The 973,302-nt window shown below is 45.2% G+C and overlaps 1 protein-coding gene and 1 long non-coding RNA gene across 7 annotated transcripts; one reads left to right on the forward strand and one right to left on the reverse strand.

The window, feature by feature from the left end:
• The first annotated feature begins 192,654 nt into the window (after positions 1-192,654).
• Positions 192,655-812,996, forward strand: BAHD1 (bromo adjacent homology domain containing 1). Of its 6 annotated transcripts, none has more exons than XM_086937403.1 (7): positions 192,655-193,132; positions 532,700-534,377; positions 676,042-676,415; positions 762,127-762,286; positions 782,508-782,584; positions 784,041-784,132; positions 812,590-812,996. In XM_086937403.1, exons 2-7 carry the CDS (start codon positions 532,739-532,741, stop codon positions 812,777-812,779), a joined length of 2,532 nt encoding a protein of 843 aa, XP_086793529.1. In that variant the 5' UTR covers positions 192,655-193,132; positions 532,700-532,738; the 3' UTR covers positions 812,780-812,996. The 6 variants fall into 6 exon arrangements, with proteins under 6 accessions (XP_086793529.1, XP_086793534.1, XP_086793528.1 ...); XM_086937408.1 differs by lacking the exon at positions 192,655-193,132 and adding an exon at positions 288,373-289,148; XM_086937402.1 differs by lacking the exon at positions 192,655-193,132 and adding an exon at positions 382,727-383,124.
• A 118,694-nt stretch (positions 812,997-931,690) lies between these two features.
• On the reverse strand, positions 931,691-932,839 carry LOC147689908 (uncharacterized). The gene is made up of 3 exons (XR_015299766.1): positions 932,650-932,839; positions 932,500-932,567; positions 931,691-932,158 (listed from the first exon to the last, which is right to left on the reverse strand). It is a non-coding gene; the product is annotated as an uncharacterized LOC147689908 (long non-coding RNA).
• Positions 932,840-973,302: the final 40,463 nt, after the last annotated feature.

The following is a 973,302-nucleotide window of genomic DNA, read 5'->3' on the forward strand; positions in this document are numbered from 1 at the left end:
GTGGAGTTTGAACGTAGGATTAAGACACCCGTCTACCCGGTAAGAATGCTTGCACGTCCCCCGGAATTTAGGATCCGTTTTAGAGAAATACGGCCACTGATTTGTTCTTTTGTCCAACAGCAATTGAAACCACCCGCAGCGGCCGCCATCGGCAAAGAGGTCAGCCGAACAGCTTACGGTAAGCCTCAGTCCAAAAAATGCCTTTTTGAAGTGGCGTACTAAGCAAACCATTTAATAATGCTTTTGTTTTTACAGGAGATGAAGCTGTCTAATTAGCTAGGACCCTCGCAATAAAAGCGGGTAAGTGGTACCATTTATGCTCCCAAGACAGCAATGACGAAGGCTTGAGTGTTGTCTTTAAACATGTTGTCTAAAAGGGGTTCATGTCTCTTTCCAGCTCCTTCTTGGTACGCATCTGGGAATGAAACTTTTTTGACACACAGATGTTGACCTAAAAATTAAAGGTAGGACAGAGGGGAGAAGGGTGCTTCACAGGTAGCTGGCCACAGTCTCTTAGACCAGAGTAAACTTAAAGCTTCTCTGTTTTTGTTTTTTGTAGAAATTATTGCTCCTGAGGAGAACCCTTTACTCATTTGGGTGCGAAACGCGTCGACCGATCCGGTCCCGGGTCTCATAAAATATAGGATTGTAAATAGGATTGTAAATAGCAAGAATTTTTCCTAATCAGAGCATACGGAAAAAAACTGAATTTGTACAAAAACGTTTGCTTTAATTGTATTCCTACGTTATTGTTGATACCGTGACCTTTGTTTGTTTGTTAGATAAGGTTGGATAGTGTGAGTGGGGATTGAATGGTTGGCCAAGAGTGTGTTTAAACTGATGGTGTGTCAGTCTTAATTTTGGTTCTAAGTGTATTGTATATAATTGTATATAGTCTTCATGTTTCATTTGTATTCTCATGCACAAGTAATCATGTGAAAAATTTAATGATGTCTAAAAAGGAGTAATAAAAGTGTATTTTTGCAATTCAAAAAGCAGGTTATTATGTTATGTTCATAAAAACCACCCCTTTCCAAAAAATAGGTAGGATTTAGAGTCTCAGCACTGGCAGTTGTGTTGTTCTATAAGATTCTCAGAATCTGGCCCTTTGCGAGCCGATTTCAGCTTGATGAATCTTACTGTTGATGTTTTGTGAGCTGCTTGGCCCAAAGCAACTTATCGTCAAACTGTATTCCTAAGTAGTCGTAGTAATTGACCTTACATAGAGGTTTGTCATTTATCTTAAAAGTGCTCTTTAGACTACTCTTGCTGTTTAGCACCATAAAATTAGTCTTTTGTGTATTGATCACAAGGTTTTTCGTGGGACAGTAACTTTCAAACCCATTCAGCAGCTTGTGCATGGATAACTCGGTACATGAGAGTAAAACAGCATCGTAATCTACTCGACCTAACTGTAATGTACTTTTACTCAAATTGTGTAATCCAAGGATAATATTTTATTTCACAGGCCCCTTTTTACTTCATTATCACATTTGTGCGCACCTTCAAATATGTGAGTACAGCATTTCTGCTGTACAAATAACTCTTGTTTGATTTAATATACCAAACATTTGCTCCATGTATAATAAAAATCTAGCCCATATGTAGGGTCCCCATGACCCCTGACTTGCCTATTAGTTCACTAATAGCATTGCCATCAGGGCAGGAGGAGGAATTTTGTCAGTTCATGTTTAAAACCTACTTTTCAATCAATCAGGGAGATTATAAGTGCGCTACTCATCCGTGGGGGTCTCAAGGAACTGAAAGGGCGCGGGGGGGGGGAGCAGCAGATCTGCTTAACCGTAAAAACAGGTCTTCCTGAAAGTGTTCAGGGTAGGGGCGCGTCTGATGTCTGCCGGTATCTCGTTCCGGGTCTTGGCTGCGAAGTGGGGGAAGGATCTTCCGCCTGCTCTGGCTCTATGGATGCGCTGGGTTTCAGCCAGCGCGAGGTTGGTAGATCGGAGGTTACTCTTGGGTACGTGGAAGTTGATTCTGTCGTTGAGGTATTTAGGCCCTTTGTTGTGTAGGCATTTGTAGGCGTGGGTGAGGATGTTGAAAGTGACTCTTTTCTCCACGGGGAGCCAGTGGAGCCTTTGTAGGTGCTGGCTGATGTGATCATGCTTGGGGATGTCTAGGAGGAGTCTGTCGGCGGCGTTCTGTATTGTCTGGAGTCTGCGGAGTAGGGACTTGATGATGCCGGCATAGAGTGCGTTTCCATAGTCCAGTCTGCTGGTGATGAGTGCGTGGGGATTGTCTTTCTTGACTCATGGGGGATCCATTTGAAGGTCTTGTGGAGGATTCAGAGTGTGTTGAAGCAGCTGGAGGTTACAGCGTTGACCTGTCGGTTCATGGTGAGTGATACGTCGAGTACAATGCCGAGGTTCTTGGCGTGGTCTCTCGCTAAAGGTGGGCTTCCGAGGGCGGTCAGCCACCAGGTATGGTCCCATGCAGAGGTGTTGGTTCCAAGGAGGAGGAATTCTGTCTTCTCGGCTTTGAGTTTCAGGCAGCTGTTGGTCATCCAGACTGCGATGTCTTGCATACCTTTCTGGAAGTTGAGTTTGGCGGTGGTGGGGTCTTTGGTGAGGGAGACTATGAGCTGGGTATCATCGGCGTAGGATACGATGTTGAGGCCGTGTTGTTGGACGATGGCAGCAAGGGGGCCATATGGATGTTGAAGAGGGTCAGGCTCAGAGACGACCCTTGTGGGACTCTGCAGGTGATTTTCGTGGGATCGGAGAGGAAGGGTGGCAGTCTGATCCTTTGGCTTCTTCCAGTGAGGAATGATGGGATCCATTCCAGGGCTGTTCCCTGTATGCCGGCGTTGTGTAGTCTGGAGACTAGTGTGCGGTGTGAGATGGTGTCAAAGGCCGCTGATAGGTCGAGTAGGATGAGTGCTGCGGAGTGGCCGTGGTCCAGGAGGGTGCGGATGTTATTTGTGGCGGCGAGTAGGGCGGTCTCTGTGCTGTGGTTGCTTCGGAATCCGAATTGGGAAGTGTCGAGGATGGCGTTCTATTCGAAGAATTCTGTCAGTTCCCTGTTGAATGTCTTCTCTGCAACTTTGACTGCGAAGGGGAGGAGCAAGATGGGTCGGTAGTTCTTTAGGTCGTTGGGGTCAGCCGTGGGCTTCTTGACCAGGGGCCTGACTTCTGCACGTTTCTAATTGTCTGGGAAGGTGCCTGCTGTGAAGGTGGCGTTGCTGGTGCGTTGTAGTTCGGGTGTGATGGTGTAGATTATTATATTACTAAAGCATGATGTGGTAGTGCACTGTCATTTACAAATAGCATGTTTTCCATTGAAATGGCCAAAAACCTTCCCACTAACATAGTTTTACTGATAAAAGTATATAACATATAAACAATCATGGAAATTGGGTTTCATCTAAAATATTTGTCCCCAAATACAATGTCCTGATTTGTATTTAGCCTATTAAAATCTTTTTTCCATGACAAAGATTACTAAAAATGTGCTTTCATAACTACTGAAATAAATTTAGAAATATCTGTACAGTTCATTTACAAGCTATTTATATGTTAGAAAACAAGCTGGCATTCTACAGCCTTTCGTTGCACACTCTTTGTACAGCACAATTGTCGGGCAGTTCACTTTATAGAATCTTCTAAGGGTGCAGTCAGAGAAAGAAAAGTAATTGTAAGGAGACATAAACTGACTTTGGACCTCTCTCCAAATGCAGAGCAAATGTGACTAGATTAAAACAAGATTTAAAGGCTTCTTTCCTGCTCATTCACTGACTGAGCGAACAGAACACCTGTTTCTCGTCAGCTGCGAGAACAGACCAGTAGGCCCTGAAAAGAGCTCTCCCATATAAAATATGACTCGTCATAGGGAGTGGGCGAGTAGATTTCTCGAGGCCTGTAGGTCCAGCTGATGGGATGGTTGTTGATTACTGAGATGATACTATGAGGAGTCAATATTGCTTCAAGTGTATTCCCAGCTGTGTGAGTAAGACCGGAAATCAATTGATGAAAGATAATCAATTCCAGTGAGAGAGGAGTTGTTAGGTTGAGTACGGTTTGAGGTTGACAACAGATATTTAATTCTCTCAGTAGGCAGCTATTGATATGCTTTAAGATGACCTCTGAGGCAAAGTCCGGGAATGGCTCAGAAATGAAACTCTGCTTATGGTTTCTTGTAGAATAGGTGCGCATAATCACTTATCCGGGTTCCTGTAATGAACTGCAGGTCAGGGTTATATTCTGATATCTGATTGTAGATGCCTCCCCCCCCCCCATTCTTATTTATTGAACTTGTCTTTAGTAATATGCTAGAGAGATGTGAAAACTGAAGAGGAAGATAGCAATCTATGGTGTAAGGTGGGACGCTTAAGAAAAGGAGAGAAGAGGCAGGTTGGGTCACTGTTTGACTCAAGTATGATCAACTGAGATTGTGTGTGGTTTAGGAAAGGTTAACGCAACAGTAGAGTTGGAAATCAGAGAAGGAGGTTTAGTTTTGGATAATTGAGAGAAGGTACATACAAGACATTGGGTTTAGAGTACAAAATAGCAGAGTAAAAGGGAGCAGATGGAGTAGGTGGGAAACATGGAATCAGAGGGGAAGTTAAGTAGAAGAAAGAGGGTGTTTCATGGTTAATCCCAGGGTAAAAATGTAGGCATATGGCTGAGAGGCGGAGGCATGTTCATATTAGAAGATGGAAAGAAAATGTACATAGAATTGAGACAATGCTTCAGATGCATGTAGGGTGTGATTACAGGGCTTAATTTGTGCAAAGTAAGTGAAGGGGCCTAACGTTTTTTTAAGCGTCGCTGCCAAATAGCAGGGCTTCCTAGTCTTCCTTCCATCTCATCCCTCATTCTTCCACCACCATACCATTCCTGTCCATTTATGTGAAAAAAGTGGATTTCGTTAAATCCTTGCTTTCTCCCTTTGTTACAGTTTTCCTCTCTTTCTCTTCTTTTCTCCATTTTATGTCTTTCGTTTGCTCTCATCAGAGATCTGGATCATAAAAATTGGTTCTGGCGCCTTTTGCTCTCCATCAGTGCAGTATAGCACCCCCAAATGCATTGGCAAACCAATAGGCTCCAAAGGCAAGAACATTTGGCTTTGCCAATGATTGTTCCCGAAGTTGCCTGGCACCATATTACCTAGTAGTGAAGGGGATTGTACCTGCTTGGTGTTGACCGGTATTTGTAATAGGAGTGAGCTAATGTCTGATTTTGGGTTGAAATCTGTGTGTGTGTTCAGACATGTATCTATGTGCACAGGATCCTCAAGCTTGCTTGACCATTCGTTTATACCTCTGTCTGGCTCCCCCAAACCCCAGCTAGACTTTCACACAGATGGCTGAGTGCCAAGGTTGTGGATTATTTACAACAAATAGCTTTAGTAGGAGGGGGCCCAAACAGCCTTTCTTAAGGGATCATCGGGCACATGCATCATTGTCAATTGCATTTGCAAATGGTGCGAATCGCAATTTTCGGCCGTTTGCAAATGCAATTAACAAAATTGGGAGGCATCATGTTTTTCGCAATTTTAGAAATCGCAATCACCTTGCGATTTCTAAAATTGCGATTGCATTTAAGAAATCGCAATTTGAAATTTCATAAATGCAATGCATGAACATTTTAAATTTGCGAATTCGCAAATAGGGAGAGGTAAATTACCATGAAGTTGAGCTTCATGGTAATTTGCGAAAACTTTCAATTTTTGAAAGTTTCATTTTACACACACACATGCCTTTGGGGCATGTGTATGTGAAAAATGTACTTAAAGTTATATTTCAGGGGTGCAGGGGGGGGTCCTTTGGACCCCCCCCCCTGCACCCTTGAAATTGCATTTTCAGTTTGCGATTCGCAAATTGCTAATCACAAATTAAAAATGACTTCCCATTCATTCCTATGGGCCTCTAGGCCCATAGGAATCAATGGGAAGGGATTCCTTAATTGCGATTCGCAAATTGTGAATCGCAATTAAGGAAATTTAACAAACCACAAAAAAAATTGCGATTTCTTGGTGCATAGCCGTTTGCGATTTCTTAATTGCGATTCCTTAATTTTCGCAATTAAGAAATCGCAAAGGGCAACAATGATGCATGTGGCCGATAGAAAATTATATTTACATGAAATCTACCACAGTCAATTGAATAGCTGTTTTTCATAAACATATCTTTAGTGCAAACGTCAAACATGCAATAGTCAACTCAGTCTGCTCCTAATGGCATTCAAACTGTTGTGGAATGAGGTTCTTGATAGTATCTAGCCCTCCCTCTTTTCCATCCTCCTTTGGGCATATGGAGTTCCCTTGTCTTTCCTATTATAACATTGGAGTTCTTGCCCCTTAATAGTGTATCATGCAAAGAAGTAGCATTGCATAGGTGTGTGATGCATTGATGTGAGACATGTAACTTTCCTGAACATCTAACGGACCTCTATAGCTTGCTAGCCTATAGTCATTGTCCGTGACTCTAAAGCTGAATCTGGTTGAGTGGTATGTTTTTGGCAGTTCCAAACCCCGGATTACATGCCCTGTCTCTTACATCCACTCTGCCACAGTGGAACCCCCCCCCCTCTTGTAGAAACCCAACAACCCAAGCATATAAAAATGTGGCCAATTTGTACACAGAGGAACTGCTATCAGCCAAAGAATACTGCGAACAGCTGGAAAGAAGATGGAGAACTAATCACAGACAAACTGACAAGGAAACCTTCAAAGCAGCACTAAGGGCCAGATTTAGATCTTGGTGGATTGGTTACTACGTCAAAATGGTGACAGATATCCTGTCCTCCTAAATATAAATCACATCGGCCAAGATCTAAATCAGGCCCTAAGACACTACCACCATAAGATCAGAGAAGGCCCTAGCTGAATGCATAGAAAGCAGCTCTAATAGCTGTAAAGAAATCTTTGCGGTCGTCAAAGATTTCATCTCACCAACTTCCACCACCAACAACATCATCCCCTCCCAAGACTTATGTGACAACCTATCCGTATTCGTCAACAACAAAATCGAAACTATAACAATTTTGGCCCTCAACCGAACCTCAGCAGCCTCACCTCCAGCCTTCCAATAAAAAACCTTGGAAGCACTCTGACTACAAGGAAAACAGTCCACATGGAAGAAACAGAGCACATCATACTAATCATCCACTCCTGGGCTCCAAATGACCCATGCTCCCACAACATTGACAACATGGGCACCACCCCCATCAGTGAAGCACTCACCCACATCCTGATCAGCTCCATCACCACCCCACATTCCTGGAGGCCTGGAAACACACAACAGTCAGTGCACTACTAAAGAAACCTTTGGCAGACCCCACCCAGCTAGCAAAGTACCTCCTGATCTCCCTATTACATTACCCAGCCAAGGTCATGGAGAAAGCAATCAATAAGCGACTCACTGAACACCTGGACCTACACCAGCTCATGGAGACCACTCAATCGGACTTCAGACCCAATCACGGCACTAAGATCACCCTCATCGCAGCAACCAACATCAAAATGATCCTCAACCGAGAAGAAACAGCAGGCCTCAACCTGCTTCTCTACTCATCAGCCTTTGTCTCCCACTCCACAGAGATCAGAAGAATTCATGAGATAAGCATCCAAGGGCCCACTCCCAACTGGATCTGCTCCTTCTTCACTGGAAAACTACATAAAGCAAGCAGGCCACCTTACCCGTTGGAAGCCAGGAACCTCATTTGTGGAGTCTCCCAAGGATCACCTCTCAGCCTGACCTTGTGCAACATCTACATGGTCCCACTGGCCGACAACCACACTGCATCAACATTCTCTCCTACACAGACGGCACATAAATGATACTCTCCCTTACGGACAAGACTCTTGTGACAAAAACCAACTCGCTGCCAGCATGTCCACCGTAGCCACGTGGATGAGATTCAACTGTCTCAAGTTCGACTCAGACAAGACGGAAGTTGTGATTTTTTTTAAAAAGACCTCTCTGTGGGACTCACCTGGAGGCCGGTAGATGGCAGGCCTATACCAACTCCTACAGCCCATGCCAAAAACTTAGGAATCATCCTTGACAACAAGCTCAACATGACAGCCCAGGTCAACGCAGTTACCTCCACCTTCTTCGACATCCTGTGGATGTTGCGTAAAAGTGGCTACCAGAGAACACCAGGAAAACGGGCACACAGGCCCTCCTAAGCAGCCGACTTGACTACAGAAAAACACTCCTCATTGGAATCACTAAACCGCTCCTAAACAGACTCCAACCCATCCAAATGCTGCAGCAAGATTCATCCTCAACCTACCATGCCGCACCCACATCAGTCCACACCTCAAGGAACTTTACTAGCTCCCATACTCAAGTGCACTCATTTCAAACTCTTCACATACACATGCAAAGCACTACACAATATAGGACCTCATATTTCAATTGCCACATACATTTCTACCAACTCTTCAGACACCTCTGCTCAGTCGGACTCTCACTAGCACATGTACTGTGCATACAAAAAAACAGAGCAGTAGGTTGCGCCTTCTCATACATCTCTACCAAAGTATGTAACGACCTACTATAGCACATCAGAATCTTCACATCACTTCTTGAGTTCTGCAAGAGGCTTAAGATCTGGCTTTCAAAAAAATCTCCTGGGAGACTGCCACCTAACTGCCTGTGAAGTACCTAGATACTGTCACGGGTGATTAGCGCACTATACAAATATGCCTAAAATAACATACAATTTTATAGATTAGCCTTTACTATCAGCAACTTCAAGTCCAAAACTCATATTCAAACTTCAGCCCTAGTCTTCAAGTAACTTTCTGCAGCAACCTCTTCAGAAGTGAACACAAGCCTTTGGAGAAAAACAGTGATACTAAGGGCCTCATTAGGATAGCAGGCAGAAAATCACCCCGACCGCCATGGAGGCGGAAAACAACTGCCCGCCAGGACCGCGGATAAACCGGCCACCACATTAGGATCAACCACCACAAAAGACCGACCGCGGCGGTAGCGGCCCTACCAAAATCGCCCGATGCGGGCGGTGAGGTCAAAAATACAGACCGCGGCGGTCGGAAAAGCAACGGAAAAGCAACAACCCGCCGCAAGGAAAGCGGAGACACCGCACAGGAAATTAGGAATTCCCCGAGGGTCCCGCGGTCAGAACCGCTGTTCCCGACTGCCGCGGTCGCACACAGGAGTGAATTGGAGAGATAGCGGAAGAGCGGCAGCCTAGCAACCGCAGCGGACTGAACATGAAAAACATGTCGGACGGTTCCTAAACACCGCAGTGATGCCAAACATTGCACAAATCAAAGTAGCCATACCCTCCAAAATAATAAAACACATACAAATAAACATAAATAATGCCAATAAAATATTAAAGCACAGGACAACTCCCACACACACCTGACAGTCAAATTCCACTTAGACACACCCACACAGCTGAGTATAAAACCACCACCTTCACTGACCACAATCCTTTGCAACACTCCAGAAGAGAAGGCCATACACCACATCTGACAGGAGAGGCAAAAGAGCACAGCACACACACACATCCACCACCACCATCACTACCACCATCACACCAGCACCAACAATCCCCCAGCACACAACACACCTCACACACCAACACCACAACCGCCACCCACACACCTGCACCCACAAACACTTCAACCACCACACACCATGACATCACAGAAAATGCCCAAATTCACAGAGAGTGAGTTGACAGTCATGGTCAATGAGATAGTGAGAGTAGAGCCACAACTTTTTGGTAGCCTGGTCCAACAGACACCATTAGCCACGAGGACACAAATGTGGGAAAGGATAGTCCAAAGGGTCAATGCTGTAGGGACCACCCCAAGATCCAAGAAGGAGATCATGAAGCGGTGGCATGATCTCAAGAGGTTGGTCAAAGAGAAGAGAAGCAAGAACTGGCATCTAGCGAACGTGACTGGCAGTGGCCCTCCCATCCCACCGAAAACATTCACGCCATGGGAGGAGAAGGTGCTTGCCATACTGCATGCATCCTGAGAGTCTCACAGGAGTAGCCGGGGGAACAGAGGCTGGTAAGTACAAACAAATGGCAACCAACACACTGAGAAGTACTTCCTTGAACAACCCAAATCCCATTACACTGTCCACCCTCACCCAACAGACAGCTAGCCATCTTGCATAGGAGGCCTGTATGGGGAAGGGAGTTCTGTACAACAACTCACACCATACCCACTCTACCACAGCCTACCAAGATGTATACCCCCCAACACCACCCAGAAGCATGTGTCAGCCATTGCACTGTTCAAAAACAGACTTACGGGTAGGTAGCCATCTTGTATTGGAGGACTGTGTGGGGGTGGGAGGCCTGTATCACTACTCCCAGCATGCCCCCTGTCCCACACTCCAGCAGCATGGAGGCCTTCCCCACCCAGGAGCATGTGTCAGCCATCGCACTGTTCAACAAACAGACTTACAGGTAGGTAGCCATCTTGTATTGGAGGACTGTTTGGGGGTGGGAGTCCTGTATCACTACTCCCAGCATGCCCCCTGTCCCACACTCCAGCAGCATGGAGGCCTCTCCCACCCAGGAGCATGTGTCAGCCATCGCACTGTTCAACAAACAGACTTACAGGTAGGTAGCCATCTTGTATTGGAGGACTGTTTGGGGGTGGGAGTCCTGTATCACTATTCCCAGCATGCCCCCTGCCCCACACTCCAGTAGCATAGAGGCCTCCCCCACCAAGGAGCATGTGTCAGCCATCGCACTGTTTAACAAACAGACTTACAAGTAGGTAGCCATCTTGTATTGGAGGACTGTTTGGGGTGGGAGGCCTGTATCACTACTCCCAGCATGACCCCTGTCCCACACTCCAGCAGCATGCGGGGGTGAACAAATAGAGGCCAGCCTACGTCCCCATATGGAACATCGATGTCACATTAACCACACACAGGTGACTGTACTTCTGCCTGTCTGTTACATCTGCGCATATCCATTCACAACAACAGCAACCACACCAGACAATGTACACGTCGTACGTCGTCACCCACCTTCAAGTGAAGTAGCGGTCGATGAGCTGTTGGCGCAGGTCAACTTCTTCCTCCTCACCACTGTCCTCATCACTGGACTCAGGTCCTTGAGCATGTGGTGGCCTTGGTTCCTCACCATCGTCCAGGAGCAGGGGGATCCCCTTGTGGATGGCCAGGTTGTGCAGCATACAGCATGCCACAACGATCTTGCATACCTTCCCAGGCGAGTATGCCAGTGCACCTCCTGTCCTGTCAAGGAAGCGGAATCTTGACTTCAGCACGCCAGAAGTCCACTCAATTACACGTCGGGTCCTGCCATGGGCCTCATTGTTCCGGATGTCAGCCAGGGTCCTGGGATTCCTTAGCGAGCTCAACAGCCATGGCCTACTGGGATATGCTGAGTCACCTGTGAATGACAAACACCCATTGCAATGTTGCACAGCCAGAGTGCAGCAGGTAACACAGAGCACACAATATCAGTAGTCATACTCATCCACAATCCAAGCACGCTCGGGATGCAGATTTTCCATCATCCGGGGCACCATGCTGTTCCTCATGACATACAGATCATGTGCAGAGCCAGGAAATCTTGCACACACACAGGAAATGGTCATGTCCGCAAGGCACACCACCTGCACATTGATAGAATGATAATGTTTACGGTTTCTATAAATGTGCTCTGTTACCTGTGGTGGCACCAGACCTACATGGGTGCAATTGATGGCACCAGCAACATGTGGGATGCGCCCAAGGGGATAGAAGTCACCCTTCACACCGGCCAATTCGCTCCCCTAGGAAAATGAATGTAGCGATTCCTATAGAGCATCATTGCTGCAAGAACATCCCTCAGCACCTGGCTGAACATGGGCTGCAACATCCTTCCAGCGCTAGCCACGGTCTCCTGGAAGGAACCAGTTGCAAAAAAGTGGAGGGCTGCCATCACCTTGTATGTGGGTGGGAATGCAGTTGGATAGTGACGGCGAGGCTGCAGGTGGGGCTCCAAAAGATCACACAGGATCTTCAGTGTTGGTCTGTCCAGTCGGAATTTCCGAATTATTGCAACATCCTCCATGTCCTCCAGCACTGTCAGGTGACGTAGGAGATTTGGCCTCCTCCTAGTTAAGATGTAAATTAGAAAATGTCAGTGACAACCATCATGAGATGGCCACAGCACATACCATCAACAATGTCATGGAAATACAAAGACTGCCTGAGAGATGCATAGCACACCAGGTTACATGGGTGGCCTTTTGATACACACAGAGGGCACACCTCTCCACTAACAATACACGAGTGCCACAAACACATTGGTGAATGTGAATTCACACATACTGAACCACACATGTAACATGTGCATACCAGGTGCTGTGACATCCGCTAATGTGTCTGAAACTACCATGACTGTATCAAACCCATCTGCTGTACCTGTCACACCTCAATGCATCATGTAAAGTCTGCACACATCCATCCACACATTCATAACAGCAGCAGGAAAACTTTCAGTTGTGTGCATGAGCAGATGTGAAAGCACCAGTCTGGTACGAAACCATACAGTGACACAAGCCTTGTCAAGGTCAGCACTGACCCACAACACATTGATTTCTTCAACATCATTGACACCAGCTCCAGAGTGTCAAGCATCATCAACCATCAAATGCATAACTAACATGGCAGGGACCACAGACCAAAGTGTGTCACACAGAACGTGCGTCCACCTGTGGATGACATGGAAGAATGGCATTGTGTGTACAAGGATGTGCCCTTCACCATGTTGCTGCTGGGTACTGATACAGTCTTCACGATGGACAAAGCCATTTAATGTTACGAAAATGGCTGTAGTTACCGCCTGGCCCCGGCGGTGTGACACCAGCACCACCCCTTTCACAAGTGCGTTAGCAATTGGCATGGAGACGTGTAGATGGCGGTGGGCATGCTCCGCCGCATGAATCGCAGTAGCTACCGCCTGGCCCCGGCAGTGTGACACCAGCACCACCCCCTTCACAAGTGCGGTAGCCATTGGCATGGAGACATGTGTAGATGGCGGTGGGCATGCTCTGCCACCGCGGAGGCGGTCATTGGATACTTTTGAATGATGCACCATCGCGGTAGCGCACCCCGGGCACCCGCGGTGCGTCACCGCCATGGAGCATTGCCTACAGCCAATGGCAGCGTTGATCGGGGTGGCAGGATGCAGATTTGAAAATCGCGGAAGGTGTGCACCGCCACCGTGGAGGCGGTCATTGGATACTTTTGAATGAAGTACCATCGTGGTAGCGCACCCCGGGCACCCGCTGTGCGTCACTGCCATTGAGCATTGCCTACAGCCAATGCCAGCGATGATCGCGGTGGCATGATGCAGATTTGAAAATCGTGCAAGGTGTGCACCGCCACGGCGGAGGTGGTCATCGGATGCTTTTGAAAGAGGCAGACCTGAACAACCAATTGTAGCAGCTTTTCAGCTTCCAAAATGACCCCAGGGGGCTAAAAATCTGTGGGAGTGAGCCTCACATTTCCACTGCTCACAGAGCCTGTTGCCTGGGACCTCTCCTGGTGCTGCCTGAAGAGCCTGCTGCCTGGGACCCTCCCCTGCTGCTGCCTGAAGAGCCTGCTGCCTGGGACCCTCTCCTGCTGCTGCCTGAAGAGCCTGCTGCCTGGGACCCCTCACCACTCACTTCCACCACAGGTGTTTCATGTCCACAGGGATCAAAGGACAGAGAAGATCCGTGCCAGTCCATTCACAAGTGAGGAGCTGGAGGTCCTTGTGGACGAGGTGCTGGCACAGTACCCAAGGCTGTTTGGTGGTCCCAATGTAGTGGTAAGTCTCCATGAAGGTAGCTGTAGGGCAGGGGGTGTCAGACATGTAGTTGTGCAGCTGCAGTATATGCCTGAGGGTGTGGGGTTGTGTACGACACCGACAGACAAGCTGTCTCCAGGGCGAGGGAGTGTGTGTGTGTCCCAATGTCACTCTATTCTATGCCTGTACTTGTATGTGTGAGTGGGGTGTGTTACATTGTCAGCCATTCAGAGCCAACGGCTGTTAGCCATGTAGGTGCCAGGACAGTAATTGCATGTGTGAATGTTTCAGTGTGCCCCTGTAGTCTGAGTCAGTGTGACCCGCAGAGTTGGTTCAGTGGCTTCCCACCCAAACGATAAAACATCATCAGACTCACATGCTCCTGTTCCTTCACACTGAATAGTGGATATGCCCCATCTGTGCCCTGTATAATTTCAGACTTAAACACTTCTGTCAATGCATATAGTGTTGTGGCATCCTGCATTCGTGACATTATCATGGAGCCTGTACGCCCCAATGTGTGCCTGCAATCACAAATGTTTGGGCCATGCAGAGTGCTCTTGTGAGGGGTCACCCAGTTTTGGAGGGAGGGAGGTTACAATGAGTCCTGAGTCTGTGTCTTGCCACTGTACTGATAGATGTTGTAATCTGACATTGTGTAACTGTTCGTTTACCCTTCTTTTCTCTCATACCTGCAGCTCAAAGTACACCAGTGTAATGCCCTGTGGAGGGCCATTGCAGTAAAGGTGCGAGCCCTGCGGGTTTCCAACATACAACGCACCCACTGTCACAAGAGGTGGGACGACATCAGCCGGCTGGCAAAGCAAGTGCAGAGATGACGTTGGGGATGCTACCACGCACAGGGCGATTGGCACGGCGCAGCATGACTCCACTGATGGGCCGCATACTGGCAGTGACTCATCCAGACCTGGATGCACGTCTGAAGGAGCATCGGCAGCAAGGCATGGGTGGTGAGTATCTGGGGAGGGTGACTTTAGCTAGGAGTGGATGCATGTGTACAGGGCCTGTGGCAGCGGTGACCCATGGGATGTGCGTGTGTTGCTATGCTGTGCTGTGTGATCTGAGTGGCTACTGTGATGTGTGCTTGTATGAGGCATTGGCCCACCCTGGCCTTACTGAGCTGATCCTCCCTGCTGTTCTTTCGCATTGCCAGATGTGTTAGGCTCCACATGGTCATTCATCATTGGGATAGTGTGGGAAATCTATATTGTGGTGAACTGCAGTGTCAACTTTATGAGTGTGACTTCATGTATGCCTCCTTTGCATGCACCATGATGGTTGAGGCCCACACATCTGACAACAATGTGACCGAGATTACCACATGGTGCTTGCTATGGCCTACTTGGCATTGAGGCATGTAATGTCATAATAGGTGTGTGTGTTGTCCCCTCCTGTACCCTGAAGGTCTGTCAGTGGTAATAAGTGTTGTACCCACATCATGTCCCTAGGGCAGGTCAAGTTGGGGGAGCACTCCATCTACGGGCAGGGTGTAGTGCTGTGTGGCATCAACATGCCTCACTCCTGGCAGTTATTCTGCGTTACAGGCACTGTTGTGGTCTATGTAGTGTGTTGCTGCACAGTGATTGCAGGGTGTGGTGGTTACCATGTAGATTTGTGCCTCTCCTGTACTGCATTGATGTGTATTCGTATGACCAGTTGATGACACTTACACAACCCTGCATCTCTCTCTAATGCAGATTCGCAAGAGACCACGGAGGAACATGAGTCAGAAACCAGTGGTGGCGAGAGTAGCACTACAGCTGCAGCGGAGGCAAGTGACACTGAGCCCACCAGCGCATCAGAGGGGGACAGAAGTATGCAGGAGGAATCCGTGGCTGAGACACAGAGTACCACATCATCTGATGGCAGCGGGAATGCATCCATGTTGGCAGGCACAGGGGATGGGGAGTCTGCATCATCATCTACCACCCAGCGGCCAGTGCCCAGCCTCCCATCCACTTCCTCGGGGGCTGCCCGTATCCGTGTCACTAAGAGGGGACGAGCCACATTCACACCTGGCACCGCTGCCCCTGTCCCCCCTGCTGCACTCAGTGCAGAGTGTGTTGAGCTCTGCGCCAGCTTTGTGTGGGCCAGACTGCCCAGCTTAATGCCTTCAGTGACCATAACACCTAACAAAAGGTTCAGGTGAAGAAGTCAGATAAAAAAATAAAACTTCAAATGTACAGTCAAAACTAGAAAGCAAGAGGGGAAAGAAGAAGCCTATATATACATGAACAAATTTCAAAAACAATTATAATTTATTATATATATTTTTTAAAAGTTCAAGGAAGAACAATTGCGCTCAAGAAAAAGTGTAACAATTCACATGCCGAACATGTGGCTAACAAACAAACATTACATGTGCAAAAGAACAACAAAAACAAAGTAATGTGTCCACAGATTATGGCCACAGAAAAGCGTCAACGGCGTTTCAACCGCTGGGTCATATCAAATGAGAATGCTATTTGTGATTTTCCATAGAATGTTTAAAAATGTTGATGGCCTGGTATTGTGATTGAGATATGGTTCTCAAAAATAATTGCTGTATAACAATCCCACTAATACCCCACCTCCTAAAACAATAATAGATTCTTTTGACTCTAGGTGAGGGTATTAACCCTTCTTTTCTTTTTCTTTTTCTTTGTCCAATCCCACCAATCTGTATGTCTAACCTAGTGCGAAAGAAGTCTTGTGTATGATTGCTTCACACAATGTATGTTGGACGATAAAAGAGCCCGTTTGATTGAGCACCTTTACTTATTGGTTTAAACCCCCCCAAAAAAACCACTCACCTGTTTCTTCCTTACATCACTCTTCCAGAGAATAGATTTTATTACTTGTCTCCCTCCCTTTGCTCCGATGAAAATTGACAATTTTGTCTAAAAATAAAAACTGTTTATGAAATATCAAAATTAAAAAAGATTAAAACTGACATATGTTTGTCCTTTGTATGCGGCAATAGTTTGAAGTCGTTGCGCATCTGAAATAGGTTGATTCATTTAGCAGTACTGGCACTTTGCTTTGTTTATACTGATATCCGCGCGGCCTTAGTGCGCTTTAGCCAAACCCTTTTGTTGTTTCTTAGTTGTGTTAGTGGGCGCTTGCTAGCGAGGTCTATTGTTGGACACTCGAAGAAAGTCCAGTAAATAGGTGGACCTTCTTTTAGGTCAGTTATCCTTATCTGGTTGATTACGCAATATTTTTCAAGATTACGCATTGGACATGCTTGAAATTAAGGATTGATATATAAAAGTAAAACATTGGAGGGAATTCAACACATCAACTTCAACATATTCTGGAATTCTATAAAACTATGTCGGAAAATGACACTTTTGCATATTCAGAAGAACATATTAACCCTCCTTCATTTGGATCGGCATCACTGAGTAATTCAGCTAAAGTCAACAACGAATCAGAGAAACTCATGCGACTCAAAAAGAAACAAATACGCACTGACTTCCATGGTCACTTTCTTGTACAACATCTGCGAGTGGGCACCATCCCCGGAGGACTTATCATTAGTAACATCCCAGTGGTGTTCACTGAGGACCCTATCTACAAAAAAGGATACAGCCTGATAGAGACTAAGTGTAGCCGAGACTTGATGGTACTAACTGTGGAAACAGCACAACACCTATCGAAAGTACAACTGGAAGAGATAGCGGCTTTGGAAACAGAGATAACAAATAACCCACTAATAACTGATTCAAAATCGCTGTTAGACAAGGTAGAAAAAGATATTACCGAGTTCGAAGACTAAACAATCACTCAGAAAGAAAGCAATTTTGAAAGAGACAAAAAGAACTTTTCTTTAGAGAAAGCATATCCATATCTACAGCAAGATTTTTATACTAGACCAGAATTGAGACGGTTTCTCTCTGATAATCAAGGGAGATCCCGGAATAACTTTGTAACTTTCTCTGATACATCCTCATCGGGCAGCAGTGAGGGGGATAATTCAAATTATAGATCTGGTTACACGAGGAGAGATCATTCCAACCGAACTTCCAACAACAAAATTGCCAGCAAGGGGGACAACAACAACAACCTTTTTTAGAACGCAGCCAACAAAAACCACGCGCGAAAACCAGATTTGTCCAGCCTTGGGAAATGTCTACAAGAAGGCAGAATTACAGCAACTACAAGAACTGAAATCTCCGATTTATAATCTTTCTAATGAAACTTTGACAGGAGTCGAGATAAGCCTCTTAGAAAAAAGATTATCATTTGTACCCATCAGAAGTACGGATTTCATCAGACTCAAATCGGAATTTATTGAATTCTGCAGAAAAATAAGATTGACGAAATTTTTCACAGACCAAATGCAACCATTCAACTCTGAAACCACAAATCTCAGGAAAAAAAATTTGTCCTCCAACCAGCAAGATACCAAAGAGGTTCTAACTTTTGAGAAAACGATGCTGTCCGCTATCTCAACTGAAGAAAAGAAAAAATCTTGTTTTATAAAACAAAATCTCTGAAAGGGACAAAAATATGCTCTTCAATCGCTTTCTAACAACAAAAATATAATAATTAAACAAGCAGATAAGGGCGGCTCCATTGTCATCTGGGGAGTCGATGCCTATATAACTGAGATAAATAAGCAACTATCTGATAACGGCTGTTACAGAAAAATAGATAAGGACCCTAACCAGGAATTACAAAGAGAACTATTCACGATTGTGGATCAAGCGTCTGAACAAGGATTTTTAGGTAAAAAAGAAACAGAGTATCTTAAAAATAAACATCCGCGCGTACCTCTTTTTTACGCGTTACCGAAGGTACATAAAGATGAGAAGCAACCACCGGGGAGACCTATTGTCTCTGGATGCGATTCACTCTTAGAGCCTGTTTCCAAATTTATTGATTTTTTCCTGAAGCCTTTATTACAGAAGTAAAATCTTTCCTACAGGACACCACCGACTTCATCAACAAGTTGTGTGATTTACCCTTTGAAGAAAATAAGGACTACCTAGTGAGCATGGATATTACATCTCTATACACCCAGATCCCCCAGGAGGAAGGACTGGAAGTACTTAGGTTTTTCCTAAACAAGAGAGAAAGACCAATGAAGCTGCCAACAGAATTTATCCTTGATTTGGCCAAACTTGGCCTCAAAAAGAATTTCTTTAAATTCCAGGAAGACTTCTATTTCCAGACTCGCGGAGTGGCGATGGGCTGTCCCTTCGCCCCTGAACTGGCAGTTCTGTTTATGAGTAAATTTGAGGACCAATTCATCTATGAAAACAATCCTTTTGCCCAATGGATCGGAGGATGGCTCCGATACATAGATGACGTCTTCTTTACTTGGTCAGGAACGGAGGAACAACTTTTGGCGTTTCACCAATGGCTTAATAATAGGACGGAAAACATAAAATTCAGTGTACAACACTCAAAATACCGATTGCCTTTCTTGGATGTGAAAATATATTGCACAGATGGAGTTCTGGTCACAACTCTATATAAAAAAGAAACGGACCACAATAAAGCTTTACACTTCTAAAGCTACCACCCGAGAAGCCTTCAAGAAAACCTTTCATTGGTCAATTTCTGCGTATACGCAGAAACTGCACGTTTAAAGATGAATATATGTTTCACGCTAATGCTTTGAGAGAAAGGCTATTATCAAGAGGATATCCAGCCAAATTATTGAAACGCGCTTTAAAAAGAGCGTGGTGGACACCCAGAGAGACCCTTTTGACAAAAAAAACCAAAAATGACCAAAATAGAATAGTGTGTGTATCTACATTTTGTCCAACATCTAACTGGTTAAAAAGAGAAATTTGTTAAAACTAGCACTTAGTCAAGGACTTGGATGGACGTCTGGCAGAAACTCCGCTTTTTGCCTTTAAAAAGGACAAATGTGTGGCAAATCACATAGTCAGAGCTGCAATGCCGAAAAACAAGCCCCAATCTCTTAGAGAATACATGAATCGTCCACCTATTACAGGACACCCTCAATGCGGGACATGTTTATCTTGTTCTTTGACAATTGAAGGAGATCTGTCCCAACATAATGGCATTAGTTGGAGACACTCCAGATTCACGAATTGTAAAACCAAGTGTGTGAGTTATGGAATCCTTTGCCCATGCAATACGCTCTATATAGGAAAAACGAGTCAAGAAGTCAGACAGCGAATAAACCAACACAGATCGCGAATTAAAAAACCATCCTCACTGCACCTTTGGTGCAACATTGGATTGACCATTCACATACAGAAAATGATCTGAAAGGGACAGTCATTTCCAAGGTGGAACCCGACCCACAAGGAGGTGACCTGGAGGCAAAATTATCTTCTCGAGAAGCGACCCTGATTTTAAAATATAACTCAGCAGTCACAGGACTGAACGAGATGTCGGAATTATATCATCTGTAAAACCCATTACCTTATCCCACTTTTATACACTACTTCCGACTGTTTCTGAAATCACTACACTCCACCTGTTTTGCACCATTCAAAGATCAAGAAAAGCAATGATTTATTAACATATCCTGCTTTTCTGCATATGGAAACATGGTTGAATGTAAACACGAGTGCGGCGTGTACGTATGGATCATTCAAGTATGCAAATCCTTAAGGAGCTACATTTCCCAACAGTCCGCAGGCAAAAAAATATGTAATCTATCAAATGCTGACGTTGATGACATCGACGTTGCGTGTGTCCATCTTACTATTCGAGCACGATAACCCTCTAGGAACTACATTTCCCGACACCCTGCAGGCAACAAACACGTCATATAATAATGGCCGACACTGACGAACTTCGAAAAGCGACGTCGATTGGAAGATGCCGCACTATGGAGAGGAGACCCGCGTCTGACTAAGGTATGTCTGAATCCATGCAGAAACCGGTACAGGACTTATGTGACTCGACAAATGGGATGACCCGTCGCGCTTGATATTACGAACTGTTGGTATTAGGAACTCTTAGAACATGTAAGAACTGAACTTAAACTGCATGTGTTTTTTGATGATGGGTAATGACCGGCCTTCCTTTTCCACCACACAGGAACCGGGTGTGAACTAACAACCAGCAAGTCAAGATTGACAACACTAAAAAGAACTCTTACTTAAGGTAAATGCTCGAATGTGGAGTTAGATCTCATTTTCGCTAAAAGACAACCTCGCACTATTGAACATAAAACTACAACCTAGTTCCTTTTTCTGTAACAGCACACGACTGGTGCAATAGTATTCAGAATATCGCCATTCTTAATTGATGGGACGTTGGAATTAGAGTTTGCTTCTCTTTCTCAAAAAACTGAACAAGATAAGGTAATCAGTCTAGCTAGTGCTTGTCCGTTTGAAGTTGAAGGTTTACCCCAGGAGTTTGGTTAGTAAGGACTGTTGCTTTTTATGTTTTCGCAGGAGTGAATCCCCCAAGGTCCTGAGGAGAATCCCCGCCACTAAGGGGCTTCGAAACGCGTCGACCCTTTCTTGTTGTTCAGGCCAATCCAATGAGAATGCTATTTGTGATTTTCCATAGAATGTTTAAAAATGTTGATGGCCTGGTATTGTGATTGAGATATGTTTCTCAAAAATAATTGCTGTATAACAATCCCATTAATACCCCACCTCCTAAAACAATAATAGATTCTTTTGACTCTAGGTGAGGGTATTAACCCTTCTTTTCATTTTCTTTTTCCAATCCCACCAATCTGTATGTCTGACCTAGTGCGAAAGAAGTCTTGTGTATGATTGCTTCACAGAATGTATGTTGGACGATAAAAGAGCCCGTTTGATTGAGCACCTTTGCTTATTGGTTTAAACCCCCCCAAAAAAACCACTCACCTGTTTCTTCCTTACATCACTCTTCCAGAGAATAGAATTTATTACTTGTCTCCCTCCCTTTGCTCCGATGAAAATTGACAACTTTGTCTAAAAATAAAAACTATTTATGAAATATCAAAATTAAAAAAGATTAAAACTGACATACGTGTGTCCTTTGTATGCGGAAATAGTTTGAAGTCGTTGCGCATCTGAAATAGGTTGATTCATTTAGCAGTACTGGCACTTTGTTTTGTTTACACTAGGGTTACTAAGCGGTCATCATCAGGACAGAAGATTACTTGAGCGTTGCATTACTTTATGCAAGACTGGCCAATCGTAAATTGGATGGCTGTTGCAAAAATTCGAACTTCAAGAAGGCCAATTATTCAAAAACCCCAAGGAACGTCCAAACTGAGTACATTCAGTAATTGGCGTGTAAATTGCGCCCACTGGTATGCCCAATCAATCAGCAAAATCCAGTCTCAGCGGTCAGCTACAAAACGGAGGTTGCCTCAACGAGGTTCATGCCAAGAAATTAGGCCAGGTGATTGCATACATGGAGCGCATACACTCTGACGTGGGTGGGCTACACCGTACAGTCCAGGCGTTGTCATCCACAGTGACGTCTGCCCTTCAACAGGCACCTGCTCCCATTCCAGCTCAGGTGCCTTTGTCCACCCCCCAGTCAGTGGCCACATCAGATGACAGTGACCACGGTTCGCCTGCGTCAACAAAACGATACAGCACAAGGAGCACACACCAGACACAAGCCAAACATTCCCGCCCACAGACACCATCCCCACTGAAGAGCATGTCCACCCCAGAATGCACAGACAAGAGCCAGTCACGGAAGAGCAAGGCCAGAAGAGCAATCAGGCAGACATCAGGCTCACATGCCGCAGAGCCATCACCAGCAATAGACTCTCATGTCACTAAAACATCACACAAACCTACCCATGCAGTGTCTGTGCCCACTGAGGCGGTGTTGCATATCAGGGGTACACCTAGGAAGAGCACAGGGACACATCCCCCCACCATATCTATCCCAATTCCACGACCATTGCTGCAGGTGGAGGAGGACACTGTGGAGACCACCCCTGGCAAGAAATCAAAGGAGGGCACAGTAGTGACCAGCCCTGGCAAGAAGGCAAAGGAGGGTACCGTAGGGGCGACACCTTGCAAGAAGGCAAAGGAGGGCACTGTAGGGGATACACCTAGCAAGAAGGCAAAGGATGGCACTGTAGGGGATACACCTAGCAAGAAGGCAAAGGAGGGACTGTAGGGGATACACCTAGCAAGAAGGCAAAGGAGGGCACTGTAGTGACCAGCCCTGGCAAGAAGTCAAAGGAGGGCACTGTAGGGGGTACACCTGGCAAAAAGGTGAAGGTGGTCCAGAGGCGTAGCCAGACCAAGCGTTCTGCGGAAATCCAGCACATCTCCAGAGGTGGTGCCAGTATCTGCACCTGATGTGGGACAGTTAGTGTGTGTGCCAGTTGTGTCATCACCACTTCCCATCAACCCCAAGATAGGGAAGCCATTTCATATTCCCAAAAAGTTGAAGGGCACCCCTCCAACCTCTCCCACCCATACTGTGTCAGAGGTCTGCATGACTCCACCTCCACGTGCCACTATGCCACCTGGTCCACACAGCCCTCCAGCTTGCAAAGACACTACTAGCACCACATCACCTGGGACTCTGTCAACACAGTCAGGTGGGCCTGCTGCCCCCAACACACAGCCAGGTACAAGTCTGTATGACAGCCAGGAGTGAGTATACATCCCCCTCATACGCCTGTTCCTCATACAGGTGTGCTATTCCTGAACATTGTTTTGTATATGGGTGTATTGCTGGCCCTGTTGCTCTGCTGTGTTGGCCTCTCACCTGCCATGGACACTGGCCCTGTTGCTCTGCTGTGCTGTGCTGTGCTGTGCTGTGCTCTCCCTTGTGCAGCCTCTCATGTACTTGCTGGCTCACCTGCCATGGACACTGGCCCTGTTGCTCTGCTGTGCTGTATTCTCCCTTCTGCAGCCTCTCATGTACTAGCTGGCTCACCTGCCATGGACACTGGCCCTGTTGCTCTGCTGTGCTGTACTCTCCCTTGTGCAGCCTCTCATGTACTTGCTGGCTCACCTGCCATGGACACTGGCCCTGTTGCTCTGCCGTGCTGTACTCTCCCCTGTGCTATGGACACTGGCCTTCCTGTTTGTGTTTCACCTGTACATGGTATCTTGACTGTGTACATCATTTTGTGCCTTGGTGTTGTCTACTATTGTTCTACTGCTACATCTGTGCTATATGTTAATAAATACAGTAACTTCTGTTGTGTGTTTTGTCAGTGTCCTTGCTGATTAAAGTTATTTTTGTGTTTGCATTTGATTGGCTGTGCCCCATGCGCTATGTATCACTGCAACATTGCAAGGCTCTTTGCAGGCATCAGATTTTTATACAGGGGTGACAGGGTCTTCAGTCCATTCTGTCCCTGATAATGGTGTAATCGGTGATGGCTATTTTACCTGCCATGCAGTTATCTTCCTAGTGATTTGCTATTGTTAGATACACTGTTCACATGTCAGTTTGTGGGACACTGCCAGCACAGGGTGTGATGCTGTGCTAAGGTTTTGGAGCAGGTTGGGATATGTCATGATGTATGTGTGTGGATTCCTTTATGTGTGCCCAGCCGTGTATGTGTATGGTCATCTTGTGTTGGCCCTTAGTCCTGGTACCATGGCCTACATGTGATGCGTGGTCTTGGGTGTAGCAGAGGTGTGCAATGTAAAAAGTTGTAAGTTTGTAGTGGATGTATGTGTGCCCCTGTATTGTGAGAGACACACATGTGTCACCCAGAAGTTGTATGCCTGTTGTTTGCTTTGTCTTGCCCTGTGTAGAAGATTGTATGCACTTGTGTGAGCTGTTTGTAGTGCACTGTGCTGTGTGTTGGTGTGTCCATGCAGTTGTGTGTGGTGACTCCTAGTTGTTTTTGTAAGTTTGAAGTGTGCAAAGTGTGTGAGTTGCACATCAGTGTTGTGTTTGATTGATCCTCAATGTGTCTTGGGTGCGTTTGTGTAGACTGTGTGGCCCTGCTGCTCCACACTGGCATTGTGTTTGTGTTGGTGATGCATTGCAGGCACATGGTGGTTTTTCTCCTCCTGTATGGCATGGTGTGTGTGGTGTTATGCCATCCTCTATGTGTGCCACTTGTGCATTGCCATTCTGTGTCTTCCCTCCCTCTATTTGTGTGTGGGACACCCACTACATGTCTGCTACTGACATGCAGGGTATTTCACTTTGATGTCAGCTGTCCTCTTGGTTTCCATCTGTGTGTGCCTCCCCATTCCTTCATTTGTGAGCTTTTGCTTTGTGGTGCAGTTCTTGGCCATAAGTGTTGTTCCACTCTGGACATTGCCACAATGGTGTATGTGTGCTGTCCTTGTGCTATTAGTCATTCTGTGGTGGTCATGTGCACTTCAGCTGTGGGTGCTGCCCAGTGCTCTGGTGGAGATAGATTGGCTCTTGTGTCACAGAGTGGTGCATGTGTAGTTGTTGTGTTGGATGTGTTGGTGTTGGATGTGGTATTGGTTCCGTTCCTGGGTGTACTGTAGTATTTGTGCAATGCTGAATTGTGGTGTGTGTGATGTAGTTGTGTTGATCATGTGTGTGTGTGGCTGTTGTGCTTGTTATGCACACACTGCTTGTATGTGGCCTGGGCATTGCCTAATGTGCATCCACTGATGCCTTGTGGTGTTTGTTGGTTGGTGTTTGATGTGCATCTGAGGTAGGTTTGATGTGGCAGTGTGTGTTTGTCCAGATGCACTTCTTGTGTGATTTGTGTTATGGTGTGTGTGTTTTGTTCCTGAGTGATGATGTTGTATACTCCTGTTGTGTCTGTGCTCCCATTGCTTTTCCCAGTTGGGAGTACAGGGTATGTCTGTTTCTGTTGGAGTTTGGTATGTGTTCCTGTATTGTTTGTGTGTTGTTCTTATGCAGGCATTTGTTGAGGCATCCCTGTGTGTGTGTTGTGTTTGTGGCTACACCCAGGGTGTGTGTTTGTTTGTGTGTGTATGTGCTGGCAAGGATTGTGAGCCTTCAGTGTGTGTGGCACTGGTGTTGTGTGTTCTTTGTCAGCCACTGCTGCAGTGGCTGTCTCCCTGGTTGTGTGATGTGTGGTGCAGGGTGTGTATTGTGCTTGCTTGTTGCAGTTATTGTTGGTGTGCATGGGAGTGCACGGGATGGGCACCTGGCCTGTGACTTGATGGAGTGTGTTGCAGTGTGGTTTGTGGTGGTGTGGCCCTGTGGTGTTTGTGCCCTGCCCATGCCTTGGAGTGGCCCTGCCTTCTGCATAGTGCGCATGTGTTGACCGCGGCGGTGACGTGACCGGGAGCGGGACGTTGATGCTGGTTGGCGGACGATGTGTGTCCCGGATGCTGAGTGGTGCCATGTTGTCAGGTGGGTGATGTGTGGGTGCCCTTGTGGATGTGTTGTGACCCCCAGCAGGGTGTCTGTGTGGTGATTGGACCCTGTGTCGGCCTGTGTGTTGTGTGTTGCATTTGTGTAGTTGCCTACCTGCGGCGGCCTCCGCGGCGGCCCATCTGATGATAGTGTTGTTGGAGGAACATCACCGGGTGCATATGGAGGGCTGGGTTCATGGCGTTCAGGTCCGGGTCTCGGCTATCTCACTCCGCTGTCGAGTTTCCGCCTGCTTACACTGGACGGTGTCTCCACTGCGGTGCCTCGACTTGTTTGGGCCATCCTAATTTGTTGAGCGGGCGGACGTCATTCCGCATGGCGGAGAGTCTCGATTGGCTCACACCGCCGCGGTGGCGGGCGCACATTGATGGCGGGCGCACATTGATGGCGGTGCGCGGCGCTCCGCAGCGGACGAGAAATTACCTATGTTTTGCTATCCTAATGTTGCGGACGTGAGTTCCGCTGCTCGCAGGCGGAAAAAGGTGTTTTTCCTCCCCGCCACCACCGCGGTGGTGCCACCGCCCGACATCCTAATGGGCCCCCTAGTCTCCCCCTTGCACATAAATCTTCCTTTTTTCACCTTCACCAAATCACCCACTTCAAGGTTAACCTCCTTAGCCCCATGAAGGTTGTCATATCTTTGCTTGTATTTTTTCTGTCCTGATTCTATGCGTGCCCTAACTCTATTAGCAGACCATCTGACTCTCCTGGTGTTTCCTAACCACACCATGTTGTCCTTAGTACATGGAAACCTTCCCCTCTTCAACTCAAAAGAGCTGTTATCAGTAACTTTACAACAAATTACTCTATCAGCACTCATGGTTTTCCTTCATTCAGCCTTCCAATCCAAACCAATGCTGCTGACCAGTTCATGTATGCCCTTTATCACCCTGTTGAAGCGCTCAACGTTTCCATTTCCTTCAGAATGATAAAGGGACTTAGGTTTATGCGTAAATCCTGTTTTCTTCTTAAAGGACTTGAACACCACCGAAATAAACTGCCCCCCATTGTCACTAACAACGACCTTGGGTAAGCCCTTGTGTCCAAATACTTCCTCTATGAAATTCACCACCTCCCAGGAATCCATTTAATTCACTACCCTGAACTCCGGTCACATGGAAAAATGATCAGCAATTACCAAAATGCGTTTTGGCAACTCGTTAACATCCCGTACAGGACCGAAGAAAACATCAACTCCGATCCTTACCCCCGGCATGTGTGACACCTCCAAAGGTTGTGAAGGTAGTGTAAAGGTCACCATCGCCTTGTCTGAATATGTACATTTAACTCAATCCCTCACCAATTTCTTAATTTCCTTATCAACGCTGGGCTACCATTAGGATTGCTTGACCCTGCTCTTAGTCTTTACAATGCCAAGGTGACCCACGTGGCATAAATTAATAACTCTCAAACAACTAGGAGGAACGTTCTGAGGCTTTTTATCTACGATTCTGGGGTCAAAGGAGGGCCCAAACTGCTTGAACAACCCAGTGACATCGAAGACATAGGGTTGTTACTCAGAAACATAAGGTCGATTTTGTCTCTGTTCAATTTGAGGCACGACCTCTTCAACTAGCCAGCAACACTTTCTAGACAGGGGCCTAATGATGATCAGACTGGACCATAGCTCTGCGTCAGGGAATAGATCAATTGCTTATCGTCCGCATATGATTTTAAGGGGCTCCTGAAAAGGAGGACGATACTGGTCAAGGTTTTTTATGTAAACATTAAAAAGAGTTGGGCTCAATGAAAGCTCCACATTCAAGCTGTAGGCTATCAGAGGTGAAATTCCCCAGAAAAATCTGGAAAGTTCTGTTCTTCAAAAATGACTTAAACTAGGTCAGGGCAGGTCTAGCAATTCCTGCGTTTTGCATTCTCTTCGCTAGTATGTGATGGTATATGGTATTGAATACTGCGCTGAGGTCTAGAAGGATGGTCACTGCTGAACTTCCCTGATCAAGAAGTCCTTTCGCTTGTCCCACCACTGCCAGAAGGGCCGTGTTGGTGCCATGATGTGGCCGGAAGCCAGTCTGAGTGGCATGTAGAATGTCATTCTTTACTAAGAATTCTGTATGGACTGAATTCATGTGTGTCTCAAGCATTTCACTGAAACCCGGTACAGGGATATTGGTCGATAGTTAGCTAAGACACTTGGGTCAAGATTGGGCTTTTTCAAAAGTGCTTTGGCCATCGCATGTTTCCATGCCATTGGTACAATGCCCACGGTCAAAGAGAGAGTGAACATTTCGAGCACAGTGGGACTAATTACCTCATCCCCATGTCTAGAATACGTGGGAGATAGAATCCATAGGAAAGTCTGAATTAATTCTACTCAGTGTGTCAGAAAGTTTATCTAGTGTCAAAGGAGGGAAAGCAGACCGTTTTATAGGATTACTAGGGGAAACAGATTCAAAAAGCTTGGGCCTTTTTGATTGCTGTCTGGTACACTCAAATTGTAGTTCTCAGATTACAATGGGTCTTTTTCTTCTTTATGGATCACTTCAATGGTAGCTTCGGAAACTGCCCCTCCAATCCCTCTCGTGTTCCAAAGGGGACAAACAATTCCCCATTTGTTCTAATAAGCTACTTTGGCATTTTTTAAAGAAGCTTGTGAGGAACCCGTCCAAGCCTGGCGTTTTGCCTCATTTTAGTGTTTGGTTTGATGTTATTAATTCTGAATTTTCAAATGTACTATTTAGTCTAGATTTTTTTCCATTTAGCAATGGAAACTGCAAGTTGTTGCAATATTTCTGACCGTCTTCTATCCCATGTGACATAATATGGTTATAAAGATTCAAGTAGAATGTGTGATGGTAATCCAGGATGTTTTTAGTATCTGTTTGGATGTTTCTGGACTTTTGCTTGATTGTGGTAATATAAGATTTAAAAAAAAACGTTATTTTAATGATCAGAATGATAGAAATTTATTGATGATAGTGATACATTTGTACACGTAAGACTGGTTCATCGATTCAAGCACATGACGGATCAAAAATAACCTAAAATCTTTTTGCTACCACTAGCTTATTTGTTGACACCCTTGGATCCGAGCCCCCCTAAAATGGAACCCAAATTCCTACCGCTTTATTGGTGCGCCAACACTTTGAGCATAAAGTTTCTCATGTTTCTTAACATATTTCATTTTATCCACCCTGAGCTCAAACCATGGTACATGCACTGATTTCCATCTCTGCAAGATCAACGATTTGGCAATTAGTAATCCTATATAAAAAAGTTGTTGTTGGCATAGTGTAGCGAGCACTCAATAGGCGGGATTCCAAATAGTGCCCCTTGTAGATGGGGTTTGACTAGTATTTGTAGTTTAGCACTTAACCCCTCCATAACCTTGCTCCAAAACGTAAATAATTATGGGCAGCGAAATATTGTATGGGCCCAATCCCTACAGACGTGCCCGCATCTAACGCTGTAAACCGACGAAGATGAGTAAATTAAACTGATGCGATGCAGGGAATAATACAAGGCCCATTTCGAAAAGAAAGCCATACATTTAAAGTTTGCTCCATGCATGGCTTTATAAGGCATGAGATTCTACCCGTGTCAGCTTAGGTAAACCATCCTTCCTTCAAGAAGTGAGGACAATGAGGAAAAGGCTAACGCAGCCGAAGACTCATGAACGTATGAATATAGCAGTTGATACCGGATTGGTGTCAGTACAACGCGGTTTTTTACAACGCATTCCGTTACATCGGAATTTTTACAAAGCAGGATCCATTACATCGGATGCCATTACAACGCATGGCATTACATAGCAGATGCTATTACAACGCATGGCATTACATCGTAAGTATAGGTAAGTATACCTTTTTAAAAAAAATGTAATTAAGTTAATTTTATTAATTTAATTTAATTTAATTAAAATACATTTTAAAATAGTAATTAATTTAATTTAATAAAATAAAATCTATTTATTTAATTTAATTTTAATAAAAATTGTAATTAATTTTATTAAATTAATATAATGAAATTAATTTAATTTAAATATTTTTTTAAATGTAATTTAATTAAAATAAATAAAATAATTTATTTAATTTAATTAATTTAATTAAGAAATGTAATTAATGTAATATAATTAATTTAATTTAATAAATACATTTTAATTAATTTAAAAATGGTAAATATAATTCAATTAGCCCTAAACACAAACCTACCCCTACCCCTGAACCCTAAAATACCCCTGTACCCCAAAACCCAAACCCTGCCCTAAAACCTAAAAACACCCCTGTACCCCAAAACCCAAACCCTGCCCTAAAACCTAAAAACACCCCTGTACCCCAAAACCCAAACCCTGCCCTAAAACCTAAAAACACCCCTGTACCCCAAAACCCAAACTCAGCCCTAAAACCTAAAAACACCCCTGTACCCCAAACCCTGCCCTAAAACCTAAAAACACCCCTGTACCCCAAAACCCAAACCCTGCCCTAAAACCTAAAAACACCCCTGTACCCCAAAACCCAAACCCTGCCCTAAAACCTAAAAACACCCCTGTACCCCAAAACCCAAACCCAGCCCTAAAACCTAAAAACACCCCTGTACCCCAAAACCCAAACCCTGCCCTAAAACCTAAAAACACCCCTGTACCCCAAAACCCAAACCCAGCCCTAAAACCTAAAAACACCCCTGTACCCCAAAACCCAAACCCTGCCCTAAAACCTAAAAACACCCCTGTACCCCAAAACCCAAACCCTGCCCTAAAACCTAAAAACACCCCTGTACCCCAAAACCCAACCCCTGCCCTAAAACTTAAAAACACCCCTGTACCCCAAAACCCAAACCCTGCCCTAAAACCTAAAAACACCCCTGTACCCCAAAACCCAAACCCAGCCCTAAAACCTAAAAACACCCCTGTACCCCAAAACCCAAACCCTGCCCTAAAACCTAAAAATACCCAAACACCCCAAAACATATACCTCAGTACCCCAAAACATATACTCCTATACTCATACTTATTTAAAATATTACTTAAATAAATATATTTAATTTATAATATTAAAAAACATAAATTAATTTATTTAAAATTAATAATGATTAAATTAATTATATAATATAAAAAAAAATGATATACTTACCAATACTTACGATGTAATGGTATGTTTTGTAATAGCATCTGCTATGTAATATCCTGCGTTGTAATAGCATCCGATGTAATGGAACCAGCGTTGTAAAAGCTGCGTTGTAACAGCATTACGACGTAAAAGTTGCGTTGTAACAGTGACATACCGTTGATACCAATTGCCAACGCCTACAAGCTTCATTCAGAAATCTGCTCTGCTAATATAATCTTTGGTGGTGTCGGATACCTGGACATACGTCTGTAGATGTTCATGAATTTGAAGGAAGGAGAATGACAACTCCGGTGTAACATTTTCTCTGTCTTCAAATATCTGTGCTCATGTTTTAATTTGCCATCACAAATGAAAATGACCTAAACTCAGTACCCTGCCATTTCCCGATAATTGATTTTGGAAGGGAGGGACCTAAAAGTCTAATTGCTGATAAAGGTACAGATGGATGGATGGGTCAACGGAAAACAGTATTCGATCTGTAAATAATGAAATCTCCTTACTTCCATATGTAGGGTTTTGTACAGTGAGCTTTTGAGTAGTTTAGGAATTTTCAAAATGAATGGTACAAGTCTGCTCTGTTCATTCAACATATGCTGGAGGTAAAAACAACTCATCAGGGGACCTCCATCACACGATTCAGCCAGTCAAAAAAAGCTGATTTTTAATAATTTCGAATACAGAGGAGTGCTAACCATCCCTCGGCAACTGACATCTGTACTGTCTGTAACTTTGTCCGGTGTTTTTTCCCCTGCCATAAAAACCTGCGAAGTAGTTGATCTATTTCAAGAAAGAATGCTGCTTAACCAAAACAATAACATTTGAGAGAAGAAAATATATAAGGGAGAATTGAAGTAATTATCCACTCATCCTTTAGTTTAAATCAATGTTTTTTTATTAATTTATTTTCATGATTAGAATTGATATTCACTCCGGTTTCAAGTTGTTTCATTATCCAAATACATGCTATTACTTAGTCCAATGCATTTTGGCTATTTCAAACCTTCATCAGGGAACATGTGTATAAAAGTAAATATGTGGTTTTAATACATGAGGATACATAAATATTTTTGCTAGCACTGTAATTTTCTGGTATGTAATGTGACCCCTTTTGTTTGGTCAAATGATCAGTTCGGTGCGTGAATCTCTTACAAAACGATTAAAGTAAAGGTTAGTGTGTATTAAAACCACATAGACAAGACAAAGAAGAATTAAACCAAAACAGTTTGGTGATCAATATTTCAGATGAACTATTGCAACCCATGGAACTAAAAATGTTACAAAAAGGAACGACCTATGTACCGACTACTAATACAACCAAACTAGAACTAGAAATAAGTTTATTCAAACTTATGAGGAAATTGTGTCTCATGCATTTTTTTGACAATGTCCTACCCGAACAAAAACCTATCCAAGAGGACCAGCTACGAGGCCTAGCACCCCACAGCACGTATATGGCACCCATTAGCCATAAGACGTTTGACACCTTTGAGAATCTTATTAAAATAGAATTATTTACATTGAATTACACAAAGAAAACCAGATGGAACAACCTCACTCAGAAAGAAATAGATATTTTACAACGAATTGCCAATAACCCGAGAATCACATGCCAAAAGGCAGACAAAGGGGGAGCAATTGTGATTCCCAACACCACGCATTATGAACAAGAGGTGGTAACACACTTATCAGATGGAACACTATACCAAAAATTAGACACAAATCCCACTGAACAGTTTGCAAACCAACTACGGATGATTGTTAACAATGCATATGACAAGGGAATCATCAATGAAAGAACAAAAAAATTCTTAACACCGGCCCACCCTAGAAGTCCGACCATTTACATGGTCCTGAAAATACACAAGGACTTACAAAAACCACTGTTCCGTCCAATAGTGTCCACGAGAGGCAGTATCCATTAACCAATCAGACAACTATTAGACAAATACCTGCAACCTAGTGGCCCATTAGGATTTCGGGCAGATTGCCCCCGCCAGGCTGGCGGTAGCCACCGCCGGCCTGGCAGGGGCAATCCGCCCGACATCCTGTCCTGAATTCCCCCCGCCATATTAGTATGGCGGGGGGGACCACGGCGGACGGAAAGACCGTCCACCGCTTTTCCACCCCGGTCGCCTTGCGGCCGGGGCGGAAAAGGATTAATATGGTGGCGGTGTCTAATAGACACCGCCAGCCATATTACAATGGGCCAAAAGAGATGCCTTTCCGTGGCGGGGATGCTGCCACGGATAGGTATGCAGTCTTCACTCTGGGGGCCCCTTGTGGGCCCCCAGAGTGAAGGAGGGGTGGGGGGTGCACACGGGGGTACCTGTGGTACTCCCCAGCATTTGCATACACGAAGCAGCAGGCACCGTGCGGTGCCTGCCACTTCGTGTATGCAAATGCATGCATACATTTTTAAGTGAGCACCGCCTGCCACAATGATAAAAATGAGGGATTCACCCGCCACTGTGGTGGGCGCATCCTAATGCATACATCGGGAACCCCGCCCTTAAGGCAGGCGGTCCCTTTTACCGATGGGTCACCCGCCATCCTAATGGGGGCCCTAGTGTTACTAAAATGAGAACATAGGTTAAGGACACTACCGACTTCTTCGACAATTTACGAACCATTGCAATCACATCTGAAGAATCCATCTTACTCTGCACTATGGACGTCAAAGCACTATACACTTTCATACCCCATAAAGAAGGAATTAAATCAATTGAATACGCACTATTGCACACTGATTTAGACATGGAAATGAAAGTGTTTTTGATGGAACTACTATGTTTCATTCTATTCCATAGTTATTTTAAATGGAAGGAGCAATACTTTTTGCAACAATCGGGAACTTCCATGGGAAATTCGGCAACCCCAGCCTATGCTAATATCTTTATGGAAAGATATGAAGAAGAACACATCCTCTCACAGCAACCATGGAAAACCCACACAAAACTCATTTTGAGATATATTGATGATGTGTTCCTACTATGGAGTGGATCAAAAACTACCTTAACAGAAGCAATCGCTAATCTAACAGATTAGATGACCGGATCCAATTTACATCAGAAATACAAGCATCAAAAATCACCGTTCTGGATGTGGAGATTACGAGAACTAATACAGGTTTTAATACCGACATTTACCTTAAACCTACGGATCGCAATAACCTCTTACACTATCACAGCTTCCATCGGGATAGCCTAAAACAACATCTTCCGTTCACACAAATGCTTCGGGTTAAAAGAATAGTATCATCACCAGAAATAGCAAACAAGCGAATTGAAGAAATGTAAACAAGATTTCAACAAAGAGGGTACCCTCAGGAGGTATTAAAGCAAGCAAAAATGTGGTGTGCACAAAAAACCAGACAGGAACTTTTGCAAAAAACTCCCAGAAAAGAAAATATCAGGGTAGTAATTGTCTCAAAATATTCCACCAAAAGTAAAGCATACAAGAACATCATTAAACGACACTGGTCTATATTGGCACAAGAACATGAATGTAATCATATTTTTAAGGAAGAACCAATGTTTGCATACCAAAGAGCAAGCAACTTGGGAGAAATACTAAAGTTCAAAACTCAAAAAATAGATGATACATACCAAGGAACAATGCCTTGCTATAACTGCAGCAATTGCAATAACGTCATAAGGGGAGCGGTCATTACCCATCCAAGGAAAGGGCCACCATTAAATTTAAAGTATCAGCAACATACAACACTATGAATGTTCTGTATCTTCTGAAATGCCTGCGGGCAAGGCTACGTCGGTAAAACAGAAAGCAAAGTTAAGACCAAAATCAATGAACACAAATCAAACATACACAACAGAATCACTAAATCCACAGTAGCAAGCCATTTCATGGAAGCATCACACAACATAAATCAACTCAGATTCACTGTACTGGAGATAGTACCGAAGACGGAAGGCAAAGACAACAACAAATTATTGTTGCAAAGAGAGAATTATACGATTTATAAACTAGAAACCCTCAAACCGTTGGGGATAAACTATAGAGTGGAATTTAGTTGTTACCTATAACCACACACTCATTTACATTTTGGAACTATTTTTCTTACATGCCGCTGTGATATCTCCCCCATCAACATGAAACATACAATGTATAGTTCTCTGAACAGCTTAAACTGTGAGTTTATTTATCATGGAATTAATTTATTTTATATCATTTTATGATTTATTTTGCATCACAAGAATGATTTATGTATTGCACACCTAGATACCTAAATAGAGGGGTCACAAGGTCTACCACGGATACTTCAATATGGCACCCGAAGCGTGGTTGATATCCAGTCCTTTCATCATTTTCATTACTCTCCATGAAACAGATCCAATACGGATCCTGCCATCAGGCGCCGAAATCTAGTCCGTTTAATATCTTTGTCTTACTCTCCATGAAACCGCATTTAATCACTGCATGGGACACTTGTAAGTCGTTATTCTCCTTCACGCACATAGCGAATGGCACAGAAAACATTTCCAAGTAAGTTAAGCGTATTCGATTGAGTTATCTTAAGGCTAAGCGGCGTTCACTGCGTTTAAACAACGAGCATGCATAACTTTGACACACAGCATTCGGCACAAACCCGAATCACAGTGAGTTCACTGCGCTGATATGTCTGAGTATACACACCGCAGAACTATTTCTGATACCCGTGTAGTTCAACACGTTGGTAAGACCTTCACAAGTTGGTAATACAACGGAGCACCATTACAGATACCCGTTCTGTTTTAACCCACTTCGCCACTATTTTCGTTCATTCTTGTTTTTAGCCACAAACGTAATCACCCACTAACCTTTACTTTAATCGTTTTGTAATAGATTCATGCACCGAACGGATCATTTGACCAAACAAAAGAGGTCACATTACATACCAGAAAACTACAGTTCTAGCAATAATATTTATGTATCTTTGTGTATTAAAACCACATATTTACTTTTAGACGCATGTTCCCTGATGAAGGCTTGAAATAGCCGAAATGCATTGGACCAAGTATTAGCATGTATTTGGATAATGAAACAACTTGAAACAGTGAATATCAACTCTAATCACGAAAATAAATGAATAAAAAAACACTGATTTAAACTAAAGGATGAGTGGATGATTACTTCACTTCCTCCAGTAAAAACCAAGGATTGAACCCCAACCGGGGACATAGCAGTGACCAGGGAACGTCCCCCAATTCAAGGGCATGCTTTCGATATTATTTTAATAATAGACATGTGTCCAATAATGGATATTGGTAAGTTTTTCCACTTATTTACAAGAACTCAAACTTTACTAGAAGTGATAGAGTAGTTCAATTTGAACAGATCGGCAATGGGGTTAGATATATAGATACCTAGATATATTACGGGGCAATATGCTGAGAAGTTGTGCTGCACTTCCATAGGAAGAATTGTGAGGGCAATGAAGAGAAGCACCTCCGACTTGGCCTGATTAATCTTAAAGCCTCCAATTTCTGAGAAGAGTTCAATTCTACAAAAGGCGTTGTCGATATTACAGCTATTTCCACACAAGTATAAAATTATATAATTGGCAAACAACTGCAGCTTGGGAGCGTCGGGCAATGGTGCCCAAATCTTAGGATCTTGCCTAAGGGCGGCCGCTAAAGGTGTAACAAAAAGAGAGAATAGTATGGGTGACATTTGACACCCTGGCCTCGTGCCCCGAGAGATGGAAATAACTCTAGCATACTGTGAATTCACCATTATCGTAGCCTTGGCCATTGAGTAGATATTTCACACTAGCTTGACCACCTTGGGGGGTGATAACAAACCTCTGAAGGATCATAAAAGGGTTGTCCAACTGCACACATTTGAATGCCTTTTCGACGTTTAACATAATGATGGCTACTGAAACATTGTTGTTAGAATAATACTCTATTGCCTGTATTAAGAAGTTGGTGTTGGTCTTGATGTACTAGTGACAGAGCAGCGGGACTAGTCTTAGCATGATTATCTTTGTGAATAGTTTATCGTCGGAATTCAAATGGCTTATCGGGCTGTAAGATGCAGGTTGTTCGGACAGCTTATCTTTCTTTAGAAAATTAACAACCACCGCCTCTGTAAATTCCGCAGGAATCTAGCCCCCATTTAAAAAGCCATTGAACAATATTACCAAAAGATTGACTATCTGCTGGGCAGTATTTTTATAAAACTCGGATAGTATACCATCGTTGCCACAAGCTTTTGCATTCGGGAGCAGCTTTATAGCTTCTAAAATGTCCCTTGTAATGGGAGCTTCAATCGGTATCCGGATAGAATTTTCCAGAGAAGGAAGTACAATTGATTGGAGAAAGGTCTTGATTACATGAGACAAAGGATTGCAGTCCGAGGTATAGAGCTGATCATGTCACATGGCCCATGGGGACATTGTCGTTTTCTCTAATTTAGCATGAGCACGCTGTAGATTGTCTGCTGCTTTGCACACATTACTATAAGACTTTATTTTTTGCAACTGTCTCTAATGCTGTTTTCACATGAGAACCCATTGTTGTGTTGACTCTCTGCAGGTTCCTGGAATTTTGTTTGAACATTGTGAGCAAGGGCGAACAACAATGCCCCTTGTTAATTTGTTCTGGCCAGGCCAAAGCACCTAGACGAAACATACCAATGCAGCTGTTGTTTGGGACAACATACTTTAATCTTATTGGAATACATGAATAGGTAGCACACACTTAGGGGCCCATTATGATGTCGGGTGGATTGCCCCCGCCAGGCTGGCGGTAGCCACCGCCAGCCTGGCGGGGGCAATCCACCCGACATCCACGCTCGTTTTCCCCCCCGCCATATTAGTATGGCGGGGAGGACCTCGGCGGACGGCAAGACCGCCCGCCGCTTTTCCGCCCCTGTCGCCATGCGGCCGGGGCGGAAAAGGAATAATATGGTGGCAGTGTCTATTAGACACCGCCAGCCATATTACGATGGGCCTGGGCAGGTGCCTTTCCGTGGCGGCATCGCCGCCACGGAAAAGCATGCGGTCTTCACTTGGGGGGCCCCCTGTGGGCCCCCAAATTGAAGGAGGGGTGAGGGGTGCACAGGGGGGGGTACCTGTGGTACCCCCCTGCATTTGCATATACAATGCGGTAGGCACCGCGTGGTGCCTGCCGCATTGTGTATGCAAATGCATACATGCATTTATGGCATTGTGGCGGAGAGCAACGCCCGCCACAATGTTATAAATTCAGGATGCGGCCGCCACTGTGGCGTCCGCATCCCAATTCCACCCACGGGACCCCCGCCCTTATGGCGGGCGGTCCCTAGTCCCGTTAGGATGGCGGGCGGACTAAGTCCGCCCGTCATCCTAATGACCCCCTTAGAGAAGGACCTTTCCCGGGAGAAGAGCGAGACAATAGCTATGATGTAGATCTACCATTTATAGGCTAAGGTATGGGGTCTGCAGACAAAGCCCAGAGATCTTCTTATGTATAATAATACGGCTTCTATGCAAGGGGAGGGAGGTTAGGCTATATTGCCTTTTCATAATGACTTTGCCTTTCATGATATATGGACTAACTGCTATGCTGACCGTATTTATATTATGCATTTTTCTGATGGCTGTGGCACGTATACTGCATATTAGAGCACGTTAGTTAAAATAAATATTTTAAATTTGTTTGTGTCTCTGTCAGATCTTATTGTGGACAAGTATAGGGGTGCAAGCAAGAGGGTGCGTCTTGCAACCGCGATTCCTGAGAGATTCCGGAGTGTTGTGTTCTGGAGTGTCTAATCATTTGTTTCTCTGTGAGTGAGGGGTAAGAGCAAGTGAGACACTATAGCTAGTCGGTCCTGGGCTCATGGGTACTAAGGTGGTAGGATGACTCAGTCCCTATGCACTAAAGTCCCATAATCCTATGCATAGTTCAGTTTTTGGGCAGAATCCCTGCAACAATCATAATGCTCCAGAAAGTCCTTTCCTACCTGGTCGAAATCATAAACTATAGATTTAGAGGTCTCGTCCCAGATCTCTTTAATAGTTTGCGAATTCCGATTCCTCTTTATTGACCATGCCAGGAGGTGGTCAGTATGCTCATTCTCTTCATACTGTTTCTGAAAACAAGTGAACTGGTTCATTATATACTGAGAAAAAAAATATCCCCGTAGCCTTTGGCTAGCCTTGGACAATCTATCCCTGGATGCTTTCGAATGGACCCTAGTATCGAACCGCCTAGATTGCTCGAGCTCAGATTGAAGAGCCAGAATTTCATCTTGCCTTGCACTATTACGCTGAGCAGTATAAGATATGATTCCATTCCACCAGGCGAGTGTGCATGGCTGCAATCCAACCTTCTTGTGTCAGTAAGGATTTATCGAAGGACCAGGGTGGTCTTGCCATTCGAGAATCGCATAATTTGAGATCTACGAATGGGGACAGAATGCTCTGAAAAGGAATTTGACATATTACCAGTCCATACCTTGTGCCAATTATATGATATTAAAAATAAAACGATATGTGATGCAGAGTTAAAATGTTTGGAGAAGCAGGTATATTTCTGTCTGGTGGGGTAATCTGCTCACCATGGAGCCACAGTGCGAAAACTCTTAAAGCACTAGTCAAAACCCGAGCTGATTTTGGTTTATTCTGATGTTTGTTTAAACTAGAGCAGTTCCAACCCACTCGAATGAGATTGAAATCTCCTCAATTGAGAATCCGTCCCGTGAGTAGTACCAAAATGTAAATTTTGTCTAATGATGTTACGTCATCTTCAATTGGCCCATAAAAACTGATCAAGTGAATAACCTGACCATAAAGTTTCAAGCTGACCCTTAATCCATCTAGTTTTGGGATATCGCTTAACCTGTATAAATTCCCCCACAAATATATTAGAAAAAAGAATCGCAACCCCCCGAAGTGCGTCGCTAGCTGACGCAAAATATGCCTGAGATATACATCATGGCATCCGTGGAACTTTGGCTGAAGCTTTCAGATGGGTCTCCTGAAGTAGGATCACCTGCACCTTTGATTCTTTCAGCCATGCTATAATAAATCTAAATGTATTCTGATTATTGAAGCCATTAGTGTTGCATGAAACTATTCTGATCTTATTCATTACAAAATATTAAAATGGACGCCCTGATCACCATATTGCACCATTATGTAAACTAAAATAAAAGATACCATTAATTCCCAAGATTTTCATCATTCTTCTTGAGTTGAGCAATGCATGCGCATGGTCGTCAGACGTACAACTTAGTTTTTTTCTATTATTGAAGATGCGAGGAGCACGACGGGGAACTAGAAAGCAGGTGAGGTGGCAAACAGGTAACTGCCTTTTTAAATCAATTTTAAAGGACTTGAGCAGGGGGAGGGAACGGCTAACTCCGCTCTGCCAGAGAGGCGTAGTTTCTGCCTACTCCGCGTTCACCACAGAGCTCAGAGTAGGCAAATCTCCGCAAACTCCATTGGCAGAGCGGAGTTACCCGCCCAAGGTTAGTTTTAATTTTGTATAAAATCCTTACATCTTGAATGCGAGTTAAGTCATATTTTTTTATTTTTTTTTCTAACTAAAGGGTTTTGAGTTTTAAAAGTATGTTCGGTAAGTGGACATAATATTGAATGCAAAATATCGAATGTATGTAATATCGAAGTAAAAATATCGAGATTACAGTAATATTGAATGTTAGAATATCGAAGTTAGAAATATTGTTTTGTATTTTAAATAATAAACATCGTTGTTAAAAATATCGAGTTAATATCGTTTTACTTTAATATCGTTTTGTTAGTGGTGTGTTAAATATCGATATTTAATATATAGAATGTACAAAATATTGACAAAAAAATATAGAAAGTGTAAAATATCGAAAATAAATATATATAATGTTTATAATACTAATTTATTAAAAAATGTGTCATTATTTTGGTTAATTTCTTTAATTTGTAATTATTTTAACTGTATTTAATAATTTTATTATTTGTGTATTTTAAGATTTTGTTTTAGGAACGGGATGTTGGGTTAATAGGGGATAAGGGTGGGGAGTGTTTTAAAATATTAGTAATATTTTATAAAAAATTATTATTTTTTTAAATCGAAATTATATTTTTAGAAAAAAAATAAAAAAATGTAATTTATATAAATCCTTTTAGGAACGGGATGTTGGGTTAATAGGGGATAAGGATGGGGAGTGTTTTAAAATAATTAGTAATATTTTATAAAGTTAGAATTATTTAAAAAAAAATAGAAATTATATATTTAGAAATTAAATTAAACATTTCGAATTTATATAAATGTCTTAGGAACGGGATGTTGGGTTAATAGGGGATAAGGGTGGGGAGTGTTTTAAAATAATTAGTAATATTTTATAAAAAAAGATTTTATTTTTAAAATATCCAAATTATAATTTTGGAAATTAAATTAAAAATTTCGAATTTATATAAATGTTTTAGGAACGGGATGTTGGGTTAATAGGGGATAAGGGTGGAGAGTGTTTTAAAATAATTAGTAATGTGTTATAAAAATAAAATCTATTTAGAAAAAAATCAAAAAGTATATTTTTAGAAATTAAATTAAAATTTTCAAATTTATATAACATTTTTAGGAATGGGATGGTGGGTTCATAGGGGATAATGGTGGGGAGTGTTTTAAAATAATCAGTAATATTTTATAAAAATAGATTTTTTTTTAAAAATCGAAATTATATTTTTAGAAATTAAATTTAAAATGTTGACATTTTATGTTTAGAAATTAAAATACACATTACGAAATTAAAATTATTATTTTATGAATGGGATGTTGAATAAGAGTGTGGTGTTATTTATACATTTTAATTTAAAAATTTTATATAATTATTAATGTAAACATTTAAATAATAGTAATTCCCAAAATTAATTTTAATGAGAAAAAAATATTATTACACTTTAAATTGATATTGGTAATAATTATAGTTAAAATTAATTTTGAAATATTTACTTTTAATTTTTAGTGAATTTGATAAAATATAAAATATTTTAATATTTTACATTTTTTAAACTTAGGGCCTCATTAGGATGGCGGACGGACCTGCGTCTGTCCGCCACCCCGAGGTGGAGGGACCGTCCGCAGGGGCAGCGGCGGTCCCTCTGGTGCAATTAGGATGTGACCGCCACCCTGGCGGTCACACCCTGGATCTTTAACCTTTAACTGGATCTTTAACCTCTTTAACCTTGCGGCGGGTGCTGTTTGAAGCAGCACCCGCCGCAAGGTTAAAAAAGCATGTTTTACATTTACATGCACAAAGCGGCAGCCACCGCGCGGTGCCTGCCGCTTTGTGCATGTAAATGCAGGGGGGTACCATACGTACCCCCCATGTGCACCACCCACCCCCCTTCACCCTGGGGGCCCGCAATGGGCCCCCAAAGTGAAGACCGTATGCCTTTTCGTGGCGGCATTGCCGCAGAGGTAAGGCATGTCCCAATGCAAATCCTAATATGGCTGGCGATGTCTGATAGACACCGCCACCATATTAGAGCTTTTCCGCCGCGGTCGAAAGGCGACTGCGGTGGAAAAGCTGCAGACGGTCTTCCCGTCCGTCGATGACCCCCCAGCCATCCTAATCCGCCGGCCCGGAGGATGCGGATTCACCGCAATCCTAATGACCCCCTATATTTTATAGTTTGGATTCTTGTTTATTAGTTGGTCAGTGTCCAGCTTCTTCCCTGACTTTCACTTGACTGGAGTGGGAATAGTGATTTATATTGGTTTATTGTCCAGCACCTTCCCTGACATTAACCTGACTGGAGTTGGAATAGTAAATTATATTGGGTCAGTGTCCAGCACCTTCCCTGACTTTCACCTGTGTGGAGTAGGAATAGTAAATTATATTGGGTCAGTGTCCAGCACCTTCCCTGACTTTCAACTGTCTGGAGTGGGAATAGTAAATTATTTTGGGTTAGTGTCCAGCACCTTCCCTGACTTTCACCTCATTGGAGTGGGAATAGTAAGTTATATTGGCTCAGTGTCCAGCACCTTCCCTGACTTTCACATGACTGGTGTGCTAATAGTAAATTATATTGGGTCAGTGTCCAGCACCTTCCCTGACTTTCACCTAACTGGTGTGGGAATAGTAAATTATATTGGGTCAGTGTCCAGCACCTTCCCTGACTTTCACCTCATTGGAGTGGGAATAGTAAATTATTTTGGGTCAGTGTCCAGCACCTTCCCTGACTTTCACTTGACTGGAGTGGGAATAGTAATTTATATTGGGTCAGTGTCAAGCACCTTCCCTGACTTTCACCTGACTGGAGTGGGAATAGTAAATTATATTGGGTCAGTGTCCAGCACCTTCCCTGACTTTCCCCTCATTGGAGTGGGAATAGTAAATTATATTGGGTCAGTGTCCAGCACCTTCCCTGACTTTCACTTGACTGGAGTGGGAATAGTAAATTATATTGGGTCAGTGTCCAGCACCTTCCCTGAATTTCACCTGACTGGAGTGGGCATTGGAAGTTATATATTTTGTATATTTTAGTGAGAAAAGTAATGTAAAAAAATGTATGTTGTAAAATTATAAATGCTGATTAAATATATGTAAGTAACATTTTATATATCAATATATAACTATGATGATAATCACATTTCTTTTTTATTTATTGTTTGAGAAATAAGTACAGATGAATTGTTTGAACATTTTTATTTACAGGATTTATTTTTATTAGTCAAAGTACAGAAAAAATTTGTTTGTTTATATTAAACTTTTAGGTAAACCACATTTATTACATAACATTTATTTATATTGATAAATGTTTCTGAATTTATTAACAATCATTAACACTCTTAGAAATAGTTTGCATTTTTTTGATTAAATATTTAATTAATAATATTAATATACGATATACATAAATTTTATTAAATATATATTTTTGGTTTTGTATTAACAGAAAGTAGAAAACAGGTAAGTATATTTTTACTATTTTTACATGCTTGATATATATTTTATAAACATTTATATACATAAAACAGATTGTTAATAATAATAATTAGTTTTGTTATTAATTTTTATTATACAATTTACTAAGGTTATTTAATTATAAAGTAATTTTTACAGAAACTGAAAAAACAAAATCATACATACAGTCAGGTATAATGCTTGATATGTATTCTTAAACATTTACATACATAAAAAAGATTATTAATATTAATAATTAATATTTGTTATTAATTAATATTATTAATTTACCAAGGTTAATTAATTATGGAGTAATTTTTAGAGAAACATTTCTAGCATATTTACACAAGTATAATTCTTTATGTATTTTTTAACAATTTATATAATAAAACTGATGAATAATAATTATTAATATTTGTTATTAATTATTATTAATTTACAAATGATAAATAATTATATAGTAATTTTTAAAGTAACACAAAAATGTAAATTATATATACACAGAAGTATAATTTTTTTATATGTATTTGTTAGGCATTTTTATACATTAAATAAAGTATTAATAATAATTAATATTATGTTGTTATTAAATATTATTAATTTACAAAGGGTAATTCATTATATAGTAATTTTTAAAGTGACAGAAAATAATTTATAATATTTAGGGCCTCATTAGGATGGCGGGAGGGCTTTGCCCGCCCGCCACCCTAGCAGTAAACGGGACCGTCCGCCTTAAGGGCGGGGGTCCCGGGGATGGCATTAGGATGTGCCCGCCACAGTGGCGGGCACATTCTGTACTTTTAGCATTGTGGCGGGCGGTGCTCTCTGCACCGCCCACCACAATGCTAAAAATTAATTGCAGCATTTGCATAATAAAAGCAGTAGGCACCGCACGGTGCCTGCCGCTTTCATTATGCAAATGCAGGGGGGTATCATAGGTACCCCCCCGTGTGCACCCCCCTACTGTGCTTCACTCTGGGGGCCTGCAGGGGGCCCCAGAGTGAAGTCCGCCTGCCTTTCCGTGGCGGCATTGCCGCCACGGAAAGGCATTGTAAAGACACCGCCACAAGACTATCAAGACTGATAGACACCGCCACCATATTATTCCTTTTCCGCCCCGGCCGCAAGGCAACCGGGGCGGAAAATCGGCAGACGGTCTTTCCGTCCGCCGAGGTCCCCCCTGCCATACTAATATGGCGGGGGGAAACGAGGGATGATGGCGGGCGTATTTCCCCCGCCAGGCTGGCGGTGGCCACCGCCAGCCTGGCGGGGGCAATCCGCCCGCCATCATAATGGACCCCTTAGAGTCCAGTAGCATGTTTTATTTGTATTTATAACTATGTATTTAATATGTTTAAGTTACTATTTTGGTTTCAATGGGATTATTTTCGAACCGCGTAATGTTATTTTGCTTCATTCAGGATTGGAGAAGCTTGCGGTTGGATGCTGCGTAGCGTTGGGAAAGGTAAGGTAAATTTTAAGTATTATATGTTAGAGAGTACTAATGTTTGAGTGTAGTTGGAAGGTGTGTAGTATTACTTTAGTTTTTTGGTCGTCCTTTTTGTATGTTATAGGTGTTCGTTGTTTTTTACGAAGGTGTCGTGATTGAGTTCTTTAGGCCTAGTGTATTTGGTTTCGTTTTATTAATGATATGTTTTTTTTATGTTGTACATTAATGTTAATATATTTTTTAAATGTTTTGGGGGTTTTGTGTGGGTGGGTTTGTTTTCGATATTTTTTACAGGTTCCTGTTTTTCGCAGTTTCGTTCCGGAGAAGGATGCTTTTTTTTTTTTTAGAGAGAAGAGTGTAGTAGTTTATGAAACTACTCTTTTTACACTATTTTTCCTTTTTTCGTGGTTTCATGAAGAGGTTCTTAACTTTTTTAACTATTTTTCGGGTTTTTAAGGGTTTCGAATTAATGTTGGAGAAGAACATGCATTTTTTTTAAACTAAGGGGCCTATTAGGATGACGGGCGGACTTTGTCCGCCCGTTATCCTAGCCGGGAATGGGACCGCCCGCCATAAGGGCGGGGGTCCCGGGGGTGGCATTAGGATGTGCCCGCCACTGTGGCGGGCACATCCTGCATTTCTAGCATTGTGGCGGGCGGAGCGCTCAGCACCGCCCACCACAATGCTAGAAATGCTTGTCAGCATTTGCATATACAAAGCGGCAGGCATCGCGCGGTGCCTGCCGCTTTGTATATGCAAATGAAGGGGGGTACCATAGGTACCCCCCCATGTGCACCCCCCACCTGTACTTCACTCTGGGGGGAACGCCGCATGCCTTTCCGTGGCGGCATTGCCACAACGGTAAGGCATTGAGACCAAACCATTGTAATATGGTGGGCGGTGTCTAACAGACACCGCCACCATGTTACTGGTTTTCCGCCCCGACCGCAAGGCGACCGGGGCGGAAAACATGCGGGTGGTGTTTCTCACCGCTGCGGTCCCCTCCGCCATCGTAATATGGCGGGGGGGAATGCAGGGAAGGATGGCGGGCGGATTGCCTCCGCCAGGGTGGCGGTGGCCACCGCTACCCTGGCGGAGGCAATCCGCCCGCCATCCTAATGGGCCCCTAAAATTGTGTGTATGTTACTTTAATTAATAAAGTTACCACACTTTGGGGGTCATTAGGATGGCGGCCGGACTTAGCCCGCCCGCCATCCTATCTGTGACCTATCTAAGTCTTATCTGTGTTTGGGACCGCCCGCCATAAGGGCGGGGGACCCCATGGGGGAGTTAGGATGCGCCCGCCACTGTGGCGGGCGCATACTGCATACTGCATTTTTAGCATTTTTAGCATTGTGGCGGGCGGTGCATTCAGCACCGCCCGCCACAATGCTAAAAATGCATATATGCATTTGCATTAACAAAGCAGCAGGCACCGCGCTGTGCCTGCCGCTTTGCTAATGCAAATGCAGGGGGGTACCACAGGTATCCCCCCACTGTCCTTCACTCCGGGGGCCCGCAGGGGGCCCCAAAGTGAATACTGCATGTCTTTCCATGGAAAGGCATCTGTTTTGGGCCCTGCTATTATGGCTGGCGGTGTCTAATAGACACCAGCACCATATTAAACCTTTTCGGCCCGGCCGCAAGGCGACCGGGGCGGAAAAGCGGCGGACGATCTTTCCTAATATGGCGGAGGAATTAGGTGCGGATGGCGGGCGGATAGTCCCCGCCAGATTGGCGGGGCAATCTGCCCGCCATCCTAATGGGCCCCTTTGTTTTCTCGGAGTTTCCTGGAGCGATTCTTAACTTTTAAAACTATTTTTCTGGTTTTTAAAGGTTTTGAATTTATGCTGGAGAAGAAAATGTGTTTTTTTTAAAATTAAAAGTGTGTGTATGTTATTTTTTTTTTTCACAACAATTTTATTGAGTGAATCAGGCAATGAAATCGTGGCACCCCACAATTCGGAGATCACCACCAACAGTTAGGACACAGCGTGTTACATATGCATTAATGTTCAATCAGGAAAAGAAAGAAGGCTCAAGAAAGAACAGTCCCACAACCCACCCCATCCCATCAACTCCCAGAACCCCTTACCCCTAGAACCACTCCCCCCTTCCCCCCCTCCCAGCGCACGTGTGCAATTAGTAGAAAGTAGAGTTTAGGTGTAGCGTGGCAGGCATGCCACAGAACCGGGCCAGCAACTTTAGCACGTTCATATGTCCTCTTCTCGATCCACTGGGGGATCCAACGACAGTCCTCTGTAATCGGCCCACCGCTTCCAGATTTTAAAGTGCTTGCGGGGGCAGCCCCTTGCTTCAAATACCGGTTTCTCGAGTCCCATGTAGTAGTCCAACCCCGCCTTCCACGCAGACAGAGGCCAGGTACCTCTTGTGTGTATGTTATTTTAATGAATAAAGTTACCACACTTTTTTTTCTCTGAAGCGTTTTTTACTGTTTTGACATTTTTTCGGGTTTTTGAGGGTTTTGACAAATTGGATTTATCTTGGATTACCACGTGGAGTATATGGATTACAAGTTGTTGGATTACATATTCGACTGCTACATGAATTGTAAGTTCATTTATTTTATATTATTTGGGTAGAAAATGTTATTTTAATTGTGTTTGATATTGTATATAATATAAGAAATATTATTTCATTGTCTATATATATTTACTTATTGGAAATAAATATGTATAACAATTATATATAATTTCTGAAAATATATTTATTTATGTTGGTTAACTGATTATTTTGAATATTATTGAGTATTTTTATATGGGGATAGGTAAGTTACAGGAGGCTTTTGGCTATTAGAGATAGATAGTCTAGGCCTCGTGTAGAAGGATATAGGGTAACCTGACTTTGAAGTAGTTTAAACATTTGTTTAGGTTGTTTGGTTAGTTTAGGTCCTATTTGAGTTACTGATTGTTGTATGCGCAGCTCTTAGTAACTCTGTTCTTTTAGTAAAGCTTGTAGTAGTTTTTGTACAGTAGGTTTTCCTCTGCTAGTGGTTGCTTGGAAGGCATTGTGCCATCCTTCTACACTGTTAGTTTTTGCTTCTTGATTTAGTACGCTTAAGTACACATTCCACCAAGCAATGTGAAAATTTGGTTGGGGTCTATGTCCAGATCTGTGTTACCTTCCCACCCATGTATCCTCGAAGTAGTCGAGGAGTGGTGTTAGTTTCTCTTCATTTTTTGGTAATATGGGCTATCTATTAGTGTGTTATAATGTTCTGCTACGTCGGTTACAGGGACACATGCTAAGGCAATACATTTTTTGACTTGGTAGGCAAAAGTGCTATCTGTTGCATATTTTATGCTTTGGGGCCCATTACAATGTCGGTCGGATTGCCTCCGCCAGGCTGGCGGTAGCCACCACCGGCCTGGGGGAGGCAATCCGCCCGACATCCATTCCCGAATTCCCCCCACCATATTAGTATGGCCGGGGGACTGCGGCGGACGGAAAGACCAATGGCAATGCCGCCACGGAAAGGCATGCGGAGAATCTCTGCGGGGGCCTGTTGCGGTCCCCAGGGACTCCGGGGGGGGGTGGGGGGTGCACATGGGGGGTACCTATGGTACCCCCGCATTTCAAAGTGCAACATGGCAGGCACTGCTCGGTGCCTGTCATGTTGTGCTTTGAAATGCACAACGTGCATTTTTACCATTGCGGCGGGTGGCGCTTACAGGACCGCCCGCCACAATGGTAAAAATACAGGATGCGCCCGCCAGTGTGGCGGGCGCATCCTAATTACCAAGGCGGGAACGCCGCTCCTATGGCGGGCGGCCCTGTTTTGCACGGGGATGGCGGGCGGGCAAAGTGCGCCCGCCATACTTATGGGGGCCTTTGAGTCCTGTCTGTTTTTCTTGAGTATACACACACCCCATATAACATAGTAATAGCTTATTTTTCTGAGACATAATAAACTCTGCTCCTTCAGTCATGTTTGTATTTGTTGGGCTAGGAAAGATTGGAAAGAAACACATTTTAAGTCTAAATACTGCTATACATGTTTTAAATGCATTCATGTTTCAATTATTATAATTACAGTGATTCTTTGGTGCTATTTGAAATGTTCAGTATATTTTTTCAAGCTTTTACTTGTATATGATGATGTTTTTTTTCTGTTGGTGGGAGAAAAAAATATTTAGGGGGTCATTAGGATGGCGGGCGGACTTTGCCCGCCCGACATCCTCGTGGTAATCGGGACCGCCCGCCATAAGAGCGGGGGTCCCGTGGGGAGTATTAGGATGTGCCCGCCACAGTGGCGGGCACATCCTGTATTTTTAGCATTGTGGCGGGCGGTGCTCTCTGCACCGCCCGCCACAATGCTAAAAAAGCATTTCAGCATTTGCATAATCAAAGCAGTAGGCACTGCGCGGTGCCTGCTGCTTTGATTATGCTAATGCAGGGGGGTACCCCCAGAGGTAATTCCCCCTGCCTTTCCGTGGCGGCATTACCGCCACGGAAAAGCAACTGCAGACGCCCATCCAAATATGGCTGGTGGTGTCTGATAGACACCGCCACCATATGAACCCGTTTCCGCCCCGGCCGCAAGGCGACAGGGGCGAAAAAGTGGCAGGCGGTGTTTGCCTCCGCTGCGGTCCCCCCGCCATTGTAATGTGGCGGGGGGAAAAAGGGTGGCGGGCGGGTATTTATGTCGGGTGGATCGCCACCGCCACCATGGCGGTGGCGATCCGCCCGACATCGTATTGGACCCCTTAGTTATTGTATTCTTTTATTGAATTTTGAGAGGTTTTTAGAGGGGAAGCTGTTTTGGAGTTAGCATTTTAGGCTTGTTAAATAATTGAAAATATATGCTTGCTTTGGAATTTTGTGGTTTTTTTACTTTGAAGGAGTAAGTTTTGAATGTGTATAAATTTCTGTTGAGAAGATAGAACACACATAAAATGTACATTAGAACTTTGCGTTTAAAAAATGCAGTTGGTGTGTTTGACAATTTTTAAATATACTTACAATTATAATTTTTCTGTAAATAATCTGTCAAAGGTTTACTGCTGTGTTTTGGAGGTGTCTGTAGAGGAGATATAAATGGTATAAAACAAATGTTACTTAAAGTGTTTTAAAAAAATAGTTTGACTTTTAGGCTACTACTTTTGTTTTAATTTAAAATTAGTTTAACTTACTTTGGGTATCTATATAAGATTCTTGTCTGGAAGAGTAGTTATTTCAGGAAACAGTTGGGCAGAGTGTCACCTTCCTCTTTCTTTAGAGTTAGAAGTAGGAAATAACTGTTGAAAATGTTTCCTTCTTATACTGTGTACGTGATTAGTTGTTTTATTTGATTTGTTTATTCAAGAGTGGGAGCATTTCATTGGTTGGTTTGAATTTTTTTCTTTAATTGTTTTTTTTGTGTAGTGAAAATGCTAGTTACGTAATAATTATGGTGAAAACATGGTTTGTTCGTTTTTCTATTTTAATTATGTCATATTGTTTCCAAAACTATATTGTAAAAGTATTACATTTATTATTAAATTAATTGAAATATTTGTATGATATTTTGTGTACCCGTTTAATTTTTTTTGTATGTGTATTATAAAATGTATATGTTATATATTTCTTGTGGAGTATATTTTATTATAAATGCATATTGTTTTGTTGTAGTTATATTCTTTTAGGCCTTTTTTACATAGTTGACGTTTTTTAATATTCGATGTTGGTGTTATCTATATTTTTGTTTTCGATATTTTGTTGTGTACTGTTTATTTTAGTAGCAGAAAATATATTTTTTTTCTATATTTTATCTTTCGATATTGTGTCTTTCGATATTTGTTGATTACGATATTATGTAGTCGATATATTTGTAGTTTCTTAAATATGTATTAGGATTCGATATTATGGTAGTCGATATTTTATCGCTGATATTTTTGGTAGTCTATATTGTGGTCGTCGATATTATGTCAGTGATCCGTATGTTCTTGTGTTTGTATAATATTGTTGCATTTTAGATGTGAGTAAAGTCATGTTTTAATTTCTAACTCAAGGTTGTTTTGCTTTAAATTTGTTTTCTTGTTTTTGGTGGACAAGATGCTGATCATAACTCCTCTTATGGTCAACTTCATTGAGTCCCACAGATGTTCTGGAGAAAGGTCCGTTGTTGTATTCTTTTCATAGAAATTGATGGTGGTTGACATAATTTGATCTTTCACCTCTGGATTGTTTATCACCTCCTCTGTTACTCTCCAGGTCCTGTCTCTTAACTGGGATATAATAATGCCTAATTCAAGAGATTTTCAAGCGTGGTCAGAGATCAGAATAGGTTTGATTTTAGAGTTAGATACTTTTGGAGTTAACCTGTAACGAAGTACAAGTAGTCTATACTTGTTAGTGGGGATGGGAGTAAAGGGTAAATGCACTCCTAGTCACGTTATATAGGCGCCAGATGTCATTAAGGTTGTTTGATTTATGAAGTTGTCTCATTTATGTATGGGGCTAGGGTAGGGTAGATCGAAATCATCTCCTACTACTCTGCTAGCATCCTTAGGTAGTTCAGAGATTTTCTTCTTCAAGTCGAGCCAGAATCTGGAGCTATCGCCGGTAGAGCATAAATGTTAACTGTGTAAACATCTAGACTGTATTTAGTTAGTTTAGCAATAAGCCATCCTCTTTTACTGTTGTGAAAGGAGTCAGCAACCAAAACATCTGCTTTCTTTTATAAAAGTGTGAGCACCCCTATTTTTCTACTTGTTCACTGGGGATCAAGTGATCTCTTGCATCCACTAATTCTACGTAATCTGGGCCTCTGTGTACCCAGTCCTAGTTTTCTGCATGTTGATAATGTCTCCTCTCAGGTTGTGGTAGTAATCAGAGATGAACTTTCTTTTGACTGGGTGGTTGGGGCCCTTTCTGTTCAGAATCTTAAGTGGTCATTAGAGGGAATAATATTGGTAAGAGGAATCTCTTGTTTACTTGGAAGGGGGTTTAATTATAGCTATTTCTGTGAGGCATACTAATTTCATGTTGTATGTGTTATAGAAGCACCTTCTTAGTTTCAAAGTAAGTGATTCTCCATTTCCAGTTATATCTAGGCTCCTTGTGATAACAGGCAGGAGTAAAGGATAGTAAAAGTAGAGAGTAAAGAGATAAAAAAGAAAAAAACAAGTTGTAAGACCCAAGCACACTTAGCCTATGCCCACTGTCCACTCCATTGGGAGTAAAGAATAAAAGTGGATGTCGTGAGTGGCCATAGTCAGGATATGCAATCATGTTAATAGAACTTGTAACGAAAAACAAAAACACAATCAAGCATTTTAACAAGTTGCATCAAGCATGTCTTATAGCATTATAATATTGTTATAACTTTGTGGGGAGCAATAAGGGTAACCACATACTAATAGTGCATTAACTCCTGAAGAAGTGTGGGAAAGCTTCAATCCCTGAACAGGCATGACTTCCTGACCGCCAAGCATTCAGAGGGAGGGTGATCAGGCAAGCTTCTGGCGTGGAGGATTTGACCAGAACCCTATTACACAAATAGCTGGACCGGTCCGACAGGGGAGATGATCCTATCATGGGAGATTCTGGAGGACTTTTTAAACAGGGTGCCTTTGCCGTAATTATCTGTGAAGGACCGAGAGGTGTTTGCGCTTCTATTTCAGAGCCTGGAATTAGAGAAGCTGAAGGTGTGGCTTGAAGTAAAATGCCCGATTTATGACTGGGACGTTCCTAGGTGAGGAATTAAATAAATGTGTTGCACTGCTGTATTCAAATGTGCGGGCATGGATGAACTGTCAGATGTATCTCTCCCCCTTCAGGGTCGGCAGGGTGCTCTCTCTCATGCTGTTCACATTGGCGATTGAACCGTTTGTCTGTATGTTACCTCTGGAGTGTCAAGGTAGGGGATTCCTCTGCGTGACAAGGAACACGTGGTCTCGGTATATGCGGACAACATGCTTGTCTTCCTGAGGGTACGCCAGTACTGAGTGTTCCCTTGCTGAACAATTTCCAGGGGGTCTCTGGCCTCTGTGCGAACAGGTGGAAATCCTGTGCTTTTCTGGTGTCAGTCGACCTGGCCAGTGGGTCCATTGGGAACCCAGAGTCCTCGTGTATTTGGGGGTAAAGGTATACCACGCTGACACCAACATTAGATAAAACAATCTCAGAAGCGTTTTTAGTCCTAAAAGCACTGGCCAAAATGGTGATATTGGCCATAGTTTGTTACTATTTTTGAACCTGGATACAGAGAACATGGTTTAGATCCCTCAAAGTCTTGTTTGGTCACACCTCAGAGACCAAGGGAGGCCTTGGCATCCCTGTCTATGAAATATATTGTCTTGTCGCACAGCTATAGTGGATCGCCCGCTGACTGGTGGGTACCATCTTGGAAGAATTGGGGGAGTTTGAGGCCTTACTCAGAGAGGGAGCATTGCTGGCCATAATGCTAGGGATCAAGCTTAAGCCATTCTACAAGCCAAGGCTTCTCCGCATTACCCTCTTGTCCTGGTGAGGGCTTGATGTGGGGTAAGCCCTTCTCTATTCACCCACAATACTGTTGGTGTGTTTACTAACTGCAAGAGGAGGTTATTTCACTGCCTGACGACTGATATCTTGGACAGAGGCAAGCGTGGAGATACTTGGGGACTGGGGTTCTGAGGGCTCTTTCCGAACACTGGAGGAGTTGACGGCCTAAGACAATTTACCTGGTCCTAACCTACAGGCATTGACCCTGGCAATATGACATTTCCTTGGTACTCTGTAACCGGATTCCCATGTCCATAATATTTTACAGACCCTACTGACTTTTGGTGGGGGTAGCCACCTGGTCTCCTGGCTATTTAAAACCGTGCTGTTCATGATGGTGGATGACCTACTGGATTTAAAGGCCTAGTGGGGGCTGTTACTGCCAGGTCTTTTGCTAGGAAGGAATGGGACCAGACCCCAGAGTGCTTGTACACTTTCACTTGCAACAAAAGGTTTAAGTGTAGCAATGTAATTACCTAGACTAGCTTAAACCTCATAGATTGAAAGTCATGTTGCTAACCACTGACTTGGGCTGCCCCAGATGCACCCTGACTGACGTGGACTTCCTCTATGTGGTGTGGAGCTGCCCGATCATAGTCTTTCAATTAGCGGGTCACAGTAGATTGAAACGCACACAGTAGGTTGCTGCCTATTAGACACAGTAGCGATATGTCTCCTTGGGCTATATAACAGGCAATCCAAGAGAAAAGCTGGTAATAGATTAATGAGCCTGGTCTCGGGGTTAGTTAGCCCATAGAGATATCACAAGTCCCAGCATGTCCCCCCTCATAGTAGATGGCGAGCAGAGGTGAAGAACTGGCATGGCTGAGGGTGTAGCTCTGAGTGCTGAAGAATATAGAGGGCTACATTGATAACCCCTTGCTGATTTGTGGATGGAGATGGTCTCTAGCTTCATGGAGTCCTAAACAATGACCACATGGAGTGGTGGTCCCCTATACCACCTAAACTGAGAGACTTGACACCTATGGGCCTGGAGCTGATTGGGCAACATATGGGGGTGACATGGACGCTTCTCCTGCATAGCCAAGACCCCCATTGGGGTCCTTCCTTCCCTCCCACCTTACTCCTCTTCCCCCTTTCCTTGCCGCCTAGAGGAGCCGCCTCACTGAGGTTACAGGTGGACTTACCAACTGCATTAGCAACTGACACTGGGCAGTTGTATAATCATAGTTATGCTGTTCTTATGTTATTCTTTGTATGGAATGGAAGTGACTGGGTCTGCACCTCTGATTATTGTTCAGTATGATAACAGCTTACGATGTTGATGATCTGGCACAGGCGCCACGTAATGGAACTGAAGGTACACACTAGTACAGAAGTATAACAGGACATGTTGTGAAACATGTACAATATAATCAAACTCAACTATAGTTTGTACACATCATACAATTTACTGTATGTGATTGAATGTATCATTTCCTCTTTAAAAATCAATAAAGAAAGTTCTGGAGGAAAAAACTCCTGGCTACATCAGCTGTTACATGTATAATCTACTACATGTAACAGCTGATGTAGCCAATTAGAGCATTCTTGGTCAACAATATTAAAGAGCAAGAGCGGCTGATGTAATTTGGGACTGTATAAGGCATCAGGCATAAGATAGAGACAAAAACATTGGCTCATAATATCAGTAGATGTTCTGATTAATGTAGAAATACCATAGAGATTGATGTCTGCAGACAATACGATAATCGTATCAAGAATATTGATGTCCATGCAAACTAATGTGCAGCTGGTTTTAATGCATAATTCGAATTCGAGAGGCATGACAAATTAGGCTTTAGGTTGTGTTAGTGATCTTTGGTATAAAATAGATCACCTGGAGCTAAAGGGCTTTGAGAAGTGGTATTGAAAAGTATATTAAGACAAATATTGAAGAATGATAGCATTGAGAGTATTAAGAGTATGTTCAAGGTATATAAGAGTATATTGTGAAGTTATAGCATTGGTAATGGTAGAACTTAGTAGCCAAAATGTATTGTTTATCAGCAGATCAAACTTCTGCATGTACAGACGTTTCAGAAATATATCTATAAGCCAAACAGCAGGTTTTGAAAGATAAAAAATTAGCTTAGTGGGCTTATCAGAATTGTTTAGTCCCTTGTTCAGATTTTCATGGGTCTTGAGAACACATCAGATGGAAGAACTATGAGATAAGCTGCACATTCGTTGAGTACGACCATGAGTCTGGTCCGTTTCTGAGTGCGACATAAAGGTCTCCAGATCAGCTGGTTTGTTGAAGATCAATGTTTTCCCTTCATGCATAATTTTCATGTTGTATAGAACAGTATATTGGGGCTATTGAGAGTATGTTGAGGGCATATAAGAGTATATTTTAAAGTTATAGAACTAGTTATGGTAGCTATTAGTCTCCAAAGGATATTGCTAATCAGCTGGGCAAGCTTCTGGAGATGATTTTGAGAAGCTATAAAGGTTTAGACATCTTGGAAATGAATCTAGAAGCAAAATAGCAGGTTTGGAAACAAAGGCAAAAATGGGCTTTGTGGGCTTATTAGCATTGTTGATACCCTTTTTCAGGTTTTCAAGGTTCTTGAAGATGTATGATATGGAAGAAATAGGAGTTTCACATTTATCGAGGAGTAGAAAGAGCATGAGTCAGGTCCATTTGTGAGTGTGACAGGTTGTTGATGGTTTCCACATCTGTTGATGTGTTGAAGATCAAGGTTTTCCCTTTATGAATTATTTACATCTTGGGTGGACCAGCAAAGGAAAGGAGATTTTAAGTCATCTCAAGTTTCCTCTTAATGCCAGGAATTTTGTGCATAGTATTGGGAGATACACATTTTGGTTTCGTTTCAGTCTGTTGGTTTAATTTTCCACATGTTGTCTAAGATGGTTTCTGAAAGCTGTTAGCAAAGTGGCCTAAATATCATGGGGATAGAGTTTTTTTTCATAAGCCATGAATCTAGTGGAAATTCTGTGGGTTCTTTCAATCTCAAAATTGTTTGTTATCAAAAGAGAATTCTCCAACAGGCCAAGAGTTCCTAAATTTCCCCTTCTATTCCTGTTTTACATGACTGCATTCTCTATTTGCAGAAGCTCAACCTTCTTAGATATATCATGTAATTTCTCTTTGATTATCTTCTTTTCTACCTATTCTTGACTTTGCAACTTCTGTTCTATTTGAGAGAGCTTAAACATCACTTCTTAGACCTACCATCTCAGATTGCAGTTAATCTGTGTTGGTTTTAGTGCTGTGGATGAGGCCTTGTAGTAATTGCAGGCATTGCATGACGGATCTAGATCAAGACCTAGGGTAGTTTTACAGTCTCCCTTCCCTTTATAGGGGGAGCCTGATGTCAGAGATTTTGATTAGTTATCTTCTGCCCCACCTTTTACTCTTTAATGTCTTTTGGCTCCTTAAATTCTTTCTCCTTTATCCCAGCCATGTTAGCATAGCTGTACAGTACTTTTTGGATGTGGACTGGTATCCATGGCCCACTCACAAGTCTCTTTCAGAAAGCATTAAGATCAAAAGTGGAGACAGTCTATATTTAAAATGAATATTTATATGCATTCAGGTAATTAAAGAGGTATTTCGTTTCCAAGATGTTGTAGGCTAATTTATAGTTGACTTTAGAGGAACTGTTGACCTTATGCGCCTCATGTTAAAATTAAGCGGGCATATTCCATGTAGTGTTATTTAAGAGCTGGTCCATGAAGTTATATCTACAACTCAAATGGATAGTGGGTATTCAAATGGATTGATTCAGTATGGAGACTTACTTGTCATGTAAGCCGCATTGTCTTAGAATTGTTTAGCATATTTAGGTGATAGAAGAAGTCTGATTCACAGTACAGGACACAACTGGAGAGTGATGGAGTGTAAAGATGTTTTCAGACAGCAGTCAGCAAAGTGAATAACGTGTACGCTGTGGAGGGCGGTAGAGTTTTAAAAGTGTTGGAGTCTGACCTCACAATATGTAAACCACATTAAACAGCTTGCGGCCCCATATTGCTGTGTGTCATTTGCTTTTCCCACTTTCAGTTGTTCATTTCAGGAAATAAAATGTGTTTACCTTCGTAGAGCGATGGGATGTGCCCAGAGTGAGACTCCTTGAATTCGAGTTGTAAATGAACTCAAAGGGGTCGATTCCGATTCGGGAAAAACCGCTCCGAGTAGCCGTTCGGAGGGTTTTTCCCGTACGAATCGTACCCTTCAACGTCCCCCGTACGTACAACGAAGTACGATTCGTACCAGGAGCGGTACTCCGTACGAGTCGTACAAGACACCGTACGACTCTAATCTCCGTACGATTCTCCCTCGGAACCTGCTGTATGCGACATCTGTACGGTTTGCGGCTGGTTTTTACCACCCAGCAAGTACGATACGTGTTGGGTACGCACCGTACGACCCTATTTCTACGGGAGCTGAAAACAGCCGTAAAAGCAGGGGTACGGTACGGTGCGTACCCCTGCGATCATGGGGTGTACGAGCCATACCCCCATTGTACGATCGGTGTACGAGCCGTACCCCAGTACGATCGGTGTACGAGCCGTGCCCCCATTGAACGATCAGTGTACGGCTCGTACACCGATCGTACATGGGGTACGGCTCATACACCGATCGTACAATGGGGTACGGCTCTTACACCGATCGTACAATGGGGGTATGGCTCGTACACCGATCGTACAATGGGGGTACGGCTCGTACACCGATCGTACAATGGGGGTACGGCTCGTACACCCCATGTTCGCAGGGGTACGGTGCATACCCCTGCGATCATGGGGTGTACGGACCGTACGGTGTGTATGTGCTTGTGTGCTTTTCCGTACGAGTCGCCTTTACCTGACATGGACCGTACGAATCGCGTCCTCATACCCCGGTCCGGATCGTACTCGTCGGGTCATACGGCATGTGTACGAGTCGTAAGGCATGTGTACGAGTCGTACGGTTCACTGTTTCAGCCTTGCAATACGTACGGATCGCGACGATTCGGACGGATTCACGGAATACGGATCGTACTACGCGATTCGGACGGACAGGTACGATTCGTACGGAGAGGGCTCCGGATACAAATCGTACGGACGTTTTTTTCCCCGAATCGGAATCGACCCCTACGTTGGCTCCAATGATGTGCTGCTGTATCATACAGTGATCTGTGCCACCAGCCTGCACACGGCAATATTCTGTGGCATCAGAGGCGGCATGGGTGTAATTGGAGCAGTTGTTTCACAGATAAACGGGCATTGAGAGACAGTATTGCCAGTGACCTGGTTGCATATTTCTTTACCTCTGCTGATGTGTTTATACATATGGATGCAGACCGAAGTTCTCCTCTTGTGGCTGCGCGCTGAGCTTAGGCAGCCATTTTCTATTTTACCTTCTGCTGAAAAATTGCATATTCATTTTTAATTGTTAGTCATGTTAAACCTATGTTAAACTTGGAATCATTTTAAACTCGGAATCAATTTTTAACACTCTATAACTCTATAATTATACAACTTTGAAAAATGTTTTTCTATTTACAAACTATATTCCAAATGTAAAAATTAGGACTAAATCATTTAACTGCTGAAAATGTTTTATTATGTATTTTACTGTATTACATTGTTCAAAAGTATTAAAAAACTGTACAAAGTGTTACTTTTTGGTGAAATAATATACAGTATCTTTATTTTATTTATTAAATTGTTATTAAAATTAAACAACATATTTGTTATTTCATTTTATTAAAATTAACCATATGTTTTCCAAATGTTTAGTATGTGTCTGATTGTTAATAAAGATATAAAAGTATAACATGACTGGGCCCTATTCACAAAGCTTGCATATTTAGCTCTCCTCATGTAGTTCTCTACACCTGCTAGGGGTAGATTTTATTCATTGCTGCAATTCACCTTTTCCATGTGTAGATGTAAGTCCAGGTGTAGACATGTGAGTCTCCATCGCCTTCAATAAGGGGCTGCAGATTCCTACCACTGAATATATGGTTAAAAAGTTACTGTTAGTAACTTTCTGCCTCTTTGTGGGGATCTTTGCCAGCCAGGTGGGGATCTTTGCTACCAAGGTGGAGATCTCAGGTAGAAAGTGATAGGGAATTTTTAAATAAATGTATTTTTCAATTAAAAATAATTTAAACAATTTTCTTAATTTTCGTCTACACACTGGCTCTAAAACTTAGATCAATGTACTGTTTAAATTTGTATTAAAATATCTTTCTTTAGTGTAAATAAAATTATTAAAGTGTTAATTTACCCTCCTACCAATATATACAGTATAATTTTTGTTGAACATCACAATCTTGGATGCAAGTTCTTTATTTTATGTGTGATTTACATGTTTATTTTTAAAATAAATTATAATTGACTATGTAGGGGCCAATTCCGATCCTGTTAAAAAAACGTCCGTACGATTTTCATCCGGAGCCATCGCCGTACGATTCGTACCCGTCCATCCGAGTCGCGTAGTACGATCCGTATTCCGTCAATCCGTCCGAATCGTCGCGATCCGTACGTATTGCAAGGCTGAAACAGTGAACCGTACGACTCGTACACATACCGTACGACCTGACGAGTACGATCCGGACTGGGGTATGAGGACTCGATTCGTACGGTCCACGTCAGGTAAGGGCGATTCGTACGGAAAAGCACACAATCATTTACACACCGTACGGTGCGTACACCGGGTGAACGCAGGGATACGCACCGTACCCCTGCGATCTTGGGGTGTACGCACCGTACCCCCGATCGCAGGGTGTACGCACCGTACACCCAGCAAGCATGGGGTACGGTGCATACACCCCAAGATCACGGGGTACGATGCGTACACCCCGTGATCGCAGGGGTACGCACGTACCGTACCCGGGGGGGCCATTCCGTACCTGTTTCGGGGCGAACTCTGCTTTTAAGGCTGTTTTCAGATCCCGTAGAAAAAGGGTTGTACGGTGCGTACCCAACACGAATCGTACTTGCCGGGTCGGAAAAAGCTGCCGCGAACCGTACAGATGTCGCGTACAGCAGGTTCCGAGGGAGATTCGTACGTGGATTTGATTTGTACGATTTGTACTGAGTCCAGCTCCTGGTACGAATCGTACTTCGTCGTACGTACGGGGGATGTTGCAGGGTACGATTCGTACGGGAAAAACACTCTGAACAGCTATTCGGAGCAGTTTTTCCCGAATCGGAATCAACCCCATAGTGTATTAAATTGTTATGTATATTAAAAATGATAATTTTAAATGTTTTAGTTTAAAACAATATTTAATGATTCACATAAAAGTAGTTCAAATAAAGTTTTATTTAAAATGTTATTTTTTTTATTTTATGCTTTCCTGTGTGTTGGTGTTATTCCCTACCACCATGGCTTTGTTGGTGTTGCAGTAACAATGTTTGGCAATGAGTGGTTCTTAACTTACTCCAAGACTTGTCTGGAGTACCTTGGGGCCTGTTTATTCAGTAGTACTATTGTAGTTCATTTAAATGTGTATTTTTCAAATTGCAATTGCTTTTCTTTTATGTGGGTGAGTTTTTATTAACATATCCCGCCGTAAACAACTCCTTCAATTTCCCTTGGTCAAATGCATTTTGTACTAATATTTCGCCATTTTCCCACTACAGCTGTTTTTCCCTCCCACATTTACTACTAAAACATATACTTTTGCTGAGATCTCTAGGGCATAAAAGATAGAGGGGTGGAGATTTCCTACTAGAATGTGTGACTTATATTATTTTGTACAAAAAGTAGTGCTACTATACATACTCTAAGATACCTTTTTTAACAGGCTTCTTAGGCTATTGTTTTAAAGAAATAAAATGATGTAAACTATATAAACCTTCTACACTGTATATACAAATATTTTGTGGTTGTGTTACTTTTACTAAAGGAGTGCCACAATTATTAGTCTAATGTGTCATCCTTTGCAGAGTGCTGAGTTACTGTTCAAACTGAAAGGCCAGCAAAACCTGAGTTAACGTTTGTTTTGGAAGATTGCTGATTTACTATTCTAACTTCATAGCTAACAAACCTTGGACCGACTGCATATATTTGGGGGAGTGCAAATATATTATTCTAACTACAAGACTAGCATTGGTTTAAATGCGTATATTTGGGGGAGTGGAATTTTACTATTTTAACTGTGAGACCTAAAATTAAGGATTAACTGCAAATATATGAAGTAATTCTAAGATATTATACTAACTCCTTTATCTACACCCATTGGGGTAGGTACATTTATGGGCAAATATTGTATTTAAACTAAAAAATAAACATACATTGGGGTAAGTGCTTATATTTGGAGGATTAGACGTTTACTGTTCTGCCTCCATGGCCTACACACATTATGGTAAGAGCACACACTTTTGGAACAGCAAATATATTAATCTAGCTCCAATACCTAAATTGATTGTGGCTCATGCATATATTTGTAGGAGTGGAGATTTACTATTTTAGCTCTGAGACCCATTGATATAAGTGCAGTTGAACAGTTTTGGTTGGATGAGTGCAGATATTTTATTCTAACTCCAGTACCTACAAGGATATGTTTGGGGGAGTGAAGATTTACTATTCTAACTCAAAGGCTTACAAGTATTGAGATAGCAATTTATTGGGGGAATCCATATTGCCTATTCTATCTTCACAACTGCAAACATTGATATAAATTCATGTATTTATTGATAAACAGATTTACTAATGTAAGTCCTATGAACATTGGGGGTAACAAAATATACTTGGAACAGTGCATATTTTCAATTCTAATTCCAACGCTTATAAGCATTGTGGTAACTGCATATATTTGGGGGAGTTAGTTTAGACTATTATAAATCCAAAACATACAAATATTAAGACAAAATATTTTTATATCTGCACATTTTGCAATTTAACATAATATGCTAAAATGTAAGGTATAGTCTAATATAATCTAATTTAAATTGTGTAGGGCCAATTAGCAATATAGACTTACTAGTCTCGTAAGTGTGAAATGCATGTTTTTACTTTTCACAATTTTTAAAGTTAAGTTACAACGTCTCAAAAAATCTTACAAAAATTAACGTCTTAAGCAGTTGTGCAATATCCTATGCAATTCTAAATCCATACAACAACAAAAGAATTATAAAATACCCATGACAAATCAACAAAAATATACATTTCACCCATTACGTGAGCTGCGCATCTAGCATTTTGCAGTGAGTGCCACATCTAAGATCACACTCAAGCACAATACACATGCCACAGCAACTTTCCAAGAATGCATGATGATCAAATCCAAGTATATTTATATGCACCAATATACAGAATAGCATTTATGTATGGCCATCTGTCCCAAAAACAACTAAATCATGCATATGCAGGCTCAGAAAACATAAAAAATGTATTTCATCCTTATGCAATGCACACATGTATATCTCACACCAAGAAATATCTGACACTGATGCCAACAACGCAGCCGTGTGTAAAATACATATGAGTCTGCAGAATATGCATTTAATATCTGTATATTCTATGCAGGGAGCTCATAATTTGTAATGTCACATTTTTAGGGAATGTCCCTACTCTCTTGAACCTTACAAAATACATAAAGGTTTTTTAATTAATTTCTCATTGGTTGTGCCCTAAACTAAGGGGGTCATTAGGATGGTGGGCGGACTTTTAAGGGCGGGGGTCCCGTGGGGAGTATTAGGATGTGCCCGCCACAGTGGCAGGCACATCCTGTATTTTTAGCATTGTGGCGGGCGGTGCCCTCTGCACCGCCCGCCACAATGCTAAAAATGCATTTCAGCATTTTCATTTACAAAGCGGCAGGCACCGTGTGGTGCCTACCGCTTTGTAAACGCAAATGAAGGGGGTTACCACAGGTACCCCCGTGTGCACCCGCCACCTCTCCTTCACTCTGGGGGATCGTAGGGGGGTCCCAGAGTGAAGACGGCATGCCTTTCCGTGGCGGCATCGCCACCACGGAAAAGCACCTAAAGACAAACATCATAATATGGCTGGCGGTGTCTGATACACACCGCCACCATATTATTCCTTTTCCGCCCCGCCCGCAAGGCTAACGGGGCCGAAAAGCAGCGGACGGTCTCTCCGTCCACCGAGGTCCCCCCCACCATACTAATATGGCGGGGGAAAAAGTAGTGTGGATGTCGGGCGGATTGCCTCCGCCAGGCCGGCGGTGGCTACCGCCAGCCTGGCGGAGGCAATCTACCCGACATCGCAATGACCCCCTAAGTGAGGAAATTGATAAATTAACTCTGGGTGACGATGTGTGGAGGAATTCCAACTGCCCCAATTTTCACACAGTGGATGGAGGAATAGAAAGTTGCTATGGAAAAATATTTTTGCTATAGAAGTTTTTCTTTTTTTTAATCAAATTTTGCTAATAAGAAATTATGCAACTTGTGTCAACTATGCCACTTTCCATGCACTTTCACTGACGTGAGTGGATCTTATTTGTTAATAGCATTTATAGATAAATCTGAAGACATTTTAAACATGCGTCTTATTGCCTGCACTGGTTTCGTTAATTGCAATAGGAGGCTAACTTAAGGATGCTTAGACTCCTCCCAGCATGCATTCAGGAAAGAATTTAGTACTGAGTCAGCCCTCACCATCGTACTTGACAAGATCCGTACATCAGTAGATGAGGGCCAGACATCTCTCCTGGTCCTGCTAGATCTAACGGCGGCTTTTGACACCCTCTCCCCCTCGGTACTTACATCACGGCTGAGGGAGGTGGGGGTGAAGAACGCAGCCCTTGATCTCCTGACCTCCTTCCTTACGGGGAGGGAACAAAGAGTCAAGCTTGGGGAGTTTCTATCTCCATCCCGTCCTGTGCTATGTGGGGTTCCTCAAGGGTCAGCCCTCAGCCCGACCCTCTTTAATATCTATGTTACCCCACTGGCCAAATTGATAAGATCTTTCGGGATGGGGGTAGTCTCGTACGCAGACGACACTCAAATCCTCGTCTCTCTTCCCCATTCAGATGAACTAATCGCCTCCAAATTCAGATCTTGCATGGAGGCGGTCGGTAAGTGGATGGTTCAGAATTCTCTGAAACTGAATGGGGAGAAAACGGAGGTGATGGTGTTTGGGGGAAAAGAAAACATCTGGTCAGCCAACTGGTGGCCTGACTCCCTTGGTACTTGCCCTTCCCCCACATCCTCTGCTAAAAATCTCGGGGTGATAATAGATCCTGCCCTTGACCTAGGCAGCCAGGTGAGCAGAACTGTTTCCACCTGTTGGGGCCTGATTCATACTCTCCGTAGGGTCAGGAAATTTCTTTCTTTCCAGGCAAGAAAACAAATAGCTGTTGCTCTCATCGGCTCGCGTTTGGACTATTGCAATGCGCTGTATGCTGGACTTAATAAAGGACAGCTGCAGCGCCTGCAGGTAGTCCAAAACGCCATAGCCAGATTTGTCCTGGACATCCCCAGACACTCTTCAGCCACTGCAGCCAGGAAAACACTGCACTGGCTACCGGTAGAACAGCGTATCCGGTTCAAGGTCCTGTGTATGACCTACAGAGCCATCGCTAAAAAGAGCGACACTGGAATTGGATCCATTATCTCCCACTATGTCCCCCGAAGAAACCTGCGTTCCTCTGGGAAACTGCTTCTAGCAGCCCCCCGTGTACGAAAAGCCAGGTGGGGCGGCAGAGCCTTTTCCACCCTTGCTCCTAAGTGGTGGAATGAACTTCCTTTGGATCTGAGATCCCTCCCGTCCCTACAGAATTTTCGCACTGCCTTAAAAACCCTTCTCTTTAAGCAAGCATATGTCTAAGGTCTTAATGTCTCCTTTTCTGGTCCTTCCTGACCTTTTGCTAGGCGCCTTGATACCTTCGGGTTATTGTCCTGCGCATTACAAATTATTTTTCAATTCAATTCAATTCACGTAATTGTAACTAAGAATTAGTGTAAGTTACCCCAATTCTGTGTATTGGCTCCTATAATTTGTTACTTTTTTATATGGATTAATAGTCATATTTATTTACCTTACTAAGAGTCTGATTATGACTTTGGTGGTGTGGGAGCGGCTGCCACCCGGCTCCCACTCGAACAAAGTCCACCGTCGGCTCCCTGCCACATTATGAGTTTTCTTTTTGTCTGGCGGGTGGTCCTTTGGCAGTGCCTTTGAAAAAGGCACCACAATGGGAGCGCCAAAGGCTATTCCTGCACTACATGGACTTTATAGTCAATGCTGTGCAGAAACGGGGGTGCATGCCCACAGGGGAGGCAAAACATGTGTCCCCCCACATGGGTCCTCACCACCAGCCTTTTCATGGTGGGCTCACCGCCATGAAAAGACTGGCAGTGAGGAAACTTGTAATATACTTGGTGGTGCGGCAACAACACCACCAGCATATTACTGATTCACACCGCTTCTACACTGCTGGGGAATGGCAGTACCTTTGGTAGTTGAAGGGGGCCTGCGGTGGTCCAACCGCCATTCTCAAAATAGGAGGGTTGGACCGCCGGTGTGGCGGTAGCCACCGTGCCACTGCAGGTTTGGCAGTCCTATGGACCGGCAAACTCATAATCACCCCCTAAATCTGTATTAATAATGAAGTTCAAATGTAATTATTCATTATTGATTTTTTTAAATTATTTTAAATATTGTGAGTAGAGTATGCTCCCCGGACCAGGCAGGCAGCTCCGCCTAGTAGCCAGTCCTCCAGAGCCCGTCTTCAGCAGGGCTCGAGCCGGCAGCCCGCCCCAGCGCATCAAGTTCTCCTTGCCTGCAGTTTCCGTTCCAAGCGTAATATTTCTCCTTGTGCCTTCCGTCTTATTTGCCTAATTCTTGCCTATTGTGTTTATTTTTACTTCTCTGTACTCTGTCTGTTTTTCACCCGCTGTTCCTGCCGCTGCTGCCCCTGCAGCCCTGACCACCGACTCAGCCCACACCCGCCTCCCTTCCTCTGCTCCCGCCCCAACCCCTACTAAATGGCAACAGCTGCGGGGGAGCGCGTGTGCAGCCTTGACCCCGGTCCAGGCCAGCACTCTCCCCAGCAGCTCCGTCTAGCAGCCGATCCTCCAGGGCCCGTCTTCAGCAGGGTTCGAGTCAGCCGCCCGCTCCTGCGCATCAAGTTCTCCTTGCCTGCTGTTTCCGTTCCAACAGTAATTTTTCTCCTTCCATCTTATTTGCTAATTTTTGCCCATTCTTGCCTATTGTGTTTATTTTTACTTCTCTGTAATCTGTCTGTTTTTCTCCCACTGTTCCCGCCGCTGCGGCCCCGCCCACTGACTCAGCCCAGGCCCGCCTCCCTTCCTCTGCTCCCGCCCCCTCCCCTACTAAATGGTGACTGCTGTGCGATATGCCTATGCTTGTTTTATTTCTTTTGTTTTTTTAAATATTTCTGTTGTTGTTAATATTTTGTTTGTTTTTAATTTTGAACTGACTGGAGTGGGAATAGTACATTTTACCCCTTTGCTATCCAATTCTTTCCCTACTGTTGCACTCACTGAATGGAAAAAAGTAATTTTTACCCCTCCGCTATCCAACACTTTCCCTGCTGTTGCACTCACTGGAGTGGGAATAGTAATTGTTATCCCTCCACTATCCAACACTTTCCCTACTGTTACACTCCCTGAAGTGGAAATAGTAATTTTTACCCCTCCGCTATCCAACACTTTCCCTACTGTTGCACTCACTGAAGAGGGAATAGAAATGTTTACCCCTCCGCCATCCAACTCTTTCCTTACTGTTACACTCACAGGAGTGGGAATAGTAATTGTTACTCCTCCGCTATCCAACAATTTCCATACTGTTGCACTGACTGGAGTGCGAATAGTAATTTTTACCCCTCCGCTATCCAACACTTTTCCTACTGTTGCACTGATTGGAGTGGGAATAGTAAATTTTATCCTGCCACTATCCAACACTTTCCCTACTGTTACACTCACTGGAGTGGGAATAGTCATTTTTACCCCTCTGCTATCCAACACTTTGCTAACTGTTGCACTCACTGTAGTGGGAGTAGTAATTAATACCCCTCCGCTATCCAACACTTTCCCTACTGTTGCACTCACTGAAGTTGGAATAGCAATTTTTACCCCTCCACTATCCATCACATTCCATACTGTTGCACTGACTGGAGTGGGAAATTTAAGTTTGAAGATTTTTAAATAGTTCAATGTTTTAATTTATAATAGAATGTTTTTTTAAATTACATTTTATGTTATTGTACATATATATATATATATTTGTAAATTGTTATATAATTTTAGAAATATAAAATACATTAAAATTAATTATTTATTAATTGCTTTAAATGTTAATTATTATGTATGTTTTAATCTACTTTATTGAACATATTTAATTTTTATTATTTTATTATGTATCTATAAAAATTTATATTTTGTACAACTATATTTTTTACATCGATATTTTTTTTCTCAATACTTTTGTACTTACCTGTTTAAGTATAAGGAGTCGTTATTTTTGCATTCTATATTTTTTCATCTATATTTTTTACTCCTGTATTTCTTACATTGATATTCTGTCAGTGAACCGCTTTAACCATTTCATATGGCTAGATGAAGAGGACAGTTTACCTACAGAGGTGAAAATCAATGTTATAGGTGCCACCCATATCAACAAACCCAGCAGGTCTATGGTAAAAAATATCCCCAGCACCAACATAGAGCCCCACTATCAAATATCCTAAGATTCTACACCACGTCTGTCACGTATATCAGGCACTGATAACTAATGTTTCCCCACATTTATGGCTCGATTAGGATTGCGGTGATTCCATATCCTCCAGGCCGGCGGAAGCCACCGCCGGCCCCGAGGATGCGGAATCACCGCTGCTGTGAATGGAAAGACCCCCCCGCCACATTAGGATGGCTGGGGGGTCATCGGCGGACGGGAAGACCGTCCACCGCTTTTCCGCCGCGGTCGCCTTCCGGCCGTGGCGGAAAAGCTCTAATATGCTGCAGGACATGCCTTTCCGTGGCGGCAATGCCGCCGCGGAAAGGCATACGGTGTTTTCTTTGGGGGCCCGTTGCGGGCCCCCAGGGTGATGGGGGGTGGGGGGTGCACTTTGTGCATGTAAATGCTAAGCATTCATTTTTAACCTTGCGGCGGGTGCTGCTTCAAGCAGCACCCACTGCAGTGACCGCCAGGGTGGCGGTCACATCCTAATTGGCATTGTCCCTGCGGACGGTCCCTCTACCTCGGGGGTGGCGGACGGACGCAGGTCCGTCCGCCATCCTAATGACCCCCTAGGTCGGCTGACGAATCTCTGTTTATTACAGACACGGGCAATTTGTCACCACAGATTGATAGGTTCTAGATTTTCTGTGGGACGGACAAACCATAGAGTTCATCCAGAGACCTTCTCCACCTCAAAGAAGGTCTCCTGCACATTGTAGATCCTTTTGCTACTATGGAAAGGAGCAATAGAACAAGTACCCTACACCCAACGAAATACAAGTTTGTTTTCCTATTTTTTTTTTCATCAATAAGAAATCAGGCAATTGGAGACCGATCCTTCATCTATGGAAGCTAAACAAGTTTTTGAAGAAAGAATTATTTTGCATGGTAACGCTGCAAGAAATTTTTCAACTTCTGAATTGAAGAGATTAAAGGACATCATTAGATTTCCAAGATGCATACTTTAACATTTCTATGCATTCCAGACACCAGAGATATTTAAGATTCAAAGAGGCTGGCCGCTGTTACCAGTTCAAAGCCCTTGTGTTTGGTATCAAATCCGCTCCCTGAATTTTTTACCAAATGTATGACCCCGGTGGTGGTATATCTGGGACGAATAAACCATCACATTTTTCCTTATCTCGACAATTGGCTTGTGAAGGGTCCTTCTTCTCAAGCCACCGGTCTACAAAAGCTAGTGTACAACTCTTCAGCGATCTAGGTATGATGCTCAACAGGTGCAAGTCTTCTCTACAACCACCCAAAAAGATTACATTTCTAGTAGCTGTGCTAGAAACGGACCAAAGCAAGGCTTTCCCTATCAAAGAGAGGTAATAAAGATGCTCAATCGATCCAAAAAACGTTTAAAATGTGTATGTTTCAGTACACTTCTTTAATTCATTGTTAGAGGTGATATCATCTTACATTCCCGTGATGCCACTTTCTCGTCTTGAAGTGAAACCATTTCAGGAGGTACTGTACAGTCAGTGGCCACAAAATCAACGCTCAATCAACAACACAATCTAGATCACACACAGAATGAAAGATGCTTTACAATAATTGACTGAACAAAATAATGTATCTGTGCCTAAGCAGAGGTGGCCTAGTTGCTAGAGCTGCCAACTTTGAAACCTGGGGACTCAGGTTTGAATCCTGGCTTTGGCGCTTGACTCAATGTCAAGTGATTCTGATCAAATCACTTACTCTCCCTGTGCCTAACAAATGTGAAATGCAATGTATAAATTGTAATCCCCACTTAATGTACACAATCTTGTAGATTGTCTCCTTTTGCCACAAGTAATGTACAGCGCTCCGTTGCTTCCTAGCTAGGTTTGCTCTATTTCCGTAGGCTTGACATTTTGACATGTCTAAACTTAGCACCGCAGTCGGTAGTGACCACTGATGCATCCCAGGAAGGCTGGGGAGTGCCTCTCCAGGTCTTGGAAGTCAAAGAGAAATGGTCACCACAAGAGACTCAACTGCATAGCAATCTCTTGGAATTAAGAGTGGTGACCTTCAATCTTTCCTCCCAAGGATCACAAGTTCCTCAGTGTTGGTATGCACAGACAACACAACGAAACATGCATGGGGGAAGAAAATCACGTCCACTCTTGATAAGAACACAAACCATTTGGAAATGTTTGGTTTGTCACCATATTATGTTAGCAGTGGAGCATGTATCCAGCAACAAAGGTCAATGGGCAGACACTCTCAGGAGAATATCAAAAAAGTGTCATCAATGGGGATGAAATCAACAACGGTTAAGCCCCATCTTTTCCGGATGGAGCAAGACAAACCTGATCTGTTTGCAACTAGCCAGAACCGCAAAAGCCACTTGTAGTGTGAATGCTTTTCTGACAGCATGGTCAGGAATCTTTGCTAACACTTTTCTTCCCCTGCCTGTGATACTGAATGTTAAACAAGATGAAATGAGAACCTTATCATCTCGTACTAATAGCCTCATCCTGGCCAAGACACTACTGGACACAGAGCTACTTTTCCTCTCAGAACAGAATCACATACCACTCGGACACGTGGCCAATATATTGACTATGCACAAAAGCCAGATTCTTCACTCCAACCCGAAGTTGCACTATTGATCCGCTTGGCTCCTGAATACAATGAGCACCATCTCCTAAATATTCTGGAAGATTGCAGAGCAATAATTTCAAAAGCCGCAGCTGACACAAAAAATGAATCATACAAAGCCAAATGGAATTAGCAGGTGTAGGTCTCCCTCATGCTTCAGTCAAAGTCCATTTCGTGGTCGCACCACGCTTCACAAGATCATCTAGCCAATTATCACTGTGGTCAAACAGAATTATTAAGGAATACCTTAAATGTCTCTTCAAGTTTATCTTCAGATAAAGCATCCACCAAATCCTTGGCAGCTGGACCCAGTCCTTTCTCAGTTAATTAAATACTACTTTGAACTCATACACAAGGGAGATTTAAAATGCCTATCCTTGAAGATGGCTTTATTTTTAGTTTTAACATATGCAAGAAAAGTGAGCCACATTCAAACTTTTACCATCAAAGAGCCGTAAATGCAATTTTGTTATAACAGAGTCCTACTAGGACCAACCCATTGTTTAATCCAAAAGTACCATCAGACTTTCATGTAAATTAACCGGTAGTCTTGAAGACCTTTTTTCAAAGCCCTAATGATGGAGTGGGGTGAGCAAGTCATATTCTTGACGTTAGATGATGCCTTAGGTTTTACACTGAGAACAAAATAAATCAGAAAGTCTTATCAGCTTTTGGTAAAATGATCCTCCTCCGAAAAGACATGCTCTGTCGAAGCAGAATGCTTGCTCGGTGTCTGCAGCCATAGTCTTCTGCCACCAAAAAGCAGGGCGTCCTTTAGATGGAAATGTTAAAACATATTGCACAAGAAATGTGCCCACATCCACTGCCTTATTTCCTGATATGCCAAGTCAGCCATCAACATGGCAGCGCATGGAAGGACAGAAAACACATTTCCTAGACATTACTGACTTGCTCTACGGTATGAAACAATGCATGAAATGGAGAGCCAGTTCTTTATCATGTTTTCGATTATTAAGGTGAGTGTATTCTTTCGTTTTATTTTTCTGTTTCCCACCATCCACTAAATGTATTTTTATATGACACAATTAGTACAGCTTCCTATTCTGATTCAAGCATATGGATCTATAGAAGATCCGATACTGGAGAAATAAATAAGCAACTTACCTACTTCACTTGCGACCCACCCTCCTTCCTGGTTGAGGCTCAGCTATAAAACACCTTACTTTTTCACTTGTGTTAAGAAATGTAAGGAAGTGGTGTTTGCTGAGCTGTTTCCTGATTGGCTGAGATTTCATTCTTTACAAATGATGTAAATAGGCTAACAATGTGGTGATAGAAGCTTTCCAAAGCTAGGTTTTGCATTATACTGCTTACTACGATTACAGTGAGACTCCCAGGCTACAAGCATGTGAATCTATGAAAGATCTTAGTACCGGGGAAGTACAGTTACAGGTAAGTAATCTATTATTTCCTCCCATCTCAGAAGACATGCCATTAGAGGGTTGACTGTAAAGAGAGCAACAACAATGTTACAGAGTGATGACTACAGAGAGAGCGACAACCATGCCCAGATACACAGAGGGATTGTGTTAACTTCAAGCTGTTGCAACCCCATTCTTTAGGGGGGCACATCTGGGTAGATCTCCTAAGCTCCAAGAGGAATTATATGTAGAGTACCAACTTTGGAGAAAAAGAGAATGGGCTGTTACTCACAACAAGTTATGCTTGTATAATTAGGTGTGTTAAGAGACCCTCACTGGTGAGTAACTGCACTTTACAAACCCTTGACTGATTTATTGATTGACGAGTCAGACAACCTTTTCAGAGTAATTTTTGTCTGCAGTGGAAGTATTGTATATAGATATGGATCCTTACTCTGGCCCCTAGAAACAGTGGTGTTCACATTGGTTCGTAAAATGTTATTTAGTATGCACTGAGTACACAATTTATCATGTATCAGAAATGTTTTATTTATTATTATAATCTCAGCAGTCAAAATATAGAACAAGGTGAGTATTAGAAATACCTCGAACAATTTACATTGCACATTCCTACTCTCCTGATTAGATTAGTCTGGTCTCTACCAAATATCTACATGCGTTATCAGATGCTTGGTTATTGTATTAGCTAGATTGGGAATTAGAATTCTCTAGTTATTTATATGCCATGTCTGGTCTACATTTCGATATCGGTATTTCAACATGTCCCTCTAACAATCAGTGTTTGTGTCTGGGATAGCCAAATCCTCTATACTCTTCAGACTTTCTTGTCCAATGATTTTTTAAAGGTTGCCGTTTTTTTTCTTCCAGGCCTGCTTTGTGTACGGCTGGAGGGCCTTGCAGCTCTAATCACTGGATGTAACTCTAAAGCTTTACAGAGAACAGCTCTCTGTTTTGTTAGCACTACTAATGTCAATTTACAACTTCTGAAAATGAGGTCTCAAAGTAGGTGATCTGGCACAAACTCCAAGCATTACTCTTCACAGTATTCGTTTTCTAGGCCCTACGCCTTACATATACCAACTGTAAAGAGTTAATACTCTCATGTTGGCATTCAATCAGGCCTGGTTTGCAGGCAACGTGTATTTTGAGGACAGCTTTGCCACGCAAGGAAGAGGCGTGGCGCCGCGACCAGGGCGACAGACGCTGGAATCTTGGGGATCACGGTTCGATCCCCGGCTCTGGTGGCAGGTTAGCCCAGCACCATGTGACTCTGGGCAATAGCTTGCTTAATTTTCCCGACGGCCCCCAGCGCCCAGAGACTGTTCGCGCTTTACAAAGGTGGATTATTATTCAAGTTGACAGCAGGGCCTCCACTGCATTGCTTGAGACAGCAGTAAAACAAGGAAGGCTGCCTAAGATTGTGCTGGAGTAGGAATGTATTCCTATATTCTGTATGACTTTAAGGAGCAGCCATGAATGTCTGCCAACTTCTTTCGTTCGCTGACCTGAAATTCGCCAAGAAGGCATAAAGCTGATGAAGGTGCCATCCCTCATCCCTGAAATGGCCCCAAGGCTGGAGAAGAAACATTGAGCCCCAGATTAGGCTACAACCTGGGTCACAGCCCATCTAAACCCGGATTCCATTGCTGCCTCAACCATTCAGCTTATCACACCTACCTCTTTGACCCAGGCTGGGCAGCTCCGTGGCTGCAAAATCTTTTAAGATGGCGAATACTGTGTCAATACTAGGATTTTAAAACCAGCAAATAATGTAGTCAAAGTACCCTGCTCTTATAATTCATTCCGGTGGTTAAAGGAGAGGCAGCAAAGGCAATGAGAAGAGGGGTCAGTGCTTCAGCTACTGTCATTGACACAGAAGCAGGAGTGCTCAGACGGCAAATCAGCCTGAATAGTATGCCTTTTTGTCCACAAATGTAAGGTAAGGTCTTTGGCATGTCACCAACACAGCATGCTCACGAAGGCTGTCACACTTTTGCAGGATTTTTGTGCTTAAGGATATCCCAATCCTACAGGAGATGGTCTTCACAGTATGGATTACATAGCTGGCAATATGGTGAATTTCATCAAACCTTTCATGAGCAATGATACTCTAGAGGCCAGCAACAGTCCTACAACAAAGCTCTGCAGAATCGATGCAGGACACCTCATACCCAAAAGCCAAGATATAATCAACCAAGCTGACTAATATATTGTGCGGACCACCCTCATCTTCCAGCCTGAATGGGGGTAGAAATTCATATTTTACCTCAGAGTGAGAAGCTTTCAAAACAGCCACTTGGATACTCCCAATTGTTTGCTGAAGTCACACCCTTAGTTCCTCCAGAGAACTCCCCACCATCCTTCAGCAATGGAGCACCATCAATATTTGAAACAGCTACGACGGGAAATACTCAAGACACTTCTCAAAGTTGCAATCCAACAAGTGAGATTCTTGCAATCATGGCTTCTGTTGCAGGTTCGGTTTAATCAAGAAAAATGCAGGCAGCTGGAGACCACTCTAAGACCTTCAGCATATGATCATCTTCATGTAGACTCAGTCCTTCAGAATGGTTACTGCAGGAGGTACTCTCTTTGCTTCAGAAAGGGAAACTGTTTACATACCTAGACCATCAGGATGGTTACTACCACATCCCACTTCATCCGAACCACATGCAATGTCCGAGATTCTATGTGGCTGGGCAGCGCTACCATTTCAAATTCATCCCTTTCGAGCTCAAATCAGTCCAGAAGGTCTTCATCAAGTGGCTAGCATTGGTCCAGCACACCCACGGAAAGCGGTTGCCAATTATTTCTTACTTTTAAAAAACTGACTCATATCACTCAACACTGGGGCAGAGATGGAAAATCAGCCTAGAGTCTGTACACCTAGGCAAAACCTCTGTGATTTCTCACTGTGGGCGGGGGGGCAATAGTCCCAGGTACCTTTGTATCCTTTTTCCACTCCACCTTCCACCAGTTCATGGTAGTACCCTGAAACTGTACACTTAGACTGAACAGGAGTAGAGGTGAGTCCTTCCTCCACTTGCCCCTCCATCTGGGCTTCTGAGCCCTCAGTTTCGAAGTAACACCCCCAGAAAACGAAGTCAGGGCCTGTTGTGGCCCCTTCTCCCAGTTCCCCTGACCCAGGGTCAACTCATTCCCCCAGAATACAGTGAATGGGCTTCTAGTGACTAACTTTGACCCTCTTCTGGGTCACCTCTCCACCATACTCTAGGTACACTTGGCCAATAGGACAAATAAAGTCCCGCCTCTGGGCCTGAGTCACCCCTACACACCTGGCCGGAGTACTGCTCTAGGGAAACTAGCCTTTCCACAACCATGGTCTAGCTAGCCCCGGTATCCCTCAGAGCAGTTACTAGAACCCCATTCACTTTCACCTGGTGGAAGTGACGACTCCCACCCTAAGAGATCACCAGTTCACCCTCTAAGTCTATCTCCCAGCTGAGGGAGATAATGGTATGGTCTATGACCTGCCTCTGAGTACTACTTTCCCTTGAGACCATATTAGCTACTCCTGTAGAGTTCCTACCAGTGGATGGTTTCTTTGGACAGACAGAGGCCCTCTTCTTGTGTGCTAGTTGAGAACAATCAAAGCAGCCGGGTCGGAAATGAGGCGCCTTGGGACACCGTCCACCACAACCTCCCGCTTAATTCTCAGAAGGGACATAGGAACCCTTTTCTTCTTCCTTAACCTGAGACCTCTCTGGGTCTCACTTCACCTCCCCATCACTCTGTTGGGGGGAATCTCAACCACCCTTCTCAGGGTCATTCCTAGATACCTTTTTGGACAGTCTGGTGCTGACCCAGATGTCCACCTCAGTTAGCTTGCTATCAACCAGATTGTGGCACAGCTCTGGAAAGCAGTTATCAGCGAATAACACTCATATTCTTCTTCAAAATTAAGTTGTACAGCCCTGAATAATCAACAACCTTGATTGCCCCTCACCCAGCCCTTAAGTGCCTTACTGGCATAACAAAGAAAATCCACCCAGTTTGTGATGAGATTTTGTGCCTGCCCCTAAATCTCAGCCTATACCTCTCAGGGGCTAGCCTAAGTTTGCTCACAAGAATGACCTTCATTGCAGTATAGTGTGTCTGTTCCTCTACCTCCAGTGTTAAGAGCGTGTCCCTCCCCATTTTTGGCATGTACCTCCACATGCTACCCCCTCGGGACTCCTCAGCAACCATATGCACCCTTAAAGCCACTTCATAGGCTGCAAGCCATTTGTCTATGTCATACCCCACCACATAACAGGGTACCACGCCTTTTGATGTACAGACCCTTACTTCACCAGTGAACACTGTAGGTATGCTTCCACAATTACCGCTGGAGTCCACCTGTAATGCTCCTATGTCCAGTTCTCTGAGGTTTAGCTCATGGGCGATCTTCCTTTCCTCTAGAGCTAGCCTCTTCTCAGCTAGAGCCTGCTCCTTTGCCAATTTAGCAAGTTCCAGCTTCAGTTTTCTTTACTCCCTCCTGTCCTTCAGCTGCTCTGGGGACAGGTTCCTGGATGAGAGGCTACTCGCTGCCCTGGGGGGAACCATTGCTCCTGAGTGTATGCTGACTTCCTTCTCCACAGTAAGTCACAGGTTCTCCAGTAAATCCTGGTCCAGTTCTTCATTATCCTCAATCTCCAAATCATTCTCTTCTGGGGTAACAGGCCCGACATTCCAAGCTCCCACTCAAGCTCTCAGTGCCTTTTGCAGCCCCACCTTCCTGTTGAAGTCTTTAGTAGACAGCTCAACCCCCTTACAAAATTTCTTAAGCTCGACCACAGTAGGTCTCCAGTTTGGCCTGCAAAAAATCCATGTTTGAAAGTACAGATGCTTCTTCACCAAACAGAGACATGATTTTTGCAAAACACAAAAAATACAAATTAGGGAGAATTGAAAAGGGGTCGAAATGGTGTAGATATGGGGCCACATATACAAAAGGTTTTAGTGGTCGCAAATGAAAAATTGGGCCGTTTGTGACAGCTAAATAGCCTTTTGATATGCAGTAACCTTATTTTGCGAGTTATTAACCTAGTACCGAATTGCAAAATAGGGGTTTCAAGACAGAATTAGGAAGGGGCGTGTTAAGGGTGTCCCTTCCCAATAGCGATTTGCCGGGGATTGTATGAATGTTTTGTGACCAGAATGCTTTCGCAAAACATTTGCAGTTTACCACCAACTTTAAGTTGGAGGTAACCCATTCGCAAATGGAAAGTTCCCCTTTGTAAATGTGGACGCAAATTTATTTTAATAGCAGGCAGTGGTCCCAGGGACTACTGCATGCTCTTAAAAAATAAAAATAAATCTTTTCATTTTTGTTTTTGAAATACATCCCATTTTCCTTTAAGGAAGACGGGATGCATTTCCCAAAAAATATTGCTTTATTGAAAAAGCAGTCACAGACCTGGTGGTCTGGTGACCCCAGAAGGCCACCATCCCTGTAAATTTGGCCATTCCCAATGGGTCGCAAATTGCGACATGAATATTGATGAGGCAGGTCCATTTGAGACCCACTGGGATTTGGCGAGTTAGTAACCTATTACTGAATCGCAAAATAGGGTTTTCGAGTTGGTATTAGGAAGTGGCTTGTTAAGGGAGTCCCTTCCTAATAGCGATTCGCAGGGGAATATATGAATGTTTTGAGACCAGAATGCGTTCGCAAAACATTTTCAGTTTACCACCAACTTCAGGTTGGTGGTAACCCATTCGCAAGTAACCCATTCGCAAATGGAAAGTTCCTCTTTGTGAATGTGGATGCAAACAGGGATCACTGCCTGCTCTTAAAAAATGAAAATAGATCTTTTTATTTTTGTTTTTGAAATGCATCCCATTTTCCTTTAAGGAAAACGGGATGCATTTCCCAAAAAATATTGCTTTATTGAGAAAGCAATCACAGACATAGTGGTCTGGTGACCCCAGCAGGCCACCATCCCTGTGATTTTGGCCATTCCTAATGGGTCACAAATTGCGACATGCCTCATGAATATTGATGAGGCAGGCCCATTTGAGACCCCCTTGGAATTGCAAACTGTATCAAACACACAATTGTACATTGCATTTTGCAACTTCCTAATTGTAAGTCACAAAAAAGTTCAAATTAGGACCTCACAAAATGTAGCAATCGCACATGTGGCCCATGGAGTAGTAGTGTACACTAAGTAACCTGTATGGCACTGCACAAACACAAGTCCTATCCTCACCACTGATCACCAGTGTTAGAAATTAGGGTCTGGTTGGCAGGGGTCTGCACCCTGTCCAAGCAGGAACCACAATCCTACTCAGGGTAGGTCAGATAAGCACCATAAATTAGCCTGTGCTCACTTACAGGTAGCATGGCACAAAACAGACAAGCTTAACTTAGGAGGCAATTTGTAAAGTATTTGTGTAACACAGCACACTGTAACACAATGAAAACACCATAAAAAGACTCCACACCAGGTTAGACAAATAGATCTGATTTTTATAAATAAAACTAGAACAAAACGACAATAATCCAACGAGTAGAAGTCGAGATATGAATTTTCAAAAAATAAAATTGTCAATAGTGCTTAGCAGCAATAAGTGCCTATGGCGGTTATCTGGTTGCGCTGGAATGGGGGATCAAGCGTTCAGGCCGACTGTGAAGGAGTGCGTGCAGGATACAGAAACCACGCAGGCAGTTGAACAAAATACCTTGATCCTGTTCACATCAATGAGATGTGTGGTGCAACTGAGTGATGCATCGGTGTCAATCCCAAAGTGGAGGTGATGTGTCGATTTTCTTAACGCAGTGGTGGCTATGCATCGGTTCTGAAGAGGATGCAGCGAGCAGAGAGTCCCATTGACGATGGTCCGGGTTTCTCCACGTAGTCAAGGAGATGCGTCTATCTTCCCACACTGTAACAGTGGTGATGCATTGGTTCCAATTCTGCTCTGGCAACGGTGAGAATGCATCGGTACTGGTACATGCAGATAGTAGATGCATTGGTTCGACTTGAGCAAGCACCTGGATCAACTTCCAATGGACCAAGCACAAAAGCACGAGATGAGACTTTGATATCTCTGAGTCTCAGAAACAGGAGGGAAGCAAACAACCCCTTGGAAATCACTCTGGGTTCAAGCAGAGTCCAGTTCTTCCTCAGCAGAGTCAGAGGACAGCAGGCAGAAGGGCAGCTAAGTTATGTTCATCGACTGTCTTTCCAAATATCAATATATTGTTTTGGAAATAAACAATTATGGAAGTGCAATTTCTTCTCCACTCACATACAAGAAGACCAGCAGCCGGAGGTAACTGAAAATGTGTCAATATTTATTATCACTCGAGCCGGTACACAAAGCACAGTGCTAAAATGGCTGAGATGAGCGACGACCAGAAGTCTCACAAGCTTTTTATCCATTTCCTACACAATAGGTGTATGTGGCAGTTTTCAAAAAGCATTAATCTTGGCATCTGTGGTTACAAGGTAGGCGCTCAGGAAACATATAATTCATCACAGATAGGAACAGCTGTCACCGCAGAGTTCTCAAGCGTTAATCTAGGCCAGGTTGAGAGTACAAAAATTACAGGTACTGCTCAGAACTGCATGCCTAACATACAAAGCTCAGAACATTCTGTGGTTATGACTCCCAGTTCTTGTAATATTTTCATCAAGCAAGAAGGGCAGGTAACAGACACTGATTACTGATAAGTCTAAGGCAAACAGAAAACAGAGGCGGGATATGGGACAATACCAGGTGGCCGAAGACGCGCACAAACAAACCTTGTTAGCACAGGCATGGAGGATTACAAAAAGCATCAGAGCTCATGGAACAAAATGGAAGAACTGATGTTCTTTTTTTTTTTAGATGAAGTTTTTCAAGATGTCGTAGACCCGGACTTAGAAATAGTGGAGGATAACATCCCTAACCCTGTGCCTGTCCCTGCGCCTAGGGTGACCAAAGGGCCCACAAAGGGTCAACCTATGCGTGGTGGCCTACGCTCTGGCAAGAACAGACCTGCAACTCCACCTCGGAAAAATAGTACAGAGGATACAGGGGTAGAGGAAGAAGGCAATATGTTATGGGATGTGACCAATATTAAGAAACTAATGGGAATGTTTGATCAAAAAATTAGGGGAATAATCAAGCCATTGTTATCCAAGATTGATCATCTTACTGATAAGGTTAACAAGCTTGAGGGCCTCTTGTTGAATACAAATGAAAGCATGGGGGATTTGCCAAACAAGGTAGTGGATAAAATTGAGCAAACAAATTGTAGTGAAGAAGGAACTGGAGGAAATAGGGATACTTTGGTCCTGACTCACCCACTCATCCCTACCCCATGCCTAGCAGCAAACATCAACCACCCTGTAGATCCATTGATAAGTACCGGGGCCAGTGAAGATCCTTTTTTGGAACCAGGACCAATGGAACTAGTTGTTGAAGCATCCCCACTGATCCTGGTCCTAGCTAATGTACCAATCTTGAAGCACGATCAGATAGAGTCTCCCCAATCACTCTTAAGCAAAGCTCTACATTGGCTGTCTAATAATATGTATATTTCCCACTGGGGCAAACAAAAACTCTCAGAGGAATTATTAACTGCCAGAAGGGTGAAATGGATAGGCAGTAGCCCAAAGAGATTTGAAGGCGACTGTGTTGTACTTAACTTCAAAGGACCAGAAGTGCTGCCTGAAATCTTGCCCAACCTTCTGCCCCCACAACGCAGAACAGCGGAAATTATCCCCCTCACACTTGACTTCTTCTATAGTAGGAGAGGTTTCATTGCTAAACTCAGTGTCCTGAGGACTAAATGGACGACAGTGGCAAATAGAAGGGGTGGGGGTAGGGTTGGGGGTGGGGTTGGGGGTGCCCAAAGTTGTGACTGGGGTATAAACCTAGAAAACAGATTCACTGCTTTATCAAACTTAAATGAGTGCGATTGTCTCACATATCATCATAATATTATAGGACACTCCAATCCTGCGAAAATAGATAATGGTAGCATTAATAAGGAGGGTCCAGTAGCCCTGACCCAGGCAGATAATCGAAAGCTAATTCCCAATAGTAGTAAAAGTGTGGGGAGATTAGTCAACCAGGTAGAGCTTAGTAATTTAGTCCGGTGTAACGACAGTGGCCCAATATTTGAAACCTATCTAGATGATGCCCTTGTTATCCCCCCAAAATCTTCAACCACAGAAACCACACAGCAGAATACTAACGTAAGCATTCCCCTAAGACCTGGCCAATCAGGGCCCATTGTAGATAATTCATCGCTGTCCTTTATTTCCTGGAATCTTGCGGGGTTAGTGAGTAAAGTAACATCTCCTGAATGGTGTGCTTTCATTGACCTGCACGATATTATATTATTCCAGGAAACATGGTCACCAAGCCCTGTGCATCGGGTGGGGTACCTTAATTTCTTTACCCCTGCAGTGGTAAATGGTAAAGGTCGGCCTTCAGGAGGCTTGCTGATTTGGATTCGCCAATCATTAAACTGCACGATCAAGCAAAAATGCCTTCCCACCGGGGATATATTATCAGTCAATATTAGATGGAACAATGGCGAAGATTTAGCCCTCTTTAACATATATGCTAGGGGGTTACAGGGGGAAAGTCCTCAGATGTAATAACGGTCCTCGAACAGGAGCTAGAATCTCTGCCCTTAGAACAGTTTATTATTATTGGGGGGGGACTTAAATACTACTTTTGAACCCCTGGGTCAAGAGGATAAATTCTTAGCGGAGGAAGAGGATAGCAAATGGGGAATCCCTCCGCTTGAGACTGTTGCAGTTAAAAGATGGAGTACGGTGGCTATTCAAGTGAAGAGTCTCTGTTTGGCTAGAGGGCTTAGAGCCGCAAATGGTCGCACAACTTCTGACCGTGTTGGAAACAACACGTTTGACAATGGGCGGGCATCCAGTAGAATTGATTATTTCCTGATCGATATCAGGGTTTGGAGTAAACTGGTAGACATGTCCGTAGTAAAAACAATGGAAAGCGACTATAACCCGCTGTGCATGGATTTTAAGCCTTATTTAGAGGAAAGGGGGGGTAGCCCAGAGGAGGAGAGGGTGACCCTGGACCTAGTATGTTCAAACAACCAGCGCCATTTAAAATGGGGGAAGCTAGTAGAGGATGAGGGGAAGCTAGATGAACTCAAGAGAGTAGTCTATGATGAAGTAAACCGTATAAAATCACTCACACACAATACTAACTTTCGAGATATTGTGATGGAGGCCCATATTAAACTCTTTTGTAGACTACAAACATTCTTTATAAAACCAGTGGGTAGCAACAAGGGTAAAAAAACATCAAAGTACCCAGGGGTGGTATGACAAAAATTGTAGACAGGCACGTCATAATCTTAGTTGTGCGCTCCAACTGGGGAATGCTGCTGCAGTCAGAGAAGCTAGGGACATTTATAGATGTACACAAAAGCAGGCAAAGAAGCTGTGGGATGAGGAATTATGGTGCGAGCTTAAAACTGTATGTGCGGCCAAAGATTCAAAGTTATTTTGGTCCAAGGTAAAGTGGGACAGGGGAGGGATGGCTGCACCTCCTCAAAACCATGTTGCCGTTAATGATTGGATAGAATTTTTCAAACCGCAATATGCTCGTAATCAGTCGCTAGCTTGTGTTGCCCTGCCATCAACTGTTTATTATAAGCACAATGTATTTAATGAAGATGATGTAAGTCTTGCCCTTAACTGTGTATCGGGGGGAAGAGCGCCAGGTATGGACGGTATACCGGCAGATGTTTATTTAAGCGATAGGAATGTATGGTGTACATATTTTTCTTGGCTTGCCAATGCACTGGCAATGGGTGGTGAAATTCCCCTGTCCTGGAAAGGGGCGGAAATTATCCCTGTGTTTAAAAAAGGGGACAAATCCCTTCCCTGTAACTATAGACCCATCAGTCTTATAGATTCAGCCCAGAAACTGATGGGCCGTATGGTTCAGAATAAGCTCCAAGCATGGATTGAGGAAAACAATATCCTGTCTCCATATCAAGCAGGGTTCCGTCCCTTGACAAGCTCTATTGACCAGGTTTTTTACTTTATTGCCTTGTACTGGAGGAATGTCACCTTAAAAAATGGCCCTCTATATGCTGTCTTTGTGGACCTAAAGTCAGCCTTTGACTTGGTCCCCAGGGACAAGCTTTGGAAAGTCCTAGTTGATGCAGGGATAAGCCAAGAACTTCTCACCCTCATTGTACGATTGCATGAAAACAACTATGCCAAAATTAGATGGGGGTCACAGGGAGAAGTAACTGAGTCTTTCCCGGTAGAGCGCGGGGTGAGGCAAGGTTGCGTTCTAGCGCCAACATTGTTCTCGATATACATAAATGGCATAGTAGACTTTCTGAATATGTCCCCCTCTGATGCCCCAAAAATAGCTGGTTCGCGTGTTCCCGTCCTCATGTTTGCGGACGACACGCTTATATTATCACGCACACCAAGCGGTCTCCAAACGGCGGTAAACGCATTTGGGGAGTTCTGTGACTTGCGAGGTCTAGAATTAAATACCAGCAAGACAAAGTTTATGTGCATGAACTGCCGGTCACTGTTTAAAGGGGCAATCACTTATAAAGGCACTCCCCTTGAGCGGGTAGATGCTTTTACCTACCTAGGAATAACACTTCAGGGGAACTTGAAATGGAACACACACATAGACACTGCAGTACTAAAGTTTAGTCAAATAGCAGAAGCATTACTATCAAAACACAGAGCTTCTCTAACTAAACCGGTAAATTGTGTGCTTGAGATCTACCAAATGAAAGTTATTAGTGCCAGTTTATACGGTTCTGAACTATGGGGATTTAGTAACCTAGCAAATCTGTCCACAGCGGAAAATAAGTTCCTTAGGGGACTGGTAGGGGTGCCGCAAAGTATGCCGACCGTTCCTTTAAAATTAGACCTTGGTAGGAAAAATATTGCGGACCTAGCAAGGTTGCGCCCATTGTTATATTGGAGACGGCTAATGGTGACCCCGGAGTTAGCTCATTATGCCTCAGCATTGGCAGATGTTGATTTGTTTGATCATTTTCATAAAATTGCCTGGTTGAAAGAACTACGAGGGGTATTGTCACAGCTAAAACTAGACCACCTATGGGGTAATCCTGATGTGTCTTGTTTCCCCTCAAAGACCAAGCTAAAACAGATGTATTGGGAGATGGTGAATCTTAGAACTTTTGCCAACGGAACTAACTGTTCGCTGTCGAGACGCTTCCTGGACTTAAAAATGTCTCCTTTGTGTGAAGCATATTGGGACCTGATTGAGAAACCCCACGACAGGAAACTGTATTTTCAATTTAGAGTTGGATCTCTCCCAGTAAATGTGTTTAAAAAGAAATGGTCTATATCCTGGGATGAGCATTGTTACCATTGTAAAGACAAAGTTGAGCATGTCTCCCATATATTGTTTTGTTGCCCTTTATATGCAAAGCCATGGCATAAAAGGATAAGACCTGTCTGCCTCAATATGGGGACGCGTAACCATGCAGCAGCACTTAGAATCCTGGAGACTGATTGTTCTCCATTATTTGCAATTGCTGTTGCAAAGTTCTTGTCCTGGGCATGGGCGATTCAAACACGCATTTTATTAGGAAAAATGCCGTGATGCATTGATGAACATATTTTATTTTTTTAAAAGTTTTTATTTGTAAGTAAAGGTCAAAGTTGGTCTTAATAATGTTTAATAGCTTACCATATTCGACATGTAATTGTTTAATTCTTGTCTTAAATCTTGTGTATGTAGATTAGTATTTATTGTATAGTGTTAGGGTGGAAATGCTTTTATGACTGATGTTGAATAAAGCTTTGAAAGAAAAAAAAATAGATCTGATTTTTATAAATAAAACTAGAACAAAACGACAATAATCCAACGAGTAGAAGTCGAGATATGAATTTTCAAAAAATAAAATTGTCAATAGTGCTTAGCAGCAATAAGTGCCTATGGTGGTTATCTGGTTGCGCTGGAATGGGGGATCAAGCGTTCAGGCCGACTGTGAAGGAGTGCGTGCAGGATACAGAAACCACGCAGGCAGTTGAACAAAATACCTTGATCCTGTTCACATCAATGAGATGTGTGGTGCAACTGAGTGATGCATCGGTGTCAATCCCAAAGTGGAGGTGATGTGTCGATTTTCTTAACGCAGTGGTGGCTATGCATCGGTTCTGAAGAGAATGCAGCGAGCAGAGAGTCCCATTGACGATGGGCCGGGTTTCTCCACGTAGTCAAGGAGATGCGTCTATCTTCCCACACTGTAACAGTGGTGATGCATTGGTTCCAATTCTGCTCTGGCAACGGTGAGAATGCATCGGTACTGGTACATGCAGATAGTAGATGCGTTGGTTCGACTTGAGCAAGCACCTGGATCAACTTCCAATGGACCAAGCACAAAAGCACGAGATGAGACTTTGAAATCTCTGAGTCTCAGAAACAGGAGGGAAGCAAACAACCCCTTGGAGATCACTCTGGGTTCAAGCAGAGTCCAGTTCTTCCTCAGCAGAGTCAGAGGACAGCAGGCAGAAGGGCAGCTAAGTTATGTTCATCGACTGTCTTTCCAAATATCAATATATTGTTTTGGAAATAAACAATTATGGAAGTGCAATTTCTTCTCCAATCACATACAAGAAGACCAGCAGCCGGAGGTAACTGAAAATGTGTCAATATTTATTATCACTCGAGCCGGTACACAAAGCACAGTGCTAAAATGGCTGAGATGAATACGACCAGAAGTCTCACAAGCTTTGTATCCATTTCTTACACAATAGGTGTATGTGGCAGTTTTCAAAAAGCATTAATCTTGGCATCTGTGGGGGGAGGAGCTACGCCGTGAACCAAGATGGTCGCATAGGCTCCCGGCTCCGCCGACCTCCGCCGGAGGCCCGTCTATCCTGTTGTTTATCCTCTACCCACGCCCTGTGCCTGGATGTATGAAGGTTGCCTGATGCCAACGGTGCTTTCCGGGATTTCCTACCTTATTCAGCGACGAAGTTATGTCGTGTCCCATTTTTGGCCTACTCCCGGGCTGCCGCCGGGACCTCGATTTTTGAAACACCCGAGAGGGACCTGATCAACATCGGCTGTGGGACCGCGATTGTGGCCTGTCTTCCAGGTTTGAATAATTCTTTCCGCTTTTGACTCCTGTCCTCGTTGATGGATGGTGCCGGAGAAGAGACACTGTGACGTGCTGCGATCCTCCTGCACCGTGGCTGTGGGTTGTGTGCCTGACCCTCGTTTCCCGGTCCGGGGGCTGACGGGCTGCACCCACGGCCGGTGTCTGTGCTGAGTGTGCCAGTTCGGGGCGCCCTTGTTGTTGTGATCGCCAAATGTGTGCCCGGAGCCCGGCGATGTGGGCTGGAGATTGTGTCTCCCTCCGTCCTCTGGACCCCGGGATGGAGGGGATGGATGGCGCACATTCATTGAGATCCGTAATGGCGGCGATTGGGGCGCTCCGCTCGCAATTCACCGGCGCATGTGTCTCCCTGGTGGCGAAACTGGATGATGTCTGCTCGCGACCGGCCACGGACGCTGCAGCACCTGCACAGAAGTCTGCGGTCCAGTCGAGCGATTTGACCCGCCATCTTAAGGGGCCCGAGCGGCTGCCCGACTTTGCTCCTATGAGAGTCGGCCTCACTTCTCCTTCATCTGCTACAGTACATGGTTTCCCTCTACGTCTCCTATCCGATGGTGTATCGTCACTGGATGTCCTGTTCTTCATTGCCGAGTCTCAGGGTCCCGTCGAAGGGGATCGCCATTTTCCTTTGTTCCGGCCCGTCTGTATAACGGATGCCGCCATTTTGTGACCGGATTTTGCTTCACCTTCAATGCCTTGGTCTGCCATGGACGCTTTGACTGCCTCTGGGCAGATGTGGCTTGGTCGGGATGTGCTCCGGAACGGATTCGCACTGGTCAGGGCTGACTTTGACTTTGAGGTTTTCTTGCTCCTCGCCACTGCTTCGGACCATCTGCGACGCTCCCTTTGTTTGCAACTGTTATGACTTTGGCGATAGATCTCCTCGTGAGGCTTGCAGGGTTGACTTCTATTTCCCTGGGGATGCTCCGTTTACTTTTGCCGGGACTGCACCGAATACCCCACCGGGCCGGGGGTAGGATGGGGGGGGGGGGGTTCCTGGTGACTGTCCTCCCCGTGATAATGCTGACCGTTTTGCTTGGCTTGATGATGACTGTGCTATGGGGGGTCACCGCCGGCGGGGGGTACCGGGTGTCCGGGGGCTTGTTTGTTTTTCTCCTCCTCCACTTCTTCTTATATTTTCCCTTCTGTGAGGCAGTTCCGGGGCGACAGGCACGCTGTTAGTGGGTTAGGCCATAGCCATTACAGGGGTGCAGGGTGGCGGGTGCGGGGGGGGTTTGTTATTTTAGTTTGTTTTGTTCTATGGTCCCTATCGCTCTTTTCCGGATTTGGGAGGGTTCTTTCCTCTTTAGTAGGGTTGCTGTCTCTTGGTCTTGCACCTTTCTTTCTTTTTCCGGCTTTTCGACAAGCCTCTGTTTTTCTGTTCTTGGGGGGTAGGCTCTCTGGGGTGATTTTTAGAAATGTGGATTACTGTAATGTGGTTTATTGTCCAGTATTATGGCCGTGGCTGCCCAGATTGCATAGTTGCTTTAGTCATTGCCTATCTCCGACTGTAATTGGGGTAAGTCCCAATCGTCTCCTTTGTGTTTCTATCCTGTAAGGTGTGATGTCCTTGTTGTTGCAGCCCCTACTCTTTCTCTAGAATTTAAAAATGAAAACCTCTTATCCTGTTTGCGAGTCCCACAACCACATCTGGTGTACTTTGATATATCCTGCTTACTGATTGGCTCCAGTTTCTCCTGTTTTCATTGACTGTCTTTGCGGCCGGCCATGATGGTTGTGGGCCTGCGCATGTATCTCCTTCTTTTTTGAATAAAGGTTTTCGAAAAAAAAAAAAAAAAAATCTTGGCATCTGTGGTTACAAGGTAGGCGCTCAGGAAACATATAATTCATCACAGATAGGAACAGCTGTCACCGCAGAGTTCTCAAGCGTTAATCTAGGCCAGGTTGAGAGTACAAAAATGACAGGTACTGCTCAGAACTGCATGCCTAACATACAAAGCTCAGAACATTCTGTGGTTATGACTCCCAGTTCTTGTAATATTTTCATCAAGCAAGAAGGGCAGGTAACAGACACCGATTACTGATAAGTCTAAGGCAAACAGAAAACGGAGGCGAGATATGGGACAATACCAGGTGGCCGAAGACGCGCACAAACAAACCTTGTTAGCACAGGCATGGAGGATTACAAAAAGCATCAGAGCTCATGGAACAAAATGGAAGAACTGATGTTCTTTTTTTTTAAAAATGTTTTTATTCAGTTCTTGACAATCCATTCATAACATACATTACAGAAGATCCATAAAACAGAATGATAAGCTGAAGAACAAATAATATAATATTACATCATCTCGAGAAAGAATAAAGCCTGAAGGGGGAAATTTCACATCGAAAACATACATAGAAATTTAATCAAAATACGACCCCCATATTTTTTCAAATTTGCGCAGTCCCCCAATCCTTTGTGCATAAATAAATTCAATTTTCCTTACTCTCTTCATTTTCTCATACCATTCATCTATAGATGGAACTACATCTGACTTCCAATACTTAAGAATCAGAGATCTAGCCACCGCAACTATAATATACACCAGTTTTGCCAGTGACTCGGCCAGATTAAGGTCTAGATCAACACCAAATATAATCAGTCTTTCATAGTTAATAATCGTACAATGCAAATGAAGTGTAAGCAAAGAAAAAATGCCCCTTTAAAAGGCCCCTATTCGGGGGCAGTAGGCTACTATGTGGGACCAATTAGCCTGATCTGGTCGAGAGCATCTAAAACAGGTGGACGACGTATTACTGAACAGTCTAGAAATGACTGCAGGTGTATAATATAGCAGCCATTTACTAAAAAACAGCAACAGCATTCGCCTCCAGTTAGCGCCTCTCAATACCGAAAAATTAAACTTATTTAATGTTTTCCACATATTGACTGTGAGGTTAAGACTTTCATGTTTCTGCCATTTTTTTGTTGCTTTAGTACTCAAGTCCTGCTTTCTACTCTGCGCTAAACTTCTTCTCCATTTTCCTGGTTTTATAAATAGTGAAGACCAAAATAGATCGTTGGATAGATCTGAGGCATGGCTAATCTGTGTTATGTCAGTTTGAGCAAAAACTTTATATAGTAAAGTATATGAACCCATAAGAAGAAAATTTCCCCCAGTTAGAGAAAGCATCTCGTTAGGAGTTAACCAAGCTTCATTATCTACAAAATTCACTAGTAAAGTAAACCCCGATCTGACCCAATTTTGTATAATTTCTGGCCCCATTTTTATACCAAGGCCTAAAATCACTAAATGGAGTTTTTAAACTAATGAGAGAAAGTGATTATCTCTTCAGCATGGCGTCTCGTTTTTTAAAAAAACAGTTCAAAACCTTATATCTGACTAGTTTAGGAGATTTGGGTATGGACAATGGAGAAGAGATTTTGGATTCTTTACATATTATTTCAAAGAAAAAGTTTAAAAATAATACCTTACTCGACATTAGATGTTTAAATCTCGAGAGATACTGTGCAAAATAAGCAAAATAGTAATCTCAAAGGTTTGGGAGACCGAGACCTCCTTGTTCTTTTTCTTCATATAGAGTATTAATGGCGATTCAAGGTGTCTTTTTAGCCCAGACAAAGGCTGAGAACATAGATTACATTTTGGAAAAGAAAGAGCCCGGTAATGAACATGGAATAGTGGAAAACAGAAAATTGAATAGGGGAAGTACCGACATTTTAATTAATGCCACACGGCCAAGAATGGACAAGGGTAGGGTATTCCATCGTAAAAACATATCGCAAACTTTTTTTATTAAGGGTTCGAAATTCAAAAAATACAATTCGCTTACAGACGTAAAGTAGACGCCCAGATATCTTTTGGGTCTATTATTAATACAGTTTTGAAAATCCGGGTGTAGTTCGGGAGTTTTACTGCCACAAATTAAAATCTCGGTTTTCCTCTTATTAATTCGATACCCTCCAAGTGCTTCAAATTCTGGAAAAACAGAGAGAGCCCGTACTTGCGAATGCATCTCAGGTTTAAGGAGAAGCATTATATCATCTGCATATAATTTGATTTTATCCATAGAGGCCATAGGTGGTAAACTATCTATGGAATTCCTGATTGCCACCGCCAGAGGCTCTATGAAGAAGGCAAAAAGAACAGGGGACAAAGGACATCCCTGCCTTGTCCCTCTTTGGACTGAAATTGAGCCCACCATAGATTTGTTAATAAGCACATGGGCTTTTGCTCCTTGATACAGATTTTTAACTAAAGTTATAATTTTTAAGGGGATTCCAAAAAATTGTAAAATAAAGAAAAGTGTATCCCAGACCACCAAATCAAAAGCCTTTTCTGCATCTAAAAGAAAAACTAAAGCTGGCACCTTACATGTTTCAAAATAATCTAAGGCCTCTACCAAATAGTGAGTGTTAGTAATGAGTTGCCTACCTGCAATAAAGCCATTTTGATCTGAATGGATCAGTTGCGGAGAAATATAATTAAAAAGTAATGAGAATAATTTAGTGATGATTTTATAGTCCGCATTTAACAGAGTAATGGGTCTATAAGAATTAGGGTCATTTGCTTCCTTCCCTTTTTTCAGGAAACTAACCACAGTCCCATCATAGAATGATGATGGAATTGGGCCACCTTCCAACACAGAATTGGATAATAAAAGTAATAGTTTAGAAAGGGATGTGAGGAATATGACAAAAAATTCTGCAGGAAAGCCGTCTGGTCCACATGCCTTGCCATGTGGCAGACTTTTAACTACAGCTTTTAGTTCATCTGCCGATAACGAAGATGCCATTGCCACTTGATCCAAATGAGAAAGAGTGGGTAAATTATGCTTGTCTAAAAAATTGTTTAATCTATTTTGATCCGTAATATGGTATGAGTATAGATTTTCTCGTAATGAGACAACATAATCTGTCCTATCTCTGTTGCATCTGAGGTATCAATATCATTAATTGGAGATTTAAGAGATCAAATTAAATTAGCTGCCGCTTGTTCTTGGACCTGCCATGCCAGAAATTTCCCCGTAAAATTGCTGTGTTCGTATGTTTTTTGGGCTTGTCTGCAGAAGATTTCTTCACTTTTCTCAAAATAGTGTAAACTCAGCTCGCGTATTGCAGCATTTAATTGATTATGTAGCGTGACAGATGGATTGTGGTACATTTGCTCTACCAAATCCTGGATATTCTGCTGTAATAAATTATTTTTATCCCTAAAAGCAACTGACTCCCGCACATCCCTTCCGATAACGATCCCCCGAAAGAACGCCTTAAGTGAATCCCATACCACAAGAATAGTGGTGGTCCCCAAATTTCGCTCAATAAAGTCATTTATTTCATTTTTCAAAAGGGTCACCCAAGTTGCATCCGTCAGGTATGATTTATTAAACACCCAACGCTTTACAATGTTAATACTCTCCTCGAACATTAATTCAAGTATTAACATTGCATGGTCTGAGAAGCCGTTATCTAGAATTCTTTGATGGCTATTCTTGAATTTTGAGGAAATCAGCAAAAAATCGATGCGAGAAAATGACCTATGTCTTCCCGACCAGCAAGAATACTCTCTTTTATGGGGATTTATAGATCGCCACGGATCAACAAGATCTAAAGTCCTTACGTTATTCGAGATTGTCTTAAATGCTTTAGGTTTTGATTGTTTTTACCACCCGTACTAGAGTCTAGATTGAGGTCCATTAGTATATTAAAATCCCCCCCAATCACAATATCTCCTCCAACCATCAAAAGAGACTGAAACATTTCCTCATAAATTTCCGAATTATCATTAACTGGAGCATAAAAGCTTGCAAATGTGATGGGGGAAGGCCTGTTCTTGAATTTACATGTTGCGCAACACCATCGACCCCGGCTCCCGTCCTTTGATTGCAAGATCTCTATCTCCATATTCTTATTAATAAAAAGTGCAACTCCCCTCTGTGACTCTGAAAAGAATGAGAACCCCCGATACGAGGCCCACCCTTTGAACATAGAAGAGTTGTCCGCTTTCGAGAGAGGGATGTGTGTCTCTTGAAGAAGAATGACTGCAGGATTTTCAGTCAAGACCCATTTCTCTATTGCCCGCATTTTATTTTTATTATTTAGACCGTTCACATTAAAAGAAACGATTTTTATACCATTTTTAACCATTTATACAATTTTTAACCATTCTAATAGTGTTTACTTAAATTGATAATATGATTACTCCCTCTTTGCATATCATACTCCTTTTTTTTTTAACCCAGCAGACTACACTTTGTTCTAAATACATCACAATATCAACTTTTATCTTCAGCAAACATACCCAAAAAATAAAAAAGAAACAGAATTTTGCCAAGAACTGCATTTTTTCTATTCCCCTCCCACCCCTCCCCCTCCCCCTTCTTCCACCTGTGGCACCCTCCTCGCTCTACCTCCCCCCTCCCACGCCCACCACAGGAACCTCTCCCTTCCATTGGAGGTGTTGTGTTGATACACCCCTTCAGCCTTCCTGCCCTAGCCCTACCCCCACCCCACCATAGTGTATAAAATAAATCATCAGGTGGAAAGAATAAATGGTTGAAACGAAAATCCGATTATCACATGCAAATAGTCTGTCTTATGTCCGAACTTAGCCATTTTGAATCCTGTGTAATAACTCCTGTGCTGCCTCAACGTCCGATAGCATATAGAATTTGCCTTTGAAGAGCACTCTAAGTTTTGATTGCTGAGCAATCATTGCTTGTGCCCCATGGGCTTTAAAGAGATGAAGAATTTTAACAAATTCTTTCCTACGTCTTGCTGCCACTGCAGACATATCGGAGAAAATCCGGCATTTCACTGTGGCATTCACCGGAAACTGTCTCTGACGAATTGCTCTGGAAAGGATTTGCTCCTTAACTCTAACATCTGCAAAGTTAATGAGGATAGTCCAAGTTAGCGTGGAGTTTGAGGGGAGATGTGCAGGAACTCGATGAGCTCTGGTAATAGTTAAATCCCCTTTGTGCTCCGGTATCAACCCCTGTTGGAGAAATGATGAAACCCATTGAAGCATATCTGACCCCTCAATTCCTTCGGAGACCCCCACAATGCGTAGGTTGGATCTTCTGTTGTAGTTCTCCAAATCATCCAGCTTATTCTCAAGGACCCTAGATGTTTTGGATGCATCTCCAGATTCTTTCTTAACTGCCACAATTTGATCCTCAAGAGAGGAAATCCTTTCCTCTGCCTCAGTTAGACGAGCAGGAAATGTAGACACTAGCTCTTCGATTTTGTCCATTTTGTCTAATCTCTGATGGATTGCTGACAGCTCCACATTTTGTGATCTCTTTATCTCTCTTAGTTCATCTAATATTAAGTTAAGCATGTCTTTTACGGACATCTTCATTTCTCCTTCTGTTTCCGTATCCATCTCTAATAGAGGGGCTGTAGAACCTGCTGCCTCCGCAGCCAGATTTTTATCAGATATAGATTGAAATTGGGATACTGTACTCATTAAATTCTCTTTTCCTAGAGCAACAGAATCCAGTGAATCAACTGTTATTTGCTTTAGATCAGAAGAAAGTGCAGATGCAGAAGCAGGAGAGAGTACTGCTGAATCAAGTTGTACAGGTGGAGCTGAATTTGTAGAGGTGCTAACAGCTAAACTAGAATCCTTTGTAGACACCGAATAATTCGGGGTTAGTGCCACATTAGTAAAGGTTTCCGAGGTCACATTGGTATGCATGAGAGGAAGAGTTTTTTTACAAACAGAGGAAATTGTTTGGAAGGAGGGGGTGGTTGTAGTTGTGGGGGCTGAGGAGAGGCAAGAGTATCGGACTTATCTCCATTGTGAAGCCCGACAGCTTTGTCCCCCATACTCAAATGAACTAGATCTTCTGTTAATTGATCCTCCGTCTCTGAGCAGTCGGATGAATGCGCTGAATCCACCTCCTTTATATTGCCTCCATCTGTTAACTTAGCCATAGCCTCAGCCTCTTTTGCCTGCTGTCGGCGTTGCTTAGCTTTGCGCGCATTTAGTATTTTACCCATACCAACAGTGACTCAGTCTTTCTTGGGTTAAAGTTATTACAAGATATTGCAGAGTCTTGCAGAGTTTTTTTTTTTAGATAGTGTTTTATAAAGTACAGACAGACTGACCCTTATCACTCAGCAGAAAAAACCTTTAACCACTGTATTCTTTGAGAACAAAAATATGTTTTTACACACCTTTATCTACCCGGATGATATTACTCCACTACTCCTCTGCTCCTTCTTTTTTTAAGAAATTTCGATAACGAAAACTTATTTTCCGAAACGATTATTCCCCTTTAAAGTATTTGAAGAAGCCCAGCCACTGCTGACTGCTAACACAAGCACAGCGTGTTCTCTCTGCTCCTTTTGTATTCCACAGGATTTACCAGTCTTTAACAGTCTTTAACAGTCTTTCGTGTTTTTAAATGCTATCTGCCCTCAGAATGTTGAATGAGAGCCGTCGTACTTTTCCTCAAGAAAGTGGCGTGGTGTTATCAGCCTTGTTGAGCCTTACTCCGCTATTCGAGTCAGGCCGTTTAACAAATAAGAAAGCCACCGGGTGATTACTATCTGCTATCACACCACTGTTACTTTCCCCAGACGATAGCTCCCCTTAAAGTGCCCGAAGGAGGATTGCCAGCTGCTAGCCGCTAATACAATACACAACGTGTCTCCTCTGCTCCTTCCACGCTTTCCACCGATGCAGGCTCACCTCAGAATGCCTGGGGGCAATTTTTGACAAATAGAGAAATGTTCAGTTCAAAGCCGCCATTCTCCACTTCACTTCGAAGAAAAAAAAACGGCGTGGTCCTCTCAGCGTTGCACCGCTATTCCGTCAGACCATTAATCAGTCAAATCCTTGAATCGAGAGGCTGCCATCAGTTATTTCTTCACGTCGATACCAAAATTAGCCCGGGCATCAAGAGAAAAAGCATTGAAGACACCGCTTTCTCTCCTCTCTCCGCTCTCCGCTACGGAACACAAATGCCTTCCACCATCGCGGACCTTGTGTGGGGGAGGGGCAGCAGCACGGCACTCAGGTGCAACGTGGAGGTGTGGGACTCCACCGTAGCCTGTCCCAGAAGGATGTTCTTAATATTAAAAAAAAAATCACAATCGACCCTTTGAACGGCAATACAGAATTATTTTTCAATGTTTCCGACTTAACACTTCTGCCCTTCCATTCAAAGGTCTGTCTGGGTAGCTACTTATTAATACACAGTTGGCAGTGTTACTAGGCATTGGACGGTATCATCATTATCCCTGAACACATTTTTATCAACGTTCATTAATTTTATAGTCTCCTCTCTTTCTAACATGAATGCATTAGCTTGGTAAATGGAGGTGGGAGTAGGGTGACAGCTTGTTGTAATTGCAGGACAACAGGTAGGTAAACAACAATTGTCTTTCCTTATTGTCCTAATAGAAGTCTCCGTTCGGCCAACCTCCTTTTTGCGTCAGTCCCAAAAATCAAAAATGTGAGAAGTGGTGGGCGCTCATTTTCTTACACTGCCGCCAAGCTTTGTAACACCCTCCCTCTCCATTTACATCAGGAGTCCAATCTTCTGTCCTTCCCGAAACTCCTCAAAACTTGGCTGTTCCAAAATCCTGCCTAATTTAGCCGTCTTCTCTGTCCGCTGCTGTTTTTAGCGCTGGGATGCCTCAGGGTAGCTAAGTGCTTTTTCATTCATTCATTCATTCAATTTTGCACAGGCAACATCCAAATATTGCTCCACCTATTATCGCAGCTATCATTAACAATTTCCCACCCTATGTAGTCAATATTCCTGACAGCCAACCTACCCAAGTCCAATCCCCATTCTCCTGGTGTATTTCTGCTGCTATTTGGTGCAACTTTTGTATGGCTGCATTAACGTTAAGAGCATGGTCCAGAATGTATACACAGCAGGATGAGACTATGAGGTGACATACTCCTCCCTTCTCAGCTAATATTATGTCTAAAACCATGCAGTTTTCTAAAGTTATTAATCTGTTGACTTGCATTTCTACAGTTATATTAGCTAGTGTGCCTGCAGTCTCATTTATCGCCACCTCAACTACCCTTGTTAGTCTCCTTATTTGTACACTGTTATCCATAGGGCCCCGAAATGGTATCAGACCCTTCATGCCATCTGTGAATTGTTGCAATGTTGTATCTACTTGGTCTACTTGAATCTCTCTTTTACTGAGGCTATGCGTTTTATGATAATGGGCAGGGGCTAGGTACATGAGTGGTAGGAGGAAACCAATGTAGCACACCCCAGACCGTCCTTGGCGTAACCAAACATAGGCTGAGTTGACACATATAAAATAGGTATTTGGAGTGGCAGCAAAAGATGGGCTAGTAGAGATATTTAGCGTTACTACCGTGCTGCATGAACTACGTCTTACTTTTATTCTACCCACTCCCTGAACGCAAAATGATGCAGGTATAGGAAGAACTTTAATAGGTACTAAATTGTCTCTTGTTACATTTCTTTTTCTAAATACTTTTATCCTAGGCATTATTTAAATCTTCTAAATTCTTGATTTTCTTCATCGGTGCCTTTGAACCATAACTTTTCTTGATATATCGCAAGCACAAAGGAAACATCCATTTTGTACATTAATTGATATCCATCATTTTCATTGTCAATAATCTGTCTCCATCTACTTTCCTGCAAAATTTCATACCATGCATTACCTGAACCATTAAGCAAAAATGCCAGTGGTATGAATAGCTCTCCTTCACTCACTGTAGTTGTTAGCAGCCCACATGTCCAGCAATTCGTAACATTGGTGCCCAAATAAGTATTGTGTAAAGTCTGAACAAAGGTATTATCAACATACTGGTGATGATGTGCGGCTTTATGCAGTGGCAATGACACATGAATGTGCTTGGGAGGTGCAGTAGTAGCTGGTAGCATTAAATGTATAGGTAATATTGTTCTAAGACCCACGCTAAACCAACTATTCCAGCAACAGTCAGAATTAGCCCTAATATAACTGCTACTTTCAATTTCTTCTGCTTTCGTGCATTATTTATGGGCAATAAAGCATTTACTTCAGGAGCAACCTGCCTACCAAAGGGATGCATCTCCATTGCTATTGTTCAGTTTGCAGTGTCCTTATTTTACTAACCTCACTGCACAAGTTTGACCGTTAAGGTTGGCAGTTGGTGCATGTTCAGTCCTAAGCACTTTCCTATCTAATCCTTCAATCTCTGGGGGCGTAAGTTGTAGGGTGCCTTAGTGAGTGGGGGTGTCAATGGAACAGAAGGCATGTTACAGCTCAAGTCCAAAACACTTCCTTCCGGAGGCTGCTCTGGCCAAAAAGTTTGTATTCTTTTCACATTTGACAAATGTATCCAGTTCTTGTGGCCTTCACACTGCACTGCTGTCTGTGTCACCAATAGTATGTGCGCCTTTTCTTTCCAGGGAGGCTGCAAACTGTTCTTTCTCACAAAATGTTTTGTCAGCACCCATTCTCCCACCTTGATCCTGTGTGTTTTCTCCTTCCATAGGATGGGACCAAGTATTTCTGACCTGTTGATGAATAGCAGACAACCTTTTAGTCAGTTCCTTGCAGTATTCTAACAATGTTTCAATTTATAATACGTTAATCTGGAATTGGTCAAATGTTGCATTTTTGTTTTATCTTCTAGGATGTCTACAGAATGGAATACATAAACAGTAACCTCATAACCAAGGATAATTGAATCTGGCTGTTTTAGCACCACAGCCACTATGTCTTTAAGGCAGTTTGATAGGCCTCTCACTACCAGGTCCAATGGTGTGGAAAAATAGGCACATGATCAATTCTTCTCTCTATTTTTTTTGTGTTAATACAGCCAAAGCAGTACTGTCTTTTTCATGCACGAATAAAGCAAATCTTTTAGTATAATCTGGCATGTTCAAAGCAGGCACATTGCATAAAGTGTCCTTTAACATTGCAAAGCTTTCTTGGTGTTCAGGATACCAGAGCACTGGATCACTGATATTCTTATGCGTTAAAGACGACAAAGGTTATGCTATCAGGGAAAATGTCTGCAAAAGGAAACCATGCCTTGTTAATTTGATAACCTCCTCCCATCTTTTGACAGGAGGTGACCTAAGTAGTTAGCCTCATTTTGACCATAAGTTAGCATCAATATTTAACAATTCTGGTGGCATATCTTGTCTTTTTAACCATAAAACTTTCTGCATGTTAAATAAACACCATCCGGATTACAGTATATAGTTGCATGCATCATTTTAATGTTTTCAATCCCAGCAAATTAAGGGGGCATTCATCAGTTATCACAGAGGCCATCTGTCCTGTGATCTGTCTAATAGTGAAATAGCTCTTCGGGTTTCCCACCTCTCCCGCCAGTGTTGGATCCACCTGCACCACCTTCAGCGTTGATGGCGCTGATCGCCCCTACTTTGTCTCCCCTCCCAAAAGCCGAGGTGTCGCCTCTTCAATGTAGGGAATGGCGTCCGTGGAACAGTTCTTTTTGGGATTTCTTCCTCCACTTTCAGAGGAGCCCCCTGCTATTTTCCCCTAAGAACATGGTATTTTGGTGATGAGGGTGATAACATAACTTACATTTCTCAGTCTCCTTCGAAATTTCATTAGGTGTCCGACCTTGGTGACCCTAGTGGCCTTGATTTTTTCCCATGCTCTTGTTTGCTTTCTCCTTCTAGCCCCGCTTCAGAGAGTTGCTGTGTTCCTGGGTCTGTAGATTCCTTCTGTGGAGGTGGCCATTGATACCGTACTTGGGGTGCTTCATCAGGGCCAGATGAGACTGAACCTGTGCTCCCCTTCAGCGAAACCATCTTTGATATTCTGTTGGACACTTGGGCTAAACCCATTTCAAGGACCTCTGTGGACGGGTCTATAGCTCCTAGGCATCATCCTGCCCCTGGAGACCGCTCTGCGTTTTCCGTGCCTGACGTCCTTCCGGACAGGGAGTCTAAAAGTTTTGATGCTCTTGGGCGATATCTCTTTTCTGCCACCAGCTCCGCTTTGAGGTCCCTTAATACAGCTTGTGTTTTGTGCCATTTTTCTCATTTGTTGTGGGATTTGGTCTCGCGCCTTCACCCCCTCCGTCCCTAATGACTCTCAGGACACTCTCATTCAGCTGGTCCATGATGGCCGTCAGGTGGCTTAATTGCTGATTCGTTGTGGTATGGATACCACAGAATCTGTTGGACGAGCCATGGCCCTTTTCGTAGCCCTTCGCCAGCGTTCCTGGCTACGTACCTCTGGCTTCTCTGAGGCTGTTCAGTCCACCCTGGTGGATATGCCATTCAATGGTCAATATCTGTTTGGCTCTCAAACTGAATCTGCTTTATGCTGTTTTCGGGACAGTTGAAGTGGAGTGAAATCCTAATCCCTGATTGCTATACTGTCCACTTCTTTCCCCCGTACTCAGTCTGGCTGAGGATGGTCTGTTTCATTTCTTTTCTCTGTGAGCCGGTATAGGGCGGTGCCAGTGGCTTCTTCTTTTCACTCTGAGTGGCATCTGGTGTGGTGCTCCTGCCCCAGCAGGTTTTATTTCATGTATTCTTTCTCTGTCAATGACAGGTTATGGTCCCTGGTTGTTTTCAAGGCGCGTCTTATTTTGTAGCCCTGTTTGGTTATGCCGGTGGCTGCACTGTGTTCTTTTGCTTTCTACCCAAATTCTGATTAGGGTATATTCATGGTATTGTGCCGCTGCACTCTTGCCTTGCATCCTGCCTTCAGGGTACTTCATCTGTATGCCTTACAGGTATTCCTCAATATGTTTCTGACACCATAGTACCACTTATAGGGGACTCCACATGCCCTGCTTTGGTGCACAGGTGCAAATTGGAAGATGATGCTCAGGGGTTCTTCTTGCACCCCCCCCCCCGTTAAGTGTTTCTCCACACTAGCTAGGGGTTCTTTCCTTCCACTGTATCTGGTGCCCTTCTTTCCTAGCAGACACAAGGGAAGGGGCATGGTTCTTGGCCTAGGGTGCATTGTCTGGTCCTGACCTAGGCGGTGTTTTTTCTTTCTCTCTTCAGGTGTTAGCACTTCTTGTGCTACTTCTCGCTATACATAGATAAGACGGGCTCCTGCCCTCTCTCTTCTATCTCCTAGGTTCCTTGTGGACATACCTTGTACGTGGCCTACTCGGGCAACCCTTTCTCTTCTATGCCTCTGCATGGCCTGTTTTAATCTGCTTCTACCTTGCGCAAAGCTGTGGTTGCTTTCACTTTTGGTTTGTAGACATTTCCATGACACCTCTAATACCAACCCCAACATTTCTTTACTGGACTGGTTGTTCTTTGGATGTGCCTTCTACCCCTTTTGGGGGTTTATGACCATTTTTTAACATCTGTTTCTTCTGGGACATGGGTTCCTTGACCATCCACTCTGGGTTGGTTCGTAAGGAGGTTGGTGATCCCTTGGGATTCTGTTAAAACTTAGGCCGCAGCATCAACATTATCGGCGCCATCTTGCCCCTTTTCTAGCCCATTCGTGCGCGTAAGCGGCAGCCATTTTGAGTACCATGGCCTCTCTGCCCATCGTTGATAGCCAGCGCGTCTCTCTCTCTCTCTCCTGACCTCGCAAAGCATCCCCCCGCACGCTGAAAGCCCCCGCTCTCACATGCCTTTGGTCATAAACCCCTCTTCATCGCGGCTCTGCCTCGGAACCCCATCCTGTTCCCAGCGCGACACCTCCCTCCATTCCTTTCATGGTCCCGGATCCTTTGATAAAACCCCCTTTCCTTTGTGCCCGTTTGTCTTACATGTTCCCAGGCCGCCACCTGGCCCTGCGGATACTGTTTATTGCCCCCCCCCCCTGTACAGTAGGAAGCTTCCCCCATCAAAGGATCCATGAGTTGATCAAAGCCCCCACCCCATGAGATCCGATCAACCACATACATTCCGTGAATCGGCGGAATGTCCAGCTGCGTGATAATCATCACCTGTTGTGACCGGGATGGGGACTTCAACTGTAAATGTGTGTGGGAACGGGCCTGAAGCGGGGATTCCGAGGATGTCTTTCCGTACATCAAAGTAGTGACAGAGATGTGTTTAACGTAATAAAACAATAAACTTGTGTATAAGAGGCCAGGCCTCAGGGATGCGGTTAGAGCACCTCGAGAAGATACCCTGTTGTCTGATTTGACGTGTTCTGCTCCGTCTGAATAAAACTTCTGTTTCCTGCCTTCCAGTCTCCAGCGCCTGCCTCTTTGTTTGGTAACTTGAGTGGGTATAGAGGCGGTTAACGCCGGGCAACTCTGAAAAAGGTCATCAGCCCTACCTTTTTCCACAATTGGCGTCCCAAACGTGGGGCCCATCAGCGACTCCTGGATCCAGTGGGAGAGGTCCCGACGACAGAGTGAACGACTACAACGATCGGGAGAGCTCCTGTCCGATAGACCCTCGTCTGACAGCCGATCATCCGAACTTCACTGGTTCCGAACAGACCTCTCTCGAGTGATCTACGGTCCTGACTGGGAACCATCAGGAGTGCCGCGAGGATCACGAAGAATAGAGGACGATCGGGCGCTGGATTCGGAAGACAAGAAACTGTCCATGCGGTCCGGGTAAGGTCGTGTAAACACGACGAATTGCGAAGTGATTGTTTTGATTGTTTGGAAAATACTAGTATTACTCTTTTGTTGATTTGTTTGGAGATTCACTGTCTGCAAACGGAGAAACAACAGGCTCTCTCTTTGCAAGCAGTGAAGGATAGGTAATGCAGACTTTTGTCCCCATTGTAATCCGTCGTGCCGATCTTTTCTTCCCCACTGATTGATTGTTTGACCCGAACTGTTGTTCGCGGATTGTTTTCTGGAGATTCTCTGTCTGCAAACAGGAAAGAACAGGTTCTCTCTTTGCAGGTAGTGAAAGGGTAGGTAACGCAGACTTTTGTCCCCGTTGTAACCCGTCGTGCCTACTTATTCTCCCCATTGATTGTTTGATTGACCGAACATTGACTGTTCGATATTGGTTCTTTTGAGGTATTCACCGCTGCAAACAACGAAGAATAGAAATATTCTGTCTAGTCTTTGCACGCAGTGATAAGATAGGTAGTGCAGACTTTTGTCCCTATTGTAATCCGTCATGCCTGTCTTCTCCCCACTGATTGGTAGCCTGTTTAGCCCGGACCGCTTATTAGAGATGAACCATCCGGCTCCACTGGAAGGCACCCCTAATAAGGACATGTTCATGAAGCATGGTTTGACCGCTATAGCGTATAGCAAGCTGTGGCATAAATATACGAAAAAGGATCGAGAAAGTCAGTGGCCACTGATAGGGTCCTTTGATGAGGATAAAATAAGCGCGCTAGAAACAGCCCTTGGGAAACACAAGACAACGCCCACTATGCTTGATAGTCTTGGCATGTGGCGCAAAGAAACCGAACAGCGTAAAAAAAAAAAAAAGAGAGTAGGTTGGGAAAAGAGCTGCGAAAGGCAGCCCACCTAGCTGCTAAGAAACTAGAAGAAGAGATTAAGGAAAGAGAGGAAGCCAAACAGAAACAAGAGGTAGAAACATCAAACCAGTGTCCGGTTAGAACGCCCTCTACGCTCTATCCTGAATTACCCTTGAAACAACGGGCCAACGATGATCTTTTGTTAGGTCCTCCGATCATCTACATGCCCCCTCCATACGCCCCTTCCCAACCCTTAGCACAGCACCCGCTACCCCCAAGCACAACCGAGAGTAGCGCCACAGCTTCGGCCCCCATGGCCTCTGTGCCGGCCGAACTCCTTGTATTAGATACTACACAAGCGACAACGTTAGGCGACCCTGAGACCCGAAAGGCTGGTTCCGCAAGAACAAACAGATTAAGCAAGGATGAGCGAGCAGGGATTGACAAGATAGCGAGGACATTGGTAGAAAGAAAGGAAGGTGAAGAGTACATCACAGATATGTTCAACTCGTATGCAGGGAGTCACAGACGACATTTTACCGCACGACTGTGTTATCATGTCTTGAACGCATACGAGGACCGATATCGAGACAAAGGTCCCGAGAGCCTAACGACTCTGTACAGGAAGGTCGATTTTGGGGATGAGGGCGAGTGTGATGTGACGGACTTCCTTACGCGTAAGCTTGAGGTTTTCCGCAACCTCACTGAACAAGAATCGGAAGCTAAACCCACGACATCCGTAGCAACCGAACCACAAACTGAGCGATCTAACGCCATGATGCCAATACGAGAGGCTGCCCCTTACTGGGTTCCTCCACGAGGTGAAGGAACTAACGATGATGTCAACCACAAAGATGCAAGAGGGAGGGTAGTGTACAACTGGGTCTACCAGCCATGGGATCGGCAAGATATTCTGACGTTCCGGAAATCTCTGCCTGATCTATGTAAAAACCCCACTGCCTTCTATACTGAATTAGGTACAGCCCTAGGTTCAACCATTAGGACCCTGGCTGACATCGACTTGTTTTTCGGGTTATGTCTACCAGCTGATGTGTGGAACCAAATCCGGAAAGTCGACCACCTTGAGCTGTTTGGACATACCTGGTCACAACTCGATGGCATAGATAGGCAACGAGAACCTGGACAGAAGCCTTTGAAATCCATTTTAGACCTCCCAGATAAAATCGTACAGAAATTGAAAACCCTGATTCCAGAAAAGAAAGTGGACTGGTCGATAGTAACGGCCTGTCGTCAGAAACTCCAGGAGGATGTATCGGACTACTTCTCCCGGTTTGAAACGGTGTTCTCCGATTACAGCGGCCAGGACATGACCACTGCAACCGGACACCATCTGTTTGTCCAGAATTATGTTAAGGGTTTGTCACCAGAGGTCTCCCAGAAACTGCAGGCCAGCGAGAGTAGTTGGGCAGCCTCCAAACCTGCGGCTATCCTTCAGATGGCCCAATATTACGAACACCAGAAAAATGAAAACGATAGAGCAACAGAGAAAAAGAAGAAAGACTTGAAAGAGAGTGTGATGATTGCACAACTGCAAGGGGTGACTATAGGACGAGACCAATACAAAGGAAACTATCAGACGAATGTCCCTAAGACCGCACCTCCCAAAGACCGCACTTCGACTCCCCACATTGGACGCACAGACATTAGAGAGGACCAGTGTGCTTTCTGTAAAGGATCCGGCCATCGGAAATCCCAGTGCCCGGTTCTTTTGGAAATAATCAGAAATAGGGACCCCAAGGACGTAGCAAGCGGACCGAAAAATAGGGGACAGCAACGAGGGCCCGCAAATGACACGACTAACGATAGATTAAGCAGACCAAATACATTTGATCGACCCAGACAGAACCAGTGCCAGCAATCTGACTACGATGACGCCCACGACTTTGCATAGGACTGCCAAGGGCAAGGGAATGATCCAGTCGAGCTCTATGTTGACCAGCAAGGCCCTTACGTCACTGCTAAGGTCCTGGGTACAAACTCTCCATTTCTGGTAGACACTGGCGCAACACGTAGTGCGTTATCTAAACGACTGATTCCTAGGGCACCCTTGTCTGGCTCACTTATAACATCGACAGGTTTCGATGGAACGCCCTCCACTAACCCTTTGTCCGCTCCGATCCTCTTCGACTTAGAAAACAACACCACGACACCACGTTTTTGCTTTCCTCCAATAGCCCTGACGCCATTATGGGTCTTGACTTACTGAAACACTTCCGAGCGACCATTAGATGTTCCCAAGACGGAGTTCGAGTTTTCCTATACGACAACCCCGTTCTGCTTAGACATTGCCCTTCCCGACGCATGTTTTCTATCACTGACGCTGACACATCCCTGCTTGACACTCTGCCTCCGTATCTGTGGGCCAAGACAGATTTGGACGTAGGGCGCATGATGATTGACCCAGTGCACATTACTGTCCGACCGGACGCGATACTCCCAAAACTTCCACAATATCGGATATCGCCCGAGGGCTAGAAGGCATTGGTAAAGATTATTCAGTCACTGATAGACGCAGGAGTGGTAGAGGAAGTGGTTAGCAACGTTTGCAACAGCCCTATCTTGCCCATCATCAAGAAACAAGGAGAGGGAGATGAGAAAGCATACCGCTTTATCATTGACCTGCGAGAGATCAACAAAGTGGTTGTACCCCAGTACCCCGTGGTCTCAGACATCACCACCATCCTGACTTTGATCCCTTCTACTGCCACCACCTTTACTGTCATTGACCTCAAAAATGCATTTTTCTCTATCCCCATCCACCCAGACAGCCGATATCTCTTCGGCTTCACCCTAAAAGCCCGCTCATATAGGTTCTGCCGAGCACCCCAAGGCTACACGGTAAGCCCCAGCATCTACAGCCAGGCCCTCAAGAGACAGCTGGATCAAGTCCAGTTACCCGATGGAGTGGTGTTAGTGCAATACGTCGTTGACATCCTTTTGGCAGCTGACACCACTCCACTAGCAGTCACAGCCACCATTCAACTCCTGCACTTCCTTGCGGAAAATGGCCACAAGGTTTCCAAAAAGAAGTTGCAATTCTGCCAACCCCAGGTCACTTACTTAGGCCACCTCCTGTCCAAAGACGGAAGGAAACTCACTCCCGACCGGATCCAAACCATTCTTGACACCCCTGTCCCTAAGACTCAGAAACAGGTTCGCTCCCTACTAGGCCTCACCTCCTTCTGTCGACAGTGGTTACCAAACTTCAGTCTCATTGTAAAACCGTTGCTTTCTCTGCTAGCCAAAGATGTCCCTTCCCCCCTCCCTTGGACCACTGAATGCCAATCCTCCTTCACGGAATTACGAGATGCCCTTTGTTCGGCCCCTGTCACTAAGCCCTTCTCCCTTTACACTCACGAAAGGGAGGGGTGCGCTTTATCTGTCCTGACCCAGTCCATTGGCCCAAAGCAACAACCGTGCGCTTACTTCTCTGCCACTCTTGACCCTGTAGCCAGAGCCTTACCTGCCTGCCTTCGAGCTGTAGCTGCCGCTGCTATCTCTATCCGACAGAGTGAGGGGATTGTACTCTCGAATTCCCTCACGGTACTAGTACCCCATGCAGTTGATACCCTCCTGAACTAGACCAAGACACAACACCTGACGCGTGCACGACTGACTGGATACAAACTGACTCTGCTTGCACCCCATATCACCCTAAAAAGATGCACCACCCTGAACCCAGCAACTCTGTTACCCCTACCAGAGAATGATCCCGATGCGCCCCCTGTACATGACTGTGTGACCCTCACGGACGAACAGACTAGAAGTAGAATTGACCTCAGAGACACGGCTTTTCCCGACCCCGACGGAGAGCTGTGGGTGGACGGCTCTTGCATCAAACTCCCCGATGGCACCACTTCAGCTGCCTATGCAGTCACCACGGCTCGAACTGTAGTCGAGACAGCCCGCATCATGCAACGATGTGCTCAGGCAGCGGAACTGATTGCCCTGACACAAGCCTGTATCCTAGCAGCAGGAACGACAGCGAACATTTACACCGACAGCCAGTACGCCTTCGGGGTGGTTCACCATTTTGGGCTCCTTTGGAAGGAAAGGGGATTCTTGACCTCACACGGCACTCCCATCTTACATGGAGATCTAGTCTCCGCCTTGATCGAAGCTGTCCTTCTCCCCAAAAGATTTGCGGTCATCAAATGCCAGGCACACAAGAAAGTGACAGACATTATTGGACAGGGAAATGCACTAGCCGACATCACTGCCCGAACGACAGCTGAAAATAGGACGACAACACGTATGTACGTGACCAAGTCACAAGCAGAAAAATGGACCGACGCTAGGGACACTATTAGAGACATTCAAATGGCTAGCACACAACACGAATTGACTGAATGGGCACGGGTGGGATTAAAAGACGACAAAGGCTGCTGGCGGACAAAAGACACAAACAAATGGTTGCTACCTGACTCATACCTGATTCCCATACTGACTATGGCACACTCCCCTGCTCACATAGGATCAGCCCCCATGATTGAACTTGTCTCCAGAGTTTGGCACAATGATAAAATCACAGACTCCGCCAAACGTCTGGTCCAACAATGCTTGATATGCCTGCAACACAACCCCGGGAAAGGAACTGTGGTACCCCGGGGAGGGTTTGGGGTCCCAAATCACCCGTTTGAAGTCCTGCAGATGGACTACATCCAGCTAGTCAGATGCCAAGGCCTGAAATACGTACTTGTTGTGGTGTGTGCATTTAGCAAGTGGGTGGAGGCATACCCAACCCGTGACAACACTGCTATGGCCACTGCAAAAGTACTGTTAAAGGAATTCTTCCCTCGCTACGGCCTTTGTCGAATTTTATGGAGCGACAATGGCCCCCACTTCATAGCCAAAGTCATCCAGCTCATCTTAAAGGGGCTGGGTATCAAGCAGAAGTTCCACGCAGTCTTCCACCCCAGTCTGCTGGACTTGTCGAACGACACAATGCCACATTAAAACTAAAATTGGCCAAAATAGTGGCTACCACAGGACTGAAATGGCCAGACGCTCTTCCCCTGGCATTGCTATCGATGCGTTCCACCCCCACCAAACACCACTTGACACCTTACGAGGTCGTTTTCGGCCGACCCATGAGCGTCTGGTCTGCACCAAAACCGACTTCCATTCATGACGTCCCGGACGTCCTAATGTCTGATTATTTGTATAAGTTGACTGAAACTCTGCCTGCAGACCTTCAACGACTCTATCCACATGGACATCCCTGCTAAAGAACGAATTGAAATGCAGGTGTTCAACAATCCAACCAGACCCACCTTCTCCTACCTACGGAAACGAACGGCCGCCACCCTGACTGTGGCTCTATCTGTCATCAACGTCACAGGCCACATGTGCATAGAAGGGCTTGGGACACAGCTGGTAGGCCGCAGTGCTTGCCGTTTTACCAAAACTTTGGACTCCACCGATCCACCTTCCTTTGTATCGTCTCCAAACATGTACTTCGTCTGCGGCACAAAGGCTTACACCTGGCTCCCCAAAGGCTGGGGGGGCACTTGTTTCATCTCCTTCATCCTTCCTCCGACTTATGTGGCTCCAGCGAATCACCATAGACAAAAACGAGCCAAGGATATTGAACAAGCCGACTCAACAGGAGCACAGTTCCTCGATGCTATGAAGGGACTTGTTCCGCTCTGGGGCCCGATGGCAAACAGCCGTGCCATCCGACATCTGACTCAGGCAGTTGAGACAACAATGAACATCACAGCTGGTATCCTTGCTAACAACACCGCCGAGCTTCAAGCAGTCCGCTTGGTGGCTCTCCAGAACCGCCTTGTTCTAGATGTGGTTCTTGCGGACCGTGGTGGAGCATGCCGCATTATTGGGTCCAGCTGCTGTACATATATATAAATTAATATTTTAATTGCAGGTTTATATAGCGCTAGGATCGACTCCCGGAGGAGTATCTCCGCGCTCCGCGCTCCGCGGACAATTCACCCTCAGTGTACAAAGCCATCGAACATCTCCACAGACTCTCTTCAGAAGTCCACCAGGAGCAGGAAGAATGGTCACTTGGTGGATGGTTCTGGAGTACTGTTAAGAACTGGGGCTGGAGACTGTTTACCATTATCCTGATTCCTGTAGTTGTAATATGTGGTCTATGCTTAGGAATTCAATGCCTGCCACCTCTGTGTTCATTATGTACAAATTGTATTTGCCCTAAGACTGTGGACTTTGGAAATGTACGCATGGGAGCATTGTATGATGCCGAGGTTAGGAATTTAATGAAGATCGATATCGAGTAGGCAAGCTGGCTAGATATGTTGAAAAGGGAGGACTGTTAAAACTTAGGCCGCAGCATCAACATTATCGGCGCCATCTTGCCCCTTTTCGAGCCCATTCGTGCGCGTAAGCGGCAGCCATTTTGAGTACCATGGCCTCTCTGCCCATCGTTGATAGCCAGCGCGTCTCCCTCTCTCTCTCCTGACCTCGCAAAGCATCCCCACGCACGCTGACAGCCCCCGCTCTCACATGCCTTGGGTCATAAACCCCTCTTCAGCGCAGCTCTGCCTCGGAACCCCATCCTGTTCCCAGCGCGACACCTCCCTCCATTCCTTTCATGGTCCCGGATCCTTTGATAAAACCCCCTTTCCTTTGTGCCCGTTTGTCTTACTCGTTCCCAGGCCGCCACCTGGCCCTGCGGATACTGTTTATTGCCCCCCCCTGTACAGTAGGAAGCTTCCCCCATCAAAGGATCCATGAGTTGATCAAAGCCCCCACCCCATGAGATCCGATCAACCACATACATTCCGTGAATCGGCGGAATGTCCAGCTGCGTGATAATCATCACCTGTTGTGACCGGGGTGGGGACTTCAACTGTAAATGTGTGTGGGAACGGGCCTGAAGCGGGGATTCCGAGGATGTCTTTCCGTACATCAAAGTAGTGACAGAGATGTGTTTAACGTAATAAAACAATAAACTTGTGTATAAGAGGCCAGGCCTCAGGGATGCGGTTAGAGCACCTCAAGAAGATACCCTGTTGTCTGATTTGACGTGTTCTGCTCCGTCGGAATAAAACTTCTGTTTCCTGCCTTCCAGTCTCCAGCGCCTGCCTCTTTGTTTGGTAACTTGAGTGGGTATAGAGGCGGTTAACGCCGGGCAACTCTGAAAAAGGTCATCAGCCCTACCTTTTTCCACAATTCTTTTCCTTCACTTCTTACAAATGTGGATACAGTTCCAACCCCTTGGGGGGGCTGGGGGTTGTTTTCTTTGTACTAATGAGCATACCAAATACAATCTTGGGGAACGTTAGGATACTCACTCACTGGCACAGGTTGTCCTGTGCAAACGAGAACTTTTGCTTCTGGCCTGCCTGCTTGTTAAGCTATGGGCACTGCCTCTCCTTCTGTTTCTTCAGTTCTGTACACTGGTTCTTTGGTTGGACCTTCACTTGTGACGCTGGTCTTCCCATGCTATTTTCTCAATTTCTAGGCCGCTGCTTCAGCCAGTACCTTCTCCATCAGCTATTCTCTCTTTTTAGATGTGGACTATTTATCTGAATAATCCTCCCATGTGTTAGCCTTGTTCAACTCGACCCTTTTTACAGTCCTCAATAGTAATCTTTATTTCTTTATTCTAGCGGGGTTGTTTCGCTACTGCTGTTTTCTTTTTCAGTTGTCTCTTGACTGCCTGATTGTAACCATTCAGCCGGTAGTGTTGTTTTCTCTCGGCTCACTTTTTCTGGGGTATGTGATTTCCATCCCCCTATCTCTTTTATAAGGGGCCATGTGGCTGTTTGCCAGCTCACAGTTGTCTCATCTTTGGCCCATGACAGGTGTCGTGGCCGTTTATACGTATATGTATATATATATATATATATATATATATATATATATATATATATATATATATATATAAATTCATACTTCTCTATTTTGATGCCTTCTTTTATTAGGTAGTGCTATAGTAAGTCATGTTCTCCTACTCTCTTAGGGCCAGATCTATCAAGATAGTTATTTGCGAATCCCTAATTGCGAATCACAAGGATTCCCAATTAGGAAATCGCAAAATGTCATGTATGAAGGTGTATAGTACACCTTTTGCGATTCCTAGGGGGTCACAAATGACCTACCTCATGAATATTAATGAGGTAGGTCGTAATTTGCGACCCCCTAGGAATCTCAAAAATCACGGGGTTGGTGACCTGCTGAGATCAGCAGACCACCATGTCCATGATTGCTTTTAAATAAAGCAATCTTTTTGTTTGTAAAGCAGCCCGTTTTCCTTATAGGAAAAAGAGATGCTTTACAAAACAAAAAATTAAAAGTTTTCTTTGTATTTTTCAAGAGCAGGCAGTGGTCCGTGGGACCACTGCCTGCTCTTACAAATAGTTTTACAAACATTCACAAAGGGGAAGGCGTCCCTTGGGGACCCCTTCCCATTTGCAATGGGTTACCACCTTCTTGAAGTAGGTGGTAAGATGCGAATGTTTAGCGACCGTAAACGCGGTCACAAAACATTCATACATACCGATGCGATTCGGTATTAGGAAGGGACGCCCTAAACACGCCCATTCCTAATACCGAATCGCAAATCCATTTTGCGATTCGGTAACAGGTTATGGAATCGCAAAATTAGGGTTGCTGCATCGGAAAAGCAATTTTTGCATTTGCAAACAAGCCGTTTGCGAGTGCAGAGTTTGTTTTTGGTTGCTGGTGTTCTTGTGCTTTTCCTTGTGTCCTCCGCATGTTCGTTGCTTTGCACTCGCTGTGTCCCCCCATTGAGGATTCTGCGTTGCATAGTCCTAAAGAGCGTCCTTTTCCCTCGAAGTGTTTCCTCTGACCTCGCGTGGTCTATGGTTTCCATTGTTGATATTGCTCAAAATGCTTTTCTTAAACTATTGGTTGGTGCTCTCTGCATTGCTTACTTCTATGGCTAGGAGCTTTGGCTCAGGAGTTTTAGCTATTTTCCTTGGCCTTACGCCCCAATCTCTTAACCCGGTTGACATTAAGGGGGCGTTGTAGTATTTATTTATTTATTTAGAAGTTTATAGATCACACTGTGACCCCAAATGGGGGTGACCCGGCGCTATGCCAGATGGCAGATGGGGGGTACCAGAAGGGTTCTAGGAGCTGTAAAATAGCCAGGTCTTTAGGGTACATCGGAAAATGGCTTCATACTCAGCAGTACGAAGAGAGAGTGGCCTGCCGTTCCAAACTTTGGCAGTGATCACTGCAAAGGCTCTGCCACCCATTCTAGACCGACGAAAGCGGGGGGGGGGGGTCACCAGGAGGCGAAGGTGGTTAGATCTGAGGGTACGACTGTGTTGAGAGTGCTTGAGTCGAGCTCTAAGGTCGGCAGGTCCACGTCCTTGGAAAGCCTTACAAGCCAGAATGAGAGTCTCAAATTAAATACGTTTGTTCACAGGAAGCCAAATGGGGGGTGATCGGATGGTGAGATGGAATTTTACATATCAGTCTGACCGCCGCATTCTGAATGATCTGTAGGCATCTGATCAGATAGGCTTGTGCCCCAAGATAAAGACTATTTGCATAGTCGAGATGTGAGGTAATCCAGGCATGAATTATGTTCGACAGGACTCCAGGGGGAGGAAGTGGAGGATTTTACGGAGCATGTGAAGTTTGCCAAAGCAGAAAGAGGATACCTGACTAATTTGGGATTTTCAGGACAGCTCATTGTCAAACCGGAACCCAAGGTTCCTAGCCGAGTCCACAGGCTTGGGAGGTGGATTCAGATCTGATGGCCACCAAAGCGACGGGGATGGGGGCTTTCTTGGTTAAAGAAAAGAACCTTGGTTTTGTCTGAGTTGAGCTTGAGAGTATTCAATGACATCCATGAAGAGATGTTGCACAGGCAGTGTCTGAAATTTGTGAATCCCACCTAGGAGTGATCATCAAAGGAAAACACCAGTTGGGTGCAGTCAGCGTATGAGATCACTCTCACTCCACAGGATTCTACCAGTGCTGCAAGGGGGGAAAGGTAGATGTTAAAGAAGAGAGGGCTCAGAGCAGAGCCCTGGGGGACCCCACAACTCAAGGGTTTCTCCTCTGAGCAAAAGGATGGAGAGAGACTTGTTGAGTCCGACAGCTAAGGTAGGACCGAATCCAAGACAGAGGAGTGCCTTGGATCCCTACATTGTAAAGTCTCTCTAGAAGGATGGAATGAGAGACCTTGTTGTATGCTGCGGACAAGTCAAGAAGCACTAGCATGGCCGCTTTGCCTGAATCCACGCATTCCCGGATGGACTCAGAAACTTCTAGGAGGGTGGTCTCAGTACTATAGCCGGATCTAAACCCGGACTGAGAGTCATGAAAAAGATGTCGAGATTCCAGATAGCTAGAATATTGTTCCTGAACTTGTTTTTCTGGCACTGGTAAAAGGGAAATAGGTCGATAGTTTTTATAGGCTGCAGGGTCTGCATCACATTTTTTTAGAATAGGCACTAGAAGGGCCTGTTTCCAGGCTGTGGGCAAGGTACCAATGCAAAGAGAGGAGTTCCAGATCTGGTTCAGTGGAGAGATGATGAGAGGGGCTAGAATACTGAAGAACTGAGCAAGGATCCTTAGGTGAGCCGGATTTGTATGCTAGGAGTTTCTGAAGTGAGGTATTGATAGAGATGGGGTGGAAAGTGGTCAGTGCATCACTGTTAACCGCCCCAGTGTCAGGGATAGGGGAGTGAGGTGACGGGGCAAACGTGTACATATCCAGAATTTTATCATGGAAGAAATCAGATAGCCCATTACAGAGATCTTCGGTAGGAGGGACTACACTCGAGATGGCGTACGGCTTAGTGAAGTCTTTAACAATTTTTAAAAGAGTTTTTGTTGAATTGCCGGCGATGTAAATGTTATTGATAAAGTACTCTCTCGTCGTAGAAGTATCATGTTTATATGGAGTGTTCTTTCCAACTCGTCTTATTTTTCTGCCAGGTGTTTTTTCCCATTTTTATGCAGAGTTGCAGATTCCGTTCTGTACAGGGTTCTCCACAATGTTTCTGGTAGCATGTCGTCTTCCTCACTTCCCTTCCTGGCTGCCTGTCTCTCTCTTTTACTTACACAGACCGGATAGCCTAGTTGGGGATCTTTATCGGGATCAGTGCGCTGACCCTCCTCCAGGATGGTATTGCTTTGGTATCTCATTCAACAGTAAGGAATCTGCGGCTAGCCGTCTCTATCAGATTAATAAGTTACTTACCTCTGGTAACGCCTTATCTATTAGAGACAAGATCTAGCCACAGATTCCTTACCGACCGACCCATCCTCCCAGCTCTGCGAACTGATTCTCTTTTTCTTCCATATCCCTTCTATGTACCCTCATGCCTTTCACTGAAAAATAAAAATGATAACATAATGTAAACGTTTTTCAAAAAGAAGATTCTTTTTGGGCACACTGCTTCCATAGCAGTTTCTATACATGGCTCTGCGTTTTAGCATTGAAATCAGTTGCAGAAGAAAGTGACATCAGCGTGTAAGGCGAGGGTTATATGGACTCTGTCAACGTAACATCCAGTGGATGATGTTACAGTGCCGCTCACCGCTGTCTACTGACGTGCAGAGGTACTGCTGTTGAAAAATTTCCAGATCCAGTCTGGAGCCTTGGAACAATTCATAGGTAAGGAATCTGCAGCTCCATCTTGTCTCTACTAGAAAAGGCGTTAAAGGCAAGTAACTTATTCGTCGACTGCATCACCGTTGGGAACCACAGTCAATAAAAAACATGGGAGAAAATGTCTTTTCAACTTTAAGGGTAACAGATGTACCACCAGTACAATTATTGAAGTCAGATCAAGAAGAAGAGGCTAGTGATTATGCCTCACTGACAGCTTAAAGCACAACACAGTTGGATGAGAGATATATCCCATATTTTGAAGTAGACGCAATCAACGATGTGCGTCAGCAGGAGTACAAGTCTGGAAGTACTCAAATGGATTTAAAGCAGAAACCACCCAGATATTGCAGAGAGCCAGATGTGGCCCAAGTGCCAATGGCCTTCTTATCAATGTTGCAACAAATTATGGATAATTATACTAAATTATTGCTGCAGCAACTATCTAATAATTCTGACATGGGGTTACCTTCTTCTCCTATTCTACCACCTCCTCAGCCTGCTTCTTTACCAGTTTCACCTCCTAGGCAGGCATCACCTCTACCTCCTCCAATGCCAAGGGGATCAGTCCATGGCAAAGACATAGATGATGTTCACTCTAATGATTGTACCTATTCTAATGTAGAAGGAAAGAAAGGTGAGCTACCACCAGACAATGATGGAAGGGATGATGAAGACTGAGATGCTTCCCAAATGGAAATGATGGGCCATTCCAAAAGGTGTTACAGATGATATCTCTAAATGTCCTTTGTTGATTGAAAGAGCTGCCAAGAAATTCAACCTATCAATGATCTCTTGCAGATCAACCATATTTTGTATATGACTTTAAAGAACAACCTCAGTAATACGTTAAAACTATACCTACTTTTGATTATGACTAGTCAGAAGGTCTGAAATTAATGAGGACACCTGCTACCGTTCCAGCTGTGATACCTCGCCTGGAAAAGAAATACAGAGCCTTGAATGCAGCTCTGGCTTGCCTCGCTGGTCATACTAGACTGAATTCAGTAATTGCTTCAGTGGCTCAGAGAAGAACCAAGACTCCATAACACCATCATCTATTTCGCCAGAGAAGGATTGCAAACGTATTGACTATCTGGGTCGGAGAATTTATTGTATGGCAGTAACCTCAATTAAGACAGCCAATGCCTTGGTGATTCTAGGTTGTTACGATTGCCAGATGTGGCATGACATAGCTCCATTACTGGATCTTATCCCTGAGGATAAGATGGAGCTGATGAGAGCTATCCTAAAGAAAGGAGAACTAGCATCTTCTTTCAGTATTGACGTGGCAATAGGTGCTTCAAATACAGTTTTTCACCTGTTGGCAGGTGGGACTGTACTAAGGAGGCATGGTTTATTAAAATCCACAGCCTTTCGTACTGATGTCCAATCTAATATCTTATACATGCCTTTTGATGGGCTAACTCTTTTTTGGTAAACATGTAATGCAGCTCTTCAACACCTTAAAACCAACACTGATATAGCAAGGGTGATAGGACTGTTGCAGTGTCACAGATTTGGAACATCTACTTTTCATGGCTCACAGAGATCACAAAATTTTCAGAGCAGGATTCAACCAGTATGGAGGTCAAGGACGCCATTATTATCTTCAAAGACAGTCTGGTTACGATCAAGAATACTCCTTTAATCAAAACCAAAGGCAAGCTTACGGTAAGTTTGCAGAAAGGAAAAGAGGTTCCTCACAAGTATGAGCCAATGATAATCAGAAAAGATGCACTCCCTTTTCCCTCTGGTTCATAGAAGCTGGGGGTGGAATTCCCCTTTTTACTCCTGCATGGAAGAATATAACATCAGACAAATGGGTTTTACAATTGACCAGTCAGGCCGTATGTTGGAGTTCATTTAGAGACCCCCACCTTGTCCAAGAAAGGATCATCATCTTCATTTGAAGGACCTGCAAATGGACATTCTTATGCTTTTTTTCCAAAGGAGTCATAGAAGCTGCCCCAAGTTACAAAGGAATCAAGGTTTTTATTCCTATTTATTCCAAATAAAAAGAAAACAGGTCAATGGAGGCAGATACTGGACCTCAGAGAGCTGACCAGGTTTCTAAAGAAATAGTCATTTTGGAGGCTTACTCTGCAAGAAGTCCTCCTGATGATGCAGGGAGGGGATTGTTGGCCTCCCCATGGCCTTCAGGATGCTTACTTCAACATACCCATTCACTGTAAACACAGGAAGTACCTTTGGTTCCCAGTAGATTGTCAGCACTACCAGTTCAAGGTGCTCCCTTTTGGGTTCAAATAGTCGCTGAGAATATTCACCAAATTTCTTGCTCCGATTGTCGCTTTTTTTCAGGAGGGAAGGTCATCAGGTGTTCCGATACCTGGATGGCTGGCTAGTCAAAGCGCCATCCACAGAAAAAAGAAAAAGCTTTTATGAAGGCTTGCATCAATCTTTTCTGAAGACTAGGCCTCACTTTGAACAAGGAGAAATCTTTGTTGGTGCCCCAAACAAAGATCCAATTTCTGGGCGCAATACTCAACGCTCAGTTGGAGAATCCTTTCTATCGGCAGAAAGAATAAGAAAGTTTCAATGTCAAAGACTATTGTTGGAAAGCAATCAATCAAAGTGAGGCAATACAAGTCCCTTATTGGTATAATGGCATCATGTATCAGTCTCATTCCGTTTTGCAGGCTTCGTATGAGACCTGTTCAGCAGGAGTTGTATTTGCAGTGGAAACAGGTGGAAGGCTCATCTGAAGATATGGTCTGCATTACAAGGCGCTGGAAACAAGCTCTGGTCTGATAGAGAATTCCAGAAAACGTAACTACAGGTCTCTCTTTACAAGAGGTCAGATGCAGAGAAGAATCTCAACAGCAGTGTGTTGGAACTCCATGCCATAAGACTGGGTTTACAAGTCTTCCTTACCAGATTGGCAAGTCGCCAGTCTTAGTTAGAAGAGAAAACACAAAATCCATGTTCTACATAGCCAAGCAAGGAGGAACGCGGTCTAGGATCCTTTCAGAAGAAGCTCAGCTGCTAAGGACTTGGGACATTTCTCACAAGACTACATTTTTAATCAGTGGGGTCACCCCACAATCGATCTCTTTTCCACTCCAAGGTACAGGAAATGCTTGTGCTTCGCACGCAGGTTCTGGCATCCAAGGACAATGGGCAATGCGCTTTCGTTCAGTTGGTTCAAGATATTTCCCAATGCCTTTCCTTCTTTTCCCCTGATCCACAGGGTGTTGAAAAAGACGAAGGTAGAACATTGCACTCTGATCCTTATCGCTCCGGCATGTCCTCACCAGTACTGGTAGGGCAAGCTGCTGCAGTTGGCAGTACGTTCAGACATTCCTTTGAAGGTGCATCCAGCATGTTGTCCAGACACCATTGAGATATTCTCCACCATGATCCCGAGTCGCTGAACTTGACAGAATGGTACTTGACCAACTAGAATTTGGCCTTTTCGATCTGTCACAAGAGTGTAAACAGATTCTAGTGCAGGCTCGTGCTCCCACGTCCAATAAGACTTACAACGCTAAATGAAAAAGTTTCTGTCTGGTGCAGGAATAATGGTCATTAGCCACTTCAAATAAAGCATTTTTAATATCCTGTCATGTTTCTTAAGCTTGACAAGTGAAAAGTAGGTTCACTTTTCACTTGTCAAGAGTACCCATTCTCTTTGGTGAGACTTAGTGGTCCCTCTCTTTTATCTGCATATGTGTTAAGCTTGGGCAATGGTGGTCTCAAATATGCTTCAGTAAGGTTCCATCTTGCTGCAATGTGGTGATTCAGAAGGACTGACAGTTTGGCAACTACTTTGTTTTTCCAAAGGATCATTAACCAGTTCATGCAAAAAGCTTTTTAAAGCATTTCTAAATCTTCGACATCCTCTGGTTCCATGGGCTCTTAATACAGTCCTCAGTCCGCAGATGTTAGCTCCTTTTGAGCCTATACATAGAACGGATTTAAAATTTGTTTTATGGTAGCCAGCACTACTCCTGACTCTGAAATCCGCCAGGAGAGTGTCACCTGGCATGAAAGGATACACTAATCTTAATGTAGTTGGTAACGATTATAGGTTTGTTTTATTTGATTCACCATGGGCTGTAGAGATAAGAGGTTTGTTGAATATGGTACAGTAGGATGACTTGGTCTTCTTTTCCTGTCCTCTAGATTGGTACTGAGGCCCTCCTGCCAGTGCTCTGGCTGTGCCACGCTATCCCTGGAGCTTTGCAAGGCAGGGAGTGTAGTCCGCGGGGTCCTCAGCTCTCCTGCTCTCTCTCAATGTCAGGCTTTGGTCCTCAATGCCAGGAACTCTTGTCAGCTCCTTGTGGATTGTTGGCGTAGCGGCGAGGGTCCTCGCCCTGCTGGCTTCCCTTCTCTGTGGTCTCCATGTCCTTGCCATGCTGGCTTCCCGTCTCTGAGATCTCAACATCCTCCCAATAGTGCGCACCAGGCAGCTTTTTCCCCACACCCGTCTTCTCCAAGGACCTAAGTCCATTCTCCCTTTCCGTTACCATTATATTAATTTCTGCGTCTTGTCCTTATTTTGTTTTTAATGGAACTTCCTGAAAACAAAATCCTTCTTTGGTTTCTATTTCAGGTAAACCTTGGATTAAGCTCACCTGTGGACTCCTGGTAAGTCCTCCCCTGATTTGGGTGGCTCCCTTCAACCTGACAGAGAGATTTAGGCATTCACTATCCGAGAACCTTTTCTTTGGTTCACTACGGACAAAGTGATACCTGCCTGCCTTCAGAGACTCCACTGCTTTTACACCGGGTGCTCCCTTGCTGATTTGTGACCCCGCGCCTCGCGGCCCCCGCTGCGCGGGAGCCGCTCGAGGCTCTCACCGCCTTGGCTGTTGACCGGCTGCATCGTCGAGGGAATCTACCACCACCAGGGACTGCGAGGACCAGCGGGCGCTGCGTTCTAAACTCGCCACAGCTGGTCCTCTTCCCGCCCCTCCCGCTGGACTTCAAGTAAGGAGGCGAGAACTCACTCCGTGTGCCTGCCTTCAGAGACTCCACTGCTTTTACACCGGGTGCTCCCTTGCTGATTTGTGACCCCGCGCCTCGCGGCCCCCGCTGCGCGGGAGCCGCTCGAGGCTCTCACCGCCTTGGCTGTTGACCGGCTGCATCGTCGAGGGAATCTACCACCACCAGGGACTGCGAGGACCAGCGGGCGCTGCGTTCTAAACTCGCCACAGCTGGTCCTCTTCCCGCCCCTCCCGCTGGACTTCAAGTAAGGAGGCGAGAACTCACTCCGTGTGCCTGCCTTCAGAGACTCCACTGCTTTTACACCGGGTGCTCCCTTGCTGATTTGTGACCCCGCGCCTCGCGGCCCCCGCTGCGCGGGAGCCGCTCGAGGCTCTCACCGCCTTGGCTGTTGACCGGCTGCATCGTCGAGGGAATCTACCACCACCAGGGACTGCGAGGACCAGCGGGCGCTGCGTTCTAAACTCGCCACAGCTGGTCCTCTTCCCGCCCCTCCCGCTGGACTTCAAGTAAGGAGGCGAGAACTCACTCCGTGTGCCTGCCTTCAGAGACTCCACTGCTTTTACACCGGGTGCTCCCTTGCTGATTTGTGACCCCGCGCCTCGCGGCCCCCGCTGCGCGGGAGCCGCTCGAGGCTCTCACCGCCTTGGCTGTTGACCGGCTGCATCGTCGAGGGAATCTACCACCACCAGGGACTGCGAGGACCAGCGGGCGCTGCGTTCTAAACTCGCCACAGCTGGTCCTCTTCCCGCCTCCTCCCTCTACATAACTTCAACCAACGACGCGCTAGCGGGACGCGCGCGGGGCAAAGCGCGGAGCTAAGCCCGGGACAAGGGCGGGACCGTCCTAGGCCGTCAGAGGCCGGAGGAGGCTGGGCTGGGCCCCCCCTCTTGATCTTTTTCCCGCACCTGAAATCAGGATATGCATACGCCCCCCCCACGGGAAACTCCCGCCAGGGAGGGAGCCTCCTGCGCCAGGACACTGGACAATTATTTTAAAGCCAACAAAGGTGACACTGACTCGGAAGGTTCACTCGAGCAACGTAGGGCGGAGCGTAGGCGCTCCATTGAATCTATGAAAAACAGGCCATTGTCAGATATCACCCCCCACCCCACTACCCAGGAAGTAGATGCGCTATCCTTTAGCTTAGATATATCTACAATGGAGGACTTCCCTGTTTTATTAAGGGAAGATGCTACGACCCAGGGGTTATCATCTGAAAAAATCATAGAGTCAGTTTCCCTAGAGATCTCCCACACTCCCGTGGATCTGACAACCCAAATCCAACCAGCACTAATGGCCAATAAAAATAAGCCCAAATTAAAAGTTATGGCTGAGATACATAGGCCCCCACCCAGTAAACGGGCACGGAAATCAGCGGGGGGACGGGGGAAATCGAAAACATCACATCTGGACTTTGGCAAGAGCAAGACTAACTCTATTACATTGACCAAGAACACGGAGTTAGCCCCACCACCCAAGCTCTTAAAGCCCAGCACAATCCCCCTCTCCAAAGAGTCAGAGGCCAATACACCGAATACTAACCACCCTCTCTTTGCAAAGGGGAGTATCGAATTTTTACTCCGTTCCCTCCTGCAGCCTATCACTGATAGTCTCAAAAAAATTGAGATCAGGCTTACCTTACTAGAGTCTTCTCTTACCACTCTTAACTCTCTAGTAAGTAAACAGACAAAACCAGCGGGAACCCAGTCCCTGGGCGGGGGATCCACTTCAACAGAAACTGCAGCTAATGCTAGCAAAGCCCCACTTAAAAGTAAATCACCATCAGCCCCCCTGCAACCCCTTATGTCTGTGCAACTCCAAGTACAGCATAATAATCCAGGCAACAGACCTATTCATCCAGCGGTTTTAGCTCCGCATAGCTCACAAACGGAGCCCACTGGAACAAACCAAGACCAGGTCATTGACCTTCCACCAACACCAGGCTGCCCAACTCCCAGACCACGGAGGCCAGATCTCCCACCCGAGGCCAATAGATTAGTGGTGGTCTTAGCAGGTGCCCCCCATCTAAGATTAGGAGAACATGAGGACTATCAATCCCTCAAGAAGAAGGTAATTAAATGGTTAAACTGGAACCGACCCCTGCCTTCTCACTTTAACAATGAAATCATTATGGTGAGGAGGGTGCCATGGCTGGGGAAGACCAGGAAAACCATAGTGGGGGATTGTATCATGGTAACCTTTAAAGACCCAGGCACGGTTCGACACATCTGTGAAGGAATGAACCGATCCCTTGATTCCACGATACAAACCCTCCCAGTATCCTTTTTCTTCCCTCCTATCCCTAGGCACCAGGCTCAAACCTATGACAATTGGACAAGGGTGGACTATAGACGCAACCATAAAGGCTCAATCCATCGCCCATACCACCAACCACCGGATACACCCTTCTGCGACTTCAATCGCTTTAACTGTCTCAATGGGCTAGATGGGGTCGACTGACTGACCACCAATAATTCCACACCAGGGGAACCTGACTTCCGTGGCCCTTCGGACCCCCAGATGAGGACCCCCGTTGTAACCCCTGGCCTACTAAATGACTCACTCACCCTAGAACATGGCCAAATTGAGCTATTTAACTCTGCCACTGATGGAGAAGCTACTGAAGAGCGAATAGCTGTAGTTCCCCCCCCCAATGAAATGGGGGAGCCTGGATCCCTGGACTCACATCTTCCCCTTGCCGTAACACCCCCAACCACAGAACATTTGAGGATAATTTCCTGGAACATCGCGGGACTAACCAACAAGCTGGAAGACCCCACATGGGGAAACTACATAGAAACTGGCGACGTATGTATGTTCCAGGAAACCTGGGCCAGAGAGGACTGTGAGTATCCAGGGTATGCATCCTTTTATATCCCAGCCAGGTGGGAAGGCAAAGGCCGACCCTCAGGGGGTCTTACGACATGGGTAGCTGCACATTTGGGTTGTGTGGCTACAAGGCTCCCATGCGGCTCCGATGATATCCTCGCGGTCACACTGACATGGCCAAACAAAGTCACCCTCCTTCTGGTCAATATCTATTCCAGGCCCATGGGAAAGGCAAAAGAATCACCGGCTTTTAATGAACTGTCAAACTTTTTATCTGAACTGCCAATTGATTCCTTCTACGTGGTGGGTGGAGATTTTAACTCCCACTTTGAGCCACTTCCCGGGCTCCAGGAAGGTTTTTTATCAGAAGAAGAGGAGAGGTGGGCTGTACCAGGGGCTGATGTGACACCACCAAAAGCTTGGACCCCGTTAGCATTACAAATTATGGCTCTCACGCTAAGGTATGGTCTTAGAGCTTGCAATGGGCGAACTACTTCGGACACACCAGGCAAAACCACCTATAATCGTCTAGGAAGGGAGTCACACCTAGACTATATTTTGATCCAACTGTCGAGGTGGCCACTAATACAGGATTTCAGGGTTACCGCCAGGGGGGATAGTGACCACAACGCACTTGAGTTAGACCTCGCCCACCCAGCACCGCAAGGTCTAGCGACCCAAGAGGTAGGGAATCATCTCTCTCTCCTTATAGATAACACCAGGAGAAGAATTAAGTGGGAGCAGATGGTCACAAACAAGGATAAAATCCCTCAGCTTTATAAAGAGATCACCCCAATCCTAGAAATTGTTGGGGCCCTCGATAGTGTGGCTAACCAAACGGACATAAGGTGTAAATTGTCTGACGTCCACAAAACACTCATAAAAGCGGTGGTACCCCATCTGACGTGTAAAACACAAAAGTTAAAAGCGAGGCCCATAGGCAAAACACAATGGTACAACAAAGCCTGCAGACGAGCTAAATCAGAACTGCTTGGAGTTATTAAGGAGGGCATGGGAGGGGACCACCTCAAGCAGTGTAGACAAGCTTATAAGAAGCTTCTCATACAAGCTAGGATAGAATGGGAGGAAAGTCAGTGGGAAGTGCTCACAAAGGCCCTAGCAGTTCAAGACCAACGACTGTTCTGGAGAATAGTGAATGGGGGATCGGGGAGTCTTCGTTCGGCAGTGGAGCCTAACATAGCGCCGGGAGTGTGGCAGGCCCACTTCGAGTCGCTATATAGTGCCGAACCTGGAGAAATTCCTGCGAGAATTGAAACAGTGACCCAGGGCTTGCAGGCGGACCAAATAACACTGAGTGAGGTAACAGCTGCAATCTCAGGCTTGGCTGCGGGGAAGGCGCCGGGGCTGGACGGCCTGCCGGGAGACCTGTACAAGCAGGAGCCCACCGTCTGGGCGCCTTACCTCGTAACCCTTTTTAATGGTGTCCTTAGTGGGATGGAAATCCCTAGTACTTGGCTGGGGGCTGAGGTGGTCCCGATTTTTAAAAAGGGATCTCCCCTGCTCCCAGCCAACTACAGACCAATTAGCCTGATAGATGTAGCACAGAAGCTGTTTGGAAGGGTCCTCCTGAACAGGCTACAGGAATGGATCGAGGAGGTGGGCGCCCTCAGCCCATACCAAGCAGGCTTCAGGAAGGGGATATCAACTGTGGACCAAGTTTTCAGATTAAATCTGATTTACTGGAGGACAGCCAGGTTTGAAGGCGGTAGTTTGTACACGATTTTCGTGGACTTAAAAGCCGCCTTCGACCTTGTGCCGAGGGGCAAACTTTGGGCCATTTTAGCAGAGATGGGTGTTCCACCAGATATCCTACTGACTCTGCAGAGGCTGCATCACAATAATTACGCCCAGGTGAGATGTGGGAGGTCGGGAGAGCTAACAGACAGATTCCCCGTGGGCAGAGGGGTGAGACAGGGATGTGTGCTGGCGCCGACCCTGTTTTGCCTCTTCGTCAACGGGGTAATCGCCCATCTAAATGCCACCGACCACACAGATGCCCCCAAACTGAATGGCAATAGTGTACCCGCAATAATGTTTGCGGACGATACACTATTGGTATCCAAAACACCCATGGGCATTCAAAAGATACTGGACGCATTTGTGACCTTCTGCCAGGATAGAGGGTTGGAAATCAATGCCTCAAAAACGAAATACATGGTATTGAACCCAAAAACCAAGCAGCGCCCAAACCCCCTACTAGGTCAAGCTAGACTGGAACGAGTTGACACGTTCGAATACCTCGGGGTGACACTATCTGAAAACATGACCTGGGAGAGCCATCAAATCAGGGCAAACCTTAAGCTAGTTCAAACTACTGGGGGAATCTCCCGAATGATGACTGGTGCAACCTACCGCCCTCTGGGGGCCCTAATCCAGATATATAAAGCACAGGCTAGGGGAGCTATTTTATACGGGGCTGAATTGTGGGGGCACATCCAATGCCGGAATTTGTCACATACAGAAAATAGGTTTTTAAGGCAAATTACCGCACTTCCTCCCAGTACACCCCTTCTCCCCCTGAGGCTTGACTTAGGGATACGACCCCTTGCCGACGAGATAAGCTTAAGACCCATTGCCTTCTGGCGCAGGCTATGGAGCAGCGATAATCTCGCCGACTACAGGGCGGAACTAGTCGAACTATTGAAACATCCAAAGGTGCTCAGTATCCCCTGGGTCCAAAACATTCAGTCAGTTTGCATTGATATGGGGCTCCCCGAACTGTGGACTGAACCAGCACATACAGCACCAAGAATTTCCAAGACACAATTGGCGAAGCTGTACCACGAGCATAAAAGGGTAAGGATTATAGCTACCCAGACGGAGGGGTCCCTATCCTCTACATTCTTGCAAACCAAGGATCTGTATGCATTCGAGAAAACTTTGGACCCTGTTTTCCCCATATTCTCCAGGAAGCTATTCCTCCAGTGGAGATACAGCACACTCCCACTACGGTCCTTTTGCAGCACATGGTCTAAAACCCCGTCCACCAAATTCTGTCCTGTTTGTGCCGACAAAGAGGAGAACGACTTGCACGTGATCTTCTTTTGCCCAGCATACAGGGCAGCAAGAAGATACTGGCTACTGCCTTTGATTAAAAATCTGGGTGGAAGAGAATATGGACCAATGTATAGGATCTTGAAAAGTGATGCCTCCGGCCCTATTGTATTTGCACTCTCCAAATTTTTTATGAATGTGTGGCACACGCGTAGTCGTCTTTTAAAATCTGTTGGGTAAGAGTGCAGAATTGCTACATCCTTTTTTTTTTTTTTTTTTTTTAAACAATCACCTGTATTGTCTGGCTTTGATTTTAAAATTACGCTTTGATGGTTTATGATTGTGTCACAATTTATGCGAATGTATTGTACATGTTTCTTTTATGACCGCATGGTCGAAATAAAGATTTGAAATGAAAATGATACTCAGAACCAATCCTACATTCATTCCTAAGGTGCCTAATGACTTTCATTTTAATGAGCCTTCAATTGGAATCTTTCTTTCCTTATCCATATTCACCAGCAGAAAGATCATTACAATCTCAGAACTTGCCTAGATGTCTCAGATTCTATATAGACAAAACAGAAGACATATTCACATCAGACCAGCTATTTGGATCATTTGCACAACTACGAAAAGGCCAAGCCATGTCCAAATGGAATAGCATGTTGGCTCTTCACATATATTGCTTTCTGTCATGCAAAGCTTATCATGCTCACCAGGAAGAGTGAGGGTGCATTCCACCATGGGCATGGCTCCAACTGCAGCACACTGCCATGCAGCCACCTGGAGAAGCAGGCATGCATTTACGACGCATTACTGCCTAGATTTTGATGCAGAAGCTGATGCAGCAGTGGGACAGGCAGTCCTGAGAAACCTCTTTCACTAAAGCTGAGCCTGCTTCCCATTTTCTTGTATTTCATAATGTGTACTACTTGCTATTCTGATTCAAGCATATGAATATATAAAAGATCCTGTGTTAGAGAAGAAATTAGTTATTTACCTGCAACTCCAGTTTTACAACATTGGATCTTTTGCATATTCACATGTGACCCTCCCTCCTCCCCAGTAAGACACTCATTGTATTTTATTCTTACACTTGTGCTTTGATATCTGAACTGTGATGGCCTCTAGAGAGAGTAGGAGTGCTTAGGCTGAAGTTTGGGTTCTTTCAAATGAGGTGGATGTGTTACTAAACATGCTATGTTGTTGAATACCTATGTCCATTTTATATCCATACTAATATAATAAAGAGAGAGCCCAAACCTTTGAGGCGGGTAATCTCAGGAACCACAGCACCAATCACAACACCCAATACAGCGTTGGAAAGGGCAGTTGCAGCAGAAGGACATAGGCTGTGCAGACGCCCACCATATACATTTAAAAGGTAAAAGAACCGTGTCAGCAAAGTAGTCCCTTGTGGGCGTGTCTGCGTTGTGCTGTGGGAGTGTGCTGGGGGCGTGACAAACGCTGGGGGCGTGTGGTACGTTCCGCACTTCATGCCATGTCTCATATTGTGTGCTAATCCCACCCTGCTCCCTTTAAATACCCCTGCACCCGGTAATCATAACCCACCCTTACTCCTTAAAATACCCCAACACCCTTAAACACTAACCCATCTTAACCCTATAAATATACCCTGTACCCCAAAACACAAACCTATCCCTAAACCCTAAAAATACCCCTGTACCCCAAAACCTAAATACCCCAAACCCCAAACCTAGCCCTGAACCCTATAAATACCCCTGTACCTCAAAACCCAAACCTACCCCTGAACCCTAAAAATACCCCTGTACCCCAAAACCCAAACCTAGCCCTGAACCCTAAAAATACCACTTTACCCCAAAACCCAAACCTACCCCTGAACCCTAAAATACCCCTGTACCCCAAAACCCAAACCTAGCCCTGACCCCTTAAAATACCCCTGTACCCCAAAACCCAAACCTACCCCTGAACCCTAAAAATACCCCTGTACCCCAAAACCCAAAACCCAAACCTAGCCCTGAACCCTAAAAATAACCCTGTACCCCAAAACCCAAACCTACCCCTGAACCCTAAAATAACCCTGTACCCCAAAACGCAAACCTAGCCCTGAACCCTAAAAATACCCCTGTACCCCCAAACCTAGCCCTGCACCCTTAAAATAACCCTGTACCCCAAAACCCAAACCTACCCCTGAACCCTAAAAATACCCCTGTACCCCTAAACCCATACCTATCCCGAAACCCTAAAACTACCCCTGTACCCCATAACCCAACACTATATCTGAACCCTTAAAATACCAAAACACCCCAAAACATATACCTCAGTACCCTAAAACATTAACTCCTATACCCATACTTACATTATCCAAACATTAAAAAAAACATGCTTTTACCATTCATGCATTTACAACGAATTTCATACATGTATGCGTGGTAAAAGCATATAAAATGTAATGCCATGCGTTATAATGGCATTGCGGAGTCATGGTACTTTCGTAATGAAAGTATGCGGAGTGATGGTATGCGGAAAGAAAGTTGCGGAATAATGGGTGTTTACCCTCCCCCGGTAAGTACATTGGTGGCACGGCGGCCCACATCTCCAGCAAAATACTCATATTTTTTCACTACCCATTTGAAAAATGCACAGGTCTCTCTCATTGATGGCCATCAGCGACATACACTTTTAGACACACCTCTCGCCACAAGTTCTAGAATTGCGAACTTTAGAGCTGGGGAGCTACGTTCGAATCTCAGCATCAGCTCAACATCCTGTGATTCCGGGCAAATTGCTTTGTCTCCCCGTGCCTACCACAAATGAATGTGTTCTTCTGTAATGTAAATTGTGCTCATGCCATGTTGTCGAGTTTGTGCTATATAATATTGCAAGGAAAAATAAAGTAGGGAAACTCGAGTTCACACACTACTGAACGCGCACTCTTAAGTGCATCAGCAGTGCACTGTTAATCGGAGCGTTTCGCAGGACTGTCACAGATAGGAAATGCTATCAAAACGAAATCCTACTAAACAATATACTACTGGCCGGCAGCAATTCATACCCGGACAACGTCGGGACGGGCTGCTAGTTATATACTATTTGTTATATATTTTATACTGTATACTGCTATTTTGATGTACCATGATTCCCAGCCAGCGAAGAATGATTCAAGCATGTGACTATATAAAAGATACCAATGTTGGAGAACTGGAGTTACAGGTAGGTAACTAATTTCTTCCCTTCCCCTCATGTACTTTGAACATCTGAGTTATAGTGTCTTACAGGACCGTGAGAGTGCTCAGCACATTCACCTGCTTCTCTGGAGTTTGTCTGTTTTTCCAACACTGTTGTTTAGGCCTGTGGCCATTGTAACAATTCCTAAATGAGCCATCCAGTGTAGGAAACAATGTAGTAGTCTTTAGCTAAGTCCTGCATTTCTAATATTTACCAGCTGCACTCATTGCAAAATGTTTCTTTGTTTGATAATGTCTGCTCAGATTTTGACTACTGTTGTGAACTCATTCTCCAGATTGCCCATTTAAAGCCAGCTGTTTTAAAATACTGGGGATTCCCACTTTGATGATGGGCAATAATTAAAGCATCTAAGTTTATGACAAATATCAATGCTGAAGAACTTTGAGGTAAATAACTTGTTTGCCATTATGCACTGGAAGGCGATATGGGACGAGGAGGCGAAGTTGGATGATGCCGAAAATAAAAAGTTGCGACCATTGTTGGTCAACCACATGCTCAAAGTCCTCCAGTACGTCAAATTGAAGTCCAAGCACAATCATAACAAGCATTTGCAATGCAATAGGTCTCGCATTAATGATAGTTTGAGGTACTGGCGTTGTAAATAATAATGCAACGCCAATAACTCTTACTTTCAATAATGCAAGACCTAACGCATTGCAAATGCTTGCGCAGTGAGCAAGAAACCAGCATTGTATGCCTCAGTGCAGTACCAGAAGCTGCTTCAAGAGGTCCCTAGTGAGCAAGGCACCAGCACTGCATGTCTAGGTACAGTACCGCAAGCTGCTCCTAGAGGTCCCTAGTGAGCAAGGCATCAGCACTGCATCTCTTGGTGCAGTACTGCAAGCTGCTCCTAGGGGTCCCTAGTTAGCAAAACACCAGCACTGCATGTCTAGGTACAGTACCGCAAGTTGCTCCTAGAGATCACTAGTGAGCAAGGCACCAGCACTGCATGTCTAGGTGCAGTACTTCAAGCTGCTCCTAGAGGTCCCTAGTGAGCTAGACACCAGCACTGCATGTCTAGGCGCATTCCCGCAAACTGCTCCTAAAGGTCCCTCCTGAGCAAGGCACCAGCACTGCATGTCTACAAAGTTGGAGTTATTGGCATTATAAATGCCAATGTTTTTTACCTAGCCATGCTGCCAAATGGGGACCTCTTTTGGTCACATATGGTACTGCACCCTGCAGAAGATATGGTAAATCTACCCTACCCATAATGCATTGCAAGCAAGACAGTGCTATGAGTACATTCAAATAGCTATGTCTAATATATACAATTAGTAGCTTTGAAATGTGATAAAAGAATTATTACATTAATTTCGGATTAGGCTGTATTCTGTGTGGAGCTGATGAAGGGAAATTTATAGATGGACTCATATAAATGTGAGATGTTCTAGTGAGTGAGGTAACCACAGCCAACCTGGCTTAGGACCAAGTGTGTCCTGCCTGAAACCTTTAAAGAAAATAGTACCTTGAGGTTGTAACTAAAACCCAGGGAATAACAACACACGTAACAGGCGGTGTCCTCATGGGGGGCTACAAGAAGAGACAAGACGGTATAAGGAGGGACTACTAAGCCTATTGACCAATGTAAAGCCACCATTTACAAAGGACAGGGACAGGAGCCAATTAAAAAGATGGGTGGAAAGTGGGCAGAGCTTTATGCCCATATCCTGAATACTTTAAAAAAAATTATAACAAGGTGGTCCCTGTGGGGGAAGTGTAGCCCTTGACTTACACGGCAAAGTGTCAAGAAGGGGATACAAACACCTCTAACACAAATAACTTAGCATTACATATTTATCTTTTTATTTTATTTTTGCAACTTTTTCTTTGGTCCAGTGATGTACACACGATTTCACAGTGCCTATATACCTTCTATCCAAAATAGCATGTATGAATACCTATTTTGAAAACTGTTTGAGATTGACGTTAAAGATTCTCATGATTGGCGGACTAATTGCCCCAATCAGTTGGTGTCTCCTATATATTTCTGCGTCTTGATGATGACCCCGTTTTAAACAATCTAAGTCCAGGGGTCGAAATATCCACAAAAACATTATATGTGGACTGTTTTTCAAGAAACTGGTGGTGGCTATCAACACTCGCTTAGCTGGGGTTGACCTCTGACACTCTATAATCGCTATCAGCCACAAGTATATATTTCTGTACATAGTACGTATACACTTATAGTCACTTTCACTGCGCCGTCAACCTCCTTTTTTTGGATCACCTTTAGTTTGATAGAGCAAATATAGGTTTTACTTCTCACTGTCAATAATCAAAGAAAAAGTTGCAAAAATAAAATAAAAAGATAAATATGTAATGCTAAGTTATTTGTGTTAGAGGTGTTTGTATCCCCTTCTTGACACTTTGTCGTGGAAGTCAAGAGCTGCACTTCCCCCATAGGGACCACCTTTTTATAAAAAAAAATCCAACCCAGGTTTCTGGGTTACTGAGTTGCCTCTTTTGTTTCAGAGGCATATCCTGAATACAGCATGCCTCAAAGAGGCAGTGCAAGCGCTGCCTAGGCGAGACCTAAAAAAGCAAAGTGGGACTCAACCCCAGCTCACCACTCTGTATCTAAAGAGAAGATGCAAGGGCATTACAATGTCCGTTGTACATCTTTGAGGTTTCTGGTAGTGGAGATGATTCCTCAGCTGATCCCAGTACGTCCTGAGCTCCCTGGATCATTGGCAACATCATAGCAGACTGACGCCAGCAGTGAGGCCAACCTGCAATGTTTGTGTGTTTTAGTGGCTTTCCAGCTTCCTCTGGTGTCAAACCATCATGCCCAACAGATGGGTCTTAAAAATCGTTCAGCATGTCTGTGCCCTGCCGTTTGTTTTGCCCAGCCAAATATTCCCCAAATTGGAACACATTTCAAAGGAGCACCTGTCCATTCTACTGCAAGGGGTCCAAGTGTTGCTCTCCAAGGGCGCTGTTGAGCGGCTACTGGACTTTGAATGAGGAGAAAGTTGTGTCTTTTGCTATTTCCATGTCCCAAAGTAGGACCAGGGTCTTGGGTCGATTTTGGACTCTGAATGACTGACGGACAAATTCTGAATGTTCACGCTGGCCCAGATTCGGTCTGCCCTGGACCGTGTCAACTGTATTGTGCCCTTGGACCATGCAGGACATGTTTTTGATATACCTGACCTGCAGTCTCACAGTCGTTAGATGCGTTTCACAATAGGTGTGAAGTATTTTCAGTTTGCTGTGCTCCCCTTTGGCCTCACCAGCACTGCTTGGGTGTTCATGAACGTGATGGTGGCAATCGCTGCCCACATTTTGAGGTTGGGATGACAGTCATCCTCTACCTCTATGACTGACTGTTGAAGATGGACTTGTAACAGTCAGTTATACCACCTCCCGATGGCTGCAAACGTCCTGATAGCATTGGGGTACACTATCAATGAGTCAAAGTTGCTCCTGACTGCTTTGCAGAGGCGTTCATTTATTGGACCTATCTCGGAGAAGGTGGGGTTCAGGACCTTCCCGCTGCTGCACTGAGTTGAGGACATTTGGGCTATGATTGGGATTTATCAGCCTCAGTCTTTGATCACTGTGAGGGAAACTCTAAGGCTTCTTAACCTCTGAGCCTCCAACATCCCCTTGTCAGTTATGCCACATAGCAAATGCAGATTCTGCAGTAGAATATGAAGTTCCAATGGGCCCATCATCAAGGAAACCTGAGAGACGTCATCCAGATCTCATCGTAGGCGGCTCACGATCGCTGTGGTGACTGCTTGAATGCAGCTGGTCCAGCGGCAGGCCGTTCTCGCTACTCCACCCAGAGCTGACTATGTTTCTTCCGGGATGGGAGGTCATCTAGGGGAAGTGGAGATCCTGGGATTCTGGTCTCTGACATAATTCCAGCTCCACATCAATTGCTTGGAGCTGCAGGCCATCTTTTTGGCTCTGAAGACCTTCCTGCTATCCATCAAAGGGAGGCTGGTGCAGGTTCTCACTGAAAACACCACCACCATGTGTTATTGCAACAAGCAGGACAGAGTGGGGTCCTGTGCCAAGAGGCGCTGCACCTCTGAGGTCAATTGAAGCGCCAGGGCATTCCATGATCATGAACCACCTGGCAGGGTCACTGAATTCCAGAGCAGATGACCTGAGCTGGTGGCAAAGTTGTTGGAGGTCCTTTTGTTTATCTTTGGCACAGCAAGGCCTTGCAATGGTTACAATTAAAGGTTATTTGTCAACCCTTTTAGCATTTCTATGTTTACCTGACCAGCGTCCTTGTTTAAGTCACCTGATGTGATGATTTATTAAACGTTTGACACATATGTTCCCTCCCCAAGCTGTTTGTGATGCCACAGTAAGACCTTAACTTGGTCTTGATGTTTCTCAAGTGTACAGGAAACAAAACATTAAGGGAGGTCTCAGGGAAATTTTAAAGACCTGCAAGGTGTGTTTCCCCTATATAACATACAAATACCACACAACACCTCGGGTCTAGACAAGAAGGTGAAAAATGAACCAGATAGGGACAAGCACAGAAGAAAATATGTTGACAGGTTAAGACACCAACCATCTCAGTTAGGGAGGAGAAACTTAATTGCCAAAACCCATCATTCACAGATTGTGAGGTATCATCATTTGGGTCTGGCCTCCTCTCGCTAGGGAACTCAGTCTTGGGAATTGACTGGGGTACCCTTAGCTGTATGAAGGACTAGAGGATGGTTGATGACTCCACAGAGTACAGCATGGAACCCATAGGCATATATTCATGCTAAGGGAAGAGGGTTTCTACAAGAAAAAGAAGAATAGTGCAGCGCCAAATGATACGAAAAAGTCATGGTTAAAAAGCAGTGTGTTAACATTTGAAAAAGTCAAATGTTAAGCGGTGGATTAGGTCGACATGTTTCTGCCCCCACGAGGATCTAACAGTATCAGGGCATTCCTCAGGACCAAATAAGCAAGTAATATATAAGCTGCTGCTGAATATCACACAGTGAAAAACAAAAACAAAACAGTGATGAATGTCAAATGAAACATTTCATATACTCCACCGATAATCTCCAACTAGGCTGTAGTGGAACAGATTACCGGTTACCCATATCAGTTGGGTGTCACCCTCACCTCTACCTGGTAACTACTCAGGGAAGGGGGCCCCGCTCTCTCTGTCGGTACCCCAGGATAGTCTTTTTTTCTCAAGTGTACACCCTTTGGGTCGATGCATAGTTGCTGGCAGAGTCTCCTGACTTTTAAAACGTTCTTCTTCCTCACGATCATGTCTGTGCATCACATGAGTGAACGGTAGGCCTTCACAGTGCAATCACCATGCACCACCTTTTTCCTGTAGAAGTTGGTTCTCTGAGGCAGCATTCTTGCCAAACGTTATGAATCCTTTTCACATTGAGGAATCAATTCCTCTGCCAGTGTTCTTTGTGCACAATGTCCAATGAAACCCTAAAGGTAGGCATAGGTAGGTGGTAGTGCGGGCTAGCAATAAGGCTTCATCAGAGGGTAGTGTTAAGCATTTGTTGTACACACTCAGGCAGCAAGTGATGTCACTCACTCAAAGACTGAACTCAGACCAATTTGTTTGTATGAGAATATTATTTAGTTATATTTATTTTCTAGAACCAAGCAAGCCTGGTACAGGTAAGTATAAATTATGCTTTTCAAGGCAGGTTGAACAATACAAGCAAGCTGAATGAAAATGACTTTGTTACAGGTTTGACAATGGATTCAGTACAGTGGAGATTACTGTACGATTACTTGTCCCATTACTTTATAGAATACTTTTTATACTCAGTGCGATATGCCTAGATATCACACTGGGACATTTCCTAGAGTAAAGGTAAGTAAAGCAGTTTTTGGTTATTTGCAGTTGTTCAAGTTTGCATACAAAATCAACTCCACACAACAATTGTCAAGAAAAACAGCCAATGCAAACCTATGGAAGTAAATTGAGTTATCAGTTTACAGGTATTCTGCGGTTAGAACCAGGGTTCCCCCAGGGTCGAAGATGCACTCTTGAAACACCCTCAGCTGCACTAGGGTGGCCGGGTGCATAGTTTTGAGACTCAATTTTATCCAATTCGGTATAGGAGGGCTCCGGTTGGTGCCTGCTCATGAGCAAGCCACGGGGTTGTGGGAGCAAAGCTCCTGGTGTTAGGCTCAGGGCAATCCGAGGGGGATCCGAGTTAGCACCTAAAGTACACCCGCAGCGGCGCAGGGCAGAGTGGGTGCAGAGTGCTGTTTTGGCATTGGGTGTCCTGTAGTTTTCAATGGGGAATCTTTGGTTGCAACAAAGACTGCAGGCTCGGGGATGAAGATCTTCTGGAGGTGACCCTTGGTTGGAGAGGTAAGTTGGGATGCCTGGTGATGCTGGAACACCGTCGTTTGGGCCACCCAAGGCCGTTGGACGTTGGGTAAAGGGGTGTGTTTAGGTGTCAGGTTTTCTCTTACTAGCTCGGTCGTGGGGGATCCTCCAGAAAGAGACTGAAGTCGTTGGGAGAGTAGAGGCAGGTCACAGATCACCAGATTTCAGGTCAGGATCACTGGGGAGACCACCTTGTGGTGTTGGGCCACTCAAATTCAGGCTGTGGGCTTCGGGTGCAGACTCGCAGATTCGGCCTGAGCAAGAGTATGTGGGTGAACAAATCCGGTGATCACTGGAGACAAAGTCTTTCTTTTGGAAGGCAGGGCAGGTCTTCTGGGTTCTTGAGGTTGCCGGCTGCAGGACACACCAGGATTTTTCTGGAGCAGGTTCGAGGTGTGAACAGGCCGGTAGGGCTGGGGCCAAGTCAGTGGGTGTCCTCCTCCTCCTCCTCTAATTTCAGCAAAGCTTCTTCAGTCTTTCTTCTTCCCATTTCTTGTCTGAGGAGGCAAGGTTCAGGGTTGCCCCTAAATACTAGATATAGGGGTGTTACAGGTAGGTAAAGGTTGGGACAAATGGGTCCCTTCCTTGGGGTGGGTACACCCCCTATTATGCCACCCTCCAGTGGAAGGGGGGGCATATGCCTCACTCTGGCTGGGTCCCCCATCTGCAAGATGGCGGGGACTGAGAGTTCTGCTTCACCTTGCCTCCCCCACCTGAGGGGTGTGGTTGGCAAAGGTGGGCACACCTCCTTTCCTCACTTGGTTTTCCCACTGATTCTCCCGCCCAAAGTGGGGGTCTGAACTGGTGGGGGCCAGTTGCTGGAAGCAGCAATGACCTGGGGTATATTACATAGGCGGCAAGCCTTTGAAGCTTTGCCTTCATGGAGCCTACCCATCCTGGGGAGGAGGCATGGCACATCATCCCAGAATGTGCATTGTTTCAGATCCCCAAGAGCAGCAGGATCTCGGCCCAGGGATCCAGAAACATGTCTGTTGGTGGCAGCTGGCGAGCAGCCACTCAGCCTGGACGGTAGTGTTAGATCGTTTTTCAGGGGGCATCTCTAAGATGCCCTCTGAGTGCAAGTTTCATTAAATCCCACACTGGCATCAGTGTGGGTTTAATGTGATGAAAAGTTTGATACCAAACTTCCCACTTTTCAGTAAAGCCATCTTGATGCTGTGGAGTTCGTAATGACAAACTCCCAACACCATATACTCTTAATGGCAGGACTGCACTTACAATGTCTGAGAATTGGCTTACACTGTAGGGGTACAGGACTCATGCACCTGTACCCTCACCACTGGTGTCATACACCCAGCAAGAGGGGTGGCTGACGTATGCCAGGGAAGTGGGCTGTGGGCATGGCACATAGGGATGTATGCCATGTCGACTCTTCACTTTGTTCTGCACCAAAATACGCAGCCTGTAAAGACGCTGTGTGTGTGTTATGGTACAGGGCCTCTAAGGGTTTCCCAATAAGTGCTGCAGCCCTTAGAGACCTTCCCTGGCCACAGTGATTCTTGGTACCTGTGTTACCATTCACAAGGGACTGACCTGTGGCCAAAGAGTGCCAGTTGGGTCGTGTCTCAATGCCATTTTAGGGAAATAACATAGGTGCTGGGTACCTTTTTGGGAGGAACCCAGAGCACACTCAGTCAAAGTACATTAGCAGTTTGGCAAAACGTGTGGGGTAGCTATGCAAAACAGGGCACTTTCTCACCCCCCCCCCCTCCAGGACCCCCCCCAACGAAAGAGGATGAGACTAACCTTTCCCTAGAGAGTCTTTATTGTCTAAGTGGAAGAACCTGGAAAGTCCATCTGCATTGGCATGGGCAGTCCCAGGTCTGTGTTCCACTATAAAGTCAATTTCCTGTAGGGAGATGGACCACCTCAAAAGTTTAGGATTTTCACCTTTCATTTGCATTAGCCATTTGAGAGTTCTGTGGTCAGTTTGAACTAGGCAGTGAGTGCCAAACAAGTATGGTCTCAGCTTCTTCAGGAACCAAACCACAGCAAAGTCCTCCCTCTCAATGGCACTCCAACGCTGCTCCCTGGGGAGGCGCCTCCTACTTATAAAAGCAACAGGTTGGTCTTGGCCTTCATCATTTGTCTGAGATAGGACCGCTCCTATCCCTTGCTCAGAGGCATCATTCTGCACAATTAACCGCTTGGTATAGTAGGGAACCTTGAGAATTGGTGCTTTCAGGGTGGCAACATCCTTTTGACAGCTAACTGACCAATCTACCTTTTTGGGAATCTTCTTGGAGGTGAGTTCTGTGAGGAGATTCACAATGGACCCATATCCCTTCACAAACCTCCTGCAGTACCCTTTCAAGCCAAGGTATGCCTTGACTTGTTTCTGGGTTGTTAGAGCTACCCAGTCCTGGATTGTCTGATATTTGGCTGCAAGGGTTGCACTTGGCCTCCACCAACAAGCTAGCCCAAGTATACCACTGGTCCCTGCCCTATCTGGCATTTGAATGCCTTGATAGTAAGGCCTGAAGTTTGCAGGGCTTTTACAACCTTCCCCAGCTGGATCAGGTGATCCTGCCGGGTGGAGCTAAAGCCAGCAATATCATCTAGAAATGCTGCACTAAAGGACTCCATTCCAGCAAAGGCTTGATTCACCAACCTTTGGAAGGTGACAGGGGCGTTCTTTAAACCAAAGGGCATAACAGTAAACTGATAATGCCCATCAGGTGTGGAGAATGCTGTCTCTTCTTTTTCTCCCGGTGCCATGCCAATCTGCCAGTACCCTGCAGTTAAATCAAAGTTAAGTTATAGGTACTTACAAATATGGTTGCTATGTGGGGTCCCCCAAGGGTCGGCTCTCAGTCCGACCCTATTTAACATCTACGTGACCCCACTGGCCAGACTAGTAAGAACTTTCGGGATGGAGGTAGTTTCCTATGCTGATGACACCCAAATACTCGTCTCTCTCTCCCATTCAGATGTGCAGACCGCCTCCAAGTTTAGATCTTGCATGGAGGCGGTTGGTCACTGGATGATTCAGAACTCTCTTAAACTGAATGGGGAGAAGACTGAGGTGATGGTGTTTGGAGGGACCGAAAACATCTGGTCAGCCAGCTGGTGGCCTGATTCGCTTGGAGTGTGCCCTTCCCCCACAACATCTGCTAAAAATCTTGGGGTGATGATAGACCCTGCCCTGGATATGGGCAAACAGGTGAGTAGAACCATCTCCACCTGTTGGGGCTTAATCCATACCCTGCGAAGGATCAGAAAGTACCTTTCGCTACAGTCCAGAAAACAGATAGCTGTTGCACTCATTGGCTCACGCCTAGACTACTGTAATGCGCTGTACGCGGGGCTAAATAGGAGCCTCCTGCAGCGCTTACAGGTGGTTCAGAATGCCACAGCAAGATTTGTTCTGGATATTCCCAGACGTACCTCTGCCACATTGGCCCAGAAAACATTGCATTGGCTTCCGGTAGAATACCGAGTAAGGTTCAAGGTCCTGTGCATGACATACAGAGCCATTACAAAAAACAGTGACTCGGGAGTGGGCTCCATCATCTCCCACTACACTCCTGGAAGCAACTTGCGTTCCTCCGGGAAATTGCTTTTATCAGCTCCTCGCATACGAAGAGCTAAATGGGGTGGCAGGGCCTTCTCCACCCTAGCTCCCAAATGGTGGAATGATCTCCCTCTGGATCTCAGGTCCTTACCCTTGCTACAGACATTTCGTAGTGCCCTTAAAACCTGCCTCTTCCGGCAAGCCTATGTGTAATGGATGAATGGTTCTACTTTCTGATTTTATTGTTAGGCGCCTTGATACCTGCGGGTTATTGTTCTGCGTGTTATAAATTTTTATCAATCAATCAATCAATCAACCAATTTATCTATCAATTCATAAGCTCTTGGGATAGAGTGAGCATCTGTCTTGGTGACAGAGTTGGGCCCTCTATAGCCCACACAGAACCTAATTTTTCTCTTTCTACCCTGTGGATGAGGTTTGGGGACTAGAACCACTGGGAAGGCCCAGGGGCTTTCAGAGGTTTCAATAACCACTAGCTCCAGATTCTTGCTGACTCCAGCTCTGATGCTCTCCTTGGCTTGATCAGACTGACAATAGATTTTATATTTGACAGGGACAATCTCCCCAGTGTCCGCATCATGGGTACACCAGTTTGTGTGATCAGGGGTTAAGGAAAAGTGCTTAGCATAGTGCTGCAAGACTTGCTTGCAGTCAGTCTGCTGTCGGGCAGGATGTCTGGGTAGACAGCTCCATCCACTGACCCATCTGTGTGGCTTTATGAGAGGAGGTCAGGGAGAGGTTCACTCTCTGTATCCTGATCCTCATCAGTCACCATCAGCATGGTGATGTCAGCCCTGTCATGGAAAAGCTTTAGGCGGTTCCCATGGATCACCCTTTTGGGGGTCCTGCTTGTGCCCAGATCAACCAAGTAGGTGACCTCACTTTCCTTTTCTAAGATGGGGTATGGGCCTCTCCATTTGTCCTTTAGAGCCCTTGGTGCCACAGACTCCAAAACCCACACCTTTTTATCTGGTTGGAACTCCACCAGTGCAGCTTTTGGTCATACCTATGCTTCTAGAGCTCCGGCTGGCCTCGATTTTTGGAAGCTTTTTCCATGTACTCTGCCATTCTGGACCTTAGGCCTGGTACATAGTACACAATGTCTTGTTTGGGTTCTTGGAGAGGCTTCTCCCAACCCTCTTTTACAAGACAGAGTGGTCCCCTAACAGTATGGCCAAACAGATGTTCAAAGGAGGAAATCCCTATTACCTTCTGAGGCACCTCTCTGTGGGCGAAAAGCAAGCATGGTAAGAGGACATCCCTTCTCCTTTTGAGCTTTTCAGGAAGCCCCATAATCATGCCTTTCAATGTCTTGTTAAACCTCTCAACAAGACCATTGGTTTGTGGGTGATAGGGTGTAGTAAATGTGTATTGCACTCCACACTCTTTCCACATGAAGTTTGACCCTATGTCTGAAACCACCTCCTTAGGAAACCCTAACCCGGTGAAAGGCCTTGGCTACTGCAGGAGCTGTAGTAGTCCAAAGGGGAATTGCCTCAGGAATTGGTAGTGGGATTAAAGGGACCTTTGAGTGTCCACCTGTTTTACCACTGGCTTGTCAGGTGACACAGGAGCTGACAAACTCCTTTACCTTCTGAGACATCTGGAGCCAGTAAAGGTGGCTAACTAACCTTTCCCAGGTTTTGGTTCGGCCCAGATGTCCAGCTAGGGGGATGTCATGAGCTAAAGTGAGTAAGAACTCCCAGTACTTCTGAGGCACTCCCACTCTCCTAGTGGCTCCAGGGTTGGGGTTTCTGGCCTCAACGTACACTAGCCCCTCCTTCCAATAGACTCTTTTCCTATACAGTAGATTGCTGCCTCAGGCTTTCAAAGGTTGGACAGGTCTGCTGTTCAAGGCATAGATCTTCCTTAGTGGGTCCCCCTAGGTCTAAGAGCTCAACCTGGTAAGGGTCAAGTTCCATAGGCTCAGTTGCCTCCGGGGCTTTCAAGTTCTCTCCCTGAGGAGAGGGTTCCTGATTCTTTTGCTGTTCAGAAGCTTTTTCCCAGTCTTCTTACCTTTCCTCTTAGAAGGTTGGGCCATTCTTCCAAGCTCCAACACTTCTTTTTCACCCTTTCTCTTGCTCTGTGCTCTAGTCGTGACACACACAATCTAAGTGATGTCCAGTATTGCTACATGGATTTTCAATTCTAATTCTACCTCAGCCCGTGCTGAGGTTTTCAGGTCATTACCAAGTAGACACGCAGTTGGGAGCTTTGAAGAGACCACTACCTGTTTCAGGCCAGTAAACCACCCCCTCCCCCCCGTGTAAAGTCACCTTAGCCATGGCATGATTAGTAGTAACACTGTCAGCGTTGGTGACTGGGTATGTTTTCCCAATTGGGTATTGCTCTGGGGAAACCAGTGTATCTCTCACTATAGTGACACTGGCACCTGTATCCCTCAGGGCCTCTATTCCAAACCCATTGATCCAGGGGTATTGCAAATACTTCTAAGTTGGGAGGCCACATAGCTAAAGGGGCAAACTCAACTTCACCCTCAGTGAGTAGAACTGCTTCAGTGTTAACCCTTCTTTGCTCTGGCACACTGTTGATCCCATCTGGAGATTGACTACACCAACAGCAGCTGTAGGAGGACTAGGGGCTTCTTCTTAGGACAAGTAGCATCCACAGTTAAGTATCCCAACTTCTTACAGTTGAAGCACCAGGCCTTTATGGGATCAAAGTTCTACCCATTGTATCTATTACTGGACTAGGAAGAGTTTTGAGACCCCCGTGCAGGTTTTTGGGGCCCTTTTGAAGACACAGGCTTTTTATCTTTGGGGTTCTCACCCCCTTTCCCCTGAGGAGGGTTTGTAACCCCTTTTTTTTGGTCATGCCCAGTGGCTGTTTTTGTAACCCATGTCTTGGCCCAGAGTTCTCCCTTCTTTCCCAATTATTTGGGAGTAATTAGGCCTAGGTCTAACAAATGCTGATTTAACTTTTCATTAGTGCAATTACTCAAAGTGTGTTCCTTCATAAAGAAATTGTAAAGTCCTTGAAATCATGCACATTATTTCCAGTCAACCAACCATCTAGTGCTGTGTTTCCCAAACTGGGGTCCGTGGACCCCCAGGGGTCCGTGACATATTCCCAGGGGGTCCGCAGGCAGCAATATTAAAAGCACTGCAAAGTTCCTTGTAAAAGTTGCAGTTTTCGAGCAACAATAAAACTGTCCAGATAACACCAGTTATTAATGTACCTGCTGGAGAGAGATACGTTTTGTCCAGTGGCAGCTTTGACTTATCTAATGTAGCACAGAGGGTTAATATGCCTGCTGCAAAGAACGCGTGCCATCCATTAAAAAAAACATTGTTTTATGTGCATAGGTCAGTGGGTTACTGCTTTTGTCACAGAGATTGTTTTGTTACTCTGTACAAGAGACAACCATAATCTAGCAGAGTGACCTATAAACTGTCATCAAGGAGCATGGTACAAGTTAATAACTTATGTTTTTCCCAGTCTTTCATTATCCTGATGCTGCTAAAAGGGGTTTATTTGGGTGGAAATACATTTTTATTGTTAGTCAATGCTAACCACTGAGTTATGTTCTGAATCCTGAGTCTGTGCTTTTCCGGACCAAGCACTCTTTAAAAATGCCTACCAGTATGAAAGACATGTTAATCCTACACCTTGTAGCCCCCTTTGCCTTATGTAACATTTTCTCTACACTGATTTATGATTCGTTGTCTCTATATGTGTGTGATGTAAAGTGCTGTGACATCCTACAATGGTATGAGAGATGTTATAAAACAAATGAAATACATGTGGCAGATGTGCTATGTTATGTTATGTTATGTTATGTTATTTATTCTTTTGTATAGCGCGCGGCTACTCAAAAAGAGTGTCCCGGCGCTTTATGGAGAAGGAGGGCTGCAAGATGATAACATAACACCATTAAAAAGAAAAGAACAAAAGGCCAAAACAAATACATACAGGAATAAAACAGGCTACTGGGTAAACAGCCAGGTTTTAAGGCCTTTTCTGAAAGCGAGTAGGCTGGTAGCTCCTCGCAGAGTGAGCGGCAGAGAGTTCCACAACTGTGGCGCCAGTAGTCCAAAAGAGCGGCCTCCCAGGCGAGCTCTCTTCACACGCGGAACAACCGCCAAAAACAGGGATTCCGACCTCAGAGACCAGGTCGGTTGGTAGAAGACCAGTCTCTTTTGAAGATACTTTGCTCCCACCGCGTGGAGAGCTTTATAGGCCAGGGTCAAAGCCTTAAAGGCGATCCGTTTCCGGATAGGAAGCCAATGCAAGGTTTTCAACAGGCCAGATGCACTGGCCCGTCTATTTAATCCAAAGATTGCTCTCGCGGCAGCGTTCTGCACCACTTGGAGCCGCTGCAGCAAATACTCTGGCAGGCCCAGGTAAAGAATGTTAGAATAATCCAACCTGGACCCGATCAGAGCCTGCACTGTCAGTTTCCTATGCTCCTCAGACAGCAGGGGGAGGAACCTCCGCAACATCCTAAGGATGCCGAAGCAAGTGCCCGACACCCCGAGGATCTGGGATTTCAGTGTTAGCCCCGTATCCATCTTGACCCCCAAATTCTTGGCGACTTGGGAAGAACAGGACGGAGGAAACATATTAATCGGCCACCAGGCCTGCCAGTCTGGCTCTGTGCCGCACCCAAAGAAGAGTACCTCGGACTTATCGGAATTGCACTTGAGGCTGTTCAGTTGGAACCATTGGAAAACAGCCCCAAGGCAATCCCGGATACTCTCCCCGTCAAAGTCTCCTCCTCTCTTACACGAGAAGAGGAGCTGGGTGTCGTCGGCGTAGGATACGATCTGGGCCCCATACGACTCCGCTAACGCCGCCAACGGGGTCATGAAGATGTTGAATAGGGTCGGGCTCAAAATAGAGCCCTGTGGGACCCCGACTCCCAGAGGCGGCATCACAGCGGAGTCTGGCGAGGCCCAGACCGTTTGCCGGCGGCCGGCTAGAAAGGAGGAAAACCAGCCGAGCACCGTCCCCCGCAGACCTATCTCATAGAGTCTTGCGAGAAGGCCGTCATGAGGGACGGTGTCGAACGCCGCCGACAAGTCCAACATCACCAGCATGGCTTTGCCCCCAGAGTCCAGAACCCCTTTGATGGTTTCTGAGACCTCAAGGAGCGCAGTCTCTGTGCTGAGATGGGGACGAAAACCCGACTGGGTGGCGTGCAGGAGCTCGTTGGTCTCAAGAAAATTGGAGAGCACCACCTGAACGTGCTTTTCCACAATCTTCATGAGAGCCGGCAGCAGAGAGATAGGCCTATAGTTGACCGGGGCCTTCGGATCTAGGCCTGGCTTCTTGAGCAGTGGAATCACCATCGCCTGCTTCCAGGCGTGCGGGACCACTCCCTGACTCAACGAGAGATTCAGCAGCGGGTTTGCCAGCGGATTGATCACCTCCGCAACTTTCGCCAAAAATTTAGCAGGGCATGGGTCGAGGGGCGACCCCGATTTGAGATTACCCATTAGCGCTAAAGAGTCAGGGGCAGAGATCGAAGGAAACACACTCAGCGTCACACCTGGCCAAGCCCGTGGGGATAAAAAGGCCTCTGTTGAAGGGTGGTAATAAGGGAATCATTGAAGAACCCCAACAAAGTTTGTTGTATCCTGGTGCATATTAAGGTCATCATTTACTATTCTTTATAAGCTAATGCAATTCAATATATAATGATAAATGTGTTGTAGAATGCACCATTGTATCCTAAATGTTCTTGGGGGAGAACCTCCCAAAGCCCCCTTTTTAGTGGTCAGGCTCACTCACTGCACTTGATGTGCACTGTATGGGGACTGGTCTGAAAACATTTGCCAGGGCTGCTTTGGCTTCCCTGGCAGGAGCAGGTGCCTTGTACTGCGAAATAAAGCTAACCTTTTAAAAGTTAATCACGGACATGCAGCACCAACCTTCCAATTAAAATGTTCTGTTTTTTGCAAACTCTTTCAATATAAAATACTAAAATCCTTAGTAATTTGAGTATTTCTTTTGTGTGCACGTGTGTTTATTTTTTGTAATTACTCTTTGAGTGTTTGAAATTTAAATCATACAAATTGTTGGGGGTCCCCGGCTTCCAGTGGTGAGTCAATAGGGGTCCTCTGGAGTCAAATGTTTGGGAACCACTGATCTAGTGTCTTAACTGAGTAGGTAACGAAGTCAATCCAGGACTGATTTTGGGTTTTGTGAGCCCCCCTGAATCTAATTCTGTATTCCTCAGTTATGTGGCCTCAATCAGAATATTCTTCATGAGGTCATAAGACCCAGTATCTGCCTCTGTAAGGGTCTGGGGTCTGTCCCTGCTGTTACCAGTGAACAGTTGCCAAAGGAGTGCCCCCCAGTGTGACTTCTTCACCTTTCTCATTTCACAGGCCCTCTCGAAGGCCGTCTCCAAGGCTGTGAATCATTTTTTGATATCATCACCCTCTTCATATTTATGGACAATCCCTTTGGGGATTTTTGGATTATAAAATTGCTCTCTATCCTTGTTTAGTAAATTGTTGCCACCATTGATGGGTGCTAAGCCTATCTCTGCTCTCTTTTTCCAGAGCCAAGAGTCTGGTCTCTAGATCTAATAGTTTTGTCAACCTTACTAAAAGGTTGGTCTCCTCATTGAGGCTGTCCTCAGAAGCACCTGACCCACCTGTGTGGGATCTAGGTACTGTGAGTGGTATTCTTGAATTGAGGGGCACTGGAGCACTTCTTTCCCTATGAAGCTGGGGAGGCGGGGTTGGAAGTTTTTTTTTTAACAAACTTTATTCATCGTCTCATGTTACAATACAGGTAGTAAAGACATAAAAGTGTTATTTTCCTCATAACAGACCCATACTCATATGCAGTATGATAACAACACACAAGAAAAAACATACCAGTGCGCATTCATGTAATACAAACATGGTCTCACCTATACGGACAATCAGTGGAGCAGCTGTCGTTTTAATGGATCATTTCTTCATGTCGTGTTGTGTAACAATTAGCTTAGTACCTGTGTAAATAAATTGACAGTAACATACTTTTGATTAACTCCCCTACCCCCACCTGTGCTGACGAGTCACACCTCCCCATATCGTTTCCAGTTTAGTTGACAGTTGCCTAGTTTCAGAATGTGTACACTTATCAGGTGCAAGTCAAGACTAAATAACGGAAGTTCACTTATACATATGTTAATCTGCAACAATGGAGTCCCTGGGTTTAACGTCTACAACGTCAGAATGTCGAATGCTTTAAAAGATTCCAACAGTTGGTCCCAACTAATAGCGATCCGTTCCTTCCATAGGCCTCTTTTCTCTTTCCTACGGATCGCCACACTCTTTGCTAGACCCCACCTCTCTACTTCATCTTTCCAACTAAGTATTTTAGGGGACCTGGGGATTTCCACCTCTTAGTGATACCATGTTTAGCAAGGAGTAAAGCTAAGTCCTCAAACCCGGTTTGTACTTTAAGTTCCTTATGTCTTTTGTATAGACCTAGTATACTTGTTTCTACTTTATGCCATCCCATGTTCCCTACTACCTCCTGTAGGATAGTGATTATACCCTCCCAATATGTCCTCAAGGTAGGACAGTCCCATAGCATATGTAACAGATTTGCGTCTTGCTCAGGGTATCTAGGACAGTGTGGCAGGAGAGCAAGGAAAATGGCATGCAGGTGATGGGGGTCAAGTACGCTCTTTGTGTGATCATATATTGAATTACCTTAAAACTGGAGTTCCGGGAGCCCCGATTTGGGTATTCTAATACTGTTGTCCACTCCTTGTCAGACAATGGCCTATCAATAACTAGTTCCCATTTGGAATGTGTTGCTGTGAAGGGGGTAGGACGGTGAGCACGTGTGCCCCGGTAGAACCATCTGGTTAAGTGGCTGGGGGTTGGAAGTTAACCTCATCCCCTCCTTCTTCTTCTTCATCTGAGAGGTCACTCACCATTCTCAGAAGGATGGTCATTAGCATACCCTGCCAACAGCTCCTGGAGCTTTTGTTTGGAGGGATGGGACCCCATGGTAATATTTTTAAGTTTGCCTAGAGACCGTAACTCCTTAAATTCTATGTAGAGACAAAGGGTGAGGTCGAGCTCCTCAATGTGGTTCTTCATGGCATTGTTGTTATCTTCACCAACAGCTGGGTTCTTGTTAAGAGAAATTGTAAAAAAAAACTTCTAACCACTCTTACCCCTAACTAAAATGAGCTTTTATTTTACTCAAATTCTAAAGTGACTTAACCTAGGCCCTAACAAGAATTTTAGTAATTTGGAAAAGTATGTCAATTCAAAAATTCGGAATTTCTAAAGACAATTTGGGAGTTTTGTTGTGTGATCAGGTGTTGACCAATTCTGTCCAACAAATGCAAAGTTGTATATCCCACCACTGCTCCACCAATGTAGGAAGCTGGCTCTGTATATACTATACCAAAATGAGGTATAGTTTGCACAGAGTCCAGTGGAACCCCAAATGTAGGCAGAGGTAAAAGTAAATAGCACCTTACTCTCTATTTGTGGTAGTGCGGGCGAACAGTAAGGCTTTATCAGAGGGTAGTGTTAAGCATTTGTTGTACACACTCAGGCAGCAAATGATGTCACACACTCAAAGACTGAACTCAGACCAATTTGTTTGTATAAAAATATTATTTAGTTATATTTATTTTCTATAACCAAGCAAGCCTGGTACAGGTAAGTGTAAATTGTACTTTTCAAGGCAGGTTGAACTATACAAGCAAACTGAATGAAGATGGCTTTGTTACAGGTTTGTAAATGCTTTCAATACAGTGGAAATTACTGTTAGATCACTTTTGATTACTTTTCAGATTACTTTATAGATTACTTTTTCTACTCAGTGTGATATGCCTAGATATCACACCTGGGACATTTCCTAGAGAAAAGGGAAGTAAAGCAGTTTTTAGTTATTTGTAGTTTTTCAAGTTCTCTTACAAAACCAACTCCACACAAAACAATTTTCAAGAAAAACAATCAATGCAATCCTATGGGAGGAGAGTTATCGGTTTACAGGTAAGTCGTTTTTGTGTTAGAACCAGGGTTCCCCCAGGGTTAAGGATGCACTCTTGTAACACCCTCAGCTGCACTAGGGCGGCCGGGTGCAGAGTGCTGAGGCCCAATGTTATCCAAGGGGGGATAGGAGGCCTTCGGTTGATGGCTGCTCACGAGCAAGCCACAGGGTTGTGGGAGCAAAGCTCCTGGTGTTAGGCTCAGGGCCAAGGGGGATCTGAGTTAGCACTCAAAGTACACCGGCTCAGGGGCGGCTGGGTGCAGGGTGCTGTTTTGTCGTTAGGTGCCCTGTTGTTTTCAATGGGGATTCTCCCGTTGTGAACAAAGACTGCAGGCTTGGGGACGAAGATCTTCTGGAGGTGACCACTGGTTGGAGAGGTAAATTGGGATGCCTGAGGATGCTGGGACACCGTCGGTTGGGCCACCTAAGGCCGTGGGACGTTGGGTGCAGGGTTGTCTTTAGGCGTTGGGTTTTCTTACCAGCTCCGGACGTGGTGGATCCTCCAGAAAGAGACTGCATGATCTCATGTCAGGATAAGCCAGGGAGAACTGCTCGTGGTGTTGGGCCACTCGAACTCAGGTCATAGGCTTCGGGTGCAGAGTGGGGCAGACTTGTGAATTTGACCGGAGCCAGACTCTGTGGGTGAGCAAATCCGGTGCTCACCCACAGTACTGCACTTACAATGTCTAAGAATTGGCTTAGACACTGTAGGAGTACAGGGCTCATGCACCTATACCCTCACCACTGGTATACTGCACCAGGCTAGAGGGGTGGCTGACCTATGCCAGTACAGTGGGATGTAGGCATGACACAGGGATGTGTGCCATGTTGACTCTCCACTTTGTTCTGCACCAAAACACGCAGCCTGCAAAGGCAGTGTGTGTGTGTGTGTGTGTGTAAAGGTACAGGACCTCTAAGGGTGGCACAATAAGTGCTGCAGCCCCAGGAGGCCTTCCCTGGCCACAGTGCCCTTGGTACCTGTGGAACCATTTACAAGGGACTTACCTGCAGCCAAAGACTGACAATTGGGTTTTGTCTCAATGCAGTTTTAGGGAAAGAACATAGGCCCTGGGTACCTGTTTGGCAGGAACCCAGGGCACACTCAGTCAAAGTACATCAGCAGTTTGGCAAAAAGTGGGGGTGACCATGCAAAAAGAGGGCACTTTCTCACAGTATACCTCTACATTAAGATCTACTATGCACTGACCAAGAAGCAACCAAGAGTATTTCTGAGATTCCATTTCACCAGGGATAATGCTACTACCCCTACATTGGTTCATGGAGTGCCTGTCTTTGACATCTACCAGGCTGCAACATGGGTGTCAGTGTATACCTTCATTAACCACTACAGCCTTGACAGCCAAGTCTGACAAGAAGGGCATTTTTTCTGCTTTGTCCTGCACGACATTTTGGTCGATGTCAACTCTACAGACTCTCCACCTGGAGAAGTGCTGATTTTGTATCTGTTTGAAGGTGAGAAGTCTGCAGTTAGAAGTATCCTTCAGAAGAACAGGTTGCCTACTTTCCGTGACACTCTTTCTGGTTGATACTTTCTGGTATTTTTTATTTATTTGTAAAGTTATATATAGCGAGAACATGACCCTTTCAGGTATCAGAGCTCTGTACATCAGGAAGCCACTCTCAGTTTTGCTACCCCACACCCTCCCCGTCTGTGTTCATTCTGCTGCCTTCTTTTTGCAACCACCTTACACACACAGACACACACTTTTAACAAAGCATTTGGAATGCAGTAGGTCTCGCATTTTTGACAGTTTAAGCTTTTGGCATTGTAAATGACAATGCATTTTATTTATATTTTAAAAACCAAAACATAAATAAAAGGGATTGTCATTTACAAGGCCAATAGCTCAAACTTGCGTAAATGCGCGACCTATTGCATTGCAGATGCTTGTTCTGGTTGAAATCTGTTCTGTCCTTCAAGTATTCTTGTGTCACTTTTTGCGACAAATGCTAGGTCTCTGACTCAGTATCATAGAATGGTAAAAATAAACCCTGATGATGCACTCCAAGTAGAGATTCGCTCACAGGGTCCGACTAGAAACCAAAGTCAGCCCTGGGAAAAATGTTCAACTCACACCCACACTACAGGAGGCTGTAAGTCGAATGACGCCTTGTGGGAAGGTTTAGTCATGGTAGTCCACGCTGTTTTAAAGCAGCCCCCAAGTGTCCACCATATAGGGGAGATGCGAGGCTGTCAGACAGGACAGTCCAGCCTTAATTTTTTAACAAATCTGAAGCTTAGAGTGCAGGTATATTTGCACTTTTGCAGCAGACTTGGACTTGCCTTTCTGGCAATAGAACAGTACCAGAAGTAATGACCACAATCTCCATATATGTAGTTTTTGTGCAAATTTGGTCTGTGGTCATGGAAAACCTATCTTCTTAATGGGTAGAGCATTTACTACAGAAACATGTGAAGCAGAAGAGAGAAGATGAGGTGCAGGTGCACCCCTATGGAGGCTTGCATGCAGGCAAGGTAGAGGGAAATGACACACACAAACACATTGTAATGGTAACTTGTAAAGCGCATGTATCACCCCGCCATGGGGTATCTCAGCACTGTAGACCGCTGGGGAACCCGTCCTGGCTTTCCCTGTGAGATGGTCCCTGCTGGGTATCTCCAAGGTGAAGTTATGAGTAGGGAGCTACCCTTTCTGTCAGGAAAAGGACTGGGTCAACAATTATGAGAAAAACAGGGTGCCTTTTCCTGATTGTTATACCTTATTCGGTGTGCCTCTCCCCCTGGGGGTGGCCACCTCTGTGTGTACAAGAATTGTGCAGTCTTATTTAGGTTACCAAATTTACAACATGAACTAACAACCCTTCAGTGTCATAGGGGACCATATATGAAGCAAAGACTTGTTTAAAAATTGTCATACATTTATTCAAGAAATTTTTGTTTAAAAAGTCATAGTACTACAAAACTGTTGCATTAAAAACCGTTACACGATATATGTTCAATTTATACAAACAATATTAATAACACATTTCTTAAAACAATTTTAGTTTTTAAAAATTTTTTTGCTTATGCAGCATTATTTTCCAAAAAACATATTTGTTTTTCTCATATCTCCAAGGTGAAACCAGGCATCCCCGGCGTATGTGGGGGGCCGTTGTGGAGATAAGGCAAGCTAATGCCCAGAGTTGCTGAGTGTGATCCCTGGTTAGAGTAGGCACCGAGGCGAGAATTATCGAGTCCGCTGACCCTGGTCCACGACCCTGTTGCGTCGGGAATTGAACCCTGGTCCCGGGCCATCCCCTGCTTCCGGGTCTGCCACCTCTAACCAGTGAGCCACACCACTCCACTCCCTCTCATTCTTTATTTCTTCCCACCCCCCACTCGGGCTAGATGAGCTTCTTGGTGTGCCTTAAAATGTATCCCTTGTCACTAATTTACTCCAAAATGCCTTTAGTGGATAATCCCTGTAATGATAACTTAGAATCACATCCAGTCTTGTTCAATGTTACTAACACATTTTACTCACTAGAGTATACAAATGTGGAGGAACAAAAAGAAACTAAAATCATATTCAGAGTCCGGATTCGGAATGTTCATCTAAATAATATATAAAGTGGTGCCATAGAAAAAGATAAAAAGAAATAATAATGAGTGTGTGGTAGGACCGCATAATCTTGTGGAAGGGCAAGCCACGGAAGTTAGACTCTGGGAAAGCTGCATCTTTTTTGTGGGAGGAATCTATTCATTAGTAGAGACTTTGCTTCACGTTTGAATAGGGCAGTTGAAGGGTTGGATCTGTTCTCAGGAGGAAGTGAATTCTAAATTTGTGGGGCAATTTCAGAGAATGAACGTTTGTGGGTTTTCTTTTCTTTTAATTTGCAGGACCTGGGTAGAAAGGAGCCTGTCAAAATCTATTCTCTCGGGGCAAGATGGCGGCCGCAACTGTGGCCGAGTGAGGTGCTATTCTGGTGCTCCGTACAGCCTTCCTACCTGAGGTGCTCACACGCTGACACGCTGACACGCTGGTTTCTTCTTTGACTGTCGGATTCCGCGCTCCATGGTTTGGCGGTTGTTTGAAGTCCGTAGGCACTGCTTTGCCCGAAACCCCGGAGGTGAAGGTGAAGTGAGCCGGTCGCGGCTCCTGTGCTGACCTGGAGTGCTGACCCGGAGTGCATTACTGCAGCTGCAGCTGTCGATACAAACGCCATAGACGCTACACAGCTACACAGTGGAGCATCCAACGGCATCTTTCTGTGAGTGTTGCAAGCGCTATCAAACGGTTCGAAAGGAATTATAAGAGCCTTATTTCCTTACAATACTTTACTGTCTCTCTAACCTGCCGGCGTTGAAGCTCTATGTTTTCGACCTTGAGTTTAAACGTACTTTACTGCTTGCCCTCTCAGAATTCCGCAGACTTCCCTAAGGGATACAATACAGCTCTACAACATCTCTACAACAGGCAAAGCTGAAAGTCAGCGAAAATAGCGAAAACAAACAAGCTAGTCTGGTGCATTCTGGGACCAGTAGTTTTTTCATTTAAAGAGTTTCATTTCTGTCAATAGATGTTGCATAAGGAAGTGGCATATTATAGACTTGGCAACGAGCTTTAAGGAAGGAACACTCAGCTTTCATTTAACGCTTAGCCTATAAGATGGCGCCAAAGGGCAGGGGTTCTGCCAGGAACAAGGGAGTGGTAGCAGTTGAATTGCCAGTTGGGGCATTAGCGTCTGGAGAACTAAATTTGGCGTCTACAAGCTCCAAAAGTGTTACAAGTGCTACTAGCACTGATCCTAAGGCTAAGGGGAGTGCTATAAAGTCTAAGGCTGGAGGGGCTACCAGTAAGCAAGTGGAGAGTACAGTGCCTGAAGATACGGTTCTAGCCTCAAGTAACCAACCATTGGCGGCGCAAGGTGCCCTAGGAGATATCCAAAGTCAATATCGCGATTCAGCAGCACACCAGCCTCTGGCTCAAGAGATACCTGTTAAGCAGAAGACTGTTGCAGCTATATTTGATAAAAGGCGAGCGGTGAAGACCAAAGAGACCACAGTGGCTGCAGCAACGCCGCCAAACAAAACAAAGGATCCTCCTCAGAAGGAAACAGGAACGATGCTAGATTCAGCTTGCAAAATTGTCGAACTTGAATCTGATGGAAAATTCTATTCTATGTCAGATTTAACGAACTTGTCAGATAAGGAGCATGAGTTAGATAGCTCCAGTAATCTGGGGGATTGGGGGGATTTACCAGATGACTTTGAAGGAGAAGAGCTTGACCAACTTGACCGGTCTGCCTTACCGACTACAGTGAAGAAAATAACTGATTTTATGGAGGGAGTACAGCAGGATCAAATACAGCAGGTTCCGCAGTTGAACCTGGAGGAGGAATTGGAAGAGGAATTGGAAGAGGAGCTGGAAGAGGGCCCAATCACCCTCGGCTTTATCTATAAGACTATCATGGCTCATCGAACCGAGACAAAAGCGGATGGCTTACGCACTCAAGGAGCAGTAAGGAAATTACAGAACACCGTGAGACGGTTGGTCAAAACTTGCGCTGAAGTAACCACGAGGGTGGTTGAAGTTGAGGAGAGCGTCTCATCCGTCGAAGATACACTAGTGAAGCAACAGAGGGTCGTGGAGTCTCTACAAAGATCTGAGTCCGACGTCGAATGGAAGCTTACAGACCTCGAGAATCGGGCACGCCGTAATAACCTGCGGGTGCTAGGAATTGAAGAATCGAAGGAGGGAGCAGACCCACGCAAATTTGTTGTACAGCTATTCAAGCAAGCTTTCCCCGAATTAACCGCCTGGAACTGGGATGTTGAAATAATCCGTGCTCATAGATTCGCTTTTGTGTTGAGAAATCGGGGCAAGGAAGATCAAAGTAATCAGAATCTCTACCCAAGGGCTATTCTAATTTGCCTGAATAATTACTTGCTACGTGAGGCCATATATGATTTAGCAAGGCCGGAGAAGAAAAGAGCCGCTATGGGTTGTGAGTTTTTCGTTCGCCCAGACTTTTGCCCAATGACTGTCAAAGAACGCTGGCAAATGCGAAAATTAATTGCTCCGTTTCAAGAAGCAGGAGCGCAGGTTTTCCTGCTCAATCCTTCTAAGCTTAAAGTTATTGTAAAAGGGAAAGCGAGGTTCTTTACTTCATGCAACTCAGCACGGGATTACTTAAAGGAGATGGCTGAGCATACTAAAAGATAGATATTCATTTATACAGTGATCACCTTGCCCAGGGGGAATCTTCTCTGTTGAGTGGGCCTGATTTGCCAGCTGAGTAGCTCACCGTTTTTTTTTTTCCTTTAGCATATGTTTATAAGTGCCTATCTTTTTTTTTCAGCAAACTCTGCTTCTAAATTTTGCTATTCAAATGCTTAGCTTTGATGTAATGGGGTACCTCGGAACTTTCATCTCTACGACTAAGATACTAGGTTGGACATAGAGGTTGGACATAGAGGTTGATTGCAATGATCAGGCTATGCAGGCTATGAAGGTTAATAGCCTATAACTGTGTGGTGGGTTTTCTCTTGTTCCTGATTCTGGAAAACCCATTTTCTTTTTTTTTTTTGTGTGGTACCTATATTCATTTGTGAATTGTTAGAGAAGGAAATATGTAAGGAGTAGAGGGGTAAAAGGAATGGCACAGGTGTTGGTAGGGAGGCTGACGGGGGGGGCACGGTCATAGCATCTCAACATCACTGAGGACTTGGTCCTTAAGCCTCACTTTGGGTGGTGGGGGTGTGGGGGGGGGGAAGAAATGAGGGTGGGGGGGAAGGAGGGTTCCAGGGTGGGAGGGGACTGGGGGGAAAAAACAAAAAAGTGTTTGTTTGCATTGCAGAAATGGTATTACAGTTTGAGTATAAGCACATTGTGTTTTGGCTTCTAATTCTTTTTTATTCTGATGGGGCAGGATAAATTGGTAGTTTGTACATGGAATGTATGTGGCCTCAATGATAGGAAAAAGCGAGCTCTCTTTGCTAAAATTGTTCAGTTGATGCGGACAGATATTCTGTGTATACAGGAAACGCATGTACCGTGGGGGAAGCGGGATCTTCTCAGATTGGCTGGCTACGAGCTCCTTATTTGCTCCAAACAGACTTCTATGATTAGAGGGGTCGCTATATTTATGAAACGGGGATTAGGTTCCTGTAAAAGAACATTGGGGGACAGAATGGGTAGGTGGACGATAGCTGAAGTCTGTATATCTGGTAAACTATTAACGATTTGCAATGTATGTGGGTCGAATTTAGACGATCCGGAGGTGGTGCAACTGCTAGATGTGGAATTGGCAGCTTGGCCTACTCCACTCTTAGTATGTGGGGATATGAACATTAATGCTCCAAGTGACTTCGATTTAGCTACAGATTCAAATTATGTGGGTAGAAAGCCAAAAGTGTTCAAAGCGCTTCAGTCCTTCCTCCAGGAGCATGGTTTGGTGGACCTATGGTACTTGCATAATAGAGCGCAAGATGGGTTCACATATCATTCCATTCCCCATAACAAAAATGTTAGGTTAGACTATGTTTTTCTTTCAGAGCAGATGGCAATTGCTTCTAATATTTCCTGCTTCCCACGACTCATATCTGACCATAACCCTTTAATAGCAGAGTGAGGATGGCCTCGAACTAGGAAACCCCCTAGGGAGTGGACATTCGAAAGAAAGTTGTTTTATGATGATGAATATCGGGGCCATATTAAAAAGTGGATAGCACAGTTTCTAGAGATAAATATTGGGTCGGCATCTGACCAAATAGTATGGGACACATTGAAGGCTGGATTACGGGGGAAGACTAAAAGTTTCACCTCATATAGATGGAAGTCTGAGCAAGAGCAGATGCGTAGGCATGTCGAGGAGTTAAGAGAGGCAGTGATTCAACTAACTCTGAATATTAAGAATGGTTATGAAACCCAGTTGAGTCAACAAAAAGTAGCAATTTTGAAAGCCCAAGTATTAGAGTCATTTGGAAAAGATCTAGCTTTGAAGTACTTACAATATCGTACAGAGATGTTTGAGTTTGGGGAGAATTCTGGTAAGGTCTTAGCCAAGAGACTCCGCCAGCGTACTATACAGAGTCAGGTAGTAAAAATCCAGGATCAACATGGAATAATATATGATACCCAAGAGGAAGTTAATAGAGTTTTCCTGGATTTTTACTCCTCCCTGTATACGGAAGATGGGGAGGATATCCCTGGGTTGGATGCTGAGAGGGCTATGGAGGAGTTCTTCAAAGGTGTTGAGACAGTTAAAATTTCTCAAGAACAGGCGCAAGTTTTGGGTTCTCCTATCCAAATGGAAGAATTGGAGTTAGCAGTTAAATCTTTAGCTAATGGTAAGGCCTTTGGCCCATATGCTGTCCCATTGGAATTTTACAAAATTTATTTTGATGATATTAAATTGTTTTTTCTTGAGGTCCTTAGAGCAGCGCAGAAGGGCATAGTGCCAGAATCATGGCAAAATACAACTATAGTTCTGTTCAAGAAAAAAGGGAAATCAGAGCTGCTCCCGGCATCATTTAGGCCGATATCATTAATCAATGGAGATTCGAAAGTCTATTCTAAAATCATGGCTCGTCGACTAGCACAAGTGATCACTCCATTGGTCTCCATATATCAGCATGGATTTATTCCAGGCAGAGACACAGCGGACCATCTTAGGCGTTCTATTGCATTGTTAGATTGGGCTCATGTTACAAAATCGCCCCTCGGATTGATCCTGTTGGACGCCGAGAAGGCGTTCGACAGGGTCTCCTGGAGGTTTTTATGGGCAGTACTTAGATGGAAGGGGTTTCCAGATGGATTTATACATGCAGTTTCTGCTATGTATCTTTCCCCAAGGGTCCAACTTTGTATCTCAGGGCAACAGACTAGCTTTTTTTCTATCACTAGGGGCACACGGCAGGGGTGTCCTTGTTCACCCCTGTTGTTCGCCCTATATATAGATCTGTTTCTCTCTAAGATCCTGGCTAATCAGGCTATAGTCCCAATTAGGGCTGGTGACACCTCTTACAACCTGTTAGCTTATGCAGACGACATAGTCGTGATAACATCTGATGTCCAATCTGCATTTCTGGCATTGAAGGAATTAGCCAATCAGTTTGGAGCAGTGTCGGGCTATAAGCTCAATGTTTCAAAAACGCAGGTGGTTCAGACTCCCGATATGCCTATATCCGATGCCCCAGTGGTTTCTGAAGCTGTGTACTTGGGGGTGCAGATAAGCTCTATAGTTGATAGGATTCCGGAATTAAATATCCTCCCAATGATAGAAGCAGTTAACACCAAACTGGAGAGACTTGACAACCTACATTTATCCTTATATGGCCGCTGTAGTGTCCTGAAAATGATAGTCTTCCCGAAATTTTTATATTTGTTTAGAACCGTTCCCTTGTTATTTTCTCAAAACAGTTTGGTTAAGGCAGAGAGGGTTTGTAGTAGGTTTTTGTGGGGATATAGACGGCCACGACGAGCAGCATAGGGGCACTTTATCAATATATAGTGTCAACTTTTCCGGACGACTTATTAGTACAAAGTGCCAAGTGGGAAGCTAAATTAGGTCTGACAGGTATTGACTTAGCCCTGGTATTGGAACTTGCTAGTAAGGTCTTGCATCAGGTTCATTAAAGACACAAAATTATATGGCCATGTTAGACCTGTACTATACACCAATGAAGATCGCAAAATGGGGTGCTAGTAAGGGCATCACTTGTGCTCGCTGCCATTCGTCGACCGCAGACATAATACATATGTTCTATGCCTGCCCAGTACTTGTAGGGTTTTTTGATGATATTGAGCATTTTATCAATTCCATACTTAAGATAAACTGCTCAGTGACTCCTGCATTAGTAATATTCGGGGTTGATGTGGGCAATAGCTTAGCTGGTACACAGTCATTCTATAAATTAGCTCTGCTATTCATTGCTATGTCCCAGGCACGTTTATGTATCACCTCTCAGTGGTTATCTGCTGAAGCCCCGACGTTTGCACAATGGCGAGCAAGACTGTTAGCCCTCCATCGGCTAGAATTTTCTGTGTTTTCGGGCAAAGGGGGGAGGAGCCGGATATTGGCAACCAGTATCTGGGCACCGGTGGCTGAATGGGTTGGCTAAATATCTATTGAGTTACTGGGTATCGATTGTTGTGTATCTTCCTCCTTTAGGAATATTGTTTATTATTCCCTTGTCGATATCGATTTTGTATGTTTTAAAATCGCCACTTTAGTACTTATCATCTGATCATTTATATGGATGTGCAAAGTTAATTTTTTATTTATTTATTTATTTTTCTTTTTTTCTCTTTTTTTGTTTAAACCCTTTTCTGCAATGTGTATTGTAATATGTTTCTTTTTTTTGTCTAATAAAAAAAATAAAAAATAAAAAAAATAAATCTATTCTCTCTTGATAGGGCCAGTTTGTTGGCCAGGTAGGCTGGAGTGTTGTGGGGAAGAGCTTTGCGAGTTATGCAGATGATTTTAGGTGGATCTTTGCCTCAGAGCATAGCCAGTTCAGTGCTTTTGAGGTTTGGGGTAATGTGATCGCTTTTTTTAGACTGTGATAAGTCACTGCATTGAAGGTTGCCTTCAGAGGTGCCAGTTTTACTTCATATAGACACACGAGCTAGCACTGCCATAACATAGTTAGGCAATAACCAGTGCTTGAGTGGCTTTCTTGAGATTTGCAGTCAGCAGAAAAGGTTTTAATTTCCTTAGTGCGTGCAGTTGTTGCCACTGGTGGCAGCACTGATGTGATCATGCATAGAGAGATGATTGTTCAAGGTTATTCCTACCTGGGCTTCCCCTTCTGTGGAGTGGCCTATTTTTTATATCTAAAAAAGGTCCTAAGTTACTATTCAGCACACTGGTACCAACATTTGTTAACACTCCGCATATAAGGGTGTAAAGAGGAAAAAATAAGAAACTGACATAAGTGTGGAGGGGTGGCGCTTCAATGGCCCGCTCTGCCTCCTTTGGGTGTGTACTGAGCTAATGCAAAGGTGCATGGTGCCATCAGGCTGTGCACTGCTGAATAAAAGTTTCTGGATCCAGTTTGGCACCTGGAGAGTATTCTAAGGTGAGGAATTTGCAATTATATAACGTTACTGACGGTAAGTCATTTATTCTTCAGAGGTGACTGAGTCACCACCATCAAACCCTATAAACATGTGAACTACAACTCCATTTCACTGCGCCACATACTGCTGCCTATCATACCCAGCACCATGACAACCATGCTGTTACTGGCTTCCCTGCATTATCTGAGCATCATCAACCATAGCCACCTCCCCATTATGGTCCTTTTTTCTCAACTGGAAAGTTCCGGTTTTACATGCCCTTGAACAGTGTTCTTCCGCACTCTGCACTCCTTGTTTGTAGCTGGACATCCTGTATGACAAGAGCAGTGACACAGTCTAATCTGTGGCATTTAATTGTGGGCTCATGCTCAGCTCTTCTTGTTTTTTCCCAACTTTGTCAGCAGCACATTTAACTGTCTCTTCAAAATGTGTCTTAGAAATGGGAAAATTATTCATCCAGTTTTCCCCAAACACTTCTGTGACTACTAAATACGTTTAGCAATTGTTACTACCTACTCAGAGTGGGATTAATACAAAACAAGCATTTACAATGCAATGGTTTCGCCTTTGGAAAAGTTAGAGCTATTGGCATTGTAAATGACAAAATTTTTATTTATGTGTTGGTTTTGAAAACAGATAAATAAATGGCATTGTCATTTACAATGTCAATAGCTTAATCTCTCGCAAATGCCACACACACACACACCCACACAGAGCCCCCCACACACACACCCACACAGAGTGGGTAATGTCCGCGCTATATAAAAATGCACTAAATAAAAAAACTCTGTGCTTAGTTTCTTCCACAGTATTGAGTTTTAACGGGGTGGGCCCTGAAAACTCGTGGACCCTTGCTTCCGTCTCTGCCTGTGTCTTTTGTCAGCCGAACAACTCACAAAGCCCGTCGTCTACAATTACTTTTGGGATAGAGTTTCTATATTGAGGCCCACAATGCCTCGCTCTGGACTTGCAAATGCCCTTGCATAGTTAAATGACAAAAAGCTGCCTGTTGCTATGGCGCTGGCCAATCAGCAGGAGGCGCCAGATCAAAGGGTGAAATCCAAGCCGCAGCTTCCAGGGGGAGGTCAGACCTCTGGTTACGTGAGTTAGGGCTGGTGATAACTCAAGCAGACTTATTCGTGAGACACGGGCAGGTGCGCGTGATAAACACCCGCATCACGCGGAGTCTCGCGAAATGATAGCATTGCATCACTACGGTCATTTATAAGGAGCGCCCTCGCGAATAATGCCCGTTTGACCAATTAGTTGCGTTGCTGCTTCGTGGCACACGGAGGACGCACATTATTGTTGTCTTGCCAACATGTGACAACTCTAATCAGGAAAATGTCTAGGACAGCGGACACCAGAAGAGGATTGGACGCGCTGACTGAAACCGCTCATTCTCCTAAAAAATATTGAGGGCATTAGACGATGAAAAACAGGCACATTCGTGATTTCCGCTTAAAAATATGTTATTGTTTTGGATATTGACCAGCCTGGTGTGGTGTGCCAAAGTCTAATTTAGCAATGACATATTTAAACAGTAGAGGCGTGGTCAGCGATTAAAGTTTCTATCAAACTTTGAGCATGCAAACAATTGTGCGTGTTCAAGGAGCGAGCGAGGACCAGGTTTAATGCTGAAAGACCCGGACAGGATTCCAGGACTGGAGCAGGTGTCCTATTGTTTAAGTGGCAGCCGCCTGGGGTCGGACAGATCAGGTGTCTGTCTGTCTCTACGCTTTCGTGTCAATGCACCATATTCTGTAGGAGTGATTCGTGATAGACGCATTCTAGGAGTATATATATACTTTTTTTACAGTACCGTTTGTGGTATATGTTTTTCTGATATCTAGCCGGGGCATTGATATTATGTGGATTTGCCGCATAAATCCAGTCGCCATTGTTGCAAGAAAAGGCACATTATATGGCATAAGGCGGCACATTGTGTCACTATAATCTTGCGTTGCTGTCTTTGTAACAACCAGTAGTATTGTCTGGGCAGAAGTTTCAGCTCATTGCTATACATTCGGTTCATAATTTTGCCAATCTGCTACTAAAAGGTGACCAGTTAACCTTTGAAGTGTCATCTCGAGTTTCAGTAACTTTTGAATCGATTGAGCTAGAATCTATGCTTGTCGAAAATGATAATTGTACAGCAGAATGTGGCAAATCCATAATTATGCAGAAAACGCCGTATTTTCATTACCGCATAATTACTACAACCCTGATAATTGCTGCTAGTAGCAAATGGGGTCGGTTACGCTATGCAGCAAAGTTGTGCCTGTTTTTCTAAACGGTTAAATGCCCCCCCCCCCCCTTCTCCTTTTAGTAAATGTGCAATTGATGTGTAGCGCCCAATGTCGGAATTTTGCAATATATAAGCGCTAACAGATTGGCCAGATAAAGGAACTAGGTGCAGAAAATAAAGTGATTTGTCCAGGATCATATAATATATTCTGTGTGTCGGGGTTATGACGGTGCTCTTTCAGTTCCATCTAATATGTTAATATTATTTGTATTTATAATTTTTTATGTGCGACTTTACCTGTCCGGGTTTCGGGATGCCGATTCTGTGTAGCGCTCAATTGCTGCACCACTTCTAAGCACTGTGGTTAACAGGTGTTATTTCTACCCAGCAGTGTCTTAGTACTCCGCATGTCGACCTTTGAAGGCTGAAAGTGTTAGTTGGCCCTTTCAGGGTTTGACCCCGTGCGCTGCAACACCAGCTGTCACCAGTGAACCCTTAAGGGGTGGTAACAGATGGGAAGCTACAGCGCAAAGGGCATCCGCTTTTAAGTAATTTAGCCGTCAGAGCACACGCCTAGGGAACTAGCAGACAATTGGGGGTCGGCACTTGTACTTTCTGCTGGTCTCCTGGGGCGCAGCGCGTCAATCTAATGTGAACCCACCACGACAGGCTGAAAAATACGACCTGAAACGATGACGCACTGTATTTGAGCACGCCTTTTTTTGTTGCACTTCACAGCGGCAGGGGCTTGTGAATGGCCAAATGGCAGATGTATGAGGAGAGGGGGGGGAGGGAGGGAGCAGCGGGGATCGAGGGCAGATTAACGCCGCATTTTCATTACCGCATAATTACTACAACCCTGATAATTGCTGCTAGTAGCAAATGGGGTCGGTTTCGCTATGCAGCAAAGTTGTGCCTGTTTTTCTAAACGGTTAAATGCCCCCCCCCCTTCTCCTTTTAGTAAATGTGCAATTGATGTGTAGCGCCCAATGTCAGAATTTTGCAATATATAAGCGCTAACAGGTTGGCCAGATAAAGGAACTAGGTGCAGAAAATAAAGTGATTTGTCCAGGATCATATAATATATTCTGTGTGTCGGGGTTATGACGGTGCTCTTTCAGTTCCATCTAATATGTTAATATTATTTGTATTTATAATTTTTTATGTGCGACTTTACCTGTCCGGGTTTCGGGATGCCGATTCTGTGTAGCACTCAACTGCTGCGCCACTTCTAAGCACTGTGGTTAACAGGTGTTATTTCTACCCAGCAGTGTCTTAGTACTCAGCATGCCGACCTTTGAAGGCTGAAAGTGTTAGTTGGCCCTTTCAGGGTTTGACCCCGTGCGCTGCAACACCAGCTGTCACCAGTGAACCCTTAAGGGGTGGTAACAGATGGGAAGCTACAGCGCAAAGGGCATCCCCTTTTAAGTAATTTAGCCGTCAGAGCACACGCCTAGGGAACTAGCAGACAATTGGGAGTCGGCACTTGTACTTTCTGCTGGTCTCCTGGGGCGCAGCGCGTCAATCTAATGTGAACCCACCACGACAGGCTGAAAAATACGACCTGAAACGATGACGCACTGTATTTGAGCACGCCTTTTTTTTGTTGCACTTCACAGAGGCAGGGGCTTGTGAACGGGCAAATGGCAGATGTATGAGGAGAGGGGGGGAGGGAGGGAGCAGCGGGGATCGAGGGCAGATTGGTAGACCCAGAGAAAGAACAAGGAGAGCAGCAAACGAGATGGTGAGGGCATGGCCCCAACGAAGCTCTGAAGTAGATGATACATATTTAATTTAAGTGACAGAGGAGGCACATTTTTCGTGTTCAACAAAATCAACGATTCTGCAGGCCACACATGCCATTCAGCATCTCGCCGCCTCCCCCCCCAAAATATATATATCCTCCCATACAGTGCTAATGAAAGAAATTTAATAATTAAACAGAATCCAAAGGGAGATAAAATCTCGCTGTACATGCTTTCCCTTAAAATAACCCCGTCTGTTTCACGTGTAACGGGAAGGGGGGGGGGTCGGGCAGACACACGGACAGGGGGGGGTCGGGCAGACACACGGACAGGGGGGTCGGGCAGACACACGGACAGGGGGGGGTCGGGCAGGCACACGGACAGCGGGAGGGGGAGGCGGGCAGGCAACATAAGACGGGAAACATAGAAAGTGAAAACACATTTATAAACAAAATGCTCCTTACCTGATCGCCTCGTGGGAACTCGAATCTTGCAGCCAACTCCAACAACAAACACTTGTAAAAAGACGAAAACAGGACTAAAAAAAAAATAACACACACCCACCACCGTGATGACGAACAGAAGTGGGTGGAGAGGGAAAAAATCGCGGGAACGCCCCCGAATCTGGTCCGGCCTTGACGGACAGATCCAGCTCCCAATGGCTAGCCTCCATTTATGGAGCTAGCCAATGGGAGCCGGGGGACGTTCCCGAAGTCCTTATTGTAAGCAATGGATTTCGCCTGCGCCGAAAAGCTGCGCAGAGCGCAGCCTTCGGCAGGCGAAACCCAAAAAGGGCTCCTAAATGTCTTTATTATAATTAACCAAATGTTAGTTATGCAGGACTTTTATTTAAAGAGAATAAACCTAGTGTAAAATATGTAACTTCGTTTGCCGTTAAAGTAGAAAAACGGCTTTAATCTGATTGAAACGTCCCCAGACATATTTAGTGCCTCCCATTCATTTTCATTCTGCACAGAAGATAAGTGTTGAAATGCCCTTTGCCCTTCAAATGCTATACGATGCAGTAAACATGTTTTGTTTTACGTCAGGCCGTGCCTGCCTACGGTCGCCTGTTCCTCATTCCTGTGATTCCAGTAAACGAGAGACCTTCACGAACCAAAGGAATTTCCGAGGTTTTTTTTTTTACTTCCTTTATGGACACTCCATTCTATGTTGTTGAGTATCGGGGTGGAGTGGGAGGCCGCGTATCATGCATGAAGCGCTTTGCTGATGCCGGTCGAGCAGAGCACCTGTTAGATGTGCCTGCAGAATGTAAAGTGGATTCCTATAACCCGATATTTCTCAGTGTTTTATTTGCAGACAGCATAGCTCAGAAACCGAAGGAGGCAAACCTTGCTCTCTTTTTCTAAGTTCTGAACATTAAGCACTACCTTTGGGTAATATTGGGTTAAATTAACTCACTTTACAGACTGCAGGCGCGTAAAACGGGATGCTCGTCTCTGCGCCAGCAAAGCCCTTCATGATATGGCCACACATGTTACCACACAATACAGAAATAACTCAGACTGACACTGTCTGTGGAACAGGGCAGTAGAACAAAGAACATACATATTTCTTCCTTGCCTGGTCAGGGGTAGTAAGCGCGATATAAATGCAATTATAATACATTTGTTAAACTTCAGACCTAATCTTTACCTTTTATGCCGTTCAATTACATATTTCCTTTTTCTGGATCGAATCTGTTCTGTCCTTCAAGTATTTTTGTGTCACTTTTTTGCGACGAATGCTAGGACTCTGACTAAGTAGCACAGAATGGTAAAAATAAACCCTAATGATGCACTCCAAGTAGAGAACCGCTCACAGGGTCCGACTAGAAACCAAAGTCAGCCCTGGGAAAAATGTTCAACTCACACCCACACTACAGGAGTCTGTAAGTCGAATGACGCCTTGTGGGAAGGTTTGGTCATGGTAGTCCACGCTGTTCAAATGCAGCCCCCAAGTCTCCACCTCCATATAGGGAGATGCGAGGGTGCCAGACAGGGCAGCCAAGGCCTGATGTCTCAACAAATCTGAAGCTAGAGCGCAGGTATATTTGCTCTTTAGCTACAGACTTGGACTGGCCTTTCTGGCAATAGAACATTACCAGAAGTACTGACCGAAAGGTCCGTATGTGCAGTTTTTGTGCAAATGTGGTCTGTGGTCATGGAAAACTTTGGGGCATATTATCAAGGGATTTATCTCCGCTTTTTTGGCTTTAAAAGCCAAGAAAGCAGAGATAAAATGATCTCCCTATCAGCAACAGGGTGCTAACACGCAAATTCGCATGTTAGCACCGTTTTTCTCTACGCTTCCCCTTGCATCTCTAATGAGATGCAAAGGGGGCGTTCCAGAGAAAAATAATAGGAGAAATGTTGTTAAGCAACATTTCTCCTATTATCAAGGATTTCGCTAACCCTGTTAGTGATAAAAAAAAGCAGCGCTAACCGCGGTTAGCACTGCTTTTTTTACACCTGGTATTTTCCTCACTTAGCCATGATATCCTATGGAAGGTGGATATTATGGCTAAGTTTGTGAGCCCCTATCAGCAAGCTAAAGCCAAACTTTGAGAGATTATCGTTGGTTTCCCAGCGATAATCTCTCAATTGGCAGTTAGCGTGAGGATTTTTATCACTTCTGAGATAAACCTTGCTAATAGCAAGTTATCTCTGCGATAATTTCCGGCGATGCTTAGCGTTAAAAAATTCGTTGCTAGGCATCGTTAGTGATAAATATCGCTTAACATTGGTAATATGCCCCCTAATTTCTTAATCGGTGGAGCATTTACTACAGAAACATGTAAAGCAGAAGATAAAAGATGAGGTGCAGGCGCACCGCCATGGAGGCCTGCATGTAGGCAAGCAGGGTAGAGGGAAATGACACACACAAACAGATTCCCTCTCATTCTCTTTTTCTTCCCTCCCCCATTCGGGCTGGATGCGCTCCTTGCTGTGCCTTAAAATGTACCCCTTGTCACTAATTTACTCCAAAATGCCTTTAGTGGATAACTCTGATAACTTAGAATCACATCCAGTTCTTTTCAATGTTACTAACACATTTTACTTATAAATGTGCCATATGCCACAAATGTTTCTGAAGATGCACCATACAGTTTCTACTAAAATAAGTCTTGTAATGGCATCTGTGAGTGTCACTTTGGTGCCAAGGCTATATTGTGCCAGTCCGACCTTTGCTGGCACTGCACATGATCTCAAAGCTACCCCAATGCGCACTGGTACTGATCAGTTCTACAAACATGCTAACTATACGATATATATATATATATATGTGTGTGTGTGTGTGTATATATATATATATATTGTTATCAAGAGTACACTGTAGTGCCCCGTACATGCAAAGAGATATGTGAAGAGACACGCAGCAGCTAACTTGTTGAGCACAGAACACTCAGACTTAAGTAATACAAGGCAAAAGCACAATTACTCACCTATACCCTGGTGACGGTTCCTCCTCTGTGCAAATACAAGCTTCCAAAAGGATGTAATTACTAGGTCATAACAAGACAAATGCGTGAAAACATTGTTGAGCTCAACTCAGGTATGTATTTTTTAAATGTAGGAAGAGTCTGCATTGTTCAACGGTAATGTAAACAGCCATAAGCTGAATCAACTAGTCTAGCTTTTTGTGACATCCTGGCTTTGCCAATGCTTTTGGTGCTATACGGTATCTGCAAAAACAAAAAAAAACGGAAATGGTGGCATGACACAGCTTTCATACAGTGTGTACGCGTCATGACATTACTTGACTCTATGTCATTCAGTAGGTACATGCAGGTGTGATGACGTGCCTGTATGTGTCACTACGCACGTGCGTTCCTACAGAATGACCCAGGCACAACTGCATTTTTTTCAGTTACTAATCCAAGGGACATAAGGAGAAATCAATGACCCAGAGATCAAACGTTCTCTGCCTCGGATTACTCTATGGTCAATGCAGAGGGAATTACGTTTATCCTTTCGGAGACCGGTAATCAATGCAAGGTCTTTGTATATCTTTCACGTGCCATGACTTTATTCTCAATGATTGTTGTAGGGCAGTGGAATCACAAGTGATAGTGATTCAGGTAACACTTTCCGCACTTTGCAGGGGGCATGCTCTTCTTTTGTTTAACTGAAGATCCGGGGTGCTTAGATGTTACTAATGTAAAATGTTTGCTAACTCTTCTGTTTGTTGGTCAAAATCAAACTTTTTTGAGGTGACACATTAATGGGGGACTTTGTTGGCTAGAAGTGATTTTGAACAGACTCCTCGCCACCAAAAGAGGCCACTAAAGTTCTCAAAGAAATGGGTACACAGTGACAGGATCAATCAATCAGATGCCTTGCAGCAGCATGAACTATTGCCTTGCCGGGGCTAAGGAAACGTAGTGTACACACGCTAAGAGTGAGTTCTACTGCCCTACAACTGACTAAAAGTCAGCACCTGGAGTGTAATGTTTTAATCAGCTGGAACTCAACGGATTGACAACAAGGCTTGAGATGAGATTGCATGTTCAGTCTCAAGACAAAAACAAAGACTAACAGTATGGCTCATGGCGAAGCCATGGGAAATATGCTATCATTGTTAAGGTCTGGGGCAAACTCTGGACTGATAAGTCTTAAACGGATACAACAGGATTCAGCCATCTAATCCCAAATAACATGGAAAAGCAACAATGTGGGAGGAGACCTTTAACATATGGACGTTAAATAATTTTTTCCCCATGGCCATTGATAAACAACCCATAACCTATTAAAGAGAAGCCTAACTATGGTCTGTCCCACCTCCTGCAGCTGATGTTTCACTAGACTGCAGAGTTATTTTACCGAATCTGCTCAGCCCACATGCTGGGATTGTGTAGGGGATTGTGATTGGGGGTGCACAGTGCCTTGTGGGATGGATGCAGCTGAACCCAGTTTTTGATCCCACCATGGTCTGGCTTTTGGGGAACCTTACCTCTCCTCTTCCTCTCTTGTTACCAGGCAGTTGCTGGTGTCACAAACCTGTGATGCACCTTACCAGGAGGCATCAGTGGTTAAAGCAAAACCATAAACAATCGCTGTCACCCTCATGACAGGAATACCAGTAGTGGGAGTCTAGAGGACTAGATGCTTTTGGCTGTGCTAGTGTCATCAGTTCATTTGTGCAGTATGAAGGAATATCAAAAAGTGGTAATGGATAGAAAAAACAAATCCTTTATCTCTTCTTTGCATAACCAAACCCATCCCTCCTCCTGTAAATACTGTTTATCAAAACCCATCTCCTGACTCGTGGAGTGCCTTGCTCAATAAAAATTTCCAGAGCAAGAACTGCATGGTCCGAAAAAGCATTGGGGAGTGTCCATTGGCCCTTAAAAATCAGAACTTTAGATATTTAAAAAAATGAGATCCGTGAACCGTGAAGAGCTTTGGAATTTTCCTGATTGATATGCATATTCTATTTTTATTGGGAAGGCCTCCCTCCAGGGATCGAAAAGTGCAAGGGTTTTTTGATAGTTCTGCAAAACACTTTAGGCTTTAACTGTTATTTGAATTTTACTGAGGAATTTATTGTCTGGTACTGTAAAAAGGTAAAATCCTCACCCATAATAATCTTCCCTGGGACTTGCAATAATGACTGTAACTGTTCCTCATAAGTCCCAGCATTATTCTCCAATGAGGAATACAAGCTCACAAAAGTGGGCCGTCTAGAAAACACCTACCAATTAACCCAACACCAACTACCATATTTATCACTGGCGTAATTAAGCACGTCAGCACCCAATCTCTTGGCCAAAAAAACAACAATGTCGTAGTGTGCAGCCTGGGCGGACGAGAAACCTCTATAGCCGGACCAGCCTTTAAACATGGAAAACTCTAAAAGCTTTCCAGTCTGGATATGTGTTTCCTGCAACAAAACCACAGAAGGGTTTTCTGCTATAACCCAGGCTTCTATAGCACATAATCTTTCTTATTGTTGAGCCCATTAACATTAAAAGAAACCACCTTCAAAGTGCTCCACAACGCCCGTCTTCTATACCTAGGCAATAAACATACATGATACATCAAAAACTGGTTAAAGTGTCAACGTTTTTTGATTAGGAATCATGGGTCCACCCCACCAAGTGCAGTGCGGGATGCATTAAAAGCGTATGTAAGGCGGCTTGTGATAGCGAAGGATGCGGCAAATACTAGAAGTGCTAGAGAACAAAAGCAAACTTTAGAAAATACTGTTCAGGAGATGCAAGATACATTTTTAAGGCACCTGTCCGTGTTAAATAGAAAGAGCTGTAAACGGCTATACAGACATTAATTGATTTGTATTATACTAAATACCCTGCATCTAATTGGGTAGAAGGTCTAATTTCACAGCAAGATCTCTATCCTGGCAGGGACGAGAACAGGGCGCGAATAATATGATCCATGCTTTGTAGTGCCAATTCTCTGGGGTCAGGTGTAAGGAGCAGGAGAAATTGGGCGAAATGTTGCTTGAACACTGTAGGCAGATTTATAGTCAGAACCAAGTGATCGATAAATACTCTCTTGGTATTTTTTGGGCGGGATCAATATTTCTGCTCTCTTGCAGTAAGATGTGGAAAATATAGGCTGCCCCTTTTCCAAAGAAGGTTTGGTTGAGGTGGTCAAATGCCTCCCAAACTGCAAGATATATGGTCCTGATAGCTTATTGGGCAAATTTTAGAAAGTGTTTCCGGAAGTATTAGAAGATTATCTTAAATTGGTTGCTAATACATTGCTGGAGGGTGGCCCCATATCAGCCTTATTTAGTAGGAGGAATGTGGTTCGTTTTTTAAAAAAAGGAAAGGATGGTGAAGTCCCGAAATCTTATCATCCAATCACATTGTTAAATTCAGACTATAAGATCATTATGAAATTATTAGCTAATAGATTACATTTTATAGTGGCAAAATCGATTCATCAGGATCAAAATGTTTTTATAGCTGGCAAACAGCTAGGTACAAATATGCATTATTTAGCTGAGGTGTTGGATTATTTTTCAGTTAATAACACTCCTGCCATAGTTCTCCTATTGGACGCAGAGAAGGCATTCAACCTCTGGTCTGGGAATTTATCCAAGTTTGGGTATCTTTTCAAATCATGAGGTTGGTAGATAATGTATGAGAATGCTGAAACCAGGATCATAGTTAATGCCACAGAGGTTGGCAGACTGCAAGTTTGCTGTGGCACCCAGTAGGGATGTCCTCTATTGCCGGTTTTATTTGCCTATTGCCTGTTTTATCAAGCCACTGGCACTTGCGACAATGGAGAACAGAGATATTCAACCTCATATTGCACAGATGTGGAAGTTGAAATTATATGCAGACAAGATAATTTTGTTTCTGGGCACTAATAGGTGCTCGCAGGAGAAAGCCTTTGAGATTTATTCGCTATATAAGGAATTTTGGGCTTATAAAATTAACAGAAGGAAAATGTAAGTTATTTTTTGCAGCGGAAAATCAGATAGATCACTTCCAGATATAGCCGAAGAAAATACTTGGGCATTAGACGTTGTTCAAAGATTAGTGACTTAAATGATCTTAATTTTTCCCCTCTACTTTTAAAAGCATAAACTAGTTTAAACGGTGGAATTAGCTTATTTTAACTGTTCTAGGGAGGGTTTCCCTGATCAAAATGTTGGTTCTCCTGTTGTTAAATATTTTTTCTGCCATTCCATGTGTTTTAACAAAAGCATTTATTTTTTTTAAATAAGGTGGTCTATGTTTACATCATTTATCGGATGTATGACGTTACAACGCGAAATATTACAACGCACACCGTTACAACGCATTTTTTACAACGCAGGATCCATTACATCGCATGGCTTTACAACGCATGACATTACATAGCAGATGCTATTACAACGCATGCCATTACAACGTAAGTATAGGTAAGTATATTATTTTTTTTTTAATTAATTAATTTAAATTTAATTAATTAAATAAATTAAATTATTTTAAATAATTATTTTGTACATATATGACTTTAAGTTTATTTTTAAAAGAACTATTATTAATAAAGAAGTATTATTAATAAATAATAAAATTATAAAAATTAATTTTAAAAATTAAATTAAAAGATTTATTTTAAAACTAAACCCTAAAAATACCCCTGTACCCCAAACCCCAAACCCAGCCCTGATACCTAAAAATACCCCTGTACCCCAAAACCCAAACCCAGCCCTAAAACCTAAAAATACCCCTGTACCCCAAAACCCAAACCCAGCCCTGATACCTAAAATACCCCTGTACCCCAAAACCCAAACCCAGCCCTGAAACCTAAAAATACCCCTGTACCCCAAAACCCAAACCCAGCCCTGAAACCTAAAAATACCCCTGTAACCCAAAACCCAAACCCAGCCCTGAACCCTAAAAATACCCCTGTACCCCAAAACCCAAACACAGCCCTGAACCCTAAAAATACCCCTGTACCCCAAAACCCAAACCCAGCCCTGAAACCTAAAAATACCCCTGTACCCCAAAACCCAAACTCAGCCCTGATACCTAAAAATACCCCTGTACCCCAAAACCCAAACCCAGCCCTGAAACCTAAAAATACCCCTGTACCCCAAACCCCAAACCCAGCCCTGAAACCTAAAAATACCCCTGTACCCCAAAACCCAAACCCAGCCCTAAAACCTAAAAATACCCCTGTACCCCAACCCCCAAACCCAGCCCTAAACCCTAAAAATACCCCTGTACCCCAAAACCCAAACCCAGCCCTGAAACCTAAAAATACCCCTGTACCCCAAAACCCAAAACCAGTCCTGAACCCTAAAAATACCCCTGTACCCCATAACCCAAACCTAGCCCTGAACCCTAAACATACCCCTGTACCCCAAAACCCAAACCCCGCCCTGAAACCTAAAAATACCCCTGTACCCCAAAACCCAAACCCAGCCCTGAACCCTAAAAATACCCCTGTACCCCATAACACAAACCTAGCCCTGAACCCTAAAAATACCCCTGTACCCCATAACACAAACCTAGCCCTGAACCCTAAAAATACCCCTGTACCCCATAACCCAAACCTAGCCCTGAACCCTAAAAATACCCAAACAACCCAAAACATATACCTCAGTACCCCAAAACATATACTCCTATACTCATACTTATTTTAAAAAATTACTTAAATTAATATATTTAATTTATTATATTAAAATACATAACTTAATATATATATTTTTTTAATATTAATTAAATTAAATAAATAATGTTAAATAAAAAATAAAAAAAATTAAATACTTACCTATACTTACGTTGTAATGGAATGTGTTGTAGTAGCATCTGCTATGTAATGTCATGCGTTGTAAAGGCATGCGATGTAATGGATCCTGCGTTGTAAAAGTAGCGTTGTAATGGTAGTGCGTTGTAAAAGTCGCGTTGTAACGGTTGTTTCCCCATTTATCTGGAAAAATAAAGCTTCTAGATTGGCACTGGACACTTTATATGAAGGACTAGAGCAAGGTGGTTTGGAAGTCCCTAACTTGAGGTATTACTGGACACTATATATGAAGGATTAGAGCAAGGTGGTTTGGTACTCCCGAATCTGAGTGATTATTAATTGGGCATATTTTGCATAGTACATGTCCTGATTTAATGTGAAACTTAGAGGAGGAGAAATGTGTAAGAACAATTTTATTCAGCTGATTCTTTGTTAATTTGATATTGTAATTGTAATTGTAATTGTAATGGGATTTCTAGAGCGCATGGCTGCCCGTGAGCGTCCCAGCGCTAAAAGATGCACCAGAGAGATCAGCCGGCTGCGGAGCAGATGGTTATGGGAACAGCCATGTCTTTAGTAGATTACGGAAAGGCATCAGATTGTGTTGGGCCCGGAGGCCAAGCGGGAAGGTGTTCCACATCTTGGATGCGTGATAGAAAAGCGCCGGCCTCCGGAGCGAGCTTTCTTTATCCTGGGAATTAGGGTTAGATGGGTGTTCCGCCCTACTCCTTGTCGGATTCTGTTCCGACTGATTCGCGATCAGCAGTTCCGCACGACCGATTACGATGCTTCCGAACACCGTTCAGAAGGAATCCCATCGACTTCAGTAGGAGCCTGTGTTCCGACCGATAACACAGGCCCCTATGGGGAAAATGTGTGTCTGAGGAAAAACGTGCACCCTGTCGCAGGCACCCCATACTGCCTGCCACACAGTGCATGGTCTTTCAGGGGGTTCCATGGTTCCCCCCACAGCCCCCAACAGGAGGCCTCAGGATGAAGGTGGGCCCGCTAGGGGCCCCCAAAGTCAGTTTCCAACAGCCTTTTCATGTTGGACAGACCGAGTCAGAAAGGCTGTCAGAATCCGACATCGTAATCGGTCGGCCGGAAACGCTGTCCATCGAGTTGTACAAATTGGCTCCAACCGACTCTGATTGTCCGAGTGCCGGTCGGAACCGATTCGAAATGACCGAACGGTTTTCCTTCCGACCACAAACATCATAATCGCTTGGTCGGAATTGTTTTCTACCGAGTTGAGCAGATAGGTTCCAACACGGTCTAGGGGAATCCGACTGTTGGTCAGAGGCTTTCTGCACGACATCATCATCGGCCTCATAGTACGAAATTAGGAGAGAGCAGGGTTCAGTACGGTAGCACATTTTGAGATCAAAGAAAGATTAAAGAGCCTGCTGAAATTCGAGACTCTGTTCAAGGTAATGTTTTTCTCCTTTGCTCCTATAGACTTTTGGCCAGTATATTCAGCAACCTAGAGATTGGGCAGCTTTTTTAGCAGTCAAAAAATTGTAATGGGGTTAGTAGGAGCTCCTGGCTTTAAGCGGCCTGGAGAATGCAAAAGATTTCTAGCTTCCACAAAGAGTCCTGATGGCTGTCAAAAGGCAATTAATAAATCGGAGAAATATGAAGGGCTGTTCACCATCGCTGCTGATGGTATCCTTCTCCTGTGCTGGGCCCTAATGTAAATGGGTGTGGTCATGACGAACTCAGCTCGTCATGAGCACACGAGAGGTATACCTCATGACGAGCTGAGCTCGTCATGAGCATCGAAGGGGTTAACTAGAAAGAGGAGGGCTGAAATTAATGTATTTCATTTTAAAGTCCTAAAAGGAGCCAATTGGCTGAAAATGCTATTATACATGAAGTGGATACTTTATAGCACCCCAACATTTTTTGCCCATGTTAACCCTATGTCGCCAGGCCGATGTATTTTGGGAGCTGTCGCAAATTGGTTTCATGTAATTGGGCAGTGTGTTGCCATTCAAGAATTTTGGAAAGAGATTCTGATTTTTTTGGGAAGGGCGTGGCAGATAAATTTAGCTACTAGTACATGGGGTGTGCTTTTAGGTTATGATCCTACCACTCAGCTAGCTCCCAGATTAAAAGAAATGTTGCATGCAACAACAGCAGTTCCTTATTGCTTCAAATTTAGCAAATACAGTTGATCCTCACAATAGGGGAGTAGGTAGCGAAAATGAAGCTATAAAGAAATACAGAGTGGTTGTATGCTCTTTGCTGCGGGGGGACTAGAAAATTTGATAAATTGTGGGGGCAGTTTATTGCCGAAACCTCTGGGTAGGACAAAGAGATTGATAGTTTTATGTGGTATCTATTTGTGATAGTTCGTTCTTTGTATTAATGAAATGTGTTGTCTCCAGGTTGACCTCTCGATGGATTATGAAATGTGACCTATACATGTATTTAAGGGCTAGTGTTTGAGTATGATGATTTAATGCGTTGAGGCTTTTGTCGCTGTGATAATCTCTAATGAAAATATATATAAAAAATTAAAAAAGGTTGTGATGATGTGTCTCAAATCTTATCTAGTGCGTAGGAGCAATGAGGAAACCAGTGTGAAAGGCGTCCCTAATATTAGCCGAATCGAAAGTAGCTCTCTGACGAACCCTCAACATGGCAATACAATGACAAAGAACTGTTTAAAAGGAGAAATGAAGCACATTGGATCATGCCTGAAAACAATAATCCCAGAAACTAAAAGTGTGGGCTGATCCACTGAAGTTGAGAAAGAGTCATGTTACCTGCTTTGCAGGCTTTTATAATAAGGCCTTTCTAAAATGACATCCCTGCATGTGACGCTGGGCCTGGGAAAGTGACAGTCAAATGGGGTTTCGGTTACACTGCTACCCTCTGAGCCCTTATCAGTGCTGCTGTGAGCCGCCTCTGAGGCACCAGCGCAGAATAAGCTGTGTCAGTTGGCAGTGTTGGCTCTGGCTTCTCATCCCAACCTGATACTTGGAGGTTCGCTGTTCTTCTATCCTGTGTGGCATCGGGTGCTCTGGGGGTGGTGCCCTCGCCTCTAAACCTGTGTTTTAGGCTAGATACGTTGCCCTACCATTCCTGTTTTTTCTGGGAATATGAGAAAATGCAGTGCAAGTCTGTCCCCATATTTAAGGCCTCATTTCTTTGGACAATAGAGAGTAAGTAGGAGTCACCTTTCTTGAGGTACCTGGGGTCAGAGAGCAGTGTAAAATATTTTGTAATATAAATAGAAACCACACAATATTCCAATTGCTCCTAACAACCTAAGATGCCTAAGGGGTATTTCCAAGTCATGTGAGATAGTAACAATAGTGGAGACTAACTAAGAGCTTTTAATTCATTCTTCATTGCATTGTAATTTTCGAGGTTAGGGCTTTGTCATGTTCTTTGCCCTCTTGAACCCCAGCCCCATGTTTCTCTCCTTCAAGTTGTGATTCTTGTGTTTCGCTTGCTTTTGTATTTATGTGTGCATTTTGTTCCTGGTTAGTTTGTAGCTTAACTGTTCGCTCTATTGCTTAGAATATTTATTGTTTTGTTGAGAGGGTTGTATTCCTTTTTGTTTTTTTACCCTTATTAGGGTACCTGTGGGCTTTGCTACAATTTTCCATCAACGTGCATTATTTCAGTTCTCTTTTGGTACCTTATCCAATGTTAACCTATTGTCTCCCAATTATTTGTCCAGGTGTTCTGGAAGACTGTATTTGGCATCTGGGAAAGGTTAGACCTATTTTCAAAAGAAGAAACGTCGATAAGGGAAGACGATCTACAAACAACAGTTTCATAAATGTGACATATCGCCTGCATCCTTTGCCCAGAACATGGCTGATGCCTTTTCCCTGGTGTCTCCTCCAGTTTGAAAAGTAGTTGGATGGAAGGTTCAGGATTCTGGGGAGGGCTCACCTGGAAAGGATCTGGTGCTGCACCTGGCTTCTTAAGCAGGTCTATATCTGAAGCGAGTAAAATCCATTGCCTCTACAGCATTTCCCCTTCTGTGATCGCTACGATGGATTCATTTATTTGTATGCAGCTTTGTATAGCAAGAACAACCCAATGGATAGCAGAGCATTTTACCCGAGAACAGTTTAGGACGTCATGCAAGCAATTTACATGAGTATAGATTCACGGGTTACTGGGAAGAATGTATCCCATTATATGAGATCATTCACTAGGTTATGTTTTGTAACAATAAGTGTCAGAAAGACTTTGGAGGAGAAACGTTTATTCTAATTCATTTCAGGATGCCTCCCAGTCAGCTCTATTCATTTTCATAGATGTAATAAGCATGCTAGCAGACACCTGCCAGCAGGCACCTACCGTTGCTCCAGGGTCTTGCTATGATGCGAGTGAAATCATATTGCTGAGTCGTGAATGGAGAGAGTGTCTACTCTTTTCAGTTAGTCTTACGAAAACGACGGCCGTGTTTATTGGGACATGCGATTTATTTTTTTTCCCCCCCAAAATATAATCTTCCATTTCTCAATGACGAGTTGTTTTACCGGGACGAGGATGGTCCAGGGGGATCCAGCTATATTGTCTCTCCATGTTCTCCACGCCTCTAAGTCACATGCTAGAAGAAGAAGAATGGGCCTGCGGACAAAGCCTGTCTCCCTGGTCAATTTGCAGTGTTCGTCTTACCATTTTGCTCCCTTTGCTCCTCCTACCACTCTTGTTCTACCAGTCCCTCCTAGATGTTATTGGCTCTTCTGGGCCCTGGCTTGCAACCTCCAGTTTCGCTTTCCAGTTATCTTGTATCTATGTTAGTGGTTTGGGGCCATGTGATCTCCAGATACGGATAGGAGATACACCTATTGAAAAGCTAGAATGCCCTGTTGCTCTGTGACTATTATCTCAAGACACCTCTGAATTCTTTGCTATGGTGGACTTCGATCATTTGTGGGAGTGGGCCGGCACAGAGCTGCAGTAGACCTGGTGGGGATACTGTGGTCTTTGGCACAGTATTGAATGTTATGCTACCATGTTGGGAGTGTGGTTTAGGGGCTGAAGAGCCTTGCTGTCGACAAAGAGGGTTGCCGAAACGCGTCTGTGCGCCCCGATTTCCTGTAAATAAAATTTGGAACTCTAGCCCGTGAGTGCTGTCTTCTGTAGAAAGGTACGATTACCTAGTGGCAGTGTGAGCTGTATAAATATATATATATGCCACAGTGCCATTTATTACCTAATAGACATCTATCTTTAGAGCGTTATAAAGGAATGTGGTAAATCCCTCGTAAACCTGGCAGATGGGTCTGATAGATCAGGGACTAGCCCCAAAGAGCAAAAGGATTAGCTCCCCAACATGCTCTGCAGCCTGTTCCTCTTCCTCTTTCTTCGCTGCTCAGCAGCAAGTTAAGTGTTTTTTTTCTTACTCTCTCCTCAGTTTGGGGCTGGTGGGGCAGTGTTGGTATATTTGCTGTAGCGCTGCCTTGTGTTTCCTTTCAGAGCCCTTTTTATAATCGCGCGGCGCATTTACGCGATTCTCACTCGATTTTTGCCCGTTTTAGGTGCGGTGGCGTCCTTTCACCGCTAGGGGGCGCGCTCTGTGATTCTGCGCTAGCGTGAGTGGGGAGCGCTTTTGAAGGCGTTTTAGCACCTTTTGGGAGCGTTTTTTGCGCGCGTTGGCGCCGTCTGGCCGTGGGGTTCCCCTACCACCTGGCTTACACTCTGCGGGGTCGCAAACCTCCCTGTTGACTGTTTTGGGGGTCTGTATTTCATCTTTGTTACACCCTGCGGGGTCGCAAGTGGCACCGGTGAGGTGCTTTGTGCGCTTATTGTCGGGTGGTGCCCAGTGATTAAGTGGGCTGCAGCGTCCCTGGGCTTGGCCCTTAAATTGTGCGCCTGGCGCCGCCGTATCTGTCTGGGCTACTTCCCAGCACCAAATGTGTACCCGGGAGGGTCCAGTTGTGCTGGTGCTGTCGCGTTTAGTCTGCGGAGCCTAATTTACCTCACTATGCAGGGCGGGCAGGACCAGTACGCAGAGGAGGATCCTCTGAGTTACGCCACCTCGGATGAGGACTTCTACCAAGCGGTTGATGACTCTATTTATAGGGCTGTGGACCAGGCTATGGTCCCTTTGGAACAACGTCTTACGGCCAGGCTGGACGAGGCGTACACCAAGTTGGCGTCCCTTATCCCCGCGCCGGCCCCGGTCCCAGGGTCTGCGCCTTCCCCTTCCCCCCCTCCACCAAAGAAGCCTTGTTCTGACGGGGTTGATCCTGAGGCTTTTGCGAGGATTAAGAGTGCCTTTATGGAGCACAAGGGTTCCCTTCCGGCCCCTGTGGTCCCGGCGGATGTCCCCCTGCCGACTCCTAGAACGGTGTCCCCGGACCCGCAGGATGATGAGGATTCACCGGACACGGACGAGGAGGCTTGCTCTTCCCGTTCGTGGCTTCCATCCCAGGCCTCCTCTTCGGCAGATCCTTTGGATATGCTGGACCCGGACGATATTATCCATCCCCGGTCCTCAGAGTGGGTGCCTGGAGACAAGGTGGCCCAGTACGTGGCAAACCTCCTGCGCAAGCCAGTGGACAAAGACGCCCGTTGCCGGCTTCGTGCGGAGTGCCCCCGGCCTTCCTTGGAGGGCAAGGTGGCCATGACCCCCGATATTAACCCCAAGATGGCCACGTTTCTGGCTAACTTTGTGAGGGACCCTCGGAAGGGTATTGATAGGTCCTGGCGTACGTGTCAGGACAAGCTTTTGGATGCTGTGGGGCCCATTACCAAGATCCTGGATATGGCCGAGGAGGCCAAGGCTTCAGGGGCCCTTATTTCTCCAGAGGTCCTATCCAATTGGGCTGAGCGGGCCATTGTGTTTCTCGGGAATGCTAACTGTGCCCTCTCAACTGAGAGGAGGAGGTCTTTGCTCATAAGATCGACCCGAAGCTGGGTGGCCTTGCTTCTTCTGAAGCTGGTGCGGTGGCGCAGGGTGGTCTATTTGGTGACCCGTTCATAAAAGAATTAGGGAAGTTCGTGGCCACCTTCACTTCCTTAGATAGAGCACAATTGAACATTAAAAAGGTCTTTGCCCCACAGGTTTTTGACAAGACCGGACTTGGCAGGGGGCGCTGGTTCGGTCGAGGCGGTAGCTCCAACAGGGGGCAAGGCTCCGGCCGCGGTCAGCTGGAGGACAATGGCCGCTCCAACAACTTCTATCCCACAAGAGGACAACACTTCAGTGGCCGTGGAGGTCAGAGAGGCCAGCAACCAGGTGCTGGACGAGGTGAGTGTGCTGCCATCAGCGAGTTTGAGGGTAGGGGAGCGTTTGGCGCTGTTTCATCAGGCATGGGCTTCCCTCACGAGCGCCGCTTGGGTGCTGCAGACGGTCCAGAGCTTCCAGCTGGAGTTCCTTTTATTTATTTTTTTTATTTATTTTTATTAAAGTTTTTCACCCTTTTACCATGTTTTCCAATACATATTACAGCACAAAAAGTTCAAAGGAAGAGTCATACAAACACAAATATTTTTCAAACAATGACAACATATTTCGATGTAAAGCATATAGTTTTATAATCTCTTTGTACACATTACTTCTCCCACCCCGTCAGTGGAGATCCCTCCACTATTCTGGCCTATTTTTCCACTGGTCTTCTGGTTGCCAGATTCTTCCTCCCAATACTCTCGCCCTTCTGCCCTTCCTTTCGTATATAGCTTTCTCCAAGTTATACGTGGAAAGCAGCCTTGCTATCCAAGTTTGAAATGTCAGGGGCACCCTGTCAAGCCACGCCTTGCAATTCCAATTCGATACACCGCCGCTACCATAAACAAGAATTCTATCTGGAGGCCCACTGTCCCTGCCGACACCTCTAAGATTAATAGTTCATCTGTAAATTTAATCTTAATTCCCAGTGAGTTCTCCAAAAAATCCTTGATTGCCCCTTTTAGTGTATGCAGTTGTGGACATTGCGCGAACATATAGGCAATGTCCGCACCTCTTGCATCACACCTTGGGAAGGTAATTCCTGTGTACCCCCCCCCCCCCCCCCCACTGTGCAATTCTGGCCGGAGTATGATAAAGAGAGTACAATGTCTTGTAATGCTGTCGCAGAACATAAGACTGTTCGCCCTAAATCTAAAGATGTCTGTACTCCCTCCAAGGACGATCCCACCTTCTCCACCCATTTGGTAGCGTATTTTTCCCTGTCATCGTTTTTTAACACATACAGTTCTGCGTACAACTAGCGGATTGTACAGTGGTTACTCCTTTCAAAATAATCCATTATTCTACAGCGATTAAACCCTATCAGTCCACCTCTTTTCTTTGCAAGAAAACTTCTTATCTGCAGATCCTTAAAGAAGCTGTTACCCGTTATCCCATGTTTCCTTTGTAATTCCTGAAATTGCAGAACCACCCCCTCCGTATCCAGTAAATCCCCTATCTTCTTAATCCCCTTATTGTCCCAATCCTTCATAATTGCGTCCCTAAATATATCCCCTGGAAGTGAATGATTTGTGTACAAACGGGTATAGTAGTTGTATCTGCCTATTCCAAGCTTTTTAGCCACCACCTTCCAAACATTATATGCCGCTCGTAGAGTCTTGAACCTAGTATGTTTAAAATAGCTATAATCAACCGTATTCAACAGGCCATTCTCGGCCTCCCCCCCACCAGTGCGCTATATACATTCGTAAAACCTGAACTGCCAGCTTGTTGCTCAGTTCCCCCTTCACCCAGTAGCCCCTGTGAATACTGCAAGGCTGCTGCCCAGTAATAAAGTCTGAAATCCGGGCCCCCCCCCCCCAGCCCCCCTTCTCCCTAGGAAGTACCATGTATCGATACGCTCTTCTAGTCTTCCCCTGAGCCCATATCAGTCTATTAAGTATTACTTCCAGTTTTCTGAACCAAGTTGGTCGAAAAAGAGTGGTATCGCTCTAAAAATATACAAAAATTTCAGAAACGTGATCATTTTAATCACGTTTATCCTACCCATTAGTGTCAGATGTAGGTTGTGAATCCTTTCTGTATTTCTTTTTACTTTATCTAATAGCGGTTCCATATTATGCCCTACAAGCTGGAGTTCCATGGTCGTTCCCGTCAGCTCCAGCGTCCTCAGCCTATTGTGTTCTCGCAGCGCGATGCAGAGTTGGTGCGCGAATAGGTTTCCGCCCTCCTATCAAAAGGGGCGATTTGTTGCGCTGGCGAGCACCCCGACGGTTTCCTCAGCAACCTCTTTTTGGTCGACAAGGTCGACGGGGGACGTCGGCCGGTCATCAATTTGAAGGAGTTCAACGAGTGGCTGGTGTACCGACATTTCAAGATGGAGGGGATCCACCTCCTGAGTGACGTCTTGCGGCCATCCGATTGGATGGTCAGGCTAGATTTAAAAGACGCTTATCTCACAGTACCGGTTTTTCCTCCTCACCGTCGCTTCCTCTAGTTCAGGTGGGACTTGTAGGAGAGTAGGGTCTGCAATCCTATGATCACCCAGATTTTTTGCTTTTGTTTCACTGGTTTACGACTTTCTCGGGCTGTGGGCCTGCCAATCAGACCCACAGCCTAGCTGTTCTCTCGCTAAATTGATGTGTGTACCTTAGGTGCATTACCCAACTGGAACTGGGCCACCTTATCAGACCCTGTAACTCAGGGCATAGGTGTACCCAGGGCCTACCAGGGGCTGAAGCATGTATTATGCCACCCCTGGATGGCCATCTAAATCTGACACAACTGGCTGCGCGACAGCTGGGGCAACGTGGCGTACTCGCCTGTTGCTGTAGGTATAGTATCCCTATATCTAACCCTAAAATGGACACCCGAGTTCCTATCAGTCACTCCTACGGCAGGCCTTAACAAGCCTGAAGGCAGAGAGCATGGAATCGTGTGAATTGGGCTCAGGCACGAGCAGAGCCCGGTTGCAGCTTGCGGAACCAAGACCCAATGGCTGTTCCATGATAACGCATACCATATCGCTAACTTCAGTATCGCGTTATCAAGACATGTCGAGTAAGGTGTCATACGAATCGGGATGCTGACCCCTCACCGATGCCGGCGACGAGGTTAGCATTCCGCCCTTCTAGAGGGACACGACATGTACGTAACTGTGAACCCCGGTTAAAGTTAACTGAAGCCTCAGCTCCACAAAATGGATGCTGCCACCACAGACACGAGTCTGACCTCCTGCTGCTGGGAGTCCTTCCAGCGAGGAGAGCTTGGACAAAGGGTTTCCTGTCCGGGGCGGTGTTCGCACCATCCCAGACAGGGTTTTGTGTATCCTGGGTAGGCAGGGCTTTACAAGAAGGTGACTGAGGAGTGGCACCCCGGTGCTCACTACGCATCTGCCGGCTAGAACCAGTTCCAGGGGCGCGCAGCCTCTGACCTGGGGAAAATCCAGCAGGGGAGAGGGGTGTAACTACCCCCCTTCCTGGTCCCACCCCTAGGGCAGGACCTAGTCATGTGCCCACCCCTTTCTTTAGAATAAAGGCAGGAGCGGGGACCCTTCCAAATTAGATCATCTTTGAATCAAGAACTACTTTCTACGAAAGGACATTCAAGACTCTTCTCAAGATTCTCCCTTGTGGCTATGGAGTAGTCACCCTGCATCCGCAGGCACCAACTAAGAACTCTGCGGTTTGCTGCAAGTCATTCCTCAGGAATCCGACGGACCAGCTCGACGAGAACCGGCTTCCCTGGCACCTCTGACCTCTACCCACATCGTCAGCTCAGCTGAGATCTGTGGGTGCGACGAGACCTCGAGGGACCGGCCATCATCAAAACCTGCACGCTTTCTTAAAACAGCATCACCGCCGAGGGATCCTCTGGTGAGTGCTCTGGGGTCCGAGAAGCCCCGACCCTGAGCAGCTCCAGCACCGAAGCTCAGCCTCCCTGCATCTCACGATCTGCGTGGGGCCCTTCTGCTTTCCGCTGCTCAGCACGTCTGGTCACTAGCCGCTGGCTTGTGACCTTCTTGACGACACCCGACAACCAACGCTGCTGGTCTGGTTGCTCCAGACTGGCCTTTGCTCCCTTCTGCGAGAGGAGCACCCTGGACCCTCCTGGTCCACTCAAGACGCCATTTTAGGCCCACCACGTGGCCCTGAAATTTGCCAAGGCTTGTTGCCCCAATCCTGGGCCCAGCGACGCCGACAGCATCAACCTTCGTGGGACAGCTCGCACCTCCATCCTGGTCGCCGACAACGCCTCCGGGTCCGTGAGACTGCAGAGCCTAGCGTCGCCCACTCACCTAGTCGAGGTGACGATCATCCGGTGCCCTCCTGGTACCCTCTGACTACTGGCTAGTAGTACGAACTTGGTCCCCTCTGCTTTCAGGTGTCATCCATCTCTGATCCAGGCTTGGATCTCTACGAACTATTTCCACTGGTCGCCGGCCAGCAACTCCTTCCTTCCGGCTCCTGGCTCGTCAGCGAAGACTCTCGACGTCTGCAAAGACTTGTGCAGCCGCAGCCCTTGGGGCTAGGTAACTTCGGCATTTCGGTGCCCGCATAGCCTCCTTAGTTAAGGGTCCCTCGCTTCCGACTTGCCTTATCGGGTCCGCCCGAGACCACTAAACTTTCCGTGCCCTCGGGCACTTGTATTGATTGTGCACTTGAAGTATTTTCTTAAGAGTTTCGTTGTGTGCTTAGTACCCTGTCCTCATAAAGAGTACAGGGCTGTTGTGATTCTAATAAATACACTGTTTATTTTCATAACACTTGTGTGGTGTCCTTTCACTTGGTGTTCAAGGGGTATGTGATGGTATAACAGCTGGCTTAACACGCCCTCTAGAGTTTAGCCCGAAGACTGCTCGTATCCACGCTACTAGGATAGCTGGTCTAAGGTTGACTTACAACCAATCACCATAAGGGTCGTTTGGACCGATGCAGAGTGGTCACTAGAATAGTGAACACTGCATATCGGGCCAACTTCTCACAGGACTGTCAGGTGTACAAATTCACCACGCTTCCTTTCGGGCTCTCCTCGGCTCCGTGGTGTTTCACAAAGGTGCTTCGCCCAGCGGTGGAGGCGTTGCGAGCCCAGGGCATGCGTATGATTGTCTACCTAGACGATATGCTGTTCATGGACCAGTGTCCGAGGCGTCTTTCCTCCCAGCTTCAGGTGGCGGTAGACCTCCTTAAAGGGCTGGGATTTGTTATCAACGAGAAAAAATCTCTTTTGGTTCCCGTTCAGACGGCAATCTTTTTGGGGTTCACCATAAACTCTGTGGCTTCGACCCTCAGCCTTCCGGCCAGGAAGATGGCGAAGATTCGCCATCCCTACGTCAATTGGCCAGGCTGGTGGGTCTTCTGTCCTCGTCCATCCAGGCCATTTTTCCGGGGCCTTTACATTATCAGGCCATGCAACGGCTGAAGGCCTCCCACCTCAGGAAGGGCTTGACTTACTCTCAGCTGATTCCATTGTCGGAGGAGGTGAGGGGCGAAATGCAGTGGTGGCTGACGCACATGGAGGTTTGGAATGGCCGTGCGATTTTCGGCTCAGCTCCAGACATTGTCATAGAGTCGGACGCCAGTCGGGCCGGCTGGGGGGCCAGGTGCTAAGAGTTCTCCACGGGTGGAGCCTGGTCCACCCTAGAACAGTCGTTTCACATCAACTGTTTGGAGTTACTGGCGGGATCCTTTGCGGTCCAGTGCTGGACGAAGGACAGTGTGCAGTCCTGTGTCCTCCTGCGGATGGACAATGTGTCAGCGGTCAGGTACATAAATCATCTGGGAGGCCCCAGATCCAAGATGCTGGCGGATCTCGCTCAAGACTTCTGGCACTTTTGCCTGGATCATCAGGTATCGGTTACGGCGGAGTATCTGCCGGGTCAGCAGAACGAGGTGGCCGATTGGCACTCCCGTCATCTCCTGGACGCCAGTGTGTGGAAGCTGGACCCTCAGGTGTTCTCCTTGTTGTCGGAGACGTGGGGTCCCTTCACAATAGATCTGTTCGCGTCCCGCCTGGACCACCAGCTTCCAAGGTTTTTCAGCTGGCGTCCGGATCCGCTGGCGGAAGCGATGGATGCGTTCCTGCAGGATTGGTCGGGCGAGCAGGGTTACGCGTTTCCTCCATTCTCGATGATCACGCGGGTGTCAGCTCTGCTGCGCCACCAGTTGACGGAGGTGGTGATGGTCGCGCCGTGGTGGAGGTCGCAAGTTTGGTTTCCAGTTCTTCTGGAACTTTCCTGGGATTCTCCAATCCTACTCCCCCATCACCCGCAAATTCTGCTCAATCCGGACGGGGTTCCCCACCGGTTAGTACAAGAAGGGTCTCTCCGCTTGATAGCATGGAGGATCTCCGGCGTCACTGGGCGCTCCCGGGCCTTTCGGGAAAGGCTGAGGACTTGCTCGACAGAGCGTGGGCCTCTAGCACGACCAAGAGATATTGTCGGCCTGGCAGCGATGGCGCCGTTGGTGTGTGCGACGGGGTGTGGATCCCGTGGGGCAGATGTAGTCCATGTCCTTAATTTTCTGGCAGGCCTGGCAGAGGATAGCCTGGCTTATCGGTCTGTTAATGCCTTTCGGTCTGCGATCTCTGCGGGTCATGCACCTTTGCAAGGTACATCGGTGAGAGGACATCCCCTGGTGTGTAGGCTCCTGCGGGGGATTCGGCTCTCGCTACCCCCGGAGCCTCGTTACTCTGACCTTTGGGATGTGGACAGGGTTCTGAATTTGTTTCTGTCATGGCAACCAAATAGGTTTTCGTCTAGGAAGGAGCTAACGGCTAAATTGGCCATGTTGTTATGCCTGGTTTCCTGGCGGCGAGTCTCGGATGTACAAGCATTGGATATCACGGCCAGAGTCTTTTCTCCTGATGGAGTGTGTTTCACGCTCAATAGGCGGACTAAATCCAATACGAGAGTTATCTCGTATCTGGCCTTCCCGGACTCCCCTAAGCTGTGCGTTGTACAGTGCCTCCGTGCTTATTAGGATGCCACCGAAGATACCCGCCCTCCGGGCGAAAGACAACTTCTCATTGCTCTACGTAACCCATATAAGGCTGTTTCTTCCCCGACTATCGCCCGATGGGTGCGTTGGGTAATGCAGGAGGCGGGGATTGACACTAAGCAGTTTGGTGCTCATTCAGCGAGAGGTGCTATGGCCTCTAAGGCATTCGCCCTTGGGGCACGATTGGAGGATCTGATGCGAGCGGCCGATTGGTCGTCAGATTCCACAATTAAACGGTTTTATTTCAAACCAGTGCTGGAGGTGGCTAGTTTGGTTGTCGACAAGCTTTGAACCGACATAATCCGAAGCCTCCGATCCTGCCATAGAATGAAAATTTTCCTAGCCGTAGGTGCTAGTAAGTTTCAATTCTATTAAGGACTCGGAGGCGAGGATTATCCCTCCCAATGACTTCCAAGAAGTGGACCCTTCCCGTACTGGCTGTAAGTAAAACCTTTTCATGCATTGGCTTATGCTTGCGTTGAGCTGTGGTTGCTTTGCACTGTTGCCTATTTGCTTTGTCTAGTGCTGACTGAGGTTCAGTTCTGACATTGCGGTTTTTTGCAGGAAATGTTGCTGGCAAGGCGGATGCTTAATGGTGCTTAACTGGATGCTTCGCGCGAAAGAAGAGGAACAGGCTGCAGAGCATGATGGGAGCTATCAGGAGTGCAGAGACTGACAAAGGACTTGCTCGTTTTTGTTGTTCTTTCCCTAATGTTCATGGGAAATGTAGTTTATATTGTCTTTCTTGCTGCTGTGAAAAGAATAAAGAGCGAAGGAAGAAGGCATAATCCTCGCCTCCGTGTCCTTAATAGAATTGAAACTTACTAGCATCTATGGCTAGGAAAATTTTCATTCAGTCACATTACACCTATGCGGGGGTCAAACCATTGCCCAGTACTTAAAAAACATTTTCAAAATGTTATCATTAACACGAAATGTTCTGCTTCAATTTGCTCCCAAGTATCAACACGTTATTTTCATATGACCAAGCCAAAAAAATAGGTCAGCGAACAAACACCTGCTGTGGCTGCCCAAGATCAAACAACTCGGGTACAGTTGGAGGTCGCACTTTTCCCTACATAGTTGCTGTGCTGTTAAGCTTCCTTCTAAACATATCAGAAAGATAGAGAACCATGTGCCCTTTAAAGAGCCTCTGAAGACTTGCTTCTTCTGTCTTCCGGTTTGAGATCCTTGCTTTAGCAGATAGGGAACATAACGCCTACACATTTTGGTGATGATGATGATTTATATTTGTATATATTAGAAAAAAAATGGAAAGTGATGGAATGCTTGATTAATCTCGGGCATTGTTGATCGCTTAGGGGACACATTCACATCCCCAGGATTTTAATTGAGCTAATTAGCTTAGGTGCCTGGTTCTGTGACCTATGTAGGGCCTACAGCTTGTTTGGTGGCGTGACTGGCTTAGTCTTTTATCCTCCAAGGATGATTACCTGATAACTAGGTTAGCGGATTATTTTTTGCCTACAAATATGCTTCTTTAATAGCTATGTGGAGGCAATGTGTAAGGAGCAGACATAATTCTTAACATAGGGGTCTACCCTTTCCTCTTCTGTCTTATGCCCTTTCAGTTTAGGGGGCTTACCACTCCTGATGGTGCTTTGTCTATTATAGGCCCATGTGAAGTGCCCTGCGTTTCCTCTGTGGCTTCTTCCATTCCTTTTTGTCACTCATTTGGGCAGTCCATAAGGCCTTCCTTAGGCTCGTCCTTATGCCCATTGTAAATCGTCCCAGTGCTGTTGTTGTACTGTTCTCACTAATCCTCTTGTGCTTTTCTTCATTCTTTCTTGTCAGAGCTGTAGTCCATTTGGTTGGCTGAAGATCAATGCAAACTCTTCTCGCTGCATAGCAGGGCTAATCAGTGTGTCGGCTCCTGGCATCCTCATCTAGTATGCTACCAAAGGCCTTGCAGGGAGTCTCCATGTTTTGGAGAAGCATCTCATTTCTCCAACTGTGGCCATCTACCCCATCTCCTTTCCTCTAAGAGCTGGAAGATTTATAGCTGTCAGCTGGCTGGGGAACAGGAGAGCTGGATTCGGGAAGTCACTAAATGGACACTGGTGAAAGAGATAAAAATGATACTGATTAGAACAGATGAAAATCTGCATGAGGACTTAGACATTTGGAAAATATTAGTGCCCAGTCTGATTTACTCCCTGGACAATAGACCCCCACGAAGAAGATAAGGTTTTGTGTCAATTCTTTAAGGAGTAAATGAGATATATCAAATAATGTGGGCAATACACTATTTGTATTGAGATACTAACCATTACAAATACTTATGCTGTTGAAATGTATGTGATGCTGCGGAGACGCTTTATGTGATACATTTGTAATTGTTAAAATATATAACAATATGTTTTTTTAAAAATCTGAGCTGGCCACCATTGTGCCATTCCCCAGTAGGCTTGCATTGCCATAATTTAAATTTCAATACCTTAAATGATCAAAAAAAGATTACATTTTAAATTTGCCCAAGAGATGGGGGACTTGCAAGCTGCTCTCGTACCTATCCTTCTTCATGGCATACTTGATGCAACACCGGTTCTGCCAATTTTCCAGATGGTCTCCGATTTCCCATCAACAGCTATGTTTCAGCTACTAGTTCCCTCCATAAGACACAGTGCCCGACCTCCTAGGCACCATCATTTGACACAGTTGTTGGCACAAATCATAAACTCTCGTTAGGATAAACCAACTAGAAAGAAATTATGAGCTTTAACCGGACCTATGCATCTAAGAAACCTTTTCTCTAGAAGGATTGTGTGCCCTTCTTTCATGGAATTGGTAAATGTCCCTGAGGTCAGAAAAAAATAATTTGTTGGGTCAAGTAAGGTATCAAGGCTTAAAAATTGGACTTTACTTCTGGGATACCAAAGGGCCTGTCTCAATAAGATCTGTCGTTTCACAAAGGATACCAGTTAGGCAATTTCTTATGAGGCGAGCCTCTACAATGAGCTCCAGGCCTTAATTATAGATAGAGCAGGTGTCAATTTCAGTCTGGATTTTCTAGGTCTTGCCGTTTCAGTTTCAAAGTCTTCATATTTTTTTTAGCTAAGTAGGAAAGTACGGAAAGATGAAAGGAATTTGATGTTATTCCAATTACATCAGAAAGATTCTGGGACCAGTTGGACAGAAGGGTTTAGATGAATGTGGACTTGGGTGCCTAAACAATATTTAAAGCAGTCCACTGGGATATGGATGTGAGAGGTAAAGATAGACAGCTGGTGAAGATAAGGTGAATGATCCATACATTTTGGTGAAAGAGACCGGTACAGATTGGAGAGTTGGTGGAGGCCAAAAATATATTTAAAAGGAACCAGGGAAGCATTATATCATCTCAACAGTCTATGTTGAAATATCCTAGACAGGTGGAAAGAAACTGCTAAGGGGCGTTGATAACTCACCAGGTCAATAAGATGTCCAAAGAAAAGTGGGGTTTTGGCACGGAAAGGCGCTATTTATATTTCATATGTTTACAACACTTGACTGCAAAAGATAACACTAAAGATTTAGAAGAGAAAAGAATCATAGAAAAGTCACAAAGTAATATTCAGGGACTAAGAAGCATTCTCTAGCCTCTTCCATGTGCAAAACAGACGGGAGGAGATGGATGCCCTAGGGCATAGCTATCACTAGTGTAGCAGGTGCAGCGGTACTGGGACCCAGATGTGTGAGCGTGCACCATAAAAATGCTATTTACTACACACTCTTGAGTCAGGGGGCATACATAATATTTGATTGCATTGTGGCACCTTTGTAGGCCACTGGTGATTCCATTAACTTAACCTCATTTCACCGCTCTTTTTCAAGGGTCAGCGCTTTATTGTGTACCGGTAGTTGCAGGTGGGGCCCAATGGCACTCATTTATAAGGGCAGCAAGTATTTTACCTCATCAGACTTTGACCCAAAGCAAGAGAGGGAAAACCACACAAAGGGGGAAAAGAGGGGAGAAAAAGACAAAAAACTGTAACAGCGAAAGCAGTATTCTGCAAAAGTGAGCTAACTGGGCAGGGAGTTTCTTGTTGAGGAGGCATGGGTTGAAATCAAGACTACCTCAGCCTTGGTATTCAGAGGGCATTGCCAGCAGCTCCTTCAGAGCAAACGTGTGGCCCTAGCACGTATTCTTTTACAAATTAAGCACTGTCAAGGCCTTGCCCTGTGAGGGAAGGCCCAGATAAAAATGGTCTACGCGGCATATAGCCTATGACAGTCAGCCTCTGAATCCATGGGATCTGTATGGGGTTCGTCCCACCGCTGTCTCGAGTCCTGACAGAGCTGGGGAGGCCCCACTCATACAGAGCACAGCAAGCCCACCCAGCCCCTTGTGCTCCTGCGCAGACAGTGAGCAGTGCTGGAATGTGCGACAGCTGAGTGGCGAGAATCTGGTAGTTCAACGGGGTTCAACCAACCAGTGGCCGTTCGCCTCTGGGTCCCTCGGCTGTAAGTGGAATGGGAGATTCCAAATCTTTGCATGCCCTTATTTTGCCGTCTAGAGCAATCGCTGTGGCTACTTCAATCGACGCAATGGTCCCGGGTTCGAGCCACGAACAGTTCATGACATACCAGCATGCCCCGTTGTAGTCAGGGTCTAGCTACCGCTGATTCATGGGGAGATGGGAGGCCGCGGCTGTCACCAGCACAGAAACAACGCGCTGGGCATTACTGAGAAGGCGCGGCGCTACTCCACGAGACTGCCCTGCAAAGAGAAGGCGCATCCAAAGCCACGCGCACAGAGAGGACAGAACTCGATGTGGTGTCACTGTCGCCGACTCCCTTCTGACCTAGGATAAATGTCACTCAGCAATGCCGCCCGCGCAAAGGCACGGAGGAGCCGGCGCTGCTGTCTGGGAAACGCGGGCTCCTTGATTTTGGACCCTGTTTGTTCAGTTGAACAAGCATTTTTTCACCTCCTACCCTCGTGTCTTTGAATGTCTTGCTTCCGGCCGACCTGTGTGCACATCCCGTGGTATAGCGTCCATTTTAAGCACGGCGACGTTATCTGTTACCTTTCAGAGCACCGTGTGACTTGCGCTGCTTGTTGGCTTGAACCAGACGATTCCAGTGTAACAGGCTTGCACACTCACCAGTGAAATCACTGGCACTGCCAGCTGCGTGCTACGCCACGGGGCTCTTGGGCACCAGGAAGTCGAGAAGGCTGACAGTCTGTCATTTTTTCCTGACGTTCCGTCGGAAATACGCAGTCCAGCTGCGTGATGATTACAGAAAAACAAAAAATTAAAATCTAACAAACCAAGCGTATGCTATAGCATGGTGTAGTCACTGTAGTGGTTTGCCTTGTGCGTGTTGCACATGCGTGATGCAAAGCATAGCACTGTTTGCAAGAGATACACAAACGTGTGCGTAGGATGTACTGCTTGTTCCGCGAAATTTTGAGCAAAGTAAGGAATAGTCCAGTGTCGGAGAAATGGTATGTGCGTGTGTGTGCCTGAGAACTAGATGGTTACATGACCTAGCGTGTAAGATCCTAAGCACAATACAGTTACACAACATAAGGTGTAGCAGGTGCATAGCACTAAGGGCGCGAGGTGCTACGTGGAAGGTATATGGGCGGTTGTGCACAAATGGCGGAGATGCAAGGTGTTTCTGTTCACATCATGACTGGTGTGGGACGTAATTTTACTCTGAGACACTGAAATATAGCAGGGAGGCGTGTATAATGTGTGACTATGACTAATACACAGCCGAGCGTGTGAGAAACAGGGTGCCCAGGATGTATACAGTGTGTACTATGAGAGCTAAGCAGTCCGCTGTGTGACAGGTACACAGCGCAGTTTCGTGATGAATTAACAAGTGCGTGTGCGACCGGTGTATGTGTGTGCACGGTCTCCATGTGACAAATGTTCCGCTCGCTGAAAAGCGGTCTATAGTGTCGGTGCGTTTGACTCTTCACTGCCTGTGTGACTGATATCATGCCTAAGTTTGTGACATGCTCAGCCCAGTGTAACAGATATTTGGCCCACTGTTTACTGGAGAGCAGTGCTTAATGTGAGCCGGTGCTTGCCGGTGGGGGTCCACCGGCATTCATTTTTAGACTCCCGGGACTTATTTTTTTATCATCAATCATTGACCCACGTCAAGAGAAAGAAAGGCAGGAAAGGGGGAGGGGCGTGACACCAGGGGAAGAAAGGAGGGGTGAAAAAGAACCTGCAGGGGTGAGATAAAGGGGAAAGTGTGTATGGCGGGGGACGAACTCGGCAACAGATGGAATTGAGTTGAGCCGCCCTTGGTCTTGGGGAACCCCAACATCCAACCGTGTTGATGGCATGCTTCCTTGGGCACAGACGCAAATTCTTTGCACAAATTAAGCAGCGCTATGGATTCATGTGTGAGATAAACGGGTGTGGGATAGATGAAGCTAAGTGTGAGAGTCAGCGCCCTCTTATCAAATTGACAGCCACGTTTTATGACAGATTCGCAATCCACTATGTCAGGTTCACACCCGTGTAAGTGTGTGTGTGAGTTTTTCCTGCAGGTTTACTTAGCGCGAACTCGACCCGCAACCATTGCAGCGCTTGTCATGAGCACCAGTTACATTACGCAAGAACACATTCAATTTGGTAGGCACGCGGATATTGGTTCTGTCGGGTGTGGCGATGTGCACGGATAAGGGCGTAAAATACGCAGCAGTCTTGTTGATAGAGATTAACTGCTGTGTTTGACTGAGTTGTACCTCCAAGTTGATGTGTGTGTGTGGCGTTAGCGCGAGAAGAACGATCTCCATGTGACAATTTTGAAACTGGATGTGTGTGATAGATGTGCAGTTGTGTGTGCGAGGTACACAGCCCTGTGTGGTAGATACACATACCGCGCTTGTGACACATGAACTGATGTGTGTGTGAGCTTCGCAGCCTGGTGTGTGTGACATGCGCAACTGTGCACGATACGCAACCTCCGCGTGACAAACTGTTGGCCATGAGAGAGAGACAGATACGCAGCTCGCCGTGTGTGTGACGGACTCCGAGCCCGGTGCGCGCAGAAGTGTGTGGCGAGGAGCCCCTGGCCGCCGTGTGCGAGCACCGCAGCAGTAGCCAGCCGGCCCCGCCCCACCGGGTGGGTGTCCCCCCGGGTCCCCGCCCCGGGCAGGGTGTGCTCTCGGACTCGAAGGAGCCCCGGCGGCCGGCGTGCTGCGGCCCCTGAGTCAGCGCCGGAGCCTCCGCTGGGGACACTGCAGCAGCAGCAGCAGCAGCAGCAGCCGCCGCGCTGCCTCGAAGCCTGCCTCCGCCCCCTGGTTGTGCGAGCCTGCTCCTCACCACTCCTCCTCCTCCCTCCAGATGGCAGCTGCTCGCAGCTCGTTTCCCTCCTCTGTTTTTAATGCAAATTGACTTTGAGAGCTGAAAAAAAACACCCGGAAAGATGGCGCCTGCGGGACACCTGGAATCGGCGCCGTGCCCGAGCTGAGGGACCCCGTGCGCCCGGATCTGCGGCCCAAGGTAGGAGAGGCTCCCTCTGCGCAGCGCGGCTGCGAGGCTCGGCCCCTCCCGGGCTCTCCCTGCACCGGGCGCGGGGGCGCGGGCTCAGCGCTGCCGCCTGTGCCTGGGACATCCGCCGGGGTGAGGATGGCACCGAGTGCTCGGAGGAGGCAGTGCCCGCCGCCTCAGCCCGCGCAGTGGCAGGGGAGAGGCGCCTGCAGGATGGGGGCGGCTGCTGGAGCACGAGCTGTGCTGGCCGCGGGCTCCGGGGTGCTGTCCCTGGGGCGGGTGCTGCCCCTCCGGTCCGGCAGGGTCTCCGCTGGGGCCTGGGGGAGCGCAGAGCACTGCTCCCGGGAGGATGCCCGCTGCCCTCCCCTGGGGGCGGCAGGTTGACGCCCCCATCCCTGGGCTGAGGTTGCCCCAGGTTCCAGCACAAGTTTGCCTCCCCCTCGTGCCAGGGCCGGCTGCCCACGCCCCCGGGATGGACATGTTTGGCGGGTCCTCGCCCTGAGCATTTGTCACTGCGTAGTTGATAAGTTGCTGCGCTGGCTGTCCTCGTGCCCCGAGCACCGCGGGCGGCGGCGGGGCACGGAGCCGTGCAGGCGCGAGGGCTGAGTGTGAGGGGCAGAAGCAGGGCCCCGGAGGTAGTGGGGGGTGGGGGCCGCGGCCCCGGGAGCTCTACGGTCCTTGAGCCCGGGACCGTTGACAGCAGCACGGTAGCAGTGTGCGGAGCTCCCCCGTCCGCTGCTGGGGCCCCCCTGACCAGCGCCCTACCCGGGGCGACTGCCAATAACTACACACACGCCTTACCACCACATACACCTGTGCCATCACCTGACATCCAGTCTGTCATCACGTCATGCTCTTCTGTGCCATCTCCAACGACATAGCTCCACAAGCACCACCTGACACCTTCTTTAGTGTGCCATCACCTCTCCAAAGCCATCATCTTGAACCTACCTGCCCCCGCCAATGTGCCATCGTCTGCCTTTGCCAACAACCCCAGAGCCGCCACCTTCTTTAGTGTGCCATCACTTATTGTGACATCACCCTTCCAAAGCATCATCTTGTACCCATCCACCATCGCCCACCAATGTGCCAGCGACTGCATTTACAAACCATTCCAGCGCAGCCAGCTGCCGGCTGGCATCAGTCTTCCTTTTTTGTCACATCACGTCTCCAAAGCCATCAACTTGTACTTGTCTACCCCTGACCAATGTGCCATCGCCTGCTTCTGCCAACCTCCTGCACTACTTCTCCCATAGCTCATGGTATCACCCCTCCTACTCTGCCACCAGACCGGCTCCGTTTCTGTGTTGACACCGCTTGGCACCATCTCTTACTAAGTGCAAACGGTCTGCGTGCCAACATCTCACCATCCTCTCTTCCTGCTCCGTCATCGTTTCGTGTGCCCTCTGCCCCCCCCCCCCCAACTTGCATGCTGTTCTCTGCCATCCACGTGCATATGTAGTATTAAGTAATGCGGTCTTTGCTTGTGTGAATGTGTTTTTTTATTGCACCCCCAACCCTCGGGGCCAGCAGTGCAGTAACTTACTGCTGCCCTTGCTCAGAAAAGGGAAGGTTTGCCGGGTGGTGGGGTGGAAGGAGGAATCTTCGTCCAGGCTCCTGGTCTTCCGCATGCCACCATCCTCCCCTGGCATGCTGCTAGCCGCCTGGCTCTGCGCGCCTTCCGCGGAAGCCACCCCCTCCGGTGGCTGTGTACAGCGCCATCCACCTGTCACAATACATCACAGGGCGCTTCTCTGAGTCATGTTCTTTCGTGAACACTGTGATGAAAGCCAATGTATGTGATCGCGATCCCTTCTCTCCCTGTGCCATTCCAGCATACGCCGTAGAGTCCCCTGTACCTATGGTTTCTGTACATTTCTGTACGTGATCCCCATGCCCTGTCTGCATGCACTTGAGTGCACTGCTGTACCTTACCCTTCACTGCAACTCCACCCTTACATAGTAGATCTGTGCACTTGAGTGCACTGCTGTATTCCACCCATAAGTGATCTTGACTCCTTGTACACCTGCTGCGTGCACTTGAGTGCATTGCTGTGCCTCACCCTTCAATGAACCTCTCGCCTTGTATAGAGAAGCGCTGTGCCCTTGGGTGCATTTGTACCGTGCCCTTTACTGACCACCGCTCCTTGCATACCGGCTGCACGCACTTGAGTACATTGCTGTGCCTCTCTTTTTTTTCGTGAGCCTTACTCCTTGTTCATCAGCTCGCCCACTTGCGTGTATCGCTGTACCGCGTCATGTAACTATCTCCGTTCTCCTTCGCTGCATGCACTTCACTGCATTGACCTTTCTCACCCCATCATGACCCTTACTGCATTTTAACTGGCTGCGGGCGCCTGGGTGCGTGGCTGTCACACCTTGAGAGCCCCACTACACTGCCTGCCACCATGCCACGTGCACTTTGGGTTCGTTTCTCCTGACCTGTGCAGGTGCTGCATGTTTTCCGTCCCTCGCGTGCTGTGTACCCGATGCACTTCAGTGCGAGCCTGTACCTCGCCTCCCAGGCTCCCAGTGCACCTCGGTGTTCCCGCGCACCCAGGCTGCTCTCTGCTTCGCCCGCACGGCTCTTGCTGATGAACTGTTCTCCTGGCTATGGGTTGCATTGCTTCGCTTACGTCTGCGTGGTCGCCGTTTGCTTTACTCCGGCCGAGTGCTGGCGGGTGGGCTTCGCCCACGTGTCTTCGGCAGTTTTGGGGCGCATGGTTTTGCTGTTTCATGTGATGCGCAGTTGTTTATCTCGACATCTGCACAGAGTAAGCATGCTAGCCCCTTTCAGTAGATTTCAAACATGGTGAACAACTCTTTACCATCCACGCCAACTGTTGAAGGCGTTGCGTTCCGCAGGCTTGTTTTGTTCTTTTATTCTGTGGGGATGGGTCTGCGTGGTGTTTGGGCGGGGGCGGCAGCCACCACGGTCCGGCTCATTGTAGTGGCGTGATGGGGCTGCTGCCCGCGCGCTCTGGTTTCGGCTGGACGTCGTGTCGCGCCCCTCTCTCGGGGCCACTGGCACGTTCTGGGCTGTGCTTGTCAGTTTCACGCCTGCAGTGTTTATTGTTGTTAAACGCGGGGCTCTCGCTGGGCGCTCTTCAGAACGGACTGAATAGCGGCGTGCAACCTCAAACACCACCGGGGTTTACTGGAGGTCAAATACGTCTTAAAATAAAGATGGCATGGCCTTCCCCGGGGCTCGCACTCCCCGCCAAATCAGATCGTAGGTCTGGTTAGACTAGAGAACTCTAAGATTTGGGAATAGACTCATCTCTAAAACATTGCTGGTTTTTGGATTAAAATTCATACCTTATGTTCCTCTTGTGCAATACCGCAGAGATGAAAAACAATGTTGTGCTTGAAGCGAAGTACGCTCTACCACAGTGAACTGTGCATGAATGTCGGTCGGCGAGAGCTAAAATAGATTGTTTCTGACTTTAGTGTGAACTGCGGTAGACTGCGCCTGTATCCCGTGGGGATGACTGTTATGAATCGTGCCATTTTGCATAATGGAGAGAATTTGCAATAGAATGCGCCTACCTGCCTTACGGAGTGAAGCTGCGCAGACTGCGCCTGCATTGCACGGGGTGGGGGTACCACAGATTGAGCCGAGTGTATGTCAGAGAGACAATTATCTGCAGTTCAGGCAGGTAATGCCGCCGATTATCTGAGCGCCAGAGACGGGGCTGCCACAGGTTGTACCTGCATGCCATACAGAAGCATTCATGAAATTGGGCCTTTAGTTAAAAAAGAACTGATATAAATATACCGTATGAACATCCCATTGGGTTAACTGTGATATGTCATGCACCTGCATTTCCGAAACAGCTGTCATGTACTGTACCTGCTCTGTGTTTAGTGGCTGTATATGATGCATTCATTTCAGCAGGGGAACTGCTGTAGATTGGACGTGTTTCGGAGAGAAGCTTGCAGTACTGTGCACGCATGGCTGAGGAGCCTGCAATATTTTGTGTTTGAATTTTAGTAAATCTGTAATAGAATGTTCATGTAGTTCATTTAAAAAATGCTTTGCTGGTGTCTGCATTTCTGAGAGGACGGCCGTGTAGAGACTGCTTGCCATTGTAAGAGAACATGGGTAGATTGTTCTAGCGTTTTAAAGAGAATCACAGAACCGCACTAGTGTATGCTTGTATTTCAGACAAATCACTGTAATGATCTGCGATTTCACTTCAGAGAGAGAACTCTAATAGATTGCGCCTGCATTTTTGAGACGTGCAATAATAAACTATGCTTGCATTTATGCATACTGTATACTTCACAGAAGGCACTGTCAAAGCTACTGCCTGCATATTAAAGGGTGCGTTGCTTGATAGTGACTTTCAGTATTGGAGAGGAAACCGCAAGAGTGTGCCTGCATTCCAGAAAGAGGACTGTAATAGATGGTGCATGGTGTTGGCTAAGGAGGGTGTTGTAGGCGATGCCAGCATGTCCTAAGCAGGGACGGCCAGATAGCGCGCATTTGAAAGATGCCCTCGTTGGAATTGCGCATGCATTTCAAGAGTGCCTAACAACTGCGCCATTCTTTTGCCTGCGATTCAAAGAACACCGCAGTTAAAGAAATCCCGGCACAGTATCCCTTAAGAGCCGCAGGTGCAGAATGGAAAGTTAAGCCGTTTGTTTCCCTGTTTCAAAGCGGCGCGTGCCCTGTTAATGGCATGGAGGCAGCGCGCGCAGGAGGTGCTGAGACCCCCGTCACGAGAGCGCTCTTCAGATGGCAGCCCGGCGCCTCCAGACAGCCCGGCCTTTAATTGGTTGCAGTTGTGCTCACCTGTCACAGCTGGAGTGTTTACACTAGCTCTAACAGACTCGCCGGCGACGTGCGCCGGATATCACTCACTGCGTCACGGGTGACACTCGCACGTGCGCTGGGAGCGAGGGCTCCTCCGGCCCTGAGTACACCGGGACACTGGGGCATGCATGACAACAGACCCGACGCATGCAGCAAACGCCTGATTAGGAACCACAAAATGGCCTTATTCTGGCTGTCTCCCCTTGAAATTCTATCTCCTTCAATAGAAGTAAATGTGGGAAATACATTTTCTCGATTATTGGATTTTTTTAAAAATCTCCCACTTTCCTCCTCCAAAATGTTGGCACGCATGCTGTGGTAGTACTCGCTGAGCCGTTGCCCTCCACCCCGAGCCGTGCATATGAGCTCAATAGCCGGACACTCCTCGAGCGTGCAGCATGAACACAGCGTGGGTGGGCGGGCTCAAGATGGCGGACACCGGGGTTTGGTCCACAGGCAGTACTTTCACTTCACGAGGGGTGAATCTAGTTCAGAGCTCCCTGTTCCAAAGCCTTCCTATGCTGCTTCGCCTTTACCATCGGCGGTATCCCTAAGCGACACACTTATAATTGCTATTCGTTTAGCGGACAGTTTTGCCAATGCTTAGTGTAGTAGCTTCTTTTACTTAGCATACATAAGAGTTACAATACGGGCAATTTAGGTTGCCACTATTGTGTGTCTGATACGTTGTCGTGCATTAGTACCTGGAGGAGTGAAACTACAAAGACCATAGTACAAAACCAACCCGGGCTAAAGTTTCCTCGGGGAAATTCCAGTTGACTGGTTAAAAATGGTTTCTACTGAATCCAGCTCTCTATGAAAGAGAAAAACGACAAATGACAGAATGCAAGGCTAGATAAGTTCCCCCTCTCTCTCTGGTGGAAATTCCAACTGACAGTTACATAAGATGTCTGTTTATCCAGTTGCTTGAATGTAGGGTTTTTTAATGTTAGATTCCAATCGCGCCTCAGTACACCTCCATGGAAGGTTACGAGTGACGCGAGGTACCAATACCCTGCTTTTCCCAGGGTAACAGTTCCCTTTCGGTGTAACGGCTAGGGCGCTCGACCTCGGACCTGGGCATCTGAGTTCGAGTCTCGATAACGACGCCAAACATCCTGTGATTCTGGGTAAATCGCTTAATCTCCCCGTGCCTAACACAATGAATGTGTATCCCCTTGTAACGTAACGTAACAGGTGCTGGTGCTATGTAAAGCGCTCTGATATCCGATTCTGTTCAAGTCAAGTTCGCGCTCTCTAAAACTCAGCAAAAAAAAAGGTGCAGGTATAGATAGACGCTGGAAGACACAGCTTATCTTTTTAATGTTCATAATATACTCTTAAATTAATCGGAATGTCATCGAACCCTTAGGTTTAGTCTTTGCGCATACAAAAGCTGATTATAAGAAATATAAGAAAGTCTTGATGTATATATGATCTGATATGAAAGTCCTAATGTTTACGTGATCAAAACCCCTCGATAACAAGCCCACGCGCCCGGCTCAGAATACAACCAATCTTTCTAGAAAGTAGAGCCCTCTTTACAGTTGGGGCTGGTAATCTTTAAATGAGCATTAAATTAAACCAGCCTTCTTTAGAGTGAATGAAGCCCCAGGCTGAGACGTGGTTGGGGTCAATGGAGAGTCTAGGCGCTACATGGGGAGATCGTAGGACGGTCGGGTTCCAACTGGGGCTAAAGTTCGCTGCAGCAATTAGATACAGGCTCGGGAAAAGCGAGCTGCCATGAATGGAAAGAGGCCCCCTCAGAGCAAAGATGGAAAGAGTCCCCTCAAAGCAAAGATGGAAAGAGTCCCCTCAAAGCAAAGATGGAAAGAGGCCCCTCAAAGCAAAGATGGACAGAGGCCCCTCAAAGCAAAGATGGAAGGAGGCCCATCAAAGCAAAGATGGAAAGAGGCCCATGGAAAGAGGCCCCTCAAAGCAAAGATGGAAAGAGGCCCCTCAAAGCAAAGATGGAAAGAGTCCCCTCAAAGCAAAGATGGAAAGAGGCCCCCTCAAAGCATAGATGGAAAGAGGCCCCTTAGAGCAAAGATGGAAAGAGGCCCCTCAAAGCAGAGATGGAAAGAGGCCCCTCAAAGCAAAGATGGAAAGAGGCCCCTCAAAGCAAAGATGGAAAGAGGCCCCTCAAAGCAGAGATGGAAAGAGGCCCCTCAAAGCAAAGATGGAAAGAGGCCCCTCAGAGCAAAGATGGAAAGAGGCCCCTCAGAGCAAAGATGGAAAGAGGCCCCTCAAAGCAAAGATGGACAGAGGCCCCTCAAAGCAAAGATGGACAGAGGCCCCTCAAAGCAAAGATGGACAGAGGCCCCTCAAAGCAAAGATGGAAAGAGCTCCCTCAAAGCAAAGATGGACAGAGGCCCCTCAAAGCAAAGATGGACAGAGGCCCCTCAAAGCAAAGATGGAAAGAGGCCCCTCAAAGCAGAGATGGAAAGAGGCCCCTCAAAGCAGCCCTGGCTGGAAAGAGGCCCCTCAAAGCAGCCCTGGCCGTCAAGATGGAAAGAGGCCCCTCAAAGCAGCCCTGGCCGTCAAGATGGAAAGAGGCCCCTCAAAGCAGCCCTGGCCGTCAAGATGGAAAGAGGCCCCTCAAAGCAGCCCTGGCTGGAAAGAGGCCCCTCAAAGCAGCCCTGGTCCTCAAGATGGAAAGAGGCCCCTCAAAGCAGCCCTGGCCGCCAAGATGGAAAGAAGCCCCTCGAAGCAGTCCAGGCCGTCAAGATAGAAAGAAGCCCCTCAAAGCAGCCCTTGCCGTCAAGATGGAAAGAGGCCCCTCAAAGCAGCCCTGGTCCTCAAGATCGAAAGAGGCCCCTCAAAGCAGCCCTGGTCCTCAAGATGGAAAGAGGCCCTCAAAGGAAAGAAGCCCCTCAAAGCAGCCCTTACCTTCAAGATGGAAAGAGGCCCCTCAAAGCATCCCTGGTCCTCAAGATGGAAAGAGGCCCCTCAAAGCAGCCCTGGCCGACAAGATGGAGAGAAGCCTTTCAAAGCAGCCCTGGCTGGAAAGAATCCCCTCAAAGCAGCCCTGGTCCTCAAGATGGAAAGAGGCCCCTCAAAGCAGCCCTGGCTGGAAAGAAGCCCCTCAAAGCAGCCCTGGCTGGAAAGAAGCCCCTCAAAGCAGCCCTGGTCCTCAAGATGGAAAGAAGCCTCTCAAAGCAGCCCTGGCCGCCAAGATGGAAAGAAGCCCCTCAAAGCAGCCCTTGCCGTCAAGATGGAAAGAGGCCCCTCGAAGCAGTCCAGGCCGACAAGATAGAAAGAAGCCCCTCAAAGCAGCCCTGGCTGGAAAGAGGCCCCTCAAAGCAGCCCTGGTCCTCAAGATGGAAAGAGGCCCCTCAAAGCAGCCCTGGCCGCCAAGATGGAAAGAAGCCCCTCAAAGCAGCCCTTACCTTCAAGATGGAAAGAGGCCCCTCAAAGCATCCCTGGTCCTCAAGATGGAAAGAGGCCCCTCAAAGCAGCCCTGGCCGACAAGATGGAGAGAAGCCTTTCAAAGCAGCCCTGGCTGGAAAGAATCCCCTCAAAGCAGCCCTGGTCCTCAAGATGGAAAGAGGCCCCTCAAAGCAGCCCTGGCTGGAAAGAAGCCCCTCAAAGCAGCCCTGGCTGGAAAGAAGCCCCTCAAAGCAGCCCTGGTCCTCAAGATGGAAAGAAGCCTCTCAAAGCAGCCCTGGCCGCCAAGATGGAAAGAAGCCCCTCAAAGCAGCCCTTGCCGTCAAGATGGAAAGAGGCCCCTCGAAGCAGTCCAGGCCGACAAGATAGAAAGAAGCCCCTCAAAGCAGCCCTGGCTGGAAAGAGGCCCCTCAAAGCAGCCCTGGTCCTCAAGATGGAAAGAGGCCCCTCAAAGCAGCCCTGGCCGCCAAGATGGAAAGAAGCCCCTCAAAGCAGCCCTTGCCGTCAAGATGGAAAGAGGCCCCTCAAAGCAGCCCTTGCCGTCAAGATGGAAAGAGGCCCCTCAAAGCAGCCCTGGTCCTCAAGATCGAAAGAGGCCCCTCAAAGCAGCCCTGGTCCTCAAGATGGAAAGAGGCCCTCAAAGGAAAGAAGCCCCTCAAAGCAGCCCTTGCCGTCAAGATGGAAAGAGGCCCCTCAAAGCATCCCTGGTCCTCAAGATGGAAAGAGGCCCCTCAAAGCAGCCCGGCCGACAAGATGGAGAGAAGCCTTTCAAAGCAGCCCTGGCTGGAAAGAATCCCCTCAAAGCAGCCCTGGTCCTCAAGATGGAAAGAGGCCCCTCAAAGCAGCCCTGGCTGGAAAGAAGCCCCTCAAAGCAGCCCTGGCTGGAAAGAAGCCCATCAAAGCAGCCCTGGTCCTCAAGATAGAAAGAGGCCCCTCAAAGCAGCCCTGGCTGAAAAGAAGCCCCTCAAAGCAGCCCTGGCTGTCAAGATGAAAAGAGGCCCCTCAAAGCAGCCCTGGTCCTCAAGATGGAAAGAGGCCCCTCAAAGCAGCCCTGGCCGCCAAGATGGAAAGAGGCCCCTCAAAGCAGCCCTGGCCGTCAAGATGGAAAGAAGCTCATGAAAGCAACCCTGGCTGGAAAGAGGCCCCTCAAAGCAGCCCTGGCTGGAAAGAGGCCCCTCAAAGCAGCCCTGGCCGCCAAGATGGAAAGAAGCCCCTCGAAGCAGTCCAGGCCGTCAAGATAGAAAGAAGCCCCTCAAAGCAGCCCTGGCTGGAAAGAGGCCCCTCAAAGCAGCCCTGGTCCTCAAGATGGAAAGAGGCCCCTCAAAGCAGCCTGGCCGCCAAGATGGAAAGAAGCCCCTCCAAGCAGCCCTTGCCGTCAAGATGGAAAGAGGCCCCTCAAAGCAGCCCATGTCCTCAAGATCGAAAGAGGCCCCTCAAAGAAGCCCTGGTCCTCAAGATGGAAAGAGGCCCCTCAAAGCAGCCCTTGCCGTCAAGATGGAAAGAGGCCCCTCAAAGCAGCCCTGGTCCTCAAGATGGAAAGAGGCCCCTCAAAGCAGCCCTGGCCGACAAGATGGAGAGAAGCCTTTCAAAGCAGCCCTGGCTGGAAAGAATCCCCTCAAAGCAGCCCCGGTCCTCAAGATGGAAAGAGGCCCATCAAGATGGAAAGAGGCCCCTCAAAGCAGCCCTGGCTGAAAAGAAGCCCCTCAAAGCAGCCCTGGCTGTCAAGATGGAAAGAGGCCCCTCAAAGCAGCCCTGGTCCTCAAGATGGAAAGAGGCCCCTCAAAGCAGCCCTGGCCGCCAAGATGGAAAGAGGCCCCTCAAAGCAGCCCTGGCCGTCAAGGTGGAAAGAAGCTCATGAAAGCAACCCTGGCTGGAAAGAGGCCCCTCAAAGCAGCCCTGGCTGGAAAGAGGCCCCTCAAAGCAGCCCTGGCTGGAAAGAAGGGGGGCAATGGGGTTAGGCTACGTAAAGCTGTGGGTATCACTAGCGTCAGGGGAGGTTCAATGCGTTTGAGTTTCATGGTTGCAGCACTGTGCAGGTAGCGACCCCAGTAATGCTGCCTCCACGGTCAACTGAGGGAACATTTCACTAAGTGAGATGGAAGGTGCGCGGATGGGCGTGGCTGCCCGGAGCCTGCGTATTCCAGGAGCTGCTCGAGCATATTAATCAAATACAAGGTGGAGGCCGCGCATCGCGACTGTTTTTGTTCCTGTATTCACAGTCTGTCGCCCATCCAGGGCTGTGCACGTCCCGCTGACAGGAAGTAGGAGCTCGAGGTTTCAAAGCCGGCGTTTGTGACTGAAGGAGAATACATCGATTGGGAGTGTTACAATAAATATCATATCGGAGTATCCTACAGTTGAATATTTCTTGCCGGATGGTTTCTTTGATCTATTTGTATTGGTGTCCGACCACGTACACTGCGCCCTCTGAGGCTTTCCTTTTGTTTCCCGCGCTCTTTCGATCCGGGGGCCGTTCTTCCGGTGCTCGAGCTCTTCCTGCTGGTTCAGTGTGCGGACAGCGCCTTTCCCCTTCCCTGCAGCCTGTACAGAGAGCACGTGCGCCGACCGTTAGCACGCGTGGCCGCCGTGCACCGAGTCCTCGGGCTGCCACAGTTATGACCTTCGCACCGTGTGATCTCAGACCCCGAGAGTTGCTTGAGGTGAAGTATTCCGGGATTATGAATTGCAGCCATAAACGTTTCCAAAACTAAAAGTGGCAGGCGGCAAATAAACGCAGGGTGTCGCTTTGGGACAGTGTTTTCATCCGTTGCTCCTTTGCGTCTGACTGTTCTTTGCAATCCCGGGACCCTGCACGCACTGTGGAAACAGCGCCCTGCTTCTCATCGCTCAAACGCTGCTCCTAGCCAGGCTAGGCAAGCTGGCTGACCTGCAAACAAAGTGCCAGAGGGGTGCTTGTGCGATATTCACCCGCTGACCTTACATAAGGCGAGGCCCGCCAGACAATGCACAGAACAAAATGTGTGAATGAATGCACGCTCCATAAAACCCAGCGATGGAAGAGAGGTAGAAAGGCCGCACCCACCTCGCCTCTCTGCTGCACCCGGGACAAAAACACATCACCCAGGGCACTGAGACAGGGTGATCATAAGAGGTCTGCAACCGGAGAATGTCGTAGAGTGCACCTTGCACGTGATGACATCATCGTAGGCTCTGTGAGGCCAGTGTGCAATGGTTGAAGTGATGCTAGGAATCCTGTAAACCTTTGTTGTATCTATAGACGGTATATTTCATAGCAGATCACACTGTGCTTGTGAGGACCGTGTGATCATAGATAGCCAGCCCATCATCTAATTAAACTTTAAAAGGACATCTAGTAACATCATTTTAGGCTCTGCGAGGCCAGTGTACAAAGGTTGGGGTGATGCTAGGAGTCCTGTAAACATTTATTGTATCTGCAGACGGGATAAGTAATAACAGATCACCCTGTGCTTGTGAGGACAGTGTGATCATAGATGGCCTATCATCTAATTTAACTTTAAAAAGGATATATACTATCATCATCGTAGGCTCTGTGAGGTCATTGTACAATGGTTGGGGTGATGCTAGGAGCCCTGTAAACTTTTCATGGTATCTGCGGAAGGGATATGTTATAACACACCACAATGAGCTTCTGAGGACAGTGTAATCATAAGTGGCCTTTTACCTGATTAAACTTTAAAATGGACATCTAATAGCATCATTTTAGGCTCTGCGAGGCCAGTTTACAATGTTTGGAGTGATTTTAGGAATCCTGTAACCATTTATTGTAACTGCAGACGGGACAAGTTATAACACCTCACACTGTGCTGGTGGGGACAGTGTGATAATAGGTGGCCTGTCACCTGATAAAACTTCAAAAAGGACATCTAATAACATAATTTTTGGCTCTGTGAGGCCAGTGTACAATTGTCGGGTTGTGCTAGGAGTCTTGTAAACTTTTCATTGTATCTGCGGAAGAGATGTGTTATAAGTTATAACACACCACCCTGTGCATGTGAGGACAGTGGTGGCCTGTCACCTGAATAAACTTTAAAAAGGACATCTAATAGCATCATTTTAGGCTCTGTGTGGCCAGTGTACAATTGTTGGCGTTGTGCTAGGAATCTTGTAAACATTGTATCGGCGGATGAGATAAGTAATAACACATCACTGCTTATGAGGACAGTGCAATCGTAGATGGCCTACCTTCTGATTAAGCTTTAAAAAGGACACCCAAAAGCATCACCGTAGGCTCTGTGATGCCAGTGTACAATGGTTGGGGTGATGCTAGGAGCCCTGAAAACTTTTCATTGTATCTGCAGAAGAGATATGTTATAACACACCACGCTGTGCTTGTGAGGACAGTGTGATAATAGATTCAACTTTAAAAATATGCCAACTGTCCTGTAAACGTTTCATTATGTCTGTAGAAGGAATTATAAATAACACCTTGGCTGCTAGGGGGTTTTCCCCCTCTGTGCTGCAGATACTCATTTCCCATTGTTCATGACAAGGTCAGCTCGTCATAAGCACAGCGCAGGTAACACCCATGACGAGCTGACCATGTCATTAGCATGGAAGGGGTTAAACATAACCTTGTGCTTGAGAGGAGAGTGTGATCAGGTCTTCCGATTAAACTGTAAAGAGCACATGTAAAATCACCCCCTTGGGCACGTGAGGCCTGCGTACAATGTCTGGGGTGAGATGAGTGGTTCTGTAAACTTTTCATTGCATCTCTAGAAGAGCCATGTAATAACATATGACTTTAGACTTGAGAGGAGAGTGTGATTTCAGTATAGTCTGTATCCTTCTGATTAAACTGACTGGCATCACCGTGGGATGTGCATTCACCTTGGGCTCTATGAGACCAGTGTCCATTGGCTGCAGTGATATTAGAAGCTGTGTAAACCTTCCATTATATCTGTAGAAGAGACATGTTAAACACATCACCTTGTGCTTATCAGGACAGCGTGAGCATACACAGTCTGTACCCAGATTAAACTTTAAGGAGAACACGTAATAACATAATCTTGTGCCCTGTGAGGCCATTGCATATTGAGTGATTATAGCCGGCTTGTAACCTTCTGTAACTATCGAGGGGACATGTTCTGTATCATACTATTGGATAAGTGAAGCACGCCTTTTATATTACAATTTTTTGAAAAACTAAAGTAGTAATAAGTGTTCATTGAGAGTCTAAGATATCAATTGAAGCCCCCGAAGAAGGGCAAACAGCCCGAAATGCATTGGGCAAGATTCAAACCATTAGAATACATTGAATAGTAATATGTTGTTGGTTCAGTATGAATATGTGAATATTTGAACATTAAATGAATCATGATTGTAAAATTAATTGGTGAATGAGTTTTGTTCAAATGTAGTGAAAATATTGGTTTATATTATTGATGAATATTGTGTATTGTACAAAGGTAACATTGCATTAGCATTTGCTAAAGTGCACGGTGGTCAGGTCGAATAGACTTGAAGTAGCATGTTCTGTATCACCCAGGGCCTGAAAACACCAGCCTGCCAGGATGGAAGTGATCTTTGATGGCCTCTATTCTTCTGATTGTACCATAAAGGGGACATATTCTACTTCCCTGTTTTCGATATGAGACCAGAGTGACAGGCACTAGCCTGTAACGTTCTGATCGTAACCATAGAGAGTGCATGTAATAAACCACACTGTGAGGCTCTTACGCAAGGATGGGAGGGTACTGTATGATAGCTTATTGCTTTCTAGCAATAACTGTGTAGAGTCCATGTAATATCATGAGTTCCTGTGAGACCAGTGTGCACTCACCAGGGTGACCCTAAGTAGCTTCTACCTTTCTGTCTGTAACAAAAGAGGGTATATGTTTGTGACTTACTTGATTGTTTTATGATATCACTTCAATGTACGGTTAACATGTTTGATGTATCTGCGTATACATGATCCCCTCCTCTGTAAAGCGCTCTGATATCTGCGAAGATCTTGTTCGCGCTATATAAAACCTTCAAAATGAAAAATGAAAAGTGTAAATCTGTGCTCGGTGAGGTTATTGTACAACAGGAGTGGTGTTTGGAGATCGCTCACTTTTGATAGTATCTGTAGAACAAACATGTAATAACACGCCATCTTGTGTTCTGAGAGATATGTGTGATCACAGATGATCTATACCCTTGTAATTGAACTATAAAGAGAATAGCGAATAAAACCTACTCGTGTGAGGCCAGAGTACAACTACAGAGGACCCGGGGTGATATTAGGAGACCTATAAACATTTTATTATACGTGGCGATGGGCGTGTAATAACACACTAATAATAATAATAATAATAAAACCATTTGTAGAGCGCATGGTTACACTATAACAGTGTGTCCCCGCGCTATGGAAGCAAACCATCTCGCGAGCAAGACCTACTGTACCTAGTACCACAAGGGGAGAAGAGGCTTAATGCGGGACTTAAGTTTGAGGGAATAGGTAAGTTTTCAGTTTAAGTCGGAATCTCGCTTCCGACGGTTCCATACGGAGTTCGACGGGGAGCTCATTCCATCTCTTATAGGCTGGGTATCTGAACAAGCGACCTCCCATTCGTGATTTGAAAATGCGGGGAACCTGAAACCGCATGCTCCCTAATGATCTCAAATTGCGCCTAGGGCAATGGATCGTTAGAAGCTTTTGAAGATATATTAAATACACTATCAAAAGATATCAAGAAGTATGTTAATGTAAACAAAGAATAAAACCAAAATTAGATGTTTGCTATGATTATTTTCTTTGTACACAATGTCCATAAATTTCACAATCTTACATTATGCACATCGCAATTCACTCTAAAATTGAAAGCGTCTTTAAAGGCTGTAATATCATATGTTACAAATGTAGTCCATAACCAGTACGTTTGCTTGCAACTTAAATGTAGGTAATGTCGGAGCAGACGTTGTATTGACACAGGTCTATATTGGCACAGCCTTCAAACTTCAGTCCTCTCCCCAAATGAGGGTAACACGAGTCTAAACTCCCCAATAGGATCAACAAGAATCATAGCCTGGTTATTTTATGCAATACCCTTTTGGTGAGAACAAAATATAAATGCTTTTGTCCTGGGGAATTCAGATAAGCATCAATTCAGTCCATATTCAAGGTGACTCTTCCACTCAATGTCAAGGCAGTTTGGAGATTTGATAAAACTTGAATTTGCTTGAACCTGCATTCTTAAATACAGGGTTTGATTTCCCTGAATCCAAGCGAATGATCCTCAGAGAATCAACTGCATTTAATCGGAATTTAGCCCAGTCATTCTGCTGCAACAGGGGACTGGTGTGATGGCCATAGGTAATCACATCCCAAGTCGTGTTTCAGTGTCCCGTCCAGAGGATTTTCTGAGACGATGACACAGTTTCAGATTGGCAGCTTTTTCAACCAAAGTTTGCTTACTTAGATTAAACTCCAAGTTCACCTTGTAGTTCTTTAGGTGGATGGGTGTAAATCAAAAAACTTTTATATGTCTTTCACTGCAACAAGTCCAAGCAGGTATCAATCCATTATAGGCGAGCTGCCTATTAGCCAAGGGAGGAATCAGATTTGTTAGTATTACTTTGAGAATAGGACCAGCGGAAAGACTGTGCAATTTGCTATATACTGGACAGAAGGCAAAAGATCATGAGGCACAGTTCTTCTTAACCAAAGCTAAGTAAATTCTGGGAGAGCCATTATCGCTGAGCCAGATGCCCAGATCAAGGTATTTGGATATGTTTAGGTTTGTTTGTGTTCTTAAGGACCATGTCTAACCAGGCTTCTGACATTTCCAGAAGATCTTAATCTTTATCTCACTGGCAGTACCATGCAAACAAGTTCCATCATTAAATGAATTTAGCTGCTTCAAAAATCTTACTAAACTGGTAGGGTTCTGGCCGAATATAACCGATCAGAGCCGTATTGCCCAATATGACTTTATACCTAACCATCCCCAATTTTGGTGAAAAAGATTCCGCCTTCTGTGGATCTTAGCCCAGGTCAACCACGGGGCAAACACACCCCCCTGCATTTGCACTTATCGCACACACTTTGTGTCACGTGAGGCCAGTGAGATCATAGGTGGTCTGTTACCTTCTTATCAAGCTATGGAGAGGACACAAAATAGTACATTGCCCATGTGGGTGATCTTAGGAAACCTGTAACCTTTTGATTACATCTGTATAAGTCCAGCCAGGAACTCGAATACAGCCGACTGACCCGGCCCCTCCTGGCTCCATGACTCCAGCGCGACTCGGCGCTCACCGGCATTATCCGGAGTGCGGTATCAATTGGAACTGAAGCACTACGCTTACTCCCGCCCTATGGTCCCGAGGCCATAAGAAAATTATTTTCTCAATCGGCAAAAGAGGCTTATATTGAAAGGCAATGATTGTTTTGTCCTGATGATGGTCCCCGTTATTTAGTAGTGGGTCCGAAACGCCGTCGACCTAAGTACCATATACTTGTGTAATGAATTTCTATGCAATGCTATGTAATGGTACCTACTGAATTTTTCTGTATGATTGAATTTCTACAGAAACTGCTGCTCTTGCCTTGTAAGCCTTGTCCTGTTGTGTCTGTGTCTATGTATTGTTGTGGTTGGGTACAGGCTTGTGCCCCACACCAGTGAAATGTTGAAAGTTATTACGTTGTCCTAAAACTCCTAATTAAGTATAAACTTTGAAGACCTCTGTTCGGCTGGACATGTCATCACCAATATAGAACTGACTGGGTCTATATTTATTTCCTACTATTTTTTGTCTCCTTGCTTGGGACCGTTGTTGTCTCTGTATATATATACATCTGTATAAGGGCATGTAATATCGCATCATCTTGTGGCCTGTGATTGATCATACATTGTCTGTACAAGTGCTGTAACCTCTTGATAAAAATGTAAGAAAAACATGTAATAAGACATCACCCTGGGCCCTGTGAGGCCTGTGTGACCATAGACTGCCTGTAACATTCTGAGCATCTCTGAAGAGGACATGTAATAGTAGCGGAGGAGCGATCTTAGGAAACCTGTAATATTTTGATTACAGCTGTACAGTAACGTAATGATATATCACCTTGTGTCCTGTGATCGTACTCGGTCTGACACCTTTTGATTAAACTATGAGAAGGACATGTACTAACACATCACCTTGTGCTTGCGAGGACAGCGCGATCATAGCTGGACTGTAAACTTCTTAGTAGGCTTTAAAGAGGACATGTAATAGCCATCATCACACAGGCTGGGGTGATGTCACGAAATCTGTAGCTTTTTAATTATATCAAAGGACATGCTATAGTGTGGCTGTCGGCGGCCTGTAATCAAGAGGAACTGATGCATCTAAAAAACACCTGCAGCCTTTTCTTCATATCTGAAGAAATGGTGCTAAATAACACATTACTCTCTGCCTCCTGAGGTCCTTATGATCTTAGCAGACTTGTAATTTTCTGAATGTATCTTAAGTGGGGACCTGCTGCACATTATTATACTTGAGGGCAGTGTGCAGCACGATCAGTGATCCGAGCAGGGTTGTATCCTGGTTGTGGCTATGCAGGGGCGCCCTCCGCATAACCTTGACCCTGTGTTACTCCTTCACTACTGCAGACAAGGCCTACACACGAAGGTCATGGCAGGAGATGGACTGACTAAATAATAGAAGTCCTGGAGCTAAAATGTAGGCACCTTCGGGTGAGAGTCTGGACTCCCTTGGCCCCTGCCTTTTCCGGATTCGGGGGCGCAGAAGCCATCTCAACCCCAAATAAAGTGATGGGAAATGGGTGAGATGTCTTTTCCTCCTTGTGGTGCCATATCTTTAAGACTATATAAGTACTATAAATAAGTAAATAAATATGACGCTGAGCAGATTAATAGCAAACCTTTCCCCAGTGATGTGGGTGTGAAGCTGGAAGCTTGCTGAGTGTGGGTGCCCCTGCCTACCTTTTTCAGAAGTGCCTAGAAAGGGGGTGGTGACATTCCGCCCTTCATTGGGTACCTCGATGGCTCCAAGAGAGGAGACACGCTTGTAAGCCCAGGCGTGCGGTGTGTTCTCTTCGACAGACGCACGTGTCATTCCATTATCTTACGGCTGGCTTGTTGTATAGGCCTGCCTATGGTGCCACAGGTATGAACCTTGCCACCTGGAGACTCTGGTGCTGCACATGGGGACTCAAAAATCACCAGTAAACGCATACATTAAGCGGAGCCTTCCCAGCCAGTTGTGCACCGCTTTGAAGAGCATGGAAGTGTGTGTCACTCCTGAAGGTCATGCCAGCATCTGCAATGTACACAAATCCATATTGTGTGATCCTCGGCAGATGATGCCACCTACATGCGCTCCCTTTCGTTGCGTTATCGCTCTGTGCTTTTGTGCCAGTGCTGAGTGAGCTTGGAACAAGCATTGGCAAAGCCAATAGGTTTCGCCTATGTAAGATCTATTGGCTTTGTCAATGTTTTTTTCGGGCAGGCTGCTGTGCAACAAGGCTTAAAGTACGGAAAAAAGGTGCTTTGACATGGCCAGTGCTTCTTTTTTTAACTTTAAGCCATGTTGCACAGCACCACTGCTCTAAGCACTCTGTAACAGTGTTCAGGTTTCGTGTTGCAATACAAACCTCTTTTCTTTCACCAGTGACACCACCACTAACAGTGCCGTAACCATAACGTTGACATAAACATGTTTCTTACCTACTTTGTTACATCTGTCAATAAATAAGCATGTGCAAGAAATCTGCATTGATCTCATTGGAAGTATATTTTCGTTTTATAAAAATTAAGTAAAAACCTTTGAACAAAAAAAATGTCAAAGTAATTACTCCATTTCTATCAAACTGCAATTCAAGCGAGTCCCCCATCCGATTAAACCCGCTGCCTACTTGCAAGTTACATCTTCAAAACAACGTGAACGCTGTAGACTCGAGGATACAGAAGCAAAGGAAGGACTTTTTTTGCAGATCAACCCCCTCGAGCGACTGCTGCTTTGTACTGAGTCTCCCCTTTCCCGTAAGTTTATGCTAGCTGTACCCTTCCAACACCCAAATGAAAACAGGTGTCCTCCAGGCCCGGAACCGCCTTATCGCACTAAACTTAGCACGTACTATTTACCCACACTTGCCAAAGCAGATGCCACTGTCGTTGCTGTGCACGCATCAGTTGTGAAGCACCGCAAATGCAGAAAAGCGGATATTTACTAATGGAATGCCAGCATTTGTCAGAACTCAGTCAGTCAATCAGTCTGAATTTATAGAGCCCGTGGCTACCTCAACAGAGGAGTTCCGGCTCTAAGTTGCAGATTCGTGGTGGGGGGAATAAGAGGGTCGAACTAAGGCAAGCTGAAAAGCCAGGATTTTAAGGCCCTCCTAAAGGCCTGTTTTGACCCCATCAATAAGCCGAACTCTCGTTGGGGGAGAGGCTGTGGCTTTACCGGCCAGAGCTGCTGACTTTGTAGCTGGAGAACCAGGTACGAACCTCGGAGTCGGCTCAGCTTCGGCGCAAATCACTTACTGTCTCCCTGCCTACCAAAAAATGGATGTGTCCTTGTGTAACGTGACTGGTGCTCATGTAAAGAGCTCCAATACCTTCTTGGTTCAAGTTCGCGCTATATAAATCTGCACAAAAAAAAAACTCTTTCCTGGGGAGCATGTAGCAGCAGACTGAGGTATGAAAGCCCCAATGCACCATCTGCTCAGCCTGGCTTGAACAGATGCAGGAGGCGGAGCACATGTCTGACACAAGAGTACAATTATGGTGGCTTCCGCAGGGCTTTAAGTGGGATGAAATAACTGGGTGCGTGGCCTAAATGATGGCTATCAATTCATTTTGCGTAGATTTAAAAACTGCATGAAGTTCTAAAATGTGCTTGTCCACTTAAGAACTCCCCTGCTGTACACCACGAGTAGATAACAAACTTAGCGCGTCCTCTCTGGATGCTCCTGGTGGCTCAGGGAGAAGGGGCAGTGGTCGATCTAACTGTGCATTGAATGCCTACAGGGGAGTATAATCCGAATTGGCACCAGCAGCTCTCACGTGGTGTTACTAGCACCTTTCAAAAGTAGGCCCGAGTATTTTGAGTTTTCACTGTATAGGCCGTGTATATTCCAGCGCCCTAGCCATTGAGGTAACTACAGGGGGATTTTGTTTAAAGTTTTAATTCAGTATCATGTCCGGACCTTTGCAGCGACTTAAAATGTTAACTGGTATTTGTCTCTTCAAAAGATGAGATACTTTTGGGATGATAGGCTTGTTGCAGTGTGTGTTAAGCGCTTTAAGACTAAGGAGAGAATATTTTGTGTCCGGTCACTGCAGCGACAGACGCAAAGGACGATTAGATTTTATCCAAAAGATAATTCCCAAATGTACTGACATTACATGAGTTACAAATCATTTCTTGAGGAGGTGTGTTACCACTTCATACCAGGCCACTAATCCCAGACTCCTGTCCCACCAACAGCTGTGAAGTGTGAAGGAAGCAGAACAAACAGATCAGGAGTTTTACAAACCGGACACCGGAATGTAATACAGTGGCTGTTGTTGTAGGGTTGTGGCTGTGGAACTCTCTGGGTTGACCACACCTCAGCCTTTCATCCTTCTAAGTCTGATGAAGGAAGACAGTTCATATGGGCAAGGGCAGAAGTTGTGTAAGTACCCAGTGGCAGGTCAAAGGTGCTATGGGTCCTTGTGCAAGTGTGGGAATGGAAGAGCGAGTGTGCCTAGAGTACGGTGGAGTGACACCTCGTGACATGAGCTTGTATGTTCCACTCCCAGGCCGGAGCTGCCCACTCCTGTGCCCCCATAGAGGCGGCGGACAGACACCACCTTCATCCCTTCCTTCTGAGCCGAGTTGCTTCATGCGATGGTCCTTGTTGAATCAGAGACGTTTTAAGGCATGAGCAAAGTGGGCTATGGCCCAGGGCCCCAGCCTTTCAGGGGCCCCCCCTGATAGAGCCAGCTAATTTCTACAGAGATTCTTGCTCTGATGACCTTGAATAATTTTAAACAGATGATTTTAAATACCGTTTTCTTTAAATGTGTTTTTAATGTGTGTGATTTGTGAGAATACATCACTCACATTTTGTAGTAAAATGTGTTTGTTTCATATGCACCACCCATCAAAAATGTTTCTTTTAGATCAAAACAGGACCTTATGTAGGACAAAAATTGGAGGGGGGGTCACAGTGTTTCTTTGCAGTAATATTAGTGAGCTGCTGCTGTGTTACAATATTGTGACTATTATTTAATATTACAGGTAAACAATGTGCACCAAAGGCCCTGAAATGGATGAAATTGGATTATCATTTCAAAGCTGTTCTGAACCGGGCCCCCCAAAATCCTTAAGCTGTCCCTGTGTTGAATGTCTTTAACGAATCACAGCGCTGCAAAGGCTCTGACACAGTGACGTAGCCAGTGTGTCGTAGTCCTACAAATAGAGCCAATTGGAACCCATGTCCATACCCCTTCTAATAATACCTGTCCGTGCTGAGCAGCAGCAGGGCCCGGTCCGCTCAAAGCCCGGGGCTTCTCCCTCAGTGAGGGGGGTTTGCAGCAGCGTAAGAGGCACAGCATGTCCCTATTAAAGGACGTTCAAAGTCCCGCGCCTCACAGCTGTAAGAGGCTGAGCGGGGCCAGCAAACACTCCGCGCGCAGGCAGTGTTTACTGCAGCGCTCAGGCAGAGGCCTTCAAAGTGCGGGGCGCGCCACTGCTTGGCCAGACACACGCGAGCATCACGGCACTAATGAGAGGGGGAAGGGCTTAGAGCGCGAACTTCGTTTGCACATTTCAAAGACACCGGAGAGGATTACGGGTCTGGGGGAGAGCCTCCAATCAGAGGGGTAATGGAGCTCGGGTACAGAGCCAGCCAGCGCTGGAGTCCAGGTGGGCCTCTGAGCAGGGTGTGGCATGACCGCCAGAGCTGCCGACTACTGGGGAACCAGAGGCGTCGGCTCTACATCTTGGGATTTTGGGCACATGATTTGATATCCCCGTGCCTGCAAAATTATCGAGAGATCTTGTGTGATGTAACTGATGCTCATGGAAAGCGCTTCAGTGCCTTCGGGTCCAGTTCATGCTGTATAAAACTGCAAAAAACGAGAGGTGCAGAGCCGATTACCTGCACCGATTACTTTACTTAAAGACTCACAGGAGACAGATAGCTGGCTGGAAGCCTTTCTGCTAGCGGCCATTAGAGGGAGGTGAGATTCAGGCCCATTTCTCACTGACAGCTCAGAGGATGCGGACAGCTGGAGCAGCACTCATATTTTCCAGGTCCACGCGCGAGTAACTCATCCAGTCCATGTTTTTTTTCTTCTCTGCATTCATACATGTGTTGCTTACTAAGTCAGGGTTACGTTTAGTCCTGTTTTCTACTACATCAATAAGGCAGTCCCAGAATGCAATGAAAAAAAATACCTGTACTGGATGAGCTGCTGGGTGTGTCCCCGGGACACCAGAGACCTGTCTGCGGGGCTCAGAGCGACAGTCCAGGGGAGGAATGCAGGATTTTCATTCACTTAAATGTCCCTGAGGGGGCAGACTTTTGGGGGCTGCTGCGCTATGGCCACATCAGGTGAAGTGCATGGCTATGTTTTTTCTACTTAAAGCCCTGGAAGGATAATATTGCTGGAGTAGAACCCTCATGTATCCAAGGCGCATGCATTCGCTGCTTAGCCAGTCCAGATGTTTTCCTTTGCATTCTGGGACTTGAAGTCCTGTTTACTATATTATTAACTACAAAATCAAGGGGGGGGGGGGGGCTAGAAGAAGCTATGATCCATTCAGCTTTCTTTAAGTCATTCAAAATCATTGAGAATGGATGCCTTGTACCTGCTACCAGGGTTCTGGGTGTTCTATCAAACCCTCATTCACGGAGGCAGAACGAGTGGCGGTATATCTTGATTCTCCGCCTTTGTTATTTACGTGACAGCATCATCATCGGGTTTCTTTCTGTATGCTTCCTCCACCTGGAGGGAACCACTGGTTTATACAGTAGTGATCAGAAATCGGTGATCTGTGAAAAGTGCTCAAGTTAGGTGAAATGTTAAAAAATCCTTCCACATACTGCCATAAATGATTTATTCTGTCTGGTGTATGGGAAGAAGAGTCAAGATAAAAACGGGGGTGTGGTTTGTGCAGTAGTGGATAGGTTATGGATCCACCGCACTATTTTGCTGTGTCCAAAAGGTGGTCGACATGTTTCAGCCCTTGTAAGTGCCCCGAGGTGGGGTCTGTGGGCTTTCTTCAGGACCTAGAAAGTGAGAGAAGGATGTTGTCCAATTCTGTTTACTCATACAGAGTTAATACTCCATATATAAGGTCAATAGTACCTTGCAAAGTCCCTAGTTTGGGCTTCTGTAGGACTCCCGGCAGCTTTGTCCCTCATGTGTAGGGTGCACGACTTGTGCTGACGCTGCTCTTAGGTCTCCCTGAATCAAGATATACCGCCACTCGTTCTGCCTACGTGAATGAGGGTTTTTTAAGTACTCTGTAGAATACTGACGGATAGAAAACCCAGAACCCTGGTAGCAGGTGCAAGTGACCCATTCTCATTGATTTTGAATGTACTATATTATTAATTCGGGACTACAAGTTCCAGAGTACAAACAAACGAAAAAACTGGACTTAGATGTATGTGCCTCAGAAACTGGATGCATGTCCCTAAGAAAGTTAAGAGCTTTGTAAGTGGCCCAGGAACTGTCCTAAACCAGAGGAGGAAATCAAGATGCAAACTGTGGAACAGCACTTTCAGTTTCCCTATGTCCTCGTGCAAGTCCAGTTTCGTTCTTTGAATTCAGGAATTTGTAGTTCTGTTTATTTCATTAATAAATCAGGACCACAAGTCCTAGAATGCAAAGACAAAAAGCAAGGAGAATATGAACTGCTTATGCATGTACCTGGAAAACTTGAGAGCTCTAAGCCATAGCCCAGGGGACTATTTTACTAAACAAAACCTGCTGCTGTAATACATCCTGCCCACACCTGCCTTCACGCACTCCCTCTTTTGGACCCTAAACGTTTGGAGGGGACTCAAATTGAAATCATTTTGCCCAGGGGGCTCGGCACAAAAAGTTTAAAGACCTCTGTCTTAGAGGGCGAGATCCAGCCTTCAGGGGCCGACCACGCTCACATCTCCTCCAGCCGGCTGGCCAGCAGTAAAACAAGATTTTGATAACCGTGTTAAAAAGGTGCCTATCCTTTCTGCTGACATTTAGAAACAAAAGAAGTGAGTGCCTCTAAAGAGAAATCATGCAATTTCCTTAAATAAATACACAAATAAAATCTTGCGCACAATCACAAAGAAATTCTGCAGACACAGAAAATGCCTTATCTACTGCGGTAAAATGCAAGTCCATCCATTTTTAGGTCTCGCCTGAGCCAGCGCGCATGCGCCGCTCTGCGAAGGTTTTGTAAGGGCTTCCAAAAGGACTTCCGAATCCCCCAGCTTTGCTCGTGTTTTCTTTTTAAGTGCCACACGTTTGATTGGCCATTTGCGTAAGGCTTCCACAAAAGAAAGCACGCAAATGGCCAAAGGCTCTTGTATGTCCCGCCTTATCTTTAAATGACCCTCCCATGGCCTAGGGGTCTTGTGAGCGCGCAGGGTGCCATCTGTTCTGGTAGCTGCATTCCTTACAGCACGCAGTCCCGGGCTCGTTTAATGAGCTTTCACTTGTTTAGCCTCATGCGTGCTAGCGGAATTCCGCTCCTGCGCTGAGATTTTTTAAAACGCATGTTATGTGATGAGCTGGGCTCGTCATCAGCGTGCGAGGAGGCTACGCCATGACGAGCCCAGCTCGTCATCAGCGTGGAAGGGGTTAGGCAAGGTGTGATTTCAGTGCAAGAAGCAATTCAGCAACGGTAAACGAGGGATGAGCAGTCCTTTCACGTATGCCTCATCTGTGGGAATCAATGGCCTGCAGGAGAGCCTGTCTCCCCAAACCCAAAGTCAGTAAAAAACACGGCTGTAAAAGATAAATTTCGTGAAACTAACTAGTTGAAACTTGAAAAAGACCCGAAGCCCACAGTCCTGCTTTGAAATGAAACCCAGCAATAGGACTAAAAAAGAAAGAGTAAACAGACCAGGTCCTTCTCTTCTCGGGACCCGGCAGCGGAGAGCTCTTCAGCCAGGACAGCACGCGCCTCAGAAAGAGAGGAGGGCACGAGGATAAACATGTCCGGCTGCGCACGGCGTTCTTCTCTCCAAGCGCACGGGGCCGGTTCTCGCGGTGGTGCCTCGGCTACTTCCTCCACAGGCTGGGGCTGGGGCTGCTGCTGCTCCTGCGAAACGAGTTCTGGCGGCCGGTAAACGGAGGGCTGAATAAACAGGAAGTGCTGTGGTGCACACTGGAGAGAAAGCACACTGGAACGCTGCCTTTTGTCGGCAACAAGAGGAGAGCTGTAGCACAGTCTGCTTCACGGAACGACAAAGAGACCACAAGAATTCCCCCAGTCGCGATCCATTCACACAGAAGCCCAGAGATCATTCCGAACCAATTTGAAATGTGTACCGCACTAAATTCTCCACCACGCACACAACTGCCTGCCATGTGCTCAAACCCCGCCAAACTTACTGCGTCTGACAGTTTCAATAAGCGCAACTGTACGTCTAGCACTAGTAAAAATTGATCTTTTTTGTTTCTTAAGCCTATTAATGTCAAATATATTGTATCACAACGTAAAAAGACGTTTAGATTGACAGCACCATCCTTTTTTTAAAAAACTTTGTGGAAATTCCAGTTAACCAGTTACAAATGGTCTTTCATGCATCTAGTTTGACAATATATAGGTGCTCAATCACTAGCAAACTGCAAAAGCGAAAAGTCTTGCCATTAGAGAATACAGTATACTTTTATTTAACAAACATAATATTTCTTATTTTATTTTTTTTTATTTCCAAAAACATGCTCCAGCAGGGTAAACCATTTGCTACTGGACCACCGCAATGCCACGCTGTGGTGATTTATTAAACTAATTCATAACACTGTCTCCTCTACCCCTGTCTTTTTTTCATACAGAAAAACACAATTTTTTTGCTTTTCTTCGTGGAAATAATATAGTTTTGTTTTGTATACGCAAAACTACATGCTTAACTTGAGATGACTAGCTGCTTGGCACTGCTAATCTATAATGGCTGTCTTGTGTCTACGTGGGTGACATGACACAGATACTGCAAAGAAAAGCAAACGAGGTGGCGCAGCAAGACGGCTTGTGCAAAGATGAACCGTCAAACAAGCATTGGCATAGCCAATAGGTCTTGCCTTTGGAACCTTATAAGTATTTAGTTATGCAGTACAATATCCTTTGTGCAACAACATCATCTGTTGCATGGCTAAACACTTATAAGGTCCCAAAGGCGAGACCTATTGGCTATGCCAATGCTTGTTATTTTTGGGGACATTCTGCGCACTCTTCACCGAAACCTATTGACTGGTTCTAAGAGTGCCCTAAGAACCCGAGGGCACATGCACCGGGCACAGCACAGAACTATAAATATGTCATTGTACAGTGTTTCCCCTGCACACAGGCAGGCTCAGGGCGATTAACAGAAGTAAACAAAGAGTGAGCAAACAATCCGGAGATAGTGGAGCTGGGGGTACACCAGGAAACACGACCAGTGAGAACACCACTTCTGAACAACACAAACAGTAGAAACGTGGGCGAGTCAAAAGGTAACACGCATTTGGGATTATGCATACTGATAAAGATCGGACAGTGGAGGTTAAGGACAGGTACTGCAGTGGCACATGGCCTGGCATCACCGATGCCCTTCAGCTCCCAACCACAACCAGCCACGCCCACTTGTCCCAACCACCCCCAAAACACAAACTCTAAACAATTATTTGGATTAGGGGTCGTAAACGCCGGCCTTATTTTATTACAAACATTATTGAAAACAAAACACTGCATTTCCAAGTGTGCATATGCAGTAACCTTTCATATTTACATCATTATTTACACCAGGTGATGCATACCTAACTGTAACAGAGATGCTAGACATCATCTTCCTACCACTGTCTAGACATGCTCCTGAGTATCCCAGTTTATGCCTCGAGTGAGATCATGATTGGCCCTATGATACCTCTGAGGTCCAGGCCCAGCCTTTGCCCAATGGCATGTGGTGGTCCCTCCATAGAGGAGGACCCCACACCCCCCCATCACAACCACCTTTAGGGTTGTGCCTGTGCAAGAAGCCAGTCTGCCTGCTAGGATACCTACCTCAGGTACCCCTTACACCTGTCACTTTTGTCCCCAAGGGCCAGTGGTAGGCGTGTCCATTGTGCATGCGCGGATATTTGGCCATAAAGGCCAGATGCCAGCGATCGCTCCCAACCCTTGTGCCCCTGGATCCTTTTATCGACCTCCTGCCAGCACCCCTTAGGTGGGCCTGTAAGGAAAGGTAGTGCCTAATTGACTCCCTCATTCATAACATCACCAGCAAGGCCCAAAACAAAATACGACAATAGCACTTGACCTGAAAAAGAAAACAGATTAATTACCAAATCAAACAAGCAAGCCCAATATCCCACATGTGAAAACCGTAAGCCCATTTGTTCCGGAGATGGCGGGTGGGACATAAAAGAAATGCAGCTGGCCAGAATGCGGCGGGAGCAAAGAAGGCAGCGACCTTGCGAGGTGGCGATCGGGCACGAAAAGACCCAACCCTTGCTTCGCGCCCCCTTTTATGGGCAGGGCTTTGCGATCCAATTTGACGCCAGTCTCGGAAGCCGAAACCCAAGACTTCCATGGTCCCAGCCCGCCTGCAGGCAATTGCTTCCCTAGATGCTGCAGGGCAGCAGTGCACAACTCTGCCACCCCCCCTTCCTCCTAGTGTCTCAATCCGGCGTGGCCACCACCAGTGCAGCTCCCCCGAAATGTGGGAGCCTTGGCCATGCACTCTGTAAGAGTGCAGGCCGAAAAGTGTCAAAAAAGTACCTGCAGGATCCTATGGCCAGTGTTAGAACCTGGCCACTGGAAGCAGTACTTGGTCTAGGCTCCACAGGCAGGACAAAGATTCGAAGTCCAGGAGGAATCCTAGGCGAGGAGGCCCCACTGACTAATAGGAAGCAGGGCAAGGCAAGTGACGTAGGAGCCACGTGGAAGCCAGTCAATGGTAACCAAAGGGATGTGGGAGCCACCTGGGAGCTAATCAATGTTAAGTGAATGTGTCCTTCTGTAACGAAACTGATGCTATGTAAAGCGCTCTGATACCCGTTGTCTCGGGTCTAGTTCGCGCTATATAAAACTCTTACAACAAAAAAAGTGAAGGTAAGTAATGGGCGGGCTCTAGGCCCCTTTTAAGATTTTCTTTTTCAAAATAAGAGATTTTTGCAAGCACAGAGCAAGTGCTGGGCAGGGGAAACCTAAAAAGCCAGGCTCAGGGCAAGCACTTCATGAACGGCACTTCATCTACACCGACCGTGGAATAATAGCAGTGTGATTTAGATTGCTCTCTTTTTGCTGTGTGGGCTGTTTTTAATGTATGTCTTTGGGTAAGAAAACTACGTGTCAGATTTTGCAGTAGTTATTTAAAGGGATTAGGTAAAACACGGCCGTATAATCGGAGCCGCAGCGCGCTCGCTGGCGCGTTAAAGCTGCAGTGGCTGAAGGCAGTCGGGGTGTGTGCTCTTTCATCTCGGGGGGTTTCTCCGCCATGGTTTATGGAGGGCTTTAGTCTGGAGTGAGTGCTCGAAGCAGCCGAGTGCGGGCACCATTCCTCTGTTTTGGCACTTTGTACAGTGGTGAAACCGGGCCACAAACTCTGTGCTGACGTGTGAATGCGTCGGCACGAGGCCCGGCTTCCCAGCACATATCACGTTACACCGAGGCGTTTTAAGACATGGGCAATTGCCCCAGGCCCCCACCTTTTTCTTTTCTGTATTTTTTTTTTTATTATACTTCTTTTATGGATTTAAAAAACAATAGCTTCATTTACAGCTTCACGTAAGCTCTCAATCCCCTCCCAACCCTCAACAAGTAGCATGTCATAGCGGTTACATCCGTTATGATTCGTATTGTTTTTTAAATGGCTACCGGACAATATGAGCATCTCACATATACTCATTGTTTAGGGGTCCTTGGAAAAGTCAACTTTCTCTCCAGCTCACTTCTGTGTATTTCTGTATCTCAACCTATGACTAAAGTAATATATTGCCTGGCATCACAGAACTTGAATTAGCTAAAAATGGATAATAAAATTGAAGTTGTTCCCAACATGGACCCCACAAATATTTTCTGTCTGTGGCACACACAATCCCCAAGAGGACACTATCACGTTGATATCACTCGCTCGGCTGGAAGGCCAATTTTTTTGCCATCTGAGAGGAGTTAGGCTATGCCACTCACGTAACCCGGTACCATAAGGGCAGGGGCCTTAGAGAGTGGCCATCACTGCAATTTCATGTTTCCTTTTGCTCTGTATTACCCCTGTTATCCTGATCACCCCGGCTCATGTCACCATGCCCCCTTGTTTATCCTGACCACCCCGGCTCATGTCACCATGCCCCCTTTGTTTATCCTGACCACCCAGGCTCATGTCACCATGCCCCCTTTCTTTATCCTGACCACCCAGGCTCATGTCACCATGCCCCCTTTGTTTATCCTGACCACCCCGGCTCATGACACCATGACCCCTTTGTTTATCCTGACCACCCGGCTCATGTCGCCATGCCCCCTTTCTTTATCCTGACCACCCCGGCTCATGTCACCATGCCCCTTTGTTTATTCTGACCACCCCGGCTCAAGTCACCATGCCCCCTTGTTTATCCTGACCACCCCGGCTCATGTCACCATGCCCCCTTTGTTTATCCTGACCACCCCGGCTCATGTCACCATGCCCCCTTTGTTTATCCTGACCACCCAGGCTCATGTCACCATGCCCCCTTTGTTTATCCTGACCACCACTGGCTCATGTCACCATGCCCCCTTTGTTTATCCTGACCACCCCGGCTCATGTCACCATGCCCCCTTTGTTTATCCTGACCACCCCGGCTCATGTCACCATGCCCCCTTTGTTTATCCTGACCACCCAGGCTCATGTCACCATGCCCCCTTTGTTTATCCTGACCACCACTGGCTCATGTCACCATGCCCCCTTTGTTTATCCTGACCACCACTGGCTCATGTCACCATGCCCCCTTTGTTTATCCTGATCACCCCGGCTCATGTCACCATGCCCCCTTTGTTTATCCTGACCACCACTGGCTCATGTCACCATGCCCCCTTTGTTTATCCTGACCACCACTGGCTCATGTCACAATTCCCCCTTTGTTTATCCTGATCACCACTGGCTCATGTCACCATGCCCCCTTTGTTTACCCTGACCACCCAAGCTCATGTCACCATGCCCCCTTTGTTTATCCTGACCACCCCGGCTCATGTCACCATGCCCTCTTTGTTTATCCTGACCACCCCGGCTCATGTCACCATGCCCCTTTGTTTATCCTGACCACCCCGGCTCAAGTCACCATGCCCCCTTGTTTATCCTGACCACCCAGGCTCATGTCACCATGCCCCCTTTCTTTATCCTGACCACCCAGGCTCATGTCACCATGCCCCCTTTGTTTATCCTGACCACCCCGGCTCATGACACCATGACCCCTTTGTTTATCCTGACCACCCGGCTCATGTCACCATGCCCCCTTTGTTTATCCTGACCACCACTGGTCATGTCACCATGCCCCCTTTGTTTATCCTGATCACCACTGGCTCATGTCACCATGCCCCCTTTGTTTATCCTGACCACCCCGGCTCATGTCACCATGCCCTCTTTGTTTATCCTGACCACCACTGGCTCATGTCACCATGCCCTCTTTGTTTATCCTGACCACCACTGGCTCATGTCACCATGCCCCTTATGTTTATCCTGACCACCCCAGCTCATGTCACCATGCCCCCGTTGTTTATCCTGACGACCACTGGCTCATGTCACCATGCCCTCTTTGTTTATCCTGACCACCACTGGCTCATGTCACCATGCCCCCTATGTTTATCCTGGCCACCCCGGCTCATGTCACCATGCCCCCTTTGTTTATTCTGACCACCCGGCTCATGTCACCATGCCCCCTTTGTTTATCCTGACCACCCCGGCTCATGTCACCATGCCCCCTTTGTTTATCCTGACCACCCAGGCTCATGTCACCATGCCCCCTTTGTTTATCCTGACCACCCAGGCTCATGTCACCATGCCCCCTTTGTTTATCCTGACCACCCCGGCTCATGTCACCATGCCCCCTTTGTTTATCCTGACCGCCACTGGCTCATGTCACCATGCCCCCTTTGTTTATCCTGACCGCCACTGGCTCAGGGCATGATGCCCCCTTTATCTGGACAACCGCTGACCAGGGCACCTCACCCTCGTATTTTTCCTGAACATTGCCTGCTCATGTCACTGTGCCCTCTTTTTCCTCTTATTTTTTCTGAACACAGCCTATTCGCGTCACCATGTCCCCCCTTTTATCCTTAACACTACCTGCTCATATCACAATGCCCTTCTTAACCTAATATTTAACCTGACCACCGCTGGCTCAGTTCATCATACCACCTTTAGTTATCGTGACCACTGCTTGCTCATGCCACCATGCTCCCTTTATTTATCATGACCTCTGGTGGCTCAGGTTATCATGTCCCCTTTATGTTGACTAATGTACTACATGCTTTTGTTGCTGTTCCCATTTGTATGTCCTGCCTTCTGCTGGCTCATGTTGCCATGTCATCCTGTTTCACAAAAAGCGTTGCCTTATGCCACTGACTACTGCTGATTGATGTCAACATGACCCTGTCTCTCCTCCCCACTGCTGACTCATGTAGGCATGCCGCCATCTCTCATGAACTTTATCCTAGCCACTGCTGGCACAGGTCACCACTGGCCCGGCTTTAGCGCTGGTGGCGCCCGGTGCGACAATGTTAGTCGGCGCCCACCCAATGACCACATCCACCGCAGATTCTCTCACTAGCACCCTTTAACAGTGACCAAGTCTCCATAACCACTCTCTCTCAGATGCATTGAATTAGTTATATAGCGCCGTTCATACCAGTAAAGGATATCAGAGTGCTTTGCATCACACACACATTACATAGAGACAATCTATGCCCGAACGTATACTGTGCAGTGTGTATGCAGCTCTATGATTAAAGTTAATATCTCACTGTTCTATATTATAACTTTCAGTTATGAATTGCAAGTAACAAAAGGATGTCTCTTTTAAAAGTATTAACCTGCTGATCTATTTACATTATATGCACTCTGCAATCTACTTGGTACAAGTTCTTTGCAGCAGGCATGTTAACCCTCTGCACTACCTTCACATAAGTCAAAACATCAACTATACAAAACTCCAATCCCTCTCCAGGAAGAACGTTCATTACAGGAGTTAACTCGACCTTTTTGTGAGGCCTGGTAATTGCCAGAGGAAAGGAACGCGGCAGCAGGTGCTTTAAAAACATAATAAACTTGCAAACACGTCGCCCCCAGGAAGTCAGCACCGGTGCGGACGCACCGGTCGCACTGCCCTAGAGTCATCCCTGGGTCACCATGCCTCCTACCGCTGCTGGCGCTTGTCGACAGGCATGATATGTCCTGACAACTGTTGACACATGTGGACATGGCACACTTAAACTTGCCCACTCGTGGCCTATGTCTCCAAGTCACTTTACCCTATCTTCCATCTTTAGGTCCAACGAAAAATTGTCTAAAACCTATTTTGAAGAATTATAGTGCAGGATCTTATATCAGCGTGGTTCGCCCTGTGGTATATGTTGGTACAAACAATGTTGGGAACATGTGGCACTGGATCCAAAACAATGTGTCATTTGTTTGGATATTGATTTTAAATATTTTTATATAAACAAAGACTACCTCTTTTAATATCTTGATTGAAAAAGCGCATTTTCTTTTTTCGAGTTTTAATATTTATAAATTATTATTTTGTCACTATACCACTCTATGGAATTTTAGTATCTGCGTTGTTATGATATATTTAATATAACAATGTTTTATGTATTGTTTCAATATTTGTTTTATACTTTGTTTTCGGATTCTGTAAGTTTTTATCGATCATTGTTTCCAAAAATAGACTTGTTGAATGATTGATTCCTTTTTTGACACCAGTAAAAAACCAGTAATTAAGGCAGGAGTGGGAGACTTGCTTGAGTTTGATGAACAAACTTTAGTTGAGGCTCCACAATACAAAAACCTGTGCAGGGGGAAGACCGAAGGTTTCTGTGCCAATGCTTGGGCTTACCGGTAGTTCTGATGCCCACATTTAAAAGGTTAGCTCTGTTAAAGGTGCATGGACACGGGAATTATCAAGCACAATCAATGTCAAGCCAAAGGATAAAGCACATAAAATCTCAGATTATAGGGTGTGACATGGAAAATGTGATTGTGTTTTACTGGGAAACAAAGGGACTGGCTTTGTAACAGTAAATCCCACGCTGCAGTATTGATCATTTAAGAAAGACTCTGACCCCAAGTTAGGCTGAGTGCAAGTGGATCTGGGAGGCAGGACACAGGAAGTTGGGCCCAGTTGGAAACGGTATCTTGGAATTCAAGTTTTTTCTCTGGTGCTCATTGTCTTTCCAGAAGGGTTGATCTCAGTGTGTCAAAGAGCACGGTTGAAGGCCATATGCATTGTGTAGGAACTCAGTTAGAATGCTATGAAAACCTACAAAAGCTCAGAGCGAGGGATGCTGGAATTGAGGCAGGGGTATTCACTTCTTAAAGAGATAAACAGTATAAAATTACTTGGACCCTTCGTAAGAAAACTAGAAAACTTTCAAGCTTTTAATTGGTTGATGTTGGTTCACCAAATATGTCTCTTTTGTGGTATTTTAGCTCATCGCTTTGTATCTGATCCCCTGCACTGGACTTTTGTAGCATAACCAGTAGAGCACTTCTTAGCTACTCCTTTACGCAACAGACGCAGTGCTTTGAAAGACATTTCTTGATTTTTTTGTTTGATCTGTTAATTACGTTTTGTACATTGGAAAGACAAAGCAAAAAGGAAAACAAGCAGATGACAATCTTACATGTTACCATATGGGTCTGATAAACAATTAACCAGACAGGTTATGCTAATCAATATCGCAATCACCTGAAAGCGTCACTGCCGTCAGTCCAACCGGTTAACAACAAATATCATCTCTCCTCTTTCAAAAATCCCTCAAATTTACCTTCAGTTGGACTGTCCATCCCTGTTGAAACAATGGTATATTTTGCATAAATATATAAATTGCAAATGTACAATGCGGATGGCTTCACTCCGCCATATCACATCAATCTGCGTAGTCATTCAAACATTCTCTTATAGATAACATCAATGCAGTAATTCAACCACGAAGGGGGTAGGGGAAGGGAATTAGGAGCCCAATAGAGGAAGAAAAATACCTGGGCCTTAAGCAATACCTGGAAGTACTACTTCTACCGCCGTGTATTGATGTATGTAGACCTCGTGGAGGGCACAAATGTCGAGTCAGGGTATGTAGGACATAGAGTACTGTACAGCTCGGAGCTTGGGCCATAGTATGACACATAAATTGCACAATACTAATTAGTGCTAGGAATATCCGGGGGGTCGTCCGGTGTAAGCATCCTCTGAAGCCTGCACAACATTACATTTCATTCAGTAGCAATAGGAAATTTGCAAAGGCCTAGTGTGTCTTCCCGTACCAGGGATACCGCCTCTGCCGTCACCCAGTTTAACATTGAATGAACCCATGCTTTCATCGGTGGGGGTTCTGCTGCCTTCCAACGGCGTGTAATAAGCCATTTGGCCACCATCAGGCCAAGTCTAAAAACCTGGAGGACGCTTTGTATTTTTATCGCCTCGGGAACACTCCAGTAATACATGCCTCCCATGCCCTTGGAATCTCTCTATCAGTACTAGTGGCTAACGCACTGATCACCCCATCCCAGTATGAGCGTAGGTCAGGACAGGACCAGAGCATATGCAACAGACCCGTGTCCAACAAGTTACAACGAGGACAACCTGCATCTGACCTATGAAAGTACTTATTTCTTATTTGGGAGAGGTATGCCCTGTGGACAATATAAAACTGGTCAATCTAAAACACGCATTTCTGGGGATCTGTCTGGCGCTCTCAATGACTATGGCCACTCCTTCTCCGAGTATGGGCTCTCCCTATCAGCCTCCCGTTTAGCCCGTAATGGTGTTAAATCCGCCAAGGTATGCTCTCAGATCGACTCTGCCCACCACTTCACTAGGTGGCGCCCTGTATCCATCGCATGGATATATTGCATAGGGAGATGTGTTGGAGGTTCCTACATTGTCACCCCACCAGTGCCACATTGTGGCTGTCCAAGAGGCATAATTCGAGAATTGACCCGGGGGGACCTGATCCTCTTCCGATATAGTGAGGAACGGCCGCAGTGTGCCTTCCCCATACAAGTCCCCATGTGTGGTTAAACTATCCTTCTCCTTAACTGTGAGATCCGAATTCTGAATTGAAAGAGTTTTTTTTTTTGTTTAAATTATTTTTATTTGCATTTTAGAACCATATAAACATATCAAGCATGTCACATAAGATCGTCCACCGTCCCCTGCACCACCCCCGCCAACCGCCGACCTTCCCCAGAGTTTCACAGAACATAACACTTCTTGTGGAGACAGTGATGTACCTCCCAACGGTGTGTCACTCATCATCCTCCATATCCCCCCCCACATGTGTCGAGACAGCAAGGAGGCCATTCCCCACCTTATCAGAGCCCCCCATCTGGACCGTAGTATCATCTCCATTTCCCCCACACTCTACTGAACTTCTTGGGGCAACCTCTAGCTTTATATGTGACCCTCTCCGCTGCCATGTAGATGTCCATACCCCTCCTCCACTCATCTAGGCTCCGGGGGGTAGGAGCAACCCAGGCCCGGGCCATGTCCCTCTTGGCTACCACTAACGCCAACATTAGGAAAATCACCTGTGTGGGTGAGCCAAATCTACCTAATTTGTTATGCCCAGTAGAACCAGTTTACGCTCTACCGGGAGGACCGTTTCCAGTATGTAACTGAGCTCCCTCAATATCTCGGCCCAGTATCCCTGTGTAACCCGGCATTCCCAGAATGTATGCTAAAAGTTTCCCTCCACACAGCCACAGCGCAGACAATTAGGGCCGCTGACTCGCCCCATCTGGTGCAAGCGATATCTGTCATAATAGACCCTATGGAGAATTTTATATTGTATGAGTCGAAGTCGGGACTTTATCGCAACATCCCTAGGGTGCATCAGGGCCGTCTCCCAGTCCAGTGTGTCCATCTCTCCCAGGTTTGATTCCCACGTGTCTTTCAGTTTCACCAGCCCGTCCAGCATGTTATTAATCTGAGTTTTATATGGCATATGAAACTATTTTAGTAGGGACTTGCTCCTGCAACAAACGCCCCTCCAGCGGTGCGTACCCCGGCAAAGGCCCTGGGAGTGTCGCCTCCGCCCTCCAGGCATGACGCACCTGCACATATTTTAGGTACTGCGTACGATGTAACCCATACTCCACTCTCAGCGCCTGAAAGGACTTCAAAGCTCTCTGTCTCGTCAAGTCACCCAAGACTGAAATACCAATGGCATCCCACCTTTGAAACCCTTTCAATTTATGTAGCTCCTTCAGCCATGCACAATGCCATAGCTGGGTTTGTCTCGACGGTTTGTGTGCCCAGCCAATCCGTTTCGTCGCCCTTGCTCACATCTCCACCGTCACACACGTCGCAGAAAGGAGTCTTTCTTTCCCCCTACCACCATATACGTAGTGCAAACACGTCCGATGCACCATTGTCGCCCTCTCCAGTCTGTACGTGGGATGGTCCGCTGGGGCATGAAGCCAGTCGTTTATTGGCTCTAAATGTTCCGCCCAATAATATGCTTCAACGTTAGGTAAGGAGATCCCCCAATTGTATTGGTTTCTCTGCAGTGTCTCTAGTGCTATCTTGGGTTGTTTCCCCAGCCAAAGCAGCGCCCGTAGCCCCTCGTTTATCTCTTTAAAAACCTGACAGGGGAAGGGGAAATACTCATTCTGCAACGCGTATAAAAACCGCTGCAGTGTTATCATCTTATACATTGCCGCGCGACCTAAGATCGTGAGGGGGAGGGTCTTCCATCCGGTCGCGTCGTCAGCGAAGTTTGCAAGGACCCGCTGGATATTTCTCTGATACGAAGTTAAGCGGTCCTTTGTCATGTAGATCCCCAAGTATATAAACCCCTCAGCCATTACCCGAAGCGCGGCAGGCAAGGCAGGTCCTCCGCCCTCCCCCTTGGGGCTGTAAAGTACTGACTTATGCCAATTAACTATGTAGCCTGATCGAGAGCCGTAGCGGCCCAACAAGGTGAAAAGACGCGGGACCGAAACCTCCGGCTGGGTGACGTATAGGAGGATGTCATCCGCATATAGCGAGATCTTTTTGAAAGAGGTTTCTTGATACTGGGCAGTGGTCTCCTGGCATGATGTAGGTTCAGAGAGCCGGCAGCTGAATTCCCAAATAGCTGTGGGAGATACTGATTATGTTTCACAATTTTGGTCGACAGTTTTCAGGAGCAGAAACCACAGAGGTCCAATTTGTTAGTTTTGAGTGTCACTGTCATGGCACTATATTGTTTTTTCGGGTATGTGACTGGAGGGGATTTTAGGCTCTTACAAGATGGACCTTTGGTTTTAGTATGTCAACTACCTTTTACTACAGTGTGAGATTACCCAAAACTCAAGAGCTAGACGAATGCACGGGAAATCTCATGAGTGATTAGCAAGATAGTTTCTGTGATCTGCTCTGAGGATTTGATTTTGCTCAGCTTGTGGTTACCTGTCATGGTTGCATGGGGCCTTCTTTTAAGGAGAATTACGCTGTACAATATGGTGCCAGCACTTATTGATAATGCGAGTCAAGCAGTCGGTCCCTTTTTCATAGATTTCCTTTGTTTATATAGCCTACCATTTCTCCACACCCAAGAGGGAAGTGCTCTCTAGTAAAGAAAGGCCAATTGGAAGTTGGATACCTTTGAGGCTGTATCTGGAGGGTGTTCTACCAGAATATTAGGATTTAAATATTGTCCTGTGTCCGAGCCAGAAGATTTCCTGTAACAATCCTGTGGAGGTAAACGTCAATATAGCATATAGATGACAAGTTAAAAAATACATCTGTACTTGCCTATATATGCTCACCTTCATAACCTTGTGGTAGGTGGTATTCTGGCTACTATATTTTTGCAGGATATGCTTGTGCTGGACATTCTGATGTTCATTCAGCACTCCTTAAATTGACAGCAGTCCTTGGTGGTCGTTTTTATAATCCAGACAACATCATACATACATGGTGCTGGGTAAAATTATACTGAATGACAAACAGTGCTATCAACTGGACTTTTCGACTAGGATCACCTTCCCACAACGTATAGATAATTGGGGATTAGACTAGTGTGGGTCTGTTATCGTTTGATTTTGTTGTAAATATTTAGACGCATGAAGTTTGCATTCTAAATGTCTATTGTGTTATCCATGTTGGGATAACTATATAACTGTTACAGCATTAAAGTGTGAAATAAGGTGATAGCCGCGAATCGTTCCGCGCCTGAAAAAATACATTTGCTATTGAAAGAATTTCAGGTTCAGTGAAATGCAATTTTCCTTTACAAGGAACAATTGCCAAAGTGGTTGTTTAGCGTAGCGATTATTAAATTAATTTAAGAGAAAAATAAAATCGACCTTGTGCCACCTTTGGCTCAACAATTACCAGGTCTGCAGTCAGACATACTAGTATCTAATAGGTGTACTGCAGTTCCAGCATTTTGTGCCCACAGTGATAAATGACTAGTGGGGGTAGGCACTCAGAAAAGAAAAAAGTATTTATTTTTGTTATTTATTTTATATTTTTTTCAAACCAAAATGATGTCACTGTGCTTTCATAAACAGGGCGGAGCTAAGCTCCCTCTTACATCCAATCACGTTACCATAGGATGTGGAAGCATTAAGCGATGTTTCTTAATAATTCAATCAATTCACTTTGCACACATATTCCAGGTAGTTATCAAACTGTCAGTTGTGAAAAAACAGATAAAATTCATTATCCATCTTCCAGAGGAACTGGGGGGATACATGGCAGAGTTAAGGGGTGAAGAGGACAAAAAGCTTCATCACAAACGAAATACTGTAAAGAGAGTCCTAGTCAAGACTCGTAAGGGTCAACAAGGTATGAAACCTTTACAGTCAGACCACCCATAACATCACAGTCTGGTTTGCCAAATTTTTCAGCCTCAAACCAATCTTTTGCGACAGGCAGGCACCGACAATCCGAGGGAGTGAGCACAATTGATGGATGCACCAACATAACACTATTAAGAATGGGCAGCCTTATGTGGTTTTCTTTTCATGTTCATCATAGCAGAGGCATAGGAAAAAAGCAATGACTTCAGGAGGGAACTCCCATGGTATAGGGGCCATTAGATTTTTATTTTTCAAATACAAACTCCTGCTTTAGGATTATTCTTTTTGAAAAATAAAAAATGTAGGAAAAGTTTGACATCTGGCAATCATTTATGATGGTGCCATCCGTCAAACTTATTCAGCACCTACCCTGGGACTGCGTTCCTGCCAATATAGAGAGATGTCCTTTGAGCTGGTGTACATCTCTCAATTTGGCAGGTGGGGTAAAGACATGGTGGTGCCTTTACTGTATCCGCAAAACCCAAAATCCGGCCCATAGTCATAATAAAATGTTTAAAAAACATTTGATTTATCAAAGATAGTATGTCATCGTGCAATACGGGACAAATAAAAGACAGACGCATGAGATCCTGTAAAAGGTACCGCACATTAAGAAATTGCTTGTTTCAGCCTGCGTTTTAAGAAGGAGCGGTGTTTCATAGCACATATGTAAATGTACATGTATTTATATAGCGCAAATCACCGACCAGGTATCTAAGCGCTTGCTTAGGGAACACGTCCTGGTATTCCCCTATGAGATAACCCTGGCAGGGTATCTGCAAGGTGAAAGCCAGGCATCCCGCCGCGAGGGGCCGTTGTGGAGATTAAGCAAGCTATTGCCCAGAGTCGCAGAGTGTGAACCCATGAATCGAGTGGGCACCAGAGCGAGAATTGTCAAGTCCGTGGACATTTTAGGACTCAAGACTCCGCCGAGCCGGGAATTGAACCCTGGTCCCGGGCTGACCTCTGCTTCCAGGTCTGCCTCCTCTAACCAGTGAGCCACACTTCTCCACACTTCTCCACACATATCTCAGAGCTACTCTAGAAAGGGGCATTTTCACCATTCAATCAAAAAGGATCTACCATACCTGAGGACAGTTCTTGCAGAGAATATGTTTCATGAGTTTCATGAGCCCAGAGGGGTTTCCTTATGGGTATAGGAGGAGTGTATAATTTGAGCATTGGCCCTAAATTCCAGGCGAAACATTCTAAGACACTTAAGATCTCATTGTATCTCCTCAATTCAGATACCTTTGCCAACAGACCAAAATAATTTCTAGAGTTTATCCTCTTGTTTGACGGTCTTAACAAAGTTGCTGTATTTAAGCTTTCAGTAGCATACAAAATATATGCAAGCGTCACACCCAAGAATTGGCATTTTTTCACATTTTCCATTTTGATTTTGTTTATTCACAGTGCCTTTAGGGCATCTCTACCATAAGTTTTAATCTTTTTAAGGTTAATCACCAAACCATTCTCATTGGTCATAACCGAGATAGTTGCTTTTGAAAACCTGTATGCATTAAGTTAAGAGGGACTACATCATCAGCATACATAAAGAAAGAGACCAGTGATTCGCTATTCCTCTCACATTAGTTGGAGAGACGTGGAGGTGTGAAACGTAAAGGAAAAATAATGGGGACTCATACACCCCACATCTTAGGCCATTTGAGACTTTAATCTTTTTTGTGAATTCATTGTTGAAACCAATCAATACTTTTAGACAGTTATTTGAATACAGGGGTTTTCTATTATGCACTAAATCAGGTAGTATTCCCCTATTACTCAGTTTTGACTAAAGTATAGATTGATCAACATGGTGAAGCGTGCTGGAAAAATAAACCAGTGGTGTAACCTTCTGCCTTTTCAACTACTAATACTTCACTTTAATAACATATAATAACAAAACATTATTGGTTGTACTGCATGTGAGGTAAAACCACTTTGAAACAGAGGATTAAAATCTGCCATTTTTGTCCAATCTTCTAAGTTCTTTAATATAAAGTGACCCAAAGGTTGGCTTGAAGGATCTTGAAGCGCAATATGACGGTAGTTCACTGGTTCTCATCCGGAGCCTTTGTTGTAAATGGGGAGTATGAGTCTCCTGTGTCCAGTTGCTGCCAGTTCTGTGTATTTAAGGAATGTTGAAAATAAAAGAAATATTCTAGGCCATAGACTGTTGAACCTTCTTGTGTATGGTGTAGGAACAGTCCGAGCCTTGCGCATTTAACACTTTGAAAACAGCTTATTACATTTTCTATTTGCACTAAGTAGGTTAACTGAATATTCATATATTGTTTAATCAATTTGGGGCATTGCGGGAACCAAATATTGTATAGTGTTCATATGCACCATGTAAATATATTACTCAATCCATTACAGAAAAGGGCATTTGTGAGTTCCTTACCACGCAGACAGTCAACATTGCCCTAGGACTTTCTCAGGTGCTGTTTCTTAATGGATTCCTCAATCACGTACCAAGATTTGGATACATTATTTTTCCTTAAAAGCTTCCTGTCAGCACCTCCAACTTGAGAGTGAGCTAGCATAGACTTTGTTATACTTTCCGCAGGTTTTTTGGCCTAGTTTATTGATCTAGCAACATAACATTTAAGGAATTGTACCCACAAATAATACTAATAGTAATGGATGACCATTCATTGCACGCAGCCGACAGCCATTCAGCTAAATTTGCAGCAACTACTCAATCACATTTTATTGCAATTTGTTTAAAGCACATGCATCGGAAATCATTGATGCAAAATTGCCCTTGCTTGCTAAATAGCTAGCAAAAGAGGGTTAGAAATATTTGTATCAAAACGTAATACTCTAAGCAAATTTCACAGCCGAGACCTAAATACGAATAGTGGAACTAATCCCTCTCTTTGGCTATACAGATTTACTGGACACATCCCCTGTAATCTGACCATTTAAATAAGCAATATTTAATTTCATAGCCCATATTTATAATCCATGTTCCCTCTGATCAAATGAGCTCTCAGTCCCACACAGGCCAATATAAGGGAAGATAAGACCTAGTAGTAATCTATGCATAGAGATCTCCTGCAGTAAACATAGTACCAGATGAACATTGCTTTAGAAAAATAATAAATTGAAAGGAAGATTCCTCCTGTAATTTATTTCGATAAGTTAGGAGAACACCCTGGTCAGACTAATTAGGATCCGCTTCGAAGTCTAAAGTGTCAGTGGGAACACGCTCATGTGTATTAGGATATTCTTATGAATGATGTGGTGAATTTATATTAATGTCCTAACCCACTTTCCAATATATTCATTCCTTTCTGATGTTCAGGTTCAATAGGGTCACTAATGGGGACCTTTGTCAGGAAGCGGTAAAACCGCACTTAAAATAGTAGGAAGATGATCCTGTGCTTTGAATTGTAGCACTATAAACTTCACCAACGAATCCAAAGTATTAGGTATCAATGACATTGTTACAAAAATAAGAGGATCGGAAATGTTCAGTTAACCAATTTTGCAAGGATGAACGACTCCCTGATTAGGTAAAGGCACTAACAGTTATTCAGTGAGTGGACGTGGAGACTGAGAAGCCGATAACCATTTATGTGGTACCTCAACAGCATTCGGAGATGTGGTTCCTCCAGGCAGCCTTCACGACCAGGTGTATTTTGACCGTCAAGTGGTATAGAGGTAATACAGGGAAAATAGTCACTAATCGTCCACTTTTTACTGAGATCCAACAAGCTGTTCTCCTTTGTGTGTTGCCAGTGCCATTAATGTTGTGCTCTTTGCATATTATGAAAACACTCTATAGGCCTGTGCCGAAAAACACATTTATGTTTCATGGGATAAAACAACTAAGGATATTTTAGATACCCAACCTTATCTTACCAAAAACATCTATCAAAAGAATTGGCTAGAATTCTGGCCCCTTTTCTGCCATCCTGTTGGCAATGTGCTTTGCATGCTCATGCGTTACTGATGCTCTGGATGACAGGAGGTCGGCGGTGGCATCAATGTCGGTGTTAGCCACTGGGAGGAACCTGGCAACTGATGCCGCCCAGATCAAGGGTTTCCACTCATGTAAATGTATTGGCATTTATATAGCGCACTATAGCGTAGGGTCCCAAGGCGCTTCGACCGCTGCGAAACCCTTCCTGGCTTCCCTGAGAGATGGTCCCTTAATGGGTATCTCCAGGGTGAGACCAGGCATCCCCGGCGGTCTGGTGGGGCCGTTAGTGAAGATGAGGCAAGCTAATGCCCAGAGTTGCCGAGTGTGATCGCTGATCAGAGTGGGCACCGAGGCGAGAGAATTATCGAGTCCGCTGACCCTGGTCCAGAAACCTGCCGCGCTGGGAATCGAACCCTGGTCCCGGGCCGTCCTCTGCTCTCGGGTCTGCCGCCTCTAACCAGTGAGCCACACTACTTCACTCTGTAATTTTCATGTCTGTAATCCAGATACCGCAGGGTCAATCAATGCCCTTTGTAGAAGCAGAGGCACTCCAAATCAGGTACGGTGCATGCAGTACAGTGTAAACCAGTAGTAGTGTGAAGATGTAAAACCAAACTTAGGCAGGGACCGAAGTTGTAGAGATTTTTCTGCCTCGCCTTCAATTTAATTCTCAAGGGTACTGCTCTTAACTTTTCACAAAAAATTTAACATTTTTGCATTCCTTAAGACATGAAAAAAGGAGCAGCAAATTGTATCCAGTTGTGAGGAAAGAGGTTTTAATGTTAACACACAAAAACAGCACACCCATTTTGAGGTCTAGCTAGCATTCACATGGGAAATATACAGTTTACAGGAAAACCTGCATCAGGCCTAGATAGAGGAAAAGTTGGAAATAATTGGGACACCCCGATTGTGTATTAAAACAATGCATGCTGATAACAGTGAGGAGAGGACGTGCAGCAATGGTGGGGTCGAGGGAGGAGAAGGCATGATATCAAACATTTTAGCCAGAGTAGCTTCCCTCCTCCGCCAAGTGGAGCGTTTCGCTGCGTGATTTTTGCAGTAAGGGTCCTAGCGTGCCTTCAGATGTGTTGAAACTCAACATTATATATTGTGCGTGAGTTAGCATTTTGTTTGTGCGTTTTATGCTCCACCCTGCTTGTACTCACAAGGTTTTCCTTTCACTTCCCTAAGCCATTCATCGTCTGTACCTTAATTTCTGCCTTTCTTTTCTCTGGACGTTTTTTGCAGCTGCCCTTTCATGCCTTTCATGCCTTTACTCTCACGTCTTCATCGAGTACCTTCATTAGGAGCATTTTCAGGGAGGCCAATGGTAGGGTAATAAGAAAGCAACTTCAGAAAAGGCACTTTGTTTTCTGATTTGAATTCCTGAAAGGCGTAATTCCAGGTATCAGGGCGCCCTCGGACTTAGCACTACTTCTTGGTTAACTGTGTTAGTCTGGCGATAAAAGGCATGCGATAAAAGTAGTGCAACATTTACAGTCTACGTATTGTATTGCAATAAACCCATTCCACAGATAGAACAGTGCTAAATCTCTCTGACTGCACTAAAGGCACAATATAACTAGAAAGGCGTTTACGGTGTGTGTATATATGAGCATGCGATACAATTAATAGAGTGTTACAATGTAATGGTTCTTATTGCACTAAAAGTGTGATACAAATAGAACTGTGTTTACAGGCTGCCTGTTTACTGTACTAAGCATATGATACAAGTAATACAGTCTTACAATTTGATGAGCCTTACTGGATTAAAGGCGTAATACAAATAGGACTGTTTACATGCTTCCTGTTTATTACTGTACTAAGCATATGATACAACTAATAGCGTACATTGTTATGGACCTTATTACGCTAAAAGTGTGATACAAATATAACTGTGTTTACAGACTGCCTGTTTACTGTACTAAGCATATGATACAAGTAATACAGTCTTACCATTTGAGCCTTACTGTATTAAAGGTGTAATACAAATAGGACTGTTTACATGCTTCCTATTTGTTACAGTACTAAGCATATTATACAAATAATACAGTCTTATAAATGTATGGACCTTACTACGCTAAACTCTTCATAAAAGTAGAACCGCCTTTACGGGCTGTTTGTTTACTGTACCAAGTATATGATACAAACAATTTGGCATTCAAATGCTCTTTGTCTAACTATACTAAGCATGGTGTCTGTGCTTATGTACTAAGAACCTGATACAAAAATATATAGCAAAAATTCTGTGTGAATGGAATAAACACACAATGCATACAAATAGAGCAGTTTTAACACACATTTTTAGTGCTAAGCACGTGATATAAATAATATAGTGTTAACAGTCTGTATTTCTGTCCACACCAAGCACATAACATAAACAGCATAGTGCTTAATGGCTGTTTAATTGACCGCCTTCGCACATAACACAAATAGTACAGTGTTTACATCCTTTCATCGTTAATGTAGACTTATGTACATTGTACAGACAAACACACAGAAACGTATGTATCATGTGGTTAGCTATGTGGACGCACACACTGCAGACGCTGCCCTGTTTCACACAAAGCACAAGATACAAAGGGGGCAGCATTTGCTCTCTGTTCACATGAAGCACGTGACACAAACCATGCACTGTAAACACAGCCTGGCAGGTAAGACCTGCTGATTGGACAAATGGTCCATGTGACAGCAGACCAGTGCTAGAATGAAAAGGAGCTATAGGACCATCTAGTTTATCACTGGCCAACTGGCCAGGGATTATTCTCACTCTGTTTAGATCAACAATTTTTAGACTGACTTTAGTAAGATGACTGGCAAATAATTTTGTTTATACCGTAAAAGTATAGCACAGTGTTCAGTCTGTTGGTTACTGCTGATACTCCATCTTTTTCTGGCTAGGATAGAAAGATGATCATATGGTGAATAAGGGACCCTCCGCTCAGTTTCACATTGAGATAGCATCAAATAGGGTGAGCAATTTAGGTTTGGGGATATCTGCAATTTTTTAAACATAGGAAACTGCAAACCTATGTGGGACTGCGACTTTTTCAAGTCTCTCTAAGGCGAGACCTATTGCATTTTCAATGCTTGTTTCTTTTTGCAAGTGCCTGGTATCTGCACTCTGCTGCCAGAAGCTCACCTATCTCCATTTGCATGGTATCCTACCGACCATCTTACGACGGCCAATTAAGAACTATATAAAAAAATCCAAGCTGGCTGTCATGAAAGCATACACGTGCACAGCAGTTATCTTGGAATAATTTGTCTTTGCTTTCGAAAAAAAATATTCAAAGATGTCCACCACGGATGAGTGCATTTGCACAGTGGACATTTTGGATTATTTTCCTTAAAGCATAAAAAACATTTCATGATGTCCACCACCCATGTGTTCACTTGCAAAGCAATCATCTTGGAACAACTCTTCTTTTGCTTTAAGAAAATGATTCCATTGGAAAAAAAGCAGGTGGTAAAGATGAGACTTCTTGGAATTGCCAATGCTTGGTTCTTAGAGTATGCACTTAGCCATTTTACCGTTACCTTAAATACCGCAATCTAGTCACCTTTTCCATTTAGCAAGTGCTCTAATAATACATTAGTATGGTACCTTTTATGTCTGGCTGGAATGAGATTTAATCATATGAGGGAGATAAGCAATTCATATATATCTTATGACAAATAGACAAAATACAACAAAAATGTTTAATATAATCTCTTTCTCATAGTCAACATTACGGTCTGATTCAAGGTTTGGGAGCAATTGAAAATCGTCAGATTTCTTGAGGTAGTACAAAATCAGAGGAGAATCCATCTCTTCCACAGTATCACTAGGGTAAAGGAAATTCTTGCAGGAAATCTTTCAGATCGGAAGATTTCCTGGTACCCCCAAATCTAAATCAGATCCTTAGTCTCAAGCTACCCTCTTACAAAATGGCAGAGAGGGCAAGGGTAAGCAAGAGCGATGGCAAGTAATCACCAACATATATCCTAGATACCCTGGTGCTGTAGTCTCCAACTTTTAGCTATTTGACTGTGCACCCAATGCAAACTATTTGGAACAACATCAAGACAACATATGTCTCTGGACTGGAGGGAGCTCCAGAGCGCCTATCCTGAACACAGAGTTTTGTACTGCAAGTTCCTTAGCTTGTATGGTGCAGTTAAAGTTCCCAGCCACGCTTCTGTGGTGGTCATATTCTTCTCAAAGATATCTGATTGCACATTGCTTTCAAGTGCTTTATAATTCACTCCAAAGGTGAAAGCCCTTGAGAGACAAGGCAACCACGTCCAATACACTAGTGGGATCCATCCTGGGGACAGGGATCCGTGGCATGAAAACCCTGATCTCTTCACTTATATGGCCCGCCCTATCTGATCTTCACATATTTAGGGTTTTAGGCTAAGCTTGAATTCCTCTTCTGTGCATCTGGGCATCCCTTAGCCATCCTCACAATTGGGTTTCCGACTAAGCTCAGGCACAGTGGGAGTAACCCCGAAGAGGTGCCCCAATGCCGCTCACCACCTACAGGATTAGCGTCATATGACAATTCGTACCATTCCACTGCAGGAAAGTTGCCATCACCAGCACATGAAGCAGGTCCTGAACAATGAAAGCACATGCTGAACTTCGCTTTTGTCATTCCCACCAGTCCCGGTGCCAATATACCGTCGGGTAACAGTGATCTCTTATGGTATCTTCTTGATGCTTAGGGCCTCCCCTCTTTTCTCCAGTGTGAATGTGCAGAGTGTCATGGCACCACTTCCCCAAGACTTTGGACTTTGAGCCCCAGCCCTGGCTGGCAGTGGTCACTTAGGCCCTGACTTCGCTCCTGTCTGTCGGGCGTGAGAGTTGTGAAGGTGCTCCAGTGCTTTCAGCAGTGAAGCTGTTTTCTGAGAGGTTCTATACTGTGCATGAGCCAGCGGTCAGACATACTCCATTGAGTGCCAATGTCACACGGCACCTGGACAGCAGTAGAGGCCCCAGTACAGATTCTGTGCCGCCACCTTCAGCCAGTCGAAGCACAGCTCTTCAGAAGTGGGCTTGCAGGAAGAGACCAGCGAGGAAACATGTTGCTAGCATGAAGCATTTGGATATATTATGTGTGATAACATGTGCACATGCACACAGCGCAGCCGTTACAACCTGTGTGTGAGCCTGGATGCAGTAAGAACAAGATAAGAGTGCTGAGTCTACAGCCTGTGTGGTGGGCTGCTTTCAGAAGAAGGTACACTTCATGCTCATACAGAAGACTAAGACATAAGTAAACATAGCTTAGTCCGTTTTTTTTTTACATGTGCGCACAAACACGTGACTGCACTTCTGTCTGTCTGACATCTCCCCATGGTCTGTTTTGCTTGGCACTAATAGACCAGGACACCAATACCCTTGCCTTCCATTTATGTTTTCTTTAGTATTTCCATCACAGAGATGGCTTCGATGGAGTTCTCTTCTTATTCTAGAAACCTGGTCATGGTTTCTGTCTTGAATCATGCTCTTCAGCTATCCAGTTTCTCTATGTTGATTGTCCTCCTGCCTTGCAGATTCTTCTTGGTCTGTCTTTCCTAAAGACATTCCTGTCACTGTGCCCTCTTTAATGCTTCCCAGGAAGCTCCTGGAACCAGTGAATTTGCCATTGTTGTTTGTGCATCCTGTTGGGTGGCTGTCCATCAACTGAAGGCGTGACCTGTCGACTCCAGAAGGCTCTCTAATATGCAGAACAAACCTAAAGACGGAAAACAAGGAACTAGGAAGGTGGAAGCAGAGGCATCCTGTGCATTGGAAACGAGATTCATAGTCCCAGTTCAACCTGGGAAGCTGCTACTTGTTCTCTTTTGCTAATCGCATGCTGCAAGGTTTCACACAGCAGCCTTTGAACGCTTTGCAATCTGATCCTCACGATGAGACATGACTACATTCAGATGTGAGGCTTTTACCTTCAGTTGATGGTGTTCATCGCTGTTTTCTATATCCTGTGGCAATGTTGTTACAAACTCAGCTTAGTAAGTCATAAAGTTCTCTTCTTAATTTTTAGGGATTCTGTATTCGCTGACCAGATGCAGTGATTGCGCTATGATTTTCTTTTAAAATCTGTTGGTTCTTTTTCTTTGTGTATTTGGGGCTGAATCTTCGTCTTTACCTCTCTGGAGTGCTACAGGATGGATTCTGGTTGGTTTCAATTTAAAGTTTCGGGGTTCCGGAGATACATTTCATTGAGTGTGACTGCTAGCTTCCATTCATTCTGGCAGCCGCAGTCCCTTTCATGTGGCTTGTTGGGAGAAAGAAAGGTGGTCAGCTGTGAGGCTGCACTCTGGATAGCTGAGACATTGATGCTGGTCTGGGAGGGCTCCTGGAGTTCATGTACATATTGTCTCCATTCTGCAGTCCACATTTCAATTAATAATCAATGGACAGCTTCACATTTGGCAAATCAGCCTTTTCAGTATAGGTAAATCAAATTAAAACTATTGCACATATACCTTAAAACGATACCTGCTTTAAAAGTGAAATACAAAAAAGTCCTGTCATGCCCAAGTTGCAGTTACTGACACATCAGGCTTGTTCCCGCCGAAACTCGTAGCTACGCTTATTTTTGCCAGTATCTTTAACCCTGTAGTGCCCGTTTTTTTATCTTTATTTTGCTTTGGCAAGGGGTGCCACACCATACCTCAGCTGTGAGTGGCTCCCTTGGCGCAGTGGACTCTCTCAGCGGGTTGGCTGAGACTCCAGAGTATAAATATTGGATCTTTCCCCAACAAGGGGAGAAGGAGTGCTTAGTCAAAGGGCACAAAGGAAATGGGGCTAGGCATAGTAGCAGGCAAGGGGAGAGATTCAGGGAAGAGGGGATTGGAGCTAGGGAAGTAGACAAAGAGAGAAAGAGTACTGAATGGGAACATATTTAATTAATGAGTTATTATATAGCGCTGGCTAGACCCAAAGGAATTAGAGTGCTTTACATGAGGAACAAATCTTTATTTTGCATTTCAGTTTTCAAATGAGGCCTCGGTTCACATTCAGTCAGAGATGCGATTCTTCACGGATAGGAAAGAAGGCCTGCGCTAGCAATCCGCTAAAAGCTACAATTAATAGAAGCGCCCTTCATAAGAAGTGCCATTAGTTCTTATTTCCAGGGCATGGGGCTCACTGCTAACACAACAGATGAGCGGACTCGAGGAGCCTTTCAGCCGAGTGCCACTCGTTGACGAGCACTTGGGGATGCTGCTTATTGGATCGTCCTTTTCTCGAGGTGTTTCAGTACAGTTATCTGCTGCTGACAGACCAAGCAAACCAGTCTTTAATGGCTACTCAGATAACAGCCATTTAAGACCACAGCTCTCTCGGTCTTTCTGGGACAATATGCCTCTTCTTGGCCAATGTTTGCCATATTCAGCAGAACCGTCGGTGGGCAGCATTTGATGTCATTGTCACATCTTTCTTCTCTCAAAAGCTAAAATCGTTGGCCTAAATGACAGTGCGATTAAATGGATCGAATAATTCCTGACCCATCATCATCATCAAACAATTCTATTCCACTCCATCTGGTCTTTAGTAAGTTTAGTGAGCTGGGGAGTTCCACGAGGCCTTACTACCGCCCATGTTTCTTGCTGGCTGTTGCTGCTTTCCTTAACTCCTTGATTAGGGTTCCTTCTAATGGATTACTAGGGTGTCACATTTCCTCAATGGCTTAATAAGTACAGTCCCACAAAATGCATATTTTATCACTACATGGAATTTGTATCGTGGATTTAATTTGAACATTTGTATTCTTGCCAGTTCCATTTATTCACTTTGAATACCATGTTGCTCAGGTCTGTTACCTCTAAATTGTTGAGTTGCAGGCTCCATCTGTGTGACCGGCTTATATCACTTTTCTTCCGGATAAGGTTGTATTTAGAGTTCCACTGTACTTTTAGCAGGCATCATTTCACCACCTACTTCTATTGAAGGGGTGATCGTTTCCATAGGCTTGACCTTATGGAGGAAAGGGTTACAGATGAAATGACCTGCGATGTGTCTCTTTCTGTAGAGCAAAGGGAGGTAAAGCAGTCCTGAAGTGGGCAATGTCTTGATGGGCGAGGTTCAGGATTGAGGTCTGTCGCAAGCTGGCTCACTGGGATAGGGCTCACTTCACAAGACATGGGGCAGCTACATCTGTTAGACATCTGTGCGGCAGAGGCTGGAGGTTTCTGGCGCACTTTCACAAAGCATTGACGCTTAAACCCGGGGGTGAATGATCAGGCTGTTATGCAGCAATTCTTGGTCTAAATGATGCACTCGTGTCCTGTCCATCCGCCCTTCCTCTTGTCCTGGCATGGCTGTAGCAGTTCTTTGCAGATGGCAAAACTGTAGTAGTTACCTTCGCTAAAATCTGTTGATGTTTATTCTTACCTTGCCGTGGATTCCCCATCGCCAGACCATCTCCTTTTTCCCCGAGGAAAGGATTATTTCTTTGGTGACGTTTTTTAGCGTATTGTTATGTATGTCTTTGTTTCTAACCTGTGTTATTATAGTGAACGAAAAGCATAGGTGACTCTATTATCATTAGTGAGCTAGAGGCATAGATGGCTTTATTATTGTTAGTGAGTCAAAAGCACAGGTGGCTCGATTATTATAGTGAGTTAAAAGCATAGGTGGCTCGATGATTACTGTGAGTAAAAAGCACAGGTATCTGTATTATAGTGAGTTAAAAGCAGAGGTGGCTCGATTATTATAGTGAGCTAAAAGCACGGGTGGCTCGATTTATTACAGTGAGTAAAAAGCACAGGTGTCTAATATAGTGAGTTAAAAGCACAGGTGGCTCGATTATTATAGTGAGTTAAAAGCACAGGTGGCTCGATTATTACTGTGAGTAAAAAGCACAGGTATCTGTATTATAGTGAGTTAAAAGCAGAGGTGGCTCGATTATTATAGTGAGCGAAAAGCACAGGTGGCTCGATTTATTACAGTGAGTAAAAAGCACAGGTGTCTAATATAGTGAGTTAAAAGCACAGGTGGCTCGATTATTATAGTGAGCTAAAAGCACAGGTGGCTCGATTATTATAGTGAGCTAAAAGCACAGGTGTCTCGATTATTATAGTAAGTAAAAAGCACATGTTTCTGTATTATAGTGAGTTAAAACCACCGGTGGCTCGATTATTATAGTAAGTAAAAAGCACATGTTTCTGTATTATAGTGAGTTAAAAGCATAGGTGGCTCGATTATTATAGTGAGTTAAAAGCACAGGCTTCTATTATAGTGAGCTAGAAGCACTGGATGGCTCGATTATTATAGTGAGCTAAAAGCACAGGTGGCTCGATTATTATAGTGAGCTAAAAGCACAGGTGGCTCGATTATTATAGTGAGCTAAAAGCATAGGTGGCTCGATTTTTGTGAGTTAAAAGCACAGGTGGCTCAATTATTACAGTGAGTAAAAAGCACAGATGGCTCGATTATTACAGTGAGTAAAAAGCACAGATGCCTTTAATATAGTGAGTTAAAAGCACAGGCGGCTCGATTTATTATAGTGAGTTAAAAGCACAGGTGGCTCGATTTAATATAGTGAGCTAAAAGCACAGGTGGCTCGATTATTACAGTGAGTAAAAAGCACAGGTTTCTGTATTATAGTGCGTTAAAACAAAAGGTGGCTCGATTATTATAGTGAGTTAAAAGCATAGGTGGGTCGATTTTATTATAGTGAGTCAAAAGCACAGGTGTCTGTATTATAGTGAGCTGAAAGCACAGGTGGCTCGATTATTATAGTGAGTTAAAAGCATAGGTGGCTCTATTATTATAGTGAGCTAAAAGCACAGGTGGTTCGATTTTAGTGAGTCAAAAGCACAGGTGGCTCGATTTATTATAGTGAGTTAAAAGCACAGGTGGCTCGATTATTACAGTGACTAAAAAGCACCAGTGTCTGTATTATAGAAAGTTAAAACCACAGGTGGCTCGATTATTACAGTGAGTAAAAAGCACAGGTGTCTGTATTATAGTGATTTAAAAGCACAGGTGGCTCGATAATTATAATGAGCTAAAAGCACAGGTGGCTCGAGTATTACTGTGAGTAAAAAGCACAGGTGTCTGTATTATAGTGAGTTAAAAGTACAGGTGGCTCGATTATTATAGTGAGTTAAACGCACAGGTGTTTGTATTATAGTGAGCTAAAAGCACAGGTGGCTCAATTATTATAGTGAGCTAAAAGCACAGGTGGCTCGGTTATTATAGTGAGCTAAAAGCACAGGTGGCTCGATTTTAGTGAGTCAAAAGCACAGGTGGCTCAATTATTATAGTGAGTAAAAAGCACAAGTGTTTGTATTATAGTGAGATAAAAGCACAGGTGGCTCAATTATTATTGTGAGCTAAAAGCACAGGTGGCTCAATTATTACAGTGAGTAAAAAGCACAGGTGGCTCGATTATTACAGTGAGCTAGAAGCACTGGTGTCTCTAATATAGTGAGTGAAAAGCACAGGTGGCTCGATTTATTATAGTGAGTTAAAAGTACAGGTGGCTCGATTTAATATAGTGAGTTCAAAGCACAGGTGGCTCGATTATTATAGTGAGTTAAAAGCACAGGTGGCTTGATTAATATAGTGAGTTAAAAGCATAGGTGGCTCGATTATTATAGTGAGCTAGAAGCACTGGTGGCTCGATTATTATAGTGAGCTAAAAGCACAGGTGGCTTGATTATTATAGTGAGCTAAAAGCACAGGTGGCTCGATTTTAGTGAGTCAAAAGCACAGGTGGCTCAATTATTAAAGTGAGTTAAAAGCACAGGTGGCTCGATTATTATAGTGAGCGAAAAGCTAAGGTGGCTTGATTATTATAGTGTGTAAAAAGCACAGGGGTCTGTATTATAGTGAGCTAAAGCACAGGTGGCTCGATTATTATAGTGAGCTAAAAGCACAGGTGGCTCTAATATTATAGTGAGTTAAAAGCACAGGTGGCTTGATTATTATAGTGAGCTAAAAGCACAGGTGGCTCGATTTTAGTGAGTCAAAAGCACAGGTGGCTCGATTATTATAGTGAGTAAAAAGCACAGGTGTTCGTATTATAGTGAGATAAACGCACAGGTGGCTCGATTATTATTGTGAGCTAAAAGCACAGGTGGCTCAATTATTACAGTGAGTAAAAAGCACAGGTGGCTCGATTATTACAGTGAGTAAAAAGCACAGGTGTCTGTAATATAGTAGTTAAAAGCACAGGTGGCTCGATTTATTATAGTGAGTTAAAAGCACAGGTGGCTCGATTAATATAGTAGGCTAAAAGCACAGGTGGCTCGATTATTACAGTGAGAAAAAGCACAGTTTTCTGTATTATAGTGAGTTAAAACCACATGTGGCTCGATTATTACAGTGACTTAAAAGCATAGGTGGGTCGATTATTAAAGTGAGTTAAAAGCACAGGTGGCTCCATTATTATAGTGAGCTAAAAGCAAAGGTGGCTTGATTATTACAGTGTGTAAAAAGAACAGGGGTCTGTATTCTAGTGAGTTAAAGCACAGGTGGCTCGATTATTATAGTGAGCTAAAAGCACAGGTGGCTCTATTATTATAGTGAGTTAAAAGCACAGGTGGCTTGATTAATATAGTGAGTTAAAAGCAGAGGTGGCTCGATTATTATAGTGGGTCAAAAGCACAGGTGTCTGTATTATAGTAAGTTAAAAGCACAGGTGGGTCGATTATTATAGTGAGCTAAAAGCACAGGTGGCTCGATTATTATAGTGAGCTAAAAGCACAGGTGGCTCGATTTTAGTGAGTCAAAAGCACAGGTGGCTTGATTATTATAGTGAGTCAAAAGCACAGGTGGTTCGATTATTACAGTGAGTAAAAAGCACAGGTGTCTGTATTATAGTAAGTTAAATTCACAGGTGGCTCGATTATTATAGTGAGCTAAAAGCACAGGTGGCTCGATTTTAGTGTGTCAAATGCACAGGTGGCTTGATTATTATAGTGAGTCAAAAGCAGAGGTGGCTCGATTATTATAGTGAGTCAAAAGCACAGGTGGCTCGATTATTATAGTGAGTCAAAAGCACAGGTGGCTCGATTATTATAGTGAGTTAAAAGCACAGCTGGCTTGATTATTATAGTGAGTTAAAAGCACAGGTGGGTCGATTATTACAGTGAGTAAAAAGCACAGGTGTCTGTATTATAGTAGGTTAAAATCACAGGTGGCTCGATTATTATAGTGAGCTAAAAGCACAGGTGGCTCGATTTTAGTGAGTCAAAAGCACAGGTGTCTTGATTATTATAGTGAGTCAAACGCGGAGGTGGCTCGATTATTATAGTGAGTCAAAAGCACAGGTGTCTATTATAGTGAGTTAAAACCACAGGTGGCTCGATTATTATAGTGAGTTAAAAAAACAGGTGGCTCGATTTATTATAATGAGTCAAAAGCACAGGTGGCTCGATTATTATAGTGAGTTAAACGCACAGGTGGCTCGATTTTAGTGAGTCACAAGCACAGGTGGCTCGATTTATTATAGTGAGCTAAAAGCACAAGTGGCTCTATTATAGTGAGCTAAAAGCACAGGTGGCTCGATTTTAGTGAGTCAAAAGCACAGGTGGCTTGGTTATTATTTATGAGTCACAACCACAGGTGGCTCGATTATTATAGTGAGCTAAAAGCACAGGTGGCTCGATTATTATAGTGAGCTAAAAGCACAGGTGGCTCTATTATTGTGAGCTAAAAGCATAGGTGGCTCGATTTTAGTGAGTCAAAAGCACAGGTGGCTTGGTTATTATTTATGAGTCACAACCACAGGTGGCTCGATTATTATAGTGAGCTAAAAGCACAGGTGGCTCGATTATTATAGTGAGCTAAAAGCACAGGTGGCTCTATTATTGTGAGCTAAAAGCATAGGTGGCTCGATTATTACAGTGAGTAAAAAGCACAGTTGTCTGTATTATAGTGAGCTAAAAGCACAGGTGTTTCGATTTTAGTGAGTCAAAAGCACAGGTGGCTTGATTATTATAGTGAGTCAAAAGCACAGGTGGCTCGATTATTATAGTGAGTCAAAAGCACATGTGGCTCGATTTTAGTGAGTCAAAAGCACGGGTGGCTTGATTATTATAGTGAGTCAAAAGCACAGCACAGGTGACTCGATTATTATAGTGAGTTAAAAGCACAGGTGGCTCGACTATTATAGTGACCTAAAAGCACAGGTGGCTCGATTTTAGTGAGTTAAAAGCACAGGTGGCTCGGTTATTATAGTGAGTCAAAAGCACATGTGACTCGATTAGTATATTGGGCATAACCACGTGATGGAGATACTGCAGAGCAATGCCCTAATACTATTGCCTCTCATCGCAGGACTACCAAAACAACTCCACCTCCTGGAGAGTGGGGCCGGAGAAGAGGTGGTCAATGTTAGGTGTGGAAAAACATGAATGGTGACAGTCATTATTCATAGACTAGGAATACACACAAGGGGGATAATGGCCCTGCCAGATCTAGCATGGTTTCTGAAAAGCACAGAATTGCTGGGTTGACTTCGAGATCTGGGTCAGTGGCTCCTCCTGCATTTGCACTTTCGGTTTCGTTTGCTGTTGCGGCACCCGAGGCAGTGGGTTCATGGGACTTGTTTGTCACAGGTGAAGAGCCTTTGCGCTTGGCAAGCCAGAGCGGCCAGTGATATAAAACACCCGGATCATACAGTGTCACGGGTAACTCACATTATAGAGCGCGGCGCCTCAAAAACACCAGCTACGAGGGAAGAGGGAATAAAGAAAAGCAAGCACTTTGAACCTAGTGTGCACAAATATCCCCGTCGTCAGTATTACCATCCCTGGTCTATAGGATGAAATAGTCCTGGCTAAATTGAAACTTTTTGTTATCACAGAGATAAGATGGTGCTCGAAGCAAGAGTGGAAAATAGTAGTAAAAAGAGCTACTTTATTTAGCATATACAGTGTAAAGTGCTCTAGGCAGAGTGAGTCTGTATGTGATACAGCCGATGAAATCAGCATAAAGACAGGGTAGATGTACACCAAGGCACTTCGCTTCAATCTGGTGGGACGTCTATTGATTTTTTTTTCATATCTTTATTAGAGTTTTTGACATTAGCAACACAGGATGCAGGCCAGCACAGGCTAGCTAGCCGAGTAAACGTACCGATGCAAGCAGGAATTCCAGCGCAGTCCCTGTGCTCGTGTTATGCCTTTCCGAGCCAGTCAGGAGCCACAGGTTCCTCAAGTCAACAAACAAAAAAGAGCTCAAACAATAAGCCAACTGAGAAGAAGTTGTACCTAGAACAGCTTGAGGTGGTGGAACAGAACTTCCAATCTCTCAGCTCAACCGTTGAGACGTCTATAGATCAATCAATCAAGGGTACTTGTAAAGCGCGACTACTCGCCCGCGAGGGTCTTAAGGCGCTGGGGGCGGGAAGGCTGGTTGACGTACTCGGTGGAGGATCATTCAAAGAGCCAGGTCTTAAGGTCCTTCCTGAATCGGGTCATCGACTGGGATTGCCTGAGATGGAGGGGTAGGGTGTTCCAAGTCTCGGTGGTGGGGTAAGAGAACGAGCTTCCTCTGGTTCTGGTCTTTTGGATCCCGGGGATGGAGGCGAGGGCGAGTTGGGTGGATCTGAGTTATCTGTTGGGTACGTGGACCGTGAGGCGGTGGTTCAGGTACGCTGGTCCTTCATCGTGTAGGGCCTTGTAGACATGGATGAGGAACTGGAAGGAGACTCTCTCATTGACTCGGGGGAGCCAGTGGAGTTTTCGGAGGTGGTGCATGATGTGGCTGCAGAGGGGGGTGTCGAGGATCAGTCTGGCAGTGGCATTTTGTATATTCTGATAGCAATATAACACAACTTCCATAGGTGCCAAACTGCATCATGGGCTTGGTTCAGTCTTTATTAGGAAAAGGAAGTCCCCTGATTTCTAGAGGAATTGTTTAGTATGAGTACAATTGATTGGCTGCATTTTTGCCACACTGCTATCCCTATTTTTGAGAAAATTCCTCTAGTTGATTCACCTTCAGATTTAGTACTTCCACCAGAAGTTGGTGGAAATTCCATCACCACCTAACCCTAAAATCAGGCCCAAAGATTCGACTGAATTATTTTAGAAAGTAGAAGGCACAGGTGAGCTACTTCTCTTCAGTCGAATCTGCCTGCTGTTTGCTAGAGCAGAATGTAGACTTTACAACAGCCTCAAATAGAGATTCTAGGCTCAGGCTTTAGAATGTGAGAGTCCGCAGGTGACGGAGTGATATAAGATGTAGCATGGTGATACAGCAACATAGCATGCCATCGGCCTCATGAGTGCCACAATAACTTTTAAATAGGGCAGAAATGGTATTCATGCCCAATTTCAAATCATAGGTTACTTGAAAGTTGTGCGTGGATCTAGGCTTTTTACCCTTGCAATTACATCCTTGTAACACCGGAGGAATTTGTGTGCCCAAAACACTGCAGAGTGTGCAGTAAAACAGTTTGCAAAGACTGCTAAAGCACATTATTTCTTAGTGAAGAGGGGAAAACTCAGACTAATGTGCAAAAACCGCAATATTTCCCCTGGGGGGGTTCTTCAACCAGTTTCTCCCTGTGATTTGAAATGACACAGCATGTGCGAAGACACCCGGCATTTAATGATTACCCTTCACTGTGCTGTGGTATAATCCTCAAACGGTGACTCAGATCTGGGTTTGTACAAAAGCGCTGGCCTTAAGCAGAACACCGAGTATACCTGTGCTGAGCAGTCCAAACAGGGGCACAGTGAGAACTATTATTGACACCGTGAACCTCCTTCAGAGGAAATCAAAGTACAAAAGACATTGTGGTACTCAGAAGAAGCAGCGGATGCCCTAAGAGCCACACGTCTGAGTTTTAGTCAGCACAATACATCACAAGTACAGGAGGACAGGGAAGTGTCTTACAAAAGCAAATGGATATAGAGAAGGTGGCGGTGAGAAGCATCGAAATCCTGCTTAGTCAGGCAAGGCAATGCGCCTTTTCAGGGGAAAGACAAACCATAGATACATCATTTTGTGAAATATTCCTAGTGGAAACGTTGGTCGATGTCTAATATTACATGCCAGAAGTGACTGGAGAATGAGTTGGTGTCTATTTATAGAGGAAGGACTCGGCCTGTCAATTACAAAAGATGGGGAAGGCCCTAGAATGCTGAGTCAGATGACTTTATTTATTTACTCACTGGAGAGTAGTGAAGTGGGGAGGAACGCAGTCTCAATTTGGAGACTTGTTGCAGGTAGATAGAATGCTGACGAGACCACAGCTGACCAGATTATTATTTTATTTTTATTTGCAAAGTGCACTAACACCCGTAGATATGCTGGTGCTAAACACAGCAATGTAAACAAGAAAATATACATGCAAGGGGCATTGCAGAAAAATACGTGTTTTCAGGGTTTGTTTGAAGGTAAAGTGGCTTTTTAGTGCTCTGAGGTTGAGGGAGATACATTCCAGACCTTTGGTGTAATTAGTTACATAAAAAGCAAGGGTTGAGGCAAAAAGAATGAAATTGTTCTTGGATTTTTCCTGTGTTGAAACACTACAATAAAGAACTTAAATAGGAAAATCTTGCAAGAATCCGGAATTTTTTTTACAAGATCGTGCACTTTCAGATGTATTGTGGACATTTGAAACTACAAAGAAAATACCTTTTGGATGGGTGCTGATTTCTTATCATTCATTTCAACCTTTGGTGTAATATTTCTGCATATCACACCCCCGTCAAGGCAGACTGAGCTCCCATCAATTTGACTTTTATGAACACAGGGGACTTTGAGCAGTAACTGACCAGTGGATCATAGGATGATCTTCGGCTTGTAAGAGCGGAATAATTTCTCTAAATCAGATTGTATGTGACCGTAAAATATTCTAGTTTCAAAATATAGGGCCTTAAAATGCATTTGTTGCTCTATTGGCTGCCAGTGTAAAGAGCATTGGCCACTGGAAACCTGATCAAATTTGTGCAACCTGGATCATGAAAGTTTGAGTAAACCAGCGTTTGTTCAATTTAGAAGCTTTAGCGTGCCACATAAACATTGTTGCAGTAATCTAATCAAAATTAGGGTGGATACCACCATCAGTTGTTTTACTTGGGTATGAAAAGCAGATTCTTTCTGAGCATATATACAGTCAAAAAAGAGGTAGAGACGACTGACTGAACGGGATGAAAAAGAGGAGTCTTGACATGTGATGAAAGAGAGGAGTCCACATCAGTGGTACCCCCAGTACTTTTGCTTTGGGTAGGGCAGATGGAGAGGATCCTTATTCTTTGGGATCGGCATAGTATTCCAGCAACTGTGATTCTTTCCCACAAGCTGAAGCTTGGCTTTGACTGCATTAAGTTTAGCAGGTTGGATTTCATCCATTCCTGTATAGTGATAGGCCATATTTTATTCTGATTGCCAAGTTTGGGGTAGTCTGGTCTAATCGAATAAAAATTGAGGTATCGTTAGCATATGATCAAGCTCTTATTCCAAAGACTCTGATCAAACTTGAAAAAGAGAAGACATTGGTGTTGCAAATAATTCGAGACCATGATGATCCTTGTTGTACTCAACAGCGAATGGAGCCTTCTCGGAGACAAAGGGTGCAGGAGATAGTACCTGAGCATGGTTAGACAAACATTGAAACCAAGTTATAACTGTACCCGGCAGCCCATTCTCTCTTAAGAGGTTGATGAAGATGGTGTGGTTGACTCAGTCAAAAGTGGGCGAAAGGTCTAGAATTATAAGAATTGCAGCGTCATCCTCGTCTTGGATCTGACAACTTTCCTATAGAGGGTGGAGAAGGAACAGTTCTGTGCCTCTTCCCAGTCTAAACTCTAGCTGCCATTTGTTTAAAACAGCAGTTCCTCAAGGAATTTGGACAACTGGAATTCTACAACCTTCTCCAATATTTGAATTTAAGGGCAGGTAGGTTAGTAATGGGATGATAACTAAGTGGGTCTTCAGGGTCAAGTTTAACTTTCTTCAAATGAAGAGATGGAATTCCCACTTTCCATTTATCAGGAAGAATTCCTGATGAGAAAGCTGAATTATACAGTTTGGCCACAGGGTTACACGGGCCAGAGGTACGTTTTCTAATGATGTCCACTTGACAGGGTTTCCAGAGATGGCCCAGATTGGCTTTAGTTAAAATCTGCTGACTTCATAAACCCAAATTCAGCCAAGACAGAGTCATCATATTCAATTGTCTGATCTGAACTGTTGGCAAAATTAGACGGAGATAAATGTGCTGTAATGTTATCATATATGGATACGTTAGTGTTTAAGATGGAGACCAGTGTATTACAGAATTTCTGAGATCTGGGAATTGTGTTATTAAGAAAGTAAGATTTAGTAAATTCTTCAATAACTTTTAAGGTTTGTCTTAATGAAGTAGGTGTGTTTAACAGCCATGCCCATGGAGGGAAGATCACTTGAGGTGTAGGTTCATAAATTTGAAGTCGCCGATGAATGAAAGCAGATTAGGCCGAAAGAAGATGCAGATGGAAACTAATCCCACCCACATGAGTGATGGCCCAGTTCAGTTAAAACTACCTTGATGAGACAAAGAACGACAGCAGAGTACAATATGTTGATACGCAAGAGTGATTAGTGAATAGCAGTGTGTCTTTATGACAGGCTACATATTCAGCCAGTAAACACTTGGTAAACAAAAAAGCCTAAAAACAACAGCAATTAAAATGTTACTGTGTCAACAAAGTAAATACATGAAATAGTGCACACTGGCCCTAGTCTGTCAAAAGGACTACTTGAGCTCTAGCACCAAACTCCAAATAGGTACACAAATGGGACAATGTAGTCATCCACAAAATGCCATAACTGATAGACGTTCCACCGTGAAAAACGCACGAAATCCAATGACTGATTGGGACTGACCCAAAGCCCACGTTCTCTATGTAGTTATTATTGTACCTTTTCCAAGAACTGTTGACATGAGGTCTTCCAGACATCTAAAGCTGACTGTGGCTTGGCCTAAAAATTAACAAGAATTTAACCTTCGTCTATTAAGCAATCAATGTCTACGTATTTTCATCCTAATGACCTGTTGTCCTTCGGCCTTTGTGACTGCAAAGCCAGAGTTTGAGGGTGTTTTGAAGGAGCGCATCATAATAGAGTTCACGGTACATCTCTCTCATGAGAACAGGGAACAGCTAGGAAGTGAAAAGTGGGGTGTGGTGATGACAAGTAGGTTGTTTAGGGTGTCAGCTGTTTAAGGTCAATTAGAGATAGATGTGGCTTAGTAAAACACAATGGTATTTAATTAGGATTTTTTTAAGTCACTTGCCCGGTAAAAAGTTAGTAATACAAAAAAATTACTAAACTGGTTTGCATTGCCTTCTTTTGATGGCTATGTTCCGTCCCTGTTTGATGGTGACCTCTGCCCTCCATTTCCCGTCTTTAGAACCCTACTGTGCCCAATAAGGCTTGGATCTAGAAACTCTGCAACTAGTTTTCTAAGCGAGTGTTACAATGGGGGCAACTGAGTTAACTACAACTCCCAGAATGCGTTTGGTTGGTAAAAGGAAATCCATAAGGGGGTGCCGGCATTTTTAGGATGACATGGAGTGATCTGGTAACCTTAGTGCAATTTTTGGCCACCACATAAAGGGAGTCTTTACACTCGCAACATAACTTATGAACAGCTTCCTGGCAGATGTTCATAAGTTATGTTGCCAGTGCTTGATTTGAATTCCTGTCTGAATGTTTGCCGAATTAGTCTAACCGTTGCTGGCCGTTTTATCACACAAAAGGAGCATAGATTAGGATGTTTGTGCGCCTTACTTGAGCGTGTCTGCATTGCCAGCAGGACGCACCCTTCCTTTGGCATGGTTTGTTGTCTGATGCTAGCTCCCTTCAGCAATGGTCAGTGGGTGGCAGGTTGACTGACAGGCCAGACCTGTGCACGGCGAGGGCTGAGCCCGGGGATGCTTTTCTTTATCGAGGCTGCAACCTTAAACTCTTTATAATTAAGCATTGAGTAAAACGCTCTTAAAACATGAATTGAACTGTAAACCCGCGTGCAAGGGGCGGGGGCCTGCTGATGCGGTCTTCTCAATAGTACGCGGAATGCTCCTCCGTGTGCTGCTGTAATTAATTTATGGAGAGACACAAAGATATAAATAGGTTTCCACCGCAATTAAGCCTTGGGTTGTAACAATAAAACGTACATGTTTACATTGCAATCATCGCGGTCTGACTGAGGTCAGAGGGCTCCCGGAAATGGAAGGCGGCTGACGCAGACAGGCGCGAGGACGGGGCATGGAATGCTGTGTCAGTGACTGCGCGAGCACCAGCTACATGTAAATAACGCGTTCGTGCACGGCTGCTGTGCCGCGAGGAAGGCGCCGATGAGCTCTGGGAGGTGGGAGTGGCGCGTGTGCATTGAAGACCTCACTGCCATAGAGGAGAAACCACATGTGGGCGCGTGCTGATGTGTCGCCCCAGTCAGGTATCATGCTTTGCTCTCAGTTCCAGGTCAGTAACATCAGCAAAGTAACAACGCGGTGTCTTCTGGAGAATTTAATATCTATTTCGTGAGGAACAGTGCTGCCTGGATACCGTGGTCTAGGCTCTTGCCTTATATTGAGTGGACTAAGGGGTGTAGCTACCATTGGTGCAGCAGGTGCAGTGGCACCGCGACTCATCCTACCCTGATAATTCTATATTTTACTTCCCCAGTAGCAGTCATAGGGGCCATTGTGTGGGGCCATTGTTTCTTGCTTGCACCTGGGCCTATAGCATCCTTGCTACCTACTGTGTGGACTCCAAAACGAGTGCTTCAGTGGGTCTTCCTAACTTTTGTTTTTGGGTAGGAGCTCCTTCCACTCTGGTAGTCACTCGGGAAAATGGCCATCATATTCTCTAAACTTGCATTGGTTGACTGTGGAGGTTTAGGACGACTTCATAGTTATATGATTTGCCTTCAAGACTATTGACTCGGAGAACCACACTTGTAAGTACTTGCGGATCCGTGCGATATTGCTACAAGACCCAGTCACATGAAGAACCATGCACATACATAGAAGACTATTCACTAGGAGATTTGCACCTATGCCTATGAATGCAGTCACTTGGAAAACCACGCACATGCACACAAGGCTATTCACTAGGAGAATTGCGCATATGCCTAAGAAACTAGTCACTTGGAGGACCTTACCCATGCACACAAGACTGTTCACTAGGAGAATTGCGCATATGCTTATGAAACTAGTCACTTGGAGGACCTTACCCATGCACACAAGACTGTTCACTAGGAGAATTGCACATATGCCTATGAAACTAGTCACTTGGAGGACCTCAGACATGCACACAAGACTTCACTAGGAGAATCGCACATATGCCTGTGAAGCTAGTCACTTGGAGAACGACGCACATGCATATGAAACTATTCACTTGGAGGACCTTACCCATGCACATAAGACTGTTCATTAGGAGAATTGCACATATGCCTATGAAACTAGTCACTTGGAGGACCTTACCCATGCACATAAGACTGTTCACTAGGAGAATTGCACATATGCCTATGAAACTAGTCACTTGGAGGACCTCAGACATGCACACAAGACTTCACTAGGAGAATCGCACATATGCCTGTGAAGCTAGTCACTTGGAGAACGACGCACATGCATATGAAACTATTCACTTGGAGGACCTTACCCATGCACATAAGACTGTTCATTAGGAGAATTGCACATATGCTTATGAAACTAGTCACTTGGAGGACCTTACCCATGCACACAAGACTGTTCACTAGGAGAATTGCACATATGTCTATGAAACTAGTCACTTGGAGGACCTTACCCATGCACACAAGACTGTTCACTAGGAGAATTGCACATATGTCTATGAAACTAGTCACTTGGAGGACCTTACCCATGCACACAAGACTGTTCACTAGGAGAATTGCACATATGTCTATGAAACTAGTCACTTGGAGGACCTTACCCATGCACACAAGACTGTTCACTAGGAGAATTGCACATATGTCTATGAAACTAGTCACTTGGAGGAACTTACCCATGCACACAAGACTGTTCACTAGGAGAATTGCACATATGCTTATGAAACTAGTCACTTGGAGGACCTTACCTATGCACACAAGACTGTTCACTAGGAGAATTGCACATATGTCTATGAAACTAGTCACTTGGAGGACCTTACCCATGGACACAAGACTGTTCATTAGGAGAATTGCACATATGCCTAGTCACTTGGAGAACCACAAACATGCTCACAACACTGTTCACAAGGAGAATCGCTCATATGCCTATGAAACTAGTGAATCGGAGAACTTTGCACATGCTCACAAGCCTATTAACTAGGAGAATCGCACATATGCCTATTAAACTAGTTAATTGGAGAACTTTGCACATGCTCACAAGACTATTCACAGGAAGAATCGCACATATGCCTTTGAATCTAGTGACTTGGAGAACCTCAGACATTCACACAAGACTTCACTAGGAGAATCGCACATATGCCTGTGAAGCTAGTCACTTGGAGAACGACTCACATGCATACGAAACTATTCACTTGGAGTACCACGTACATGCATATGACTAGTCACTTGAGAAACACATAAATACATATAAAACTATTCACTTGGAAAACCACAGATATACACACGAGAATTCACTAGCAGAACTACACATATGCCTACATGATTTGTTTACTTGCAGTACCACGTACGTGCAAATAAGACCTATTCACATGGTGAACAAGACACACTCCTATAGGGCTATTCATTGAGAATCGTGCACTTGAATAGAAGACTACTGACTTGAGAATTACACACATGCATATAAAACTATTCACTTAGAGAACCACATGCTCCCCTACAAGACTAGTCACTTGGAGAACCATGCACATCCCTACAAGACTGGTCACTTACGGAACCACACATATGCATATAATATTGTACGCTTGGATTAACACGCACTTGCACGTAAGACTACTCACTTGGAACACCACACTCATGCATATAGTACTATTTCCTTGCAGAACCACACATATGTACATAAACTGTTCACCTGTAGATACTGACACATCTGATAGAAAAAGGTGTGATTTGTCAGCATGCACATTTTCTGGTACTACGTCTGTTCGACATTTGCATCTTCAAGGTTTCCTTAATCAAAAACCTTGATACACCTTTTCAATGGTGCCTTACTGCTGTGCTTAAAGCTCTGCCAGTTCTGCTATGTGTTCAGTCATCATTAATACATTCTAGAAAAAAACTGAAAACTATATCTTTTTAATACATTCAGGAAAACCTGTTTTATGTTCTCCCACATGTTGGCTGATTTCTGTATCTGTTTTTTATTTTTGCAAAGTACTCCAAAGTTTATTTTCCCACTGTTTATATTTGTAAATAAATTGAAGTAAGGTATAGAAAAGAATGATGACCATAAAGTCAGACACTGCATAAGCTGCTTCAGAGAAGTGTGACATCTCGCGCTGCGTGGATATGCACACTCAAAATCATAGCAGTGTGCTCCACGTGCTTCATGTAGAAGCAACTCCTATGTAGCCCCTGATACTGTCCGCTTTTCCACTGAATTGTCTGTCAAGGCTCCCGTCCACCCGGGAGTGGACATATGGGCTCATCTATGCTCAACTCCCTTCACACTGGATCCTGCAAGATAATGAGGGAGGCTTTCTGTGCCACTGTGGAGAAGTGTGGCTCACCGGTTAGAGGAGGCAGACCCGGACACAGAGGTCAGACCCGGGACCAGGGTTCAATCCCCGACGGGCAGGGTCTTGAGCTCAAAATGTCCACAGACTCGATAATTCTTGCCTCTGTGCCTACTGGAATCATGGGTTCACACTCTGCAACTCTGGGCAATAGCTTGCTTAATCTCCACTAAGGCCCCACCACGATGGGATGCCTGGCTTTCACCCTGGAGATGCCCAGTAGGGGTTATCTCGCAGGGAAAAGCCAGGACGGGTTCCCAAAGCAAGCGCCTTGAGACCTTACAGTGAAAGGCACTATATAAGAACGTATGATTTACGATTTACTGTAACTGATGGCATGGCTGCCAATGATGTTGTTTCATCGCTGATCCTGTTGGTACCACCGTGGCATATTGAGCAGTGCATGCATTACTGGCAGAACACTGGAAAATGTGAGTGGCCCGCAAATAGTGAGTCTGATACTCAGTTGCTTTTGATGCAACGATTCTGAGAGACTATGATTGGTCCAGGACTGGCGAGCACATTATATGACACAGTCAGTCATTTCCACCGTCTAAATGTTTCTGCAACCTATTGTCTTGATTGGGGCACCTTTTAACAAGAAGGCCCAATTTTCACAGTGCAACCTAACTTTTTTGTTTGTGTATCCAGTTTTCTACAAGACACTCATTTTTGACAAGTTCGTCTTTAAGTTGCTGCAGAAGTGTAGTGCTTCTGTGTATTGTGGCATAATTTTAGTTTTTTTTAATTTTTTTTTTAAAATTTTTGTAAACCTTTATTGTGCAATAGTAAAAGAACAAATACGGGCCCACAACCATCCGGCCGGCCACGATTACTGTTAAAGCACTAGTGCATGCAATACGGTGACACAGTAACACATTTTCACAAATAGCAAGCATTTGAAATTTACACTGGAAATCGTTGTGATACCATGTCTCAGGAGCAATAAAGGTTAATTTAAAAAAATTTTGTTGCAGCTATTAAAGTTGTCATTTTTTATAAACAATAGATTAAGGAAGCAGAGTCCGTGCAGGCACATCACGACATTAATGACAAATTTATCACGTAAACCAACAATCACGGAGGTCAAGTCCATCCAGGCGGCATGGTGGCTCAAAAGTTTGTACAACAGGAGTGTCAAGCCTAACGCCCTACCCAGTGTCCGCCGCCACCCACCCCCTATCAATCCCATTCACGGACCCAAGATAGAAGAAAGAAGAAGAGAGCGAGAACAAAAGAAAAAACAAGGCCCATAGAAACTGAAACTAGAAACTATAACCCAACCCCCACCCTCCCCACCCTACACGCATGCAGAGGCTACGGCCTACCCCCCCCCCCCCCCCCCCAGCAGTGTGTCTGTCGCCCGATAAACCCGAAATATAGAGCAAGAAAAGAAGGAAAGAAAAGGAAAAAGGAATTATTGTTATATCGGAGGAGGGCCCTCTTAAAAGTCTCCCAGGCTACCCAGCCATAAGTGCGCATATCACCCCACTTATCAACAAAAACAATGAGCAGGAGCACATAATAAAATGGGGAGAGTCACCGCATCTCGCAGCAATACAAGTTTAAGGATGTGACGCAGTCCGAGTCCCCACCGGCCAATCCAGCTCCAGTTGTAGGAAAAGTTCCATTAGCCCTGGCCAGTCCGCACCCGTCCCCCCGGGCATGGCTCCCGCAGGGCGATCACCACAGATGAAACAAAGGAGCAAGATGGCCGCTCTCGACAGGGAGGAGGTGCCACAAGACAAAATGGACATCCGCAGCCTCGAACAAGTCCGTAAGCACAAAGCAGTAGTATCGCCAGGTGTGCCCGATGTTTCAAACCAGCCTGAAATGGTAGCGGAGCACGTTGAGCTGAAACAGCCAGGTTGACCAGACATTGCGCCGAAAGATCAATTTCCAGCAGGGAGGGCAACAATGAAGCATCAGGGAGGCAGGCAGATAACGATTCAACCACACCAACACTGCCAGACAAGAAATGCTCCGAGAGTTCGCACGGCAACACTGTATCCCCCTCCGGATTAGGGAGAGTCCATTCGGTGCGCTGAGATAAACAAGCCGGCGAGGTACACTCCATCTGAAGTGCGGCAGCATCAAGCTTACATCCCAGCATTCTAGCGCCCTCACACAGTTCGGCTCTCAAGTCGGCTAGGGCAGCGAGAACAGAGCCACAGGTTAAGGCGGTTGGGAAGTCCACCATCGCTGCCCCAGGAGGCACGGCGCCAGGACCATCACACTGCCCACGGTCACATAGCGCGGTCCAGCCCTTATGCAAGGCATCGTCCGCCATCTCCCCCACTGAGCCAGCCACCATCGCCGTCTCGCTGGGAAAGACACAGGGGTATACGGGTACAGTCCACGTAAAACAGCAGGGACCCAAGCCACTGGCGCAGCCCAGAGCGACAAAGAACGGGCGATGCACAGAAAAGTTCCACGCCGGCCGATTCAGAGCAGGGGCAAGCTGAGGGTGAAGCAGTGGATGCACACCAACATGGAGGGCACAGCACGTCTCATCAACAAAGTTGCACAACTGAGACAACGGAGGGAACTCCCAGGCGGCCGATCCGTAAGAGCCGATGGAAGGGCTGATGATATTCCCAGCAGCGAGTAACGTGGAGTATAGCGACAGGACCGCCGCAACGGATTCACTCCTCGTAGCCGAGGCTGCCGCCGTCTATACGCCGCTGCATGGGTCCCGGTACCTGGGCGAGGAAGAGCCGTCCGAACGGCTCAACAGGATCTCCGGCTGGCAGGCAGGCAGGGACACCGGAGAAACGTCGTTCGATGCAGCGCTCTTTCACCGTCCTCCCACTGAAGCGCGGTGACAGGATGGAGAGCAGGATATCATTGCGGGAGACAAAGGCTCGCGGAGCCGGGAGACTACCCGTCCGTCTTCGTCGCCATCTTGGCTCCTCCCCCATAATTTTAGTTTTGAATCATTTTAAAAGCTTTCCTTCTTAACTGCTTACAAAGCCTGTGCTCGTATTACTCAATATATTCAGAAATGTTGCTCAACAATCCCAGTTTTTCCCAATAGCCTCAAAACGTCTTTGTCTAAGAGCACCCCCAACCCTCTAAGAAAGGGGGAGCTCGTTCGCAAGACTCGGGTCGTTGATGCCACCAACTCTACAGCATCTGTGTCACTGAGCTCAGTCCTGCCCCCTGACACTGTGCTGGGTATAGGGTCTCTACGAAAGGAATTTAGCTCTGAATCACTTCGAGTCCAAGCAAAAACATCTTAAATCTCGAGGGTCCTCCGTCAGGGGCTGCTCTAGGCTCATGATGGCCCTGGGCAGGGAGCGTAGGTAGGGGGCCCCGGAAGAGGGGGTCCGGGCGGGGCGGAGCGCAGAGGCCAGAGTAGTGGGGGGGGGATCCAGGGTGTTTGGAAGTGGAACCGAGCCGGAGGCCGCCAAATCCCTGCCAGGGGCCTACACGCAAATATGTATCAAATTACTTTCATATTTCACTATACTAATTCACCACTGATCCTTTATGGGTTCCGTAGTAGCATATATATATATATATATATATATATATATATTCCAGGGAAATCCAATGTAGACGCTGCAGAGAAGTCAAACAGCAAACACGGACCCAAAAGTAAGTGCAAGGATATTTTATTCCACGGTGTTCAAAGTCATCATGACGCGTTTCACGCTTCCACGAGCGCTTGATCACATGACACAGCTCTAACAGGGCATTGGTTTAAATACTTTAAATCTAAGAGTCACATGTATACGCTTTCAATGGAAACAGAAGAGTTTTTGTAGATTTAAAGGAAATAAATAAACGCTACAAATACATTATCTAGACGTTTCCAAAATACATAATAGACATATTGTATTAATTGCATAGCTAAAAACATGTGCAAAATAGTAGTTCTAATAAATGTTAATAAAAACCAAGTCCTGATAAAAAACGGTGAATAGTGCAAACAGTTTGTAAACATATACCAAATAAAGTGCATAATTTATAAATATAGCAGCGCTACAGCTTTTACTGTTGTGGGCAGTACATACCCCTTTCTTACTTTAGGCAATGGAGCCCCATTGCTCTAAAGAATTTTTTTGTAAATAACAGTTTAAGTACAGGGGTGTTTGATGTTCTTAGAGCCTATGTGCAAAGACCAAGCAACTTAAGATGGAAATAGTTGCAGCAAAATCGAAATAGCGGTATAAATACCAGAAAGTGGCCCACTCTGTTTTCAGAATCTCCCCTTTTCCCCCTAATAGTGGGAGTATGTGTTTGAAAGTCACGGTATGAATACCAAACACAGAGGGACGTAGATAAGGGCAAGAGTAGCTCACCCATGATACACTGTTGTAACACTTTTTTTCAAAGGTGAATATATACAACAGTCCATATTAGGGTTTTGACTATTGTATTCTTACATCAACACAGTACAATCTAAAAATAGTGCATATCAGGATAAAATTGAGCCAACAGGACCTCATAGAATCGCCAATTAATAAGAACCTTTAAAATTGGTTATATAAAGGCTAAAATGATGAAATCCATTGTTGAAATAAATATGCATAGTATAAATAGAAAATTTAAATAAATATACATCAAATGTTAGTTAATAAATATTTATCTAAAATGTACCACTAAAAAAAGTATTAAATTCAAAGTGTTTTTCCCTGTTGGTATTGTTGTTATAACCATTTTCCCATTTTGTAGTCCATTACAGTCCAATGTACTTTTGAGGGAGGAGACCCATTATAAGCATGTGTATAAATCCTCCATTATATTTAATCCAGAGGGGTGCTTAGTGTTAAGATCAAGTATATAACGGGTCTCTAGGCGACGCAATTTTTCCTTCCTATTTCCCCCACGTCGACTTGCCGGGACATAGTCTATCACAAAATATTTTAGCTCTTGACTCTTGGAGTTGTTTCGTCTTGAAATGTCTTGCCACAAGTTAGGTATTGTCTTGATTACAAATTGCTCGCAGATGTTGGAGAATCCTTTTGTGTACGGGGAGTTTTGTACTTACCACGTAGAGCAAATTGCAGGGACAAGACAAGACGTATATGGCAAACTCCGTTTTGCACGTGAGTACTTTGTCTATTTTGTGTTCCTTTAGGTCGAATGGTGAGGTGTAACTGGTCTTATTCATTGCTTGCTGGCAGGCCTTACATACTTTGCAATTAAAGAAGCCAACATGGGTCTGGAACCAGTTAGTAGATTCTAGGACTTCAGGACTGGTTTTGACCAATTCATCCTTCATAGATTGCCCTCTACAGAATGTAAATGAAGGCCTTTTGGGAAGACTTTTCCGTATTACAGGGTCACTTAAAACTAGAGGCCAGTTTTTGTTGATAATTGACTCTATCTTTTTATGCTGGGTGTTGTACTGCATAATGATTCTGAATTCTGTTTTAGCTTCTGGGCTGTTACCTGTGGGTGTTATTGCATCTGACGGCCCATTCAAAAGAGCCATTCTGTCTTTCTGCCCCGATTTGTCTATAGCTGCATTGACCACATTCTCTGAGTAGCCTCTCTCCATAAATCTCATTTTGCTTTCTTGTTGGGCCTGCCTCAGGTCCTCCTCCCTACTGTGTATGCGCTTGAGTCTTAACATCTCCCCATAAGGGATACTATTAAGGAGATGTTTCACATGTGCACTACTAGCATGTAGGGTGGAGTTACCCGCAGTTGACTTGCGGTGGAGCTTAGTTTCTATTCTGTCGCGGTCAATGAAGACTTCTGTGTCCAGAAAGGTAATAGAGGTTTTACTGATAGTGTCTGTAAATTGTAAATTTAAATTGTTAGTATTTATTGCTGCCACAAACTCCTCAGCTGAATCTTGACTCCCCTTCCAGATCACAAACAAATCATCTATGTATCGTAACCAAGTTACCACATGTGTTTCCATAGCTTCTGCGTGTTCAACCCTGAGGACCAGTTCCTCCCACCAGCCCATGTGAAGACATGCATAGCTGGGGGAGAAACTGGCCCCCATGGCAACACCTTGCAACTGTCTGTACATTAGATTGTTAAATATAAAGACATTGTTATTAAGACAGAAGTCAACCATATTAACCAACATACATCTGTGTTTGGTCATATTGGACAGAGATTTCTGAAGATAAAAATCAAGGGCTCTTAGACCGTCTGCGTGTACAATACTCGTATAAAGTGAGCAGACATCCAGTGCTATTAACAGAAAATCTTCTTGCCATACAGTGTCTTTTATCTTATACAGAAAATCACTAGTGTCACTTACGTAGGAAGGTAGTTCTTTTACTAATCCTTGAAGGAAAAAGTCCACGTATTGTGACATATGTTCCAAACAGCCATTCCTGGCTGAAATTATTGGACGTCCAGGGGGATTTTCTCTGTCTTTATGCAGTTTTGGCAAAAAAATAGATGGTTGGCACCACAGGATAATCGTTTTTCAAAAACTTATATTCCTCTTTGGAGATTAGACCGTCTGATTTCCATTTCAAGAGTTTTCTTTCACAGGTGGCATACATTAGTTTCAATTCAGTTCCAGTGAACTTAGTATAGCATTGTTTGTCATTCAGTTGTGCAAAGGCTTCCTTTAAGTGCATATCCCTGTTGATTAGAACAAGGTTGCCTCCTTTGTCTGAGGCCCGGATAATTATTTTTTTGTTCTTTTGTAGTTTTATCATCAGGGCTCTATAGTCAGCCGACTCTTTGTTGTACTTTCTTTTGCCCCTATGCACCTTGATATTGAGATCTTTCAGTTGACATGTTACCTGATCATGGAATAAATCAATGGCATCTTTAAGCATAACTGGATTGAATTTCGATTTTTCATGGAATGGAGTAAGATATGCTTTAGTTTGGAAGGTTTGTGCCAGATTTTTAGATTGATTGGATGTCAATGCAGCAAAATTGTCAGTAATTATGTCCTCATTTGTAGAGTCTGTTGCCCAAAGCTCATTTATTATTGTAATTTTATTTCCGGATGGTGGCAATAAAACTTTCCTGGAGAGGTCTCAACGCATGTCGGACCCGTTCTTTGAGGAAGAGGCGGGATTGGTGGTGGATATATATATATATATATATAAATATATATATATATATACACATACACACCTCTGTCCCAGAGTAGCGTGCTACTTGCCGAAAAAGCCGTTCAACACCCCATCAGGGGTATCAAGATATCTATATATATCTATCTATATATATATATTTAACCTCTTCGCCGCTAATGACAAGGGTAACTCGTCATGGACTTTCCATTGATTTCAATGGAAATTACATTGAAGTTCCAGAAGTAGCATAGCATCCAAGTAGATATATATATATCGTCTCAATCCAAATAACTGACTAACATATCCACCACTCAAATTACTTTCATAGTTCACAATAGTAATTAATCCTTTAATGGGTTCCGGAGTACCGTGCTACTCGCCAAAAAATTGCTTCAACACCCCATCAGGGGTAACAAGGGTTATATAAATGCAAAACTTTTTCCCTTGTCTATCCCTCCGCTATTCTTCTCAATCCAAATAACTGATTAATATCCACCACTCAAATTACCTTCATATTTCACCATACTAATTCACCAGTAATCCTTATGGGTTCCGGAGTAGCGTGGTACTCGCCAAGAAAATGCTTCAACACCCCATTAGGGGTAACGAGCGCTATGTAAATGCAAACCTTTTTTTCCCTCTTCTATCCTTCCGCTATCCTTCTCAATTCAAATAACTGACTAATATCCACCACTCAAATTACTTTCATATTTCACTATACTAATTCACCCCTAATCCTTTACGGGTTCCGGAGTAGGGTGCTACTTGCCTAAAAAAGTGGTTTAACACCCCATTGTAGGTATCAAGCGCTATATAAATGGGATCACTGACAAAATATTGATTACACTAATACAGAATTACAAAAATATCGAGGATAAAATATCGACTACAAAAATATCGAATTCCCATCTACAAACAGGCAAGTACAAAAATATCGAATCAAAAATATTGTTCATAAAATATGTAGTAAGTCAAAATATCGATTTTTTTTTTTAAAAAAATGTCTTAAAATAATTTTAAATTAATGAAATATTAAAAATAATTAACTAAAATATACTTAAATAACCTTAAAATTATTAAATAATTAATTTAAGTTGTAAAAAAGCATAACATTTTATTTTTTAAAACATATATATTAACATAATATTAATAAAAAATGTACAATATTCTAACCGTAGGATAGCGGGAGGGTAACATTTACTATTACCACTCCAGTGAGTGCAACAGTAGGGAAAGCATTGGATAGTGTAGGGGTAAAAATTACTATTCCCACTCCAGTGAGTCAACAGTAGGGAAAACGTCGGGTAGCGTAGGGGTAAAAATTAGTATTCCCACTCCAGAGAGTGCAACAGTAGGGAAAGCGTTGGATAGCATAGGGGTATAAATTAATATTCCCACTCCAATGAGTTCAACAGTAGGGAAAGCGTTGGATAGCGTAGGGGTAAAAATTACTATTGCCACTCCAGTGAGTGCAACAGTAGGGAAAGCGTTGGATAGTGTAGGGGTAAAAATTAGTATTCCCACTCCAGAGAGTGCAACAGTAGGGAAAGCATTGGATAGCGCAGGGGTAAAAATTACTATTACCACTCCAGTGAGTGCAACAGTAGGAAAAGCGTTGGATAGCATAGGGGTAAAAATTACTATTCCCACTCCAGTGAGGGCAACAGTAGGGAAAGTGTTGGATAGCGTACAGGTAAAAATTACTATTCCCACTCCAGTGAGTGCAACAGTCGGGAAAGCATTAGATAGCGTAGGGGTAAAAATTACTATTCCCACTCCAGTGTGTGCAAAGTAGGGAAAGCATTGGATAGCGTAGGGGTATAAATTACTATTCCCACTCCAGAAAGTGCAACAGTAGGGAAAACATTGGATAGCGTAGGGGAAAAAATTACTAGTCCCACTCCTGAGAGTGCAACAGTAGGCAAAGCGTTGGATAGCATGGGGGTTAAAATTACTATTCCCACTCCAGAGAGTGCAACAGTAGAGAAAGTAAATATTTAATATATTAATAAAAAGAAATTAAATATCAATACCAATAAAAAAATAATTAAAAGTAATTACCAATTTAATATAATATAATAATGTATCAATTAAAAATACAAATAAATATTAATTATTACAATTCATTACCTATTAATACAAATTAATTACCAATTAATTAATTAGCAATACAAAAGATATTAATTCAAAATAAATACCAATAAATTAATTAAAACATTTAATTAATTACAATTAAATTAATTCCCACCCTATTCCCCTATAAGATCACAACCCGCTACGGAAAATAAATTAATAAAAGTAACAATGATCAATTAATCAATTAATAAAATTAATTACCAATTAAAAATTAATTAACAATTAATTCAAAATAAATGCCAATAAATAAAATTTAATAAAAAACAATTAAATTACTTCCCACCCTATTCCCCTATAAACCCACAACCCGCTACAGAAAATAAATGATTAAAAATAACATAATTATCAATTCATCAAATAATAAAAATAAATTACCAATTAAAAATGTATTAATTACCAATTAAAAATTAATTAATTCAAAATAAATACCAAAAAACAAATTAAACTATTTAATTAATTACAATTAAATTACTCCCCACCCTATTCCCTATAAACCCACAATCCGTTAAAGAATTAAATTACGCAAAAATTAAATAACATAAAATTCATTACTTAAAATAAATTATAATAAAAATATACACTTTTCACACATATACTAAGATGGAAATTCGATATAATTAAAAATTCGATATATTTTAATACCTATATTACCTACTTAGATATTTTGACTTTCTATATTTATAAAAATTTGTATTAAATTACTTACCTTAAATTCGATATTTTTGTTGACTATATTCTGTCCATTTGATATTCTATCCATTCTATATTTTTACTTCGATATTAATGTAATTCGATGTTTTGAAATCGATATTTTCTGTAGTTACTATATAAATGCAATCTTTTTCCATCTTCGATCCCTCCGCTACCCTTCTCTTCCAAATACCTGAAAAACATATCCATCTCTCAAATTACTTTCATATTTCACCATACTAATTCAACACTAATCCTTCTTGGGTTCCGGAGTAGCGTGCTACTCGCCGCAAAAGCACTTCAACACCTCGTCAGGGGTAGTAAGCGCTATATAAATGCAAATACAATACAATACAGTACTGTGGGGCACACAGTAATGCTCAATAGGTGGTGCATGATGATATGGAGTAGGGGAACACAGGGTGAAGTTAGAAAGATTTAAAGTTGGCCCATATCCGATTTTCACTGCTCACCTAGGTTTCTTTTTGGGTCTGGGGGTAGGCAACACATTTTGATTTTACTTAAATGATATACAGAATTATAGGGGCTTTCAGTCAATCCTCTTCATCCATTAGTCTGTTATTGCGTCATTCATATTTTTCTTCTGCACACTACTGCATACACCATGGGGCAGAAAGTTAGACCCCCTTTGGCTACTGGCAAACCTCACCATGAGTGGCGGCAGTCTGCCCTATCACAAGGAGCATTTCTATACACAAAGGAGTTTCCTTAAGTGCCAGGCACTACAATGGCAATGTGTGCTTTTTAAGACCAAAACATATTTTTGCTTTTAGCCATTTTGTTTTTTAGATAGATGGGGTTTATTGGCTTTGGCAGTGCTTGTGTGCTTGTTTTCTACGTGTTCTTGGACATACAGTATTTTTCAACCAGAGAGGCATAACTACAAGTATCATAAAAACAAAGAAAAATATTGAGTCTGGAAAAGCTAGTCATTTTGGAAGCAAAGAACAGCATTTTCAGTATTTCTTTGTAATGCCTTTTGAGCAAGTTGTTTAGGGACATATAGATGTTTTAGCATTTGTTCCCCATTTGTAGTGGTATGTTTTGTGCAGACATCCATTTATACAGATAACATACACGACACACGTACAGACTGCACAACTCCGATAGAGGCACCAATCACCCCCTGCATAGTTGCAAGTTTAGTTGCCCATGTCATGTGAGACATTTTAAACGGGTGCTGGGTTTTTGGTCTATTCTGTGAATGAAAAAAGCAAAAATAGAAGCCCAAGAATGCAACGTTTTGTTGTTTAAAAAGCCAGAACTGTTTGAAGGTGTCACACATTATATAGTCATTTGACAGCTGTCCACTTGTATAGATGTATGGAAATCAAAACAAGCACTGGCGAAGCCAGTAGGTCTAGCGTTGCCTGTGCCTGTTTTCTTTTGTCAGTTTAAAAAAAAGTAATTGGTGAGCTGCCAGGCCATCACCACTATTTAAAAAAAATGGATAAAAACAAAAGCATTTGTTTTGCTCTAAAAAAACAGTGCACATTGCCATAGTAGTTCCAAGCACTTGAAGGGAACTAAGGGGCCTATTAGGATGACGGGCGGACATTGTCCGCCTGTCATCCTGTCGTGTCTAGGGACTGCCCGCCATAAGGGCGGGGGTCCCGTTGGGGGCATTAGGATGCACCCGCCACAGTGGCGGGCGCATCCTGTATCTTCAGCATTGCGGCGGTCGGTGCTGAATGCACCGCCTGCCGCAATGCTGAAGATACATTCAATGCATTACAAAGCACAACGTGACAGTCACCGCGCGGTGCCTGCCACGTTGTACTTTGTAATGCTACCCCCCATGTGCACCCCCACCCCCCACGGAGTCTCTGGGGGCCTGCAACGGACCCCCGCATGGTGTCTCTGCATGCCTTTCCGTGGCGGCAGGCATCTAACTAAGCCCATGCTAATCTGACTGGCGGTGTCTCATAGACACCGCCACCATATCAAACATTTTCCGCCCTGGCCGCTAGGCGACGGGGGTGGAAAAGCGGCGGACGGTTTTTCCATCCGCCGCGGTCCCCCCCGCCATCCTAATATGGCAGGGGGGAATTTAGGTGCGGATGGCGGGCGGATTGCCCCCGCCAGGCTGGCGGGGGCTACCGCCAGCCTGGCGGGGGCAATCCGCCCGCCATCCTAATGGGCCCCTTAGTGTTTGATTTATTTCTTGGCACAAAGCATACTCCATCGTAAAGGCGACAGAGTATGCTTTCCGCCAATATAATGGCCCACCCACCCAATGTAGATGTGGGCAAATCCTAGGTTTGGATATGCACTAACTACTCTGTCACCGCCACAGCAAAAACTCTGTGATGGCTGAATGGTGTAAGGGCCGTCGGAGAAATGGCTATATGTCCACCCTCTTCCCCCCCCAATTCAAATGGGTGGCCATATAGCCATTTTATTTTTGCTGTCCATCACCATCAGGCAAACCTGGCAGTAAGAAACAGTAAAAAAAAAAGGAATAATCCCCCACCCCCTCGCCGTGGGATAGGACTCGCATTGGGGGGCGGGGTGGGTCATATGTTTTTTTATTTTCAAAAATAAAATCCAGTTTCTGGATATTCTTTTTGAAAATAATAAAAGAAAGCTGTGTGGTGTAATGCGCTGTCATGTAGCTGGAACCCTGCACCAAACAGCAAGAAGTGAAACACTGCCTGACGTGGATGATTACTTTGAAAACTGTATTTCTTTCTAGACTGCATCAATGAAAATATCATATGAAGTGATTAGCATGTCAAAACTCTCTTCCTGAAGCATTCCACTCGCATATATACCTCTCTTGCTCATTCACAAAGCCAGCAATCCCACTGAATGTTATATCTCCGAAAGGCAGGAATCCTTTCCTAAAAGAAGGCAGGTTGACCTATCTTTGAGACCTGATCAGCGGATACATGTCAGGTCGTTCCCAAGGTGCTCCTCCATATAGAATGAATTATCTTGTATTTCACATTGTTAATTAGTTTTCAAAGGCGCATTTAATAACTGGACGATTATATGTGGAATTGTGAAGGTTTTTCCCACACCGGCATATTGTGAAAATTTACCAAATGATTTCCAGTATATGAATTGCTGAGCTTTACATTATTACAAAGGAAGTGTGCCAGCTTTAATGTTTAAAGAGGGATGTACTGAAACACATGGATATGTTTTGACTGCAGTTATCCCTTTCATGGGGAGTGGCAGAAAGATCAGAGTAGACCCATTAAAAGTGTTCAGTAGAACTCATCATGATAATCCCGTGCAGGCCCTCTGTGGGTAACCCACTAGCAGTTCTGGTTTTCATTTCTAGATAAAAATAAAAGACTGATATTTTCTTGATGTAGGCCTGGGCACAGAAGGGCTGCTGGGCAGAATGTGTTCTGGTGGCTCAGTGGACTAATGCATCCACTGCAGGGCCTGTGTTCAACCTCATGGTCACAGGTTCAAATCCTATTGGGATTTGAACCTTTCATCGAGCTGAGGTCGATAAAATGAGTACCATTGAGTTGGGTAACAATAAACATCTGTTATTCAGCCCCAAGAGACCTATGGGTGAACGTGTGCTTCACCAATACACATGTTGTGTTATGTTCACAGGATGTACCGGGGGAAGCCAGGACATGCTAGGGAGGCAGGGAACCCAGGCACTTATCATGGGGACGAATGCTTACATTGTTAACATCTCCAGGAGGAAGAAGTGCGGTTCAGCAGGTCATTTCTTTAGCTAGATATGGGCCCCTGATTCAGGGGCGCAGTGCTGTGTGGGACATGGACTGCCACGTTACCGCTGCACATGCTCCAACACTTCTTACATGAAAGCCCTGCTCAGTACCCCGGGGCTGGGTTACATGCTTCGTGCAAAGATTTGAACACTGCATGTAATGGGTCAATACCATTAAATCTGATCATGTGTTATGTGTCATTCATTTACATATTTTAAGTTTCCCAGGGAGAGCTATGAATGTCCTTTTAGTTACTTCAGAGTGCTAATGTGGCTTCCCTATGACCAGCCTGCATAGCAAGGGCGGCCGACAGGCATTTGTAGTTGGAGGTCAAGGTCTTAATTGCATATAGTTGTGATCCTTTGTTCAAAACGACTTGCGAGGCTCAAAGACTGTTGTCTGAAGGGAACAGTACATCTGTGTCATGAGTGGTATCACTGGCCATGTCACGAGTGATGTAATATGTGAGGTCATAAGCAGTGGATTGCAGGGATGTGAGTTATAGTTAGCTCAGTTGACTATAACTGCTGAATTTCACTGGTTTTGTATGAGTGGAACCTGAGCCTAACTTTAACATCCCTGAACCTTTGTTAATTTTAGTACATTTCTAAGGTTTCTTAAATGCTAATTCCTAACTACAACTTACATGCAACCTTTGGATTTTTCAATGAATTTCTATGGTTTTATAAGTAGTAGTTGTGTTTGCAGAGTGGTGGAGAAGGGGGGCGGAGCCTCAGATGAGCTTTTAGGAATCCTGCTGTGTAGAACGGTAAACATCGTTTACCGTGAAGTTTTTACAACGTGGTACCTTTACCACGCGGCCGTTACAACGCAAGTCGTTACCACGACTTGCGCTGGAGGGCGCTAAAGGATTAAAAATAGTAAATTTACTATCCCAACACCTTCCCAAGGGTCCACGGGGACTGGTGTTAGAATAGTAAATTATACTATTCGAAATCCGCGCCCCCAATGCAAGTCGTGGTAACGACTTGCGTTGTAACGGCAGCGTGGTTAAGGTATGCGTTGTGACGGTACGCGTTGTACCGTCATACATCCGTGTAGAACTTACTGGAGGTACCAGGAGGGCTTCTTGGTCCCCCAACCGGTAGTTTGCCACGAGGGTCATTTGCAAAGTGGTGGAGTAAAAGGGGCGTGGCTACCGGCAACCTCTTAGCAATCCCGCTGTGTGGGACTTGCTGGAGGTAACAGGAGGAGCAGTTGACCCCCAAGGATCCTCAGCATGCAAGGGGTGGAGTAAAAGGGGCGTGGCTACCGGCAACCTCTCAGCAATCCCGCTGTGTGGGACTTGCTGGAGGTAACAGGAGGAGTAGTTGACCCCCAAGGACCCTCAGCATGCAAGGGGACTTCATCACCCAAGCAGTAGTGCACCAGAAAGCACTTTTACAGAGAGGTGCAGTGATGGAACGGGGCCATAAGCGATTTGCCAGTTTTTTTTTAATTTTGTTTTGTTAGGGAATGGGGGCAGCGTGGCCCCCCTTCCTGTGTCTGTTTTGGCCTTGGGAACCCATCCACTGGGGCCTGGCCTATTTCTAATAGGAGAGGGGGGCCACAGGGACCCCACCCCTCGGGCCCAGACTTTTATTTATATATTTTAAAAAAGGGAGGAGGCGCACGGCCCCTCTTCTCAGGTCGCTTTTGGCCCTGAGGACTCCAACCCCCGGTGCCGGGTTTCTCCGCTGGGGACCACGGGGGGAGTCTCAAAGACCCGTGGTCCCTGCTGGCTTTCCGCCTTCTGCGGGAGCCGCATTGCTTTGAGACCCAGGGAGCTGCTAAACATGCAGCTCCCTGGTTCTCAAAGAAATGTGTCTGTTTCCCTACTTGCTTGATAGCGGGCAGGGAAACAGACACATGCTCTGTTTTCAACAAGCAAGAGCATTTGTAAGCTCTTGCTTGCTGAAAGCGAAGCATGTGCTATGGCTTGGTGGGAGCAAGCCAGAGCAAACTGCTATGTCCCAGAGGTGGGCATCCCGGGATATTACAAGAGCCCTCGGGGATGGGGGTCCCTATGGCCATGGATGGGTCTGGGAGAGGGGCCACGCGGCACACCTCTAATGTTTTCTTTAGCCCCGGGGTGGTGGTGGTCCCCAGGCCAGGGGACCACGACAGATCCCCTTCATTCTTTTGTTATATTTGTCCCGGGAAAGTGACAGTCCCTGGGGCTGTGAGGAGGCCCCGTGCCCACCCCACTCTGTATTAAATTAAATCCCCGTCGAGGTGGCGGTCCACTGGGAATGCGGGGGGGGTCCACACATGCCTCCCCCCACTGTATTAAATTAAAGCCCCAGAAAGGTGGCTGTCCACAAGGCTGCAAGTGGGGATCCACGTTGCCCCCTGCACTGCACCCCCCTACTATTGCAGTCCTCAGTGCCCCCAGGACCTGGCCCACCTGGGGCCAAATAAAGTCAAATCACGGGAGAACGCGTTTATTTAAATCTTGGAAAAAGCTGCGGGTCTGGCCGTGGATTTTTCAGAGATTTTTTTTTGTTAATGCTTTTTAGCCGTGGCGGGGTCCCTGCACCATGGCCAAGGGTTCAGGATGTCCCTACCCCTGCCTCTTTTCTTCTCTTGAATTTTTTTTGTGGGACTTGGCTTCAAGCCAAGTCCCAACATGCTTGCCAACAATTCCTGGTTGAAGTTTTGGCAGTCAATCAGATATCTATATATATAAATATACACAAACACGTGTATGTGTGTGTTTATCCTCTGAAAAAACTGAGCTGTGTTTCTGGCTCAAAAGCGTAAAACACTTGGAATTCGCCAGCTAGCGCACAAAACATAGCCTTTGTTATGAGTTACTCTGCCTTGTTTTACTGGGTTAGAAAGCCGTTTTCCTGTCCCAATTACAAATGGATGTACTGAGCATTGCAGGCGGCGCAAGTTATGGTGTGTTCCATAGCGTATGTGGCAAAATTCAGTGTTTTTACAGATTTGTATTCGCTGAACCATAACTAACATTTAGTTATGGTATTTTCATTTAATTTAACCGTTTATTTAATGCCACGCTTTGTTTATGGGTTATAAATCCCTTCAACATCAGCAGGCGCAGTAGGGGTTGGCCACAGGCCCTGTTCTACTGACCAGTCCCTGTGTTCAACCCACAGCAGACCGACTGTTCCTGCAGCACATGGCCTTACGCTGTGCCTAGCAGGGACAGGCCACATGGCTGTGACTTGTGCCCACATATGTGAGTACTCTTGTAAGACCTATGTCATTTTACTAGTGGCCTGCAAAGGGCTCAACAATAGGGCAATTCCACATTGATCAGTCATTCCGTACAAAAGATAATACATTTTATTGGTATTTTTTTCTGTTTAGTGCATATTCATAATTTTTTATTTTTTTAAGAATTTTTCTTTGTAAAGTCTTAATTTGTAAAAATATTGACATTCCTAGTTAAAGATCTTAATGTGCAAAAATACAAACAAATGAATAGTAAACATTTCATTTTTAACATGTGCAAGTTGTATTATTTACAAATAAAATACATGGAAAGACGTGTACATTCTGTTGATTCGTACCTGTACCCCAATCGAAACAAATGCAACCTCAAATCATCCAATCTCACCAAACAAACCACATTTTCACAAACAAAACAATCACACACATAAGAAATAAGTGGGAAAGAGAGACTCTGTTTATTTGTATGATATACACCGATGTCGATTAAGCGGACTGAATGAATCACAGTGTATTCCAACTTGGTGTTATCTTTGAGGGGCTTCCCATAATCTGGTCATGTGGCTTGTGCCCATCCTAGAGCGGAGGCAGACCAGACTCTGCAGCCAGCCCACATGGGTAGCAACGCTGGGCCTAATAGTTAGTAAAGACTGTTGGGATATTTCTAGGTGCTTGTGGTGTTTTTTGTGTTTCTTTTGTTGTTTTGTTACGGTTTTAACATGCTGTTGTGGCTAACTGACACTTTTGCCCTTTTTAAATTTTAATTAATGGAACCAGCAGCAATATTCCTCCTTCCTTTCCTCTCCAGTCAACTAGTTCTGCTCGCCGCTCTATATGTGCACCTTGCACTCCATACATTAGAATGCAGACAACCCTTGAAGCGGATTGGTCTCCTTCTGCTCTTTCTGCACCCTGCCTTCTTCAGGAATATTTAGCTAAATTGCGTTCTCCTATGCCTGCGCACATGCCCTCCTCCTCTACCACCAATAACACTCCTTCTCATGTTTAGACTTTAAATGTCTCTGCATGGTGCATGTGCCAAAAGAGTATTGGCCTCTTGCCCACTGGCCTATGTTCTTCTTGCATAGTTTTTATGTAAACTGATGTGCATTCATGTTCTTCTCTACTTCCCAATGGGTGAAACATTCCACATGTCAGATTGCTTTTCTTTGCCTCCAGCATCTATCTTCCTGTGCATTGTCCTCTATGGATTGTGCCATGGTTGGACCAAACGGAACAGTGAGTGTCAGTACCATCTTGTCAGGTTTCCCGCGTTGTATAGAAGAATAGTGGATGTGCCTCTTGTTTCTAAGGAAATTGCACTTTTTCTTGTGGTGCAAAGGTACCTGAACTGTCAGCCACTTAGAAACTCATGGTGCGCTTTAAAATTGAAATAGCAAGCAAACGTCCGCTGATGGTGCAAAGAAGTACAACCCTGGTTGCTATGTGCCATCGGTTTATTAAAGATGCAGTGGAATTGGTGCTCTAAAAAAGGTTGAGCTCAGACACAATGAACGCCCTTAAGAATTAAATGTGGTGCCAGTGCACACCCCTGGGGTCATTTTATGTGGGGAAATTGGCTTTTTTTAAGTTGTAAGTGCCCCCTCATGTTGTAGTAGTCCCCAATCTAATTTTCAAGGCTATGGACATCACACCCAAAATAGTGCCGACAGTCCATGACCTTGACAACCACACTGTGGGTGTGATATTAAGTCTGCCGAATCCGCTGTCTAGTATTCAAGGCAATGAACTATGGACGCCATTTTATTGTGGCTGCTTTGCAAATTCACAAATTAGTCTGCGGACCACAATACAAGGACACATTTTATTGAAGTTTTTTTGATCATATTGGAGTGGCTCTTTGAGAGTCCCCCACTACAGCACAGTAGCCAGGTTGTGCTCATCCTACCCCTTTATATGGATTTTTGAAAAGTCTTTGGAACGTGGGACACAGTCCCTGTGTCCTCAAATGGTGATTGTAAGAAAACATTTTCTCAGTTCCAGTGAGAGCCTTTGGGTTTGCTTTCTCCACTTCAAGTTTGTGGATTTGAAATGAACAGCGAGAGCAAAAGGCGTCCTTGTCCAGTGGGAGGCCTTTATGTGTTTTTTAATTTTGGTTTGCAGACTAAAAGGTCCAAGATATACAAAAGTGCCTGCTCTTTAAAGTCCACCGAGCACCTTTTTAAAATGCTAATGCTTTAATGAGAAAACACATCTTTTTTGAACTTGCATGGTACTACTTGATATTTGGCACACCAGATCTTACCTGAATACATTAAGCAAGTTCCAGATTTGGAGCAGCTCTCTCCACAGGAACCTGAGTTGTAGTTAAAATAACTTTTTTTCCCTTGCACAGAACTGACCATTAATTCCAATGCTGGACCTTTTCTAACTATGCTGGGAGGGTATCAAATTTTGTGGCGCTCCGTCCACGGGAGCCAAAGCTATGGACAAAGAAAAAAAAGGCAGTGCGGCTTAATCGTAACTAGTGCTCCCAGTTTTATTGTGTTTATTTTTTTTTACATTTCCGTCTGTATTTATCAATATTATTTTTATTTTGTCATTTTATTTGTTTAGCTATATTCATATATTCACCAAAGTAAGTAAACACAATTCATTAGTGAGCTGCTGCTGCTGCTACAATATTGAAAACACTATGTCACTAGCCATGATTATTAGATGTAAACACATTTAGACTTTAGGTGAGTGCACCTGTGCACTGTCAGTGACCTAGCTAAAGAGGGCATGAAAGAGCTGACAGCTTTAATGATAACTTAGATATATTGGGTGCCTCATTGCCCTAATTGCCAGTTCCATGCTCCTCTCTGCAGCATGCTCTGTGGTGCACATTGCTGTCCACACCTCTGAGTCAGTGATCTCTTATTGCCAAAACCATTGTCCCATCTCCGCCTTTTGCCACGATCTCCCATGTGGATAGGGCAACCTTGAGAATAAATCAGCAGGCCATGCATTAGTACTACCGGGCTCTATTTCCCTCACACTTCTGAAGCCTGAAATAATGAACACCCACATGAGCTACGCTAATGCAAACTACATTTTCCAGTAGGGAGACACAGTCCCTGCATTAAAGACACTGGGTTTTAGATATTTGCTTTATTTTACTTTCTACTGCCCCAGTAGCATTGAACCTTTTACTGAATTTAGATGACAATGTTCTGTTTGTGGAAGACCTTTTCTGATCATTAGTGCGTAATACCGCACAGTTTAACTGCGGCCATGGTGGAAAAAACCCAATTTAACTTTGAAAAGAGTTTCCAGATATGCCCTGACTGTCTCTAGCAAGATGCACCTCTCAGGAATGTTTACTTTCTTCTATTGTTGTGTTGCTGTGTTTCTTCATGCCATTCAAAGTCAGAATGGAAAGTTTAGTGTCGTGGCCTGCAAGCAGGGCTTTAAGTGGGAGAAAAAAACTGGGGGTGCTCTAAAAGGGGTGTGGCAAATTTCTTAAAGGGGTGTAGCCTATCCGAGTAGGGGCGTGGTCTAAATCAAGATAACTAGCATTGTGTGCTTAAGAAAATCAATAAGTCGTATCCAGTCACAGAATCACCCAAAGTAGCATTTTCCCATATATCACAACTGTAAAACACCTTCCTATTACACTACAATGGATTAGTTGGGGCAACTAATGTGTAACTAGAGATGGGGTCAGCAGAACGTACTTAGGTCTCATCAGAGAGGTATAGCTTGGTTCCTATGACAATTGAGCGTGGTACCCACAACTGGGCGTAGCCGCTGCATTTACAGAGTCAGCCGCAACAACAACAAGGTGATGGGAATAATTCTAACTTGAATTGCTGTCAGGTTTCGGACTCATGAATCCACTGAAAGCCCGTGTCGTCCCTCAATCTCTGCACTAATGCACAGGATGGAAAGTGCCAACAGGCCCGGAAATCAAGTGAGAAAGAGAATCCCTCTGTCTTTAGAGAACCAGGGAATGGGAGCAGAAGAGCAATGGCGAATTGGAGCCCACCTCCTTTGCACAGCTCTGTTTCAAGAGACCCCATCCCCTGTCTTGGCGTTACAAGGGGAGGAAAGCTGACTGGCTGTAGGACTGAGGGCATGTGCTGTACAGATAATACTGGGCATATAACAAGGAATAGATTCCTTCTGAAACAAGCCGTACTGGTTTCAGCAGTGAGTGGTACAACAGTGACCCGGGGGCGTGCCAGGAATCTGACTGAAGTACCTGGCGCACTGCTGCAAACACACTTGTAAGACCCACCAAATAAAGTAGGGAAGAAGCAGCACTACAAAGGGGCATGGCAGGAGAGGTGCTAACGGTGACCCAAGAAATAGAGAGGGCGACAATGAGCAACTGCGAGGGCTACCAACCAGATGTGAACTGAATTATAAACTGGAAAGTGAAGGCAGCTATTGTGCTAAAGTCCAGAAGTCTTGAATATGAATCTCCCCTCAGTGATGCGGGGCTCCCCAAGCTCCTGTGTGGTCAGAGGGGGCCCCCTCCTAGTACTTTGCAGGGAGGCCCCCTCAAGTTTCGTTACACCACTGACACGTAAGTAGCAACAGGGCGACCAGTAAAGAGAAGGCAGGCCCGCTGGTAGCGTGTGTGATCATAATCGCCCCCCCCTGTGCAAACTCTGGTTATCGGTTACCTTAGGATGTGAAGGGGGCTCTGCGGCCCGCGCTGATCTCTGGTGAAGCCAGTTTTGCCGATTAGGACGCGCCTCGGCCTCAGGTTCAGGCAGCTCCTTTCCTCGATGATGAGCGAGAGGGAACCCCGGTTGCTAGGGGATGCCTCGCGCCTCTCCAGACGCAACGTAATTCCGCCTGATGAACCTCTGCGTTGCTGGGGGAAATCCTCATTGCTGTGACCAATCCGAGCGTGGCTTGGAAATGACCACCAGTGGTGGTGAATACTGGCAGGGTGTTTTCGAGGCCCCTTCTCAGAGCGGCGACCCCGGCCTCGCGCACACAACCCAGCTCGAGGGGCGACGGTGGAGTCAATGCGCACACAGCGCTCCGGGGCAAAGCAGGCGCTACAAAGTTCCTCAGCGGTGCGTTAATCCGCACACACAGAGCGCGAGGGACTCGATCCTGGGGCAGATCACGTTTGAGGCAGAGCAGGCCTCATGACCTTACGCCCCAGCTGTGTGCCGATGAGCACACCGAGACAGATTTCACAGGGGGGCAGCTTCACAAAGGCACAGCGCAGAGACCCACACAGCAGCTGGAAGGGTGGGTGCTGGAGAACTTTTGTATCCCTGACTTCCCAGCTCTTCTTAGGCCCTTGGAGACAGGCAGGCTTCAGAGGGGCAAAGCACACAGCACAGCTCCTCTTCAAGTTAAGGGGACACAGCACACAGCAGACAGTCGCTTCCTCAGCAATTGCAGCAACTGTAGGTAAACATGTCACACACCATTCCCCATGTTATCCTATGGGCAAAATAGCCTTTCAATAGTGAAAAACGAAATTGGCAGTAATTCACTAGCCAGACATATTACCCACACTAGTAACACCAAACCAAAACTGGGACGTCTGCTCACCCTACCTTTGACCTTTGAGGCCCGAAAATAGAGCCCCCTTTCAAGGCCCCTCAAAAAAAAACTGGGGGGGCTCAGCCCCCTACAGCCCCCCACCCCCACTTAAAGCCCTGCCTGCAAGGATCCGATTGTTAATCCGACCTAATTTCCCTACTGTTTTTATGCTGCCGGTCTTTCAGCCCTTTTTGGGTCACATTCAAAAGAATTGGGTTTTTTTGGTTTCACAAATGACTCAGTGGCCATCCAGTTAATTACTCATTATTGCCACACGCTTTGAATAAGCAGTTAAAAAAAAAAGAAAATAACTGGAGCCACAGGTAAGAGAAAGGGTTGACCGAGTTTTTGAATGCTTTGTCACCTTGCTGATCCTCACAATCTATCCGCAATGAACTCATTTCTACCGGTCTGTCATTAGCTACTTACAGCGTCCCCACCTCCTTAAAGAGCAAACAGTGGAACAACAGGGCTATGGAGTGCAGGTCAGAGCTCAATACAAGACCATCATAGGAAGGTATTTCCCGGGCCAATCAAAATATTAATGGCCCTGCAGGTGTTAATGTGGGCAGGCACACACCGAAATCAGGAAAAGGGGCCTGGCGAGGTAACCACTTGGCTGGAGCATGGATGCCCAAAAATTCTCTGATTCCAATTTAGTCGTATTTTTCCATTTCTATTCATAAATCCAGACGGAAGAAAAATATCTTTCTGTCTGTATTTGTGTGTAAAAATCAATTTAAACAGAAAACCGGGAGCCTTAATCATAACTACACATTTATAAAACATATACATGGGTGAGGGGCTAGGACTGTCGAAAAGGCGAGCCAGAAATTGGTCCTTTGCTAGTGGTAATATTTCTTATTACACTCAGTGGATCTGCATATATGGTTTATGCCTTGTGTGTTTTTCATGTGCAGTAGTTAGAAACAAAGGTTTATAAGCATATCCAGAACTAAAGGTACACTTTTTTCTTCTCTTTAATTTCACTGCAAGGATAACATCGAAATGGAGAAACCTCTTCCTGTACCCCCTTCCAAGTATGGAAGTCATCCATTCCCCTTCCCACTCTTGAGGGGGAGTTATTCAAGCCTTTTGCTGGAGTAAAAAAAGTATGACTATGAAAAGACTTTTCTTCAAGCAGTTTTCTAGTGAAGAAGAAACACAAGTAGTCCAAGTATGACTTGGCCCCTTTCGCCCCACTCCTGATCTCCAGAGAAGGCAAGAGGGCATTACCCTTCCTCCAGGTCACTCTCCCGTTCCACTGAGGAGCCGATTCTATTTCCTGTCCCATTGCAGCCCAAGTTCCCGTGTCCATTGGCAATGTCACAGCAAGTAGAGGCCTTTTGTAAGGCATGCTGCAGAACTCTGGCTTCCATATGGCTTCCTCTGGTCCATCTTTGGGCCCCAAGGATCCACAGGGAATCCCAGTTATGTTTCCACTGGTAGGCTGACTCTTAGCAAAGCCTGGGCCCCTTGAACCTGTTTCAGGTTCTGTGCTGGGACCAGCTCTGAAATCTATGCTGAATCCTCGAGCTGATGCAGGCACCAGGGCACAGGCACCAGAAGACGAACTGCTGTCTATTATGGTGTCCAACTTGAGCCGGCATGGTCTTCACCTTGACCCGACAATATCTTGATGTGATATAACCTCTGCTTAACTCATCTGACTCCAATACAATTCCCATGCTATGCAGTAATGCACAAGCATTGCACTAGCTTTTTGGCTCATACTCTGACCAGAGCCAGCCTAATGGAGACAATAGTGGTGGAAATGAAGAAGGATTGGTCCCATCCTATGATGATGATGATGAGTAATGAGGAGGGCTGCTGAGGTCCTTGCCCATCACCTCTCCACTGTCGAAGTAAGAACTAACACATGGACAGAGATCCTACAGCCTGGCACTGACTAAAACATTGTTGCCGGTCAATGAAGCCCTCACTGACAAGTCGCTGTGCACTCTGGCAAAACCATGCTCTGGCCCCACAAAAAAACCATGCCATACCAAGATTTCCTCCCGTAGCACCAAACACCTGAAAGTCTGTTGTTCCAGGCATCCACCAGTAAAGTCAACCCTAATGCCTTTCTTACCATGCCCCTTGACGGAGTCAGAACGAGTAGACAACTTCAGAAAACATATGTTCTCCTTAGTCAGCCTCGCCTTGAGGTCTGTCAACATGAGCTGTTTATTAGGCCACTACACCCACACACTGTGGATCATGATGGGTGATGGCATCATGCCTGCAGTCCCTGAAGACTTGTAGGCCTCTCTAGCCCAAACTATTCAGGATGCAGCCAAATTTGTCATCCACTTGGGTCTGGACACCATACAATGTCTAGGTAGGGCTATGGGAATCAGTATGGTGCATCAACCAAACGATATATGGAATACGATCCATTTTCCCCAAGATAGAGCGTTTTTTTGACCGCTCTTGATAACCCCTGATTCCTTTACACAGATGTTCAATTATACTGTTAATATGGGAACTGTTTAAAATAAGTCCATCAGCAACGATTTTATTTTTAGGTAGCATAACACGTTCATTGCAGTGTAATTAAGAGGCAATAATATTGTCGACTCATTGTCAGTCAATCTCAGGAGGAATGAAAGGTGCCTAAGGAATTGATCTTGCGATTTGCCTGTCTCACTCTTCAACATTAGGCGCGTTGGCTTACTGAGCCTCATATTTTTAGACCTGTAAGTGTGCAACCTCAAACAAGTATATGTTGCAACGTCCCAAGGGACAGACTGAAAATGTACCTTGAGTCAAAAATGAGTCAGGAATGTCTTTATTGACTTGAAAATATAAATATCCTGTGATCCTATTGTCCTAAAAAAATAGCAAAATTGGTTGTTGCATTGAAAAAAAAATGTTTTAACTAGTTCTAATGTGCTTTGTACTAAAATCTGTAGAAGCTATCGACACACTCAATTCCCTTTTGAGAGATCACTGCCAGTAGCCTAATAGGCAGTGTCAAATTCAAATAACAAGTGTCTCTTCCCAAGGACCAAGGCAAATACAGTCAGATCCAGATTCATAGACTTGGAACTGAGGAAGGTGGACTATCCTCAGGCTTGGGAACTGATGTTGCAGGAGTGCCCATCTATGGGCAGCGAAGAGTTAGTTCTGCTTTCTGTTGATGAAGATAATTCTGGGTAGTAATGAATAAGTAATGTATGAGACAAGCACTGGTTTAGTAATTGAACTGGAATAGGCTCCTACAAAAGCAAAAGTAGCAGGGTTGCCGGATGCATTACCCCACCAAAAATGCACTCACCATTCGGTAATATTATAGTATTTTTAGTGCTGTTCTTTATCTCCAGTGGTTTTATTTTTTATAAATCAGTTATTCCATATGCAAGCAGGTTCACTTAGTGTCATATGCTATTTATTTAAAGTATTGATGGAGGGGAATAGTATCATGCCCTACTTGAGGCTTCGCCTCTCACGAGTCATGGCACTCACCACACTCACCAATGGTAATAAATAGCATATTACACTATTTGCATCTGCATATATACGTTCTTAGGCCATACACTGACCCCCAGGAACTTATACATTTATAACATTATTTGTTGTTGCATTTTTATACGCAAAAACCTGAGTCAGTCGGTTGTTGTTGTTGCGAAAGGGGGCTGTTTTTCAACAGCCCGGGCCCAGGGGTTTAGTGGCACCACATCTTCCCTTTGCACTGTTCAACTGACAGGAGCAAGTGGTTGCGCTGTGTGTTGTTTTGTCTGTACTTCCTGTGACATAGTGTGAATAGGGCTCCAGAAATTATTACAATCCATCTCTAGAACTGCATGCTAGGGCTTTAAATGGAACGGCACTTCTTATTTTTTTGTCAGTCTGAGTACCGGCACTTCTGTACTGCCGAAGAGAGTACCGGTACTCGTGGAACCTGTCTCTGACAGCCAAGGCGCTTCTATAGCCCTGAGCTGAATTCAGCGTGAGCTCATTTGCATAATGTGCTGTGTTCACCAGCAAACTGTGTTTGACAGAGCAGGGGCCATCCAAGCCTTGTGCTGTCAATAACACTCACACTATCCTGTGCATTTGTGCAAACACGGAATCGAGGCAGCCCGCTCACAGCGGCAGTTAAGAAAGCCCTGGGAGGTAAAGAGTTTAAAATGGCTTTAATCCTAGCCGCGTCTTTGTGTGAGTGTCTGATTAGGTCAGTGTTTTTGCCTGCTGTTTTTGTGGGAGAGAAAAGCGAGAGAAAGAAGGGCATCAGGACACTCAGGAAATGTGTGGAATGATTTTTGTCTGCATGTCTGGTTGTGTTTTTTATGTGTGTACACGCTGGATAATAAGTATCATCAGGCCTTTAAGTGGGATAAAAAAACTGGGGGAGTCACTCAATGGGACGTGGTCGATGTAATTAAGGGGGTGGCTGAAAAACACCCGAGCTAAAAATCTGTGCTTTGCATAGTTTGCCGCTGGACTGGTATTTTGCTGTTCCTATCATTGCATCCAGATATATGCTATTCAACAATTTAACATTACACATACAGCAAGCCAGGACTATTAGCTTTGCCAATGGTTGTTAGTTTAATAAGATACATTAGCAACAACTATGGCTTCGTTGTATATAGTATTGAAAATATTTTATTTTCCCCATCCTGGCGAGGAAATTGTTTGTTCAATGGAGGCTTGGCACACTCCCTACTAACTCATTCACCTGCAATTGGACCAATGGGGGTGATAAAATATGTCCCTGCTGTAACATCCATGTGGAAGATGACCTCCACATCTTGTTTGTGTGCCCTGCATATCAAAGGCCCAGAAAATATTGGATAGCGCCGCTATGTAAGAACCTAGGGTTCAGAGAGTATGCACAGGCATACAGGATCTTGAAAACCAGCACCTTGGGCCACATTGTGTTCGCTGTATCCAAATTTCTTATGGCTATATGGCTGATTATAAAGAAAAAGTCCTCTGAAGCCCCCTGAACTTTTTTAATGTTATTATAATTCCTTCCTCACTGGTGATAGAGTATTTTATTCAATGTATCGTAAAATGTATTTTAATGTATGTAATGTCTTGTACTGCATCTTTTATGGTCTATATGGCCGAAATAAAGAATTTTTGGATTGGATTGGATTGGAAAATATTTCGGTTCTGAAACGATGAGCCTGTGAAAGAACTAAAAACGAGTCTCCTTGAAGTTACTTTAAAGACTTTGAGCAGCACTACTGCTGCACAGTTGACACTATTTTTCGAGAGCCCGATAGGGACCCGTCTCCGCATCTGCTTTATAGAATAGCCGGAGCTGAACACCGGCAGAACCCGGTTCACTTAAAGCCCTGAGCATCGTCATGTCTTGCCCTTAGTAACACCTCTACCTATGAGTGCTTGCACTTATTTTTTCCATTTGGTTTATGTTTTCCATTTGGCTTGGGAAACTAGGCAGCTATGTAAACCCTGCACCATCTATAACCTTACTACCTCCGAGTCCGAGAAAACCTGTCAGGGAAACCGGAGCCCCTTTTCACTGCTCGGGTGACGGCATGGCAGGAGACACCCTCCGCCCTCCCTCCTTGCTCTGTTACACAACTTTCGCTTTCAGGGGTCTGTTTAGACTCCCTCGGCATACCTGAAAACGAGCCTGTGCTTTCCACCGCACAGGTCAGCCATTCGGCGCACACAATTTTTTCAATTTTTTTTTGGAATGCATTTTTATAAAGCGCGGCTTTACCCGAAGGTGTCAGAGCACTGTACAATAGAACCAGTTACGTTACAAATAAAGGCGTAAAAGGCGCGTCAGGTTTGAGCTTCGCTTCCGAACAGTGGCGTAATATCACCCCCTCGGTAAAAGGGGGGGGGGGTGCGAACTCCAGGGGGGGCCCCCTCAGCAATAGTGCCAGGTGGTGAGCCAGGGAGGGGGGCTCCGCGGGGGTCATGTTTCTTTACGTCACTGCTTCCGAAAGATCAGCGCTGCGAGGCATACAAGATGCGTCAGATCCAATTACACAGACCCCGCCCACTCTCATAGGGACTCACACAGATCATGCCACCGCCCAGCACGCAGCTGTTGGTGCGTACGTGTGCGAGCATCCGGTGAGTACAACTGCAGGTCTCGGGTGTCTGTCAGCGCAGACCGGGCAGCCCCCAGAGGTGTGCCCTGCGGGCGCCCGCACCAGCTCCGACCACGAGCCGCGCAGACGGAAGTGGTGGTGGTTCGTCCCCTCCCCGCGCTTATCTTTCGTGTGGCATCAGGGTGGTGCTATCGGCGACTGTGAAAGTTAGGCCTGCATTCGCAGCTACAATTTTCCACTCTTGTAAGCAGGATTCGTAGGCAACATGCCTGCCACAGACCAGGAGCCCAGCTGGCTGCTTTCATCACGGACATCTGAACCCCTCAGGCTTTCGTTTTACTCACTACCCCGCAGAGTATTTCCCTGCCTTGTTGTTGTAAAAGGCAGGACTGAGACCTTGCACTTGAGCGCCTCCGCGTTTGTGTTCACTGCAGGAGTATAAGGTGCAAGACAGGGAAAAGGTGTCAGGAAGCGCTGCTGCTGAACTTATTGCTGATGCAGCCAGACGCGGCCGTGAAATGGAAAATGTAAGAAGACGCGCATTTAGAGAACTTGTGTGAGCACGTGTGTCCAACACGAACACATCCTCAACCACAATAGATCTCTGCGTGAGTTTTCTGTAGTGCTCTGTTAAATATCCGTTAACCTCCGGCACATTTTATATCTGAAATGGTGGACCACTGTAGAAGGGATGAAAAACGCAGAGGCTGACTTACACATGCCTGCAGGCATGAGCAGTACAATAGATAATGCCTTAGGCCGGGGGATGATGTTAATAAAAAGGTAAGATGCTGAGATTCGGACTCACACGGTTGTGAAGTTAGTGTGAGAGACAACGTTGTACCGAAATGCGATACAGTCAATAACTGCGGACAGACTGGAAGGTGACATTTGAACAGGATGGGGATTCTATGCAAATTATGTCCTGGCTTGCTTCTTTTTTTGCATACTGTCCTCTGACACTGTGACGGGATTATTTATGTTTTTTTTGGGGTCAAATGTTACGAATGCTGAAAAATAACGTTATAGAATAACACGTGCATTTCCCTTCAAAGTTGGAGCTCTGGGTTCCAACGCTAGCTTTAGAACTGGTACCAAAATCATGTGATTCTAGGGGAAAGAAGTTAGCTTCCTTTGCCTCAAACTGTAAGTACGTGTTCTGTAGATATAGAAAAAAAACTACAGTACTCTACTGCCTAGTAGTGTGCTGTCGGTGTCCCCAACTCCCTCCACAGACCAGACACAAAATTCTGGGTCTTCTTGATGCCCATCACGACCTTTAAATGTATCCTTTTAATCATCCTGTGCACAGGCTTTGAACTCTGAAAAGCATTCCTGTTCAACATGCTCATCATGACTGATTCGATAAACCATGTAGCCAACATCTCTCTCCCTTTCTTGCATATAAATATGCTGACAGTTCAGCGTCCCCACCGCCTCTTGGAGCCGTCTGATGCAATTTTTGTTATAAGAGAAATGTAAAAAATAAGACTATCTGGAAAGAGTAAAGGCATGCCAAAAAGGCCCCCAAGGCCTACAATGGTGGCAAGTCACACAACCTTGGTGCCAAAAGAAGGTTTTGTTGTAAACTGAGATCCAGAGATTATCAACAAGCTTGGCTCAAGGACTGAAAAGGATGAGGGGTTTCTGCATTCAAATAACCAGAAACCAACCCATGGAGGGTCTTCTGGAACACCCATTAAATATTGAAGGTGGCCATTGCCCAAACCAGCAGCCAATGAATGACTCTATGGGTGTTGATGATTGATAATTTTCTAGTCAATCGAAGAACCAGTTAATTTGCACTCTTTCGAGTCATGAATATTGTTTGAAGGAATTAGCCCTGTTTAATTGGAACTGTGCTAGAGAACCCAACCACTGTGGCCTGATTTTCCTTTGGCATGGGAGTAGAGAAATTTAAATTAGTTACAAATAAGATGGCAACTTGTGCATTCACGCTAAGGACATCGACTCAAAAATCACCAAGATGTTTTGGATAATGTGCAACCAAAGAAAAAGAAAAGATACACCGAATGGGTCGTTTGCAATAAGAGTTTTTAGACGCATGACCAGAATTTTGGTGCTGTTGTAAATCAACTAAAAGTAATTGTTACTCATCCAGTACTACTATAAGGGAAACTTCATTGATGATGTGACAGATTGATCACGATGAGCAAAGAAATGGAGCCAAACGTTTGTGCCATCCTCCTTTCATTGAAATCACAAGCGGTGATCTCTTAACAGGTCCTTCGAAATTCATCTCCATGCATCTTAAAGTGTAAGGACCTAATGCAAGTCCTAAGGTTTCTTTCATGAGATGCACACCTACGGAGCTAAAACTGGGAGTAAAATTTATTTTCTCTCTGTTTAGGATTGAGGCCAATTTAAGCTATTCAGGACATGTCACAACAACAAAGTCTCAAGACACTGAAGCAAGATAAAGTGTACTGCTATCATTCGGATTAGCATGCCTTTCAAAATCCTCATCAGTGCCTACCTCAGATCTTAACTCCATCAGATCACACCACCCACCTGGAGGGTTTTAAGAAATGAAAGACTTCGCCCATATGTATCTTTTTAGGAAACAGTGTTGCCTGTTTTTAGTAACTTGGATCTTTGAGTTGCTTTAGACTATATTCTAGGTATGATTTCAGCCAGGTCTTGTGGAGTGTTGCACATCTGATGCACAACATAGATTATGGTGATGTTGTGCAGTTTATTGTTCGCTTATTGGTTGCACTGTTCCAGGAGACTGGGGTTTTCAATTTTTAGCATGCCGGGAAATAACATGATGGGAATTGGCTCAGTGTATTACTGTTTATTTAAAATGCAGTCCTTTTCATAAAAAAAGTAAAGATGCTGATAGCAATTACCATATTTTGAGGATATTTCCCTTTGGGGTGGACCAAAGACACAGTATTGATTCAGATCTGTGGACAGTGGTTCAAACCAGCTACTTCAAAGCTTTCTTTTTTTCTCTGATAAATCATTTGAGTTGATCACAGGCAGTTCAGTCAAGGAGTATGCATTGTTACCAGTTGTAAGATTCCTCAACCTGTGTGGATGACTTTGGGAACACTTATGCTCTTCATATAGTTCAAGAAACAAACTTTAAAAGAGTAAAGTCTCAAGAAAACAATGCACAACGGTTTTGAATTGGTGATTACAATTTCCGGGGCATGAATGGTAATGCAAAATGGTAAACTTTAGGAAGGTTTATGTGCAGCAATTAGTTGTATGTGCCATGTGTGTATCTCAAGTACCAAACACTCTTGTAAAGATATGTAGTTGTATGTTGTACTCTTTCTCTTTTTTTTCATGATCTTGACAGAGCATAAATTAACCTGTAATAAAATCGCCTGAGTATTTGTTGACCGCTTGGAGATCGTTAGCATAGTAAGGCTGATAAAACTACGCACAGTAGCAGCAATGGGGTTTATACAAAGTGTACTAATCCAGAATAAAATAAATACATTGCTTGTTTTTGTGCATGTCCCAGGTTATTTTGATGAGTTTCTGGATGTTTATGTACAAATTGGAGAACTGTTTGGAAACTAAATTATATCTGAAAGTAGACTCTACTATGAGCAAGGCTAGTTTGATTGTGTATGGCAGTACGTGAAAAACACATTTTCAAATTTCCAGAAGGCAGGATCGTATTGCCATCGAGTGAAGGAGCTTCGGGCAACATATACAACTTTATTCCCAATCAGGAAGGGATTTCAAGGAAAAATATTCTCAGATACAAACATTGGCAATGTGAAATTGTTTTGCAAAATTGTATTTGGTATATCTGCTATTAAAAGATTGGTGCCCTATGTACTAATATTGCCTAGTGCGTCAAAAAATATACACACAAACTCTATAATGAAAGAGGTGCTAATGAGTACTAATGTATTTGTCTTTCAATAATTCATGTTGGTTTTGATTCCAACGATTTTGAGACTGTATTGGTAAACTCTAAACTCATGAATTTACAGGGTTGAATAATCTCCAATTAGGGATTTTTAAATGTAATGTGTCAAAGTAAAGTGCATTACTGTCAATGGTGTTTACGGTTCGGCTGACGAAATTCAAAGTTTTATTATAATCTATTATTTGTATAGCACTTAATACACCTATGTGGGGCGCTGATGCCCTTGTATACCAGATAGCACGCTACATTGTGTGGTTGGAAGAGTGTTGTGTTTGAGCTTGTGTGGGAAGTATGTCCATCCATGTTGTGCATGATATCCACCGTAGTGCAGTGTTCATGTCACAAGAAGCAACACTTAGCAGTATGATGAATGAGGAAGTGTGAGAGATAGTAGCATATTTTTTAAATGCGTGTTATGCTGGTGGCTCTAGTTAGCTCTGTAGGTCATTTTAATTATAATAGAAGGGCCTTAACTAAGAATGCAAACCAGCCCAGCCCCATCGTTATTTATTGTGTTGGTAGTTTATCTTGTATGTTCTCTATCCAATTTATTATGCTGCCTGTAGGAGGTCACTCACAATGTGATACGGAAGAGATATCAAGCACCAATAAAGATTGAGAGAGATCCGACATCTGCCGGGTAAACTTGCATTACAATCTTTCTCTTCATTTTTATCATTATGAGATGTCAATTGAAGAGATTTGCTAAAATGGACTGCATTATTTGCAACCCTTTTGTTATTAAAGCTCATCACTTCTCAGAGTAGATGGACAATGTTGGAGTCCCCCATTGACCAGCAATTTTTGGCAGAGCTATTTGATCTTGACAGGGCTGCCTGGTTCATGTTGAGTGGTTACTTAAGCTTGATGTTACAGCCTGGATCTGTGTCAGTCATTTGCCAACAAAGTTCAACAGATCCTTTCATACATAGTGTGCCTGTACCATTGATGATGAGGGATCGAGTACTACATTGATATATGATATGGTATCAAGGTTTTTATCAATTTGATACTGTGTGGATGTCATAAAGGCTAGATTAACTCTATTCCCTCTGGTTGTTAGAGGTGAAAGGTAGGGTAGACAGTTTTTTGTATGGTTGGGAGTTATATTGTCAGAGTCCCATCTGTCATTCGGAACGTAATGGGTCTTTAGGTGTAGAGCAGCAGTGGGTACTTATACTGTTGATCAGAGAGGCGTAGTTATTATAGTCCATCCATATTTCATGGCAATTGTGAGGTTGTGTTGGCTGGAGCACTCCAAATTGGACAGAATGTCGTCTTCCTGGTACGATGTGCTGCTTCGTGCTGTTCCGTAGCTCCTTACTGTGCTTATATTAGTAGAAAGATTATCATTCTGGGTTCTATCCTAGGGTCAGCTGTTGATGTGATTATCTCGAGAACACCATGTTTTAACCTCTCTCCTGGACCTTAGCTGCTCCAGGTTGCTTCATCTTGGCAGGCAATGCAATGCAGAGCTTGGAAGTTCTTACAGTGAATGTGGAGCCTCTTATGGGTTACTTATGGTAAAAGGGGTATGTTAATTTGTGGTGCTAGTCTGAAGCACTGTTATATTTAGTTTTGTAATGCTTACATTTAATTTGTAGGTACAGTCATCCATTTTATTGGGATGCTATGTGGACGATTAAAAGTGCTTTGAACATCGTTCTACAGATAGCCAGTGAAGTGTTTGTAGGGCGAGCGGTGGCTAGGGCTTAGACAGCAGAGAAGACTTGCTGCATTGTTTTATATTTAGTTGATTTTTGAATATTGAGAAGTAGGGGGCGCAATGTTATAGGCTATTGGCATAATGAAGTTTGGAGATCGCTAGAGTGAGGCTAGCCTGCAGTTTCTTGCTTTTTGGTGGCAATGTATGTTCATTTCTTTGGGGCTCAAAGTATGAAATGCACTCAGCCCTAGTAGGTTAATGTCCTTCTTCAGTACCAGAAGTGTTTACCTGGTTTATTTCAAACAGATTAGAAGAGGGGCACCATCTGTTGAATCAGTTTCCCACTGTCGGTGCATGTTTTAGACAGATAGTTTCATTGGGATTTTATTTTGAAAACATTTGGTTAAAGAAGGCAGTGTAAGAGGCAGCACTTCATGTGATTACTTTGTAGAATTAAACAAACATGTCCACTGTTCAACTTTGGAGTATGAACATACTAACCTCACTGTCTAGGTACAATTGTGGAGATATGAGCCTGCATATCAAAGACCATTGCCAGTTAGGATATAGTTAGATGATATGCTTTCTGTATCTTCCAGAACAGGGCCCGGGAGTATGTTTTCTAGATTCACTGACACTAAGGGCGTTGCAAGTGTTCCAACATGAAACAGAAATTCAGTTGGACTGCAACCACTCCGTAACCCACTGAGCGGGTCTTGAGTGACATGTGTTTAAGGTAATTATCAATTCTGTAAAATGTCACAGGGATATTTAATGGAATCTAAACCCTCTTTCATAATAGATGGGTACACTCAAGAAGTCTTAAGAAACTAATGATCTATTATAAAAATGTATTTTAAATCAAAATCCTACCATATTGTCCTAGTGCACACAATATGTATAGTAACTAAAATAAAAACAACCAGAATCTGCAATGTTTACAAGAAGTGTGAACATCAGGAAATATTGCAACATTTTGGCTGTCTAACTTTATATCAATCTCGCGCTCTTATCTGTGGTTTACTAAGCTAAACACAGTACCACATGAAAAGGCTAATTCAAGTCTTAAAGAAGGTTTACACCCGCATATCTGCTCTGAACAGTGATGCTTTTGTTCAGTATAATAGCATTGTCAGCTGTTCTTGTATGCATTGGCTGATAAGCTCAGCAAGCTAATGCTAAATGCACCTTCCATTCAGCCTTAAGCAAAAGTAGGTGAAATGATTCTGCATGGCCTGTCTCGGTCTTCTGCCAAGAAGTTCTTTTGCTCCTCACCTCTGTTCTTAACTTGTATAACATCATCAGGTTATTGTTGAATCTTTCTGAATAAATTAGCAGAAAACGCCCCTGATCCACTTTTCATTCTGTGCCTTTGCATAATAATATGAAACAAAAAAAATGAATTATCAGCATCCATGAAATCTTGTTCAAAACTCATAAACAGTTATTTAGAACAGAGTATTAAAATCAGATTAAATACTGTGATTATATCCAAGCAGACCTGATTATCATTTTGCAGAGAACAATGACATCAATAAATGTGCATTCTATATTTGTCACATTCCTCAATAACCAAGATAAGCAACTTAAGAAGGGGGATACCAAGAAGGGAAAAAACAAAATAATTAAAACAGAATGGCCTTAACTAAGGCTGCATACCAGCTCCAAAGTTATTTAGGTATAATTGTGGACTTTACACAAATAAAGGGGACGTGGGGCATCCTAACATTGGATTGAGGCGCATTAGCCAAATGCCAAAAATAATGGCATTTGGAAAAGCAAACAGGAAGTGACATTGAAGAACAAATCCTTTTATTCTTAAAAAGAAATTTCATGTAAACATCTTAGGTTTTACTTTTCACCAAAAATAGTTTGGTTAGTTGAAAGTGTGCATTGCGGAGTATACTTAATATTAAACTTATTCAGGAGTATGGCGAGCAAAATGTACTTCTCTTGCTGAAGACCTATTCTTCGACGGTGGTTCGTCTACTTTTGTAGGTTAGAAAAATTTGGAAGCCCAAAAATCACATGTAGTTTAGCGGTATGTTTTGGCTTTCTCTATGTCTGTGTTTGGTCTCTGTAATGATTTTGGCCTATTGTCCCTGGCCTTCTCAACTGTGAAGAAATTCATGTCTTCTTTTCAATCTGTATGTGAGGGAAGGCTAGCATGAATTCACCAAGCCAAGCTTTTTGAGAAGAGGATACTTTGATTCTGCACTTCAGCTAACTTGTTTCACTAAGTATAGTAATATTCAATATTCTCAGATTAAAAAAAAAAGAATAATTGCTAGCTTGGAAAAATGCATGGAAATTTGAAACTGAATGAAAGAGAGGCTTTGCATCAAATATATTGTAACCATTATACCAGGCGTATCAGACAGAATTTCAGTGTTATCCTGCTCATTTGCCGCCTTCAGTGTGGAGGAGAGGCATTTTGAAAACCCATCTAGCTTTGGTCATCTGTCTAACAGAACTGTATAACCGAGTCCTAAGCAGAGTAAGATTTTACTAGTGCACGAGAGGACTGTAAAAGGGATTTTCCTCATATTTTACTTGTGTATCAGTTAAGTGAACATTTTTTAAATTTATTCTCTTGTAGGATTCCCGAATTTCCTCGTGTTCAATTAAATAGTTTAATATTTTGCCTTGTTATCATTTACGTTCTGTTTACTTTACACATATTTATCTGGTAGTTACGTTGTAATTGGTTAGGGAGTTGGGAATGTATTTTGTCACTCTGAGTAGCTGTTTAAGGATTTGAAAACACAATGTGTGGTGCTTTTATTCATTAATGTTCCAATTGGTATAGAATTTACTTTCGATAGTTGACTATTTTGTAGGTTCTGTCAACTCAAATTGCCACGGATGCAGCTCATATTCATTTTATTTGATATTTGCAAGCTAAAATTTGAGACTATCAAATCCGGTACAGTATATATCTTTTATTTGTTAAGCATTAGATGCATCCTAATTAAGTAAATTGCTATCTTGGAGATCAGACAAAATGTGCTATTTTTTTTATTTTTTTATTAACAAGATATTTTGTAGTTTGGCAAAAAAATCGCCACATGAGTCAGACTAACAATCTTGAACTTGGCTCAGAACACTGCGGACAACCAGTATAGTGACCTAGAGAAGGAAGAAAGAGTGTCTCGTACAAGCACAGCTGATTGGTTTAGCAGCAGCACCAGAGAGCCCTGCATCAAATAGGAGACCAAACTTTAGAGATTACCTTGTCACCATTTGTTTGTGTGTAGGATTAAGAGGAAAGGTACGACCAAAACAGTGCACAGAGCAGAGGCACCCAGGACAACCAATCACCAAGTAAATCTGTTGCATTCAGATTAACTACAAGTAGTCATATTTTATGGGGCTCTCTTGAAAGTCTGTCAATGGTTCTGGCCGTTCTTGACCTACACTGGACACCCCTGGTAAAGAAGATTGCATTATTTATGTTAAGTTTTTCGTATTTACACCAACTAAAAACCTATGGCAAAGATATTTTGTGGGATAACCACCCATAGTTAAAATCCCTCATTTTTACTAGTTTTTGATACCCTGTTCTACAAGGCAAAGAGAGCATTTTCTGTTTGGGTGTCTGTAAGAGGTGGTCATGGTTAATGATGCCCAACTGGAGGTCAAAGAAACCAAAACAGGTATTGACATACCACCACAGGTCATCCGAAACGCTGCAGCCAGACTCATTCTTAATATATCAATGCCTCCTCATATTACAGATCATCAGAGAGAACTTAAGTGGCTCCCTGTCCCAAAAAGAATCAGATTCAAAGCTGGGATGATTACATTCACAACTCTTGCCTTTTATAGGACTTGCCTACATTCAACATGTGTTCCACAGCTACACGACTGTAAGGTCTCTCAGGTCTTCAGACGCCAACTTCTTGGCAATCACTGGAATTCAGGGCTCTGGATTGGGTGGATGCTTTTCTGACCCTAGGTGCAAAACACTGGCACTCACTCCTTAGCAACTTACGCCTCCCATCCGCAAAATACTGGACCTCACTCCTAAGTGACTAATACCTCACTACTCATGAATCTTTATTTTGCAGTTAACTAAAAACTTGCATTCAGTTCGGGCTCCAGCCAGCAGTACTAGCTTCTCCACACCAGGATGCCTTAACCAAGGCAGCTGTTCAAACTTTATTAAAAAAAAAAGTAATTAAGTAATTGATTCATACTTTCACTTTGGCATGCTTACACTTCATGTACAGATATTGTAGAGTTCCGTGATTATTCTCGTATACCTCTTCCGTTTTTCATTTGTGAATGGTAGTATCTTTAGTTGGCTATTTGCACTCTCTTTGAAAATCACTCTCGCTCGGAGGTATTAAAACTCTGTGTAAAAGCGCTTGGAATGTTGCTTTTTCACACCTGCAAGGGGAAAGAGGGCGCACTGGAGTCATATGGGCGATAAAAGAAAAATGCACTATTCACAGCAGTTTCCATTGTGCAACAAAGAGCCTTATATCCCTAAATCCAGGTCAGACGTGAGAGACATTCTCAGCCTGAGAAGTCATTGCTTTTGGCAACGTTAAGACATTAAATTACAGGTTCCGTCTAACCGAAGGAAAGCATTTCGCTGAATGCATTTTTAGAATACCTAACGCGAAAGGGCTTTAAAAAATGCACACGTCTAGATCGCAAACACAGAGCCTGCCCTCCTGAGGATGGAGCGTTCCTCACGCTGACGTAAATAGGTGGCGGCAAAATCAAAACCGCTTCTTGGCTCTCGACATTCATTAGGGAGTAGAAGTGATTTAAAGAATCTTGAACTCTCTGCCTCCGCCGAACCACCTGGCTAGTCATGAAGGACTCGAGCGCCTCCTGTTTGACAGACACATCGGTTAATTACCCTCAACCATACTTAAGTACTCTCTCCACCAGGATCTGAACTACCTCATTATGTGACCTCCCCATCTCAATCGATGCTTTAACTGTGTACCTTTGACCAAATCTCTTGTAATTGTCTCATGGGGTAACTCCTGCGCGCGTCTACCGATGAAAACGCCCGAGTTTAATTACTGTAACTGGAACCCGCTGTGACCCATGTATCCTGCTACTGTTGTACAGCGCTGTGAGGCCTTCGGGACATGTCCACGCTATTTAAAATTGCAAAAACAACAGACATCTGACCTACAGTAGAACTACACCACACACTAATGAAGATGCCAACTTCATCATATACACACAAGGAAGCCTTGTCCATTTGAATAGCATCCTGACCTGGAAACCACCACTGGTGACGTGGTTCTGTCTTGAAGCTCGTTTGTGAAGGGTCAGTTGTTGCACAGCTACCAGAGTAATACCAACAGCAGCAAAATGTTGCAGAACAGTAGGCTCCCGGCGCTGTAGAGGAATGGCAGTTATGTACAAATAAGTCTTTTTTGGGGCCCCTTAATTATGGCCCATTCATATGAAGATATCAAAGTATGAGTTATCAAATTGTTTCTCACTCCTCATTCGTGTCCTTTTTTGTAAAGAAACCTTCTTTGTCATTAGATAGACTGGTCTTCGTTTTATGTGCATGTATAACCAAATACAAAGTTCAATTCAGATGCCACAAAAACAGCTGACGTGTTTGGCAGCATGAACTTGCATTGTCAGGGCAGTGTGTTACGAGTCAGTTTAGGTTCAGTGGTACAACAGCCGATCACATCAGAGACTTTGATACAAGTCTTCTCTGAACTCTTGATGGAGTGGTGTATTGTGTTTGTATTGTTTGGAAGTGTCTTATCCCGGTGTCCTTCAGACGCGGGAATGTCATACTACTAACACAGCCTTATCATGGGTGAGACCCGAGGCATAGCTAGAGCTTGTGCCGCCGGGGGCTAACCCTTTGATTGCCGCCCCTCGGGAGAGGTTGGGGCGCGGAAAAAGGACGGCGAGCACTTGAAAGAGGTGCGAGAGAAGCGTAGTATCGCCGCTAATAGTTACCTCGATCATGCAAGTTACATGCACATACATGACGCGGCCAGTACAAGAGAGAAGACACAGACTGCATGATCTATCTGGGGACTCAGAAAAACCGCATGTGACATCTATCAGAAAGCTGTGTGAACAATTACCGGGTAATCCCTTCAGCACAATGCAAACATGCACATACATGACACTGTTCAGGGATCTATCATCTATAACTGACATTAAATGACCACACATCATGGTCCCCCCCCCATTAAAGCAGTGGGGACCTGCACAAACGTGATGTGCTCTGGGGATCCAAAACCAACGTAACAGTGTCGAAGCTTGTGATTCTTTACCTTTCAAAAACAGCAAATTAATTATTCACAGGGAATGACTCCCTGTGGGCCCTTAGAACTAAACACAGCACAAGGAGGTCAGTCAGCTCCACCTTGCCGAAACAGACCATATCCAAAGCCCACTCTGGTGGCCCAAAGGCATCAACCAGGGGATGTGCCCTGTCATTACTTTTAAGCAGCGGCAACCAACTCCCAGGGAATGAAAAGAAGTGTGCTCCTGGCACCCAAAACCAGCTTGTAATAGTGCATCTCTCCTTCATAGCAGCCTCAGCACACACGTATCAGAAGGTGACCAGTCAAATTTAGGAAAGAACCTTCCACTCAGCGCCACCACATGTCAATGCAATTTTCTAACTTTTGAACCAAGAGGTGGCATGTGATGAATGAAGGTGGTCTGACCAGGAAGATAGATGTCTCGTGGAATCATGGTGGAGTTATAAATAGAATTGCGGCACTCTGAGCCAACTCCCTCGGTGCTGCATCCTCTGTATACTTAGGCATGTGCCCTTCACTGTTCTGTGCCAGGCTTTCTCTTGGTAGGAGAGGCTTACAGCCTTAATGCTGGCCCCATGTCTCTTTCTCACATATAAGAGTTACCATTGCCTTGACCCTCCTGGGCCTCCTTACTTTTGAAGAGTCCTGCTCTCTCTGGGCTCCTGTGACAGGCCTCTTGTCTGTGGAAAGAGACTGCAGTCTTGCTCCATCCTGGCTCTATCCAGGTTCTTCCTGCATGTCGAAAAGGCCTTGTGTCTGTGGAGAGGTACTGAAGTATTGTGTCCTCCGGATTATATGCCAATGTGATGGCCGCTGCCCTCGCTGGTAGATTCCAGTCCGGTCTCGAATGGAACATACATGTCCCTTTATTTGTAGAAACGTCCTCCACGCGACCATTATCACCTTTGTCTGCAGCTCTGAAACTCAGGGGTGCTTTGGTTGACAGAATCTACTCCAACCAGGGGCTGCAGCTGAAGCCCTCCTGAGGTGCAGCTAATTTTCCGAAAGCATTTGACATCTTTTTCAGGGATTACTTTGTAACTATATATAAGTGAATTTAGTTCAGAAAACTGACAGAATCTACTCCAACCAGGGGCTGCAGCTGAAGCCCTCCTGAGGTGCAGCTAATTTTCCGAAAGCATTTGACATCTTTTTCAGGGATTACTTTGTAACTTTATATAAGTGAATATAGTTCAGAAAACTATCAATCTAAAAACCAAAGTAGCTGTAAACTCGAAGAATCAACAAACCCCGGCCCTTAAAAAGTGTCTTACCAAAGATCATTGTGCCTTGGATGTCAATTCATCTTTCAAGTGTTTGTTGTTCCACAAGACCACATCTGCAGACCCAGTGCACTCTACCTGCATGGTACAACCCCCACACCCCCCAGCTGAAGTGAAGCCTGCCAAATGGCTGAGGAAATGTTCGAAAAAATACTTGGTGTGTCATTAAAGCTACACATTACAATATATTTCATGAGGTGGCGCTAAATGGCTCCATGCCCAACCTGTGTATGCCAGTGGAATTATGCATATCTGCGGTAGCTCCTTTTTTTCTCGCATAAATTATGGATTTGATGCATTGTCCATCACCTGCTGCATAATGTGCAGATATTAAGAAAAATTAAAGTTTGTAGCTCAAACGGATCAAAAGTTACTAAAAACGTAGCAATATGGTTGCATACAGTGGAAGCACCTTTTCAAAGGTTAAATGATCATCTTTCAATCGCTTCGTTTTGTGTTTGCCAAATTGATACTATAGAGGTGAAATCTTTGCCCAGACAGTATTACCATGTACCAAGCATTGGCATAGCCAATAGGTCTCGCCTTTGGGACCTTATAAGTGTTTAGCCATGCAACAGTTGATGTTGTTGCACCAAGGATATTGTGCTGCATAAATAAATACTTATAAGGTCCCACAAGCGAGACCTATTGGCTATGACAATGCTTGTTATGTACCGTCAATAGACCAATTCATATGGTGAAATATGTAGAGTGAAAAATGGATATCAAGGAATCGTATGTATTTCTGAAATGGGCACAATATATGGAGTGAAGGATCAGTGGTTATTTCTGCATCTCTGAATTTGTGGGTACATGTACTAGCATATGATTTAGAGGATATTTTTCAAAATGTCTTCTTTCTTACCCTCTGGCTTACATTTAGAACTCACAAATGCATCAAAATCCCCACCCTGAGTTCTCACGTCACCCGATAAGAACAGTACCCCACTTGTTTGGGTGGGCCAAGAGACCAAACACTATAGACCCTAAAGCACTAAATTGATGGATAAGCAGTTGGGATAGCTGCGGTATTTGGGGTCATGATGTGCCGCTACCTATGCAAACCTTAGATCCACAGACCTTTTTGAAAAATAGACAACCAGGGAATTCCAGGGTGTTGTGCCCTGCGTGGTTCCCATGAGGTTTTCTTACCCACAATGCTTTATATACTCTAAACTTGGCCTGAAATCATGGCCCAAGGGGGCAGCAAGACTGAGGACCCATTTGAATGTGTGGGAGGGGGGGGGGCACCAGGAAAGGATAAAAAAAATATTGGGGTGGGCAGATCCCACCCCTATATTAAAACAAAAACAAATCCTGTTCCCGGTGACTTTTTGCTCCCCTGCCCTGGGATTGGGGGGGGGGGGGGGGCAGATCGGGGTAAGTACCTCATCTGTGGCTAAAACTCTGATATAAAAATGCTGGGGGGGCACAAGCCCTTGCCTACATGGCCTTTTCCACCATCCCTAGTTCCTGGTTAGTAGATCCCTGCTTGGGGATTGCTTTCCTATGGCCAATGGGGAGATTTCCCCCTTTCCAGCAGTACTTCTCCCAACCCAATCAGTGTACGGTGGGGTGAAGATGTGCCCCCGGAGCACTGATGCAGCAAAACTAAAATGAGTGTTTCGGCTCCTTTTACAGTCTCTTTACTGTAATGCAGTCAGTGCGCTTTGCGCGATGATCATCATTACAGTAATGGAAAAGAAAGAGACAGACTGCTAGGAAAGCTTTTCCCCAGCAGCCCGAGCTCAACATGAAATAAAGGAATACCTCTGGTTCAGAGCACCTGGGGGTCCTTTATTTACCTCCCTAGTGTCAGCCAATGGCCGACACACACCAGACCCAAGGGGTTAATTCACCACTGAACAAATTCTGTGTTTCCAAACAGATGCAGGAGCTTCAAATAGCAAATCTAGTGTGTAAAAGATTATTCCTTTTACATGCAAGAGCAAGAGGTCATCTAGCACATGTTGTATTGAAAATGGATACTTCCAATTTAAGAGATCCCAGAAGCACTTTTTCACTCTGGCCCTCAGCATAAAATTGTTGACTCGGGAGTAGCTTTTCACAGCTGTAGCTGAGTCCTACTGATTGGACACTTAAAATCAGTGCGACCTTTACAACAGGGTCTGGACTTCTGCATGCCGAAGGCTTTGTTTGACATTTGTATGAACTCTTTAATGGGTTCACAACACATCTTGCTAGATGGCTTGGGTGAGGCTCATTTCTATGCATGGCTTCTATTGTAAACTCATTTGCGCCCATATGAGAGCTCATAGGTTACTAATGTTGGTGGTTAGTGGTGCTTAAAGTAAACCCTAAAATAAATAAGAAACGCTAAACCAGCATCATGCAGGTTACACAGAAACCTTTGTTTTCATGGACATTTTAGCAGTTCAAAGTGGCCAATCAAGTACGTCAGGGCCACAAATATTGCAGCCACTATTTACATCTATAGAGTATGCCCGATGTCAGTTCAGGCAGGGTGAGCACGGTTTTAATATCTCACTTTCACCATTCACAAACTTCGTTTGTGTGTTAGTATCTTTAACCTCAAATAGCTTTAATAGATCAAGACAACAGTCCCTACATTATATCAGTCCCCCATTATCACTGCACTGCACACTTTGAGAGCCCGCCATTCCTCTTGGCTCCATCAATTCACTGTACAAGACTGCGGCTCACTGTCCTGAACCATACCCATGGTCTCTGTATGGTAACTAAAGGTGGGAAAGCCTGGAAATTGATAGAGAGAGATAAGCTAGAGCCAGTCCAGGGGTCTGACTTGGCTGTAAGAGCCAAAATACGAGCCGAGCCATGAAAAGCTTCACCATAGGAATAATACAGTGAAGGTCTCGTAAAAATATCATTAACACTCGTTCTGATTAAAAATAGGTTATTAGACTAAAGCGGATAAAAAGTATTGGAGTGGGCAAGATTACCCTGGCGGCTGCGTGGAAGAGGAGAGAGGCACCGCCCATCTCCATTTGGCACTCCCGTTTATGGAAACTGTTGAGTCTGGAGTGCATGTCTGATATCTTTAGGGATGATTTTAAGAACTTTGAGTTTCGGTGGGGACCCCTGGTTTCCTTCCTTTCATGGGGCCTCATGTCAGCAGTTTGCCCTTCCAGCGTTAGGGCCCTTCATCTTTTTCAGCTCTGAGGCCACATGGTTGTAAGAGGTTGTTCTCAATGCCTGCACATTGCCACCACCACGGGGGGCGGGGTTGGGGAGGGGTTCTTTTTCCTTTTTTTTGACAATTCCTGCAGGTTGCACTTAGTAGGGGAGCTCTTTGCTTTGCACCTAAGATCGCGGCGGATGTCGCCTTCTGACTGGGAGGCGCAGAATATTACATCTGACGACAAGAGACTGGATGACAGGCGGTACTATTGCTTGCCTTCCTTATGGGAAGGACTGCATTGCAAGCCCCGTTAGTGTTAGAAGCTGTAACCTTTAGTAAGCTGCTCTGAATGCTGGGAGTCATTATTCAGCTAGGTCTCTTCATATGTCACGGTCTATGTTGCTATAGCTCTGCCACGGAATGTTCTACCCTGCGTGGGAAGATGTCCGGGACTGTCGCATTTCACTTGTTAAAATTAATAAACATATCTTTGAAGAAAAAAAAAATAGGTTATTACCTAAATACTTGTGTTTTTCCTTTAGTACAATAATTTAAATCACTCCATTGGTTAAAGTAATAAGGCTCGATACACAGCTAAGGGCCTCATTATGATGTCGGTCGGAAAGGCTCTGAATGGCATTTGGATTTCCCTAATCATGTTTCCGACCGATTTTGCGGATAGTCGAGAGACGCTCAGACGTTCTTTATTCAGCCACGATACCAGAAAGCTGTCCCACCACCGAGGACAATGTCTACCTGCGGGTGGCACGTGAGCTGTGGGCCCGCTAAACCCGTTAGACCCAGGATTCTTGAGAGAGCCTGTTGTGGGCTATCCGGTTCCCTACTCCCAGTCGACCTCCCTAGTACTGAGAACCCTCGCACTACTGTTACACTAATAAACGGACTAATAAACTAATAAACGGACGTTTGACAAATGTGTGCCCGAGAATTCGCTGATTTAATGACGATTTTTGCACCAAAGTTATCTACCATTAGGACTCGGACTTTGTACTCTGCATGTTGAACCAGCATCATCAAATATTCAACCCCTGAAAGTGTAGTCCTGATGATATCAAGTATTAAAAATATCCAAGTCATTCTGATTTGTGGAGAATTTTACTATAAATTGTGACTCTCCTTGCGCCCTGACAAAGGAACTTTTGGATCTATTGTCCCTTTCCGAAACGCGCGTCTGCGCTTTTTTGTTGTTTGTTTGTATTGTTTGTTTTAGGCCCTTCTGGTTTTGTGATTATGTTACTGCACTTTTGCTTTGTAGTATATTTTGTGGTGATTGGTTGAGAGGATGTTTTAATGTGTGAGTCTGAGTGGGAGTTACATGTTATGTTTATTTGACTAACTGTATTGTATATAATTATATATATGTTTTTTATGGATTTGTGTTTTTCGATGGAACTGAAAAAATGAGAAAAAAATAAATGTTTTGCTTATATATTGGTTCTGTTTGGGACAATGATGTTTTATAAATATTGATGGATATGCTACCTAATGTTATATAAGTTTCTAGGAGAGGTTCTTTACATGTTCCTTGGTCCGACAGACTTGGAAACATTTCTGACCAACCAATTATGATAGAATTTAACTGTTCGGTCTTTCTGACTCGGTTCCAATGGGCTTTCTGAGACCTCAAATCGGTCGGAGCAGAATCGTACAGCTCTACGGACAGCGTTTCTTCCTGACGTATTACGATGTTGGATTTGGACAGCCTTTCCGAATCAGTCTGTCCGACATGGAACAGCTGTCAGAAACTGATTTGGGGGGCCTGTAACTGGTCCCTCTTCACCCTGAGGCCTCCAGGTGGGACCTATGGGGGTACCTAAGGGACCCCCCTTTAAAACCATGCACAGTGCGGCAGGCCTCAAGGGGTGCCTGTGACAGGGTGCAAGGTTTTCCGCAACCACCCCTTTTTTTCAATGGGAACCAGTGTTGTCAATCAGAACACAGGCTCCCATTGAAGTCAATGGGAGACTTTCCAAACTGTGTTCTTAACCATCGTAATCGGTCGGTCAGACTCAGTTGGAACCGATTCCGACAAGGAGTCGGGACATCGTAATGAGGCCCTAAATTGTGTAGTACTAGTACTACTTACAAAAGAAAAGTGTAAATCTCAACCTTCACTTCTATTTTTTAGGTCTCGCCTGTCAATGCGCTTGCGCATTGAGCTTGCGAGAATATATTGGCTTATCCAGAGGTTAACCAAACTGGCGATTTCATGCAGTGCCCGTGAAAAGCAAGCTCAATGCGCAAGCGCATTGACATAAAACGCGCGTGCACATCAAATGCAAGCCATCTATTCCCCAGATTGGTGCCTCCAGCAGCTATTCAAAGGTATCGGCTCCGCCCCTTGCTGCATCAAAGGCTTTCATTTCGTGGTCGCGTTTTTAAAAATGTTACTTTGATTTCGCGGCCGCGTTTTTTTTTTCTGCCCCTGTTGTGCTGCCCGACTTGTTCCAACTGTCTCACTCGTGTACTTCTTTTCCGAGGTGCTCCGTGTTAACTCTGTCATTATGTGCTTTTCCCCTCCCTCTCGATGTAGCATTTGTCCTTTTGTACTCTCGGATGCGTTTTTGTGCCGCCCGACTTGTTCCAACTGTCTCCCTCGCGTACTTCTTTTCTGAGGTGCTCCGTGTTAACTCTGTCATTATGTGCTATTCCCTCCCTCTCGATGTAGCATTTGTCCTTTTGTACTTTCGGCCGCGTTTTTATGCCGTCCCACTTGTTCCAACTGTCTCCCTCGTGTACTTCTTTTCCGATGTGCTCCGTGTCATTATGTGCTTTTCCCCTCCCTCTCGATGTAGCATTTGTCTTTTGTACTTCCCACCCATGCGTTCACACCTGCGCACTTCTCCCTGCCCGCTTGAGGTAAATTTTTCACACATTTCTCCTCCTCACCCGCATTCAATATCACCTTGGCCGAATGTTGCCTCTGTTTTATGCAAACTGCTATCTGGAGGCAATTATCTACAAAAAACAATTTTTTGGGGGCAAAAGCCTAATTACGTAAAGGGTATTTAGACATTGCACACCGCACAACCTAAGGCTCTAATTATTGCATTTCTATGTGATGATCTTGTTTCTGTATGTGCCCTTTCACATACTTTTTATCTATATTTTTTAATTACCACTCCAAGCGCATACACCATCTTGGTAACCATTCACACCTATAGGTCACCATGCTGGGACCACCATAGTAAGTGAGCTGACTGCCCGCTCACTCCGGTGCAATTCACTGCACCACGGAACAGCACTCTCCAGTTCCACCCATGCTCGGACCCAAGTTGTAATTTTGGGCTAGTCCCGCCTTGCCTGTACACACCCCCCTCACCCCCCTCCCGTCCCTTTCCCCTGCATTCCTCCACCCCTCCCTTTTCGCCTCCTCCCAAGCCATGCGACCCCCCACCTCCCTCACCCATCCAAACTGCGAGCCCAACTCCGCCCCACTGAAACCTCAGGCCCTTTCCCCACTCTCTCCAATTAGCCCCACACAATGCCGAAAGCTTGTTTTTAGTGGGTGGCAAAAATGCAGCTCGTCCCCTGCTGCTTTGACTGTTGTCACACAGCTCTTCTCTCTTAGCATGGCGGCTCCTTAACTCAGTTCCTTGGCTGCTCCATCTTTACAGACACCCACCCTGCCTGCCATTGTACCTCTCGGCAAATGACGAGCGCTGTCAAAGGCAGTAGGGTCTGGATTGTATGTATCGTTGATATTACAAATACTATAGGTGTCACATTTGAAAAAGTATAAAGTATTGCCATTGTAAATGACAAACCTATTACTTTTGCAAGTTTCAAGACCCACACATTAAAAGAAATTTGTCAATTACAAAACCAATAGCTCCAACTTTTGTATTGCGAGACCTATTGCATTTCCAATGCTTGTTCTATGAGGAGATCTTCACACATGTAAATTTACTACTTAGCGGCCGATTCCGATCCGGGTCGGAAAGCTCTCAAACCGAGCTGGATCCAGAGTGTTTTCCAACCGAGGCGGAGTCCTGCAGTACGACCGAACGAATATGATGCAGCCGTTACTGCCGTACTCAGTTCGGTTGGACTCCCATAGGAGTCAATGGGAGCCGGTCGTACAACACCTACATGGGCTCCCATTGACTGAATGGGTACGTCTCGCACAAGGGCCCCCCCTACAGTGGGTACGCGTGGATGCCATCCGCACCGTACATGCCTGTGTTAGGGAGACCCTTGGGTCTCCCCTGTGTCTGAGTCGTAGGGCTGCGGGTGACAGGGGGTCCGACGCAGACCCCCAAAGGCAACTTCCCGGACCTTTTGCGAGCCGGGCACTCCGGCTGTCCGACGCGTGCATCGTACTGGCTCGGTCGTAAATCGCATCCATTGCACGCCACGGTTAGCTTACGGACGAGACGTATGGAGCGGTTCGGACCCGGAAACGACTCGGTCGGTGAATTTCACGTAGCTCGCAATGTACTTGCTCGCTCGTACAGCTGTACGAGTCGGGCGGAAAACACGTGTACGGCTCGTAGTTTTTCTGGCCGGATCGCGTTCGGTGCCCTTCCGACCCGGATCGGAATCTGCCCCTTAGTAGTACATCACAGAGGGACCTTGGGTGTGGCTAAAGAAGATAATACTTTCAACAAAATGGGAGGGAGTTGGGGAAGCCTAGGGATAACTAAAGAAGGGTTATAGAGAGGGACAGACACCTACCCACAAAGAGTGAGGCAAATTTACAAACTGCACGTAAAGTTGCTACGACTAAAAAGGATTCAAAACAGTAGTTAACGTATTCTAGCTCAGACCTGGAGAAGTCCAGCACTACACATGGCCATCCTCTGGTACTGCAACTCTCTTTCGTAAGAAAATAATGGAGGGATGGATTTAATATAGAACTTAATAGGAAATAAGGTTAAAATAAATTAATTAATCGTGACTTTGTAAAAAAATATATGAATTTTATTTAATGTAAAAAATGTGTGTATGTGTGAAGTGCTGTAGTTTTTTTTTCATTTTGTTCTGCATTTAGAATAAATATATAAAATTAATTACATTACTATTTAAAAATACTTAGACTATTTTTTTTAAAGTTTAAGCAATTTCACTCCTTTTGCCAATATTTTACCATACCAAGTTATCCAGCTCAGTGGTGGAAAACTCTGTCTATATGTTAAAAGTTAATAGTAGTTACTTTAAATTATGAGCTTTTTTAAACTAAATAATTTAAACTAATCTAAATTTTGCTACACCCCCATCTCGGGGTGGAGACATGTAAGCCTACATTTAAAGTAATATTACATTTGTAAAAGGTTAAAATCCAAAAGTAGAGACTCAGAAGTGTAAGAGTAAACTTGCACATGTTGATTTACTCGTGTTAGTTTACCTTGGTGAATAGGCCCCATAGTTTGTAAATGTGAACTTTTCCTCATCACCGGTGCTGTGAATGAAACCAATATCTTTTTATCTTGCCCACTGTATATATGACTAATATTTTATGTGGCACAACATTGTCTATTAAACCATATAAAGTGTTTTTTTGTAATGCATACATATCCTGAACAGAATTCCTTCATGGTCGCCTTAGATAAGATGCCCAATCAAAATGAGGTAAAGTGAAGTAAAATGATTTGCGTAGGGTCACACATTTTGGTCAAGTGAGGAGGCCTGAATTTGAAGCCAAGTTTCCTGTTTAAACATTGCGCATTTGGTGCACTAAAGGAATATCTCCTTCTCCGTCTGTTTTAGAATCTTAAGACAGTGCTTTATGTTCAGTGAACAGGTGACCTAAATTAGTCGACTACAGACATGGTTTAGAGTCTGGCAACAGGTGCCACAGATTAGACAGATCTCCTCTCTGCCTTATTGAAAGTGCTATAGTATATGATGCAGTTGTAATATGGTGAATGGGATATCTGTCACATTCATTGCTTAATTTGTAAAAGAGTAAGTATTGGGCCCAAAGTTTGCTCAGAAGTCTGCAGCCAATGCTATCTAATGTCTGGGGTGCTGAATACCAAGGTTGCATAGTCTTGATTCCACCTCATACCTCTTTCATCCACTACCAACACTCTCTGTACCTTCATCTCAATCTCTACGGTTCTTTTTCAATCCTGCTTTCCGCTTTCTTATTTTTTCACAGTTTTTCTGTCTTTCTTTTCCTACTTCTTGCCCCCTTTCTTGTTTTTTAGGTCGAGCAGACGTACTCTCAATGCGTGAGCATTGAGAGTGTCTGCTACAGACCTAATGTTGTCCGTATTCAGGAGAGTGGACACGACTCAGACGCGCGCTTTTGCAGTCTCAGTTTTGACCGCGGGAGCGCGCGTCTGAGCCGTGCTTGCGCAGATCAACTCACAGCCCCTGCTCGCACACAGCCAGCCCCCACCCCTCTGCATGCACGCACACACACAGGCGCGCGTGCGCGCACACACACACACACGCACACGCTGCCCCCCTTCCCTCCCCCCTGCATACACACAGACATGCAAGCACGGAGCACCACTCACCCGGACTTCTACTCGTCCCGCTCCGGGGCTGCTCACTCCGACGTAATACGGGCACAGGGACACCGGCACTCCGCTCCTTGGCTTCCCGGGCGGACGCCGGCTGCACGCAGGGCTCTCCTCTCTGCACCGGAGCCATGCGCCAGCCACTGCAGCCTGCCTCCTGGGAAGCTCCGGTCGCGTGTCCGGCCCCGCCCCCGTCCCAACAAAGGTTGCCTGGCTTCCTGTTGAAGCCGGGCTGCGGCGGTGAGTTTGCTTGTTTGCTTTCTCCCAGAGACTGCAAGTAGGTAAAAAACGCAAAAACAGGTTCATTTACGTGTTTTCAATACACTTAGACCGCTGCGTTGACTTGAGCACATAATTCCGCAATTCTGACATAATTTGATCGAGTTCTCTGATGCGGTGTGCAAATACTGAACAATAAACTTCACGTCAGAAAAGTGTTTATTAAATGCTATTGCGCTAACTCCCGAAGCGGTCTTAAATCCTTTGTTGCACTCCCTATAGTACACATTCTATTGTTGGCATGGAGAATGGCAGACTGAATAATGTCATGGTTAGAAACGCCCTTATTAGTGTTTAATTTGTGAACAAATTAAGTGCAGTGAATCATGCTTTTCTGGTTTCGGTGTGAAAGTGCTATTTCGGTTTCATTTCTGTTCTCCTAATGAATGCGGTGTTAACATCTAGAACATATAACTTTATGTGAGAAAAACGCTACCCCATCCCCCGATGAGGTCTGAAAATGCTTTGTTGCACTTCGTAAGTACAGTAAACATGCTCCTAGTGCACTGGGTAAGTACAGTAAACATGCTCCTTCCTATTGGTCTTAAGAATTCGGTTTTGAACTTTCCATTTTGGGTGCTTGCTTATTTTATATGCTAAATGCTTCAGTGCTAACCCTCGTGAATGCTTTTTCCAAACTTCACGTGTGAAAAGCGATTACCCCCGATGCAGTCTGAAAATGGGAGCTTGCTTTTTTTTCAAATGCTTCTGCGTTAATTCTAGATCCCTGGCCTTAATGCGTAGTGAAAATGCTTTTTTCTAAAAAAAAACAAACAATTAGATTTGGTTCCAGTGCTCCCGATGCAGTGTGCAAATACTGCACAATAAACTTCACCTCAGAAAAGCGGTTTGTAAATGCTACTGCGCTAACTCCCTATGCGGTCTTAAAATCCTTTGTTGCACTGCCTAACTATAGTAAACATTCTACTATTGGCATGGAGAAGGGCAAACTGAATAATGTCATGGTTAGAAACGCCCTATTAGTGTTTAATTTGTAAACAAATTAAATGCAGCAAATCATATTATTTTGCAGTTTTAAGGTGCAATTTTATTTCCATCTTCTAACAAACAGCATGAAATCTGTGTAAACAAGAAGCGGGTGTGGCTTTGAAAAGAAAATGCTAACATCCTATCTTGGAACCCACATTGCTGTGTCTTATTTTGCTTATATTTCCCCATCTACATTTGTACGTGCGCACAAAGCACACTTAATCACCAATTGCAGTTTTTAAACATTTTGGCACGTTTTTATTTTAAAATTACAAACGGGACCCCAGCTCTCCCCTCCCCTCTTCCCTCTCTCCTTACTCTCCCCTCACTATCCCCTCCCCCTCTGTCTTCACTCCCCCTCTCCCCTCCTCTCTCCACTCCCTCTATACTCACTCTCCCCTCTCTCCTCGCTCTTCCCTCCATCTCTCCCTCCTCCATCTCCCCTCTTTTCACTCTCCCCTCCCCTCTCTCCAATCCCTCTCTCCACTCCCTCTCTTTCACCTCTCTCTTCACTCTCCTCTCTACCCTCCATCTCCCCTCTCCTCACTCTACCCTCTCCTCACTCTACCCTCTCCTCACTCTCCCCTCTCCTCACTCAACCCTCTCCTCACTCTCCCCTCTACTCACTCTCCTCTCTCTCTCCCTTATTCTCTCACCTCTCTTCTCCTACCTCTAACCTCTTACCTCTCTCCTCTCGTCCCTCTCCCCTCTCTCTCCTCACCCTCCCCTCTCACCACTCTCCCCTCTCACCACTCTCCTCTCACCACTATCACCACTCACCCCTCTCTCCTCCTCTCTCCCCTCTCTCCTCCTCTCTCCTCCTCTCTCCCCTCTCACCACTCTCCGCTCTGTCCCCTCCCCCTCCCACCACTCTCCCCTCTCACCACTCTCCTCTCACCACTATCCTCTCGCCTCCTCTCTCCCCTCCCTCTCCCCTCTCTTCTCCTCTCTACCTCTCCTCAATATCCCCTCTCCTCACTATCCCCCTCTCCTCACTATCCTCACTCGCCCCACTCTCTCCTCTCTCACCACTCTCTCCTCTCTCACCACTCTCTCCTCTCTCACCACTCCCCCCTCTCACCACTCTACCCTATCCTCACTCTCCCCTCTCCTCACTCTACCCTCTCCTCACTCTTCCCACTCTCTCTCTCCCCTGTCCCCTCTCTCCTCTCTCCCCTCTTATCTCTCCCCCTCTCCTCACTCTTCCCACTCTCCCCTCTCCCATCTCTCACCACTCTCCCTCCCTCTCTCACCTCCCTCTAATCTCAATTTCCCCTCTCCTCACTATCCTCACTCTCCCCACTTTCTCTTCTCACACCACTCTCTCCTCTCTCACCACTCTCCACTCCCTCTCTCACCACTCTCTCCTCACTCTCCCCTCTCACCACTCTCCCCTCCCTCCACTCTCCCCTCCCTCCACTCTCCCCTCCCTCTCACCTCCCTCTCTCCCTTCTCCCTCTCATCTCCCTCTCTCCCCTCTCCTCACTCTCCTCTCCTCACTCTCCTTTCCTCACTCTCCTCTCTCCTCCCTTTCCCCTCTCTTCTCTACCTCTCCCCTCTCATCACTATCCTCACTCCCCCACTCTCTCCTCTCTCAACACTCTATCCTCTCTCATCACTCTCCCCGTCACCAATATCCCCTTTCACCACTCTTCTCTCTCTCCTCACTCTTCTCCTCTCTACCTCCCCCCTCTCTCCTCACTCTCCCCTCTCCTCTCACCTCTCTCCTCTCTCTCCTCTACCCTCCCTATCTCCCCTCTCCCGCTCTCCCCTCCCCTCTCTCCTTACTCTCCCCTCTCTCCTCACTCTCCTCTCCCCCTCTCTCCTCACTCTCCTCTCCCCCTCTCTCCTCACTCACCCTCTCTCCACTCCCTCTCTCCTCACTCTTCCCTTTTCACTCTCCCCTCTCCTCACTCTCCCCTCTCCTCACTCTCCAAACCCTCTCACCCCTCCCTCTCTTCCCCCCTCTCTCCTCCATCTTCCCTCTCCCCACTCTATCTATCGCCCTCACTTGATCTATCTATCTATCTTTCTATCGCCCTCACTCTATCTATCTATCGCCCTCACTCTATCTATCTACCGCCCTCACTCTATCTATCTACCGCCCTCACTCTATCTATCTACCGCCCTCACTCTATCTATCTACCGCCCTCTATCTATCTACCGCCCTCACTCTATCTATGGCCCACACTCTATCGCCCTCAATCTATCTATTGCATCACCACAGTATCACTCAGCACCACCACAGCATCACTCAGGGGCACCACAGCAACACTTGTCGCCACCACAACATCACTCAGCATCATCACAGCATCAATCTGTGCAACCATTCAACAACAACTGGTTCAAATATGTTCTCTCAATGTTTCAAGCTTTATTACAAATGTCACAAAAAGATGTTAATATTTCACTTCTGTTCTTGGATTTTCGTCACAATAAAATACACTGAACATAATCTTCATAAGTTATTTACAAAAGTTTAAGCTATTGCCATTATAAATTACAATAACTTTTATTTAAGTATTAATTAATAAAAAAATTAAAAGCCATTGTTATTTGTAATATCAATACATATAAGTCACGTAAATACAACACATATTGCATTACAAATGCTATAGGTGTCACATTTGCAAAAATTATAACTATTGGCATTGTAAATGACAAAGCTATTAATTTCGCTACTTTTAAAACCAACACATGAATAAAACATGTGCCATTTTCAATACCAATAGCTCAAACTTTCCTAATGCGAGACCTATTGCATTGCAAATGCTTGTCTCTCTCTTGCTGTCGGTCAAAGTCTGAAGAAATGATTGATGAATGGCCCCACCTTCAACATCCTGCTTAAATTAAGCACTGTTCATATGTGTTACTGAGTACTTATCCGCCAAACTCTAAACCAAGCCCTGTGTTTAGTACACACAAGTTTTACATGTTAATTCATCTATACTACTATTATGAAGAGAGAAGTGTACTTTGAGCCAGGTAAACTCGAAAACTACACCACCAATACAAACACCCAATACATCTTTGAAAACGTCAGGGCAAGCAGATGGACATAGGCTATATTAAAAAAGCAAATATACGTTATTTAAAATAAAAAAAGTAGTCCCTTGGAAGAAGCGCCAGCTGCGACGTACGTGCTGACATTAGGAGCGCAGGGAGGAGCGGCATACAGGAGCAAGAGGAAGAGCGGGGGACGTGAGCGCGGGGAGGAGCGGTGGACAGGCGGGGAGGAGCGGTGAGGAGTGGCGGACAAGCGGGGAGGAGCGGTGACGACCGGCGAGGAGCAGAAGAGCGGTGAACTCAGGAGCAGGTAAGAAAGACTCCCACTGCTCATGCCTCTTTGCTGGTACCGCAGCAGTGAAAGTCTTGCATGCTATGTTGGGTACATCCGGCTACCGAGTGATGCAATTCAGTGGCCTGACTTCCACCCACATCCTGAGGATACGCTACACTTTCTGTTGCCAAAGCAGCTCAGGAGCCATGTCAAAACTGCCGACAGAGCGCCAGGAGGGAGCGAGCACCCGCGGGTGCGCAACGGGAGACACAATAACAACGTCGGGCGGGCAGGGGTCCTGAAGCACCCTTAACGTCGGGGCGGGCTGGTCAGGGCGGGCAGGGGGCCTGAAGCAGCCTTAACGTCGGGGCGGGCGGAGGCACTGAAGCAGCCTTAACATCAGGGCGGGTGGGGGCCCAGAAGCAGCCTTTTGCTCCCAGACAACGTCGGGACGGGCTGCTAGTGCATGTATAAAATGTCAAAATGTTTTTCTTGACAAAAGTACACATTTACGTGCAAGAGAAGACAGGAAACTAGGTCACTGTCCCTATCTCTCTTGACTCAAGATACAGTAAAAGGGGGGAAGTCAGTACCTTAATGAGGGTAATTATATTGATTAACAACACAAAGAGGACTCTCACTTACCACAAGCCTTCAGGGAGGCACCTGCTAATTGCAGCTTGGCTTGGCTGCAGGCACACAATGCAGAGCAGTTCCTTTTTAGATGTTGTGCACTCAGTTGTTTTATGTGTCTAATGTTTTTGTCTTCTAAAATGCAATATGAATGGTAAAAAGTACTGCCTGGGATATTCAGCTCGGCTGTTTTTGCTTACTTTTCCCCATAGGACAAAAGATGAGCCTAGCCAGACATTCAGCCTGAGCCAGGTTCGGAACTTGCTTGGCTTCCCTAAACCTAATGGTCAGCCACCCCTGTGTGTTTATTGACTTAATCTTCACTTTAAACGGATAATTATAATCAGATTTATTTACTAACATTGGTAAAAATTGTCTCTGTAGGGTGGAGAGGGCCATATTTCCCTGTCCTAGAGGACACACACATTAGAAACGCTAATTCCACTGTTGCCTGTCTACACATATTGATGTAAGTAGATAGTGAATGATGCAGGAGCCTCCTCACGGTAAGTAGTAGGTTTATTGGCAGAGCATGGGTTAAGCGTACACCTCACCAGTTGACCAGACCACCAAATGACAAGTCTGGAATCCAGCTTAGCTAAGTTAAATGCACAAAGAACATCACAGGTATTCAGGAAAGATGGGGAGGAAAGGACACAAAGGAAGGGCTATTAATAGGGAACCATATTGAGACAGATACACATTTACAACACATCTTCTCCCTTTGGAATGGAAACAAACACAAAAATGAATAAACTAATGTGAAGCATTAACAGAAATATTCATTCAAATAAACAAAAGGTCTGCAAAGCCTTGAACTTCTGGCTTCCATGGATACTGAGCCATCTTGAGAAGCATTACCATGAGCAGACAAATCATTACTGTGAGCAGACTGAACCTGAACACCCGTGAGATCTAAAGCATCACCACCACCTTCACCCCTGCGAGAAACTAAAGCTGAAGATGGAGTGATTTTTACCAAGGTAGATAACATGTACCCACTGTTGGATAGGGAACTTTGATCAACCTGAGGTGTGGCACTGGAGGATACAGAATTCTGATACAATGCCACTCTGCGAAGGTTCCACTTCTCACCGTTATCCAGGACCACATAATGAGGAAAGACTTGTTCAACCTTCTAGGGACCCCTGAATTTGGAAAGTCCCTTTGTCACTCTCCCCGGTTTAACTTTAACAAGATCACAAAGGAAGTCGCTTAAGAGGTGGAAGCACGATTGACCTGGGAAAAAGACCCTGGATTAGTACCCTAGACAACACTGTTTTTGATCCAAGACGGTGCAAGCTTAGTGCCAGGACGTGTGCCCCGCATGAGCTCAAACGGAGACTTACCATCTTGTTTGTCAGCAGTGCCCACAACATCTCCTGGACCACCTCATTGGCAAAGCCACCAGATGCACACGCCATTTGTATTATCCCTTTGACAACTCTGTTTGCTCTCTTACACACACGCCAACATAGTTGTTAAGAGACCAGGAAATGTTATCTAGGTCTTCTCTTTGTCTGTCCCAGTATTCTACATTGTTGGCTAATTTTATCTAAGGAACAAATTGCAACATACATCCATCTCTTCTTCCCATATGGTTGGCTGCCATCAATGTGAGGCCACGCTGTAGTGGTATAGCAGTTGGGCTTTAGAAAATAAATATATATATATCCAGCACAGGCACCGTAATATGCCTGCCACTAACCCCCAACAGAACACGTTATACAGAACCTCCAAACAACACAGCTCAGATTTGTTAGATAATTTGCTATCATGAAACCCTAATATCCCTCAGCACCAAGTAACTCCTAACTCACACCTCTAGCCCTAGGTAAACGGCTTGTCTGCTGATCCAGAAGTTCATTAAGCAATTATCAAAGCCCTCTGAACCAAACTCTAAATCACCAGATCCTATGAGTGCCGCTATGTGAAGAAAATCTAATTAAAAGTATTTGGCCTGCGAGTCCACAAGGCTTTATGTGTGACAACATATGTGTTGTAGGGATGTCAATAACATAATAACATTTACCTTCATCAAGACTGAGATATGAAATGTAATGGATCCAGTTGGATTTCTCTCACTGAGTTTGGTAATTATTGCATTGTGTCTTGGATTCCTTTTTCGTCTTAAAGCAAAATATAGGTAGGTCACTCAGAAATACTCTGAAGAGTGTATTTGTGAAAGGCAAAGCTTATTGCTGGGAACGTTTCCTTCCATTGAATTAAAAGTTGGATACATGATGTGTTTCCGCCCTTTACAACACGTCTGGGCCATGGCTAATGTAAAAGAGTGAGTTGGAAATGCTCACATGTATAACACAATGGAGCATAAAGGAAACACGCAGCACTTGTTGCAGAAACTCATATGGCTTGAGACAACAAAAATGTTGATAGGCAAAAAAATGGCACCAAGTCTTGCTGTACCTCAAGGATCTGGATTGTCCTCTCCTCCCACTCCTGGGTTGTTTGCTCACTCCTGCACTTCATGAAGGAACTATAGACCCTCCTCTTTTAACACCATCTCATCCACATGTAACCCTTTGGATGATTGACCTCAGGTGACAATCTCCATGTTCTATGTGGATCCCCACCCTCAGCCCCTGTGTTTATGCTTCTCCAAATTAATCCCACCTTTGTACATTACTCCTTTGCATTGTAGATTAGTTTGCATGACAAAATCCCCACAGCTACAAAAGCATTCAACATCCCTTGTTTCACACATGCAAAGGGCCCCTTCCTTTTCCTTCTGACATCCCTACTGCTGTGGGTTCTAATGCTAGTCCTCTGTGGTCTCTGCCTCTGTATTGTTTCAGTATCCAATGGTGGCAATAGTTCTAGTTGACTGTTTACCCTTTCCTTCGGCTTTTTTTGCTTCTGTGGATTATAAAGCTATTCTTTTGTGGCCTCTGCCTCTATATTGTTTTAACTGCCAGTGATGCAAGTTGTCTGTTTGACGGAGTAGAGACCTTTTGTTAACTGACAGCCTACTTATCCACAGACCTACTATATACAGTGTTCTAGAAAGCAATTAAGTATTTGATGTGATTACATGTTCAGCGGCTCATTCTACCTTGCAGTTTGGAATTCCATCATTGGGTCACATTAAGATTAATTCTCTCCTTGTGATAGAAATTGTATCAACAAGGTATATCTTCTTAAGGTTATTAAATCGAAATATCTTGATGCAGTGGATGCAGAGCGCTAACCCCTTATTCACAGATCTTTTCTTTTGAAGGGAAGTAAAAGACATTATCTTCCACACACCGAAAAAAACATACTCCAGCTTTTGGATTGCGTTCAATTAATGGTCCCAAGAATGCATTGGTAAAATGTTTCATATTTTTAAGAGCCAAAACATTTGTGTTTTTATATTTAATGGCTATATATTAATTGAATATAGAGTGGCAATTGGGTTTCAGCGCCTCGTGGCACTATTATTTTCTGCTTGGAAATGGGTCTTCCTAACACACTAAGAATTGAGGAAATCTCAGACTCACTAGAAAACAAACTTTGGTGAATGCATATGCAAATTGATGTGAGATTTTCATATGTAAATTGACATAGTAACAATATAATATTTGGACGACCAGATTACAAATATATTAGGGACAATTGATTTTGGATGAGCCTCTACCCTGGTCTTTTAACAAAACACCTTAAAATTGTAATCTTTAGCTAGGTTTACCTATTTAATAAAATGCTGAACTTTTCCCACATGTTATTTTTAGCTATTTAATTTAAAATTCCTAGTTTGACATACAGTAGCAATGTTATGTATGCTTAAAACCTTGAGTTAGACCTCAACATTAGGTATATACTGTACCATTATACATCATTTAGTCTAATCCTTAAATATCAATATTCGTGTTTTTGAGTACTCTCTAAATAGATCCGTTTCATACTGCCTACGATTTACAGACTAGCTTTTTTCTGAGCAAGTGTAACAATTGCGTGCAATCAGCGAGCTTTCGAATGTGTTAGGGCATTGATACAAACATTACATGTACACAACTCCACTGTTCAAACTGTATATAAAGTGTTCCTCGGTTGGACAATTTCTAAACCACTTATGCCACCCAAGCCCCCATGAAAGAAATATTGTTATCAACTCTTAATAGCAACTTAACTTTTGGATACATGAAAACTGGCTGAATTTTAGAACGTTGCCCAATTACCAATATATTGCTTAATGTGCTTCTGAAATATGTGTTATTGTGTTTATTAGCCGCACTATAACAGAACCTAGTGGCTGGAATATTGTGAGGCTTAGTGTTGCCCACCATCAGGTAAAACATAAGTGTGGTACTATAGAGATCTGTTATGAAAGCATGCCAATGTCTTAACCACAATGTCCACATCAAATTGAGTATTTTGTTTTAGTCTAACGACCCTTCTCGTAAAGTATTCATAGCTGTGATCTGTATCTGGACTAAGCTGTAGGTTCCACATTTTGTTTGAGAATAAATTCACAGGACTGCTCCAATTTCTTGTTCTGCAGTACACTTTGTTTATCATGGGCAGGGTTAAGCATTTCTAAATGGTAAATGTATCTAAACAATAGCTCGAAGGCAGAAAAGTCTGAAATGATAAACAGATCAAAGAGTTGCAATGAAATTGGTTAATGTAGGCTCTTCAGTTTCCTCCTAAGTTTGGGTGTAGATTTGCACATTTTCTGGAATTCTCAAATGTTTCTAGAAATACTACTGCAAACATGTTACAATCAATGTTTCTGAGGCAGTACTCTGGGAATCCTTTTGTGAATTCCATTTTTGCTTGAGAAAATACACATTTGCATATTTGCTCAAGCAAAAAATTCTAGAACAAGTGCATGTGCACTTGCTAACTTTTTTTTCCTTCACAAGGGAATACTGGTATTCTCTTTCAAGAAACACTCAGCTAACTCCGTTGCTAGATTTAGGGGAGGCCTGAAGGACATCTCCAGCTGGATGAACAACAATAAATTAAAGCTTAACGCAGAAAAAACTGAGGTTCTGTTTTTTGGCAAGGCACCCCACCTGTTAGCCGACCTGTGGTGGCTGTTGGAAATGGCCCTGCCCACCCCCCACTCCCCCCCGCCCCTCAACCTCGGCAAAATACCTGGGAGTAAAATGGGAATCTGACCTGACGTTCCCAACACAAATACATCACATGGCAGCTTCTTGCTTCGGTATATTGAGGAGCATGAGAACATTTCTACACCTGTTGCCGATGAGCTGCCGCAGATCCGTTGTTCATGCATTAGTGACATCGAGGCTGGACTATGCAAATAGTCTTTACCTGGGACTGCCTGCACATCTGATCAAGAGATTGCAGATGGTGCAAAACGCGGCTGCGAGATTGATCAGAAGAGTGCCTTTTAGACATCATATCTCTCCTCACATTAAACAGCTCACTGGCTACCTGTAGCCAAACAAATCAAAATCAAATCGCTGACGGTAGCTTTCAGGGCTCTGAGAGGCAACTTTCCCAGCTACATTAGGAAACGTATCTGTCGCTATTTTCAAAATCGCTCGCTAAGATCGAACTACCAGAAGTTGCTCTACGTACCACAATACGTGAAGGCATGCATTGGGGGTAAATCCTTCTCGGTGGTTATGTGTAGACTATGGATTTCTCTTCAAGTTAAGCTTCGTCTAATTCAATCGGAATCCGAGTTCAGGAAAGTGCTGAAAACTTGGCTATTTGACCTGAGCTGGACTCTCGAGTTTTATTCCTTCCTGCTTGTCTGCGATAGCGCCCGGACACCTCTGTTAGAGGTAGCTGTTGTGCGTTATACATGTACTTTATTATTATTATTATTATAAAATGGAGAAACCATTTTCCCCACACTATCACCAATTTTTGGCTAATTTGAAGTTCTGGTGGTTAATGGTTATAATCCACCTCTGTTTAGGAATGGGAATTCTTTGTAGTGTGCCCCAGTATTTTCTTAGGCTGCTCTGTAATACAGTTTTGTAAAAGCCACATTTCCTTCTGTGAAAAATAATCATTGTTCCCTGATTGTTTTAATGGCCAACAAAGCTAGACACTGTCAGAAAATTTTTGGCCTTCGTAATGTATATTTCTAGGACAGAAATTGTACAGTACTGTTAAAAATGTGTCTGAGCTGGGTGACATTCGTTACATATTATTGAATTCATTTTATAAATGGAATCGTCGAGGCCAATCAGTGCGAGTGTCTTCTTACAAAATTAATGTGATTTGCAGTATCATAATGTAAATCACATGCTATTTTCTAAAATATAAATTTTTCTAATGGACATTAAATACTGTGTGTTATTTGCTTTCAGGCAGTTTAAAAAATCAGATGTTATGTTCTTCGTTGGACAAATCCTCAACTTGCTAAAACGATATAACTATTCTAGATATTTTATGGTGATACTTTGGAGAGGTTTAATTTACAAAATAGGCCTCAGTAAATCCTTTTAAACTAGTTAGGCAAACTAGGAGCCTTTCGTGGTTAGTTGGAGGAGGCCTGGCATTTTGACTTCACACTCAAAATGGGAACCATTATATCTGCTCTGGTTCACCACACCATGCTTCACCATGGGGTATTTTTATTAAAGTACTGGGAACATTGGAAAATTGAGACAGGGGAACTATTGCGTAACATGTGAGCTCTGCTCCATCTTCAAATTACAGGAAAACACTTGCAACATTTCAATACGTTTGTGGCAAGTGCCACTATCTTTTGTTAACTTTACAGTAAATGTTGACGTACCAGACCAGCCAACTCACAAGGTGCACAGTAAGGGGATTCTTCACTCAGGCCCCAGGAAATTTAATGTGAATTGAAGCCCCATATACTGAGTAGGTTTGGTTTCCAGCTCAGGTGTGGGCGCTCTGCATGGCTGTAATCCTTTGAGGGTTTTGCAAGTTCTCCAGAACATGGAAGGCAGCCCCAGATTATTGTTTGCGCTGAATGGGAGGGTAGGTGTGTCTTTTCAGCTGCTTCAGCAGAGTCAGCCTCAAAAGCCCCACCTTCACCAAGGCTCCACCATTTCCAAGGCTCCTTCTACTCCAGCATAGGGCCACATAGCGGAAATAATATCCAGATTGGCAAGTCTCAGGTACCTTCATTTATGGACAGCATATCATCGGGGCCTTTAGGCTTAGAAAATGTGCCAATTCAAGATCACTGGGCCCTGCTGAATTCTTGCTTGAATAACTACATTTGTAAATACTTTCTCATCCTCTTTAATCCAATGCTCTCACTTCCACACATGGGTTGGTTACAGTTTCTGCCCCTTTTCTTTGAAACATAAAAAGTGGAAAGTGGTAAAGTACACCATGGCCATTTTATGCCCTCTTTTCCCTACTGCATAAATAGATATTGCTTGACCATATTAAATGCATTGAAGATGAGAGAATAAAAAGTAGTTCATGAAATATTTGTGCTGCAGCATGAAAGTAGTACTTTTTGACTACTTATAATGTTTTGCTACCTTAGCCGTTTTATATTGAAATTGTGTTTGCAGAATGCACTCTCTGTCTCTTGAAACTGAGATGGGGTGCGAAGATGGGGGTAAAGAAAGTGGAACAAAATCCCTTGGGTTATTCATGCATTTCTCCTTCACTATTTTCTTGTATTGGACTTAAACGTTCATCTGACTTCCCACAGTTGTACAGAATGAGTTTGGGAGAAGGGGAGCATTTAGAGTTTGCGGAACAGGAATATTGCTGTAAATCAGTGCTTCATCCATCATGCCAAAATGAGGATTCCCTCACCTCATTTAGAAGTTGCAGAACCATTTGTTCAACCCTCGGAAATTTTTACTCCGCAGCCCATCTGCTACAGAACTACCAGGATCTTGGCATCAGAAGGCCTTATTAAGGAAAGGCCATCTAATGCATGTTTTCCTGTCCGGGACTGCCATGCATTGCTTGGCGGTCCCAAGAAATCTTGAATGAAGATTAGGGGTCCCCCTGGGGCCCACATTTCTGGGCCTCCACTGATCCCACCAATATCAAAACCAGATTATGAGAAAATGTAGACATAAACAACATTTTTCTTATAATTTAAAGCAATTACAAAGACCGTATCATAATAACAATAAATAGAAGGTACAACAAATACAATTATTCTAATTATGTTCTATCAAATATGTCTTCAAATCATTTAATTGTGATATTTTGTATTTTTTAAGAAAAAGTTCACGGGTAACAGCCAACACGTGTTTTGCCCCGTTTTATTCCCAGGCCAGGGGCTTCCACAGGGCTTAAAGATCAATGGGGAGTATTTGTTGTTTAGGTCAAATAGGATAGAGAATGAGTCGGTGTGTAATTTCGGTCTCATGAAATTACATGGCTGTAAATTCAATTAGGAAAAGGACAGGTGGGTGTACTTTTAGAGCAAGGGATTTGACTAATTACAATCCTGGTCAAAAGGGTATAAGTGCAGAGGATATGATTCTTGGTAAGGTAGCATGAGATGTTGTAGAATATACCACAAGATTATATGAAGATGTGGGTAGCCGGGTGAGGTGGTTGACTATTTTGGACGACCAGCCAGTCCCTAGACTTTTCAGACAGCAGTGAGTTGTTCTACTGTCTGACCGTCCAACCTGGTGGAGTTGGAGATTTACATTCATAGGTTTGTAAAAAGCATTTTGAAGTACTTTAGTAGTACTGTGATAGTAGTACTAAACGTACTACAAAATGCAGTTTATAAATGGGCTTCTATTTGTTTAACACGAACTATTCTATTTTGAGAATTAGAAATGACGGTATTGAAAACTAGTGCTATGCTGCTTTTGTGCAAGATAAAAATCATTTGTTGGTGAATAGCGTTTTGAAATGGCCCTGGTGAAAATGTATGGTTTTGTTTTTAAAGAAAAGTTTGTATTCTCTATAGTATTTGTAGCTTTGTAGTAACAATGAGTGTTACAGTGTTGAAATAGTCGAATAATAATGCGACAGAATGTACTGCAAATTTCCCTATGATTTGAATTTCTTCATATATAGTCAACCCTGCCACGTTATTCGGTCCTCCTGTATGCATAATTCCAGGTGGCTCTAACGCTGAATAAATGAGCAACAATGAACTAAGTTTATTTATCTACAGAGGCTGTGTCCTTTGGTTTAAAGCGCTTTATGGCTTGTTACTATTCTACGCGCAGGTCTTTAGTCCCAAAACCATGTAATAAATAAATATAATCATAAATATACGCATGTAGACTTGTGTGTACAAATGTTTATGAATCAGGGCCCATAGTGGTGCAGGGTCTCAGTTCCACCGCAAGGCCTTGTAAGATACCGGCTCACCGTTCCTATCACTTCAAACTAGAGTACCAAGTTAAGCTCCACTTAGCAACACACTATCTATACCTTTTTAAAACGGTAACTTTTTAACTAAACTTTTCAATCAAAAAGTCAGGATTTGTAGAGTGCTGCTGCATCACCTGTGAGGGTTTGAGGCGCTGGGAGAACATACTGCCTGCTCTTCTATTGGTTGAACATCCATGTCTTGAGGTCCTTCCTGAACTGCTGGAGCGACGGTGAGGCTCTGAGGTGCAGGGAGAGCTACTTCCAGATCTTAGCCGCCAGGTGCGAGAAGGAGCTACCTCCACTGTTTGTCCGGTGGATGCATCACGTGGCTGGTAGGGAGAAGGATTCAGAGTTGAGTTTCCTCGTATGTTGCTGGAAATTATTTTGATGGCTGTGGTACGCCAGTCTTTCGTTGTGTAGTGTCTTGTCATCGTGGGTGAGCACTTGAACAGGTAGCCAGGTAGACAGGTAGCCAGTGGAGTTTCCTGAGATGAGGGGGTGATGTGAGTCCATCTGGGGAGCTCAAGGATGAGTCTGGCTGCTGTGTACTGGATAGTTTGGAGTTTCTTCATGAGTTGGGTGGTCATTCTCATGTAGAAGGAGTTGCCGTAGTCTAGTCTGCTGGTGACTAGAGCTTTGGTGACTGTTCACCTAGTGTTGGGTAGGAGCCATCTGAAGGCCTCCCTGAGCATTCGGAGGGGGAGCAAGCAAGCGGAGGAAACCGCACTGACCTGCTTCTTCGCGTATAGCTGGTTGTCTAGGACATTGCCGAGGTTACGGACTTGTTTTGTGGGTTTGGGGGTTGGGCTCAGCTCAGGTGGCCACTATTCGTTGTTCCAAAGGGTATCCTTGCCTCTGCTGAAGATGAGTACTTCTGTCTTGTCGGTGTCGAGTTTGAGACGGTTGTTGTTCATCTAGGCAGCCACATCTTTCATGCATCTTTGGAACTTGTCCTTGGTGGTCGTTAGTCAAGGAGAGCTTGAGTTGGATGTCAGCGGCGTAGGAGATGATGTTGAGTCTGCGGCTCTTGATGGCCAGGGGTTTCATTTATACGTTGACGAGAGTTGGGATAAGCCTTGAGATACACCGCAGGTGATGTTCTTAGGGATCAAGGAGCAGCGAAGGAGGATGATCTGCTGCGTTCTTCCTGTGCGGTAGAATGCGATCCACTTGAGGGCTGCTCTGTGGATTCCGATCTGGTGGAGTCTGTTTATCAGTGTGTTGTGTGATACGGTGTCTAGGGTGTTGAGAAGAGGATGAGAGTTGCTGTTTCCCTGTGGTCTATCAGTACTCTGATGTCATCCATGGCTGCGACTAGGGCTGCCTCTGTGCTGTCGTCAGCTCTGAAGCTGGATTGGGAGGGGTACAGAAGGTTGTGGTTCTCCATATGTTTAGTGAGCTTTTCACCACCTTTTTATGGATCCTTACCCAGTGGATGCATTCAAATGGCAGTTTTCAACATCAAGAGTGTCCTGATAATCAGTTTCCCCCTCAACATTTCAGTTTTAATACTTTTGTTAAGTACTAGCCTTAATTGAAGTTTGTGAGTTTGTATGTGTGGGCTTTCTGTGGGAGATAAGTTTGCAGAGGATGCATCGCTTTTTACAAAACAAATAACGTATGGAAAGTATTGAAACCGATGAAGTAGAGATGTTTTTCTAAAAGAAAATTACTTTAAAGCAATATGCAAGGAGGTTAGCTCAAGGTGAGTAATCACCAGAGAATAAATACCAAACACAATTACGCAATGCATTGTTCAGGGGAGTCAAGATGTTTGTGTAATGCCATGTGTAACTTTTATTGAAAAGCCCCCTACCCCTTACTTATGAGACAGTCTTTTCACAGTGTGTCGTCTCTACTCATTATAACATTAATGACAATTGAAATTTTTTTTTTTACCAATGATTAAAACCCGTCAATGGCAGTCACTAAGTAGAGTTATGTCACGCCCAGTACAGTACGCATTTGTTCAGTTAGAATTCTTTCTACTTTAGTTTAGAGGTGCATATAAGTGCTTTTAGTAATTTTCATTTGTAACGTACATATTTGTCTGTAAATGAAGAGATACCCCTTTTTGGTACGTTCAGTTCCTACATTTACCTAGATTTGTTCGTTTTAATTGTTGCCGAGGAAGTTGTTGGAGTATATGTAATTTAATCGGAAAATATGTCCTTTTTTTCCTGAGTATTAATTTGGCAGCGTGCATGTACATTCATTTGGGACCAACCCCTTCTTTTCCAGATATTATCTGAAATAAGTTTAGTAGCAGCTTGTAAACGTATTATGCATGGTGCTATGTTCACACGGTATAAAAATGTGCAGCACTGCCCACGTTTTATTTTCTGAATACTACATATACATGAATTAAATCGTTCTGTGCATGCAAGAACTGTAGATAAATCCAGTCCTCCTTGAAAAGAACTGCTTCATTTTGTCTGTTGTTTTAATGGACTATGGCCCACGTGGGATGTAGTAAATGCCGAAATTGGTGAATTTTGATGCAAAACATGGTAGCGATTTCACTACAGCGTATTCCAGTGAGGAACTTAGGTTAAAGGTTCTTTACATGAACTGATGACATGCTTTATGCTATAAAACCCTTGAATAATGTCACAACACTTCGTCTATGGAAGTGTATGTAATTTCTAAGAGGAAATACAATATTTGGTGGACTATAAACAAATTCCACAAAAGTTGGAGTCAAAACAAGATTTTTCAGTTTTACATGGAAAGTGTGTGATTACCTTAGCTGTAATTCTCTAATTGCACAACTTCAGGCAGCTAACAAATTAAATAATTACTAAACCAAAGAGAATCACTGAAAAACCAAGCATGAGGACATTATTGTTCTCTTCTAAGATTGCATACTATCCTTTATTACACGAACAATGTACAATTTACCTGGAAAAACTTCAGTTGATATGTAGTCCTGTTTATAGCCCAAAACTTTAAAACCACTGTAATTCTCCACTCATGATTATATACACGACATAATTCCCCTTCAACATTCAATGTCATGCTTGTAACTTAATCCTTAAGACACCTTGAATAATAAGCAACACTGCAAAGTAGAACAGCCTCTTCACGATCCAAGGTGAATTAAGGCTTTTGTTTAGTACTAGATTCACATAATCTGATATGTTTTGAACGTTTGTGACTTTACCTTTTAGTGTAATGTGTAACCCTAATTACTACTGAAAACGTCATTCATCCATACATGCCTGTTCATATTGCAGTACTGTATAAAGTAAAGTTGTTTTATACAATACATGTCTGTTCATTTGGGTATTTTCTCTTTATCAAGCTTGTTCTACTTTGCAGGAACACCTTTATTGTTTGCACCTACATATATATGCACGTTGTTAACTTGCTTAATTCGAGCTGGACTGTTATGTAGTCTCCTTGCACTTTTCTCCTGAAAACGTGCATACATTTAGTTATCATTTTTTATTTTTTATATTTATGTTGCATATTATATTATTTATATCTATTTTGTAAAGTGTCACTGAAGTAGATGCTCTGTTAGCGGCAACTATCATGTATTGGCTATTGTTACGTCCACCATATTAGTTGAGCCCACTTTCTTTTTTTAAACATACATGCAAAGTGGGTGGTCAGCATAGGAAGATCAGATTAATTTATCTCTGAAACCATCAACTCACCCTGCCCAACCTTTATCTTGGCAAACAACACAAAAAAAGAGACCCTGCTTTTACCACCAAATACTTCTTCATGATGCAGGCAACAATACAGCGGAGACTGTGCGCTCTCCTGGGTTGTTGAAGAACGCTGGAAAAACCATCAAGCATAAAACCCCTGTCGCAAATCCTGGGTCAGTCTTAGTTGACGAGTATCATAGCATTCGATGCGGCTAAAAATTGACATATGAAACGATATATCAAAGCTGACCTCTTCTGTACTTGTGACCCACAAACCTGGACAGATACTTTTTGCGATTTTTTTTTTTTTTTTTTACTGTGAAAAAAAACGATAGGATTCCTTTCAGACAGAAATGTTACAACTAAGGGTATTGGTGACCAAGCTTGTGGCCTTCATATCAGCCTTTTTAAAAGTGGTAAGTGTAGGCTGCAGTCCACAGATATAAATCCTCACATTTTCAATGTCATCTTCCACCAACTAAAATACCTTCAATCTAGTGCCACCAACTCCTTTATCGACCCTCCTTTTATACTCTCCCCTTCTTTCAACATGACAACCAATCAGTGAACAACGAACAGATAACTAGTAAGTGTTCAATGTAAACTATGATGTTAATTATCTTCAGGCCTGTACCTCTACAGGTGATAAAACAACTGAATCGGCCTCCATCACTCACATATACACCCCAAAATTATCATTCACCTACTTTCATTCCTCTAAGCCTCTTGGCACTCATATAACTGCTCCAGCAAGACCCCAAATTGACCTTGTTGATGAACTAACCATCTCCTTTCTACACCACTTACTAATGCCCCCTCACTCCTTCACTTCACCAGCATTGCCAAGGTTTTTCCTACCTTTCCACACCTGCAGATACTTGAAAACATTAGCTTGATGTGCCGCACCAAAACCCCAATGAAATCTATAAAACTATATAGTTAATTTGAAGAACACCGTTTTTGGCATGAAGAACATATATCGCCATGCCCCAATTGTATACAATAATACTGGACACCTTCTACTCTCAACTAGGGGTACCTCGTCTTATAATGAGCTTCCCCTAGAAAATACTGTTATTACAACAAATACCACAGATTACACTTACAAATTAGTCATGCTGGTCTTCCAATTTTATCACCTGCTTGCATCGCTCATTACCTCAAAATACATACCCATGGCTGTCCCGATTGTAAATTCTCACACTAGAAACTTTAGCACCAAAGTTCTCTCCATTCCCCATCACCAGAACTAGTATTCGAATCACAGATCAATATGCACAAATAACTTTATAAGCATTCACTTCCCGATCTATATCTATACTAATATAATAAAGAGAGAGCCCAAACCTTTGAGGCGGGTAATCTCAGGAACTACAGCACCAATCACAACACCCAATACAGCATTGGAAAGGACAGTTGCAGCAGATGGACATAGGCTATACAGCTGCCCACCATATACATTAGAAACGTAAAAGAACCTTACCGGCAAAGTAGTCCCTTGTGGGCGTGGGCGTGGGCGGGGCGCTGCATGACGGCAAAAAAAAAGTGTTCCTTAAACGTGTGCGTTGTGCTGGGGGCGTGTGCTGGGGGCGTGAACAAGGCCAATGGGCGCTGCACCAAGGGGTGTGGCCAATGGGCGCGACAAACTGCAACAATCGCGCGGCTCATCCCAAAAACAAAAACCGTGCCTTGAGGGCGTGTGGAAAACAAACGTGTGCGTTGGGACGGGGGCGTGGCCAAGGCCAATGGGTGCGGCAATTGCGCTGGAGCAAGGGGTGTGGCCAATGGGCTCAGCAATAGCCGGGGCTTAGGCGGGGGCAGACGCGACTGATCGTGCCTGCGGGGACAATAACTGCACAGTATCCTGCGCGCTGTCAGCCAGTCAACTCTCTGCATAAAGGACCGTGTCTGCAGGGACACTAACTGCAGCGTCTCCTGCGGGCTATCACACACTCAACCCTCTGCATAAACTAATTGACACCAGGCGCACAACATCAACCAGGGCTGGAGCAGGGCTCAGGCGGCGGATGACGCGACTAAGCGCGCCTGCTGGGACACTAACCTTTGAACGGACTGCACTTTCCCACACGCGCAGCGTCTTCAGCGCACACTGTCACCCACTAAACTCTCTGCATCAACGACTTTACACCACCAGCACAACATCAAACAAAACTGGAGCCGGGCCTCAAGCGGGGGATGACGCAATTCAACGTGCCTGCAGGGACATGAAATTCACAACTTAATGCACTTTCACACACGCTTTCCTACGGAAGTGGAGTACATACACACTAGAGACATCTGCTAATACTTCTAACACATGCCTAACTATTGTGACACTTCATGCTAAAAATGTTGTCTACCGCGATATTTTAAAATAAATTTCCCTTGCCTATTACACACAATGCACACATTCTATTTCATACCCGGACAACGTCTGGACGGGCTGCTAGTATCTAATAAGACACATGACACACTTCCTATCAGAGGTGTCAACACAAAACTGAAAGTCTGCAATACCCAACTTGGCCGCCATCTCCCCCTTGATTTTGGACAACATCTTCAACCTGCTTCCACTCACTGAAACATGTTCCACACACTCATCCACATCTCTCCTTGACTCCCTTCCAGCTACTAGAAAATCCACCTAGACAATTAAACTGATAAAACAGGTGGTGAGGTAGCCATTCTTTATAAAGAATCATCTACTGCACACTAATAGATACCTTCTCAACTAAGACCTTCAAGTGTCTTATATCAATTCGACTGTATGGTCAGCTCTCTCCCAATGGTTCCCTCCAACTTTTCACCCCCAACTAATTAAATACAATGTGAAAAAGTCCACAGTATTAACAATATTTCATTAGCCAAAAGTAAGTACAAATAATAACAAAAGCAGCTCACTGATTCATCAATGAGATTAACAGTCAGAGAAATGTTCTAAATACTCTGGAGTGGGGATAGAGAAGAACCTCTCTACCTCCAAACTCACACCTCCATGTTAGAAAATAAAAATTGTACAACAGCTCCTTTTCAATCATTTTTCAACCTCAAACCTCAAGATGCTAAAAATCATTCCAGAGAGTATTCCACAATAATACATGAACATGAAGCCGTGACTCCCCCCCCCCCCCCCCCCCCCCCCCCCCCCCCCCCCCCCCCCCCCCCCCACTAAAAGTTCCTAATTGCAATGATCTGGCCAAATAAATTCAGAAGATCAAAAAAATCATTGACTGCCTCACACTCCAGTCAAAGCTTGAACAATCCCTTCCCCAGAAAAACACCAGCAGTAGCATGGTCATCTTTTACTCCCTGCATTTGACTTACATAAAAGCAAATGGAAGCACTAAGCCTTTGCCCAACTCCTTAACCCACTGCTACATAACCTAGCAGAAAATAAATGCTGCTGCCCTCCTACCTCTATGGATAGGAATCATAAATACATACTTGCACAAGGCACTTCTCCAGATGTTCTAAAAGTGGGAGTGTCTGCGCTCTATTAAAAACTAATGCTAAACCGGATAAACTTGAAAACAGACCCATTACTGGGCTAGTCTTCATGTGTGGGCACTCAATTGGAAACATTTATTTGGAAACCCAGGTACTAGGCTGATATAATTCTGCTCATTGCTCACAAACATTCATGATTAAGATGGCAGTGACTTGTTACGAATCTTTGATAAAGGCAAACACTGCATATACTCCCTGGCCGGTCATCAGTTTCTGATACTATCATCTACATTTTCCTACACACTTTATGCTGTAGGGTCGGCATTCAAGGCACAGACATGCTTGTCTAACAGAACACACTGTATTAAAACAGGTGATTCGCTTATCACTCTCTGAACCATTCCATTTGTAATACCACCACAGGGATCTATCTTTGCCCCCTATTCTTAAACTTGTATGTGGAAACTCTCCGTAAATTATTCTCCAATGGATGTGATGACTAGAGGTGGGTGAGCCACTGAATGCTTGAGCTAAGCTTAAGTCTGAAGCCTGGATCCAGGTCCTGTTGAAACCTCGATCCCATAACAATTCGAGCCTGTTAGAGGCTTCTGCCTGCACCTACACTCTTCAACAAAGAGGTAGATACAAAGCATTAACATTTGTGGTAAAAAGGATAGACAAATACATGCACATTTAGTGGCTGATTTGTACAACGTGAAACCTGAAAATGTGCATTAATTGTGGCTTCTCTGTTTAACCAAAAATGTGATGTTAGGCAAATATTTTATTTTATCAGTCCTTCATTTTCTTCACTATATCATATGATAGCACCTTTAAATATTTGATTTCTGAATAACAAATGTGCAAAAACATATTGAGTTTGATTTAATAGTCTTTTATCTATAAGAATCGGGGCTACATACAGGGTTCAGATAACTGTCTTGCTTCTTAGTTCACTAGTGGCGCTGTTGCTAAAGTGGAGGGTAGGAATGGCTCCGAGTTCATGTTTAAAAACTATCAATGTCACAGGCTACATGTGTTAAAGAAATGCATTTTTTTAATTTTGAAGAAACTTTATTAATGATGTTTGCAGTATAATTTAGATAGCAAACATTTTCTGGGCTCGGCTCGTGCACGATTTCTAAGAGCCAAGCCAGCCCCATGGCTCATCTCTGGCTCAGCTTGCCTCGTTAATTTGTTGGCATTCCCACCTCAAGTGTTGACTGCCCTAGATGTGTGGATGATATACTGCGGTACCTCAAGACTGAAAGCACAGATTACATTGACACTCTAGCTTTTTGTCTGGCTGACCAACTCATGGTTGTCCCTGATGAAACTTACACTTAGCCTTCAAAATGCACTTGAAATAAGGCAGACAAGATATCTGTCATGTTTGTGACATAGTAGCTATCTGCCAAACTCTAAACCAGCCCCCGGAATGTCTCCTCTTATCATCTAATAGTTTAAGGTCCTTCCTTCTGACTGGATCGCTAAATTACAGGTCCAAGACATCTTCCCTAAGATTGTGAAATATTTTAAATACCTAGATGTCACCATGGATATCTCCCTCAATCTTGACTTCCAAATCAAGGAAATCCCAGCAGACTGTCCATTCTGCAGACAGGCTGATCATCCCTACGAGAAAATTGCTCCCTGAAATGGTTAACACTTGAATCTTGCACCGCCCGTAAAAGAGCACGTATCACGTACAAAACTATACATCTAAATTCTTCATTCGAGCAGCTGATGGTTATTACAAATGTACATATTGCACGTCGCTTGCAATTGTACTGCTGCTCTCGAAGTATGTTCTGTCTCTTCTGACTACATATTTATGTATTTTTTTTTAATTTCCTGGGGTTATACTGATGCAAGCCACAAAGGTGCATAGGTCTCATTTTCCTCACTATTGTAAATATTGTCATTTCTCATCCCCCTTCCGATAATGCGCAAGGTTATGTCCTATCACCCTTTGTAGTAAAACACTCTATCAGTCTGGAGTCTGGCAGTTTACAAATAAAAGGCGCAGATGTGTAAATGTGCAGATGTTTGCTCTATGGTGTCTATTGCCATTGATGGCTGAGGAGGGGCATGACTCGAGAGAAGCCCCTCTTCACACTCTATGATGGTAATAAACACAATATTACACTGCATATTTGAAAATATACTCCCTGTATGAGTCTCGTATCTGCTCAGAAAATGAGCATGTGTTTTACAGAAAAATCTCATTAACTGTCACTTCCACCATGCCCTCCCTCCCTGCCCGCGTTTGCTCCTGTGCTACCCGTGCTGAATTCATCTGATATTCAGCTTAACCTCCGTTTATCCGCTTCACACAGAATGAGTGTTTCCCAGATCCCAGTGGGGCAGCCCCCTGCCCTCTGCGCTGCGGGGAGGAGCCCGCGTCTAAGGCCTCGGTGCATGTTGTGGTAGCCTGCTTGACCCCCAGCTTCCTTGGATGACCTGTCTGTCACTCACTCTCTGGCACAATGCGGTCTGATCCGGCGCGCGAAGGCAACAGGAGGGCTGGCCTGGGAACAGCCGCCCCTGCACTGCGCGTGCGGTGGAACTTGCGCCGCGAGCCCTGCGGTGAGCTGGAAGTCACGTGCTGGACTCGCGGCAAGGGAGCCCCCTCACTCACTCTCCAGGCCAGCGAGTTGAGTACCATTGGATGAAGTACCCCTTACAATGCACGTGTTATTAAAACCGCTTGGGTGGCAGAAGAGGCTTATAAAAATAAAATAGTTATTTTTAGTGCAGCTGGGCTGTAGATTTGAATAAAGTATATATTCCCATCTGAAAAGGGGATGGCGTTACGACCATAGCTGCAGACTTTGGAACTGGCCGGGGAACCAGGTTCGAGTCTCGGCCTTAGCTCAACATCCTGTGCAAACCACTCAGTCCCCCGTGACTAAAAAATGAAGATGCCCATATATAATGTAACGTGCGCTCTTGTAAAATGCGCCTATATCTTCTGTTATAGGTGCATCCGTCCTTTGCGAGGCAGGGCCGGGCAGTAATCCGCTTGATTTCCAGTACACCCTCCCGCCGACCCTGACAGAAAAGCATTCCTATTTCGGACATGAAGCACCACAACTGCAACTGTTTGCAGCCCAGTGACTGGCATTGTTGGCGTTCGAGGTCAGTCTCTATCTAGTAACCAGCGTCTGTCAGGGACTTCTTTCATCTCTGTTCACTTCAGCTGGAAAGGGGACGTCGGGAAGACCCGCTTGTGAAATGTTAGTTTTGCTGTGTAGACGAGAAACGCCCCTTCCTTGAGCAGGCCTGAACCCCCGCTTTACCAGGCGCTGATGGCAGCAGGAAAACTCCTTAGATGTCTGTAAATGCTGTTTCGACAAATCAATATGCAGAGCATTTTTCAGCGCAGTCCCCGCTCCTTCTGAAGCTGCAGTATTTACAGCGGTAGGCGCTTTGTGGAAAAAGCTTTTGTAGGTAAATGTTGGAGTTATGCTGCCCCTTTGAAAGACAAATGGAAATGTATTAAAATACTGCGAAGGTAAAACTGCTGCTATTGCAGACACACACAAACATCACTAACACACTGTTACTGCCTCTCGAAAATTGCTGTTACTAGTGTTCCATTTACACGCATTTGGAGGTAGCAGCAGGGCTCGAGTCAGGGTACCACGCGGGTGGACGGCGTCCCCCCACTTATTTTACCGGGAGCTCGATAACTGCAGCAAATAGAGCCACACATTCACTCTTTGGCCTCTCTGGGGTGAGATCGGAGCCCATTCAGAACGCTGCTCACGAGCTGACTTCTCTGATGCAATTGCATCTAAGGGGTGAGTGAGGAGAGGCAATTAGTATGATGGTGCAAGCCACCTTTCGTGACGTCACTTCCTGTCGTGAAGTCAGCGTCCCCCCACTTATTTTTTTAGGACTTGTGCCCTGGGTAGCAGCAATCGCCAACAAATAGGTTGCTGCTTGCAGCCAGTTTGGCTTCACCTTGGTATTAACCTTTCGGATTGATGATCAAAGTTCCCAAGCAGCAATCACTACAGTAAAACACACTAAAAAGCCCTGGTCTGATTCTGCACCCCTCCCTTGCCTAATTTCCATCATAAAGGAATGTGCACAAGTACTCTGGAAACTTTGTCAATGCTTTCCTGCCATTTGGGCTAGGGAAGGGGGCAATCCACAACCCTGTACCAGGTTCTCATACCAGCCCCCACCCCTCCACCCCACCCACAGACACACTGAATGGAGAGAGAGAGAGCGAAGTGAAGAGCTACACCCTCATCAATGCATGGCAAGTTCGAGATGTTAGTCACTCAATTGTATAAATTGGGGAAACCTGATGCATTTAGCAACATATTACTCCTCACTTACTACCATTTTTGCATCTCTTTTCTCTCTCAATACTTCTTTCTTCGGCCTGCTCGTTCCTTCTCTTGATCCCTACCGTCCTATTCTCTAACTACATCTCAATGATTACCCTCTGGTCCCTCCTTTCTTATCCCCCCATCTAGTTATTTTTGTTGTCCTTCCACCATTCTTATTATTTCAATCTTCCTTCTCTCCTTTTCTCTTTGCCAGACACCTTTTCATTGCTCGTCTCCATGTCATTCCTTATTTCCTGAGTAATCCTGTCTCTGCCTTTGCTTTCTTCATCTTTGCTCCTCCTCCTTTCTTTCTTGCCCGTTTTTAGGTCGAGTCTAAGCTGCACATGTGCTGCTCTGCGAGGCATGATGTATTGAGGTACGGACTTGAAGCTCCGCCGATATTTTTCATTGGCTTGTGTTATTGTCCACTGTAAACTGTGGCTGTTCATTGGTCAAAAGGCTTAGTAGTCCCTCCTTAGTACTGCCTGGTTTCATTGTGTGACCTCCCATGGTGACACCCCCGGTTATATGTGTTGTTGCTTAGTAGGCTTTAATTACAGCCTCCGAGCACTATTTTCTCAACTAGTGTTGTCCTACCTGCTGTTGCAGGCAGGATACGCTCTCTCCTAACACTTTTAAAAAATATTATCGTTCACATTTGCAATGCAATAGGTCTCGCATATGCAAGAGTTTAAGCCAATAGCTTTGTAAATGACACTGCCTTTTATTCATCTGTTTTAAAAGCAAAACATAAATAAAAGGCCTTGTAATTTACAATGCCAATAGCTCAAACTCTCTTAAATGCGAGACCTATTGCATTGCAAATGCTTACTCTTCCTACCTTCCCTCTCTACTTTATCCCTTCTGCTCTACCTTATACCCCCTTTCTCACTCTACCTCCTCTCTTTCTCCCTTCAACCCGTTTCCGTTCTCTCCTCTGTTGTCCCCCTCCTTTACTCAGCACACAGGTGACTGGTAATGATTTGGGTGTGAGAGGAGTGGCTAGGCAACGGTGTGTCATCACTTGACTTTTATGACAGTGTATAGAAGTTGGGGACTAATGAACACACATTGATACAGAGTTCATTTAAATTCATTCTTTGCTAATTTAGAGAGCAGAGTTCTCATGCACAATGCAGTCAACACAGGACTTCATGTTTACATGGTACTTTGTTTTAATGAAAAATTATGAAGGGCAATATCTTTACGTGCACGCCCCCCCCCCCTTTTTCCCTTACTCTTCTTTTTTGGCTTATTGCATTTCATGCTCAACATTTCATCATTTACGCATGTAAGCTCTATTCTTTTTGTATTGTACTTGTTTATTTCTTTTGTCTACAAAATACTTCAATAAAATCATTTTGAACTAAAAAAAAACTGTGATGCTGGCACTGCCTTGCTTTATTAGCACCCAAGGACTGAAAAAAACTGAAGCTAGGCTGCAGTGCCATACACCAAGTCTCGCCCTCATTGGTTCTCAATTACTGGGCACTGTGCTGATTGGCTGCCAGGCCAGTCCCGTACAGTCTGTCTCAGGTAGCTCCGTTCGGCTGCATTGAGGCTTGCATTTTCCCTGAACTAGCTGCTGGAATAATAAACTCAATTCAAGGCATTTGGTAAGAGTGACCCCGGCAGGTTAAAATCACCCTCCTGGGTTGCTTCCCACTGGGAAAACGCCCGATGCCCTGTCCGAACAGGCTGGCCATGCCCTGTGCTCTTGGCCAAAATATGCCCCATGTACTTGCAGACTATGATGCCAAGCTGCAAGGGCTAGTGCATGAAATATGTAGTTGCCCCTTACCCACCCCCAAACTAGCATACAGGCCCCCAACCCAGGTTTAAGGAACATGAAGTCATCCGTTTTTAGTTCATTTCCAATGCTGATGAGTCCATTAAATTATGTTAACGATCAAACCTGGAGAGCCAAAAAGCAAGATTTGGGTTAGAAAGATAACAGAACATGGGTGAGTCTCCCTCTCAACAATTTAAGTGCACAAGCAATCTGCAGGAGGAAATTCTTCCTCCCAGCTCTCACTTTTTAGGTCGAACCCACTCTACACGACTGCGATCCTCCGACCAAGCCCTTGCCAGTGTACCTCCCTTCAACAAAACCACCATGGGATGTAGATCCTTCTCCTACCTAGCAGCTAAAACTTGGAACTCACTTCCCACTCACCTTCGCCTTACTCAGAACCACTTAGTATTCAGAAAGCAACTTAAAACTTGGATATTCGACAGGTAATTCCCCACCCTTCCTTAAGCGCCTTGAGACCCTATGGGTATGTAGCGCGCTATATAAATCTCTTGACTTGACTTGACTTGACTCTGTTCCTCAGCATCTGGGTGTGGTCATCAGTGTAAAAGTACAATGGTTCTTAAGGATAATTTCAAGTAAGAGCATTGCATGTTTGTGGAGAGAAAAATACATGTTCTCCCATTACTGTTTTCTGTAGACAGACATAAGGGTCCAAGATTCAAATGAAATAGGCAAATGTATCACGATTAGCTGTGATATCAATGATATACAAACATATCACATACAAAACACATAACAAGAGGTGCTCTCTGGTAACAGTGAGATGTGGCGGCGCAGTGCTCGTTAGTTGTCAACGAATTTGATAGAAGTGATCAAAACAACTCAAGTGTAATCAAAATATTAATGTCCCAAACTATGTTGGAATTTATTTGGGAGTGTCCAATGCCTTATTCCACCAAGTGGACCATAAATCCGTGGAATGGTAGTCCAGAAGATAGAATCTGTCGATCTTTCCACTCCATGTGCTTAATTTGATTGGGTTTTTATCAGGACATTGTCAAAAATATACTTCCATCTAAAATTAGGCAGCGAAAAGTGAATGGTTCAAACGTTTTGCCAAAAGAGCAAAAACGAAATATGGAGCAAAGCCAAGGACTCTTGCTTACAGACTTGAAAATTATAAGAAGTCAAACTGTGATCTAGAAAAATAAGACCAAAAGGAACAGATCCTGAATAAAGCCAACAAACAACGCTGGGGCCAAGTACCTCTAAGAAAAGCAATCAAACAAATTCATTGCATTTCTATAGCGCTTACCCCGATGAATGGGTTGAAGCGCTTCACACAATGCAGTTTTTTGCTGCTTTTCCAAAACTGATGTCATTTTACTGACTTGATTAGTTTTTGGTAAGTTGCAAGCATGTCACAAAACGCTTCCTTGCTTCTTCTGACACTGTTTCTTCCCATCCCTTGCTTTATTGTGCAAACATTAGTACAGTCCTTGGCGCCTCTCAATGTTGCTCGTGAATCCACTCTATTAACATGTTTACCTGTTAGCTGGGCTGCCAGCTGTGCAACTGCGGAAACTGCCCAGCATTCACAATGCTACACTTTTTTACTAATAAAAACTAGTATTCATATTATCAACTTATGGCAAGAATTACAGTAGCATTTACTACAAAAAGGGGTGTAAATAGTATCTTAACCTTGCTGAAAGCAAATTTAAAAAAAAGCAAAGAAAACTAAAGGCGAAATTAAAAAGAAATGGTCAAGCTACAGTTTGTTCACTCATAATTTTCTAGCTTCAAAGGCCCCATGCCTTCGACTTTAAAGATGTGTAACCTGACTGAGTGTGTACCGTATACAGGTGTCTCTTTATGTCCTATGTCTTCATGTGTTCCTGTCTATGTGTGCGTGTGCCCTCACGCGTGTCTGTATTTATAGGTTCATCTGTGTAACTGGCTCGGTTTATACAGGTGTATGCACGACAGCTAGTAGGGTTACAGTTACTGTGCTAATGCATGAAAACAGAGGAATGCACAACTGCTGCTTCCTTCCGTTACCACATTAAAACCAGATCTCGTGGCTTTGCGTGTGCTTGTTTTTTTTATGTCCGTTGCTACAAGGCAGCAGCAAAAAGCATTGGCCAAGCCAGTAGGTCACAAAGGCAAGACCTATTAGCTTTGCCAATGCTTTTTAACTTACTCATCACCGGTAACAAGTGTGACAAATCCTCTGGTGGAGTGGAATCTTGAGGGCTGTGGAAGACTGCCCCCATTAATGCAGGTCCTGTTCCCCAAAGATTCCAACGGTGTGCCCTACAGTTCCACGCATCGTTCCAACCTCACACGCAACCTGCTGCCCTTTCTTAATCTGGATGGCCCCGGATTAGCACCACTGCTGCATCAGTCGCTTGCAAAAAGCAGTATGGACTGTAGGGTTCTACGGAATTTGCACGGCCTCGAAGGGATCATACAACAAAGCATATTATGCTACCCTTAATCTCAATTTCCACTCCTTTTCCCATCTTGAAAAACTGAAATGCAAGTGATCCCAAGGACTCCTAGTAGCTAAAAGCAGGCTATTAGGACTAAGCTTTGTCTCTTAGTTCTCTATGGAAAAGGTCAATTGAATGTAAGTAAATGAGTTGTGAGACTATTCTGATCTCAGCCGTGCTTGCTGCAGTGGTCTCGCTGAAACGGAAACAGTTCCCTCTGCTCGATTCCACCATTTTCCTTGGTTGCTTCCAGACTTAAAATGGGCAATTCCAATTGAGCCCCTAAAAGCTGGGTAACTACCTAATGCTGATCACGGCAAATGGCAGCTGTTTACCAATTTACAGTTCGATGGCTGACGGTAGGGACATTTCACAGTAGAAGAATAACACCTTTTATGAGGATAATCATCAACTTTACAATCTCTTAACACACCTGCGGTTCAAAAGAGACATGCAGCCCAAATCTATGCACCCAATAATTTTATCAATTGTATTGTGCAGAAGTGCCCCTTTAAGTGTTTGAGCAACTCCCCCGGGGCCAAACAGGACCTAGCAATCTGGCCCAGACTCTCTCTTTTTGTTCCTGTGGCTGCTGGGCCATTGCATGCACTCGTGGTAGAATGATAACCAAGACCTCTCTACAACAACACTGGATCCCGCAACTAAGGGAGAAATTCAGTGACTCTACAATCTGTTCAAGTCTCACTTACTTTGCGATCTACAGTCCAACAAACAGAATTCTAAAGTACATTCATGGTACTATAACAAGGCGAACTATCGCCACCAGACTGCAGAAACGTGTCCAGGAGCCAACAACTACGGGTAATTCTCCAATTTGTTGACTACGCTGGACTCGATGCACCTTTCGATGTACTACGCAGGAGACTGGGCCATTTTTACCCATGTAAAATCCTTTGGTAAACAGGCATACAAAACAAACTGACCTTTACATATTCATAACTGAGCCTTTCCAACGTTGGTTCCTTATCTTGGGAGAAATTCCTGCCGCCCAAAGTTTATAAAACGTAGTGGACATTCATTAAAACTTTCAGCAGTGTAAGTCGCTGCTATACTGGGTAAAATAAACGACACACCTGTCTAGGACCCTCTCAACCAACATTAACAAGTAAAGATTAATATCATGGCATCAGCCTCAGAAAGGGTGTCTATCTCTATTTAAATTGCCGGAGTATATCCACAAATTAGGTGTTGTCTGCGTGTTTATCTGTGTTGGTTCTTGGGTTGTCCAGTTGACACTAGATCGTAGAAATGAGATTGTGATGGAGAAAAGGCTTGTAGAAATGTAACTAGGATACGACTAGACAACATCCTGTACATTTGGTATTTACATTCCACAAGAAGTTCATGCATAGGTGAAATTTCAAAAACCTCCCAAGTTCTGGCCAAAGACAAAGCTTGTACTAGAACTCAAGGCTTGAGGGCAACAGCTTTGCCACTAGGTCCCAACTCATTTATTTATTTACATCATTTTATATAGTGCAGCTTCCCCAAATGGTGTTAGAGCACTTTACAAGGAGCTATATAGACAAGATGTGTTTACAAAAGAGCACAATCAAGAAGTCAGTCTTGAAAGAGGGCAGGAAAAGGAATGGGATGGAGAGAGAGTGTAGGGGGGGCTTAGGAGAAGAGGGTCTATAAAGGGTTTAGGTATAGAACATTTTATTTATGGAAAGAATGCCTGGGAATAAATCACCTGATGAGTAGTGCTGAATAATGAATGAGTGTGTACATTTAGTGGTATTGTCCTCAGGCGAGGGATAGATGAATCCAGGTGTCTTTCACTTAAATATCTCAGAAATACGTAGGTCTTCAGCATTTTTCGGAAGGACAGGATGTCTGGGGCATTCTTAATTGGGTCAGGAGGGTCTGACACAGATCCAGAACCTACTTTGGGTTGAAAGATTAGATTCCTATTTCTCATCCCTGTTGCCGTAAATCATTTTCCAGCCACTAATACAGGTATGAAGGCAGTGCCAGACAGCCTCCAGATACTATCCCATGACACCCAAATTCACTTTCAACTGGAGAATGGCCTTGGAATCGAGCGCCCAGCCAGACATGGCGGAACCTCATGCGTTTGGAAGGCACCTAGCTAGGCAAGGCTCAGTATCATGATTCTTCAATGCTTCACCACAGTCTCCCAACTTGTGGTAAAACCCTATCCTTTTAAAGACTCCTGCTCATCCCTCTGTGTCCAAATTAAGCATCTCCTCTCTCGCAGGGCAGACCTTTGTTCTTTCACATATTGACATACAATTTTCTACTACATGTTACGCTATGTTCGCTTTTATAAAGCGAGGCGTACTCTCACATGGAGCCTATTGTAGCTGACATGAGTGGACACCTACTAGAAGTAAGACAGAAATGTGACAGTAGACCAATTACAGGTCGATGGAGGAAAGCTATTCTTGCAGTATTTTTTTCTTAAGCTGGGAATAGAATATTCCTGGCGGGTTTTAAACCGGATTCTTTTTTATAGCTCTGCCACCTGTATCCAAAAAGCTCTTCTTCAGCTTTTTAAATCTGAGTTTTTTAGGATGGAAAAAAAGGCCCGCAGTTAGAGATTTGAGGTTGGCTTTGGAATGCATTTTGTATTTCATTTCCAGGTAGAAAAGACTAGTATTGTAGAAAATCTTATAAGACATCACAGGCGGCCTAAAGCATGATGTGTTCATGTACTATGGGCCAGTGAAATGGTTACAAAAAGGTACCAATACCATTAAACCTCCTGCGGAAAATTATATGCGCCTTGTAGTGGCATTTTAGATGGACTGCAGTTTAAGGATGCTTTTCCGTGCTAATGCGAAAATAGATCGAGATACAGAAGTCGATTCGGGGCTGAAAGAATGCCTTGGCTACAGTGATTCTCAGAGAAATGGTTACATTTCAACCCGTTTGCCGCGGCCGAGATTTCGCGGCAGTGCGGCGCTTCCGCAAAACGGGCGGGGCCGCGTCGGATGTGCAGGATTAAAAAATAATTTCGGATTATTGAGGCGATGTATGCATTAAAATTGAAGTTTGCATCAAAGAGGACCCCAACGTTCCCAACTGGATGCACTGGGGTAGGAGGCTTTTCCATTGTATTAGACCAGAGTCTTGTACCCTGTAAGCGCACTCCGGTTGGAGCTACCAGGATCTCTGATTTCGAGGGATTAATTTTCTAGAACCAGGATTTCACCACCTCTAGCGCACCTCAAAGCCCCATGTTGGCATCAGGTTGATTTTCTCTGAAGTTCATCACAATGTACTTACCATCTCCATACATATATGTGGTTACTTGGAAATCACTCCTTATCGTGGCTACTAGCCTAACATATAGATTAAAATAAATGGGGGGATAGAAAGGACCCCTAAGCGACCCTCCCCCCAACCTAACATTGTTTGATCAGAGCTAGTAATTCCTAGTTGGGCAAATGGACTCAGTTAGTAATTCAGAACACTAGCCAAAATAATGCCTGTCTGATTATGACAGTTGTGAATACTCTGCTGGTCAGGACTGCATGGCCTGAGGTACTGAAACCAGTGGACTACTCTATCGATACCATGCGCCAGCATCACCTTTATCAATTGTTATTCTTAACTCACCAGATACAGAGGTTAAGTCATTATGTACAGAGCTGACAACATATTCCAGACTAAGGGCCTCATCCCGATGTTTGGCGGACTGCCACTGACAGCAATCCGCCCGACTTCTAGGGTGTCAATCAGATTGCCGAATTGCAATTCTGGCGGTCTGAGCGATTTGGGCAGGGGGGAATACCCGCTGCCGACCGGCTAAAGGAGCCCATTGGGACAGAATTCGGTGCCTGATCTCTAAAATGGGGACAGTGCCAGTGGAGGTACTGCCGTAGGGATCAGGATGTCCTTTTCCCTCAGCCTTTACATGGCGGTCCCACTGCCATGTAAAGGCAGACAGGAAGGGACTTTGGGGACCCCCAAACGGGTCCTCCATGAGCCACTGGTATGTGGCCTGGGGGGCTCATGTGGTGCCCCCCCCCCCAAACATCTATGTGCCAGGCACCACATGGTGCCTAGCACACGGTGCATGGATGTTTGAGAACTAGCCTTTTCCACTGCGGCTTTTGCGGTGGCCCTTTTCTAGGGCTGCAGCACAAGCCTCAATGGAAAGGAGCAGTTTTAGACCGCCTGTACGATGGTCTCATTGTAATCGGGCAGGTGGGACCACCACATGTAGTCAGTCGGACGCTCGACCGACTGCCATCGTAATGAGGGCCTGCCCCAAGTCTGAAATGTGCACTGAATGCAGCAACTCATCTGAACTTACTGTGAGGCAACTGCAGTGACTCCTCTCCCACATCCACTTTAACATTTGCTATGTGATCTACAAAGCGTTCCACAGGAGTATGCCAGCCTATTTGGTTAATAAGATCAAAATCTGGTGGCACCTGCATAAACCCTCTGTTTCATCGTGGCTACAAAAAATGTACAATAGAACAAGCCTTCTTCTCCAGAGCCCTCAGGACCCTGGAATGTCCTTGACGATATCCAAGACTTCCCACTTCCATAAAGAGATTCAGAACGTATATATCAGAATTTACCTAATCTCCATCTACCTACCACCCAATGACGAATCCCTTCTCACTCTCTTTTCGTACTCCATCTCTCGCTGACATACTTTATTTTAACATGGGCACCTCTGTTGCTAAATTTTCCTTTCATACTCTCTAATTTTCGGTGCGGGTGACATATCTCTTCCTACTTACTGCACTGAGCTTCCCCTTGGAGACAGGTTGTGCTTTATAAATCCCTCTCAAACAACACCCATAAACCATCTGTCCGACCACCCTGGTTGTTACCTGTGGTACCCATTGATGAACTGATCTTCAGTAATGGCAGCATAATCTCTTCATCACAGAGAGCCCGCTCACTGTCACGTCATCTCTATACTTGATGATCGCATTGCTGATATGACTGACAGCCAACCACTGACCAACCATATATAAACAAAACTGGGGTGACTGCATCATCACCCACTGTGTTGTCATCTAGATCAGGATTTGATCTTCATCTTCCACTTTTGAACACCTTAATGATAAACTGATCCTTACAGCCACCTTCGCCACCACATTTCCATCTAATGTTTTGCCCACCCTGATACAATGAGCACCTGAAAGTCCAGATATTTGAAGCACACAATAAAAAAATTAAAAAAACATCTCCATGTTCAATTTGCTGAAGAAGAAAACATTAGGTATGCTGGATCTAGTTAATTATCACAAATTAATCCTCTTTCATGCCCTGGGTAAAAAATTGTGTTCGACAGCTATCTGCGTTTTTAGAAGAACACACATTTTTGAATGATCTGCAGCCTAATTTTCACCCTAGACGGGCATGCTACTAGCTTCAGGAGAAACTAGAAACACTGTCCATGACGGCATCTGTAGGACTGGTCCTCCCGCTGTTTTTGAATTGGTGAACCATAGCATACTAGCCAGGCTTCTGAAGGAAGTAGAAATAGCATTCTATTTCAGTGGCTCCTCTCTATTATGGAGGTACGCGTGCAGCCTTTCAAGTTTGCCCACTTCGTCAGCCAACACAGCCTTGTCACTGAGAGTTCCCAGGGTTCATCATGCTCTCCAGCTGTCTTTTTCTATGTCTACCTTCAATCCAGGCTCATTCAGTCTTTTGGCTGCACTGCTGTCACATGCTGATGCCAGAGTTTACCTAGGTCTACCGGCCCCAGTGCCCGTGTCACATTTTCATAGCTGCCAGAAGGCAGTCCAATGATGGATGGCTTATAATTTCCAACCAATGGGAGGACTCGCTTTGGTCAGATAATCTAGGATCGGTTCTCACTGCTGTAACCAAGGCGAAATCTTTGGGCGTTCATCTGGAGCACAGACTCGTGTACACCTAACCAAGTACAGTAAGCACCCAAATAGGCACCTTATGCAGTTCCAGCTTCCATGGTCTATTGTTTTTAAAACATGCTCTTCTTTTTATTCTCCAGAGGTGCTTTCAAAAATCGATAATTGCAACAGTTTATATCTAGGCCTACCTACATGAGGTGTGCAGAAACCTGATAGCTTCAGAACTCAGCGCCGCGGTGCATCTCATTCATCATTTAACCGCATGCGCGCTAGCGGGTTTTCCCGCTGCGCGCTGAAAATTAAAAAAACCCGCGTTACGTGACAAAGCCAGCTCGTCATGTGCGCAGCGCAGGTAACTCCCATGACGAGCTGGCTTTGTCACCAGCATCGAAGGAGTTAAACCAGTTTGTCCATGTCTCTGAGGCATGTAGAAAGTTGCACTGGCTGGTGGTTGAGCAGAAAGTTCAGGTTGTGTCTCTTCCTGCTACATATAGTTTACCATCACCCTGAGCAGTCCTGCTTATCTCATCTTTTATGTCTTTATGCTCCTTCTTAATTTATCTTCTCAGAAGCTCGGTTACAACTTTGTTCTCTTATTAAAGCAGGCCCAATAGGGAGATTGATCATTTAATTGTATCTGTGCAAAATGTTTCGATCTGCTACTGTCTCAGCTGTAATAGATCAGAGTGCCATCTTCAGAAAAGCCCTTAAGTACTCTTAATTTTGCTTATCGATTCTCTGCTTATCACTTTTCTGTCGCTTTTGTCTGTTTTCAGTGGATAGAAGCCATTCCGTGTATGTTTCTCTTCAGGAGAAATAAAATCAAAAATCAAATTAACACAATCAGAGCCACTATATTCTAACCACATCCAGCCTCCTCCTTCCTCCAGTGATTCATAATTCTGCAAAGAAATTGACATTTATAAATATTTTATTAAAAACATCAGTTGACAAAATCCGTCTTGTCAGTGTCAACATCACGATGCATATTGGAAACCCCTCACATACTCTCCTGATACACCCTGCACCGCACTCTGCAAATGTTGGTTCCCACTCTACACTGTTTAAAAACAACCTCCTATGATAATGAACTATTTAGATAATCTGTCATTAAAACCCTGCTACCTGTGAATCCTATAGTATCTTGGACATCCTCCACCCTTCTCTTCTTACTGTTATCTTATCCCTAATCCTTGAAAACTGGTCAAAGTCACTCTCTTCTCCCCTAAAATCCAAACCTCGACACAGAAGAGCTCTCCAGTACCACCAGATTACAGTTTATCTTCATAAGGTAAATTCTTGCAGCTAAGCAGCTTCAAGAGTGCTTTAATGTGCCCACTCTCCAGGTAGTTAACAATCTGTAATTATTGTTAATGGTATACCATATCTGTTGGTGCAGCTCTAGTAATACATGTTTTTAGAAAAACAGTATCTTCAGGACATTCTGGTGGACAATAGGTGTATGTGAGAGTTCCTTCAGTAGCTAATAAGGTAGTAAGAGGGAGTTAGGAGTGGCCCTCTTCCTTAGGTGTCACATTCAAGATAGGACGTTGAAGGCAGGAGTTTTAAGGTGTGAGATGGGAGCAGGAAGAGTCGTTACCCTCATGCTGGAAATTGTATTCTGCATACTAAGTATGGCACGCTACATTTAGCTGAACACGTGATGCAGGAGTCATACCTGCCTCTGTATGTGAACAGGGTGCATGTGTAGGAGTTGAGTGGTTGAGTAAAGGCGTGATGGTTGAAGGAGCATTGTGCGACGAAGATTTGGTGTGATTAGCTCTTTAACAGGATCAGTAGAGGGTGTAGAGTAGATCTGATGATCTCAATATTGGGGACTTGGACGAAGAGCAGGGTAAGTATGAAGGATTTCAGCATCATTTTCATCTGTGGCATACATTTTGTGGAGACATTTATTGCTCAAGGTGATCAACATCTACGTAGAGATTATTCACAGTGGTAAGATTCATTTGTAGTGTTTATGCTGGTGTCGGGGATTCTGGAAATGGAGAGTGAGCAGATAGAAGGGGCAGGTATATGAGTTTCAGGTGGCTTTCGTAAGGGCTCTTAAGTTGATTAAAATGGGGATGAAAATGTAGAGTGGTGTAATGTGAAGGTCACAGGCTTGCTTTCCAAAAGCATCTGAAATGTTTTTGAGCTGTTAATTACAGTTACTAAATGAATAAGGCACGTTTTTATTGATCCTCGTTTTAGACAAATCTTGAGCTCTTCCGATGGTCATTCCCTGGCCGCCATCCATTGGGAGAAGCCTTCCTTCCTGGGTGGGCTTCCATCGCAGCCGCACTTCATCTCTCCTTTCCACCTGGCTGCATAGCGCCATCATGTGGCTGCTCCTGGCCTGCACCATCTGCTGCTACTAATGGGGGGAGGCTCTTTCCCCTGGACTGTCTCATCTCGCCCAGTTTCTCTTCTCTAGCAGACCCTCTGTTCCCAACCGCACTCCATCTCTTTTTAGTTTCGTTTTTAGAGAAATGAAACTAAGAGGAGAACCTTGCAGAACACCGGACCCGTCATATCTGCCTCCCGGGCACGTGACTTCGGGACCAACTCCGGTCTGTTATCTGGTGCAGGCAGAGATATGGTCCACCTCGGTGTCAAAGGACGTGTAGAGGAGCGTAACATTAAGACACGTCCCCCCTCCCGATTACAGGTGTTTAGATGTGATAATGAGTTTTTGTTTTCGATTTCGTTCTAAACAACGTTGCAAAACACGCACATGCCCGCCCAGTGTTCATTTGTTCTAGCCACTCGACACACTGTACCCTTCGCCGAGCCTGTAGCGCGTGCGCTGCTTTTGCTGTGATCAGGCCGCACGCAGAGAAGCTACGCTCAGGTCATTTACGGCCTGGAAGGCTTGTTGAGACTTCCAGGTCTCCAGCTCGGACCTTGCTGTGAACAGCAGTAACCCAGCTTCATTTAGTATGCAGGGGGGGCTGGGGGGGGGGCTGGGGGATTGGGGTAGTGTTGGGCTGAGGGCATGGAAGGGAGACTGGACTCCGAACAGACCTCAAAGCCGCGCGCGCACTCCTCGTGGAATCCCTCTTTTAATACGCACGGGGTGTTTAAACCCTGCTTCATGGAGGTAAATGTCGAGTTAATTTGTGCTCCAACAGAGAGACTGTTAGAAACAGCACTTTCTTGCAATCAACAGCCCTCTTCGTTTACTCGAGTTTAGTTGATCCGCTGCCGCTACTCAGAGGGCGGGAGAAGGCTCTCCATGCGGAGTCCTGGAGGGGTGAGGTGGGGGGCGAAGCTCTTTTCATTTGGCAACGTCTCTTCACCTTCTGGCTTTGCCGGTGCTCATTTTAGTGGATTCCCACCTGACAGACTCTGATTGGCTGCCGAGAGTTTGCTGTCTATATTTCTCTTTATCAGCAGCTATGAACTTTCTCTTTTGCCCTTAGATTGATTATGCAAGCCTGTTTTTTTTTTTTTGCTCGTACATTAATCAGTTTTGACCACTTACTGCGAAGACACTAACATGTGCCTTTGATGATGTCTGGTTGGGGTTAACACGCATTATGACGTCATTCAACTTAGGACACCTTTACCATATAATGTCAAAAACATATAATAGTAAACCCAGTAGCAATAAAACAACACACCTCTCGACAGTCCTTCTAAATGAAGGAAGTCGTGTCTATAGACGTCTTTCTTCTCTGGCCCTTGTTGCACGTGTTCTGCTCAGTCTACCCCAACAGGGACCCAAAATCACTTCCTCATGTTGTATGTCAGAGTTTGGATTACCAGAGCATCGTACTGCAGAATATCAAATATCACGCAATCGTCAAGGTAGTATATATCAGCTTATAGGTAAATGTCGATTTGCTTTCCTTCACTCCATATATACTTAGCTTGCTGATACATGAATCATCAAGGTAAGCAGATGTGAATCCAAGAATCGTTAACCTGCACTTACCTGCATATACGTACCTTGATGATATAGTGATATTCAGTATCCTGCAGTCAAAATCCCTGCAAGGTGATATGAAAACCTTGATATTCTGGTAAAATACCACACCATGACCATGTAAGCAAGCAGAACAGCACAGACTCCAATTCATAATAAAGAATCTGGTGGCGAGCTAGTCAGTAAACCCTCTCGAAGGCTGTATAGCATACCAACTTATACTACCCACCCATGAACAACAACTATTGCATGGATTAGTGCTTTATGAGATTCAGAAGCAAAATGGAGGGGAGGGTGGTGGAACATTCATTTGGAGTCTCCAAGTGATAAGTGGTGGACATTATGTTCAATCCGTTCCACATTTGTTGCTGTCCTCATGGGGCAACTAAAAGAGTTTTGAAAAGGGGATTAATATGCTTACTCCTTGCACTACTTTTTAATGGGCTTGTGAGTGGTAGCGCACCACCTACTTGCCTATGTACCTCCTCTGCATTAGCATTAGCAGATGTTCGAGGGAGGGTATGGGGAAGACTTTAATTTATATGCAGACCAATGGACTTTTACACCCTTACTTCCATATACTCACAACCATTAATTGTTAGGAGTAGGAACAGCTGTTCCAGGCATTTGTGTAACACCGTAGTGACGTTTTATGCAAGACTGATTCTGACGTGCTGGTAAGCCAAGCATGACCTTATAAAAAGATCTATCATACCATTAGTATGTGATCCTAATCCAATCCCCAAAAGTTCCCTGTCCATGCACTCCCCTTTCCTATACTATAGTTCCTGTTCTTGAGCACTGCTTGGTGACACCACAAAATCCTTGTCAAGCCTCATGCAGTCCCTCCTCTCCCCCATCGGGGTTTGGTCACAAATGGTAAAGTAGCCTTTACCACTAAAATGAGTGCTACCCTGTTACGACAAAGCTCTACCATTTGAGCAGAGCATATGTGATCCATTCAAAACAGATTTAAAGAAAAATGGGGAAACGCTATGCAGACAGAAAACGCTAAATCGAGGTCGTTCACTTGAATAATTTTTGCTTTCCTAATGGTATCTTGCACAGCACAGAAGAAAAACCAACGCGCTACTCCATAATAATTTTTGGATTACATCTCTCAAGTGTTTTCGTTAGCATGTGTTTTCATTTCCCAACAGAGGCATTCAATAAAGTGTTGTTATTAGAGGTGAGAAAGTCGTCCAGAATGTCTTAACCTATTTCAGTCAAGCAATGCAGAGGTATAAACACAGCATAGTAATGTACATTTCTGGCTCTAAATGTTTCTGTGAAGACAAGATGTAATTGGCATTTCATGTTATATAATAAATCAAGTGCAGAACTTCATATTGGCTTTCTTACAATATCGACGGCCTGCTTTATAATGCTGATTAATCAGATGCGATGCAGATCAGAACCCATATTCAGCTGTAGGTTACTCATGAAATAACCCCTTTCTCAGTGCTTCAGCCTTCGTTTTCCATCCTGCACTGAAGTCTTTGTTGAACTCCTATGTTATGAAACTTATGAGGGGTCTGCTACTCTCATATTACCCGGCTTGCATTTATACAATGGTCTGTACCTTTAAACCAATCCTCCAATCATTGTGGCCCCCACAGCCGTGCCATGGCTCTACACGCTACTATCAACCCCAACACGAGCAGTGAGTAACTATCTTGAAAGGCGTATTTATCCAAACATCCCTGGCAGATCTAACGGCTTCTGTTGGCAACCAAGAGTCAGGTCCTCTTTTGTTTGGTTTATCGGGGTGTACCAGTGTTTGGCCCTCTCTGTTCCATCATCCGCTTTGCCGGCAGTGGAGAAAATAATGGGACTTACCACTCCTTGCGTTCCCGACATTCCCTATGCAATGCATGACTGACTTGTTAGTAGTAGGAATGCTTGTTCCAGTTCCATTCTTATTCGGACTAGTTATTCAGACAATAATTTTTGCAATTTTTAAATACCCATAAGGTGAGATCCCATTTTGCAGAGCCTTCCAGTTTAGCAACCTCCCAAGGCGTCTTTTCCAGCCATATTGGCATTTCCTTAATCACCTTGCCTCTCCATCCGAACAGTTTTGCCACTCCCTTCTCCCCGTTCAGCTTCTGACTCGCCTGCCTCTATAACCTGTCCCTATTCTGTCTCCCATATGCCAGCCACTACCTGCCTTCCAAGATGCCTTAGTCAAAAGCAGGGCTGCCGTTGCGCTTGTAATGGAAACCTCCTCCCACCTAGCCGTTCCGCCTCCTGATCATGGTACTGACCTGGGCTGCTGTTCCTGGAGGCAGCTTACCACTGTTGTGAGTGCACCCCCTTATCCGCCACCTCAAGATCAACTCCCTGTTCGCCGTTTTCCTGTGTCAATTTTCTAGTTCTCCCTTAAGGTATGTATTTTCCAAGCTCCTTTGGGTTCTTCCGAAGCATCTTTTGTTTTCTCTACCTGTGCAGCAATAGGGGTGAATTCGTAGGGGGTGGCTGATTTTGTTTCTTACTGATCTCTGGATTTCGGGGAAATCCATCCCGGACCGTCTTAGTTCTGCCCCTTAAACTTCTATCCATTGGTCGCTGAAAATAATCCCAATGAGGACTCATCTAATTTATGCACACCAGGACCAAAAGGGTAACGGTCAGTATCTAGTGCAAGTTGTTTACTAAAGCACGGAGCCCTGCACTGTGATGTAAGCAGGGCTCGAGTCGGGGTACCACACGGGTGGACGGCGTCCCCCCACTTATTTCACCAGGAGCTCGATAACTGGAGCAAATGGAGCCACACATTCACTCTTTGGCCTCTCTGGGGCGAGATCGGAGCTCATTACGAACGCTGTTCACGCACTGGCTTCCCTGATGCAATCGCATCTAATGGGTGAGCGAGGGGAGGCAATGAGTCTGATGGTGCAAGCCACCTTTCGTGACGTCACTTCCTGTCATGACGTCAGCATCCCCCCACTTCTTTTTTTAGGACTTGTGTCCTGGATGTAAGTGTACCTTGGAATTCTATGGAGAAGCAGCATCCTTGAAGAAATGCACGCAAACTAGAAATTAGTTTTTGTTTAAACTGAGATTTGTCATATTGTTATTTCCATACTTCTTTTTGGCAGAGACAGAATAGGATAGGTCCATCAGTTTTACTTATTATACCACTCTGGTATTGCAAGTAAAACCATTTAAAAACTCCATTAGGTCTCTTCATAACCCAAGCTCCCTGCAGTGCTGGATTGGAAAATGAAAGCAACCTTATGCAAGAAGCGTTGCCAAAGCGAATAGGTCGTGTCTTGGGGAACTATTGACTTGGTCAGTGGTTTTTAACTATGCTGTACAGCATGGATAAATTGAGGAAAAAAGCTTATTGTGTCATTTTATAGGTGCATGCACCAGGCATGTGTATTTTTAGATAAAAAGACGCAGCCACTTTTTTGTAATTATTTCTTGATCCAACTAGGATTGGCAAATAAAAAGATTTTTTAGGAGGCAGGGAAAGCGATTAGGATGGCATGAAAACAACACAGGCTTACGGAAGGCAAGGGTGAGGCGAAGCAGCACACAAGGTGCAGTGGGGATGCAAACTTTTGAGCTGGGAGGGGTAGAAGCACACATCCAAGAAAACAAAATGGGCAGAGGAGCACAAGAGGGCAAGCACATCAGAAGGGGTTGAGGGGATGGCGAGTAGCACACAGGCATGAGGTAGCAGCACCGGAGGGGATGAGAAGTACACTTGGGAGACAGCTGGAAAACACATGCACCTATGCTCCAGGGGAGGGACAACGCAAGAAGAGGAAGGAAAGCCCACACGCTAACAAATAGGAAGCAAGCAAATGAAATTGATAAGGAAATCAACCAATGGTTAGGCTTTAAGCCTACTGTAAGCTAACAAATCATCTCACAGCAGACATGTGTTTTCTAGTAGGCAATACCTAAAAATTGTCAACTCTGCTAGATCTGCTTTTTGTTTATTTGCACAGTCCAGTCTTATTGGCTTTGCCAATGCTCTTTTGACAGCACCACCTATGAAAACACCAGTTGCTGCATTAGTATGGTGCAACAAGTAAATTGTACACATCATGCTGATCACTTGTATGCCTGTCACTACTACAGTTGCACGTAACACACAGGAGTATCTTGAGCTTTTTTCTCGAAAATATGTGGCACAAATAAAATCTGCATGCATTGAGCTACATCTAAATATGACATTCTAAATTTGTGTTAAAATGCTACTGGTAAGCAGTACGGATAGAGAGTGGAAACAATCAGTACGTTAGATACATGATTTATTATCTCTGACCTAGCCACATGGGCAAAAAGAGCAGGTCATGAAACAAGAAATGCATTGAACAATAGTCCAGTATCAGACACAGTAACATCAAAAGCCGTAGGTAGAGTCACAGGGCGGTGAAGGTGGTGCACAGAGGGGCTGATTTAGTGCCCGACCTCGGGGAAACCTTGCCCTTCTGCAGAGCCGGGAGTCAGAAATCGTTTTCCTTTTTGTGCATGCTTAAAACTTTGGAAAAGTTTTCAATCAAGCGTCTGTTAAAGTCCAGCAGGGCTAAGTAGGTGTGGTCGCATGTCAGCCCACCAGCCTCACCTGCTTTTCAGAGCGGATGGCCTGTCGAAAAGTACCCGTTCCACAGATAGGTCACTTCCGCCTTTGACAACTATTCTCTCTGATCAGTCAAGCCCCTCTAATGCAAAACGCCACGTTGGATTTATGCTGACTTTTCCAGGTATTGAACTCAAAAGCCGAAAATCTGACATGACAGGGGCACTCAACGCGCTTTTGAGAGCACGCTATTTGTTGTCGTGTAACCCAATCTGTCATGGCGCCCGGAAGGAAAGTGTAGGAAGGCTTGCGCCCGGGCCTTAAATCAGTAGCTGCAATGCAGTACCCACGGATGACTCTCCTCATGAGGGAAAAGATGTTATGCTCTCTCCGCCCACAGACGCGGCATCAGCCGCGAAGAGGAGTAGGGTTTATTTACGTACAGCCCGCCGGGCTCAGAGCCAAACAAACCAGGGTGAAGAGTAAGCATGAAACCTGTACTCTTTCTAGAGAAATCCAGTCGAGCTAAACTTTCTGCTTTCCTATACAAATCAGAATATTGCAGCACACTGTCTTAGTTTCTTCTGCTGTTCTCCTGTAAGAGGTGCCGAGAAGAAAGAGTTGGATTTCTTAAATAGAAAATGAGGTAGTTTAATGCCCCACAACTTTCATTGTATAGCAGGGGGCGTGTTTGATACATATAATAGCAGGCCTGCAGAGTTTGGAATCAGTGGTCAGATCAGATCAACTTGCTCTTGTGAGGCAGTTTTGCATTGACTAACTGGGGTGTAAATTGTGTTTTTCAGTTGTAGGTCGCTCCCTGCAAATATCATTGAAATAATCGGATCCTATAAAGTATTGTGGCTTCCCCGCTAACCCAAAACATGTGCTCTTTGGAAAATCACTTATTAGTTTTGCATTATTTGCCTGGGTAGCAATGTTAGGAAACACCTATTAGCATTTCAGTCTGCAGCGGGTGCTAGACAATTGAACAATATCTGCCAAGTGGGTTAATGTCGTGCGTGACAACACCTGTTTGTGTGTAAATTTTAGGAGCTATACTCCTAATGGCATAGGCGAAACTACAAGTTCCAGACTGCTAAACCCTGCTGGCCATCAGTTCTAGATCGCCTGAAGTTGTCACAAAGGACATGGGCCACATAACAACACTGATAAGGCAAGAGACAAGGGTAAACACACCATAGTGGCTTTTAGCAACTGTACCTGTTTACTCCTCACCAGAGCACATCCAAACCACAGCTACATTCTTACATTCTTCTTGGAAACTGCGAAACATATTGAGAGGGCAGACATACGTACGTATGTGGATTTATAAAGTGCTAACCTGGCTTCAAAGCAAAAGCTATCTAAATTGAAGTTAGAAGGGAGGAATATATATGGATGGGGATGCATGCAGAACAAAGTGGACAACGAAATGGGGTCCATCACCCAAGGGTTACAAGATGGTCTTCAGTTCTTCCAGAGGGCACAACTTGCTGTATCTGTGTAGGGATGAGGCTTCAGATTCCGGGAGCAGGTGGAGGTTTGGCATCTTGACCCTTACTTCCTGTATTTTGTGGGCACAACTCTACTGAGGTTGCTGCTGCAAGTGTAATGTAATCCATTGGACACCACGACCTTGCTTGTTTGCCATTTACAGCACAGTTTCTGAGCTTACCGCTTTGTAAGTATTTCCCAGATGTTAAACCAGCTTGAGTTGGAAGGCTAAAAGTGCTCGTTTAAATGTGGTCCCTGACTATGCATTAACTTTGATGGCTGTTTATAATTTTTTGCATTCACATAGTAGCAACAATTTACAACGTGATTTTATCAATATTTATTGCACGTTTTTATGGACTGTTCTCTTTCCCCGTTATAGCTGCACATTCTAATAAATGTATGAAAGCCTGCACAATCCAAATGTTTTATTGCAAAAGTTTATTAATCATGCAAAATACACACACACACACACTCTTTATAGGTGATGCATCAAAATTTAAAGGTGATGTGAGCTCTTAGGTGTGATCAGTGGAGTGTAACACAAGAGTATTCCAAGGTCTACCCAGGGTGAAAGGCCGGCAATTTGTGGAGCATGATCAGCTGGCGAGAGATTATTTGAATATGTATGTCTTGAAGCAGAGGGCGGAAACCCTCAAAGTTTGTTGCTGAGGGCCAATCAGGAGCGCAATTCTGATGGTTGTAGCTGATGGATAACAAACGCTTTTGTGCTCACTGTGTTTCTCTTAAAGCCCAACTTCAAAATTCAGCTCTGGAGGATGGTGAGGAAATCTTTGAAGCAAGTGGTGTCATTTATGGAGAAAATGTTCAGGTAGAGTTTGGAGTCATCCACTTATTGATAGAGTTTGACCTTTTTGTCTGTTATAAGGACTCTCAGGGGTTCCGTGTTGAGATTAAGGGATATTGGTGAAAGGTCTCAGCATGAGTTTCTCATACGGACGAGCTGAGATATGCTCAGGTGTGATGGGAGTGTATAGAAGACTGCTGAGAGATCCAGCAGGATGAGGAGAAATGGGTTTCCATTGTCCTAGAATAATTATATGGTGCCTGCCTCAATGCCATAAAGCATTCTGAAGCCAGATTAGAAGTCCTGCTCAAGACTGTTCATGATCTTTGCATGGAGATAGGTGGCCTTTTCGATGATCTAATCCAAGTGTTTGAGTGGTTGGTAGTTGGAGAGGTTTTTGGGATCCATGTTTGTTTTCTTCATAAGGAGCACGATTTGTCTGGTCTTGGAGCATTAGAAAGAATCCTATGGGCGAGGGATGCATGGCCAGTGTTATGGAGTGATATGAGGGTGTCCGAGAACAATTTTACAATTGAGGCTAATTAATGTTACTTTCATATGATGAGTTACATTGAGTTGTGTTCCTCAAGGCGAGTAAAAACGGATCCACCTTGGTGTGCCTTGAGGGTGTCCTATTAGAAAGATGACCTGTGATGTGCTGTATAATTTTATTAATCTTCTCTTGAAAGAAGTTGTTGATGACATTACATTTTTCTTTCCAAGGTTTGATGGGTGGTATTCATGCAGAGGTTGACTGCTTTGAAGAGTTCTCTGATGTTGTTGGATGCTTCTGTGAGACGTATGTTGTACAGCAATTGTCATTACTGCTTTTCCTTCCTTCTGACTTAGTTCTCCAAGTCATTGTTTCCCAAGTGGGTCACGAGCCGATGTTTGGTGCGTCACAAAAAGTCCAAGCAATAAATGGAGATGACTTGAATTCTATATTTATCTTGTCACTTTTGCTGCACTTCAAAGACAGAGGTCAAATGTCAGGCTGTCTTCTGACAAATTGCTGCTTATTTTTTAACTCGAGGGTTGGTGTTTATAAACTCCTTACTTTGCAGTCCGAGAAAGTAAGGTGAATTTTGTAACAATCTTGCTGGGGTACAGGAATTGCAAAAGTTAAGGCTGTAGAATTGCAACAGGTTATGGCAAAAGTACGAGGTGACTAGGGTGAGAAGCGAAATTGTGAAAGTGATCTGAGAGGTTATTGGCAGGTCAGGGAAGAGTTAGTAGTCATTGCTGGTCTTCTGATGCGGGGTAGCAAGTTGGTCTCCCCTGATAGTTTGAGAAACAAATTGGTGAATAATGCTCATGCTAGTCAAATGGGTATTGCAAAAACGAAAGAAAAAGGCAGAGAAGCCTTTTGGTGGCTTGCCATGGATATGCATATTGAGGGGGCGGTTTGTGATTTTACACAATGTCTGTGTAGCGATAAGATTTTGAAGTGCACGACCAAACCTATGGTAATCAGAGAGCAAGCTAGTGGTCCGTGGTCAGACACTGTAGATGATATTTTAGGTCCAGTCAGATTAAAATCTCAGGACTTGTATGAGTTAGTTTGCCTTGATATGTTTTCTAGATGGCCTGAGATCAAGGCGGTTAATTCAGTTGAATCCAGGGTAGTGATTGGCTTTTTCGAGGAACTTTTTGAACATGAGGGTTTTCCGGTGTCCATTTTGATAGGCAGTGGAGTTCAGTTCAGTTCTCGGGTGGTGGAGAAGTTTCTGAGTGAGAGAGATCAAGCATAAGAAGATGGCGTTGTACCACCCAGAGAGTAATGGCATCGTAGGAAGATTTGTAAAGATACTTAAAGAAACTTTGCAACCAGCTGTTGTGTCCGAGTGATTGGGAAGCTGCCATGAGGAAAAAGGTGTAAGAATAAAGATGTACGATGCACTCTTCTACTGGGGTGGCTCCCTTTCGTTGCCGATACGGAAGTGATTCCCTTGTGGGTCACTGCGAAAAGAAGGGTAGTGGATGATCGTGTGGGAAGCACAGATGGATGGAGAGAAAAAGAGAAGATGAAGATGGAAAAGAGGAAGGCGAGAAAGACAGTGAAAAGGACCACAGTGAGTTTGGGCGATTAGGTCAGAACCAAGTCACCAAGGAAAGATGGGAGTAAGTCCAAATTCAGTCAACCAGTGAAGATTATTAAAATATTTAATAATGCAGTTAAAACTAATGATCATAAAATACAGAATCTTAGTAGAATTGCTAAATTTCAATCTATTGGAGTTTGTGGTGCAAATATACCTGTTGCCGCGAGGGGATAGGCCCTCTTCGTGTAAGGATTCCACTTTGTTTGCAAGACTGAGGCTGCTAAGATGTTTTCAGCATTCTGTTTTTTGTTTGGTCATGTTTTTTCAGGGTTTTGCTTTTATTTCTTTTGTTGTATCAATAAAGGAGGGGATGATGCGGTGTTCTGTATTTATCCTTGGTGGGGTTTTATGGGTTGCTATGTGATGATGTAAGCAGAATGTGGGTGGTTGCCAGGATGGAATGTAGATTGCTGTGAGAGCGGTAGTTGAAGCTTGCTACTTGGTGGATGAGGTCTTTACAATTGATTCTAAAATAAATCTGCGATAATCACCAATATTGAGTGATCCATTTCATTGAAGGAGTATTACCACTGCTGGTTGCTGTTAATTTTGTGCTACACACTGCAGTGGTCTCAAGAGACTCAGTTCCTTTATATGGTAAAGGAACTCTGAGGTGATTTAGAGTATCTGGGGTTACATTATTCAACATTGTTACACCATACCCCATCCCACAAACCTTGATGTGATGTTGTTTAATATGAAACAGATACAATGTTTGTAAACATGAAGAATAACATATATGACCTATTTTAAAAATGCTGTAGCTCAGAATGTGTAGAAGCATACAGATTCCATCTTTTCTTTAATTACCTAAAGAGTGAGGGAAAACACATTTTGCCATATATATCTCCTTTCTGCTCATCACGCTTTCATGGGGCAGCGTGTCCTTGAGGGAGTCTTCGATTTGGAGAGAGGCGAGTGGATGGCCTCAGGAAGCCAACCCTGAGTAAGGGCCTACCTCATATATTAATGGCAACTCTTGGCCCCTCAGTTCCCATTGGCTTATTACCCTGATATTCAAACAATCCGCGGCGGTTAGGCATTCAGAGATATTTACTGCTTCTAAATATTGAGACTCCACGCACACAAAGTGGGTATCATCATAACGACCTGTATTTCTACAAAGTGGTAACTGCTTCACCCTGGCCAAGCACTGTATAACTAACTATAATAAACTGGAAAAACATAGGTGCCCTTCAGCACACCTATCCATACATAAAACTCAAAGATCTATCAAGATCGAACACAGTTTAGTTTCAGACTAATCTATACAAATCACTAATAAATTAAACATGCTCGTATCTCACAATAAAATACCAGACACAAATTGAGTGTTTTCCCATTCTGCAATAAAGAGGGCAACTAATTAGAGAATGCATTACGATGCCATGAAAATGGTGGTTGGTGCTACAAACATGTGAACAACTACCTCAAATATCAAATGTAAGTAACTTTCAATCAATAGGTTGCTTCTTGCTTAGCATTTCACTCTTGGTGATTCCAGTTTCTATGCAGTGTTGGTAGTCCCAGAGTATGCAAGTTTGAGTATTTAAATTGTAAGCAAATGCAAAGGGTGCCACAAAGTTCAGAGTAGTTTCTGCCACTATGTCTTAAGTTTCAGAGATAGTCTCTTGTAAATAAAACGTCTTAAGACAGGAAAAACATCACAGTTAAAGGCAGTGGGGGTAACTACCACCCCATTGGTAAATGTCTTGTCTTTTGTGGTACTGTGCAGTAGGCACCATTAACATTTTTACCTTCAGACTTGTCTGCAACTGCTTAGGAAGTTTATACTGGTCAGTCCTACACCCCTAGCTCCAGTAGGCAGTTTTCTCAGACCCCGGGTCTCTCTCAAGCCAGGTCTCCTACAGGGGCTAATCCAATTTACTCAGCCGAGCCCTGCTGGATTCATGAGTCATTCTTTTTTGTGTCCCTGACACATGTAAACCATGGGCCATATGTATGAACACATTTTCCCATAGACACAGAATGGGTAAAACCCTTTGATACATCTGGCCGCAGAATCCAAGATCTTGACCCTGAAAAGCAGTTCCAGACCCTGGATACCAGCAAGATTCAGGGGTCAGTGTGTCAGTCCTCCTTCCAGCAGGAGCCTGGATTCTTCCTTCAGCAGGTCCTTCTTCTTCAAATAAAATGTGCTCAGGAATGTTCTGAGGCGGTGGTGGGGGATACGTCAGATTTATCATACTCACTAGCCAGTGAATCGGGGAATTTTACAACCCATCCCAACAATTTTCTTGCAGAATCCCCTCCTTTTGCAGCACATCCTCTTTACCTTACTGTAAAATAAGAGCCTTCATTTTAAGTTGGGGCGTGCACGCTGTCACCAGACAGGCCTGTCTCCAGCTTCTTGCCTACTCCCCTACCTGTCGGAGCAAAAACTGGTTTCCTTTCCTACTGTGGCCAGAGCTTAATTGTCTAGGAAAGTCCTGGGTATGACTAGAGGAATCCCACCTTTGTATCACCAAGCCAAAAGAAGGTAGTGGTCAGCAGTACAAACCCATTACCCTTTCCTTGGCACAGAGGCAAACAATTGTCCCGTGACCCAGAATTATTACTTCTCGCAGCCAAAAATCTGTTTTCCAGATCTGGACTTGCGATAGGTGGCAGAATCAGTTTTCCCTCCTATCGTCACGGAGGACAAGCTGTCTAGGAGGGTCCAGGAAATTAATAGAAGCCCTGCATGGCATCTCTAAGTCAAAAGAGGTAGAGTTAAAGGTGCCATTTTCTCTGCCAACTGTTCCCTCACACCTAGCTAATCCCTGCTACTTGGTTAGCAGCCTTTGGCCCTTTTTGGGACCAGAGACAAGCCACTGTCCTTTGAGCCATGGTCATTAATTCCCCCAACCAAGGATGTATATTCAAGCTCTGGTAGTATGGTGATTGGCAGAACTAGTTTTAAGTTGGTTCTTGGTCAGACTGCCTTGGTAAGGCAGCCTAAAGTAGATTACAAAGTTACTTTTGGAAAATAAAGATTTTAATCCCAACTAGACATACACAGAGAAATAGCTTTGTGGTTTCATTTCTCCGGAAGGGCACATTAACTCAATATGATACACACACAATAAAATAACGGTAGGTTTCAGGAATAAAGCCAGGCACTTTACTCTCAGTACCCTGGTACACCACAAGTGTTGATAAGTACAATACAGAAAAAAATATTATTGAGAAGAAATAACAGTGTCTGACAGATAGGTTTCGCATGACGGCTTCTTTTAGTCATATATGAAATGGATTCTCAAACAGCCAACACATGGATAATCCTACTACTCCTGCGGGCGGGACCCTCAAGATGGCCCCATACCAGCCAGTGATGAGAACAAAGGTGACGGCCCAGAACAAAAATAACATGTGACTGTGTCAGGTTAGGAAACGTCAGCCAAGAAAGGAGGAGGCGCAAAATCCGGAGAAAAGGACATAAAGGAAGGTGTTGAGGAAAAGACGGGATTTCCGTAATGCAGGGAAGAAGACGGTCGGACGTGCACGGAGAGGAGCGACGTCAACCCTTTAGAGCTATGGAAGAGAAGCAGAGAAAGACCACACAGCCTGAAGCCGCCACAGTGAAGGAACTGCCTAGAGGCAACACTTGCTGGTCATGCTGTCCCCGAAGGGAAGATGGCAGTGAGACTCCCTTTGCCACTACCTGGGAGGGTCACGGCCCCAGGCAAGTGCCTCCCCATAAAATTCCTCACCTTTCAGAGGTGGCGGGCTATGCACAAATGACAACGTAACCCACTCCCTTTCCTTACAATATAAGGGCACCAACACAGACAGCCTGGGTGACGGCTTGGTTAAGGACCTATTTTAAGAGAGTTAACAGTTTATCTATTAGTTTTTGTTTCGAGGAACACCACCCCTCCTCCCCCTCACCTGACTGGACCTGGACAGAAGGACTACGCATCAGAAGGAAAGGGAACATCCAGGATGCATAGTGAAGGAACTGGCGGTGCTTGGATTATCGGTCCTCCTTTTCTGTTACACTCCAAAGTGTCAAAGTAGTTTGTGTGGGTCATGGAAAGTTTGGTGGTGATCCGTGCAGTGGGGGAAACATCCTTTACCACGCAACCGTTACAACGCGGTATGTAACAACGTGGTTTTAACAACGCAAGTCATTATGTCGACTTGCACTGGAGGGCGCTCTAGACTAAGGAATAGTGTGAATTACTATTCCAACACCTTCCCTACTGTACGTAGGCTGGAGTTGGAATAGTAATTTGCACTATTCCTAAATCCAGCACCCTCCAGTGCAAGTCGACATAATGACTTGCGTTGTTAAAACCACGTTGTAACATACCGCGTTGTAACGGTATGCGTGGTATCGACATACATCCGTGCAGTGGGGACCGAGAAATAAGGGGGCGAAAACAGGGTGCATTTGTAAAGTTAATTCCCTAAAGAAAGCATCGTCGAACCTACAGCCCGAACCGCTGGATGAAATTACACTAGATCTGGCAGAAAGGTAGATGTTACGCATATTGTGCTTTTTGTTATTTTGTGCAAATCCATCCAGTCATTTTTCAGAAAAGCTCTCTGGCCGTGGATATTTTGCAGTGGTTGTGTGATTAAATCATGAATGTACGCACCAACAGGAATGCTCGGATTGGCTGGGCGTAACCTGAACAGAAAGTTGCGGCTGCCATTTTATCATCTGGGAACGGTTCCCGGGGCTGAAAATGTGTGAAAGTTAACATAAGGGGTAGGGTACAGATACTCTGACCCCATGTTTGAGAAATGTGTGTGTTAGTGACATAAGTTGTTCAATTTCTTTTTCCATGCATGATATTTGCGCCGACGCTACCAGCGCAGCCCTGATGTACCATTCCGGGGACATCCAAATATTGTGACGTTATCGCGAATATTGGTAAAAATATATATATTTGATCACACTCACCGGTTTCGGTCACACAATCATGTACGCACTCTCAAACTCATACAACCACTCCAACTTCCACAATAACATTCTCAGAACCACTTACACACCCATTCTCTGATTCATTGGTCTACACACACATCCACTCAGTTAGCCATTCATACATCAACTCACTCCCTAAAACAGCCACTGATATATCCATCTATACAACCACTCATATATCCATCTATACAACCACTCACACCTTCACTCAGAGCTACTCACCCACCTATAGAGGAGTCAATCACACAGCCATTTACTCACCAATAGTTATACAAACACCCACTGACTCATTCCCTACACATACTAACACACACTCGCTCACCTATTCAGTGACTCACACAAGCACACACTTACTCATACAGCCATTACCACAATCCCTCACTCACACAGTCACTCATATACTCCAACACTCAGAAACCTCACTGAATAGAGATATAATAAAGGACTGTTTGGCATCAGATGGAGCTGGCTACATCAAATCGTTTAGCTATGTTAACCTCATGTGCGCGGGCCGTTTTCCCGCTGTGCGCTGAGTTTTTTAAAAACCTGCGTTACATGACGAGCTCAGCTCGTCATGAGCGTACGACAGGCGTAACTCATGACGAGCTCAGCTCGTCATGAGCGTCGAAGGGGTTAAGGACCTACTGAAAGAAATTGGGCATCCTGAATACTTTTCCAATCCAGATAGTATGGTGAGCGTGTCTAGAACTGCTCTTAAAAAACTTCTCTCACAACATCTTGAGAGCAAAAGATGGCGGGTAGAAAAACATAAGAAGACGGTCATGGATCACCATCTGATTACGGTTAGTGAGGGGGCTCAGCTGTATCTTTTGATCAAACAACCCCCTTTTAACCGTATATTCCTGACTCGTTTTAGTTTACATACCTTTTATAGAATAATAACCTTACCAAAGTGCAATGACTGGTCAAAAGAAAAAATAACCTGTCCCTGCGACGATGTTTCTTACCAGTCTAACATTCATTGTATTCTTTTTTGCACTTTTTATAGCCATCCAAGGAAAAAATTGTTGAAACCCCTACTTGTATCATGGGGTCTGCATACCTGAAGAGGGGCTTATGACAAATTAAAGTCTTTAGAAAATGAACGCACCATTGGAATTGTATCTTCTTACTTGAAGGCAATTGTGAGGTACAGAAACACAATGTAAACCTAATATGTATTTGAATATGCCTAACTCGCGGAACGTGTAAAAACTCAAATGAATTTTCTTCATAAGTCCCGGGATTATACCATGAAATTGTTCCGATTTTAACAAGTTTTGTACTCTTTTTTAACAATGTATTGTAAATGTAGTTACTTAACATGTATTAGAATCTATACTTTAAAATTTTCATTCTTATTTGTACGCTTTTAGGAACTTGTTTTTACAATTCAAATAAAGCATATTGATTGATTACTCCAACACTCACCTATACTGCCTTTCACATATTCAGTTACTCACCCATATACCACTGACACATCCAATCACTTCACATACACACACTCAGTCACCTATACAGCCCCTCACTAACCCATACAGCCGTTGACTCGCCCACTCACTCATCCATGCTGGCAGTCACACACCCTCTCACCCACACAGACACATATACCCATACAGGTACTGAGACAACCGGTCAATCACCCATACAGCCACTTAGTCACCATTTGACAGACTGATACAGACATTCTGACAACCTAGTCAGTCACCATACATACGCTGAGACACCTAATCACTTACTTATACAGTCAGTCACACACCCACTGAATCACCCATACAGGCACTTAAACATCTGGTTTTGTAGGAGTGAAATGTCAGCCTAACTCTTACTTCCCTTTAACCTTTGTTTTTTCAGTGATATATGAATATATAACAATAGGCTTTTCCAACATAGGAAAGGCATTTCTCGCTACAAGCGTCACTGCAGTGCTTTCAAACTGCAGCCAAACCACATTGTTGCTCATGGCAGAAACATATTTTGCCATTCATGTGGATGATGTAAATCCCTCACTGCAGCCCGTATATGACATTTAACTTTCCATGCAATAGATGAACTTACAATACATTTATAGGGAAGTTAAAGAGTCCAAATAGGGAACTCTAATATACAGCAAGATTTAGAGAGGCAGCACTTTGTGCATTTTACCACTGCTACACAGCGGTAAAGGTCCAGAAAAGGGCAAAAACAATCTAGGGTGACCATGCAGAAAAGGCAAAGTTTCTACAGTTGTAATGTCTTAAATACTTTAAAGAACCTGATTGTCCCTATAGCATAATAATAATCAAAGGTTCCTGAGAGCAATATACATCAGTGGCCCCAGGCAATGTCTGCAGGAAGTAATGAGCCGAAATGTGCATTAATGTTTTCAGACTGTACCAAAACTCAATTGCAGAAGGCAGTAATGATTAACAATGTGATCACCCTTTGAGGTGCAATCATTGATACACAGCAGTAATGAAAACCAGTGTTTTCAAGAAGCAATAAACCTAATTGAACTTGGCCAGTAACAAGTGTCAGTGGTCCCAACCACTAATAAGCATCAATGACCCCATGCATTAATGAACATCAGTGGCAACACGCAGTAACAAGAGTCAAAGGAGGCAGCATTATTGAGCTTTGGTTGCCTCCAGCAATAAGATAAGCAGCCTTAATGGTCACAAGTTGGCAACTGTAAACAAGGCACCAGGGTTGCTTCTCTATTTATTTATTTTTTCCATTTATTTGTTAGGAGTTAATGGGTGATGGGAGAAAAAATATGAATGAATAAAACCAGGACAATAATACCACTAGTCTAGTGTGACTTCTGGGAATTCTCCACCATCAGGTCTGAGGAAGAACGGAGCGTGCCTCTACCACACGGCCCCAACCACAAATGCATCTTAACCATGCATTTGTTTACCATGCATGCCTTTACAACGATATTCATTGTAAAGGCCTGCTTGCTAAATGAATATGTGTGGTAAAATGAAAACTAGAGGTTCCCTTCAACTCGCCCATCCAAGCAGACCCTTTCGGAACCAACTGGAACACCCTCTAGTTGCCCCCCCCCCCCCCCCCCCAAAAAAATAATGCAAAAACGCTCCTTTCCACAATCCCAGTGCAGGTGATTTCCCATTTAAAAACTAGGCCCAAACCACCCTTTCCGTGGATCGGTTTCCTCCTCAAAAAATCAAAGGCGTAGTAGACACCCCTAACCATTGGCGACAGAAGCCGTTTTCACCTGGAACCCCCCCCCCCAAGAAGCATTTCTGGACAACCCTCAAAATGGGCCCATTGAATAACCATGCAAACTAGATCATCAAAAACAATTGTGTTTCAAACCCTTCCACTGCACCAATCCTCTTGAAACTTGAAGGGACACTAGTCCCACTTATTCACAAGTACCTTCACTAGCCGCATCCCGATTGAAACACGGGAAGTGGTAGGACTTTTGACTCTAAAGACCCCCACACCCCTGCTCATTGAAAAACAGTCCAAACCAAGACAAAAACACACCAAATCCTAGCCAAATCTTGGCAACTCCAATATGCACGAAAATAAAACGGGCCCTAGACTCCAGGAACCCTAGCCCACACCAACCCTAAGTCCTGAAAACGACCACGACCTCTGCCCTGAGCCCTAAAACCTACCCCCCCCCCACAAAAAAAAGGCCCCATCCCCTCTTACCTGTGTGCGGCGAGCCTTCTGTCCCAATGCTTCCCGTTCCTCTCCTGCCCATCCGTGCATCTAGACTGCGCGTTGCCTTATCCAGGCATATGCGTGGTTTTGCTTGTGCTTTTGGGACATACGTAGCTCTGCCTGCGTTATTAAGACTTTTTCAGATTGCCAGGCGCCCTGCTCATAACTGCAAATCAGACATTGGGGCAACACTCCGTTGCCCCAGTTCTTTTTCTCTTGCAAAATGCAATGGGACAAGTAAGACTGGCACCTTTCCTGGTGAATAACTTACAACTGTGAATGTGTCACTGTTGCCTGCGGTCCCAGGCCTCCTTCATCGGCAGTTCATAGCAGGTCACAACTGCCCAGATCCCTGTTGGCAACTGCAAACAGCCACGTTCACGAATTACTAATGTAAGGTAGCGCTCCCAGCCTTGCATGGATGTTTGACTTCCTCCTAGACTTCTTTCCCTGTGCCTTGTTTAAGGGGGGTGGAGAGAGACTATGTGCCTTCGGTTTATTAAGAAAAAAAAACTGCTCGTTATTGTAAACAAGATTTTGGGTTACTGTGCCCTGTCTCGGGGGTACCTTTCTCCTTAATTTTGGAGGATCAGTTTATCCGTCAGTCCTCCACAGCCCGCAGCATTTTGCTGGGCCTTCTGTGAGATACTGCGGTCCCTTTTTCTTCACGACTGAAATCCCCCCCACCTCACCACTTGAGTTAGGCAAAGGAGCACTGAATGCTCCCTGGCCTATTCTTGGGCATGGAAGGTGGCACAAGGAAGCTTAAGGGCCCTTAAAAACAGTCAGAAGGATCCCATAACTTTGGCGAAGCTGCTCCGGTAAACACATTCCCACTTGGCAAGGCGGGGAGAAGGGTGCACACAGAACTCCTCTAACTCTCAGGCAAGTTTAATGCACATCACAGCAAAATATGATTCTTATTGGTTATAGGAAAAGGTACCATTTGCTTTGAATTACTGTAACCTAAGACAGCTCAAACCCAACTAAAAAAATAAAGAAAATGATAATGAATGACTCCACAAGTGCTGAGAAAGGAGGTTCATCAGCCACTGTTTGTTCATGAAGAGGAAAGGGTCACAGGCACCCACTTCGGAGGAAATCATCAAAGGTCTGCTGCTTCCTTCATGCCCCACTTTCTTGGACACGCGCTTTTCACATACTCACTGTTCTAAAACTAGTTTTAAATCCACACCCTCCAACTGATTCTTCGCTGCAGCTGAGTCACGACGTAAGTGACAGCCACACTCCAGTTCTCTTAGCCACTACTGCTGGGCCCTCAGAGTGTGTGACTAGAGGTAGGCGGAACTCACAGAATTTCACTTTGCTTGAGTTACATAAAAACTATGCAAGATTCCGCAAGTTCTGCCAGTGGGTGGAAAAATGCACGGCACGCTACTATTAGCGCTGGTAGCATGTTCAGCATGAATGGCAACACGCGGTGCCCAAAAACACGACCATTCAAGTTGGTTTTGCTGCCCCTAGAGTAGAAAACCTACTCAAGAAACAGCTCTCCAACTACGACCGTTCGAGTTAGAAAAATCATACTGAAAGGCTTCCTTGCGACCAGAATTCACGCTAGGGGATGGCAATCCTCACTCACTTACTGGAGCCTTGCATTGTTTCTGTTGTCATTCCGTTGCTCAATTGGGGAAAAAAGTCCGCCACGCTGTGGAATTTGGCCAGAAATCCTTGTTAAAAGAGTAATATTGAGTTGCCAAATTCCTCCAGTTGTGCAAGCAGAATTAAAATTCCACCCGGATCTCACAGTGACATGCCGGACTGGCACCCGCACGTACCCGAATACCATCAAATTGCACCTCCTTCTACTCTGTAGGTTGGGAGCTGCAGCACGAACCAATTGTACTCTATCAGCTCCATACAATATTCCTGATAATGACAACATTGTGATCACGGTACCCCCTGGCACCCAGAGGCATCTGTCCATAGTGGACAACACCAACATTAACCAGACTGTCTGAGCAGCTAATAGGTTTCTGGGCCACAGACCTAATAATGACTCAAAAAAACTAACAATACCTCTGTTCCGGACACTATTGCCACGGAGGTGCAATTTCTCTTCAATGCCCATGTTTGGCTAGACACTTCCTTCGTTCTGTTAAAACACATAATACTGCTTAGCCAGAGGTCAAAGTGGGCTAAGTCTGTTGGCGACAGCGTGCCCAAACCTTTTTCAGTTTGTAAAAACTGCTGCTGTACTTTTTATTAAAAAATAAAATTAAAAAACAGCACTTCCAGAATTGCTACTCTGCTTTGGGGGGCAGAGGGCAAAGTGTCCTCAGGGATTTTGAACTAAGATTATCATTTGACAGCCAGAAATAAAAAAAGAACTAGGAATCCCATTAATCTCCTGCTCCACCTACTCGCCATGGTGTCTGCATTATAAATAAGCATTGGCAAAGCCAACGGGTCTGGCGTCAACCACCAGCCTTTTGGGAATTCTTGTTTTGTAAAAGTTTGGGAAGCTAGATGGCATTTGATACATGCTTGAGTGGGTTAGAGAAAATGTGAATGACACACCAACAGACAAATGGATAAAGTGTGGCTGAAAATCCCTATAAGTAATTATGTCATACACACAATTTTCGTACAATCAAAAGGTCTTGGTTTACACAGGCCTTAAAAAGACAACTGGCTGCTAGTCTCTTACCTTCGTAGGTAGAAGGAAGGGAGAAAGGAAACAACGAAGGCAGAAAAGAAGAAAGGCAAGAAAGAAGGAATACAAAAGACAAAGCAAGAAAGGAGAGAAAGAAGTGAAGAAAGCAAGACAGAAGGAGAAAAAAGAAGGAAGGAATGTAAGGAGAAAGAAGAATATAGAAGAAGAAAGCAAGACAGAATGAAAGCAAAAAAGAAGACAAGAGGAAAGGATGGGAAGAAGGAATGAAAGCAAGAAATTAGTGATAGCAAGCAAGTAGGCATTTAGGCAAAAAAGGTAATAAGTAATGAAAGCAAAAAAGAAAAATTAAGAATAAAGGAATCGAAGAAAAAAGAAAGGAAATAAGGAAAATAATGAAAGAAAAGGAAAGACTGAATGAGAAAATGGGCAAGCAAGAAAGGAGGAATGAAAGAAAGAAGGAATAAAAATAGGAATGCTAAAAAGAAAGAAATTAAAGAAAAGGAATGCAAGAAAGGAGGAATTAAAAATAATGCAAGACGGTAAGATGGAACAAAAGAAAAAAAGGAATGCTAGAAAGAAAAAGTATGAAAAGAAAGATATGAAAGAAACAGTAAGAAGTAAAGAAAGAAGGAATAAAAAAAGAAGTGCTGCAAACTAAACACAAGGGGTATCTTTCTGGGCAAAATGTAAGGAAGAAAGATTTGTGAAATTGGAGTAGAGCAGTTTTAAACAAAGGCGATCGATTATACTGTAAAAATCCTTTTAAAGTGTCCTTTGTTTATCTGAGAAAATCAGATAAACAAAAGGACTTTCCCAAAAGGAATTCACAACCACATTGGCAGGAGACAAGAACTGATAAAGCATGGAAATAGCCTGTGCTCCCAACTGGTATAAAGCGTCCTGCTATCACATCAGACTCTAAACACAAAAACATTGGCCCATAAGGAAACTAGCTAGTATGCAGATGTGCTCCTTGTGAAAGAGCAACATTAAGTCACTCAAAGTAAATGTATTCGGTGGCTGATATGGCGAACCACCCTGCCCCATGCTGTAGTGGACGGAACCAAAATGTGAATTAGACACCAGCAGACCAATGGATAGAGAGAGCTGGTTAAGCCCTTTTTTAATAAGTATATTGTACATATCGTTTTTTAAAAATCAAAAGGTCTTGGCTAACACCATTCATAAAATGTGAATGTGAATGTGAGAATGTGTTAATTAGGGAAATTAAAAAAGATCCAAATGAGCTTCTACGTGCTAAATGAAGACTGCTACTCTTCTTTTGTTGGATTTTTCATAAGTGTTTTTTCCCGGTTTATTTAAACTGAATATGCAGTTTGATGGTGGCTTCGGAGCACTGGTTGTGGTAGTGATTTAGCAGTGTCTGTGGCGAAAGGTCAGATCTGTGTTAGTCCTGTGAATACTCTGCTGCTCCCCCATAGTCCAGCACCTGAATGGATAATCATAATTGCATTGAGTTCTGGGGAATCATATTACATTAACTTTTTCTAAAGGAAACTCTGGGTCTTAGCCCTCCTTAATTTTGGCAGATAAGGCAACTGAGGCACCTGGGGTTCCAATACAGCGCTTTCCCACGATCAGGAATTTAAGTGGAAAAGAAAATGTACTATTAGAAACCAGAATTGCCAGTTTTCTTGTATGATATTTGCCACAAGATAACATCTCACTAAATAAAATAAAATACCCAAACCACATAAAAGAACAATAAATAAACATAACCAAAAGCACTGAAGATGAAAATAAAGCAAAAGACACAAGGAGATAAATATGCAAAACATGTTTTTATTATATGTGCACATTGCTTTGGTTCTTAAGACATTTTAATTATTGTATCAGAGGACAGGAAATAAAAATTGGTATTAATATTACACAGCTCAGTATAGGCATTTCATAGGCCTCAGAAGGGTGAACATTTTAGCCAACTTCCTAGGGTATATTAAACCTGTGGGCTGTAGGTTGGAGACAGCTCTATTCATTTTGAAATGGCTGTGTAATTTTAGTCACCATTTGTATCCAGTGAGCAATACATAGCCCCCCGAATGAGGCAGAGTCAGTACGGCTGTTTTACGCATCATACAGGCAATAGAATGGATTGAGAAGGTAAGGTTAGAGCAAGAAGCAGGCATACTAGAGTGTGGACACATGGTTTGAGAGCCTTTCACTGGCTAATTTTCTGTTGCATCCTGACTTTCTTAAAGAAAGACTGGGCTGTATCATAATGATAAGTATGAGGGTTTGAGAGGTCACTACAGTTAACCAATGCATTCACAAAAGCCTCATTACCTCCTCATAGGTCTTCCTCTCACAGTCGTCGCGTCTGAGTTCACCCCATTCCTGCAGAACCTAACCACCAAACTGGACTTCCCTTCCCATTCCAAAATGGCCCCTGTACTCCCAGAGTACAAGTAGCTCACTTCCTGGAAAGGACTTCCTGATTTCTTTATTTTGCAGCCAGTTGCCATCTTGGTTTCAGGTGTTTGGCAGTGACTTGGAGGATATGATTAAAAAAAAAGTCTGCAGAGAATCAGAAGCCTGTTACTCCCGTTTGCCCAGCTTCCAGAGGCAGAGGTTTTGATTTCCGGAGGGCATTTCCTGCTGGGGGTAAGACCACGCAACACCAGCCCTTTCGAGTTAGGGGTTGTGGCTGGGGCATCCCTCATGCTGACAAATCCTGATATCCTGATACTCTGCTGCGGCCTCCTCTCACACCCCTCCCAATACATGCCAGTTCCAGGTTCCGTCCATTGGGACTGCGGCAGAGGGGTTGGGGGGGGGGGGGGGGGGGGGGGGGTAGAGAATCTTCAGTTCTTTCAGGACGTTTGGATTTGTTCCATTTTCGATGCCTGGGCAGTCAGTCATCTCCAAAACTTACAGAATAAATTTCAGCGAGGCTCCTCCTCCACATTTTTTCAAGACTCCTGTTACTCGTTCCCTAGTGAGCTTGTCTGCTCTCCTCCAGGGGATTCAGTTGCTACTTCAGAAGGAGGACATTATTACTGTTCCGCCTGGGGAGCTGTTCCAGGGGTATTATTCCGCCTAGGGAGCTGTTCCAGGGGTATTATTCCCAGATTTTCCTTGTCCAGAAGACTTCCGGGGAGTGAATCCCTACATTCCCCATGTTTCTTTCAAAATGGTGTCCCTGCAGCAGATTCTGCCCCTCTTGAGAAAGGGCGACTTCCTGACTTCCATCGATCTTCTAGATGCGTACCTACATGTCCCGGTGCAACCCTCCCAACAGCGGTATATCCAGTTTGCAGTCCAGGGCAACTAGTTCTGGGCCCTGCTGTTCGAGCTGGCCTCTGCTCAGACGGTGTTCACCAAGCTCCTTTGGTGGATATTTTACCTTCTGAGGGTATCCAGCTGTTTCCCAGTTTGGATGACTGGACAATTGCCTTGTGTTCTTTTTCCAAGGTCCAGTCAGCGGGTCGCAGGGTGACAACACTGCTGCAGGACTTCAGCTTCTTGATGACCTGGAAAAAGTCCCAGGTCGAGCCTTCCCAGGATCTCCTTTTCATGGGAACACGCTTCCGGATGTACCTGGGGGAAGGTTGTGGTGTCCAAGGAACGTTGGGTTTGTCTCTGCTCCTACCCGTCATATCTTCTCCTTAGTTTCTTAGCCTGGACTTGGCTTTGCAGTTAGGGTAGATGTCCTCTACTTTGGCTCCGGTTCCTTGCGGGAGGTTGCGCCTATATCGCCTGGTTTACCATATCCTGGGCCATTGTGATCCGCTGTCCCAGCTGTACGAGGCTTTGATTCCTGAGACACCTCATATCCACCAGGATCTCCAATGGTGGCTGGACCCCACCATCTGGGCAGGGGTTTCTCTTAGATTCCTCTGCCCGCCCTGGTTCTCACAACCAATGCCAGTGGGAAGGGTTGGGGTGCCACTCTGGGGGATGCCTCAGTTCAGGGGCTATAGGATCCGCTGGAGGCATGTCAGTCTTCCAATTGGAAGGAGTTGGCCTGTCCTGAAAAACGTTTTTGTTTTTTCATCCCCTGCTGGGGTGTGCCTCACTGGGTCTGTAGACAGACAACCAGGTCGTCCTCTCTTATCTGAGCCACCAGGAGGGCATGTGTGCTTCTCTTTCTCCTTGCTCAGAAGATTTCCCTTTGGGCCGAGTCTCATCTCCTGGGTCTATCCTCAGTATCTTCCGGGGAGGGAGAATAGGACTGCCGATGCTCAGAGTGAGAGGGTTTCTTACTTTGTGAAGATGGGTCTGGGGATCTCTTGCTCCATCGAGTGCTGGTTCGGTCACCCTTGGCTGGATCTGTTCGCCACAGAGGGGAATGCTCTTCTTCCCTACTTTTGTTGTCTGGATCCATCCTCGGGGGCATTGGCAGTGGATGCCTTAGTGGTTCCCTGGCCTACTTTATTGTTTTCCGCCCATCCCGCTTCTCCCCAGGGTAGTTCGGAAGGTGGTCCAGGACCTGGCGGAGGTTCTTCTGGTTGCCCTGGCTTGGTCACGGCATTCTTTGTTATCTTGTCTTCTCCACCCATCTCTTCCTATTGGGTGTTATCCCCCTGCGTCTGCCTTTTTTCCTCTGAACTATTTGCAGATTGAAGCTGCCCATTTGGCACTTGAAACCTCTTAGAACAGGGTTGTACAGTGGATGTGGCGGAGCTCATCCAGCAGTCTTAGTGACGGTCTACCCTCAAGGCTTATGATTGCCACTGCTGGAATATTTCTGTCTGTTGTCAGGATCGGGGTCTCTTCTTCCTGCGGGTCTCCTGCGATTTTAGAGTTCCTTCTGAGCGGTTTCCAGCTGGGTCTGGCTGTTTCTACCCTCTGTAGTCAGTGGATGGCTGTCCAGGCAGAGTCTGTATAGTCTGTGGCTCCTTAGGCAGCTCATCTACTATGGAGTTGTTCTCTTTGACAGCCGTTGGTACATTCCCCACTTCTACTGTGGGACTTCCCTCTGGTTTTGCAGGGTGCTCCCTGAGAGCCATTGGAATCCATGGGTTTCTGATTTCTCTCTGCTAAAGTGGTTTTCTTGGTGCCCATCTCCTCGTGGAGGAAAGTCGGGGGAACTAGAGCCCTTGCTGTCCCCCTCTCCTTTCCTCAGTTTTTTTCCAGACAAGGTGGTGCTTAGGCCTAATCCCATGGTGGCGTCTTCTTTTTTGGGGATTTGGATATTGTTTTTGCCCACCTTTTGTCCCGCCCCGGTTTCTGCTGAAGAGTTGCATTTGCATTCACTGTATCTCCATCGGGCTCTTACGGCTTATTTTCATCACACTGCAGAGTTTTGCAAGTCAGATGCCTAGTCTCCCATGGTTTGGCCCCAAGGGGTTGAAAGCCCTCCCTTTCAGCCTCGTCCCGTTGGATTAAGTTGGCAATTTCCCATTCCTATTCTTCGGGCTAGCCTGTTCCCGAGTCTTTCCCGGGAAGGTCTACTGGGGGTGTTTCTGCCTCCCGGGCATCCTTCAAGGGGGCTTCCATTAGGGACATTTGTTTTGCTGCCACTTGGGCTCAGCCCTACACTTTCACGACCCACTACTGTTTGCACATGGGTGGGGATGTCTCTCCCACTCTTGGTACCGCTTTTTTGAGGTCTGCTGTTTCTCCTGCGATATGACTCTGTATGCTTGTGGCATTACACTTCCTCTGTTGGCACTTTTTAACTGTGTGGTTTTTCCTGCAATCAGTGGTGGGCTTTCGTACATATTCCGACATGGGGACTATGAGAGGAAGGCAGACAAGGAGGTAACGCCTGTTTACCTCCCAGTAATCATTACTCTGACTCTTCTTACTCATCACAGTCTTGAGTTCCTGCCCGCCTCTCCCTGGACTACTGATTTCATCTTGCTTGGTTATTTCAAGTGGGGTACTTGTACTCAGGGAGTATGGGGGCCAGCCTGTCTTGGGATGGGAAATCAAATTTGGTGGTTAGGTTTTGCTGGAATGGAGTAAACTCGGATGACATGAGGACTGTGCCGAGGAAAATGGACTGAGAAATTAATATTATCAGTAAATAACCGGGTAGCGACACTTCAGGATTACAGTTATGGTCTCTGGCATTAAGTGATTGTGCAGCATTTTTATGGATTTGCCACACTGTCTTTCATCTGCTTTATAATTTACATATTTTACCAGCGAAAAATTGTATTCTAGTTTACACAGATCAAAAATACAAAAAAGTGGTTTGGCACAATAGCAGATCCTTTGTAGAAGTTAAAGAATGACCCTTCTCTAACTTATTGCTATATTTACGTCCTAAACAGGTACCAATAAGGTGCAACTCTGCCCAGACATTATTAATAGGTGCTGACATGTTAAAATATTGTCAAATATTGTGTCGTCTTATACTGCACAAATTTGCCTTTTCCTGATGTAGAACTTGGTCATCCCTGCTGTATAATTTGGCTCTTAGTTCCAGTGACCTTACGTAAAGGCAACCTTTTGAGCAACAACAGCAAGGAAGCACTAAACTGAGCATTCAGTCTGTACTGCCTCCATATCCTGTGATGGTGCGACAGACATAGGGCATGAATTAGCCTGTCCCTATAGTGATGAACTGAGGCACATCTATGTATTGTGAATGAATCTTGCACTGTTACTGCTTGCACTAATATTGTGAGGGAAGCTTACACCTTTGCTGCTTTTACTGTCCATTTTTAGTGAGTGAAGTAAACGTGTGATATTGTTTTCCAAACTTCATTAATTGTGCGCAAAGGAAATGAAAGGGAAACAAAAGAAGGTTGCAGAGCAATACACATATACAGTATGTTCGTATCTGTGTAATGATGAGGCAAAATGCTGCAATCCTTGTGAAATAATTTAAGCAGGTAATCGACAAACTGCTGAGACCTGTGTGTCAACTGCAGGTCACAGATTATAATCATAGAACACTCAGTGGACAAACACTCTTCTGAATTCTCCTGGCTTCTTGGCGTCCACAGATTATTATCCCAGTGAGAAAGCTTGTTGGATTAATTCCTCTAGTGCAGACAGTCACATGCTCCAAATAATTACATATATTCGTGAGTGCATGAGCCAACTGCAGAAGTGTATAATTCTTCGCTAGGTCACAATGTCCAATAGTAGTAAGATACTGCCCTTATCTGCAGAACATTCTTTTTCTTTGTTAGGTTCAAAACGTTTGTTAAAAAAAATCAAATACATGTGTTTATCAGATAAAGGTGTAATTATGCCAAATACTGTATATGTATAGGTAAGAGACTGACTAAACGTTACAGGATATTTTGTTCTTTCTAGACATCCTGTGATCGTGCGACCCCTACAAACACTGAACCATACCCTTTGATTCACCCACACCCTCCTATATACACTTCTACCACTGTGCTGTGCGGTTGTGTTTCATGCTGTTCTATTTCATGCTCAAAGGCTGGCATTCACAGATCCACCTACTGCCGGCAGACTTCCTGCTGTATTACACAATGCCATCTAACAGACGGGCCCAATTTAAAATTGATTGCATTACCCACAGAGATCTGCACTTCTTCTTACCCTCCCATCTAAACAAGAAACTGAAAATCTTCGGAGCAGATAGGGGCATCAGAAATGCCCAATCCCTGCTACTGGAACCCCCCACCTTCAGTCAAGAACGGTACAAGAACCAGTCTTTCTCTGGAAGTGCCACCAGGATTAGAACCAACGCTAGGCATGGGCAGTGCGGGCAGCTGCCCAGGGTCCCGCATCAGTTTAACACCCCACTAACCCTCTTATACTCCTGACGATTCAATTGAAAGAAAGTAGTCTCTTTGCAGTTGGGCCCATGAGAGGGAGGGAGCCCTCACTGGGCCTCATAAGTATGGTGTCCCAGTTGCAATGAGACTTATTTTGCAGGTTGTCTTGCAATTAAACCTCCTGCCTGGCTTCCCATTCAGAAACACTGCAGGACGCCCTTTGTCCAGCACTTTACCGCCCCCAAAGTTTTACCTCTCAGCCCCAAGCAATTCTCACACTTTTAGCCCAAAATGGGCTGTGAAAGAGGTGCCTGTAGGTGGCTGAGAGGAGGAGCTGCAACCCATTAGAAGTCTTAACAAAGCAGCTTCCGGAGCCCTGAAGGTGTCACTTATGTAAGTTAGAGGGACCGCGCAGCTTCCCTTTCAGCCCAGGGCCCCAAAAGTTCTAGAACCGGAACCTGACCTGAATCAGGAACTCTCGGTATCTATCTGTCTAACCGCCTGCCTAGTAATCTTCAAGAGATATCAAGATCCTTTTTGACAGCCATCTTGGTTCATTCACCCTCAATCGGACTTATATACCCACCCCACAGCCCCAGCCTTACTGAGGTTCTTGGAGAAACAATGGAGACAATCTCCATCCACCCCTAATCTATTTAAGCTACCTATGTTCAGCAAGATAAAACTACTATAAACACATCTTCTGTGAAAAATCATCGCACTTCAGAACCCTCCTCGCCGCAGTCAAAGAACTAGTTGATCACATCAAAAACTTAAACATCTCTCCCTCAACCATCAAGTTTTACGATCCTCCAAAAAAAGCAGCAGAATTCGCTATATTATTTGATGAAAAAGTGAAATTGCTGGTGGAGCAGATCATTCACCTGATCACCCCTAGAGGCGCGCAAATTCTAAGTCATTTGGCAGAACTTTGATGTCATCACTGAAGATGCCCTCCTTAAAAGCATTCTTGAAATAAAACCCTTTAACTATTCTTTCGACCCAATCCCTAGTGACATCGCGCGGACTTCTACACCCACACTCTTTCCTATTGGACCAGTCTGGTCAACCTCTATCTCAGCCAAGGCTCCCTTCCTGTTGCCCTTAAAACAGGACAAGCTACCCCAGTTCTTAAAAAACCCTCCACTGATGCGAATGACGTCAACAACTTCCACCCTATCACCAACTTCCCTTTTCTTGCAAAAATCACAGAAAGATGTGTAGCGAAACAACTTTCCCTTCATATCAAGGATAACAATCTTCTCGACGAATTCCAATCTTGCTTCATGCAATACTGCAGCACAGAAACAGCTCTGCTGCAAATGATTGACGATGCCCTGCGTGTACTTGACTCAGGGGAGTATTGTCTCTTGATTCTTTTGGACCTTTCTGCAGCCTTTGACACTGTTAATCACAACACTCTTCCGAACACTTTAAAACAAAGAATGGGCTTGGAAGGCACAGCGCTCAAATGGTTTGCTTCATTCCTCTTGGGTAGATCTCAATTGATCAAAATAGCTAATAGCCTTTCAACTTCAATGGCAGTAGTTCAAGGCGTCCCTCAAGGATCTATCCTCACTCCCACTTTGTTCAATCTTTACTTGGAACCATTGGGAAATCTCCTAAGTAAATCTGGTATCCTTTACCGCCTCTATGCTGATGACACCCACATTTACCTTAAGGTGTCTCCCGCACACGACATCTCAATCCTCAACACCACTTTCAAATCTATCCAAAATTGGAGGTCAGCTCATCAACTCATTCTGAATCCTTCCAAAACTGAATTCCTCCTCTCTACCTCTTTCTCTCCTCCTCAGTCTTGGATGGATAAGCTGAATTTACTGAACAACCCTATAGTTGTCGACAGTGCTAAATCCCTTGGCGTCATACTAGACAAAAGGCACTTCCACATCAATTCCATTGCCAAGAATGCACGTTACCAGATGTGCCTTCTCTGGGGGATTCAGCATTTCTTTCCGGAGCAAGACCTAAAACCCTTGGTCTAATCTCTGGTTCTCTCTAGACTGGACTATTACAGTTCTCTCCTTGCTGGCCTCCCCAAATCCCCTTTCCCCCATTAAATCCAAACTCCATTCAGTGGCTCGTTTTGTTTATGGAGCCAAAAGAAAAGATCACATTGCACCCATGCTGTTTTCTCTTTGATGGCTTCCCATTGAAGGAAGGCTGATCTACAAGACTGTCTGTATCGGCCACAAAGCCTTGCACACTTCTTCTCCTCGATACTGGTGAATAAACTTAAAATCTCAGACGGCTCTAGACCTTCACGCAATGCTGAAAACTTACTGCTGGAGCCCCCTACTTTCAGAAAGGAAAGATCTATGGCTCAATCCTTCTGATGCATGCGGTTAGAATCTGGAAGTCGCTTCCTCTATTACTCCGAAACACCACCTCTCCCCGGACTTTCAAAACAGACCTCAAATCTCTTCTCTTCCAAAAATACTTCCAGAATTGATACATACCTTTTCATGTCCATCAAGGCCACTTGGCATTCACCTGAGCCCAACGTTGTGAATATGTATTCTGTACCTGAACTCACCTAATTTATTTTGTGTTTGCCACCTCTAATTTTATTTTACTTTATTAACTATCCCAATTGTGTGTGTAACTTAGTATATAAATCTTATGTAACGTATTCGGTTCTAGTAAAAAAAAAGCGCTGACACCTTTGGGTAAGGTCCGCGCTATATGAAAATAAATAAAATAAAATAAAATCTGGCCTGCTTTTACCATGTATCACCTAGCCTAGCTCATTTGCTATAACTATTTCTTCTGATAACTCCTGCACACACCTAACGTTGTCAACCTACGAGTTTAATTACTAGTCTTGTTACACGATCTAACACTTGTATCCTGCTTGTTGTAAAGCACGCCGATGCCATCGTGCCATGTTTGCGGTATATTAAATGGTTGTATGTTCTTACAACTATCTCCGTTGTAACGCATGTCTTTACCACGCATGCGTTACTACGGAATGCATTTTTTACGATTATCCTTCTCCACGTATTTTACCGTGGTGACGTCATACGTAGGAATAAAGAAACGGCCGTTTCCTTTCTCTCCGACTCCGATTGCCTGCTCATCTCGTCTTAAGGTTAGTGTTTTTTTGGGGGGGGGGGAAGCCCCCCCAGCCCCCCTTTTTTATTTGTACCCTTTACCACACATGCCTTTACTACGTACCTCATAGTAAACGTATGCGTGGTAAAGGCTGTCGTTGTAACCACGCATGCGTTGTAATGCATGCGTGGTTAAGGTTTTCGTTGAAAAGGCCTCGTTGTAGTGGCCGTTTCCCATATTAAATTGCAAATAAATAAAATGTGTTCTCGACACCGTCAGTCACTATTAGATGGTGCAGAGGCTGAACTATGGCCCTTACCACACCAACTGTGCCCCTTCCTCACCAGCTGCTATAGCAAAGCTGCTGTAAGCCCCATCCCCTTTACTAAACAGCTCAGACGCCCCCGGACATTGACACTACGCTGCATCCTCACGGGTCAGGTGGAGCTCCGTTTATCGAGGGTCAGCGTCCGCAGTCCCAGGGCAGGGTTTTCTCCCAGTGCTACCTTCCACATCTCAGTGCGACGACTTTGGTCCACTCGCGGCTGGGTGAACACTTCCGGAGAGGCGGAGCGAGGCTCTTCCGGGGTATCAGTAAAGACAGTTCACTCCGGACGCGTGGGCCGTCTTCGCCAGAGCGGGCCATTTTTTAACCAATCAGTGGATACGATGGGCGGGGTTCCCAGCACGCCCCTCCCAGTACCGCCCAATAACATGTCAGTGACTGTGGACTGGCTTTCCTATTGCCGCTTCCTGCCCTCACTTACTGGAGTCGGTTAGTTTCCTTCGTCTACTGAAGTCGGATAGAGTCGAAACCGAAGCCGAGGGGATCGCTTTGACAGATCTGCTGTCGAGAGACGCGAGGTAAGGCCCTCCCTCGGGAATCTCCTTCCTGACTCGCGAGTGTTGGCACGTATGGGGTGTCTTGTCAATAAGGAAGGGGCTTGTTTGCCTGTCACTTGCCACGAGCGATCCCGCTGATGGAGATGTCAGATCCTGCTAGTTGGCAGAGGTCCGCTATTCGAGATACCACGGCTCTTCTTGCAAATAAAGGAATCCACTTGTCTCTGCAGAGGACGGAGCCACCTTCTGATTGAAATGATGGATCCTTCACAAAAAAAGGTATCCGATTCTCTAGTAAGTAGAGATTAAATTCCCTTATTTTGGATAAGACTCGTTTGTAACTGGTTGTAACGTGCAGTTTATGAGGCGAGGTGAACCAGGTATAATTGGGGTTGATGTACATTTCAACATGAACGGATCTAATTGCTACTCAGGACGAGGTTAAGTTAAATACGATACCATTCACTTGGAATCGGTGATGTCGTCCAGTTCACGAAGAAGTGATCCACTTGCTAGTATGAGGACAATTTAATGGAAATGGGATCTACTTGCAGCAGGAAAGGAACTCAAGTTCACGGGGAAAGGATCCACGTGAGCTGGGCATAAGGTCAAGTCCGTGGTGAAGGGGTCCTCGAGTGGGAATGAGGTACAGTTCAAAAGCAAAGACCCACTTGTTATTCAGATGACGTCCAGTTAGTGGGAATTAGTTCCTATTCACGGAGAAGGGATCTACTTAGAACCCTGGAGGGGAACCTTGTCAATTAATTTAGGATTTGCCTTCGCTTTGGGGGATCTTTTTGGATACAGAGGGATCTGTCTGTAGTTGGAGGTGTAAGTAAGAGTTCTGCCTCCTTTCACTGGGGTGTAGAATTCTCCTGATTGTACAGTGATCATTTCACTATAAAATTAGCATGACCCACCTGACTGCACAGTGTGATTTGATGATAGACTTACCTGCTGCCCCCGTAAGTGGTAATCGTTTTAGTGAGATATGCAGCAAAGCACCCGATAGCAGAGGTAAAGGAGTGGTATACTGTCCTGGTGGAACATGTACGATGGAAGAAGCTTTCTTTTGTTTCTGCGGTACAGGCATGGTGTTATTTGTTTTGGTTTCACATTTCAGTGGGCTTTTAGAAGGACATTATAGGTGCGTGTTGTACCTGTATGCCTCTTTTGATGGAACATGCTGTTTAATGGCAGAGATATGCCCGTTGTAGTACAACAGTTTAAGGACCAAGACACATTTTGTCTTGCGACTTTCATCTGTGCATGACGTGTAGCAAATTGGGCCTCATCTCATTAGATTTTGGACAACATGCCCGTAATTAATTTCTGGTGTCTGCCTGCCATCTTTCAAAGGGTGTTCTGCAGGGTCACTAAAAGACCTTTCAGAAACGCAAGAGTGGATGGTCATCCTTTAGCCAGCCTGGTGACTTTATTCCAGACTGCTGCATCTAGTCAGCAGGATAGACCCAACATATAAATGCAATCATATGTTGGTACTTATAAAGCATTAGTTCACTGAAGTTTCTTCACGCCGAATTCATAACTAACAACACAGTACTACATTTACCCACATTTAATAAGAATGGTTAAAAGCAAGAGTCTTTATGGATTTGCAAAAACTCAGGAGCAAGGAGATAGAACGTTAATAGACTGGACCTTTCTTCTATGCCCAATGTGAACTGGTCATGAGGGCATAGGGAATGATTAGAAAGATGAAAATATGCTTAATGCAAGCACAAAAAATATACAGGTTAAAAAGATTCACTCGTGAAAATGTATATAAAAAGGTGTCCACTTCTGCAATTGACACCCCTCCTCCCCAACACATTTACAATCTGAGTAAATATCTTGCTCCTCAGAAAAAGTCTTCCCTCGTGTTTTATTTCTTCATCTAACTCCCTGCCCTCCCTGCTGTCACTGTTCCTTTCTTTTGCTAGTACTGTATGTTCTCCTTTGTAGCTAGTTGTATGTGCACCCCTCTCTGACCTTCCTTCTTTCAACCATTACTGTGTTTTGACTCTTGTCGCCCCTTGTACATTTAATTCTCTTTCCCTGATCTCTCTTCTCTCACCACCACTCTCTCTCTTTGTTCTCTCTCTGTCTCTTCCGCCTCCCCCTTCAGTATGTGGACGACTGTCTCTTAGTAATACCTCGGCCCTTCGGGGACTGGATCTGTCCTCCTAAAATTGAAGAAAACAGTAGTGACTATCTTATTACTAGCTATATAACAAAAAACACAGCACTTATTACCTTTTAATATTTGCAATACATATATACATACCTGCATATCTATGCATCCATTTTAAAATCTAAATTTACACATGCATGAATCATTCTAACCTTTATATAATTTGTGCTTGTTGTGAGTATATTTTCATCTTTCTAATTGCTCCCTACACTCTTATGACCAGTTCACACTGGGCATTGACAAACTTCTAGTCTATCTCTGTTTCATTCCCTCCCTACATAGTTTTTGCACATCTTTAAAGACTCTTTCCTTTAACCATGCTCATTAAATGTGTGTACATTAAATATTGTGTTGTTAGTTATGTACTCATTGTCAAGAAACTTCAGTGAACTAGCGCTTTATAAATATCAAAATAACATATGATCGAATTTATATTTCATGTCTATCCTGGTGACTAGATACAGAAATCTGTTTTTTGATGATCTTCGCTTATTTATATATATGCATACATGCATGATTATTATCAGGAGTTGGTGTAATCTTCTTTTAGACTTCCGTTTTGAACTAATATTGATTTAAGAGTTTAGATACAATTCAGTTATTTCTGCATACTGTATAAATGCTCAATATAAAATTTAGGAATCTGAAAAACGGGTTTCCAGTCATACCCATTTAATGTAACTGGATTTGCACTCTTGGATAAGTAACTACCCATAGCCACAGGTATCTGATTATTGTACTTTATCTCTTTTTTGAAGCATGTGTCTCTATAAATCTCGCTCATGAGAACAGCACCCTAGTAGGAAGGTTTATTTTTCTACAAAAGCCTGTGCCCTATTCTACATATGTTTGCTCAGCTAGGGCCAGACTGCTATTGGTGCTTTGTGCGCCTAAACTAACCTGTCTATTTATATTGCTTTCTTTGCACCAGAAAATTGTTGGGGGTTTAAATCGGTAAGGTAAAAGGGTTATAACAACAATCTTTTGAAGGATGATGATCTAAGCTGATACTGTTTTGAATAGTTTATTTCGAATTGCTTCTTTCTCGAGCAGTATTTCTAAACATACAAAATTTGAAACATTCAAATTCATTATTTTTGATTTTGCCTCAGTTTATTTAATATCTCAGCTGTGCACATTGCTGGGCATGTGGAATTCCACCATGTTAAGTCATTCCAATGTGGCAATGGAAAACCATGCTTATCAAGCTTCTGTGTTTTATTTTTTACACATAACAGACATCGTCATTAGCTTTTTTAACAAATTGCAAAACCAATATTGCCAGCAAGAAAATTATACATTTTCAGCGAAATCATCACTTTTCGCATAAGAGGGAGGTACGCTTTTGGGTTTCTATTTTCCATTGTCTTTCTTGCCACAGAACTTGTTCCATTTGAGATTTCACTTCTGTTTGTGTTTACTCGTTTCCATCACCAGTGTATGGACAGGTGCCTTATATCTCATGACAGTCTTACGCTGCGTATCTTTTGGGTAACTTTCTGAACTGTAATGAGTGATGTGTCCACATCCAGGTTGGTGTTTCCCCTCTAACTTTCCTTTCCATAGAGTAATGTCCTGGGTTTCTAAAATATGATATAGAAGTTGGATTACTTAGTTGAATTGACTGGTGATATTCTCATACTGTGGAAGGCATCATCTCTGCCACAGAATGTTTCCTGCTCAACCCCCCACAATGGTTGTGTGTGTTGTCTGTTAATGTAGTGCCCAAGCGAGTTTGTGCAATTTAGCTGAACCTAAAAATGTTACTGTTTGTGTGAATTCTTAGTTGCAAAGTGAGACCACCTGTTTCAGCTCTGTAACCCTCGTTTATAAAGCTTATGTGCACACATAGCATATCATTGCAAACATTGCTGAAAAGTTTCTGTGGGTATTTTTCACAATCTTCATAGTTTGGGCCAACCAGATAGTCTATTTCCACTGATATAGCCGAATTGTCAGAGTTATCTTTCCAAATAGTTTTTGAAATGGTTCAGTTTGTTTCTCATGATGTTTACCATGTTTTAGATTGTAGTAGTCATTTAATTTGCATATCCACCGTGCGCTTAAAGTTAAGCAGAGGTATTCATTGTTGATAGTGGCAATGGTTCTTGTCATTAGAGTAGCGCCTTTGCCTACGCTTTTCTTACCTTTAAAATGCGCCACTAATTCAACTCCTGTTTACAGAAACAACCGTATTTTACCCCATCCCGTGAATGTGCTGAACTGTCTTTGATTATAAGTTTGTTCCACTTTTCTTAACATCAGGTTATGAAGCATACGCTTCCAATTTGGCTAAGTCGTGCTGTACAGATTTCTAAACAAATGAAATAAATTGGGCAAAATGTGAATGGACTGGATTGATGGATCTATAGTTTCCGTACTTGCTTTTGTGTCAAGAACCACCTAAGGTCCATGCCCTCCAGGATGAGTAGAGCAAGAATGACATGGGTGGAAGTTGTGTTGGCTGGTCTGTTGCTGCAATGGACCCATTGAGGCATACATCGGTGGAGAGTGGTTGCTGGCTGCTGCTATGTGGAGGCTTGTGCGTGTGCACTGCTCTGCTCAGGAGCAGATAGAGTGAACATAAAAAAAGACGAGATTGGGGTGGATTGGATTGGAGTGGGGTGAATTGTGGTGTATTGGAGTGGGGTGAATTGGAATGGAGTGGGTGGATTTGGGTGAAGTGAATTGAATTGGCGTGGAGCGAATTTGGAATGGAACAGATTGGATTGGAGTGGGGTGGATTGGAGTAGGCAGTATGTTTTGGATTGGAGTGGGGCAGATTGTTTTGGATTGGTGAGGGGCAGATTGTTTTGGATTGGAGCAGGGGCAGGTTGTTTTGGAATGGTGAGGGGCAGATTAGAGCTGGGCAGACTGTTTCGGATTGAAGTGGGGCATTTTGTTTTGTATCGATGAGGGGCATATTGGAGTATGGCAGAATGTTTTGGGTTGGAGTGGGGCAGATTGGAGTGGACAGATTGTTTTAGAATGGAGTAGGGCAGATTGTATTAGATTTGAATAGGGCAGATTGTTTTAGATTTGAGTGGGGCAGATTGTTTTGGATTGGTGTGGGGCACATTGTTTTAGATTGGTGTGGGGCACATTGTTTTAGATTGGAGTGGGGCACATTGTTTTAGATTGGAGTGGGGCACATTGTTTTGGTATTTGAGTGGGGCACATTGTTTTGGTATTTGAGTGGGGCACATTGTTTTGGTATTTGAGTGGGGCACATTGTTTTGGTTTTTGAGTGGGGCACATTGTTTTAGATTGGAGTGGGGCACATTGTTTTAGATTGGAGTGGGGCACATTGTTTTGGTATTTGAGTGGGGCACGTTGTTTTGGTATTTGAGTGGGGCAGATTGTTTTGGTATTTGAGTGGGGCAGATTGTTTTGGTATTTGAGTGGGGCAGATTGTTTTGGATTGGAGCGGGCAGATTGTTTTTGTATTTGAGTGGGGCAGATTGTGTTGGATTGAGGTGGGGCTGATTGGAGTTGGGCAAATTGTTTTGTATTGGAGTGGGTTAGGAGGGTAGATTAGAGTGGATTGAATTGGGGCAATGGTTTGGATTGGAGTGGAGCTGATTGGGTGGGGTGAGGTGGGGTGGATTGTTGTGGGGGAGGATAGGAGTGGGTGAATTGGGGTGTACTGCACGTGTTATGTGTTAAAGCCTCACTTCAGAAATTACATTTAAGAAATAAACAGTGCTGCTTTGTAATAAGATAATCCTCCTCTTTTGAGAACAGTGCCCGCAAGCAACAAAAAAAAGCAAACATGAGTGCAAAGTGAGAAAAAAAGACTTGGTAAAATATAAGAAAGTTAACTATAGAATATAAATCTTTGCAATTTTAATTGTCCTGCTTGGGACATTTTTGCCAGATACACGCCTTCTGTGTCCAGGGCACTAAAAGTTAAAAAGAACAAAATAGGATCTCAATCACGTCGGGCGCAGCGGATAGGCACTCATTTAATTATATCAAATCAGTGCTTGGTCCCTGCTCCACAGAGAGGAACAGAAATTATGCAAGACCTGCCTTGACGAATTACGAGGCTATAAAGACGAGTACCATGCATGTCAACAAATGGTAAGCAATGGACGATCTCTAAGCCTTTTTCTGTATACAAGAGTGTTTCGCAAGCGAGAAGCATTCACTAGCACATGCTCTTGCAGGGTCAACCCTTAAAAGGATACAAGATAGTTCTCGTCCTTTTGATGGGACTTTTGATACCTAGTGGTAATTGGCCCTTCTCAAAGAATACAGTGTAGCTTGGTTAAGTCTTGCACATCGATTGCTTCATTTATATTTTTGCTAAACTTCCCTCAAGTTAGCGTTTAAATCAGAATAAAGTGCAGTTAATATTTGCACTAAGGAGGTTCCTCTTGTAGCTGTTCCTCTAAGTCGCAATGAAAGGGCAGATAGCACCTTATGCAATGGTCGAGATACAGATAGGTAAAATGCAGTTACAAAATACTCCTTCACCACCTTGAAGCTGTTTTTCAGCCTGAAAAACACTTCTAGGTTGAAGAACCCGCACAAAGCTTGCCTTGCAGTTTAGCTACCATCCACCCATTTTATGACCTCGGGGACTGCCGTAATGTCAGACTTCAATGCAGTCTGTTATTTACATTTAAAGGTTGGAGGGGTACTCTTTCTCCAACTTGCATCAGAAATCGGGAGTAGATTGTAAGTCATAGTAACAAAGTTATTTTCAGCTGTGAACACGAGGTTATGGCCAAAAATACCTTATTTATGCCTGCTAGAAATTCACAAAGGTTTTCCTGGGGGGCCATAGATGCATTTACTATTGTGGATTGTTATGCCACTTGTGCGTAGAAAACGTTACCTTTCAAGGTGCGGTATGCCTTTGAAGTTTGTTTGCCCACAAACATGTATGATTTGACTCTTCTCCAACCTGGAAATGTTTGAATGTGGAATAACTCTTTTTCTAGATAAGAGCGAATCACTTCCTGATTTGGCGGCGTTGTAGGGTAATAGGGAAAAAACCTAATGTATACTGAGGCGGAGATCTAAACCTCTGCCTATACTTTTTGTTTTAGTTTTGTTTTGGTACTAGGGTGCTCGCTATACATTATTTCCATCCAGGCATTACTTATGTTGAAAGGTACTCAGAAAACCGTGCTTCTGTTATGTATTTTTTTTAAACTTCAGATTGAAGTCCCTAGGCGTCTCCAATCTATATGGCTGAAAAAAGGTTACATAATGTGTAGCTAGGTGTCCTTTTAGGGAAAAGAGATGCTTGATGCCCCTCACTGGTACACACAGATCCTGGAAGGAACACATATCTCTCACTGCCGAGATGTTAATCTGCAGCTCCGAAGTTTCAATTTTAGCTGATTTAGTACTTTATCCACCTGAGGAAGATAAACGGAGTGCCCTGAATTGCGTGCTAGACCTCTTATCATCATCTGTGGTGCAAGACAGCAGATCTGTAGTTGCAAGCTTTATCTGCAATAGTCTGCTCAAATGATGGCGTTGACAGCGCTGTTTCATAAGATGGGCCTTGCTGCTGCTGGGTCTGAATACTGCCTTAACAGGTGAAATCCTACTTTATGGTTACGTGCCTTTGTTAATTGCAAAAGAGGAGTTATTTAAAGTAAAATAATATTCATATTTTAAAATTATCAGTATATTTACTAAAATGCATTACATTCTTGCAACTAAGAGCAGTACAAATGTTGATCTCACTTTAGCAAATTCCGAGCATTGGACGCTAATCTTCGGTCTCATTTGCTGTTGCTGCGCTTACTGCGACAGGCACCCGCTGTTTATGAGCCCAAAAACACTCATTGGGCACAATTCTAAAACAAAATCAATAAATCTACAACCAGAGGTTTACAACATTGTATGGGCAAGCTGTGACACTCGCAGGGTTGCAGCCATACGCTTGGCAAGCTTTTGTGAATTGACAATTGCGACTGCGCAGAAGCATTTCTGCATGGATAGTGGTACGAAGTGCGCAGTTGCGCATGGGAAAATGCCATTCCTATTATTATTTTGTTTTTTTGCACGAGGAAGATATATTTTTCTTGTGTAGAACCCTGTTCCCCTACACCCCCGCCAAGTGTATGCTTTTAAAAAAGGTTATTTGCGCGTCTAGTTTACATTTACACGTGCTTGGTGAATCAAACTCGTTGTGCCACCATCAGATCACCAGCATTGTATAACGCACAGCTTTGGAAGGTGAGCCCCAAATCTCGTCCATCTGTGGGAAGCAGACCCTTCCAAGTGTCAGTCACTCTACGGGCCCCTTGTGCACTCTGTTTTTGCTTCCTCGAATACGTACTTTCGGAAACGCTTAGCAGGATCTGTGCTCCACTTGTGGTAAACGTCACAAGGAAAGAGACTGTAGAACCCAGTCCGAGATGGCGCAGCGCGCACACTGTCACCGGAAGCAGCAGCACTTCGTAGAATCCAGACAGGAGTTTAAGCAGAAACTAACGGTGCTTGAGCCGGGAGTGAGTCATTCCAAGAGCAGTATTTCGGGGGCCTTGCAAGGGGGGCCCTCACGCGTGCCGCGCCCGCCACGTCAGAGCTGCCGCAGACCCTAACAAAAAAGGCCGTTGTGCATTCAGTCATGACAGCACGCCGAATTGCAGATACCGGAGAAATACGTCAAAGGAGATATTCAAACGTAAACACTGCGGGAACCCAGTGTTCCGTGCTTCCCAGCCCAGGTCCTGGATACTGGGCAGCAGGGGTGGGAATAGTCACACAGGCAGTGTGGCGTAGCAAGAGTGCCAAGGACGCTAATGCAAGCAAAACAAGTATTGGCAAAGCCAAGGAGTCTGGGCTTGGCAAGCTTGCAATTGTTTTTTTTTTTTGCAAACCTGCAATGTGGCAAACAGAAAATATATCTAAAAGTTAAGGAGTGGCTGAGCATCCCAAATATTCCAGCCCAGGCACTGAAGTACACACTTTTTTAAGGCAGCTGTGTACAAATGGTCAAGCAAATGCTCACAGTCACTCGTCAAGATACCTAACGATGAAGTGGGCTTCTGGTTCCTCTGTTTGGCGGAAGCAAAGTATCAATGGCACTTGAAAAGCCCAATGGATGAATACGCTGCCTGGAAGCACCTTTATGAATCTATGTTTGTGTTTTTATTATTAGTTTTATGGGAAACATGAATCTGACGAGAACTATAAAATGACAACCATATTAGAATGCAGTGGGCTCCTCAGACTCTTGGGCCACCGTAGTGTCTGCTGCACCTGTTGCACTATTATTTTTCTTTGAATTCTTCCTGATCCAGGTTTCTGGACCAGGGTCAGCGGACTCGATAATTCTCTCGCCTCGGTGCCCACTCTGATCAGCGATCACACTCGGCAACTCTGGGCACTAGCTTGCCTCATCTTCACTAATGGCCCCACCAGACCGCCGGGGATGCCTGGTCTCACCCTGGAGATACCCACTAAGGGACCATCTCTCAGGGAAGCCAGGAAGGGTTTCGCAGCGGTCGAAGCGCGGAGATACTCCTCCGGGAGTCGATCCTAGCGCTATATAAACCTGCAATTAATTAATTAAAAATGGGAGCATACGACGTGAGCTAGTGAAGTGAGTTGTTTTGTAGGGGGCAGATCCTCTTACAACTGTAGAGATCATGAGTCCTGTGGGCTTTCTATCTGTGACCAGACTCCAGCATACTAAAAACCGCAGGGAGAGGTTGTGCCTGCGAACCCTCTCAATCTTGCATGTTCCTAGTCAGTACAATTGAGACCTTCTACTTTCTCTTCCTTGTCTTCTCTTGGAAAGTACCCAGACGGTTGTACCACCTTCATTAGTAAACCATACCTTTCCTTGACCCGACCACCGGGCGGACGATTGATTAATTGGGTCGGTCGGTCATGTTTTGGTTTTTATGAGGAGCTGTGTTATGGCATGATGTGCTGACCTGGAGGGAAGGTGTAATATGATCAGCTATGATGCTGATATGGAGTAGTAGAGGTGATTATCTTAGTTATGCCAGTGATGATTATTTGAGATCGGGTGGTTGTAGCTCCCTGCTGATCTGTGTATGGTGGTGTGAGGTTTTGAGCTGTGGGAGAGAGAAACAAGTGATGATAATTAGGGGTTGGTTAGTATGATGCACTATGGATGCTGTATTTTGGTGTGATGTAAGGGTGGAATATGTGAGAGTGGGTGGTGTGATATGAAAACATTGTTGTTTGATGTAATGAGTGTATTGATGGTGTTGCCGGTTGTGGGGTGCGATGCTTGGGGTGGTGTGATGTCGTGGATTGGGGTTTGTGTGATTAGTGCTGCCAGTGTCGTGCCTTGGACTGGGGCAGGTATGTTGAACTGCAGTTGAAGATTCTTTCACTGTTAAGCAGTGAGTTAAGCCTTTCTGTGTTTTCTAGGTTACTCATTTGATCGATTCTACATTCTAGACAAGAAGCATGTTTTTGAGCAGACTTTTGAAGATGTGAGCCAGTGACTTGTATTTTTAGATTTGACACACTTTTAATTTTCCATCCGTGATATCCTTTTTCTTATGTTTTTTCGTGCAGCAGTGTAGGATTTGAAATGTTTTCACTTAAGTACATAAAATGATACCATGACTATATATGCACTAAATAATAATATTTCACTACTTTGGATAAATCTTAATCCCTTCCCGGATTAATCCTGACCTAAGCGGCATGCCTCGCCTCCACACTCTCACAAATCTCCTTCCATATATCCTGTAAGGCAGTCATTTGGCATAGATTTGGCTCACGACATTATTTACCAGCATGGCACACCACACAGTAGGCAAGAGAATGGAACAGAATAGTCAGCACACATCCAATATAGCTCAGATTTGCTATGTGGTTCGAATGTTGGGGTAAACAATGTGGTTTGACTATTGGGCAAACCAACATCGATCGCCAGCTCTACTCTTCATTGCTCGCTATGCAGCACCTTACGGATCACACTTAGAATTTACCTCTCTTAAGCCAAATATTCCGACCAGACCCCTAATGACAAGGCACTGATGTGATATAGATGCTGCCAGCTCAACACCAGTCCTCCGTAGTACACCATTATAGACGTTCGATCCACCAGGATAATGTTAGAGTAAATGTATCACACCCTCGTGCTCTCAGCATCGCACAATAATTAACTGTGTGGATTGTGATGCAGATAGATAGCACAGTACTGTGACCATACAATGGAGAACCAACAACCGCATCCAGGGAGAAAGCAAAAGTAATTCAGCATGTGCACCCCGTACACATTAGTCTCTGTAAAGACCTCCAAAGATCAAATAGACCTTATTGTCACACTGATCTACACAAACAAGTTCTAAACCAAATACTGACTAAAAATCTCCACTAATACCTTACACATCCAAACACCACCAAACGAGCTACACAGCAGATTGTAAGTCTTCTCGGCACCAAGGTAGAGAATGAGCTACAGTGCCATAACAATGGCAGGTGCTGCTATACAAATGCGAAGGACATAACAGAACACTGTAGTTCAGCAGAATCCAGTGTTGTATAGTAAATGCAGTTTCACCCAACTACCTACGGGAACTCACTCCCCGGAGCTAAATAACTTCCTAAGCAATCTATGGTTAGTGTTGGATTGTTGGGTCTTGCGTGTTTTGTAATAGGGAATTAGCTGAAGTTCTGCACAACTCTGTTGGTGTAATAGACCTCTCTGTAATGATTGTCCTGTTTTTTCCGATGCTCCTGCCTAGTGTGCAGTGATTCTTGAATGTTCATGTTTTAGGTGACAAGAAGAAAATTGAGAGCAAGAGATCCCAAAGAGTCTTTGGCAGCTGCTTTCTTTGAGGATAAAAGGTGCCAATAAAGAGATCCCGACCACTACTGTTGCGGTTTAAACATACTGTGACCACACAACTTGTCCAAGTACATGGCTTCACTCGCATGCACACATTCCCTTGACACTCTGTTGTGTAAGCTACGAGGCCCTCGCCCAAGAGGAGCTTGTTATCGGAGCCCAAAACTCTCCATCTCTGAGAATGATTCCTTTTCAACCGCTCTTTCATCAACCGATTTTCCCTTAAGTATTACCTCTCATTCCACCCATTAAGGCGATCTAAATGTACAAGTAACATGCTCTAAAGACAGATGCACTTTGCTTTAACGCTCTCTTTGCAGTAGTAATTCATATCAATATTCAATCAGTTTCATTTTTGTCTTCAACTCCTACTGTGTACGACTTTGCCACCCTTACAGATAGGTATGGGCTGTATAAATGTCCTTAGTAAAAAACGAAGATATGTAAGGCAAGACCACCGATGTGTGTGCTATTATAATGAAAAGCCCTAATTTCAGCATGTGTGTGGGACACTCCCTTTACACTAGTAAATGCCAGCTTCTTCAGGTGGCCAGTGGCAACCTAATTTGTCCTTCTGACTTGAAAGTTGCCTTTTTAGTGGTCAGATAGTTAGATTTGCATGCGCAGATGACTGTGAATCAAACCCCCTTCACATTCCCCTCCTGTAGTCTCGCTCTAATATTATGCACCTTATTAACCTAAGGAAAGCCATTGTAATTTTGTTAGGAATTTAAAATCTCTGATACCCTTAAACAGGCGAACATCTTCCACCGAAAGCCATTGAACCTGCAGTTGGTCCCCAAAAATACGGCAAGCCATTGAACCCGCAGCTGGTCCCCCAAAATATGACTCGGTCTTACTTGGGAGAAAATGTATGGTGCAAAAATGCCTACCGTGGCATTGAACGGTATTTATGTGCAGTATTCCATTTTGTGCATTGTTTTTGCTGTGTCGATTTCGCCAGGACATTCCTGAGGAATTTGTGCAGGTAAAACTCTCAAGTCGAAGAACAGTTGGTGCTCTTCTTGGCATTTGAAATGTGACTCGGACACCTTTTGTGGCCAATTTCCTCGTTAGCATGGCACTCAGAACGAGGCTAAAAATGGAGCTTCCAGCCCATAGGTATTACTGCACCCTTCACCCCCCTTGGTCATATTCACATTCTCTCAATAGTTGTTAATCTTTTCTCAGAGATCTGTCCTTTGGGTTAAGTTTTAGATCACTTTAAGTGCTTACGGTACTGGAAATGGCAGTACTCACATAATGAAAGGAGTGTACTAATTTCCTTATCAAAACAAGGGACGCTGCCAGTTATTTTATAAAGTGGGATCAGCCAGAGCACAGAGCCATTATCCCATGTGCTGGTTCATTTCATTTTCAGGTCTGGCTTGAAAGGGCAGTTTTTCTACTCTTATTCTTAATAGATTTTTTAAAATATACATAGAGTAGACTTTGACTCCACCCAGAGGAATATTGGTCCCTCACCTCATGCTGTAGGCAGCATAGTAACGTATTTCCCCTTCTACGAGGCGGTTCTGTTGCACTGCATGAGGGACTATTTTTCACTTGAAAAGTACACTCTTTCATCACACTGTTCACATTATATTCATTATTTCCTGTAAGCATTCTATACAGGAAGCAATACCGTTTGCTGCTTTTTTTTTCTAGGATTGGCAAAGCCAACGGGCCCGGTTCTAAAGGGATAGCTTAGATAACAAGCCCCTCACCCAATTGTCGAGTCTTCCCTCCTAAGCACCCTGACTGACAGAAGCCAACTGAATATGCCCAAGGAATCGCTGAAGTCGAGTCCACTTGCTGGGAACAGCGCACTTGGTCTTGTGCCCAGTAGAACAGTGGCCAGGAGAAGAGTGGCCATTCTCACTCAGAGGTGTTTGTCTGTGTTTATGCAATAAATACTTGCCTTTTCAGGACATGAGAAAGCCAGTGAATTTGCAGCCAGTTGTCTCGCAGTCTTTTTTTAATACCGTGCCGCACCCTCTTCGGTAGTGGGGTGTTTTAACAAAATGCTTTGAATCAGGAATACAAGATAGAGCTCATCTTCAGTAGTGTTAGCAGTCACAGTTGAAGGAGACCTGCAAGTAGTTGTTGAGACTCTGAATTACAGCTGCATGCTGGCAGTGTCCTCCTCTTGGACAGGACAAGATTAAAACTATGCCTCCTGCCTAGCTACTACCTGCCGCCTGTTGCCTAATGTGCTGCCAGAGAAGAAAACCCAACCAGCCTAAGGAGATCAGTGGATCAATCCATAGTGCACCGAAGCCCTGCAAAGATGCTTCACCAGAATCAGCAGAGAATTAAAGCTACAACAAAAAGTGTGGGGGACCTCGTTGTGCCATTGTTCACCGAGTGGCCCTTTTGTATTGTTGGGTCCCCAGGTCAAGTCATCACTCTACTCTAGACTGACCAGCATAAAGGGAGTATGGCCTCCAACAGTGTTTCTCAGCTACACTAACCTCTGTGACCTGCTAATCTGTACAGATGTCCAGTATTCAAGCATTGCCAATACCAAAGATCCAGAGCGTTTGTGTAGCCAGACTGTGAGGTTTGTTTTGTGAATTTTTGACTCATCCAGACTCATATTGTAAATTGTCTGTTTGTGGTTGTGCAGATTCTTTTGTCATCCATCACCGAGAGGTACTCACTGCTCATTCAGAGACTATTCACCTAATGCAGCTAGCACCTTTGAGTCCTCAGTTACATATTGCCTAAGTCCACAAGCTTACCAGAAGAGGTGCTATCAGGTCTTCCTGCTGCACAATACCTTTGACATGTTGTGACCCTGACCAGCTGGTCCAGAAATGCAGCATTTTTAAGTTCTCTGATTGTCTGTCCATAGCGGGATGCTAGTGTCATTAATAACAAAGATATTAGTCGCTGTAGCCACCGGTGAATCCCTAAACCCAGCTGTGAGGTACAAGAAAGTACTTAAAGGGTGGTATCATAGCATCTTTGATGTGTTCAACAAGAACACGAAGAACATGTCCTTTGTCCGACTTTGGTTTTGATTTGCATTGTTCTGTTTGGATAGATCAAGTAGTTTTATGTTCCTGAGATAACGGTTCACTTTTAGTCCTCCATATGCTATCCAGGGTGCCGCCACAGCTCTTACGTAGGCTTCTTTGTTAAAAACCTTCTGCTTGCTGGACAGCTCCTGACCTATCCGTGGTCCTGAATTCTCAAATGATGACCCTTTTAAAGGTCTTTAGCTGAGCTGGACCATAGTAAAACAATCTGACCCTGTCTGCAAACTTTAGAATAGCCCCCAACCTTAACATTAAGTCCACGATATCTTCGACAGTAATCCTTAAGACTTTACACCTTCTTCAAGCTTAAGAAATTAATAAGTGTGATTCAGGATTAGGGTCTGTATGGCAGAATTCTGTTCTCCAGCCCTACTGGCCACTTCCTTCCTAAGGGGAATATGTATCTGACAGATTTACGGATGGGATCCTATACTATTGCTCCTTAAGGTGCCAATGATAATGTACTGCACAAGTATGAAGGGATCTGAAGAGAAAATTGATACAGGCTGGGCACCCGGAGAGGGGCTGAAAGGTGCAGCATTTGTAAAGCGACGCTAACACAGTTTTGGGGAAAAGGGTGTTGGCACAATTTGACTGAGTGGTGTACCGTCTCTAATGTACTGGGTCTCACTCCTTTCCAATGGAGTAGGAATTTCTGCTCGAAAGGTTTGGAAAACATCTTCTCTAAAAAAATTGTTTCTTTAAAGCCTTTGCAAAGGGACCTGGTGTGAGCATACCCTTTTTGGGTACTGGCTTACCGCTGCCCCTGCATCACCAATGGTCCTAGCCCAGTAACTTGAAAGTGATCTATATAACCCAAATCAAGCGAAAAAAGATTTGGCTCCAGGAAAGACTCCTGCATGGCCCTCATTACAAGTTTTCCGAACATCTCAAATCACCAATAAACTGAAGTTTGACACAAAATCAGGATTGGGAGTTTTTTCCTAGAAGAGCCCTACCTTTTGGTTTTAATTCGAGCACATTTCACCAGTGAAAAGCAAGTGACGTATGTACAGGGGAAGACCTCTGAGTGAGTGAAAAAATTGGGAAATTGGCTTGCAGACGCTGATTCCCATTGTTATTACTCATTTGAGGCACACAACGTGCGATGGTGCGATAAGACCGCGTCCTGTAATTACTCTGCTCCCCGGTATTGGTATTTTTGAGTATGATATTACTTACTGCACCGTTTAATGGGCACAACTGAATAAGGCTCGAATTGTTATTAGAGCGAATTGAATAATGTTTGTCACTGGTATTTTCAACCTGGGCCTAAGCCTTTACAGGCTGCTTCTTACTTTTCAGCTGTTGCTGCCTATATTCGAGGGCCTGAAGAAATTTTCTTCTAAAAAATGGGGCTTTTCAGTCTTATGCAGCTACATCCTCAACTCAGAGATCCAGCTCACCAGTAGACCTTAACTTGATCCTTGCATGTTTTATGCATAAACCATTTAAGCCAACTACACCTTGTGACATTGACCTTTGAGGTGGAGTCTGGCTTTTTAGTGTGGCAGGAATGTTTATGGAGTTTTAGGCTCTTTCCCCGAAGGATGCATATTTCGTGTTCCATATAGACAAAGGAATGGTAAAACATATTATTCACAAGGTTTGTTCTCTCTCTCTAAACCCCTGTGTTTTCTTACTGGGATTGAATCCTGCAGTCTACTGTTACACACATTCATAAACTCGCTCTAAAATCTTTGCTGCTTAGAGCTAGCTTAGCTTTATTGGAAATAGTGACCATCAGGTTACACATATATTTCAGCAGTAGGTGCATTAATTCACCACATTATCTCATTGTAGTTAGAAACGCCAAATAACAGGTTGGAAACAGATTTGTCCAGAAGGTGCTAAAACTCCTGATGTGCCTTCTTGGAATGGAATTTATTTCTGCAACACCGGAGCTAGATTACCACATTATTTAGAGCTCAACACAGAAGCTTCCTCGCTCCCATAGGGCTGAAAGTCTTTTAGGCAAATTTTATACAATGGTTTATTATAAGAGCTTGGGGTACACATGTAAAATAAGAAATATGAATATCATGCATACACTGAATTACCTTGAGTGGGTAATAGCAAGTGCCATTGTTACTCACCTCCAAGGTATTTGTGGATTATTCAAACCTGTGATCTTGTAGATGGCATACACCTCTGCCGCCAAAGTGGCGACCTTCATAGCCACCTCACCAGAAGATTGCACTTGCTTCATCACCAAGGTGACATGCATTGAGCCAAATACTTTTCGACGAGTGGTACAGCACTGAGATACCGCGTCGCAGTATAAGCCAGACCCATGTGCTTTGTGAGAGCTCAGGGGAAGAACTGGATCAAATGTTCCACTGCATACTGGAAAACAGAACAGAAATACGAGGTTGTGGGTGTCTCCGTAATTGACCAGCGGCCTATGGTGCCGGGTACTGTAGTGGTGCATTGTCTGATCTGTGTGAATACCTCAATACGGAAATGACACCTCAATAATTGGGATGAAGACACAGTGAGAGCTGTATCAGTAAATATTGGGATATAAATGCATACTGCTAGTCAGGAAAGAGGTGCTTTGTATCAGCTCTCTGGGTATGTCATTATTGGAAAACCAGTGCACTGCTGCAAACCAGGATAAAGGCACATTGATGACACTCTGATTTCTCAGTACTGTTATAATGATGCACATTGGGATCAGAATAATGGTGCATCATGAGTGCTCTGTGAATGTTTCAGTGCTGGGATAGTTGCCTGGGGAAGGTCAAATAAGTGGGTGCGCTGTCAGAGCTCCTAGGATGTGTCAATATTTGGATACTTGCGTTTAGTGCACAGCAAGAAGCGTCCGGTCATTGACATCACTGCATAGTGCCACACTGCAGATATCCATTGGTTCGATTTTCCATGCACCAGATGAACATGCTGCCATTCCCGTCTAGAAGTGCATTTTTGTGATCACTTCTATTTCAAAGGGCAGCTAATATCCTGCAAATGTACTGTGTTACTAAGTTATGTTATGTTGACTTAGAGTGCACAAATAACCTGGTGGGTATCTTGGCTCTTTAGAGAAGGGGGGTTTTGCCCCTGGATGGGGCCTATTGGACTAGCACATTTTCAGTTACTTTCGGAATTCAGGGAGTTCAGGGAGTAACCTGGTAGTTAAAGGGGTAGTTTGCTGTTCGTCCCACTCTGGTTGAGCGGGACGAAGGCGATCAGACAGCTAGCAGATCGGAGGTGTCTGCTAGGGGTGTGAAAGCTGATGTGATTTTTGAGGTTGGTGGGACCTACGTTGTGCAGTATGTTGTATCTGTGAGTGAGTAGTTTTAACTGGGCGTGCTTGTGGATGGGGAGCCAGTGGAGGTCCCTAGGTGAGTGGATATTGGGGTGCGAAGTGGGAGGTTGAGTGTGAGTTTTGCTGCTGTTTTCTGAATGATCATGAGCGCCCAAGTGAGTTGGGCAGAGATTCCGATGTAGAATGCATGTCCACAGTCTAACGTCCTGCTGATAATGGCGTGAGTGATAATTCAAGTGTTGAGAGGAAGCCATCTGAAGATCTTGCTGAGGATTTTGATGGTGTAGAAGGATGTGATTGTTTTGACCTGAATCAACATAGACATTTGGTTGTCGGGTACTGGTCCTAGTTTCAATGGCCACTAGACTGAGGACAAAAGTGTAGTGTGCCTTCAGAAGAGTAGCACTTTAGTGTTGTTCGAGCTGAGCTTCAGGCAGTTTTAATTTCATCTAGAGGGCAACTTCTGACATAAAGATGTTGACTTGGTCCATGATGCGTTGAATGTCGTCTGTGGTGGTGACCAAGGCAGTCTTGGTGCTGTGGTTAGGTCTAAATCCTAATTCGGACCAGTACAAGAGGTGATTATCGTTTAGGTTTTTTGTTAGTTTCTTGTTGAGTTTCTTTAAGACTTGCTGGATAGGGTAGCATGAAGATGGCTCAGTAGTTTGCTGTTGAAGTTGGATCTGCTGCAGCTGTTTTCAGTAGCAGCAGGATGGTGATGTTTTTCCAGGTGTCCCGAAAGGTAGCGGTGGTGAGCTAGTCATTTTGGATCGGGGTGAGGGTGGTGCAGATGGGTTTGAGACTTCTGGAGAAGGCAAAGTGCAGGCAAGGGTCTGAGGGAGTTCTTGAGTGGATGGAGTGCATTGTGGCAGCAGTTTCTTTGGAGGTGATGGTGGGCCAGCAGGTCAGGGCTGCTTCTGGTGTGTTGTCATCATAATGGAGGGCTACCAGAGCGGAGAAGTCTACTTTGGGTGCAGGTTTGTCATAGATTGTGCTTATCTTGTTTTAGATGAAAAGATCAAGCTGAGAGCTGAGCTCCAAAGAGACTGTGATGGTTGTTGAGTTTGCTGCTAAAGATGTGAATTCCTTTACTAGGGAGGAGATTTTCATAGAGTTATCAGTTCTGTTGTTGATCTACTCTATCAGAGCTGAGCATTTGGTCATTTGGAATTGCTGATGGTAGACTGGGAGGGCTGATTTTTAAGTCAGTTTTACTGTCCTTGTTGGTGAGTCACGAGCTGTTTTCATCGATTTTTGGTGGTGAGCCATAGGTCACTGGTGCAATCATTTTCTTGAGATCTGGTCCTCACAGTGGTCATAATTTTGAGTGGAGCCAGGACATTAATACTGAAGGTGATCCAGTAGTTGATGAATCTGGTTAGGTCTTTTTGGTGCATTGGGCAGTGGTTTAGAAGTTCTGTAGTCCAGATTTCCTTTGAGATTGCATTCCATTTGTGGCAGATGGTTTAGGTTGAAGCAGGTTTTTGCTGGTAATTAAAGTGTATGTGAAAATGGAAGAGGGGAGGTTGATCCAGTTCAAAAGGTTGTGCTTGTCCACTGTGATGTCGGTGATAGGGGTGGGGGAATCATATCGCCTGAACCATGTTGATGTTTATGATGGGCAAGAAGATTTAATGTCTAGTTTGTCCGACGGACAAGTAGACATTAAATTGTGTAAATAAGAAATATCGGAGCTGTGGGCACTCTGGGGCGCGCAGCCAATCCGAAATCAACACAGAAACTCAGAGAACCTTTCGCGGCCTTTGATCGTCATGAGCATCGGGTCGCGCTCCCCTCCCCTGCTTGGCAATCATGTTACCAGGCACAGGAACAATCAGTGCCCCTGCCTCTTTTAAACATAAATTGAGGGCTGTCAGCAACTCAGAATTTTAGCACGCGAGTTAACTCCAGAGGGGCCAGAGGTACCAGCTGCTGCAATGGGGTGTCTTCCCGCCGTCACTTCTAATAATCTGTGCTTTGACGGGAGCACCAAGAGGCAGCCGTGCAAGAGACTTGACAGTGAGTATCAGATACCGGGGGAGGCCCGGGATTGTAACAATGTTAATTGTGAGGCTGCATGGTCCCGAGGCAGGTGGGTATCTGCGGTCAGCCTTCATGAGTGCGTTACATCGTTCTGTTCTGCCAGAAGTGTATGCGCGCCACCTGACAGTGTGGGAGACTGTGTCCCCTCTTTGTTTGTGAACTGGGACTCATTTGTCTTGTTTTTCGATGGTTTTCAGGAAACACCGGCAGGTCAACTGAGAGGTAAACTCGTTTCATCAGGATCACAAATTGCCTGAATAGAAATTCAGGATTAGACGGTTATTTTTCGAACGCAGTTAACAATTTTGACACTGCACTACATACTTTGCCAGTGAAACTCGAGTCTGTATTAAAAGGATGTTTTTTGTGGTCTTTATGGTTGTGTGGGCGACTTTGCGTGTATTTTGGGATAGTTTAAGATGAGTGGGTCTGTGTATGAGGAATTGGGGATGTCTAGAGTGTATTTTTATTATTAGATGGGGTGCAGGGTGATATTGAACTAAGACTATTGGTTATCTAAGGCTGGGGGTGGGATTAGAGGCACTCGGCAGAAGAACAAATATAATGTCTGTGCATTTCCGAAGGTCATGAAACACAGGGCATCTCAATGCCTCAGAAAAGCTGCACATGAAGGAGCAGGAAATCATTGCTTCAATGCAACGCACTTTCAGCATTCACCAGTAAGAGACTTGGGAGGGGTTTTCATTCTTGTCATTTCGCCCTCTGCAATTTGCTGTCCTCATTCTAGGAATCGTATATAGTAGGCTCTTGTATCTTTTTGTCTTCTCGTTCCCTTAACTCTGTGTGGCCCTGTGCTCCGAGATCTGGCCCCCTGCGCACGCTCTACATTGCTGAAAGGGTGTAAAGGATATATGCCAAGCTCCATGTTGTGCTCAAACACGAAAGTCCGTTTTCACGGGGCCTACACTTCCCAGCCGTCAATCTGACACGATCTCTAAAGCAGCCAGGGCATGCATTGCGGTTTCACTTAAACTGCCTGTCCCTGATATCCTTGTGCATCAGACACTGGCGGTAACTGAAATGCAAGTGCAGATGCATGGCCACTCTATCTATCTGGGGCTGCAGTCGAGTACTGGCTCGTCAACCCCATTGCTTCTGCACAAATTAAAATAAATATGCAGTTGATGCGCACATGTGCAAGGATTGGTCGGCCAGGCCCTGACTTTGTCTTCCTCTCAACTGAAAAGAAACTCTGTGCTCTGAACCTGGGCCCTTTTGACTTTAGAATGTAGTAGCTGAGTAAGAGCTGGGCTAGTGGTGGGATGATAAGAACCAGTCTATGAAGTGTGCGAGAAGAACACACACCAGTAAGATCGCACAGCCTAGGAGTGCACCTACTGCATAACTCTTGTGTTATGCACTCTGAAGTGCACCTCGAAGAACCTGTACACCCCATCACTGATCCTTCACAATGCAGAACAGAGCACCTGCAGGAATGGGAATACAGGGTGCAAGAGCAAGAAAAATAGCTCAGTGAGTTCACACACCTGCTGCCACCATAAGTGTAATTACTTAATTCACCCGCACTCTAGCATGGTGCTCCAACATTCATAATGGTTTTTTTTTATCTGCCTTTGTCCGGAAATATGGGATGTGATCTGGTTGCAGTAGCACTCCAGCTAAAGGCCCCCTCCCAAAGTGTGTTTGTCATTTAATAAGACCTAACTGGTTCCTAGATTACTACAGATCTATATTTTAGCAATCTGCCCCCAAGCCGTTTCTGGCTAAAGATGTACCCTGTGTGAAAAAAAACAGTAGCACATTTGTGTGTTATTGTGTTTACGTATTATCTGTAATGAATGGTGGGGCAATTACTATAGGGTCTTTTGCCAGCAACCATCAGCAGTAGGTGCTGTATACATTGCTTTATGTTGGAGTTAATAATTAGGTGTGTTAACTGTATTTGCTGTCAGTGCAAGGTGTGTGTTTCCATTTTGTCTGAAGTGGTGGGTAGGTTCAGGTTGAGAGGGTTGTAGATTTTCCTTAATTGCTAAAGAATCCAATGCACTATACATTATGGACTGTGTGTATTTGAAGTCCTTTACACCTCTTATGGCTAGGGCTAGGAAACAGGGAGAGATTGGCTTTGACATGTTGGCATTTGTGCAGTGCGTTGGTCCGTGCCCTAAGTATGGATTTGGTGTACCCCCTGCTCCCTTCCTCCTACGACCTTTTTTGGTCATTCAGAGAAATACTAGATGCGAGTCAGTCTGCAGAAGAGGTTAGAAGATGGTCAGAGACCACAATAACAGAGAGAAAATAAAAAGGAGTAGTGGCACTGTTGGATGTTTGTTCAGCGGAACCATTAATATTGGATTTAGACATCCTGGTAGCTGAAGCATAAATAAACTTAATATGTCAAATTTGCCTTGACTATCCATCAAGCCAGGAAAATGTTTCCAACTCTACTGTGATAGAGCCCAGGTGTCCTTGCTAGCTGTGATATGGAATGCTGAGTCTTTGCAGTGACTCACTGCCCCTCCATCACATTGATCCTTACCCCCCTTCTAGATTGACTGTTTATTTAACTTAGCTGTCCTTCCCTTTGCTGTGAGAAGGGAATGAAGTTTTATTTTCTGCTATGTAAGTGTGTGTGTGCCATATGTTCTACATAACTTTTGTTCTGAGTTAGACAAACTTGCCCATCCACTGATGAGTTGCCCCTCCATATCAGTGAAGCCTCCGCTGATGCTTCTGCCATTACTACACCGATACTGTGCAAAAGAACCTTGCACTGATACTGCCAGTTTTGTATATGATACTTATGTGGGAAAAGAATGTGCAGATATTGCCTTGCATACACCATAATATAATCACCGTACACCTACCCAGTAATGTAAAAGGAGAAATAGATTTAACTTCCCCATTAAAGGTATAGAAACTTTGACGAGAATCGTGGATACAGTCTGAATGAACCACAGTACCTCTGCTACATGATTTTGCTGCTCCATGAAGAGTTGATAAGCTTGGCCAAGAAGTGCAGTTATTCCCATCCACACATGTTTATCAGAACATCTCTTGTGTATTTTTGAAGCAGGAGAGCTATGAGTTGGCCATACGAAGGAGAAACCCCTTCTGTCCTACAGGTTCATATTCCGACACAGTCGTCCCCAAACACAGCAAGAAATGTTGTCAATTACCAGTATGATCTCTGTATTTAGATGTAATTTCTTTACATATGAAAGTCTGTCACAGACAAACCTGCTGATACGTGAGTGCAGTGCACAATGACATCTTCACATATGATGTACAACTAGCCAGTTCAACATCTGCATATAAGTGTGCATCACCATTCACTGCATAATTGAACTGGCATTTGAAATATGTATTGCTCATATGTCGCACTGATTGCAGTGCAGGCTCTCTCTGTGCAGACCTAGCTTAGTGATTTATACAGTAGGTAGGGCAAGCAGATATTTACAGAGGGCAAGTAGATTTCTGTAACATTTTGTCCCTTGGCCAAGTAGTTTTTTTTAAAAATTTCCACACCCCTGCGGTGACATAAGTGACTATGTGAAAATAACATCTAGAAGGTGGCCAGTACTGTGTGTGTGTGTGTGTGGGGGGGGGGGGGGGGGGGGGATCCTTCACTTGTTTGATTTCAAGTGTGTTCATATTTTCTAGGAAGTTGGTGGAGTTCGGGTTAGCCAGGTCCACCAGGTGGAAGTTGAGGTAGCTGTGGAGAATGAAAGAGCAAGCTTTGAGCATCAGGGAGGCGAAAGTGTCCATGATGGCGTTCCAAAGTTGACTAGGGCCAGGTGGCCCATAAAGCAGGGTTTCTCCCAGGGTGGTGGTGTTGAAGATGCTCTGTTGGAACGCTAGGTGTTCTATTAAATAGCAGGAGTTCCCCGAGGTGAGGGAGCATCAGCTGTTTTCTTTATAGATTATTGTGATTACTCCTCCAGGTTTGCAGTTTCTGTTGAGCCTTGTAACTTTGTATCCTGGGATGATGGTTCTTGCGATGTCCGGGGCTTAGGTGGGTTTTAGCCAGGTCTCACTGAGGAAGAGTAGCTCCGGGGGAGTTTGTGTAGGTGGTCCCAGATTTCAGAGGTATTTCTGGTGAAAAAGCAAGTGTCCAGGAGGACGCAGGCAGGTGTGCAGTGGGTATCTATGTCACAAGGTGCTGGTATACGAGTGTGGTGGGAAGAAGGGATGGGAATTTGATGAGAGGGCGCAGGAGAAGTGGTAGGCGGTGCAGGGAATAACCTTGGGAGAAGCATTCAGGGTTCAGGGCATAGAGGGCTGTGGCGAGATAGCATCTCGGGTTATGCTGGGATGGTGGACGAACAGGGGTCTTGGCCCTGGACTTGGGTGGACACAGATGGGCTTGCCTTTGGCGCACCAGTAATGTGTGTCCGCTGTGCGTCTGTGCTGCCACACCAGGTCTGGGGTGGTGGAGGAGATCCTGATGGCGGTGGGCAGGAGCGGAGCGTGTGGAGAGAGGCAGCTGTGGGAAGGAGCAGATGAGAGCATGTTGGCACCAAGGTTGGTTAAAGGCTTTGGAGGCGATAAAGAGCGTAAAGGAGCAAGAGAGAAAAAACTGAAAAAGGGAAAGAGTGAGGACGTGAAAACAAGCAGAAGGTGAGAAGAGAGCCAAAATTGGCAAAAAGAAAGGGAAATAACACAGCGAGTGGAGCGAGTGAGAAATGAGGAGCAAAAGGGAGCTGAAAAGTAGCAGCAAAAAGAGGTTAAAGTGAGATCTAGTGAGAGCAAAGAGAGTCAGAAAAAGCAAAGAGATAAGAGCAAAGGAACAGAAAAAGTGGCAACAAAATGAGAACAAGAGAGAGAGGGATCGAGTGAAGAGCAGAGAGAGTGTGAAGAAGAGCAAAGTGGCAAGCGCTGAAAGGCAAAAGATGGAGAGAGGGAAAAAGGCAGCGCAGAAAAGGAGGCAGCAGAAGCAGACAGGAGGCTGGGGGGGGGGGGGGGGGGGGGAGGGAGCCTCTGGCCAAAGCAGCAGAATGATGAGGGGTCCCAATCGAGCTGTGCCAAGGGTGCCAAGTCATTCAGGTAAGGTGGCCATGCAGGGCCAGGCAATACTTTCGAATACTTTGTGCTGTGTTGTTTTTAGGTGGCAGCCTACCAGACTACAAAGCTGTCTGGTTTGTTAAATACATCTTGAGGACTTTTAGAAAGTTGACCTAGGTATGATTCCGCCTGTTGATTACCATTTGCTTTGTGGTTCGTAACTCACATGTTCTGACTTTCTATTTGCTGGCTTTATTTGCTTTAGCCTCTCCAGGTTCAGTTCGTCCCTCCTGTTGCCTAAATTATGTTTAGTTTATTCCTCCACAAATTCCCTTTCTGTAAACAGGCCTTTAAATATTGTTTTTAGGGGGCGTGGCCAAGATGGCGGCGTGAGCGGACGTGCAGTTCCACCGCTCCCGCCGATGGCCAGATTACAGTACCGGTTTCGACCGTCTACGGGTCCGCTTACCCCAGCACGAGAGCAGTACTGGCTCAGGGACTGGACTGTCCGGTCCAAGCGGGCAGGTAGCGGTTCCGGCGAGCGGGGGTGCAGGTGAGGGGGAACAAGTGGCTGGGAGTGCGCCCATCCCCCGGACTCGGGCGAGGAAGCCTGGTGTTCCCGGTCGGGGCAAAGGTCCTGCTGAGCGGCAAACTGACGGCCCTGAGAAGGAGCCCGGGGTAGCAAGGATCACCGGAGATCCGGCGGCGCTCCAGCAGGGATTGCGGTCGACTGCAACCAGGAGCTGAGCAAGCGGGGATCTGGAGGCCGTGATAGAGGAAGGCCGACCTGCCATTTTGAGGGGCTCTGACGCAGCCCACAGCGCCACGCGTACGGTCGAGGGATCGGTAGTGGTGGCTCGGCCCTCCCGTGTCAGCGCTGTAGGAGAGCTGAAGCAAGTTCAACGAGCCCCGTCTACAGGGGGTGGTGGCGACCCCTGAGCCCCACAGCGGAGGAGGGAGTCTGATCGGGGCCTGCTGTGTCTGTGAAGCCGAGAAGTCACCCGCCGATGCTGGCAGCGGCCCGCCAGTGGTGAGTACTGCCACAGCCAGGGGGTCGGCCAAGGAAACCAGAGGCAGATCGCAAGCAGTGGGCATTGCCTCGAGCCTGGAGGAGCACCGAGGAGGCCTATGGAATACCCAGGGATATGGGGCAGAGTGGCTGGCAATTAGAGGAGGAGCTCTGAGGCCCGGCACTACACCGGCCGGAATCGGAGTCTTGGACCGAGGAGGGGCCTGAGGGAGCCTTGGACTCTGGGTGAAGGTCCGCAGTGAGCAACACGCTCTGCAGAACGTGGAGGCTCCTAGGGAGCCCCCAGGTGCTGGACAGGGCCTGTGCCCATCTTCGGGTTCTTTCCGCCTGCAATCTGTTCCAGGGAGGTCGGCAGAAGCAGAGGGGTGGACAACTCCGGTGGCTGGTCAGCCCGCATGGGTCTCGGACTGGACCCGGGCAGGAGGTGATTCGCTGGACCGGCTGAGGCCATTGAGGGTGTCAGAGACCGCTGGTGAGCCTGCAGTGGAGGGCAGTTTGCCTAGCGGACGGACTGGGTCACAGGTGGGTGCAGATCGGCTGAAGGTCCAGTACGCTGGGGCCGCGAGCTGCCCTTGCATAGCCCGCCCTGCGGTACACAGCAGGGCCACACTCTGCGGTAGAACGCTTTTGAGAAAGTGGAGCGCCCTACTAGGCCATCTGAACTTGGCGAGTGGAACTGGTGTAGGGGGTCTGACGAGTGACTCCTGGAGTACGTGGTGCGAGCTATGCCCACCACAAGAGTCCGCAAAGATAAAACGGTGGAGGACTTGTTTGCGAAGGCCCAGGTGAGTCAATCACTCAAGGACATGGCCACGAGCGCTGTTCGCCCCGCTGCGGATCAGGCGGAGGGCTCTGAGCCCTTCACCAAGGCCTTCCTATAATCAGTGTTTACCACGCTGCGGGATGATATCCACACTCTTAAAAAGGAATTCACGGAGGAGATCAAAGAGGTCCGCAGAGATGTGAGCGTGTGGCGGAGCTGGAAACCAAGGAGGATGGGAGAGATACCGAGATTGAGGCGCTACAGCAGGAGATTTTGCGGATCAATGACCAACAAGTGGACCTACAAACCCACCTAGAAGACTTGGAGAATCAATCTCGTCGGCATAATGTACGGATCCGGGGAGTGACGCTGACCGATGACACGAAAGATCTGTTCGGATTCACTTTTCAATCACATTTTGAGGCGCCCTTTGGAGACCGAACTCCGCCTGGACAGAGTACATAGAGTGGGCCCTCTGCGCCCCGCGTCGACTCCTCCACCGGACATCCTGGCTTGTGTGCAGGACTATCGCACAAAGGAAGACATCCTCCAGAAAGCTCGGTAGCTACACCCTCTGTCCTTCAGAAACCAATCTCCAGTGTTATTCCAGGACTTATCAGCCCTTACCTTGCAGAAGCGCAGGACCTTCAAACCCGTCACGGCATACCTTCAATAGTGCAACATCTCCTACAGTTGGGGTCACCCATTCCGTCTGGTAGTCAAGCTGGACAACAAGCTCTATCAGTTCCGGTCTTTGGCGAAAGCGTGCCGCCTGCTGGGTATCGACCCACCGGCGAAAGGAGAATGAGTCAGTGGGCCACGCCATGGAAACGGATGACGCAAAGCCACGGTGGCGCCAGCAAGGTCGAAGGAGCCGTTTAAGGAAGCCCCCTGCAGCTGAGATTAAGGACAGACAACGCGCTGCAGTAGAAGCAGTCTCGGCTGAGCTGACCTCGCCCCACCCCAGCTGACTTTTATGTTAACCTTTCACTTGGCCGTTTGCTCGCTTATTTTTCTGGTCGGGTCGTCGGCGGGAGGTTGGGGCCGTTGCGAATTGAGCGAGTTACTCCACTGTAGTACATTCCCAATCAACTACGGATGATGGACAATGGATTCTTGAACATTGGATTTCTTGTTGGGGGGGGGGGGGGGAGTGTTTCTTTTCAGGAGGGGGGGGGAGTAGGGAGGGTTTGGTGTTCCTTGTCCACAGTGTGTTTGGGGTTGAGATAAAGGTGGCAATTGTGGTCCTTTTGGGGAATCTGATACCCTTGCCTTTTAGGTTTTGCAGCATTAGGGAGGTTCTTGCTTTTGTCCACCTGGGTGACTAGATGGTGACCACGGACCTTAAGATACTCACTTTAAATGTAAGGGGATTGAACAATCCTGTGAAGCGCTAGGCGGTCCTTTTTTGTTAAGAGCACTCACAGGCAGACATTTGTCTCCTGCAGGAGACGCACCTTTTACAGAAGGATTGCCACCGCCTTTGGTCCCGAAAGTTCCCACATCAGTTTTACTCCTCAGGGCCTACTAAAACGGTTGGAGTAGCTATTCTGGTGGCCCAGGGGTTTAAGGGAAAGATTATACAGAAGGAGGCTGAGATAAAGGGCAGATTGCTGACTTACAGGTTTACGCTGGGAGACCACACATTTACTCTTGGCTCAATCCATGCTCTTAACGAAGGCCAGGAGAGGTTCTTTCACTCTGCCCTCACGGATGCTACCATCACCCTAGAAAACCACATACTGTTAAGAGGTGACCTACATTTGGTTTTTGACAATATTCTAGATAGATCCTGTTAGCGCTCCTCGCAAACTAGCGCTCTCTCTGCGGAGGGACTAGCCTGTCTTCATGACCTGGGTCTTACTGATTTATGGCACAGCTTCCACCCCCAGGGGCTTGTATACTCCTATTACTCTAATTCCCACAAAACATACGCACGCCTGGACTACCTGCTGGCTTCGACTTCCCTGCAAGCGCTAACAACTGAAGTGGAGATTGGGGTGGCTTCCCTCTCTGATCACACACCGGTGACAGTAGTGCTTGCCTTCCCACCAACTCAGCGCGCACAGCGAACATGGTGAGTTAGAGAGACCTTATTACACCGCAAGGAGGTAGTCATGAGAGTGCAGCACGTCATTGCAGATTACCTCTCCCACAACAGCAATGCAGACACCACACTCGCTACACATTCGGCAGCACTGAAAGCCGTCCTCCGGGGGGAATTTATTGCAATCTCTGCTGCAGATAACGTCGAACACAGTCGCAAACGGGAAGAACTTATCCAACGCACGAAGGAGTTGGAGCAAATGCACCAACGTACGGGGGCTCCACGTATCTGGAGGCAACTTAAAGCGGTGAGACAGCAACTGGTGGCTATTGATCCGGATAGGGCGGAATTTGCGGTGTTGAGACTCCACCACGCCTATTATACGGGAGGGGATAGGTGTGGACGACTGTTAGCCCATAAGTTGCGTGAAGCACGCCAACAGCAATCGGTTCGGGGAATTCTACGGCCGGACGGCAGATGCGTCCAGGACAACCCTGGTATTGCGACAGCCTTTAGTGACTTTTACACTGATCTCTACACCAGTGCCCCCTTGCGGGATTCGGATGCGGAGGCTTTCTTTGCCGCGGTGCCGTTACCCGCCCCTACGAAGGAGCAGGTGGAGCATCTGGAATGCAACATACGGTTGGAAGAGGTTATCTCTGCCATCTCGCCCCTTAAGGTGGCCTAGTCTTGCCTGGCCTGGACGGTTTTCCGGCGTTTTTTTTATAAGACCTTTTGCACGCAGGTTGCCCCCCTCATTACGCACCTTTTTAATACCTTCTCTGAGCCGTGGGCCATACCAGGAGATCTCCTAAAGGCCTCTATAGCCGTTATCCCTAAGCCGGGGAAAGATAAATCGCAATGTAGTGCGTACCGCCCCATCTCGCTCCTTAATGTGGATCTGAAGTTGTACACAGGGATCCTGGCGGCCTGGCTCGCGCCCCATATGGGTGGCCTAGTCGACCCGGATCAAGCCTGGTTTATCCCAGAACGGCAAACCTCTGACAATACGAAGCGGGCTCTACACCTTATCGAGAAAGCGACCTGAACGAGCTGAGAATTTTTAATGGTGGCTATTGACGCTGAAAAAGCGTTTGATAGGGTGCATTGGCCCTACCTAGAGAAAGTCTTGGAGAAGGTGGGATTTGGCGTCAAGTTCCGCAAATATGTGCTGAATTGTTATAGGTTTCCGACGGCGACAGTGCGAGTTAATGGATAAACGTCCCCACGGTTCCCCATCGAGAGATGCACTAGGCAGGGATGCCCTCTGTCACCCCTCCTTTTTGCCCTCTACATGGAGCCCTTAGCGCAGATGCTGAGATTTAACCCACAGGTAGTGGGGATCAAATTTGGGGGTTATGTCCATACAATCAGCCTCTACGCTGATGATGTTCTGATTTCGCTGTCTAACCTGCGAGATTCGCTGCCTGCCTGCTTAGCGGAGTTGGAACTCTTTGAACAATGTTCTGGCTTCAAAGTTAACACAGGCAAGTCTGAGGCCCTCGATCTGTCTCTGGAGAAGCCTACCCGAGAGCACTTGCAAAGCACGCTCCCCATACAATGGGCAACTGGGGCTATCCCGTATCTAGGGATTCAACTGGCTCCCTCGCTCGGCGACACGGTTACTCTCAACTATACCCTGCTGCAGCAGAAGATTAGGAGGGAACTGAGGCGGTGGAAACACTACCCGCTGTCGTGCTTGGGCAGGATAGCATAGCCTCAGTCAAAATGACTGTTCTTCCCCAGATTTTATACATGTTCCGCACTATCCCGCTCGGTCCACCGACGGGGTGGATACACCAAACTCAATCGGAACTGGCCCAGTTCATCTAGAATGGGCGAAAGCCGCGGCTCAAACTGCGTCTGGCGATGCTCCCACCGAAAGAGGGAGGGCTTGGGATACCGGACCTCCTACTTTACTTCCAGGCAGCGCAATTGCGTCTCCTGGTGGAATTGGAGTAGATGGGAGTCCGAGAAACACTGGCTCTTCCAGGACCAAGCAGTGGCCGGTCGACCCCTGCATGAAATTCCATTTCTCCAAAAGCAATATCGGCCCCCTAATCTTTATGCGCCTCATATCACATGGGTTCTGATGGAGGTTTGGTACCAAACCAAAGCCAAACACGAACTGACTACTTTCCCGTCACCACTCACCCCCTTGATGGAGAACCCCGATTTTACGCCAGGTATCAACTTGGTAGACTATGCGAGGTGGCGACCGGCTGGTTGCAGATATCTTTTCCACATGTATTCGGATGAAGGGGTGATGCCTTTCACTCAGTTCCGGCAAACGTACGAGATGCCGGAGACGGAGAGGCTACGCTACCTCCAAGTGTGACATTGTGCACTCAGTGAGCAGGTGCGCCCTATGGTCGATAGACACCTTCTGCCATATGAACATTGGCTGATAACTCGTACAACGGATAAGAAATGAATCTCGGATTTATATAAAATGCTGTTGGCTAAACACACGCATACCTATAGCTCTGGCAAGGCGCGCTGGGAGAAGGAGTTGGGTAGGACACTTAGCCATGAAGAGTGGGAGGGAGTATTTTATCGAGCGAGGCATTCAGTGTATCACATGGGGCTCACTGACACTCTTACTAAAATCGCAACATATTGGTATTACACCCCTGCACGCTTACACACGATGGATCACAACAGGGAGGCTACATGCTGGCGGGGTTGCGGGCAGGTGGGTACATTGGTCCACTTACTATGGGATTGTGTTCATCTTCAGGCCTCCTGAAAGCAAATACTGGACAAGATAGATACGCATTTTGAGACAGAGATTTCGCGCCTCCCCTCATATGTCCTCTTGGGACTCCCGAATCCTTTGACATACCCCTTACGCTCCCGCAGAGGTCGCTTGATGGCCATTGCGTTGGACTTTGCAATGCAGAACATACTTGCATTCTGGCGAACCGCACACATTCCTACATTCACTGGTTGGCTTCACCGCCTATGGCATGTGCTCGGGATGGAGAAGATTTCATTGACCTTAGCGGGAGAGGGGTCCCGGTATGTAGAGCTATGGCAACCCTTTTTGTCCCTATTGGCCTCGGAGTTCCATGAGGTTACATGTCCCCAATACCTCCAGCTGCTGCGCCTCGCTAATCTGGAACAACCGGAGGGGAACTGAGGGTGGCATTGGTATGAATGGGATTAATGGTGGACTTGGAACACGGGTGGGGGGTGGGGAGGGGTAAGGCATGGAAGGTTTCTGTTGATCCATATATTTTTATTTTCTACAGTTAAAAGTTTTGAAGTTAGCACAGATTCTCTTGATGCAGCGCACCTACAACTGGCATGGTTGATTTAAACAACTCATTTCTCCCCCTTCTGTCGCTGATTTACAGAAACGAAGTGATGATTGCAATTGATGATATTGCTTTGTATGGGCTGCAAAAAAGATTTAATACTAAATATTGCTTTTATCTTGTCACATTTGCTGTGCATTCAAAAACCGAGGTCAAATGTCAGGTGCTGTCTTCCGAGGGCGCTTGTGCACTTTTCTTTCTCTGACTTTAAAGATAGAGGATTGCAACATTTAAATCGCTGGTGTAAGTGTTTCGGAATATATCAGAATTAGGAATACAAATGAAGCACATTTTTGTTATTTCTGAAGTGTGTTGGAAATAAATTATTTAATATGATCAAAAAAGCATTACACTAGGTGATGCAATGTCCTCATATTTTTGCTTGTGCACTGTGTAATTTTATTAGGAAAACTGTACGTCTGTGCAAAGGTAATGGTCATTTCAATTGAAATTGTGTTGTCTGTCTGTAATGGCAGTACTCTACCAAACCATGCATACTCTGCTCTATGCCACTCCAATCCACGCCACTCTGCACCACTCCATTCTACACCAGTGCACTCAATTCTACTTCACGCTACGCCTCTACTCTACCCTGTCCCACTCTATTTTATGCCAATGCAGTCTTCGCCATTCTACTCTACACCACTCCAGTCTAGGCCACAGCAATCTACTCTGCACAACTCCACTGTACGCCACTCTTTAACAATGCATTTCTATGCCACTGAACTCTAGGCCAATACACTTCTATGCCACTGAACTCTACACCATTGTACTCTTACCCACGTCACTCTACGCTAATGCACTCCACACAGCTGCACTCTGTCACTGCACTCTATGCCACTGCACTCTACTGTGCATTACTGTACTCTACTCCACTCTATTCCCCTGCACTCTGACACTCTAGTGTGCAACACTGCGCTCTCCAACACTGAACTATATGCCACAGAACTTTGCACTACTCCACTCCATGCCTCTGCACTCTATGGCACTATACTCTACTCTGCACCACTCTATGCCACTCAACTGTATGCCACTGCTCTCTGCTTCACTCCACTCTACGCCACTGCACTCAGTTACACTACTCTGCTCAGAGCCACTCCTCTCTACTGTGCACCACTCTAATCTAAGCCACTGCATTTTACGACACTGCAGTGTATGCCACTGAATTCAGGGCCTCTGCACTCAATGCCTCTGCACTCTATGACAGTATACTGTGTAACACTCTACGCCAGAGCACTCTACACCAGTCCACTCTACTCTATGCCATTCCAGTATACGCCACTCTATGCAACTCCGCACTGTGCTACCCCAATGAATGACACTCTCTACCTCTCCACTCTATAACACTCTTTGCCATTGCACTATACAACACTCCATGCAACCCTCCTCTATACCACTATCTTTTAGCCATGCTGAACAGCAGCAGTCAGGCTGGTGTACAACATGGCTAAAGCTCAGCAGCACAACTAAAAGCTCTTGCAAAGGCAAGACCTATTGGCTCTGTCAGTGCTTGTTGAACTCTAGTAAACTTTACATACGAGGGCCATATATACCGCCTCCTCCCCCCATAATCACATCATAACCTATGGTAGCTCCCCTGTGAGAAGCCAGTAACTATAAATGTTTGATGCTGTTTTCAATAGGACCTAAAACTAAGAATTCAATCACTCCCAAACTGTTCCATTTTTAGGTCGCGCCTAGCGTTGCAGCGCAAGCGCTGATCGCTCTGCAAGACATGCTGTAGTAGGGTATGTTTTAGAAGTGGTGTGGAAGCCCCGCTCATATTTTTCATTGGCTGGTGTCATTGTCCATGGTAAACGCTGGCTTCCGATTAATAATGAGGCTTCCTAGTCCCTCCTTGTTAGTGCCCTGTCTCCTTTTGTGACCGCCCATCAGGACTGGATCTTTTACTTGCGGTGTTGCACTGTCTCCTTCATTAGTCGGTAGGCACTTTATTTTTTTAATTCAGCTTTGCTAATGGCGACAGTTAGTTCTTCCCTGCTCCTACGACCCCCTGATCGCCAATCGCGATACAAAGATTCGAACGAACAGTAATATATTTACAAGCGTCTTCCTTCTTTGCGTTAGAAAATTAAAAAGCGAAATTAGGAAAGACGGCTCAACAGAAAGAAATATTTGTGGTTGCGCCAGCACAGCGGGTTAATATGGCTGTAAAACAAACCTGTGTCTAATGTGAAGGGGACGAGGGCAGAAATGCAAGGAGGGCGGCTCCCCTTTTCATCTTTTTGTGGTTGATGAAAAGAGCTCTGTGGTGGCCAGCGTTGTGTAAAATAAGGCACCTGTTATTCGGAGCCTGTGTCTTGAACCCCTGGGGCCGACCCCGGAGCCCTGGGCCGTCCGAACCCTGGGTGTCGTTGGTGGATTGTGAGACTGCCCGAGTTGCTGTCCCATCCTCGGCGTCCAATGCACTGAAATACATCCATTTATTTCCCTGTCGGCATTTCATCATCCTAGTATGGACTTACATACACATCGAAGGGTATATGGCCTTTTGTTTTTATAGAGAACCATTTTGCAGTTAAGGTCTCCATGTTATGAATCCAGCCCCCGGGGATAGACGTCTACTTTTTATATAGCACGTCATTATAGCATATTATAACCGTTCAGTTCATAAAGAAACAAGCATTTACAATGCAATTGGTCTTTCAACTGCGAATTTTGGAGCTATTGGCATTGTAAATGGAAATACCTGTTAAAAAATTAAAAGGTATTGTTATTTGCAACATCTATTGCATTGCATAGCGCCGTGTCCGTGAAGACGGCGCTGGGCTCATTAAAGTAAAAAAAAAAAGAACGAAAAAAAAGAGTGAGGGGTGTAAACAAAACACTCACTCCACACACACACACTGAATGTTAACACTACATTCTGGGCATATACATAATAGCAGAATAAATTGGCGTTTATTCGAGTAGTTATGGGGTGCAAACCTCGTATAGCACCAAAGCAAATGGAACTAAACACGTATGCATGGCACGGAGTTGGTGGCACTCACTCGAGGCCCATAATCATTCATGTAGGAGCCGCAGGCAGGCTCAGCTCGTTATGGGAGCGAGGTTCTGAAGGACCGGGTTTTAGAACCCAGCGGCGTCAGGGAAAAACGCCCGATGCCTTCGAGTTCCCCTGCCTTGGCAAACAGAGACACAGGATACTTCTCGATGACGTCAAAGACCAAAGTTTATTGGCTGCAACCAGGAACAGAGGTCTACGAAGCACAACACGGGTGGTTCGCTAGAGACTGCACAAATTCAATGAGCGGAGCATGGTCTTTTATGCCAAAAATCAAGCCTCAGGCAACATTTCAAATTAGCATTGGGTTCATACAAACTGACCAATAGAAACATGACATTTTAAAAGTAGCGTATGACGACAATCCCACTTTCCGTTGTCCAGCCCACCAGAAATGACCAAGCACATTCCAATATTCCTGTTCGATCAGGCCGGACAAACCCATCATAAAACCCTCAACCCAAATCAGTGATTATGTGGTAAAGGAAGGAGCAGAAACAGATTGGAAACAAGATAGAAAGGTGGGTGCAGTGTACTGTAAACTCTGGCATGTCCTGCTCTTTGATCTTTATCTGACCAGCTGCCTAACAAGGAACTGGCTCAGCGAGGTCAGCCTCGGGCAAGCAGTCAGTTTGGCCAGGTCATTCAGAAGTCAGCTAAGGTGTACGTGTCTCAAGGACCCGTTCGGCCGCAGTCATCGGCCTATGTGAGGGCAACCACACAAAATGACTGCCGCACACAAAAATGGAACCCGAAGGTTCAAACGAAATCCCTGAATACGTAGTGTTCTCATTGACCGATTAATGCGAAAACACTCGTACACACTACACTCGTGATTTGCGGTCTGCTGACACCAAAATAGTCTAATTCCGACGACCTTTATTTAACGGGTTCGGACCACCGAACCTCACCCACAAACTACGGAACTACAGTTATAACAGGGCTTCGAGCTGAACCAGAGCCAGGCCTCATGAAATCATGCAACAGTCACCAGTGCATAGCAGCTTTAAATTTCCTTTGGATATACAGTTATGTTATGTTAAAAGATTTTTCTATAGCGCAAATCACCACTGGTCTCTAAGCGCTTACACAGAAAAGGTACATAACCTGCTGCCTCCTGAATCACTCTGCCCCAAGCCCAGATTAGGGCGTAGATGTTAACTTTTTAAACAGATAGGTCTTCAAGTTCTTCCTAAAGGACAGTAATTGCGAGTCCTCCTTCAGACTGGCTGGTAACTCGTTCCAGATCTGCGGGAGAAGTACGGACAGAGCTCTGCCCTCTTTGGTTTTTAACTTAAATCTGGGTTGGAACAAGTTGGAGGCTTTACTTGAGCGCAGGGCTCTGCCTGGAATGTGCTTCCTCAAACGCTGTTTGATATATTCCGGGGCATTACCAAAAATGACTTTATGGGCCACGCAAAGACATTTGAACTGCACTTTGAGTTTAACGGGCAGCCAGAGCAACTTCCAGAGCAAGGGGGTTGCATGCGAATTCCTGGGTAGTGAATAGATCAATCTGGCTGCGTTGTTCTGAACAACCTGTAGTTTCCTCAAAAGCTTCTGAGGAAGGCCTAGGTACAGGGCATTCCCATAGTCCAGCCGCGAGATGACTGTGGCTGACACTATGGATTGTAATGTGGGGGCCGATAGAATGGGTACAAGCTTCCGGAGTTGCCTGAGTACCCCAGTGCAAGACCCAACCACTGCCGAGACTTGGGGAGCCATGGAAAGGTCTGCATCAATCTTCAACCCCAGGCTTTTGACCACCTTTCCAGGAATAGGTGTGGTACCTAATTCTGGGGGCCAAAACAAATCGCACCAGGGGTTTACTTGATTGGTCAGGACCAGTACCTCCGTTTTTTCGGCGTTCACTTTCAGGAGGTTGTTGGTCATCCAATTTACAGTGAATCTAAGCAGATTCCTTACCGATTCCTGATCTTCCCTTGAGTCCTTCAGCTGAACCAGTAGCTGGGTATCGTCAGCATAGTTGAAGATTTGGCAGTTCCTATGCATTAGCTCCTCCACAAGCGGTTGAAGGTAGATGTTGAACAGCAGGGGAGATACAGCCATATTCATGAACATGAATTGCGCTTGCAAATGGCCAGATTCTGAGAATCTGGCCGTTTGTGAGTGCGATTTTTGCCTTTGGGATTCATCATCCCAAATGCAAAAATCGCTATTACCGAAATCGCATATTTGCGAGGAATTGGATTTAAGGAATCTCTAATAGAGATTCCTTAAATCCAATTCATCACCCATTTTGAAATTGCGAATTCGCAATATTTGGTCGCAATTTACCACGAAATCTGACTTCGTGGTAAATTGCGAAAAAAGAGTAAAAAGCACTTTAGTGCATTTTTTTCTTTTGCATGTTACACACACACATGTCCTCTGGACATGTGTGTGCGCAACACCTGTTCAAATGTGCATTTGAGGGGTGCTACAGGGTGTCCTTTGGACACCTCTGGCACCCTTCAAATCGCAATCTTATTTGCGATTAGCAAATTGCTAATCGCAAATAAGGAATACTCCCCATTCATTCCTATGGGCCTTTTGGCCCATAGGAATGAATGGGGAGTTTTTCCCTATTTGCGATTAGCAATTTGCTAATCGCAAATAAGGAATCAGTAGGAATCCCAATAATTTTTGCTAATCCTACATGAATCCCGTTTTGCGAGTCCTTAATAGCGAATCGCTATAATTCGCTATTAGGGCCTCGCAAAACGGGAGATTGATGAATATGGCTGATTGTGCGGACCCCTGGGGTACACCCCAGGCCACAGCATCTGCCTCCGAAAGCTGATCTCCCAACTGCACTCTCTGGGTCCGACCCGTAAGGAAAGATTCAAGCCATGTGAACGCTTGCCCTGTTAATCCCAGCTTCCTGATACGGTCCAGCAAGATGGTGTGGCTGACCGTATCAAACGCCGCAGACAAGTTCAATAGAATCAGGGCACAAGGCTGCTTATTGTCTGCCCGGACTCTCAGCTCATCAGCAACTGTGGCCATTACCAATTCAGTGCTGTGTTGAGACCGAAAGCCCGCCTGCCTTGAGTGGAGTAGACCATGTTCTTCCAAGTAACCAGCCAGCGTGTTCAGGACATGCTTTTCCAGGATCTTACCCAGAAATGGCAGTTGAGAGATGGGCCTGTAGTTCTTTAAGATCTTGGTATCCGCTCCTGCTTTTTTCAGGAGTGGAGTGACCCTAGCTTCTTTCAAATTTGACGGGAGATAGCCTGCTTCTAATTACTCATTTAATAGGCTCAGCAGCTGACTTTGAATGCCGGGCAAGGCCATTTGAAAAATTCTCGGAGGGCATGGATCCGTACTAGATCCTGATTTTATTTGGCGTGCAATGACCACCAGGCTCTCTTCATCTAAACCTGGGATACTATTCAGCATCCCTGCCGGCTCCTGGCAAGCAGGGCAAGGTGGCATAAGAGGATCCGCTGGGGTCTCCCTGATATCCCTGATGATATCTGCACTTTCTGGAGAAAGAACTTCTGAAAGGTTTCGCAGTCCGGTTGGTCGGTAGCAGAAATGTTCCCCTCCAGCTGCGTTAGCTCCCTGAGGATTGCAAATGTCTCCCTTTGTTTTTTCATGGCCCCTTTAATTCTGTCCTCATAAAAGGTTGCCTTCCTCGCCAGGATGTCCGCCTTGTATTTAGACAGAAGTATTTTATAGGCTTCCGACTCAGCTGGACCATAGCTGAGTCACCACCTTCTCTCCGCCTTGCGAAGAACTTGTTTCTTTCCCCTAAGCAAGGTGTCATACCACGGTGCACCCTTTCCTTTGGCTCTGGTCTTCTCCAACCGCTCAGGAGCTAACATATCCAGAGCAGCGCGGATCCAGACCATGAGGGCTGTGGTGTCAGAGTCTAAGCTTCTCCCGCTCCTCTCGGCGGCGAGATGGAAAGAAGCGTAGAGATTAAAGAGGCTGCCTCCACCTTCTACCATGGTCGGACCTTTCTCCGCAACGGATTCAACTTTACTGGTGAGAGGTCCCCTGGGACCCAGCACTTGATCAAAGAATGGTCTGACCATATACAAGGACTAGCCTCTGTTATTTCTGTCTGAGCTATGGAGGACCAGATTAAGTCCAGCGTGTGGCCACGTGCGTGGGTCCCACTACTAGTTGCCGTAGGTTGAGCGAGGAGAGGTTACTGTCAAATTCCACCTCTATAGGGTCTCTGAGTAGCTTATCCCAGTGATAGTTAATGTCCCCTACCACCATGAGGGATTTATATCTGGAGCCCAGATCCGTCAATAACTCCAAGAAGGCTTCATTAAAGTCTGGAGAGCTCTGTGGTGGTCGGTACACTACCACCAACATGATGCAAGAGGATTTTAATGAGATTTTTAAGTGTGCAGTTTTGGAATGTGCATGCTTTGCCTGTCAATGACCAAAGCAAATATATGCACAAGCCTTTCTTTCTCGCTGCGCGGCGGACACCGGCACTAAATGCCATGTTACGCACTCTTCGCTGCAGCCTGGGTAAGAAGCTGCAGCCGATGGCATTTCAATTGAGATTCCTCTACAATTCTAGCCGTGCTTCGTGGCCTAAAACTGTCCCAGACTTGCACCGCATCCCTGCAATTTAGGACGAACTCTGCGCCACTGAGAGCACAACATGCTGGTCGCCCCCTGCCTCCTCCCAGGCAAACTGAAAAGAAAACGGCCACTACTGCTGGGGTCGCAGCCACAAACAAGGCCCCAGGCTAAAATGCAAGCCCCTTTAATAGGCCCTGCAGGGGACGCTGTCCCCCTGCAAGGTGGGGAGGGCAGCCGGTGCAATTTCCTGCGTAAAAAGGCACCAAAACCTGCCGTGTGCAGCTTGAAAAACCCATGCCAGGTTCACTCACAAGCACACAAAGCAGTCAGTCAATGGGGGGCGGGTGGGAATCTTGGACGAAAAGCCCTAATCCTAAAACGCAGCATTCCCGGACTAAGGATTTGAGGTGGCGAGGGTGGTAGCTCCAGTATTCCTGGGACCTGGCATGCTTCCTCTGGAACGCACCGAAGCACAGGAGGGAAGGGGTGGGGCCTGTTCCAGCAACCCAGATAGCGGGAGACATCTGATGTTAATGATTTGCTCAGCGAGGGCTGGGGGAGCGCCACTGTCAGGCAGAAACAAAGAGGCCTTCGTGCCAACGGGCCACCAGCAATCAAGGTAAAGGGCCCCCTAGAAAGGTGCGAGGGGCTTCGTGGTGGAGGCTGGGAGCAGCCATTTCTGAAGGTGAGGGGCGACTTTGTTGATGGCCGTGCAGCTCCGTGATCAGGCGGTGCAGCTACTCATTTCGCAGCTTCGGCTACAGATGTGGGCATCAGATCTGCCAGGGGAAGGCATATGCCACCAGTCTCGAGATGTACCCAGCCATAAACACACAGTAAACAGTGCTAGGACACAACCTTGATCAGTGTGATGGATCCGTGAAAAGGAGGGGACACGTCTCAAGAAGCAATAGGGCCGTCATTTAAGCCCGATTAATGAAAAGGTGCCTGCTATTAGCGAATTACTGGCATGGGCTGTTCTCGAAGAACAGGGTACCCCTCTTGCAAGGAATACGGAGGCTGTTGCCCTGGAATTTGGGGTCCGCCTATGAGGAAACGAGAAGGTACACGTCAGGGTAATAAGATGGCACACGTCACTGGGTAAAAGAGGCTACCTACATCTCACACAAAAACTCATCCCTCTGAAAATAAGGGAAGGAATAAACTTCCTAGGAACTAAGGAGGCCCGAATCTCGAAAGAAATGTGAAGGCGAATAAACCAGGCCCTGCAGGAGAAGGGGCCTGTGTCCCCCTTCTTGGGGGGACACAGGGAGATCTCATGGAACGGGAGGGATGCATCTGTCAGGAACTAGGAGTTGAGGGGCGCATCAGTCAGGGTGCCAGAAGGGGTTGCACTTTACGGACCAGGAGGGAACCATGGAACAAAAGAGGGGCATGGGTGCATCCCTGAGAAGCCGGGAGGCACTGTTCTCTGAAAATGGTCATGTGTCAAACACTAGACTGGTACTTACATCTGAGGGTAAACGAGAAACAAATCTCAAGGTGCAAGGGAGAGGTTGTGTGGGGGGTCCCATCTTTGCACTGGAGACCTCAAATATCGGAAAATCGGGCAGTCAAATCTTAGGAAAAAGTAAGGGTATACATCCCTTGGATGAATGTGTAATGTATTTCAGGGATAAGTTAACACAAATGGACGAACATTGTTCGTCACAAGGCGATCCGGACCTGCGACTGACACCGGGGGATCGCAAGCTGAAGCCAGTTCCCCAAGCCATCACTGCCAGCAGCACTAATTTACGACCATGCTATACACATGCTGACAACAGAACATAGCCTAGGGAGTCAGGACCCATCTGAGGAAATAAGGTACCTATGACAGGGAAAGGTGGACACACCAAAAATCATTTGGGAATAAGGGTGCAAATCACAGCAAGCAAATCTCAGGGAATTAGGGGGGGATTTCATAAAGATTAGAAACACATATCTCAAGTAAAAGGAGCTACAGGTCTCACAGGATAAAGGGACACTATCTCGCAAGACAGCGCAATCTCCGAACATAACGGGATACTTAGAGGAATAAATGCGCACATCTCAGTGAACGTCTCCCAGGCCTGAAGGTGGGATCTTTCAGGGAGCAGTGGTATTTCAAGAAATATGGGGCAACTCTCAAGGAACAGAGACGCACTCGATCTTAAGGGGCCACATTTACCAATCAGGCACGGGTGCAAAAGACTGGCAGTCCGGGAAGAGGGCGCACTGTGGTGGGAATGAATATTCAGCTGGCAGTGATTTAAAACAAGCGCTCGCCTTTGCGGGAAGACAGCTGCTTGTTTATATTTGCATCGCGCTTTCACTTTAAGTGAAAGTTCAATGTAAAAATAACACGCAGCAGATGTTGAGATAAGAAATTGCTTTACGACAGCCGTGAAGCATTGCTTTACGACAGCCGTGAAGCAGACAAGCCAGTCCGGATGGGCCGGACAAAAGGGAGAAAGGGCAGTGACCAAAAAGCATCATTTTCAATGGGAAGCCAGCGTTTAGCATAAGCGTTGACGCGACCCAATGAAAATGATGGGTGGGGCTTCAAGTCCCCTTCTGAAATCTCTTTAATAACAAGAGAACTTGCAGCACGTTGCGCTGCAACGCTAAGCGAGACCTAAAATCGACACAGACTAGAAAGGGATCTCCCTGGGAACACACAACGTGTTCGTGCGGAGCAGGAGTGACTCAACTTTGCTGACAACAGGCACCAGCACTATCGGTGATCTACTTGCGAGTTCCGCCCAAAATGTGCACCAGCGATGGAAAAATCCCCCCCACTAGGTTTTCTTTATATGGAAAACATCATCAACCAGCGAAAAGCACAAGGCGAAAATAATAAAATCAGGAGCACTGGCACGACGGATGCAAACATCATGACACAATTGATCAAATCCGGAGGCGCGCGCCTGAGCGGGGGCAGACTGTGCCCCCACTTCCCCCTCCTTCACGTGGCAGTAGGGGCACACTGTGTACATTGGGATGGTAACGCCTGTCTGCGGGGCTGCAGGTTGCAAGAGCGTCAAACAAAGCAAATGTTTTGGAGATGCTGCAGCTATTTAGCGCTATGCACCCGTCTACAATAAAGCAATATGTAATGCAGGTTTGATTGGGGTATGGCGTATGAGGAGACTGAATGGCCAGTACACAGCAGAGGACACGTAAAGAGCGAGTTCAAACAATGACAGACCATGTTATACAGCTGGATTCCGGGAAAGCTGGACCGTTCAGTAACTTACATCATATGTCCATGCCTAAATGTGCTCTTTATATCTAAAATAGAAGTGCCTGTTTCAGGGGAGTTTCTGGTGATGGTAACAACTGGAGCTAGATTTGGAAAGACGCTGTTCAATTGTATCGATTTATACATCGACCTATGCTTGGCTGTCTTAGATAACAGTCAGAATGGGACTGCTCCACCTTTCAGTGGCAGTCAAGAAAATAAAGAGATTTTTTATCCAAAGTGGCCACAATTTTTTATTGTCAATTGAATCTCGCACACGTGAGTGTCCAGAAAATGACGTAATGCAATGTGCCAATTTCAACTTGATCTGTCCAATAGTCCTAAATTACCATATTACAGTAGCCTCGCTGACAAGAAATTGATATGTACAAGTTGCTAACTTTTCAGTGGCATTCTAAATAGAGAAATTAGCATTTCCTTTTGTATTGGAGGGAGGGGCGGGTGAGGCAACTGAGAGAATAAGGTATGAGAGAGTGGCAAACTCATGCCACATCTGTGTATTATCCACTTGGCTTGTCTAACATGCATCTTCCGCCAGATTTGATTTTTTTTCACAGAGTCGGTTACATTATGAGATGTTAAGTCAGTTTCTTGAAATTACATGACCAAAAAGGCTAATTTCTAATATTTATCTAATGATATGAGCATAGGTCCTTTGGTTTCTGGCAATGAAATATATGAGGAACTGAAATGTCACACTTGAGTACACCAAAAACATAGAAATGTCACACATATTTAAATTCAAAACTTGGCAGCTAGGAGGATAAAGTCAGTGTAGAGAAAACATTTTGGCAACGGGGGACAGATTTCAAGAACAGTGACCCTACCAAAGTCCACGGGAGGCATTAAACATACCGAAGGATGGAAATTATTCCAATATGAGAGAGGGCGAGCTGAAGGGCATACAGCTGACAAGATACCCAATACATCCTGCAGCCCACCGAAAACACAAGTGTCACTGCAAGTGTCGCGCCTTTGGCCATTGAATGCCACTTATAAGGTCACTGAAACCAAGGAACTGTCACACATAAGCATTCTGAAACCTTAGCAGCTATGGGTTAGAGTCCTGGAGAATGAGGCTACAACACACGCCGGAGGAAGATACCTTAGACAATGTCTTTTATGTTTTGAAAACCTGCAAGCAGTACATAAACACACACTTTGTACTTATAGTCATTAATTACCGGAAGCAAGGCTGGCAGTAACTTCCCCTCTTTTACTGCCAACCTTGATTCTGGGAAGCAAGGACTGCAAGTACAAATTGCGTGTTTACGCACTGCTTGCCGGTTTTCAAAACACATAAATAAAAGGCATTGTCATTTACAATTGCAAAAACAACAGGTGATGGACAGAATGCAGAACAATGTCATATATTCACCCCAGTACAGAGATCTGGGCCTAAATCTATAGTTTTTTTGCTCACCATGCTATTTCAGTTTGAACCCAGCCATTTGCAAATCAGTCTTGACCCTGTGCCCCATGGGAACAGTCCAGCCTAAACTGCCAAGCCAGGTCCTCCCTGGACTGGAAACAAGCATCCTAGGACCAGTTTCGAGCTTTCAGCCCTCATCAGCCAGGATAGCTTGATTCCAGTGGCATGGAGAGCAAGGGACTCACGTCTGAGCATACTCGTCCCAGTCGTGGTGACAAATGCAAAAACAACAGTTGATGGACAGAATGCAAAACAATGTCATACATTCACCCCAGTACAGAGATCTGGGCCTAAATCCATCGTTTTTTTGCTCACCGTGCCATTCCAGTTTGAACCCAACCATATGTTTACAATGCCAATAGCTCAAACTCTTGCAAATGCAAGGCCTATTGCATTGCAAATTCTTGTTTAACACTGACAAAAGATTTTAAGATTTCCAAAAACTATTTGCCAGCAATAAATTCGATGCATGACGAAGACCATTAATTCTCGTTGAAGAATAGTATGTTTTCTTGTCATTTGGCATATTAATAATTCCAGCATATCTGTATGTGGCCTGGATTTGTATAGTTAAAGCATCATTATAGCCTATTAAATCAAACACAATAGGTTTTTGTACAGCTGGTATTCTAGACTCACGTATTTAAAGGTACTAAAGTATAGATATTACAGAAAATGGAGGATCAATAAAAATAAATATTTGTCCAAGATTAAAAAAATAAATAAATAAATAAATAAAAGAATTCCAGCATATCAAAGTATTATTGAGTAAACCAGTCAGGAAGAGGTGATGCGCTCCTCTTGACTTTCAGATTTATTGGGTACCAGTGTTAAAATATTCTTCTGTTACAGTGCCTCTCGACAAATGTTACAGTCAGTAATTCATGTATCAAGCCGATGCTTGGTATTTGTATAAATGCAGAAGCTACGTTTTATTTCAAGACATTTGGATAAAGCCTATTTTTTAAATCTGCCCCAGGAAGGTTTGTGAAATAGAATATAAACTGTTGTGGGGTGAAAGTGGGCCTGAGTTATTTGCTATAGCAAAGCGTCAAAGATGTTTGAATATATATATATATATGTATGTGTTGCCTGCTACAGGTGCTGGCTTAGTGACACGCCCTCTCGTTCTGGAGCTACGCGGATTACCTGTGCCTTGGAGTCCACATGAAAATGTTACGCGTCGCCCCCCAGGCGCTGCAGTCCTATGAGGAATACATCGCCAATATGGGGAGAGAGGAGGCAAAACTTTGCCTGATAAAGGGGACCCAGGACAGCTTTACCACCAGCAAGGCTGCGGTGGCGTGGAGACCCGGCCCGACATCGTCTGGAGCATCACTTGATGTGTTAAGAGGCCCCATCACTGAATGGGCACTTGCGAAGGACTTCACTAACCATAATGCAGCAGTGCAAGTGAGGAGCGCCTAGTGTCTTGCACCTGTGAGGCAAGGGTGGGACTTGATCATGTGACTGGGAGTGGTCACGATCATAACAACTACAAGAAAGGAACCCCCGGAAGAGCAACAAGCAATCTGGATGGGCACTGATGAAGCCATTGAGGCGGAAATGCGTCTGCCCTGCGTTTCCAGAGACTCTCTAATGCCAGCGCTGCTTTTAAAATAAAGCTGTTCTTGTTTCACCCCCGGAGCAGTGTCGCACTCTTTTCGTAGGAGAGGAGAGAGTCTGGTTGGTATATATATATATATATATATATATATATATATATATATATATATATATATATATATATATATATATATATATAATATTTCCGTCACTGTTGTGACTGAGTAACACGTCTGCCAAGATCTAAATCAGTCAGGCTCCGAGTTCTTTAATCAAAGTGGTCTCATATATAACATTATAGCAATTGTTTTTTAGCTGCTGAACAGCTGCTATTTTTATTTCACTGCTTGTTTGAATTATTTTTAAAAAACTGTGCATGATGTTTAATCAAGTAATTATGTAGAAGATAACAAAATAAGTGTTAATAAATAGAATTGTATCTCAGATTTGTATCTAACTTTAATGGGCTTGAACAAACTAGATTAGTCTAGAAGATTTAAATAGGAGAAGGAATTAATGGTGGCGATTCGGAAATCTACCCCACACCCCAAACAATAGTATTATACCTTAGAGTGATCCCTATTACAAAATGTAGACTAACCTATTTTAGCAATTTTCAATGTCTTTGAAATATTCTGCGGTGCTGTTATAAGTCAGGAATCACGTATGGACTGTGTACGTTACTTTTGTGCTTGACAGTGTTTAGGGAATTGTGTATTTTTTTTGCTTGTCAGTTTGGTTTTTGCTCAACAATGTTTGGAGACTTGTGTATTGTTTTGTTCTCAACAGTGGAGAATTTTGTCTTGTTTTGTACCTGCCAGTGTTTGGAGACTTGTGTATCCTTTTGTGCTTCATTGCTTCGGAAATATGTGAAATTTTTTTGTGCTTCACCACGTTTTGATACATCTTTTGTGCTTGACTGAAGAATTTTGTACTACTATCCCTTGAAAAACCTTTAACACGTTAACTATCGTATTATAGAATTGTCATTAAGTATCACGAAGCTTGTATTTGCGTTGCTTAACAGCAGCACAAAGATAATTGGGGGCAAAGGCAGTGGTGACAGGGATTTGGTGATAGAATAAATGAATTAATAGCTCGAGAAGCTCTCGTTTAATCGAAGCTTTTGCACCAGTACCTGAATGCTTTTGCGGCATTCCAGGAACCTCAAATGTATCAATGGACAAAAAACAATCAACACTCTCTGATCGCAGAGACATGCTCATAAGCTTGCTGACTTATATAATGATAATCTTATTCGTAAACCCACTCTAAAGACTAATGACTGCTGTTCAGTGCTTGGGGCAAAGATCAATATTTGGGTTTTTAGCAGACTTGGAATATCTGGAAAAGGAAACAATCGAAGATGGCAATACTCGAAGTCTTAGAACAAGAAATACTGAGCGCCTAAAGTAATTCCTTTCATTATCTCCAAGAACCCCTTGTTCATTCTGTGGGGATTTTGACAGTTCCTGTAAAGTCACATGGTCAGAGGGACATGCCTTGAATCATTTGGCAAGAAACTGCTAGTACAGCTCTCTAACTTTCACTAAGGCAGCCAAACCCGAACACGGTGAACTACGTTTTTAGTTGTGATACCACCGCTCTTCTCGCATGTTGTGTTCAGAGGGAGTATAGGCTTATGTTCCACCTAGACAAAGGCGCAATGCACAAAGGCCTTCCATGCTCTGGCGCACATGGTTGAAGTCTTTGCTAGAGGTCCAGGAGAAAGTAATTGGCCTACCATTCGAATGAAAAAAAGAATTTATCCCTCCTCTCATTGTGTCTTTCTTTTCTACAAAATAGACAAAGTCTAATTGCTGTGGATAATAAGTACTACCTGCTAAACCCCAGTCATCTTGCCAACTGGTAAAGGCTTATAAATCCTTCAAGGCCGGGACCTCCTGCCTTAAGTCTCTGTTATTCACCACCTTTTCCTCTGGCTTGCCCTTCCAGTCCATGAGGAAACACGAGAGTCAGGCCTAAAAAAAAAGCTTAAAGGCTCCGCTGTCTATGTCCGCTTCACCTCCAGAGGTTTACTCCACACCAGGGGCAAGCTTTGTCTCCACTTTCATCACTAAACCCAAATCAGCACTGATGCGTGGTCCAAGTTGATTGTGTGGGTCGATTGTTCTGTAGATTTTCCGCTATGTCAAAAAAGAATTCCCCCCATAGCGTCAATTGGTGTCCTGTCCCTTTGGATAGAAGGACCACTCTCTATTTTTCTGGAGAGTCTGTAGATTTTCCACCACCTTTATCCATCTTTTCTCCATTATGATTTCCAGGATCTTGTGCAGAAAGTCAGGAGACTCCTGATTTTAGAAGCCATAGACCTAGTCTGGCCCTCAGAAAGTGAACATATGTATAACTCCAACAACTATCTGGTCTCTACTAGTGCTGTGGCAGAACCAGAAGCTTTTGCCAGGCATGTGGTGGTCAGATGTATAGTTCATTCATGTGAAGGACCCACACGTTTTGTAGGCATTACCCCCTTGTGACTTCATTGCAAAGTGATGCAGTGTATACAGAAGTTTCTGATGGACATATATGCTTAGAAATGCACTTGCCAATCCTGTATTTTGCTTTACTGTTGTCGTTTACGTGGATTAACTCCACAGGCTAAGGTTAGGAGTCAGGAAAGAGAACTTTGTAGCTCCTAATAAAGACACGCTCCATCATCCTTGTTCCAAATATTGAACGTCTCCTTTTCACCATAAGGAACTGGTGAGGATGCACATGCATCTGCATAGGGCACAGGATCTTAACTGCAGATGATGCACCCCACATGTTTGTTACCTGTTATGAAATGCTCAGAGTATAAATAGTTTCTGTCCCTTCACTGAGTTTTGGAGCACACGTTGACAATGCTAGTGACCCTACAGGCTAGGCATAATGAAGAAGTCATTTTAAGGGTAGATATAGCCTTTTAACTTTTGAGGTTCATGGATACCGCTGTAATAACTGATGGGTCTGTTTAGCAGCAACATGTCAAATATTTTCACGTGATTGGGGTTGTTTGTTGGGCATTTATTCTCTGGGTAAAACATAATCAAAGGTTCCAAAGCTTCCTTGTAAGGTAGGTAGAAACATATCCACATTGACAGGCATGGTGATAACAGTGCCTCAAGTTACACGATTTCCAGTACTCCATGTTGCCTTTGATCAGCCTGTCTGTTCCCCTTTGCTAGCTTGCCTCTTGTTCCATTTAGCTACTCTGCCCTAGTGTCCTGTGGCTATCTTGACACGTTGCCCCCTTAGGAATTCTGCCCTTTTTCCACCTATCCGAAATTGTCTCTCTGCCCCATGTTTCCCTTGAAGTCAGCGTCCTATGTGCCACATGGCCACACAGCTCTTTATGCCCCTGTTCAACCAGTCCCTCTGATCACCAAGCACCGAATACACATTGGGTGACCTGATATGTAACCGTTTTTGCCCTCATTGCCCTAAATGCAGGTTGACTACGCTGCCCACTTGTGCAGTTTGGGCATCCTTTTTCGTGTCCTTTTCGGCCGTCCTGCCCCATGTACTGGTTTGCCTAGCTACGGAGGCCTCCCCTAGGGTACCCTTGTTATCCACCCACTCCCTTTGCACAAGTACCCCTCGTAGAGTTGTTGTTATGCTGGTCACAAAAAACATTGTATCTCGCTCTTCAATAATTAGTATGGATGATAAATGGATTTATACCTTGCTACATAAGCAAGCCAGGAAGAAACTTTATCGGCAATAATGGCTCGTTTCTTCGCTTTTGCAGATCTGACGTACATCATCTTTATGGAGATTGTCATTTTGGAATACGAAATATGTAAATACTTGAGAAAAGATTCCTAGTGTGTTTTTAGAACACTTCCGCTGCTCACTCGCCGAGCAAGAATTGGTGCCATCTTGTGCTTTTTTCATGATTCATAGCACCGGATTGCTATCATTTTCTTTTCTAGATGCACACTGATGAATCGTGATAGGTGGTGGTCAGACAATCAACATGCCTAAACATGTAGCACAGTGCCGAGAACATCAACAAGAATATCTTACATGTATGTAGCAGGACTTTGTGTGTACATTCATGAATCGCGGCAAGGTTGTAGTTTGCTTTGTGGGTGTACAACTTGTAGTGGGTTGTAATCATAACGAACACTAGTATTTTTTAGGCAGGCGACCGACGTCTTTGAAGTAACGAGAACCTTTTTTTGGTGGGTTGCGTGTATTTAAGCATAGATACTGAGGGGTCTTAGATTAGATGAAGTGCTCACATACTACACCATAACAGGAAGTTTAGTAGTTGTCTCCTTCCTGCACTTTAAGTTGACAAGATGACGCATTGCTTTCTAGCAAAAAATCCGAAGTTTGCCCGTGGACAAATCCGAAGTTTGCCCGTGGACCTGCGAGGCGCACAGTGACAGCTTGGGGCGGCTTTATTTTGTGACGTTACCAACTCTGGGCGGGCGGGCGGCCTCACCACGATTCACCACAGGGATGCCTGGCCCGCACTCCCCAGCACTGGCGGCTTGAATGCGTGCCTCAGACGACCGCGTTGTGTTTTTTTGTGTAAACAACTCGCCCTCATGTAGGGAGCGTGGAGCCCCATCCCCGGGAGGAGTGCTGACCGCGCGGCTCGCGCAGCTCCTCGCCCCCTCCTCCCCCCGTCGGGGGCTTCGGTCGGGGATCGTGCGGAGCAGCACTTGGTGGGTGGTGTTGTGACGTAGTTGTTGAAATGACGGCACGGGAACCGGCGCAGACCCGTCCGCGGCCGGTCCTGCCCCCCCGAGGAGTCCCCGCCAGCGATGCCATCGGAGTTCCGGCCGCGCCACCCTCGCTGCTGGCGGTGACGGCGCTCCTGTCACCCGGGCTCATGCCGCTCGCTTCCCACCCTGCGTCAGGTAAGTGGAGCAAGCCTGCATCCCTGCGCGGCGGCGGCGGGCGGGCGGGCGGCTGGACTGTGCAGCTGCTGGATGATACATGCACCGTGCCCCTACACCATTCCCACAGCGAGGGGCGCAGCGAGCGGACTGCCCCAGCGAGCCCAACTACCCAGAACATTCTTCAACCGGAAATCAAGCTGCCCCTGCACCGCTCGGGCTGCGTGTACTGTGCACCCCAATCAACCTGCTTCCGCGAGCTCGCTTCGCTGCGATCTCGAGCCCTGTCATGGCGCAATAAAACGCGGGCAGCGCGTCCTTGTTTGCACAGTGTTTTTTTTAACAGAACTGTAAGCACGTTTCTGCAACTTATTTGGTACTTATGTCACGGCCTTGGCTTTGAATTTATAGCTCATAGGTTGGTGCTGAATCTGGTCAAGGCAAAAAGGGCTACTATTACCCGACAGATGTTTAATTGACGTGTTTTGTTTTGCTGGAATGTTTCATTGAGGCTGGAAATGAAAGTTAAAACAGGATAAGAAAGCTCAGATACAGTTGCCTGGTGATCAATAGGCGATGGGTGTTACAATGTTAAGGCGGGCAGCACTGGTGACCTCGGAGTCATTCATCCCACACTCTTTTGGTAAGTTAAACTTCTGAGAGGGGTGATGGGTACAGTTTTTCGAAAATTTCTTTTGTTTGTTACTCATTATTCTGTTAACCGGATTTTTAACTATGGCTATTTTGTGACCCGCTGGAATTAACAAGAATTAATATGTCCAGTAGCGCAATTAGCTGAAAAGATCAGCCAAAACCTATTAGAACCGTTGACAACGGTATGGTAATCGTACGTAAGAAAACAAATCACTTTCGAACTTGCACAGTGAGGGAGCAGCCTTCTGAGTTCAATAGGCTCCTGCAGAGTAGGAATTCCCTGCACCTTCAGAGTAGGTTTCCTTGAACCTGACTGGGATTCCACACACTGCTGTGGGATTCCCTGTGACTGGCTGCGGTTCCCAGCAAAGAGTTAAGGTTCTCTACAGGTTTAAAATATATTTGCAGTGAAAACTACCATTTTTTTGCGTTGCCAACATTCACATGAAAATCTGGACTATTGCGACAGTTGATGTTGCGCATATCACTAACATGAATGGTTCTGCAAAGGTGTACTTTGTAGACAATCGGTTCTGATTCACAAAGAAAAGAAGAAGACTGCCCTCACTTTAGAACTCCTACAAACAGGTATACATTTACTACTTTGGGGAATTCACATGCATTCCCCGTAGTATGCCTGGAAAGATGACCCAAGTGGAGACTGGTAGGCATACTAGTGGAAATGCCAAGTGACATAGCGTGCAATTTCCACATGGGGAAAATGCGGCCCAAATTTCAAATGCACATTTTTTCTTTTCTATTTTAATCTGCAATGTGGAAAAGAAATTCTCAGTGGGGGAATCACTTCCTCTTTCGATCCACCAAGTTTGGAGGTAATCCATATCCCTTCCAACACCGGAAAGGAAGTTACTCCAGGCCTTTGCAGGGGTAAAACTCTGACAATTTCAGTGGCGGCAAAGGGTCAGATTGAAATTTGTGGATGCCACCTTACTTGTAAGATTGTAGTCACCCTCAAACTTCAAATTCAACTCATACCTTGATCAGCATGCCTCTCCCATGCTTGGGGTTTACTGCAGTAAAATGCTACACACTTGTGTAGGAGAAATTAGTCAGCAATATTAAAATCATATACGTGTCAGGAATTTTGAGAATTCTTCATATGTGTAATTTGTGATTTTTGGTTGTAAACATATGCTTACAGTCGGTGTTTAATTTGTAAAACAATAATGCCCTCATTTTGATGTCGGGCGGACCGCCACCGACAGGCCATAGATGGCAGTCCGCACAACATCCATTGCATCGGTCTGACAGCTGGATTACAATACCAACAGTCTGAGCGATTATGTTGGGGTGGAAGACCGCTGCCATCTACAGGCTGAAGAAGCACGTCGGGACGGCGGTCAGACACTTATACCTACAATGGAGTCAAGGCCTGCACTGGCAATGCGGCCGGGATTACGATGTCCCTTTCTGCCTTTTTCTACTGCGGGCTGTGCTGCGCCCCTTTTCCAGACCAGGCATTTTACGACCTCCTGCACAGCATTGTATCGTAATAGGGCAGGTGGGACTGCCAACTAATTTGTTGGACAGTCCCCTGCCTGCTGCAATGGCGGTAGGATGCTTGTTGACCGCCACCATAATGAGGCCCTAAGTTTCCAAGTCCAAAGTTTTGACAAGATGCCTGCATCCTGTAGTACAAATATCAGGTGCCGAATACCAAGGCTTTGTAGCTTTGATTCCACCTCATGCGTTTTTCATCCACCAGCAGCCACTCCTGTCTCTTTATCTCATTTTTGTAGGTTACTTTTCTACCCTACTTTTCTTCCCTGTTTCTTCCCTTTGTTGCTGTTTTTCCATCTTTTTATTCCTCTTTCTTTCTCCGTTTTGTGTTTTTCTCTGTCTTGGTCTCGAGAGACAGTCTGATGGGAAAAAAGAAGTGTTGGTCATTAAATTGAGGGCCGATGGGCTCCACCAGCAACCTCCCAAATTAAGTACTGTTGACAGCCAAAAATAGAGTTGTGAATTGGATTCAAAGTATTTTTCTTCCGCAAAATATAATTGTGCATAGAAAAGTTGTGCAAAAAAGTTAATTTGCAGAGAAGAACTCGGCATGCATATGCCTTAATGAGCTGAATTCCGCTATAAAGTGGTCACTTGCAGAGAAAAGGTCTGCAAGCTGTTTTCCAGCTTAGCTGTGTTTAAATAAAATGAAAACGATTGCTCTGTGTAGTGAAAATTATCTGCATCATCCAAATATTGCATAAGTTAAGGTAAACTTGGAAACTTTGTGAATGATAAAATCTGTGAACTTCGCAAATCATTCATGTAGAAAAAGGTGTTGAACCTTCCCTTCTGTAGAATGAGGCTCATTAGTTGAACAATACCATTTAGTGCTCTTCAGATGTACGTGTGCTGTGGCCTAAGTGCAAATCTCAGTGATTTTGTAATCCCTTTACTGTTTAACCCATTATCACTAGTGCATTAAGTCTCAGTTTACCGGTTAATCAATAAAAGCCAAATTTCCAAAAAGCTTTATGCAGAATTAATGTACCATAGAATTTACAATTAGTTGTATTGTTATTTTTTTCTCTAAAGCCCGACTGTTCCTTCAGCTCATTAAGACCATGTCTCCCCAGCAGCTGCTTTAATATGGTCATATAATTGCTAAGTGGTTATTTTGTCATTTCTGCTTTTAAGCACAACTCTCCTTTCTTGAATTTCGAGACATTTCACGAGGCTACAGTTATTGTCTTCTTTTAATTCAAGGGGTCTCACCACAGGGGTTGGATGGGTTTCGTTTAATCTCTGGTTTCTTATCTGTATTGCCAGCTTCTTTAATGCCGCGTTGGTCAGATACAAAGTAACAGGAAGCTGATAGTCTGCAGCACATCAGCCCTCTTGTTGACTTACTGTGGTTCTCTTGAAAAGTCCATTCCTCGCATGAACCTCCGCTAAAGTCACAGGTTCCACAAGGAGGCTGGCATTACCTGCTCTTTCAAAACAGAGAGAAACATGATATATATGGAACACACAGGTATAATTGAATTTACCATATTGCAAACAGTCGACCACAATTTCTTTTTGATTTTAATAGGTTGTATTGAAAGTTTTGTAGAACATATCAAAAGTAAAGGAACAAATTGCATAAGTAAAATAATTCACATAGAAAAAATATTACTATGCTCATCCTAGTTGGATTTACAAACTGGCAACAATTAAAACACAATTTGCGAATAAAAAAAGATTGGTCGATCTTATGAGCAAGAGGTAACCATATTATTGTAATATGGTGTAATTATTGATGTGTACTTGTGATGAAACTCTATAAGTGTGAATATTATTTTTAATATTGGAAAAATAGTTCTGAAATAGATAGCAGAAGGCTGTGGGGTAAAATAACACATTCTTCTTACATACTTATGAAAGTGAGAACTTGTGTCAGACCAGCAGCACAAGTTTATCGCAGGAAGAGACACTGCAGATCTTGTCAATACAGCCAGAGTAGTTTTTGATGTAGCACCAATGTAGCAAAAAAGCTAGGGTTAGAAATGGGGATGGTGCTGCTGGATGGAGAGAAGGCGTTTGATTGAGTTGCCTAGAACTGCCTTTGGGCTACATTGGTGGGTTGAGTGGTCGGTATTGCACATGGATACATGATCTGTATAAAAAAAAATAAAGGCAAAACTGATCTATGCACAATTACAGTCCAGCTCTTTTTGGATATACCGAGAACCCGTCCGGGATGCCCCCTTTCTCTATTACTTTTTGCGTTATATATAGAACCATTCATACAATCATTATTTTTGAATACACATATACTTCCGGTGCAATCGGTTCTCTGCGAGTTAAAGGTGCGTATGCTGACGACATAGCAGTTTTCTCTGCTGACCCGACAACTGCAATAGATATTATTAAATCTGAGGCTAATAAGTTTGGTGCCCTCTCAGGCTACAAGCTCAACATAAGTAAGACATAAATCCTTCTCAGCGGTCAACTTAACTCGGCAATCCCGGGATCCTGTTGGTGCTACCTTTTTGGGGGTTCGGATTTCCCCAAAGGTGGAAGAAGTACTAGGATTAAATTACAAGCCTTTGCTGCAGACTGTAATTACAAGTTTCAAGAATATCTGTTAGTATTATAGGGAGATTCAACATTATTAAAATGAATGTACTACCTAAATTTCTATACTTGTTTCGTGCAATACCCTTACAGGTTCCAAATAATTTGGTTTAAAATACTAGAAAGGGCAATCAGCCGCTTCATCTGGGAGTACAGACCACCAGGCCGAGTAATAAGATGTCTTAAATTTCCCTATAAATCAGGGGGACTCCAGCTTCCAGACTTCCAGCTGTGCTATTGGGCCTCTTTTGTGGGACGTCTACGTACTTTGTTGCTCATAGGCAGCCAAGACCACTGCCACTATTTTGCGTTAGGACCCGACAGCAGAATGTTTTTGTGTAGAATTGAACAACCCCAACTATTTTAAAAGAGTGCCCTTCAAGACAGTCTGGGAAATTGTTTATATTTGGCAAGAGTTGTCATCTAAGTGCTCTCTTTCTCAAGTCCACATTAGCCTCCCCCTCTGGGGAAACCCGTCACTCCTGTAAAATTTTTAATGACAGCGGTGGTACGATACTGGCAAACAGAGGGTTGGATCAGCTAGGGCATCTGTATGATGTTAGTGGATTCCGAACATTCAAAGACCTGCAAACTTCTTTTGGCCTTCTGCAGTGGCTGTTCTTTAAATACCTGCAGGTCAGAGATTTTTTTTCTCAAGGGAGGCAGGGTATAAAGGTACTTGAAAGCTCTGACTTTATGTCATGTCTGCATTCGGTCTCCCCGAAGCCATCAATTATCGGTATTTACCAGATACTGTGCCAATATCGAGCCTATGATATTTAAAATCTAGCATCTAAATGGAGCAACCTCCTGTCAAGGGACATTACTTCCTCGGATATTAACAATGCATTAAGAAATCTGGATAAACCTGTACATTATATTAGTCTAAAACTGCAGCAATTTCGAACCATATGTATGTTATATCACACTTCTGATTGAATAGCTGACCGGGCTAGGAGCAAGAGCAGGGATGTAAGGGATAAGGGCAAATGCCCTAAATGTGGTCTGGTTGCTGCAGATATCTTGCATATGTTCGCAATCTGCCCAAGAATTAATCTGTTTTGGAAGTGTTGGACAGGCCACATGACGGGCCGCTCTCCCCCGGCTCGACCAGGCCCGAGCCCAGTCATACAAGCACCACACACCACCATTGTACGTCCTACGTCCCCTCAGGGACACCTGCCCTCGAACATGATCACCTCATGGGCCCGATCCACTGCCGACCCATGCGCTCAGCCTGGGCCGCCATCTTGGACACTTCATCACGAGGCCGCCTGGCCCCCGATCGACCTCAACCCTGGGCCTAGCCCGGCCTCAGACATTCCGGCACCACCCTCCACCCAGGAGGTGAGCGAGCTACTTGGCAGGTCAATGGGAGAAAGAGGTGTCGATGGCTCTCCCCCGGCCAGTGCCGCTCGCCCATCGCCTCCCCGGGCGCTGGCTCCACCCCCCCGCTGGGTGTCTGGACTCCCTCATCCCGGACCTCCCGACCTCCAAGTGCGAGGGTCCGGACATCAAAGCCCGCCAGCCCTATAACTGGGGCAGCTCCAGAGCAGGAAGGCAGTTGTATCTTGGAGTCGAGAGACGTAAAGAGGAACTCACCCTGGACGGACTACTGGCGCTGCCGTAGCTCTGTCCTGTGCACCATCGTCCTGCCTGTTGGCGCTGCCACAGCCGTCGTAACCTTCATCCTTCATCATCGTCCGGATCTGCTGGCGAGGCCGCGGACCGTTGTAACCGTCATCTGCATCGGGACCTGCTTGGCTTCTCCACGGCCCGTCGACCATCCGTCATCCATCCCGGGACCTGCTTGGCTTCTCCACGGCCCGTCGATCATCCTTCGTCCATCTCGGGACCGGCTTGGCTCCTCCACGGCCCGATCAGCAAACACACCGAGCTCGAGGATTGAGAGCTATTTAACTCATTGGCAACTAAGACTGTCCCGCTACCCCTTTTTCCTCAACCAGAGATCAGAACCGAGGGGACCCCTGAGTCCAGACCTCCTTGTATCATATCAACGTAACCTAAGAATTGCCTATAAAGTCTCGTTAACCTTCAATCTTGTGTGGTGTCCGTCTGTGGGGGGGGAAGTTACTTATCTGTACAGTCGTTGGAGACGGCTCTCCCTGGAGACCTCTCCCCGTAATCTCGGCCGACCCTCCCGGTCCGTCTAACATTGGTGGCAGCGGCGGGATCCGAATCACCGCATAACGTACAGAGAGTAGCTCACCCCACAACGAACAACAATGTCAACTAAAGAGAGCGGATCAACTGAGAAGTTCCAAATGGAAAAACTCGAGGAATACAGCCATCGTGAACTAAAGCAGTTCTGCATCGAACTAGGTATCGCTACCACCGGACTAAGTACCAAGGACGATTTCAAGCATGCCCTAGAATCTTGGGCAGAGACCGGGGATGTCGAAGCCCCTGAGCAAAGCACCGCGAAAAATACCAGCACGGGCCCTGAGGGGCAAAGAACCAGTCTCTCGCAAGACGAGATCCAAGAAAGAGAAAAAGCCCGACTACACGAACTCGAAATGGCCCGACTCAAGATGGACATAGAACTCAAATTGGCCGAGCAAAAAATAAACTTAGAGCACCTTCGCCTCCGAGAAGAAAGAGAGGAGAAACAGAGGCAAAGGGAGCTCGAGGAAAAAAGACTAACGTACGAGCACGAGCGGAACCTAGCCGAGATCAACCTGCGCAAACAGAATAAAGAGTTAGGGGTGCCTGACCGACCGTCCACCCCAGGGACCACGGAGAAAAAAGTGCACATCCCCAAGGATGTGGTCCGAGAATATTTTCGAGAAGACGACATCCAGCAATGGTTTAAGGCCTATGAAATCGCGATGACTGCGCACCGGATCGATAGAGCCGACTGGGGAGCCGGCCTATGGGGCAAATTCCTTAATGAGGGCCGCGATACTCTGTTACAGCTCCCAGACCACCAGATGACCTCCTACGACCATATGAAAGCGGCCCTCCTCACCCGCTATGGCCTCACGCCCGAGATGTACCGTCAGCGGTTCCGAGACTGCACACGCATTCCAGGTACAACTTGGGTGGACTATGTAACGTACTTTAGCAGAGCCTTCGAAGGCTGGATCAGAGGGAACAACGTCACGACCTACGAGCAGCTGTTCAATCTGATGGTATGGGAGCATCTGTCCAACAATTGCTTCATTGAACTACGCCAACACCTCCTCGACAGCAAGTTAACCGATCCCCGGCAGCTCGCAGCCGAAGCTGACCGGTGGGAGATCACCAGAGTGGGCCGGAATGGGTCCTACGAGCAGAACAGGAACAACAATGGTCACCCCCGACCCAGAGGAGGAGGAGGGGGCCAAGGACGAGGAAGAGACAACACTCCGGCCGCCCCCACTACCAGCACCACCCCCCCGGCCAACCGGGGCAGCACCCCGGCGCGACCGGGATACAGAGCCAATGTTACATGTCACCGATGCCAACGAGTCGGCCACTATGCAAACGACCCAAGCTGCCCGCAGTATCAGAGTCCAAGACCCCGCCAGGTGGCCGCCGCGGCACTAGGGGAAGAACAGATCTCCGAGGAACAAGAAACAGACGAGCAAGAGTATCAAGAGTGGGAGCCAGCAGCCATGACTCTCGCGTGCTTAGGGGGAAGAGACATGGTCCCGCGGGTCCCCCTACCCGCTAACACCCAGAAGTACAGCCAATGGGTGAGCATCAATGGACAACGGGCCGAAGCCCTTCGAGACACCGGGGCCAGTGTGACAGCCGTCCGCTGTCATCTGGTGACCCCAGAACAATATCTACCGAACATTCTCTGCCCTGTACGATCCGCCGACAACTCAGAGAGTCTGTGTCGGATGGCCTGCGTCCCCTTTGAGTGGGGAGGGGTCTCCGGCATGCTGAAGGTAACGGTCCGAGACAACGCCCCCGTGGACTGCCTCCTCGGAAATGACCTGGAAAGCTCCCCGTGGGCAGCCGTGGAGCGAAAAGAACACTTGGGGATGTTGGGCGTCCCAGACTGGGCGTGCGTCACCACCCGGTCCATGGCCGCCCGTGCCAACCCTCACCCCGAAGAACCAGAATGTCCGGCGCCACCGCCCCCGGTCGCCCCCGCCGAGACCCCCGACCATGGTATCCCCCTCGAACTTGCCCAACCTTCCGACCTTGCTAATCTTGACCAGTGGGCTCAAGAAGGGGGACCCACACAAGAACAATTTCGTCAGGAGCAGGAGACTTGTCCCTCCCTTGAGGGACTCCGACAACAAGCGCTCGCCCAAAGCGCAGGGGATACCTCCGGAACTCATTGGGTCTACTGGGACAATGACCTATTGTACAGCGAGCAACGAATCGCCGAGCTAGGGGCCAACCGAGTACTAGTGGTGCCCCTCCGCTTTAGAGACTTCCTGCTAAATCTGGCCCACGATGTCCCCCTGGCAGGGCACCTGGGACAAGATAAAACCTACAGCCGCCTAGTGACCCACTTCTTCTGGCCAAAAATGAGAAACGATGTGCACCAGCATTGCCGATCTTGCCCCACGTGCCAAGCCAGTGGGAAGAGCGGCCGCAAATTAAAGGCCCCCCTGCAACCCTTTCCAGTAGTCACGACCCCATTTGAGAGGGTCGGAATAGACATTGTGGGACCCCTAGACCCGCGTACAAGACAAGGCCATCGCTTCATCCTGGTACTAGTGGACCACGCCACCCGCTACCCTGAGGCTATTCCTCTCCGGACCGTGACAGCCCCAGTGGTCGGCCGGGCCCTGATGGGGATCTTCTCCCGTGTGGGGTTCCCCCGAGAAGTCGTCAGTGACAGAGGCACAAACTTTATTTCCAAATATATGAAGTCCCTCTGGCAACAGTGTGGGGTCACCTACCGCTTCACGACCCCCTATCACCCCCAAGGAAACGGACTTGTTGAGCGGTTCAATCGCACGCTAAAAGGGATGATCGGGGGATTGGAAGAGCCCCTCCGTCGCCAGTGGGATGTGCTGCTGCCGTGCCTCCTCTTCGCCTACCGGGAGGTCCCACAGAAGTCCCTAGGCTTCAGCCCATTCGAGCTGCTCTATGGGCACCCAGTACGGGGGCCACTCAGCCTGATCAAAGAAGGCTGGGAGATGCCTCCGGCCAAGAGTCCGCCCGATGTCTTCCGGTACCTCCTCACCCTCCGCAACCAGTCCCGAAGGTTCAGAGACCTAGCAAAAGCCAACCTAGAGACAAGTCAAGAGGACATGAAGAAATGGTATGACCAGAACGCCTCATCTATTGAATTCGAGCCGGGGCAACAGGTCTGGGTAATGTCCCCCACAGAACCGTGCGCTCTCCAAGACAAATGGACGGGACCCTTCAAGGTAATCGAGCGCAAGGGTCCTGCCACCTATCTGATCGATATGGAGTCCGCCCGGAATCCGCTCCGAGTCCTCCACACCAACAGACTGAAACCCCACTTTGCGCGAACAGAACTCAGTCTCTTGATGGCCACAGACAATGGGGTTGAAGACGACTCCGAACCTCTCCCTGACCTCTTGCGGACCCAGGAGCAAGACGGCTCCGTGGATGGGGTCCGACTCTCGGAGTCCCTCACCAGAGAACAACGCCACGAGTGCCAAGCCCTCCTATCACGATTTGCCAGTCTGTTCTCCCTCACCCCAGGTGTCACTTCCTGGTGTGTGCACGATGTGGACACCGGAGACAACCCTCCTATCCGCCACCGGGCCTACCGCGTACCTGATCGGGTACGGGCCTGCATCCAGGCGGAAGTAGCTAAGATGCTCACGCTCGGGGTCATCGAGCCCTCAGACAGTCCATGGGCCAGCCCGGTCGTACTGGTCCCCAAAGCGGCCGCCCCCGGAACCACACCAGAACTCCGGTTCTGTGTCGACTACCGGGGCCTGGATGACGTCACCAGAACGGACGCACACCCCATCCCCCGGGCAGATGAACTGGTCGACCGAATGGGCGCTGCCCGCTACCTCAGCATCTTCGACCTGACGGCAGGTTATTGGCAGATCGGCCTCACATCCCGAGCACAAGAACGTTCTGCCTTCTCCACCCCCGATGGCCACTATCATTTTAAGGTCATGCCCTTCGGCATGAAAAATGCCCCAGCGATTTTCCAACGGCTCGTCAACCAGGTCCTGGCGGGGCTCGAAGAGTTCAGCGCCGCCTACCTGGACGACATCGCTGTGTACAGCCACCATTGGACCGAGCACCTCCACCACCTCCAAGCAGTACTACAAGCCCTTCAGCGAGCTGGCCTCACGATCAAGGCCAGCAAATGTCAAATTGGACAAGGGTCGGTGACCTACCTCGGACACCAGGTGGGAAGCGGCCTAGTGGCCCCTCTACAGCTGAAGATTGCCGCCATCCAGAACTGGCAACCCCCTATCACTCAAACTGAGGTGCGAGCCTTCCTGGGCCTCACGGGCTACTACCGAAGGTTCGTGAAAGACTATGGTACCATCGTGGGGCCTCTCACCGAACTCACATCAAAAAATCAGCCCAAGAAAGTGAATTGGACCCCAGAGTGTCAAGCGGCATTCGAACAGTTAAAGGCCGCCATGTGTTCCGCTCCTGTGCTCCAGGCCCCAGACTACAGCCGGGAGTTCATCGTCCAGACGGACGCCTCCGACCAGGGCATTGGGGCAGTCCTGTCCCAAGTGAACACCGAAGGCCTTGATCAACCGGTGGCCTTCATCAGCCGGAGACTCCTACCCCGGGAACAACGCTGGAGCACCATAGAAAGGGAAGCCTTCGCTGTGGTATGGGCCCTCAAGAAGCTCCGGCCCTACCTTTTTGGCACCCACTTCCGGGTACAGACTGACCACCGACCCCTGCAGTGGTTGATGCATATGCGGGGGGAAAACCCAAAACTGCTACGCTGGTCCATCTCCTTGCAAGGTATGGACTTCACGGTTGAACACCGGCCTGGGTCCGACCACGCCAACGCGGATGGCCTGTCCCGGTTTTTCCGCCTCGACGAAGAGAGTCCCCAAGAGGATGGGTAACTCTCCCCGCCTTCAGCTGGGGGGGACGCATGTTGGACAGGCCACATGACGGGCCGCTCTCCCCCGGCTCGACCAGGCCCGAGCCCAGTCATACAAGCACCACACACCACCATTGTACGTCCTACGTCCCCTCAGGGACACCTGCCCTCGAACATGATCACCTCATGGGCCCGATCCACTGCCGACCCATGCGCTCAGCCTGGGCCGCCATCTTGGACACTTCATCACGAGGCCGCCTGGCCCCCGATCGACCTCAACCCTGGGCCTAGCCCGGCCTCAGACATTCCGGCACCACCCTCCACCCAGGAGGTGAGCGAGCTACTTGGCAGGTCAATGGGAGAAAGAGGTGTCGATGGCTCTCCCCCGGCCAGTGCCGCTCGCCCATCGCCTCCCCGGGCGCTGGCTCCACCCCCCCGCTGGGTGTCTGGACTCCCTCATCCCGGACCTCCCGACCTCCAAGTGCGAGGGTCCGGACATCAAAGCCCGCCAGCCCTATAACTGGGGCAGCTCCAGAGCAGGAAGGCAGTTGTATCTTGGAGTCGAGAGACGTAAAGAGGAACTCACCCTGGACGGACTACTGGCGCTGCCGTAGCTCTGTCCTGTGCACCATCGTCCTGCCTGTTGGCGCTGCCACAGCCGTCGTAACCTTCATCCTTCATCATCGTCCGGATCTGCTGGCGAGGCCGCGGACCGTTGTAACCGTCATCTGCATCGGGACCTGCTTGGCTTCTCCACGGCCCGTCGACCATCCGTCATCCATCCCGGGACCTGCTTGGCTTCTCCACGGCCCGTCGATCATCCTTCGTCCATCTCGGGACCGGCTTGGCTCCTCCACGGCCCGATCAGCAAACACACCGAGCTCGAGGATTGAGAGCTATTTAACTCATTGGCAACTAAGACTGTCCCGCTACCCCTTTTTCCTCAACCAGAGATCAGAACCGAGGGGACCCCTGAGTCCAGACCTCCTTGTATCATATCAACGTAACCTAAGAATTGCCTATAAAGTCTCGTTAACCTTCAATCTTGTGTGGTGTCCGTCTGTGGGGGGGGAAGTTACTTATCTGTACAGTCGTTGGAGACGGCTCTCCCTGGAGACCTCTCCCCGTAATCTCGGCCGACCCTCCCGGTCCGTCTAACAGGAAGGAGGTAGGTCAGATCGTGAATCGTGAAGACTCGACTCAGTTTAGATCTCCAATTAACGGAATGATTGGCTATAAGTCGGAGCCAGATCTGGATTTAAGATCTCTTTTTTCCATAATCATAGTCGCCGCTCAATTGTGCATTGCCCGGGCATGGATATCTCCAACTCCTCCAAGGGCAAAAGAATGGTGGGCAGCTATAAGAGAAATATATGAAGGAGAGATGGCCCTGGCCAAGACCAGAGGGATTCGTTCTATGAGAAAATTCAAACGTACATGATGGGGGTAATGGAAAATGGTTTATAATAAGAACTAATTAGGGCCTTTTGCTTTTTAGTTCCTCCATTTGCTGTGTACCTACGGGGCTGTTCGTCAGAATAATTTGAACTTTCGTAGTAACTTCAGCGTTGCAACTCCCTACATTTACATGTTTTTTTTTTCTTTCTCGATCTCTTCTTTTTCTTGTTCGACAGGAAAATATCTGCAAACATGCTTTTATTTTTCTTAGTACTGTCAAAGAAGTTATAGTTTACACTTATATTTTGTACTTGATGTTTATTCCCTTTGACTCCAATCAACAAAAAAACATACCTAGGAAAATGTAACTAAGTTAATGTTCTTTGATAGAGACTGGAATACTGTTAGTGCATTGAGGTTGTTTTCTTAAAAGAAGGATATAGTTACTGTAGGGATTTGTAGTATGTATTTCAAAGGAGCAGATTACACCCAGCAGGAGATAGCAGATGCAGTCACAGTGGCTTGTCAACTTCCTTTCTTCGGATGCATGATTTAGCTTAACTCTAGCTCTCTGAGGATGTTCTGCTGTGAAAGAGGCGGGTGGGACCATGTGTGGCAAGTGCAGTTTACACCCACATCTGTAGCAGCAGAGCTCTATATGACTCAAGGCATTCCAACACTCTTCATGACTTGAGGGTACAATATCCTTCCATTTAGTTGTTGCCTGTTTTCTTTGAAATATGTGAAGTTTTTCTGTCTCTACTTTTGTTGTCTACAAGTAAGCCCAGCATTTTGTGTACTTAGTTTAGCTAATGATGCCCCAGCTGTGGGGCTATAAGCAGAACCAGACCAAAAAATGGTCACTGTGTATGTAGCACACACTGAAAGATTATTACACGAAGCATGACATTCGTAGTACATCTTAACTAAATTCCAATTAAAGAGACACTTAGTCATTATGTGGTACTGTACAAGACATTATTTTTCTCCTCGTCATTTCCTTTTAATGAGCCAAACTCCCTAACAAAAGTGGACAATCTGTTAGTGCGTTCGGGACTATTAACTAAGTTCGCCCGCTGAGGTTCCTAAGTAGATTTGACACAATTTTAATTTGTAGTTGGCCTAATCTTTTTTTCTCAATGCATGATTTCTATCACATTCAGGGTTTTTTCTCTTACATAGCTTTTAGTAATACATCAAACCTTCTTTTGTGACGTTGCTATTCAATTTCTTTGGATTCTCAAATATTGCTCATGAGGAACATTGTTCTTTAAGGACAATTGGTGATGTGTACTTAAATAATTTGTCTCTATCTACTCGGGTTTTGGTGAATGCTGTGTCCTCATCGTTCATACCACCTCTCTTCTGAACATCCATTGATGGTGCTTTAATTATTTTGTGTTTTCAAAAAATGTAATTTTTAAATCGCAGCCAGTCAGTACATTGAAACCAAATTGTTCACATTGACGGTTTGATGTCCGACATTATTGAAAAGGCATGACACTTGATGTGGTAAAGAGAGCACCTCATTTATGCATTTTCTGCAATAAATATTTTCACTTAACTGAGAGGTATTATGATAAGGATGAACTTACTCCACAACCAGTTGTATGCCTAGACAGCAGTGAGCTTTACTTGCAAGGCCATAAGTTGAATGAAAAAAAAATATATATATATACACACAATCACATACATACACACACACACACACACACACACACAAACACACACACACACTCTTTCTCTCTTTTTCTCTTTCACACCCCCTCCCCCCACCCACCATTGTCCATTGAAAACGCATTTTTTGATTTGTTTGTAACTTTGATCCTCATGGATGGATCTGCACCAAATTTGACATTCACCTGTTATATGCAACTCAAGTCTACATGTCACTTTTCATGTAGTATTGTGCAGAGTAAAAGTAAAGGAGGTTAAGAGAGTGGGAAGAAAAAGTGATGATTTTACTTTTTAGCTCCCATAGGAAATTTTGCTTGCAGCTACAGCAAAAACCACTGAACGGATTTATTCTGCACTTGGCGAGAAAGTAGAACTTTACTCCGAAAACGTGCCTTGCATTATTTGGTGTAAATCCATATAGTTGTTCTTTAGATATGAGTGTTTCAAAAGGTACCTGGCTTGAAAGGGTAACACTTTTCTTTTTTTTTTACAGTTGAAAATGCATTTATTGATTTGCTTATAACTTTAGCACCCTTTGAAGATGATACATGAACATTTGTTTACAGGCTCAGTGTGCTCCTGGTATTTTCAAATTTGAGAAGACCGACCGAGGGCGGAGAGTTCAAAAAGGGGGGGAAACAGTTGTTAATTTGCTAATAACTTGGGCACAATGTGACACATCTGTGCAAAATTTAGTAGATATTTACAAGGGTTCGTTTACTACTGAAAAGTTAAGTTTAGCGCCAGTTCTTCCAGGAGGGGCAACGTTGTAGGGGACAATGGCATTTTAATTTGCTACTAACATTGGTGCTGTTTGATGAATTTACATGAAATGTGGCAGCCAGTTAGCTAGTTCTACCATGTGCAGCTGCAGGTTTTTCAGCTTTTGTGCAAATCCAAATGAGGTTGAGGTCACCATAGTTAAAGAGGGTGGGAAGAATATTTTTGTTTTGCTTACAACCTTGGTACCATGTGAAGAACGTGCATAAAATTTGACATGCACTTATAATGTTGAGTTTACTGTTAGTATTTTCAAGTTTATGCTGATCCATCAAGACGGTCTAGTTGAGAGTTGGAGGGGGGGGATAAGTACAAGTGTTCATTGCTAATAACTTTTGCACCGTTTGACAGATATGCACAGACATGGACAGAAAGTTGACGCGGATGCATTTTTTGTTCATATGTTAATTTTATTTCAATCCCATGGATGTGTATAGTTAAAGGTAGCGGCAATATTTATTAAAATACAACGTAGAAACTAATATATGAATCGGAATGAAATGCAAAACCAGTCAGAAAGTTACAACCAGTGCAGGTGTGTCCGGTATTGTGCAGATCCAGAATTGTGCTGCAAAGTTAAATGGGTAGGGAGGTAAAGCATTCAAATACAACTTGACGAGACTTTGCATCTTTAGCTCACCGTTGGTATTCTCAATTTCATGCAGACTAGGTGGATAATGCAGTGCATCAGACAAGAAACTTTAAAAAGGCACTGAAAGCACACAGTTAATGGTTAGCTGTGGTTCAGTGTACACAAACTAGAAAACGATGTGAATTTCGCCAGTTAAGGTATGCGTGTTACAAACATAAATGGTGAGTTTCCGTCAGAATCATAACCCCGTTTTTAATTGGGTATTTTTGTGGCTGCTTGCAACCAACAATATAGTTGGTTGCTTCACATTTGTACCTGTTCCGGTTTGAAAAAATCCCTTTAAAGCCAACTGCCCCAAAATATACTTGTCATATAAAATGTATTTAATGGATAACTTGTAATATGGTTTTGTATTTCCTTATAATAAGCTGTTCATTTTAACAAGCCACTTAACTTTCAGCCTCATTGTTTATGATGTCAGCAGAACCCCTCGATGGCAATATTGAGCCAAGTTACACAATTATGCCCTTCACTACTGTCTCCTTCATTCATTCATTCATTTTTATTGAAGAAATCGGTTTCGACTTTATTGAAAGGGAGAAATTACTCTGTTTAAATCACTAAATCTACATAGAGGTTCTATCGTTCTAGAACAAGATGATATTTATCACTGAATTGTTGGGTAATTTTTAAGTAGCATTTCTGTATGGCTTGCTGGAAGAGGAAACGACTAAAAGTCGGATTATAGGCGCACATACTAAACATAAGATGTTCATCACGTGTAAATAATGTGATATGGGATGCTGACGCTGTGATGTTCATCACTTGTTGGATTTTCTGGAATTAGCCCTGCAGGATATCAACTTGCAGAACCGTCACTGAGTTTTTCTTAGCCTTCCAGATGACTCCAAACCAGCGCTATCTGTAGTGGCTTGCTTCTCTTTGCAAATTAGAACTCAAAGCCCAGTTAAATAGAAGATCTTAGCAAGTTTGTCTCCAAAAGACACTTTTTTTACATTGCAGCCCACCTGGACCCAACAATAATCACAGTGCATATAAAATACAGGATGATGCAAAATGGTCACAAGATGCAAACACCGTTGACGAGGAACTTCCGAACGAGCTGTGGCTAAACTCAACTATTTTGCAAAGATGAGGACCTTACTCACGGTCTGTGATCGGCAGCTTAAGATACTTAACTTGTTAGATGTGACGCAAAGGTCCTTTCTTACCTATACAGTGGACGTTTACTGTTAGGACAATAAAAGTGAAGAGAGACCTTGCATCCGGTAAGTCAAGGGCCCCGTCATAATAGGTTGATGATATAGATACTTAGACATTGATAACAGAACCAGACCTTAGAGTTTGTTCAGACCGCTCATTCCCTATCTATTAAAAACTTAGATCACACTTTTTCTCTGACATTGCCGTAACAAGCCTCTAAGTCTGTAATCCTTTTGTGAAATATAGTATTAAGGAAACAATGCTTCCTTTCAGTCGTATGTTATTCAGACATAAGCGGTAGCTTTAGGGTAGTTACAACACTGTATTGGTGATTAATACTAATTAAATAAGCATACTGAAAGGTAGAATAAGCAGGAGCAGATGAACAAGTTAATGAGCCATACAGTTTTTGTGATAAGACATAATGTGGCTACAAGTGTGGAATGCACAGTGTTCAGTGAATAAATCTGTAGCACGCTACCATGATAAGTGAAACTAGATGTAATAAGCATTGTCAAAGCCAGAAATCTCCCCTTTGTGGCTTGTTGTCTTTCCCAGTGGTATTTAGACTTGCTACTCAGCATCCCTGACCTCAGAGAAGTACAGGAAGGAGACAAGCTGGGAAAAACATGCACTCTCATGGAGTACTTAACCAAAAAGAAAAAAGCAACGCTTAAAAAGCAAGCAGTGGAGTTATAGCAGGCAGCCAATCAAAAGTGATTGTAAAGAGGCGATACTCCTTGGGAGGGACAAAACACAAGATTAAAAAGCCAGAGTATGAATAATAATCAGGGAAATGAGAGTGACAGTACAGCCTAACAATGGTAAGCATTGACCAGGCTCCAAGTCCCTGTATGTTCTTGGTAAGCCCACAATATGCCCCACTAAGGCAGAGCATGTGATTTCTACTAGGCGAGACCTCAAAATCTACAGTCAGCCCTGCTGCTAACAACAAATGTTGGTGAGATATTTTGTAGGGGATTTGGTCCAACTCAGTCTTGTCCTGACTTGAATATATCTAAGTGTAGATCCTATATGTCTTGTTTGTTCTGATCTTGAGAAGTACTTTTTTCAACCTGCTCGAGTCCCTCCCTTGGTCGGTCTGTTTTCAATTAGAAATGCATCTGTAATGAATGCTGCAAGTGAAAAAAGGACCCAAACAGATTTGTATGTACTGAACAATATTTTTATCAGGGTGTTTTCAGAGTATAACATAAAACCCAAACAAAAAACGCCACTCCTTATTTTTATGACCTAGGAATGTATTTGTGCGCAATATGAGGGATAGTGCACTGATCTCATAAAGCATACCACCATGCGTGGGTAACACCAGCAGTGTAATGCCTAGTAGGTTTGAAAGCTCAGAAATTAGGGTCAACAGCTAAAATAATGTTTTAAATCACAGAAATGCAACTTAGCCAATAATATGTGACTTAAGTAAAAGGAGAGAAAACTTAAAGTCTACTACAAAGAAATTACAAATGTAAATATTTAAGTAATCGAATTTAGGAAGTATTGCTTAGGAGGGTTTGTGGCACATTTCAAACATTTAGTAATCTAATGCTATTAGGGGGTTGCCTATCTATTTAGACCCTGGTTGTTGTCCTAATTTCTCCCATTTGTCAAACTATGCAATTCTTGTGCTCTATATACATCTCTTGCACAAGCAATCAGATATATGTTAACTCACAGAACTACATAAAAATACTTTTATGTTTGATGGGACTTTGCTATTGGTAACGAAAATCTTCAGAACAATGTGTGTAATTCTGTAGAAATGTTTCCCGATTTCCAGGGAAGAATTAAGGCCATATCTGTTGGAATAACTGTTGAAAAAATTGTGAAAATGTGCCTTAATATTCATTTAACGCTAGTAGTAAACAACTAATCTACATTTATTAGTATATTTAATTTACTACATTCCTTAATGTTTAAAAAATAAGCCATTTGAAATAAGTAGGTTATTTTTCCTCCTCACGCGCACATATCTCATTATCCCGCGTGTGAGTCCTATTCAGTCTCAGTCCCTTAAGCATATATTTCTTTCTGCTCCCTCTGTACTGTTTCAAGGTGTTGGTCTATTGCCTCGCACATCTCACCATTGCCTCTATCATGCCTGTTTCCCCCTAAGATCACACATGTTCTTGCCAGATTCAGTCATAGTGAATAGAAGTAAACCTCTACAGGGTGATCGAGTTACTTGGCCTGCAAAGACTCACTTTTTTAGGCCACCCCTGGGCCCAGCCTGGTTTCAGTCGAGTTTAGGTTACACTAAATTATTACTAGTGACTGTGAACCAGTCGGCATGCCCTCTTCCTTGATCCCAGTCATTCCATCTTCCTTTTATATGTTTCTGTGCCTACTCTTCAAGGGGTCCAGGCAGTGGAGAAGATCTAGTAGTGCGTTCTGAAATGTCTATAGCTGTGTATTAAGACTGTGAGTTTTCGGAGCTATTTCCTCCATGCTTTGAGACAGAGCTTGAAAATGAAGGGTGTATTAGTGCAGTGGCGGCTGGGCGGGAGAGGGGCAGGGTGGCGGGTTAGTAAACTCGGATATACGACGGAACGGAGGAAAGTAATAATTACTTTCCTCCGTTCCGTCGTACGTCCAAGTTTACTACCCCCCACCCTGCCCCTCCCCCACCCGCTCACCGACCCGCAGCACGCCCTATGTGTGCCGCCACTGTATTAGTGTGCCTTCAGTTACCACCTTTGACCATAGACATGCATTTCATGTTGTGGTTAATACAGTGTCTGTGGTCATAGAATTAAAAAAAGTTGAGGCGAGGCAACTGAAATAAAGAACCATGAGTTTTATTCATTGAAAGTAGACTAACCAGATTTAACCTAAGAATGTTGTTTGGAAAATACAATTTTGTAAGTGTATGATTACTGTAGTGTCTGTATATGTTGTTAAAATCATACAAGTTGTCTGAATAAAAACTCTTGATTCCTAAATACCTGAACAAAGAACGCCTAAGGCTGAAAACAGTGGCTCCAGAGCGGGCCATCCACGTTTAGAAGGTCCATGTTTTAATTGGCGAGCTTAAGTGATGTTATGGAAAGATGGAAATAATATAGCATATTTTTACAACATTTTCATGATAAGCCATGAATAAATGTAAACACTGCAACTGTGATCTTAACCTGGATCCTAGCCTTCATAGTACGTATGAAGAGTTGTTGTTATGACTGCTGACTTGAATAGTCAAGTTCTGCCATAAAGATCTGGACCGTCTGCAATGTGTTTTGTGATTTAGATGTAATACCAAATTCGAGCCCAAACGGTTGCAGTGCCCAGCTAAATGCTAATGCGGATTCACTGTGGATTACCATAGCAGAACAGGCGTTGGAACTCTGACAAAAGAATTAAAATGTAATTTCTTAGACTTCTGTCTTGTAACTTTCCAGTTCTTTTGCCTTTGTTGTGTACATGCAGTCGCATACTGTCAAAAAAGAGAGAGCACACAGTAGGTCAGTGTAGTTGCGAATCACAGTTAGTGCCCTAATAGTGTATTATTAGCATTCAGTCACAGACTGAAAGTTAATTCATCTTCTTAATCGTATTGATATAATAAAATTACTGTGTTTTGTTTTTGGGGTAAACGCTCATTTTTTATGTCCTCTATTTTTTACGTCAAGCAAAAGGTAGCGTATCTTAATCACCATCATAGATGGCAATACAGCAAGCACTTCCCCATGGACACATCCGTCTTCATTCCCGTCTATACAAACTCTACTAAATATTGTAAAATTAAATATCTTTATAACTTTTGCTCCTCATATCTCTTTTGTACACCCTGGATTAGTTGTCACATTGGGGCAGAGGAGGGGAAAATAAAAACGACATAGATGTGTGAGGGAGGATGCTTCTGGAAAGAAAGTCTCGTCCACCAGAGGTCCCTGCAAAATCCATATTTTACATTACCCATTAACATGACCCTTCCCCAGCAAATAGCATCCAGTCCTCGGAGAGACTGATTTAGATTTGTTTTAATAAGTCCCGCGTCCTTATTTATGTGATCCTTTCTTTCTCCCAGCAAACTTTGTTTTCTGCTATTCTCATAAGCTTTTTCATACTTTATAACTCACCAGACCAATCCTACTATATGCAAAGGGTCCCTCTGAACTACCAAAACCTCTGCAGATCTCATTTCGGTCTGGTATATCATCTGTCCAGTCAATAGACAGCACTTCCTCATTGCAAACTTCTTCTTGTGAAAAGAATTGTGTCCGGAGGTTCTGTGACTCAACCATCTGATTCTCGGTCTTAAACCCTTTTCCTATGGAATGATTCCCAAGTTGTGGTGCAACTGGGTGTGCCTCTCCTCTGAAGAAGAATGCTTGGGGCTACCATGAGTTGGATGCCTGGGGCTACGATATGGCCTCCTCCTCATTGTAGTTTTTTTGACTTATTAGTGTAAGCATTGCGACAGTCACTTTTTTTTGTCCTCTGCAGAGTAGCTGCTCCCACTGAGTAACTGCACTCCAGGTCCTTGACCACTGTCACAAACTGTCACGGTGGAGTTCTTAAGCACCCCAGCCAGTGTTGGGGTTACTGTCTAAGATTTAGCAAATCTTGAATTCTGTCCCGAAGCCATCCTCGCCATGTTTTTTGTTTGTTAGATTTCCATACTTCCATGGTAATGTTCTCGTGACTGCCCCGGATGATGGGCATGTGAGATGTGGTTGGGTTGAACCGACTCCCAGACTGGCGCTGCTGCATTTCTTCGAGCCGGGGAAGCAGAATCTAGCTACCAGTGTGTGTCTTGCAATGCTCGCAGATTATCAGTGGCTCCTCTCCACAGGTCATCATGATTGGTTTGTTCATACCTACAAGCTTACCGTCTGAAAATGCTCAGTCAGATGTCTGCATAGAAACTCCACGGCAGTGCAGTACTGCATGCATCAACTGTTCTAGACTTGCTGAATCCGAAGTAATCCACGGTGTTGCCTGCCTGCCTGCTTGTCTTATTTGACTCTCCCCAAGCAGTTGCAGCCTGCTGGCAATAGTGCGAATGTATAGCTTTGAATTGTGGTAGCGCTGCGTGCTCTGGAGGTATATAAAAAGCCATGGTATATGTTGCTCTTGAACTAGTTTTAGTCCCCGTCTCCATGGTTACTGCTCCATGTGGGAAAGGGCAGTGTTACAGCGCGCGCACTCAGCAGCCGGCATCATTGCTGCGCGTCTCGTGACATGATCAGCGCCGTTTGTTCTGCAGCGTGAAAGCATCGCTTGAACCATTGTTGTGCTGCAATTCAAGGGTGTTTACAGTGTGTGCTACATCTGTCCTTTTGTGGTCCTGCCTCGTGGTGGCATCACAGAAGCCCTCATTTGCAATCCGTTTGCCGTTTCGCTTTCCCTTCCTTTTCCAGTTACCTCACCGTAAATTGGTGCACATAAATGTTGCGAGTTCGAAGCTTGTGTGGCCTAATGCAAGCGATACAAGCTTCTCCTCACGGTCTGCTTTACAAGTCAGAGTTGTGTGAATAAACCTTATTCATTATTAATTTCTATTCATACAGTCCACCAGGCTTGTTTATTGGCTGTAGTCTTACTGCACAATCCGAGGTCCATACCTCGGAAAGTGGGACTGCTCAGTAATTACTGTAATACTTGGAATCTCGAGTCCTGTTTGCATTACATCGGGAATCCTCCTGGATTCCTAGTTAGGGCTTAAGTGGCACGTGTAAGAATGACAGCACAGGCTCGTGAGCCTGAAATACTTTTGTGAACAGCGTAGTAAATACTGGGCCTGATTTAGAGTTGGGTAACGATGAAAAGCATCTGATTTGTGGAGGAAGTGTTGAATCCTCCTTTGCGGACTTCTCCAGGGGAAGGGGCTCGGTCGTCTCTTGGCACTGAACTTTGTATCGGGCCCTTCAAGAGAGTGCTTCTCTTCGGCATAACATCCTCAAATGCCTCCCTTAGAGCTGTGGTGAATAGTCACTCTGCATAGGAGGCTTTAGACCGAGACTAAACTAATACCACCCCTGGGCCTCTCCTAAAACTGCCCACATCTATATGTTATTTGAGATTCCAATTGAATGTCTGATTGTGTATTTGATGTGCCTTCTTCCACATAAGTATATCGTATAAAAACACTAAAATCCCTCACCTCCCTTTACCACTACCTGCCCCATAACTCTTAACCTCCCTTAGCTTACGTTAACTCGGTCCCCCCTACCCACCCTGAACCCCTACTTATTCCTTAACTATCAAATCTCCCCTTTTTTAAATGACAATTCATTATGACATTTCAGAAATATATATACCTACCTACAGTAAGTGGGGTAAAGTACCAACCAAAACGGGGCCCTTTGTGGTACTTACCTGCGCGGTAATGTCCTGCTGGGTAAAGGCGGCAGGTTGGTAGACTGTATACCAAAAAGAGCCTTAGTCTCAGTTTTTATCCTTAGTGTCAGACACCTCCTAATGTCCTTTGTGAATGTTATTCCCGTTTCTGTTGCATTTCTTTGCTGCCCCCTTAAATAGGTTGCATTTTTAACCGGTTCCTTGTCAGAATTCCATTTGAAAGCTGGGTTATTTCCAGTGAGTACTTCTCACACGTCCCAAACACTCCCAGGCTTGGACAAGCTGCTTGAGTCTGTTCTACTCTAACTCTGCTCTCGAAATAGTATGATGCCCAACTTCATGATTGTGAGCTTGGGGCAATAGCAGGGGACATAGACTGACCATAGAGTATGGTGCAGTAGGACTTGTTAGACTGTGGAACAATGACTGTTAAACAGCAGATTAGAAACATAACATATGGCCTGAGGTAGCAAGGCATTCTGTGGCTGCAGACCCAGTGATTCACCAAATCACAGTGTTGCAACAACAAAATACTAAATCACAATTAGGAAGTTTACCCCAGTGGCGTAGCAATAGCCCCTGCAGGCCTGAAGTGCGAGGGGTGCCCTCGAGCTCTATGGGCCCCCCTCCAGCACGGAGCACGGGAGGGGTGACCACAAGCCTTAAAGCTCCTGACTGGGTCGGCAGCGTGGGTGGCCCCCTCTATAAACCTTGTAGCCCCCCCCCTCAAGTTCGTTACCCCACTGATTTACCTTCCTACTTACAATTCGATATGGTAAGTAGTAACTGTTTGCAAATGTAATTGCACTTCCAAACCATTAAATAGTTACTGACTCGATAAAATAAAGGATACCTGATTATCAGAAGTAAGGCTGTCCCTGCTCAACAGCATCACAACGTCATCTTGGGGAATCCTGTTGGGTCACCTCGGGGTGGAGCAGAGCAGAGTGGACCACTGTCTGCTCCCCCTATGTCTTCTCAAGCTGTGTTTTTTTTAAGCTGGCCTGGTTCCTTAAACAAGCACGGGCATTTAAAAACATGATTCCTTTAACAAGCCTGGGCACCTTTAACCTTTAACTGCTGAGGCCTTTTCACTGCAGTGCTGAGCCCCTTTTTGGCTATTTGAGGTACTTCGCACTCGGGGCTCCATAACCTTTTTCCACAAAAGTTATCTACTCCAAATGTATGTCTTTTTGTCCAGCATCCTGGGGATTCTACGGGAATCCAGCATTTGAGGGGAGGGTTGGGGGGCAATACAAATTGCCATAATATAGCCACATTTTAATTTTTGGGAAAAAATAGGAAACAAGGGCTCTGCAAAAAAGGGACTGTTTTTCCCCGAAAAATGGGATCAGCAAAAGGTTTGCTGTGCTAAAGTCACCATCTTCCCAGCTTTAAGGTACATGCAGACCTTAATTTAAAAAAACAATGTTTTTACCATAACTTTGACATTTTTTAAAAAGGCTGCTATTCTTTTTGTGCCGTCAGTCTACTTTCAGTTTGTGATGGAAACCAGTATGAAACCCATGGGTTATCCCAGAAATCTATAACGCAGTATACAAAAGTCTGAATTCAGCATGGGGCCAATTGTGTACATTCCTCAGTGTATTCCCCCCCCCACCCCCCAACCCGCCAAAAACAAACTAACTTTTCTCTCACGGTGGTCGATTTACAAAAGCAGTATACCATTACGTCCGTTAGACCCTTCTGGTTGCAGGGATAAATGGAGTTTGTAGGTTATCCATGAACCCGAGGTACCCCGAGCCAACAACTGAGCAGAACCTTACAATCTTTTTTCATTCTGTACCGAGTATAGATCAAGGATACCTATGTTTTTTAAAACGGGCACCATATATGAATGTTAGGACCTGTGGTTATTTTTTCATCACTTAATTTGTCATTCCCCATGCTAATGTATGACTCTTAAAGCATTTTTCAAAACTTCTCCTTTCTTACACACTGACTTACGTTTCAAAGGTACAAATGCAGAGAAATCCAATTCGTAATAGGAATTTCTAGTATTCCGTGTTCCCACATGTCTCCTGATAAAAATGGGCACTCCCTTCTGTGGGAGGGCCTAGTGCCTGTGACAGGACTGGGCCTATCAAACCTACATATTTTTTATAAAGTAGACACCTAGGGGGCGTAGGGTGGGGAGACTTGCATAGCCCTCACCAGGTTTTCTTTTCCAGAAGCCTTCGCAATCCTCAAACGTTGACTAAAAGCACACATTTTCCTCACATTTATGTGAGGAAAACATGTGTAATATGGGAAGACCCACACATTTCCTATCACCCAGAATTTCCTTAAGACTCCATTGATAAAAATGGCACCTCACTTGTGTGGGTAGGCCTAGGGCCCCAAATGCAACATTGACACATCACATATTTCTAGTGAAATCTAACCAATGTTTTGCAATGGGGGTAGCTATGGAGTTTGGAAACCTCACAAACCTGCATATTTTTTAAAACTAGACACCTAGTGGAATCCACTGTGGAGTGACTTGCTTGGCTCTCACCCGGCGTTCTTACCCAGAAGCCTTTTTAATCCTCAAACTTTGACTAAAAACACACATTTACCTCGCATTTCTGTGACCGAACATTCTGGAATCTGTGGGAAGCCACAAATGTCCTACTAACCTGGGTTTCCACACTTCTCCTGATAAGAACAGTACCCCAGCACTTGGGTGGGCCAAGAGACCAGGAAATAAAAAGGCCATAAAGGCTATTTGGAGTAATCAGCGGTAGGGGTAGGTAGAGTATTTGGGGACATGCTTGGTCGCCACCTTGGAAATCTTCCAACCACAGATATTTTTGAAAAGTGCACGTTCAGGTAATTCCAGGGCGGGCTGCCTTCTGTGGATCCCACAAGGTTTTCTTACACCTAATGCCCTGCAAACCTAAAGTTTTGCCTAAAACCACACATTTTCTTTACACGTCTGTGATGGAAACCATGGGTGGTAGGACTTTTATGGATCCATGCTGATTCTGGAAGTTTTCATCACAGAAATGCATTGAAAATTTGTGATTTTAGGCAAAGTTAGAGGTTTTCACTCAATACTTTCATGCGGCCGCATTTAAGGACCCATCACATTCATACACCACAGGACGGAATCCCCAACCAAACCACCTCTCAGAGTCATCAACAATTTCCATACAAACGCACCACAAGCAAACCTCTATAAACACACATGGCCAGACATGTTGATAGTTTGTGTCCCAACAACCTTCACAAGCGAAACAAAACATTTTGTTCAGTTTGTGATTAGATTTAATCTTTATTTAAAGAAATATAGGTCTTAGGGAGCTGTTTTTGTTTCAACATGGCAAGCTGGACACATATATAACCTGTACGTGTAGCGTTGAGTGGAGAGTTCTCTATAATGTGATCTGCATTTGGAAAGTGCACTTTCACCCAGTAGGGTATTCTGCCGCTGACAAAGGAGCAGTTAGGACTGATCCGTGGACTGACCTAGTTGAAGAACCATGTCTTCAGCTTATTTCGGAAAGCAACCGTTTTAGAGATGGCACAGACATGTAGAGGCAGGTTACTCCAGCCTTTCAAAGCAAGGTAGGAGAAGTTACTAATTAGTGTAATGAGGGAGTGATTGAGTATCGGGGTGGGTGCGGTGCAAATGGGGTTGAGTCCCTTGGTTAAGATAAAGTGATGAGATGTGTAGCTCTCCTACCTTGACCATCTGCCTTCTATCTATGCAATATCCCTGTAAAAGCACACTTAGCCTACCGTTTTCCTACCTGTTCATGTCTTTGTCGCCTCCAAAGTCTTAACGAATCCCGTATACTTGCCAAGTGAACCTATACTAATGCCTTCCGTTGCTAGTTGCGAAGAGACATCAAGACTGCCATGACCATGTTCTTCAGAATCGCTTAAAAGGCAAGTCATTGGATGGAACCCCACTAACTGAAAAATAATTTCTATATTCTGTCCTTTCCTCTGGAACCCTCCACCAAGCAGGACCACAACTCCCAGCAGCCTCTGCTACTGGGAGTAGGATTACTGATGTTTTCCTGCCGCTGCCAGCCCTCATTCAGGGCACCTCCTCCCGCATCACAGGACTCCTCTGGAACCCGTCACCCCGCAGGACCCCAACTCCCAGCAGCCTCTGCTACTGGGAGTAGGATTACTGACATTTTCTAGCCACCAGCCCTCATTACAGTACGTCCCCTCCCGCATGCAGGACTCCTCTAGTACCCGCCACCCCGCAGGACCCCAACTCCCAGAAGCCTTTGCTACCAGGAGTACGATTACTGACGTTTTCCCGCAAGCCCTCATTACAGGGCGCTTCCTCTTGCATCTCAGGACTCCTATGGAACCCTTCAGGACACACAGAACTCCTTGGGAACCCTTTGTCTGCAAGATTACGACTCCCAGCAGCCTCTGCTACTTGGAGTAGGATTACTGGCGTTATCAACCCGCTGCCAGTCCTCACTGCAGGGCTCCTCTTCCCGAATTGCGGGACTCCTCTGGAACCTTCCACCCCTCAGGACCACAACTCCCAGCAGCCTCAGCTACTGGGAGTAGGATTACAGACCTTTTCCCACCTTCAGCCTTCATTACAGGGAGCCTCCTCTCGCTTTGTGGATTGAGCACAGGCAAAGCCAGGGCCAAGGGTATGCCCCTCCGTGCTTGTCAAAGACCGGAAAAGGCTGGGCCTCCCCTCTTTCACCTGACCCCTTCTTCAGGTAGGGTGCCTGCCCAATCCCTGCCCTTGCACTGCCTGCCGTCCCTGCGCTGCCTGCTGTCCCCATCTCTCTACTGCCTGCTGTCCCTGCGCTGCCTGCTGCTCCTGCACTGCCTGCTGTCCCTGCACTGCCTGCTGTCCCTGCGCTGCCTGCTGTCCCTGCGCTGCCTGCTGTCCCTGTGCTGCCTGCTGTCCCGTCCCCTGCCCTGCCTGCTGTCCCAGCCCCTGCGCTGCCTGATGTCCCTATCCCTGCCTGCTGTCTCTGCGCTGTCTGCTGGCCCTGTCCCTGCGCTGCCTGCTGGCTCTGTCCCTGCGCTGCCTGCTGGCTCTGTCCCTGCGCTGCCTGATGGCCGTGTCCCTGCCTGATGGCCCAGCCCATGCGTTGCCTGCTTTTCCGGACCCAGCGCTGCCTGCTGCCCCTGTGCTGCCTGCTGCCCCTGTGCTGCCTGCTGCCCCTGTGCTGCCTACTGCCCATGCTCTGCCTGCTGTCCCTGTGCTGCCTGCTGTCCCTGCCCCTGTGCTGCCTGCTGTCTCTGAGCTGCCTGCTGTCCCTGCCCCTGAGCTGCCTGCTGTTCCTGCCCCTGATCTGCCTGCTGTCCCTGCCTCGCTGCTGCCTGCTGTCCCTGCCTCGCTGCTGCCTGCTGTCCCTGCCTCGCTGCTGCCTGCTGTCCCTGCCTCGCTGCTGCCTGCTGTCCCTGCCTCAGTGCTGCCTGCTATCCCTGCGCTGCCTACCGTCCCTATCCTTGTACTGCCTCCAGATCCTTCCTCAGCACCCTGGTCCACTAGGACCACAAATGGAGGTCTCCGCGCGGCCACGCAGCAGGTGCACTGCCAACGCACCACCGGTTGGACAACACCCAGTGCCATGACCACCAGCCCTCACGCCACTCGATGGTACACCGTCCGTAAACTCCTGGACCCCGGAAGAACAGTTGCGTCTCCTCTCTACGATTCACCAAAGTATCATTCCCCTGCTGACACTGCCATTTCTCCTGCGCCAAAACCTACGAAAGATCCTGCACCACTCCTGCCACAAGACCAAGAACACCCCAAAACCTCTCTAGTGTATCCTGCTCAACATCCGCTCACTCTGAAAATATGTCACAGAATTGTGGGACACCATCACTACCCTCTCCACGGACGTCGCCTTCATCACCAAAACGTGGCTCAACCCCGCCTTGAACTCCGACATCACCATCACGACTCCAGAAGGCTACAAGATGATACAGCGCCAACAAACAAGGCGGAGGATTCGCTATCCTCTTCAAGGAAATCATCAGATGCACTATCACCAATGATGACCCCACACCGCTCATGGAACACCTCAACTTCCTACTGCAAAGTCGACCATAATAGGCACCCTCGCCTACAGACCCCAGGGACCTTGAGCAACATTCTACAACATCATCCCCAACCTCATCTCCCCGTAGCAATCGACTCTCACCACTACGTCCTACTCAGCGACCTCAACTTCCACATCGACTTCGCCAACTCCATCGCCCTTCTGGAGAATCTGAAAAACATCAGCCTTACACAACCCACGTACAAAGCTGCACACACCTTTGACCCTAGAGTGACAGAACCAATTTCAGCCACACCACATAACTCACCTGGACTGACCACACCATCATACAATTCACCCTCACCGACGCCCCGCACACCATCAGCAGGGGTCATATCTCCTCCCAATGACACTGTAGCAAGGTCACCGAAATTCAGTGGTCTCAGGCCCTCACCACCTCTCACCCAAATGTCTCAACAGACCTCGACTAGACCGTCCAGAACTTCGTCTTCTGGTTCACCGACAGTGCCAACTGAATCGCCCCACTGAAACCGACAAAACCCAACTAGACATCTCAACATGCCAGCTGGTACACCCCAGTACTCCGGGTCACCAAGCGCAACTGCCACCAACTGGAAAAACAATGGCTCTCTTTCAAGAACCCTTCTGACAGAGCAGCCCACAAAACAGCCCTCAGCAACTATCACCGGCACATCCAAGAAGCCAAGAAAGCAGCCATCACCATCCGCATCGACTCAGCGGCCAACCACACAAAGAATCTTCAATAGTCAAAAGATTCTCTACCTGACAGCTGTAGAGAAAGAACACTATTAACCACTCTCAAGAACTCTGCAACACCCTCTCAGACTAATACCACAGCAAGATCACCAACATCTACAATTTCAACTTCCAACCCGCCGACCTCAACCAGCCAGCGAACATCAGCCAAACCATTACCACCTGGTCTCCACTCACCGCTCTGACCACCTCAACCATCATGTCTTCCATCCACTCCGGGAGACTCACTGACCCTGCCCCCATCACCTCTATAGCCTCGCAACAAACACAATTCGCACTCCACTCACCAACATCCTCAACACCTCCATCTCCACAGCAACCTTCCTGGCCAGATGGAAACACGCAGATGTCAGACCCCACCTAAAGAAAGCCTACGTCGACCCCAGCGATCTAAAATATTATCGTCCTATCTCTCTGCTCTCCTACCCAGCCAAAGTACTTGAAAAAGCCATCAACCAGCAGCTTGCCAAATTCCTGGAACAAAATCACCTACTGGGCACCTCACAATCCGGATTATGGACTGCGCTGTTCACGGCCACAGGCGACATCTGAACACTCTTCGACTGTGGAGAAACCATGGCCCTGATCCTCTTTTCTACCTATCCGCGGCGTTTGACACTCTCTCTCAAAACACCCTTATCAGCAGACTCTACTACATAGGCATAAAGCCAGATGCCCTCGGGTGGATCACCTCCTTCCTTACAGGACGCTCTCATAGCATCCATCTGCTTCCCTTCACTTCCACACCCAAAGCCATCATATGCGGCATACCACAAGGATCATCCCTCAGCCCCACATCTACAGGACCCCCCTCGCAGAGATCTTTAGATCCCAATGACTCAACTTACCTGCTACACAGATGACACTCAACTGATCCTCTCGCTCACATAGGACTCCTCCAGCACCAAAATTAACTTCTGCTACGCCATGACCAATGTATCCAAATGGATGACAGACATCTGTCTCCAACTCGACTCCGACAAAACTGAAGTACTGATCTCTGGAAAGAACACTTTGCATGAGACCACAGTCGGTAGTCTGCAGAACTCAGACCTACACCTACACCGACTGACCATGCACGCAACCTCTGCATCATACTCAACAGCCAACTGACCATGAAATGAAAAGTTAACACAGTCGCCTCTTTCTGCTTCCACACACTTTGTATGCTCCACAGCATCTACAGATGGATCCCACCTAACACCCAAAAGACCGTCACTCTGGCCTTCATCACCAGCCGCCTCGACTACGGCAAAGCTCTCTATATGGCATCTCCACCCAGCTCCTCAAAAGACTCCAGACCATACAGAACATTGCAGACAGACTCACCCTGAACCTCCCCAAATGATCCCACATCACCCCCATCATAGAGACCTCCACTGGCTCCCCATCCAGAAGGGATGCCAGTTCAAGATCCTCACGCACGCCATCAAAGCCCTCCACGACCTAGGACTTGCCTACATCAACCCAACTTTTGACAACCCTCTAGACACCTGCCCTCCTTTTTGCTCGCCCTTGTACACATCTGCCGCAGCAGTGTCCGCTCCTTTTCCTACTTCGCTGCCAAGACCTGGAACAACCTTCCCCTCCAGCTCTGCACAGCCCCCGCGCTGGCAGACTTCAGAAGAAGATTCAGGGCCTGGCTCTTCGACAGAGACACAGCGCCCAGCGCCCAGATACCCCTAGGGGCGACAGTGTTGTGCTTTACAAATGGTGTTTAATAGAATGTCCTATTTTCCTCTTCCTCAGAGGCTGTCTCAGTGTCTGATCCTGCCTCAGAGCTGTCCTTCATTACTCGAGTTAGGACTGGGCAGCAGTGAGATGCTATTCCTGATGACTGTCTAAAATCTTTCATCAAAAGTCTAAACTGACGGGTGGGTATGTGCGTCTGTGAGATGTGTGCAACTAATTGTAAAAGCCAAAACACCACTTAGCATTTTGATGGTGCTGCAGCTTGGCCAAGAGTTTAAAGAATAAAGACCCGGTCACTGTTTCGTTCTGCCGCTTTTTTATTTTGAGCAGAATCTCACCCTAAGGTAATTAATCCTTGGGTGCTATGTACACTTTTTTTGAGTAATACAAGTTTCAACACTTTTTTTTGAAATTTTTGAGAATAGTCTGAGGTTTGTTCGTTGCCGTACAAAAGACATATATTTACATTTACTGTGAACACTTTTTACAATACAAAAACATTAAATTACATTTATCTATTAAACAAAACATTTACCAAACAACATCTTTACCAAGCTTTACGGTTGTACCCTACCACCTAGTTCTACCAGGCCTACGTGTTAAAATGTTCATCTAACTTAAACCTGGTTTTGCAAAGGCATCAAGCTTAGTGTACATTTTTTATTCCATTGCATTCATGGGAAGATTCTAAGGCCTTTTGCGGGGAATACATTCGTATTTACGACGAATGTGCCAAAGCCGACGCGTTTCCAAGGCTGTGTCTCATTTTTCGGGCTTTTCTTCAGGGCTTACAGTTGGCTACCTGTATGAAGATAAGGGGGGGGGGACATACTTTAATGTGGGACCTTCACATATAATGTCACTGGAAGGAGGTTGTTAACGCTTATTTTTTTACCTTCCTGCGTTGTGTGTACAAGTCTGTTCTGGTTAATTCAGACTCTTGACTGGCGTTTTTGCTTTATTCTGTAAAGTAGAACATAACAATTGTATCTTTTCTCTTTGGGGACATTGTGTCACAAGATGTTTTGTAAAAAAAAATTGCCCACAATGTAACTTACATTTTTTATGGTTTCATTTGTCGGTACATGTCATCTGATCTACGATTATTGCAGCTTTATGCAGGGGAGCTCACCGGGTTCTGTAACGTTAAAACAGAACGGTTTCAATTGGAGGATCTATTTATTTATTCCTATCTGCAAAGGGTTTTAGTGATTGACCTTTACTTACTTGGAGTTTTCAGTGTAATGGCGAGACGCCGAACTGTCGTTTAAAGGAGGGCGCCGCCTTTTCTCTTAGTATCTAGTTTGCCGCATGCACTGTGAAATAAAAAAAGATCGAATTAAGGGACTTGTTTGCCACGCGCGGCAGTCGGTTTTTTCTATCTATACTCTGGGTGAGTCATTACCTGCAATATTCGTATGTAGTCGCTTTCATCTGCCAGGTTCTTACTCGAATGAGTGTTTGTTGGGGTCACGTGACTGATTTAAACTAGGACATGTGATCAGCCGATTGTGGGACATGTAGTCCAGAGATTCAATAGGTGTTTGCGGGTGTGCTACTCTTTACAGTCTGAGTGGTTTTGGGGCATTTTTAATCAGTGGTCGTATTACATATGACCCGTTTATCCATTTTAACATTCTCCATATTCGTTCAGGCCTGCACTCACGCAGTCCTATTTCATAATCAGACTAGCAGCCCGTCCCGACCTTGTCCCGGAGCAATCAGGCTTCCCGGACCCCCGCCCGCCCCGACATTGTGCAGCAGCTGCCCGGCCCCCCGCCCGCCCTGACATTGTCAAGCAGCCCGGGCCACCGCCCGCCCCGTCCCCCACCCGCCCCTTCCCCCGCCTGCCCCGACATTGTCAAGCAGCCTGGGCCCCCGCCCGCCCTGTCCCGTCTCCCGCCTGCCCCCCGCCTGCCCCGACCCCCGCCTGCCCCGTCCCCCGCCTGTCCGGAGCCTTACCTCAGCAGCCGCTCCTCCCCCGCACTCCTCATTTCACCGCTCTGCCGCTCCTCGCCACTTACCGCTCCTCCCGCCTGTCCGCCGGTCCTCACCGCCATTCCGCCGTTCGTCACCGCTCCTCCCCCGCGCCATGTCCACCGCTCCTCCTCACCTTCCTGGACGCCGCTCCTCCCCGCGCTCCCGACGTCAGCACGCAGGTCGCGGACGGCGCTACTTTGAAAGGACTACTTTTTTTTATTGTTAATTTTTTAAATAAGAGCTAGCAGCAGAGTACAAAGTTCCCCAGAGATGGTGTGAATGCGTGGAGATAAGGGTAGGTATAGTTAATACCGTGACTGGAAGGGTTCCCTAGTCGGAACTTGGAGAGCCTCATACACCCAGAGTATTAGGTGTGGAACACACCCTTACTGGAGGGTATCCAGTGTCATCATCGACTCACTGCCCCTCGACAGACCGGCGCTGCAATGTCTGCCGGAGTAACCACAGGTACTCTTTTAGCGGGGTTCTTTAGTTCTTTGCCAATGGTGGGTGTGAGTGAGGAAATAGAGGAGTGTAGTCAGTGAAAACGTGAGTGAAAGTAAAAAGGGTAAAACAGTCCACACTGAATTTTATTAACGTGGCTGGTTCCCTGGTTAAAAAGGGTGAGAGGGGAACTAGAGACCGTAAAAGTGTACAGAACTCTAACTCAACCCCCCTGGTGTGGTCAACATGTTTCTCGCCAAACGGCGATTCGTCAGGACCTAAGTAAAGTACTACACAGAAAAACACATATGAACTAAATGCTCATTCATTATGTAGAAGGTAAATACAACCTCTCTCAGTCGGAGAAAAAGAGGGCCACGGGGTCCTGCTCTATTTAGGCGACCCTAGGGGAATTGGATAAGGCCTCGCAGCGTACTCCCGTGAGGCCAGCGCTATTAGGTTACTGGAACCTTAAGGCGCTGGAACGGCGGGACACCTACCCCTCACGCTCGTGGCACCCTGACAATTACAATGATGTATCGGGTGTGTGGATTGGCACTGTGGTTCCCGAGTTTACCCGCCTCAAAGGTGCAAAGCTCTTCCTTTATAATAGTAGTATAGATAAGCTTCTCTTTTTAACAGTAGTGTTTCCACATTACCTCCACGTGGGGGAGCCTTTATTCCTGACAATACGGACCATCTTAGGTCTCTTTCTGTGTGACCAAGATCAATAAAGTGCTGAACCATTGGTGCGTTCAGCACTTTTTGTTTAATTCTGGAACGGTGTTGGGCCAATCTTTGTGTGATTTGTTGATTTGTTTTCCCAATGTAAAGTTTGTCACACGGACAAACTATTACATAAACAATGTTTTTACTTTTACAATTTGTAAATACGCTGTGGGTCCATTTAATGGTATTATGTTCAAACGTTGTGCCTTCAAAGGTACTGGCACACGATATACAGGTACCACACTTATGGTGGCCCTTCACCGGATTTAATTTCCATAAGGTGCGTAGGTCGCTTTTGACTTTGGAGGTGCCCAAGTCTGCCCTAATTATTTGTTGCCCGATGTTCGCGCTTAAAAAAAACAAGAACATAGGTTTGGCAAATGGAATTTCAAGGTTGGACAACAAGTGCCAATTTTTTAGGACAACAGATTTGAATTTGTTGGTGAGTGGGCCATAAGTTGAAACACACACCAATTGTTCAAGTGTTTTTTTGTCTTTTTTTGGTAGTAAAACCTCTCTGGGTGTAAACCACGTGCGCTTGGTTGCAAGTTTTAACATTTTTTTGGGGTACCCTCTTTTTCTTAACTGTTCACACAGCGTCTCTGCGTGTATCAGGTAATCCTCTTTTCTGGAGCAATTGCGTCTAATCCGCAACAGCTGACTGTATGGTAGATTTTCTTTTAGGCTCTGTGGGTTGAAGCTCCGGCAGTGGAGGATGGTATTTTTATCTGTCTTGCGATGTAAAGTGGTTGCCAACTCATTGTTCTGGGGAAAGACCTCCTCATAAAGAAATGTTAGACGTGAGTTACTGTGGGTCATGCTGAATTTTATGTCTGAATGCCTGTTATTCAACCCGTCGTGGAATTGAGTCAATTGTGCTTCCGTACCTCTCCACTGGCACCAGACGTCATCAATATAGCCAAGGACACCAAAAAGAAAAAAATATTACTTCAACGGGCCACATACACAATACTGTAAAATGCTTCATGGGACAAATGGTGCAACTAAGCGAGCAAAGTTGCTGCACTGCATCATCTGGGGGAGCAGAACTGCACCACATCTTTAAAGGCATGTCTCGGTTCATGTGTCTCCATGCGCTGGCCCACTGTGGACTGCGTGCACCACCCCAGGTACCCTTGCAGCGTGTGCAAATCTTTGCGTTATGGTCAGGATAGTTTTTGTGCAGGAAATGGCCATTTCCTGCATAAAAACGACCCTTTGAGGATTTCTCCTCAAAGAAAAAGCTCTATATTCTTGTTATCCTAGCCTCAGACAGGTGCCGTATTTTGCTGCTAGTCAATGTTTACAAGTCTTTACAGATATGATATATCTAGGGTATATATGATTAGGCCACGGGGCAAGCGTAGGCGCACTGATTATACCAACGCCCACACCTGGGTACTCCAGGACCCAGGATGCCTCATAGGGTGGTAAGGGGGGGGGGGGTGGGGGGGGGGGGGGCAAGCAGGTGGAAGGGAGGGAAGGGATGGGATGGGGGGAAGACCAAGGGAAGACAATCAGTGAAGAGATTACCTTTAGTACTTTAAAAGAAGCAAATTTGCCAGTAGGATTTAAAGAACTGATCAAGGCCCAGGGAGGACGAGTATGGTGGTTAAAAATAATTATTATTGCTTTTACTCGACGAAAGATTCATAAGATAGATGGCTAGATTACAAATTGTATCCTTAAATATTTGCGGCCTCAACGACCTAAAAAAGAGGCAAAATGTAGCAGAAGGTCTCCATGCCATGGAGGCCAATATAGTTTGTTTACAAGAGACCCATATAGAGAGAGGCCAACAACATCTGCTAAAATCCCTGGGGTTCCAACTTATAGCTACATCCACTCAGAGAACTCGTACTAAGGGAGTGGCCATCCTTGCTAAAGGAGGGGGCTTACAATTCAGTTGATCACTTGCAGACAAGTTTGGGGGATGGGCCATTACAGAGTGCCGATACAATAGTGGGCAGAACACGGTGACCTTATGTACAGCTTATGGGAATTTGGGGGATGACCCTGATACCCTACTAAGCATTTCTAATGAATTAGTACATTGGCCCTTACCTCTTATTGTGTGTGGTGACCTAAACCTTCACCTACCAGGAGATTGGACTGCGGGCCCCGCATTTAACTATCAAGGGAGAAAACCTAAAGTCTTTAGAGCGTTTAAAGATTTGTGTGAACGGCATGGCCTATTGCATGGGTACTCACAAACTTTCTCTCGGGGGCCAAATTTACAGTGTGGTTTGTGTCTGAGGGCCGCACCAGTAGGGGCGGGGCCAGTGGGGGAGGAGGCGGGGCTAGACCAACCAAAAAAAGCTGACTATGAGGTTGATCACTGGTCCCTGCAGCGGACACCTTCGTCCACTGAGCCGCCAGACCCGGCATACCCACCTCTCTCTCTAGCTCTTTTTCTCTCTCTCCCTCCCTCCCTCTCCCTCCCTCTCTCACTCTCCCTTACTCTGTCCCCCTCCCTCTGTCTCCCTTCCTCTGTCTCCCTTACCCTCTCTCACTCCCTCACTCTGTCTCCCTTTCCCTCCCTCACTCCCTCACTCTGTCTCCCTTTCCCTCTCTCACTCTGTCACTACCTTTCCCTCCCTCCCTTTCCCTCTCTCACTCCCTCACTCTGTCTCCCTTTCCCTCTCTCACTCTGTCACTACCTTTCCCTCCCTCCCTTTCCCTCTCTCACTCCCTCACTCTGTCTCCCTTTCCCTCTCTCAATCCCTCACTCTGTCTCCCTTTCCCTCTCTCACTTCCTCACTCTGTCACTCCCTTTCGCTCCCTCTCCCTCTCTCACTCCCTCACTCTGTCTCCCTTTCCCTCTCTCACTCCCTCACTCTGTCTCCCTTTCCCTCTTTCACTCCCCACCCCCTTTCCCTCCCTCCCTTTCCCTCTCTCACTCCCTCACTCTGTCTCCCTTTCCCTCTCTCACTCCCTCACTCTGTCACTCCCTTTCCTTCCCTCCCTCACTCCCTCACTGTCACTCTCTTTCCCTCCCTCACCCTCCCTTTCCCTTCCTCCCTTTCCCTTTCCCTCCTTCCCTCTCACTCCCTCACCCAGTCTCCCTTTCCCTCCCTCACTTTGTCTCAACTTCAGGGATTCCGCACTCCTTGATTTGTTCCATAATTTGCCTGCAGTAAGAAGAATTCACATTTATTACCAGTGTATTAGTATTAGGCAGAAACTATTCTTGAATCAGAGCTAATAGGGTCTTGAATGCAGTAGACTCAAGTGCAAGGGACTCTGCAGTAAAGCACATGGCACCCTCCTAAACTTCACATGGTTAAATATGAGTAAAGATAAGCATTTTAAAATTCGTAATGCTCCATGATAACTTTATCCGCCTACTCGAACAGGGGCCACCCACATTTAACCAACAACCCAGTTTCTCATAATCCATCATTCCATCTTTAGCCATTCCATTCCTTCATCCACTCTGCCACTAATCCATCTACCTACTCATCCATCCTTCTGTCTGTCCATCTATCCATCCATCCACTCTGCCATCCATCTTTCATTCATTCATCTATCCACTCTTCCATCCACTCATCCATCCATCTACTTTTCTATCCACCCATCCCTCCACTCTGCCATCTAGTCACTCATCCTTTCACCAACTCATCCACCACCTTGCTATGCCATCCCATCTCATGTCCATCCACATATTAATCCCTTCATTCTCTCATCTTTCACCTGTCCATCCATCTATTCATCCACCCCTTTACTCTGCCATCCTTCCACCTGTTCATTCACTTATCCATTAACTCACCTATACATTCACCCATCCAACCCTTTACTCTCACCTCCTTTCACCTATCCGTCCACCTATCCATTTACCTATCTAGTCACTCATTCATCCATCCATCTGCCATTCTTTCACATATCCATCCACCTATCAATTCACTCAACCTTTCACCCATACATCAACCCAGTCATTCATCCATTTATTCATCCACCTTTCAATATTCCTTCCTTCTTGCATTTACTCATCTTTCTTGTTTCCTTACTCATGCTTGCGTTATTTATGAGCATTTGTCTGCTGAGTTTCAGGCAGAAGAAACCCCCCAGAAATCCCACTCCCAGTGTAACTGCAAAAGCGGGGGTTCACAACGCTCCTGCAGGTGATATGTTTAAATGTTTGTCGGGCGCACGGTAGCATTAGATGTCTTGGGGCAATCTATACAACTGATGATTAATATCATTAAGAGATCTCCTGCTCATTAATGGCAAACAAAGGTAGGACGCAGGGGCAGTAGCACACATAATATTCAGTCAACATTTGAAGGAAGTATAAGGCAGTGCGACATGGTGTGAATTTATGTTTCTCCATAAGCGGGAGGATGTACTTTTTGTGATACACTGTATAAGATTTGCAAAAAAAGATGAGGTGAAGTTCCATCGCCCGGGTGGAGACAGCTTCGGAGCACACACACACAGCCGCACCGAGCGCATTAACAGGTCTTTAAAAGACCATTAATATGTTAATGAGGCTGTGTTGTTCACCTCTTAGGCCCCTGCAGTTCCACTCTAAGTATGACAGGAATCGCCCGGCCAGCCCCCACAGAGCAGCAGTCTCCAAGTCGCGCTGCTGCAACTTGTGTTGGCAGACACTCTTTAAAAAAAAAAAAAATTAAAACACCGGTACGATATGTGCAAGGGTCCGCGGGCCGCCAGGGAAGGCTTGCCGGGCCGCTGTTGGCCCGCGGGCCGTACTATGAGTACCCGTGGCCTATTGGATGGATGGCAATTAGGTCATCCCGGGGACCCAGGATATACTTTCTTTTCCCATCCCCATTTTCGTCATACCCGTCTAGACTATATTCTTCTATCGCATTCAGTTAGGGATAGCTGCACTATAAGGAAGCTTCCAAGGGTATTATCCGACCACAACCCTTTAGAACTGAATATTGCATGTAGTAGTACTATCCGTACTAGAAACCTTTGGACTTTTGAAAGGGCCTTCTTAAGAAATGAGGAGTACCGTATTCTTATGAGAGAGAGGCTACCATCTTTCTAAGAAATAAATATGGTTAGTGCTCCTGTCAAAGTAGTTTGGGATGCAATGAAGGCTGGCATCAGAGGGGAGACACTGCAATTCTCAGTACGCACTAATAGAAAAGGTAAACAACAACTAGCCTCTTTACATCAGTATCTGAATAAAGCTGAAGCAGAGCTGATTGTAGCTGTACAAACAGGTCAGGGTACCGAGGGATTAGCGCAAGTTGCAATCGCGCGAGAAATAAGATATTTGAGATCTTTACGGAAAAAGCGATCACTAAAGCTATGACCTACAAAGAAAAAACTTATGAACTTTGCGAGCAAGTAGGGCACCAGCTGGCTGTTCGCACAAGGGAGGAGATGACGGGAAATATGATAAAAGCTATAAATGATATTAATGGCGAATTGAGACTAGAAGAACTCGAGATTAGAACTGCTTTTCAAATGTTTTATCTAGAACTGTACGAGGAACCATTAGGAGGGCAAGAGGATGCTAGAGATTATCTGGATGAAGAGCTAGGGGAGCCTCTGGGACAAGAAGATAAGGACTCATTGGATTCTCCAATTAGATGGGAGGAAATACTATTGTCCATGAAATCCCTGACCACTGGTAAAGCAGCAGGTGTAGATGGGATCCCTACTGAGTTTTTTCTTGAGTTTGCAGAACAAATGAAAACTATCATGTTACAACTTTTTAAGTCCATACTTCAGGGAGGAAACCCACCACCGTCTTGGTCACTAGCAAAGATTATGATCTTCCTGAAGAAAAAGAAAAATCCCTTGGAAATGGACTCGTATCGCCCGATAACTTTGATTAATGGAGACTCAAAGATTTACTCCAAACTCCTTGCAGGGCGATTGGCACCTATAATTCATAAAATAGTATCAGTCCGACAACACGGATTTATCCCCGGCAGATCAACAAGTGACCATATACAGAGAGTTATCTCTTTATTTGACTCTTCAGAAACTACAGGAGACCCTATGGCCCTTATTCTTCTGGATGCAGAAAAGGCATTTGATAGGGTCTCCTGGAAGTTTTTGTGGGCTGCAATGTCAGATCGGGGAATAACGAGGGGATTTATTAAAGCTATCCAAGGACTCTATGTCAATCCAAGTGCCAGCGTGGTGATTAACGGGAGTATGTCCGAGAGTTTCATGATCACGAGGGGAACTAGGCAGGGGTGTCCCTGCTCGCCTCTCTTATTCGCGATATACATCGATCAATTTATACGCAAACTTGATAGCCATCCTTGCGTGCCATCTATTTTGATCAATAATTATGAAACTAAAAGTCCTAGCTTAAGCGGACGATATAGCTTTAGTTACTACCAACCCCAAGGAGTCTATCAAGATTGTTGAGGAGGAAGCAACAAAATTCGGCAAAACTTCCGGTTACAAACTGAATACGGGGAAAACTCAAATAGTTATAAATGACAAAGTGGAGACGGAGGACGTTAGAGTTGTGGAACACGCTACTTATCTAGGTGTGAATATAAGCGCCAAGGTAGACAAAATTGTACAGATAAACCTCGATCCATTAATAGGGCGCACCAGAAAAGATCTAATTTGATTGGATAATCTACACTTGACTATTGGTGGCAGGTGCAATTTGATTAAAATGTTCATCCTACCTAAATTTCTATACTTCTTTAGAACAATTTGTCTTGAGTTTTCCCCGTACTACTTTAAAAACATTGAATCTCTGTTTTCTAGATTTATTTGGGGATTTAAGAAACCACGAAGAGCACTAAAATGGATTATGCTACCAAAAGAAAGAGGTGGGTTAGTGATGCCTAACTTTAGGATCTATTATTGGGCAACATTGGCCAAATAATGTACAAATCTGATAGTTATCGACTTTAGTAATCATGCGATCACGACCCCTCAGGAAATGGTTCTAGGAGATAGAAGCAAAGGGTGTTTATGGCGACATATTAATGACAACTTTTTCAAGAAAACTAAACTCAAGAACATTTTGGGAATTTGGAAAGTTTGGAGCAATATCCGTAAACTGCTAGGGCTGGGACGCTCCTCATACTATACTCCAATTAGTGGCAACTCCGATCTCCCAGAGATTTTTCATGATGGCTGTATGTCTAGGTGGGCTAGGGCAGGGATTACCCAACTAGGTTGCTTCTATATTGAAAATAGACTGAAAAGTTTCTCTGAGCACGTAATGACTATAATGTTAGCAATAGGGATTTTATTAAGTACTTACAGGTTAGAGATTTCTTGTCAAAGAAAATGGGGGGGCGCTGTAATTTTCAAAATATCGTAGCAATAGATAAATTATGTTTGGAAAATACCCCTAGAATCGGGGAAATTCATAAGGAGCTTATTAGTACTCTCCCGGATGATCTAGACAAACATCTTGCTAGGTGGCAGGCCAACCTATCCGTACAGCAAGCAACACCAGATCGTGCGCTAGAGCTTGCACAAACATCGTTAATGTCAATAAAGTTGCAAGCACAATTTTACAAAACATTTTGCCCTTTACTACACACCGTATAAAATAGGCAAATGGGCCAGCGGCTCGGGAACTGCTTGTCCACTCTGTTCGTTGGCGGCAGCTAATGATATTCACATGTTCGCCACGTGCTCAGCACTTACCAACCTTAGGATAGAAGTATCCAATTTCATTTCGGATATATTTCAGGTAGAAATTACTATCTCCACTGAAGAATTGATTTTAGGAGTGGCAGCAACTGAGCGCCCAATATACCAACAGGGGCTGATTTTTGTAGTTATGGCGGCTCTCAGATTGTGTATAGCCACCGCATGGCTCGACCCTCAACCGCCATCTTTCACACAATGGAGGGCTAGATTACTTGCCATATGTAGCGTGGAGATGGCCATATATAAAACAAGGGATCAAAAAAAAAAAAAAGAGGGATGATGATTTGGGAACCATTGATACTCTGGATAGAGGTCCACAGTTAAGGGAAATATATTCAAGGAAATATCCCTAAGGAGAAAGCGGATGTGTGAATCTCTTTCTTCATTCTTTTCTTTTCCTTTTGTATTTCTTGGTTATCAAATCTTGCGAGCTGTGAGTTTACTTCTTCAACTTATATACTTAAGGTGGTTCAACCGAATTTGTTTCTTGTCCCTGGTCTGCTAGGGGGGGGGGGGGGTTAAAAAAAAAAAGAAAAAAGTAAAAAAAAAAAAACACAGATATAATTTTATATAAACGTTGGCTACTACAGGAAGGGGAGGGCGGCCCGGCAAAGGTCGTTTGGCTGGGACCCTATGCGCCCTTTTAAGCGTGAAGAAGGAGGACAACCCTCCGGGGCAACGTGAGTCTTGAACCAGTTCTCCAGATAAGCAATCATGTCCGTTCCCTCTGTTTTTTCGGGCAGGCCTACCACCCGCACGTTGTTACGTCGATTACGACTTTCAGAATCTTCGGCCTTTTTCTCCAGTGTCTCCAAGCGCCTCAACGCATCTTCTAGTTTGCGTTCCGCCGTTACCACCGCTGGTTTTAGGTCTTGAATGACCGATTCAGTCTCTTTGACCCTGTCAGCCAACTTTGAGTTGGAGAGGAGTCCCAATCCCATCGCGACTTGTGTTATGTCCTGATGAAGAGAGTCCTTAATCGCCGCTATAGCTTCCAGGATTTGATCCAGGCGTTTATTCAGCCTACGCTCCGATAGCGTGCCCTCAGTGTCATCACCCTCCTCACGGGCGCCTTCGTGCTCCCCAGCTTCACCGTTCTTACTGTTGGGTTTCATTGTAAGTGATCACGGTGCCCACTTCCCAGTAGACCGACCTCGTTCTGCGCAAGAACCCCTCCACCAACGTCCGCGTGGGTTAACGATAGGGTCGTGCGCAATCAACTGGGACCTCCAAGTACACGGTTTATCACACTATATGTCCTCAACACTGCATAGGTCGGTCGCACAGTAGAGACCCCCGTCTATCTCCTCGCCTCGGGTTTCAATCACTGGCAGGGTATCTCCAGGCACTCTGGCATATCATCGCTCCCTGTGGCGAGTTCGTAGGCCCCAGCACTCCACCCTTAAGCCCGCCCTTCACCAGCCGCTGTTCCTCTCCTTTGACAATTCTTCCAATAAATCCTCTAAGGTATCCAACCCACCGCACAGGCACTCAGTGACCCCCACATGTCTAGGCTCTCATCGCTGCCCTCAAGACAATTACAGGGTATGGCCCGACTGGCCCTTGCTTGCTCCCCGCAGTTCCTCCACTCCAGCTATCAGGGCTCAATGGGGTGGGCCTCGCAGACCACAGCGTCCCACTGCCAGGCGGTATCCCGGGCACTCTCACCCCTCAGCTCCACCAGTCGAGCAATCACGACACCCGGCTGCGCGGCGCCACGGACCTGCCCCCGCCCCCACCTCCACAGCGTCGGGACCAGGCCCGCACCACCCCACTCACCGAAGGTACCAGGAAAGGTTCGCCATCCGCCACACGACCCGGCGGGCTCCGCAGCGCTCGTCCCGCTGCGCAACACCCACTCGGCCACAGAGTCTCCCAGCCGGCTCCTCAGCTGGTGCACGTCGTCCGTTTCAGCCCCCTCTGTGTCTCAGCGCCACCGCACCATAGGATCCATCATTAGTTCTTCTGTGAGCAAAGGGCACCGTAACTTGCGTGGACAGCGCCTCACCTCCAGCCCTCTGTGGGCGCTGCCACAAACGACACTGCAGACGCCGTGCAACGGAGGCAGCCTTTAGTCTGGGCGCCATTTTAGGAGCTCCGAGCATCCATCGTCGGCCCATCGTCTTTCCCGGGCTTCTTGCCGCCTCAGCCAGCAAAAGCGTCAATCAGGTATGCGGAACCTCAGGTTACACACTGCGCCACCCCAGCACTCCTGCTTCAGGCGCAAGCATCACCACAGCGCGAGTAGGCCGTCACTTCCCAGTTCCCCCAGTCGAGGGCTGCCGCCATTTTGCTACTCCGTCGCCAGCACCTCCGGGAACAAACTGCAAATCAGGGGCACCCCGGAGCCACCTGAGATCACACCAGTGAGCTGGAAGGCTCCCGCAGTCGTTCCGACACTTGCTCATTTAACCATAGCCGTAGCCCAGGCAGTTTTCAGGATTATTGGCGGGATCGGGCTCTGAGCTAGCTGCTCACGCCGCCTCCGCCATCGACGCCCAAACCACGCCCCCACGGAAGACTCTCCTCTTTCCAGCAGTACATCCCTCAGAACTGGGGAGGCGGCCTATGGCCAAAACCTCCCGGGATGAGGAGAACACTCTCTCCTGGATCGCCCCACTGAAAATGAGTGACGCCAGTGCGCTGCGCAGCGCAGTGACGTCACTGTTGGGGGGAGGGGTGGCATGGGGGCGGGACTGAAGCGGAAGTGATTCACCCTTTGTTAAAAAAGGAATCCTTTTAATACCTTCTAAGTGTTGACTAATGGCCAACACATTAATTGGGGAGGTAGTACAGGCATGGTCATTGGCCGACACCTGCGGTTATTAGGTTAAAATAATCCTGTTTCAGAATGTAAATGCAGAGATGGTGGTCTACTCTCCCTTGCAGGCCACCACTACTGTGTTTGCAGCATATCACATGGTGTTGCAAACAGCAACTTGCCAAATTAATATTCAGTAGGCAGGTCATTCTGCAAGCCCCTGCAACAGGAGATTTTGAGATGTGACCTAATAGTACAAAGTCACATCTCAAAATTGAAGACTAGTCACCAAAAGTCAGTGTGCAATGAGTGACCACTTTTTGCTATCAGTCTTTTAGTGCACCAGGCCCACTGTCTTCTGCAACAAACAAGAAATGGCTTTTCTTACAGGCAACCTAGTCACTGCTTAAATCTTCAAATGTTGATTAGGATAAAAATGCCAGAAAATGTTTACAGAATACCCAGGTGTACTCAAAAGACCATGGGGGATGAGCATCTTTAAACATGACCCATTATTTTTAGGTCTCGCCTGTCGATGCGCATGCGCATCGAGCAAGGCGAGAGTATTGGGACTTATCCACTCTTTATCCACACTGCAAGGAATCGTGGCGATTCCTTGCAGTGCCCGTGACTTTTAAGCTCAATGCGCATGCGCATTGAGCTTAAAAGCGCGTGCACGTCCGTCTTTGTTTACCCGCTCCGCCCCCTCCCCTTCCCGCCGTGTCGCATTTCTCCTCCCCCCTCCCCTCTCTTCCCTCCGGCTTGTTTGTTTATTTGACCCGCTCCGCCCCCTCCCCTTCCCGCCGTGTCGCATCTCTCCTCCCCCCTCACCTCTCTTCCCTCCGTCTTGTTAATTTTAGGATCAAGACAGCACTTCCACTGTCCTGCTACAGGCACAATGTTTTGTGAGTAAAGGTTTTCTGCGCAACTCGTGTTTCTGTGCGCTTTGTGCAGCACCCAGCCCAGCCGGGGCCAGAGGTCGTTAGTGCGTGGCACGCCTTTGATTATTGACCGTGGCGATTCAAGATGCTGTGAACAGTTTACCGCCTTCAGCCCTGAAGATTTGTAGGCGTGCGCACCTCTCAACGTGTAGCCTGTATTAAGTCAAGCCTCAATTGCTTGTGCACAGCTTCATTAACGTGAAGCGAAGGAGGATCTAAGCTGCGCGCGCAGGGCTCGAACAGCTGAACCACGCGCGTGTATAAACAACTGGCGCACAGCTCCTTCAGGCCTTCCCGATCAGCGACTGCTCATCCACGGCCTCGAGTTTCACTGCATCCCTCGAACACGCAGTCACGGGCTATGTGTAGCGCAGCGTTAATTACTGTAATTCCAGTTCTCATTTCAGCCTCTTCAGGTCAGTTTCAAGGATCGACAAACACTGAACATTCACTTCCCTTTTCATACTGGCGCCCTGGAGGTGCAGTTCCTGACAGCTTTTCACGACGTCTCTGTAGGGAAAAACACAGAGAAATGATTACACCAAATGTCTTAAAAGAGCAGAGTAGGAGCGTGCACATGGTCTCCGTGGGAATAAACACAGGGAAAGGACCACATCAATTCAAACTATTTTATAGAGAAGACTAGTAGTTTTTGAGCAAGTCATTTGCAGCGATTTGTATGCGTTGTTTTAAGAGAATGTCAGTAGTATATTTATCCATTCATAGCACAAGGTTAGTGGCAATGGTGCAACGTATTTTCAGCGATTTGCTCGCTTTCTGTTCATTATACCTTCCCCATTATGCATATTTTGAGGATTTTGCATGCTTTTAAACATTTGGCTCTTTTCTACTCGGCACCAGTTTGATATTCATGTACAGTCAATTCCACATTTGGCATATCTGCAGAATATCTTCACAACGATCTGCATGGTTTTGAAGATTATGGTGTATCTGTTCTATTTCTTTAATGTGCAAAATGTGACTCCACCAGCTCCATTCCTTCAACAACCAGAAGAACCATAACTTGAATGGTAGTTATGGTTAAGATCCTACAAATGGCATTTACACACTATTGATGCTCCAAGGTTTAGGCCAGAAAGAAAACCAAGTCTAATGTACTATTATTTAGGAGTAGAAGGGCAGAATATATTTGATCACTTACAACTGTAGAATTGCAGTTCAGACACATGTGTTAGGAGGGTCATCAACAGATTTTTGGGAGGTCGTCTTACATAATATTTTAAACGCCGGCCAGCGTCCTATTTTGCAAATAATTGTTTTCACGGGTTTTGTCCAATTGGCTCATTGAAATAAATGGCTAATTCCCACAAAGTTTTAGCATACTTGCTAAGACAGTAACAACAACACCCCTCACACACCCCCTCACTCACGCTCTCACACACCACCTCACACACCCCCTCACTCACCCTCTCACACACACCCTCACTGACCCTCTCACACCCGCTCAGCCTCACCCTCACTCTCCCTTACACTCCCTCACCCCCTCACCCTCCCTCACCCTCCCTCCCCTCCCCTCACCCCCCTCACCCTTAACTCCCTCATACTAACCCCCCTCACCCTCACCCTCCCCCCTCACCCTCACACCCCTCACCCTCACACCCCTCACCCTCACTCTCACTCACCCTCAACCCCTCACCCTCACTCACCCTCACTCACCCTCAACCCCTCACCCTCACCCACCCTCAACCCCTCACCCTAACTCACACTCACCCTCACTCACCCTCACCCTCACTCACCCTCACCCTCACTCACCCTCACTCACCCTCACTCTCACTCACCCTCACTCTCACTCACCCTCACTCTCACTCACCCTCACTCACCCTCACTCTCCCTCAACCCCTCACTCACCCTCACTCACTCACCCTCACTCACCCTCACTCACTCACCCTCACTCACCCTCACCCACCCTCACTCTCACTCACCCTCACTCTCACTCACCCTCACTCACCCTCACTCACCCTCACTCACCCTCACTCACTCTCACTCACCCTCACTCTCACTCACCCTCACTCTCACTCACCCTCACTCACCCTCACTCTCCCTCAACCCCTCACTCACCCTCACTCACTCACCCTCACTCACTCACCCTCACTCACCCTCACTCACTCACCCTCACTCACCCTCACCCACCCTCACACTCACTCACCCTCACTCTCACTCACCCTCACTCACCCTCACCCTCACTCACCCTCAACCCCTCACCCTCACACAGTGCAATAGGTCTCGGAGCATTTGAGTTAGAGCTTTTAGATTTGTTTATGGCTTTTTTTATTTGTAATTCTTTAGCATTGGCTACAGGAAACAAAAATGCTAAAGATTTACAAAAAAAACCCATAAACAATTCTAAAAGCACTAACTCTAATGCTGCGAGACCTATTGCATTTCCAATGCTTGTTGTTTGTTTAAATTGGTTGGCAAAAAAGTCTTTATTTTACATGGCGGTCTGCTTGTGTAGTCACAGTGAGACACCTTCTGATGTCCCAGTGTGGCATAGCTCATACAGTAGAGCACTATGTTTAGTTCACATCAAGATGATGTCTTTTGGTTCTAGTCAAGTTTGAAAATCCTCAATATCTAAAAGTCATATTTTAGGGTAACAGTTGTGCCGTAGCAGTCTTCTGGGTGCCTCTGCTGTCTCTCGAACTCCGTCCAGCAAGGACTTGGTACCTGCTCCTACACCACTGATAAGTTGCATTGGAATTTGATTCATAATGTTTGTTAGAGGCAAGTGCACTTTTTGTAGTCCACTTGAATTTTGTAAAGTCTCATGTAAATGCACTGTTGTAGGCCACATGAATGATGTTGACCAATTCATTTTATTTTTAGGTAATTAATTTGTTCTTGCTGTTTGTAGCATATCATAAAATTTGACACAGTTGGCACGTCTTTTACACATCTCATGCATCAACATTTGTGCAGAATTCGTTATAATTTTCCAATAAACACTATTAATAACAAGGGTTTTTGATTTTAATAATAAACAGAGCTCCACATACTACTTATTATAATCCTTAATCTTCACTAACAAAGCAATGGCCCAAACGCTAGCCATTATGTTAAGGAAGGTTTCCTGTGAAGGAAATACATATTATCTAATTAAATACTTTATTCAGTTCCTATTGTTAGTGAGGTTAAAAGATTTGTACATAGAGCAATTAGTAGGTAAGAAATGTATATTTCCACATGCTCTCAAATGTATTTTATATTTGTTCGAGTACAGTTTCAACCATAGTGCATTCTAGTTCTGTTACAACAGTAGGGTAACGTTGCCACAAACCACCGTTACCCTATCTGCAAACAGTTATTTCCATAGGTAAAAGCCATCTTTTGAGTGAGATGCCAAGCAAACAATGCAAATACTATTACATGGTCCTTTAACATAATGGGTGAAAGACAGTGGTAAGTATGGTAACCTTGCACTTCTCAATTTTTCCTCTTATGTTACCAACCCTTATTACATTGATACAGTCAATCAATATTATGAATCAGATAGATCAATATAGTGAGATCAGTATCTACTAAAAGGAGGACAAAGTCTACATGTTTTGGACAGATGTCGTAAAATACCTTTACCCGGATGTAAACTGACATAGGTACATGAAGAGAAATTAATTGGCGAGGAATGCAGCTTTGAAAGTCATACACTGACCAGTTTCAAATTTGGTCAGTCATTGACAAGACATAGGGCTGTTGCAGTAAATACCTAAGGGAATTCAGGTGAAAGATACACAGTTAGAAAAGCTCTGGATGCAGCTTGTATAGCTGACTGCAGAACCTATATGGTCTGATGTTCATCCTAAATGCTGCCATTGATTGGCTGAAATTCTGGTTAGTCGAGCGTAGCTCCTCAGGAGATAACTTCCTTATAGATTTATTCTTTTTCGCTCAATAGGATCCACTTGCGTCCTGATGAATGTATAGGCTGTATCCTTCTCTTGGACAACTGTATACTGTTAATTGTTTCATACTGTGCATGACACATCCTGCATGAAATGTCATTTCTTTAAGGAAATTATTTTTAATACCATCCAAGTGGCCACACACACGGAGCCATTCAGGACGCGGATAGGCACACTTGTAACTTGTTCGAAACGGGCCATACAAAGTCCCACTCTTTGCCTAAACAAGGAGATGTTTTTGACAGTCTCTGCATATTGACAGATTTTGCACTTTGCAATTTGATATCTATCCCATTACCTTCTGGCCGGGATGGAAGTATTACCGGCACAGAGATTCAAAGTGGTTTATTACAGCAAGACTGGCCTGAGGAAGTCGTGGGTTAATTCCCTAGTTGACTAAACATGTGTTGGCTGGACTTCTAAAGAAGATAATAAAAGACCAAAAACTACTCCACTGTTATTGCATTGATGACTTGTATCGAAATTGATGATATAATCCAATAATGTGTGCTCGGGCAGTGAGTTGTTTCTAAGATTGATCCCGAGCGGTCACATTTAGGGGTTAGGGTGGTTCCCCCTCCCTTGAGCACCATAGTGTTAGAATCAAAACACATACCTGTCAAGGGTGAGCGCCATTTCCACACTGTGCCTCATCACCTGTGATGTAGATAAATAATTGAATCATTTAATTGAATAACTTGTGTACCAGCATGGAATTCTAAAATAGTTAAAACTGTATTCCTGAATAGTATAGATATATACTGGTTATTTTTAATGTGTGGACATACACTATAACCTCAACAACAAACTTAGTTGAATCATTTAATTGAATAATTTGTTTAGAAAAAGTATTTCAATAGGAAGTAGAGTTCCAAAGGAGTTCCCTTAATGGAGCTCATTTTGTTATTGTGGATCAACTCTTGCTCTGCAGAATGTACTGGGCTCCCTCTGTTTTGTACCAGCCAACCCTAGTCCTAGCACAAAAGCCTCTACTTTCTGACTATTCTTTTAAGACCAAGGGTTTTTACTATGCTTTTGTAACTGATGTAACTTTTAACGCAACGATCCTAAATGTAAAGCGCTCTGATACCCTCTTGGGTCAAGTTCGCGCTATATAAAACTTTATAAAATAAAAAACAAATATGTTACCTTGAGCTTTTCGAAACGTATGCATATTTGCTGGGCAAGAAACATATTAGGAAATAACTAAAAAGAGAATTTATGAACTAAGAAAAGTCAGGCATAGACTTTTTTTGTGTGCAAAGGCCCTCTTGCAAATTTGTTTGCTTAGAAAGTGTTTGGGTAATAAAGGATTGAGGAAGGAGTGTGATAAGAACGGAGAAAACGTCCTGGTTAATTTTCACGATGGCATGCTGGCTATCAGCGCTTGGATGTCCAGACATTGCCTCAAACTGAATTCTTCCAAGACTGAAGTTATTGTCTTTGGAAATCTGGGGAGACACGAAGATAAACAAAGAAATAAACAACACTAACCGAAAACACTTTGGAACTTTTTGATTATTGGAATTGACCTGTGAGATTGAAAGCCCAATCTCACGCCTCAAGAAAAGAGAGACACTTGCCGGATACTTGTTTGTGGTACATAGAGAGACTGTTTGAGTGTGCTCAGAGGTTATTGTACATATTGTCGCTCCTGCATGGGAGTTGGTGATGTAGGATACGCATCATTTCTCTAGAAGCACCACTGCAATATAATTTTGGGGATACTGGACCCTGATACTAGGGTTGTGCGCCCGTTCTTTTGTTGGTATCCAAACGTTTGAATAGTTATGGAACTCTCTTCCTCCTCAAATTAGAGCCCTTCCTACCTATTGGTGTTCAGGAAACAATTAAAAACCAGGCTTTTTAATAAGTAGGCTTTTTTAACAAGTAGGCTTTTGTTTCGTCCCAGGAGCAGTCAGCGCAGACACCAGTTGGTATTTGTGCGATTTATAAGTTGTTATAACATTACATAAGAATGGACCATTCATGAGAAGAAAGTTAAAATTCCAGCTTCTATTATCTCACTTAACCTAATGTTCGTATGTAGCTAGAGCCAAGTGTGACTTGTTGAGTGCTAGGCGGTTGGGTGCTTAGTCAGGGGTGCAAAATGCGAGGGGAATAAAAGAAGAGCAAATGTATGTAAGATATGCATGTTCTTGTGGCAAAATTCTCAGCTTAGTCTGATAACATTTTCATCTTCTAGGCAACTAGTTTTGTTTGGCTGTGTATAAAATATACTGATGCTACACTGGATCCGTTAAAGTATTATGATTTAGGTCGGCTGGAATCTGATTCCTAAAACTCTCTCATGGAAGGCCTTTTTACCAGATAGAGTGACTATCTGGGTAATTTATCTGAAGACTGTTCATTTAGTAGATAGACAATTAGATAGATCATTTATAGGGTTTCCTGGTCTGGGTGATTTTCGTGAATCTCCTTTTTCTGATGTTTTTCTAAAAACCGGGAGCAAAAGAAAAAAATATGTTAGATTTTCAGGTACTTTTTTTTCATGTCCATCGGGACGTCTCATTTTTTAATGGCTATAGGCCAAGTTGGTCTGCTCCAGCCAAGGCAAATATTCCCATATTCTCAGAGCTTCTCGTACTCATCAGGTGGACTGTGTGAAAGCTTGGATCTCAAAATTCCCCATCCACTGGATTCATTTTACGTATATGTACTGTTCCCATACTTGCATTACCAATGTCTCTTGAGTTTGTTCGGAGTTCACTTTGTGAGATAGCTACTTACAAGGTATCGGACTTTGGTGGTAGGTTCTGCTTCTTTTATGATACTTTTGTAAGGGAGTTGTGGGATTAATTGTGCATTCGGACCAGCATTTATCAATACAGTGGGCTCAGATGGTGTAGATTAATTTAAAAAAGTATTTCATGTCCTTTTGGATTCCCACAGAGGAATAGAAACTGTCATGTTTGAAAACTGCTGATGGTGTCTTCTCATTCTAGAAGGTACTTTGTCAAAATTTCCTTTGGACTACACGTCCTTGCTGAATTACATGCAGGGTTGGCCATAATTAGACTCCATTTTTAATTGAGTCTACTTTGACTAGATGTTTCAGGTCAGTTACCCAAAATGTCTGTTTCAAAATGACAAGCTAATCTAACAATGTATTTTTACACCAACATCAGCCTTTTCTGCTGCACAGTCCAGGCTGGGCAGGGCGTTCATGATTTGCAGGAGGAGAACGTGATTGATTTCTTAATATGTGAAATGTTTTACTTTTTCAAAAAGATTACCCTCCAGAATAAAGTTCAGTTTTTGGATTTTAGTATTTGAGACCCCTTGCTAAGTCTTTTTACCTGTCATGGTTTATTTTGATGTTATAGTTCCAGTACTTTTCTGTACGTGGGCGGTTTGTTGCAGAGTATGTGGATGTGTAAAGGAGTTCAGAATCCGCAATGTATACGTAATTTGGTAACATGATGTCTTGGATTTATTGGTATTCGTTGCTGCCGCTAGAAGTTTTTCCTGAAGGTCATTGATATAGATTTTAAAAAGAAATTGAGCCCTATGGCACCTCTGCTTCACTCAAGCCCGTGCCAGGAAGTTTAGTGTAAGTGTCCCTCTCGCCCCAACTCAAGGGTGTTTATACCTGCTACTGGATTAGATGTTCTTAATATTTTTTTCAGAGTTGTCCTTTTCCAATGAAGGCAAAGACAGCCATGAACACATAATTTCATAAGATGTCAGAGAGTGTTTTTTGCTTCTTTGTGGTGTATTTGAGATTTGAATGTTGATGAATGAAAGCCCGATCAGTGCTTAAGAGACCTGGTCTAAAACCCTGAAGAAACCTCGTCAAAATTTGCTCATCACTGATCAATGACACCTCAGATAAACCGGTATATATGGATTATCTATTTTACTGTTATTATAGATAAATACTTTTTAGCCTCTAGTCTGAGAACGTACAAACAACGTAACAGAGGAGAAGGAAGCTCTTCAGTATGTTTTGCCACCAGCCTGAGACAGCTTTACAAGTCTTGTGCGATAGGAGGTTCTGCATCGGTAGCTACACTTTTCAGTGGCATTGACCGCTAGTTCAACCTGGCTATTCTTTCTTGTATTGTTTACCTTCCCTAGGTCTTGTGACTTTTATCATGTATAACATTATTTGCCGTTTGAAATCATTGGAATACTGGGCTAGCTCTACATATTTTCCTCATATTTCCTATTTGACATTTTGTTGTGCCTTTTTTTCTTGTTTGTAAACATAAGAATTGATTTTATATATAAAATGTAAGTGTTGGTGTAACGTTCTCTGCTGACCAGCACGGTTTGATGTAGAGAAACATAGCGTACTTGCTAAGAACATTGTGAGTGTGCCTTAATTTCCAAGTTTCCTCATGGTTTTGGGTAGAAGCTGATTTCTCCTTTGGCCCATTAAAAATGTTCAGCTCTTGTGTCTTTAATAAGAATTGCATTAATGTTTGAAGACATGTATACTTTCCTTATGACCAGGACTTTTATAGCTGTACAGATTTGAGTTTCAAAAGGTTTCCCACAGCGTCCTTCGCGGGGGAAAGTAGGCAGGTTTTGGATGGAAGCACTCCAGCTGTACTCTGAGTATATCTCCAGTTTCATGCCTCCTCCCCTTGGGAAGCAGTGCCTCCATTGCTGCATTTTTTTCTAACCATTCTGTCCTGTTTGCTCCCAGCTTGCTAATTTAATAGAAGATACACATGCCCAATGCAGAACCTGAAACTATTTCACTTGAAGGCTGGAGATAAACCATAGAAAGTTTATTGGTAAGTCACCTGCATACAAATTGTGCCCTTAACCTACTGTGCATTCTTTCAGAAAATGGATGCATTGAAGCAATCTAGGTTTAACCTACATCACAAATAGATAATCCATATTATGTAGGTTGTTAGTGCCCACTCTCGTGTAGATGGCAGGAACAATGTTTATTGTACCCCAGTAGCAGGGTGGCTGGAGTAGCCTACAAAATGTTTTCACCTGCAACAGCTCATATTTATTGATCGAGTAGACTGCTATTACATGTCGGAATGATCAGGAGACACAGCAGGGATGCGTGCTTTAAGGATCTGCCATAGATGTTATGTCTGGTGTGTACTCATACCTTCTTAGGATTCTTTGATTAGCATAAAGGAGATAATGGATGGTAACATAATACTAAAGCAGTGTTTCCCAAACGGTGGGCCACGAGCCCATGTTTGGTGAGTTGCAAAAGCCCAAGCAATAAATAAACATGGCTTTAAATTCTGTTTTTTATCTTTTCACAATTGCTGTGTTTCAAAGATAGAGGTCAGATGTCAAGCTATGTATTCTGCTGTCTGTATTTTTAGGTCTCGTCTGGCGTTAGCAGCACGCATGCGCTGCGCTCGCCATGAAAGGGCTTCTTGGAATTAATACAGTTCCAGAAGTCGTGTCTCTGCTTCGACTGCAATTTTCATTTGTGCGCGTCGTTTAGCATCATGGATTATGCAAAACACTAAGTAATGACTACCGGAAGCATTTAAATCCCACCTGGTTGCCACCCTGTCCTCTTTTGGCCCCGCCCACCGGGATTGGATCTTATACTTGCAGCTCGAGACCATGTCTCTTAACCGGTTCGATGCTGATGACGGAACCGCTCCGTCATCAGCTGCGGGTGCGCTGTGCTGATGACGGAGCGGTTCCGTCATGGCTCGCTTGGAACGCCTGCACGGCGCGAATTCCGCGCCTGCGCTGGACGTTCCATTGAGCGGGGCGGGCCATGACGGATCCGCTCCGTCATGAACACAGCTCAACTGAGGCTGGTGACGGAGCGGTTCTGTCACCAGCATGCGGCCGTCACGCGGCCGCCCCGCCCCCTTAGCACTGCGGCGGAATAGCTGCCGCAGTGAAGGGGTTAATTAGCCGCTAAGCACTTTTTTCTGCTATTATCGCGTTTATCTTTAACAATGGCTGATGCGCCTTTCATTTCTCTGGCTCGGCTTGTTTTTCTTTGGCATTCAGCTCCAAGCGGAAGCGAAATGCTTTCACTTTCGCGCTTACTGAAGCTTCCCCACCCGTCCACTGGTGAAATACTCCTCCGGACACTATGCTTCATCTTTTTTCACGGCTCATGTGCGCATCCGTTCCAGCGTCCTTTCATACAATCCGTGCACCAGGACGATGCTGAGGTATCTGTTGGGTAACTCTCTCAGACCTCCTGCAGCATTTCCATAACCCAGCTGCCTTATGCAGCCGCCGGTCTGTGCATCAGATCCCTTTCCAACTTCCTGTCATACCACCCATGCACAAGGGCGATGCTGAGGGTCTGTTGAACACTCTCTCCTGCAGCTCTTCCATAACCTAGATTCCTTATGCAGCTGACAGTCTCTGCATCCTATATTCTTTGAGTGATGCTGTTCATGCCTGCGTGACGTCGAGCTGTTGCTCCATGCACATGTTCAGACTTCTCATTAATAGTGTTGTAACCCAACCTTCTTATGCAGCTGCCGGTCTGTGCATCTAAGCATCTCCCTGTCAGGCCATGCACGCAGAACGGCGATGTCGAGCTGGCAGTCTGTGCCTGATCTTTGACTTTGTGCAGTGAAGATCTGACTCCATTGCCTTATGCAGGTGCTGGTCAGTGAACCTTCCAGCTTCCTGTGACACCTTCTCCAGAGCCACCCCGTTACTTCCGAAGCTTCACAGTGCACGGCAAACGTGGTCCCCTGGATGTCCAGCGCTCTTGGTTCTTATAAGAAATGTAATTGGCTCACTTAGCAGCGGTCTATGCGGGGAGAGACCTCAGTGCAGATAATCATTCAGTGCTCAATGACTGAACATCAAGGTTGCCGGTGGCCTCGACCCTCTGGGGCTTCTACTAAAACGTCATGAGATTCTTTTTCATGTTTGTACAATCAGATATACATTTGAAGTGGGGTTGTCTGTAAGTCTGTCTGTCCCTGTGTCCCCGGGATGTCCTCCACTCAATGCTGCGAATTGGCCTTAAATCAGTAGGATTCACCCTGGACCGACTGCCCTTGATGTAAGACTACTTCCTCTGAGGCAAACTGATCCTTATCGGGGAATTGTACCAGTCCTGTGGGAAGGAAGAGGCAGACAGGCGCCTTCCAGAAAGTCAAGGAAAACAGGCAGTAGCCGGGACCTCTGCCTCTTGGAGGCAGACATTGGAAGGAACTTCTGCAAGACCAACACATGCATTGAAAATGCAATAAGTCCCACCTTGGATTAAGTTGAAGCCATTTGCTTTGCTAATGGTATTGTATAGCAAAGCAAATGGCTTTAACTTAATGAAAGGCAAGACCTATTGCATCTTTAATGCTAGTTTAACACAATGACTGATGTTTACAAACTCCTCAAGCTTTGCAGACAGAAAGAAAATTAAAGTGAATTATGTGACAATCTTCCTGGGGTCCAAGTATTGTGAAAGGAAAGGCTGGAGGATGTTGTTTTTCATAAGACACAACAAAATGTAAATACCTGTAAATGACATGTACACATTCAGCAATTAGGAAAGCAAAAATGAAGCACATTTTTTGTAATTCTGAAGTGTGATGCAATTAAAGAGTTTAATAGGATCAGAATAAATCAGGATACTTTACCTGGTGAGGCATAATTATTAAATATTCATTGAAACCCGATTTCCACCCATTATCATTTGTGTGCAATATAGTTTTATCAGTAAAACTGTATAGTTGTGCAAATTCAGTGGCCATTTTAATCGAAAATGTGCTGTCTGTAAATGACAATGCGCTACTACATAATGCTTTAGTTGCATTAAAAAAATGCCCGCCTCGTGTCCATTAAAGCTAAGTAGGTTGCAAAAGTTGTTTTTTTTAAAAAGTGGGTCATTGTTCTAAAAAGTTTGCGAAACACTGCTCTACAGGATTAATTTTAGTATTATCATTCTTAACCAACCTTTTACACACATCCTTCAGGTGCGTGTCTTCAGTGCTGTCTCAATGTCTTTTGAAATGCTCGTTCATGGTTCACTGATTAATATCCTTTCAGCCTACCAGCAGTGTTGAGGGTTTACACCCTAGAATGCCTGGGTGGTCATACCTATTTTTTAGGTCTCGCTTGCTCTGTCTCTTTGCGACATGCAGTATTTTGATATGGACTTGAAGCTCCACCCATTTTCCGCCCATCTTTTTAATTGTCTTCTCTTATTGCACTTTTTAAATGCTGGCTTTTGATTCGTGAATAGGCTAAGTAGTCCCACCCTTAGTACCACCTTTTCACCATTTGTACACTCCCATGAGGACTGCCCCTGTTACATGTGTTGTTACCCAGTATGTTTCATTTACAGTCTGTTAGCATTATATCATTCATGACCTCCTAGCTGCTGTTGCAGGAGGCACAATATGCTCTCCTGTATTGGCTTACACCTTGCACATGGCAGCAAGGCGCCCCTTTCTTTTTTTGGGCACGGCTCCCCAAACTTTATTTTTATGCTTTTAGTAAGCAGCGCAGCACAGGCGGTGTGCTGCGCTGCTTACAAAAAGCTTACAATATTGAAAAAATAGACTTTGGCGAACTGCGCCTTTCTTTTCATTTGCGCAGCTTGCCAAACTCCATGCAATAGGTCTCGCATTTGCTGGAGTTTGAGTTATTGGCATTATAAATGCCAATGCTTTTTACCTAGCCATGTTTTCCATGGGACCTCTGTTGGCTATGTATGGTACTGCACCCTGCAACATGGCTAGGTACTGAAACATTGGCAATTATAATTACAATACCTCCAACAATTGCAAGAGCAATGCTCTGTTGTGTAGTTCCTACTAATCCATAGGATCTGTACATTGTTTGGACAACATAAACTAGGGGCTTGGTGCCAAGACTGATCCGGACACCCCCGCAGGAATGGTTTTTGGCAACCACTGAACATGACAACCCTGACCCCTCGGGGATCGTGGAAACAGCACAGAACCTTTTTATCAGTCATGCAAGCTCACTTATCCTCAGAGGACTATAAAGAGAATACACATTGGGATGTTTTCAATATATTTATTGAACCAATGTTATTCTTGTATAGAATACATGTGCTGCAGATAAAAGTGATTAGAAAGCACCAAAAGTGTGAGTAGATATAGATCTTACATGGTGCTATAACAATGTATATATGCAGAAATATAAAACAAGGCCGTAATCGAAAGCACTCCTACTATGCGAACCCTGCTTTAAGTGTACCTAGAGTGTGTGTAGGTGTGGAGCCAGGAATCCCCCAAGATACGATCCAACCCCACTACCTGGTGGGAGAGAATGAAGGACTCCATCTTGGTCGTGAACTGAACTCCCCTCACAAGATGTCAGACTGCTGCGTGCTCTGGTATCGGCTGGAGTGCCTCTTCTGCTAATCTATTGGGAATGTCATCTTTTATAATAGAAAGCAGCCTTGCAGCGAGCGTATAGATTAGTGATGTTATGGATTTGTAGGTAGCCCTGTCGCCCCGTGGATAAAGATAGAGATGACCTTTGTATATAGTGCAAAAAAGAGACCTTGTACATGATGTTAAGGGCATTTTGATAATGTTGTGCGAAGCTAGATGTGTAAATAAGTTTAGTTTCAGGGAAACTGATCCAACATTGTCACTCATACAGGGATGTGCATCCCACCCTCCCCCAAACTCTTTTTATTAGTTTTAGAACATGGTTAAATTTCACATTTATCAAGCAAATTGTGGCTCTCCCAAACACCCCCTCCCCCTGCACCACCTACCCCAGCAGAGGTACGCATACAGCAGATGACAGTCTCTAGATTGTCACGTATCAAAGGTTTGTGGAATAGGATAATCATGCACCCCAAACCTTGCTGTGTTTCTGAAGGCAGCCTCTCTTTTTCTGTTCTTGGTAGCACCTCAATCCATTTGCTTTTTTTTGTTGTTTTTTTAACTCTATGTTGGATCATTATCTTACTTTCAAATATCAAGTCTGTGCAATGTTCAAATCTTCTTTCTCTTAACTTTTGAAGAAAAGTCTGTTATACTTTATTCGGACTTCTGGTCTTGTCAGAACCACATTTTTTTCTAGGACATTAGACATGCCATTCTGATTTGCTTTCAGGCGCCTTGTATAGCACCTCTTGAATGTGTATTCCATTCTGCACCTGGAAAACTTACCGACAGACGTTTTGCCATTACACTTTCCAATTTTATAGATGATTGGATGCTTTACCTTCAAGTTTGGCTCTGTCACCTAGGAGGTAAAGATGTGCTCTTCTTACTTCTAAAGACTCCAAATTGTTTGCAAAAGCCTTTTCAGCAGCAGTGCAGAGTCTGGATTGCGCTGCATTTTCATTCCAGCCTCTGCTCAACTTTTGAGTTTTTGTATAGGACTACTAAAACTCATCTTTATACCTTTCCTTTGAAGTAACTGATTCTTGAATTTTACTTCTATGCAGATTATTGAATTTAATGTCATAGGTTTTTATCATTTATTGCTTTAACCCCTTCGGTGCGCATGACGGCCCCCGGCCGTCATGCGTCACGGTGTGCGCGTGCGGAGGACAGGTTTTTATCATTTATTGCTTTAACCCCTTCGGTGCGCATGACGGCCCCCGGCCGTCATGCGTCACGGTGTGCGCGTGCGGAGGACAGCCGAGGGCTGTCCGAATCCCACCCACTATTTAAATTGCCCGCACAGGGCGAAAATATGCTCAGCGCCGAAGTGGTTAAATGTATTTTTGGGGTTTTTAACACTTGTGTTTGTACTGTACCCCAGTAAACCTCCAGCCTACTGTTTTGCTACATTTTTACAATTAATATTTTACAGCAATTCAGTTTTCAGAGCTGCATTTAGATTCTCAATACTTATGCCACGATGTATGTATGATGTGCTCTCTGTTGTTCTGATATCTTAACCTTTCCTGACACTGATATAACCAAAGCATGCAAACACACCTCTGTGACCCATGAGCAGAAGACATTACCCCATACCCTTGAAGAGAAGTGAACTTCGAAGCACATGAACCACCAAAAATAGTCACCTGGTAGTAATCACAAAGCTTTGAGGCACATATACATTTAGGCCGGATTGCTGAACTGGAGCAGACAAACGTAGTGCCTTACAAATATGTCAACCATTATTCCTTCCATGGATTAAAACCTACTCTGTTAATTTGTAATGACTCACATTGGCAGTCCTTGAAAAATGTAAAGTATACTTTTAAGAATATTGTACACCGGTTCAGAGGTTCTTGCGATATGGATTTGTTTTACAAATTCAGATTTTTACAATTAGAGGAAGACTAGCATGATAAATGTCAGCTGTTCCAGGTAAAGAGATCAAGCTGCGAAATCAGGACATTGTCACCTGGTCTTTTCATATGAACTGCTGCGGGTTATCATACTGGTCTCCAACTAAAATAGAACTCCCTATTAAGGCTATTGTAATCTCAAAGTTGCAATTCACGTGTTGGCGTCAGTTTAATCATTAAAATACAACATTTTAAACAATTGCTGCAGTATCTTATTATATCAATGATTTTCTTGTTAAAAAACAAGAAAAGTCAAACTTCAGAGTGAAGTTCTGTTTTTAAAAGCAGTTTGGGATGCCTTTGCTTCTCTTCATTATAATTTTCTTAAGAGGATACTACAGCTCTCCAGGCAGTGCTAACGGGTCCCTTTCTTGCCACTCCTTTATTTTGCAGTGTGCTGCATCTCTCTTCCTCTAAACCAGGAGACCATTATGGAATGCTGTTGTTGATAGTGTCTCTTTGTTTAACCATTGCAGGATGGCCAACACATTGGTTCTAACTTTGGCAGCTATGCTGGAACTTTAAAACAATGATAGATCATGTTCAATACAACTGCAATTATCTTGCACATTTTGTTGTTTGTGTGTTTGATTGCAGTTATGTCAGATGGTGAATGCAGAAATAAGTCATTAGATGGATGAAAGGATGCGGGAGCACAAAGATGAGTGGCAAAGTGCATGTGTAACCACTTATTGTGTACCTGATCCCACCAGTTACACAAAAGGCAATTTCATTCATAAGCCCGCCCTATTGGCATTGCTAATGCTTGTTCTTCTTAGAATACCCAGAAATCGCTGTTTCGTATGTAGTTACACCTCTAGTCTGGGTCTCCAATAAAAAATTCCCTAGACAGATTTTACAAGGTCATCTCAGATGACACTATCAGTTAACAGTATTGGTACCCATATACAGATCTGCTGAATCAATGCATCTCAGATGTGATCTGCAGCAGTCCCTTGTGTTGGTACTGAGATGCACATTTGTTAATGAATATTAGATCTGACGTGCTGGGAGCCCTTGCTCTTCATTTACAGAGGCCTTCCCTGCGCAGAGCATGAAAGGGGGCAGTGAGAAAGACCAGTCTGTAGGTAGTCAGGACGAAATCTTTCTCCTTTTCTCTGTCACTTTCTCGCTTTGCCCCTCTCTTGCCCTCTGCTTCTCCTCATCCTCTGCCTCTCCATCTGTTCCTCTTCCAGCCCTCATGGACACCTCTCACACCCTGCCTTCTCTCTTTCATCCCCTATCTTGTTCTCATCTAGTGTTATCGTATAGACTTTCACTCTCATTCACTGGAACACACACGTTTCAGGAATGTCGGTCTTATGTCTTTATGCTGCCCATCACTAGGTCAAGTGTTAAATGCTAGTTAAGGCTCCAGGTTGTCCTTTTTGTTATTGATTTGTAAAGGTAAATACAGACCAAAAGCAATCTATTTTCTTGTCTGTGTTTATTTTCAAATGTGGAAAAATACAGAAAACAGATTTTCTTCTGGAAGATTCCCACTTCACTGGTTGCCAATTAAACAGCGTATTAGGTTCAATGAACTCTCTTTGTCCTATTCAACATTGCAGGGCCTAGGCCCATCTCGGTTTAAGGATTAGCTTAGATGTTACATCCCAGGGAGGACCTTACGGTCAGGGTCAGCTAAGAACCTTGCAATCCCTTCCTAGAAGAACAGCCTGGGGTGGGAAAGATTTTTTTGGACTACCCCCGGCACTCAAAACTGCTCCTTCGCTATCAATTTTCAGAAAGTCTTTGAAAACCTGGCTTTTAGTTCTATAGTAGGAGCTGTATTTCTCCCTTGAAGTATCTAGGATCTTCACAAGGACACCAGAACCTGTAGCCTTATCAGTCTATTTAGCGCCAAGACGCTCCTGGGCAGCAGTTTGCGCTTTATACATTTCTCATTAATTCATTCACTGACTATCACGTGTGCTAGGTCGCTAGCTGTGCAGACTGACAGGTAGGGGAGTAAAACAAAATTCTAGTGTAGCTTAAATAACTGCAGCAGTACATCTGGGTAAGCTGTTTTACATTGCAAATGATTTCAGGTGACTGTAATGTACTGTAAATGGCTAAAACACATTGGATCTTCAAACATGATTAAACATTTGTTGCTTAAATAAACATGGAACTATACCCATTGCAGCCTTGTTTCTAAACGAAGCCCACAATAAATATGGATAAATACAGATAAAAGTAGCAAAAAATAAATATGGGGCAATACAGACTAAAATGTCAAAATAAAACCATAAGACTGTGAGTCCTAATACTAATTTTACAAACGTGCACTGATGAAATCAAATATTTGTTCCACAATTAGGTAATACCTACTCAGCTACTATACTGATAATGTCAGTGGAGAACATCTTGTACACAACTCTAGACTTAAATCAATAAAGTGAAGATTTTGAAAGGAAACGTTGCGAAATAACGTAGAAACTGCAAGACTTTTTGTGGATTATTTATTTTTCCATGTAATGTATGAGTTTACTTTTATAGTTGTAACCTTTTGTGTCATTGTTACTTGGAGTGAGCCAGCCACCTCCTAAGTAACTACCCAAAGGGAGACATACGCTTGCCCTCTTTGTAGAGCTGCAACGTGCATACATTCAATTTGGTGAGACACCAGTGAGGATGTAGTCTCTTGCTTGAAGAAAATTATCTAGTTGTCACCGGAGATGGCCCAGAAAGCAGGGAAGGGAAAAATAGCCCATTTCTTTTAAGTAGAAGGTTTTGATGGACGGTGACATCACTTCCTGTTACAAATGCAAAAAGAAGAGTTGATGGACAGAATGCAGAACAACGTCATACATTCACCCCACTACAGAGATCTGGGCCTCAATCCATCGTTTTTTGATGGATTTCCTTCCATTAATTGTTCCTTTTGCATCACTTCCGGTTATATCACATCCTATTTATTTTATTTATTTATTTATAAAGTTTTATATAGCGCGAACTTAATCCCGAAGGATATCAGAGCGCTTACACTTGAGGGAGTGAGGTAACAACAGTACAAGAGTCAAATTGGGAATATAAAAAAGCAATACAATGTTAATCGATTTGAAGCCGTTGTAACTGCTCATGCTATTTAGTCCCCTCCCTTTTTAGGACGGATAGTTTGATATAGGTATCTGTCACTCGACTTGTGTGCTATTTTCCTTCTTATGTATTTGTAAATCACATAGCACGTATTTGCTTTTTTAGTTTGATAATTTCACTTTTTCTGGTGTTTTAGATCATGCAGCTGTACTTGTCAATACCTAGTTATAGCGCATTTTGGGGCAGTTTTGATTGCTCTATGGCAGTGTTTGCCTGCATAGGCGAATTTAATTATACAAATGTGATGGTGAATGCGGCACTTGGTTGTCTGTAGGTTTTAGCGAAGATAGTGTAATCTGCAGCTCAGGCCAAAAAGTCCGAAGTAAAACAGTGGGAGGGCAAATTCTCATATATAATTCCCAAATGGTGGCATGGCTAAAACACATTGGAACTTCAAACATGATTAAACATTTGTTGCTTCAATAAACATGGAACTATACCCATTGCAGTCTTGTTTCTTACACAAAGCACACAATAAATATGGATAAATACAGATAAAAGTAGCAAAAAATAAATATGGGGCAATACAGACTAAAATGTCAAAATAAAACCATAAAACTGTGAGTCCTAATACTAATTTTACAAACGTGCACTGATGAAAACAAATATTTGTTCCACAATTAGGTAATACCTACTCAGCTACTATACTGATAATGTCAGTGGAGAAAATCTTGTACACAACTCTAGACTTAAATCAATAAAGTGAAGATTTTGAAAGGAAACATTGCGAAATAACGTAGAAACTGCAAGACTTTTTGTGGATTATTTACTTTTCCATGTAATTTATGAGTTTACTTTTATAGTTGTAACCGTTTGTGTCATTGTTACTTGGAGTGAGCCAGCCACCTCCTAAGTAACTACCCAAAGGGAGACCTACGCTTGCCCTCTTTGTAGAGCTGCAACGTGCATACATTCAATTTGGTGAGACACCAGTGAGGATGTAGTCTCTTGCTTGAAGAAAATTATCTAGTTGTCACCGGAGATGGCCCAGAAAGCAGGGAAGGGAAAAATAGCCCATTTCATTTAATTAGAAGGTTTTGATGGACTGTGACATCATTTCCTGTTACAAATGCAAAAAGAATAGTTGATGGACAGAATGCAGAACAACGTCATACATTCACCCCACTACAGAGATCTGGGCCTCAATCCATCGTTTTTTGATGGATTTCCTTGCATTAATTGTTCCTTTTGCATCACTTCCGGTTATATCACATCCTATTTATTTTATTTATTTATTTATAAAGTTTTATATAGCGCGAACTTAATCCCGAAGGATATCAGAGCGCTTACACTTGAGGGAGTGAGGTAACAACAGTACAAGAGTCAAATTGGGAATATAAAAAAGCAATACAATGTTAATCGATTTGAAGCCGTTGTAACTGCTCATGCTATTTAGGACTGATAGTTGGATATATGTATCTGTCACACGACTTGTGTGCTATTTTCCTTCTTATGTATTTGTAAATCACATAGCACGTTTGCTTTTTTAGTTTGATAATTTCACTTTTTCTGGTGTTTTAGATCATGCAGCTGTACTTGTCAATACCTAGTTCTAGCGCATTTTGGGGCAGTTTTGATTGTTCGATGGCAGTGTTTGCCTGCGTAGGCGAATTTAATTATACAAATGTGATGGTGAATGCGGCACTTGGTTGTCTGTAGGTTTTAGCGAAGATAGTGTAATATGCAGCTCAGGTCAAAACGTCCGAAATAAAACAGTGGGAGGGCAAATTCTCATATATAATTCACAAATGGTGACACTTGAAGTGTGGTCACTAGTAGTGATTTCATGTCTCTATAATAAATCTTACTTAAAAGGTCACTGACCTCGTTTACAGAAACAGCAAATTAATATAATCACAAAGAAATAGGAACTTTCGTATTTTTCCACATACGGTCTAACAGCTTGAAAATAACAGGAACTGACAATATGATTTAAAGACATGTGGAGATTGTAAATTACATTTTCAAACAAAATGTGAAATGTGTATTTTTTAAAACACGAAACTTACTGTTATGGCACATTTGTTTCCTGGTGGTTTTCTTTATCCACCTTCAAAGCTGAAAGTGCTTCGCATTTGTAGTTCGCTAAACAATACAAGTGTCAAGTTGTCTGTTCCTCTGCAAAGACATTAACACGTAACACCTACTGCACCATTCCCACAAAGAAAAGGGAAGCTGCAAGTGGGGTGGAGGTCTACAAACATCCCTATGTCAGATTACACGCTCAAAGTGTTTACAAATGAAAGCAGCTGCAGTGCCGGGGCACAAGGTCACCTCTCAGGTTCGAGCTAAGGGGAAGGAGTCCTCTTTCTAAAAATAGTGACGGTACTCCTGAAACCCACGCCTATGCCCTGATGCAGCTCCTGCGCTGCACGCTCATTAGTTTATTCAACTCTTTTGGGCATTTTGTGGCAATTAATTTTTTAAGTGTTGCATACCTGTCAAATTTAGCCAACACGAGCAATGATCGGAAAAACTATCTTTTTTGTTTTTTCTCCAGCAGGAAACTCCTTTTATGGGACATAACCTCAAATTGACAAAAAGACCATAGGAAAGTAGCACATTTTTCCATCAAAGAAATGTGAGGCGGTTGTTTTGTTGCGCTGCTCGCAGGTGTAAAGGCATTAGAGTTACTTTCGTTAGGTATGTGTATTTAAACGCCTGCCCAGGCATGCTGTTTTGGAAAAGCGCATGTTTTCACAACCGAGCTAGGTCACTAGTGTCCCAAGTCTCTCGGACGATCTTCGACTGTGCTTTTATTCGTCAACCTTGTTGTTAAGACTCTCGTTTGCTGACAATATCGACAGTCCCGTTAAACACAGCAAGGCCGTGAACCCTCAAAGGACCAGATTAACAACAATGGGGTGCCAACACTGCTTCAGAAAATCATTCTTGAAGAGACAAAGCGCCTCTAACGCTCCACTCGCACCGCGTATCTCGGCGCGAGCCAAGTGTGTTCAATATTGCGAAAGCAATGCCACAATCTGTTCCACGAGGGCGCTCGGCGATATTTAACGGCCGTCAGTGACTCCACCGAGCCCCGCCATTTCCAGGTCGTTGCACACATCAGATCTGTAAGGAGCTCTAGAAAGGCCTATAAAAGCCCAAGTCTCCTGTCAGCACTCCGACCGCAGTTAAGACATGCTTTAAAGGGAAACACGCAGGCAAGGTCAGAGGTGGCCCACCGAGTCAAAATGTGGAAGGGGCTTCTTTTGTGGCGAGTGCATCAAACACCCACTAAACAGAGCAACGGCCAAGATCTGCCGCCGCATTTATTTCTTTTATTGCACCAAGACGCTTGTATTTGCTGACAGGCAGTGCATTTAATTTGCGGGTTTTACAGTGACCACAAGAGACGTGCCGACAGTCTTTTGACCTGGTGTGCTTCTAGAGCTTTTATTTTCACTTTATGAAGACAGGTCGGCTATTATTAAATGGGTCTCCGTCCACCACCCATGTGTGAGAAGTTAGCCTGGCATATGATGTCCACTAGTTCTGGTGGGCACCTTGCACCAGTCTAATCAACCCTTATTGATGGTGGTTGTAAAGTCAACCTGGACCTGCAGTCAATAGGCAAAGACTTCAGAGAGCATGTGAAGCCAGCTGTTTTACCGATTATAATCCCTTGAATACCAAATGAAAGGACACCACACAAGGTAATTATCAAATATTTATGTATTTATTCTAAACGCAACCCCTCTGCACTCTTTATGAGGTCAGAGGTAAAAGTACATCACAAGTTACTCAATTAGCATACGATAAGTTGCACAATATACAGTAATGCCCTAGGGGCCTCACAAACCATATACTAAGAAAGTGGTACAAGAACCCCATCTGAAATAGAGAATAGGCCTAGGAATCACTGGGGCTACACTAAACAACCAAAGGTTAGGAAGTAGGAGGCCCACGGGAGACTCGTGCAGTGCCTAAACACAGTCTCTAATTACCATTGACTTGTAATGGGAAACAAAGAAGTTACAAAGTTACTGTTTAAGGACACTTCCGGATGGACTAGGATGGAACCCTTTTAAACTAGGACACTTCGAGAGTCAAGACCCATGGGAGTACGGGAGTACTCGTGTTACCTCACCCAGGGAAGCCGGGTGCATAGGTGTCTTTTCGTGTCTGGTTTCGTTGTCGTTTTCTATGGAGATCTGCAAAGAAGTGCTGCAGGCGACCAGAGGAAAAGTGTCCGGGTGGATCCAAGGGTGGATCTGGGATGTGAACAACCTGAAAGCAGAGGGGACAGAGTCTGGGTCACTAGCCAGTGACCAGGAAGGACCCAGGAAGGAACCAGGCGATGTTGCGTGCTTGAAGGTGAAGGTGAGTTTGTCTCTTCAGCCTCGAGGTCCAGGAGGCATCGACGATGACCAGGCGCTGGATTCGAGCTGTCCCACGATGGATCTAGATGACTGCGGTGTCGGTATCTGGATTGGACCCAACAAGCCTTGGCAAACTCAACCCACGCAGGATGTCGAGATTGGCTTTGTTGCAGACCAGCAAGGTCTGTGGCGCTTCTCATTTTTAGGGAAGCTGGAGTAAGCCTGGAGCAACCAGGAAAGCAAAGCAAATTTAAGATGGCGTCTTCAGGGGGCTCACTAGCCAACAGGCAAGGAACCGGGAAGACGCGTCGAGCTCAAATGCAAAGGCGGGGCCCACAGGACACTCGCAGAGTGTGGGGGCCTGGGCTTCAGTGCAAATGGTGCTCGGGGCTGGGGCTTCTCGTACCCCAATGCGCAACTTACTGACGCTTCAGGAAAGGAGTGCAGGTAGCAAAAGGCAGCATGTCCGGTCCCATGTCTCTCGTGTCCGCCAAGGGTCTCAGCTTTGCTGTGGATGTGGACCGGGGTCAGAGAAGTCTGAAAGTCCAGTTCTTGAGTCGCAGAGTCTTCGGGTTCTGACGGGAGCCTTGAAACAGCAGCCCGGCGAAGTTGCCTGTTTGCACAGGGTGGTCACTCCTTGACCACAAGGGAGATGTCTTCCGTCATCCAGTCAGAATGGTATGTCGAAGGTCCAAGATAGGTCTTTATATTCAAAGATTCGTCCAGGATAATCTAAAGTCCTAGGGACACAGCACCTATACTTATACTAAGGTTAGGGGCTGGACTACCTGGCTAGGTCCCTCCCATGGGTGGACCTGAGAAGGGGGTGGTTTCACCCCTTTCCCTTTGTCCAGTTTCGCGCCAGAGCGGGGCTGAAGTGCCCCAGCAACTAGTTTGAACCGGGAAATGCATGGAGCACCTTGTGTGCCCCAGGCAGTGTCTAGATGCATTCACTGAATTCAGCCCTCCCTGCCCCAATGCACAAAACCCCTGTCTGGGGAGGTGGTGGCACCTCCCTGGACAGGAAATCTATTGTCCAGGCAGCCCTTGCTGGAGTTTCCCCCAGCAACAGGAGGTCAGACTCGTGTCTTTGGCAGCAGCATCCATTTTGTGATGCTGAGGCTCTGTTTAACCGGGTAAAGACATCAAAATGTCTTCTCCCTCTATAACGGTGGAATGCTACCCCCGCCGCCAGGACTGGCGGGGGGAGTAGGATTCCAAAGTGTTTGACACCTTACACGACATGTTTTGTTTCCCCCCCCCTCGCACAAGACCTCCCACCCACGAGTCATGCTGGCCGCGACTGGATTTTACATGCAAATTAGAGGGGGCTCACATCTTCCCTTTCGCCCAGGGCTCCAAAAGTTTTAGGACCGGCCCCGTTTGGAGGGCTGCCCGTTTGTTAGCTAACCAACCATGTTACCATTGCTGGGGACCGTAACCCTTCTGGTTGTCTGCGCATGCCAGCCGGCCAGCTGTGTGCGCACGCTATGAGCTGGCGCGGGTGTCTGACATAACCACAATTCTGGCCAAATGATGTGTTACCAGTCTCCTCCGTGCTTCAGGCCTCCACGTTTTAAGGGAGAGCATCGCTGTGAGTTTTTTAATGTGGAGTCCTTTTGACATTTTAACTGTTTCGGATTATAGATTCTTCCTTTAAGTATTCTGTATTTTCAAAAACAAGGATAGACAGCAGGCTGGCGGAGGAATCGCACACACAATTTTTACGTTCTATCCTCTGTCCTCTGGTTTCTTTGGTATTTGTGCTATTATTTCTTCATCTACCGCCTTTGTGGGTCTGGCATTAGCCGTAACCTTTTGTTTTTAATAAAAATATATACACTATACAGGCTCCCGTTCTTTCTGCCAGTAGCACCAAGCACGGTTCTAATACTTTCTCTTTTCCTTTATTAAGTAAACTATTTCATGAAGTGTGCAGAAGTGTGGTCCTGCGCACTTTAGCACACCCCCAGGTAGAGCAGTAAAAATGGATTTAGAGGTAGAAAAACCTCGCAAGCTGACTTTTGTTGTCTTTTAACACACTTAACAAACATCCTTAGTTTTTCCCCGCTAATTCTGCTGGGAAAAACCATAACATTTGTATTTGAGGAAGAATGTAGACACAAAAAAGTTTTTGGGGTGGAGAATTTCACGTGAGGCATAATTGAGCAAAAAAAACAAAACATTGCAGATTCATATGATAAAAATTGATGAATGTCGCCCAATTGTACAAAAAGAATTTAAATTTCAAATACGCAGTTGATTAATATTTATTTTCTGTATGGCGCCCATAGTGTCACTTGAAATTGGGGAAAGGGTCCTTTCCACTTGAATTTAGTTTGCCCAAGATTTATATTTAAGAATGTCAGAGGTGCATATCCATCTGTGAAAAACAGAACTATGAGAACTTTTACATCAAGTTAACATGGTGCCTCGTTAAGTCTGGTTGGTAGCGCAGTTGTCTGTTAACTATTGTTACAAGTTCTTTAAAACATAATTAGAGTGGGCTTAATTTCCACCCAGTGGAGTATTTCTGTCTGACGTCAGGCTGTTGGCTGTTATGAGCATCATTCGACCTTCTAAGATGTGCTAGCATTCGAATGCATGAGGGACTATTTTTGATCTGAAAAGTATACTTAATCATTGCATTGTTTCTCACATTCAGTTCTTTGTTGCCTGTCTGCATTCTATAATAAAAGTGAGTCTGTATATGCCTAGTTGTAAATATTCTAAATAGCATTTGTGCAGGTAATGCATGCAGAATCCATTTGTGCATGCTCGTGTTAAAATATGTTAGCTCATTGAATCCATACTTTTTCGCCAATTCATGTCTTAAATTTTTTTTTTTACTTCAACCCCTCGATTTAGCAGGGGAATGCAGAGCTTCTAATCTAAATGGAACACAATGTTCATTCACACTTTGCACTTGAAAAAAAACAATGGTCTGCAGAATACATAGATTCAGGCTTTTGTGTTTTACATATTTTTCAAACCGTTAAACATATTGCCAAATAAATAGACTCACTGTAATAGAACAAACGTGGTGATTTATATGTTGGCGGTATGTATACTCCGTCGCAACTGCTACAGAGTACATATACCGCCAACATGAAAGCCCACCCGATTTAAGGCCACGGTGGAGACTACTCTGTCTCCGCTGTGGCCAAACTTCTATGATGGCTCGGGGAGTAAGGGCTGTTGGTGAAATGGCTACATGTCGTGAGGTATAGTCATTTGTTACTGTTTCCTACTGCCAGGTTAAAAAATACTGGTGGTAAGGAACAGTGACATTTTTTTTTTTAAGTTTGAAGTTTATTGAAATATAAAGAAACAAAGACAGAAAATGAAGAAACAATCAAAGGTTATGAGAAAATGAGAGTAATCCTACATATGAACGCAGTACATTTTGGAAACTGAAGCATAAAATATGAATAAATAAGCAATGAGAATGAGGAACATAGGAGGGTGAGGAGACATCTTTAAAAATATGAAAATAGATTAAAAATATGATAAAACATTTGCTGTAAATAACAATATGATAATCGAATAAATTAAGGTAATGCATTTATGGAGGTTTACAAACTTCAACCGTACGTATTGGAAGTGGAGGAGGAGGTTTAGCAACTGAGGATAGATAGTCAGTGAGGGGAAGCCATAAGAGATCACGTTTGATTGCTAAGGAGATAGGAGAGACAAAATTAGTGTCAAGTCGGTGATTAAAGCACACTGCATTCCACCATGCAGTAAAAGAAACATCCCTAGCTTGTTTCCAATGCGATGTGATATGGTGGAAAGCAATGGCTATGCATAAGTCAAGTAATTTGTGGTTGGAGTTGGACTCAACAAAGGTGGGAGATAGGGAACCTAAGAAAATGTGTGAAATGGAGAATGAAACCGTAAATTTAAAAATTTTTTGTAGCTGGGACCAAACTAAGTGCCAGAAACGTAATATAGGGGGACATTCAAATAGCATGTGTTTCAAATCAGCTGAAATGGACGTGCAGGACCAACAAGTAGATGGAGTGTCTGGGGAAAAGGAAGACAGGAGCAACGGGGTGAATAATAAACGATTATAAATAAAGAATAAGGTTTGTGTGGTATTTGCAGCCCTGGATGTACTGTGAATCTTGGACCAAATTTTGTCCCATAAAATGGTGGACCACGTGTGAGAGAAATCTTCTTCCCAAGCCAACTCAACCTTAGATTTTGAACGATCAACAGAGGATTGTAGAGATTTATAAATAAATGATGCAGAAAGAGATTGATCAATAGCATTAGAAATCGATAGATAAGTGGTAGGGATAGAGTTAGAGGTTGGGAGAGAAGAAAGATATTGAGTAAGGGATGGGAGTATCGATAAATATTGTTTACGGGATGAGGCAGGTAACGAGAATTGAGTTTGAAGATCTTGGAAAGAAAGAGGCTGATTATCTGAGAGAAGTTGTGAGATCCATTTTAGACCAAGGGAATGCCAGGATTTCCAATATAAGGAACGGTTGCGAATTTTGAGGAATTTATTATGCCAGATAGGTTGAGCGTGGGTGGAGGAGGCAGATGGGTAGGTGGATACTAAGTATGGACGAAGAAGAGAGCAAGAGTGAGAAATGATGGGGGAACATAAGGATGACACCTTAGAGGTAAAGGATAGGACTTCTCGAAAATCGTAAGGATGCAGAAGAGAAGATTCTAATGTGAGCCAAAGGGGAGGAATGCGAGGAAGATCTGAAGAGAGCCATCTCATAGATTGTTTTAATGAAAATGCGTTATGATATGACTGAAAGTGGGGGAACTTGACACCACCAAGGGATTTGTCTTTTTTCAGGGAAGAGAGTGCAATCCGAGATTTTTTGCCTTTCCATAAAAATTTTAATAGAAGGGAGTCTATCGATTTGAAGTAATGATCTGGAATACGGATGGGAATCATGGAAACAGAATAGAGGACTAGGGGTGCTAACATCATTTTGATGGAATCTAGCCGGCCCCACCAAGAAAGGAACAGAGGATTCCAACGTGTTATTGATGTATTGATTTTGTGAGAAAGAGATTCGAAATTAAATTTAATAGTGTCTGGAATACGGGGGGCAAACCAGATACCCAAGTATTTAATCTTTGTGGGTTGCCATGAAAAACCAGAAGAATCAAAGAGATGTTTTTGGCAAAGGGGGTTTAAAGGCAAAATTTCACATTTATCAATGTTAAGACGATATCCTGATACTGTAGAAAAAGAAGAAACTTGGCCAAGGAAGGAAGGTAGAGTTGTTTGAGGATTTGAGCAGTAAAATAAAATGTCGTCAGCGTATACAGACAGTTTAGCTTGTTGTTGAGTACCATATTGGAAACCAGTAATCGTGTCATCAAGTCTAATCTTAGTTAGAAAGGGTTCTAGGGCTATAATAAATAATAAAGGAGACAGTGGACATCCTTGACGAACCCCTCTTTGGAGAGGAAAGTAATCGGAAATCATACCATTTGCGAAGATTGAAGCATGGGGGCTGGAGTATAGTAGAGAAATTAGAGAAATAAATTTAGGGGGGAAGCCAAACCAATGGAGAGCTTGGAACATAAAGTCCCATCCAATTCTATCGAATGCTTTTTCAGCGTCAAGGGAGATAGCCGCAAGGGGGGAGGAAAGGGATGGAGCTTTACTCAGGATATTAAAAAAGACACGAGAATTATCTGATGATAGGCGACCCTTGACGAAGCCGGATTGTTCAGGACCTATAAGATCAGGTAATAAGGGGTCAAGTCGGAGAGCCATAATTTTGGCGAAAATTTTATAATCAGTGTTTACTAGTGATATGGGGCGGTAATTCTTACAAAGGGTATGATCTTTATCTGGTTTAGGTATTAAACAAATCAATGCTTCTTGGAAAGTTCCTTGAGAGGATCCGGAGGCCGCAAAGGATTGGAATAGGGAATGCAATTTTGGGAGAAGAAGAGAGGAGAAATGGTTATAAAATTCAATGGTAAAACCATCGGGCCCTGGGGCTTTACCTCGACGGAGAATAGAAATTGCATGAGAAATTTCCGATTTGGTGATGTCCAGGTCCAATGAGTGAAAGTCAAGATGGGAAGATTCTGGAGGAGGGATGTTTTGAAAATACGAAGTAAGATCTTGAGGGTCAGGAATAGATTCTGGGGTATATAGATTCTGGTAAAAGGAAACAAATTGAGCAAGTATGTCTTTATCTTTGAAGAAAGATACTCCATTTGGGTTTTGCAAGGATTCAATTTTTGTACGTTCTTTACGTATTTTAAGGTAGTTAGCTAGAAGTTTGCCCATCTTGTTTTGTCCGCCGTAGTAGCGGGAATTGCATTTTAGAAGAGAGTTAGAGGCGGCGTTGGTGGTGAATTTATTGAATTCAAATTTGGCTGCGATTAATTCACGTAAAGAAGCTTCAGAGTTTGAGTTATAGTATGCATATTCCAATTTCTTAATTTTATCCAAGAGTTGAGTTGACTTAGAGATTGATTGTTTTTTCTTTTGGGAAACGAAATTAATAATAAAGCCTCGTGCAGCTGCTTTGTACGAGTCCCAAATCATGACAAAGGGGGAATCAGGAAGATGGTTATGTGTAAAAAATTCAGTGGAAAATTGTTTAAATTGGGTGCAAAACTTAGAATCAAGAAGTAGGGAATTATTAAATCTCCAACGGCCTGAATGAGGGGAGTAGGGAAGAAGATCAATGTCTACAAAAACGGGGGCATGGTCGGAAATTAGGATGGAGCCTATATCTGAATGAAGGGCGAGTTGGGCCAGTGGTTTGCTAAGAAAAAGATAATCAATACGCGATTGGGAGTGATGTGTGGGGGAATAAAAAGAATATTCTCTGAGGTCGGGGTTACAAAGCCTCCAAATGTCAACTAATGCATTATTCTGTATAGATGAGATAAACTGGGTGTGCATCTTGGAAGGAACAAATTTAACTTTTGAATTTCTATCAATAAAGGGGTCAAAAACTTGGTTACAGTCACCACCAAGAATAACGTATTGGTCATTGAGGGTAACAAGTTTGTCCGAAATAGCAGGCCAGAACATTTTATCAACACCAGTTGGGGCATAAACATTGAAAATAACTAGAGGTATTTTATCTATAAGAAGATTAACAATTACCCAACGACCATCATCGTCACACTCTTGAGATACAATTGAAACATTTAACTGTTTGTGACAGAGTATAACAGTACCATTTTTCTTACCTACAGCAGGTGAATAGAGAACATGACCCACCCAACATCTTTTAAGTTTAGTAGCCTCTGAATCTGTGAGGTGGGACTCTTGAAGAAGGGCTACATCTGTTTTAAGTCTGGTTAAATGCGTTAAAACTCGTTGACGTTTAATGGGGTTATTTAACCCCTTAACATTCCAGGTGACTACGCGGAATGTAGATTAGCATGAGAATGATATAAAGGAAAAGATAAGGTAGGATAAAAAGGTAGATGAGAAGTGTTGAGGAAAATAGTAAGATTACAAGAACAGATGTACGAGAGAGATAGAGAGAAAAGGTGAGAGTAAGAAAAATATGAGAGATAGAAAAGAGTATAAAAGAAGAGAAGAGAGCAAGGCAAGAGAAGAGACATTACAACAAATACAAATGAGAACTGGGGTGTGACGACGCCAGAAGAGGACGACATCAACAACAGAAACTCACGTCATCGAACACCGGAGGAACCAGCTTAGGATCAATTGAAGGAAGCAGAAAACTACACCGGGATGGGGAACAAAAGGAGAAAATCTGTGATGAGACAAAAAATGGAGGAGAGACGTTAGGATACATAAGCACGCTAACTGTAGGGACTACGCAACATTATAACATAATAAACAAGGAAAATATGTGAACAATAGGATATGGGAAGTCGATACTAGGCACAGTAGGGAAACAAAAGGATAAATACTCAATCAATCAAGAAGACTCATGAATTATTAAACTGGTCTGGCAGTGTCCATGTTGATGGTTTCATGATGACGAAGGAATTCTTCAAGGACTTGTGGATCTTCAAAAGTCGTCGTCTTTTCTTTATACGTAACCTTGAAGAGGCAAGGATGTAGGAGACCGAATCTGGCACCAAGGTCGCGCAGTCGTGGTCGCAGATCAAGAAATTGTTTCCTTCGGTCAGCTGTCACTTTGGAACAGTGACATTTTAATAATTCTTTCTCTGCTATAGGAGAAAAAAACTCTCAGGGTGAGGGGAGGATTATGTTCTTTCTTTACAAAAACAAATATATCCTGACAAAGGGGCTAGCATTGTACAAATGGCCTCCCCAGTTTCAAAGGAATTTAGAATTATTCGTATACTGCAGGAGAAAAAGCCAAAGCCAGCACTGTACCTATGATCACTGACGGCCCCACAGCAGGGTTTGCAAAAGCTACAGGTGTCTCCAATGCATAATCCAACACCAGTACAAGCAAAGATTTTGATATTCCAGGTGTTTAGTAGTCTGTTCTACTAGCGTTCCTCAGCATATATCTCCCAAATTCAGATAAACTGTTGTCTAACTTCATACCAGGAGACTTATTTGAATGGTAAACACCTACTTTCTCTCATCCTTACACTTTGCAAAAGGAAAGCTACCCTGCGGATATTTGCATCATACCAATTTCACGACATCTATTCCTTCTCAGCAGAACAGCAAACCAGTTCATTGCACTATATTATATTCAGTGAAGGTCTGCATTCACACCCTGGTCGCTATCAGTCAGTCAGTCAGTCAAAAGTTCTTTATTTCGATTAATTAAAATCATAAAAGACAGTACAAGAAAAATGATCCTCCACACATTTAAAAGTATGTAAAAAGAGATAAAATAATCATTCAGTTATTGCAATTCATGTATACACTGTCTGAAATACATTAAATACGTCATCAACGGTATAAAAAAGGCCCTTACCCGACGGCAATTGAATCCAGTATAAAGTGCATCATTAGGTGTTTCAATTCAAAACTATAAGCCCCTATTGACCCCGCTAGATAATTACATTTGAAGGAGTCTTCTTTTGTTTACCCGGGCCGCGGCCACCAAAAAGCTGGCTACGCTGTAGATGACCTGGACACAACTAAGCATTTGTAAGTGTATGAGGGCAGGTCTCACTTGTACAAATCTAGCTTGACGCAAGATAGGATTAAAAAATTTTTTTACGCGCATCTGAATAATGCTCACAGAACATTATCAAGTGGAGTGTGTCCTGTGTGGAAAAACTATCACAAGAACATGGTGCTGCGTCTTCTGGTTTCCCCCATTTAGGAAATAAACCCAATGTAAGATGAATAAAATTGAACCGAAATCTGACCAACAAAAAACGGTGGAAGGACACACTTCAGATACGGTTCAATAAATGGGGAAATTAATAAACCATAAATGCTTCTCACCACTGGTTTTCTAAGCTCCTGCTCCTCCCTTTCCTCCTCCAACTGATTACGAAAATTGTGTTTAATCCACCCTATATCCTCCTTCTTAATGGCCTGTGGCGATGAATACAATTCTGGTCGGCCCAGCCTGGCGCATGCCGCTCTAACATACGTCAGCCATGGGACCCTGTTCGCCTTCTCAAGGGCTACACAATCCTTCAAGATCAGGTGATTAAGAGTGATCTCCTCGTTCAGCCTGGTCGCTATCAATAATGTACATGACTGTCAAGTCACTCTGTATTAATTTCAAAACAGTTGACTGCCTAGTGCTCACATGTACCAGGTGGCAGGTTCAGGGTTTCAGGATAATATTGTAATTGCATTTATATAGTGCTTACTACCCTTGACGAAGTGTCAACCTGCTTATTCGGTGAGTAGCACGCTTCCGGAACCCAAAAATGATTAGCGTTGAATTAGTATAGTGAAATGTGAAATTAATTTGAGTGGTGGACATGTTAGTCTGTTATTTGGATTGAAAAGGATAGCAGAGGGATAGAAAAGGGGTTTGCAATTATATAGTGCTTGCTCCCCCTGATGAGGTGATGAAGGGCTTTTCGGCGAATAGCACGCTACTCTGGCACCCAAAAAGTATTAGTGGTGAATTAATATAGGGACATATGAAATGAATTTAAGAGGTGAACATGTTAGTCTGTTATTTGGATTGAAAAGAGATAGTTGATGGATAGAAGAGGGAAGGGTTTGCATTTATATAGTGCTTGCTACCTCTGATGAGGTGTTGAAGCGCTTTTAGGCAGGTAGCACACTACTCCGGAACCAAAACAGGGTTAGTGGGGAATTAGTATGGGGAAATATGAAATTAATTTTAGCGGTGGAAATGTTAGTCTGTTATTTGGATTGAAAAAGAATAGTGGAGGGATAAAAGATGTAAGGCGGAAAAGTTGTTTTTTTTTGGGTGGGGGGACTTTAAGGCAGTAGGAGGAGGTTTGGGATGAGTAAAAGGGAGGAGGAAGAGCCACAAGGAAGGATTTAGAAAGGCTTGTTTGGGAGATTTGAATATTAAAAGAGGTATGCGATGATGCAAGGAGGGGTAGAGGAGGGAAGAGTATAGAAAGGGTTATTTTGGGGATCATAGTAGTGGAATGGGGTTTGGGATGAGTGAAAGAGTGGAGGTAGAGGATATATTGCGAGAGGTATAGGGAGAGAAATAGGGTAGTGCATTGGAGAGATTAGTAGAATGAGGTTTGAGATGAGTCAGAGTGGAGGTAGAGGATATATTGCAAAATATGTGTAAGGTGAGATATAGGTTAGTGCTTTGGAGATGCTGAATTAGAAGCAAAGTAATAAATATAAAGAGACAAAAGTACATAGAAGGTATATTTGTTTATGGAAGGTAAATATATGTAGATTTAAGTTGTATTTAATAAATTCAGACTTTCAAGTGCTGCTGTAATGTAAGTTTTTTTGTAGTCCCATAGTGAAGCAATTGTAAATAAATCGTTATGATAAACGATTTTATCTATTTATTTTGATATATTTATTTACTTATATATGTAAATTTGTTAAGCAAAACTAACAAATATCTATATATTTAAAAACATAAATACTAAGCACGTTTATACAAAGCAATACACATATGTAGGTACATATCTCTAGTCCAAATAAATGCTTGTATACAGAGGGATAAGCTGTATATTTATGTTTGTGTATGTTAGTTATGTGGGGAAGAGCCAACTCTTGAGTAGTTTCATAAGAGAAGGTAGTTATCTGTGGATCTTATGTTTCGCAGTTAAGAGTTCCATAGTTTGACTGCTTGAACAGAGAAGGATGTGCCACCTATGGTTATTTTCTTGCATGGTGGGATTTTGAAGTGGCGTGCCAATCTACAGTGTAGGTTCCTTTGTCAATTTTATTTGGTGATTTTATTCCTGATAAATAGTGGTCCTGTTCCATGTATTGCTTTGCTGGTGATACAAAGTAGCTTGAATGTGGATATTCTGGCAACCAGTAACCAATGTAGGGCTTTCAAGGCTTAGAACAAATCCAAATCTGCCTTTGAAAAGCAGGCAGAGATATTTAAACAAAATCCTGGCTTCCACCTGCTCTTGCCGACATCTGATGTGTTGTGTGTGTGTGCGCTGCAGGGAATCTGTACACGTGCCCACCCGGCTGTGAAACCCGCTGTTCCAGATTGAGTTGTTTGGTTGGAGTGTGGCAGCAACAGCCCAAGTCTGGATATCGCAGTCTGCCCTGACAGCAGTTCCGGGTGACAAAAACGGAAACTGGCTGTTACCGGCCTCCGTACCTGAAGGAAGCAATTTGTTGTGTGCGGTGATACTGCAGGACCCCAAATCTACACACTCCCTATGTGCCATGCCCATGCGCACTGCATATACTATATGTAAGTCACCTTACAACAGGCCTGTGATGACATATCTGCATGAGCAGATATGCCCCTGTGATGTCTGGTTCCATTGCCACAACATTGCAAGTGTTCAGGAAGCTATCTTAAACATATATACTGGGCACTGGTGATTATGAGTTACTCAGTGTAAGAAATGGGGGTTACCCAAATCTCCAAGGGGGTAGCATGGCATCAAGCGGGCAGGCCAAACTTCGAGGACATGTGAAGCATTCACGCAGTACCCACAGACGACACACCAATCATACCACAAAAGAGTCACAACACCACCTTTGGTTGGAAAAAGATTAAGTTTAGTTATGTCTCCAACCTGCAAGGTAAAAAGGAATAGAATAGTGGTAGTCACAACAAGGCGCCAACTGGCACCAGAGCCAAGTACTTCAGAGGGGGATTATTTACATGGGACAAAAAGGAGTTGAGTCCAAAGTCCATGCTGAAAGGAAAAAGGTTGATTAAATGAACATTAGACCTGGGGCCAACCTGGCGGGGCCAACTCAGGCTCTCATCCTCGGGGGAAGGCTGTAATTGCAAACTCCAACATTATGCATAAACACACTTCCTGCGTTATAACGCCAAACCCCACCCCTGTAAGGGAAAAACAGAGCATCACAGCACATTTAATATTAGACAGGAGCACCTATCATGAATCAACCTGGCTGGCTCATTAACCAGGGGCATGAACAGGGGCCTGGAATAACTCGTCAGGCCAGCTTAGGGGCACCCCTGCAGTAGAAGGGAACACCCAGATTTACTCCACCCACGGGTATAAAACAACAGGTAGGAAGGCACCTGGCATTCAATAATATCTGAGGTATACACCCTAGGCATCAAAGGTAACCTGGGAACATGGCTTTTCAGCCCCCAACCAGCAACATAAACTTTAGGCAGTGCGTTGGCAACAACTCTTCCTGGGTCACCTTAGAGGAGGCAATATTCCCTGGGGCATAGAACCATAGGCCTACAAACCTCAACGTAGGGTAAACCCTCCTCGGGGCATAAACATATAGATTGAATGTTAAGCCTATCCTCTAGGGGCCGGAGCATCTGTACATGAGCTTCACGACCTGACTGGGACCCTATGCACCACAGATAACAGGCAACCATTAGGCATCTCTGTCAGTTCACTCTTCAGGTGACTGTCCACTCCAGGGTCCACCTATATAGCCTGAACTGAAAGCACCTACAACCTTGTGCCCTATCACGAGGTGTCTTAAGTGTACAAGTCATGGGTGGGGGCGAGCACCGACCCTGTGCCCCGCTGCCCTCTCCACCCTCTTCATATGCCCCACTCACCGGCTGCTCCCGGGGATGTCCTTTGGGCTGTGGGCTCTCCTCCCGCTGCTGGCCCCTTTCTCAAGGAGGCCGGTCAGGCAAGGTGAGGGGAGGGGCAGGCACCGTCTCGTACCTCGACGCCCCCTCCCACTCGCTCTGATATGGGTGGGCACAGCGGGGCTTCCCTCTTCCTCGTGGGATCCCCGCTAATAGCTTATCTCGTCACCCGGGATCTCCCAGAAGGGCTGCAAGGCTCACACCTTACTGGGACATCAAGCCGCTCAGGTCGGGAGGCGGGACTGGCACCGACAGTGTGCCCCGGTCCCGCCTACCTCACCGGCCCCTCGCGTGGTCACAGACCGGCGGGGTGAGCTCTCGCTCCGGTCGCTTCTTCTTTGGCGGCGGGGCTTGCACCGACAGTGTGCCCTGGCCCCGCCTCTTTAACCGGCCCTCACTGTCTCTGGGTCACAGACCGGCGGGGTGGACTCCCGCTCCGGTCGCTTAATCTTCAGGGCTCCCCCTTCGTCCACGGGGGCCCCTCGCCAGCGCTTCACCCGGGTCCCCCTCCTACCTCACGGGGACCCGGGGCTTGGATTCAGCTTCTCCGGCCTTCCCGGCCGACAGCCAATCCCTGCGCGGCCTTCAAAGGTCACGGCCGCGCAGGCCAATCCGTGCGCGGCGGGGGCGGGCCGATGACGCGGCCTGGCCCCCCGTCACGTGATGCGGGAGTCGGCGGCCTCAGGGCCGAGCGCGGCCCTTCCTTCATTTCGGCGGCCCTCTCCTGGTACTGGGGGCCGCCGCAACGATCACCACAGCAGTGGGAGGAATCCCCACGACAGCGCCGGGCTGCGGCGGTGATTTCCGGTGGCAATAAGGGGTAGGCTCCCTTTTAATTAATTCTCCACATCGGCAAAAGCGCGCTTCCTCCAACGGCTCTAGTCACAAGCTGCCTCAGTCTCCACAGGGAAAACAGTGAAAATGGCGCTATTTACAAGCTGCCACAGTCTCTTTATAGAACAGCGCTTTTCATAGCGCACGGCGCCTCCCTCTGCCCACAACTTCAGCTCCTTCCTCAGACCACGCCAAGGGGGCTGGAATTTAGCGCTTCACCACACAGCGCTGGACAAGCGGGCTTTTCAACACTAGGGGGCCACAACAGTCCCAGGGGCCCAGCGCTTCCACGGGGCCTCACACCACCTCAGCCCGCAGCAGTTCCTATGGGGGCACAATCTTCCCCAAGGGGGCTTCAGAGGGGCAGACAGTCCCACAGCAGTTCCTCAGGGGCACACTCCTCACCTCCTGGGCGCTTCTTCACACAGCGCTGGCGTGGTACCCGGTCAAATAGCGTCAGTGACCTGGATAGGGGCCCTCCCTTGTCAGGGGCCCATGGGGACAGTAGAGGGGGGTTTATAGGGGTGCAGGGCCCAGCTCACAGGCCCATGTGGCGGTAGCACCTCACAGCAGGTCCCCTCTCTTCCTTGTCCCAGCGCTGACTGACTCTCTGGTGACACTTCTCCCTATTTATACCCTCCTCCCAGGCAGTGCCAGGAGCTTCTAGAATGTTGGCACATCTAGCCTAAACTGGTTCTAGGGGAGGGGGTGAGCACCCTGGGTGCCAGGCTTTGCCTCCAAAAGCTAGGGGTAGCTGGGTAATATTATCTAGACCGCTGACCCATGGCAGTCCAGTGGCAAAACCCAGGGCCATGGCATCCATTTTAAGAACACAGTACATTTTAGTCAGGTACATTTTTAAAATGGGGATTGTTTTCTGCACACCATTTCATAACATTTAATCTCACAACAGGGCAACTCTTACCACACATGGTCCATACATATTTAATACCATGGGGGAGTCATTCAAATTAGGGGGGCAAAAAGCGAAAAAAATTTGGGGAAAAAGGCCAAGTCCAACACAACTCCCCCCCAGCCAAAAGCCAGGGTAGACTGATCAATGCCTTGATGGGCTTCCCTGCTTGGGGCGGAAAAAGGTGGACGCAGGCCTGCAACTACAGGAGCACCTGCAGTTTCTCCTCCACTCTGGAACCCAATGGTTCTCTCTCGCAACCCTCCCTTCACTAACAAAACCACCCCACTGGTGTTCCCTAGTGGGATGTTTCTCCTTCCTAGAGTGGGAGGCTCTAGCCTCAGGCTTGTAATTCTCTTGAACCACTCTCCTCTCTCCAAATTGCCACTGGTCCACCCATCTGGGGTCTACACCCTCAGGCTGACCAGCCCTTAGGGGCAAGGCTCTCCTCCCCCTACTTCTCCTCCTAGGGTTCCTCCATCTCCTACGCCTGGGGACACCCTCACACAACTCTCTCCCCAACCTGGAGTCGAAACCCACAGGCTGAACCGGTGACAGGGGTGAGTCCTCCCTCTCCCTGCACCCCCTCCCAGAGTTCCGCACCCTCCTACCCGGAGAAGTACCTCTGGGAGTCACTTCCGGGGGGACTCTGGTTTCAGATGTCCCTCCCACCAGGGCAGGCAACTCCTCTCCTTGGCCACCCAACCCGGGATCTGTGCCCTGTGGCTGAGCTGGTGACAGAGAAGAGACCCTCCTCCCTCTGCACCCCCTCCCAGAGTTCCGCACCCTCCTAACTGGAGTGGTACCCCTGGGAGTCCATTTGGTAGGGACCTGCATTACAGGAACCCCACCCTCCAGGCCAGGCAACTCCTGAACCTGAACCCCCAGTCCAGGATCTAAACCCTGTGACTGGTCAGACCCCCGAACCACTAGAGCTCTGATTATTGATGCTCCGGGTTCTCCTGACATAAGGGGATCCCTCCCTCTGGATGACACCTCGGGACAGCCTAGCCTCCCAACCTGGGGTTCTCTTAAAAAACACTCCAGGCCCGGTGACCACAGCTGAGGCACCTCGGGACACCTCCCCGTCTCACACCCTTCAGGATCACTCCCCTCAGCCTTCCCAGACGCTCTGGCACTTACCCAGAGGTCTGCCTCCCGTGCAAGTTCCCTGGGGTCTGAGAACCCGCACTGCAACAGATGGTGACGCAGTCTTGGGAACCAACTCCTCAGCATTTGCTCCCGGATAACGGCATGGCACAGCCCATCCCAATCCTCCACTGCTCTCCTCACCACCCAATCCTCCAGTACAGTCCAACACTCCTCCTCAAACTCTCCCCAGGACTGATGGGACAGCTTTCCCCTGCCCCTGAGCACTAACCCGTCCTCCTCTTCCGGGGAATCAGGCGCGGTCTCCTGAGTTTCGGGAGTGGGACTCCTTGCACTGGACCTACACTCGCTGCCACCACTGGATCCCACCCTCCTCGGCGAATCCAGACTCCTAAAACCACTCTCAGGGGACAACCTACCCACCTGAGCTGATCTCTCTCTGGCGAAGGCCCTCTCCGCCTCCGCCATCCTCTCCTGGGCTAGGACTTTTTCAGTCTTTAGTCGCTGCTCTTCTACCCTCAGCTGCGCTAAGCCCTCGGCATGCCTGAGCTTTGCCAGCGCCAGCTGATACTCCCTCTCTTCCCTCCTATCTACCCACTCTTCTGGGGACAGGGAAAGGGATTGGGCAGTGGCCCTGGGGCTGGACCCAGTGCTGGACTCCCTATCTACAGTGTCCTCATCAGCTCCTGGCATCTCCGCCCTCACAAATTCTTCCTCCTCCTCATTGGAGTAATTACCTCCCAGGGTTCTGGATGGGGAGCCCTCTCTCTGGTCTCTAACCCACTGACCCTTCAAAACCTCGGGAGGGTAGTCCGATAAGTCCCCACCAATCTCCAAGGGCTCTACCCTCTTGAGGGCCTCATAGAGAAACAAATTCCTCCTAATGTTCCCCACTGGGGGTATCCCTCTCTCCAGGAGGAAGTCCATCACCTCCTGTTCGGTGTACTCCATCAGTTCCACTTCCTGGTAAATCAACCCCATCGTGGCGAGGTACACCCGGGACACACCCTCCCAGTGGAACAAGGGGACAGTTCGGAACACTCTTCAGGAGGAAGCAATTTAGCAAACAATCTTCCAAACAATAATCCCCACCACAAGGCTCTACTTGGGGTGTAACCTGTGGCCGCTGTGGTACTGCGCAAACACAAGTCCTATCCCACCGCTTGCCACCAATGTAAGAAATGGGGGTTACCCAAATCTCCAAGGGGGTAGCATGGCATCAAGCGGGCAGGCCAAACTTCGAGGACATGTGAAGCATTCACGCAGTACCCACAGACGACACACCAATCACACCACAAAAGAGTCACAACACCACCTTTGGTTGGAAAAAGATTAAGTTTAGTTATGTCTCCAACCTGCAAGGTAAAAAGGAGTAGAATAGTGGTAGTCACAACAAGGCGCCAAGTACTTCAGAGGGGGATTATTTACATGGGGCAAAAAGGGGTTGAGTTCAAAGTCCATGCTGAAAGGAAAAAGGTTGATTAAATGAACATTAGACCTGGGGCCAACCTGGCGGGGCCAACTCAGGCTCTCATCCTCGGGGGAAGGCTGTAATTGCAAACTCCAACATTATGCATAAACACACTTCCTGCGTTATAACGCCAAACCCCACCCCTGTAAGGGAAAAACAGAGCATCACAGCACATTTAATATTAGACAGGAGCACCTATCATGAATCAACCTGGCTGGCTCATTAACCAGGGGCATGAACAGGGGCCTGGAATAACTCGTCAGGCCAGCTTAGGGGCACCCCTGCAGTAGAAGGGAACACCCAGATTTACTCCACCCTCCACCTACGGGTATAAAACAACAGGTAGGAAGGCACCTGGCATTCAATAATATCTGAGGTATACACCCTAGGCATCAAAGGTAACCTGGGAACATGGCTTTTCAGCCCCCAACCAGCAACATAAACTTTAGGCAGTGCGTTGGCAACAACTCTTCCTGGGTCACCTTAGAGGAGGCAATATTCCCTGGGGCATAGAACCATAGGCCTACAAACCTCAACGTAGGGTACACCCTCCTCGGGGCATAAACATATAGATTGAATGTTAAGCCTATCCTCTAGGGGCCGGAGCATCTGTACATGAGCTTCACGACCTGACTGGGACCCTATGCACCACAGATAACAGGCAACCATTAGGCATCTCTGTCAGTTCACTCTTCAGGTGACTGTCCACTCCAGGGTCCACCTATATAGCCTGAACTGAAAGCACCTACAACCTTGTGCCCTATCACGAGGTGTCTTAAGTGTACAAGTCATGGGTGGGGGCGAGCACCGACCCTGTGCCCCGCTGCCCTCTCCACCCTCTTCATATGCCCCACTCACCGGCTGCTCCCGGGGATGTCCTTTGGGCTGTGGGCTCTCCTCCCGCTGCTGGCCCCTTTCTCAAGGAGGCCGGTCAGGCAAGGTGAGGGGAGGGGCAGGCACCGTCTCGTACCTCGACGCCCCCTCCCACTCGCTCTGATATGGGTGGGCACAGCGGGGCTTCCCTCTTCCTCGTGGGATCCCCGCTAATAGCTTATCTCGACACCCGGGATCTCCCAGAAGGGCTGCAAGGCTCACACCTTACTGGGACATCAAGCCGCTCAGGTCGGGAGGCGGGACTGGCACCGACAGTGTGCCCCGGTCCCGCCTACCTCACCGGCCCCTCGCGTGGGCACAGACCGGCGGGGTGAGCTCTCGCTCCGGTCGCTTCTTCTTTGGCGGCGGGGCTTGCACCGACAGTGTGCCCTGGCCCCGCCTCTTTAACCGGCCCTCACTCTCTCTGGGTCACAGACCGGCGGGGTGGACTCCCGCTCCGGTCGCTTAATCTTCGGGGCTCCCCCTTCGTCCACGGGGGCCCCTCACCAGCGCTTCACCCGGGTCCCCCTCCTACCTCACGGGGACCCGGGGCTTGGATTCAGCTTCTCCGGCCTTCCCGGCCGACAGCCAATCCCTGCGCGGCCTTCAAAGGTCACGGCCGCGCAGGCCAATCCGTGCGCGGCGGGGGCGGGCCGATGACGGGGCCTGGCCCCCCGTCACGTGATGCGGGAGTCGGCGGCCTCCGGGCCGAGCGCGGCCCTTCCTTCATTTCTCAAGTATTTTTTGAAAAAACTTTTTGTATTATTGCATGGGAAACATGGCATCAAATAGACACTTCATCACGACAGTCAGTGCAAAAACGTGAAGAAATATATACAAATATTTACAAAAGTATATCACAGTGAAGGCAACATACACTTACAAACATGGTAAGACAACATATAATCAAATTCATATGGTGACACCAACTATTGTCTGTGACATAGATTCAAAAGCACATAGTTGCAAATTGAACACTTTTTTACAAATTGTTAACGAAAATAGAGCCAGTCCTATGATAACAAAAACCTGTGAACAGGGCGGAACTTAAGATGGAATAGCCTGCCTGTCACGCAACACCTGTGAATAATAAGTTATAAGAAGTTGCAAGAAGGGTCCACAATAGTGGTATGAGTTTGTCCCTGTCTGCACCCCTAGTTCTTGACACAGGCTGGGGGTCAACGCGTTTCGAACCTTGTTTATTCTAGGTTCTCCTCAGGACGAGGACTGGATGACGATGTACCTTCTCAGCCAGAATATTAACTGCATGGAGAGAAGGGTGAAGAGCCACTGGAATTGGTCTGCAAATGGTGTCAAAGATGCCGGATCAAGTGGCGCCCAGGGCGAGTCGTATTAGTCAAGGACTCACATTCTCTTAATTTTAGTGTTTATAACGTAGAAGGCGGCTGCACGCGATGAACGCTGTGCGAAGGAGACACGTCTGCTACAAAGTGTCTGGGCGGGAATCAATCTCTCGCTGTCAGTCAGAGCCTTCTACAGTCAGAGTCTGTAGTCGTCCGTGATCTGCCGGTCCGGTCAGATTAGTGAGTGGGCGCACACAGGGCGGCGCCCACTCACTAATCTGACCGGACCGGCAGATCACGGACGACTACAGACTCTGACTGTAGAAGGCTCTGACTGACAGCGAGAGATTGATTCCCGCCCAGACACTTTGTAGCAGACGTGTCTCCTTCGCACAGCGTTCATCGCGTGCAGCCGCCTTCTACGTTATAAACACTAAAATTAAGAGAATGTGAGTCCTTGACTAATACGACTCGCCCTGGGCGCCACTTGATCCGGCATCTTTGACACCATTTGCAGACCAATTCCAGTGGCTCTTCACCCTTCTCTCCATGCAGTTAATATTCTGGCTGAGAAGGTACATCGTCATCCAGTCCTCGTCCTGAGGAGAACCTAGAATAAACAAGGTTCGAAACGCGTTGACCCCCAGCCTGTGTCAAGAACTAGGGGTGCAGACAGGGACAAACTCATACCACTATTGTGGACCCTTCTTGCAACTTCTTATAACTTATTATTCACAGGTGTTGCGTGACAGGCAGGCTATTCCATCTTAAGTTCCGCCCTGTTCACAGGTTTTTGTTATCATAGGACTGGCTCTATTTTCGTTAACAATTTGTAAAAAAGTGTTCAATTTGCAACTATGTGCTTTTGAATCTATGTCACAGACAATAGTTGGTGTCACCATATGAATTTGATTATATGTTGTCTTACCATGTTTGTAAGTGTATGTTGCCTTCACTGTGATATACTTTTGTAAATATTTGTATATATTTCTTCACGTTTTTGCACTGACTGTCGTGATGAAGTGTCTATTTGATGCCATGTTTCCCATGCAATAATACAAAAAGTTTTTTCAAAAAATACTTGAGTTGTTGGGTAATATTCTAATCCCTGGCTGCACCTTACTGATTGGCTGTGCAGCTTCTTACTCTGTTTCTAACTTTCCTGATCAGCCACTTAGCTCTGTTTCTCAATTATTGAGGTCCAGGTTGGTCAGTAGCAGGACCCCACACCTTCATTGGTGCACCCTTCCTTCATTTCGGCAGCCCTCTCCTGGTACCGGGGGCCGCCGCAACGATCACCACAGCAGTGGGAGGAATCCCCACGACAGCGCCGGGCCGCGGCGGTGATTTCCGGTGGCAATAAGGGGTAGGCTCCCTTTTAATTAATTCTCCACATCGGCAAAAGCGCGCTTCCTCCAACGGCGCTAGTCACAAGCTGCCTCAGTCTCCACAGGGAAAACAGCGAAAATGGCGCTATTTACAAGCTGCCACAGTCTCTATATAGAACAGCGCTTTTCATAGCGCACGGCGCCTCCCTCTGCCCACAACTTCAGCTCCTTCCTCAGACCACGCCAAGGGGGCTGGAATTTAGCGCTTCACCACACAGCGCTGGACAAGCGGGCTTTTCAACACTAGGGGGCCACAACAGTCCCAGGGGCCCAGCGCTTCCACGGGGCCTCACACCACCTTAGCCCGCAGCAGTTCCTATGGGGGCACAATCTTACCCAGGGGGCTTCAGAGGGGCAGACAGTCCCACAGCAGTTCCTCAGGGGCACACTCCTCACCTCCTGGGCGCTTCTTCACACAGCGCTGGCGTGGTACCCGGTCAAATAGCGTCAGTGACCTGGATAGGGGCCCTCCCTTGTCAGGGGCCCATGGGGACAGTAGAGGGGGGTTTATAGGGGTGCAGGGCCCAGCTCACAGGCCCATGTGGCGGTAGCACCTGACAGCAGGTCCCCTCTCTTCCTTGTCCCAGCGCTGACTGACTCTCTGGTGACACTTCTCCCTATTTATACCCTCCTCCCAGGCAGTGCCAGGACCTTCTAGAATGTTGGCACATCTAGCCTAAACTGGTTCTAGGGGAGGGGGTGAGCACCCTGGGTGCCAGGCTTTCCCTCCAAAAGCTAGGGGTAGCTGGGTAATATTATCTAGACCGCTGACCGATGGCAGTCCAGTGGCAAAACCCAGGGCCATGGCATCCATTTTAAGAACACAGTACATTTTAGTCAGGTACATTTTTAAAATGGGGATTGTTTTCTGCACACCATTTCATAACATTTAATCTCACAACAGGGCAACTCTTACCACACATGGTCCATACATATTTAATACCATGGGGGAGTCATTCAAATTAGGGGGACAAAAAGCGAAAAATTTTGGGGGAAAAAGGCCAAGTCCAACACTCAGCTATATATTGGCTTCACTTAAAATAATGGTGTTTTGTATCGTACACCCTGTCTTAATAAATCTGTAATGTTGCCAGCACCAGATTTATTGCAACATGAACCCAAAGGCCACCTTAGAGGTGCCCCTTGAAAACCTACTAGTCCTTCGTGTGCTGGCTGACTGGTGTCACCCATCCAATCACCACAGACGAGTTTCTGACCACTGTAGGAGAGAGCCCGCATGCGCAGAGTTCAGGAACAATGCCTAAGGTGATCACACCTCTTTCAGCAGGATAACTGGTGATCTAGCATATCAAAGCCAGAAGATTTAAAGTCTCTATCACCTTTAAAATACGACCTCGGCTTCCCACAGACCTAAGTGATGCCACCCCCTGCCTTGAGACTCATTTGGCACCAGGACAGGCGGTACGATTAGCTAGTCAGAAGGCGTGTTCAATATCGAGCTAGTCACATCCCTAAGGTGGGCCACCTGAAGTGGACAACGAAAGAAGGGTACCACAATATTGTTTTAAGTGGAACTAGGAACTCTGGGTCAGGTTTCTGCCCACTCTCCACATGAAGTGGTCATATAGGGTGTGTAGGCACCCCAGGAGTAGGCATCCCATTGGCTACTACCTTACATTCCCCTTAACACCCATAAATTCAGTATTGAGGTGGACCCTGACACCATAAACTCAGATTCGACTACTCAGAACTGAGGAAAGATAAAGAAAGACCAACAGCGAGAACAGAGGAGCTGTACCAAAGATTGCCACCAATCCCTGCCAGGCTACTTGCCCCACGACAATTGCAGAGATTGACTTGTCCAAAAGCTGCATTTCCTCCCCAAGCCCTTAAAGGACTATCCAGCATCTCAGCAACCAACAAGGTTTAGGCAATACTGTCATCTTTGGAGGCATTGCTGTGATCACTTCCTTCATAAGCAAACAGATATCTCAGTAAAGAATCCAGAAATAAAGTATAAAACCATCAGATCAAGCAGGAGCAATTGTAATCATGACCATAGAAAACTATGAATATGAGGTTGTAAAGCAATTACAAAAGGAGGAACACAATAGAGCTATAAATAAAGATGCTTCAGTGCCTGTCCTTAAAGAAATAAAACAACTGGTTGAGTTGCGACCCATGGAAGGAAGGCTATCCAAAACTGAAGCTAAATTCCTAATCAACAAAAATGCCCCATCTTTAGTGATGTCATTTTACCTCAAATCCACAAAAATCGGGTACATCCTCCAGGAAGACCTATTATTCAGGTGTTAACTCAATTGTAGAACCATCAGCAAAATATGTGGATGTATTCCTAAAATCTCTTAAAGCACAAATCCTGAGTAATATTATATCAATGATTCCATGGACACAGTGATACCATGGACATTATAAACACACTTGACAATGAAGAATTTGATGACGAAAAAGAGATCCTAGTAATGTTGGATTTGTCAGCCGGTATACTAACATTCCAAGAGATCCTTAGCTAGAAGCCTTGGCATTTTTGGGGAATCTAAACCAAGACTACATCAAGGTCCCATTAATTTAATTAGGGAGTAGGTATAGATCTATTTAAGAAATATTTTTTTCTATTTCAATAAAAAATACTACATGTAGATTAAAGGGACTGCAATGGAGTGTCCATTCGCTTCAAAAATGGCCATTGTGTGCATGGACAAGTATGAGGAAAGATATGTTGTTCAAACCTCATGTACATAAGTGCAAGAGATATTTTGAGGACATCATCATGGTTTGGGAAGGAAATGAGGAGAAGTTGAACAAGTTCTTTGAATAGCTGAACATTAGAAGCCCACGTGGTTCATCGTGCAATACCGAGCAGAGAATGCATTAAGTGCTGTCCCATGCTATAGCCCCTGGCAGAGCTGTTTCGGACGGAGGGCAGTGATGGGGGTATCATAATAGATGGCCTCAAACATATATTATCTCTCTATGCGGACGAGCTCCTATTGTATCTAAAGGCCTGGCCTGATGGAATGGGGGGTGCAGTCATGCTTTTAAAAGAATTTGGGTGCTGTCAGGGTAAGGGTTAATAGAGCTAAAACGTGCATATTCCCCTATGTGAGGGAGACCCCCTGCCATTAGACTTCTCCCCGGATTCTCTGTGAGCTGCCACGATTTTTAAGTATTTGGAGATGAGTGTACCATGACCTAGACGACCTACGAGATGGGAACTTAGGGAACGCCCTCCGGTCCCTTCGGCCCAGTGTAGCCTTTTGGAGATCTTTGCGCCTTTCTCTCATGGCTCCAATGTTGAGCGCCAAGATGGTAACACTCCCACAATTATTGTATTTTTTTTACAAACCTGTAGATTACAATACACACCTCTTGGTTCAAACAATTAGATAGATTCCTCCGTGAACTGATGTGGGATGGTGGCCACTATAGAGACTCTCTGGAGATCCTGAGATTCCCACCAGGGGTTGGGGGACTGGGAGCGCCAGACTTTGAACTGTCTTACCTAGCAGCACAACTGCAGTGGGTAGCTAAATGGCTAGATGAATTTCACACACACGACCTTAGGGCTACACCTAGTCGGGGGCAACTGCTGACACGCCTCTTATGCCCTGCAATAATCATCCAACGACCCAGTGTATTGCTGCAAATGGCATTGCAATGTTGGCGCCGTTGTGTTGTACGAGGCCAGAGAGCTCCTTTATATGCACCTGCTTTGCCACTTGTGGGCCACCCTCTTGGAGACCCCATTACTTGTTTTACTTCTGCCCAACTGTCACAGTGAACAGAGAAGCAGGGCTCGAGACAGTGGGAGGTTGTTTCTTGCAAGGAACCCTCATCCTACTAGAGGACTTGTCCACTACCTACACATTATCCAGAGGCCAGTTCCTGGTGTATGAAGTATTATTATGAACATTCATGGAATATATATATATATATATATATATATATATATATATATGCCACGGGTAGGGATGAACCCCCACTCCACTACCTACACATTATCCAGAGGCCAGTTCCTGGTGTATGAAGCATTATTACGGGTAGGGAGGAACCCCCACGTCACACGGTTCTCCAGCTGTTTCTCTCTATGGGCGCCGCTCGGCACCTGGTGAACTGGTTTTACTGAGCGCTGAATGAGATGGGGAGGTGACCACTAGAGAACCTGAGGGTGCAATGGCAATGGGTGGAGAGGTTGGGACATGATATCACCGACAAGGAGTGGGGGAGAAAACTAGCTTATCCCCAAAAAATCCTACGAAATACCTGACTGAAATATACACAGTTAATTATCTACATCTGACGTACCTCACCCCACATAGACTACAACTAATATATGGGGGGGCCCTCGGGTTGTCCCCACTGATGGGTACTAGATGCAGACTTCTGCCACGTCTTGGGGTTGCCACATTTTGTAGACCTTTTAACAGAGGCTCCAGGCTGCACTTGGGAACGCTTTAACAATGCAGATCTGTCTCTTGGGGGACTTTCCCAGACCCAAACCACGCAAAATGGATACTAGATTTACAGACTTGACCCTGGCCTGATGCAGAATCGCGAATTGCTAGGCTTGGAACTCAGACAAGGGGCTGAGATTCGAAATATGGGAGAGGGCCCTTGCGCTTTGGGCAGTGGCGGAGGGACAAGCCCTTAGAAGGGTGGACACGCAGGGAATACGCAGACATCCGGTAGCGGACCTATGGCAGGTAATTTTGACAGCCTGGGAACAGCTCAGAACCAGGGAATCACGAGGACGGAGTGGGGAGTTCAGATGAATCTGATGAGGGAGAGGGGGAACAGGGAGGAAACTGAAAGATCTGAAATCATGATGCACAAAACCCTGCAACATAAACCCAACGACTTACCTACTTGCCGCACACATGGCTACACTAGGGATAACTCCTCAGACCCCACTGCTAGCTAAGTGAATCTAAATTAATGCAAAACAGCAGTGTTTACATAACTGCATGCCGAGTCTGAGAATGCATGCATGTGGGAACGGGTAACATATGCTTGAGAATTATAACATAAGGATACTAGATATTATATATATACACGCATGTATTTTTGATGGTCATACGAGGTATATATGCTCCTATGAGACAGAAATGGACTGATATTGAATATGCTGGTTAATAGAATGCAAACAATTATCGGGATGTACAAATTAACATTCAAATGACAATCAAAAGATTTTTTTAAAAAGCTTTGTACCGTTCTAAATATTTCAAACCCATAGAAAATTTTAGACGCTGGAACACTAACCTTTTTCACAATTCTCTCTCGGGACTGTATGGACTGATTACAAAATGCGAGTTTTTTTGGAAGACAAATAATAAAATGGATATTAAGAGTTTTGTTGTGCACTTCTTGTGATAGTTGTGTTGGACAGATATAATTGTTGTATTATAGTATTACTATGTTCTTGAGTTGTTTGATGACTTAAATTTGTGTAACAACATGTTGGTCTTTTAGTTAGGAGAGTATGACTCAGGGATGTGGAATTCTTATAGCCCGACGCCCAGGACATACTGTTTGGAGTCAAAGGCAACACGTTTTCTTGTGTATCTTGTCCTTGGGACAAGTAGGCCCAACCTCCTACAGCACTAACACTTTGCCTGCCAGTTTACAGTACCATAATATAGATCAGGGAAGAAGGGCATTGTCTGTAGTTAAGGTAATATTTCTGTCCATGTGGTAATGCTTTTCAAACTTGTATGTATGGTTCATTAATGCAAAGCCTTTATTATTAGGGTGAACGCTCTAAGTAAATGTTGTAAGCTCAGACTGCACTACTGACAGTGGTTCCAGTACAAAAATGTGTACACACGTTTTCAAAGTTTAGCAATATGAGGCTATGTACAATGATCCCAGAATGCTCTCTGATTAGATGCAACTATTTGCAGAGCTTGAAAGCAAGATTGATGATTCTTTGCTTTAAAAAAAAATGTTCACAAAAAAATGCAAGTAGGCAGGAAAACATGTCGCTAAACCACTGTAAAGTTTTATGTACCATTTCTTTGCAGCATCATTTAGTAACATGTATTGATGTATGCTAGTATTTCTCAGAAATATTCATAGTAGAAAATCAGTGTAACCAGTTTCAATAAGATTATGGGAAATAAAAAGAAACAAGCATTGGCCAAGCCAGCAGGTCTGAATTTGTGGTCAGCCTTTTGATTTAGTCAATGTGGGACTAGTTTTAGCACAGCTTTTTAAACAATTTTTTTGGTGTGGGAGCTGCCTGGCCCTCACCATTATAACAAACATTGGCAAAAGAAAAAAAAGTTGTACTCAAAAAGCACACATTGCCACCGTAGTTCCTGGCACTGAACACAACTTCTTTGTGTGCTGATATGCTGTTTGTGAAAGAGCAGAACACTGTCACTCACAGTGAAGCAAGCCGGTAGACAGTGACTGAAATGTAATCAACATAAAAGGCCATGGTTATTGCCAGACCTAATTAGGATGTCCAATTTTTAAAGAAAGTCTCAAAAGTGAACCCATGGTGTATGGCCTTCCATTAAGTGTGTATGTGTGTATATATGTGTGTGTGTGTGTGTATGTATGTATGTATGTATATATATGTATATATATGTATACACATACACACACACATATATAATATGGAATTTAACAGATTTTGTGAATTCACAAGCATTAACAGAAGTAGGCCAAGAAATAGTACTCCTAGAAAATATTTATGAACTGCATTTTAGCTTGAGCAAATTTGCATGTGTAGATGTGCTCATGCGAAAACCTGAGTGTTTACAAGTTCACTTTCCTTCCAACCACTTTTTTTCCCAACCTTGAAAGAAGTTTTATGTCTGCCATTATCAGGTGTAAATTTCAAACTATTCTCAGTTTGGGAAAAGATTAGGGAAGAGTCGGTGAATACCCTTAAAAACATGCTAGTCAATAGATTTGCACTCACTCAAAAGGACATTCCAACCACCTTGAGCTCCAGTATGTGGATCTGCGGAAACGTGACAACATAAGGGGATTGCTGTTATTTAAACCCCACTACAGTATGAGCCCTGGCATAATCGAAGGGGCTATATCCGAGCTCTTACATAATGAGATTGCTGCCTAATTTGTCACTGCATTACATGGCACAAAATGAACAAGTGGGTTTTGTTGCTGGACAAGTAGATTTATGAAGATTTTTGAAGCAACATGCCCCATGGACAAGTAGATATCCACACCCTTGATTTAACGTCCTTTTTAGATGCTCGTGCTGAGGATGAAACTGTTCATGAATAAGATTTGTTAAATGTGTATATGCTTACACATTGATTGCAAGCTGTGTGTATATATTTTAGTAATGAATTGCATTGATGGCCAGTGGTGGTCCCCCGCCTTTATATGTTGATAATGATCCCTCTCTTATGGGCCTTAACCCCAGTGTGATAAAACAACTTGTACCTGGTGGGATGTGTACTCATCCTGACCTCTTTGAAGGTAATATGGCTTATGCAATGCTGTAACTTTTGGATGAATTGCTGGGATCCCTTCCTTCATTAGTTCACAGAAAACTCAGTGAAGGGCCCAACCTAAAACAGTAGTTTGAAGTACGCTGTTTCTTACTCAGAATAGTGTATTTTGTTTGTGTATAGTTGTTTATGCTTAGAACAATTTAGATAAATCAATCATATTTCATCATTCATGCCTTAGGGTAAGGGTTTTAGGGGATATACATTGTGCTCGTGTAATTGATTTACTCTGAAAGATCCTGTAGCACGTCACTGGGCAGTTCTTTTATTCTGATCAGATAGGTTGAATGAACTCCAGTAAGATACTTCCCCAGAAAGGGAAGTCTGGATGAACCATCACTATCTGATCAAAGGGTAACCGAACCTAGCTGAAAGCTGGGAATAAAGGGGCTGTTTCCAGACATGACCATAAAGTATCTTCTGACTATGCTATGGAAAAAAGTATCCGGCAGGTTGATTAGGAATTTATCAAATATATTCCAGAGTTTTGCTGCTTCCTTGCAAATGTGCGAGTTAAAAGTCTCTCCTCTGGTTGATTTTTCAGTAGTCCCCCTCTATGTTTACTTACTTTAGCATTCTTGATGTACAGACATTAGTGCACAACCCAGCCACGCTTATTAGCTTTTCTTGTTCAAGAGGCAAAATCGTTTGCGAAAGTTGAAGAGCATAGTGTTTAACATCATGATGTGTCTAAAAGCGACTTAGTTGCATGCAACAAGTATTATGACTCAATTTATCTGGTGTTTGGAAAACAATGTTTATTCCTTTGTCTTTAATAATACAAAACATGTTTACAAATGTTATTTTTGAAGGTTTTTTTATTGTTTAATCTGTTTGTGTAGCTTTGTATAATAGTTAAAACATTTTAATGCTTATATATGAAGCGTTGCCTTTGAAAAATAAATTCTTGTAAATGTTATTAATGTATTAGTTTTGCTACGTGTCTGTGAATACTTCTGTTGACCAGAAATAACTGTGTTTTCTATTGGTTTCCAGAACTTTGCTTCAATTAGATGACAGCTACACTCCTATCCTATGACCCATGCCTGGACAAAACATCTTTTCCTGCTTAAGGATCCAATTGGTTCCGCTGACCTCATTGTGATGTGGACAGAAGCAGAAAGGATGGATATCATGGAAGCAGAATGCAGCGTGGAAGGGGCCATCAAAGGACAAACCTGCAGTCGAATGTTTTCCGGTGTGGGCAAAGGCACAAAATGTCAGAAAGTGCAAAAGTCCTACCCCTTGCGGAAGCGCTTGCACCCACTTAGTGAAAAAACGTGCAAAGTACTCCTTACCAGGCTGGAAGATGTGACTGGATCAGTGACAAAAGATAGCCAAAGTGGTACTAAACAGGGCCTTTCATGTTGGATAAGTGATGTTATACCTGGTTGTTTCCCGGAAACCCTCCAGAATGAGAGTAGTCCTGTGGAAATGAATGTGACTCACACAACGGGGCAAAGGTGCAAAACTAGTTGTTCATTAAGGGAACCAGACCCTGATCCACCAGAGCCTCGGAAACGGCGGCTAGCCTCACTCAACGCTGAAGCAGTGAATAACCTGTTGTTTCAAAGAGACGATCCTAGGACTTCCTCCAGGCGTATTCGGAGAGACTCCACCAAAGTCAGTTCAGAATGTATTTCCAAGAGCCTCGCTCACATAACTGACAAGAAGTGGTCTTCGTTGCAAAAATCCACACAGAACATGTGTGGAAGAAGGAACAAAAATGATTTGCGCGCAAAATGTCACATTTCTAACGAGTCACTGGATACTGTTTTTGAAGAGGGTAATAAAAGTGGCGACAGTGCAGTCATTCACCTTCCTGCTCCAAAGAGACTTGCCAGTCTGAACGCAGTGGCATTCTTGAGACTAACCAATGAAAAAGACCATCCCTTGAGACAGAGGAATAAATTGGGTCCTGACGCCAAGTCTGAGAACCACTGCACCAAACCAAAAGTTAAGTGGGCCAAATCTACCAAGAAGAACTGTGTCAAGTCCAAAAAGGAAATGTTACATGGACATCTAGAGGACCAGAACGGACGGCAAAAAGGCGTAAATGGTGACTTACAGAAAACAGAACTTCAGGAGACCTCAAAACTTGCTGCTAAAATGGACAGCATACAGAACGAACCTTCGTCAAAATACCATGATAGCACAGAGGCTCTATATCACAGACTGCCTTTGCTAATGGGAGGCCAAGCTGCAATGAAGCCTGAATTTGGACGACCTGGGGAGAAGTCACCAACTCCCAAACAGGAGTTTCAACAGCCATCATTCCCATTGCATCAGCTCCACACCTTGCCTATCCCAGGCATTCCTACTGATTGTACCTGTCTATTTGAAACTTCAGATATAACCCCACTGGATGGGTTTTATGTTTCCTATGGCCAAAGTGGAATGCATTACAGTGACTTTTCACACTGCTCCGTGTATCCTAAAGCTGAGGAGTTTTCACAGGCAGTTTCTTGTCAGGGTCTCCTGGTTTCACAGAGTACTCTCCCATCTAGTACCCCTTTTCAGCATCTCCGCAGTTGCAACTCCCGATATTGCTTTGGGGAGGACTCTGAGTTGGACAGTTACAGCCTCTGTGGAGTTATGCACCTGCCAGTTGCCAGGATTAGCAATGGACACACAGGGCACATCAATTATCCTTACAAAATGCCTTTTACAGCAGGTAAGACCATAATCTGTCAATATGATAAAATATTATAAACTCTCTTGCTTTATTGATGAACGTTGTTGGGTTTGGTGTGAATTAAATAAGATTACTTCATCTAATTGTGGAACTTATGACTGATTTATTTTGTTTTCAAATTAGCCATAGTGACTTTTGAGAATCGTGGCTTGAATTCCTTTAAGGAGATTGTGCCTAGATGAGCATATGAATTGGCTCTGATGTGTCTGTCTGGTCCTTTTTCTGCTAACCAAGTTTCTTGTATCTAAATGTGAAGCTCAAATGGTGCCTAGATAATGTGTGTCCGTCCACTCAAATGCAGCAATCATAGCGTTATAGAAATCGAAATGTTGGTATAAACATTACTATGATTACACAGTGTCTTTAAGAAGCATTGCAATGTATGTACTGGTCCGGCCTGTTTTTGAGGTTGTCTAAAGTTTGGTATATCGACTTTGAGAATGTTTCTAGTTGGTGAGTAATAGTATGACCGCGAAATACTGACATGATATGAGAATTATTGTGTGAGCAGTATGAGCGTCAAGGCATTGAAACATGTATGAAATTAAATTCATAGAAAGACACTTTTTAAAAATGTTTCCTGAAATGTGAAATTGTTAGTGATGTTTTCTTTATTTAGGATGTACTAAAATCCCTTTTCAGCGCTTCCTATATGTTAAATTTGGACAAAGTATAACAACTACTGTGTCTCTCTTTCTCTTCAGTCCTACCATTTAATTCTTTCTATGACATGGGGTGATACAAAGAGAAGTATACATTTTTATTTTAATTAGTACAAACCATAACAAATACGTAATAAAAGTGCAGCGTGCTCAAAAAAAGTGACTAGATTTGGCAACACAGCTAAAATTACTTGCTTTGTACATGATTTTATTTTATATCAACAAACGTGCAAAAAGCAAGTTGTTACAACTGATAAAAGACAGTAAAACATTTGACATAATCTTTAACCACAGGTAGAATAAAACTCATCCTAAATAGTCAAGATGAAGGGGGAAGGATAGCACGAAGTTCGTATACCATTCTGGCAAATGCCAAGACATAAGCTTTCTATAAGAATGTCAGTCTTATATTGCTAGCAGCCTAACCCTAAATCCCCAAAAACATTCATTTTGCATTAGATGAATGCTTCCTCTATTAAACACATATTCCTCATTACGGCTCTTTTACTGTTAACCCTTTCGATGCTGATGACGAGCTCAGCTCGTCATCACCCACGGGTGTCGTGTGCTGATGACGAGCTGAGCTCGTCATGGTGCCACTAAAATGGCATTTTCCAGCACAGGGGGGGGGGAAACGCCCAGCAGCCATGTGGTTAATAAATTGTGTACTCTTTTCACAAATGTTATGAATCGTACATTCACCACTGCAAAGTCTCCCACATACAGAAAATTGTGCTTGCCAACACATCCTGAAACCAAATTGGTTAAAAAAGTATGGAGCCAATATCTATGTTCATTCAGCAGGAAGGTACACGTGCATAATAAGTGAGTTAGCGATTCTTGATGTAGACACAGTCTGCATACTGCTGAATCAGATTTATCTGTCCCTTTTGGCAATAGATATTTAGAGTAAAATTGACCTAACTGTAACAGGTTTATTTTAAGCTGACCCGTAAACGCTTCTGAAAAATAATCTTTGGTTGAAGGCGTTTATAGGTATTGATTGTAAGCCAAGTTTGGCTTCTTTTGCTGAAAATTTGCTTATGTTTAATAGAAGAAGCCTATTTGTTGAACATTTGTTTGTAAGCAGTCTACGTAAAGATTTGTACCCACAGATATTTATCCTCCAAGACTTGAAATCGCCTGGTAATGTTTGCCCCCAAGCATTTGTTTTATCCCCAAATTATATTTCCTACCAGATCAGGGCATTTTAGCATTGACCCTTCTGCCTGCCTCAATAAAAATGTGCATTTGAGAAGGCCTGCTTTCTGACGCAATTGTTGGTCTATTATACCAAATTCTACCCTTATTTCTGCTTGCAAGGGTTTCTGAGGGAGATGCAATAGTAGACGACATGCCTTACAATGTGAGATATTAGGAAGCAGTCCAAATTTGAATTGAAAGGCTTCCGTGTAAAGAGTTGAAGCCGGAATAAGATTTTCTTTCATAACTCTTAATAGAGGAATCAAAGCTGAACTGGAACACTCTTGAAATAGTTTCTGGAAAGCGAAAAAGAATGATGCATGCTTGGGCTTTCATGCATGAAGCTGCAGATGGCATCAGCCTCCGCCATGCAGCCAAACTCCTAGATATTTGTGTTTGTTGGTTATCATCACTAGTCTACTCTCCAAGTGCCTGTGACCTTTCCTTTTCAACTTATTTCTGAAAATCACAATATTTGTTTTTCTGAATTTCAATGACAATTAGTTATCTTTACAGTATTTGGTCAAAAAAGATTTTGAAGGTTTATTAATTTTTTATTAAGTAGCTCCAGTTTGTGTAAGGAGCAATGCTTGAGAGATGTGAATCTGTTTGATCCAGGTGTGTGTTCAAGTGTGTAATGAACAAGTTAGAAAGTGTTGGTGCGAGCACACACCCTTGCTTTAAGACCTCTCCGCTTAGGTACTTTAGGCTAATGCATCTGATTTTCGCCCAGTTTTATTTGGACCCATGTATTAGTGTACAAAAGTTGGAGATCGGGAAGCAAATTTGTCGAAATATTCTAAGAGGTCAGTTTCTACCATAACAAGTTCCTGTTGACATAATAATATGCCTTAGTGAAATCGATGTAGCAAACATATAGCAGTTGGTTTCTGTTAAATGACTTCTCAACTATCATCGATAATGCTACCAAATTGTCAGTTGTTCTTGATTCATATTTAAACCTTGTTTGTCTAAATGGAGTTAGTCTTTCTTTGGTAGCCCACTCCTCCAGATATGTCAATAGTAGCCTTAGGGTCATAAGGAACAGGTGGTCAAATGTATCCAAGTTACTGTATTTGTGCTCCTGAATTGTAATTCCTCACCTGGAATCAGTTCCATTTTAAGAGCTATCTTACCTGAGATGGTTGACTAGATTATATAAAGACTGCTATCATTATCCAAGGGACGTTGCCCTATTTGAGAGCCAGCTCAGCCATGTTTTGTTCCACTGTATTGATGAGATCCTTCTTAATGCTGTGTTTTGGATTAACATATATATATTTATCACCTCTGTAGGTCCAATGTTAGTACCAAAATTCGAGTTTTCTATCTTTATTCCAAGCATGTTTGAGGTGCTTCGTTCTAGCTTTGTTGTTAAAAAGCCGGATTTGGATATTGAAAGACCTCCCTTTGAGTGGACTTTTCTTTTTGCTTTTTCAGCAGGTAGTGAAAAATTCAACAAAGCCTCTTATTGTAAGTTCTTCCTCCCTGAAAGCTTAGGAGATCATGAGAAGTTAGATAGTTTTCTAATTCCAGGTCCGTATGAAGTTTCTTTAACCCTGCAAAATTCGAATAGATGAAGAAGATGCCTTTCAGAGCTTTTGTGACCGGGGATTTACGGACTCCATTCTTAGTGCTCAGTCAAGTGATTTGAATCACATTCAAAGCCACCAAAATCCAAACATAGTCAGCTAACTGTGAATTGGTTGAGTGAGCCAGTGTACAATGTCGTCCATGTAATTTGTTATTGGTTCCGTAGGAAATCCCTTGGGGTCCAGATCTGATCCCTGTGCAAATTTGAGCATTGACACTATACCAGTGGCTAATTGTGTCTGATACTCCACCCTATTGGCTTGTGATTCTTCAAGGAGTAAAACTGATGAATATCTTTCCTCAGGCATATTAGAGTCAGTGATTCCCGAATTAGCACAGATATGGTGTTTTAATAGTATAAAATTGGCTATTACCTCCGAATCGCAGGTAACAATAGTAGCTTCGTTCTGTCTTCCATTTGAGGGTGATCGAAATTCAGTGGCTTCAATAGTGCTTGAGGTTCGGTATTATAGGTCATTTTATGCCGCCAAAAGTCTCAAAATAATTCCCCAACTCAAAATATTCTTATAACTTCTTTATTAATATTCCAGAAATAAAGGTCATAATTATAATTGAAGTACTGCAAAACTTTCTATTGGAATTAATTGAATTTAATAAAATCAAAGTGTTTTGATGCTCTTTGGCCTGCTGCATATCATCATTCATCTTTTTACCTCCTTGTGTTAGTGTAGAGAGCGCTTTTCCTGGTTTCAGACTCTTCCGATTGCAGAGGCAATAATCCCAAACAGGACCTACTCTCTGTCACTCTCATTGAACTAATGCTTTGAGTGAGTTGGCTTGCTGGTGAATTATCTTCTAGACCTGATCTGACTAGAGAATGGCCTTTGGTCAATACAGTCCCAGTTGGTTTCTTAGTGGCCTTAACGGAGCTAGTTGGCATAGATGGCCTCTTTCTATCGTCTGATGTGGAATCTGGCTAATTGACTTATTGTCGGCATTGATCCATCTGTCCAAAGGATCATTAGCGGAATGCTAGCTTTTGGAGTTAAGTGGCCCTGGAGGGAGTTTAACATTTGGAAAGAATTTTACAGTGTCTCTTTTGCTTGCTGGTCTTTTACTTCTTTTTCTCTCTTTTTGTTTTTTTGCTTTTGCCTCTTGGTATTATCTTTGTAAATGATGGCGAGCTCTTAACTGCTATTGGTAGCTCTTCTGAGACAGGAGAGTTTGAGGCACATTGACTTGAGTCTAGAGACCAAAGCTTCATTTTGTCCTTATGTCTGAGGCTTGGTTGGGCATGGATCATACCTATATTACTAGGGCCATATTCTTCTGGAAGGATTTCTGACGTAGTTTCTCCTGCTGTCTTCAGTCCTGGGATAGAGTACATTTTGACGCTTTTAACTTCCTCAGTGCGTGAGGATAGTATTGCTGGAAGCGGTAATAATTTATTCACAAAAGGTCCACAAGGGCATTCTTGTTTGAGAAGCAGAAGTTCCTTATTAGCACCTGCCAGCAATTCTGTGACAGTTATATACAGGTGCTCAAAACTAGAGACAATAGATACTGTTCAGGTTCTCCAACAGTGGTATTTGAATGTCAAATTTACTAGATTGGATTTGTAACACCCCTGATGTTGCTTTCAGAGTTTGGAATAGGCGCCTTCAAACATCCTGCTCCAGAGCCTCCTTATTGTTGATCCGTTCTGTTGAGTGTTATAAGCTGATGCCTGCATTGTTTCACTATCATTCTCCACCATTATAGGCAAACATGTTTCAAAAAATTGTTCACTGACACGAATGCCTAGGCTTTGGAGTGCTGTGTTCTAAGGTTCTAATGTAGGACAGAGAGTTCTGCAGGTCCACGTTCTGTCTAGGGTAAATTCCAACTGGCGCTTGACTTATGGTGTCTATAAAGAAATGGGGGCATGTTGTTGCTTCCCAAAGGTGTTTGGTTGTCCACGTCCTTGTATAGATTGTGGTACTTGGTTGCCTTAATTTGTGTTTTATTTGTCCTTTCTGGCTCACCTTGTACTGCGCAGTACTCGTGCTGTAGATGGGCTTTTACTATTTAACCTGCTAGGAAATCAGTGGGTGAGAGCCGCAAGTCTGATAAGTATTAGTGTTTGCTGGCAATCTCTCAAGAGACTTGTACATTCTCCCTAACTTGCTCAATGTTCAGCATTCACTTTGATTCCAAGCGACACCCCTCGCCACAAGCTGCACTGAGGCCACCAACTGACTAGGCCCAGCCCACCCAGAGCCTTCCTTCTCTATAGCGCCACAACTCTGAGCCCTCTCACCGACTCTAGTGGGATCAGGAGCTCCGTACAAAGGGAAGATAGTGTGATAGACTGAGTCTTAAAGTCCCTAAAAGGGGAACTTCTTTCAGATCTGTCTCTGTCTTCATCTGTACTCTTGTCTTAACTTTTTTCTTTTTTTTTTTAATTTTTGAAAACCTTTATTAGTGTAGATGGTTGCATACAAATACGGGCCTACAACCCAGAGGCCGGCCACAGAACAAATTGGAAAGCACCAATATCAATAAAGAGTACGGAGTGATTACACAATACTACACAATGCTGCGAGTCCATAATGCAAACTGAGTGTAACCCCCCGGCACAGGATCACAGAAGGTTAATTTTATGTTAAATAATAAAGGATCGGTTGTATAATAAGCGTCCTGACGGACATGGCGGGAGTCCAAAGCGTTAAAACCGTAGATGCCGTTGCAATTCTTCTTCCCCCCGCGGGAATCGCGCACAGTCATGGAGACCCAAGAAAAGGACACAAAGAGCTATAGAAACAAGTAACTATCTAATAGACCCCAAACCTCCCTCCCCACCCTGCACCCCTGCAGAAGGCTATGGCCTACCCCTCCCAGCAGCATGCCTGTCGCCCTAAACATGAACCCGAAATATAGAATGAGATAATATAGGGAAAAGGAAAGAAAACAGATAAAAAGGGAAAAAGAAAAGCCAGGGGGGAGGATACCATGTAACAAGGCGCACGGCCCCCTCCCCCCGCCCATACAAACAATTAGTGCAGCACAAAACAAAGCTGGCATGTTTTCAGGTAGCCATACATGTAAAAAATTCGACAAAGTATCTCAAGTTGGGGCAGTCCATAACTCCGTGCACCAATCAGCAGTCCTCCGGATTAAGGACCGGGCTCACCCCAGTCCTTTCTTAGTTATCGCCACGATGTATATCGAAGTAGCGTAAACAAAATAGGGTGGGGAAGGGGCCTACAGGGAATTTAAAGACCTAGCGATGACATGTTCCCTAATAGACTCAAAATACAAATAATGTCACCGGGTCTAAAGAAAGAATGTGGTACTATCGTCGATGTATTAGAGAAATTACATCTATGTGTTAGGTGGGCACCTTGTGATCTATAACAGGGTTCCCATCAGTCACCACTCGGAACCGCCCTTCATCATTTGGGATTCCTGTATAGCCATTCGCCAGGAGCCGGCATAGTGGAGGAGATATTAAACCTCTGTTGTTACCGATGCCGTCCTTGATGGACTGAGTCTCACAGGCTATTTTGAAGCTGGAAACAAAGATGAGAGTGACTGATTGTGCAGTGCATATGGTGAAAGTAAAAGTGAAGAGTGAAACTAAAATTGGGTGAGGGGGCAAACAAATTACTTTATTCCGTGTTTTGCCTACTCCACCAATGTTAAAAAGCAGTGGGGTAAATTAAACAAATATTCACCCAGAAATATTGGTCAACATGTTTCTGCAATTAGAGGACCACAGAGTCCATTGCATTCATCAGGACCTATCTTAACTTAAGCTACTGCAATAGTGAGGGATAGTAAAAAGTGACTACAAAAATAATAAATCTGCGACCTTAATGGAGATCACCTGGATCCTTTAGGTGTCATCTGATTCCGCAGTTTGTTGTATGTCACTACTGGAAAGACAAACATAACAGACAATAGTGACCACATAAGTTTACATGCAGTTAAAATGAGTACACATATAACTACATAGCCTAATCCTTTTTCAAGGGAATATGATTAGGTTTTACAGTTTATCTGACACATAAAGACTTCTGATGATCTTTTATGGCAGGTTACTTTATCTTACCATTATAGACAAAGTAGAAGGCTGCGCCTCGCCTGGCAACGGCTCAGGACTCGAGGGAAGCACCGCTCTGAAGGGGGAAAGGAAGCAAAGAACAGGAGATGTCACTGCTCCTTTAAATAGTCCAATACTAGTGTAAAGGCAACTACAAGGCTTTGTCAAGTATTTGCAGAGAAAAGCGGCCGACCGTTATATCCATCAGCCATGTGCAATACTATCCAGTTGGTTCTGTTGGTTATTTACTGAGTGCTGTGAATAAAACACATAGCGTGTCTTTGCATCTCGCGCTGCTAGTTTACTGTAGGCGAGACAACTCACGAAATGAGAGTCGCTCGGTAAAGCATAGTGACAGCGCCAAGACCCGAAAAAAACTACGCGGATTAAGCACCCAAAAAATAAATAATAAAATATCCTTGGGCATGTGTAGCGCTCACCTGTCCGTCGGTACCTCGCCGCCTTCCTCTGAGCCGATGGGGAGGTGGCGAGGTACCGCGGGCGCATTGGTTAAGAGCGCCTCAGTGATTGGACATGCGGCGGTCACATGGTGTTTATAGACCAATCGGCGTACATCTATTCTTTCAGTGTCAGATAGGAAGCTATCTGTACCGCGATTCGCTGGCGCCCGGTCACGTGGTCCGGCCCTAGAGCGAGTGTTTCAATTGGCTAGAACCCTCGCTTCTATGGGAACGGGGGGTAAACATAAACATGAAGTGTTTTCAATCGGTTGTCAGGACGAAAAAGATTTTACTATGGCCAATAGTCACTGTTAAAAGTGTAATAGGACCAAGGAGACAGAGGGGCAATTACCTTAGTATGGTTTAATTCATATTTTGATGTTCCTGTGGACAATTAATATCGGATCTTGCCCTATGATAGTACTGGATGGAGTCACTTTTCTGTGGTTGGTGTCTCAGTGGTGACCTTCCATATGGGGTGTACACTATCGAGATTTGCATGAAAAACCTGGCTTGACCATTCGTTCAGGTGGATTAATAATAGTATGTGTTTTCTCTTGATGAGTCTCTTGCCAATGTGTGGATGCAGAGATTATATGCACCAATGGTCCTATTAATTAGAGAGAGGACCAAGGGATCTCATCGTTGAGACCACTTCTATTCGTGCCCAGCCTAAACACCCATTTTTGTTCTCTCCGTATGAGAAAAGTGGTGCGATCTGTTACATGCGGTGGTATGTATGGCTGTTCAAGAACGGTCCACACGAATGCAGTGGGATCATGATTTCTCTCTAGAAAGTGATTGGTCAGTTTGGTAGCTTGCCTTTTCCGTCGGATAGTGCTTTTATGTTCGGAGATTCGAATTTTCACTTTTCGGGTGGTCATTCCGACATATTTTAGCCCGCATGGGCATGTGATCAGATAAATTAAATTGTCACTGTTGCAATTTGTGAATTTTTCTTGTCTCCAAGGTTTATTGGTGCCAATGTCTACCTCCGTTGATTTTGTCGTTTGGGGACAGGCTTGGCATGTGCCACACGGATGGTGGCCTCTTACTGGTGGCAAATTCCAGATCGTTCCTAGAGCCCTAGGTGTATTGCCCCGTGGTCTAGTATGGACAATACGATCTTTTAAATTCGGACCTCTCTTGAAGGAGAATAGCGGTTTCTCAATGAGGTCCCTCCCAGAATTGAGAATAGACCAGTGATTCCGGATTATTTTCTGGAGGTCATTTGAGAGGGTCCCAAACGTGGTGACACACGTGAGTCTGTTCAGTGTGGTCTTCTCTGCAGGTGGCTCTAGCAGGGCCAATCTGTTGTTGTTACTAGCACGCTTCATGGACTTTTTGACCAATTTAGGAGGGTATTTGCGGTGTATTAGTTGTTGTTGTAAGGCTTTGGCATGTGTTGTGTAGCCTTCTTTGGTAGAACAGTTCCTTTGAACTCTTAAAAATTGGCCATATGGCAGATTCTCTTTAAGTGATTTAGGATGGTGACTGTCAAAACAGAGTAAAGAGTTTTTGGCCATTGGTTTTTTGTAGAGCTCAGACTGCAAGCCTGCCGGGGTGGAGAGAATTTTTAGGTCTAAAAATGCGATGGCTGTCTTGCTTGTTTCTACTGTGAAGCTTAGAAAGTTGTTTCTGCTATTGAGCCAATGGTAAAAGGGCATAAGATCCTCTAGTGTCCCTCTCCAGATCACCAGTATGTCATCAATATACCGCTTCAATATAATTATGGAAGCGATATACGGATTGGTGTCTTTTAGGATGAACTCCTGTTCAAAATGATGAACATAAAGGTTTGCCAGGCTGGGGGCGAAAACGCTCCCCATGCTGGTACCAGACGTTTGGAGATACACTGTTTCTTCGAATCTAAAGAAATTTCTCTTCATGGCTATGGTAGCACAGTCCATCGCATTTTTAGACCTAAAAATTCTCTCCACCCCGGCAGGCTTACAGTCTGAGCTCTACAAAAAACCAATGGCCAAAAACTCTTTACTCTGTTTTGACAGTCACCATCCTAAATCACTTAAAGAGAATCTGCCATATGGCCAATTTTTAAGAGTTCAAAGGAACTGTTCTACCAAAGAAGGCTACACAACACATGCCAAAGCCTTACAACAACAACTAATAAACCGCAAATACCCTCCTAAATTGGTCAAAAAGTCCATGAAGCGTGCTAGTAACAACAACAGATTGGCCCTGCTAGAGCCACCTGCAGAGAAGACCACACTGAACAGACTCACGTATGTCACCACGTTTGGGACCCTCTCAAATGACCTCCAGAAAATAATCCGGAATCACTGGTCTATTCTCAATTCTGGGAGGGACCTCATTGAGAAACCGCTATTCTCCTTCAAGAGAGGTCCGAATTTAAAAGATCGTATTGTCCATACTAGACCACGGGGCAATACACCTAGGGCTCTAGGAACGATCTGGAATTTGCCACCAGTAAGAGGCCACCATCCGTGTGGCACATGCCAAGCCTGTCCCCAAACGACAAAATCAACGGAGGTAGACATTGGCACCAATAAACCTTGGAGACAAGACAAATTCACAAATTGCAACAGTGACAATTTAATTTATCTGATCACATGCCCATGCGGGCTAAAATATGTCGGAATGACCACCCGAAAAGTGAAAATTCGAATCTCCGAACATAAAAGCACTATCCGACGGAAAAGGCAAGCTACCAAACTGACCAATCACTTTCTAGAGAGAAATCATGATCCCACTGCATTCGTGTGGACCGTTCTTGAACAGCCATACATACCACCGCATGTAACAGATCGCACCACTTTTCTCATACGGAGAGAACAAAAATGGGTGTTTAGGCTGGGCACGAATAGAAGTGGTCTCAACGATGAGATCCCTTGGTCCTCTCTCTAATTAATAGGACCATTGGTGCATATAATCTCTGCATCCACACATTGGCAAGAGACTCATCAAGAGAAAACACATACTATTATTAATCCACCTGAACGAATGGTCAAGCCAGGTTTTTCATGCAAATCTCGATAGTGTACACCCCATATGGAAGGTCACCACTGAGACACCAACCACAGAAAAGTGACTCCATCCAGTACTATCATAGGGCAAGATCCGATATTAATTGTCCACAGGAACATCAAAATATGAATTAAACCATACTAAGGTAATTGCCCCTCTGTCTCCTTGGTCCTATTACACTTTTAACAGTGACTATTGGCCATAGTAAAATCTTTTTCGTCCTGACAACCGATTGAAAACACTTCATGTTTATGTTTACCCCCCGTTCCCATAGAAGCGAGGGTTCTAGCCAATTGAAACACTCGCTCTAGGGCCGGACCACGTGACCGGGCGCCAGCGAATCGCGGTACAGATAGCTTCCTATCTGACACTGAAAGAATAGCTGTACGCCGATTGGTCTATAAACACCATGTGACCGCCGCATGTCCAATCACTGAGGCGCTCTTAACCAATGCGCCCGCGGTACCTCGCCACCTCCCCATCGGCTCAGAGGAAGGCGGCGAGGTACCGACGGACAGGTGAGCGCTACACATGCCCAAGGATATTTTATTATTTATTTTTTGGGTGCTTAATCCGCGTAGTTTTTTTCGGGTCTTGGCGCTGTCACTATGCTTTACCGAGCGACTCATTTCGTGAGTTGTCTCGCCTACAGTAAACTAGCAGCGCGAGATGCAAAGACACGCTATGTGTTTTATTCACAGCACTCAGTAAATAACCAACAGAACCAACTGGATAGTATTGCACATGGCTGATGGATATAACGGTCGGCCGCTTTTCTCTGCAAATACTTGACAAAGCCTTGTAGTTGCCTTTACACTAGTATTGGACTATTTAAAGGAGCAGTGACATCTCCTGTTCTTTGCTTCCTTTCCCCCTTCAGAGCGGTGCTTCCCTCGAGTCCTGAGCCGTTGCCAGGCGAGGCGCAGCCTTCTACTTTGTCTATAATGGTAAGATAAAGTAACCTGCCATAAAAGATCATCAGAAGTCTTTATGTGTCAGATAAACTGTAAAACCTAATCATATTCCCTTGAAAAAGGATTAGGCTATGTAGTTATATGTGTACTCATTTTAACTGCATGTAAACTTATGTGGACACTATTGTCGGTTATGTTTGTCTTTCCAGTAGTGACATACAACAAACTGCGGAATCAGATGACACCTAAAGGATCCAGGTGATCTCCATTAAGGTCGCAGATTTATTATTTTTGTAGTCACTTTTTACTATCCCTCACTATTGCAGTAGCTTAAGTTAAGATAGGTCCTGATGAATGCAATGGACTCTGTGGTCCTCTAATTGCAGAAACATGTTGACCAATATTTCTGGGTGAATATTTGTTTAATTTACCCCACTGCTTTTTAACATTGGTGGAGTAGGCAAAACACGGAATAAAGTAATTTGTTTGCCCCCTCACCCAATTTTAGTTTCACTCTTCACTTTTACTCTCACCATATGCACTGCACAATCAGTCACTCTCATCTTTGTTTCCAGCTTCAAAATAGCCTGTGAGACTCAGTCCATCAAGGACGGCATCGGTAACAACAGAGGTTTAATATCTCCTCCACTATGCCGGCTCCTGGCGAATGGCTATACAGGAATCCCAAATGATGAAGGGCGGTTCCGAGTGGTGACTGATGGGAACCCTGTTATAGATCACAAGGTGCCCACCTAACACATAGATGTAATTTCTCTAATACATCGACGATAGTACCACATTCTTTCTTTAGACCCGGTGACATTATTTGTATTTTGTATCGAAGTAGCGGCCATAAAACAAGGCGGAGAGAAAAGGCCGTGGAGCAGCCGCTGAACGGCCAGTGGAAGCAATCCATGGGACCTCCTTCGCCGACGGTAATGCAAAAGCTGTGTACGGCAGTCATGTGCATCAGTGTCAAGGATCACCAGCGAGTCTTTCCGCATGCGAACCAAGACATCGCTACCCCCACCAAAATGCGGGAAACAAACAGCAACCACCTCGGGCCCGTCCGCATCTCTGAGGGACGGCCCGGGAGCAATGGCAGTCACCACATTGTCTTGCACACAAGAATCCCGGTTCAAGGTCACTTGCCAAATCTTCAGCACTCGTAGGACGTCGCCAATCGTAGGTTCACGCTCCCCCGTGCAGGCCCCATCACAGTACGGAGGCACAGCCTCGACATCCCGGGGCGTTCCACAGCATACGGCATCAGCCGCCATTTTGCGATTTCAGCGCCGTCTTTTTCGGAACCAACTCCTGGGGGCGGGCTCACAATCGGGCCCCCGCGGGATCCCCCTCAAGCATCCAAACAGCAAGCTCGGTGCAGAAATGAGTCACCAAAAGAGGGGGACCCGCCGGCGCCACCTCACCGCTGGAGCCACTCTCCGCCACCGAGCGATGAAGTTCGAAATGGCCGGGCAAGGCAGCAAGGGGGGAGCCACCAACACGGCGTCCCCCACACAGAACTTGCCGCACTTCACCCCTGGACCACCGGACGGTAGTCCCAGGCGCGTTCAGTTGCCTCCGGCTTTTTCGCACAACGGTCTCTTCCGGCCGACCTCCCTCCTCCACCCGAGGCCGCCACCGACACCGTCTCGCCGGCCACTCGCTGAAGGCAAGGCCCCGGTCTCCACCCTCCGGAGGCCGCACTTTCTGGGAGGACGCCACTGCGGACCCACTGAACGCCGGAGCCACCAGGACGGGTGGTAAGTATCAGCAGACCTTCATTTATAAAATGTTATCGTTTTTGGGCAGGATGGGCGGCAGGATAGATGAGTTTGGGCAGGGAGGCCGGCGGAGCCGAGCTACCGTGCGGCTATCACGATGTCGAGCTTGGCTCCTCCTTAACTTTTTTCAAGGAATTAGAAACCCTTTCACTGACCAAGAAATTTATTTTTTAGATGGGAGAAAAACAAAATTCGATGTACTTTCAATTAGTATCAGGATGAGCTCACATGCTCCCGGATGGTTAGGAAGGAGGGGCACTGGAAAGGTACTAATATTTTTCAACGTCCTGTGTGTTTTTTTTATGTGTGATTCACACAGAATGTCAACTCACCTATATCGAACAGGATGAAATTAGTTTTCCTAGACCATCCTGCCTAATTTTTCTAACCTCAGCCTCGTGGCAGGTTGGTAGGAGGAGGAATGCTGAGCAGCTCATCACATACTCCCTACAGTTCCCTCCAACACAAAGCTGAGGATTGGGAGGAGGGAGTGGCAAGTAGTAGGGGTCAGAAGAGTAAAAATGTTTCCAAGCCCAACCCTTCAAACCTTCACCTACTGTTCTTCAACTTGAGGGGAATAGGAACAGGAATTATGAACAGCCGCCAAGCTATCCTGATCCTCCCTGCCTATTACATCACAAGTGGAAAAGATCAGTGTGTCTAGGAGAAATGTAAGCATAGAACTAGGGGCCCAGATGTAGGTAATCCCAATTTACCTATTCTTAAATACAGAATTTTACCGAATCGGTAAAATGGGGGAATCATTCAAGGGTGCCAGGGTGTCACTTTGACACCCTGTTGCACCCCTGACTCGTGCTTCTGTGCAGATGTGACATGTATGTCTGCCACATGGCACAGTTGAAAATGCACAGATGTGCATTTTCAAAGGTATTCCTTATTTACCACCAACTTATAGTTGGTGGTAAATAATGAATCCTAAAATGGGAAAAGCACTCATTTGAGTGCTCCCTACATTGCAAATTCGGTAATTTACAGATTCGGTATTTCAAGGAATCAGTAATTTACCGATTCCTTAAAATACTGAATCGGTAAATTACCGAATTTGCAATTTAGGCCACCTACATCCCAAATGCCAATACCGGTCCATAACGGCCGAAATTCGGTAATTTCGGCCGCTACCGACCGGTATTGGGCCACCTACATCTGGCCCTAGGTCTCACACTTGCCCTTAGTTACTCAAGATTTGAGAAAGTAATTGGAGAGACCTGAATATCTGAGTGAAGGACAGGGAACACAGATTTGAGAGAGTCTGACCTTAGAGACGCACTACTCTGAGATTTGGAACCTCAAAGATGTTAGTCTGATTGATGGAGGAACCACTGAAGCAGTGAGATCGAGGGGAGGCGTAAAGGAGTGGGGCAATGAAACTGACATGAGAGATGGAAAGAGATCCTAGACACAGAGATATAAAAGACATACACATTTTTTTAGAGATACCGGCATCTGGAGGAGAATAGTCTTATGAAAAACAAAGAGTCCAGTCAGAATTTACAAAATAAAGTGCTAACCTTCTTAAAAGTGACTAAACCCAAGTGAACCGTTTGGTTACTAGCATGAGAAAGCAATAAAGTTTTTTTTTAAATAACCCTCACCCATCAAAAGGTCCCTTAATGGCATGCTACATCATTGGGTTCTTCCCGCTCTGCTGCGGGGCGGGGGGCATGATACGACCGACGAATACGTGGGATCACTTTAGAGTGAAGTAAGCTATGTGTATTGGTGTGAGAGTGGAAGGGTCAGGAATGAGTGAGTTTAAAAAATACTTGGTTTTAGGGAAAAACTAAACTTTAATACTCCCTATAGCTGGTATTGATAAAACAAAGGGGAAAAAGGAGGGATAAAATCTTTAATGAGCAGCTCCCTCGCTGTTCGACATGTTTCGAAGCCTACCCCTAAGCTTCTTCTTCAGGACCAAATACAATGATCCCTGTTACCACTCTGAATAATGCCTAGTGCTGTTAGCCTATCAGGTGTTTCGGGTTAATATACTTCTGTGCAAGACATTCGTTCGATTCCTACTTGGTAATATTCTTTAATATAATGAATATCCAATTTCTTTTTTTTTTTTTTTAACCTTTATTGGTCGCACATGTAGTTACAGGTATGGGCCTACAACCCAATTTCTTAATTTTGACAATATTATAGGTTTCCTAATTGGACCCCATGAACATCAACACGGGAGGGGAGGAGCACTTGTAGTCAAACATTCGTCAAAGCATCTCTCTCACCCATAGAACAATGCCTGCCCGTGGCTCGGAGTTTATCTGGCACATCGTAGTGGCTGAGTAATTTTCATAGGGTCTCTCTGTCCATGCTGTTGAATGCCTTCTCATAGTCGATGAAGTTGAAATAGAGGGAGAAGTTCCATTCCATCGACTGCTCAATGATGGTGCGCAGTGTTGCAATCTGGTCTGTGCAGGAGCTAACTTTACAAAAGCCAGCTTGCTGGTCTCTCAACTGGGTGTCGACTTGTTCCTTCATTCTATTCAGGATCATTCTGTTGAACACTTTTCATTTGGCTGTTAGAAGAGTTATTCCTCTGTAGTTTACGCTGTTACTCAGGTTATCTTTCCTTGGGATCTTGATTAGATATCCCTCTTTTAAGTTTGATGGTATCTTTCTTCTACCCAGATCCTCCCAAACATGGGGTATAGCATGTATACTAATGTTTCAGTGTCCGCCTTCAGTGACTGTGCAGGAATCTTGTCAGGTCCTGCTGCCTTCCCATTTCTCTGATGTTTGATAGCTTGCTGTATTTCCTGCATGGTTGGCCTGCTGCAGTCGAATGACCAGTCCAGCTGTGTGTCTGGTGGAGACTGCGGTATGGGCTGCTTTAGCTCCACCCATCTTTGTTGGCCTTCATTACCCTTGATTGGCTTCCTGGCTTTGTATTTCACAGGTCTTTCTGGCTTGCTGTATCTGCCAGAATTTCCTTGTTATGTGTTAGAGTTTTTTCAGGTTTCCATGGCCTGCTGCTTCCTGGGCTTCTGTGGCAAGACCATTGAGGAATCTACGATTGTCTGCTATTAAGCTTCTTTTTTTTTGGTTTTTGTGTATTCGCCTTGACCTTTCACTTTTTCTGGTCTTGTTCGGCTGGTGTTGACTGCAAATTTCTTTTTTTTCTTTCTTGGATTTTGCAGAGAGTCTTGGGGGAGATCTATTGTTTATACTGGTGTTTCTTGTAACCCAGTACTCTTTGGCAGGTTGATTCCACTGTTTCTATGAACTTCTTCCACTGGCTTTCTATTGGGTCTGTGTCATCCTCTAGTTCTTGCAGGACTTGAAACTTGTTACTGAGTGTGACTGAGTATTCACTCCGTTTCTGTGCATCTTTGAGGAGGGCTGTGTTATATCCCTGGCGTTGGATTGTTGGTTCCACCCATGCTTTCATCAGCTTTAGCTTTAGCCTGGCAATGACACTGTGATGGTCTGACACCACATCCGCTCTTCTCAGCGCGATCACATCCTGCAGGCACCTCTGGAACTGCTTGGCAATGCAGGCATGGTAAATCTGATTCTCTGTCGAATGGTCTGGTGACACCCTCATTGCCTTGTGTTTTCTTTTGTGTGGTAATGCACAACCGCCTATCACCAAACTGTTCAGGGCACAGAGATATGTGTGCCTTTCACTATTCTTGTTCATGTCTCGAAGGACATGGTTGCCCATAACTTCTTCGTACCCAGTGTTGTTGCTTTCAATGTTGGCACTGAGGTCCCCCCATCAGTATGGTGATGTCTCGCTCAAGGTATTTCTCCAGGATGGACTGTAGTCTGTTGTGAAACTTTTATTTTTTGCTTCACTTTCCTGTCCTTTGTCGGTGCATAGCACTGGATATCATTCATGTTGATCTCTTTTTTCTGCGCAAGGTCGCTGTGATGGTTCTGGGGCCATGGACTTACCATTCCATCAGACCTCTGTTGGCTGCTGGCATTTGCATCAGTGCTACTCCCTTAGTATGTGGGACGTTCTCTACTTCGTGTCCAGTATGCAGCAGCATTCGTCCAGGAGCCAGTCATTTCTGTCTGGACTATCTAGTCTCCCTGATGTCAACCAGGGCAAGGTTGTATTTTTTCATCTCTGCTGCCACTTGGGCTGTCTTGCCTGTTCTCATACAAGGTCCTTATGTTCCATGTCCTGATGGTGATGGTCTTGGTCAAAAGCTGGTGGATCAGCTTTGTGGCTTCCAGGGATCTGTAGCTTTCACCACAATGTGTCATATCTCTCCGTGAAGGAGATTCTTCTCTCCACAAGGCTGGGGTGCCTTTTGGTTGACATTTCCATAACTGGGATGTTTTTTTACATGGTGGTGTAGCTAGCCCCACGCATAACCCTCCTCTTTTTGTAGCTGGGCGTGGGACTGGCTGAGTTGAGTAATTAGCATGTGAATGGATATGTTTTTGCGTGAAAACAAACAACTGAAGAATAATATTGGTTTAGGTTAATAGGTCAGGTGACGGTTGCACTGTCAATCCAGATCTAAAAATCGATGTAGGTTAATGACTACCCTCCCCCATCTGTGCTGCTACCAGAGAAAACTGCTAAAGAAACAATTGATGGACGGAATGCTGGACAATGCAAACATTCACCCCCAGTCACAAGGATCTGGGTGTAATCCATCATTCTTTTGCTCGCCACCCCCCCCCCCCTCCCAATTTGGACCCAGCCATATGCAAATCAGTCTTGATCCTGTTCCTTGTGGCAACAGTCCAGCACGAACTGCCAAGCCAGGTGCTCCCTGGACCGGAAACCAGCAGTACCCAGTCCTCTTGAGTGTGGAAGGGATGTATTCTATTAACATCCTGGAACCAAACTTATATTCTTTGCGTTCTGAGCATTTTTCATATCAGTGCAGAACAGTAGTTTTATATATTTTATTTACCATTTGTAAAGCGCCTGGTTACACCCAACTGTGTGTCCCCGCTGTAGTATTCTAACCCCCTAAGAAGAAGAAAAGAGAAGGGGAGAAGAAGAGCTATGTCTAAGCTAGGAAGAGCAGAAACACTAAAGGAAGACAGCTATATTCCCTATTTTAAGGGCGCAACAGCCAAGATTTTAGCCACTTGAGGAGACTCCTTTCCGTAGGTTCAGATCTCAAATTCAGTGGCAAAGTGTTTCACCTTTTGGCTGCAAGATAACTGAAGGACCAGGCTCCCATCCTGGCCCTTTGCACTCTTGGCACCTTGACCAAGTGAGCCTCATCAGTTCTTAGATTCCGTGCAGTTATCTATGATGTTATCATAGATCGCAGATAGCTCAGGCCTTTCTTCCACAAAATTCTGTGGCAGTATCACATGGCCTAGTAGGTATTCCTCTTCTCCAATGGCAACCAGTTAAGAGCATACAGTGCTTTAGAGGTGGGGACCCTTCTTAAGATAGTAAGAAGTAAGTTATGCAGTACAGTGTCAAAAACTGTGCTTAGTTCAAGCAACACCAAAGTAGCTGTTTGTCCTTCATCCGCACACCTTCACAAGGTTTCAGTTGCAAGAAGTAGGGCTGACTCTGTACAGTAAGAGGCTCTAAACTCCGATTGCGTGGGCTGGAAGAGATCATTTGAGTTGATTTGATTTATAAGTTGGTCATTCACAACTTTCTCCGCAATTTTGGCGAAGAATGGTAACAGTGAGACAGGCCATAAGTTTTCTGGTAGCATAGGTTCAGCAGAAGGTTTTTTCTGCAAAGGAAGTAGTATCGCTTGCTTCCATTTCCAGTTCTGGTCTACAAAGACGGCACCACTGACCCCCAATGAATGGGGAGTATTCATTCCATTCAGTTTTTAATACCTTCCATGTAGCTGCCCCAAATCGATAATTGATCCTCAACTGCTGGGCCTTGTCCCCTCTCCAAGGAAATGTGACACCAAACGTGTTTCAGTTTTGTTGTGCATTCAGACTGAATTGTATTTTTTGAGCAGGTCCTAAATTAATTTTCTTATTACTGGTTCTTGTTTATAGTCACATTGAGCATAAAAATGAATGATGCACAGCAACGTAGCACAGCGTAATTACTAGGGGCTCAGTTGAATTTAAGCTTTCCACTAATGTCCACATATGTCCACAACACTTCTTTTATTTTTATTTTTTTCCCCATCAGCTCCTCTCTCACGGCTAACTGTGAGACACCTATAAGGTCTGTCAGGAACCATTCAACCAAGCTGTTCTCTTCTAGCTGACAGAGGTAAATCGGTTTGTACTTATTGCTACGCTCTCTCAGAAATCTTCAGTCTTTCCCTTCCAACAGAGTTTGAATGCTGTCATGGTTGTCACTGAGTCAATCACTGTTACCTCTGACGCTTACTATTTTAGTCAATCAACACCCCCACAAACTTTGGCGCACTACCTAAAACACAAAGAAAGTCTATAATGTTATCTGTCAACTTAACTGAGGCAGGGTTCGCAAATGTGGATAAGTTCCAAAGATGGATGCAACACCCTTTGATATTAGTCACTCTTCTTATACATGTTGTAAATTCCTCAGCAGTCTCTCTCAATTTGACAGTTAGTCTACGGTCACCAAAGACAGTTGCAGACTCATGTTATAGTAAACCTATTTTATCAAGCACAATATAGATTACATCTATTTTGAAAACCATGTAGTCGATTCAGGACCCATACATCACAGAAATGATGTGATACTTTTGATTTTGTTTGCTAAACTTTGTGCAAAAGACTTTTAAATCTAGATTCCATTCAGTTGAGACCCTGAAAAATGAGACCTTCATTGTTCCCTTTTCCGCCAATTTGTCTTTGCACCGCAGCATGAAATTACCTGCGAGTAATGAAAACATTCCCTCTGTTTAATTAGAAGTATACCAGTAAAATGAAAACGGAACCTGTGCCCTGACTATTTCAAGCAAGCAAATGTCAATTGTTAGCTATTCCTTGGAAAATGCAGCTGCAAAACCCATCAATCCTTTTTGAAGATCAATGTGCGATTAACAAGGGGAATCCTTTTCACTAAATCGTCGCCTGCTTACCAGCATACATTAAAATAGTGTTTCTGCTCATTGTAGTACAGACAGCCAACTGGTATATTGCATTATTGAGCGTACTGCTCTCAATAACATGTTCCTGTTTGTGTAATCTGGCCCAATAAAAACATTTGAGGCCTTTGGCAACATTTACAAAACACTCTGCTGGTTGCCTTCATTATCCTCCTTGGTATATCAAAGAAATCAAAATGTGAAAGCTGAGTCAAAATGGAAGACTTAGTAGAGCATATGGACTTGTAGTAGGTAGGTGAGATGGCATATTATCTGGTTGGGGTTGTTTTTAAATTCCATGACTGTCTAGCCAGCTGCGAATACATATAAAATCATAATGACCGTGAAAAGGCGAATAATGCATCTGTGACATAAAAGGATGACAGTCTTTCATTTAAAAAGGGAATATGCATTAATAAAGCTCTCTTCGCTGATGAAGCAGAATTGCTTTCACATTTTAAAAACATCTAGATTAATGGGACCCAAGTAACAATATATTCTAAACCGAACACACTGCACAAAGGTCTAGTGGAAGGGACCGCACTAAACAGCATCATGCTAGAACCTCACCTGCACTTTCGGTCACCCACCATTTTTACAACATGGTAAATTGGGCACAAAATACATTCCTCCTTTAATCACCTTGACAATTATCGTTGTGAATTTTGGCATGTAGAAAGCATGGAACATTACTAGAGGTAACCAAACCATCCTTTCATTGTTGGCTTAATTATTGCTTCAAAAGTGAAAGATTGCGTTTTATAGCACACGGGTACCCCTACTTTGTGCACTTTAAAAACTATAAAGATTCTTGAATACCAATAGGAAACTTGAAGCGAAATAGGCACTAGGAATTAAGCCAACAAGTCTGGCCTTAGCAAACTTGTGCATTGGTTATTTTTTATATACCATAAAAATAAAGAAAACATAGTTCTTCTTAAATGTGGCAATACAAATGTTACATTTTAAAATTAATTAACCATCACATATAACTTTAATAGAATAGTATAGGTTTTGTCTAGCAAAATGTATACTTATATTATGTATAGAAACCCTTTTTAGTTTTAATCCATATCAAGGGAAAATATGATTCTTATTGGTGCAAGGAAAAGGCACTATTGTGCTTTAATTAGTTAGCCCTCAAGATACAGGTCTGCATTCAGAATTTTGTGGGTTGTCGGCCATCCACCTGGGGGATGGAGGTAATAACCTCCCTGTTTTGGAAGACTATCACTAGTTATATTTAGAGATCTTCACCTGCCTGCCCGACATCTCTATGACTTCATAGGAGCTACCTCCACAGCACCCCTGGAGGTAATGAAAATTTGCACAGAGGCCATCATGTGTCATACACCTATTCAAGAAACGTTTTTAAACGTTTGAGAAAAAAAAACTCCCAAACTTGTATAATCCAAAAAACATAATACAATCATCTACCAGTGTGTGGGGTCCGTTTTTTTACTCGAGTCTTATTTCTATTCAGAACAGAATAAAAAAATACACAGATATCTCGGCATGTCCGCACTCAATACAATGGAGGGACTGAGATATTGTATTGTAATTGCAGTAATATAGAGCTTACTATCCCTGACAAGGCGTCAAAGCGTATAGTGACATAAGAAAGTAATTTGAGTGGTGGATAGGTTAGTCAGTTATTTGGATTCAGAAGGATAGCGGAAGGATAGAGGGGAAAAAAGGGTATAATATAGCGCTTGTTACCCCAATGGGTTGTTAAAGCGCTTTTACGGCGAGTAGCACGCTACTCCAGAAACCCATTTAGGATTAGTGGTGAATTAGTTTAGTGAAATATGAAAGTAATTTGAGTGGTAGATATTAGTCAGTTATTGGAGTGAGAAGGATAGCGGAGAGATAGAAGAGGGGAAAAAGTTTGCGTTCATATAGCGCTTGTTACCCCTGATGGGGTGTTACACTGACAGCCATAAGTCCATTCACCTATTGATGTAAAGCTTCCACCTGCAGAGTCTGTGGAGACACTGCCGGTAGAAATATGAAGGTACGCCGATTTCAAAATAGGAGTGGGCCTTAAGTTTGGCGGACCGGGTACGGTACCAGGTTTGTCGCAGAGTACTCCTGTGTGACATACTCTAAATGAGGGCTACTTATTAAATACATATGAATGCCTAAAAAATTGAAACAAAAAAGGAAAAAGGGTAAAGAAGAGCATTGGCCATGTGACATATTAGCCAACTGCCCTAGCACTTAAATTAACCTCATTTTAGGCATATGTGCACATATGATCAGGAAAAATACTATCACTCACAGCCCAATGGCTGAAGTGGGATAATCCACTGCTTCATACTGTTTGTTCTGATGGGAGGAATCAAAGTATACATGACCGTTGAACAGACCAGTGGCTGAAGAGGGCTGACCAAAGTCTCCTCTATGTATTATATAATGGTGGTGATACACGTTGTCTCTGCTCCTGACTGGAAAATGACTGTAAATCATCATGAACTAGTATCTACCTTTACAGTCCTAAACATATAGAGCTGTTACTGCCACATTTGTACTGTCGCTGACACAATTTGCAAACAAAGAAGCGAGCTCTAAAAGAAATACAGTCAGGTTTGATCGCTTGCTTCTGACAAGTGAAAGATGTGTGAAACAAATTGCCATTTATCTGTATGAGTTCACTAAAGCAACAGTTCTTAACCTGTGGTCCCGGGACCCGAGTTGCCATCTCAGGCAGTCCTCGACTGCAGTGAAAATTAAATATTATTAATAATGTGTATATAAAAAAAGAAGCAAAATGTAAAATTGAAATTTTTTAAATGTTCTGTAAAGTGAAGGTACTAGAAGTTGGAGGCTAAAAATGTAGTTGGTATCCTCAGATTGATTTGTAGGACAGTGCAAGTGCAACATACAAAATATAGTAGGGATGATGGGTTACCTTAATTGAATTTAGAAAAGCTCCGACCTTCCCATTAAAATTGTGAGTTAGTTTTATATTTGTAAAGTGTATAAAATATTTCATAATGTGTGTATTGTTTTGTGGTTCAAATCATCAAAGTTGCTTAGGCTGTGGTCCCAGGCTTCCGGTAATGACTCAATAGGAGTCCTTGGATGGCAGTAATTGGTCCTCAGATTCCAGTAATGATTAAAGTCACTAAGGCACTGGTGTATAAAATGAATTAAAGAGACACAGACAACGTTCAGACATCTTTAATGATTTTTATACATATCAAAGTGGCTATGAGGTTATAAAATAAAGGAGGCTACACAGAGTTGCAACAATACAAACACCTTGAGTAATAGTGCCAGAATAAAGGTACATGTTATTATCTATAACAAAAATTGCATAAAATCTAGTATATTCTTCGGCCTTTTTGTTCTCTCTTTAAGAGGTATTTTACTTAGTCCGTTTGAGATTGTTGACGTCCTTGATTTATTATGGCGTCTGAAGTGAATTAGTAAGGTTTTTTATTAGAGGAATATTCTCAGTTTCAAAATGATTATGCTCAAGAATTGAATTAATATTTTGTCTAGGTTATTGGGTTCTGCCCTAAAGGTTCGTAATCCTAGTTGATGAAGTATGGGATATTTGTGGTTGAACAATATTTATGGCTATTAGCATAAGTAATTGATTTCACTTCTTTTGCTAATGTATTTAACATCCTTGGTTTATATTTCCAGATTATTTACAATGGTGCAGAAATTGCAGGTTATTGGTAGTGTTTCTGTCTCTGTTTTTGCCCAGTGAATCCAGGTATTTAAGCGTTCAAATTCTTCTGTCTATCCCTGCTATGCATGTTGCCGTTGTAAGAATAGGCATATTTATAAGTAGACTGATTTAACAGTTGCAGCAGGAGGCTTAAAAACTGATGGCCATACAAAAGGTGCAGTGTAGTTATCAAAAAAAAATCTATAGAATTAGAAATATTAGCTTTAGCGGGTGAGGACGTGATTAGAGCCATAATTGGCTGATTATGAGTTGGAGATACATGTGTTTGCAGAGATAGGTGATATTCTACTGCCAATAAGAATGATGCAGCAGTTTTTTCTGCAATTTGAACCTGGTTATTATTGATTTGATCTTTAATAGTGAATCAAGGGCCATTTAGGAACTGATATAAAAAAAATATTGAACCTGCGTCTCACCCTCCTGGGTAGACTTGGTATATTGGCCTGAGGAGCCATGGTCTGAAGTACTTCAGTTATTCTTAATTTGTTTAAGCTGATTTAATATTGCTTTGTTTAATAACTGGGTTATCTCAGGTTGGGAAGGGTAGGAGTTTGCATAGATATTTATAGAGGGCAGCAGATGTCTGGGATGTCTTTGTGTGCATGACACCTTTTCTTTGATATGATTCGAGAGGCCCCAGATGTTTTTCCTTTAATCGTCTTGTCCTCTTATATTTCGCCTGAGTGGCTAATGATTTGTGAATATGCCCAGATCTCATAATTCTCACTGAAGATGTCGTTATATAGGAAAACCGACTGATTACTTTAGGAATTCCTTTTCTGGGATGATTAGACTTGGGTGTATTGACCCCATTTGATGCACCACTACCTCTCTTATTTTTTATTATTTTTGACATTTTAAAAGCGCGCTGTTACCCGAAGGTGTCCTGGCGCTGACTGATCGCTAGTGAGCCTGAGCAGGGGAGTTAACGTGTAAAGAGCCATGTCTTGAGGGCTTTCCTGAATGAGAGCAAATCGGGAATCTGTCTGAAGCTCAAAGGCAGCGCATTCCATGCCTTGGTCGCTCCCAGGGATAGACTTCTACCTCCCCAGCGGATTTTCCTTACCCTAGGGACTATAGCCAGCCCCTGCTCAGCTGACCTTAGAGATCGCACTGGCTTTTACTACTGGAAGAGAGAGGGGTCATGCATTGGGGGCCCAGGCCGTGCAACGCCTTGAAAATCACGCAGAGTGACTTAAAAACAATTCTTTTACGAACTGGTAGCCAGTGTAATTTTACAAGGTCCTGAGCTACTGAGGCAAACTTGGGGGTGCCCGTAATCAGACGTGCTGCTGCATTCTGCAGGATTTGAAGTTTATCTAAAAGCCCCTGTTGGGCATTCAGCAGCAAACCATTGCAGTAATCTAGCCGAGACATCACCAGTCCTGTCACTACTGTCTTCTTGTGTTCCACCGGAAGAAATGGCAGGACTTTCCGGATAGTTTTAAGCACATAATGGGTAGCTGAGGACAGTGCGTTGATTTGTGGCCTGAAGGACAGAGAGTCATCCATCAGTACTCCCAGGTTTTTTACCTTTGAAACCGGAGAGGGGGAAGACCCCATTTCCTCTGGCCACCAGCGAGGGGACCAGAAGTTATCTCTTGACCCAAACAGCAACACTTCTTTTTTTGCAGAATTGAGCTTAAGGCAGTTACCTGCCATCCAGTTGCTCACCTCCCGTATGCAGCATCTAAACCTATCTGCTGTGCTGTCCAATTCTCCCAGGCGCAGCGACACCACAATCTGAGTGTCGTCGGCGTAGGATGTAAGATTGAATCAGAAGGATCTAATCACTGGGGCCAGGGTAGAGACATACACATTAAAAAGAGTCGGGCTCAAGGACGATCCCTGTGGAACTCCGCAGGGGAGCACAAATGGCTCTGATTCGAAGTCGCCCAAGGCCACCGACTGAGTCCTGCTGGATAGGAAGGCTTGCAAGATTTCGAGTGCCTTTCCTTGAATCCCACTGGCCCTCAAACGGTCCACCAATAATTTGTGATGGACCGTGTCGAAGGCAGCGAATAGGTCCAGCAGGATCAGGGCTGCTCTACCCCCTGCATCCATCACCCTTCTTATGTCTTCGGCTGATTTAAACAGTGCCGATTCCGTGCTATGTCCCGCCCTAAATCCATGTTGAGAAGGATCCAGCCTCTCTCCTGTCCCCAGGAAGGTGCTGAGCTGTTTGTTTAGTATGCCCTCCATGATTTTGGCTGGGAGGGGTAACCTGGCAATGGGACGGAAGTTGTTCAAGTCGGTTAAGTCTAGGTTGTTTTTTTTTTTTAGAAGGGGCAGGATGGACGCTTGTTTCCAGCGTAGGGGAAATTCCCCCTTGTCCAGCATGACATTGAACAGGGGGTGAGTCCCGAGGCGATGATGGAGGGAGCTAATTTGGCAATCGTGGCTGGGCAGGGGTCATGAGGGGAGCCTGACTTTATCCTCATTAGCCGATTCGATACCTCCTCCTCACTGATGGGGGTGAAGTTCTCTAGTATATCAAATTTCCTGTTGGTCTCAGGATGTGTTTCTGGGGTAGATGTATCTGAGGCGTTGGTCATGATTTGGTTGTCCAGGGAGTAGAAGATCTTCTCAACCTTACCCAGAAAGAATTTGGCTAAGTCTTCGCATAGTTGGTGGCTAGGTGGTATATCTACTGGTTTGGGGGCTGCCAAGGAGGACATTGTGCAAAATAATTCCTTTGGGGAGTTGCTAGCTTCCTTAATACGTTTAGTGAAGAACTCACATTTAGCCTGGCGGATCATCTCCTTGTAAACTCTCAGCTCTGCATTGAGTAGTTTTGCAGAGCAGGTATGCAAGAAGGACTTTATTGCTATTCATTGGCAAACTAATAGCAATCTGAAAATGTATTGAGACTTTGGTTTTTGTCAGTGGTTTTTAATATAAATTCAACAAATGTTTCAATAGGTGGGTTACCCTGGTATGTTTCTCCTTGTGATTATCCTGCATGCTTGGATCTTACAAGCCTATACGCCTTTGTTGTTGTAGATCAGGGTTTCTTTCACCCTCCCTGAAAGCCCTAGTTGTGCAGCAAATTGATGGTGGACAGGCCTTAGCGAGGCTTGGAGCCTCCACTACTCACCAAGAGCCTCATGGGCTTAGGACTCTCTAGGGGCTCTTTGACCCCAGGGTTCTATCAAAAGGCGTGCATTGCCCCAAGCCGCACTAGGAACTATACGGCTGTCCAGGGCAGTTTTTCATAAAAATTGTAAGAAATTATTTGATGTTTGATGTTTCTATAATAGGGCCCACTTGTACTTTTTGGAGAAGTGGGTTGTTGATTCCTGATGACTGGCAGTCGTTTGGGCTACATACAGTAAACGTGTAAAGGATTTCATGCTACGTATAATTATGTATATTGGAGTTTGCTCTACTGCAAACTGCAGGGTGTAAAGTGCTGTTTCCCCCCCTTTCGTCTTTTATCTTTTTACAGCTACTATTACACGGTCCCAGGCCCTGCCCCTGCTCTGGATGCTCATTTTAGTCATGTATATAGATTGGCCCATCCTGTGTAGCGTGAGGATGCTTGTGTACATTGTTTAGGAGCCCCTCTATCTTGCCGAAAGCTGGACAGAGGCCACCAGCTACCCTCGGTATACCTCCCCTGTTTCCCATCTTTTTCTAATCTGCTGTCTCACGGTACTCCGACATACTGCACCAATCCCTGGGACTCCCAGTAATCTTTACCGCTATCCGGGGCCCATGGGACCGAGGGCAGTCCTTGGGTGGAGCAGTAGGTCAGGGGAAGGTGTCTGCCAGAATTACGGCTTCCAGAGCTCAGCACAAGCCCTCCAGATCCTTCTGCAACCTTGACTCAGCTAAGCAGGCGATTTTCGCCAACCGACTCAGCTCAGGTGTGATGTCCCTTGACTGATGTCATACACTAGTCTGACCTGTCGAAATGTTGTTTTAAATTTGCAATATGGAAAGGGACTTTGGCAAGTAGATTTGAAAATGGAAGTTATGACAGTGTTTCTTTGGAAAAAATTATTCGCCCAGTTTGTTTTGCGCTTTCATCTGTTATGGTGAAAGTACAATCAACACATTGTAAAACTGATTTTTTTTTTTAACAAATCTGGTTTGCGGAAGAAGAATATTTCCCGATATTCACTGTTGTAATCTTACCTAAATGTCAAGGACTGAATGCTCAATTATTAGGTTTTTTTGGTGTTGACTGCTATACTTGCATCATTCAAAAGGCTAATGGCGATCTTCAGTTGAGAAGCTTTAAATCAATTTGCATGCATCAAAGCCAAGGCTCAATGTGGATTTATCAGTATAATGAAGAGTTTTTTCCAGTTTTAGGAGCCACATATGCCAACGACCTTTTATATATTAAATCCTATTATAATTGGAATTTTAATATTTAGTGGATGAAAAACATACACTTTTTCGATGTGCAAGATAATGGAATAATGAGTGATTTGCTGAAGTTTCCTCATCATTATTCTAAATGGTGAAGTTGGCTAATGATAATAATGCTCATTAATTAAAGACACAGGGCTCCATTATGCGTCCTTCTAAAATACTAAATTGATGCTTCTGCTCCTGAAATTAATGCACTCCACTGTGGTGTTCTCAACTCCCATAATTCTAAACACCTCAGAATTAAATGTTTGATCCTGTGGGCCCACTGATAAATTGAGAATTGCAGCAGGAATTGCAAGTCTTGCACTACATTACCACAGCTAGTCGCCATTTTGGACCCATCCAACCTAGTCATTAGTCCCAAAGGTTTTTTTTTTTAAAGTTCGTCCTTCTCAGCTCCTTCCTGGAAAGTTTCAGTGTGATTCATCAAGTGGTCCCTGTGTATTCATAGTTAGATACGAAGAGCGTTTTTTGTTTTGCTAATACCGTTGGTACCTTTTGGTGAATCTTCATTATACTTCACAAAAAAAAGTTAATCTACCTCTGCTCCGTCCTGGAAAGTTTTGATCTTATCTGTCAAGCTGGGGCCAAGAAAAAGGTGAATTTGCATAACTTTGTTTTCCCAAATTAATTGACATACGAAATGTTATGAAGTGAAACTGAAAAAACGGCTGACCAGAATTACACTAAATTTGGCAGAAAATTAAAGCTTCACTCTGAAAGCGTGCTTTTTGTTATTTAGTGTAAATCAGTTCAGCCCTTTTCGAGAAATTTGCATTTAAATTATAATAACATCTGGACCATTGGTCCGAGAGTCCCACGTTATCAGAATTTTACAAAATACATCGATCTGATTAGCTCGGAGTGTTTTTTTATTGCCCATTTCGATCCCATGAGATAGACCTGTCTGATTGGCTAGCCGCAACCTGAAGTAAAATGTTGCACCACGATTACAGGACTCTGGGATAAGTACCTGCTTCCTGAACTTAGTAAAAAGTAGAAAAGAAAAAAATGATATAATCGGGCAGGGTAAGGAGACCCTGACCCCCTGGCAGTTCTGATGAATGAGATAGAAATGGAGGTTGAAAAAGTTTGTTTACATTGAACCTGCTATATGTAATTATGACTGTTCTTCTTTGACTAATATATTTGAATTATGTTTTTAATGATAAACCATTTTTTTATTGATATACCCATGAGGAAATAAGATATGATATGGCTTTTATCACTTACATTTAGTTCAGTTCTCTGATATGGAAAAGTGTGTAATAAGGTATCAATATTAGAAAGGGATTGTTTTTAGTATGCTGCAATTATTTTTTTAAATATTGAATTGAATTTTAAGGTATTTAATTTGATGAAATCTTAGGTGGCTTATGAGGGATCAATATATTGAGATATTTTAAAATTACATGATTATAATAAGGGCTAGTTGTTTTGCATAAATAGGTTCTATTGCATGAGTGGATGGGTAATGAATGTTGAGTAAATGAGTTCCGTGGAATAAGAGTTGATGCATGTGAGATTATAGACAAGATACACAAGATGGACCTATTATTGTTAAATAAAATTGAGCAGGAACACTGGCCTAAGGTTATCATAAAAGAGGCGTTTACCTGATGTCCGGTAACCTTTAAAATGCAGGTATACTTTTTTCTATTGCACTTCACACTTATTACCACCAGCAGAGAGGGCGACTTGAGACCTGATGAATTCCACCAACACCTGTTTATGGGGTTGGTACCTTCACATGCGACCTTACGACGTGGGTAGAATTATTCCCCACTAATTTTAGTCTGCCTACTAGGAGACCCATTAAAATGACGTTTTGGAACCTAGGAGGTAGTTTTATTCATGTTTTCCTCTGCACACCCTTAGCATATACTAACCCCCTAAACATCCCTATATTTTTTAGGGAAGTAGCTTACATCTACTCCATAGGAGAGATGCCAGGAGGGGCCCAATGATGAAGCATGCCACCCATTGGGTGGGTGATGGCTTTCATCCTTAACCATGAAGGGTTTCCTACTAAAACATAGTAGGATCGGGGTCTAGTTCGTTGGTGTGGGAAATATGTTCTTTCTGTTCATGTAGAGCCCCACATATGTTCAAAATCGCTTTCCCTCATCTACTAATTTGTAAAGTGTAAGCCTAAATCCATCACACCCAGCAAACCAAAGCCTTAGGTGCTCTGTTGACATTCCTCTACCTCCAGCCCCCGTGGCTGATGGGCAGATAAACACCATCTCAACTCTGCATACATAAAATCCCAACCAATCATTATTTCATCCTGATCACATATCGTTGGTCATTTTACTACATTTTTATCTCCTGCACTCCACTCGATAAATGCTACTCAATCCGTTATAGTAGAAAAGTGGACCGTGATACTTAACACTTGATGCTATTTACTCTGTTCAATCATCATTCTCATAATAAAATGCTATATTCAAATAGGGCAAAATTACATTTCAGGTCTTTTGCCAGTTGCCATCAGCAGAATGTCATTCAGCACCTATATTATTCACGATTGACAGTACTTGCAGCAGCAACACCAATTAGCACACAACGGTAAGCCATGATATATCATAGCTCACACATCTTACCAACCACATGGTACCAAGTATTTTTTTTAAATTTAATTTAATTTTCAAAAATAACAACAGTTTTCAAAAAAATATAGCACTTGTAACAATTATTTACTGACAGGGAATACCTGCGCCTTTGGTGTGCACATAGACTGCAGTAAGCAAAATAAAATCTATGAAAGCAGGAAAAAGACACATGCTCAGAAGAGGCAATATATAGTACAGACCAGAGTCCAGAGAACAAAGACATATGGAATACAGAGGAGCATTGGATACAGTCAGTTAATGCAACAATGCTTTGGCATGTCCTCTCTTCCGTCACCGACCCTCCCTGCGTATCATGTTTTCTGCCTCAAACATGCCGGCGGGTAGGGAGCAGTTATGCATCATATGATCAAATCTATTTTGGATAGGTGCAACTGCAAAGGAGCCCAGAAGTTTTTGGGTCTCTGAGAATGTGGAATCGTAAAAAGGATAGGTCTCTAGTTATTCATTACAATACACCATATCATACAACAATGTTTTTACAGTGGGGGAACAATGTATTCCCCTTACATATGCCACTCTCAGCTTTCTCAATAGCAAAGTAATCGAGAGAAATCTTCAAGGTATGTTGATTGTGTAGTCTCGCAGCGTTAGCTTGGATGGCATCGCAGTATCGATCTCGGTCATAGTAGAAATGCGATCAAACACCTCACTGCAGTATTGCTTGAACTGTGAACAATTCCAAGCGAGATGAAGGGAAGTTGACCTCGGGCCCTACTTCTCACACATCAAGAGTTTCCCCACAGTTTGTAATTTAAGGAATGAACTGGGGTAATGTTTATCTGGCTGTGCAAGCATTTAAAGTGTAGTTGATTTAATCTGCCATTTGGAGCAAGAACCCTTTATAGCTTCAACAGTACAACCAGTCTTTGCCTGAAATAGAGCATTCGAGATCTGCCTTTGTATTTTAGCCTTGAGTAGAGCAACTAGCGCTTCGGTTTGCCTAGCAGCATACGTCCTAGTGACCAAACATTTGTTAGTTAAGAGAGGAAGGATCAATGATGGGGCTTTACAGGCTTTTGGTGCCTGTGGAAAGATTGGGTAATTTGTCCTGCACAATACTCAGTTGAAAGTATGTGAAGGTGTATATTATGGAGTTTTCATTTCTATCTGTTACCAGACTCTCAACTCATCACCAGACCTGCTCAACCTACTAATTCCATGTAATATGACGTGTCACACTTTTTGTCATCTACAAAATTATCAATCCTCATCTAACTTTCTATTGTAAAATAATAAAATACTGGCTTAAGGATCTAAACTCAAACATAAACATTATGTTAAAATGTTGAAAAGATTTTCCGATCCACGTTTACACAAAAAATTGTTACCCTGATTGCTAATAAAGATACATACCGATTCATTTCACTTATTGGATACCGCCGCTCCTCCCAGAGAAATATAAAGTCAGCCTTGTGGATATGGCTACAGCTGACATTGCCAATCACCCAAAGGGCACTTGATGCAAAGGATGTTTGGGTGTACTAAGATTTAGGCTTTCTGAAAAGAGGTCAAAAAGCAATTCAAAAATCTTTTAAATCAGAAAATCGCAGCACTTTCGTTCAGCCGTGCCTGGGAATATACCCTAGTGAACCTACCATGACATCCATCAATGAAACAGCCTGCTTCTGTTTGACCTCCTAATAACCCTTCCGTTCGAAATCATAATCTGCAACTGGAAAAACACTCGTCACACTATTCTTAGTGGTCATGGCTTTACTTGCAAGAGTTGAAACCCCCATGAACCAGTACCCATCCGAGGAGTCCTGAAGCCATGCACCTACACCCTTCTTGTTGAAGCTTCTCATTCAGGTACTGATCTGGTGAACTGCATGCTAACTTACAAGGTACTGCTCTACTTGTGACTAGCATAATATATCTGTTTTTTTGTTCTTCTTTTTTCCGTATTAAATTCTATAAACAGTTTTTGAAACTAAGGTAATGAAAAGGGAAGCATGTCATTGGTCATTTGATGTAATGGTATATACTTTTAAAGGCTAAAAATAGTGAATGAGAAAATTTCCCATCTCCGTTCAAAATCTCCTTTCCTGCTCCATTTTTCAAACTCACCATCCTCTTCACAGTTTTTTATTGCTAGATTTATAAAACCGAAAACCGATCTATTTATAAAGAAAGTGAAGGGCTTTTTCAGTCTCCCTCTTTCATGCAAGGGAACTTGTGTGTTAGGGGCATGCAGCTATGTGGAAACAGAGCCCACATTCTTAAGTAACGGGTTTGTGTCAGCGTCTGATATGGTACCTACTAGAGATGGGTTTTTGAGATTTAGGGTCAGAATTCAGAGTTTAGCCAATGGGTTATTCTGTCACTAACAGGATGGATACCCCGTCCACCTAATTACAAGTCCTTTATATCCTATGGCACTTGTAATGAGGTTGATGGTACCAGACGCAAGTTCTAAATCGGACAATGTATCCTCTTTTTTGCAACTCCATTTTTCTGAGTCAGATCTTTTCTTTTACACTCATGGGCATGGCTGTGCACTGCTGACTTCTAAGTTTACTGTAGTTGAAAATGCAGTCAGTATATGCCCAGCTTTTCATTGACCCCAAGACACTGCTCCACTTTTGTCCACTCTGATCACCTGTCCCTGGATCTTTCCACCCACCCTTTTATGTCAATATATGTTTGTTTACAGATCTTGACTTTTGGTCTGTTATTTTGGTGGCTACTAAAATATTCTCCATTTCAGGAATGCTCCTACTTTTACTTTTCAGTTCTTCACTTGAATTATGTGAACCGTCCGCATCAAATGCTTGCAATACAAATAATACATGTATCCATATGGTACTTGATGGCATAAGCCTTGAAGCTATTTTAACAGACGTTTTATAATTATGGGTGCCAACCTCAGGAAGTATGAAAAGCAAAGTGAAACTTGGAAAATGCTCTCTGTTCTCTACAGCCTGCGGCTTAACCCCCTAAGCTCGACAGTGAACAATAAATAAGGGCATCCACCGCCAAGAGCTGGACTAATTGCAACCTCCTGTATTTTAATCCATTGACCTTAACGGTATAAAAGGCAACCTTTTTAGGTTTCGAACCTGGCGAGGGGCACAGCCCCTCCCAGTTTGAAAACTTTTGTTTTCAGTAGGGACGTCGGCCCCGCCTCTGCCTCTCATTGGCTAGCTCCATAAATGGAGACTAGCCATTGGGAGACCGAGGCTGTCAATCGCGCTTTCCCTCGAAAACGCGATTCGGGGGCGTTTCTGGTGCTTTTTTTAAGCCCCGCCCCTTTGTCCCGGGCCGCGCTGCGATTGGCTGCCGGCCCGGGACACCCCCGTGACGTCAGCCAATCACAGCGCGGCCCGGGACCTGACTTGTTTATGTTTAGAGCCACTTTAAAATAGTTTGACTGATTAAAAACGCCTTATCAGTTTATGCCATGTATTGACTGATTAAAAAGACACGTATAAAAAAAGTTTGTTTATCAGACATTTAATCAACATTTTCACATTCCCGTTTTTAATTGCGAAAAGAATTGTTTTGAGGTAAACACCCTTCTCATTGTTTTTTGCTTAGATGTAAAACTCCATGTAAAACACAAACTAAGCGAGTAATTAAATGTGGACGAAGGATTAGCCTTAGTGTGGAAAATATGTCTGCCATCTTTGAAATATCACACTTCCAGTGGATGACAGATCATATTACTTCAAATCCACAGAAGTCTACGTTGTCGACTGAAAATAAACGAGTGTTTTAAAAACAGATTGCGAATTATACTTTGTCACGATGAAAACACAATGTTAAAAGACTAAACTAGCTACAATTAAGATACATTTCAAAATAATATAAAACGGGGACACACAAAAAAACTTTAAACTACTAGTAGTATGTTTCCTAATTACCGAGTGCCCTTATTCAATTACCATTTAATTTATTGTTCTGTCGATGATTCTGTTGCAACGTAAAAAGGGTGTCACATTTGCTTTGCAAGTTGCAGTGTTCCTCCCGCACAGCTGACTATTGTAAGCTTAACATTGGCTATGTCTTCTTGCTGTTTTACCTCTTCCTCCTCCTCTTACCTCATTCTCCCTGTGGCTCCCAAGAGTCGCTCGCGTTGCATGGTGGGTAAGGAATCCCCAGGGCTGCCCCTTTTTGCTCGGTAGACAGTACGCATGCGCAAGAGGAAACTCCATGATTTTGTGGGCTGTGGATCCCAGGAAAAGGGAAAAAAAGAAAACAGCAGCCGGGGGTATAGTGATGATCTGCATTCTTCCTGGGATTCGTGCTGGACTCGTGTATCTCCTACAGAGGAATCAATCCCCCGCCTCCCTCCCCAGGGGCAGAAGCAGCCCTGGGACAGCCTTTACTGCCCTTTGTTTTTAAAGGCCAGAAGAGGAGGGGGGAGGAGAAGGAAGAAGAAGACCCCTGCAAGGCCCTTAACATCTCTCCCAGGGCGGCAGAGGTGAGTGCAAGTGTGCCACAAGCAGCCACTAACAGAGTTGTAAGGGATGCCACAAGTACGGGCAGCCATGGGGTACTGAGATCTAGGGTCCTGTAGCTCACCGTTCTTCACCATGTTTATGTCAACACCCATGCATTTGATTGACTGCACCACATGTATATATACTTGTCTTCACTTTCGACTAAGTGCGTGGATTTGGATGTTTCAGTTTGTGCATCCGATGTGTTTGTAATATAGCATCTGCAATTTGTGTGTCCCTGTCTCCATCCTGTACGTGCAACCTGCCTGTCTTTGTATTGGACTCCCATGTATATGTACCCTGGGTGTTACTGTCTTACATTGAATGTGTTAGTGGTCATCCTCCGTTTATATGATGTGAACACAGTGCACTCAGTATATGTGCCACGTGCGTGTGTCACTGACAGCGCCTTGCGTGTGTCATTATAACGGCTATGTGTACCACCAGTTCGCCAGTCACGGATTTTCCTTTAGACAGTAATTTTTTTCAGGTATGTTACCTTAGTTGGTTTATTGGAGTCAAACCAGTCATCTAGCCACAATGCACCAATCTGTTTAAATCGTCGTACTGAAAAACCGTTGCCAGGTGACATTGAGTCAGTCCTCTGTTCACCCAAATCTTGATACTTTGGTAGTATGTGCATGCAAACTGTGGCTCTCTGCACATATTGTTTATCCATGTATGTGTAATTGCTGTGCAGACTACGGATTTGCTATTCTCCAACTTGTGAGATTTGTTTTGTATTTCATTGTGTACACCCTGTATGTTACTGGTTAAACATGTTGTTTTAGTGTATGCTCCCTTGTGTGTCATTGTCTTTATTCTCTGTGTGTTAATATTTGTACCCCGTGTATGTCACAATCACCACTCGACGTGTCACTGTCTGTTCCTTTTAAGTTTCTCTGGTCCCAGTCTGAACTGAGCGTGTGCATCTTTTGTGTTCTTGGTGTGTGTCAATCTTTGCATCCTTTGCGTGTCATTGTGTGCAGTCTGAGTGTTGTCCCTGTCTGCTTTCTGTTTCAGTATCTTCTTAATGAGTGCTTTTTTCAGTATTTTCTTCTTGTGTTTTTTTTTGGTGCGTTTTCTGTTTGTTCCTGTCTGTGTTATGTTGTACTTTCTATGTGTCTGCTGTACTCTCTGGGTTCCTATCTCTTTAAACAGTCAACGTGTCAATTTGTTCATGCTCTGTATTTCTGCTGTGCACCTTGAGTGTTTTTGTCTATTTGTAGTATATGTTTTTATTAATTTATTAATGAAGAACCTCTACTGGAAACACTGTGCTCCTTAACACGATGGTACATTAGATATCTATCACCTGAAATTGTTGGTAAATAGGCGGCGAAAGTGATAATACATTGAAAATACAGTACGTTTAATAGTACTCTGCACTCATTTCATTTATTAATTTTGCAGTGTTACTCTCAGTTTCACTGTCTGGACATTGTGTACGTAAGAATACACACACTCTTTGGGTGTAATTCGTCTGTGGACACTGTCTCCTTCTGTCTGTGTAATAACAGTTGTTATGTTGCTTGTATTCTTATAGCGTGTGTGCTGCCATTGGTATGGCCTCACAGCTCTAACAGCCTGCTTCTTTACAAACCTGGTTTTGAGGGTTTCGTTACAGATCAAAGTCTAATTTGGTTTATGAGGTGTCATATAGCATATTTGTAGTTTTGTTATTGTTTACATTTGGGGCGTGCTGCTCATTGCTAATTAGAAGATTTGATGGATGTGGACAGAGTGCTTTCCAAAAAGCTTGGTGGTACCTAAATATTAGCTTGCATACTGTACGGCATGGTGTTATGCGAGTGTGCGCTAACTGGAGTCAGCAGGTCACAAGCAGTGATATCCATTACCTACCCTGACTGTGTACAGTGCATGATTGTTTTTCTGTTTAACATACTCTTTAGTTGGTTGGTGTTTCTTGTATTGGTGTGGTTGCATGATTTTGTGAGCCTGAAAATAACTAACAATATTTCATATTTATGCTGTGCTGGATGTGTGTGTTTTGTCTAATAATGAGTTGCATTGGATGGTTATTCTTATTCTTTTCCAAAGGCGAAACCGTTGCATTGTAAATGCTTGTTTGAGATTATTGCTCAAATCAGGAATATCTGAGAAAGATACTTCATAATGTGATGTTTTAGAAATGGTAAAGGATGTCTTGCGTGCTTCTCACAATCAGTCAGTCACACAGCTTTATTCGATCTTTTATAAACAGACCATAGAAGCACATAAGTACATATAACATTTCTGTTAGACCTGGCACCTTGGCGTGAGTCTCCCTTCCACTTTTTGCTGATATGCCTCCGATGTTTTGCTGGTTTTCCGATACTCAGGGCACTGCGCCACGGCTGTCCCGTGCCGCAGTGCAAGTGCTCCTTACTGTAAATTGTACATGCGATTGGTATCCATGATTGGTTCATTGGATTTACTGTTAGTCCCCAGTAAAGTGCACTAGGAGTGCCGGGGCTTGTAGATGCCAATACTGCTGGTGAGCCTGCAGCGCTGGTTGCGCCACCCACCGAAGCAGCCGTAAAGATGTGTCTGGGAACTGCAACCGCAGAACCCGCGTGCGGTCTCGTACTGTCACGCTAGCTGGGCAAGTGCACCCACTTGCCAGCCCCCGAACCTTCCCTTGACTACATATTAGCCACCCCTATGGTAGGCCTGCGGGCAGGGTGCGTTGTAGGTGTAAGGTAGGACAAGCCCTGATGTGTGTGGCCGTCCTAGTAGTGACTTACAACCAAAACCGTATTTCACTATTGAAGGCTACCTGCTCCATTAGGCCAGACTGAGCTGCTGGAATTATTACACCCTATAATCCCAGCAGGCTCAAGGAGCATGGTAGCACGTCGTGTTTAGTATGCCTGAACTCAGGATGATAAAATATTTCTTTTAGTAAAGTTTATTTTAGTATCCTGGGTTTGCAAATGCTACTTTTAGAAAGTTAGCATTTGCTTGCCTAACCATTTCAGCCCGCCTCTGCTGGTATGTGTATCTGACTGTCTGGGACGTGTGAGTGACAGGGCTGGGAGGATGACAGGTGGTGAATGCGCAGATTACACCTTAGTGGGAGGTAGGAGTGGCTCTTGACTCTGGATCTTGCTGTGCTCTGCCACCACAATGCTGGCTCCACCCTCCTGGAGAGCGTCGGATGATTCAGCCGACACCTGGCCCAGGAAGGGCGAAGCCCCATCAACAAGGTACTCTGGCTGCCCCTGTCCGCACAATGCTGGCTCCACCTCCTGTGGGGCGTCTGATGCGCCTGCCCCTCACACTGAAAGCAGAAGCCGGAGTACACCCACCGGGGTACTCAAGGACTGAGAGTGGCTATGCAAAGGCCCCCCTGGCCTGCGAGAACAAAGGAAATGCCATATAAAAGAAGGAGCCCTGCTCCTTGAAAATTAGATCCTGTTTGGGCTACAGAAGGAACTCTGCCCGACGAGAAGGACCGGGAAGGACAAGGAAGAGTGCTGTCTCTTGCCTGTGTCTGGTGCCTTGCTGCCGAAGGAGAGGAAAAAGGAAAGACTACGAGAAGACTTTTGCTTTACAAGACTTTGTGCCAAACTCTGCTAAAAGATCTCCAAGGGCTTGCAACTGAACTTGCCCCCTGACCAGCGCCCCAGGACCAGTGGGCGCTACACCCTGAAGAAAGCGACTGCGTGTGTTGCTTATCGCTGCAGTACCAACGGAGGAATCTCCTCCAAGGCAACGACATCCACCTGACCACCGTGACCGGGGCCCAAAGCAACAGCGAAAGCAAAGTGAGGACCAGCCGCCGCTGGCCCGAACACCGTGACCGCAACTGCACCGGGAGCCCGAGAGCAAAGCGAAGGAGGACCCGTCCGGTCCGAGCTCTCGAGTTGACTGCGCCACGAGCAGCCAATCCACTTGCAAAGACGGACAGTTGCCCTGTGAGAGTCCCCTAGGTCGGTACCTTGCCCGACAGCTCAGCTGTGAGCGCACAGCTGCACCGGCACTTGGCTGGGTACGTCCTGCACTTGAGGACCGTACTGCCACTTGCCGCCACCACGCAGCCGCCGCCTCCAGGGTCGGAGCGGACGACGAGGAAAGGACCCTGCCGCCACAGAACACCGCTGCCCCGGATGACCCGTGAGCTGCTCGGCTGAGAGCCGCAACGAACAGCGACCCCGGTAAGGCAACGCGACGTGGGACAGATCCCCTGGGAGCCGCCTGCTCCACAAGAACTTTGTTGAACTGGGCAGAAAGGCCCTAAAGAACTCTTATTGCCAGAAAGAACTGTGGCAACTTGAACTAAGTAACTTGGAACCGCTATTTGAAGGTCTGATAACTGTATTCATAAGCCTGCTTAAAGTCTATATAAAGATATATATTTTTACAGAATACAGTCTGGTCTCATTGTGTGGTGGGTTGGTTGTGACGGTGTAATATTGCAAGTGTTTAACCCTATGTGCCCCAAAGATTAGCCTACGACTGCTTCAGCCACACTACCTAGAGGGTAAGCAGAGGTTGTCTGGAAGGTAACCCTCAGCCCTGACGAGGAAGAGAGAGTCCCTGCTTGTCGCCAGTGTTGCACTGCGCCAACTAGAGCCTCCCCCTTCCTACATTGGACGCAGCGGTGAGGATTTTCGAATTTACACTTGCGGTATCTATACCTTAACTTCTGACCATTGCACAGTGATTTCAGTCCAGTTACTTAGCCACAGACTTTGCTTTTTGCCGAAAGAAGATTCCGAGTGTGAGAACCATGCCGGGCACGAAGAGCCTGGATGGAGCGGAGTCCACGACCTCTGAGGTGTTGGAGGTGGAGTGGGACGCCGCAAAGCTGGATAAATACACCAGAGCTGAACTGAAGTTTTTTTGCAAGAAACTCAAGGTTCCGCACGTTGGTTGCAAGAACAAGCCGGAGCTCTACAAGGCCCTGAAAGCCTGGATAGAGTCCAGAAAGGCCCCGGAGGATCAAGACGCCCTCGCAGAACAAGATGCAACGGAGGAGCAGAATGCACTTGGGGATCTGGTGGATCTCGAAAGGCAAGACAGCGTGCACAGCTTTGGTAAAGGCCTGTCGCCAGAGGAGCTGGCAGACAGGAAAGAAACAAGGAATCACGAAAGAAAGCTGGCAGAATTGAAAATCCAACTGGAGCTTGAAACCAAAAGAATGGCGCTGGAAGAGCGAAAGCACCAAATGGATTATGAAGTGAAAATGAGGGAGATAAGTCTCAAGGAGAGAGACTTGGATCGTCCTCCCTCTGGTGGCACCACATCGCCAGTGCAGGTAGAGTCAAGAGTGCACATCCCGAAGGACGTAGTTAAGGAGTTCTTTAAGGGGGATGAAATAGGACAGTGGTTTAGGGCATACGAGGTAGCCATGTCCTCCCACCGGGTCCCTGACAAGGATTGGGGAGCGGGGTTGTGGGGAAGGTTCCTTAGTGAAGGGCGAGATACCTTGCTAGATTTGCCCGTTGAGAAACAGAGATCCTATTCCCACATGAAAGAAGCTTTAATGAGCAGGTACGGGCTTACCCCTGAAATGTATAGACAGAAGTTTAGGGGATGTACTAAGCGGCCTGGGAATACGTATGTGGAGTATGTGACTTATTTTTGCAGAGCACTGGATGGTTGGGTGAAGGGTAGCAAAGTGAATGATTTTCAAGGTCTCTTTGATTTAATTGCATGGGAGCACTTGTCTGATCACTGTTTTCCTGAGTTACGCCAACACCTGATCGATAGCAAGCTGTCCAACCCGAGGAAGCTTGCTGAGGAGGCGGACCGCTGGCTCAGCACCAGGGTCCACAGGGGTCCAGTGGGAGACTCCGCCAAGAGTGGGCAGGGTCCCCAGCAGAAGAGTGGGGGGGACAAGGGGGGAAAACAGAAAGGGTTCCAAAAAGGCCCCCAAAGTAGTTCCCAGGGGAACCAGCAGCAAGGTTCTCAGCCTCCCCCACCCCCAAAGCAGAATGGGGCCCGACAGGTAAACCTGTTCCAAAGGGGCCCTTCAATTGTTACAAATGTGGCGAGCCTGGGCACATATCCAGTGACCCCAAGTGTCGCCTGTTTGCAAAACCCGCACCCACTGGTGCTCCGCCCCGTCAAGTGACTAATGTTCACTTAGGAGAAGAAGTGATGGTCCCGGGGGGTGGAGATCCCGTTCAGATGACCCTAGTCTCGCTAGGAGACAGTGAGATGATCCCTACGAACTACCTGCCCTCTAACACTAAGAAATATGGGCAGGTGGTGATCATCAATGGCAAGGAAGCTGAGGCTCTTCGAGACACAGGAGCCAGTGTGACTGCAGTGAGGCAGCACCTGGTGTCTCAAGAGCAGGTTGTACCCCATGCCTACTGTAGGGTTATCAACGCTGATAATTCTGAGAGTCAGTGTCCGATGGCTCAAGTTCCCTTCGAGTGGGGGGGGGGTCTCTGGTACTCTGCAGTTCTGTGTAAGAAAAACCATGCCTGTTGACTGTTTGCTAGGGAATGACTTGGAGCACTCCCCTTGGGAAAAGGTGGAGAAAACGACTCACCTGCGGATGGTGGGTCTGCCTGACTGGGCGTGCGTGACCACCCGGTCAATGGCAGCCAGTAGGGGTGATCAAGAGGTCCTGGGGCCTGAAGGAGAGGCCCAGGAACCGGCCTTAGGGAGAAGGCGCAGGGGGCGCGGGAAACCCGCCCCTGAGGTTCCCACGGTCCAGGAGGAAGCAGACCTTGAGGGGGATGCCCTGGAGCCTACAGGGGAACAGATTGCCGAACTGGGGGACCTGCCTGAGCTGACCCATTGGCAGCAAGAAGGAGGACCCTCCAGGGAGGAATTCTGCAAGGAGCAGAAAGAATGCCCTTCTCTCATGGGTATGCGGCAGCAGGCTGCAGACCAGGCCAATGGTGTTCAGGCCAAAACACATTACGTGTACTGGGAGAACGACCTCCTGTATTCAGAGCCTAAGGCTGCTGAACCTGGGTCAGCCCGTGTGCTGGTGGTACCCCAGAAGTTCAGAGCCTTCCTACTGGGTCTGGCTCATGATGTGCCTTTAGCAGGACATTTGGGGATGGACAAGACCTATGACAGGCTTGTCACCCACTTTTACTGGCCCCAAATGCACAAGAGCTCAGACGCTCATTGTAGAACTTGTCCGACTTGCCAGGCAAGTGGGAAGACCGGAGGGAAGAACAAGGCTCCCCTCCAACCCTTCCCTGTGGTCGGTACGCCATTCCAGCGAGTGGGTATTGACATCGTTGGGCCTCTGGACCCCAAGACAGCCATGGGCAACAGGTTCATCCTGGTCTTGGTGGATCATGCCACCCGGTACCCTGAAGCCATCCCTCTGAGGACAGTGACGGCCCCGTGGTGGGACATGCACTGATGGGAATTTTCTCACGAGTAGGATTCCCTCTAGAGGTGGTGAGCGACAGGGGACCAACTTCATATCCAAGTATATGAAGTCCCTTTGGCAAGAGTGTGGCGTAACGTATAAGTTCACCATGCCTTACCATCCCCAAGGTAACGGGTTGGTTGAAAGATTCAACCGAACCCTGAAGGGCATGATCATGGGCCTAGAAGGTCCGATGAGGCGTAAGTGGGACGTCCTCTTACCATGCCTACTCTTTGCATATCGCGAGGTACCACAGAAGTCCCTAGGGTTCAGCCCCTTTGAGCTACTGTACGGTCACCCCGTGAGAGGACCACTGAGTTTGGTAAAGGAAGGCTGGGAGCAATCTCCCAGGAAACCTCCCCAGAATGTATATAGCTACATGCTGGCCTTCAGAAACCAGACCAGACGCTTCAGACAACTTGCTGAGGCAAATCTGGAAGCGAGCCAGGAGGAGATGAAGCAGTGGTACGACCAGAATGCCACTCTGGTCGAGCTTCAGCCTGGACAAGAGGTGTATGTCCTGGCCCCAGTGGAGCCCTGTGCCCTTCAAGATAAGTGGACAGGCCCATTCGAGGTTGTGGAGCGCAAGAGCCCCGTGACATACTTGGTGGACATGAAGACGCCCAGGAACCCTTTGCGGGTCCTACATGTCAACCGCCTCAAGCCCCACTTACGAAGGTCCGAAGTGGGCATGTTGTTGGCAACTGATGACGGAATGGAGGAGGAGTCGGAGCCTCTCCCGGACCTCTTAGTGGCCTGTGAGAAAGACGGGTCAGTGGATGGAGTTAACCTCTCACCCACCCTGACCCCCGAACAACAGGAAGACTGCCGCCAGTTGCTGGGGCAGTTTCCAGATCTGTTCTCCCTGGTTCCGAGTGTCACAGATTGGTGCGTCCACGACGTGGACACCGGAGACAGCTTACCTGTGAAGCATAAGGCTTACAGAGTGACTGACAGGGTCCGGGCCTGCATCAAGGACGAGGTCTCCAAGATGCTTGCCCTGGGGGTGGTTGAGTCTTCCAGCAGTCCTTGGTCCAGCCCCGTGGTCTTGGTTCCGAAGGCTGCTGCGCCGGGAGCCACACCCGAACTCCGGTTCTGTGTGGACTACAGAGGACTCAATTCAGTCACGAAGACTGACGCGCACCCCATCCCCAGAGCTGACGAGCTCATTGATCGGCTAGGGGCTGCTCGGTTCCTCAGTACGTTTGATTTGACGTCTGGGTACTGGCAGATCGCCTTGACCGATGGGGCAAAGGAGAGGTCGGCATTCTCGACCCCAGATGGGCATTTCCAGTTCCGGGTTATGCCATTTGGGATGAAGAATGCCCCTGCCACCTTTCAGAGATTGGTCAACCAGGTGTTGGCTGGGCTGGACGAGTTCAGTGCCGCCTACCTGGATGACATCGCGGTGTTCAGTGGCACCTGGCCAGAACACCTGCGACACCTTTGGGAAGTGTTGATGGCCCTGCGCAGAGCAGGCCTCACAATCAAGGCAAGCAAGTGCCAGATTGGGCAGGGTTCAGTGGTGTACTTGGGACACCAAGTTGGGAGTGGCAAGGTAGCACCCTTGCAACCCAAAATTGAGACCATCCTGGCTTGGGAACCCCCCAAGACCCAGACTGCAGTGAGAGCCTTCCTGGGGCTCACTGGGTATTACAGGAGGTTTGTCAAGGGCTATGGCACGATCGTGACCCCCTTGACAGAGCTGACTTCGAAGAAGCAGCCCAGGAATGTGATTTGGACTGACACCTGTCAGAAGGCTTTTGACACCCTGAAGACTGCCATGTGCACGGCGCCCGTGCTCCTGGCTCCTGATTTCTCCAAGGAATTCATAGTGCAAACAGACGCTTCAGAGCATGGTGTAGGGGCCGTTCTTTCACAGATGACTGAGGAGGGCTTTGACCAACCCGTAGCCTTCATAAGTAGGAGGTTACTTCCACGGGAAAGTAGGTGGAGTGCAATAGAGCGTGAAGCATTTGCTGTGGTCTGGGCGCTGAAGAAGCTAAGACCCTACCTGTTTGGGTCTCACTTCCGAGTTCAGACGGACCACAGGCCCCTCAGATGGTTGATGCAGATGAGGGGTGAGAACCCGAAACTGTTGAGGTGGTCCATTTCTCTACAGAGTATGGACTTTACGGTGGAACACCGCCCTGGCACCGATCACGCCAACGCTGACGGTCTGTCCAGATTTTTCCGCCTTAGTGATGTGGAACTCCCTGGGGAAGGGTAGTTCCCCCCACATTTCAGCTGGAGGGGACACATGTTAGACCTGGCACCTTGGCGTGAGTCTCCCTTCCACTTTTTGCTGATATGCCTCCAATGTTTTGCTGGTTTTCCGATACTCAGGGCACTGCGCCACGGCTGTCCCGTGCCGCAGTGCAAGTGCTCCCTACTGTAAATTGTACATGCGATTGGTATCCATGATTGGTTCATTGGATTTACTGTTAGTCCCCAGTAAAGTGCACTAGGAGTGCCGGGGCTTGTAGATGCCAATACTGCTGGTGAGCCTGCAGCGCTAGTTGCGCCACCCACCGAAGCAGCCGTAAAGATGTGTCTGGGAACTGCGACCGCAGAACCCGCGTGCGGTCTCGTACTGTCACGCTAGCTGGGCAAGTGCACCCACTTGCCAGCCCCCGAACCTTCCCTTGACTACATATTAGCCACCTCTATGGTAGGCCTGCGGGCAGGGTGCGTTGTAGGTGTAAGGTAGGACAAGCCCTGATGTGTGTGGCCGTCCTAGTAGTGACTTACAACCAAAACCGTGTTTCACTATTGAAGGCTACCTGCTCCATTAGGCCAGACTGAGCTGCTGGAATTATTACACCCTATAATCCCAGCAGGCTCAAGGAGCATGGTAGCGCGTCGTGTTTAGTATACCTGAACTCAGGATGATAAAATATTTCTTTTAGTAAAGTTTATTTTAGTATCCTGGGTTTGCAAATGCTACTTTTAGAAAGTTAGCATTTGCTTGCCTAACCATTTCAGCCCGCCTCTGCTGGTATGTGTATCTGACTGTCTGGGACGTGTGAGTGACAGGGCTGGGAGGATGACAGGTGGTGAATGCGCAGATTACACCTTAGTGGGAGGTAGGAGTGGCTCTTGACTCTGGATCTTGCTGTGCTCTGCCACCACAATGCTGGCTCCACCCTCCTGGGGAGCGTCGGATGATTCAGCCGACACCTGGCCCAGGAAGGGCGAAGCCCCATCAACAAGGTACTCTGGCTGCCCCTGTCCGCACAATGCTGGCTCCACCTCCTGTGGGGCGTCTGATGCGCCTGCCCCTCACACTGAAAGCAGAAGCCGGAGTACACCCACCGGGGTACTCAAGGACTGAGAGTGGCTATGCAAAGGCCCCCCTGGCCTGCGAGAACAAAAGAAATGCCATATAAAAGAAGGAGCCCTGCTCCTTGAAAATTAGATCCTGTTTGGGCTACAGAAGGAACTCTGCCCGACGAGAAGGACCGGGAAGGACAAGGAAGAGTGCTGTCTCTTGCCTGTGTCTGGTGCCTTGCTGCCGAAGGAGAGGAAAAAGGAAAGACTATGAGAAGACTTTTGCTTTACAAGACTTTGTGCCAAACTCTGCTAAAAGATCTCCAAGGGCTTGCAACTGAACTTGCCCCCTGACCAGCGCCCCAGGACCAGTGGGTGCTACGCCCTGAAGAAAGCGACTGCGTGTGTTGCTTATCGCTGCAGTACCGACGGAGGAATCTCCTCCAAGGCAACGACATCCACCTGACCACCGTGACCGGGGCCCAAAGCAACAGCGAAAGCAAAGTGAGGACGAGCCGCCGCTGGCCCGAACACCGTGACCGCAACTGCACCGGGAGCCCGAGAGCAAAGCGAAGGAGGACCCGTCCGGTCCGAGCTCTCGAGTTGACTGCGCCACGAGCAGCCAATCCACTTGCAAAGACGGACAGTTGCCCTGTAAGAGTCCCCTAGGTCGGTACCTTGCCCGACAGCTCAGCTGTGAGCGCACAGCTGCACCGGCACTTGGCTGGGTACGTCCTGCACTTGAGGACCGTACTGCCACTTGCCGCCACCACGCAGCCGCCGCCTCCAGGATCGGAGCGGACGACGAGGAAAGGACCCTGCCGCCACAGAACACCGCTGCCCCGGATGACCCGTGAGCTGCTCGGCTGAGAGCCGCAACGAACAGCGACCCCGGGAAGGCAACGCGACGTGGGACAGATCCCCTGGGAGCCGCCTGCTCCACAAGAACTTTGTTGAACTGGGCAGAAAGGCCCTAAAGAACTCTTATTGCTAGAAAGAACTGTGGCAACTTGAACTAAGTAACTTGGAACCGCTATTTGAAGGTCTGATAACTGTATTCATAAGCCTGCTTAAAGTCTATATAAAGATATATATTTTTACAGAATACAGTCTGGTCTCATTGTGTGGTGGGTTGGTTGTGACGGTGTAATATTGCAAGTGTTTAACCCTATGTGCCCCAAAGATTAGCCTACGACTGCTTCAGCCACACTACCTAGAGGGTAAGCAGAGGTTGTCTGGAAGGTAACCCTCAGCCCTGACGAGGAAGAGAGAGTCCCTGCTTGTCGCTAGTGTTGCACTGCGCCAACTAGAGCCTCCCCCTTCCTACATTTTCCTTCTCACAATCATGAATTTGCTCCGCTGTCTTTGGAAGTACCATTAAAAAAATAAAGGGTGAACAGTATGAAAGCAAAACACTTATGGTAGACTTAAACAGTTGTGTAGCCTCACTGTCATATTACAAGATAGCATGCCGAATATCCATTAAATTGTGAATTTAACCTTTTTATACATTGACTTCCTGCACATTCAAAGTAAAGGAAACTAGCGATATTAATAGCTTTGTCATTTACAATGCCAATAGTTTTAACTTTCGCAAACGTGACAACTATAGCATTTGTAATGCAATATGTGTTGTATTTACATGACTTAGATGTATTAATATTACAAATAGTAATGGCTTTTATTTTTTTAAATAATTAATACTTAAATAAAAGTTATTGTAATTTATAATGGCAATAGCTTAAACTTTGGTAAATAACTTTTGGGAAGATTATGTGAAATATTAACATCTTTTTGTGACATTTGTAATAAAGCTTGAAACATTGAGAGAACATATTAGAACCAGTTATTTTTGAATGGTTGCACAGAGTGTTGCTGTGGCGTTCAGTGGTGCTGAGTGTTGCTGTGGCGTTCAGTGGTGCTGAGTGATGCTGTGGCCTTCAGCGGTGCTGAGTGATGCTGTGGCCTTCAGCGGTGCTGAGTGATGCTGTGGCCTTCAGCGGTGCTGAGTGATGCTGTGGCCTTCAGCGGTGCTGAGTGATGCTGTGGCCTTCAGCGGTGCTGAGTGATGCTGTGGCCTTCAGCGGTGCTGAGTGATGCTGTGGCCTTCAGCGGTGCTGAGTGATGCTGTGGCCTTCAGCGGTGCTGAGTGATGCTGTGGCCTTCAGCGGTGCTGAGTGATGCTGTGGCCTTCAGCGGTGCTGAGTGATGCTGTGGCCTTCAGCGGTGCTGAGTGATGCTGTGGCCTTCAGCGTTGCTGAGTGATGCTGTGGTCCTCGGTGGTGCTGAGTGATGCTGTGGCCTTCAGTGGTGCTGAGTGATGCTGTGCGCTGAGTGATGCTGTGCGCTGAGTTGTGCTGCGGCGTTGAATGTTGCTGTGGCGTTGAATGTTGCTGTGGCGTTGAGTGGTGCTGTGGCGTTGAGTGGTGCTGTGGCGTTGAGTGGTGCTGTGGCGTTGAGTGGTGCTGTGGCGTTAAGTGGTGCTGTGGCGTTAAGTGGTGCTGTGGTGTTAAGTGGTGCTGTGGTGTTAAGTGGTGCTGTGGTGTTAAGTGGTGCTGTGGTGTTAAGTGGTGCTGTGGTGTTAAGTGGTGCTGTGGTGTTAAGTGGTGCTGTGGCGTTGAGTGGTGCTGTGGCGTTGAGTGGTGCTGTGGCGTTGAGTGGTGCTGAGTGATGTTGTGGCATTAAGTGATGCTGTGGCATTAAGTGATGCTGTGTCATTGAGTGATGCTGTGGCGTTGAGTGATGCTGTGGAGTTGAGTGATGCTGTGGTGTTGAGTGATGCTGGGTGTCGAGGGATGCTGTGGTGTCGAGGGATGCTGTGGTGTCGAGGGATGCTGTGGTGTCGAGGGAGGCTGTGGTATCGAGGGATGCTGTGGTATCGAGGGATGCTGTGCGCTGAGTGGTGCTGTGGCATAGAGTGGTGCTGTGGCATAGAGTGGTGCTGTGGCATAGAGTGGTGCTGTGGCATAGAGTGGTGCTGTGGCATAGAGTGGTGCTGTGGCATAGAGTGGTGCTGTGGCATAGAGTGGTGCTGTGGCATAGAGTGGTGCTGTGGCATAGAGTGGTGCTGTGGCATAGAGTGGTGCTTTGGCATAGAGTGGTGCTGTGGTTTTGAGTGGTGCTGTGGTGTTGTGGCGTTGTGGCGTTGAGTGGTGCTGTGGCGTTGAGTGGTGCTGTAGCGTTGAGTGGTGCTGTGGCATTGAGTGGTTCTGTGGCGTTGAGTGGTGCTGTGGCGTTGAGTGGTGCTGAGTGATGCTGTGCGTTGAGTGATGCTGACGCCAATAGAATGTGTGGAAGTTGAAAAACCACATGGACAAGTTTTGAGAAATTCTGGAGTCATTCCAAGAGGCCTCCCCATAGAGTAGCGCATGCGCTCGGCTCGACCTAAAAACGGATGTGATGGGTGCGTGCAGCCTGGTTTAATCAGATAGACGGTTCTGTGTGAAAGCAGACAGCCGCTTGAGTAGATGGGGCTGCATATGAGTCGGTCGGTCCCATCTACTTTTATCCAAGGTGGCATTTGATGAATTGGTCTACTTTTACTCCTTTGCTCTGTATCTTTTATTAATTTTGTGTTCGAAAAACCAATAAAGTAATTAAAATCGAAAAAGGATGTGACACTGCACCAACAAGACCAACAGGAAAAAACCGAAGTGAAACATGGTTTCTTTTTACATGTCAATAAGAAGCTTTTCTTCATGTCCCACAAATAATACTAATCGTTTCTCTGCCTCAGTAAATGTTAAATTAGACAACAACCTTTCAGAAATGCTGCAAATAAGTCGACCTGAGCCATATCCTCCTTCAATAATATTTACTTCAGAAGTTTTGACTGCAACACAGCAGAAAAGGAGTGCATCGCAACAAAGGCAGCTGAATTTGTGACCTCAAAGTTCCTATTTCCATCCTTGGTTACATTCACTCTGGGCCTGTTCCATGGATTCAGTCAGCCCTCCTGTTGAGAAAATAACACCCATTTAAAAGAACATGGCCTTAATGTATCCTGTGCTACTAGCAGGACCCTTGATAAATTGCAATGCCCAGTTAGAACGGGTTTCTGTAAAATCCAGTTACGGTGTGGGTCGTTTCGCGCTGGCCTACATGCAGTCAAAAACTATGCATTTATAATGGTCAAGTAAAACCAAAACCAAATGAAACCATTACAAACAGTTAGGCAGCTCAAAGATGCAACATGAAAGCAAGACTACAAATTATAGTATCCAAAGTGCTATGGGTATAATGATAACCCTGTTGAATGTAACATTATGTTTTGTGGCTCGGGCCATGTTATAATTTTTTACGGAAATTAAAAGTTCTAACTGGAATTTCCAAAGAAAAATCAAATCGTTGCCCTAAAAAACAAGAGCATCCTGCAAGAACCTCGATTTACATCTGAGCGCAAGGCACATCACCTAGGAAGAGCAGCAGGCATGGCAGGGATAATATAACCAAAACAAAAGCATGCCAATTGATAAGAGCTCCCTTTACATTTCCCCGGTGTCGAGTGACCTTTACATCGTGGTCGCAGCAATCACGCGTTTGGCGCATAGGTCTGTCTTACTAAGAAGTGAAGTCGGGGCGAGCTCAGTATCGTTGACTTAAGAACACAGCAGAACGACAAAAAATATTAAAAGACACAGGTTGTGTCACTTCCTCCAGAAGACTAATGGATAGTTATTGGAATCAAATTGTTAATAAAAAAAAAAACTAAATGACGTCATGTTCCGTTCATGCCAGACGATAGTTTGCCTGCTCTGCGACTTCAATATGAAATAGCCAGAATATCGCTGAAAGCATGCACTCCCCATAAGCCCTCCCCTTTCAACTACATAACGGTATCGAGAAAACAAACAGACCCATGCCTGAACTGGCACAGTTCGATCAAATGTCAGATTATCGCCTGCCAAAGGGCAATGAATCGGTCAGTATTCTCAAAACAAGAAGTACACGATACCCTATATATGGTGCGCCTAACATGCATGTATCGCAAAGAGGGCACGGCTCTAGTTAAACTGAGATAACCCCAACTTTCATAAGTTGCAGTCTGAGTGAGACAAGCATCCTTTTCTTAGATGCAGACATAATAACCAGCTGAAGCAGTGCACGTCGTGCTTGCACAAAGAAAAAACAATTAAAGAAAAGAGTGCTCACAAACTTAAAAACACGTTCCCTATAATAACTGAAGTAAGGGGGCCAGTCGCAATGGGAAGTTACAATTGAAGACAAGGCAGCACGCAGCAAACGCATTGTCACCCCTCGGAGCCAGACTTAAAACAACCATGCCGCAGCCACTGCCTGCACTGAAGTTACCGAATAGGAACTAAAAGCACTATACAAACAAAAAAAAATACATTACAAAGTTGTCTTGTTCAAAATTCGGGCACTCTGTATGAATAATCCAAGCAAGTCGTTGTTTTGCTTCCGCTTTGGTTCCTGGCGACGTAGAATGAGAAGCATAGTTCGATGACATCAGTGCGAGTGCTGCGCGCTGCTGATTGGCTGCAGTGTTGATTTGAACAGCAAACAAACGGGCCGGGAGCCGTATGTACTACGAGGACGTTGCGGTCTGTCTCTGAAGCGAAGCAGGTGAGAAGGCACTAAGGGCGAAGGTCATCAATAGGAAATTATTAGGGCAGGGTCACATCTGCAGAAGTGGGCAATAATCTTCTAACAATAACCAGTGGTCAGCAAAGAACGAGTGCAAGAAGAGCTAGTAAATATGGGAATGTGGTGGCAGATGACCAAGAGGCACTGGTGATAAAAGTAGCGCGTGAATGGGAAGAGCGGCCGTGGGAGGTGGGAGGGAAGTAGGAGAGTGGTGGGGAGTGTGGAGCGGCAAACCTTGAAGTGTGATTGGGGACAGACAAATGGTGGTGTGACGTGGCTGGTTCATTGAAGTCTGGTTCGAGGCTGATGGGTTTGACGTGCACGCGCGTCTCAGACGACTGCACCACATGAACTGGACGTAATCCTCCCTTGTTCAAGAGTTTGTTTCCTCTACTATATGTTCGAGCTATTAATCCCTGCGGGATATAATAGCTCGACCTAAAAAAAAACCTTTGAAAAATAAGTGGTGGTGCCTATTGACATTTTTGCAATGAAAGCCTCTGAAAAGCTAAATTATTAATAGTTTAACTGTAAATCACCACTTAAGGACAGCAACTTCCAACTAATTAGAGGACAGCCTTGAAAAGGGGAGCCCCAGCACAGACAATTAGTTATATATATTTTTTTTTTTCCAAAACCTTTATTGCTCCTTTTAGTCTTACACAGCCTCTGGCCTACAACCCAACGGGCCGGCCGCTACATCATTGCTGAATTATCCTCATTATTGTAAAAGTCTGTACATCTGTGCTGTTTTCGTGGTCTGGTTACTTCGCACTTTAGTAAGGGAGCATCATTCACAAGTAATGTTCTAATTTGAATAGGCTTGTTTTTTTGTTTTTTTCAACAATAAACAACGTACAAAATCAACAAAGAAATCACAGGTAGGTCGTCATGCGCTGAAGTGAGTCCGCATACACTGCCAAGCTTCTGACAGATTAATCTACATTTAGGTCTGCAAGGTCACACATATTAATTATTGCTAATGATAGTTGAACGTGGAAATTCCTACGGGGTGCTTGCCCTGTTTGCCCCTCCGTTTCGTCCCTCCCGACTCCCACGGTCTCCCCCATTCCTTATTCCTACCCCCACTCAACCTCTTCTTACGAACGCTAATCATCCTCCCCTTCCTCATCCGATGATATTGGTTCGTCCTCTGGTAGGGGTTCGCAAATGTCACCCCGGTATGTGTTCCACGGGGTCCAGATCTTATTCCATTTTCTCGGGCAGGCCCTGCTAGCATACACCTCCCTTTCCGTGACCATTACCCTGTCCATATTCTCACACCATTGTGTTCTCGTCGGCACCTCCATCGCCCCCCATTTCTGTGCTATGTCCCTTTTAGCTATGACCATGCCCAAGGTGACCCATTGTAGTCCATGCCTGGACAAATCATTGGGTTCCCACACATTAAGCAAGCATTTCCGTGGTTCAGGGATCAGGGAGGTCCCCACAGTCTGTGATATAGTGCGTAGTATACGCCTCCAGTATTCTTGAATGCGTGGGCAGTCCCATATTGTGTGGAAGAATGTCCCTTCCTCCCCACACCCTCGGAGACAGAATGGGTGTTGTGCGCGGTGTATGAGGTGTAGTGTCGTCCTTGTATAATACACTCTATGTAGTATTTTGAGCTGTATGAGCCGGAATTTAGCTGAGATACCTACTTCTTTGGGTGAAGCCACTGCCTCATTCCACTTGGTTTCGTCCATAGCTGCCACGTCTCCCTCCCACTTTTCCTTGAGTTTGATCATGGGATCCGGCAAGTTGTTACTTAACTTACGGTATGTGAGCGAGGTTGCTCGCTCTGGCATATAGTCCGTAAGGAGACGGTCTTCAAGTGGGGAGGCCTCTGGCACTTCCGTCTCTGGGGGGATGGCTGTAAGCAGCGCATGCCGAATCTGAGCATATCGGAATTCTTCTCGTGGCCCTAGCTCATATTGTTCTCTCAGTCGTGCAAATGGAATCACCGTGCCCTGTTCCCACAAATCTCCCACCGTGGACAGGCCTATCACATCCCAATGGGAGAAGCCCTTGCTGTTACACAAGTTCCCCAGCTCTCGGGAGTCCCACAGTGAAGTAAGTTTAGTTATTCTCCCTTTCCATCTTAGTGTCGCCTGCGCCCTGTGCCATATCGCCGCTGTGAGTCTTGTGGGTCCCTTCAGTTTGCGTACTACTCGTTGGTCGTACAGGGGGGCCAGTATGGTACTTGCTCCCAACTGTATCCTGTCTGCTCTGAATGCTGGGTCATTTTGGGGGGCGTGGATCCACTGATTTATAATTTTCAGCTGCGCTGCCCAATAATACAATTTCAGGTCTGGCAGTGCAATCCCTCCGTCGTACCACCCTTTGTGCAGTTTGGCCTGCGCGATGCGGGCCGGGCGGTTACTCCACAGGAGACTAGCCACCAGCGCTGACACTTTCCTAAAGTAACCTGGTTCCACCGGGTACGGCGTATTCTCCAGGATGTATAAGAAACGGGGCAGTGACATCATTTTGTACAATGCTGCCTTACCCAGCATCGAGAGGGGTAGTCCGGCCCAGAACCCAACGTCCTGTTTAAGCCGTTCTATAGGTGGCCTCAGGTTTTTCTGTGCAAATTCTACCGGGTCCTTGGTGACATGTATGCCCAGGTACTTAAAGGATGAACCGGCTTCGGTCAAGGGGCAATGATCACTCAGTGTCGGGCCCGGTCCCTTCAGAACATATAGTTCCGACTTATTCCAGTTCAGCGTATATCCCGAGACTTTTCCGTGTTCATCACACAGAGTCAGAAGCGCTGGAATGCTATGTTCCGGGTCAGTGAGGTAAACTAGCATGTCGTCTGCGTATAGGGAGACGCGGTCTTCCTCTCCCCCAGCCCAGGAAATCCCCTTAATCAGTGGGGTAGATCGTATCAGGTGTGCTAATGGTTCTAGGGCGATCGCGAAAAGTAGTGGTGACAGGGGGCAACCCTGTCGAGTGCCTCTCCCCAATGGAATTGTGCGCGAGATGTGGCCGTTCGCTACCACCTGTGCCACCGGTCTCGCATACAACAATCTGACCCACGCTATGAATTTGGGTCCAAACCCTAAGTGCGCCAGGACCTCGAACAGGTAGTTCCATTCGACCAGATCGAATGCCATTTTCGCATCGAGGGCCAATATAACAGCTGGTTCGAGAATCGAGTCCGCTCTTGCCAACACTCCGTCCACTCTTCGCAGATTCAGTGCCGTGTTTCTGTGCGGCATGAACCCGGACTGATCGGGATGTATGAGGTCTGGTAGGTGTGCAATAGTCGTGTAGCCAGGAGTTTGGCTAGTATTTTAACTTGTGCATTGAGCAGGGATATGGGGCGATAGGAATCGCAATCTTCCGGTGGTTTCCCTGGTTTAGGTATCGCGATGATGGTCGCTACTCTTTGGTCAGGTGGGAGCTCGCCTTTTGCAAGGCAATCCGTATACATGGCCAGTAGGTGTTTACTGAGCCTTTCCGACGTGGCCTGGTACCACTCTATCGGGATGCCATTAGGGCCGATCGCCTTACCGGGTTTTATCGCACGTATCGCTATGTGGATTTCGTCCATGGTTAGATCTGCCTCTAGTTCCGCTGATGCCTCCGACTGCAGCCTCGGTGTGTGGATAGATTCTAGTGCTGCCCTGGCCATTTCTACTGTCACCTCCCTGTCAGACGTGTAAACTCCCTCAAAGTGGTCAGCAAGTATTTCTACGATTCGCTCCGGGCTCGTGTGCAGTGTACCTCTCCTGTCTTTCACTTGTTGGATACCCTTAGAGCTCCCTCCCTTCTTGTCTAACCAGGCCAACATCCTGACCGCTTTATCTCCTATCTCATAAATTCTGTTCTTTGTTTCCGTTATCTGCCCTCTGACTTGGTGCCGCAAATATTCCGTATACGAGTGTTGTTGGAGGTGCAGTGTGTGGGCCGTGTCCGGCGTGGGGTGTGTTTCGTGTCTTATTGTCGCTTCTCGCAGTGTCAGTTCTATATCGGCCAATTCGAGCGCTTTTTCCCGTCTATAGCCTGTAAGTGTGGTTATTGCTTGCCCCCTTAACACTGTCTTATATGCTTCCCATAGGGTCGCTGCCCAGCGCACTGACTCTAGATTCTCTTCGAAGTATTGCTTTGTCGCCGTCTTGAGTGCTTTCCTGACTTTGGGCGCCTTGAGGTATGCTGCCTGTATGGGGTAAAGTCGTTTGCGCGTTTTCTCCTGGGTGGCGAGTGTTAAGAGAATCGGAGAGTGGTCTGATATGCCTCTGGGTTGAATGTCTATGGTGTCTACGTGTTGTATGCGTTCTCCCAGTGCCAAGAAGTAATCTATCCTCGAAAGACTGTTGTGGACAGCAGAGTGGAAAGTATATTGATTCATGTTAGGGTGTGCATGCCGCCATATATCCACTAGACCCATTGCGGTCAAGAAACGTTGGAAGCGTGAGGGACCCCCGGTTAAGCCTGTGGCCGGGAACCTGTCAAGTGTATCATCTACAGTGGCATTGAAATCCCCTCCAAGTATGATGTCTCCCTCTGGAAGGGCCAGTAGGAACTCACCCAGCGCTTGAAGCATGACCGAGTGAAGCGCCGGTGGGATGTATACCGAGACCACATTAATAAGCCTTCCTTCCCACTGTCCCTGTAGAGCCGCAAAGCAACCCTGCCCATCAATCTTCGTACTCAGTGGTATGAAATGTGAGGATTTCTTAAGTAATATCCCAGTCCCTCGGGATCCTGATGTGAACTCTGAATGTGCAATCATTTTATAGCCTCTTCTATCAAGCGCCTTGGCGGTCCCACCCTGTAAATGTGTTTCTTGAAGGAGTGCTAGAGCCGGCCCCTGTCTTTTCAGTGCAGTGAGTACCAGCCCACGTTTGACCTTGTCTCCCAGGCCCCGTACGTTCCATGTTAGTATGCGTAGGGGTGCTCCCCGGGATCTAGGTGCACCCTCTTCCCGCCTACGTCGTGGGTAACCTGCCATGGTCCTTCGTGTAGATGATCATGCGTCCAGTGTGTCCTGCGGTCCCAACGTCCCACCCCTCCCTACCAAGGAAGCAGCGCGGGTACCAGCCAGCGCAGCCCGACCATTCCTGTAGAACTCTGAAAAACTCAACTAACTTCTCTTCTCCCTTCCCAAACTGAACCTGGAAAAATGCGTAGCCTGTCACAGTTTGCGGTTTGCAGTGTACAGCTAAACCACCCCCCCACTCCTCCCCCCTCCCTGCCTCCCTGCCAGACGGGCTTAGAACTGCCCGCCACCCCAACTCAGCAGAGTGCTTTGCCCAACCCATGAAACAGTACTTGCTTGCTGGGGTGAAGTGTCCTCCGGAGTGAACAGGACCCCTGCCCTCTCCGGTTTCCCCCGGGACAGTGTCCAAGCCGGGTCTCCCCCATGAAGCCATGTCAGTGTTCATTCCGTTTGGCGCCGGGCGACTATTCCTCCACGTCTTCCAGTGCGTTTGTGTTGTCCTGCGCCTGGGAGTTTGTCGATTCAACACCCCCTGATGCTTGAGATCTCGGTTGGCTGTCACCGCGTTGGCTCTGGTGTGTTCTATGCGAGCGGCGGGGTAGGCCTACTTGTCGCCAGCTATCCAACCATTCGCGCGCCGACTCTGGCGTGTCGAAAAACCAAACCTTACTGTCCGCGACCACTCGCAGCCGGGCCGGGAACAGCATAGAGTACGGCAGTTCCTTAGCTCTCAGTTCCCTCTTGACATCAAGGAAGGTCCTCCTCCGGCACGCCACTTCCGCAGTATAGTCCGGGAAAAAGGCTACTGTAGAGTTTTGAACCTGCAGCGGCGCGGCCCTCCTCGCAGCCTGCAGGATCGCATCCCGGTCCCGAAAGTTAAAGAGTCTCGCTATTATGGGTCTAGGGGGGGCTCCAGGCTTGAGTTGTCCCCCTGGAACTCTGTGCGCCCTTTCAACGGAGAAAAATTGCGATAAACCCTTGGGTTTGAGCTGAGTCTTGATCAGGTCTTCCACATACAGGTCCATGGCTCTAGTTCCTTCCGATTCCGGGACCCCAAGAATTCGTACGTTGTTGCGCCTGGAGCGCCCCTCCTGGTCGTCCAACTTCTCTTTCAGTGTCTTATTCTCTGCCGCCACTCGTTCCATTGCCAATTGTAGGTCTGAAACGTCTTCAATCAGAGATTTAGTGACCACCTCGACCTGTTTAACTCTTTCTCCCATTTTTTGGAAGTCCGCCCTAAGGAGTGAGACCTCGGTGGCCGTGGACCCCACTGTTGCCTGCACTTGTGCCAGCGCCTTCATCACGTCATCAAGTGTTGCTTTTTTTGTCCCATCGGTCTCTGGCGTCCTCCCCGTTGATGTGCGCGGTTCAGCCTGGGAGTGCGCCTGTCTGTCGTATGCAAATATCTCCAGTTTAGACTGCGATGAGGCGTTTTTCGGGCCCTTGCCAGCCATGTTTCTTCTCGGTACCCTTGTTGTCTACCTTTTCCGTGGCAAGTGATCCCAGGGGGGGGGGTGTCTGTGTCTAACAGGATAAAGGTGGGCTTCAGTGGCGTTGCTCACCCGCTTCCACTGCGTGTTGAATGTCCGGCAGACCCAATTCAGTCCCAATGCATCGTGTAGCCTGCCTGCCACGCTTTGTTCCACCTTGCCCTCGGTCTCTGCCTACCGCTGCGATCGTGTTGTCTGGTGATGCTATGCCAGACCACACCTCCAGTGCCTGCTGTGTCTGAGTGGTGTGGGATCAGCGTCTCTCCCTGGCCACTGGCAGTTTATGGGTCTTTATGTCGTTTTTCTGCTCCCCTGCGCCTCCGTTGTTCTCCGGCCCTCACGCCCCCCTCTGCCTCACCCCAGCTCTTCTCTCTTCCCCAAGCCGCGTGTGGGGGCGAAGTCTGCGCTTCCACCTTGGCTCAACAGTTCTGTATGGAGCGAGTTGCGCGTTTGCAGTCTTTTGTATTCCGGGGGGGGGGGGGACAGGGGGGGACAGACTGCTAGCCGTCTCGTAGGGCCCTTGCCGAACGGGCGCTCCGCCCACCCCTCACCGATGTTATCGTTTACTGCAGGGGGACTTAGTGTGCCAATGCGGAGTCCTCGTCGCTGCCCTTCGCCGTCCCTTCTCTCTTGCGGGCGATTTGGATCACAGTCACTCGGGGGGTGTCAGGGGATCGCTCCGGCCAAAGGTTTCGGATTGTCACTGTGGGGGGAGCGCCGGGTAGCGCGCCCTTCCGGTCGCCCTCTGCCAAGTCACACTTACTTCCGCCCGGTCACTGGTCCTGCCGGAGTCCGGTGTTGCAGGGTCGCTGCAGGCCCCCTTGCGGCGGATGTCATAGGTCCGCTTCCCGGCATCCGATTTCGGCCGTTTCGCCTCCGGGTGAGTCCCGCTCAGTCCTGGAGCCGGGTTCCTCCGATCAGAGGTTGATTATGTTCGGATTAGTGGTCGGATTGTAGTGGGGTCGCTGTCTCACTCACGGAGCCCTACAGCTATGCGACCACCATGTTCAGCCGCTAAGCCACGCCCCCTATAATTAGTTATTTTAAAAGCAAACCACCAGCATGCAGGCAAAATGGAAAAGCGATAATGACTGGAAGATGGTTAAGGCACAAGAGCATAATTGGAAATACCAAGCATTGCCAAAGACAAAAGATTTTGCTTACACAAGAGCTGTTTTCTATGCCAATATCATTTAGCCATGTTGTACAGCAGTGTGGAATAGAGTGGCATGGTGTACAGTGGAGTGGCGTGGGGTAGCGTACAGTGGCATAGAGTGGTGTACAGTGGAGTGGTGTACAGTGGAGTGGTGTACAGTGGAGTGTTGTACAGTGAAGTGGCGTAGAGTGGAGTACATTAGCATAGATTAGAGATGCATAGAGTTGAATAGTGTAGAGTGCTTTGGCATGGAGTGGAGTCCCATAGAGTAGAGTTGATTAGAGTGGTATAGAGTAGTTTCCTGTAGGTTAGAGTTGTTTGGAGTAGAGTGGAATGGCATGGTGTAGAGTAGATTAAAGTGATGTAGAGTGGAGTAAAGTGGCATGGAGTGGCATTGAGTAATCCTGTAGAGTGAAGCGGGATGGAGTAAAGTGACATAGAGTAGAGTGGCATTGTGTAAAGTGGGGCGGTGCAGAGTGGCCTAAAGTGACACTGAGTGGAGTGGTGTGGCATACAGTGACGTACAGTGAAGTGGAGTGGCATTGAGTGGAGTGGCGTACAGTGGAGTGAAGTACAGTGGAGTGAAGTGGACTAAGGTAGATTGCAGTGGCGTGCAGTGGTGCAGAGTAGAGTGGCGTAAAGTACAGAGGCTTGGAATGGTACAGAGTAGAGTGGCATATAGTACACTGGTGTAGAGTGAAGTAGCCTAGAGTACAGTGGTGTAGAGTGCGGTGGCATAGAGATGAGTGGTGCAGAGTAGAGTAGTGTACAGTAATACAAAGTAGAGTGCCATAGAATTCAGTAGAGTAGAGTAGTAAAGAGTAGAGCACAGTGGTACAGAGTACAGTAGAGTAGAGTGGTGCTAAGTAGAGTTCTGTGCCTTAGAGTGCAGTGGTGTAGAGTAGAGTGGTGCAAAGTAGTGTGCAATAGCATAGAGTGGTTCCTAGTAGAGTGTTGTGGTTTAGAGGGGTGACAAGTAGAGTGGTGCAGAGTAGACTGCAGTGGCATAATGTGCATTAGAGTAGAGGAGTGAACAGTAGAGTGCAGTGCAGTTGTATAGAGTAGAGGGTAGGGGGTGGTAGAGAAAAGAAGCAGCTTGGAAACTGGGAGGTAATAGAAGCTACATGGACAGGGATATGGGAGACAAACTGAAAACACAAGCACTTATGGAGTGCTTAAACTCAAAAAAGAAAGTTGCTCCTGAAACGGGAGCAGTGGAGGGATACAAGTCTTGGTCAATTCGCCAGGGGAGGGCCAAACACAAGAAGAGATGACACCTGCATGCCGTGACAAACAGGAGCAAAGCAAATGAAAGTGACTCTGAAGCTAACAAGTGGTAAGCTTTGGGTGGTCTGTAAGCCCACTGTTTGTAAACAAAAGTCTCACAAAGACATCACATGGACTCTCTAGGTGAAACCTAAAAACGCACCTTGGAGGAGAAATTGGAACCGTTTTACCACCATTAACTTGGTCAGTTTACTGAAAGGAATATACTTCAATGATTATCCCTCGCCCATCAATCATAATAAATAGCGTGGTAATTAGTAGCATACTCCACCCTGCTCAACTGTACGTACGGTTTATAGCATGGCATTTGTTTTCATATGTATTTGTTTTTTATTTAAAAAAAGATATTCAACTGAAACATGATTGAAAGTGGTTAAATGTGTGCAGTAAATTAAAGTCATGTTGAAGAGGCCTTGTGACTATTAGGAGACTATTGGGCTACCATGTGTGAAGTTATTGTAGTCCGCAATCTGTGAGGCATGGAGATGTGACCTTATGACCAGAACTGCCAACTTTTAAACTGGGGAACCAGGTTGAAATTAACCCTGGGTGTAGTTTGCGAAGTAGCGCTACACGTACCTACTCGAAGTGCACTTCGCACTACGCGAACTTCGTAGTGCACTGTGCAACATGCTGTTTGCACTGAATGCACAGTGTCGGATGCTTGTCCGCACTGTGAAATCAGTGCAAACCACATCTTGCACAGTGCAAGCAATCGTTTTCTGCCGCTCGAGTAGATTTCTACTCGAGCGGCTGCTTTCTCAACGCGGACTGGTAGTTTCTCATCGTGAGCGGTCGCAAGCATACGCGACCACTCGCAATGAGAAACCTGACCTCCCCGCATTGAGAATCTCGCCGGGACGTTTATTTTCCACGTTCGCAATCGGCAACTTAATGTTGCTGTTCGCGAACGAGGAAAATGTCTTGCCGGGATGTCCTTTTGCTTGCTCGCAGTCACCAACTTGACGTTGAGGACCGCGAGCAAGCAAAAAATGACCGCTAAGCATGTGTGCACTGTGCTCCATGCAATTCGCATAGTGCGAAGTAGCGCAAACTACGCGAGCGTAGCGTAGTACTTCGCCCAGGGTTAGTTGAAATCTCACGTTGGTTCTAAATCTTGTGGTTCTGGGGCAATAACTTATTCTCCTCGTGTCTAAAACAAATAGAAATCTGACCTTGTCTAACCTAATCTGGTGCTTATGTAAAGCGTCCAGTGCCCTCGGGCAGAAAATACGCTATATCAAATACAAAAAAAGTAAACAGTGTTTTTCTCGTGGCAGTTGGTTCTACTGTGTGTAATAAACAGAAATGCAACCTTTAACTAAAAAATATGTCAGTGTGCGTATATTAGTTATTGGGCCAGCTTTATTTACACTACCATACATGTATATATGTATGTGTTTGTGTGTGTGTATATGTATATTTACAAATGTACACAAACACACACATACATAAGTGTACATTCATATGAACGTAGCGGTGATCCACACGCCAGCTGATGCGTTTTATTTATGTCTATACACACTTATATATTTGGCCATGTTGTGCACATTTTGCATGTTATAACAATTAAATTAATTAATTTGCATTGAAATATATATATGAGATCTATACACACACACAAAGTGTAATAGTTCATGTATTATCATTGAGTAATAACATATTACTTTTTTGATGTATACTTCCAACTTCTTCACCTTTACAATCCCCCCCCCAAGCGCCAGACTTAATCTAGAAACCGATGCAATAGCTTTGCATGCAAACATGAGGCTCTGTCAAACTGTTTGTCGACTCCACACCACCTCTGGATGAGGTAACAGGAAACCTCATATAAGCATCAACCATGCAAGCTGACATTGTTTCGTCGTTTTAGGTGGAGCCTAGCATTGCAGCACGCATGCGCTGCTCGCTCCGCGAGTCATGCAGCAGTATAGTATGGTATCTTCTCTCCGCCCATATTTTTTATTGGCTGGTGTCATTTTCAATGGTAAATGCTGGCTTCCGATTGATAATGAGGCTTGTTAGTCCCTCCTTGTTACCGTCCTGTTGCCATTTGGTTCATTCATGAGGACTGGATCTTTTACTTGTGGCGTTACACAGTCTCCTTGATTAGTCGGTAAGCACTATTCTTTTCAGTCTGTATTGGCAATAGTGGCCGCGTTTTTATTTTTGAATCACACTTTCACTTTAACAGTAGCTACCGGTCAACCCAGCGAGTGCTGTGTGGGGCGGCAGCTATTGTTCAAGTGAAAGCGCGATGTAAATATAAACAAGCGGCTTCCTTTGCGCAATGGCGACAGCTTGTTCTTACTGCAGGCACAACGTGCTTAGGTGCTTTCTGAACGTGGTAATCACAGACGTAAGGCGCCTGCTTTGCCTAAACCTATAAATGTGCTCCCATAGATTGGACGCTTTTTTCCAGACAGACGCTTTTATCGCGGATCCCTCTAAATACCACATGGCGCTTCACGATCCTTGCCTGACAAACACAATCATGTCCCGTTCCGCCTCCTGGCAGTGCTCGGCTCAAAGATGACTCAAACAATACCACATCTCATTCAGAGCCCTTCGCAACAAAATGTAAAGGGAGAAACACTCTCACCTACCGCTTTTTTTCCTAGCGGGCAGAATACAAAAAAGAATTGTACTTTACGTCTAAAGAAACAGAGTTGTGCCAAGAAAATGCCAACCCTCACCCTCCCTTACTCCGTCCCCCACCTCTGTCGCACATACAGCGCTGCCTGTCCTGGCAGCTGCCCAAGACCCGCCTTTGCCATTTTCACCTAGCAGCCCGGCCATGGACAAGGGAAGGATCAGTTTATTTTCATTGCAGTTTGTTGTAGATAACCTGTTGTACTGTGTATTCAATTGGAAGTTCATGGCCTACTTTTGAAAGGTTGGTAATTTGTGGTTGGATTCATTTTGCTTTTTGAAATTTCTCGGTGGCATAAAGTTTTTTTTGTGTGTTTACATCTTGCTGGTTCATAATGTTTTAAATAGCATGGGTTATAAGGGGAAAGGTGGGGAAGCATTTTCGCATCCTGGAAAGAGTGCCATTTGTGTGTTATAAATTGAAATATTATTTTGCAACCATGCTAATCAGTCTTGTGTTGGGGCTGACAACAGACATGCTTATTAGGATAGTGGTTTTCAGTGGTGTGCTCATCTGGGATTTGGAATGTGAAGAGTACGAATTCTTAATTGTGTCTATTACTTGCAAGTGACTGGCCATTGCTCCCACACTGTCTACTGGTGTTTGATGGTTGCCTCAAATCGCTGCTGGGGAACTTGCTTTGCTCTTCTGACGCTGATAAATGAGGTAGAGTCATGCAGTTGAAAACCCATTCCATGACTAGCCGTGAGAGTGGTTATTAAGTGGAAGACAATCTGCAACAATCGCTGGCGTTCCTATGTGTCGTTCAATTCCCAGACCACTGAAATAGTTATTAAGGCTGCACCGTTAACCGCATAGTTATGAATTTACTCGCCATATGATTCACCATCGAATGCATAGCTTGCAGACCTCTACGGCATAGTTTCTAGCTGAAACATATACAATTTTGCTTTAAAAAAACGTGCTACCACACAGTGGCAGGTCCTTATGAAAGCATATGCCTAGGTTGGACTGGTACTGATGAGGTGAACATGTTCAAACTGTATTAGTGTGTTAAAATGTCAATGGCTAAATAATACTCTTATGGAACGTGCTCGCCCACTCGGCCCATATTTGTCATTTGCTTGTCATTGTCCTTCGAAAATGCTGTCTTCTGATTCCTTAATAGGCTTGTTAGTCGTTCTTTATTATCCCCTTGTCTTCATTTGTAACCTCCCATGAGGACTGGCCCTTTTACTTCAGTTGTTACATGGTATGCCTTATTTAGTCTGAAGCACTATTTTGTTTAATGAGTTTCTTCTAATGCAGGCACCACATCCTTTCCTGCAACATTCAGTGTGCCATGCACACTTTCACTGGGCGCTTTTAGAAAAAAAGCATTTTTTGTTTGTCAACCTGACAAACAAATGCATTTTGTGGTAAGGGCACCTAATACCACGCTTTCACTTTGATAGTGGTCGCAGACTTTTCTTTAGACACAGCTCATCTAAAGAGAGCGCTGTGGCCTCTATTACCGTGAAAGAGCAAAATGGTGCGCTTGAAACAGCACGCATTTGCATTGCAATAGGTCTCGCATTTTAGAAACCTTGACCTATTGGTATTGTAAATAACCATGCCTTTTATTATTGCAGGTTTTTTTTAACACATAAATAAAATGCATTATCATTTACAATGTCAATAGCTCAAAACTCGCAATTCCGAGACCTATTGCATTGTAAATGGTTTTTTTTTGTTTTTTGTTAGCACGCTTATATCCAGATTTAGGGCTTAATTCCCAGTTTCGCCTCTTGCACTTTTTCAACAGTGTGCGAGGCCTATCTGCATTATAAATGACAGGCTTTATACTTCGCTGTGACTGCCATAAGCAGATGTTGGTCACGGATCCACACAACGTTTGCCTTTTATTGTCTTGGCTTCAATCAAAACTCCAAATCCTGAAAAACATGCCCCTTGCTGCACCTAAAAAGAGAGCGTGAAATCAAACTCTATGTGGCCAAGCCGAAGAAGAGGGCTTTATTCTGCACATAATCCTGTGTTTGCTTGTGACTCTGGCCTCAGTCTCATTTGGGGACATCTGATAAGTCGAAAGTGAGGTCAAAGACCAAGTTGAGGCATAAGTACAAGAAATCCAAGTTATGGACGACCAATCCTCCTCTCTACCCTGCTAACAGAAAGTCAGCAGTCACTACTGCAGGGTGATTCTGGCAGCCTTCCTTGACTCTGGAGATATCCATGCTGCAGTTATTAATCATAAGTTGTGAAGCCTAATAATACATTTTTATGTTAGGTAAAGCGATCCCCCCCGTCATACCAGCTCCTATATAGTTTGCGCATCGCTATACGTGCTGGTTTCCCATCCCACAGAAAAGTAGTGACTTCCGCATCAATCGCTTTGAAATACGCGGGTGAACCAGGAATGGAGTGTTTTGTAGGGCATACAGGAACCTAAGTAACGCCATAATTGTAAAGAGTATTTACAACAAGGGGTGGTGAGGGACAGAGTCTCTGAATTAAACAGAATACTCTCACCCAGTCAAGAGATCAGGGCTAGATCCAACACCGTTTTTTAGCTCACTGCACCATCCCAGTTTCAGAACCTGGCTGTATGCAAATTAGTCTGTTCCTGTCCCAGTGCATGATGGGAACAGGGCAAACCAAACTACAAAAGCCAATTCTTACACTGGGAAGGAAACAAGCTACCGGGGACCGGTTTCTGGCATTTCAGCCTCTTCGGCCCGGCTTGCTTGAATCCTGATGGTGCAATGAGCAAGGGACTCACATCTGAGCATACCCTTCCACGCTTAGGGTGGACAAAAATATTTACAACAAGGGGTGGTGAGGGACAGAGTCTCTGAATTAAACAGAATACTCTCACCCAGTCAAGAGATCAGGGCTAGATCCAACACCGTTTTTTAGCTCACTGCACCATCCCAGTTTCAGAACCTGGCTGTATGCAAATTAGTCTGTTCCTGTCCCATGATTTTGGCCACTATAGGTGTGGCAGGGTATACTCAGACATGAGTCCCTTTCTCACTGCTCCATCAGGATTCAAGCAAGCCGGGCCGAAGAGGCTGAAATGCCAGAAACCGGTCCCCGGTAGCTTGTCTCCTTTCTGGTAAAGAATTGGCTTGGTAGTTTAGTCTGCCCTGTTCCCCTGATGCACTGGGCCAGGGACAGACTGATTTGCATATAGCCAGGTTCTGAGCTGGGATGGGGCAGTGAGATAAATAACGGTGATGGATCAAGCCCTGATCTTTGGACTGGGTAAGAGTGGTCTGCTCAATTCAGACACTCTGTTCATCACCACCCCCTTTTGTAAATCGATTTTGGCCACTATAGGTGTGGCAGGGTATACTCAGACATGAGTCCCTTTCTCACTGCTCCATCAGGATTCAAGCAAGCCGGGCCGAAGAGGCTGAAATGCCAGAAACCGGTCCCCGGTAGCTTGTCTCCTTTCTGGTAAAGAATTGGCTTGGTAGTTTAGTCTGCCCTGTTCCCATGATGCACTGGGCCAGGGACAGACTGATTTGCATATAGCCAGGTTCTGAGCTGGGATGGGGCAGTGAGATAAATAACGGTGATGGATCAAGCCCTGATCTTTGGACTGGGTAAGAGTGGTCTGCTCAATTCAGACACTCTGTTCATCACCACCCCCTTTTGTAAATCGATTTTGGCCACTATAGGTGTGGCAGGGTATACTCAGACATGAGTCCCTTTCTCACTGCTCCATCAGGATTCAAGCAAGCCGGGCCGAAGAGGCTGAAATGCCAGAAACCGGTCCCCGGTAGCTTGTCTCCTTTCTGGTAAAGAATTGGCTTGGTAGTTTAGTCTGCCCTGTTCCCATGATGCACTGGGCCAGGGACAGACTGATTTGCATATAGCCAGGTTCTGAGCTGGGATGGGGCAGTGAGATAAATAACGGTGATGGATCAAGCCCTGATCTTTGGACTGGGTAAGAGTGGTCTGCTCAATTCAGACACTCTGTTCATCACCACCCCCTTTTGTAAATCGATTTTGGCCACTATAGGTGTGGCAGGGTATACTCAGACATGAGTCCCTTTCTCACTGCTCCATCAGGATTCAAGCAAGCCGGGCCGAAGAGGCTGAAATGCCAGAAACCGGTCCCCGGTAGCTTGTCTCCTTTCTGGTAAAGAATTGGCTTGGTAGTTTAGTCTGCCCTGTTCCCATGATGCACTGGGCCAGGGACAGACTGATTTGCATATAGCCAGGTTCTGAGCTGGGATGGGGCAGTGAGATAAATAACGGTGATGGATCAAGCCCTGATCTTTGGACTGGGTAAGAGTGGTCTGCTCAATTCAGACACTCTGTTCATCACCACCCCCTTTTGTAAATCGATTTTGGACACTATAGGTGTGGCAGGGTATACTCAGACATGAGTCCCTTTCTCACTGCTCCATCAGGATTCAAGCAAGCCGGGCCGAAGAGGCTGAAATGCCAGAAACCGGTCCCCGGTAGCTTGTCTCCTTTCTGGTAAAGAATTGGCTTGGTAGTTTAGTCTGCCCTGTTCCCATGATGCACTGGGCCAGGGACAGACTGATTTGCATATAGCCAGGTTCTGAGCTGGGATGGGGCAGTGAGATAAATAACGGTGATGGATCAAGCCCTGATCTTTGGACTGGGTAAGAGTGGTCTGCTCAATTCAGACACTCTGTTCATCACCACCCCCTTTTGTAAATCGATTATGGCCACTATAGGTGTGGCAGGGTATACTCAGACATGAGTCCCTTTCTCACTGCTCCATCAGGATTCAAGCAAGCCGGGCCGAAGAGGCTGAAATGCCAGAAACCGGTCCCCGGTAGCTTGTCTCCTTTCTGGTAAAGAATTGGCTTGGTAGTTTAGTCTGCCCTGTTCCCATGATGCACTGGGCCAGGGACAGACTGATTTGCATAGAGCCAGGTTCTGAGCTGGGATGGGGCAGTGAGATAAATAACGGTGATGGATCAAGCCCTGATCTTTGGACTGGGTAAGAGTGGTCTGCTCAATTCAGACACTCTGTTCATCACCACCCCCTTTTGTAAATCGATTTTGGCCACTATAGGTGTGGCAGGGTATACTCAGACATGAGTCCCTTTCTCACTGCTCCATCAGGATTCAAGCAAGCCGGGCCGAAGAGGCTGAAATGCCAGAAACCGGTCCCCGGTAGCTTGTCTCCTTTCTGGTAAAGAATTGGCTTGGTAGTTTAGTCTGCCCTGTTCCCATGATGCACTGGGCCAGGGACAGACTGATTTGCATATAGCCAGGTTCTGAGCTGGGATGGGGCAGTGAGATAAATAACGGTGATGGATCAAGCCCTGATCTTTGGACTGGGTAAGAGTGGTCTGCTCAATTCAGACACTCTGTTCATCACCACCCCCTTTTGTAAATCGATTTTGGACACTATAGGTGTGGCAGGGTATACTCAGACATGAGTCCCTTTCTCACTGCTCCATCAGGATTCAAGCAAGCCGGGCCGAAGAGGCTGAAATGCCAGAAACCGGTCCCCGGTAGCTTGTCTCCTTTCTGGTAAAGAATTGGCTTGGTAGTTTAGTCTGCCCTGTTCCCATGATGCACTGGGCCAGGGACAGACTGATTTGCATATAGCCAGGTTCTGAGCTGGGATGGGGCAGTGAGATAAATAACGGTGATGGATCAAGCCCTGATCTTTGGACTGGGTAAGAGTGGTCTGCTCAATTCAGACACTCTGTTCATCACCACCCCCTTTTGTAAATCGATTATGGCCACTATAGGTGTGGCAGGGTATACTCAGACATGAGTCCCTTTCTCACTGCTCCATCAGGATTCAAGCAAGCCGGGCCGAAGAGGCTGAAATGCCAGAAACCGGTCCCCGGTAGCTTGTCTCCTTTCTGGTAAAGAATTGGCTTGGTAGTTTAGTCTGCCCTGTTCCCATGATGCACTGGGCCAGGGACAGACTGATTTGCATAGAGCCAGGTTCTGAGCTGGGATGGGGCAGTGAGATAAATAACGGTGATGGATCAAGCCCTGATCTTTGGACTGGGTAAGAGTGGTCTGCTCAATTCAGACACTCTGTTCATCACCACCCCCTTTTGTAAATCGATTTTGGCCACTATAGGTGTGGCAGGGTATACTCAGACATGAGTCCCTTTCTCACTGCTCCATCAGGATTCAAGCAAGCCGGGCCGAAGAGGCTGAAATGCCAGAAACCGGTCCCCGGTAGCTTGTCTCCTTTCTGGTAAAGAATTGGCTTGGTAGTTTAGTCTGCCCTGTTCCCATGATGCACTGGGCCAGGGACAGACTGATTTGCATATAGCCAGGTTCTGAGCTGGGATGGGGCAGTGAGATAAATAACGGTGATGGATCAAGCCCTGATCTTTGGACTGGGTAAGAGTGGTCTGCTCAATTCAGACACTCTGTTCATCACCACCCCCTTTTGTAAATCGATTTTGGACACTATAGGTGTGGCAGGGTATACTCAGACATGAGTCCCTTTCTCACTGCTCCATCAGGATTCAAGCAAGCCGGGCCGAAGAGGCTGAAATGCCAGAAACCGGTCCCCGGTAGCTTGTCTCCTTTCTGGTAAAGAATTGGCTTGGTAGTTTAGTCTGCCCTGTTCCCATGATGCACTGGGCCAGGGACAGACTGATTTGCATATAGCCAGGTTCTGAGCTGGGATGGGGCAGTGAGATAAATAACGGTGATGGATCAAGCCCTGATCTTTGGACTGGGTAAGAGTGGTCTGCTCAATTCAGACACTCTGTTCATCACCACCCCCTTTTGTAAATCGATTATGGCCACTATAGGTGTGGCAGGGTATACTCAGACATGAGTCCCTTTCTCACTGCTCCATCAGGATTCAAGCAAGCCGGGCCGAAGAGGCTGAAATGCCAGAAACCGGTCCCCGGTAGCTTGTCTCCTTTCTGGTAAAGAATTGGCTTGGTAGTTTAGTCTGCCCTGTTCCCATGATGCACTGGGCCAGGGACAGACTGATTTGCATAGAGCCAGGTTCTGAGCTGGGATGGGGCAGTGAGATAAATAACGGTGATGGATCAAGCCCTGATCTTTGGACTGGGTAAGAGTGGTCTGCTCAATTCAGACACTCTGTTCATCACCACCCCCTTTTGTAAATCGATTTTGGCCACTATAGGTGTGGCAGGGTATACTCAGACATGAGTCCCTTTCTCACTGCTCCATCAGGATTCAAGCAAGCCGGGCCGAAGAGGCTGAAATGCCAGAAACCGGTCCCCGGTAGCTTGTCTCCTTTCTGGTAAAGAATTGGCTTGGTAGTTTAGTCTGCCCTGTTCCCATGATGCACTGGGCCAGGGACAGACTGATTTGCATATAGCCAGGTTCTGAGCTGGGATGGGGCAGTGAGATAAATAACGGTGATGGATCAAGCCCTGATCTTTGGACTGGGTAAGAGTGGTCTGCTCAATTCAGACACTCTGTTCATCACCACCCCCTTTTGTAAATCGATTTTGGCCACTATAGGTGTGGCAGGGTATACTCAGACATGAGTCCCTTTCTCACTGCTCCATCAGGATTCAAGCAAGCCGGGCCGAAGAGGCTGAAATGCCAGAAACCGGTCCCCGGTAGCTTGTCTCCTTTCTGGTAAAGAATTGGCTTGGTAGTTTAGTCTGCCCTGTTCCCATGATGCACTGGGCCAGGGACAGACTGATTTGCATATAGCCAGGTTCTGAGCTGGGATGGGGCAGTGAGATAAATAACGGTGATGGATCAAGCCCTGATCTTTGGACTGGGTAAGAGTGGTCTGCTCAATTCAGACACTCTGTTCATCACCACCCCCTTTTGTAAATCGATTTTGGCCACTATAGGTGTGGCAGGGTATACTCAGACATGAGTCCCTTTCTCACTGCTCCATCAGGATTCAAGCAAGCCGGGCCGAAGAGGCTGAAATGCCAGAAACCGGTCCCCGGTAGCTTGTCTCCTTTCTGGTAAAGAATTGGCTTGGTAGTTTAGTCTGCCCTGTTCCCATGATGCACTGGGCCAGGGACAGACTGATTTGCATATAGCCAGGTTCTGAGCTGGGATGGGGCAGTGAGATAAATAACGGTGATGGATCAAGCCCTGATCTTTGGACTGGGTAAGAGTGGTCTGCTCAATTCAGACACTCTGTTCATCACCACCCCCTTTTGTAAATCGATTTTGGCCACTATAGGTGTGGCAGGGTATACTCAGACATGAGTCCCTTTCTCACTGCTCCATCAGGATTCAAGCAAGCCGGGCCGAAGAGGCTGAAATGCCAGAAACCGGTCCCCGGTAGCTTGTCTCCTTTCTGGTAAAGAATTGGCTTGGTAGTTTAGTCTGCCCTGTTCCCATGATGCACTGGGCCAGGGACAGACTGATTTGCATATAGCCAGGTTCTGAGCTGGGATGGGGCAGTGAGATAAATAACGGTGATGGATCAAGCCCTGATCTTTGGACTGGGTAAGAGTGGTCTGCTCAATTCAGACACTCTGTTCATCACCACCCCCTTTTGTAAATCGATTTTGGCCACTATAGGTGTGGCAGGGTATACTCAGACATGAGTCCCTTTCTCACTGCTCCATCAGGATTCAAGCAAGCCGGGCCGAAGAGGCTGAAATGCCAGAAACCGGTCCCCGGTAGCTTGTCTCCTTTCTGGTAAAGAATTGGCTTGGTAGTTTAGTCTGCCCTGTTCCCATGATGCACTGGGCCAGGGACAGACTGATTTGCATATAGCCAGGTTCTGAGCTGGGATGGGGCAGTGAGATAAATAACGGTGATGGATCAAGCCCTGATCTTTGGACTGGGTAAGAGTGGTCTGCTCAATTCAGACACTCTGTTCATCACCACCCCCTTTTGTAAATCGATTTTGGCCACTATAGGTGTGGCAGGGTATACTCAGACATGAGTCCCTTTCTCACTGCTCCATCAGGATTCAAGCAAGCCGGGCCGAAGAGGCTGAAATGCCAGAAACCGGTCCCCGGTAGCTTGTCTCCTTTCTGGTAAAGAATTGGCTTGGTAGTTTAGTCTGCCCTGTTCCCATGATGCACTGGGCCAGGGACAGACTGATTTGCATATAGCCAGGCTCTGAGCTGGGATGGGGCAGTGAGATAAATAACGGTGATGGATCAAGCCCTGATCTTTGGACTGGGTAAGAGTGGTCTGCTCAATTCAGACACTCTGTTCATCACCACCCCCTTTTGTAAATCGATTTTGGCCACTATAGGTGTGGCAGGGTATACTCAGACATGAGTCCCTTTCTCACTGCTCCATCAGGATTCAAGCAAGCCGGGCCGAAGAGGCTGAAATGCCAGAAACCGGTCCCCGGTAGCTTGTCTCCTTTCTGGTAAAGAATTGGCTTGGTAGTTTAGTCTGCCCTGTTCCCATGATGCACTGGGCCAGGGACAGACTGATTTGCATATAGCCAGGTTCTGAGCTGGGATGGGGCAGTGAGATAAATAACGGTGATGGATCAAGCCCTGATCTTTGGACTGGGTAAGAGTGGTCTGCTCAATTCAGACACTCTGTTCATCACCACCCCCTTTTGTAAATCGATTTTGGCCACTATAGGTGTGGCAGGGTATACTCAGACATGAGTCCCTTTCTCACTGCTCCATCAGGATTCAAGCAAGCCGGGCCGAAGAGGCTGAAATGCCAGAAACCGGTCCCCGGTAGCTTGTCTCCTTTCTGGTAAAGAATTGGCTTGGTAGTTTAGTCTGCCCTGTTCCCATGATGCACTGGGCCAGGGACAGACTGATTTGCATATAGCCAGGTTCTGAGCTGGGATGGGGCAGTGAGATAAATAACGGTGATGGATCAAGCCCTGATCTTTGGACTGGGTAAGAGTGGTCTGCTCAATTCAGACACTCTGTTCATCACCACCCCCTTTTGTAAATCGATAATTGTAAAGAGGGTGGCTCTACCCAGCAACGTCCGTGGTAAGGACCTCCAGTGTTTCATGCCGCAGCAGAACTTTGTTTGTGGTTTCATGAGGTTTTCGTCAATGAAATGAGTTAGTTGGGGCGTGATGTATATCCCTAGATATTTGAATCCCCTGGTCGCAACTTGCAGCTTACAGCCCGGCGGTAACCTTGGAGTGGGGCCGTATAAAACATTTATTAATGACTTCGCCTAATTTATAGTGTACCCGGAAACCTTCCTGTATGCAATATAGATGTCCAGTAGGCTAACAATTGAGCGTACAGGGGACGTCGTGTATAGCAGTACATCAGCATAGAGCGGGATACGGTCTTCCCATCCCATTTCCCACCATGCTGCAGTCGTTAACTGTTTGGTACCCCACTGTCTAGACTTTGTGCCCCACAGATTTGTTGGGGGTTCTACTTTGAGTGGGCACTTCGCTCACAAACCCGCCAGTAGTTCTTCCCAGGTACCATCTGACCTGGCGCATTGAACTTCACTCTGGCCTGTCCAAAGCGTGCCTCAGCAACAGGCCCACTAATTGCCCCCTGTTCAGGTGGAATCTGTTTTGCCTGCCTGGTTGATTTCCGATGACTTTGGACTGGTAGGTCCTTTGGCTTGTTCAAGTAGGTTACACCATCCCTTTTGTGTCTGCTCCTCCCCATGAACCTCCATTTATTACTCAGATGGCAGCAACACATTCCACCATCCTGTTCAAGAAAGTTCAGTCTCTACTTCCCAAGGATGTGATTGAGGTGGTACCTTCAGCACAGGATGTTACTCCTCAAACTTCCTAGTTCTGAAGGACCTGGTGGGATCTTAGATCAAAGACTTCTCAATTTCTGAAGAAGGAAAAATTCAAGATTCTTTCGCTGGCACAGGTTCTATCAGCCTTGGATCCAGGAGACTCGATTGAGATCTTGGGCATCCAGGATACATACTTTCATGTGTTTACTCCTGCAGTCCCACAGGCGTTGGCTCTGGTTCGTGGGTGGCTTGAAGCATTCTCAATTTACTGTACTACCGTTGGCCTTACTTCAGGTCCTACACCCCCAGATGTTCACAGAGGCGATATTGGTGTTCAACGCAGGTTGGAGATACATATATTCCTGTACTTCATCTCACCAAGTCTCAGCCAATCTTCAGGCGATGGTTTTGTTGCTCTCCACACTGAGATTCTCTACCAGCAAACTAAAATGCAAACTTTCGCTCCATGCAGCAGATTCCCTTCATTGCAGTCTTCCTGCACATGGTGACTTTGAAGGGCTTGCCGCCTTCTCATCAAGTCCGATACCGATATGATCCGGATGTTTCTGGCTCATACCTTTGATCTGACAAGGGTGGTTCTGAAGCTTCTTGGTATCCTGGCCTCATGCATCCTGCTAGTACTTTATGCCTGTTTGCACATTCAGGCTATGCAGTGTAACCTGCAGCTTGAGTGTGTTTTGGACTAAGTGGCCTGGATCTTCAGGGGCAGATAACTTATGCTAATCTGACATATGGCATATATTTTTCTTTGCTCCTCCATGAGCTCATTTGTGTGATGGATGCATCACAGGGGTTTCACCTGGATGATAAGGAGATCAGATGGCTTTGGTTTCCAATGGAGCAATGTCATCATATCAGTCTTGTGGAGCTCCGTGCCATCTGCCTGGCCTTCAGGGACTTTCTGCCTTCCATCATGGGCAGGTCTTTCCTGGTTCTGATGAATAACTTGACCACCACATGGTTCCTCAACACGCAAGATAGTGTGGAGCCTCATTCTTTTTTCCTGAAAGTCTTGCGACTGTATTTTGTTTTCCACAAAGGATTTCTATTGACAGTCAGTCATCTCACCAGGTCTTTCAACACTAAGGACCAGATGTACAAAGAATCTATGAGGTTGCAAATGTTCAGATTTGCAGAATCGGGCAGTTTGCGACTGCATAAATGCTTTTTGAAAAGGGCAAAAACCAAACTGTGATTATATAGAATTGCAGTTTGAGTTTACAAATCGGTTTTTGGAAGGGGAGTGTTTAGGGCATCTGTTCGAATAACTGTTTGCTGTAGTATGAACCAATGAATTACGGTTGCAACACATTCATATTTTACTGACTACCAAAATGTAGTGATAACCCTTTGCAAATGGGACGGGGTAGTCATGGGACCCCCTTCCTTTATGAGAATATTGAAAACTATTTTTTTTTCAGAGCGGGCAGTGGCCCAACGGATCACTGGCCCAATCTTAGAAAAACGTAACTTAAATATTCATTTTTTCTTTTGAAATGCATCCCGTTTTTCTTTAAGGAAAATGGACTGCGTTTCAAAGAAAAAAAGATTGCTTTATTTAAAAGCCATCATGGACATGGTGGTCCGTAGACCCCAACAGACCACCACCCCTGTGATGGCTAGCATTCTTAATGGGTCACAACCTGCGACTTACCTCATTCATATTCATGTGATCATGCGACCAACTAGGAATCACTATTTCAAAAATAAAAGATTCATTCATTAGGAATTTGGATTTGCAGAAAATCTCAATTGGGAAAATACTACTCCTAATGTTAGTACATCTGGCCCTAGGTCTGACGGGTGTCCTCTTGCTGACCACAAGTGCCTTCTGCATCCAGAGATGGCACAGGGCATTTTTAGACAATGGGGTGTGAGTGTGGTTGATCTGTTTTCTTCCTCCAAGAACGATCAATGTCTGACTTTTTGCACCTTGGCGTTTGCTATTCAAGGTTCTCCAGGAGGTGTGTTCTGCCTTCAGTGGGGCTCAAACCTCCTTTCTGCTTCCGCTTATCCCTCTCCTTCTGAAGAAGGTGAAAAGGTCCAAGTGCAACTCTTCACAGATTGGGTCCAGAGAGTATAGTACTCCTACCTGCTTAATCTGCACATATACCTTCCACTTTGGCTCCCTCTTCAGAGGACATACTGTTTTTTTTAGTTTTTTTTTAGAGTTTTATATAGCGCGAACTAGACCCGAGACATCGGGTATCTGAGCGATTTACATGAGCACCATTTTCTTTACAGATGAACACATTTAATTTTTATTAGGCACAGGGAGATTAAGTGATTTGCCAAGAATCAAACACAGGATGTTGAGCTTCGTTGCCCAGACTTGAACCCGGTTCCCCATGTCCAAGGTCGACCGCTCTAGCCGTAAGGCTACATCCTCCAATCTTAGAAGACGCCAAAGGGATAAATCAGGGGCCTATAACGACTGGACCTTTGACTTCTTGAGGTATGCCTGCCAGCAATATCTCACAGTTTGCAGAGTTATGGAGTTATTCCCAAAGTTGACCTCCTCCAAAAAAGTCTCCTCAATTGTTAAACCCTTCATGACCAGATTATTGTCCTTCCCGACCATGTCTGGGCTTTGCCATACCCACTGCATCAGCCAGGTCATTTGAGCCATCACATAATAATTTTAAAGGTTTGATGCACTTAGGCTACGCCTGTCAAGCAGGCACATACATTTGATGGACAGTCAATGTCTTACTCCACATCCGGTCAGCTAAAATTGTGTTTAGGTCCTTAAAGAACTGTCTTCTAATGATTAAAGGCAATCTCATGAAATAGCATAAAAAACCTATGAAAAAAAAGTAAGTAAGCATTAAACATGGGTGATGGGAGGTGTGCTTTGTGAATGATAACTGGTGAATTGCACTAGTTTTGTGCATTTGAGGCACAACCTTAACAAGTTTTTAACTGTGTTTTTCAATATATATGTGTCATTGTCATGCATTTGCCTATCGCTCGGTGGAGGTAGAGATTTCTAAAGGGGTGCCACAGGGCTCTTGTCTGAGCCCAACCCTCTTTAACATCTATGTGGCACCCCTGGCTGGAATTATGCAAGCATATGGTTTCATCCCTGTGTCTTACGCGGATGACACACAGCTCCTTTTTCCCTTTAAATCTCTCACCACCGAGGTTAAGAACTCCTTTTCTCAGGGCATGAGAGCTGTGGCTCAATGGATGTCATCAAACTGTCTGCTGTGCAATGTAAGCAAGACCGAAGTTATGTTGTTCGGGGAGGCAAAGACCCTCTGGACCCCAGATTGGTGGCCACATGATCTGGGACCAGTCCCCGAACCCAAACAGATCGTAAAGAACTTAGGAGTCCGCCTAGATCAGGAGCTTTCACTGAAACAACATAGCAATTATATTGTGGGCTCGTGCTTTCACGTAATAAGCCTGTTACGCAAAATCTTCCCTATACTCCCAGACTCCATCAGGAAAACATTGGTACAGGCCCTGGTCCTTAGCCGTATTGATTATTGTAACGGCTTGCTACTATCTGTAAACAAGGGAGTATTAGCCAAACTCCAAGTGATCCAGAACGCTGCGGCCCGCCTGGTCTTAAACGCGCCCCCCTACACTGGCTATCAGTCCGACTGAGGACGAAGTTTAAGACATGTTGTCTAATCCACAGAAGCTTAAACGGACTAGGTCCTGCATACCTGAAAAATAAATTTATACCCTGCACGTTCCCTTAGGTCAAGCAATCAATTCCTATTATGTGTGCCCCGCGCAAAGAAGGCCAGGCACGGAGGCAGAGCTCTTTCTGTGGTTGGTCCATCACTATGGAACAAGCTCCCTATAGCTCTCAGACAGTGCTCAGAACATCTGCTGTTCAGAAAGCAACTCAAAACCTTTCTGTTTCAAAACTAATCTATTTTTCGGCTGGTTTCCCCTCTGACTGTGCTTTGCTGTGTTTCCTAGGGCGCAGAGATACTCCTCCGGGAGTCGATTCAAGCGCGATACAAACCCGCAAATAAATTTGCTTATGTTCTCACATATGATACCCATGTTAAGTGGCATCATAGATGACGTCACTAATGAAATGTCATATTACATTATTTGTGACATTCAGGATGACAACATCCAGCAGTACTGCCCTTTACATTTGTTTAGATTTTTCTAATGATGTGAATGATGTTTATATATGTGCATTGTATGAGTAAAATCTTTTTTCCATTATGAGCGAATAAGAATAGATGTTTATTGGTTATGTATTTTATTTTGCAACACAATTGTGAAGTTGAATGTTTGTATATTGGTTACATGGGTATATGTTGCTCTATGTATGATTGCATACTGAGGTGGGGCTGTGGGCTCGAGACTCTACTTTTGTTACATGATGATAGGGTATATAATTGTATACTTGTTCATGCTTGTTCTAGTCAGACTGATTGTTCATTCTTTGTCATGTGTGTATTTATCAGTGGATATGTGGTTGTATGATACTGGTGAAATATTTATATTGTATGGGATTGTTTCAAAATCATGCAACGTGGTTGTTTAATACTCGGATGTTGGGTCTTTTATAGTGGTTTATTTAATCTGCAGTGTGTCACTATATTTCTGAATGTTTTATTGTGGATTCATGTTTGCAAGAGTTATGTTTCTGTAAGATTCTACATATATTTATAGGCAAATTACATAAATTCGCAGATTAGCATAATTAGATATAACTTAGTAAATATTAACCTACTCAACCCCTTCATTTCCTGGGGGGATTTGGGGTAGTGATCACCCTTATCCATCCCCTGGGGGCAGAATGACCATCTGCTTTGTTAGGGTGGGGCCACAGCCATGCCCATGGTGGGCAGTTCCGACCCCTGTATTTTTTTTAAATGCTCCTGGTGTCTAGTGGGATATATATTGTCCCCCCACCCCCGGGTGGCATATTGCATATTGGGGGTAATAACCCCGGATCCGCTTCTGGGGGGGGGGGGGGGAGGAGGGGGGAGAGAAGGCTCGCAAACTCTGTCTGCATATTTTGTTTAGGTATGGGCAGCTCCAACCCCTAGAATTTTTTTATATAATACCCGGTATCTAGTGGGCTTTCTACTGCACAATGGGTAGATTGGAGGTAATCACCCCATGCAACCGCTGACTTGTTGTTGGGGTGAGTGCATGGCTATTCTCATAGTGGGCAGCCCCCCTCTTCTTGGTGTCTAGTGGCAGTAAGCCTGTCAGCATATTTTTGGGAAGGTGGGGGCTGCCCGCTGCCGGCATAGCCATGCCCCCACCCTCCCAAAAATATGCTGATAGCCTTCCCCGCTTCGACTGCTTCAAGATTAAGTCAATTGGCTGTTGTATTTTCTTCTCTCTTGTCGTGTAGTTTCTATGCACCTATAGAGAATCTGTGCATTTAGACAACATAGACTGTGGGATTGGTGTCCAGACTGATTCCAGACACCCCCACTGGGTATGTTTGTCTGTATACCACCTAGCTCACAGTGCCACTAAAAACCCCTCTTTCCAAGGACAGAATAGTTCTTGGCCACTATCGAATATGACAACTCTGTCCCATCAGGGATCATGGAAACAGTGCAATACTTTTCGCTCAGTCACTCATGCTCACTTTGTCTCCGAGAGATACACAGAATAAACGGTGGGGACTTTTTCAATAATCATTTATTGAACCAGCGTCATTCTAGTGTAAAATAGGTGTGCTGAAACAACCATTATACAGAAACAGATATAAATGATTATAAAGCATCAACAGAGTAAAAGGATGGTAGATTTCTACCATGGTGCTAAAATAATGAATAGAAGCAGGTATAAAAATACATGACAGTAAAATCTGTACGCCTACGATGCGACCCTAACTAGATGTATCTAAGTGTACCTAGCATGTATGTAGGTTTGGCGACAAGAATCCCTCTAGGATAAAGGCAACCCCATTACCTGAAGTGAGAGACTCTGGGAACCCCGTCTTGGTCTCGAAATGGACACCCCGCAAGGGATGTCAGACTACTGCGTGCTGGAGTGTCTGCATACAGTAACATCAGCGTCTTGCGTCAGTTTGTCAGCATGGAAGTCCTTTTTCTCCTCTCTACCTCGGCAAAGTTATGGTGTGTGTGTACATATATATTTCAATGGCCCAAAAGCAGCCCCGCCGTGAGAAGCTGCATCATCTCTACTACCAGGAACGAGAGGCTGCGAGTTGGAACAGTGCCTTAACTCATGTACAGCACTTCAAAAGAGGGTAATATGGACATGCTCAGCACAATGGCCCACCGGAGGGTAACAATATTTTGAAATAATATGCACGAAGCAGAACCCACTGTAAGGTAAAAATATATACTCTGATCATGACTACAAGTTCCAGCCTGCATAGCAAGACTCACGCAACCAATGAGGCCCACTGGGGGTATTCAAATGAGGCAGTCTGTCAGAGCCATCTGCGTAGTGCATGCAAACATTTCCATGATTAAGAGGAGTGATCCTCGAAACGCGTCGGAAAAGAACTCTACATGATTGCTGCTGCTTGTTTTCCCAGTGAAATAAACCGTCAGGTTTCTTTTGAAGGCAAGCGTGTTTCTAATGCTTTGGGCATCTTTGGAGGAATATATATATATATATATATATATATATATATATATATATATATATATATATATATATATATATATATAATCCATACCCTAAGTGGTACCCTCAGGGGTTCTATCTTGCTGTGTCATTTCGGACTTAGGATGACAGAAGAAATGACCCTTATACATAGCTATTATGCAGGAGATGAATCCATACCCAGAGTGGTACCCTCAGGGGTTCTATCTTGCTGTGTCATTTCGGACTTGGGATGACAGAAGGAATGACCCTTTACATAGCTATTATGCAGGAGATGGTAGTCCTGCTGAGTTTCCAAGAATCCTCATGCATAATGGATGAGGATAGTTTTCAGGGAAAACCCCACGTCCTGTACAGCAGTACTATGACTAGGTAAAAGGTCAGTCCTAAGAACATTTATGTAGTGTAATGGTAGGGGAGAATATAGGTGAAAGGTTAGGTTGCTACCTGAGCCTATAGTGGGGTACCTATATGAAACAGAACACTCTCTCTGGGTAAAATATTTAGGGTGTAATTAATATACAGATGTGTGAGTGTGCACACCTAGCCTCATTGATAGCTATAAAACTGCAAAGTTCCCCAATTGGTTATCAGGCATGAAACCTTTTGATCAGTAAAGTCTAATGCAAGAACGTACTTCTTGCTTTAACAGTATCCAGTTTCCAATTATTAAAACGCATTCCAATGCCTCCAGTATATATAAACAAAAATAGAGGTAATCTCGCAAGTCATTGCATTCTAGACATAGTTCCCAACAGCCAAGTGCCACCCATGGGTTTTTGAAAATTATTTAAATAGACCAATACATTCAAAGCTCAATTAAATATGATAAAAAGAAAACAATCGAGCAGCTCTGGTGACAGATATAGCGTCATGCAGTGTGACATACCTGTATGCCATACCTGTGCCTGAATTCAACAATGGTGCTTGAATTTCTTCTGTAAATCACTAACTGTCCTTTATGGGTTGCAAACAAGCCTTCCTTGATAACAAGCCACCTCTTGCACATTGAATGCATATTTATGTGCTGCATGTGACTCAATTTCTTTAATTTCTTATCCTAGCTACTGAGTTGGCCAAGTGCTTGCCACTTCAGTGTCACACACTTATCAAGTTATACTCTTACTTCGCACTACACTAACAGAACACATTAGACACAGCCCTTGACTCAATTGTTCACACAACATGACTGCAAACTATATGATTTGCTAAACGTTGCCACTTCTGTGTGAAATCCAGGTAAAGTTGTACCCCTACTTCATACTACACCACGAGGCTCAATGCCTGACATACACTCGCATCATCCAGCTCCAGGTCATATAGTTGGCTAAACGTTTGCCATCTCAACAACAAAATCTGTATCCTCTGAACAATCTAACTATCCTTATCTGGAAGATGTTATCTTCAATTCATCACTGAATGATATTCTAGCCTATTCTGATCTCACCTGCTACTGTCCAACATGATTCATCACCAGACAGTATGGATCTCAACCTAATGCTATCTTAACAGCCCACTTTGACTCTTGTCACCAAGTACCATTGGGGACGCCCAGATCCAGAGAGCACTGAGAACTATGCAAATAGTAGTAAAATACTATACAAATGCAAAAGAATAACATCATACTAAACCTACTTGATAAATTAATTATCAATAGCTTGGTTATGTCTGAAATATGTTTATATTCCAGATTAAAATCTTAATGTACCAACCACATTCTCTTCCATTTTTCAAGTACTCACATTCAGTATTTGCAAACCTTTTGAAGTAGTTGCACTCTGAAGAATATTATCCTAGCTATTGAACAATGAATGGTTATGTGGCGATGAAGTTTAACCGGTAACCTATTTAAACATGGACATCCTTTTTCCTTGGCTCAATGTATTTCAGTTCTGTGAGAGTTGTTTAGTGTAGTTTTTTGCTTCCATTCACTGTTTGCCTGTGATGTCGGTCTGTAAAAATTGGGCCCACTTGCCCTTACATCTTCGCATGGTTTTGCTAACTGTTCTTGTGAGCAGTGTACAAACCTGCTACAGCCCTGCGCCCTGCAGTGTAGTACTATGTTCAGGCGTGGCTCCACCTGGCCCCAAGTGGTGGCCAGTGCATGACCCAGTCTGTATCTCGGATGGCTTGCTAGTTAAGAACCATTCCACTACTCTGCCATGCCTGATCATTCGTTCGAGTGTGAGACTTTCTGGATTGGCAAGAGTGCAGAGCCAGCACAGCGGCCACTGCCACTCCGTCGCAGCGTAGTATCATTCATAATCGGAACTGTTACAATGTATAATTAGTGCCCCCAACCCTCCCACCATAAGTGGGAGTTGGCTCTTGTAGAGTGCCACTCTTTTTCGTTTGCCTCCCAGATCAGGCCCGACAGCCTCACATGCAATACTGTAAAGAAAAAAACGTGGCAGATGTGTTGGAATCGCAGAGAACTTCTACAGTAAGAGTGAGAAAGAAAGCATTTTATCGATGGCTCTACAGCCTGCTGAGGAAAGGAAAGTGTGCACCAAAATGATAAGTATTGTCTTGAGGTCATCAAAAGACTACCTAGGTTGAACTTCACCAGGTCATTGGTATTGTGGTACACCTGTACCTCGTATTTAAAGGTATATCAGGCGCCCTCATCAGCCTAGTGTCGTGATTCATGGCCTTGTCGTGCGATATCTCCTTTCTAGGACGAAAAAATAGGACTTGGCCCAGTTCACCAGGAGTCCTGATTGTTTCCCAAAGTCATCTAGGGTTGCCATGAGTGCAGGTAAGGAGTCCCTAAGTTTACAACAAAAACACCAGAGAGCGTTCTCCTGAGATAATGACACCATAGTGCGTCATCCTCATATAAGGACACCAGATGATAGTTGCCGCCTTGGGGAATTCCGCATTTCGGTGCTCTTTGCCAGAACTTGTAGGCCAGTGCCTCCATTGCCAGGGCAAATAGGATTGGAAACAAGGGACATCCTGTCGAGAGGGTCCTGCATCATAGCAAATATTTTCTATATGGTGTGTCCCACACGCACTCTGGCCAGGGATCTTGTAGATAACAGTCTCACCCTGCCTGGGAACACAGGGCTGATGCCCATGCGCTCTAGAACCAGTTCCGACTGGGCCAACTGAGGGTGTTGAAGGCTTTCCTGACCTCTAAGAACACCGCAATTTTGCTCCCACCCACCGGCCCTACCACGTCCATTACTGCGAATGATCTGCGCACATTTAGAACATGGTACATGCCCACATGAGGTGTGGAGGAGCACCGTTAGCAGGGGCAGCAGCCGGTTAGCTAGAACGCAGCTCAATATTTTCTAATCCTGGTTGAGGAGAGACAAGGGGTGGTAGAAATGGGCATGTAGCGAATAGCTCCTCTTATTTGGAAGTACTACTATCAGTGCTTCTCTCATAAGGCCAGGGTATGCTTCATTCAGAGGTTTTCATTTAGCTTTCTTCTGAATCCGCAGCCTAAGTCCTGATGTTCTTCTCTTCACTTGGAATTCCTCTCTCATAGTAAGTTTTTTGTGCAAGTAAGCTGGTTTTCACCGAGTTCTGGGTTTGCATGTGATGCATACATACATAAGACGAAAGCAGAGCTTAATTTGTCTGAAATCATTTGGATCACCAAGCGGAAAAACAATCTCACTCATTGACAGTTCTGTACATTTAATGTAATATATAGGTCCCATGCATGGCGTTTATCAAAACACACACTATTCTTTTTTTGTTAAAGATACAACACATAGTGTCATCGTTATAATTTAAGTATTTCTCTTTGTTTATGTGGCTGTGTCAGTTTGTTGAAAGCTTCGGGAGACCTCCTTTGTATTGCATAATATTGTAATCTAACACTTGTATAGCGCTTTCCTACCCCTCAATATGCCCCAGTGCACTTCCAGGTGGCCACGTAAGGTGTTAATCCATTTACTCAATTTGGTGTAAATGGCTGGAATGTTGTTATTGTCTAAGTGAGAAGTATTTCGGTGTCATGCTTAAGGCTCTGAAGTGTGCTTCAGTCATTTTATGGCAAACGTGTAGCAGTGCTTAATCATGGTGTAATGTACAGAGATGTTGGAGGAATAGTCTGGTTTGCATGTACATATTATAATCACCGTCCCAAATGTACCATGTACTGGTGATTTCATAAGCGAACAGGACTAAGGGCCATTTAGTATCCATGATGGTGTGACCTGGGAAATCCACAGACGCCACGGTAATAAGTCTGTGGAGTCCACTCAGTAGAAGTGAGGTGCAACTCAATAAAATCCACAGACACCATGGTCATAACTCTGTGTAGTCCACTCCGTAGAAGTGAGGTGCAACTCAAGGAAATCCAGAGACACCACAGTAATACGTCTGTGGAGTCCACTCAGTAGAAGTGAGGTGCAACTCAATGAAATCCACAGACACCACGGTCATAACTCTGTGTAGTCCACTCCGTAGAAGTGAGGTGCAACTCAAGGAAATCCAGAGACGCCACAATAATACGTCTGTGGAGTCCACTCAGTAGAAGTGAGGTGCGACTCAAGGAAATCCACAGACGCCACGGTAATAAGTCTGTGGAGTCCACTCCGTAGAAGTGAGGTGCAACTCAATGAAATCCACAGACACCACGGTCATAACTCTGTGTAGTCCACTCCGTAGAAGTGAGGTGTAACTCAAGGAAATCCACAGATGCCACGGTAATAAGTCTGTGGAGTCCACTCCGTAGAAGTGAGGTGCAACTCAATGAAATCCACAGACACCACGGTAATAAGTCTGTGGAGTCCACTCAGTAGAAGTGAGGTGCAACTCAAGGAAATCCACAGACACCACGGTAATAAGTCTGTGGAGTCCACTCAGTAGAAGTGAGGTGTAAATCAAGGAAATCCAGAGACGCCACGGTAATAAGTCTGTGGAGTCCACTAAGTAGAAGTTAGGCAACTCAAAGAAATCCACAGACGCCATGGTCATAAGTCTTTGGAGTCCACTCCGTAGAAGTGAGGTGCAACTCAAGGAAATCCAGAGACACCACAGTAATACGTCTGTGGAGTCCACTCAGTAGAAGTGAGGTGCAACTCAATGAAATCCACAGACACCACGGTCATAACTCTGTGTAGTCCACTAAGTAGAAGTTAGGCAACTCAAAGAAATCCACAGACGCCATGGTCATAAGTCTTTGGAGTCCACTCCGTAGAAGTGAGGTGCAACTCAAGGAAATCCAGAGACGCCACAGTAAGAAGTCTGTGGAGTCCACTAAGTAGAAGTTAGGCAACTCAAAGAAATCCACAGACGCCACGGTAGTAAGTCTGTGGACTCCACTCAGTAGAAGCGAGGTGCAACTCAAGGAAATCCACAGACACCACGGTAATAAGTCTGTGGAGTCCACTCAGTAGAAGTGAGGTGCAACTCAAGGAAATCCAGAGACGCCACGGTAATAAGTCTGTGGAGTCCACTAAGTAGAAGTTAGGCAACTCAAAGAAATCCACAGACGCCATGGTCATAAGTCTTTGGAGTCCACTCCGTAGAAGTGAGGTGCAACTCAAGGAAATCCAGAGACACCACAGTAATACGTCTGTGGAGTCCACTCAGTAGAAGTGAGGTGCAAATCAATGAAATCCACAGACACCACGGTCATAACTCTGTGTAGTCCACTCCGTAGAAGTGAGGTGCAACTCAAGGAAATCCAGAGACGCCACAATAATACGTCTGTGGAGTCCACTCAGTAGAAGTGAGGTGCGACTCAAGGAAATCCGCAGACGCCACGGTAATAAGTCTGTGGAGTCCACTCCGTAGAAGTGAGGTGCAACTCAATGAAATCCACAGACACCACGGTCATAACTCTGTGTAGTCCACTCCGTAGAAGTGAGGTGTAACTCAAGGAAATCCACAGACGCCACGGTAATAAGTCTGTGGAGTCCACTCCGTAGAAGTGAGGTGCAACTCAATGAAATCCACAGACGCCACGGTAATAAGTCTGTGGAGTCCGTTCAGTAGAAGTGAGGTGTAAATCAAGGAAATCCAGAGACGCCACAGTAAGAAGTCTGTGGAGTCCACTAAGTAGAAGTTAGGCAACTCCAAGAAATCCACAGACGCCACGGTAATAAGTCTGTGGACTCCACTCAGTAGAAGCGAGGTGCAACTCGAGGAAATCCACAGACACCACGGTAATAAGTCTGTGGAGTCCACTCAGTAGAAGTGAGGTGCAACTCGAGGAAATCCAGAGACACCACGGTAATAAGTCTGTGGAGTCCACTAAGTAGAAGTTAGGCAACTCAAAGAAATCCACAGACGCCATGGTCATAAGTCTTTGGAGTCCACTCCGTAGAAGTGAGGTGCAACTCAAGGAAATCCAGAGACACCACAGTAATACGTCTGTGGAGTCCACTCAGTAGAAGTGAGGTGCAACTCAATGAAATCCACAGACACCACGGTCATAACTCTGTGTAGTCCACTCCGTAGAAGTGAGGTGCAACTCAAGGAAATCCAGAGACGCCACAATAATACGTCTGTGGAGTCCACTCAGTAGAAGTGAGGTGCGACTCAAGGAAATCCGCAGACGCCACGGTAATAAGTCTGTGGAGTCCACTCCGTAGAAGTGAGGTGCAACTCAATGAAATCCACAGACACCACGGTCATAACTCTGTGTAGTCCACTCCGTAGAAGTGAGGTGTCACTCAAGGAAATCCACAGACGCCACGGTAATAAGTCTGTGGAGTCCACTCCGTAGAAGTGAGGTGCAACTCAATGAAATCCACAGACGCCACGGTAATAAGTCTGTGGAGTCCGTTCAGTAGAAGTGAGGTGTAAATCAAGGAAATCCAGAGACGCCACAGTAAGAAGTCTGTGGAGTCCACTAAGTAGAAGTTAGGCAACTCCAAGAAATCCACAGACGCCACGGTAATAAGTCTGTGGACTCCACTCAGTAGAAGCGAGGTGCAACTCGAGGAAATCCACAGACACCACGGTAATAAGTCTGTGGAGTCCACTCAGTAGAAGTGAGGTGCAACTCGAGGAAATCCAGAGACACCACGGTAATAAGTCTGTGGAGTCCACTAAGTAGAAGTTAGGCAACTCAAAGAAATCCACAGACGCCACGGTAATAAGTCTGTGGACTCCACTCAGTAGAAGCGAGGTGCAACTCAAGGAAATCCACAGACACCACAGTAATAAGTCTGTGGAGTCCACTCAGTTGAAGTGAGGTGCAACTCAAGGAAATCCAGAGACGCCATGGTAATAAGTCTGTGAAGTCCACTCAGTACAAGTGAGGTGCAACTCAAGGAAATCCAAACACCACAACAGATTAGTTTTGTTCGATGCTTCTTCTTTAGAACTGTTGTAACGCAACAGGGCTAAAATATCTAGGGGGGGGGGGGGTTTAAATGCTGCTGTGTGAACAGAAATATGAGTGACTAGACTTGTCAGTTCGTTTCTGACACGGCCACTTACTGGACCCATGCAAACCCATTCATTTCATGTCTATAAGTTGAAATGAAGAGAGAGACAGAGTTCCCCTTCACCGTAGCCTTGTAATGATTCGATGCCGACGTCCTATATATGAAAGTAAGCCAAATGACCTTTGGCATCCCTCGGATGATTTGCTGCACTCTTGCAGTCCGGTAACTCTGTCTCTTGACATGGGACACTAGTTAGCACTTCTCGACCAGCTTGTACTGAATGTATCCTGACAAGTCCCAAAGCGAACGTGTTACCACACCGTGGGGCACACGCGGCGCTGAAAACGCTTTACTAAACTGGCAGTTGCTACTGTGCAGACAATTTATTTTCAATGTGTTTCTCATTTTCGCACAGAGGACCGAGCTGCGATTAAAAAAAATATCCTGTAAATTTAGAAAAGTGATCACAGATGTCCTGTCAGTGCAGGGGTGCCAGACCCGTACTTTGCCAACACAGCCCAGTGCGACAAAATACAGCTTACTGACACAACTCGTACGCTCACAGTTCTTGTAAACGCTTTTCGAATTCATAGGTGTTATAACAGTTTTAGACGGGAAATTTCCGTCTGATGTTGTCACGAGCTGACGGTCATTTTGCTGTCTTCATTTCTGGTGGTTGAGAAATGAAAAAAGTTCCTGACAATTGAGAAGGTAAATTCAGATTCCATTAAGGACACAGGCGCGAGGACTGTGCTTTTCTTATTTCAGCTTTATTGCTCAGCTGCGACAAGGTTCAGATATTCACAATAAACTAGTTTCCCACACTCCCATTGGAAAAGATGTATCAGACTCGTATGATGTCATCATAGTCCATGTACGTTGGGAAATCCTCTAGGGCCATCCATAGTTTCCTCTTCACTTGCAGTGAAAACCAATACTATATGTCCCTAATATTAAAGCTAATTCCATACACTTGTTCCTATCTGATCCTGCAATAGAATAAATTCACTTACATCATTCAAATTTACCCTGCACTTATTTTACCTTTGATCGAGGCACCTCAGAACATTGTTGTCAACATTAAGTAGCATAATACACAATTCAGCATTGCCGGCTTTAAATGGAACTTTTCAAAGATGGGTTTCGTGAACCAGTCTGCTTTGGCTGCCCCAGCCTACCACCACCTATATAAGCCGTGGATGTCATTGCCCCTTACATAGGATGCCATCGCCCCTTTCATAGGATGCCTGTCAAATCTGGCCATGTCAATACCTGCCGGATCTTAGCCACTGGTAAGATCTACATTCCAATCTGTTGTGTTTTTTGCCCATTATGCCACCTGATACAGGAGACCGCGATATACAAATCAGCACTGGTCCAGCTCCATTAGCGGTAGTCGAGATTTAATCTAAAATCTGACCATGTCAATACCTGCCGGATCTTAGCCACTGGTAAGATCTGCATTCCATTACGTTGTTTTTTGCCCGCTATGCCACTTTATACAAGAGACAGCAACATGCAAATCAGCACTGGTCCATCTCCTCTAGCGCCAGTCGAAAATTGATCTCAGCTTCTAACGTGGCTTAGATTAAATCACTCATTCTGCTCATCATTTTTTCTTTTCCTTAGTGTGACCCTTGGTGCAACAGTATGCCCAGATGTGTGTCCTGTGCTCTCGGTGCCGTAGGACTCAAGCTGTACCCTACAGCTTCCTTAGAAATTAGCAGATTTAAGCTGTACCCAACGGCTTCTTTACAAATTTAAATACTAGTAACAGATTATTAAAATGTATGTAAATAAAGAAGAAAAGTCTAAAACTGAAAACTTTCAAACGTTCTGTAAATGTGAAGGGCTTTGAAGTTGGAATCTAAATGTTAAGTTAAGTTAGTATCCTCAGATTAATTTGTCCCCAGATTCCAATAATGATTAATTGGGCTCCCCGAATTCCAGTAATGATTAGATGGGGGTCTACAGAAGTAAGAAAGGGTAAGAACTCCTGTCCTAGAGTATAGTTATCAACTAGCATTATACTGCATTTTATTTTTAAGGCCTGAATTGACAAAGCATCTGTCAGCATGACTAATTGTTACAAATGATTTAAAATGTAAAAAAAGTACTTTGTTTCCTCTCACAGGAGTATTTGCCTTTGCAATGCAGGAAGGACTATTTTACCTTTCTGAAGTACCCTGAAACATCACCCATAAGTCATAATTACCTTGTAAACTGAAAGTATTGTTTTTTTTATTGTTTCTTTAACTGCAGCAGTCTTTTTTTCCACATATTTTAATTAGAAGTCAACTTCAAGCCAGCCCTTTTGGCATTGCCATTGCTTGCTGTATGTGTGTTCTACAGTAGGTTTGTGCCTTTGTTTGGTAGCAGGTTATGGTAGGGTGAGTCCACACTTCTCTTGTTTTTAAGGGGTGTGTCTATCCCTGCCACTTCTCTAGTTTTCAACTCAACAGAAATAAAGGTGTGAAAACCTTCTGGAACCTACAGACATGTAGAAACTGTGGAATATATATATATATATATATTTATATATATATATATCTCCATACTAATATAATAAATAGAGAGCCCAAACCTTTGAGGCGGGTAATCTCAAGAACCACAGCACCAATCACAACACCCAACACAGCGTTGGAAATAGCAGTTGCAGCAGAAGGACATAGGCTATGCAGATGCCCACCATATACATTTAAAAGGTAAAAGAACCGTGCCAGCAGTGTGCTGGGGGCGTGACTAATGCGGGGGGCATGTGGTACGTTCCGCCCTTCATGCCATGTCTCATATCGTGTGCTAATCCCACCCTGCTCCCTTTAAATACCCCTGCACCCCATAATCATAACCCACCCTTACTCCATAAAGCGCTCCACTACAACACACCCAGATACCTAGCAGGGAAAATTGAGCTATCAGGGGGAAAGAGACCAGCCAGGAGTGCCAAGGAGCTGCTGTTGCAACCAGCCTTTTTCCGGAAGAAAAAAACCTACGATCAAGCATTCTCGGGAGCAGCCCCCAGAATCTGGAACTCACTACCTCCTAACTTTAGGAAGATTCAGAATACAGGAACATTTAAGAGGGAAGTGAAAAGCATTTTGATGAGTAAATACCTTACATAGTGAAGACTGATAATAACTGACTGGAACTATTGTCCTAATTCACAGCATCAACGTAACTAAAAGGGAAAGATGCTGACCTGATCAAAGATAATGCGGAACACTGATTCGGGTCAGGAGTCTCTCCTGAGACCTAGTTGTATCCTTATTACCTCTTGCTAATACTTATACGCATATTTTGTATCCTTCCTATTACATCTTGTTAATATGTATACGCATATTTACCTAATCTACCTCCAGAATGCCTTATAACTACCTACCTCACAGTTATTCTACGAGTGAACCATATGACATATATCCTAACCTCTAATCTAACTCTTAATGTAAACGCTCATGCTATGTAAATTTATATATACTCCCAACCCTAATGGCATATAGGATCTACCTCAGTATTTCACACAAGTATCTACCTCATAGTCTGATTGACGTTAAAAGTGTTACTACATATGTGAATTATAACCGTCCTCATACTGTCAAGCGCTCTGATACCCACGGGTCTTGTTCGCGCTATACAAAACTTTATAATAAATAAATAAATAAATAAGCCCTATAAATATACCCTGTACCCCAAAACCCAAACCTACCCCTAAACCCTAAAAATACCCCTGTACCCCAAAAGCCAAACCTAGCCCTGAACCCTATAAAATACCCCTGTACCTCAAAACCCAAACCTAACCCTGAACCCTAAAAATACCCCTGTACCTCAAAACCCAAACCTAGCCCTGAACCCTAAAAATACCACTGTACCCCAAAACCCAAACCTACCCCTGAACCCTAAAATACCCCTGTACCCAAAACCCAAACCTAGCCCTGAACCCTTAAAATGCCCCTGTACCCCAAAACCCAAACCTACCCCTGAACCCTAAAAATACCCCTGTACCCCAAAACCCAGACCTAGCCCTGAATCCTAAAAATAACCCTGTACCCCAAAACCCAAACCTACCCCTGAACCCTAAAATACCCCTGTACCCCAAAACCTAGCCCTGAACCCTAAAAACACCCCTGTACTCCAAAACCCAAACCTAGCCCTGAACCCTTAAAATACCCCTGTACCCCAAAACCCAAACCTACCTCTGAACCCTAAAAATACCCCTATATCCCAAAACCCAAACCTAGCCTTGAACCCTAAAAATACCCCTGTACCCCAAAACCCATACCTATCCCTAAACCCTAAAACTACCCCTGTACCCCATAACCCAAAACTATATCTGAACCATTAAAATACCCAAACACCCCAAAACATATACCCCTATACCCATACTTACCTTATCCAACGTAAAAATAAACATTCTTTTACCATTCATGCATTTGCAACGAATTTCGTTGTAAATGTATACGTGGTAAAAGCATATAAAATGTAATGCCATGCGTTATAATGGCGTTGCAGAGTCATGGTACTTTCGTAATGAAAGTATGCGGAGTGATGGTATGCGGAAAGAAAGTTGCAGAATAATGGGTGTTTACCCTCCCCCGGTAAGTACATTGGTGGCACAGCGGCCCACATCTCCAGCAACATACTCATATTTTTTCACCACCCATTTGAAAAATGCACAGGTCTCTCTCATTGATGGCCAGCACCGACATACACTTTTAGACACACCTCCCGCGACAAGTTCTAGAATTGCGAACTTTAGAGCTGGGGAGCTACGTTCGAATCTCGGCATCAGCTCAACATCCTGTGATTCCAGGCAAATCTCTTTGTCTCCCCGTGCCTACCACAAGTGAATGTGTTCTTCTGTAATGTAAATTGTGCTCATGCCATGTTGTCGAGTTCGCGCTATATAATATTGCAAGGAAAAATAAAGTAGGGAAACTATAGTTCACACACTACTGAACGCCTACTCTTAAGTGCATCAGCAGTGCACTGTGAATCAGAGCGTTTCACAGGCCTGTCACAGGGGCTGCTAGTATCTATATATATATATATATATATATATATATAGATAGATAGATAGATAGATAGAGGGAGAGACTGACTCTGTTGGATCTGTATTGTACACTGACTGTAGAGAGATTTGTGGTGTGCTCACTGCTGCTTTCATGCACATTCTCCTTCAGTCTGCTCTCTTGTCTCTAAGGATGGTGTCCTAGCAATTTGAATTGTTCTACTTTAGCCTCCACTCAGTTTCAGGGTGTTCACACTGATGTTCCTAGGAGTTCTTTATCACCTCAGTTGGCAGGTTATTCTGAGGACAGGCATCTGACTCACAAACGTGCCTCTCTCACTCTCAATGTCACATGGTGAAGGGGCTGCAGATTAGCTACAGTTTGTTTAATTCCATATGCAGCTCCGTGAACCCTAATTAAGCTGGAAAACCTGAAAGTGGGCTCTACACATCATCGAGATGAAAACTGGAAAACAGTAGGTCAGAGCAGCAACAGTTATCTGAAGAAGTAAATGCTAATGAGATCTTTTCGCACTGTTAATAGCCACGTTTACCTTACAAAAATTGTTTGCAGAGGTTTTCAAAGTTTGAAAATGGATATCCTAACCAACATAAAACATAAGGAGGGCTGTGGATTCAAAGCACCTGGAGCAAATATATGGTCTTTTTTGCAAGATGCTTATGAATTATACCATCATGCTTGTCTCTTCATTTCAGACTTGAGAGAATAATAAATGATGGAATTGTGGAAGAGCAATGGGTTCCCCGAGAAGGGTATTGTTAAACTGATATTTCTTAACCTGAAGCTTTTGGTTGGATGTGGTGATTTTGCAGAAACCCGCTTTAAGTCCATATGATATAGCCATAGGAGTGATGATGTCACTTTTAGAAACCTGCGGTTAAGAAACTTTTGTTTTTAAAACATATATTGATTGTACACAATTTAATATTGAGGAACTGGAAAGCTTGCCGAAGCTGACCATGAGTCTATGGATGGAGAACATGAGCCAGAAGACTGTTTTTGAGAAAACTACTTACAAGATGAGATATTTGCTAAACCAGTTTAAAAAATGGTATTATATTGTTAATGTCTTTATGACTTACTTTATGTTAACTAATGAATTGTAAATACGTTGCATTGTTGTTTAGTTCTCCATTCTCTTTGTAGTATTTGTGGTTTATATGTGATTTGTATTGTGAAGTTCTATTGTAAAAACGTAATTTGTGATTGTGTTAACTACTAATATTGTTACTTGCTGTACTATTTTGTCCAAATAAATATAGTAAAAGCAATTGCAGTCGTTTATCATGTTATTGGCTCACGTTTGACAAAATCACCATTGGTGCCTATTGCATAGGAGGAGACAGTTATGGCATGCATCATGGTTGATTGCAGTGAGGTTGTTGGCTATTTCCTCAGTAGCCTGTAATTTTTGAGGGAGGTAAATCTAAACACTGTGGTGGGATTTTAAGGTGAGAGGAGTGCTTTGTTCCAGCTATTAGCTTTAGCAGTGTTTTGATGAGGCTAGCATGCTCGAATCATCAAGGGGAAACTTTTACAAAAGAGCGTTTGGGAGTACAGAACTAGTGGCCAGGAATGATGGTGAAGAAAAGTAGTGGACATTAAAAGTTTCAGGTGTAGAGTGAGAAATTGTTGAAAACTAGCTGCTGTCATTGATTGTGTCAATTACCTCATAGTTTGGAGGGGGAGGGCAGAGCTCGGGCTTTATTTGACCAGCGTTTGAGTGGCCAGATGGCTAGAGGTTTAGATTAGTAAACTGCCTTTCACCGACAGTTTCATAGATGGGAAGGCGATGATGCAGTGGGTGCTGCTCTGGGTGACAGCAGATGCTGTTAGACACGTTCATAATGTGAATATGTTGTAGCTGAATGCTTTGCAAGAAGAGTTCTAATGAATTTAGTAGAAATGTTACTGAAATGTTTACAGAATTCCTTGTCCTGTATTTGTTAAAGCAGGTGCAAAGTTATTCTTTGTCTTTAGAATTTGCTTAGATCAGATTGTAAAAAGATTGTTTTCCTGGTTACCTGAGGTACTATCTTTTATTTTTTTATTGTTCAGTTCATAGCATAAATATCAAAAAGGTAAAACATACAAAAATCAATATACAATAATCAATACTGAACACACAACAAATATCACAAGTAGATACGATCAGGAATCACTCAAAACAGAAAAAGAAAAAAAAAGAAATCAAGCAAGGAGCTCTCCATATAATGTAACATGAGCTGCCATACCTTTGTCCCGAATTGTTTTTTTCTCAGTGATTTGATTCGATATAGATTATATTCCAGATGAAACACACTATAAAATTTTAGATGCCACATTTCATACGATGGTACCTCCGGTTGCAGCCACATAGACGAAATATATAGCCGAGCAACTGCCATGGCCATAAAGAGAAAACAACTATATCGATAGTAAAGTTGAGAAGAATCAGAGTCATTATTGTTGCACATCCCAAATAATATCATCTCTCTGGATAACTTAACATCAACACTCGTTATTTGAGACAAAAAGTGTTCAACAGATACAAAAAATGGTCCCAACACCGTGCAATCAGCAAAAATATGTACAATATCTGCTGCCTCAGCTTGACATCGAAAACATTTCGCATCATGAGAGTCTCCCCAACGCATCATTTTAAGCGGTGTGTAATACAAATTAAACAACGTTTTATAATGTTGGGCACGTAAATTAGTTGTCAAAATAACTTTACTAGCCATATCGATTGATTCTTGAACAGACAATCTGGGTTTACCTAGTCTAGTAGACCTTTTCATGTCTTGGACCACAATATCATCATGCTGTTTTGCCAATAAGCTGTCATACAAAGTCCCAATCCTGGCCCTTTTAGTCAAAGCTTCGATAAATTCATTAGGAACCCTAGATAGGGCACTACATTGCTTGAAAATAAAGTCTCGTACTTGTAGGTATTTAAAGAAATCGTTCCTGGAAATTCCATGCATTTCAGTGAGCTCTACAAATGATACCATAACCCCGGCATTGTAGAGGTCTCCCAAACAACCAATCCCTTTATAGCGCCATGTCCGCATGTTTACATCCCAGAATTTTGAATGGAGTACTTCTGTAGAGTCAAGAGGAGTGTAATAACTAATACGACCAAGAGATATAATTTTGCATATCCATTTTCAACCTTTAAATGCTGCCAAAACAGTTTTAAATCTTGTTCTTTTAAAATAGCTTGGTTCGAAAAATTTAAGCAGAGCTTGACATGAAGGTGCACGTAGTAGCATCCGATAAATATTTGGAGCTTCAAACAACGGTGTTTCTCCACCGATAACCAACATTTTCATATTTTGAAGAAGACAGGCTAGGTAATAAAAAGGGGAAATAGGGCACACCCCACCCACCTCTTGCCAATGGTAACACCATAAATGTGGAGGCCCGCAGGTACTATCCCTTAAAATCTGATATGTAGCCATAATATTGGCTCCATTTAACAGTGATCATACAAAGCCTTGTTATATGGAAATGTAGGCCGTTATGTAGTGTTGCTCAAATATGAAATTACCTTGAAAACACAAAAGACAATATGTGTTTGGCTAAACAGGAACAGTAGTTTTAATTAAAAGGTGTGGCTGGAAGTACAGCTACAAAGCTGGTCTGAGGACTGACTCGAAGTACAATCAATCTGACAAGGTTTTATACATTTCTTTGGGTATACTAAACTGTTTACGCTGATCCTTTTTTGATAAAGAGTGCTGGGCTTGTCTTTGGAGTCATAAATAAGGGCCCTGATAACAAATATAGGTGGGCCTTTATCATGCGTGGATACAATGAGGGCCATTTGGTAATGGGTCCAGATGTCGGCTTGAGGGGCGCGTGATCGCTGCATATACTGTGCGTGTTGTGTTCTGATTGATTTTCGGCTTCACCCCAGTGTCGTATGCCGACGACACCCAACTCCTTTTTCCCTTCAAAAACCTTACACCTGCAATAAAAAGATCTTTTGCAGATGGCATGAGAGCCATTGCAGAGTGGATGTCATCTAACTGTCTGCAGTGTAATGTAGGGAAGACGGAGGTCATGTGTTTTGGGCAAGCGGCGACACACTGGGCATCTGACTGGTGGCCCTTAGAGCTGGGCCCTGTCCCCATTCCCAAGAGTACAGTCAGGAACTTGGGAGTGCTTTTTGATCAGCAACTTACTTTTAAAGGCCATGTTAATCAAGTTGCTGGAAACTGCTTTCGGGCTATTGGTATGCTAAGACGTGTCTTCCCCTACATACCGGACCATCACAGAAACACGCTTGTACAGGCTCTTGTCATCAGCAGGGTTGATTACTGCAACGGTTTGCTCCTTGGAGCCAACGAGGAGCAACTCAGTAAACTGCAGGTAATCCAAAATACAGCTGCAAGGATTATCCTGAATGCCCCTCCAAGGACACCCTCTTGTCCCCTGCTGATGAGACTCCACTGGCTCCCAGTGAGGAAACTAGTCCAGTTTAAAACGCTATGTACTATCCATAAGAGTATGATAGGGGAGGGCCCAAAATACATGACCAAAATCTTCCAGCCCTACATTCCAGGGCGCCTTTTGCGCTCTAGTCATCAGCAGTTACTGCAAGTACCCAGAGTAAAAAAGACCAGACAAGGCGGCCGGGCACTAGCCCATGCCGGGCCAATACTCTGGAATTCTTTGCCCCCGGAATTAAGATCTCTCTCTAGTCACCTGACTTTTCGAAAAATTTTAAAAACCTATCTGTTCCCTAGCAAATAACGCCCTGTAGCCTTCCACCTTAGTTTGGACATACAATTTAATCAGAACTCTCTTTGTTGCAGCAATAGCGCAGAGATACCCCTTCGGGGGTCTAGTCTGGCGCTTTATAAGAATATAAAATAAATAAATAAATTGGCTGTCTGTTTCTAACTTCGTGTGGCATTTGACTTTATGATGTTTTGGGGAAGGCTTTATTGGGGCCAAGCTCCCTGGACTATTGTGGTGCGGCTGCACTTATCTGTGGGAGTGATCTGAGATTCCTGTTTGCGCATTTGTCTGTTGGCTATGCGTCACCCTACTTGTGACCTATCAGTAACCTCAGGCCTATGTCTCAGAGCTGGCCGGACCATGTATTTCTGAGTCGGGTTGATGGAGAGTTCATAATGGGCGAATTCGATAATAATACAGTCTCGTTCTTATACATACATGTATCATTGTGCGCAACAACCTCAAATTTTCAATATTAAGAGTAGAACTCCATTTCTAAAATATTTTCCAGGTCTCATACATTTCTCATGAGCAAGCATTGCCCATTATCAAACACAACAAGATGATAGACGGAGTGCTGAAACTTTTCAGTCACTCAGCCCCAATCACACATCTAGGTTTAATCCATTGTTTGTTTGCTCACTATGCCACCCCAGTTTGGGCCCTGCCATATACAAATCAGTCTTGACCCTGTTCCTCATGGGAACAGTCCAGCCTGAACTGCCAGGCCAGGTCCTCCCTGGACCGGAAACAAACATCCTGGTAACGGTTTTGGGGTTTCCCCCTCATCAGCCAGGCTAGCTTGAATCCAATGGCACAGCAAGCAAGGGACCCATGTCTGGGCATACCCTTGGTCACTTAGGGCGCACATAGCAAACACAACTAGATGATGGAAACCCCAAGACCAGTCCTAGGATGCTTGCTTCCGGTCCAGGGAGGACCTGGCCTGACAGTTCGAGCTGGACAGTTCCTATGAGGAACAGGGTCAAGAATGATTTGCATTTGGCTAGGTCCACACTGGGGTGGCATATTGCGCAAAAGAGCGATGGATTAAACCCAGATCTGTGACTGGGGCTGTGTGGTTGAAAAGTTTCGGTCCTCCGTCCATCATCTTGTTGTGTTTGCCAAGCATTGCCCAATGTCAGGGTTAATGAAAACCAAGGCTGTGTTGTCTTTATTCCACCCCATGCCTCTTTTATCCACAACCAGACACTCCATGCCCCTCTATCTCACTCATGCAGTTCAGCCCGGCTACCTCCAGGAAGCCCGCAATATATGTCTTACCAGGGTTTGCATCTTAATTTGCTCTATCAGGTTAAACAGTGGAACCACTTCCATTGCTAGATCTGGTCGCACCGACACCTAAATCCTGCAGTGTGCAGCATGAGACAAGAAAGATTTTTAAACTTTTGGCAGGTGCACACACTGTTGGTAAGGTGTGTTCTGTCATTTCACCCATCATAATTGTTTACAGAATGATGTCCGCAGACTTCATCGCAATTTGTCTAGGCCTTTTCTGTGATCTCTACCACCCTTGTCAATAAATGCAATTCTTTTTGGAACCAAATCAGGTGTTTGAGTGACTTTATTGGGCAGCAATGGTCTAGGACATTCAGATCTGAGGAGTAGCCTCACTTCCTTTGGTATTTGTTATCTTAACCAGAACTGCATATAGTCCGCTACATGCGCAGCTGGTGACCATTCGGGGGATAAGGGGTGTTTCAATAGAGAGGAGTCAAACATAAGCACCCGAAGGGATCTGTTAGTTCTCCAAAATCCTCATCCTCCAAAACAACCTTATTGCTGTCCTTTGGTGGTAGTATCTCCGATCCCTCTGAGTCGAAGTCAGAGGAACAACTCAGTTCAACCTCAGCGCTCCCTGAGGAGTCATCACAATGCACAAACTTGTTAGTTGTTTTTCTGCTTCATTAGATGGACCCTTTCCACAGTCCTCTTGTGTGTCCTCAACACCACAATCTTCATGTGAACAGATATTTTCTTTGAATCAGAAAATGTACCCCTTTTGTAACTTGGACCGGCTGGTTGTACATTTTTTTGCTTCCTATTAGCCTTACCTCCTATCTTAGTCAGGGGTCTTCATTGTCTGACAAATCTCTCCTCATCAGAAGCTCTATTTCTATCTATTAACATTTTCTAGCTTCTTATCCATTCTCTTCTCTAGGTCTTTGGAAATATTTTCCAGCATGTCTTTTAATTTGTCCTTTAAGGACTCTTGTGAAGAGCTTGATTTAACATATCTTGTTGTTCCTTGGCAAAGAATAAATTAAAATGCCAAATGGAAGGCTAAAGCAGTTCAATTAATGCCATATGGAAGGCTAAAGCAGTTCAATTAATTCCAAAAGGAAGGCTAAAGCAGTTCAATTAAAAGGGCAGGGCAGGAGAAAAGATATATACCAACAGCGTAGTCTGAGGTCAACTGACAAACAGCTGTAGTTTGGCAGGAATAACTGTCAAAGTTTTAAATGCTGAAATGACATGGAAAGCTTTATATTTAATGAAAGCAATCCCAAAGCATTGAAATGGCTGCCGAGACTACGTACTGACGTAGTCTTGGTGTCTGAGATAGTCCTTTTATTGTTTCAGAAATGATATTAGCTTCCGTGTCTTTAATAAAATCCAGATTTTCTGACCTTCAAGGTTGGGGAAAATCTACATTCTCCAACATTATGTAGTACCACAAAATGATGAACATAACTGTGAAGAGAGTGAACATTTGCAAATCTTTTGCTATTTTCTTCAGACTGTGCAAACACATTTTTTTTTTAAGTGAGAGCAAAAATACTAAGCAAAATGTGGAAAAGTACAAATTGGCCTTCATGTGCTCGTGAAATTGGAGATTCTGTTGCAGGCTAGCCTCTGATAACCTTTAAAACGGTCATCAATCTGCGCAATTTACAGGATTTAAATAAAAACTGGATTGTGTGGGGGTTTTATGGAAAGCATTGATGCTGGAACATTGTTCTGACTGGCAGTTCCGGCCAGGGGACATCAGCTCACTGAAATTCTGAATAAAAAACCCTTTGCTTACTGAACAAGCGCATTCAGCAAATGAAAATAACATTTTAATTGGAGAGCTTGTATTTGTGGGAGAAGAATGAGGAATAGATGGTATTTCGATCAATATTTTGTGAAAATGTGGTTCAGTGGTCCATTATGATGCAATATTCTAAAATATAAGAACATAAGAACATATTGTTTCAGTCTGCTCAAAAAGGGAGTTGTTAGGGAGAGCTCATTGATCAATCAGAGGGGTTTTTGTAATATGTGCACACATGGGTAATAATAATGTTTGTTTTGTGACCAAAATCTTGAGTCCTACCACCCACCACAGTTCAAAGGCCTAAAAGAAGCTTCATTTTTAAATAGGTGCCAACTTTTAAAAGGAGTTTATTTTTACATTGGTGCATTGCATGTGCATCATTCTTTCATCCTCCAAAAGAACTGAACACGAATGACAAAAGTCTGTTAGCAAGTGCCATCTCTTTGAAGCCTCGTAACGTAGACCTAGCATCATGACAAACAAATGTGCAGTTTTATGTTAACATTTGTTCTCGTGTCTCCTTTATAACCATTGACAATTCACAGCATTTGAACAAACATCTAATGATGCATGAAAAGAACACTGATTGAAAGGCTTCATTTTTTCCCATTATCTTTCTGATCTTCCTCTAGGTCTGCCGGTGTTGCAGCCCCTACCGCACTCCTAGATCCCATGACTCTGTTGGAAACATTTATGCAGAATCGTCAAACAATGCCATAGTCCTTAACAAAACAAAGTTCGCTTTTCCTACAGTTTGACCGATCTAGAAAGTACCAAAGTGCTATTCCCTAGTTGTGGTTAATGTAAATAATATAGAGAAAAAGCACCCTTTCCATTAATAATCATTTTGAACTTGTAATAAATATAAATTAACCTTCCCAAAGAATGTGCTTATCCACCTCAAATTGATCCTTTAAATTTAATGCATAACGTTCAAGGGTGCAAAACATTTTTCCAAGAAATTTGCAAAAGTTCTTTTATAGTTCAACAAATGTTGTTAAGATTTTAATGTGTTCGATACATAATAAACTGAAAACCACAACAATACAATACTGTGGCAATTCAAATATGAGGATAGAATAAAGAAAAGCAGAAGCTTACTCAGTGTTCTCATAGCAATAGTAGTTATCTATAGGCAATGATTATCAATCAATCAGACATTTGTAGAGCGCGCTACTCACCCGTCAGGCTCTCAAGGCTCTAAGTGGGGGTGGGGGAAAGCAGCTACTGGTCGAACAGCCCGGTCTTGAGAAGTCTCCTGAAGGTCAGCAGGTCCTGGGTCTGGCGCAGGTGGGCTGGGAGGGTGTTCCATGTCTTGGCGGCGAGGTGGGAAAATGATCTGCCGCTAGTGGTCGTTCGGCGGATGCGTGGGACGGTGGCGAGGGCAGGGTCGGCTGAGCGAAGCTGACGGTTCGGGGTGAAGGACAGTCGTTCGTTGAGGTATGTTGGTCCGGCGAGGTGGAGTGCTTTGTGAGCGTGGGTGAGGAGCTTGAAGGTGAATCTCTTGTTGACATGGAGCCAATGCAGGTCTCTCAGGTGGGTGGTGATGTGGCTGTGGCGAGGGAGTCTGAGGATGAGGCGTGCAGAGGCGTTTTGTATGCGTTGGAGTCTCTTCTGGAGTGTGGCCGTGGTTCCTGCGTAGAGGGTGTTGCCGTAGCCAAGTCTGCTGCTGAGTGCTTGGGTGACCGTCCTTGTGGTTTCAGTGGAGATCCATCTGTAGATCTTGCAAAGCATGCGGAGGGGGTTAAAGCAGGAGGAGGACACAGCATTAACTTGCTGGGTCATAGAGAGCGTTGAGTCCAGAATGAACCCCAGGTTGCGTGCATGGTTGGTGGGTGTCTGGGCAGCTCTGAGCTTGGTCGGCCACCAGGAGTCGTCCCATGCGGAGGGGGTGGATCCGAGGATGAGGACCTCAGTTTTGTCCGAGTTCAGTTTCAGCCAGCTAGTTTTCATCCATTCTGCGACGGCCTTCATTCCCTCCTGGAGGTTGGATTTGGCAGTGGCCGGGTCCTTGGTGAAGGAGAGGATCAGCTGGGTGTCGTCGGTCAAACGAGATGATGTTCAGGTGGTGTGCTCGGACGATGTTGGCGAGCGTTACCATATAAATGTTAAAACGGGTCGGGCTGAGGAATGATCCTTTGGGTACGCCGCAGGTGATCATGGTGGCTTCGGATTGGAACGGGGGGAGGTGGACTAAGAGAAAGCAAGAATTAATAAGAAAACAGCAGCAACCCAGTTTAAGAAAAATGGGAAAAAATCATGTATATGCTAGATAAAAGCACAGACCTGATCTGTTCAATATGATAGTAAGACTCAGGAATAATAGGCATTTATTTGTTAGATTTAGGGTGGTTTTGATTTCTCAAGACATAGGTCAGATTTTCCTCGTATGAGACGTTGAGACGATACCCTCGGGAATTACTGTGAGGCAATATTACCAGCATGTCAGGTGGCCCAGGATCCTCTGTAACAGTGCCCTCCAGAGGCCCATCTTTTAGCAGCTCAGGCTCTGAATAAAATACACCAGAGGAACAGAGTGGCCAAACGAGGGAAAAGGATTATAGGGTATGTACGCCATCGAGAGAGATCTGTGGAAGGAAATGGCAATAATAAAATAATCACATCACAATGTGCAAAGAAAGTTCAGACATTCGCACGCTATGTGTCTTCTCCAATCCAGGAAGTGGTAATTGTATCACCTCCTGAGAAGCAAAAGCTTAATCAACAACAAAACGTACCCTGGTCATAACGCCAATCTAACACAATAAGGTTCTCAACCTTTGTATTCACCACTCATTCAAAACTCATGCTCTGGTAATTCTTCACTGTGGATTGACCCCATTAACTCATGGGCCCGAAACAGCCGCACAAAACCTTTTACATAAGACATAAACACACCACCAAACACTTGTGATGGTGATTATTTCCTGAAATGAAATGGCCAACATAAAAGGAACATCAATATGGATTAACTTGCAAATACCCTGCCACAGGTGGATGACTGAAAGTAATGGTTCAAGAAACAAGTTAAAGTCTGAACACGGTGCAAAGAGTATGGCAGTTCAGAAGCACTGCATAGACAGAAACAAACTTCTTCCACTATAACTCTGCTGGGCAATTTGTTAGGAGGTCCAAGCAGCGGCCAATGTCAGTCCCCCAGCCACCCCGCGCTGGTCTAAAGTAAAGGTGCCAGTCCAAACGGGAGCGGGCGCACTCGCAAGCCATCACATTCTCTGACCTCTGATAGCAAATGCCGGAATTAACAATGCTCCCCTTATCTCCTGCCACCAGAGTCGAACCACCACAAGACCAGTAATGCCAAACCACTCAGGAAACAACACTGCAGAGCTGTCACCAAAGTATAAATCCGGAATAACAGACGTTTGACCCGCATTCCCACGTTGTTTTAATACCAGATCTATTACTGCATTGTCCCACATGCATGCGTTTCCTAGGTTTAGCAACAGTAGCTGCCATCTTGGACAGGGTCTAATTTTACGATACCTCCATGGTCTTCCTTGTTGAATGTGCCACTTCCCACACAACCGTGTTGTCCAGTTACCTGTTCTGTGTGCAGAATGCGCATAAGTGCTGCCAATTCTGATACAGCACTTATATACGTCAGCCATTCCAACCAGCAATGCATTGGTGTCTTTCCAGTTGCAAAGGATTGTTTAGGTGCTAGTGTAATAATAAATCCGATCAGTAGTCTGTTAGCCTCTGGTAAGAATTTTAATTCTGGGTTGGTGAGTATACCCATGATTGAAAAGATTAAATTCTTCCTAGACTGTAATTCAGATATAGCTTTAATATGATTATACATGTTGCCCCTAAAGGATTTTTAGTTTGTGCAGGAGTAAAACGTGTGTTCCATATCATCATTGTTGTCCCCACGGTTCCAACAAGTGTCATCATTTCTGACTCCTAGTTTGAAAGTCTAGCTGGTGTCCAGAAGATACGGTGGAGTAACAAGGGTAGAGCCCAGATTTTAGACCAAGAGACGATACAGTTTGTTTCAGGGGCCTATTTTGTCCACCCTTGTTTCCATTTGTTTTGTAGTTTAAAAAGTATTCTGCTTTTAAAAGGGCATAGTTCCTTTTAGGCTTTAGAAATGGTGTGGTCCTTTTTCAAAAGCCGATGAATCACAGATGGGAAAAAAAAGGGTCTGAATCGCATGAGGGTAATTTGGATACACTAATTTTGTGTGTTAAAAACACATATTAATCCATATTCTTCAGTGGGAATGGTCACTGCAACATAGCAAATGAGGAGGAGTTTTTTTGCTAACAAGTTGTTTAATTCAAAATTCTCCCCTTTCAATTTTGATTGCTAGATTTGAACATGCAGATATCATTTTGGAGTTTTTCATTTTGATCCGTAGCTTATTATCTAATGACAGGTGGTGTTTCTTTGTTTATTCTACTAGATTAGCAAATAGATGGAGATGGGTGTCTGAGGTCAGGAACAAAATAGGTGTAAGTTTGCCCACAATTGTTCTTGAAATCTTTAGCCAAGGTGGGTATCTATAATGGACCCTGCAGTAAACCAGTGGGCACCTTTTCTTGGGAAGAATAGCATCTGGTATTTTTTAATCAGCTGGCTCCCCCTTTGCTATTTGTTAGTTTTAGTTTTTAAGGGAGATCTTAGGGTTTATGTTGTCTAGCTCTAGCAAGTCAGCAATTTTATTAACGTCATTTTTTCTGATAGTTTCTGCTAGGTGAACACTAAATTCAAAGCCTAGATATTTTATATGCCCTGCTTGTCAGGAGACAATAGAGTCTCAGTTTAAAAGTCTGATTTTGGATTAAGTGTGTAGCCAGACGCTGCTGAGCATAGCTCGGATGTGTATAATGGGGCAGTGATCTCTGCAACCCCTTGTTTGGAGACAATCAATACTTCATCAGCATATTCAGCTGCTTTCTCTGTTATGTTCTCAAAAGGGATATTGTAAATCGAATGGTTCTTTTTCATAGAGATTAAAAAAGTTTTAATGACAAGAAGAAAAAGGGCAATTATAGAGGGCCACTTTGTCTGGTAGCTTGTTTTCAGTGGAATTATTCAGTGCTTCAGTTGTGGAGATATTCATTACACCCAAGGTCCAATAGTGAAGATAGAAATTCACTAAAGGGAACTTTAATTTTTTCAAGAACATAGTGTAGAATTTGTAGGTGTATATATCCAGTCTGGAAGTCCATACTAATTTTAGTCTGGAAATCATTTGTATATTTCCTGCATGGTTATTTCTGAGTGTAGGGAAGAGTTTTGATCTGCAAACAAAGAGGGTTGAGTTTAAGTTCTAGACATACTCAACACACAATCCTTGCAGCTGGCTTTGCAGTTTTCGGCATACAGGTCTGTGTAGGTTTAGTATAGATTTTCCTGTAGTTTTAAATGGAAGTTATCAAATATTTCAACTTGTAAAATTTTCAAAAGGTGGCTATTACTCTGCCTGCCGGTTTTATATTTTATAGTTTTATGGACTACCGTGTGTTAATCCATATATCTACCGTATTACTTACATTTTTAATACACTCATATTTTTGGGGGGTTAAAACATCTATGGTATCTTTGGATATTGACAATCTTTGTTTTAGTTCAAATTCTTTTGATATTTTCTTTTTAGGTTATTTAGTTTATCTGTTGCAGTCTCATTTATGTGTGATTTATTATTAATTAATCCAAATCTACCTGTGAATTTAAAGGCATTCCAGATTATTTGCGGGTGTACATTTTGGTTATTGTTTAATTAAAGATGTTTGTGATGGCATCTTATATATTAAGAATGCTCTCAATGTCTTTGATTAATTCTTCACTAACTAGACATTCCAGTTACTGAGGAATGTGAATGCCAGTTGATAGAGTGGTTGTTGTATGATGGGACATTATAATTTCTTCTATTTGCAAGGCTTCTATTTTACTGACAGAGTGCAATAATAAGAGGTAATCTATTCTCGAGTAGGATTGATGTGGTAGCGGTAAAAAAGGCATGTTGAAGTCACCTCCACATATGATTAGGGTGTAAGTAGATATGTGCTTTAGTTTTTCTTTGACATTGGACCAGAATGGTGTACTGTCAGAGTTTGGGGCACAGATATTTACCATGAATAATTCTGTATAATTTTTCAGGGATTTTGCAATGAGTCGGCGTCCTCCTCCCCCCCTGAATAATTCTGTATGATCTTTCACACACTTTTCGAATGAACCAGTATCCGTCCTCCCACTTTTCGCATACAGAAGTGATATATTCAAATGTTGTGCTTTCATAATAAAAGCCTCCCCTTTTTTTTATTTCATTGGTAACAATATGCACTCATTTATCAGTCCTTAATTCCCTTTTCTCTATGCTATTACTTCAAATATTACTTTATGGGAAAAGAAGCTTATGTAACTCTGGGCTTATTTTTCATAGGTGGTATATTGGTGAAGCATAGTGGAATTGATAAGTACCATAAATCACTGCTGCGTAGGTATGGGTATGTAGATAGAGAGGATAAGCAGAACGAATCAATTAAAAAACATGACAACAATACAAAGTAAGAGAGGAATTACCCCAGAAACTACTAATTATCTTATCCCATCTAACCACTGATGTCTGTAGTACCCCATTTGCACCAGGACAGAAACAAGCATATCTCCATAGGTAAGAAATAAATACATTGAGTTAAGCAGAAACGTTTATAACAAGATAAATATAACCTGAGTTTAAGCAGAAGAGTGTATAACAGGAATCAACACTTTTCATTAACTTGAGTCTGGTAACCTAAACATCTTACTAGGAATAAATACGTATTCGTTTTAGCACAGGCAATCTATAAAGTGATTAGTGACTGCTGATTGAGTCTTGACAATTAACAGTTAGCCAGGTATATAGAAATGTGTCATGAGGATCATTGTAAGGAGCCAATCAGTGGACCTGTGTGTGGATTTTAATCTGGAATGATGCAAGCAAAAGAGTGTACTAATGCACATTGAAGGGAATACGTCTAAAACTATAGTGAACAATTGATACACTATGTTTATGTCCTTGGGACCAGATTGTTATACTACACAGAGAGACCATGGGGATTCTGACCCACAACGAATTTTTACCTGGATGAAATATTTGTGTGAAATAAGTACGTTCTCAAGCTCCTCACCCACGCACACAAAGCACTCCACAACGCCGGACCAGCCTATCTGAACAGCAGACTCAGCTTCTACACCTCCGCTCTGCCAGCCTCGCCCTCGCCGCTGTCCCCCGCATCCAACGAACGACCTCTGGCGCAAAGACCTGGAACACCCTCCCTACCCACCTAAGGCAGACCCAAGACCTACTAGCCTTCACAAGACTCCTCCAGACCTGGCTCTTCAAGCAGTAGTGGCACCCCCCTCCCCTCAGCGCCTTGAGACCCTCACGGGTAAGTAGCACGCTTTACAAGTACACTGATTGATTGATTGTTTGGCATGTGCTTGACCAGATTAAACCCATTTAAGAGTTAAGACTGTCAGACAGCTGTGCTTCGAGGAGTACACTTGAAGGTACTATCATTCTAGTGGATATACCAAGTTACCTCCTAAATAGGAGAAGAAAAACTTGTTTGTGATACAGCTGATTAGATTTTGTTAAACTAGAACTTTACATTGCAAAAACAGACCTGTTGCTTTGCTTAGGATAGGCACGTCTGCCGTAAGCATGGTTGAAAAATCTAGGTTGACTTAGTTGCATTGGTCTCCATTTCTGTTTCTTTCAGGCCTTCCAGAAAGGCTGAGAAATCATTGAGGTCTTGGTAGATTTGTATTTTTCCCTTGTAGCTGATTTTTAAATCTGGCAGGGCCTGCAATAGAGAATGAAATGTAAAGATTTCACAGACTATGCAGTAGCCCCAGGAAGCCATTCCTAGCACCGACTGTTTCTTTATAATAGTCCAGGGCCAATTATATTATCATTCCTCCTTAGTTGATAAATGTGTTCTCCAGTATTAGGGGTGTCTTTCATAGATTCACATGCTTGAATATTCCCCGGCGTCGAAATGGGAGTCCCACGGTACATAAATAGCAGTAATATATATGCATGTATACATGAGAAATATCATAAATAAAATATACATACATATAATGCAATAGAAATGTAAACTTGAAAAAAGTACCATAGAACAGAATAGGCCCATTGAAAAGCCCAAGGGAGAATTCACTTTAGTAACATATTAGAGTCATTATGTGTTGGACCACATTCCAGCCAATCAGGCTGTAGCCTCTTCTAAAACCTTCTCCTCAGAAGCCCAAGTCCTCAGATTTTCTACCGCACGTCGTGTGAAGGGAGTCTCCCTGAGCTCTGCTCAGTTTTTTCCAGTTTCTAACTGTTTTTCTTCAGAAATGTCTTCTACTAAGAAAACTTTGTTCAAGGCTTGTCCATCCTGTGGTAAATTGCGCCTTTTTCATGAGGACCCTCACAGTAAGTGTATTTACTGTCTTTACCCGGACCATATTGCCTCTACCTGCAAGTTCTGTTGCACATTTCCCCCTAAAACATTGAGGGATAGAGAGGCCCGTCTCCTTCTGTGGCTACAGAAGTTGAAAATATCTGAGAATGTGGTTTCTGATGCTGAGAGTATGTCATCTGGATTTTCAAAATCCTCTCAGAAGCGTGGGTCTGAGACTGAAGTTCCCTCTCCTTTTCTTAAAAAGAGTAAAATGTTGGGTTCTTTCAAGGATGTCTCCCCACAAGACTTGCTTCAGGGCGTGCCTACGGGACCTGGCTCTCTGGTGTCTAGACCCAAGACTATGCCCTCCTCTTCAAAAACGGGCACTGGCTCGTCGACGGGCTCGTCTTCAGCGACTACAAAGTCAGTTTTGGCAGTTTCAACGTCGACGACCACTTCTTCCCTGTCAACCAGCTCTGCAACGACGACGACCATCTCGTCGACGAGCAGCCAAGAGGTGAGACCCATCTCGTCTATTATTAAGATCTCGTCGCCGATCAAACCGTCAACGAAGAAATCATCGTTGACGCGCCTTCCGTCGACGGTTCCTCCGTCGACGAAGAACAAGCCATCGTCGTCGACGCCTGCTCCGACGACCGTATCTTCCTCGTCGACGACTGCCTCGTCGACGATAACATCTTCGTCGACGGTGACCACCCCGTCGACGACTGGTCCGTCGACGGCTACTTTCTCATCGTCTCAAACTTTTTCGTCGACGGCGAAGAATGCAACCTCGTCGACGACCAAAAAATCTTCGTCGACCAAGAGTAAGCTGCTAGTTCATACGCCGGTTTCTGCGGCGACGGCGCAAGAACAACCGGGTGGTGCTAAGACTTTGGAAATCTCGTCGACGGGCTCGTTGACGACGCACCAACCCCTACAGACTACTACCACCTTCAAAGTGGTTACTGCCTCGTCTCTCAAGACTGTACCACTCATTCAGTTAAGTCCAGTAAGGAGTGGATCTCAGCCTCCGGAAAAATTGTTTCAGTCTGGAGAAGAGGAATCCGGAAATTATTCTGAAATGGATCAAACTTATGAACCAGCATCCAGTCCTTCTGAATTACACATTAAGTGTCAAGAGTACAGTGACGAGGATGAGGATGAGGATGTGGATAATAACGTCGAAGATGGGAATGTACTTTTTCCAATCGATAGGGCACAACCAACTACTTGCGAACAGGTTACGCAAATTCCTCGGTCATTGGTGCAAAACCTGCAACATATGCTGGTCGACTACAATCGTAGTTTTCCACCGTCGTTGCCTCCTTCTCCGGCACCTCAAGTGCACCGGTCTCAGTCTCCAGCTCCTCGACCTCAGTCTCCACCACCTCGGCCTCAAGCTCCAGCGCCTGTCGCGCCTACGTCTCCTTCGGGTGCTTGCCCTGATACTGATAATGAGAATCAAACTCCTCATAACACTGGGGATAACGACATTGATGATGACATGCAGGATTGGGACAATTATAGGGCACAGACACCCTCTACTCCACCGGCATCACCAAGAGCTTCGCCGCCAGTGGATATCACGAGTTTCCATAACCTTATGGTTCGTGCTGCGAAAAGGTTCTACTTAACAATCGAGGCGCAACAAACTGAATGCTTTTTGTATGATTTTAAGGACTTACCTCAATGGCAAACGCATACCATTCCTATCATAGACCACATATGGGAAGAAGGTCTAAAGTTGATGGAACGTCCTAATTCCATACCAGCCGTTCTGCCCAGATTGGACAAAAAATATAAAGCGCCACCTACTTCTCCGGCCTGTTGGTTTCACAACCTAAGGCAGATTCTGTTATCACTCAGGCGGCACAAAAAAGATCTCGAAATCCGGCCATACCTCTGACATCTCCGCCTGATCAAGATGGCCGTAAATTAGACTCAATTGGCAAAAAATTTACCACTATGAGAGCATCCAACGCCTTAGCCATTCTAGGTCGCTACGACCATCAAATGTGGTCTGAGATCGCTGGTCTGATCACTCAAATGCCCGACTCCATCCGGGATGAAGCGCAGGCCATCATTCTCGAAGGAGAAAAGATTTCAGCAGAAATCATCGACTGTGCCGTCGATATATCCTCCACTGGTTTCCGGCAACTAGCGGGTGCTGCAGTCTTGCGCCGTCAAGGCTGGCTAAAATCAACCACCTTCCGTCCAGAGGTCCAGTCCAGAGTTTTAGATTTACCTTACGACGGTGAATCTTTATTCGTTAAGCATGTTGATGATGCTTTGGAACTTATAAAGAAGGACACAGATACAGCAAAGTCCTTGACAACTCTACAATATCGGAAAAGGCCATTTCGTGGGGCACGCGGTAGAGGAGGAGGAACCTCTACTTTTCGTGGAACAGGCCAATATCGAGCATACAATTACAATGATAACAGACAAAGGGACTCCTATCAGTTCCAAGGTCGTTCATCCACCTCCAGACCTTACCAGCGTAAGTCCAATTACAGAGGTGGTGCGAACACCAACAAAAAACAGTGAGACGACTGTGCATCTTGGAGGTCGAATCTCGAAGTTCTTCTGCAATTGGTCGCACATTACCAACGACCAATGGGTCTTGGACGTTGTTTTAAAAGGACATACCCTGGAATTCACGAAATTCCCCCCCACTCGTCCACCTTCGGGTCCACCTTCTCCCCATTTCAAGGAACTGTTGGCCCAGGTGCAGCTTATGATCAGGAAAGGAGCCATAGAATTGGTACCGCAAGGTCAACGTGGCAGGGGGTTTTACTCCCGTTTCTTTCTAGTAAGGAAAAAATCAGGAGAGTGGCGCCCCATCTTAGATTTGAGAGCTCTAAACAAGTTCATCGCATCAAAGACTTTTCAGATGCTAACCCTACTTCAAATCTTGAATTTCCAAATTCCAGGAGAGTACTTTTCAACGATAGACCTTCAAGATGCATATTTCCATGTACCTATTCATCCCAGGCACAGGAAATATCTCCGTTTTACAGTCGGCCAATTTCATTATCAATTCAAAGTCCTGCCATTCGGCCTTCGATCAGCACCGAGGGTATTTACCAAGATTCTAGCCCCGGTGGCTGCCTACCTGCGTTTACAGGGCATCCAGTTCTATCCGTATCTGGACGACTGCCTGATAAAGGCCAGGACTTTTCAATTAACGGAACAGCACACTCAAGTCTGCATATCCCTGTTCGAAACGTTGGGTTTCTCCATCAATTGCCTAAAGTCACACTTTCAACCATCTCAACAGTGAGATTTTCTAGGCGCCTCGCTCGATTCTCAGCTGGGACAAGTGTTCGTTTCACAGGAGAGACAAGACCGAATGATACAGAAAGTACAGTTCCTGCAGTCAAGACAGTACGTTTCTGTTCGGATGTACAAATCATTCCTCGGCATGGCTTCTTCGTGCATTCAGCTAATTCCCAACTGCAGATTGCACATGAGAGTCCTACAAGAGGAACTAGACAAGCAGTGGCAGCAGGTATCGGAGTCGTTCGAAGACAAGATCCATCTAACCCCCCGCATTCAAAAAGCTTTGGAGTGGTGGGCTCATCCTCCAAACATAGCGACAGGTCGTTCATTCAAAGACGAACCACCAACACTTACACTGACAACAGACGCTTCCCTGGAAGGTTGGGGGGCACATCTCGACGGGATGTCCGTGAAGGGAAAATGGACGGCGTCTCAGCGCACTTGGCACATAAATCGCTTAGAACTACTGGCGATTTTCTTGGCCTTGAAGTCCTTTCAGACAGTAGTGCAGGGACAAACATTGCTGGTGAGGACGGACAACACCACCAGCATGCACTACATCAACAAACAGGGCGGCACAAGGTCTCTCGTGCTGTCACAACTGGCACAGGAAATATGGGATTGGGCTATCCAACAGCAAATAAATCTCACAGCTGTCCGTGTGCCAGGGGTGGCCAATGTTCTGGCGGACTCGCTCAGCAGAGCCCTCTCGGACAACCACGAATGGGAAATCAACCAACCAACGTTGGATTTCGTCTTCCGACAGTGGGGCCGACCACAGTTGGATCTCTTTGCAACTGCTCTCAACAAGAAGTGTCAACGGTTTGCGAGCCGGCATCCACACAGGGAGTCGAGCGGGAATGCTTTTTCAATAGACTGGTCGAACGACTTCATCTATGCATTCCCTCCACTGCCGCTCATTCCTCGTCTGTTGCACAGAATGAGGTTCCAACCGTTTCGGATAATCCTGATCGCACCCAAATGGCTGAGACGTCCTTGGTTTTCAGATCTTCTTCTGTTCTCTCTGACAAATCCGATACAATTGCATCCTCTGCCACATCTTCTCACGATGCAGCAAGGTCAAATATGCCATCCGGACCCAGCATATCTCCAATTTCATGCTTGGAACCTGAGTACAATGAATTTGCACACATGAATATCGACAAGGATTATAGGACGGTGCTAGCAAGTGCTCGCGCCCCATCTACCATCAAAACTTACCAGTTGAAGTGGAAGCGTTTCTGTGCTTGGTGTTCCACTAAAACCCTGGATCCCATGTGTGCTCAGCCTGAGCAAATCTTGCCATTCTTTTTGTCACTAGCAAGATCAGGACTATCACACTCCACTCTAAAGGTTTTTCTAGCTGCAATTTCTCGTTTTCGCCATGATGGTGTAACATCTTTGTACTCCTCCAGAATAATCAGACAATTCTTCAAGGGCCTTTTTCGGATGTTCCCACCAATCCGTCGGCCCCCACCTTCTTGGCGACTGAACTTAGTTTTATCTCAACTACTTTTGCCTCCATTCGAGCCCATCCATTCTTCCAGTCTAAAATACCTCACTTGGAAAGTGGCTCTTTTGCTTGCTCTGACCTCATCCAGGCGCGTCAGCGACATCCAAGCCTTTACTATACAGCCACCGTTTCTACAGTTCTCCAACGAGGCTGTTACTTTGAGAACAAATCCCAGTGTTATTCCTAAGGTTCCCAGTGACTTCCATCTCAATGAACCAATTGTCCTTAAGACTTTCTTCCCTGCACCTCAATCTGCAGCGGAACGCTCTTTGCACACTCTGGATGTGAAGCGCTGCCTCAAATTTTACATTCAACGCACAGCTACATTTAGAAAGACTGATCAATTATTTGTAGCATATGGCCCAGGGTGCAAAGGACAATCTGTAACCAAACAGACTATCACCAGATGGATATTGTCTGCCATATCCTACTGTCATCAACGGGCTGGCAAGCCCCTTCCTGCTCCGGCTCGAGCTCATTCCACGAGAGCTGTGTCGACTTCTGCTGCCCTCTTTGCGGGGGTACCTCTGAGACACATCTGCAGAGCTGCTACTTGGTCTAGCAGCCATACTTTTACGAAGTATTACTGCCTGCAATCAACAGATGCCGCGGATGCGGCAGTAGGTCAAGCGGTGCTGCGGAATCTTTTCCGATAAAGGTGAGCCTCTTTTGCTACCCGCCTCCAGTCATAAAGGTTTTGTCATGATTTTGGTATTTATTGCTTATTAAGTGATATGTTTTGCCAAGACTTAATTTGTATACTCCTTTATGACTAATGTATGATTTACTGCTTTCTATTCTTATTCAAGCATGTGAATCTATGAAAGACACCCCTAATACTGGAGAAGAACAAAAGTTACTTACCTGTAAACTGTGGTTCTCCAGTATTGGTGTCTTTCATAGATTCACATGCGACCCTCCCATCCTCCCCTCAGAGGCTCTCTTCTCCTCAAGCATTTATACTTACTTGTGCTACGAAAATCTGAGGACTTGGGCTTCTGAGGAGAAGGTTCTAGAGGAGGCTACAGCCTGATTGGCTGGAATGTGGACCAACACATAATGACTCTAATATGTTACTAAAGTGAATTCTCACTTGGGCTTTTCAATGGGCCTATTCTGTTCTATGGTACTTTTTTCAAGTTTACATTTCTATTGCATTATATGTATGTATATTTTATTTATGATATTTCTCATGTATACATCCATATATATTACTGCTATTTATGTACCGTGGGACTCCCACTTCGACGACGGGGAATATTCAAGCATGTGAATCTATGAAAGACACCAATACTGGAGAACCACAGTTTACAGGTAAGTAACTTTTGTTCTTACTTTTGACATAAGCTATTATGTCTTTCACATGCTGATATCTCAGGGGCTTTCATGCTTTTGAATTCAGACATTTGGAATTAATTAATTGTGGAATTAATGTGTCTTTCCTTGTGGGATCTTTGTGAGCCCTTTCCAATTCAGAGCCTATCTTGACGTTTTTTCCAGTGGCTTTAGGATTCCAGGATTCGACGAAGGATAAGCATGAACTTGATTCATCGTCCAAGTCCGATACCTCTCTCCTTAATGATGCATTTTTAGATTTATTGACGAGTAAGTCTATTTTCAGCTGATTTCCAAAGACTTCTAAGTTGAGCATGAGGGCCTCTACTTCTATTATACTGCCAGTTATGACTTTTATGTCAGTTCTAATTCCTGAAATATCTTATTGCATAAGGTTGCTTCTTTTTAGTGCTTTGGGCTAGAGCATGTACCTCAGGAGATTTTATGAAGATTGTGTTGAATTGTGGAATTAATGTATCTTTTGTTTCTAACCATCTGAGAATCAGGATTGGTATAGGGGTTACGTTTTAGTCTTTTTTAAATTGACCTTTTAATCCTTTTCCGTTATGTTGGCTAAAATGTGTTGTTCATGTTAAGTGTTAAAAAGGTATTGAAATTTCAGGTCTGTTCTTTGCTCAGTGATACCTGTGCTGGCAATATAGTAGTGCATATAATATTGCTTAGAATTTTGCTGGCAGAGAGGAACGCTACGTTGGTGTCGTAGAGTGGGTCATTCTGTTGGAAAGCCATAGTGCTGTGTGCTCGTGTTAGCGCGTAACAGGTTGGGTGTTGATTACACTAAAAGAGGCAGTTGAAATACCTATAAAGGTGACCCATTGCTAACAGTTAAAAGCTCATAAATACACTAGAGCACAGAGTGTGGTGCCATGGCTGGCAAGTATTGTTTAGGGTGAGGTAGTCCTATTTGTCATTCTGCACCTGAGCCACATCGCTGATGAGTCCGATCTGGGACTTCACCAGGCCGAGAATGAACTTGATTTCAAGTTGAGTGCCATAGGAGTGGTTATCTTGTCGAGGCCCAGTGGGCTAACTGACGGTGCAATTACAAGTCCTCACACAGTGGGAACCCTTCAGCACCAGTGACAAAATTAGAGCACAGCATGGATGGGTAGTGAGCGAGTGTGTGAGCCAGGCTATCCTGTCCTAGGGTGTTTGTTATAGGCCTGGCTGGTCGCTCTGATATTAAAGAAGAAAGTATATAACTCACAATTGCTTATCTGGAGGAGATTCGGCTGTAACCCAGTCTCCAGGTTAGACAGAAGGCATTATAGTGTATTTCTGAGATATTTAGGCATTCTGTTAATCTGTTAAACCCAGCACATGTCGGCAGCAGCTATTTGGAATCGTATTTTGCTGACATATACTCCCAGAATCGGGATGTGTGTAAATGCTCAAATGCACACTTCGGATTGTAGTGTTTCTTCAGCAACAGTATTTTGTCAGCCTGGCATACTGCAGGTTGGCAGGACCTCTTGGATTTCCTTGGATCTTCTCTTCAGAACAAGAGCTCTCTGACTTTGCAAAAGATCTATTTGTCATTGCCATAGTGGCAGTATATTGCCCCACTCACAGAACATAATATTTAGGTATTTGAATGCCTTCACAGATGCTCTGCCAACCAGAAGCGTCCTCATCATTCATAACAAAAAAGCTAATTACTGCATTCAACAAGCTTCATACAGACCATTTTTATTCCAGACCCACTCTGTCCCACTAATACAATAGAAAATCCCCTAGAACTAATCCAGCTAGTTGTTTATCCCACTCACCCCTCTCTATTGATCCATCATCACCCTCTGTTAATCCCTTGCAATATACAGCAGTTTCTACTACATTAAGACTATTTCCATCACTTGCAGGAAATTTTATTTGGCACTGTATGCACATCATTTAACTTCCCACTACCTTTCTCACTCCTTTATGCTTGCACTGTGGTTCCCAGCTAATGATTACTTCCTTTCCAACAATACTTTCACATTCTCGTGGAGCTCATTTACATCTTCGCAAACTCAGCTACTTCTGGGAGTTCTTCAAGTCTCCGTATCAGTCCTTTCCTACTCTTGAGCTACACTACGCTATTATCCTTTTCTTGCTTTTGCCTTTCTTCTCTACAGTGAGGAGACTCAGGTATTCTCATTCTCCTTTATCCTTTATCCTTTTTCTTACCTCTCCTTCAGTTGTAGATCCCTGAATAGCTCAATCAATCAATATGGGGTTTATAAAGCACGCTACTCACCTGTAGGGTCTCAAGGCACTGGGGGGGGGGTGGTGGTGGGGGGGTGGGGGGGACAGCTTCGGATCACTCAAAGAGCCAGGTCTTAAGGCTCTTCCTGAAGGTGTGCAGAGTTGGGGAGCGTCTGATGTTGACTGGGAGCTCGTACCAGGACTTAGCTGGGACGTAGGAGAAGGCTCTTCCATCTGCTCTGGTTCTGCAGATGCATGGGGTCTCTGCTATAGTGAGGACGGCGAAGCGGAGGTTCCTTTTGGGTATGTGGAAGGCAACTTTTTTGTTGAGGTATTTGGGTCCGATGATGTGGAGGGATTTATAGGTATGAGTGAGTAGCTTGAAGGTTACTCTCTTCTCAAAGAGGAGCCAGTGGAGGTCTCGTAGGTGCTTGGTCATGTGTTCGTGTTGTGGGGTTCCGATGATGAGTCTGACTGTGGTGTTCTGGATGGTTTGAAGCTTGTGTAGCAGGGTCTTGTTTATTCTGGCATAGAGGGCGTTACATAGTCCAGTCTGCTGGTTATGAGTGCGAGGGTGACTGTCTTTCTGCATTTGGGGGATCCACTTGAAGATCTTGCGGCGGGTGTTGAATCAGGTGGAGGCGACAGCGTTGTTCTGGCGGGTCAGGGTGAGGGAGGAGTCTAGAATGATGCCAAGGTTTCGGACGTGGGCCGTGTCGGTGGATGGGTTTCCGAGGGCAGGGGCCACCAGGAGCTGTCCCATGCAGTGGGGGAGGGTCCAAGAACGAGGACCTCTGTCTTCTCCGAGTTCAGCTTTAGACAGCTGTCGCTCATCCAGGCTGCGACGTCATTCATTCCTTCTTGGAAGCTGAGTCTGGTGTCTTCGGGGTTTTTCGTGAGAGAGAGGATGAGCTGGGTGTCGTCGGCGTAAGATACTATGCTGAGCCCATGCTGTCTGACGATGGCAGCGAGGAGGTCCATGTAGATGTTGAAGAGCCTGGGACTGAGCGAGGAGCCTTGGGGGACTTCACAGTTGATCTCTGTAGGTTCGGAATGGAAGGGAGGGATCTAGTGAAGGTTGTGTTTGTGATGACCCAAGTGTTATATGTTGTGTGAGAGACTTAAGGTTTGAGTTCCAGACTGAGATTTTGGATGTACATTGAGTCATAATTGCTTTTATTGGCGTTATCCTTAATCTTTTTCACCAAAAACAAGAGAACCTGAAATAAATAACTTTTCCACAGAAGTTGCCTGTCTCCAGTCTTTAGCACCAGTTTACTATCTCTATTTGCTATAAAGGTAACAAGGTAAAGCCAACTTATACTGTGATAAAGCAGCACTTGCATATTTCGAGAAATTTAGTCAAATGAAAATACAATGAAATAGTAAAAAGAAAAACGATGAGAATGTAAACCGCTTTCATCTTTCATTTCCTCTATGTTTTGCAGTGCAGTAGACTTATTGTAGATCAAAAACTAATTCATATAATTCCCGCCCACCAAACTCGTGGTTTCCCTACTGTTTAGAGTTCCGGGAAGTGCCAGATTTACATGGGCTCGACCAGAATAAACGTTTGAACTGGAAGCCTGTCTGCCAAAGAGCCACCAGCTCCCAGCATCGGTCGCCCCACCCTGTGAGGTGTCCACCAGACAAAGTATGGCAGGGCAGGGATAATGTGCCATGCTGGTTTACTCTGATTAGTTCTTTATTTCCCCCTTTGGCTATGATTGGTTGATTACTCTATCTTTAATATTCCTGAACTGCCGGTCATCATAGAGGGGAGGGAGGTCTCTGTAACCTTTGTGTTAATCTGCTTCGTTTCTTATTACTCTGCAGTGTTATACAAGAGAACTTCTAATTAAATGACTTTGAACCGAGTATTTCAAGGTAGAAACATGGAAAAACACAAGGGAAGTCCCTGGTTTATGTACTGACTTTGGAACCTAAGTGTAGTTCATATGTACCAAAAAACTATATCCCAGTACTAAAGTATAAATTCATAATGACACTGTAGTACACCAAATTTATGTAAATTTTAAAACAGAATTGAGAAAATAAGAAATTAAGAACCTTAGAGTTTGTTGTTTTATCAAATAAATGTACAGTTTATTACAATGTTCACAAGGTTAAAAACAATCATATGCACAAATAAAAAATAATAAAATATCACAATGAGTTAAAAACAATGGGTTTCAGAAGTCACAGTTTGTTTTCGTTGTCGACGCTGCGTTTCGGTGAGTCTGTGATACCACCTTCATCAGGACAAACAAATTTCTATAAAAAGACATTACAATTAGAGGACATCCTTTTTTTTGTGCAAATAGAGCGTCTAGAGCTCTCCTTTTTTTTAACAAGCATTAATTAGACATATTAAACCTTCTATCTTCCATTAACAACAAACTAAACATCGAGCTAAAAATCATGATACTTGATGGGAATATCAATTGCATACTAAGGTTCTAAAGGGTGTATGGGTGGGAGCAATTTTGGTACAAAGGACTATCACTATGGTCTCCATAGTACTGTTGGCTAGGCAACACGTGTGTCAGGCTGCTTCTGAATGGGAATAAGTCTGAAGCGTACCTGTGTGTGAATTCTTCACAAGTCCTCTTCCGTTCAAGTGCGAGGAACTTCTCATGTATCAATTTCACGAAAATGGCTTCCTGTTTCTTAATTTACAGGGTGCTATTTCTATAACAGAATGTAATGAAAGTCAGTACTTCATTTTTTGTCCATTACATTATGTTTTTTTCCCCCAAAGAATGCTCTATATAAGCGGGAATTTAACAGTTACTCTGGTTACCTGTTTTGAGTACAATGCTCTGGATTGTAGAGGTTACCGGAGGGGTGCCACCGATTGTGAATTAGGGGACTGTTAGGAGTTAAAAGACAGGAAAAAAGGGGCCTCAGTATTCATATTTGGACCAGTGAATCTGTCCTGTCTATACTGAAGGGGTTAATTGCCTAGATTTGAAAACTCACCAAACATAAGGATTATGAATGATCCTTCTTTCCTGAGTTCAACCGCGCTACTGGATGCCTTCAATCATATCCAAAGCGTTGGGTAAAGAACACTTGTGGTTGGTTTAGCATTCAACCTATTGGGAACATGTAATATATATCATGATAAGTACTCCCTGGGGTTATAATAAAAAAACCTTGAAAAAAGTTTTTAGTTATCACTGGTTTTAATTCTATCTTCTCCGTTAAGGAGCAATTGACGCGGGAGACAAGGTGCCCGAAGTAAGTATCGTTCCGCATATTATTGAGCTAAAGGCGCCTCGAGTTAGAGAAATGCCGCAGGTCGACTTGCAGTTGTCGGCATTACGAGGATAAAAATGGCCAGACTCGCGCTCACCTTCTGGCTTTGTGTCGGCCTCCTTGCTCCCCTCACGGTCCTTCCTGCATCTGTCAAAAACGCTCGATCTGTCAAAGATAAACAGGGTCTTCCGACTCCTGTTTAAAAAGAGTTCAGTTTCTGTTGGTTAGCAGTAACTAGGTTACTGCTAACCAACAGAAACTAGGTACGGCAACCAATGAACTGTCTGCCACATGTCTACGGACGAGTGAAACTACAATTGTAGTTTCGTTCGTTAGACCGTTCCGATTGGCTAACCACCCGGGACGTCACTAATTGGACGTTTTTCCCGGGAAACTGAACTCTTTTTAAACAGGAGTCGGAAGACCCTGTTTATCTTTGACAGATCGAGCATTTTTGACAGATGCAGGAAGGACCGTGAGGGGAGCAAGGAGGCCGACACAAAGCCAGAAGGTGAGCGCGAGTCTGGCCATTTTTATCCTCGTAATGCCGACAACTGCAAGTCGACCTGCGGCATTTCTCTAACTCGAGGCGCCTTTAGCTCAATAATATGCGGAACGATACTTACTTCGGGCACCTTGTCTCCCGCGTCAATTGCTCCTTAACGGAGAAGATAGAATTAAAACCAGTGATAACTAAAAACTTTTTTCAAGGTTTTTTTATTATAACCCCAGGGAGTACTTATCATGATATATATTACATGTTCCCAATAGGTTGAATGCTAAACCAACCACAAGTGTTCTTTACCCAACGCTTTGGATATGATTGAAGGCATCCAGTAGCGCGGTTGAACTCAGGAAAGAAGGATCATTCATAATCCTTATGTTTGGTGAGTTTTCAAATCTAGGCAATTAACCCCTTCAGTATAGACAGGACAGATTCACTGGTCCAAATATGAATACTGAGGCCCCTTTTTTCCTGTCTTTTAACTCCTAACAGTCCCCTAATTCACAATCGGTGGCACCCCTCCGGTAACCTCTACAATCCAGAGCATTGTACTCAAAACAGGTAACCAGAGTAACTGTTAAATTCCCGCTTATATAGAGCATTCTTTGGGGGAAAAAAACATAATGTAATGGACAAAAAATGAAGTACTGACTTTCATTACATTCTGTTATAGAAATAGCACCCTGTAAATTAAGAAACAGGAAGCCATTTTCGTGAAATTGATACATGAGAAGTTCCTCGCACTTGAACGGAAGAGGACTTGTGAAGAATTCACACACAGGTACGCTTCAGACTTATTCCCATTCAGAAGCAGCCTGACACACGTGTTGCCTAGCCAACAGTACTATGGAGACCATAGTGATAGTCCTTTGTACCAAAATTGCTCCCACCCATACACCCTTTAGAACCTTAGTATGCAATTGATATTCCCATCAAGTATCATGATTTTTAGCTCGATGTTTAGTTTGTTGTTAATGGAAGATAGAAGGTTTAATATGTCTAATTAATGCTTGTTAAAAAAAAGGAGAGCTCTAGACGCTCTATTTGCACAAAAAAAGGATGTCCTCTAATTGTAATGTCTTTTTATAGAAATTTGTTTGTCCTGATGAAGGTGGTATCACAGACTCACCGAAACGCAGCGTCGACAACGAAAACAAACTGTGACTTCTGAAACCCATTGTTTTTAACTCATTGTGATATTTTATTATTTTTTATTTGTGCATATGATTGTTTTTAACCTTGTGAACATTGTAATAAACTGTACATTTATTTGATAAAACAACAAACTCTAAGGTTCTTAATTTCTTATTTTCTCAATTCTGTTTTAAAATTTACATAAATTTGGTGTACTACAGTGTCATTATGAATTTATACTTTAGTACTGGGATATAGTTTTTTGGTACATATGAACTACACTTAGGTTCCAAAGTCAGTACATAAACCAGGGACTTCCCTTGTGTTTTTCCTACTTAGTCCTCCTTGTCCCTTATACCCATATTAAGGAGGCCTCCCTTCTCTTTTTTACAAGGTAGAAACATGGCCATACTTCTTTTAGTGGAATTACACAATTCTGCTGATGCCCCAAATGTTGAAATAATTACGTAATTGCTTCAGTTACTGAGTTTATTTCGGCAAAAACACACTGTGCCCCAGTCACAAAGAATTTGTACAGCTTTTCCCCACAGAATTAGCCTTGTGTCTGTGTATTTTCATGACTTGGTGGGAATCACAAAACGTATGCATTCCTGCAAATTAGAAGTGGGGGGCGAGCCACTGAAAGCTTGGCGAGGCGCGAGCCAGAGGTCTGCCTCAGCTCGAAGTCCTCTTGGTTTCTCGAGTCCAAAACGAGCCAGGATTTCACAGAGGCGGTGTGTGCTAGGTGTCATCAGGGAACTGTTTGAATCCAGTCCTCGGGTCAGCATCCAGTGATCCAAACAAATCTTTCCTGTGGCTGAAATAGCTCGTTTGTTGTAAGCCCTCTTATGCCCTTGGGCAAGATTTACACTGGTAAAACTGTCCAAAAGAAAATGTGGATTCTGCCTCTCACCCTCTAAGAACTGAGGACAAAGCATTATACTTTTAAGTCCGAAGAAATACCCATACAGTGACTGAATTGTAAAGACACTACAGATGGATAACGTACATTTAGCAATGTAGCAGTTGATGATGCTGCGGTATAGATGTAAAAGCTTGTATCCTTCTTTCAGCGCTACTGACAATTCGTTCCCTCTAAAAAAATTAACAGAAGGCTTTAAACATTTGCTCTTCCTCTGACGCGTTGTGTTTCCCAGGCATGCTCTCTCACACACATACACACACTTTCTCCCTTTGTCTCACACACTCTCTCTTTCCTTCTCTCTATTAGGTGTACCGGAGCGCAGTAGCCTGCCCTCCACTTACTCACAGAACTGAGGCACCATCACGTAACTTTTTAAAATGTATTTAACATAAATATATCTTTAAAATTTGACGAGGATATAAAACATACCACAAGGTGGAAACATCCCATTGCGCATCTTGCTACATTGGGGAGTAGCCAGGGGGCCCTGGTTCACAAGGTTGTTAATGCCTGGGGCTGGAATCAGAGGATCCAGTTATTTATTATAAATCTGAAGGCACTGCTGTTGGACTGCAGGCCCACTTTTGAAATGTGCTCCATTTGTTCTAATTTTAGATTGTCGTTATTTCAAGATGCAAGTCTCGGCCGCCATCCTGCGCTCGCGCTACCACTCTGTTGCCACACTGGCCGCGTGCTCTCTCCACTTGGGCCCCCTCTCACAGTCTGGCCTCTTTTCTTGCCCTCGTTCTTCCCTGTCGCCGCTCGCCCACTGGTCACATCTCTTCGCTCTTCAGAAACGTAGCGCCTCGGATAGCATGGCTCCCTTCAAGTGCAGAGCAGTAGAGTCTTCTCGGTCCGTGACATCACGCACCTCCTGCCTAAACGGGACGCACGGCGGGCGCTCGTGGAAGATTTTTTTAGGTCTCGCCTGTCGATGCGCATGCGCATCGAGCAAGCGAGACTATGGGGGCTTATCCACTCTTTGTCCAACTTGCAAGGATTCGTGGCGATTCCTTGCAGTGCCCGTGACTTTTAAGCTCAATGCGCATGCGCATTGAGCTTAAAAGCGTGTGCACATGCCCCCAGCCGCCTGCCTTGCCTACTCTCCCGCCCCCTCACTTCTTGATTGCACGGCCGCCATGCCGTGCCTCCCCTACTCTCCTCCTCCTACTCTCCTCCCCTCGCCGTCTGTTCCCGCACTCCTCCCACACCCCCGCTCCGCCCCCTCCCCTGCCTGCCATGTCGCGTTGCATTTCTCCTCCACCCTCCCCCAGCACGCGACGCCTTCCTCTTCTCCGCGGTGATTGCACAGCCCCTTGTTTTAAAAGCAGCCATAGTACTATCCATAGGCAACTCCAGCCTGAGCAGTGCGGTGTGTGTGCAGCGGGGGAGCTGCAAGGAGCTCGGATGGGGGAAGGCTCAGGATCCTCAAGTGAAACGTTAGTAACAGACGCAGCACTCACTGCCCAGGCTCCGCATCATCTGCATCACGGAATCCCTGCAGCTAGTTAGAACGAGCATTTCTCGTAAGTGTTTGAGTTTTATCGTTGTGTCAGTGACACGTTGCACTCGTTTGGCTTCTTCCTTATTCTCTGTCGCCCTCAAAAAAGTCATGCCAGAGGAAGACCTCCCCCCTCCACCCCCCTCGATCCAGAAGCAGCGTGACCACCCTCCCATCTCCCCACCCGCTCGTCATGCCAGCCGCGACTAGTGTGCCACATTGAGGCTGTCACTCAACCTTCACCTTTGGCCCCTGCTTGTCCTTTCCTCACCCTGATGTCCCCGTGCACACACAGTTGCAGTAGGCCTTGAGCACTAAACTCTTATGTATCGCACATAGGTCAGGATCCCGCACCCTCGGTAGCTATACAATTACTATCAGCGTGACAGCTCGAGTGTGCTGTTAGTGACCCTGCCTCACTGTTCATGTGCCAGGCTGCGCGTTTTGACACAACAACACAGCAGGTAATGCCGGAGCCCACGCAAGTCGAGAGTTATACAGACGCCAAAGTGCAACACCCTCACATTTCATAAAGCAGGATTACAGCCCGTCTCCTATTGCCCTGAGTGTCAATCAAAGGAAGAGTCAGGATCACCACATGCACAGCCCATGGCTACTGGCTTTGCTGAATGAATGTCCCTTCACTAGAAGTTCCGTATGCAGCGCACCTAAAGTTTCTCAAGTATCCAGCCACACACCTGCTCCACCCGCCGCAGCCCCGAGTTCCCAAACATGTCCACAGAGTCGCTGTGTAAGTGCAAGAGTGTGTAAGGAAATGTGCGATAGCAACATCCTACCGGTCACAGTGCAATCCAGCTTTTCCGAGTTGTTTCCACCTCCTTACCCTTTTGCACTTTTGAAACGCCCACCCCAGTGCCTTCAAGGCTGTGTGTGCTGTGCAGGTCTCTCTCCGCAGTTCCTCCAGGGTTTGTGTGCAGGCCTTTTCCCTATCACTTCAACCTCGCCATGAAGTGTATCCTCGGGCGTGTCCTGGGCTTCCAACTGGCCCTCTGCGTGTGCCTGGCTCACGTGAGTTTATCAGCTGTGTGCTCTCACTCAGGGGGTACTCATTCAGTGGCACACCTAGAGTGCCAGGGGCCCTAAAGTAAGTAAGGGAATAGGGTCCCATCCTCTGGTTTAGTAGTTAAAAACACACTTTAATGGGGATAAATTGGAGTCGTCACACCCATGGTCCTCTGAGTCACTGCACCTGCTGCTCCCGACTCTGGCCCTGGTGTCACTGCACCGTCTGCACCATCAATATATATGCCTATATCTATTCAGCCCCCGGGGCTGTCGGTCCTTGGCTCAGTCACTGTAGGGGCGCGCTGCTTTCATTAGAGTTTGAAGACTAGGGCTCTAGGGCCTATTGGCTTAGCCTGTGGCCAATGTTAAGCTCCAAACTCCTACGAAAGGTGATGTCACCCATCAAATACAGGTAGCCCCGCCCACACTCCACAAACACCCTCTGCCTAACAGCTGAACAAAGCCACACTTGCGTCGAAGTGGAAAGTCCCCGACGATCTCTGTTCGATCTTTAGTCTGCTTTGCTTTCACTTTCTTTTAAGACAGTAAAGTTAGCATTTCCAGGAAAGGAAGGACACCCACGCGCAGTACATGTGAATGCCCTCACCCTCACTCACCCTCAACCCCTCACCCTCACTCACCCTCAACCCCTCACCCTCAAACCCTCACTCACCCTCACCCTCACTCACCCTCACTCACCCTCACCCTCACTCACCCTCACCCTCACTCACCCTCACTCACCCTCACCCTCACTCACCCTCAACCCCTCACCCTCACTCACCCTCAACCCCTCACCCTCACTCACCCTCAACCCCTCACCCTCAACCCCTCACTCTCACTCATCCTCACTCACCCTCAACCCCTCACCCTCACCCTCACTCACCCTCACCCACCCTCAACCCCTCACCCTCACCCTCACTCACCCTCAACCCCTCACCCTCACTCACCCTCACCCTCACTCACCCTCAACCCCTCACCCTCAATCACCCTCAACCCCTCACCCTCACTCACACTCACCCTCACTCACCCTCACCCTCACTCACCCTCACCCACCCTCAACACCTCATCCTCACTCACCCTCACCCTCACTCACCCTCAACCCCTCACTCACCCTCACCCTCACTCACCCTCACCCTCACTCACCCTCACTCACCCTCACTCACCCTCACCCTCACTCACCCTCACCCTCACTCACCCTCAACCCCTCACCCTCAATCCCTCACCCTCACTCACCCTCAACCCCTCACCCTCACTCACCCTCAACCCCTCACCCTCACCCACCCTCACCCACCCTCACCCTCACCCTCACTCACCCCCTCACCCTCACTCACCCTCACTCACCCTCACTCACCCTCACTCACCCTTACTCACCCTCAACCCCTCACCCACCCTCACTCACCCTCAACCCCTCACCCTCACTCACCCTCAACCCCTCACTCACCCTCACTCACCCTCACTCAGCGCAACCACAGCATCTTCACTAAATATATTTAATAAACTTTAAGCTATTGGCAATATAAAATAAAATCCATTTTATTTACGTACTAATTATTAATTGTTTTTAAAGCCATTGAGTTTTTTAATATCAATACATATAAGTCCCGTTAATACAAAACATGTTGCTTTACAAATGCTAGAGGTGTCACATTTACAAAAATTATAACTATTGGCTTTGTAAAGAAGAAAGCTATTAATTTAGCCATTTAGAAAAAACAACACATAAATAAAAAACAAAAAAATAAATAACACCTATAGCTCAAACTTTACTACTGCGAGACCTATTGCATTTCCAATGCTTGTTTTTAATTGGCTTTATTAAGCACATTCAACAAAGCAACGTATATATTTAGAACAGTACACACATTGGAAGATGTCGGCCAATAAAAGTCTGAATTTCGTGGCTTCCGTTATTTTTCAGTTACTTCTTATCTGTCCCTTCCAAACCTTTAATATCCTGCCTCATTGGGTTAATGATACTTTTATTTAAGTAGTATGCATTATTGCAGTCTCGTCTGTTTGCGTTGTAAGGTTTTTTTTTACCTCCTGCATCGGATTTGAAACATCTGCAGTAGTGCTGACTGCTGTCATTGCATTTGGTCTCTTTCATGCCGCTCACTGAACGCCTGCCGCGCCCCTTTTAGAAGACCGCCATGTTGTATGTATGCCTGACTTCTAGAAGGCATACTACATGCCTGTATTCTGTAGTCCTATGTTATTGTATGCCCTGGATGCAGACTCCCTGCAGCATCCAATCCAATGATAAAATAAATTGTGACTTTAATAAGTAAAGCTGGATGCTACTAGAAAAATAATATGTAAACTGTTCTAACCAGCATTTGAAAACGAATCTATAGCCTTTCAGTTAAGTTCCATGGAGGTTGAGAGGATGTCCGTCTTTGGAGTAAAATATTTTATTGACATTTTCAGCAAAGTTTCAGTGTTTAAAAGATGATACAGAATTTGGTTTGATTGGAATCTTCTGTTACACCAGCTTAATTCACGCAGATTCGTGCTATGCTACTAACGCAAAATGGTGGAAATTATGTCCACGCAAAATTTAGCACACTTTATTGCTTCAGGAGACAAGTTCGAACGGAAAGTGCGTTGCAAGAGACATTTATTTGCTGACAGGATAGTTAGAGCGATTTAGGAATGTGAGGTATGCAGTTACGCAGTTAAGTTTAACTTTTCACTCGAGATAGCTACCGACAGAGGCATTTTGAGCAGTTTGGTTGTAATTTCACGTAATTTTTCTGACGTTTTGCATAGTTTCGGGAAGAAAAAAAATAAGAGACCTTACAAATAATCAACTTGAAGAAATTCTAAACGTAATACAAATAAGTATGTATGCCCAGGTGAACCCTCAGGGAATTGTACCTCTGTTGTATACATTTTAAAATCATGTGTTTGTTAAACGTTTCATTTCCGCGGTGGAACCAATTGCAGCCCCTGTGATTGAACTTCCTTTTTGTTTGGTTTGTGTGTGTCTGCGTGTATGTTTGTTGTCTGACCGGTCTGGTTGTTAAGACTCAGTGATGACTGCCCTGAAATCTGTGACCCTTTTTATTGTGATCCACACAAGAAGGTCCAACAAGGAGTACAGAAACATTGGAAGCCTGTTGAAATCTGCTTTGTCATTCATTTGAAATGGGACAGTGTTCAATTTACTGTAGAAGCCATCAGGGACAGAGTCATGTGTAGAGTTTCCTGTACGTGGGTTAAGTGCGCACCATTCATCTTTTAGGCCTATTTCCTGCAAACAAAAAAACGCCACCACTTCTTTCACCATGGCAGAGTACACCTTTATGTGGTTACCGGGTTGTGTACTAGGAATGGGCTTCTTTCTGAAAGCAGTCTAACAGTATTATTCATGCCAGACCAAAAGGCCTTTAACACAAATATCAGTGCAGTCCGTCCACACAGTCATAAAAAGCTATAAAAACGGTCAGCTTAAAAGCATTGGAAAATGATGATTGACAACGCTTGTGATGTTTTCAATGTTTTACACCTACCAAACATCCGGAAAAGCGTCCTGCGCTTAGGAAAGTACGAATGGTACAAAATGCAAAACAGCCGAGGGAAATATGGATTTTACATAGCTAGCCATCAATAAAATCAACTATAAACTAACCCATTGGCTTCTCAGTCTTTTAAGATTCAGTTTATGGACAATAAATCTGTTTACGAAGAATTTGTTAGTGTAAAATGTATCAATTCCTAATGATCAGGAAAAAGAAAACATTTCAGAGGTATACATTAAGAATAAAGAACACTGTATTTTAATAGTGAGCTAGCTAAGAGAAAGTATTGACAGCCTTTTCTGTAGAAAGCCCACTCTTAAAGTTCCACTCTAGTATTCTTTCCCTAATTTCTCTTTGTCAAGGATATTATAACAACTAATATGATCACTACATTTTTGTTTGTTTTTTCTTAGTGAAATTCAGGAACAGTTTGAACTATTCTATATTTTTTTCTTTTAATTCTATATTTCTTTCTTTTAGTTTCTTTGCTTAGCACCTTGAAGTTTGATCATTCCATTGAACTCTAGGAAGAGTAGGCCATCTGATTGCAATTTGGGAATTATGACACTCACTTATTTCCTACCCACAAGACTGGCTGCTGAGTATTTACTTGTTTGTATATCATTAAGAAAGTGTGTGGTAATAGCTCTTGAAAGGCCTGATTTGTTTCTCGAGTCCATGTTTATAAGATGTACTTGCTGTAATCCCCCCTTTCTTCCAGCATACAGAAGAAGTTATTCCTTCTCATCTTATTCACGGCTATCTATCTTTCATTTTGTCTGCTTTTCATATCGCCCTGATATTTTAATTTCTTGAGTAAGCTGTTTCTATTCAAGTAAAGCTTGAAAATGTTGTCCCTTCTTTTTGACTGACCAAAGAGACTTTGTTTTCTCAGGGAACACCCTCTTACCCCTACTTACCATTATCAATGCCTCCCTCACTCAGGGCATCTTCCCAGAAGCTCTCAAGACCGACCAGATTGTCCCACTCCCATAGAAAACTACAGCCAACCCTGATGACCTCGCCAACTACCAGCCCATCACTCGCTTACCATTTATCAGCACGAAAATTGAAATAACAGTCTATTTTCAACTCTAAGATCACATCAGTGCTAACTATCTCCTACATAACTAGTAGTCTGGCTTCAGATCATGCTGCTGCATAGAGACTGCTACAGTACTCATCATAGATGATGCTCTCCTGACCACAGATAAAGATGACCCCAGCCTCTGGATATTTCTGGAACTCTCAACTGCTTTCAACATAGTTGACTAGCCGGCCCTCATAAACTCCTTGGCGTCTCGAATGGGATTCACCCGTAATGTCCTTCACTGGTTCTCCTCCTACCTTTACAGCCTCCAGGTCACAAAAGATCCAACATCCAGATCACAATACAGTCTCTTGTCATCTTCAGCCTTTACATGGGGCCGCTTGGTGCTTTATTAACAGAAAACAGCATCAAGATTCACCAGTATGAGGCTGATGCACGACTCTACTTGAAAGTCTCCTCTGCTTCAGACATCCAACACCTCTAACACAGCACGCACATCCTCCAGACTTGGATGTCCAGTGCCTGTCTAAAGTGCAACCCAACTAAGACAAACTTACTGTTATTTGCCAAGACCAACAAACAAGACACAGTACAATACAAAACTATCTCAATTACACACCTTGATGGATTTGAATCCCAACATTAGCTGGATGCCAAGACACTTGTGTTTAACCTGTACACCAACCTCACCCTCAAGGAGCACATTGCCAGAAAACCTCAAAGATGACCTGGTATCAATTCTGTGTTCTAAAGAAAGTTAAACCGTTTCTTCCGGAAATCTTCTTCAGAACTACTGTTCAATCACTTATACTCTCTCTTCTGGATAGTGGTAATGCCTACTAAATGACCTTGGCCTCCCAGACTCCACACTGGCACCCCTTAAGAGCATCTTACACACCGCAACACATCTCAATCAGGACCTTAAAAATATGAACACATCACCCCCATACTCATGGAACTCATTGGATCCCTTTGCTGGCTCGCACTATTTAAAAAAACAGCGGCATAATTTAAAGCAAGCAAATCCGCACCCCGCTTATCTTGCAGATCAGCTCAGTGTCTCTGGTGGGTCTACGCCACTCTGTCAGACTGTAATCTAAGTGTAAAAAAGAACAACATCACATCAGCCTTTTATATGTATGCACCCAGAACCTGAAACAACATTCCTATCCATTGGAGCCTCCCCAACATTGCTCCAGTTTAGGAAAGAGCGGAAGAGTCATCTTTTAAAGAACACTACATCACAACGCGTTAACCATTCACACCCCAGCTTACCCTCCTATTACTTGTTGACTTTATGCTTGTCTTTGACCATGTACAGAGCTTCGCTGCCTTTTAGCTAGGTTCACACTATAGAAATAGCATAAACATGCATACATACGTACCACAGTTCACATAATTACAACTGCTTTGAGATTTCTGCAGTCCATAAAGTTGTGTGCTGGGATACTGCTCAATTGCTCAGTGTTTTGCAATCCATAGTTCAAAAGTTCTAAGGCAGCCCTGCTCCACAAGTTTGCTTTGTTTCTGACTCCTTGTTGCTGCTTTTGTTGTTTACAAAGTAATTGTTTCTCTGACTTCGCTGGCAAATAGATATTGCAAACACCGACTTGGCTCTTGTTCACATTTCTTGTTTTCATCGCAAAAACTCATTTTCACCCTCCCAATCACCAAAAACTTATTTTTCTTACTGTGTTTTTCACAAGCATATTTCTTCCTCAGTTCAGAGTGGGGGACAGGTTTTACCGGTGAGACTTCTTCAGTCTGTACTTGTTCAATACTTTGTGGCAACAAGAGACCTGTTTATAGGCTATCATCCCTTCTGACGTAGGACTTGATCCATGACATGGCTAGCTAGCTAAAATAGTGTTATCGCCAAAGAAGACCAAGACTTGTTTCTGCCCTTACCCTCATTCCTTTCATGCAACTGCTAAGCTCTCAAACCTGTTGTATCCCAAAATTGGCTCCTCTTTCTCCTTTTAGTGGGTGGCCGCGCCTGGCATGTGGAATCTCATTCATGCCTCTCAGCGTGGCCCACTGCACAAACCAATGGGCGAGAGTCTCACCTGTCATTGCATGACTAGGTCTGTATAAAAAATCTTCTGTTGAACTCCTGGTGTCACTGCTGGTCCCCATTCTTTAGAGTTTAATGATCTCTTTCAGAAGTGAACTTTCTTTAGGAGGTTGAAATCAAGGCCGGACTGGGAACCAAAACCGGCCCTGGCAAAGTACTCGGCCGGCCCCCCCTCCCCACTCGGGGGGGTTGGAGGTGCCGCAGAGCGCTTTGCTAGGGCCGATTTTGCAGCTATGCTGCAGAAACTGCCCTGTAACAAAACCAGCCCCCAGGAGCTCAAAACCGGCCCCCACCCTTGCGGCGCACCGCGTGATTGCCCAGTGCCCGCTATGGCCAGTCCGGGCCTGGTTGAAATGTATTGCATGGTAAAGGCTAAAATGTATTGCATTGTAAAGGCATGGTTAGGGCAAATTGGCATGGCTGTGCTGTGTGAAGAGTCTTCATTTGATACCCATATCAATTCCTGCAAGCCTTTAGTAAACTATCATCCCATTAGTCACAGGATACAGCTTGTCTCCTCTCAGAACAGCGCCCCTTCACAGGCACCATCTGCCACATTGGCAGTGCTTGTATGGAATGTCCCTATTTGGGAAGTGTTTCAGAAGACAAGGTGGGGCACTTCACTTTCAGTCTCAAGGAGTAAAGTGTGCATGAGAATCGAAGGAAAAATTATGTGGCCAAACACAACTGATTACACATTAGCACCTGACTTGGAATCCTGTTTTGGTCACAAACACCTATTTGAACCCGAAATCATATTTGAGACCTACCAGGTCTGAGGATCTGAATCTGTGTCTGCTAATCGAGCATGTTATGTCGACATGTATATATAGTTAGAGTCTGTAAGGCTCCACCCTCTGGATAAAACTGGTGGATTTGAAAACTTGTAAGACTATGAAGGGTATCCCAGAGAGATTACATGTCCGTTCAATTGGCTGCCAGTGCACAGGAGCTCACAGCTACCTTGTTTCTCCTAGACCACTGTCCTTGCTCCAGTGATTCCACATGATGTGAATCACCTCTTAAAACTGATGCTCTACTGCCCAACAAGCTGTCCAATATTTATTCGGACTCATGCTAGAGATTACCTTGTGACAATGGAAGAAAGCCCCCCAGAACCAAAGTATATTGCACACACTAAGCTTCTGCCCAGAAAGCTGCTGCTCCTGTATTGGAAGAGCCGTTAGTCTTGTGGTAGTGAATCGTTCACTGACAAACTATCTCTTGTCAACTTGTATGTCATTAAGGTTACAGCCTTGACCCACCTGTTAACGTAGCCCTTGATCTTATCCGGCCCTCCTTAGCCAGACAAACACAGCAATTCTGGCAATATTAGATGCCAGGTACTTTCCCGCAAGTTTCCCACTGCTATTCTAGGTATGGGTAACTTTGTGAAGACTGGATTTCTCCAGAGAGGTTGGATCCAGGGAAAAAAGAGGGTATTGCAGTATGGTTCCATATTGGAAAGAGAGGCTGTCTCTGGTACAAAATTTGAACCATACTTAAGGATCAAACTGGAAATAATCTTAGATAGGCCCTGGTTAGGCGGAACCACAACTCCCCATGTTGTCTACTTATAGTAATAGCTACTAGAATATTACCTTCATTGACAGGAGCTTTAACAAGAGTTCCGTGAGACATTCAAACAGCATTACCTGTAAAGTAGTTCAGTTCAAATAACTTCAAATAACTGTAAAGTAGATACAATTGGAGTAAAGGTTATACGCTAGAATGGATGTCAACCTACCAGTTGGGACAAAGAAAAGCCTTTAAGGATGTATACCCACCAGATCACCCAAAAGCTCAATAAACGTCCTAATGTCTGGCCATTTCATCATTGAATTCTAAGAAAGGAAGATGTGAGCCTACATAATACTGCCTCTGAAGAGACTACATTTCAAGCTGTAGACCACAGTCACTAGGTTGAGTATTTTTGTACCCCATGCCAAGACCGGAATGATGAAACTTTGAGCTTACATCAACATCCAGAAGTCTTCAAGACAACTATTAAAAAACTGGGCAGATCCCGATCTTGTGCCACAATTTTCCAGTTTCCAAGTTGACAGATTTAACAATCTGCAAGAACGTGTTTGAAAAACTTTGAACCTCATAAGACAAGGCAAAACTGGCAACGCTCCTGCCTAGTCTAATACTAGTTGTGTCTGTAGAAGAAACTTTCTCATTCATCTCTAGAAAAGCATTCACTTGATCCTTCTCCCTCTTGATCCTTGCCAGCGCATTGACAATCAGACAAAGGAAAATAGCAGGGAAAAAAGGAAAGTACCTTCATTCAGTAATTAGTGTGTGAAATGGCAAAAGTAAATATGTTTCCCTTTCCAACATAAATGCACACTAAGGGTGGTTTAAGTTGACAAATGTTGTTTGGCCGAGCCATAATCAATCCAGAAATAAGGGGAAGATTCTGCTCAGGATATCTGCCAAAAAATTTACATGTTACCTGAAGAAGAAAATTTAAACTGAAGGTTCAGCTTTGTCAATGAGCAGATTACATTACTTATTCTAAAAGGGCTGTGATCTGCGTTCCTCCCTGACTTTTTGTATGTGATCTTGACAAATAAATCTAAACTGGTTGCAGACTGGCGAGCCACCAACAATCAGAAAGAAGTCCTTTCCAAAAGGCAAACTTGGCAACGTCTGCATTCGTTTTGTAAGAGCTAGAAAAATGGATCCATTCCCTATTTCCCTTTGAGTGTTCATCCTGCTGAATAGATTCTCAGGGTGATTAGATCAATTGCATTATGAGGAATAGTATTCCATTAGTGCTAAGGAGGACTATGTCTTGACCATCGAGGAGAGATTTTCCTTTGCTACGTTTCCTGGATGTAATTCCTGTGTTTTTTGAGGGCTCATTGCATCAGGTTGTGTGCTTTGGGCTTGAACAGTTGATTTCCCAGAAAATAAATCTTCACAATAATCGACTTCTGAACTTCCTTTACCATCCAATCTCTTGCCTATACTTGGCATTTCTGACTACTGACTCAGATGCGTCTTTGACTACCCTTAGCCTGCCAAATGAAAAAACACAATAATGGTGCTAGGACTTCCAACTTGCTGATGAGTTCTGCTAATGTTTATTTTCCTTAAGAGCTGAAGATAGTTTTTGGAAGTTTTTAACAATAGAATGCAAGGCATATATGGTATTGGTAACTGCCCTCGGAGCACAATTCAAGGTAGTGTATTATCTGCTTAGAGCTGGGATCCATTTTTTGCTCACTGGAGGAACTGAACCAACATCCTAATCAGCAATGGTCGAATGGCCACCTAGGTTAAACTGCAAAGGGTCAAAAGTCTGACTCCTCCGCTTCCTATGGTTAGAGCCTGCACATAAACATATGAACTGCTGTTTTGTTTTAAATTCCTTCCAGATGAATGGATAGGTTAGACAGGAAAGGATGGCTAAACTGTCTCAGTGGGCGTTAGCAGATCCCAATTCTTCATCAGATAGGTCAGGATTACTGGCTTACGTTCCTTTCTTATACACACTCTCTTAGGATTGGTTTCCAATTTCTCTTTCTCTTTGACCTTATTACACTCTAGAGACTGCCAAGAAGCAAATAAAAGGTACAAACATGGGTATGTTTCTTCTCCTTGTCCCTTTTGCCTTGTACCTTGTTGTCCTTTAAGAGCCTCTCAAGGGATTCCTCATTTAAGTTTTTTTATAACTCAACCAGTACAAAAACGTAGAGGATTGACTGCTGTGATCGCTGCAATCCAACCTCTTTCTCTGTGGAAGGATACTGTTTCCATTTTCTTTTTTAGGTCTCCGCCTGCGAAAGACTGCGCACATGCGCAGTCTCGCTGGCGAGACTTAATGGGGTAGAGAGAACATCACTAGCGAGGTTAACCCCCGCCCCTCGTTTCCATTGGCTGGCCTCCTAAACGGTGGCCAGCCATTGGAGAAGAGGTCCTAGTGACGTTCTTCTTTCAAATTCTTTCTATCTAAGCCCTGTCCTTTTCAGATTGGGGGGTGTGTTTTTGACTTTCTTTCTAACATCCTTTACAAACAACAGTCAAAAACACGCCCCCCAGTCTGAAAAAGACGGGGCTTGCTGCCTCTCGAGGACATGAAATTTGCGTTGACAAAAGGCACCAGGTACAGCGCCCGCCCCCAGGCCTCGCCTGAAGCCGCTTCAATTCACAACCTGCAGCCCTCGCATTGCCTTTTAAAGCGCTCATTAAGTCATGGCTGTTCACTTCATAATGCACTCTTTAAAACCCGGCCCGCGAGTGGGTCTAACTGCCTCTAAGGACAAGCCCCCACTGCAGCAGAGACGTCCCGCCTGTCTAACCGGCGGTCTGCTAGAAGCTTCCTTTTCCTTTCACTGAGGGCTGCTGGCTGGAGAAGGGGGCGCCCAGTATCTGCATCCATCCGCCGCACGCACAGCTGCCAGGACCATGCCCGAATACGCCACCCCACGGGTGCTGACCGCCGGGACCGGCGCCAGGGATCAAGGGCGCTTACCAGGACTGAGACAAGCTGGCGCAGATCCGATTCAGCAACATCTCAGCCGGGAAAGGTATGAACATTGGCGCACAGTGACAGGGCCTGTAGTGTTATCTGCCAGGATATTTCCGTGCTGTTGGCGACCAGACAGTAGATGCTAGGAGCTCACTCACTTTGTGTGTGATTCATCTGTGCGAGGCGTCATTCTCCAGCCGTTGTTCAGGCGTGGTTTTGTCCGCGTGACCAGCAAATCACCTGCCCATAACTACTGGGGTGGAGTGTTGTCATAACAGACTTTGATGTCCCAATAGAATTGTGCTTGCAGTTCGTTCTGTTTAGCTAATAGCATTTTGGATTCTGGGACTTGAAGTTTCACTTTCTCCTTTATGATGATAGTCGTACTAATCCTAGCAGGCAAAGTTGTTACTCAAACCAACATGGACAATAGGAAGAGGTCTAGCTGTAGTTTGTGCAGTCGTGACAGAGCCCTAAATCAAAGAAGGGCTAAACAAGTATGTTTATTCCCCTGAGTGAATCTGCAAGATGCAAGTCGGCTTTTGGGAAAAACTATAAAACTCGAAGGCTAACATTCCAAAACATATCACAAAGTAAAATGTATGTAGAATTCAGTAAACGAAGTGGCGTGCACAGCACGTTCAACTTATGTTAATCCCTGTAACAAAATTAATGACCACTAGTATATGTAGTAGATCTTTGTACTTACTACCATTCCTATGTGATTTTAGAATGTATCTGTTTGTATCTCTTCCTTAAGTGACTTTACAACTTGTACATTTACAATTTTTCCCTCCTTTCACTCCACTTGTATATAATACTCTAACCACTAGTATATGTAGTAGACCTTTGTACTTACTACCATTCCTATGTGATTTTAAAGTTTATCTGTTTGTATCTCCTCCTTGAGTGACTCTACAACATGTACATTTGCAATTTTTCCCTCCTTTTGCTCCACTTGTACATTTGCAATTTTTTTCCTGTTTATATCTTTTATGTAACTCATGTAATCCAAAGTCCTTTTCTAACGCAACTGGTTCTTTTGTAAAGCGCTCTGACACCTTCGGGTAATGTTTGCGCTATATAAAATCGCATTAAATAAAAAAATAATACCTTCCGAGGATGAGAAAAACAATATGAAGATATATACAACACCGCCCGGGATTCACAACGCGGTTAATTGCAGCTATAGTTAGCCATAGGTGGGACTGTTTATGCCCTACTCATAAAACTGAGAGCACGTCGCACAAATGCAGAAATGCAGAAAAGTGTCTAAATATGACTTAAAAAGACCCTGAAATGTCTTCGACAGGGAAAGCGTACGATGCGGTGCAGTCTCAAACAGTTTTTCTCTCTCAATTGTTTATTTAAAAATAAGGAGGGAGTGAGCGGTGAGGCCGGGGCGAGCCTCATTTGCAGTAGCGAGATGCTAGGGGTTTACAGAACTTGAGAAGGTGAGTAATGGGATTGTTTTGGAGGCGGGGGACGGAGGGGGGTGTTGCTCCCTGTACCCGTTGTGTGTTTTGTGTCATCGTGTGTTTTCAGTTGTTGCCTCCTCGCTGCGCGCCCTTCTGCGTTGCACCCTTTGTGTAAATCTGGACGTGGACGGGGGCGCTGCCTGTTTCCTCTGCTGAGGGGCTGAGATTAAAATACAAGGTTGTGTTTCACTGTCGGCTTCTGCATAGAGCCATGTCTGAACTGGGGTGGCAGAGTGGGCTAAAGAACGGTGATGGATTAAACCCAGATCTTTTGACTGGGTGTGAGTGTTTGATTGATTCATATGCTCCGTCCATCACCACCCCCTTTTGTACCGCTTTTGGCCGCCATAAGTGTGGCAGGGTATGCTCAGACGTGAGTCCCTTGCTCACTTTGCCACTGGATTCAAGCAAGCCGAGCTGAAGACGGCTGGAATGCCAGAAACCGGTCCGCGGAAGCTTGTTTCCGGTCCAGGGAAGACATGGCTTGGCAGTTCGGGCTGGACTGTTCCCATGAGGCACAGGGTCAGACTGATTTGCATACAGCCATGTCTGAACTGGGGTGGCAGAGTGGGCTAAAGAACGGTGATGGATTAAACCCAGATCTTTTGACTGGGTGTGAGTGTTTGATTGATTCAGATGCTCCGTCCATCACCACCCCCTTTTGTACCACTGTCTGCTTCTGCTGCCATACACCAAGGAGGGAGTGATCGGCGAGGCCGGGGCGAGCCTCATTTGCAGTCGCAAGATGCTAGGGGGTAGTGTTTCCAAGGAGGCCGATCAGTGGGTCAACGTGCCTGTTGCAGACATCCCTCCCCCGGTTCACAGACTGTACGGGGAGGGGAGGGGTGGAGCACTGGTTTGCCAGATGAGTGTGTGACCAAGAGTCACAGGTTCAAGTCTCAGCAAGAAAGCTTGGCAGGTTAATGTCCCTGCTGCAGACAGCTAGCTGTGCCCAGCAGATCTCGGGTGCCAGTATGTGAAGTGGTGAGTTAATGTCCCTGCTTTCGATGTTTGTTTGCTGCAGGCCACGTGCTCCGATCTAATATAGCTCGTTGGCGAATGCCCCTGTGTTTTCTGTACGCACACTGATCAAAAGGTTGGAATTTTACGAAAGCTGCGAGGTTTAATGCACTTTCTGCAGGTGTGCGTGTCACCGCGCCACAGGCCATTTAGCCTTTTCTGTTGATTGCTTACCGCTATAGTGCCCCTGGCGCATACCTGTCTGTGTGTACAAGATTCAGGGCACCGGTTAAAATCCAATCCCATTAAACACCTCTGTGGGTTGTGCCCCAGTTGCAGAAATGTTTGTGTATGGTACACGCTATTGGTTTCATCACAGTTAGACACCATGTTGTCTAGACCCATCTATTGCTGAAATTTAAGAAGAGAAGAGATGTGTACAGCCTCATGTCAAGGGTAAATGTGCAAGAACTAGATTTATGTTTGACCCGTGCACCACTAGGACCTGTAAAGGTTGGCTCATTAAACATTGGCTCGAGCTGTGTGTGGTTTTTATTATGTTTGAGTTTGCAAACTTCTCTGTGGTGCTTCCTCCTTTTACAGGGTTTGAAGAAAGGGTTCTGAGACAAGGTAGCTATCTGGATTAAGAGACGTGCTACAGAGCTCTTTCTGTAGCCTCAAAGCCCAGCAGGGCCAACTTAGCCTTTCATCCTTAGGTCTGTCTTTAATCCTTGAGATGTTGATATGGCAAAATACAAGAGCACCATTTATGGACCCTTCTCCTGCAGAGCATCTGACATTAAGGGGTCGGGAAAGGTGTAATGAGGGGTGCAGTTCTGAGATGGCATGGCTTGAATCTTTTCGGTGGACTTACTTATAGGTCAGTAGAAACCTTACTTGACGGGCTGGTGGTGTGTGGGTGTGTGACTCTGTGTGTGTGTGTGTGTGTGTGTGTGTGTGTGTGTGTGTGTGTGTGTGTGTGTGTGTGTGTGTGTGTGGCTCTGTGTGTGTGGCTGTGTGTGTGTGTCTGTGGCTCTGTGTGTGTGTGGCTCTGTGTGTGTAGCTCTGTGTGGCTGTGTGGCTCTGTGTGTGGGGGTGCAAATGCAATAGGTCTCGCATTTACAAGAGATTAAGCTATCGGCATTGTAAATGACAATGCCATTTATTTATCTGTTTTCAAAACCAACACATAAATAAAAAATCATGTCATTTACAATGCCAATAGCTCTAACTTTTGCAAAGGTGAGACCGTTGCATTGTAAATGCTTGTTTCCTCTTTACGACCAAGAAGCAGGCAGTGAAGAAAAAGAAAATACTAGGCACCAGCTATTTCTAATGTAATGTGTATTAGGGCAACTCTGTATACACTGCTGTTAAACGCCATGAGAACAATTGTTTTCAGGCGAAGCAGACCATTACAGTGTAGGGGTGTATAAATATTGCCGTGATCAGGTTTAGGTTTCTTCATTAACTGCGCTGGAGTTAACCAGAAAGGCATTCCACTTCGATTTTGATTCACATTTCACTCAGTGCCTGAGTTAAGGTCATTCTTCCTAAGTGTCTCAAATACCTATTCATTCAGAAAACATGGGGTTGGAAGAGGGAAGCAGTCATTTATGGCATATTCGTAAGAGAGGAGCAAGACGAGACACTAGCTGGAGGACAGAAACCGGAGAGGGAAATTTAATTAGTTAGGCAGCACTATGTCTCGTGAGGTGGCCAAGTCAGACGTTTAAAGACTGCAGGAGGAAGACGACTAGTAGATAATTGCTTATGATATATTTTTGCTGTGTTGGATACAATTTATTGGATTAGGAACTGCTAGAAAATGGGTGGAATGATAGAGACAGTGAATACTATCGTTCCAGTGTCAACTAATGTTCGGATAAGATTCAGGTTTTGATACCTTGATAGTAAAATTAGGCTCCTATACCCTTAATGTCAAAGTAAAGATACATTCTTCTTAGTTTCCATGGTTTGCCTGCGTTTGTATTATTTTTATACCATTTTCTCTTCTTTCTTTTCCAGAAAGCTGCAAATCCCTGGACCAGCTTGGCTTACCAATTCCCGCAGCAGGGAATCCCATGTCTCCTGCTCACCCACTCTCAGGATGTCCTGTTCCCAGTGTCCCTCCTGCTGCAGAGCCTGTTCCCTACCTACAGACGCCCAACTCCGAACCTCAGATAATGACAACTTTAAAGATGGCACGCGAGTGCCCACAGAGCTCTAAACCCCCTAGCGGCTCCAAATCTGGTTTTCGTAATACTAGCTGCGTTCATTCTGCTGACAGTAAGACATCTAGAAGTCATGCACACCCAAAACAGCAACGGATCAGCAGGAGAAGAGCAACAAATGGATGGATACCTGTGGGGCCATCATGTGAGAAAGCTGTTTATGTGGTGGTAAGTGCAAGTGAATATATTTTATTACAGTAAATGATATCTAGTTAATCAACCGATTAATAATTTGTTTCCCCTCAAGTTAGGAAACCAGACTAAAGAACGCCAATTTGTTTTTCAAAACTATACAATTGAATACTTCCTAACATGAGGACAGTGGGGGGAGGGTGAACGTGAACATATTAACTCATGATAATTCATGGTTTATTTGATTAGAAAGGTAGATCCAGATATGTCCATTCAATTGTGTGAATGTAAAAATAAGCACGTGTACTATCTCCCAAAAGGTTGTTAATAGCTTAAAAACCCAAACTGTAAGACGGCTTTCTAATGTAAAAACATTGGCTCAAACGTGAACTTAAGTGTACACCTCCATGTGATGCATTACTGTAATACCCACTTGATCAAATGTTAATAAATAATCGAATAAACCTTATATTAGTGAAGGGGTAAGAGAACAATAATAAGGAGTAGTGAGTTTTACAGAACTGTCCTCTGTTTACGAACTGTCTCTATATACTCTCTCTCTTCTCTCTCTCTCTCTTTCTCTCTCTCTCGTGTCTGCCTATGGAGTGCATTAAACCACTTAATGGTAAAGTTATGCTGGATGTGCTTCTTGCATGGGATAGGAAATTAAACGTTCTTCTTGGCAACTGAGCAGCATCATGCTGGAGTTTATGGATTGGTTCAGTGGTAAAAGTTTAAAAGCTGCTTCTGTAATCCAGACATGTCAGTCGAAGGAATAGAGATCAGTGATCTCAGAATTAGAGCTTAACAAGTAACCTAAAGTGATTGTAACAATCCACCTTGAACAAAGCAGTGATCTAAGATAACTTTTTAAGCCTGCAGTCAAGTGAAAGGCAAACGTGCAGACCTTTTAATATAGAGTAATTGAATGTCACTAATTCAGCATATAATGTTCCATCCGACAATCCTTGCCAGTTTGACTGATGGAAGATCAGTCTGTGGAGCTATGAACTCTTGTACATGGTCTCTCTGCTACCTGATCTGTGGTGGGAAAAGTACCATAGAAAGAGAGAATGTATCATGTTTTACCCAAGAAGAAAAAACTTTAAAAGAATAACACTCAAGCTGTCCGTTTTGAAAAGGAAGGGATTATGGCCTACCCATGAATAGACATCCAATGAAAGAAAGCACTTTTGTCTGCCTAAAGCACCTTTCTTTTACATTGAGCAACTCCTTCAACTTCTAATCTGTTAACTGCTGCTAATGACCTCGTATGAAAGTACATTAGATTGTTGTACTTCTCTTTACATCATTTACGCAAGGGTTTATTTTGAAGGGTCGATTTTCCTCCCTCCTCCATGAATGTCAGCCATTGCCGAAGAACCAACATTGACAGTGAATGTTCTATAAGGCATTTTATGCATTTTTTTAAATATCTTTATTTGATTTTATTACAAAAAAGACAAGACAATACAACACATAATAAAACACCCTCCCCTCCCCCTTCGGTCGAGCAGGTCATACAAGAAAAAAATAAGCAAAAAAGCATATATGATAATAAAGAAAAAAGGAAAAAAAAAATCCGAAAGTAAACTAATGAATTAACAGATAATCGTTCAAAGACAGATTAACATAAATTTACAGAGATACGGGTGACAGTTAAATCATTACAACCAAATCACTGAGATTGAGACCATTTTATTAAGGGTGACCAGATTTTTAGTCCTTTTAGCCAACGCTTCCTGCCTTTAGTTTTATATATCGCCATTTCTAAATTAAAGATTGCTAACAGTCTTGAAAACCACTGTTGATATGATGGGGCCATGGGATCTAGCCAGGCTGAGGCTACACAAATTCTTATTACGGCCATTGAAATAAAAATCAATTCATGACCGATATTCAGGTTGGTAAGATTTGTTACACCCAAGACAACTGTTTCATCAGGTAGGGTAACCACTATTTTTAGAATCAGTGAGAGGAAGTGTTCAATTCTTGATTTAAGAGGAGTTAAACAGGGACAAGAAGAAAAAATGTGTACACAGTCCGCATTTTGTAGATTACATCGAAAGCAGCATGTACCTCTCCCACTACCCCATTTGGAGATTCTGTCCGGAGTGTAATACATAAAAAAGCATATTTTATAAAATTGGGTTTGTAGTTTGGTTGACATAAGGACCGTTTGCGATAGCCCATATGCATATTCAAATTCTTCTGTGGAAATTGTGATTTTACTTTGCCATTTCTGAGTGATTTTCTGTATATCGTCCGTAAAATACATCAATAATAAAGGATATAACCCCCCTATCCTGAACTTTTCCCGAGAGTGGCTTAGAATGTCAGCTATGGCATTTTTATTCAAAGTGCCCTCTCCCCTTGTATGTCGTAACAGAACATCTCTAATTTGGAGATACTTGACAAAGTCTCTCCATTCCAAATGATACTTATCTTTCAAGGATTCAAAAGAATATAGCCCCTCTGAGGAGAAAAAAGATCCTATAGGAAGGATTCGGCTGTATTCCACCTATTGATGCAGGTATCTTTAAATATTTCTGGTAGGGAGGGATTATTTTGAATAGGTGTGTAAAAAGATAAGCGTCCCAGACCTACCATTTTCCTCACAGATTTCCAAACCTTGAATGCTCCTATGAGTGTTTTTAATCCCACTTTTTTGTGGTAGCTATCGAAGAGATATCTCCAGATAGCCATTGCTTTTATCGCCCAGTATAATTTGGTGGATTAAAGGAGCATCATTATCCACCGCTGTCCCAGTCCCGTCTATATGAAAGAGCTCATGATTATGTAGCAAAACTGTTGCCCAATAATATGCCTTAAGATTTAGAAGGGCTAATCCCCCTCTTTCTTTGGGGAGCGTCAGAAGTTTGTAGGCGCGGCGGGGCTGTGTGTATGACCAGATAAAGTTTGTGAAGATACGCCCCATTGTTTTAAACCACTGGTCTGAAATTTCCAGATTAATGGCTCTAAATATGTACAGGGGGGTTTTGGAAAATAGACCATTTTTAAAGCGTTCACCCGTCCGATCAGAGAGAGATGTAAATTATTCATACGGCGTAGATCTTTTTGCATTTTATTTAGTGAGGGTTTCAAATTCAGGTCGACTAGCTTTCCTAAATCAGATGTAATAGTGACCCCTAAATAAGTAGCGGATTCTGTTATACATGGATCTGCCATATCACATTTGTTATTGATAATTATTTGTGTTTTCCCTTGGTTCAGGGCATACCCTGCAACTTTTCCAAATATTTCAGCCTCTAACTCGATGATAGGCATAGCCAAGTTTGGATTAGAAGTGACAATGGCGATATCGTCGGCATATGCAAGGGTCTTTGTTAAATATCCATGTGTCAATATAGGGGTTATGTTCCTATTACATTCCAATCTCCGAATAAACTGATCGATGTAGATAGCGAACAGCAGCGGGGAACACGGACATCCCTGCCTAGTTCCTCTCGAGATTATTAGTTATTTAGAGAGGCAGCCATTAACTATCACCATAGCCCGAGGATTGATATAGAGTTTCTGAATTGCCTGTATAAAAACCTGCTTGGATCCCACCGGGACATAGCCTGCCAGATGAATGACCAGGAGACCCTGTCGAAGGCTTTCTCGGCGTCGAGTAATATTAACGCCATTGGGTCTCCTGTCACATGGGTACTGTCGAATAAGCTGATTACCCTCCGTGTGTGATTGGTAGTTTCTCTCCCGGGGATAAAGCCATGTTGAAATTTAGATATAACTTTATGAATAATTGATGAGATACGATTAGCCAGCAGTTTAGAGTATATTTTGGAATCTACGTTTATTAAAGTAATGGGGCGATAAGAGCCCATCCTGTCCCGGGGTTTATTTTTCTTGGGGAATTTGCCAATTTTTGCCCTGGACCAAGAGTTGGGGGGTTGCCCTCCTCTGAATAAATGTAAGCATAGGTTTATCAATATTTCTTGAAGCTGGTCCAGGAATACTGTATAAAATTCTATCGGAATAGTATCTAGTCCAGTTGCCTTCCCACGGGAAAGATCCTTCACTGTTTTTACTATTTCCTCTATGTCGGGGGCCTCCTCCAAGCTTTCCTGATCTTCTGTGTTAAGTTTATTACAAGTATCCGTTTCTAAATATTCGATAATCTTCTCTTGATCTATTTCTCCCTCTTCTGTATATAGAGTACTATAAAAGCGCCAGAATGCTTCTCTAATCTTCCCTGAGTCGGATACCCTGCCTTCTATAGGGTCCTGGATTTCTTGTATAATATTCTGTGAGGTCTGCTGTCTCATCCGGATGGCTAGCTGCTGACCAACTGATTCACTAACCGCATATATTTTTTCGCGGTGGGCATTAGCTTTTTTAACTGCTTTGATGGTATATACATTTGTAATTGCTGCTTTTGCTATTGCAACCTGAAGTTGAGCATTAGTTATCTCTTCTGTGGTAAAAGACCCTCTTGTTACCCTTATAAGTTCTTCCTCCACCCCCTTTAATGTTTCTTGTAATAATCTTAATGATTCTCTTGCAAGTTTGTTAGTCCTAAGTGAATATTGTATAGTTTCTCCCCTAATTCCTGCTTTTAGGGCGTCCCAGACGAAATCTACCATTGTGCTCGCGGTATTAACCGCTAAGAAATTAGAGATCCAGCTTCTCATGTGGTTGCAATACTCGTTCTCAAAGAGCAGAGATCTCTCAAATGTCCAGACTTGTTGTGTCTGGGTCAATGATGTTGTCTCGACTGTAAATAACAAAGGATTATGATCCGACATGACACGGGGTAGCTTTTCTAATTTGGACAAGGATTTCACAGAATTAGAAATTAAGAAGTAATCCAGCCTGGCATGTGTATGATGCAGATTTGTATAAAATGTGTAGCCTGGATCATTGGGGTTACTATTCGAGGTCTGCCACCCATCCACTAACCCGTGAGTGATACATAGTTGCTTAATATCCCTAAAGACCTTGGTTTTTCGGCCGCGATATTGCCAGTCGTCTTTCATTGACCAGTCCTGAGTAAATTTATATTGAAGTCTCCACAGATTATTACAGGTAGCGGCCAATTAGTGAGTTCATTAGAGATATGATTGATTGGGGTCATCGCTATTATTCCCATAAATTGAGCAGATGGTCATTGGTGAAGATTGCCCTGTCTGAACTTCTGTAATCACCCACCTACCTAGTTTATCCGATTTTGTCTGATAAAATGATTCCCTACACCTTTGGCTAGCAGTGCTACCCCTCTAGCCCGAATACCCTGTGTTGTTGCGCTGATCACATTGTACCCTAGTGATTTTAACATATGTAATTGTGACCCTTCAATGTGGGTTTCCTGCAGGCATACAATGTTGGCACCAATGGTCTGTAAGCCCACTGCCACCATTTGTCTCTTCTTGATATCATTTAAACCACAAATGTTTAATGACAATATTTTTAGCATCCCCATCCATCTATCCTTTTTTGTGTCGATAAAGTGAAGTTTTCCTTTCCATTCCCTAAAGAGTTTACCAGACATCTGCCAGACCTGCCCTATCCCCCCCCCTCTTTCCCTCCCCCCACCCGCCACCACCTTTGAAGGTTACCTGGCCCTGTCGGGACCGGGGGTGTGACATCCGTGTAAGCGGGCCCTGCAGGCTGGGCTAGTTTATTAATGTGTATTATATACTTATCTAATCCCAATTGAGCCTAAACCCAGATAATATGATAGCATTTCATACTTAATTTTATTAACTAAATTTGTTTTACAGCCTGCTCATCCATTCTATTAGTTATCAACGCTTCCACAGAATATGGTTCCTGATTATTACAAATTGGAATAGCTAATTCAGCTTATCTATTCCTTCTACAAGTCCTTTTATGTGGTTTACATTATTTCCCTGAGTTTCGTGACCCAGTCCCTGAGATTTCTCGTAAATAGTCCTCCGCCTGCACTTCGCTATTAAAGCTTCTTGTTGAGCCTTTGAAAATGATTTTCAGGCGTGCCGGATTTTGCAAAAATACTTTTGCTCCAATTTTTTCGAAGGGTCCAAATAGTTGGCACATTTTCCATCTTCGCTCCACAGTAGAGAGAGCGAAATCCGGTCTTGCAAATAATTTGAATCCCTTATATTCTCTTTGAGTGGTAGGTCTTGCAAGGTCATCGATTGCTTCACGGAGAAGGAAATTGCCAAGGTAGACTAGCATTGCCCTGGGATATTGATGTTGCTTGTTAGAATGTTTTGATGGCATCAGGGGAAAGCGATGGGCCCGCTGTATCTCCGTTTCCATATCCCAGGCTTCCAACTCCGGAAATTATGTTTTAAGAATGTTAATCATTGCCCCTCTAGCGTCATCTCCCTCAAAGTTTTCTGGAATTCCAAGAAACCTTAAGTTGTTCCTTCTAGATCTGTTTTCATGAACTTCCACTTTGGCCATGAGATCCTTTATTATTCCATCTTGTTCTTTTTCGTTTTTTTGGAGCTTCACGATATCAGTTTCGAGATTCTCGGTGCGAGTTTCCACCATGACCATTCTCTCAGACATCTCTGAGCAAATACTGCCCACTTTTTTCACTGCGCCTTGTAGTTTTTCAATGGCCATGCGATTCCTTTGGCTATCTTTCTTCACATCCTCGTGGAAATTCTTTATTGAACTGAGCACCTCACTCAATGAGGGTTCAGTTGTTTTTTGACGTGATGATTCTCCCGGTGATTTAATCATTGGGCTTTTTCGGGTAGAATTAGTTCTACTTTTGGCATAGTCCGTGTTGTTACCGGGGTCTGTGGTCTCTTCGTTCATCAAATTGTTTTCTCTTTTGTGTTTCATCCTTTTTTTCCCCCGCTCCTTTTTTTCCTGACGTTGGTTTCGCTAGGTAATCTTGAGTCATTGGAGCCAGAGATCTCCAGAGGTATAGAGCCCATTTGCGCACCGGGACTTGATTTGCTTGAGTCGCTTAGTTCGCTTGAGTCACTTGAGATAGACCTCCCTGTTTCATATAGTTCAGATTCGGAGTCTTCGTCGGAGAGTGAGTGATTAGCTGATTGCGATTCTATCCCAGCTGGGAGCGTTTCCGTGTTGAAAGAAGGGTGTAGATGCTCAGTTTTCTGATTCATCTTCTTTTGATCAGATTGCTCTCTATGATTAGATATCATTGCGTCCATTTCTATGGATGCCCTTGTCTCTTTGCTCCTCAAATTTGGGTCAACACTCCGAGTTCCTTCGCCTGAACCTATAGTAGGATTCCCCTCAGGGTTGGTTTGATTTGGTAGCGTACTTTGAATATCCTTGCAGCTTCCACTCAACTCTCTAGAGTTCTTGCTTTACAGTTGGCCCTGTACTTTTTCATATGTTGATGCGTCACTCGGGCAATCCTTGGGCCGTGGGCTGAATATATTAGATATTCTTGGCTGGGATGTTGCCGGTAGACCAGTATTCTTTGCAGTGGCTTTTAAGTTTTTTATAGTCTGTAACCTCTGTGCTTTTTTGGCCATTAACTCCAGTTTGGCGTTTTCCTCTGTTTCTCCCCCTGTCTCCTTCTTGTAGCCAACCTCTTTCTCCTTTTCTTTCACTTTCTCTCTCTCCTTACGTTTTGCCTTTTCCCTTTCCTTTTCCAGCTTTTTTTCCGCATTTTTGTCTTTAGCTTTTCCTTTCTCTTGGCATTCATTTCTTGCGATGTCTTTTTCCTTTGCTCTGGTTCCTCTAGTTTCAGGGCCTTTATGTCTGTTAGTTATGTGCGGAGCAGGTGTCTCTTCATTTTCAGCGTTTTCGAGGCTTTGGCAACTTCCTGGATTTAACGGGCCCTTTGAATATGCCGGATCTTCTAGGATCAATGTCTCTCCTTGTAAGAGTACGCCTTCTTCATCCCCCTTTTCTTTGTTATGAGTCGTATTCTTTAGTGATGCTGTTTGTATTTTCTGGTCTTTTTGGTCCTTTTGTACGGTGAGTCCCTCCACTCCGTCCTCTCTGTCCTCTCCAGCGTTCTTCTCCATATCTGTAGCCTGAGATGGCGTTGCAATCCCAATCTTATTGTTTTCTGGTGTCTGCAACCCCGCTGAGTACGGAGTTGCCCCCCTTGGGCTTGGGCTTTTCTCTTGCACCAGTAGGAATGTTTTCTCAGACAATTTCAGTGCTGCTCCTCTGACCTCTCTTGGCATTAATTTTCTTCAGTCAAATATTTAGCACACTCTGTGAGAAATCAATAACGGAGTAACAAAGCTTAGATACTTGAAGTTTTGTTGCTGTCCCATATATCGATGGAAGGAACGTGATATTGATCACTGTATCAAATAAAGCACACGAAGTGGCCACGGTTCCAGTCCCAGAGCGATCTTCAAGACTGCACCTCCTTTTCTCTAAATTTGATCTGCCTCTGAGCAGCATTCGTTTTCCCAGCTCCTTCCCTCTCTCTCCCTCTTCCTTCTTACAGCAGGCGCCTCCTGCGTCACCCTAGCAATGGGAAACGCAGGACACGCAGCGCGCGTGAGATTTGAGGCCCCTGCTCTTGTGTTAGCAGATGACGCCTTGAAGCCAAGGGGAGAAGACTGGGGAGAGATTTCGGCGCCTCGAGGGGGAGAGAGCGGCAATCGACTGAGGCGCTGCCAGGATACTCGCAAGACACTGATGGCATGGTGAGTCAGAGTCAGAGTTGGAGGAGATAGTGTGTGGGAGATGACCAATCTTCAAAGATCCAACGCCTTGCAATCAGGGAAACTTGGGAAAGGCAAAAGGAGACAGGGATCCTTAACGAGTTGCAGCCATGGATACACACATACCACAGAGCCAAGTAACAAGGCGATGAGCAGCAAGAGCGGATATAGCCAGTAACAGACAGTCAATATCAGTAATCAGTTCGCAATCGGGATGTAGCCTTCATCCTTACCCGGTGCTGCAGTGCTGTGATATAACGATGCGGCGTCTCTCAGCGTCTCTCAGCTTGGCATTCTTTACTTGGGGGCTCTTAGCATCACGGGGCTCTTAGCATCACGGTATTGCGGTATCACAGTAGGTTGATGTAGGTTGATGAAGTCCATTTCAGAGTGGCTCTAGAAGGTGCGGGGAATCGTGATAATCGGCTGACGTGCAGAAGTGAAGAAAAGTATTTTTCTTGATGTGAACTGCCCAGTGCCACAGAGCACTGCCACCGCGACCACTCACACAGACGCCATCTTGCCTTCCTTTTTATGCATTTTTTCGATTCCCTAATTCCATACCCTGTATTGCAGTCGTGTTTGATGATCATGAGAACAGTTCTCATGAGTTTGGGAAGGCATAATTATCAAAGACCAGCGAGCAGACCGAGTACAATCAATGTAAGTGCTGAAGACAGAACTGTACAGGAAGCAATACAGAAATGGTCACTACTACAGATACCTTAATCTGCAATAGTTGTAAACTGAGAAGACCCACCTGGGATGCATTGATTTGTTGCATGTGTAAAAGCATTGTAGGTGCTTGCAAGCTTAGCTAAACCTTTTTATCTTTATATCCTTTAGCACATAACCAGACCGTCAAAACATTCTACAAGTAATCATAGGGCCCATGCTGTTACCAACATCTCATTTCAGATAAGCATTTGTCATAATTATAACCCTTCCCTCCCTCAGTGATAATCATACAGTCTCCACCGAAGTATGCAATAGTAACCGTCCGTATTAATGGGAAGTGAAGTTTGCCCTTATCAGTCTCTGGTGCTTCTCTCAAGCACTGTGATATTCACATTATACAATCTCATTACATCCTACAAAGAAGTCTCGCCTATGAACATCATACCCAGCTTGTTATATCTCAGGAGAACAATCTGAAGTAAATACATTCACCAATGCAGATACATAACCAAAACATTCCAGTACATATGCAAAGGTTCACAGGGGTTGATCATTAGAGTTTCTTGTCAGACAGATTAAAAATACATCCCAAACCTCTACAGGGTCCCAGCATTCATTCCAATAGGAGGTTTCTCATGACAGTTATAAATTACCACAGATAACCCAGGTAAGAGTTTTAGTTTCATGTAAACTGATGCGGCCACCTCAGATTATAATCCTCTTGGTCATGGAGATATTTTGAGACTCTTCGTGGGGTCCTCTGTCTCTGGATGTTTATGCTACTTTGACCTGGTTAAGACTGTTCCTTTAATAAAGAAGTTGGAGATCCTGGTACGGTTGGGATCCTGAAGAGTAGGGTTAATACAGGGATTATACTTGTATGATGTTTGCATTTGGCAGTGCCTCCTTTCAATGCAAAATGTTGCCTCACTGCTTCAGTTGAACCAGTGCAAACCAATTTGTATACTTTTTAGAACAAAATAGGTTTTAAGGAACACACAGCAGGTGGTATGATTACTCCTCTGTTTGATTAACATGTTGGGCTGTCATGAAAAGTTAAAATAAAACTCAATTTTGATTGATGGAATACCTGCAAAAGGCTTTCCATCTGACAATTGCCAAAGCTGCATTCTAGCTCATGGTTTTGTTTGCTATGCCACTCCAGGTAGGGGCCAGCCTTATGTAAATCAGCTTGGTCCAGTTCTAATAGGAACAGTCCACACAGAGCTGCCAGGCTGGGTCACCTCTAGATGGGAGCACAGTTATCTCAAGCCAGCTTCAGCCTCATTGGCCTCATCAGTGAGGTACAGCTCGATTTCTATAGCACAATCAGCATGGGACTCACACCATGGCAAACTCATTTTACATAGTTTGGCACAATGTAACACAAACGTGATGGGTGGAGTTCATGTAAAAGTCCCAGCTGCTAACAGAAGCTCTGGTAACATTCTAGTCCATCTTTTTTTCTGCCTACTATGCCACACCAAACAAAAAACAGTCATAAGCAAATCAGACATTATCTTCCTTCACCCCAGGTCAGGGTTCCTCTAGATCGGAAATCAAATATACCCAGACCAGTTTTGGTGTTGTTGGGCCTCATCAGTGTGGTGCAGCTTGGGTCATAATGCACAGTGATCTCACTTTCACTGAAGAATTTTGGCACTTGTAATTTACAGAGGTACCCAGATGATGGTGAGCTACTATTTATTGGTGAACAGAAAAAATAACAACTGTTTCTTAAATTGATGCAGACATACTTCGGCTCGAAGTGCAACACATAAGGTGTTCAGGCCCTTGCAGAAGCAACAGAGGCCGCCCTTCCCCAAATGTCACTTTATGGGATATGGGGAAGTTTAACAAATAGTGATGGAGAGAGCACATCCCATCATTGGGCTTGTACCAGGAAAAGTTTGTTGCAGTAAACTGGGGTATTTGTTACCGACCTTTGCAGACTATTACCATTGCTTTAAACAAGACATGCCTTTTGACAGGGAGCCAGTGCAACTGTTTCAGTACTTTCAATAGTAGTCTTGTGATGATTCCCTCAGCTCTGTGTTGATTTAAACAAGTATTTGGAGCAGCTACATAATAGCATTGCCCTTACAGAGCCTTGATTGGACCAAGGCATTGATGAACAGGATATAAATTGTTTGTCAATAAAAAGAAGCATCAATGTCAGAAGTTTCATTGCCTAAAAAAAATATTGTCTGCCTTAGATATTGGAGTTTTAAACAAGTTAGAGTCAAGGTTAATTCGTAGATTCCATACTGATGTAGAAGAAGTGAGAACACAAAGAAAATTGGCGACATTGGAAGCACCAGGCATGGCTTGTAAAAGTTCTGTATTTGATGGGTTCAACTTCAGAAAGTTAGTAGCTATCCACTGGTGTTGAAGAGGAGGCAGTTTGATGGCTGGCTTGATCCCAGGCCAACCGATTATTTAGTGAGACCAGAGATTAGTTGTGCGTCATCAGCATGCATATTAAAATGGATGCGTATGTGATGAAATGGTTTAGCCAGTGGGAGTGTATTAATATTAAACGAACCCCTAAGGGACGTTACAGCAGAGATACTTTGATTTTGATTTATAAGGTGAAGAGCGCGGTTAAAAAAAAAAAAAATCTTTTTAAATATCTTATAGTCCTTTGAAAATGGTTCCCAAGGTTCCAAACTTGAGGATAGAATGTGGTGGCTGATCATATTGAAAGCATTCAATAGATGAACGGAATCAGTGTCCCAACATCACCGCCGTCATTGAGAACAGATATAGCAACTAACTCATTAATCCTTCTTGTGCAGAAGCCTACCTAATAGGAGCCCAGAATATTACTGCATTTGATTAATTCATGCAATTAGGTAAAAACAAATTCCTCCAAAACTTTGTTCAAGAATGGGAGCAGAGATTTAGGTCTAAAGTCATTACTGTCTCTACAGCTCTCTGCTATCTATTGGATAGGTTTGTGCTGTACAAATATGATATACATACTTGTATGTATACTATCTTGTTATGTTATGTTAACACCTTCGCTGCTAATGGAATTCCCCTCCTGTGCTTCCCCTCATTGAAATGGGTGTGGTCGTGACATAACCATTCCGTCATCAGCACAGCCCAACCGTGACTGATGACGGAATGGTTCCGTCACAAGCATCGAAGGGGTTAAACAATCTTTTATAGTGCTCGAATTCACCCTGGGACATCTCAGCGCTTGCCTAGCACAATTCCTGAGGATGAGGGAGAGAAAAGGTAAAGGTTTTAAAACAAAAAGGCTTCCAGCTGTTTCCTGAAGATGCTGTAAGTCTCCATTTTGCGCAGATGATCAGGTAACTCATTCCAGTACCTTGGCGCTAAGTATGAAAAGGATTTTCCTCCCGATCGGCAGCACCTGATCCGCGGTACTTGTAGGAGGGCCTGTTCTCCTGACCTAAGATATCTGTTAGGTACATACTTAATAAGTCTTTTCTGGAGATATTTGGAGCCTCTGCCTCTAAGCACTGTATAAGTGAGGCAGCAGATCTTAAAAAAATATATTTTTCTCACTGTTAGCCCATGGAGTTCCCGCAATAGAGGTACCCTCTGTGTGATTCAGTATCATCCTAGCTGCAGTATTTTGAATTACCTGCAGTCTGCTCAGCAAGGTCTCTCCTACTCCTGCTAACAAAGCGTTGCCATAGTCCAGGCGACTGATAACCATGGCCTGGACCAAGGTTGTACGATGGGAAGTAGGCATGAATGGAAGAATTTTCCGCAGCAGCCGCAGACTGTAAAAACATGAACTAGTTGTTGCGGCAACATGGTCTTTCATGGATAAAGACTGGTGCAATTTCAGCCCTAAGTTTTTAACACATTGGGTAGGGACGGGGGCGCCCCCAATTGGGCAGGCCACCAATCATCCGACCAACTATCAGAGGCTTTGCCCATGAGCATTAGCTAAGTCTTACCGGTATTCAGCTGGAGACAATTCTTTGTCATCCAACTAGAGATCTCAAGCATTCCTCTGGCAAAACGAGATTTCTCAGCTCCTATATCAGGGGCGATCGAGAATAGGAGCTGAGTGTCATCCGCGTAGGATATGATCTCAAAGCCTAATTGTTCAGCTATCCCTGCTAGGGGAGCCATGTACAAATTGAATAGGGTCGGGCTCAGGCAGGAGCCCTGAGGGACACCCTTGTCAAGGCTGAATGAATCTGACAAATGTGGGCCCATTATGACTGTTTGAGTCCGGCCGGACATAAAGTTTTGCAACCACTTTAAGGCATAGCCCTGAACATCATGCGAGACCAATCTCTCTGCAAGCATTTCATGAGATATAGTATCAAATGCTGCGGAGAGATCTAGTAAATCAGTATTGCCAAAACCCCTTTATCCATTTGTGTTCTTAACAAATCCGTAACTGTTAATATAGCAGTTTCTGTGCTGAAACCCTTTCGAAATCCTGATTGGGAAGAGTCCAGAACTTCTTTTAGCTCCAAATATTGGCTAAGTTGTTTATTAATCATACTTTCCAGTGATTCACTCCTCGCTTCTGCCTCGAGTGATCGCTCCCCTGCCTACGCTGTCTCTACAACGTGGTATCGTTATTCCAAAGCTGCACTTTGACTAAGTTTGGCGATTGTAGAGCGTGTGCATTTCGCTTTCATTACTTGCTGATTTTTACTAGACCTGCGCATTGTTTGTGAGATCCCCCGGCGCACTCCCCTCCATTTTGAGCTTGTTGTTGTTGTTGTGCTCCGTCCCTTGAGCCCGCCACGCCTCCCAGCTGAGCCGCCCTCCCACTAGCATTAAAGCGCGTCCTCTGACCACGCAGCGCTGTGATTCACTCCTCGCTTCTGCCTCGAGTGATCGCTCCCCTGCCTACGCTGTCTCTACAACGTGGTATCGTTATTCCAAAGCTGCACTTTGACTAAGTTTGGCGATTGTAGAGCGTGTGCATTTCGCTTTCATTACTTGCTGATTTTTACTAGACCTGCGCATTGTTTGTGAGATCCCCCGGCGCACTCCCCTCCATTTTGAGCTTGTTGTTGTTGTTGTGCTCCGTCCCTTGAGCCCGCCACGCCTCCCAGCTGAGCCGCCCTCCCACTAGCATTAAAGCGCGTCCTCTGACCACGCAGCGCTGTGATTCACTCCTCGCTTCTGCCTCGAGTGATCGCTCCCCTGCCTACGCTGTCTCTACAACGTGGTATCGTTATTCCAAAGCTGCACTTTGACTAAGTTTGGCGATTGTAGAGCGTGTGCATTTCGCTTTCATTACTTGCTGATTTTTACTAGACCTGCGCATTGTTTGTGAGATCCCCCGGCGCACTCCCCTCCATTTTGAGCTTGTTGTTGTTGTTGTGCTCCGTCCCTTGAGCCCGCCACGCCTCCCAGCTGAGCCGCCCTCGCCCCTCCCCCCACCCTCCTTATATGACAGCCGTTCCCGCGCGCAGCATTTACGCGCAGCGACCGCGCCCAACCCGCGCCGAAGGTGCGCCAAAGGTAAGCCCGTCTACGCCCGTCCGCGCCTGGACCGCACCCAGCGCCAGACCCCCTGCCCCTCGCGCTGCCCAGCCCTCCCGCATTACCTACGATGCCGCCACCCTCCTAGCCCTTAACCCCGGTCGCGCCCCCAACTGCGTCCAAGCCGCTCCCGGACTCACTCATGGACCTTTCTCCTGCTACTCCTGCAAATTCATCGGCACCGACAACATCTCCGCTATGACCACACCACAGACTCCCGACCCAACCACCTACAATGCATCCTTCTCAACACCCGCTCGGTCCACAGACACGCCATTGACCTATGGAATCTACTAGACACCATCTCTCCAGACGTCGCCTTCCTAACGGAAACTTGGATGAACGCCTCTTCCGCCCCTGACATCACCATTGCCATCCCTGAAGACTATAAGATCACTCGCAAGGACCGTACCGGCCACACACGAGGAGGAATCGCTATCGTCCATAAGAAATCAATCCGCATCTCAACCAGCTTTGACGCCAACCTCGCCAACTCCGAACACCTTCACTTCCAGATCCACATTGACCCCAAGACCACACTCAGAGGCACCCTCCTCTACAGACCACCAGGACCCCGCGCAAAATTCAGTGAAGACATCACGGACTTCATCACTCCACACGCGCTCCCCTCCAAAGACTACATCCTTCTAGGAGACCTCAACTTTCACCTTGAAAAGATCAACGACCGCAACACCACCACCCTCTTGGACAACCTCGCCAACCTCGGACTTAAACAACTGGTCACTTCCCCCACCCACATCGCAGGTCACACACTCGACCCCATCTTCACCTCCAGCAATCATGTCTCCTTCAGCCACACTACGGATCTCCTCTGGACTGACCACAGCTGCGTTCACTTCACCTTCAACAAGCCAAAACCCATCAACCACCTCCAACCAACTCTGCAAAGAAACTGGAACAAAATCACCATCGACCAGATCTCCTCATCGCTCCTTCTAAACACCCCAACCCACTCTTCTAACCCAGACCAAGCCGCCGCTAACTTCACCCTATGGTTATCCAACACCGCCGACACCTTAGCACCACTGAAAAAACGTCAAAGCAAACCTGGTAACAAAAAGGCCTCATGGTTCAACGATGAGCTTAAGAAGTCCAAGAAACTCTGCCGCTCCCTTGAAAAGGCCTGGAAAAAAGACCCAACCACTAGCACCAAGGACGCCTTCAAAAACGCCACCCGCACACACCACCAACTAATCCGAAAGGCCAAGAAAACAGCATTCAAGGATCGACTTGACAACAACGCCCACAACAGCAAGGAACTTTTCAACATCGTCAAGGAATTTTCCAATCCCTCGGCCAACTCCAACGACATCACACCCTCTCAAGCCCTCTGCGACTCCCTATCCGCATTCTTCCACAACAAGATAGCAGACATCCACAACAGCTTCGACAACCAACCCGGAGACCAACCCACCCAACCATATGCTGAACATTCTCCCCCCGTGAACACCCTTAACGACTGGAACCCAATCTCCACTGAGGACACCATCCGCCTGATGAACTCCATCCACTCAGGATCCCCCACAGACCCATGTCCTCACCACATCTTCAACAAAGCAGACTCAGTCATAGCACCGCACCTCCGAGACGTTATCAACTGCTCCTTCAACTCCGCAACCTTCCCTGAGAGCTGGAAACACGCTGAACTCACCGCCCTTCTGAAAAAACCCACAGCGGACCCCACCGAACTCAAAAATTACCGCCCCATCTCGCTCCTTCCATTCCCGGCAAAAGTAATCGAGAAAGCTGTCAACAGCCAGCTCGCCGCTTTCCTCGAAGCCAACAAATCCCTCGACTCCTCACAATCTGGCTTCCGAGCTAAACACAGCACTGAGACCGCCCTCATCGCAGCAACAGACGACATTCGAACTCTACTGGACAATGGAGACACAGTCGCCCTCATCCTCCTCGACCTCTCTGCAGCCTTCGACACAGTCTGCCACAGCACCCTTTTACAACGCCTCAGTAACATCGGAATACAAGGAAAAGCACTTGATTGGATCACCTCGTTCCTCTCCGGAAGAACCCAGAGTCCGCCTTCCACCATTCAAGTCCGAGGCCACTGAAGTCATCTGTGGCGTACCACAAGGATCCTCACTCAGCCCCACCCTCTTCAACGTATACATGAGCCCCCTCGCGACCATCGCCCGCCAACACAACCTCAACATCATCTCTTACGCGGATGACACTCAACTAATCCTTTCCCTCACCAATGACCCCAGCACCGCCAAAACTAACCTACACGAAGGAATGAAAGAAGTTGCCGAATGGATGAGACACAGCCGTCTGAAACTGAACTCAGATAAAACAGAAGTCCTCATATTAGGTACATCCCCCTCTGCATGGGACGACTCTTGGTGGCCGGAAGCCCTTGGAAAAGCGCCCATCCCGACAGACCACGCACGGAACCTAGGCGTCATCCTGGATTCTTCACTCTCAATGAACAGACAAGTCAGCGCCGTATCCTCATCCTGCTTCAACATTCTTCGCATGCTCAAAAAAACTTTTCGCTGGATCCCCACCGAAACCAGGAAAACAGTCACCCATGCTCTGGTAACGAGCCGACTGGACTACGGAAACACCCTCTACGCAGGTACTACCGCCAAACTCCAGAAGAAACTCCAACGAATCCAAAACGCCTCAGCCAGAATCATATTAGACATCCCGCGCAATGAACACATCTCTGGTCACCTGAAAGACCTCCACTGCCTACCCGTCAATAAGAGAATCTCTTTCAGACTGCTAACCCACGCACACAAATCACTCTACGACATCGGACCAGAATGCCTCAACTCACGACTGTCCTTCTACACCCCCTCCCGCCAACTACGTTCTTCTAGCCAAGCCCTCGCCACCGTACCTCGCATCAACAAGACCACCATGGGAGGCAGATCCTTCTCATACCTGGCTGCTAAAACATGGAACTCACTCCCTACTTACCTTCGCCTCACCCAGAACCACCTAGCATTCAGAAAGCAACTTAAAACGTGGTTATTTGACAAATAATCCTCCTCCCTTTCCTAAGCGCCTTGAGACCCTCTGGGTATGTAGTGCGCTATATAAATTCTTTGACTTGACTTGACTTGACTAGCAGTAGAAGGGAGATCGGCCGATAATTACTGAGTTCCTGTGGGTCTGCTGTGGTTTTTTTTTAGGATGAGGCATTCAAAGGCTTCCTTCCAGGTTCTTGGAATGACCCCCGATTGTATAGAGGAGTTAAATAGTTGGAGAATCGCGGGAGCACAACTGGAGGCTAGCAGAGCCATAATCTTAGGTGGGCAGGGATCCGACGGTGTACCTGATTTAGCTAAGACAGGTGCTTTAGAGACTGCCTCCAAGGTAATCAGATTAAAGCAATCCAAAGTACTTTGTCCTTTTTTTCAACTCCACCTTCCTGTTAGGGCTAACAGGAGTTTGTAAACTTTTTGAAGGGAAATTAGCGTAAGATACAAAGTCTTTTACAATGTTGAAGAGTGCTCTGGGGGTATTAGCAGCACCTTCGATTTGATTAATAATAAAATACTGTCTTGCTTGTTTCAAATTCGAGTGATAGGTGGTTAAGGACAGTTTATATTGCGTCCTGTCCTGTGTTGCCCTACTGGTACTCCAGACTCTCTCCAATCTTTTACATTTGGACTTTTCGATGCTAAGCTCATTAGTGTACCAAGGGGCTGAGGGTCGGCTATGCAAATGAGCCCTGCTTTTCTTTTGGAGGATCACTGCGTCCAAGGCAGTGATAAAGGCCTCATTAAAGTCCTCTAGGGTTAGCTCATTTCCCAGCTCCCTTTTCCCCATTTCTGAAAGAAAGACCTCCTCAAAGTCTACGACCGAGAGATCGCTGTAGGACCTGAACATACAGCATTTCTTAACCAGGTTTGGGATTGGCAACTCATGCATGGTCAGACCATGTGAGAGGTTCTGGGGGCTACAAGCTAAAAAATCCATATTAGAAAAGACAAGGTCCAGTATATGCCCCGCAATATGGGTTGGGCCGGTCACTCTTTGAGAAAGGCCCAGCATGTCAAGAGTGGACATGAGTTTGTTCACCTCCAGGCATGAAGAATTTTCTCCATGAAAGTTAAAATCCCCCAGCAGGAGGAACTTTTTTGTTGCGAGCACATTTATAGCAATCAGTTCGGTAAATTTATCCAAAAAACCAGACTTAGATCCCGGAGGGCGATATAATAAAGCTCCGTTCCAGCTATCAGTTAGAGAGGTTGAGACCCTAAAAATTCCCAATTCCATACTATCATTACTAACTGTAGAGATACATGTGATTGAGTGGTGATTTTTAAAAGCTATCACTATCCCACCACCTGTCTTTCTTTCCATGTCCAGTTGCAAAAAAGAATAGCCATCCGGGATCGCCACCTCAATCAGTTGATAGTTAGTAGAGTTCAACCATGTTTCTATGAGAAAACATATGTCTGGGTTTGCGATGATATCATATCCCAAATTTCACACGGATGCTTTGCCAGCGATCTCACATTACACAGAATACCCCTGCGATCATTGGCATTTTGTTCTATACCATTTTGTCCCGTCTCCGTGCCCATAGTCATTTGAACACCCTGAAACTGGCAAGAGCTGCACGCCACTGGGCCCTCCAATGTACTTGGGAATTTCTGCTGACAGCACAGATAAATCTGCTGGTTGCCTGACTCTCTCTTTCTAAGTCTCCCTAGCGCCTTACTAGAGTAAGAAATGCGAGAGAAGGGGGAAGGAATTACCGCGATTCAGGCAGGGGTTGTGGCCTCTGGGCGATGTCGGGCGCGGACTGGCTTGCCTTTGGCGCACCATCGGCATGCCAGCGGCGCTCCTGCTGCGTGCGTGCGCTGCGCGAGCGCACAGACATGTTAATTTATGACATCAGCTGCGCTTCCACAACTAGCCCGTCGCCCTTCTTTACCCTCAAGATGTCCTCCCGCTCCCCAGGCCGCCTCCGGGGTTCCCAGCAGTCGTTCCTGCCCAGCACCTAAATCGGCTGAGTCAGGTAGGTGGGGGGGTGTAATATCCCTAGCACAATATAATGGCGAAAATGAGGGGGAAGTTATTTAAAAGCACAGTTCAATTTAAAAATAAAGCAGCAACCAGATAGGCACGCAATAAGAAGCAAGGATATCCCAATCTGAAGGGGAAGTTTTTAAAAACCCATTTAAGAGCAACACATCAAACAGTACACAGTTAGCAGCAAAGAAAAGCAAAATAACACTTCTCCCGGTTTTCCGCCTCAGGAGATACTAAGAATGTTCGAGTGCACATACGCGTTCATTTATGTCGTCAGCCGCGCTCCGACAACTAGCCCGCCACCCTTCTTTACCCACAAGATGTCCTACCGCTCCTCAGGCCGTCTCAGGGGTTCCTGCAGTCATTCCTGCCCAGCACCTAAATCGGCTGAGTCAGGTAGGTGGGGGGAGGGGGGGTGTAATATCCCTAGCACAATATAACGGCGAAAATGAGGGGTTAGTTATTTAAAAGCACAGTTAAATTTAAAAATAAAGCAGCAACCAGATAGGCACGCAATAAGCAACAAGGATATCCCAATCTGCAGGGGAAGTTTTAAAAGCCCATTTAAGAGCAACACATCAAACAGTACACAGTTACCAGCAAAGAAAACCAAAATAACACTTCTTCCGGCTTTCCGCCTCAGGAGATACTAGGAATGCCAGACTTCCCCATCAGGCAGTCTGGCACTGTTCAAAGGGCTGGTGTGACAGGTCAGAGTATGGGCTCGTTTTTTGGCTGGTTTGGGGTCTGTTTTATGGTCTGCTGGGCAGGTTTTACTGCTGATTTCCCCAATATTAAAATGATCATTGTTTGCAGCAAGCACAAATGTATGCAGTGTCCAATACTTTGCAAAACACTTGTACACCTTGTATTTACAAGTTCAAAAATGTCCTCATTTGCAAACACGGCCACTATTTTAGCTACCTAAATTCACTATTGGGGCCTTTTTAGATTTCGCCTCGTCGAAAGCTGCGCCGCGCAGCTTTTCGGCGCAGGCGAAATCTAATGTTTACAGTATGTGTGTGTTGTCCCGCCCTCTCTTTCCATTGGCTAGCTCCATAAATGGAGGCTAGCCATTGGAAGAGAGATCTACTAGTCATTCTGTGAGCAGATTCGTGGGCGTTCCCGCGATTTTTACTCATCCCGCCCCTTTCCGCCACGTCATGCGGCGGTGGGCGGATGTAATTTTTTTTTTCCAGGCCGGCATCCTTCGTCACACCAGCCTGCTCTCTCTTCCTGGTAGGACGCAGACCCGACCCGCTCCCTACTCTGAGCAGGGGTAGGCTGCGCCATTTCACTTTTCTTGCAGGTAATCGCCATTTTTTCGTTTTGTTTCTTATCCCGTTCCCGCCCCCTCCCGCTGTCCGTGTGCCCGTTAACCTGCCCCCCTCCCGCTGTCCGTTCCCGCCCCCTCCCCCCTCCCGCTGTCCGTGTGCCCATGAAGCCGTCCGGGGACCCAGAAATAGCTCCCTGGATCTTACGCCGAATGTGGTTTCTGTAACTGAAGAAGTTTTCTTGCACTTGTTTTAAAGGAGGCCGTTCCAGTTTGTCTCTAACTTTGAGGCGGTTCCAGCACGTCGCACCATGTGGTGCTGCTGCCACTTAGGGAGGCCACTGCAGCTTTCCCTTGCTGCGGGCCTTGGCAGTGATTCTTCTGTTAAGTTGTTTTATTGTCTCTGTGGGACATGCAGATGAAGGCTTCTCTGAATGGTGTTATGGCCTTGGGCTGTCGTTTACTTGGTTTGCCGGTCACCATACCCCTTCTCTGCGGTTCGTTCTAAACTGCGGGTAGGTGAGTCATAGCAGTTTTCAGCACAGGGCTGTGGATGCGCCACAGGCCGCCTTCTTCCTGGCAGCGGGACCAGCCTGAATTTAGGAGGAGTTTTTTTCGTCGTATTTGCAAGCGATTACTTGAAGCGACTCTCCGGGCGCTGCAGATGCCTGTCGTGTTAGCCTGCACGAGTATCTCTTCAGACCGCAGGCCTTGACACTTACTGGAGATGCTGATGCGGGGTTTGCATGGTTATCTGTGGTGGAAGATCGTGCTGGGGCCCAAGCTGGAGACTTGCTGCGGAGGTATGCTCTGGGCCTTTTGTGTGGGGGCGTAAACTGCCAGCAGGCTAGTCCTGAGAGGGTGGGGCTGCCACACACAGCCTCAGTTAGCTGTGCGTAGGAAGCGCATCTTTCATATTCCTGAGCAGATATGTGACATATAGACTATCAGAGCACTGCTTAGAATTCGCTTTGCCAACCGGCACCTCAGCTTGTGGCACTGCTCCGGGTTTTCGCTCAAACCTATCACACCACCCCTTTACAGCCGTACTTTGGAACATACTGGGGTGCACAACAGGCTGGCAGGCAACATGCAGGGGCTCTTGCTGTCTAGATGCACTCTTTTCTCACTTGCGGGCCCTTCGCCCCATGTACTGGCAGCATAGTTCTTCTGTCTGCCCTCGTAGACACTACCAAGAACTGGGGAAGTCTCTCACCACTTGCAGAACTGTCGGCAGCAGGTGCTAGCTACGACGGCTACCCCTTTACACAGATGTGTCTGTCTCTGACCGTGTGGTCTTGCTTGATGTGATCACACCGGTCAACGGACTGGGTTACTGCATGTGGCGGCTGCTGAGGCATTATCATTGGGGGGGCCAATGTACACGGCGAGTGCCGTCTTCTTGCTCTGTGCCCTCTTTCACCTGCACACTGGCAGCAGGTGGGGGGTATAGTAGCAGGCTACACTACCGTCATGACAAACCGTGAAAACAGCTGCCACGTTACACACGGGGGTGAACCCCCCCCCCCTCGTCGCCATTGTTGAGTTGCTTGCCCTAGGCCCAAATACTGCTAAAAGTAGCACACTGACACGGAGTATGGTGGTCAATTGGCCCAGGGCATGTGCACCCGGCCCCTTTTATTAGCAGGGTCCAGTGACGCCGGTGATTGGTGGGTGTAAAGTGTGTAACATCCATCTCCTGGACACTAGAACATGTCCAACCGGACACTACAGCCCCCCCCCCCTGCATCGCCGGTTGCTTCGTCGCTGTTGTTCCCCCCTCCCACATCGTTGCTTGCTGATTTTTGCTTTTCACGCCCCCTCACCGTGTCTTTGCTTGCCCCTTTGTTGCTTGCTCATTGTTGCTTGCACTTTTATTGTTGCTTCCCCCTGCACACACCTCTCTCAGCTATTGCTTGTCCCACGACATTCACCACCACCCGTTGTTGCTTGCCCCGACACACCCAAACCCCTCCCGCTACAAGATAAATGTTGAGAAAGCCAAACCGCTCTCAGATATGCAAGAGCGATTTTGCTTTATCAATGTGTATTATAGCCATGTTGTACAGCAGTGCGGTGGCTGCGCAGCATGGTTGAAAGTTAAAAATACTATCAGCTATGCTTCACAACAGCAGCGCTGCTGTACAACATGGCAATTTTTTAATTGACAGTCATTAGATCTCGCTTGGGGAAGACAAACGGACTTTGCCAATGCTTGTTTATTTTTTGTGTCTAGCCTTGTCTTCAGTCTGAGGCTAACCTGACTATCTTCAGGACTGAGTGAAGTCTTTTTCAATAATGGTCTGAATAGGTCATTCTTCCAGGCTGCTGTCATTAAACTTGACCTTAGCAAAGTGTTGAAAAGAGCAACAAAAATAACAGGAATAGCCGTTATCAGTTCCTTCAACCACTTGGCTAGGCAGAGATCGTCGGGTGTACCAGAGAGTCATTAAGAATTTATTGCATCCCAAAAAGAATCATATATAATTTGGTTGAAATTTCTAAGAGCTGTGTTGGAGGCTGAACTGGGACAATGTACCTTTTAAAATTAAGGTTAAGCAGCATCTTCAACTAATGCTTCTCCCTGAAAGTTTGCAATGAACGAAGCTAGTTTGTTAAACAGTATGTTAGAAGGGTGATAAGGGATTAGGAGGACTGAGGATGACTTAAATTATTGTGATAATCCAAAAAAACTCTTTAGATAGATGGGGAGGTTCAGCAGTTTATCTTGGAAGATCAGTCTGTGTTACCTCAAGTATATTAGGCTTTCAAAACAATATTTTTTTCGTGCTCATGTATTATGAAATATGTACCAAAGTCTAAAGATGTGATCAAGGGACTGTGATGGCGGCAGCAAGTGAAGCAAGTCTGGACTGTATCCAACATAATCCTGTTTAAAAATCCTGCACTAAACACAAGGTCAGCACTCTGCAGGACCAGAGGAGCTGATGTGGACAGTGCTGACATGGATGTGGATCGAGAGAAGGCTTTCAGCAGAAGCTGAGAAGAGACCTGTGGTGCAGGGTCTGCTGCCTGTGAGACCGGCCCAATCAAGGAGGCGGTCTCTGAGGAGGCACACATGATGTACATGGCCCAGACCTTGGCTCCGGCAGTACTGGGCCTCTGGTCTGGTTATTGTTGACGGTGACTCCATGGAGGAGTGGACACAGTGGAGAGTAGCAGAGGGAGAGCTGCGCTACCCTTGGCGGTGTGAGGCAGTAGGTGAATGGAAATGGTGCTGGTGAAGGGGAGCCCGGAACCAAGTGGGCCTCAGTTGATACCAAGTTGGGTGGGGGCACATTGCCCACCATCTGTCCGCAACTTCCGTGCAATCACCCGCATAATTGTAAGGGATGGATTACGTGGATTTGGAGGGGGGCAAGGACTGATCATGGCAGAGAGTCACTCGAGGTGGCGCTGACTCTTAAAGATGGCACAGGTGCCCCCAGGTCCCACTTTATGCATCCTCTCTAAAAGGCCTGATTGTGCTGACACCTACAAATTCTTAAGCATCCTGATCAAATGCTGTTGATGCACTGCCTGGAGAAAACCCAGTTGAAGACTGTGGTGTGTGTTATGTCATGCTCCTCTCAGGGACAGAGGAAATCTCTCTTTATAACCCAGATCACACTGATGTGATCACAAATGAATACCTTGAGGCATATAGTGGATCTATCAAGGGGATGACCACACATCCATGTCCTTCTGGCTTCCTAGTATTGAGGTTAGAAACAGGACTACATGAGACAATAGTCATGCACAACTCCTGTGGGAACAGAGAAGGGGGGCTAGCCCCTTCGACAGATACATGGCTAGAACTGTGACGCTAGATTATTTGCTACCTCGGCAAGTTCTGATCAATACTCTACTCTCGGTGCAGACTGTTTGCATTCAAACTCGATAGATTCCCCACTCAGATCACTCTCCCACAGCAACAGCATGAGTTTGAGGAATAAACCACCTCAACAGGCGAAAATTGATAAATTCACCAAACCGCAGACAAATGGTAGTCTTGGGAGGGCAAAAAGATCAAAGATTGAAGGAGCCCCACACTAGCTGACATCGGATACAGCATTGATCATATAAGCCATTGATCAGATTAAAAAATTGCTTGAAATTAAGATCAAGGAACTGTGATCCGATGTCATTGGTTTGACAAGAATTCAGATTTGCAGTTGGATGTTTCACAGAGGATATATGAACTGGAGGACAAGGTTCAGGAACTACAGAGCGAGCAGAAATGAGTAAAGAACTCCACTAAAGTTCTGCAAGAAAGAGTGTAGGTCATGGAGGGGAGAGTCTGCCGAAACAGTCTGCCGTTGGTGGAGTTTCCAGAGGCAGCATAGGGTAATCATTCTGAGAAAATCTCTCACAAATGGCGGTGTTCCTGTATCCCCATGGCTCAGCTTTTGACCTGCTTCATCATATAAAGGGCTCATAGGGCCTTCTTACAGAAACCCCGTCTAGGTGCCCTCTGCACCCACTCATCACTTGTGTGCTCAACCATTATGATTGGGACACAATCCGGCGAATGGCCCACATGAAAAAAAACTTACCTATGATGCTGCAGGGACACTCATATTTCTGGACTATACCAAACTCATGCAACAGCAGAAGAAATCGTTTGAGGGGGTAAAACAAACAACGTGATGAAGCAATTGGATTACAGATTGGCTTACCCAAAAAAATTGAAGGTTCATTTCCAATCCAAGTCCTGAAGCAGCATTAGACTGGGTCTCTGAGAAAAAGTAACTTAAGATGATCCCAAAGAACCTTTATAATCTTTTCTGTTGCAGGTAGGAGAGGATGCAGTGCCAATAGATCTTTAAGTATGAATTTGTGTGATATGATTTTCTTATTGTTTATTGTGATACCTATTGCCACCGCTTTTCAGTTGCTAGGGAGGATGGAGTTGATGTGAGAAGGTAAGACCTAACAAGGTATGATCAAAGGAGAAAACCCTGTCAAGAAAAACACCCTATTATTATGTCTGAGTTTGAAGTCCTTGCTTAGTGTAAAACTATTGAAAGTCCTTGCTTAGTGTAAAACTATTGAACTATCTGGAGCAAAATATGAACTCCATTTGTGTGCTAGATGCACCTAGTCAAAATTGTTCGAGTTACTGAATACCTTGTTCAGTAGCCACTGAGAATGGATTGTTACTTGGGGCTCAAATATCTGGGAGACTCGCAAAACATGTTTGTCGTTATGTACCTAGGGTATATGCCAGCACTTGCACTGCAACAAAATGTGAAAGCTGTTCATCATGGAATCATAAGTAATGTTCATACATATTCAGCTCACGTGAATTTTGATATTGTCTATTCAACTGCCAGGTTTACTGTCTTGTTTAGTTAGAATCAAAACGAAAGTGATCTCTAAACTGAGTTTAGAATGTCTTGCGCTACATTGAAAATGTAGGGTTTTTTTTCTCATAAACACAGTTTTACAAAATTCCTATGGGTATTTGTGTATGCCATTGCCTCAGGATGTGGTGCAGTGACCGTTTGATACAGTTTATTTTTCTTCTTTGCAGAGCGAAGATCCTAAGCATTGCCCTCCACCCGTCATCTATTTTTCATGTAAAATGTGGTCCTTTAAAGAGATTTCTGCTTTCTTTGATGTTTTTCTCTCATTCTTTTCACGGTGAAAGAGTACCACAGAAGATCTTTTTTTCTGGCCTCGTTGTTTTTTGAGAAATGCTTTCTTGGTAGTTGTGAGCTACTTTGTAGAACGTATCTATAGGCATTAGTGGATGTGTGTATATATATGTTTCCTAAAACTTTAATAACAGACGGGTCAGTTCCCTAGCCAGTAAGTAGTCTTAACTATCCTGCTGTGATTAACCTTGTGGTCCTTCTGTTGTTTTGTCACATAACTTGTGTCTCCAGCTGCCATTTAGAGCTGAATGAGATATGCACCTTTGTATTTGTGTTATTAAATCTCTGGGTTGCTTTTTTAGATAAATGAAAAGGGTCTCTGGTGAAGAGTTTGCATCACTCAATTAACATAGGTGGGTTTACCCTAGACTGGCTCGACCATTGAACCTAAGGGGAAAAAACATCCAGAATATCTTTTTTTTTTTTACTCACAAAGTATGGCTTGTTTGTTGGTTTTATTTAAATGGAACAAAGTAAACATTTAAAAAAATATCCCAAATGAGAAAAGTGGTAGAAGACACCTTATACCATCACAATATTGCTATCCCATCAGAGAAGGGCAAATGACTGAGCAAGTCCTTGCTGATCTTAAAATACTGGCCTATTTCTGTTTAAGGGCCGTGGAAATAAATCACCTCCGATATCAGTATGGCCTTTAATTTCTAATACTTCCGTTAGTTTTCGCACTGTAACTCCAGTGACACAGAATCTTCAATATAGAAGTTACCAAAGCACAAAGTGAAACGTCCTTCCCTTTCTGAACAGTTCATGCCCAGAAGAAGGCAAGGAAGCCTCAATGCACAGAAAACAATTTCCACATCTGTGTCCTTCTGCACCTCTGCCATATGCGGAAACTTAACAACTAGACTTCGGTGCAGGTGTCTGGAAGATTAAGATGTGAAACATGAAGAGGTTTTCTGCTCACAAGCGAGTTCACGTTAGCCATAAAAGAAGAACATCTTGAATTTCTTGAGTGTGGAGACGGCCAAAGAAGTGTTGCGACAACACCCACTGGACAACAGCGTGTGGGGAATTGCACTAGTAATTAGTGGCTAGGCAGAAATGCGCACCATAACAAAGTGAAAAGAGATGCTACCATATGAGGGTGAGAGTGAGAGCACGGGAAAGTTCCTATAAGGAACAACAGAACTAAGTTTGTTTGATCGGCTATGGTTCATGTTAAACACTAAAAGTCTGTACAGGACCCTCTAGTTGATAGGGCTCTCATTGTTGAGAACCCCTGCATTGTTGGAAATAATCCTAAACTCAAAGATCTCCGAGTTCCAGTTTTTCGAAACTAGAAAAATAATGTATTGTACATCACTTTAGGGTAGGTGATATCGGTTGCAGATGGGGTTTTGGAGTGGGTGAGATTTCTCTTTGACTCTGAAGCCATAGTCAGCTGTTGAACCATTTTATTGCACTCTGCTTTGTTCCCATCATTGTGATGGGGCCAGATCCTAGATCTTTAAGTCAGATGAGACTTCAGTGTTAACTCCACGTGAAAAACATAAAAAGTCCCTGATCCGTTTATGGTTATAAAAGGCATCATAAATCTCACCCCAGGACATGATTTTAAGTTGGTGGTCCTAGCACATTACGACTCAGGCTGAAATGTGTGAACTGTCTTCTGAAAGAGAATCTGAAGGTCGGCTTACCTCCTGACAGCCACTGGCCTGTTTAGACTGCACTGCACTTTGAAGACATCACTCTGGAACCAATTACTTTACAATTGCTCCCCATCGATGGTAGCTCCATCTTCAACATTATCTGCCTGTTACACCGAATTATCCACAGTGGGTTTCCTCTTTATTGAACCGAGGAGCTAACCATTTGAAGGTGGCCAAAGTCACTGCATCTAGAATCTCCTGGCTTAAGGAAATGCAGCCACCTTGTTAGACCAGGTTACATTTAGGGAAACCACCTTGTCCAGTGCTGGAGAGGAACTGAAAGAGCATCATCAATTTTGACCCTTGTTACTGAGGCTACCTTTTCCCGCTTGCTTCCGCTTCCTCCTATTTTTTCTATGATCCATCATTATGGGTCATATGAATGTCTGGCAGCATCACATTATTTCTGCAATGATTCAAAATAATCTCACATTGATGATTTTTCAGTATGTGGAGTCCCTTGGATATTATACGTACTTTGAATATACCTGTTTTAGGTTTAACTTCTTTATAACGTACGTACCCTTAATACTGTAACGTGCTCTACCTGCATTGAGACATGGGTTGCAATGAACAAAAACTTTGAATTAATAAAATGGACATGAATTTTCCAGGACTAAGTGAGCATTGGTCACATATTTTCCTACTTCTCCATCATGAATACCCTTTTTGAAGTGTAGACTAGCCCGCCCTTCTCCTTATGTTGATAAACTTGCTCACAGCCCTCACTAATGTCAGGGTCCTCCATCGTGGATACCCTTATCATAGTCATGCCTGACCTGTACACCATCCCATATGTTTAGGAGACTTGTAGCCCTTACTGAACTCCATTAGTTCTCCCTCATGAACACTTTCGTCGTAGGCATGACTGAAGTTTTTGGTGAAGTGGCCTTTTTACGTCACTAAGCTCCCTGTATAACTGAAATCACTGCTCTGATGTAGAACATTCTGGGAGCCTAATCGGGGCAGAGCCACCTTTCCCCAGTGGAGTTTCCCCTGGAGGGTTTATAAAAAGGACATTAGATTTTATTGTTGGTTCAAATATTAATTGAAGTATATCATGTGCTCTGACTGTGCACTATTTCTACGCCCCACATCCTTTGATTTTGATATAGTATTGTTGCAGGAGGAGTACATGGGACACATGGGTTCAATAGATACAATAACATTGAAAGAACTCTACATTTTACTTGAAAAGTCCAAAGCTTCCTGTCTGAACGAAAGGAGCCGAGAAAATGGGAGAATTCTCCTGGTGTCTTAATACTCGAAGCCTGCTCTTACTTGTGTTAAAGTGACGATTAGACTCCAGTGTCTTTAGTCACATGTGGAGCATTGTTTTGCATAAATAAAACCTGCTCGGATTGAACCCTCAGTAACATTCATCTATAGTCCTCTCTTGCCTAGGGAGACATTTTAAATGACGTGTGCCTAAATGTCTTTACAACGAACTCACGGTAAACACCGGTAGAGCAACCTGACTGACGAGTCCCTAGAAACGAGTGCTGGTAAACCCAGTGTAATTGCTAAGTGATGGGGTATCGTGAAAGAAAAGCCGTCTTGAAGCAATTGTGGCTAATTGTTAGGGAAATTATTACTCTTTGATCAGGTGTGTCAGTGAGAAAACTATGAGGCGGCCTTTTAAATACGTAATGTGGCCCATGCTTCTTTGCGCAGAATACGCTGATAAATTGCATTTGTTTAACTCTAATATAGGTTATCTTAAAGCAAAATAGTTTACTTGGGCATCTGAGGTTCGCTGAAATAGTGCGATGTTTCGCTATTTGTAACTGATTAGTTGTATACGTTCGCCTCCAGTTCTAAATGATAGGAAAGTGAACCATGTGTGACTTGTGGCAGGCCCCCTGTGCGGGGCATAGTTGAGGCGATTCAAGCAGAGCTAGGGTTGTTTATTCACATCCTTCTCAGTGACCAGCATACAATTACAGGCAAGAGGACTCGGCTTCATTCTTCGGCACTGCTTTATTACCCCAGTTCATGATTTGAGTTTGCTATTTCTCCAGCCTTCTTAAAGTATTATTCCCTGCCACTCGTAGTTCAAGGGCATACCGACATCCTTTTCTTGTAGCTTCTTTTCATAGTCCTTGGACAGCTAACCCCACCACCACTCAGTCCCTCCACTGTTTCTTTGTACTTACTGAAGGTAGTTGATGAGTTAGGAAAGGGCCGTGCTCGTGGAAGGGGTGTTTTAATTGTGTGCAGGTTGAAGGGCCCATTTATAGGTAACAGAAATTTTGTCCAGAGGTTTAGAGCAGGAACAGGCCATGGCTTGATGGGGTGGAACTAGAGGGTTCTGACAGAGCTTTAAGTAGGATGAAACAACTGGAGGGTGTCTCAAATGGGCGTGGTCGATGTTATTAAGGGCGTGGCTTAAAACACAGAAACTAAAAATCTGTGTGTAGCAAAGTGTGCCGCCTGACTGGTATTTTGCTGCTTCTGTCATTGCATCCAGATATATAATACAACAAGTAACAATATACCTACAACAAGCAAGGACTATTGGCTTTGTCAATGGTTGTTAGTTGCACAAGATAAGCAACAGCTATGGCTTTGTAGTATTGAAAATACTTCAGTTCTGAAGTGAAAGTACTATAACGAGTCTCTTTGAAGTTACATCAACGGCAGTGAAGATCGGTACTGCTGCTGAGATAAGATTTATTTTTCACCCTGATGGTGAGGGCAACAAGGGAGATTCCGATGGAGACCCGTCTCAGGACCTGCTTTTTAGAACTACCGGTGCTGAGCACGGAGGACCTGGCCCACTTAAAGCCCTGGGTTGAGGATAGAACGGAGGCCATGAGGCAAATATTTCCCCGAACTGCAGCAGTGAATGCTGTAGTGCCAAGCAGCACAGACAGGGCAACATTGCGCACTAGCCTCCTCCAAGGGGCCGAGCTGGGCATAACATCAGGGTGGCATCCTACTCTGCTGGATACAGCAGGGACTGTGTGAGTGAGGAGGTGAGCAAATTTAGCCCCGGGATGCACTCAGGACTGGTAGCAGGGACGCAAACCCATTACAATAGTTAAATCTACCTTCCAGTAATTCTTTTGACATTGATTCATAGCGGACGGAAAGTAAGGGTGTGGGTTGGAACATTTCCTTAATCAGCTTTGATATTATTCTTGTACTACAAGTTTGTCAAAGGCCTATTAGTTTCTGGTTTTTAATTGTAATCCATTGAGAGTTACTAAATGTTTTTAGCTTCGTGTGTCCAATATTTATATATATGTAAACCGGGTGAACTGAGATGTAAAGCAAAAGAGGGCTTTGAAAGAGAGAGAAATGATAGGGATGCAGGTGCAACCTTTCACAAGTAATGGCGGCATTCGTCACACATTGTCAGTGAGGCTATGTAGTGGCACTTGTGCAATTTCTGCAGTTTCACTGGTAAATTCCAAGTTTACTTCTAGCTATTCTGATGGTTTTAATATCTTTTTATTCAGATGTAATTTCTGTGGTTCTTTATATACCATCTTATGTTTTAAAATGTCCAATTAGCAATAATTCTAAGTAACTGCGCATGAGATGAATAACATTTGAATGAGATGTTCCTTGAAGAGATGTATTTTCCGAACTTTGTAAGATTATAGAAAGGATAGCCCTTGACACATCTGTGCTAGGTTGAAGTTGCGCATCCGTGGAGTTAGTACAGCAAGTCTTATTTATTTTTTCCCTCTTGCTCTCAAGCCTGACATTGTTGAGCTTCGGATATCTTGAACTTATTTACCCGTTAGAGAAGCCTGTTTTTGTCCACTAGACTGAAGTTGACGCATCAGATCTTCGGTGAGTGCAATGGACGGACAGGATAAACAAATGGTTTCATAAGCTTCAGTTTTATGTGATTGTGTTTCCTCCATTAATGACGTGTGCAGTAACATGGATGTACTTGATGAGCAGGTTGTCTGGTATGCAAGTGGAACAGGCTGTTTTCTCTTCCTAGAAGGGATAGCATGGTTGTTTCCATAGTCTAAAATCTGATTTTCGGAGGTGTGCCTAGACTCTGCAGAGAAGGAGGAGTTGACACAAAAGTGTTTAAATCTTGTTAACAATGTGTATCTTGAAGTCCAGGCTGTTGTTCAAATGGTATCCAAGAGACTTGATGCAGTCTAACAGTTGTAAATTTATTCTTCAAAGGTAATGGATGAAAGTCAGTCTTGAACATGTGGTTGTCTGTTTTGGTAGTAAATATCATCTTTTGTTCAGGAGATTGAGCTTCACTCAGGCAAGAGTTGCCTTCCATGTTTGAACTCTGAGTAGTCTTTTCTTAAAGCTATCTAATTGCTAGATTGGAACCACCAGCTATTGATGGATTTTACAGTGTTTGTGGTTTGGAGTACCTGAGGGGTTCCATATAGAGAATGGTGACAGGATGGGGCCTTGCGATAAATGCTGCAGGTCACAGAGTTGCCCTCAGATCTTTTTTTAGTTGTTAATATTTTGGTCGTCTCGTCCACAAATTCACCAAACCCAGAACTGTATGGAATGCTGTTGTTGTCGTTCCAATCACTGCTTGGCATAGAGTAAACCGAAGGCCCTGAGCCCAGAAGGGCCTTCTGATGCTGCACATGGTTCATAATCATCAGACAGTATTAGTTTATGTGTGGAGATGCATACTTATACCACTGTAAGAATAGATTCCAAAAAGGGGTTTCTTTGTACCCTGTCTCACTTAGCATTTGGGGTTTACATTTTTGAAGTGGCAAACAACCTTCAGAGCATTTGGAAATTCTTACTCTAGCCAGGAAGTTTTTAATAAAACAAGAGGTCTTTTCCTGCTTTCTTAAGCTCCAATTCAGTCATCGTAGTGCCAAAATTTAAGATTTTAGTAACCTGTAAATTGTGTTCTAGTGAGTCCACTATTTTCAGTTTCCCAGTAAATTTTCAGACATGGCAATCTGCTGAAAATGGGAATATAGTCTGCTTCTACTTTGCTGCATTTATAGCAGCTGACCAATGAGCCAGCAGGAGAGAGCTCTGTGAGCTTGCTCAAAAACCAATAAGCCTGCAAATTGTAAAGAAATTCTTACTTTTAAGTGCAACCGGGCTCATATCATGTTTAGTGTGTCAATAGTCATCATATAATTGTACCTTTCAGCGTTAGTAAGCAGCTACTCCAGATAGCTTTCAATCCCTCCTTGTCAAATATAGGGCCACGGTTAACTTCCTGCTCAAACTTGGTAACATATTCAGCTGTGGCATTTATTCTAATCTCTTTTAGCCATCCCTCTGTTTAATACAACTGCTTGCAACAGAAGCTAAGAAGCTAACCATCTGCCTTGGCCTGAGATAATGTGCCTAGAATCACCTGGTATTGCTGCGTCTAGAATCTCATGGCTTCAGTCACTTTTGTAACGTGATGCAACTTGATCCTGGAGGGATCCCCCTTTTGAATCCATGTAAAATATTCACTGGAATTATTCCTTCCAGTTTACTGTAAATCTGCGAATATCTGGAACCCAGCATTTTCAACCAGTAAGAGCATTTGAAAACATTCTGGTTTGTCCGTAGTTAGCCCATACATGGACACAAAAGTGAAATAAACTCCACTTGGTAACAGATAAATAATTATCCACCTTGTAGAATCCAAACCCGCCGGCCACATTGAAATCGCAGAACCTCCTAAACTATATATTCTGTGAGAAGTGTACTCGCCGTCATACCTCATGGTTCACATAAAGGAACACATTTCTTGTTCCAACAAGTAATATCTCCCCATATACTTTAAAAATCTCTCTATCTCTTCTGGCAACTCCTCAAGCTAGTAACATCCCAGCTCTGTATTCTCAAATATGTAATGCAATTTAAAACAAACTTATAGAGCACACTATCACCCCACGGGTATCCTGGCGCTGAGATTACCTTAAATTCCAGTGAACACATTAGCTACCAAACCAGACGGAATTTACAAGAGCGGTGGTTGGGCTCCATTATACCCCAGGGAAGATCCAAGTTTTAAGCTTTTTTCTGAAGTGAAGATCTTCTGTTTGTCTGAGATCGACCGGGAGTTTATCCCACAGCCGCGCATATGACCTCTGCTGTCTGCTTAGAGCTAACTTGGCACCTATTGTCTGGATTCTTTGAAGCTTCTATATCAAAGAGTTTCGAGCATCCAGTAGCCGAGCATTACAGTAGTCTAACCGACTCAGGATAACACTTCTCACCACCAGTGTTCTGGCTGAAGTCGGTAGCATAGGAAGTATTTTCTGTAATGCTCTGATGAGAGAAAAACCGGTTCAAACTGTTTTGTTCACTTGGGTATCTAGCTTTAGGTTATCATCAAACATCACCCCCAGATTACGCTATGCCTTAAAGGGAATTAGTGTTTTTTTAGCAGGGGTTTGCCAAAAGTTGGCCAAGAGTGAGCGAGGGACTTTATTTGTCGTACAGTACAAGTTTTCTGTCTTATCTCCGTTGAATTTTAGGGAGTTGTCTCTAAGTCAGCTTGCAGTTCCTTGCATAAACTCGTGGAATCTGTCAAGGTCTGCTGATTGATTCCCTTCCAGTGAGACAATACATTTTGTATCTTCTGAATAGTTTGTCAATTCAATTCCATAAGATTTGATATTTGGGATTAGTGGGCTTAAGTATATGTTGAATAGAATCTGACTGATCGCAGATCCAAGAGGGACACCGTGCTGGATAGAGCTACATTTAGATCGAGAGGGAGGTAGAGCTTCTTACTGCCTGTTGTCTACCCGACCGGTACGATTGAAACCAATTTAGTGCCATTCCCTCTATTCCAATATCAGTAAGTCTATTTAGAAAGGATTTTATGATTAACCGTATCGAATGTGGCTGGCATATCCAGTAGCACTAGTGTAACTGATTGGCCTGTGTCTGCTCGCATTTTGAGTTCATCCAGGACTTTTACTAAGGCAGTTTATGTTCCCTGGGCTGGACGAAAACCAAATTGTACGTCTTCTAGCTTATGTTTAGCTTCTAGAAATTGCAAGAGAGTTTTGTTCCGCTCTAGAATTTTACAGGGTAGGGCAAAAGGGAATTGGGTCTATAATTTGATTGGCATAGGGGGTCAGGTGTAGTTTTCTCAACAAAGGTGTCACCATTGCTGTTTCCAACATACAGGCGCTACTCCATTGCTCAGTGATTGGCAACAGATTTCACAGAGCTGTGGAAAAAGCTGTTCCTTAAATTTCTCCCACACCCTGTATGGGACAAGTCCATTGATGACCCGGATGAACCACTCCGAGCCAGTTTATTAAAATCTTCCTCTGTAGGAATCTGAGTGTGATCCAGAATTGCCGGCTTGTCATTGTCTGCTCCCTCCTCCTGTTTCACAGGTGTCATTGGTTCAGATAATCCGATTCCACCATCTGTCTCAATCTCCTTGTTCATTCTCAGACCACCAATAATTTTAGCGATCTTCTTCTCAAAGTAAACTGCTAGGCCATCAAATAGATCTTGGGTTGCAGTGATCTTGTTTTTTATACAGTCAAGTTTAGAGAGATCGCTCACTATTTGAAATATAGTTCTGGCACTATTAGTCACCTTTAGGATGGTGTTTGCATAATACTCTGCTTTTGCCTTGGCAATTATTCCTTTAAATATATGCCTAATGCTGCCTTCAAGGTTATTTTATCCTCTTCCTCATAGTGTTTCCTCCACTTTCGTTCTGCTCGTTTACAGCCTTTTTAAAAGTATTTTTAGCTCCTCATTAAACCAGAGGGCTGATGGTTTATACCTATTTTTAGATCTTTCACTGGGACCAGCTGATTAGTTTATCTGATCACAAAATCTCAGATAATTTTTCTCCACCGATTTACTGGCATTGAAGGAGTTATTCTCTGTGAATACCGGGGAATGTTTTATTTTCGACAGTTTGTTCCATACCCTTCCACGTCGATTTTTTTTCGTAGCAACAGTTTATTTGTTCTGGGATTCAATACCAAGAATTGGATGAGAAAATGATCAGTCCAACATAGAGGCAGGATGTCTTCCACCTCTACAGCCTTACTATCTGCAAATATTAATTCTAGCGCATGGCCTCCCTGGTGTGGTGGATACAGCGCCAGCTGTTGCAGATTTAGGTTCTCACATGCTTGAAGTAAATCTTTTAAGGCTGGGCCTAGATTCCCATTTTCCCAAAGATTAAAATCTCCAAGAATGTTCATTCTAGAATGAGTGACTGACCTATTGTAGAAAATGTCGATTAGTGCTTGATGCTGAGGGCTCATTGAGCCAGGGGGTCTATAACAAACTATGCCAGTAAGCAATTGTCCTTTAACATCCTTAAGGGAGAACACTAAGAGTTCAGTGCCCTCCACTTCATCGACATAGTTAGGAGCGAAATTCCATTTGTCCTTATAGATAACTCCCAACCTCCCTCCTCTTCCAGTGAGCTGTGGTTTGTGAAAAGCTATAAAGCCCGGAGGGCATGCTAGCCCCAGCTCGCCCTCTGAGTCAGGGCGTGTCCATGTTTCAGTTAAGAATAACACATCCAAATTGTGAAATTCTAACATGAGTTGTATCTCCTGGTGATGTTTCATCAGGGATCTAACATTAGCTAGGCCACATTTGAGGGTATTTGCTATACTTTTCGCAGGGGTTGCACTCACTTCTCTCAGTTCTATTTATTTAGAAGCCGGAACCCCACACTCACCTATTAACAGAAGCTGCTTCTTTGAGTAACGGTAATTGACATTCTCTGTTGAAAGATGTCCCAAACCAGCAGCATGGCTGGCGCTGTGTGCGGCCGGTGCGCGAACAGGCGCACGCATTTATTTCTCCTTAAGTAGGGAGGGTAACCTCCTCTCTAAGATCAGCTAGATCTCTCTGTTGAGGTTCCCCACTGCCTCGTCGCAACTTGGCGAGCAGCCATAAGGCCCAGTCATAAAATAGCTTGCTTGCCATTTTGTGTCAGTGGATTCTTCCCCTATATCTGTATTGACATGACTTTGGCCTCTCCCTCTACATAGTCTCGATTGTAGAATCTAGGCATTGCCATACTCTTTCTGAAACCCCCCTCACTTTGCGGTAGAGCCCAGCAGTAATAAATAAGTCCCTGATCCGTTCACAGCCTCTTAGACAGCAGTCCGATTTAGTACTTCCTATTTTTTTTGCCCAGTTGTAGTGTAATAGATTTGATGCAATATTTTGATATGTATCAATCTGAACCCTGCCTTGATAGCTACTTCACATAAATATTACAATGCTTCCTCCCACACAGTCCTCTAATTTCTTCACATCCATTTCCCATCAGAGCTTCCGTTTCTAATAATAACTTGGTGTATTCTTTACTGGTGTACTGTAGATGTGGAAGGCCACCTTCTGCTGCAAAAGGTCTTTGAGCGCTCTGGTTTCTAGAAGTGCCCCATTTGTGTTTCCCAGAGAATTTGTACAAGTACGGCATGTTGAAATGGTATATACATATATATGTCTTTTGAAGAGGGACAGTTCTTGGGAGTGATATATATATATATATATATATATATATATATATATATATATATATATATATATATATATATATATATATATATATATATATATATATATATATATATATATATATATATATATATATATATATATATATATATATATATATATATATATACATATATACATATATCTTGGTGTATATTGGTCTATATTGTTTGTGTAATTGTCCAAATACTTTTGGTCCCATTTGTTACTAAGAATCCTGAAGAGAGAGAGAGAGAGAAAAAATACAAAAAAAACGCGGTGTCACTCGCGTAGATCTGAGTCAGAAAATGTTATCCTAGGGATGTAGATCACTAAAGAGGAAGTTCTCAGAGCAATTAAGAGGCTTAAGCTTTCTAAGGTTTCAGAGTCAAATGGCTTCACTGCAGCCTTTCCCAAATGTTTGAGTCACAATTGCTATCCATGCTCCTGAGTCTATCAAATGATAGTCTGGGAAGGTCACTCCTGCTGGTCATAGGCCACTATATCTGCCAGGTAAACCAGGCACAATATGTTTATCATGTACATATCTCACTGCTCCAAGAACATGCAAAGATGTTAACAAAAATTCCAACATTTTGGTTAAATTCACACCTAAAAGGCATTAGACTGGGAGTTGATCGAATTAAAGCTCATTATGTTTGCTGATGATACGATGTGGTTAGTGATGGACCCAGCAAGCGCACTGCCAGCTAAACTGAGAATGTCCCATCAAGTTCTAGGGTTGAAAATACATGACAATGCAGACCCTAGCACCCTCAACCTATGTTCCCTCTTAGGTGCGCGTTTGTGCGCTCGCGCACATGCTGCCTTCCTGCCGTGCACAAAGAACCTGAAAGTGTGCATTTAAATCAAACTGAACACAAAGCAATTATCACTCTCAAATTGGCCATGAATTCCTCGAAACTAAGGTGCTCAAAACTGCATTCAACATTACTTGAACAGTTCTCTGTTGATTTATGACTGTCTCCCACCCTTTATGAGGCCTCTTCAAAGATATACAAATGTTTAAATAATGTGTCTTTGTGATGCGGGTTCTGACCCTGCATGGCAACATTAAACTTTCCTGTAAGTGAGCCCAAATCACCCTCTGTCTCGGACAGAAAAATCCTGTACAGCTTCAGTCACACAAATTGCTCAAAAAGACATTTTGTGTGTAACAAAATATCTTTCAATGGCCCTGTACCATTTGATGTTTCTCTCAGCTCTCTCTACCATCCCGCTTATGAACAACGTAAAATCAAGCGCTATTTATAAATGGGGTTGTTTTACAGATTTAAAAATGTTATGCATTTTATTAACAGTCTTAACACAAACCCCTAACAATAAGAACAATATTTAAAAAAACAAAACAAGAAAACCCAAAAGTCTAATAGTTCTGGCTTTGGTGAGCTGCTGCAATGGTCTGTTTAAAAATATATGTATATATGAAACGCAAATGCAATTGCATGTGCTACAAAAATAAGCAGAAGATAAGAGACACCACCCAAGCGTGGTAACCATATGATTGCAATACAAATTTGAAAATTAAAAAAATGATCATTGCACATAATTTTCACTAAACAGTAGCAGTATTTCCTAGAAGGTGTACATAGTGCAGGTTCGGAGACTCTTTTTAATTTTGTACATAATGGGAAAATATGATTCTTTTTTGCACAAAGAAAGGGACTATTGGGTTTGAATTGCAGCAACCCGAATACATATTTAAAACACACAAGGATTTAAACAAACATTTGCAATGCAATAGGTCTCGCATTATTAAAGTTTGAGCTATTGGCATTGCTAATAATAATGCAACACCATTAGCTCAAACATTCAGTAATGCGAGACCAATTGCATTGCAAATGCTTGTTAGATACTTTTGCTGGGCACATAGAGAGGGAAGGGGCCAATCTTTGGTCGAAAGGGGGATTAATAATAATAATATGAACCGCTGATATAGCGCACCCCCACTAACGGAGTGCCTCTTGGCGCTCAAATCAATGCCTCCATCGATAGTATATATGTACGTTAGCTGTAGGATAAGGTAGGCGCATTGCAGCGGTGTGCCGTTGTATGGACATTAGAAGAATGTAACGCTACTTGGGCCAGTCGTCTGTAGATAGCCCGCCCCTCTCCGCAGCAGGAGCGAACCCCACTGAGGTATTTAACCCTTCCTGTGCCAAGGCTGCCTGAGCGCTCCCTCGCTCTGTCTGTAGCAGAGTATTTGTGCCACCATATGACATCTAGGGGTTCATAGCCATAATAGGTACCCCAAAAAGCTGCCTTTAAAGCTAGTAAGGGTTTGTTTCCTTATCAATTTAAGAATAAAATGGGGTTCACCTGTTAGACGCAATGGTGTTAAAAGTATGTTCAGCTGAGTAAAATAGCCGGTTTACCTCAAGTAGTAGCAACAGATTCTGAATATTCTTATATACTCCAACACTAAAAAACTCAACATGGCCTCCTGTGACGAAGAACTAAATGTTTGCTTTGGCATAAGGTGCTTGTCACCATGGATGCTGCGTTTTTTAATGCTGTAAATAATAGGTGTTGCATTTACACCCCCTAGTGGCAAGCTATCACCTCAGACTGAGGACCACCAGATATGTGGAGCTGGTGACCTCCAAGTAGCACACAGATGTCTGCAGAGGGTTTAAACCCTACGTCGACCACCCTCCGCTATTCATCATCCCACATTAGACGAAAACCAGTTAAATTCACCTGCAGCCACATACATGCCTGTTTCTATGGAAATACGAGCAGCTGCCTGAGGAGCCACCAAACCAAACACTAGATTTCTCCTGCAACCAGAAAATCTTGCACCCGACATATCTGCCAACATTTGAGAAGAGGAAAGTTTTGTAGAAAAATACGGGGGACTTTATTTTTCCCACTGACTTCTATTGTAGTAAAGGCAATTTCAGGTGTGAAGCAAAAGGCCCCTTTTTAGGTCGAGCAGCTGACGTTAGCATTCATGCGAAGCATGAATGCTGTCAGGTCGACAACTAATGCTATCCGTATTTGGGAAAGTGGACACCAAAGTGTCACGAGCTTTCCCAGTGTCGGATTTCACCGCGGGAGCGAGCGCGCTTGCGCAGACCGCAGGGCTTGCATGCAAACACGGCGCGCACACAGGCAGGCCCCATCCACTGCACGCACAGGCACACGCGCGCACATACACACACACGCACACGCAGGCACACACATGCAGGCACACAGCCCCGCCCCCTCCCCTCTTACCTCACCGGAGTCGGGCTCGCACCATCTGCCAAGGGAGCCCAGCAGAGCACTCGAGCTCCTCTCCCACTCTACGAAGAAGCGGAGCTCTCCCCATAGGCATGGGGGCCTCGCAGTCTCCCCGCTGGTCTTCACCCGGGCCCCCTCCTGGGACCCGGGACTTCATGCGGCACTTCTCGTCTCCGGGCTCGCGCTGGTGCAAAGAAAACGAAACTGAAGAGTGGCGCGCATGCGCAAGCAGCCCCCGCCCTCCCACTGCTCACAGGCCGGCAGACATCGTTGTTTATTTATTTATTTTTACTTAATAGATAAAGATATGCTAATAATTGCCGCCGATGCCGAGGCTCCAAACATGTTAAGGGCATCTGTTTTAGCACTTCCCTCTCCCGTGTTATGTTTAATTTGTGGCTCCGGACCTATTTATGACCTCCCCTCTAATCAACCCCACCTGCCCTGTGCCCAGTCTCCCTCGCGCGAACACACCCAGGGAGAGACCGGCTCGTGCACGGCTCTCCCTGAGTCCCCCCTTGCGGGCGGGAGGCTGCCTTTCCTTGAAGATGAGAGCTGCAGGATTGGAATAATGCAGGACGGCGGGAGCGGGAGTCGGGACCCAAGTTGAGGTGGCTGATGGTAAGTTTTATTTTATATATTTTTTTATTTAGCTCCCCCTGCCCCCCCCCCCCTTGCGATGACCTCATTAAACCCCCCCTCCCCCACACGCCCATCATGCCGGCCGCGAGAGCAACCAGTAATTGGTTTTTGTCCAGCAGGATTAATTGGTCTGGCCGAGGCTGTATATTCCGCATTTTTGCCTGACAAAACTTTGGTGCTGAGATGAAGTTAGGCCGTTAATAGGTTAATAGTTCTCCGGGCTGGTGGTATGTATAAACAACAGGGGACTACACATGGAGGGAGCAATACTTCATATCCCCGCAGGCCCACATGCCATGTGTTCGGTGTCTGGTAAGGGATCACACAGCCTTTTCTTTAAATTGATGGCCTAGGCTATGTTAGTGACAACAAATCAAGTGTCATTTCTGTCTACCATGCATTTTGACTCAAATACCCACTGATTTTTCAGTCAATATCAACTCATTAGGTCACATCTATTGTTAAAACTACATTACATCCCAACAAAATATTAATATGACCTGGTGTAGTAGTGTAATGTAATTGGTGCTCATGTGAGGCACTCCAATATATTCTGGCCGAGAGCGCAAATAAAATGGTGACCAGCATCTGAAAATATTTTATTGTGCATATCTTCCCCTACTAGTTAACAGACACAGGACTAAGTGGAGTCAGCTTCTGCCTCTAAACTCGATAGTAGAAGAAAATAAAGCGAGAGATGCCATTGACATTTCTATCGCTGAAGTAGTCAAGCAGAGCTAATATCACTGAATTGCAATCTGCTCTGATGCATGTCTTACAATAGGTAATTTAACAAACCTCTTCTGTGATGTTTAATACGCGGTGAGAGAAATGCAGCGGAAGTGGTATTATAGTATTGGCTTAGAATGGTGGTCTTTTACTTTACCAAAAGGTGAAGCACCACACGCAGAAGTACTTTATTAGTAAATACAATCCAGGTTAATTTCTAATGCATTACTAAATTCGAGGGATGTTATTTCCATATGCTATAAAAAACACAGCGGTCTCTATTTTACTCTTCTTCACCTCTTGACATTATTCTTTTTTCTTTCTCTCCCCACCGCCCCTCTGAGATTGCGGTTTAATTATTTATTTTTAATTACTAGATAGGGATTTGCTAATAATTACAGTCGATGCTGAGGCTCAAATTATGTTAAGGGTGTTTGTTTGTCCACTTTCCCCTACAGTGTTATGTTTACTTTGTGGATCTCTCAACCTCACCCACCCTCACCCTCACTCACACTCTCACACACCCTCTCACCCTCACATCCCCTCACACACCCTCTCACCCTCTCACACCCCCTCACACTCACACACCCACATACCCTCACCCTCACATACCCTCACACCCTCTCACCCTCACACCCTCTCACCCTCACACCCTCTCACCCTCACACACCCTCACCCTCACCCACCCTCACCCTCACACCCCTTCACCCTGACACCCCCTCACCCTCCCTCACCCTCACCCTCACCTCACCCCCCTCACCCTCACCCCCCCTCACCCTCACCCCCCCTCACCCTCACCCCCCCCCTCACCCTCACACCCCGTCACCCTCACTCACCCTCACCCTCACTCACCCTCACACACCCTCACTCACCCCCACTTACCCCCTCACCCTCACACACTCACACCCTCACACACCCTCACTCACCCTCACTCACCCTCACAGGATAGCAAAACATAGCATAGCATAACATAACAAAGCATAGCAAAACAAAACAGCATAGTATAACAAAACATAGCATAGCATAGCAAAACATAGCAGAACAAAACATAGCATAACAAAACATAGCATAACAAAGCATAGCATAACATAACAAAGCATAACATAATAAAGCATAGCATAGCATAACATAGCATAGCATAGCATAGCATAACATAACATAGCATAGCATAGCATAACATAGCATAGCATACCATAACATAACATAGCATAACATAACAAAGCATAGCATAACATAACAATGCATAGCATAGTATAACAAAACATAGCATAACAAAACAAAACATAGCATAACGTAACAAAGCATAACATAACAAAGCATAGCATATCATAACATAACAAAGCATAGCATAGCATAACATAGCAAAGCATAGCATAACATAGCATAGCATAACATAACAAAGCATAGCATAACATAACATAGCATAACATAACATAGCATAGCATAGCATAACATAACATAGCATAGCATAACAAAGCATAGCATAACATAACAAAGCATAGCATAGTATACCAAAACATAGCACAACAAAACAAAACATAGCATAACAAAACAGCATAGCATAACGAAACAAAGCATAACGTAACGAAACATAGCATAACGTAACGAAACATAGCAAAACACAGCCAAGCATAGCATAGCATAACAAAACATAGCATACATAACAAAACATAGCATAGCAAAGCATAGCAAAACAGCATAGCATAGCATAACAAAACACAACATAGCATAACAAAACGAAACAAAGCTTAGCATAGCATATCATAACAAAACATAGCATAACAAAACATAGCACAGCAAAACAAAGCATAATAAAACACCAAAACATAGCATAGCATAACAAAACATAGCATAGCATAACAAAACATAGCATAGCATAACAAAGCATAGCATAGCAAAACACAACAAAACATAGCATAGCATAACAAAACACAACAAAACATAGCATAGCATAACAAAACAAAGAATAGGATAGCAAACCTAAACCTAGCATAACAAATCAAAGCAAAGGATAGCAAAACAAAACATAGCATAACAAAACACAACAGCACATAGCATAACAAAACATAGCAAAACACAACAAAACATAGCATAGCTTAACAAAACACAACAAAACATAGCATAGCGAAACAAAACATATAATAGCATAGCATACCAAACACAGCATAGCATAGCATAATAAAACATAGCATAGCATAATAAAACACAACAAAACATAGCATATCATAACAAAACATAACAAAGCATAGCATAGCATAACAAAGCATAGCATAGCATAACAAAGCATAGCATAGCAAAACATAGCATAGCATAACAAAACATAGCATAACAAAACACAGCATAGCATAATAAATCAAAACATAGGATAGCAAAACACAACATAGCATAGAGCCTCACTCAGCACCACTCAGGGGCACCACAGCATCACTATGCGCTACCACAGCATCACTGAACGCAACAGCATCACTCGTTCGCCACCACAACACCACTCAGCGCCACCGCAGCATCAATCTGTGCAACCATTCAACACCTGGTTCAAATATATTCTCTCAATGTTTCAAGCTTTATTACAAATGTCACAAAAAGATGCTAATATTTCACTTCTGTTCTTGGATTTTCGCCACAATAAAATACAATGAACATAATCTTCACAAAAGTTATTTACAAAAGTTTAATCTATTGCCATTATAAATTACAATAACTTTTATTTAAATATTAATTATTAAAAAAAATTAAAAGCCATTGTTATTTGTAATATCAATACATCTAAGTCACGTAAATACAACACATATTGCATTACAAATGCTATAGGTGTAACATTTGTGAAAGTTAAAACTATTGGCATTGTAAATGACAAAGCTATTACTTTCACTATTTTCAAAAGCAAAACCTAAATAAAAAATGTGTCATTTACAATACCAATAACTCAAACTTTCCTAATGCGAGACCTATTGCATTGCAAATGCTTGTTTTCCCTGCTGTAAAAATCGGGAGTTTCCGCCCAAATCGGGCACCTTATCACGTATGTGACATTTGAGGAGAGAGTGATGTCCAAACGTCACTACACCTGTGGCGGCAAGAAGTCACAGCCTGGGACCTGTCATCACCTAGGAATCTCTACTCTAATATAGAAGGCAGGGCGGTCTCTGGGCTTGGGAGGGGTCCTGTTTGATTTGGAGAGCCGCTCACTTTCCCCTTCGAAAACAGACTTCATCCTAGCCACAAGATGTAGAAATAGAAATACTGCGCACGCTGCCCTTTTCTGGACAAACTCGACGTGTAAGCGGCTGTAGACCGACCGCATGTGAGGATTAGACGATTCTACGGAAGCCTGTCAGGACCATAAATGTAAACAGCAATGCAGAAAAGAGCCCTCCAGCTCCCCCCTCAAGGTACTAGGCATCCTGGTTTACAGTTGTTGAAACAAGTGAGCAACATCGTAGGTGCCACCTTCAGCACGCCATCTCTTTATGGCACTGAGTGAGCTTGGCACATTGTTCACTTAATGACGACAAACCCTGCTTGCAAGGCTATGCTCCGAGTTTCAGTCTTCATGTGACAGCCATGTTACACAGTTATCATTTCCCAAAAATGCTTTTATTTCACAATACCTCAGGATCTTGGAGGAAATTAACATTACTTTGCTTCTTGTCCTGATGTTTGGGCAAGCGGTGACTTAATTCCCTCAGGAAGATGTCCTCACAAAGTTCAATTGTTAATTCAAACAAGCTGTGGGGTATCCCTTTACCTGCACCCTGGAGCGTGTGAGTCATGTCGCAGGTGAGGCTAGGGTTCCGGCGCTGGCCCGCCCCACTCTCTGGAACGCCCGCTCCCTCCCTAGCGGCTCAGATTGAGTGAGGGTGGCTCCATTTTATTCTCTTGTGGGATCTTCGAAGAGCACCCGTATCGCTGCCGTGGGAGCCGGAGTAAAGAGATCGGAGAGGCCGCTCATCCCTGAGCTGTGAGATTGTTGCCATGGCCGGGATGTCCGCTCTGTTCCTGCTGTTGGTGAGTGTTTATGCCACTGGCTGCCTCAATTTGGTCTCTTCCCTGGTTAGAGTTTGGTGTCTTGTTTCCAGGGACGAGTTTTACGGTGTGGAGAAAAAAAAATGCTCCCCACGATTCTGCTTTTGGGGACTCTTGCTGAGTCTGCAGAGTTTGTACGACCCTCATTCTTCGTTTTCAAAGCAGACCCACCTCTGTGGAATGTTGTTTTTGTTTCATCCTACTAATTTAGTGTTGTTTGGTAGGACGTTTGTTCAACATCAATCCGCAGGGGCGATGTTTGAACTGAAAAGGCAGTTCAAGAGCAATTTTTGGTGTGTAGATTGTTGACCTATTAAGAAATGTTTGTTACTCATTTTTTACTTTGATCTTTACAGTTATATTACCTTGTAATTGCACTTCCTGTTTGTTTGTGGTGTAAACACAGTAATTAAATGTCACAATAACGCATTTCAGCCGTTTTCTTCAGAACTGTGTTTTGTCAGGCTAGTGGGTGTGAAGACTTGGAACGGTTTTTCCGAAGGCCAGTCACACCTTTTTAACTGACAGTCACTCTTTCAATTGGTGATGGTTTGCAGAATTCCTCCTCTTAGGTTATGGTGCAGACTGGAAAAAAAAAATCACTTTATTGAAACAGAAAGCTGTTTCTGTTGCGGCGGCAGGGAGAGCTATTTATTGTGTGGCCCAAGGGACAGAGGTGCTGATTTGGGAACAAGAGAACTAGGTTACAGTCTCCCAAACACCTTGTGCTTTTAGGCAAATCGCTTAATCTACCTTGCCTTAAAGAAAACTAGTGGTGCGCGCGCACCACAGAGGAGCAGGGGGCGAGGGAGTCTGTCGTCTGTGTTCGCGCGCTGATGCGCGTCTTAGACACAGACAGTAATGGGCATAGCAAAGGCGGGACATGCGCCCGCTTTTGCTAAATCGCGTGCTGGTTTTGTTTTTTTAAACACGCAAAAGCCAATGAGAGATGGGGAAAGCAAAACCACACGCACAAGTATGTGGGTAGCTTTCTGAAGCCCGTACAAGAGGTCTTGCGCTGCGCACTGCAACGCTAGGCTCGAGATGTAAAAATCAAGATCACGAATGGAAAATAAATAGTATTGGCGACGGAAAATATATTGGTGCACCAGCACAGTCAATGAAACACCATTCTTTTGTAGTAGATGTCCACATGTGAACAGGCAAAATGATGCCAGTCACATTGCAGGAGAGCTAGTGGTTGCAATGGGGTGACGCATTGCCCTTTTCTGAATGCTGTGATGAGTGAAAATAGCATGAATGATGGCCGAACAGACCAAATGGTTTAGAGGTATGACTCAAATTCAAAGTATGTTATGCTATGTAAAGCTTACTTATACAGCACCAGTACACCAATGTTTCTTGGTACTATAATAACCTAACCGTAGTGACAGTAGCAGAGTTAATTTAAGAAATAAGTATGTTTTCAAGTGTAATAAGTGAAGGTTTCAAATTAACGGATAAGGGTAGAGAAGTGTTATTCCTGCTGTCTGCAATTGAGAAGGCACTGTTGCCCAAGGTGACAGTTCGGGATCATGAGATGTAACTTATCATTCGACCTTCAACTCAGGGGGTACCTGTCCCAGCAGATTTTAAATGCAATAAAATGTGGGAAGTGTTGGAAAACAGCTCTATGCACTATGAATTTGATAACCATTCTTTAGTGGACCAGATGCCTATGTAATTGTTTAAAGAAAGGTGAAATATTTTTGTATTTTGGAATCCTGTGAATCAGATGGGCAGCTGCCTTGTTTCAGTGATTTGTCACAATCTCATAGAGTCACTTTGCCATATTCGAGGCGAGACTGAACACATGCGTTGATCAGAGAAACATGAAATCTGTTATGTGTGACTGGCAGAGTATTTCATGTCGTTTTCAGATGGAAAACGCAGATGCTTAAAATCTTGGAAGCATGAGGAACAAACATGTTAGCATCAGGATAGGTTCCCAAATAATGGATTGTTGTGTAGGAGGACAGGGGTCCATTATTGAAGGCCAGATCAGACAAATCCAATGCACCTGTGCAGTCAGGAAGAATTGGCAGCTCAGTCTTCGCTGGATTTAATTTCAAACTGTTCTGTGATAACCATGAGCATACCAGAAGACCTTGCACTAAGAAAGAAGTATTAGATTGGTACTTCACAACCCCAAAGATTAATTGTGTGTCTTCTGTGTACATACAAAAGTTCACATCCCCTTTGTTCAACAATTGGGCCCGAGGTTGCATGTAGATATTGAATAAAAGAGGAGAAATTATCCTGCCATAAGGGACACCTTAATTGAGAACTTTGGGGTTTTTCACATTCACAAGTGCCATGATTTGATAACTATTTATTTTTATTTATGATTCTTTTTTACACAGGCTTGCGAGGCAGCGAAAGCCGGCCCTGGTCCAGACCTAAAATGTACTTGATGCATACACTGACATGTCATATATGAACCTTCTTATCTTAGCAACTCCATGCCTTATTCATTTTTCAACCACTGCTTAGCCTCTTTTGCAGACCACTGTTATAACTGTTTGTGGTGTCTTTGACCACTATATTTGTAGGAGTTGTTGATAGGTTCTCTAGGTACATAATTTGCCAATGTGCAGTGAGTCTCTTCTGATTTTGAAAGAGAAAAGAAAACAAATACAATGACCTGGTGCAAATGCCATGAAGTTCCCACTCTCACTTATCAGTAGGGTAAGTTTTACACAGTAGTAGGATTAGATTTACACAGTAATAAGTAGGGCTATTTGAATTATGCGATTGTGCAGCTTCTGCGATTTTCGCATAATTAAAGATTTGCCGTATTTACCACATAATCCATCATCTGCCACATAATCTTCAGATTTAAAAAAAATATATTTGATTCTAGCTCAAATGGCTCAACAGTTACTAAATATGCAGCGACACTGGAAGGCTCTTTCCAAAGCTGGTCCAGTCACCTTTTTGTTGATTATTGTTATATTTGGGTATTACAATGGTACAAATGAGGTGCAACCAATGCCCAGACAGTGTTACCAAGTTTAAAACTGACAAAAGAATGAAGTAATGCTATTTAAAAAAGTGCCGCGTTGTGCTACATTATTTGCCTTTTCTTGCCGCATAATTTGGCCCTCTCCAGCCACATAATTAGAGTGGCCCTGGTAATAAGTCAAGACTTCTCTTCCATGCCTTACCCTATCACACACTACTCTATTTTATTTTGAGTGTAGCTTCACAATGATAACTTGTCAAGTTACTCTATCACAAATGTGACGGATATCCTGTCCACCATATTACAAGTACCATATGTTACGATGTACTTGTAATACAACAGACGGGATATCCGTCATATCCCATCTGCTGGGCTGTAATCGGGCCCTAAATCAGCCTACCTAGGCTCAAGCACTACTGATCAGCATTTATGTCAGTGGCAACCATTTAACTCACTGAGACATCCTCCCAGTTATTGAAAACGAGTGTGCTTCTGTAACAGTCTTTATCACAATTGCAAGTAAATGGTATTACTATTGTTATTTGACAGTGCAAAGTGTTTGTTTGCCTTTTGTGTGGCCTTGTACTGCTGTAAATTCTATGAGGCATAACAGCACTACCTATGACCACTCCACAGTGGTTCATTACAACTGTCAATTGCGCACACAGTCAGGAAATGTGTGCACGCAAACATGCTGTTACCACACACAGAGAAAAATAATTAGAGGGAACATTGCACTCAACCCAATCTAGCAAGTCAAAGAGTAGAATCAGATCTTTGGGATCAAACTGTCTGTCACTTTCAAAAACAAGCAAATCAACTTTGTGGTGAATCAGAGATCAGCTTTTCTGATTCCTGAGTTTTCCAAGTTAGGTAAACAAGGTTTTCTGAAAGGTTATTAGCATTCCTACAGTCAACTCCTCATTATTCATATCTTCAAGAATTGGGTCTTTCCTACTTGCAGGATAGAATTCAGTTTGCTCCACTCGTTTTGTGGTTATCTATCTGGTCTAATCCTTGTGCAGAATTAAATTTGGTAATCAAAAACTGCTTGACTCATCTTACTGACGAACTAACATAAAATCGTATTGTCAAGAGTTGGGCAAACCCGTTATTTTTGCTGGTCACAAAACCATATCACTAAATCATATAAATAAAATGGGCTAAGAACACTTTTCACCAAATGAAAAAATCCGACTGAGAGGGATTTGAACTCTTGAAGCCCGCTGTGAAATCCTTGGCTTTGAGCAAAACACTTGAATCACATTTATTTAATCTTCAAAATATCTGGGACCATTCCCTTTTAACACGTTTTAGACGGGTGTTGTGCATTATTCCTGTGAATTTCTAAAGGTGAGATTGGCGTCTGATGTTTTAAACTTCTATCCTTGCAATGTGACCTCCTCGCAAACCACCATGCATTTAATGTTTTTTTAATGCAAATTGTAAGTGCCACCTTGAAGTAGATTTCTTATTCCAGTACTTAAAGTTCCTAATTTTACCAAGTGTAGACCTTCTGTTTATGGACTATCCTTTGGTGTGCATGTGTATCAGTAGTAAGCATGGGCGAATTTGCGGATTTGCGAATTTGCAATCTGCAAAATTCACGCAAATTTGCGGTTTTTTAAATTTTTCCGTGTTCGCGGGGCACTTTGCGTATTCGCGAGGCGCTTTGCGTTTTCGCGGGGGGTTTGCCTGGTTAATCACTACCACCCTCTCGTTTTTTATGCCCATCTGCCCTCTGTACCACTCGTTTCTGTGCCCTTCTGCCCTCTGCCCCACCCCTTCTGCCCTCTGTCCCACTTTTGTGCCCTTCTGCCCTCAGCCCCACTTAGAATGGTGCCGGCAAGCTGCCAGCGCCATTCTAGAATAGCTACAAATAGCTTCAACAGGAAGCACTAATAGATAAAGTAAAGCAAGTGCTCGAGTTGAAGGTCAAATTAAGTTACACAATCATTAATCACCCCAAGTTTGGGCTGATTAATGATTGTGTAACTGAATTTGAGCAGCACCTGCTTTACTTTATCTATTAGAGCTTCCTGTTGAAGCTGACTTTTGTTACTATTTTAGAATGGCTCTGGCAGCTTGCCGGCGCCATTCTAAAAGAGTTACAAAAGTCAGTTGAACTTTTGATCCAATCCGTTCCGCTCGTGGATTTTGCGGGAAATTCGCGAATCTCACGGATTGCGAATTTACCGAAAATCCGCGAGCGGAACGGATTTTCCACCCATGCTTAATCAGTAGTTTTCTTTCTCACATTCTCCTTTTTGTAGGTCTGCTGGCGATACTATCTTTTCTATTTGTACTTATTTCATGTCTTTGGTGATTAATTTTATTATGCTTAATTTGTTATCTGTTTTTATGGTTTTTATACCGAATAAAGTATTGTCGTGAAGCAGAGGTTGGCCTCCGTGCTTGACACATCTACCTGATTGCGCCTATTCCCACTTTATTCGCCTCTGTTCCACTTTCATATAATTTTGAAGTTTGCTTCCCTACCAGGAGAGGGTACGTTCTAAGGGTATTTCAACATTTATTTCTGTTTAGCACTGGTAGACCCAGGAGTTGATTTGATTTCTTCCGAGTAGTTTCTTTAGGCACCTCCTCAGAACCAACCTCTAGGTCTCTACACGTTATCTCCACAAAGCCCCAAAAGGCTAGAACCAGTTCCCTTTTCATACCATAGATAACAACCTTTCATAATCTATTTTCAGAAAAGCAAATGAGGGGTAGGAAAAATTCCCCTAAATTTTTTCTCCTGGTCAACTAAACACTGATGTGTTAAATATCCATTTTGCTGTGACATATGGACATAATCTGCAGGCCATATTCACAAAATAAAATAATACAGCTGCATTCGTAGAAGTGCTCCTTCTTTCCTCCTACAAACAAGTGTAGATTTACAATTTTTTGAATTCCTAAATATTGCAAGCAGTGTCATTATAAAGCTGTGCCAGTTCATACCCCCACAAACATTTACGAACAAAAACTACTTTGTGAACAAGATCCTAGGATTTGTAGCTAAACGGTTGTAAAACACCTAGCCGTAAATTAAACTTTACTTTCTGTTTTTTGTGGGTTCTAGAATAGAATTTGACCCTTCGGAGTTGTCATGGTGATTCATTGACAACCTCGGTACATTTAGATCATCGAGTCCCTTTCTGCCACATCTTCATAAACCTAACAACCAGCTCTCATCTGGAAATTAACAGCCAGGAAGCGGCTCTACTAAAATAGACACGCCTTACTAAGACACCTTGCATTTACAGAACCTGCGATTCGCAAAATTACTGACAATATGACAACACAAGGTCACATTGTGAGTCAAAAATGAGTTACCAACTGATAGTGATTTGGTTGGAGAAGGGTGTGTGAAAGTGTGTCTTACTGCTATCAAAGCACATCGGGATGGATCCATGGTCGGTGACTCCAGTGGCAGACACAATCCCTTGTTCTCATACAGACTGCCTTCAGGGATGTGTCTCATTCAGAAAGGCGGACAACTTCAATTTTTTCAACAAATTTGTTTGAGATGGGGGAGAGTCCAGGGGTGCACTTCATGCACCCACTGTGTTATTCAATGAATGGCAACTTTAAAGAAATGTCCACATTCAGTGAAAGCAAATGCAGGAATTGTGGCCTGCAGTCAGTACCCATCAAGCTTCCATCCCTGCATACACAGCCATTTGTTCGTATTTACAAATGACCTCCTGCCTAACAAATATTAATGGTGCAGGACTTTTTGCGACTCCCTACAAATAGGCGTTAGTGATGCGAGTGATCAGTAGGTGAGTTGCTCTGCAAAGTGAAGGTGGGATCGTAAACCAGTCGGTGGGGAAAAAAACATTGACTGGGTTGGTTCCTCACTTTTGACATCGGGACGAAGATCCACATTAAGAGACCGAAATAGAATTCTAGGAAAATGAAACTGAGAATGAAGAAAACCAGGTTCATCGGCAAATTACTAGTCCTTACGTTGCATTAAACATACAATTCTAATGTGTTTTAACTGAGTTACTGTAATGAGCTGGGCCCTACCAATTACTTTTGAGCATTTCCCTCTGGGTACTTCACAGTGCGGTACAGAAAAAACAGTGCCCTTGTACTTAGTCCACTTTGTTAAGTGTTACATTGAAGCTCCTTGTTAAACTGCTCCAACATTCCACTTCCCTTATAATGTTAAAATGGCTGAACCACAGTTGGAACGTCCTGTCCGAGGAGCTGTAATAAGTGAACAAGATGTTTGTTTTCATTGCATTTTCCTGACTGATTATAACATTTCTGTAGTGTAGGGCAGGGTCAACCAAGCATCAAAATGGCTGCCTTTTGATTGCAACTCAAGTGTTGTCCCCTTTCTGAGACGGTGTTGAGGATTTGGGGAACTTTTGAGTCAGGTTGTAGGGGTCCCCAGGGCTGGCTTTGAAGTGGTAAGACCGGTGCAACTGCACCTGGCGCTGACTTTGGTGGGAGGCACTGGGTAAAAAAATAACTGGTTTAAAAGCATGTGAATTTCCTTGTGCTTCCAACAGTTTTCAAGCAACAATAAACATGTCAAGATAACTCTGGCGATTAATAGCCTACTGGTGAGAGATTGGTATTTTGTCTAGTTGCAGTTCTGACTCATCCTAAAGTAGCACGGAGGGCTAATGTGCCTGCTGCACATTACATGTACCATGCAGATCACAGCACTAAATGAGCGAACTGTGAGTAGCACTATAAAAAATTAAATGTATGTCTGAGAGGGGCTATTGAGAGATGAGGGGCACTGTTGGACAGTATTAGTGAGGGAATTCGTGGAGAAGGAGGTCATTGGGAACGAGGTGCCGAAAAAGACAGCCGCACCAGCGCAAACCGCTCTAAAGCTGGCCCTGGGGGTACCTGGGTGGTGCAAGAGGCAGTACTTCTGTTTCAAAGGTCCTCGATCAGGGATTGAGCCCAAGCTTGAAAAGTTAGTGGTTGCTTTTCCTCTGGGGTTTAGATCAAATATGGCAGTAATGCCATAGTCCGAGTTGGCACTGAGTCTGTATGCAAATCTCAGGGGGAGCGGTTGGCATTGAGCCCTCCACCTAGGCAAGAGTTGTGAGGGGGCTTGAGTTAGTGAAGTGAGGAGGGAACACACGTGTGCTGAGAGACTGTCTCCTGTCCCACAAGGAGGGTATGGTGGAGAGCCAGATGAGTGAAACCTTGGCCCGGAGAGATCAGTGTCAGCAGTAGCCGAAACCAGGACACACAGCTTATCTGGACACTTGATTAGAGCTGCCCAGTCCTGCAGCAAGTTCCAGAAGGAAGCTAGACCAACAGCTGCAAAGGGCAAATGAACTGTTTATCAACTATGCCCACACCCGTAGTGCAGGGACTGGTGGGGAAGACGCTGAGGCCCCCAAGCTCACTCCCAGGCTCTCGCGCAGTTTGCAGTGTTATCTGATGCAACCTGGTAAGCTAGCGTCTCGTGATGCTGTTGATCGTTGATGACATTACATAGATTTAAAAAGAAATTGTAAAAATAGCTAAGTTTCAAAAGGGACGCACTATACATTACGTTATACGAGGTTGTCCTGAAGACAGATGACATGTCCTTGGACTTGCTACTATCACTTCGTGTTAGAGTAGCCATCACTGGATCCATCTTAGTTTGTGTTGTGTGAAACAGTTCAGGGGTGGTGGTTCCGCAGTGTCTGCCACCTGCTTAGGTTCTGCTCTTCACCACGTGTGAAGTTGTCCAGAAGCGCAACAGTAAAAACAGAGGAGTAGGTCACTCGCATATTTTGGACAAGAGAAGACCACCAAGATCCAGACAGTTCCTCACTAAGTGATCCCCAAGGTTCTAGTCATAGGTTTCACATTCCACATGACATGTATAGATTGCGCAAGCCACCTGCCAAGATAGAACTAACCACAACACACTCCCTATTGCCTTCTATTACAAACCTTTTACTTTCTTCTTCAGGCTCTTAATTCCTAACCCATTCTTTCTCCATCACCCCTCTTTTCTTTCACTCTCTCATCTTTTGTCCTCAATCTCCCTTTCCTGCTATCACTATATCCACTCCATATCCTATGCCACCTTCTCACATCCCTATTTCTTTAGCTCCCTCAGTCTAAATCGCTTTAAAACTATGCCATCTCTTGGTTGCATCACCTTTCTTTCCTACTCTTGTTTTCTTTCCCATTTACTTTTTCTTATTATTCTCTTATTATTTACCCTTAATAAATCTCTATACTTCCTCCTTACCATGAATCATCATTGCTTTCACTTCCTTCCTTTATTTTCTTGATACCTTCCCTTATTATTTCTTCCAAATCCTTTCTTCTCATCATCCTAATCCCTCTTTTTCAACCTACCTCCTTTCTATCATTTACCCTTTCTATTGCAGTGTCTCCTTTTCTCAATATATTTTTTGTCCCTATTCTCTGCCTTACAATGCTCACTTCCTGTGATTGCTGTCCCTGCGTTGCAAAGTTGGAAACCACGTTGGGTCTAACACTAATGAGCAGGATGAAAACGGGGGCCTCTAAATTGTCCTGAGATCGAAGGCAGAAAGGGATAGAAAAGGCATGGATAAATTCATGTTTCTATGTTACTCTGTAAGATAGCAGGATCGGACTACAACAGCAACTTCCCTCTCGATAGTGTTGTCCTCTGTACCATTTCCTGTACATCGTCATTTCTTGTGATGTCATTTTCAGGTGAAAGGTACTGTAATGCCATTTTCGGTATCATCATCATAATGAGCTTTTTTCAACCTGAAAAATCCTCCTTCTTTTTAGTCATAGAATGTTGACAAGTCTGCTCCTTTCCTCTGAAGATGTGGATATGAAGCAGGTGTAAACACGAATTCCTCCCTCGTGGAGATTATCAGAGAAATTAGGTTGTCCATAAAGGGTTCCCACGAGGTTTTGGTTGGAGGTTAGCACATTACTGATAGATCTTTGCAGCCTTGTGCAGGCAAAGTGACAAGAGCAGCTGCTTGGGAGTCTGATCTTCACTTGATGGGGGTGAGCATCCATGTGTTCTCTGATCTCACCATGGTGACTCCCCAGGGGAAATGCAGCTGATTAAAAAAAAGAAGTTAGCCAGAGCGAATGCGGTGGTACCCTCCACTCGTTCACCCATCCGAATCCCATTAATGGAGACCACATGTATTTGTTTGGAAGAGTAAAGCCTGCAGTTCATTTGCTAATTTTACTTGCAGAAGGTCCGTCATAGGTTTACTTTGTGCTCCACATTCAATGTATTAGTTTTATATTGCTTCCCTGCCCAGTGAACATTTACTGGTACCATCCCACAATACATCCACTCAGGCTTAACATGTGGTCGTGCTGTTGAGACCGTATACTTGAGGTAGCTGTGCTAAATTTATTCATGAATAAGCATAAACTGTGGACATAATCTTAACACAAGCATGTTGCCTACACCTCCAGTAAATCAGGCATGCCAGGTAGCTGTTCACTTTTGTAGCCATGCCTCAGTCAGTCAGGTGCATCAGGTGGCATTTCACTTCCAGTGGCCATGCTTCGGTGTGTTTTTACAAAATATTGTCCTCAAAAATATATCAGAAATACCAGAAAAAAGTATTACGATTCAAAGAAAACGTGGTATTGAATATTGTTGTCAAGAATGTTGTTTTTTAGTAAGTAATATTGTGTTTTGAAGATGTTCTTAGTGAGTTATAGTGTTGTAGCCGATTGTTGGGCTTGTAGGGGGACAGGGAGGGAAGTTATTGTTAGTTTATTTTTTATTGTTAACTAATTTTTTTATTGATTTATTAATTAGGCAGTTGTATAATTGTTATATATTTTATTTGAAATTTAAATCATTCTTTTTGTATTTAGTTTGATTAATAGTTATAATAAGTTATATTTTAGTAGCGGGTTGATAGGTTTGTAGTGATATAGGGAGGGAAGTTAATTCCACGATCAACTGCCCACCATCACGCCTGAACAGGGGGCAGAACTTGACAAACCCATTGCTCTTACTGAAATCCATGAGGCCATCAAGGCACTAGCGGCTGGCAAGTTCATAGGACAGCAGAGTACTACAAAGTATATGCCTCTTTGCTGGCCCCTCCACTACATGACCTCTACGGTGATACCCTATCTGCTTCCTGCCTTCCTGATTCCCTGTATCAGACTCTGCTCATCTCCTTACCCAAACTAAACCAGGATCCCACCACTACGGGCTCCTACCAACTCTTGGCTCTACTCTATACGGATTACAAATATTGACCACGGTTCTAGCAGACCATCTGGTATTGCTTGTCTCGTCTTTAGTCCACCTCAACCAAAATGGGTTCATCCTGGCTCCTAATACCTCCTTAAACTTGTGGCGCTTCTTTCCTGTCCTTAAATATTCTGTGCATTGATGGTCACACTCCAGGTGCCTGGTACTGGATCTGGAGAAAGCATTTGATTCCCTGGAATTGACATTTCTATTTGCCACCCTGCCTCGATATGGCATAGGGAGTTGCTTTCTCGGCTTGAATAGACTGCTCTACACGCAACGACTCACTAGAGTCAGAAAAGGCTCCTATATATCAGACCCAATCAGCTGGGGCACCCTTCAAGGCTCCTTAGCCATTAAACGGCTTGCTGCTGCTATCCAAACCCAGGGTGAGGACTGGGGCATCCAACGGGAGGGGGGAGGGGGGGGGGGGGGGGGGTTGGGGTGACGCCACCCGCATGATTTCCCTATATTTATTTATTTATTTATTTGAAAGTTTTATATAGCGCGAACAAGATCTTTGCAGATATCAGAGCGCTTTACACAGAGAGGGTACATGATGGAGCATAGTCAAAACAGGTAAGTCAATAAAGCTAACAATACAAATAGGTGGGGTCAAAGCTAATAATGTAAAGCAATAATACAAGTAATAAACATAAGCCCATTATGCGGACAAACTTCTCCTATACATTTGGGACATACTCTTAGTTCCTGCTGCTTTAGCCCACATGCTCAGTGGCTTTTTAGCTCTTTCTAGTTTGAGGGTTAATTGGGCTAAATCGTGCCTGTTTCCTTTCAACCCTGCATACCCTGACCCGTTTTTTGTCCTTAGTGGAGTTCCTATACTGTGGTAGCCTGGCACATTTCGATATTTGAGAGCCAGGTTGTATCATCAGCCAGCTGACTTATTTCATGGTAACCCTGTAAGGGCTGCAACAGCCATCAGGTCCCAGATGTCCTTCTGCCGCACAATCCTGCGATCTGTCAAGGGCCACATAGCCCATCACACAATGGTCATTTTACCCCAGTTGCTCTATTATTTCACCAACTTTCCTCTATACACCCCCCCCCCCCCCACACACTTTTTTCACTCTTCGTGGGACTCATGAGAGAGTTCATTTGGAGTAACTTGCATTGCAGGGTGGCATTGTCAAAACTCTACCCTCCAACCAGGGCGGGGTTGCTGTTCCGAACCTGGAATAGTATTATCTTGCCTCCCAACTCCAATGGGTGGCCAGGTGGTTGGTGGGTTTACATTTGTCAGAGACTTCCACGCTGTTGCGGTCCTGGACTCTCCCAGCAATTCTTCAGCTATTTCACCCCTGCATCGGCGAGAAACACCAGAATCATTGTTTCTCAAATGTCGCGTATCGTTATTACTGTTAGAGTTTATTTTTTACCCATTCCGTGAATCCATACACACCGGCGTTACCTTTGCTCGGTACACCTAGAGGTTGCACCACCATCAGGACTGCGGACCTCTCTGTCTGTCTGGAAATTGGCTTGCACACAGTAGGGGATCTATACCGGGATGGTGTCCTTGTGCCCTATGACAAACTTGTGGAGGAGGAGTGCCTACTCCCGGGCCAATTTCTTATGCGCAACGTATTACCTGCAGCTTTAGGTGCCAAATGATCTAATATGATGCGCTAAAATTCAATGCACCTTACTGTACAATACTTGCAAGTTATGGGGATGGGCAAGCACATTGTTGCGCTGAATGGGGTGGAAATAGTAAATCTAACCCTTCCGATGTCAAACATTTTTCCTACTGTTGTGCTGAGTGGAGTGAGAATAGTAAATTAAGCCCCTCCAAAGTCCAACACTTTCCCTACTGTTGCTTGACTTGAGAAGTAATAGTATAGATACCATTCCCAGAGTCTAATATTTTTCCTAATATTGGCTAAACTAATTAGTATATTATGTTATTGAATGGTTTATAATTTCTGTGTTTTAGTGTATGTACTTTGCATGTTCAGTACATGAATAGTGTGTGTGTGTGTGTATATATATATATATATATATATGTGTATATATATATATATATATATATATATATATATATATATATATATATGTGTGTGTGTTTATATAGGTAAATTATTAGTGACATTTAATTTATATTGTTATAATTTTATATAATTTAATATTTATCTTTTACGGCTTTACACTATATACATATTACAAAATCGATATTTTTGCATGTTTTTGGATATTACTGTCCACGATATTTTGTGCCTGATATTTTTGTATGTATCATACTATACTATGGCATACTATAAGTATAGAAACATGATATGGTGGTGAACAATTTTTGACACAATACAATGATATTGTGTCATTGATCCCATGCTTCAACAGTCACAATCTTACAGCAGCCAAGTTTCATTCATCTTCAAGCAATCAGGCATGCCGGGGAGGTGATCCACTCCCAGTGTTCAGGCCTCAGCCAGTCAGGTGCTCTGGACATCCACTTCCTGTGGCCGCACTTACACAACCTTCACTTTAGCAAGGTCTGCCATATGGGCATCCCGCTCCCTATCCGTATGTGCCCCTACAGCTGAATGTTCAGTGGCAAAATTCATCCCTCCCCAATCATGTTTGCGTACTCCCCATGGCCTTCTTGTGGTTTATTGTGCAGGCAGGGTTCTTATGTGCTGCCTCTTGCATGTGTCCTGGTGCTGAACTTGCGGTCACAGTGCAAGTTGAGCTTGCAACTTGAGCAAGGGTTGTTGGTGGCTTCCGTTGCCATCAAGCCCCCGCCCCCCCCCCCCCCCCCCCCCATACTGCATTTTACTCTCCCAAACTATATTTGCAACAAATTGTATTTAAAACATGATGCGTTTCCCAGATATGAGACCGGAAACGCATCTGATTAAAAGGTGGGTGTTGATGAAATTTTCGTTTCACCAGCATAATCTTGTGTAATTTCCACCATGTCTCAATACACAAAACTACTGAAACTACACAAGTATCCCCAGTCGTATCATTGGAGTCTGTTGAGGAAAATGTATGTTGTAGGAGCACAGGAACGACGGCAATGTACATAAAATGAGTGGCATTTTTTTGCGCGATAAGCACAAAATGCGTTCTTACTTTCCAAATGGAAGTGAGGATGCATTTCGTACTAAAGTATATTCCTAAATGCCGAAGTTGCATTTTTCGTTATTTCATATAATTTTGTAGAGATGTTGCATACTTAGCAAAAGGAATTCTGCTTTCTTCACGCGAGCCTTTTAAAAAGACGTGAGCCAAGGAAGGACATAGCTTCTCAGTCAGACCGAGCGTGGAGCACTACGGGAGGGAGTTTGCCTTCACTCAACCCGAAGGAGAGACAGTATTTCTGAATTAAATGCTGATTATAAGGATGTAAATGAGATTTAAGATTATCTGATGGCCGAATGTTTGTTGGGGCTTTTTTCCATTGGCAGATGTCATATCTTTGATCCCCTTCCGTCCATTTCTCTCCTTCACCCCACCTCCCCTTTCCTCCTGGGACCTGCAAGACCATGATGGGTCACAGAAGCGAGGCATCAAGCTGGTTGTGTTTAGGGATCATAAAACATGTATGTGGGTGAACGCCTACATGTTGAGTTTGGGAAGAGATGTATGCGTTGCAATACATGTAAACTGTTTTCTGTTATCACTCCCCGTTTATGGCCTTAAGAAAGCAATTGAAACATGCCATTCGTGTTGCGTCAAGGAGCCACAAATTAGCATACTTACGTTATGTTGAGCGCATACGTATTTCCTGAAGAATCCAGCTTCTGCCAGCTCCTCCAGGCGTGATTGTCATGAACAGAGAGGAGGGCCAGCTTCCTTTGCGCTGTCTGGTCAGAGGCCAGCCAGGGAGGCCGTCTGTGAGTAGGGTGACCAACTGGCATTGGTGCAAATTCAGGACGGTGTGTGTAAAAATTCAGGACAAAGGGTCAAAATTCAGGACACAAATTCAGGACAGGAGGTCAAAATTCAGGACAAAACTTCAGGACAATAGGTATGTTTTACAGACACATCAGAGGTCGCGCAATAGTATATAAGTAAGCCCAGCCATTTCCAAACATATTCAACCATTTGCAAACCTATCCATCATGTATCCTTCCATCTATCATTTCACTCATCCATCCCTTCATCCATCCCCTCATCCATCCTTTCACTCATCCTCCATTATCCATCCATCCACCCTTTCACCCTATCCATCTGTACACTTATCCATCCACTCTGCATCCCATCCATCCATTCACTCATCCATCCATTCAGCCATTTACCCTTTCACCAATCCAGCCATCCTTTTACTTACTAATCCTTCCACCCATCCACTCTTTTAGTCATCCATCCATCCTCCCTTTCTCTTTCCATCGATCCTTTCACTTAGCCTTCCTTCCATCCATCCATCCATCCACCCATCCACCCGCCCATCCATCCATCCATCTACTCATCCACTCATGAATCCATCCATTGCCCCTATCACTCATCCATCTATTATTTCACTCCTTCACACATCTATTCATCCTTTTGTCCATCTACCCTCCCTTTCACTCACTCATCCATCCTTACACCCACCCTTTCACTCATATGTCCATTCATTCACCCTTGCTCTTATCAATCCATCCATCATTTCACTCACCCACCTACCCCCATCATCCACCCACCCACCATCCACCCACCCACTCATCCATCCTTTCACCCACCCACCATCCAATCCACTGATCCATCCTTTCACCCACCCACCCACTCATCCACCCATCCTTTCACGCACCCACTCATCATCCATCCATCCTTTCACCCACCCACTTATCCATCCATCCTTTCACCCACTCTCCATCCATCCATCCTTTCACCTACCCATCATCCATCCATCCATCTGTCGTTCCCCTCATCATCCATCCATCCTTCCCCTCATCATCCATCCATCCTTCCCCTCATCATCCATCCATCCTTTTCCCTCATCATCCATCCATCCTTCCCCTCATCATCCATCCATCTTTTTCCCTCATCATCCATCCATCCATCTGTCCTTCCCCTCATCATCCATCCATCCTTCCCCTCATCATCCATCCATCCTTTTCCCTCATCATCCATAAATCCTTTTCCCTCATCATCCATCCTTCCCCTCATCATCCATCCATCCTTTCACCCACCCCCTCATCATCCATCCATTCCCTCATCATCCATCCATCCATCCATCCTTTCACCCATCCCCTCATCATCCATCCATCCATCCCCTCATCATCCATCCTTCCCCTCATCATCCATCCTTTCCCGTCATCCATCCATCCATCCTTCCCCTCATCCATCCTTTATTTCATCCATCCTTCCCCTCACCCATCCATCCATCCCATCCATTTATTCTGCCCCTCATCCATCCTTCCCCTCCATCCATCCATCCATCCATCCTTCTCCTCATCCATCATCCTTCCCCTCACCCATCCATCCATCCATCCCATCCATTTATCCTGCCCCTCATCCATCCATCCTTCCCCTCCATCCATCATCCTTCTCCTCATCCATCCTTCCTTTCATCCATCCTTCCCCTCACCCATCCATCCCATCCATTTATTCTGCCCCTCATCCATCCATCCTTCCCCTCCATCCATCCTTCTCCTCATCCATCATCCTTCCCCTCACCCATTCATCCATCCCATCCATTTATCCTGCCCCTCATCCATCCATCCTTCCCCTCCATCCATCCTTCCCCTCATCCATCCTTCCTTTCATCCATCCTTCCCCTCACCCATCCATCCATCCCATCCATCTATCCTGCCCCTCATCCATCTATCCTTCCCCTCCATCCATCCATCCATCCATCCTTCCCCTCCATCCATCATCCTTCCCCTCATCCATCTTTCCCCTCATCAATCATCCAGCTACCCATCCATTTATCCTGCCCTTCATCCATCCATCCTTCCCCTCCATCCATCCATCCTTCCCCTCATCCATTTATCCTTCCCCTCATCCATCCTTTCCCTCCGTCCCTCATCCTTCCCCTCATCCATCTTTCCACTCATCAATCATCCAGCTACCCTTCCACCCATACATCCAGCTATTTACATTTTCTGTCCATCCTTCCCCTCACTCATCAATCCATCTATCCTCTCTCATTATCCATTTATTCAATCTTCCATTCATCCATTCACCCTTTCACTAATTCATCCAGCCATTCACACATCCCTTCACTTACTTACTCGCCCACCTTTCCATATTAATTTTGAGCTGAGCCATTTAGAGAAGAGGCCCATCAAGAACTTCACCCTCGCTGCAGGGGCCAGGACTGGGAAAGTAGCCACCCAGGGAGGGGACAGGATCCACCACAGGGGGGGACAAGAGCCATCACAGGCGGGGGTGGACTGGAGCCACAACATGGGGGACAGGAGCAGGAGTCATCACAGGAGAGGGAACGTGATCCACCAGGGTGGGCACAGGGGTGGGCATGCAGTATTCTAGTATCACCTTGGGCTTCTCGCCCCCTCCTGCACAAGACAACTAGAAGAAAGGCTCTCTGACCAAAATGCCACCCCCCACTGTGATATACAGTACTTACAGGAGATACTCTAAGAGAACTGATTGAACTGATTGTCCTCCATACTTTGTTAATCAGTGTGGGTGCGATTGTGCCATTTCTTTATTGTATTACATTATGCATGTTTGAAGAACTGAGGTTTGCTTACAAATTAATGACAGTAATTAAGCTCGGTGAAGAGAAGCAGGTGCTGCCTCGGTGTAATCAGGGGTGTAATCTGGTAGTCTAGGATGTTTGGGGCCCTGGGTAGAAATGGAATGTGTGAGCCCCCTCTAAATAGCGGATACAAGACGCATTCAGGGCTGTTTGCATGTGAATGGATGCCCCCTGCTCCTGAACCTGCAGCCCCTCCCTCTGTCACCTTCTAGCACCTCTTAACAGCTCATCAAGGGCTGGAGGTGTGAGGGTTGCCATCCCGCTGTGCCTCTACAGTGCTGCTGGGGGTCTGAGCTTTCATACAGCATCGGAGTCAAGGAGGGAGGTGGGGCAAGCTGTGCCTGGTTAAAATTACGGACAAATGGCGTCCGTTAAAGAATCCTTCACGGACAACGGACAGCCAGCCAAAATTACGGACTGTCCGTGAAATTTACGGACGGTTGGTCACCCTATCTGTGAGGCATTGAGGGTTTCCCAGAAGTCGGCTGCTGGCCAGCCCCAAGAAGTGAGGGACTCTGTGCATGGAGCACAGGCCTGGAGAGTCAAAAAGCGTGCGCGTTCCTGCCCTTAGCCGCGAGGCCTTGAAGCACATTGTGCCGCTTATTTTCGAGTGGAAGATTGTTGCATAAATAGAGCATCAAGAGCCCGGCTGCTTTTCTTGTATTGAAATCCTTGACACGATCGTTCAATGTCAGGTGTTGTCGAGCTCTGCAGTGAACATTAGCATTATAGCGATGCCCACTCCAAGAAGTAAGAGGCCACTCAAGATGTGTTCGGAGCCATTTCAATGTCTCCTTTCCGTGGACATTGATGCTTAGGCAAGTGTTGATTTTTTTGAAGTACTTGTATTGTCCGCAGGAGGGCATCATTCGTCTACCTTTCCAACTACAGTGATCTTATCATAAACATGCTCAGTACATGAATAGTACTGGCCATCAGGCCTGGCTTCGCATTGGCGGCGCCTGGTGCAACAGTGTTTCTTGGCGCCCTCATGACCTTATTCTTCACGGATACCCTCAGTACCATCCTCCAACTGTGCCTTCGCCTCTATAGCTCATCCTCACATTTACTTAGTTTATTTTATGGCGCTTTTCGTTATTAAGTACGGTGTCAGAGCACTTTCCATGCACACACACGTATGATACTGAGAGAATGATAAATACACGTGTGCAAATCAATGTATAGTGGATGTTGCATAAGAAAACATGGGATACAAGGTGTTCTGGTAGGCACTGAATGTTGCGAATGCTTAGTGTGGGAAACACAAACTCAGGATTTAAATGTAATACAGGGGTTGGTCATGTATATGCTAGAAATAATGTTTCACTACCCAAAGGAACGGTTTTTATCAATGTTAGAACGAGGAAAGATTGAGAAAAAATACCTTACCTTACAGTTTGCATATAGCACTTTGATGCGGGTTCATATTTTGCGGTGTTATAGTCAAAGGATTGTAAGTTATGAACTGCATGTAATAAAAAGATCTCTGTGACAAAACAAATGGCCTAAATTCAAATAAAGACAATTCTGTAATAGACATGTTACAAGTTGTGCTTCTTTATGCCGAGTCGAAGCTGTGACTAGGCAAAACACAGGCCTCTTCAGAAAGTACATTAACCACCACACTTGTCTTGCCATTATTATTCTCTACAATTGCTGGGCACACGAAGATCTCTGCAGCAGGTGCCTTAACACTGCAAGATATTTTAAAGGAAACATCTTTGTGACCCAGTTGAGTAAAGCCAGCAAACACATTGCATGAAAAAGTGTTCATCCTCAAATAACAGGGGCTCACTCATGGCCGTCAGGGACTACAGTACATTAGTGCAGCTAAATGTGTGTTGTCTGCCCTGTGCCGAGTCGCAGATGGTTGCCCAGCCATCACTAGTGGCGCTGGGTGGCAGGCTGTCATGACAGCGAGATCCATCATGTAACCCAGGTGTGCAAACTTACATCCTTCTAATGTTAATAAGACGAAGGCTACTGGTTAATAAGGTCCTCTACTTTTAAATATTTGAGACGCAGCTTTAGAATGTCGGCTATAAATCTATCAAAAATAATGAGAAGATACTATCAATATTATTAGCAGCTGACAGCTTATCTATCCCATAATGTTCTCCAGGATCCCAGACCATGAGGGCCTGACTTCTCCCACGTTCCACACTCAAGTTCTAGAATTCTAAAAACCATAAAGCAGAAAATTGGTAGAGCCAGACCTATTGATGCAGCAAAACCACAAGAGTGAACCGGAGGGCCTCATCGTGGCCTGAGTCACAATACACCTGGCCCTGTTCAGAATACAAGAGTAGCTCGTTTTATTCAACTAAAATGCTCATAATACCTTTGTGGTGCAAGTATGTGTAAGCTTTTCATGTATGCATAACACAGAACTGCTTTTTGCGATTTTCATGGTCAAACAAGATTTGCTTCAGTGAATTTGATATTAAGATTTTAAAACCTATTACAAAAAAAACATAATTTTACCCATATTTTTTGATCACTTTTTCAATTCGAAAACAACATAAATAGTGCAAAAGTCACTTAAACATTTTTAAACGATAGTTACATAGCGAGCTACGACTTTACTGTGGTAACATATTTCAAATCCATAATTAATTCATATAGTTCTCAATGGCTCCAAACTCTTATCACCTCCTTGATATCCTGGTGCAAAAGTCGTTATTATCAAATGGAGAAAATCCCATTAGCTCTAATCTTTAATACACAAGCAGCAAAAATATTTCAAATGGGAAAATCCTGCCATATTTTGACACGGGTTACATTTTAGAGGAAGAACCATTAATAAAGAAATGTGCATATTGTGATGACTAACAGCATGGGTTGGAAAGGAATTGCAATGGGGCAGCATGCTTGCTGGAGAGGTGTGTGTGTGTGACCTGCAGGGTTTACATGCGTGCTACAGAGCTTAGCTGTGTAACTTCCTGCTCACAGTTGCCAATCCCATGAAGTGGCTCAGAAGGTTAATGCTCCTTACTGACAGTTTCCTGGTCCACTAAGTAGTACTACTTACAAAAGGATTTGGTGTTTTCACTGGACTAGGGAAACATGGCAGCCATGTGCTCCCCAGGAGAGGAATGCTTCATGTCCTTGCCGTCCCTGCCCTGAGTGCATACCTGGCAAAGCAGATGTGTGCCCCCTGGTTTTGGATATAATTGGCTAATTGCCCTTCGTGGCGATTACGGAGGCGTTCTTTCCTGACATGGCTGCCAGTGCAGGGAACTTGCGCTGAGAGGCAACCGCACGGGAGCTTCCCCATAGCCCTAGAGCAGGCTCGCAGCGGCAGTGGCAGCGCTAGCACAAGTCAGAGAAGCTCCCTGACCACCATAGAGGCATGCACAGAGGCAAACAGCATCTCCCAGCTTCTGGGGAGTGTCAGGCAAAGGGAATGGGAGGTCATAGAGGAAGACGAGAAGCCACAACGCCCCACCAGTATGGATAAGAACAGTGAAACTGTTGGTAAGGCTGTCAGGAATACCTTGAGGTATACATTGCCCACTTATTTATTTATTTAGTGTATTTTGTTATAGCGCACAGATACCCCAACGGGGTGTCCCGGCACTCCTGTGCGATCTTAAGCTGAATTAGGTGTTGTTTGAAAAGGGGATGGTTAACAGAACAGGTAGGTTTTTAAGGCTTTCCGGAAGGGTAGTTCTTCCTGGATCATCCGGATGGAATTTGGTAACTTGTTCCAGAGGGCAGAGGTACATACTTGGAAGGTTTTTCCGCCTGAGCGGGTTTTTTTGAATCTGGGAGTGGTGAGAAGGTTTTTTAAAGAAGAACGAAGAGTCCTGGTGTTGCTGTAAGGGGTGAGGCAGGTGGAAAGGTAGGCAGAGCCCTTGCCTCTCAATGCACGGTGAGCCAGTACCAGTGCTTTGAATTCTGCCCTTTTTTGTATGGGCAGCCAATGAAGTCTGCGACGGTGGGGTGAGATATGCTCGCGTAGGGGAATGCCACCAACCAGTCGTACTGCAGCATTCTGGACTGTCTGGAGTTGATGGCAAAGACCTGCAGACAGTCTGGTGTACAGGCCATTGGCGTAGTCCTGATGCGAGGTGATCAACGCCTGGACTACAGTCTTCCTGGTGTTGTTAGGTAAGAAATTGATGAACTTTTTCACCATCCTGATCTTGGCAAAACATGCTGTAGAGACTGTGTGAACTTGATGTTGCAATGAGAGGTTAGATTCCCATCTAACCCCTAAGTTTTTCACTGAGTCTTTGGGCTGGGGTGGTGCACTCAAATCAAGAGGTCACCAGATGTTGGGATCTAGTGGGGACGGCTGGTGAAAGAATAATACCTCAGTTTTTCCTGCGTTTAGCCTGAGGAAGTTATTGTCCATCCACTGGGCGATTGTGCGAAGGCAGTTTTTTAGTGGGTCGAAGGTTGTTTGGATAATGTTGTTGAACGAAAACAAAAGTTGAATATCATTGGCGTAGGAGGTGGCCTTTATTCCAGTTTGGGCGATGATGTCAGCGAGGGGTGAGAAATAAACATTAAATAGGAGGGGGCTCAGTGAGGAGCCCTGGGGGACTCCCCACCGAAGTGGGCGGCTGTCCGAGGTATATGGGGGGCGAACACTGCCTGCGTACGGTTGGACAAGAAGGATGCAATCCATTTTAGGGCCGTGCCCTGGATGCCTTTGGATTGTAGGCGGTCTAGGAGGAGGGGGTGGGAGACGGTGTCGAATGCTGCTGACAAGTCAAGCAGCACCAACACCGCTCTTGATCCCTCGTCCATCCTCCAGCGTACTGCATCTGCCATCTCGATTAGTGCTGACTCAGTACTGTAACCTGGTCTAAAGCCATGCTGAGAGTCATGGTAAGCACCTGATGTTTCTAAAAAAAAACGCTAGTTGTTGCTGAACGAGTTTTTCAAGCACTTTGGCGGGAGCTGGTAAGAGAGAGATAGGCCTGTAGTTGGAGGGTTCACTGGGGTCGGCTTGTGCTATAGTGGCTGCTTGGGTAAATCCTGTGCTGGAAATTGCCCCTGCTATTTCAAAAGATGCATTGAAGGGTCAACAGTGGATGCTTGGTGGGGTCACTGTAGCCTCTGACACTAAATCAAGTGAGCCTGCTAAATCGTCCAGCAAGATCTCCGGAGGAAGGGGTAGAAAGTCCTGACTTCACCGGCTCTACAGAGTGTTGAGGGGGGCTTTAAAGAGGATACGGGTAGGCAAGGCTTGAGAATGGATCTACCCCCTGTCGTTCTTATCCCCAATGCCTCAGCCGACTCAATCAGGGCCCTTGAAGCAGAAAGCAGCCAGAAGGAGGATGAAGCTCTTACTTCGTTAGAAGAGCATGGACAAGTTGACAAGCATTATCAGGGGGGCCAGCGACGGAAGGTTGTAAGGCAAAATATGTAGGGTACTGTCAGAGGAATAGCTAGCAGCCATTCTCCTGAGTCAAAAGAAGAGATTAAAGTTGGGTTTGAGGTCTTAGAGGATAATCAGGTGATCACTCAAGCTTCCTGCTCTGTCACAGAAGCGTAAAGAAGAGGCCACTTGCACCAGAGCATTAGATGAGGAGGTTGGTTTGATTAAACTGGATGCCAGGAATAGCATTGCTGTGATAAATTTGTTAACCAAGTAGAATTTTTAATGTACTCTCGAAGTTGAGGAAGGTGCTGATATGAAGTCCTTCATAATAACTCTATTGCACGACACAGATCTAAAAGAAAGGCCAGACATAAATCTAGAGCAGGAGATACAGAGAGCACATAGATACCCCTTCAAGAGGAACCTACAACACCCGAAGCGAAGACAGATCTTGGTAAATTTCCTTTCATATGCGGTAAAGGAGACTATACCGAGTACTGTCTTAAGGAGTGGTTCCTTCACCACTAAATGGTTCTCTTTTTTACTGTTGTATCAGATGTGCGCAAAGCGACAGACCAGCAGCAGTGGGAGCTTGGTAGGAGAATCGAGGAGCTGCATAAGCTGGGGGCAAAGGCGCAACAAAAAGTTCTGGCAATGCTCCGCATTATGTGGCATAATCAGATGTTTATCTACCGTGCTTTGGAGGATTTAGATGCATTGATTGATCCTATCAAAAGGGGGGCATATTCTTGATTTTTTTGAATCCCCGAAGCCAGGTTTGCGGGGCGAAGGGGAAGGGGCGGGGGGCACACTGCAGTAAGTATTTTTGAGGATAGTTTTTTGTCACTGGCTCCCGGCTCTTAGGCTCTTAGGCATCTACAAGCATTGGGAGGTTCCCTAGGGTGGAGTGTTGAGGTGGATGTGGGAATGGGCACAGGGTGCGCAGCAATGGGTAGAAATGAAAATAATTGTCCTCGGTCTCACTAAGTAGTAGTTTTGCTTTATGCAGGCCCCAAATAACCCATTTGAAGACGGGTTTGAATTTTCTTTAAGCTAATGTGAGGTGGTAATGAGATACACTTTTTAACCTAATATGTTAATGGTCTTAAGAGTCGGGGCAGGCAGAGACTGGTGATGCAGTACCTCGAATAGAGTTATGCCCACATCATTATTTTGCAGGAGACCCACTTGACTGCGATTGAGAAGAGAGACCTTTTTTCCAAGCTTAGATGGCTGGAAAACTATGTGGTCTCTGATCAAGCAGAGAATTGTTAAGGGGATTACGATTCAGATAAGGAAGCGTGCTGGGATGGACGTCACATTCTCAAAAACAGATAGCTCTGGTAGGTGAGCCTTGGCAGTCATGAGATGTGCTGGGTTTGACTTTGTGTATGTGTAGGGTTTTACGGCCCGAATACAGATGATCCCTATTATATATCGAACCTGGAGTGCAATCTGGTTGAGTTAATGGCCCAGTTTATTATTTGGGATGATTTCAACACTTTAATAGACACTACCCTAGAAAGATTTACCCAGAAAAATTGCACTCAAACACCTATGACTAGGCAGGCTGTAAAAAAAAAAAATCTGCAGATCTGGGGTTGGTGGGTGTATGGAGATATCTAAAGGGCCCAGTGAGAGGCTATTTATTCCACAGTAAAAAAAAATAAGGCCACTACTGTAGGCTAGATTACATTTTTGTTGATAGAGCTCTGGCGATTAAAATAAAAGATATTATTCATCTAGCTGGGCATATGTCTGTCCGCTCCGCTGTCGCCATGTTACTTCAGTGCCCAGGAAGCCGGCAGAATTCAAGGTGACCATTAAATTGAGCTCTCCTCCTTGATGCAGGTGTAGTATCTGCCTGAAAACCGCTAGTGCTGACTTTTTTTCTTGACAGCGCCAGCTCAGCTTCTTTCAGGATAATCTGGGATGCTTTTATTCGAGAGGTTTTGCGGAGGCATGTGCACTAAAAATGAGTCTGAAAGGGGGAAATTGTCAGATTGGACCAAGAAGTGGGGGATTGGAAGCTAGCTTGCAGACGCAAAACATGTCATGGATACGGAAAGGGTATTGAAGCGGTTGGGAGAGGCGCAGCAAAATGTTAAAATCAGGCAGGATACAAAATGAAGGTGAAGGTGGCACACCAGATGCATTACAGTTTGAGTATGGGGAGCGAGTTTGTGCGCTGCTGGCATGGCATGGTAGCGAAGGATGAGAGGTCCAGAAATACCGTTATGGAGCTGGTCATTAACCCCCAGGGAAATGCCTCAAACAAGGTGATGGCGTGCAGAGGCATGACATGTAGGGGCACCTGTTTGCACTGTATACAAAAGAGGTGTTTCCAGATACAGATAGGCTCAGGGATTGGTTGAGGGGTAGGGATCTCCCGGTGCATGGGAATGCTGCCAAGGCGTTTGATTGAGTATGTTGGGTTTACTTGTGGGAGGCTTTGGCAATATTGGGTTTCAATTCCCTTCTATTACACGCATTTTAACAATAAGATTCTGCTTTTTGCGGACTACCAGGTCATTTATGCATCAGACTCTATCCGGGTTATTCCTAGGGTGAAAAGTTTGGCAGAGGAGTTTGGGGCCCCATTGCAGTATTTAGTGAACAACTCCAGGGTGGAGGTTGCAGGTTGGACTGGGGAGGCACTGGTGTAGATCAAGTACCTGGGTATTATTATTGTCAACTCCCTGGAGGCAGTGCCGTCGCATAATCTAGAAAGATGGGTGAAGGAGGTTGACATACTTCTCACTAGATGGAAGAATTTATGATTAACCATTCTGGGAAAATAACTATCTTTATGTGGGCTTCTGGAGGGGCAAGGCTTGCTTGGAAAAAGTTGAGGTGTAGGCTGGTGAAGGAGGGCTTAGCCCTGCCTGAGCATTTTGTTCTTTGTCAGAGGGCTATGAAGCTGGTTTATCGAAGGGCTATGAAGCTGGTGTATCATCCAAGTTCAGCACAAATTTATATCGCACACAAATCACCCGGGAGGGGTATCTCTGTGCAGCAACCGTTTATAGGCAATCAAAAGCAACTAAGTTAGAACAGTATGGACTTCCATTTCCATTGCTTTTGGGAACTCCGGACAGTTTAACTTGGAGGGTGAGTTTAGCAGAGATGATTAGGGAGTTGCGATCCACAGGGTTCATATATAAGTTTGGTGCCCTGAAATGTTTTTATAATGTACGAATAAAGGTTTTAAAGGCTGGATGTGCTTATGGTTCAGAGTCGGGAAGATCCTGGATATTGGTTACTACTCAGACTTCGTACCCATTTTAGATTCCCCAGTTTTCCCAGAGTTCTTGCAGTAGATTGAGCCTTCCTCTAAGGAGGGCTAGAATAGCTACGTGGGGGAGCTGTCTTCAGTACAGGGGGTACTACCCTGGGTAAGTCATGCAATGTATTTCCCAGCATGTTTCTGTGGTACAACCGCCTAAAAACAAGGAGGTTGCCATCTGGAATTGGAAGCTTCTGAATGCCGAGGATAGAAAAATGGCGGCGCCATAATCAGTATGGAAAGGAATCATCCAGGAGACCCAAGTTACAATTTATGTGGCAAACGTCTTTGAAAATGTTGTATTTTGTGGTTAATCCAGTTAATCTGAAGCAAAATATGTTTTTCATCCTCAACAGACTATACAGGGCCCCCTCAAAAGATTGCAAAGTTTGCACAAGATCCAACTCTCAGATGTAGGAGATGTGGCCATTTAAAACTAACAATGAACATTTTTTTTCAACTGTTCTGGGATCGGAGGGCTTTGGGAGGATGTTGAGAACGTTGTAAAGGACATCTTGTGGCTCAATATCAAGCTACATCTTGAGCTGGGCCTGATGAGAGTGGACATGGTCTCACGCAACCTTTTGAGTACAGCGCAGAGGAGCCTATAGTTCTAGCATTTACTTTTAGCCAGGAGGGGGATCTGCAAGCTCTGGACAGTCCCTTCACCCCCCTCGGCCACAGTTGGCTCTAAGCAGTACAATGGACTTGTCGGTTGAACACTGAGGGCAGGCTTGGTGGGTTGAATAGGATATGGGCCGATTTCATTATGTGGAGTGGGTATACAGTCAAAATGTCGAGTTAAAAATATAGAATTGCAGTAATATTGAATTAAAAATATAGAATGGACACAATATCGAATGGACAGAATATAGACAACAAAAATATCGAATAGAATAGCAGTAATATCGAATTCAAACTATAGAATGGACAAAATATCGAGTGGACAGAATATAGACAACAAAAATATCAAATCTGAGGTAAGTAAGTTAATATCGATTTTGGAATAATATCGAATTTTTTTAAGTGTTTTTTATGTTAGTATATGTGTGAAAAGTGTATATTTATTTTACAATTTATTTTAAATAATTAATTTTATGGTATTTAATTTTTACGATATATAATTCTGTAGCGGGTTGTGGGTTTATAGGGGAATAGAGTGGGAAGTAATTTAATTATAATTAACTAAATATTTTAACTCATTTATTGGTATTTATTTTGAATTAATTCTTAATTAATTTTTAATTGGTAATTAATTAAAATATAATTGGTAATTCATTTTTATTAATTGATTAATTGATAAATATGCTAATTTTATTAATTTATTTTCTGTTGCGGGTTGTGGGTTTATAGAGGAATAGGGTGGGAGGTAATTTAATTGTAATTAATTATATTTTTTTATGTATTTATTGGTATTTATTTTGATTTAATTTTCAATTATTTTTTAATTGTTAATTAATTGTTAATTGGCAAATAATTTGTATTAGGGAAATATTTTTAATAATTAATTTTTAATTGATTAATTATTATATTTATTACATTGTTAATTACTTTTAATTAATTTGTAATTGGTATTAATATTTATTTTATTTTTATTCATATATGAAGTATTTACTTTCCCTACTGTTGCACTCTCTGGAGTGGGAATAGTAATTTTTGCCCCTACGCTATCCAACGCTTTCCCTACTGTTGCACTCACTGGAGTGGGAATAGTAATTTTTACCCCTACGCTATCCAACGCTTTCCCTACTGTTGCACTGACTGGAGTCCGAATAGTAATTTTTACCCTCCCGCTATCCAACTCTTTCCCTACTGTTGCACTCACTGGAGTGGGAATAGTAATTTTTACTCCTACGCTATCCAACACTTTCCCTACTCCTGCACTGACTGGAGTGGGAATAGTAATTTTTACCCCTACGCTATCCAGCGCTTTCCCTACTTTTGTACTCACTGGATGTGGGAATAGTATTTTTTACCCCTACGCTATCCAACGCTTTCCCTACTGTTGCACTCACTGGAGTGGGAATAGTAATTTTTACCCCTACGCTATCCAACGCTTTCCCTACTGTTGCACTCACTGGAGTGGGAATAGTAATTTTTACCCTTGCGCTATCCAACGCTTTCCCTACTATTATACTCACTGGAGTGGGAATAGTAGTTTTTTCGCCTACGCTATCCAACGCTTTCCCTACTGTTGCACTCTCTGGAGTGGTAATAGTAATTTTTACCCTTGCGCTATCCAACGCTTTCCCTACTGTTGCACCCACTGGAGTGGGAATAGTAATTTTTTACCCCTACGCTATCCAACGCTTTCCCTACTGTTGCACTCACTGGAATGGTAATAGTAAATTTTACCCTCCCGCGGTCTCCTCCTTTATTGGGTTATAGATCGGGCCGTAATGACGGGAGATGGAACAGATTTTTCTGGGAACATTGTGAAAAAAACTATGGTTTGAAAGCTGAAAAGGTTCTGGAAAAATTTAGATCACATTAAGGGATCTGTTTTCAAATATCGAGAAATCGCATGTAAAGTCAAAGAACTCCTGTTTTTCAAACAGCAACTGGTAAAATTGGCACTGCTCCAATGCCCAAATTAGTAGTCAAGAACCTGGGAGTCTGTCTTGACCAACCCCTTACTATGAAAGAGCAGGTTCTACCCATCACAGGCCCCTGCTTTCAAACACTTGTTGAGAAGAGCATTTCCATTCATCCCACTTACAGCAAGGAAAACTGTGGTACAGGCTCTTGTTGGCAGCTGACTGGACTATGGAAAGTCCCTATTGGCCTCAGCAAATAAGACGTTGCTATCAAAACTACAAGTGATGCAGAATACCACGGCTCGCCTCATTTGTAATCTTCCATCCAGGGCTCCATCTACTCCCTTCTTTCGTTCCCTGCACTGGTTGCTGGTCTGGAAGAGTACTGTTTCAAAATTCGTTGCCTCACACATAAAGCCCTGACAGGAAAAGGTCCCAGCTATTTGGCTTCGAAGTTAACTTATTATTGTCCTTCTAGATCTATGAATAAGGCTCTCCTAATGGTTCCACGGGTCAAAAAGTCGCCATCTGGGAGCAGGTTGTTTTCTTACCTAGCCCCTTTCTATTGGAACAAATTACTGTTTCGCATTCGCACATGCTCTGATCATCTCAATCAGGGCCGCACTGGTGGCGCCCTGTGCAACAATGATTTTTGACCCCCCCCCACCCCCCCAACAATGACCACCTCTGCAATAGATTCCTGCACTACCACCGTTTAACAGTCTCCATAACCACTCTCTCAGATGCATTTAATTAGTTTTATAGTGTCACTCATACACGTGAAGGCTGTCAGAAGACTTTACATTGCATACACATTACAGAAGCACTCACTCATATATGTGTAACTCAATGTATAAGAAACGTTACAAAAGACCGAGGACTACAAGAGTAGAATTTATATGTCAGCCATACTGTTAGGCAGTATAGTTTAGGGGGGCTTGGTCTGCAGAAGCACAAACTCAGAATTGATAATTTAATAAACAGAAATAATATCTACTCAAATTAACCCTTTGTGAAACATTAGGATCATAAAAGCCTGGGCAAAAAATCAATGCGCTCTAATCTATACTTGAAGTCTGCATTTCAGTTATTTGATGACAGTTAATAGCTCACTGTTTTACATTAGGAGTTTAACTTGTAAACTGCAAGTAATAAAAGGAAGTCTCTGGCGAAATCAGTAACCCACTGACCTATATATGTTCTATTCACTTTGTGATTTGCATGGGACACGTTCTTTGCAGCATGCATATTAACCCTCCGCACTACCTTATGAGGAATCAAAACTTCCACCAGTCAAAACTTCCATTAGACAAAACTAGGTCTCTCTCCAGGAAGAACATTAATCACCGGAGTTAGGTTGACATTTTTATTATTGGCTGAAAATAGCTGGAGGCCAGTGGGTGCTTTAAAAAAAATCTAAAGTAGCAAACAGGCGCTCCCACGCGATGTCTGCACCCGGTGCGGTGGCACCGGTCGCACCACCCTCGAGCCGTCCCTGATCTCAATTTTAGGAAAGCACTTAAGTCCATACTGTTCTAACTTAGTTGCTTTCGATTGCCTATAAACTGTTGCTGCACCGAGATTCCCCTCCCGGGGTCATTTGTGTGCGATATAAATTAAAATAACAGCAATTCTCAGATTGAATGCAGTTATGCCACTCCACTTTGTCGGCAATGCATTTTTGCTGAACCTGGATGATACACCAGCTTCATAGCCCTCCGACTACACCAGCTTCATACCCTCCGACTAAGAACAAAATAGTTTTTGGGAACTTTAGCAGTTTTTCTTTACCAGTAGAAGTGCATTACTTATGTTGAGATATTAAGGGCTGAGCAGAAACTGCCCATCGCCACTGCGTGAGCGGCATTGTTTATCTTTTATTCCCACGACGTTGTGCAAATGAAATATAGCAACTGTGCTCAGTTCAGTTACAGTGCAAATGACGCCTCCTAACTTGGAGGCTGGCGCGGCTGCACTGGTTGCAGCACCCTAAAGCTGGCACGCTGGTTCTGCACCCATTTACAGTTCAAGAGCGGTGCCACTTCACTGTGTTTTGACTTCCTTACTACATTTGATTGAGCCAGTTGTTATTTACCATGGGTGAAATTATAAGAAAACTATTAGAAAATGGCCACGTAATGTTTTTTTTTTTTTAACGGAGTTTTCTATAGTGCAAACTTGACCTGAAGGTATCGGGTATCAGAGCACTTTACACAAGCACCAGTTACGTTACATGAGAACGCATTCATTTTTGTCAGGCACGGAGAGATTACGTGATTTGTCCAGAATCACAGGATGTTGCGCGCCCTTGCCAAGACTCAAACCCGGGTCTCCAGATTTGAGGTCGACCCGATGTTTGATTGTAAGTAATTACTTATATAGTGACACCTGCACTTGAGTTAGATTGGCCAAGACCAGAGAATCCCTCATAGTCTGACAAGGCCAAGGTTGTCCCCTCTCCCCACTTACTATATAGTCTGCTTTATTTTAGTGATTTAGTTAGTGACCTGAAGGGTGTAATCTAAATCTTCTGTGCCTGAGAACAACCAGCCAAAACGCTCTTCAGAATACAGATACAGTGTCAGTTGTCACCACTCTCCATAGGGCTCAACTTTAATGATAGGCTTCGACTAGCGGTGGCACAAATGGCTGTGAAATCTATGATAATTGAAACCGATTGGGATTGCCAAATGCTTGTTTTCAAATGAGTGGATTTGTGACTGCAGATCATGCTCAATTGTTCCTCACTCCCTTCAGTAAAAGTTATTACTTTTGGCCATTTTCGGTAAAGATTCAACGCTGGATTCCATCACTAACTGTTATGAACTCTTAAGATCTAAATTTCATAAAGATTGTTGCATATTTTTTAAAACTTTCCAATATGTTCTCTTTTGATAAGAGATCTTATTTTTTATACTATAATTACATGCACATTTATAGTTCTACTTATGAGTGTAGCTTGTCATTAAGATGACATTTCATATTGAATCTGTACGATGTATGTCAATATGTATTTATAATTAGATTATTTCTATAAAGCTCATACGAGGCTAGTTTATAGGTTTGTGATTAAATAAAAATAAACGGTACTGTACAAAAAAAGGCACATATGGCTGGGAAGAGCAGCTGTAACACAAGCTGTATTGTGATGCGCACTTGCTATCGTTGTCATAGTTGCTCGGGAAATTATTAAACTATGTGCGGCAGAATAAATTATCGCTGCAACAGAATATGTTTACATTAGATATGAGTAAAAAGCGCGGGTTTAGTTATCATAGTTGACAATATTCGTTTGTGTTACAATTAGTCGCGAGTGTGCCGAAACAGACCATGTTTGATTACTAGGAACATGTGTGAGATGCTATTATTGGGTTGCAGGTTTCCTCACATTCATTATGTGCTCACAGAGAAGGGCACAAGTGATAGCCTTCTTGAAAACTTAATTGTAAACGTTCTGGAGAGCTGCAGATTGCAGTTGAAAAAGAAGGAAAGAAATGAAAAGGAACCTATAAAAGAATTTTTTTTTAATGGAAAAGTATATGACTGGCCAATCAGCCCGGGCACTGTAGCGCCTTCATATTCAGGCAGATGTGCACTTGATCAGGAAAACAAGCTGTCACTTATTTCGCCAGCCATAAAGTAATGTACGAAATGAAGTAACCCTGTGCCCCATGCAGTATGCTGTTATGGATAGAACCAGAATATGATTGACGCTCAGAATTTACAAAAGAGGGGCTCATCTGAAGAACCTCTTTTCTGGTAGAGTTTAACATTTTGTTTTTAGATCTCACTTACCAGACAGCACAAGCGCTGTCTCGTGAAAGACCTGTTGGCTTACCAAGAACTTACAACCTGCCCATTGCTTACCATGAATTAATTGACTTTATTGTTGCTCTCATTTGCTTCCTTTTAATTTAGTGGTGTTCCTCTTTCTGTTTTTGTGTCCCTCTTGGAGCATAGCCGCTTTAATATCCTTTTGATTAGCTGATGTGTACCCTTCACTGGTTTCTTTTAGGAAAGTACTTTTTTCTTTTTGTTAAGTACTCCATGAGAGTCTATGTGGTTTCCATCTTTCTCTCTCGTGAACTTGTCTCCTGCCAGACTTTCCAGGGTTTTATGTCGCTCTCTTCTAATATGCTTCTCCTATGCCTCTGAGTTTGCGCTCTCCCTCATGTGCAGTTTATCCATTCTCCCTCCATCGGCTTCATATTTTGTGAATATTTGGAATTTCAGTTAGATCTTTTGCTGTGAGGGCCTGGTGATTTGTTTTCCTGGAGCTCTGCCGTTTGGTAGAAGGTGTGGAAGTGAAGGATGGGACTGCAGTCTTAGGTGTTCAAGGTGAATCAATCCCTTTGATGAGGATACCTTTTGTCTCTTCTTTGATCACTGCTCAGTGTGGCTGTGAAAGCTCACACCTCTCTTTGCCTCTGTTGAGGGTTCTTCAGGGCAGACTACCATGGTGTGAGGAACATAAATCTATACAAAAATGTGTCTGGAGAATTGCCGCCTGAAAAAAGAACCACCCTAAATACATATCTCTTGTCTGATTCGACAATATATAAGAGAGCCACAGTACTACTTATTGTTCAGGTTCCAAGTTCTCGTTGACAAAGGCCAAAGGAAAAACAAGCACTCAAGCACACAATAGTACAGTCATGGAAAGTCCAACTCGTATTGAGTGATAGGCCGCTAACAGTGAATAAATCCAGTCCACTGAAGTTTAGTTTTTCCTTTACTTCAAAGACAGGGTTACAGACCGAAAAATCCAAAACACTGCAGCTGACACATGTTTCGTCCTGCTGGACTCTTCAAGGCTGCAGATCATATTACATTGGCATTACAAATATTAACAGTTTTTACATATATCCGAGTAGGTGTTACTACTAGCCATCACCATGTGATTGTGCCAGCCGTGTATGTGAAACCCGTATGAAGAGCATAGACATCTTTGGACCAAAACAATTCTTTTTCTCAGATTCCGTGCTCTGAAATTAGTTCTCTTTTTGAAAAGAGCGAGAAAGTGAGTTCAGAGTAAGCACCATGTGACACAAATGACACCACAATGCCAATTGTGAAAAAGAGAGTGAGTCTTAGCAAACTCAAAGTGCAGACCTCCACCTATAGAATGAGGAGAAGGGTGAGTAATAGCATACCTATAAAGCAACTGTGATTTTCAGATCTCCTCACAGATTCTGTTAAATCAAGTGTATATTAAGATGTAGGGTGAATCTTTCCAGAATGTCCCCGTCATGGACAGTACTACTAGACAATGTATAGATGGCATCAAGAGAAAACCAAAACAAAACCAAAGTTATGCACTATGTCAAAGGAGTAGCTTATGGCATATGGGAAGGAATCACTGATGATCACAATGGTACTCTCATCTCAGAACACTTACCCCCAACTACTGTATGTTCCTTTAAAGTCAAGGAAGAAGTTTGTAGGTTTTACCTTGATAAGTCCACTTTAAACAGAAAGAAAATTAAAAAAAGCAGCTTAACAATTGCCGTCTTATGAAGAGTAGAGGAGAGCCTATGACACTAAATTGCCTATATAGCCGTCCAGTGTTAGGCCACCATAGTACCAATTCCGATCACTGCCTGTGTGGCATGCAGTGCCTGCAAACCTCATGGTTCAAGGGGACCTACAGTTGCCTCCTTTATTCTAGCCAACAGAAAAGGTCTCTTGTTGACTTACATTGAATAAAACAGAACAACGTGCACCCACAGACATTTAAAACTATTAAGCAAACCCCACGTATTCACGTCATAAATAACCACAAATAGGGGCAAATCTTAAAAATGATGCTGTGCACCTAATGATGCCACCAAACGAGATGTATGGTCTCCAGTCACACTGATCCGGAATGTATAACAGTTCTCCATCAGCCAGCACTATGTAAAATTAAATAAGACGTGACTGAAATAAGTGACCATATAGGTCAAAGTAGGCATTTAAGAGAAGGTTGGCAACACAGTTTCAATTGAGAGTTTTTAATTATGAACTAAGGAGTATTCCTGCCACTGCCCTGATGACAATGCTATTAGTGGACTAAGAGGCAAGACCGGGTTCATGTGTACCTTTTATGTGGGCTAGATTATTATTATGTTCTACATTTAAAATAAATACATAAAATTCATTTACCTTAATATTTATCATAAAAATATTTTTACAATTTGTTTTCAAGTTAAATAAATGTTTTTACTTTCCATATACTTTATTGTAGGGAGACTTCATAGTGTGGGTAAGGATCTCCCTATGATAAAGTATAGGAGACATTTAAGAAGTTTATTCAACTTTGTACTACATTTGTAAAAATATTTGTTAAATATTTATGTAAATTAATTACATCTATTAATCTTCAAATGTAAAATAAAATTTAAAAAACCTACAGTACTATTAACTATTGTTGAATACATTGTTTTAATATTTTAAATATATTACAGTAAATGAAAATTATTTTCTGAAAATTAAAATAAATACATCCCCACCTAAGGTAAAAAAACAAATTGAATTAATAATTTATGAAATGAAGTATATAATGAATTTATATATTTTAATAAACATGTTGCATTAATATAATTGCATAATAATATTTTATAATTAAGTATGTAGAAGTTTAGATTATTTAACATTAAATTATGTTTATAGTTATAATTATTTATATAACCCAGTTTAATATTAAGTTCCTGTTTTCTATGGTAGGGTGTTGCGGTGATTGCCCTTCTGTGGTGTTGGACTGACTACGGTTTCTTTTTTGACAGTAGTAATTTACAAAAATGTGTCTCAAGCCCCTTTTTAATGGGGTGAAGACATGTACGCCTAACCGTTTGATTAACTTTACATTCAGATTTTGTGAATAGCCCAAGGGAGTAGAGTTAGTCACAAGTTTAAGAGTAAATGATACAAGTAAAGTAATCACAAGAGTGAGTTATCTTTGTGAATAGCCCTGTCACAGTTTGTTTTTGATGTCTTCCTTTTATTTAATTGCCTTTCTACTCGACCTGTAACTTGTGTCGTTGCTATTAATGGTTGTTTACAGACAGTTCTCTACCTTAATCTAAGGGATTAGTTGTTGTTTCCTTTCAAATTCTTAGTATTAATAACAGATTTTCTTTTTTTTGACTGTGGATGTGATTTCTATAGGTACAAGTGTGTACTTGCTTATAAAAATAAAATGCAATCTCCCCTTTTTTAACCAACATTGGTCTATAAGAAACCTAAATTGTTTTACTTCCCCATTTCCTGTAAATTGCTCTCTTGTGAGTTTCCATTTACTGGTTTAACCAGAGCTGGTATACATGAATTTATCTCTATTAGCACTCTAGCAATTATTTTTAATAAACCTGTTTGGGACTCCATTGCATCATTATTTAACACTAAAGTTGAAAATATACTGTGTAAAGTTTTCTGCATTAGTAATAAAACATCAAAGAAGGTATGGAGGCCAAAGTATCCACTAAGAACCACATAATTTAACTTTGACTTCTCAGTTTTTCTTGCTCCTTACATTGTTTCCCTCATCAGAACCACTTTTAATCTTCTGCAGTGTAGAGTTTAATAGGCACATCTTCAATGATCCTGCTGATATCTGGAACTTCAACATCTGATTGAGGGATGAAGATAGACATGGTTCTAAAATATCCATACCCTGATCCAAGAGTCAATTCCCTTGAGCCAATTCTGCCAAAAAGAAAAATTATGCTTGTATTTCTGGGTTTATATCCTTATCTACTAGGGATAACTCGTTATAATCCACCTTTCTGCACTTGAAATGTTTTCCTATAAACAACCTTTTTGAAGAGACGAAGGAGGCAGATGCAGGAACTCAGAGATCATTATTATCAGCTGGTATTGACTTGCATTTCCCTTGTCCTCCAAGCGGATCTACATCATCTTTAGAAGGAATCACAGTCAACCTAGAGGTTAATGAATCCATTGACTTATCAATGACCTTCTTTCTACTGTTGATTATACCCTTCTTAAATAGCTGCATATTCCCTGTCAAGTTCCTCTTTACTGTTGTGATTGTGACAGTGTTAAACTTATCCAGTCAATTTATCCTCTTGTCTGCCAGAAGCTTTAAATGGTGCAAACAAACATGTAAACACTTTTATAATAAAATACTCAACTCACCATACTGCGCAGGCAAATGCCCCTTGAACACCATCACCTGTCTCCTATGGTCCCTCTCCACTTCATGGCTTGCAATTATTGATGCTCCTATTTAGTCTATTCGACTATTCAAAGTTTTTTTTATATACTCATTGTTACTATCAGTCATTGATTATGCCACTGTGCCTGCTTCTGCTTATTGCCAATATAATCCTTGGAGCAACAGGTCTTTAGTTCAGCCTCACCTCCTGTTACTATGATTAGGGGGCTACCTCTCAGCCCCTCTGCGCCTGGCTTCCTAGGAGGTCACCCCTGCTACTGCTTGCACACTGCCTCACTAGTAGGCAGGGAGGATCTCCAAGCACATTTAAATCAAAAAGACATTCCCTTTGGCTCCAGCAGGCCGTACCGAACATACGCTTTCCCTCGATGCAAAAAGTCAAATACAGTATTTTTTCAGCGAAAGCACACAACGTCTGCCCAATCAAAGTATGTTCTCAAGGAAATCAATATATGAGCAGTCAAAGCTTGCTCTCAGTGTTTATAAAAGTTCTTATGTAGATCTCATGAGATCTGGCAACAGCTGCGCTGTCAACCCAGTCCTAAAAAATTCTGCATGTTCGCCAAAATTCACGCTTTTTCTCCCCCCCTTCTCGCTGCTAATTCTCGTTCCAGTTCTTTTTAGAACTGAACTGCTAAATGTAAGAGCCCCACCTACCCCAGCTGTCGGGAACTGCCCCTACTCTTACTACTTCCTTACTGATAAAAACAAGTCATTTACGTCTATTTTTCTAACCCTAAAAGTGCTCTACTATGTATTTTTTCATCCTGTTATCACAGGCTTTTTTTAAAAAAATGTGTACCATTGCCAGTTACACTAGTTCAGGTCTTTAGCAATAGTGCTTTTTCATAAATAAAATTAAATACAAATCACAGTACCACAGTATGTAGTGCAAGGTAAGGGTGCAATGAAGCACAACCTCACAAAAAACCTAGAGAAATGTGTTTGTTCCATGAGAAATCTTCTTAGCTGGCGGAATGTCTCAGTGAGTTCAGTGCTTCTATGCGATCCCGCCTTCTATCCTTTCAAGATCAGTAAATTGAATACTATTATATTAAGCCATAGTAAGACTTGTTATTTATAGCCGTTAGAAAGGTTAGTACGAGGAGCTATATATAAAAATAGTATGCCTTAGGGGATAATGCTTTCGTCTATCTATTGTCTTATCTTGTAGTCTAGCATCAAGTCTGATTTGTAGTTTTGAAGCAGTGGTCAGACCAAATGCTTATCTTGTGTCTGAGTCACAAAACTCTAAGCGCATAGTAAAGAATGTGGTATTCGACTGCATGCGCTGGGCACACAAAGATGGCAAGCTGACGCTGGTGGGCTTGCAGAGGCCAGTAAGGTTTGATGCAAATGTGGTGAACACCACCACTCTTAAACTACATGTGACAACACCAACATTTGTAAATACATTTCTTACACTTGTAGTATGCTTAAGATGAGCCTCAACAATCCAGCTGTAAAGGCAACAGCAACTGTGGAAAAGTGTTTTAAAAAGTGTCAATTGTCGGAAGGTGTGGTAGGAAGGAGAGACATTTAATATAAAAAAACAATCTTAAATTGCAAAAGGAAGCAAAAGCGAATAGTTACATTAGGATTTCTTAGCGCTGTGTATGTTCATATGGTTGGAAATTAAGGGTAAGTCTGTTTTTCATAGGTTCAGTGCATTTACACTGATAGTTTACCCAGAATTTATTCCTGTATAAGTTGATAAGCTTAGTGAATCTGCCAAATAGGTGTAAATTATTACCTTTCGTAAGTGCAACTTATGCATTTTATGTCTTTGAGACTCCGGCCCTGCATGTGTTCACTGTAGTAGTAGGAAGGGACAGTTTATAAAGATGTTTTTTTCTAAAAGCCATCAAAGTGCTAGGCATTTATTATGATACAACTTCCAGCCGTCTATATTTTGACTATTGGTCTAATTTAAATCTACATTATGTGCCAATATGTTGTGTGGCTAGATTAGACATAGTTGTGTGATATTCCTACATTTACACTTGTGCTATATTGAATCTTCATATTCTCCTGTTTCTTCTAGAGCGAACCAGAACCTGCTATTCGTAAGAGTTACCAGGCTGTGGAACGAGATGGTGAAATTATCAGGGTACGAGACACTGTGCTTCTGAAGTCCGGTCCACGAAAGAAATCCATGCCATATGTGGCAAAGATTTCAGCTCTGTGGGAGGATCCAAGCACAGGTAGGGACCGTCTCAGATATATGTTCCGTCACAAAAACATGCAGTAGTGATGCTTAATGACAAAGACATTTGGTTGAATGAATCTCAAAGCTTAAATGATATTGGTTCTCAAGACAGAAGTCTTTTCTGAATGCGTGCAAATTAAAAAAAAAATATTTGAGCGAATTTGTCCATTTTTCTTTTTATTTGGCCTGGATGTAGTACCAACTCACGTTATAAGCAGAGTACATGACAAGTGCAGTCAGCAACTAGGTAGAAACACTCAGTCAATGTGCAGGAAAATGTCACACATGGGAATTGAATTAAACCCATTTGAACAAGATCTTCCATTGCTGGGGAAACCCACCACCAACATTGTCCTCAAAAGTGGATATTATGCCAGTAGGCACAGACTTCTGGGGATGGGGAATACCTTTTCGATAGCATGGTTGCATTTGCCTACACTTTTCATCCACTTCGCCTCATCCGTAGAGGGCTGAGCATAATAAGAAAAGAAGTGTGCTGTCTAATATTAATAGCCCAAGAATGGCCTAGACTATATTAGTTCACGAAGATGAAGCTCATTTTCTTACCAGAGGCACCACAGGTCTGATCAACACAATCAGCAGACCAGCTGTCTCGATCCAACAGCCAAATTCTCCATCCTGCCTGTTGGACTCGGCCTTTTCCCCCAAAATTTTTCGCTTTTGACCCCCTTGTCTAGGATGTCTCTCCCATGGGATTAAATCTGTATAGGCCATGTGTGGTGAGAGACACCTTGTTGAAAATGTAACGTCATGTAATAATGTGAGCACTTGTAAATTTCCCCATTTTAGAACTGCACCTGACTGAAATGTATTGTATGTAAAATGGATGCCATGGCCATGGGTTTTGCCACTGGACTGCCATAGGTCAGCGGTCTAGATAATATTACCCAGCTACCCCTAGCTTTTGGAGGGAAAGCCTGGCACCCAGGGTGCTCACCCCCTCCCCTTGAGCCAGTTTAGGCCAGCTTTGCCAACATTCTAGAGGGTTCTGGCACTGCCTGGGAGAAGGGTATAAGTAAGGGGGAAGTGCCACCAGAGAGTCAGTCAGCGCTGGGACAAGGAAGAGAGGGGACCTGCTGTGAGGTGCTACCGCCACATGGGCCTGTGAGCTGGGCCCTGCACCCCTATAAACCCCCCCTCTGCTGTCCCCATGGGCCCCTGACAAGGGAGGGCCCCTATCCAGGTCACTGACACTATTTGACCGGGTATCACGCCAGCGCTGTGTGAAGAAGCGCCCAGGAGGTGAGGAGTGTGCCCCTGAGGAATTGCTGTGGAACTGTCTGCCCCTTTGAAGCACCATGGGGAAGATTGTACCCCCCAAAAGAATTGCTGCGGGCTGAGGTGCTGTGAGGCCCTGTGAAATCGCTGGGCCCTGGGACTGTTATGGCCCCCTAGTACTGTAAAGCCTACCTGTTGAGCGCTATAATCGCGAAGCGCAGAGGAAGTGCTAAATTCCTGCCCCCTCTGCATGATCTGAGGAAGGAGCTGAGGTTGTGGGCAGAGGGAGGAGCGGTGCGTTGTGAATAGCGCTGTTGTCTGAGAAGCAGGGTGCTGTGAAAAGCGCAGTGGGCTGAGGAGTAGTGCGCTGTGGAAAACGCAGTTTTCTGAGGAGACTGTGGCAGCCTGTGAATAGCGCTGTCTGTGAGGCGCGCTTTTGCCGCGATATAAAGAATTAATTAAAAGGGAGCCTACCCCTTATTGCCGCCGTAAATCACCGCCGCGGCCCGGCGCTGTTGTGGGGATCCCCCCACTGCTGTGGGCATCGTTGCGGCGGCCCTTGGTACCAGGAGAGGACCGCCGAAGTGAGGAAGGGGCCGCGCTAGGCCCTAAGGCCGCGGCACACTCGTCACGTGACGGGGGCGCCCGGCCGCGTCATCGGCCCGCCAACGCCGCGCAGGGATTGGTCGCCGGCCCGGGTGGCCGGAAAGACAGGAAGAAGCGGAGTAAAAGCCCCGGGTCCCCGTGAGGGAGGGAGGACCCGGGTGAAGCTTCGGTGCAGGGCCCCCGTGGTCAGGAGGGAGCACTGTGAAGAACGACCGGAGCGGGAGTCCACCACGCCGGTCTGCGGCCCGGATTGAGGAGGCCGTGAGGAGCGACACAAAGCCCTAGGTCCCCTTGTGGGAGGGAGGACCCAGGCGAAGCACCGTTGCGGGGCCCCTGTGTCAAGGAGGGAGCCCCGAGAGAAGCGACCAGAGCGGGAGGCCACCCCGCCGGTCTGTGCCCCACGTGAGGGGCCGGTAAGGTAGGTGGGGCCAGGGTACACTGCCAGTGCCAGCCCCTCCTCCCGACCTGAGGGGACCAGAGAAGGAAGCCCCGCTGGGGCCGCACAGAGGTGCAGTGACCCCCCCCCCCCCCCCCCCTGGGCCCCCGAGAGGAGAGGGGAGGCCCGAGTGATGCCACAAGGAGGGAGGGGCCTCGAGGCACATTGCCGGTGCCTGCCCCCTCCTCTGGAAAGGAGCCCTGCTTCCTGATGAGGAGAGCCCCGGGTACCTGAGAGAGGAGTGGAGCCTAGAGGAGGCCCGAAGCCAGCAGGAGTTGTGTAGCGGGCCCCCATAGTGAAGAGGGAGCCCCGGTTGCGATACTGAGGCCTGAGTGAGGCCTTGTGGGCCCGAGTGACCACGCAGATCACGGGAGAGTCCCGCGACTCGAGGCACATTGTCGGTGCCTGGTTCCCCCCTGCAGAGGAGACGCCGCAGGAGCCATCGAGGAGAGCCCGGTGAGTGGGGCCTACGCTTAACTGTGTGGGGGACAGAGAGGGCAACGGGGTACATTGCCGGTGCCCGCCCCGGGGACTGTGTTGCCTTGTCAGGCGCCCGTATTGTGGAGGGCACCTGTGACTTGGGCTCCAGATTTGTTGAACTGCCCTAACTTTCCTGCAACCAACTGCCCTACCAGACAACTCAGGAGCAAGCCGGTTGCCCTTATTGCATATTCTGGGGTAGAGAGTCTTATTCCCCCTCATTGCAAATATAGGTACCTACCTTATGGGTTGTCCTGAGGTCCCCAGTTATAGAGGAAGTCTGGGCAAGGAAATGTCTAAGGGAGTCTAGAAGTAGGGAGGGTTGACTGCTGTGTACACCCTGATGTCCGATACCCCTTAGTTGATGGTAAAGGGAGCCTAGTTGATTCCCAACAGGTGTTCCTGATCTATGAGGAGGGTCCCTACCTGATATTTATGCTGGGCGATGTATGTTCCGCCTTATGTTGGTCAATAGATTGGCCTGATGTGTTATTCCAGGCCCTTGTTTATGTTCCAGATTAATGGGCCAGACGAGCTGATTTATTACAGGTGTTCCTGTCCATGATGTGCCGTGATGCCCTAATGTTTTTTCCTAACAGGTGTTGGGTTGGCGTTATTGTGCATGATGTATTTCTATGTTAATGTAGAATTTTGCAATTACAGCCTTCCCTTAAGGATGAGAGTCTGAGTTGGCCCTGCCAGATTGGCCCCAGATCGAACGTCATTTTGATCCCATCCTTTTTCTTCCTCTCAGCATGGACTACTTCCTATGTAAATAATTCCCCCCTTTATTCACTTGGCTCTGGCGCCAATTGGCGTTCTGTTGTGACACTACTGTTTTGCATTCTTTTGCCTTGCAGGTTGGAAACCCTACTAAACTACGTATCTTTTTCCAACTCAAACTGGTGTCCTGCCTCTTTTGTGGTGTGCCTGGTGTGTTGACTGTGGGTACTGCGTGAATGCTTCACATGTCCTCGAAGTTTGGCCTTCCCGCTTGATGCCATGCTACCCCTTTCGAGATTTGGGTAACCCCCCATTTCTTACATTGGTGGCAAGCGGTGGGATAGGACTTGTGTTTGCGCAGTACCACAGCGGCCACAGGTTACACCACAAGTAGAGCCTTGTGGTGGGGATTATTGTTTGGAAGAATATTGTTGCTAAATTGCTTCCTCCTGAAAGTGTTTGACAATTGTGTCCCCTTGGTCCACTGTGGGTGTGTCCCGAGAGTCCTCGCCACAATGGGGTTGGTTTATGAGGAGGTGGAACTAATGGAGTACACCGAACAGGAGGTGATAGACTTCCTCCTGGAGAGAGGGATACCCCCAGTAGGAAACATTATGAGAAAGTTGTTTCTCTATGAGGCCCTCAAGAGGGGAGAGCCCTTAGAGATTGGTGGGGACTTGTCTGACTACCCTCCCGAGTTTTTGAAGGGTCAGTGGGTTAGAGGCCAGAGAGAGGGCTCCCCATCCAGAACCCTGGGAGGTAATTACTCCGATTAGGAGGAGGAAGAGTTTGAGAGGGCGGAGATGCCAGGAGCTGATGAGGACACCGTAGATAGGGAGTCCAGCACTGGGTCCAGCCCCGGGGGCACTGCCCAATCCCTTTCCCTGTCCCCAGAAGAGTGGGTGGATAGGAGGGAAGAAAGGGAGCATCAGCTGGCGCTGGCAAAGCTCAGGCATTCCGAGGGCTTAGCGCAGCTGAGGGTAGAAGAGCAGCGACTGGAGACTGAAAAAGTCCAAGCGCAGGAGAGGATGGCGGAGGCGGAGAGGGCCTTCGCCAGAGAGGGATCAGCTCAGGGGGGTAGGTTGTCCCCTGAGAGTGGTTTTAGGAGTCTGGATTCACCGAGGAGGGTGGGATCCAGTGGTGGCAGCGAGAGTAGGTCCAGTGCAAGGAGTCCCACTCCAGAAGCCCAGGAGACCGTGCCTGATTCCCAGGAAGAGGGGGACGGGTTAGTGTTTAGGGGCAGGGGAAAGCTGTCCCACCAGTCCTGGAGAGAGTTTGAGGAGGAGTGCTGGACTGCACTGGAGGATTGGGTGGTGAGGAGAGCAGTGGAGGATTGGGAAGGGCTGTGCCATGCCGTTATCCGGGAGCACATGCTGAGAAGTTGTTTCCCCAGTCTGCGTCACCATCTGGTGCAGTGTGGGTTCTCAGACCCCAGGGAACTTGCACGGGAGGCAGACCTCTGGGTAAGTGCCAGAGTTTCTGGGAAGGCTGAGGGGAGTGATCCTGAAGGGAGTGGTGCAGGGATCTTCCGACCCAGCGAGGCGGGAGAGGTGAGAAATGACCCAGCTAGGTCCCAGGAAAGTGAGGGGGTTGTAGGGCCTCACATCCCATCTACAAGAGGGAGTGAGACGGGGAGGTGTCCCGAGTTGCCCCAACCGCAGTCACAGGACCTGGGGAGTTCTTTTAGGGAACCCCAGGTTGGGAGTCTAGGCTGTCCTGATGTACCTTCTCGTGAAGGGGATACCCTAGCGACAGGAGAACCCGGAGCATCCGTTATCAGAGCTCCAGTGGTTCGGGGGTCTGACCAGTCACAGGGTTTAGATCCTGGACTGGGGTTCCAGGTTCAGGGGTTGCCTGACCTGGAAGGTGGGGTACCCGTAATTCGGGTCCCTACCAAATTGACTCCCAGGGGTACTTCTCCTGGTGGGAGGGTGCGGAACTCTGGGAGGGGCTGCAGAGGGAGGAAGGTCTCTCCTCTGTCACCGGCTCAGCCAAAGGGCGCAGATCCCGGGTTGGGTGGCCAGGTTCAGGGTTTGCCGGACCTGGCGGGTGGGACATCTGTGTCCAGAGTCCCCCCCAAGTTTGACTCTCGGGGGTACTACTCCAGTTAGGAGGGTGCGGAACTCTGGGAGGGGGTGCAGGGAGAGGGAGGACTCACCCCTGTCACCGGTTCAACCTGAGGGTTTCGACTCCAGGTTGGGGAGAGAGTGGTTGTGTGAGGGTGTCCCCAGGCGTAGGAGATGGAGGAACCCTAGGAGGAGAAGTAGGGGGAGGAGAGCCTCGCCCCTAAGGGCTAGTCAGTCTGAGGGTGTAGACCCCAGGTGGGTGGACCAGTGGCAATTTGGAGAGAAGAGAGTGGTTCAAGAGTATTACAAGCCTGAGGCTAGAGCCTCCCACTCTAGGAAGGAAAAACATCCCACTAGGGAACACCAGTGGGGTGGTTTTGCTGGTGAAGGGAGGGTTGCGAGAGAGAACCATTGGGTTCCAGAGTGGAGGAGAGACTGCAGGTGCTCCTGTAGTTGCAGGCCTGCGTCCACCTTTTTCCGCCCAAGCAGGGAAGCCCATCAAGGCATTGATCGGTCTACCCTGGCTTTTGGCTGGGGGGGAGTTGTGTTGGACTCGGCCTTTTCCCCCCAAATTTTTCACTTTTGACCCCCTTGTCTAGGATGTCTCCCCCATGGGATTAAATCTGTATAGGCCATGTGTGGTGAGAGACACCTTGTTGAAAATGTAACGTCATGTAATAATGTGAGCACTTGTAAATTTCCCCATTTTAGAACTGCACCTGACTGAAATGTATTGTATGTAAAATGGATGCCATGGCCATGGGTTTTGCCACTGGACTGCCATAGGTCAGCGGTCTAGATAATATTACCCAGCTACCCCTAGCTTTTGGAGGGAAAGCCTGGCACCCAGGGTGCTCACCCCCTCTCCTTGAGCCAGTTTAGGCCAGCTTTGCCAACATTCTAGAGGGTTCTGGCACTGCCTGGGAGAAGGGTATAAGTAAGGGGGAAGTGCCACCAGAGAGTCAGTCAGCGCTGGGACAAGGAAGAGAGGGGACCTGCTGTGAGGTGCTACCGCCACATGGGCCTGTGAGCTGCGCCTTGCACCCCTATAAACCCCCTCTCTGCTGTCCCCATGGGCCCCTGACAAGGGAGGGCCCCTATCCAGGTCACTGACGCTATTTGACCGGGTATCACGCCAGCGCTGTGTGAAGAAGCGCCCAGGAGGTGAGGAGTGTGCCCCTGAGGAATTGCTGTGGGACTGTCTGCCCCTTTGAAGCACCATGGGGAAGATTGTACCCCCCAAAAGAATTGCTGCGGGCTGAGGTGCTGTGAGGCCCTGTGAAAGCGCTGGGCCCTGGGACTGTTATGGCCCCCTAGTACTGTAAAGCCTACCTGTTGAGCGCTATAATCGCGAAGCGCTGAGGAAGTGCTAAATTCCTGCCCCCTCTGCATGATCTGAGGAAGGAGCTGAGGTTGTGGGCAGAGGGAGGAGCAGTGCGTTGTAAATAGCGCTGTTGTCTGAGAAGCAGGGTGCTGTGAAAAGCGCCGTGGGCTGAGGAGTAGTGCGCTGTGGAAAACGCTGTTTTCTGAGGAGACTGTGGCAGCCTGTGAATAGCGCTGTCTGTGAGGCGCGCTTTTGCCGCGATATAAAGAATTAATTAAAAGGGAGCCTACCCCTTATTGCTGCCGTAAATCACCGCCGCGGCCCGGCGCTGTTGTGGGGATCCCCCCACTGCTGTGGGCATCGTTGCGGCGGCCCTCGGTACCAGGAGAGGACCGCCGAAGTGAGGAAGGGGCCGCGCTAGGCCTGAGGCCGCGGCACTCGCGTCACGTGACGGGGCGCCCGGCCGCGTCATCGGCCCGCCCCCGCCAACGCCGTGCAGGGATTGGTCGCTGGCCCGGGTGGTCGTGAAGACAGGAAGAAGCGGAGTAAAAGCCCCGGGTCCCCGTGAGGGAGGGAGGACCCAGGTGAAGCTTCGGTGCAGGGCCCCCGTGGTCAGGAGGGAGCCCTGTGAAGAGCGACCGGAGCGGGAGTCCACCCCGCCGGTCTGTGGCCCGGATTGAGGAGGCCGCGAGGAGTGATACAAAGCCCTGGGTCCCCGTGTGGGAGGGAGGACCCCGGCGAAGCACCATTGCGGGGCCCCCGTGTCAAGGAGGGAGCCCCGAGAGAAGCGACCAGAGCGGGAGGCCACCGCGCCGGTCTGTGCCCCACGCGAGGGGCCGGTAAGGTAGGCGGGGCCGGGGTACACTGCCAGTGCCAGCCCCGCCTCCCGACCTGAGGGGACCAGAGAAGGAAGCCCCGCTGGGGCCGCACAGAGATGCAGTGACCCCCCCCGGGCCCCCGAGAGGAGAGGAGAGGGGAGGCCCGGCCCGAGTGATGCCACAAGGAGGGAGGGGCCTCGAGGCACATTGCCGGTGCCTGCCCCTCCTCTGGAAAGGAGCCCTGCGTCCTGATGAGGAGAGCCCCGGGTACCTGAGAGAGGAGTGGAGCCTAGAGGAGGCCCGAAGCCAGCAGGAGTTGTGTAGTGGGGCCCCCATAGTGAAGAGGGAGCCCCGGTTGCGATACTGAGGCCTGAGTGAGGCCTTGTGGGCCCGAGTGACCACGCAGATCACGGGAGAGTCCCGCGACTCGAGGCACATTGTCGGTGCCTGGTTCCCCCCTGCAGAGGAGACCCCGCAGGAGCCATCGAGGAGAGCCCGGTGAGTGGGGCCTACGCTTAACTGTGTGGGGGACAGAGAGGGCAACGGGGTACATTGCCGGTGCCCGCCCCGGGGACTGTGTTGCCTTGTCAGGCGCCCGTATTGTGGAGGGCACCTGTGACTTGGGCTCCAGATTTGTTGAACTGCCCTAACTTTCCTGCAACTAACTGCCCCACCAGACAACTCAGGAGCAAGCCGGTTGCCCTTATTGCATATTCTGGGGTAGAGAGTCTTATTCCCCCTCATTGCAAATATAGGTACCTACCTTATGGGTTTTCCTGAGGTCCCCAGTTATAGAGGAAGTCAGGGCAAGGAAATGTCTAAGGGAGTCTAGAAGTAGGGAGGGTTAATTGCTGTGTACACCCTGATGTCCGATACCCCTTAGTTGATGGTAAAGGAAGCCTAGTTGATTCCTAACAGGTGTTCCTGATCTATGAGGAGGGCCCCTACCTGATATTTATGCTGGGCGATGTATGTTCCGCCTTATGTTGGTCAATAGATTGGCCTGATGTGTTATTCCAGGCCCTTGTTTATGTTCTAGATTAATGGGCCAGACGGGCTGATTTATTGCAGGTGTTCCTGTCCATGATGTGCCGTGATGCCCTAATGTTTTTCCCTAACAGGGGTTGGGTTGGCGTTATTGTGCATGATGTATTTCTATGTTAATGTAGAATTTTGCAATTGCAGCCTTCCCTTAAGGATGAGAGTCTGAGTTGGCCCCGCCAGATTGGCCCCAGATCGAACGTCATTTTGATCCCATCCTTTTTCTTCCTCTCAGTATGGACTACTTCCTATGTAAATAATTCCCCCCTTTATTCACTTGGCTCTGGCGCCAATTGGCGTCCTGTTGTGACACTACTGTTTTGCATTCTTTTGCCTTGCATGTTGGAAACACTACTAAACTACGTATCTTTTTCCAACTCAAACTGGTGTCCTGCCTCTTTTGTGGTGTGACTGGTGTGTTGACTGTGGGTACTGCGTGAATGCTTCACATGTCCTCGAAGTTTGGCCTGCCCGCTTGATGCCATGCTACCCCTTTCGAGATTTGGGTAACCCCCCATTTCTTACACTGCCCCAGTATCCCTTGCATCCTGAGGGTAATGAGTTTCACTGCCTAGATATCTCAAATGTATAAGGACTTCCACTGGCCAGGACATCATCCACAAATAAAACATAAAGGGCAAAATAGAAAAGATTCTGCTTCTGGTGTAAATACCAGAGCCTTCATCTGTTAGCAGTGTTGTCCCACTAGATTCTCCCATTATTGCTTGAATTAGGACAGTGAAGTTTTAGGCAAATCAAAGGCAAGCAAAGCTTTATTCCATTTTCATAAAAGAAACCTCAAACGCATATAAAAACAAAGATAGGTTGCACAGTCATAATCGTAGACAATTAAACGATTGAGCTCTAAAAACTGTCAATGAAACTGCATTACTTTATAGACATTTTTTTTCTGAGACAACCCACAAACCATACATATTATGCTAGAAATCCTACAGCAAACGATAAAGTATTGAGTTGTTGTAAAAACAGTAATGCAAGGCGGCATTGTTTAAAATTATAGTCACGAAGAATAGGCAGTTTAAAACATTTTAAAGTGACCTTATAGAAAGTGCAAAAGAAGTGCATTGGCGAGATACATCATCACAGGGGCATTTAATCAGTATGTTCGACCAATCATTGATGTTAGGAAAAGGGACTAGATGGTAAAAAAATGTCTAATCTAAAACGTGTCACAGCGAACCTGTGATGACAGTTTTGCACAGAATAAGATATGGCCGGAAGCCGAGAGTGATAAGAATAATCTGTTTTTTTACAACACTGGATTTCACTAACTCCTGGAATAATATTCTTTCTTTGAGCAAAAAAAAATATTGTTTCTTTAGTTTGTTTCTTCTGATAGAGTGAAGTACAGTAGGGTCCTCAAAATATTTGACATGACGCAGCTCCAAACAAGACTGTTTTACAAATTTAAACCAGGGAATTATGCGTGCCAAACAAATTAAAACAGTAATTAAAACATTTACGGTTTAAAACAGGTTATTCACTAGTCCATACTTTGTGCCATAATAAAATTGCCTGAATTCTTATCATGTCAACTAAAAACGAAACCCTAAGTACAGTATGGCATACAGAGGTGGAGCAGTTCTGAGGGACAGACAAAAGATGCCTAAAATAGAAGTATTCTCTACCACCTGGAGCTGGTTGATGTTGCTGTAGTCCCAGATTTCCACACCATATAGAGCTGCCGACACACACTTGGTATTACATACATAGTTGGCATCTCCCTCACAGGCTTCTTGCCAAGCTTTATGGCACATTTTACCAGCACAGAAGTAGATCTATTAAAATGCAGCCTCCTGTTATTTACCGCTGAATTCCATGAGCCTTGTGCCTCAAATAAAATACCCAGATAAGAGAAGGTCGGAGTGAGGCTTAACTTAACATTGCCAGCCACAAAATAACGTCACTTCCTGGCTTTTCTCCCACATTTCATGATAAAAGTTTTCCGTATATTAACATTCAAGCATAGGTCTAGCATGTGGTTGACGAAACAGGCGAGTAGTCGCTGCAAATTCAAGGGGGTACAGGACATTCAAATAGCATCATCGGCTTAGAGCAGACATGGAATGGTTTCAGGCATGCCTCATTCAAAGTCCATTGCCCCAAGTAGTGTTTTTTCGAACGGATTCAGACAAACTTCGCTCTGTGCTAAGATTCACCAAAGGCCTCTTTAGAGTTTTCCCCCATGCGAGACGTCCTCCAGTTTCATGGCAACTCAACACTGTCCCTTCACAGCTGGCGGGTAGTCTGTTTGAGCTGATCCTTAAAGCAGGAACAGCATGCATATTTTGGAAGTTCAGGCTACATCTAGCATAAACATCTGTCAGTAGTGGTAGTGAAATACAGGCGCTCACAATAAAGAATCATTTCTCCAGTTTTGCAAAGGCAAAGTGACATTAAGAACAAACCTTCATTTTCTTCCTAAGATTCCGACTGGCTTCACTTGAATGAGCCAATGGTATTGAAAGCATTTTCTAATATACCTCTAGTGTAGCAGAAATACATCAATAGGTGTTTAAATTCTACATCAACAGAAATAAGGGCTTTCTTATTAGGTGATGTAGCAATAACGTTGTGTCATACAAACAAAGGCAGGCCACTTCAAGGCCCTGTTACAGCGCACTCCACAAGAAGTGTCTCTGCTTCTACAGCGCTGTTTGCCAAAGTGCTGTTAGCACGCATTTGCTGACCACCAACCTGGAAGAATTAAAGCACCAATACTGAAGACTCTTGTCTAGAACTAACTGTACAAAGATACTCAGAACTGGGACAGGTGGTCCTTTGTCATTTATTTAAAAAAAAGTGAGTCCAATTTTGCTTTATCCGCCATCCATTGTTATAGTTGTATAGTGTCTTAAAATACTGCTTGTTATTCTAAATTGAGCATGTGAATCTAGGAATTCTCTAATGATGGAGAAGAAAATAGTTACTTACCAGTAACAGTTCTCAAGCTTTGGTATCTTTCATAGATTCACATTCTGCCACTAGTACTCCACAATCTGAGGATTGGTAGGCTCTAGTAGTGCGGTCTTGATTAGGATCCCATCATTTTGGCTGAAGTTCTGTTATTTTTCAAAGACGTTGTTCGGCTACTAAAGTGACAAAATTTACTGCTCCCTAGGCTATGTTAACATTATACTGCTATGGTAAAGTTACCATGGGACGCCCAGCTGAATACCGGGGATGATTTGTGCATGTGATTCTGTGAAAGATACCAAAGCTGGCAGCTACCGTTACAGATAACTATTTCCGTCTAACCTGCCAGCCTGGTATGCGTTCAGGGTGTCCAAATCTAAATTTCGCACTGTTTTCCAACAAGATTCTCAACAGGTTTCACTGGTTTAAAGTTGTGGGTAAATAGTATTGGGATCACAATTTGTACTTACACAGATAGCGCATACTCAGCGCATGGGCAAAATCTCCCGAGTTGGAAGCCTGTCTCATGCACAAACTGGAGTCTACACACAGGCTGGAATTAGCACTATAGTTGCAGTCATGTCCTTAGAGGAGTAGTTGTGTGCCACCATCGGCACTTTTGTAACGCCTTGTTGCACATGTAGAGAGGATAGGATGTGCTTTCAACTCTCCGCATAGTTCACCAGTGGGTTTTTACACCTAAAACGGAATTAGCATTCGCTTATAATCAAGAGCAGAGCCCCATCCTTGACAAATCCGTAGAACAGGTTGATTTTTTACGTTAATTTGCAGTGGGAGCAAAGGCTTTATGGTAGGCTGACAAACGAGTGCGGTGAAGCAAGGAAGGGGGTGGTGCTTATTCACTGTTCACGAACTCCCAGGATTAATGTCCGAAAACCCCGTGGTGGAGCGGAGTTTATTTTACTCTCCTCCAAACCATGCCTTTTCCAATCCAGGAGATGCAATTAATAATGACCATTTTAATAGCTATAAACAGCAATGGTAACAGCAGTAGTGTATCTTGGGAAGCGTTAACCTTCTTCAGTGGTTTGGCCTGTCTCTCTCTCGCACTCTAGCACATGATGAATACCAATTCTGAGGTGGGAATAGGAGTCTCACAGGGGTAATTATCCGGTATTATGTTGGGTTGAACCGCAGAAGAATGTATACACTGTACAGCAACTGATCAAGAATTAAACTAAAGCTCTTTTTTCTTTCTATCTGGTTGATTATTATTGTCTTGAGTCTTTCTCACTTGGGCCTTTCAGCCAACAAGGAAGTTGAGCTTGGAGTCCAGTGGGGAAAGGCTGGGTTAATATTCAGAATAGACATGCCAGGCGGCTCGTACAAATAGAACAATAAAGTGGTGACGATTGCACCTGGGATTATCGAGCCTAAGTAAGCAAACAGATGTTATCTGGGTGAAGTCTGATGCTGAATGGTGTAATAGGCAATCTGGAAGGTAAACTAAAGCTTGTGCCAGACAATTACAAAAGCATTCTGGGCTTGTCCCTGGCAAATACCTTACGAGTCCTAGACTAATATCAACTTAAAAGTGGAGTATTTTACATGTGCTTGGCACTCAGTGAACCTTCTCTTTACGACGTGTAACCCTGGCTTAATCCATCATTAAGATCAGCCCTTCCTAACATATGCACCCTAGTCATCAACCGTGTCCTCTTTAGATTGACTTGCAGTGTCACCCAGTCTGCCAGAAGAGGGCTAGGGAGTGAAGGTTGGGTTTGAAAAAAAACGAACCGTGCCTACTATCTCCCGATACTTTAGGCTTCACTCCGTGCCTTATGCGAGGTATCAGCAACAGCAGCAGTCACACAGTGACAGTGCTTAGGATAAGGTCCTTATGTACCTGCCAAGCTTTCTGTCTTCAACAACTCATGTTCACCTCAAGGGCTTCATACTTCGATTTCTGTTTAGATTGGTCCTTATGACAGCTATTCTATTTCGTGGGTGTGCAGGTTTACATCTTGACCAACTAGTTTGTATCCCTACCAGCATGAAAGGATACAATGTAGACCTCATCAAACAAAATGATACAACCATCTCCAGGCAGGACACCCTACTGTTCCTACTCTCAGTCTCTTAAATAGTCCAATTTGACTTTAAAACTATGGTGCCCTCACTATCTCATTCCCTGCCTTTCACTTCCCATCACAAGCAACCAGCTTACACCCAGTCTTGAAACCTCAATAATATTTTTTTTTGTATTATCCAACTGCAATGGTTTGTATTGGAACCATGCTACTAAATGCATTTGACATACTTGCTCCCCGAAACCCCAACAAACCAGAAGGTGGTGTCAGGGTGACCAACTGGCATGGGTGAAAATTCAGGACGGTGAGTGTAAAAATTCAAAAATTCAGGACAGGAGGTCAGAATTCAGGACAAAACTTTGGGACAAAAGGTAGGTTTTACGGACACGTCTGATGAGGTCGCGCAATAGTATAAAAGTAAGTAAATAGACAACTATTTAAGTACAAGTCAAAATATGTTTCTAATAGGTTGAGACAATCGTGCAGTTCATAGTTTTTCAGTATGCCCGCAGCTTGCTAATTTAGACGATTCAAAACTCTCATCTTGCTCCAGTAGGTATTAGACACCAGACAATGGTGAACCATATCTGAATACAACTGGGGCCGCTTTTATTTTTGATTGAAAACTACTGGATATACAAGGAACTTTGCAGCCCCCCCCCCTTTCCAGCCTCTCAGGGAAACACTTGATGCCCGGTCCAACCAGTCAAGCCTTGCTACCACCCTCCAATGGTGCCCCTCATCTTCACATAGACCATCTCTCATGTGTATTTAATTTCTTTTATAGTGCTACTCATCCAAGTATGTAGGGCAGGTTGTTGGAGTACGTTACAACACACACATCATATAGAGACAATGACTCATATAAACGTGAAAGTCAATGTATAGGAAATGTTACTTAAGATAAAGGGTGCTACAAGGTGTACTCATTCATTTATCTATCATTCAGTCTTCACCATTCATTATTTCCTTCCATGTATGTGCCCATCTATATCCGAACATATTCAATCATTTGCAAACATATCCAACGTCCTTTTCTTCAGCGCCAAGACGCCCATGGGCATATGAGCGCTCTATAAAACCACAAATCAAATCACAATGTATCCATCTATCCTCCCACCCAAACATCCATCTATTTACCTTTCCTCTCATCCATCCTTCCACTCACTCACTCATCCATCCTTTCTTTCATTATCTATCCATTTACCCTTTCATTCTTCCTTTCACTAATCCATCCAGCCTATCCTACACTTATTTCCTCACCCACCTTTTCACATTATGAGCTGAGCCTTTGTCTGCAGAGTCGCAGATAGAGGAGGCCCATCAAGAACTTCATCTTTCTGTACTTCCTAAAGCAAGGGGTGGGATGGGGGAGGATTCACTATGCCCCTGCACATAGGTAACATGAAAACTTAAGAAGTAATGATTCATGCATGATGCACAGTGCCAGGACGTGAGGTGACGGTGACATGGTGTTGTTTCCAGGGCCTTAAGTGGGTTAAAAACACTGGGGGGTCTCTTCAAAGGGGGTCTTCGATGTAATTAAGGGTGTGGCTTAAAACACCTAGGCTAAAAATATGTGCTTAGCATAGTGTTCTGCCGCATGGGCGTTTTACCTTTCATCCATCTAACAGAATGCCATGCTGTACACTGAGGCAGGAGGAGGCCGCCTCATGACTCATATTACCGTCCTTAGCAGGATGATAGGCTGAGTCAGCTTTGTTGGGATTCGGACTTGTGACCTTCAGACCATCTCAAGTGCCAGCAGTGAGCATGGAACTCCTTGAGCCATCTTGCATTTTCTAAGGCTGAACAACTAGAGCAGGGCACCATCTGGCCCCCTCTGAAGACGCTAGTGACTGGCAGTTATCCTCCAGCATCTTGGTATGGTATCAATAAAGTCGCCCATTTAAGTTGAGAGCACTCGTTGCTATCTAAAATGCACAGTTCTCGTGAACTGGAGTCAGCAATGACGATACTTGAGTGAGTTACAACCGCTCCATACTCAAAAGGGCCACGTTTAGATTCAGAAAGAGGAACCAGTTCCCACATGGCTGTGCCAAATGTCCATTAAGTGGGGAGTTTTCCACCCCCTCCAACGGGTCGCCGCACTATACTGGTAACATTCTGTGCAGAAAAGGAACCATTTAAATGAATTCAACAATTCTAACTTTGTGCGACAAAATACGTGTGTGTCCAGGCCAAGCTGAGATTCTATCTGCTCATAGAGCAAAACAAGCGAAAATTCGTCCATTAGAATAAATCCCCCACCAATTTGAATATTTCAAAATTTTCGGCATGTCCTTATAGGAGCCCAGACTGCCCCATTGTCATTTTGTATGTGGCAATTAACCGGAATACAGAATGACAATGGGCGGAGTGGGGATGCACTTGAGCTCGGGGAGGAGCGCGAGGCGCCAGCATCAAGGGTTTAAGGCCTCTCACAGGGGAACAGTGCTGCTCCCTGAAATGGCTAAAATTACGGACAAAAGGCGTCCGTAAAAGGGATCCCAACGGACGTGAGGTCCCAATTACGGACGGTCCGTGAAATTTACGGACAGTTGGTCACCCTAGGTGTTGTCTGTTTCATTCATCAACAGTGAATAGGAATAGCATGGCCTTAAAATCCAATTGGCTTCACACATTTATCGACTCCAATAAAGGCACCTATGCTTCCAATCTTAAATCTCACTGTCAGTGTTTTCTTTATACTAAAGTAAACTTTTATTGGATCAAAATGCAGGGTCGTGCCAGAGTAAGGTGAGAGGGCTGTGTAGAACGATGCAAGACTTAAACTCTTCTGGGTTTGCCCACCATCCCTGTGTAACGTTCATGATAGCATCGCTCTTTACTTTCCAAGGGAAGAGAAATTCCTCTCACTATTTAAATGTTCTCTTGCTTTTCACCTATGGTGCCATTGGTTTTCTGGCCACGGCATCTCATCAAAGGCCTTCTTCATCCTGTGAAATCTACTGCTTTAAAACCAGTCTTAATACAGGGCATGATATTCAAATTCAAGTTCAGTATGGCATACAGAGGAGTAGCAGCTTTGAGGGACTGACAAAAGACTTCCAAAAAAATCTTTCTCTACCGTCTGGAGCTGGTTGGTGCTGCTGTAGCCCCAGATGTATGCACCATATGGAGCTGCCGCCACACACTTAGCATTATATATCGGTCTTAAAGGTTATTTCTCCTTTATGAGCTTTTAAGAACACACAAAGTCTAGAACAACAAAAAGATAATATGTCACTCGTGTTATACTAGACTAGGGACATGTTCATTGACTTCACCAACGTCACTTTTGAAAATGTCCCTAATTGGCAACATAATAACGTTTCATGCTATCCTTATTAGCGTTTGATTATACCATTGCATCTCATTATCACACTTTAGGCAAAATCATCTTTTTTTTAATTAAGAAGCTGCAGAATCTTGTGCTTTTTCAACCACTTGTATTCTCTGGATGAATTGATCCGACAATAGAGATACTACTTACTCCTGCTACTACAAGATCAATGAATCCAAGCCTCTCAATGAAGCATAAGGCCCTATATGAAGATCTATTCTGTTTGTGCCTGGATCCCAACTGGGTCGTGTATCATATGTGCAGTCAGTAACAGATATCTATACTATATCAGGAATACAGAAAAGTGTACATAGTTAGACATAAAATTTGTGAAGCATCAATTTGCCATGCCTTCCTGGCCAACGATGCAGCAAAACCTCCTATGCCTTTCTCCGCACCTCCGGTCAAATAATCTCCTATATTTAAGACAATAATTTATTCTGCAGCTTCCGAGACACTTCTGCCTCATGTTCTTGTCTTAAGTTATTTGAACGTACATTTGAGATTTTCCTCACTCCTACTACCGCCAAGTATATCAAAACACACCTTAAAAATAAATAATAGTCGATCAAGCTTTGCTTTGTGTGACTACATCCTTTCCTTGATTCAGATACTGTATCAGTGGAGCTAATAAGGATACTCTTCTGCACCAGCTTCCTAAACAGCGCAGAAAATGTGCCTGCAGTGGGACATAAAATAGTAGCTCATCCATAAAAGCTGCGAGCGCCTCTCCTTTGTTGATTTGCAATGGTGGGGTGCCATGGAAGTCCACACTGAAGGTTACTGAAGACCTTCATGGAAATCAGCGACTGCATTGAATGAAGTCCTGTTCAGGTGATCCCTCTGCGCCAGACATCTCAGATCGAGCCGCATACGACTACTGTCAGTGCCATTCTCCGGGCTCAGGGTAACCGGCTGAAAGGGACTGAGCCTCACGGTTTCTGGTAATTCCCTCTCTGGGCCTCATGCTAATGGTGAGATGCACTGGTGGACAACCTGAAAGCTGAAGGCCTTGGGAAGTAAAAGGAGTTTTACGAGACAAATTATGTGCACAGAAAATGCCAGGAGCAGAGGGTTCAGCACCCTTTCTAGAAAAAATAGCCATAACCCTGAAAGGAACCATTCCATCAAAGGATGAAGACCAAAGGAAGAGTATATGAGCCCACTGGCGAAATCAAACCATGATTCGTCTCTGCCCCCTCTTCTTTCACACTCTATTATGAGGGGAAATATACTAGAGCGGTCCGCGATCATAATAAACAGGTAAGTGCTGAGAATTGTGCTTAACGACAATGCTTTCATTTTAAAGACACCACACTTGCAATGTCACTAAAGAAGTTTTGTTATTATCATTTCCTTTTGCAAGAAGTAGTTCACCTCTTATTTCATTAGTCTGAGGAGACTTTCCATCAACCCTGAGAGAAAAGGGAATGCATTCTTGCTATTTTAGTGTATGAAAGAAAGGGGAAAGTCAGAGGAAAGGGGTTTCTGGATCTGAAGACCGAAACAAAGCACATATGCCAAAGGCATTTATTACCCTGGTTTTACTACGAAGAGGTAAGTTTAGGCAGTCAGCCCAGCACTAGATTTAACCCTACAATGCCATCTCTTGCAAGGAGACTGCCTGTATCCAGTCAATGTTCTAGATGCACATTGTCACCTTTGTAATGTACGGTCACCTTTGTAATGTAAGGATGCTCTTGAACTATCTCCCCTTTGAGATGGGAGAGCATTGCCATTGCCTTGCAAAGTGTTACTGTTCACCGAATTGTAATCGCCACAAGAAGCCTTTTCAAAATGAGCGCCCTTTTCCACTTTTTTGGCCATAATGGTAAGGAATCATAGAAAAAAAGATAATTCTCATCCACACATTCCTGGACGATAGTTAACATCCTCTATACAAAAAGCAGAGCATGAAATCCAAACAGCGTCAACTACAGCCCCCGATACACGCCTTCCTTTACGTGGGCGCCATTAGGGCCCTGAAAGGTAAAATTATTTTTTAGGGATTTGAGACTGTTTTCTGCCCAAGAGAAATGTTAGTCTTTCTGATCAACCATGCCTCGCAGTCAGCTAGATAATCACTCTGTCGGGCATAATGACATCATGCAGCATAATGAGCGGGCAGATTCACCTGAGACCACTAGTAGATACTTCGACGTCCAATGAAGCCAGTACTCCAGGAATTGGTGAAATAAACTAAGTGTAGCTGCCTTGCATGGCTCCCGATGACGGATTTCACCCAGAGCTGCCCTGGGGCCGTCCTGATGGGCCCTTCCTCGGCGCCACTGCTCCAGGTCCATTGACCTGGTCTTTAAATGAGCCATTGCTGGAGCTCGCGGCAGCGTGCCTGGACACGAGTCCTTCGGTTGCATTCACTACCAGGTCCATAGTTCTCCAGATGAAGAGCACAAAGGCGATGTTCTACCTCAGCATGACTGACACCAACACAGCCTGTTGGATTAAGATTTGTTTATGTAAGATAAACAAAACGCAAACCTTGTCATGGCACTCGAGATGCTATGTTCGCCACGTCTCGCAGACAGCAGCTTCAAATCCTCCCACATCTGCAGACAGAATAGGCTTCTTAGCAAATCAGACCTTGTCTTCACGTAATCCGCATATTTTGAACAGAAGTCCTTTTCTATTTCCGCTGCAGACAACCAACTTGTATAATCTAGTTTTAATTTACAGCTTTCTATAAACATTTTTGGGTGTTTAAAAAAAGTCTTCTCAGTTCAAAATAAATATGTAATATAAGAAAATACAACTCGTATTCTAAAAAGCCGTCTCTGGTTCTTAGTGACATTTACAAAACACTGAGCCTATTCTCGTGGTCAGTTCCCCTCAACGAGAGTACAGGACCGCACCTCGCAAATTCCCATGATGTGTTTTTTCTTTCACTTAGCCAGGACTAGCCAGACATGACCGTGCTAAAGATTCCCATGTTGGAGATGTAGCATTACTTTTTCTCCTTTATTTTGTCCACATGAGTTTGAACATGTTGATATCATAATATTAGTGCCTCGTCAATATTGATACAGCCTGTCAGATGTATAGATGTCTGTATTCTGTTGACTCGTTTCCACAGGTGACATTATAAATGTATATACTGTAAATATGACCTTTCCATATTTATTTGTTTACAGGGGAGCTGATGATGAGTCTTTTCTGGTATTACAGACCAGAACACACTCAAGGAGGACGAAATGCCAGCATGCATCAGGTAAGCAGCCAGGATTGCCGAATTATGTCTAAAGTCTGAAGAGGTTATGTCTTTTGTTAGAGATTTGCGTTGTGCACGTCAGTTTTTCTAATTATGTCTCTGTTGTTTTTGTTGCTTTTTTTTAACGGAGTTTTATATAGCGCGAACTTGACCCGAAAGTATCTGGTATCAGAGCGCTTTACACGAGCACCTGTTATGTTACATGAGGACACATTCATTTTTGTTAGGCACGGGGAGATTAAGTGATTTGCTCAGAGTCACAGGATGTTACACGTCCTTGCCGAGACTCGAACCCAGATTTGAGGTTGCCCGCCCTAGCCGTTAGCCCAACTCCTCTCCCCATTCACCAAAGAACTGTTAAAGAAGAGCAGATCAGTTAAAACTGTAAGTTTGGAATTTGGCAGAGCAGGCGGAATGCAGTAAAATGTCATTCTCCCTGCTCTGCCAGGGGAGCTCCGTCCCTGCCCATCCCATGGCGCCCCTGCTCTGGATGCAGTCAGTGCGACCACTTGGTTATCATTGGCCCTGGTCTTACTGTGAGGAATTACTGAGGGAATCAGTCCTGGAATTACTGATTTGCCACATAATTACTCATTTCTTATTGGGCTCTGAGGATCCAACTTATAATGGGCCGGATTTTCCTCACACCCTGAGTTACCTGTACCCCCTGCAGTCGGTAACTCTGGATGTAGGAAAATACCAGCCCATGTCCCAAGCCGCTCCTGATGAGTTCCTCAGTCATAATAACCATTGCCAGTCCGTTAAAGCGAGAGAGAGCGACACACATTACTTTAGGTCCAAAATATGCTTCACCCTTGCAGTTTGTGCCCTCTCCTACATTACTGCAGGGTGTCCCGCCAAGTGGTGGTGGTGGTGGTGGTGGTGGTGGTGGTGGTGTAAGATATTGGCTTATGTTCTTCAGAGGGAATAGAAGGGAGAATGTGTCTCAATTTATGTAAAATTAAAGAGCCCCCTATAACTGTGGTCTTATCTGGGATTTTAAATTCAGGTCCTCCCGCCAGATGATCTCAAGGTGTTCTGCTTTCGTAGGATTCAAGATCTTATGGAAAAACAGTCAGGGCAATCCTGTGTAGAGTAGTAGTAGCAGACATGTATTACTTGCTCCATTTACCCTAAGAATGCTGAATCCCAGATTGCCAGTGACTGGAGGTTCTCTGAAACTGTAGTGGGTAATAACATCTTCTGAACTACAGGACTGTGGTAAAGAGTGCCACGTAAAAAAATAATATATTCATTACATAATCATGTATTGTGCGCGTAAAAGATGCGCAAGAACTCAAATCGTGGCACCTTATCACGGAGATTCGTTTTTAATCCCAGATTTTGCTTTGAACAAAAGTGTCAATCCTGCTTGTTCCTGGCCAGTGATAATAATGTCAGCGATACATGGGCTCAAGTGAGTTGCTGCTAAACCCTTGTGTGTCCTGTTTTTCAGAACGAGATATTTGCATCCCGCCATCAGGATGAGAACAGCATCGCCTGCATTGAAGAGAAGTGTTATGTCTTGACATTTGCAGAGTACTGCCGGTAGGTGGCGGCCTTGTCTCAGTGATGCACTCTGAGCTGCTGATTTGCTTGTAACTGGGTGATCTCGCCCCATGAGTAGTTAAACTGAAGCCCTTTAAAAGATTTCCCTATGTTTGTAATGTGATGCACGCATGTGAAGTTTGTCTGCATTGTGCGATCGTAATAATGATCTTTAGCTCACCTTTCCCCATTCTGTATATAACAACCGTTAAAGCCATCTAATAAATTGAGATTGTTGCTCAGGGCGGCTTCTCCGTTGGAGCAGAGGAGCGTCTCCCCACTTAAACCCCCCCTCCCCACCCCAAAGCCCCAGAGATGAAAAATAAAATGGTAGTTCATTACCATTATTTTTCATCAGCCGTCCCTAGCCAAGAGTCAAGCCAGGGCCGCTGCCGACTAACAGCAGCAGGTAGGAGGGTGGGCTGTCCAGTGCACGTGTCTTTTTGGCTGGCGGGCAGCACATGCAACCCAGCTGTCTTAAGACAGCTGGGTTGAGAGTGAGTGCAGGCCTCCAGTGCTCTGTGGAGCGCAGAGTGAGGCTGGTCCTTCCAACCAGCAGGGCCGTTTCTAGGTGTTTTGCCACCCTAGGCAAGAATAGAAAAATGCTCCCCTCCCTTTTACTACCACCACTCTCTCCCTCTGTCATCCAGGCTAGAAGAATGAATGCATTAGATATAAAAAGAACTTTTATTCAACATTAATCAATAAAACACATCAACAATAGTATTGAAGTAAAACAGGTTTACATATGTAGTCTGGGATTTTTTTCTTCAGACCTAGGCAAGCTCTGTATAAATTCCACGGTTTCAGCTTGACGCAGCCCTTCATTTCCCTAGCCGCTTGGCTTCTGAGAGCAGAGTCTAAAAGTGTGGCCACATTGTGACAAACTCCAGTATGGCGGTGGCATGTGAATGTGTACCCACGGGGTCACGCTGGGACCACAAATAATTTCACTGGGGACAGCCGATGTTTTAAAGGCTCACATTGTCTTTCGATTCAAGGATGTTATCGTTTTTTGGACATTCCAACTGAGGGGTGATAATGAGAATGTCCGATGTAAAATTATGGCATCTCCTGAGAAGACGAAACATGTGAGAGGTGCAAGGTGAGAGCAGGTGATTTCATTTATGAAACGGATAGTGATAGAATGCCTTAGATTCTCAGCTGTTTAAGCATCTAAGGGCCAGATGAAGGTTGCCAATTACAGGTTGGTAACGGCCGATTTCGGCCGTAACCGACCGGTAATTGGTTTTTGAGATGTAGGGGACCCGAATTTTACAGAATCTGTAAATTAACCGATTCAGTAAATTTACAGATTTGGTAAAATACCGACTCGGTATATTTACCGAATCGGTCATTTCAGATGTAGGTGGAACTTAAAATAGTGCCACAGGCCCTTAAGAATTCGTTATTTACCATGAAATACTATCTCATGGTAAATAACGAATTCCTGTGTACATGCACATCTGTGCATGTACACCTGTGCCATGTGGCACACATACATGCCCTAAGGGCATGTATGTGTCACATTGCACACAAGCCAGAATCAGGGGTGCAACAGGGTGTCAAAGTGACACCCTGTCCCCCTTGTAAATTTGGTAATTTTACCGAATCGGTATTTACCGATTCGGTAATTGACATTGATTCCTATGGGCCTCAAGGCCCATAGTAATCAATGGCAATTACCGAATCGGTAAATACCGATTCGGTAATTACCGAATCTTACCGATTCGATAATTGATTCGGTAAATATACCTACATCCCGATTGCCAGTTCTTAAATACCGAATCGGTATGATTCGGTATTTAAGAATCGGTAATCGGGGATTACCTACATCTGTCCCTAAGTGACAGAGTATTGCATACTGCCAAACTGCTTCATTTACCTGACCCACATATGGTAGTAGCTTTACCTCATATAGGTACTATTCTTTGTTATTGCAGTATCACACTCACAAGTATTCATGTGAATCTTTCAGCTATGGGAGCTCCCTATCTCCACATCAGAGCCACGGTATTACTTTGAAATCTTCGACCACAATATTTAGAAAACCATGGGGCATATTTACAAGCCCCTATCACCATTGGCACATCACATTTTATGATGTTCCTGTGGCGATAGGGTCTTCGCACTTATTTACAAGGCAGCGTTAAGCCACTTAACGCTGCCTTGTAAATAAGGCTTCTTTTACAGTGTGAGGGGCTCGGAAATGTTGGTCCTTTTTTATGCAGTTTTGTCATGTTTACTTATCTCCGGCAATAGGGTCTGCTTAAGAATTGCACACCAGCAATTTCCACTGTCTGCCTCCCCTCCCCTCCACTATCAACACTAGTGGGTCAGCACTTGAAATTGCAGTGAGCGGGATGGACGAAGATCCCCTGGAACTTAGTTTAGAGCTGAATAAATCGGAGCGGACATTTGTGTAGGCCTCACATCGCCTCATCTCTTAATTTTTTTTCTAATTAGGGACTCTATTTAGGTGTTATTTCTTGGTGAATCCGATATTTTGATTTAAAAACTGTGTGTGTGGCACAGACGGAAAGCCTTCAAATTGTCAGTAAACTAGCCTGAAATGTGAGGCTATCCGAAGAAAGCGAGCAGCCGGAAATGAAAGGTGTACATTCCAATCGTTTTTTCACGGAGGATGACATTGGTCTTTTTTTTCGTACATTACTCCGGAGTTATTCCTTCCGAATCCTTAGCTATTGATTGTTATTAAGGGGTTTCCCAAACTTGTTTTTGCCGCCCTCCCCCTTTTGCCGCCCTAGGCAGCCGCCTAGGCTTGCCTAATGGTAGAAACGGCCCTGCCAACCAGGGCGCTGCTCGCATACTGCCTGTGAGCAGCGCCTGCATTGGGCAAGGGTGTTCCAGCATCTGGTACCAGTTCCTGCAAAGAAGAGGTCTGGAGAGGGGTTTGAAAGTAAATGCAGGCCTCCAGTGCTCTGTGGAGCGCCGACTGAGGCCGCTCGGTCCAACCAGGGCGCTGCTCACATGGTGCAAGTGAGCAGCGCCAGGATTGGGCAAGGGAGTTCCAGCATCCGGTTCCAGTTCCTGCACAGAAGAGGTCCGGAGAGAGGCTGTTGTGTTAGGTAAGTTTTACATACTTTGGCAACACTTGCCTGAGTTTTCATGCTAGAAACTTATTTTTGTATTTTACTGAAAAATAAAAGGGAAAGGTCCTTTATTTAATTATGATGAACTGAATTGTTAAAGGTTAATCCGGTATGTAGGTTTTGTATGGCAACTCTGAAGTGGAGCCGCCTTAGGAAAGTCAGGACCCATAATTTCTGGTTCCTATGAAGGCGGCACAAAGGAAGTCAGAGGCAGCCCGGCCATCCTGCATCCGTGTTCACCTTCTGATGCCATTGATGGCTAATTTGGCACGCTGTGCTGAAAGGTCCAGTGAGGAGTGGCCGGTGGCCTCGGTTCGCAACCTGGGAGCCATGCTTGACAACAAATTAAGTATGGAAACCCAGGTGACGAAGACCGTGGGGAACTGCACGGCCCTGCTTCGCTCATTGCGGAAAATCATGCCACTTCTCCCGGCGCAAGCCCGGGCGTCGATAGTCAGGTGTACGATACTTAGTCGCCTTGACTATTGTAACGCCCTGCTCCTGGAGTCTCCAGTCACATTGATGGATCGACTACAGCGAATTCAATCTGCCGCCGCCAAGCTGGCTCTTGGCTGGACGAGGAGGGCTTCGGCCACTGCAGCTCTGGCCGAGCTGCATTGGCTACCCTTAAAACAACGTGTGGCTTTCAAGTCCCTCTGCATTGTCTTTAAGGCTCTGCATGGACTTGGACCCAAACCTCTGCAAGCCCTGTTTCGGTGGTACACTCCTGCCAGAGATTTACGCTCATCCTCGGCCTGTCTGGTAAAGGTACCCAGATTCAATAAAACCAGAACAGGGGGCAGATCCTTCAGGGTTGCAGCGGCCAAGTTGTGGAACAGCCTGCCCACCGACATACGTCAGATTTCTCAGCTTCTGCCATTCAGGAGACGTATCAAGACCTGGCTTTTCCCCCAATAAATGCCCGGTTGTCTGCTTTCCCGGTTATCCGCCAGCAGAGTATTCTCCAGCGCCAGGAAGCCTGCAAGGTATCAGATGCGCTTTATAAATACTCAAAATAAATAATAATAAAGAGCAGGCATATGAGAGAGGGCTAACCTTCTTTGCAGCAGTTCCTCTTCAAGGAAATTTATTTCGGTTTTACTCTAGGACTTTTATATGCCAACCTATTTCTATATTTTAAGTCTCACGTGCCACATTGACATCACCATTCTTATTTTGTGTTAATTGAACATTGCTTTTATTATGAAAAAAACACTGAAGGGAGTGCTCAGAAGTAAAAAAAAAAAAAACCATTGAAAGTTCATTATATCCGATATTTATTATTGTCCATCAACAAGCGATTTTTATTTCATTCCATTGCGACATCAGAGTAATCATATTGACTGTAATACGGAACCTCTTCATACCAGGTATTACTGATGTGGCCCGTCTGTATGCATGACTCTGTAGACCCACTTGGGACTAAACACTATGGGCCTGATTTCGATGCCAGCCGGACTGACTTCCGCTGTCCTGTAGGAGGTGGTCGACCACTGTGGTCTCTTCTGATGCGGTTGGTGTGACCGATGGATTACGATGCATGCCTCCTGTGCTCCGACTGACCGCTGAAAGACCGCCAACTCCAACAGCCTTTCTCTGACTGCTGAAATGTCAGTCAAGGGAAAATAGCATCCATAGGCAGCACAGGATCTATGACCGCCACCCGGATTGCGATGTGTGGATCCGACTGCCTGCCTCGAGTCGTCGGAAATGATGGATTTGCGGTGCACACTCACTCAAATATGCTTCTCTCCGACAGTCTCCGGTGTGAATCCCTTTCTTCAGGTCCCTCCTACACTCTGGCTGCAGAACCCCAAAGCCTCTGACCCTGTGGGTGCTGGAATGCAGGTAAGTCCGTAGGTGGCATGTATCCACATTGACTGGACTGTGCACAGAGAGCCACACTCCAGCAATGGGGTACATGGTGCAAAAGGCATATCCCAACATATGTCATGCATGTGTGTACATATCACGTTTCCTATGATTTTGCACACACTTGGCCTATGATTTTGCACACACTTGCAGTGACCTCTTTGGGGGTATGTGCACTGAAGTAGATGAGACTGAGTAGGAGCGGCTGCATCATAATACAGCGGGGAACTTTCCTGGCCTCGTCGGTTGTAATCCGGCTGCGGCAGTCGGACGGTCAGTATGACCTGCATGGTAATCACGCCCTATATGACCACCTTATTTCTCTGGTCCATTCTTGCTCAGTAAAAAGGTACAAGAATACATTAAACCCTGATGAAGTCAGTCTAAGAACGAAATGTTTTGGCTGGGCTGACTTTTGATATATGAAGAATAAAACCTATTTGGATACCATATTATGGCTCATGTGTCATAATGGTTTTAAAGATGAATCGCTTGTTTGGTAGACAGTTATGAATATCGGATAAAGTGAACTTTCACAAACTTATTTTTTTTTTTTTACTTTTGAGCGCTCCCTTATGTGCATTTTTCAGTTGTACTTATATGTGGTTCCTTAGCAGTCGGACCTTATGAGGTGAAGTGCTATTTTTTTTTATACATATAGAATCATTATCACTTGTGTGGTCGGGTAGGGCCAATACTACTCTTTTTGGAGGTGTTAATTTTTTGTTGTTGTTTTTTTTTATATATATATATTTTTTGAATGCTAATTGTCCAAAGTACAAATGAAACCGTACACTTGGCTGCTGTAATCACACCTCGTTAAAACTGTGTACATAGCATTAATAGCAAAGGAGGAAATGGTGCCCCAGCGTAAAGTGACAAAACTATATGTACTCCTTTAAGAAACTTGGAAAACTACTTTATCCATCATGCATGGTGGGGTGCCACTCAGACAGCTAGTGTTTTTCCACTCTGTGAGGAGGCTCTTGAATTCAATCATGCTTTATTTAAAGCTTTTTGGCTATTTTTACTATCTTTGTTTTATGTTTTTAGATGTTTCCTATCTTTATTGTGAATTTTTTTTCCAGATTTTTTTTGGGTGGTGTGGCACTTTACTGATTTTTAAAAAAAAGATTTTATTGATTTTCATTCCAACAAAGCAAGAAAACACTCTTGTACAGAATAAAGTAGCATAGCACAACACTTCATCACCATAAGTACTGATCAGTATTACAAAGTCACCAATTTGTATTACCACAATACCTGAAACCGGGCCCCTCCCCCCCCACCCACCAATCATCACATCTCATCTGGGTCCGAGTCATCATCTTCGCGGTCAGAAGGTGGTTCACAAATATCATCCCTATATTTATTCCACGCCCCCCAGATTTTACGCCATTTTTTAGGGCATCCTCTGCTGCCCTTTCGGCAAACATGGCTGCATCCATGTCCCTTCCCCACGCTGCAAGTGACGGCACTTCAGTTCCCCCCATCTTTGCGCTATGTTCCTTTTGGCAACCATAATTCCCAATGTTGCTCAACTCTGCCCGGTGTGCGTGAGGTCATTCAGCTCCCATATATTTAATAGACAGCTTCTTGGTTCCGGCACCAGCGACGCCCCCTCCGATTGTGAAATGGTTCTCATTACCTGCGCCCAATTCTCCATTATTTTAGGACAATCCCACATGATATGAAAGAAGCTTCCCTCTTCCCCGCAGCCACGCATACAGTAGGGGTGTTCCGCTCTACCCATCCTGTGCAGGGTGCATCTAGTATAGTATGAACTTTGTAAAATGCAGAGCTGTACTAGTCTGAGGTGCGAGGGTATGCCCACCTCCCTTGGGGATGCCACTGCCTCTTGCCACTCTGAGTCGTCCACATCACCAATATCTTGAGACCATTTTTCTCTCAGAGGTCTCGTCGGGTCGGGCATATTATTCACTAATTTACGGTATGTATGCTTCCGGAACTTCTGTGCCGTGAGGTAGCACTGTCATGAGGGCGTGTCTAATCTGTGTGTATAGGAACATTTCCAGGGGGCTAAGTTGTATTGCTGCTGAAGACGCTCAAAAGAGACTATCTCTCCGCCCTGCCTCAAATCTCCCACCGTGGATATCCCTATATCATCCCATCTATCGAATCCCTTACTATTTCTAAGTCTGCCCAGTCGTTTTGTGTCCCATAGTGGTGTGAGCTGGGTCATCACTCCCCGCCATCCTAACTTTGCCTGTGCTGTATGCCATATACCTAGTGTATGGCGCAGCAGACCGAACTTTGCTAAGGCTACTTTCTTGTCATATAGGGGGGTAAGCTTACCTCTCATGCCCAGTTGCGCCCTGTCTGCCTTAAATGCCGGATCCTCATGTGATTGTTTTTGTTATTTTAAGGAGTTTTATATAGCTCGAACCTGACCCGAAGGTATCTGGTATCAGAACGCTCTACACGAGCGCCAGTTGGATTACATGAGGACACATTCATTTTTGTTAGGCCCGGGGAGATTAAGTGATTTGCCAAGAATCACAGGATGTTGTGCATCTTTGCTGAGACTCGAACCCGGTTCCCCAGATTGAAGGTTGACCGCCCTAGCCTTTAGGCCAACTCCTCTCCTCTCCCCTCCCCTAATTGCTTTTATTTATAACTTCTTTTATTGCAGTCATTCCCGTCTGAGGATAAAAGGCAACGATCTAGGCTGAAACGAGTTTTATCTCTTGTTGTCAGTGTAGTGCTTCTACTACGGACAATACCTTAACATGCTGATGCATGGTTCGAATTATGATACATGAATACCACTGGAGGCGTGCCAGGACCCAAATACCCAGAATTATGTAAGCATCATGCATGTCCCAGATAGAGTATAATGGAATGTGCAAAGAATGCCAAGAAGAACATTATGGGAAAAGGGTACCTGTAGGCAATAATCCTACTTGAAAATAGACTAACTTGACATTATAGAATTAGCAAATAATGGGTGCTTGAAAACTGAACTAATTGGAGAATTATGGAAAAAGGAAAGTGATGCCTAGGGGATTTTGGAAAATACTGTGCTGGCAGAGCATTATAGTTCATTACAAAATGTGCTGCAGAGGAATTTTGGAAACACTTACACTCTTGTATCTGATTATGGGGCCGAGTATTCACTTCGTATTTCAAAGTAAATGCCATGCAGCCTAGAAAGCAGCAATGGCTCCTGAGAGCTTTCATAGAGAACACATTTGCTTACAGTGTTAGTATGGAATTTGCAAACAATGCACAGTAGCGGAAAAGCTACACAGTAGTTTCCTTGGAGATGCATTATGTAAAATTGTAAAGTGTGTTAAGACTCTTAAGTGTGGTGATATTACTTCCTATCAAATTCCATAGTGTTATGGCCATATTTTGTAATAAAGTGCAAAACAATGCACCATATGTCCTAAAAACTCTCAAAAACTCTTTTGAAGTGAACCTTAACGCTCCTATAGATTGGCATTTAATATCCTTCCTTACTTTGAGAAATTTTATTAGAGTAGTATAGTTAAAATGCCTATTTTTACCTTTATGTTTGAGCAATGTTCCGTCGGATAAGAGCAGACCACTATATGTAAAGTTTTATATGTTATAGGTACTTGATATCGCGCACGACGCTCCCGAGGGCGTATCTCGCCGCTGCACCGCGCAGGCATCAGAAAGACGATCTAGAACAGCCATGTTTTGAGAATCTTTTAAAAATTCATGAAAATGGGGCAAGTGAGGATATAAAGAGGAAGATTGTTCCAATGATGAGGAGCCAGATATGAGAAAGCTCTACTGCCGGATCTGGCAGCACGGATACATGGAATCTGCAGAAAGGATTTATTAGAAGATCTGAACTGTCTGGAAGGCAAATAAGAACTCAGTTTTGAACGGAGATACAAGGACTGAGACTTATCAAGGCCTCGTGAGTCAAAGCTTGAAAATTGCCCGGTTTTTTTATGGGCAGCCAGTGTAATTTTATTTAGCATGGGAGCCATAGATGACCTCGCAGATAAGTTATAGATCAGCCGGGCAGTAGTGTTCTGTACGACCTGTAGTTTAGCCAGCATGGTGTCATTTGCTGAAACCAACAATGTATTTCCATAGACGAGGCGACTCATTCTAAGCGCCTAGACCAGAGAAGGTAACCAGGGAAAGACTTTTTTTTTTAACAGTCTCATTGGAGTGTAGCAAGTACCACATGTGGCATTAAGTTGGTCTCTCAATGGTAGTGTCAAGTTTTACTCCTAAGCTTCTCACCACTTGCTTAGGAGTGGGGGCTGGTCCAAGATCCAAGGGCCACCAGTCAGCTGACCAATGCTCATCCGCTTTGCCAAACAACACAATCTCGGATTTCTTGCTATTAAGTTTGAGATAGTTCTTGACCATCCAGTCAGCGATCTCCCTCATGCAGAGCACAAATTGTGTTTTTTCACCATATCTGGGTCAGGACCGAAAGAGATGAGGAGTTGTGTCATCCGTTTGTGACACGATCTCCACACCACAGGATCTCACAACGTCTGCCAGAGGTGCTACATATTTGTTAAAGTTAGAATCACGCACATTCCTTGAGGAGCTACCCTGTTAGAAAGGGATCTATCAGAATACCAGATTTTGCTGACACATGGAGTTTAAATGTACAATTGGTCACTTCATTTTCTATGGTCTTCGGGGGAAAACCTGCAAACCTCTCGAATGTAAATACAAGTTGAATATGTGAATTTGTCACAAAATGTTCAACCCACCTATGGGAAGAGCTGCACACTTATTTGTATAGAGGTGTTTAATTTAATCTAATTTTGAGCAGTTAGTTGGTCGTTGAACATTTAAACAACAATTCGACTTATGTTAATAAATCCATGAGAAGAACATATATTCGCTGTAAACTGGTCCTTAAAGCAAATGTTGTTCATTGGAAATGAGTTAGATCGTACTTTAAAATTCAGTTTATCACCAAATTGTCCGACAAAATATGATTAATTACTGCTGAGTTACATGTTTTATGTATGCATGTTATGTTACTTACAGTTCTAAAGCACGCATACCTTATGTTACCATGTATTGCTGTTGATATTCTCCATTGTGTTTTAGACTTGCCCAGTTCAATCGACAGAAATATTGCTCTCAAAAGGTTGGGGTTTCCTGCTGTGAGGTCTTCTTCAAGAAAAAAGAGTAGCTTACTTTGCGTCCATTGTAGTCCATCTGTAATCTATAGGTGCAATTCGTGTTGGAAGTACACAACAAGCAGAGTTTATCTCTTGACAGCCTGTGTCATGCATATGATACTGAAGTACATGGGATTGCTCACAGAAGTTTACATTTCTGTCTCCAAATGGAGAATCTGTCTTCACGAAGCTTTCAAGTTTTATCCCTAGAATTATCTATGTTTTCCCAGGAATCATCCTTCCTCAAAAGTAAGGGTTTTACTGCAATCTGTAGGTCTTGTGAACTTCTTCCTTTAGCTACTGTTGCAGGGGTGTTAACAATCTGCTGCATTGTACATTTAGAGGCCTCTCTAGAACGCTGCCCGTATTCCTTCCATGCTGGTCATGTGCCTTCAAGCCTCTCTTCAGTTTCTTGGACAACCCTTTCATGTTTGTTTGACAAGTTCTTCCAGTTCATTTAGGTTTCCCGCATTCTGGACCTTTCTGTTGGTGGCTCATTCTCAAGCTGAGGTCAATTTCCAAATCAGGGTTTTGATGTTCAGGACAGTGCACCTGCGTACTATTAACATTCAATACCACTGCATTGTGCCACTTGAGTATGCAAAGCAGTGGGGAAATATTGAAGAGATGCTGTACTTCTCTGACGAATTGGCATTTCTGACGTGTTAGCCACCTAGCAGAAGTGAGTGTTATGGGAGACTGAGCGCCAGGACACTGAGTCCTGCAGGGGGGGGGGGGGGGGGGGGAGAGGGGGGGGGGTTTATACTGAACGTGCTGGTGAAGGGAAGAGTTTCGTGCTCTGAGGTTTCCTGGCATAAGTTTAGATGCCTTCAGAGGGAACAAAAAGCACCATCATTATTTCCCAAAGATGTAACTAGATCAGGATTGTATGAGACCGTTTACTCCAGGACTTACAGACAATTAGTCTTCTTTATACCTTTGCTACCAGTTCGCTCATTCTCAGACTTATCAGGAAGCTCAGAGAGAGCACTCATTCCGATAACATCTGGTTAGGTGAGAAATACTAATCATAGGGCCCGCGTAGTAAAAAGCGCGCTGTACAATCCTAATCTTCCACAGAGTACAGTTGAAGCGGCCACTAGTTGGGCCACCCATCAGGTTTCTACCCTTCACATGCTGAATGTATCCCTCTGTTTGCACTATTGATATTCCGCATTCAGATCAATGTATCGAGTCTTTCAAGGTTTTGATGTGCCGCTATAAAATGTCATCAGCCCCACGTGATGCCCACATTCCACCCAAAATAGACCGAATAGCCTGTCCACAACCTTCACACGAGAATGGGGACTACAGCGTGGCAGTAGCAATGCCCAGTGATCAGTGTCTGAGCGCAGTCGCCGGGGGTTCACTTGCACAATGCTCATAGGGTAGAACCGCAGATTGTGCTGCCTGTATAGCACATTACTGGTACCAGGCACAATATAGATACAAAGCCCAATATCTCTTACAATACCAGTCACAGTAGGAATTTTGCAGTGCCAGGAGTGCCCACAGTTCTGTGGAAAAGCACTCAAGCAAAATTCTTGTGCCAAGGCAAAGCTGAAGGCAGCTAACCTGGTGTACTGTGGGAGCGCCTTGACCTCACAACACAGCTCTCTGGTCTCAGACCAGCCAATAGGAAGAACCCTCAGTGAGCTTGCTAAACTGTTGGGGTCACCGGCGACAAAACTAGAAGATAAGTCTGTACAGGAACACAAACTGGGGCAGGACAGCACGCTGCCCTGAGCCATGCATGGAACTCTCCAGCCCTACCAGTCTCATTCTTGGGCCATTCTGATATTCGGAAGGCCTTGTTTTTGGGAAAAGCTCAAGACCACCATTAAACCCGCTGCATCTTTTTGGTGTTTCTGAAAAATAAAGGCACAGTCTTCCTAGACCCCTAATAACTCAGACTTTGGTCTGATTGTGGTTGGCATCCCGATTGTGGTTGCCTTGTCATATTTCACCATTAAAGGACTTTAACTTACTTGTGTTGTACAATGAATGCTAAAACTAATATGTTGTAACACAGCACCTATTTTTTTTATTGGCCTCAGTCATGGCGTGTGTTTCTCGAAACGTGCAGGCATACATCATGAGGCAGTGGCCATTTTGCCTTTTTTTTATAATGTACCACGTTTGAGCACTTAATAAAGAAAGAATAAATGATGCACAGAAGCACTTTTAGAGAAAGGAGCGGCAAGGTGGCAAATTGCAGCTGCCAGGTCCTCCTAAATAGAAAGAAAAAAAATATTAAGAAGAAGAGGGATAGATAGGAGGAGTGGGGAGAAAAAGAAGGCGCCCAGCACGGTAGATTAAAAATGTCAAATGAGGAGAGGTAGGTGAAGCAGTATATGGGGTGGCAACATGCAGAGCTCTGGGGCAGGACATTGAAGGCAAAGCAGCACAAAGGGGAGAGATAAAAAAAACATATACATCCTAATCGAAAACTGAAAGCAAAAGAAAAACATTGTTCCCTGAGTGTAAGCAGGAGAATGATAAAAGTCATCCAGTCAAAAAGGTAGTAAAGACGCTATGCCTCACGAGAGACACAAAGACAAGAAAAGGAGAAATGCAGTCAGATGAGAGGCTATCAAACTAAAATGACAGCAAGCCAAAAATTGATAAGCAGTGAGCTGACCCAAATCCCCCTATATTGATATTGTACATAATAGGTCTATCAACAACAAGTGCGACCTAAACATAATGCGTAACCTTGCTTGCTGCCTGAACGATAGGCAACAGAGGGGCCTAGTCCTGGAAAAATCTGCCAATGTTAAGTTGCCACTCTTCCAAGATTAACATTCACAGGCAGTATTATTTGTTGCTTCCGTAATGCACAAGCGGTAAGTTCTGCAGATAGGCTGTGCGTTGCTCTATAACCACACCTCGCTCACACTTCAGGTAGAAGCAGCTGTTTTTTAAACTGTTCAAGACCAGTTTAGAGGTGAGATTGTTTTCAGAGGTGAATGCTATCATGCATGGCAGTTTCATTTGATGTTACCCGAAATCCAGTGATAAGGACTTTACCGGAGGCTTGAGCTTTGCAGAGTAGTTTTTTCAGCATACTATATTTTGCTATTTTATTTGATATGACTCCACTATCTACATCGAATACACAAGTCTACGAGTTCGCTCATGAGATGCAGACAGTGCAGCTCAATAACTCTGAGCACTGGTTGATGCTCCATGCTTTGACTACTACTGTCTACTGCTGGAGAATGTGGTTATTTGCTGCAGACACTGCGATTTGTAGGAAAACACGCTGGTGCACACCCACTGTACCGACTTGAATAATACAATGAGGCCCTGGATAGAAACAAGGGAACCTAGATACAGAGAATATCTCAAGATCTCATTTATTTGTGCTTTACAGAAACATTTCCAGGTGCAAGTAACAACAGCACGGCAATTTTTCATTATAAGTGTACGGTAGGTTCTGAAAATAAGCATAAGTAGTGGGAACATTCCATTTCTGGAGTATCAACAACAACTGAGGCAATAGGGAAAGAATGCATTACACATCCCAATGTTTGGCTGAGACTATATTCGTGGGCCTGTGTGTTGTAAATTAATAAGAAGCCAATCATTCAGTGTGTTGCCTTCTTCCAATATCCTGTATGGAAGAATGGAACAAATGTCAACTGAAGACACCAGCTGCATACATTTAACACTTTCCACTCGCTTTTCATCTTCAAAGTACATTTCCTTAGTATTAGAGTATGAAAACAAACCTGGAAAATATAGTTACACACTGCTTCATAAATTAGCTTTTGGGATGGATACCTCCACCTTCAGATTCCTCACTGGTTGAATAATCCAAGGTGTCATTCTGGATCCGTAAACCTCAAAGCTCTTTGACACCAGTAGGGGGTGCTAGCTCCCTATAGGCACCGGTAGCGATGCCTGGTGATGTCAATGAAGCCATATGCGCCCAACCTGGTTCAACAATGTCAGTTTCCTATTTTGTGTGACTTTTACGCAGGTCCAGAGCTCATTCTCTCTTACAGTGTTGCATTTGCGTGTTACCACAAACCAAAAATAATCTAACAGCAGTGCTAGGGTGTCTTCCCGAGCATTAGGACTTCAATCCATGTAGGGACTGTGAGGGACAGATGTCCATATCTGACCCTTAGTGGATTAGACTGTGGTGTCTGGGGTCAGACCATGACTTGAGTCCTGGCTCTGTGTGCAACTTAACGCAATCAAGTAGAGGAAAGCAAAACCATTCATTTAGTGGGACCGCAACAAGAAACACATATGCCACCCGAGATCTCCATCCCTACACCTTGAGCCAACAGAAAAACACCAAAAAACGCAAGAAACATAGGGCTTCTTCCAAAGTTTAGTCACCCAGGTGGTCTCTGACTCCTACAGGAGCTCCCGCCTCTAAGCCAGATTTGCTTATTGTTACTGCCAACGGATATGCTTTGGTGCTGTCCCTTGAATCTGAAGTATAACCGGCCCAGTCAGCGCAGTATTCGTTGCCCGTGCCACCTTATCCTTACTTTCCAGCCCCATAGTAAGGCCCTGTGGCATTTAATGCCATGTTCAGTATTTTCCCCGAGGGCAGCGCCCACCCATGTAGTACCTCTGAGCCCCATGGTGCCATACGGTATGCCTGTGTTCATGCACTTTATGGTGACTTTGGCATCTTTCAGAATGGTCCCCTCTGACTCCAGTGCTGGCAAGTTCCCTCACTTCTCACCACTCCACTGAGTTTGCTGGTGACACTTCCGACCAATGACTTTTCTATGTCTCCTGAAATGGAAGTTGAGTTTCCGTTGCGGTCTCTCGCTCATGAGGCCACATCTTTCCTCTTCATGATAGAGAAAGCAGCAGAGGTTTTGGAATTGCCCCTGCCCTCAGTCGAAACGAAGACTAATGTCTAGGGGTGGACAGAAGTCGTGAAATTTGACTCTGCAGAATTCTGCTGAGTTATATAAAAACTCTGCAAGGATCCACAGAGTTCACCAACAGTTGGAAATGGGAACGTTGTCCTGCTCACACTGTAATTTTGTGCCTCTAGCACTTTCTGCACTGAAAAATCAGTGCGAAAAGCACCACGTGGTGCGCCACAAGAAACAGCTACTTGAGTTGATTTTGCTGCCGCTTGTGTAGATTTTGTATTTGAGTGGCAGCCTTCTGAATGCGAACAGTTGCGACCGCCCGCGTTAGAAAGATTTTTCTGGATGTCCTCCTTGTAACTGGAAATCGTGCTAAGTGACGTCAAATCTCACTCGCTCGCTCCAACTTACAGTTCAATGAGGCTCATGCGAGAAAAAATCTGCAACGTGGCTAATGGCAGACTTTGGCCAGAACTCCACATTACTAGCTAAAATTCTGCCAATTCCTTGGGCGGAATGGAATGTTCCATTTACCCCTACTAATGCCTCACCGAGGTACTTCAGGGTCCTGTTAAATAAACTGAACCACTACTCCCTTTTAATGAAGCCTTGCTGGACTTTGTCGTATCAGTATGGGAGAAGCTCACATCTGCTCCATCTACCAACTACATCCTAGTAGTTTGTATTAAGGTGCCATTGCCCTGCTCTTGTGGACCCGACCCTGCCATCTCCGGAAAGCCTGGCAATTCAAGCTTTCTGCTTCTCAGATCTGAAAGAAACACGTTAGTGTTAGATTCCTTACCTTAGAATATCCCCAGGCGTCAGTCTGGATCCGGAAACTTTTGCGTAGCAGTACCCCTGCGCGTCGGTAGGCGTCGTCTGCAGGCGTCCCCTGCGGCTCCGCGTCCGTCGTCGGCGTCGTGCGCCGTGATGATGTCGCTGGAGTATATAGACGCCGCCTCCGCGCGCTGACGTCAGTTCTTCTTTTTTCCGCGCCAGTGGACGCAGATCTGAAGAGCAGTACTCCGGTCTTTTGACCAAGTTTTTCGATTGTTATTTCTCTAATTGTGCCTGATAGGATGCCTGGGTTCAAGCACTGTGATGACTGTGAGCGCACGATGTCGGTCACAGACCATCACCGCCTCTGTCTCCGGTGTCTGGGCCCCGACCACGACGTGGACTCCTGTGTCGACTGCCGGGCCCTCACCAACAAGGCTAGGCGGGAGCGGTCCCGCAAGCTACTGGAGCTCCGGGTGTCGGCCCCACGTCGGGACCGGGAGCGGTCCCGGTCCGGCCGGAGGTCGAGAGAGCGTTCGAGGGAGCGGTCGCGGAGCCGCGCCGAGCGTTCCGGAAGTCGACACCACTCGTCAGGCTCATCAGGTAAGAAGCACAAGAAGTCGGGGCGTCGTCATCGTACCCCCGACTCCCCCCGACGCTCGCGCGATGCGGCCGGGGGCTCGGGTGACCCCAACCCCGCGGCTCCGCGAGAGTCGCCGGCGCGGCCTGCCTCATACCCTCCGGTCCCTGGGCATGGCGCGACGCCTGAGGAGATCGAGGCGTTCCTCATGGCCATGAGGGCGCTCGCTTCTCCGACGGGGCCTACGGCGCCTTCGGGCCCAGTGCTACCGTCTGGGGGCCCTGGCGGTTCGGGTGTTTCTGCCTCGGCGCCGTCGGGTGCTCCGGCCCCGGCGCCGCCGACGGCTCCGACCCCGGCGCCGCAAGGGCCTTCGGGATCGGCGCCGGCTGGTCTTCCGGCCTCCCCGGCGCCGTTACCATCGGGGTTACCCCCGACGCCGCCCCCGCGCGGCGCCGGTTCTCCGGTGCCGGCTCCGGCCGGCGGCGGGGTTCCGGCGCCGGCTCCGGGCGGCGCCGTCCCCTTACCTTCACCGGCACCGGACGGGCGTCGCTCGACGCCGGTCCCGGCGCCGATGGGGCCCATGAACCCCGAGGAGCCGGTCTACATCGTTGACTCCGAATACGGAGAAGATGAAGAGTTCGGTGAAGGTTGGGAGGGGTCTGAGGACCCTCTGTCACGCGAGTGCCAGTATGACCCGGACTGGACAGGTGACTTGGGGGATGCCAGTGGTCTGGACGACTCTCCTAACCCTGGTTTGATCTCTCCTCCTTCCGTGGCATCGGTGGAGGGAGCTGCCTATTCTGTGGTGCTGATGAGGGCTGCCAAGGCCTTACACCTTGAGCTCCCCGTCGCGGCCGTGAGGCCTAACATCCTCACCGAGGTCTTCAAACCGCAGTCATGCCCACAGGAGCCACTGCTGCCGTTTAATGAAGCCTTGTCAGACGTTCTGTTGGGCACGTGGTCCAGGCCCGCTTCAGGTGCGCCTGTTGATCGGAACGTGGCCAGGCGCCACCGTCCTTGTCCGGACGACCCAATGTTCCTGTCTACCCACCCCACCCCTGAGAGTCTGGTGATCCAGGCCTCGACCTCCCAGTCCGCATTCCCGTCGGCCCCGCCCGACCGGGAATCCAAGAGGTATGACCAATTTGGCAAGAAGGTCTTCTCGTCCATTAGTTTGGGCCTGCGGTCTTGCAACACCGCTTGCCTCTTGGGCCGCTACACCCACTCTGTGTGGGATACGGTCGCGGAACTGCTGCCAGAATGCCCCATGGAGGTGCGGGCAAAACTCGGTCAAGCTGTGGCTGAGGGCCGGGATGCAGCGAAATATTCGATACGGTGTGGTCTTGATACGACCGACTCGCTGGGCAGAGCTATGTCAACGACGGTGGCGATTCGTCGCCACGCCTGGCTGAGATCCGCCAATTTTTCGGCTGATGTCCAGAATACCTTGATGGACATGCCGTTTGATGGCTGTCACCTGTTCGGTGACAAGGCGGACCACGCGCTGGAACGCTTCAAGGACTCCAGGGTCACGGCCAAGTCCTTGGGTCTCTCGACCCAGCGTCAGCAAACGGGTTCGTTTCGTCCCTTTCGTGGCCAAGGAAGGGGCGCCCCCACACGTGCTGCCAGCCACGCGCCGCAACAATCCTTTCAACGCGGTGGCGGCCGTGGAAACCGCCGTGGTGGCGGTCGGGGACAACGGCGGGGTCAGACCACACCTTCCCCCGCAGCATCTACCCCAAAATCCTCCTAGTCCGTGCTTTCGGCCCCATGTGACGCCAGTGGGTGGCAGGGTTCGCCATCACCACGCTCACTGGCGCACGATCACTTCGGACAGGTGGGTGCTGCAAATCGTCCGAAGGGGCTACTCCCTCCCCTTCGAGACCTCTCCTCCAGCCATGCCACCGCAGAACCACCGTGTGTCGGGGGACCACTTGACACTTCTGCAGGAGGAAGTTACGGCCCTCTTGGCCAAGGGGGCCATCGAGCGCGTTCCTGGGCCAGAAGTAGGGCGTGGTTGCTATTCCCACTACTTTCTGGTGCCCAAGAAGGACAAGGGGGGCCTACGTCCTATCTTGGATCTAAGGAACGTCAACGGCTTCCTCCGGAAGGAGAAGTTCAAGATGTTGACGTTAGCTCAGGTCTTGGCTGCTCTAGACCCACAAGACTGGATGGTAGCGTTGGACTTGCAGGACGCCTATTTTCACATTCCCGTCCTGCCGGCCCACCGGCGTTATCTGCGGTTCACGGTAGGCCTGGAGCACTTTCAGTTTATCGTGCTCCCCTTCGGCCTTACCAGCGCCCCACGGGTGTTCACAAAGGTGATGGCGGTGGTCGCAGCCCATCTGCGCAGGTTGGGGGTTTCAGTCTTCCCCTACCTAGACGACTGGTTGTTGAAGGCGGGCTCGCCCCAGACAGTCGTCCACCACCTTCAGATGACGGCAGACCTCTTGCACGACCTGGGGTTCTCCATCAATGTGCTGAAATCACACCTGTGTCCCTCTCAAAAGCTCCTTTTCATCGGAGCGGTTCTGGACTCGGCGCAGTTTCGGGTTTATCCTCCGGAACGGCGGGTTCGGGATATTCAGGCTTTGATTCCCATCTTTCAGCCGCTATCCCGAGTTTCGGTCAGGTTGACGCTGCGGCTGCTGGGACTGATGGCTTCCTGCATCCTTCTGGTGCATCACGCCCGGTGGCGGATGCGGGCTCTGCAGTGGGACCTGAAGTTTCAGTGGGCACAGCATCAGGGCAACTTGTCCGACCACGTCTTGATCTCGGAGGGCACTGCGAGACAACTGCAGTGGTGGCTTACGGACCGCGATTGGGTCAGGGGCAAGTCCCTCTCCCTTCCCCAACCGGAGCACGTTGTCGTGACGGACGCGTCCCTCCAGGGCTGGGGTGGCCACTTGGGAGAGGCAGAGATCAGAGGCATCTGGTCTCCGGCGGAGTCCCGGCTCCATATCAATCTGTTGGAGCTGCGGGCGATTCGTCTGGCACTGAAGGCATTCCTCCCCTTTGTCAACGGGAGTGTAGTGCAGGTGTTCACCGACAACACCACCGCCATGTGGTACTGCAACAAACAGGGCGGAGTGGGGTCGTGGACCCTTTGCCAGGAGGCTCTGCGCCTCTGGCAATGGCTGGAACGTCAGGGCGTGACTCTGACGGTTCAACACCTGGCAGGTTCTCTGAACGCCAGGGCGGACGAACTCAGCCGTCGGTGCTCGATGGATCACGAATGGCGTCTGAACTCGGACGTGGCGCAAGGCATCTTTCTGCAATGGGGAGAACCTTGGTTAGATCTATTCGCCACAGAAGAGAACGCGCAATGTCATCAGTTCTGCGCGTTGGAGTTTCCAAGACGGCACTCGCACGGCGACGCCTTTCGGCGCGAGTGGAGTTGCGGTCTGTTATACGCCTTTCCGCCTATACCACTTCTGCCCAGAGTGCTGAAGAAGATCAGGCGCGACCGGGCCCAAGTTATCCTTGTGGCTCCGGACTGGGCTCGAAGGTACTGGTATCCCGAGCTACTCAGCATGTCAGTCGGTCCCCCGATCCGCCTGCCCCTTCAGGAGGACCTTCTGTCGCAGCAGCAGGGGACGGTCCTCCACCCGAACCTGTCCAGTCTCCACCTCCATGCTTGGAGATTGAGCGGCGGCAGTTGAGGCCATTTGACTTGCCTCCTGAAGTCTGTGATGTTATTCTGGCAGCCAGGCGTCCCTCCACTAAGTCGGTATACGCCTGTCGGTGGAACAGATTTGTGGCATGGTGCGCAGCAAAGGCTGTGGATCCTCTTTCTGCCCCTCTTTCGGAGGTTCTTCTGTTTCTTCTTTCTCTTGCCCAGCAGGGCTCTGCTCTGGGCACTATCAAGGGCTACCTTTCTGCCCTTTCAGCCTTTTTGAGGCTTCCTGATCAGCCTTCTTTGTTCAAATCCCCGATTGTAACTCGATTCTTGAGAGGCATCACTCACATGTTTCCACCTGTTCCGTTTGTGATGCCTCAGTGGGATTTGAACCTGGTTCTAACTTTCCTGATGTGTGCTCCCTTTGAGCCCCTTCATTCTTGTCCTCTCCGTCTCCTGACTTTAAAGACGGCTTTCCTGGTTGCCATCACCTCTGCCAGGAGGGTGAGTGAGCTCCAGGCTCTTTCTGTCCAGCCTCCTTTCCTGTCCATTCATCCTGACAAGGTGGTTCTGAGGACTAGACCATCTTTCCTGCCCAAGGTTGTTTCGGCCTTTCACATCGGGCAGTCCATCACCCTCCCTTCCTTCTTCCCGCCTCCGCATCCTTCAAAGGATGAAGAGCGGCTCCATTGTCTGGACCCAAAACGTGCGCTTTCCTTTTACATGGATCGCACTCGCCAGTTCCGGGTGGATGACCAACTGTTTGTTGGCTACGTGGGTGCGAAGAAGGGACGGGCGGTTTGTAAACGAAACATCTCTCGATGGGTCGTCCTCTGCATCAAAGCGTGCTACTCTTTGGCTCGGAAGGAGCCTCCTGTTGGGCTGAGGGCCCATTCCACTCGGGCCACGGCGGCTACTACTGCCCTGGGCCGGGGAGTCCCCTTGCAGGACATTTGCCAAGCGGCTACGTGGGCCTCGCTGCACACCTTTGCGAGGCACTACTGCCTGGACAGTCAAGTCCGGAGGGATGGCTTCTTTGGCCGTTCTGTCCTCCAGGACTTTCTGGTGTAGTTTTGTATTGGTTTGCAGACCCACCACCGGGGTTGGTATTGCTGGGGTATGTATTCTAAGGTAAGGAATCTAACACTAACGTGTTTCTTTCAGATGAACAAGTTACTTACCTTCGGTAACGATATATCTGTAAGAAACATTAGTTAGTGTTAGATTCCTTACCGAACCCACCCATCCTCCCCGTTCTGCGAACTGATACCTAGGGTTAAGGTCATCCCTTTCAGGGCCCTAGTTTTACATGGCACCAGTGTTGGTTCTCTCATGGCTCTCCGTCTCCTGGCGCGGAAAAGCTGTGTGCAAAGAACTGACGTCAGCGCGCGGAGGCGGCGTCTATATACTCCAGCGACGTCAACATGGCGCACGACGCCGACGACGGACGCGGAGCCACAGGGGACGCCTGCAGACGACGCCTACCGACGCGCAGGGGTACTGCTACGCAAAAGTTTCCGGATCCAGACTGACGCCTGGGGATATTCTAAGGTAAGGAATCTAACACTAACTAATGTTTCTTACAGATATATCGTTACCGAAGGTAAGTAACTTGTTCGTCAGGTCTAATTTCCCATCCACTTCGTCAGACAGGAAATCCAAACACATAGAGGATTGGGGTATGAACATTTTTTTCATCTGGCAATATGGCTCTGAAATCTGTCAATGCTACATACCTCTTAACCAGATACACACATGCCCTGTGGCATATGTTCCAGCTGGTTTTCCCACATGTTTTGTATGACCTTAAAGCTCACTTCTCACTGGTAATTCAAGTCGGCCAGGATGCCTCTAGGCACATTTTCAAGTCTGGTCATGATATTGCTGACATGGTGGTGCAAGCTGTGGGATCCTCTCTCTCCCTTCATTGCTACACGTGGCTTCATACATCTGGGTGTTCTATGGATGTACAGACAACCCTCATGGACCTTCTATTTGATGGTACATATAACAACGTTGACCACTTGTGGGCCTGGTTGTCAGAAATCCTCCAGTTCACACTTTCTCTTGCTTAAAGAGGATGTGCAGTGGGCACTGACCAGGGTTATTTGGTAGCAATAGTAGCATTCCTTTGCCTCCCAAATTAAATTTCCCTGTTCAAGTCCCTTTTTGTGGTGTGGTTCCTCAAAGGGGTGAACTGATTTTACTCCTGACTCCTTTTGTTATGCCCCAATGAAACCTAAATCTTGTTCTAACCTTGATGAGGTCTCCATTTGAGCTCCTTCGTTGGTGTCAATTGCGGTTGTTGACCAGACTGTCTTTTTTTAGTTGCTGTTACTTCAGCAAGACTGGTCAAGTTTCAAGTTTATTTATTTATGATTTCGGAACTCAAATGAGATCCACATAAAAGATTGACAAGATAAATAAAATTTGCATACAATCATAATTAAAATACAGAATATAATAAACTTTTCCAACCTTTTATTATATAGCTAAGAAACTTTTGAAAAAATTAAATTTTTTATAACAAAACATTTCATTGGGGGGTTATAGATGGCGTCTAGAAAAGAAGTGGCAGAGAAAATGCTTAATTGAAGACAGATTGGTCTCAGCCACTTAAGCCTGTGCAAAAGTAGGGCCGGGCACACAAAGAGCACATGGGTAATATCCTGAGTTGAATCGTTACAAAGATTACACATAGCTGAGGAGCCGTACCATCTGGACAAAAGAATATTCAAAGGAAGTAGGTCCTGCCTTAATAAAAACAAGAATCGCCGTACACCATGAGGGAGGTTCCAGGTGACATATGGTTGGGCTTTTCTCATTAGGCAGGCATCCATGGCCAGAGAGACGCCTTTCTTCAAGGTACGTGCTTCCCTATCCATCTTAAAGCTTAATTTCCAAGAGGCCAACTTCAAGATGGACTTCAGCTGATATGCAGATAAGGTAAAGAGAACCGATTCATCAAGTTGCAAAAGATCAACCGCGGTTCTAAAGTTTTTTACAACTAGCGAATGTTCTTTAAAAGTTCCCAACAACTCAGTTTTTATAAGATGTCTTAGGGTACCCGGATCTCCCCTAGCAAGGCTAAAGACCCAGCGCACTATCCCCGCTAAGCCCTGGACCCAACTACTACATAGGCCGAGTTCCAGTCTAAAGGTGGCTATAGAGCACGCTGTATTGACCGTGGTTAGACTGCGCAAAATGTTGCCTTACGTAGTATTTAAGAAGCCCCAGTTTCTTATATCAAGTATTTCCATACCATAAAGTAGTGATGCTTGGATTTTAGCACGATACACCTCTAGCAGAGTAGCGAAGTGCCTTCTTCCTGTAGCCTTATAAAGGGAGAGTAAACTTTTACCTTGGACAATTGCTTTCCGGGTGTTGTTTGCTATGTGGGCCTTTTCGCTTAAATTACTAGCAATAACTTTTCCGAGGAAGACATAAGATTTTACTACTTCCAATCTTTGTCCACCTACGGACCATGGAAAGCTCCCATATTTCAACTTTTTCCTTCCTGTCATGCACATTACTTTACTTTTTGAGACATTTATCTTCAGGTGGTGTGCCTCTGCGTATTTATAGAGTGCCTGTAGACGATTATTTAGTCCTTTTGGTGTTAAATCCAGGATTAATATATCGTCTGCATACAGTAAACAAACAATTGGAATACCCCCCAGAACAGGAGCAATTCCTTCACTTAAAGACAAAACATGAGGAAGATCAGCTATATAGAGGGAAAATAATAAGGGGGCCAATAAACAGCCTTGTTTTAACCCATTGGCTGTAGTAATTACTCGAGAAAGTCCCCTTTCCCCACCTAACAAGACTCTGCACCAGGTGTCAGAGTGCAAAGCTCGTACTAGCTCCAGGAGAGTGGACGGCATGCCTAGGTCTGATAATTTCCTCCACAGCAAAGATCGATCTACTTTGTCAAATGCTGTGGAGAAGTCTATGAAGGCTCCATGGACTCTCCCTCCTCGGGCCTTGACATATTTTTCTTTTATAACTTGCAATGCCGTCAGGTTGTCCATAGTACCATGCCTTTGCCTAAACCCCGTCTGCTCAAGGTTCAAGATTTCACCCTTGGACGCCCAATCATTGATCGACTTAAGGAGGCATTTTGTAAAAACTTTGCCTATGGCGTCCAAAAGGGCAATCTGGCGATAATTGTGTGGAGCATCACGGTCTCCCTTCTTATGTAGGGGGACCAATATGCTCCCCCTCCAGGAGGGGAGAACGGTTTTACAAAAAAACTGAAGTTAAAAACTGGAAAAAGGATTTTACTCCACATCTCACTGTTTTATTTTATGACCGAAATAGGAAGCTCATCCGGACCGTTTACGCCGGAAGAGCGCAAGCCTTTGATGGCTAGTTCAATGTCCTTTTCGGATGGTGGTCCATATGGAGAGCTATCCACATGTGTTCTACCATATTCAGGCACCAATCCATTGCTGGCATATAAGTTCTCAATATACCCAACCCAAGTTTGCTCTTCAATGGGAATTGGCAGAGGTCTAGATCTTACTCCACAGCCCTCCCCAATTAATGACCAAAATATTCTAGCTTGAGCCTTATGTGCCGCTTCCCGTAATTTAATCCATAAAGTATCTTCATTCTCTCTTTTCAATTTAGCCTTCACCCTACTCCTCCTTCTTCTTAATAGGACTATTCTGTGGTACTTTTCGGGAGTATAAAAGAGGTACTGTTCCCTTACTAATTTGTTTATTTCGCTATTAAGGTACCGAAGACAGCTAGGAGTTATTTTAGGATTTCCTATAGGATAAGGTTTTTTTGCGATAGAGGTTACCACATTCATAAAATCCGCAAAACATATTAATTCACAACCATTCCAATGAACCAGATTCTCCACGCGGCCTCTAGGATACTCGCCAAGCCCTTGATAGCCTTAAAATTCCAACATCTCCCAGAATTGGCTCCAAAACTCACCACTTCGCTATTTATAAGCCATGAGTCCGTCAAGGGTGGATTTAAATTTACAGTAATAGCGAGTACCTTATGGTCGCTAAATACTGTGTTGGAGACCAACAAATCTTTCAGAAGAAAGAAAGAACAACTTCCCACTGCCACGTAATCAAGAATAGACTCACTATTGTTAGACTTGTGAGTGAAATTTGCTGGAATATCAGAGGGAAGCCTTCAATTTACTATGATGCTATCTACCACTAGCAATTCCTCCAGAAGTAATTTCCCTCTCTTATTGGTCTTAATATTACATGGGAAAAGAGCTTGCGGTATCTGTAATGATTCCTCCTTAAGCTTATTCCTAAACAGCTCTAAACTACAGTTAGAGATTTTACAATTAAAGTCCCCTAATAAAATTATATGGGGAGGGGATTCAGAATCTAGAAGATTATTTTTGAAGGAGAAAACCTTCTTTAAACCTACATTAAAACATGCATCTGGAGGAATATAAACATTTATCAATACAATTGATTTTCGTGGGTTACCGTTAACAAGATTAGACAGTGTTATTGCCTGAAAAAGATTATTAGGATCTAAATAATGGGCAAAGTTCCATTTTATCTTATTGGAGAGTAAACAGGCCACTCCACCCTTAGCATGGCCTCTCCTAGAGGAAATGGCTCTGCCATCCAACAAATAATAGTCCTTTCCCGCAAAGAATTTCTCATCCCACCAAGTCTCCTGAGACAGATTACATCAGCTTCTAATGTATGCAGATATAGTAATTTTTCAGGACTATTCTTTATTCCAGCCGAATTCCACAATATTATTTTTAAATCAGTGTTAAAGATAGGAATAAGGTTCGGGAATAAGCATTGATTTGCTAGACAGAACACCAGACAACCAATTCCATTTAAGACTTTCTTCTGCCAAATTCAGTTGGCAAGGGAGGGGGTTTTTATATATCACATGCCGTTCATTTTTCGAAATACAAATTTTTGTCAATTAGCTACAAGCCCTGCATTTCCACCCGCCAATCGCCAACTTCTTCACTGCCAAACTGGTTTTGCGGACCAGAACTGCTTCAAGTTGTTGACTACTCTTTCACCTGGGTCAACCCATCATCCTTTCATCTTTCTATCCCCTGCCCCATCCCACGAAGGCTGCATTGCCTGGATCTTAGGCATGCTGTCAGTTTCTATATCGATTGCACCAAGGACTTCAGAGTACACGAGCAGCTCGTTATTGCTGCTGTGAGAGTAGGAAGGGTAAAGCAGTTCAGAAGTGGACGCTATAACTTGTAATATTTGGTGCATCAAAATGTACTATGTCCTTGCCAAAAAGGAACCACCTAAGGGAATCGGGGCCCACTCCACTAGGACAAAGGTACTGTCCTCAGCTCTTGTGAGAGAGTTTTCCATCATAGAGTTCTGTAAGCTGGCAACATGGGGCTTCCGTTCAGACATTGGCTGAACACTACTCTTTGGATTTAGTTATGCATAGGGACAGACACTTTGTTGCAAGATTTCCTCAACAGCCACCTCCTAGGGAGATATTGCTTGACAAGCAATTCAACAGTTGAGGAATCGGCAGTTTGAGGTATCCATCAAAAGAAAAAGTTACTTACCGTGGGTAACGATCTTTCTGGTGGATGCTCTGCCTATCTGCAGTTCCTCACCGATCCCACCCTACTTCCTATTTAATGGATGGTCATACAGGGAAGGTACGAATAGGGTTATAATTAGTTTTTTGTACTACCCTGTATCTAATCAATGACGCCCCATCTCTGCACCTCGAAGACCTAAAAAAAACAGATGGAAACTAAAGTTGTTTCGCCAGGGCGGCAGTAGATGGCTATGTGATGTCACCAAGCGTCACTTTCAGTGCTATCATGGAGCCAGAGCACCCAACTGTTGTCAAAGAGCTTTGACGTTTCTGGATCCAGTCTGATGCCTGGGATCATTCAAATGGTGAGGAAGTTTCCATCACCAGGATCGTTACTGATTTGTAAAGCGCGTTCACCCAGCTTATCTTGACGATAAATAACAGATGTTTATTGGGAATCAGGAACTACCCAAATTCAGCCAGTATTTTCTGGATACAGATAGGCGCAGGACAGGGAATTGTAGCATAAGCCTGCTCAGCAGCCATTGTCAGCACACAGTGAGGCTATGCGCCCCTTTCTGTGGAACTGTGCTACACTAATGCCATAACTGTATGCGTTAGTGAATGAGCTGCAGTCAGTTCCGAAGGGAGCATGGAGTGGCAACAACTGCTCAGTGTTTCCAAACTGTGCTGTCTGCAGCCCATGCACTGTGGAGTTAGTGTCCGTGCAGACCTCCTTGACCCATTGCACAGTGGTGTAGAGCGCAGAAGGCGGCCACACCCAGTCCTCCACTCGGGCAAGTCAGGATATCACATTTGACTTCCTTGCCATGCATGTATTGATGGCAGTTTCGGTCATGAGCAGGCACAGCGCCAGAGACATCCATCAAACCTGGATGCACAGAACGAATTAGGGGGGAAAAAGAGTGTGACCCTTGCTACGCAGGCTCATGAGACTGGACTTTCATCCGTGCTTGTGAAGACGGACGTCCCAAGTCTCATTACATCATGATTAATGGGTACAACGACCAATGGCTGATGAATGCAACTGACACACCAGCAAACGCCTGATGGAGACTGACCTTTTGCCCCCTCTCTGTCGATTGCTTAATTCTACCATGAATTAAAACTTCTAAAAATACGCGTCCTTGGTAGTAACGCCATTATAAAGCCTCCTCCCAGTAGAAGGTTTTTAGAGAAGAGCAGTTAATAATTTCAGATGGACCCTAGCGCAAGACATGGCATCAACCCTCCTGAGAAAGAAAGTAAGGGCAGTGCGGAAACTGTGGCATCGGCCGGAGGTAATAGAACTGGAATTCACTGGTCATCACTATAGTGGTTTAAATGCCATGATCAAAGGATTGCCAAATGTGTTTGTTGTTAGCATTTACATGTTAATGAAAAGGTGGCACATTTTGGGGAGACTTTTGAGAACTCCTCTGCGCCGAGTGTCTTTTGTCTCCTTCCCTTCCCTGCTCTCTTCCACCCTTCTCATTTATGATCTGCGATTCGACTTCTGGAGCACCCCTTCCCTCAGCCATCAGCGATCAGTTTAGGGGTGACACCTCCTGGCCTCCCCCATTCTTCACGTCCTCTAGGATTCAGCCTGCAGGCTACAGATACATGTACCCTTCTCTCCCACTTAGTGGCACGCTCCTGGAAAGTCACCAAGTCTGTCACAAATGGTGCTAGTCATGGAGTCTGTGATTTTAAATATTATATTTAGCCCTTTTCATCTTTAGAATATTTACACTTATTTTATTGCTGTTTGGGCCTTCGCTATGAAATCAATTGCTATAGTTGGAAATTTCAGTTTCTAATAAACATATGACAGGATGTTGGTCAACGTTTAAGCATTTCAACCATGAGCAGACAGAGAAACGGGCCTAGCAGGCCTTATCTGCTGTCAGATTTGATTAGTAAGTCATTTGGACGCTAACTATGGCTTTCCTTTTTTATTTGCAGATTTTGTGCCTTGGTAAAACGTCGTGATGAGGGAACGCCAGGCCGGAAGCCCGTGATTGTGCCTCCTTCTGAGGAGTATTGCACCCCTGAACATCGCAGAGTGCCAGAGAACACAGACCCTGACCTGGTGTTCCTCTGCCGGCACGTATATGACTTCCGGCTCGGGCGAATCTTGAAGAATCCGCAGTAGAAAGTGCTCAGCTACAGAGATGCCAAGTGGCCCTCCGGCGCCGGCGTTCCAGGAGCAGGCTGACCACCGACGACTCCCTGCATATTCCCAAAGTGTGTGGAGACGCAACGCAGCACAAAGGAGCATAGGAGTCCCTCCTTCGAGAGACCAGGACGACCTTGTCGCGTGGAACAGATATTGTTTGAAGAACTCGTCAGTTCTAAGCACAGCACTTCATAAAATGAGCATAAATTAAAATATATACCTATTAATAAATATATATTTATAAATACATATATATATATATATGTATATAGATGTATGTATGTGTGTATATCTATATATGTGTGTGTGTATTTGTACACATACATTGGAAAAAAGCCAGTAAGTCAGGTCAGGAATCTTTCTTTGTGGAGAAGTTTGGAATACACTTGAGGGATAGCCTAGGACCTGTCATAGTGTAGCTAGGTTCTCACGCCTTAATCAGAAAACAAGCCGGTCTCCCACATCTGTCAGGCTGCCCTGACACTGAACGGCTCCTGGCCTTTCTAATACCTATATTGTTCCTTTAACATCAGTTTTTCATCACCATTTCCTTGAGTGCCTAATGGCGGCTGCAGTTTGGACTGTCATTGAGGAGCTGGGAGGGGTGTCTCATGGGAAGTGGAACTCCCATTTCTACTTTGGGTCCAATTGAATCCTGTGAGTGTTGGTCCTCCGATTAGAAAGGAAGACTCTGCTGCAGAAACCAATTCTGCTTAATCCTCACAAGTACTGCAAGTACCATTATGGGTCATAATAGCCGTCACCTCGACAACCCTGGGGAAATCTACTCGCTCCCCTGCTTAGCACTAGTGTAAAAGTGACCTAGTGAGGACACGCTTGTTAGCATTTCTTTAATTTCAAGGGGAGTGGACTGCTAGATTTCGCTGTTAGTGTGCTAGACAGTATGCAAGTCTGCTTTGTAGTGTTTACCCTGCAGGGATGCACAGCCGGTGAGGCTGTTTGCTACTTTGATCCATAACGTACAGTCTTGCTGTACGTAACAAATTCTTGGGCCCTTTTTGTTTGTGATGTACCCCGTTAGTGTACGTCTCCAGATTATCTGAATGCTACTGTACTCTGATGTTCTGGGTTTTCAGCTTCCCCTCCCACCTCCAGTTATCCCATTTGCAAATTCTTAAAAAGCTACCATTGTAGTTGGATTAATTTTTTGCACTCTGCGGTCTGTAGAGAAGGGACTCTTCAGGTTAGATGATGTTACGAAATTCTTTGAAAACAAAATATAGATCTTCATTGGCGGTTGCCCAACAAATTTGTGACATCACTGCGGCAGGAACAAAATGGCCTCCTGCTCATTCTCAGATTTTCTTTAGAGCGTGCTCGCAAGGATAGTTTGTGGCACCTGACATGGACTGACCAATGAGACGGTTGCATTGTTTGAAATGCTACCTGATTCCTTTAGATACATGCCTTTTGCCTTATGTGTATAGATTCTAGAGATACATAGGTTATCTTAACACAGAAATATTCAGTTAATGTCAAAGAAAACCAAAGGACAGCATACCAGAGTCCAAGAAACTGTACACAAACTGGGATTCCACCTGTAGATTGCACTAATGTAAACAATGAAATCACACTGTATCAGTACTTGTACTTGCTGACTGCCGTAGTCGCTAATTTAATCTTAGTATCTGCATTTTGAATTTTTCAGCTTCTGATGTGTTTTAACAAGATATACAGTTTCTGATATGTTGGTACTTTCCGATGAATGAAGCTGATGTCTCTCATGTCAACAAGTCTATTTGCCTCCTGGTGAAGAAGTAATGACGGGCTTTCTTCTTACAGTGTTGACATGGCCACCCATAGCAGAGTGGGAAAGCATTATGTCTACACAAGTGGTTGACTTCAGTTGAAAACATCTGCTGGGTATTTGACTAGGACTTATCCAGTGGCAGCCAATAACAGTGATTTAGTTAAGCTAAACACATGTGACTATACGTACACCGTATACGTACACTGTAGCAGAGTGGTTCAAAGAAAGCTGTTCTATTTTTTTCTGCCCATTTCCCTTACACTGGAGCCTAAAATGAGCTAAAAAAAACCTGTGCCCTCCTCCCCCTACATTCAAACATAAGTCATCTACCACAGCAAGTATAGGGTTGTTTTTGTGGTGTTGTTGTTTGCACCCTACGCATTCTGCAAGTTAAGGTCTTGTGGTGACACTATAAAAGCATCAGCATCAGTCTACTTGATATCCATACCAAAGAGGGCAATATTGATAGAGGGCACACAGGACAAGATGCAACGGGTAGGCGAGACCGACCCATTCTCACAATAAGCAGCGTAACCCCAAACCACAGGAGAGCCGGGAGCACCAAGACTCCCGCTTTGGGAACTAAGCAACCAGAAAGAATTAAGCAAAAGATGCACAGCTATCACCCATGCCTTGGTGGGTGGATTGGCCATTGGCATCTGGGTACCAAAGTCATTAACCGTAGTCAGATGTGTAACTTTAGGGAAGTCAGTGCAGTCTGTCATTTACCAGCAGATGTTTTCGAAGGGAATTAGCCAGTTAAGTCAATTCACCTGTGTGATTGCTTGCTTTTTCACGAGGTTCGATAGGTTAAAATTGTTGTTCATAAGACCTGTGTCATCCGTCTTTCTGTTGCTTATAAAATGAATTTCAAACAACACTTTGAAGTGGAAGGAAAGTCTCACCTCTTCAGTTGTTTTCCCCACAGTAGTATTAGTTAAGCTTTGTTAACCTGACAGATATGTTGCTAGTTCTTGCATCTTATGGTTGTCTTGCTGCACTAATCAAATTTTCCTTTCCATCAGTATTTAGGTGCATTATTTTTTTTTACTTCTAATGCCACTGCCAGACGCAAGCTCTTCTTAGGGTCACAAATCCATGTGCTCATTCTAACACGTGCTGCAGAAGGCAAAACAGTCCCAAATATGGGGAGATGGCATATGGCAGCAGATGGCCTGGGCTGCGAGATAGATGTCCAGTGCTGCAGGTAGCCTCATTTTCGAGGTATTTTACTTCCAAAAATATACAGACCTCCACAATAAGGGAGGGATGGAGGCATTTCTCCCAAACTGTATTTCTTCCTACTACTTTCCAACAGGATTTGCAAACGTTTTGACTTCCAAAAAGTGATTACAGTGAAACGTGTTACCAAAGATCACCATGAGCTATAATGACCTGGTCTGTTTGGACTGAGGTTGCTGTTCTTGCACCGATTTTGATTTCTGATGTGGGATCTTGTGCGAAAGACGGGCACTCCTAATGGCCACATTCATGGCTGTGAGTGTGACCTGCCCTGGGTCTGCCTTGACCACCTGCTTGTTCTTCCATGGTCAGCTACGTTACCAGGCGCTATGTCAGCCACACAAATAACCATCTAGAAATGATTTCTTAGTTCTGCTGTGGATTTCTATTCCTGTGTTTGGCATTTTCTTGCAATATCACCAACTGCCTGTGCTTCCAGCCGCAGTACATGCAACTTAGCAAAACAAAGATTTCTGTATTTAAAAAGTTCTCCGAATTCTCATTTCAGGTGTATGTTGCATTTTTACCCTGTGTGAATTGATCCTCTACAATGAATTTGTAATCCAGAGGTAAAGTGAGGTTTTGTCGCTCTGGTAGTTCCAATTTAATAAATGAAAATCCTGCTGGCTGTTTCCTGCTGCCTGCTCTCTAGTCCCTGACCCGCATTGCTTAATGCGAAGGGTCTGGTATCAGGTAGTTGTACTCATAGATTCTCAGCTGCAGAGTATTTTATTTGGATTGGCTAATTGATTAAAAAATCAAGTGTTATTATCTTGTTTTAATATCTATAGTGTAGCCCCTTTTGGGTATTAGAATGTTCGGGAAGGTCTCATCTTGTCTTTTCGTTCGATCTAGCTATTTTCAACTTGTCTCGATACATTTGTTGGTAGTACTGTTAGACTAAAGGGTCAGGAGGGTGGCATTTCTTTATCTAGATGCAGTCTTGTAAAGTTATGTCAAAGTGCTGTACGACTTTGTCAAAAATATAATAATGCCATCACCGTTCTGAGTACAGAACACTACATTGTCCAGTCACTACTACAGAAACAAGAGATGGAGCAAAGTACTTTGGGAGAAATGTAAAAGTCTTGGCCACAATCTTCACTTAAAGATATTAGCCTCTCCGAAGGAAAGTGTGCAAAAAATTGAAAGGTGCCTTTAATACTGTATGTCCCTGGTGGTCATAGGTTCCAATTCAACTAAACAAGTATGGATTTCCAATTGAAAGGTCTATAAAATGTGTGTTAGTTGTCACTCTTATCGAGTGCAAACCACGTAACCTTAACGTCTTGGATTCTTTAATCCTCCATACTTATGTGATGCCATTGTTCCAAAAGTGTATTCTGACTTTGTAGGATCTTTTAGTGTTACATCTTTTACAAATAAAATAAGTAGAACTCATAGCACCATCTTAGAAAAGCATGTCAGACCTATCTACAATAAGTGTTAGAACTCCATTTACGGCAGGAGTGTTCACATGGAGTAAGTAGAGATGTTGTCTTTCTTGAGTCCCACTGGCTTAACCCTTTTGAGTCAACAGTAATTGAATGTGTCAGCTGCATGAGTCTTATCTCCTAATCAGATTTGTTCAAGTAGCATTTCAATTTGTCAGTGCTGAAAGCTGTCTCCTTTCATTTGTTCTGCAAATTATTATTTATTGGACTAACGTTGTTAATCATGAAAAATATAATACATCATGTAGTATGGTTCTAGCATCAAGCAACTGTGCAGTTTTCTACTGACAAATTAAAATACTGGTCGTAGTGCTCTTGCAACAGATAAATACATTATCACTGATTATGCCATACCCCCAAAACCCCGACAAATCCCAGTGTGGCAGCCACAGAGCTATCGACATCATACGGCCCTGGTCTTTGATTCAGGCTGTTTACCAGCTCTTTCTAATAAGGACCGTCGGAGATCTTGTTAAGGAAGGGCTGACATTGAGGCAATGTAGAATTGTAACAGAAAAGGCCAAACATTTGAAATCCTAAGCAAATGGCAGTCAAGATCTTTTTTTTGCTGCAGTCTTTCAATAACAAGTTTCACTGTAATTCAAAATACAGATACATAGACTTTTGTGTGTTTTGTGGTTTTTGCAAGGTTAACATAACCTGGGCAGCCTGGTTCCTAAATCTGCTTTAGCTTCTGTAGAAGAAATTAAATTAAAACTCCCCGTGCACCATGAAATTCTCGGGGTGTTTCAGTTAACTCAAGGACATGCACCCTCTTTGGGAGAGGTGCGCTGAATTCCAACACCACAGACAGAAGGAATCTAATGATGTGAGATTATAGCTGGACTGCGGTCCTTCTTTTGTATGAAGGAAGAATTAATATATTTTAAGGCGTGCTGTTGCCCCATTTCCGTAGGTAGGTGCATTCCTACCCTTCCTGACAATAGCATCAGCGCCTGCCTGAAGTCAAGAGCATCCCGTTTAATAACCGAGTGACTACTTACGCTGTTAATTTAACAGCATGTAAATGGGTTGAAATGTTACGTCTTATCAGTAATGAAAGTATTTCATGCTTTTTTTAATCTATTAGATATGGAGATATTTTTTGAAACTGAAGATGCAGTCGGTAGAATATAAATTTGAAAAGTTATACTTGTAAAATATATTTTAGTTGATGATTTTGTAAAATGCACTTTTTGTGTCTCTTCCCTGGTTTCCCAGATCTGTATTTCAATGTTTACAGATGGAATGAAAAAACATTCCCTATACCCTTATGTGAGAAAGATATATTAGAAGTAATTCTTTAAAACCTCGATTAAAATGGTATTGATTTAGAAAACAGATGTTTACAGTGTCTTGCATTATTTATTGTATTCTAAGTAATGATACTTTCTCATCAGGAAGAAAGCTCACCTATGTTCTTATTTTTTTTCTTATACTTTTAGGGCCTGATTCTAGAAACATTTGGCACCTAAGTTGAATTTACAAGTGTGCAGTCGTGTTTTGATGTCACAAAATATAAATTTACACTCAAAGTTATTTACTTACATAAAATTATACTAATATGGTGTAATATTATGTGATGTGTGGAAGAAATCTACTTACAGGGTTGTAAATGGGCAGTCCATGGCGGAAATGCATTTAAAAGGGATTGAACTGCAACCAGCTGCATTCAGAAAGGTTCATTATGGTTGGAGATTGACTCTTTTCAAGGGCAGGAGTAAATCTGTTTCCTGAATCGAGGCGGGAATGAAACACCTCAGAGTTAACAGTGGAATATGGTATGTTGTTTCTCCATCGGGAGAAATATTTTGCAAAATGAAAAAGGAAGTAGGAAGAAAAGGGTTTTGCAAAGTAGTTATGGATGCCTAAATGTAATCTATTTACTGTAATCATTGCTTTGTAATGCACATGTCTGCTGTAACCGGTGATTGCCAAGAAGCATTCAGATTTCTGTGCTGCTTGAGGCTTATGTGTCGGTAGGGCAGGGAACACACAAACCATTCTATAATGTAGTCTAACGTTTGTTGGTTATTTCAGAAATTATATTTACCAGATCATTCAGGGTAGAACAGAGAATAACACTATTTAAATGTAGAAGGCCATTCAAGTTAGAATAGAGAATAACCCTGTTTAAAAGGAGAAGATCATGCAAGGTAGAACAGAGAAGAACCCTATTTAACCGCATCATTGCTACAGCAAATTCCCGTGCTGTGCTGCAATTTTAAAAATCCCTTGTTATGTGATAAGGTCAACTCGTCAAACGCACAGCGCAAGTAACACCCAAGACGAGTTGACCTTGTCACATGCATCGAAGGGGTTAAATGAAGAAAGGTGATGTCCAAAGTTAAATTACTCTCATACGTTTGCAGGAAGGATGTAAGATACTGGGAAGAGTTGGGGATGAACGATAAATGGCAGCCATAGTGTGTTAACTTTATAGTTTCTAAATTTAAGTTTACAGCCAAAAATACCTCACTTATGCCTGCCAGTAATTCACAAGGTGTTCCTGGCAGGCGCAAATGCATTTATTGCTGTGGCAAAATCTACAGGTAGTAAGTTGAACAGCAAAGCAGCCAAGTTGTGGTCTGCATTGGTAGTTTAGACACGCCCACAAACATATGATTAGGGGCATTCCTGAACTCCAATACTATTTCTGGCCAAACTGGAACCGGTTGGTGATTTACTACAGCCATTTGCTGAAGTAATTTCCTTTCCAGGATGGAAAGGGGAATGAATAATTTCCAAATTAGCAGGGAAACTGCTTGCTCCACAGGGAAAATGATTTTCCCTGCAGAATAAAAAAACATAAAAATTTGTATTTGCCCAGAACGCACCATCCTGCAGCACGGACATTTAATTTGTTTTGTAATTTCCACACAGGGCAGGCTATTTCACAGAGGCAATATTGAGTATGTGAAGTACTACTTGAGTAGCACTACTTAAGGTACCAATAAATTCCTTTCAGAATTGGCCTCAGAGCATCTGAAAAATTGAATATTGAGGGATTCGACTTATATGATTAGTACAAAATAGAAAGGACTAGGTCCATGTTGCAGTTTTACTTATAGAATGTTAGACATTGTGAGGCCAATTCAGAAAGGCATTTATGAGTATGTTAAGTTTTGTCAGAGGAGTTCTACACATACTCATAAATGCCTTTGTGAATTAGCTTTAGCAGTGTAAAGACTCTAAATGACATTACATGACATTCCCAGTAGTATTAATGGAATTCTGCACCTTGCACAGCTTCCCAAACGATTGGAAACTGGGTTATTTGTTGACTGAGGTGTGAACCTTGGCCAAGCGGCAACCACAATCCCAATCAGGGTAAGACGCAAACAAACCCCAAATTAGCCTGTGCTCAACCCCCTGGTAGTTTAGCACATAGCAGTAAGGCTTAACTTTGAGGCAATGTGCTAAGTATTTGTGTAACACTTCAAACAGTAAAACATTACACACTACACAAAAATTTCTCACGACGGGGTAGAAAAGTAGAGCTTAATTTAATAAACAACAAGATCAAAAACTACAAAAATCCAATCAGCAGAACTTTGAATCTGATAAGAGATATTTAGTTCCAGATTCCTTGGTCTGGAAATGTGGCTATGTAGTTTAGGAGATGTCACATATTTGTATCATATGTGGGGATATTGCTCTGTAATTGCTCATGATGTGTAAACACTGTGGGTTGCAAATAGTCACTGCATTTGCATGCTTTATGCTTTTCAATAAAAATGTAATTAAAAAAACTAAATTACAAAAAGATATATCTAGCTGCAGATTCTGTAGCTTAGAATTTCCCAGGTGTCGCTCTGGATTCAGAAGATTATTCTTCAAGCAATGCCCCTGCATGCCGGTAGGTGGCGTCGGTCGGTTTTGCGTGACATTGGCGTCGTCCACTCCAGAATTAACATCCTCGTCACCTATATGGGCCGCACCTCAACGCACTGATGTCCGTTTTTTTCTCTCCGCGCCAGTCAAGCACTCATCCGTGAAGATAGCTACCCTCTATTAATTTTTGACTGGATTTTTTCGACTTGTTGTCATGCTTTCTCCACCCACGGTGGCTACGGAGGAGCAAGCATTTTACACAGTAGTGGTGCATAGGGCAGCTGAAGTCCTTGACCTTCAGCTACCCTCCCTGGCGGTCACGGCAAACCTTTTTGACGGCGGTGCTACAGCTGGGAGTTACTTCTTTGGAACTCTTGCTCTCATTTAATGAAGCCCTTATGGACGTCCTTCTGGGAACCTGGTCCAAACCCAGCACAGGGCCTCTTGTGAACAGGCTGTTCGCTTGCTGCAACCGCCCTCCCTGGGTGACCCAAACTTCCCTACTACCCACCCCACTCCAGAGAACTTGATGGTCCAAGCTTCTACTTCCCAAGGCACGTTAACTGCTGCTCCCCCGGACAGGTAATCCAAGAGGCTGGATTGTTGGGGCAAGAAAATGTTTTGTTCCGCAAGCCTTGCATTGTGCTCTGTAAACACTGCATGCTTATTGTATAATTATTTCCACTCTATGTGGGAAACGGTTGTGCAAGTGCTGCCACAGATCCTGGAGGACGTCCAGGCCATCCTCTCCCAAGCCAGAACAGATGGGAGGAATGCAGCAGAGATTCCATTCCATGTGGCTTAGATGCGACCGACTCACTGGGCAGAGCGATTGCCACAACGGTGGCTGTTAGACGCCACGCCTGGCTGAGAACATCTGGCTTTTCTGGGAATATCCAGGCTTCGCGCATGGACATGTTCTTTGATGGCACCCGTCTCTACTGAGACAAGGCAGGCACGGTGCTGGAGTGCTTTAAGGACTCAAAGGCTACAGCCAAGTCCTTGGGTCTTTAAGTTGCCTCTTGTCCCCATTCTGCCTTTCACTCCTTTCAAGGCTATGTAAGAGGCTTTCAACTGCACCAGCCCATACTCCAGCATAGAGGAGTGCAAGTTCAACATCCCCTTCGCGGTAGAGGGCGTGGTTAGTTCCAACCCAATGGGTCAGGTAGCCAGAGGTCGGGTCAAGCCACCACCACACAGGCAGCCTCCACCTCCAAACCCTCCCAGTCTTGCCCTTCTATACCATGGGCATCTAGTTGGTGGCTGCCTCCGCCATCACCTCCAGCACTGGCAAAACATCACTTCAAACAGGTGGGTTCTCCAGATTATCCAAAAGGGGTATTCTCTCCCTTTCGAAATCACTCCTCTCTCCATGCCTTTATCTTCCCACTGGCTGACGGAGGATTATCTACTTGTGCTCCAGGAGGAAGTCGTGGTTCTTTTTGCCAAGGGAGCCATAGAGAGGGTTCTGGTGCTAGAAATAGTATGTGGTTGCTATTCCCGCTAAATTCTGGTCCCAAAAAAGGACAAGGGCCTTCGTCTTATCGTAGACCTCCGGACCCTCAACTACTTTCTAAAAAAGGATAAATTCTAGATGCTCATGTTGGCTCAGGTCGTGTCTGCCCTGGACCCTGGAGACTCGATGGTAGTGTTGGACTTGCAGTACGCATATTTTCACATCCCGGTCCTACCTGCCTACAGGTGCTACTTGCGATTCACTGCGAGCTATGACCACTTTCAGTTCAGAGTGATCCCTTTTGGTCTTACCAGCGCCCCTTGGGTATTCATCATGGCGATGGTGGTGGTTGCAGCTCATCTGCGGAGATCAGGGGTGCTAGTCTTCCCTCTATCTTGATAACTGGCTGTCTCCCACTTCTAAACTACAGAGGGCCTCCTGCATTCGCTAGGGTTCACTATCAGCATGCCAAAGTCACACCTGACTCCCTCTCAGACGCTCCCTTTCATCAGAGCTGTACTGGACACTGTAGTTTCAGGCCTATCATCTTGAGCGGCGAATTCAGGATATGATACCGATGTTTCTCCAGTATTAGGGGTGTCTTTCATAGATTCACATGCTTGAATATTTCCCGTCGTCGAAGTGGGAGTCCCAGGGTACATAAAATAGCAATAAATGCTAAAATATATGTAAATGTGAGAAGATAACATAAGAAAAAACTAGAAGTAAATACACAACTGAACCTCTAAAACAATTCCTCCATAGGAATGCATGGTAGAGAAAGAAAACACTAGTAACATATCACTGTCATTATGTTAGTCCAAACTACAGCCAATCCGGCGCCAGCACCCTCTAGAACCTTCTCCTCAGAGGCTCAAGCCCTCAGATTTTCTACCGCACGTCGTGTGAAGGGAGTCTCCCTGAGCTCTACTCAGTTTTTTCCTGTACTGCTTCTTGTTTCCAGAACTTTCAACATGTCAAGTAAGAAATCTTTATTCCGACCTTGCTCTTCTTGTGGGAAATTGCGTCTTTTTAAAGAAGAAATGTATTTATTGTCGCTATCCTGAGCATGAAGTTGGCAGCTGCAAGTTTTGTAGAACCTTTTCTACAAGACTCTGAAGGACAGATAGGGTCGTCTCCTCCTTTGGCTCCAACGTCTTAAAGACAAGGATTCTGTTCTGTCTGTTGCTGAGAGTTTTCAATCTAGACCCTCATCTTCAGCCTCTAAGCGTGGTAGTGTACAGGATTTGCCTTCTCCTTTTCTTAAAAAGAAGAAACTAGCCGTACCTTTGGCCTCTGTGGTGTCCACACCAGCACCTACTACGGCTGCGCCCACGAGACCTGGCTCTCCGGCGTCTTCTGCTGCCTCTCAGCATGTTTCTACACCTAAACATGCTTAGTCGAGATCTGCAGTCTATACATCGTCGACGACGACACTGATGACGACATCAGCTTTTAGCTCGTCGACGACAAGCTCGTCGACGGCCTCTATATCGACGAGAGTTTCTTTGGCTTTTCAGACTGTCTCGGTGACGATTCCTATCACCTCGTTGACGAAGAAACCATCATCGTCGACGAAATCCATCAAGAAGTCTTCGTCGCCGACGAAGACACCGTCGACTAAACCATCGTCGACGAGACCTCCGTCTACAGGAGTGACTACTGCCTCGACGACTTCGTCGGCGGTTATGTCAACTAAAAAAGTTACATCGACGACAGCACCCTCGACGAAGGCACCATCGACGACGGCTTTGTCTACGAGCCTACCGTTGATGCTGGATTCATCAAAGTCATCTTCGACGACGGCCATTTCAGCACCGTCAACGATACCATCGACGACACAGTCGACGGTGGCACCATCTTCTTTTGCCTCGTTGCCCCTTGTGCCTCTATCTACTACAGTTTCTGCATCCGTTGGCACTGATTCGTCACACCATAGCCGTCCACTGTCGTGCCACAAGTTGTCTGCTCCAGATCTGCAGCCTCCATCACCTATGTTCGCCACTAACTCTGACCCTGACTCTGACTCTGGTAACGATGTGGATGACACTTTCGGGGTGGCTCACAGTCCGTCTGATCTCATCATCAAATGTCAAGATTCCGACAGTGATAACAAAGGCGGCAACCAGGAGTCTCACGCTGAAGACCAGTTCGTTCAAGTTCCAATGACTACTTTGCCTTTGTCTTTGATTTCGAATCTCCAGCATATGCTGGACGACTACAACCGGCGTTTTCCACCAACGCCTCAAGGTACTCCTAGACCGTTACCTGCGGCGATTGCGACTGCTCCGTCGCCTTTGCCTCCGACTCCTTCGCCTCAGGTTCAAACGTCGGTCAAGATTCACACTACTGTGTATCCTCAGGATGCGGATGATGAGGCAGTTCCAGAACGGGAGGACGGAGAGGTCCACGATGACACAGATAATGATGATGTCTCAACCGGCATGGCAGAGTGGGACAACTACCAAATGCAGACGCCCTCTCCTCAACCAGGAGAATCTGGGGATTCCCCTCCAGTCGATATTGCCAGTTTTCATATTTTGATGGATCGAGCGGCTCAGCGCTTTAAATTACCGAGGACACAGAGAGAGGAGGACTGTTTCCTCTATGACTTCAAAAATCAGCCTTTCAAACAAGTCCACATGATTCCAATAATCGATTCCATATGGAAGGAAGGAGTTAAGCTCATGCAGGCTCCGAACTCGTTACCTGCCCAAATACCGCGCCTTGAGAAGAATATAAGGCCCCAGCTGGTTCACCAGCATGCCTGGTCCTATGCCGGATTCGGTTGTGACTCAAGCGGCACAGCGCCGGGCCCGTAATCCAGCGTCTCCAAACACCGCGCCTCTAGATAGAGAGGGTCGGCGCCTAGACGCCATTGGACGGAAATTCTCAACCATGGCTTCCACTACAGTACCGGCGGCGAATGCCTTAGGCCCGTACTGGGCCGCTACGACCAGCAGATGTGGTCGGACATATCTGCCCTGGTCAACCTTATTCCGGACGCTTCCAAGGCTGACGCTCTGCAGCTCATCCAGTACGGACAGAGAGCATCTGAAGAGATGATTGGCTGCGCAGTCGATATTGCGGGCACTGGTTTCCGCCAACTTGCTAGTGCGGCTGCCTTACGACGCCAGGGTTGGTTGAAGTCCACCTCTTTCCGGAAGGAAGTCCAGTCCAAGATCCTGGATATGCCTTATGATGGAGAATCGCTCTTTGGTTCCCACATTGACGACGCTTTGGAGTCCATTAAAAAGGACACTGATACGGCTAAATCACTGGGCACTTTACAGTTTCCAAAACAGTCCTTTCGTGGTGCGCGCGGACGCGGCACTTCTTCAACTTTTCGAGGAGGACAATCTCAGTATCTCTCCTACAATCAGAGCAACCAACGTTACTCTTCCAATCAACAGCAATCCAATCAACAGCAGTCCTCAAAGCCTTATAGGGGAAAGTCATCCTATCGAGGATCATCCCCAAACGCCAATGACTTTTGCCATCCCCAAGGTGTTGGAGGTCGAATCTCTCTGTTTTATTCTCAGTGGTCCTCCATTACCCCAGACCGCTGGGTTTTGGACATTTTGATGAAAGGTCATACCTTAGAGTTCGTCAAGATTCCTCCTCATACCCCACAGTCTGGCCCGCCTCCTCCCCATCTCGAGGAGCTTTACCATCAAGTCCGTCTTCTTGTTCAGAAGGGTGCAGTCGTAGTGGTTCCAGTGTCTCAGAGAGGGGAAGGTTTTTACTCTCGATTCTTCCTCATACTCAAGAAGACGGGAGATTGGCGCCCAATTCTGGATTTGAGAGCTCTAAACAGATACCTAAAGAGTCAATCTTTCTGCATGCTGACACTACTGGTTATTCTGCGTCTTCTGGCCAGCTGGGATTTTATGACCACCATAGATCTTCAAGAAGCATATTTTCATGTCCCAATTCTCCTACAGCATCGCAGGTACCTGCGCTTCAAGGTGGGGCAGACACATAATCAGTTCAAGGTGTTGCCTTTCGGACTCCGCTCCGCCCCTCGTGTGTTCACAAAGGTGTTGGCTCCTGTGGTGGCTCATCTACGCCTCCGAGGCGTCCAAATTTTTCCATACTTAGACGATTGCCTCCTCAAGTCTCAATCACATCATCAATTAAGCCAAGACACTCATCTTTGTCAGGAAGTGTTTCAATCCCTCGGCTTGACCATCAATGTCGACAAGTCACAGTTTGCACCAGCGCAATCCAGGATTTTCTTGGGAGCGATCTTGGACACTATGCTTTCAAAGGCGTTTGTTTCCCACGAACGACAACAGAAAATCCTCCGCCTAGTGTCTCTCATTCAATCAAAGCAGTCCGTTTCTGTCCGGACGTTAATGTCATTTCTGGGGATGGCATCATCTTGTATTGCACTGATCCCACATTGCAGACTGTGGACCAGTCCCATTCAAGAGGAACTGGACTTACAGTGGCGTCAGGTCTCCGGATCTTTCAACGTCCAGGTGGCTGTTACAGCTTGCATGAGAAAGGGCCTGTCCTGGTGGGCACAGTCGACCAACCTGGCGACTGGAACATCCTTTCTTGTCAACGTGCCAGATCTCACGCTCACAACGGACGCCTCTCTGGGCGGCTGGCGTACTCATCTTCGCGGTCTTTCCATCAAGGGCAAATGGTCTCCACCCCAACGCTCTTGGCATATCAACAGGCTAGAGCTGATGGCGATCTTACTGGGACTCAAGTCGTTCCTTCCTGTAATTCAAGGGGAGTCAGTGCTTATTCAAACGGACAATACAACCAGCATGCACTACGTGAACAAGCAGGGAGGGACCAAGTATCAACGCTTGTCTCGGCTGGCTCAGTCGATTTGGGATTGGGCTCTATGTCATCAGATCACCTTGACGGCAGTGCACCTGCCGGGCGTTTCAAACATCCTGGCAGACTCCCTCAGCAGGTCCACATCGTCAACCCACGAATGGGAGCTACATCAGCCGACTCTGGATCTTGTGTTTCATCGATGTGGTGGCCCACCGCTAGACCTCTTTGCGACACCAGAGAATCGGAAATGCCCGTCTTACGCAAGTTGGCATCCCCACCCCGGATCTTGCGGGAATGCCCTTTTGATCGACTGGTGCGATCTATTCGCTTACGCCTTTCCGCCGATCCCGTTGGTACCACGGGTGCTCTGGAAGATGCGGAGGCAGCCCTGCCACATTCTATTGATCGCCCCTCGATGGCCCAGACAAGCGTGGATCTCGGAGTTGCTCCTTCTGTACCAGTGCGAGCCCATCCCTCTTCGTCCTCGTCCAGACCTCCTGACGATGGACAAGGGCCAGGTTTGCCATCCGGATCCTTCCACTCTACAATTGTCGGCATGGAACCTGAGCACCTTGAGTTCGCCAACTTAAATATCTCGCAAGACTGAAGAGATCCTTGCTCATGCTAGGGCTCCGTCTACCATCAAAACTTACAAACTCAAGGGGAAAAGGTTTTGTCATTGGTGCCTGACAGCAAATATCCATCCAATCCACTCTACTCCGGAGCAGCTTCTTCCATTCTTTTTGAGTCTCGCTCAATCAGGACTCTCACATGCTACCTTGAGGGTTTTCCTAGCTCCAATCTCTCGCTTCCAGCAGGATGGCTCCTCCTCCCTCTGCTCGTCCAGGATTATCCGCCAGTTTTTTAGAGGGTTTTTCCGGAAGTTCCCGCCTATTCAACGCCCTCCTCCATCGTGGCAATGTCAATGTCAGAGTTTCTTATATAGCGCAGCTTATCACCGTAAGGTCTCAAGGCGCTTGCAGCACAAGGAACCGGAAAGAAGATGACAAACAGAAGAAAAAAGAGATTAAACAGCACAGGGGGTCCTACTTGGGAAAAGCCAGGTTTTCAGTGCTTTACGGAATTTCTGGTGCTCCACGATGGAAAGTAGGTGAGTAGGCAGTTTGTTCCAGAGTGTGGGGGCAAGGTAGGAGAACGAGCGTTGGCCGTACCTGGAAGAACGCACACGGGGTTGTGTCAGCAGAAACTTATTGCCAGACCTTAAAGGTCTTTTCGGAACATACCAAGTAAGTTGTTTTTTAAGGTAGCAAGGCCCTTTACTGTATAGTGCGTTGTGGGCCAAGCTCAAGATCTTAAATTGGCTTCTTTGCTGGACGGGGAGCCAGTGCAATTTTTCCAGACACGGCGAAGAAGCCGTCCTAGGTGGCATGTCCAACACTAGTCTGGCGGCAGTATTCTGCAGAATCTGCAGCTTTGCCAGTAAATCCCCATTCAGGCTATGGTACAGGGCATTACCATAGTCAAGACGACTAATGATAAGGCCCTGCACCAAAGGTTTTCTTGCCTCAATGGGGAGCCACCTAAAGATTTTCCTGAGGCGACGCATTATTCCATAGCAGGTGCCCGTCATCTTGGCTACATGATTTTTCATAGACAAAGTGCTTTCAATAATTATTCCCAGGTTGCGGACAGCCGTCTTGGGGGTGGGACATATCCCCAATTCGGCGGGCCACCATTCCCGGGTCCAGCAATTCTTAGCCTTGCCAAACAGGATGATTTCTGTCTTATCAACGTTTAGTTGGAGCTTGTTATCTCGCATCCAGCTGCTGATCTCACCCATGCAGTTTTTAAAGCGAGTGCAGGTGTCTATAGAATCTGCACCGCACGTGATCAGCAGCTGGGTGTCGTCAGCATATGACACAGTTTTAAAGCCAAATGATTTAATGATTTTAGCCAGAGGAGTCCGGTATAGGTTGAAGAGCAGCGGGCTCAAAATCGACCCTTGGTGCACCCCCACGGTCACAGAGCGACTGCCGGAGACTAGGGAATCTACTCGAACGGTGGTGAGGCGATCGGTAAGGTAGTCCTCAATCCACCCCAAGGCCCCCCCTCTGACACCTATCTCCCACAGCCGATGTTTCAAAATGCCGTGGGAAATGGTGTCAAAGGCCGCGGAGAGATCCAGGAGGATGAGGATGGCCGAATCGCCCCCATCCACCGCAAGTCTGATGTTATCCACTATCTCAATGACAGCCGTCTCAGTACTATGGGCGGCCCGAAAACCGGACTGAGAAGGATCAATAGCACCACACGCTTCTATATAGGCCGTCAGTCGGTTGTTAATAAGAAGCTCCAACACTTTGCCAAGGAAAGGTAACAGCGATATTGGTCGAGAATGGGACGGTAGAGTGGGATCATCCGAGGGTTTCTTCAAAATGGGCTTTACTTGGGCGTGCTCTCAATGTTGTTCTGTCGCAACTTATGAACTCACCATTTGAGCCCATCCATAGGGCGGACATTAAGTTCCTTACCTGGAAGGTTGTTCTTCTTGCTCTGACTTCATCTCGGCGTGTGAGTGACCTCCACGCCTTTACTATCAAACCACCTTATCTTCAATTCAAACCTGACGGCGTGGTGCTTCGCACCAACCCATCCTTCCTACCCAAGGTGCCTACGGACTTTCATTTAAACGAACCTGTATTCTTGAAAACTTTCTTCGCTGAGCCGAAGTCTCCGGCTGAGCAGCGATTACATTCCTTGGACATCAAACGATGCCTTAAATTTTACATTAGCAGAACTGCCTCCTTCCTCAGGTCCAACCAATTATTCTTTGCTTATGGACGACTGCGTCAGGGGCACCCAGTCACCAAACCAACGATTGCCCATTGGATTTCTTCGGCCATTGCTTTCTGCCATCAACAGGCTGGAAAGCCTTTGCAGTCTTTGGTGAGGGCTCATTCTACGACGGCTATATCTTCATCCACCACCCTGTTTGCTGGTGTGCCACTCCATCAGATCTGCCGTGCAGCGACATGGTCCAGCAGGCACACCTTCACCAAGCATTACTGCTTGGACGCCATCAAGGAGGCGGGTACCGCAGTGGGACAGGCAGTACTTCGACATCTTTTCAGATAAGGTGAGCCTCTGTTCCCTCCTCCTTTATATATACATATATATCTAAGGCTACTGCTCTCTATTCTATTCAAGCATGTGAATCTATGAAAGACACCCCTAATACTGGAGAAGAACAATTGTTACTTACCTGTAAACAGGTGGTTCTCCAGTATTGGTGTCTTTCATAGATTCACATGCGACCCACCCTCCTCCCCTCAGAGGCTCTCTTCTCCTCATGCACTCTGGGTCTCTTTGGTGCTACGAAAGTCTGAGGGCTTGAGCTTCTGAGGAGAAGGTTCTAGAAGTTGCTGGTGCCTGATTGGCTGTAGTTTGGACTAACATAATGACAGTGATATGTTACTAGTGTTTTCTTTCTCTACCATGTATTCCTATGGAGGAATTGTTTTAGAGGTTCAGTTGTGTATTTACTTCTAGTTTTTTCTTATGTTATGTTCTCACATTTATATATATTTTAGCATTTATTGCTATTTTATGTACCGTGGGACTCCCACTTCGACAACGGGGAATATTCAAGCATGTGAATCTATGAAAGACACCAATACTGGAGAACCACCTGTTTACAGGTAAGTAACTATTATTCTTCAGCCACTATACTGGATTTCGGTGAGAATGACTCTGAGACAGCTGGGCCTCATGTCCTCCTGCATCCTGCTAGTGACGCATGCCAGATGGCATATGTGGGTTCTGCAGTGGGACCTGAAATTCCAGTGGGCGCAGCATCAGGGGAATCACTCTGACATGATCATGATCTCAGAGGGAACTGCATGAGACCTGCAGTGGTGGCTGGCGAATCGTGATTAGGTCAGAGGAAGACCCTCCTCCCTTCTCAAACCAGATCTCACAGTAGTGATAGATGCTTCTCTTCTAGGATGGCGCGGCCACCTGGCTGCTGGAGTTCTGAGCGATCCAATTGGCATTGCAAGCCTTTCTACCCTCCATCAAAGGAAAACTAGTTCAAGTGTTCACAGACAACACCACCACCATGTCGTACTGCAACAAACAGGGCCCTGCGTCTCTGGACATGGCTGAAACAGCAGGGCATATCCCTGGTGGTTTAACACCTGGCAGGTTCTCTGAATGTCGGGCCAAACAAACTCAACTGTCGATGCCTAGCGGATCACGAGTGGCGTCTCCATCTGAAGGTGGCACAATGTCTCCTTCAGCAGTGGGGAGAGCCTTGTAAAATGCGTGTTTTACTCCTTGTTTTGCAGAATTTTATCATTGTGTCCGCCCCAGTATACTGCCCCTTGCCCTGACGAAGGTGCAGCCTTATTGGCTTGTCACCGAAACGCGCGTCGGCGTATGTCTCCAGGAATACGGTTATTGTCCACATTACATCAGGACCCGTAGTTGAAACCACCTATCTGGATTAACACCCTGACATATCCAGCACATGAACCATCGTTGTGCCATACCTGCAAGGAGTAGAAAACTGATTGGTAGAATGAATGATGTATGGTACGAGACTAGTTAGAGTGAGGAAGGACTGAGTGTGAATGATATGGTGTGTGTTAAGTATTGGCCGGTACTGGGTAGGACAAATTTCCCCTTCGTTTTTGTTTGTTTTATCTATGATATATATGCACTATTGATACACTAAAAAATATATTTCTATATTCCAAGAAGAAACTTTTTATATCTGTGTGATCAGAAAACTAAAAATAAAAAATATATATTTTTCAATATGAACTGTTTAGTCTATTTGATTTGACCATGTGATTGTGATGTTCAGTGTCAAACCCTAGGTTAATCACCCCTTTATGTATATCTCCTGGACCCTCTAACTAGGGCCTTTATATCTTGCGGCAGGGTACTCTCCTTTTCTTTTCAATGGTTCTTCCCCCCTATTTCCTGCCATATCCTTAAGCTACCCACGGGGAACCCCCTTCTTTGTTCACTTGATTCCCAGCCTTGAGCTGTGGGGGTTAATCGGGTTCTTCTGACTGAATGGACCTAGAGAAAGTAGATCTGAAGTATGATTGGTTGTGGATAAGTATTAGAGTAGTATATGTGGGTCTGAAAATTGATACACGCATGACCTATATCTAAATAAATTACTGTGCCCTAATAAAATGTTTAGAAAGAACAAAATAAGTATCAGAATTACCATCTAATAAACTGTATAGAAAGAATAAAATAAATATCAGATTTCCTACCTAAAGCCCACTTATAGCGGCCTTACATCTATTCCGTCCATAATAAAAATTAAAAAGAAGAAAAATGGAGTCTATAAAAACGTTTGGCTTCACGGACGATGACTTCGCTAAAATGCTTGGCCTCCCAGTGGATGGCAATCAAGATTTTACTGTACCGAAAGGACTGAATGGAGACTGGAACAAACTTCTAAATCTCCGGAAAAAATCTAAAAGAACAGAGCTACATGCGAAATTCATGTTAGACTATCTACGAGCAGGAACCATCCCCATTGGGCTCAGAGTCCGGAACATTCCTGGAATGTTCATTGAAATCAGACAATTCCTGGAGCGATGGGCGCTTATCTCCAACCGTTGCTCCAGGGATTGGATGATGCTGATTGTTGAAACGGCAAGGACCGTAATGGAGATTCTAGAAAAAGAAATCAAGGAATTGGAGGATAAGCTTAAGGAGGGGGACCCAGTGGATGAGGGGAAAAGGAAACTGGAAGAAATCCAATTTGAACTGGAATCCTTCTCTGACTACCTGCTAAAAAGAAAAACAGAAAAACTAAGGAAGGACGTCAGAATGTTTTCACAAGAAAGGGCATATCCCTATTTAGGGACCAATTTCTATAATGCCCAGGAAGAAAGTGCTCCCCGAGGACAGGTACCGAGATGGGGACAAGGACGAAAAATCACCACCTTTTCGGAAACAACCGACTCCGAAGGGGATACCCCTGAGGAATATGATCCGGGTTATGAACAGGAACATGACCCTAACCCAGGACACAACCCCAACAGAGGAAACAGAAGAGGAGGATATAACCGCAACTATCAACCAAACCGTTTTTTAGGGAACCGTCGGGGCAACACCCGTCCCCCATCGAGAGCCCCTCAAACGAGGAATTACCATCAGGGTCGCGGCCAGCCCCAAATGTATGTGCAGACCCGCCAACAGCAATATTGGCGAACATAAGGGGACTCCCTGTGTTCAACCTGTCCAACGAAACAGTAGATCCCGAGGCCATACAACTTCTCTCTAGGGGCCTCTCATTCGTGCCATCATCCAACTTCAACAAATTTGAACTAAATAAAGACTTACAACTTTTCTTTAGGAAGATACGCCTCCAGAAATATTTCTTGGAAGCCCCCCCCTCTAACAATGAAAATAACAGATCTGGTTGTAAACCACCATCTTCTTTTACACCTTCCTTGGAGATGGTAGGACCTGAGGTCAATATATTTGAAAAAACCGTCATGCATAAAATCACTAAGATGACCAAATATGTGCCCCTACCCAAGGACAATTTATCAGCCAAAGAGAAGAAGGCCTTAAATGACTTGGAAACCAATAAAAACATCACGATTAAACCTTGTGATAAAGGTGGAGGGATAGCATTGTTGGACACGACTGACTACAAGAGGAGAATGGATGAACTACTATCATCCTCTGGACACTACACTCGGATAACGAGGAATCCCGAAAATGCCTTGAAGAAACGGATACTAACAATGGTTCAAAAAGCGGTCAGTCGGGAACACATCTGCGAAGCAGAGGCCGAATTCCAAACTCCGTCCAACACCAAAATACCCATCATATACGGTTTACCTAAAACCCACAAGAACAGCACGGATCCCCCTATGCGACCGATAGTCTCGACCATTGGCTCTGCCACCGAGCCATTATCGAAATATATCGATAAATTTTTAAACCCTATGGTGACAGAACTGCAATCATACGTACGGGACACTGGACACTTTATCCAGCAAGTGGAGGGTATTCAATTCCACGAAGAGTCTGAAATTATGGTTACATTGGATGTAGAGGCATTATATTCGAATATACCACAACAAGGAGCATATGATGCCATCGAGACTGTACTCTCCAGAAACACCACCATAACAAATGCTGAATTCATCCTACAATGCCTCAAGGTGGTACTATTTGATAACTACTTTGAATTTGATAATACCCTATATAGACAGGCAACGGGTGTCAGTATGGGAGCTAGCTGCGCACCCAGCATTGCCTGTTTGTATATGGGGGAATTCGAAAGGACAAATATCTTTAATGAGATGGCCCCTTTTTCCGAGAACGTCGTGAACTGGAAACGGTTCATCGACGATATCTTCTTTATTTGGAAGTGGGCAGAAGAACAACTGATTGAATTCATTGAATGGCTTAATCTGGCAGACTCCAATCTGAAATTTACCAGCCACACCAGCAGATCTAGAATCGAATTTCTAGACATCTGGATTGAACATCAAAATAACACCATCAAAGTATCCCTGTACACGAAACCTACAGCTCGCAACACCTTGCTGCAATATGCCAGCTTCCATCCACGCAGCCAGAGGGATAGTATCCCTTACAGTCAGTTCCTTCGGATTAGGAGGAACTGTACTGACCTTCAAGATTTTTTAATCCAGGCTGACATACTTCAGGAAAAACTGCGATTCCGAGGATACCCCCCGAGATTGATCAGAGAGTCGTTTAAACGAGCCAGATATACCAACAGGGAAGCCATGTTCACGGAAAAAGAATCGGAGAAACTAAACCAGCTGGTTTGTGTAACACGTCATTCCGAGATGAACCATAAAATCAGACAGGCTGTGAACTCAAGCTGGCACATCCTAAACCTGGAAAGCGAAAAAATACACCTAAGACGACCCATCTTTGCTTTAAAAAAAAACCAGAATTTAAAAAATCATCTGGTAAAGGGGAGAATACAAGAACCCTCTATGAATAAACAGACCACCATGACAGGAATGGATCCAATATATGGCAACCACAAATGTGGAACATGCCATATTTGCCCCCAAGCCATTATAGGTGATACTGTTATCACCAACACGCGTACAATCTCAGTTAGCAGGAATATCACGTTAACTAATTGTCGCACCAGCAATATCATCTACCTCATACTGTGCCCATGCAATCTCCCATATGTTGGAGAAACTGGAAGGGAATGCCGGGTACGGATAGGAGAGCACAAGTCAAACATAAGAAATAAAAAAGTGACAGCCCCTATTGTGGCCCATTGGCTAGAGAAAAACCACAAAGACACAGAAATTTGCTGGTTCATCTTGGAAAAGATAAAGGCCAACCCTGGAACTGATCCAACATGCCTCCGAAAAAAACGGGAAGTTTTTTGGATCTTTTTTCTTGACTCTGTAGAAAAAGGACTGAATGAGGAATGCCCCTGGCATCAGGCTTTTCTGTAAGAACAGTATGGGACCCCCATGCCTAAAAATGATGGATCCACGCCTCAAAACTCGGTTAAGATAATCCAGGACCCATTTTTCCCCTTTATTACTGATATGAGAAGCGGTATAATTAGGACTAACAGGTATGGGGAAAACACCTCACCCTATCAAAAAAGGAAGGCTCCGGGATCTCCTCCGGGATCATTTGGTGGAGTTTGATTCATAATATACCAACTAGGAGTGAACTTAAATGGTTGCTAATCTATTTGTACACACTAACTAGGAGCGAACTTAGATAATTGTGAACCCATCTGAATAGCTAGATGCGTGGAAAAACGTGCACCGACCTTTAGCATAAGGAATGCACCTAACCTTTTCCTTCTCCTGGAACGAAAAAAGCTTATAAATCAATTACAACCATTTATGGCTCAACATTACTATCTGGCCCATTACCGACTTCCTGATGGTAGAATTAATTATTACTATATATATCAATAGATGATGAGAATAGTTTATCTATAAAAATTATATCTATATTATGAAGTCCATGCCGTTTTTTAATTCTTAAAAAAAACCGTATCACGATGAAGAAAATGAAAAATGATGATCGGTTTCAGTAAGATGGCCGCCACTGTACCTCAAATGATATCTCTAAACAGTGTTTCCATCCACTGTTTAGCACACCTAAGATGGCGACTGGATACTAGGGGGTCAGAATAGTCCGTCTATCCTTTTTACGAAATCAGGAACAACTGATTTGGTGTAGCGGGCGCGAAAACAACGATCCTTGATAAGGACGCCGGAAACCCCAGAGAATCTAATCTCTGTCCATCGGCCGACGGACCGGGTCGGCGGAACCCCACCTGAAGGAAGACTGCCAGCGAAACGGAGGTAAGCACTCTAGATCGAGCGCCCCATAGGTACGAAACCTGTTTAGCGAGACCAGTTTCTGAGCATTTTCCATGCCCCCGTGTTCCAGGTACAGCAGCAGCCGATAAATCACTGAGGCAGCGCTATCCTTCTGGGACTACTTCGTGTACCCATACTAGGAGAACGATAGAGTACAGCATTACTGGAACCCCCTGTTAAGAAGAAGAAGAACTATGTTTATATAAGGTAAATAGCGGCAAGAAATAGTTATGTAACGTGGAACTGCAGGAATTGGGCTCTGTAGCTTTACCTAAGTGCAATCTTTATCTGTAGGAATGCCAGAGGCTAATGTGCCACTCAGTGCCGGTTTAAATATTTACAAGGAGAACTCCAGCCCTACAAGCCTACCTCCCCGGTATGTATTGGCAGCTACAACAGATCGGTGGTAAAGTGAGGCGTTAAATAACCTCTCTAAACATGTTGTTCCCTTAAAGGAAGAATAATTAACTACTGTCCAGGCCATGAGATGTTACTGATTTAGCTTCACTCTCTTTGACAGGCTCCATTATTGTCTATTAGCATACAAACTCGATAGTACTGCCGAAAAAGGAAAGAGGAACAAAAACAACAGGCTAAAGTGTTGACTGATTCTGGTAGGTTTCCCTTAAATGTATAGCATTAGATCTGTTGGGCTATAACAAGCTCCTTATTTAATTCGAACTCGGTAATTACGATCTCCGTAGACAAGAGAACTGTAGAGATGGACACCTGAAAGACCGCCCTTGATGCCCTATGGCTATAAGCACAGATATGATAAAGGATATGAGCTAACAAAAAAAATCTGACTTGTTTAAAAGTACCCCGAAATGTTGACAGAAGAGGTAATTTAACTATCCCCCTGACAGAATTTGAATAGCCTGAAGTCTGGCTTCCGATATCATCAATGGCATCGTCGCCCCTATACCTGCTAAGAAGTCGCCTGAAATTCTTGAACAACAAAGCTAAAATCAGGTAAAACAATGAAGTGAATATCCTAGAAATAGTTAAAATGAATGCCTCAGGCCTGGTATTCTTGAACTATTAAGCCAAACCCAGACAAACTAAGAAGTGAAAAACCTAGGAACAATTAATCAACTGTGGGCATGGTTACACCTCACTACTTGGTCTTAGCTGGGTTTTATACTAACATATAATAACGAACTGAACTATTTGTTGATTCTGGACTCGATTCCTGATTTATACTATAAAATCATGCGTGTACAATAGAGAGGAGTGCTGAGATAGATTATGAATTGTCTTGAAATGTATAGACTTGTGTGTGAGTAAGGAATCTGTGTGATATTGAATGTGCTCTTTGGTCCATACAGTCAAGGCTATCATTATGCCTTTTAGATTCCACCTTTTTGGGGAATCTTTTTTAGGGAGTGTCTCTAGAAGGTTTGGCACTGCATGACAACCTACGGTCAGGTATAGGAGCGTTGCTCCAATGTTTATCAAATGGACAAAATGACAGGCTATAGTCTCCTTAAATGTCTGAAATTTGCAGTAACCCATTTAGGATGATGAATGTTAAATGTTAACACTGAACTGTAATTTGAAGAATATATGTACATATATGAAAGTAAAATGCGTGTTTTACTCCTTGTTTTGCAGAATTTTATCATTGTGTCCGCCCCAGTATACTGCCCCTTGCCCTGACGAAGGTGCAGCCTTATTGGCTTGTCACCGAAACGCGCGTCGGCGTATGTCTCCAGGAATACGGTTATTGTCCACATTACATCAGGACCCGTAGTTGAAACCACCTATCTGGATTAACACCCTGACATATCCAGCACATGAACCATCGTTGTGCCATACCTGCAAGGAGTAGAAAACTGATTGGTAGAATGAATGATGTATGGTACGAGACTAGTTAGAGTGAGGAAGGACTGAGTGTGAATGATATGGTGTGTGTTAAGTATTGGCCGGTACTGGGTAGGACAAATTTCCCCTTCGTTTTTGTTTGTTTTATCTATGATATATATGCACTATTGATACACTAAAAAATATATTTCTATATTCCAAGAAGAAACTTTTTATATCTGTGTGATCAGAAAACTAAAAATAAAAAATATATATTTTTCAATATGAACTGTTTAGTCTATTTGATTTGACCATGTGATTGTGATGTTCAGTGTCAAACCCTAGGTTAATCACCCCTTTATGTATATCTCCTGGACCCTCTAACTAGGGCCTTTATATCTTGCGGCAGGGTACTCTCCTTTTCTTTTCAAGAGAGCCTTGTTTAGATCTATTTGTCTCAGAGGAGAATGCACAATGTCACCAGTTTTGCGCGCTGGAGGTTCATGGTGGCTCTTGCTCTGAGACGCTTTTCGTCTCGAGTGGAGCTCAGGCCTCATGTACACCTTTCTGCCCACACCAATCCTGCCCAGAGCTCTCAAGAAGATCAAGAACGACCGCACCCAAGTCATCTTTGTGGCTCCAGACTGGGCACGGAGAGACTTGTATCCTGAGCTTCTGCAAATGAGCATCAATCCTCCAATCAGGTTGCCCCTTCACGAGGATCTTCTGTTGCAAAAGCAGGGGATGGTCCTCCAACCGAACCTGCCAACTCTGTGTCTTCATGCATGGAGATTGAGCAGTGGCAGTTGACAGCTTTTGACTTTCCTCTCAAAGTTTGTAATGTTATTCTGGCAGCCAGGCGTCCCTGCACTAAGAAGGTATATGCCTGCCGGTGGAAGAAATGTGTAATATATTGTACAGAGAATCCCATCAACCCTCTTTCTGCTTCCCTTTCTGTTGTTTTATTGTTTATTTTGACTCTTGCCCAGAAGGGCTCTGCACTGGGGACCCTGAAATGGTAAATGTCTGATTTATCTGCTTTCCTGAGGCTGTCAGACCATTCCTCTTTAATTCGCAAACCAGTGAACACTTAACTAAGAGACTGTACAACCAGTGAACATTAGTACTCCCAGATTCTTCTCAGTACAAGATGTGGAACTTAATGTTAAATGAATCCAATGTAGGTAGGTGAGGGTTCATCATCGTACATGAGTGTATGGTAATTCGATAAGAGGTTTGACAGTTTCTTCCAGGACTTTTTTTATGTCTGTTTACAGAGCGAATACAACAGTCTTTTAGCTCCTTGCACCCCCTCTTAAGTGTGTTAGCTACTTTTATTCTATGCCTGTCTGAGAGAATCATGTGATGTTCTTGCTGCTATTACCACCTGCCATGTGCTTCTTATTTGTGTATGAGAAGACTGCAGTGCGTTTGTCCATGTTTCCACCTTGTGTTGGATAGCTCAGTGTAAAATTCCCACTGCACAAAATATAAAGTGATTTGAATTGCCAAGGCTTGTTTAATTGAATAATATTAATGAAAGACTGAACCCTCAGGAAGTATGCCAGAACGGTTTACTTTTGGGTTTGTAAAACAAACTATTTTTGAAGTAGACTAGACAGCTTTGTAAAATATGAAACCTTGTTGGCAGGTGCCTCCATGTCATGAATAACACCTTCAAGCAATTCTGCCATTTAAGCCAACACTACTATGCATCCTAGGGTTTGGAGCTCATAATAACCATTTTAATAACAAAACTGAAAGTCCCACAGTGTCACATGCTGTTGGCTGAGAAAACAGGAACAGCTGATTTTACTTTGTCATAGTACCACTTGGAAGAAAATTTCGTTCTGATATTCTGCTTTTTTTCTTGTAGGCAATCAAGGGTTAAACTGACCAGTGCGTGAGAGGGCGGAGATAGCCTCTCAAAAGCAGATGTGAGCATCTTGATGCTAATGGGCTGACATTAACACTCCTTGGAAAAACAAACCAGCCTTCTAAAAAGCCATTATTTACCAGATTAATGCAGCAGCTCAACGTGTCTGAAGATGGATTGAGAATGGAAAATAATGTGCTAGCACCCATTTTTCCATTCTTGGAATGATGTAAGTGGTGCATCTGCAAATTCACTGAGATGTGCCCTGCCTTGTAGGCAGTGTGCAGGTAGGTGCCCGCAAGGGCCCCACGGTGTGCCTGTTTACTTTCAGCATATGTCTGACACAACAGAAAACTTGTATTTTTATCATGTGTTGGCTGCAGGTACACATGCTAAGAACGATCCTGCCATCTACTGTTGGGCCTGGACTCTATAACTTGTTTTTCTTGAAGTCTTTTATTGCTGACGTGACTCCAATGTTCCTTCTCTTCAAGAATGTGCATGTTCAGCAGATCTATTGTGGAGTGATTTTTTCCAACAACAGGCTCTGACAGATTGCTCTGGACCTCTGTGCAACTTTGTCAATCCCGCAGCCTAATGACTTAATACATTCTTGAAGCAGTTTCTAGTCCGCGTCACAAGAATCCTACTCTGCCTTGACTTCGTCATCCGACGAGCTTTATCGGTTCACCGATTGAAGCAGCTTCAACTCTAATACCCCTTCCTTCGCACAGCTGCGAATGCTCAGCTCAGGGTATTGAAAAGTAAAAAAGAAAGCTTCTTCGGGAAGTGCCCTTCGTGTGGGAAAACTACTCATACTCTGCCGCGCGACGCGAAGGGGAGATAACGCGAGACAGCGTCTTAGTGCCACATGCCGCGCGAGCAGAACAATAGCGCGCCGGCCCGGGAGCCGCCCCCTTTTCAAACGGCCAATGAATGGCGAGACTGAGCGAGCGGGAGGCGGACTCAAGGGACCTTAACTAGCAGAGCTAGCATTGCTCGGTCTTTTCCTGCCGCGTTTCCTGGGCAGCTCTGCGCTGTTCGCTGTGTCGTCTCCTGCCTCGCCGCATTCCGCCCTCCCCGTTGGTTGCCCTCTGGTTAATCCACCCAGAGGCCTGGTCTGGCGTAGGGGTGCGGTTTCCTACGGTCGTCGTGTTTTCGATGGCGGTGAGTGTCGTTCCCTATCGTGGCAGGCGGACCCCAGGTCTAGCGATGGTTCAGTTGAGAGCACTGTTAACACTTAGCGTGCGGTCACGCGATTGCGTTGTTTTTAGTAAGGGGGCATTGCGGGGCGTGGGTTCTTTGTTCAATGTCCCTTTGTTTTGGTGCACATAGTCTGGGGAGGCTGCGGCGCTGTGCAGAGGGAATCCCGCCGCTTGTGGTCTGTTGCCGGTGGGAGCGACGAGTTCAGGCTGGGGGACTCGGGTGTGAGATGCAAAACGCTGCGGTTCCTTTGTCCTATTCCTTTCAAACTTTTCCTCTGTACCTGTGGATGCAATCAGCGTTTATTGGTTTTGTTTTAATTGCCTTTTGTGATTGCGGTACGAGCATGATTCATGGGCATGGTCAGCTTGAATGAGGTCGAGAGTAATAAGAGGTATGACCGCGGACGGCTCCGTTACGGCGCTTGGGCCTTAGCGCGGACTCACATTGGGGGAGGGGTCGTACCAGGTAATTGTGACTGCAATTGTCGTACATGTGTATAATTCCTGCCTCTTAATCACTGCGGCATTGTTGCAGCTGCCAATGATTGCTTTCAGGTTCATGTATGTTTTTGCCTCCGCCTCGTTTGCCTGGTGCATTTCTCACCAGCTTGGAGAGCCGTGGAGCCACGTGGCATGTACCGGAGTGAGGCCGAGCTAAGTCAATAGCAGAGAACCGGAAGTCATTCCGCATTTTAATTAGAATGTTCACATTGTGATGCTTTTGGTTGGAGAGGTGATTCGAATTGCAATTCTTGTGTGAATTGACGTGTGTCGAAGGAGCTGATCACATTTTATGTTTTTCGGGGTGTGAGGTTGGGTACAAACAGAGATATAAAATAGAAATATGTTTCTGCTTTCATGCTTGAACGATAGAAGTGCTGGTACTCATCCTTTAGAGAAACTGTCTGTTCACGGGGGGTGTCGCTACTGGTTCGTTAAATGGATTGTGGAAGTTCTGGAAGTCCTGGGAGGTGAAGCTACTTTGCGTCAAGTCGGTCAAGGGGGCTGCTGCGCCTGTTCACCATGCGTATTACATAGATGGATGTCTTGGTGGCTGCGCGCGTCTCCGCCGCAGCTGCATGAACCCCCGGGTCTGTTCGGCGCTATTGGTTTGCTTGTTTTGAGGTGGTTTTGTTTTTCCACATGAGGTGCTTGGTGCCTAGGCGTGTGGGTCAGTAGTGTCAAAGCATTGTACACGCAGTTCTGGAGTCATCCCCGGCAAGTCCACCGGGCACATTGGAAGTTGTGGTAGACGTCTCTGGTGGCGCCAAGGCCCTCCTTAGCACAGCTTAAATAGTGCATGTATTGTAAAGCGCATGGATCAGCCATGGGCTAAAGGCTGTGCATAACTATTGATTATCGTAACCAACTTCTTGGAATGGGAAATCATCGCACTCCCCCAAAAGTCTAGGATTCATATCAATAGGTCCGTGCTTTGAGGACGGTATAAAGACCTTCTAATTAGTGGCAAAATCAATTGTATAAGTGAAGTGATTTGTCGCCGAGCTAGTCCAGTATGGTGCTTTGAGAATTGGGGATTTGTGAATTCTGAGTTGACATGATGCCGTTTGTATCCGTTTGTTCCAGGTAAAGTCGGTACCAGGGCTAAGGCTCGTACTATCGATTTGACGCGTCGTGTGAAGGGCTTTTGGTGATGTTGTGCCTTGTTCTGGTTTTAGTGTTGGGGCTTAAGCAGGAGGCTATGAGTCAAGCTATGAGCGAAGTTTTCGCTACCCCTTTAGTTAGGCGGAGCAATTCCGTGTATGTGACGAGAACCTGCGACAGATTGGTGTGTGGTGGGCCTATATTTTGGCCATTTGTGAGCCTGCTTTATGTTCTGGTGGGCCGGTTTTTACTGGTAATGTCCTGATATTAAAACAAATAGTGTCCGCAGCAAGCCCGGATGCATGACTTCTTCCTGACCTTGTAAAACACCTATACAGCGTTCCTTTATAAGTACAAAACTCCTTATATTCCAGAATGTAGGTCACTTTTCTGGCAATACAATTCGATAACCGGGGTCACTTTTATTTTGGGTGCTCAGGCCTAGTCGCAGGCTGGCTCTGACTGTAGAGGTTCCAGGGACGGACATATGCTGCGTTGCTTGAATAACATTATATACATTCGTTGGAAATTGTATACTGTTAGGGATAGCTAAAGACGTAATTTCATCTCGGAGAGAAGAGTCAGTTATGCCTTCAGGGGGTGTCTATAGTACGGACAATTAGTGCAAAGAGCTCTCGATGCGAGTAGTCCTTCTGATCTACAGGCATCCACACCACTCACTCTATAACTTCCGAAATGAAAAGCATCCTTTATTTCATTCCTACATGGCTGTTCAGGCATCAGACCTCAACTAGTAGTCGAGGCTTCATTTTCCGTCGACGACGCACTGCCCGGATTTTGGGCAGGTGACCGCCATGAATCAAGTGCATCAAAGACGCTACTCCAAATATCAACGAGGTCAGGGTGTCCCCCAAACCTGTTCCAAGTGCCAGCTGTATTTACAGCGGTCTGGCGGCTTTATCTACTGCTGTGAGCATTTATTTAAAGAATGAGTTCTATGTAATGTATATGTACTAAAGTCTTGATGCACCTGATGCAATCCTTCCACTGCACACATCTCTGCATTATCAGCGGGATCAAACCTATTGAAGAAGGGGGTTGCAAACTCCAGGGAGAGACGGCTACTTTCTATTTAAAAAAGAAATCCAATCCTGCACTTGAATATTCAGTCTGAACCCTATTTTAATGGAAAGCCATTGGATGTAGATTTCTGAAGATGAGGTGCCTCTGGCAGCCCTACGGTTCTGGAAGGAGGTAGAGTAGCTTTCTCAAGCTCGTTCCTATTTCGTCTCTCTGCCCTCAATTTAACACTACCCATTAGCGCCTTGGAATAAATTGGGTAGAAAGTTTGTATTGTTCATAAGAGGTCATTTCCATAGTTCCAGGAAACAAGAGTATTGTCGCCCTCTCTAATCATAAGACTTGCCTAAGTGTTCGAGTAGATAGATGACATAGACAATATGTGTGTATCACATTGTGTTTAAGTTATTTAAAAGTAGTCAATGGCAGATGATATGATTGCTATTGGCGATCGCTCTAATTGTATGGACCTCGAAATGATGAGAAGCTGAGTTGGATCTTCTGGGATTCGAAAATGTGATCCTGCAGTTTGAGAAAATCTCTGCAGTAGCACAGCTGTACCAACCCTATGAGCGATCGTTCAAGGAGGGCGTATTTCAGCTCCCCGCCGGAACGTACTTGCTTAGGAAATGTTAACATATTATAGCATTTCTCTTTCTTTTGGTGCAATGAGTTAACTTACTTTGTTTATATAAACACATTTCCCATGTGTTTTGGTGTGTGCTGCAACTAATATAGCAGTCATGAAGTATCATCATGTCTTACCTTTAGCCGCCCCCTCACTACACCTCTAGCCCATTCAATGAGTACCTGCACTAGGATTAGGTGAGTGTGGATAGCTTCTTTCTTGCCAAGGGTGGGGCAGCCACCGGAACCCTGTTAGGCGAGTAGCTCCTCTCATGTTGTGGCAGATGCATGAGCCCGGTTTGTGTGACGAATACCTCTTTTGTGTTACGCGTGAAAACACATGAATACTATTAGTGAGAATAGCTCCTCTCTTGAGCAGTGCATTGCAAGCACTTGTCTTGAGCAGTGCATTGCAAGCACTGTGATCCTGCCTGCGTTGGTGGGTCTTCCATTAGATGCGATGTAGAGAAGCAGTCGGACCCTGTTGGAATGAGTAGCTACTCTAGAAACAGTAGTTCCTCTCTTGTGTGATACTCTTGGTGTCAGTAGCTCCTCTCCTGTGTAGTTTCTGGCAGGACTGATGCTCCGAGGTCGGGTTGGGCTTGGGCACTTTATCAGTGGATATACAAATGCCCTGATTTAGTTTAATCGTAGGTCAATTTTTCTCATATGGGCATTCCAAAAATCAGCCCATGAAGCTGCCCTTCTGGATTTTCGGTGGACACCCTGGTCTTCTCGATGCTCACTCGTAAGACCTCTTGTGTCTGGAGAGTGTGAGGAAGCTGTGAGGAAGCTGTCAGTGTGCGGGCTCTTTTCCGACAAAAGGGTCACCCTGACACAGTGGTATTAGCATGAAGGGGCAGAGGGCAGCCGCAGAGACCCTCGTGATTGGCTGGCTGTATCTTTCTGACCGAGGGTTGATGACGCACAGTACGAGCACCGCGCGCTTGTCTTCAATTCACCTGCACCTGTAATTGTCAGCCTGTCAGCGTCTGCTAATCAGGAAGCTCTCGACCGACGTCAGATGCCGCTTGTTCATTTGAGCTTAGTAAATGATGGTATTAATGATATCAGTGCCTTGCGGGGACCCTGATTACTCGCCGCTTGTTAATTCCCAGCTATTGCTTGCACCTGACAAACGCAGGTATTCGGAAAGGACTCCAGTACCGTTTTGTGTTGATTATTATTTTAAAGTACCTACGTATAACTTGGTATACTTTACCACAAAAGGGGTCATTTATCCTACTAGATAGGCACAACTGTGCGCTCTTTTCAGTTCTTGGTCTTCTAACATGCATCGATAAAAGTGCTGGACATAAGACATTTATATGTCACACGTAAAAACACCGAATATATGGCTATGTCACACATACCTAGCTCAAACTTCGACAGCTATGTATAGGTACGCTATTCCTTGAAAATACCAGGGGTTAACTTGTTTCGTAGTTAAAATGTATATTATATATGTGCCAGTGCATATTTAACTTACTTATAGGGCTCTAGTCGATGGTTCAAAGGTGTAACATGGGCACCGCACATTAGGTGTTTACATTATGTAGGAGCGTGACCAGGCAGCACCCACAACAGGCCCAGCAATGGCAAGAAGCGTTGAACTTCGCAAGTGCGACACGAGGTCATAATTCGCAATTAAGAGTACCCCCAAAGTAAACATAATTTACCAAACGGGTATTTTGAGTGGCCCTGAGTAATCCCCTCAGCTAAGGGACTGGCATCATTGTTATAATGTCACGCATGTTTGCCACGGGGATTAAAAATCTTTCCCTGGCTTGTAAGCTGAGCTACACATCTGTGATACAGCATTCATCGGTATGAGGGAGAGTGAGATATGAAACATTAAACCATTGCAGCGTTTTTCAACACTTCCCTTCCAATAAAATCTATCTGTTGTGAAGCCCAACTATGCGAAGTAACTTCAGGCAATAAAACTTAATAGATCTGGTGGGTAGGACACGTGAAAAGATATGTTAAAGGGGGATTCATTCTGCAAGCATAAATACAAATGTGTCTAACTTACATATGTAATCCAAAAAGGCACTGCAGCATTAGGCAGTAAACCACATCACTTCAGGATCGTCCATTTCGGGTTTTGACATATTAATACAATATCGTTCAGCTAAAAGTGCCAGCATTTTGAAATAGCACTCTATCCTTAAAGTATATTTGGCCCTTAATTTAGTCCGGGTCCAACACCAGGTAACCCATTATGGCGCAAAGGTGTCTTCATGTTTTAAAGCGAAGTGTATATGACAATTCAGGCTAGCTGATGTGTCTCCCTTACTGATTACGCCACTCATTTGCTGTAGTTTTAATTCAACAGCTCCATCGTTAGGTCGGAGCGAGTTTATGTATACATTGAGAATGCATCCATTTGTAGCTGTGAGCTCTTGTAGCTCACTGTCGCCACCTGCTGGGCACAGCCTCTTTCCCTGGCTCTCAATATAACAATCAATTATGCTATGCATGGTCGACAAGTACGTCATCCTGAATGAGGCAGTCCTTCATGTGCTCGAGGTCAACTTTGTTCATTTAATTCATTTATGCGTTCTTTATATAGCACGGACGTTACCCGAAGGCGGATCTTTCCTTAATATGTACAAGAAATGCAGGGAACAATGGTACAAAAGAAGACGTTAAGTTACATGAGGTAAAGTGACAATTGTGTAGCAAACTAAATACATGAGGTAGCAAACAGTGCATTGCAGAAGGGATAAGTGATAAGTTTGCAGGTGGCAAGAGAGACGAAGTACAATTGGAGGTAAAATACTGCAATATGTGCTAGACACCCAGGCCTAGAACAAACGTAAGGTAGGCGATGGTGGCACGGTTGCAAGGGAAAATACTGTATAATTAGAGGTGAAACACTGCAATACAACAGAGAACTGGGAATGACATTTGACGGCTACGGGCATCTGCTAGTGCGTGCTCTAACCAATCTCAATTAACGATCTTGCAGTGAGTTGCCAGGACATTCACGGTCAGGATTATTCAGCATTGGAGATGTCTTTCACAAGCCCACCACTTTGCTTGGCCAAATATCACTGGTTTGCCATTACCAGCAGACACAGTAATGCAAATAGTCACCGGGCGATCCCACGTATAATATGTCCGGACAAGAACAACTAACCGCCAAGTAATCTCCGTAAGAGGTGGGGCGGTTGTAACTAAGGCGTGGCCTGTGAACCGTATTTAAGCAATCCCCATCAGAGGTGCGGCTTATGTAACTAAGGGCGTGTCCTGAGAACCGTTCTAAGAAATCTCCATAGTGGTGTGGTGAAGGGTACTATGATAGAGGTGCACCTAAAGGCTTAGTAAAGGGGAGATTAAATCACTCACCCAAAATGCAATGGTCACTATCAGGCTTAAGCATCCGAATAATGGGCTTAAATTAAGGGGTTACAACGGCAATGGTGGGTTCAAGGTGAATGGTGCATCTGTGGGCCTCCCAACATCCTCGTGATACACCTGGGAGAGAATGATCTGGTGACGGTGGGGAGGAGAGCATTAGGGGAGGCCATGCAGAGGGATGTAACCGCTATAACGAACAAATTGGGTGCCACTGAACTAATATGGTCGGAGATTGTCCCCCGCAGGGCTTGGAGGGGAGCGCGGTCAGCACTTGCCATCGAGAAAGGCAGGAAGAGGGTCAACAGGGCCACGTGGGGTTCACCTGTCTGGGATTGGTATGGATGTCTTTCTCCTAGACTTACAGGAAGCCCTGGCAGCAGCAGGGTGCCAATGATCTTGAGGGCACTAGGGAGCAACGGAAAGTAGCTAGGTGGTGGGGGGGCTCTGTCATCGACGGGGGCCTCCTCCAGAGCTGTGGCGGAGTACAGGGCGATCTGGAAGCAGATGGACAGTAAGGGTACCTCTGCGGCAGAAGGATACAGTCAATACCTCTGCCTGGCACAGTAGGGGTGCCTGAGCCAAGAACCTGGAGCCGAGGGGGTTCCAGGAAACAGCGTCGGCGCCCCGTTAGTCCTTCGGGCGGTCGGAGGGCCTGAACCGACCGGGGGTGTGCCTCATCGCTCCGCCCTGACAGGGGGGGCGGGAGTAGAACGAAATAAAGTTTTAACCTATTGCACCGTCAAGAGCATCGACTTACCGTGCAAAATGGCTAATTAGGCATGCGGGTCAGCGAGGGGCTGCCGCATTGGATCGCCTGTAAGATGACCCACCTTATCTGCTACTTGTTATGCATAATAAACCTGCACCACCGTTTTCCACATTTATGTCTCATGAGTCTCCTTGGTATGAAAGTGGTATGGGGCTCAAGGTTGAGCGAGCGCTGGCGGTGTGGGCACTATGCCGCTGGCCGCGCGACGCGAAGGGGAGATAACGCGAGACAGCGTCTTAGTGCCACATGCCGCGCGAGCAGAACAATAGTGCGCCGGCCCGGGAGCCGCCCCCTTTTCAAACGGCCAATGAATGGCGAGACTGAGCGAGCGGGAGGCGGACTCAAGGGACCTTAACTAGCAGAGCTAGCATTGCTCGGTCTTTTCCTGCCGCGTTTCCTGGGCAGCTCTGCGCTGTTCCCACCCTGGCCCTGACCCAGCAGCAGAGCGGCAGGCGAATTGTGAACAACTAATGGTCTGTTTTGTGTTGCAGGCGGAGTCACAGGGCGATCTGGAAGCAGATGGACAGTAAGGGTAGCACTGCGGCAGAAGGATACAGTCAATACCTCTGCCTGGCACAGTAGGGGTGCCTGAGCCAAGAACCTGGAGCCGAGGGGGTTCCAGGAAACAGCGTCGGCGCCCCGTTAGTCCTTCGGGCGGTCCGGGGGCCTGAACCGACCGGGGGTGTGCCTCATCGCTCCGCCCTGACAGGGGGGGCGGGAGTAGAACGAAATAAAGTTTTAACGTATTGCACCGTCAAGAGCATCGACTTACCGTGCAAAATGGCTAATTAGGCATGCGGGTCAGCGAGGGGCTGCCGCATTGGATCGCCTGTAAGATGACGCACCTTATCTGCTACTTGTTATGCATAATAAACCTGCACCACCGTTTTCCACATTTATGTCTCATGAGTCTCCTTGGTATGAAAGTGCTATGGGGCTCAAGGTGGAGCGAGCGCTGGCGGTGTGGGCACTATGATCAACATGACATCTGCAACTTCTGCTTGTCGCCAGAGCACAATGAACAGGAAAGCACTGCCTGTGGCCTGCTCGAAAACAAGAAATCTCTACGCTTTCAAAGTGGCCAACGTGTAGCTAATAACATGGAAATGGCGGCGGAAGTAGAATTCTCCGCAGATGAGTAACAGCAGGTTCATATCGGCGACAAGGAAAAAGAGGACATTGCAACTGAGGGTGGTGTTATCTTGTGCAGACTGCACTATGTGGTACCTGGTGTCTCTGACCGTGGTGGAGAATCAGGACGAAAAATAAGCCCCTGCAGTCGAACTTCTTGAGGAACTTACAGAAACAGGATCAGGACCCAGGACAAAGACAACTTCCAGGGCTGTGAGTAAACAAGGTCCCCACTACCTCACATACATAAAACAATTTCCACCCCCTCACAAAAGCCTTCGAGTTCTGTCCGCCACCGAGAGCGCACCTCAAAGCTGAGACAGGCCAACACTCTACTCTATCCCTATTGGGCTCCAGCCCATTAGCTGCAGCATGGAGGGGATGCACTACCCTCACAACCACAGCAGCTCTTGATTACAACAAAGCCATAGACATCTGCACGGCTCATGATTACATCAAAACTGTCAACGCCACGTCCCCTCTCACGGCCATTAAAGCCACTGGAGCGGATCAAACATATGGCATCGATACAACATACATGATCAGAGCTGAGTCACTTCGACACCTAAAAAACCATTAATGTCGAAGGCAACAGCATCGACAGTCCATGCTCCACAGGAGCATGGAAAGTAAAAGACCGAAAAGGACATGGCACCCAAGAAAAGCCATACAACAACCAGTCCGGATGTGGTGGGCAATGTTTTTGAAAACCTTCAAGAACATATAATGAAAAAATTTCATTTAGTGGAGGAGCACTAATCTGGAAATGTTCTCAAGATAAATGGCCAGGACATTGTCCAACCACAGCCCCCCTCCAAAGAAGAAGTCTATGGAACACAAGGCCACTAGCCCTATGCCACTGGACACTACACCATCTCCAAAGTAAACAAATGAATGCTGCAGGAAACCGTCTGTCAATTGGGCATGCATAACATTTGTGCATAGCCAACTCAGTGGGCTTGCTATCGCGCTATAGCAGGGCTACATCAGATGACATGGAGGAGCTACTACAATATCTCCCAGAACAATACAAAAGGAGAGGAGAGGAATTCCACACTGAGGGCATGCAGATTTTGAATGTAACTATTCGATGCACCCGGTACAGTTCAGACACCGCAGCAAGAGGAATGAATTCCTCAATTCTCTTGTGTAGAGATGCTTGGTTATGCATTTCAAGTTTTAAACCAGAGGTGCAACAACACCTGCTAAATGTCTCATCCGATGGGTAACACCTCTTTGGCCCTAAGGTGGACTCCCAATTAGGAAGGATCAAGAAGGATATGGAGACTGCAAAATCCATGGGAGCATTACAAACCACAACAGCAGTCCTTTTGAAGGTATCAAGGCAGGGGGTGACAAAGACCATCACTACTCGTACCCAATCATACCAGAAGCAGCAGCAGACATACCACCAGCAGGTAGGTAAAAGTTACTTGAAGGTAGGATACAAGGATGGTAATCGGAAAGGACGAGGTAGAGGAACTCCCGGTATCGGACCCTCTTCCTCCAAACAATGACTGTCCTTATATCCCTCCTGGACACATGGGGAAGACTGCTGTAGTTCCACTGTCTATGACCAGAGATAACAACAAACCAGTGAGAACTGCCAATGGTTCACAATGGATACTGCCTAGAACTTACATCCACCCCCCCAAACAGACTGTCACACAGACAGACTCTCAGCCCTCACCGCCACCTTCTCAAAGTGGAGGTAAAAGCACTCTTGTTGAATGGCACCAAAGAGCCTGTTCCAAAAAGTCACCATAGCAAGCGGGTATATTCTCTCTACTTCTTGAATCTGAAAAAAGGACGGGATGTCCAGGCCAATACTTGACCTACGCCCCCTTAATTGATACATTCTGTCAAAACACTTTCACATGGTGACATTGCAAAATGTGATTCCACTGCTTCGGGAAAGCAACTTCATGACGTCACTCCTGAAGGATGCCTTCTTTCATATACCGATTCTCCCGGTACATCATCGTTGCCTCGGTTTGTGGTGAGTGGGTGTCATTACCAGTTCAAGGTTTTGTCGTTCGGGGTGATGACAGCCTCACAAGTGTTTACCAAATCCCTAGTAGTTGTGGCAGCCCATTTAAGAAGACTCAATACTCACATGTTTCCATATCTTGATGATTGGCTGATACAGGGTCCAGACAGACAGAAATGCCTGCAGGATACACAGACTACCATCAATCTGTTACACAAATTAGGCTTCGCAATCAATGCCACTGAGTCCCACTCGCAACCTCTCCAGATATAGGCCTATCTGGTAGTGATCCTCGGTTCTGCCTCAGCGAAAGCATACCGCAAAGCACAGAGGGTTCTCAGTCTCCAGAACCAACTGGTGCTTTCTCAGCCGCATCCCTGCTTGCCAGTCAGAACAGTGATGAGCCTTCTGGGCATGATTGCTTCTTGTATAGCAATTGTTCTGTATGCCAGGCTGCACATGCGCTCCTTACAGGATTGCCTAGCATCACAATGGTAACAAGTGGGGGGCAGTTTAGAAGATCTATGTTGATTTCACCCATGGGCCATTGTTCATTAGAGCACATACAATCTCTTCAAGGGCAGAGCATTCTTGGACCGATCCCACACGTGACTATTACCACAGATGCATCACTCATAGGTTGGTGTGCACTTATGGGGGACATGATGGACCAGGGCTCATGTACTGATCCATCAGCAAACATTGCATATCAATGTGCTAGAGCTCATATTGAATTCAGATGGCACTAAATGTCTTAATTACCAATATAACTTGGAAGACTGTTCTTCTCCAAACAGACAACATGACAGCAATGTATTGCATTCAAACACGGGGGACACAATCGATATTGTTGGTGCAGAAAATTTGGCACTGAGATATCGTAATCCTATCCCGCTCTTGGCAGAATATCTCATGGGGGCAATACAGTGGTAGAACTTCTAAGCAGGATACAGCAACAAGTCCATGAGTGAGCCCTCCACTGCTACTTCCAGTGGTAAGTGACACCAGACGTGTATCTATTTGCCACCGAAGTAAACGCAATATGCCCAAACTTTGCCTGCATGTACCACTGTCAACAGTCCATGGCCAATGCTCTTTGGATGAATTGGTCAGAGATATTTGCCTATGCTTTTTCGCCTCTCCCACTCGTTCCTTACCTTGTCAGGAAACTCATACAGACGTCTCTGAAGATGATCCTAGTAGCTCCCAACTTAGCGCAACAAGCCTGGTACACAATGCTTTTGAAGTTGTCCCTAGTACCTACCGAGAGGCTCCCCTGCATCCCAGACCGTCTCACTCACAACAAAGGCAGGGTCAGACATCTCAATCCAAAACAACTCAACCTTGGCTCCTGAAGTCGTCAAATTTGGTTACTTGAAATTACATTCAGAGTGTATGGACATTCTAAGAAAGGCAAGATGCCTAACAACTAGAACTTGTTATGCAGCGAAGTGGAAACACTTTGTCCATTACTGCATAGCCCAGCACATTGATCCTTGCGCGCCAACAGTACAACAGATAGTATGCTACTTGTTACACTTACAAAAACCACACCTAACATACACTTCCATATGCCTGAACCTGGTTGTCTTTGTGGAATATCTGCAAACCCACTAACATCAGTCACAGTTCTGTTGTCATTAAGGCTTTTATGGAATGGTTGAAGAGAATAATTCCATCACCACGAGTACCACCGGTACCTTCTTGGAACCTAAATGGTATTTTAACAAGGTTGAGGCCCACCACTTTTGAACTGTTACATTCCTGCGCATTACAGATTTTGTCATGGAAGGTTGCTTTCCTAGTAGCTACCATCTCGCACAATAGAAAAACCTTACTTTCAGGTTTTTCAAGATAAGGTGCGACTATGGACAAACCCAACGTTTCTTCCAAAGGTCGTATCCCCTTTTCACTAAAACTCTTGATTTGGCCTTCATTTTCTCAAAGCCAGAGACAGCAGCGGTAAGAGCACTTTGAACAATTGATGTTACAGGAGCACTAATGCACTACATTCATAGCATTATTCCTTTTAGGAAATCACAACAGCTGTTTGTTGCTTTCTCAAATCCTAGAAAGGAAAATGCCATTTCCAAACCAGGAATTGTGAGATGTATAGTCAAATGTATTCAAATCAAATCGTCTTTATTCGGTTTCCGTTTTTTTGAAAACCATAAAAGTACATAAAAACACAATAAATATTTAAAAATTACAATCATTTTGGATCAAACGGTACATAAAAACTTATTATTAGAAATCCATCTTGTATCAGATATAAAAAAAAAAAGGCTTCTCCATCAGGAATCATAAGTTCAATCGATGTCTAATACAAAGTTTGAGATACTGAATAACCCATTTTGTCATCAGGTTATTTTCCAAAAATTGTAGTGCCAGGTAGGCAGGGCGGCATCTGCGAATTTTTAGAACTTTTAGTACTGGTATTATCCATCGTCTGCGTAATGGTGTATAAAATTTGCAAAAGAATAAAACATGGATTGTGGACTGTGATGACGTTGAATCGCAAGGGCATACTGAGATATTATGTGTCCAGTCATTTTGTTTAGGAAACAGAACCAAGTAGTGATATAAATTAAACCTAAAACGGGTAAGAAGGAATTTTTCAAATTGTGTTAAATCATACTGCAGATAAGGTTGGATGGAGGGGACCAACTGAATTAATAGGCAATGCTGAACTGATGGTTTCCCTATTTCAGTCAGCAACCGAAGTTGAGATAAATCGGACATACAAATTGTTTTAAGTTCTTTTTTTGATATGTCTGTTACTGACAAGGGATCATCAAAAAACCTCGGGGAACCAATGTCTGTAAAAAAGGATTCCACGTAGGCCAATCATTTTATCTTTCTCATGTTATCTAATTTCAGACAGTCCTGAATTATTGATTTTGTAAGCTGGCACTCGTCCGTGGCCCATATTCTGCGCCATAACATGATCGGTTGGATTTTGATGATGTCGGAAATAAAGTCGACCCCGAGTTCAAGATGACATCCGTATGTAGTTGTACTTTGCGGGACAGCCAGTAAAAATCTGAGAAAAGAATTTTCAACTTTTTGCAGTTGTTCGACATTTGTCGTTCCCCATACCCCTGCTCCGAAGGTGGCAGTACTTATGCATTTGGCGTTATAGATCTTAATCATTTCGGTCGGAGGTCTTTTTCCGAGACGGAGAGAAGGCCTTTAATGCACCAATTGTTCTTATGAGGGACAATTTTCGAGAGTTGACTGCTTCTTTCCAGTTGAAAGCCTCGTCCATAGTGATGCCTAGATAAGGGTACGTATTTGTTCTTTCAAGGGGTAGATTGTCCAGATAAATATTCTTTACTTTTTTCCCCTTGGTACCCGCGTGCATCACATACGTTTTCTTGATGTTAATTTTCAAGTTTAAGCTGGTCATGAAGGAGCAATAATTATTTAGGGCCCGTTGAAGTTGGACTGGAGTTTGGGCGAGAATTACCGCGTCATCGGCATATAATAATGCAGGAATCTGCCGACGACTGGCTTCAGGGAGATCTTTTACATCCTTTAGCATTGCACTCTCGAGGCCATTGGTGTAGAGCGTGAATAAGAAAGGGGCCAGTACGCACCCTTGTCTGACCCCCTTCTGTATGGGAAAACTGTCAATTGTCCACCTGTCCCAAATCTAACCTTTCCCGTGGCTCCTGTATATAGTTCGCGGAGAAAGTCAACTATTGGTGGTTCAATCCCCATTTGCGGCATTATTGTCCATAGTTTGGAGTGTTGCACACAGTCGAACGCTGCTGTGAGGTCGACGTAAACCATATGTAGGCAAGATCTTTTTGCGTTCACGTATTTTCCGGCCAGTAATGTTAAATTTAGCACTTGATCCACTGTACTCAGTCCTGCCCTAAATCCGTATTGCAGGTCTGAGAGCACGCCATGTTCTTTCGACCACTCCTGGAGACGATCAAGAAGTATGCGCCCCGCCATCTTTCCAATCGAGTCCAGGAGCGAAATTGGGCGATAACAGGAAGGACTATCCCTGTTGCCCTTCTTAAAGATGGGGACGAGTATCGAGGTGGACCAGGAGTCGGGGAGGTTAGTGTTCTTTGCCGCATTTAATACTTTGGTAAGGAGAGGGGACCAGAGGTCAGGTGTAAGTTTATAGAAATCCATTGGGACCGAGTCAGGTCCTGGTGCTTTGCCTGTTTTGGCCATCTTTATGGCTTTTGTCGTTTCGCTCAGTGTGAAGTGAATAGCTATTGGATAATTCACAGGAGAAAGAGATTCCTGGACGGTTAAGTCTGCAGATTTATCCTCACCAAATACTCCTGAAAAATGTTGCACCCAGTCCTGTGCATTTATGGCTACGTCCAGGGAAGGATCGTCATTGTTATCTCTTAAGAAGGTTTTTTTTACTATCTCCCAGAAAGCTGAGCTGTCTTTTAGAGAGCTGCTTTTTAGTAGTTGTATCCAAAGGTTTGTTTTCAGGTCCTTTTTTCTTTTCCTGATTGCTAGCGTGTAAATATTTCGTAGGTTAGTTACCTCTTGTCTATTTCTATCTTTTTTTGTTAAGGCTCTCTTTAGTTCGGAGTAAGCTTTGGTACATTCTGTGTCAAACCATCCCGTTCTTGTTGCCTTATTAGGTTTATAAGGTTTGATTAGTTCATTTCTTATATTATGCACGATCTCTTCGTAGTTAGTCATAATCTCTGTTGGAGATGTCAAAGGGTCTAGGCACTTGTCTATTTGATTTTTACATGTACTGATTATTCTTGTATTGACAGCTTCTTGATCTATTTTACTCCATTTGAGGGTATATCCATTTAATCTATCCAGTGTTAGTGCTTCCTGATTGAGCATTCCGAAATTGACTTTATCTTTTTTTCTTTCGATGGAACAGTTCTTGATAGGTCAATCTTAATGGAAAGTGATCGCTGAGTACATTTTTGAGCACCTCGAAGGTCTTAATACGTGTGGCTTTATTGCTAGATATTAATATATAATCGATTAAAGTTTCGAGACCTCTTTCGTGAAAAGTAGGAGTGAATTGAATTATGGGGGTTTTTAACAGGTTGGCAAACCCTATATCTAGTTCGGCCATGATGGCCTGCATATTGTTGCCTTCAGTGGTGTGAGAAAAGTGAGTGAGGCAGTTTCCTTGTTCGTCAGGGGTCCCACAGATGAAGGTGTTATTTTTATTGCATAAGTGAAGGTTAAAGTCTCCTCCCCAGATTATTGTATGAGAGACCTTAGCGTACTTTGTTTTGAGATCGTTGGTCTGATTCAAAATTTCGTTTAGGGTCTTGGTCCACTCCATCGTGTTCATATTATTGTAAAAGTTTATGATGGTATAGACCTCACGATTGTTTCCTTGAAGGTTGATGATCTGAAAGTTCTGATGAAGTATTGTGGGAGTTGTTTCATGACATGGCCAGAGGTTAGAAATATATACTGTTAAACCTCCTTTGCTTCTCCCTGAATTTGATCTTATTGCTTGTGAGAAGAATGTTTTGTATCCCAATAGATGGATTGGGTTGTTAAGCCATGTCTCCTGAAGACAAATTACGTCATTCGATTCGATCAGTTCAAGGAAACTTTTTTCTGCCTGTTTGGTCGCTAGTCCCGCAACATTCCAGAAGAGCACCCTCTTATCGGGATTCTCTAGAGTTGCAGTAGATGTCATATTCTGAGCAATAATTTCTTCATATTGGATGGGTTGTAAATCGAATGTCATGTTTAGGGCATTTGCCTGCATCTTTTGGGGTGTTTGTGACGTTGATGAGGGTCTCGTATAAGCCTTGGAAGGGCATTGTGAATCGTGTGTCATGTTTGCCTTGATTTGAGTTTTTAGCATCGTAGTTGAATCATTTGTCCTAATTTTTAGCGGGAGGTGTTCTTTATTGGATAGATTGCTTGAGGGAAGACTGGCTAAGTTGTTTGATGGGAATTTGTTTTTCGATAAGAAACTCTTATCATAGATCTGTGGTGATGGTCAGTCGACCATCTCTAAACAACTATAGGTGTTAAAGGTTGGTATTCCGGCCCATGGTTCCCTCTGTGGTAGTTGCTGAGCCCTCCTGCCGTAGATATTCCATTCATCCCGATCTTTTTGATCATACCCCCATTCTCCTTGGAATCTGCTCCTTTGGTTGTTTCCAAAGCCCCAGTCGCCCTGTTTCCAACTTCTCTGCTCATGCTGATTCCAGTACCAATTTGATGGCCAATTAGGGTCCTCGGCACGGTGACCTTGTCGGGGGTAGAAGAAAGATAAGCGTTTGGTGTTTATTCCGCCACTACCTTCCAGTGAGTCCTAGGAGCATATATAGTCCACAGCACGGGGATTTTCGAGGTTGACTATTATGCAGTCACCAGGGATCGTTTTTGGTTGGTGACCTATCCATGAAACCCTTCTAACCGTGGTAATTCTAGTGATGTTATTGGGATGATTAGGTCTGTTAATGTTCAGCCAGTACCGGGTTTTGTTTAGCAGAGACCAGGTTGGTTCATCTGTGTCTTTGCTTAGTTCTGGGACCCCTGTTAGAATGACTACAAAGGGGGCTGCCTCCGGGGGGAGGTTTGCTGGCTTGTTCCATCTTTTTTTTTTGGTCGTTCTGGTTTGTTGAAATGCCTTTGTGTATGGTCGGGCTGTGAAGCTGAAGATGCAGATGGTCTGGGAGAAGCGTTTACTGGGGGAGCTTTAGCTGAGGGTGCACTTACTAGTGGTTAGTTTTGTACGCCTAATGCTGTTTTAGGGGGTTCTTGAGAAGGCTTAATTTTGATTGGAGCAGTTGGATTTTTTGAATTTTTCTCTGGTTGACCTGTTTTTATATTTGGGGTATTTGTTGTCGTTGTGTTGTTGACTAATTGTTTTGAATTATTAGCAGATTTTGCGTTTCCAACTAAGGCTTTGGGCCCAGCCGATATTGATAGATCTTGAACTCTTGGATTTGTGGATTTTTTTGAAAAGGCGATTAGTATCGCTACTTGTTTTTCTATCAGCTCTAAACTTTTTTGAATAGGTTGTAGCTGATATTTGACTATTTCCGCTATTTCTTTTATTAAAGAAGATTGTATCTTATCGTTGTTCAAGTTTCTAACTCGCGGTGGGACTGATTTTTTTTGATGGGTTTGGTTAAGATTAATTCCGTCATTGTGATCTTCAATTGTAAGTACGTCTGTATTGATGTTACTATTAATTTCTATAACTGCTGTAGTGTTGATATTGTTCGAACTCTGAAGTTTATTTGAGTCACAAAGAATAGATAGTAAGTTAGATTCAGAGGTCACTACGTCAATTTTTGCGTGGTTTCCTGAATGGGTTTCTTTAAGTATTCGATGTTTCGGGATTGCTCCTTCCCTTAACCCTCTAATTTCGCTCTGTGTGGGGTCGTTTTGAGGTAACTGGGGGCTTGCAAAAATGTCGGGGGTTGCTCAAGGCCCCGGGACAGTTGTGAGTCAGACAATTGTAAGGATACCGATAGATCGACTGTATTTGGAATTACATGAATGTCAGCATGTGAATCCAATGTAGTGATATTATGTGATTGTACACTTGGTGTTCGTGCCTGTGCCAGCAGACCCATTGATGAGCGTCTTGCTTGCTCAAGTTCGTAAGAGACACGTCTGTCGATCAGCATTACAGTTTGATCTATTGTTTGATTCACCTTGGTGATGAATTGGTCTATGGGGCCAACTGAAGTCGACATATTTTTCAGTGTTTTGCTCCTGGAACCTCTTGTAGACATTATGTGAGGTTTGACCAGATAAGTAATTGATGACGGTTTGCTCTTGATAAAGAGATGTGAATAGTATGCGATCCCTCCCCAGAAAGCGTGTTTAGTTTGTTAGGGGGATGGGCCCAGCCCAGTCTTCTCCGGTCTGTGACGGGCTAGGACGGGCCACCCTTGGCCCAGGCTTCGCCCAGCGTCCCGCGAGAGGGAACAGTGACGCCCTTTATGCGCCTCCTGGCGCGGCGTGATGGGGGTGTGGCTGGAGACCTCGAGGGCTGCCGGGAGTTGTAGGCAGCCCCTCGCCTCGCTCCACTCGGCGGCCCCGCTGTCAGATGTAGGGATACAGCAGGACGGCGGGAAGGAGGCGGTAGTGGGTCTCTACAGCCCGAGGATGAGTTTGTTTAATGGAGCCTTCCCCTTTCGGCGCAATGCAGGTCAGAATAACAAAAGTCAATGCGGGCAAAACAGCGTGTATTCAAATATGTTACATTAAAGCTAAAAGCACTTTACCAACAGTTCCACATGCATATTCTACTAGAAGAAAGGTCCCTCTTTGGCTTTCTAAAGCAACATTCCTCTAGTTGACCTTTTCAAAGCAGTTACATGGACAAATCCACTCACGTTTACTAAACACTATTGCATGGATGTCCAGGCAAGACAACAGTCTCTTTTGGGACAAACAGTCCTTCGGGAACTGCTTTAGAGTGTATGCATAGCATGTGTATCTCCAGCCAACACATGCCACAAATGGATGTTTCTTACCTTGTAAGTATCTATTTGTAGCATGTAGTGCTGCAGATTCACATGCACCCTCCCGTCTCCCCAGCAGGCATTTTCTGCTGCCATATTCCATATATTATACATTGTATACACAAATATGTACTTAGATTTTAGAATTACACATATCATGCTTGACTTTTCTTTATCTTTTATAGCTCCATCCTCACTCACCATTATGGCGGGAAAAAATTAACAATCTAACAATAGAGCCATTGAACATGCGCTTTCTTGAAGAGGAGTAGCATTGACATAGAGTCAGCAATAACAAACGTACTTTATAAAAAACAAATTATAGAGTCAGAGCCCAACACTGGATGGCAGGAGTGTGCCTAGCATGTGAATGCACAGCACTATACACTATGAATAGATGCTTACAAGATGAGTAACATACTCCTTTCCATCGACTGTTAGGGGAAGACCATGTAAGATCAACCACCTCAGAGGAAACATTCACCTGGCATATCAAAACGTTTCAGCGATATCATATGTTTTGTGTACCCAATACAGTGTATTCTTACAAAAGGGTAAACTCTAGTGAAGTAACACCACTGTTCTGTGCTGGCATGGAAGTTGGGATACAGATTGGTAAAGGCCAGAGAGAGGCATGCCTGAATGCCTAGTTTCAGTTTTTATACTTTCATATTTTCATTCGCCTAAAAGGCTTCTAGGGTCCTAGGGGCACTGCAAGCCCCCTGGTGACAGGAATGGTAGTAACAGCCTAAGTCTGCTCTTGCATGCAGACAGGGGTGGAGGTCAATCAAAGTGCTGAGGAAGGTATGGAGGAATATATTGCAGGATAAAGAATTTTAGCTGCAACTTGTGATTTTGGCGCAACCACAGATCTTTACATTCGAGACCAATCTATCTTTTCTTGCTTTTTCAAGAAAATTCAAGAAAGGTTGCTCAGCTGCAAGAATCCTACTTTACTAGAAACATAGCTAAAGGAATTGAACGTGCCATGATTTCGTCTAAAGTTCATCAAGAAAATCAAGCGTTGCATGGCATACACATGGTTGAGGACAACTCTCTGTTTGCAGAGAACATTGGGAACAAGTCTTACAAACAGCCTTTCTAGAAGTCCTTGGTGTGTTTCAGGTGTGGTTCACGAAGCCACATCAGAAGTTTTCCCAATTGTCCTACAGTTGGCAAAAGATGCATGCCCTGCAAGAAAGTGGACCACTTTCAGGCAGTATGTAGAGATAGGAAGAGACTCACAAAAGTTAACAGCATTGAAGTCACTGAAGACATAGACAGCTGTTCTGAAAAACGTAGTCATTTTGTTCTAACTATTGAATTGGTTCCGGAGCACCCTGCTACTCGCTGAAAAAGTGAGGGGTAAGCGCTATATAAATACAATTACAATACAATGTAATGCAATTAAATTGATTTGTGCAAAGCCAAAGGACCTTGGTGCAAGATGATTATTGGTGTTGTTCCTGTTCAGGTCATGGCTGACTCGGGATCTCGAATAACCATATTCTTGGATGTTACTTTTTATCAAAATTGGAGTAGTGGTGTTGTCCTCTCGCAATCTGACGGCAATCCAATAGTTTTTGGTGAGATTGAGATGCTTGGGTATTTTCACTTGGTCAAAATGGGTCTATACCTCAAACCAGGTGAGGACAAACCTGTAGTTGTTGGTGAACTTCCTGCTGACTATGTACTAGATGGAGACTATAATGTGAATATGATTAACAACTGTTCCTTTTCAGAGACTGATATTAAAGAACTTAATCAATATCCTTCAGTTCTCAGCAACAAAGAAGGTAACGTCAAAGGTTTTGAGCATCAGATCCAGCTCAAACCTAATGCTCAACTGGTTGTGCATAAAGTTTGCCCTTTACCCTTAAGCACCTGGGATGAGCTGAAATGTGTTCTAAAGAGTTTGTGTTCTGAGGGGACCATTGCACCTTGTGATTCCTCTGAATGGGTTTGTCCCATAGTTTTAGGGCGCAAGAGGTCAGGTTATGTGCTATGCATTCGGGAGGACCGGAAGCAGCCGCATAGGATGAATGAAGAACACTTTCCTGAGACAGGCTGACAACAGAAGTTTTCCCTCCGCTCTCCCATGGGGCAAGTAGTTGTTACATTTAGGTCTTGACATTTGGCAGGCGTTTTGGAAGTGGAGAGTGGCACAGGCCACACCCGCACAGTGGTATCTTCTTGCCACCAGTTGGTAAGAACGGAGCCCCCTTCTTTACACTTAGGTCCTGATGAATGCCTTGTACCCACTTGGACCAACACGGCAGAAACATGTTGACCATTTATACGACGGCTAGGGGAGAATAAAATCCCCACACACCGTCCACTGATTTTAATATCATATAGTTATCAGTCACATTAAAATTAATTTAAAATAACTATAATGATTTTTATCCTCACGGGCCCGCACTTAGTTTAGAAGTGCATCCCTGTCGTCCGGTGTATGCCCGCCCTCTATCAAACCAAGTTTTTAGAGGGCGAGGACAGGTCAATGATGAAGCATGACACCAGGTGGGGTGTGAGACCAGTCTGTCACATTTTGTGAGATGCCCTCACTCACAATACAACCGTAACCTGGGAAGAGGTGTGGCGCCGCGTCCAGGGCGACTGACACTGGACGCTTGGGCTCACGGGTCGAGCCCCGGCTCCGGTGGCAGGGGTCTGCCCAGCACCATGTGACTCTGGGCAATAGCTTGCTTAATCTTCCCAACGGCCCCCAGCGCCGGAATGCCTCCGGGTAGCTGTGCGCTTTACAAATACTGGATTTACACTTAATTTCAATAGGGTCACTATATTTGGGGCTGCTCTTTTTGTGGTAAACAGGTTATGTGCTGACCTACGCTCACTCCACCATAACACCCTTCTGGCTAATTTGGGTGAGGCAAAATGTTTTTCCATAATAAACCTCAGGTCAGCATACCATCAAATTCCACTCTCCATTGAGTCACAAGAACTCACCACTTTTGTGTCTCTGTTCGGTGCATACAAGTACCTCAGATTACCCTTTGGACTGGTATCCGCTGCCAGCGTATTCCAGAGACTTATGAACACTTTACTTGAGGACATCCCTGGTGTACAAGCTTACCAGAATGACATTTTGGTGCACGCTGCAGTTGAATGGAACATGATCGCACCCTTGCTAGAATCCTCGCCAAAGTATGGCATGACTGTTGAGCATGAGAAGGGCAAATTTACTGTTGAGGAACTTGAGTATTTAGGCCATACACTTTAGTGTGCAGTATGACAGAATTTCCAGCTACCCATTCTACTTTTTTCAATTGACAAAAATGGCTGTTGGTGTCCAGTGGGCACTTCAGATCCCCAGAGGGGAAAGGAATGGGGTTATCAGCCTGAAGCGTTTATCTCAGGATAGCAGAAATGCTTATGGTAGATAGAGATCTGACAGGAATGCAGTAGGCCATGGCCAAAGCACATTTATTTTTTTTGATTAGCAGTCAGTCACTTAGCTTTATTCGATTTTGATTTAAAAATCATAAAAGCATACAGATAAAAAAGACAATTTTAGAACAAAAACAGGGAAACATACATACAGTAATATATCTACAAGTTGTAAAAGGACGTGTGCCCAACCTGTTAAAACATTCCTTAGTTATATCACGCTGTACATAAAATTAGAATTTATAATCCGAGTTGATACGTAAGCTTGTCCCTATATAATGGAGTCTTCAGAAATTACAATTTTTATACTGTAAATCAAATCTATTGAACGCAGGAGAGCTTCTATCAGTAAAAGCACGGGGTCCCCTTCCCATCAAATATTTGTGTACTGCCTTTGATCTTGGTAGGGGGATATATGGGGTACATGGGTAAAAATTGTGCAAGTCCCAAATGGAAATGGGGCCATCTCCTTCTTGGGGCTGGGAGGAACGTAGATAAGGGACAATATTCCGATTTCTGAATTTAACTAGAATTAAGTCCCCAGGGATGTCTTTAGGTAGTGACCCTAACCAGCCCACCCTTCTAACGCTCTGGATTCCGCCATCTTGATTGGGTAACAGGGGTCTACTTTTGTTTAGCCAAAATACGACCTTATTTAACAGGAAAATCCTCAGGTCCCCCAGAGGGTCTCAGTCCCAGGAAACCCAGCAAACCTCGAGCCGCGAGTCGCTCCCGCGGAGCGGGGGCGGCGAGAGGTATTTTCAGCAAGCAGGCAGGAGGCGGGGCCGGCTGGGGAAGAGTACCAGCTGTTGGTAATATCAGGGAATGCTGGTACTCGCAGTCCCTGGCCGCCGCACCCGCCGATTCCCCACAGTCAATATTTGGCAGCAAACAATCCCAAATCGGCAGGAAAATCCTCGGGTCCCCCAGAGGGTCTCAGTCCCAGGAAACCCAGCAAAGCTCGAGCCGCGAGTCGTTTTTTTGATTATCAAATACATCCTTATGATCGCTCTATGCAGTCAATTCGCTTTTGTATCTTCGAGATATGAATACTGGAAGGGCTCGGAGAGTGCAGATGTTGAGGTTGGAGCTAACTGGGACAGGATGGCATTTCCAATAAATCCAAATTTAGAGGAAGAATTGAATTGAATAGACACTTGTAAAGTGCATGGCTACCAAAGGCCTCCCAGTGCCACAGGCAGTGACTAGGAATGGTCCTAAGAGGGAACCAGCAATGCTAAAATACCTGGGTGTCAAGGTGTATCATATAGGAAAGGACATTTGAGAAGGAAACATGGGGAACGCGCTGAGGAGCAAAGTTGCAGCCTGCCATACTCTGAACCTCCCTAATATGTCCAGAGTGGCGCTGACTAAAATGGTAATGCTCCTGCAAGTATTATATTTTTTTGCAAATCTCATGATCTACATATTTCATTCCTGGTTTAGAGCTATGATCACACTCTTAAGGAAACCGATCTGGGATGGAGGAAATCAGGGAATCTCACTCTGCCTCCTGCAGTGACCATCCGGGATGGGATTCCCAGATTTTGAACTGTATTATGTGGCAGTTCAGGTTCAGTGGGTGGTCTAGGAGTTGGATGGTATGAGGCAGAAGTTAGTATATGCTGGGAAGGCTAGAAATGAGGGCGCATTAAACACAATACTGTTTGGGGTGAACTTAAACGCTTTTGGGCAACTCAGACTCCTCAAGGTAGCATTGTGGAATTAGAACAAGGTAGTCAAGAAAACCTAGATGTGAACAATATATGCCCCACACTGCCACTAGTGGGTCTTTCATCCACCAAAGAAGAGTATTTTATGAGATGGGGGAGTAGACGGAAGCAGCGCTGCTTACAGTTAGGGACTGTTACACTGACTGGGATCTGTCCAGCTTTGCAGCACGGATGGAGGATGAGAGTTTATCAGAATTGCAATTTGTGATGTATAGTGCACTCGCACGTGAAATTTTTACTGAATGAGGGAAGGAGAAACAGAACCTCCTATGCACAATGTCCTACAGATTTATACTAACTTTTAGAGGGGGACGGAAGTTGATCTCTTGGATATACAAAACTACACTGTCCATGACAATGGATACTATGGTCAAGGCGAAAGCTGAATGGGATGGGGTAATGAGTAGGTAGTTGGCAGATAGGGAATAGACCGAGATCCTCCGATACCCACATCTGGTGTATAGAAACTCCAGGTTTAGATACACTCAACTTACCTACCTCCACACCTCCTATCTGATGCCACATAGGACGAATGTAATTGCTGGAACCAGAGAAAAGACTTGCCCTAGGTACATGCTGATAGAAGCAGACTTCACATAGATTGTCTGGACTTGCTCAATCATTGCTGATTTCTGGCAAATAGTATATTAAAAAATAAGAGGTCACTCTCAACCCTGGGTGGGATAATTAATAAAGGCACACGTGGTTCCTATGGGGGAAGTGTAGCCCTTGAAATCCACAGCAATAGATGTAAAAAACCTCCACTACTAACCTTTTTCTGAAGGCTTTTTACACATATTGCTATGGAAGTCAAGGGCTACACTTCCCCCCCCCCCCCCCCATAGGGACCACTTGTGCCTACATTACTTCTGGCAAATGGTGACTGTAGACCTAGAATGTTCGGCGTGCAGGATACACCTCAAAGAGTTGAGGAGATGCATGTTAGGACTTTACCCTGCCAAATAAAAGAAAAATAATTTCCCAATGTATAAGTCTGGGCCTATGAATAGCAAAGAGAGTCATAGCAACACATTTGAGGTCTCCAGAGGTCCCTCTGCATAGCAAGTGGGTGGTAGAATTTTAAAAATGGGCGGTAGCGGAGGATGCGGCACTGATGGTCGTAGAACAATGGGGCATACGTAGGGTGCCAGTGGCTGAAAATGAGCTCAACTAATAGCAATATTCACTGAACAAGACGAAGTAGACCCTTGGGAACCACTACTATTATAAGGGAGGAATGAAGGGACGGTTAGTCACAATTTAGGTACAGTATTTTATTTTAGATTTTATAGGGTTAACACAAATCTTGAACAAAATTTCTTGAACACTGACTGGGTATCAACCAACTTCAGTTGTAACATGGTTTAAAAGTTATGTTTGTATACCAAACTTTGCAAATATACACACATTGAGGCTGTCGAAGGAGCGGTGTGATGCCTAACAGGTGCACAGCTTTGGGCCTGCTTTAAAGTCCTGCAGGTTACTCTATAACAACCGTGACAGATTTTCCGTCCGCTTTTTAGGTCTCACTGCGAAAAGCGCGCAAATGCGCGCTCTCGCTGAGAGAACTTTAGCTGTCGGCTCAGCCGACAACGAGGGGAGACAAGAGCTGGCCACGCGCGCAGCATTGTCTATGGCAGAGTCTGACCCAATCCCAAGGTGCGCGTCGGAATCCGACTCTGCCATGCGCCATAAGTTTCAGTTTCGTTAGCGCTCGCTGGATTCCTGTTCAGCGAGTGTGTCTCATCGCCGGAGCTGGGAGGTGTGCAGGGGATTTTTATGGTATGTTACGCTTAGGCTGTCCGGATTTCGGTTTTAACCGACTCTAAACGATAATACCCTACCGACTGAAAATCAGCTGACCTGGTTTAAAACCGAGTGTCACTGATTTTTTACATATTTGTTGCACCGCTTGGCCACTTGAGGGAGCCAAAGGAGTACAAACCAGGTTGGTACCGCAGACGGTTTTCTCTTTTAAGAGGCATTCTTGCTACTGCTTAAGTAAAAGAGTCGCACGAACTTCAGAAACCTGAAAGCATGTTATCATAGTACCAAGTGTATACTTACAGGGACAACTAAACCGAAAGACATTTTCTATTATGTCACGCTGTTTACAACCAGTGTGCAAGGGGCGGCCGCTTTCTCTTCGCAGTGCATTTGATCTGTTCTTGCCGGCGATTCCTGTGAGTGCTTTGTGTGTAAAGTCCCAGCGACGGCTTTTCATGCGTGCTGGTATAAATTTAATATTTGGGTGCAGGGACAGACTGCAGCATTCCTGCCTGTGGGCCTAAGGGTTGGAAGGTTCAACGCTGGATAGAAAGCGCAGTCATTTGTCTCTTCATTAGTCAAACAGACCCACATTTCAAACCCTTGCAGCTGCTCGGCTCCTAACCCGACCTCTAAAGTTTACTTCTGCAAAGAGCTTGTTCTGATCTGACTTGGTAACCCGAGGTGAAGCTGTATAAACTCGCCCTGCTCTTCAAAAGTGCGTTTTGGAAATGTTTTCAGGGTCAGCATAGCAGCCATCCGAGGAGCCCCCTTCCTCTGTTTCACTGCTCACTCAGGAGTGTGCCAGTGATTTCGGCTCACTGCAGAGTGCCTCTGAGTTGCCAGGACTGCATAGGCGCTTGATTTCAGGCATTGTTACCTGCCTGCCAGGGCTGCCCCCTTTAGATTCTCGTGTGAGGCTACTAATATCGGGATGCCCGGCCCCGCGGCATTATCTCGGGTGGTCTCAGATAGCACCCCGCATGACTTTGCGGGCTTGGCAAGGATGCGGCAGAATGGGGGGGCCAGGGTCTCAATATCAGGCACAGTTCATGAGAAGTTCATGGAGCTGCGGGGGCTAGAAATGCTGCAACCATCGCTCCCACACGTTGCCTCAGCCAAGCACAGCCCATCTTTCAATACAGAGGTGTGCAGGCAGGCACATGCACAGAGAGCGCGGGCCCTGCACTGCTGAGAGCCATGGGGCTGCAGGACGACAGATAAACGGTACACGAAGAAAGGGGAAGAGAGGTAGATAGCTTGGTAGATAGAGAAGAGACAGGCAGGCAAGATAGATAGATAGACTGGTAAATGTGGGGATACAGAAACACACGTGCATAGGTCTGGTAGGCAGAGGCACACATAGGATGGGTGGATGTTCTGGGCCGGGCGCGCAACACCCATTGGGCTCACTGGGCTTCAGCCCCCTCCCCCCCTGTCGTGCCTGTCAGCCCGGGCTGACACAGCTTCACGGGCTGGCAAGCATTTAATTGCAGGCGCGCCAGAGGACTTAACAGGTCGTTAAAAGACCATTTAGTTGTAAATTAGGCTTTTGTTGTGTGGTCATCCCTTCTCACAGCCACTTTGCCCGTGGTTGGAAGAATTAGCGCCCCCTCCCCCACCCCGAAATTTGGCTCTTGCTGCCCGCCTGCTCTGGGCACATTCTCATACAGAAACAGGAGGAGATAGGGTGAAGTCATAAATAGGGCTGGGGAGAAAGAGGGAAGATCGAGAAATATGGGGAGAAAGCATGGGGCGTGAGGGGTAGATGGAGGGATAGTACACAGAGAGCTGGATATACAGATAGATAACCAGAGACCTAGACGGGTAATCAGATAGATAGATGACTACAAGAAAGAAGAAATACAGAAGGCAATATAGATAAAAAATGATGAAACAAAATAGAAGTAGAAGGCAAGCAGTGGGTGGGCAGATAGGAAGTAAACAAGAAGAGACAGATTTCAAGAGAGAAAAGTTAAGTATGTATTCTTTATTTGTGAGTCTTATAACTGTAACACGTTTCCTAAGCCAGAGTCAAGACAGGCCAAATCTTGTGAGGATGGCAGCTAGTTACAGAAAGCGAGAGGCTCACATGATTGACAGACCGACAGACAGGGGCACGGTCTGATAGCACTCCTCCTGCCAGGGGCAGGTATGGAGTCAGACACTAGAGTATTCACTTAAGGCATTATCTTTACCGCCGACAGTTCGCAGGTCGTGGCTGACTGTTGTCATGGTGCCTTACACAGCTGAGAACTGAGCGGAACACTTTAGGGGTATTTCTTATTGGTAAATGGAAGCTGGGACATTTATTGGGGGCACCCATGCTGCCCCAGAGAGCACAGGCAGGCCACAGCCTGCCTCTGCTCCCTTCCTCGCCCCTCCCAGCCCCGCGTGGGTAAACGTTTGCGTGGGACTGCGAAGCAGGCCTGCGAACGGGTACCTCGATTGCAGTGGGTTTTATTCCTATAAGGGTTTCCGTCAGGCATCTGCTGCTGCGTCTCTTAACAGGTTGTCTTCTCGCTTTGCCGGAGTTGGGATTAAATGTCCTGAAAAGGTCTGCCCTGTGGTTCCTGCGGGAAACTTACTCCACAACAGCTTCAATTGCATCTGGGAAGAACGCACCCCGACTTCTGGCAAAGCCCCAGCAGTATGCTCTGCGGGTTCATCGGGTTACAGGGCCCGAGGAGTCAGTGCCAGATCGATCACATTTTCCAGGGTCTGCTCTGCCTCTCATCATTCTGTGGTCGATGGGCTGATTCAGCTTCCCGGGCACACACAGAGCCCCACCAGTCTGCTGTCTGTCTTACTGTTGGTCGCACCCGCAGGTCTTTAAAAAGACCATTTACTTATCGAGGCTTTGTTGTTCTTTGGCCTTTCTTAGAGCCCCTGCAGCTACACTCTTACATGGAAAACAGCTAGAGCTCGAGCACTCTGCCCCCAAAAAACAAAGGTAATTCATTTATTTTTTCTAATTCACGTGAGCGTGTTTTTTTGTTGGGAATACAGTGGCACAGATCTGTTCTAATGAATGAAATCTTTGTTTAAAGCGCTATGTGCCCTGCAGTGTAAATCGTGTTGTATTTAACGTGCAACAAGCATCTCAAGTCTGGCAAGTTATATACGTTGTTTGTGGAAGGAAATGTGAAATGATAAAAACAGCCATAGGCGGCCTTTAGTTTCCACCTGTATACATTTTAGTTCACAACAGTTCTATAAATTTGTCTGACTACGGTGTTTTTTGTGAAATATTCGTAGATTTTTTTTAATTGGAAGTTTCTTTTCCAACCATTGGTTTGTGCATATTTGCCATTGATTACATGGTTGGTTTGCCTCGAAGGTATTTAGGTGTTGGTTGAACACTCTAATCATTGCTGCCACAAGAACTTATGACCCACACGAACTTGAATGATCTTTGTAATGTTTTTCAAAATAGGCTTTCTCATTGTTGTTTCTCCTTGTTACTTATTTTGAATGTTCCCATTTTCATTGTTTCTCAGTACACCCTATGTAAAGCGCTCTGATACCCTGGCGTGGGTCTGGTTTGCGCTATATAAAACTCTAAAAATAAAATAAAATAAAATAATCAATTGCATTCCATGTGCAATATGCATTGGTTAGCCCGCTCATTTGATTCCCTGAACGGCAAGCCTTCTGTGTTTTCCCTTGACAGTTGTTTCCTGTTTGCGTAGGCCACCCCTTCTGTATTTTTCCCCCAGTCACGTGACCGCATCGCTTCTATTGTTTTGCAGAACTTTAAATATTCCGATTTTCCTTAGCTGTACATTTTGATTGCAGCGATATCCGGCCTAAAAATGTGTCTCATGATATGATCAAGGAATGCATGGTCACTCTCTTGTGTTGCACGAAGTTCTGTAAAATAACATCTTACCATATGTGACGGTTAATGGTGTTGGCATACATTTTTTGCATTCTAAAATTGATTTGAATGTAAACGTGGAAATGCACGGGCTTTGTGTACAGATATGCATGCATGTAGTAAATACAATATGAGTGTCTGTGCGGATAGAATATTCCCATCTGGTTAGGTCACTAGGTAGGTAGAACATATGTCCAGCACATCAGTAGACATATGTTCGTGACAGATGTGTCTTGCCAAACCATTGGGGATAGTGACATAACAAGCACATATTCTACATCATGCCGGGTAACCCTCCCCCACCTTTGAGAACCACAAACTTTTATTTCGGTGTATCTTTAGGATTTATTTTGGTATGTGATCAGGGCATTGGAGGCACCCCTTGGAGAATTTCTTAATTCCCCTATGCATCAGTTTTGCTGTCTCTCCTATTGTAGCATGTGCCCTTTTTGCTGTGACCAGTGTTATTTGCATTTGCTTCCTTGAAATTGTGTAGTTTATGACAGATGTCAATAGATGACAAAATAAAGCATAACAGAATGGCATGTTATCTGCATGCAAGCCCCAAACACAGGCCTCGTCTACTTAGTTGACTAGACAATGCATTTTATTGTCATTTGAATATTATCCATTTGAGCACGCCTCAATGTGTGCCCTGCACATTATCATCCCTTCCCCATTAATGTTGGAAGCTGCTTGTGTAGTCAAATATTTTGGTGGCGGCTGCTGCTCCATCCACGTGATCTTGCAGTTAAACCAAGACGATAATTTGAAATGTTGGTGGGAAACTCAATTTTACTGTTTATGCGGTGGGATTATTGTAATATGAGCTTTGGGTTACGTATCATAGGGAGGTGCCCCAGTATTGGCATGGAAAGCTACGTCAGTGGCCAGAGTTGGCAAATTATGTACTGGCTGTTTTGGCGTTGCCAGTCTCAATTGCCAATGAAGAGAGAGCACGAATGACCAAAGACTCACTGAAGAAATATTGTATGGTGTACTACAATAAGTTTGACTTGTAAGATTGTATTTGGACCTCATATACACTGTAAGTACACTGTCCATATATCATGCATCAATCAAGCAAGCAAGCAATAATAAAAGCAAAGCGTTCCATAAACACCGGTAAAACACTGTGTCAGTTGTTTTTTATGGCGCGAAAATGAGTAACCACTGAAAAGCACTGTTTTTTTGAGGTATTGAAATCACTGGAAAGCACTGACAAAACACCACCAGAATTTACCAAAAATAGAAACTGAAAACAGGAAAGCCTAGTTACGCTATTTTGTCATTGCCGCTTCCTTACTCAGGTACATCCTTTGTTCGTCGCAGTTCTGCCGCTCCGAGGATTCAGGGGGGTTCATGACTCGGTCGGATGGAGCTGCGCCGCCGTCTAACAAGGACCAGGCAGGGTCCTGCCGAGCTGTCCGCCCGCCGCCTAGCCACGGACTTCACTGGATCCGTTTGGCTGCCAGTCCTGGACCCTGTCCGGCGTCGGATGCGCCACTTCTGCTGGCCTAACGGGGATCCGCAGCAGCCGTTCAGCCTGTCTCCCGGAGGACCCAGCTGGGGAGTGGGCGCCGCGCTGCGGTCTAACAGGGAAACTCACAGCTGCCCGCCCAGGATCTGGGCTCACCTGCTGCTGATCTCCCCGAGCTCCGTCCGAAACCCTCCTCGTCTGCCTGAGTTTGCTAGCACCGCGGCCGTCCGTGCGTGCGCTGCGAAAATGACTGAAGAGTGCTCTCTGTGCAGTGCTGTGCATGACTGCTCCGTGTCTGCGAGTGCACTGCCTGCACTCACTGCATGCGCGAGTGCACCAAACAGGCAGTCTGTGCACAGGGTCAGCTCCCTGGCTAGTGCATGAACTCGTGTGTGCACCGAAGAAACATGCAGTCGGGGCAGTCAGCGCAAAGAGTCCGCTCCCTGGCTGTGTGCACTCACGTGTGCACCGAGCAAACTGGCAATTGGTGCAGTTAGTGCAAACGGTCCTTTACCTGAAGGTGTGTGCACTATAAGCACTCACACTGCATGAGCACTTATCAGGCAGTCAGTGCAGTTGGTGCAAATGGTCCGCTCCCTGACTGACTATGTGGTACGAGAGTTGAGCCCCATCTTTTGTGTGATTTTCGGTTTTTATTGTTTTTGTATAAATCTTTATGCCATTCAAGTTTCTCCTCGGTGCACCATTGGAGAAACTGATGAGTGGAAGAGAGGGCAAATGTTGTGGAGACGAATGTGGAGAGAAAGGGAGGTAGGATGGAAGCAAGCGAGAGAAAAGTCAAGCGTTGAAAGAGGAGACGAAGGGAACAGATAGAGTGATGGAGAGTGGGTGTAACACGCATTTGCAAAGCAATAGGTCTCACATTCACGCAAGTTTAAGCTACTGGCATTGTAAATAACAATGCAGTTTATTTATGTTTCAAAAACCAAAACATAAGTAAAAGGCATTGTCCTTTACAATGCCAATAGCTCAAACTCGTGGAAATGCGAGACCTGTTGCATTGCAAATGCTTGTTTACAAGTGCAATTGCATATAATGCACTTGGAATACGGAGGACGGGCTGTCCCTCGCGTTTGTGACGGAGTAACCTGTCCACCAAACTCTAAATCAGGCACTATAGGCCTTATGTAGGTAGCTAAATACCGGTCGGTAACGGCCAAAATTCGGTAAATTTGTCGTTACCGAACGGTATTTAGGCATTTGAGATGTAGGAGGCCAAAAGTAAGGATTCAGTAAATATGAATTGGTAAATACCGATTTATCATGACAAAATTTTAAATTACCGATTCGGTATTTACCGAATCCGTGAATAAGAAACGGTAAAAATGAGAATAGGGATGTAGGTAACTGGTAAAATACCAAATTTAATGAAATTCGGTATTTAAGAGTCGGTAATTACCATGGATTGAAAGCAGGTGCTAACCAAGTGCAGGCCATAAAATAGGCCCCAAAATGCAACAGTTTGATCAGAATGGCGACATTCTATGTGATAGCAAGGCGGCAAGAGAGAGGCACTGGAGACGGGAGGAGCAAGTCTACAGACGGCGGATCACACTCTTCCAAATTACTGAGGCAGAGATCCATGAAAGGTACAGGCTACACCCCCACAAAATCCTGGACCTGATAAAGGACCTGCACCCACTCCTGGAGCACCCAACACCAAGGGCGCACGCCATACCACCACATGTGCATGTGCTCTGTAGCCTGCACCTGCTTGCATCTGGCAGTTACCAGGGGGTGATAGCTGTGGTAGGTGGGGTGTCCCAGAGCTGCCTGTCCCGTTTCTTCAGGAAGATCCTGGAGGCCATGATGCAGAGAATGCATCATTACAGCAGCTTCCCTGACACACATGCGGAATTGCTGAAGACAAAGACTGACTTTTACCAAATGGCACATTTCCCACATGTGATCGGCTGCATTGATGGCACACACATCCCAATCTGCCCACCTGCAGCCACAGTGTACAGCCTACAGGAACAGAAAGTCCACACACTCAATAAATGTGCAGGTAATCTGTGATGTTGCCAACATAATCACAGACATTGTGGCTAAATTCCCAGGAAGCACACACAACTCCTACATCTTCCAGAACAGTGGGATCTACACACGCCTGACAGCGGCGGAATTTGGAGAAGGATACCTGCTAGGGAAAAAACTGTGACACACCCTGATAGATACTGCAGATGTAGGTGTTGTTGTGCATGTGACTAATGGCTCTCTCTTTTCCACATAGGCGGTAGTGCATATGCTGTGCGCTCGTTCATCCTGACACCCTCCCTGAACCCATCAACCCAGAGTGAGAGACGATACAACGTGGCACACAAATCTACTCGCAATGTTGTGGAGTGCACCTTTGGGCTGTTAAAAAGCAGGTTCTGCTGCCTCCACAAAAGCGGAGGCGCATGTCAGTACTCACCCCTCATCTGCTGTAAAATAATTGCAACTTGCGTAATGCTGCACAACCTTGCCACTAGGAAGGGAACAGCAGTAGAATTAACAGATTTTGAGGACAATGATGATGAAGATGCACAGCCTGAGCCCAACACAGCAGGAGTGGCACCAGCAACAGATGGGAGATAGAGACGGGCAGAGATCACTCACAACTATTTCTAAGTAAGTAAGGAGACACAGCCAGGCGTTGCATGTTCATGACGTAGTTTAATAACTGGCCACTACGACAAAGAACAAATGGCACACCATGCCAATCCAAATGCTGACAGCCTTAATAGGTAGTCATGGGTTACTTCACCCTAAATATGTACATAAATGTGTGGGCAGCATTAACGTCTGCGACCACGCACAACACTGCTGGATGCCTGCAGCTGCCCTTCCTCACTGTCTGCTGAGCCAGGGCCCACAGCATGCCGCCTGCTGCTTCTCCGTGTGTCTGAGACAGGGGGGTAATGCTGCTCGTGCTGTTGGTCTCATCACTCTCCCCCACAACTAGTGCACCAGCATTGGCCGACTGGGTGGTCAGCAGCACTTCCAGTGCGGTTGTCACCTTCCCCATCCCCCTGGTGACATCAGTGCAGCAGTGCACAAGCCCCTCCTGCATTGCCACGGAGCGCCTGCAGAGCAGGGAAGTGGCAGTTGCCAGGCGGTTCACTGCCTTGGTGTGCTGCTCCATGTACTGCCTCTCCCTGCGCCTTCTGGCCCTGTCCTCGTCCAGTTTGTCACAGAGTACCATCAAGGACTGGGACATGTCCTGCATTCCCTCTGCCATCTCCTTGATGCCCCTGTCAATATTGACCATGTTCTGGTTTAGGTGCCACATTTGTCTTTGCACTGATTGTATGGTCTTCCCCTGCAGGCGCTGCACTTTGACCATACTGGCCTCCAGCCCTCCGAAGACCCCATCCCCATGCCGAGTTGTGCTGTGCTCCCGGGCCCTGTGGCGTCTCGCACCTGAGTGCACACCCTCGGCGCTGGACTGCAGCCCAGCATTTGTTTCCTCCGGTGGAGAACTTGGTGTGTCAAGCTCCCTTGTGTCCTCAGAGGACGACTCCATGACATGGAGAGTGGCAACAGCATGCCTCCTGGGCCTTACAGCTACAGGTGATGTTGATGCTGGTGAGGCTGACAGTTCTTGTGAGGCTTGCTGTGGTGGTGATTCAGTCAGCAGTGTCGATGCTGGCTCTACTGTTGTGGCTGGCTCTGGTGGTACAGCTGCCTGTGCTGTTGGTGCCGGTGGTGGTTGAGTGCTGTGACCTGCACTTGTGCTGGCATCCTCAGATCTTCCCTTACGGGGTGCCCTTCCCTCCTTCTCCTGCGCAGTCCTGGGCGATGGCTCTCCTGTGGACAGATATGGACATTAGCTCAGTGGTCCTGCAGCCCTGCATTTCAAAATTAAATTGCAATCCTGTCACACTTTCTCAATGTCCTCTTCTGCTTCTGACTGATGTGTGTGGCATGCCTTGTTGTTTAGTGTGATGACTGTCATGGTGGGTGTTTCACTGACTACATCTCCCATAATGCATTGCTGATGTATACCAAAACCTGTACTGGAGTGTGAGTCACACAGCCACATTGGGGAATCGGGATAGGGAAGGGGGGGGGAGGTTTGCTGTGCATGCTTCTTACCTTGTTTTGTGGCAGCTCTGGCTGAGCTCTCTGCATCCCCAATTCCAGACACACTCTCGGGCTCCAGGGTTGACTCTACCAGCTGCTCCAGGTAAGTGAGGGCAGGTGCCCTGCTGCTTCCTCCCCCTGTGACACTGGCCTCTTTCCTCTGTGCAGCCAGCTTCTTCTTGGTAATGAGCCGAAGATCATACCACCTTTTTTTGAGGTCATCTATCTCACATGGGCTCACCCCATTGGCAGTCATCTTTGCCTGGATTGCCAGCCAGGTCTTCCTTTTCACAGCCTCTGCTACCTGCAGGGACTGCTTGTTAAAAAGCTGGTTGTGGTGTTTCACCACCTCCTCCACAAAGACCTGAAGCTCACTTGCACTGAACTTCATTTTCCTTTTTCTTTCTGCTCCTTCCCTCTCTGATTCATTGGATGCCATCCTGCAGTTCTCCTCAGCAATGTTCAGCCAGTGGCTCAGTTGCTCCCAGCTCTCCAGAAGGTTCTGATTGTCTGCACCTGCATGGGTGTGGCCACTTGCTGGTTGTGGGGTGGCGTAGATGCACAGGATTGGTTGAATCCTCAATTGCTTGTATTTTGAATCTCCGATTCGGTATTTACCGATTCAGTAAATACCGATTCTGTACAAATTTACAGAATTTTTCCGATTCGGTAAATGTTACCAAATTTTTTCCTACATCTCATTTACCGATTCCGGAATACCGATTTGGTAAAATTCGGTATTTAGGAATCGGTAAAATACATTTTCCTACATATGGCCCTTAGTACTGTAATATCAATAATATGATAACGTTGTACTAGGTGCTGAGAATTTGGCGATGAACTGTCATGAGAAGGTATGATTGAGAATTGAAAACTTAAAACCAATAAAAACGATTTTGAAAAAAAATCCTTGTGATTTAGTTTGCTCTTGGGTGTATCATTACAGAGGACAACGGCATCCCCTATCTGCCTCACCCAAAGAAAGCAAAAATTGATGGTTTGGGGGAATGGCTGAGTGGAGGAGTCCTGTCTTGTAGGGAGTGGCAGATCATGCTCCCACAGCTGCACTGGGAACCTAACATACCATAGACACATTTCTAATGCCAGCACCATTTTGTTTTGTGAGGGGGGGGAGTGCAGGGAGGAGTGTTTAGCAAGCAAGCTACTGTATTACTTTCTGAAAGGGTTTTGACAAGTTTCTTCCCTAAAACCAGATTTGGAATAATAATGTCCCACAGAGCATTTTATATTTCACTTTTCCAAATATATTGGGATTCATAAAGAGGTATTCATGAGCAAGCCCTGTGTTGCACTAAATAAGTCTGTTCATCTTTATGGATATTCTTGGCATTTACCCATAGGAAATTCTGGTGCAATCAAAGCAAAATAGGGTATTTTAAAGTCTAATTTTCATAACAATTGGATGGAATGCATCGGTTACTCAGTACTTCAGATATTCTAGATAGGTATTTTAAAAAGCCTTTCATATCATTTTTCAAGTGTATGAGCATCTTTCCTCACTTACACCACCTTTCATTTTCTGACACGTTCCTTGATAATCTACATTACCATTTATAGATTATGACTGAGAATCTACTTGTGGACAGCCTAGTAAAAAATGAACAGGCACATAGATTTCATATTCTCAGTCAGTAAAGAATGGAGCTATTCAAGTTAGACAGATGTCACAGGCTGGAGCTACTGCCCAGGTTACAGCCATCTGTGAGGGTTAGACAGCAGCCATAACCAGGCGATCACACCAATCTCCTAGGCCCTGGTCTTAGGCAGCAGAACTGTTGATAATGCCATTAAAAGCTTTTCTAAAATAGATGACAAAGTACCTCCACATGATTCATGAAATACCAGCTATAGCAGGAAGGTGTCTTCTTGCACCAATGAATGAACATCAGAAATAAATGCTCATAACACAAGATAAATCTGAAAGAAACAGGTTAGTATTAGATTCCTTACCTTAGAATATCCCCAGGCGTCAGACTGGATCTGGAAATTTTTGCGTAGCAGTACTCTTGCACGTCGGTAGGCGTCGTCTGCGGCTCCGCGTCTGTCGTCGGCGTTGTGGGCGCCGTGATGACGTCGTCGGAGTACTTAGACGCCGCCTCCACGCGCTGACGCCAGCAGCGCAGATCCGGAAAAAGTGGTACCTTAGTCATTTTTTGACTGAACTTTTTACGATCCCTTTTGATCGAACAGTGCCGGTAGGGATGCCAGGTTTTAAACCCTGTGAGGACTGCGACCCTCTCCGCCGGTGCCTCCACTGTCTCAGCGTCGACCACGACAACAAGACCTGCTCCGCGAGAAGTCCCGGTTCGGACGGAGGTCGAAAGACCGGTCGCGGGGTCGGAGTCATCATTGCTCCGGGAGTCGCCATCACTCCTCAGGTTCGAAGTCGTCAGGTAAGCACAAGAAGTCGAAGAGATGTCATCGCTCTTCCAACTCCCCCTCGACACTCGTGCGACGCGGCCGGGGGTTCGGGTGACACCGCCCACGCGGCTCCGTCGGAGTCGCGGGCGTCGCGACCTACCCCATACCCTCCGGTCCCTGGGCAGCAAGCGACGCCGGAGAAGATAAGGTGCTTCCTCGTGGCCATGAGGTCCCTCACATCTCCGGCTGGCTCCACGGCGCCTTCGGGCCCAGCGGACCCGTCTGGGGGCCCTAGCGGGTTGGGTGCTTTGGCCCTACGCCGCCAGCGCCTTCGGGCCTGGTGCCGCAGGGCCCCACTGGATCCGCTTCTTCATCCGGGTCGTCGCCGGTAGACCTGACGACCTCACCGGCGTCGGTCCCTCAGGTGTCACCTCCGGCGCTTTCGACGCCGCTTGGGGAGTTTTACTTCAATGAACCGGCCCCATCATTTGACAACCCTGATTATCAGGAGATGGGTGATGAGGAGTATTGGGAGGGGTCTGAAGACCCTCTGAGACGTGAGTGTCAGTCCCAGGAGGACTGGACAGGTGGACTTGGGGATGCCAGTGGTCTGGACACCTCGCCAGACACTAGTTTTGTCTCACCTCCTACCGTGGCTACGGAGGAGGGGGCAACCTTCAGTGTGGTGTTGACGCGGGCGGCCAAGGCCCTGGGCCTTGAGCTCCCCATTGCGGCCGTGAAGACTAACCTCCTCACTGAGGTCCTTAAACCGCAGTCAAGCTCGGCTGAGCCTCTGCTGCCGTTTAATGAGGCCTTGACTGACGTTCTTTTGGGCACTTGGTCCAGGCCCGCTACAGGTCAGCCTGTAGATAGGAACGTGGACAGACGCCACCGCCCGGCCCCGGGCGACCCTTGTTTCCTGTCCACCCACTCCACTCCGAGAGCCTGGTCATCCAGGTCTCAAATTCCCAGACCGCATTCCCGTCAGCTCCGCCTGATAGGGAATCCAAGAGGTATGAGCAATACGGCAAGAAGGTATTCTCCTCCCTGAGTCTGGGACTGCGGTCTTCCAACACCGCATGCCTCTTGGGCCGCTACACCCACTCCCTGTGGGACACAGTCGCGGACGTGCTGCCACAATGCCCGGCAGAGGTCAAGGCTAAACTCGCCCAAGCCCTTGCGGAGAATCGAGATGCAGCACTGGGCAGAGCGATGGCAACAACGGTGGCGATTTGTCGCCACGCCTGGTTGAGGTCCGCCAACTTTTCGGCCGATGTCCAGAATACCCTCATGGACATGCCGTTTGATGGACGTCACTTTTTTGGCGACAAGGCAGACCATGCGCTTGAGCGCTATAAGGACTCCAGGGCTACGGCCAGGTCTTTGGGCCTCTCAGCCCCGCGCCAGCAAACGGGTGCCTTTCGCTCCTTTCGTGGCCAAGGAAGGGGCGCCCCCACACGTGCTGCCAGCCACGCACCGCAGACTAACATCCAACGCAGTGGCGGCCGTGGAAACTGCCGTGGAGGCGGTCGGGGACAACGGCGAGGCCAGTCCACACCTTCCCCCGCAGCATCCGCCTCAAAACCCTCCTAGTCCGTGCTTTCAGGCCCATGTGACGCCAGTGAGGGGCAGGGTTCGCCATCACCTCCTCCAGTGGCGCACTGTCACATCGGACAGGTGGGTGCTGCAAATCGTCCTTCGAGGCGGCCCCTCCAGCTATGTCACCGCAATACCACCGCGTATCGGGGGATCATTTGCGACTTCTGCAGGAGGAAGTTACGGCCCTCTTGGCCAAGGGGGCCATTGAGCGCGTTCCTGGGCCAAAAGTAGGGTGTGGTTGCTATTCCCACTACTTTCTGGTACCCAAGAAGGGCAAAGGGGGCCTACGCCCTATCTTGGATCTACGGAACTTCAACGGCTTCCTCCGGAAGGAGAAGTTCAAAATGCTGACACTGGCTCAGGTCTTAGCTACCCTGGACCCAGGAGACTGGATGGTAGCGTTGGACTTGCAGGACGCTTATTTCCACATCCCCGTCCTGCCGGCCCACCGGCGTTACCTGCGGTTCACGGTAGGCCACGAGCACTTTCAGTTTACCGTGCTCCCCTTTGGCCTTACCAGCGCCCCACGGGTGTTCACGAAGGTGATGGTGGTGGTCGCAGCTCATCTGCGCAGGTTAGGGGTTTCAGTCTTCCCCTACCTCGACGACTGGTTGTTGAAGGCGGGCTCGCCCCAGACAGTCGTCAGCCACCTCCAGACAACGGCAGACTTCCTGCACCAGCTGGGGTTTTCCATCAATGTGTCGAAGTCACACCTGTGCCCCTCTCAGAAACTCCTCTTCATCGGAGCGGTTCTCGACTCGGCGCAGTTTCGGGTTTACCCTCCCGAACAGCGGGTTTGGGATATTCAGGCTCTGATTCCACTCTTTCAGCCTTTATCCCGGGTCTCGGTCAGGTTGACGCTGCGGCTTCTGGGGCTGATGGCCTCCTGCATCCTTCTGGTGAATCACGCCCGGTGGCGGATGCGGGCTCTGCAGTGGGACCTGAAGTTTCAGTGGGCCCAGCATCAGGGCAACCTGTCCGACCATGTCCTGATCTCGGAGGACACTGCGAGACAGCTGCAGTGGTGGCTCACGGGCCCGATTGGGTCAGCAGCAGATCCCTCTCCCTTCCCCAACCGGAGCACGTGGTTGTGACGGACGCGTCCCTCCAGGGCTGGGGAGGCCACATGGGAGAGGCGGAGATCAGAGGCCTCTGGTCTCCGGCGGAGTCCCGGCTCCGTATCAACCTTTTGGCGCTGCGGGCGGTTCGTCTAGCCCTGAAGGCATTCCTCCCCTCTGTCCGGGAGTGTAGTGCAGGTGTTCAGGGACAACACCACCGCCATGTGGTACTGCAACAAACAGGGTGGGGTGGGGTCGTGGACCCTCTGCCAAGAGGCTCTGCGCCTTTGGCAGTGGCTGGGACATCAGGGCGTGACCCTGGTGGTTCAACACCTGGCAGGTTCTCTGAACGCCAGGGCGGACGAACTCAGCCGCCGGTGCATGATGGATCACGAATGGCGTCTGAACTCGGACGTGGCGGAAGGTCTCTTTCTGCAGTGGGGAGAGCCTTGGTTAGATCTGTTCGCCACAGAAGAGAATGCGCAATGTCATCAGTTCTGCACGTTGGAATTTCCAAGGCGGCACTCGCTCGGAGACGCTTTTCGGCGCGAGTGGAGTTGCGGTCTGTTGTACGCCTTTCCACCTATACCACTTCTGCCCAGAGTGCTGAAGAAGATCAAACGCGACCGCGCCCAAGTCATCCTTGTGGCTCCGGACTGGGCACGAAGGTACTGGTTTCCCGAGCTACTCAGTATGTCAGTCGATCCCCCGGTTCGCCTGCCTCTTCAGGAGGACCTTCTGTCGCAGCAGCAGGGGACGGTCCTCCACCTGAACCTGTCCAGTCTCCACCTCCATGCTTGGAGATTGAGCTGCGACAGTTGAGGCCATTTGACTTGCCTCCTGACGTCTGTAATGTTATTCTGTCAGCCTGGCGTCCCTCCACAAAGTCGGTATACGCCTGCAGGTGGAACAGATTTGTGGCATGGTGCACAGCAAAGGCTGTGGATCCTCTCTCTGCCTCTCTTCCTTCTTTCTCTTGCCCAGCAGGGCTCTGCTCTGGGCACTATCAAGGGTTACCTTTCTGCCCTTTCTGCCTTCCTAAGGCTGCCTGATCAACCTTCTTTGTTCAAGTCCCCTATTGTAACTCGTTTTCTGAAGGGCATCACACACGTTTCCTCCTGTTCCGTTTGTGATGCCTCAGTGGGTCTTGAACCTTGTCCTTACCTTTCTGATGTGCGCTCCTTTTGAGCCACTTCACAACTGTCCTCTCCGCCTTCTTACTCTGAAGACTGCTTTCCTGGTTGCCATCACCTCTGCCAGGAGACTGAGTGAGCTCTAGGCTCTTTCATCCAAACCCCCTTTCCTTTCTGTCCATCCGGACAAGGTTGTGTTGCGGCCCAAGGTTGTCACGGCCTTCCATATCGGGCAGTCTATCACCTTGCCCACCTTCTTTCCGCCACCGCATCCCTCAAAAGAGGAAAAGCGGCTCCACCGTCTGGACCCAAAACGTGCGATTTCGTTCTGTCTAGATCGCACACGCCAGTTCCGGGTGGATGACCAAGTCTTTGTTGGTTACATGGCCGCTAAGAAGGGATGGGCAGTGCACAAGAGGACCATCTCTCGGTGGGTCGTCTTGTGTATCAAGGCTTGTTACTCCTTGGCGAAGAAGGAGCCTCCTGTTGGGCTGAGGGCCCATTCCACTCGGCCACGGCGGCTACCACTGCCCTGGGCCGGGGAGTCTGCTTGCAGGACATCTGTCAGGCAGCTAGGTGGGCATCGCTGCACACGTTTGCAAGACACTACTGCCTGGACAGCCAAGTCCGGAGGGATGGCTTCTTTGGCCGTTCCGTCCTCCAGGACTTTCTGGTGTGATTATTGGTTCGCAGACCCACCACCGGGGTTGGTATTGCTGGGGTATCTATTCTAAGGTAAGGAATCTAATACTAACCTGTTTCTTTCAGATGAACAAGTTACTTACCTTCGGTAACGATATATATGTAAGAAATAGTAGTTAGTATTAGATTCCTTACCGCCCCACCCATCCTCCCCGTTCTGCGAACCGATATCTAGGGTTAAGGTCATCTCCTTTCAGGGCCCTAGTTTCAATGGCACCAGTGTTGGTTTTTAACATGGCTCTGCGTTTCTGGCGCTAAAAAGCTGTGTCTAAGAACTGACGTCAACGCGCGGAGGCAGCGTCTAAGTACTCCCATGACGTCATCACAGCACCCACGACGCCGATGACGGACGCGGAGACGCAGACGACGCCTACCGACGCGCAAGGGTACTGCTACGTAAAAATTTCCGGATCCAGTCTGACGCCTGGGGATATTCTAAGGTGAGGAATCCAATACTAACTACTGTTTCTTACAGATATATCGTTACTGAAGGTAAGTAACTTGTTCATTAGTCAGCATAACATAATATGGAAATATAGTCGTTTTGACTCAAAATATCTCTGTGACATTTTTTTTTAAAAATAGACGTTTTGCTCCAAATTTCAGCTTTAGATTTTTGTCTAAATAAACACAATTTTCTCAAACAAAAGCATGTCATTTTTAGAAAATCCAACTTCACTATTAAAGAGGGCGTTAAATTACAATTTCTCAGACACCAAACATGAAATGTTTACCTGTTCCCAATCAAAATAAAGCGATTGTTTAATGTAATAAGGCAACCCGCTGTTATCCTATGGGAGAGGTATGCCCCACTATAGTGAAAAATTAATTTAGGAACAATAAATTACTAGCTAAAGCACGGGTGTTAGACGGGGACCTGGAGGGTCGGCCGAGGACAAGGGGAGAGGCCTCCGGGGAGGGCCGTCTCCAGCGATCGTACAGACAAGTAGCTTCCCCCCCCCACAGATGGACACCACACAAGGATAAGGTTAACGCTCTTTATATGCAGTTCTTGAAGCAAGGTATCACGATACAGGGAGATCGGGACACGAGGGTCCTCTCAATTCTAGTCTCTGGAAGGGAAAGGGGGTAGCGGGACAGTCTTGATACCGATCTGGTATTGAGGTGAAACGATGGATAGCTCACAATCCTCGAGCTCGGAGTTCTGGAGGGTCGGGCCGCGGCAGCGCCAGCAGGTCCCTACGATGATGGAGATGGTAGAAGGCCGCGGCAGCGCCAGCAGGTCCCTAGGACGGCGTAGGTTGCAGAGGGCCGCGGCAGCGCTAGCAGGTCCCTTGCACGACGTAGGTTGCAGAGGGCCGCGGCAGCGCCAGCAGGTCCCTTGGACGAGGAGGAAGGTTGCAGAAGGCTGCGGCAGCGCCAGCAGGCAGGACGATGATTCACAAGGCAGGGCTGCGGCAGCGCCAGCAGTCCGTCAAGGATGAGTTCTTCACGGTGTCTCTCGACTCCAGGATACAACTGCCTTCCTGCTCTGGAGCTGCCCCAGTTATAGGTCTGGCCTCCTTTGATGTCCGGACCCTCGCTCTTGGAGGTCGGGAGGTCCGGGATGAGGGAGTCCAGACACCCAGCAGGGGGGTGGAGCCAGCGCCCGGGGAGGCTGGGGGCGATCGGCACCTGGCGGGGGAGAGCCATCGACACTCCTCTCTCCCATTGACCTGCCAAGTGGTCCGTTCACCTCCTGGGGGGATGGTGGTGCCGGGATGTCGGGGCCTGGCCAGGCCCAGGGTTGGGGTCGAGCTGAGGCCACGCGGACTCGTGGTGCAGTGTCCAAGATGGCGGCTGGGCCGGGCAATGGTGCTGGCGGTGGCCCGGGCCAGTGATACAGAGATGTCCGGGAGCAGGCGTCCCGTAGGGGACGGGTTGTGGGTTGCTTCTGTGGGTCGTCGGGGTGGTTCTTCGGGCGACACCGGGAGAACCAGTGTCCGGGCTCTGTCATGCGGGGAGGGAGCGAGCCCTTCACGAGGCCTGTCCAACATGCGTCCCCCCCAGCTGAAGGCGGGGAGAGTCACCCATCCTCTTGGGGACTCTCCTCGTTGAGGCGGAAAAAGCGCGACAGGCCGTCTGCGTTGGCGTGGTCCTGGCCTGGACGATGCTCCACAGTGAAGTCCATCCCTTGCAGGGAGATGGACCATCGCAACAGTTTGGGATTCCCCCCCGCATCTGCATCAACCACTGCAGGGGGCGATGATCTGTTTGTACCCGGAAGTGGGTACCGAAGAGGTAGGGCCGGAGCTTTTTGAGGGCCCACACTACTGCAAAGGCCTCCCGTTCGATGGTGCTCCAGCGCTGTTCTCGGGCCAGCAGGCATCGGCTGATGAAGGCCACTGGCTGGTCGACTCCCTCGGGGTTTAGCTGGGAGAGGACTGCCCCAATGCCATGGTCGGAGGCATCCGTCTGGACGATGAACTCACGGCTGTAGTCGGGGGCCTGGAGCACAGGGGCGGTGCACATGGCGGCCTTCAGTTTCTCGAAGGCCGTTTGACAGTCCGGAGTCCAGTTGACAGTTTTGGGGTGTTTCTTGGATGTGAGTTCCGTGAGGGGCCCCACAATGCTGCCATAGTCCTTCACAAACCGCCTGTAGTATCCGGTGAGCCCCAAGAAGGCTCGGACCTCGGTTTGGGTGACGGGTGGTTGCCAGGACTGGATGGCAGCGATCTTGAGCTGGAGAGGGGCCACCAGTCCACTCCCCACTTGGTGCCCGAGGTAGGTCACGGACCCCTGGCCAATTTGGCACTTGCTGGCCTTGATGGTGAGGCCGGCCTGTCGGAGGGCGTGCAGGACTTCTCGGAGGTGGTGAAGGTGGTCTGTCCAGTGGCGGTTGTACACAGCGATATCGTCCAGGTAGGCGGCGCTGAATTCTTCGAGGCCCGCCAATACCTGGTTCACAAGTCGTTGGAAAGTGGCGGGGGCGTTTTTCATGCCGAATGGCATCACTTTGAAATGGTAGTGACCATCCGGGGTAGAGAAGGCGGATCGTTCTTGGGCTCTGGGGGTGAGGCCGATCTGCCAGTAGCCCGCTGTCAGATCGAAGATGCTCAGGTAGCGGGCAGCCCCCATGCGGTCAACCAGTTCATCTGCTCGGGGAATGGGATGAGCGTCGGTTCGGGTGACAGCGTTCAGGCCCCGATAGTCGACGCAGAATCGGAGCTCGGGGGTGGTGCCCGGGGCAGCAGCTTTGGGGACCAGTACGACTGGGCTGGCCCAGGGGCTGTCAGATGGCTCGATGACTCCGAGGGTGAGCATTTTGGAGACCTCATCTTGGATGCAGGCGCGCACCCGATCTGGTACTCGGTACGGCCGGTGTCGGATGGGGGGATTGTCCCCTGTGTCCAGATCGTGAAGGCACCAGGGGGTGACCCCGGGGGTGAGGGAGAACAGGCTCGCAAATTGCAGCAGGAGGGCCCGACAGTCTTGGCGCTGCTCAGGGGTCAGGGCATCAGAAAGCATTGTGCCTTTATGCCCTCTTGCCCTCTGTCCTATCGTTTTTGGTGCCCTTCTGCCCTCTGCCCCACTCGTTTTTGGTGCCTTTCTGCTCCCTGCTCCCTGGTGTCCGTCCCTCCTCCCTGGTGTCCGTCCCTGCTCCACTGTGTCTGTCCCTGCTCCACTGTGTCTGTCCCTGCTCCACTGTGTCTGTCCCTGCTCCACTGTGTCTGTCCCTGCTCCATGGTGTCTGTCCCTGCTCCCTGATGTCTGTCCCTGCTCCCCGGTGTCTGTCCCTGCTCCCCGGTGTCTGTTCCTGCTCCCTGATGTCTGTCCCTGCTCCCTGATGTCTGTCCCTGCTCCCTGATGTCTGTCCCTGCTCCCTGATGTCTGTCCCTGCTCCCTGATGTCTGTCCCTGCTCCCTGATGTCTGTCCCTGCTCCCTGGTGTCTGTCCCTGCTCCCTGGTGTCTGTCCCTCCTCCCTGATGTCTGTCCCTCCTCCCTGATGTCTGTCCCTGCTCCCTGATGTCTGTCCCTGCTCCCTGATGTCTGTCCCTGCTCCCTGATGTCTGTCCCTGCTCCACTGTGTCTGTCCCTGCTCCCCGGTGTCTGTCCCTGCTCGCTGGTGTCTGTCCCTGCTCCCCGGTGTCTGTCCCTGCTCCCCGGTGTCTGTCCCTGCTCGCTGGTGTCTGTCCCTGCTCGCTGGTGTCTGTCCCTGCTCCACAGTGTCTGTCCCTGCTCCACAGTGTCTGTCCCTGCTCCCCGGTGTCTGTCCCTGCTCCCTGGTGTCCGTCCCTGATGTCTGTCCCCGCTCCCCGGTGTCTGTCCCTGCTCCCCGGTGTCTGTCCCTGCTCCCTGATATCTGTTCCTGCTCCCTAAAGTCTGTTCCCGCCCTGGTGTCTGTCCCTACTCCCTGGTGTCTGTCCCTACTCCCTGGTGTCTGTCCCTACTCCCTGTTGTCTGTCCCTGCTCCCTGGTGTCTGTCCCTGTCCCTGGTGTCTGCCCCTGCTCCCTGGTGTCTGTCCCTGCTCCCTGGTGTCTGTTCCTGTCCCTGGTGTCTGTCCCTGATCCTTGGTGTCTGTCCCTGCTCCCCGGTGTCTGTCCCTGCTCCCTGATATCTGTTCCTGCTCCCTGATGTCTGTTCCCGCCCTGGTGTCTGTCCCTACTCCCTGGTGTCTGTCCCTACTCCCTGGTGTCTGTCCCTACTCCCTGTTGTCTGTCCCTGCTCCCTGGTGTCTGTCCCTGTCCCTGGTATCGGTCCCTGCTCCCTGGTGCCTGTCCCTGCTCCCTGGTGTCTGTTCCTGTCCCTGATGTCTGTCCCTGATCCTTGGTGTCTGTCCCTGATCCTTGGTGTCTGTCCCTGCTCCCCGGTGTCTGTTCCTGCTCCCTGATTTCTGTCCCCGCTCCCTGATTTCTGTCCCCGCCCTGGTGTCTGTCCCTGCTCCCTGGTGTCTGTCCCTGGTGTCTGTCCCTGTCCCTGGTGTCTGTCCCTGCTCCCTGGTGTCTGTTCCTGTCCCTGGTGTCTGTCCCTAATCCCCGGTGTCTGTCCCTGCTCCCCGGTGTCTGTCCCTGCTCCCCGGTGTCTGTTCCTGCTCCCTGATTTCTGTCCCCGCTCCCTGATTTCTGTCCCCGCCCTGGTGTCTGTCCCTGCTCCCTGGTGTCTGTCCCTGCTCCCTGGTGTCTGTCCCTGTCCCTGGTGTCTGTCCCTGCTCCCTGGTGTCTGTCCCTGCTCCCTGGTGTCTGTTCCTGTCCCTGGTGTCTGCCCCTGATCCCCGGTGTCTGTCCCTGCTCCCCGGTGTCTGTCCCTGCTCCCCGGTGTCTGTCCCTGCTCCCCGGTGTCTGTTCCTGCTCCCTGATTTCTGTCCCCGCCCTGGTGTCTGTCCCTGCTCCCTGGTGTCTGTCCCTGCTCCCTGGTGTCTGTCCTGCTCCCGGGTGTCTGTCCCTGCTCCCTGGTGTCTGTCCCTGCTCCCTGGTGTCTGTCCCTGCTCCCTGGTGTCTGTCCCTGCTCCCTGGTGTCTGTCCTGCTCCCTGGTGTCTGTCCCTGCTCCCGGGTGTCTGTCCCTGCTCCCGGGTGTCTGTCCCTGCTCCACGGTGTCTGTCCCTACTACCTGGCGTCTGTCCCTGCTCCCTGGTGTCTGGCCCTACTCCCTGGTGTCTGTCCCTACTCCCTGGTGTCTGTCCCTACTCCCCACACGGTGTCTGTCCCTACTACCTGGCGTCTGTCCCTGCTCCCTGGTGTCTGGCCCTACTCCCTGGTGTCTGTCCCTACTCCCTGTTGTCTGTCCCTGCTCCCTGGTGTCTGTCCCTGCTCCCGGGTGTCTGTCCCTGCTCCCGGGTGTCTGTCCCTGCTCCCTGGTGTCTGTCCCTGCTCCCTGTTGTCTGTCCCTGCTCCCTGGTGTCTGTCCCTGTCCCTGGTGTCTGTCCCTGTCCCTGGTGTCTGTCCCTGCTCCCTGGTGTCTGTTCCTGATCCCTGGTGTCTGTCCCTGATCCCTGGTGTCTGTCCCTGATCCCTGGTGTCTGTCCCTGCTCCCCGGTGTCTGTCCCTGCTCCCCGGTGTCTGTCCCTGCTCCCCGGTGTCTGTTCCTGCTCCCTGATTTCTGTCCCCGCCCTGGTGTCTGTCCCTGCTCCCTGGTGTCTGTCCCTGCTCCCGGGTGTCTGTCCCTGCTCCCTGGTGTCTGTCCCTGCTCCCTGGTGTCTGTCCCTGCTCCTTGGTGTCTGTCCCTGCTCCCTGGTGTCTGTCCCTGCTCCTTGGTGTCTGTCCCTTCTCCCCGGTGTCTGTCCCTGCTCCCCGGTGTCTGTTCCTGCTCCCTGATTTCTGTCCCCGCCCTGGTGTCTGTCCCTGCTCCCTGGTGTCTGTCCCTGCTCCCTGGTGTCTGTCCCTGCTCCCGGGTGTCTGTCCCTGCTCCCTGGTGTCTGTCCCTGCTCCACGGTGTCTGTCCCTACTACCTGGTGTCTGTCCCTGCTCCCTGGTGTCTGTCCCTGGTTTTAGTTCGGTTGTTAACTGAGGCCTTTCCATTTTTACTAAAATTATATATATATATATATATATATATATATATACTATTTTTATAAGGACTTTCAACCTGCTCTCTTCACAATGGCCTGTTATGTTTGTCATTCGCATTTTATTACGCACACTATCGTATAAAACATGGCTCAATGTGGGTCAGCACGTTTTACCATTTCAAAAATATTTTTGAAGGCCCAGGTGTTTCTCCAGCAATAACTTTATGAAAAATCTTGTTAATTTTTTCTGTCCGTGTGAGCTACATTCAGTCATCTGTGTTATGACTATACTAATGGTCTTGATGGTCGTTCGTCTCTCCCTTACAGGACAGGAGAGCTGGAGGAAGGCAACGCAACACAAAGGATCACAAACAGCCCCTCAGTAGTGCACAATGACGATTCTTACAGGGCACAGCTGCGGGGCTGATTGTAGGTCCTTTGAATTAGTCTTCGTGTTAATTGCAGCGCACGGGGGGGGGGCAACAATTAACATGAATACTAAAGGTTCATAATCAGCCCCGCAGCTGTGCGGTGTAAGAAAAGGAATGCAGAGGAATGCAGAGTGTCAAACACAGCGTGTGCTAAAGCACACGCTGTGTTTGAGACTGCTTTTTTTCTCAATCTCCCGCAACGAGGAAATGGCACCTTTTCGCGCCGCTCGCATTTTAAAAGCGGCGGCGCGAACAGTGTTGCTGGAGTGTGCGGTAAATTCAGCAACCTGCGCGCTTAGGGTGACTTCTCTGCGCGCGCGCTCACCCGCGCAGCTTGTTGGGAACAGTGGTCAGGAGGTACTTATACACGTCTGGAGGGGTCTTCAGGGGGGCCATTTCCCATTCTTCTTTAACCAGGCTGAGGGGCCCCCGGACAGGGTGTCCGTACAGGAGCTCGAAGGGGCTGAAACCGAGGGATTTCTGGGGGACTTCTCGGTAGGCGAAGAGGAGGCACGGGAGCAGCACATCCCACTGGCGACGTAGGGGTTCCTCCAGCCCCATGATCATCCCCTTGAGCGTGCGGTTAAACCGCTCGACCAGTCCGTTTCCTTGCGGGTGATAGGGGGTCGTGAACCGGTACGTGACCCCGCACTGCTGCCAGAGAGATTTCATATACTTAGAGATAAAGTTCGTGCCTCTGTCGCTGACGACTTCCCGGGGGAATCCTACTCGGGAGAAGATCCCCATTAGGGCTCGGCCTACCTCTGGTGCTGTTACAGTCCGAAGAGGAATGGCCTCGGGATAGCGGGTGGCGTGGTCCACCAGGACCAGGATGAATCGATGTCCTTGTGCTGTTCGGGGGTCCAGGGGCCCCACGATGTCTATTCCCACCCGTTCGAATGGGGTAGTTACGACGGGGAATGGCTGCAAGGGGGCTTTGATTTTTCGGCCGCTCTTCCCGCTGGCCTGGCAGGTGGGGCAGGCTCGGCAGTGTTAGGAGACGTCGTTTCGCATTTTGGGCCAGTAAAAGTGGGTTACCAGGCGGTTGTACGTTTTGTCTTGCCCCAAGTGCCCAGCAAGGGGGACATCGTGTGCCAAGTTCAGAAGGAAGTCCCTGAAACGGAGGGGCACTACCAGTACTCGACTGGCCCCCAATTCGGCAATCCTTTGCTCGCTGTATAGTAGGTCATTGTCCCAATAGATCCAGTGGGCCCCTGCGGTGTCTCCTGCGCTCTGGGCGAGTGCTTGCTGTCGGAGTCCCTCGAGGGAGGGACAGGTCTTCTGTTCCTGCCGGAATTGTTCCTGGGTGGGTCCACCCTCTTGACGCCACTGAGCCAGTTCTGGAAGATCTTGGAGCGGAGTGGGCCCTTCTTGGGTTTGCTCTGGGGGATCAGCGTTGAAGGTGGCTTCCTCTGGGTTGATCGGGGGAGGAGGTGCTGGCCATTCGGGTTCTTCTGGTCTGGGGATAGCACGGGCGGCCATGGACCGGGTTGTCACGCACGCCCAGTCCGGGAGGCCCAACATCCCCAGGTGCTCCCTTCTCTCAACGGCCGCCCACGGGGAACTCTCGAGGTCGTTTCCCAGGAGGCAGTCCACGGGGGCATCGTCGCGGACAGTCACTTTTAGCATGCCGGACACTCCTCCCCATTCGAAGGGGACGCAGGCCATCCGACACAGACTCTCTGAATTGTCGGCTGATCGGACAGGGCAAAGAACGTTTGGCAGGATTTGTTCTGGGGTCACCAGGTGACAGCGGACTGCCGTCACACTGGCCCCGGTGTCGCGCAGGGCTTCGGCCTTGCGCCCATTTATGTTCACCCACTGGCTGTATTTTCTGGTGTTGGCGGGTAGGGGAGCCCGCGGAATCATGTCTCTTTCCCCCAGGCAGGCCAAGGTCATGGCGGCCGGTTCCCACTCGGGCTGTTCCTGCTCGTACTCTTCATAGTCTTCGGGGGTTTGCTCCTCTCCTAGGGCGGCGGCAGCGACCTGGCGGGACACGGGACTCTGGTTCTTCGGGCAGCTCGGGTCGCTGGCATAGTGGCCGATCCGCTGGCACCGGTGGCAAGTAACGTTGGCTCGGAACCCTGGGCGCATCGGGGGGTTTCCCTGACCGGCCGGGGGCGGGGTGTTGCTGGCGGGAGTTGCCGGGACGGCATCTCGGCCCCGGCCCTGGCCTCCTCCTCCTCCTTGGGGGCGATGGAGACCCTGGTTGTTTCTGTTCTGTTCACTTGGCCCACTCCGGGTCACTCGAGTGCTTTCCCATCGGTCAGCTTCGGCGGCGAGCTGCCGAGGTTCAGTCATCTTACTGTCCAGGAGGTGCTGCCTGAGCTCGACGAAGCAATTGTTGGAGAGGTGCTCCCATACCATGAGGTTAAAGAGTTGCTCGTAGGTGGTTACGTGGCTGCCCTTGATCCATCCCTCGAAGGCTCGGCTGAAATAGTTCACATACTCGACCCAAGTTGTACCCGGGATCCGTTTGCAGTCGCGGAACCTCTGGCGGTACATCTCGGGCGTGAGTCCGTATCGAGTGAGGAGGGCGGCCTTCATGTGGTCATAGGAGGTCATCTGATGGTCTGGGAGCTGTAGCAGGGCATCGCGGCCTTCATTGACGAACCTCCCCCATAGCCCGGCTCCCCAGTCACTTCGATCAATCCGGTGGGAGGTCATGGCGATCTCGTAGGCCTTGAACCACTGCTGTATGTCGTCGTTCCGAAAATATTCTCTGACGACATCCTTGGGGATGTGGACCTTTGGTTCGGTAGTGCCCGGGGTGTGCGGGCGCTCGGGCACCCCTAGATCTTTATTCTGTTTCCGCATTTCTATTTCTGCTAGCTTGCGTTCGTGTTCGTATGCCAGTTTTTTCTCTTCGAGTTCTCTCTGCCTTTGTTTCTCTTCTCGCTCCTCTCGGAGCCGTAAGTGTTCTAAGTTTATCTTTTGTTCCGCCAGTTTCAGCTCTCCGTCCATCCGGAGCCGCGCCAACTCTAATTCATGGAGTCGGCTTTTCTCTCGTTCTTGGATCTCTTCCGGGGAGAGACCCGTTCTCCTTTCTTCCGTCGGAGTGGTGTTTGTTTCGGGTGTCTCGCGGTTTTGGTTCCGGGGTGCAGCCGCACCCGTTTCTGCCCAGGATTCTAGGGCGTGTTTGAAGTCCTCTTTTGTGCTCAGCCCGGTGGTAGCAATGCCTAGTTCCATGCAAAATTGCTTGTAATCTTCTAGTTTCTCCATCTGGAATTTCTGGAATTTCTCTGCGGATCCGCTCTCTTTTGTTGTCATTGTGGTTGAGTCGTGGGGTGAGTTACTTTCTGTACGTTATGCGTTGGTTCGGATCGCGCCGCTGGCCACCAATGTTAGACGGGGACCTGGAGGGACGGCCGAGGACAAGGGGAGAGGCCTCCGGGGAGGGCCGTCTCCAGCGATCGTACAGACAAGTAGCTCCCCCCCCCACAGATGGACACCACACAAGGATAAGGTTAATGCTCTTTATATGCAGTTCTTGAAGCAAGGTATCACGATACAGGGAGATCGGGACACGAGGGTCCTCTCAATTCTAGTCTCTGGAAGGGAAAGGGGGTAGCGGGACAGTCTTGATACCGATCTGGTATTGAGGTGAAACGATGGATAGCTCACAATCCTCGAGCTCGGAGTTCTGGAGGGTCGGGCCGCGGCAGCGCCAGCAGGTCCCTACGATGATGGAGATGGTAGAGGGCCGCGGCAGCGCCAGCAGGTCCCTAGGACGGCGTAGGTTGCAGAGGGCCGCGGCAGCGCTAGCAGGTCCCTTGGACGACGTAGGTTGCAGAGGGCCGCGGCAGCGCCAGCAGGTCCCTTGGACGAGGAGGAAGGTTGCAGAAGGCCGCGGCAGCGCCAGCAGGCAGGACGATGATTCACAAGGCAGGGCTGCGGCAGCGCCAGCAGTCCGTCAAGGATGAGTTCTTCACGGTGTCTCTCGACTCCAGGATACAACTGCCTTCCTGCTCTGGAGCTGCCCCAGTTATAGGTCTGGCCTCCTTTGATGTCCGGACCCTCGCTCTTGGAGGTCGGGAGGTCCGGGATGAGGGAGTCCAGACACCCAGCAGGGGGGTGGAGCCAGCGCCCGGGGAGGCTGGGGGCGATCGGCACCTGGCGGGGGAGAGCCATCGACACTCCTCTCTCCCATTGACCTGCCAAGTGGTCCGTTCACCTCCTGGGGGGATGGTGGTGCCGGGATGTCGGGGCCTGGCCAGGCCCAGGGTTGGGGTCGAGCTGAGGCCACGCGGCCTCGTGGTGCAGTGTCCAAGATGGCGGCTGGGCCGGGCAATGGTGCTGGCGGTGGCCCGGGCCAGTGATACAGAGATGTCCGGGAGCAGACGTCCCGTAGGGGACGGGTTGTGGGTTGCTTCTGTGGGTCGTCGGGGTGGTTCTTCGGGCGACACCGGGAGAACCGGTGTCCGGGCTCTGTCATGCGGGGAGGGAGCGAGCCCTTCACGAGGCCTGTCCAACAACGGGTCTTCAAACTAGGGGCTGGGCCCACTAGGAGGGCCTCGTATGATCCCACAGGAGCATCAGGCTCTGACCAAAAAAGCATCATACTGATAACAGTACATTATTTGTTTTAAGCTGAAAAACATTAGCAGCAGTAAACCTCTATACAATGGGCTATCACTCACATCTTTTGTCATTTATATCCTGGCTGGGAGTATGAGTGAAAAGGGAAAGGACTCCAAATATTCTTCAAAACCCCAACCCCCATTTCTAGTAAACACACAGTGGATACTTTTACATGTTAGTAAGTCCTGCCTGACCAGAATAGTATTTGATTGAATTTAAAACTGTAACAGAACTTAACGGCGATGTTTACATTTGTCTAGACATATTTAAACATTACCAATTTAATAGAATAATTATGAAAAATGTTGAAGGGGGCTGATGATTCTTTTTTCCCACGGGTGGGGGGCATTAAACAATTTGAAGACCATTGAGCTAATGTAATAGCAAACCGCCTTGCCCTGCTAATGGAGATTATTGTATTTCCTGTCCAGTCTGACTTTGTGCTACATAAATCCTTGGTGATCAATCTGCGAACGTTGTGGCCTTCCTGGGTGCTGAAAAGGCTTCCGACACCCTGTAGTGACTGTTTTTAATATGCGCTTTGAAGAGGTACAGTATCTTGGCTTATTTCTTTAGACTGGTAATATTGCTGTACTTCCGGCCGATGGGTAAGGTTTCTGCGCAAGTGGCTTGACATCTGATGCCCCTTGTCTGCTTGCTATTTGTAGTAGCCATAGTCCATCTGGTTACACAGGTACAGGAATGCCACCTAAATAGGGGTCTATACTTTTGCTGTTGTTGTGTCCTCCTTTCCATATATGCAGATGACATTCTCCTGTTTGTCCGACAACCAGCTAAGAACTTGCCCCACCCAACACCTGATTCGAGAGGTGATCAGATTCTGGAGATACTCAGTATAGCTATAAATTGAGAGAAAACTGAATTATTCAGGCTCACAAAAAACTCTTTAATACCTGAATTACAATTCCAGGTCATGTGGATGGGAGACTCTGTCGAATACATAGAGGTTGTCCTATACAGAGAGACTGGGGCAGTGCTCAGATTGAACTATAAGCCAAAATGGACCGGCTTCACCAGCAGATCAACTCCTGGGTTAAGATGAAGGAGTTCACGACCCCTAGTTCCCAATCGCCCCCTTTAGTTTCTTCGGATACATGGGCAGGTGATCTTGCCGGCTTCTTTACTAATAAGATCAAGGCGATTCAGGCCTCCTTTGTGGAAGGACCGGAGGATGGAAGCGGCGTCACCGGGGCTGGGTGCGGACTTCCGCACACACCAGCGGCGGTGCTGTCTGATTTTCCTGCGGTTTCCAGCGATGTGTCCAGGCAGCTGTTGGCCAATTTGAAATCTGGCTCGCCACTTGACCCCTGCCCCGCCAAATTCTTGGCTGGGATGGCGGAGGTGGTGAATCCGCTGGTTAATCCCATCCTCAACGCCTCTCTGAGGGAGGGGAGGGTCCCTAGCTCTTGGAAAAGAGCGATGGTGATCCCCCTCCTAAAGAAACCGGGTCTCGACGCCGAGGCTCTGGCCAATTATAGGCCAATTTCACTTCTTCCGGCCCTCACGAAGATCACGGAAAAACACGTCCACGGTGTCCTATCACGCTTTCTGGAAGCTAACAATCTGCTCCACCCATCTCAATCCGGTTTCCGCCCTAATTTTAGTACGGAAACGGCATTGCTAGAGGTCACTGAGATCATCAGGGAGACTCTGGATGTCGGCGGGAGGGCCATGCTGGTCATGTTAGATCTATCGGCGGCCTTCGACACCGTCCCCCATAGGGCGCTCTTAGCGAGGCTTTATGACATCGGCCTTAGGGGGACGGCGCTCAGGTGGTTTACATCCTTCCTTGAAGGCCGCCGCCAGACGGTCTGGGTTTCCCAGAGCTCTGCCGAGATGCCGCCATTGGGAGTTGGGGTTCCACAGGGTTCTGTGTTGAGCCCCACGTTGTTTAACATCTTTATGTCCCCTTTGGCGGCCTTGGTGGAAGCATATGGGGCCCAGATCGTCTCCTACGCCGACGACACGCAACTCCTCTTCACATGCGGGAAAGATCAGGAGTTTGATGGAGGGAGAATTCGGGACTGTCTTACATTGGTCTTTGACTGGTTCCAACGGAACAGTCTAAGGGCCAATTCTAGCAAGTCCGAGGTTCTATTCTTCGGTTGCGTTGTCGATCCGGAGTGGCAGCACTGGTGGCCGTCCGACATGAGCCCTCCTGCACAGTCTTCCTTGGTGGCTAAAAATCTGGGTGTCAAGCTGGACAACCAGCTGTCGCTGCGAACACATATTCTGGGTCTGGCTGGCACCTGTTATGGAATTTTGAAAATGCTCCGTAAATTCCTGCCCCTGCTGTCTGAGGAGCACAGGTGTATTACTGTGCAGGCTCTCGTCGGCTCTAGGCTAGATTATGCTAATGCCCTCTTCCTTGGCCTCCCTGATTACCTAGTTCAGCGCCTACAGGTGGTACAGAACTCTGCCGCCCGGGCTATCTTTGGCCTGCGTAGACGAGCCCGAGCTTCCGGGCTGCTACAGGCGCTACACTGGCTGCCTATCCGGAAGCGGATCCAGTTTAAATCCCTGACTCTGATGCACAAAGCCCTGTTTGGATCAGGGGCTGGATACCTGCGGCGGAGACTGGCCTTTTATCGACCAGTCCGCTCCTTGCGCTCGGAATCCCTTTACAAAGCGGTGGTCCCTCGGGTGAGGAAGGCCCGCACGGGAGGGCGCTCTTTCAGCTGCAAAGCTCCACAGCTGTGGAACTCGCTTCCTCTTTCGCTGCGCAGCACTGCCAATTTGTTCCAGTTCAGGAAGAGCCTGAAGACCTGGCTTTTTAATCTTTAGGCTGTTCTTATTGTTTCAGTTTCAGTTCTTTTTCTCATTCTTTTTGCTGTGTTGTGTTATTTTTATTCTGAGCTGCAGGTGGAAAGCGCCGGGACACTCTTTTCGAGTAGCCGTGCGCTATACAAGAACGCTGTAACATAACATAACATAACAAGATCCCCCTCTCTCTCCTTGGTGAGTCAGGTTGCACTTGAGAGTGTTGTGTTACCTGGGACCCTAGCCCCGGTCTACAAGGTTTGGGTTCCCAGTCCATAGATGGAAGGAGTTCAGAGCGCCATCGCTGGAGCAGGGGAGTTCAGGTTATTTGTAGGGCCTATTGTCTAAGTCACTCATAGACTGACAGTACTTAATTCCGTAAGCTTGGTATTTGTTGGAGTGTAAAAAATGTGTATGTCAACATATGGTGCAAACCAAGCCAACATAGGACAGGTAGCTTTGTCATTATTTAGCAATCCACTTCTAACATTCTGTGGTGTATGGTGTATATGATCACCAAGCCATGTCTGGTGTTCTTGATGTCCAAAAGAGAATTCTAGGTCTCAGTACTGTACATATTTAACTACAAAATGTGTAGGTCTGTATGTGTAAAAGTTCCCGGTGTTGGGATCTATAGCGTCAAACTCCATAACCCCATAAGTAATGTAAAGTGGTCTCTTTGCTTAGCCTTGTAAAATCCGGTTCTCCATTAGATCCTGCACCACCGCAGGTCTTGTCAACACTAAGTCCGGTCTTAGCAGACACGCTTTCCAAGGTATATAACGTTTGATATGGCCATATTTCCCAGGAAATGGAAGAACGCGTGGGTTAAACCACTTTTTAAAAAAAAGCGCTTGAGGACTCGACTGAGGTGCAGAACTATAGACCAATCTCTCTTCTCCCCTGCTATTCGAAGGTACTGGAATCACTGGTGAATCAACAGCTATCCCACTATCTGGAACAAAACAACCTTCTGGACCCTTCCCAGTCCGGCTTCCGTGCATCACATAGCACGGAAGCTGCACTGTTGGAGGTTACGGACACTATAAGGTTGACACTGGATACAGGAACTCCAGTGATGTTATGTTATGTTATGTTATGTTATGTTATTAAATTATTTATTAAGCGCACTAACACTGATTAGTTTCTTGGCGCTGAATTTGACAGTAACACAACAGGTAAAAAAGTAGGATTTAAAAAGCTTGTCTGAAAAGCCAAGTCTTCAGTGCTTTCCGAAAAGGTAGAAGATCTTGACAGAGCCGAATTTCTAGTGGCAAGGTATTCCATAGGCGGGGGGCAAGTGCTGCAAACCTACGTCCACCAGAACGTTTCAGCTTGAACGGGGGGATCTGGAGAAGGCCCAAATGGAGTGAGCGAAGGTTGCGGGGGGGAACATATCTGGTGATTATTTGATTAATGAACTTGGGGCTTTTGCCATGCAGTGATTTAAAAATCATGCAGCCTGCCTTAAAGGCACAGCGTTGTGTAATCGGGAGCCAGTGCAGTTTAGTAAGAAGGGGGGTCGCTGCTTGCCACCTTGGTTGCTTCAGTATCATCCTGGCAGCATAGTTCTGTACCATCTGGAGACGCTTGAGTAGAAAGACTGGAAGACCCAAATAAATGGCGTTCGCATAATCCAGATGGGACAGAACAGTGGCGATCACAACCTGGGTAGTGGCCTCTAGCGTTAATAATCGCCGAACCTTCCTAATTTTTTTTGGCTGATAGAAACACTTAGAAACCACCTGGCCCACTTGTGCCTTTAATGAAAGGTCACTGTCCACAATGACTCCCAGCGTTTTAGCCGATGGTGATGGTTGTGGAGCTTGACCCAGGTCTAAGGGCCAGTATTGAGGGCCCCAGTGCTTAGCGCTGTCCCCAGTCAATACCAGTTCTGTTTTCCCCGGGTTCAATTTCAATTGATTTTGGTCCATCCAGGATTTAATGAACCTCATGGTTGACTGGAAGTGACTGACGGATTTTTCAGAGTTATCAATGGTGAAGAGTAATTGCAGATCATCTGCATAGTTAAAAACTTTCACCTGTCAGCGTTTGTATCAGGGGGAGTATATAAATATTGAAAAGGTGAGGTGACAAGGAGGAACCCTGTGGCACTCCGCATGAGGTAAGCTGTTTAACGCTAGTTAGATCCCCCAGGCGTACCGCTTGTGAGCGGTCCTCCAAGAAGGATCTCAACCAGCAGGCCGCTGTGCCCTGTATGCCGGCCTGTCCAACATGGTCGATCAAGATATTGTGGTCGACCGTGTCGAACGCGGCCGACAGATCTAGGAGCACCAGTGCCCGGGGAGAGCGTCTGTCTGCGCAATCTTGGAGAGTGTCCAACACCGCAGTGACTACTGCCTCCGTAGAGTGCGCAGGGCGAAATCCAGTCTGATGGGGGTCAAAGCAGGAGGACTCCTCCAAAAAGTTGGAAAGGATTTTCGCCACGTGTGCCTTTAAGATTTTTGCTAGGTAAGGCAACAACGAGATGGGCCTGTAGTTTGCCTTACATGCCGGGTCAGCCCCAGGTTTTTTCAATAGGGGTATGACCGTTGCTTCTTTGAAAGCAGACGGGACTATGCCCGACAATAGAGAGTCATTAAGGATAGCAAGAACAGGAGTAGGATAGGCGGAGAAGCATTCTTTCAGGATGCGAGGGGGGCAAATATCCAATGGGGAGCCAGATTTAACTCTCGTCAGTAGCTCCGAAAGCTGGTCCTGAGTTATGGGTAAAAGGTTGGTGAGAGTGGTAGAACCAGTCTTGATTGCCATGCCACTCGTGATTGGAGTTTTTGATTGGGGAATGCTAGCTTTTATATCTTTGATTTTGTCACTGAAGTAAGTGTTGAGTGAATCACACAGACACTGGGTGGGAGTTACTTTAGGACGAACATTCTCCAAATTGGTTAGTTCATTAAAAACCGAAAAGATATCTTTAGACTTGTTTGTTGATTCTAGGATACGGGAAGAGAAATATTCTGTCTTCGCTGCAGAGATGGCATTCATGTATTCCTTCCTTGCCCTAGTATATTTAATTTTCCCCTCGGTGTCATAATTACGGCGCCACTTGCGTTCAAGCTGGGGAAGGGCAAGTTTCCTGATTTTCAAGTCGGCTGAGAACCATCTGTTGGCATCCGTACGGCATGCTAATCTGATTATTTTATAAGGAGCATGAAGGTTACTGGCCTCTTGTAGCCAGTTGGTTAGCGTAGCAACTGACAGATTTAGGTCATTATCCAAGGAAGGGACATCCTTGGCTAGTGACTGTAGGAAAGCATCCTTATCCATAGCATTCCAGTTTCTGGCTAGTTTGCCAGTGATTGGCACCGTAGTTCTGATATACTCAACACAGATCTTAAATCTGAGAATGAGATGATCTGACCATAGGCAAGGCAGGGTTGAAGGAGATGACACACACGTAGTGTTAGACCACACTTGGTCTAAAATGTGTCCTTTAACGTGAGTGGGGGAAAGCACCAGCTGCTTAAAGTTGAGGTTAGAGAGAAGGTCAGTCAGTTCTGCCGATTGGGAGCCCTCTGCTGGGTCTTTGTACCAGTAGTTGAAATCGCCAACTAATATGACCCTGGTATGGTCCAAAGCCAAATTGGCAACTTGCTCGCTCAGAGACATAGGAAACAGTGGCATTGAGGTGGGTGGTCTATATAATAGAACACATGCTATAGACATGTGAGGAGTAGCAATCTTTAATACCAGATTATCTGTATTAAGTAGCGTCAAGCAGTTGAGAGTGGTGACATCCAAGCTTGAGTGGATAATTGCCGCAACTCCACCTCCTCCTTTCCCGGTAGCGCGATCAGCCTGTATAATATAGTAGTCAGGAGGCAGTGCTGCTATAATATTGGGTGCTGAGGTAGGGGTTAGCCAAGTTTCTGCCAGGAAGAGAATGTCTGGCTTTTCCGTGTCTAGTAACAGGAAGATGTACATCTGATGCTTGACAAGAGAGCGAGTATTGAGATACAAAATAGCGAATTCATTGGTGGGTGGATTGGGCGAGGCCAAACATGCTGCACGAGTTGAAAGGTGACAGCCATGGCTCAGGATACCATGCTTGCAAAGCTGATGGAGTGTATCCCGTGGTAAAAGGAGAAGGTCACTGTTTGTATTACAATCCATAAGATCGGCCCTGGAATAGTGAATGGTTTGGGTATTATGAGGTGCCCCTGGTCCCGGTCGGTCGCGGACGGGCGCAGACGGGCTTCCCTTAGGCGCGCCTTCGGCGCGCAATCGTCACGCCCGCTGCGCTCGTCCGCTGCGCTTCCGAGGGAAACACATGCTTTATGGAAGTATGGGCGGAAAGGCTGGGGGCGTGGCCTCCGAAGGGGGCGTGGCCTGCGGGCAAAGCGAGGCGCGAGTGAAGCGTTCTGCGCCAGGTGAGAGCGGCGCTTTCCGCTTTTTCCGAGGTGTCAGAAGGTAAGGGCACAGTTTAAACACAACAATAGCACCAGTTTCAAAAAGGAACTAACTCCCGGCTTTCCGCCTCAGGAGTGTTACTATCAACACTCCTAGTCCTAGTGATCCTAGTCCTCCTTGATCTGTCAGCAGCGTGTGATACCATCTCTCACAAGATACTGCTTGACAGATTGGGGGGGGATCGGGGTCAAGGGCCGGGCACTCAAGTGGATACAAAGTTATCGGAGCGCATCCAGAGTATACAGCTGGACTCCTTTGCCTCACAGACTATAGTGGTGGACAGGGGAGTTCCTCAGGGGTCTTTCTTGAGTCCCACCCTATTTAATGTATATGTAACTCCCTTGGCTGATATCAGAGGCCATGGTTTTGAAACCATCTCGTATGCTGACGACACACAGCTAATTGTCCCCATTGAGGAGGACACCATGTCAACTCAACTAAAATTTAAAAACTGCATGTCTAGCATTGCGAGCTGGATGAGGAAGAATTTTTTACAGGTCAACTCCTCTAAAACGGAGATCCTGCTGTTCGGGAAGGCCGAATCAATCTGGTCTCCCGAGTGGTGGCCTGCTGAGCTGGGTGAAACCCCCTCTCCTAAGAGTTGGGCTAAAAACCTTGGCATTAGGATAGATAACAAGCTATCAATTGAGGAGCAGGTAAATACACTGTCAAGCACCTGTCTTGGCACAATGAAGATGCTTAGGAAGATCTTTCCCTGGATCCCTCTTTCAGCAAGAAAAACAGTCATCCAGTCACTCTTGGTGAGTCGACTGGACTATGGTAACTGTTAGAAACGGGATCCCTGGCTGGCCAGGGCTCACGCCAAAGTCAGTCAGAGACCACCACTCCCAAGTCAGGGCAAGGGAGTTACACGCCAAGATAACCCCTGCTCACCCTCTAGGTAACGTGGCGCGAGCAGCAAGGCTAAACTTGGAGGCGGTATGAGTTAAGTATTTGCGCACGCACCCAGCAACAACACCCAAGGCCCACCACAAAGGAAATTCCACACAAGGTTATATAAAAAAATAGCCTTTGTATTATAGTAAAAACACATTAGATAACACACAAACTTTACAATGTGGCAACAGGCACGGGCAGAATTTACAAGGGGTTATGTACAGGACAGGGCCACGTGGACCACTGTCAGGGGTAGGCACTTGTTAGAAATAATACTTGTAGGTATACACTTAGCCCATAAACATATAATGATTAGCACCAAAATAGTACATGTAGCACACAACCAGTAATCACTGGTAAAGAGTAAATACCTCCTACGCAACCCTAAACACTGTAGGAAAATCACGCAGGGAACTAGGACCTTATCATCAGGACCTAAGGAAGGAAAACCATCACCTAAGCAGGTCACTTTTAGCAAAGGGAAGGAAAACCTAAACAATCGCCTAAGCAGGTCACATTTAGCAAAGGAGATAAAACATAGAATACCTAAGCAGGTCACTTTTAGCAAAGGTAATGGGACATAAACAATCCTCTAAGCAGGTCACATTTAGCAAAGGGGATAAACATAAAATACCTAAGCAGGTCACTTTTAGCAAAGGTAATGGGACATCAACAATCCTCTAAGCAGGTCACATTTAGCAAAGGGGATAAACATAAAATACCTAAGCAGGTCACTTTTAGCAAAGGTAATGAGACATAAACAATTGCACATGAGGCATTAAACACATTCAGAGGTGCATGTAGAACATTTGCGCAAGAATCACATACACAAGTAAATTACAATGCGCAGGGTGCACATAGCACACCACTAGAACTTGTCCCTCAGGCCAACTGGCCTCGCAAGGGGCTGAATGCCCTGAGTCTCAATGTCAGGAGGTCTGCGCAGGCAGCACAGAACACAAAGCCTAAACGTAGCAGTTGCCCACAAAGTGCTGGGCAACTGGTGCAGGAAATGTTAGGGCAACGTTGGAGCCTTGTGGGCTCAAGAACACAGGTGACTGGCACCTAAGAGCTTCAGCGCTCTAAACAAATGAAATGGCCCCAGAGCCTCTCTGGACTCTTACAGCAACTTGAACTGCCCCCTCGAGCCTTCTGAGGGCTCGCAAAATCAATTAGGGCGGGAGCCTCTCGCAGGGCTCAAAGAACACTATGCTGGCACTCGAGCCTCGCAGGCTCGTAAAACAATGTGGGCTGGGGCGGGAGCCTTCTCGTGGCTCAACAAACAAAATATGCCCCTCAGAGCCTCTCGGGGCTTGTCACCAGTGTGGGCGGAACGTTGGAGTCCCTCACGGGGGGACTCGGGAATCAAACAATGCCCCAAGAGCCTCTCTCGGCTCTACTCACTTGGGCCGCTCTCAGGCCCGGCCCGCACACGGAAGAGATGGGGCGGGCACCGACAATGTGCCCCGACGCCCTCCTCCCTTCCCTTGCTCGCTCTCCCCACTGAGCACTCACCGGGTCTCCTGGCAGCAGCGCGGGGCTCCTCTCCCCTCGGGGAGCCTCGGGGACTCGGCCGGCTGCTTCTCTGCTGCGGGGGGCGGGACTTCCGGGTTGCCTGTCTCGGGCCGCGCTGCAACTGGTCAGCTGGCCCAATGCTTCCGGGCCCGTTTTAGGCAGGCAGGCGGACTCACAGTATCCGAGGAGTGGGCTCCCTCGTGATAATTACAAATCCAAGAACGGGGCAATGCCGAGTGGGCTCCGGCCTTTAAATAAAAATATGAAGCGAGGTGGGCACTTGCTATGCCGAAAATCGGCAATCCAAGCGGGCAAACGCCGGGTGGGCACCGGCTGGGCAACAAAAGCGCTTCCTAGCGCAATAAGTAAAATAAAGCGCTCTCTAGCGCTAGGGGCAATCCACAGCGCTCCCAAGCGCTTCAGGGCAGGGAAAAGCGCTCACAGCGCTAAAGGCAAGAGAGCAGCGCTCTCAGAAGTATAGGCACAGCAAAAGCTCCAGCAGGGTCTGGAGGCAGGCAGAGGGGCAAGGCAGGGCCAGAGCCAGCACACTGGGTCTCCAGGCAGGGAGACAGCCAAGTGGCGGTCCTTCTGGCCCAAGCAGCAGCAGCAGCCCCCTCTGGCAAGGATCCAAAACAGAACCAAATTGTATGGGGACACAGCCCCTTCTTATACAGTAAATTCCCTTTGTCTGTAGGTGTAGGGTGGGGGAAAACCAGTCGCAGCTGGTTTTGAAGTACCCTTGATAGCTCAACCACCCATTTCATTCACTGGCAGGGCTAGGGACATCAGTCGCACTACAGGGGGTGGAGCCAGCATTGTGTGGGGAAAGTCCAGGCCCATCAGGGACCAGGTGCACTCCTCCCAAGCCATCAACATGCTAATCTCACACTCACCACCGGGCAGACCCATCCAGCCTTCCTGGAGCCAGGCTCACCAGCCAGCTCCAGCCAATCACACGGCAGGCATATTTTACATTAATATGCCAAGTCCTAGAAGTGGCATTTCTACACATGACACACACATGCCACATACACCGTTGCGAAGCATTCATTCCCACGAGCTCGCACATACCAAATTCGAGCATGCACTCCCCACGCATCAGGAACTACCAGGGACACAGACATTCCCCATGCATTCCTATGGGAGAGCAGGCCAGCTTAACTACATGCACGCACTTTACTCTGGGACACAGGGAAAAAGTGCGCACAGCCCAGAAAATCATCCATACAGATCACAGATTAAAAGCAAAAAGATTAGGGGTGAACCTGCCTTAAGGGCCAAGTCCAACAGTAACTCATTGCTGGTGGGAGTAAGGGAAGATCTCCTATCAAAACTACAGGTGGTACAGAACACAGCAGCCTGCCTTGCCCTCAACAAGCCGGCGCTGATCCCCTACCCCCTCCCCAACTCATTTGGTACCAACCAGCCCGAGAACTAAGATCTAGTAATGGCAATCTTCTGTGCATCCAAAGAATACACAGGGCAAGGATGGGTGGGAGAGCCTTTTCCTACTTGCCTGCCAGCCACTGGAACAATCTGCTGCAGAACATTAGGGCCTGCGGTGAGCTAACCAGCTTTAAGAAACTTTTAAAGACCTGGCTGTTTTAGACGTGCACGCCCAATAAGTACCCATCTCTCAAAGCGCAGAGAGATCCCCTTGGGGATGATTCGCTTGCGCTCTATAAATGAGTAAAGTATTTCAATTAGGTATGGAGTGTGTGCATCTACCCATCTCTTTCTATTATGAACAAGTCCAGTAAAGAGCTATTTGTATGTGCCCTGAAACGACCTCCTATCTCCATAGAGCTACTTGCACCATATTAACAAACAGATTCAATAAACATGAGATTCAAACCACAGATATCAAATGCAAAATAACCTTTTCTAAGTCAAGCGTTTGACAAACCTACAGTAAATGGGATTTCCTTTTTAATCTGTATGTATTCCTATGTAATCTGTAGGAGGTAACCAATAATACGACAGACACCCCTTTTGAGTTATGTTTGGCCTTTTGAATGGGTGTCAGAAACTACTAAAAGTTCCAGAAAATCTAAAAAGCCCCATGTTTGTGCCATTTTGCATAACCTGGGATCCTGGCTCAGATCTACAAGGTTTGGCTTCCATATTCATGGGTGCAGGAACTGAGATCAGTGCAACATCCCTTGAGCAGAGGAGTCCAGGTTATTGTAGTACCACACACCCACTGAGTATACCTGTTGGTGTGGTGTCCATGCTTTCAGGGTTGCATTTCGACATATTTATTTTAAAATCGTTATTTTAAAACTCCTGTATCTGGTGTGCACAATATTGTTTGGTATGATGAAATGAAATGAAATGAAAGGTGGACTTATAAAGCGCGATTGCTGCCCTGGGGCGTCCAAGCGCTGCAAGAAAGTGCTCTACTTGTCAGAAACAGTCCGCTTCGGGGACTAGTTGTGAGTGTTGAAGAGAAAAGTCTTTAATTGCTTACGGAAGGAGAGCAGGTTAGGGTTGGCCCTGAGTTGAAGAGGGAGTGAGTTCCACAGTCTAGCGGCGTTGTAGGAGAACATCCTACCGCCGGCTCTGGCTCTCTTGATTCTGGGAACTGTGGCTAAAAAGGCCTGACTGGAGCGAAGGTGTTTACTCGGATGGTATTATGTAATCAGCTCACGGCTAATTACCGGGCCTTTTTGCCAAAAGGCTTGGTGGGATATACACATTGCCTTAAAAGAAATTTGTTGCCGCACCGGGAGCCAGTGTAGGCTCTTCCGCCCAGGGTTGGCTGACAATCTGCGTGGCACCTGAAGCAGTGTACGAGCCGCACAGTTTTGGATAATCTGCAGCTTACGCAGTGTGTAATCGGGGGCGCCTAGATACAGGACGTTACTGAAGTCCAGTCGGGACTGGATCAGGCCTTGCACGGCGACTTGCTTGGCTTCCATAGGTAAGAGTGGGAGGACTTTTTTCAACATCCTGAGGATGCCAAAACAAGTCGCCGAGAGCTTAATGGCCTGAGTGTTAAAAGTCAAGGCTTTATCCAGCCATACCCCCAGGCTTTTAATGTTGTCCTTAGGTACAGGTGGAGTGCCTAGGCTTGGAGGCCATAGGGAGTCAATGTTCATTAAACCGACGGGACCCAGGAGCATCAGTTCCGTTTTGTCCCCGTTAAGCTTAAGGGAGGATGTCGTCATCCAGCTTTTCACTTCCTCCAGGCATTTCATTAACCCCATTTGTGCTGATTGGCCGTCCTCCTGCGCTAGGGAGACCACCAGCTGATTGTCGTCCGCATATGAAATGATCTTAATGCCAAATGGACGAACAACCTCAGCTAGTGGTCTCATATAGACGTTAAATAGCGCAGGGCTCAAGGAGGAACCCTGCGGTACCCCACAGCTCAGAGGTTTGCTGGAGGATATCATGTCTCCCTCGAAGATCTGAAAGGACCTATTGTTCAGGAAGGATTTGAACCAGAGCAGTGCCCTGCCTGATACTCCAACGGCAGAGAGGCGGCACAGCTGCATATCGTGATTAACAGTGTCAAATGCTGCGCTCAGATCAAGGAGGACCACTGCCACTGATCCCCCTCGATCCAGAATCCTTCTGGTTTCCTCGGTGACTTACAGTAGGGCGGTCTCGGTCCCGTGTCTGGGTCGAAAGCCGTTTGGGTGGCATCCAGCAACTGGTTGTTCTCGAGAAAATCCATCAGATGTATATTGATGTGCTTCTCAAGAACTTTGCTCACCCAGGGGAGCAGGGAGATGGGGCGGTAGCTGCCGAAGTCACCAGGTTCCAGATTCGGTTTCTTCAAGAGCGCACGCACCATGGCCTGCTTCCAAGGGGGCGGGACTGTGCAGGAGATAATAGAGGCGTTAAGGAGGTTCATAATGGTGGGGAGAACAACATGGATTACCGAGACCATTGCCTCAGGTGGGGCTGGGTCACGTGGTGACCCTGACTTTACTTGACGTGCTAGGGATTCCAGGGATTCCTGTTCTAACACTGGAAAGTGATCCAGGGTAGCAGGGGACTGAGGAAAGGTTTCCGCCGGACTAGACCGGGCCTGAGCAGTGGGATCTAGGTCCATGACAGGAAAGGAAGCGTACATTTTGTACACTTTTTGATGGAAGAATTCTGCCAGGTCATTGCAGTGGGCCGTAGTTTTATACATGGGCATGGATGTAGGGGAAGGTTTAGTGAGGCTCTTTACTATCTGAAAGATTTCTTTGGGTTTGGATTTTGCCCTCATAATTTGTTTTGAAAAGTAAGTTGATTGAGCAGTTTTTACCTCATATTTGTAGGCTCTAATCGCCTCTCTGTATAGGATTTTCTCGTCCGTGGAATAATCCAAGCGCCACCTTCTTTCTATCTTCCTACAGAGCCGTTTTTTTCCCTGAGTTCCCGGGGGCGTTTTTTTGTGACCGCTTCATAGTGGTTTTGCAGAGGGGGAGTGTGGCCTCAAGAGAATTCAAGATCCACTCTTCATATTCTCGATTGGCTGCGCAAGGGTCCCCATTATAGGGGGGTTTGGAGGTCAAAAGACTGTTAGACCTAGATTCTACTAAGTCTAGACCAGTCTCTGGAGTGCCTCACAGTGGGGGTTGAGTGGGGGGCATTGCATATAGACCATGTAAGGGGGACAAGTGAGTGGTCGGTCCAGGGAAGACTGATAGGGTGCCCCGCCTTAAGCTCGGAGCAGTTACTAAAAACTGGGTCCAAAAGATGGCCCTTAATGTGGGTGGCAGAGTCGACCAGTTGATCCAGTTGTAAAGCCGCCAGATCATCCGCCAGCTCCGTGGCAGCGTGGTCATAGGCAGCGTCAAAATGAAAGTTAAGATCGCCTAGAAGCGTATAATTGGAGGAAATTGGGACCGACTCGGCCATAATTGATGGGAGGGACTTATGAAACTGCTTTGGGGGGCCCGGCGGCCGATATATGAGGGTACCTGAGAAGCAGTTATTGGGGGAGAATTCAATGCTGAATGCGAGACTCTCGCAGTCTGGAATGGAATCAGAGGAGCATCAACATAAATACTGTTCTTTATATATTATTTCCACGCACCCTCCGCTCCCTGCAACCCTGTCCTTCCGCATAATTTGGAAGCCCGGGGGCAGTGCTGATACTATGTCAGGGTCGGAGTTTGGCGTCAGCCAGGTTTCTGTTAAGAAGACTGCATCTGGCATATGCTCCTCCAGCAACAAGGCCACTTCAATCCTGTGTTTGGGTAAGGACCTACAGTTTAAGAGTAGCATGTTATAATCCTGCTTACCATCATGATGCTGGGAAGTGTTCAGCTTATATTTGCAAAGGGGACATACTGCGGGCAGCTCCAGAGCTTGAAATGAGTGCATGCAGCCTACTTTACCAATAGTCCTCATGCTAAGAAGGGACTCATTATTATTATTAAAAAAGATTTGGTACCGCGCACATACACCAATTGGTTTCTTGGCGCTCAAGACCGGGTGGGAGGAGAACATTCAGGGGCCGGGCAGCTAGCCATGCGCCAAACGGAACAGGTAAGTTTTTAGAGAGTTACGAAAGCAACGATAGTCGGTAGACAGACGAATGGCAAGAGGGAGGGAATTCCAGTTAGCCGGAGCAAGGAAGGAGAAGCAAGCTCCTCCATGTTTCTTACGGTTAAACCTAGGGGTGATCAGGAGGTTATGAGCCGAGGATCTGAGGTGACGGGAAGGGACATAGGCAAGTAAACAAGAAGAAATAAAGGCAGGAGCTCATGAAAACAGAGATTTGAAAATGATGCAGGCCATTTTAAAAACACACCGCTGTGCAACTGGGAGCCAGTGTAAAGTTTTCAGCAAAGGGGTGACATGCTGATGTTTAGGCTGCCGAAAAATTAGTCTGGCTGCCTGATTCTGGACCAGTTGAAGTCGGGAAAGATGGCAGGCAGGGACCCCCACGTATAGACAGTTGGCATAATCTAGACGTGAGGTGATGAGGGCCAGGATAACAAGAATAAGGGCCTCTTGAGATAGAAACCTGCGAATCTTCCCGATTCGGCGGAGGTGGAAAAAACAAGCCGAAGTGACGGTGTTAATGTGGGGCCGCATTGAGAGGTCGCTAGAAATAGTGACCCCCAAGCTCTTCACTGTGTTCACTGGACAAGGAGGGGAACCCAAAGCTACAGGCCAGAAGTTGGGAGACCAGGGAGTAAGAGAACCACTGGTCACCACCAGCTCCGTTTTACTGGGGTTGAGCTTAAGTTGACTAAGGTTCATCCACTCATAGATGAAGAGCATGGCATTTTGAAAATTAGAACAGGAGGAGGGAGAAGAATTGAGAGGAAAAATAAGCTGCAGATCATCTGCATAGTTAAAAGCAATAAGTGAAAACTGACGAAGGGAGACAAGAAGGGGCTGCATATAAAGATTGAACAGAAGCGGGGATAAAGCAGAACCCTGGGGGACACCACAGGAGAGAGAGGATAGAGGGGCAGAAAAGGAAGAAAGCCGGACAGATTGAAAACGAGAATGAAGAAAAGATACCACCCATGACAGGGCCAAGCCAGAAATGCCAGCGTTTCTGACACGGTCGACCAAGATACCATGGTCGACCGTGTCGAAAGCGGCTGAGAGGTCTAAGAGTACAAGGGCCTGGGACAGATTCCGGTCAGCTCCCTGTTTCAGTGTGTCCATGACTGCCACCACAACTGCCTCAGTGGAGTGGGCGGGTCTAAACCCAGCCTGTCGGTCGTCGAGGAAATGAGTTTCCTCGATAAAGGCACTGAGGCAGCGGGTGACATAGGTCTCTAAGACCTTTCCTAAGTAAGGGAGGAGGGAGATGGGGCGGTAGTTGGCTAACGTGGAGGGGTCAAGGCCCGGTTTTTTTAAAATGGGAACCACCACAGCGCTTTTAAAAGCATTAGGGACAGAGCCTGACAGAAGAGATTGATTTAAGAGATCAAGAGGGGGACCGGGGCAAGCTGCGAAAGCAGCTCTTAAGATGGACGTGGGGCAGCAATCGTTAGGCGAGCCAGAGCTCACCGTCTGAAGCAATGAGAGAAAAATATCCAGGGAGATGGGGGGAAATTTAGAGAACGAGTGGGGATTCGGGGGGGGGGAGAACAGAATCATGAGGCAGAGTAGTGAGGGGAATGTTATTTTTAATCGCGGAAATTTTGTCGGAAAAAAAAGAGTTAAGAGAGTTACACAGGGCTTGTGTGGGAAGGGGCTGAGGGGTGACCCGATCAGGAAGGGAAAGCTCAGCTACAATAGAAAAAATTTCTTTGGTCTTGGATGCCGAGGTCAAGACCTTCTGGGAAAAATAAGATAATTTGGCCGAGATGATCGACCGTTTATAAGCCTTTAATAAATCAGAATACGTGACTTGGAGTAGAGGGTCATAGTTCCGCCGCCAACGGCGCTCAGCCTGTCTAAGGCGGAGTTTATCCGCCTTAAGAGTGGAGGTAAACCAGCGCTGAGCGTCGTGGGGGCGTTTGGACTTAACAGTTTTGATGGGGGCAACGACATCGCAGGCAGAAGACAGCCATTGATGAAGAGAGGTAGCTTGGGAGTCCAGGTCAGAATAGTCAGGGAGAGATGATGAAGCAAGAATAGAGTGGAAATGGGGGATGTCAGCATGTTTCCAATTTCGAACCTGAAGGTTATGGGGGATCAGAGGACGGGTAGGTAAGAGTAAATGCAAGGGAAAGGAAATAAAGAAGTGATCAGACCAGGGGAAGGATAGACCAAGGGAGAGGGAATGTCGAGGTTAGTGGACCAGATCTGATCTAGTGTGTGGCCTTTATTGTGTGTGGCCACGAAGATGTGTTTGGAGAAATTTAAACCAAGCAGTGAGTCGGTGAACTCACGGGAGAGGGAGGATTCCTGGGGGTCTGAGGGCCAGTAGTTGAAGTCGCCCGCCACCAAAACCCTGGCGGAATTGATGGCAATTTGCGAGATCATACTACTAAATAAGGATGGGAAGAGAGGCGAGTTGCCAGGGGGACGGTAAACTAATATACAGATAAATGAGGAATTGGGAGAGGTAAATTTCAGTGTAAGGATGTCCGTATTAGCTATAGGTGGAGTGGAAAGGGTAGTGAACTGTAAGTGAGAGCGAATGATAGCAGCGCTGCAGATAGCAGAGCTGTAGTACCTTGTCTGTGGAGGGAGCTATGCAGGGGAAGTGGCCCCTGGCCCCAGCCGGCCGTGGACCGGCGCAGACGGGCTTACCTTTGGCGCGCCCGCTGCGCTTAGTGGGTGGAGGTATCATTTTATGGGGAGGGGCCGAGCACTAGACCGCTCGCCTGCTCCTCACCCAAGATGGTGAATTAAAAGCTAGACCCCGGCAGCGCCTGCTCGGCTGCGGTGGGGACAAACGGGGCAAGGTAAGAACAAGGTGGCCAAAACCTAGTAATCAGTGCAATGGCCGTAGTAAGCTCAATAAGTAATTAAAAAACGAAGAAAGTGCAAAAAGAAAGATACAGGTGCAATTTTAAAATAGCGATCACTGATGCTTCCTCGCACACAATATGTCCCGGCTTTCCGCCTCAGGACACTCACATTCGCGTACACACAATGATCACAGAAGATAAAAATTAAAAACAGCCAAGCGTTACATGAGCAGTGAAAATAACAGTGAAACATTTGTAACACAATATGTAACCTTTAACACCCTGCCTTTGCTATCTCTAGGCACTATGCTAGTTGTAGCAGAATCAATAAATAATAAACCTATTTTTTGAGTTTCAGAGGTGGGGCGCATATCTGGGACAACAAGGTCTGTTGTCTGTTTGTAATATCTTGCTAGCTAATTCAAGCAAAAGGGCAACAAATTTGTATTTGTGCGAGAACACAATCCTGGCACCAGTCAGTGAAGGCAAAATGCTTTGCAGAGCTTTTGGGAATCTTGCCGGCGCCTTCTTCAGTTCAAGTGGAATCTTGTGCCATGGCCATCTGAATCTGCGTCTAGAGTTGCACCCTGAGTGAAGTTTCTCTCTGCTCAGTGGTCAATTCTGGAGATTGACCACTGACTTTTAGCCTGTATTTTAGATTCAAGTGGGGATTTCAAGACAGTAGATCTAACAGGATGAAACCTACTGGCTACAAAATATGTCATTTAGGAAAAAAGCTCCTAAGCATTTGCATCATCTTTGACTCCTGTGTACTTTAATGCATATTTAGAACCCCTAAAGTCCCCTCTATGTGTTGGTGGGGTGGGGGGTCCTGTAGATATAGGCAGGGTGCTTATAAAACACTCAGCTGATCCTCTCCCACACCAAGGACCCCCACACCGCCAAAACCAACCTACACGAAGGAATGAAGGCCGTCGCTGAATGGATGAGGAACAGCCAACTGAAGCTGAACTCGGACAAGACGGAGGTCCTCATCCCCGGATCCACCCCTTTGGCCTGGGACGACTCCTGGTGGCCAACGGCAGTGGGAACCGCTGCAACACCCACCGACCACGCACACAACCAAGGGGTCATCCTGGACTCCACCCTCTCCATGACTAAACAGGTCAACGCCGTCTCCTCCTCCTTCTGCTTCAACACCCTCCGCATGCTCCGCAGGATCTACAAGTGGATCCCCACTGAAACGAGAAGAAGGGTCACCCAGGCCCTCGTCAGCAGCAGGTTGGACTATGAAAACACCCTCTATGCAGGAGCCTCAGCCAAACTCCTGAGACTGCTCCAAAGCATCCAGAACGCCTCTGCACGCCTGATCCTCAACATCCCTCACTGCAGCCATATCACACCGCACCTGAGAGACCTGCCCTGGCTCCCGGTCAACAAGAGGATATCCTTCAAGCTCCTCACCCACGCACACAAGGCACTCCACAACACAGGACCAACATACCTCAACAGAGGACTCAACTTCTACACCCCCACCCGCCAGCTCCGCTCCGCCGACCTCACCCTCGCCACAGTCCCCCGCTTCCGAAGAGCGACCTCCGGCAGCAGATCGTTCTCCCACCTCGTCGCCAAGACCTGGAACACCCTCCTCATCCACCTATGGCAGACCCAAGACCTGCTGACATTCAGAAAACTCCTCAAGACCTGGCTTTTCGAGCAGTAGCAGCATTCCCCACCCCAGCGCCTTGAAACCCTCACGGTGAGTAGTGCGGTTTACAAATGATATGATAGATAAAATATGTTTTATAAGCCCCGGTATTGGAGAAATTGGTCAGTTAATTTTCCCCATTGCAGATCCCCAGCCACATAGGTTAACAATGCAAGAAGTTATTAGTTAATAACTCTTGCTAGGAGTTACAGAAAAATATAATTCAAGGACTTGGTAGAATGGTATTGATAAATCCAACAATATGCTATTGTTGGATTTATTAAAAAATGCACAGACAAGAAGTTATACGACTTTCTTGCCTATAAGCTAAAATGTAGCCTTCCAGGAATCTGTCCTGATTGGTCAGAGTTAAATGGATTAGCCAGGCTGCTTTTATGAAGTGATAAGTGGCACCTTGGGTGAAGAGCCATTCTAGGAGGAGAGAGTTCAGCTGCATAGGAATGTCAGGGCAAGGGGAGGGGTGGTAAAGAATGATCTTTAAAGGAAGGAGAGGACAGGCAGAATAAGCCCGTGATTATGGAGATGAGCCATTCTGGAGGGTGGTTTAGCCAGCTCTTGCCCCGCTGCTGAGACTTCAGCAATATTGAATTTTTGAGAAATCGTGCTTCCTGGGAGACCATTGTGTCACACTTTGGAGCAAATAGTCACGCGCTGGGGTGTTGCCCTGCACCTCACTGGACAGGAGTGCCATCCTCCTGTGTGACCACTGAGAACACTGTATAAATATCTGAGAGGGACAGTGCCTCTCGGATCTGCTGCTTGAAACAAAGGAAAGAAGAAAAATCCATGCTGGAAGTTTGATTTACCCCAACTAAGCCCGGCACTCTGAAAGACTGTGCCTGCTGCAGAATCTGGAACTACAGCCCTCTGGACCTGACTTGCTTCAAGAAAACTAAAGAGAGGACTTACTGCAAGCTACAGGTTAACAGAGCTCACCTGGATCATCACCTACAAGAATCCCCAGCCTGGATCACTACCAGTGGATTTGTAAGGGTTTTGTCCAAATGGATTGTGGGCATTGAAGTACCAAACTTTCAAGGACGTTCTTTGAGCTTCCAAACCCTTGGAGTAAGTTTTGGACACTTTGGGACCCTCAAAGGAACTTCAGGAAGAAGTTTCAGAAGGTTGGAGAACTTTGGAGCAACTTTGAATAAAGCTCCATAAGTGGACCGACTCGATCTAGCCAGCCAATCTGGCGAGCCTGCCTGCTTTACAGGTTCGTCCTGCTGAAAAGCTCCGGAGGTCCAACTTCCAGAGTTTGACCGGGAGCTGGTCGAAACCCAAGCCGGCAAACCCTCACAGAATCTGGCCTGATGAAGAGCATCGAGGGACTCCGGGAGAAAAAGCTCCGTAAAAGTTTTGAAGTCTGAACATCGAAATGGTGACCGGGACCAACTGCGAGAGTCAAGCTGCCCGCCTTCAACCATGAGCAGGTCTGGATCTCTGGTTCCTCCTGCTGGAAAGCTACGGAAGTTTGACTTCCATAGGTTTGACCGGGAGCTCATTGGAAGGCAAGTCGGCAAACCCTCACCAAATTCGGACTGGCTGAGAGCTTGGAGGAATCCCAGGAAGTAAATCTCCAGAAAAGTTTCTAAGTCAGAAGATAACATTTTTGACCGAGGCCTACCACGAGGGATAGCTGCACAGGACTCCATCGCTGTCAGCCTGAAACTTTAAATTTGTCCCGGTCTAGTGTGATCAGGTGTCCTAATAGGAGCTTTAGGTTTCTATGTGCTATATAGTGCAAAATCTTTAATAAATCATATCTCCGGTTCACTACATTGGAATTTTTTCATTTGGTGCCATTTTAAAGATAGAAATATTTCCTATTTTTATAAATTGGTGTTGGATCTTTATCATGTGTTGTGTCTTAATTATTTGCTGAACTGGTGTTTTTAAATGCTTTTCATACCTGTCTCTGAAGTTAAGCCTGCCTGTTCGCAGCCAAGCCACCAAGGGTTGAGCATGGGAATAATTTCCTGAGCACTATATTGTGTTAGTGGCCTTATTGCCAGTGGTAGATATATACTTACCACTACTAATAATCCACTTTTCAACACATACCCTTCCTCACTTTCCTGCCTGTCACAGCAAAGCAAATATTCTTCACTGAGATAACTCAGCCTCTGGACACTCCTTTGTTATATCTTTTTCAAGGTATTTTTGTACTCTTCTCGTGAGAAAGCAATGCATCTGCTATTTCCACTATCTAAAGTTTCAGGTTGCCTCATGTATCCTCCTACTACTACCTATTTAAAGAAAATGTATAAATGTTGGGAATATGTGAAGAGGGGTTAGCATTAGATGCTCGTCTGCATGGATAGACTGAACCCCTGTCTTGCTGTACCGCAATATTACTATGGTTGCTTATTTTTGAATAATACAAGTGTTTTAGACTTCAAGACATGTAGTTGGGTTTTTTTCAATTACTGAGTTTGGTGCATTGGCCAGGAACCACCTACTCTTGGCCTGAGGAGGGAAGAAAGCTGGACAGGATTCCACACTATGACCCAGGGCACCAAAGTTAAGGGAAACAATTCTCCAAGAGAACTGGGGTGGAGCGCAGCCCAGCACGCGCTCCAATGATCAGGTCAGAAAGCGTTATCGCGATCAAACTGAACTGCTTGAAGTCTAAACATTCTTATTTTTTCTGACACTATGCTTATTCATTTAGGTGTTTTAAAGATTCACATATGTTATTTGGTTAGGAGATGACGGGTTTAGACTTGGCGAGTAGGTAGATGCAGCTGTAGTCCCAGGTAGAAATGTATGAGTGAACTCCGAGTCATAGAGCGAGGGATCTCAAGAGCAGCGCGGAAATGGGAAGAAAGAAGTACCATGTCCCTAGCGCAAAAATTACAAGGATGAATGTGTGCAAAGAAATAGCCATATTGATCCAGCCTCCCCGGTTCCTCTGCCAGCCTTACATCATTAATCGAAAATAAGACAAAAGCAATATGTGTGAATGGAAGATACCAGCCTTCCTCCCTCCAGGAGGATTGTTAGAAGAAAATAACTTTGAGGCCCCTACCTTCTTGTCTATTCCTCTACCTCCCACCCTCACCCTCCTCTACAGGATGAGTTGCAGCACAAGGCTAGCATACATCTTTATGTGTTTCTAGGTGAGAATGAGACACATAGGGTGGGCTAAGAAAAGTGCCCTTGGTGAAAAGGACTCCCATCTATGCTATGTACCACCAGTATGGAAAATGCATGTGCAAATATTTGAAAGAGGGAGTGGGACTCACTATTCACAGGCGTAAAAAATTCCTTTCAAGAGTGAGGATCCTTTGATCTTGAACAATTAAGCAAAACAAAAGACCCTAAAGAAATAATATATACAAAGCCAGATTTTTTAAATAAAATGTCAAAGCAAACAAATTGAAGCATGAGTCGCAGATCCACAAGCTAAAGCAGCATTGCAGCGCGTGTCATTACAACGCTTTTTTTACATCGCAAAATCCATTAAAACGCATGTCGTTACAACGCATGTCATTTCAACACATAATCCATTACAACGCAATTGCTATTCTAACTCCGCTGGGGCGTTACTTTTGGGAATGCGTTGTAATGGATTATGCGATGTAATGACATGCGTTGTAATGGATTTCACGTTTTAAAACATGCGTTGTAACGTGTGCATTGTAAACAATGTTTCCCACTAAAGACGGAACCTATAATCCCACCATTACTCAAGCTAGTATGAGACACATCTTAGACAGAATTGATTGTGAGGACCAACATACCCCACTTTGTAATTATGTCAAGGACATGGAACTCCATTCAGTTTCACCTAATGCCCTTCTCCTTTTCAGAGATTACCCTGGACCCAGTGATGGCTCTCCCATCCTTTTAGACACATGCAGGGAGAGAAATGTCCCCAGACATTCAGACAGCACTTACCTGCTGCTTTCAGTGCGTCATCTGGTAGGCAAATTACGTCGGCACGCCATTCAGCGTGCTGATCATAGCTCGGGGTGAGAGGATACTAGTGCTGATGCTGAAGTGATTCCACACCAGACCTGGTCAATAATGAAATTGGCAAAGCTTCCTGTACAAGCAGTGGTGGTCTCCTGTTCCCCCATCACTTGACGAACCATTTACGTCAAGCGTACTACAGAGGTAGTGTGCCTTAGAATGACTAGTGTGTCAGCCACACTGAAGTGGTCAATGTTCTGCATAGTAATGCAAATAAAGCTTATGCTGTATTTTATGAATCTGTCAACCAAAATGTTGAAATCGAAACAAAAATGTCTGAACCTTTGAGTAAATTATTTGAGCAAATTCCCCCTAGTTCTGGTCTAATCATGCAAATGATCTTGGGTGTATTCTCTAAGTTGATTCCATTTAAATCGAGGTGAATCCTATGATGAAACCACCTTGTATCCCACAGCAGCCCTTGCCTCCTGAACCTTAGATTCGCCCCGCCACTGCTGATTTGAGTGAGCTGGGGGTCCAGGTGAGTGACCAGCACTGAGTACGTGCAATACCCTGTACATAATGAAAGCCCGTATCGCTTTGCTTTCCAATATGACGGGGGTCAACTAATGTGGTGGAGGCTCAGAAAGGAATTTTCCTTTCCCCATCCATCTTCTCCAAAGCTGTTAGGTTGAGTTCTTGACACTTTGGTCTTTCCCAGGAGTTCCATGTTGGTACACTGCATTGATGATCTATTACTTGCAGTGGCATCAGCCAACTTACAACAACAGAGGGTCGATTCTCCATACCTAGTAATTGTATTAGCTAACAAGAGGCATACACCTTGAAAAGAGAAATAACACTTTTGTCTCCCCCATGTGCATTATTTAGTTCATGACATCTCAGCTGGTGAGCCCCATCTTTTGACTAATTGGATTGGTAGCATCTGTAAGTAACCTCTGCCCAGGACCCTCTCTCAGGTACGCACCGATTTGGGAATGACTGGATATTCGCGACACTTAATTATGAGATTTGCTGTCATAGCACTACCCCTCCAATTTTGTGCCAGAAAGGTCACCCATGAATCCTAGTATTAGACTGAAGAGGCAGAGCAAGCCTTTGTGGAAGTGAAGCAGGCACTGACCTCTGCTCCTGCACTGGGGCTTCCAGATTAAAGTAAACCCATTACATTGTATTGTCGTGTATAAAAAGAGTTGACTCTTTGAACAGTGATGTAGAATTAAGGGGGATCAGAAACCCATTGCCTAGTAATCTTCGCTCTTCACTGTTTAGCAGTAGGACTCCCTCCTCGCCTGTACTCTGTTGCTACAGCAGCCCGTCTTGCAGAAAATTCATAAAACATTGTTCTGGGTTCCATTCTCATTGGGACAATTCCCTGTTTCGTAGCTGCACTTCTGCTCACTACAGAAACGCAACACCTTTCTTTTGCTTGGTTGCATCACCCTGACTCTTTGTCCCACTCCCTTATTCATGTGGCCCCATGTAAATGAGGGCATCCTTTGTGCCATATTACAGATGCAGTACAAAAGGGGGTGGTGATGGACGGAGCATCTGAATCAATCAAACACTCACACCCAGTCAAAAATTCTGGGTTTAATCCATCACCGCTCTTCAGCCCACTCTGCCACCCCAGTTCAGACATGGCTATATGCAAATCAGTCTGACCCTGTGCCTCATGGGAACAGTCCAGCCCGAACTGCCAAGCCATGTCTTCCCTGGACCGGAAACAAGCCACCGAGGACCGGTTTCTGGCATTCCAGCCGTCTTCAGCCCGGCTTGCTTGAATCCAGTGGCAAAGTGAGCAAGGGACTCGCGTCTGAGCATACCCTGCCACACTTATGGCGGCCAAAAGCGGTACAAAAGGGGGTGGTGATGGACGGAGCAACTGAATCAATCAAACACTCACACCCAGTCAAAAGATCTGGGTTTAATCCATCACCGCTCTTCAGCCCACTCTGCCACCCCAGTTCAGACATGGCTATATGCAAATCAGTCTGACCCTGTGCCTCATGGGAACAGTCCAGCCCGAACTGCCAAGCCATGTCTTCCCTGGACCGGAAACAAGCCACCGAGGACCGGTTTCTGGCATTCCAGCCGTCATCAGCCCGGCTTGCTTGGATCCAGTGGCAAAGTGAGCAAGGGACTCTCGTCTGAGCATACCCTGCCACACTTATGGCGGCCAAAAGCGGTACAAAAGGGGGTGGTGATGGATGGAGCATCTGAATCAATCAAACACTCACACCCAGTCAAACGATCTGGGTTTAATCCATCACCGCTCTTCAGCCCACTCTGCCAACCCAGTTCAGACATGGCTATATGCAAATCAGTCTGACCCTGTGCCTCATGGGAACAGTCCAGCCCGAACTGCCAAGCCATGTCTTCCCTGGACCGGAAACAAGCCACCGAGGACTGGGGCCTGGCATTCCAGCCGTCTTTAGCCCGGCTTGCTTGAATCCAGTGGCAAAGTGAGCAAGGGACTCACGTCTGAGCATACTCTGCCACACTTATGGCGGCCAAAAGCGGTACAAAAGGGGGTGGTGATGGACGGAGCATCTGAATCAATCAAACACTCACACCCAGTCAAAAGATCTGGGTTTAATCCATCACCGCTCTTCAGCCCATTCTGCCACCCCAGTTCATACATGGCTATATGCAAATCAGTCTGACCCTGTGCCTCATGGGAACAGTCCAGCCCGAACTGCCAAGCCATGTCTTCCCTGGACCAGCAACAAGCCACGAGGACCGGTTTCTGGCATTCCAGCCGTCTTCAGCCTGGCTTGCTTGAAACCAGTGGCAAAGTGAGCAAGGGACTCACGTCTGAGCATACCCTGCCACACTTATGGCGGCCAAAAGCGGTACAAAAGGGGGTGGTGATGGACGGAGCATCTGAATCAATCAAACACTCCCACCCAGTCAAAAGATCTGGGTTTAATCCATCACCGCTCTTCAGCCCATCTGCCACCCCAGTTCAGACATGGCTATATGCAAATCAGTCTGACCCTGTGCCTCATGGGAACAGTCCAGCCTGAACTGCCAAGCCATGTCTTCCCTGGACCGGAAACAAGCCACCGAGGACCGGTTTCTGGCATTCCAGCCGTCTTCAGCCCGGCTTGCTTGAATCCAGTGGCAAAGTGAGCAAGGAACTCACGTCTGAGCATACTCTGCCACACTTATGGCGGCCAAAAGGGGGTGGTGATGGACGGAGCATCTGAATCAATCAAACACTCACACCCAGTCAAAAGATCTGGGTTTAATCCATCACCGCTCTTCAGCCCACTCTGCCACCCCAGTTCAGACATGGCTATATGCAAATCAGTCTGACCCTGTGCCTCATGGGAACAGTCCAGCCCGAACTGTCAAGCCATGTCTTCCCTGGACCGGAAACAAGCCACCGAGGACCGGTTTCTGGCATTCCAGCCGTCTTCAGCCCGGCTTGCTTGAATCCAGTGGCAAAGTGAGCAAGGGACTCACGTCTGAGCATACCCTGCCACACTTATGGCGGCCAAAAGCGGTACAAAAGGGGGTGGTGATAGACGGAGCATCTGAATCAATCAAACACTCACACCCAGTCAAAAGATCTGAGTTTAATCCATCACCGCTCTTTAGCCCACTCTGCCACCCCAGTTCAGACATGGCTATATGCAAATCAGTCTGACCCTGTGCCTCATGGGAACAGTCCAGCCCGAACTGCCAAGCCATGTCTTCCCTGGACCGGAAACAAGCCACGAGGACCGGTTTCTGGCATTCCAGCTGTCTTCAGCCCGGCTTGCTTGAATCCAGTGGCAAAGTGAGCAAGGGACTCACGTCTGAGCATACCCTGCCACACTTAAGGGGGCCAAAAGCGGTACAAAAGGGAGTGGTGATGGACGGAGCATCTGAATCAATCAAACACTCACACCCAGTCAAAAGATCTGGGTTTAATCCATCACTGCTCTTCAGACCACTCTGCCACCCCAGTTCAGACATGGCTATATGCAAATCAGTCTGACCCTGTGCCTCATGGGAACAGTCCAGCCCGAACTGCCAAGCCATGTCTTCCCTGGACCGGAAACAAGCCACCGAGGACCGGTTTCTGGCATTCCAGCCGTCTTCAGCCGGGCTTGCTTGAATCCAGTGGCAAAGTGAGCAAGGGACTTACGTCTGAGCATACCCTGCCACACTTATGGCGGCCAAAAGCGGTACAAAAGGGGGTGGTGATGTGTGGTATTCAAAAACCTGATTCTCTTGGAGTCCTTTAAAAGCAGTAAGAGACTGACACAGAACTCTGAAATATCAAAGGACAGTTTATTACACTCATATGAGGTGAGGCTGCGTCGCCCAAAAGCCATGGCAAATGAATGAGGCAGTCTGAGGAATTCAGAAGGCTGGCGCCTTATATACATTTCAGACTTACACAGTAAGCATAAATGAAAGGGGCAGTCCTGGCTCCTGTGAGCACGCAAAGAATACCTAAAATGGACATACAAATCCTCTTTGTTCAACTAAGTGGGAGGAGCTAACAGTTTCAGAACATAGTGAACACATTCCTATGTAAAACTAATCAGTAACAGATGCAGACTCTACCAGGCATTTCTGAGCATGCGTGAAAGTGGAGGAGGCTAAATATATCCTGTTACTAGGCAGACTTCAGGCGCAGCTAAAAGGAAGGTAGGACAAAGCACATAGTGAGCACATGGCAGCAAGATGGCTGCTAGGAAGACAAAATGGCTTCTAAACAGCAGATAAGATAACTTCTAAATGTTAGATGGCTTCTGCTAACGCTAACCCATTTTTACCAATTTACAACAGTCGCCCGTTTTAGCGTTTGCTGAAGACATTCGTATGATCCAGTAGGAACATGGAAAACAGGTGCTCATTAATTTGAACATAATTTCGTCAAGTTCCTAATTCATTGCTAGATAAGCATCTCCATTCTAAACATTTCAGCAAGGGTATGACCAAAAATACTAAAGAACGGGACATTATGTCATAAACATACATACAAACAGTAGGGGAAAGTAATGACCACTATCACAGAGAAAATTAGCATTTTCACAACCCTAAGCAATAGCAAATCCTAAAACCTTTCAGAAAACACTATATGCTCATGTAAAACAGTGGCAATGCAATCCTTCAATGCTCTCAAGTTGAATAGGGATACTCTTCCACAGAGAATGAACTTCTATTCTACCTGTACTAAACAGAATACTACTCTAAAATACTGCAAGCAAGATAATAAAAATTAATTCCACAACACCCAGTAATTAACTATATAGGAATCTCTTGTATAATCACAACTTATGCCCAGAATTCAATCACAAGTCTTTCTGGCAGACTTTTATTATTCATCGAATCTCTTCTTCCATCACCGCATGGGCCTCTTCATTTCAGGCCTTCCATGGAAATGTATCTCAGCATCCGTTGGAGTGCCCCTTTTGGCAAACACTCTTAGTTCAGTCGAAAGTCTCAATGTCTCAAGGCAGTGCAACAGTGTCTCTCATCTGCGGCAGACACTTACGGCAGACAGTACAAATGATGTGCTCTTCGTGATCAAGGGCACAAAGCATCTTGTGCAGATCCAAACACTATTGAGAAACAACTTTGCAAGATCAGCAGCACTTTCAGACTCCAACACTCCTTGTTCAGTGTCAGAGGACGCTCAAGCTGCTCTTTCATGGGCACCAGAATGTAGTGCCTCTTGCCAATCTCAAATTCTCCATTGCACTGCACTTCCATTGGAATAAAGGGAAAAAGGGAACGGCGTGGCCAACTCAGACCAAGGCTCAGGCCAAGACTCGGGCAAAACTTGGACAAAAGGGCTCAAGGGGCTGTACACTGTCAGAGGTTGCCAGTACATAACAGGTATCTTTTTGCCCTTTTTTGAAACTTTTCATTCTGTTGCAAAACCAAAGAGACTCCTATTCTTCTGCTGTGGAACGCTGGCCAATAGGGCAAACGAAGAACTTGGAAATACCATTGATGGCGTTCAGATTCCTTACTGGGTGCTGGGACTATAGACCAAAACTTCCTGCTTTCATCTATGGCTGTCAAGGATAGGAATTAGAATTCGTCTGGGTCATTCGTTCTGCAGGGTGTCCACTCTCCCTTTGCAGAGCCTAGTGATGTAGGAAATGTGACACAATTGTTAATTTCCTTCAATTTAGCACAAAAAACAATTCAATATTTAACAAGGGGATTGCAATCAGTTGGCCTGCAATCTTCAAGAGAGTGGTCATACGCCATGAGACTATCATAATCTGAAATACACTATCATTCTCATAGAAGGCAAAACAATGACTCTAGCCTCTTCAATTGGGTTTCCATATGAGAGCATGTCTTCTATCATCTAAGGGTAGATAATTACATAAACATTCTATCTGAATGGAAGTCCTTACATATAGGGGCATCATCTAATGGGCTAAACATTTTCCTCAATGAGAAAATCTAAGTGTTCCTAAATCCCTCATCTAGAACACTTCAAAAGCGAAATCACATAAAACAGATGATCAGGGACATTCAGAAAAAGGCTAATTTATCAAAAATGTGAAAACAGAGAAAAAACACGAGTAGAAACTCCTAATGTTTCCATTATTAAAACACATGTGGTCTATCAAATATTAAAACAGCAGAAAAAAGAACTGAGAACCTAATTAGAATGGGCATTACATTTTTTCACATTCAAGAATGAACATACAGTGTCTCCCATTGAGATACTGGAAAGCATAAAAAATATAGGCCTAAAGAAAAGTCTTAAGAGAAAGAAACAGTCTGGTCAGGTCATACAAAAGGGAATTATGCATAATGTGGATGTTCCTATTACATCTCTGCAGTCTGGGCACAATGCAACATCTGGGGAGAAACACTACACCATATACGGTAATCTCAACTAATGGTCCAGTTCCTTCTTCAAGGGAAAAAAAATGAAAAGTGTAGATCACCTGTAACAAGAGCCACAAATCTATAATTTCATCCTTCGGTCCAATCAAGGATATGTATATAAATCTAGGCCTGCCTGTTCCTTAAGGGAGAAGGGCAGTATTGTGGCGTCCTGTATATCTCTTTTATTTTACTTCAATACTATTATGATCAAATTTTAACATTCACTGGTGAAGCGATGTTTTTCATGTGACATTATGTCTGTGAAATTTAGTATCAACGAAAATATTAACCACGTGGTGTAGAGCGACACATACCGTCATACATGTCTCTTCACAACACAGGCAAACTTGTAATAATATCAAAAAGCAGCTACATGAAACAAAACATAATCAAGCCATCAAATATACATGCAGTATAGTAAACACAAAAAGCATAGACAAAGCACAATACATGTAATCAAGCAGTAACACATGCATTCATGCAATTCAAAACCCAAAATATAGGCCTGCTTAATTTGTCAGGATCAATATAAAAATCAAAATTACACCAAAATTACGCTTTCATTTACTCACACCCCACTTTTGCCAGGTGATAATCAGTCGCTGGGGATCAAAAACTGGCAAATAAAACTTAGTGTCGCTTGTGACCCATAGGAACAGCAAGAACCATTCATAAGGGGAAAAATGTAAAATCATGAAAGAACACACAAACATTTCTTGTCAAAAATGTCATAATAAAAACCCATCTCTTTTCAACATATTGCTGACACAGCACATAACATATTAAATCTCAACTGTGAACCAACCATCCTTCTTTTAAAACATGCTAACCCACTTTATTATTGACTGTCCAAAAACAAAGCTCTTTCACAGACGCACTGCGTCCCGTGCACCAGCCTTTCCTTGCGGCCCTTTTAGACCCTTGGCCCTCAAGGCCCTGGGAGCCTGTGAGCCCCTCATGGCCCTCCCTCCCCAAAGCCCCTGAGGCCCTGCTTTTTCCCTTCCTTCTTCAAGGCTGGTCAAGAATGCACTTCTCAAAAACAAAGCCCTAATATAATGAGCTGCAGATGTGGACGTAAAAGCCTCGCGCAAAGCATCTAATGTGCAAGCTTGAATTTCTGTGAGGCAGAGAAGCTTGCACCAAGCAGTCATTGCTCCATCTGTTTTCACTTACTCCTAAACCCCCTTCTCACTGACCTTAAGGTCAAACTCTGCCAGGCGAACCGTGCGCTCCTTTCAGACCCTTCTTCCTATTCCCTCACTCAAACTGACCAAGCCAGAAACCCTTCCCCACTCATTCTAAGCTACAGAAATCAACCCTGTTGAAAAACACATGTTATATAAATGACTTCTTTAGGGATAAAATTCATTTAGTCCTATATTATAAAACATTTACTGTGAACAATTTGCAGAACATAATAACATAGCATACCAGCATTATATTAAATGTTTGCTACCACCCTATGCAATGGTACTCATTTATCAACTCTACAAAGATGAAAGACAAAATGGGCCCTGCCAAAAAGGTAGAACCTTCAACCCTGATATTAAACATAAACCTCTGCACTGGGCACAGTGGCTCACTGAGCTATGAAGAACAACCTCGACCAATAACAACCCACAAGTTTGTAATATACACAAATATGCATTTTCCGAAAGCCAGAAACACTGCAGGGCTATGATAAATGACAAGAATGCAGTTAAAAGTCAATTTTTGCTTAATTTCGACTTTTGACTTCGGGGCACTTGGAAATGAAAATCCTGCAGTTGCATTACTAATTAATCAACCCCAGAATGTGCTTTACAAATTACAAAGAGCAAACATGAAGTATCTCGCATGTAATGGCTTAGAAAAATGAGCCTTCACGCCTGCGCCAAGTAAAACCCTAACATGCAAATGTCCTAATTATGCGGTCACACATTACTTTAATCAAATTTTAATTTTAGGAGGTCATAGTATGAGTATTAAGCTTTATAAATATCTAAAAACGATTTTAAAAAACACATCTTTTTTTTTCAAATAATTTTGCCATGATTAATATTTTTTTTTTACATTTTTTTTTTCTAAACCCAATCTGAATTGCTAAATCCACATTTAAAAACCAAACTGCATCTTTTGCCTATCAGTTTAGATGCAGTCATGTATGAGCCTATGCGCAAAAGCCTCACTGAAAACCAGACAGATTTTCGCGCCAGAATTTTAGAAGGACATTTAGCAACAAAACCAGAAATATACCCCTATTTCTTTTTACTGTGTTTAAAAAGAGAGGAAAGCCACAATTGAAATGTCTTCCTGTGATACAAAATAATGAACCTTACTTTTGTAACCCTCTAAAACACTTATTCTAAAATGCCAAATGCAGACCGTGATGAACTAACGGCTAGGCTCTGGCTGAATAAACATTCCAATGTCATTTATGGCCTTTCAAAAAACAACAGCTGCCGTTCTCAAGGCAGGAAAGGGCCTGCACAAAGCTGAAACCCAAAACTTTCAGTCTTACTAAAGCAGACATTCCCAGAAAAACATGTGCCACAAGATGCATTTAAACTTAGCAAAAATTCACTTTAGCTGAAGTTTTAGCATTTTACATGTATGAAAATGCATGTAAGTAAAAAAGGCTACAAATTTGTTGTCCTACAGAAAACACAATTTAATTTTGAGGCCTTTCATGTTCCTAGTGAATGTAAATTTTAACTTTATCTAATTTAAGCATTTAACATTTTGCACATGTGTGCCTTTGCTTAGTCTATAAATTAAAAAGCAACATATAGCGATTTTAGTAGGTAATATGGCAAATTACTGCATTCTTATTTAATTTCCACCTAATATCAATGAATCCAACATTTTTCTTAACAGACTGAAAACATCAAGAAATCCACAATCACGCATTGAGCTCATTTCACACAGAAACAGAAACATTTTCAAACATGCAGAACACACAATACAGCGCTTAAGGCATGTGTTTCATAAATTCGCGCCAACGCTATTCACAAACAGAAGTTACACTAACAGGAAGAAAAAACCCACATTTAAACACACATTGAACCCACAGATCACCACATAAGACTGAAGCACAAGACAACTCACAAACAGAACGTAAACCAAACCAATTGTAAATGCTAGTTGTACGTCATATTTCCAAGGAACGTTTGGCAATGGTGTTTCAATTCTGAAGTTTTGACTGGCAGAGCACCAAAGATCGCTCTGCATTCCCCATTCATAAAAGTGCACAGAACAAAGGATCCTTATATGTATTATGTCCATATTTTAATTCCCTGGGGATACAAAATCACCAAGGAAGAAATATGTTTTCACACCTAAACCTATTTAGGTATCCCTTCTAAGGGAAGCCGGCTCATTTACTTCACATCACATTATGGTACCGTTCACAAAAGCAACACATTTTAACATGTAAGCTTAACCAAAGACAACAACAGGCATGCCAAAAATAGTGCAAAATATACACTACTATCAAAAGTTGAGGAAATATCCTCGCATGACCTGCCTATATGAGTTGCAACACATACATATCATATCAAATCATATCAAATCATATTCATATCATATTCTTCAAAGATCAAACAAAATCCAAAGTAGACAAGTCTATCTCAAATACAAAATATGCCACAGTAAGCGTTCCTAAGACTACCTTACCATACAAGGCCATTCAAAACCTAGAACAGGCGCCACAAAATTACTTTTACCAAACATAAGCTGTCCAAATTCTAACTGCCAAGTTCTAAATGATCTAACAGTCTATCTTTTTATGTTACATTTTAATACTCACGCCAAAAGTGTTCTCAGTCAGGGGTGACATCCTGGGGAGGATCAAAGATCAGGAAGGACAGAAACACACCGAGCTGCAGACACAAGGAATCCCCAGAAGCGCGCCGTGCACAGCATACCTTCTTTGCAGAAACCAGTCCCATGCTGCTCAGTAGTTTTCTGTCTCCTGACAAGGTGATCACTCCTTCAGATATTCACCTCTCTGATGACTCCTGGCTGGCTCGCCATTTGTGGTATTCAAAAACCTGATTCTCTTGGAGTCCTTTAAAAGCAGTAAGAGACTGACACAGAACTCTGAAATATCAAAGGACAGTTTATTACACTCATATGAGGTGAGGCTGCGTCGCCCAAAAGCCATGGCAAATGAATGAGGCAGTCTGAGGAATTCAGAAGGCTGGCGCCTTATATACATTTCAGACTTACACAGTAAGCATAAATGAAAGGGGCAGTCCTGGCTCCTGTGAGCACGCAAAGAATACCTAAAATGGACATACAAATCCTCTTTGTTCAACTAAGTGGGAGGAGCTAACAGTTTCAGAACATAGTGAACACATTCCTATGTAAAACTAATCAGTAACAGATGCAGACTCTACCAGGCATTTCTGAGCATGCGTGAAAGTGGAGGAGGCTAAATATATCCTGTTACTAGGCAGACTTCAGGCGCAGCTAAAAGGAAGGTAGGACAAAGCACATAGTGAGCACATGGCAGCAAGATAGCTGCTAGGAAGACAAAATGGCTTCTAAACAGCAGATAAGATAACTTCTAAATGTTAGATGGCTTCTGCTAACGCTAACCCATTTTTACCAATTTACAACAGATGGACAGAGCATCTGAATCAATCAAACACTCACACCCAGTCAAAAGATCTGGATTTGCTCAGACGTGAGTCCCATGCTCTCCACACCACTGGATTCAAGCAAGCCGGGCTGAAGACGGCTGGAATGCCAGAAACCCGTACTCGGAAGCTTCTTTCCGGTCCAGGGAAGGCATGGCTTGGTAATTCGGGCTGGACTGTTCCCATGAGGCACAGGGTCAGACTGATTTGCATATGGCCATGTCTGAACTCGGGTGGTGTGGAGTGCAAAAAAATGATGGATTTAGGCCCAGATCTCTGTACTGGGGTGAATGTATGACATTGTTCTGCATTCTGTCCATCAACTGTGGTTTTTGCATTTTTCACCCCGAGAGGGATGGGTATGCTCAGACGTGAGTCCCATGCTCTCCACACCACTGGATTCAAGCAAGCCGGGCTGAAGACGGCTGGAATGCCAGAAACTGGTCCTCGGAGCTTCTTTCCGGTCCAGGGAAGGCATGGCTTGGCAGTTCGGGCTGGACTGTTCCCATGAGGCACAGGGTCAGACTGATTTGCATATGGCCATGTCTGAACTGGGGTGGTGTGGAGTGCAAAAAAACGATGGATTCAGGCCCGAATCTCTGTACTGGGGTGAATGTATGACATTATTCTGCATTCTGTCCATCAACTGTGGTTTTTGCATTTGTCACCCCGAGTGGGATGGGTATGCTCAGACGTGAGTCCCATGCTCTCCACACCACTGCATTCAAGCAAGCCGGGCTGAAGATGGCTGGAATGCCAGAAACCGGTCCTCTGAAGCTTCTTTCCGGTCCAGGGAAGGCATGGCTTGGCAGTTCGGGCTGGACTGTTCCCATGAGGCACAGGGTCAGACTGATTTCCATATGGCCATGTCTGAACTGGGGTGGTGTGGAGTGCAAAAAAACGATGGATTTAGGCCCAGATCTCTGTACTGGGGTGAATGTATGACATTGTTCTGCATTCTGTCTATCAACTGTGGTTTTTGCATTTGTCACCCCGGGTGGGATGGGTATGCTCAGACGTGAGTCCCATGCTCTCCACACCACTGGATTCAAGCAAGCCGGGCTGAAGACGGCTGGAATGCCCGAAACCGGTCCTCGGAAGCTTCTTTCCGGTCCAGGGAAGGCATGGCTTGGCAGTTCGGGCTGAGCGTAAGCAAAACCTCTTAGTAGACCTATATTGCTTTTAACAAGGCATTGAATCCAACAGTTATTTTCATATACAGGGATGCTATAGATAGACAAGACTTTAAAGTATTACAAACATATTATTTTATTGTTTTTTTCTATTGTATTTTTTTATATCATTTTACTTTTTCAAAGTTTATACAAAAATTCCTTACAACATCACATATAAAGAGTCATAAATAGTTCTAATACATTCAACTAGATTGCCAATAGTGCAGTTGAATAAAGTGCAGTGTAAAGAAGATTTTTTGAAAAGTGAATTTGCCCCTATTGCTAATATATCTTAATAACATACTCACTTTCACGCATACCAGTCATACAACCACATTCATAATTTGTTTAAAACAAAAAAAAGGAACATGCAAACACACTAAATAAGATAGAATAACAACCCAAAGGTGCAGATGGTAATACACTTTCTACAGATGGTACAAAAGTGAGAATTCCACCGGTTTTAAACGATGATCTGTGTGGTATTGGTCAATCATTAATACATTATCCAGATCTTGTAAGGATGTACGGCCTACGTACGTTTCGGTGAGACAATCACCTTCCTCAGGGCCAAGATGGTAAAACAAACAAAACAGATACAGGCAATGAGTGAACAAAGTTTAAAAATAAGGGGCAATACGTTTTTTCCTTTTCTGAAACCAAAAAAGAAACATGTGTGAACATTTATAATTCCTGCATGACATGATTTAATCATTTTACAAAATTTGAGCATTTAGGCATTTATGCATTAAACAAGCATCCTGTAAAATCTATAGTCTGCCAGATCAAGTTATTTAGTTTTAAAAGAAAAAAGGGGACTGCTATAGTATAGAGAGAAAAGGATCAAAGAATGGAGACATAGAGGGTCATATACCTCAGCCGAAGTAAATGAGACATGTAAACACCCAGTGTAGTAATAGAAAATAACAGGATTTCAAAAAGTTCCGGTGTGAGCACCCAAGTGGAGAAATAAGTTAACTTGTGTAATGGTTACCTATTGCACTTGACATCAGTGTGCAGTAGAAGGGATGCGGGTCATCACATGAGACTGAATAAAGGGATCTGAGGGAAAAAGGTAATATTGGTAAAGTGAGTTGGGAAAGTGCGCAAAGGTTGAGACAGCGCCAAGTTTTAGGGGCATTACCTGCTATGGCATTTAAGATGGATGATAATAGTGTACCATGATGATGTGTAAGGTTTCAGTGCGTTGGAGAAACCGGTACTGGTATGATATAGGTCCTCAAAGGGTGCTGCATGGGGTAAGATGCAAACATAATAGATGTAAAAGGGACACAAGGATGATATGGAGATGGTGATAACAATGAATAAAAGAGTGCGTAGTATACCTGGTCTTGTGTTTAGATATTGCAGACGACCAGAAAGTAGTGAGACTTCATTCTACCTGTAACAAGCGTCAAAAACATAACAGTAAATATCTGGGGTGTGGTAATATATTGTACCAGCAAAATACAGATCAGAGAGAGAATACAATGAATCTAATCAGAGCGTCAGGGCAGCTACAACGGTTTTTGTAGTATATAATTCTCAGCAAAGTGTGAAGTTATTCGTGCTGCGCAGTGATAGCGTGCACAGGAGATAATGGTACTACCAGCAAGCTAGACGAGTTTAAAAACCGCTGGCTTTTAACGTGATCTATATGCAGCAAAGAGGGGAGCGCTGCTCAGTGGGCATTTGTAGGAAACGGCCGGTAAACGGCCCGTAAACGAGTTTAAACAACGCTGGCTGTTAGCGTGATCTATATGCAGCAAAAAAGAGGGAGCACTGCTCGGTGAGCATTTCTAAGAAACGGCCGGTAAACGGGGACATACCAAACAGCTTGCACAGCATATTAAAATAGGCTGAGCCGTGTTGTGAACCTGGGATGGCCGAGCGCGCCCAGTGAAGAGATTAGATAGACGAAAAGCGCTGCCGACCTAGGTCGTAGAAACTTACTTCTGAGTGGTGACTTGATGGCCGTAGCAGGGGGTCCCAGGCGAGTTTGTGCTTCAAGCGTGTGAAAGGAAGTGTAAGGCGTCGGTGATATATGTGCCGATCGCCAGCAGTGAGAATGAAATTGACTGCAGCTGAGATTCAGAGCAGCGAGGAGTAAAATAGTTGTAGGACTGCTGAAGAGTAGCTCTTAGGGAAGCTACGTCAGGGGATAGAGTATGAACATAAAAAGTGGACTTAGGTCTCGCCAGCAAGTACGCTAGAAAAACATGGGTATGAGGCTGTGCAGAAAAAAACCTGGTAGAGGAACTGTACAAATTTAAAACCAGGACAAAAAATGATGCCAGCAGGCAAAGAAGTAATAGGGGGATGCATGGATCCAAAAATGGTCGGAGATGACCCGAAAAAAGTTATATACTAAGGTGATATTAATAAAAAGAAAAAAATTGAAAAAAATAACGTCGGTAACCAGTGTGTCACAGAAAAAGTATTTTTTTGGTACTAAATAGCGTTTAGGGCATAGTCATGGTGAAAAAGTAGTAACACCATAAGCATGTGGAAATATCAGCTAACCAGGGTTGAAGATATACTGGGTATTAGATCTGGTCTTACACTAGCAGAGGGGACCTACGATATTTGTAGAGGTCTCCAGTTATATATAAGGAACGCACATGTTACCAGCCAGGAATAGTTGGTCTTGGTTCAAAGAATGCCTATAAGGAACTAAGGAGGTATGATAGGGGAGCCTATCGTAAGGAACATAAATAGTCTGATATCTGAGATAGGCTGTGAGGAGCTAAGGAGGTATGATAATGGGTCCTATCATAAGGTCACAATCCAAGATATCTCCTCATTGTGTCCACGACGTACTGTGTCAAGATGGTATATCCAGAATGTCTCGCGTTTTTTCCGGACATTGGTAGGGTCTTTTCCCGGAGGTACATGGATGCGCTCTAAGATTTGCCATCTCATATCTTTTTCTGTGTGTCCATATTGTAGAAAGTGAGGTACCATTGGTGCATTTGTTTTTTGTGTTCTTATCGCAGACTTGTGTTCTGAAAATCTCGTACGGAATTCCCTCGATGTTTCTCCAATGTACCCTAATTGGCAAGGGCACATGATGAGGTATATTATATTGGAAGTTTTACAATTGGTCATTTCTCTCAAATTTCCTGTTTTGTGACCATATGTCCATTTTTCACCTGATATTATTTGGTCACAAGCATGGCAGCCGCCACATTTGTGATTGCCTTTGGGTAAGGGGTTTCCATCGAGAGTACTTTGTCGTAGAGAATCTTTGTTTTTCCATCTGCTATGGACCAATGTATCTCTTAGGTTCCTATTGCGTCTAAATGCTATGATGGGTTTACTTAGTTCTCCTTCTTGTTCATTGATGTTAAGAATTTTCCAGTTGTTGTTGATTACTTTTCTGATCTTATTGTTGATAGTTGAATGATTTAAAACACACACAAGTTTTTGATTTATAGGTTTTTCCGCAGCATGCAGCAAGGCGTCTCTGTTATAGTACTTCGCTCTTTTCATGGAGTTACGTACTAGTTTTTTAGGATATCCGCGTAGCAGAAGGCGTTCTGTTAGCTTGCTCGCATGTGTCATGAAGTCTTTCATGGTAGTGCAGTTTCTTTTTATTCTCAAAAATTCTCCAAAAGGAATGGAATCTTTTTGACTGTTGGGATGAAAACTACCATGTTCAAGTATGGTATTCTTTGCTGTCGGTTTTCTATATAGTTCGACAGTTAGTTCCCCTTCTGTGGGGCTGGACTGTTCCCATGAGGCAAAGGGTCAGACTGATTTGCATATGGCCATGTCTGAACTGGGGTGGTGTGGTGTGCAAAAAAACGATGGATTTAGGCCCAGATCTCTGTACTGGGGTGAATGTATGACATTGTTCTGCATTCTGTCCATCAACTGTGGTTTTTGCATTTGTCACCCAGAGTGGGATGGGTATGCTCAGACGTGAGTCCCATGCTCTTCACACCACTGGATTCAAGCAAGCCGGGCTGAAGACGGCTGGAATGCCAGAAACCGGTCCTCGGAAGCTTCTTTCCGGTCCAGGGAAGGCATGGCTTGGCAGTTCGGGCTGGACTGTTCCCATGAGGCACAGGGTCAGACTGATTTGCATATGGCCATGTCTGAACTGGGGTGGTGTGGAGTGCAAAAAAACGATGGATTTAGGCCCAGATCTCTGTACTGGGGTGAATGTATGACATTGTTCTGCATTCTGTCCATCACCTGTGGTTTTTGCATTCGTCACCCCGAGTGGGATGGGTATGCTCAGACGTGAGTCCCATGCTCTCCACACCACTGGATTCAAGGAAGCCGGGCTGAAGACAGCTGGAATGCCAGAAACCGGTCCTCGGAAGCTTCTTTCCGCTCCAGGGAAGGCATGGCTTGGCAGTTCGGGCTGGACTGTTCCCATGAGGCACAGGGTCAGACTGATTTGCATATGGCCATGTCTGAACTGGGGTGGTGTGGAGTGCAAAAAAACGATGGATTTAACCCCAGATCTCTGTACTGGGGTGAATGTATGACATTGTTCTGCATTCTGTCCATCAACTGTGGTTTTTGCATTTGTCACCCCGAGTGGGATGGGTATGCTCAGACGTGAGTCCCATGCTCTCCACACCACTGGATTCAAGCAAGCCGGGCTGAAGACGGCTGGAATGCCAGAAACCGGTCCTCGGAAGCTTCTTTCCGGTCCAGGGAAGGCATGGCTTGGCAGTTGGGGCTGGACTGTTCCCATGAGGCACAGAGTCAGACTGATTTGCATATGGCCATGTCTGAACTGGGGTGGTGTGGAGTGCAAAAAAACGATGGATTTAGGCCCAGATCTCTGTACTGGGGTGAATGTATGACATTGTTCTGCATTCGGTCCATCAACTGTGGTTTTTGCATTTTTCACCCCGAGTGGGATGGGTATGCTCCGACGTGAGTCCCATGCTCTCCACACCATTGGATTCAAGCAAGCCGGGCTGAAGACTGCTGGAATGTAAGAAACCCGTCCTCGGAAGCTTCTTTCTGGTCCAGGGAAGGCATGGCTTGGCAATTCGGGCTGGACTGTTCCCATGAGGCACAGGGTCAGACTGATTTGCATATGGCCATGTCTGAACTGGGGTGGTGTGGAGTGGAAAAAAACGATGGATTTAGGCCCAGATCTCTGTACTGGGGTGAATGTATGACATTGTTCTTTATTCTGTCCATCAACTGTGGTTTTTGCATATTACAGATGCAGGCGCAGAAACAAAAACGCTGTTGTAGTGGTGAGGAGCATAGTCAGGCAAATGCACGACGCTATGACCCTCTGGACAAGCCGTGATGAGCCGGACTGTGGATACCACCTGAAGCATACCTGAATCAGAGTGTTTTGCCCAAGGAGGACCCTACAGCTACCAGGAGACACACTGAGCATGTAACATTTTGAGGTGACACACAGTCAGTGCACCTTACAAGGGACCCTGCCCCCAGCCTCGCCTACCAGCAGCTAATGCAGTCACTCACTGAATCTGCCTGCAGAGGCATATCACTGAATCTGCCTGCAGGGGCACATCTGACATACTTCTGTCTACATCCTTAAACTTTTGAGGGGCATGGTCCCCATCTCAATTGTGAAAGTATTAAAGAAGGGCTTAGAGAGAGGGCCAGGCTTACTTCTTGGAAACAGTTTTGAGAAAGTAGTACAATATGGTAAGATTTTAAAGAGTGCTTTTCATTTTGGGGAATACTTTAAATGATTCTAATCACTCTCTTTCCAGGAGTGTTTGAAATTATTAGAAAACAAAGCAATCTGAAGCAAAGTGGACCGGACACAATGGTGAAAAAAACTAGGCAGAATGGTACAGAAGGTGGTGATTCTCCCCTTATAATTTTCTACGGAATTTATCTACAGTTTTACAAGGGCAGTTGCAGTTCACGTGTAAATAATTTTGGGGAAATAAAAAGAAAATTGTGCCTTTTATATGACAGTAGATAGGACAATTTTCAAAATAATAGAGTTTGAACACAATCTTGCCCATTACTTTGGTAATTTACCTTACAAGGAAATACTAGAAATATGTAGGGAAATTGTGCATAATTAAGAAAATGTTACCAAACAAATCGGTGCAAACTGCGTATCATGGGCAACCAACTATGTACATACAAGCATAGCAAATAACCACAGTGAACAGCAGGACACGAGTACATGTGCCCCATATCAATTATAACCATACAACGTTTCAGGTTCAAGCGTACGGAGCCCTGGTTGAATAGTTAATTGAGAGACAGGCAAGTGGGGTGGGCATGAGCCCTTTGGGAGGACACTGGAATCTAGTGGCTTAGTGTGGGCGAGACTGGCTCCATCATGATCTCCAGTCACAGGAGATATCAGACAGGATGTACATCCTTTATTTGCAGTGCTGGAACTGAGCCTCTGGCGGCAGCAGAGCCTCTTTCTATCCATCCCTTCTCTCTCTCCTTCCCCCTCTCTCTCCCTCCCCCTTTCTGTATGCATTGCTGCCATTTTGACAAGAAAACAGCATTCAAGGACCGGCTGGACAACAACGCACACAACAGCAAGGAACTCTTCAACATCGTGAGAGAGCTCTCCAACCCCAACCCCGGAACCAACGACATCACCCCATCGCAAGACCTCTGCAACTCCCTCGCCTCCTACTTCCACAACAAGATCGCTGACATACACAACAGCTTCAGCACACAAACAACGCTCCCCACGACCACACCAACGCCCCCCACCACCACCCTCAACGCCTGGACACCGATCAACCTCGAAGACACCATCAGCACGATGAACTCCATCCACTCCGGATCTCCAACCGACCCCTGCCCTCACCACGTCTTCAACAAGGCCGACGCTGTCATCGCACCCCACCTGCGGGACATCATCAACACCTCCTTCGACACCGCCACCTTCCCTGAGAGCTGGAAGCACGCCGAACTCAGCGCTCTACTAAAGAAACCAACGGCGGACCCCACCGAACTCAAGAACTACCGCCCCATCTCGCTCCTCCCGTTTCCAGCCAAAGTCATCGAGAAGACCGTCAACAAGCAACTGGCAGCCTTCCTCGAGACGACTGGATCCCTCGACCCATCTCAGTCAGGCTTCCGGGCCAACCACAGTACCGAGACCGCCCTCATCGCTGCCACTGACGACATCCGAACCCTGCTGGACAATGGAGAAACAGCGGCGCTCATCCTCCTGGACCTCTCCGCGGCATTCGACACTGTCTGCCACCGCACCCTAGTGCAGCGCCTCAGCAACGTCGGAATCAAGGAGAAGGCACTGGAATGGATCATCTCCTTCCTCGCCGGAAGGACACAGAGAGTCCGCCTCCCCCCGTTCAGATCAGAAGCCACGGAAGTCATCTGCGGCGTCCCTCAGGGCTCCGCGCTCAGCCCCACCCTCTTCAATGTCTACATGAGCCCCCTTGCGGACATCGCACGCCAACACAACCTGAACATCATCTCCTACGCCGATGACACCCAGCTGATCCTCTCCCTGACCAACGACCCCGCCACCGCCAGAGCCAACCTACACGAAGGGATGAAAGACGTGGCCGAGTGGATGACGACCAGCCGCCTGAAACTGAACACAGACAAGACGGAAGTCCTCATCCTGGGCTCCTCACCCTCCGCCTGGGACGACTCCTGGTGGCCCCCCGCCCTGGGCAACGCACCCAAACCGACAGACCACGCACGCAACCTGGGCTTCATCCTGGACTCCTCCCTCTCCATGACCAGACAAGTCAACGCCGTCTCCTCGTCCTGTTTCAACATCCTGCGCATGCTACGTAAGATCTTCCGGTGGATCCCCACCGAGACCAGGAAGACGGTCACCCAGGCCCTCGTCACCAGCCGTCTGGACTACGGCAACGCCCTCTACGCCGGAACCACCGCCAAGCTCCAGAAGAGACTCCAGCGTATCCAGAACGCCTCGGCGAGACTCATCCTAGACGTCCCCAGACGAAGCCACATCTCCAGACACCTGAGAGACCTGCACTGGCTCCCGATCAACAAAAGAATCACCTTCCGGCTCCTCACCCACGCACACAAAGCCCTACACAACCAAGGCCCGACTTACCTCAACAGCCGCCTCAACTTCTACGCTCCCAAACGCCATCTCCGCTCGACCAGTCACGCCCTCGCTGCCGTCCCCCGCATCCGCAGAGCGACAACAGGAGGAAGGTCCTTCTCCCACCTGGCCGCCAAGACTTGGAACTCCCTCCCGACCGACCTACGCCTGACCCAAGACCACCTCTCCTTCAGGAAGAAGCTCAAGACCTGGCTGTTCGAGCAGTGCGGACCCCCCCCCAAGCGCCTTGAGACCCTCCGGGTGAGTAGTGCGCGGTATAAATGCCTATGATTGATTGATTGATTGAATAAGTTGCAACTTCTGAGGGAAACATTAGCACCCATGTTTAAGTGTGTTGCTAAGTGCCCACTAGTTAGCAAACTATTTTTTTGGGGACAAACACATGGTGACAGTGCTTAATTTGAAAAATAATAAGTGCCAGGGCCATGACCAGGAGTCCAGTACAGCTTGCACCACCCATTGCCCTGTCATTGCTGCCAGTGACGTCACCAAAGCAACTACTAACCTTCTCTCTCGCCAGCAAGTACAACAAATCAGAGTATTCCAGGTCCCCAGGGCTAAAGGAATGGGTAGGGAGGCAGGTAGTAGACATTTTTTGATGTATATTTGTTAGAAATGGGATTTCTGGCTAGCTGAGACTTGTGCCAAAGCGAGGCAGAAACCACCACTCTAGTCAGGATAAGGGAGTTACACTCCTAAAATAACCCCTGCTCACCCCCTTGGTAGCTTGGCACAAGCAGCTAGGCTTATCCTAGAGGCAGTGTGTAAAGCGTTAGCACATAACCAACAGTAATACAGTGTACGCACTACAAAAGGACACACACCAGTTTAGAAAAATAGCCAATATTTTTATATACTTTAAGACAAGGCCAAATACGATAATAATCTTAAAAATCTACAGTTATCAAAATAAGTTTCAAGCACAGTTCCTTGATGTCGATAGTTCCGTACGGGGCTATCACTGTGTCGTGTACAAAAACTCCAATTGTTCTAGCTGGTCGCGGGCCACCTACAGTGTCGGGAAGACCCGCAACCAGTACCTGTGAGAAATACAGGGCATTGAAGGCCCTTGAAGTCACTCGCGTTGCAGGTCGGGCTCCTCTCTGATGGAGTCAGGAGCGCTGGCGCTGACAGGCGTTGGGTGCTGCGGTGCGAAGTGCAGCGGTGCGGTGTGCGGTGCCCCCAGGTCGTGGTGCGAACAGCGGCTCAGAGGCACCGTCAGTTGGTGTCGTCGGTGAGACCAGGGTCGCGTGCGAGATGAAGGCGGTGCTCGTCACGGTGCTAGCAGGTCATGGTGCAAGCAGTGGCGGCGTTGTTGCTGAAGTGCTGTCGGCGGCTGACGAACTGGAGTCGATGGCACCGGTGTCGATAGGCCAAGGCTGCAGTGCGGAATGAGGGCGGTGCTTTGTGTAACTTACGAGCAGTGCCCTCGAACCACGGTGCAAGCTGTGGCGTAGACTTCGGCGTGGAGCGGCGGCGTCAAGAAGGCCTCAGGAAGCCAGGCAGTGCAGAGTGCTGTGCCCACAGGTCGCGGTGCGAGCAGCGGCTCAGTGGCGGCGTCAACAGGCATTGTCGGTGAGACCAGGGTCGCGGTGTGGCGTTGCGGTGGTTATCTCTGCGGTGCCAGAGCTTTGGTGTGAAGCGAGGCGGTGCGGAGTGCGGTGCCCAAAAGTCACGGTGCAAGCAGCGGCGTCAACAGGTGTCACCGGTGAGACCAAGGTTGCGTTGCGGCGTTGCGGCGGTGCCTTCTGCGGTGCCTTCAGGACGCGGAGTTGGGAGCGGTGTCATAGCCGTCTTCTGTTACAGCACAAAACACACAGTCCCCAGTGCTTCGGGCAAAATAGCTTGAAGTCTTTGCTGTCCTCCCTGAAACTTCGTGAACAGGGGGCAAGCTCTACCTCAAGCCCTTGGAGACTCACAATTCGGGTCGCAGAAGGTCCAGTCCAGGCCTTTCACTGCCCAAGACAGAAGCAGCCACTGCAGGTCAGCCCAGCAAAGTACCCAGCAAAGCAGTTGTTCCTTTTCGCTGCTTCTCCGTCTCTTCTTCTTGACAGTCTTCTTGATCCAGATGAGTTCTAAGGTTCAGAGGTCTAGGACCCAGTATTTGTACACAAAAATCCTCAGATTTTTCAGGCAAAGAGTGTCTATGTCCGGCCAGAACCAGTCCGGCCTACTCTGGTGTGATTTCCTGGCAGGAGGTGGAGGCAGCATTGTCAGAGGCAGACTAGGCCCTTTGAGGTACAAGGAAATCTCCTCCCTCTGCCCCCATTGCAGCCCAGGTCTATTCAGCCCCTTCCTGACCTACCTAGACTATCTGGAGCCACACCCGCTCCCCAGCTTTCTGTCATCCAAAACCCAGACAGGCAATCCACATTACAGATGAGGCACACCGGATGGCCGAGCAAAATGATACCCACTTTCTAAAAGTGGCCTTTACGAACTCAGAATGAAATGGGCACCCTCGCTAAAAGCTGCATCTTTAGATTCTGAGTTCAGGCATACTAAACTCCATTTCCTTCCCTCCTTCCCCGGGCCCGTTGGGTTTATAAGATGTTATAACCGAACGCCCCGATCCATCCTACAGGGGAAGGATGATCTTACAATAGTGAAGAGTGAATTTGGCTGTATTCACTATCAGGACATGCCACACATACAATGCACCCTGCCCATAGGGTTACCTTAGGCCTACCTTAGGGGTGTCTGACATGTAAGAAAAGGGAAGGTTCTGTGACGGGCCAGTGTGGGCATGGGCCGAGTCAACATGGCAGTCGCAACTGCGCGCAGACTCTGCGATGGCAGGTCTGAGATACCTTTTTCCAGGCAACGTACGTGGGTGGCACATCCCGTGCTGCAGGCCCACGAGTAGCATTTCGTTTACAAGCCCCGACACAGTGCACTTTACTAGGGACTGACATGCAAATCAAATATCCAATCGTGAAAACATCAATCTATAACACACTTTACCACAGGAGCACCTGCACTTTACCACTGATCAGCAGTGCGAAAAGTGCGCAGAAACGTTACGCCAGCAAAAACAGTCAAAACCGGGTGGTCAAAAAGCAAAAAAAACTCAGGGGAAACATGCCAAAAGATGCCAAGTCTAACAATATTGTATTCATTAACAACCTTTGTTCTGCTCATCTCTATATTAGATGAGCAGCGCCACCATGTGGCAGACTGTCATAAGTGCGGTTTGACAATTAAGTGCAGTGCTGAGCACCGGACACCACCAGCTCAAATTAAGCACCGTATGATGGTCCTAATTGAAACATCACTTTTCTTTATTGTGACTGCATACTGCATGGAGGAGTTTTGCTAGTGCTGGATATATACTTTGGTACTTTATGATTGGAAATGGCATGGAATAATACAGCTTATTACATGTGGGGAAGCTTGATAAAGCAGTTGAGTGGCATTTACTGCAGGACTCAATCATGCCAACCTCACACTAATATCAGTAATTGTCAAAAACCTATACTTTCATCTAAAGTACCACAAGTGCTTCCATTCATTTAATGTCACACAGTAACACTTTTCTCTATGGCTTTCATATCTGTATTGGACTGTACAAATGCATATTGGACAGCTTATTTGTGAACTATCACCCTTCGTAACAGACTTCTCTACACCCTTTTGACAGTGTTAACAATTCTCTAGAGAGCAGCCGTACACTTATGAACAACAATAGTGATTCTCTCAGGGATCGTGTTAATAATAATCAGCAGAGCTCCTGCACTTTTAAGGGCAGCACCAACTCATCTCTGAAGGACCGCTCTATCTGCAATTATACTAATAATTATTTTATATAATGTTTCACACCACATTTCTGCCATTTTAACATGCTGAAAATAAAACGTGTTACTATTACCTAATGGAACAGTCATCAGTTCGCTAGACTTGGAGTGATGGAGAGCTGGGTTAGCATTTGCTAGAATGCAACCTATCAGCTGGCAGACCCTGGCTGATGTAAGCATTGAGTGTTTGACTCACTGAGCCATCAAATCAGCAGCGGCATTATACTAATACTTTTCAGAACAAGGGATATCTTGAACTGTAGCTGGTCCATTAGGTTTGTGCGGCCAACATCCTACGGCTCTTCCTCTCCCTGAAGACACTACGCCTAATAAAGGCAGCAGAGTCCTGCCCCAATCCGAATATCTGTGGCCCCACAAGACCCTTTTGGCCCCACACCACCATCAATGGTGGGCACTCCTGTCCTGGCTCCTGTGACAACCACAGCCATTACAACTGCTGTGCAGCCAGGGTACACAACACCTGTGGCCACCCAGTCAAGGTCACAGGGTCAATTTGAGAGGGCTGAGGCAGGACCATCTGCAGTGAGGGATGCTCAGTGTGCAGCTACAAGTGTCACCACAATGGTCAACAAGCATTTGCAATGCAATGGTCTCGGCATCATTAAAGGTAGAGCTATTGGCATTGCTCATGACATTTTTTTTCTTTAAATCAAAAATAAAACTCTGCCCTCACCACTCTGCACTCACCACTCTGCACTCACCACTCTGCACTCACCACTCTGCACTCACCACTCTGCACTCACCACTCACCACTCTGCACTCACCACTCTGCACTCACCACTCTGCACTCACCACCACTCTGCACTCACCACTCTGCCCTCACCACTCTGCCCTCACCACTCTGCCCTCACCACTCTGCCCTCACCACTCTGCCCTCACCACCACTCTGCCCTCACCACCACTCTGCACTCACCACCACTCTGCACTCACCACCACTCTGCACTCACCACCACTCTGCACTCACCACTCACCACTCCTCTGCACTCACCACCACTCTGCACTCACCACTCTGCCCTCACCACTCTGCCCTCACCACTCTGCCCTCACCACTCTGCCCTCACCACTCTGCCCTCACCACTCTGCCCTCACCACTTTGCACTCACCACTTTGCACTCACCACTCTGCACTCACCACCACTCTGCACTCACCACCACTCTGCACTCACCACTCTGCACTCACCACTCTGCACTCACCACTCTGCCCTCACCACTCTGCCCTCACCACTCTGCCCTCACCACTCTGCCCTCACCACTCTGCCCTCACCACTCTGCACTCACCACTCTGCACTCACCACTCTGCACTCACCACTCTGCACCACTCACCACTCTGCACCACTCACCACTCTGCACCACTCACCACTCTGCACCACTCACCACTCTGCACCACTCACCACTCTGCACTCACCACTCTGCACCACTCACCACTCTGCACCACTCACCACTCTGCACCACTCACCACTCTGCACTCACCACTCTGAACTCACCACTCTGCACTCACCACTCTGCACTCACCACTCACCGCACTCACCACCACTCTGCACTCACCACCACTCTGCACTCACCACCACTCTGCACTCACCACCACTCTGCACTCACCACCACTCTGCACTCACCACCTCTCTGCACTCACCACCTCTCTGCACTCACCTCTCTGCACTCACCACTCTGCACTCACCACTCTGCCCTCACCACTCTGCCCTCACCACTCTGCCCTCACCACTCTGCCCTCACCACTCTGCCCTCACCACTCTGCCCTCACCACTCTGCCCTCACCACTCTGCCCTCACCACTCTGCACTCACCACCACTCTGCACTCACCACTCTGCCCTAACCACTCTGCACTCACCACTCTGCCCTCACCACTCTGCCCTCACCACTCTGCCCTCACCACTCTGCCCTCACCACTTTGCCCTCACCACTCTGCCCTCACCACCACTCTGCCCTCACCACTCTGCCCTCACCACTCTCCCCTCACCACTCTGCCCTCACCACTCTGCACTCACCACTCTGCACTCACCACTCTGCACTCACCACTCTGCACTCACCACTCTGCCCTCACCACTCTGCCCTCACCAATCTGCCCTCACCACTCTGCCCTCACCACTCTGCACTCACCACTCTGCACTCACCACTCTGCACTCACCACTCTGCACTCACCACTCTGCACTCACCACTCACCACTCTGCACCACTCACCACTCTGCACTCACCCTCACCACTCTGCACTCACCCTCACCATTCTGCACTCACCCTCACCACTCTGCACTCACCACTCTGCACTCACCACTCTGCACTCACCACTCTGCACTCACCACTCTGCACCACTCACCACTCTGCACCACTCACCACTCTGCACCACTCACCAATCTGCACCACTCATCACTCTGCACCACTCACCACTCTGCACCACTCACCACTCTGCACCACTCACCACTCTGCACCACTCACCACTCTGCACCACTCACCACTCTGCAGCACTCACCACTCTGCACCACTCACCACTCTGCAGCACTCACCACTCTGCACTCACCACTCTGCACTCACCACTCTGCACTCACCACTCTGCACTCACCACTCTGCACTCACCACTCTGCACTCACCACTCACCACTAGGTAGAGATAATACTAGCACCCTAGCCCGCTCACTGCCTTTTGTATCTGAAACCTGCAGGGACTTTTGTACAGGCTGCATGCAAAGCTTGACATACATACATCTTGGAGCACCTTGGAAGTGTTGCAGCAGAAAGAGCAGTCGTTTTAATTTAAGTAGACTTAGGTCATTTAATATTTTGAAAATGGTTGTACGTCCTGAAGTAGAAGCAAAGATGCTTTTCATTTGCATCAGTTAATGTAGTAGATTCTGCCTGTGCAATGTACCAGCGTGTTTGTGATTGGGTTATTTGCTGTTGTGGGTCTCCAACCAAGCTCCTACATAGTTTCTGAAAAAGCTTTCTTAGTATCGCGGCAGCAGCAAGCACTGAACGGAGGTCTCTCACTCACAGGACAGCACGGGCACCCCGCACCCCCTCTCAAGAGCAGGCACCGCGCGCCGGGGGAGACATGGAACATCAGCTGCTGTGCTGCGAGGTGGAAACCATCCAAAGGGCTTACCTGGATGCTGGAGGTTTGTGAAGAGCAGAAATGTGAAGAGGAGGTGTTCCCATTAGCCATGAATTACTTGGACAGATTTTTGTCGGTGGAACCGCTGAAGAAAAACAGATTGCAGCTGCTGGGGGCTACCTGCATGTTCGTGGCCTCAAAAATGAAAGAAACCATTCCTCTAACGGCGGAAAAACTTTGCATTTATACTGATAACTCCATCGGACCCGACGAATAAGTGCAAATGGAGCTGTTGACGCTGAACAAACTCAAGTGGGACTTGGCCTCTGTCACCCCTCACGATTTCATTGAACTCGCGGCCGCCCCGGAAGTCAGGCACGGTCGCCTGTGACGGGGGCGGGGCCACGTTCACACCGGAAGAGGAGGCAGGCGGAGTCGTAGCGTCTCGCGGCCCGGGGCTCCTGTGAGCGGTGTAGAGCCCCGGGGCCGCGCCAGCAGGAGGTTGGGCGCCGCGTGCTGAGGTAAGGTAAGATCCAAAAGGCTGGAGCGCGATTGGTGCACTTGTGTGTGTGTATGCTCGTGTGTGTGTGTGTGTATGTATGTGTGCGACGGTGACGGCGGGGGAGGGGGAGGGGGAGGGGGGGCCTCGGTGCACTTGTGTGTGTGCGCGCGTGTGTGTATGAGTCAGGGGTGGTGTCTCTGTATGTATGTATGTGCGTGCGTGCATGGGCGCGTGTGTGTGTGTATGCGCATGCGTGTGTGGTGCTTGCGCTTCCCAGGAGACAGCGCCTGGCCACAGCGCGCGTTCCAGTTACAAATCGCCTGGAAGGATGCGCGTGGCCAGGACTGTCTCCTGGGAATGATAGTCGCTGACAAAAGATCTCGGCGGAGACGCGCTTCCGCGCGTTGACGCCGAGACCTAAAAACCTGATGGGTGCTCAACATGGCAAGATCAGCTAAGCCAGATTACACAGAATGAACTCCTGAGGGCCCTGAATTGGTTCCAGAGGACCCAAAATGATCTACTGCAGTAGAACCTCAATGTATACACTTTACACTCTGGTGTGGTGTAGAGTGGCTTTAAAGCAGGGGGTCTCCAAACCGGTCCTGGAGGGCCGGATCCATTCCAGATTTTTTGGATATCCCCATTGAGATACATGTAGTAATTTTAAAAATCTGGCATGGATCCGGCCCTCCAGGACCGGTTTGGAGACCCCTGCTTTAAAGAATTATCTGCAGCAGTGGCAAATTTAGTTGGCCTTTTAGGTCGTCAATATTTCAAAAACACAAGAGCAACCCATATGTCCATGTGAACTGGGTATTTCTATTAAGCTGAAACAATTGTTCACAAGAAACTCATTTTAAGAACATGTTTAACAAAGCTGCAAGTATCTTGATTTTTTACAAATACTCTCGCATGAGCTTTGACAAAGAGAATGTATTATGTATAATGTCTAAGTTAATTCAATATTAAAGGTTTTTACCTTTGTGAGGCCGTTAACATCTAAGTCTGCTGAGGTATGTTGTGGGAGAAAAGATAAAAGGACTGTAATTTGCTAATAATGACAGGTTATATAATGTGATAAACCATGCAGTCGCAAATAAAGAGTTTTTTTTTTAAAGGTATTTACCTACCACAGTAAAAAAGTAGGCCAAAAAGGTTGATTCAATTAGTACTCACCTCAGCCGAAATTAGTGATCTATTTATTTATTGGAAAATACACGATCCTTATAAAAAACACATCTATTTGAAATGCACATGAGAAATATAGTGTCATTTGTGACCATAACCAACTTATAATATAAAAACATGAAGTAACCATAGAGTTGAGGATATGTTATTGGGATGCACAAGGATGTCTTATAGAATTCTGATTCAATGTTTTCAGATCGAGGACCAGGGCTTTTTCCAGTGCTCTCAGGTCTATCCTTAATGGTCAACGGCGTTTCGACCCCACTATGGATCTGGGGGTCTTCTCAGGACAAGGGATTCTGGAGACTAAGGGCACTCAAGCCCTTGTCATAAGCACCGATCACTAGATGTATACGTCTTCCAATTCTTAAGGATTAGGCACCCATGTAGATGAGTGATCCACCTTTCACGGCTGGAGTCTGGAGTGTAGCGGAGATGAGGATGGGTTTCAGTACCGTGTCAAGGTCTTACCAATGGAATAAGAACCACTCGATTGTTCAGAATGCAGCGATGGTGGTTGCCCTTCAGTAACACGGCTGGTCAGTGTCTTCAATCACTCCTTACAGCTCTGACAGAGCGGCCCAAGGATAAACGGCTTGATGCAGCAAAGGTTGAGGAGGATGAACGGGCTGATGAGAGAGGATTTGCAAAAAATCAAGATACCTGCTGCATTGTTAACCACTTCCATGCTAGTGACAAGGTCAACTCCTCATGGGTTTTACCTGCCCTGTGCTTATGACGATTTGACCTTGTCACGATATATGGACTTACCGATTCTTCAGCACCGGAGGGGGAAAACCCTTAGCACCCAAGGTGTTAAACATTTTCTTAAAATGAGTTCCTTGTGAACAATTGTTTTGGCTTAATACTTTTACGTCGTCAAGCAACATCTGCTCCTAGCTTGGTCCCGGTAATATCGCAGAAGAAAAGAAATATAGTTCCCCGTGGATCCACCTGTCTCAACCTTCCGAGTTGACACTCCGGCCCTTCACTGGCCCTTAGAAGTGGTCGTTCATCATGCCCAGCAAGCCACTGCCAAGAGACGCAAAAAGTTACATTCCAATGAGAGTCTGGATTATGCATCCTTTCTACCTTATGTCCACACATTTCAAACCCACTCATGGACTGCTGCCCGGAAAACAACTCTAACTTATAGGATTATTTTTGCATTTCTCATCCAACACGCACTTCAACTCATTTTCTGAGATTGTGAAGTTGTATTGTATTTTATCAATATAATAAATGTAAAAATGAATAAAAAACAATGTGTGTTTTGACTTTCATCAAATAAAAAGAAATTATGCATTGAATAATATTTTAAACACACAAAATGTGTAATAAAGTTAACAATTTAAATACATTTTTATTGGCTACACACAATACACATTTCACCAAAGCAATTAGTAAATAATTAGCGTCTCATTTTTTTTGATGTTCAGCTGTCGGGATTTACTCAAATATTTGTGTTATTATACACTTCGTAGTACAGAATAGGCCAGCCAGGGAGAATTATACACCATCAAAGTCTATGAACAATTTTCAAAATAAAAACCGTGGAGAAAAGACTCAACATGAAGAAGTACTCAGCTAGCAAATGATTAGGATGCAGATTTCAAAACATGGACAATGGAAAGTAGACAAGAAATCCACCTATTGTAAAAATATAAAAGTCTGAATTACATTTGTTAGGCAGCAACTCCTCCAAGTACATCAGCAACACAAATGGGAGGAGACTTCAGCCACATTTTGGGCCTGTCCTCTTATTTCACTCCGCTATTATGCCCAGACGTTGTCGGAAAATACAACCAATTTCTACAGATATGCTACAGATGGCCTAATATAAAAACAGTAGTCTTGGTGACACACACAGCATGTGCAATTTACTCTACATAAAACGTATTAACACTGGCATCACTCCATGACTGAGGGGACATATATAGAAATTATCTGCTGACACAGCACACTAATGTTCATGCACCTTCCACTGCACCGATATGAGCCTGCCAGACCTCTCAAAGGGACTCGATAGTGTTCCACCAGGTGATAGGAATGTATGACTTAAGAAAGATTAAGCAGACATATTAATTTATTTATGACAAACTTTTGCATTTTTAACTCTAATTAGTACTTTATTTCTAAGAATAAACATCTGTAACAGAACAATCTTATTTAGCATGCCCATCTTTATATGTTACAATTCAAATATATAGGACAGTACTTTCATTAAAATTAACCTACAAAAATACTTTTTTCCTAGAATTTCCCTAAACAACCTGAAAAGTAATTATTGTATTAGTAGCAAACATTGTAAAAAAGACTATGGGCCCAATGTAGGTGGCCATTTACCGGCCGGTAACGGCCGAATTCGGCCGTTACCGACCGGTAAATGGGTTTCCAGATGTAGGGGGCCTATGTTTTACCGATTCTGTAAATTAACCGAATTGGTAAATTTACAGAATCAGTAAAATACTGAATCGGTATATTTACTGATTCGGTGAATCCACATGTAGGTGGCACTCCTGAGAGTGCCACAGGCCCTTCAGAATCGGTATTTTACCACCCAATCCTATTGGGTGGTAAAATACCGATTTCAGGTGTGCATGCACATCTGTGCATGCACACCTGTGCAATGTGACACACAGACATGCCCTTAGGGCATGTCTGTGTGCCACATAGCACCCAAGTCCGGAATTGGGGTGCTAGAGGGTGTCAAAGTGACACCCCCTGCACCCTTGCTGAAATCGGTATTTATCGAATCTGTAAATACCGATTCGGTAATGCCCATTGATTGTTATGGGCTTCAATGCCCATTGGAATCAATGGGCATTACCGATTCGGTATATACAGAATCGGTAAATACTGAATCTAACGATTTGGTATTTACCGAGTCTGAATTACCTACATCCCCCCCCCCCCTATTTTACCACTTCTTAAATACTGATTCGGTATCATTCGGTATTTAAGAAGTCGTAAAAAAATATTACCTACATCGGGCCCTATGTCATTTGTTTGGTGTACCTTTACATTGTACTTGAATTCACTTACCATCGAGCAAAGAGTTCACCCGTGAGGTCACTGCCTTAAACCTCTTCACTGTCTTCTTGCTAACACATCTCACCAACCCTGGAGTTCCCACAGGTAGTAATCATCAGGGAAGAAGCGAATGTTCCTCCACTGGGCAATGTTGTGCTTCCCCTCCAGACTTGTCCAGATGTCAGAACTGGTCTTTCAGTAGCCCAAAAGCTCGCTCCACAGACCCCCTTGTTCGCACTTGGGTCTTAGTGACGCGGACTTCCACTGGGGGTGTTGGGTTTCTCTTTGGTGTTAAAAGCCATGTGTGGCATGGATAAGTTGAGTCTCCTGAAAAATAGAATCAAAAAAGCAAACATAAATGTCAAGATGAATGGAAGGCCCTAAATGTCCAGTCAAATTTCAGTCAACTCTAATGTTAATACTTACCAACAACCAGGTCTTCCTTGGTGCAAGATCTGCCATTTGTCTACTTTAAAATCACGCACAAATATTTTATTTTTCTCAATTTTGTTTTCTAGATAAGAATATTAATTTAAATATGTATGCTGTGTTTTTGTTTTTTAATATTATTTGGTGTAATGTTTGTTAAGGTTGACGTATTACACCACTGACAGTGTGGGGCCGATTCACAGGGGACCTCTGCACTCGTGACAGAGGCTCCACACATGTGGTGGTACCTCAGCAATGGGTAACTGCAGAATGGAGGTCCTGCCGTTAATGAGACCCCCCTCCACCGCCACAACTGCGGGCCTCCACTATGATTGCAGAGGCCCTTTGTGAATCAGGCTGTTGTTTGTGATGGAAGCAATGTCACAGATGATTGATGCTTGTATTGAAAATGCACCACCGGTCTCGCAGAACACTTTCTGGGTGTGCAGAAGATCAGAAGAGGACTGGACCTGCTGCTTCTGATCTGAGTCGAGTCCTGAGTCCTCTTGTACCCAGGACAAGGAAATGTACTCAGAGGGTCAGTTGGGTGACCATCTGAGTAGCTACAGAGACTTTACAAGCAGCAAGGGGCCTTTTTCCCCTGAAGTGAACAGTTGACCAGTATCAAATCAACCTTAACTGGATCTCTCCAGTGGCCTCTGCTAAAGTGATTCCTGGCTCCTAAGTTCTGTTCCAGGGGTCCTTTTGGAGCTTTAGAAGTGACCCAAAAGAGCTTCTCGAGAAACACTGAAATGTTAGGATGTAGAACATTTTTGGACTACCAAGACCTCTCCGGACCTATCGGCGGGAAAGGTGTCTGATTTTGATGCAGCTTCGTCAACTACAGCTTCAAGTTTGCTCCGCTGGTGGATTTTGCTTTCCATAATAAAGACTAAGGCAGAAGGTAAAATCTTTGATCTGGATGAACCCGCTTGGTATATCCGAACCGTATTCCATTGTAATCTTCCAGAAATTGTGCCAATGTTCCGGTGTTCCACTTCAATAGACTATCACTTAGTACTTTTTTGCAATAATCATATTTTTGGTTCCCATTATTGGATTTTTGTTGTTTTGGTTTCATTTTGACTGTAAAATTTTACTCTAATTTTCAAATTTGGTATAGGAGTGTTCTTGCTTGGTGTTATGACTATATTAATTTTTGGGTCAGGGCCAGACTGCCTACCTGGCAGTTTGGAATGCTGCCGAGATGCTGGAAGATTTTAATGCAGTGGGGGCTGATTTCGTACATACGTGTACTTCGAAATAATGAAAACAAAATGAATTTCGTTTAGTACACGCAGGTCCCCATCAACTAAATTAACCCCCAGCTTAGCAGCATTCAAAACTGCCTGGTAGCCAGTTCGGCCCTGGTTTGGGTACTCCAAATATACTTTTCAGATTGCCCCAAGTTAGGCCTATCTGCTCTGTGCCATAGCTACCAGGGGATTGAGCTCAGGTTTGTTTTGCAACTTTGGAGTTCATCATGAGAATTTATAGTTATTAATCCTTGAGGTGGACAACTTCCTACCCAAATAATAATCCACTACTGTTACAATGTTAAATGTACATTGTAAAATAAGTAAATCCAATAATCGTAGGTATACTTAAGTTGGTTTATTAGTCATAGTTGGTAGTAAGAAAGGCCCCACCGGGAGCAGCATCCAGCTGCTCAGCCCCACTCACTCAAACTGACCACACATTCAAACCATGCATACACGAACATTCTAATGACATCACACACACAGGCTGAGCAGCAGAGAAGGAGAAGACAAGAATATAACAACTACCTTGCAATATGTGATTATATATTCCAATATGTTGAATAGGGTAAACATTTACTTAATTCCCAGGGCTTCCTATTTACAGCGTGTTGCATTGTGGGAGATGTTGTAGTTCAGTGCCTTTCCCAACTTTTGTTAAAGATAGCGGAAGTGTTGTTGGGAGTGAAGGTGGGAAAACCGACAGATTTACATGGAAAGCCGAGCCAAGATTCTGGCTTGGATCTTAGAGCCTATGCACAAGCCGAGCTCTGAAAGTGTTTGCTATGTAAATCACACAGCAAACATCATGTGAAATATGATAAAGTTACTTCAAAGTTCAAAACAGTGTATTTCTTTAACATGTGAAGCTTTGACATTAATGCATCACATTATAACACTGCACCCAGAAGTACTTATTAAAAATTATCGTTTTTAAACATAAACACTGTATGTGGCTTAGATTAGAGCAACATTATATTCTGATAAATCAAGGACAATACCTCTTTGTACAACCGTTATTCTTAATTCACATTTGTGAGTACTTGCATATACAATAATGAAAAAAAAAAGGTTTAATGAAATAAAATATTTGCCTAAAATCACACAATTTAGGCAGGGGCACTGTCGTTTATCCAAGTTTTCTGGTTTCACTTTGTACAAATAAGCCAGGAAATGTCTATCTGTTTGTCTTTCTTCTTGCCTCTTTGGGCATTTTTCTGCAGTTATTAATAGCGTGAACTCGACCCAAAGGCATTGGAGTGCTTTAAATACGCACCAGTTACATTGCGCTAGGTCACATGCATTGTTTATAGGCACGGGGAGAGTAAGTCATTTGCCCAGAATCTCAGGACGTTGAGCAGACGCCAATACTCGAAACTGGCTCCCCGGTTCCAAAGTCAGCAGCCTTGGTCGTAATGCCACATCCTGGTTGGTGGGAGTGTGGCAGACAGAAGCTCGAGCTGAGCCAAAGCTAGGCTTTAGGCTCGACCCTGGCTCGAGCTTTCACCTGCTCACCCACCTCTAGTTGTGGGATTGTACTGTAAGTGACTGTCAGAGTGGTAGTGTGTGAGTGACCACAATAATAAATAAGGGTTTATGAAATAAATGAAGGTGTAGGTAGCGATACTAGGGTCACATATAGACCATCCCATAGATTATGTGTGCAAACACCTAGAATACGGATTTGAATATAATGCCTGGCCTGGGAGGGTGTATCCCGTCCTTGAGATTTTATACCTAACATATCATGTGGAGTATCTGTTAAATAGGTAAAGTGTGACACTCAGAATAGTTTTGTGTTTTCTAATAAACACTTTAGAGACGAAATAGGATTAACATTTTAGACAAAAACCTTAGTAATAAAGTGTTATAATTATATGTACATATATGTTTTACAAAAATGTGTTTTTACACACTGACATGAAGGGGGGGGAATAAAATTGTATTCCATGAGTATTTTATATATGTGTGTAGTGTGAGACATGTGGCCAGATAGGTATAGACTAATTTGTAGGTGGAGGTCATAAAGTTACATTTACTTGTAGTTCTACTTAGAATAGTACATTTAAAAAAAGTTGTACTTACCTTCTGTCTTGTAGGAGAGTGTGTTGTTGTTCATCCAGCACTGCCAGATAGAGGCCTCTGCCGTGTAGTAGCAGAAACATACTGTTTGAGTAGTTTGTGCAGGTGGATGAACTGCCATGTTTTAATGAATGGAAAGTATACTCTAAATATTGAAGATGTAGTGTTGGCTTTCCAATGCTTCGTCTGTTGTATTTGAACTATATTGACAGAGGTATTACCTCTGTCATCAAAGGAAGGAAAATGTGGCGGAGTTGGCAGAAGGGCGATGGGCTTTCATCTTTCAACCCACCATACTATATATGGACGGATGGACCTCCCTGGTGGCAGACTGGTAAACAGATGGTTTTTGGCAGCTTGTAGGCACCACCAAACTCTAAATCAGGCTCCTACTTGGCTGCTTTAGAGACAAGCATTTGCAATGCAATCGGTCTCACCTTTGGGACCTTATAAGTATTTAGCGATGCAACACATTTTCACAAATTCCTGCAACGCAGCTTTGCTGACATGTATTTTTAGCACTAGGACATCTCCAGGTGATGGTAATCACATCCCAACAACACATGGAAGACCCAAACACTTCAGGTGATTATTATATATTTTTTAATCACAAAAGCACGAGTAAAAGCAGTAAAATAATTAATAATGGCAGGAGCCACTAAACTGGAATGTGCATTGATAAAATACTTGGGATATTCAACACAGCTATGATGGTGGCCAAGCGGCACATTGAGGTGGCTGGATAAGCCCTGACCCACCCACCCTGGAGAGGTGGCGAAGAGGGGTGGACTGGTGCGTGACCCAAGAGAAAGCCCTTTACAAAGCTAAGGGGTGCGTTAAAAAATACTGCAGAGTGTGGGGGGTTGGGGAGTGTGGAGGTCCAGCTTAACCTCGTTCCAATTCCCGTCTATGTATTTTTATGGGGAACGTGATTGGGGGGCACAAAGCTTGTGCGAATGAACTCATACTTGTGATTTCCGTATATTGGCTAAATTAATCCTGCGTTTTAAAATCAATAAAAATGTGCTTATCAAAAACAAAATTCTTGGGATAATCACAGGCCTGCAATATGGGAGGTGGGGAAAGATGAATGGGTAAGATGGCTCAGCAAGTTACACAAATATAGAAGCAGCCAATAAGCTTTTAATAAGTGCAGCAACTGATACACAAATATAGAAGCAGCCAATAAGCTTTTAATAAGTGCAGCAACAGATACACAAATATAGAAGCAGCCAATAAGCTTTTAATAAGTGCAGCAACTGATACACAAATATAGAAGCAGCCAATAAGCTTTTAATAAGTGCAGCAACAGATACACAAATATAGAAGCAGCCAATAAGCTTTTAATAAGTGCAGCAACTGATACATTAAATAGTTGCTGCTGAACCTCAACAGGATCAGAGTCTCAGTCAACAGTGCTGATAAGAAAAATTTAAGAAATAACGGTGGCATGCCGCTGAACTCAGAATATTGCTGTATTTTATAATTGAAAGAGCAGCCAGAAGGGGGGGGAGAGGGGGGCATTTCCTTCCTTTCACTAGGCCCCTGACACACTGGCTACGCTACTGAGTAGTTGGATGAATAGTCAGATGTTCAGTAGATGAATGAATAGTGAGGGGGTAGATGAGTGAGTGAGTAAGTGGATGTATGGAGAAGTGGTTGAAAGGGTGAGTGCGTGGGATGGGAGCAGACAAATCATTTCGAAACTGAACGCTTTGGCGTAGCTTTCCAGCGGCGCGGGAACAAATTAAATAAATGCAGAGAAAAACATTGTCGTGACCTTATTATCATGCTTGCACAGCATTTATAGGAACTGGTCCAGAGATAAACAAGGCAGGGCTAAGCATTCAATAGTTACACAGGATGTGTCTCTTCGATATGATGATGTGTTATCAACAGGAAACGACAAGATATCGTGTGTTTAAACACCTTGAACTACTACTGAAAAGCATAGAGGCTGCCTTAACAAAGTGTGTGCCTTTTAATAGATGCTGTCTGCCCCACTAAGGATTGCCACATTCTGGTGAGTTATACTCTAACCCAACCTTGTTTTGCAGGGATTGGCTTCACGTATGGCAGGCACTGTTGATGTAACAAGGGAAGTAAGAGGCAGAAGAGGGGCAAGAACCCTTACATTGTTATGTAACTGCTGAACGATTGTGCACTGCAAAATGAGAAGCAACCTTAAACAAATTTAAGCAAATGAATGGCAGGCACTAGGCGCTACATGTGTTCAGAAATCAGCACTACCTGTAGAGCAACAATCCCTTTTCCCTCTAGCCCCCCATGGGGGCCGGTAGGACCATAGCTATTGATAGCCAGCGCACTGGCTCTGGGACCCATGAGACTTACGTGCCCAAAGAACACCACCAATTATGCCTTTATTTTTCCACCCAACTAGCTGACTGTAGGGCTCAATTTCCTTTCTTGCACCGGCGCCCCAGTCTCCCTTGCTTCGCCAATGGATACCAACACTTGGTCACTTACTGACCCGGTTCTTGCAGCCACAGTGTGTGATTATCCATCCAGAGCTGTGAGGAGCGATTAGTTTAAGGCGATCTGCTCGGCGTCAGTGATACATTTGCTTTTATAATAAAAAGTACGTACAAGTGAGCATCGCTCTTACATGACAGGGGCCCAGGACAGTGCTGGCCAGTGTAGTGCGTGCTCCACAGGAATAAGAACTTGGAAAGGAAGGGGGGCAGGAGCGAATGGAGGGTTAGAGCTGCTTTTTATCTGCATTATTTGCCTGGAATGATGCACCCTGCCATATCCCATACAGGGGCCCAGGACTGTGTTCCCCAGTGTGGCACGTGCTCCACAGCATCAGGGACCCATCTACATTATCGTTTACCTGGTGCCACACCCACTCCAGTGCAGGGAAGATGCGAGAACTCACCAGGCATCCAGTGCACATGTATTTATAAATCTAAGTGCCTTACGTTCCACAGGAGTCCCCGAGGGGTGAAACGAGCCGGGACAGAGGGCGAAAATATGAAATCTCCACATAGCAGCTGTTAGAGCTCATTTCACACAGAGGAGCGACGAGAGCGCGATCAGAACCGCTGGCGGTAATAATGCACCAGACTGCACTCACATTTCAGTTTGTTGGATTGCCATATGTAGGAATTGCATGCGTATCGCTGCTCATTCCCGCGGCAATACTCCATGGGAGTTAACTTGGGAGAAAAGGTGGGACGTGCACCAATCATTAGCCATTTGCAGGTTTCGATTTTTGAATGACACAGACAAAAACCAATCCAAAGCAGTGGGAGGAGTCAGACCCCACAAAGTACATACAGCAGATCACCTGACAGCGCAAGTGCTGTCTTGACTCAGCCTAAAATAATGCTCCTGGGGTATGTATGTCGTTACTTTGCATGCTTTTACAACGCATGCCTTTACCACGCAACTTTTACAACGCAAGCCGTTACAACGACTTGCGTTGGGGGGCGCTGGATAGTGAATAGTTTAATTTACTATTCCAACTCCAGTCCCTGTGGATAGTAGGGAATGTTTTGGATAGTAAATTAAACCATTCCCTATCCTACAGCGCCCCCCAGCGCAAGTCGTTGTAACGACTTGCGTTGTAAAAGTTGCGTGGTAAAGGTAGTGCGTGGTAAAAGTTGCGTTGTAAACGCTGGTCCCCCTCCTGGGTGCTGTGCCAGGCGCTAACTTATTGAATAATTCATTAAATTATTTATCCAGTCACATTTTTTTAAAACATGTCTTGGCCGCAGAAGCATCTTTGAGAGATTTAAAGTTACTAGATACATTTGATTACTTAGCGTGCTATGGGTATGAAAAGTAACCTTTTCCAAGGCTGATTTTCACTCAAGACCTTGATGCGCCCATACTTTACACTAAGGAATACACTTGTTTTATTACCATCATTGTTACATAATTAGGTGGCAGCCTCAATCTCAATTTTTGTTCTACATTCGTTATTACTTTTTTCAGTATGATATTTAATACAATTTATAAAAGGCATACTGAAAGGGAAATTATAGAAATAGTATATTCATGGGGAAAATGAAGTTTAGAAAATATAAAATAATCATGAATGACAAGGAAGTTACCACAATAACACTGGTGTGGCTGTACCAGTAATTTAACAATACTGTTCAAAAAATGATTTCTATTTTTTATAGTAAAGCCTCATCTTCATTTAGAAGTGCCCAACCTCTCCTTTGCTAATACTTTTATTATGCTTTTGGAAGGGTATTAGTTGGTGTTTTTTAAATGTTTATTTTGAAAGGCAGAGAATGTCTTGCACTCTGGCTTCCATAATGATGTACTTTTATGAGATTAGGTGTGGGCACAGGCTAAGAAGAAGTCAAATTAAAAATATGACCTATCAGAAATCTAAGGTATGAAGGAGGTGTAATATGGGCAGGCCTGGCCCTTTCAGCCCTTCCCACCACACCCTACCATGGCCGTGGCCCTGCGTCTGACCCTTCTGAAAGAGCAGTCGAATCGCCACCTACGGTGGAAAGCAGACCAGCGCCTCTTAACAGCCAGTGTGCATTTACAAGAGCTCAACAGTGAAGAAAGTTGTATTGCATTGTAATGCATTTATATAGCGCTGTATAGCCTGACGAGGTCTCTAAGTGCTTTTTCGGCGAGTAGCACGCTACTCTGAAACCCAAGGATTAGTGGTGAATTAGTATAGTGAAATATAAAAGTAATTTGAGTGGTGGATATGTTAGTCAGTTATATGGATTCAGAAGGATAGTGGAAGAATACAAGAGAGAAAAGGTTTGCATTTATATAAAGCTCGCTACCCCTGATGGGGTGTTGAAGTGATTTTCCGGGGAGTAGCACACTACTCCGGAACACATAAAGGATTACTAGTGAATTAGTATAGTGAAATATGAAAGTAATTTGAGTCGTGGATATGTTAGTCACTTACATGGATTGAGAAGGATAGTGGAGGGCTAGAAGAGGGAAAAAGTTTGCATTTATATAGCGCTTGCTACCCCTGATGGGGTATTGAAGAGTTTTTTTCAGCGACTTGCATGCTACTCCGGAACCCATAAAGGGTTATTGGTGAATTAGTATAGTGAAATATAAAAGTCATTTGAGTGGTGGATATGTTAACCAGTTATTTGGATTGAGAAGGATCGCGAAGAAATAGATGAGAGGGAAAGGTTTGCATTTATATAGCTCTTCCTACCCCAGATGAGGTGTTGAAGCTCTTTTCGGCAAGTAGCACGCTACTCTGGACCCATAAAGGATTAGTGGTGAATTAGTATAGGGAATTTAAAATTAATTTGAGAGGTGGGCCTGTTAGTCTGGTTTTTTTGTTGAACAGGATTGGGGAGGGATAGAAGTTGTAACAGTCAGTCTGTAGCTGGAAAGATTAACCGTTATCGTTTACCAATTACCAGTTCCTTTTTTTGGGGGGGGGGTGGGTTATGTCCTACGCAATGGAATAAAACATCATAGCTCAAATTAGATCGCTGGTAAAAGTTAAACACGGGAATGTGATTTACAGCAATTAATCTGAGTACTCCACGCTCTACCTCCCCATTCCTTTAATAATCTTTTTGTCCTCAGTTATTACATATGTCCACTGGATGGCGGTAGCTGCTTATATAAATTCTCTTATTTGTATTTGTAATTCTTGCTACACGTTTGGTCGAGAACAAATATCTGCCTTATGTAGAAAGCCAAGCAAAACCTAGCGGCTCGTTCATTGATATTTACTGCTGTGTATGGGCTTTTTTAAACAAATCTCACCCAATAAATGTTGAAACGGGTTTAAACATATATGTGCTATTTGTGTGATCTTTGTTCCCTTATTGAATGAACCAGGTTTCAGGGGATTTACTGAGCGTGCCACAGACTTATTGTGTTTTTTTCAGGCCACAATTAAAGTTGCTGCCAGGTTGGGTTTTTTTTCCTGCCCCGGCCTGTACTTTTATGTACCCGTCGGTAAAAACAAAAAATTGAAAAAAGTGAACTTCGGCATTTTTCACCCTGTTGAAATAAAAATCTAAAATAGAAAACGTTAAGAAATCACTCAACATGTTTGAGAGGTGTCTAAATAATATCTAAATGATTAATAAAACAAACAGAGAGATAGTGTCTGTGCTACAAAAGAATAGTGAGAATGTAGCACTTTTTTCACCTGTCAGCAGTTAGCTTTTCCAGTACAGCAAAACAAACAAATTGGCATTTTTTTTCTCAGAAAGGTGGCAACAAAACGCATTATAATGACTGTACCCATGCCCCCTTGCATGTGAGGCCCACAACGCTCTGAAGTGCTCGTATGTGTAAGCAAGGGAGCGCCAGAAAATGTAATAAGCTAAATTTAAACCTTGCCTTATCTTCCATGTTTAGCACTGATGGTCTTTTATTTGCCTGCTAAAAGTTGTCGAGGGGAATAAACACTTCAAGATTATACTTACAATGTAGTCATGCTTTAAAGACCACAGACTCCAAATTCTAGTTTTTGGATTTTATTATAAGGCCAATTAAATAATTGGATTTAAACGCATCGGAGAATGAGCGAATATGGATACATGAAAATCAATACAGAGCCAAATCTTCGCATATAATTAATTTGGCATAGAAGACACAAAGTAACAAACTCCAAAATTAGTATACAGCCCAAGATGGAGGCGGAATCCAAGTCCTTTTTCATTAGGAAGGAAAGCATAAATTACCTTTCCCTACACTACTCTCATTGGTTATATTCCTGGCTGCTTCCCCCTACCTCAATTTCCAAAGGTGTCAGCATGTGTAGACATCCTGAGAAGTACTCACGTCAATTGGGTCAAAATAGCTTAAGGCTATGAGCTCGGTCTCAGGATGCTCCCTCTCCTCCGAAAATCTAGGAGTCTAATTTTTATGTCCCTGCGCATAATACAACAAGCATTTGCAATGCAATAGGACTCGCATTAATTAAGTTTGAGCTATTGGCATTGCTAAATATTGCAACACCAATTGCAACAAAAGTCTACAAATAGTAGGCCAAATGTTTTTTATTTATTTTTGTAGCAATGGTGGTATGCTGCGCTTTAGATGAATATGTTTAAAAGTAAAGTGCGCCATACTGCAATTGCTACAATAGTTAATTGTGGATGCGTTAACAATTGATGTGTGCACTGATGGCTGGTGGTGTTTATGCCTGTAGAAATTGTGCAGGTGTGTGCCTGGTGGAAGTGTGCACTGCCGGCTGGTGGTGTGTGTGCATGGTGGAAGTGTGCACTGACTACTGGTGGTGTGTGCCTGGTGAAAGCGTGCACTGACGGCTGGTGGTGTGTGTGCCTGTAGAAATTGGGCACTGATGGCTGCAGGTGTGGGTACCTGGTGGAAGTGTGCACTAACGGCTGGTGGTGTGTGTGCCTGGTGAAAGGGTGCACTGATGGCTGGTGGTGTGTGTGTGCCTGGTGAAAGCATGCACTGATGGCTGGTGGTGTGTGTGTGCCTGGTGAAAGCGTGTACTGATGGCTGGTGGTGTGTGTGTGCCTGGTGAAAGCGTGCACTCACGTCTGGTGGTGTGTGCCTGGTGGTAGCGTGCACTGACGGCTGGTGGTGTTTGTGTCTGGTGAAAGCGTGCACTGACGGCTGGTGGTGTTTGTGTCCGATGAAAGCGCACACTGACGGCTGATGGTGTCTGTGCCTGGTGAAAGTGTGCACTGATGGTTTGGTTGTGTGTGTCGTTGTGTGTGTGGTTGTGTGTGGTTGTATGTGTGGTTGTGTGTGTGTGGTTGTGTGTGTGGTTGTGTGCGATAGGTTAAGGTAAAGGCAAGCTGGCAATGTTATAATGACGTGATGATGGGAGTAAAATGATGTCTAATGTTACTTCTGCACCCGAGGATTTTGGTAACTATAAGTCAAACAAGTTTAATGCAGCACACCAAAGATACAGATTCACGTAGACCGGGCCCAAAAGAAAGGTTACTCTAAAGACATGCCATCTATTTTTTATTTTGATAAATGTATATAGCGCGGAAATGGCCCAAAGGCATCAGAGCACTTTACAAGAGTAGCAGGATACATGGGTTACAGCGAGTTCCAGTTACAGCAATAAAAATAGGGTGTTTACATCGGTAGCTGCGTGCAGAAGTTACCACAAGACAATTGGTCAAAGGTCGTACACAGATGAAGCACGATTTAGATGGTAGGAGTCACATAACGAGGTAGTTCAGATCCTGGTGGAGAGAGTACTCAAGTATGGTTGAGCAAGGTGTGTCAAATAAGAGTCCTTTTTAAAGGTGACTAGGCAGGAGATTAGGTGGAGGGAGTGATCCAAATTCTTGTGGCACTAGCAGAGGAAGGCTGTCTTATGTCCCATTCTCAGCTGAAGGTGGGGGGGTCCAGGAGCAGGGATTGGGCTTTTCTGGAACCCTATTGCCCCAGAGATATTCACTTTCTCATTTAGATGTTGGGGTGAACAGGAGTGAAGCGCCCTGAGGGTAATGCAGGCGGTTTTGAATTGGGAAAGTGGGAAGCCAATGGAGGGTTAACAGGGCAGGGGAAACATGGTCAAATTTCCTGTTTTTGTTGATTCACACTTTGTTGTTGGGAGCAGAGCTCTCAGGACAAAAACTAGCAAGACCATGACTTTCTGAAAAGTCTTGTGAATCCACCCCAGGGTTCAGAAACTCACTGTTGTTGTTTTATTACACTGACCGGAATACCCCTGGAGCACTTTCAACAGGAACAAGCTTGGTGAAGTGCCCAACTCAAGTACAAATACAGCGCTGCCTATTTCAAGGCAAAAAACGATGTTTAGGGAAAGAGAATGCATTCATTTCATTTCGGATTTATTAAGGCTTCATATTGCAGCATTATTTATTGTGGCTCCTCCGTTGTTTGTGTTAAGAGTTATTGTGAAATAATTCATTTCCGTGTTAAAAGAGCAGATTTCTCTGAATGATTAATGGTCGCACCAATTGAAAACATTAGATAAATAAACCAATGTCTTCTTTCGAAGGATGGATAAAAACACAGCAACAAAAAAAACGTGTAAAAATAAGCGAGAAACGCTTATGTTCGTCTCCACATTTTTGGATTTCATTTACATAGATGTTTAACTTCTTGCAGAACACCGCACCTTTCTTCGTTTAAAAAATGCAACAATTCAAACAGAGAAATATTTAATCCCAACATTGTCTTTTTCGTCAACGGCATCATTCTGTAGATCCGAAAAAATCTCAATAAAAAGATGTTCTTGTGTGAAATAATAATTTAAAAAAACACTCTGCCTGTCCCTCCTTCTTTCGCTCCTGCACAAAGAGGGGTGAGGGAAACTCATGGTGGCTTCACATTTTCTCCCCTCTGTGAGCCAATTAATGTACAACACAGCAGGCAAGGGGCTATTAATAAAAAGTATTATTAATTTTGCGACTGCTGTGGTTAATATTAACGGACTGTGCTTTCAAAGAGCGATTCCTATTGTATCAGAGGCCCGCGGAGCGTTTGAAAGCGGGCTTTCCTTGATAATGTGTCTTAATTGCGTGCACCGAATCTGTCTGCGGAGCGCGGGCTCTTCGCGGAGTGTTGAAAGGGGGAAAAGGGGGAAAAAGAATTAATCCTGTCTGCATTTGAAAATGTTTGATGGTCGGAAAAGCCCTTGGCCAGAGCAGGCGCGCACCCGCGGTCTGATACGATCCCTTGATCAGGCCCGGACTGGCCGTTTTGGGCACCGGGCAATCCCCCGGTGGGCCGCACAGGTGGGGGCCGGTTTGGGGCCCCAGGGGGCCATTTTTGTTACAGGGCCGGATGTAAAAATATACAGTTTCTTCCAAGGGTCTTGGAGTGGTGGAGGGTGGGGCACGGGGTGTGAAACATGTGTTTAAAGGAACACAAGATCACTTCCACGATGACCGTGCAAATCCATATTGTGTAATTTTGTGACACGCAGTCTGTGTCCAAAATCCATTAGATTGAGGCCTTCACTTCTAGGGTGGCGTTTTTTCAGTGGCTGTTTGTACAGGTGACGTCACACTGGGACTGATAGCAGAATGTCAAGTTCTTGTACGTCGCTTTGCTGTGACTTTACAAAGAGAGCTACTGTGTGCGTTCTTATTTCAGCACCGACACAGTGAGGTCTTTGTTGTTTGCTATAATATCACAATGACAGCATTTACTCATTTGCTATTCTCTGATGTTATTTCTACCCACGTTGCTCAGGTAAAGCGACGTGACATTCTCATACCTAACTTCTTCTCACTGAGAAGTAAATATGTTTTTTTCAATGTTTGCTTTACTCTGACGTCACGATCATCATATATTCACAGGCTGCTTTCTATCCACTACGAACGTGCAGTCGTGTGTGTTGCTTTCCTCTTACATCACAAGGAGATTTCCCCGCGAGTACTCTCTTTTCACTGAGAACGTAATCAGATGCGCTTGTTTTCCTCTGACGTCATAGAGACATTGCCTTTATTATTCTCCTTTCACTGAGGACAGAGTGAGGCGCACTTGCTTTTCTCCACTGTCGTGGTAGCACGCCTTTGCTTTGACCTCAACATGACATATTCCTCTTTTCACTACGGGCACAATAGGATGTTTTCTGCTTTACTCTGACGTCACAACAATAAGCTTTCACTTTGTGCTCGCTTTTTCAATGGGGTCCCAATGATAAATGGTTGACCTGATTTGACGTCACAATGTTTTATTTTCACATTTTGTTTCAATTTGATGCCGCAATGGAATCTTTTACTTTACACTTTCCCTTTCAATATTCCACCACAGAGCCGCTATTCTGTTCTACTTTGCTTAATCGGCACAAATTGAGTTCCTACTCTGTAGTTTACTGGTGATGAAGGGTAGTGTTTCCATTTCTGCTTTATAGGACTGTGTTTGTTTGTTTTTTGTAGCACTCCGAAACCCGCAGTTTCGTCACATCTACGTTGTTTGTTTTTGTAGCATTCGGAACCCGCAGTGTCGTCCCATCTACGTATTTTTCTGGGTGTCACCTCTGCTCTGAAAGCACAACGAGTCACTTGTCCTATTATTTTGCTCTCATGTCACAATGGCATTTGATGTAATCTGGTGCCACAGGGGATTTTGTTTTTCTCTCATGCAGTCTCACACCTGAGCGAACGCAACTGAAGTCCTGCATTCTCGGCAGCGGCTGAGGCATACAGCGCACCTTTCCTCATGGAAGCTGGGGTACCCTCAGGCAGCCCTTCCGAAAATGCCATCTATGCAGATTGACACAAGATAAAAGTGTAACTCTGCCTCAATTTCACTTGTTTTCAAAACGTTCTTTTCTCTTTTTGTAGTAATTCCCACACTGCTGTCTTTAACTAATTTAATGTGTTCAGATGATTATCATTCCTTTTAAAAACAAGCCAGTCATTGCCTATCGTAAAGGAAACAAATACAATAAAAAAATATAACTTTATTTCGTCACAGCAGAATTTTTTTTTAAAAACCGCAAAAAAAACCCTTAAGTGGTGGGCGCCTGCGCGCCACGGCGAGGCATATGTTTTCAATTATCACGCCCGTGCCTGGGTACAATAATTGAAAACATATGGGCTTTGGTGTGCGTAAAAGAGACCAATAGGACAAGGGCGGAGCAATGCGCCCGCCTATGGCCTGTTGCGTGCTCTGTTAACAAAATACAATCCCTCAAAGCCCAATCACATAAGAGCAGACAAAAAACACACGCACAAGCGTGTGCGATTCCAGGGTCCATTTCTGAACCCCGGACTCTCGCCTGCATGTGTACTGCTGTGCAGTGCAACGCAGGTCGCGAGACCAAAAAATGACAAACTCAACCCCCTTCTAAATACATCACATGACAAATCATTTCACTTCTAAAGGTTGTGGTGAATTTCCATTGCTTCTTTAATTAATTATTTTCTTCTAGTGACCTTGGAGTGTAGATAGGCCAGGCACAGAAGAAATCCTCCGTTACCGCTTCCCAGACTCTTCAAAGACCTTCCAGTTATTTCCTTAAATTAAAATAACAATGTTAAATTCTTTATACCTGCAATGGGATGAGAGCATACTGTTCTTGTTCACGAAAACAATTCATTTAATTATTTATTTTTAGCTACTAAGAGTATCAAAACTATCAACAACATGCAGCTATGGGCAACTTAAATAACACACAGTTACATTTATATGAATATAATGTAATTCTGCACATTCTGCATAGAGAAATGATGGTGTCTCTAATACATGTAAATTCTATTTAAAAGTGAACGTTACATATCTTCCTTAAGATACAGAATAAATACATTTAATAAACATAATACACTGCACACAATACAAATATGAATGAACGTGTTTAAACCATGATTATGATGCACCGATATATTTTAGAGTGCTGTGAGCGCTCTATCATACCCCCCACTTTTTAAAAAAATTTTATTCTGGTTATTCTGCATTTTCATGAATACAAATATGCAAGCACCCTTACGATGTACAGTAACAGAAGACAACCATTTCTCAGAGCTTGAGGCATTAGTCGTGAAATAATGATATATCATATAGTCTTTTTTTTTATAAATCTTTTTATTAAAACAAGGCATCAGTAAAAACATACGTACACAAAATTGCATAGCTTTTAGCAGTACATCATGAAATGGGGAGGGGGTGAAAACAAAAGTACATAGTCAAAAAACATTTTCATGGGGATGGAGGAACATCAATAACAACATCTCTAGGTGGTGTACAAATCCCGCCCCTATGTGCATTCCACTGGTTCCAGATTAAGGCCCATTTCCGGGGACCTCCTCTCGCAACACACACAGCTTTTTCACGGAACATGCACCAGTCCATATCTCTTTCCCACTCTCCAAGGGTAGGTGGCGTGTCCGAGCCCCACCTCTGGGCAATATTTCTTTTGGCTATCATGTTACCCAATGTGAACCATTGTGTCTGCGCTTCCGTACAATCAGTGGGTTTCCAAATGTTTAGGAGACTTTTACGCGCCTCCGGTTGCAGGGATATCCCCGTGACCACGTTCATATGGTGTGAACCTCCTTCCAGTACTGGGCAACCTCTCGACACTCCCAAATAATATGGAAGAATGTACCTAAGAGGCCACATTTGCGTTTACACAATCCCTCCAGTGTCAACCCCATCTGAACCAGCCGGGGGCCTGTGATATATACCCTATGTAGGATCTTCAATTGAACGAGTCGAAGCCTGGCAGGAATGGCAACCACCTTTGGAGAAGAGACAGCCGCCTGCCAGTACTCGTCATCCAATTCTATTCCGTCTCCTATCCACTTCTCCCTCAAATCGCCCAACAGCTCCGCTCTATTGTTGATTTTTTTTTGTAAATGAGGGAAATCGTTCTATCAGGGAGGTGGCCATCCAATATCCTATCTTCCAGGGTAGATGCTTCCGGCAATTCCTCATCTACAGCAAGAGTCGCCTGTAGCGAGTGTCGGACCTGTGCATACCTAAAGTATTTGGAACTGGATAGCTCAAATTCCTTCTGCATTTCTTCAAAGGATTTAATACTTCCTTTACTCCATACATCCTTAATGGCAGAAATACCCATCATCTCCCATTTATCGAAGCCTTTAGTGTTCCACAGGTTGCCCAGTCTTTCGGAATCATAAAGGGGAGTAGCCAGTGTTAGTTTACCATTCCATCCCAACGAACTCGTTGCATCATGCCAGATTTTCACTGCGTGTTTAGTGGGACCCGTCAAATTTTGCCTTGCAGGCCTGGAATACAGTGCTCTATAGTAATTGCCCCCCGGGAGCAGCCATCTATCCATCGCAAATCCAGGATCCGTGACGGGCCCATATGTTGCGTGGTTGATGGTGGCAAGCTGGGAAGACCAGTAGTATCTTTTAATATCCGGTAAAGCGATTCCACCGTCATACCAAGGAAGTGTCAGTTTTGTCAACGCAATACGAGATCTTCCTTCCCACAAAAGACTACGTTGCAATCCTTCTATTTCTTGAAAATAACTGGCCGGCACGACATCCAGGGTATTTTGGAGAGCATAGAGGAAACTGGGCAAAGCCATCATTTTAAAAAGTGCCGCTCGTTCCAGTAAGGAGAGCGGTAGCTTACGCCAGTGTGCTGAGTCGCTTCTAAGTCTCTGGAGTGGAGGCAAGAGATTTTCTTTATATCTGACTGCCGGATCAAGTGTGATAAATATACCCAGATATCGGAATCCCGTCACAGCAATCTGAATAAGATAGTTATTAGGCGGAACTGGAGCATCCCCACTGAGAACATATAACAAAGATTTTCCCCAATTAATGGAAAGACCAGAATTTTTACCAAAGGAGGCTAAGACGTCACACACCACTATAAGGGATATCCGGGGGGCAGTCAAGTAAAACAAAATGTCATCTGCATATAAGGAAATCCTGTCTTCCCAGTCAGGGGTCCATTTTATACCTCGGATCGGTGGTTCCCATGTAATCCAAGCCGCTAGGGGCTCCAGGGAAAGCGAAAAAAGTAGAGGGGAGAGGGGGCAACCCTGCCGGGTGCCCCGACTCAAACTGAACAATGCTGAAACCCTACCATTAACCATGACCTGGACGAGTGGTTTAGAATATAACAAGTGTACCCATTCAATATAATCAGGGCCAAATCCAAATTTTGCCAGTACCGCCCACAGGTAGGGCCATTCAATGGTATCAAAAGCCATAGTAGTGTTGAGCGAGGCGACCACAGCCGATTCCCGCAAAGTATGCGCTCTAGCTATGACGCCATGCAGTCGACGTAAGTTCAGGGCCGTGTTCCTATGGGGGATAAAACCTGATTGGTCCGGATGAGCAAGACCATCAATGACTCTTACTAATCTATTTGCTAGGAGCTTAGCCAAAATCTTAGGTTCAGCGTTCAATAAGGAGATAGGTCGGTATGAGGCACATTTATTTTTCGGTTTGCCCTCTTTAGGTATCACCACTATCGATGCCACTCTCTGGTCTATTGGCAAAACTCCCTCTTCACGGGCTTCCTCAAACATAGTTTTTAGGTATTGAGCTAATTTGTCCGGCTTAAGTTTGTAAAGCTCGATCGGGAGTCCGTTGGGTCCCAATGTCTTGCCCGAATTCAAAACACGGATGGCTTGAGCAATCTCATCAACTGTAAGCTCACTATTCATAAACTCCCCGTCTTCTTTGGACAGACAGGGGAGCTGTATATCACAAAGCAATAGGTGGGAGTCCTCCTCAGGTCTATCCGAGACAGAGGTGTAGACCGTTTGAAAATAGTCCGCAAAGGTGTCAACTATATTCTGTGGGTCAGTAATCAGCTGTCCTGTCTCCGAAATGAGTTCCGGAACAATACGTCCGGCTCCCTCCCACAATAAGCTTCCCAGCCTTGTCCCCTAAATCATAGATCCTCCCCTGTTGTTCTCTACCGAGTGATTTAGCCATATCAGTGACCAATGATTTATAGTCATGTTGTTTTAGGTTCAGGATATGTAAATTAGCCTGCGTCACCCCCTGCTCCAATTCCCCCTCAAGATTACTAATTTCCATTTTGGCTTCAACAATCTCCTTATTACGTTCCTTTTTAACTCCTGCTATCAATGACGAGGCGTGTCCCCTGATAACCATTTTAAAGGCTTCCCATAGAGATAGCGACGAAGACACCGATATATCATATAGTCTTAATCAATCTCCCCTCGGGGCCTGAGGCCTAATATTGCCATCAGATAGGACAGAGCAAGATTGTAAGGTGCATTTCAAAAACATAATACGTGTCACAACAGAACAGGGAGGGGAGGAGTAACAGAGACGGAGAGAAGGGAGGAGTGACTGGGCTCCATCTCTTGATCTGTGAGGGGTAACTCGAGCCTCGTGAATTTGTACAGTTAATGGTCCATGTGCTACCCGTATTGCCCGAGGTAAGGGAATGTGTAGGCCCCTCATTTTCTGTGCATGATCGCATATATAGTTGCAGCGGCACTATAAATCTCTAGGTCATGTCCGAGGGGGTAGGAGGTCCCACTAAGCTGAAAGCTGTTCCAGATGAAACGCTGCATCCCTTAGCCACTACTCTATGTGGAACCCGGTTCTCCCCCAGTTTATTGTAATGTGCCGCTTTGCAAACAGGAGGAGCATGGCCGCAGGTTTTCTGCCTTCCATTGGCAGGTCTTTCTCATACCCTAGCAGGGCAGTCGGGGGGATCTCTCCATGCGCATGCCAAGTATCTCCTCTATAGCATCAAAAATAGCGCCCAGTAATGCTGTACTGTGGGTCATTCCCAAGCAAGGTGGAGGAAGGTCGCAGTGGGGAGCCGCATCACTGGCAACGCTCCTCATCTCTCAGCCCTGCTTTGAGGAGCCAAACTGGTGTTCCATATAATCTATGGAGAAATTTGAATACATGAGCCTGAGCCGATAGTTCGGGGAAAGTGCCTGCGCCTGCGCGCAGCAGAATGTCCACTGCTCATGCGTGATTGAGATGCCAAGCGAGGACTTCCACTCTTGTTGTAATCACGGGGTATGTAGGGGCACCTTGCGTTGCATATCAGTGTATAAGCACATGATTAGCTTGCGTGGTGAGGGGTTCCACAGAAAGTGCTCAAGTGTGTGAAACGTGGGTGGCGCAGCTGGGAAGCAGGGAAGATAGGCTCGGTGTACCCGCAACTGATAGTATGTCATGTTTTCCAGTGTAGTCAGATCCCCCACCCCCTCTTTTGGTGTGGCTCAATAAAGTTTCCCCCTGGGAATACATCTCCAATTTTGGTAAGCTGCAGTTTCCTCACATGAGCCCCGGGGCCTGATTCCATCAGAAACTGCAACACAGGGTGCCGAATCCGGGGGACCAAAGGGGCATCCATCACCTCCAGCTGTGCTCTGCAGCGCAGCTCATGCCACGCCCACACCATACATGCCACTGTGTCTGCGCCAGCATTGGGTCGAGTCTGAGCTCTGTAGATAGCCAGGTGGAGAGGAACTGGAGCTGCTTTGTCGTGTTCAGGGGCGGTAAGCGCCATGAATTGTGTGGGGTACACCCAGTGGAAGCTAAACTGCTGCTGAGCACATCAGTAATATAAATCAAAACCAGGCACACCTCGTTCACCATGCTCAAATGGTAATGTAAGAATTTCCTAGGAGATTCTGGGTTGTTTACCAGCCCATATCAGAGTGATCATGTTGGAGCGCAATCTTCTCGGGGTGTTTCACATGTAGCGTGACATCGTCCACATATAGTGAAACAAGTATCACCGGAGGGGGGGGGGGGGGGTGAACACCAAGCCTCTGTGGGCATGATGTTGCCGTAATCGAGCTGCGAGTGGCTCCATGGCCATGGCAAAAAGTTTAGGTGGCGACAAAGGGCATCCCTGGCGTGTGCCGTGGGAGGCTGGGAATGAAGGAGATACCACACCGTTAACCCTGGTCCGCGCGGAAGGGAGGGAGTACAGGAGAGCAATAAGTTGAATGAACTTAGTGCTCAGTCCTATATGGGCAAGGAGTGCGAATATATACGGCCACTCGAGCAAGTCAAATGCCTTGGTAGCATCTAAGAAAATTGCCGCTGCCTGCAGTTGCTGGTCCAACTCCTGCATTGTGGTGAAAAGTGTTCACAGGTTGTGGGCAGTGGCTCTACCTGGGACAAAGCATCAGTGGTCCAGGCGCAGCAGTAGGGGTAGCAGTGGGAGGAGTCGCGCCGCCAAGAGCTTGGCAAGAATGTTACATTACATATTGATCATGGACAGTGGCCGATATGAATCGCATCTCAGGTTTCAGAATTGTGATAATAAGTGCTTTCCGAAACAATGGGGGAAGCACCCCACGCGCCACTGATTCTTCGTACATATTGATGAGGTGAGGGGCAATGAAGTGCAGCATACTCCTTGTAAAAAGCAGCTATTAGGCCATCAAGGCCAGGGGTCTTATCCCCGGGTAGGGATTAAATGGTTCTGATCACCTCCTCCTCGGTGAACGGTTCATCCATGTAGGCTCCATGTACCTCTCAGCCACAGCAGCTATATAGTGTCAAAGAACTCTGCCAGCTTGGGGGCACCGTTTCTTGTTAAGCTTCATAGAGTGACAAGTACGAGGAGGCCATTTCAGACTGAACAGCCGATTGGCTCACCGCTAGTTTGTCCTCAGGTATACGTAACTCTAAAATGTATTCACTGGTCCAAGGTTTCTTGAGGAGTCCTGCCAGAGTCTTTCCTGTGCATCTCCCTCTCCATATGGCCTGGCTCTTGTCTCTTTAATGAGGAATTGAGATTCACGTGTGGCAGCCTCCTGAAAGTCATCCATTTTGTCTCTAATTTGGCGCAGCAAAGTCTTGTTTTTGCTGACATAAAAATCTTGTTCTAAGGCCTCTATTTTTCTAGGCACTTAAGGCCCTCTTGGAGCGAGCCGAGCACCTTGTTTCATTAGCAATGCATTCTCCTCATATGACGGTTTGAACAGCTCCCATAAAGTTGAGGGAGAGTCGACTGTACCTTCATTGAGTGCAAAGT

This window comes from Lissotriton vulgaris, chromosome 9 (assembly GCF_964263255.1).
Source record: "Lissotriton vulgaris chromosome 9, aLisVul1.2, whole genome shotgun sequence".
Taxonomy (NCBI): Eukaryota; Metazoa; Chordata; class Amphibia; order Caudata; family Salamandridae; genus Lissotriton; species Lissotriton vulgaris.

Excerpts from the sequence above, each read along its gene's own strand:
- BAHD1 (XM_086937403.1), top strand. The coding sequence starts at position 532,739 with ATGACCCATGCCTGGACAAAACATCTTTTCCTGCTTAAGGATCCAATT. Across the intron at positions 676,416-762,126 it reads AGAAAGCTGTTTATGTGGTG|AGCGAACCAGAACCTGCTAT; the intron begins GTAAGTGCAAGT and ends TGTTTCTTCTAG. Across the intron at positions 762,287-782,507 it reads GTGGGAGGATCCAAGCACAG|GGGAGCTGATGATGAGTCTT; the intron begins GTAGGGACCGTC and ends ATTTGTTTACAG.